The 1,153,433-nt window shown below is 41.3% G+C and overlaps 2 protein-coding genes and 1 pseudogene across 3 annotated transcripts; 2 read left to right on the plus strand and 1 right to left on the minus strand.

Annotated features, from left to right (window-relative positions):
* Window positions 1-543: 543 nt before the first annotated feature.
* On the minus strand, window positions 544-67,724 carry lmcd1 (LIM and cysteine-rich domains 1). 2 transcript variants are annotated; one of them, XM_060835727.1, is made up of 6 exons: window positions 67,419-67,724; window positions 53,444-53,529; window positions 42,112-42,367; window positions 17,586-17,960; window positions 3,947-4,162; window positions 544-1,908 (listed from the first exon to the last, which is right to left on the minus strand). In XM_060835727.1, the coding sequence occupies exons 1-6, from the start codon at window positions 67,443-67,445 to the stop codon at window positions 1,747-1,749; spliced, it is 1,122 nt and encodes a 373-aa protein (XP_060691710.1). In that variant the 5' UTR covers window positions 67,446-67,724; the 3' UTR covers window positions 544-1,746. The 2 variants fall into 2 exon arrangements, with proteins under 2 accessions (XP_060691710.1, XP_060691712.1); XM_060835729.1 differs by lacking the exon at window positions 67,419-67,724 and adding an exon at window positions 66,848-67,105.
* An 82,188-nt stretch (window positions 67,725-149,912) lies between these two features.
* LOC132822385 (metabotropic glutamate receptor 7-like) lies at window positions 149,913-900,006 on the plus strand. The gene is made up of 10 exons (XM_060835730.1): window positions 149,913-150,680; window positions 345,268-345,484; window positions 488,697-488,832; window positions 492,736-492,890; window positions 544,541-544,678; window positions 603,566-603,766; window positions 622,504-622,643; window positions 713,102-714,037; window positions 844,810-845,056; window positions 899,331-900,006. The coding sequence occupies exons 1-10, from the start codon at window positions 150,195-150,197 to the stop codon at window positions 899,378-899,380; spliced, it is 2,706 nt and encodes a 901-aa protein (XP_060691713.1). The 5' UTR covers window positions 149,913-150,194; the 3' UTR covers window positions 899,381-900,006.
* LOC132822441 (serine/threonine-protein kinase NLK-like) lies at window positions 232,196-247,237 on the plus strand (annotated as a pseudogene).
* Window positions 900,007-1,153,433: the final 253,427 nt, after the last annotated feature.

Here is a 1,153,433-nt window from a genome sequence, read left to right on the forward strand (position 1 = left end):
GTGTTGGACTGGGGTGTACAAAGTTAAGACTAGATTACTTTAGATTACTTACAGTGTGGAAACAGGCCCTTCGGCCCAACAAGTCCACACCGACCCGCCGAAGCGCAACCCACCCATACCCCTACATTTGCCTCTTACCTAACACTACGGGCAATTTAGCATGGCCAATTCACCTGACCCGCACATCTTTGGACTGTGGGAGGAAACCTGAGCACCCGGAGGAAACCCACGCAGACACGGGGAGAACGTGCAAACTCCACACAGTCGCCTGAGGCGGGAATTGAACCCGGGTCTCTGGCGCTGTGAGGCAACAGTGCTAACCACTGTACCATTGTGGAGGGCTCCATAATCACCTGATGAAGGAGCATCGCTCTGAAAGCTAGTGTGCTTCCAATTAAACCTGTTGGACCATAACCTGGTGTTGTGTGATTTTTAACTTTGTTTAAATTAAACTGCAAAATACCATGGATGCAATTCCAAGTGCTGATATTTTGTTAGTGATCATCTGAAAGGATTTCACCTTTACAATAATACACAGCTGTATACATTGAATGCCAACAGCAGTTTAATTTTAGCTCAAACTCCCCCCACAGGAATGTCCGTTCAGTAGATTCCAGACTAAATTTTCCATGAGCCATTTCATGCCATGCCCTCAGGTTGTTTTTTTTAATTCTAAATATATAAACATTGAAAGGAATCTAGCAGAATCCCTCCACAATATTGGATAAAGGGGCTGTACAAATGAGATTGCAATGTTTTTATCCTCAACCAGTATAAAATCTTGCAGCCTTAGATTGACAGGTTCTGAAGAGTGAAGGTCTTGAAATTTGAATGATAAAAGATAGCCATATAGTGGTACTAAACACTTCACATCCATATCCTTCTTTTCCAATCTAATTGGGAGAGAAGAGATACCATTGGTTTCCCAGAGACTTACAAGTGGGAGAGGAGTTCAGTATATCAACACCCATTGCATGCTTAATCCAAACAATTTCTTTCAATATTTTCTGTCATCTATCCAGCAGTGATCTACAGCTGAATATCGTCACTTTTACAAATGTAAACCTACATCTAACAACTATTTATATCAAAGTATTTCTTTTCAAGCAGTCAGGGTGGTATGTAGCTGAGATTGAGCATTTTATCGAGTTTTGAGAAGATTTGTAGCTCAGGTTGAGGCTCTGGCTGTAGATTTGCTCGCTGAGCTGGAAGGTTCAGTTTCAGATGTTTCGTCACCATACAAGGTAACATCATCAGTGAGCCTCCAAATGAAACTTCCAGCTCAGTGAGCAAACCTACATCCATTGAGCATTTTATATTAAAAAAGGGTCATTTCTATGGGTGGTAAACTGTTTCGCTCAGAGGGGCATTGCAAAATAATCAATTAATAACACAAACCTCACCATGGTCTTAAAATGAATCTTGTAGAGATTTTAAAGGATCCTTTATTTTTCTGCCTTTATATTCGATATGCTGGTTTATGTGTCTATGTTGTAAGATGGCGTCAGAGAGTGGTGACACTATACAACACTTTTCATTGTATTTTGTAACATGCATTTACAAAATACAGTGACAATAAATAAAACAAAAAAATGCCCACTCTGTGGAACTGCTTCACTCATAGAAACTGGTTACGGTATCATAGTTAGATCTGCTTCCTATGCTTTTAGCTGACTAAACTTTCTTAGCTTTAATGTGTACTGCATATGAAAACACAACATGGATCAGTGTTCCAGGGAAAGCCCATCATATTTTCTTGGTGCTTTTGTAACAGGATGCGCAGGACAGCTTGGATTGCTCCAGCTCATAGGACTTTCCCAACAGTGGCTGCTCACATTCCAGGCAGCAGAAATGTTTCTTGTGCCATGTCAGTCCTTCACTTTCTACGTAGTCCTCTGAGAAAATCAACTGTAACAAAGAAAGATTGCGTTCAATACAGGATTTTATTTCCTCAAAGCAGTTCTCATTTAGATCTCCATAAGCCCTATTCCAGATACTTGTGTACCAATTGGGACCATCACTTAAATGAACTACATTAAACCACGCAACACTCCAATAGCACTATAAAAATGTATGACTGGAGTACTTGAACTCACAATCTTCTGACTTAGCATATGCTATCAACCCAGCTAAATGCATAATTTCATGACCAAAGTCTTATCAAACTCAAAAACTGGACCCATAAATTTGGTTACTACTTACAACATCCCCTTCCAGACAGATGCACTCCACTGGGTTGTATATGGTGTTGATGCTAAATGCCAATCCAAGGCCTATGGAATATGTTACTTTTATAAATATAACCATTAAGTTCACAAGATCAAACCCTCATGGGGAAAGCCCAGGTTGGAGTGACTGCAGGCCTAAGACTAAAGAATGACTATAATTTGGAACTTTTAACTTTATTTTTTATTTACTATTTTATACCAAAAAGAACTGTAATGTTGAACTTTTAACTTATTTCTTTATGTTGCCATTTTCTGCTGAAGATTTTGCGTTTACAGAAGGTGGAGCCGTGAATGGCAAAATGGAACGTTTTCACTGTACTCCTGTATCCCTGTATTTGAGTACAGGTGATAATAAAACCTAATTCTACATTTGAAAGTAAATATCATAATTGTGTGTAAAATTAGCCTTTGTACAGATTTCCATTGAAGCATGGCCAGGTTAACAGCTAGAGTGCGGATCACTGTTCACAAATCTGTACGTGAGGAACAGATTCATGTTTTGGTGTCATCTCTGGGCATGATTGTTAAACTTAGATAGAGCCACTGATCCTGATGTCTTACATGATATATTCAAAACCGTGCGTTAGTTTGAAGATCAATGCTACTGATGGTTTTTCTGACAGCAATATTGTGTGGAAAATCTCGGCAGCCAATAATGAAGATCATAAAGGGCCCTTTATAAAGGAGAACTTTTATGCCAGATGGCAAATAGCTGCTACAAATCACCCTGCACTCAAGACCACAAGGAGTAATGAAGATCTGGGTCCTATGGACCCCTTGTTTTTAGGTAGAAGGATGTGGACATGTATTAACACCCCAATAAAGAGATACATGATGCACACTCAAAGCAAAGAAACTGAAATGTTATGCTGAATCCTCTATAACCTACAGTTTTATTGAAATGAGATATGCTCTCCATTGTATGATGTAAAAAATTGAATGAAATCAGTATGACAATGTACAATCTATGGCCATTTGAACAAGATGAAGAATGCAATAGATCTTTCAGTTTTATTCTAGAGATCAAGGAGAGCAACAGTTTGTGAATTATTATAATTATGTACATACTTAACGATTCTCATTGTGCAATCTCTTTATTGCATTAAACTTTATTTTTATTTAAATGATTGTCTATATCTATGTAAATAATTATGATTACTTCTTTTCATTTGTAAAATCACCACAACTTGGCATCTGCCATTATAGTGATTTTTCAATAAAGTGGTTATCTATCTCTCTCAGCCAGGAGCCTTGTTGAGCAAGTAGAGTGGGGGAAAAAATACTTCCTTCAGGTTCTTTGCTCTGCTGGTGAACTTGTACATCTCTGACCAGCTTACCGTTCTGCCAAGTCCATCAGAAGTGCAGAAACTTTCTGAAGCTGTAGTTGTGTTATTCAGGACCGACTGTACTGTTGCAGCAGTAGCTTTACATGTGGATAGTTGCCCTGGGCATCGCTTTATTTTGCAAAATCCAGAGTTGCAGAATGAAGATCACAGGAGGCGATATCTGTTTCATTTGGACCCATTCAACAGTGTATCACTACAGCAGTGGCAGTGGTCCACTTGTACAGTTTAATTTGCAGGCATAAGCCAACATGAAAGACTATGTTGTGTGACCAAATTTTTTCTAGGCAAGGACTTAAGAAAGGGACATGCTTATGCTTTTCTGCATGCCACAGGCATGCAGGATACCAATGTTTCCAATTACAAAAAACCCACCTCATCACAGGCAACACAGCGGTACTTCTCACTCTCACAGAAATGGCGACCGCACAGGAGCTTCCCACTCTTCCAAAAGTAGATGAGATCCACCAGAGGTTCTCTGCACCAGCTACACAAAAAGCACGCTGGGTGCCAGAGCCTGTCATACCCTGCTCGCTCCCCATACACCACGGGGTTCTCGTTGCTAACTGGCTGCTTGCAAAGCTCACAATGCTGAAACAAAGTAGAGAAACCCAACTCATGAGTGACAGTGTTATAATAACTCAAGTAAACACTTACATCAACAAAACCGAGTTTAATAACAAGGTATGAAGTTGCCCCTAGCAAAACCACAATGATGCTCCCGGGAGCAGGAATAGGAATCTTAATTGTGTCAGAGTCATAAATAAACTTTCCCAGTAGTAAGATGAAAGTTGAGAATTAAGTTCTCTGAACTTGAACGGTTCAGTTTACCAGCAGTAAGCGTGGGAAACCATTTTGTAAGCATTTGGATGTCATGCATGTTCAGTGAAAAGGCCTGTTCACCAGAATTAAGCTACCTTTCATAATTAAATTCTCCGTATATAATCAGGCCATGCCTTCTAATCCTTGGCTGCATACAAGCGGTATACCACAGGTGAGGCATTGTACTTGCTGGAATTTGGAGTGAATAGCCATTGCTTTGTCCCCTGTGTGGAGTGTTCCTCGAAGAGGTATTGATTGAGATTGGATGGGGGCAATCAAAATGGCTGAGAGCATGGAGCAGGCTAAGTGAAGCAGACTGTGTGAGGATGAGAGGCACAGTGCCCCCTGTCAAGGGAGGAAGGGTAATTTCTTCACAAATGTGGTGTTTCCTGTGACTGGGCAATAAAAGGATCTTCTCGACAGGCAGTGTAGTGGATAAATGGTCCTAAAGAATGGGTTGGTGATGTCCTTGGTGGAGTCCTTAGGATTAAATTTTAGGGTAGTCAGGGGATGGAACAGTGACAATAGAAGCAGCGACTGAGACTTGGTAGATTGACAATCATGTGGGCACCATCTGGACAACGTTACGCAGCAGCCTCAGAGGGATGACATTGCAGTGAACACTACCTGATAGGATGACATATGCATTCCCAGGCTGCAACTCCATAAATAATGCCCAATGTTCAATCCTATACATGGCAAGATGCTCACAGATGCTACTGCTACTTTACTATGGCACAATAAATGGTGCATCCATAGAACTGTAGCCACCAATTGAGAGGGAATTAAATGCAAAGCCTGAAAGGCACAACAACACTGTGGAAACTGGCAACGTAATAAAAAGCAACATATTTGACAACTGTGATTAAATATGCATTTTCAAGTGAAATTTATATATGTTCAGGCCTGTGTCACCACTGTGCCTTAATAATGTCTTAAGCTTTCTTTTCACACCAATACCCCTGATGCTTTCTCAACACCCACAGCTAAGGTGAAGGCAGCTGCTGACTGCTGTACCCTGTTGACCAAGGTGACTTTGGCTGGTTGCCCGGTGAGCTGGGGATTAGAGGAATCCAAGTCTGCTGGTGCATCCTCCTTGGCCTCACCTGTGGGAGACACTGTGGGATTGGAAGAGGAGAATTAGAAAGGTAATGTAACCTTTTGAGTATGCTGGAATAAAACATCCATTCTTTATGCTTCTTTTGCATGTGAGTGTGGTGTGGCACATCCATCAAGAAAAGGGGCACCTGAAGTGATATTTAGGTGCCTTATCCCCTTCTTGTCTAGTGAAGCTGCACCCATGCCAGCACAATGGATTACAGGTCCAAATGCATGTGCCGCAGATCTGGGTCTCCAAGACATGATCTCAAAGACAACTAAGTGCTCACATGCCAGAGACATGATAATAGACAGAATCTGGATGGCTTCCTCCATCCTTTGCTTAATTCTGTTTGCAATCTCTGGAACCTCTGCTTCATGTTCTTCTGTTGACTCGACATCTCCTACAAGTCTCTTAAAGCCAAGTTTACAGGCCTAGAGTTTCTGCATCATCTGCTTCAGGCTCAACAGGAGCCCGCCTCCTCAGTGGTCAGCTCCTCCCAATTTCCTAATGTAAGGGGTAAATTTAAAATTAACTCCTGAATCACAGGTCAACTGTGGAATATGAGGTAATGCTCACTAACCTGTTTAGCAGTCGTCCTCTCCGAAATTTGTCCATCAATAGCAATTTGGTGTTACATAGGGCTAGTTCTACAGCAAGTGGCACTGCTTGTCCAGGCTGAATCTGCTGCGGAACCCACCCTGTTTACACTGCAGAGTGAAATTCCCAAATGTAGACCTATCCTCTTGGTTGTGGAATGCCAATGTGGCAACATTCCCTGCATAGCCAGGACCATAAATGGCAGTTGTGCGTTTGACTGAAGCATGCTTTTGCACATTTCAGGGTAAAAACTTTACAAAAGTGCATCACCTTCAAGAATAAATTAGTTAAAGCTTTACCGGATTAATTTACAACTACAGCAATGAAAATTGGACTGATTCCCTACTCACATTCCCCAAACTGAGAATGCCACATTGTTTTATCGGTCTGGATTGTGAAGAAAGGAGTCTGTGAATGATTACCACAAGCCCCCTGCCCCCCCAAACAGACTATACTTCTTTTGCATATTTTACCATTCACTCAATTGCAGACAGCCACATAATTACTTCAGAGTTAACAAAAAGTCTTGGTTTTGCTACCACCACTTCTGTTGCAATCATCAAGTGAGATGAGATATATTACTGTACCAGAGATTTACTTTATAAATTATTGAGGCCTACAGGTGGTTTCCAGCTGCCAATGTGTGCCTCACCGCTTGGTGAGTTCTGGATTTCGCTGTCTGTAAAAATGGCCACTGACTAATGTACAGAGAGAGGAAGACAAAGGTGGGGGTGGGAGATGAGAGAGTGAGAGACCAGGCGAGAACAAAAACATAAGTAAAACAGAGAACTGAAAAGTGGTGAAACAAATGAACAGTTTAACTACTTTGGTTGTGAGAGAACAATTGGGCAGTACACAGAAAATTTCCAGCTCTTTCACAAATAATGCCAAGAGACGGTCAACGCAGGGCAGAGAAGTTGGACTGTCTCAGTGAAAGGAAGGGCGAAATAAGATGGGAGAAAAACGTAGAAGCAGCCAATTTATTACATCTGCACTTTGTGATGTTTCACTGACGGTCTTTGGAATCTGCCAATCCAACCCAGAAACACAAAGCTTTGGACAAAAAGATTGCGATAGGAGGAAGGGGAGAAAGAAAATCTCTTCAATATGTTGTTTAATACTCTTCCTTGTGTACTTGGCAGGCAAGGTCTGATGGCATTGTCACTGGACTAATAATTCAGACACCCTGGCCATGTCCTGGGGACCATGGTTCAAATCTCACCAGAGCAGATAGTGGCATCTGAACTCAGTGGCGAAAAAAAAATCTGAATTACGAGTCTAATGATGACCATGAATCAGTTGTTGGAAGAATCCTTACCTGATTTGATCTACATCTGACTCCAGCTGCAGCAATATGGTAGACTCTTAAACTGCCCTCTGGGCAATAAATGCTGGCCTAGCCAGCGCTGCCTTCATACAATGAATGAATAAAGGGAAAAAAAAGTATCAAATACTACTTGGCAGTGAGAAATCTGTCCCATCTATACATAAATGGTACCTTGAAATGATAAAATGTATCTACATTCCACACTTACATTCATATTTCCTTTAATACTCCTCAGATACTATCAGAAACAAATGGCTTCAACACCTTAGAAACCAATGTATGTTTAGAACTGTATTCATGCTACAAAGTGACAATAAAACAGTCAGGAAATGGAGGAATCTTTGACTCAAAGTCTTGTAAATACATTTTCACCATAACTGTCCCTAATCTTTCCCTTGCCTGCAAACATAATAGCTTTCAGCATTATCAAAATCCTTGATCAAATCAAGACAGAACATTTTAATTTTCCATCTGTCCTGTCTTGCACAGGTTCTACTGATTAAATAATGCATTAATGTCAGAAACTGGCAACAGTTGGCATCTACTGAACTGGATCAAAGAGACAGAAACGTCACATACTATTAACATATGGTGATAATTTTTAATTTTCAATGAACATGTGATGCAACATCTGAAATCAGAAAGATTTTAACAGGACAACATTCAAATGAAAATTAAACTGTCAGCATTTCTGCGACCAGTAGGCGTACAATACTGGTCCTCTACATTTGTCGTCATTTGCATAAATGATTTGGATGCGAGCATAAGAGGTACAGTTAGTAAGTTTGCAGATTACACCAAAATTGAAGGTGTAGTGGACAGCGAATGGGGTTATGTCAGATTACAAAAGGATCTGGATCAGATGGGCCAATGGGCTGAGAAGTGGCAGATGGAGTCTAATTCAGATAAATGTGAAGTGCTGCATTTTGGGAAAGCAAATCTTAGCAGGACTTATACACTTAATGGTAAGGTCCTAGGGAGTGCTGCTGAACAAAGAGATCTTGGAGTGCAGGTTCAGAGCTCCTTGAAAGTGGAGTCACAGGTAGATAGGACAGTGAAGAAGGAGTTTGGTATGCTTTCCTTTATTGGTCAGAGTACTGAGTACAGGAGTTGGGAGGTCATGTTGCGGCTGTACAGGACATTGGTTAGGCCACTGTTGGAATATTGCGTGCAATTCTGGTCTCCTTCCTATCAGAAAGATGTTGTGAAACTTGAAAAGATTCAGAAAAAATTTACAAGGATGTTGCCAGGGTTGGAGGATTTGAGCTATAGGGAGAGGCTGAACAGGCTGGGGCTGATTTCCCTGGAGTGTTGGAGGCTGAGGGGTGACCTTACAGAGGTTTACAAGATTATGAAGGGCATGGATAGGATAAATAGACAAAGTCTTTTCCCTGAGATCGGGGAGTCAAGAACTAGAGGGCATAGGTTTGGGTGAGAGGAGAAAGACATAAAAGAGACCTAAGGGGCAACTTTTTCACGCAGAGGGTGGTACGTGTATGGAATGAGCTGCCAGAGGAAGTGGTGGAGGCTGGTTCAAGTGCAATATTTAAGAGGCATTTGGATGGGTATATGAATAGGAAGGTTTTGAAGGGATATAGGCCAGGTGCTGGCAGGTGGGACTAGATTGGGTTGGGATATCTGGTTGGTGTGGACAGGTTGGACCGAAGGGTCTGTTTCCATGCTGTACCTCTCTGTGACTCTATACTCAGTAGGGCATGGTTACTATAAAGGAATCAATCTTACCTATCTTAACTGTGTTGAGTGTCTGACAACTTGTGGGTCCCAAGAACATTATTTGAGTCAGCAAAAAAGGCCAGACATGATTATATTAGATTTTCAGACCAGCAGCATTCTGTATCATTAAACTGTAGGATTCCTATTACTAAGCTAACTACATTTATGAGGTGAGGAGTGCTATGAGGAAATTCCTAGCCATGACAGTTCCAGCATCATCAGCCATAATAATCCCTTAAATAGCAAAAGTGGACACATCATCACGTTAATGATGTGTACTTGGTGAACTTGTATAATCATCATGCAGCACAGAAACAGACATATGGCAGGAAGGGGGAGTAAAATAATGACATTAAATGTAGAACTGCAGAGGTTTATAACACAGAAAGAGGTCATTGAACCTTTGCTTATTGTTAGCCTAAGATCTTCTAAACTACCTGTCCTGTTCTATTGTCTACAATATGCACCATATTTTTCTCTCCTCCAATGTTTATCACAAAAGAATGTCAGAGATTGTCACAACAAGAACTTGTGACTTAGTTTTCAGCAATCTGCTGACCAACAATGCCTTGAAACAGAATTGCTCACCAGGATAACAACTATATTCATTTTCAGATCATCTCAAGACATGTACAAAAATATCTTCTGATAAATATTTCCTTATATTCATGCATAGGTGATAGGTGATCCTGGTTTGGCAAGCATTTATTGCCCATCCCTAACTGCCCCACAAACTGTGTGGCTTGCAAGGGCCATTTTAAAGGGCAGTTAAGAATTGACCACATTGTTTTAGGTCAGGGATCAGACCAGCTAAGGTTGGCAGGTTTCTTCAGTAAAGGGCATTAGTGAACCAGATGGACTTTTTACAACAATCGACAATGGGTTACATGTTTGCCATTAGGCCAGATTTATTTTAAAAACCATATTGGAATAACCGCCTTGGCAGGATTTGGACCCATGCTGCATAAAGCACTCAAGAGCAGAACGACAACACCATAATGCTAATGCCTCTCCCTAACACACTAGCATTTGGGCATGACAAGTGTTCTCATTTCACCTTCCGGGGAAACCTGCAAGTTGAGAAGGAAGGCTCAATCCTTAGATGTTTATCGCGAAAAAAAATTCAGCTGTTGGACATTAAGAAGGCATTTGGAGAAACTATGAAGGTTTGGCACTCTGGCTCGAATAAATTCTGTAATGTTTCTAGCAGAAAAAACTGAACCTTGCACAATTGAGCTCTGTCTGGAGAGAATTCCTGAAGGTGAAAAATACAAAGCAAAAGCAGCTCTGTCACATTGAAAAAAACAATTTGCAGAGTTAAAAGTATTACATAATATTCATGTGGAGAAAAGGCAAAGGTGATGACTTGCATGGTTTTGAATACCAGATAAAATAAAAAGGACTGTGCGATGATCCTTGACTTCAGTACAATAGGGATGGGTGGATGGGGGGGGGGGGGGGGCGGGGGCATGCCATTCAGGATCCTAGAAGTCAAAAGAGGACTCCAACTGTCATTATGGTATTGATAAGACAGTGCTGACATAGTGGGACAGTTAGAACAATAGCTTATATTTTTATAACATCTTTGCTGCACCAACAAATCACAGGAGTTATTAAACAACATTTGGCACCAAGCCACGTCCATAACGGAGGATGCAGAGATTGTGCAGCAGCAAAGTTTTGGGAGGAAACTTCTAAGCCCAGAATCTTTGCAACTGAAGTTTCATTCACTCATGATGGGGACGATTAAAATGGAGGATGCTCAAAAGGCTAGAATTGGAGAAGCCGAGCTTTCTCAGAAGAATGTATGAGGTTACAGAGAGTTAGGGAGGGATGAAGCTTTGGAGGGATTTGAAAACAAGTGTTAGCATTTGAAAATGAGGTGTTGATTAACCAGATGCCACTGTAGGGTTAGCAAGGACTGGGTTAATTGGGGAATGGGATGTGGCTCAAGTAAAGACATTGGGAGCAGAGCTTTGGATGAGCTCAAGCTTATGCAAGGTAGGAAATGTTTAGGCAATAGAAAAGGCACGGTCAAGGTTTTCAACAGCAGTTACACTGAGGTGTTATGGATTTGACCAATGTTGCAGAGATGGAAATGGATGGTCTCAGTGATGGTGTGACCAGAAGTACATCATAGGACCAAATATGACATGGTGGATGCACACAGTCTGGCTTAGTCACAGGCAGTTATTAGGGATGGAAATTTGCCCTAGTGTGGAATGAAGTTTGTGGTGGTAACCAAAGATGATGGATTGATTACTGTTGTCACAGTTGCACAGAGCATTACTTGGTGACTTTGAAAGGTGTAGTTGAGATTATTGTGGCAAGGGGAGAAATTGAGTGGAAAGAATTCAAGCATGGAGTTCAGGGCAAGATGTATGTGGATTTGGGGGAAATAGCATATCCAAGGATTTTGATCAGGAAAGAAAACTTGGAGATTGGATGGTTGTGTACTTTGCAAAAATGGAGGGATTAAAGTTGGAGGTTTTAAGGAAAAGAGAGATCATAGTAAATTTGAATGAGGGAAGAACAGAACCTGAAGAGAGAAAACTGTCAACAATGTCAGCTAACATGGGATTCAGGAAAAGAAAGTGACTGCTCAATGCATCAGAATGTGAGTCCCACTTCAAGGATAAGTTTGGTTTGTGCTAGTGGAAGAAATAAAAGCGAACCAGAAGTCAGAGAAAAATGTTGGTTGAAAGTCACTGGGGGAGCCTGGCCCAGTTGGCTTGAGGAAGAAACAGAAGCAGCTGAGGTAACTGCAACTGTGGTCTTAGCAAATAGAATCCCATGAGCTCCTCATCATTGTTGAATTTAGGAATTCAGAAAATATGCACAAAATTTAAATTATTTTTACATCAAATTCACTGTTCCCAGACACAGCTTGAATGTATAGAACATTTACAGGCTTCTTGAATATAACATAATTTGTGACTTTAAACCTTTACACATGGGCTAATGTATATACAGCAGTATTCTCTAATCTATAACATGATAAGTGGCCCATCACTCTGTTTGATGGTGTTGGATAAAGGGAGGAACACTGCCCAGCACAGCAACACAGCACCATACTTTTATAGCAGCATAGAAGCTGTCACATCTACCAGAATCTTAAAGCATTTGTATAATAGTTCAACAAAGAATGGAAACTAGAAAATACAGTGCCCCTATTAGTGCCTTGATGGCTTCAGATTATCAAGTCAGCCTTGTACCAACTGAAATATTAGATGTGAATTTATAAAAGGTCTGTGCATTCCTTGGGATGAGATGTCACATTGTTTGTGGAAGGTGGTAAACAGGACAATATTAAAAAAAAACCTTAAACTTTTCTAAAAAGGCAAAAGAATTTTGGAAGTTAACAGTGAGCTCTTTGTGTTGAATGTAATCAGCTAGCCACCAGGCAAGGAATGTAATTTCAAGCATAGCCAGAGATCAATTTACACACTTTTATTCTCTCCCTCTCCTCAACAAATATCTTTACCTGTACTAACAGGCTTCTAAACATGATGAGTATCTGCCATCCATCACATTCTAGTCCGGCTACGATGTGTGTCGCAAAAAGTCATCACTTGTGGCCCTCACTGTGCACCAGACAGAACTGAGATCTGCAATACATCATTCAGCTCATAATTTGAACCATAACTAGTTTCAATTAGGATTGGGGCATCCATGAACTCTCCTAATTATGGCTCACATTTTTACACATGGTTACAATTTCCAACATAATAAGATTGCTAATCACTTTAGAATCTAAAATGAAATGGCCTGTGGAGTAGGAAAACCTCCAAACATGAGAGAAAGGTTGAACTATTACTTGAGGATAATACATTTCAATTCAAAATGGGAGGTTTCAAAATATTAGCCCCCAACTTCTGGAAGTGATTTATTTTTCTTTGGACTTCTGATGAAAAAAATCTCCCCTCTCCTGCACTGCATGATGACACAGATTGCTCACCCATTGTAGACCCCATCGGAATGGCAAAATGTGCACCAGAAGAATACCCACCCTTTCTTCGCAAATATGTAAGTGCAAAGATAATAAGTGACTCTTTTCCATCAACAAGAAAACAACATCTTCTAAATACAGTTGGTGGAAACCATGACCAGTCATACATCACAAGTGAATGCAGGCAATCTGAAAACACACTGGTATTTTCTCAGAGTTATGTATTTGAGGTTTGCCTATTACACATTTTCAAGATCAGTTCATTTCCCCTCTTATTAATTAACCTCATCATAAAAGGTAACTCTGTACATCTGACTTCAATTCAGTCAGACCCTGGTAATTCTACTGTAATTAGTGGTTCAGGAAGGGCAAGGGTCAGAGTTCAGGTTCTAAGGTTTTATCAGAAAGCGCTTGATATTAGCCAGGCTCTGTTTTGCAGCTGGACATTCTCAGATTTGTATTCCATTCATCATTACAAGTGCTTTCAAGTGGTTGTTTCAAGTTACAGCTATATTGTCTCTACAAAATTCAACTTCCCAGTGAATACGACAGATTTGGCTTTTTTATGTGATCTTAAGAGCCATGTTTGCTGTCCCAGGAGGGAAAATCGCACTATAATAGATGGACTTCGAAGCCTAGCAAAGTTATATAAAAGATTACATTGCCAGGCTTAATGGTGCATTTTGTCACTCTGACATCCCTGAATTGTAGCACTATTGTCGGCAGTAATTGAGGGTAATCTCAATAATCTAAGGCCTGCTGAGATTTTTCAGCATTGTGCTATTCTGTCAGAGGTATAACATCTAATTTTCATACACTGAACGACATTTGTGACTCAAGAATCAACCTTTTCTCAGCTCTATAGCTATGTGTCAAACATCCCAATTGATCCCCAGCATTCAATCCCATGGTAATGGGAGTGACATTTCACCAGCAATGTGTCCTTTGTCTGAAATTTTAAAAAAACATATTAGGTGGGATCTGATCGGGGCCTGAACAACGCGAGCCCTCAGTGAGCAATCTGAGAGAATCACCTGAGAAATTGAGCAAGACCTATCTCAACATTGGGAGTAACAAGATGCATTTCCCAACAAAGTTCCAGATGTCAAGACAAGATTGCTGCTAAGTAGCAATAAGATGTCTGAAGCTTGTTGTCAGCTCAATTAACCACATTTCTCACCTCACTTACATTAGCTTCCTATTCGACATTCCGCCATGAGGAATCTAGTGCTAAGAGTTCTCGGAATGGAAGTGAGCGCAGGTATTTGGCAACTCCAACTCATCTTGGACACCCATACCAGTGTGCTGTGACCACACACTCTCTACATCCACAAGCCTGGCTAAAGGCAGTTGACAGCTTCATCATCATGGACACACTTCCAGTATACTTAGAGGACGCTTTTGCAGTTCAATCATAACCTCAGAGTGCAGTAGCACCAATGACTGCCGTATGGCTGCTGGACATTTTCCACAGGATGCAATGCTGGTCCTCTCTTACTGCTCATCCTCTATGAGTGCACCTGGATTCTCACCGCATCCCTCCTTGCCTTGCCTTTGCATTTTGCACTTTCTCTCATCTGCCAGAACTACGAGACTCACAGTAATTCTGTTTTGCCTTGCTATTTCGCGCAGACACAAAGCCAGGAAGCTTGTGAGCAGGTCTCTGACAAATAAAGGGGGACAGCTTTTAGTAAGGAGGTCCCTGTTTAAGGCAGCTCCTATAGCAGCTCAAGGGTATGGATACACAGTCAATCAGCCACTCCTTGAAGGGAAATGAAACGATGCCAGGCACCTCATCACCTGTCCTGGCTATTTCTTCTCTTGTTGGCTGTTTCCTCCTGGAGTGATTAAGAGAGATGAAAGTGACTGGCACAGACATTATTGCTGGAGCAGGTAGGGAAGGACGGTGAGGTGTCTCAAGCTAGCAATTAGGCAACACAGAAGGTTAGAGGTGTGGGAGATTTGGGTGGGTGAGAGTGACTGATAGCAGAATTAAAATAAGACAGCACGAGTCTTCATGCAAGGTAGGTGCAGGAGCGGAGATACAGCGAGTGTGAAGTAGCACAAAAAAGGCTGTAGCACTTACTCTGGCAGAATGAAGCATGTCACTGACTTCCTTACATTCTTACTGATGCCCAAGACTGCACTGACCTGAGTGGCAACCTCAGACTAGGCCAGTAGGGTTGTGGCCTCCTCTGCCTGGGGATGGATAGGATTTCTCTTCTGTACCACTCCATCCACCAGGACTTCCGGTCCAAAATGTGAGGCACCAATTTCCCATTATCTGCCATGCATGGGGAACAGGGTAGTTCTGGACTGACAGAACTTGCCTCCATGTGCAGCAGTCTTATAAAGGTGGCACTAGTGCCAGGGTGTTGGTCCATTCTGATAGGGATGAGTTGTTCAGAATACAACAAGTGGTAGATTCAGGCTAGAATTGGATAAGTCTTAGGGGTTGATAGGTACTTAATGAAGCCAGTTTGGATAAATAGCAAAGCTCATTAGATCTAATGGAGTGAAACTCTCAATGAAACTTGACAAAATGGATGCTAAGCCAAAAGAAAAGGTAAGATTCAGCTCATTGTTCTTCGATGCATACACTCCTCTCGGACAATCTGCGAGTAGGCTATTCCGCTACATCAGGCCATTCTAGGATGTCAAACCAAGGCAGAACTGGCAGCTGATACATCTTTAACTTGATGAGGTTTAACAGCTGGTTTAAAAGCTGGGCGAGCCAAGAGATTTGTGGAGTAGAGCTATCAAAAGCTTTGGAACGGAGGTAGGTGAATAGAGTTGAGGTACACATCAATCAAGGTCTGACTGAACATGAAACAGGCCTGGGTGGTCAAATAACCTACTCCCGTTCATATCTTCAGGATTGAGGTGCCGAAGTGATAATTAAACAGAATGCCACTTAAGATCGTAGCATTTAACTTTTTTCTTTAATAACTCAAAAGAATGAACAATATAGGTCTCTGTTTTTCACCTTTCATAAGACTTAGAATTAAGCTGCACCAACTATGCTATTCAAATCAGGCATTTTGGACAAGCAGAAACTTGTTCAAAACTATCACAATGGCACAATTGTAAATTTATAGTAGTAGGTTTTCAGAAAGAGCTTTTCAATTTAAGTCTTCTAGAAAGGAACCTTTCTTTAATAACTAGCACAGAAAGTATATAATCCAGGATCTCTTGAAAATTTTGAAAATAAAATGCAAATACGAAAGGCGCATGAGAAGACAACAGGTGATCTAACATTTTCCTTTGGTCTTGAGCCAGGGTGAACTGTAAAAACTTCAAAGGTCACCCCACTTGTATTAAAAGTGAAAGAGGGCAGAATGACAAATATCAAAGACTGGTGAAGTTTGCCTTGTCCTGATCTGTGTTCACACTGCTGCCTCACAGCGCCAGAGACCCAGGTTCAATTCCCGCCTCAGGCAACTGTCTGCGTGGAGTTTGCATATTCTCCCTGTGTCTGCTTGAGTTTCCTACGGGTGCTCTGGTTTCCTCCCACAGTCCAAAAACGTGCAGGTTAGGTGAATTGGCCATGCTAAATTGCCCGTAGTGTTAGGTGAAGGGGTAAATGTAGGGGAATGGGTCTGGGTGGGTTGCTCTTCGCAGGGTTGGTAAGTAATCTAATCAAATCTATTCAGCCTCTCCCTATAGCTCAAATCCACCAACCCTGGCAACATCCTTGTAAATCTTTTCTGAACTGTTTCAACATGTGGCTCAGTGGTTAGCACTGCTGCCTCACAGGACCAGGGTCCCAGGTTCAAGTCTAGCCTCAGGTCTATGTCAATGGGGAGTTTGCACTTTCTCCCCGTGTCTGCGTGGGTTTCCCCCGGGTGCTCTGGTTTCCTCCCACAGTCTGAAAATGTGCAGCTTAGGTGAATTGGCCGTGCTGAATTGCCCATAGTGTTAGGTGAAGGGGTAAATGTAGGGGAATGGGTGAGTCGGAGGGTCGGTGTGGACTTGTTGGGCCAAAGGGCCTGTTTCCACACTGTAATCTTGTCTTTTTCTTCAATGACTAAATAAATGTTGATTGTAAAACACACTTCTTGTCAATCACTTGCTCCAGGTTACTGAAGGGATGAAAGACAGATGCACAAATAAAGATGCCCAGCAAGGGATGAGAAGGAGGTTAAAAGAAAAACTGAAAGAAGAAGAGAGCAAGAAATAGTTAGAGAATGATAGAAAAATAGAAAGGACAATAAAAACATTTTGAACCTTTGCACGAGAGTGCACAAAATCGAAGTGCCAAGTTGTTGTGGTGAAATGCGCAATCATTCTAAAAGAGCAGCGAGAATATTTCCTGATGTGTACCTTGGAATAATTGGTTTCACATGTGCCAAAAGAAGCTATTTTCTTTTGGAATAAAAAGTTTTAAAATACACATGAAAGCTAAATGCATCCACAAGTATCTTATTTCTTTCATACTTTGATGTCTGACTTCAATTTAAGCCAAATTACACGAATTACTCACATATTCATTTTTCTCTTGGGTCTTTGTCGGCGTTCCATTGGTTGAAGCAGGACCATGCTGAGGCTCTCCCTTTGCTATCTTGCCATTGCCAAATTGCCCCGTGGCTTCGATTTTCTGCTTCTGGTTAGCTTTTTCTTTGGCACTACCCACCTGGCCTGGCAGTGCCACTTCTCCAACTCCCAGCGACTCGCTCTTGTACTTCCTGACAAATTCTTCCATGGTTTTCACCTCACTCTCTGACAAAGCATGGCATTGGAAGGGATCCTGGTCATAGACTGGCAGCTGCCTCATTAGTTGCTTACGGCGATAGTAGGCCCCTTCAGTGCCAGCAATTGGTTGCATTTCCTTTGGAATAAGTTCCATATAATGAATAGCCTGGCAAGTGGAAAGAGAGATTTGGGTGGGGGGGGGGGGGGGGGGGGGAAAGGGGTTGGGAGAGAGGGAAAAAAAAAGATTTCTGAAGTGTAATATCAAACACATGGCTTTAATTCCTGCCAAGTTAAAGCCAGAATTTCATTTTAATTTATAATAACAACATTACATGTGCAGAGATAAAATATTCATTTCATTCACTTCAGACTGCAAAATATAAAGCTTCTAACGCTTTACAAACATTTTCTTTCATATTGTAAAGTTTTACTATAAATGGCAATAAATTATTGCCAATCGTTGGTGTCTGGATATTACTCATTCTGAAGCACTAATGGAATTCTACAAATATTGTGCTGTTTGGAACATTTCTCTGCTGATTACACTGTCTATTCCGATTATATTAAAATTCAGTTTTCATTAAAGTATTGTTACTTATTTGTCATGTCAGATTTATTCTCCAGAACATCACACTGATTAAATTTCTTCCTCTTGAAGACAGTTCTGGAATACTTTACATGCAATTAAAATTTCAATGACAATGAAAAGATTTTAAAAGATAATTCTTATTATCATTTTCAACAGACATTGTTTTGGCACCGAGCAACACCAGACTGAGTACACATGGGCTGCATAAGATTTCAAAGAGTTGGAGTAAAGTAACTGGACAGGAATTTACTGGTAAAACATCAGGAAATATCTTTCTTGGCTGCAGTCCATGCATGTCTAATGGATAAATAAATAACTAAAGTAGAACTCTCACTCCTCCACTGACAGTTCAGCTTCCTTGGGAAAGTGGGATGAGGAGAGGGGGCACAGCTTTCAATTCTTCTTGCACCTTCTATTTTGCATCCTCTATCACACATATCCTCAAGTAACAGGATACTCTTCCCAAGTTGCTGGAGTGCATCTCATGGTTACAGATGTCCCTCGTGCTTGGCTATGTTGGTATAATGACAGTCTGCAGTCTCCATTACTGAGTGTGAGTATTCTATCAATAGTAAACCACATTGCAGATTCCGCACATCAACTGCATTGCTCTGTTGGTACAGCACAGAAAATGCTCTTCACGCTGCTCGGCTTGATGTTTTGCACTCTTCAGAGAAATATTTGCCCATGTGTGGGCAAACTGCAGCTGCACAAAAATGCTTCATCATTATCCTCAGCCTAATCAACCACTGGCACACTGAAATCAACACTGCATTTTTTTTTGTTCACTCATGGGTGTGGCTGGCCAGCATTTATTGTACCCTGGGTGCCCTTGAGAAAGTGATGGTGAGCTGCCTTCTTGAACTGCTGCAGTCCATTTGCTGTAGGTAGACAAACAATGCACTTAGGGAGGGAATTTTGACCCAGTGACAGTGAAGGAATGACAATATATTTCCTAGTCAGGATATTGAGTGACTTGGTGGAGAACTTGGAAGTGGCAGTGTCCCAATGTATCTGATGCCCTTGTCCTTGTAAATAGAAGTGGTCATGGGTTTGGAAGGTACTGTCTAAGGATCTTTGGTGAATTTCTGCAGTACATCTTGTAGATAGTACACATTGCTGTGACTGAGCATCGGTAGTGGAGGGAGTGGATGCTTGTGGAAGTGGTGCCAAACAAGTGGACTGCATTGTCCTAGATGGTGTCAAGCTTCTTAAGTGCTGTTGGAGCTGCACCATCCAGCTAAGTGGGAAGTATTCCATCTCACCCGAGTTGAGCAACATATATGTTGGACAGACTTTGGGGAGTCAGGAGGTGAGTTACACAATGAAGTAGTCCTAGCTTCTGAGGTGCTCTTGTAGCCACTGAGTTCATGTGGCAAGTCCAGTTGAGCTTCTGACCAATGGAAACCCTCAGGATGTTAGCAGTGGAGAATTCAGTGATAGTAACACCATTGAATATTAAGCGGCAGTGGTTAGATTGGAGATGGGCTCTGAAGCAGCTGCATTAGTGTCAAAGATTTTCCACGTGGAAATAAAGGGTGACTTGGAGATTAGATACTGATCTCTCTAAAGTTATTTCAGTGGCAACAAAAGTAAGTATCCTGAATAAATTTGCTCACAAAAACCATCTTTGAGTTGGGGTAAACATTTCTGGCATCATGCATTAAATGTGTTCCAGACACCCCAAGTGACCTTCCTGGCTACGGAGTTGACAAGACTGGGTTGGGTGATCAAGTGAGGGCTTACAGAGCTTACATCTTTCGTTGGGCTGGGGAATTATGACAAAGTTCATACATAACCTGGCTTCCTTCAGCTCCCAAAAAGGGTCTGCCTTGGAAATGGTCATATAGCCAAGCCAAGTCATAGCTGTTTCTTAACTTCCATGAAAACTATCATCCTCTATCACACATAAACATACCATAATCCCAGGTGAGATCTAGTATTGAGAAGCGATGCCTCCCAGTACAGCAATGTAGTAATATATAGTAGTGACATATTGGAGTAGAATGCCCAGTAGTGTGTATCAAGGACTTTGGCTAATGCAGAGTGTACATATGCCCAGATAGAGAAGGAAAGTTTAATGATCATATTTAGATTCAGGAAATTCCACCAATATCTTTACGGACATAATCTGTAATAATAACAGACCATAAACTCCTGCTAGGTCTACTTAAAGAGGACAAGACAGTGCCACCCATAGCTTCAGGCCAAATTCAGCAAAGGGCTCTAATACTATAAGCATATAATCAGAAGTTGGAACACTTCCACCAGGAGGTCAAGTAGAGAATACAGATGCACTGCACCCCCTCACGCTGGCGGGTACACCACCAATGGTACCCCCACCACTGGGAGAATCCGAAATGGTTTTAAATTTTATGGGCTCACATCCAGTTGACAACACCAGTCTTTGGACACAAAGATCCAGTTCAGACAAAACTGAAACAGCTGGTGGTGATGGGGGAAACCAAAGGGCCATCACAACCAGTATAGAAACCTTTCTGGTCATGGAGAGACCAGATCACAGTGGAGGAAGCCATATTACTATGGGGAGCAACAGTGATTGGTTCAAGCAAAAGTCGCCGCCAGATACTCTACCTGGGTCATCAAAAGTTTTCCAAAATGAAGATGTTGGCGAGAGGTTACGTCTGGTGGCCAGGGCTGGATGCAGATTTAGCCGCTTTGGTGGGGTAATGCCTAGAATGTCAACAAGGACATAAATTACTGCCCACAGCTCCCCCGCATTCGTGGGAATGGCCAGGTAAACCCTGGACTCGATTACACGTTGACTTCGCAGGTCCTTTCGTGGGCTCAGTGGTTTAGTCCACTCAAAGTGAACAGATGTGTATAGAGTTCATTCATCAAACACAAGGACAATGATAGAAAACTTGTGAGCATCTTCTATAATACATGGACTCCAGAAGTGTTGGTCATAGATAACAGGGCATTGCTTATCCCCAGGGAATTTGAGTATTTCCTCAAGTCGAGTGGCATTCGACACATAAGGACAGTTCCATACTATCCATCATCTAATGGTCTGGCAGAAACAGCAGTCCAAACTTTAAAGGCAGGCTTAAAGAAACAGCCTACAGCCACATTAGATACCAGTTGTCCCAGTTCACATTTGCTTATTGGACCACCCCTCATGCAACTGCAGGGATAATTCCAGCAGAATGGCTACACAGCACAGAAGCGAAATGTGCCCAGCTCCTCAGAGCTGATGGAACCCTGGGTTCTCCCTCTCCAAAAGGCATTGAAGAGACCTCAGAATCTGAGATGACACCAAAGGATGTTGCCGTCTCAACACCTCTGTCATCTGCTGAACAGGATGAATTTATTCTGTGACGCTCTGGGTGTAAGAGGCAAGCTGTGTGTCAAACACTGCCATATGCACAGTTGGAGGCATCTGACCAAGTGCTAAAACACACCAGCAGGAACTCAAAGAAAAAGAACCGGCCTATATCCTCAGACTCAGAAGAGGTGGGATGTGACGAAGTCAGCCAGGTGGACATCATAGAACATGAGTTCCCCGATCGGGGCTGTTCATCTGATCCAATCAGGGAGCCCTGGCTGACAGATATGAAATAGAACATCAGACATCTTAACACTAACAGCTGGCTCTGAAGGAGCTGGATCAGTATCAAGGACTTTCCATGTTTAAATAAAAGGTGCCTTGGTGACAGGATACTGGCCTTTGTAGTATCATTTCAACAACTATCTTCCTTTGTGCCAGATATAACTCCAACCACTGGAGAGGTTTCCCCGATACCCATTGGTTCCAGTTTTGCTAGGGTTCCTTGATGGTACACTTGGTTGAATGCAGCCTTGATGTCAAGAGCTGTCATTCTCACCTAACCTCTGGAACTCAGCTCCTTTGTCTATGTTTGAACCAGGAGCTGAGTGGCCCTGGGAGAACTCAAACTGGGCATTACTGCGCAGGTTATTTGTTGACCATACGCTGATTAAAAGCGCTGTTGATGACACCTTCTATCACTTTACTGATGATTGAGAGTATTCCGATGCGGTGGTAATTGGCTGGTTTGGATTTGTTCTATTATGTTTATGTACAGAACATACCTGGGCAATTTTCTACTTCCATGGGTAGATGCTGGCATTGCAACTTTACTGAAACAGCATGGCTAGGGGTTTGGCAAGTTCTGGACCACACGTTTTCAGTACTGTTGCGGTGCTGGAGGGAAACTGGCAGAGGCCGAGATGGATCGTGCACTTGGCATTTCTGGCAGCCATGATGGTTGCCATTCAGAAAATCCCACTTCATGAAGGCAAGATTGCTCAAAGAAGTGGACTACTCTGAAGCCAACCTGAACATACCGATCTATGAGGACTTTGAGAATCCATGTTATGCTTTGAACAGGACAGGTTTTGATGAGAAAAATGAATGGCATGGTGTGTGCTCTGACAGTAGGACCTTTAGGGCTTCCACTCCCTTGAAAAGTAATCCAGACACAACAGGATTAGCACTCTCCATGCAACGACATTCCACCTGCTCCAACGGTTCACAGCAAGCAGTAGTGATCAGATTGTTAATTACATTGTGAATATGTGTAGCCATAGCATTCAAGGCCAGCTATCTGATAATGCACAGTGCAATGAGTGGCTTACACCTAAATTTGAAATGGTGCAAGGTGCCATAGATGAAATGATGATGAAGTCAGAAAAAGTGCAAAATCCACTCTTTTTCCCAGGACTCACTAAGGAGTAACAAAGGAAAACGATGGTAAAGTTTCAGAAAGCCTGCAGATCCTGTTGGGGAATGACATCAAGATCAGGGAAATTAACCATCAACAGGGCGGAGCCATTTCGATAATTATCCTCAGGAACCAATATGTATGACGGCATCTGAATTACAGAAACACAAACAAAAGTTGCTGGGAAGACCCAGCAGGTCTGACAGCATCTGTGGAGAGAAAGCAGAGTTAACGTTTCAAGTCCAGTTGACTCTCCTTCTGAAGGTGGTCTGAAGGAGGGTCACTGGATCCAAAAAGTTAACACTGCTTTCTCTTCACCGATCCTGCCAGGCCTGCTCGGTTGTTCAAGCAATTTCTGCTTTTGTTTCTGATTTCCAGCATCCGGAATTGTTTCTTGGTTAAACCTGCATTACATCCAGTTTCAACAATACATCTTTCAGAAAGGTCTATGAGGTAGCAAATATAAGCTGAAAAACCCAGGTGCATTTCACCCACGCTACCACAATGGGAACATACTTCTGAAAACATCAGGTTAGTGGGAAAACAGGCCAAGGATGAAGCTGGAATCTACAAGTATGAAATCATCTGGTCCTAGTTGATTGCACCCATAAACTACTACCCAAATAAAGGCACTTCTTTGCATCATGCATCCAAAAATGATGAAAACCAGAGACTTTGTAAACAAGTAGTGACACTTATTACTGACCAATTTACAGCCCAGTCAGAAAACTGGTGAGAGAGAACCAAAGATCTAACCCTCATTGTTGTTATCACATGCTTAATTTAGCAATCATGAATATCCCAAAGCATGTTAATTATCCAGCCTGAAGCTGTTTTTATCTTGCATTGAAACAACAGCCAAAGTATGTAAATACTTTGCAATAAAGAGCAGGGCAATTTGGGTCTGAATGATTTGAACTCATGTTCACACTCAACTTCATGACTTTGAGCTTATGCATTAATTGCCTGAAATTTCTGTCAAACATTTCCCACGCTGCTCATTAAATGAGCTTCAACCTTATCCACGCAGGAGTGCGGTTCCACACAAATTTTCTGAATTTATGCAACTTTATCCACACCCATGGAAGGACTGCCAATGACAAGGGGCAGGTTTAAAGTAATTGGTAAAATAGCCAAAACGATATGGGAAGAAAAGGTTCAGGCAACGAGTGGTCAAGATCCAAAATGCGCTGGTTCAGGGCATGGTGGGAGGAGGCTGTTTTGATAGAAGCAGTCCAAAAAGGAATTAGGTGGTTACTTGAAAAAGAGCAATGGACAAAGTTATGGGTAGAAGTATGGAGAATACTACTGAGGGACATGCGCATTTGGAGAGTCGCTGAGAATAAAGTAGACTTAATGGCCTCCACTGTGTTGTAACATTTCTCGCATTCTGATTTTTAAATTTTGAATGCAGAGAATCCAAAGTATAATTTCTGATATGCTGTGTGATTCTAATTCAGCCATTTTTTTGTAAAGGCTTTCTCATTGAGACACGAAATACGTTGCCGGTATGTTTCTGGAATCAAATTGATTAGCATTCAAAATTGAAAAAAATTCCCAAATAACTCTGTCCTTCTGGATGGAATTTGGACTGATAAACCTTAGGTTTAAAGAGTCTCTGAAGTGGCCCAGATGGGGTCTTAAGCTACAGGTTTAGTTTGGACTCAGCTCAAGACACCATCTTGGGCAAAGAGTCAAAGCCTACATTGTGAATGACTGCCCAGAGGAGCTAGCCTCTAAACAGCTGACTGCCACTAAAATTCTGGTAGTTCTCACTGAAAAGGCTGCAGAATGTTTTGGTGGTTAGCACTTCCAACTACTGCCCTCACCCAACAACAAGCAGCTCTTTAGGAGTGAAGACAGTGTTGATGTAAATTCCAAGCAGTTCGTTAATGGGTTCCCCATTTCATCTTCTCTTGCTGCTGAAGCTGTAAAAAGGATCTCTGAATTGCATTGGGACACTTTTTAGGTCACTTAACTAGACTTGAACATCATTTGAGTGACTTTTATTCAGGAAATTTTCTACAGACCCCACCTAAAAATAAGCAACTGCTGTGCTGTCCCATGCTACAGGATTCATTGAAAGAATGACTCAAGGAGATTGCGACAGGGATTCTCCTGGATGGGTAATCAGAGGAGGTCATGAGACAAGACAGAGAAGCATCATGTGCCATTGGAGGCCAATTGACAGTAAGGGTCATGTAAGGGTATACATCACACTGGCCATGTAGAATCTCTACGTATGTGGATTCCTCAATAGCTTAGCACAAGAAAGAAAATTTTCAGCAGATCGATCCATCATCCACGTCAACTGTGAATGTTAATGATAGCATCAAACTTAAAGAAAAAACGAATTGATTGTACAAAGGCAGGTGATGGGTCAGAAGATCAGACAGATACATAAAAAAGGGCAAAGAATGACCAAAAAATTAATAAAGAGGGAAAATTTAGAGTATGATAGAAGTCTAACCAGAATATAAAAAAAAAGATTGTAAGAGTTGCGTAAATATTTGAAGAGTTAAAAGTGGGCGTTGGTCCATTAGAAAGACTGACTGGAGAATTAACAATGGAAAGTAAGGAAATTGCCGATGAACTGATTAGGTCTTTTGCATGAGTCTTCACAATAGAGTGACTTGGTCGGAGGATGCATTGGACTGAAGGGTCTGTTTCCGTACTGTATGACTTTATGACTCAGAATCTCTTAATGTAGTGATGTAGCACAATGCAGCTGGTTAAACAAAGAAGAACGCTGTGTTGATTTCTTTCCATTTGCTATGGTTGTCAACCAATGTCAAGAGTGCACTAGATAGTATCAAGTGCAAGACACACACATTGCAAAGCAATGTCAACAAGCTTTACCCTTGTTCGTGAGCCTCTGCAGCATCCTATATAGTCAAAAGCCCACATATATATCTATAGCTGCTGAGGGAATTTGTTATTAATCTGTACTGTACACAAGGTACTGCTGGAGTTTAAATGAGGAAGAAACATAACTGCGTAATGCTGTAAATACACACCAGGTCAGCCAACATTTGCTGAAGGGTCCCACTTGAATGTTACACTTTCTCCTTTATGCCAGGGATTAGAACATAATTAGCTAACATTACAGAAGACAGATCAATGCTCCATATTTGCCCATTTTTCCTGCATACACAGATATAGAGCCAGGGACATGAGGGTCATAGCAGATGGGATGTAGATCTTACTTAAATTCTTCAGAATATGGATTCTACAGCCAGCAAGAAATGATTTATAGCTCCTAGTAGTCTGAACTAATAATGAAAACATGTGCAAGCAATTCTCTACAGGCCAAGAACAGGAATGAAAATCTCTTCACACTATCCCCATACAGTATTTGGTTTAATTTGTTTGGCTGAAGAAAAGTCAAACTTCTTGTATGTTTTTTTTTGGAATGTGCCAATGTTCTACACCCCTCCTCTTGAAGATATGAATCCAGGAATACCAGATGCTTTGTTACAGAGGCATCTTTTATGCATAAGTTTCAACAGCGAGAAGCAGCAGGTTAGTTAAATCTGCTATTCATCACAGCATGGTTGATCCTTTCCACACTCCAGCTCTGCACTCTAGCACCATCACTTAAATAGCAATTAAGAGTAAAATCCCTGAATCCCTGATCTGAACTTGGTGGGCAGTGTGAAATATAACAACACTGTTGTTACTCCTGCTGCGATTGGCATAACCAACACTACTTCTCTTTCAGGCACATTTGTAATTCTCCTCTGGCATGATGAGTTTGATCACATACCATATCCCAGCAACAAGAATGTTGAAGCACAGAATACAATGACATTTTCTTCTCAGGTGGAGCCGTTTCTGGACTGGTCACTAGAACTTTTTAAATAAAGTTAATTTAATTCTTGTCAATCTGTAGTAATGTTAGAGGTTAATTCCTGTTCGCAGGAAGGTTTGCAGACTTGTAACTATCCAGTTCCCAAAATACCCACCTCTCTTCCTATTGCTCTGATAATTCGGGGGACATAGGAGGGGGCTGACTCCACTTTTTGGCAGGAGCCAAAATGAGTATGTTCAAGGTATTCAAATGAGGCTACTCAAGGTAATACTCAATGAGCAAGACGGTGATTAATTTATCAAATTAACTGCTAATGTACACAGGAAAGGGATAACAGAACAACATTTGAAATGGATTTCGACATGAAAGTAGACAGGTTCTGACCATGAGACAAATTGTGTTGTTAGGCTTTTTTAAGCGATGCGTCTTCTAATAAAGGATAGAGCTAATTGGATTAGGTAACTTGATAGTCTTGTCATGTTTAAATTACATCACTTTGCTACAATTAGATAATGCAAAGAACAGAAAACATAGATTGGATTGGCAGCTTTGAAGGTGTGGGCGTGGGCGCTCATAAAATACATTGTGTGCCTTCCCACCAGTCTTCTAGTTTACAAGGCAACAGATGAACTGTCATTCCCAGGATTACTGGGATCCTTCTGCGACCGTGAATATTTTTTCTGTGGATGACAGAGCACAGGTCAGGGTGGGCTGGTGTGTCCAATGTTGAATGGCTGGGGAGAATATTTTACTTAGGGGTATTCCTCTGACCAGAGGTACATACCATGCACATGCCCAACAAAACATTATATAACCTCATTTATCTGCACCCCAGCTGGTCTTGCCAGCTTGCACCCAACACAAAATTCACATCGCCCTCACTGGGGCTTGTCTACAAATCACCTTCTGCTACTGCCCCAGACTTATCATCAGTTGGTCTCCATAACCTCTTTTTCAGTGATTGCCTGTAGTCCCAGCTAAGGTTGAAGCCAACGCTACTTTTGATTATTAGACTATTATCATTAACAGGAACAGATATGAACTTCTTTCCAAAGAAGGTCTGAAGTCTCAGTCCGAGCCAATTAATGAACCATTCAGCAAAAAGTGTCAGAGACAGTGCTCACGATTGAATTCATGTTATGGGGTGTTGGGGGGGCACAGAACTTGGCACCATATAAAATCCAACCCCATGACCTGTAATTTCTGTGGGCTGTTCCCAGGAGACTGTGACATATTAGTTAGCCAGTATATTTCTTTTCATTCACTCATGGGATGTGGGCATTGCCAGCTGGGTGTGTATTTATTGCTCAACCTAGTTGCCCATCCAACTTGCATAGATTTAGAAATTAAGCAACTGGTTGCTTTTCTGAAAGAAAGGTGAATTTTGAAAATAAAAGGTGATCAGTGTGAAATCTCGAGGTGCCCGTGTGAACTAGGTCAGAGTGGGAACTGGGAAGAAAGACGAATCAATAAATAATCTGAAAACATTAGTGTGAATTGTCAGCTGTAAATATCAGATAACTTGCACAGTATTCTCCCCAAGAAATGAGAAAATTTTCATTGATTATTCAAACAACCACCTGCAATTTCTCAAAAACAGTGGAAACAGGTTACCAACTCTGATGAAGTGCAATTATCGGAGGCTTCATCACATGGCTCTCTCCCTCTGAGCTCTTGCTTTGGCTCTCCATCACATTTATCCTCACTTCCTGTGGCTTTTAAAAATAGAAAATACTCTTCATTACCAATTTAGAGGATTCTTGACGGTCCATCAAGTGACTTTTTTCACATCTTCAACACTTTTTCAATTTGTAAAGAGAAATGCTAGAAGAAAATTTAAAATTATCTTTCTCAAAAAAACAATCCTTCAAGTTCTGGGCACATGGGGATATTACGGCTCGATTATTAATCCAAAGACTCAGCTAATGACTGGGGACTTAGATTCAAACCCAGCCATTGCAGACAGTGGAATTTGAATTCAATAAAATTAAGAGTCTAATGATAATCATAAATCCATTGTCAATTGTTGGCAAAGCTTATCTGGGTCATTAATATCCTTTGGGGAAGGAAATTGCCATCTTTATCTGGCCGACATATGACTCCAGTCCCACAGCTATGTGGTTGCCTCTGAACTGTCCTCTGGGCAATTAGGGTGGGCAATAAATGTTGGCCTAGCTAGTGACACACACATTCCAGGAATCAATAGAAGAAAACTTCAAATGGAGATTAGGCAACATTTCCTTGAATGATCATTACAGGCCAATGTCATTGTATGTATGCCAGCTTCTTATCTCACCCCCAAAAAAATCTTGTTTTTTATGAATGAAAATTTTGTCTCATGCTTCGGTATTTGTGATAATGAATCAGAAAATGAATCATTTAGGGTGTTATAGCTCACACTTTTTTTGTATGTTTTTTAAAAAAATAAAACAGCAGAACACTATAATGGAAAGACACTCTTGATCAAGTTAAATATTAAATTTTCTATATTTAAAGATGATACAGAGAAAATTCTTGAGTGGCAGATCCAGTAAAAATAAACAACTTAAATTTCACAGGTACATGATCAGGATCCAACATCAAAGATCATTCTGAGATTCCAAGAGTCTTTTTAGCAGAATTCTTTACAATGAGAAAGCAAGGTCTGAATTTGTTAAGACCACTAGTCATGTCGAAACATTCCCTAGCTCACAATACTTTTGAAGCATATAATGGAGGAAACATGACAACCAATTTGGACACAACTAATTCCCACAGACTTCAAGTGATAATAGCAGAAGATCTGTGTTGAGATACTGATTGAGGCATCAATGTTGATCAGAACATCAACACTAAATGGCCCTCAATCATCATTGATATTGTGCTGCCGAGTCTTTTACCCGAGGGCAACAGTGTTCGACGTTGATGTGCTAGACACAATGCTTACGCTGGAACCTTAGGACCCAGAGGTGAGGGTGCTACCAACTGAGCCATATCGGACCCCATTATTTGAGATTAGGAGGCAATTCGGCGTTCCAAATATAAGAGTTCTAACTCACTGCCGGAATGTGGAGCGAAACATTTGTGTCACACACTAGCTTTCAAAATGACTAAAAGGTTTTTTTTACACTTGGTTAGGAGACCTCAAAGGAAACAGCTATCAATCAAATTGTAGCCAAAACTACAGCAATGGGCAAGCAGCAATGACTGTCTGTTCCAGATAGAGAATCCTCGAAAGGGAAAATGTTAGCCTGACACCCGAGACACAGGAATTATCCATGTTTGAGTTGGCAGGACTGTGTATGGTGTCGTTTACAGTGGGAGGCCTGTCATGCACCAAATCCCACATGGCCTTGGGGAGCTATTGTTTGATTCAAAGATCAGAGTATTTCTGTGGAACTGAAGGTTATAATCTTTTGTCTGTCTTCACAATCATCAGCTGATCCACTGTGAAAGGGTTTTGTTGTGGCCGGACGTACGGATTGCTGGCTGTTGCTCACCTTATCATAGGCAGTTGCAGGCCTAGGGGGCAGGGTTGAATGAACATCGAAGCACTGTCCTTTACATCCTTCTAAAAATAATCTGCTGCTGTATTCTATGATTGCTCGCTCTTCAGTGGAGGTCCTATTTTGTAGCTGGAGATTATTCCAGCTATTCATTCACAGGACTGGGAACCGCAACTCCCTCCTAACCTGAATAAAGGCCTCATAGGATTTCAAACCAGTTAATTTTGCACTCCAAACACAAAATTGTCCGGGAGAATCTGACAATGAAGTTCATTTAAAAACCTCTGCAGCATTGCTTGGCTAAGATCTGAGTTTAAAAAATCTGTTTCCCATAATCTGAAACAAGACAGCTTGTCAGGATGGTTACATAAGGTTCCTGCTGATATTGACAGAAGACTTAATTTACTGTGCACTTTGATCATTTGATACATTGAGGCCATGGCAACCCTTTCGAAGGTTATTAATCAGGGCAATTGTAATACAAGTGCCGCTGCAGTGATCCCGCTAATTCTTGTAACAAGCAGAGTTTCCACCGCAGAGACATGTAAAAGGTCAACGGTCACCAAGAGATTCATGGCAGTTGCTCAGCTTGGCGTTGTTTTGACAGTATCAAGGAAAGCTGCAGGAAACCTTCCACCAACCAGACTTCACATGCATCTCTCCCACAGTGAAGAAAAGGGAAAGCAGGTCAACCCCACAATGACACACATCTCATGGTCCAAACCATCAGAAGGTGTGCTGTGAAGCTGCCATAATGCCTGGGAGGACAAGGTTAGTAATGTTCATAAGGATCACAAACATTCGGAGATGCTTCTGCATGGATCTCGGGCTTTAAACTTGCAGACTGCTTTTATGTAAACAATGGCCTCAACACTACCCCAGCTCAGGAAGAAGTCCTCAGACATGTTCACATAAAGTGGTAATTTATGGCTTGTGGCATTACCAAAGCATTTGTCCTAGACAAATGCATTAGATTGTCTGGCATTTAACAGCAAGATCAGAAAACCAAACATCTTACTTGTGCACTGTTAGCTTATTTCATCCAGGAAAGTGGTTGAATCAGTTCAGACAGCCTCAAAATCCCTTGAGTAAAGGGAATAAAGCTAAGTGTTCCATTCTAATTGGTATTCTTCGAGTTCTGCTGCCACGTGAAATTGTAGACATTAAAAAAGGACATGGATTGAACAATAAAACTGCAGCAAGGAATCTGATCACCACCTTTGACAGCACCTTTCAAACCCATGATCTCTATCATCGAAAAGAATAAAGCAGATAGATGGAACACCACTGCCTGTAAGCTCCTTCTAAGCTCCACATCACACTGAATTGGAACTATATTGCTGTTCCTTCACTGTTGCTGGATCAAAATTCTGGCTATCCCTTCCTAACAGCACTGGAAGCAGTTCAAGATGGCAGCTCACCACAATACATTCTCACAGTTATGACGGGCAAAAGATGTTAGCCTAGCCAATGACACCCACATCACAACTGAATGCAGGGCAACCCCCCCATATCCACTGAATCGTTTCCTGTGGTTTCAGTTACCCGGAGTTTACCACGGCTAGAATATATTGTCGGGAACGTTCCACACTAGGGACCAGAAGGCTGCTGGGATGGTACGTTTCCAATTTAAATGAATGGGTTTGCTGTTATCCGCAGTTTCGGGCTTCCATGGTTGATCCTGGAATGTATTCCCCCTACGGATATTAGGGAGGGGGGGTGCTAGCGGGACTACAGTCTTCAAACATCAGGTCATAGCCATTTTGTATCTCAATTACGCATTTTAATTTCAGAATCGCTTGCCAAAGAAAAGTCTACCAATCGGAGTACTGAAACTTTCAGTTGATTTTCCTTTGTTGTGACAGAGCCTACTAAACTTATGTCAACACTGTGTGACGAAGTGACATCACCCCTAACAGCCTAACTCTCAATTTTAAGAGTGTTGACTCCTTGTTCCAGACTCTCTTAGCAAAAGCTATTCTCCTTTTCTCGCAAATAACATAAGGCTCATTGTCGAGATTTGCAGACAGTTACATGTACATTTTGCCATCGCCTATGCTAGTGATGCTGGCAGCCAATACACATGCTTTATGATGCCAATTATAAACTGAAAGACGACTTACTGGTATTCATCTTTTGAACTGTGGGTCTCAGTGAATAACCTTCGAGTTGCAGCCGATTCTAGCAGATCCATGCAATAGAGAAAAATAGCCTTCGCACAGATCCTGATACAGTATAAATTGCTTTCCTAGTGTTTGTCACAATATAAGGCATAAAATAAATTCACAAGACTTGGCTAATTTCCTTATGTTGAAATGGGATACTGGAAGTGCTGACTATGAACTAAATTATTTTAATTCAACAGTGATTAATCCTTCAGAGTCCATTATCTGGTTGGACTTAATGAATTCATGTTGGACGTCAGTCAGTCGCTGCTGCCCTGTACTCTAACCAGTGTTGATACTGCTCCTTTGTTCAAGTATTGGGTGTAGTGGAGAAAGTGAGGTCTGCAGATGCTGGAGATCAGAGCTGAAAACGTGTTGCTGGAAAAGCGCAGCAGGTCAGGCAGCATCCAAGGAACAGGAAATTCGACATTTCGGGCATAAGCCCTTTGGGCCTAGTAGCAGCATTATGAACCAAAGAGACTCAACTGGCAACAAGTATAGCTGATTGGTTTATGGAGTTGAGTAGGTAAAAACAATGACTGCAGATGCTGGAAACCAGATTCTGGATTAGAGTGGTGCTGGAAAAGCACAGCAGTTTGGGCAGCATCCGAGGAGCAGGAAAATCTACGTTTCGGGCAAAAGCTCTTCATCAGGAATAAAGGCAGAGTGCCTGAAGGGTGGAGAGATAAATATGGAGCTGAGTCACCTGCCAGCCAAAAACTACATGATTTGATTGTGAGTAGCTGAAAAACTTGTGGGTGTAACTGATATTGCCAGAAGCTTTAGGTCCTCTGGAAGTGGAGGTGGCCTCACTACAATAGAGACAAAGTATCGTACCTCTGATAACAAGGAAAAGACAAACACATAACCTCAACACCAAGGAGAGGGAAGCACTAAAATCACTAAGAAATGATAAGAACATAATTATACTACCAGCAGACAAAGGCAGAATGACGGTCATCCTGGACAAAGCAGACTACATCCAAAAAGCGCAACAACTACTTGCAGACAACAACACCTACCAAGAGAGAGAGTTTGACCCTACCCCACAGCTCACCAATAGGATAAACAACACACTGAGGAACCTACAAAAAAAACGGACAGATAACCAGGTTTGACCTACAAAGAATGAAACCTGAAAGCAACAACACCCCCAGATTCTATGGACTACCTAAAGTGCACAAACCAGACATCCCACTCAGACCCATAGTATCACTACCAGGGACACCATCACACAAACTGGCTAAAGAACTACAACAGAAACTGAAACACCTGATCAGCTGATCCAGACACTCTATACAGTCAACACAGGAATTCTTGGACATCATCAGAAATATACACATAGACAAGGAAGAAACCATGGTCTCATTCGATGTAACGGCACTGTTCACCTCTATCGACAAAACCTTAGCCAGAAAAACAATAGCCAACCTGCTGGACATTCAGAACAGACAACAGGACGTTGAACCTATCAACAAAGAAGGCATACTCAAACTACTGGATCTATGCCTCACAACACACTTCACATTCAACAACTAAATATATGAACAAATCAACAGCACACCCATGGGCTCACCCACCTCTGGACTCATAGCAGAAGGGGTAATGCAAAGATTAGAACAAACAGTCTTACCGCAAATTCAACCCAAACTCTGGGTCAGATATGTGGATGACACCTTTGTATTCATTAAAAACACAGAAATAGAGAACACACACCGGATCATCAACACCACACTCACAGGAATCCGATTCACTAGAGAGGAAGAAAAGGACAACCAACTCCCATTCCTAGACGTGATGGTACAGAGAACACCGAACGGAGAATTCACCACAGAGGTATACAGGAAAGCCACATACACTTACCAAGTCCTGAATTATGAAAGCAACCACCCCAACACATACAAAAGAAGTTGCATCAAGACACTATTCAAAAGGGCCACAACACACTGCAGTACACCAGAACTGCAAAAAGAGGAAGAATATACAATGTATTCGCCAAAAACGGATATCCTCGCAATTTCATCAACAGATGCCTAAGGGAAAGACAACAGAATGAGGACATGCCACAACCCAAAGGACTAGCCACACTACCATACATCAAAAACATTTCTGAACTGGCAGCCAGACTACTACGACTGCTAGGACTCATAACAGCACACAAACCAACAGCCACTCTCAGACAACAACTCACCAGAACGAAGGACCCGATACCCAGCATGAGTAAAACCAATGTAGTGTACAAAATCCCATGCAAGGACTGCACAAAACACTACATAGGACAAACAGGAAGACAGCTAATGATCCATATACACGAACATCAACTAACCACGAAACGACACAACCAGCTATCCTTAGTAGCCACACACTCAGATGACAAGCAACATGAGTTCGACTGGGACAACACTACTATTATCGGACAAGCCAAACAGAGAACAGTTAGGGAATTCCTAGAGGCATGGCATTCAGCCACAGATTCAATCAATAAGCACATCGACCTGAACCCAATATACTGGCCACTGCAGCGGACAGCTGGAACTGACAACCGGAAGCGGCAGATTCAAACCACTACAAATGCCGGAGGAAAGATCACAGAAGCGCTTCACAGGAGGCTCCCAAGCACTGAGGATGTCACCTAGACAGGGGACGAAATGTCTGCAACACCAAATCCCAGCTCGGTGAACAGAACCACAACAACGAGCACCCGGGCTACAAATCTTCTCACAAGCTTTGAATAGAAGATACCTGAAATTTGAAGAAAACCAGTCATCATCTTCCACCAATCGTTCCTTTCAAGCAATAAGTCATAGATTTTATAATTTGTGAACCAATCATTTGTGCCTGCTGCAAGGAAGGGAAATGAACCAGAAAAAAGTTTGAAGGACAAGTCTTGGCAAACAAAAGGATGTCTCAGAAAACCAATGGCCAGAGGCCATTGAACTGTTTCTTGAGGTTTTCCTCTCCATTCATAACAACCAATATTTTTGTCTGTATGTGCATGTAAGGGAAATGTCATAAGGAAATTAGAGTTTTAATAGTGAAGTTGTATGTCAACAATTTGTACATCTTTTCTATGCATGTAGACTTCATTTATACTAATTTTTGTCAAGCACTGAAACCTGGTCTATGTTTTAAGTTCACCTAGGTCCAAGCACATTGGTAACTGGGGAAGTTTTGCGTACTTTGTGAAAATCTACTAACCTTTGTAAAGAACCTTGCGAACAGTGGACTACCCTAGAGAAGCATGATATTTCACGATGACAGGTATTAAGCTAACTGGCCAATGGCTACCTGTGTTTTTGGCTCCTTCCCTTTTTGAATGAAGTTGTTACCTTGGCCGTTTCCAAGCTTCCAGGACTTCTCCAAAATCAAAAATTATCCATTTTCTCTGTAGCTAGTTCTTTTACTATCTGAGGATGCTTCCCATCAGGTTCAGGGGTTTATCAGTTTTTATCCCCATTTGGTTTACAAGTATTTTTTTCCTCCAGTAATAGCTGCTATATTAATTTCCCCTTCCACTTTTGACCCTTTATTATTTAGTATTTTTGGACTACCACTAGATGTCTTTTATCGTCAAACTGATTCAATTTTAAAATTCAGGTTTTCTTCCATTTCCTAGTTCCCTATTATTATTTTCCCAGCTTTAGTTTTTAAGGAGCATACATTCACGTTTATATATTTAAAGAAGGTCTTGCTGTCTGTCCTGAAATCACTTGCAAGTTTACCCTCAGTTTATTTTTGCCCTTTTTTGATTAAATTTTGTTGGCTTTTAAATCTTTCCCAATTCTATTGTCATGCCTAATCTTTACCACATTGTAATTTTTTTCTAACTATGTTGCCCTTAACTTCACTGGTTATTTGTGGTTGCTTAATCCTCTTCCTAGAATCCTCCTTCCTCACTGGGATATACCTTTGTTGTAAGTCATGATCTATTTTTGTAAACATCTGCCATTGTTCTTCAACTGTGTTTGCTGCTAGAGTCCTTACCCAGTCAACTCTAGGTACATTTGCCCTCGTTTCTTTGTAATAACTCTTATTTAGGTTTGCCACAGCTGTTTCCTACCAAAGATTCTCACTCTCAATCTGAACGCTAATTTCTACCCCATTATGACACTGTTTCTTTCAGGGGATCTTTTACTCTGAGATCACTTATTAAATCTCCCACATAACACATTAGCAGATACAAGGGAGACCAAAAAATCTTTCGGGAACACAAAACGGGATATCTTTCTCCTCTGCTTTGCAGTTTCCATTGGTGTGAAACAGAAAAACCTGTCTGATCAATTAAGACAAGACAAATAAACAAGCAAAAAAAATCAAAATAAGCAGTTGCTGGAAATCTGGGAAAAAAAACAGAAGGCTGGAGAAACTCAGAGTGTCTGACAGCATCTGTGGAGAAAGAGACAGAGCCAATACGTTGAGTCCATATGGCTGTTTTCCAGAATAAGATTTATATTATATTTGCAATGTTATCTCTTTACTGATCCTACACTTCTTTACTCCTTCAAGTATTCATCCAATCTACATTTGACAGATACTGTTGAATTGTTAACAAGGACCACAAATTCGACTGGGACAACACAGTGATCATAGAACAAGCTAAACAAAGGATTGCTGGAGAATTTATAGAAGTATGGCACTCATCCATGGACTCCTTTAACAAGCACATAGACCTAAACCCACTATACCAGCCACTGCAACGAACAACCGGAAGCAGCAGGAACGGATCAGAATAAATTCCAGAAGAGACAGTATAGCTGCACTTCGCAGGAGGCTCCAAAGCATTGAAGATGTCACCTAGACAGGGGACATGACGTCTGCAAATCAACTTCCCAGCTTGGTGAACATACCCACAACTGCGGCAACTCTATTTTTCTCTGTCCATGGATACTGCCAGACCTGTGGGCTTTAATCAAGACTTTAAATAGTCTGATCTAAAAAGATCACAGTTTTCAAAGGTTAGTACTTAAGTATATGGTAACAAGCTAAACAAAACAAAATAATTAAACAACCAAAAGATATGATGCACTTAAGTAATGCAATTAAGTTGGGTAATGCAATGATGTTGCCACTTATTGGATCAATCTCACAGCTATGTAACCATTGAACACTTGCTAATACATTAAAACTTTGGACTAAAGAATCATGATTGTTTATGTAAGCTGCTCCATTGAAACAGAAAGTTCACACTTCACCCCAAAGGAAATCACTAAATTATTATCAGGCAACCTGGTCCACAACCACTCCCCAGTTAGAGATAGAATTGACTGACAAGCAGCTGCTGCAGAAAAATGATTCCCAGTAAATACAGATGTTGCTGAATGGAGTCCTGTTGTGACCTTCAAGAGTCCAAAAGTCAGAATCAATTATCATTCCTTGAACAGTGCGCAGATTTTATTCAGAGCTTAACTGTTGGTATTTAATGACTCTTGTATCTACCTGCTGTTCACAGTAACCTCAAACACTTACTGATGTTTTATTATTGAAATTTGCCTGCTGAGAGTCTGTCATAGAAGTAATATGGAACATAGGGAGGCTATTTGTCACCCATCAACTTTGATTTGGCTCTTTTGAAGTACAAATCAGTTAGCTCATTGTCCTTCTTTACTGATCCTACTCTTCTTTTCTCCTTTGAGTATTCATCCAATCTACATTTGACAGATACTATTGAATTGTTATCCTGTACCTATCTGACAATACATTTCAAATCGAAATTACTCATTGCATTAAATTGCATTACATTAAATATTGATTTTCTTCCTGCCAATTATGGTTCTTTTACAAATCACCTTAACTTTATGACCATTGATTATTAATTCTTCTATCACAGAAAACAGTTTCTTTTGATTTTCTCCCTCTTCATTATTTTAAATACCTCTATCAAAGCTCCTCTTGATCATCTCCATTTGATGGAGAACAATTCTAACTAGTCCAGTCTATCCATATAACCCTCCCATCCCAAATACCTGAACCATGGTAATAATTTTTTTTCCTCCCTCTTCAAAGACATCATGTCATTCCTAGAGCGTTGTGCCCTGAATTACGTACAATATTCCAACTGAAGTATTTAACAATGTTCGCCTCATATTTGACAATGAGCTTGTTCTAGCAGGCTCTGGTTTAGCTGTGCTAGATACAATGGAAGACATTACCTTAGACACAATATCTTCAATGTTAAAGTAGGACAGGAATGCAATGAGCTGTTGATCTTACTTGCTTCCTGTGAATTTCCCATTTACCTGTCCAAAAGAACAGTTTAAATGTGGGACCCACTAGAAATGAACCCAAAACTGAGGGGATAAAAAACAGCCTAATTTTAATTGCATCCCAGTCCCATATCTTCTTTGTCAATTTAGTTTTCCATGAAGAAGAAACACATTTTGACAGAAGACACAAGGTGTTGCAACAATTTAGATCGTAATAGTGCGTAGGAATATGGGGCGAAGGTAAAAGTTTGCCACTAGATTGTACAGCTGGTGCAGGCATGATGGACAAAATGGCCTCCTTCTACAGAGTAATAATTGAATACTTCTGCCAGTTTATGTGTGTGCGTGTGTGTGCACGAGATCAGTGTTTAACTGCAGCCAATGACAATTGCAAGGCAATGCAAAGACTATTTCATAATTACATTGAGCTCAGAATACAAAACAGCTGTCCAATGCTACAAACATCCGCAAAGAAAAGCTAAAACTTTCTCGTCACATATTAGAATAGGAGGTATCTGCCCTGCACATCAGTTTCACCATGTTGTTGTCACAGGACTGCAATTCTTTATTTGAAAGGAGATAAAAAGACAGATTGACGTACAGATTTGATGCACATCAAAAGGGTTGTTATCCTTTGACTAGATTCCCAGGATCTGTGGGATTGATGAAAAGATAACAGAGGCTGTTGTGACAAAAAGGTTTTCATACTGCTTAATTCAGTTCTGCACTTGACCACATTTGTTGGAAGTTTACAAATGAAACCATTTTCTTAAACTAACAGCGAAGGCACTTTAGCATATCTTTGTTTACTCAGCAGAGAAGACATATTTTCCCCACCCATAGAGGGTTTTTCAACAGACATTTGAGGGCTAGTTTTTGATTTTCAGGAGTTACTTTTTGGTTTTCAAGAGCTCCTTTTTTCATGTCACGATCACATTTATTAGCCAAAGCCATCATTTAGTAACAACACGTTCTGTATTTGTGTTGATGTGGACTTTTTGTTTGCACTCACACAAAATCAGCATAAGAAGAACTCATCAATATCTTCAATAATTGACAAGTCTCCATTACACTTAAAGCCACAAAAAACACACAAGAAAAGCATTAATTTCTTAGACAGTGTGAACTTGTTGGACCAAAGAGCATGTTTCCACATTGTAGGGATTCTATGATTTTATGATCATAAACTGGCCTAAAAACAACAGATAAGATGGCAGATAAGATAACAATGGCAGTTCTTTTCAGAAGAAGTAGCACACATTGACACAAAAAAAGCCATTTCCCTACACTCTTCCTTCTGCAGATTAGTTAGTTCGCAATGAATCTGTTTCTATCACATCTACACAAAGCAAGAAAAGTTAACAAAACCATTATTGCGCTTTTTGGTTGCATCGCAGATCAAAGTCTTAGATTCAAATTCAACAACTGACACAAGGTGTTCATTACAACAGCTTCCATTGCATTCTCCCCATATAGAAGCTCTTAAATATATGCAGCCTTAAAGATTCAACATTCAATTCCATGTACTTAATCACCTCTGTGATTTCAAGTAATCTCTTACTTACCTGAGTACTTAGCTGTTGACAAGTGTTCTCTTCCCTTCAGCCTCCCTCTCTCAACCTTTGCAGCTATCCCTCCTGACTCCACCTTACAGCTTCAAACATACAGCCATCCCTGACTTATCAATGCATTAAATGAACCTGGTCTTCATATGTAAGTGACAGAATTATTGCAGATGATCTAGCAATGGACAAGCAGCTCAATCCAATCCTGTCCTTGCACAAGGCAGAGGTTTTAGCGATGAGAATAAAGAACTGAGATTTATGCCTAATTTGCCCCCTCCTGGGCCAAGCATTATAGGTCAGTTAACATACTCTGGAAGAACTACAAGTGGCTTAATTCAGGAATGGAACTTGGAGCCATTTAGTTTGGATGTGTCCATAATACATGCACTTCAATATTCATGTATAACCAAGGTTGGTTCTGGGAACATTTGCTCATACATAGTGAATGGTTAAATCTTTGCACTTGAATACCTGTTCCCAATTCATTTTAATAACATAGCATCATGGTGCTAGGACGTAAATTGGGATTTGGATTCAAGTCATTCTCCAAGGTGAAGCACAAAAATCTAGGCTGACTCTCCACCTCAGTAATGACGGATGGGTGCTGCATTATTGGAAGCACCTGTCCCCTCAGGGGAATTAAATATCTCACAATGCCACTTTTAAATGGACAGTTATCCTGCTGTGCTGTCAATATTTATATATATTCCCAATATCCTTTATTCAAAATCAAAAAGAACAGTTTATATTATCATCGTCCTTGTGGTGTTTGTGAAATGGTTGCTTTGTGTAAATTGGCTGTCCTGCTTCCCAAATAAAAACAGTTACCACTTTTCGAAACTAGTCCATTGGCGATGAAATTTCCTTAGGCTGTGGAAGTCACCATATAAATGCACAACCTCTTTTCATTCTAGACTTTCTTTTCCACGGTATTCTCCTCCACCACCAGAATTTTCTGACGAAGCTTGGGGCGTAACAGAGGCTCAGTGGTTGGCACTACTGCCTCACAGCGCCAGGGATCTGGGTTCAATTCCAGCCTCGCGCGATTGTCTGAGTGGAGTTTGCACATTCTCCCCGTGTCTGCGTGAGTTTCCTCCAGGTGCTCCGGTTTCCTCCCACAATCCAAACATGTGCAGGTTAGGTGAACTGGCTATGTTAAATTGCCGATAGTCTTCAGGGATGTAAAGGTTCGGTGCATTAGTCAGGGTAAATATAGGATAATAGGGTAGGGGAATGGGTCTGGGTGGGTTACTTTTCAGAGGGTCAGTGTGAACTTGTTGGGCCAAACAGCATGTTTCTACACTGTAGGGATTCTATGATTTTATATTCATCCAATGGTGACTTCTTGTGCATTCCCAATTTTATTAGCTCCAACACTAATAACTATGCCTTCTGTTGCCTAGAACCAAGCTCTGAAATATCCTCTCTACGCCCCTTCACCTTAAAAGCCACCACTTTGACCAAATAATATTCCCTACTGTGATTCTGATATTATTCTTTGTTTTATAATACTCCTGAGATGTAACCTGGATTGTTTCATTCTATTCAAGGGTGCTATATAAATACAAATTGTAGTTTCTGAACATTTTTGGTTTGCAAAACAACACAGGTTTAGGTAAAGGAAAACACGGTATTACACACTAATTTTCTTAATGCAAATTTCGTTAGTTACTTCACACTTAAAAAAAATTCATTTTTCTTGTATTTAGTTTATCCTACCTCCCATTAGAGACTATGTTTACATTGCTCTGATACTTTTAGTAAGGCAAGCTCTCCTGAGTGAATCATCTTACCAGTTTCTGGGTCAGCCCTGGTGGGGCCCACTCATAGGTGACTGTGTCAAAAGTTGGATCTTTCTTTGTTACATTGGGATTGGTAATAATCATTCGGTTCCTCTTATAAATGCGGACTCCATCTCCTCCCTTCACTCGCGCAGTCAGATTAGAATAGTTAGAGTCAGCCAAAAGGCGGCCGATTTTCCGATCATCTTCAGCATCAGAGTGCAAGTTGTGATCCTCTTGGTTGCATTTGCATGACTTGCATATCTTCCTGTATCAAAAGCAAGCAAATTAACATTAGATAGGGCTCATCTGTCTGAACAGGAATGACCATCATCTGGTGGAATCAGTCAAGTTTCAGAATTCAAAGTACCATTGTTTGTTTGAGCCTTCACACATCTGATGAAAAAAAATGCAGTTTGTACAAGGCCCAGTCTGCATTTTGGAAGACAGGCTATAGCAAAAGTAGTTTAGCATCTGCATAACAAGTTATTATCTAATGGGATTGGGTGGTGCACATCCAAGAACATAAGCTTAGTAGCATCTGGGAACTGAATCATAGTTCAGGCCAGACAGAAATGAGCAATGAGATATTTCCCTCCCTCTTGATATCTAGAGTCACAAGTTAAACAAGAATTGGCACATGCTTTATGCGCTGTGCTGTAGGAAAGAGCCTTTAGGACAGATAAAACCCTTTTTCAAATTTGGCACAAAATGGTATCATTCATCTGTTAACACCTCCTAGGCTCAAGAATAAATAGCTCGAGCACTGCAATGTTACAAGTTCTGTATAGTGCACACGTCTGAAGTTACAATTGATAGCAACAATTCTACCAATGCAGGGTCAGAGTTGCATCGTGCCCCAATGTGACTGCTGTGTATGGTCTTTGATACATCCAAATGAGAAGGCTATAAAATGAAAGGAGAGATCTTTTTTTGTCTACCATCGGTATCACCACCAAGGCTGAGGTGACAATTTTTTTCCTCTCTCCTCACTTCAAGCTGGGACTCTCTTCTGACTTGTCTGACATGTTGGTGCCTTAAATGAGCAACCTCTTATTTTTTTAAGATTGTCCTGTAATTCTAAATTCCTCCAGTAGAGAAGACATCTACTCAGCATCAGAGTTGAGAGTGTGTTGGACAAGGATTCCTGAAGAAGGGCTCCAGTGACTGCTTACTTACCAAACGACTGTCGAGGCTTCTGATTTTTCTCGTCTTACTTTACAGTCATTTGACCTCACTCCAAATCAATCAAAGGTTTCTCCTCTCACCATTCCTCAAACCCAGTGTCTCAATAGTCGTCCATCTGAAGCTGCAACTCCTGTTTCTCACCACTTGTCCTCCCTCCAAGTTGCTTTTAAGTCAGCCTCACACACCTGCCCATTACCTATTCCCTCTCCTTTCGCCTGACCCCTGCTATCACTGAGTGATTCTAGCCACTGCATACTGTTGGTGAGCATAACAAAATTTTGGAAGAAATATTTGGGCAGGAACTACATTAGATCGTTATAACCCTCAGATGAGACAGCAATAAGAGAACAGAGGGCTGAATCAGGGATTGCAGAGGCCAAGAAAACTGACTACAGCAATGTAGTCAGATGGCATTCAAGCAAGGGGCAAAAAATACTATGCAGTTGCAGAAAGTGATGGTGACATTGGGGCTTAGACTTTCTTCTCTGCAGTCAAGAACATGAGCCCTGAAGGCTATGTTGCATGTCAGGTGACAGGAATAAGGACACTTCTTCACAGATAGAGAGGAATGTGTAGTAAAGGGGAAATGTCCCATTTGCTGTGGACATTTATTGTATAGGTGGGACTTAACAAAGCGGGCTTACTGAGGTGGCCTGAGCAGCTCAGAGCTCAACTGAAAAGCAGAATGCAAAGGGTTAATTGAGTCTGGATAATTACCTGAGTCCCAAGGATGTTGGCATGGAATAATTAGGACCAGAATGAAGATATTCAGAGACTGGTTTGGAAGACATGAGGGGCACTGACATACTACTGAGGAAAGGGGGGATGTACCAATGGGCTGTCCTTCACCTTACCATACTAGCAGCAGATAAATCATATAGCTTGGGCTTCAGAGCAGGTCTTCGACAAAATAGTGGGAGTGTGTATATAGAAAGGAAGGCACATCTGATGGGAGCCTGAAAGTTCAAGGGAAAGAGCAAGGCAACAGTAAAGAGTAAACAGATAAGGGTAATGATAAACAGAGACAAGTGTGTAAACATAACAGAGGACCAACAAGGGAACATCTGCATTGGTGAGACCACACCTAGAGTATGGTGTACATACTAGCCTCACTGTCTCAGAAGAGATAGAGTTGCATTGGAAGTGACTCAGACACAGTTCACTAAACTCACTCTTGGGATGAAGGAGTTGTTTTAGGAGGAAAGGTGAAGTGGGTTGGGTCTATACTCACTGGAGTTTAGAAGACAGAGAGTCAATTTTATTGAAACATCAAAGATTCCAAGGGGGAGAGATACAGTTGATGCTGAGTAGATGACAGTGAGATCTGCAAATGCTGGAGATCAGAGTTGAGAGTATGTTGCTGGGAAAGCACAGCAAGTCAGGCAGCATCCGTGGAGCAGGAAAATCGATGTTTCAGGCTGGAGCCCTTCTTCAGGAATCCTTGTCCAACACACTCTCAACTCTGATGCTGAGTAGATGTCTTCTCTACTGGAGGAATTTAGAATTACAGGACAATCTTAAAAAAAAAGAGGTTGCTCATTTAAGGCAGAAATGAAGAGCAATTTCTTCTCTTGGAGGTCCATTACAATTTGGATTTCTCTCTGTCAGTGATCAGTGAAGACTGGGTCATTGTGCATGTTCAAAGCTGAATTAGGCTGATTTTTGATTGACAAGGGATTCAAGGGTTATGACAGGTAGGCAGAAAAATGCAATAATGCCAAGATCAGTTCAGACAAATTTTTATTGATGATAGAACAGGCTTGACGGGCCGAATGTTTTAAATCTGCAGTTAATTTCTGTTGAATAAAGGGAACTATGGAGCTATGAGGGAGGAGCTGGCCAAAGTTCAATGGTGCAATACCTTAGCAGGGATGACAGTAGAGGAACAATGGCAGATATTTCTGTGTATAATGCAGAAGATGCAGGATCAGTTCATTCCAAAAAAGAAGAAAGATCCTAGGAGGAGGCATGGGTGGCCTTGGCTGACGAGGGAAGTTAAGAAACATATAAAGTTAAAAGAGAAAAAGTGTAACATAGCAAAGATAAGTGGGAAAATATAGGACTGGGAAGCTTTTAAAGAACAACAGAGGATTACTAAGAAGGAAATATGCAGAGAAAAAATGAGGTACAAAGGTAAACTAGCCAAAAATATAAAGGAGGATAGTAAAAGCTTTTTTAGGTATGTGAAAGGCAAAAAAATGGTTAAGACTACAATTGGGCCCTTGAAGACAGAAACAGGAGAATATATGACGGGGAACAAAGAAATGGCAAAAGAATTGAATTGATACTTCAGATCTGTGTTCACTGGGGAAGACACAAGCAATCTCCCTGAGGTAACAGTGGCTGAAGGACCTGAACTTAAGGGAATTTATATTTGCCAGGAATTGGTGTTGGAGAGACTGTTAGGTCTGAATGTTGATAAGTCCCTGGGGCCTGATGGTCTACATCCCAGGGTACTGAAGGAGGTGGCTTGAGAAATCGTGGATGCATTGGCGATTATTTTCCAGAGTTCGATAGATTCAGGATCAGTTCCTGCAGATTGGAAGGTGGCTAATGTTATACCACTTTTTAAGAAAGGTGGGAGAGAGAAAGCAGGAAAGTATAGACCAGTTTGTCTGACCTCAGTGGTGGGAAAGATGCTGGAGTCGGTTATAAAGGATGAAATTACGACACATCTGGATAGTAGTAACAGGATAGGTCAGAGTCAGCATATATTTATGAAGGGGAAATCATGCTTGACTAATCTTCTGGAATTTTTTGAGGATGTAACTCTGAAGATGGATGAGGGAGACCCAGTAGATGTAGTGTACCTGGACTTTCTGAAAGCTTTTGATAAAGTCCCACATAGGAGGTTAGTGAGTAAAATTAGGGCGCATGGTATTGAGGGCAAAGTACTAACTTGGATTGAAAGTTGGTTGGCTGACAGGAAACAAAGAGTAGTGATAAACGGCTCCATTTCAGAATGGCAGGCAGTGACCAGTGGGGTACCGCAGGGATCAGTGCTGGCACCGCAGCTTTTTACAATATATGTTAATGATATAGATGATGGTATTAGTAATAACATTAACAAATTTGCTGATGAAACTAAGCTGGGTGGCAGGGTGAAATGTGAGGAGGATGTTAGGAGATTACAGGGTGACCTGGACAGGTTAGGTGAGTGGTCAGATGCATGGCAGATGTAGTTTAATGTGGATAAATTAGTCGGTTATCCACTTTGGTGGCAAGAACAGGAAGGCAGATTACTACCTAAATGGAATCAATTTAGGTAAAGGGGCAGTACAGAGAAATCTGGGTGTTCTTGTACACCAGTCAATGAAGGTAAGCATGCAGGTTCAGCAGGTAGTGAAGAAGGCTAATAGTATGCTGGCCTTCATAATAAGAGGGATTGAGTATAGAAGCAAAGAGGTTCTTCTGCAGCTGTACAGGGTCCTCGTGAGACCACACCTCGAGTACTGTGTGCAGTTCTGGTCTCCAAATTTGAGGAAAGACATTCTGGCTATTGAGGGAGTGCAGCATAGGTTCACGAGGTTATTTCCTGGAATGGCGGAACTATCTTATGCTGAAAGACTGGAGCGACTGGGATTGGATACCCTTGAGTTTAGAAGACTGAGAGGGGATTTGATTGAGACATATATTATCAAAGGATTGGATACTCTGGAGGCAGGAAACATGTTTCCGCTGATGGGTGAATGTCAAACCAGAGGACACAGCTTAAAAATACGGGGTAGACCATTTAGGATAGAGATGAGGAGAAACTTCTTCACCCAGAGAGTAGTGGCTGTGTGGAACACTCTGCCCCAGAAGGCAGTGGAGGCCTAGTCTCTGGATTCTTTTAAGAAAGTGTTGGATAGAGCTCTCAAGGATAGTGGAATCAAGGGTTATGGAGATAAGGCAGGAACAGGATACTGATTAAGGATGATCAGCCATGATCATATTGAATGGTGGTGCAGGCTCGAAGGGCAAAATGGCCTATCCTGCACCTATCGTCTATTGTCTAATTCTAATGATCTTGTAAACCCTTCCTGGAATTCAACACAGCCCATCTGAATGGAATACATGCATTAAAGTGAACAAAAAGAGAAAGAAATCTTCACTTTAATCCCTGCTGCAAATCAAAACCACACAGCCTGATAGGTCATTCACTCTGCATTAAATAACTAACCAAATACATTTTAAATCATGTTTCTCAAGTTAAATCTGAAACTGAAATATGGATTTGTTTTGATCTTTATTCAGCTAAAGTTGTGTTGGCGCTGGATTGTTTCGATAATGTTAGTTTAAAATCAAATTTGGCAGGAAGACAACAAGAAAGAAACTCATTTTATCTCAGCACCAAATTTGTAATTTCATATAGCAACAGATCATAGGATAGCTAAAATTAGAAATTTAAAAATTGTCACACTGGTACAGTATGGACACAAAGATGACATAGGGACAGATAGTGTTGAGGAAGTGGGGAGGCTGTATCTTTGGCTAAGAGTTGGGACTGACATACCTAAAAGTGGCCTGGGTCTCACTCCGATAAGTCACTAATAGCTTGGCTCTCATCTACAGATTCTGCAGCCATTGAGAGTTAAGAATCTTGGACTTATGTCTATGTTCTATGTTACTTTTAAAACATGTTCATGGTGTTGGGCATCACTGGCAAGGCCAGAATTTATTGCTCATCCATAATTGTCCTTCAGAAGGTGATGGTGAGCTGACTGCTTGAATGTGTGTGACGTAGGTAAACCTGCAATGTGATTTAGAAGTGAGTTTCATGATTTTTAATCCAACAACTATGTAAGAGTGATGATATATTTGAAAATTGGGATGGTGTGTGACTTGAAGAATTTGACAATCATGCTCCCAGAAGAGTTAAGCACTAAGCATTTCAGTTGACTGTTCCAGTCTCCACCTAGCATGACTCAACCACAGAGAGACAGAGACCACATTAATATAATGTCTGAATTACTTAGTATCAAAACTAAATACATTCCTGTTCGGTCTGCCTGACATTTCTTTCTCTCAATCCCCCACTGACGTCTCCCATATAAATAAACAAGCCTTCATCCACACAGGTCATTCAGATCCTCAGAGACCAAACTTTTAAGTGTTCAAGATCATCCATTTCAGGGAAAAAAATAATCAGCATTGATGTAGAAAGTTTACAGACTATTTAAAAGTCCCAATGTAATTGAACCAACATTTTTGGGATGTGACTCTTCTCTCTTTGGGAATTTAACATTCAACCCACTGAAATGACTCTTTCCTTGAGAAAGGAAGATGTCACATTGTAAAATTCCTCTGTAACTACATAATTTTAGGCATTGACAAGAATATATGAAGTCCATGCATGCAAATTAGTCTACATCTACACGTATCTGTATGAGTCCAGATCCCACACCAGCCATCCATGTCAAACTGGAATGGTGCACAGTGGCTCAGTGGTTAGTACTGCTGGCTCACAGCGCCAGGGACCTGGGTGCAATTCCAGCCTCAGGCGAATGTCTGTATGGTTCTGCACATTCTCCCACTGTCTGTGCGGGCTTCCTCCCACAGTCCAAAGATGTGCAAGTTAGGTGGATTGGCCATGCTAAATTGCCCATATAGTATTCAGGGAAGTGCAGGTTAGGTGGATAAGCCATGAGGAATGTAGGGAAAGGGTGGGTCTGGGTGGAGTGCTCTTCAAAAGATATGGACCGAATGGCCTGCTTCCACACAATAGGGATTCTATGGTTTTTTAAAAAAAGAGCTTTCAGAGATAACAAAAGGAACCAGAGTTGACTACAGAGTTCCTTAAACCTGACCCTCAGTTAGATCATCACGAGGCTGGAAGATACAGCAAGCCAGGCAGCATCAGGAGGTGGAGAAGTCAACGTTTCAGGTGTAGCCCAGTCCTGAAGAAGGGTTATACCCAAAACGTTAACTTCTCCACCTCCTGATGCTGCCTGGCTTGCTGTGTTCTTCCAGTCTCCAAGTTGTCTACTTTGGATTGCAGCATCTGCAGTTTTTTTTGTCTCTAACCTCAGTTAGATCATGGCTAGCCTGCACCACAACTCCATTTACCTAATAAAACAATTGTCAATCTCAAGACATTAAGCTTACAGTTGACCCAGAGAGAACTGCAGAATTCCATTAAGCTTTGTGAAAAGGTGTGTCCAGCTTTCACTCACGAATGGCTTACCTCCATAGTTTAAGACTGTGTCACTGGAATCTAGGCACCCTCACCAGAGGAAAATGCACTTCTGCATCAATGTTGTCGAATCCTTTTACAATTTCAAAGTCTACAATCAACTCACCTTCAAGCCTTAGAGCTAAGGGGAATACAAGCTAAGCTGACTGGTTTGCTTAACTCTTTAAGCAATGTTTACTCGTCTGGCAAAACTTCACTTTTTACTGTTTTCAAATCCAAATTCAAAATCAATTCCTGAAGTATAGTGTCCAAAGCAGTGCTCCATATGTACATTTAACTCCATTCTTACTTTAAAAATATTTCAATCGTTTCTGAGGCAAATTATGGATCATTATCTGACAACCATACTTGCAGAATCATAGAATCCCCACAGTGTGGAAACGGGCCATTTGGCCCATACTGACGCTCCAATAGGCATCCCACCCAGATCCACACCCCCTACCCCAAATCTGCATTTCACATAGCTAAACCTCCTAGCCTGCACATCTCTGGGCACTGACACTACAGACAATTTAGTATGCATATAACCTGCACATCCTCGGATTGCAGGAGGAAACTGGAGCACCCGGACGAAACCCATGCAGACGTGGGGAGAATGTGCAAACTCCACACAGACTGTTGCCCAAGGGTGGGATCAAACCCAGGTCCCTGGTGCTGTGAGGTAGCAGTGCTAACCACTAGCCACCGTGCCACCATTAAATTAAAACAAAACTTCTCAAAACCTCAACAGTTTTGGCTGTTGTGCTACTGGACATGAACATTTATCCAAATCATCAAAACAAGGGGTGGAATCTTCCCAATCCCCAAGTGATATGGACATTGACAAGAATGGTGGGAAAATAACGTATGATGGCCAGCAAGGAGTTTGTTGACATTGAGAGCAAACTGTTCCATTTCCCAATGTTCCTCACATCTTCCTCATCCCCTTAATTTCTTTAACGTTTTTTTTAAAAAATTCAATCACAAATTCATCACCGTCCCTGTTGGCAGATTGACTAAGATTAACACATGCTGAGCTGTAGACAACCAATACTGAACAAACTTGATTTACACCTCCCCAGTAGAGAAGGAAAATTAATAAAATGCTCAGATCTTGCAATGTTCTCCATTGCTCCAGTTCTGTATTCTTGAAATGTGGAAGAATACATCCTGCAGAGTCTACCAGTGAGATACAAGTAAGATGTTTGTCCCAGTGTCAAGGCTGCTTGGTTGTCGGGTTAGTAGGAGTTCACAGCCATTGAATGCAAAATTGGGAGAGAGGGTTGGAAAGAACAGGATAGAGAAAGATTGTGGAGACACAGCTGTTAGGCAAAGGGTGCCTTGGGGAGAGGTCAGCAGGAGGCAAGGCTGCATCCCATTCATGGGAGTGAGTCACAGATAATGTTGGTGGGCAGGTAGGAAGCATTCCCGCACTTTGTGGTTGAAAAGCTCATGCTGTTTTTTAGTTCCTGGTGTTCACAAACCTCAGGAAACTTGGACAGCAGACCATAAAATTTAAAATGGCAATCAAATCAGAGTCACAAATGCTCATCAACATATTTAAATAATTAGAACACCTCCTTGGAAAACCTTGGGGGCTTTAGTAAGGCGTTTGGGTATAAGACTGACATTTTACTGTCCCACCATATTCAAATCCAAGCTGTTAAAACTCTCTCTTCCTTTCTTATGCTTGCCTTCTTCCATTGCCATTAATCATGCGATCAATGAAGTCGCAATGGTGCAAAGTTAGAAGTAAAATGTTGGCCAAATCATACATGCTAGGTTCTCTTCAGACATATATCTGTATTCATGATTTGAGATTGGGTTTGACAGTTTGTGGTACTGCTGTAGGAACAGCCAGGAAATGGGTTTCAGATTATGACTGCAGTCAAGACACTTACAGTCAAATAACAGACTCATGTTCCATTTATGGGTAAAACAAATGCAAACTTACACTTTGTAAAACTAACATTGCTAAATAGGTATCTTTCCTCTCAGCAGTAAGGCCATATAAATTTCTGGTAGGTTGCTAAATTTCTGACAGGCTTATAAAGTAGCAGATTACTTCCTGAAGCAATGTTCAAACAAGCATCAAACAAAAACAGAATTTGTTGGAAAATCTTGTCAGGTCTGGCAGTATCTATGTCAAGAAAACAGAATTAATGTTTCAAGTTCAGAGACCCTTGTTCTAAATAAACATCCTTTCATGGAATTGCTGGAATTCACTACCTGAAGCGTTGGCAAAAATAGATTCGATGGTAATTTTCAGAAGGGAAGTGCATATGATACACAGAACAGAACAAGGCCATTTGTTATTACTGGGCCATGGTAGTGTTTATGCTCCACTCAAACCTCTTCCCCTATTTCTCATCCTATGAGGTTGTAAGTTTGCTTGCTGAGCTGGTAGATTTGATCTCAGATGTTTCCCCCTCAGACACAGCCTCACTTCCTGGTACACCAACATACAGACTAGCACATGACCTGCAATGCAAACTAAAACACCTAGTAAAAGACTAAAGCTACTCCATCCACTCCACCCAGGAATTCCTTAACATCAAAGACACCAAGGTAGAGGACAAGGTCATGGTTTCCTTCAACGTGACAGCCCTGTTCACATCAATAAACATCACCTTGGCCAAAGTAACACTGGCCTCACTGCTAGACGAACCAAGAACACAAACACCCAAACAGCACCAACTCCATTAGCCAGGACAGCATTCTCAAACTAGTAGACTTGTGCCTCACAACACACTTCATCTTCAATGACAAGGTCTACAAACAAATCAATGGGATGCCTATGGGATCACTGATATCTGCTCTTAGCAGACGCAGTTATGCAGAGGTTGGAAAGAACAGCTCTTCCCACAATCCAGCCCAAGTTTTGGGTCCACAAAGTGGATGACACCCTTGTCATCACAAAATGCAACAAATTAGAAGAAACACATAAACAATATCTTTACCAGTATAAAGTTCACCAAAGAGGAAGAGAACAACAACAGACTCCCCTTCCTAGACATCACGGAAGAATGCAAAGCCAATGGGGAGCTACAGACCAACATTTACAGGAAAGCCATACACACTGATCAGATACTCAACTACAGGAACAATCATCCCAACACCCACAAATGGAGCTACATCAGGACATTATTTAAACAAGCCACAACACACTGCAGCATCCAGGAACTAAGAGAAACCGAGGAAAAACACCTAGACAATGTATTCAGGAACAATAGGTATTCAATAAGCGTAGTCTGCAGATCACTACGCAACAGATCAGAACAAGACACAATGCACCCAGGGATTCTAGCCACACTACCATACATTAAAAACATCTCAGAGATGACAACCAGATTACTTTGGCCTCTCGGTATCATGGTAGCCATACACACAGACGAAGAGGGACATCAGTTCGAACAGGACAATACATCCATCCAGGGACAGGCTAAACAAAGAAATATACAGGAATTTCTAGAGGTCTGGCATTTAAATTGGAACTCCATTAACAAACATATCAATTTGGACCCCATTTACCAATCTCTCAGAAAAAGAACGCGAAGTGGTATCACCCACCATAACAGAACAAGATACATAACTAACAAGCTGGACAGAACACGAGCGCATCATTGGAGGCTTGCTGATGATGTTTCCTAGCATGGTGACAAAACGTCTGAGAACTTACAACCTGACCCACAACCTGAGCTACAAATCTTCTCCAAAGTCACATCGTCATCTAAATCTACCGTTGTCACCAGGCTTCCCCTTAAATGTATCGATAATGTAAATCCTTTGTTAAGATATAGACCTTCACATTCACATCACTCATTGTGTAAAGATGATTCTTCTAAGAATTCCTTATTGGATTTCTTGGTGACTTGAAATTACAATGAATTCAGGGCTGCAGGATAAAACTGTCAATCAATGGGACAACCAGCACAGCTACCAATAGCTGAATGGCCTCCATATATGCTATAAAAGGCTACCTTTGGTCAAGGAATCACTTACCTCCAAGGATGTGGCTCAAATGATTTGCACATTCCTCTGCATCCCAAACAGGAAACCCCTTTTCCTGTTTGATAGAGAATGGACATCTGAAAGAGAAAGAAATACAAGAATGAGAAAAAAGGTTAACCCATGCTCAATCTGCCATAAAATGCGTATTCTCTGTTCTGCTGTAGACTTTGTACAACATCTTGAGGAAATCTTCTAGAAAATATCTTCATGTCTGCTCCAGAATATTCATCCAGTGTTATAGATATTCCTGCAGTTTAGCTGTGCAAAAGTAAGCTTATTTTAATAATATAGTGATGCAGAGGAAGCCAAGACTATGCCAGGTCATTGAAAGATCGTTCCAATTAGTTCATTGCCCTTTCTCCATAATATTCAATCATTGGTGATGAAGCAGTAGAGTATAGCACGCCACCAGTGATCCTAGGATCAGATCATATGAACCTTGTTTATTACTGTCTCTAAATACCAAGTATCTATCAAATTTCAACAGTATTCCCAATGTTGTGATGTGGATTTTGTTTTCAGTCAATATAGCCTCAATTCCTGCCACTAAAGATTGGGTGGTACAATTGGTGAGTTCAACAAGGCATTAACAAATGCCTAAACAGACCACTTGCAATTTCTAAAATGCCAACAAATCATCAATATTTCAGTTGGGCCACCAACAATTTCTGAGCATTGTGAATTGTATCAATAGTGGATTGTGGCATTTTCATTTATGAGGTCTCAACCCATTGAAAATTCAACAATGACATGTTTTTCCACATGATTCCATCAAGTCAGTCCATCAACACCCCCAACTGAATGATTCAAGTATGTTTGAAAAGGATTTGCACTTACACTTTTCTGCAATTTGTCCTATACTTGGACAAGCTCAGTTTTGGAGAAGTCCAAGTTGCAAATACATTGGATAACAGGTGGAGAACTACATTCACTATCAAACTGGGACATTTTAGACCCATTATTGAGATGTACAGCATGGAAACTGATCCTTCGGTCCAACTCATCCACTCTGACCAGATATTCATGAATCGTCAAAGATGGCTCAAATACCTTTGACTTCAGGCAAACCGGCAAGTGTGAATTTTCCATACCTGGTCATATGTATCCTGATGTCCAGCACTGTTACAACTGGTGACATCACCACGTATGCATTCAGTAAAAAGATGCAATGAAGGGGATTGGAAAAGTCCTCAATATCAGCACAAATCACTGTTTTTCATCGCTCCCTGATTATCCAGGAAACAACTGAGCAATACAGTTCCTGGTTTGATCTTAATTTGTACCAAGCCAAATAACATTAGACATGATCATAGGAGGGGATCTCTAATCTAATTACGGAAACAAAATTAATAAGACTCCTATGGTTGGTTTTTGTCAGTAACTCATGTTGGCAGAGATAAGTCTGGTGATGATACCATTGCCTGTAATTCAAATGTTTCCAGGGTTAGACAAACCTAATATTCACCAAAAAAGCTCACCCAAATAATAACAACTTGGATAAAAATACCAGAGGGTGAGAGGCTCCACTGTCCCCTAGTAATATGCCAAAACTTCATGAAAGGCATTGAGAAAAAGAATGCCCGCATAAGCGTACCTTAAATTTGGATGAAACTTCCTCCTACTTTACCTCACCAATTTTACTTAAACATAATATTCTTGGAAGCCTATCCATCGCTACCAATACAGCAGCAACTTGCAGGCAGCTTTGTACTTTGTCCTCTCAATGAGATTGAAATACCCACGGTTTTTCACTCTAGGACCATTAAAATTAAACAGAGAAAGGTATTTTGTAGCCAACTAAATTGGGACTAGATTCAAACTCAGAACTCAGCGGTCAACCTCTTAATCCAGAGTCACTCAGTCAAATTTATCTTTGGAATTAACTTGCATTCATTATTTCACCTTATAGTGAGGGGATGGAACATGACTCTTACTGGGCAAATTAAAGCTGGAACATTCAGCTACATGTCCACCAAAGTTCAGCCATAACTGCTTCAGGATTACAGGTAGAACAGCCTATAGGCCACCATGTGGTTGTCTTTTCTGGGTCTCCTTGGATCGGCATGAACAAGATGATCTGTATAATATCTAAGGTTCTATGTGGTCAGTGTCATGCATGCAGGCATGACAAACCATGATTCTAGATGAACATTTCCACATATTGTATCATAACGCAACCATATAAAACCCAAACCATCAATAGACATTGCCAGAACATCTGAAAGCATGTATCAAATCACTCCCTTAACCTGATAAATAGTAGTTGAGGGTGTAGTTTAGCTAATTGGTGGGGTTTGGGTGGCATGATTGCTTAGTGGTTAGCAATGCTGCCTCAGTGCCAGGGACCTGGGTTTGATTCCCGCCTTGGGTGACTGACTATGTGGAGCTTGCACATTCTCTGTGTCTATGTGGGTTTCCTTCCACGGTTCAAAGATGTGCAGTTGGGTGGTTTGGCCATGCTAAATTGTCCGTAGTGTCCAGGGATTTGCAGGCTAGGTGGATCAGCCATGGTAAAAGTAGGGTGATGGTTTTAAGAGTAGGGGGCTGTGTATAGGTAGGATGCTCTTCAGACAGTTGGTGTAGTCTTGATGGGCCGAATGGCTTCTTTCTGCACTATAGAAATTTTTCTTCTTCTTCTGCACCATTTACTTTGGCTTTAAATATATTGCACAGTATTAGAAGTCTCCAAAACCTCACAATACTGTCATCATAACATAAGGTGTAACAAGCTCTAGTAATCAATCACAGGACATATTTAAAACAGAACCTTAGCCTTGTCTAGCAATCAGGAGAGTAAAGCACGCTGCAATTTCCTTCAACATTCCCTCACTCAGAGAAGTCTCCTAAAAAGCAATATTGTTGTTCTACTCAGATGTCAGGATCAGTTTCCAAACAAAACCCAAAGGAGGGAATGGAAACCAGAATTCCAGATCATAAGTCTGCACCGTGTAAATGAAATCTCCGGATCCACTGACATTTTACACCTTCATTTGGCAGAAAGGAACAATGTCTGGAAATGCTCCCGTCATTCAGAGCCTACGATAAGAAAGGCATTGAAAAACTGGGCTAACTTGATCAGCCACTCAGTCAGTCAACCATTCAACTTCTAATCTAAGGGTCCAGTGTTCAAGTCCCTGCCTGGGCATGGTTTTGCATTCAAGTCATTTAATCCAGTTAAAAATTGACAATCTGATGCAGTCATGCTCCCATTCCCTAACTGTCTGAAGAAACGATGAGCAGTCATTTGGAGCAAAATTAAAAAGCTGAACAACAAAAATAATAATTTCCAGATTACCACCTGACCATGAGCAAATTAACATAAAGTAAACAGCTTACAGACGTAAATACATAACTCAAGGATTGGTGTGGGACAAACAGAATCCAATTTGAGAGGCACTGACATCAGCATTGGGGAACAAGAGAGCTATTCCACAGGATTTCATTTGAGCAATCTGCGATCTGTGTCCTGGTGAATTGTATAATTAGGATTGTTGATAGGGCTTTCAACTGATTAGTGGGGAGAAAGCTCAATTGAAGCAAAGTATTTTTTAAAAATGAAAGAAAACAAGATAGCAGCGGTGAAGAGATGAACAATAATCAAAGTGTAACAGGAAGGGAACAGTGCAGCAGAAATTCAAATCAAAGTAAGCAATAATGGTTCAAAAAGTCAAAACTTAATGCTCTTTATCCAAACACATGTCGCATTTGTAACAAGGTGGTGGAGCTGATGGTCCAAATAGAAGTAAATGAATATGACTTGATAACCATTATGTAGACATGATTACAAGGTGACCAAAACTGGGAAATCAATTTTCCAGGATATTTAATGTTCTGGAAGAATTAGCAAAAAAGGAAAAGGTGGGACAGCTTTGTTCATACAGGTTTGTTCAAATACTCTGTGACTCATGCTAGAAGTGCAATGATGTGGAATCAGTTTAGGTGGAAATAAGGAACAGCAAGGCAAAGAAGTTACAAATGGGAGTTATCTATAGTCTCGCTAAAGACTTGCCACACTATAGGACAAAAGATAAATTGGAAGATAATGGAAGCATGTAAGAAGAGTACTACAGTTGTCATGAATAGTTTAAGTCTGCATAGTGACTCGAAAATCACATGGAGAGAGGAACACAAAAAATGAATTTATAACATATATCAAGGATTGTTTCTGAGACTAGTACATATGTAATCTACTCAGGAACAAGCTTTGGTAGATTTAATCATGCAATAATGAGGTAGGATTAATAAAATATCATAGTTTATAATCTTCAAGGAGGTAGGGATCACGACATAGTGGAATTTCAGATTCAGTACAAGGGTGAGCAGTTCTACATAAATAAGTACAATTGCAGAGGCACGAAGATAGATTATCTAGAGGTGGCTAGGAAAGTAGACTGAGGTAAAATCAGTGGATGAGCATTGGCAGACAGTGATCTTGTTGAATAGGGTTGGGGGGAGGGGAGGCTTGATGGGCTGAATGGGCTACTCCTGCTCCAACTTCTGACGTTCTATTTGCCCTTTCACCAAGTTGCTGAAAAGTTTCATCCCTGGAACACTACACCTTCACAGCTGAAGAATGTTTGACACACTCACAACATAATCTAATTCCTTCAGACTCTTGAATGAAAATTTAAGAAATATTCAGCAGTTCTGGCAGCATCCATGAAGGGGGAAAACAGAATTAATAGGTTCAAGGTTTGCATAAAGAGCTATAACTCGGGTGCCAGCTCTCATAGTAGTTGATATGTTCACAGAGCTAGGAAGCTGATTTGCAGACATTTCGTTCCCTGTCTAGGTGACATTATCAATGCTTTGTGAAGTGCTGCTGTACTGTGTCTGCTGAAATTTTATATGGTTTACAGTACAGCAGTGCTTCCACAGGAGGCTCCAAAGAACTGAAGATGTTACCTAGATACGGACAAAACATTTGCAAATTAACTTCCCAGCTCGGTGAACATACCCACAACTACAACAAAATTAATAGGTGAAATTTCCATGGCGATGTATTTGGTAGGTTGGGAGGAGGGGTGCCTTTTAATTTCACAATTCTGTCTCTGCCCAAATAGGTCCAAGGCAGTTCTTGTACACTTCCTGCTTCAATGCTAACGCATACCCTAAAGCGGGCAATTAATGCCCAATTGATGGTCTCCTCTCATCATTCTAGCATTCAGCCAGCAGCAAACTGACGACTCACCACATGGGAAGCTTGTTACTCGTAAATGTCTTGGGTTTGCTTGTGGCCATTCTCATTGGTAGGCTGGGGTATTGACAGTCAGTCCCTGATTTGGAGATCTGCCATCTGGAAGTGTGGCACCTGGAAAGGCTGGGTACACTGGACGCCAACCCCCTGCATTGCTGCTGAAATCCCTCCCATGACCCTGATCCCGCTCTCACCTGTGGCCTGGGTGCTGATCTTACTTCAATGGGTGCATTGCCAAGTGCAGGCCTCGCCTACAATGAACAACTTCCAACATCTGATTGGACAGCAGTTCCCAGGTGGCTTCATTCCAGCAAATGCCTGGCATTGGCTTTTAATTGGCCCTTAAAACTGCACACTTTCCCCAAAGGAGATGATGCAGGGCCCTTGCCAGCTCTCCAGCTGGTGGACTAGACCCCTGTCAGCGAGGTTAAATTCCATCCTTTCACCAAAACATGCATTTATGTAGCACCTTTAATGTGGTACAACACAAGGTGTTTTAGAGAGTTTTCATGCAAGGACAAATGACCAAAAGCCACAGTCATTTGAAACCACAGTTGCTAATGATGTAGCGAATGCAATCGGGGATTTCACAAGAAGCTAGGAGTGGAGGAACAGACAGCTTGGAAGGTTGTAGGGCTGACAAAGTAAAGTGAGGAATTTCAGTACAAGGACCAGGACTGTAAAAATTAGGCATTGTCAGGATGGCAATTGATTTCGATCAGGAAGTACAAGGCTAATAGTATGGCCAGAATTTGTTGCAAACTGGCGTATGGACAGAAGAATTTTGAATGAGCTCAAATTTACAGTCACAAGATAGGAACATTGTATATCCCCCACACAGCTTTACCAGGGTGTGCAGTGGGAAGCAGCAAGACCGTCAGCATCTGCAGAAAGGGACAGTTGAGTTACTATTTCGGTTTCATGCTCTTCTTCAAAATAAAAGACTGGTGGACCCCTGAATATAAAAATCAGAGACAGGAGGGGGCATATTAGACATGACCATAAGAGACCATGTGTCTCTTCATTTCTTAAACGTTAGTTTCGCTCTCTCTGGGCTATTATTTCTTTCGGCTTCCTTATTTTTCAGTTCTGAAAGGCCCACACCTGAAGCATGAACTTGTCTGATCTCGCCATAGGAGCTGATTGACAAGTTCCAGCATTTTCCATTGGTTTCAAATTTCCAGCAATGCGTCTTTTTAAGCCTCTATTAAATCTTTTACTGTGCTTGCCAATAGATAAATGCTATAAAGTATTAAAAATATTTAAGATATTCAATACTTAAGAAGCTTATTCCCAGACACAAAACAACTTTCTTCTCATTCAGTTCTCAGTTGTTTGTGGATGCAGGATGTCAGAGGACCCTGGTGTAATAGCATCTTCAGTAAGATGCCAGAATTATGGTTTCTAACTTGGGTTGTATGCACAGCTGTATAATGACTGCAAGAGTAACTTAACACTAATGACTGCAAGTTCCAACAGTGAGTTACTCAAGCCAAAACCAACTTCTTAATTTAATTAATAGAAATATTTAGGTCTTTTCTAGTACAAATTCAAACACCTTATATTGGCAGCATTCTCTTATGGTGCTAGCTTGCTATTTGATAAATCACACAGCTGTTGTATTATTAGAACCATTAGTTTTGGTTTAGTTGAAACCACATTGAAAAGGGAAATTGGATCAACATTTCTCTTCTATATGATCTCATAAACTTTGATTAAATGAAACTAAAATCTTTCCTTATCTGAATCATAGTTCAATACCCTCATCTCTTCTATATAACTGAAATGCCTGGCACCAGGGATTTGTTTTCTGCTTCAATACAATCTTGAGGGTAATAGCATTACCCCTACGATTAAGTGATTAAACTGCACAATATATTCCAGGTGGACTCTGACCAATCCCTAACAGGAACAATATAATCCCTTTTGATTTAGCTCTGCGACAGTGTAACCAGTACTTTAATGACCCTTTGCAATATAAATTTTATCATAGCGTGGAGTTATTATTTCATGGTTTTATCCTGTACAACTCTGGATCTCTTTCCAAGTAGCTTATTATAATGACTTTCCTTCCTTGATCCCTTAATTATTACTTTTTCACTGATCCACATGAACTACTTTTGCATTACAAGCTACAACTGTGTTCCTATGTTTGTTCAAGCTTGTCGCTATTTATTAAAAATAATTAAAAGTCAAAGACTGACCACTAGCAAGAATGGGATGCATGGCAAGTAGTGAAATAGTTTGATATAAATTGGCAAAGTCACTCAGAGACCAAGAGGGCAGCTGGTTCAGCAAGACATGTTATTTGATGACTGGATTAATTTGTATTGTTGGAGAGAGTGCTTGATCCATGTTCCAAACTGACATCTCACACCACAAACAGAAAATTAAATACTTTGATACAGTTCTAGCCATTCTGCAAGGAATGCCATGGTCAATGTTTCTCTTTCCCCTGGAATTCACCTATTTCTTCCAAGAATATTTATCATACCAATGATCTCTTTCAATTATCATCAAACTGTATTGACTTTTTGCTGATTATTGAATTCTGCTTTCATCAATATCTTAATAGATTGTGTTCTAAGTCCGATTCCTTTTGTAGTACAACTTTGCATATTGTTGCACCCGTAATAACAGTCAAATTAATGTCTTATTTCTTCTGTTTTTTTAAAAGCAGAGTTTCTCCACATTCCTGCAAGTCCAACAGCAGCTCATAATGGAAAAGGTGTGATCCGATTAAGGGTCCTGACCCAAAACATTAACATTCCTGTTCCTCCAATGCTGTCTGACCTGCTGTGACTTTCTAGCTCCACATTTTATCGACTTTGACTTCCAGCACCTGCAGTCCTTACTATCTCCAATGGAAAAGTTGTGATCTCCATCTTTATTCCCCTCTAATCATTAATCAATTCTCATCAATAGCACTAACACCAATACCAATGGGAACTCCAAACTCTCTTCCATTTGTAGTAGTCTGACAAAAATACTCATTTTCGCCTTCAACAACAAATTAATTTGCTTTAAGGTCTGATTCTATTCAATATTTGAAAAATTGCTCACATTGCCTCATACAGTCAGGATACAAGCAAAAAGGCACAACCTCATAGGCAACCCATAAGACCATAAGACATTGGAACATAAGTAGACCATTCAACTCATCAAGTTGGCTCTACCATGAAATGAGATCATACCTGATCTGATAATCCCCAACTCCACTTTCCTGCCTTTTCCCCACAACCCTTGATTGTCTTTCTGATTTAAAAAATCTGTTTATCCTTGTCTTGAAAATACTTAATGACCCAGTCTTAATAGGCCTCTGTGGTAAAGAATTCCACAGAATGGCTACACAGAGAAGAAATTCCTCTTCATCTCTGTCTTCATTGTGCAACCCTTTGGTCTGAGATTATGCTTTCTGGTTCGAGACTCTCCCACATGGGTGACTGTCTTTTCCGTTTCAATAAGGTTATCTATCGTTCTTCTTTATTCCAATGAGCACACGTGTCATCTATTCAACCTCCCCTCATAAGAGCCAGCCTTTAATAATTGGTATCAGCCAAGTGACCATTCTCTAGACTGCCTCCAATACCAGTATAGCTTTCATTAGATAAGGAGAATAAAACTGCTCCACAGTACTCTAGCTATGGTCTGACCAGTGCCTTATATAGTTTTAGCAAAACCTCTCTATTTTTATACTCTGCTCTCTTGGAAACAATGGTGAAAATTCCATCTCTTGCCCACTGAACCTGGATGCTAGCTTACTGTGATTGTTGGACAAGGACTCCCAAACCCCTCTTTTTCATACCTTCCTGCAGTCTCTACCATTTAAATAATATTTACCTCCTCTATTCCTCTTGCCAAAGTGCATAACCTCATTTTCCCCATATTGTATACTTGATTCATCCCAAATTCCTAATCATTCCTATAATGGCCTCTTAACTTGCTCCAAATGGTGGGCGGCACGGTGGCACAGTGGTTAGCATGGCTGCCTCACAGCACCAGAGAGCCGGGTTCAATTCCCAACTCAGGCGACTGACTATGTGGAGTTTGCACATTCTCCCTGTATCTGTGTGGGTTTCCTCTGGGTGCTCCAGTTTCCACCCACAGTCCAAAGATGTGCAGATCAGGGGAACTGGTCATGCTAAAATGCCGGTAGTGTTAGGAGAATGGGTTGGTGTGGACTTGTTGGGCTGAAGGGCCTGTTTCCACACTGTAAGTAATCTAATCAAATGTGCTATGCTGCAATACTCTTGCTTCATCACATTCAAATCATTACTTTTCTCACTACCTCTTCCTTAATTCATTTGTCCCTGTACCTCAAAACTGTAGATTTCTTTACTTTTCCCAGTCTAACCTTCCTACTCCAATCCCTTAACCTTGAGATTGACAGCAACCAATAACATATTCTTGGCAACCCTCACTTTTCTTTCCATCTTGAAATATAGACCTTGATTTATGCTTAATCAATTCAAAATAACAATGCCAAGATCCCTCACTTTTCTGAGCATTGGTTTATCCCTGGCCCTCCAAAACGAGAAATCTTTGAGAAGGAAAAGCCTGAATGATTCTGAAGATGCCTGCCTGTGGCCGACCCTTCAGCAAGATGGATGAACGCTGGCAAATTTCTGAACATTAGGAAAAAATACTCAAGTTACACAGTAGAAAGATGATCGACTCCACGTCCAGTGTACAGGCACAAATCTTCGGTCCTGCTGCATGTCTAAATCACAAACTACACCAGCAGCTAAACCCTGCTGGGTGACTGGCACACAAAGTGATGTAAAACTCAGTTTGGCCCCATCTCTCCTCAACACCTTTTCTTTTCTCCACCTCCAGACTGAAAGTCATAGATACCAATGTAACAAATAGGAAGTTCTATGTCATTAACTGCCCCAATGAGCAGAAAAGGAGAAAAAGTCAGCACACTCATGTCAGTTAGCCAGATTCCTAATAGACGGCATTCAGAGTGTTATTATTATCTCTGGGTACAAAGTTTACCTCTTGTACCAGTAATAATTAAACCAAGACAGAAAAAAACCATCAGATAAATGCCATAAATTCGAAGAAAAAGACTGCTGCAGAGAGACAAATCTGTTGTTTTATTCATAGGTTGTTATTAATGCAATAACAGATCAATAGAGTTCCCGTTGAGTTTCTGATTTCAGTGCTTTGTAATGAGTGGACTGATATGAATTCAGCAACATTCACCTAGTGACGAGTGTCACTCATTCATCACTACAAAGTGACAAAAGGAGGCTTTGATAATAATAGCTCGAGTTATGCAACCAAATGCTGGTGTAGAACACACATCTCTCCTGGGTCCTAACACCCTAAATATCAAAGTAATCACGTCAAATCAATGGAGGATCTCCACAACAGGTGCAGAGAGAAGGTTCTAGTGTGGGTCAAACTTCAACTGTGCTTTAGGCCTCAGTTACATCGTCAGCCACGGTCAGGCACTCGAAAGGCATGCAGAATGAATGCAATGTCATTCCAACGTTCACCATCAACATGCAATCCTGGCACATCCACTTTCACTGCTGTGTACATTGACAACCAGGAGCCTGCTCACTAGCACCAGGTCTAGAAGGAATGCTTCATGCTAAGGGCTCTTCAGCAACTGAAACAAATATCGCTGCCATGTCTGTGTTGGCCTTTCCATTACTCCCTATCTCACAGACTTTAGTACAGAGGGAAATGAAAACTTGTCAACATTCTTTAAATTCCATGCTCCAATCTGTTATAACTCAACTGTCATAACCAATTTTATTGATACTAGTATGGTCAGTGTTTCTCTAAACCATCCTGTCTGGACTCCAAAGCTCCAAAACCACCTCTTTATGTGATTTCCCTCTTCTCCCTCAATGTTAAAATCAAGATTTATTATATATCCTTTTCTCTAACTTATTTTTGACCAGGATCTTGATAGCTCTCACAATCTTTAGACTTTGAACTCAAACTGATCCTTAGTCACCCATTCGCTACTCTATTTTCACTTTCCAGAGCCATGATGCTGTCCTGTCATCTGCAAACTTACTGATCAAACTCTTACATTCTTGTGTAGTCATGTACAATTCAAACAGCAGAGGATCCAGCATCAACCTCTGCAGTGCACAACTGGACAGAGAGTTCCAGACACAAAATCAACCATCATTCAATGCCTCCCAAACTGAGCCAAATTTGGATCCAATCTGCCAAATTGCCCATGGATCCCCTGGATATTACTTTCCTAACTAGACTCCTATGCAAGACCGCATTAAAAGTTTTACTGAACTCCATGTAGATTATATCCACTGCAGTATCCTCATCCATATGTCCGGTCACCTCCTTGAAAAATTCAATCAAACTTTTCAGACATCATCTTACCTTGACAGTCTAAGTCACTGCAAGTGCATATCCAAATGCTTGGTAAATTTTAAAGTTAACATTTACAAAAATATCACATTTAACATCTTTAGATATCTTTTCATTTTTCCACTGTCTTTTTCCTTTCCCGAACTAATCTTTCTTTCTTTCTCAGTTTTTCATCCCATTCCTTAATTATCTTGAATTCATGCAACTCATTCCTTCCTTTATAAAGTTCACAGCTTGGTTGAGAAGTCGATTGCCCCATTCTCCCGACAGACCAGTTTCTCTCCCTGAACTGTAATATTCCAGTAAATAGCCATACAATACTTTATAAAGTTAAAAAGTTCAAAGGCAAATCTAAGTAACAGCAGATGCTGCGAAATGCACTGCCACTGCAAAATCAGCCTACAACTTACTAAAAACAAATCAATCACATGTGACTGCTGCAGGCATTGCGATAGAGTAATAACTAGAGCACTTCCACTTAGTAGGTCCCTGCTGGCTGTACATTTACTTTCCCACACACCATGTTTTAGCTTCAGATATTTGAGCATGAGTCTCTTGTAGCTTGAAAATAGTAAATGGGAATTGAACCATTCTGCCAACAGGCAGGTATTTCGACCCGAACTCCAGGCACTTTAGAAGCAAGTCATCTTCAACCCTGAGGAAGTGACAATGAGGAACTTGCTCGCGTTGTTGCAGTTTCTTCAATGCATTTACATAGGATCCAAAGTACAAATGTCAGTATGCAAATTTGCTCATGAACTCAGAATAATTTTAATGCTAGCAAAATTCCTGTACTTGGAGTAAATCCTTGTTTATCAAGTGGGTAAAACTTATGAAAAAGTATTTCTAGAAACAGTAATTCAGTAATTAAAGACCTTCTAATTTAGCATAGTATCAATTTTTATGACTTTCCAATGCTACAAACTATCTTGAGCTCTTCAGAAAATGCAATGAATTATTTCAAAATGCAACCCATTTCAAAATGGGTCGGTGGACACAGGAGCTGACAAGATCCAGTAAGCAACAAGTTAGTTTAACAAAAACAAAAGCAGAAAGGTCACTGGACCTGAAATGCTAACTCCGGCTACTCTGCTCAGATGATGCCAGACCTGCTGAGCTTTTCCAACAACTTCTGGGTTTTTTTCTTCTGATTTACCGCATCCACAGTTATTTTGTTTTTTTGTAAATTAGCTTAAAATCTGATTTAATCCATATCTTGAGGTGTTTATGACCACATGGTATAGAAGGTGGCAGAACTGGCTACTCATTTACAAATAATGCCTCACAGGCTTAAATCTCCATTTGAACTGGAGGGAGAGACAAGGTCTCGATTTAAATTATCATCTGGGGCACTGACATACTCCCTCGGCGCTACAGGATTCTAGAATCAAACAGCCAAGACCTAGACTGAAGAGAAAACCTCTCAGGCGAAAGGAGGTGGCCGTCCATTTAAACAAACCTGTACGATAATTGAAACAAAACACGCACATTTTTCAGCGTGAGAAGAATTGTTTCTTTTTAAAGAGGTGCGTATCCTCGACACAGAACTTTGGGGAATGTTCCTCCTGCTCGTCTGTCCTGAGTTATACCAAAGAGAGAGAGGGGAGAGGGGGTCACCTTGAGGGCACCTCCCAACTGTCTTACCCCTTGGGTCCACCACCCAGAGACAGAGTAAAGCAACATTGCTTTACAGTGCCTGTTTGCCTCTACTTTAAACGATTGTGTGAAAAGCACTTGCACCCCCTCAGTCAGTGAGACTGGGATGGTACAAAGAGATGCAGATTTACCACAGCGGTGCAGAGTAAACCTTTTGTTCCGTCCGCTGTTTGGGAGGAATGGGGTACCTTTTGGAAAATGCCAGGGTCTTCCGGCCGTTGTCACCACACCAGCTACAGCCCACTTCAGAAACCTGCCTTCGGCGCACACTTTTATTTTTGCTTTGGCGCTAGATTTCCTTCCATTCTCTCAACTGGGCGCCACACCTCACGGCAGGGGAAGGGGCTGCTACTCGACTCCAAAAGTTTCTCTTGAATGACCGGATTGGGAGTATCGCGCAGGGAACAAACAGGAGAAAGCAGCCTTGAATTCTGCCCATCGCTGGGATATTGAGAGTGTGGGAAAGGGGCTGCACTGGGGAGGCGCCGAGAGAGAACAATAAACTGCTCCCGGTCATTAGCATTAAAGGCAGAACCAACTCAGACGTGAACTGTAACTCTAAACATGAAGAGAGTTGTATTGTTTTATTTTACCTCTAGCACATTCTTTGCAAAAAATCCCTAATTGATTGGCGTTTGAAACACAAAATCCATTCAATCTGTTGCCCGCAAACGAGTGAATGTTATACCAAAAAAAAACCCTCACTTGGAAAAGCACAGTTTTTTTCCCCCTTACGGTGACCTGCTCATTCAGCCTTACCTTCTGCATCCCCGTGTGGAGATCCATCTCCTTCCGGACAGTGGATCGATCACTTGAGATGTCGTTTTTCTTGACCGGTTTCTCAAATTTAAAAAAAAGTTAAGTCCTGGGACTTTCAGTTTATATGTGTGTGTGTGTGTGTGCCACTTGCCGGCCGCACACTGCAAGTTGTACGCGGTGATAGTTTTATTTGAGAGGGACGGCAGGGCTTGGGAATATGCAGAGGCGAATCAGGATTAATGTGGGACCTGCTGCCCTGGGATTGAGGGGAAATGGGCTGGTGGAGGGAGCTGTATTTGTGTTGATTCCACTCACTCTGGGAACGCCTATTTCCCGCACATCTGACGTCAGGAGCTCTCCCGATCGATGTTTCTGAGCTAAACTGCTCGAATAATTCCAAAAAAAAACACGCTAAAGAACCGGGCAACTTTTTTTCCCCTCTTAAAAATAGCACCGATTCCTCCCATTCATTGTGCAACAATGCAGACGAAATATAAACAAGACGTAGAATGCGTGTTCTTTCTGAGTCAGCGAGGAAGACTCAAATTGTACAATCTCTGAGTTGCATTTAAATTCCAGTAAAGTGCTGCAATTAGTCATTCACTTCTCTACAACTGCACTTTAGACATTAGTGAAGGGTAAAGCAGTGCTTTTGTGGTTTAGACTTGTTACAAATTCTTCAGGCAGCTTATATCAGGAACGACAAGATTATGTTTCACTTTTATTTTAGGAAAGAACAAGGCAGCTTGATGAGCGTTGTTGATATTGTCTCCATGTGTTTCAACAAGACCTTTAACAAGGTTCCACACGGCAGACCCTTCACTCAGTTAAAAGTCCGCAGAGTCTAAGAGAAAGTGGCTGAGTAGGTTTTAATTTTGGCTCAGCAAAAGTCAATTTTTTTTTTAAATACTGGAAGATTGCTGCTTCCAGTGAAGTTCTGCAAGGTTTGGTTGTGTGTTGCTTGTGGTTTGTGACATAGTGTCATAGAGTCATACAGCACCGGAACAGACCCTTGGGTCCAATCAGTCCATACCAAACATAATCCCAAACTAAATTAGTCCCATCTGCCTGCTACTGGCCCATATCCCTCCAAATCGTTTCTATTAGTGTAACTATCCAAATGCTTTTATATGTTGTCATTGTACCCACGTCTACCACTTCCTCAGGAAGTATATTCCATTGGCAAACCACCCTGTATAAAAAAAAGACACTTGTTTCTTTTTAAAAATTTCTCTCTTCACACCTTAAAAATGTGCCCCCTCATCTTGAAATCCCTCATTTTAGGGAAAAGTCAACTATCATTAACTATCTATATGATAGATAGTTATATATATATGATCTATATGATATTGCAAATAATACCAAAAAGAGCCATATCGGTGAGTGAGGTAGATGGCTGTGGAATGGAGGAAGTTATCAATAGGCTGGACATGTGGGAAGAAAAGTGACAAATGGAATTCAACCCAGAGAAGTATGAAGGAAGGGCAAACAGGACAAGAACATTGGTGAGGCCTCTTGTGTGGTGTTCTGGTCGCTCTGTTACAGAAAGGATATTGTAAAACTGGAGTGGGTTCAGAAAAGATTTACCAGGGTATTGCCTGGAATGGAAGATTTGAGATATAAAAAATAGACTGGAAAGAGTGGAACTATTTTTCAGTGGAATGCAGGAGGTTGTTGGGTGACCTTATTGAGGTTTATAAAATCATGAGGGGCATAGATAAGGTGAAAGACAAGAGGGGTGGCACGGTGGCACAGTGGTTAGCTCTGCTGCCTCATAGCGCCAGAGACCCAGGTTCAATTCCCGCCTTAGGCAACTGTCTATGTGGAGTTTGCACATTCTCCCCGTGTCTGCATGGGTTTCCTCCGGGTGCTCTGGTTTCTTCCCACAGTCCAAAAATGTGCAGATTAGATGAATTGCCTGTAGTGTTAGGGTGTAGGGAAATGGGTCTGGGTGGGTTGCTCTTCGGAGGGTTGGTGTGGACTTGTTGGACTGAAGGGCCTGTTTCCACACTGTAGCGAATCTAATCTTTCCCCTTGGATGGGGGAGTTCTAATCTGGAGGCCATATAAGATGATTGCAGAAAGATTTACAAAGGACACGAGGGGCAATTTTTTTATACAGAAAGTGGTTCATGTGTGGAATGAACTGCCAGAGAAAATGGTAAATGCAGGTACGGTTACAACATTTAAAAGATATTTGGCTAAGTTCATGAAAAGATTTCGGGGGATATGGGCCAAGCACAGGCAGATGGGTTAGTTTAGTATGGACTGGTTGGAGTGAAAGGCCTGTTTCCATGTTGTAATACTCTAATAAACTGCAGGATTCTGAAATGTGTAGAGAGATAGAGACGCCTAGGAAAATATTCCTATTGAGGTCTAAGAGTACAATAGGAGGTAGACAATGCTGACAAGAAGACAAAGAAGATACAATGAAAACAGGCAGTTTAGACTCTTCTTGGGCTTGAACTGCTTAAATCACCTGTGAGACTACAGCTCGAATATTGTGTACACTTAATTACTAGAAGGATGTGATTACAGCATAAAGGCATCTGAGAAATTTATGATGACGTTGTTAGAAATTGATCTTTTAATCTGAGAAAAGAGTGGACAATCAGAATTGTTTTCTCTGCAGCAGAGAAGGCTGGTGAGAGATTTAATTGAGTTGTTTTAAATTATGAAGGTCTGAAATAGAGTGGACAGAAAATCTCTCATTCTTTAGCAAAGACGTCAATAATCATACAAACATATGAAATAGGAGCAGAATTAGACCATTCAGCCCCTCAAGCCTGTTCCACTATTCAGTAAGATCATAGAGGCATTGTCACAGAGTTACATAGCGTGGGTATAGACCCTTCATCATTGGCTGATTTGATTATAACATTGAATCTATATTCCTGCCTATCTATGACAATGTTTCATTCCTTTGCAAGAATCTATCTACTCTTATCTTGAAGAAGTTTATTCATCTCATTTCTATCATCTACTGAGGCAGAGTTCCAAAATCACAAAACCCTCTGAAAGAAAAAAAATGTCTTCAGCTCAGTCCAAAAAAGGAAAGCCCGAATTTTAAAACAATGTCCCCTAGATCTGGAGTCAACCACAAGAAGCAATATACTTTTCATATCCATCTTGTCAAGACCCTTCTAGATCTTATCCTTTCAATTAAGTCATTACACATTCTTCTAAACTCCAGTGGAAACAAACAACCCACTCATTCCAGGTATCAGTGCAGGAAACATCTTCTAAAACACCACCAATTCATTTACGATCTTTCATGAATAAGGAGGTCAATATTGCACATGGTATTTGAAATGTGATCTCACCAATAACCTGCATAAGAAGGGTCACTGGACTCGAAACATTAACTTTGTCTTCTTAGCACAGATGCTTCCAAACCTGTAAAGTTTCTCCAGCAATTTGTGTTTTTGTTTCATATTTCCAGCATTTGCAGGTAGTTATTTTATGAAAGTAAAGATGTTTTAATTCAATTATACAGGGCATTGGTGAGACCACAACTTAAATATTGTGTGCAGTTTTGATTTCCTTATTTATAAAAGGATGTAAATGAGTCAAAAGGTGTTTCAAAGTACATTTCCCAGATTAGTACCTGCAATGAGTGGATTGCTTTGTGAGAAGAGGTTGGACAGGGTGGCCCTGTTTTCGCTGGACTTTAGAACAGTGTGTAATAATCTGATGAAGGGTCACTAGGCTTGAAATGTTAACTCTGTTTTCTATCTACAGATGGCACCAGATCTGCTGAGTTTCTTCAGCAATTTCTGTTTTCGTTTCATCTTTAATTTTATGTTCAATTTCTCTTACAATAAAGATTAGCATCCCATTAGCTTTCTTGATTATATGTTATACCTGCTTATTAACATTTTGCGACTGACGCATTAGAACATTGAGATCCATTTGCACCTTAGAATTCTGCAGTCCTTCTCGGTTTGCTATTCCATTCTTCCTGTCAAAGTGAACAACTTCACATTTTCCCACGGCATGCAACATCTGCCAGATTTTTTATCTTATTCACTCAACCTATCCGCAAATTCCCCTTGGCATCTTCACAGCATAATTTCCTATGATCATTGTGTCATCTGCAAGTCAGGAGCCATAGACTCAGAATAATTGGTGGAAGGATTAGACTAGAGTGGAGGACGAATGTTTACAACCAGAGAATGGTCGAACATCCAGAACTTTTTGTTTTAAAGCATTGTAGAGGCAGACACTCTCATCACATTCAATTATTGGACAGGTACTTGAGGTGTTGTAACTTACAAAATTTTGGAGCTAGTCTTTGAAGGTGAAGTTAGATTGGATAGACTTTCTTGGGCCAGAATGAATACAATGGACCAAATGACCTTGCTATAAATATTTCTATGTTTCTATACCTTACTTATGATTAGATTACTTACAGTGCAGAAACAGGCCCTTCGGCCCAACAAGTCCACATCGACCCTCCGAAGAGCACCCCACCCAGATCCATTCCCCTACACCTAACACTACGGGCAATTTAGCATAGCCAATTCACCTAACCTGCACATCTTTAGACTGTGGGAGGAAACTGGAGCACCCGGAGGAAACCCACACATACACGGGGAGAATGTGCAAACTCCACACAGACAGTTGCCCGAGGTGGGATTTGAACCCGGGTCTCTGGCACTGTAGTGCTAACCACTGTGCCAACCCACTTAATACACTGCATCTACACTGGGAGTTCTAGATATATTTTACACAAAGTAAAATGGTTGTAATAGTTGGAAGCAATGTTCCCCCTAAGATACATGGATGCACATGTGAGCGGACATTTCAGTGTTCCACACTTAGCAATCAATGTCGACACGCTGACCACAGGATTGACTTGTGGCTCCAGAAATTGCGCTATGTACAAGCCTCCTCCTGGGAAGAAAAAGAAAATGCTGTTTGGAGTTCAGATATCTTAGCTCCAGGACATCTATACAGGTGTCCTTCTCCGGACTTTCTTGGCCCAATGATCCTTAGCTGCTTCACCAATGACCTTCACTCCATCACAAGATCAGAAGTTTATGACTACATCATGTTCAGCACCACTTGCCACCCCTCAGAGACTGAAGCAGTCCATGTTCAAATACAGCACTGGACAATATCCATTTTTGGGTGACAAGTAGCAAACAACATTCATTCCACACAAGTGCTGGGCAAAGTCCATCTCCAACAAGAGAGAATCCACCTCTCAGCCAATGGTATTCATTGGCATTATCATTATTGAATCTCCTCCTATTGATATCTTCAGTTTACTGTTGGCTAGAAACCGAAATGGACTAGACTAATGTGTTTACAAGAGCAGGTCAGAAGTAGCAAGTAACTCACCTCCTGACTCCCAAAGCCTGATTACAGTCTATAAGGCACAAGTGAGGAGTGTGATGGAATAATCCCCACTTGACTAGATGAGTGCAACTCCAACAACATTTGAGAAGCTTGGCACCATCCAGGCCATTTGTTTGGCACCATATCCATAAACATTCAGTCCTTCCATCTTCAATGATCGGTAACAGCCATACAAAAATTCAGCAAACCTCCTTGGACAGCATCTTCCATACCCACTGCCACTGCCATCTTGAAGGACAAAGGCCGCAGATACAATGGAACTCCACCTATAAATATATTGCCATCAGTGTCATTGAGTCAAAATATAGAATACCCTTACAAACAGAATTGTGGTGTGTATCTATACCAAATGACAGTAGTAGTCAAGAAGAAGATTACAAGCAATGGTGTCCACATCTCATGAGTGAATAGTAAAATAAAGTGTGGTAGGAAAAGATTGTATGTTTTTCTAAATAGTCCCCTAACCAGTGACTCTATTCCTCTCTCAATCTATCGATTTCACCCTCGGGCGACTACCTCTGTGCAGTTTGCATATTCTCCTGACATCTGTGTGGGTTTCATCAGGGTGCTCTGGTTTCCTCCCACAGTCCAAAGATATGCAGGTTAGGTGGATTGGCAATGCTAAATTGTCCATAGTATCCAGGGATATGCAGGTGAGGTGGGTTTGCCATAGAAAATGCATGATTACATGCATAGGGTGTCTGGGGGTGATGGTCTTCAGAGGGTCAGTGTGGGCTTGATGGGCTGAAAGGCCTACTTCCATGCTGTAGAGATTCTATGATTCGCTGATGCTATTGCATGAGACTGACCCAGAGCATTCTCAACCCCTGTAGGGTTTTATTTGACCAAGAGCTGAACTATTCTGTCCATCTCTCTCATCTCCAGTGCCTGCCTATTCCTGTGGCCATCTGCTGTGGAAACATCCAGGCCTTTGAAAATATGAAGTTTAATATAACAAGGGAATATTTGTCATTGATCAGTTCAACTAAGCATAAACTTTGTTGTCTTTGGAAATGTATGTGAAAACTGCATTTCCAGAACCAGAATACCAGGCCCAAGGACACCTTATCATTTGTATCCGCCTCGTTCCACAATCCTAGCTCCTATTTTGCCATTTATTTCACTTCAGCCAGTTAATATTTCACACCATGTCATATTTACGATACAAACTAACGAGAATTTGTGAGAGAAATCTTATGCAGCACTTTGCCAATGGCATTTTGCAAATCAGGAAATACCATGTAAAATCACAAACACTGATCTGAATCATCACACAATATATCAATGAACGATGTGACTCTCAGCAAGGATGTTTCAAACTCCATTCTTGATTTCCTGTGGGCTTGTTTTATTCCTGTGGGCATCTCTAGTTACTTCTGTATTTATTGTCATTCTTAATTGCGCAGAGGGCAGCTAAGAGTCAACCATATTGCTATCAGAAGCCTGGCTATCAGGTAACTACATTGGATTCTCTTTCCCAAAGGATATTAATGAATCAGTTGAGTTTAACAGCAGTTAATTGTCACCTTCATGCCAACTATAGATTCCCCTTTCTGAAAATAAAACAAATTTCACCAACTGCTCCCAGATTAGCCCAGGAACAGATTTATGGCATTTATTGGACTGACACAATGCCACCATACCTGCTGAGATTCTCCAGTAGTTTCTGTTTTTATTATTTCAGATTCCCCTTTTTTCAGTGTTGTAATTATTTGTCCATCATAGCTGGAGCAACATTCCAATTTTACGCATGAGTACACATTGCTCCACCTACTGGTGGCATTGGCCACAAATGCAGACCTTGAAGAATCCTTCAGTTTAAAAACATCCCATCATTCTCTGTGCCATTCTGCACCCCTATGGTCTCACGAATCCCTCTCACTCTTTGCTCTCGCCGAACCTTTCCATCCACCACTCTCACAATTTTTCATCACCTCACCATTCCTCCCCAGTTCTACCCTACTCTCAAACTTCCGGTCTCACAATTTTCACAAGGATCTCATTGGGGAGAAAGGTTTGTGTAGCACTGACCTAGGTTGAGCATTTTACACAAGAGGGTGGTGAATTTTTAAAATGCACTGTTACAACAATGAAGGCTGACTGCATTAGTCAGAATTCAAGAATAAGTTTGTAAATACCTGGAGAAAACAAATGGTTAGATATATGATGTGTAATGTGGATATAATGTCTTAGACATAAAGTGACTAGGTGAATTACAATGGCTTATTCTTGCATAATTCAGTATTACACATGGTGAACATTAATTCCAATTTATGTGATTAATGAAAATCTTGATATTAGGCATTCTGACAGTGTAGGATGTTTATGCACCATGGAATTTTACTATGATGTTAAGGTAACAAAACTTGCTAATGAAAGCTCCATCTACAAATTTTGACATCAAGATACAGTTGAGTTGGAACATTTTCCAAGAAAATTTTGGTCAAATTGATGCCATTTAGTTTGGGTCCAACAAAACAATACCATTTGACAACACAAGTACCTCTCCAAACGCACTCTCCCTCAGTATGATTAAACTTAACATTCAGTAGCCTTGATATCCTATTTGGACCTAAGTTGACCTTCATATTCTATGTTCTATCCACAACCAATACTGTCACACTCCACCTCTACAACACTGGCCACTTTCAACATTGCCCTCATTCCCATTGCCATCAATATCATTAATATGTTTGTCACCTCCAGTTTGGCATTCTGCTGTCCAATATCAGAAGCTACAACCTATATTAACTCCAATTCATCCTAAATCCCATACTTAAATCCTAACGGTGCAGAGGCAGCGGTGTAGGCAGCATTCAAATTCCTGTGACCGGCTTATCTTCCATCGTCTGCATTTTTCTTTTTTTCTTTTTCCTTCTACCCCTTTTTCCTCAAACTTACCTGATAAAGAGAGCTCTTTGGCAGGAACAGCATTGATGGCCTCTGGAGTGGCAGGGGCAGGGTGGCTACAGAGACAGTCGGCCACATGTGAAGCCTGGAGCGGGACTGTTGCTTCCGCGTGGAGTAGGCCCCTGACAGTAGTATGGTATGGGCTGGAAAACCCAGAGCGGGACTCTCTCTGCAGCATGGCTTATGTTGCGAAGCCTGGAGGGGAACTCTGATGGCTGTAATCTATAGCAGCAGAGAAGGAAAACTTGGACTGCCTTTATCTTCTTTTAGTCTGTGAATGGCACTTATGTCAAAGCGAGGTATACATTTTTCATTGTACTTTATATTGAATGCACGTGCCAATAAAGGATATTCAAGAAATAATGTATGCTGTTGATATCAACATCCATTAGCTCCTCAGATTGTATTCATTCAATTATGGTCATTTTCGGAACGTATTCTTTTCTATCTCTGTAACCTCTGCCAATTCTATTCACCAGTACACACCTTCCACCAATCTAGCTGCTGTTCAGGAGTTTATCTTCACCTTCTCTGCCTCTAGCTTTGCAGGGCTCATCAAATCTATCTCTGACAATTACATTCCCTAACACTGCTGGCATTTTTCAAAACTTGCTTTAAACATCTTGAATTAGACTAGACTAGACTAGACTTACAGTGTGGAAACAGGCCCTTCGGCCCAACAAGTCCACACCGACCCGCCGAAGCGAAACCCACCCATACCCCTACATTACCCCTTACCTAACACTACGGGCAATTTAGCATGGCCAATTCACCTGACCCGCACATCTTTGGACTGTGGGAGGAAACCGGAGCACCCGGAGGAAACCCACGCAGACACGGGAGAACGTGCAAACTCCACACAGTCAGTCGCCTGAGTCGGGAATTGAACCCGGGTCTTCAGGCGCTGTGAGGCAGCAGTGCTAACCACTGTGCCACCATGCCGCCCATTTACTTTATTGCTGCCAATCGCACATGCAAGGAAGTGCTGAGTAAAAGATTGATTCTCTGCAAATATGAGGAATGTGGTGCTTGAACAACTTGTAGATGTTCCAATATGGTTGATCAAAGCCCACAGTATCCAACTTCCTGATTAGATTACTTACAGTGTGGAAACAGGCCCTTCGGCCCAACAAGTCCACACCGACCCGCCGAAGCACAACCCACCCATACCCCTACATTTACCCCTTACCTAACACTACGGGCAATTTAGCATGGCCAATTCACCTGACCCGCACATCTTTGGACTGTGGGAGGAAACTGGAGCACCCGGAGGAAACCCACGCAGACACGGGGAGAACGTGCAAACTCCACACAGTCAGTCGCCTGAGTCGGGAATTGAACCCGGGTCTTCAGGCGCTGTGAGGCAGCAGTGCTAACCACTGTGCCACCGTGCCGCCCATTTACTTTATTGCTGCCAATCGCACAAGCAAGGAAGTGCTGAGTAAAAGATTGATTCTCTGCAAATATGAGGAATGTGGTGCTTGAACAACTTGTAGATGTTCCAATATGGTTGATCAAAGCCCACAGTATCCAACTTCCTGATTAGATTACTTACAGTGTGGAAACAGGCCCTTCGGCCCAACAAGTCCACACCGACCCGCCGAAGCACAACCCACCCATACCCCTACATTTACCCCTTACCTAACACTACGGGCAATTTAGCATGGCCAATTCACCTGACCCGCACATCTTTGGACTGTGGGAGGAAACCGGAGAACCACGCAGACACGGGGAGAACGTGCAAACTCCACACAGTCAGTCGCCTGAGTCGGGAATTGAACCCGGGTCTCTGGTGCTGTGAGGCAGCAGTGCTAACCACTGTGCCACCGTGCCACCCACAAGTGCTAGGTAAACTCCAAAACCAAATTGTGACATTCCTGCTTTTTGCCTAACTTTCACATCCCCTGGATGCTCAAGAACCTATCTGACTCTGTCTTGAACATATTCAATGATCTGGCCTATGCAGCCTTCTGTGGGGCAATGAATTCCATAGATTCCCCATTCTCTGGCTGAAGAGGTTTCTCCTTATCTCCATTCTAAAGTGCCTTCTCTTTACTCTAAGGCTATGCCCTCGGGTCCTACCAATGGAAACATCTTTCCAACATCCACTCATTCCAAGCCATTCAGTATTCTGTATGTTTTAATTAGATTCCCCCTCATCCTTCTAAACTCCATCGAGTGTAAATCCAGAGTCCTCAAACATTCCTTACGTGATAAGCTTTTCATTCCTGGGACCATTCTTGTGAAGGTCCTCTGAAAACGCTCCAGGGCAGGTATGTCCTTTCAAAGATACAGGGCACAAAACTGTGCACAAGACTCCAAATTTATATGATGCCTTTCAAAATCTTATAATGTTTCAAAGTGAAATACGTCTGATGCAATCACTGTTGTAATGTAAGACACACATGGAACGAATGTCTCATAATGTGTTGTACATTAGTTTTCAGTATATTATGTGGCAGCATCCATAAATACTTATCTGTTAGGTTCATAGGATGAAACATGAGACTACAAAACACAGAGCTGCCAAATTGTTCATGTGATAGTAAAATCCACCAGAATGAAAAAGTTAACAAGAAAATTGTCTCCTTCTAATCTGATCAACTCAGATTATGATCTTTTGACAAGGCTGTTTCACACTGAATAACACCACGTGATTCCATCTCCTCGAATTTCCTTTCAGTTTTCTAGCTTGTTTTGGAAGTAGGAAGCTCATGGAGAAAGAAAGGCTGGACTTTATTTCCCTCCAAGATCTTCTGGCATTTTCCAAACCTTCTGTTGACATGGGTTTCAAAAATATTTATGATGTAGCTTTGGAGGGTGAAGGGTATTGGAGGGGGTGCCATGTGGGAGAATAAAGGCAGAGGGAGGCCACTGTTAACCAATATACGCTCCCACCAACTTGCATACATCTCCATTTGCTGATGTTAATTCTGCATATTGCTGCCAAAAAAAATCTTGTTGAAGATTTTCATCCTACACTCATCAGGACAATGAGTGCAAGATGAAAAGCTGAAACAAAACATTTGCTTTATTAGCAATATTCAAAATCTTAGTTTCTTTAGTTTAATATTCATATGCCAGAGACTAAAATGGTTCCCTTCAAACTAGTTAGTCAATAATCATCACAAAACTCAGGCCAGAAATATAAATACAAATTGAACTGAGTTGTTTGGCTTCAGGAGCTGAGTTGCAGGGTTTGGAGGTTGCATTTTGAACATTCCTGGTGTGAAACCATCCCTTGGTGGGCTGACACAGAAACTGTATGAAATCTTTCCTATCAGCAATTGTTAGCAACGCAGTTCTCTGTAGGAAGCAGGACAGATATTGCAAATGGGAGGTGATGGGGGAAGAAAACGCATAGCAAAAATATTTCTTTACAGTCAAATGCTGGTAAATCAGACCATTTCCCCTTTATCATAGTGTGGAACTCTGCTTATTACGATGTATTTTTGTTGCCAGATTACAATAAAAACCCCTAGGATCCAACTGATGGAATGATAGCCTTTTCTGTTTCACAGGATGTTAACGTTCTGCATCAGGATGTATAGCCATTCTCAGTCTGTCCCTATTGGACTCACATGTGTGAAAACACATGACTGATAGAGTCATTCAGACACCACAGGATAGTTACTCGGAGGAAGGCTAAGGGAGGTAGTACATTAGTGCAATAAATAGCGCTGGTGTGAACAATCAGCACTATTCCTGAAATATATTAACAAAAATAGCTTGCATTTATAACGTGCCAATACTGTAGAAAATGAATTCCACTTCATTGTTAAAGTGTCCTATGTTACTTGAAGTTGATATCAACTGTCCCTATTATTCCCCTTGAAGGATGCCAACTAATCATATATTAATATATAGGTCCATGCCTATTAGTGGACTACAGGATGCCTATGTGTAAAAGCGTTGTCATTGTCACAGTCACAACGATATGGCCAAGTATATGTTGCGAGTTAAGCAGGTAGAGACGTCAAGCACCTCAGTGTTTTTATTTTCTCCTCCTAATGATTTAGACAGATCTGTGCTAAATTCCTCTTCTGGGAAAATTTCTTCCACAGAATTGTCAGCACTGGATTTCCCTAACAAAATGATTTATTAAAGGCTGGGTGTACACATTGGATCCAATGCATGGATTTGGATCCAATTGCTTCTTAGCAAAATTTAAAAAAAACAATTTTTTGTTGTTGTTATTAACTGCTTTGGCTTGGAAATGTGAAGGAATCCTTTCCTTAAACACAATCAGACGTTCTTCCATTTTGGATGAATTTGGATTCAGAAATCCCATTTGGAAATCATCCACCATTTCTCCATTAATGATCCAAGTATCTGTTTTCTATGATTATCTTTTCAACAAAAACTACTAGAAGGTACAGATTGCCTTTAATTCACCAGATCCACTCACTTGCATCTTTGTGATAGTGGGTCAGGATTGCAGCTGTCTGATCAGGAGCATATCCTGACCTTGTTTCCTTGTTGTTGCTAATCAATGTCTTTAACATTGTGCCTGATACAATTCACCCATCTTTGGGAGCAAGGAGCATCAAGGGAGTCAGATGTGATTTAAGTTTGCATGAATTCCGTTTGGAATAAAGTTCAAAAAAGCTTCTTTTAATGTAAATGAAGAAAAATGCTGCTATAGTTTTTCAATTGCTGGTGTGCCATTGAGATCAATATTGAATTAAAACATTCAAGAGGGTATTGGATGATTATTTGAATAGAAATAACATGTTAACATATGGGGACAAGGCTGGAGATTAGCACTAGTGGATAGAACTAGTGAAGGCACAATGGCCTTCTTCTGTCCCAAAACAATTCTGTGATTCTGTGAAGTCTCGTGCTTTTAGCAGGGATACCTGAATACTCCCGGTACCCCAAAGCTCCTTTGTGAATGTGCCATTCTTGACTGATGTAAATCATTTCAGATTGGAACTGCCCTGTCCATACCTTGAAATGAAGTTGAAGCATTCACCTCATAACCCTTCGTAGCTTCTTTGCTGAGAGTCAACCTGAGGCTGCAGAGGTGACAACCCACCTGTACATAATGATTATTATTCTATCAAAAAGCAAATGGAAAGATCATTTCCTGGGTAATAAAGACTGTGTTATGGTGTCGGGTTTCAAGTATGTCCAGTTTCTTGACGAAGAGCTCTGGCTGCTTCAGAAGAATTTCAATCATTTCACATGATTGGTGTTTGAAGGCGTTTGAGTACACAAATTCAAAATCACTAAAGATGAATCTGAGTGTCTCAGTCCTTCATGTCAGGTAACATAATGTCCTAACAGTTTACTTTCTTCATTTTCTTTGATTCATTGCAGACAATTCTAGGCTGCTGGAATCCAAGGACAAACTCTAGCCATCTCGAGACATTTGCAGGTAGCAGAAAAGTAGGTAGGAAGGCAGGTCGTGAGGACTGGACAAAGAATCTACTGACGGACATTGATGGGTTAACAAGTGGGAAAAAAAACCTTTGGAGAGGGAATATAATGTGAGGAGGAAATGTACGGGGAGGAAGAAGAGGAACATTAGCTTAATGGATAAAAGTCTGAAAAAAGGGATTTGGAGATTGCGTATGCGTAGATAAACATGTTTAGAACACAGAAGGAAACATGCAGAATCTGTTTTATTATTCAGGTGAGAAAATAGACCTGAAGATATTTTTCAATTCTTTTCTTCAGAATATATCAGCCAGACAACATTAAAAAAATGCTGCTGTTGATTATGTTGGAAGTGATCTGCAATAGACACTCTTAAAGTCAGGATCATGTTGCTGCAGAAAGGAATAAGGCAAGGCAAAGTGTTGAGGAAAAATCCTAAAACAGTCCAGAGGTTGGAATGTTGGGACAGGCTTTCATTGCCTGGGCAGTGTTCCAGTGGGGTTGTTCATCTGCCATGCATGGATGGGGGAAAAAATGAAAAGGAGTTTTTGCTGGATTACCACCTTGTTGGTGAGGACTAAATCTTGGCCCATTACAATTCTTTCTGGGGAGATGAGACAGTGTAGAAAAGTGACTGAAAGAGAGGGAGAGAGAGAGAGAGAGAGAGAGACACACACACACACATACATCTACACACCCATGTTGCAAGGAGTAGTATGTGAGTGTATAAGAGGGGTGTAGAGGGAGACCAAACAGAAAGGGAATGAGATACACGCATTGGGAAGAAAGGCAGTGTGAGTGGAAAAGGGAGATGGGAAGGTAGTGGGTGAAAGAGAAGTCATTTACTGTGGAAAATAAGCAAACAGAAACCATAAGAGAAAACGCCGAACACAAACAGAGAAGCTGAAAAACTCTATTGGAGATTTCAAGCTACAGACATCTCATAATTCTGATATTGTTTCGTGGTAGTAATATAATGCGAATGATTGATACAATTTGCACAGTAACTACCGTCTAGAAAGGAAAATGGTGTTAGAAAATAGTGGTATTGTGAACTGTTGTCATATGTGTACATTCAGATAATAATGCTAAGGTATTCATTGTATTGCTTTGTATTAAAAGGCACAACTTTTACTTCAACCTTTCTCAGCAACTAAGTTTTTAGTGCGCAAGTAGTTTTGTACAAGACACAGATACGGTATATGCAAAAGTGTTCACAGTGAAGCTCCTGACCGCCAATATTCTGATGACACTGAACCACTATTATGATCGCCTTCTGAAACTTTGAAGTTTTGGCTGTTTTCTCTCCACTGATGTAACAAGACCTGCTGAGTTTCTCCAGCAAGTTATTTTCGTTTGTGATTTTTTTTGCGTGGGGTGGAGAAGTAACAAGGATTTTACATCAATTTTTCATTATTGAGTGCTTGTTTCTGACTTTCAAGTCTTTGGGCAGTTCTTGAAGTTGGCGAAATTGAGCAGAACATCCAGTGAGACTGCCCTCTGGTGGTGTAAATATTAAGGAAGGAGCAAATTACTTCAGAAGCTAGAACCTGAACTGAAAAAAACAAATGCTGGAGATCACAATGGGTCAGACAGCATTCAGGTGAAGTGTCATCTAGACTCAAAATATTAAGAAAAAATTGTTAGCATTATTTCCAGGGATTGCTTGAAATAATATGAGTTGTAATGGAAATTATGTAACAACACCTTAAAAACTAATAAGTATTATGTAAATCAATGTAAAACCCACCTTTGCTTTCTCATCCCATCTCCCCAACATTTTTAAAGGAAAAGTTTTTCTGAGAAGTGTTTTTGGCAACAAACTTTCTGTGTTCTTTTTGGGAGTTAAATTATGCCATTTTCATATGACTTCATCAAAGGTGAAAAATGAAGCAAAGGTGTTGCATTTCCTCTCCCCACTTGGAAAATGTAGGGGGTGATGGATTTTCAGGGGACTATAGCACGAACAGCCGAGTTTCTGATATTGAGACTGGCTGTAAAGCAATAAGGGGTTTGTCAGGTTCCAAGAGGTCAATTGTGTTAGGGGACTCTCTAGTCCGAGGTACAGACAGATGTTTCTGTGGAGAGCAGTGAAAAGTCAGAATGGTGTGCTGCTTCCCTGGTGCCAGGATCAAGGATGTCTCAGAAAGGGTGCAGAATGTCCTCACGGAGGAGAGGGGCCAGCAAGTGGTCATTGTCCACATTGGAACCAATGACTTTGGAAGGGAAAAGGTTGAGATTCTGAAGGCAGATGACAGAGAGTTAGGCAGGAATTTAAAAAGGAGGTCCTCGACAGTAGTAATATCTGATTTACTCCCAGCACTATGAGCTAGTGAGGGCAGGAATAGGAGGATAGAGCAGATGAAGGCATGGCTGAGAAGCTGGTGTATGGGAGCAGGATTCACATTTTTGGATCATTGGAATCTCTTTTGGGGTAGAAGTGACCTGTACAAGAAGGACACATTGCACCTAAATTGGAAGGGGACTAATATACTGGCAGGGAGATTTGCTAGAGCTGCTCAGGAGGATTTAAACTAGTAAGGTGGGGGCTGGGACCCAGGGTGATAGTGAGGAAAGAGATCTATCTGAGACTGGTACAGTTGTGAACAGAAGTGAGTCAAACAGTCAGGGCAGGCAGGGACAAGGTAGGACTAATAAATTAAACTGCATTTATTTCAATGCAAGGGGCCTAACAGGGAAGGCAGATGAACACAGGGCATGGTTAGGAACATGGGACTAGGATATCATAGCAATTACAGAAACATGGCTCAAGGATGAGCAGGACAGGCAGCTTAATGTTCCAGGATACAAATGCTACAGGAAGGATAGAAAGGGAGGCAAAAGAGGAGGGGAAGTGGCATTTTTGATAAGGGATAGCATTACAGCTGTACTGATGGAGGACAGTCCCAGAAGTACATTCAGGGAAGTTATTTGGATGGAACTGAGAAATAAGAAAGGGATGATCACCTTATTGGGATTGTATTATAGACCCCCTAATAATGAGAGGGAAATTGAGAAACAAACTTGTAAGGAGATCTCAGCTATCTGTAAGAATAATAGGATGGTTATGGTGGGAGATTTTAACTTTCCAAACATCGACTGAGACTGCCATACTGTTAAGGATTTAGATTGGTGAGGAATTTGTTAACTCTGTACAAGAAAATTTTCTGATTCAGTATGTGAATGTACCTACTAGAGAAGGTGCAAAACTTGATCTACTCTTGGGAAATAAGGCAGGGCAGGTGACTGAGGTGTCAGTGGATGAGCACTTGGGGGCCAGTGACCATAATTCTATTAGATTTAAAATAGTGATGGAAAAGAATAGACCAGATCTAAAAGGTGAAGTTCTAAATTGGAGAAAGCAAATTTTGATGGTATTAGGCAAGAACTTTCAAAAGCTGATTGGTTGCAGATGTTTGCAGGTAAAGGATTGGCTGGAAAATGGGATAACAAGAATACAGAGAAACTATTTTCCTGTTAGGGTGAAAGGAAAGGCTGGTAGGTTTAGGGAATGCTGGTTGACTAAAGAAATTGAGGATTTGGTTAAGAAAAAGAAGGAAGCATATGTCAGGTATAGACAGGATAGATCGAGTGAATCCTGAGAAGAGTATCAAGGCAGTAGGGGTATACTTAAGAGGAAAGTCAGGAGGGCAAAAAAGGAACATGACATAGCTTTGGCAAATAAAATTAAGGAGAATCCAAAGGGTTTTTACAAATACATTCAGGACAAAAGGGTAACTAGGGAGAGAATAGGGCCCCCCAAGATCAGCAAGGCGGCTTTTGTGTGGAGCCGCAGAAAATGAGGGAGATACTAAACAAGTGTTTTGCATCAGTATTTACTGTGGAAAAGGATATGGAAGATACAGAATGTAAGGAAATAGATGGTGACATCTTGAAAAATATCCATATTACAAAGATGTCCTGAAATGCATAAAGGTGGATACATCGCCAGGACCTGATCAGGTGTATCCTAGAACTCTGTGGGAAGCTAAAGAAGTGATTGCTGGACCTCTTGCTGAGAAATTTGTATCATCGATAGTCACAGGTGAGGTGCCGGAAGACTGGAGGTTGACTGACGTGGTGCCACTACTTAGGAAAGGTGATAATGACAAGCCAGGGAACTATAGACCAGTGAGCTTGATCCCGGTGGTGGGCAAGTTGTTGGAGGGAATCCTGAGGGACAGGATGTACATGTATTTGGAAAGGCAAGGACTGATTAGGGATAGTCAACATGGTTGTGTGCATGGAAAATCATGTCTCACAAACTTGATTGAGTTTTTTGAGGAAGCAACAAAGAGGATTGATGAGGGCAGAATGGTAGATGTGATCTAGAGAGACTCCAGTAAGGCATTCAACAAGATTCCCCATGGGAAACAAACAAGGTGAGATCTCACAGAACACAGGGAAAATTAGCCATTTGGACATAGAACTGGCTCAAAGGTAGAAGACAGAGAGTGGTGGTGTTTTTCAGACTGGAGGTCTGTGACCAGTGGAGTGCCACAAGGATCAGTGCTGGGTCCTCTACTTTTTGTCATTTATATAAATTATTTGGATGCGAGCATAAGAGGTACAATTAGTAAGTTCACAGATGACACCAAAATTGGAGGTGTAGTGGACAGTGAAGAAGGTTCCCTCAGATTACAACAGGGTCTTGATCAAAGGGGCCAATGGGCTGGAAAGTGGCAGATGGAGTTTAATCCAGATAAATGCAAGGTGCTGTGTTTTGGGAAAGCAAATCTTAGCAGGAATTATACATTTAATGGAAGGTTTCTAGGGAGTGTTGCTGAACAAAGAGACCTTGGAGTGCAGGTTCATAACTCCTTGAAAGTGGAGTTGCAGGTAGATAGGATAGTGAAGAAGGTGTTTGGTGTGCTTTCCTTTATTGGTCAGAGTATTGAGTACAGGAGTTGGGAGGTCATGTTGTGGCTGTACAGTTCATTGGTTAGGCCACTGTTGGAATATTGTGTGCAATTCTGGTCTCCTTCCTATTGGAAAGATGTTGTGAAACTTGAAAGGGTTCAGAAAAGATTTACAAGGATGTTGCCAGGGTTGCAGGATTTCAGCTATAAGGAGAGGCTGAACAGGCTGGGGCTGTTTTCCCTGGAGAGTTGGAGACTGAGGGGTGACATTATAGAGGTTTACAAAATTCTGAGGGGCATGGATAGGATAAATCGAAAAAGTCTTTTCCTTGGGGTCAGGGAGTCAAGAACTAGAGGGCATAGGTTTAGGGTGAGAGGGGAAAGATATAAAAGAGACCTACGGGGAAACTTTTTCCCACAGAGGGTGATATGTGTATGGAATGCGCTGCCAGAGAAAATGGTGGAGGCTAGTACAATTGCAACATATAAGAGGCATTTGGATGGGTATATGAATAGGAAGGATTTGGAGTTATATGGGCCGGGTGCTGGCACGTCGGACTAGATTGGGTTGGCATATCTGGTCGGCATGGACGGGTTGGACCGAATGGTCTGTTTCCATGCTGTACATCCCTATGACCCTGTGACTCTAATGAGGACCGTAGCTTAGAAGTGTGGGAATGAAGAAAATCATGATTAATAGCTCAAATGGATTCACTGGTTGGGTAATAAAGTTGCTTGCTTCCAGTTTCTATCAGCCCTGTGAGGCTGGCTGATTGTTAATCATGAATAAGGTGTCACAATAATGGAATCATATAATCCCTACAGGGTGAAAAGAGGCCATTTGGCCTATCAAGTCTGCGTCAAACCTCCCTGCTCTGAAGAGCATCCCACTCAAACCTAGGCCCCCACCTCCTCCCCACATTTCCCATGGCCAATCCATCTAACCTGCACATCTTTGCACTGTAAGGGGAAACCAGCACATCCAGAGGAAACCCACACAGAGACAAGGAGAATGTGGAAACTCCACACAGACAGTCCCCCAAGGGCAAATTCAAACCCGGGTCCCTGGCGCTATGAGGCAACAGTGAGCCACCATACCTCTCATATTGGTATTGGCATTAGTCCTCCCAGATAACATCATCATTATTGTCTGACCATCTGATTGACCAAGCAACAAATGTCTGCATTTAAGGAAATTGAAGCAAATCCATTCAATTGAACAAATCAGAATAGTTTAATTAAAATTTAAACTTGGAACAAATATAGCTTTAGACGTGGATCTACTGAACGTTTGTATTGAAAGTAACCAGCTTTTGAGTGAGGGTGATACAAGAGAGATGGTCATCCTTGGATAACAAATGTCAACTTTCTAGATGCTGTCCATCAGTAATATCATTTGAGTGGCAGACAATCCAGCTCACTTGTTACAAGGCCAATACCCTCATTAATCAACAATAAACCAGTATACATTTTTGACGGGATACACAATTCATGTAAATTGTATAAACACTTAAAATTGTATAAACTGAAGCTCATGGGAACCTGAAGTCCTATCAAATTTGACACCATACATCAATTTTTCCTGGCATTAGGAATCCTGGAGCTGAGGGAGCAGATTACAGCACAACTTCATTCTGATTAGTAGAAAATAGATAAATATTGATGGAAAATTTAAAACTGCTTTTTTTCAAAATGCAATTCACACAAAAGTTATATTTCTGGATATTGCAATGGTGCAGATAGTTGTCGTTAAGATGATCTCCTTCAGATATAAGGCAACATCATGCTTAGATTCATAGTTTTAATGTAGTAATGGGCTCTAGTTTAATTGGAATTATTCCCTCTTCCAATTTAAAATATTAGTTGCTACAGTTATAATAAAAACGCATTGCAGAAAACCCATAGGTTGAGGAGCGTGGTGCTAATATGGAGCAACACTGCAAAGTAAGTTAACGTTGTGTTTTAAATAAGATGTAGTTTAAATATGACGATTTAGGGTGGGCCTGTGCATGAATGAATAAAACCTCAAATGATCTTAGAATGATATCTGTGCTCTTCGACCCTAGTCACTCTAGAAAAAGAATTGATTAATGAGGGTATTGGGCCCTGCAGACTAATCTTGACATTTTCAACAAATAATCACTGACACTAAAATTTGACTGAGCCAGCTTAAGGTCCATTTAACATGGATACATTAATAAATGAAGAATGACCTAAAATGGAACAATATGTTAGGTTAGATTGCATGGCAAGGGCAAATCCTTGACTTTGTAAAATGTGAAATGTTGGATAGCTTTGTGAATAGTTGGCTGTATTTGAATAGCCTGGTGCCTGCGTGTGGTGGTGAAATCAATGGAAGTAACCAGAACCGAGGTCTGCTTTGTTCTATGAATCATCACTGAAGTATGTTCCTCTGTTGCACAAAACCTGGGACCTGGTACAGAGTCTTTCATTAAATCCTTTGCAGTTATATTCAGCACCCCGGTGGGATATTACAAATGTATTGTCTAATAAGGTCATCAGACAGCTTTATTTTTGTCGTGCCCACATAACAGCTACAATAGGTCACCAATTCAGGCACCAGACCTGCTGCACAATAGCTTACAAAGGAAGAATAAATACTACACAGCTCATCTGCACTGTCAGTTCCTGCAAGAAGCCATTATCAAGGTGTACGAAGAATTTCTGGCCCGGATGCCAGAAATTCTTGAATGACAAAAACAGTAGGTTTGTTCGAGCTAAAAAAGGACAGGCAGTAAAACAGCAGCATGCCAAAGTTTTGCAGTAAATATTTTAAAGAAAGACTGATGCTCTGTAGATTTCAATTTCTTCACCTAATCTAAAGAGCTACAAAGGAAAAAAATAGCATTTGTGAAGGACGCAACAAAAACTTTAGCTAAGTAGTCAGCAACATTTTAGAACATCAAAATATTATTTAGGATTTTAATTGCAAAGAGAAAAATCTTGGAGCATTCACAGAAATGAAACTACTAACAACCCTGGAAAGATAGCACATCAACAGATCAAGGATAACCACAAAACAAGGACATATTATCATGAAATGATTAGATTTCTGTTCTGATGGGCATCCAGTGCAGCCAAAACATTCACCATCACCTTCTCAAGGGCAGTTAGGGAGGGACATCAAATGCTGGATTTGCCAACAACACACATTTCATGAAAGAGATTTTAAAAATCCTGTTCAAAGCCTGGTGGCAGGCAATCCAAATTATTGCGTGTGCTCCTGCAAGAAGAGGTTGAGAGCATTTCAGAATATAGAAAATTGCCCGAGTATATTGAGACCCGAGCTAAAATTTGTTCAGTTGCTGACAACCACCAAAGATTGTGGAAGCAAGGCCATTGGGGATATTTAAGAGACTGCTGGACATGCATATGGTCACAGAAATTTGAGAGTGCATACATGAGGATCAATGGTCAGCACAACATCGTGGGCTGAAGGGCCTGTTCTGTGCTGTACTGTTCTATGTTCTATGTTCTATTGTGCAGAAAGAGAATACATGTATCGATTGTCTTCTGTGCTTAAGGATATCCAAAAGGGCTTTATAACTAATGAAGCACTTTATGAAGTGATCACAGTTGTACTATCAAGAAAGCTTCCTTTAATTTCAATACTTTTCCAGTAAAAGTCATTGGTGAGTAAACATGTTATATTGAACATGAATCTTGCCAGTTCTAGTTTTGAACTGTATCAATATTCTTATTCTATATTTTTCAGGTTTATTTTTCAGTAGTTGTTGACTAGTAGTATAGAACTCAGATATTGTTGAAAAAAAGACCCATTTTGCCAAAGTTATTCATCTTGCACTCATTGGGACGTTTGCAAGATTACCAGTGTAAAGGGAGAACAACATTTTATAACACATGTAAAGTTAGTATTGATTGGTTGGCAAATGGCATTCCTGATAAAGGACTAATGCCCAAAATGTCAACTCTCCTGCTCCGCAGATGCTGCTTGACCTGCTGTGTTTTTCCAGTACCACACTTTTCAACTCTGATCTCCAGCTTTTGCAGTCCTCACTTTCTCCTGGTTGGCAAGTGGATTCTGATTTGTAGAGACAATGGCACTGACAATGCTCTTCGACAATGACAGAGAGTTAAATGCCAAGTTTGGTTTAAAGTTAAACCGAGAAGTTAACTCTGAATAGTCCAGGCAACGGCATGTGCAACAAACTGCAGCCAGCTGTTGCCTATTTTGTTTGGTAGAAACAGGTATACAATTTTTTGTGTCTGCAATGGATAGGGTCCTATGTCTTAATATATGTAGCTTACATATGTAGCTTGCAAGTGTACTATGCTGCAAGCCTGACAGATAATATTGAATTGGCTGTCAGTGTAATTTTACCAAATTCGGGACTATTTAACAACTGTAATGATACTTACTCAGATGTCAGGATGTGGCTGTCTTTTTCTATGAAGACATAAAGGGGGTGAATGAGCAAGAGTCCAATGCGTGTTTTGGCTGGTGCATGTGGGCAAAGGTGTTGAGTTGTTCTAAGAGGGTGGAGAGGCAGTGCGGACGACATGAAGAGTTGGTCACGTGGGAAAGTGAGGGCAAGTATTGTATGCAACAGAGGGGGTGTCAGAGGTTAAACATTAGCAGGGGGCAGGTGGGGTGATACAGGTAAGTTTAAGGTAGCAGTGAGCAGAGCATTGCACTCACCATAACAGAGCGGAGGTCATTCACCTTCTTCCCGTGTTGCATCCTCCTTTTCACTGCAGAGATGGCATTGACGGAGGTGGTGATCTCCCGACCAGGCTGGTGTGGGTAAAATGGGACATAAATCAGGCGTGCCTCTCAATGTGAAGCCTGAAGCACCAATCAATTTGACGAGTTTAGTGAGAAAACTTGCTTGGCCTCATGGCAAAAATCACTTCACCAGACTTGTCGTGAATCACACTTCATCAAAAAAAAAGATTCAGTCCAACTGACCACTCGAGGGACTGAATGCAAAAACATTGAGGTTGACACTTCAATGCAGTACTGTGGCAGTGCTGCACTTCCAGCTGTGCCATCTTTCAGTTTTAACATTAACTGAGGCCCAATCTGTCTGCTCAGTTTGGGTGATTGTAAAAATTCATATGGAAATATTTTGAAGATGAGGCAGGGGATGTATCCCTGGTGCCTTGGCCAATACCTAGCTCTAAATCAACACTGCAAAAAATAAATTATCTCATCGTTAACATATTGCTATTTGTGGGAGTTTGCCGTGTTCATATTGACTGCCATGTTTCCTATATTACAACAGTGAGTATACTTCAAAACTATTTGTTTGGAGGTAAAGGGCTTTGAGATGTCCAGTAATTGTGAAAAGCAAGTCTTTCTCTTTTTACAGTCCTTGCAGGAATTTAACATCTGACCTCCATAACATGTCACTCAAAAATTTGACAGATCAGTTCTCATAGGTCACTGCAGACGTAAGTAATAAACATGAATGACTCACTGAAAGTGAACAAATCTATTTCTTAAAGCCTGAGGGAGTTCAGCTGGAGGACTTTTTTAAAAAATAAAAACATATCCAATGCAGATCTGTCAACACCCATAAAAAGAAAAGCTGGGTTAATATTTCAGGTGGTGAATGCTTTGTTAGAACTGTGAACTGGAATGTAAGTGAATCCCTTAAAGGAATTAAAAAAGGATGGAAAGGAGAACACAACTTTTGCAACGTGCAAACAGATTTTTGGAAAGCTGCAAATAGATTTAAAAATGGCAGTGATTATTTAGTGAGGCAATTAATAAAACATGAGTTGTTGAAAATGACTAAATAAGGCAGTGAGTTAGGCCAATAGAAAATACTAGAGATATCTAGTAGACTCACTAGCACCAGAAAAGAGAGAAAGAGATTATGATGCCAGGTACTGAACCATTGCTAGAACTGTTTTGATTGTTGATACCTACAATGCAACCATGCTTTCTTTGTCTTGTTCCTTCTTCACTTTTCCACATAAACAGTTCACAATATATATGAAGTGAAAGGTTGAGGATTTAGTGGGTATGGGAATTTGGTGCAGATAGAGAAGTTGTCTCATTTTGGCTTTCAGTGTTGAGGTGTATAAGCTTGAGGTGGTAACAAGTTTAAAACTAATAACCTATAACCAATAGTTAAGTACCAGACAATCTCTAAAAAAAAAATTTGTGATTAACTACAAATAGTTGTTTAGTAGAACAGAGCTTGAATATTGCTGAAAAGGGTGACATGTTTCTGACCATTTTATCTTGCACACCTGTTGGAATCCCCTTTAAACCAGTGTTCACTGAGCATTCTATATTGGTACTTCCCTTGTATCAAGAAAAAGTACAGCCGGTCAGGCAGCAACCAAAGAGCAGGAGAGTCGATGTTCCAGCACCACACTTGTTGACTCTGGTGTCCAGCATCTGCAGTCCTCACTTTTCCTTGTAGCAAGGAAAGCCAATTTCCACAGAGAAATCTGTTACTTGTCGCTTTTCCTGAAGAGAGGGAGAGAGAGAGAGTGTGTGTGTGTGTGTGTGTGTGTGTGTGTGTGTGTCTTTACTTCTAAATTACTGACTATGTTAACCAGCTACTGCACTAAAAAACATGCAGCTCAGATCTTATTTCAGTTATAAAGCTTGATATAAAGTATTGAATGGGTCACCTTGGTAACTGACAAAAATATTTTCATTTTATGTTGTGACCAGTAGAATAACAGGACTAGTGCACTCTGAGTTCAATCGTAACAGGTAGTTTCAATTTGAATAATGGTTAGAGACAGTAAGATGTGACTAATTGAGCCAGATAAGGGGACCACCACTGCAACACTAGGGAAGAGTGATCCTTTGCCATTATCCAACAAGCATATGAGGTACCACCACCATTGTAGACATAAGCAAAAACTTTAGGGAGGGCCATGGCACAATAGTGCAGAGCAAAAAGCATGGAGTCGTGGCAAGGGATAGTTTATTCAGCAGGACACAGATAATGAGCAGAAATCTACACAGTGTTAGCTGTCTGACGGCTTGGTAGGGGGAACAACTTGGAATAGTGGAAGGAGCCAGTTGTTGAGGTCCATTCAGAAATTAATGACAGAGGTGGATCTAAGCATGAGTTTCCACTGAGGGCTGGGACCTAGGGGTACAACTTTAAAAGCAGATTTTCAAAATGTAACAATGCGGGATCACCACTTCATAAATATTCCATATTCAAAGAACAATAATTAAAGCAGAAAGTGAAGTGCTGTAAAAATACTCAGCAGGGTCTGACAGCAGCTATGGAGAGAGATAAACAAAAGCTAATCTTCTCCATCAATTATGACTCTTCTTCAAAATCAAAAAGATCCATATTCAACTCAGATCATTAATTCTGTTTCTCTCTCTCTCTCTCTCTTTCTAATGATGCCAGAGGTGTTCATCCACCTTTTTCTGTATTTATATCCCATTCCTAGTTTTCTCTGTATTCTTCCTTGATTGCCCTGAAAGAATGGTATTGGAAGCTGGCTCTCAATAAAAGGGAACACTAAATTTATTTTACTCAGAGGATTGTCAATCTTTGAAATGATCCACTTCAGAGGACTGTGGGTACTCAATAAATAAATATGTTCAAGACTGAGATTGATAGATTGATACTTTGACATATTCCAGCTCATGTCTCTTTTTCCTAAACTCTGCAACAGCTCTAATCTTGAATTGACATGAGAGCAAGTTATTGCCAAGTTCAGAAACTGCTAGCTGTAGTAATTTGAGATGTTCTCTCTTAGAGCGCTCTTTGAATTAATTTATCTCACTTTCCCATCACACGCACTATCTAACTAAAATCCTTAAATTAGAAGCTCAAGGCACCACTTACATATGACATATCAGGATCATTAAAATTAAACTTGCAAATCCTGAAGCATTTAGCTAATGTGTTTTATGTGTCTATGCGTGCAGGACATTAAAGACTGGACCATATTACCACATAATATATTTTACTAAACAGTTACACCCACACTATCCCTCCAGACTATTTAAGTCTCTAAACTATAATGCTGGGATGTACTTGTTAGCAAATACAATGGCCTTGAAATTAATGCAATTATTGAACATTTGAATTATGCAATGTTGGTATATGAATATGAACTGCTTTGAGTTTGCTGTTCCTGATATTTAAATGAAGATACTTATGTATGGTTTTGCAAAAATTAATCTCATGCAAGAGGCTCGAAATAATACTGCGCATATAATTTCTTTATAAAATTGCAGCAGTACAATTGGCTGTAACAAAGAAAGGACCTTGAGTAAACAAAGCATTCAACTTTCTAGAATGAAAGAGCCACAATCAAATGAGGATTTACATTATAAAATAGTGTTTAGAAAGAGTCTTTTTTCAAAGAAACATTGGCTGGACAATTGTATTTTTTTGTGAACATGCAACCGAATAACATGCATGGTGCTGAAATCTTCCTAGGCTAAAATGCATACTTTCTACTAGTTCTATTAAAAGAAAATTCAACCTTTCGTGTCTTTTGTCACATGACAAATCACAAAAAATTAACTGGAACTGCATGTGGATGAGTTGTGTACCCCTGCCATTCTGCTGTCACCAAGTGCAATCTTTTCTCACTATTTCTGATGATATTTCAGGAATCAGGAGTCTGTCCTTCTTATTAACTTCACAAATCAGTTCTACACCAGTATGGCTGTCAATAAAATGGGGTAACACTCCACCACTCCAGGAGTGAATTCTCAGCAGGCAGCCCACATTGGGCTTGTCTAGCTCAATCCAATTATTTCAGTACTCAAAGTTCTTGGATGGTCTCCAGTTGAGATATTGGGCTGGATCTTTTGCCATATTTTGGCAAAGGGTCAATTTTGTCAAATTTTACAGGTTTCTCTGTGTGAGACCTGGAGAGTTTTCTTGGGCCTATCGTCACAAACTCAGCTCCTCAACTACCAACGCTGCCAGTGTATCCCAGTGTATACTGGCAAACCTGGTTCTGGTGCTATATTTAAAAGCCTGTTGTGCACTCTGTTAAGCACTGGGATTCTGGAGCTGCCCTGCACAATTCCACATATTCTATCAGGGCATGGTAGGTGAAGGCAAATTGCTGTCCTGCTTTGGTGACAGGGACCATGAAGCCTAAGTCGGTTAGGGCTACAGAGAAGGGCTGTCCAATTAACAGAGGACCATCAGAGGAGGCAATGACACCAGACACGGCCAATCTGGTCTGAGGTCATCACCTGGATCAATGTGGTCTCCACAGCCCAGAGACATGCCCAGCAACACGGGAAGAAGCTGGATCACCTTTTTCGCTCTGCCAGGATAGGTGCCACTTGATTTCAGCTACCTCATACTCATTCTATTTTTGCTATTGGAACCACCTTTGATCAAGGCTCATATTCTATCTCTCTCACTGTTGCATGCAGCATCTTCTATCACTTGCTTTCACTCGCCTCAACTCCTCCACACTAATTCAGCCTGCATACCTTCTGCCCTGCCAATTCATTCACTCAGGACACCTCACCAGTACCTGCACTAACAGCTGAACTTTCATATCTCTCCCTTTCTCTCTTTTCAGGAGAACAGAAGTCCATAACAACGGTTGAAAGGACCGGGGTGGGGTCAGCAGCATTGGGTGATGGGGGTGCCTCACATTCAGTTCCTGAAGAAGAAAGGATCTTGGCGTTGGCTGGCATAAACCATGACTGTTCCTGTGAGGATGTGGAAAACTCAAGTCCTGGCAACCAAGTAAGAAGCCTGAGTCATGGTGATGCTACTCTTCCATTACTTCCACTGCATGTCATGCCACAGAATATACTCCTTAGTCACCACATTCTCTGTTTTGTCTCCTGTCGGTACCAGCAGGATTTGTGTAGCAGCCAAAGACCAGGATTCTGCTCAGTTCCAAGCAGGACAGGACCCAATGGTGTTGGCAGTTAACAACAACAGACAAATGCACAGACAGACTCAGGAGCAGCAGGCAATTTTGTTGAGACACTGGGCCAGCTAACACGAAGGCTGCAGGAATGCTGCAACCCTTTGGGGTCCTGCTGCTTCAGGCATGCGAGAGGCCACCTGCCACAGTGAACAGGTAGGCAGCTGCTATGGAGAACCACATCTAGCAGCCTTATGGTCTGCTGGAGAGCTGCTCACACCTTCACCCCACAGCTCTAGCCATTGGTACTAGCACCAACGGTATGGTGACCGGGTGGTGAGGGACCCTAATCTCACTCAGGTGCCCCATTCTCACAAGGAGATAGGATGTTGCCAGTAGATACTGACCCAGTGGAGGAAATGTGCACACACGCACACACCCAAATACACACACACACAGAAACAGACACACACACACAAGCGCACAGATGCACAAACACATGCACACTCACAAACACAAACACAAACACAAACCCATACACATATACACACACACACACACAGACACACACACACACACACACACACACAAACACCCACCCCTCAAAAGTATCTTCTCAGGACACTCCAGAGGTGGCTGGGCCTTCAACCATCACCCTGCCTGCCTCCCTCTTGGTATTGGCTGATGAAGAGAGGACTCCTGTCCGTAGTCAGGCTACACTCAGAATTTCCAGATCCTCCAGACATAAGCCCCTGACCCTCCCCCCAACGACACGGTCATTTGACCTAACCTCCAAGGTGGATTGGCATCACTGTAAGGCAAACTCCCTCCACCCCAATAATGGAACTTAGGACTGCACTGAGACATAGTGGGATAGAAGGTATGAACACCTTATGAGTGCACGTAGGTGAGATGGGTGACACATTACTGTAAATAGTTGTCATGTTTGTAAATATATGTTCACTTTTTACCATTTGCCACTTTTTACTGTTTGCAAGTGTCTGCCTACCCTCAACTGCACCAGAGAAGGTTCAAAGCCCATTCATCCTTAGCATTACACAGTGTTCTGTAGTTCAAGGTATGAAGTGAGCAGCCCCTGTACTAGGTGCAGGTACGAGTAAATCATGTGTGTGCTACTTTGGAAACTAGGCTCCATCTTTGCAGGAAGCAAAACAGGCGCTTGACAGACAATATTGGATTGTTTTGTGATGTTGCGTGATGTGCTCAAAGATCGAAATGCACACAATAGTTTTCACAGCATATAGTCTCCACAGATATGTTTCAGCTTCAGTGTGTGATGCCTGCGGAATGCCTTTGAATGGTCCCACATTGCTGAATATTAAAGCCCACTTCTCTGTGCCCAGTCCAGGTGTGATCAATGCCATTTTCGTCAATAATGCACATCGGTACCTGCACAACAGCAAAAGACAACAGAGCTCACTCCACAATTCGAAATTTAGATTCCGCTTCTCTATTTTGATGAACCCCATACAGAAATCCCCATCTGATGACCGTCCCTGCCCACCCAAAGCATCTATCTAAATCTGCATCTATCCACGTTAGCCTGCCCCGACCTCAGCTTCATCAAGTAAACATGTCAGGCCTGGCCATGCAGTGCCCACATTGAAGTCAATATGCTATTTACCAGACACCATCCTCTCTCTTGCATGATTCCTTTCCCTCCCATGCTCCATCATTTCCCCTCTTAAATATTAAGTTGCTCGCCTTCATTCCACCTCAGGTTCCCAGCCTCCTAGACATTGCATTGGCCCCCTGATAAACCTCCCTTAATGTTTAGAGGACAGCCCGCCCTTGGACTGATCAAGTTGGACTTGAGCAACTTAGCCAGACTGACCTGAACAATGAGTGATCAGACCCCTGACTAATCTCTTTACAGTTCTGCCACTATATTTCCATTACTCCCCAAACTGGTAACACTGGATCTATATGGTCCACTGTGTCCCACTACCTGGCCTGACAAGTTAGAGACCCCCTGAACTGTGATCACTCCCACTAATTGCCTGACTGAAGCCCTGGGATTCACATGGGAGTTTAGCCAAGACCCTCTGACTGAAGTGTTTCTCCTTCAATTGACTGAGGACTAATCCCCTTTGATTTTGAGAGATGGCTGTTTGCTTGCAACGCACACAGAGGATTGTGTTACGTAAACTGATGGCACAGGGTGCAGGAGTAAGATTGTCATTTCACACTGCCGTACAGCGAGATGCACGTACCCCTGATTGATGACTGCTGACAGCCATGATATGCTGCTTGGCTTTGTGTCTGCACTAAATTACAAGGCAAATGCAGCAGTACTTTGTTTTTAAATTCACTTGTGGGACATGGACGTCACTGCATTTGTAACCTTTAAGAAGGCAGTGGTGAGCTGCCTTCTTGAACTGCTTCAGTCTATGTGCCTTATGTTGACCCACAATGCCTTGAGGGAGGGAATTCCAGGATGTTGACCCAGCCTACAGTGAAGAAAAAGTGACACATTTCCAAGTCAGGATGGTGAGTGGCTTGGGGGGGTGGGGGGTAGGGGAGGAAACTTGCAGGTTGAAGCATTTCTGTGTATCTGCTGCTCTTGTCCTTCTAGATGGAAGTGGTCGTGGGTTTGGAAGATGCTGTCTGAGGATCTTTGGTGAATATCTGCAGTGCATCTTGTAGATAGTACACACTGCTGAGTGTCAGTGTTGGGGGGAGTAAATGTTTGTGAATGTGGTGCCAATCAGACAGGCTACTTTATCTTGGATAGTGTCAAACTTCTTGAGTGTTTGTTAGGGCTGCACTCTTCTAGGCAAGAGAGTGGATTAGATTAGAGAAGGTTTTACTGTGCAGGAATACAGAAAAAAAGTGTACAAAGTTGTCAATATCCAGCACCATCTTAGAATATAGCAGCTCGAGTAAACTACAAAAGCAGAAATTTTTAAAAAAAGAAACGAAAGGAAAACACATGTCCAGGATCCCCTCATGGATACAGGTCGAGTGCTGGTTGAAGGAGGCAGAGGATCAACTCCAGTGCTCTCTGGAATCGGCTGATTGGGCCGTGTTCAAACAGTCCGCAGGTACCTTGGACAAGTACGCCACCACCGTTACAGACTTTGCCAGCACGTGTGTGGTGGGCTGCATACCAAGAAAGTCAATCCAGGTGTTCCCCAACAGGAAACCTTGGATGAATCAGGACACACAGAACCGGCTAAAAACTAGGTGTGACGCCTTCAGATTAGGAGACCCACTCAAATATAAGGAACCAAGAATGACCTTCACAGAGCCACTAAGACAGCCAAGGACAAATACTGATCCAAACTAGAGACACAGACATCTGGCGGCTATGGCAAGGACTGAATGACATCCCAGGTTCTAAAAAGAGACTGTGCAAGATAGCACATGATGACACATCCCTCCCAGATTGGCTCAACATCTTCTATGCTCGCTTTGAGCAGAACTTCGGCAGAGAGGTAACAACTATTCTGACAAGTACTGACGAACCTATGCCAACAGTCACTGCGTCAGAAGTCAGATCAGTTTTCCTTCGGGGGAGTCGAAGGAAAACAATGGACCAGATGGAGTACCAGGCCATGCACTCAGAGCATGCGTAGATCAACTGTCAGAGGTCTTCTTGGACATCTTCAACCTCTCCCTGCAGCAGGCCGCTGTCCCTGCCTGTTTCAAGAGGGCCAATCTCATCCCTGTGCCTAAGAAGGCTCATGCAGCTTGTCTCAATGACTAACAATGTCCCAGTGCCCCTAACTTTGGTGGTCATGAAGTGTTTTGAAATGCTGGTCATGGCATTAATCAACTCCAGCCTCCCCACTACTCTTGACCCACTCCAATTTGCCTATCAGACCAACAGATCCACGTCAGATGCCATATCACTTGCCCTTCACTCCTCCCTAGAACATCTTGATACCAAGAACAGCTACGTAAGAATCCTACTCATTGGCAACAGTTCAACCTTCAACACTGTTATCCCCTTGAGACTGATTAGTAAACTTAGTGATCTCAGACTAAGCCCCACTCTCTGCAACTGGATCCTCAGTTTTCTGGCCCACATGCCACAAACAGTGAAGATTGGGGACAATATTTCATCCTCATTAACACTCAATACTGGAACCCCCCAGGGGCGTGTATGACTATGTCGCCAGATACCAGACTAATGCCATTTACAAGTTCACTGATGACACCACCATAGTCAGTCAAATCTCAGATAGTAACAAGACAGTCTACAGATGGGAGGTGGGAGGCCTGGAAAAATGGTGCACTAAGAACAACCTAGCTCTAAATACCGGTAAAACCAAGGAACTCATTATTGACTTTCAGAGGGATGTTACTCATGTCCCCCTACACATTAGCTGCACAGAAGTGAACGAGTGGAGGATGTCAAGCTCCTGGGAGTGGTCATCGACAGCAAGCTTTCTTGGACTCTTCATGAGGACGCACTGGTTACAAAGGCCCAACAACATCTCTTCTTCCTCAAGCAATTGAGGAAATTTGGCATGTCGGCTATTACCCTTGCCAAATTTTATAGGTGTGCCATCGAGAGCATTCTGTCTGGATTCATCACCACCTGGTATGGCAACTGTACCATTCAAGATCGGAGATGGTGACAGAGAGTGGTGAACTCAGCCCAGACAATCACAAAGACCAACTCCCATCTATAGAATCCATCTAGCAGGCCCCCTGTCAAAGAAAGACCACCAGCATTCTCAAAGATCCATCCCACCCTGCCAATGTTTTTCTCAACCTCTATCACCAGGGAGAAGGTACAGAAGCCTGAACACACGTACCAGCCGGTTTCGAAACAGTTTCTACCCTACTGTTGTTAGAATACTGAATGGACTCACAAACTCTGAACATTTGCCTGTACCTGTGTTTTTGTTTTTGCTGCTGTTTGCCTATTATTTACTTATCTATGCTACTTAACTCTGTGATCTGACTGCATTGCTCGCAAGACAAAGCTTTTCACTGTATCTCGGTATATGTGATAATATATTCGATTCAATTCAATTCCGATGAGCTGCCAGCTGAAGTACCCAAATGCTGCTACTTTGCTGCCACCATATTGAATTTGTGGAGTATTCCATCGCACTCCTGAGTTGTGCCTTGCACATGGCGGACAGGCATTTGCGGAGTCAAGAGGTGAGTTATTCCTGGCCTCTGATCTGCCTTTGTAGCCACTGTATTCATATGATGAGTCCAGTGAGTTTTTGATCAATGGTAATTCCCAGGGTGTTGTTAGTGGGGGATTCAGTGATGGTAATGCTATTGAATGTCAAGGGGTGGTGGTTAGATTATCTCTTACTGGAAATTGTCATTGCCTGGCATTTTTTGCGATGCGAATGTTACTTATAGTGTTACTTGCCACTTGTCAGCCCATGCCTGCATTTTGTTCAGATCTTGATGCACTTGAACATGGACTCCTCTGATGTGTGAAGTGTTGTGAATAGTGCTGAACATTATGCAATCATCTGTGAAAATCCTCACTTCTGACCTTATGATGGTGGCAATGTATTTATCTGTATATCTGACTTTTAAGCTGTGGCAGAAGGAACAGGACAGAAAAGGCAAAGCAGGCTGCCATGAACACTAATTTAAAAATCACACAAATCCAGGTCATAGTCCAACACATTTATTTGGAAGCACTAGCTTTTGGAACGGTGCTCCATCATCACAACTACCTGATGGAGGAGCAGTGCCCTGAAAGCTAGTGCTTCCAAACATATCTGTTGGACTATAATCTGGTGTTGTGTGATTTTTAACTTATTCCACCCCAATCCAACAGTGGCTCCTCCACATCATGGGCACTAATGTAAGTGAGTGAATGAACAGCTCTGAGGCATTCCGTGGTCCAATCTCTGAGCTGAGTGCCCATCTCTACATGCCAAACATTCTTGCAGCTGTGTTGCATTGAAATGCACCTGCGTGTGGCAAAGTGCATCACTGAAATGCAGGGGTGGACTGTAAGTGCATCTGAGCAATGCAATATAGAGTGGCTGGCATGCATCTGGTGTCAGCATTTGTGGATATAGAATGCCCATTTCCCATGCAGCGTGCCCTGAGATATTATCCTCAGTGTCCATGATGGAGATCTGGAGGAGTATGGGACAACACTGTGGCTCAGTGGTTAGCACTGCTGCCTCACAGCACCAGTGACCCAGGTTGAATTCCAGTCTTGGGCAACTGTGTGGAGTTTGCACGTTCTCCGCTGTGTCTGCATGGGTTTCCTCCAATTGCTCTAGTTTCCTCCCACAGTCCAAAGATGTGCAGGTTAAGTGAGTCACCATGCTGAAATTGTCTGGTGTTCAGGGATGAGTTGGCTGGGTGGATTAGCCATGTGGGGTTAGGGGATATGGTGAGGGTTTGGGGATGGTCTTCAGAGGGTCAGTGCAGATTTGATGGGCTGAATGGCCTCCTTCCACACTGTAGGGATTCTAAAAGGAGACAGGAGTCGTCAGGTACCTGCTCTGACTTTCCTGCTGAGAACTCTCAATGTCCAGTTTTTGATCAGTCCGAACCTGCATGTATTTATAGTTTGACCTTCTGACTGATATTGCTATTGTTTGATGCACCAAAGTCCCAGTTCTGTCAGCTTCATGAAATTGGCTATGGTCAGAGGTGAAGAAGAAAATCTCAGGAGTGTCAAGTATATTTAAAAATGAACAGAACTTCTTCACTGAGATGTTGGTGAATGTTCTGAATAAGCAGTTGGAATAGTGAAGCAATTACAATGTGGTTGCAATAGGCTGAGAAAATGAAGAGTACCAATAAGGACAAGTTTCAATCAGGTATTGCCATTAATATTAGCAACCAGCCTATCTTTTTCTTCATTTAACTGTGAGGTGTAGTGACTTCTAGTGGCAGAATGTATGCTATGCACCATAATTTTCTTTTCACTATTCTAAAACACAGCTCAAAGTATATAAAGGCTGAAAGGAACTTATACTAATCAGCAAATAAGAATTTCAATTTTCAAAGGATAGCATTATTTTTTAAGATAAAGTGTTGAGTTGCAGTAGATGACTGTGCCAATGATGATGTTACAAATTAATCTTTTATGACTTTATACATTTGTACTATTTATTGAAATCTTATCATAGAGATGCCCTTGATATGCCAACAATTGATGTCTTTGGCAGGATTATTGCACATAAACATTAATGTGGTATGACTATAATTAAAATGAGAGGCAATTTTCTTGTTACTTGCAAATCACAAAGGTGTCCTCAAGATACAACCGTCAGTCTGTGGATGATGAAACCATTATTTTAGTCATTTATATTTTACTCATAGACCTCATTCTGCTTTATTTGTATGCAATTTAATGTCTATCAGTAGACAATTCAAGGTGAGTCAGAGGATAGAGTATTTTTGGCAACAAGACATTGTGCTAAGAAACAAACTGTATCATACTTAATTGCCCACAGCATCTTTCATGGACAAAATCAATGTACCTCTACATGTAACTGTTTATCTCTTCATTCAATTATTCTGTATTCTATCACTTATGTCTTACTTTCTGAGTCTCTCTTTTTGTGTCTGTCATTTAATTTTGTAATTGCTATCCTCGTATTGGCTGCTTTTTTTCTTCGAGGAAAAAGTGAGGACTGCAGATGCTGGAGATCAGAGCTGAAAATGTGTTGCTGGAAAAGCGCAGCAGGTCAGGCAGCATCCAAGGGACATTCCTGAAGAAGGGCTTATGCCCGAAACGTCGAATCTCCTGTCCCTTGGATGCTGCCTGACCTGCTGCGCTTTTCCAGCAACACATTTTCAGCTGCTTTTTTTCTTCACCATATTTATCACTCACTCCTTCCACTTTCTCTCTTTTGAGTCCTACATTACAACAATAGAAAATTAAATTAGCTGGGAAGCAATTTGGGAAATCCTGAACTGATATAAGTGAAGAAATAAACAAAGGAGAAAGGTTTATAAGTGTAATCATCATATATTTCTTTACAGTACACCCATGGGAAAATTATGAGTGGTGTGTGTTATGTATTATTATTTGCTGATAGACAGAGTCCTTCTGATTACTGTGCCTTTCACTTAATTTTTTCAGTGCTATGAAGACAACATATGCTTGGTTAGGTGATAAGCACCAACAATGGATGAATGGAACAATGGACGAATGAGAGAGCAGTGCATCATACGTTTGGAACTCATATTGTATCTTTAACACAATGGTCAGAATCTTCTAAGAGTAGCAATCACTGTTGGATTGTCCCTTCTCCAGCTACTGCTTTCCAATATAGCCATCCACAAGTCTGGTCAGCATGTTTCAATATGGCCTCTTCAGAAATGTGATGTACACTTGACATCAGACTCCTTCTTTGTGGTGCAGGATCATTAAGGGACATCTGTTTTGCACTATTTGGGAAGTTTTCATTCACCAACACATTGAAAAGCTTTAAGATATTTAAATAGCTTTTCGATGTTGATGAATAGGTCTGAAGGAAATAGGCACATGGGTGGGCAGGATACCAGGTAGGGTGGCAAAGTGAGTACAGGGACAGCTAGGTACAGTGGCAGGGCAGGTAAAGTGACAGCTGGGGTGGCCGGTGACAAGATAATGAGGTAGGGTCAGCTTGTGTTTTTGTGTGGGCCGGGGTCAGGGTAAGTGTATCAGAAATTCAGGGATAAGAGGGATGTCAGGAAATCAGATTGAGGGTGATTGGGAAAAGGGTTTGTTGCATTCTTATGCAAGAGGTTGATATGGTATTAATCGGCCTTGTAACATTAACTGTGTAATGCTCCAATTCTAATTCAGAGTTGGAGACATTCACTCAGAGATTCCAGGAGTTGGAGAATTGGCCATCAGAAGTTTTAACTTCCTGGGCAATTCCTGCAGGGTTGGTATATCAGGACCTCTGAGGGATCCCAACATGTAGCTTCAGGGGTACGTCTAATCAATGACAATCTGGAGACTAAAGGATCTGGGCCAATGAAACATCCAAAGGTACTTGAGCAGACAGAAGTTCACACCACATCAGCTAAGGGGATACAAGTGAAGGCAGGTTTATTCAAAGAGATATGTTTCAAAGAATATCTTCAGGGAGGAGACAGAACTGACAAGTTCTAGGGAAGGATTTCCAGGGCCTAGGCAACTAAAGGCACAGTTAGCAATATTGTTGTATGAAGTGTGAGAGGAATTCAAGAGTATGGCTGGATAAATGGATGATCACTGATGGAAACTATATGGGGAAAGGAAGCTTGTACATGAATTGCTTATGAAGATGAGAGTATGATAGTTAAAACTCAGACAATGTGGCCTCTGCAAGCCTTGAGCACATGCTGGAGACTAAGGTGTCAGACAAGTGGTACATGCCACTGTATAATAGTGGCAGGATAGAGACAATGTGGGATGGTTGAAATAATAGGTGCTGAGGTGGAGGTCTCACCAAGAAGTTAGAGATGGTTAATCTGAGTTATCACCAAATGCAGAGACATTTGTCTGTGACTATCCCAGGAAGAAAGAGGTGCTGGAATTGTTAATGGGATTTGGGAACACTGATAATGAGGGGATAGAAGCTCTGTGGAGCCAGGTGAAGACTGGCATCATTATTCGGGCAGATAAGAGCTGATAAACTTTCACCATGAAGTAGTCTGTAATAAAGGATGAAATCTTGATTAAGTTGAGATGCTGAAGCAACCAAGCATAGAACTGGAATAAAAACTGAGGAACCACAGAGAAATCACAGCTTTGAAGATGGTTTAAATGGGGGATATAGCGGGACAATAAGCATCACTATCTATTCATTCTAACTTGGGGATGTGTTGGAGTAGAAATGTCACTGGACCAATAATACAGAAGTGCATGGGTTCAATTCACATCATAGACTCATATAGAGCTTTTACAACATGGTAGATGGCTCTTCAGATCATTGTGTCCATGCCAGCCATCAAACATCTATCTATTCTAATCTCACTGTCTATGGGGATGTGGGCCATGTATGCTATGATGTTTCAAGTGTTCATATGATTATTGCTTAAATACTTTGATAGTTTGTACCTCTACCACCATTTCAGATTATGGGTTCCAAATACGCATCACTCTCTGGTGAAAATCCTTTCCCTCAAATCCCCTCTAAACTTCCTGCTCCCTACTTTAAAAATTTGCCCTTGGTTATTGACCCCTCCACTAAGCTGAAGGAAGTCAAACTCAATTAATAAAATCTAAAATTTGAAGCTGGCCTTAGTCGTGATGCTCATGATTTTTACAAAACCTATTTGGTTCACTGATACTATCAAAGAGAGGAAATCTACCATCCCGACTACATAATACTGCCAACACACAGAAATGTGGTTGTCTCTTAACTTCCCTAACTGTACAGAGTGAAACCTGTTGCTATATAACCCTGATAGCATGAGATTCCTCCTAGTGTGGTCCCAAACACTTTCCACACTGTGAGGACTACCACAACTTAATGTTCATAAACCACACTGGACTGTTGGGTGAATCATTCCTGACAGTCCCCAGATCACCCAGGAAAATTCACAAAAGTCAAATAAAAGTCACCCCACAAATAGAATAGTAAAAAGAAATCATGAGGAGCTGGTGAATTCACTAGCAAATCAATCAGAAGCAAATGAGGGAGAATCAGGGTGTATTTTATTTTGCCAAGGTGGGTATCTGTCTGATTGGCTCATGAGTAGAGGGATTGGGTGGAAGAAGAAGGTTTCAAGGAGGCTGGTGGGAAACTATAGGCTACAACATGGTGGATGAGATGGGAGCCGCAAGGGGATGTGGAGAGATAAGTAAAGACTCAAGGTAGCCACAAGCAGATGGGGAGACAGGGAGATATGAGTGAAAAGGCTCTAAGTTTGAAAGGGATGTGGGAGTCAGAAGAAAGCTGCTAGAGAGTAGTAAAGAAAGAGGAAGACTGTGAGGACAGAAAAAGACAGGGAAGCTACAGTGGAGGAGGAAGGATGCTGAGAAGAGAGAACAGTTTCAAATCAGTCAACAAAGGATCTTTTAACTAACAAAAAGCTGAGAAAACTTTGAAATCAATTTCTGAGTTACTTGCAAATTAATATGTAATCTCTTGTCCATGGCTGCATATTCTCAGGAGCTCTGACATGGGAAGCTCTTGTAAATAGCATGTGTCAATTATTAAATTTAAATTTGAAATTGAAATCTGAGATTGACTAAGAAGGGCAGTGACTGTGTAGTTAAAATCTTCCAGTTTTGTGGATGTGTGATGGAATTGTAATCGCTATAAACTCACCAATCTAGTTGTGTTTAAGAGTTATAGTCATAATGTCAGTCAGCATGGAAACATACCCTTCAGACCAGCCAGTCCATCAGACTAGTCCCACCTGCTTGTGCTTTGACTAAGTAAAGGTGATGACCTTTCGTTGAAAAGAAACAACTATTTTGTAAAACAGAATTGCTAAGTTTTGCCTGTTTTGTACCAAGTTAAATTCAGCGGTATCTGGGAAATCAATGCTTCCCTGTGTTGTGTTAAATTTAATATACAATTGGTAATAATTGAGGATAGTGTGAATTCTCATTTAATTCTGTGTGAATTGAAATTCACCCAAAATGCAGAAGGTAATGTTACTAAGAGGACTGTGTCACCTAATGAAAAGGTAGCTCTTGAAAACTAAAAGTTCACCCTCAAAAAGCAAAACAGGCCTCCCAAAATCAAAAGGTTAATCTCAAGAAGAACTCTAGAAAAATAAAATGTTTTGTACTCTACTGCAAATAGCATCTCCAATCCCATGACTTCTTCCTTTCCGGTTGTCTTGTGAGATTTTTGTTTCTTCCTGCAACTTCAAGCCAGAAAAAGTCTAAATCATAAAAACTGAAAATGTAACATAGATTCAAAATTATATTTTTGACTCAGTAAGTACTTTTTAATTGGATAAAGTATGTAATAAAACTGCATACCAGGGCATTTTGTTCCCATCAACTATAATCCTCTTTTGGAAATGTGTGATGTTACTGACTGTCAGATTCTAAAACTCCTGTTTAATTTACAAACTCTTAAACAAAATCTTCCTTGTTCAAATCAGTGATGAGGCTCCAAATAACATCAGCAGAAGACTCTCTATAAAGGCTAAAGAGGGTGGCACAGTGGCTCAGTGGTTAGCACTGCTGCCTCACAACACCAGGACCCGGGTTCGATCCCTGCCTTGGGCAACTGTCTGTGTGGAGTTTGCGCATCCTCCCCGTACCTGCAAGGGTTTCCTCTGTGTGCTCAGGTTTCCTCCCACAGTCCAAAGATGTGCAGGTCAGGTGAATTGGCCATGTTAAATTGCCCATAGTGTTAGGTGGATTAGTCAGAGGTAAATGTAGAGAAATGGGTCTGGGTGAGTTCCTGTTCAGAGGGTTGGTGTGGACTTGTTGGGCCAAAGGTAATCTAAAAAAAAGTACAAGAGATTGCATCTATCTTCATCCTTGATGAAGTTCTGCAGCTTCCATGAAGAATTCATTGGTTTGCTGTGATTTATTCCTTAAGCTTCAATAACACCACAACACTTTAACAGAAAACCACTATCTTCTCAAGTGAAATGGCCAGTTACTGATTGTAGGTAGTGATAAAATAGCGATGGAAAAACCAAGGAAACTCTATACTTGAAAAATAACAGTGAAGATGATAGCAGACTTTAAAAACAATAATACAATCCACATGTGGAGTACAGGACCTTGGCGATAAGCTGTAAGAAGTTATTTGATAAACCTGAAGAACAGTTTTAGTGTCATTCTCTGAACTTTTGTCAATATATCGATGTCCTTTGAGAGTTGCATACGCAAGATGTGAAAATAATAGCTCAAAGATTGTGAACATTACAAATTAGCTTCAATGCCTTGTGTGACCCATTGACTTAACAATAGGGGATGCAGAAGGGAGAGACTTAGTGAAAAGGTTACCCAATACAGTGAAAGGTTTTTCTTCAGTTCCTTCAGAACCCAAATACATATACAATATTTACAGTACAGGCCAGCAAAACTTTTACTGCAAGTTAGGAATGAAATGCTTTGCAACAAAGAAGGAGCCACTCATCCCAAATGCTATATCCTCCACATCAGCCTAATCTCACCCCACATTATCTAAGTCTACTGATATTTACTTCAGCTTTTCTCTTTCTCTCATGTATTTAGCATCTCCACGCGTGCATTTACATTGCTCACCTCAGCTGCTCTATCCAGAACCACATTTTCAACATCCCCTCAGTAAAGATTTTTGCTGCATTTCTTGTTAAAATATATTAATAGGTTGCTTGAATGCATTCAACTGGTGGACATAACTGGAGATTTACTTGTGTTCAAATCTGTAGAAGCAAGTTGAAACTGAGGTGCTTGGATGTAAAGTGAGTGATATTTAATCTGTGGCTTTGTAAAAAAAAATGTTCTTCTACATTGGAGGAATATGGGCCACGTGCTGGCAGGTGGGACTAGATTGGGTTGGGATAACTGGTCGGCATGGATGGGTTGGACTGAAGGGTCTGTTTCCATGCTGTAAATCTCTATGACTCTATACATTTATAGGCTCCACTTCTATCATTCACTGAATGTAACAGTCAACTTCATACCTTATCTTCAGAAGGCTGAAGTGGGCATGTTGCTTCAGAACTGGTGAAGCTCTTAAAGTTATAATCAAATTGCCTGGTAACAAGCCACACGTATTATACTCCATCCAAGCTCCATGAGGGTACCCTATTGAATAAAAAGCTCTGTTGTCAGGCAACACATGTTCCTATTTTCAAATAAATCTACTGTATTTTCTATTGGCATTTTGAAAGAAAAATAAAAAGAATATGTTGATGAACAGTCACGGAATCATTCTCGGAAAGAGGGCATATCTAAAATGTTACTAAATCTTACATTTATTTCCATGTATAAAGAGGTCAAATAAACTTAAGAGGACAGAAATCATTACTTGATTGAAATAGATATGTCCTGAGCATTGGTGCAAATTTAGGAGATTGTGAAACTCTGCTCAGCAACATTAATATAAAAGAAATATATAAAACAAGTAAATGAGGTTTTGCATCATACCCATTTGGTTCATATAATATTTAATCAACTTGAGAAAATACTTTGCTCTTGCTCTTCCTGCATTTTAATACCTAAAATGCCGTAAAACCTCTCCATTGAAAATTGACATCGCTGACCCAATATGACAAACAATAGATTCTCTATTGAAGTGACTATTCAAGTCATGTACCATCATGACTTGGAAATAGATCATCAATTCTTCACTGTCACTGAGTCAGAATCCTGGAACTTTGTTCCGAACAGCACATTAGTGGTTCAAGGAGGCAACTCATTGCCACCTTCACCAACACAACTAGGGATAAGCAATGGATACTGGTCCAGCCAGAAATGGCCATGTCCCTTCAAAGAATTAAACAAAACTTTCTAAGATGCTTGGATTCGATAATGGGTTCAGCCTTTCCAATCAGACATGCCATCCTCTTATAGATTCAGATGACTTCTTCCAGTGTTCTAAACTCCTTGATAAAGGGTTAATGCTACTTTTCAGTCCTCAAGGGTGATCATTCAAAGTCACTTCATTATAATTCTCCAGGTTTGTTCGTGCTGTGCTGCAAATTTCCCAGATCCAATATGCCACATTTTTGACAGGCCAGTATCAAAATGAGTTTGAAGATGATTGGAAAAGCATTTATTTTGTATTTTACAGAGCCTGCAGGCTGGGAGGCTTCACATAGAATTGATATCAGTCACATTTCATAAAACATGGATGTCCCTAACACGGAGTATAGAAACAGATTAAGGATGAAACCTTCTGTTTAATACTTACAACAGTGCAAATGGGTAAAAATTAAAGCATGATGGTTACCTTGATGAAACTATTGCTGACAGATGAACAATTAGCATTTAGAATAGAAGAACAGGAGGAGCAGCCACTAAAACACACACTTTGTCATACTTCAGCAGGTTTCCATAGAAATAAACAGGAGAACATACTGACTTGTGAAAATACATTTACTATTAACAGCTGTATGCTTCGTATCACTGATACAATGGAAGTGGTATTTTATCATGTTTTTCCTCATTTACTTAATTTGACTTCAGGAAAACAGTCCCTCAGAGAGCAATCTAGGGCTTTTAGAAGAATATTGATTCAAAGCCTGTTTGTTGAAGGCACCTGCTTCTTCACAGACATTTCAAGAGCTCACTACCTAAAATGAACCCTATGTACATATTTTAATATGGTAGTTATTTCAAAATCATAGAACATTATAATAGATGGATGCTCTTTGACCATCATGTCTGATTTGGTTCTTTGTAAGAGAATTCCAGCTAGACTCAAGTGCTTTGCTTCCTTCTCATAATCCTGCATTGTTCTATCATTTATGTATTTATCCAACTCCCTGTTAAGTCCATTTTCTCAGGTCGTGCATTCTACATGGAGTGATTCACTCCATTAGTTATTTTCCTCATTTCTGCTTTGAATCTTTTGCTAATTATGTTCAAGCTGTGTTTTCTGATTATTGACTCTTCTCTAAATGGAAAGAGTTTCTTCTTATTTACTCTTTTCAAAACTTTTGAATACTTTTATGAAATCTCCTGTTAACATTCTGTCCTATGAGAAAAACAATCCCAGTTTATGTAACAGAATCCTCTGAGGGCACAGTCTCCAGGTTGGAGGTACTGCACACCTGCTATTGACTTCTTTTGCCTTTTATAACAACACTTGCTTGGCCAGAAATGTTGTCTTCTTTCTCCTAACCTGAGAAAGCTCACCTCACTGCAGCCCCTAAGATCCCTCAGAAAAATCTCCAGGAAACAATAAGAGACACAGAAAGTGGTCTTCCAACTGTATACCTCCAGTCTCAAAAATCCAAGGGCTGGTCAGGCACTGTAATCCTTTAAGGTGGCCCCTTAAATTGCTTCCTTTGACAGAATTACAGATCAACTAGGCAAAAGTGAGGACTGCAGATGCTGGAAACCAGAGTCTAGATAAGAATGGTGCTGGAAAAGCACAGCAGGTCAGGCAGCATCCGAGGAGCAGGAAAATCGACGTTTTCCTGATGAAGAGCTTTTGTCCAAAATGTTGGTTTTCCTGCTCCTCGGATGCTGCCTGGCCTGCTGTGCTTTTCCAGCACCACTCTAATCTAGAATTACAGATCATCCTACCCAAGTTTCTTGTTTAGTTGATGAACCTAGGGGTGGGATGCTGACACCGCAGCTCAGTTGAAGAGCCACTGCAACACACATTGTATCCCTGAATGACGTCCTGATCCACAATGGTCCTATTGTTTGGCCAGAGACGAAGTTAGGAAAATTCTTATGTCTCTAATTATATAGTTAAAAGCCTTACTATAGTGAATGAAACAAAATAGTACCATCAGGTTACAATAATTTTCTTTTCAAATTTGTTTTGTAACATATTTGTCTTGAAATCACACTTGTCTTCTGTTAATCAAATCTTTTAATAAATTTGATCATGTTTTTTGTTCATCCTGCTATGCATTCAGTCCTACTGATCCTCAGTGATGTGTATTTAAGCTTACACTGATCTACATGCATAACAACAATGGCTAACATGCAGGTGATTTTGTTCAAACATCAGAATTCCTAAGGTTCTCATGGCCAATATTGTTCCTCTGCCGTAAATAATTATCGCTTCATCAACTGATCTGGAATTCTTTCAGGATGCTGCCGTGTCCAAATTTGCTGTCATGTTTACCTAATCCATAGTCATTTCATTTTTAAAATGATCCATTTTTTATTAAGCACTTTGAAAAAAAAGGCCTATGTTTTCAGAATCTCCCCGAAGTAATTCATGATTTAAGCATTTCTGAGTGAGGTGGTGTGTCAATAGAGAAGTGGTTGTCCCTATCTCTGGACCAGGATGCCTGGATTCAAGGTTCACCTGCTCCAGAAGTATGTAATAACACCTCTGAATACGTTGATTAGGAAAATAGGTCAATTTAAATAATGAGAACTGGTCTTTCTGTGGAGTCCAGACATGGAGACCTTGGATGCTCAATGCTTAAAGAGTTGACCTCATTGAACTTCCCAACAGCAATTTATAACTGTGGTTGTCTTCCATGAATGAGAAAGATTTTGGCATGATTTCCACTGATTCAGAAAATCACAGCCAAGACCCAGTTAAGTTTATGAAATAGCTACGAGCTAGTGAGGGCAAGAATAGGAGGATAGAACATAGAGCATAGAACAGTACAGCACAGAACAGGCCCTTCAGCCCACGATGTTGTGCCGACCATTGATCCTCATGTATGCACCCTCAAATTTCTGTGACCATATGCATGTCCAGCAATCTCTTAAATGTCCCCAATGACCTTGCTTCCACAAGTGCTGCTGGCAACGCATTCCATGCTCTCTCAACTGTCTGTGTAAAGAACGCACCTCTGACATCCCCTCTATACTTTCCTCCAACCAGGTTAAAATTATGACCCCAGATGTTCGCCATTTCTGCCCTGGGAAATAGTCTCTGGCTATTGACTCTATCTATGCCTCTCATGATCTTGTATACCTCAATTAGGTCTCCTCCTCCTTTTCTCCAATGAAAAAAGTCTCAGCTCAGTCAACCTCTCTTCATAAGATAAGCCCTCCAGTCCAGGCAGCATCCTGGTAAACCTCCTCTGAACCCTCTCCAAAGCATCCACATCTTTCCTATAATAGGGCAACCAGAACTGGATGCAGTATTCCAAGTGCGGACTAACCAAAGTTTTATAGAGTTGCAATAAGATCTCATGACTCTTAAACTCAATCCCCCTGTTAATGAAAGCCAAAACACCATATGCTTTCTTAACGACCCTGTCCACTTGGATGGCCATTTTAAGGGATCTATGTACCTGCACACCAAGATCCCTGTGTTCCTCCACACTGCCAAGAATCCTATCCTTAATCCTGTACTCAGCTTTCAAATTCAACCTTCCAAAATGCATCACATTGCATTTATCCAGGTTGAACACTATCTGCCCCCTCTCAGCCCATCTCTGCATCCTGTCAATGTCCTGCTGCAGCCTACAACAGCCCTCTATACTGTCACCTCCAACCTTTGTGTCGTCTGCAAACTTGCTGACCCATCCTTCAATCCCCTCATCCAAGTCATTAATAAAAATCACAAACAGTAGAGGCCCAAGGACAGGGCCCTGTGGAACACCACTCACCACAGACTTCCAGGCAGAATATTTTCCTTCTACTACCACTCGCTGTCTTCTGTTGGCCAGCCAATTCTGTATTCAGACAGCTAAGTTCCCCTGTATCCCATTCCTTCTAACCTTCTGAATAAGCCTACCATGGGAAACCACATCAAATGCCTTGCTGGAGTCCATATACACCACATCTACAGTTCGACCCTCATCAACTTTTCTAGTCACAGCCTTAAAGAACTCGATAAGGCTTGTGAGGCATGACCTGCCCCTCATAAAACCATGTTGACTGCATTTAATCAAGCCATGCTCTTCCAGATGGTCATAAATCCTATCCCTCAGAATCCTTTCTAACACCTTGCAGACGACAGACGTGAGACTTACTGGTCTGTAATTGCCGGGGATTTCCCTATTTCCTTTCTTGAAGAGAGGAATTACATTTGCCACTCTCCAGTCCTCAGGTACGACTCCAGTGGAGAGCAAGGATGCAAGGATCTTCGCAAGTGGCGAAGCAATCGCATTTCTCATTTCCCAAAGCAGCCGAGGTCAAATCTGGTCCGGGCCTGACGACTTGTCAATTGTAATGTTTGACAAAATTTTCAGCACATCAGCTTCCTCTATCTCTATCCATTTCAGCATGCACAACTGCTCTTCAAAGGTTTCATTCACTACAAAGTTTGTTTCTTTCGTAAAGACAGAAGCAAAAAACTCATTTAGGGCTTCCCCTACCTCTTCAGATTCCACACACAAGATCCCTATGCTATCCCTGATCGGCCCTACTCTTTCTTCGACCATTCTCTTATTTGTCACATAAGTGTAAAATGCCTTTGTGTTCTCCCTAATCCGTTCTGCCAAGCCTTTCTCGTGCCCCCTCCTGGCTCTCCTCAGACCATTTTTGAGCTCCTTCCTTGCCTGCCTGTAATCCTCTCAAGCTGAGCTTGACCCTAGCTACCTCCACCTTATGTAAGCTACCTTCTTCCTTTTAAAGAGACGCCCCACCGCTCTCGTCATCCAAGGTTCCTTTGTCTTACCACTTCTTGCCTGTCTCAGAGGGACATATTAATTCATCACTCGCAACAACTGTTCCTTAAACAGTCTCCACATGTCTATAGTGCCTTTACCATGGAACAATTGCTCCCAGTCCATGCTTCCTAACTCATGTCTAATCGCATCATAGTTTCCTCTTCCCCAATTAAATATCCTCCCATTTTGCCTAATCCTCTCCTTCTCCATAGCTATGTAGAATGTGAGGCAGTTTTGTGGTCACTATCACCAAACTGTTCTCCCACCACAAGATCTGCTACCTGCCCCGGCTCGTTTCCAAGCACCAAGTCTAGAATGGCCTCTCCCCTCGTCGGCCTATCAACGTACTGAGTTAGGAAACCCTCCTGAACACACCTTACAAAAACAATTCAATTCAAATCTTCTGCTCGAAAGAGGTTCCAATCAATATTGGGAAAGTTAAAGTCACCCATTACAACAACCCTACTACGTCCACACTTTTCCAAAATCTGCCGACCTATGCTTTCTTCAATCTCCCTGCTGCTATTGGGGGGCCTGTAGTAAACCTCTAATGAGGTGACTGCTCCCTTGCTGTTCCTAATTTTCACCCATACCGACTCGGTAGGCAGATCTTCCTCGACAATGGAAGCTTCTGTAGCTGTGATACCCTCTCTGATTAGTAGTGCTACACCCCCTCCTTTTTTCCCCACTCCCTATTCTTTTGAAATGATCTAAACCCTTGAATATCCAGCAACCATTCCTGCCCCTGAGAAACCCATGTCTCTGTTATGGCCACAACATTATAGCACCAGGTACTGATCCATGCTCTAAGCTCATAACTTTTATTCCTGATACCCCTTGTGTTAAAGCAAACACACTTAACTGATCCCGTGATTCCTTCCCAGGAAAATCCTTCCCACTAGCTGTCTACCTCTTGCTATTTCCTCATCTGCATCAACTCTCACCTCTGGTATACAGCTCAGGTTCCCACCCCCCTGCCATACTAGTTTAAACCCTCTCGAACTACTGGAGCAAACCTTCCACCCAGGACATTGGTCCCCTTCTAGTTCAGATGCAACCCGTCCTTCTTGTACAGGTCTCACCTTCCCCAGAAGGCATCCCAATTATCTACATATCTGAAGCCCTCCCTTCTACACCACCTGCACAGCCACATGTTAAGCTGCGCCCACACCCTGTTCCTCGCCTCGCTATCTCGTGGCACAGGTAGTAAACTGGAGAACACTACTCTGTTCGTCCTGCTCTGCAGCTTCCATCCTAACTCCATGAAATTACTTTTTATATCCTCGATCCTTTTCCTGGCTATATCATTAGTGCCAATATGTAACACGATTTCTGGCTGATCGCCCTCCCCTTTTAGAACTTTATACACCCGAACCCTGGCACCAGGGAGGCAACATACCTTCCGGGAATCCTGATCCTGACCATAAAATCTCCTGTCGATTCCCCTAACTATCGAGTCCCCTACCATGAGTACTTTTCTATTCTGCCCCCTTCCCTTCTTTGCTACAGTGTCAGGCTCAGTGCCAGAGAACTGACTACTATGGCTTTCCTCTGGTAGGTCATCCCCCCAGCAGTATCCAAAACAGTATAATTATTCCTGAGGGGAATGTCCACAGGGGATCTCTACACTGTCTGACTGTCTCCTTTCCTCCCCCTAACTGTAATCCATCTATCCTTGTCCTGAGCCTTAGGAGTGACCAACTCCCGGTAACTCCTCTCAATTACCCCCTCAGCCTCCCGAATGATCCGTAGTTCATCCAGCTCCAGCTCCAATTCCCTAACACGGTTTTCAAGGAGCTGGAGTTGGGTGCACTTCCCGCAGATGTAGCCAGCAGAGACGTGTGCCATGCCTCCCATCTGCCACACTCTGCAGGAGGAGCAAGCAACTGCCCTAGCATCCATACCTCACTTATCTGATCATCCACTCAGTACTAAAGTTGAGAGCTCAATTCAAGTTGCTATAAAATTAATAACAAACTTATATTTAAGATAGGAAGTTTAGAATGAACCTTACCTTATTGACTAGGTTAGAGGAGGAGGGCGGGTGGGAGACACTACAGTAGTAGAGTCCCTGGTTTAGCCGCCTTGCTGATATATTTGATCACTGCTTTCCTTCCCGCTGCCCCTCTGGTCCTCATCACTTCCTCCGCTGCTCCCGCTCCTTCTATGAAAGAGAAAACACCGCTGCCCGCTACCGGAAAGTAATTTTTAAAAACTGCCTTACCTTAGCTGCAGTCTTCCGGGTTCGTCTTACCTCTGCCTGCTGCTCGCACTCAAAATGGATAGAGCAGATGAAAGCATGGCTGAGGAGCTGGTGTATGGGAGAAGGATTCACATTTTTGGATCATTGGAATTTCTTTTGGGGCAGAAGTGACTTGTACAAGAAGGATGGATTGCTCCTAAATTGGAAGGGGGCTAATATACTGGCAGGGAGATTTGCTGGAGCAACTCGGGAGGATTTAAACTAGTAAGGTGGTTGGGTGAGACCGAGGGAGATAGTGGGGAAAGAGATCAATCTGAGACAGGTACAGTTGCGAACAGAAGAGAATCAAACAGTCAGGACAGGCAGGGACAAGGTAGGACTAATAAATCAAACTGCATTTATTTCAATGCAAGGGGCCTAACAGGGAAGGCAGATGAACTCAGGGCATGGTTAGGAACATGGGACTGGGATATCATAGCAATTACAGAAACATGGCTCAGGAATGGGCAGGACTGGCAGCTTAATGTTCCAGGATACAAATGCTTCAGGAAGGATAGAAAGGGAGGCAAGAGGGGAGGGGGAGTGGTGTTTTTGATAAGGGATAGCATTACAGCTGTGCTGAGGGAGGATATTCCTGGAAATACATCCAGGGAAGTTATTTGGGTCGAACTGAGAAATAAGAAAGGGATGATCACCTTATTTGGATTGTATTATAGACCCCCTAATAGTCAGAGGGAAATCAAGAAACAAACTTGTAAGGAGAGCTTAGCTATCTGTAAGAATAATAGGGTAGTTATGGTAGGAGATTTTAACTCTTCAGACATAGGCTGAGACTGGCATTGTGTTAAGGATTTAGATGGAGAGGAATTTGTTAAGTGTGTACAAGAAAATTTTCTGATTCAGTCTGTGGATGTACCCACTAGAGAAAGTGCAAAACTTGACCTACTCTTGGGAAATAAGGCAGGGCAGGTGACTAAGGTGTTAATGGGGGAGCACTTTGGGGCCAGCGACCGTAATTCTATTAGATTTAAAATAGTATGGAAAAGGATAGAAAAGATCTAAAAGTTGAAGTTCTAAACAGGAGAAAGGCCAATTTTGATGGTATTTGGCAAGAACTTTCAAAAGCTGATTGGAGGCAGATGTTCGCAGGTAAAGGGATGGCTGGAAAATGGGAAGCCTTCAGAAATGAGATAACGAGAATCCAGAGAATGTATATTCCTGTCAGGGTGAAAGGAAAGGCTGGTAGGTATAGGGAATGCTGCATGACTAAAGAAATTGAGGGTTTGGTTAAGAAAAAGAAGGAAGTATATGTAGGGTATAGACAGGATAGATTAAGTGAATCCTTAAAAGAGTTTAAAGGCAGTAGGAGTATACTTAAGAGGGAAATCAGGAGGGCAAAAAGGGGACATGAGATAGTTTTGGCAAATAGAGTTAAGGAGAATCCAAAGGGTTTTTACAAATACATTAAGGACAAAAGAGTAACTAGGGAGAGAATAGGGCCTTTGTGTGGAGCCGCAGAAAATAGGGGAGATACTAAACGAGTATTTTGCATCAGTATTTACTATGGAAAAGGATACAGAAGATACAGAATGCAGGGAAATAGATGGTGACACCTTGAAAAATGTCCAGATTACAGAGGAGAAAGTGCTGGATGTCTTGAAATGTATAAAGGTGGATAAATCCCCAGGACCTGTTCAGGTGTACCCTAGAACTGTGGAAACCTAGAGAAGTGATTGTTGGGCCACTTGCTGAGATATTTGTATCATCGATAGTCACAGGAGATGCACAGAAAGACTGGAGGTTGGCTAACATGGTGCCACTGTTTAAGAAGGGTGGTAAGGACCAGTGAAGTAACAAAGAGGATTGATGAGGGCAGAGCGGTATATGGCCTTCAGTAAGGCATTTGACAAGGTACCCCATGGAAGACTAGTTCGCAAGGTTAGATCTCACGGAATACAGGGAGAACTCACCATTGGGATACAGAACTGGCTCAAAAGTCAAAGACAGAGGGTGGTGGTGGAGGGTTGTTTTTCAGACCAGTGACCAGTGGAGTACCACAAGGATCGGTGCTGGGTCCTCTACTTTTTGTTATTTATATAAATGATTTGGATGCGAGCATAAGAGGTACAGTTAGTAAGTTTACAGATGACACTAAAATTGGAGGTGTAGTGGACAGCAAAGAAGATTACCTCAGATTACAACAGGATCTTGACCAGGATGGGCCAATGGGCTGAGAAGTGGCAGATGGAGTTTAATTCGGATAAATGCGACATGCTGCATTTTGGGAAAGCAAATCTGAGCAGGATTTATACACTTAATGGTAAGATCCTCGGGAGTGTTGCTGAACAAAGAAACCTTGGAGTGCAGGTTCATAGCTCATTGAAAGTGGAGTCGCAGGTAGATAGGATAGTGAAGAAGGTGCTTGGTATGCTTTCCTTTATTGATCAGTGTATTGAGTACAGGAGCTGGAAGGTCATGTTGCAGCTGTACAGGACATTGGTTAGGCCACTGTTAGCATATTGTGCGCAGTTCTGAGTCTCCTTCCTATTGGAAGGATGTTGTGAAACTTGAAAGGGTTCAGAAAAGATTTACAAGGATGTTGCCAGCATTAGAGGATCTGAACTATAGGGAGAGGCCTAACAGGCTGGGCCTGTTTTCCCTGGAGCGTCGCAGGCTGAGGGGTGATCTTGTAGAGGTTTCAAAAATCATGAGGTGTATGGATAGGGTAAATAGGCAAAGTTTTCCCTGGAGTAGGGGAGTCCAGAACTAGAGGGCATAAGCTTAAGGTGAGAGGGGAAAGATATAAAAGGGACCTAAGGATCAACCTTTTCACAAAGAGGGTGGTACATGAATGGAATGAGCTGCCAGAGGAAGTGGTAAAGGCTAGTACAATTGCAACATTTAAAAGGCTTTTGGATGGATAGATGAATAGAAAGGGTTTGGAGGGATATGGGCTGGTTGCTGGCAGGTGAGATTAGTTTGTGTTGGGATATCTGGTCGGCATGGACGGGTTGGACCGAAGGGTCTGTTTCCATGCTGTACATATCTATGACTCTATAACTCAGAAAGGTCATCATCGCATCACCAAGTCAACCTCCATTTACACATGCACAGTCCTTGACACTGATCCAGCTTCCTCAGAGCCAACTCTCAGAGTGAACAGAACCTCTGACACTCCTATTTAAACATATCAGCCAGGGCTCCCTGATTTGACTGGACTAATAGCCCCAATCAGGGAGCTCCTATCGCATGACGTCCATCTGGCTGACCTTGTTACAATCATTCCATCACTTCCCCACTGAGTCTGAGTACATATGATGAATGAACTCTCTGCACATTCAGCCACTTTGAGTGGGCTGTCCACATTGGATGAGAACATTGAGCCGCTGAAAGGCCGTGCATAGTCAATGTATAACCATGTCCAAGGTTTATCCAGCCATTCTCATGAATGTGGGGGAGCTGCTGGTTGTAATTATTTGCCTTGTTGGCACTCTGGACACTGCCCACCATTGCAGCTATGTCTGCATCCAATCCAGGAGAGCAGACAAAACTCCTCACCAACATCTTTGTTTTGGAAACTCCTGGATGGCTCCAGTGTCATTCAGCTATTATGTAAGAATGGCTTTTGCTTGGGACAGTCATTCTTCCTTCTCATAAATAAGATGCCATCCTCTATCAAACTTTTGTCTTTCTGTGTCCAAAAAAGGTTACAATTGTGATAGATGTTGGTATCCTCCATCACCACCAGCAGTTTCAGTTTCGCCAGGACCGGATTCTTCTGTGTCCAAGGTCTGACAGAGTCAGCTGGAAGTGTGTCCAGATTTTTACAGATTATTCGAGTGGCAATACCACCAGTGGTGTATCTGTCAGTGGGGAGTATCTCAATGCATGCGCATTTGCAACGTGGCCACCCAGATGGTGTTTCAACTTGTAATTATATGCACTTTGTATTCGAGCTCACCACTGAATTTGGCCTGAGGGGGTGGGTGGCACTACCTTGTCCTCTTCAAATAGACTGGGCAGGGGTTTGTTGACCATCATTATTAGAAATTTATGCCTGTAAAAATATTGGTGGAACTTCCTGACTCCAAATATGACCCTTAGACCTTCCTTCTCTATCTGGGCATACCTACGCGCTGCATTATCCAAAGTCACATGTCTCAGCCAGTTGTCTTAACCTAGTCAAAATTCCAGAATCCCTGGTTCTCGAATTGCTGAATAAACCAATTGAATCTCAGAATTAAAGGAGACTTGGGGTCATAAATTACCTTAACTAAATCCATCAACTCTTTGTTTTTGTGTCTGGTGCCTCAGGGAAAGTTAGGCTCCAAATGAACAAAAAAGATGTGGGTCCACCAGCTGTCAGGACAATTACTTATTGCTTTTCATCTGCCCAAATGTCATTTGCCCAGAAAAAAATAATGTATTCTTTTCACATACTGGGCCCAGTCTTGGCGACAGGATCAAACTCAGTCAAGCTTTCCATTTAGGGGCATGATGCCAGAAATGCTTATCATAGTTCAAAGATGACTGTTGCAAGTGAATGTTTTCAGGAACATGCTTTTCTCTCGTTGCCAGTGAAAGTTTCACCTACTCCAAAAGTGTGTAATAACGTCTCTGAATAGGTTGATTAGGAAAATAGGTTAAATTAAAAGAAAAGAGAACTGGTCTTTCTGTAGAGCCCAGATGTGGAGACCTTGTATCCATCACCAAATCACCCTTTATTTCCATGTGGGAAGTTCTTGACACTCCTCAGAGTCAACTCCCAGAGTGAACAGAACTTTCTGACACTCCTGTTTATGTGTCAGCTAGGGCTCTCTGATTGGATCAGATTAACAGCCCCGGTCAGGGAACTGATGTTGTATGAGGTCCACCTGGTTGACCTCGTTTACAATCACTACGGTTTAGTACACCTTTGAAGAATCTAATGAGATTAAACCATATTCAACATTACAGTCCAGAGGGAACATTGCAGGCATTTTGTACAAGAATAATGATTTTCCTTTGGTCTGCCACTGAATTCTTCTGCTCACAAACTTTGGCAATGTGCACAATATTACTGGGTGAGACAACCCCACGTGAATATCTATAATTTTGTCCTTCTTTCACATTCAGAAGAGACTAATGATAAGAAAAACCCTTTTCACTGTGTTTTAGTGGGCAGCAGTATTAATCGTTGTTGGCTCATTTGTGGTCAAATCTGTGCACCATGCATGGAACATTTTCACATCTACTATGACGGGTGAAGTGTCCAACCTTATTGATACACAGCAAATGATTTTGGTTATTGTTTTCAGTTTAGAACATTGTTTAAATCTTGTTTTAACTTGTACTTATATGACAGATCATTACATTTTAGTTTGAGAAGGAAATCAATCAACAGAATAGACCTATATTGATGACTATTTGAGTGCCATGTACCACTGACCTTTTACAACCTCTTTATTTCTGGATTCAGGACAGCAACTTTCAAACTTCATGCTCGATGCCATTTATTATTGTTCTTATTTATGAGTGCAGAGATGGAGTAACTCATTGTTGCAGTGTATTTGTTTTCCAAATATTTTTCCATCATTTTCTTCCACATGGATTGAGATTTGTGCCAAGATAGAGCATCACAGATACCAGTAACCCTCTCAGGTCATAGAGTCATACAGCACAGAAACAGACTCTTCGGTCCAACTCATCCACGCCAATTATGTAGATGGGCCAAATGATTTGATCAATTGGTTGATGCATCACAGGTGCCTTGTTGGGGTTTTATGTGATGGGATAGCTATGGCCAAACTGGTGCATGTGCACTGAACCTAAATCCTTGTACAATGTTTAGATCCAAACTAATCATTATATTGACATCCATTTAATTAACTGAGGGCTGTATCTTTCAGACAGTCTTGAAAAATGAGTTTACAAAGGATTAATGAGGGAGAATATCAGTACTTTTCAGCGTTGTGGATTGAAAGACAAGGTCCACATTGACAACTGCAATGAGCTCAAATGACAGTCTAAAATGAGAAATTGCACATTGACCCTCCAAAGTCTGAATATTAGACAAATATTAACTAGCACAAGGAAAGTATGATAAAATTTAACTTCGATCTTGATTATTCATAAGGTTGTGAAGCGCTTGTGCATCCATCTCATTGCATGGCAAAATTTTGAATGCTTTGTTAAGTTGAAGTCAGCACAATTCTCAAGTGCCGACTATTTTTCAATAAATTAGTGCCTAACATTCACTTGTATCAAAAAAAGAAACAATTTTGACAAGATTGGTCCACTAGCCTTGCAAACACCATTATTGCATTTCGTGCTGAAAAACCATAGAACCGAAACTAGATGCCAGACGTCTATCTCTGGAGATAGTGGGGACTGCAGATGCTGGAAAATCAGAGTCAATAAAATGTGGAGCTGCAGGTCAAGCAGCATCAGAGGAGTAGGAGAGTCGATGTTTCAGGTAGGACCCTTCATCAGTATCGTTTGATTGTATGAATTTTGGAGCAAGCTTCTGGAATTTGCTTCTCTGAAGGGTTGGAAATATTAAGATGATTGGAGCTTTCAAGCGCTAACGTGAGAGATTTTGCAAAAGGTAAAAATATCAAGACATTGTGAGTAGTATCGATGAGGTACGGATCATCCAGGAAATAATTGAATGGTGACAAAGGCCCAAGGAGCTGAATGATCTACTCCAGTAACAAAGAAACTAGTAAAGTAACCATAGTCTCAGATCCAGAGGACTGCAGTCATAATAGAGAGACATCATGGCAGTGAGTTTAATCTCAGGGTCAACATGCCTCAGGAGTGAAATTTGTTCACGTACAGCACCAGTCTTTGATTTTGGACTTGAAGATTAAATACAACCTGTACAGTTAGGATTAAAATTTCTTTCTCCTCTTTGCTTAAAAATGGTCAAAAATAAACTTGAATTTGGATTAACTTCAACAAAGTGTGTGTAGGTCCATTGACTACTGTTCTTCACCAAAAAAACTAAAAAAATCCGAAGATATTTCATATTATACTTTAAGAAGTGAAAATTGGATTTGCATGTATTAAGCATGTTTGGGTGAATTCCAAAGAATTTGGATAACTTTAACTTCAGATACTGCACCCAGTGAACAAAAAAATACATGATCAGAATGTGACTGATTTTGAACATTTGTTCCTTATTTAAAGACTCCAGAGGAAAATGTATTCTATTAAATAGAGCCCTGAGAATTTGGCAAAGTTAAAACCAGACCTGCTCGCATGTACACCTGAGACTCTGGCTTCAGCACTCATTCAATTTCTGAGACAGCATTTGAAATAGTAAGCATTGAAATTTCCATTAAAAGAATGGACAAACACTATAAATTTTGTCTTCTCTGAAAAGATCGACTTGAAGACTGTAATTTGATTTTTCAATAGCCCTGAAGTAAAGTTAGCTCCAACTCCTGTCATTGTTATTTTCTTTAAACTACTTAGAGAGAATTTCTTATTTGTAGCAATCAGTGTCCCTATGGCAATTAAAATTAGTTTGAATATGTTGGAACAGGCGACAATTTAAAACCCAAGTTGCTAAAGAGAAATAAAAGAAATGTATATTTAAAGGGACTAATCTGATCTGCATTTTAACTTCAAGCTACAGTTGGTTCATTCAAAATTTATCTATAATAACAATATCAGGAACAAAGAAATTTATCTTTTTTTCCAGCTTCAAGGAGCCGAAAAGGACCTCACAACTAATGGTTCAGAGAATTGAAATGTTCTTCCCTAAAGCTTCAAGCTTTGGAATGAGGGAAATTTTTAATTTCTCTGACAGTGCTGTATGGCATTTGATCTAGATTACAAATAATAGCTCAGAGCACTCCCTTTCTAAACTGAGAAATGTGGGTTCAAAGTTTGTGCGAAGATTTGTAGCTCGGGTGCTCGTTGTTGTGGTTCTGTTCGCCGAGCTGGAAGTTTTTGTTGCAAACGTTTCGTTTGTTGCAAACATTTTTCAGCTGCTGCATCCTGCATCCAGGCTGAACTGGAGGAATTTATCAACTTTGCCCACAACTTTCATCCCGCCCTGAAATTGACTTGGTCCATCGCGGACACCTCCCTCCCCTTGCTTGACCTCTTCATTTCCATCTCCGGCAACAATCTACAGACGGATGTTTACTATAAACCCACAGACTCCCATAACTACCTGGACTACAACTCCTCCGACCCAGTATCCTGCGAGAACTGCATCCTGCTCTCCCAATTCTTCTACCTCCACATTTACCCCTACATTTACCTCTTACCTAACACTACGGGCAATTTAGCATGGCTAATTCACCTGACCCGCACATCTTTGAACTGTGGGAGGAAACCGGAGCACCCGGAGGAAACCCACGCAGACACGGGGAGAACGTGCAAACTCCACATAGTCAGTCGCCTGAGTCAGGAATTGAACCTGGGTCTCAGGCGCTGTGAGACAGCAGTGCTAACCACTGTGCCACCGTGCCACCCACTAAGCACGGTGTCTCTTAAATCTCTGTCAGTTTCTCTGTAATTACTCCATCAAAACCTATTGTGAGTCTGAACACCTCTATTAAATATCCCATTTATAAAAGAAATTCTAGCTTCTCAACTCTCCAAAATACTGAACTCTCTCATGGCAATGGCCGTTCTAATAGATCTCTGCAGAATTCCACTAAATCAAGGTTTTTGTTGTTGTCTTATGTACCTTTTCAAATATTTATCCAATTCCCTATTTGGAAATTTAATGTATCTACTTCTACCAGCCTTTAGGCAGTGAATTCCACAGCATAACAATCCACTGCACAAAAATGTTTCTCATCTTGTCTCCAGTCCTTTTGTGAATGATCTTAAATCTGTGTTATCAAAACTAACCCTTCTGTCACTGCAAACAAATTCTCCTCTATCCTTTGGGTTCTACACTATCATAACTATTCATGATTTTGAACATGTCAATCAAATCTCTTTACCTTCTCTGCTCTGAGGGGAGCACCATGCCTCCTTTAGTTTCTCCACAAAACAGAAGTACAGAATCCATGGTAATGCAGTCTCATACATTACTTACCCTGCATCCTCTCAGAAGCATTGACTTCTTCCATCTAGAAAGATATTATGGTCCCCTTATGATTTGTTGCAAGTGCCTTCATTCCTGGCGAGGTGAATTCAACAGATTTGCATTATCTTTATCACTGAATTATGATTCATGCACAACACACCAGAAATAAACTTTATTTCTTCTTTAGTTGTCACTTGTGTTTAAATAGGGTTTTCTGGTTGCAACAGGACATAGTTGTATAAAATGCCCTGTTCACACGCATATTAGCAATTAAAGGATGGAACAATATGGGAGAAGAGTTTAAATTAGCATTGGGCACGCTTGTAAAGGCTGGTTAATTGGTCACTTTGGTCCTGGAATTCTAGCAAGTCAAACAAATGGTAGCTAGTTGACTTTGGACTGTTGCCAGTAAGAATTCAAATGCTGAATTATCAGAAAATATTGGGGGCCAGGAGCTGAGCAACTGTTATTAGATCCAAAATGCCAAGTTGGTTATAATGGTACTTGTGGTGCAGTGGTAGTGTCTCTATCTTTGAGCCAGAAGGCTTAGATTTAAGGCCCTCCTGCACCAGAGGTGTGTTATAACATAAGCATAAAAATATCTAAACTCACTGTGCTTCAGAACCAACAGCCCAAATGTTTTAGTTTTTAGGTAACAGCTGGAGTGGGTCAGGGTTTGAGGTTTACTTTTAAGTATAACAAAAGTTCATTTTGTTTTTATGAATCTGCAAGAGCAAAGTTTGCTCAATTCGTAAGTAATCCTGCAAAATATTTTTTTAAGAAACAAAGTATCTGAAAAAGGCTTGTAGAGAAATGAACACTTTCATCTGCTAGGCTGAATGGCTTGCTTCTAGGCTTTAGATATCAATGTATTTCTATAATTATTGTGCGTTTTCATGCATCATTGTCAGAGTTGGGGTGGAACTGTTAAAATGTGGGCTTTCAGCTCTAAAAGGACAAGTATTCTTACTCCATCATTACAGAATCTTGAAATTTTGATCTGTAGTTATTCACCATCAGAAGTTGATTAGAATTCCCGAACTCTTTTTACTTAAAACATTTATAGCCAGAATCCTACTGGATTCAAAGCCTGGTGTCAAAGGTGAACAAACAATCATGACTGTAGATTAGTTCAGTCACAAAGCTATCAATACTCAGTAAGTAGTTCATTAAGTTACATGGAAATCAATAACATTTTTCTCAGCCTGAAGGTTTGCTTCAACTAAAACCCATCGTCGATATATGTTTAACAGACATTTCTGATATAACCATAGAGCTCTATTTATATTTTCCATTATATCTCCATTTGAATAGATTCACGTAGAACTTGACTTCACAAAATCACAGCCTTTTATCGTGCTTAAGACAGGGCTACCCCTACCTCTTTGTTGGCTATGCCAAACAGTCCACCTTCAGTACCTACATTGGCACTGTGCCCCCAACTCTTCTGCTGTTACATCGATGATTGCATTGCTGCTGCTTCCTGAAGAAGGGCTCATGCCCGAAACATCGATTCTCCAGCTCCTTGGATGCTGCCTGACCTGCTGTGCTTTTCCAGCAACACATTTTTCAGCTGCTGCATCCAGGCTGAACTGGAGGAATTTATCATCTTTGCCCACAACTTTCATCCCGCCCTGAAATTGACTTGGTCCATCGCAGACACCTCCCTCCCCTTGCTTGACCTCTTCATTTCCATCTCCGGCAACAATCTACAGACGGATGTTTACTATAAACCCACAGACTCCCATAACTACAACTCCTCCGACCCAGTATCCTGCGAGAACTGCATCCTGCTCTCCCAATTCTTCTACCTCCATCATATCTGCTCAGGCCAGGAGACATTCCACTCCTGAGCTCCACCACACCTCCTCCATTCACCATTCCACTGCTATAACCCCCACTCCAGCAAATGCAATAAAGACAGGATCCCCCAATTCCTCACCTTCCACCCCACCAGTTTATGCATCCAATGTATCACACTTAAACACTTCTGCCAACTCCATCTAGACCCCAACACCAAGAACATCTTCCCCTCCCCATCCGTTCCCTTCACCAATCCTTGGTTCGCACCACTCTCCCCACCACTCACCACGCCAACCCTCCCGAACCTTCCCCTGCAACCGTAAAAGATACAAAATCTGCTGGTATACAAAACCCCTCACCTCCATCCAGGGCCCCAAACAGTCCTTCCAGGTGAGACAGACGTTCACCTGCCTTTCCTCCAACCTAGTTTACTGTATCCAGTGTTCCTGACGTGGTCTTCTCTACAGTGAGACCAAACGTAAACTCAGGGCACGTTTCATCGTGCATCTCAACCGGACCCACAGGGGCCGACCTGACCTCCCAGTCACTGCCCGTTTTAATTGCCCTTCCCACTCCCTGTCTGACATGACCATCCTCAGCCTCCTCCATTGCCACAATGAACCACTCCACAAATTAGAGGAACAGCATCTCACCTTCTGTCTGGGCCCCTTTCAGCCCAGAGGACTCAACATTGAGTTCTCCAATTTCAAATAACCTCACTCCCCCTCGCTTGACTCCCTTCGCAGCGCCACACTCTCCCTTCCACTCCTCTGACCAAACATAGATGGGGACTGCCATAGTGTTAAGAATTTAGATGAGAGGAATTTGTTAACTGTGTACAAGAAAATTTTCTGATTCAGTATGTGGATGTACCCACTAGAGAAGGTGCAAAGCTTGACCTACTCTTGGGAAATAAGGCAGGGCAGATGACTGAGGTGTCAATGGGGGAGCACATTAGGGCCAGTGACCATAATTCTATTAGTTTTAAAATAGTGATGGAAAAGGATAGACCAGATCTAAAACTTGAAGTTTTAAATTGGAGGAAGGACAATTTTGACGGTATTAAGCAAAAACTTTCAAAAGCTGATTGGGGGCAGATGTTTGCAGGTAAAGGGACGGCTGGAAAATGAGAAGACTTCAGAAATGAGGTAACAAGAGTCCAGAGAAAGTATATTCCTGTTGGGGTGAAAGGAAAGGCTGGTAGGTATTGGGAATGCTGGATGACTAAAGAAATTGAAGGTTTGGTTAAGGAAAAGAAGGAAGCATATGTCAGATATAGACAGGATAGATCATGTGAATCCTTAAAGGAGTATAAAAGCTGTAGGAGTACACTTAAGAGGGAAATCAGGAGGGCAAAAAGGGAACATGAGATAATTTTGGCAAATAGAGTAAAGGAGAATCCAAAGGGTTTTTAGAAATACATTAACGATAAAAGGGTAACTAGGGAGAGAATAGGGCCCCTCAAAGATCAGCTAGGCGGCCTTTGTTTGGAACCACAGGAGATGGGGGAATACTAAATGAGTATTTTAAATCAGTACTTACTGTGGAAAAGGAAATGGAAAATACAGAATGTAGGGAAATAGATGGGGACATCTTGAAAAATGTCCATATTACAGAGGAGGAAATGCTGGATGTCTTGAAATGTATAAAAGTGGATAAATCCCCAGGACCTGATCAGGTATACCCTAAAACTCTGTGGGAAGCTAGGGAAGTGATTGCTGGGCCTCTTACTGAGTTATTTAGATCATCGATAGTCACAGGTGAGGTGCCAGAAGACTGAAGGTTGGCTAACATGGTGCCACTGTTTAAGAAGGGCTGTAAGGATAAGCCAGAGAACTATAGACCAGTGAGCCTGACGTCGGTGGTGGGCAAGTTGTTGGAGGGAATCCTGAGGGACAGGATTTACATTTGGAAAGGCAAGGACTGATTAGGGATAGTCAACATGGCTTTATGCCCTGGAAATCATGTTTTACAAACTTAATTGAGTTTTTTGAAAAAGTAACAAAGAGGATTGATGACGGCAGAGCAGTAAATGTGATCAATATGGACTTCAGTAAGGCCTTTGACAAGGTTCCCGATGGGATACTAGTGAGCAAGGATAAATTCCATGGAATACAGGGAGAACTCACCATTGGGATACAGAACTGGCTCAAAGGTAGAAGACAGAGGGTGGTGGTGGAGGGTTGTTTTTCAGACTGGAGGCCTGTGACCAGTGGAGTGCCACAAGGATCAGTGCTGGGTCCACAACTTTTCATCATTTATACAATTGATTTGGATGCGTGCATAAGAGGTACAGTTAGTAAGTTTGCAGATTACACCAAAATTGGAGGTGTACGAAGTCACCTTAGATTACAATAGGATCTTGACCAGATGGGCCAATGGGCTGAGAAGTGGCAGATGGAGTTTAATCTAGATAAATGTGAGGTGCTGCATTTTGGGAAAGCAAATCTGAGCAGGACTTATACACTTCATGGTAAGGTTCTCGGGAGTGTTGCTAACAAAGAGACCTTGGAGTGCAGGTTCATAGCTCCTTGAAAGTGGAGTCACAGGTAGGTAGGATAGTGAAGAAGGCGTTTAGCATGTTTTCTTTTATTGGTCAGAGTACTGAGTACAAGAGTTGAGAGGTCATGTTGCAGCTGTACAGGATGTTGATTAGGCCACTGTTGGAATATTGTGTGCAATTCTGGTCTCTTTCCTATCGGAAAGATGTTGTGAAACTTGAAAGGGTTCAGAAAAGATTTACAAGGATGTTGCCAGGGTTGGAGGATTTGAGCTATAGGGAGAAATTGAATAGGCGAGGGCTGTTTTCCCTGGAGCGTCGGAGGCTGAGGGGTGACCTTATAGAGGTTTATAAAATCATGAGGGGCATGGATAGGATAAATAGATAAAGTCTTTAGCCTGGAGTGGAGGAGTCCAGAACGAGAGGGCATAGGTTTAGGGTGAGAGGGGCAAGATATAAAAGACACCGAAGAGGCAACCTTTTCACTCAGAGGGTGGTACGTGTGTGGAATGAGCTGCCAGAGTAAGTGGTGGAGATGAGTACACTTGCAACATTTAAGAGACATCTGGATGTGTCTATGAATACGAAGGGTTTGGAGGGATATGGGCCGGGTGCTGGCAGGTGGGACAAGATTGGGTTGGGATATCTGGTCGGCATGTACAGGTTGGACCGAAGGGTCTGTTTCTGTGCTGTACATATCTATATCTCTATGACTCAATACTCTCTGACTCTATGACCGACTCTTCCTTCCAGCTACCAACTGGATTTATTCCTTCCATTAACCAACCAAGCCGGACCCACCTGCATTCACCTATCCCTATCTTAACATTCCAACCTCTCCCCACCTAAAACCCTGCCCCCTCCCCCACTGCCCCCTTTCTACAACTCCCTTTACTCTCACCCCCAGTCTTAAAGAATGGTTACATCCATAATGTTGACTTCTCCATCTCCTGATGCTGCCTGGCTCACTGTGTTCTTCCAGCCTCCTGCTTGGCTACCTAAGACTCATTTAGCAACCAGGGATTGTCAATTTGCAGACTTGGAATAAAGCAGCGAAAGAATACAAAATACCAGTTTAGAAACTAAATAAAAGCTGGCAATAGCATGAAAGAAGCCACATGTTTAAAGGCATCTGATTATCAGCCTTCATCCATCAGACAAGAAGTTGGATGAAACTGCACTATGAGGGTGATAATAGCAGATTTATGCTCAACATACTTATCATTCTATTTACAATATTTTCCATGCATTAAAAAAACAGATTAGCCTGTTTTAGTTAAAGGAGTCAAAACATAATCTAATCTTATTGATCCTTATAGCCTCTAGTCAATGTAATCAGAGAAGCCGTATCACCATCCAACCAAGTTACTTAATTCAAATGGCCTCAGGTCTTGCCTTCTTATTTACCTTAATTGATTCATACAATGGTCAATCTTGGAAAAGAGATCTTTTTAATCTTATGAAACACTAATAAACCGGCACAAGAATTGAAACATTGAGAACAGTTTCAAACATTGGCATTTGGAGTGTACACTGAGTATGCACTGAGTTTAGGGACATGAAACTCAAACTATTTGTATCATTCCTAATCAGCTTCCAAAAAAAACCCCTGAGCTGCTGTGTTTGTTTTAAATTAGCAATAACATGCAATGTCCGGAGTTTTACTGCAAGTCATAGGTGCCCAATAACAACTGAAAAGCAAGTAATTGCTCAGGCATAGCTGTTGATCTGTTTGCATGCACTCATGGATTGCTCTACCCAATGCATTCCCATTCTAATGCAATTAAATATGATCAGTTAGGTTTGTAGGCGATCAGACCTAGAAATCTGTGTCTTCTTTATATTCTATCACAAAACTCTGGTTATCTGAGTAAAACAAAGAATGCAATATCGTGAAAGACATCAGCAGATGTCCAACACATTGCAGTAATTAATATTAAGTGTATCAAGTAATGTTAATCAAAGGTAAGTAAATGGAGTTCAGGTGTAAATCAATCATAATGTGAAGAGCAATACAAAGGTTTGTGAACATCTATTTTCCAAGAAAAAAAGTCTATGTTTTCCACCTTTCATGTTTTTGGCCAAGTTTGTGCAAACTCCAACTGGCAAAACAAAAGGCACTGGAAACTTTTCCACAGTTTGCAAACTTTGGAGGAGTTTTGCAGCTGTGATAATTTGCTTGCAGAAGTTGCAGCTTTATGAATTACCCAAGGACAGGCCTTCTGCCATAAAATGAATGAGAATTAATGCTTGCCCAGAAGGATCCTCAAGGTTTTAATCACCCTGTTGTTTGAAAAACATTTTTTTAAATCAACTCCTGATGCATGAAGCAACAATTTTGATGCCATCCACTGCCACTGTTAATCATATCAAGCATGAATTGTGAGTTTGTTGAGACAGAGGGGAAGTGAATCTGTGATTTTCTTTTACCTAAGAGCTGCAGAGAATGGCTTAAATATATTCAAGAGTGAGATAGACTAATTTTTAATCCCTGAGTGAACCAAGGATTATGGGGAATAGAAGTGAAAATGTTCTTGAGGATTATCAGATCAGGCATAATCTCATTGACAAGTAGATCAAATTCTGTGGACCAAATGGTCGACTTTTGGCTCCTGCACCTTATGGTGATATTGGTGGATAGGTCCTCTAATCTTGATGCCCATCCAGCTATCCAAATTCGAAGGCACTGAATGTAAAAACAAAGGCTCACTTCCTTTGGCTCTCTGCTGAAGGATGCCCAGGAAAATGAGCTCAGAGTTAGGCTCACCTTCCCACCTCATTGTCGATCTATTCATATTTCTGCAGCTATTCCAGATGCAAGAGCTTACCATACCCAACTCAACAGGAACTGGGTCAGGGACCCTCTTGTAACACAGTGTTAATGTCCCTACCCTTGGACTGAGAAGCCTGCATTGAAGCCCCACCTGCTCCAGAGGTATGTTATAACATCTCTGAACAGGTTGATTAGGAAAAATATGAAGAATGAGTCAACTGCAAAGCAACAGAAAATATATCTCAAGCTTTCAACATTAGTTATTAGTGGAGTTCCCATATGTAATTGCATTTATTTAAATTTTAATTAACGTTCTGTTCAATTTATTCATTAATGAGGTTGACATTTGACTTGTAACCTTGAGTTCTTTGTTGTCTAATCAGTACATAAAACATCAGTTATTATATTTTATCGGTTCAGATTTTTCTTTTACTCTTTGAATCTTAAAGAAGGTTATTCATCTTCTGAAATACTTCCATCAAAACTTAGTGTCAGTGTGAGATCCTTACATTAGAATCACCGACCTATAAGTTACTATCTGATGTTTTGGATTAATAGATAAGTTTTGAATGAAAATTTCTCAAACAAAAGTATGCTTGTTAGCCTAAGAAGACGTATTTTTCTCCATTGACTTCTGTGTAGAGTGACATATGATGAGAATACATTAGTTCATTCTACTTTCAGTGAGTGTCAACATCACCACAAGAGATTTCCGATCAACCCCAGGTAATGCCTTGCCAACCACTAGCCAACACATAAGTATGCAGGTGCGTACAGGTTATTTTTGTCAGAAAGAATTAATGACCAGATGCTCAAGCAAACTGTAATGTTGCAAGAGTTTACTAAGGAAATAGTTGTAACTACAACACAGACTAACTTCACACTGTGCTAATTAACATTAATACATATTTTTAAATAATATGATAATCAGCCTCTCCACAGCAGAATAAAGTTACATTTCTGGAGTAGTGAGAATCATTTCCTTAGTGGTTTCCATATATTAATACACAAATAATAGACTGTCTAGTAATATTATCCTTGTGATTCAATTCAATTTCTACACCTCCTGTATTAAACCATTGTACTGTTCAATCATTTAGCATAATAGATCCACCATTTTTTGTTTCTAATAAATGCCTAATTATAGAGCTATTACATACCATCTTATTACCTATTCATAACTTCTGGAAAAAAAAATTACACTCCACTCATTTCAGAGACTTGCAGGAATATTCTCTGGCCACCTCCACATTAGGGAACAACTTTTGTCAATTAAATAGAGGAAAACCAATCAGTTGATGTGGTTTAAGGAATCACACACTCTGGAGAGTGTGAACCATGTTAAAATCTAACATAGTCCTGGATACCTGGTTTTAAAAAGCTCCATTTACTTTGAAATAAGTCTTTGAGTACCTTGAGAAAGTCTAAACTCAGTCATGTAATACTCAAGGAGCAGAGTATCAGCCTTTCAAGTCTGGGAATTGAAAGGACCACTAAAGTCTAACGTATAGATGTATCAGAGAAGGGAATTCTGTCTCACGTATTTAAGGATTATAAAGGGGTAGATGGAATGTCATCTCGAAATATGTGTTTTGAAATCAGTCAACTTGTATGACATGGAAATAGATTGGTTTATTCTATTTTATTTATACTTCTTTTGTGTCAAAATCCAATCTCTAGATTGCATACTTGCGTTTCTATGAAAGTCCATTCCATTAAAATAAAAAATAAATGTGATCTATCAAGCCAGATTGCAATCTGGAATTTGAGCTTTTCAATAACATTATCATAACAGTATAATTATATAGAAATGATTCGTACTCAACTTTAAAAAAAATTGTTTTTGGAAACAAGTGTAACTGCAACATGAATCAGGTATTTGCTAATGGGAACCCTGATCTCCACACATCTCTCCTTCAAAACCTTGCATTTAAATTACTATTGGCATGAAGGGAGACTACATATGAGTTAGTTTCAAGGGAAATACAGACTGCTGATAATACATCGTGGGAATTCTAACAAAAGTTCGAAATTTAGCCCTCTCAATCAGAAATGTTTATAAAAAGGAAGCTCTGACAAATTAATCTATGAGGCATGTGGTGTCAGAAGTAGCATTTATATTCTCAGGAGCTGAAACAAGAGCCTGAATCTAATGAAGAAAGTGATTAGAGTACAGATGTGAATTACAAAAATTTTGAAAGAGGACCATACAAGACAAAGCTGAAAAATGTGTTGCTGGAAAAGCACAGCAAGTCAGGCAGCATCCAAGGAGCAGGAGAATCAACGTTTCGGGCATAAAGCCTTCTTCTTATGCCTGAAACGTCGATTCTCCTGCACCTTGGATGCTGTCTGACCTGCTGTGCTTTTCCAGCAACACATTTTTCAGCTCTGATCTTCAGCATCTGCAGTCCTCACTTTCTCCATACAAGACAAAACCAGACAGTGTATTTTTCAGCCCTCTTTATTTGTCTTGAACCTTACAAACTGCTCAGCCACCTGGGGGCAGATGCTTCTCATTCTTTTAAAGTTGAGCTTTATAAAGTGGCTATGTAGGTCCTCTTATAGGTAAGGCTCCTCAAAGGGACACACCTTTCATTTGGTATCAATAGTCATCATTCTGCAACTAACACAGTGACTCTCAATCATTGTCCAATGTTGGGTTGTGTTGAAGGTGGTTTGAAATATCTCGAGAGACAACGAAAATGTATATAAAAGAGAGTAGCACTATTAAAGATCATACAGTCGATCAGGGATTCCAAGAGAATGTTACACAGGTCTCTGCATAGAGATGTGCAAAGTTGGAAAATGAGGTTGTGTATCACTTGAACAACTTTTGTCAATTTGATGCAGGAAGCTTTGTAAATGCCTTCTCTTCTGAATGTGTTGGTACTCCTGTTCTATGTTGTACATAATTTGCTCATTGCCTCTGGATCTCATGAAGTCTCACGTCATCAGGTCAAACATAGGCAAAGTAACCTCCAGCTGGTTGCCATCTACTTCAGCTGATGAATCAGTGCTCCCCATGTTGAACGATACGTGGAGGAAGCACTGAGGGAAGCACGGGCAGCAGGTATCTCTGGGTGAAGATCTTCAATGTCGATGACTAAGAGTGGCTCATTAGCATGACTCCTGACTCAACTGACAAGATCCTAAAGGACAGAACTGCTAGACTAGGTTTGCAGAAGGTGGTGGAGATGAAGTCTCATCTTTACATTAAGGATGCCCAACATTGTGTTTTTTGTCATGACCATGAGTTAAATCGGATTAACTTTGATGAGATGTAGCAACTCAAAACTGAGCATCCAGAAGGCACTGTGGGCCATCAACAGTAAGGGTTTACTTAAACACAAGTTCAACTTCGTTGCATAGTATATCAACCCCAGGTCAATGAATGCTGGTCCAACTAGCAAAGCCTACATAAGGCAAATATTATTTATCTTGGCATAATGCTCAAAGATGCAGGAGAATTCTAATCATGGACCCACTTAAAGACGGAACGGGTGCATATTAACAAGGCTGCTAATCTTTGGGTTTGAAAACAGATGCAGTCAACAAAATGCTTGGCCTCTGATGGAGAGGAAAATATTGATGGTTCCATCTTGATTGTTACTCTGATACTTAGCTGAAGACATTATCAAGAAATAAATATGCTAATGGGTCTCCCAAAAAATAATCACAAGTATTTTGTGAGCAGCTAGGAGATTTTCAGCACATCTGACCTGATGTCATGAGGCCTCATGGGATCCAGAGCCAATGTTGAGGATTCCCAGAGCAAGTCCTTCTTGACTGTGCACACCCACGATGTCTGGTAGGTCTGCACTGCTGCTGGAACAAGTTATAAATAGGAATGACAATGGCAGAGTCTGCGACATTGTGGTTATCCGGATACCTGCACTGCTTCATTTCATTTCGCTTAACCTTCAACACTTTCCTCATCTACAATTATAGCTCTTTGAAAGAGTTAGTACAAACTTAAGAAGCCGAATGGCTTCCTTTTGTGTCATACTGTTTGATAATTTTATGTGTAGTGAGCTGAAGTAGCCAGTCTGGGTATTCCAATGCTCTAACCAACAGCCTGAGTATGTCTCTGCGAGTCAACAAAATAAACTGTCGAGCCATTCACTTTTTTGGCTGCATGGCTATGTTTACCCATGCTGGAAAGGCACAGCCCTTCCTCAGGCTCATGCCCGAAACGTTGATGCTCCTGCTCCTTGGATGCTGCCTGACCTGCTGCGCCTTTCCAGCAACACATTTTCAGCTCTGATCTCCAGCATCGGCAGTCCTCACTTTCTCCTATGTTTACCTTTGCCAATATATTAACAGGGTGGAATATTTTTGAGCTAACCATTCTTTAGTAAGCAGTTACTCGATAGTCGATCATACTTGTCAAAATATTTTGATTAGAAATTTGATTGATTAAATTCTCTTGAGGGACATTTGAACACAATTAAATGTCTCTGGTGACATCTCCACATAACACCTCTCAAAATAAACAGCCACACATACAGATGCACGTCGTCCTTTGAAATTCGACAACAAATTCCATTATACAATGTTTTGAGAAGAAAGTCTTTTTATAGAACATAGAACATTACTGCGCATTACAGGCCCTTCGGCACTCGATGTTGCGCCGACCTGTCATATCAATCTGATGCCCATCTAACCTACACTATTCCATGTACGAACATATGCTTGTTCAATGACGACTTAAATTTACTTAAAGTTGGTGAATCTATCGTTGCAGGCAAAGCATTCCATACCCTTACTATTCTCTGAGTAAAGAAACTACCTCTGACATCTGTCCTATATCTGTCACCCCTCAATTTAAAGTTATGCCCCCTCATGCTTGCCGTCACCATACTTGGAAAAAGGCTTTCCCTGTCCACCCTATCTAACCCTCTGATTATCTTACATGTTTCTATTAAGTCACCTTTCAATCTTCTTCTCTGTAACGAAAACAGCCTTGAGTCCCTCAGCCTTTCCTCGTAAGACCTTCCCTCCATACCGGGCAGCATCCTAGTAAATCTCCTCTGCACTCTTTCCAAAGCTTCCACATCCTTCTTATAATGCAGTGACCAGAACTGTATGCAATACTCCAAGTGCGGCCGCACCAGAGTTTGTACAGCTGTAGCATAACCTCATGGTTCTGGAACTCGAGCCCTCTATTAATAAAAGCTAAAACACTGTATGCCTTCTTAACAACCTTGTCAACCTGGCTGGCAACTTTCAAGGATCTGTGTACCTGGACACCGAGATCTCTCTGCCCATCTACACTACCAAGAATCTTACCATTAGCCCAGTACTTTGCACTCAGGTTACTCCGACCAAAGTGAATCACCTCACACTTGTCCACATTAAACTCCATTTGCCACCTCTCAGACCAGCTCTGCAGCTTATCCATGTTTCTCTGTAACCTACAACATCCTTCATTACTATCCACATCTCCACTGACCTTAGTGTCATCTGCAAATTTACTAACCCACCATTCTACGCCCTCATCCAAGTCGTTCATAAAAATGACGAACAGCAGTGGACCCAACTCCGACCCTTGCGGTACATCACTGGTAACTGGACTCCAGCATGAACATTTCCCATCAACCACCACCCTCTGTCAAGCCAATTACTGATCCAAACTGCTATATCTCCCACAATCCCATTCCTCCGCATTTTGTACAATAGCCTACTGTGGGAAATCTTATCGAACACCTTGCTGAAATCCATAGACACCACATCAACTGGTTTACTCTCATTTACCTGTTTGGTCACCTTCTCAAAGAACTCAACAGGTTTGTGAGGCATGACCTACCCTTCACAAAACCATGCTGACTATCTCTAATCAAATTATTCTTTTCTAGATGATTATCAATTCTATCTCTTATAACCTTTGCCAACATCCTGGTCTATAATTACCAGGATTGTCTCTACTCCCCTTCTTGAACAGGGGAGCCGCATTTGTTATCCTCCAGTCTTCTGGCACTATTCCTGCAGACAATGACGATTTAAAGATCAATGCCAAAGGCTCAGCAATCTCCTCCCTGGCTTCCCAGAGGATCCTAGGATAAATTCCATCCGGCCCAGGGGACTTATCTATTTTCACACTCTGCAGGATTTCTAATACCTCTTCCTTGTGAACCTCAATCACACCTAGTCTTGTAACCTGTATCTCAGTATTCTCCTCAACAACATTGTCGTTTTCTAGAGTGAACACTGTCAAAAACTATTCATTTAGTGCTTCCCCATCTCCTCTGATTTCACACACAACTTCCTACTACTATCCTTGATTGGCCCTAATCTTGCTCTCATCATTCTTTTATTCCTTAAACACCTGTAGAAAGCCTTAGGGTTTGCTCTGATCCTATCCGTCAACAACTTCTCATGGCTCCTCTTGGCTCTTCTGAGCTCTCTCTTTAGGTCTTTCCTGGCTACCTTGTAACCCTCAAGCGCCCTAACTGAGCCTTCACATCTCATCCTAACATAAGCCTTCTTCTTCCTCTTGACCAGAGATTTCACTTCCTTCATCAGCCACAGCTCCCGCGCTCTACAGCTTCCTCCCTGCCTGACAGGTACATACTTATTTAGGACACACAGGAGCTTTTCCTTGAACAAGCTCCATATTTCTATTGTGCCTATCCCCTGCAGTTTTCTTCCCCATCCCATGTTTTCTAAATCTTGCCTAATCGCATCGTAATTCCCTTTCCCCCCAACTCGTGGTACACACCTATCCCTTTCTATCACTAAAGTAAACATAACAGAATTGTGATCGCTCTCACCAAAGTGCTCACCTACTTTCAAGTCTAACACTTGGCTGGGCTCATTACCCAGTACCAAATCTAATGTGTCTTTGCCCATTGTTGGCCTGTCTACATACTGTGTCAGGAAGCCCTCCTGCACACACTGGACAAAAACTGACCCATCTATAGTACTCGTACTATAGTGTTCCCAGTCAATATTGGGAAAGTTGAAGTGCCCCATGACAACTACCCTGTCTCTCTCACTCCTATCGAGAATCATCTTTGCTATTCTTTCCTCTACATCTCTGGAACTATTCAGAGGCCTATAGAAAACTCCCAACAGGGTAACCTCTCCTTTCCTGTTTCTAACCTCAGCCCATACTACCTCAGTTGACGAGTCCCCAAACATCCTTTCTGCAACTGAAATACTGTCCTTCACCAACAATGCCACACCCCCTGTCCCCCCCGCCCCCGCCTTTTACCATCTTCTCTGTTCTTATTGAAACATCTAAATCCTGGTACCTGCAACAACCATTCCTGTCCCTGCTCTATCCATGTCTCCGAAATGGCCACAACATTGAAGTCCCAGATACCATCCCATGCTGCAAGTTCACCCACCTTATTCCGGATGCTCCTGGCGTTGAGGTAGACACACTTCAAACCAACTTCTTGCTTGCTGGTGCCATCTTGCATCCCTGAAACCTGATTTCGGACCTCCCTAATCTCAACCTTTTCTGTTCTCGAACTACAATTGTGGTTCCCATCCCCCCCCTGCTGGATTAGTTTAAACCCACTCCAATGGCCTTAGCAAATTTCCCCCTCAGGATATTGGTACTCTCTGGTTCAGATGAAGACCATCCTGCTTGTAAAGGTCCCACAACCCCAGAAAGAGCCCCAATTATCCAAGAATCCAAAACCCTCCCTCCTGCACCATCCCTGTAGCCACGTGTTCAACTCCTCTCTTTCCCTATTCCTTGCCTCACTAGCACGTGGCATGGGCAACAAGCCAGAGGCAACAACTTGGTTCGTTCAAGCTCTAAGCTTCCATCCTAGCTCCCTGAATTTCTGCCTTAAATCCCCATCTCTCTTCCTACCTATGTTGTTGGTGCCTATGTGGACCACGACTTAGGGCTGCTCCCCTCCCCGCTAAGGAACCCAAAAACACAATCAGAGACATTACGAATCCTGGCACCTGGGAGGCAACACACCAACTGTGAGTCTCTCTTGTCCCCACAGAACCCCCTATCAGTCCCCCTAACTATGGAGTCCTCAATGACTACCACTCTGCTCCTCTTCCCCCTTCCCTTCTGAGCAGCAGGGACAGACTCTGTGCCAGAGCCTTGTACCCCACTACTTTCCCCTGGTAAGTCGTCCCCCCCAACAGTATCCAAAACGGTACACTTATTGTTGATTTTAATGTTTATCTTAATGTTCTTGCAATAAATCCACACCTCAAAATGAAGACAAGTATGCATTCAGACACAGAACACAATGGGATCATAACACATGCAGGGAACAACTCATATGATCACAACTTCCAGTTAATTGTTGGTCAAGTGCACAGAGCAGAGCAAAAATCTAAATGTAAATAATTCCATGAAATATTTTGAAAAGCAGGGAGATCATCTTTGTCTCAGTCAGAGGTCATCCCTCAATCAACATCAAACATGTTTTTTCTGCCCGTTATATACCAAAGATGTGCAGGTGAGGTTAATTGGTCATTCTAAATTGCCCATAGTGTTAGGTGCATTAGTCAGAGGGAAATGAATCTGGGTGGGTTACTCTTCGGAGGGTCGGAGTGGACTTGTTGGGCCGAAGGGCCTCTATCCACAATGTAGGTGATCTAATCTAACCTAATCTAATCTAATCTCTTTACTATTTCGAGGATAGTACGATGTAGAAAGTGAATGCTGTGTTTCCTGCGCGATAAAAGTGACCACATTTCCAGAGTACAATATTGACCATAAAGCATTTTGTGTCATGCTAAAATGGTAAAAATCACAATACAAACATAAAAATCTTACTTTTCCTTTATCAACATTTATTGCGATATTCATACGGAGCAATAATAATGATTTTAATCTATTAACGTATGAGGACATAGGCATCCAAATTGTAAGAATGTTCTCCATTACAGACTATGTATCCTGACTGTCTCAGTCTTATCTATAGTTTTATTTACTTATTGATTTGACTCGTTCAGCTACAGTAGGCCTTTGAAATTTGGAATTTGTTTTTATTTGAAAAAGGACTGTTGTCACAGTGGTTCTTGAAATTTTACCAGAAGATCTGTGCAAGTATTATCACAAACACATAATAGGAGTGACCTCTGTGAGATTCCACTATAAACTTGTAAAACTCTTACGCGGCCAACTTTTTTCACTCTTGAGTGTTTTAGCTGAAAAATATTCAGCAGCACAGCTTTATGCTTGGGTCAAGATAAAATGTAAGTTTATCTATTGCTGAAAGTTACCCAAATAAAACAATAGTGAAATTATTAGATAAAATACATGTACAAAGATTTAAAGTAAGGATAAAATTAAGTATGAAAATGACCGTGCAATTTATATCTAGTATAGTTGCAGGGTTGAAGATTTCTTTTCTGAAGTGAAGGCATTGAAACTTCAAGATAGACTCAATATTGTGATGGCTTCAGAAATCAAATATTCAGAAGTTAATCCCATAGTTTGACTAAGTTTGAGGGGTGAGTGATGTCCCTTTGTTTCAATTTTATGCTACTTTAGGTTATAGCTTTTTGCATTGCATGATTCAGTAAAGGAGCTCTTCAGCTGGTTTATCACCAAAGTCTTCCTGTGTCTTCTTTTTTTCTGTACAAAGACGTCTTTCTCATGGTGCTCAGATGGTTCTCCTCAAATGGCTGTCCTCAACTAGCTTTCACCTCAGGCAAATAAAACGGCTGAAAATATTTACTTCAATAAATTATTGTTCCACAAAGCAAAAGTGACAGAGTGGCTCAGTGGTTAGCACTAACGCCTCACAGCTCCAAGGACCTGGATTTGATATCGGCCTTGGGCAACTGTCCGTGTGAGGTTTGCACGTTCTTCCCATATTTGTGAGGGCTTGCTCTTGTTTCCTCACACAGTCCAAAGAGTTCTATGCTAGGTGGATTGACTGTGCTAAATTACCCCATAGTGTTCAACAAGGGTGTGTAGGTTAGCCATGGGAAATGTAGTGTTATAGGTGTCTGTGTCTGGGTGGGATCCTCTTCAGAGAGTTTGTATGGACTTGATGGACCAAATGGCCTGGTTCCACAGTGTAGGGATTTGATGATTCAAAGTCAATTATGCTGGAATTCCTCCTGATGTCCCTACCTTCTCCTATTGGCCAATTAGCCTTCACACCTTTGAGGGTTCAGTTACCAAATCTGAAGCCTTGAATTACTTAAAAATTGGAAGAACAGTGGATGCTGGAATTCAGAAACAAAAACAGAAAATTGCAGGAAATACTCAGCAGATCTGGCAGCATTTGTAGAGTGAAATCCAAAGTTAATGTTTAGGGTCCTTTGACCCTTCGTCAAACCGGAAACATTAGCTGTGATTTCTCTCCACAGATGCTGCCAGACTTGCTGAGCTTTTCCAGCAATTTCTGTTTTTGTGCCTCGAATTATTTAATGACTTTTTGTGGTCGATTCAGAAGATAACTCAGTTGGGTTGTCTGCTTTGGCTGCAGTGAAATTTAAATCATCTAGCTTTTGAAAAGCATTTTCCAAGACTCCGTGTGTCGATTTTAAAGACAGATTAACCTTCTTTCTCTACACATTTATGACAGTGTATATGTTACTACCTGCTATCAATTCACTGCTCTCATTGCAAATAGTGTAGAACAAATGGAATACGTGTTTGATCAATATTAATTTATATAAAGCTTTAGAAAATATATCTACATTTTAAGGGCAGAAAGTTGAAATATTTCAAAGTATATTGCACAAATAAAAGTGTTAATCCATAATAGGTTATACGTCAAGGCCTTTGTATACTGGAAAGCACCGTTTGAGTCTATGTCAATAAGATATAGGAACAAATGTAGACGATTCAGTTCATTGAATTTTCTCCACTATTTACTGAGATCATGGCTGATCTGATAACCCTCAACTCCATTTTCCATCCTTTCACCTGCAACCTTTGATTCCCTTACTGTTTAAAAATCTGTCTATTATATTTAATGACTCAGCCTTGACAGTCCTTTACAGTAAAGAATTCCATAGATTCACTACCCTCTGATGAGGAAATTCTTTCTTATTTATGTAATAAATGTGCAACCTTGATTATCCCTTTTGGTCCTTTTGTCTCCCATAAGCAGAAACAACCTCTCTGCAGCTACTCTATCAAGCCCCTAAGAATTTTGTATGTTTCAAAAAGGTTGTCTCTCATTCTCATCAATTGTAAAGAGTACAGATGCAAACCCAGATCATACTCTTTTTTTCCTACAAATCATTAAATTAAAAATGGTCAGTTTATTTCCTGGTAATAAACTGCTGAATATTACTTGGTAAACTTGCAATGATTGCAACACAATCATTAGCCTTTCAGGGCCAGCTGACATTAACAATCTGCTCTTGCTCCTAGCAAAGTTTGGGCCTGTGACTGCAAAAATAATCACTCCCTATTTAACTTGTGGATAATTATCATACTACTTGGCAACTTGGGCAATTATCTCATTTGAAGAATGTTATCATATGATTTTTAATTGGTGTTATTTCACTTACTTCTCAGCATCATCTGAATGCTTTTATCTTATAATTACAACCTCTATGGGAAAAAAAATGCTGTGAAACTCTCAAATATAGTAACAGGAATCATTCTGCATCCTCCCTCGGCTTCAAAGATTTATGGCTGATCTTTATCTCAAAACCATGTCTTTTGCAATGCTCACCTAACCAAAGTCTATTGATCTTAGTGTTAAATGTAAGAAAATAATAGACTGCAGAGGACTAGTGATAATATTTGTGTGCAATCTAATTTATACAGTAGTAAAAAAAAGTGTTGGAAATACTCTGTAAATTGAGTGAAATAAAATTATTACTGATGACTTATCAATTTTTAATTCAGACTTACATCCCACATTTCCTTTTTATGTTAGTTTATACAACTTGTTGGTGGAAAGTTCAACTGAGTTGATTGTTTTTATCCACATGAGGGCATCCTGGTATCATTATTGAGCTCCTGAATAAAATATGGCAGTACTCCCTCTGTGAATTGATGATAACCAAAAAGGTAGCTTTGTGTTGCTTTTTGCTTGTCAGATACACACAAATAGATATCAAACAACTTACACCAACAAGAATGACGCCATTTCATTGATGTACTGTATTAGGAATCTTGTGAGCAATTTCTAAGGAAAATGTATCTTCCATCAAAGAGCAATAATTTGACTTCTGCAAGAGGCATGAACATCAAAAGGATGAGTGCAATTCACATTTAGAAATGAATTAAATAGGCCCTGGCCTGTGTTAACTCTTTCCCATCCAAAGCAGCTGAGAGGTGACCATGATCTAGTTTACCGAGAATGTTGGAATACATTAAACACAAAAGGAAATTTACAGTTTACGGTGAACACAGTAGCCCTGCAGTTAATGGGCAAAAGCACTCTGTTCTTTCCTGAAGAACGTTAACATCCCAACAATTGCACGTGGGGGAAAAAAGTTAGATGAGAACGTGAAACCAAATCTCCTGATTATTGTCATTAAATGGTAGTGAGATAAACAGATGAAGTTTTGCAATGTGAATTAATTGGACCACCCCTTAGCTGTAAGTATATGTTTCAATGCATGCCTTATTTTTACATAAGGTTTAGACGCAGGCCATTCAATCCATCGAGTCTGCTCCACCATGCAATAAGATCATGGCTATGATCTCAACCCCACTTCCCTACCTGGCCACGGTAACCCTGGTCTCGGGTGTCTCCCGAACATCTATCCAACTTGGCCTGGAATCGATTTAAAGATCCAGCACCCACTAGCTTTTGGGAAGAGAAATTCACATTTTAAAGAACCGAGAAGAATGTTTTTTTTTAAAACGTCACCTCGTTTCATCCTGATTTTTGCAGGATTTTAAGCTATAACAGTTCAGCACCTGAGCAAATAGAAATGTTATTCATGATGTCGTGAACACAATTCAAACCACGTCAACTGTGATTCGCACCCCTGATGAGACCGGGGAATATGTGGACACCTCATTAAAAGGGAATCGCTCACTAGCGCGAAACCCAGTTAATCCCTATTGATCTCGACGTTTTGTGTTCTCTGTGCAATAGTATGAGCAAAAATAGTCACCAAAATCATTTCTGTTGAGCTCAAATCATAAAAGCTGCAACTTCTGATCTCTCGACCTCTTTTTAGTAACAAGCATATGCAATCTGAACTCCTCTGCAGCTCTAAGCTACCAAAAGTGTGGGGCGTAAGTGTTCCGGGCACAACAGAAATTCGCCGTGTAATTCCTTGTTTCGCCAATGGAGGCGATCTGTTATGGTTTGTCCACGGTTACAGCAAAGTTTGCATTGCACTAATTTAATCACACAATTGGCAGTTCCTCAGAATTTCTCCACCTCCCGGTGATTTCTGGAGGTGGTTCTTCCATTTAATTGTAGGTGCCCTATACTTTCTACCCTCTTTAAGGTCAAAAGTTTTCCTGTCCCACCCTCGCAAACTATCAACCAGTCTCTCATCCCGCCTCCAAATCCTTTTCAGTACTGCCACACGCAGGGTGAATGGGTCCCAAATATGCTGCCGCTTATCCCACTTAGCTCTCGTGGTACAATGATAGTGTTCCTACCTCTGAGCCAAGTTCAAGTCCCAGCTCCAGACTTCTTGTAAGACTTTTTGTAGCATATAACAATATCTCCGACTATGTGCCAACGGGCTTGAATACACTCAGCTAGCAGCTATAGAGGAACAATTGGGTTAACGTTTCGAGTCCAGTTACTCTTCAATTTCCATCTACCCTGGCAATGTATGAAGATGTATACAGCTCAATAGTGCCACACTTGTTACTAGGGAAAATTGAAAGCTATTTTCTCTAAGAGTTACAGAATATTTTAAGAAATGTAAAATATAAATTAAAGTGAATATTCCCACCAAACCTAGTAATGATGTAAAATCCGAAAGGGTCACTGGACACTCTGATTTCTCTCCATAGATACTTGCCAGACCTGCTGAGGTTTTCCAGCAATGTCTGTTTTTTTTGTTATTAATGAAGTCAGTGGGAAATTGTTTGTTCTTCGCACCATGAACTGTTGTATTTGTAAGTAACCCGTTCCACATGATAAAAGACACAGTCAAGGCATTTTAGGACTGGAACCCAGGTCCCCTGGTACCGAGGGAGAGACTGTACTACTATGTTACATGGTACACTTCTTCAATACAAGCAGTTCAATTTGGTTCATCTGTCAAGTTGAAAAATGTGGTGCTGGAAAAACACAGCAGGCCAGGCAGCATCTGAGGAGCAGGAGAATCGACGTTTCGGGCATAAGCCCTTTTGTAAAGTGCCTAGTTATTGAAATTATGTTGTTGGAAACGATGGGTGTTCTAGATACCTACATCTTTGTTTGTAAAGGTTCTTTGTCAATTTATTTACAAATATCTTTTAATCTGCCTCAATTTCTTACGTTTTCTGGTTAACAGAAATTCGGGGCAATGATTACAGAAGCAATTCTGTGTATTTCAAATTAGCTCTGAATTTTTGAAAGATGTTTAACAGAACTTTAAAAGAGAGACAAAGCACGGAAGCTTATAAATAAGATGCAGAAATGGAGAAAAGTTAGAAGAGGCAATACTGTCACCTCATTTTTAAAATGTTACTTTGTATTAGTTATTTTACTTGGTGATTTGAACTCTTTAAAAAAATGCTCACTAACAGTTGATAGGTTCAGATGTTTCTGATTGCCGAAGTAATCATTTTAATTGACAAAGAGAAGAGGCGAGGCAGTGAATTGGCTATGGGGAAGTCCAATCAGGCAATGCTAATTGGCTGAAAATGTGTTGCTGGTTAAAGCACAGCAGGTCAGGCAGCATCTCAGGAATAGGGAATTCAACATTTCGAGCATAAGCCCTTCATCAGGAATGAGAGAGAGTAGCCAAGCAGGCTAAGATAAAAGGTAGGGAGGAGGGACTTGGGGGAGGGGCGATGGAGGTGGGATAGGTGGAAGGAGGTCAAGGTGAGGGTGATAGGCTAGCTGCTGATTTGCATAGTGTTACCTTGAAGTCATATGGCACCCAGCAATTAACACAGAAGCGTCGATCAACTTCTGGTCATTTGGTAATAGCTTTTTTTAAAAGATTTCCTACAGTGTGGAAACAGGCCCTTAGGCCCAACAAGTCCACACCGACCCTCCGAAGAGTAACCCACCCAGTCCCACTTCCCTTTGACTAATGTACCTAACACTATGGGCAATTTAGCATAGCCAATTCACCCGACCTGCACATCTTTGTGACTGTGGGAGGAAACCGGAGCACCCAGAGGAAACCCACGCAGACACGGGGAGAATGTGCAAACTCCACACAGTCAGTTGCCCGAGGTTGGAATCGGCGCAGTGAGCCATCGTGCTGCCCTTGATATTTCCTACAGTGTGGAAACAGGCCCTTCGGCCCAACCAATCCACGTGGACCCTCTGAAGAGTAACTCACTCAGACCTAACACTATGGGCATTTGGCACGGCTAATTCATCTTTAAACCGTGAGAGGAAACCCACGTAGACAGGGGGAGAACGTACAAACTCCACACAGTCACCCGAGGCTGGAAATGAACCGGGGACCCTGGTGCTATGAGGCAGCAGTGCGGCCACTGAGCCACCATGCTACCCCATACGTGAACTCTATACTCACGTTTCCTGTATACTGCAATTTGTCTTTTTTTTTTAAGTTTATTGTTCGGTATCACTGTTTCCCAAACAGCAAACGGGCGCTGGACCAGGAAATAATTTACTCAGAGTTTGAAGGGAATTAAAGAAGATATTGTTTTTTGACAACAAAATATGAAAGATGGGCCCGTCATGGATTTGGAGAGAGTGAGGAAATGATAATGTTTCAATTAAATGGGGGGGGGGGGTGGAAGAATGTGTCACCTATTCATCCAGGTTAACAAGGTGAGAATGTTGTCACAAGATGATGGGGTGTCATTCTAATCGTTAGACCTTAAAAACGCACACAGCTCATTTACTCTAGTAAAGAATTCTTCGAGCTCCCACACATGACTAGCTGTGCTCGGTTAGCAGGAGGTTTTGTTTTGAAGAATGTTCAACAAACGTCCAAAAAAAACTCCTCAGTCATTATCCGGGGAGTCTCAAGACCAAAGCAATCAGTGTGAAAGTGAGAGACACACACACATTCTTCTACCACACTACATTTCCCCCCCTCAAAGAGAGGAAAAAATGCAATGTGATGCACAGCCGTAAGGTAGGGGCGCAAGCAAACTAATGCACTTTGTAATCCTGCAGTCTTTAACATGAAACTTAACGATGCTTGCCTGACAGTGCCGGGGGAGGGACTCTGTTCTAATGTCTCGGGAGGATGTGGAAAGATTATTCTGTATCAGTAATTTAATGGTGTCTATTTTTCCCGGGTTCCTAACGCTCGGCTCCTCGATCGTTGCTTTGCTAACTGCAGTGATACTGGGTGGAGTTGGTATACGGCGTCACTGCTTTCAGCTGAAGCCACTTGAATTCTTTGTGATTTTTTTTCCCCTCTCTCTCTCTTCCTTTTTTCCCTCCCCCCTTCTCTACTCTGTTGTGCGAGAGTCTTTTCACTGGTAGAATCGAAGTGATCGGGGACTGGATGGAGGGCTACTGCAGAGAGCGGCTTGTACTCCGAATCACGCCGACCGCACACGCTCCATAAGCGGGGAGGGAGAGAGAGAGAGAAGGAAGGGAGGGAGGGCTTGGGTATACATTCCGTGCAGACCCGCCGCTGTGGGTGACAGGAGTGGGTGGGGGGGAGGTGGGTCTTTCCCCCCCTCCTCCTCCTCCTCCTCCTCCTCCTCCTCTCTCCTTCCCAAGCTAAGAATGGATCACGTTATTTCAACAACTGTCCAACTTTCAAAGGGCTTTCATTGGAAACCGAGCAACTGAGGATCTCCGAAACCCCCCCTTATCCTCCTCCCTGTTATCTTGTTAAGGCTAACACAGGAGTATGTCGTTCCCCCAGCCTGTTGCCCTATATGTTAGGACTGCTGCTGCTTTGAGTGCTCAACAGTTTCAAAAGAGGTGCTTTTTTTAAAGAGCTGAAGTTGGATTGTAACTCGGGGCGAGCAGCTGGCAAGTGAACGATGGTCTACCCAGGGATCGCCTTGTGGAGATTGTTTTGGGTCGCGGTAGGTTACGGGCTGAGCGCGGCTCAGGAACCTTTCGCCACTCACTCCATCAGGATCGAAGGAGAGCTCACCTTGGGTGGCCTTTTCCCAGTTCACGCCAGAGGGCCCAAGGGGACACCCTGTGGGGACCTCAAGAAGGAGAAGGGAATCCATCGCTTGGAGGCGATGCTTTACGCCCTGGACCAGATCAACAGCGATCCGGACCTCCTGCCCAACATCACGCTGGGAGCTCACATCCTCGATACCTGCTCGAAGGACCTCTACGCTCTGGAACAGTCGCTCACTTTTGTTCAGACTCACATCCAGAAGGACACCACGGATGTGAGGTGCACCAACGGGGAGCCCCCGATCTTTGTCAAGCCCGAGAGGATAGTTGGCGTGGTCGGGGCTTCCTCCAGTTCCGTGTCGATCATGGTGGCCAAGATCCTGAGACTCTTTAAGGTAGGAGGGACCCCCTTCCTCACCCCCTTTCCATTTCCCTCCAGCCTTTAGGGAGAGGAATTCGAGCATTTAGCCTTGTCTCACTCACTCTCTCTCACACACACATACAGCCAGTTTGCTGCTTCCTGTACACAGACTGCTGGCAGGGTCACCCTTCTGAGCACTCTGAAGCTGAAATCCACATCGATGTACGCCGCTGGCCTTTCCTTGGGAGCTCATCCCTAATCTTTGCGCTCTCCAAATGATTTGTATCTCTATTCCACCCCACCCCTTTCCAATTTCTCTTCAATTCTTTAGCAGGGTGACTGGTTGGAACTTAGAATAGTTTTGATGTCCGTTTCCATATAAACGGGGATGAGCTTTCCATTATATAACGTACGTGCAGATAAGAATGTGTCCGAAGAGGGTTAGAAACGAGTAAGCAAAACATTGGCAGGGAGTTTGCAATTCTTCTAAGTAAAAACTCGTGTCCAGTTAGAATCACTTGTCTCTCTTTTTTGAGAAAGGGGATACACATTAGGGGCAGGTAAATTAGTGTGCGGCAGCTTTGGTTAGGTGAGATTGTTAACCTTTCCAGCTACGCTGGTGGGGGTGGGGGAAGGAGGAGAAGAGAGAGAACGGTTGTGGACTAAACAGTTGATGATGGTTTCACCGGCGATCTATCACCGACTAAGCTGGGCTAGCATTTGTACTGAGTGGCCGAATTCCTCACGGGCAGGAGTGTGCACTGTGCCCGGTGAAATGGTCTCGGTGTGAGCCGCCTCCCACCCCGTTGGTGAGGAAGCCGGGCACTATGTAGACTGGAGGTCTGTTGAATAGCAGTATATTTAGAAACGAGAGCCCATGCCTTGAATCGGAAATGCAAGTGCAGGTTGTAACAACGCCGAAAATAATAGCTCGTCACCTGGACTGCATACTGCTTGCACAAGGAGGGTGTGTGGGGGCACGAAGCTAGATCAAATTCTGATCAAAACCTCCTTCTTCCCCGAAAGAGGGAGGCTTGATATTTTTGGAAACGCTGATTTAAAATCTATAAGCTGCTTCCTTTTCTGTTTTGTCCAGGAGACGCGTGGCAACAGGCATGACCTAATCGCCCAGTAAATCACTTTCTCTGTGGCGTTGTGAGTGGAATGAGGAATATCACTAATGCCAGAGTTCTGAGCCTGTAGGGAGGCTCCAATGCAGAGAGGGGAATCTACCTGTCTGGACTGTCTCCGCCACGTTAAACTGGATCTCTGGAGGGATTCCCTCCATTCCATCTCCGCCCCCGAATTTCTGAGTTCATTTTGAGCCAGGGCTCCTTTTTGTTTTAAAACACGGACAGCTTCACCATGTCTCTCGCAAGGAGGCTGTATCGCACTGGCAACACGGGGCAAGTGTTAGGAGAAATGTCAGATCCCAGCACCCTTTTAAAACAGGCAGCTTATTGAGAACGACCTACGCTGAAGTAAATAGCATTGGGACACAAAAAAATAGTGAGGCCGTTTGGCTCCAGAAAGCCTTGATCAATGTGTATTGTTGGCGTACACTCTCTCTAATGGTTAAACCATTGAAGAGAGCATTGGATGATTATTTGATACAAACAGTGGGCAAGGGTATGAAGTGAGAGGAGGCAGGAGATTGGTACGAGGTCATGAGCATTTAACGAGCTGGGTGTAGGAACGATGGGCCGAGCAGCTGTGACGCTGCTATGCTTCTGAAGTTCATGTTGCTTTTAGTTTTATTTTAAATCGAGGAAAGCTTGGCCAATACGCTGTATGACTCTAACCCTCCCATGTATGCACTCATCTCTTGCCTATTCAGCTGTGCACACCGTCTCCGAAGTTAATCACTTCAATGCCAATAATGTTCAGTCCGTACTGAACAGGTTAATTGCAGAGTGTTGCAGTGAGGTGCTGTTCTTTAGGTACATTCTGTGTCCCTCGTGGGAATTAATGATACCCAGAAGTAGTTGGCATTAACTCTCGATCACCTCGAAACGAGGCAATCTGAGCTGGTCCCTTGAGAATTTAATTCGCCCATAAACTTAGCCATCTTTTCGCTGATGACCGATGAATGGGGGCATTCATTTCAAATCTATCTATTTATTTATTTCGTTTCCCTGTTTTTATTTTAAACGCTTGCTGTTTTTGTATCTTTTTTTCCCCCACCTCTTCCGTAATCAATCTCTGCAGTGACGGTCTTCACAGTCTGGATCCTGCCCACTGGAGATTAGCAGAGGCTTCTCGATTTTGACAGGTCTCTTCAAATGTACTTAGTGCTGGCTTATTTTCGCCTCTTGCGTTTTTCTCTTTAACGTTCTGTGTCGCTAGGATCCAGTGCGGGGGTTATGCATATTTGGTTCAAACAAAAATCATAATCTTGAGGGAAAATTTTTTGTTTTGCTTGCTACTCATAGTTATCTCAGGACTTACATTCCAAATTAAATTCTTTATAATGTTGCTGTGTATTCTAACGAGGGTATTTTTTTTTCCCCCCGAGCCGCCGCTTAACCGTTCTGATTGGCTTTCCAATTGTTAACCGTAACATAAATCGGCAATGTAATTTCCCCACTCGTTTTGTGAAAGAGAATTACAATTCCATTTGTCATCATTCCACTTGTTTCCAACCAGAATTCCATCTGTTGCAAGTTAGCTGGTTTGGATTAAAAATAAAATGCATGAATATTTTAGTGTGTGTGTGCGCGCGCGCCTGTGGTGTCAATAGCAACTTTGAGCTTGAATCAGCCAGTCTTGCATAACGCCAACGTGCTTTCTGTTGGGAGGGCTTCAATCTATACTGCCATTGTAGCAGTTACAGGTACTTCAGTATTGTTCTCCAGAGTTCTGCTTTCTGACAGCCATGAGGATGGGCTGGAAACTTGGAAGTGAGATGACCAGAATTTATTTTGAAACCCAAATCAGTTTGGACTAAACTTAAAGAATTATGATAGGTCTCAGGTAATACTAAATGTCCCACATTAAAAGAGGGCGGTTCAAAGCCTTATTTTTGCTCTGGCTTTGCTATTAGATGCTCCTCTTCACTTTGAAGGAAAAAGGTGTAAGTTAACTTTGCCAGATTCAGGGTGGCAGCTGACCCAGAAAATAATTGGGCGCAAATGAGTACTGCAGATGCTGGAGATCAGAGTCAAGATGAGAGTGGTGCTGGAAAAGCACAGCAGGTCAGGCAGCATCCAAGGAGCAGGAAAATTGACGTTTCAGGCAAAATACCCTCATTCAGAAAATTATTGGCCAAATTGTTCTTTGTTAATGGACAAAACATACAAGTGATAAGAATGTATCAAGGTGAGCTCAAAGAATACAGGAGCATTTCCAGTTTTAAAGCAACTGGACTGTTGTAACTTGACAAACAGACGTTGAAAAAGAAAAGCTCTGTAGATTGTAGCATTTGCCTATTCATTTCCTGGCTTTGCAGAGTTTGCTGAAGCTGCCAGTGAATTGCTTGCTTGGCTGATGTTCCACTCAGTTGTTTATACTCCCATTCTCAAAAGTCCTACTGCCGTAACAAATGCATGCATAGTGGCTGCAGCTGTCACAGACTGTACAAGCAATGATTAAAGTTTAAACTCTCAGCATCTGAGGGAAGGAGCTGCCTTGGGGTTATATCCATTATTTTCCTTTCTTAATTGTATCAAAGGATATGGGTCAATAGTGAAAAAAATTGAATTGAGTTACAGAACAGCTATGTTTAATTTGATGCAACAGGCTTACAGGACTGAATGGCCTACATCTGTTTCTTGTATTTGAATTTGCATCAATTTGTGTAGCAACTCATGTCAATTCAATGCCAAATTTATGAGAAATAAGGTTCTCACTTTAATAAATACTCAAAGTCAAAGTGGCCGTAGAGCTGTTGACAATATGCTTCAGCACTTGTCGCTTATGTTCTTCTGATGTCATCACTCCACGTGCAGTCTTCCCACCCCTCTCCTATGGTGCTTCCCTTGCAAAGGTGACAGCTAAAGCTGAGTCAGTAAATGATGGAATCAATTTGATGAATTGGTCTACTTTATTTCTTTAACAGGATGAGCACTACCATCTGATGGAGGCAGACAATGCAGACACATTGTACAGTTATGCTGCACTCATGCTTGACAGGAGCAAATGCAACGTTATTGGCAGCATGCCACTACGCCGCTAGGTGGTGATGTTGTGTATGTTCCTGCACGTGCACGCTGGTTGCTTCACCTTGTGGTTCCATTCACCATAAACACAGCCTTTGTGAAAGCAGTCTTTGATTTATAGGTACCATTCATTGCCTCAGAACATCCCCAAGTATGCATGGTCAAGCAATTACTGGTAGTGTACGAAATGCAGCAGTGGATTTATATTCCGCAATTACCTGCAAACAGCAAGCTGGTAATGAGCAGATGATCTATTCTTACATGGAATAAATTGGGGGATTGATTGGCTTGACTTAGATGGTTAGTGTATGGAATGGAGTCATGTTGACAATATGGATTCAAATCCCATTCTGGCTGAGGCAAATTTGCGGCCTGCCTTGGCACCTTACCCACGGTGAAAAATCTCCGTGCTTTAAAGTGGTTCCATGAATGGTTGCCAAGTATCTTTTCTTTGGGCAGAGAACTCAAAAGCAGGAAAAAATATCTATCAGGGCATTGAGAAAAGTATCTCTGGTGTTGAAGTAGTGTGATGGAAAAGATTGCATTGACCTGAGAGCAGGTGTTTAATGTCTTTGCTGAATGATGACACCTCTGACTCTGTCACAGAATCCCTACAGTGTGGAAGCAACCCAATCAAATCCACACTGAACCAATGAAGAGCATCCCACTGAGTGCTCCCTCATTTTTCGCATGAATTTTTATAAATTCTGGAATGGGCAAAACACTTGCATCACTTTTTTGGCCCCCAAGGCACTAGACTGTGTTTCTAAAAGCCACTCTTTTAAGATGTTCAAAACGTTTGGACAAAGGATGAAAAATGGAATCATGTAGTTTAACTTGATGTTATGTGAATTGATTATGATTTTATATTTTGAGTTTGACCTTTATTATTGTACCTAGTTAGATTAATGTCCTCCTTTAGTGCTGTGCCAGCTATGGAACAGTTATTAAAAATTGGCAGATAATTACAAGAATTCAAGTTGAATGAAATAATTCTAAACAAAGTATGAGGTGCTCAATCTAGTTGTAATGAGGAAATGCGACATCTTCTATAGATTACTCCACTGTTCTAAAAGCTGTGACTTGCAAATTTTAAACAAAAGAATTAATAAATATCAGTAAGATTATAAAGCATAAAGAAGATGCCAAATTATTCCCCTGAACTGGTTAAACTACCTGATTTCATGCTAAAAGGAGTGCAATAGATTCCATAAGTGACAGTGAACAAGGGAAGTTGCTCAGCCATTGTGTGGATGGATGTAGGTGTATGTTGAAGCAGAGCTGGCTGCAAATAACCTGCCTGCACTTACTTAGATGAAGAATGGTCAGATAGATAATGTAGCTACTGACGCTTGTAAATCTGAACCCAGGCAGATTCATCTTTGCAAGCAATGGAAGGGATAGAAAGGCGGGTGCATGATGGATTTAGGGTTACCTAGCAACTGCACTATGCACATGGTTAACCTTCCCAGCTCTCCGTTCTCCACTGTTGAGTTGTAACAGCAAGCATATGCGTGTCAATGTTTTCTTCTTGTACAATTTGTACCTTTTGTTTGTTTTGGTGACATTGATGTTTTAAACAGTTGAGCTGGTTTTCTTTCTGAGATAATAGTATTAAGTGAGGGAAAAGCAGCACAGGCATCTCTTGCCCAATGTGTTGCTATAATGCAAAATGTTGTAGGACGTTCCCCTGCGATACAAATACAAAAGTAGGCTATAGAAGTTCTTTGCCCTATGAAGCTACTTTGTTTACAAATGCACTCTATAACTTTTTTCCAGGTCTTTTTGGCACCTGTACAATATGTAAGGAAGCCATTGTTTGAATATAATGGAAGCATGCTGTTTAGTTCTATTTTGGCCACAATAAATATGGCTTCAAACTGTATTCTGGTGATATAGATCCAACAGTGCTCATCACCACTGCCCAAGGGAGGTCTGAATCATTTCAAAAGACAAGATTCTTCTCACATGTAAGATATTCTGTGCAGCAACCTGACATTTATTTATTGTTGGATATCATTGATTATGCTTGAAATTCAGAGCTCTGTGAAAAGAAATGATTAATGAACATTGGTCCAAGTCTATTCACAACAATTATTTTGCTTTCTCTTTCTCCTGACTGGCTTTTCGAACTCTGAGCAACTGAGACTGCTTCTTGGTGTCTTAAAGGTAGACAACCAGGAGGCTGGATGAATACAGTAAGTCAGGAGGTGAAGTCAACATTTCGGGCGTAACCCTTCAAGACGGTGGAGGGAGGTGTAAGAGGAGCTGCAGATAAAGAAGGGGGTTGGGAGAGTTTTGGGTGGGGACAGTGTGGTGAGGTAAGGATAGGTGAATACAGGTAGAGGTAATGGCCTAGTTGGTCAACAGAATAAATCCATTTGATAGCTGGAAAGAAGGGTTGGTCAGAGGAATGGAAGGGATAGGGAGGTTCTGGGAAGGTAGGTTATTTGAAACTGGAGAACTCTATGTCGAGTCCTCAGAATTCAAACAGAAAGTGAGGTGGTGTTCCTCCAATTTGCAGTCTGAACACTGTGGCAATGGAGGAGGCCGAGGATGATCATGCTGGAAAGGGAGTGGGAAGGGGAATTGAAATAGGTGGTGACTGGGCGGTCAGGTCAGCTCCTGTGGGCCTGGCTGAGATGGTCAGCAAAACGTTCCCTGACTTTACATTTTGCCTCACCAGTGTAGAGAAGATCACATCGGGCGCACTGGATGCAGTAAACCAGGTTGGAGGAGAAGCAGGTGAACTTGTCAGTTGGAAGGACTGTTTGGGACTCTGGATGGAGATGGAGGTGGTGTGCCAGCAGGGTTTGCATCTTTTATGGTTGCAGAGGATGTTTCAGGGGAGATGATGGGGAGAGTGGCGCAAACCAAGGGTTGGCAAAGGGAACGGTCCTTTCAAAAAGCAGAGGGGGTGGGGAGGGGAAGTTGTTCTTGTAGTGGGGTTTAGTTGGAGTTGGCAGAAGTGTGTATGTATATACATTTGGATACAGAGACTGGTGTGGTGGAAGTTGACATGAGGGACCCTGTCTACATTGCATTTGGATTTGGGGGAGGGGGGGAATGGTTTAGAGCAATGGAGGAGCTGCAGTGAAAGACTGACTGGATGACAGGAGGGGAAAAGCATGTTGTGGACATAGGTGGACATCTGGGATGCTTGGGAGTGGAATGCCTCATCGTCCAAGCAGATGGAATTCTTGCAGGATACTGGATGGGAGGACGTGTAGTCCAGGTAGTTTTGGGAGTCTGGGTTTATAGTAGATTGTTGTTGGAGAAGGGAATGGGGAGGGAGGTGTCTGTGAGAGACCAGGTGAATTTAAGGGCAGGGTGGAAGTTGTGGGTGAAGTTGATGAACTGCTCCAATCCAGCCTGGGTGTAGTAATTGGTTTTTTAGGATGCAGCTCTTGGTGCCTTAAAGGCTGGGTCACTCTTCAATCCTGGATTTAAACCAATGTTCTGGAATCCAGTGTTACATTTGAGAGATCTAAATGCAGCAAGCATTGTTAGGATGATTGCATTCCTCCTGGATGTCATTTGAATATTTAACAAACCTTGTTAATGAGTTCACTGTCACTTAGTGGTTAAAGATCAATGCCATTCACATTTTTAATACTCATTTATGTTGACAAGGTTTCAAGTTAGAGACTTCAATTAGATGCTACAGAAGGGATTTTTAAGTGTCAAGTTGATGAGTGGCTTATGCCCAGGTCAGTAACACTCCAACTACTCATTTTAATATTTTCTTAATATAAAACCTATCTATATAACCAATCATGAAATTGTGGATGATTCCTGTTTAATTATTTGGGAATAATTATCCAGTGTAAAGCCATGCTTTTAGGTGTGATGCTCTTATTGGTCTTTAGAGAGACAATATAGCTTCAACAAAATTAAAATTTTAGTAAACAAAGCAGCAAAATCTTTGACAACCCAATGGATGATATGTATCCAAGTTTGGTCTTAATGTAAAGATCTTACTTCTTTAAATGAAGCAAATCTATGTCCTTTGTTGCTATTTGGGTAATAGTTCTGGGTTCACAGTGGATTAGTGTTCTGCCGATTGTCTTTTGGAGTGTCGATAGATGAAAGTGTCTGTCATATGTGTCCTTTTTAATGTTGTGACTCTTGCAATCAATTTTTGGAAGTCTTAGCTAATTTGTGCTAATTAGTTCTAAAGCGAAATGTCAAAGGCAAGGAAGGTGGTTGGTTTTTTAATAAGCGAAAGTTCAATTGCAATAGGGATGTAGTTCTGTGACTTTTTTGAATTGGACAAAATTATTGCAAAGTGCATGAATGTCACTTAGTGTTATAGTTGATCTGAAAATATGAACATTGGGGTGGATTGGAGGGGGTAGTAAGGAAAGAAAGTCAGAGATGTACAACAGTGAAACAGACCCTTCGGTCCAACTTGTCCAAGCCAACCAGGTATCCCAACCCAATCTAGTCCCACCTGCCAGCACCTGGATCATATCGCTCCAAACCCTTCCTATTCATGTACCTTTCCAGATGCCTTTTAAATGTTGCAATTGTACGAGGCTCCACCACTTCCTCTGGCAGCTCATTCCATACACGTACCACCCTCTGCGTGAAACAGTTGCCCCTTGTCTCTTTTATATCTTCCCCCTCTCACCCTAAACCTATGCCCTCTAGTTCAGGACTCCCCCACCCCAGGACAGAGACTTTGTCTATTTATCCTATCCATGCCCCTCGTGACTTTATAAACCTCTATAAGGTCACCCCAAGCCTCCAGCACTCCAGGGAAAACAGCCTCAGCCTACTCAACCTCTCCCTATAGCTAAAATCCTCCAGCCATGGCAATATCCTTTCAAGTTTCATGACATCTTTCCAATAGGAAGGAAACAAGGATTGCATGCAATATTCTAACAGTGGCCTAACCAATGTCTTGTGCAGCTGCAACATGATCTCCTGATTCCTGTACTCAACACTCTAGACCAATAAAGGAAACCATACCAAACATCATCTTTGCTATCCTGTCTTCTTGTGACTCCACTTTCAAGGAGCTATGAACCTGCTCTCCAAGGTCTCTTTGTTCAACAACACTCCCTAGAACCTTACCATTAAGTGTATAAGTCCTACTAAGATTTGCTTCTCAAAATGCAGCACCTCGCATTTGTCTAAATAAACTCCGTCTGTCATTTCTCAGCCCATTGGCCCATCTGATCAAGATCCTGTTGTAATCTGAGGTAACCCTCTTCACTGTCCACTACACCTTCAATTTTGGTGTCATCAGCAAACTTACTAACTATACCTATTATGCTCACATCCAAATCACTTTATATAAATGACAAAAAGTAGTGGACTCAGCACTGATCTACGTGCTTTGTCATTTTAAAACCCATTTGGTTAAGTGTTCTAGGTTTCAACCTCTCTCCTGCAGGCATCACCATAAAAGTTAAGAACTCACTCAAAGTCTCTGATTTTATGTCCGATGAAATCAAGTTAACAAAAACTGAGACTCCTGTACTTAAGGAAATACAATTATTACAAATAAGGACATTCTAATCATAAGGAAACAGCAATGACTTGTCAATGAATGACTAGTAGTTAAAATTCTATCCTTTTAAACATCCTATCCACTCCCACTCAGACAGCTTCAAAACCAGCAAATCTTTCCATGTTTTCCCTCCACCTGTAATACCACAGTTCAGTATTATCCATCCGCAAGGTTTTTTTGAGATGTTTCTTTTGATTGGCCAAGATTGTTGCCTTTGTAGGAGGTACATGGTGATTGGTACTCACTCCAAATGTCTTAGTTCCTGGTTAAATGCAACAGCTTTCAGCAACTGGCAGGGAAAAAAAAACTGGCTTTCTTAAGGATAAAGTTATTTTTATTACCAAGTGGGAATGACTGAAGGATACGCACCTTGCCCTTCTAGCAGTTCTCTATCGCATCCACAAATTGTTCAGCTGCCCAGGAACCATTCAGAGTTGTTGACCTTTTGGCATCCACAACTGGTCACTATTGTACAAGCTGATCAGCTACTTGTTGCTGGCCAAATTTCTCTGTGTCCACATCCTGAGGCCATGTGGTCTGTAAAATAATCTCTTTCCCCCCCCCCCCCCCCCCCCCCCCCCCGCCCAACCACCATCTGATCAAAGCAACATAAACACTAAAAACAAATTTCTATACTGGTTTTATAAATGCAACAATTTCTTCCACAGTCCTTGGTTTTATTTTTTTAAAACATATTTTTTCCGTTTCTGCATTTTTGATTGTGATTTAAAAAATAATATATATTGTGCAGAAATTTCTATGACTTCAGACTTCCCAAAATGCTTCATTAATAAGTAAAATGTTTGGAGAGTATAGTCACTGTCATAATGTCGTCAGCTTCAGAATATCTTCTGGAGAGCAATGTCCTCCATTAAGAGTGTGATGTTGATCAAATCATTTTTATTGGTTTCGAAAGCTATCATACCAAAGAGAATTTCTGTCCCTCTTCAAATAATGCAATGGGAACCTTTTTACTAGCAAGAGTAGAAAGGGATCTTGGTTTGACATTTACACAAAATAAAATCCAACAGTGCAGCATTTTCTCAATACTGCACTAAGCTATCAGTTCCAAGTCTATGATCCGGCACTTGCATTTCTGACCATAGCAAGAGGGCTATTACTAAGCTGGATTCTTTCAGAATGCTTTATATTCCTTTGTAAAATTAAAAGTATCTCTTGCCACATTGATCTAATGTTGGAAATGGGAGTATTTGTGCTTATGGCCACGCCAGACATGGTCATCTCGACTACACTTTTTATTGTAATGAATTGGAATCAAAATTTAATGGATGTCATGCTCTACGTTTGTCCTTAAAATACATTGAGCATTTTGGAACACTGGCTGACCAACTATCGGCGGTACAATACTGATCTGAAATCTGATGCGGCATAAGAAAAAGATAGCGATATTCTTCTTTGCCGTCAGCTGTCTGTGAAGGGTAAATCCATTGACTATTGGTGTTTGATTTCTTTGAGTATTTTCAATGAAACAGATGGGTGCACTCCTTTTGAGCCAATCAGATTTCCTTTTGATGTGTGGCACACAGCTGAGTAGGTCAGTGCAATTCATATTGTAGAGTTAAATCATGAAGGGCAAAGTAGCACTTGGTTTGATTCTGTCTTCATTAGATTGGTCGCTCTTGGTGCATTGACAGTGTTACATGTCATCACTTGCTTTAATGCCAGGTGGAGGATAGACTTTCTAAATAGTCAACCTGGTAAATGTTGACAACCCTTAAGAATGGTTATTCTGAAATTGCGAAGAATCCTAAACTGGAGACTCTCTTAGCTCCTGTATCACAGACACATCAGAGTGCAGCAAACCTCATCGCTCAGTGAAATTTTTCAACTTGGAGCTCCTTTGTTGTCAGGTACCACTTGCTGTATTTGTTCTTTATAATACCTTTTTGAGACTGTTATTCAGACTGGAATGGATTTGGGTTTAATATCCTTTTATAGAGCTGAGTTTAAAAGTAGATTACTAAGTTTTAAATAAGTAATCAGGAATATTGATTAGTTTGGTAGAAAACTAGATGAACCACCTATTAAAACTCTCTATTATGTATGTCATACTTCAGGAGAAAAGGGTAGCCATTAAATACTCTTTGTTAATTTGCAACCATAATGCAATAACTTTTTTCCCAGTCAATACACACCAAAACAGTTTAAACATTCAATGTAGTTTCTGTGTTAGATGAATGTGCAAAGTCCTTATCTAGAGTGGTAACTTAAGGTGTCATGAAACAAGGGCTTAGACATTCCAAACACACACTCCAGTCTCTAGCAATCCAATCAAATGCAAGTCAGTACCCTGTGGAAGTCTCAGTGGACCGACACTGTTGCCTTTGCCTTGAAAGTTTGAATTTCCAATGGCCAATTTCCCTACTTTTGGGAATCCTCTGCGAAAGTTGCAGACGTTTAATACAATCCTGACTTGTGGTATTTTACTGGATAAATACCCAGGAAATGTTAGATCAATTAAAACTATCAATTCTGAGACAATGAAACGACAGACCCACCCTAAACCAACTCCTGACCTGACCAGACCTGATTTAGACCTCCCATCCCAGCCCGCACTGTCTTCCTGAATTTGTCCATATCCAGCCCCAAACTAAGTGGACCTCACTATCTGTCTGTCCTCCTTCTCTATCCTGTGATCTAATAGCTTATCAAATCCCATCCAGTGGAAAGTGATCCAGCTACTAACCTTACTTATTTATCTTACCTGTACCTATTCACCAGCACGCTTAAAAGCCGTTGAAATGTTCCAAATGTGTGTTCACTGTCAGTGCAGTACTTACACAGGACCAAGTGTTTGGTTGTGTCAAGGATCAGTTGGTAATTGAATAGAATTAATACTGGCAAAATTACTTATTCCTAGAAAAAAAAATCAGTAAATTCAATGCAGTTTGATAATCTAAGCCATCTTATTTGTTTTTCACTTACAATTTAAGTTACATTGCTCTCTGACAGACAGTTGAGATGCTGTTCTGTAGTTTATAATTCTGAGGAAGGATTACTTGATTTCTCTGCACCGATGTTATTAGACCTGCTTTTCCAGCTTTTCAGTTTTTTGTTATTCTATAGTTGTCCTAGTTTGAGATTCAATCATATAAAGTGTTAACTGATAGACCTTGGAAAAAGGCCAAAGAGCAGAAGTGAGCAGGAATCTTCTGTCTTGCATACTGGGAGATTGTGCGACTGACGGAATCTAATACCATTGATTCCATTGAATCTAATTATTGATTACTGATGTCTCTTGGAGATTTATTTGATTGCCCTGGGGAGTTGGAGATGAATTTCGGTGTTGGATAACAACATGATGGTTTAAAAAAAACATAGCCTTGCTACTATAGGTTTTTTTTAAAGGAAATACCTGCCATCCCTATGCAGCAGGGAATACTATTCACTCTCAAATATTGGAAAAGAACTGAAGTAAAAAATATGCAGGGAAAACTGTGGTGAGTGACAAATATAAAATAATCATGGAATGTTTTACATCTCCCAATTACACAGGAAGAAATAGGAAATATGAAAATAGTTTTATCTAACATAATATGAAATGAATCACTGCTGGATCTTTTAACAAGGAAAGGTGTGGAACAGATTAGAGAGGTTAATAGGAGAGCACTTTGGCAAGTGATAGGATGCAAAGTGACCATAGCACAACTAATTACTAACTCATAGATTAGATGACAATTATGTAGCATCTTTAACGTGGTGTAATACCCCAAGCTGTGTCTTAGGAGTGTTATAAGATAAAATGAGTCAACCCATTTAAAGAGATCAGCTCCGAAAACTCAAAGATCAATTAAAAGGAAAATAAGCTTTTAGGAGCAAAATGAAGTTACAAGTCTGATAGGTGTCAGGTAGATGCTCAAAAGAAAAGCTCCGCAGCTCTCAGGATATGACCTGAGAAGATGTAATTCATCATCCTAAATGTTTGGGAAAGGAAGGAGAATCTTTTTCTGGATTTTATTAACTATATATTGATGGTGTTGGGGATTGGATGGGATTTTGTTTTGTATTCTTTCAAATTCTGCTAAATTGAGCTTGGTTTGGTTTAGTTTACATTTATTTCTATGCTGTAATGAATTTGTCTAATTTTTAAAACCAAATCTGCAGCCTTTTGTATTTATATTTTAGTTAAAGATGACTACTGTAATCTAGGGAAACAAAATATGATCAGTCAAGTTCGATTTAATTTGGGGATCTGAGCTGTCTGGATGCTTTAACTGGGATCATTTCAAGTGTAAGAGCTTTTTACTGTAATAATCTTGAATATTTTATATATTATCAGTCTTTTGGAATCCTGAGGGGTAGGTTAACGCATGTTCACACCACAGTGGGATAAGGCAGTATCTCGATCCCACCACCACCTCTTCACATCTTTCTCCTCCATACCCCTCCCCTCTCCCCCCCCCCCCCCCCCCCCCCCCCTCCAATCAACCTCATTTCTACTTTTAAGCTTGCACGTTTGCACATATATATTTAGGCCTTCGCTACTGAACAAGATGTTCCAGTAAAATAAAAGTTGAGGCCAACCCTGGAATGCATCCAAAACTCTAGCTATTTTGCACTGTTGACATATGGTCTCAGCTCAGTGCTCATAATGAGCATTCCAACAGTGTTTCATTTTTGGATTTGATATAAGACAGAGCTCTCTTGTTGTAATAAGAATTACTTCCTCTCTATCCAGTTAATGGATCTTGACCTGGGTGCCTAAAGATGAAATTGTGAATGCAATTTATACATGAACTTGGAAATTTTAATATTTAGAAGAAAGATATTAAATATGTTCATGTTGGGATACAGCTGATTTTCAACAATTTTCAACAAAGGAGATACTCAAAAGCATTCTTAATTGTATACACCTGTATTATGCCTTCTGTGTAACTGAGTCAAAGGCTGAATTAACAATACTCGCCCACATAACCAGCAGTGCTGACTAAAAACAAGATTACATGAGAGATGGAGAGCATTTCAATAAGTTTTTTTTCAATAAAAGTTGTTCGCTTTTCCTCTTGCTGTTCAGGATGGTTTAAAAATCAAGACAGGACCTCGATATTCAATCATTGACTTGTGTGGAGTTTGCTGGTGTCTGTACAGTCGACCAGATGCTGTCTCTGACCCAATGACTAGGAGAGAGAAATACTGTTCACATTTCTGATTCCTATCCAATGACCTCTGTTGCGAGTGTGGGTCCAGATCTCATTGAGGGCAAGTTTGCATTTGACTTTGTCTCCCATGCTTTGAAAACATCTGATGCATATTATTCAGGATGAATGGACGCATTAACTTGGAAGGCTGCGTGCTACTGTCCAGATACGAAAGACTGAACAGATGAAGATAAGGTTCAACTTTGAAATTCTGATGGTAAATGTGTTTTAGAGTTAGAGAGATGCTCACTCATGTTGACAATGAGATCCCATGTCTCCATGGTAGCTTTGGAAATTTGCAACATAGAATTGGTGGAAAAACAATAGAGTTGGGTGACAGTTTAATTGAAAGTTAACTTTTTGAGGTGTTTTATTAAAATATTAGTTAAACAGCATTCAGAAAGCCTGAAGTTTGGCTGAGGTGAACTAAGGGAGATCAAGAGTAGCAGGATTGATCAGGATAAGGGGAACATTAAAGCAACAGGAAGAAGCAGGTGAGTTTCTGAAAGTATTTGAACTTGAAAGTGGAGGCTCTAAATTGGATATCAATCAGAAAATTAGTTTTTAATGTCAGTTGCAGCCATTTCAAATTTTAAGAAAAAAGCCTTATGGCTTGAGTTCTGCTGTGGTGGCCCTTGTGGTCCCCTCTTTCCATGTTGTGCTTCTAAATGAATGTTTTGTGGCATTGCTAAAGTAATTCGTTGGCTTGTATCTCCATTTCTGTGATGGGGGTGACAGGAACTGATAAATCTTGCCCAGGGTCCCTTTTTTTGATTTTGTAAAGCGTTGACTTTCTGGCATTGACAAACTTTGTTCTTCAGTGTGTAGGTGGGTTGGAGAAAGGAGCAGCCAATCACTTTCATTCCAGATATGCAGCACACTGTGGTTTGATCAATTCTGTCTTTGCATGTGTATTTGTAAGTGCTTATAATGAAGTATCAGTAGCTGGTTAACCTGATTAGCCTATTATATATGGTCTTGGGTTTTACCAATCAAAATGTAGAATATAAAATAGAAGCTATATTAAATCTTTATCAGCAGGGATCATGAGGCCAAATTCTGGTCATGCTACTTTTGAAGGATGTCAAAGCTTTGAAGCTAGCAGGGAAAAACTGGCTTCAGTTATGTGGACTGTCAGATTTCTTTAGTGTTGGGTTGATTGTAGTGAGATTGACTGACTAGTGTTCAGAATTAATGAAGACTTTGGTATATATAGGAGAATTTGTCACTGTTATGAGTGTTAATTATTAAATTTATTTGTTAAAGATTTAAGAATATTAAACTCATCTTTCTATATTTTCTCTTTATGAAGTCATTCTTTGATAAATCTGTTTTTGTAACCATATTGTTTATGTGGCTGGTCCAGTGGGATTTCTCGTCAGTAGTAATTCCAAAGTATTAAGTGGTTTGTGGTAATCTCACTGTTGGAGGTGATCATAGCCGGGTAATTGTGTTGCAAGAATATTTTTTGGGTGTTTATCAACCTGATTTTGAGGAAGGGTCACTCAATCTGAAATGTTAACTCTGATTTGTGCCCACAGATGCTGCCAGACCTGCTGAGCTTTTCCAGCAATTTCTATTTTTGTAATTCATCAATCTAAGCCTGATTGCTCTCCAGATCTTGTTGCATTGAGACATTGGCAACGCTGAATAGTGCTGCAGACAATGATACTGAACATTTTCCCCTCTTTTCTGATGAGACTCATTGAGATTCTTGGATCTTTGGAGCTCTCCCATACCTGCACAGTTAGAAACTTCTGTAGCTTTTGTGCCACACATTTTCTCAGGCTTTTCTTTATTAACCTGATCAAATTTAATAAAATATAATTGTCTCCATTCACCTCAAAAATCCTGCAGAATATTAAAGTGAAGTTCTTTCATATCTCAGTTCAAATTAAATCCCAGTCATCATTAATCCAAATGCTGTGCATTAGATATTATGTTAAACTTCATATCACTGATCGTTCATGTAAATTGATCTTTCATTCGTGTGATCCAATGAATACGCTTGCTGTCCACTATATACCCACCATGATTGAGGGATTTACTGATATCTGAACCAGATTATACAGAATGAAAAGATTGGCTTGCAAGTCTCTGGGAGACTAACTTTGTGAACTGAATCAAATATTCACCATAAGGTATTAACATGGCTTAACCCCAAATTCTTTTAAGCAAAATAGATTAAGACAAAATTTGGAAAAGTTACACTTGCAAGTAAGCCATATGAGCTTGCATGCTGACCTCTTTCACAGTGGAGTGCATCACCTTGACTTTATACTTGTTTGCAAATTTCCTGCAGAAGTCTTTGGCACAGGATTTTAGTGTTTACCTGAGGAAACCTGGTTCAAATTATGTTCACACTAGCTTTGAAATTCCACATGTTGCTTTCTTGGCCTCCTGCCACAACATTAAGTCATGATAAATGGGATTAGTTATTTGAACTTGCTTGAGATTGGGGTGGGGAGGTTGAGATCGGATTGAAGGTGTAGGGTATAAATTGGAAATGTATAATCCCTTTGATGAATGAAGTCTATATACCACTGAAATAAGCGGTTGCTTGACTTCCAGGATATTTTTCTCATTGAAATAATCTTTTAGAAGGTGTTGAATGAAAATGGCAGTCTTCCAAGAAGTTCAGAGCTATATGAGCAGACAATCCTGCAAAAACTGGTCCTTAGAATTAATTTTTGATTATCATTACATAAATGTTGGTCTTTTATTCCTAGACAGTGATTGATTTTATGGTCAGTGGTGAAGGAACTTGCTTTGTACTATACTGACAGCTGCCTATTGGGTTTTGAAATGCTCACTTAAAATCACTGGGACATGATCCAGTATAGCATTCACTAGAGACAATCTGTGAAGGTTGAGACTACGGCACATCATGGCCAGATTCTTCAACTAGTTAGATTAAAGAATCGTCATTCCTTTTACATAAGGTTTTTAAAGCAAGAATTATAAGTTGGATTAAATCTTGCCCAGAATGTGAATTTGGCATTGGGAAAGGAAGAGCAGCAAGGGGAAGTAATTATTTATAAGAAATTCTGAATTGTTTAAAAGAAATCTCCAACACTAATCTACATTCTGAAGAAATGAAACTTCGCTCTTGTAAAGTTGCATACTCATTGCTAGGTTCTTTGACTGTAATTATGACTGATCACTCCACTCCCATGTAAGAATTCACTTGTACCTGAATATAACAACCTTAAATTTGAAGGTCCTGACATCTCAACTCTTCTGCTATCCCGAGACATGATGAGCATGGCCAGGAAGCGATGAGTGTGGGTAAGGGGTTCTTTTTCAAGTTGGCAACCTGTGACCAGTGGTATTCCACAGGGATCAGTACAGGGAGCACAACTCTTAACAATATATTAATGACTTAGACGAAGGAAGAAAATGTACTGTGGCCATATTTGCAGATGACAAAAATAGATGAAAAGGCAGGTTGCCGATTGATAAGTGGGCAACAAGTTTTCCAACAGAGTTTTTGTGATAACCAGTAATCATATATCTGTATAACTAGTAATTTGATGGTATGTTACAGATCATATATCGTGACTTCATCTAGAAGTGTCATTGATTACCCAGTCATCAATGACACTGTCTGTTATTTCTGTTTATAATATCAGGCTTTTCTTTATGAACTGTGGTAGTGGTTCCAGGATTTTCATACCCTACTGAACCTACAACCAAATTTGTTTTTAGATGAACCATAGATCTCATTCTTATACGCTGTTTCAAGTGGTGCAAACCTTAATTGGAATTTACTGCTCTGTTCCTTAAGGGGTGCGAGTTCATCTTGCAGCTTTTGGTTTAACACCATGCATTTTTATAATTGTTTCAGAGTTAAAGCTGCCTTTGGTCAAGTAGATTTTCTCCTCCCAAATCTGCTCAACTCGTGTCCAGTCTGCAACTTTTTTTTTCTTACTATTTGAAAGTCAAGATGACTTCCACTTAATATTGTTTGGTTTTTCTCAGTTCTGCTTGAGTTCTTTTCTTCCATTAGATTTATTATTGTTAACATTTTTCTTTTCAAAAGGACTGTCTCAGAAATTATATACAATTCATTTATTGTGGAGATAGACCTGCAAAAACATACATTTGTCACTTTTTTTTCTTTTCTCCAGCATTGCTTAGAAGTGAAGCTGATGTTTCTGAAATTGCTCTGCTGAGCCTTATTTATTTTACAGGCAAGTTGTTCCAGACGTTCCTGTAAACTAGTAGGCTTTGCATTGTATTAATGATTATAAAGCGTGAGGTTCATCCTATTTCCATGCTTCCTCTTTAATCTTTTCATTTATCTTTGTCAGCTAAGCACAAAGATCCTCTAAAGACTTCTCCATCTCTGAGATAGTATTCTTTGTTTGAATTTAATTAGACCTACTTCTTCAGCCTTTTCTTCTTAACCATTTATTTATCTTTCCACAGCAGAGAGTTGAGATGTTAGCTTTATTAATTCATTGGAAAAATGGATAACTTAATGTTCTTTCATACTTTTGTTTTGTGCAGTCATCCAGAGTTTCTGTTGTCTCCAATGTCTGATTCCATGGATTATGACTAATATATGGTCATTTTAGTACACTTGCAATTGTAAGTCCAGTAGTGTCTATGATGCACATCTGTACATCCATGTGGATTGATTCCACTCCAGCATGAATGATCCTATGCATGAAATTAGTGAGCTATTGCACACTGAATGGCTTCTCATGTCTATGGGCACCTATTTCAGGGGATAGTACCTTGGCACTTGCCCTGTGTCAGCCTTAGCCTATAATGAATTGTCCTTAAAGATGAACTCTCTTAAAGGCAAGGTACGCATGCACCCAGTTCTGTGCAGTAACAATTCTATGCCTAATTTGGACAGGTGGCAAACAGAACCAATCATTGACCTGTAACTAAATGGAGGTAAGCATGCATTCTGTTTTTGGGAGGTTGACTACCAAGTAATTTGGAGAGAACTGGGCAGTAATTTATTATGTCCTGGTGAACTGCTTAACCAATTAATTGGTCATGTCACGTTAATGCCTGTAAGAGATTTGCATATGAAAGCATGCCCTCCATCTGGGGCTTGTAACTCAATTAAAATTTGTCAAATGCTTTGGGCACTGGTGACTTCCAGCTTGCTGTACGTATGAGTGAGAGATGCACTGTTAGCTGTTTTCCTGTTTCAACCGAATGACAAATTAGAAAATGATTGGACTTAAAATTTCTTGTGAACAAATTAAATGAGATGCATTTGTAAACTACGTTCTGCTGCTTTGGCATTGCAAAATGTAGATTGTGATGTTTGTGACAGCTAGTCAAATAAGAATTATGTGACTTGAAAACCAAAAAAGCTTAAACATGAGTGTTCATTGTGTTTGACATGCCCAAACACTTAGTGAAAACAGAATAGTCTTAGCTGACTGCATTACTTGGGATTGTCTTGTTTCTCAAAATAAATCATATTGCAAGGTTAGAGGTGAATGCTTGTGGAAGCCTCTCATGCTGAGTTTGAATGCCGTCACTGACGTCAATCAGATCCAATCAATGCGCATTGCTATGATCAGTGTGATTTATATGTCTGACTTGGGAAGAAGAGTGGTAGGAAAATATTGTCGCCTATCTAAATGGGGGAAATTAGAGTGAATAATGAAACAAATGTGGCACTACAACAAGCCCAATGTTGGAGGCAGAGTGAAAAAAACCTCATACAAATAAATGGAACAAAGACACGTACTTAGTTTCAAGAAGTAATCCAGTTTCTGTAATTAAGATATTTAAGTCTGCTACTCAGCACAGATTTGCTTGTGTGCACTTCCTGTCTCCAGAACCTAATTTTCCATTGCAATATTTTTCTCTCACTTTTGAGCCAAGTTTTTCCATGATAAATTCTTATGTCTGTGTTTGTCAAAACTGCCTGTTTATACCTATAAAGCAGCTATGTTTTTCCTTTGGATTTAAGCAAAGATCTTGGTGGTGAAATGCAGGAACTGAGCCTCAGGGTTTGAAAAAAAATGTGGCTGATCAGACTTATATACTTTTATAGTACTTTTATTTTTAAGATGGAAACACCTTTTTTTAGGTTACAAATTGCATGGGTAACAACTAAATCCATGTTTTTTTTTATTTTGCAATTCATCTGTTTGCTGATAGTGGATAATGTATTGAGAGACAAAATATTAGTGTGCTTCCTAACAGAACTCATGCATCTGACACTTAATGCAAGCAGTTGATTGCTTTCCAGTGCCTCAATTTTGTTGAATTTGATCCAGAAAAGGTAGATTAAAACTGAATTACTTAAAATGAAGCAAAGTAATTGAGTAAATGGAGATCTACAGAAGCAAACTGGTAACAATTTAGCATTGTGTTTTAGGTCTCCTTTTAAAGAACCCATGCAAAGACTGTGTGGTGAGACTGGCATAGTTGAGTTTGTGTACTTCAGATTGCTGATGAAACATATTGTTCCTGTTATTTCTGACCCCTCAAGTCCTAATGCTGAGAATGGGCCTCCACATGAGGGAATGTATTCTTAATTCTCAGATCTTTATTTGAAGAAACAAATTGTCAGTTATTGTGCTGTTTTCTTTAAGAAATGTAAAGTTTATTTTCTTGTCTTGCTTTGATGGCCAGCTATCCTGGGTTCTATTTCCAAGGGCACCTCTGATGGAGGTAGTTTAGTAGGTTAGGGCTATTATTTTCTGTTCTGCGAGTAAGTCCATTTGCTGCATCTTCAAAGTCTGACCATGATTGCTGAATCCTTTTAGTAGCAGGGTAGCAACATGTGCCAACATTTGAAAGACCATGTACGTAATGGTTGAAAAACTGCTTCCTTTTTAACTTGCTGTGTCGAAGTATAGATTATTATTGAAGTTTCTATGTGCCATGCTTCAGCAGGAATGATGCTGAGCTTTTTGCCGTTACTTTTCAGAACGCCTTTCTAAGATGTGTTCGTGAAATGAACTCTCGAACTTGCTGCATACTCTTCCCCTCCTCCTTAGCCTTGGGCTTGTCCAGCGATCAGCTGTATCCAGCAACTTGCTTTTTTTCAACAGTGAAGACACCTTAAAAGTGCTTAATGTTTTGTGAAGCATCCTGCAATTGGGAAGGGTGCTTTATAAATTGCATTCTTTCCTTTTATTCAATCTCTGTTTTCTTATTTATACCTGGACCAATAATTTGATCCCCTACCATGTTTTCCTTCCATAGCACACAACACACTTTATGGTCTGATAGTTTGGAAAGCCTACTTACTGAGAACTTTCAGTACTGAATTAAACAAAGCTATAATCTCCTCCGAGAGATGAGCAAACAGAACCATGAAAGACACTACAGAAATACAGGCCTGTCATATGGTGGCAGTTCCCTAAAGAAAGAAACATTTACTGAGAGTACAACATTCTCAATAGAAAATGCTCTGTCTTTAGTTATTTTTAAGAATTAATTTTCTTTTTCCTCAAGAAAAGAGGTCTTTGAGTATATTCCCAGAGCTAAACTGCAAAAGGCATAAAAGCAAAAAACACTTAAACTGACGTCCATTCCACAGTGACTAGTTCCGAATCCGTAACTAGGAAATCACAACTGCTGGATACATAGCAATGTCCAGCTGCTGTTGGATTTTTTTTGCACTGCCTTCCCACAGGATGTGAATCCAGGAATCGAGCGTAATACAATAAATGTTGTTGCTGTTCGGCAGATGAATGGATGTTCCTTTTTTAAAGTCAGTTAAATGATCCTGCCTCTATCTTTGAGTTTCGCTCCCCACCAACACATTGTACTGAATGTATTCTCTCATATCGCTTTCTCTTTAATGTTCTGAAAGCAACTCTGTCAGAATTCAAAGCAAATTCTCTTTTGTTGTTGATAATTAAATGCAATGGTGGATTAACCTTTTACATGATGTGTCTAAATCACAGTCTTTAATAGTCAGTTGCATGTTTATCTGTATCAATTTTATTTTAACTTTTCTTAAGAATTGGACCTTTAACTATAAAGACCAAATAAGGGAAATGAGAAAAAAAACATGGGAGTGAGACTAACTAGACAGCCTTTTCTTAGAGTCCGTTGAACAGAAGGGCCCCATAGTCATCTATGTTGCATGATTTCATGAGGTATATGATGTGATTTCTCTAGGGTGATTTAAGAAAGACATCCATTTTATCAGTGCAAGTAAAGACTCTGCAATGACTGTGGCCTGACAAAATGTTGTGAACAGTTTTTTAAAACTCTTCACTTTATTTAGAATTGGCAACGTCCAGTGTGCTAGTGTGGAAATAGGTCTTGCTGTGGCATGGAATAACAGGTTCAGAGGGATATTGCCATTGGATGCTTGGGGTTGGCTTAGCATTGTAAGCTGTGTTTTCAGGTGCTGCAGGAAAATAAGTCATTCATTTCCTTTTACAATTTAAATTTGAGGCTTTTTCAAGAATATTCTCACTGGAACCTAGGGTACAGAATGTTCCTCTGGATTTTGGTGTATTAAACATGAGTATAATAAAATTTTATAAAACCTCATCTATTGTAGATTCAAATGCCTGATGTGCATAATGGCTGTTAAATGAGTTAAGACTTAGAAATTTCTTCAAGTCTAAAAATCTGATATTGGTTACACCATTTTACATTCTTGTGAATCCTAATTTGATCAAAAGATTAGGTTGTCAGTGGGAACTCAATGGAATGGGTGCATCTTTGATTATTTTCAATTTGAATTTGTTGATTAGGGTTAGGCTTGCTGAGTAGATTAAACGTTGTAGATGTTCGCTCACCTTGTTTTTCATTTGTGAGGGAGTACAAAAGATTATTTTGGGATCTGGCACTTTCAGCAGGGTATAGTGTCTGCATCAGATATATCTCTGCCAAGAATGATATTCGGCTATGACATTTCCAGATCTAACCTGAGGAAAACTCGATCCATGCTAATGATTGGTATGCAGCTACAGCAGCAAAGAATCAATTTCATAACATGGAGGTCAACAAGATCTCATGGCTTGCAAGGAGTTTGACAGTGTCTGACAAATAGTTTCACTATGATATAAACTTTATTTATTGCAGAGCTATTCGGTTCCTTTCTAATAAGGGTTATGCATGCAATTCCAAAAATATCATGTTCTCTTAAACTGAACATCAACAAGGTGGAGTGGGAGGCTGGGTTTTTTGGCTTCTTTTCACCCACTGGTGCAATTGGGTTGCAATGAAAGTGGTATCTGTGCTTGGAACTGACAACAACCATTTCAATGGGCACCCTGCACATGTGGCAATCTGAACATGTGGCCTTTGGAGTGAGATCTCTGTGTTGTATCAATATATGGGCAGATCACGTATTGAAATAATGAACTTTTTCATTTTGTTCCTACCATTTTTCAAGCTCCGATGTAGCAAATTCAGCTGGTTCATATTTCCTCTGTTTCCTTTGCATTGTTTATGTTGAAGTCTGGCTCTTCAACCTGTCAGCAGGTTGAATGGCTTCACTAGATTCGTACAACAGCGATTGGATCTAGAATTGAAAGGCAATAAAATGTTAAAGTGACGACAAGTTGATCAAGGAGGATGCCAGAAGTTGTTCTTTACTTGGCTTTAGATTTAGGCAGAGTGAGACATAGCAAATGTATAGCTTGTGGTACTACAACCCACACTGGTGACGATAAGTATCTATTTTTAACTAGTTTTAATGGCAGCATTAATCTTTCTCTGCAGCTGCCTTTCTCGCTGCTACCAGCACATTGCTGAGTTTATCTCTTCCTTTTTAGCACAGATGTATGCGCCATCCCACTTTGAATTTGAGTGCATGCATGTCTTTCAAGGCCTTCAGCAGTTCCGTTGTATAACTCCCAGAGGGAGAAAAATCACTGACGACATAGATCAAATCTCTGATGAGCTTGGTCTTCTACAGGCACTGCCTTGGGCTGGTCTCATCCTTGGAGATGTAATACCCTTTCCACAAGGCTATTTACATCGGATATGTGATTATTAATTCTATGACTTGGTTATGGTATCAGGATGTATAAGTAGTCATCTACTATTAGCTCCTACCTGTGTACACGTAATATGCAACCTGTTAATTAGAAGGAAAGCATAGGTAACTGAGATTAAGTGAAAACCTGTCCAAGATATGCACTGTCCCAATGTGTGGGAGTGACCACCTCCTGTGGTATGATTCCATTCCAGTGCAGCAGCTCTTTAGCCAAAATGATATATTTGTCCAAATTCCTCACAAATGTGCAGACATTTGAACTTTTTTGTTGTTCCTCTCTTGTACATGAAAGAGCAGCCAAATTAAGGTGGCAGACCATATCAGCTTAGTAGCATGGGAGAAAATGGGCAGCACAAAGGTGAGCTATAGCCTTGTCTGATAGTGAGTGCTGACATTCATTTATGTTAACTTTCAGTCATGTAACCTATTTGAGAATTAGCAGCAGCTGAAGCAAGTGCGATATTGGTGACAGCAAAACACATTTTTCCATCTTCCGTGTACGATGTCTGCTTTGACAGGTATTAACAAAGCTGGAAAAAAAAATCAATAACTGCTTTAGGAAATGCAGCAGTTTAGAAACTACTGCAGATGGATATAATTAAGTGTAATTGATGAGATTCCTTAGTGCAGTAAAGGATCTTGTTCCCTTATATACTTCATTATTCAGAGCTATTTCACTCTAGTCTGTTCTATAATACTTCACAGATGTCCCATTAATAAAACACACTACTTCCTTTTCCATTTTGAAATGGTCCCTTGCTCAAAAATCTCTTTGCTGAAAAATGTGTTGCTGGAAAAGCGCAGCAGGTCAGGCAGCATCCAAGGAGCAGGAGAATCGACATTTCAGGCATGAGCCCTTCTTCAGGAATGAGGAAAGTGTGTCCAGCAGGCTAAGATAAAAAATAGGGAGGAGAGACTTGGGGGAGGGGTGTTGGAAATGTGATAGGTGGGAGATAGTTGAGGTGAGGGTGATAGGCCAGGGTGGGGGTGGAGAGGTCGGGAAGAAGATTACAGGTTGGGAAGGCAGTGCTGAGTTCAAGGATTGGGACTGAGACAAGGTGGGGGGACTCCAGTTTCCTCATTTTCTGCCCCCCCCCCCCCCCAACCTTGTCTCAGTCCCAACCCTTGATCTCAGCATCATCTTCCTGACCTCTCCACCCCCCCACCCCCACTCCGGCTATCACCCTCACCTTAACCACCTCCCACCTATCACATTTCCAATATCCCTCCTCCCTACCTTTTATCTTAGCCTGCTTGGCATACTTTCCTCATTCCTGAAGAAGGGCTCATGCCCGAAACGCCGATTCTGCTGCCTGACCTGCGCTTTTTCAGCAACACATTTTCAGCTCTGATCTCCAGCATCCGCAGTCCTCCCTTTTCTCCTCAAAGATCTCTTTCCCTGATGAACTGAGCAGGATGTCCTTTTGGGAGACTTTTTGCAATTCATCTACAGGATATATATTTGCTATTTTCCCACACCCCCGGTCTATTACAGCTGTGTCACATATAGGTTTGTGAAATAAAATGTAATTAGTGTAATCTAACAAAACTTGGAACTTGAATATGTTTTATGAGTAAATCTTAGGTACATTTTTGGTTTACTTTCAAGGTCTCCTGAGATGAGAATTGTCCATATGCAGCTCACATAGTGTCCCATCAATACCAGTTCTGCAGGTGCCAGTTCAGTATCCTAATTCAGTGTACCACTCAAATCCTCAATGTTATTGTCAGAACTCTGATCATGGGAGACCAAGAAACAACAAAACTTTTTTTATTTTCAAAAAAATCTTGTCCAATTAGAGAGTGGTATGTATGTTTGAGTTTTTCTTGAGTAACTTCTTTCTGTCTCTTACAACTGTCAAAATTGCATTCGTCAACAACCAGAGGCCTGATGTTGAAAATTCCTGAATTTGTATTCTAGAGAAGTTCTTTGCAGTCATAGCAGGGATAGGAAATTAGTGGATGCTGTCTTATTCGAGACACTGTATCACACGCATGCAATACTCATGATTGGATGAGGTATAAGGGTAATGGGGAATTGTGCCAAGTGTTGGTTGAAATAGATACAGGTTTAGTTAAAAGGAACTACTTGCTACAAGACAGCTCATTAAATGGCTCTGTACATGTCGAGTTGATGTGTCATGTAGTTTTACTAGACTATAGCATTCATTAGAGAGAAACAGCAGCTCTATGGTCTGGTAAATGATTGGTTGGTGATTTAACTTTGAGGGCCAGTGTGCATCAGGTAAGAGAAGAGAGAGAGCGAAAGACCTTCAAGGTAACCTCAGCGAGCATTGGGAATTGAACCCATGCTGTTTGCATCACACTGCTTTGCAAACGAACCATTTGGCCAACTCAGCTAAACCATCCCATTCATTTATTGTAATGCAGTTGGCATAGTTAGCAATTTTCCTGTTACTAGTTTCATGATGGCCATCCTTTTTTTTTTAATGGTGGTCCTGACTACTTGATTGTATGGTCTGGTAATGAAAGCAATATTTAACTCTGCTAATTTTACCAATGGGTTGCAAATTAACTTTCTCTGGTCAAAAGACCTTTTTAATGCTGATCTGTGAACAATCACATTCTCCATGACATGGAGTTCCAAGAAATGAGAGACCTTCAGTTCAAGTTTTACGTCATGCAGATCTGTCAGGTGGGGTTTGACCAAAATTGGAGACAATTCTGATCTGATTTTCCAATTGTCATAAATGTGTTATCAGATTACACTGAATTACATGAATCATCTAAACAGGCAAAGTTGTGACTGTGACTATGAACCAACTGTGTGCATCATGTTCGTATCAATCCTGCATTGTAACTTGGGCAGTTTCAGCAGGACAGCCTCTTCCATTTGCAAGTAAGTTGTGATATTTGTAGCTTTTGTTGGTTTCTTTTTTCATGAAGCAAGAGATTTTTGATATACTGCCTTTTAACTTAGGTGCCATGAGTTGAATGGATGGAAAGGTAAATTTACCATAGCCCTGGAGGGAGACCACTATTGATGGTTTAACCTGAAAACTACCATGTCTCTGGTAGGTTGAGAAGGGCAGTGCTTCTTTGTAACTTGAGATGGTGCAGGACTTAAACTCCTGCTATTGGTATCAATCTGCTACACAAACCAGTCGTTCAGTCAATTGAGCTAACTGTAACACCTTAAGCTAAATGACTGACTGGATAAGCTACCCCTTAAGAGAATTCCTGAGGAAATTATTGTTAACTTAAGCTTTAAAAATCTACTGAAATGAAGGTCAGAAGCAAGTTGAATTCTGAATAAAGGATCCTGACCAAAGTTACTATAAAATGCACCGACCTTTTTTTCCTTAGTGTTCAGTTAGAAAAGTCAATGGGTTAGCCTTTGTTTGTGTACCACTAGGAGAGATGGATAACAAAAATCATGTTTGTTCAATATGCAGGAAATGATTGAAAGGAAATGCTTGTGACCTTGTCATTTGAGTAAGGAATAAACTAAGTTTTCCACTGTGGTTGTGTACATAAAGGATATTATTGGAAAGGCATTGATTTTATATGTTTCTAAATTTATCTGTTTTTTTTTTAATCCTTTTCTCATTCTTTTGCTTTTCCCCTCCCTCAAACTAAATGGCAAAAATAAAACTTGTGGTCTATCAAATCATGTTTCACTGAGATATAATTGTGATCCCAGCTAAGGGAATACTGGACAAGTTCAGTCAAAGAGAAGAGTTCCTTAATAAGAGGTATAGTTATTAGCACACAAGCTTTCATGACTGTGAGAAGTCCTAATTTGTTTGAAAGCAGTCTGCAGAAGCGGAAAACTGTAGATGTGTCGGAGAGGAAAGACTTCCTCCAAGGATGTTGGAGACATGCGTTTGATGAACCCATGACCAGTACTAAAGTGAGTTGAGTTAGCAACTTGTTCAAGGGTCTTGGGAAATAATGAGAGGTGAATGCAGAAAATTGCCAAGAGAAAACAGACTACAATTGTGCCAGGTAAACAATGAGTTTTAACATGGAGACAGGTTTGGGTATCTGTAAGGTTTATGCAGTAAAATCAATTTTTTGTCCAGTATTTATGACAGAATTTCAGATAGCTTTTGGAAAATGTATGGTGTTCGTTCATTTAAACTTGGTGTAATGAATGATTTTTAAATATGTTTTGTGAAAAGTACATTGGCAATATCTTGTGAAAATTTTCAGTGATGGACCTCCATAGTAAATGAAAAAGAAAGCCTTTGATTTATCACGCCATATCTTAGATTAGAATTGATTTGTCCAGGATTACCCTCAGATGGGATTATAGCATTAAGTCCTTGTACTTGGTCAGTTCTTTTCTGAATTAACCATGGCTCATTCTATACTGAATAGTGGATAAGTGGTCTGACAACTTGAAATGGAAGATTTAGGAAATGAAGTAGTAAAGCAGATGGTCACCAGAGAGATAGGGGATCTTTGGGGAAAGTGACAGGCAATCTGTAGAAGTGGAATCAAGAAAAGATAACATAGCGCATAGCTTGAAGGGGGAATTAAATGATTTACTATGTTAAAGTTTGTAGAGAGTTTGAGATTAAGTGGAATGATGCTGTAGAATTAGGGACAATGAATGGAACTTAATAGAATTGGCAACAAGTAATTATTCATCCTGTCAGTTGGCTGGATTTAGTGTTAACATTGTAACTTCAATATTAAGTTGGGTTTCTTCATCTAGCAATGGTGCTAATTATGTTTAGGTGAAAGGTTGATTCAGTGAATGTGTGCAACTTTTAACACTTAATTCTTTGACTCACTCTTGCCATAAAAATGCAAAAACTAGTTTAAAGTTTCTTTAGTAACAGACTCTCAAGCAAAGTACAATGCAATTAGTATTGACAAAGATTACTGAAATAATCATCCCTAATGTTTACCAAATACAAGATGGTGAATGTGTGGTGATTGAAATTTTGCTTATTTGTTTTGGAATATGTCTTAAATATTTGGAGCAAGCAAAGTTTACTTACGTTTTATATTTTGTTTATAAGTTAAGGTTTCCCATGCTATTTTGGAATGCCAATCTTATCCTATTCTTACTAATTCAGGACTTCAAACATAAAATGTTAGTGATCAAGATTAGTGCAAACATTAGGAAGAATTTGTTGCAACAACTTATGAACCGATGGGTTCAAGCCTCTCTAGGATGTGAAAATGTGTTGCTGGAAAAGCGCAGCAGCAGAGGAGCAGGAGAGATTTGGGCTGGAGCCCTCCTTCAGGAATGAGGCTAGGAATCAGGAATGAAGGGCTCCTGCCCGAAACATTAATTCTCCTGCTCCTCTGCTGCTGCCTGACCTGCTGTGCTTTTCCAGCAACACATTCTCAACTCTCATCTCCAGCCCTCACTGTCTCCTAGGACATGAGCACGTTCATCAAGACTGACACTTGAGGTGTAGTTTGATTGCTGACTGTGTACATTTTGCATGAATTGCCTGTTAATTTGGATAGACTTAAAATATTACATTGCATAGTTGGAAAAAGTGTGCATGTGTCCCAGTACTTTCGACTAAAATCTTTCATCAAAAATCTGTACCTTGCCCAACACTCGTCAAAAATGGATGGTGCCATAGTTTCTGGTTTTGTTTGTGCTCAAATTTTGTCCTTGTCTCCATAAATGAGTGACTGCACTTGTAAAAGGATCAAATATAAAACATTTTAAATCCTCCTGAGGATGTGAAAATGCCATACAGGTTTAATGGGCATCTTCAAAGAAACAGCATGTATTGGCAAAAGCCATACTGCTTATGTTGTTTGTATAGTTTTCTGAGGCATTTCACCAAGCTTCTGATTTTAAAAAACAAAATTGAAGCTGATTAAACAACAGCACACGGAGAGTGCATTTTACAGCTGTTTTTCAGCCTAAAGGAATGTTAGCAGTGCTGTTCCTCTGCTGACAATTGGTATTTTCAATATATATGAAGTATCTAGACTTGGATGTAGGGAATATAATATCAAAATTTATACTTGAGACAAAAAAAGGTGTTTTAACTGTGAAGCATTTGGGACTTCAGGAAGAAATAGATTTGATTAAACAATTAGATATCAGATGGAATTTCCTGGAAACATAGGAAGTAGTGTTGGAGTTGGCAATTTGTCCTCTTGAGTGTGCTGTGCTGTTCAATGTGATCATGGGTGATCCTTTTTCCCACTGCCATATTCCTGCTCCTTTTAAAAACCTCCTTGATGCCTTTAAAATCTAGCCATGTATCTGTCTCTTTCTGGAATATATAAACTGACTTGACCTCCACAGTTGTCTGTGATACAGAATGTCACAAATTCAATACCGTTTTCAATGAAGAAACACTTCCTCATCTCATCCTAAGCAGATTGCCCCATATCTTGAGACTGAGTGCATGGTTCTCGACTTCTAGAAAGTGAAAACATTCTCCCTGCTTCTAGTATGTCCAACTTTGTTATAATTTTATCTATTTGATTCAAATTCCCTTGAACCCATCTAAATTCGAGTGAATATAGGTTTACTTGAACCAATCTCTCCTCATAGGACCACACCATCGCCTCTATCCATCTAATAAACCTCCGCTGCACTCTGTATGGCAAGTATGTCCTTTTCTTAAGTAGGGGGACCAAGCTGTACACTATTCCAGGTGTGGTCTCGAGCCTATGTAGGTACAGTAAGACCACCTCATGTCTGAACTCAAACCTTCTTGCAATGAAAGCTAACGTGTCATTTGCCTTCCTAGTTGCTACTGCACCTGCCTGTCCAATTTCATTTGAATGGTGGACAAGGACGTTCAGATTCCCTTGTCCATCCGCATGACTATTTAAATAACTTTTCTGTTTTTCACGCTGAAGTGTGATTTCACATTTGGTCAGCATCGGTCATGTATTGTCCCACTTACTCAAATTGCCTAAGTCACTGAGACCCTTGCATCCTCCTCACCACTTTCCAATCTGCCCCATTTTATGTACTCTAGAAACTTTGAAATGTTGTTTGATTACCTCATCCAGGTCACGTACATATATGTATATTTTTACGTGACCTGAATTTTGAAAGATGACCATTAATGCATCTGATATTTCCAGGGCCACTTGCTTAAATACTCTGGGATGTAGATTTTGTTGTCAGTTTGACATGAACTTTCCAAACACCATTTTCTTCTTTTGAGGTGATTTCCTTCAGTTCTGCTCTCTGTCTCTCTCGACTTTTTTTTCTCATTCTGTGAGGTTACTTGTGCCATCTTTTGTGAAGGCAAAATCAAACTGTAAGTTCAATTCTTCTGCCATTTCCTTGTTCACTGCTAAAGGGTTTCTTGTTTCTGACTGCAAATAACCTACATTTGTTTTTGCTAATCTTTTTCACGTATATTTCTAGAAGCTTTAATGGCTGGTTTCAGTGCTTGCTGTAATTTTACTCTTGTTTCCTCCCTAACCGTTCATACTTTGCTGCCTTTTGTTGAAATGTGGATATTTTAAGTTTCTGAAATTAGTTAAGATAGACCAGGGAAGGCCAGATTGGTAAAACTTATACTCTCATGTTAAAAGATTTGGACTTCTACATTCAGATGGCTTTCAGCCACACTCCTAAATTGATCACGCCAAAAAATAAATGAATGGGATCCTAGCTTTCATGAATAGTAGAAAATCAGAAAGACGACACTAATCCCTTTTTTTAAAAAAGGGGTCAGGCTGCAACTAAAATATTTTGAAATTGAGTGCCTGATTTTCATAAGGTATCAGTGAGGATTGAAAGGTTTGAGATGAAGGGAGAGACCAGACAAACCGGTGCCAAGCAAGTCGAGAGGAAAATTAAGAGTTTAAACATGAATTGATACTCAAGTAAATCTGTGAGAACTATTTTCACCAGTTGATGAGTTAAGGTTATTGAAGCAATAAAATGATGGATTGTGAATGAGGCTGATGTGGTCACATTGTTGCTCAGAGACAATGGGTATTGGGTTGATTCCTTGAACCTCCAATTCTTATGGTGATGTGGCTCCCACAGTCTTGATAAACAAGGAATTTGAGAATTGTGACCCCAGTGACTGTAGATGTATGACTCAAGAAGGTTGTGGGCTGCCAAGGAATTTGAAGTGAGTTCCCATGACATCGCTGATTTTCCTGTTAGTCATTGTGGTGCTGGCAGATGCTGTAATAGTAAGTGGCTGCACGGTGTCCAAGATAGCTTATATCGTGTAGCTAGAGTGGGAGTAGTCTTGGGTGGTGTTGTTTCCTTGTTAAAACTGCAAAAGAGAACCTGTCATTGAGCTCAGCATTGTGGTCAGATCCTTAATAGATTCATAGAGATGTATGACATGGAAACAGACCATTTGGTCCAACTTGTCCATGCTGACCAGATATCCTAACCTAATCTAATCCTATTTGCCAGAACCTGGTCCATATCCCTCTAAATTTAGATTTTAACCTTTTTTGTAGAGGGGAGTGTTGACCTATTGAGTTGAGTTAATCCTTGGATCTGTCCAATCAAAAATGCAGTGTATTGTGCCCATGGATTTCATGAAATCCTGCATCTTGTACATTATTTTATAAAATGTCTCTCTTTTGTCAAAATAACAACAATTTACGTGATCATTGATTTTCTTTCACGACTTTTGATACCAATGTCTCATTGCTGACTTTGGAAATATTTACAGATTCTGAAGTACCATTCTTTATTCTGAGAGAAATGCCCACTTTTTAAGGAATATTGACTTCTGATGATTCCTTCTCCTGCCATGGTCAAAGTTCAATTTTTATATAGCAGCTTTAACATTAAAAAATCCAAAATGATTTGCTGAGGCATAATCAGACAAATGAATGTTGAGCCCAAAGAGTTGATGTTGGGGAGGTTGATCACAAGTTGAGTATTTAGTGGGATATAGCAGGTATCTTTTTAGAGTGCCCCCCCTGCATGAACCTAAAATAAGTATTTAATAATTGACCTTGGTGACTGCAGTTACCTCTCATTTAACTCTGGGCTCCTCATAAGTTCAATGAAATAATTCCTGAGCTGCAATTATTGAGATGTCATAACTCAAAGTTTGGATTGTTTACCACTGGAGTAGTCACTCCACCATGTTATAACGGCTAGGTTTGCTGTCATTGATCCTGATTGCTCAATGTAGTCTCCAGCTCCAAGGTGTTAGTTGATTTGCTTTAGTCTGAAATTGTGTCCTACCAATATCTTGAGCACATGATATTACTTGTGTCGTAAATACTGAACTATAGGGGTTGGGTGGGTGTTGTCTTTGGAATGGAACATTTATAAATATCTGCATAGGTAGCTGTTTAAGGTCTTAAAACACTCTTTAAAGAATAGGGAGCAGCCTGAAGGTTTGGATAACATTTCTCACTTAACGATTACCATTGAGAGATTCTTTCGTTTGTTGCCTGAGAGTCATTGATGCATTTGGATCAACTGTCAGGTTCATCTGTTTAGCAAGAATGGTTGTATATCAAGGGTTATTTGTTGACAGAAGATTTAAAGATGTGCTGAGGTGCTTTTATTAGTCATATATCTTGGACTACAGCATAAAGCATAGTTTGAGGTCATATTTCATTTAAGTATAAATACATTGTATATTTTTCCAATTTGTGCTAATTTTCATTAAAATATATTCATTACTCCTGTAAATATCAGATGTCAACATGTAATTTGAGTGTGGAGTGTGGCCTCAATATATGTTGGTGGGACTTTGAAACAGCTTCCAAGCTTGCATCAGCAGGAGCTAGAGCCAACAGTTTGTTGATCGATCATTGTTCCCAGCCCCTGTAGGGAAGATGCCCTAATGGCAAGCCATATTTGACCTCGCAAACAAATGACAACGTGCTATGGTGAATTGTCACGTGCTTCACGGACTTGAATCGGCTCTTGTGTTAGAGGCGATATTGTAATGCTACAGTAGGGATTTAAGAAAACTGGTCTAAGAAACGGGTGAATAAAACTTTTTTTTCTTTGTATGTGCTCTTATTATTATCTAGAATATGCTGACTGAAATAATAGGGTGGATTCAGTAGTAACTTTCAGAAGGCAAAGGCCATATTTGAACTGTTATGTGTAAAATGTTGGGGTGTGGGACTAGCTAGATGGTTCTGAAACAGTTTTCAGCTGTGGGGTATGTGGTCCACTTGCCATTATTAAAATGGAATTTCCCACTACTCTAATTTCCATCGCTCACCCCAACCCAGTTCACCTTATTTCTGTCACGTTTGTTGAATGGTCTTGCAAGTTAAAGTCTGCAAAATAAAGCTTTTGGCAAAAGTGCAAGAGTTTCAGCATGGTAAGACAAGGATCTAGTTAGGTCAGAGTATGATTTATTAGGTACAGAGTGCATAAAGTAGAAATAATAAATCACTTCACCTCAAATAAATTCAAGACTGCTTATAATCTCTGAACTTGTTCTCATCTACAGGTAGATTTTGTAAGCAAATTGACATTTCGATTTCCAATATTTCTTTCCTCACAGGCACCATTAAGATTACAATGTATAATTAAGTCAATAGCAGCTTAGTTTACCAAAGAGATTTGAAATAACACTCAATGTCATTTCCATTTAGTCATCCATGGGAACATCTAAATGTTATAAATCAATGAATGTTAAAGTCAGCTTCAGCATGATTCAAGGAGATATATTCTATTGCAAGTGGGCATTCAAAACAAAGTTCCCTTTTATGCATTATTAGCATAATGCGCCATCAGTAGCTTTCAGTGCTTCCCTTGCGTTAGTTTTTGCCATGATCTTTTCATCAATTTCAGGTCAATTTCACATGAGGGTCAATTCATTAAGCTAATGCAAATGTTGCACGCCAGAGTGATCTTACAAGTGACAAAAAAAATCATCCAGTACAGTCATCAACATCTTCACTGCAGCAGTGTTTTGGAGCTGCTTGAATATTCTGAAATGTATTCTTGTGCTGTAGCAAAGTAGGAATACCCAGTGATCCAAGGTCAAGTCCAGACGTGGCCATCTGGAAGGGTCTTTGGCTGAAAGTGATCACTTAAAAAATGCATTTTTGAAGAGGAAAATGGGACGAACAGTATATTTTAGGTGTTTGTTCTACCTTCTCCTACAGATGCTTAAAAGTCCAGAAGCACCCATGCAAATATGGTAGTTCACTGCAAATATCTAGGCAATGAAGTGGAACTTGAGGGCCAATTGATGTATAACCTTGGGAAGAGATGATAATTAATGTATGAACTTTACTGTGCAGTTGTGAAATGATAGTTTTGATGGATATGATTGTCGTGGCCTTGCAAGAATTTCAAATCTGGTGAATGAGCATGTGCAGAATGCAGGGAACTTTTTAAATCCGTCAGAAGTTTGTAAGCAAAATGATTTTCTTTTGTGAACTTTTAAATTTATTATTTTTTTTAATTTTTGCATATGTTGCATGGAAGTTAAATCCATTTCTTGTAGAGTGATACTCCTTTTCCTGGTTTAATTGTAAAATATAAGAAGACTTTTTTTCCTGTCTTGCTATCTTGCTGCCATTAGCTGTGACTTGGACAGACTATCCAGGATTATCACGTACGGTCCTGGTCTCCATCTTGCACAAGAGATGCAGGCAATGGAGAAGGTGGAAACCAGATTTATGAATGACTGAGTTCAGAAAAGACTCAACAAACTAGGGCTCTGCATTCTCAAACGAGCAAATTGATCTTCTATTTCAAAGGAGGCCTTGCAAATTCGGTAGGGACTGGATAGGGTATATTTGGAAATGTAGTTTTTGGTGGAGGAGGACAAAACTCTGCTGAGATGTAAGATAGTAACAGATTAAAAATTTTGAGAGAAATTCAAGCAAAAAGTTTCTAGCCAGAGAATGGTTAGCATGTGGTATGTGCTATGCCGTGAGGAGTTTTAGGTAAATAGGATTGAAGTCGGACAAAGATGTCTTCTATAACCTCTGATACAGTAAATTGTGTCAAATAGCCTTTTCTATTAATTCAATGTAATTTGTAATAATATCTAGTCTTAGGGACAAAAAGTTTGAAACATTGCTCTGATGATGTTATACTGTGTAAACATAGTTTCTGCTTGAGCTGTTGTGTATTTTTAGGTTTTAATTTCGTATTCCCAGTGTTCTGTTTTTGATCGATTCAGATGTTCCTTCAGAATTGCACACTCCCAAGCAATCCTGCGTCCATCTGCAACAGGATTTAATTTGTGTCTCTCTCCATCAACATATTTACCATCTCTTTTTCCTTTCTGCTGCTTGATCGCACGTATAGTTAGAGCTGCTACCTCAGCCACTTCTCTCTTTTTTCCTGAAACTGGCTCCATCTCCCTGCCTACTATCCAGCTTAAATCTCAACTTTCCTCTTTTGGAACCATCCTCGATCACTAATATCCTGACAATGTTCAGTGTTTATCCAACCATTGCCCCCTCTGTCTCATGAACTTAACCTTTTTGGACCTGTTGCTTCAACAGCGTTTCCTTGCCTTATTCCGAAGTTCCCTATTCCTTACTTTCATTTTAATGGTTCATCTCATGGTGCACTTCAACATAATGTTATTTGTATTCCTTGCAGTGACTAAAGATTCTGAGCTAATGTTTGAGCTAATGAACCTTCCTTTTGTATTACTTTTTGAGCTGACTAAATATTCATTTTGGAGGGTTTCATGGGAGTTTGAGTTCTCATGAGCTATCTCATGCAATTTTATGTTGTTCACCATATTATGTATGCATTCCAATTGTTAATGGTGTTGCTCGCATGCACCTAACAGCAGTAGAAATGCTTGCCACTGTCAGAGATTCCTGTTCTAACTGTTGCCATAAGGTGCAGATAGAGTGCTGCCAGCAGTGTACACAGTGGGAGGGCAAGTAGGAAATAATTTCAAAGGGCACAGGTGACACTTTCATTCCAAATCGAAGCTCTTATTCCTAATTGTATTGCCACTCTATCAATTCAAAAGGTAATAATGTATTGTAAGTACAGCTACAAGATTACCAGCTACACTGGCTGCTCTCCTTGGAGCAATAGCATGTTTTAACCTGTCTTAGGGGAGTGCTACTCTTACCCCAAATCCTACTATAGTACCACATCTTGTCATTATTCAGAATTGACTTTTTGGCCCATTGACCAACCTGAAAGTTCAGCCCTCAGAGTGGCCAGATTCCTCAGCAGACCTTTATTTCTCCTGACTGGCTTGGCACTTATCCCTCGTCTGGTTGCATTGTTGTGTGTGGCACACTCACTGGAATGTAATGATACAGAGCTCCGTGATTCCGAGCACCTGCCCAACAATGTCCAAGCCCCTTGCCTGATAGTGATGATTCTCCTTGACTTGCTGTACTGGTACCTCCTGACTAATCGTCTTCCTTGACTGAGGATTGCTTCTGTTTAGACTTTGAGAGATGGTCATTTGGCTGGCATACATTTAGTGTGAACTGCTTGCATGTGCTGTGGATGTGGCATTGACTTCCACAGGTAACTGCATAGCAACATTTTCACCTCCTTGAATGATCAATGCTGACAAACAGGATAAGTTGTCTGGTCTTGACTGTATTAAGAAGCACAGTGAGACTGAAGTACGATGAGTCTATAAGTCAATGTGTGTGAAGGCAGTGCGGAGATGCTGTTAACATCCAAGTAGTCAGTGAGTACTGAGTTAGCGACCTAAGAACCCTGAGATGTTTCAATGCAGAATGTGCATACCCTGTGTACAGAGTGGCAACAGCATGGCACTAAGCTGACTGCTGCACTTTGGAGTGGGCATTGAAGTGGTGAATGGAGCACCAGTTCATCCAAAATGTACCAAAAGTGATTTGCTGAAGCTGCTGCACATCTGGTATCTTCCCTTCTGGATGGGTTTGCAAGAGGTCAGTGCCCATGGAGCATACCCTGATATACCTCAATTGGGTGACTCTGACAAAGATGAAGTTACCTGGTAGCTACTTTCACGTAAGAAATTGTCACGATCTAATGTCTCTCCACTATGATGACTAGGAAATTGCATATAAATGGGGCAAGGTGGAGTACGAATGAGATGTAAATAGGCCTCTTCCTGCTCGCTATCATCTTGCCATTCAAAGTTTTGGTGGAAAATCAGACTTTTTTTTTTACAATCTAATGTTTGTGATTTGGCATATTCTTCCTAACAACTCAGTGTCTTTTTGGGACTGGAAAAGTTCAGGCCTTTGAATAGTCTGACAGCCTTTTTGCCTTCCCACTATATCTTTTTCTTTCCTCCCCTCAGACACAAATATGGCTGCATGTGTGTGTATATACACACGTGCACATGTGCATACGCACACTTGTGTAAACACGTGCACGTTCATCTACACGTTCACTGAGGAAGCCCTTCGCAGAAATGTTCCTCGCCTGACCCAACAGAACACAAACGGAGTAAATTGCATGAAAAAAATTGGTGTACAATATTTATATGATTAATAGTAACACACATCATCTTGTGATATAACACCCTTAAAATGTAATTTTGTCTCAAAAAATCAAATCAAATCAGAATTGAGTCAGTGGTTAAGTAGTAAAGCTGTGTTTTATTGTAGCAATCATCTACAATCAGTCCCTAATTTATAGATAAGAATGCAGAATTTGAAGCAGTGAATATTTCAATTGTAGCACTTGGTCAGTGAAAACAATTTTAAGGTATATCATAGAGTCCCTACAGAGTGGAAGCAGGTCATTTGACCCAACAAGTCTACACCGAACCTCTGAAGAGTAACCCATCCAGACCCATTCCCATATCCGACTGCTCTACATTTCCCCTGACTAATGCACCTAACCTACAGTATGGGCAATTTAGCATGGTCATTTCCTCTAAATGCCCATCTTTGGACTGTGGGAGAAACCTGGAGCACCTGGAGGAAACCCACGCAGACACTGGGAGAATGTGCAAACTCTACACAGTTGCCCAGGCTGGAATCAAAACTGGGTCCCTCTGCTGTGAGGTAGCAGTGCTCACCAGTGAACCACCATATATTTGCCATATGCACCACCACCTCAAAATAATTGACCTTTTGCTAGCTGTCAGGTAGTTCTTTCTTTAATTGAATGGGGGAATGGTTTTCCTGAGGAAGGAGTGACAAGGAAATAAACATGGACCACTAATTCTTCCTCCATATTGGACTGGCATTTGTTAAGAACCAGAAAAGCCTGTAATTATGCTGAACATTTAAAATTGAACTTGCTACTGCAGGTTAAAGTAACTTTTTTTCTTCTAGCAAAGCAGCATCTAGTGTGTTATTCACCTAAGAATGAGAGGATTGAAAACACAGCAATGAAAGACTACACAGGAACTCCAAACTGTATCCCTTATTTCAGCTAAGGTGATCACAGCAATGCTCAAGAATTGAACCTACTCATCCTAGGCACTCCTAGTTTATGGTATACTTTAATGGAGCCTCAGATTTGTACAGGCCCCACGGATTGGTGTCTTAGTGTATTCATAATAAACCGATGGTGAGTGATTCCTCTTTTCCAGGTCTTCAGTATTATCCCTCTATTCCCCACTTCAGTGTATTCAGAGCTAGACATAATGAAGAAGCTCTTCCAGTGCCTTTTTTTAAACTAGAAAGCTTATCCGCTTTCCACAATATCTAATTACATTTATTTTGCCCAGGGAAGTTATTTTGCAATGTAAATATGCGAAACCTCTGATTTATGTAGACATGTTGTATAGCACTGAATGGCCTGGACAGATTACACATTGAAATGTTTCCACTGGTAGGAGAGACTAGGACCTGAGGGCGCAGCCTTAGAGTAAAGAAGATACCTTTTTAGAACCGAGATAAGGAGAAACTTCTTTAGCCAAAGAATGGTGAATCTATGGAATTCATGACCAAAGAGGCTGTGTTGGGCAGGTCATTGAGTATATTTAAAACTGAGATAGGTAGGTTCTTGAGTATCAAGGTAACAGGTAAAATGGGGTTGAAACACTTATCAGCCATGATTGAATGCTGGAGCAGATTCAATGGGCTGATTAGCCTAATTTCTGCTTCTATGTCTTGTGGTCTCATGGTCTTCTAACAGATTATGCACTACACAGGCATTGTCCCTTTTTAAGGCATTTACATGACATCACAATAATCTGATATTTACTTCACCTGCAGTCATGGTTGCTGTTTAAGAGAGTATTGTTTTCAGTCAATTAGCTCTGTATATGTAATATACAGTTATATCAGTAAATATAGAACCAGACTCTGTATAATTCTGTGATGTAAATAGCTCAAGACATCTATCTCCACATGACTTCATGACGGGCTAATGTACAGAAATCAACACAGTTCATTGTAGATTATGGCAAACATAGGATATGCAGCGGATCAATGTAGGCTAAGAACAGAGCCAACACTGTCAATACTATCACTTTGGAGTTTGAAAACCAATAGGTGGGAGACTTTCTCTTCAGTCTCAGCTGGAGTTAAAGGATTGGACACTCTGGAGGCAGGAAACATGTTTCCGCTGATGGGTGAGTCCCAAACTAGAAGACACAGCTTAAAGATAAGGGGTAGGCCGTTTAGGACAGAGATGAGGAGAAACTTCTTCACCCAGAGAGTGGTGGATGCTCTGCCCCAGAAGGCAATGGAGGCCCAGTCTCTGGATTTCTTTAAGAAAGAGTTGGATAGAGCACTCGAGGATAGTGGAATCAAGGGTTATGGAGATAACCCTGATGAAGGGCTTATGCCCGAAACATCAAATTTCCTATTCCTTGGATGCTGCCTAACCTGCTGTGCTTTAACCAGCAACACATTTTCAGCTGTGATCTCCAGCATCTGCAGACCTCATATTTTACCCTTATGGAGATAAGGCAGGAACAGGATACTGATTGAGGATGATCAACCGTGATCATAATGAATGGTGGTGCAGGCTCGAAGGGCAGAATGGCCTACTCCTGCACTTATTGTCTATTGAGTTGAGCCAAGGTCTGAGAATTCTCCGAGCAGCCAATATTGAGCTGGATGTATTGCTGCAGCTGTCACATTTGAGCTTTATACATGTGAAAAGTGAGCAATTTTATTGGGTATGGAGGTTTTCATTGACCATTACATTATTTAGTAATCCTTTTGCTTTTAAAGCACTACATTCACTAGTGCATTGCATTAGCTTATTGATGAGCGAACAAATGTAATATTGAGCTCGCCGTTCCCACTTTCCCTTGGGAGAAATCTAAAGAATAATTTTACACCATATAAATGTTTGATTTCAATCTTTTTTGTCAATTTCATTGAATTCTTTGTTACTTAACTGTAATTTTGGTTTTATTCCTTCCAATAACATTTCTCTCCGCCTCCATGGAGTAAGGTGGTGTTTGCCAATTCAGTCAGAAGGGTACGTGTTCAAATACCACTCTGCGACTTGAGCACAAAATGTAGGCACTATATTTCACCCCCCTACAACCCACCCTCCCATCCTGGCGCTTTCCCCTGCCACGGCAGGAACTGTAAAACCTGTGCCCACACCACCTCCCTCACCTCTATCCAAGGCCCGAAAGGAGCCTTCCACATCCATCAAAGTTTTGCTTGCACATCCACTAATATCATTTTATTGTATTCCATTACTCCCGATGCAGTCTCCTCTACATTAGGGAGACTGGGCGCCTCCTAGCAGAGTGCTTTAGGGAACATCTCCGAGACACCCGCACCAATCAACCACACCGCCCCGTGGCCCAGCATTTCAACTCCCCCCTCCCACTCTGCCAAGGACTCCTTCACTGTCACTCCCTCACCACCAGACGCCTGGCTGAAGAACGCCTCATCTTCCGCCTCGGAAGACTTCAACAGTTTCCTCATTTTCCCCTTCCCCTACCTCCACTCGAGTTCCAAACTTCCAGCTCAGCACTGTCCCCATGACTTGTCTGGACTTGTCCGACCTGCCTGGCTCCTTTTTCCATCTATCCACTCCACCCTCTCCTCCCTGACCTATCACCTTCATCCCCTCCCCCACTCACCCATTGTACTCTATGCTATTTCTCCCCAACCCCACCCTTCTCTAGCTTATCTCTCCACGCTTCAGGCTCTCTGCCTTTATTCCTGATGAAGGGCTTTTGCCCGAAATATCTATTTCGCTGCACTTTGGATGCTGCCTGAACTGCTGTGCTCTTCCAGCACCACTGATCCAGAATCTGTTTTCCAGCATCTGCAGTCATTGTTTTTACCTACTATATTTCTATGTCCCACTGAGGGAGTGGTACCTAACCACACGTGCGCGCACACATGCACACCAGCGCACACACGTACCCCGGAAGATCTAGGGTACCATCCTGGTCGATGATCACTCTACTGCGTGAATGTGTGAGGTCAGTGCACAGAAGTGGCTGGACAAAGTGGAGGTGAAATTGTGAGAGCCTGAGAGCAACTGTGCAGCTGAGGGAATGTTCATCCTGGTGTCATTGGAAACATTTATCCCTAAACTGATAATTTGGTCAATTATCTCATTGTTCTTTAATGGTGGTTTTGTTGTGCAACATTTACCATCCATGTTTTCTGCATTTACAAGTGACAACAGTTAATTGGCTGAAATGTGCTTTGGACTGTGCAAACACATTGTGAAGGGCAATATAAGAATGCAAGTCTTTTTTTTCTCTCTGGCTTTCTCACTGGCGCACGCTCTCTCTCTTTCTCTCAGGACTCCCTGATGGAGACAGTGAGACAAAGTACTGTAAATATTCCTGGTCTACCTTCCCCCTCAGTGCTACAGTTAGAAGGACTGTAAGAAAGACCACGTGGGCATGCTGCTGCATTGTTTTTTTTTAATTTATACTCAATTTGGAAATGCTTCCTAGTGACACAGCCATGAAACCAGGAACCCAAAAGGACATCTTAGTTTGGACTTTGCTAATACATCGTGGAGTAGGTGAGAGCCCTACCTTCAGTGTACTTTCAAACTAAGTTGTCGTTGTTTCTGATGCACATGATGCAATCATTGTAAAACTGTCCCAAAAACTTCTTATGGATAATGGGTCTTTTTGTTATTGCTACTTTTTATGGAACAGGATTCAGTAAAAGGTTTATTGGAGTGCTCTAGTTTTATGACACAGCTGTACAATGAGACCATATTTCTCAGAACAAATTGCAGGAAAAGGAAATGAGGGTAAAGCCTAAAATTCTGAGACCATTTTGCAAGCCTTTAGTGTGCTTCATTTGAAGGGTATTTTTTCTCATGGTGTAGAAATTGACCTTTTTCTCAAATGTTGTCATGAATAATGTCTGTGTAAAATGGAGGTTGACATGGAAACCCATCTCCAGTGAATCTGCAAGAGGCACTTGTCATAATATAAAGTCGTTTACTCTTCTTGTCTTCCTTTCTCACTTGGCCTGCTTTTCCTTTTGAGTTGAGATAGTGCGGGCTGTGAATGTTTTCTGCTTGTTGGGGTGAGCGGTGGCAAAGTAGTCTCTTTATATTCAGGAGGATTTGCCATTTAGCCCCTCCATCTGTGTTTGTGTACTGTCAGATCGCAGCTGATCAGTATGTCAATTCCATTTATCCTCCTCTTGCAACGGAACACATTGACACTTTTCGAACTCACTGTCGCTATCGCTGTTTCTGTATAGAGTACAATACAGACTGGATATTGAAGAAGTCTTTCCCCTGCGTAGTTCAGTGGATTAATTCCAGTCAGTGCCATGAATATGGAATTTTCTATTTTCTCATGCAATCCTTACCAATTGGAGGTGTCCACTTAGTGCTGAACAAAGATGAAATGTAGCCCTGTGTGTATTTCAGAAAAAGGCTATTTAATGTTGGACCTTTTTTTTAAAGCTGGCTGCAAGCGCTCGTGTATGGGCCCGGTTCACCCGCTGCACAGGGCATATAACTCATTGTGCTGCTCACTCCCTCCCTTGTCTTTCCTTGTTCTTGATTTCATTCACTCTTCTCAATCGGTTTGCTCATCTTGCATTGATGGTGAGAATTTCTAACCACTTCCTGGTGACAGGACAATTTCCCTGCAAGGCAACTGGCTACCACAATTCTACCTAGAATCATAGGGATGCACAGCATGGAAATAGACCCTCCAATCCAACTCCTCCCTGCTGAGCGGATATCCAAAATTAATCTAGTCATGTTTACCAGCACTTGGTCCATATCCCCCTCAACCTTTTCTATTCGTGTGTCTATCCAGATACCTTTTTAAATGTTGTTGTAATTTGTTCCCGCTGCCTCCACTTCCTCTAGCAGCTCATTGCATTCTTTAAAATGAACAATCTATTTCATCCACTTATTCCTGTTTCTCAATGTGTCAGAATTTATTGTTCATGTTTTTAAGTAACCTCCACCCTTTCTGCCACACCTCTGCTCTGTAACTGTTCTCTTTTGAGCTCAATTATGATCATCTGTGAATGTAACATGAACTATCCATGGCAAAAACGGGTAATGTAGGAATTGATAGAGAAAATACTAAAAAATAATTCTTGCAAATTGTAAACAACAGAACAAATTAGTACAATTTATGAATATAGTGGTTCAGAAAAACAAGAATTGTGGATTTGCAAGTTAAAGTTTAGGACCATATTATATAATTTTGGAACAGCTCTCCCTTGTAATCTGAATAATTGTGAACTCAAGCTCCTGATTATGTGCAATTGTGATTCTCTGTAAGCCAACAATATCAAATGGGATGTGTGAATCGTATATAATTTAATGGGTGTTTTAACTAAAGTACACCCAAATTCTGGTTGAGGATAGAGAGCTACTTGTGTTTTTGTCCCTGACAGGGAGAATAACTGGGAGAAAAAAAACTTTGAGATTATTTTACACAAGGGTTTCTTGTATTGAGAGAAAGTTCAATTAAAATTTGATGGAAACTACCAACTCTGCACAAAGGAGTCATTAAGCAGCATTGTCAAAACTGAAGGTCCAGGTGTTAAAGGACAATCTCTTCATCCCCTCATTCTCCACATGAACCCCATCCACCCTGGGCATTGATAGGTAGAATTGAGTGTTTTCAGTCTGCCCCAGATAAATATTGAGGCTGATGATTCTGTGGACTTGAGCGTTTTACAAGTTGGCCCTGGGATTGGCTGTGTTTTGCAAAAAGCGCATGAGTTTTCTGGTGATATACCTGCATGAATAGGATAAATAGACAGTCTTTTCCCTGGAATCGGAGAGTCCAGAACTAGAGGGCATAGGTTTAGAGTGAGGGGGGAAAGATATAAAAGGGACCTAAGGGGCCACTTTCTCATGCAGAGGGTGATACGTGTATGGAATGAGCTGCCAGAGGACATGGTGGAGGCTGGTACAGTTGCAACATTTAAAAGGCATTTGGATGGGTATATGAATAGGAACGGTTTGGAGGGATACGGGCTGGATGCTGGCAGGTGGGAATAGATTGGTTTGGGATATCTGGTCGGTGCGGACAGGTTGGACCGAAGGGTCTGTTTCCATGCTGTACATCTCTATGACTCTACTTAAAAAGATTTTGAATACAAGGCACTTGAGAAGACTTCGCAAAATTATTATTTTTGAATCACAGCCCCAGCTTGCCATAAACGTTTTGTTTATGATCAAATTGCTAAAGTGGGCAATTTATTAAAAATGACATTTCCTTTTATAAAGTCTCTGATCGACCAGTTCAGTGACTGAGAAATTATATAAATATATTTTCCAATATGAATCCAGTACAGAGAGATTTTGCCATTGCACTTCTGTTGGTGAGGTTGGTATGTTAGGTTGGATTGGATGCAGAGAGGAAAAAAGATGGCTTCAGCTATTTTGCAACTTGCTGATTTTTGCATATGTGTAGTTTGGTATCATCCAATGAGATTTGTTTCTGGGATTTGCGAAGTGTTGGTTTTCCGTTACAAACGTGCTGGAGATGTTTGAATGTACCCAAGGCTAAGAGAGAGATTTTTAATCAGTAAGGGAATTATAAGTTATAGGGAAATCAGGATCGTGCCATTGAGTGTAATCCTTGATCCTGTTGAAAGGTGGCACAGCTCTTATTGGACTCAATGGCTTATTGCTGTTTTGGGTTTTAGTGTCCAAATACAATCTTACTCTGAGATTAGGGACTGATTTCCACAGCTCTATTGTCAATATTGCATATGTTTCTATGCTGTTTCCCTAACATACATGTGAACAATTTGCTCTTTTGTTTGAAGTTTGTGGGATTTGCCAACAGATGTAGAAAGAATTCCTGCTCTATTTTACAGTATAATAAGTAAGTTGTTGAAGTGAACTGTGAACTCTTTGGGATGATCTTAAACTTACTTTTACCCAGATTATTTCTGCTCTCAATTTTTCAAACACTCCCTGGATACTTTTTATTTTGTCTTGCACCTTTTAAACATAATCCGTATCTTTGGAAATTTTGTTGTGACTAACGTAGGACTGAACCATTCTGTCCTTATTTTTGCTGTTTAATTAGATCATGATTTAGTTGCAACAGTTTTTTTTTAATGCAAGGCCTTTAGGAGTAGAAAACATCTTCAAGTCTTTGATTTGGACAGAACAGTTCCCTGTAAATCTCAAGGTTGTCTAGCATTTTGCACACTTTAATATATGGTCACGATTTTTTTTTTAAGAACAATAGGCAATTCAGTTTGAGTTGGGGAGGTTATACTTCAGCTGTACAGGGTGTTGGTGAGGCCACCCCTGGAGTATTAGGAGCAGTTTTGATCTTAAGTTGAGGGGGATTCGCTTGTGAGGAGACTGGGATTATATTCATTGGAATTTAGAAGAATGGGTGAGGGCATCTTATAAAATCAAGTAAAATTATGAAGGGAATAGATGAGATAGGATGTTTCCACTGGTGAGTGAAACTAGGACAAAATTAGGGGGAGCTGAGTTAGGACTGAATTGAGGAGGAACTTCTTGTCCCAGAAGGTTGGGAATCAATGAAATTCCCTGCCGAGTTGAGGCTGGCTCATTGAATGTTTTGAAAGCTAAGATTTTTCGAACAGTAAAGGAATTAAAAGTTATGGTCAGAGTGTGGGTAGGTGGAGTGGAGTCCATGAAAAGATCAGAAATGATCTAATTGAATGGCGGAGTAGACTCGGAGGGCCAGATGGCCTACTCCTACTCCTAATTCTTTTGCTCTTCTGTTATTGTTCCTTGCAACAAAGATTTTTTTAAAAAATCTGCTACCACTCATCTCACATGGATGAGGCACTGTATATTGGTTGAACTAGGGTAATTTTCACCTACCCTGCTGATTGGGAAAGTAATTTACAGAACAATAAAGGCTATTAGATATAATAGAGTTCATGTCAGCTCCCCGCAAAGTGATCTAATCCGTCCAACTCCCCTACTTGGTCTGTGTAGCCTTGCAAATTAATTTCATCCAGCACCTATCCAGTTTCCTTTTGGAATCAATTATTGGCTCTGCATCCGTCACATTTGTGGGCAGTGAATTCTACTTCATTACCATAACGCATAAAATAGTTCCTTCTCATACTATCCTATTACTTTTGGCAAAAATTTTATATTTGAATCCAGTAGTTTTTGTACAATCAGTTATTGGGGAGGGTCTTCCCATACTGCCATATCTAAATGTGGAATCCCCTTACAAATCTCCTCCTTCACCTTCCTCTCCTGGAAGGAGAACCCCCTTTTCCCTTCCAATCTGATCTTGAAACTAAACCTCGCACCCAACCCTGGAACCATTTTGATAAATGTCCTCCGCTCCTTGTTAAGAACGTTCAAATCAATCTTCGTGATCAGAGCTGGAATGCAGTATTCAAGATAATACCTAAGCAGAGTTTCATGAAAGTTCAATATACCCACTGTGCTTTGGTGCTGCTAATTTTTTTTTTATTTCAAAATATACTTTATTCCTAAATATTCATAAATAATTTGATACACTGTACATTGGGTAATGCCATACATATGTTCACATTAACATACACAGTTTAGAATTTTCCTTTTTACATGCAAGTCTGTGCATTTCTCACTCCTATGCCCTTATATTGGGCTGACGCGTCAGCAGAGCCCAAATGACTGCATGGGCCCCCTGATCTTCTTTAGACAGGCAGATGTTAAACGGTGGTCTTTCCCCACCGCGCCTTGGCGGCAGCTGCCCCAAGCTTCAGCGCGTCCCTCAACACGTAGTCTTGGACCTTGGAATGTGCCAGTCTGCAACACTCAGTCGGGGTCAACTCCTTCAGCTGGAAGATCAACAGGTTTCGGACCACCCAGAGAGCGTCCTTCACCGAGTTGATGATCCTCCAGGCGCAGTTGATATTCGTCTCGGTGTGCGTCCCGGGGAACAGGCCGTAGAGCACGGAGTCCCGTGTCACGGCGCTGCTCGGGACGAACCTCGACAAATACCACTGCATTCGTCTCCAGACTTCCTCTGCATAGGCACATTCCAGAAGGAGGTGTGTGACAGTCTCGTCCCCCCCGCAGCCGCTTCGAGGGCAGCGTGCGGTGCGGCAGAGAGTCCGGGCGTGCATAAACGATCTCACAGGTAGAGCCCTTCTCACCACCAGCCAAGCCATGTCTTGGTGCTTGTTAGAAAGTTCTGGCGACGAGGCATTCTGCCAAATTGCTTTGACAGTCTGCTCAGGGAACCACTCAACAGGATCCGCCCTCTCCTTTTCCCGAAGGGTCTCAAGGACGCTACGTGCTGACCACTTCCTGATGGACTTGTGGTCAAAGGTGTTTTTCTTCAGAAATTTCTCCACGAAGGACAGGTGGTACGGAACGGTCCAACTACTCGGAGCGTTCCGCGGCAGCGAGGCCAGGCCCATCCTTCGCAACACCGGGGACAGGTAGAACCTCAGTACGTAGTGACACTTGGTGTTTGCGTACCAGGGATCCACGCACAGCTAGATGCAGCCACACACAAAGGTGGCCATCAGGGCGAGGGTGGCATTGGGAGTGTTTTTTCCCCCATTGCACCGGTCTTTGTACATGGTGTCTCTTCGGACCCGGTCCATCTTTGATCTCCACATGAAGTGGAAGATGGCCCGGGTGACTGCGGCAGCACAGGTTCTGGGGATAGGCCAGACCTGTGCCACATACAACAATACTGAGAGTACCTCGCACCTGATGACCAGGTTTTTCCCCGCGATGGAGAGTGACCGTTGCTCCCATCTGCCTAGTTTCTGTCTCATCTTCCTGATCCGCTTCTCCCAGGTCTTGGCGCACGCCCCAGCACCCCCGAACCAAATACCCAGCACCTTCAGGTGGTCAGTCCTGACGGTGAAGGGGATATAGGATTGGTCGGTCCATTTCCCGAAGAGCATGGCCTCGCTCTTCCCTCGGTTTACCTTGGCCCCCGAGGCCCGTTCGAACTGGTCGCAGATGCACAGGAGTCTGTGCACGGACAGCGGATCCAAGCAGAAAACGGCGACGTCATCCATGTACAGGGAGGCCTTAACCTGTAGGCCCCCGCTGCCAGGAATAGTCACCCCTCTCAGGCTCGCATCCTTCCTGATGGATTCGGCAAATGCCTCTATGCAACATACAAACAAGGCAGGAGAGAGTGGGCAGCCCTGCCTGACTCCAGATCTTACAGGGAAGCTATCTGATTCCCACCCATTGATTGAGACTGCACTGACAATGTTGGTGTAGAGCAGTCTGATCCAATTGCAGATTCCCTCCCCAAAGCCCATTTTGGAGAGGACATCCCTCATATATGTATGCGATATCCTGTCAAAGGCTTTCTCCTGGTCCAGGCTGATGAGGCAGGTGTCCACCCCCCTGTCCTGCACGTAGGCGATCGTATCCCTGAGGAGTGCGAGACTCTCGGAGATCTTCCTGCCCGGTACAGCACAGGTTTGGTCGGGGTGGATCACCGTTCCCAGGGCAGACCTGACCCGGTTAGCGATGACCTTTGACAAGATTTTGTAGTCTGTGTTTAGCAGTGAGATCGGTCTCCAATTTCTAATTTCATCCCTCTCCCCCTTCTGCTTTGGTGCTGCTAAATTGGGGTTGAATCAGTTGACAATTGAAACTGTCTGCTCTGGACTGGTAACGGAAATTGAAAACTGGCCCCTTGAATTGGAGAATCATTTTACCCATGCTTAGCTGTTTGAATGTACACATAGCTATCAGTCTTTCTCTCTCCTCTAACTCTATGTTAATGGTTACCATGGAAGCAACATTTTTATAGCAACGCTTCCTACCTTTGTGACTAGATTTAGAAATTTTGTTTGAATTGCATGTTAATGCATTAGCCAACTTGTCCTAATAATTCAGAACCCTATTAGATGTAATAAAGTGCCACTGCTTAGTCATTCCTGAGCAGTGTAAGAGTCCTTTGGAATTTGAAGTGCGTTGTACAAAATACCTGTAAGAAGGAAGGTAAATCCAGCCTGAAACGTGCCATATCCCTTCAATCAGGTTGCCGTAGAACAAAGTCCACCAGGTGGCGCTACTGTCACCAAAGCAATGGCTTGTTGTGGGAGTGAAGAGGTTGAAATGTGAAAGTGGATGTTGGAAGAGCAGACCAAAATCCATGTGCACCCTGCAGATGCTTTGTCAGATCAAGAGCAAATGGCCTTGGTAACTGTTTATAGGGAATTATCATTCTGGTGAACTACATTTTGGTGTGTGTCCAAGTGATCAAATGCCTGATGAAAGGTCACTGACCTGAACTGTTGACTCTCTTTCCCTTTCCAGAGATACTGCTTGACCTGCTGAGAGTTTCCTGCATTCTGTGTTTATTTCAATTGTCCAGCACCTGCAGCCATGGATTTTTCTTTTTAACCTCTGTGGACGGGGGTGCGGGGCGGCGGAGTTCATGTTGTATTGTCAGAGATTCGGTCTTTTTGTTGAATTCTTCAGCTAAGGTCTTGCCTGCCTTTCTCCATTGAACATAAAAAGTAGCATATTACAAAAAAAATGGATGGTAACCGTTTGATAGTATTTGCTTATTCACTTATTTCCAGTGGTAGAAGCATTACATATAAATTGGCTACTGTACCTGCCCACACAGCAACTATCTTTGTAAAATGTTTTTTGTTGTTTTAAAGCTGTCTCAAGATGCAGTTAGTATTATCTGTGGTTTAATCGGTTTGTGAGGTCAAGTCTCATTGTTGAGATCTGAACATATAAACTTTTAGACCGACGTCCCTGTGAAATATTGAGGGAATGCTCAATATTTGACCCTAAACCAGCATCACAAAGAATGGCTGTTAAGATGTTACTGAGCGAAATGCTTGTTGCATTTCCTAAACTCTGTCCATGACTGTGCTTCAGAAAATACTACGTTTCAATGGTCTCTCTACTTCATATACGTGTTGAAATTATAGTGAAACAAAATGAGAACACGGGAGAAACTTCACAGATCTGGCAGCATTTGTGGAGAGGAAACCAAGTTAGCAGTTGGACTCCAGTATGACTCCTCTTTGGAATTGAAGAATGGAATTTTCTGAGGAAGAGTCATGTAGGACTTGAAATGTTAATTCTGTTTTTATCTGCTCAGATGCTGCCATATCCACTGAGTTTCTCCAGCATTCGGTGTTTCTTACAGATTTCCAGCATTCACAGTATTTACCTCTGTTTGAGGATTGAAGTTATGGTGTATGGATATAGGTAAGTGCTTGTTTTTCCTGTAGTCAACCCCCACCTCTCTTTTAAAGATTTGTTGGTTGGGATTATTGTTTTCCTTTCAGTGTACTGGGTGGTTAGCATTACTGCCTTACAGGGCCAGGAACCTGGGTTCAATTCCAGCCTCTGGTGACTGTCTGTGTGGGATTTGCACATTCTCCCCGTGTCTGTGTGGGCTTCCTCCGGGTGCTCCGGTTTCCTCCCACAGTCCAAAGATGTGCAGATCAGGTGAATTGGCCATGCTAAATTGCCCATAGTGTTCAGGGATGTGTAGGTTAGGTGCATTTAAATGGGGTAAATATAGGATAATAGGTCTGGATGGGTTATTCTTTGGAGGGTCGGTGTGGACTTATTGGGCCATAGGGCCTGTTTCCCCACTGTAGGGATTCCATGATGATATGATTCAATCCGAAATGGATACAGATTTGCCTTCTGTGTTTCGAGAGCAGGAGTTGATTTCTTTCCTCAGTGAGCACTGGTCTAATGCTGTCAGGCTTCTTTTGTGGGATTCATTGTCTGTGTCATTTTGCCCCCTTTCCCCACTAACTGCACATGGTGAAATTAAAAGAATCTGGTTCCGATCGAGCTGCTGCTGCAGTTATCCTTCAGTTCCAACTTCCTTTTAGCCACCATAGTTCACTCCCACTCTCTCTCAGGCGAAAGTGAGGACGGCAGATGCTGGAGATTAGAGTCAAGATTAGAGTGGTGTTGGAAAAGCACAGCAAGTCAGGCAGCATCCAAGGAGTAGGAAAATTGACTTTTCGGGCAGGAGTCCTTCATCAATGGTAAGCACTACTGTCTTACAGGGCCAGGGACCTGGGTTCGATCCTCTTCTTCTGCAGGAGCCCTTCATCTCAGACTCCCTCCTGCTTTTCCCTTTTCTCGTCTTGTGTATTGACCAGAAGCATTTCCCACCTTCGGTGTCCATTGTTTTCTAGTTGTTTTTCTTTTACGCGTGAAAGTGAATGCTGTGTGTTAACAGACTTTTGGGGTGGGGGGGGTTGGTGGGAAGGGTTAGTTAGCTCAGTTGGCTGGCCAGCTGGTTTGCAGAGTGTGCCAACTGAGTGGGTTCAATTCCCACACCAACTGGGGTTACCGTGATGGACTTTCCATCTCGACCCCTTCCTTCAGGTTAAACCATTACCAGATCTCCGCTTTAATGAGACAGCTTCCCCATAGTCCTGATTTGGAGATGCTGGTGTTGGACTGGGGTGTACAAAGTTAAAAATCAGACAACACCAGGTTATATCCAACAGGTTTAATTGGAAGCACACTAGCTTTGTATTCTAACAGATGAAAGGCTTAACAGACAATCAGTTTTTCAATGTATAATTTCAGTTACATCATACTGCAAATTTTTGCTATAAATTCTGTGTTACGATCGAGCCCTCCACAATCACCTGATGAAGGAGCGTCACTCGGAAAGCTAGTGTGCTTCCAATTAAACCTGTTGGACTATAACCTGGTGTTGTGATTTTTAACTTTGTACTACCCTTAGTCCAGTAGTACTATGGCAATTTTACCTTACTTTATTAACAGGCCATTCAGCCATAAGAGAACTTAGTTGAAATGATGCTCACAGGTCTAAGATACAAGAGTGGTTGCCGGCACCAACGCTGCCATTTGTTCCTGCTCTGTATCAAAATGGTGATGCGTTGTTTTTTGTCCTGCTTTGACATGCAAAGTTGCAGCAATGCATTCACCCACAGAGAGATGCCTTGCATCTTTCAGTTCTGAAAAGTCATCAACCTGAAATGTTAACTTTGTTCAAGTCTCCACATGTAAACTGAATGGCTGAACTCTTTTTTCCACTAATCCTTATTTAATTCAGACTTTCAGCACCAGCAATTTTTGCTTCAGTAACAACCTCCTTTTAAACAAATTGGGGAGCCAACTGTGAACTTACATCTGATTTATTGTATAAAATGCAACTGCAAAACTGATCCCTGCAGCTGTAAATGGAGAAAATGTTACTTGCCTCAGGGCATTAAAGAGCTTTTTTTCACAAACATCTCTACAAGTGAGACTGATAGTGTGACAGTGAACAATAAAGCCACCAGTATTTGGAGCAATGCATTGATTGATTAAATTATTGTAGATAACCACGTGACCTTTGCTGCATCTTGCATTTCACTTTGCAATGAGTAGCCCTTAAAATACAAGACATGAAAAGTTATGTCAGAGAAATGTCTAAATGAATTTTGAGTTGTAGGAGAGCCAGCTTCTGTAAGTAGCAGCAAGGAAGTAAAAGCAGTTTGCAACATTTGAAGTACAGTATAATCACTTTTCGAACTTGAAAGTACTTTATTGTTTGCGAAATGCTTCAAGACACCTTGACATCATGAAGGGTGCTATAGAAATGAAAATTCTTGGTAATTTTCTCATTTTAGCCACTTGTCAAGTGTAGTATGGCAGGGAATGAGTATCTTAGTGATGTGCATGGTGATATTCTGACTAAAGTCACATGCTGTTGGGGCTCTAAGAGATGAATGAAACCAGTTTGAGATTTGTAACCCATTTTTGCATATTAGAATGTAAATAATGAGCTTATGGGATTTGGTGCGTGAGACAATTAGTTATTCTTAGATGAAGTCAAGAGAGAATTCCGAGAAGGTATAGTGCAGTCTTGAGACCGCAGTCTATGGTAACAGCAGTATTAACACAAATTAATGGCCTTTTTAGGAAAAGAATGATTTGGAAATTACGACTCTGTAGGAAAGTTCAGTTGTTCAGATAACTTTGTTTAAATCTCCACAGGTGTTAACATTTCAGGTGAATTTTCCTGAGAATTGGAAGATGCTAGGCACCTGCCTATTGGTAAGTAGGCGCAGCATAATGGCTCAGAGGTTAGCACTGCTGCCTCTCATCACTAGGGAGCCGGGTTCAATTTGCTCTCAGGTAACTGTGCAAACTTCAGTCATTCTTCTGATCGGTGGGTTTCCTCCAGGTACTCCAGTTTCTTCCCATGGTCTGAAGATGTGCAGTTCAGGTAGATTGGCCATCATTAAATTGCCTATAATATCTCGGGGGATGTAGGTTATGTGGATTGGTTGTAGGAAATTCTGGGATAAAGTGGGTCTGAGTGAGATGCTCTTTGGAAGGTCATGTAGACTCTGAGCTAAATGGTCAGATCCACCCTGTAGGGATTCTATGAAATGCACCGCTGCATGCAGGTCTAAGTGAGGCACAAGAAATGTAGTGTCTCACTCTGCTACAGAGCAGGAATTGGTCAGTATTGCTGTAGGAAACCACTGTTGGAACTTAAACCTGTGAGCAGAATTTCAGCTGGGTTCTCCTGTGACTGTATAACCTGTTAATGAAGTAATGTAGAGGTGAAGTTCCATTTTCAAAAGGCATGCTTTTTCTCAGGGTATTTTTTCATGTTGCCCAATTTCAGATTGTTCCTGTCTGTTGAGAATAAGTTCCAAACACCACCCATTATGACTAATTTCAGTCAGGTTTCAGGTGGCTGGCAAAAGAATGAGAAGTGAAGCGATGGAAAATGTTGTGCGAACCAAATCATTACAGTGCATTGTGTGTAAATTGGTGGGTACAGATTCAGTTGGAACCTTCAAAAGGAAACCGAATCGAAACTTCAAGAAAAAAGTTACAAGGTTAAGGCGGGAGAGTGGGACTAGTGGATTGTTCAGTGAAAAAGGTAGCACAGTTGTGATGAGCTAAATGACCTCATGTATTGTACTACTGTGACTCTGTAGCTGTCAGTCTCTGGGATGCTACTACAGGGCTGTACTGTATCCTGTAGAGAGAGGATTATCTACTTCTGGCACACTTAGATTATCAGATACCTTTATTGATCCTTGAGGATTAGAAGACCATAACCTGGTAGCAGATTCAGGTGTTTGTATTATCCCAGTTCTATGATGCTGTCAGTTCACTTGGCAATTAAATGGTTACACTGAACCTTGCAACTGATGGTGAATGGTTGAGTATGTAATCTTATGTGTTTGTATTTGTAGTGTTAAAAAGTATCTTGAAGCTGGTGAATTCTCATTGCACTGATGAGTAAACCTTGTTTGCATCAGCATTTCAAGTCATGTACAACCAGTGATGACAGGAGGTCACGGACTGGCTTTCTAATATCCTTTAGCAATAAAGATCCTAAAGTCCTGGATTTGAGTCCTGTTTATGCTAACTTTGATCTCCCTCTGCCAAGGAGCATTTGAGGTTTGGGAGAAGATTGGCTAAAATTTCAGCTGCTCATTGGTGGTGACACCTTGTTGTATGAGGACCATCTCTGAGTCGGTGAATGGTTATGATATTTTAGAGGATGGGCTGGGGAGCTGTACTACTTTGGGTATTTATCATGTTAGGAGTGTGGTTTGGCAGATTGTGCCTTAAACAGTAACTAGTGGTGTCAAAGTATCTAATGTGGGGCTGGTGCCTTAGGATACGTAGTATTTGGTTGGCCTTCAGGAGTCTGTGTGTAATGAAATATTCTTTTGAGATTATGAACATTCTGGGTTGGAGTACAATAAGACCGTAAGGTATAGGTCATTTGATCCCTTGGGTCTGCTCTGCCAATCAGCCAGATCATGGCAGATCCAATCATTCACAACTCCACTTTGCCTTTTTCCCCATCAGTCTTAATTTCCTTACTACTTTAAATTTGTATCTCGCACTTAATTTTTCCCAATATAACCTCTACAGCCTTCTATCTGCTAAAGAATTCTACAGATTCACCCCTTTCAGAGGGGGGAAGAAAACTTTGTCCTCATCTCTGTCTTAAATGGTGACTCCTTATTTTGAGATTATGCCCAAGGTGCACTCAAGGGGAACAATCCCTCTGCATCTATTCTATAAGCCTTCTTAGAAGTCTGTATGTATCTTTCTAGTTCTTCTAAATTTCAGTGAGCACAGGCTCAACCCTATTCAACCTCTCCACGTAAGACAGTTCCTCCAAAAAGGCTCGCAGTATTCCAGGTGTGGCCTGACTTGTGATTGACTTTTGAGTTCATTTATTTTGCCTGACAGAAGAGCTTGTAGGGGAGCATTGCTGGAGTGGGATGGACCTTTCATGATATTGTCAGCCTTTCTGCAGCAACGAGACATGTAAACTAGAGTCCATGGATGGGAGGTTGGCTTCCGTGATGGTCTGGGCTGTGCACACAGCTTTGTGTAGTTTCTTAGGGTCCTGGGAAATTACTGTCTGTACCAGCCATTGTACGTCCAGAGAGCATGCTTTCTGTGGTGCATCTGTAAAAGTTGGTGAGGGTCCTTTTACGGGTATGTCAAATTTCATGAGCTGCCTGACCGTTGTTGACCGTCGCATCTACGTGGGAAGTCCAGGACAAGTCAGTTATTGTCACTCTAAGGAACTTGATGCTCTCCACCTTCTCAATCTCAGCTCCATTATTGTGGATAGGGGTGTGTTCTCCTCCTTTAGTTCTGAAGTCAATGATCAGTTCTTCAGTTTTGCTGATATTGAGCAAGAAGTTATCATTGCACCAGGTCCGCAAACCCTCTATCTCCTTTCCATCGTCTGACTCATCATTGTTTGATATCAATCTCACCCACAGTGGTGTCGTCAGCAAACTTGCAGATGGTGGTTTTTTTTTTCAGAATTTGGTTGCACAGTCATGGGTGTATAGGGAGTACAGTAGTGGACTGCGAATGCATCCTTGGGCTCCAGTTTTGAGTGTTTATTGTGGAAGAAGTGCAGTTGTCATTGCTTACTGATTGCAGTCTGTGGGTCAGGAAGCTGAGGATCCAGTTGCAGAGAGTGGAGCTGAGAACTAGGTCACATTGTTGAGATCAGTCCAGAGAAGAAAATGTTGTGGGTGGAACTTTAGTCCATGAGCAGGAATCTGGCATCAGTATCCTTGTTGTCTGGATGCTCCAGGGATGAGTGCAGGGCTAAGAGAATGGTGTCCATTGTGGACCTGTTACGTTGGTAGGCAAATTGTAGAGGATCAAGGCAGGCTGGGAGGCTAGAGTTGATATGGGCTATGACCAGCCTCTCGAAGCACTTCATGTTTCTGGAGGTCCAAGCCACTGGGCGGTAGTTAAGGCAAGTACTTGCTTAGGTACTGGGATGATGATCGTCTTGAAGCAGGCAGGGACTCTGGCTTGTAAGAGGGAGAGGTTGACTAAGTCAGTGAATATCTTTGCTGGTTGGTCTGCGCAGGATCTAAACACTGTCCGGGCCCTTCACATTCTTTGGGTTAACTGTCAGAAATGTGCAGCGGTGACAGTGGGCACTCGTCCGGGGCTGTTCAATCAATTGATACCTTCCTCTAATGAATCAATGCTGGTTTTCTCCTTGAATTTTGGTTTCTTATGAATAGTCATCCTGATGAATGCAAGAAAGATCTTGATAAAATCTCTTTTTTTCTTTAGTGATATCTTCGGTATGACCTTTATCTATTGTAGGTAAATTATTCTATTTGGTTCCATTGAGAGTATGAAATGGGTATTTAAAGTATCAGTGAAATGAATTTTCATCACCAATTATTTGCCTAAATATTCACACTGATTTATTTCTGTTTTTTCCAACTCTTCTCCTTTTCTGAAGTTACTGACCCAACCCCTTACTATGTAGAATTCCATAGTAACTAGCTGGCATCTTGCTCATATTGTTAGTCGTCTTGTGTGCCAGTGCCTAATGCATCAGTTCAATCATTTGAGCCATGGATAGCAAAACTGAAATGGGGTATATATGCACAAATTATTGAAGGTGAAAAATCTAGGTGTAGAAATTAGTTGGAAAGATATATAGACTTAAGAGGCTTATGATATTCGTTTGGAAAACTCTGCTTTGACCTGACTTCTAAGAATCACATTTTGAGGATGATGTGAAGCTATTTTGGGTGGTGCGGGGAAGATTTGTTATCGGGGTTGAACGATTGCAGTTATGTAGGTAGTTTGAAGATGCCAGGATTAGTCTCCTTGCAGGAGATGAGTTTGAGAGGTGATTTGGTAGAGCTTTTCAAAATCACGAGGGGGCAAGTGGGGAGAAACTTTCTGTTGGAAGAAGGGTCACGAACAAGCAGCACAAATTTAAGGTGATTGCCTTTGCTATTTATGCTAATGAGGAAAAACATTTTTATTTTTAAGTCAGAGTGGCTAGAATGCAGAGTGCACTACATAGTAGTGTGATGATTGATGCAATTTTGGCTTTCCAAAACGAATTGGATATAAACTCGAATGGAGAAAAAGTAGTAGACTACAGTAATGAGAACTGGTACAGGCTTGACAGACCCAATGGCCAAACTCATTGTGCCATGACCATTTTATGATTCTGTGAATACACTGCCTTCAGAGTGGCAGCTCATTGTTAACTTTCAAAAGAAAATTGGGCATATATTTGAAAAATGAAATTGATGTATTCTAATCCTACATTGCAAAGGTAGACTACACTGAGCTTTCAGATGAGTCCTAATTCAGGAGGAAACTGATCATGATTCAGTTGGACAGAATGCAACAATAATAATAATTAATCCCCATTATTCTTCCAAAGCTGTCATCAATGTGTAACTAGGAAATTAAACCACAATGATGACTAATTTTCCTGACTGCTATTCAGGGCAAAATTAACTTTGAGGCTTTGTCTTTAACAGGAAAATAACTATTCATATAAACTTTTCATCATGGACAAAATAAGTTCGTAATTTACTTGTGTGTGATGCCCTTCTAAAACTCCAATGCATGCATTAATCTCGCACAAAACAGATGTGTGGTTTGACAAACGTTTGAGGAGGAAAATATAAAGTTGGAGAAGGAAAATTCTGTAGTTCAGACCACAAGAGTAGAGTTATTTCCCTCAATTCTTTTGATTTTATCGATGATAACATGATTCCAACAGAGCAATGTCAATGTTTTATTTAATATTTGATGAAGTAGACTTTGGTCTGTTGTATTGGAATTCCGTAACTGAGTTGCGAAGCTTTTTGTCTTCCCACATAGAAATAAAAACAAATGCTTCTTGTTTACAGGCTTCTGAATATTTAAGTGCACTGAGCACTCTTAAACTGTGACCTGATCAGTCTGAAGACTGTCATCAGGCAGACTTTTCTTCTCAATGAAGCCACCTCACATAATCTTCAAATTGCAGAAGAGAAAACGTCCCTGGTACTTTAGTTATACTGCAAATCCCATTTTTATGGTGCAGACAAAGGCCGTTTGGTCCATTCTGCCTGCACTGGCTCATTAAGTGATCATAATTACCTAGTGTTTTATAATCTCTTGTTTTATTCCCATACCCTTGCACATTTTTAAAATCACAAATAGTAAACCCAATGCGCTCTTGAATGCAATGGCCAAAAAGAGGAATAGAGGAAGATCTCTTTGACACCTTGGGAACATTTGAAGTTTTATTTTAAATTTGGACAACTAATAAAATTGTGGACAGATAAGGGTAGTCGTTTTCTGTTTAACTCTGAGACTGATAAGAAAATCAATTTCAGTAAACAAGTGGATAAATGAGGTAGTAGCCAAAATATACAGGGTATTATTAAACTTGCCATTGATAAAAACTTCTTTTAACAACATGTAATATTCTTTTTACATTCAGATAATAAACAGTACAGGTTATTAAAATCTGATTTTGTAAGGAAATTGCTCACAGCTATATCTGTGCTGTACTAAGTCTACAATGAGTTGTTAATTTGAGTCATTGTATAATGATTGCTAATAATTATAATCCTGTAAAATGCTATAGCCTCTTCTACACACTGATGCTAACCTCTTTCTTCATCTGTTATTATATTTATGCTTTTTTGTGTGTTTCAATGTATAAAGCATGTATGCTGTGTATCCTGGCAACAAAGGGTCTGCAAAGGGACTGCTGCTTGCTTCTATGTGGTCCCTTTGCCAGGTCAATACCACCTCCTGTTGAGATGTCAGCTGGTAGTGCAGCATGCTGTGTCCCAGTGCTGTGTGTGTGTTCAGCAATATCAATACTGAGGGATGGTGGCCAAGATTGCAGTCTGAAGTAGGTTCTAGGGGAAGGTTTGAATATCAGGAGGTCCATAAACATCTGAGCTGGCTGAGATGTGTAATTGAGGTCTTAACTGCCTGATCTAAATGATTCAGGCAGATGTTAAAGGTCTCATGATGCTACTTCAAAATGAGTAGGCCATTTGCCTTGTTTCGGACACCATCCATCCCACCTTCCCTTTGTGATAATGTTGCCACATATGCATATAGTATCATTTCCCATTAGCAGACTTTGACCAGGCAGAGTGGCTGTTTGGAAGCAAGATGAAAACAATTGTGGCTTACAGGAAGCACAAGCTGCACACAAGGGCCTCATTTTATTTATTAGCTGCACTAGAATTATTGTTAATCCATAAGTGTTTCTGTCAGCTTTCTCTGGCCTAGTGTAGTCTCCAAGCAGAGAGCTGCATTCCTATATTTTTTTAAATTGCTTTGCTGGTTTGTACTACTTTTGAAAAGTAAAACTAGGATTGTGACTAAAGTGAAATGACCCAATGTGTATCCTGTATTTTTTTTTACAAAATGGTGATTTTAGTTGGTCTGGCACCAACCAGCTGCATTTAAAAAGACAATGTACTTATCAGCGCCAATGTTCCTTAACAATTTAGCGTCAGTGCTATTTCTGATCACAGAGTGAGGCAAGGTTTCAGAAAATGAAACCAGAAAATGTATTTTTGACACCATGTAAAGGCTTAAATACCAAGAGCGATAGAGAGACAGCACAGAAATAGACCCTTTAATCCCACTCATCCATGCTGACCAGGTTTCCCAAACTAAAGTAGTCCCATTTTTCCTGCATTTGGCCACATACCTCTAATTCTTTCCTATTCATGTACCTGTCCAAACATCTTTTGAACGTTGTAACTGTACCTGTATCTACCACTTTCTCTGGCAGTTCATTCCCTACATATACCACCCCCTGGAAAATGTTGCCCCTCCGGTCCCTTTTAAACCTTTCCCCCTCATGTTAAACCTATCCCTTGTAGTTTTGAACTTTCCTACCCTAGGGAAAAGACGGTTACTTATCTATGCCCCTCATAATTTTATGCCCCTCAGGCTCTCCATGCATGAAAGAATTACATCTCATAGCCAGCAAGATCCATTATGTGAAATGTCTGTTTACCTCTGGATAGCTGTTTCTGAAGGGCAAATAAGGTTGAGTTTAGACTAGACAGTGTAATTTATCTACATGCTGAGAACCTGTCAGAGTGATACTTAGACTACACAACAGCAACTAAGGCTATGCCACAGTTTTGCTATTGGGTGCCAGAGGTACTGCACATCAATTGAGTCCACAACCCTTACCTGTGCGGCTTTTCACAAAAACAGAGATTGACTCCAGTCACATACAGGCTGCAGAGGCAAACCAGTAGATTGGTTGGGCTAAGTGCAGGCCGGTTTTTCAGATGACAAGCTGGAGCTGTCAGACAGAAATCTTTCACTAAAGCTCCGGATTAAAGTTCTAATGGATGGAGGTGTGATTGGGTTCACTGTACTATCTGATCAGCTAGAATTTGGCTTTGTACTTCATGTTGCGATTTGATATGCATGTGATCTCATCTGATTTAAAACTTGTGTCCAGGGTATCTACGCTGGCAATACGTATGTAACCAAAAAAGGTGCAGTTTAGTGTTGAACCTTGCCCTCTTTCCTATACTGTAAAAGAATCCACTCAGTGTCTGATGTCTGTCATTTTTAAAACAAAAATTACCAACCATTGACCTGCAAAGTATCAATTGGATTGGAATCATCTTGCAAAATGACCTCTTGTGCATGGCTTGTGTGACGATGATTCGCTTTTCGTATGAAGTGAGAGGTCGGACAAATGCTCTGTTGCATTTTCATAATGCAACAGTGCATATTAATCTGTCTGTCATTCTAGTACCTTTTGTGTGAACTCTCAAAATCTCAAAGCACGGTAAGCTAGTGAAGTGTACGCTACTTTAATGTAAAGAACAGAAGAGCCAATCTGTGCACAGCAGGTTCCCCACACAGTCATGCAATAATGACTGAGGTTAACGTTGCGATTTTCATTTTATTTCTGTAACCTAATACCATACGTGTTAAAATGAAAATAACAACTTGCTTGAAGAAGCAATATCTTGGTGGAAAATACTTGAAGCCATTTTCATTTCAAGGGAAGAAGAGTTCTAAACCGCTCTTGTCATAATGAGCATGAGCAGATATGGATTTCACAAAAAAATCCATATCTGCTTGGCAAACAAAATATTTATTCTTCAGCTATTTTTAGGGAAAGCTATTTTTAACCATGATACCACTGCAGAGGCTTTTCAATGTGCATTGTTGAAATCTGAAGGTTTCAAAGTGCCTTACTCCCAAATACCTTGATCATAGTTTCGACACGTTTCAATATTACTTGCTGAGAAGTCAGAACTCGCACTTAATCAGCAAGAATTGTCACTTTGCAATTTCCTTACTTTAGGATCAAGTTCATTAACACACCTCTTTGTTAGGAATACCAACTAGGGATGTGACTATCCATCTTAGAACTGCATTTTGGTGATTTTTCCCAGTTAGCTCAAAAATATGCAAAGTATGACTGTGGCTAAAAACTGAAGCATTTCGTTTTGCCTTTTTCTCTGTCAAACTCTGCATTTGTTGTCGATGCTGCAAGAAAGTTAACAAAACAGGACACAACCTCTTAAAAATTGAGATGACAACTAGCTGGTGATTTTATTTTGTTTTGACATGGTGTCCTTTTCATGCCAGTGAGTTGATTTACTTAAAGGGAACGTGGAAGGTGTAGTTCCAGCACTAACTTTCACTTCTGGGGCATGAATGCAAAGCACGTCAAAATAAGAGGTTGCATATGTTTTTACAAGGCTACTCTAAAACAGCGCTTCCCAGGTGTTTCCCTCGCTGTGACTCCATTTCAAGGCTTGAAGAGTGTTGCAATCCCTCAGTGAGTAATAGGGCAGGAGGAAAAGGCCGACAGGTCATTCTGCTATAATCCACAGTTTGTCATCACAATTAACAAGTTGTGGACATTGTTTGGGTATTGTGAACTTTCTACTGAATGGGTATAATGACTTTCTATTTAGTGATCTTCTACAGTGTGATTTCCTATAGTGGTTTACCATTGCATGATTTTCTATAGCGCGAGGTTGCAGAGAAATTGTTACGTCTATTAGAGAACGACCTGTATTAGAGCATGGTGAAAATGGGGATGCTGCTCATTTTGGTCTGGGTTTGTGACCTCAATTTAATCACGTGTCTCCACTAGCCTGCACTTCAGGAAGCCCCAGTTGAAAGTGAAAGCTATTTACAGCAGAAATCACAAGGCCATGGTAATCCATTAGTCCTTAAGAATGCACTTCTCCAAACATCTTCCTTTTGATTTAAAAATAAAAAAATTGGAAGAACTGCCATTACCAATTACAGGTTATACAAGGTCATGAATTATCATTCATGAACAGAACCTGATTTGTTAGTTCTAGTTGCTTCTATATTTGTCAATCACTGCACTTGCCCATCCATCATCTCCAAACCATTCTGATCTTTTAATGGTATGTGTGTGAGTTGTCATCTGCAGTGTTTCCATTGTCAGCACACTGCTCGAATGATGCTCTTTCTGTGGACAGTGTTTTTCCCATGGTGAAGGCTTCATTAGAGTTGGTTGCTTCTCTTTCCAACTTAATGCGTCTGCTGGGTTGATGTCTTCAAGAGCGGATTGGGCAGTTGTTGCTGATCATTTGAGTGAAAACTGCATTGTGTTTTGTACCTTAGTGCCACTCTACGTCCTTAGCAGTGAAACTGCATAGAGTTTCTCACACTAATGACTAATTAGGACTTTGAGGTGATACTCAACAAAATGTCATGAAAGACTTGTAAAAGAAAAATTACATCTTTAAGCACCTGTTCAGCAATCAATGCCTATTGACCCAAAAAAACACAATGAATCCCTTCTAACATGCTTCAGGTTAACTGCCCAAGCTTCGCACTTGTTTCAACTGAGATGATTAGATTTGTTTAATGTCTATTGTCTGGAACTGTAGATCTTGGCCTGTTTCATTTGACCATTTGGAAAGTGCATTGTTCCATTATATAGTCTCACCTTTTTTATGAGTTTTGTTTTCAGCTGGCATCCTGAACCACTTTGCACGGGTCTGCAAAGCTAATTATGTTGCATAAAGTCACTTCGTACATTTTTAGACCTGATGGTGTAAAACATTTTTGTCAGTATCTGGCATGTCTCGAGCAACCACTCATTTTGAGCTTGCTTTGTTCCTTTATAGCTAAGCATTTGCATGCAAAGTGATTCAGCTTCTTGCAGTTAAAACACCGCTTTCCCCATGAAGTATGAACTTCCTTTTCCTTTTCTGTGGTATCCTGTGCAATATTTGCATCTTGATTATACTCTTTTTTTGCATAATTTTTTTCCATTATGTTGTCCTTGCCTGGAAAGTATCTCAGCATAATGTTGCCTTGTTTGTTCTGCCATTAATATTCTCGAGCTAATTAACAAACTGTGAGCTTCAAAGCAAGTTTCTTCTCTTTCATGGCAAGAGCACTTCTTCTGCCTAAGAAATTGTATCTAGTGACTAGATCACCTTGCAGTTGTTCCAAAACTCAATGCAGCTGGATATGTCAGTGCTGTCACATACTCCTCAATATTCTCACGCTCCCTGATCTTTGTTAATATTAACATTCATATGAAATATTAGAGAGTTCAAAATGTATCCTTAAAGCCTTCAAAATTTCTTTAGTCTGGCCTTTTTGCTTCTGAGGTCTGGAGTGCAATGTGGCATGCAGCATTGGGGGATCAAAATGAGTTGCTACTCTTATTTGTTTAGGATTTTTAAGTTTAATATTGTGGCTGCTTTATATTTTTTGCTGTTTGAGAGTAGAAGGCATTGCAATGGCCTTTCTGTTCCACAACTTGCCAGACAGAAACATTTCAAGCTGTTCTGACTCGTATGATAGTGCAATTCTAATTCTTTTTATTTCCTGTGGCTGGCTTTGTTCCAGTGCTGAAAATCCTCTCTCTTTTCTGACGCATACTTCAGATGTTACAGTTCACGTGTTGAATGGCTACTCATTCTGAAGTGAAAGCAACTTGCAGCAGAAGTCACATGATGACAAACCACAAGTACACAATATCTTTGAAAATATGTTGCTCCAAATAATCAATTTGAAGAATGTTAGCTGGCTGCTGGCACAAGACCATAATGTCAATGTGTACTTGCATGTCTGAGGTGATGGTTTACAAGATTTTTAAAATGCCATATTAATTTAGAAGCACGTATTTGGAGGTTAGGACAAGGTCGAGGGCTGAATATAGTTCAACAACAAACTTGGTTTATACCTGTCTCAGAACTGATGCAGTACCTGAAATGTGACTCTTTACCAGGTCCCAGTGATAACTAGTACCAATATACCTCCTTTTTTAACCACATGGGGGAAAAAAAATAAAGCCCTGAGTTCCCGATGTAAGTATGTCACTTGATTGAAAATGGGTTCCCTTTACTTAGTGAATTATGAGATAAACAGCATGTCAATTATTAAGCATTTGTCAAATTAGGAAATAAACTTCTGGCCCAAGATTTATGAATGCTCCTTGCATAGCACTGCATCTTAACCTATGCAGTCAGTAGCACAGAAGCAAGAAGCAGCCTTCATTAAAATTCTGTGTTCAACTAATACACTAGTGTTCAGGTTTAGATCAGTCTAGGAAAAGAGAGACTGACAGGATTCAGTATTAATATCTTCATATTAACCTAATCAGTGTTTATCTCACTGTCAACATAATCGATTGCTGTCAGTTGTTGAGAGTTTATTTTTGGAATCTTCAAGATTCCAATGGAGCAAGAACTGCAATACCAATGATTCATTGCTTAACACAACCGCAAATAGACTTCTACACTCATGTTGCCATCCATTTTAATATTTTGCATTTAATACAATGCAATGTGCAATGAAGCCAGGAAAGTTCAATAACTGCCAAGAAAAAAAAGTACTGATTTGAGAGAAAAAGCACTATGTGTAATGCTGCCTTTTCTTTCAGTCTGTGCATGTTACAAGACAAAGACCGAGGAACTCGATTATCCAAATATCAATTATCCGAATGTCGGATTATCCAAAGGGGATCTCGAGGTCCTGATAGAAACATTGTCAGAGAGCTGTTTCAACCCTGATCGTGCCTTTTGTTTACAGGTACAATGATTATAAACTAACTCGGCTCACTGAAATGCTGCCGAGAGCAGTCTTGGACAGTCCAGGCACATTCTCCAAATGACTGACCCTCCCACCCTCTCTCCCACCACGCTTTCCTTGGAGTTTTACGTAGGGGTGAACCCTAAACTCACTCCTTTCCGAGATAATCTCTCCAACATTGTTCTGGACAGGGCTTACCCCACAAAGGCAGCAGCAGTCTTACTGTTGTACAGTCTGGCTGCACCGGGATGGGGCGGGCAGGGGTCAGACGGTGGGTAGGCATGGAAGGGAGTGCGGGGGTGAGGTGGGGGTGCAGTTTTGGGGGGGGTGGGGTGGGGTGGGGTGGACCGGGTTTGGGAGCACATGGGGGCAGGGTCTCATGCGCAGTCTCCTGATTGGGGAGCAGAATTCACAGAAAACTCCTGAGCCCCAGGGACAATCAATTAACCGAATCATTTATCAAAATGAAAGTGCCTGCCCATCTTGTTTAGATAGTTGATATCTGTACAATATAGCCAAACTGATAGCCCAGGATATTTCTGCCATAAAGCTCAGCAGATGCTGTCTGCCTCAAGAAGGGTCAAATTGGAGGTAACTTGCATTCCTAAGTGTTGGCAAATAGATGTGGTTTTCTTTGACTCTTAACTTGAAATCTGATAGAGAGAAAATGGGTGAACAATTCCAAGTCCCAGTCACCTTCCACTATGTTGCCCAGATGATTGCTTCACCAAATGGGAGTGTCGGACTCTGTCTTTAACTAATGTCCTCATAAGTAAACATGATTCGGATGCATTAAATAACAAGAACTTGAACTGATTTTTCTCCTCTTATCTTCTATTCTTACCCTGTTTATTTCCCTTACTTCTCCACTTCCCGCTCCTCCGCCCTTGAGCCCCGCCCCTCCAACCACCACCAGGACAGAACCTCACTGGTTCTCACCTACCACCCCACCAACCTCCGTATACAGCGTATCATCCGCCGTCATTTCCGCCACCTCCAAACGGACCCCACCACCAGGGATATATTTCCCTCCCCTCCCCTATCAGCGTTCTGAAAAGACCACTCCTTCCGTGACTCCCTCGTCAGGTCCACACCCCCCCCACCAACCCAACCTCCACTCCCAGCACCTTCCCCTGCAACTGCAAGAAATGCAAAACTTGTGCCCACACCTCCCCCCTCACTTCCCTCCAAGGCCCCAAGGCATCCTTCCATATCCGCCACAAATTCACCTGCACTCCACACACATCATCTATTGCATCTGCTGCACCCGATGTGACCTCTATATTGGGGAGACGGGCCGCCTACTTGCGGAACGCTTCAGGGAACACCTCTGGGATACCCGGGCCAGCCAACCAACCCAACCACCCCGTGGCTCAACACTTTAACTCCCCCTCCCACTCCACCAAGGACATGCAGGTCCTTGGACTCCTCCATCGCCAGACCATAACAACACGACGGTTGGAGGAAGAGCACCTCATCTTCCGCCTGGGAACCCTCCAACCACAAGGGATGAACTCAGATTTCTCCAGTTTCCTCATTTCCCCTCCAACCACCTTGTCTCAGTCGTTTCCCTTGAACTCAGCACCACCCTCCTAACCTGCAATCATCTTCCTGACCTCTCCGCCCCTGCCCCACTCTGGCCTATCACCCTCACCTTGACCTCCTTCCTCCTATCACATCTCCGTCGCCCCTCCCCCAAGTCCCTCCTCCCTACCTTTTATCTTGGCCTGCTGGACACACTTTCCTCCTTCCTGATGAAGGGCTTTAGCCTGAAACGTCGAATTTCCTGTTCCTTGGATGCTGCCTGACCTACGCTTTAACCAGCAACACATTTTCAGCTACTTCCCTTATAACTCAGGCTATTAAGAATCTTGACCATATCCTCTAGTGAGCAGAAAATCGCTGGTTTACAGTGCAGTACTCTGTTGGATTATGAAACCATTAACTGAATGGGGTGTGCAGAGGAAATCCAATTGGTCCTGTAAGGTACCACTCAAAAGAACTTTCACTGTGCATGTTAAAAACTTGTCCCATATATGGTCTTGAAAAGGAGGTAGTGAGTTGCCTGCCTAAACTATTGGAGTCGTCTTAGTAAAGTTTACTTCTGCAATGCTAATTAGTGTTCAGTTCTAGGATTTTGACCCAGGAACAATGGAGAACTAGTGATTTTTAACATTATCATTGTATTCTTTAAGAGGAGAATTTGGAGTTGTCCATTTCCCGTTGACATTGTTCTTCTGAAGGTCAAAGGTTTAAGACTTGCTGTTGGCATTACCAATGTTAATCCTTACGTGTGTTATATGAATCTTGTTGTTTTTAAAGCCCAGAGAATTTGTCCAGGTCTTGCTGAATGGAGTACAAACTGGTTCATTACCTAAAGAATTGCAAATAAAAATGAACACTACAATCATAATTGAACATTAGCATTTTCAAACTGATAGTGGAGAGAAGATCAATATTGAAGCCCCTGAAAGTGGTTGATTAGAAAGTACTGTCCTGATGACAGCACCATACTGACCTAGGGCTGAGCGTAACAATCATTCCTTTTTAGTTTTGACTTTGAACCAGTAGCAAGTCTTCTCAATGCCAGTCCCCAAAGACTTGCTTTTCACTCTAGCTCCTTGATGTCACACTTGGTCAAAAGCTGCCTTGATATTAAAGATAGTCACATTCATGTCGCACCTAGATTTAATCCAGGCTGTAATGAGGTCTGGGGCCAAGTGATCCAAGCACTGATTGCTTTAGTGAACAGGCTATTGGTGAGTAAATGTGTTATTCATGATAACCCTGTCTGAGATGTTCCATCACTTGTCTTATGATGGGTAAATGGACTGATGAAGTGGTAATGGCTAGGTTGGATTTGACCGGCTTGTTGTGGTCATGATATGTTTGGGAGTGGAGTTGATTGCAGTTGTTATCGCTGTACGTGTAGCTTTTCAAGGTCTGGAGCATGCCTTCACAACAGATGGGGTATTGTTGGGGCTGGCGGCCTTTATCCGTGCGCGATGCACTCAACCATCTTTCTAAGACTCAAGTGAATCAAATTGTCTGAAGACTGATGTCTGTGATGTCAGAGGCTGACCTGGATCACCCAGCCAGCATTTCTGGTTGAAGATTTGAAGCTGGTGATTAGTCTTCTACGCTCAGTGGTCTGGCACTGTTGAGGATTGGGATTTTCATGAAGCCTTTTCCCCCTGCTGTTCTGTTTAATTTTTACAACACCAGTCATGGGCTAGATTTGGCATCATTGCAGCATTTTTGATCTGAGCTGTTGGTTTGGCATTACCCAGCAACATGCTGCTTCCACTGTTCTGCAAGCGAGCAAGTCTTGAGCTGTAAATTGATTATATCTAATGCACTTTTTGAAACATTTCTTCTGGGATATTATTGGATGCAGTAGCACAGTGACTGTTTCTGGTTTAGTAAAAATGGAACTCCAGATCTAAAATCTGGATACAATTCACTGGAAAAAAATTTTTATATTGATTTTTGAGGATGGGTGGGCCAGGTACTTTGTGTTTTTGATCAGTATGATGCTATGTCAGCTTGGTTTCAGCTCCAGGTTGTTTTCCAGAGACTCTGTTGAGATGGAGCATTTGCCTGCTTTCAAGTGGAGGGCTTGCACATGTCTACCACACACAGGGTTTGGACTCTGGTCAAGACCTCAACGTAGATTAATGCTACAATATGAAAACTTAGTACAAGCTCACATGGCAGATGATGTCAAATTTAGTTCATTAAATTTAGAATAAAAAGCTGATTGTCATAGTAACCATGAAAACTAATGTAGTTGTCTTTTAAACACTCATCTGGGCCACTAATGACATTTGATGGGAAATGTGTTATCCCAGTTCAGTCTTTTAGGGTTTTAGACACCGCAATGTGATTTGACTCTTAACTGCCCTCTGGAATGGTCAAGCAAAACACTCAGTTGTATTTATGTAGTGACTCGCCTGGACCTCCCATGACAACATTTATAACTTGTGACTCTGCCAACACAGTTAAATGAACAAAATATATCTACTCGTGTCTCCTTCTTGTGTATTGAGATGTTTTACTTTACTAAAGGCAATGCCAGAGAAAGTTTGACCAGGATTGGCATCTCTTTCCTATATTTTCCTGAAAAATGTAAACTTTCCTGCTCCCGATACTGTCTGGCTTGCTGTCTTTCCAGCTCCACATCCTATCAACTTTGACATCCGGCATCTACAATCCTTACTATCTCCAAAAAAAAAGGCACTTTTGTCCTCTGGGGGATTAACTTGGCAGAGCCTTCTGTTACAAAAGCGGTGGTGAGCTGTGTCTCGACAGCATTACAGTCAGCAATGGAGAGGATCATCAGCATCAGATTTACACCCCTTCTCCCTGCTTTTAACAGCAGTGTGCATATTCTACAGCTTAGCAGCCAGTATGACAGCTGCTGTGAAAGGGTAAGTGTGAGGGTAGGAGACCAGATACACTGACCAGTTTACTCGGTGATAAATAGGCAGGAAGCAGTTAGTGGGGTGAAGGGTTAAGGAAAGGTAGGAGTAGCAGGTTAGGCCTGATAAGATACTGTTAGGGTGATGATATGGACTCATTGGGTTCAGTGTGGGGCATGTTAGAAACAAAATTCAATAAAATTTAGACGAGACCACCAAAGCTGGAAACAAGGCAATTTATTCTACGATCTTGCAAGAAAGGACCCTAATTGCAGAGAGTAATTGAAGTAATGATTATTCAAACTACTACACTGTTATACTTTTGAGCTGCGTGAGGTCACCTCTCCTGACTCCTGCATTACCCAATCTCTCTCCGTATTTTGCCTCTGCCCATCTATGCTCCACGCCCATTGCCCCCTTCCCCAGGTTGGCAATCTTCCTCTCTGTAAGTGCTGACACACACATTATTTTGTCGACCGTACATCAAAATCTGATTTAACATTTTTGTATCAATTCTGCTGGTACATTCCAACCTCGGACGTTTCATTAACTTGTATCATTTTTGTATAGCCCAAGCATCTCAGCTTTTTGCTGAAAACATTTTTAAAAAGAACTTATTTGCTATAATAATTACACACCAAAGTTAGTATTAAATTAAGCATAATTATACACTGAAAAGTAGAGATGCTCTTCCCTAAATACCTGCGGAGTTAATAGTTCTCTTGCTGTACCCCTTTTCTGTATTTTTTTTATATCTGCAAAAACAACACTTTCCCCATTTCTAACAGGCAGAAGTGGATTTGGTCAGGCTGATGGATATTAAGGAGAGTGGGGAGTGTTGTGGGGAACTCGCCATAAGTTAGCTTTTAATTTGGCTATTTATTAAGAAATCTCACAGACCAGTACTGAAACAATGATTTGAACCTTTATTGCATGTAGCAACCAAAATAACAAAACAGTCCTGAAGCAAGTTAAGCCTCACCAACTTGACTATTACCCGACTTAATGGTGGAATCTGGCCTGAATCCAACCGACAGCTTTGGAAGTGTTCAACGTTCCATCCTTGTTCAGCACTGTTCTGTGAAGTTCTGATTAAAGGTGGCGTTCTGGTGCTCAATTCTGATACACTTTTCTCTCTCATTCATTCACATGAGGCAGTGTTTTGGGTTGCTTGTAAATTTTTTTTGGGCTTGGTCAGGGGATCACTGAGTCAGGGCTTCTGTATAATAGTTACCCAGGAGTTAGGGTACTTTTTAAAAAAAATTATCTAACTACGCCAAGGTAACTGTTAAACTTAAGTCAGTCAGAACTCTCCCAAATTTGATTACTGTATGTTTTCAGAGGGTTCCAGATGCAGGGGAATTTTTCCAGGCTGTTCCCTCTGAGTAAGCTATGTTGGGATTTACACATTATCCCGATGTGCCACTCCACCTTCTGCTGCTGGGATTATACTCTGGTTTAGAATTCCTGGGTGACCATGCAAATGCTACTTTGTCAAGTTTGTGGTTTGTTTTTGTCTGAATAATCTATTTCCCTTTTCAGTTTACAGTCATTGCACACTTTTTTAAAATTCCAATCAGGTAGCAGTCCTCTTTTTTTTAAACTTCAAAATGAACGCATGTTCTCCAGAAAACCAATCGGCAAGGCTTTTTGGCTAATCTGGGAGTAACATCTTAAAGTTTGATATCTTATCAATAAGTATTCAGCAAGCCTTTCTCAATTGATGTCAATAGTGATAGAATTTCTGCTGATGAATGCAGGGTGCTGTTTATTGATTCTGCATGCACATCTTTAGAAATGAAATAGTAGTGGGGGGGGGGGAGGGAAATAAATCAGAAACCTTCTTCTCATTTACAAGATCAGCTTCTAAATGTTTAGAGAGTACACAATTCTTCCGTCTACAGGATTTATCACATTGTACAAGGAAATTGTCTTTATACTAGTACAGGAAGTAAATTTGAAGTAAGTGGTTATTCCATTGAGAAATGAGAAATGTCCAAATAATTGTTCATTGACTGATTGCAGTGATCTAACACGTTTGAGACATTACTGACTTGCATGAAACTGGATAGGCAGGATCATCCTCCTCTGGGCTTTGTCAACAAACATCATGAAACTGCTGGTGGGAAACCGGTTCAAAAAAGTGCCGAAGTAACACTTCGTTTGGCAGTTTCTGTCAAGAGTTTGTTATTTGGAAAAATCTGCTAAAATACACTGCACAGGGAAGAATGAAACAATGAATTGGAAAAGTAACCCAGACAATAGAAGAGTTCACAAACAAATTATGAGCAATTGTCCTTGTTCTTGAGGGCAATTTTGAATTTCTCTGACTCGATTTGTGTCTCTGTGTCCCACTCTTATGATGTGGAGGAGCTGGTGTGGGACTGGGGTGGACAAAGTTTAAAAATCACACAACAGGTTATAGTCCCAACAGGTTTACTTGAAAGTACTCTTTCAGAGCATTGCTCCTTCATCGGGTAGCTTCTATTGGCCTTGCTTCGATGTGTGCATTTTTCTCTGCTGTTAGAATCATCGAATGGGTACAGTGCAAGAGGCCATTCGGCCTGCTTTCTTGTTCCGACTAACTTGCCTCATACTCCAACTGAGATCGAATTAGTGTCTTGTATAGGTTTAATAGTAAATCTTTGCTAATGTGTTCTTTATTTCTATTGATAAACCATGGATACTGTATGCTTTGAACTGCCTTCTCAACCTGTTTTGTCCACACACGTATCCAGGTCACTTTGTTCCTAGACCCATTGAGAACTGTACGGTTACTTTTATATTGTCTCTCAATAGTCTCTCTACTGAAATAAACTTCTTCATAGTTTGCTGCATTAAATGTAATTTTCCATTTGCCTGCCAACCTTTTTGAAGTTCTACATGATCCTTTTCACAGTCCATAGTGCATCTCGATCGGATGTTAGTTTTAAATCTGAGAATTTTTTGGAAAGCAAAGGTACTAAATGATATGGGCCAAAGGCATGTACATGGCATTAATATGATCATGGCTGAGTTGTGTCTAAGTAATGGAACAGGCTTGAGGGGCTGAATGGTGTAGTGCTGCTCCTATGTTTTTAAGTCTCTGCTATTCACATATTTTGCACTTGTGTGCCCCTGTACACCTCCATCTAGCTCACTATTATATCTTGAAGACATGGAGTCCTAATCACACAAGAGGTCCACCGTTAGCGCCTCTCTCATGTCTATTTCTCACCCTCGCCCTTTCCCTGCCTGCCTCTGTATCTGTCAGTGGTAGTTCCTAACTCACTGACTTTCTTGTGAAATCTGTTTTTCTTTGGATCGTATTCTGCATCATGTAATGAAATCCCTTTTCAGGCTTGGATAACTTAGAGCATTTTTAGTTAATTCTAACTTGCTAAGTTACTTGGTCTGGGGACTTGCCTAGGTTGGTATCATACTAGACAATAAATCTGACACGAGTAGAACATAGAAAAATACAGTACAGAGCAGGCCCTTCAGCCTATGATAGTACAGCCCTGAATAGTGCCCTGGAAGGCACTTAAACATACCATTTGGTTCTGGATTAATAAATTCCTAGCTTGCTTACAATACAACATTTATCCCTTTCTTTTCTCTCATTCCCTTTTTTTAATCCTAAAAGAAACTTCTGTCTTGTAAACCAGGTTGTAATCCATGCAGTCACTTTAGATGACTTCAGACATCAAAAGTAGGAAGAATTTGAACAGTTTTAGTCCCAATGGACACAAACACACACACTATCTGAGATGTCACCAATCCATATTAATCTAAGTTACTACTACCAAATGGGGAAGAATATCCACATGAAATATTTCATGACAATGTTAAATCTCACAGTCTATAACCTGGTGTTGTGATTTTTAACTTTGTCCATCCCAGTCCAACACCGGCACATCCACATCATTGATAAACAATGTATTTTACACAGTAATTAACAACCAGTCACATTACATCTGAGTGACATGATGGTCCTTTCGTGAGGATACAGGCTAGCCTTGAGAGTACATGTTCCTTACTGTTCAACGATATAAAGTCCAGCACTGAAGACTTAGAAACTGATTAACATTTCTTAGGAACAAGTCCTTCATATCCTGATGGGAGAAACTGATCTTGTGTTTAACCCTTCAGGTACTAGTTGGCTTGTTCAAGAAGTCTTATGAAGTTTCTAGTGGGTTTGCAGTTGGAAAAAATCCTGAGAGCTGACCAATAGATCTAAGAAAAACTCTTCTTGATTATAATGAGAGATTGGGCAAACAGTGGGTGCCATTGTGATGAGTTTAAGGGATAATCTAAATAAGGTATTTAAAATCAAGAGGGGAGTTGGATAGATCAGTGGGAGATGTTTGTTAATATGCAGGAGAAGTACATTTGTTCTCCTTGTGTGTAAAGAGCTTTTACTGAAGTTAGTGTCTGTGGCTAAAATGGCTGCCCGATAACTAACTATACCCATGAATTGTCAGTGTGTTTTGTACATGTTGGTCTGACCTGATTTCTTTGAATTCTGGCAGTAAACTTACATTCAAGAAGTTGCTGCTAAGTCTCAAAGCAATCGTACACAAAACAGCACACTTGCTAATCTCTCAAATATCCTATTCCCTGGTCATTGTTAAAAAGATGAGGAAAAGTGATTTGGCTTCCCTCTTTTAGCCTTCTCTTCGTGATTTGAAACAAATATATTTATTTTTGGCACACAGCTATCATGTTTAAATTAAAACATAATTTAACCAACCAGTAATAAGGAGCAGATTATTAGAACATTTTCTTGACTGTGTTTGTTTCCTTCAACCTGTGGAAAAAAAGTGACAACAAACAAACCCATGAACACAGGTAATAAGCTTAAAAAGAAAAGGGTACATGCCTATAGAGACAGAAAGGTGGGTGGGGGTAAGGCTATCTGTGCAGGTAGGAAAGTAAAGGCTGTTGCAGTTTGAAGTTCCTAAAGTTGTGAAAGTGATCAGAGTCCTTTTGTTAATTGCTATGTGTTGTACAAGGAAATAATGACTAGTTACATTACATCTGAGCCATGTGGCACTCCCTTGTAAGGCTGCAGGCCAGACTTAAGGGTATATATTCTTTACTGTTCAGCTACATAAATCTTTGCATGGAAGACTTAGAAACTGGTGAAATTTGTCGGTCTTCGATTCTTCGTGCACAATTGTTCCAAGTATTTTCCTTCAACAAACATTGTCTTTTTTAAAACTTGAAAACCTAAGTGCCTTCTGTTCTTGCTTTACGGACCCAGCTTCCTTGTCTCTGCTGCTTAGAATCGGCTATTTATAAAGATCCATTCACTTTGGAGTCTGCCCATTGTCTTTCTAAGATGGATACTTTGCAGACAATGTTTCCTCACAACATGTACCTTCCAAAAAGTGTCGATCAAATGGGAAGTGCAGGCCTGAATTTGAGACCTTTTTTCTATTAATTTTTCACTCTGTCTGCCTGATCCTTACTCTCTGGTTTCATGAGTTTAGTTCAGCCTGTTCTGGTGATTACAACAGTCATTTTAGGTTAGTTTTTATCCTTTTGTAAAACAATTTTTAGTCTTGAGCATTAGAATCAAATTATGATATTTGAATATTGATGATCCATTTTCAGTATAATCGAAACATCATGCAGTACTGCCATACGCTGGCTAACAGTTCATCTAAGGCTTGATTTCACAGTTCCTAGCCTTGTGTTCAGATTCTTTCAAATCTTTGCCCTTTATAAACTCTGTAACCTCATCTAACCCCTTTGTAATTTCTGCGTTCCCCTAATTCTGGCCTCCTGTATAATACTTTTAAACAGATTAGGGCCAAAGCATTAAAATTCCTGTTCATCAGTGTATCCTGAGTTTATCTCTGCCTATGTATTTTAAAGAATTATTTGGAAAAAGAAAATAGTTGGTTAAGCTTTTCATCAACTGGCCAAATAATTCTTGATGTAGCTGAGTAAGGTTTTAATCAGGTATACTCCTGTGAAGTACAATGGGATGTTTCAAAATATTAAATTGTTGGAGATCTGTCTTCTACAAAAGACCTAGAAAAGCTGTCCCATTGGGCTATTTATGATTATTGCAGTTGCATCAGCAGTTTTGAGGTAGCTTGCTAAAGATTTGGCAGAGTTTTCATGTCTTTGCTGGGTTTAGGAATTTGACTTTGAAACAATATTTACTTGGCAAGATTGGTGATGACTGAGAAATCTTTGTTCCTTTTTATTATTGATTACAATTTAGTACGTGGTTTTAGTTTTACATCAAGATGGTGGCTGAAAGAAATGTCATGTCAGCACAGCAGGAGGATTCTTTACAAGGTTGGAGTCAATGTAACTTGTTGCGTCATATTGACGATGTCATACTATGAATTTGTGTGTTTTCTCTCTGTGTCCTTACACACAATAGTTTTTGCTCAGATATTTTTCATTTTGAGTTAAAGCAATAATCTTGAAGTGAGTAGTTATGTGAATATAGTGAATGCATTCTCTTTGCAAATGTTTGACACAGTTCTGGAAGTGGCTAGATGTGCTGTGATTGAATTGATATAAAACCATTGATTAAAAATGAGGGAGACGACTCTGCAAGATGGCGTCAATTCTGTAGAACTGCTATGGACAGCTCTGCCTAATAGCCAAGGCATACTGGTATATTTTTTTTGCCATCCCTGGCTAACTTTTATGTGGTGGAATTATTAGTTTAAAACCTTACAGATCACTTTTATGTATTAATATTCGGGAGTGGGAAGAATGCCAAAGGGAAAAGGAGCAAGCAAATAGTGGCAGGGAGGTCACTCCCCTGCAGCAGCAGGCATACCAGAGACTACTGCACCCCCCCCCCCCCCCCCCCCCCAGGGACCTGACAGACTCACACAAATTGGCTGCAGCAATGGAGAGACTTATCTTGAAAGTCGGGGCTGCAATTGAGGAGATCTGTGCGGAGATTTATGCCCAGGTCGAACCTATCGCATCCATGCTGCAGAAGTATGAGCAGGAGATCCAGGGCCTTGGAGAGAGGCTGGAGGAGGTGGAGGGTTGAACTAAGGCCTCAAACTGAAGGTGAACAGCCAGTCAGCATCTTTGAAAGCTGGCTGCCAAAGGTTTTGGGTCTTCATGTCGAGTCCAGAAGGCTTCAGATTGAAATGGCTTATCAGGTTACAGTGCACAGCTCAGGGCCAGTGCAGCACCTCTGCCCTGTCCTAGTGCACTTCCATTCATATAAGGACAAGCAAAAAGTCAAAGAAGCCTCCAGATACCTGTGAAAAGATCTGCAGGCATTGCTGTACAAGGGGTCAGAAATCATGTTTTTCCAGAATTTTTCAGCAGCTGTAATTTTGAAAAAGGAAGACCTTCGATGAAATTAAAAAGAGGCTGAGGAACCTGGCCGTCCAGTACTCCATGAGATACCCCGCAGTACTTTGTTTCAGCCACGAGGACTCAGTTTATACATTTGACTCAGCAGATCAGGCTAAAAACTTTGTGGACACTTTCACTGTATTCTTCAGGCCAATCCATCTATTTTAATGTTTGTTCTCTTTTCTATCTTTCCCCATGCTTTCCCTTCCTTTTTTTTTATTCCTTTTCTTTCTCCCTTAAAATTTCCTTTTTGGAAAGTGGGGGAAAAGACTTTGGAATAAGTTCCTTTTTGTTTTAATAACTGGATGTTCTGATGGGAAAATTTGTGGATGTTCTTTGTTGTCTCTTCTCTTTTTCCCCCCCCCCCCCCCACCCCAACACTTTTTTTTTGTTCTGCTTCTCTTTTAATCACGGGGGGTGACATGAAGCCAGGGATGGGTGGAGTGCTCATCCTGACTTTCTTTTTTTCTGTTGATTTAAGGATCATCTCCTTATATTTTTTTTCTGGCCTAAGGCTTGGGCACAGTCTGGGTTTGAAGGAGGGGATGGGTAGGGTGAGTGCCCCCAATGGGCAGGGGGAAGAGTCTTCCGTTCAAGGTTTTATAGTTGGTTTTCTTCGTATTTTTTGGTAGTAATAGTTGTTGATAGGTATGATCGAGTAGTTTTGGTATGTATAGTTTTCAATTCTGAGTCCTTATTTACTTACGCTCGCTGCTTTGTAATCAGGGTTCTCGCTCTGGGGGGTTCAAGGGTGTCTGAAAGGGGATATGGCTAAGTGTCATATTAAATGGTGCACCTGGAACATTTAAAGGAAGTCATTTGCCTGTTGAAAGGAAAAAGTGCTTTCTAGCCTTGAGGGAAAGGGTTGATATCGCTTTGTTGCAGGAAACCCATCTTGATGGGACACATCTGAAATTACAACAGGGGGGTTATGACCTGTTATTCTTTTCATCCTTTACTACTAAAAGGAAGGGAGTGGTGGTACTTATCCAGAAAAATCTTCCGTTAACATTATTAGAGCAGGTGAAAGATGAATGGGGACAGTTTATGATACTTGGGGCCCTGATGCATGGGAATGAATATGGCATTTTAAATGTCTACTGTCCTCCGGCGCATCCCCTCAAATTTTTGATTAGTGTTTTCTCTAAGTTGAGTGCTTTTGGAACGCGTCACATTATTATTGGGGGGGGGGGCCGCTGTTTAATTGTCTTTTGGATCTGACAGTAGGCAGGATGCCTTGTGGGCCCTCAACAATTTCTTTGCAGGCTAAGCAGGTGTTGACTTATGTGAGGAGTTGGGGATGGTGGATATTTGGAGATGTCTTCACCCTGCTGGCAGGAACTTCACCTTTTTTTCAAACCCACATAAATGTCACAAGAGGATTGACCTCTTTTTGGCTCCCTCGGCCCTTCTGGATTTGATTATGGGTTGTAAAATTGGGAATATAGCATCTCTGATCACGAGGCAGTATATTTGGAGGTTAAGGCCCAGAGTGAGGGGCTAGGTTTGTGGTATGTGGGTTTGGACCCTTTTTCTCCTTTTAAGGATTCCAAATTTGTGGAATACTTTTTGAAGGAGTTTCAGGAATTCATGACTATCAACTCAGGCACAGCTAGTAGTCCATCCATGCTGTGGGAGACTATGAAGGCCTTTGCGAGGGGGTTAGCTATTTCCTATTCAGCAAGCCAGAAACAACAGGAGGAGGAACAGCAGCGTCTACTTGAGACGTGGTTGAAAGCCGCGGAGGCCCCACGTTTTGCGGGGCCTCGGTGACTAAGCTACAGCGGATCATGGCCCTTCGGGTTGCCTTGAATTCAATATTGACACAAAATGCAAAGAAAGAACTTGCTTTTGCTAGACAAGGGCTGTTCGAATATGGGGATAGGCCAGGGAATTATTTAGCGTACTTGACTTGGAAAAAACATGCTCCCCAATCCATTGCTGCAATCGGAGACAGCGCTGGGGTCCTTACATACGATGCTACAAAAAATCAATGAGGCTTTTTGGAGCTTTTACTCTAAATTGTATCGGTCTGAAGGTTGCAAAGACAGGAGGGCTAAAATGGAGACATTTTAAGAACCTGGATCTCCCTTGGAACAGGCCTCTCTCCTTCGTGCCCCTTTGACAGTTCAGGAAATACGGGAGGCAGGTAGGCAACTTCAGAGTGTAGAAGCGCTTGGCCCTGATGGTCGTCTGGGTGAGTTTGATATGCAGTTGTATTGCATTAATGAAAAGTAACAATAAAGGTATGGATATAAATTCATTTGAGTGACAGAAAACAGATTTGTGATGAAGTGGATGGCTTATAGATCAGAAGAAAGATTTAGCAGTGAAGTTCCCTCATGTTTGTTACAGGATCCTGCCTTTCCTGATGGATTTCAGTGACCTAGGCATTGGTGTATGGGGAACCATTTTTTAAAAAAAAATGCCAGATGATAGGAAACGTAAAGGTACTGACCTGTGTAGATGATGGCGCAAAACTTCAGAAGGATGTATGATTGGGCAGGTAAGTGGGGTAGTTAAGCTTTAATACGAAGAAGCATGAAGTGATTCACTTTTGGAGGAAGAAAACTGGGAAGAAATAATGAAAATGTGTAAAATAAAGAGCCTAATTCTATAAGGTATGCCATTGCAGATATACATTGAGAGTGGCAGGGCAAGGTGAGAATGTGGTAAGTAAAGCATACAGCGACCTAGGTGTTATTAATTGGTGTATAGAATGACAAAGTAATATCATTAACTTATATCAAACACATTTTTGGGCTTATCTGTAGAATTATCCCTTTAGCATGCCACAATTGCAGCAGCCTGAACACATGCACCAGAAACAACAGTTTCTACCCTACTGTTGTTCGAATACTGAATACACTCTCAAACTGTTAACTTTTGCCTGTACCTGTGTTTTATGTTTTTGCCACTGTTTACCTATTATTTACTTATCTATGCTACTTTGTGATCTGCCTGTATTGCTCGCAAGACAAAACTTTTCACTGTGCTTCGGTTCAGGTGACAATAAATTCAATTCAATATGTGAAAGCAATAGAGAGGGTGCAAAAATAATTCACTCGAATGGTTCCTGGCATGAGCAACTTCAGTAATGAAGATTGATAAATAGAAGTTGGAGCTGAAAGTTTGGTGAAGTGAATTTTGAAGGGAGATGGGAGAGGAATTCAGAATAGAGTATGCACAGAGTAGGTAAGGAGAAGCTCAACTGGAAAGATCTCTCACAGGAGGGCACAGATTGAAGATAATTGGCAAAAGAAGCAATAGTGTGGAGGGAGTTGCTTGTGTAGCAAGTGTGAAAACCTGTTGGAATTCTGAAGAGATGTTTCAAGAGGTGTCAGCTGATTGGAGAATAGGTCTAAATAGTGAATTTGGGCATTAAACCACTGGAGTCATATGTGGAGAAATTGTCATTATTGGTCTGAGTATAGCTAGCAGTACCATGTGGAGTTGACATGTGGCTACATGGAGGTGTGGCATTATTACACAACAACTATTAACAAGGTAGGAATAGCCGAAGAAGACTTAGTGGAAACCATTTGGTTTAATGTTTTGAGGATGAAGTAATACTAATTGTTGACTGATGGGTAGAGGTCATAGAATCCCTTCAGTGTGGAAGTAACCCATCAGGTATACACTGACCCAAAGATCATCCCACCCAGTCCCACCCCATCCCTGTAATCCTGCATTTCCCATGGCTAATGCACCTAACCTGCACATCTTTGAACTGAGGGGGAAATAGGAGTACCTGGAAGAAACTCTCGCAGCTACTGGGAGAATATGCAAACTCCGTACAGACAGTGGCCTGAGGCTGGAATCAAGCCCTGGTCTCTGGTGCTGAGAGGCAGAAGTGCTGGCCACTGCTATCCAGAAGTTCTGTATGAGAATACAGAGAATAATTTGCTAATCATAAATTGTTTCAGGCTTGAAATAAAAAATTTGAAACCAATCATGAAAGTAAAAATATTTAATTGAAGTAACCTGTGTCTAGATCTCATTGACTATAATTGTTTAGTTTTCCAGCAACGCATTTTCAGCTATAATTGTTTAATTCTGACAACAATGTTGGAATGGTAGAGGAAACTAAAAAATAAACTGGGCAAGATTAGAATTGTATAAGACTTGGTTAAGGATTGCTGAGAAATGTCAGATGAGATGAGAGGAAATTATTAAAGAATGATGCCAGTGAAAACTAAAGCAATTTAGATATTTTTTCACAACATGCTAAATCAGCAGACTGTCTTTTTAGGGAGAAGCTGAGAACACCTATAATGAGCATCAAGGAAATAGAGTACATATTGGTACGATGCTTTGTGCTAGTTTTCATGAATGGGGATGATGAGCAAGTCCTTAACTGCAGAAAAAGAAATTCCAGTGGTTACATCCCAATGACTGATCTGACGACTATAGGCGGTATACATGTACTCTGATTTTTCTCGACAGACGCTGCCAGACCTGCTGAGTTTCCCCAGCACTTTGTGCTTTTGTCAGATCCTCAGCATCCACAGTTTTTTGTGTGGGGAAAAAAAAACACGGGCTATATATAAAATAAAGGATGGTACTATTTGGAATGAACTGCCAGAAAAAGTGGGAGACGCAGGTGATGTTACAACATTTTAAAAGACATTTGGACAGGTACGTGAATAGGAAGAGTTAGAGGTTAATGGGCCAAATGCAGACAAATGGGACTAGTTTAGTTTGGGAGCTTGGTTAGCATGGACGATTTGACCAAAGGGTCTGTCGTCTTTCTATTTGATATGTATTGAAATGATTATGGCTTCATGCTTAGGATGGGGAATTGGGAAGTGATCCTTTCTGTGAGGTAATGATCCTAGTTTTATTAGACTGATGGTCATGTCATTGGTATGAAAGCAATCCATGTTGCCAAATCGAAATTGTGATCAACCTGAAATACTGACTATTTGACTTCAAAGTAGTAATATGTTTAAAAATTTCCTCTATTGGAAGTTGTTTGTAATTTCAGACCTTATGTAAATAGCAGTTTGCTGTTTAACACCTTTTTTAAAAAAAAAGTTACTTTTCAGATGGTGGAAGTGTGGCCTTTTAAACTTGATGAACCTTTCTGCCCATCTCTTCATTTGCTATTTCATCTGTTTTGCCGAAGCAACCATTTTTTTCAGGTTAAAGCATCGGTGAGTGTTAGCTGGCCATTTGACAGAGTGGAGTAATTGCTGAGATGAATATGGTGTGCATATCTGTGTATAAGCAAGTGTTTGTTAATGATGAAGAGTTGAGACCTCGATGGTTTCTTAGCCCTGCCAAAACCACAAGACATTGATGCAATAGGAGAACTGTGATCTTCATGTGGCATAAATTTAAGTAGATGCCACTCTGTCCCACCAAGCTCCTGTTGCAAGTGATTTGATTTTTTGATACAATTAATTCTTGAGGGAAGCAAAGGTAATCTAGCAGAAGTTAATTTAAAACGATATTTCAGCTTTCATGCTACTTAACAATACCCACTGTAGCAACAGCAAAAAATGTCGCATCAGGTTGAGTCAGGCAACCGATAATATTGGGATTACAAAAGCGACGTAGTAGAAAATGATCTCAAACTGAGGAAGAGCTCTGGGTTTCTAATGGCTATGTCGTCTTGCTGTAATTTAACCATTGAATAGCAACTGTCCAATAACACACTCGACATGCAAAAGGTCACTTGCAACGTAAGTTTGTAGCACAAGTCGTCAGAAATTGGGGCTTTCAATTTTTGTATGCAGCCGATTATAAAATTGGGAACTGGATTATTTGAGGCAGTGTTTTTATTTTGCTATGTAGAATGTGAAAAGTTATTCATTATGTATTTGAATTCCTAATTCTAATTGACTGCAGTATTGCAATTGTTTGTCTTCTCACATAATCAACTTTTTCCTCGCGACCATCCGTTATGAGGATGGGTCAGTGGACCTGAAACACTCTGATTTCTTTCCACAGATGCTCCCAGATATGCTGAGCTTTTCCAGCAATTTGTTTTTTGTTACCTGGATGAAATTCCTTTCACTAGGGTCTAATTTATTTGGATCTTTTGAGGGTGTGGTTTGCCTAACAGTAATCAACACCACAAGTGCCCTTTTCAGGGAGCTGTTAATAAACTGGTGTTCCTATTAGATTAACTGATGCTAAATTAAGCTAAAGCGCAAACAATCAAAAATAAACTTCGCCACCTATATTATAATGTTATCAATGTATCTAAGACAATAATTCTGCAGTGATCAGGAGCCATGGGAAGTCTTCTGCATTGTTGGATATTGTATGCTTCCGCATCCAAGGAAGTGGGCACGGAGAAAACCACAGAAAAGAAGTAAGTAGTCAGAGACACCATCTCTCAATTCTCAATCTTTGACCTGAAAAATTGCCATATTGTCCAGCTTCAGGAGCAGATAATTTTACTTGGGATCCTTGCAGCACACAGAATGAAAGCATTTTCACACAACGAGTAGCCAAGTGAAAGGCTGATATACGCCCTCGTGCAGGTTGCTGTCACACTGAAATCACCTGTTGAGAAGCCAGCTTGCGAGACTAGCAACACTATTTAAATATTCAGTTCCTCCTAATTGAAAAATCAGCCCACGCACAATCAGATGATCTGATGAGAAGATAGACGTAATCTTGTAAGAAAATGACTGATCTCCAGACTATTACACAAGAAATAGGCAAAAGTGAGAAATGTTTATCATTCAAGACCGTATTTAAGTTCATGTTTTGATATCTGTCATTGCTTGTTTTATGTTAATAGCTTTTGAGGATGGTCGATCATGGAATGGTCTTTCTATCCAAACACAATCTGCTTTATTGAGCATTATAATATTATCTACTTAAGGCTATACATGTTGAACCTGGATGTTACTGGTACAAACAAATCCTTTTACGGTTTGCAAAGCTGTCAATAGACCCCTGCGGTAAATGGCAATGCCAGTGCTATGTTCAAGATTTGTTGTTTCAATGTATCTTTTTTTTTCCTTTTCATTTGTTCAACTATCTTGATCTTCTCACATCTCAGGGCAGAAAGCCAATGCTCAAAACATTGCCAGATTTTCTCAGGAAGCTGCTTGGAAATGCATAATAGCTGCCCAGATAGGCACTTTCTCTCATTTTTGTTCTCTCTTCACCAATGGCTGTTTAGAGTTCAGTCATCGCAACTTCAGAGTATCTCTGCATGCATTCCATGGAGTAATACCTAGTCATAGTCAGAGATGTACAGCATGGAAACAGACCCTTCAGTCCAGTCTATCCATGCCGACCAGATATCCAAATCCAATCTAGTCCCACCTGCCAGCACCTGGCCCCATCCCTCCAAACCTTTCCTATTCATATACCCATCCAAATGCCTCTTAAATGTTGCAATTGTACCAGTCTCCGCCACATCCTCTGGCAGCTCATTCCATACACGTATCACTTTCCTTCTATCATAGGGTCAGGAATGGGGTTGTCCCCTGACAATTGTACAATGTTCAGCACAGTTCATGACTTTGAGATACTGAAATAGTTGGTGTCCACATGCAGCAAGACATACACAAAATCAAGGCACTAACAGGAAAATAGATTCTCTCATGCTGGAGAAAATTGTTACCAGACACTTGTGTAACGTGAATGCTAACTATCGTCCCTTGACGTTCAGTAGCATTACCGTGACTAAATCCCCTGCCATTAACATCCTGTGGTTACCATTGACTAGAAACTGAACTGGACCAGTCATGTACATTTGACAAGAGCAAGTCAGAGGCTAGCAATTCTGTGGCCAGTAACTCATCATCTGACTCCCCAAAGTCTGTTCACAGTATCCAAGGCACAATACTCTGAATGCCATCCAGAACAAAACAGCCCAAGTGTTTGGCACTCTGTCCTTGACCTTAGCCACCAATGCACAGTAAGAGCAGTGTGTGCCATCTCCAAGATCCACTGCAGTAACTGGCCTTTGTCACTTTGAGCAACAAGACCAGCAGATGCATTGGAGACACCACCATCTGCACGATGCTCCCCCGGTCATACATACCACCCTGAATTGGAACCAGATCACTGTTCCTTCACTGTTGGGACAAAATTCTGGAAGTCCCTCCCCAATGTTTTGTGGATGTTTCTACATACTAAGAGAAACAGCGGTTCAAGAAGGTAGCTCACATATTTGTTATAATGCTGCCTTCTGGTCCAGTCTGCATTCTGCCAATTTTTATGAGCGCGCTTACTGGCCAACTTCCTAGATGTTAAAACACCTTAGTGTTCTTCTTGCTAGGGTTTTGCCCTTCCAAAGTTGCCATTCCTGCTGTTGCTTTCAATGTTTTGTGCTTTGCTAAGAAACTGATGATAAAATGAATCTGTTGGCAAATTCAAAAAGGTGGTTGTAGCCTTTTAATAAGTTTCTATTCTCCGATTCTTGCGGTGGAGCACATGAAGTATTAATATGCAAAATCTGCATTTGGTATTTTAAGTTTTCAACAGTTCAGTCATAATTGTAAACATTTTGCTTCTGAAGAAATTTGATTGGCACACTGTTCCCCACTGGAATAGATGCTGTGAAATCGCTGACTGATCGAGAGGTTGTGATTGTTCTGCCCATACAAATTGGTATCAAAAACATCATTTTTAAAAACAAAGCAGTGTAATTGAAGGTGAATTTAATAATGTTCAAAAAAAAACTTAGTTTATATGTTGGCTCAAATTTCACTACCTTCTCTGCAGTCTTGGAGTTGTTTTTCTTACAGGTTGCCTGACTTTAAGGTAAAGTACAAGGCAATAATTTACAAAGATTTTGTTTCATATTAACAGAAGGAGAACATACTGCCACACTCGTATTGCCTCAATGAGTTTATCCAGGAGAAAACTACATGGTACGGGCCAGGAAACTGGAATCCAGTTTTGCCATGATTTAGCTGTACAGAGACAGCAATTGTTTCAATATGCTGTGGAATGGAGGGGCATGTCAGAAGTACATTATTGAACTGGAGCAGGGTTGGACTCAGCTGTGAAGCCATCCAGTACTGAGCAGTGTGGTAACAATTGCTGTCAAAGTTGAGCAGTAGTAATTATAACTTTTTGATAGAGAACTGAAGGAAGGGCCTTCATTTGCAGCAGTACCTCTTAATGAACCTTGGACATCTCCACGTGCTTTCCAACTATTGAATTGTTGTCCTGTATGAAACCCGTGTGTCCTTTCAGACATATGAACAGCAATGAGATATCTATGAGGTAATGTCTTTTTGTGATGTTGTCAGTCACCGGGATAATGCACTGGAAATCCAGCACCATTATTCCCAGAGTGTCTCAAATGTGAAAAATTAATCAAAGTTGCAAGTAGCTGGCTACTATCTCATTTCTTTTACTTCTCCACACAGAAGGGAGACGAGGGAGGTGGATGCTTTCTCTGCACAGGCCGAGTGATTCTCTTGTATTGTCCACACATACACAGATGTAGCTACCCGGTCAGGAGCCAGTCATGTGATTAGTTATTATTTTGCATCCTCTTATATCACATCAAATGGTGTGTTTAGAAAGCCAATTGTCTCTGGGCAAAATTGCCCTGAAGACTGGCCGCCAATGCTATTTTGTCTGGAATTTCCCCTTTGCAGTTCCAGTAAAGCAGCCTTGTAGATACAACACTGTGCTTCAATAATGTGTTTTAAATACCACAAAAATTTTCTTTCCCTGTTCCTTGGTTTAAGTCATCTCTTCTCCCATTTTAGTCCATTCCAAGGAAAGTTAATAGTGGACAGTTACATGGTTAAGAACATTTAGAAGCAAGAGTAAACAATTCAACCTTTCAAGTCAGCTTCAACTTTCAATGTGATCGTGCCTGATCTTTGATCAGAGTAAAATGCTGTGGCTGCTGGAAATCTCGATGAAATCAAAGTGCTGGACAAACTCAGCAAGACTGGCAGCATTTATGGTGAGAGAGGGAAAAAGTTTTTGCTTTGATTTCTGAATGATTCTGTGGAAGCATCAACAATCTGTCAATCTCAATCTTGAATGTAATGAATGAAGGAGCATCCAAAGCACACTCAACAGTCCTGAGACGCTCAACTCTCTTTGTAAATGGTAGTTTGTATCAGCCCTAAATGATTGAGCTCTTATCAAATGAGTGTTGTCCTAGGTTCTGACTTCCCCATTACCCTTAGTGAAGATATTCAGGATTGTGAGCCATCGCCAATGAAGGAGTGGCTATAGACTTCCATAAGTATGTTTTGATGAAATTACTTCTCATCCTTTTGAACTTCATTGTGCGTAGATCCAATTTACTCAGCATCCCATTACAGAACAACTGTCATCCTCTAGTGAACCTTTGTGTACTGCCTCCAATTAAAATTTCTAAACAATAGACCGGTGAGCCTGACCTCAGTGGTGGGCAAGTTGTTGGAGGGAATCCTGAGGGACAGGATGTACATGTATTTGGAAAAGCAAGGACTGATTTGGGATAGTCAACATGGCTTTGTGCATGGGCAATCGTGTCACAAAGTTGATTCGGTTTTTTGAAGAAGTAACAAGATGCTTGATGAGGGCAGAGCAGTAGATGTGATCTATATGGACTTCAATAAGGCATTCGACAAGGTTCCCCATGAGAGATTGATTAGCAAGGTTAGATCTCATGGAATACAGGGAGAACTAGCCATTTGGATACAGAATTGGCTTAAACATAGAAGACAGAGGGTGGTGGTGGAGGGTTGCTTTTCAGACAGGAGGCCTGTGACCAGTGAAGTGCCACAAGGATCAGTGCTGGGTCCTCTACTTTTTGTCATTTACATAAATGATTTGGATGCGAGCATAAGAGGTACAGTTAGTAACTTTGCAGCTGACACCAAAATTGGAGGTGCAGTGGACAATGAAGAGGGTTACCTCAGATTACAACAAGATCTGGAGTCGCAGGTAGATAGGATAGTGAAGAAGGCGTTTGGTATGCTTTCCTTTATTGGTCAGAGTACGGAGTGCAGGAGTGGGAGGTCATGTTGTGGCTGGACAGGACATTGGTTAGGCCACTGTTGGAATTCCGGTCTCCTTCCTATCGGAAAGATGTTGTGAAACTTGAAAGGGTACAGAAAAGATTTACAAGGATGTTGCCAGGGTTGGAGGATCTGAGCTACAGGGAGAGGCTGAACAGGCTGGGTCTGTTTTCCTTGGAGTGTCGGAGGCTGAGGGGTGACCGAGGTTTACAAAATTGAGGGGCATGGATAGGATAAATAGACAGTCTTTTTCCTGGGGCCGGGCAGTCCAGAACTAGAGGGCATAGGTTTAGGGTGAGAGGGGAAAGATATAAAAGAGAACGAAGGGTCAACTTTTTCACACAGAGGGTGGTCCATGTGTGGAATGAGCTGCCAGAGGAAGTGGTGGAGGCTCGCACAATTTCAACATTTTAAGAGGCATTTGGATGGGTATATGAATAGGAAGGGTTTGGAGGGATATGGGCTGGGTGCTGGCAGGTGGGATTAGATTGGGTTGGGATATCTGGTCAGCATGCACAGGTTGGACCGAAGGGTCTGTTTCCATGCTGTACATCTCTATGATTCTATATAACGTTCTTTCGATATGCAGAATAAAATTATGGATGGATACCAAGTGTGATCTTGCTGAAACTTTCCATAATTAGTGATTTTTGTTTTTGCTTATTTTTTTGAACTTCAAGCCCCTTAAATGAAAACTGGCATGCAATTTGTCATCTTAAGTCTGCAGGAGTTGCTCAGGGTAGTGTTCTTGATCCAACCATCTTCAGCTGCAACATCAATGACCTTGTCTCCATCAAAAGGTCAGAAGTGAGATGTTTGTCAATGTTCAGCACCACTCGTGACTCCTTAGATACTGAAGTAGTCCTATGTTCAAATGCAGTAATATCTGGATGACCTCCAGGTTTGCGCTGAACGGTGGCAAGTAACATTGATGCCAGACAATTTCTACTTCACACAAGAGAATCTAACAACCATTCTTTGACATTGCGATTTACTACCACTGAATACCACACCTTCAGCCACCATTGACCAGAAACTCAACTCGACACTCCATATAAATACAGTGGCCACAGCAGCAGCTAAGAGGGTAGGAATGCCACGTGGTAATTCAGCTCCTGCCTCCCCAAAATCTGTCCATTGTCTACAAGGTGCAAGTTAGGAGTATAATGGAATACTCCTCACTTGCCTGGAGAGTGCTTGTGGATATGACACATGAATCCACTCCCTCCGACAGCGATGGTCAAAAACTGCAGTGTGTACTACCTAAAAGATGCATTTCAGAAACTCACCAAAGATCCTTAGACAGCACCTTTCAATCCCACAACCACTTCCATCTAGCAGGACAATGGCAGCAGGTACTTGGGCACACCACCACCTGCAAGTTTACCTCTAAACTGCTGACCATCCTGATCTGGAAGTATATTGCCATTCCTTCACTGGCGATGGCTCACAATTCTGAATATTCTCGCTAAGGGTAGTGTATATCTAGCTACAGCCGGAGGACTGCAGCAGTTCAAGAAATCGTCTCACAACCGCCTTCACAAGGGCAACTAGGGGCAGGCAATAAAAACAGGCCAGTCAGCAATGCCCACTTTTCACAAGTTTATAAAAAACAATTAATGATTGCACAATAAATTTTGGTCAATACAGCAGGAGAACGCTATTGTTCTTGCGCAAAATGATGCAAAATTTTACAGTTAACTGAGAGATTAAATGAGGCCACAATTTAATGCCTGTCACCAATTCTCTTTCTGACTCTGAAGGCATTTGATAAGGTACCATATCAAAGGTTATTGTGAAAAGTAAAATCTCATGGTATTATGAGTAGCACTCTAGATTGGATAGAAGATTGGATAACTAACAGGAAAAGAAGTCATAAATTAGTAATTTTCTGGTTGGCAAGATGTAACGGCTGGCTTGTCACAGTAATTAGTACTGGGGCCTCAACCTTTTATAATTGATCTAAATGACTTCGATGAAGGAGCTGAAGACATGGTTACTAAAAATGCCGGCATGATAAAGATTGGTAAGAATGCTTGTTGTGAATAGCATCTGGGTAAGTTGTGCAAGTGCACAAACTTGGGAAAAGGATTATTCTGTGGCAAAATGAGATTTCTCAAAATTAGGCAGAATAAAAATGAAATATACTATCTCTGTGAGAGTCTGCAAAGTTTTGACATGCAGAAGGATTAAATGATCTGCCATATGAATTGAAAGTGTTAGTGTACTGTTACGTATATGAGCTGAAAAATGTGTTGCTGGAAAAGCGAAGCAGGTCAGGCAGCAAAGGAGCAGGAGAATCGACATTTCGGGCATAAGCCCTTCAGGAATGAGGGGCGTTGGGAATGTGATAGGTGGACCACCTACGCCCCTCCCACAAGTCCCTTGTCCCTACCTTTTATCTTAGCCTGTTTGGCACACCCTCCTCATTCCCGAAGAAGGGCTTATGCCTGAAACATCGATTCTCCTGCTCCTTTGCTGCCTGACCTGCGCCTTTCCAGCAACACACATTTCCGTTCTGATCTCCAGCATCTGCAGTCCTCATTTTCTCCTTTTTACTGTTATGTATATTCCAAGGGGAATTGAATACTAGACTTGGGAGGTTATGCTTATGTTCTACATTGCACTGCTGAGGCCATATCTAGAATACTGTATTGGCTTTTCCTTTGAGGAAGGATATAAATGCATTGTAGCAATTCTCAAAAGTTTAAACAAATACAAGAGACTGCTGGAGAAACTCAGCAGGTCTGGCAGCACCTGTGGGGAGAAAAGGTGGGAAAGCTTACTGGTCTAATACTTAGAATGGGTCAACTATCTTATGAAAAATATTTGAACAGGCTCAGCTTGTATCCATGGAGGGTTAGAGTTATGAGGTGATTTAATTTACATGTAAAATCCTGAGATTCCTTGCTAGGGTAAATGTAGACAGGATGTTTCCTCTTGGAGAATCCAGAACAAAGGAACACTATAAATAGGCTAATGTAGATAGTTTGTTGTTAAGCAAAGATGTGAGAATTTATTTAGGGTAGATGAGAATATCGAAAAATTAGATCCGCTGCAATCTTGGTGTGAGCAAGTTTGTGGCTGATTGACCTGTATTCTATTCTATTCTTCATTCATGGGATGTGGGCTTCATTGGCTGGCCCAGGATTTACTGCTCATCTTCGCTTCCCTGAGGAAGTGATGGTGAGCTGCATTCTTGAATTGCTGTTGTAAGTTTGGTGTAGATAGATGCATAGTGCCTTGTAAGGAGTGCTTTTGACTCCATGTCACTAAAATAACTGTGATATGTTTGCAAGTCAGGACGGTGAATGGCTTGGAGGGCAAATGCGAGGTGGTGGTATTCCCATTTTTCCACTGCCCTTGTCTTTCTAGATGGTGGTGGTTGTTTACTGTAGACCAGGGGTGGCTAATTAATTCTTCCAAGGGGCCACATGAGAAACCGGAGTTGTTTTGGAGAGCCGAACCAACAATAAGTTGAAGATAATTCTGCTCGGTATTAATTTTCTGCCATTGTAAGAAAAATACTAAATTATATAGTTTTGCACTGAAACTTATAATCAAAAGAATAAAGGTTCTGTTACAATAAAGATATGAAATTGTGGAGTAGGTCAAATATAGAAGAAATAAACAGTAAAAACAATTTCAGTATTTCACTTTTTAAACATGTTAATCTCACAAACCAATAATGAAAAGTTGTTTCATTATTGTTCAGTATTACAAACAACAATCCACTCAATACAAAAAAGCAATAAGTGTTTTTGATGTTTTTCAGTTCATTTTACTTGTTTAGTGAGAAAAATCCACTCTGTTTTGGGCTTGAACAAGTGCACTGAAATCTGGTTGAGTGTCTGAGGTGGATATGCGAAGGACAGCTGAGAGGTGATCATCCGTGATAGAGGATCTCTATTTGGATTGGTTGAACTTCATCACTGAGAATGTTTGTTTGTTTGTTTGTTTGTGTGTGTATATATAGATAGATCCAAAGAGAACTAGAATCTTCTGCACATGCCTCCTTGTGTGGAAAGTTCTCCTCCTCTTTGAGAGAAGAGTAAAAATCAAGCAGGGCGAATGACCTAAAGTACTCTGCCAAAAGTGTGTCAGACTGCAGGTCAATGAGTTCAAGCTGAACATCACGAGGTGCATTCTCCACATTGTATGTGAATGGGGGGAAAAAATCATGTGCATTTCATTCTCAACCATTTTAAAGTCTTCAAATCGCCTTGAAAATTCACCATGCAGTGCTTCTAACATGAGTACTTGTGGAGGCGATCAGCTGAAGGTGTGGCTTCCTTTCGTGTTGGCAAGTGGGTGAGAATGTTTCCTCCATTTGGCTTGAGAGATGCTGCAACTTTCTCATAAAAGCCTTCACCAAGTTGTACATTTCATGCACAAAAAGGTCCTTGCACTGCAGTTTCACATTTAGTTCGTTCATAAGTGCAGTCACATCTCCGGGCATATTAGTTCTGCAGAGTCCAACAAGCACTCCTTAATAAACTCTCCATCAGACAATAGTTTACTGTTTTTGGTGATTTTGTGGGATATGACATAACTTGTCTTGGCGTGAGCTGACATTTTGAGGGCTAGCCAGCAAGCATCGCTTTTAGCTGTTCACGCGCATGTGCGTCCATACATTAAAAACATCCTTTTTAAAACAAAAGCAACACAGTTGTTTTGCATACATAGTGTAAATACTTTTTCATTTATGTTCTAACTTAAGATTGACCTCATGCAGGCCGCACAGGAGCGACCAAAGGGCCGGGTATGGCCCCCAGGCTGTAAAATGCCCAGGTCTGCTGTAGACAGTACACTTTGCTGCAGCTGAGCATTGGTGCTGAAGGGAGTGGATGTGGCGGCAGTCAAGCAGGCTGCTTTGTACAGAATGGTGTCAGCTTTCAGGTTATTGTTTGAACTGCACTCATTTGGACAAGTGGGGAGTATTCAATCGCACTCCTGACTTGTGCCATGTATGTGGTGCTCTGGAAGTGGGGAGACAGGAAATGAGTTATTTACTGAAGAATGCCTAGCTTCTGACCTGCTTTTGTAGCCCCATGTTTTAGATTAAATTAGATACCTGAACAGGTCCTTCAGCCCAATACGTCCATATGGATCCTCTGATGAGCAACCCACTCAGACCCATTCTTTCCCCACCCCCCCCCCCCCCCCCCCCCCCCCCCCGCCCTTATATTTATCCCTGACTAATGGACCGAACATTATGGCAATTTCACATGGCCAATTCATCTGGCCTGCACGTCTTTGGATTGTGGGAGGTAACTGGAAGAAACTCACGCAGACTTGGGGCGAATGTGTAAACTTCACAGTCACCCAAGGCAGGAATCGGACCTGGGTCCCTCGCGCTGTGAGACAGCAGTGCTAACCACTGAGCTACGGCAGTGGTGATGCTGAACCCAGGCCTCCAAGCAGATTCATGCTGCCATAGCCGTTGTCAAGGTACCTCAGCTGGACATCGAGCCCAACAGATACGGAGCCTTTGGAGTAGTCTAGGAAGTAACTGATCTGAGGGATGGAAAGAGAGTTGCACTTATGCCCAATTGTCTTCCAGAATCTAGTTTCCTGCAAGTGGGTCTTCGGTGAGCTGAAGATGCTCTGCTTTTTCAAACTTGATAATGTGCATTCTGCACTTGATATACTCCAACCACCACACATTGACTACTTTGAAGAAATCTGTATTGTTACCGAGTTAATGCAAAGTAACCTTCACAAAATCATGCCTCTGCAACAAGTGAGTTCAGATCATGTCAAAGTTTTTCTGTACCAAATTTTGAGGGCTGAAGTATCTGCATTCAGCTGGCATTTTACACCGGTATCAAACTAGGGAACCTTCTTGTGAACAGCAAATGTGTACTTAAGATTTGTGACTTTGATTTGGTCTTGGAAGTGTAGAAGAACTTGAGTCCTGTCATGTGACCCAGGAAGTTGTCACTCAGCATTACCAAGCACCAGAAATCCTGATGGGTAGCTGCCATTGATATCTGATCTGTAGGCTGTTGAATCTTACTCCAGGCTCAAAGTCCTATTCAGCAGTTGGACTTCATCATTGGGAGCTCCATCACTAGAAGCCATGTGGACAGCATGTGAAGGTGCCAAGGCGCTCATATTCAGGGGTCCTCGTAAACAGCTATCAGTTCCTGTCCTTTACACACTATCCAGCCAGGCTACCTATGAAGCTGTCCGCCATCTCTGCAGAATGCTAGGTTTTGATCCTTCAAAAAGGATGCCCTGGCTTATCCATGTTTGAATGAAGGGCACCTCTGATACCACATGTGTATGTGAAAATGCTGTTATGCCACATGCACAGGATGTGTTTACACCAATGATTTTGAATCCATCACGAATCCAAAATTTGATGACCGCTTTGAAAAAAAACCTGACATCTGTTTGGCAAGTTGAAGAACTTATTTATCAATTCATTCTGGAACAGCAGAAAGAGAACAGGGTTCCACTATGCATCAATCCACAGTCTGCTGTATTTAAAAGCTTTACCAGCTCCACAGTTGTTCAGCCGTTTGAGATGCCCCCATCTCCACTGGTATGGGAGTAAGTGGAAGAAACATTTTAGGTTCTCACTGGAGTCTAAAATTTGCAGTGCATTTTACGTTGGGACAAGCTTATAATTTTATTTAGAAAAATTTCAGAAATTTTAAAAAAAACCCACTGATAATTGTAAAGATACACTTTTAGGAATATGCTGCACTTGTATTGTTTAGGGATTAAAGCAGCTTTGAAATAAAGCAGCTTTAGCAGGAGCTGCACAGTTTGTATGTCTATAGATATGTTCTAAACAACCTCTCCAGAGATGTTATGACATACCTCTGGATCAGTTGAGACTTGAACCCAGCACTCCTATCTCAGGGACACTACCACTGCCCCAAAAGAACATCCAGTAAATGCTTTGAAGTCTACCTATTGAGATATATGATACACCTATGTTGAAGTGGGACTTGAACCCAGACTTGTGGTTCAGAAGTAGAGACACTTGCACTGTGCCATGTTGCACCCACCACAGAACACACCAGATGACGGCCTCCTTTAGAGACCGCAATTTCCCTTCCCACGTGGTTAAAGATGCCCTCCAACGCATCTTGTCCATATCCCGCACCTCCGCCCTCAGACCCTACCCCTCCAACCATAACAAGGACAGAATGCTCCTGGTGCTCACCTTCCACCCTCCCAACCTTCACATACACCAAATCATCCGCCAACATTTCCGCCACCTCCAAAAAGACCCCACCAGCAGGATATATTTCCCTCCCCACCCCTTTCCGCCTTCTGCAAAGACCGTTCTCTCCGTGACTACTTGGTCAGGTCCACGTCCCCCAGCAACCTACCGTCCCAGCCTGGCACCTTCCCCTGCCACTGCAGAAACTGTAAAACCTGTGCCCACACCACCTCCCTCACCTCTATCCAAGGCACTAAAGGAGCCTTCCACACCCATCAAAGTTTTACCTGCGCATCCACTAATATAATTTATTGTATCCGTTGCTCCCGATGTGGTCTCCTCTACATTGGGGAGACTGGGCGCCTCCTAGCAGAGCGCTTTAGGGAACATCTCCGGGACACCCGCACCAATCAACCACACCACCCCGTGGCCCAACATTTCAACTCTCCCTCCCACTGTGCCGAGGAAATGGAGGTCCTGGGCCGCCTTCACCGCCGCTCCCTCAGCACCAGACGCCTGGAGGAAGAACGCCTCATCTTCTGCCTTGGAACACTTCAACCCCAGGCATGAATGTGGGCTTCAACAGTTTCCTCACTTTTTCCCCTTCCCCTACCTCACCCTAGTTCCAAACTTCCAGCTCAGCACTGTCCCCATGAGTTGTCTGGACTTGTCCTACCTGCCTATCTCCTTTTCCACCTATCCACTCCACCCTCTCCTCCCTGACCTATCACCTTCATCTCCTCCCCCACTCACCTATTATACTGTTACTTTCACCCCACCCCCACCTCCTCTAGCTTATCTCTCCACGCTTCAGGCTCTCTGATTTTATTCCTGATGAAGGGCTTTTGCCCGAAACGTCGAATTCGCTGCTCCTTGGATGCTGCCTGAACTGCTGTGCTCTTCCAGCATCTGCAGTCATTGTTTTTACCCAGCATAGTTGCCACGGTAACTAGTTCAGTTCAGTTCAGTTCCTGGTTAATGCCAATACTCATTCATATGTATGCTAGTCTCGGGGAAACTACAGTGGTTTCTCATGAAGGGTGCACAAACAAGCCTCAATACATTGTATCTTAGTAACTTTATACAAGTTTTATTGTATGTGAGGATCACAAAACCGAGTGTCTTCAACTACATCAGCCCATGCTACACAAAGTGCTGATCTGTGGAATAAAAACCCTGTGGCTGCATTATGTATCAGAATGGGCAAATCTTCACTTTAGCTCCACGATTAACCCTTTCTCATCCAACACTTCACACAGCCGCTGCGATTTTCCTGTGTGACACTCCCTCTTTGTGCCTGTGATATAAAGGTAATGAAAAGTGATCTTAACAGTTCTCTTGAACATGAAAGTCCCTGATAAATTCCCACAAAGTAGTACTCCATCACCAATGTAAATTATGCATCTGTGAAAGCTATCCCCTCACTGTTTACTATCAGGGTGTCCATGTTGGTTACAGGTCGCTGAAATCTACCTTAAGGGAAGCTTAAGAACAAAACCTGCAAGTCAAAACTTTGACACAATTGCCAATACTTGTTTTGATGTGGATGCTGAACCATAGAAATCATTTTGTGATATGAACAGATGGCTTTTGCAGTACAAAGACATTCAGTCAGCACTAATATACTGTAATTGTACTAGAGGCTTCAGGCTTCAATGTGAATGTAATGTATTAACATTGTCTCTGTCTCTGTATCTGATACCACATGTTCCTATTTACTAATTATATGCTTTTGAGTCTGGGCCAATTTAGTTTTGTATCTATATGATCATTGAATTAAAAAAAAACAGTATTGAAAGGTGACTATTTGGTCCGTTGTGTGTCTGCTGGCTCTTTGAAAACTTAAGTCACATTAACTACAGACTTGTAAATTTCCTTCACTTGAGTTTATTCATTGCTGTTTTGAAATGTACGATTGGATGTTTTTCCACCAGTCTTTCAGGCTGTTCAACTCCAGATTGTACTAATTTGCTACTTAAAATCATTTCTTCTCTTGTCACCTCTGGCTGTTTTGCCAGTTATCTTACATCCACATTTTGTCTGCAGCTTTGGAATTCTGCCTGGTATATCCAAAATAGGTCAGAAATGCATATCAAAAAGAAGAGCCATTCCACTTCCTCTTCTATAGGCAATCCGTTGGGATTGAGGGTAACTTGCTTTCACTCTAGACTGACTCCAAATGTTTCCATCCCACTGACACTTGGTTGATGGGCCTATGTGTACTTATTTGAGTAGAGAACATGGATGCATGGTAATTCAAACACACTCACTTTGTTGGGAATGCTAATAATAAAGATCTGAACTCAATGGTTGTGGAGACACAATGATCTTGAGAAGGTTACTTTGCATTAGCTCCAGTGACTCTGAAAAGACCAATTAAGCTACAAAGTCTTGCTCTATTCTTGTTCCTCTGATTCTGGATGCCAGCTTGCAACATAATCGATGTCTCTATCATTCATATACGTGGAATGTTACTGCGGAAACTTTTATGTCTTCAAGAGCACATTCAATACTCATGTTGCCTATAACATCAGTCTCCATCCCTCTCAAAATTCACCCTGCTCCTGTGCAGTATTAGCTCATAATTAAATGCCCTGAACTTTTACATTTGTGAGAGTTGCTACGTTCATGGTTGTCATTGTTGTGTTCCTTGGCCTGATATTTTGCCTTGTTTGTGTCATTTTTAATGTAATCCTGGTGAAATGGGAAAGTTGTCCCAAACAATTGTGGAACTTCAACTACAAATGGTCTTCAATGAAACCCGCGGTGCCATAATCATTTGAAATAGAAAGCAAAGATGTGCATTGATGTAGAGACTGCGATGGCTATGAAAGTACTGGTGTGCTTTTGTCCCTGTTTTTAAAAAAAAAATTAGCTAGAAGCCAGGCCCATACACAAAACTGGTCTGTGCCCAACTAGATTAATCACTATTGCAAATCTCTTTTAATTGCACCCATTCATGAACCTATAAGGAGGTTTTAAAAAGCAGGCTGTGTGCAACAAGAAAAATGTTAAATGTTTAAACAATTTTTGAAATGATATTGCTGCTACGCTGAATCATAGAGTACCAGGAAAGGTTGTGTTTTGGTCTTTTTATTTTAGCTGGGTAATAGGATTACACTCAGGAGCTGTATTGACATGGTGATTAAAAATGTTTTTGGAAAATACCCATTTTTAATCTGTATTGTTCAAACAACTCAAGAATAAATGCAACTCAAAAAAAAAAGGTTACATTGTATACTACAACTTCATTCACACGTGGGATATTTTTCTGATGGTAAATGTGAACAGTACTGTGGCTGTATTCACACCATGCCAAAACATTGACTGCAAAGGTTTGCAATGATCTCTCTCAGTCATCTTGTGGGCATTTTGGAATAAGCAATAAATTCAGGCTTTGTCAGTGACTTAATACCAGAGCACCTGTTCTCTCATATTTGAATGGCTTCTCTCAACCAAAGTGGAAACTTTTTTTAACTGGAATTCTTGCTCACTTCAATTGAGGTTAAAGTGAACAGATTACAACAGAGGTTCAATTGTTTGCTTAAAGGGAAAAAGTGCATTGACATGATTGGCATCACTGCTCAATCCTGTACATTTCGTAGAAACTGACCCCTAAACTGTTCCACATGTAAGTTATATACCGGGAATTGAATATCAAAGACTGGAGGAACTGATTTGAAGGAACTATCGATATTCCACTTAAGAGGGATTCAAGACATCTTCAAATTGAGGTGGTGATGGATGGTCAGGTGAAAAGGTTTATGTGAGGGAACCCTGAAGCACAGGATTATAGTAGATGGGTGTCACAGATGGGATAAAAAGAGGCAAATGCACAAAAGGCCAAAATTAAACCGTCCATGTGGAAACCGGTTACTGTGTTATACAACCTGTAAGTGAAGAAGAATGACACTTAATGCATAGTTTTTCTGAAAGATGGAGGCGGTGGTATTAGCAGGTTTAAATACATTTTGTGTGCTGCATTAGGTCTGTCCCAGGTGGATTCTTCTGTGCTGACAGTTTAGTTTCCGTATGATCATCTTTTTCATGTTGATGCATATTCAGACTGATTTGTGCAGGGCAGTAACCCCTGTCCTTGTATTCCATTCTGTTGGCTGTACTTACCTGAAATAATATATGGAAGCAGACCTTCCAGCAGCCGAACAAGGTTGGGGGAAAAAGCGAGAGTTATCTCACTCAGCAGTGTGGTGCAGACTAATGGTAATAGCTGCAATAATCCACTTTTAGACTTGTTGGAACACAGCTGAAGTCTTATCCCATGGAGGATTTAATAACAGCCATCAATGATCAGAGGAAACTTGCTCGATAATTTCTGGCATTGTCTGACTCTTTTACAATGAAGAACAATTTGGCTGTCATTCAGCAGTATCTTGTTGTGACCTGGAAAGCGCAACCTTAAAAGCAGACTCTTGTTCAAAATAGGAATCTTGGAGCATATGTAAGAAGGAAAAAATTGTCAGGGTTCAGAACAAATAGCAGGGGAACCGGGTCCATGAGGAGCTTTTATTTCTAATAGAAAATTACTGGAACAAGCATGAGGCCATGTGGACTTCATCTTTCTTCTATGGATTGAAACTTTGTTGTCTGATTAGAACTTTGACCTTTTGGATAGTTTCTAGGTCCTGACCCTGCATAGAATTGCATGGACACTCCAATTTGGATAGAGTAATAGTAATGAGGGAATACTCACCATTCAACCAAAAAAGTCATATTGGGTTTGGAAACTGGAGGGCATTGCAATGAAGAAACCATAACTTGCTGCTAGGAAGGAAAAGAGCAGGCACCTAAAGATGGCTGAAACCCCTTTGAGTCCCTCTTTTTCAAATTCCTTGCAATTTTAAAAGCCAAACATGTCTGGCAGTAGCTTTGATAAGTTTCTACAGCATTTTCCCTTTTATTTCAAATTTCTACCATCCACAGAGTTTGGAATCAATCTGTTCTGACACCCATCTGGTACAGGTGGTACCTTGAATTCAGACCTTCTGGCCCAGAGGCAGGGAGTTATCACGACACTACAGGAATCCTAAGCGACTACTACTGTTAGATTTATCCTCCAGGCGAGATTTTGTTTGCCATTTGTGCATCAATTGGAGACAGGAGTTGAGACAAATGAATTAAGAACAGAAAGAATCCATTTTAACCCCCTTTGATAAACTACTCCAGTATTTAATATGGTCATGGCTGAGTGATTCATTTTACGAATACACATAAGCTTTTAGACAGTTATTTTGGTTAGTCAAGGGAATTAATCTACATTTGCCTTGAAAATGTTTAATGGCTCCACCCCCTGCCACCTTGGTAGAAAGTTCCAAAGATGTGTGGTCCACAAAAAAATGTCTCCTCATCTCAGTCTTAAAATATGACCTTGATTTTTAAACATTTGGCCCTTGTTCTGGACTCGTCAACAAGAGGCAACCACCTCTTCCATGTTCCAGCTCAAGAATATTGAGGATTCCAAAATACAGACACTTTAAGAAGTGATCTGATCAAAGTATTCAAGATATTAACAAGAAAAGACAGGGTGGTGGTTGTTTAGAGCTTTCTTCCATAAACAGCAGTGGATGTTGGGCGTGTTTGATTTTTAAATCTGAAATACATTTTGCTTAAGGAAAGGATTTAAGGGATATGGGCCAAAGGAGAGATATGGCGTTAGGCCATAGATCAGCTATGAAAGGAGTAACTGGCTCAAGAGACTGTGTATGGTTTCCTCATATGCTGTTTCCTCATTCTCACCATCAACTGGGAGTCTGCCTCCTTTCCAATATTTGTGGGCAGTCTGTTTGCCAACTGGAAACTTCCCATCACTCAGGAAATTAGTGGGAAAAGCAACAGATTATGGTCTGCTGGGAATGAACTGAAGGCAAGAAAGTGCTGGCAAGTCTCACAATTGGAAATTATGGACCTGTCCCTATCCTGCCCTGCCATTGGCACTGATAATAATAAGTCAGAAAACAGTTTACTATGGGGCTAATTTAACTTAGTTAGCTCCAATTTAATTATTTAAAGAGGCTGCTTTAAAATATTTGATCACGCTTTAGCCTCATGTTTTTGATCTACCCACATCTTGTGTGGGCAGGGTTGGGCAGATCGAATGGCCTCCATGTGGACCACCTCCTGGGACTGGTCAAGGTGGCTAACCCTGGGTTGAGGTCGTGAACTGTGGTGAAGGTGGTTAGTGCCTGTCTTGTTTGCCCTGCTTCCCTGGATATGTCTGCATTTGGGCGTCCATAATGTGGGGACCATGCGGAGTCCACAGTCATGGTTCACATCTTATTGTGGCAGCTGCTGCATTCATCATCACCTTGGTGATTGGCACTGTACTTATTCATTTTCCTTTTGAGTGTTTCCATTGAACTTTTATGATATGTAGTTTGAACCATTATTGGAATTTTTAAATGTACAAAGAATAACCCCCAAACCCTTGACCACACATGATTGGTAACCTAGTACCCAAGATAACGGTGTCAGCTGTCATCATTTAATCCTCCTCATCACTATTTCTACAATCCTTTATGGCTCTCCTGTTAAGCTTGGTTGTTTGATAAAGTGTTTAGCCACCAATCATCATTTCAAACCCTTTGGTCCAACATAATTTTTGCCTTACTCTGCATTTCAGTGGAGTCGAGAATGCTGTGTCATTACATGTTGACATTGATGGAAACTAATACTTTACCTAAACAGTTGAAAAGTGACAGACAGCCACTAAAAGAGCTGCAAGCTCCTCCAGGATGCTAGCCACGTGCAGAGTGTATCATGGAACATGCACTTTGCACTCCATCTGCAATCTTACGGTCTGAAGTAAAAGCTTAGCTGAGTCATGGGGACACAAGTCTGGAAAAGGTCCTGTCCCTCTTGTTCCATAATTGACAATAATCCAAGAGATTCTCTGGCCAATTGTCCAACATGTTGATTTGAAAGTATAAGCTTTTGGAGCACCATTATTTGACGAAGCCCTCTCCCTCTAGTGTAACACTGAGCCTTGACTTGCTTAAAAGAATTCAGTGAATATAGTTCACCATACAAGTTATCCCCCGATCCACTGGTTCAGTATTTACTTCGAAATGAAGAACATTCTGACACTTTGGCCTTGCATTAATTTGACTTGATGTTTCCTGTTCTTCCTCTGTTTATTTACACAATAGGTGCATTGTAATAATTCTGTGGACCTTCCCATGCAACCCAAAGAAATAGGAACAAAATTTTGAGCCACAATTTGCTTCAGTTGTTTGGCGACAGAAAGCCGAGTGTTTGCCTTATTTTCCAGCACACATCTGCTGCCATCATTAATGGAGCTGTCAACTTCACTGACATGTTAGGAGCAAGATTCATCCTCCAAAGCAGATCACAAGCCCACTTAAACAGATGGGCCTGTTTATTTTTAGGTGCATAATGCATCAAAATAGGTCACACTTTTTAAACATAGACCAGTGAGTCTCACTACACAAAAATACACATTGGAACGATTCCTCTTACTGTGATGTTCAGGTTAGTTCTGTTAAGATTCCTGGCTGTAGCCAAGCTCTGAACAATTGTGGTACAGAGGAATACAGATGATGACCATAGAGGTGGAGGATGCTGGGAAATGGGGATGAAAGGAGCATGTTGAGGGACGAAAGCCAAAGAAAGATTAAATTAATGAAGTGTTTAAATCCAACTCCAGAAATTATTACTGGATTAATGATTTGTTTTTATCAGTATGGAGTTATTGTATCGGATGGGACAATCAAAACATTTCATCACCCTCTTTAAACAAAATTACAGGAAAACTCCACTCGTTGATATTTATGCCCTCAATTGCATTTTTGAATTTTTTAAAACAAATATTTATTTCTGGGTCAGTGTTGCAAGCAATTGATTAAGTAAAACCATGCTCTGAGTTTTTGTTTGCTTAAAGTAATTGTTATATGCCCAAGCATGGAGATTGGAACCCTTGACATTGCAGTTCAACTACGTAGGTAAATAAATTGTTGGTTTTTAATTCCACAGAATTCCTCATACACTACAACCACCTGATGAAGGAGCAATGCTCCGAAGGCTAGTGCTCTCAAATAAGCCTGTTTGTCTATAACCTGATGTTGGATGATTTTTATTTTTTAAAAAATTGTGCATGTGTACTATTCTTACTTTAGGGACTCATGGCAGTTTATTAATCAATAAAGTACAGACAGCATCTGCACTTGGGCTGATCAAACAACATTTAGCCCATACACATGCCAGGCAATGGCTATATCCAACAAGAAAGCATCTTTACCATTTCATCTTGATATCTAATCCTAGTACTATCTCTATATCTCTCACTATCAACATCCAGGGGGTAGGTGGAAGTGGGAAGTTACCATAAACCAGAAATTGGACCATCAAGATAAATGTTTTGGCTACGGAACAGGCTAGGACCCCTGCAGCAAGTAAATCACTGTTCTCTTCCCAGGCGTCTGTACCCCATCTACACGTTGCGTTGGACCACTTACCATTTGCTGGGCTGGGTGCAGCTCCACGACCACTGGTGAAGCTTGACACCATCTTGGACGAACCAGCCTGTTTCCCTCTCCACCACCTGCAATATACACTCCCTCCAATACATAAACACAGTAGCAGCCATGTCTGCTGCATGCAAGATCCATTACAGCAACTTGCCAGGACTGCGTTAAAAAGCACCTTCAGAATATATGACCTCAGACCCTGGAAGGATAAAGGGACTAGATGTGTAGGAGCACCATCACCTGAAAGTTCCCCACCAGGCTGCTGAGCACCCTGATTTGGAACTGTGTTGTTATTCCTTCACTTGCTGTTGGAGTACTGTTGGTTTACCTACTCTTCAAGGACTGCAGGAATTCCTGAATGCAACTCACCACCACCTCATGTGAAAACAGGAGTAGATATGAAGTGCTGGCCTGATCCACAATATCCATGTCCAATGACCTAATATAAGAAAAACTCACTTGCGTAATTAATGCATGGTTGGGGGTTCAAAACTAGAGGGCATAATTTTAAGATGAACAGAGAAAGATTTAAAAGGTACCAGAGGGACAACTTTTTCTGCAGAAGGTGGTTTATATGTGGAATGAGCTATTAGAGGAAGTGATAGATGCAGGCACAGTTACAGCATTTAAAAGTTATTTGGATAAGTGCACGAATAGGAAAGGTTTAGAGGGATATGGGACTAATTTAGTTTTGGGAAACAGGCTCAGCATGGATGAGTTGGCCAGAAAATTCTGTAAGATTCAATGACTCTAAATGACATGAAATAGAAATTATTTCATTACCTTCCTGCTGTGTGTGGGATCTTGCTCTGTGTAAATAGGCTGTCTTAGTTCCTATTATTAAAACAGAGACTGAACACCCACTATGACAAGTGCAATAAAATTGCAGGTTATTTTTTTTAATGGAGAAGGAGGGAAAGCAGAAGAGCGAGCAACATTTCACAACTTTTCTTTTAAACTCTCAGGCAACTTCTGAGGTCACTGTGTTTGGCCTTCCTCTTGCTCCCTACTACCTCTGCTTATTTCTACACATTGATCCAATTTCCTTAACATGTTCCTTCCTTGAAAGTCTGAGGCTACTGCTAAAGTGACACCAACTGGAAGTCAAATTTAAATTATTTAATCTAGGTGAAGGATTTTGACTCTTGGAGTGGACTGGCAGATCCACACTCAGGTCCTTCTAATGATATTACCAATTCAATATGCCATGGATTTATATTCTGAATGAATACGTCACTTAAATTTAGCTAAGTTTGGAGTAATGCTTCACTTAATTACTTAATGGAAAGTGCTTCAAATTATTTGTTACTGCCTGGTTCAATTATTTGATTTGTAAGAATCAAATAAAATGTGCAATCAAGGAATAAATAAGTATATGCTTAGGGCTGGTAACATCTGCACAGAGTAGGATATAGCAGCATGATACTTCTCCAAAGTTTGAGTACTCTTTCACTTAATTTTAATAATAGTTATTGATTAATTTCGTATCTAGCTGGGTGCTGTCATGAGTGGGAAATCAATCCTTAAAATAAAGTTCCAACCTTAAAAACTATGAGGTGATATTGAAGTTACTCCTATAATCATAAGGCCTACACCTTCTGGATTTAGTTGGTTTGGTTTGCAGCAATTTTCCTGACATTTGGAGCAGTTGGCTCAATAGATCTGGAAGGTTCTGTGCAAACCGAAGATCTGTGATCTTAAGTGCTAGTTTTAAAAAGACTGGAAGTAAGCTGTAGCAGAACCAGTCATATCCTTGGTGAATAAATTGCCATTGTATGTTTCTGAAAAGGCTGACTGTTGTACCTTAATCGTAACAAATGGGAGCAGGGGTCAGCTGCATGGACACTCGAGCTTATAACTAGTTCTCTTGATTGGAGTGCAATTCCTCAGTAAGTTCAAGAAGAGAAACAAAATTTAAATAGTTTGAGGGCATTTAATTTACATTCAGGTTTTTGCATTAGTTCAGAAGATATGGGGGTAGCTGACAGTGCCAATCCCTAATTGCCCTTGTCCTGAGTTTCTTCTAAAGTTTGAACTTGTATCACAAGAGCATTATCTTGTACATTGGAATACTAGTCCAGTGACATTAGCTCTTTGCCATCATCTCTCTGGTTACTTGCAGGTTGTAAACTGACAGTGCAGTTTAAAATGCCAATTTGTGATTTACCCACATGTGAGTGATTAAAAATGGGTACTGCTGGCTAGGCCTGTTCTTAATTGTTCAGTTGAGAGTCAAACACATTGTTGTGTGCTCGAATGACATGACCACACCAGGTAAGGATAGCAGTTTCCTTCCCTGATGGGCATTAGTGAATCAGATGGGTTTATCCTGACCATTGACAATGGTTTCATGGTTACCATTAGACTTGTAATACTAGATTTTTAAAAAAATTCAAATTCCACCATCTGCCATCGTGGGATTTGAACCTAGGTGCCCAGAACATTACTGGCATTTCTGGAGTAATTGTCGAGTGATTATATCACAACACCATCACCTTCCCAGTGCAGATACTAAATACTGTTCGATTACCACTCTCAAGCATAGAACATAGAACATTACAGCGCAGTACAGGCCCTTTGGACCTCGATGGTTCCACAGGTCAGTGCAACAATCTGAAGCCTATCTATTCTACACTCTTCCATTTTCATCTATGTTTATCCAATGACCATTTAAATGTCATTAAAGTTGCAAATCTACTACTGTTGAGGCAGTGTGTTCAATGCCCATAATATACTTTGAATATAGAAACTACTTTTGACATCTCCCCTTAATTTAAAGCTATGTCCCCTCATGCTAGTCATCACCATCAGTGGAAAAAGGCACTCACTGCACCCCCCCCCCCCCCCCCCCCCCCCCCAAACCACCATCTAACTTTCTGATAATCTTTTATATCTCAATTAAGTCACCTCTCAACCACCTTCTCCCTAATGAAAATAGCCTCAATTCCCTCAAACTTTCCCCATAAGACCTTCCCTCCATACCAGGCAACATCCTGGTAAATTGCTCTGAACCCTTTCCAAAGCTTCCACAGCCTTCCTATAATGTGATGACCAGAAATGTATGCAATACTCCAAGTGCAACTGCATCAGGGTTTTATACAGCTGCAGAATGAAATCGTGGCTCTGAAACTCAGTCCCTCTACCAATAAAAACTAACTCATCGTATGCCACCTTAACAATCCTATCAGCCTGGGTGGCAACTTTCAGGGATCTATGCACGGACACTGAGATCTCTCTGCTCATCTACACTACCAAGAATCTTACCATTAACACAGTAGTCTGCATACCTGTTGCTCCTTCCAAAGGGAATCACCTCACACTTTTCCACATTAATCTCCATTTGTAACCTCTGACCTCAGCTCTGCAGTTTATCTATGTCCCTCTGTAACCCGCAACATTCTTCCCCACTATCCACAACTCCACTGACCTTAGTTTCATCCACAAATCTACTAACCAGCCTTCTATGCCCTCTTCCAGGTCATTTATAAAAATGAAAATAGCAGCGGGCCCAAAACAGATCCTTGCGGTGCACCACACCTAACTGAACACCAGGATGAACATTTCCCATCAATCGTTACCCTCTGGCTTCTTTGAGCCAGCCAATTTCTGATCCAAACCGCTAAATCACCCGCAATCCCATGCCTCCATATTTTGTACAATAGCCTAAAGTGGGGAACCTTATCAAACTCCTTACTTCAATCCATATACACCATATCAACTGCTTTACCCCCATCAACCTGTTTGGTCACCTTCTCAAAGAACTCAATAAGGTTTGTGAGGCATGACCTACACCCCTCAAAACCATGTTGACTATCCCTAATCAACTTATTCCTTTCTCAATGATGGGTTTTACAATCTCTTATAACCTTTTCCAACACTTTACCCACAACCAAAGTAAGGCTTACTGATCTGTAATTTCCAGGTTGTCTCTACTCTCTTTCTTGAACAAGGGAATACATTTGCTGTCCTCCAGTCATCTGGCACTATACCAGTTGACAATGCGCTACAAAGATCAAAGCCAAAGGCTTGGCAATCTCTTCTCTGGCTTCTGAGATAATCCTAGGATAACTCCCATCTGGCCCAGGGGATTTAACTATTTTCATGCTTTCCAGAATTCTCAAATACACCAAGGGAATGTTTTTTAAAAATCTCCTTTAATGAGAATACTCTTTTAAAATGTTACCTCTATTTGGGTTCATGGTTCATGCATTCAGTTGTCAAAGGAGCTTGAAGAGAAACTTAGTGTCTCACATCCTCAAACTGCACAATTTTCACCAAAATTGCCAATCATACTCAAATTTGTACAATCAAAACCCACAGACTCTTCATCTTCTAATTGATTTGTGTAGAATAGTTACCTATGCTTGGCAGGAACCTATGGGTAGCAAGATTGGTCTATGATGTGTTAACTTGTCTTCCCTTGGTTGTCAGTGAGAGGTATTATTATTAGCTTCAGTTGACCATGGATCGTGATAAAGAAAATTGTGATGGAAGTTGGGCAGAGCTCCTATTCCTGATGGGCATTCGGCATACCTACTAGAAGTGTATATATTGGGCGAGGAAAGAGTCCGATTCCATTGTGATGTTGGCTAATGATCCTCATTATAGAGTCATAGAGATGGACAACATGGAAACAGACCCTTCGGTCCAACCTGTCCATGTCGACCAGATATTCCAACCCAATCTAGTCCCACCTGCCAGCACCCGGCCCATATCCCTCCAAACCCTTCCTATTCATATACCCATCCAAATGCCTCTTAAATGTTGCAATAGTACTAGCCTCCACCACTTCCTCTGGCAGCTCATTCCACACACGTACCACCCTCCGCATGAAAAAGTTGCCCCTTAGCTCTCTCTTAAATCTTTCCCCTCTTACCCTAAACCTATGCCCTCTAGTTCTTGGACTCCCTGACCCCAGGGAAAAGACTTTGTCTATTTATCCTATCTATGCCCCTCATAATTTTGTAAACCTCTATAAGGTCACCCCTCAGCCTCCGACACTCCAGGGAAAACAGCCCCAGCCTGTTCAGCCTCTCCCTGTTGCTCAGATCCTCCAACCCTGGCAACATCCTTGTAAATCTTTTCTGTACCCTTTCAAGTTTCACAACATCTTTCCGATAGGAAGGAGACCAGAATTGCATGCAATATTCCAATAGTGGCCTAACCAATGTCCTGTACTGCCACAACATGACCTCCCAACTCCTGTACTCAATACTCTGACCAATAAAGGAAAGCATACCAAACGTCACCTTCACTATCCTATCTACCTGTGACTCCACTTTCAAGGAGCTATGAACCTGCATTCCAAGGTCTCTTTGTTCAGCAACACTCCCTAGGACCTTACCATTAAGTGTATAAGTCCTGCTAAGATTTGCTTTCCCAAAATGCAGCACCTCGCATTTCTCTGAATTAAACTCCATCTGCCACTTGGCCCATTGGCCCATCTGGTCCAGATCCTGTTGTAATCTGAGGTAATCTCTTTGCTGTCCACTACACCTCCAATTTTGGTTTCATCTGCAAACTTACTAACTGTACCTCTTATGCTTGCATGAAAATCATTTATGTAAATGACAAAAAGTAGAGGCCCAGCACCGATCCTTGTGGCACTCCACTGGTCACAGTCCTTGAGTCTGAAAAGCAACCCTCCACCACCACCCTCTGTCTTCTACCTTTTGAGCCAGTTCTGTATCCAAATGGCTAGTTCTCCCTGTATTCCATGAGATCTAACCTTGCTAATCAGTCTGCCATGGGGAATCTTGTCAAATGCATTACTGAAGTCCATATCGATCACATCTACTTCTTAGCCCTCATCAATCTTCTTTGTTACTTCTTCAAAGAACTCAATCAATTTTTGAGAGACATGATTTCCCACACACAAAGCCCTGGTGACTATCCTGAGTCAGTCCTTGTCTTTCCAAATACATGTACATCTGTCCCTCAGGATTCCTTCCAACAACTTGTCCACCACTGAGTTCAGGCTCACTGGTCTATAGTTCCCTGGCTTGTCTTTACAGCCCTTCTTAAACAGTGGCAACACGTTTGCCAACCTCCAGTCTTCCGGCACCTCACCTGTGACTATCGATGATACAAATACCTCAGCAAGAGGCCCAGCAATTACTTCTCTAGCTTCCAACAGAGTTCTTGGATACACCTGATCAGGTCCTGGGGATTTATCCACCTTTAACCGTTTCAAGACATCCAGCATTTCCTCCTCTGTAATCCTGACATTTTGCAAGATGTCACCATCTATTTCCCTACAGTCTATATCTTCCATTTTCTTTTCCACAGTAAATACCGATGCAAAATATTCATTTAGTATCTCCCCCCTCCCCATTTTCTGTGGCTCCACACAAAGGCCGCCTTGCTGATCTTTGAGGGGGCCTATTCTCTCCCTAGTTACCCTTTTGTCCTGAATGTATTTGTAAAAACCTTTTGGATTCTCCTTAATTCTATTTGCCAAAGCTATCTCATGTCCCCGTTTTGCTCTCCTGATTTCCCTCTTAAGTATACTCCTACTTTCTTTGTACTCTTCTAACGATTCATCTGTGAGGAAGTTGCATTTCTGTAGCACCTTGCATGATTTCAGGATTCCTCCCAAGTTTGTTTTGCTGTAGGAAAGAGCTAGTTATCTCTTCATCAGCATTTATAGCTAAATGTTGTAATCATCTTTGCTTGAAAGATCAATATTATGAAAAGCACGTTGAGACCATGTTTGTGTCTACTTGACAGTGCAGCTAAATAACTCCTCATCCAAAACAGTACCTCCAACATTTGCAGCACTTTGTATTGACTGGTTGTTTTATGACACGCTTCTATGGCCATCACACCCTGAGGTGGGACCTGAATCCAGATGTTTGGACCCGGAGGTGGGGCCATTACCGGTATGCCACTGGAACCTTAAAGTGTGCAAAGATGCCTAATCAGTACATGGAACTCTGGTCACTTTTAATTTCTCTGTTATCTTCTGGAAAGCTCTTGAGTGAGTTGACCACTGATGGCATCCAGTATTGCTTGCAGCTTCCACAGAGGGTATGACTAGGTATAAATATGAAGAGTTCCCAGTTAAGGGCTTACTGAATCTGTGGCTGATGAAAGTGAATTCTGATCTGGAATCAATATGACTTCTTCTTAAAAAAAAGGGCGAAGAAAGGGAATGACAAAATTGAACTATTAATTAATTATGAAGGAGTTAATTAGCAGGAGATGGCCTCAGACTCTACGGTAGATTGGATATGGTTCCAATTTAAATTCACACACCACCTTCTTTACATTCTTGTTGGTTTTGTCTGATCGACCAGTCTTCTCGAACTGACTGTGCCTGGCTCCAAATCTGAAAATCTACTTTTGGGATGTTGACTTAATTCCAGCTAGGTTAAAAAACAAGGATTGCAGATGCTGGAAATCAGATTCTAGATTAGAGTGGTGCTGGAAAAGCACAGCAGTTCAGGCAGCATCTGAGAAGCAGGAAAATTTATGTTTTGGGTAAAAACCCTTCATCAGGAATAGAGGCAGAGTGACTGCAGGGTGGAGTTTAAATGAGAGGAGGTGGGGAGAAAGTAGCATAGAATACAATGGATGAGTGGGGGTGGAGATGAAGGTCAGGGAGGAGGGTGGAGTGAATAGGTGGGAAGGAAGATAGGCAGGTAGGATAAGTCATGGGGACAGTGCTGCGCTGCAAGTTTGGAGCTGGGGTGAGGTGGGGGGGGAGGGGAAATTAGGAAACTGGTGAAGTCCACATTGACGCCCTGGGGTTGAAGTGTTCCAAGGCAGAAGATGAGGCGTTCTTCCTCCAGGCGTCTGGTGTGAGGGATCGGCAGTGAAGGAGGCCCAGGACCTCCATGTCCTTGGCTGGGTGGAAGGAGGAGTTGAAATATTGGGCCACAGGGCGGTGTGATTGATTGATTGGTGCAGGTGTCCCAGAGGTATTCCTTAAAGCGCTGTACTAGGTGGTGTCCAGTTTCCCCAATGTAGAGGAGACTGCATCGGGAGCAACAGATACAATAAACGATATTGGTGGATGTGGAAGGCTCCTCTGGGGCCTTGGATGGAGGTGAGGGAGGAGGTGTGGGCGCAGGTTTTGCAATTCCTGCAGTGGCAAGGGAGGGTGCCAGGATGGGAGGGTGGGTTTTGGGGGGTGTGGAGCTGACCAGGTAGTCATGGAGAGAATGGTCTTTGCGGAAGGTGGAAAGGGGTGGGGAGGGAAATTATATCCCTGGTGGTGGGGGTCAGTTTGGGGGTGGCGGAAATGTCTTCAAATGATTTGGTTTATGTGACGGTTGGCAGGGTGGAAGGTGAGCCCCTGGCGGGGGGGGGGGGAGTCTGACCTTGTTACGGTTGGAGGGGTGGGGGTCTGAGGGCAGAGGTGTGGGATGTGGATGAGATGCATTTGAAGGCATCTTAACCACGTGGGAAGGGAAATTTGCAGTCTCTAAAGAAGGAGGCCATCTGGTGTGTTCTTGGGTGGAACTGGACCTCCTAGGAGTCGATATGGCGGAGGCAGAGGAATTGGGAATATGGGATGGCATTTTTGTAGGAGATAGGGTGGGAAGAGGTGTAATCCAGGTAACTGTGGGAATCGGTGGGTTTGTTTAAAAAAAAATGTCTGTGTCTAGTCAGTCGTCATTAATGGAGATGGAGAGGTCTAGGAAGGGGAGGGAGGTGTCAGAGATGGTCCAGGTAAATTTAAGGTCAGGGTGGAATATGTTGGTGAAGTTGATGAATTGCTCAACCTCTTCCAGGAGCACGAGATGGCACCAATGCAGTCATCAATGTAGCAGAGGAAGAGGTGGGGAGTGGTGCCAGTGTGACTATGGAAGATGGACTGTTCTACGTAGCAAACAAAGGGACAGGCATAGCTGGAGCTCATACAGGTGCCCATGGCTACCCCTTTGGTCTGGAGGAAGTGGGAGGATTCGAAGGAGAAATTGTTGAGGGTGAGGACCAGTTTAGCCAAACGAATGAAAGTGTCGGTGGAAGGGTACTGTTGGGGATGTCTGGAGAGGAAGAAACTGAGGGCTTGGAGGCCCTGATGGAGGTGTAGAGGGATTGGATATCCATGGTGAAGATGAGGCGTTGGGGGCCGGGGAAACGGAAGTCTTGGAGAAGGTGGACGGCATGGGTGGTGTATCGAACATATGCGGGCGGTTCCTGGACTGGGGAGGGGATAGGAAAGTGTCAAGGTAGGTAGAGATGAGTTCAGTGGGGGAGGAGCATGCTGAGACAATGGATTGGCAGGAGCATGCTGAGACAATGGAGGCAGAGGTGTTAGCTCTGTCACATTTTGTGAAATGTGTAAGGGCAGTCTCAACTCTAAAGCAGAAGGTAAGTAATTGGTATTGAACTCTGGGTATAAGAATGGTTTGGCACAGTAGTAGTAACCTTACTTCTGGGCCAGAAAGGCCAAGTTCAAGTCCCATCTTGTCCCCGAGATAGAACATAGAACATAGAAAAATACAGCGCAGTACAGGCCCTTCGGCCCTCGATGTTGCACCGACCAAATCCTACCTAACCTACACTAGCCCAATAACTTCCATATGCCTATCCAATGCCTATCAGATGTATTATAATATGCTTGAAAATGCTGCATTGAAAATGGTACATATCAGGTTGTGAGAACATTTTGAATGGGGTGAGAAAGCAGTCTTTTGAGGTTGTGATTAGGACATGCTTTTACTCCTCGCGTGCTTTAACAAAAGTAAGGCAAAATTCTTTCATTCAAATATTTCCGGAAAAGAAAAGTCAAATTTAGAGGGCTTTACATCTAACCACTGCTGACCTTAACTGGGAGTGTAATTGAGTACTGCAAGCTTAAGTCTAACCTACATCTGCTGTTCGCTTTGATCCAGTCCGTGTGTCAAACTCCATATGTGCTGTGCCTAATCAACTTATGTTCAACCTGATTTACAATCATAGCACAACACAAAAGGAGGCCTTTCAACACATCAACTCCATTCTTACTCCTGGAAGAATACCTCTGCTTGTCCCTTACCTTTTTGCCTATCGCCATGCACGCTTCTGTTTTCAGATGCTGATTCAATTTCCTCTTGAAAGATACGATTGAACCTCCTACACCCACACTTCGGCAATGTATTCCTGATCCTAACCACAAACTCTGTAAAAGGCTTTTCCTCATGTCACCTTTTGTTCTTCTACTAATCAAGTGTCCTCTGGTTATTGACCTTTCTGCCAATGTTGCTCCCTACCTACTCTGTCCAACCCTCTCATGGTTTTGAACAATTCTAGCAAATTTCCTCTCACCATTTGCTCTTATAAGGATAACAACCCGATGTTTTTTTTTCCAATCTATAAGTCAAATCTCTTGCTTCTGGAATCTGTCTGTGCTCTATCCAGTGCCTTCCACTCCTCAGCGTGCAGTGCCTAATATTGTACACAGTCCTGTAATTGATACAAGTCCACTGTAACTTCCTTGTATTTGTACTTTGTGCCTCCCATTTCCAAAGCTTAGAATCTTGTATGCCTTACCAATTACTTTTTCAAACCTGTCTGCTACTTTGTGATTTATGCATAAGATTATTCCAGTTATTCCACTCTTGCACCCTTTCAACTTGTATACTTTATTTTGTTTCTCATCTTACCTCATTCTTTATGCTGAAGTGGATTACTTGACACTTTTTCTGTGAAATTTCATCAGTCTTGTGTCCGTACATTCCTACAGCCTATATATATCCTCTTGAAATTGATCACTCATCTTCCCCACGGTTTAAGATCCATGTAGATTTTCTACCATCTGCTAATTTAAAATTGACCCCCGTGCACCCCAGTGTAATCTAAGCTTAATTCAACCTTTTCATGTCTGTGCCAGTGTTTGTTAAAGATTCCAGAGTCTGAAAATGTGATTTTTGGGTTACATCTCAATCTTTAACCTTGAAAGCACAAAAACTGCAAGGAACAACTTTTTTCCTGTTATACTCCATTTACCTTCTATTGATTAATTAGGATTGAAAGCTGGTGGAAACAATCTTGATTAAAAGCAACAGACACATTCACTCTACAGAATACTCCACAGTCGCATGATCTCTGCCTAACCTTCTCACATGTGCATTGCTGCTTTTGAGTTCAGATCAATGCCGATAAATTCGGTCTCTCTTGTTAGTATCGTGTACAGTATGGTTACATTGGAGAGCTAGTCAGGATTACAAGAAAGCGAGATCCTGTTCTACTTCCAGCATGGAGGTGAAACTAGTTTTTAAAGTCCACGTGCAGCAAATTGCTATTTCAAATGCATCCAGTGTTCTGTTGTGTACTTAGGACCTGCATTTTTTTTTTGGTTCAAAGACTGCTCAATAAGAGGAGTAGCTGTATCCATGGAGATAGTGAACATCTGGAGTAATACAACACTATCAAAAATCATTCTAATATTGGAAATATGCCATCAGTGAGTAGGAAGTGAGATAATTCTACTGCCTACAACAGCTCATTACGTGCAAAGGTTTTTAGCTGTATGTTCCCATTCTGATCTGTGCTGATCTTGGGTTACATAAAATGTATAAGAAAACCCAGCACCCCCTTTTAATGCTGACAGCATCTTACAGGAGAAAAGTAAGCCATTTGGCATTTCACCTCTTCTGGCTCTTTAGGAACAAATAAATAGTTCTTTTATGCCTCCAGCTTTTCATTCTTAGTTCCATTCAGTTTCACCATTTTTAAGATATTTTCATCTGAAATCACAACTTCATATTGAGTGACTGCAGCTTCAATCACTGTCATAACTGTGGCATGCAAGTGCTTGAGTCCAGTTATTAGCACTGAATGTTTTGTGTAAGTTACATTTTTTTCTTAGATACTATGAAGTAAATGCCATGAATTACTTCATTGTATTTGACAGTTGTCTTCTTCAAATGGAGAAAAAAGATGGCAAATTTCATAGGTATTCTAACTTTACAGAACATCAAAGACTGCATAACAAACATAGAAAAGTACACGACCATGGAAGTTGGCTCTTAATTGGTATAATGTCTGTCTGGTCTTGATGTGACATGAAATTTGAGGAGCAATCAGCTCTTTCTAGTCTGAGTATTATCCTTTTTACACTTTCTGGGTGAGTTCATTATAGGATCCTCTTTTCAACCACCCCTGCCCACTTTCATTGTTTGTTTCACCTCTAACTTTAACATTCTTGGACTGTCAGTTAACAAACAAACTTTTATTTCCTCCAGTCCAATACTTTTTTGGTTATTAAACAAAAATAACAAAACTAATTGGCACAAAAGCTTCTAAGTTTATTTTAACGTCTGAATGATTCTTCTCCTGGATTTCTTATGGAATAATTGCCAAATTCTGTGGTCCTCAGGGTAATGTTGATTGACATTTCTGATTGGAACCTATTGCTGTCTGTACTTGAAAGGATTTGCCAATAGTGTCAAGTGCTGCAAAAGTGTTTCATTTTGGACCATTGAACTAAATGGGCATTAAATGAAGCCAATGTACCTTTTGATAAAGAAGTTAAAGATACATTGACAGCAGCAAACATTACAATAGTGGCTACACTTAAATTGTAACTCACTGTGAAATGCTTTGGGATGTCCAGAGATTGTGAAAATGGCTTTCATAATGGAGGTTTGTTCATTCTTTCCTGGTGGAGGATGTTACTGGATGGAAAATTGTCAGCAGCACTCTTGCAATAAGGCCTTTCTTTTGTTCAAAAACATTAGCTGACAAGGGCAGTGTTTGCACTGGAACTTTAACAACTTCTGAAAATACAGTGAAACATAATTGTGGATGAGTTACTTATGAGGTAGGAAACATGCTGCGATGTTTCGCCATCTGCTTTTGAAGGTATCACAAAACATGACCCAGACTCGTTTGAGTTATACCTCTCTAAATGTGTTGCGCATATAAAACTCTTGGTTGTACAGCCCACAATCTGTGCTATACAGATAGTTCTCCTATAATGTGAAAATTGCATTCCTGTCCAACGCAGAAAATCGTGCAATATAAATAATGGGGCCAATGGAGAAAAACGGTTAGGGGCAAATTGCCAAAAATATCAGTAAAAATCAAAACAAAAATAATAGCCTAACATAAATGATTGCACAATCTAATATATCTTTCAATTATATATTTTAATGAAATAATACAATAAACCTAATACTTAAACACTAAAATCACTGACTACAGCATTGTACCTTTCACCAAGCCCTCCAACAGAGAGCACACGAGCAAACTGACCATGTGATGCCCCATGGAAATCCTCCTCAAGATTCTTTGAAATAAAGTTCTTTCTAAATATAGACTACAATTCCCTGTTTCAAGGCTTGCAGGGCTGATTGCATTTCTGTTTTAGCTGAACACACTGGATTTGCATTTTGCAGACAGAGGATTGTGAGGCTGTGATTTGCTGATCAGGCAAGTGCTGGGGTGTTGAATCACATGATAGCGAATGGGAGTTCGCTTTGTTTAAAAAACGTCTGCTTTACAACCAAATCACCTTTTAATAAACATGCCTTATAGGAAAATTGCATTTACTCTGGTGACATTCAGTTGTACAGTGTCTGATTGTGTCTGTTAACTGCACACGATGAATAATCAGTTAAAGCTGGGTGTGGTCACATAGGCTGAACTGGGGTTACCATATGTCCAGAAATTTTAAAGCATTTTAAAATAAATTCCTGTTGATAAGTACAAGTGGACATATATCATGTTACGTATCTCTGAAGTATAAAATACAACACCAACTATAATGTATCATGTTCCTGGTAATATAAAATGGAAAATGCAGTTGGTATTGTGCCATGATCTTTTATAGTGTTGCCCACCTTGGTATTGATTTTCTGTTCAACCATAGGATGGGGCCTGCAACTTTGGCTACTAAATGCCCTTAAAATGGTAATGAACATTCCTTGGCTATTTCAGTCAATGATGTGTAGGTTGAGGAGCTTGATACAGGAGCAGGCATTAGAGTTCTTTCAGACCTGTTGTCATGGCTGAAGAAGCAAAAGTCTAAATCTACAGAGATGAGCTGCATGGCCCAAGTGAAATGACTATCATGAGGATTGGAATGGTACAATTTATGTTCGCATGCAATGAGATTTTTGTCAGAGACTTTTGGGGATGGGTGGTTGGTGGTTGATAAAGTAGTAATAAATATTATCTAGTTGTTTGCATAATTCATTAATGGTAACCATAGGGAGGAAAGCTTGAGAGAGACGTTATATAAGGTAATCATTCTGAACAAATTAATAATCTTAATACATTAGGCTTCACCATTCTGCTGTCATACAGAGTCGGAGAGTGGAGATGGTGAATTCTACTCCACCATGGGCCTCTTACTGAGATATTTGCATCATCAATAGTCACCGGTGAGGTGCCAGAAGACTGGAGGTTGGCTAACATGGTACCACTGTTTAAGAAAGGTGGTAAAGACAAGCCAGGGAGCTATAGACCAGTGAGCCTGACGTCGGTGGTGGGCAAGTTCTGGGAGGAAATCCTGCATGACAGGATGTACATATATTTGGATAGGCAAGGATTGTTTAGGGATAGTCAACATAGCTTTGTGCATGGGAAATCATATCACACAAACTTGATTGAATTTTTTGAAGAAGTAACAGAGGATTGATGAGGGCAGAGTGATAAATGTGATCTATATGGACTTCAGTAAGGCGTTTGACAAGGTTCCTCATGGTTAGTTGGTTAGCAAGGTTAGATCTCACTGAATACAGGGAGAACTAGCCATTTGGATACAGAACTGGCTCAAAGGTGGAAGACAGAGGGTGGTGGTGGAGGATTGTTTTTCAGACTGGAGGCCTGTGACCAGTGGAGTGCCACAAGGGTCAGTGCTGGGTCCACTACTTTTCATCATTTACATAAATGATTTGGCTGCGAGCATAAGAGGTATAGTTAGTAAGTTTGCAGATGACATCAAAATTGGAGGTGTAGCGGACAGTGAAGAATGTTACCTAAGATTACGGTGGGATCTTGATCAGATGGGCCAATGAGCTAAGAAGTGGCAGATGGAGTTTAATTCAGATAAATGTGAGGTGCTGCATTTTGGGCACACAAACCTTAACTGGACTTATACACTTAATGGTAAGGTCCTAGGGAGTGTTGCTGAACAAAGAGACCTTGGAGTGTCAGTTCATAGCTCCTTGAAAGTGGAGACGCAGGTAGATAGGATAGTGAAGACGGCGTTTGGTATGCTTTCCTTTATTGGTCAGAGTATTGAGTACAGGAGTTGGGAGGTCATGTTGCAGCTGTACAGGACATTGTTGGAATATTGTGTGCAATTCTGGTCTCCTTTCTATCGGAAAAATGTTGTGAAACTTGAACGGGTTCAGAAAAGATTTACAAGGATGTTGCCAGGATTGGAGGATCTGAGCTACAGGGAGAGGCTGAACAGGCTGGGGCTGTTTTCCCTGGAGTGTCGGAGGCTGAGGGGTGACCTTTATAGAGGTTTACAAAATTATGAGGGGCATAGATAGGATAAATAAACAGTCTTTTCCCTGGGGTCGGGGAGTCCAGAACTAGAGGATATAGATTTCGGGTGAGAGGGCAAAGGTATAAGAGACCTAAGGGGCAACTTTTTCACGCAGAGGGTGGTACGTGTATGGAATGAGCTGCCAGAGGAAGTGGTGGAGGTTGGTACAGTTGCAACATTTAAGAGGCATTTGGATGGGTATATGAATAGGAAGGGTTTGGAGGGATGTGGGCTGGGTGCTGGCAGGTGGGACTAGATTGGGTTGGGATACCTGGTCGGTGTGGACAGGTTGGACCAAAGGGTCTGTTTCCGTGCTGTGAGGCAGCAGTGCTAACCACTGTGCCACCGTGCTGCCCAATCCTTAATACTGCTTGAAATAACTGTCTTTGCTTTTGCTTTTCATCTTTTAATTTCTGCAATGCAACCTTCCATACCTCTCCCTCTAATTTGAAATATTTGTGGTCCTTATGAGTGGCGTAATGCGGATAAGCATTATATTTCTTCAATGTTGATATTGTGGTATCACAAAGCAAGCAAGTCACCCTATCTTTAGCAGACACAAAATAATATTGGAGTTCCCAATCTTATTAAAACCTCTCTTTTCTTCCTTCAGTGTTTTCTTGGTCTTCTTTGACATGATGGGCTGTTAAGTGACAACATTTAAAAAATAAAGTAAAATAAATGTTGATAGGGTTAGACTGTGTAGCTACTCTTAAATTTCACTTCAAATGGAAAGCCACGTGCACCGTTGTCATAAGTTGATAAACACTGGCGTCGTGGATACCCCCAGGCTCTCGCCAACCTGCCTCGGGCGGTAGTGGTGCCAGTCAGGTGGGGAAGATAACGTACATTCTAGAGTCGCGTTATAACTAAATCATGAATGTAGCAGGTGTCGAAATAGCCCTTATGACGTAGCAATTTTTTCATTGTGGCGGTCAGTCTGAGGGTTATTTCGTTGAATTTTCTTTTACACTCTGGTATTTTAAATTCATTCATTTTAAGATTAAAATAAGAATAATAAAGGACAAAAAATCATTAATAAAAAATAAAAGATATGTTCTGCAAAATTTGGATTCATTCAAAAGGCTACACACACTGGCTAAAAGGCCGTAGGTTCCTCATCCCTGGTTTCGGGTGAGAGGGGAAAGATATAGGAGAGACCTGAGGGGCAACTTTTTCATGCAGAGGGTGGTAGGTGAATGGAATGAGCTGCCAGAGGAAGTGGTGGAGGCTAGTACAATTGCAACATTTAAAAGGCATTTGGATGAGTATGTGAATAGGAAGGGTTTGGAGGGATGTGGGCCGGGAGCCTGCAGGTGGGACTAGATTGGGTTGGGATATCTGGTCAACATGGGCAGGTTGGACCTAAGGATCTGTTTCCGTGCTGTACATCTCTGACTATGATTCACGGGGAGCAAATGTGCTCTATTAGTTAGTCTGACTTGTCACTTTTTATTTATTATCTTTCAACAACTATCTTGCTAACTAAATAGTGGGTCTTCTGTAAAAGCCTTCAGGTTCATGTATCCTTTACCACTGATCATTAGACAGGCTCTTGACAAAGTATAGCAAAGGAGTGTTAGTGGCAGAGAGCTACCTCAATCAATCCTCTTTCTAAAACATATCTTAGCAGAGGTGACAGATCCCATGAAGTGCTAGTCATGGCAATTAGGATAATACCAATGGAAGCAAGTTCAAACTAGACTGCTAAAGCAAGATTCACATGCAATTCCCTTCAAGTGTTTTTAAAATATTTTATTTGCTATTTATAGGTTGTATTGCTGTTTGAAATGTCCACCATTAATTTCTGCTTGTAAAATGTGATGGGTTTTGCATCTAATTAACTGCTCTCTGCAGTGTTACTGGCTTTAAGTATGTTTTAGATTTGCAATGGGATCTGTTAGTAATTGCACCAGGATTACTAATTGTCCATCTCTCAATGGAAATATATTTGAATCAACAAATGGAGACACCATGACCAAATGGCTGATCTCGAAGTGAAATCCTTTTAAATGCCTGTGGTATTATTTTTCTCCTTTGTGAATACTTTGCAAACTCACAGCTTACATGTGGTAGTTTATTTTACTTCCTTTCTGCTTTTATGCCATTTATAGATTATTCTCTTTCCTGAAATAAATTCGACTCAATGGCTTTTTTGTGGAAGTGTGGCTTAGTCTAAGTACCTTTGTTACTTGTCTCTCTTCAGCACTACTTACCTCAACAAGTACAAATCCATCTGACATCTGCTTTCATCATCATGTCTCGATGGCACATTTTCTCCATGTTTTGGAGGAGGGCATCTTGACTAAGATGCAGCTGTTATTATCGAGATAATGTGGAATGGCTGATCAAGAAACTGGAATCCCATAAATAAAAGTTTACATTTTATTTCCAATGCCAGTTCTAAGTCATTCCCAGATTTGGGAGAGAAGAGAAAGCGAGGAGTGCAGATGCTGGAGATCAGAGTCGAAGAGTGTGGTGCTGGAAACTTCAGTCTGTTTGTAATTGCTCTCTCCGATATCAAGTTGAAGAGTGTGGTGCTGGAAACGCACAGCCGGGCAGGCAGCATCTGAGGAACCGGAGAATTGGCGTTTCAGGCATATGCCCAAAACGTCAATTCTCCAGCTCCTTGGATGCTGCCTGCCCGGCTGTGCTTTTCCAGCACCACACTCTTCAACTTGATATCGGAGAGAGCAATTACAAACAGACTGAAGTTCTGTCTGCAAGTTCTAATAGTGATTGTTAGCATAACCCTCCTACAGCAATATTATCTTTGTATTTCCATGCAAACTGTCCTTGTACCTTTCTGGATTATTAAATGCCTAGCTGGTGCTGATTGCATATGCCTTGTTGGCTACTTGTCATCAGTCCAACTGTGTCCGTGCAGGAATTTGTCCAATCTTATTTAATTCTGTGACTGGATTCAAGCCTAGATCTGAGGTCACCCATCAGTGAACCAGATCATTGTAGCACTGCGGATTTCAAAAGAATCTAATTATTAGGCTTCCTCTGATAACTTGCACGTAACTTTTCAAAGATTAAACTGTTTGATTACCTGTATTAAAATGCATAATAATAATTTCCAGAGGTATCATGTTTACTGTATTGGAAACCATAATTTCATTATTAAAATTGGATGTCCTAGCCAATGCATGTGACTTAACCAACGTCTATGAAACAGTATTAGTCCATCATTGTTCATGGGAGCTTGCTGTGCACTCCTTTGGCTACGACATGCCTCACATTACAATGGTGACTACACTTCAAAAGTTTGTCTTCGCTGTAAAGCAGCTTGAGACATTCCAGGACGATAAGAGTCTGATATATATGCAAGTTTTTGATTTTATTGCATTTGTTTACCTTAAGAAGACATCATACTGAGATAACCCCAAGGTTTGATGTAAGTAATGCCTGCTTGCTTAAAGTAACTCTCAGCGCCAGAGACCCGGGTTCAATTCCTGCCTCAGGCGACTGACTGTGTGGAGTTTGCACATTCTCCCTGTGTCTGCGTGGGTTTCCTCCGGGTGTTTCGGTTTCCTCCCACAGTCCAAAAATGTGCATGTAAGGTGAATTGGCCACGCTAAATTGCCCGTAGTGTTAGGTGCAGGAGTAAATGTAAGGGAATGGGTCTGGGTGGGTGCATGTCGGTGTGGACTTGTTGGGCCAAAGGGCCTGTTTCCACACTGTAAGTAATCTAACCTAATCTATTTTTCCGAAGTATGTAGTTGAACTTGCAATCAACCATACGCATAATGAGCAAAGAGGCTATAGGTGCCATATTTCTTCGAGCAAAATCAGATATGCCTATTTTTCTGATGTAATAGAGATGCATACTGTGGAACGTGTTTCTGGAAATGAACTATGGCATGAGATAAAACCAAAATATTTGGACGCTGGAAATTTAGAAAAAAAACACAAAGTGCTCAAAATACTCAGCAGGTTTGGCAGTAGCTGTTGAGTAAGTTAGATCAACAGTTTGGATCAGTGACCTTGAGGCTACATACTTTGGTATTATATTCACTGCTCATGATTTATGTCAACTGTTTCAAGTGTTAATATTTGATCGAAATCACTTTATTCTATCATTTATCCAGTTTAAATTTCTTCCATCGACTTGTCCTATATGTCACTTTGAAGGTGGTTTTGGGCATGTACACAATTTTCACTGAGCCTTGATGGATCTGCTTACTACTTTGGGTGAGCTAACTTGCTATATTTTTACATGTGCTAATGTTCTGTTAATATTAAATAAAACCAATCGTTGTTACACAGTGATTTAGATAATAGTTTGCCTGTCTGCATTCTCCTACTGCAAGACCCTAATGTTGATGCAAATGACCTACCAAAGAAATCTTGTCCAATAGTGTAAGTACAGTACCGATGTATTTTTGTACCAAAATTTCTCACTAAATTACAATGGTACTATGGTAATAGTTGGCCAGATGTTCAAGTTGTTTTTGCTTGAGGACAATAAGTAATTGATTCATTTGCCTTGGTAGTCAACAGACACCCAGAATGTTTCAAAGTCTGTGTCCAGGACAGTGACTAAACATCCATCCAACTGACTTTTCTCCCTGGCTGTGAATACAGAGATAAAATGAGAGACAGAAACACTTGCTAACAGTCAGGTCCAGTAAAAGCTGTGAAATCGTTTTGGATTTAAGCTGCTTAGATTTTGGTCAGGCCCAGAAGAATACAGGAAAGTAGTTGATGGTTATTTTATTTTACTAAAGCAACATGAAACAGCAATGCTGGAGAAATGTGGATCTATGTTCATTTATCATGAAAATGTAAGTTTTATGTTCGAAAGATATTCATCCGTAGCAGTTGCTGTTTATGTTCACTTGCTGTGAAATTACATCTACTTAAATTTGTATCAGGCCTTGGCATTCAAAGTGTTATATATATTTCATTTGAAAACGTTGGAAAGAGACATGGATATACACATGGAAAGGTTAAAATGTGTAGTTGAGGTCTTAAGCATATTTTGTGCTTTGTCTTATCATTACCATTTTTAAAAAAAAATGTGTGTCTACTTCAAGTATGGTGTATTGGTCGCATTTCCCTCTGACTTGCATCACTCATCAGCCAAATTTGTTCAAGGCCGGATCCTAAGCTTGTAAAAATGCTTCCAAGTTTAGTGAAATCCATTGTTTTTTTTTTAGGGAAAAGAGGTCTTGTGTACTTAGCAAGTTACTTATCCACATCAAATGGGATTTTTTGAGAAGTGAATGCAGAGATTGGTGGAAAAGAAATGGGATTTGATTCATTGGGTCTGACACCAGTACTGGGGAAAGAGAGAGATGTACCATCAGGATAATCTTTACCTGAGCCGTGCTGGGACCAGTGCTGGAAGATTCTGTAACTCGAGCTGTAGAGACAAATAATGTGGGGGAAAAGATACTTATGAAAGGGACCTGAAAATTTTAAAAAAGGCCAAAGCAATAACGAAAGAAAACAAAGTATCATGGTGAGGGACAGCATGTACAAACATGAGCAGCTAAAATCAAATTGCAGAAATGTAGTAAAAAGGAAATGATGAAAGCATGTTATCAGAATTCATAAAGCATTCATAACTCGATAGCTGAATTGACAGCACTTATTGAAATAAATTAGTTTGGCAGCATTGCAGAGATCTGCTTGCAAAACAAACATAGTTGGCAACTGAATATTCAAGTATATTTGACATTTCAGAAGGACAGGAAGGATAAAAAGAAGGTAGGGCAACTCTGTTAATCAAGGATAAGATCAACGGAAAAGTAAGAAATGACTTCTTGGTTTAGAGAATCAAAGTGTAGTATCAATTTGGATGGAGATGAAAAAATGCTGTAATTCAGTGGTATGTCAGTATATATGTCCATTAGCAGTAGCTACACAAGGAACCTAGAGGATGAGTTCAAAGACTGTGTGTATAGAATCACAGATATCCCAAGTCCATTCAGCCCACCAGGTTTACGAAGATCCTCTGAAGAATCATTTCTCTCTGCGCACCCCCCCCCCCCTCAAAAAGCCCCATCTCTGTAACCTGTCATTTCCTATGGCTAATCGACCTTGTTTGCATATCGCTGGACACAATGGCCAATTTAGCAGGGCAAATCCACCTACACTTGCAAATCTTTGGACTGAGGGAGGGAACTGGAAGACTTGGAGAAATCCACGCAGACATGGGGACAATGTGCAAACTTCACACAGTCAGTCACCTGAGGGTAGAATCGTACCCAAGTCATTTGTGCAGCAGTGCTAGCCCTCAAGCCACCCAGCTGTATTTCAGATAGTTGTTTTTTGGAAGAATACATTCTGGAACCAACTTGTGAATGAGCTGTTTTATAACCAGTAATGCATAATGAGACCAGCTTAAGAAATGACTTTGTTTATCAGAGAGAACATGACATAATACAAGTTCACAGTTTGTGTGTATGAAGATATAGTTCTTACCCTTGTTATTGCTTTTATTTAAGTTTATGAAAATGACTACAGAGAACTGAGAAAATGGTTAAAAAAGCAGTAATGGATTTTTAATCAGCCTTTTCAAACTCTGAACAAACATGTGGTCCATTTATGAAAGGGAAAAAAAAGATAAGATGCCTTGTCTGTGGTTAATTTAAAAAGGATGATGCTAGTATCAAATTGAAACAAAAAGGGTAGGTTTCACAGCAGACCTGTAGAGTTGGCAATTTCAGAGACAATCAAAGCATAGCATACAGGGAGAAATTGGGGTATGAGAAAAGACACGAGCAAGATACATCAAAAATGGAAAATGCAAATAGCTAAAATGAGTATTGGTCCTTTTGAGACTGGAAAGTAACAATGCGAAGCAAAGAAATAGTAGAGATTTTTGGACAAATAACTTGGATTTATCCTCAAAATGGAAAACACAAATGCATCCGAGAATGGGTGAAAATCTAAGGGACAACAGTGAGGAAGGGACATGAAACAATCGTAATCACTGGAGCTTAAGGATTCAAAAAACTGGAGGTTGGCAAGGCCTTTGAACCTTATGACTTACATCGTCATGTCTTAAAAGAACTGGTTGCAGAGACTGTGGGTTTATTAGTTGTATTCTTCCAAAATTCACAAGTTTCTGCAAAAGTCTCAGAGGATGAGGAAATTGCAAATGGGAACAGCACTATTCAAGAAAGGAGGGAGGCAGAAAGTAGGAAACCATAAGCCAGTTAGGTCAACGTCTGTCAGAGAATCATTCGGTTTTTACAGCATGTAAAGAAGACCTTTTCCTCTAAACCCCCTGTTTGGTACCTTAAAACCACGCACCCTGGTTTTTGACCCCTTGTTTATGGGGCAAAGCATCTCCTTATCTACCCTATCTGTACTTTGTACACCTCAGTCTGGTCTGCCTTCTAGCCTTCTCTGCTCCAAGGAAAACAGCCCCAGCCTATCTATTTTCTCTTCATGTGCTGAATCGTTTCAGCCTAGGCAAACTCCAGGTGAAATCTCTTCTGTACCCTCTCTAGTGCAATCATATCCTTCCCAGAGTGTGGTGACCTGAACTGCACAAGATGCCGGAGATGAGAGTCGAGAGCGTGGTGCTGAAAAAGCACAGCTGGTCAGGCAGCATCTGAGAAGCAGGAGAATCGACATTTCAGGCATAAGTCCTTTCTTCAGGAGCAGGATTCTCCTGCTCTTCGGATGCTACCTGACCGGCTATGCCTTTCCAGCACCACACTCTCGACTAGCATTAACATCATATATAGCTCCATCATAATCTCCTTGATCTGGTATTCAGTGCCTTAACTAACAAAATCATTTAACCACCTTATCTACCCATCCTGCTGTCTTCTATGATCTACAAGATGAACCACAAAATGTTAGAAAGCCAGTATAGCAGATACTTCTGAAGGCAAATTGAATATTGGTATTTATTGCAAAGGGATGGAGTATGAAAATTTGGAAAACTTAGTACAACTGTACAAGACATTGGTGAGACCACATCTAGTGTGTAAGTTTTGGACTCCTACTTGAGAAGAGATTTACCTGCATTAGAAACAGTTCATAAAACCGTTCACAGATGATTCCTGGGATGATGGAGGTGTTGTCTCATGAGGATAGGTTGAGTAAGCTGGGTGTATCCAAATTGATGTTCAGAAGAATAGAAGGCAATCTTAATGAAACATTACAAAATTCTGAGAATGCTCAAGTGAGTTGATGCTTAGAGGATTTTTCTTTTGTCGGAAGAAAAGGAAACAATTTAAAAATATTGACTCTCCAATTTAAAGGCAGATGTGGAAGTTACTTTTATAGAGCTTTAATGTTGAGGAGCCAGTGTTAGACTGGGGTGGGCCAAGTTAAAATTTTTTTTTTGTAAAAATTCTATAGAGGAATCTTTGCAACTCTGGTCACTAGAGAACATTGAAGGCTAGATCACTGAGCATGTTCAGGGTTGCTTTAAGCAGATTTTTGATCTACTAGAAAGTCAAAAGTTTGGTGGATTGGGAAGGCAGGAGAGTTGATTTCAGACCACAGTCCGATCAGCAATCACAATCAGAACCATCTATTTAAGTGGCAGAGCAGGTTCAATGGGTTGCATGATCTATTCATGCTTCTGTGTCTTGATGCAAATAACTTGGCTAAAAATACATTTTGGTCTTGGGAGATTCAGCAAATTCAGGATGTTGTGAACTCCAGGAAGTGTTTAATGATTCAAAAGGTTTGGAAAAGCCTGTAATAATCAAGGCGAGGGTAAAGTGATTTCAGAAAAAACATTAGTGACTGAAGCAAACAGAAAACACGGCTGCAGAATCCTGGTTAATGCAGTGGGGAGTGGTTTGAGTAGTGACATACTTGGAAGCTATGATTTTTAATGCACTCGAATTAAATTGCTCAATGTGCAAATAAGTAACATTTTGTATCTATATCATTCTGCCTCATTCCCCTATCCTTTCAACACTTCCCTTTTAGTGGGTGCAGAGTTTGTGCAGATATGAAGCTGCAGTTGGTCATATTGCTATCTGTGAAGGAAAGACTGGGCTTCATTAGCAAATCCCATTACTATGGAGTTGGTCAAAGTTAAAAATCGCACAACGCCAGGTTATAGTCCAACAGGTTTATTTGGAAGCACTAGATTTTGGAGCGCTGCTTCATCAGGTGGCTGTGAAGCAGGACCATAAGACACAGGATTACCCCAATCCAACCCTGGCTCCTTCACATTATGGAATTGGTGTCCTACTATTTGAATTGAATGTCTTTTTGCTGGCTGATCAGTCCAGGCAACAGGCCAAAGGCTCGGTGAGATTGATGTTTTGACATGGAGGCTGCCAAATTGACAACACAGTAAAATTTAACATGCTCAGTGACTCTCATAAATTAACCCATGTGGTTCCAAATCAAACTTTTTTTTAATGGACCAGTGCCAGATTTTGTGAATAAGCAATGCCGAAATCCAGATTTTTGTTTAAACAAAAGATTTAACTATTTATTCATAATAGAGTACCTTTAGCAGACTAAAGTTAAACCACGAGGTAATCAAATTAATGTCTATGATTTAAACCCGTTGTCTTTGATTGTAGCACCCCAATTTCTCTGTCAGACAATGGACACAGTTAAAGGATAAATCAAAAGAAAATAAAATAGATGAGTTGTAACTGGTCAATTCATTTAAGCTGTTTCCGGGTTTCCGTTCTCTCACAAGTACATGGAATTATAATTTGTTTAGTTTCTGACAACTGGGGGGGAGAAAGGACTGCAGATGCTGGAGGTCAGAGTCGAGAGTGTGGTGCTGGAAAAGCACAGCAGGTGAAGCAGCATCTGAGGAGCAGGAGAATCAATGTTTTGGGTAAGAACCCTTAATTGGGATTCCTGAAGAAAGGGCTTTTGCCCAGAATGTCAATTCTCCTGCTTGTTGGATGCTGCCTGACCTGCTATGCTTTTCCAGCACTACGCTCTTGACTAGCTTCTGACAACGCCAATGCATGCAGATAACTTTCGTAGAATCCAAGGGATATTCATGTAATTCTTATAACTAGGAAATCTATTTTTTGAACTTTTTAAATCAGGGGCAAATCCAATTTCCGTCTTGGAGCTTTTTCAAGCACAGCCCTTCTTACCCAAACGTTGTCCAAAACCAATTCAAACACCGGACTCCCTCTGTCAGACTGGCTGTCTCCCCATGAAGTCCCTGTTAACATTTGACATCTGCCATCTGTTTTGAGCATATCGCCTCGTTCTGGAATTGAACCAGCATTCTTTGAACCAGAATCAACCTGCAATTAACTTCCAGCCCTGACAACATAAACAAATACAGGGCATCAGTTTGTTTGTTCTCTCTCTTTAAAAAGAAGCTGCTGCCCACCATCCAGAAGTCACCCTCCGCTCATAGATCACCACTCCAAACCAAAAATGAGTTTTTAAATAAAAAAGGTTCTCACAACCATGAATAATGATTGAAGTGCCATAGGTGGATCTCTCAAATCCAAAATTGTTCGCTTTGAATCCTGCTCATGGAATTTTAAATGTGGTATTTAATCCTTAAGGTGCAGCAATGTTTAAAGTAGTTTAGGCACAGTAAATGGAGAACTTATTTATCCCTTCAAAATGAAAGGCTTGAAGTTCTATGGAAATGTTCACTGACATAGCTCATTTGTTTGGAATGTCTCCCACCACAGCTTCAGTGTGCCTATTGCTGAAATCCTCATTATGTGCTTTTTTTTTTAAAAAAACAAGCCTCTAATTATATTATTCCAACACACACCCGAGTGGCCTCCGATCCTACAGTGTCTTTCATCCAAAACTCTGCTGCCATAGTGTTAGCTTGTTTCTGTCACCCATCAAACCCTCTGTTTGCTGATCAACATTGTGATCTCAGTGTTGTTAGGGAGGGAGTACCGGGTTTTGAGCCAGTAAACCGTGAAGGACCAGTGATCTGTTCCGTGTCAGGATGGTGGGTGCCTGGGGGCGAACTTGTGGGTAATGGTGTTCCCATGCATCTGCTGCCTTGTCATTCTGGATGGTGCTGTTAAAAACAGTTTGGATGATTTGCAGCCGTGTGCCTTGTAAAGGGTATACATGCTGCTGCTGGAAACACAATGGTTCACATGGGCAAAGTGCTAATGGATTGACAGCACTTTTGATATTAAGCCTCAACATGAGCCAGTGCCTTTAGATTGGGGAAGTTAAAGATAAAAGGTTTTTGAATGAAAAAGGAAATAAAAACTATAACTCCTCAGTCAAGGAGATTTGTATTAGATGCTGGAATTGCAGGTGAGTACTTATAGATCCTTACGAAGGTTGGTCAGTTCTTAAGTTTAAAAATATGACAGAATCTGTAAGATAAAAACAATGACTGCAGATGCTGGAAACCAGATTCTGGATTAGTGGTGCTGGAAGAGCACAGCAGTTCAGGCAGCATCCAAAGTGCAGCGAAAGTGGAGGTTAATGAACTGAGTTGGCAAAGATTATTCTTTCACTGCTCATGTATGGCATGTCCACACTTTTCATTCAAAGGAGATACACTCTGTGTGAAAGGTTGAAGCTTATAATTGGGAATTCAGGACAAAATTAGGCATAGATGTACATTGGCTAAAGTATAGAAACAGTACATTGTCAAATGTTGGAAAGGGTAGGGAATAGTGTTGAGTTGGGGACTGCAAGCATCCACAGGTCAGTGTTATCTTGCTTTTGCATTAATGACTTAGATTCAAGGCTCAATGGAAATGGATAGATTGAAAGCTGATGATGAACTAAGAAGAACAGAGGAATTGAAGGAGTTCAGAAATGATGAAATTAGCTGAAAAAAAATTGGAAGGATCAAAGCTTTGGCAGGTATAATTTCATCCAGACAATAATGAAGTATTGCATGTACTGAGAGAGGGAAAAGGCAACAATGGTGCTAAAACGGCTAAGGATAATATACTCCATGAAAATGTTGCTCAACATTAATGTTGAATTTGACTTAATAGTTGAAAATAATATAAAAATGAACAGGATTTTTGAATCCATTTACAAGTAACATCCCAGAAACCGCCATTAATCAGGAATTGCAGGAGAGACCAGAACCAAATTATAATTCCTGGGGAAGTGATGGTGAACAAATTTGTCAGAACTGTGGGTTGACGAGCCCTTGCATCCTGATAAATTGCATCCGAGGCTGTTAAAAGACTGTCTGCGCTTTTCCAGCACCACACTTTTCGACTCTGATCTCCAGCATCTGCAGTCACACTTTCTCTTAGAAGAAATGTCTAGTGAGATAGTTGGGTTTGTTAAAGTTTCCAAAATACTGTAGTTTTGTGTAGCGTTCAATCGAATTGGGAAATAGCGAAGGAGTTCCTCTATTCAAAAAGAAGGTAGACAAAATTTATGAAATTGTAGGCCTATTAGTTTGACATCTGTACAAAGGAAGACATCAGATGTTTTACTAAAATGTCTATAGCAGGACATGTGGATAAGTCCAAGGTAATCAGACAGAGTTAACATGATTTTGGGAAAGGGAAGCCTTGTTTTATCATTTTAATGGAATTCTTTGGGGGAACTAACAAGCGCTGGGGCTGAAAGAAAAAGGAACTGGTCAACTTATTGTGCTTAGATACAGAAGACATTTGATAATGTGCCAAGTCTGAGCTCATGGTGTAACAAGTAGCATATTAGAATGGATAGAAGATTTGGCAAGCTATCCAGAAACCAAGTAGAGGCATAAGTAAGTCATTTTCAGTTTGTGGAGATTTAAAATGTGATGTGCCACAGGAATTAGTGTTAGGTCCTAACTTTTGACAAGTTATATAAGTGACTTTAATGGATGAAGTTATGGTTGTCAAATTTGCTGGTGACACAAAGATAAGTAGGAAAGTAAGTTGTGAAGTGGATATGAGGCTACAAAGTGATATTGATAAGCTGTGAGTGGACAAAGATGTAGCACATGGTGTAAACCAAGAGAATGTGAAATGATAAGATCCTATCTGGAGTATTATGTACAGTATTGGTGTCCGTGTGTAAAGATGGATGTACATACATTGATGGTAGAGAAGGTTTACTGAACTAATATGTTGTCTTATGAGGACACATTGAACAGATTAAATTTGTATCACTGCAGTTTTGAAGAGCAATACATGACTTGATTGAAATATAAGATTTTGAGAGGTTTTGACAGGGTGATTGCGGGAAGGAAATTTCCTCCATGGGAGGACCAAGAAATCTGGTCTGCACTGTTTTAAAAATAGTGGGTGGCCCATTCCAAACAGATGAAAGAAATTTTCTCAGTCATGAATCTTTGAAAATCTATTGCAAAAGAGAGTGGGAACAGAGTCTTTGAATAATTTTGATACACACAAAATAGATACTTGACGAGTTAGAGGTGAAAGGTTATAAAGGATAAGCAAGAATGTGGAGTAATGATTAGATTAGATTATTTACAGTGTGGAAACAGACCCTTCGGCCCAACAAGTCCACACCGACCCGTCGAAGCGCAACCCACCCATACCCCTACATTTACGCCTTACCTAACACTACGGGCAATTTAGCATGGCCAATTCACCTGACCCGCACATCTTTGGACTGTGGGAGGAAACCCACGCAGACACGGGGAGAACGTGCACACTCCACACAGTCAGTCGCCTGAGTCAGGAATTGAACCCGGGTCTCAGGCACTGTGAGGCAGCAGTGCTAACCACTGTGCCACCTTGCCACCCTAAGTAATCTAATTAATCAGATGAGTCATGATCTTATGGGATAGCAGAGCAGGCTGAAGAGGCCAAATGGTCTCCTATGCCTCATTTGTATGTTTTTGTGTGTGTGTGTGTGTATATATATATATATATATATATATAATGTCCTACAAACAACGATGTTCTAGTTATTAGGAGTGCAATTCCAATGGCTTTGCTACTCCTAATTGTTTTAGTTTCATGGATAAAGGCGTGGTTAGCATTCACTTTTTTACAAAAAAGATTTTCAGCTGATGAACCAGGCATTGTCAGTTGGAGGAACGTAGGTATCAGAAAGCAACAGTGTAGAAGGAGGTGTAAAAGTAAGGCCATCTGCTGTTTTTTTTTCTCACCAATTCATGGAAGTGTGATTGGCACAGAAAAAAATATGGATTGGCACCTCTGTTTGGAAACCTTGTAAGTGGGTGGTGCATACAATAGTGATGGAAATGGCACAGGTGCTAATGCCATCTCACCACCTCTACAAATAGCAGCAGAGTGGTGTAAAAATAATTGAGTGATCTCATGATTTGTAGTCAGTTCGAGCTCCGCTTGTACCACATGCATGCTCACTGATGTAATCTTCCGGTACACTTTAACCTACTCACTGGACATAATTGCAGTAAGTGTAGATTTACAATCTTAAATGAGCTGTAACCAGTTTTATTACAAATAACTATATTCTGGGATGGTAAGGGAGGGCATAACCTGAAGCCTTACAGTTTCGCAGATTCAATGCCGCATTAACATATCTCTTCATAGACTTGTACAGTAAGTCCACCTGGAGAAAAACTATAGTTAACACTTTCCTCTTCTGTTGGTTTAAAATTTAGTGAGTCTTTGTGCAGGTCTTTCAAAGCAACATAAGAGAGTCTCTATTTTCTCTCCACAGATATTACCAGACGTGAGCGTCTCAAGCAATTTCTGTACTTTGTCTGATTTTGAGCATTAGCAGTTGTTTGGATTTTTTTAACTCACTGTCAGTTCTCTTCCTGGAGTTCTCTGAATGTCTCTCAATACCTGGAGGAATTAAAGTACCTTTAATATGGTTCATTCTGGCTGTATCATTCGGTAAATTGAGAAGAGTCCAAATTGAGGGCCTCTGTATTTCTCTCATTCTTGATTCTTTGAGTTACAATGGATTGATTTATTTGGTGACACAATAAATTTTGATGCTGGGCTCACTTTAACAGTGGCCAGGGATTTCCACTTTTGCGGTGGATCCTAAGTCTCTGGTCAACACTTGGAATAATTCTCTCATCTTGTGTGGTTTCTCTTGCTTTTTCCAGTGTCTTGGGGCATAGTTGTTAAAGTTAATGTTTTTTTACCAATTCCACATTGCCTTCAAGACATGGTGAGCTGCCTATTTGAACTGGTGCACTGCAGTTAGTATAAGTACATGTACAATGTTGTAAAGAAGGGTGGGCTGATGCTTGGCTTGCAGGAGTAATAGCAGGTAGTGCAACTGTCACCCATATTTTTCTCTATGGCAGAGCTTTGAAGAATGAAAGTTGTAGAAAGAGCATTGGTGAACCCCTGCAGTGCATTTTTTAGATGGTACGCCCTGTTCCTACTGTATGTCGCTGTTGAAGAGAATGAAACCAGCTAAGGGAATTGCTGAAAAGACTGAGCAGGTCTGGCAGCAACATCTTCAGAGCTGAGTGGTTGTATTGAAGTCAGTTAATTCTGGTTCTGTCCCCAAGCATGCTGCCAGAATTGCTGAGTTTCTCCAGCACGTGCAGTATTTTGCTTTTATGTAAGTAAATGTTGAAGATGGTGGATGGAGTATCAGTTAAGCAGACTGCTTCACCCGGGATGGTGCCAAGATTCTTGCATGTTGTTGGAATAGCATTCATCTTGATGAGTAGAGAGTAGTCTGCCACACTCTTGAATTGTGCTTTGTGAATGGTTGACTGGCCTTTTTTGAGGGGGGTGGGGGGTGGGGGGGTCTGTTTTGGGTAAAGTTTTATATGCAGCTGAAGTTCTAAGTTCTATCCTACTCTTGCAGCCACAGTATTTACATGGCTAGTCCAGTTAAATTTCTGATCACTGGTTAATTCAGCAATGTTAATCCCACTAAACATCAAGGAGACATTATTAGACTCTCTCTTGTGGGAGGTGAACATTGAATGGCACTTGTTAAACATCATTTACCACTTTTCAGCCGGGTCTAAATGCTGTTCAGGGCTTGCAATAAGATGGCATGGACCTTTTTGTGTTTGAGGCGAAATGAATAGGACTGGAACCATGCAATTGTCAGGAAACAGCTTCAGTTCTGAGCTTATACATAGAGGGGGGTAGGTCACTGGTGAAGCAGTAGAAGATGGTTGGACCTGACACTACCCTGAGAAATTCTTAAAGCAGTTCTTGGGATTGAGATCTTTGGCCTGTAATGATCAGAACAATTGTGTCGGTATGATACCAACAAGCGGAGGCTTTTAACAATGATTTTCAATTGACTACAATTTTAAGTGGGCTTTTTGATGCCTTTCTCAGTGAAATGTGACATTTATTTCAAAGGACAGTTACTGATTCTTTACCACTGGAATTTAAAGTCTTTTGTCCAAGTCCGAATCTAGAACTCTAATTCTTGCCAGAATGTAAACTGAGCGTTGGTGAGCATTTATTAGTTCATGCTGCTTGATTGTTTTCCATTACTTTGGTGATTAAAAATGAACTGATTGGCTTCTAATTGGCTGGGACATAATTGACCTTTCTGTTGAAATGCCTTAATTGGGTAATTTTCCAAATGTAACTGTATTGGAATACATTGTCAAGGAGCTTTAACTAGTTCTGCAGCACTACAACCAGTGTTGCTTGGGCTCGTGACCTTTGTAGATTTCAGTGCTTTCAGCTCTTTTATGATGATGTGTAGAATCATCAAAGTTTCTAAAGACTGGCATTTATGACCCTGAGGAGGATATGAAGATCATCCCCTTAACTGGGGTGGTTGTTCCAAGTTCTTTGGTCTTGCCTTTTACCTTTGAGTGATGGCCGAGCCCACTATGGGTTCCAATATTCGTGGAGTCTCTTATTCCCGTTTAAGTATCCCCTACCATTTTTGACTGAATGTGGCAGGACTGGGGTTGCTTAGTTTTGTTTTTATAAATCATGCCATTCTGCATGAGTTGTTTCATGGAGGAACAACACCTCATCATCTGCTGAGGCAACCTTCAACCTGGAGGACTCAACATTTGATTTCTCCAATTGCAAATAATCTTCCCACCCATCCCCTGACTCCCATTCTAGCCCTGCCTCCTCCCTTCCATCCCTCCGACCGACGAATCCTTCCAGCGACCAATCAGATTCATCCCTCCCATTGACCTGCCATGTTGTATCTATCATCACCTCACCACTCCATCCTCTTCCCCCTCTTCCCCAGCCCCTCTTATCTGCGGCTCCCTTACACCCACCTCCAGTCCTGAGGCAGGGTTATACCCGAAACATTGACTTCTCCACCTCCTCATGCTGCCTGGCTTGCTCTGTTCTTCCAGCCTCCTGCCTATCTACTTTGGATTGAAGCAACTGCAGTTTTTTTTTAATTTCACTATCTATTGTTCACCACGAACAGTCTTCATTAGCAGCTATTCACCCTCGCAGCCAGAATGTTATCGACTCTTTTGTCTTCCAATGGTTCTTCTCTCCTTTGGGCTCTGACTCCATATTTACTCCTTAAAGCCCACCACCACCACATCACCCTATCGTTTGCATATAAACCAACACTTTCCTAACTATCATCGGTTCTGAGGAAGGGTCACCGGCCCAGAAATGTTAACTTTAAATTTTTCTTCACATATGCTGCCAGACCAGCTGAGCTTTTCCAGCAATGTCTGGTTTTTGTTTCTAATTAACAGCAGCATCTGCAGTTCTTCTTCTGTTTTTTTTCTTCTTCCACTGCTGTCAGAATTCAATGTTCCATAACTTTTATGAATAAATGTGTTAAAATTACATGGTTTTTTTTAACCAAAATCTCTCCTTCCATTAAAACAAAAACTGTGGATGTTGGAAATTTGGAATTAAAACAGAAATTGCAGCAGAGATTCAGCATGTTTGGCAGCATTCTGTGGAGAGAAAGCAGAGTTCTGGAGGAAGGTCACTGGACCTGAAACATTCACATTAACAAGAAGTTTGCAGGCTCCAGCCACTTCTCCTCTATCGTGGATGTGCAATCTCTTTACCCGTCCATCCCCGACCAGAATGGTCTCCGGGCGCTCTGCTTCTCCCTGGAGCAAAGTCTTGAACCGTCACCACCCACCCACCACCCTCCTCTGCCAGGCCAAGCTCATCTTCACCCACAACAACTTCTCTTTTAACTCCTCTCACTCTCTCCAGGTCGGAGGGGTGGCCATGGGCCCCAGTTATACCTGTCTCTTTGTGGGGTATGTGGAACATTCCTTGTTCCAGTCCTATTCTGGCCGCCATCCACAACTCTTTCTCTGAAATATCAATAATATCATTGATGCCGCTTCCCTCTCTTGTCTGGAATTTGGAAAAGTTCATTGATTTCGCTTCCAACTACTACCCCACCCTCCCTTCTCTTCACTATCCCTGTTTCCATTTCTGTGGATATACTGGCCACTAATATCCATTATAAACCTACTGAATCCCACAACTCCCTGGACTATGCATCCACATGCCCTGTTTCCTGAAAAGACTCTATTCCATTCTTTCAGTTCCTCTATTTCCCAGTTCCAATGTTCCAATGAGGCCAACTTTGACAAGGGATCCTCTGAAATATCCACCTTCTTCCTCAACCAAGGCATCTCCAGCACTGTTGTTCACAGAGCCCTCTGCCACGTCTGACCCATCTCCTGCACTTCTGCCTTCACCCCCTCTCTTTCCTTTCACAACATTGTTAGCGTTCCCCTTGTCCTTACCTACCATCGCACCAGCATTCACGTCCAGAAGATCATAATACATCATTTCCGTCACCATGGTGCGATACCATGTATTGCCCTCCCTCCCATGCCTGCTTCCCAAGGGACCGTTCCCTTTGGGATACCCTGGTCCACTCCTCTTTCACTCCCAAAACACTTCCCTAAGCCCCACGGTACCTTACCTTGTAATCGCCAAAGGTGTAAAACTTCCCATTTGCCGCCTCCTTCCTCAGTATCCAAGGGCCCAACACACCTTCTAGGTGAAGCAGCACTTTACCTGTACTTCTCACAATCTAGGCCACTGCATTTGCTGCTCACAATGTGGTCTCCTCTACACTGGTGAAATGAAGCATAGACTGGGTGACCACTTCTCAGAACACCTACGTTCTGCCCGCAAAAAAAAGACTTTGAGCTTCCAGTTCCATCTTAACACTCCACCCTAGTCCCTGGCCAACATCTCTGTCTCAGCAAGTTTTATGATGAATTGTAGCTCAGGTTGAGATACTGAATGTAGGTTCGCTTGCTGAACTGGAAGGTTCATTTCACCTTCAGCGAGCAAACCTACATCCACAATCTCTGTCTCAGACTTGCAATAGTGCTCCAGCGAAGCTCAGCACGAGCTGGGAAGAACAACATCTCATTTTGTGCTTGGGGACCCTGCAGCCCTCCGGACTCAATATAGAGTTCAATAATGTCAGGGCTTGAACTTCCCCATGGCCTAGCCCCCTACCTCACGCAACAGGTCTAGTTATCATTACACACTATCCATTGTTAGCAGCTAGCAGTCTCTTTTAACAGCTATTCACCCTCCTAGCCAGATGATTATTGACTCCTTTGGGCTCTATATCTATCATTTATTCCTTAACCCCTCCCCCTACCCTATCTTCTGCAGATAAACCAACATTTTCATAGCTGTCATCAGTTCTGAAGAAGGGTCACCTGACTTGAAGCGCTAACTCTGATTTTTCTTCACAGATGCTGTCAGAGCTGTTGAGCTTTTCCAGCAACTTCTGTTTTTGTTCCTGAAACATTAACTCTTGTTTTCAGTCCACAGATGTTGGACCTCCTGAGTTTCTTCAGAAATTTCTGTTTCTGTCCCCATTTCACCCCCTCTTCCTTTGTAATGAGAATCCTGCCTTTTCTCTTTCAAGTTTAAAGTTTCCCCAAACAGTGAGGAGAATCCTTCACTGAAACTATTGGGAGTAAGTTTCTGGTAGTTTGTTGAGGTGTGATTGAGAAAATAGATGTAATGTCCTTTTTTTTATTACTGGAAAAAGAAACTTTGTTTTCAGTCCTTTTGTTTCAGAGTTTGCTTCAATTACAAATAGAAACTGTACTTAACTTTCTCCAGAAAGTTAAGCTTATTTAATTCCCTGTTCTCATATTTCTCAGTTTTGTGCAAGAAATTACTGATGAACGTCTGATGAATGGAAGAAAATGCTACATTAATTTTGGGCAGCAAAGACTTCATTTCTGATTGCTTCCTCTGCATTTTTAACACAGACGTGGCTGTCTCTGGAGCATTGTGACCTTCACTGAAGCAGGGAGTTCAAACTGAAGTACAAAAGCACAGTGAAAGCTAATAAAAGAAGCACTTTCTGTTATGCCTTTTCATGACCTCAAAGGCATTTAAAGCTAATTAAGTAGTTTTTGAACTGTAGTTACACTTGTAATCTGAGAAAAACACTTCGCACAGTGAGATCCCTTGCAATGATCGGTTAGATGATGAGGGATAAAAACAGACCAGAATGTCTCATTAGCTTCCTTGGTTATCTACAGAGTTGCGCCATTGTATCTTTTACATCCACGCGAGTGGAAAAAGGGAGTTCAGTTTAACGTTGTATCTACAAAATAGCATGTAGGTACTGCACTGAAGGCCTAGGTTATGTCATCAAATATCTGGGATACAGCCTGAACACTCACCTTCACATATAAATGTAATTTTTTTTCTGGTCAATGTGAAGTAGGCAAATGAGCATCCTAATGATTAATTGTCTTTGCACCCATTTAGAATAACTTGTGGCTGCTTTGCTAATGTTAATAGTCTAGACAGATTGAAACCCTAATTCACTTAGTAGCTAAACGATCCTTTTTTAAAAGTTAATTCCTGTAGATATTATAATTGTAATTGAGGACCGACTTTTTATTTAGAACTGGTTCAATCTTTCACACTCCATTACCTAATACGTGCTTGTTTAATGTTTACATTTTCTACATTCAACAGATGCTGTGTTAATTGCACTTTGTGCACTAATCTGTTGACTAAACGATGACGTGGAACTGTACTCACTTTTCTACTCAGGGGGATAGTTGTATTTTTATAATTCTCTGTTATTACATCCATCAGAACCTGAACCAAATTCTACAAACAAAACCTCGTGAACATTTTCATTAAGAACCTGTGTCACTGAATGCAATTTTTTACGTTTCAGTTGATTGATCACTGGTGACATCATTGATTTTCTTTGGTGCAATTTGTTATTGGAATCTAGGCAATGCTGGCAAGGCATTATTTATTTCCTGTCCCTTGTTGCCCTGAAGGTCTAAAGGTCCAGCATTTCTCTCAGACAGGCCAGAGAAGGCAATATGGTTGGTTTCCCTTTTTGAGTTAGATGTTAGTTAAACCAAGAATGACAAACTAGCAGTGAACCATTTCTTGAGTGCAGACATGCAGTGATCACCAGTGAGAATTAAACTCACCATTTCTGTGTTCGCGAGCAAATAGCTACTTGGTTGTTGTATCTCTTTTGAGAAAGGTGATATTGCTGTAGATGGACTCACGTTTAGTATTTGAGAGGCAATGATGAAGTGGTATTGTTACCGAACTAGAAATTCAGAGACCAGGGTAATGAAACCATTGTCAATTGTTGTTAAAACCCATATGGTCTTTAGGGAAGAATACAGTTGTCTTCTCCTGATCTCGTCTGTGTGTGATTCCAGTCTCCCAGCAATGCGGTTGACTCGTATCTGGCATTCAAAGTCTCAAAGGAATGAAACCGGATGGAGCACATGGCATCAACCAAGGCACTAGAAATGACCACTGCAGACATCTCTGTTAACTCTGAAATGTTCTCTATCGTAGGGAATGGGTGAAGGCAATTGGCAGAATTGGGAGAGCTGCCTCACAAATGAGGGAGAAAACGAGGGCTGGAGATCAGAATCGGAGAAAAACACAGCTGGTCTGCCAGCACCTGAACAGGAGAACCGATGTTTCCAGCTAAAGCTCTTCATCTGGAATTTTTAAAAAAAATTCTTCGCTGAGCATTACCTCAAAATCATACCTTATGGACAATGTCCCAGATGATGCCAACAGAATATTGGTCAGCAACCTAGGAATTCTTCACATTGCTGGGTTCCGTGAAGTCTAATGAGGTCAGGTCACACGTGGGCAAGGAAACCTCCTGCTGATTGCCATGCATTGTACTCCCACCCCATTCCCACAGTTCTCCACCTCTCAAAAGAAAAGCTGAATCAGAGCTGATAGTCAGCATGTTCTCAGGATCGGGGAACTTCAGTGTTCATTGAGTGGTTCGGCAGCAGCACAACAGATGGAGCTGGTTGGGTCCGAAAGGACATAGCTGCTAAACTAGCTCTGTTGCAGATAGTGTGGGAGCCAACAAGAGAAAAACAAATTTGACCTCATCCTCGCCAATCAAGCCATTGCACATGCACCTGTCTATGACAGTATTGGCAAGAGGAACTACCACACAGTCCTGCTGGAGATTCAGTAAAGTCCTTATATTGAGAATATTTTTTGGTATTGCTGTTGTCATTATCACCATGTTAAATGGGGCATGGTTTGGAGGTGCTGGTGTTGGACTGGGGTGTACAAAGTTAAAAATCACACAACACCAGGTTATTGTCAGACAGGTGTTGGACAATAACCTGGTGTTGAGTGATCCTTTACTTAAGTGGGACAGAATTTGAAAAAATCTAGCAATTTAATACTAGATACCCGTGCGATAATGTGGGCTGTCAACTGCAGCAGAATTGTAGTCAAACACAATCTGCAATTCCCCGGCTCTACGAATAACATCAAATGAGGGTATCAAATGTGGTTCAGTGAAGAGTGCGAGAGGGCATGCCTAAAAATTAAGGTGTCAACCTGGTGAAGCTACAGATTTACTTCTGTGGCAACCAGCATAAGCAGCATGTGACCATCAGAGCTTCTCAATTCCTCAACCAACAGATCAGATCAAAGCTCTGATTGTTGGAGAGTTTAACAATTCACTGTAGGAGGCGGCTACACAAATATCCCTGCTCTTGATGATGGGGGAGTGCAGCACTTCAGTGCAAAAGATGAGGCTGAAGAATATGCACCAGAAGTGCTGGGTAAATGATCCATATTGGCCTTCAGTGGTCCCCAGCATTACAGATGCCAGACTTCAGCCAACTCTATTCGTGATATTGAGAAATGGTTGGAGATACTGCAAAGGCTATGGGTCCTGACAACAATCCAGCAATAGTATTAAAGACATGCTCCAAAACATGTGGCAGCATTAGGACAAGTTCTTCCAATACAGCTATAACATCAGCATCGATCTGAGAAATGGAAATATGCCCAGGTATCTTTGGTGCACAAACAGGACAAATCCAACTGAGTCAACTACCACACCATCAGTCCTCTTGGTCATCTGCAAAATGATGGTGTCATTAAGCAGCACTTAGCAGTAACCTGCCCACTGCTGATCACTTTGGATTCTGCCAGGGCCACTAAGCTTCTGAACTCAGTACAGTTTTGTTTTGAACATGGGCAAAAGAACTAAACTCCAGAGATGGAATGACTGTGGCTGCTCTTGACATCAAGGCAGCATTTCATGGCTAAGGCAGCGAGGACGACAGCCAATGGGTAATGTGGATGAGGGGAATCTGTCTGCTGATTGGAGTCATATTCAGCAAATAGAATGATTTTGGTCAGTCATCTCAGCTCCAAGACATCTCTGCAGGAGTTCCTCAGGGTTGTGTCCTCAACCTAACCATCTTCAGCTTCTTCATTAATGACTTTCTTTCCATCATAAGGTCAGAAGTGGGAATGTTTAGTGATTGAAGGGCAGAGACCTTATACGCTCTGCTTGTGTGGAATTTCAGTGCTATTGCACTGGATGTTGGGTTTACCAATTGGATAATAAGCAGGGAAAATTTCTAGGCCTTATGACTTTGCACAATTTATTTTGTTTTTTTTGTTGTTGTTGCCTTCTCCAGGACAGTTGGGGATGGGCATTATATTGTAGCTTAGCCAGTAATATCCACATCCCATAAATGATGTATGTTATGAATATGAGAAAGTGAGAACTGCAGATGCTGGAGATCAGAGTCAAAAAGTGTGGTACTGGAAAAGCACAGCAGAGGAGGCAAGATCCAAGGAGGAGGAGAGTTCATGTTTCGGGCATAAGCCCTTCACCATTCCTGATGAACGGCTTATTGCTGGAAACGTTGACTCTCCTGCTCCTCAGATGCAGCCTGACTTGTTGTGCTTTTCCAGCACCACACTTTTAGACTACGCTATGAATATGTCAGTCATAATTACATTCTATCTAAATGAATAGTTATTATCACTGTCATGGAGAATTCCACTCTGGAATTAAAGTAATGGTTGGGAATTATCTCACAGCTGTAGTGACAGTGATGAAAAATTGCTGTATTTAAACATATTTGTAGTAATGAAAACAGCTGCCAGTAATCTGTGATCCAAATTAAACCAATTTTACCAACTTTGTGAATGGCTGACAGACAATATCAAATGTTCCATGATGAGTAGAAGGTTGTGTTCTGGATGAGGTGGCACCTTCAGGTTTTGGCCAAGAGCTGGTGAGTTAGAATTGTTGTATGCAGTGCGAGTAATATCCTGGATTCTCTGCACCAAGGTTGGTGAATGTAAAGATTAGATGGGTGTTTGAAAGCCTGCAGCGATAGAGGAGTGGGACCACCTAAGTTACTTAACAGAGAACCACATTAATGAGGTAAATGGACATCTTTTGTGACAAACCCACCTTTTGAGCTTCTACTTTCTATTGCTGGCAGGTAGGAATCGACTTTCAGATTTGCAGTGTTCCCAATTTGCAACTCGCTAGAATTGATGGACACTTGAGTCATGGTGCTTAACTGCTTTCCAGCACTGGATGCGTCATTTCATGGCAATTTTGGGATCATGAGCAATTTCCTCACACGAAATATGTTTTTACAAAAATCTTGATGGGGTTGTGTTTTGCTCTCGCTTTGTTTAAGCTCCTGGTTAGAAACCTATTGGATGGGATAATGTCAGAATTGCAGAGTTTAAATGGTAATGATTTTAGGGGATCTCTGAGGAAATCTACTTTAAGCAGTCACTGGCACTGTTTTAGGACTTTGGGCTTTTGTACAGCAGCTATGGCTGATCAGGCTTTTCTAGCTTTCAAATATGCAGGAATAGTTTGCAGGAGTGGATCAAGGCAACAGAACAGAAGTAGTATTTCAATAGATTTTTGTTTTCAGTACAGATTGCGTTTCATAACGGTTTCAGCAATGTTTGTATCTGATTAATATTTCATATGTTAATAGCGCATAGGACACTAAATTGGGATCAGGAAGTGCATAGGTGGAAGATGATACATATGCCAGTTATTAACTTTTTTAATATCCAGCCAACAAAGGCTCAGGAAGGAAAGATTCTTTATGGTGTATTCTGCAAAGACAAAATTGAATCACTTGCATTATGCATCTCTTGTACTTACAACCAAGCTGATTTCCTATCTCATTTAGCTAAATCAATACATGTTTGAGCAGGAGCCAATATGCTCCAACTTAAGTAACATTATAAAATGCTCAATTTCTCGTTCATTTTCACTTCCAGTTTGGTGCCAGCCATGGCTCATTATTGTATGTTTGACAAATTGCATTACAGGGTGAAATCGTTTTAAAAATTCATGTTGGGTCTGGTAGTATTTTCCATTCCTTGATTAGATTAGATTACTTACAATGTGGAAACAGGCCCTTCGGCCCAACAAGTCCACACCAACCCGCCGAAGCGCAACCCACCCGTACATTTACCCCTTACCTCACACTATGGGTAATTTAGCATGGCCAATTCACCTGACCCACACATCTTTGGACTGGTGGGAGGAAACCGGAGCACCCGGACGAAACCCACGCAGACACGGAGAGAACGTGCAAACTCCACAGTCTGTCGCCTGAGTCGGGAATTGAACCCGGGTCTCTGGCGCTGTGAGGCAGCAGTGCTAACCACTGTGCCACCATGCCGCCCACTAAATGGGTAAGTTATCTGTCCACTTTTGTTAAAAGGTATTCAGACACTGGCTTTTTAGACACCACCGTATTCACTTCTGTTGCCAATCTGGATAAATTCAGTATTCAAAGATTTAGACAGATGTCTTTCTTGACGGTACCTTGTCAAGAGTGTGGTACTAGAAAAGCACAGCTGATCAGGCAACAACCAAGGAGCAGGTGAATCGATGTTTCAGGCGTAAGTCCTTCATCATTCCTGATGGAGTGCTGAAGCCCGAAACATTGACTCCTGCTCCTTGGATGCTGGCTGACTGGCTGTGCTTTTCTAGGACCACACTCTCTACTCTGATATCCAGCATCTGCAGTCCTCGCTTTCTCCAAATAGTATCTTGTGCTTTGGACAATTTTGTATGTCAGGAGTTAGACCCCAAAGTTAAGCTTTTTTTCTGAGCTACCTTGTTGCACAATCATTGATCCGATATCCAAATTTCGTCATTGACTTTTGACAGTTATAACTTTGTTCTTGTTCAAGATAAACATTTGCAATTTAGTCTTTTTGTTTACTCTTGGTTGGAGGTGTCCTTCAGAGATGAATAGTTGAAGTAAGCTGATTTTAAAATTATTTACCCCTGTAAGGCCTATGCTAAGCAATAGTAATATTGTTAATTGTCAAACTAACTGGGAATGATTATTATGCTATGATAACCATCTGTATAATGAATAGATCCATATCGATGGCTTTGATGGGATTGTGTGATGAACCCAAATTACTGATGCTACATAATAGATAGGAAAACAGGTTGTGAGGATGATTGAATGAGCCTGCAACAGGCCATAAGTAGGTCACAGGTGTAGACAAAATATTGGCAGATGGAGTATAATGTGGGAAAGTCAAAAGTTGTTTAATGATCGGAAGATTGAAGGAGTTGGTAGCATCATGGTAATGCCACTGGAGACTTGGTTAGCCAGAGGCCCAGCATAATGTTCTGGTGAGAGAGATTTAAAACCTAGTATGACAGAAATTTGAATTCTATGAACATCTAGAATAAAGTCAAAGTAGCCAGTGATAAGTACATAGTTGACCATTTTAAAAAAAAAAGTCTGTTTTACTAAGGTATTTTAGGGAATAAAATGTGCAGATCTTACTGATCTGGCCTGCGTGTGACTGAATTTTCACAGCAATATGGTTGACTCTTAACTGCCTCTGGGCAATTAGGGATGGGCAGTAAACACTGGCCTAGCCAGCAGCCACCATGTGACAGAAGTTCTTTTTCTTTTAAAAAATATAAGAATGTTTGTTAAAGGAAGAGAATCTGGAATGCTGTAATAAAGTAGGAATATCAAGTTATTGTACAGGTTTAAAAAAAAGCAATTGGGAACGCAAATGGAATGTTGGCCGTTATTACAAAGGAGATAGTGTATAAAAGTAGGGTGTGCCAGGGAAATGAAGGCTTTTTGCAATAACAAATAGGTACTAAAATATATTTTAATATAAAACTATTGAAGATTATGACTGAAGGCGCTTCAGATATTTTGGAGGGGAAGATAAGCCCGAGTCACAACTATTCTAATAAAAATGCAACAGCAGAGAATGCTGCTAAAACTCAGCAGGTCTGACCGCATCTGTGGAGAGAGAAACCAAGTTAACATTTCAGGTCAGTAGATAGTTATTCTAAGATGAAGGGCTTATGGCCGAAACATCGACTCTCCTGCTCCTCGAATGCTACCTGACCTCCTGTGAAATTCCAGCACCACACTTAGTGAGTTATCCTATGTCGATGAAGGTTTGGTGGGAGGGGGGAGCAGTTCTCTTTACTAAAGAGACACCATTGAGGGACACCACTCTGCATCAAGCATTGGACAGAAGGTGAGGACTGCAGATGCTGGAGATCAAGAGTGTGGTGCTGAAAAAACACAGCAGGTCAGGTAGCATCCAAGAATCTAAGAGTCAACGTTTCAGGCAAAAGCCTTTCTTCAGGAACATCAATTCTCTTGCACCTCAGATGCTGCCTGACCTGCTGAGCTTTTCCAGCACCACACTCTCAACATCAAGCAGTGGCCATTAAAAAGAGGCAGTGTTTCACAGCCAGAATGAGAACTGAGCCTCTGTGGGGTTATTCTGAATCATGTGGAAGTCATGGTAGCCAACTGAACTAACTAGCTCTAAGAAGACCCTGCATCCACAACAAATTATCTGTCTAATGTGATTCAGAAAGAACAGCTGTAGTATTTAAACTGCAAGAAGCTAAATGGATGGAGACTATGCAAGGTTGGATGTCTGATTGACATCAAAATAAATAAAAAGTTACTGAGTGGTTGGGAGCTGGGAGAGAGCGATTTGCCAGCCAGAAATGTCCTCATCAACTGCCATCATTTTAATAACTGGCAATTGTTGCGGACTGATCTTTTACCATTCATTTAGCTCTTGCCTGAAACATCTATTTTCCTGCTTGTCCGATGTTGCCTGACCTGCTGTGCATTTCCAGCACCACTCTAATCTACACCTGATCAGCCCCTTTTCTGTATTTCAAGACATCCAGCGTTCTTCCTCTGTAATATGAACATTTTTCAAGGTGTCACCATCTATTTCCCTACATTTTGCATCTTCCATGAGCACTGATGTAAAATATTTATTTAGTATCTCCCTCACCTCCTGCGGTTCATCACAAAGGCTGCCTTGCTAATCTTTGAGGGCCCCTATTCTTTCCCTAGTTACCTTTTTGTCCTTAATGTATTTGTAAAATCCCTCTTAAGTATACTCCTACTTCCTTTATACTTTTCTGAGGATTCACTCGATCTATCCTGTCTATACCTGACATATGCTTCCTTCTTTTTCTTAACCAAACCCTCAAGTTCTCCAGTCATCCAGCATTCCCTATGCCTACCAGCATTGCCTTTCACCCTAATGGGAATATACTGTCTCTGGACTCGTTATCTCATTTCTGAAGGCTTTCCATTTTCCAGCCCTCCGTTTACCCATGAACATCTACCCCTAATCTGCTTTTGAAAGTCCTTGCCTAATGCTGTCAAAATTGGCTACCTTCCTATTTAGAACTTCAACTTTTTGATCTGGTCTATCTTTCTCCACTATTTTGAAACTAATAGAATTATGGTGGCTGGCCCCAAAGTGCTCCCCCACTGACACCTCAGTCATCTGCCCTGCCTTATTTCCCAAGAGTAGGTCAAGTTTTGCACTTTCTTTAGTAGGTACATCCACATACTAAATCAGAAAATTTTCTTGTACTTAACAAATTCCTCTCCATCTGAACCCTTTACACTATGGCAGTCCCAGTCTATGTTTGGAAAGGTAAAATCCCCTACTGTAACCACCCTATTATTCTTACAGATAACTGAGATCTCCTTACGAATTTTGTTTCCCAATTTCCCTCTGACTATTAAGGGGTTTATAATACAATCCCAATAAAGTGATCATCCCCTTCTTATTTCTCTGTTCCAACTAAATACATTCCCTGGATGTACTTCTAGGAATACCCTCCCTCAGTACAGCTGTAAAGCTATCCCTTATCAAAAACACCACTCCCCCTCCTCTCTTGCCTCCCTTTCTATCCTCTTATCATTTGTATCCTGAAACATTAAGCTACCAGTCATGCCCAACTCTGAACTATTTTCTGTAATTGCTATGATATTCCAGTCCCATGTTCCTAACCATGCCCTGAGTTCATCTGCCTTCCCTGTTAGGCCCCTTGCATTGAAATAAATGCAGTTTAATTTATCAGTCCTACCTTGTTCTCTGCTTTGTCCCTGCCTGCCATGACTGTTTGACTTGTTTCTGTTCTCAACTGTACCAGTCTCAGATTGATTTCTTTCCTCACTATCTCCCTGGAGAAGGTGCTGCCCGTTATTATAAAAGAAGACCAGATGGATTTTATCAAGAGCTGCAGCTCCTCCAAAAATATCAGGCGGGTTTTGAATATAGTGCAAATATGTCAGCAGAGACTGATTCCGGGTTGGTGGTCTCCCTGAAGGCAGAAAAGGCTTTTGATCAGGCGGAATGGTTGTATCTCTTTGCTGTTCTCGCTTGTTTTGGTCTGGGAGGAGTCTTTGCCAGGTGGGTGGCAGTGTTATATAAAGACCCCAAGGTGGCAGTCATGAATGGGGGTTAAATTGAGCAATTTTGGTGTGGAGGGGTGGGGTGGGCTGGCGGCCGACAGGAATATCCCCTGTTGCCGCTATTGTTTACCTTGGTACTTGGACCACTGGCGGTAGCTCTCCGAAAACTCTGTGAAGCAATGGGGCACCGAAGGTGGGAATCAGGAACACAAAAATCAGTCTGTTTGCGGACGATGACCTTTTTGTTTTTGGCTTACCGAAAAGTCCACACACCGACTAATAAATTATTCGGTAACTTGTCAGGATGCGAGATAAATTTCACAAAATCGGAAGTCATGCCTACGGGGGCATTGGTGGTGGTACCAAAACTGGAGGACTTAATGGCGTTTCCTTTTAAATGGTCACAGAAAGATTTCCCAAATCTGGGAAATTTTATTACCCCTTGCCTCTGGCAGCTGTACAGAGCAAACTTTGTGCAGCTGTTTTGAGAGGATAAAGCAGGACTTGCAGCGATGGGAGGGGCTACCCATATTGTGGCTAGGCCAAATAGCTTTGATTAAAATGAATGCTCTTCCTCAGTTGTTATATCCTATGTGGATGCTCCTGTTTTTACCCAAACAGGTGCTGTGGATGTTTGTGGGATGGCTTGGATCATTTATTTGGTGCTATAGGTGCCCCTTAATTAAACTTACCAAGTTGCAACTTGTGTGAGATATTGGGGGGAGTGGGATTTCCCAGATTTGAGGAGATATCAAGTAGGCACCCTGTTGTCATATGTAGGTGAATGACTCGAAGTCGATATGGCTTGATGTGGAGAAAGTGAGGACTGCAGATGCTGGAGATTAGAGCTGAAAAATGTGTTGCTGGAAAAGCACAGCAGGTCAGGCAGCATCCAAGGAGCAGGAGAATCGATGTTTCAGGCATAAGCCCTTCTTCAGGAATGAGCAGGGTGTGCCAAGCAGGCTAAGATAAAAGGTAGGGAGGACGGACTTGGGGGAGGGGTATTGGGAATGTGATAGGTGGAAGGAGGTTAAGGTGAGGGTGATAGGCCGGAGAGGTCGGGAAGAAGGTTGCAGGTCAAGAAGGTGGTGCTAAGTCCGAGGGTTGGGACTGAGATAAGATGGGGGGGGGGGGGGAAGCGGGGGAGAATGAGGAAGCTGGAGAAATCTGCATTCATCCCTTCTGGTTGGAGGCAGAAGATGAGGCGCTCTTCCTCCAGGCGTCATGTTGCCATGGTCTGGCGGTGGAGGAGGCCAAGGACCTGCACGTCCTTGGCGGAGTAAGAGGGAGAGTTAAAGTGTTCAACCACAGGGCGTTTGGGTTGGTTGTTGTTCTCTGAAACGTTTTGCAAGTAGGCGGCCTGTCTCCCTAATGTAGAGGAGGCCACATTGGATGCAGCAGATGCAGTAAATCATGTGGGCGGAGGTGCAGGTGAATTTGTGATGGATATGGCTTAATGTGGAGAAAGTGAGGACTGCAGATGCTGGAGATCAGAGTTGAAAAATATGTTGCTGAAGAAGCGCAGCAGGTCAGGCAGCCACCAAGGAGCAGGAGAATCGACGTTGGAGGGAAGTGAAAGGAGAGAGGTGTGGGTGCTAGTTTTGCATTTCTTGCAGTTGCAGGGGAAGGTGCCGGGAGTGGCGGTTGGGTTGGATGTGGTTGCAGGCAAAATGTCCCTTCATAAACTTACTGCTCATGAATAAGATGAGGTCAGTCGTTGAGCACAGTGCAAGTCCAATTATTATAAATACTGTGAAAGCATGGAGGATAATGCGGCAGGGTGAGGGTAATTTGCTTAAGACTTCACTGTTCACCCTAATGATCCCAATGATTTAGACTGCAGTCAAAGGACGTAGGCTTAAGAGCATTGGAGGATAAAGGAATCTCCTGCCTGAGAGATCTGTTGAAGGGACAGGTCTTGATGTCTTTTCGCCAATTAGGTCAGAAATATGGAAACCCTAATAGGGACCTGTTCCAATATTTCCAGGTTAGGGATTACATACAGAAGAAGCTCACGCTCTTTATCCAGCCCTACGAGTTGGATATAGAATGAAGAGTGTTCTGATGTGGGAACACTCTCTCAGATAGTATTATATATCATCTGCAGAGAGGGAATGCCTTGGGGGATATGGAGAGACTCCACGAGCTTTAGAGTCAGGAGTTAGGGGAAGAAATCTCATTGGAAATGTGGGAGCATATATGGGGGAATGTAAAGAAGATTTCAATGTGCAATAAGGCACAAGTGATGCAATTGAAGATCCTCCATAGGGCCCATATGGCACCAGAGAGGTGAGGAAAGTTTAAGAAAAGGATCTTCCCTGAAATGTCCTAAATGTAAAAACAGTATTGGCACCCTTACACATTACTTTTGGTACTGTTACAAGATCTGTGGATATTGGGGGGCCATTGTGAATGAGCTGGAGAGGATCCTGGGAGTGGAAGTTAGGGAGGACCCAGTGTCCCTCCTTTTGGGGTTACAGCATCTTCCCTCTTTGGGTTAGCACAGGAAAAGGTTATTCAACATTCTTACACACTATGTGAGGAAAAACATTGGAATGAATTGGATATCAGAAAAGCCTCCAGGTCTTGCAGGGTGGCACAGACTTGTGATGGGGAATGTCCCTCAGGATGACCTGGCAAGTATGGTGCACCATGGAAATAAGGAATTTTATAAGACATGGTGGCCCTTTCTAAATTATGTTGACATGGATCTGTTGGCAATACTGATTAGGGCCTTTATTTATTCATGAGGGTGGTATATGGCAGTCTAGGGACACTAGAGGAAGGGGACAGGGAAGCCTGGTAAATATGTGTATAATCACTGTTGCTTCTGTGCATGGGTGCCTTGATGGAGGTGCGGCGATTGGAGCAATGTAATATAGTACAATGTGGTGTAATTTAAGTTTAGTGGGTTGTAATTTTAATTTAATGTTTTCTTTAATTTGAGTTTATGCTAATTTGGTTTAAGTTAAATAAATGAGTTGACTGTATCATAAAGAGTAGTAGGCAATTTATTAATGTTACTGTAATGAAACAATAGTATGATATTATTTCTATTTTTCTATACATTTGTACTTTTATAGCTTTGGTTTGTTTTTGTTAAAAGTGGAAACAAAATTTCAATAAATATAAACACAAAAAGTTAATCAACTGTGATAAGTTGCACATCTGCATCTATTTACTTAGCAGATCAAAAACCAAGAGCCCAATATCTAAAGTAATTTGTAACTGGGGAGATGTTGGCCTAGTGGTTATGTCACTTAAGTGGTAATTGAGGCCCAGACGAACACTCAGGGGCATGAGTTCAAATTTCACCAGGGCAGCTGGTGGAATTTAAATGCAGTTCATAAGAAATCTGGACTATGAAGCTAGCCTCCGTAATGGTGACCATGATGACCGTTTTTGATCATCTTAAAGATTTGTCTGGTTCAATATCCTTTTTAGGAAAGAAAATCTGCCATAGTTAATCGGGTCTGGCCTACATGTGGCTCCAGTCCCATAGTAATATAGTTAACTCTTAACTGCCATCTGAAAACAGTTCAAGGGTTCTGTTGGGGATCGACAACCAATACTGCCTTACTCTTTCACCTATTTCATTCAGGAATTAGAGTGGAGATGAGAATTCTTTTCCTCCGGAGAGCGGAATTCGATACAGCTTTCTTTTGTCAGCATTGTGGGGGGATTTTATGATGTATAATTTCCAATCGTTGATGAATATTTAATCATAATGTCTGGTATAAAGTTGAACGTTTGTTAAGAAACAGGATTCCATCTTCCATAGCTATCAGGATATTGAACGTTGCTTCCTGTTTGTTAAATTGAAGTGGATCATATTATGCAAGGTATCAGCTAACATGTATGGAGTAAATTTGCACATGAACTTAACAGCCAGTTAATGTATTTGTAGTGGTGTGATGGCTGAGTAAACAATGTTGGTCAGGATACTATGGGATCTGTATGTTCGTAAAATAGTGTTACGGGGCTTTTCACCTGAGCCATTGCAATAGCCCTCAGGCTTGAGGGCTTCAATTTTTCTCCAAAGAGTGACTTGTAGAAAATGTTGGCACTCTGTCAGCATTGTATTAGGCTATTGCCTCAGAAATATATTCTGGTAATAAGCTTGAAGCCAGGCGTCTTTGACACTGGTTGAGAGTGTTCATAATATAAGTGCATACAGAAAGGAATTTACATCAGAAGACGGTGCATAGATTCTGTTTTTATTTTATCAAAGTAATGTAAGGTTCCTATGCAATGTAAGAAAACAGCTCCTGCATCCATAAGAGACTTGAACTACTTAATAATGTTGGTGTCTTTGTGATGCATAATATCAAAGTACTGAGTGCACATTGGTGCACAATCGGACATCATCTCATCTGCCAAAGCTACTCATTGTCAGGATCATGCTGGAGTTCTACTTTCCATATTAAAAAGCTGTCTTTTTAATATGCCTTTCTCCTTCACCTTCCCCTCCAAAAACAAATGAAAATAACTCTGTCTTTAGACAAGCTTGAGCTTAATGGTAATCAGCTATCTCTGCTGCTTCCTTCCTTTCCTCTCACTCATTTGACAAGGTTAACCACAACGTAGTCTTTGCCTCTTCACTGTTTTCCAGTTGGGTAAGATTGTAGCCATTTGTCTCCTTTCCTATCGACTGAACTCTAGATCAAGGATGACCTACAAAGATAAAAGTCACACAACACCAGGTTATAGCCCAACAGGTTTAATTAGAAGCACTAGTTTTCGGAGCGCTGCTCTTTCATCAGGTGATTGTGGAGTACACGATTGTAAGACATTGTATTGTAAACTTTTGCTATAAATTCTATGTAACTGAAATTATACACTGAAAAACACCTTGATTGTTTGTTAAGTCTCTTATCTGTTAGAATGACCATTTTAGTTTCCCTTTTTTTCCTATGTAAATTGCAAAACTTTCTCAACCTACAAAGGCTTCTCTTCCTGCTTCCTCACTGTTGTCTCTAGTGACCACAAGTATCAATCCTTGCCACTTTCCTATTTCTCAATGACATGCTGCCCCTTGGCAACATTTTGTTGACACCCATGCTGTTGACACCCTCCTCTACCTCACATAGCTGCTCTTCTCAATTCATTGGTCTCTAAATAATCAGACATTGTGGCTCAGTGGTTAGCACTGCTGCCTCATAGCGCTAGGGACCTGGGTTCGATACCAACCTTGGGCGACTGTCTGAGTGAAGTTTGCACATTCTCCCCGTGCCTGCGTGGGTTTCCTCTGGATGCTCCAGCTTCCTCTTCCCCCACCCCAATCCAAAGATGTGCAAATTAGGTGAATTGACTGTGCTAAATTGCCAGTAGTGTTCAGGGATGTGTAGGTTAGGTGCATTATTCAAGGGGTAAATATTTGGTAGGGTAAATGGGTCTGGGTGGGTTACTCTTTGGAGGAGTGGTGTGGACTTATTGGGTTGAAGGGCCTCTTTCCACACTGTAGGGATTCGATGATTCTAATTCATCCAACTCTGCCTCCTCCAGTAGTCCCCAGCATTGCAGATACCAATCTACAGCCAATTCGGATCATTCCACATGATATCAAGAAATGGTTTGAGGTACTGGACACTGCAAAGGCTACAGGCCCTGACAACATTCCAGCAACAGTATTTAGGCTGTTTCAGTACAGTTACAATACTGGCATCTACCTGACAATATGGAAAATTGTTTTTTTTTCAAAAAATGACAAATCCAACCTGGCCAATTACTGCCCCATCAGAACACTCTTGATCATCAGTAAAGTAATTGAAGAGGTCACCAACAGTGCTATCAAGCAGCACCTGCTCAGCAATAACCTGCCCAGTGACACCCAGTTTGAGTTCCGCCAGGCCCACTCAGCTCCTGACCTCATTACAGCCTTGGTTCAAATATGGACGCAAGAGCTGAATACCTGAGGTGAGGTGACAGCCCTTGACATTAAGGCTGCATTTGATTGAATGTGGCATCAAGGAGCCCTAGCAAAACTGGAAACTCTCTTCCATCTAGAAGAACAAAGGCAGCAGATACAGGAAAACACCATGCCTCCAAGCCACTCTCCATACTGTTCCTTTACTGTCGCTGGGTGAAAATCATAGAATTCAGTCCCTAAAGTCATTGTGGGTCAACCCACAGCAGATGGACTATGGTGGTTCAAAAACACAGTTCACCACCACTTTCTCAAGGGCAAGTAGGGATAGAAAATAAATGCTGACTTCATCCCACAAATGAATAAAGGAAAAGGCTATATTTTAATTATTGTTATCTGTTTCTACTGTGAACTCTGTTACTCAGTTACTGAGTTAGTTGCTCTTCCTGGTAGCTGTCTGATTATCTTCATCTGAGTGTGTTTTTGAGCATCCCTGATATTAACTTCATCACCACTGGTGATTGTGCCACTAGCAACCAAGAATTTCCTCCCTTCTCTGCCCCTCTTTCTTCCTCTTGAGATGCTCATCTATAATAAGCCACTGGTCGTCTGCTTTCATTTTTTTTTTCCAGCTTAGTGTCAAATTTGCTTCCAAATGCTGCTGTGAAACTCATTGAGACATTTTAGTACATTAAAAGGAATTATATAAATGTATACTGTTGTCTGTCTAGCCTAGAGAAGAGGTAATAACAAGAAAATGAGCTTACATGGCCACTTCCCTATCTCTCCAAATGTTAATATATTTCACGTATAATAAATTATTTTGAAGCCATCTATGTTGTTTTGGCTTAGTGAGCTAAATGTAGAATTTTAAAAATATATGTTATAACTTTTTGGCAAATACATTGTGATGATAAAAGAATACTTTGCTTGCAGGCAAATTATTTGCTATCTATTACTAATGCAGTTGGTGTCCCTATTTTAACTGAAGGATATATTGATTTTCAACATTATCTTCCAGTATTCTGTGAAAACCTGTCATTTTTAAATATTTGCTAAGACATATCCCTTTCAGTGAGGATCTAAATAACTCCTTGGAGGGAAAAAAAAGTCCAATTAGATGCTCAGTAATATGAAGTTCCTCAAAACAAAATCATTTAACATAATATTTTTATGACCTTTAGACATCCCAAAGCATTTTACTGCCTCTGAAACCTTTTCAAAGTTCAATTAATGCACACTATCTTAACAAATAGCAAGATGATAAATTACCAGTCAACTTGATGTCGGGATATTGGTTCAAATGTGTTAGCCAGGACATCAGAAGATGTGGTCTTTCCTTTGTGCTATTGACATTGGTTTTAAGGCAGAGATTATGGAAAACATTAATTGAGTTGTTCATAACTGGGAGCCATTTTGATTAAACAAGGAAGGAAATTCTGTTTCCACTGGCAGGGGCGTCAGTGATCAGAAGAGACTGGTTCACAACAAATGGCAAAAAGAGTCATGGCGAGGCTAGGTTTTTTTTAATGCAGTATTTCACTGTTTGCATAGAATGGTGGCAAATAGGTGTAGTTGTAACTTTCAAAGAGAATAGGGTAACTGAGAAGGCAAGATTTGCAAGGCTATGGGAAGAACAGACGTTGACAATGAATTGGGCACCTTTCTCAAAGTATCAAAGAATGATAGGCTCCCTCTGTGCTGTGCCATTTTCATGATTTTGACTGATCCATTCATGCCCCTTTCCTTGAAAGCTGTTGAGCTGACAGACTGATGAAACCTTTTAAAAATGTTGTAATTTGCAAGTTTGCACAATTTCCAAATGATTTCTAAGGTTCTACCTGTATCACAGCAGAGTTATGATGGGAGATCAGTGGGACAACTGCAGGATTTCAACAATGGTATCTTTTTGATGCTCAATTCTACTTCAAGATTCTTAAACTCTTTAAACCTAACTAGCGTGAAGTCAGGAAAAATATCCTTTCGGAAGAGTGGAAATATGGAATTCATGTATCCATTCGACTCTGGATCTTGAGTTAATTGTAATGTTCAGGACAAATTCTGGTTGGGTATATGAATGGGAAGGGTTTAGAGGGGTATGGGCCAAGTGCTGGCAAATGGGATGAGATTAATTTAGGTTATCTGTGTTCTTCAGATGATTGAGGGTCCTCTGTATTTCTGAATCAACCTGTTATTGCACACCTCTGAAGCAGGCAGGCGTTGAACCTAGGTGGCCCTGGTGCAGTAACCCTACTGTTGTCGCACAAAAGCCATATATTTTCAGCAGCAAACAGGCCAGTCAATCCCACTGCGGTTATCTTTCCATTTGTTCTTGGTGATGTGACCTGGTGACATGAGTATTTTATTGGGACCTAATGATGTTACAGAGGAAACCGATGAACCTCTGTCAGAGCAGTGCATAGTTTACCTTGGTCCTAAAGGGGACATTATACAAAAAGGAACCTACAGGCTTTTCTCAAAACACATGGATCATTACAGGATTGATATTAACAGGTACTTATTTGGGTTACATGGAAAAATGGAACAAAAATTGGCAAAAAGAGTTGAGACATTTTTATCAACTATGATCTGAATGAAAGTCAAAACTGAATTGTATACTTCTGTTGTGCAATAAGGTGAATCAGGAGATGTTAAAATTTAGTGTAAAAGTTATCCTTTGATTAATTTTGGAAAAAAAAGGTTTCTTGGTTTACTGGAGTATCCATGATACAGAAAATACATGGGTTAATGTTTGAGCTTTAATAGGCAGCTTACAGTAATAGTCCCCTAGTCACACTAATACCTTGCTGGGTATCTCATGAAATAAGGATTATCCCACACAGAATATGTTCTCTTTGGAAAACCCATGCTGGCATGGGACACGCGCCTTGGAGGTTTTGTTACTGCTTTGCTGTATTTGGGTTTGTTAGACTGTCGCATTGATATGTTGTTGTGGTACACTTCCATTGATGTAAAACATAGCAGTGTAAATGAAGCATGAAATTTCTCAAGTTCCATTAGTTGTGGATGATCCACTTCAGTCCCCACCTGAGCTTCCCAGTATAATTTTCAATCTACATCCAATTCACTGTCTGGCAAACCTGCACAGAAAATCAGTGACAACATACATTTTTGCATCCATGCTGTAGCCTGGAGATGTGGTCAGAGCAAGCTCCAATTTCTTTCCAAAGCAAGGCCGACCAGCCATCTCTCTAGCTCTTGCCACCTGTTATTGGCAAATGCGCGAAGGTTTTACAAGTTGACACAAGTTCGACTGCATTCTGAATGCAGCTTCCTTGGTCATCATGTTCGAGAGGGGGACTTGAAACTGGACCTTCAGGTTCAAAGGCAGAGATGTTACCACTATACCACAATACTTCCCAGACTGTGTTCCCCATTGTGTGATTTTTCAGTTCACAACTATTTTCTGTGAAAATTAAAATGCAAATAGAAAAATCTATATTGCAATATATCAATGACTTCTCGTGTCTTAGAGCTGTAGCATGGAAACAGACCCTTCGGTCCAACTCGTCCATGCCAAACAGATATCGTAAATTAATCTAATCTAATTTGCCAACATTTGGCCTAATCCCTTTAAACCCTTCCTATTCACATGCCCATTCAGATGCCTTTTAAATGCTGTAATTGTACTAGCCTGCACCACTTCCTCTGGCAACTCATTCCATATATCATTCCCTACCACCATCTATGTGAAAAATTTGCCCTTAAGTCCCTTTTAAATCTTTCCCCTTTCACCTAAGTCCTTTATATGTGGACCCCACCCTCTTTCCCCCCCCCCCCCCCCGAACCCAAAGACCTTGGTATCCATGCCCCTAATGATTTCTCTAAACTTCTCTAAGATTACTCCTCTGCCGCTCCAGGAAAAACAATCCCTGTCCTTATAGCTCAAACCCTCCAGCCCTGACAACACCCTTATGAATCTTTTCTGAACCCTTTCAAATTTCACAATATCCTTCCAGAATTGAACACAGTATTCCAAAAGTGACCTCTCAATTTCTGTTCAGCCGCAAGATGAACTCCCAACTTCTACACTCAACGCACTGAGCAATAAAGGCAAACATACCAAATACTGCCTTCACTGTCTACCTGTGTCTCCATTTTCAAGGCATTATTGAACCTGCAATCCAAGGTCTCTTTGTTGAACAGCACTCCTAAGAACATTACCATTAAGTGTATAAGTTCCAAAATGCAGCACCTCGCATTTATCTAAATTAAACTCCATCTGCTACTCCTCAGCTCATTGGTCCATCTGATCAAGATCCCATTGTACTCTGAGGTAACCTTCTTTTGATGTCCACTACACTACTAGTTTTGGTGTTATCTATAAACTTAGTAACCATACCTCCTATATTCACATATGTATCATTGATATAAATAAAAAAACGTAGTGGACCCAATGTCAATCCTTGTGGCATATCACTGGTCACAGGCCTCCAGTCTGAAAACCAACCCTCCACCACCACCCTCTGTCTCCTACCTTTGAGCCAGTTCTGTATCCAAATTGCTAGTTCTCCCTGTATTTCCCATGATCTAACTTTGCTAACCTTGTCGATTTGAAGTCCATATAGATCACGGCCACTGCTCTGCTTTCCTCTTTTTTTTAGTTCTTGAAAAACTCAATCAAGTTAGATGGACGTGATTTCCCACACAAAGCCATGTCAACTATTCCTAATCAGTCCTTGCCTTTCCAAATACATGTTAGTCCTGTCCTTCAGGATCCCCTCCAAGAATGTTCCTACTGCTGATGCCAGGCTCACTGGTCTATAGCTCCCTGGCTTTTCCTTACCACCATTTTAAAATCATGGCACCATGTTAGCCAATCATTACTGCTGTAATGGCCAACTGCACAGGCTGTAACACAGTATGTAAATGTGCAGCGCATTCACAATTGCACATTATTCCATTGCATTATGCTCCATTCCTCCTCTTGGGAAACCGCTTGGGGTTAACAATGTATTCTTGCATTCCAGTTTAATAGGTACTGAGATGGCTGCTTAAGTCCAGTTTGCAATCTCCAGATTCTGCCATATTTAAGATGCTTAAAAGTTCAGTCAGTAAGTTGTTTTGTCGGTTGGTGCACTATGTGATGCCTTCACCTTGTCTCCAAAAAATCCTGTGTTTGATACAATCTTGGTCAATCACAAATCACGGATCGTGGAAGTCAGCAGGCATGTTTGACCTCTTTGGTAATACTTTTGGGACATCCCAAAAGCGTTAATACCATGTTCCTGAGAAAGCGGGCCACCTTGCATGATGAGTAAAGGCAAGAACATGATTTTTGGCTCTGGAAAGATTTGGTCAAATTGCATGTAGCATGAACCTATTCTTGGATTTCTAGTGTACATTGTTTTTGACAATTATGTGTTAATTTTCCACAATTACATCTTCTGCAGCGAAGAGTATTAATATAATTATTTCTCATTTAGCTTTTGTTAGGCTGGATGTATAAAGGGACTGTTGTTAATTACACAGGGTGACAATGTGATTACACTTAGATTATTAATGAACAACAAACTGTTTTGAAGTTGGTTAATGAAGAAGGGATTCACTGTGCTCTCCATGGTTTCTCCAGAACCATTACTTCCTGTAGTTTTTCTTAAGTGATATGCAATATCAATATATTTTGATTTTTTTAATTCACCACACTACAGTTGTTTGCTTTGTCAGCCATGAAGTCAAGATTATCATGAAGAAGCCACAACCTCAAAGATTTCTCAATTGCATATGCCTAATTCTCATTACATTGACTATATCTAATTCTTCATTGCTGTATGGATGACCACTGAAATAAGAGGTTAAACTCCACTGTCACTCAAGTCAAATGGGCAAAACTAGAATAAATCCTGTTTTCATTGGGTATTGCTTAGTTGTGTAAATCAGAAATCAACTTGCAGTACAAATGGACCTAACTTTTCCTGAGCCAAAAAATCATGATTTTGCATTTACCCAGCATGTAAATAGACACACTCAACATTTTTAACAAAACACATGGTGCCTTCTGGTTAGGAGAAGGCAGGAAGGCTTCGATTTTTACCCCACACCTGTGTGTTTTCTTATTGGGTACTTTTCACCTGGCCACAGCTGATCAAATAGGTGATTACCGACTGTGTTGCAAATTTGTGTTGGGGTTTAAGACATGACCAGGCTATGCATTGACATTTCAAACACCAATCCCCCTATGTCATGCCGCGATTCACTTTTATAGTCAACCTACAATTTAAGCCACCCCCACCTCCTTTTTCTAGAGAATTATTGAGGCTTCAAACGTCAACGTGTACACTGAAATATAACTGGAATATTTGGGGTTGTTAAAATTTGAAATTATGTCCGAATTGGCTTCGCAACTTTGAAGTTGTAATGAAGTGATTTGAATGTAGTTATTATTGTTTGTTTAAAAAAAAAGTCATAGCTACTTTACAGCAAATCATCCCTCGTTATTTATTGAGATAAATGGTGAGTTGATCTGTTTTGCTGATTTGGCCAGGGGAGAGGCGTTGGCCAGGATAATCTGTCCTGGATGTACAGTGCTTTTTTGAAATTCCTTTCCTTTCACCTATAGAATCTTAACTCTGTCTGACAGTTGATAGCCTTGTGACATTAATGCTAGACTATTAATCTAGCGATCCAGGCAATGTTTTTGGGACCTGGGTTTGAATCATGGCAGATGGTGGGATTTGAATTCTGTAAATATCTGAACTTGGGACTCTGACAACCATGAAACCATAGTTGATTGTCAGGGAAACCTCATCTGGTTTCAGAATCAGTGTTCAATAGAGATAGTCGTGTTACAGAAATGCCACTGGGCTAATAATTCAGGATTCCGTGCTAATGTTCTTGGGGAACTTGGTTTGAATCCCACCATGACTGATGGTGAAATTTGAATCAAACTCTACAACTAACATGCTAGCCCAGTGGCCACCACATAGGCACTTTCAGTTGTTGTAAAAAACCCATATCATTCATTAACGTCTTGTGGGAAAGAAATCAATTATACTCACCCAGTCTGGTCTAAATATGATTACAGATCCACGCAGTGTAACAGATCATGATGTTTGTGGATGACACCAGAAGTGGTAAGGTGGTCAAGAGTATGGAGAATCACTGTAAATTGAAAGGGGATAGCATTGGACTGGCCAGCTAGGCAAAGCAGCAGCAAAAGAAATTCATCCCATGAAAGAGTGAGGTGATGCGTTTGAAGAGGGCTACCAAGGCGAGAAATTACACTAAATGTTGGGATTCTAAAAAGCATTGAAGATCTGAAGGACCTTGGTGTGCATGTCTACTGATCTCTGAAGGACCTTGGTGTGCATGTCTACTGATCTCTGAAAGTAGCAAGGCAGGTAGACCAAGTGGTTAAGAAGGCCTATGTGGCACCTTTTTTATTTGCTGAGGCATGGAATGCAAGAGCAAGAATATTATGTTGGAACAATATGTAGAACACTGGTTGAGCTATAACTGAATGCTGTGTGCTGTTCTGGTCATCACACTGTCAGAAAGATGTGATTGCAGTAGAGAATATGCAAAGGACATTCACCAAATGCTACAAAGCAGGAGGGTCTGAACTGTAAGGAAAACCAAAAGGAACTGCATTTGCTGTCAATCAGAGACAAAAATAGAAGTTGCTGGAAAAGCTCGGCAGGTCTGGCAGCATCTTTCCGGTCAAGTGACCCTCCTTCAGAACTTTCATTCTGTGGAAGGGTCACTCGACCCAAAATGCTAACTGATTTCTCTCCACAGATGCCGTCAGACATGCTGAGCATTTCCAGCAATTTCTATTTTTGTCTGAACTCGGGAAAGATTGGAGAGGTTGGTGTTTTCCTCAGCAGCAAAGGTTGAGAGAGGACCTGGTAAAGGTGTAATAAGATTGAGGTGCAGAAACAGGGTCAGAAGTGCATACAACACCAGGTTGTCAGGTGAAGTGACAAAGGAGCAGCGCTCCGAAAGTTTGTGATTTAAGTAAACCTGTTGGACTGCAACCTGGTGTTGTGTGACTTCTGACCTCAGTTCATCACTGGCACCTCCACATCATACATATAGGGTGAAAAGGCAGGCATTTTTTTTCCGATTGATGGAATGGTCAGTAACCAGGGGATAAAAATGCTAAGGTTGAGGAGATTAGAGGAGAATTATTTTCATGCTCCAGTTGAATCAGAGAGTCTCCGAACAATGACTGTTTGTTTGGATATGCACTGTTGTTGCCATTGCCTTCAGGGTGATGGGACAAAAGCTAGAAAATGGGATTAGAATAATTTTTTGTTGACTGACGCAGACATGATGGGTCAAATGGCCTCCTATCATTCTGTAAATGCTTGAGTCGGTGGTTGACTCTAAACCCACAGCAACATGCCTGACCTTTAACTGCCCTCTGGGCCATTAAAGATGGGACATAACTGCTGGCCTAAGTGGTTCTGTCTACATCTCATGAATGAGTTTTAAAAAAATTATATTCTCACGCTCTCTTTGGGTCTTCAACTTTATAGAATGGTTTGTCTGTATTTATTTACTTGATGCTCAGTGTTTAATGCAAAAACTTGCTGTGGCAAATCATTATTTTTTCATTTATTTTATTAGATTAGATTACTTACAGTGTGGAAACAGGCCCTTCGGCCCAACAAGTCCACACCGACCCGCCGAAGCGCAACCCACCCATACATATACCCCTTACCTAACACTACAGGCAATTTAGCATGGCCAATTCACCTGACCCGCACATCTTTGTGACTGTGGGAGGAAACCGGAGCACCCGGAGGAAACCCACGCAGACACGGGGAGAACGTGCAAACTCCACACAGTCAGTCGCCTGAGGCGGGAATTGAACCCAGGTCCCTGGCGCTGTGAGGCAGCAGTGCTAACCACTGTGCCACCGTGCCGCCCAAGTATTGCTATCAAAGGTTATTGTTATAACCTTTGATAGCATGCTGCACTGTGGACCTTAATATCAACTGGTTTTTCAATAAATGTTAACTTGCAGTATGCATCTCATTAATGCGTAGGTCCTCTGATCAATATAATGCTCTTGTACCCATTCAAAAATGATGAGACCATAAATCTTTATAGTCTGATTCATACAATGTAGGACAAGGTGCTTTTGAGATTTTAAGTAAACAAAACAGTTGCTGAAAATGTAAGACAGCTCCCATGAATCTGCTCATGAAAACTAATTAAGAATGAATGGCATGGGAGTGAAATAATATTTTTACCAACACCAACTTGCATTTATATAAGGGATTAAAAAAAAGTACCGAAAAGAACTGTTGATTTCTGAAGTCATGACATGAGATCTTACTACATGTTTGTGAATAGATTGTGACATTACTAAGCAACTACATTGCTTATAATAGGGAGACTAAAGTCGCTTGCATTTGCCAAGCTTTCTATCCTTAGTTAGCAATATGGCAGAACGAGGATGTCCAAAGATTATGTCTCAGTATTTCCCCCCCACTCTCTCCAACCCTCCAAAAGATTCAGCTATAATGAAGTGTTCAATAAAATCAAGATATGTAAAATAGGGTGTCATTCTGAATTACTGTGTTCTTTTAGCAGCCCTTGCCCATTTTCACCTTTTGTGTGTGGGAGTCCCAGCCTCAGATACAGCATGAGACCCATCCTCAGATAATGTGAAGTGGGCCTAGGGATTTTGATGGGCCCAATATGAAGTATTACTACTTCATTCTAGGTAAAGTGGATGATTTGAAGGCCAACTTATTTTGAGTTCTGCCCGATGACGAGCTTGAGTGGCTTGTTTGTTAAAAGGTAGATTTATTTAATGAGGTAGAATGTGCAAGACTTTTACACCTATAAACAATTACTAGAGCGTCTGTATCAATGATATGTAGACTATTATTTTCCAAGTCTCAGAAAAGTGTCAGGACTATCTAGTTTTCTAAATAGTTATGCTTTAAATCATCTGTTTATTTTTTAGGATAGAATGCAGAGTATGTCTTAAAGATTACAAAATTAACATTTTACATGGCTACTCGACCTGTGTGGTTTTGAGAGAGGAAGAGCCTAGCAACACCATCAAGTCAGGCATACAGTCAGAGTCATCCAGGAAAAGAAAAGGAACAATAAGCAGGGTTCATTCAGAAAGGAAAAGGTCTGTAGTGTCAGAATGCTGTTAATGTAGTCTGTAAAGCAGTCTGACTGGGATAAAAGTCCTGGCATGCCTAAGTGCAAGCGAGCAAAAGATCAGCAAGTCCCTCGCTGTTGAAACTAAACAGTGGAAGCTCAAGTGCTAAGCTAATACGACTAGCCAGATAATGCTGGAAACAGTGTATGGAAAATCCATGTGTTTGCTCTGAAAGTACTTAGAAGTTACTAAGAAGAAAGCTGTAGACACCAATTACAGCCATGTCAACTGAACAAAAGCACTTGAAAATGGAGACAACTCTCTTTTACTGAAGTTTGTTTGTAAGGTTGTTGAAGTAAAACAATTGATTCATTATTTCTGATATTGTTATAACACTGTTTTCAAGTAGTTCTTTTATAATGAAACTTTTTTTTCTTGTATATAACAAACTTTAATGAGCCTTTGTTAATAGTACATTGGCAGTCTCTTGCATATATGTTTAATGACCACTATAGTATTCAAATAGACTATAAATTTTATTTTGCTATCGAACCATAACATGTTTTGACTCTCGGATCATAAAAATACATACATATGTGTATCCATAAATATATATCGACGGAACAACCTCGATTATCCAAATGAGACGGGCAGGGAGTACTTTGTTCGGATAACTGCTTGTTTAGATTATTGATCAAGGTTCCCATGATGACAACAATAGCAGGAACGGGGTTCCCGTGGTGACCCTGTTTCTGTTACCGCCACCAGCCCAGGCTGCCTGCTCCTGCTACGTTTTTATTTAAATTTAACAAAATTTTTACAGGAACTTGAGATCTTGTGTGGATAATCTAAAATTTGGATAACTGATGTTCAGTCAACTGAGATTGTTATATATATATATAGACACACACACATGCATGCATACATTGAATATAATTTCATTGCAGGGTAGGAAATGAAAAATTGATACTGAAGAATTATTGCTTTCCTGAGTTTGGGAAGGTGATGCAATGTATGGTTAGAATTGAACAGCTATCCCCACCAATGGGCTGGCAGATGGTATCAGGAGATGCCAAGTTGATGATACAATGCCCGTAGCTTACCAACCTCCCTTTTTGTTCTTGTCGAATTGACTAGCTAGACTTTAGGCAGCCAGTCGGCCTTTTGAGCCAATTGAGGCTTCGAAATGGCCAATTAATTGCCACTTGAGGAGCCTCCTCTTACCACAACAGAGAGGTGACCAAGACACAAGATAGTGCTGCCAGGTTTTACGTGGTGGTCTTTTAAGCTGAGTGAGAGGATGGAGTGTGCCACACTTGTGCTCTCCTTCTGGCTTCCCAATCCAGTTCTCTATTGCCCTGCACTGGGATACCCTAGCAGGAAGACCTGGCAGGACCAAAGATCGCCAAGTCTCTGATTAGCTGAAGTATCTCAGAGCAGCGATATCCTAGGTTAGAGCAGAATTTCACCCTGTTCCACATAATTTGATGGACTTCCAATCAGCTTGGGGTGACCCAGCCAAGCAGAAACATTTTTAGCTGGCTGCCAGGGTTGCTGCCTCTGCCTGTTATGTTTGATGCTGATCTGCAAAAAAAAAACTTTTCTTCTGCAGTGAAGACATCTACCATTGTGTTGCACATAAAAATTTAATCTCTCTCCTCCCCAGTGTAGTATGTGAAAATTGGAATTGATGCACAGATCCAGGTTTTCTGATGTTAGCAATAAGTACAATGGCCTCTGTGGTCAAGGAGAAATATTGTTAATCCTACTTATTAAACTCTCAAGCATGCACAAGTGGTATGAGACTCTTTGCTACCAGACAAGGTCAGGTGCATGCTCCATACCTCCATCACTAAGAGCTGTGTTTTGAAATCTCATAGTCTTTGGGAAATATGATTGTATCCCTGTCTGTAAAAACAGGAGAATTTCTACATTTAATGTTAATTAAAATCAACTAACAACAATGACTGCAGGGAAAGATTTGCTTTCTATTAAACCTATCCTTCACATATGAAACTTGGAACATAATGTTTGGACACTTCCTCTCTGTGGGCCTGTCCATTTTATATTACAAGTTGTTTGTATAATGCCTGTTCCAGAATGCACACGTCAAAGGTTGAAGTCATGTGTCCATGGCATACCCAACCAATACACTAAAGTTGCAACTGCATTTCCCTCAACATATCCCTTCTGTGGAAACAAAACTAAAACTTAGATACACTGCCATTTATATTTGGAAAAAAATCTACATAGTTTCTAATCAACATGCATGGTCTCTTAGAAAATTCTTTCATTAACAGAACAGTGGGTTAACTCTGGTCAGTCCCACTTCCATCAGTCCCTGCCAATGTAGTTTCTAAATCATGCAGGTCTTCCACTGATGCATGAATACATTACTGTTGGTGTTTTGTCTGGTATCTGCTCATTTCAATGATGTTTATTCCCTGGGGCATGTCATTGTGGTGGCAAGTATTATTGCCAAGTTAATTTGCTGTGATATATTTCTGTTGCTGGGGAGCAACGAATCTGTAATACTGGTGGCTATTATGTGATCTCTGCAGGTGTCACATCTTCCTTTATTAGCTACCTGAAGTCTAAACGTGCTCATTGAGAGTGTAAACATCTACATACAGCGATCCATATGATTTGTTCACTTCATGTGACTGAAGTTTCTTTTGCTCATGATCCACCAATGACTTTGCAGTTTTATTATATTGAAGCTTGGCTTTCTGTCCTTTCATCTTGACCTTTTTGTTTTATACCTGTTACTATTTCTGACTTGAATGTTCTCTTCACTAAGAGAAGTAGTTTGTACATAACATGATATTATTGGACTGGACTATGTTCAATGTCTTCAGTGGGAGTATTTCTTGATTCAGTGATTAGCTTGTACTTGGTTTGCGTAAGTTCTTTGTGATCACTCTGATTTTCACTGCTATCATAGCCTCCCCATTGGACTGGGGATGGTGTGGAGATAATGGTGGTGCTGAATTTCCCAATTCTTTATGAAATACAGTAGTTAAATTGAGGGCCATTGTCACACATCAAATTGTTTGGATTGCTTAATGTATGAAATGTGCTTTCAGACCTTTACAATCCTACTGATGGTTGTTGACATCATCTGGCCCATCTCTGAGAAGTAGTTGGCAATGACCGAAGTATTCAGTTTTTGAGAGAGTGAAGATGTCTACTCTAAACTGCAACCATGATCTACTGGCATGCCATGTGTCATAAGTAATTGTTTAGCTTGATATACTTCACACAATGTTCTGGATGATGTGTTCCTTAAGCTCATCCCTCATTTGGCCAACAGAGGATTCATCTTGCCTCCCTATTGTTGTAAAACTTAAAAAAAAAACGAGAATGCTAATAACCAAGAGATCATTTGATTTACTACCAAAATCGGTGTTAGTTGCATTATTAGGGTGTGCAACTTCTTTTGTTTCTCTGTGACTGCAATTACTGTACTCCTCCACCAGAGGCACCTGCTGAGCACATCTATCTTGGGTCTTTAAATAAACTAAACCTACATCAGTCTGAGTGAGATTGATAACTTTGAGTTAGGAAACCACAAAAATCCACACACATTTTTATCCGTGCCATTCTGATTCCATGTCACAAGTGATGTGCACTTTATAGTCACCACAGACCACATGTAAATGCATTCGGAGGAGATACAGGTTCCCTGACCAAAGCAAGTCAACCAGTATTTCTGAACAAGCTCTGTCCTCCCACATTGTCTGGAAGAGGCAGAAAGCCTGTAACAGAAAATCGAGGCTGAATAGAGAGAGTATGTGTTTTGAAAAAAAAGTGCTAATAGATGCTTGATTGTAAATTTTGACACATTCCTGCAGTTTGCAAGAGAGGTTAAAATGTTTAATTTTGACCTGTTCAGCCAATCTTTAACTGTTATCTCAAAGCATAAAAATTAATGTAAGATTTAGGGGATGACACCTTTGCCTGCGACTTTTTTTTCCATGGCAGTGCAGACTTGTACTAAATGGTCTTGTAGTTTGAAGGATATTTTAGATTAAATCCTAATTATTGTGTTTTTGTATTTTCCATACACGCAATTAATAATCTCACTGTGGGACCAATGAGGGTTCAAGTTATTTAAAAACCGTAAGATTGGTATGCTTAACAGATTTGTTGGGGGAGTTCTGTACTTGTAAATCAAAGCTGCATTTCCTAACACTTACACTTGGCAACTATTACAGATTCTGGGAGTCAATCACCTTGTCTGCATCCTGGTCACTGGAGCATTAGCATTCTTTATAAAGTTCGATCACACCAACAATCGAAGCAGCTAAGTAAGAGAACAGTTTGTTCTATAGGAAGAAAAAAAAAATGAAAGAACGATTTTCAGAATAACGTAACATAAAGTATGCTGTTCACTGTGAATAATGAACCATTATTTCCAATTAGAAGTAATTGTAAGTGTCTACTGATTGGAAAAAAATGAGGGCACAGAGTTTGAAATATGAGAGTAGGCAAAGACTGATTGTTTCGCAGGCTCCATTTCCAAAGAATACTTAGCCTTAGAATGCAGGACAAGTTCTCAACAGGAATAGAGATGGTAACACTTAGTCAACTTGATCTCTTTTCTGAGGGATTATGGAGTCTCAGAGATTTGCAGCAAGGAAACAGACCCTTCAGTTCAACTTGTCCATGCCGACCAGATATTCTAAATTACTCTAGTCCCTTTTGCCAGCCTTTGGCCCATATCCCTCTAAACCCTCCTTATTCATATACCCATCCAGATGCCTTTTAAATGTTTTAATTATACCAACCTCCACAACTACTTTCCGTGGCTCATTCCATATATGCACCACCCTCTGTGTGAAAAGCTTGCCTCCAGGTCTCTCTTATACCTTTCTCCTCTTTACCTTAAACCTATGCCCTCCAGTTTTGGACTTCCCACCCCAGGGAAAAGACCTTGTATCTTTACCCATGCCCTTCTTGATTTTATAGACTTGGATAATATCACCCCTCAACTGCTGATACTCCAGGGAAAACAGCCCCAGCATATTCAGCCTCTCCCTATAGCTCAAACTCGCCAACCTTGACAACACCCTTCTAAATGTTTTCTGAACGCTTTCATAATATTTTTCACTAGGGAGACCAGAATTGCGCACACTATTCCAAAAATGGTCTAACCAATGTCCTGTATAGCTGCAATATGACCTCACTCCGATGCTCAATGCACTGACCAATAAAGGAAAGCATACCAAATGCCACCTTCACTATCCTGTCTACCTGTGACTCTACTTTTAAGGAACAATGAACCTGCACTCCAAGATCTTTGGTTCACCAACACTCCCCAGGACCGTACCATTAAGTGTATAGACCCTGCCTTATTTGCCTTTCCAAAATGAAGCACCTCACATTTATCAAACTAAACTCCATCTGCCAATCCTTGACCCATTGGACCATCTGATCAAGGGCCCGTTGTATTCTGAGGTAACCTTCTTTGCTGTCCATTACACCGATTTTACTGTCATCTCCAAACCTTACTAACTATACTTCCCATATTTACATTCATAACATTCATATAAATGATAAAAAGCAGTGGACCCAGCACTAACCTTTGTGGCACATTACTGGTCAGAGGCTTCCAGTCCGCGAAGCAATCCTCCACCACTACCGCCACCCTCTGTCTTCTACCTTTTGAGCCAGTTCTGCATCTAAATGGCTAGTTCTCCCTGTATTTCATGTGATCTAACCTTGCTAACCAGTCTACCATGAGGAACCTTTTTAAAAGCCTTACTGAAGTCCATATAGATCACACCCACCGCTCTGCCCTCATCAATCCTTTCTATTACTTTTTTGAAGTGAGTGAGACATGATTTCCCACACTCAAAGTCATGTTGACTGTCCTTAATTAACGTTTGCCTTTCTAAATGCATATAAATCGTGTCTCTCTGAACCCGCTCCAACAGTTTTCCTACCACCGATGTCAGGCTCACCAGTTTATAGCTCCTTGGCTTTTCCTTATTACCCTTCCTAAGTGGTGGCACTGTGTTAGCCAACCTCCAGTCTTCCGGTACATCACCTGCGGCTATCGATGATACAAATATCTCAGCAAGGGGCCCAGCAATCACTTTCCACAAAGTTCTGGGATGCACCTGATCAGGTCCTGGGGATTTACCTCCTTTTAATGCATTTTAAGATGTCCAGCACCACCACCTCAGTAGTACAGAAACTTTTCAAAATATCACTATTTATTCCCCCAAATTCACTAGTTCCATATCCTTCTCCACAGTAAATACTGATGTAAAATACTCATTTAGTATCTTGCCCATCTCCAGCGGTTCAACACATAGGGCTCCTTAGTGATCAGCCTATTCTCTCCCTTTTCGGTAGTTACTTTTTGGTCCTTAATGTGTTTGTAGAATTCCTTTGTATTCTCCTTAGCCCTGTTTGCCAAAGCTGTCTCATGTCTCCTTTTAGCACTTCTGATTTCCCTCCTGAGTATACTCCCACTGCCTTTATGCTCTTCTCAGGATTCATTTGATCCCTGCTGTCCATAGCTGACATATGCTTCCTCCTCTTTCATGACCAGAACCAAAATTTCTCTAGGTGTCCAGCATTCCCCCCACTTAGCAGTGTTACTCTTCACCATTACAGGAGCATATTGTCTCTGGACTCTATCTCATTTGTGAAGTCTTCCCATTTTCCAGCTGTTAAAGTGGCATTTCTCATTTCTCATGTCTTTTTTGCTCTAATTGGCCACAGATTTGATCTCTATCTGATGTTTTTAGACTTGTGGATCAGCATAATGCTCCAACCGTTATGGTCCTTTGTTCTACACTAATTTCATCTTTGTTTTATTCCTATTTAACCTAAATTGGAAGATGAATATTTGGATATAGGAATTGAATTGAAAGGTAAATTGAAGGGAAACAGGATTCCCATCACAACCATTTTTAGTGATTTCCAGTTTATTTCTGCCTCAATTAGACTAATGCAGTATTTAATCTTTTTTCCAGAGTCATGTGCATTTGGACTGTGATATGACCTTTGTGGCAAACAGATTCTTGATGTGTTCCTCATGATGGACATTTAAAGATATCAAATGTCTTCTGTTGCATCCATTGATGGTACTAAATTTAGAATCACAAGATAAAGTAACAAAGTACAGTGAACAAAATATTATCAAGTTTTACTTTTGTTTAAACTCTATTTTACAACGATTTAAGTTCATCTATTATGTTCTGTCGCCTAAGGACCTGCCTTTTTGATCTGTCAGCATCTGAGGCCGTTAACACATTTAATGAAATGGCTCATAACTACCAGCCTGTGCTTGTTTGTTCTGTGTTTTCACACAAGCCTTCATAAGCTTGACTCACTAATTGGTCATGAGGGAATGGTTAACACAGGCTGTCATCATTGTATGCATTATAATATTGGTCCTGGCAAAAAACCAAGGGCTATTTTGAACAAGACAATTTGAAGAAGCCAAAGTGGTTTGTGTTGTACAGCTGGAAACTGTTGATGGTACCAGGATTAGGAGACAATGGGGACTGCAGATGAGAAGGGTCCTGTCCGAAATGTTGACTCTCCTGCTCCTCAGATACTGCCTGATCCGCTCTATCTTTTCCAGCGCCACGTTTCTTCAGGATTGCATCTCTGTTGACAAACTAGTTTTGATGCATCATGTAAATGGTTTCATCTAAGCTCAAATGATAGGAGAGAAAGTTATTCAGAGCAAGGTTCCAGTTCCTCACCCCCCTCGCCCCAATTAAAGTCAAGTGTTAGAGAATAGGCACTTCAGTTAATGAACTATTTTGTAACTCTTCTTTCCAAAACATTGCACTTTGAAGTTGTCCTGTTCTGCCAATGGCCCTAAGTTCAAGTTTTGTTTTCAGCAATTTGACTGTAAAATGCAAACTGCATGACAAAACAAAAACTGAAGTAGCAAATATCTGCAATGAATTAGTTGTGGATTGGAGCAAGCATTTTGCTTCAGTGTGTGAAAGGAGGTACGAAAAATCTGAAACGTGTGGAGCACCCTATTTTCCAATTCCAGAGATGCCAGTCCTGGTGAATGGATGCTTTAACTTATAAATTCACAATTTCATCCAGATGATGATAAAGCTCCAAGATATTGACTGGTTTTGCCAGGAACTAAACTTACAGTAGTAGTTATAATTGTCAACAATTGCACATATATATAGATAGCCATTGCGATTAATAATTGCACATATGCTTGACATTCAGATCCAAGATGGCAGTGGAATAGGACTCCTCAGCTGAAGCTCGCCTGCTCTGTCAGTTCCTTTTTCTTTTTTCTCTTTTTTTCCCCCTCCTTCTCAGTGATGTCCTGAACTCCTGGCCTCAGTGTGGATTTGGACTGTTGGCCTCATTGTCACCCTGGCATGGCATTCTTTCAACCTGGCATGGTCTCAATGTGGACATTTGGCTTTGAGAGCGGTCTCCCAGCCGGGAGGTGAAGCCTATTGTGGTCTGGAGCCGAGGCTAGCTGCTGGTGTGGACTGAGTTAGAAGGACTATAATCTTAATTTTTTGAAAAAAAAACTTCTAATTCATTCCTGCGATCTATAATGCTAGATTTTTTATTTCTTTATTTTTCTAATTTTTTTCTCTCAACATTTGAAGAATCTGTACCTCGGTAATTTATACCTAAGATGATGCTATAAGTAGCAACTTGTAAATTTTTCACTGTACTCATTTGAGTACATGTGTCACTGAAGCTGATTTTAAGGCATTTACTGCACAATATGTTGGAGGATTCACTGTGTCATAGGTTTTAAGCTTGAAAGGAGTAGCTGGCTCGACCATTCCTAATTCAGAAATATTTATTCCAGTATCTCAGGTTTTATATCTTTGTCCCTCTGTGGCTACCTTAGAATTCATATGTTTCAAAGACTTTGATCAATCAGTTGGACTTTGATTAGTTAGATTTAGAAGCTACCTCCCCATGAATTGACTCACTCTCAGATTTTTCAGAGCTTGAGGATCTACTTTTTCAATATTGAGCTCAAAGCAGTAGACATATGGTGTCCTCTTGTTGGTGAAAGCACTGTTTCAATGGCATCCATTTTACTCAAATATTCTTGACAGAAATTCATTTAAAAACAGGAGACGTTATGTAAATTGTATTGAATTTTGTTGAAAAGAGTGGCGCATAGTCCAGGCCTTGGCAACCTTTTGAAGGATTTATTCAATGCTTCACTCTAAAATACACTGACCAGGCGGTGTACTGCAGAAGCATGAAATACTTTGTTCATTGAGGCCATTGAAGGCTGACAATACAGAGAGTATTATGCTGTCAAACGCAATGACAAATTAAACTGAAATGTTGAATCACAGATCTGTTTGTCTGTTTTTGCATATGTTCAAGATCTTTGGAATAAGGGTATCTTCCCTGGAATGTTGGAAAGGTGTTTTGGTATTCTGTTACCTGATATTCAGCTCATTATTGTTTATGGTACTTTGGCACATTTCCCTAGATGACAGAAGTTGCCATGTATCAAAGAGAGAATCTCTGTTTGAAGTCCTTTGATAAGTTCTGATCTAAAAAAAATGTAAACATAAGCATTATTATTACACCCCACGATTGTTCAGTTTGCTATCCTGCAATCACTTTCAACAATGTTGTCCTCCATGTCAAATTTAGACGCTCTAAGCCTTCAGCAAATAATGAAAGCTTAATTACTTAAATCAAAAATTATTTTGTGTGCTTGGTCTATTCCTGACACGTAGCTGTCAGTCTCTTACACAATGTTGCCGTTTTCTTGTCTATGCACATTGCTGTTATGATTTTCAAGATTGTATTGCTCCCTCATAATTGCAGCCATGAACACTTTTCACCCTCCCTGACTTTTGCTATGCTCTCAATAATGCAGTTAATGGTGTACCACTGGGTGACATCATGTATTGCGTGAAGCTGCATGAATCCCTGTCACTGGTTAGATTACTATGGAGAGGATGCCAAGTGCAGAAGTCCTCTGCATACCAAAATCTACTTGGATCCTACCGACCATTGATATATGGAAACTAAGTACCTCAGACAAAGGGAGAATTGAGACTGATCATGTCACCTACCAATGCCTTTGTTCCACAGGATTCCTAACTCCTTGCTTTCGCTCAATATGCCCCCTTCTTCCCATAGTCTTCCAGCTTTTAAAATTCCCCATGACAATCCCTGATCACTAACCCAAGATACACTTCTGCCAAAGTGTGCTGGTGGTGAAGATAGTGAATGTTTGTGGTGCTGAATGGTGTGCAGAATTATGAAGATTATTTGATAGTGTTAATTGTTAGTGGTATTGGAGCTGCACTCACCCAGGCAAATTAAATGTATTTCATCAGACTGTTGACATCCTTGCTATTGCGTTTGACTCTGATGTCAAGTTTTAACCACATATCCGTGCTATGATTGGGAATGCCTATTTCCACATGTGCAACATCTGGGCCTACCATAGCCCACTAGCAAAAAACCCCATCCATACCTTTCCTAACCTTTGGATTGTTTTACTCTTGTTCAGTCTCCCTCATTCTACTTTTCATAATAAAGTAATCAAAGTCTGCTGTCCCTTTGCTAACTCTCTCACCAAGTCCCATTCGCTCATCATCTCTGTAACAGTTGCCTTAAACTACACCAGGTTTTTAAAATACTTCTCCTGGTTTTCAAATCACCCCATGACCATGCCCATCAAGTCTATAAAATCCTCCCATATCCTGCTGAGAAAATTGCATTTCTCTACTATTGAATTCTTGAAGATTTTTTCCACTATTAGTGGTTATGACTTTGGGGCTTTCCCTCCTTTCACCTCTCCATCATTTTTTCCTATTAAGAGTGGATTTAAACTCTATCTCTTCGACGAAGCATTTAGTCATTGGCTTTGATAACTTGTATGTTGAATGTGTCAAATTGTGCTTCAAAATGCTACTATTGTGATATTGTTTGATTAAAAATTAATTGATTGGCATTCTCTTTTACTTTCTGATTCTCTCAGATTTTGTTGTTTTGTGGATCTTCATGTTCTTTTCTCCCTGGGAAAAGGGTGTCAGTAGAATTTGCCAGCTGACGAACACACAGTTTTCATCCATTGAATGTTCCTTCTGTGACCAACGAGTTCCTGAGAAGGACATGAACCCAGAGCCTTCCAGCTCAGAAGCAGACTGGCTAACAATCCAATCTCCTCCATCTCTCTGGCTCCTGCATTTTAGATTTTTGCTTTGTGCTCAGTGCAGCGCTCAATTTCTAGGAGAGGAACAAATGTGCGTCTTGCAAGTGGTGCGACAAGACTGAAGGATTTTCTGGTACTTGTCGTTTGAAACAAGACAAACGCTGATGGAACTTTTTTTTTAATTCACTCAGAATGTGGGCATTACTAGCAAAGTGAAAACTTTTGCCCATTCCAAATGATCCTTAAGAAAGTGGTTAGATACGTTGTTGAACTGCTACTGTCCATGTGGTGGAGGTAGACTCATTTTGTTATGAGGGAGCAAGTTCCAGGATTTTGACCCAGTGACTGTAAAAGATTGGCAATGCAGTCCCATGTCAAGTTGGTGTGTAACTTGGAGGAATTGTGGTGGTTCCGTACATCTACTTTCCTTGGCTGCTAGGTGTAGATGCTGTAGGGTTACAATGTGCTATTGAAGGAGCCTTCATAAGTTCTGCTCGAAAAGCAGAATAATCAATGTTTTGAGCATAAGCCCTTTATAAAGAATGAAGCTTGTGGGCCAAGGAGGCTGAGAAAATGGGAGGGGGGAACGTTCAATCTGGGCCTCTTCCTGGAAAAAGAATGCCTCATCTTCCACCTTGGGACCCTCCAACCACATGAGATCAGTGTGGATTTCACCAGTTTCCTCCCCCAGCCTCACCCCCTTCCCATTTATCTGTCAGGCACTTTGGCTCGCAAGCCTCATTCCTGATGTCGGGTTTATGCTCAAAATGTTGATTCGCCTGCTCCTCAGATGCTGCCTGACCAGCTGTGCCTTTCCAGCACTACACTCGACTCTGATCTCCAGCATCCTTGGTCCTCATTTTCCCCTTCATGAGTTATTGCAGTCTCTTTTATCGACGACACACTGCCAAAGTGTGCCAGTGGTGAAGGTAATGTTTATGATGCTGAATTCTGTGCAAATTATGAAGATCACTAATTATCTTTAGTGGTATTGGAGCTGCATTCATCCAGATAAATTGGAGTGTGATGAAATATTCTCTGTCTTGTGACTTGCAATTGGTGGATACTGTTCAGACGGGAGATGTGTTATTGACCTTCTAACCACTGTACTAACTAGGCTTGGCCCAATTACATTTCTGGTCAATGATGACATCCAAAAAGTTGAAGGAGTGAGAGGGGACATATCCCAAATCCCATCATTCTTTTGAGATTCAAGATATAGAAATTAAATTTTCTTGTTGGAAATGGTCATTGCCCATCACTTAAGTGGCACAAATGTTACATTTCCAAACCTGGATGATGTTCAGGTCTTCAGGCAAGCAGGTATGAGCTTCCATTTAATAAGGAGTGACAGATGGAGATACACAAGGTTAGGTCAATTTGCTGCCTCATTGAATGATGTGGTGGGAAACCAAGGAAGGGGTTAAAATAATATTAAATAAACTGCGACGTTACTAGAAACTCAATACTACGAATGAGTCCAGAATTATTTGTTCAACAAGGCTTTCCATTTTTGATTTTATTTTATAAATTTAAGAACCTTATGTGCAAGGTCAGTGCTTATAATATGGAAATGCATCAATTGAAAAGACGAGGAATGTGTTAGTGATTATCAAAAGATTTGATGCCTTTGTTATAAGTGTATTATAGAATGCAGGGGAAAATGACAAATAAAATGATGAACAATTTGGCAGAGAAAAAGATTTGATCAGCCTTAGCTATAATGTAGGATGGGGAGCTACATGAGCTGATAGAGTGGCTAAGAAAAATGGATGAAAGTAATGTGGCCTTGGGTTAAAATAATGGACATGTAGATCAATGTTTGCAACTGATGGTGACTCAGTTGATTAAAATCTATTTAATCTATACGTCAAGTGAATTGTGAAAGCAGTGGAACAGAAAGTACACTCTTGTTCTATTAGTATATGTAAAGACATAGGATATGAGGGCAATGGTTGACTGTTTGGTCCTTCAGATCTGCTGAAACTTTCTGTAAATTTATAATTGATCATGCTGTGGTCTCAACTGTACCTTCTTTTCTCTTGACTCCTTTGACTTTCTGGTTTATCAAGCTTTTACCTAAGTTGGCCTGGAATATACTCCGTGACAAGCCCTCTGATGCTGTTCAGGGAAAGAATTCAACAGACTAATGACCCTTGGAAAGAAAGTTGGTTTGTTGCCTTAAAAGGAAGACCTCTCTTATCTGTTTCCTCACGTTTTCATCTTCCACTCGCAGAGGGAGTATCTTCCTTTTATCCATCTGACCAAGTCACCTCAGGATCTTACACATTTCTATAAGGTGACCTCTCATTCTTTTAAATAAGCCCACCTTGCTCAAACTGTGAGTTGAGTGAACCTCTCTGAACTGCTTCAAATACAATTGTATCTTTTTTTCAAATAATGAGCCAAAAACTGAATAAAGTTTTCTAGGTGTAGTCTCACCTAGTTCCTGCATAGCTTCAGTGAAACTTGTTACTTTTGTATTCTGTTCTGATGGCAGTAAAAGCTAGCATTCAGTTACTTTCCTATTCACTTGCTGTACCTGCACATTAACATTTGGTGATCAATGCTCTGAGTCATCGCAATCCCTTTGTACCACCAGGTTCTGCAATCTTTCTTCATTTAAATGGTATAAAGTAATGCCCTTTTAGTCTTCCTGCTAAAATAGACAGGTCATATCTTCCCACATGAAACTCCATCTGTCATTTATTTTCTCTTTCTTTCTATGTTCCATTGTCGCTCTTTACCACCTCATCATCTATCTTGATGCCTTTGACAAATACAGCTATCAAACATTTGGTCCCGAGTCATTCATATAACCTAAGCCCCAGAATTTATCCCTGTGGCACTTTAGTTCTCTGTTTGAATTTTTCTTTTTCTGAATTAGTTCACCATAAAAAAGACATCATATACCAGCAGTAAACAGGACCGAAGAGCTAAAAAGCAAAGTTAAAGTTCTTCATATCAATCAAGAAAAAACTACTGGGTGAGCTCAAGGCAATAAAATCCAATAAAATCTATTCTTAAGGAAATCTTAACAATGCACTTTGATTTGCTCTAAGTATAGGATGCTTTTCAATGTGCCTGTTTTAAGGGGAGATCCTGTTTGACAAATTTTTGAGTCTTTTCAGAATGTAACTAGCATAGTCAATAATGGGGAGCCTATTGATGCACTATATCTGGATTTTCAAAAGGTGCACGTTATGCACCCCTAGAGCAGCACACTGAAAATCCCACTGTACCAGAAATGCCACAAGAGCTAAATGAGTTTTGAGAAATGTGCAGATTTCTCCAAATTATCTGACTTATATACCCAGGATGACTGAAAGTGTGGGTTAGGTTCCTAGACTTAAACAAGAATACTTATGTATGTCAAGTAAAGAGACTTTAGCTACAGTTAAACAATTGATGTATACTTCTGCTAGTTGAAAGTTTAATAATCCTTATAAACTCCCCTTTAGATGTGCACATGGTCACACGTAGACACTCGAACAAAAAAAGAGGGGAAGAAAAAGCACCGGTGCTTTGGCTGGAAGGAAAAACTTGAAAAGCAGTTCAATGATCCCATTCTACAGGATCTGCTGAGATGTTTCTTGTGCTGATCAGAATACAGCACCTTGGTCGTCCTCCTCTGGATGCTTTCACAAGAGGCACTGGGTGACTAGTTCACATTGTAAAAGTATCTGATTTATTAGTTAAAAGTCACAGTTTACAGGAACTGCTGAAGGGAAAATAAACTTGTTTTTCTTCAGGCTTTTACTGCAGAGAACAGAGAGAGGTCTTGAGCTGGTGGAGGTCTGTTTTTTTGTTCTTAGTTACAAGCTGTTCAGCTACCTCATCCTTCCCCTGCCCCCGCCACAAACACCTTCCCTCTATCACATTCATTCTCACTCATGCTCATATCCTCCCATGATTCACACTCTCCGTTCTCTCTCATTCCCACCCGCCTTTCCTCCCAGCTTTGCTCGCTCACTCCTTCTCCCACCCTCTCTCACTCCCTCAAACCCTTCCACTAAATACTCAATTCCTTTCCTTTCCTTCCCATTTCTCTTCCTCACCCACAGTCCACTCCCCACAGTCTGTCTCTGTTCCTGCCATTCAGCATCAGCCCCCTTGCTCTCCCACTCCCTCCCATGATTGTCCCTTCTCCCCTGAGCAGCTACCACTTATTTCCTCTTTCCTCCCTCTCGGCATTCCCTCCACATCTCTTTTTAGCGCTCTGCCCCTCTCTCTCGTTCCCCACTTTTCCCACCACCCAGCCTCCACCACCAACCACCATCTCCCTCTTTCTTCCATTCGTTTGGCTGAGAGTGCCATGCTCCTCCATTTTGACTGCCACTTTGCATGGTCTGATACTTGTGAAAGGAGAAGGAAGCCCTGTCTGCCCCCTAACTTAGGCTGTTTTCTCCTCCATCCCGGCCAGCAGTTTGATTGTCTCTCCTCTATATCCATTTAGTATATATCCCGTCATTGTGGTTTGTCCCCTTCACAGTTCACCCTGAATACTCGAGCTGAATGAAGTGACTCACATTGGCACAGTTAAACTGGACTCGTAATGAGAGAGTGGTTTTCTCCAAAATTTACTGCTGCAAGGTTCCTCAATCAATGACAAACCCAGGAGAGAGCCCCTTCCATTTCTCCCCTGTGTGAATTTGGAGTTTGGGCCCTGGTCTGGATTGAACCTTGTTAGTTTGCAGTGTCAGCTGCAGGATTCCTGGTGGATGTGCCTGATTTACCTGGTGGTTTGGATCTTCAAAAAAAAAACTGAGGTGGGGAATGTACTGAAACCTGCTGCTCACCAGAATTTCAACTTTAGAACTATCTTGCTGTTAGGCTCTTTTCCTGAGGTTTCACACACCAGATGCTATTTGCATGCACCAACTTCTGCAAACAGTTAAACTTTATTAAAGGCTGTAACAAGCCACTCTTTGCAGGCGTGCAAAGTTGAGTCAATAGAGGTCCCTAACAAAAGAAACACATCAATTTGATACAGGTGAGTTGGCAATGTTTGCACGTACTCCGGCCACCACCCACCCCCACCCCCAACCAAACCACATCACCCCAGGTACAATGGTAGGATGAGGTCATCCTCGGAGATAATGTAAATCCCCTAATCCTGGGGAATCGTTATGCAAACGGTTTCCTGACTCTTTGATTCCCAAAGACAATGTAGGTGTGATATGTCCTAGCTTCAGGGGATAATCACGCAAGCTAACTTGTTGGGTTGGGGGATGGCTATGAAAGCATTTCTGACTGGAAGAGGCTGAATGAAAGATTAATTTGATAATAGCAATTGAATAGTAGTAAATGGCTGCCCAAGTAGATCCAATGGAGCCATCTGGATTCCTGCATGCTGTCTGTGAGACAGAATGTTCAACTTCTTGGAGAAAGACAGTACACTTTAACCCCTTAACATTACATTAATGTCCAGAGAGACAATAAAATTTAATCTTTTAACATTATATTGCCCTCAAAGTCCCATCTCGGACTATTGTAAAGGTGTATATTTAAAATAAAACACTTTTTTATTCTTCTCTTGAATCTGGATACTACAGGCTACCCTTTCCTTCTGTTAGTAGCATTTCTGAATGATCTTGGGCTGCCTTTGGCTGTAGCATTTCAGTGTTCTGGATATAGTGAGAGATGGGAACATTTTAATATAGCTCCAAAATTAGCACTATGTACATGATGGGTTGCATAGAATAATGTTCCTGTTGTTGCAAGGCATTGTACTATCCAACTTCCATTATCAAGTTCCAAGGGAGGCACATTAATACATGCTCTGCCTACAAAGCAACAATTACTGCACTTCATTGTCATTCGATATATGAATAAGCATTGAAGGCATTTCTCATGTGATAAGTCAAGTGTTTCAGTCTTGAATAAATGCTGCACTTTAAATCTTCAGAGGTATAAAATGCTTTACATTATGTTTTCTATTATCACTTCTGTGGGGATGTGTGCTGGCTGAATCTGGATAAATCGGTTGCTCAGGTTGTTTAATTTGAGAGACATCCTTTGCATCTTTTCATTGTTGTGCAGGAAGACTGTAATTGGGAGCCTGAATGAGCTGAGAAACAGTTCTTTCATTTTGAGAATATAGATATGAACTGAATGCAAGTTGCGAAGATAAATATATCCCCTCTGTCTGGTTCTGACTGCAGTTCATTTGGGCAGGCTGTGTATAAATCCTTAAACGAAAGTGAGGACGGCAGATGCTGGAGATTAGAGTCGAGAGTGTGGTGCTGGAAAAGCACAGCAGGTCAGGCAGTATCTGAGGAGCAGGAAAATTGACGTTTTGAGCACAAACCCTTCATCAGGAATTCATGATGAAGGGCTTTTGCCCGAAACATCAATTTTCCTGCTCCACAGATGCTGCCTGACTTGCTGTGCTTTTCCAGCATCACACTCTCGACTGTATATTAATTCTTTTCGGGGGTAAACATTTTCCACTCTGTTCCAGTTGCTTCTGAATGGCATGGAGATTTAAAGCATTTTCAGTACTTAATTTGATTCTTTTAGATGACCTTACTGGAGTGATGCTTCAAAAATATTATTTTGGTCTGTAGGAAGGAGACAGAAGGGGAAAATTCACAAGCTACTTGGTCTAGCAAGGGTATTCGTGGCAATGGTGGGACTGTGAAAGCTCATGGTCAAGGTAATGTGACAGTGAGTGAGAAAATATTCCATTCTCTCGCATTGCACTGATCGAGCTCAATGCAATGGACCAATTAAGCAGCTGAATGTTTGATGCATTACAAAATGATTTAAAAACAAACATGACTGCCATTCTAACTGCATGTTGACATTGAATTTTAACTATACAGGAGGGTAATGGCTGCGATCATGAGTTTGATAGCATTGAGAAGAGCCGAGAATACTAATTCTCAAAAGTAAAATACAGTTCATGCTAGTAATCGTAAAACCAAAGGCCGAAAACAATTGATCAGAAAGAATACATATGATGGAGAAATCAACCAATAGATTGAGTCAAAAGTAACCAAGTGTAAAAAATGAGGTCTGCAGATGCTGGAGATCACAGCTGAAAATGTGTTGCTGGTCAAAGCACAGCAGGCCAGGCAGCATCTCAGGAATAGGGAATTCGACGTTTCGAGCATAAGCCCTTCATCAGGAATGAGAGAGAGTAGCCAAGCAGGCTAAGATAAAAGGTAGGGAGGAGGGACTTGGGGGAGGGGCGATGGAGGTGGGATAGGAGGAAGGAGGTCAAGGTGAGGGTGATAGGCCGGAGTGGGGTGGGGGCGGAGAGGTCAGGAAAGAGATTGCAGGTTAGGAGGGCGGTGCTGAGTTGAGGGAACCGACTGAGACAAGGTGGGGGGAGGGAAAATGAGGAAACTGGAGAAATCTGAATTCATACCTTGTGGTTGGAGGGTTCCCAGGCGGAAGATGAGGCGCTCCTCCTCCAGCCGTCGTGTTGTTATGTTCTGCCGGTGGAGGAGTCCAAGGACCTGCATGTCCTCGGTGGAGTGGGAGGGAGAGTTAAAGTGTGAATGAGATCAATATTCCTTGTAATCCTTTGACTGCCAACCATCCTTTAGAGGGTGATATTAGGCTGAGTGCGATGTAGGACTAGGTATACATTATTCTTTTGGCCTGTTTCTCAACTTAACATTCCACTGAGTGTCAGTTCAGGAGCATCACAGTGAGAATGTTTCCCTTGTTCTTCAGTGGGCTGGGAATTTTGTTTTTAAAGCAGTTGTGCAAATGCAGAACTGACACTATCCATTCATTGGAAGTGCACCGCTGTCAAATCTTAGTGTGATAAGGAAAGAAGTTGGCCAGTGCGTTAGACAAGAGATAATTCGGACAGAAACAAGAGTACCTGAAATTGAGATCTGCGTAAGCGTATGAATGGTAATGAGGAAATCAGACAATGATATGGAAAAGTAAACTTTAACTTATAGTTATTATTGAAGTTAACTGTTAACTGTTTTTGGGCTCAGATTAGTTTACTCAGTTCCAGCGATAGGTATGCATGGTGTAACTTATTACTGACGGATTAGGACCAAGAACAGGATTTTTGTGGGCCAGTAGAAGAGAGTGGGCATCTCATTTCATGCCATTCAGTGAGCCCCATACCATCCAGCCCTGGAGCTATTTTGTTAAAGACTAAATTAGATGTAGAAAGCCTACCTTCCCAACAACCCTTTAAGCTTTCACCAAAATTTAACAAAGTCTTTTCTTTGGTTGGCTCCACCATGTAACGTTCTCAGAAACACTCTTGAATGCATGCTATGAATGTGTCTTCCAAATTACTTTTATTGATTGAATTTGTCCTGTATACATGTAGATGAGAGTCACACAGTCATTGCATTGCCTTGTTAAATGCTAATCTTATTTTTGGACTAATACTCTATGCAACCGATAGCTTCTGATGGTGCTTTATAGGTCTCCTATCACCAGTATTTTCTCACCCTTTTTATTCTTGAGAGAATGAAGTAATTCTAATTGTTATTCTAATTGCTGCTTTGCCAAGTCATTAGCTTTCCTTTATACTTTTCTAAAATCATCCCTTATTATCCGGGCCACTTCCTCCTCTTCTCTTTGTCATTTTGCACTTTCAAAAAATATTTAGTTTTCAACCTAGATCATTGCTACATCTCTGTAAAATCCATTCAATTATGTTTATTTTTGTCTATCAGTTAATGAAGGCTTTGTGCATTCAGGCAGGGACTTTAGTTTTTTTAATTTTTACTATTATTCCCTGATTTGACTGTCTTCGCTGGACTATTAACTCTGTGACTACACTCTTTGGATTTTACGATTTTGTTAACACTTGTAATGTGAGCACTGAAACTGGAATTTTACTGAGAACAGGTATCAGAAGATTTACTTGCAGAGCAACTAAACACATTGCAACTTTATCACAGGCATTGGTGTAGCCTAGGCTTGAGCTGCTTGACTAATTGACTTTCGCAATTAAGTGGAAGTCTAGCAGTAAAAAATGAGGTCTGCAGATGCTGGAGATCACAGCTGCAAATGTGTTGCTGGTCAAAGCACAGCAGGTTAGGCAGCATCTCAGGAATAGAGAATTCGACGTTTCGAGCATAAGCCCTTCATCAGGAATAAGAGAGAGAGAGCCAAGCCGGCTGAGATAAAAGGTAGGGAGGAGGGACTAGGGGGAGGGGCGATGGAGGTGGGATAGGTGGAAGGAGGTCAAGGTGAGGGTGATAGGCCGGAGTGGGGTGGGGGCGGAGAGGTAGGAAGGAGGATGTGGCTGTGGTAACGGGTCTGTTTGAGAACGTGGCTGAAGAGCTTCTGTGCAGAGGAGATGACCTGGGGGGTGCAGTGAGGGAGGGACTCACTGAAATCCTTGTAGAGGGAGGAAGAGAGCTTCTTCAAGGAAGGCATCCTTGTAAGAGGACTACTGCGAATCCTCTTACAAGGATGCCTTCCTTGAAGAAGCTCTCTTCCTCCCTCTACAAGGATTTCAGTGAGTCCCTCCCTCACTGCACCCCCAGGTCATCTCCTCTGCACAGAAGCTCTTCAGCCACGTTCTCAAACAGACCCGTTACCACAGCCACATCTCCTTCCTACCTCTCCGCCCCCACCCCACTCCGGCCTATCACCCTCACCTTGACCTCCTTCCACCTATCCCACCTCCATCGCCCCTCCCCCTAGTCCCTCCTCCCTACCTTTTATCTCAGCCGGCTTGGCTCTCTCTCTCTTATTCCTGATGAAGGGCTTATGCTCGAAACGTCGAATTCTCTATTCCTGAGATGCTGCCTGGCCTGCTGTGCTTTGACCAGCAACACATTTGCAGAAGTCTAGCAGTAGCCATTCAAGTTGCAGCTGATGCCTTTATACAAGAATATCACGTAGCAAGATGCGACATGTCACTGATTTATTCCTAAAAGTACATGCTTGCCTGACCATAGATGTAATAACAGTGACCTTGACTACTTCCTAGATTTATACATGCTTAAAAATGAACATTTTGGTTTGTTGTGCACATAAATGTCCCTTTTTTTGAGGCTGTCTTCATGAAATCAGTCAGTGACTGGCTGTACCACACACTGTACATGGTCAGTAACTTCAAGTGTTTGACAGTGATCAGTGAATTCCTGATGGCCCTCACTAGAATTCAAATACAAAGAGAGGTTTCCTTATAGCTTCACAAAAGGAATGTAGTTTGCTGCCAGTCACCACATACACCTCACCTCCCAATTATTGAATTTTACTGCTGACATTCAAGGGCCAGTGAACTGATGATGTTGCTATATCTGGCACCAGCAGATCACTAGCAATAAAAAGAAGGCAGACTGCAAATTTCTTTTATGGGTTATTCCACCAGCTTCATTATGCAGGTATGGTCTGTTTACCAGCACAACTAATCTGTCTTTAGTTGATTTAAAGAAAATAATCCAATTTGAGAGACCACAGGATAAGTATGGCAGAGATTGATCTAGAATTCTCAAACCTTGAGTCAGTTTTATCTGATTTCTACATAAATGTTTTGTGTAACTCAAGTATTATGGAAAATATGTTACTAATGAAGTCAAGTGCAATGAAAAAAGGCATCTGTCTCTGGTGCACTCGGACAGTGTGTTAACCAAAAGGTGTATGGTTCAAGACCATCCAGAGGTGGCATTTTCTTTGTCTTTGCACCATCAGCTTTGTTTATCATCCAGACCAAAAGTTACAGGAGACTTGGACTTCTGGGGGTCACTTTTCTTCTCCATCCCTGATTTGAGTTTGCTTTTGGGTAGCAGAGTTGTGCAGGGGAAGTTCACTGGGTCCATAACCCAGTGGTCAATGAATTGAAGTCATCTGCTACGACATGTTCCCATTATCACTCCGAGCATGCATGTGAAATGTTCTCCTACTCCACATGCTCCATTTCTCTGTTAGCTGGGATTAGTGTAGTGTGGTGCTTGATGGGCTGAAGGGCCTGCTTCTATGCTGTGTAGCTCTGATATTCTTATTTTTGAAGCCTCCTCACCCACTCACTCTTTTTTATAGTTTAAAATTGGTATGGAAGATTGGAAGGCCAACCATGACTGAATCTCTCTTGGGTATTAGAATTCAGACAGGCATTATGATTAGCTATTGCTCTTCACCTTATCCAATGTCCATTCAAGACACATTTCACACTAGGTGTCACTGAAGAGTAATCATGAGTGGGAACTAAGCTACTTGTCTTCACTCTAGCGACTAATTGTGACTGTGAGCAACTAACTCATTGTGACGTGGAATCAGACCTGCAATCATCATGTTTGTATGATTTCTTCTTACATTACACCCTGAACATTCATGGGAGTTGTTCACTGAATTTAGTAATATTATTTCTTCACTGTGTCAAACAGCAATTTGCTCTTGTTGGCCACTTGAGGTTGCAGACTAACATTTTTGCACTGTTCATATTCTGACACCAGACAGCACTACCTCGAAATTTACAAGATTGAATTTTCCTTGTTTGCAGCTTTAAATGGCTCTCTGCCAAATTTGCACTTGCTTGCCTTATAAACTGTTCAGACATTACATCCATAGGGAAATAACTCAGTCAAGCCACAGAGAAAAATCTGTTCCCAACTTAACAACAATTGGCATAGAATTAACTGACAAACTCATAGAAGCCATTACTGATTGAAGTATGATTTTGAAATTATCGTGTTGTAGGAAGATTTTTCTTTCCCTGAGGTTGGAATGGACGGTTTGCTGGGACCTTCAGGTGTAATCTTATGTCATGTGGGTACCATTTTTTGGAGTTCAACTTTACAAGGTATGTGCCAAAACCTTGAAGAGACAAATTTGTAGCTGTAGTTAGTTATAAAGTGTGCATCACAAACCACTGTCTGGTACTTTAGTGAAAAGCAATGAGAGGCTCATGGATTTACAAGTACAATAGATAAAAAGAAAAGCAGACAAAAATAATTTATATTGGTGGTGCAAGAGTGGGTCTTCTCAATTTTATTTCCTAAATATTTAAAGCAAAATGTGTGTGTCCATGCTATTTGTCATTGCCTTTACAATGTTAAGGAGTAGAAATGCTTACTTTTTGCTTCAACAAAAGCAACATTAAGTCTGAAAGGGAAAACTTGAGCTTTGAAATGAAATATTAGGTTGTGTCTGCTGCCAAACTGACACGCTTTTCTCTCCGTTTTACTTGAGTTGTTCAAGAAATGGACCAATGTCTTTTTGCAAAATTAATGCTCCATTTACCTTGCAACAGGAACAATATCACCTTGCCAGATCTGGTTCTAAGATTTGGAAAAAAGTCAATAAAAATATTGCGCATTCCCCAGTGATGTAATAGTTATGTAAATTACATTTAAATTTAATGACGTAAAAGCGATTACACGTCTTATGAAGGAAGATAATCAACTTGACAGCACGGAATTGATTCCAGTATTCTGTTTTTAATGGATTTTTGGATGCATTGTCTCAGGTGTACACTATACATGAATGCACAGACTTTAGTAGGGTACAGTTGTACAGTTAGTGAATTTAAAGGGGCTATATGCTCTTCATGAAGTGAAGGATCAAAGCCTAATATGGTGCTATGGAAAAGATGCGCTTCTGACAAAATAATACCATTTTTTTAATGTATTTAAATGTACATAAGATATATAACACACACATTAATGGAACTTAACAACAGGAGAAGGCCATCCAATCTCTTGCTTATTTTCCATCGCTGAATTAGATTTGGTAGCTCGAGCTTTTCACTTGCTTAAAAAGTGCCTTTAATCCTTTACTCAAAGAAAAACTAGGGCAGAGTTCAATATGTCTTTTGAAGATTGTCCTTTTTTTCTGAGCTCCCCCCCACCCCCCCACCAATTAAATCATTATTTCAACAAATCTGACAGCATCGAAAGACAGAAAATCAGACTTACTGTTTTGAGTCCCATGACCCTTCATTAGGACAGATAAGTTTATATTGCTTTCCCTGAGATATTAACTTTTAAGATGAAGCTGATCTGGCACATATTACAACAGTAGCAGCTTTGATACATAAGACCATATGATCATAAGATACAGAAACAAGAGTAGACCATTTGGCCCCTCAGCATACTTCACCATTCAAGAGGATCATGGTTGGTCCGACATTCATGTCCACTTTCCTGCCTTTACTCTCTAACCCTGGATTCTCCTGATCAGCGTTCTATCTATCTTAGCATTAAATATATATAAGGACTCTGTGGCAAGGCATTCCAAAGACACTCAATCGTCTGAGAGAAGATACTCTTCCTGTTCTCTGTCTTAAATCAATGCCCCTTTGTTCTGAGGCAAAAGTGAGGACTGCAGATGGTGGAAACCAGAGTTTAGATCAGAGTGGTGCTGGAAATGGACAGCAAGTCAGGTAGCAGGTTCCTGATGAAGGGCTTTTGCCCGAAATGTCAATTTTCCTGCTCCTTAGATGCTGTCTGACCTGCTGTGCTTTTCCAGCACCACTCTGATCTAAGCGCGTTTGTTCTGAGATTATGCCATCCGGTCAGAGACACACCCATGAGGGGAAACATCGTCTCAGCATTTACCCTGTCAAGCCCCTTAAAAATCCTATGTATTTAAATGAGACCACTTTTCATTCTTCTAAACACAGTGAGTAGAGCCCCAGTCTGTTTAACCTTTGCTCTTAAAACAATCTGCCCATACCAGGGATCATCCAAATGAACCTTCTCTGGGCTGCCTCCAATGAAATAAGAACTTTTCTTGAAATAAGAGTTAACATTCCACTAGCCTTCCTGATTACCTGCTGCACCTGTGTACTAGCTTTCTGTGGACAAAAGTGAGGACTGCAGATGCTGGAGATTTAAGTCCAGAGTGTAATGCTAGAAGAGCACAGCATGAGGAATGGTGGGCTTTTGCCTGAAACGTTGATTTTCCTGCTCTTCAGATGCTGCCTGATCTGCTGTGCTCCTCCAGCAACACACTGTTGACTACACTAGCTTTCTGTGTTTTGTGCACAAGTTCACCCCCCCCCCTCCACTCCCTCCCCACCCCACCCACCAAACCCCTTTGTGTTACAATTCCTTCTGGCAGGTTTTCTCCAATTAAATAATATTCTCTTTTTTTGTTCTCCCTTCCAGAATGAACAACTTCACGTTTTCCATATTATACTCCATTTGTCAACTTTTTGTTTCCTACTTAATTAACCTATCAATATCTATTTGTAAAAAGTTTGTGGTCCTCTCCAAAGATGTACAGGGATGCTAAAATACTAACATTTGGAATGGCCATGCTAAAATGCCCTTTAGTGTCCAGGGATGTGTGGGCTAGGTGGATTAACCATGGGAAAATGCAGAGTTACAGTGTTAGGGTGAGTTCTTGTCTGTGTGGGATGCTGTTCAGAGGGTTAATGCAGTCTTGATGGGCTAAATGGCCTTTATCTGCCCTGTAGGATTTCTGACAGTCTGTAGTAACTTACTTGTCCACCTATTTTCGTCATAAGAAAATTTGGCTGTAGTACATTCACTTTCTTACTCCAAGGCATTAATACATATTGTAAACAGTTGTAGTCCAAACACTACAGCTATGTAAGCTGTTGTATGAAATTAATGTAGCCTGGTGCCATCCAGCAACTTGTTCACTCCCTTGACTGACTGCTGCTGGAAACCATGTCAAGCTACCATTGTCCAAATTCTGGAGATGGGAAAAGTCACCTCAATGGGCCTGAACCAGTATGGCTACATTCTCTCTCCACAAGTGTTTTCTGGACGGTGGAGAGTTTTCCTGCATTTTCTGTTCTTAGTTTAGAATTTCTTGTAACTTGAGTTATCGGAATTAACAATTGGAGTATTACAAATGATGGGAATGTTTGCTGTTGGAATTTTGCTGGTGAGAGTCACAAGTGCAGAGCAGAAGAATAGTGCACTTCAAGACTGCTTTTTTACAATGCTTTGCATGACAATTGGGTGGTTCATTAATTTTGACTCTTAAAACCTAATCTGAGGATGGTCTTCTACTTCTCCAACCCAAACCTCCAACCATATGTTCTTTCCCCTTTCTTGAAATGCAGCTGCCAATTTGGAGTTGGAGTTTAATTTATTCCTGTTTAGTAAGGGTCTGGAGCTAAGATCAGTCAATTTATTTGAGGTACAGATCACATTAATCTAATTGAATGGCAGAGCAGTTTTGAGGGTTGATTGATTGTTCATCTTTAACTAAGAGTAAACACCCTATGGTAACTTGTGATGCTGATAATTCTTTAAATGAGATTCTAGTCCGGGCTTATTGGTAAGCTGACCACAACCTACGGTCTAACTCGCAATTAGGAGGCTAGATCGCCCTGACCAACCTTAGGATACAGCAAAAAATTACAGAATGCTTTGGGGCTTTTTTGATTTCTATATCTTGACAACACTACAATCATTAAATCAGCATTGATAATGGATTGACCCCAACGACTTTATAATGGATAGCTCACCTCAGTGATACTGGCCTCCTTGAAATTTTCATAAGTTAAATTGCGAGTCTTGGACTGACATCTCTCAAATTTTTCAGTTGAGTGAAAGTCTTGTTTGTATAACTATTGCATCTGTCAGAAATGTCTCAAGTATGTCATATACAATTTACTTCCTTGAAGTGCAACAATTGTAATACAGGCTAATGTCATTGCTGGCTTTTGTCATAGCCTGACCCTGCAAACAGCAAGGTGGGTATTGATTGACAGATGATATAGGCCAGCAAATTGGGAGAATTTCCTTCTTGTCTTTGACTTATGACAAAGGACCATTTAATAATCCTTTAAACCATGACAACAGGGAGGGTATGTTCTTGATTTGATGTCTTATTTAAATTGTAGCAAGTCAAACAATGCAGCATTCCTTCAGCACTGCAGTGCCATGTCAGTAATCAGGAGAAGCAAACCAAATTTTACATTCTTTACATTTTTTAAACTTGCCATGAGGGGTCATTTGAGCGCTTCAGAAACTACCGCAAGCAAAGAGATTTCGGCAACAAGAAAGCAAACCTTGTGATTTGAGGCGCAATGTAAGCTCCAATGTTTTTACGGTGCATTTCCTATCGTATGGTCAGTCTTTAAGTACTCAGTTTCTCAGATTTCAACTGTTCTCTCTCAAAATACTGATATCTCGTGAAAGATAATCTACTGTGAAAACTTTGACATGTAAAATTTCTGGTCACATGCACACTGTTAATGAGTGTTCGTCTTCATGTCAAATGACTGTCTGTCTGGAATGGCAGTCATTCATTGTGATTGACAAGGTGATTTATTTTAATATTATAGTTCTTAAAAAGAAACACAAGTTCATATGTTCAAACTAGTTTGCTATCAGTTACCCCATAGCCATTGATTAAATGTCACTTTTCACATTTCTCTGCTGCTGTGTTTTGGAAAGGCAGAAGATCTTGCATTCACTAGATACCTTTTATCCAGTGCTCATTCAAGTAAATAAATCAGTCACCATAACTCCATTATCATAATGCATTCAACCCCTTCCTTTAGTACGTGGTTATCTTGTGTGAAATTGAATCTCCCTGAAATGAAGCTGAGATTTGCCAAGCTCCATGCTAAATCTTCTGCACTTTTTGTATTGAATTTAAGAGTAACCTTCTTTCCTTTTCTGTTTAGATTCCGCAGATCAGTTATGCCTCTACCGCGCCAGAGTTGAGTGATAACAGCAGCTATGCTTTCTTCTCCCGTGTCATTCCACCAGACTCTTACCAGACCCAGGCCATGGTGGACATTGTGAAGGCTTTTGGATGGAATTACGTGTCCACATTGGCTTCAGAAGGAAGCTACGGCGAGAGTGGAGTGGAGGCCTTTGTGCAGGTCTCCAAGGAGGCTGGTAAGAACTCTCACTTCAACATCAAATACAGTTATAATTCCTCTCTGGAGCGGACAGACATTTTTATGCACTTGGTAACTCTTCAATCTTAATCAATGCACAGCATAAGATTAGGATGCCTCAATCAGTTTTGTTCTCATTAATAAGCATAGATGGAACAGTGCTTCCAGGTTAAATAGAATAAAAATAAACACAGTAATTTCAAACATTAAGTTACAAAATTTCACAATAATACATAAGTTACATTGACAGAAAACAAGCAGGAAAAGCAAAGTAATTAATACAGATTGCAAAGGTGGAAGAGGCAATCTGCCTGAAGCATCCAAACCTGCTGGACCTGGTAACTTGCAGTTTCTATCATGTTTCCAGGATGCTCAGTGAAATAAAATAGCTCCCAATGTTTGCAGAATGGAACCTTATTTAGATATCATCACTGAAACACCTCGCCAAAGTGAGCAATTTGGATAGTCTCCAAATCCCCTTTTAGTGGATTAGTGTGAGGTTTCCTATGTTTAGCCATTTAAATTTTACTGTTCTCTGTAATCCCACCTCTATTCCTTTCTTGCTAGAAGTGGTTTAAAGTTCCCACTTGAATGTGATCAGGTGCACACACTTTTATTTTTCTTCTAGCTGACAATGTGACAATTGCCAGTAAATCCAATCTTTCCTCTTGATCCACTGAGAATGTGTCATTCTCATGCCTTTTATCTGAGCTGGTTCAATGGCTTTAATATTTTATTGTGTGCATTACTTAGTGCACTCAAGATATGCTTTCACCACAGTGTTATACATTTTGTGTGACTTTGTGTTCAACATTGACTTTATCCAATTTGTTGAGTGCTGTTCTACAATGCTCATGTATTGAGCTCTGAGTTTACGAAGAACCCTCTAACAGTAGTAGTACAAAGTTAAGTTGACTAACATTTGGTGTGTTGTACCTTTGCCACCTCTAATGTGGTTTAAAAAGTACTCCCACTGTCCTTAATTGCTAGTCCTGTATTTATCTATGTTTTAAATACTTGTCTACTTTCACCTTCAAATCACAACGTTGTCTGTGACCGGCCATGAATACAGATAATGTCTGGGCATTGAAGTTGTGACAGGCAATTGATTATTGCTATTAGGTGGAACTTGGACGTAGAAATCTGTGCTAGGGATGAGGAAAAGGAGAGGGATGTGGTCTATCAGGCAACTGATAGGCATGGATTGGTGAGCTGAGTGAGGTCAGAATGCAGAGGCTCACTCACACATGGATAGCATAAGAAAATCAATGGCCAATTCATGGTTCTGGCTGTGGGGTAATAGACATCACAGAAAGCAGGCAACCATTTCTGAAAGATTTTAGCCTCCAAAATAATATTTGGTCTGAGGCAGTTGATGTTACTGCTGCAAACAACAGATTGAGGGTCTAAAGTAATTTTAATGAGTACTAAAAACAATGTAATACAAGCATTAATTCAGAAATGACTTGGATGTTGCTGTCTAGTGAAATAAGACAATAGGGCAGAAAATGAATGACAGGAAATATTTGCTGTCACAGCACATTTGACACAATATTGGAAAAAAGCTTTTAAAATATGTTTCCCTTCAAGGGGTAGTCGGGCCAGAATGCAGACAAGCCCAAATAGGATTTGCAGGTATTAAGTGAGATTTATTTATTCTCTCAATGCCATAATTGAAATATTCTTTCTGATTAAGCCAAAACGTATGTTGTGGGAATTGATTTATTATCCATATTTTTGTCTTATGAGAGTTTTCAAACATGATTTTCCGCACCTGAACATGAATTAGTTTTCACCCGCACCTGAATATGAATTAGTTTTCTCTACGCATCATGTTATGGGAAAATGCATTTGCCCATCTTATTTGTGGCTATTCAAGGCATTTATTAAAATATTTTGAAAGTGGATTACAGCTAGTAAAATGAGCAAATAACCAATTTGAATCTGAGCAAAGAGACAAATAGAAATCTTTAGTTGGAAAATCTTTCCTTCACAGTCTTTTTGAATCATTCAGTAATTCAATCTGAGTGATATCCCTAGTTGTGGAATCTCTCAGCAATTCATAAAGGTGTTATATTCTAAATCATTGCATATTTTTAAAATGTGCCTTTTAATTCTAAGTGACTTTTAACATAGAATAGTAAGCTTAGTGACTTTTCTTTGACTAGAATAAATAGTTTCAGTCAGAATTTTATATCTTTTGCCATTCAATTTTCATATTTTAAGAATTATATTTTGAATATTCTGAGCTGTTTATACCACCCCAAAGTGGTAGACAGGAGAGAATTGTAGCTGTAAGAGCTGTTCCTTTTTTTTGAGATTTTGTTTTCAGTGATTGAGCTGATTTCCTCAAATTCTTGAGGAAAGTAATTACTTAAGACAGTAATTACTGTCTCCAAGTTTTTGGTTTTGCTTTCGGAATTTTTAAAATAAACAAAATCAATTCAAAAACAACAATGTTTTAAACGGGAGGAAAAGAGAGAGAGAGAGAGAGAGAGAGATTAGGAGATTGGGAGAGAGCACATGGGAGGTTGGAGAGTGGCTTGAGAGTTACAATTACAACATTTAAAAGGCAGCCGGATGGGTACATGAATACAAAGGGTTCAGAGGGACATGGACCAGATGCTAGCAAACGAAATTAAGTCAGATTGGGATGTCTGGTCAGCGCCAACTATTTGAACCTTAAAGGGTCTGCTCCCATGCTGTACGACTTTATGACTCTGCATAGCTAATGAATAAAATTGTTTCTGTTTGGCAGATTGCATTATCGTTAAGGAATACTGACTTCATCTGAACATACTTTTGTATGGGCCGTAGTGGTATAAATTGTATTGCATTGCATGTTATTTCTGTCATGTGCTGTATGGCCAAACTGACAAATTGTTCAACTTCCTCTCTGATTAAGTTTGCTTGCCAGTTACATCCAGTTGCAGAGGGTGCTCTTTTAATGTTCATCTTTAAAACTAGAAACTTGTAAGGGGTGAGAGATCATTTAAAGATTCTCTTGTACATTTCCCCACATACTTGTGTTGACCTGTAAGTTTGTATTTTCAAATGTAGTTCGCACCCCAAACTGATGTTTGAAGTAAATGTGTTGGAGTAAAAGGATTAACTCATAATCTGGGCAAGGCTTGATTTTCTGCAATCACTGTCAAAATAGTTAACAGATGACAAAAGATGTGACAAATACTGTTAAATAACAAAGTTGGTTATTCAGTCTAGAGCAGGTATTCGCAAACTGTGGTACCCCTTGGGTTCAGGAAGCATGCCCAAGGGGTATGTCACTGAAATTTGTATCCAACACAAATCCTTTAATGCATCATTTTTTTTTCATTGAGTTATGTTTGTAAATATTTTAAAAATTAGGATGCTTCCCAATTAACGATACAGACATTCTATAAATTATTGTCCTCAAAAGGAAGAGCATGTGACATGGCCAGAAACAGATTGGTATGTTTGCCCTGGTGAAAGTGCTCTCTGCTATTTGATCACCAGCAACCCTTCAGTCAGCAATTTGAGCTCGAGTGCTGTTTGGTTGTCTCTTTGAAAAACCTGGCCTCTTTCAAACTGTCAGGATCACCTGGGAGCACTATCTTATCTCGGGGGAGGATAGTATCACTCTCATGTCCCTGATGTTTCCTGGAGAAACAAAATAACCCGCTCACAATATTTGTGTGTGCAGGAATTTCGGCTGGAGATGCATTTCAGGGATCTGGAGAAATGGTGCAGTAAATTGCTCCAAACGATAATCGTTTAACCTGGTTTAGAGCAGGTTTCAGTGTTTCCACATGGCTACTGCAGAGAAATACAAGCACATTGCCTGCCCTGGTTTCACATATTATATCCAGCAAGGAGTTTGGCTGCTCTGAGATTTGTTGATGATTATTACAAATTAGCTGGGTAGAGCCAACTGATCTGAAAGTTTCATGGTGTTATGCCATGCACAATAGGGTATTTCAGAGTTTCTAAATGTTTTTATTTGAAAATTCCATCTCTTATGACCCCAACATCAAAAGGCTAGATGTCATTTGATAATTCATTCATGAAATATATTATTTACCAATTCTATAAATGTACAGTGGTCCCAACATTTGAAGGGGTATTGCCTTTAAGAAAATGTTCAATTGACTTAAGTAGCCTGAAAAACAAAAGCAGAACTAAGATTGCATTCATGTGGCATCTTTAATAACAATACAAAATATCCAAAGAAAGTTTGCAAGTTGAGGTTATCAGTGAAAAGGATTCATGCCATGGGGGAAGAAGTTAGTACACCGTACACAAATCCTGATTACAGAAGATCGGTTTTGAGAAGGTTTGTAGAGGAGTTGTAAATGCAGGATATACAGAGCAGGTTGGGGAAAGATAGAATCAATGTGTGGAAAACAGTTTTATGACACAACGTGATGCTGGTAGGTGTGCAGGACCAATTGTTTGATAAGTGAAGTTTGGAAGCCTTTGGTCTAGAGTATTCCTGTAACTTGAAGGCTATGGGAATGAATAAGAGAAAGCTTTGATGAGTGAAATTCCATGCAAAGAGGATACATGAGAAAAATGTGAGAAGAAATTATTCCAATGAAACTTCCTAAAATGAAATTTAAATGGGAAGACATTAATATGGCAGTAAAGAAGGAGGTCAAGAAGTTGAAGAAGTTTACAACAGATAAAGAAACAGTACTCACAAGTGGCAGTATTCAAACCAGAAAAGTCACCTGGATTGGATCAGATGCACCCTTTATTCCTGAAAGAAGTAAATATGGAAATGGTCATGGTTCTGACTATAATCTTCCAATACTTGTCAGTATGGGAGTGGTACCAGAGGACTGGAAAATGTAAATTGCAAATATTGCACCCCTGTTCAAAAAATAAGGAGAGGAATGAGCAGGAATATACGCCAGTCAGCCTAATGGAGAGAATTAGTTAAACACTTGTTTGGGAGAGAGCTAATTGGCACTTGGAAAAATAAAATGTAAACGGTGAGTTGTGTTTCACGAAGCTGATTGAGTGAAATAACAGGATAGTTGAGCGTAGTGCATTTTAATATGTGCATGGTGGGCTTTGAAAAGACATTTGATTAGTACCGCACTATGGGCTTCAAGTTGGGTTACAGGGCTATTGAGTGAAAAAGGCCATGCTTATTTACTACAAAATTGGTCAAGTTAGAAAGCAGAAATCAGTGGCGAGCATTGCTTATCACACTGGAGGGGAGTGTTAAAATAATAGAAGATTTTAGTTAGGTAGAGGTATTTGAGAAAATGTTTCCTCTCAGAGAAGGAAAGGTTCAAGAAGGTTTAATAGAGGTGTTCAAATTGGGAAATGTTTTGGTTGCTTAAATGTGGAAAACCCACTTCGAGTGGCAATAAAACTATTTTGAGTGGCAATAGAACCTGGCAGAACATAACAGATACAGATATTTTTGCAAAACAAGTTGTCATGTTTGGACGGAACTGTCTGAAAGGCTGATGGAAGCAATATATCAAAAGTAACTTTCAGAAGGGAGTTGGGTAAGAGTTGGAGCCAAAAAAAAGCAATGCTGTAGAGTAAGCCAGAGAAATGAGAGTAATTGATAGTTGTTCCAAGGCGCTGGCACAGACATGATGTGTTAAATAGTATCATTTTCCCATATACTGTCATTTTATTGGAATTCCATATGCTCACAATGAATGGAATGTGCTTTTTAAATTTAATGGTGATTCTGCTTGATGAGAATCAATTATCAGCAGCTTAGATTAAAAATTGGAATTGTTTAGGGTACTTGGGTGCTTGCAGCTCCTCTGTATTTAATTCACAGACGCTCGTACATTTAGTCGAATGGACTTGAGGCTGACAGATTATTGGGTGGATGAGTGCATCATGTCTGAGTGTAGTTAATAGCCATCATTATCTCACAGCCTGATGTTATCATTCTTTTCCTCTCTGTCTGGGTATGAGCAAACAGTTAGAATGTTCTAACTAATTCAGAAATTCAGCTCAAGTCTTCATTGGTAATGTTTTAGTAGTGTATCATGGATACCCAACGGAACACCTCCAGTGATGGGTTTTGAGCAAGTGGCAATGAACAATTCCAGATCCATTTCCCTCAAAATGATTTGAAACTATTATTATAAATATTGCAATCCATCCATTGACTGTGCTAATTAGCTCCCATTTTCCCTCAGTGGCCTCTTTAGCTTGCTTCAGGAAATGTACTCCTTAATAAAAGGAGCATGGGGGCTAATTTTTGAAGGATGTAAAAATCTCGTCTCATTCCAATACAAACTATATTGAAAGGTTGGATAGTTTAATAGGATTTTTGTTTTGTAACATGTAAAATTGTTCTAGGAGCTGTCAAGTATACTCAGTAAACTGTTTCACTGCTATTTTTTCCCTTATCACTTTTAAGCTACTTGAATCAAATTGAAGTAGGATCTTAATGTTTAATTAGGAAGGAGACTAACACTTATCAGATTTTCTTTTTAGAAAGCATTCTTGGGATATGGGAGGGCTGCTAACAAGACCAAAGTTTATTGTCTATCTCTAGCTTCCCTTGAAAACATGGTGAGTTTTTTTTAAGCCACTGTAGTCCTTGTAGTGAAGATATTTGCATAATGTATTGAACATAAATTTGCAGGTTTTAGACCAGCTGTGGTGAAGGGATAGTGATAGGCATCAAGAGGGGTGGGGTTCCTAATATCTTTGTCCTTCCAGGAGATGGAGGTCATTGGTTTGAACTATGACCTGATGGGACTATTTTAATATGTTTCTTCTTTGTTCATTCAGTAATTAAAGATTTCAATAGAAACTGAATCAGCTTCATCCATGTGATGTTGGATACAAATTCAACAAATGCTAGCAAGGCATCATATTTTAATTTCCGTTTTGCTGTGTGGTACAGAATTCCTACAATTAAGTTATTATTCATTCAACACCATAGAGAAAGATGGAAAATATTTAGCAATTTACTTATTACTTTTTGTAGGTTATCACAGTGAACTCAGATTCAACTGATGCCAGATTAAATTTAAGGTCTACTCAAATTCTGTATGTCAGACCTGTTTCTTTTATTGGTGTGCATTCTCAAATCAATACTAATAATAGTTAATGTTTGGATTAATAAAATTGCATGATTGCCAGTAACAATTTTGATCATAATATGATTGGAGTTCTATTTGATTTTTACAATTGGTATTTGATTTGACAACACTACAAATGCTGATCTTTAGTATTTAGCAGAAAAGAGTCAGAAATAATGATGTATTTATAAAGCACTTACCAGGATGTCTCAAATAGCTTCACATATGAAGTGAATTCATATTGTGTATTATGTCTCAAAATTTCGTGTTGTTTTAAACCACTGAACGCCTTGAGCACACGTATGTCTGCCCAATATCTCACCTCATATCATAATATTATAGAATCAGAATGGTTACACCTCAAGAAGACACCATTTAGTCTGTCACTGTGCCAGCTCTTTGCAAATAGTTTGTTTAAAAGTTCATTCTTGAAAGTGGACCTTGCTGGTTGGGCCAGCAGTTATTGCCCATCCCTACTTTCTTTTGGACAGTATGGCTTCTTAGCCATTTAAAGGGGCAGTTACACATCCACCTTGTTGCCCTGGATCCAAAGTCATGGATAAGCCAGACAAGGATAGTAGTCCTTCAAGGAAGGAAAACCATTTTTACAAGTGACTGTGGTTACAAGGTTGTCATTATGCCAAGTTTGCCATTTACTGCAGCCTGAGAACATTAGTCTGGGTTATTATTCCAGTGAAATGACCACTTTGTCACTGCCTCCACTTGAGTTCTGTATTGTCTGTGTGTTTTAAATGAACAACTCACCTGCCATTCTGCCAAGTCCTGGAAGTGGGCTTGGACACCTCCTAACTTCAGTTAGTCATCCCTCTTGTTCTACCATTTCCACTTTAGTGCCCTATTGGGAGACCGGAACTGACCTCGTGCGTGTTTCAGGCATGATCAAACACTCACGAATGGGGCAATATTCTTAACTGTATATTTTCTGTAATGGATGACAATACTGCATTAATTCCTCGTTGAGGAATCTGACTGCTACATACGCAAGCAGAGGATGTCCTAACAGATTATTGACTCTGATTATGATGTGTCGGAGTGCAATATTCAGTTGTCTGCAGAGGGCAAATGTAGAGAAAAGAAATGCAGTTTAAATAAAAGTAAATAAAGCTTACATTTGTAATACATTGTCTGATGAGGCACCGATTGTTTTGGACAGTTTAACAAACACTTAGTGACTTGGGGGCCTGGATAATTGGTGAGAAATTTGTATTTTGGAAGACAGATTAATGTCATGGAATGGAAATCATTACGTTGTCTCAGGAAGGTCAAGGTGCTTTGCACACGATGGCATCCCTTTGGGTAGTTGGATGCTGGACAAGTTGTATTTGAGAATGAAATTCCCATTCCCTTCCAGACAAGGAAGCTGCTTATAAGAGGAAACGGGCGGAACATTCTCTCTCAATCTTGAAGTTCACTTTTGTTTCCAATGTTCATTTGCCATCTCTTTTCATTTTTATATATTTAAAGAAACTCTTGCTGTCCATCTTGATATTGCTAGAAAATGTACCCTGAAAGTTCATTTTCTCCTATTTTTGATACCTTTTTCTTGGTTTTTAAAACTTTCCCAATCCTTTGCCTTACCATTAAGACAACATTTACCTGAGGTAAGGCAATATAATTCCACCTTAATTTGTGGAACAATGGAAAGCTATTAAATGGGACAAGTGCAGGAAATTGGGATTAGTGCGTCTTTCATGATAGTTATTGCCAGTACAGACTGGATGGGCTGAAGGGCCTTTTAGATTACATTCCCTACAGTATGGAAACAGGTCCTTCAGTCCAACAAGTCCATACCAACCCTCCGAAGAGTAACCCACCCAGACCCATTCCCCTACCCTATATTTACCCCTGACTAATGCACCTAACACTATAGGCACTTTAACATGGCCAATTCACCTGACCTGCACATCTTTGGATTGTGGGAGGAAACCCACACAGATACAGGGAGAATGTGCAAGCTTCACACAGTTTCCCGAAGTGGAGCCACTGTGCCACCCTGTGCTGTATGATTCTATCATGATGATTTTTGCATTTTAAAAATAAAATCAACTGGACATGAAGCATTTCTTTCAGATCAGATTTCAGAGAGGAAAGCTAGTTAGCTGGAGCATGCATTATTCCCAGTGCCATGTACTAGTTAGCATAAAACTAGGAGCATTGATTGATTGAACATGTGGCTGGAGAACCAGAAACAGACAGAAAACATTAGATTCCTGATGCTTTGGGAGCAGTCCTGGGACAATTGAATATGTACAAGCTGTATAAGTTACACGTTAATGCAGCTGATTGTTGTATCTCATTGGGAGTGCTGTTGCAGTTGGTTTAAACTAATTTTAGGGGTAACCAAAGTTAGAAGAATGTTAAATTAGTGACAAGAAAGAGAAAAGCTGCAAGTGAGAATACAGGACAGCAAAAAAACAAAGCCGAATATCAAATATTCCTCGGACAAGCAGTGATGTTCAAAAGTTAAAGCATAGAGTACTCGAATGCACACATTGGTCCCAGGAGACTTATCAATCTTTAGTCCATTACTTTCCCAGTACTTTTTAACTCCCCCTCTGGTCGTTATATCTATTTCCTTTCCTCTTGATTATTCAATATTTTTGGATGGTCTTCTCCCAGTCTTAAACCATTAAGACTGACACAAAGTCTGTAAGTTAGCTTGTTGAGCTTGAAAGTTTGTTTTCAGACATTCTGTCACCATACTATGTAACATCATCAGTGAGAATCTCTGGTGAAGCACTGGTGGTATGTTTCTTAAGGTGATTCTCACTGATGTTACCTAGTATGGTGACGGAATGTCTGATAACAAACCTAAGCTCAGAGAGCTGACTTACATAGTTATCATCAACCTGAGCTACAAATCATCTCAAATTGCTAACTGACACAAAGTATTTATTCAACACCTCTGTCATTTCATGGTTCCTCTATTATTTCCCCAGCCTCATATTCAGCGGAGCCTATTCACTTGCTTTCTGTCTTTGTTTTAATCTATTTACAGAAACTCTTGCTGTCCGTCTTGACATTGTTTGAAAATTTTTCTTCAAAGTTTACTTTCTCCCTTTTTTGTTGCCTTTTAATTGGTTTTTAAAGTTTTCCTAATCCTCTGCTTTATTAATCTTTGCAGCAACATATGTTTTTTCCTTTCAGTTTGTCACCATCTTTAAATTCCAGAGTTCCATGGTTGACTCATCCCCTTCCTTGAATACTTCTTTCTCACTGAGTTTCTCACTTTGTTGTGAGCCATGAACTATTTTCTTAAACATCTGCCATTATTTCTGAGCCATCTTTGCTGTTAAACTCCTAGATCAGTCCACTCCAACCAGCTCTGTCCACTCCTTTGTGTCCAGCTGTTTTGTTTTTCTCTCTATTGGGCTCTATCTCCTCCTGTTGCTTACTCTTTCACTCCATCATCCATATAGAGACATCTTTTTCGTAGCTAGCATCAGTTCTGAAGAAGGGTCACTGGATCCAAAATGTTAACTCTGATTTTTCTGTACAGATTCTGCCAGACCTCCTGAGTTTCCCAGCAACTTCTGTTTTTGTTTCAGATTCCAGCATCCACAATGCTATTGGTCTTTCATTTTTAAGTTGTCATAGAATCCCTACTGTGTAGAAAGAGGCCCTTTGGCCCAAATTGTCCACACTGACCCTCTAAAGAATAACCCAAACAGACCCAATCCCCTAACCTATTATCTACATTTCCTCCTGACTCATGCACCTAACCTACACATCCCGGGACACTATGGGCAATTTATCATGGCCAATTCCCCAACCTGCACATCTTTGGATTGTGGGAAGAAACTGGAGCCCCCACAGGAAACCCATGCAGACACTGGGAGAATGTGCAAACTCCACACAGACTGTTGTCTGAGGCTGGAATCAAACCCGGGTCCCTGTCGCTGTGAGGCAGCAGTGCTAATCACTGAGCCACTGTGCTGCCCTGGTTGAATTCCCTGACCTCATGGTTCAATGTAAAAGTACAAATTGAACTTTAAAACAATAGTGGAGGATATCTCATGTTATCCAGGTCGTTATTTCTCTCCCAATCTGTTTTAATGATGCTGGTTATCTGGTTGTCATCTTATTTCTCAAAGCAGGAACTTTATGTGTGAATCGACTGCTGCACTTGTTACATTTCAATAGTGACTAATGTTTGATTGTCTAAAATGTCTATGTAATATGGCAGGTTTTAAGTGTCTGCAACAAAGTTACTCAGTGTTTGTCTTTGCATTTCTAGTCTGCCATAAGTGGAGTCCGAGTCTTTTATCTGGCTCCCACATGGACCTCCAGCTCCTTTATTTCAGCTGCATGTACTTTTTGAGCAACAGGAGATAGAAAGATTTGAGTTCACTGCGGTCTTTTGAGGTGTGGCCTGGCAACAGGTTTTCGGGCATGTTTTAGATGTCACCAGCTACAAATTTCTTTGTATAAAGAAGGGATTAAGAAAATGCAATCTTTAGTGAAAAATAAAGTAATTGACAGCTGCACCTCCTATGTATTATTTTAAAAATATGCTTTTTTCTGATACTCCAAATGAAGGAGATTTTCACGTACCTTAATTGGTCTGTTAACCTTCACAGCACAGCCCACTGTAATGATCAGCCAGAACTTGCAGCAAGCTTTTCATCTCTGCTTGTTAGCACTAATCTGTAATGTAACTCATTCCCAAACAGCAGTCAGCAATATCAAATAAAATGATGAGTTCTCCCCCTTTTGAAGATGCTGATATTTGATACCAGTTTAAAGAAAGGTGAGACTGCAGTCATTCCAAACATGCTATGTTTAGTACTCTAAGATCATCTCCCCTGGATTCACGTCAGTCTACAATTCAACGTGACCTCTTCAAACAAGGGGCGGCACAGTGGCTCAGTAATTAGCACTGCTGCCTTGCACAGCACCAGGGTCCCAGGTTTGATTCCAGCCTCAGGTGACTGTCTGTGTGGAGTTTGCATGTTCTCCCTATGTCTGCGTGGGTTTCCTCCAGATGCTCCGGTTTCCTCCAACAGTCCAAAGATGTGCAGGTCAGGTGAATTGGCCATGCTAAATTGCCCATAGTGTTAGTCAGAGGGAAATGGGTCTAGGTGGGTTACTCTTCGGAGGGCCGGTCTGGACTGGTTGGGCCAAAGGGCCGGTTGCCACACTGTAGGGAATCTAATCTAACCTTATCTAAAACTCAGAAGTTGATTGTGGAACCTGACTATAAATTGACATGAAATGGATGTGAGCGATTCTGTACACTATCCATTATTGACACACTCTCTGGTAAAGTAGTGCATTCCTGGATATAGCAATTGCCTGAATAATGCCTTCCAGAATCTCAAATTCTGCCCTTGAAGCAACTGTGGGTACATTGAGACTGTCACAAATCTCCTTCTGGAGTGTGCCATTGCAAAGGAAGTCTGGAGAGAGATTCAATGTTTTTTATTGAGGTTCGTCCCAAGCAGTTCTGTGACCCCGGACTCTCTGCTCTGCGGCCTGTTCCCCAAGGATGTGCACTGAGACAAACATTGACTGTGCTTGGAGGACCACCAACTCGGTCTGCCCAAAACCTGTTGGTCCCCTAGAACAAGGGGTTGACCTCCGACTGAATGTTGCAGACTGGCACATTCCAAGGTCCAGGATTACATGCAAAGGGACACCATAAGGCTGCTGCCAAGGCGCAGTGGGGAAAGTCCACTATCTAAGGTCTTTCATCTGAAATTAAATGGAGGACATACAGTTATCTGGTCCTTCTGGTACCTCAAATGCATGTCAGTATAGTCTGGTTCAAGTAAGAGATGCCTTTGGTTTGTTGGATAGAGTCAAACTCCAATGTTTGCTTCATTGATCTGCTATTATACAGAACTGAATGAAGTTTGTAATTATGTGTGTGTATATATAATATATATATATTTTTATGAATAAAGTATATCTTTGAAATTTAAGAAAATGCCTTCCAGAACCTGTTTAGGTGGTAGATCAGAAAGGCCACGTGGAACATATATCCTGAGATATGTGCAAAGTCAGGAACATGCCATGTGTTGCACAAACATATCTGCAGGAAGTGTCACTGCTGCACAAGCCTGACCCCCAGGTTTCAGAACTTGAGCATCAGTTAGAGACTCTGTTGAGCAAAATGAGGCAGAGGACTATGTGGATAACGAGAATTGCACAGAGAGGCTCTATGAGAAAACCAGTCAGTTTTTGTTGAGTTTGAGAAAGAGTTTGTCGAGTCTGTCTTGCTTGCTAATCAGTGTTGCATGTTGGAAACAGGTGAAAATGATACTTTCTCTGGGGAGTGCAGCCGGAGTGAAGCCCATGGCACCATGAGTGACTCAGCTCTACTGGAGAGGAGGAAGGAGGATCCAAGAACATCAGTTATAGGGGATTCCAAAGGGGATCGTATTGGCATTTCTGTATCACAAAACGTGACCTTAGGGTAGTAGGTTGAGTCCACAATAACAGGGTCAAGGATGTCACTTGCTATGAAAACTTGGCTGTAAGGCATCCTTCAGGGCCGGGATACCAGCCAGTAGATTGTGGACCACCTATGACATTGGAAGGAAGAGGGATAAGTTCTGAAACTCACTGAAATCTAAAAGAACAACCGCGAGCAGTTATCTCAGGATTACTCCCAGAGTTGGGAATCAGTTTAGCTCGGTTGGCTGGATGGTTGGTTTACAGAACTGTTATCCCAACAGCGATTCCCATCACCGGTTTGAGGTTCCTTTGAAGGACTCTCCTTCTCAACCTCTTCCCTCACTTGAGGTCTGGTGGCCCTCAGGTTAAATTATGACCAGTCGCTTCTTTCTCTAATGGAGAGAGCTGCCCCTATGGTCTGGTAAGACTATGGTGACACAATAACTCCCAGAGCCATGCACTTAGAAGCATAAGCGCGAGAGGATTGATTGATTGTTTGAATATAGTGCTGGAGAACTGATGTGGGAGGGAGGGCATCAGATTTCTGAGGTATTGGGACTGGCTCTGGGTCAGATTGGATGAGTGAAAGCTGGATGGCTTTTAATTTCACAGGACTGGGACTGATACCTGTCAGATATGTTTGTGATGTTGGAGTCAGTTTAAATTAATTTGTCAGGATGGGAACCTGAGGAGGAATCAAAATTGCAAAGAACTAACATTGGTAACAGGACATTTAAAAAAAATTGTTTGGGAGATTAGGAAAAATAGGAAACAAAGTTAAACATCCAGTATGCTTTGAAATCGGAGTGATGTCAAATAAGATAAAGTTGAGGGCAATCTACCTGAAAGAATGCAGCATCAGCAACAAGATAAATTATCTTAATGCACAAACACAGTTACAGAGTATGACCAGGACTGGGAGTCAAATATTCAAGTATATTCAACATTTACAAAGGGAAGACAAGAAGGAAAAAGATGTGGAATTGTAATGATCATAAACTGCGTTCAGTAAAGGTGTACAGGGGAACCTTGGTGATCCAAAGGGTGCATGCGGGCTGTATTTCATTCAGTTAATCGAATTCCGGATAATCAAATGCCAAATAACATAGTTTAGCCGAGCATTGGAACCTTGCGATCTTGCTGGACAATCTAATATTCGGATAATCGAATGCCGGATAATCAACTGTATTCCTCTGTATTCCAGATCAAAAGAACAATGTGTACAATTAAGATACAGCAAGAGGCAGCAGATCTTGATTGGAGTTACTTCTAGGCAACCAAATGGTTGGTAATGTGTGCACGATGCTAATCAGGAAATGAGAGAAACGTGTAACATGGGCAACACTGTTATCATGGGTCACTTCAATCTGCCTATGCACTGAGTCAGTCATTTACGGCCTAAAACTATGGAGGACAAGTGTTTGGAGTGAGGTGAGGATGGTTTACTAGAAGAGATTTGAGGAGCCATCTGGAACGCATGTTGTTTAATATTACATAATGAAAAGGAGCTAATTAACAAACTTATTGCAAAAGAACGTATTAGAGATGAGTGACCACAATGTAATAGAATTTTACATTATGTTTGAAAAAGAAATAGTTAATTTGGAAGCAAGTGGGTCTAATTTGAATAAAGGAAATTATAAAGGCATCAGGTGTACTTGGGCAGAGATGGATTGGGAAAATACATTAAAATACATGACTACATAGCTAATGGATAATCTTTAAAGAACTATTATTTAACTTGTAGCAACTACATGTTCCTTCCAGGTGCAAAAACCCAAAATACAGTTTTTCAACTGTGACTGACGAAGGAGGTTCAGTTTTGTACAAGATTTAAAGAAAAGATGTATAAAGTTGCCAGAAATAGCAATAATTCTGAGGATTGGTGGTTTCACAGAAAACAACAAAGCACAAAGAAGCTGATAAGGAAAGGAAGAATAGAAGGTGAACAAAGCAAAAATAATCAAAATCGAAGACCCTGGAAGTTTCCATAGATACTTAACAATGGAAAAGTCTGGCTAAAATGATGGTCCTTTAGAGGCAGAATTAGAATTTATAGTAGGGGATAGAGAAATGGCAGAGAAGCTAAATGATTGTTTTGTGTCTATTTCCATTGTATTAAAATATCAGAAATCAGAATCCAAGTGGCTAGGGAGAGAGGAGTTGAAGGATATTAGCAGATTATTCTGAAGAAACTAACGTGGATGAAGGTTGATAAATTCAAGATCTGGTCATCCATATCCCAGAGTTTCTAAGCAAGTGACTACTGAGACATTGATGCTTTGGTAGTAGCCTTCCAAATTTCTTCAGGTTCTGGATTAATTCCTGTGGATTGGAAGGTGACTAATGTCACCCACTATTTAAGATGGAGAGAGAGAGAAACATGGAGACACCAGATCTTTTAGTCTTCCATTAGTAGCAGGGAAAATACTAGATATTAACCATGGGATCAGTTGACACCTGGATGAAGATGGGCATAGTCAGCATGGATTTGTAAACAGGTAACTGATTTGTAGGTTGATGCCAATGGTATGGGTTCAATACCCACACCAGCTGAGGCTACCATGAAGAATTCTCCTTCCCAACCTCTTCTCTTGCCTAAGATGTGTTCAGGTAAAACTCCTCATGAGTGAGCAGCCCTCTGGTCTGTTAAGGTTATGGCGACCTTAACTCTAATATTGAAAGGTGAAGGTGTATAATTGTCTCTTTCTTATTTAATTTGCATGTGTCAGTCTTTCTGTCTGGGATCCAATATTATTCAATTATGACTCTGGCCATCACTAAAACAATTGAAGGCATGTAATCTTGGGTGATTAACAATTTAAACTGATCACTTATTAATCCATTGGATGACACCCTTTCAGGATGGTAGGGACAGACTTCCTCCTGCTACCCTGACACCAACATTTTATCATGGCTTCATGTCCATGGTGAGGACAGAACCTCCACCACTACCAAGAGAGGTTCAGTTCTGTGGGTGCCTTGCAGAGAAGACATAAAGTTGCAGCCCAGATAAGGGGGAAACAGAGTATCAATGAATCAATGGGCAAATTTAAAACCAGTACTATATATGTTCATAGTCAGGGAGCATATTGCTCGGGGTTCTATTAATATGCAGAAAAGATGAAAATCAGGCAATTTTTTTTTGGGCTGTCTGCTGTCATTTACCTCTTGCAGGTTGAATAGTGGGCAGTCATTTCATAGCTAGGATATAGAGGCAACTATTCAAAATCATGGCAGTAAGCTGTGAAGTCCAACTTCCTATGTTTATGACTGCTAGCCCATCCAATCTAAGGGCAGGATAGAGAAAGGAAAACAAATTAAATGTCTTGAACATGCATGTTTGTGACCCAGTTATCTTTGATTCCATGTGTGGGATTCAAGCACACAACTGAGTCAGCCCCGAAATCTCCACCGAGAGATCTGGCACCTGCACTCGTGCACAAAATAAATCAAAAGCCAAGTTAAAGTACCTTGCAGACAAATTTAAGATTTTCTGATTGGTGGGATAGATTTCAGTCAGGAGTTTCATTCACAAGAATAAAGACATGCCTTTTTTTTAAAGAACCTGTTTTGTTTGGAAAGCAATGTTGGGGTTTTCTGAAGTGCTTTGGATACATTAAGTTCTGTTTAATCAAACATAATCTAAGTATATTATCAACCTGATTTTAGCAAATCAGAGATTTTTGAAAAGGCAATTATCTATGGAGTGAGTCTTAGAATATATCACTCACTTCATTTCAGTGAACAATGGTATAACTAGCTGGAAGCTATTGAGTCTGCTGTCAGTTGGCAAGCATTCTAAAATTAACAATGAACATGCTTTCAAGCAATTAAGCCACATTATTTAGTGGCGAAAGTAGAGCAGGGAAGATCAGTTGGCAACAGGTCTAGTCTGTCTGCGCCTATAATTGTTCATTCCTTTTCTACAGGTCCCTCATAACCATGCAGCAATAATAACCACCAGTTGCCTCCTATTGATCAGCCCTGATGAAGTTGTGGAGCTGTTCCATCAATTGTGTGGACAAGCTGGTCTATTCCAGGCTATTAAGATCAGGTTCCATGTCTGATCCATGCAATAGCACATGCAGAGTCTGTGCTACCAGGCCAATCTCTCACCTCTTGGGTTCAGAAACTTTAGATGCCCCCCTACAACCCACCCTCCCATCCTGGTACCTTCCCCTGCCACCGCAGGAACTGCAAAACTTGTGCCCTCACCTCCTCCCTCACCTCCATCCAAGGCCCTAAAGGAGCCTTCCACATCCATCAAAGTTTTACCTGTACATCCACTAATATCATTTATTGTATCCGTTGCTCCCGATGTGGTCCCCTCTACATTGGGGAGACTGGATGCCTCCTAGCAGAGCGCTTTAGGGAACATCGCTGGGACACTCGCACCAATCAACCACACCACCCCGTGGCCCAACATTTCAACTCCCGTTCCCACTCTGCCGAGGATATGGAGGACCTGGGTCTCCTTCACCGCTGCTCTCTCACCACCAGACGCCTGGAGGAAGGACGCCTCATCTTCCACCTCGGAAGACTTCAACCTCAGGGCATCAATGTGGACTTCAACTTCTTCCTCATTTTCCCCTCCCCCTCCCCCCCCCCTCACCCCAGTTCCAAACTTCCAGCTCAGCACTGTCCCAATGACTTGTCCCTACCTGCCTATCTTCCTTTCCACCTATACACTCCACCCTGCTCTCTGACCTATCACCTTCATCCCCTCCTCCACTCATCTATTGTACTCTATGCTACTTTCTCCCCACCCCCCTCTAGCTTATCTCTCCACGCTTCAGGCACTCTGCCTTTATTCCGAATGAAGGGCTTTTGCCCGAAACGTCGATTTTACTGCTCCTAGATGCTGCCTGAACTGGTGTGCTCTTCCAGCACCACTAATCCAGAATAAAGATACATTGTTCAGTCTTAATATTAAGTGAGGCATGTTAAATTTAAAACATAATTTTACTGTAACAAGTAAATTTACGATCCGGTGTTGAGTCGAAAAGGAGAAATCTCGCAACGCGATAGCACTTTTGAGGTTAAAACTCCATGTCAGGTCTTTGGAACTGCTGAGCAGTCGATCATGACGTTACACTGGTTGCTGGCCATGGTTCTGAATTCAACAGGGAGCCGGCTGTCAAATGGTACAGTACTGCTTTTAAATGATAAAAGGCAATTGTGCAAAAGACTCACTGGACCGTACCCAGTTCGCAAAACTATTTGACAAATGAAAGGTTTTGGAATAAATAACCAGATTGCCACTTTTAAACAAGATAGCTATTAGTTGAGTATATACATTGGTAAGTCCAAAATAAAAGCTAATTTTTAAGAAAATGTGAAATTCAATCTTTATTTTATAATTTTTTTAATAAAGTAGGTATATAGAAAGATTACCTTACTCCTTCATGTGTTTGATTCATACTAGACCACCCCTTGTTGATTTCCCATATTTGGTAGAAGAGCCACCTATTTCAATTCAAGTCTTGTTCAATTCTGGAAAAATGCTGTTTTGAATTAGTCTTAGAAAGCTGAACTTGAGTTAGGGGTTGTTTTGGTCAATTTTATTTTCTGAAATCAAAATACATCTTCCACCAAGGTAATAAGATTTGGGGCTTCGCATTTTTCTGCCTGAAAGTCTGGTGGAGGCAGAAGGCCTCATCACATTGAGCATAGAAATAGATTTAGAGATTGTAACCTTAAAGTAACAACCCAAAAGATGGAAAGTGTATTAGATAGTTGTTTTTCTAATTAAATCAATGGGTAAAATGGACAAAATGACCACCTTATGCCATACATTTCTGCATTTTCATGTCAGATTTCACTGCTGTGAAGTCAGGCAATCATGAGGAAATACTGTGTATGTATGGTAAAAGAAACCAGCCCTCCTTCAGATGATCAAAAAGGCCTGCCCCTTCTCCAACACTTCCCCATCATTGGACAGCACATTCTAGAACTCCTCAGCTCCTTCCACTGCTTTATCCTTCCAAACCCCTCCCTTTCACTCGATTTGTCCTGCCTTTGACCTTCCTAATTATTTCCTTAAGATCATCCTATTTTTCCTCTCATTTCTCTTCATCCGGCTTGCAGGCTTTTTAAGGACATTTCTCTGTGTTCATGAGAAGCCCAATAGATTAAAGCTGCTGCTGAAAATACAATGATAAAATGTTGAACAGGAAAATAAATTCAGAAGGTTACACACACTTCAATCACAGCTGTGAACAATGATTCAATTTGAAGTGAATTTGCATCACTTTACTGCCTGTTTGTAAGCAAATGAGGAGGAAAGATTTGCAAAATTTATTTCTTGCACAGACCTGGCTGCATTTTTAAATCACAATAGAACCATATTTATTTGTGACTGCAATGCTTCTGCAGAGCACTAAAATGCACCCTTTATTCACTTAACTCTGTTGGACACTTAGAGCATTTGAGTTGTGGAAATGGAAGCCACAGGAAATATCAGCCAGATCTAACATGGACTGTGGTAATAAGTTAATTCAAAGTCAGGTGGTGTTTACCTCTGAAGTAAGAGAGTGTACAAGCCAAGCCCACTTAGGAACAGGAGTAGGCCATTCAACCTTTTGAGGCTCTTCTGCCATTCAATAAGATCATATTCCTGTTGGGTATGTTGAGTTAAAAACATAGTTTTCATCTGCTTCAATTCAATTTGTGCCACACCCATGCCACTGACTACAGTCCCATTGATTCAACCTGCATCTTGGCTTGGTTCCTAAAGGTGTTGGGTTGTGTGTTCACCCACTTTGTAGCCAGTCTCCAAACTATCCCTGCATCAGTCCTGAGTTTAAAAACTAAATACTTGTGATTTTAAATCAACCAGCTGGACTGTAACCTGGTGTTGTGTGACTTCTGACTTTGTCCATCCCAGTCCAACAGCAACACCTCCACATCAAAACTAAATGGTGTCTGTGATTTCAAGTCCAGATATTTCTATCAGAACCTAAGAAGGAGTAGGAGTAGAGTTGCCCGAACAACCCTTCAAGCCGTACCTGGCATTATGTGAAACAATGTTGGATTTTCTACTTGAACACCATTTTCATGCACTATCTCTATCTTGCTTGATGTTATAATGTGCAAAAATCAATCCGTCTTGAATGTACTCAAGTTTTCTCAGCTATATAGGGCAGATCAACTACTACCCAAATGAAGTACCACTTTCTCATTTCAGTCCTGTAAGGCCTGTCCTTTATTCTGAGACTCTGTCCTCTGGTTCAGGACAGCCACAGCCAAGGAAGCATCTGTCTTGTCGATCTCTGTAAGAAGTATAAGCATTTGAATGTGAGAACCACTCATTCCTTTAAACACCAAAGACTAAATAACCAATTATTGCACATGTTTTATTGACAATTTTATCTTTCCTTTGGTAAGGAGTATAAAAACAGTCCACAAATGACCAGTGTGACCTCGCATTAACACCGCATAATCACTGTAAGGCATCTTTATTCCTGTACTTAAGTCCTTTTGTATAAAGGCCAACATAATATTTGCCACTGTAATTGCTTGCTTGTTAACCTTTTGACTCTTGAACAAGGATATCTAAATTTCTTTGAGGTTAAGCATTCCTAGCCCCTAACCATATATGTTAAATATGATTAGACTAGATTCCCTACAGTGTGAAAACAGGCCCTTTGGCCAACAAGTCCACACTGACCCTCCAAAGAGTAATCCACATAGACCCACTTCCCTCTGACGAATGCACCTTACACTATGGCCAATTCACCAAACCTGTAAATCTCTGGACTGTGGGAGGAAATCAGAGCACTTGGAGGAAACCCACGTGGACACAGGGAGAATGTGCAAACTCCACACAGTCACCCAAGGCTGGAATTGAACCTGGGACACTGGCACTGTGAGGCAGCAGTGCTAACAACTAAGCCAGTATGTTCCCTGCATTCCCTGTTTTCCCTGCTGGTGAATATTTTTCCTACATTGCATTCCATCCGCAAAATTTCTGTCATTTACTTAAAGTCCTCCAGTCTCTTGGAAGGATTGTTGCATCTTCCACACAAGTCAATGTCTGCTTTTAGAGTCATAGAGATGTACAGCATGGAAACAGACCCTTCGGTCCAACCCGTCTATGCCGACCAGATATCCCAACCCAATCTAGTTCCACCTGCCAGCACCCGAACCATATCCCTCCAAACCCTTCCTATTCATATATCCATCCAAATGCTGCTTAAATGTTGCAATTGTACCAGCCTCCACCACTTCCTCTGGCAGCTCATTCCATACACGCACCACCCTCTGTGTGGAAAAAGCTGCCCCGAAGGTGTCTTTTATATCTTTCCCCTCTCACTCTAAACCTATGCCCTCTAGTTCTGGACTCCCCGACCCCAGGGAAAAGACTTCGCCTATTTACCCTATCCATGCCCTTAAAAATTTTGTAAACCTCTATAAGGTCTCCCCTCAGCCTCCAACGCTCCATGGAAAACAGCCCCAGCCCTTTCAACCTCTCCTTATAGCTCAAATCCTCTAACCCTTGCAACAACCTTGTAAATCTTTTCTGAACCCTTTCAAGTTTCACAACATCTTTCTGATAGGAGGTAGACCAGAGTTGCACGCAATATTCCAACAGTAGCCTAACCAATGTCCTGTACAGCTGCAACATGACCTTCCAACTCCTATACTCAATACTCTGACCAATAAAGGAAAGCATACCAAACGCTTTCTTCACTATCCTATCTACCTGCGACTCCACTTTCAAGGAGCTATGAACCTGCACTCCAAGGTCTCTTTGTTCAGCAACGCTTCTAGGACCTTACCATTAAGTGTATAAGTCCTGCTAAGATTTGCTTTCCCAAAATGTAGCACCGCGCATTTAGCTGAATTAAACTCCATCTGCCACTTCTCAGCCCATTGGCCCATCTGGTCCAGATCCTGTTGTAATTTGAGGGAACCCTCTTTGCTGTCCACTACACCTCCAATTTTGGTGTCATCTGCAAACTTACTAACTGTACCTCTTATTTGTCATTTGCAAACTTGGAAATATTGCGGTTAACTCACATCCAGATCATTCGTATAGATTGTCAGTAAGTGGTGCCTAAACATTCACCTTTGTGGTACTTCACAGGTTACAATCTGAAAATCATCCATTTGTTCCCACTCTGTTTGTGAGCAATTTCTCAGTCCATGCCAGTGTATCTCCAAATCCCATGTGCTTTAACTTTGTTTACCAATCATTTTAAGTGAAACTTTATCAAAGATGTTCTGAAAATTTAAATATACAGTATTCACTAATTCCCATTGTCTATGTTAGGTAAATCTTCACACGTCTTCCAGGCTGTCGAAACTGATTCCTACTTCTTAGATCTTATTCAGTCCTACAAATATTTTCTATGTCTCCTTTTATTGGATCTTTTATTATAGATTCCAGCATTTTCCCCACACCTGATGTTAGGCTAACTAGTCTGCAGCTCCCAATGTGTTCCTCTTCCTCCTTTTTAAATATTTGGATTACATTTGGCATCTTCCAGTCTGCAGAGGCAGTAGAAATTTTGAAAGATGTCAACATGCTATAATGTAGACTATCATGCCCAGGGGATTGAATCACTTTAAATCCCAGTAATTTCTCAAGTACTGCATTTACTATATTGATAACTTGCAGATACTCAATTACTTATGGAGTCATAAAATCATACAACATGGAAACAGATCCTTTGGTCCAACCAGTCCATGCTGAACGTAATCCCAAACTTAAACTAGACCCACCTGTCTGCCCCGGCCCATATACCTCCAAATCTTTCCTATTCATGTACTTATCAAAGTGTCTTTTAAAAGTTGTAACTGTGCCCACATTAACTACTTTTTCAGGAAGTTAATTCTACGTGCAAACCACCCTCTATGTAAAAAAAAAAGGTCTTGTGTCTTTTTAAAATCTCACCTTCTGGAAGATTCTTTGGTATTTTTCTATGAAAGCAATGTATTTAATTTCACCAGTTTTTTTTATTGCCATTATAAATTCTGGCTTTGGTTCGAATGGATCCACATCTGTTTTATTTTTTTCACACTTTAAAAGCTATTCCAGTTCATTATTTTTATATTTTACACTAGTTTAGTCTCTCATTCTTTCTTCCTTTCTCTATATTTTTCTTGGTCATCCTTTGAAGAATTCTAAAATTCAATCAACCTTCAGCCTTTGTTCACTTGGCAACTTTACAGATCTTTTCCTTTCATTGAATACCATTGTTGATTTCTTTTGTTAACCAACGCTGGGAACACATTCCTTGTTGGGTTTTTTGTGCATTAAAGGAATGTGTTTTTGTTATATGTTAAGCAATTCTTAACGCCGAAAGAATTGTCTACTATCGAATTCTGTGAAAAAAAAGGTTTCCTAATCTACCACAGCCAATTCATTCCTTACAGCTTGAAAGTTTCCTCTGTTTAGATTTAAACACTAGATTCTGATTGACCTGCATCTTTTTCAAACATCGTGTAAAATGGTATCATATTGTGATCATTCCTAAAGATTCCTTTTTAGTAAGATTATTAATTAGCCCTTTTCATTTCACAATGTGATAAATAGCTCGTGCTTTGTTGGTCCATCAATGCATATGCACCAAGAATTTATCCTCCACAATGTTAATGTTAATTAGATCTACCCAGTCCAAATGTAAATTTAAGTCTCCCATCAGTACTGTATTAGCCTTGTTACTTGCTCCGCTAACTTCCTGGTTTATACTTTGATTTATGTTACTGCTGTTTGGTCTATAAAGAACATCCACCAACAGTTTCTGCCCCTTTGCTCATTTTTAAATCCATCCAAATATTATTCTTTACTTTGAACTTTAAAATTAAGATAATCTTTCACTACAATACTATTACCTCTATTTATTGAGGCTACACTGCTATCTTCTCCCAGCATCCTCTCCTTCCTGTATGTGATAGATCCAAGGATATCAGGCCTCATCTTTGGTTTCCTGATAGCCACCTTTCTAGCATGACTATCAGGCTGTGTGTATAAATATTCTTGTGATGAAGAGACATGGGACTCCAGACATAGCTCTGCTTTATTTCCACAGGCACACTGTTTGCCATCAATTTCTGTGTTTTTTTTGTTCCAGCATCTGCACATCTTTTATATTGATCTTCTATATAAACGGACAATTCATCCATTTTATTGCTAATATTGTGTGCGTTCAGGTACAGAGCGCTTAATTCAATTTCTTTTAATAGTGTTTGTAAACTCTGGTTTGTTTTGCTCACACACTTATAAGGTTGCAATCATTCTGCCTTCATGCAATGTTTGAATATCTTTTTTATTTACTTGCTACCTTGATGTGTTGCCTTGCTACCTCCATTTAAATTTACTCAATATTCCCCTGCATGATTTATCCGCACCCCACACCCATGACATTTTGTTTTTAAAGCCCTCTCTACTCAGTTGGTTATATGACTTAATAGAATCCTGGCCTCAGCATGTTTCATATCAACCCTACCTGATTGTATAGCTCCCAACTTCCCCTGGCCTTATAGTGCTGAACAAATGGAGCTCATGAATCAGATTCGCTTCACCCACATGAGTTTTTGATTCATGCATTTGTTTTTCAATCTTTTTTACACCTTGCCAACAAAGTTGGATGTATAGTGGATAGCGAAGAAGGTTACCTCAGAGTACAACAGGATCTTGAGCAGATGGGCCAGTAGGCTGAGAAGTGCCAGATGATGGAGTAAATGCGAGGTGCTGCATTTTGTAAAGCAATTCAGAACTGGACTCATACACTTTTATTTTAACAGGTCTTTTTATTGAAAAAAGAAAATTTCCAAGATTTTTTACAAAATTACACAACTAATACAAACAAGTATAAACTTCAAGATAAAATTAAATAAATAATAAGAAGAAATAAATAATAACCAAAAAAGAGAGAGAAAAACACAACTAACTACTAATCCATCCTACAATCAACTAAAACATAAAATAGAATATCATTCATTACTAGCAATAAACAGCAAAATAATTAAATAACTAGATGGATGCTCAAAATAGATTTACATCAAGTCATAATGAAACCCATATTTATATGGGATTCCTCCTCCCGGGAGTCCCCGGACCAGCCAGAACCACTACCACAGCTAGACAAAAGCCCTGGACAGTATGGCTGAAATATCTGTGTTTATATAGTTCAAAAAGGGCTGCCATGTTTATTAAAATAATTCCATTTTTTTGGTGCACCATATTTGTGAGGAAGTCAAGAGAGATGTATTCCATGGTTAACCTATGCCAGTTCGAACGTCCTGGAGGGCCTTCAGCTACCCAATTCACTAAAATATGTTTTCTTGTACAGAAAGAAAGAATGGTAAATAATTTCCTCCCGGACACATCCAGGGACGGAAAATCTGAAGAGCCCAAAAGCAGGGACACTGGGTCCAAACTAATCTCCGCACCCAAGCTCTCTGTCAAGGCATTCGCTACTCTGTCGCAATACCTACGGATCTTATGGCATGTCCATAGACAATGTGAGAGATTGCCAACTTCTATTTTACATTTAGGACACATTGGGGATGCTCTTGCTTTGAATTTTGCGAGTCATTCAGGTGCTATATGAGCCCTGTGGAGTTTCTTTAATTGTATAGCTGGAGTTCTATTACAAATGGAGATCTCTATGGCATTTTCCCAAATGTCCTCCCACATTTCTAATGAGACTTCCAACCCTAATTCTTGATTTCAGGTTTTAATAATCGTTCCATGTTTTTGGATACTTTATTATTTAATGAATGATAAAGAATACGAACCGAGGTCGGCCCCATCAGCCATAGCACGCTCCTTTCCCTATCTGACTTCTAGGGATTAACTACCAGTGTGTTTTTTTTTTACATATAATCTCGTATTTGAAAATACCGAAAAAGGTCCTTGTTAGGCAGTCCAAGCTCCTGGTGCAACTGCTCAAAGGAAATCGTAACCTCCCCATCGAACAGGTCTCCCAACCAGGAGATACCTCTGGACTTCCAAGTTTTAAATATAGCATCTGTCACCCCTGGCTGAGATCCTGGTGCTCCCACTATAGGAGTATCAGGGGTGGTATTTTGCAGGTTACTCTCGTCTTATTGCATTACCCGCCAGGCTTTAATTGTCTTTAATACAATAGGGTTGTTGCAGTGGTCCATGATAGCTCTCATCTTGTCCATAAATGAAAGATTGATATGGGGACATTTTGCTTGGGAGATCTCAATATCTAGCTAGATTGATTGGGTCTCTTGTGACCCACAATCAGCTATATAAGATAATAAGGAGCTCTATTGATACCTCCTAAAATCTGGAAAGTCCAGTCCTCCCCTTGCTTGTGGGGGCTGCAGCTTTTCTAATTTGATAAGGAGCCATTTATGATTCCAAATAAAGGGGCAGAGCCAGCCACAGAGCTTACGCAACGCCTGTCATGGCAGCATCAGGGGGAGCATTCTCATAGGATATCGAAGACGAGGTAGAATGTTCATCTTGACTAGGACTACTCTGCCTAACCAGGATATTGGGAGATCTCCCCAGGGTTGAAGATCCTGTCTTATTTTCTCTAATAAGTGCACAAGCTTAGCTTTATACAGCTGACCAAGTACTGGGGTGATAAAAATACCCAAGTACAGAAAACCTTTTAGTGACCACCGAAAGGGAAAGCAAGATCCATTCGGTAAATTGGCAAGACCTCACAATGGCATGGCCTCAGATTTCGCAAAAATGATTTTATAGCCTGAGAACAGCCCAAATAAATTGATCACTTGGATTAGACAGGGCACAGCTTAAGTGACCAAAGAATCACTTAAGAAGAGGAGGACATCATCTGCATAGAGTGATTTATGTTTGCCCGATCCAACCCTCGGATCTGTTATGTTAGGGTCAGTTCGTGTAGCTTCTGTTAGTGGTTCAATCACTAGTGTGAATAATAATGGTGAAAGAGGACATCCCTGATGACAATTCCTGCCAACACTAAAGCTATCCGAACTTAAACCGTTGATGATCACCGCTGCTTTGGATCATTATATAACACTGAAACTCATTTTGTAAATACCTCTCCAACACTGAAACTTTCCAGTGCATAAAAAATATATGGCCATTCTACCCGATCAAATATCTTCTCTGCATCCAAGGAGACAGCTAAACCCAGTATTGTTCCCTGTTGACAGGCTTGTGTCATATTTAACACCCTTATAATATTATTAGTTGACCTGTGGCCCTTTATAAACCCCGTCTGGTCCTTTTTTATGATGTATGGTAGGACCCTCTCCAATCTTAATGCTAACATTTTAGAAAGAATTTTGAAATCCACATTTAGTCAGGATATGGGTCTATATGATGATCTTCTGGTGGCCTTTCCCTTTTTAAGAATAAGAGAGATGTTTGCTTCTCTCAGCGAAGGTGGGAGGCACCCCTGACTATGTGAATAATTATGCATATTTATGAGTGGCCCGGCCAGTTCCCCTATAAATTCTTTATAGAATTCAACCTGGAATCTGTCTAGTCCAGGCACTTTGCCATTCCGGAGCTGCCTGACCACGTTGAGTACTTCCTGAGTTGTCAGGGGGGCTTTCAAGATCGACACCTGCTCTGAGATTAAGCACGGAGGGCCAAATTTTAAAGAAGGATTCCATCTTCTCAGTTCTATCCTCACAGTAAAGTCTCTACCCTGGGGATGAAGGCTCCTCCATACATCTACTAGCCCTAGCTCCTTATTCCAATCCACCAGTTGTCTAGATCTCAGAGTTATACCGTAGTGCTCTTAGGTATCCTATCTGTCTCTGGGTCCATAATACAATTAAAATCTCCTCCTATAATTGTATGGCGGACTCCAAAAACCATCAACTTAGAGAATGCTTCTCTTACAAATTTAAAGGGATGTGCCGGGTTGGGGGGGGTGGGGGCAATAAAGATTCAAACTCTATATTCCTCTACATGTATTAGGGCTTTGAACAATATATACTGTCCAGACTCCTCCTTTTTATCTGGCTTAACATTTGGAAAGAAAGATTCTTCCAAATAAGAATGGCTACTCTCCTACTTTTTTGAACTGAAAGATGAGAAAAAAGCCTGATCAAATCCACCCTGTTGTAGCTTTAAGTGTTCGTCATCAAGTAGATGTGTCTCCTGTAAGACAGCTACGTCAACCCTTGTTTTTTTCAGACTTGATAATATCTTTTTTCTTTTGATTGGTGAATTACTCCCTTTGATATTCCAGGTGCACCACCTTAGCGAATGGCTAGCCACGATTGTCCAGGCAGGCCCGAGGAGGAATAACCCCACTCAGAAAACCATGAATAACGACCGTAGAAAATGCACAAATACAAACATTCTTTAAAACATTTAAACCAACAAAATTAAAAACTATTCCTAAGTAAAAAAAAATGCAAAACATATTTGAAAGGAGACTTTCCCCCTTGCTCCCAGGGGGCATAACTACCTATCGAATACCCCACCATAATGTCTCCTAGCTAGGGCCCTGCCCTTGGACCAGGCATTATAGAATAGAGTATACAAATTCAAGTATTTTATAAAACCAGAGTTAGAAGTGAGTAACCCCACCACACCAACACCTGGGTGCGTTTAGCAAACACAGTACAAAATAGGAATATATAAAATTACAAAGTTTACAATCCCAGCGAGTATTGGGCAACTAAGTAAAATGAGAAAAGAGGAAAACCCCGCTCTTGAGAAAAGGGCAAGACAAAACAAAACCCCTTCGCCCACAAATCGAGTAAACCATGCAAACTATAAAAAGGAAATCAAAGGAAGAGTAAAGAACAAGCCCCCCTGCCCACCCCCAGGGGACGATGAGTGGAAGAAGGAAGGAAAAAAAGAAAAGGAGGGTAAACGAAGGGGGGGCAAAATGAAGTTGTTATCCATACGGTTTGAGTCTATTGAAGAGAGTCCAAGAATTCCTTTGCTTTTTCTGGTGACCCAAGGTTGTAAACAGATCCTCCATGGCTGAAGTGTAACATTGCCGAATACTGTATGGAGTATTGGATGTTTAGGTCTCTCAGACGCTTCTTCGACTCATTGAATGCCCTCCTCTTGTGGACCACGGCTGGAGAGAAGTCCGGGAATAACATTATTCTGAAACCTTTGTGCATCATGGCGTGGTGATCCTTCCCCAGGACTCTGGAGGCTTCCAGGAGCATTTGTTTTCTTTGTAGCATTGGAGTCTGATTAGAACTGGGTGGTAGTGTTGGTCCGACCTGGTCCTGCGGACAGCAACCCGGTGGGCCCACTCCACCCACACCCGGCCTGGTCCCCATTCCAACATCAATAATTGTGGGAGCCATCGCTCCAAAAAATTTACAAGCTGGCCTTTCTCTTCCCATTTGGGAAGGCCCAGCAACCGAATATTTTTCCGATGGTCCCGATTGTTGAGGTCATCGATGTGCTCTTCCAGGGTCCGGATTCACTGCTCGAAAGCCCGGACCCGACCTACGGACAACTCGGCAACCAGCTCCGAGGCTGCAGCCCGTTGCTCCACCCCTCCGACGCGCTGCTCAAGTTTTTCAATTTCTTGGTCCTGCTTCTGCAACATGACTGAGATTGACTCCCACCCGGACTAGGACTCCTCAATAAAAGTGTCAATCTTGTCTTGACGTTTGGTGATCCTGGAGAGCAGTCTCACATCTGCAGGTAGTCCCCCTGAGGTGGCCACGGACTGCTGCTGGGGGAGGGGTCCCTGCCTGTTGAGAACTGCGGGAGTTTTTGCCCTTTGTCATTTTAATAACAACACCAAACTATCCAAGTTTGATGCAAAATGACTGACTACGCTGGGCAAAAGCTATCTTAAATGATTTAAAGAGTGAGGTGAAGGCAGGTGCCCCACTTTGCCCGAGACTTAAGCAGAGCACCACAGACTCAGACTTGCTGGTTCGCCGCCATTTTGAATCTCCCCCAGGACTCATACACTTAATGTTAAGGTCCTGGGGACTGTTGCTGAACAAAGAGATCTTGGAGAGCAGGTTCATAGTTCCTTGACAGTAGAATCACAGGATAGTGAAGAAGGTGTTTGGTATGCTTTCCTTTATTGGTCAGATCATTGAGTATGGGAGTTAGGAGGTCATGTTGCGGCTGTACAGGACATTGGTTAGGCCACATTTAGAATATTGCGTGGAATTCTAGTCTCCTTCCTTTTGGATGAATATTGTGAAACTTGAAATGGTTCAGAAAAGATTTACAACAATGTTGCCAGGGTGGAGGATTTGAGCTATAGGGAGAGGCTGAGCAGGCTAGGGCTGTTTTCCCTGGAGCTTTGGAGGCTGAGGGTGTGAACTTAGAGGTTTATAAAATCCTGAGGGGCATGGATGGGATAAATAGACAAGGTCATTTCCTGGAGTGGGGGGAGTCAAGAGCATAGGTTTAGGGTGAGAGGGGAAAGATATAAAAGGGGGCAACTTTTTCACACAGAGGGTGGTGCATATATGGAATAGCTGCCAGAGGAAGTGGTGGAGGCTAGTACAATTACAGCATTTAAGAGGCATCTGGATGGGTATATGAATAGGAAGGGTTTAGAGGGATATGGGCCAGGTGCTGCAAATGGGACTAGATTAGGTTAGGATATCTGGTTGACATGGATGAGTTAGACCCTTCAGTCTGTACATCTCTATGACTCTAATTTGCATTTAGACAATGAGCCAATCCAGAGATTATCGCCTTTGAAATTCTGCTTTCTTCAAGTTTCCTGCCTTGAGCAGCTATCCTAAACCCTGGCAATATAGTAATGCAAGATTCACCTACAAGTAATGGTGTTGGTACCCCAAATACCACTACATTTCTGTTAATTCCCTCTACTGACTGGCTGCCTGTTCAGTGTTCAGTTGGCTCATCCATAAAACATGCATCACTCTTGTCCATATAAGTTGTAAGAACTATTAATCAGTTGGACAATTGAGGTTCCTGTCCCTGACCACTGAACCAATGGTGTTGACTCGAGGAGTGTGCTTCTCCAGCTGCTGACCTCATAATGGAAGTAGGGACTTATTCTCTGAAAGGAGGCAGTGGTAGGATGTCACAGTGTTAACAACCACTGGCACACGTGTGAAGAGGGTTTGTGTCTCTAAGAAATTAAAGGGCAAGGTCTCTGGCAGTATACCCTGCAAACTTTAGACATGCCCACTAGGTAACTATTGTGTGCAAGCCATTTTCCATCGGAGTTAAAAGATTGAGACCAGGGTACGTGGAATCTATAGTACAGGAAAGTATGTTTTTTTAAACCAAGAGTTGACAAGGTTGTGAAACTAGCCACCATCTGGGAAGATTGAAATAAATATAGATGTACTTTTGAGAATAGTGATAACTTTATGATGGAGAATCAAATGAAAGGATCTCCTCATTCTGTTTGGTGAACAGGATGGGAAGAAACCAGTGCAGGGCACAAATATCAGTACAGAGCTTTTGGGGTGAACAGGCCATTTAGCGCACTTAGCCTACACTAGTATCTATCCTCCACATAAGCCTTCTCTTGCATAGGAGAAGGTACCTAAAGCTGGGGCATATCCTCCATCCTCACATTTATCAAGGTTCTACTTAAACTCATCCATGTTGAAGTCTATTCTGAATCTGCACCATTTTGAGTTGATTGATACCCCTTCAAATTAAATGTTATCAAAAGCCTTTTGGAATTGGAGGTATATGTTATCACAGCATTTCCCACAGGCCAGTAAGTTGCCACTTAAGAAGTTGAACAGATTTCCTGTTCAGGGTCTTTCTGTTCTGGATCCATATACCTCCTGTTAACTAGGCTAGTATTGTATAGATACTCCTGATAATCCATTATTTATTGGCATTGTACTGAGATGAACAAGTCCATAATAACTGAGTCACTGGACACAAAACATTCATTCTGCTGCCATACCTGCTGAGTTTTGTCAGCAATTTGTTTCTGATTTCCAGCATCCTAAATCTTTGTTTTTTTTTGTAATAGCCTCTGTCTGTTTCATTATTGTTTGAGTATGAACTCCACATCAGCCTATTTCCAGTCTACTGTTGCTTCCCCATAGTCCATTGATTCTTTTGTGATTGTTGGCAGAATGTCACAAGTTTCATTCTCCATCTCTCTGCATGCTCTGAAATGAGTATTAACTATTACTGAGGATTTACTGGTTTTGATTGTGTTCATCCTGTCTAGCACTTTGAATTTATTTGTAATAATGTAATTGATTTCACTGGGGTGTCTTTGATTTAAGATGGCATGTTTTTGAATTTTTCCCTAGTGAATGCTTGCAAAGAAATAGTCATTCAGAATATTTACTGCTGTGCAACCGTTCTCCATTTCAACCTGTTTGTGTCTCTTCATTAACCACCTACTTGCTGTTGTGATACTGAAAGATTTTATTTAGCTGAGGCAAGGCATATCAAGGATGGGCATTTTTCTGGACTATCTTGGCCCCATTTAATTGTACTTTTCATGTTTCTACGTTTTATTGTGATTATTCAATTGAATCTCTTATCCTTGTAAAACTTTAACATGTGACTTATCATTTCCATCTCCCTTTCTAACTTATTTGTGCACTGAGGTTAAAGTATTTAGTCTGTATTTATGGATTTATCAGGCGTGCTCAGCATTACACTCACTCAGCTTCTGCTAAACTATTACTGACCAACCTATCATTTATTTTCTTCAGCTACTCTGTTATTCTATTTATTTTATTACTTTTTCAAATAAAGCTTATGCATCTGCCTCTTGGTATTTTGATATTGGTAAGTCTATGTATACTTGAAACTCCTTGCTTCTACGGATGCTTTCCTCTCGGATGGTATGACTTCCATTTCTTTTATGATTGCTGATGAATACCAGGCCAAAGTGAACGCTGCCTCTTCTTGTTCCTCAATGCACTGGGTCATAAAACAGTCATGTACTATATCTACCAACTCTGACTCTAAACCTTGTGAATTTCCAGGTTACATTAGGTTTAGATTAGATTCCCTACAGTGTGGAAACAGGCTCTTCAGCCCAACAAGTCCACACCAACCTTCCGAAGAGTAACCCACCCAGACTCCCTCTGTCTAATGCACCTAACACTACGGGCAATTTAGTATGACCAATTCACCTGCTAATTGAAGTCTCCCTTTAAAATAGTATTTTCTTTTGCCTGTCCTTCCTATCAGCATATGGGACCAGTTGTCCTACTTATGATAAATTTGTATCTATGTTTTCTATATATTATGCTTTTTTTTGTTAAAAATATTGAACCGGAGTGGTTAATTTAGGAGCTTTCAATCTCTCACAGGTACCTTATTGTTTTTTCTTTGGCAAATTTGAAAGACTGGTGTTGTGTGTTTATTTAGATTTTCGGCTCTTCCTATGAGCAATTCCTAAATATATTCTGCATTTATTGTTGTAATGATCCCAGTGAGCACACTTTTGATTTCCCTTTGATTTTTACAAAGCATCTTTTCTGTCAAGAGACAGCTATTCATTCTGTCAACCACCTCATTTCTTTTTTACCTCCCAGACATGCCTCATGTTATATCACTTCTCACATTGCTTATTTTTTGGTTACTAAATATTCTGCACTCCTGTGTGTTGCAATCATGTTATCAATACAATCCTCTACTGTTTACAATATATACAGCATTATTGTACATATGATTCTTGCATCTGTTACTTGGCCTGATAGTCATAGGATCATAGAGATGTATAGCATGGAAACAGACCCTTCGGTCCAACCTGTCCTTGCCGACCAGATATCACAACCCAATCTAGTCCCACCTGTCAGCAACCGGCCCATGTCCCTCCAAACCCTTCCTTTTCACATACCCATCCAAATGCCTCTTAAATGTTGCAATTGTACCAGCCTTCACCACATCCTCTGGCAGCTCATTTCTCTCTGCCTGCCTCATAACTGTCTTCCACTATAATCCTGTCTCCTCCTAATCTGATCTAACTTCACAATGATTTTCTGATGGATGTCTGTAGCCAGTGCTTATTGTTTTAGGAGGGTTTTTTTAAGAGGAACAAACTTGGTCACACATCTGATATCTAGACACATCTGAATTTGCCAGTTTCGAATCTAATTTAATCCAGTTCAGTTTTGGAGTGGGGTAATAGTATTAAAGCTGTTGCTAAGCTAGTGGAAGAGGCAGCATTTCTTCTGCACAGTTGGGATGTACCAGTGTTGCTTAGTGGTTTGCATTGCTGCCTCACATTGCAAGGGAGCTGGGTTCAATTCCTGTCTCAGGTGCCCGTCTGTGTGGGTTTGCACATTCTCAACATGCCTGCGTGGATTTTCTCTGGGTGCTCCGGTTTCCATCTCCAGTCCAAAGCTGTGCAGGTTAGGTGGATTGACTACACTAAGTTGCCTAGGGTGTCCAGGAATATGCAGGCTTGGTGGATTAGCCATGGGAGAAAGCAAACATACAGGGATAGGATGAGGGATGGGTGGGATTTCCTTTGGATTGTAGGTGTGGACTCAATGGGCTGAATGGCCTACTTGCACATTGTAGGGATTCTATGATTATGTGGGAGGGCAAAAATTGCAAATTGTTAATTTAAATACTTTATATTAAGTATCAATCACATGTCATATGTTTGTCTTGTGCGGATTAAATCCTCAATTATGGCTCAATTATCCCACCTTAAGTTTAATCAACATAGCCCTTTATCTTGCACAGTGTCTCATCTTCATGTTGTTCAAAATTCAAGAAAAATGGGGTGGGGGGTGATGGACTGATTCTCTCTCCTCACCCACTAAAGAACTGTACTTGCCTGGAGTACAGATCAGGCAACTGGCAGACCTGCTTGTTGAAAATTTTAGCTCATTTTTTGAACTTGAAGAAGAATTTAGGTTGTGAGCACAATTTCCTTGACCAGTGCTCCCTTGCAACAGCTCTCCTGTTCAGAATATCTGATTGAAAATTCAGGATGTTTCCTTTGATTTGTTTTCCATTTTCCTTTTTACAACAAAAAAACTCTCCAATCTTCTCCCCTTGCCCTACCTTCCTGGAGGCAATGACTCATGCCATGGTAAAGCTCCAACATAAAAACTACCCTCCTAGTCATCTCCAATTAGCTGTTCTGCAAATACCAATAATAATGAGAGAGAAAGACATTCATTAATATAACACTCTTAATCAGAATAGCACATCTGAATAGAAAGACATTCACTAATACAACACTCTTAATCAAGCATAGTCACTGTTGTCATGGAGGGAATGTGTTGATCAGCTTACACACACAAAGCTCTAACCAACAGTTATAATGTTGGTAATCTGTGATATTGAATGAGGAATAAACATGGCCAGAATAACTTGGCTTTTGTACACAACATGGAAGGAGACTTTCTGTATCCAGAGATTTGGTTTAATGTCTCATCCAAAAGACTTGCCATAGAAACTTCCCTCTCCACCACTTCCAAGTGTCAGCATAGGTTTTGTGCTCAGGTTTCTCTTGTAACATTGCCACTCAGAGGCAACATCGCTACCAGCTGAGTCATTGCTGACATACACTGATGGTTACACTCCATGTATATTTTAGAACTGCAAGATTCACTCATTTTCCAATTTTGTCTTCTGGAAAATTCCTCCACTATCGACATGCTCAAAAACTCTTTTTTTTCTCACTGAAGGACTGGAAAAGTACTGAGCGCCATCAGAATGCATACTCCATCTGTCTGTACACAGTAGTTTCAGTCAGTAATGCTCTGCACTGAGCTTTTTGTGGAATGCTGCCTGCACCCAGAAGGAATCAATGACATCAGAGTGTACATGATTTATGTTCACTTGTTGTAATGCAGTAGCATTACAGCAAATAGCTGTGAACATTATGCCAGACTTAAGAATATCATGGTTACGCTAAACATCAATCTGATTGTAATCCTAGCTGAAAAAGCATCAGGGAACTCGTGACGTGATTGTTGCTTCTATAGAATTGCATAAATTAGTTATTACTGTAAAAGCAGCCCTGCAAAAAGCCTTCTGACTTTCACATGCTTGGTATCGTGTGTTTGGTTACATCAGAATTACTCACACTGCACACTCCTAAGCGTTTTTTGACAATGTCCTAAAGCATCTCTGCATTCCGATGAATCACTGTATGTGGAATGGTTTGTGTGACTAAGGATCACAATGACATATGGTTCTTAATTATTATATCAATTAACAGGGAATATTTCAGCTTCCAATTTTTGGTTAATGACATCATTTTGTATTTTTGCATTCAAACCAGTATTTCATGATTTCCTGTTTAGAAAAATGCACCTCAAAATCAAGAACAATTTTCTGCGTTTTAGCCTGAAGTTTTGAAAAGGAAAACAAAGGCTATGAGAATCTGTAATCAGTTTGAACCTGTAATAAATGTCCTTTCTTCAGAGCTGCTGGAGTTCTTAGGTTGGCTAAGGTCTGAGATTCCATTTACCGGTGCTATCAGCTCCACTTTCCCTGCTTTCTTTTCTATTTTCATTTAACTCTTTGCAAACTCTTTCTCGGTGACTTCAAGACAGAAAGAACAGGAGTTAGCAGTAGCTACTCAGAAAATGAGTCCCACGTGGATCTGAGTTGTTTATCAATTCTATTTATGATTTTGACTTTAGAATCAAGAACACATTTTATCATTATTCAGGTGACATTTGTAGCCAATGTTGGGAGGCATTGCAACAAATTACAAGAAGCAATTCATATGTTGGCATTTAGGAGCTCTTGTGGCACAGTTGTAATGTTGCTGCCCCTGAACTGAGAGACCTGGGTTCAAGTCTCAACTACTCCAGAGGTGTGTGTAAATACCAAGTTGGTTAGAAAAATAAGTTAAATTAAAAAGAAAAGTTGGTATTTGTGTGTATTGAGAAATAAATTCTGGAACGAATAAACTGATTTCAGAACAGATAATTGGAAATGATTAGATTTAGAAAAGTAAGTGAAATAGATCACCTATTGCTTGGAACTTAAATGGATAGAGAAGTAAAGGAGCTGGTGTGCAAGCACACGAGGTACTAAGCTTGGATTTCTCCTGAGTCCAGTGGCCAGCACACAGTTCTGGGACTTCACATCTGACATTATTGTCATCCCAGGATAAGGGATGGAGCTGGTGCTGGCCATAACCCTACATCCTTCACTCCTGATCCCTGCTGACTTCATGTTATGCTAGTTCGTCACAATTTTGAAGTCATACCAGACCTTCACAGTCATGTGATTCTCAGACCATAGGATGCATGTGAGCCTTCATGAAAATATCATTCAAAAAGCAAATTCAAAAGCTCTTGGCCAAAACTCATTGTCAACATAAGCCCTTCCATATCCTCAATACAAACCAATGTCCCCCCCCCTCCCTTTGACCAAACCTCCATGGCCCTCATGCATTTCACACTACATTTTCTATTCTGGGCTGGCAGCCAACAAATGTATTGGTTGACTGAAACAGTCTTGGCCCAGAGAAGGTACTGCCCAATTGACAACTCTTTCCTCATGATCTATTCCATCAACAAGGCAATGAGGTTTCCAATGTTTACAGTTTCTGCTGTTAATATTTTCAAGAGTCTGCTTGGTTGTTTTGGAACGATTATAGAAGGGTTTTTCAATGAATTAATAGCTATTTTTAAGTTGTGTGTGGTTTTGGTTTAGTGGTTCCATGGAGAATGTACACTGAATGATTGGATGTGGAAGTGCCATGATCATGGAGAAGATGAGGAACCAAGGGTAGCTGTTGAAGGAATTAGATTTATGTGGCGGTTCCAAGGGCACATGGAGTGGGGGCCAGCACAGCCTAATGTTTGATATATGGGGGCCCGTGGAATGGTGAGGACTAGAAGGCTATGTTTTTGTTTCATTCTTTGTTTTAACTGGGATGAAGTTCCAAAGAACCATAGTGCACTTTTTAAAACTGGTTTGGCATCTGGCTGCCTCCAAGCATTTGCTATAGGCCCAACATTTTTTGTTTTTTAACGGGATGTGGGCATCATTGGGAAGACCAGCATTTGTTGCTTCATGCCACTGAGCTGAGTAGCTTTCTAGGCTACTTCAGAGGGCAGCTAAGAGTTAACCACATTGTTGTGGAACGGTTGAAATACGGTAGGCCAGACCAGGCATGGATTTTCTTGGTAAAAACAATGACTGCAGATGCTGGAAACCAGATTCTGGATAAGTGGTGCTGGAAGAGCACAGCGGTTCAGGCAGCATCCAACAAGCAGCGAAATCGTTTCGGGCAAATAAAGGCAGAGAGACTGAAGCATGGAGAGATAAGGTTGGGGGTGGGGAGAGAGTAGCATAGAGTACAATGGGTGAGTGGGGGAGGAGATGAAGGTGATAGGTCAGGGAGGAAAGGTTGGAGTGGATAGGTGGAAAAGGAGCTAGGCAGGTCGGACAAGTCCAGACAAGTCATGGTGAGCTGGAAGTTTGAAACTAGAATGAGGTGGGGGAAGGGGAATTGAGGAAGCTGTTGAAGTCCACATTGATGCCCTGGGGTTGAAGTGTTCTGAGGCGGAAGATGAGGTGTTCTTCCTCCAGGCGTCTGGTGGTGAGGGAGCGACAGTGAAGGAGGCCCAGGACCTCCATGTCCTCGGCAGAGTGGGAGGGGGAGTTGAAATGTTGGGCCACGGGGTGGTGTGGTTGATTGGTGCAGGTGTCTTGGAGATGTTCCCTAAAGCGCTCTGCTAGGAGGTGTCCAGTCTCCCCAATGTAGAGGAGACCGCATGGGGAGCAACGGATACAATAAATGATATTAGTGGATGCGCAGGTAAAACTTTGATGGATGTGGAAGGCTCCTTTAGCCTTGGATAGAGGTGATGGATTTTCTTGCCTATTGAACTAGATGGGTTTTTGCAATAATTTATGATGGTAATGATGACCATGAAACTTCCTTCACATTCCAGACTTATTCATTAAATTCAAATTCCACCAGTTTGGGACTTGAACCTGTTTCCCCAGCATGTTTCACTGGGCCTCTGGGTTACTAATCTATTTCGGTACCATTACACCACCAGATTCCGTTATATCCCAGCTGGATTGAAAATCAATCTTTACAGACATTTTCCCCCAAAAAAGCTGAGTGGAATCAGGAAAATTCCCAGTTCTCAGTAAATAAGTTAAAAATATAAGTGAAGAAATGCTGATGTAAGTCCACAAGGCTGTATTTTTTAAAAAAAAACAACTAAAACACTTGTATTTATTTCCCTCAGAATGGATTGCAAAAGTTGACAAGTTATAACTGAACTTGTATCGAATCTTGTTTAGGGCACCATATAGTTCTGATTGCTGTCTTATAAAAGGGATGTGCAAGTCCTGGAGAGGATGCAACAAAGATGATCGCAGCATTGAGAGATTATATATGTCAAGAAAAAATGAATAATTTGGGTTTCTTTTCTCTTGGCAAAGACCAAGAGGTGGTAATGATTATGAAATATTTGTTTGGCACATCAATTGTTTGCATTACTGGGGCAGAAGAAAACTAAAGGCCATGACTATACATTGAACAACCAGAAATTGAGGAGAAGAATATCCCAGAGAGTGATTAGAACATGAACTCAGTACTGAAGAGTGGTTCAGTCAAATAGCATAGATATGTTGAAGCCTGTGATGGAGAAGGGAATAGTTGGGTTGTGCTGATATTTAGGTGAGGAAGAAGGCGAAGCTGTTTATGTGGAGCTGTCTGCCCTAACATCATGTTATGTTGCTCTGTGTCCACTTTTTGCTTTGTAACATTGTTGTGAAGTGTCTTGGGATAATTTATTGTATTAAAGGTGTTATAGAAATGCACACTGTTATTGATCAATAGCTTTGCCCATCATTAGAACAGTGAGGTGCCTGTTTCACAATAGCGCAAACTAAAACTCCTCATGGCCTGAAAAAAATCCTCTGAGTGAGTGAGCAATTGGTCTAATGCATTATATTTCACATCGTACAATATACATTGTCAAAGTGTTAACATCAATCTGGTAATGTTTATAATTCTGTATCATCGCACTGCAGCATTGGATACTGATCAAATATAAAATGCAGTCAATCACACAAAGAAAATAGGTCAAATTATCACAGTGTGGAATATTAATCATTCAGTTCTCATTACTAAAAGCCATTTTTCTTCCTCTCTCAAAATGACAGTGGCAGCTCATTCCTTTTAGATGCCATGATTTTGTGACAGTCCATATGTAACCTGGTTTGGGGATGGATAATGCATCTACAACGCTGTTTTTTTTTGCCTCGGGGACTGAGCTTTGAAACTAGCTCAGACAGTTGGGATCAAAACTACTTCTCTCTGACAATGCCAAGAGTTTGTGTGAAATGAGCCTGAACATTCTCAAATTAGTTTCTCTTGAGTTAAAATAGATGGGATAATGCCATTGCCAAAGGAGTGGACAGACGGGTTCTGTATCAGCTTGCCAAAGATACTGCATTGTGCTGTTTGACCCACCATGAATTTACAGCGCAAAGCAATTTTGCTCAAACTTTGAAAGTTTCCAGTCACATGCATAAACCTCACCTTCCCATCTGATTGTTGCAAAAACAGTTCCAAGTTCTCTTCAGCATGCTTCCTAGGGCTGCTTCTCGGTATGAATGTCTCGAGATGAAGCTCATTCACGCTTTTTGAATATGCCCCACTTCAACAAACTAACTGCATTGCCAGATTTGGTGAGAAATCTATTTGGTGGTGATACTCTCCAAATTCCAGGCTATTAGGAAATGTTACCAAGAAAAGTCCTAATACCTCAGGAGTACAGCACCAGTCACTGATTTTCAATTAAAAAACTGTAGAGTCATACAGCACAGAAGCGCACACTTTGATACAACATGCCAACCAAGTTTCCCAAACTAAACTAGTCCCACTTGCCCACATTTGGCCCATATCCCTCTAAACCTTTCCTATTATAACTGTACTTGCATCTGCCACTTCCTCATTTCATATGTGGACCACCTTTTATGAAAAAGTTGCCCTGAAGGTCCTTTTAAAATCTTTCTCCTCTCACTTTAAAAATATACCTCCTAATTTTGAAATCACCCACCCTAGGGAAAAGACCTTTGCTCTTCACTTTATTTATGCCCCTCATAATTTTATATACTTTTATAAGGTCTCCCCTCAACTTCCCATGTTCCAGTGAAAATGTCTGAGCCTATCCAGCCTATCCTTAAACTCAAACCCTCTGGTCTCAGCAACATCCTGGTAAATCTTTTCTATTACCTCTCCAATTTGATATCCTTCCTATAGCAGGACAATGAGAATTGTACACGGTACTCAACATGGCCTCACCAGGGTCCTGAACAACCTCAATATTTTGTCCCAACTCCTATGCTCAGTGGCCTGAGCAATGAAAGCAAACATGCCAAATGCCTCCTCAATTACCCTTTGATCCATTTGTAAACTTAGATAATCTTCTCCACTATACCTCCAATTTTGATGTCATTCACAAACAGACTAACCACCCACGCCTTTTGACTTCTCATCCAAATCATTAAGATCAATAAGAAATTGACTCAGCACTGATCTCTGTGAAACACCACTGGTCACAGGCCTCCAGTCTGGAAAAACAACCTTCCATCACCACTCTCTATCTCCTACTGTCAAACCAATTTTGTATTCAATTGGAAAACTCTCCATGAATCCCATGTGATCTAACTTCAATCTACCACACGGGACTTTGTCAAAGGCTTTACTAAAGTTCACGTACACAACACATACTACTCTGCTGTCATCAATTATTTTGGATACATTCTCAAAAAAACTCTGATCGAGTTTGTGAGTCATGATGTGTATAATATAAAGGGCTTTTTTTTCACCTTAGTATCCACTTGACAATTTTCTTAAAAGATAAAAGCCCTGAAGAGTAACAAGCCTCTTTCCATTTCTCTCATGTGATAAACTTTCTGCAGAGGAGAGTCATGTTTACCATCTACTGTCAGGCTGTAGTCATTGCTAATTGGATACTTTGAGAGAGCAAGAAGCTGATGTCAGCAGATCAAGTGTTTGCATTATTCTGTAACAATCACTGTCGCCCCTAATGTCACTTTCACTGCCTTGAAACACTGAAACTAGGAATTTGTTCATCCACATTGCTCAGAGAGCTGGTGCAGACTCAATAGGCTGAATAGCCTCCTTCTACCATTACCAGTTTTGATTCCTGCAGAGCAATGATCCACATCAGCATTCTCACCTAGAAATAGAAAGGCCAGAGCAGCCCAGGATTGGCTGGTTGCCATTTTGATGAATTTGTTCAGAATGAATGAGCCAGCACTTATTCAGTGGGCTAAATGGTCATCTCTTGTCGATTTCCAGAACTCAGTGATTTCATGAGTGGAAGGTCATAGTTGCTCTGGAGCAAAATGTGATGCCAAAATACCCCAAAAATCATGTTTTCATGAGAGAATCTTATTTGTGACTGTACATTTCTAATAGCTGGCTTCCTGTGATAGTAGAGGAAGGACTATATAGATGATAAAGGGCTTCCTGATGAAGGGCTTATGCTCGAAACGTCGAATTCTCTATTCCTGAGATGCTGCCTGGCCTGCTGTGCTTTGACCAGCAACACATTTGCAGCTATATAGATGATAGTATGGTGTGGTGCTGTTATACCAATGGTGTTTCAACCACTCATTATCAACATACGTTTTCCAAGGCATTCAAAAACAGTAGTAAAGATTGGTTTTTCCATTTTGTTGCAAAGAAATGAACAATCAATGGCAAGAACATACTCCAATGATTTCTCAGCATAAGTGCTGTGAGGCAACCTAATTACACAGTACATAAACAAAACTGGAATGTGCTTATGTTATAATGGTAGCCAGTGTTGTTCTGAATCAGTTACTTTCTGTGAAGTAATACTGAGTAGGGAATGTGGAGTTTGTCTAATGTTTGGACATGCTGTTTTTATTGGTCTGTAAATATCAGGTGTTAATGGCCTGTATTTTTAGCAAGGAATGATACTTTGAAGACACCAAGTAGGCAAGCGATCAAGCACTTATTTTCAAGTGCTGGCATTAGTCCTGTTGTATCTGTTTGCAGCCAAGGGGTTTTAAATGTGCCATGTCATTCATCAAAAGATATTGCTGTTGTCAACATCTGCTGTACTCTGAGATGAGTGTACAGTGATGAGCTGTCGAGCACTGGCATAGTTGCTAAGCAAACTGATATTGACACAGGCAATATTTTTTTAAAAATGAAGAAATTTGTAAACACATGCTATATTTAAAATCACAAGAAGACTTGTTAGATATTAATATTACCAACATTGTGTATTCATACAAATTCAAACCAATTAATCTTGAAGAGTCCAATTTCCTATTCCTGTAGCATTTGAGCGATGCCCTTTGCAGTTCCACTTGAAACTAAAATATGGTTTGGAAACAAATTTCAGTGCAGGTGGGATGAGAATTTAGTCATTCTCTCTGATCTGTGGTTGCTCTACAATTCTGAAGCTCTGAGTTTATAGGAGTTCAATATGGAAGTACCGAAAAATAGAGAAGAACTGGTACAGTCATGCTGCCTTTAGCATATGAATTAGCATATATTATGTGCAGGGGAAATTAAGGACTGCAGATGCTGGAGATCAGAGTCTAAAAGTATGGCACTAGAAAAGCCCAGCGGGTCAGGTAGTATCCAAAGAGCAGTAGAGTCGACGTTTTAGGGGTGTTATGTGCATATTATATGCATCTGACAGATTTATTGAACTCCATGTAAATACTGCTCTCACTCTTATTTGTTTGTTATTGACTGCTTGTCCAATTTGTCTATGTAGGAACCTTTCTTGTTAAACTGGTATGAGATGGTTCAACTTCTGGCTGATACTTCGGATAGAAGAATGCACATCAGAAATTGAGAGAAGAAACAGCCGCATGTTCTGAATTTCCATTTTCAGTAATGTCTATTAAAGTCTGTGCTTTATGGAATCATGATGGGCATGAATAAGGTCAATAGCCAAGGTCTTTTCTCCAGGGTAAGGGAGTCTAAAACTAAAGGCCATCATTTGAGGTGAGAGGGGAAAGATTTATAAAAGAACTGAGGGGCAACGTTTTCACACACAGAATGGTGTGTGTTTAGAACAGGCTGCCAGAGGAAGTGGTGGAGGTGAGTACAATTATGTCATTTAAAAAGACATCTGGATGGGTACATAAATAAGAAGAGTTTAGAGAGATATGGGCCAAATGCTGACAAATTGAATTAGATCAGTTAGGATATTGGGTCAGCATGGACACGTTGGACTGAAGGGTCTGTTTCAGCGCTGAACAACTCTATAATGCTATGTATATAGTATGACAATATTGTGGCCATAAAGGGTATTCTTTGCATTGGTTTCTTTTAGAGCACATTGGGGGACAGGTCTTGAGCAGTCTGAAGATAAATTTGTGAAACCTTGGGTTTTTTTTTAATGTTGGAACAATAGAAACAGCCTGAATGGGTGTAGTTAAACAATAACCAAGAAAACCAGGATTTTTAGTTTTGGCATTCAGCTGCAGTTGCTGTTGGGTTCTTTCTGTCCTTTGATCACAGCCAAAAGCTGGAGGTTCTTTTCCTGCTAGGGGAGTTGCATGTGAGACCATCTGTTTTCTGAATTTTCCTTTTTCCAATGCTGTATTTATAGGATGTTACTGTATTGAAGCAATTAATTGGTAATAGTTACTTTATCTATTATTGTGTTAAGTTTTCCAATAGAGTTGTTATCCTTTCGTTCTGTTGTATTTTTACTCTAGTGGATGAATGAAGTGTGTTTTGCTTTAAATCCGATAGTTCGAACAAATGAATTGCATCTGGAACACAAAATCTTCCATTTTCCTTTAAAGTAAGAAAAAGCTAGGGCCTGGACCATATCTTAATATTTTGAGGGGGTTTGGTCAGATCTAGTCCATAACAAATAGACAACAATTTCAAATGCCAAGCTAGCTCATATCATCGCTCTAATTATATGTTCAAAATAAAGGAGAGGATAATTTCCTCATAAAATATCTAACTGGGCTGGACTTGTCTTCGAATTCATGAGCATTACTAAGGATCTGACTTCAATTCTTTTCTATTTCAATAGAGTGCTATATGCAATTGAATTAAATGCAATAAGCTCATATAATCATTCACTACAGTAAATTACATAATACATCTGTTACACTGTTCCCCACTCCAACAATCCACCCCACACAAGCCATCTGCTGATCATGAAGCATTATACTTGCTTAATAGTCAGAGGTTGTCACTTAGGCAAATGATACTATTGACTTTGGAGAAATTTACTACTTTAAAATATGTTCTTACAGTATTAGACAAGGTCTGCTTGAAGAACTGAGTTTGGTTGGTCAAATGGTTTCTCCTCCTCAATACTTTTCTTTGCCTTTTCCACAGTTCCAGCATTCCCGTGAGTTTATGATAAGTAAATGTAGAACTTTGTTTTCCTTTACCCATTTTCTGCTGAAGGTCATAACCCACACAGAGGTATAGAGTCATAAATGCTAGCCCCCAACTATTGGTTTAGCTGAGTGTGGTGTTGTCAACACCTAAGTCTATATATAAAATATCAGGAAGAACAAGCAACAAAATATGTCAATACTAATCCACAATTCCAATCCTCAGCAGAACATGGTGATCATGGCATAAGGAGTATTTATTAATGAGACTTCTGAAGGTGTTTTTCTGTGATTTTCTATACTGAAATTTATTTTTGAGATTATTACATATCCTAGATTGATAAAAGGCCATTTGACCCATCTAATTGCTCTCTGCTGCGTCCAAATTAGTAATCATGCCCTCATGTACTTCCTCCTCAACTTCATCCCTGTAGTTGATGCAGTATATTAAATTCTTCCTCACCTATCAATATTAATGCATCTGTAGCAATTTGATTCCAAATCAATCAAGTTGCCTCAGAGGTTGTATCAAATGCTCTGCCCATTTATGACTTGCAATGTTTTTCTCTTTAAGTAAAGTTCTCCCTTGAACATTTTGCACCTGTACTTATATACTCTTACAGTATGGGAAGAGCACAGATGACCTCCAACTAAACTTTGGTAATGCCGAAGCTATTGTTTTCATTTGCAACCGCATAGCTCTTTCCCATGTCTGGCAATGTCTGAGACAAAGCCCTGGAGTTTTAGTGAGGGCTAATTAAAAGGTTAACTTGTGAGACCTTTTAAAAATGGTGGGCAGGAATCCGTTACCAGATTTCACCTTCATGCTGCTTTGACGAGGAATAATAATGATGTTGCTGGCACTCACACATCCAGTATTCATAGAATCATAGAGGTATAGAGCACAGAAAAAGGGCCTTCAAACCATTGATTCGGTCTTGTCAAAAACAACCAACTAACTATTCTAATTCCATTCCACTCCCACCCTTGCTGGCTGTATTGTGAAGGTGGTCAGCCTAATTGCCTCTTGGTCATCATTCTTGTGGAGCTCGACCCTTCTGTACAAATCTGTCATACAAAGGAGTTGTGAATCTTGAGAAAACGTCCCCTGCCTCCAAAATTGTTCATTACAGACTTGGAAATACAAAAAAAGTTTGAATAATTATATATATTGCAATGCTGTTTCTTTTTTACTGTAGTGATTTGATTACACGGCTCTGATCTGTAAAGTTACACAGGCCATTACATGGCTAGCATAGGAGAGCTACATTTGAGATGCATTGAGGTACTTTGCTCATTGGGAAAAGTGTAGTATGCGTTCAAGTTGAAGATGAAGTACTGCATGGAAACTCTAGAGCCACAGTGAGGTGAGAACACCAAGGCTGCATTCAACTCGGTGTGATGTCAAGGACCTTTGGCAAAATTGGAATCGATGGTTTTCTGCTGGTTAGAGTCTTCATATGTGGAATGAATTGAATTGCTGAAGACCAGGACCCTGAGGCTGAGATTCACCCATTTGGCACTTCTGGATAAACTTGGCAACATTTTCAGTCTTATTGTTTGCACTGCTATGCTGGGCTCCCCCATTAATCGAGGATATTCCTGGATCTGCTGTTTCCAAAGCACTGTTTAATTATCCATCTCATTTTTAGCTGTGCATGTTGCTGATCCAGGCATATTTTCCTGCACTCTTCATTGAATCAAGTTTGATCCCCCAATTGTGATTAGAGAATGGGTCATTTCCTGGGCCATGAGATTACAGATTGTGCTTCAGTGCAATTCTGCTGATGATGATCCATCATGCCTCATGGATACCCAGTCTTGAGTTACTAGATCTGCTCAATCTATTCTGTTTAGCACCCACCAGCATGTTGGATGGTCAACTCAATATGGAAATTAAATTTAATTTTTGAAAAGTTTTATGCAGTGGTCACTGTTTATAACACTAACATAGACAGGTGCATCGGTGACTGGTGGATTAATGGGAATGGGACCAAGTTAAGTTTTTCTCTCTTGGTTTGCTCACCATCCATAACAGACCCACACTAGCAGCCATTTCCTTTTAATCCTCAATATTTCTTTCAATTGATGTCCAACATGGAAAAGAACTGATTCATTAGTCAAGAGGAGTGGATGTGTGGTCAGTGATAATAAGCAGGTGGTTTCCTTTCCCATACTCCGGTACCAACATAGGAATTAGAAACAGAAGTTAGAGTATTTGGCTCATTGAGCCTGTTCCAGCATTCAGTAAGATCATTGTTGATAAGTTTATGTTCCCTTTTCTGCATTCCTGCTTATCCCTGCAAACCCTTGATTTCTTGCCTTACAAGAACCTATTCAACTCTGTTTTAAAAATACTCAATGACTCCACCTTTTGAGGTAAAGAGTTCCAATGACTAGAAGAAAATTACCCTCATTTGTCCCAAAAAGATGACTCTTAATATTAAAACCATATTACACAAGATTAAACATCCTTACCACGTCTACCTTGTCACGACCTTTCTAGCTTTTACAAAGAAGATCAAATCACCACTTGTTATTCTATACTCTCAAAAAAAAAGTCCAGCCTGCTCAATCTTACCTGATAACCCACTCATTTCAAGTATCAATTCAGTAAACCATCTCTGAACTGGAATCTTTCTTAAATAAGAGAATATTATGACACAGGCATTGCAAGGCAAACCAAATCAGTCTCATTATCACTGGATTCACAAAACACTGTGAAATTAAAACATTCAATGACCCTTTAATTTTCACAATTGTTCCTAATCAGATTTGATGATTAAGAGATCTTGGACACCAAATTTAATTAATATCTATGATCTAAAATCCAATTTTCTTTGATCAAAAACCCATTCACACACAAGCAGACAGACATAGTTTTGGGGTAAATTGAAAGAAAAGAAAATAAAAAAAATAAGTTGCCGGTTCAATAAGCAATTTCTAATGATTGATAACAAGACTTCATGAAATTCTTGGCAACTAGAACTGTGTATGCATTCTTTGAATTCTGAGGTTAATACAGTTTGAGCAGACTTCAGAATATTTACATATTAGAGAGAGAGAGAGACTGGGGGAGAGAGATGTCAACACCATCTCTGGAGGTTTCCAAAATCACCCTCTCTCCTTCCGATTCCATCAGAACTAGTTCTCCCTTGATTAACTAACTGATTCAACATTCAACCAGCTGCCAGTCCTGAGTAGAGCAACAGTTCATCCATAGATGTCATTAGATCATTAATAAAAATGCATTATCTTTCCAGGCCAGTTCCAAACAAAAAACATTTGTCTTTGTTCTCTTCACAACATACATTCCACGTTTGACCTAATGCCACAGAATTCATGCGGTCAGATTTCACGAGCCTTCAAAAAGCCACATGGATAATGTTTCACGAGAGCTTTAAAAAGCCTCCAGGCAATTTTGTTTTTCTTGATTGTGTTATTCTCCTGGCCCCTGGCAGTGATGTCATAGAGTCATAGAAATGTACAGCGTGGAAATAGACCCTTTGATCCAAACATCCACGCTGACCAGATATTCCAACCTAATCTAGTCCCACCTGCCAGCACCCAGCCCATATCCCTCTTAAACCCTTCCTAATCATATACCCATCCAAATGCCTCTTAAATGTTGTAATTGTACCAGCCGCCTCCATATCCTCTGGCAGCTTATTCCATACACCTACCATCTTCTGAGTGAAAAAGTTGCCCCGTAGGTCTTTTTTTTATATCTTTCCCCTCTCACCCTAAACCTATGCCCTCTAGTTCTGGACTCCCCGACTTTGCCTATTTATCCTATCCATGCCCCTCAATTTTGTAAACCTCTATAAGGTCACCCCTCAGCCTCCGATGCTCCAGGGAAAACAGGCCCAGCCTGTTCAGCCTCTCCCTATAGCTCAAATCCTCCAACCCTTGAAACATCCTTGTAAATCTTTTCTGAACCCTTTCAAGTTTCACATCTTTTCAATAGGAAGGAGACCAGAATTGCACGCAATCTTCCAACCTTAAGCTAGTTGAGACAGTGAGAGAAATTGGGCAGCTTAGGGAGACTGGATTTTCACTTTGTGACATCTTTTTTTCTGGGTTCTGGTGAAATCTGCTGGTGCCTCCTGTTTAATATGTTTGTTGATGATCAGTACTTTAATATGTTCCTTACTTGCTGGAATTAATGCTTTCCTTTCTTTTTGACAAGTTGTGTGAGTTGCCTGAGAAGTTTGCTGTATGGGCAAACAGCAGATCAAGTATCATGGTGGATAAATAAGAAGTTATCTACTTTGGAACAGAAACTGAAAGGCAAATTATTATCTAAAATGGGGAGGTGCAATGAGACTTGGGTGTTCTTGTCCAGTTGCTGAAAGTAATAATGCAGATGCAACTGGAGAGGGAGAAGGCAATTGGGATGTTGGTCTTCATAATGAGAGAATTTGAATACAGAAGCAGGGATACCTTTTTCATTATCTATGGATGGTTGTTCTGGCTATCGATAGAGTGCAACACAAGTTTACCCGATTAATTCCTGGAACGGCATGACTGATATATGAGGGGTGCCTTGATTGGTTAGGACTGTATTCGTTGGAGTTGAAAAGGATGAGGGAGACTCGCTCAGAAACCTATAAAATTCTAACGGGACTGGACCGGGTAAATGTGCGAAGAGTGTTCCTGATGACTAGGGAAGAAAATAGTTCTGGACTCCAGGGATTCAGTCACAGAAGATTGCAGGTTAGGAAGGCGGTGCTGCAATCTTCTTCCTGACCTCTCCGCCCCCACCCCACTCCGGCCTATCACCCTCACCTTGACCTCCTTCCACCTATCACATCTCCATTGCCCCTCCCCCAAGTCCCTCCTCCCTACCTTTTATCTTAGCCTGCTGGACACACTTTCCTCATTCCTGAAGAAGGGCTTATGCCCGAAATGTCGAATCTCCTGTTCCTTGGATTATGCCTGAACTGCTGCGCTTTTCCAGCAACACATTTTCAGCTCTGATCTCCAGCATCTGCAGACCTCACTTTCTCCTGTGAAAGTTTCTGCCACACAAAACAGTTGAAGCCAAAGTATCGATTGTTTTCAAGCAGAAGATAGATATCGTCTTTGGGTTAAAGAGATCAAAGTGTATGGAGAGAGAGTAGGAATAGGGTACTGAGTTTGATGATCAGCCATGATCATGTCGAATAGCAGAATAGGCTTGAAGGGTCAAATGGCCTACTCTTGTTGATATGTTCTATGTTTCTCTCACCAAAATTCTGGTTTAAAATGGGGCAGACATCTAAAGTGGATTAACTAAGCACAAACTCTGTTAATTTCTCTCGCTATCATTTATATCTGTAGAAATTCATATTCACTTATTTGATGCCTTGAACCTTATTGAGGAACCTTTATCTAATGATAGTCACTGTTAAAATAATTTAATACTTTTGTTTATTAGTTGCAGCTTTGATGAAGCATTGTCTCTTGTTTCTGTACTAACGATACTGTCGAAAATGAACAAATTCTGGAGGTCACAGCAGGTCAGACAGCATCCATGGTGAGAAAGTAAGCTAACATTTTGAGTCTAGAAGACTTCATCATGCTGTCTAACCTACTGTCCTAACACGTTTTGTACATATTACTGAAATTAATTCATCTGAGATATAGTTATCAAAAAAAAGCCTCCTTTCCCCTCTGATATCATCAGAATTCATAATATGTACAGAGGTATTGCTGAATTCAGGGAGAAAATGTACCAGAGGCTGTTTGATGAATGAGGTGTTTGATTAGTAGGTGAACCCTCTCGACCTTTGGTTCCCTCTGCTGTCCAATGAACTTTGCACTCTTGTCATACCTGAGAGACTGTGCCATGTGTGAATCAACGGTGTGTGTTTGCAAGGCTCTCCAGGACAGGCAACGACAGGTGAAATGGGTCTGATGCATATCTGAAGCACCAAAAGTTGTTTTTCCCCTCTAGCCCAGGGGCAAAACTTTGTTCAATCTAAGTAGAGTGAAAGATTTATCAACCATGTGCAACTCTGGTATGCAATGCAGAAAATATCCCAATGAATAGAAAATATCAGAAGCTCTCATGTTGGTGTGAAGCTGCAAGGTAGTCTGAATCAGTAGACTGAAAGCACTTCATTGCTATTCAATACAGCAATAGTGATAAGATGAAAATAATTTTTGAAGCCAGAAGACGAGAATTTTTCCTTACCGTATGAATGTTCAATTTATGACAAATGAAAAATGAAGTGTTCAAATAGATTTCCTTTCTTAACACAAGATCAATTTGAAAAAAAAGGTTTATGAATTAGTACAATAGGCTATAGGCAAGGTTCCAATTCAAACAATTAAGCCCTGCATCTTGTTTACCAACATATATTACACAAATCACTGACACTCAGAAAGTGTTTCAGAAGTGGGTGGCTCAGTGGTTAGCACTGCTGCCTCACAGTACCAGGGACCCAGGTTTGATTCCAACCTTGGGCGACTGTGTGTTTGGAGTTTGCACAGCACGTTCTCCCCATGTCCAAAGATGTGCAGGTCAGATGAAATGGCCATGCTAAATTGTCCACAGTATTAGGTGCATTAGTCAGAGGGAAACAGGTCTGGGTGGATTCCTGTTCGGAGGGTCAATGTGGACTGGTTGAGCTGAAGGGCCTGTTTCCACACAGTAGGAATCTAATCTAATCTAAATGACAGTCTATACGGTTACTTATTGAAAAAAAGAATTAGCTTTGGCACAGACTGTTTCCTGATTGTTAATTATCTTGTTGGCATGATTGCGATTGGTCTTGTTAAATAAGTCCCTGCACAATCTGACATTTTTTCCCTTACTGAGAAGTTCTATTGCTGTGTGATAATCCACTGACTGATGATAGCACTTAGTGGTAATGTACCTACCTCTGGGCTCAGAGTTCAGTTTCTTCCTTGGAACGTGATGATGATAGAGGGGTGTCACAATGCATTAAACACGTTGATTAAAACATTTAAACTGGTAAATATCAATTTACTCAATAGAACAGTGTCCTAAATAACCCATATAGATATTGATTTAAAAAAACTCAAGGTGGTTCACATTCTGCACTGGTTTGTTCTCTATTAAATGTTACATACTGTAGCCTATTTGTTGAAATATCAGTTTTGTAGTCAGGATAGCTATGGACTTAAGTTAACCACATGGTCTTGTCTGTTTACTGGAAGAAGAGATGATAAGATCATTGACATTTGTGGAGGACAACAGGTCAGGGTGAAACTGAGAGTGGATGAATGTTCAGTCGTCTTGCTTGATCGTCTTTATTGGTCAGAGAATTTTGAAGTGGATCTGTTGTTTAGAGGATTAAATGTCCAGAGTTCATGGATAGATGTAGGTGGAGATCATCTGTGTAGGGCTGAAGTATGAAATAGCTGCTTATCTTTATTCCTGTTGCTTTCTAATTTTTTTTGTGTTCTGCTCCAGATAGTTAATCTGTAATCACAAACTTCGACATGTTTGACTGATAACTTGGAGTATTTTTACTCCATCTCAGCTATCAGGTTTTGTGACCACAAGCAACACTTTGGCGACGTAATCTTATAGGAAACATTAGTTAGCAAGTTGTCACTGTATAATATGGGGCAATCTATTTGTTATGGATATATAAAGGCAGTCACTAAAGTATTATTCACATTACTCTTACTGACCATTATGGGCACCGTTAAACATTCTGCATTCATGCTACGAATATTGCCAGGATGATGCACAGAAGAAAAGCCTATAGTGAACCTTACTTTTTTAATAACTTCTTGTTCCAGTTCAGTGGACCTATTTCATTTGATTTGCTCAGTTGAATTGACTCTGTATCATGGCATGATATCTCATTGCAGCAAAAGAGTGTGATCTAAAACTAGGCTCCAAGGGTATACCACAAGATTATAGACATGCTGGGCAGAAAAAGGCAATCTATTGTGAGGAGAGAATAAATATCTAAGATACATTGACAGAACGAAAAGGCTTCAATAAGGGATTCTAGTGCAGAACTGTCCCTCATGTCATTAATAAAAAAAATGAAATGGAATCTAGCACCAATATATAAACAGTTCCAATACTCGGGTCCTTGTGGCTTTTAGCAGGTCATGGGGTAATGCAACTTGTGTTACTGCGACGTGCTGTGAAGTGAGTACCTGTCTTGTGTGCTTCATTACTTTTGCATGGCTCTGAATTGAGCACACTGCTTTGAATCTTTACTGCTAATGAAATGCCAAGATAAGTGTCTGCACCTCAGTAAGATTTGTATAGAGAGCCTAGTTGATCCATCAACGTGTACTTTGTATATTAGGTTGCATGTTAATGACCTAATTATAGTGCACTTTAGTTATTCTTTAGTGTTTTTGTATTAACTCCTCAATGATAAATTTGCTGCTTTCATCGTGAGGGATTTCAGTGTGGAAAGAGCCTTTTATTTCCGCCTGTTCTTTTGGTGTCAGAATTTGGCATTTTGAGATTACATATAGCACAAGTTAGAAACAGAAGTCACCCTTATAAATACGTGATTTAACCATATCTCAAAATCAGCCCAACATGAATTCTTGACGTCTTGCATCAGCCAGCATTTTGTGGCTTTGAATGAAATGTAACCTTTTTGATATATTTCACCATATCATCCTCACGCAAAAAAACTGAGCTGAAAGTATTGCTGAAACAGGCAAAAACATGGAATAACATTCATCACCACTAGCTAGAAACAGGGTTAACATTTGTCAACACTCAGTGGGAAATGGGATAATGCTTTCCAATAAAGTGAGGAGTTGGCTTAATGCCTTCCTTGTGCACTTGCAGTTACAGTTTACTTTTGCTTATTCTGCGAAATTAGAAGAAACACATTGTCACTACAATCTGGGTGGACTGGAACCTGAAGTCAATGATTGTGAATGCTTTGATTTAAATAAAGTGGTCAATGTTGCATTAAAGATTCAGATTAAAGACACTGGTCTTAATAAGGTAGGACTGTACTTTTTACACACTGCATTGGTTTAATAATTGATGAACTCTGCCATTTCATTCAGTATAGACATAGCACAACACACTTAAGACTCTATTTAATACTCCATAACCTTTCAAGATGTTCTAATCAACCTGCTCAGCGATATCATTGCATCCTTCAGCAGCAGGTGTGACTTGAACCCAGGCCTCATGGATTAGAGGCAGGGACACCACTACTGCATCACAACAGCCCTTCACTCCAGACCCTCTTTTTTTCCTTTCACCTGTTAGATGCCAGACACAGTAGATTCTGTTAAGGCATTGACAATCAACTGTAGCAACTGCACTCTGTTGCTAGTAAAGGAGAAGAACCATGTTTTATGAAACTTTTGTTGGGAGCATTTGCTGTTTGCATGAAAATACTTTTTGAACCTTTATCAGTTCGGCCATTTTGTAAGAAAGAATCTTGCAGCGAAACAGAAAAATTATTAATAAAAGGTGCTAAGTCTCCATATGGAGTTCTTGGTTATATTTCTTTGTTTATGATTCTTTCTATTGAATTAAATTTTAAATATTTTTTTCAAATACTTTTTCAGTTGTCTTCTCATTGACTTTTTCTTCATTCCCTTCAGTGCCATTGCTATGAAAGCATTCCATGTCCTGAGAGTCATCTCCATGGAAACATTTTTTTTTAAGCTTGGGTAGGAAACAAGTTAATGTTTCAAGTCTGGTGACTCTTTATCAGACTAGATTCAAAACATTTAATTCTTCCCACAGTTGCTGCCAGACCTGCTGAGTTTTACCAGAAATTTCTATTTTTGTTTGCAATCTCCAGCATCCAGTTTTTGTGCTTTATTTCATCTAACTTCCCCTTTGTGAACTTTGTGATGCAACATCCAGCTGAAGTCCAGTTTAGAAAACCTTTGTAAGGTTCCCTCTTCATCCAGCCACAAACACACCAGGAAATATGGCATTGGAAGGGATACTTAATTATAGGTGGAACTAAAATTGTGGTTTCTTCAAAGAGGAGTGAAATGCAGAGATAGGTTGGTGGCTTGGTAGTGTCAGATCATACCTCACTGTCCCATGGTCAGTTCATTCCATGAATATTCACAAAATTAAGGGTTTTCATAGAAGTGTCCTACCTTCAAGACATTGTAGTGTCTGATTCACATTTAGCTAAAGATGGCGTGCAGCAGTTAGCTATGTGGAGTTGTCTACAAGATCAAACCTTTCATGTTCTGTAGCATAAGGCTCAGAGGAAGTGGCAAGAGCATGGCCACATGCACTGTGGCTGAGGACTGGAAAGGGTGAGGGTATAGGTTTGCTCGCTGAGCTGTAGGTTTGATATCCAGATATTTCATTACCTGGCTAGGTAACATCATCAGTGGCGACCTCCAAGTGAAGTGAAGCTGTTGTCTCCTGCTTTCTATTTATATCCTTCTCCTGAATGGGATTCTTGGGGTTTGTGGTGATGTCATTTCCTGTTTGTTTTCTGAGGGGTTGATAGATGGTATCTAGATCTATGTATTTGTTTATGGCATTGTGGTTGGAGTGCCAGGCCTTTAGGAATTCTCTGGCATGTCTTTGCTTAGCCTATCCCAAGATAGATGTGTTGTCCCAGTCGAAATGTTTTTTTTTCATCCGTGTGTAGGGCTACGAGGGAGAGAGGGTCGTGTGTTTTTGTGGCTAACTGGTGTTTGTGTATCCTGGTGGCTAACTTTCTTCCTGTTTGTCCTATATAGTGTTTGTGGCAGTCCTTGCATGGAATTTTGTAGATGATGTTGGTTTTGTCCATGGGTTGTACTGGGGCTTTTAAGTTTACTAATTTTTGTTTGAGAGTGTTGGTCGGTTTGCTTGCTACTAGGATTCCGAGGGGTCTTGGTAGTCTGGCTGTCATTTCTGAAACTTCTTTGATGTATGGTAAGGTGGTTAGGGTTTCTGGCTATGTTTGGTCTGCTTGTCGTGGTTTGTTCTTGAGGAAAGGATGAGCTGAGTGTTGGCATAGACGGTGAGAGGATATGCACTTCTGGGTGGGTTTGAGTAGTGAAGGATTAGAAGAAGGATCTCTAAGGATGGAGTTGGGAGCAGGAAGAGTGGATGTAACAAAGGAGGGCTCATGCCAGTCAACCACAGAGGCCACAATGCAGATAGCTGCAGAGGGAGAGGCCGATCAGGATGCAGCCAATCCAGGGAAGGTGTTGTCAAAGACTGGTATTAAATTGCCACTGCATCATATCCGTGTAGATGTCAGACAGTCATCTGAGGTTCTGGCAAAGTAGTCACTGCAATATGTGTGATCCTGCACAAAGAACTGCAATGAATTAGGTGGGAACTTCATTCCCATGGCCCTCAAGGTGACTATGGTGTTCAACACTTTTGCCATCAGTACTTTCTGCAGCTCCACAGGTGACATGAAGCATATCAAATGCTGTCTCATACAGGCGGGCCAGGGAGGTGACCAATACCCACTTGAGTCATGTGACTAAATTAATCACTTTATTCCATGGAGGAGATACCAAGCAGTCAGTGCAATGGGCTCTGTGGCCAGTGCTTATTTCCCTAGACTGCAAAAGCTCATTGACTGTGCTCCTGTAGCCTTTGGGAGCTCCATCGAATCAGACAGTAATATTTATGAATCGCAAGGGCTTTCATGAAAAGCAAAGAATTGGGCAGATCTATGTTAATTTCCCAGGGAACTCCATGATTCATTTTACAAAATTCTCAAGCTCCCAGAACAATTTGAGGCCTCAGCCCAGGTGAATGACAGAATCCATTTATGAATATCTACCTCCACCCCACGTGCTCACACATGTATCCTGTGCACCACCACCAATGATTTGAATTTTAAACGGAATGTTGTCGGAGTCAATTCCTGACATTGGAGTGGAAGTGCCAATCAATTCCAAATCTGCTGTTAGGTACAGAGAGGCACTGAAAATGTGCATGTTTTTCCAATTCTTTCCTAATTCATAGCCTCTCATTTTTGACATGTATATTGCCTCTTTGCTATTCCCTTTGAATGCATCCAGCATCCTCAAAACATTGGTTGAATGCACACAATGACAAAAATATCTAACTGGCCTGTCCAAATCCAATATAATTGTTGCATTTATGCATAAGCTCCCTACATAAAACCCTTTATTCTGTTGTTTCTTATATTTTCAGAACTCTCATCTATTAATGATTAACATACCTGTTCATGTAGATCTGTCTATTACCGGAATGTTTTAGATTAATTTTAACCATGGTTACAAGCCAGGCAGAGAATGAGCACACTAGAATATAGAATATTTCAGATTTGTTCTGTTTAATTGGCGGCTCCTGTACAAACACAACAACTCAACTCTGTAACCTTCACCTTTGTGTAACAAATAAGAGTCTGTATTCACTCAAACATTAAATTCTGTGCTATATTGAAGTGGGGAAAAAACTTTATAATTGATCACAGTTATGAATGAGAAAGTGGCAATTGATTATGTTTATACAGCTTAATCAGCAGCTTCAGCCTTATTGACTAAAAGAATGCATTTTATTTAACAAGTGGTGATTTTCCTCCTTGGAAGATTCATACCGAAACAAATAATGTAAACAATGCTGAAAGCGCTAGTCCAGTTACCGATTAACCTAAAGCCAACTGTTCTTCCCTAAAGGACATCATTGATCAGGCTTAATCCCTTCCTACTAAATCCAAAAATCTTTGCTTCCGTGAGATTGAGCTTCTTTGGGAGGATTCATCTCCTCTTACATTCCTTACTCTGATGCACATAGATTGTTGAAAAGCACATGGATTAAAACAGCTAAGTACGGTGCTGCAAGTTAATTAATTTCATTCTCCTATTTAACTTTAGTTTCAAAACTTTACTAATGCACAATATATGTTGTATATATCCCTCACCTTCATGTTAAAGAAGGCTCATGAATCTCGTAGTCGCTGTATTGATGTGGCGAGTCCAGCTGAGTTTCTGGTGAATGGTAAACTCTCACCCCTAGTGTTGATTGCGAAAGATTTAGTGGTAGTAATACCATTAAATGTTCAGCCACAGTGGTTAGATTTTATCGTACTGGAGATGGTCATTGCTTGGCATTTGTGTAGCGCGAACATTACTTGTCAGCTCAAACTTGGCTATTGTCCAGGTCTTGTTGCATTGGAAATGGATTGTTTCAGTATCTGTGGAGTTGTGAATGGTGTTCAACATTCTATAATCATTGGCGAACATCCCCACTTCGTACCTTATGATGGAGGGAAAGTCATTGACGAAGCAGCTGATGATGGGCAGGATGAAATTAATGAACTTTCAGCTGATAATGGTCGGGCGTAGGAGTTCCTGCAGAGGTGATTTTGAGGTGAGATGACTGAGCTCCAACAATGATGACCATCTTCCTATGTGTCAGGTATGACTCCAATCAGTTGAGATTTTGTCCTCTGATACCCATTGATTCCAGTTTCACTAGGGCCCCTTCATGTCACACTTGGTCAAGTATAGCCTTGATGTCAAATACGGGACTCTCTGCTCACCTCTGGATTTCAACTGTTTTGGCAATATTTGAGCTAAGGCTGTAATGTGGCCAGGAGTTGAGCAGCCCTGGCAGAACCCAAACTGGATGTTACTGAGCAGGTGCTGCTTGACAGCACTGTTGATGACACCTTCCATCGTTTTCTGATGATCAAGAGTACACTGACGGGACAATTGGATTTGCCCTACTTTTTGTGTACAGGGCATACCTGGGCAATTTTCCACATTGTTGGATAGATGCCAGTGTTGTAGCTGAAATGAGGAGTTTGGCTAGGGATGCGGCAAGTTCTGGAGCATGTCTTCAGTACTTTTGCCGAATGATGTCGAGGCCCATAGTCTTTCCAGTAAGCAGTGCCTCCAGTCACTTTTTGATATTACACAGAGTGAGTCACATTGCCTGAAGACTGGTATTTGTAATGCTGAGGATCAATGGAGGAGGAAGCTGGATTATCCACTCCACATTTCTGGCTGAAGATTGCTGCAAACTTTTCAGCCTTATCTTTTGCCCTGTTGTGTCAGTGATATTTGTGGAGCCTCCTCTTCCACTGAGTTGTTTAATTGTCCACTATTATTCACGACTGAATGCCATAGAATCCCTACAATGTGGAAATAGCCATTTGGCCCAACAAGTCCACTCCGCTCTGAAGAGTAACCCACCTAGACCCATTCCCCTACCCTATTACACTATATTTACCCCAATTAATGCACCTAATTTACACATCCCTGAACACAATGGGCAATTTCCCATGGCCAGTTTACCAAACCTGCACATCTTTGGATTGCGGGAGGAAAGCGGAACACCCACAGGAAACCCACGCTGACACGGCGTGAATGTGCAAACTCCACACAGACAGTTGCCCGAGGATGGAATCAAACCCGGGTCCCTGGTGTTGTGAGGCAGCAGTGCTAACCACTGAAGCACCCTGCCACCGAATGTTGCAGGACTGCAGAGCTCAGATCTGATCTGTTGGCTGTGGGACCACTTGGCTCGGTCTATCACCTGCTACTTGTGCTGATTGGCATCTAAGCTATCCTGTTTGCTAGTTTCACCAGTTGATCTTTCACGTTAGGTATTCCTGGTGGTGCTCTTGGCATTCCGTCTTGCACTCTCCAGGAAATCAGGGTTGATCCTCTAAACTCATGCTAATGGTTGAGTGGGGGATATGCTGAGGATGAGTTTACAGATGGTGTTGGAGTTTGATTCTACTGTTGTTCATAGTCCACAACATCTCATGGATGCCCACACGAGTTGCTAGATCTGTTTGAAATTTGTGCCATTTAGCACAGTGACAGTGCCACACAATGTGCTAGACTGTATTCTCAATATGAAGGTCTCTGCAAGGACTGTGCAGTGGTCACTCTAATCAATACTGTAATGGACATATACATCTGCAGCCGTCAGATTGGTAAGGACAAGGTTTTACCTCCTGTTGGCTCCCTCACCATCTGCTGCAGTCCCAGTCTAGCACTTATGGCCTTAAGGACCTGACCAGCAACATCAGTAATGCTGCTGCCAAACCACTCTTGGTGATAGACATTAGAATTGCCCACAGTGAGAATATTCTGTGCCTTACTTAGCACCTTCAGTGTCTATGTCAAATATGGTTGAATGTGAAGGAATGACTTAGGTTGTGTGGATTGGAAAAACAGGCTTCAAGAGAAGAACACTAATGAGATGTGGGGATTGTTCAAGGAGCAGCTACTGCGTGTCCTCGATAGGTATGTACCAGTCAGGCATGGTGTAAAGGGCCTTGTGAGGCAGCCGTGGTTTAGTAAGGAATTGGAGTCCCTTGTGAAAGGGAAGAAGGCGGCATATGTAAAGATGAGGCGTGAAGGTTCAGTAGGGGCGATTGAGAGTTATAAGGTAGCCAGGAAGGAGCTAAAGAGGGAGCTAAGAAAAGCGAGAAGGGGACATGAAAAGTCTTTAGCTGGTAGGATTAGGGAAAACCCAAAGGCTTTCTATAGGTATGTCAAGAATAAAAGGATGACTAGGGTAGGTATCGGTCCAGTCAAGGATAGTAGTGGGAAGTTGTGTGTGGAGGCGGAGGAGATTGGAGAGACATTAAATCAGTACTTTTCCTCAGTATTCACTCAGGAACAGGACACTGTTGCTGATGTGAATATGGAATCACAAATAATTAGAATGGATGCCCTGGAAATATGCAGGGAAGAGGTTTTGGGAATATTGGAAAGGATGAATATAGATAAGTCTCCTGGGCCTGATGGCATTTACCCCAGGATCCTATGGGAAGCTAGGGAGGAGATAGCAGAGCCATTGGCCTGGATTTTTATGTCGTCATTGTCAACGGGAATAGTACCAGAGGACTGGAGGATAGCGAATGTGGTCCCATTGTTCAAGAAAGGGAGTAGGGATAGCCCTAGTAACTATAGGCCAGTGAGTCTGACTTCAGTGGTAGGCAAAGTCTTAGAGAGAATGGTAAGGGATAAGATTTATGAACATCTGGGTAGGAATAACGTGATCAGGGATAGCCAGCATGGTTTTGTGAAGGGCAGGTCGTGCCTCACAAACCTTATTGAGTTCTTTGAGAAGGTGACTAAGGAAGTGGATGAGGGTAAAGCAGTAGATGTTGTGTATATGGATTTTAGTAAGGCGTTCGATAAGGTTCCCCATGGTAGGCTAATGCTAAAACTTCGGAGGTATGGCATTGAGGATACATTAGAGGTTTGGATTAGGAATTGGCTGGCTGGAAGGAGACAGAGGGTAGTAGTTGATGGATTATGTTCATCTTGGAGCGCAGTTACTAGCGGTGTACCACAAGGATCTGTTTTGGGACCATTGCTTTTTGTTATCTTTATAAATGATCTAGAGAAAGGACTTGAAAGCTGGGTAAGCAAGTTTGCGGATGACACGAAAGTCGGTGGAGTTGTGGATAGTGAGGAAGGAAGTGGTAGGTTACAGCGGGATATAGATAAGTTGCAGAGCTGGGCGGAAATGTGGCAAATGGAATTCAATGTAGCTAAGTGCGAAGTCGTTCACTTTGGTAGGAATAACAAGATGATGGATTACTGGGCTAATGGTAGGCTACTTGGTAGTGTGGATGAGCAGAGGGATCTTGGTGTCTATGTACACAGATCTCTGAAAGTTGCCACCCAGGTAAATAGTGCTGTGAGGAAGGCATATGGTGTACTGGGCTTTATTGGCAGAGGAATTGAGTTCCGGAGTCCTGAGGTCATGTTGCAGTTGTATAAGACTCTGGTGAGGCCTCATCTGGAGTATTGTGTGCAGTTTTGGTCGCCATACTATAGGAAGGATGTGGAAGCTTTAGAACGAGTGCAGAGGAGGTTTACCAGGATGTTGCCTGGAATGGTAGGAAGATCGTATGAGGAAAGGCTGAGGCATTTGGGGCTGTTCTCATTGGAGAAGAGAAGGTTTAGGGGAGATCTGATAGAAGTGTATAAGATGATTAGGGGTTTAGATAGGGTAGATACTAAGAACCTTTTACCGCTAATGGAGTCAGGTGTTACTAGGGGACATAGCTTTAAATTAAGGGGTGGTAGGTATAGGACAGATGTTAGGGGTAGATTCTTCACACAGCGGGTTGTGAGTTCATGGAATGCCCTGCCCGTATCAGTGGTGAACTCTCCTTCTTTATGTTCATTTAAGCGGGCATTGGATAGGCATTTGGAAGTTATTGGGCTAGTATAGGTTAGGTAGGACTCGGTCGGCGCAACATCGAGGGCCGAAGGGCCTGTACTGCGCTGTATCCTTCTATGTTCTATGTTCTATGAATACAGTTCATCAGCTGGGGGAATTTTGTACATGATAATCAGCAGGAGGCTTCCTTTCCAGTGTTTAACCTGGTGCAATGAGACACCATGAGATCTGGGGTGCATGTTGAGGACTCTGAGGGCAACTGATTGTATGTTGCTGTGCCATCACCTCTGTTGGATCTGTCCTGTTGGTGGGACAGAATTTATCCAGGGATGGTGATGACGGTGTCTGTAAGGCCAGACTCTGAGAGTATGACTATGTAACGCTGTTGCTTGACTCTTCTTTGAGATCATTCTCCCAGACAAAAACAAAAATACAAATACAAAAAAAGGTTAAAACATGTACTTATTGCCGTTTCAGGTTTCTAGGGTGTTTTTTTTGGTGTTTAGCTTTAATTCCTCGTCAAAGTTGAAATCTAATGAGATATGCTTCTGATTCACTGGTCGGTAAGATGCCTTTGATCCAGATCATCCTCAACTCACCATGGTCTCCAGTTTAAACCCAACATTTTAAGGAGACCTTAAAGACTTTAAGGCAGCTATGAGTATTGTAGAAATCTTAGTGTCTCAGTGTTTGAACATTTCTCTCTTGTAATTGGTTCCTTATTTGTTTCTTGTTAACTTTACAGTAAACTATTTTTCAATTGGTCTCATGCAACAACATTATTACATTTTTATTATAGCCAACTGAAGCAGTAGAAAGGTTGGAAACTGATTCAATTCCCCTTAGCTAGTTATAACATTCAGGTGTGGCATTCTTTTTTCTGTAGGGATGCTATTGGTTGGTTTGGTCACACTTGGTGTTCAGTGAGAACACTGGGTGTCAGCTGGTAACTTTGATTTTGTTTGCCTTGTTTTTGAAATAGGAGGGGAAATTCTTGAGTTTTGGGCACAATGCAAGCGGAAGTGTGTGAAATCCTGTTGGTGGTCTTGCCATAATGAAAGTAAAGCAGATAAGACAGCATCAAACTGTTACTTCAAATGGTGAATAGTAATGTGACTGTCCAAATAAAATTGGGGGGGGGGGGGGGGGTGGAGGGCGATGTTGGAAATCTGAATCTTAAATACCATTTTCTCATTATGTGTGGGTGTGTGCAATTAGCATTACTGAATAGATCTGACTATTCATTAAAGCCTGTCTTTGAAACAGTGCAACTTAAGCCACTTTATTGAACACTGCATTCTCTCTTAAACAAAAGGACTGCATAAGTCAAAGGACCTTGCAGTGCGAGGATAGTATTATTTATCTTGAGTGGGCATCAAGTTCCTCTTTTTTCAGTGATGATGGCTGTGGGATAAATATAGTGTGTTTTTAATTTTCTTGTCAACTTTAAATTTTGAGTGAACACATGAGAATAGGAAACTGTTTTTAATATGGAGGCAATTTTTTTTACACTGGTTTGTGTGTGGAATGAGCATCCAGAAGAAATGGTGGTTGCACATACGGTTACAATGTTTAAAAGACATTTTGGATAAGTTCATGAATAGGAAATGTTTGCAGCGATATGGGCCAAGCGCAGGCAGATGGGATTGTTTAGTTTAGGATTATGGGCGGCATAGTCTGATTGGACTGAAGGTCTGTTTCCATGCTGAACGGCTCTTTAAGGTTTAATTTTAAAAGGTTTATACCTAATCAGTTCAAATTTTAAGTCTTTAGCATAATTAACACACTTTATACTATATCAATCTGATTTTCTAGCTCATTGAGAATGTTCTTTAATTGCTGTCAAGTGATTTCATGAGCATTAACACAGCATTAACAATAATGTTAAGAATGATAAATTTTGTGAATTATGCTTTCAGATGTAATTTATAGCCTGCTCTACCATGTGCATTTCCAAATTTGATGTTCGAAGTTGCTCATGGATTTTGAATAGATCCTGCATTGAGCAGGAGAGAACTATCTCTGCAGTTCTTCAAACTAATGCCGCAAGATCTTTGACATCAACCGGAGAGAACAGAAAGAACCTTGATTTAAAATCTTAATTGGAAGACAGTGCAACACTCCATTAGTACAATGGCCTACATATCACAAAGAAAAGAACTCAGAAAATTCACCTATCTGCCTGACGAGGGACTCAACCCTACAACCTCAGAATTGCCAATGCGAGCTGGACTACAGAAGACCTTGTGTCTGAACTATGTTTCTTGCACAAGTAATCCAGTCAAATTCACGATCACGTCTATTGCATTCAGTTTCCCCTTTTATCATATTTTTATGACTGCAGTTGATTGTTGCACCACCCCAGTACCCAGCACGTTGAATTGCATCACATAAGTGACTGAGGCTCGCTCAATGGTTGCTTTGAGACTTTTAGATGCATTATTCAGTTGAGCTGCCTAGTTGCAATTTCACTAGCAAAGTTAATTTTGTGGTATTTTATAGATATTTTCATTGCGCTTATTGTGGCTAGGCATTTGAAAATTTCTCCTGCCTACTAATGTGTGCGTGGCAATGCTGGGAATTCATTTTACATGCTCAAGAAAAGATGACACAAATTAAGTAAAAGTGACAGAAAATAAAGTGGATGGAATCATAATGACACTTGTGCCCATTTTGCATGGAAAATGTAATTCTTTCTATCTCGTTCAATGAATGTTATCATCAAATGCTCTGGTAAGCCCAAGTATGGAATAAAACTCCAGCTTTTCTGCCTGAACCTGTACCAAAGCCTGAACCTGTACCAAAACCCCAACCTGACAAGATCCTAATGCAAGAGTGCAGTACTTTTGTCTTTTCTCATACCACCTCTATAGTTGTCTGCAAAGGTCAGTTTGTGTTAAATTGTGGACAGTTTTCCGTACATGGATACTTTTTAGAAGCTGGATTGAAACTTCTGTAACTCACTTCAAATGTGAACTTTGTAGCTAACTCATAGAAGAGCCTTTTCTCTCATTGGTCTGGCTGCATTTAAGCCGAGTTCCCACAGATGGAATATCAGTACAGAATGTATGATGTCAACTAAATAATACAGTTGTAAATGGTTGAATGGCGTTTCCCATTCCAGCACGAACACTGGTGCAAAAGTGGCAAAATTTCTGTTTGTGTACTTGTTCACGTTGATATTATACTGCCCTCCTCACAGAGATTGTGGAGAAACAGCAATGCAGAAACAGGCCAAAAAGCCAAGAACTGTGGATGCTGGAAATCTGAAGCACAAACAGAAATGCCTAGAGAAACTCAAAGTCTGGCAGCATCTGTGGAGAGAAAGTAGAGTCAACATTTTGGGTCCAGTGTCCCTGCGTCAGAAAAGGTCCAAATCAGCCCATGCAAATCTAGGTGTAAGTGAGCACTACAGATAATGGAGATTAGAGTCAGGAGTGTGGCGCTAGAAAAGCACAGTAGGTCAGGCAGCATCTGAGGAGCAGAAAAATCAACATTTTGGGCCAAAGCCCTTTATCAGCCCTTCCTGATTTTCCATGCAAGTCTATTTCATTCTAAGCCAACATATCTTTACGCACGCAAACACACACAAACCCATGTGTGCAAACACCATCTAGTTTCCCTTTGAAAGCACATATTTGGACTATCTCCCACTTGGAAACTTTCTCCACATCTGCCCTATGCAACACATCAATAATTTTGAACATTACTATCATTTCACTGAAGTTTTTCCACAGGAAACAAAACCCAACCTGTTCAATCTTTCCTCAGCCATAATCTTAGTATTTTGGTACTATTTATGCAAGTTATTTTTTTCACCTTCTCCTGTGCTTCTGACATTTTTACATCATGAGGTCCAGGCAGTGACCATACCCTATTAAAGTTTGATGTCACAACACTACTTTTGAATATTATTTACGTGGAAATAAATTGCTCAGTGGTTTAACATTTATAAATGTGTTGGTACCCTGTCATGCTTTTTAAAATAATTTCTTCACTTTACTCTTTTATCCCGTTAATAGAATTCCTTCAATGCATAAAAAGGCCATTCAGCCCATTGAGTCTGCACTGACCCTCCAAAGAACTTTCCATCCAGACCTAGCTCTCGCCCTATCCCTGTAACCCTACATTTACCATGGTTAATCCAGCTAACATGTACATCTTCAGATTATGGGAGGAAACCAGCACAGACTCGGGGAGAATGTTGGGGCAGGTAGTATTAAGGAGATGGGGAGATGCAGAAGGATTTGGACAGGTTAAGAGAGTGGGCAAAGAAGTGGCAGATGGAGTACAACGTGGGAAAGTGTGAGGTCATGCACTTTGCTAGGAAGAATAGAGGTATGGACTGTTTTCTAAATGGGGAGAAAATTCAGAAACCCAAACTGCAAAAAAAAACTTGGGAGTTCTGATCCAGGATTCTCTTGAGGTAAACTTAGAGGTCGAGTCAGTAGTTAGGAAAGCAAATGCAATGTTGGTATTTATTTTGACAGGACCTGCTTTTATATTCAAGGATGAACTTTTGAGGCTCTATAAGGCTCTGGTCAGACCACATTTGGAGTACTATGCACAGTTTTGGGCCCCATATCGCAGGAAAGATGTACTAGCCCTAAAGTGGATTCAGAGGAGGTTTGCGAGAATGGTTTCAGGAATGAAAGGCTTAATATGGAAGGAACGTTTGAGGACCCTGTGCCTATACTCAGTTGAGTTTAGAAGGATGAGGGTGATCTAATTGAAATTTAGAAAATACTGTTTAGAGTGGATGTTGGGAAGATGTTTCTAGTAGGGCAGAGCCTTAGAGTAAAGGGAAGACCTTTGATAACGGAGATAAGGTGAAACCTCTTTAGCTAGAGAGTGGTGAATCAATGGAATTCACTGCCACAGGAGGCCAGGTCATTGAGTATATGTAAGACTGAGATAGATAGATTCTTAATTGTCAAGGGAATCAAGGTTACAGAGAGAGAGCTGGACAATGCTGTTGAGGAAATTATCAGCTATGATTGAGCAGTCTTGATGGGTTGAATGGCCTAATTTATGCTCCTATGTCTTATGGTCTAATGTGCAAACTCCACATAGACTGTCACCCAAGGCTGGCATCCAACCCTGCACTGTGAGGCAGCAGTGCTATCGACTGAGGCACTATGCTGCCCGTTTGGTTTCTCATTTGTTATTGTGTAACTTTTTAAAAAAAGTCTTATTGAAGTGCATCACCTCACACTTGACTATTTTAAAGTTCATTTGTAATTTTAATTATTGAAAATGGACCCAATATTAATCGTATTAACCATTCCCAACAGGTGCAAATTTTAATATGAAGTTTTTGACCAGTGTCTAAAACAGGAATGTAAATTATGAATAATTTTGTTCCTTGGAGAGCACTGCTACCTTTCTTTTTCAATCTGAATAACTACTCTGTACTGCAAATCCAATTTCCTCATTGTTTTAGCCCATTTATTATTGATCTCTTTAATTGTTCTTTGGATGTGGTTTAACATGTGTCATTAGTGAACTGTGTTGTGCCTGTTAAAAGGCATTTTGAAAATTCAAGGATATCATATAGACTACATGCCTCTTCCCTCCTCTTTCTGTTCTGTCTTAATGTATTAAATTGGATACATTAAATATAAGTTAGAATTTTGGAATACAAGTACATTATTGTATTTTCAGCCTCTAGATGATTTTACCTGTCAACTGTCATACTTTAGCTGTTTGTTCTAGTTTTTGTTCCCTCATTTTGTTTATAACATTAGCTTCTGTTGGCTATCTGGTACTATCCCTCTTCTGTGGAATTTTAGTGACTGTTACTTATTTCCTTATTGCATAGCTGCATATTATGTGGACCTGAAATTTTATCCCCTCTGTTGGCAAGTTTGTCAGATATTTTCTCCCTTTCTATCCTGAGTTTCTCCTTTTGTTAAGCTCAACCACTAGCGGCCTTGTTCATTGCTGGGTTAAAAAAAACTGAGGTGAAGTAAGAGTACTATTTCTGTCATTGCCGGTGAGTTTATCTTGCTCTTTATTATTTCCATCCCTACTTGAATTTTTATTTTGTTTTAGTTTGTGCCTGTCAAATGCTTTATCTTTTGATATTGCTTCATAATTTGAATTTATCATTTGTCCGTCTACTTTTTTTTAAACCTTCCTCCCTATGTTGTTCATATTTCTTTTACCTCCTTTGATGACTAAGCACTACTTTAGATTCAGTAATCCTTTGATATTCACCCATGTTGCTCCTTAATGGCTTCCCTTATGCTAAAATTTAAACCATTTCTCTTGAATTTTAATTTGCCATTATAAAGGTATCCTATTTTTGTTTTAACATTTGTTTGCCAAGATTTCTGTTAGTTTAGCCTTTGTTTGTATTTCCAATTGCCTCAATGTGCTGATCTCCAGTTTATCACCTTTTTGTAGATATATTTTATTGAAAAAATACTTTTTAAATATTACAACAAATACAAAACAATACAATTGAGAGTAATACAAATAAAGCACGAGAAAAAGTTTTTAAAAAACGCAACCCACCCTTGTGTACAAAAGGTATAAGTATATATAGAAAAATACAGAATAAAAAAAACTATTAAACTAAATCAATAATAACCAACAACAAATTAATAAATAGTAATAACTCAACTCAGCCAAACAAGACACTCCTACGTTCACAATTCCTCCTCCCCGGATACTGGACTCATAAAGCATAATCATTATGGTTATATAAAAACCTTTCTTAGTGTGGTAGAAAAACCTGTGTCCAGATATTCCAAAAAGGGCTGCCATATCTTATAAAAATTCTCAGTTTTGTGGTGTACCATACTTGTGGGAAAATCCAAGGGGATATGCTCTATAACAATCTTCTGCCAACCAGACAGGCGCGTGGGTTTTTCGGATACCTAGTAAGATATTCTTTCTTGCACAAAAAGTGAGGAAATTGAAAAGCTTTTTCTTATTTGCATCTGCGTGGAACACAATTGGCAGGCCCAGAAGAGGAGAAATCTGGTCTTTCTCCATCCTTACACCCAAAATCCCCTCCACTGCACTCACCACAGCGTTTCAATATGTTTGAACTCTACCACAGGACCAGAGACAATAGATAAGAGTGCCCGACCAACCTTGAACTTGGAACATGCTGAAGATACCTCTGGTTTAAATTTTGACAAATAATCAGGAGCCAAGTTGACCTGGTGGAGAATCTCCAACTGTAAAGCATGAGTCCTGTTGCAAATTGATATCTTTCTTGTGTTTTCCCAAATATCTTTCCATGCCTCTGAGGAGACTTTGACACCTAGCGCTTTCTCTCCCATACCCTGCAGATTGAATTCATTTGAGGGGGCACCCCTCCAATTGTTGATATCAAATGCTGACAGAAAGTGTACTGTTAGGACTGAGCACCCTCCTCTCTAAGTCGGCTTTGTAAGGATCAGTCAAAAGTGTAGTTTTTTTTTAATAACATCTCTAACTTAATGATAAAAGAGGTCCCTGTTAGATAACTCTTATTTCCATGCTTACTGGTGGAAGGACATAGATGCTGCCTGGCCTGCTGTGCTTTGACCAGCAACACATTTGCAGAAGGACATAATTGTGTCTCCCTCAAATAAATTGCCCATGTAAGACACAACCCTAGCTGCCCAATGTTTGAATCCTGAATCTATCATCCCTGGTTGAAAACCTGGCATAACCATTGTAGGTGTAAAGGATGTTTTGCCAATATTGCCTAACCTCGGCTGAATTGCCGTCCATGCTTTAACAGTGTTGATAACTATTGGATTACGGCAATATTCCCTAACTGTCCTCACTTTATCCAAAAACAGCAAGATGGTAAGGGGGCACCTTGCCTGGGAGGCTTCAATATCTAACCACATTGAAAGAGGGTCCCTACAAGCCCAATCACTCAGGTAGGATAAACACAAGCTTAGTTGGTAGCTTTTAATGTCCAGTTAGTCCACTCTCCCCAAACTGTGAGGCAGTTGCCGTTTAGCTAATTTAATGAGGGGCCACTTATGATGCCAAATAAAGGGGCTACCAGCCATTCAGTGTCCTGAATATTTCCTTACTGAAAATCAGGGGGAGCATCTGTTTAGGGTATAACAAACAGGGGAGAGTATTCATCTTAATAAGCGCTTTCCAACCCAACTACGATACTGGAAGCGCCTCCCATCTTTGAAGGTCTTGTTTGATTTTGTCAAATAATTGGACAAAATTGGCTTTGAACAGCCAATCCAGACCTGGAGTAATTAATATGCCCTAATACTCAAAACCCCGCTGTGACCACTTAAATGGGAATTGATATTTGCCCTCAAGACCTTTCGTACGACCACCATTGGCATAGCCTCTGATTTAGCAAAATTAATCTTGTTCCCTGAAAAGGCGCCAAACATACAGATGCATTGTATCAGGCGAGGCACTGAGACTGCTGCATTTGATTTAAACAAAACTAGGACGTTGTCCACATGCAATGAAATCTTATGTGATTTTGACCCCACTTTTGAAGCTGATATATTCGGATCCCTACAAATGCCCTCCACCAATGGTTCAATCATCGATGTAAAAAGCAGTGGTGAAATGGGACAGCCCTGCCGGCTGCCCCTAAAAATGCTAAAATTACTTGATTGTACCCCATTGGTGATGGCTGCAGCAAGAGGGTCATTGTGGAGAACCTTTACCCATCTTAGAAAGATTTCGCCCAAAGCAAACTGCTCCAGAGTATAGAAAAGGTATGGCCACTCAACTCTGTCAAATGCCTTCTCTGCATCTAGAGAAAACAACTGACTGTTGTTGACATGCTTGAATTACATCAAGCAGTCTTATTAGAGATCTGCAGCCCTTTATGAAGCCCATCTGATTCTCTTTAACAATAGAAGGTAACACAATCTCCACCCTTAATGTGAGAGTCTTGGAGAGGATTTTAAAGTCCACATTTAGGAGTGAAATGGGCCTGTACGAACCGCAGTCCTCCAGGACCTTCGTTTTATAAGAATAAATGAAATATTAGCCTCTCACAGAGATGGTGGGAGACAATCGTGCTGTATGAGTCACTAAACATATTGAGCATCAGGACTGACAGTGTGCTTATAAATTCCTTATAGAATTCGCTGGGAAATCTGTTAGGACCAGGCACCTTACCATTTTGAAGCTGCCTCATAGCTTCTTGCACCTCTTGCTTTGATAAGGGGCATTGAGAAAGGGGGTCAAGCCTGGAAGCTCCAGATCCTTAAAAAAAACTTTCATTTTGATCAGCCCCTCCTCACGACCCTCAGATTGATATAACTTAGGGTAGAATCTCTGGAATGCCACATTAATCTTTTACGAGTCACATGTTAAGTTCCCAGACCCATCCCTAATCGCCGTAATGGCTTGTGGGGCATTCCTTTTCCAGGCGAGATATGCTAAATATTTGCCTGGCCTGTCACCATGCTCATAAAACACTTGCTTTGCAAAAGTAAGCTCCTTTTTTGCTGTCTGCGTGAACACGGAACTCGACACAGGCCACAGTGCTGTAATCCTCTGTAGCTTGACCAACGAGGGCCTGTCAAAGTAAGCCTTCTTGGCTGCCTTCAACCATGCTTCAAGGAGATGTTGCAGCTCACTCTTCTTTCGCTTCCTACTGGCAGAATAGGAAATAGCTAACCCTTTGTCATAGGCTTTGGCAGTTTCCCAAAGGACAGATGGACTATTAACCGAGCCTGAGTTAATATCTAGGAACGCCAGAAATTCCCGAGAGAAATACTCCACAAACTCGTTATTCTTGAGGATAAAGGGATCCATTCACCAGTGCCTTGAACCTCCTGTAATGTCCTTAATCTTAACCAAAAAGTTCACTGGGGCGTGATCAGACATAGTAATATTATCACTCGTACAAGATGCCACCATAATTCAGGGTTGTTACAGGAGTCAGAAAAAACTCAATCCCCGTGTGACATCTGTGCGGATTGGAAAAAAAAACATAAAATCCCTGCCTATAGGGTGGATGCGCCTCCAGACATCCACCAACCCTAACTCCACACTGTTACTCGCGACTGATTACTTTAGAAAACTCATCTACCAAACATTTTAGGGAATGAGCTGGAGGGCAATAAACACATAAAACGCCATATCCTTCCACATTTACTGAGGTTTTAAGAATTACAAGCTCCCTTGTGTGTCTTTAATATACTCTAAGAACTTAAATGGAACATTGCTCCTACTTCTAGTACTAATTGTTGAAAGGTAAACCCAATCAAAGCTATTCTGCTGTAATTTCAAATGCTTCCTATTATTCAAGTGTGTTTCCTGAAATAAAGCAATATCCACGTTCTCCTTTCTAAGACTCAAAAGTACCTTTTTCCTCTTAACTGATGAGTGACTTCCCTTGATATTCCAGGTACACCATTTAATCAAACCATTAGCCATAATCACCTGTAGTGTCATTCAAATTCCAGAAAGGTGGAACTCAAGCTATAAATTGCTGAGCCTTATGGTCACATGATCCATCAAACATAACGACTATATAAACTAAAACCACTACATTTAACAAACCTACAAAACTATCAAAGATTAAAAACAACAAAAACCAAAAAAAACCCAACATATAAAGTGCCAATGGTGCTGAATAGGGGAACTCAGCCCTGCCATAGAGGGGCAACTACCCATCCTAAGCTGCCCACAATTAGGCATCTAGCCATCCCAACCATTTTCCCTCCTCCTAACTAGAGCCACAACACAAACATAAGCAGAAAAGAAAGTAAATCCACCATAAAATGGCAATATAAATGAAGTAAACAAAATTTCTTTTTAAAGTAAAAAAAAAGTCAATGCCCCATCCATCGTTTTGTATCTCTTAACTTAGAAATCGAAATTACACATCTTAACTGCCGCCAAACATAGTTTATACCAAATTATTACCAATTAGAAAAAAAAAGAAAAGAAAAGCTTCAACTGGACTTCCTTGATTTGTTTTAGAAAACAACAACGAAGACATATCCAAACAACACTACTATTTGTACGTACTATTTTTTTGGATTAGGTTAATTTGTCCACAAAGTCTCTTGCTTTCTCCGACATGTCAAAGAGATGTACGGATCCATTTAAGGTGATTTGAAGCACCGCCAGATACCTCGGAGAGTACTGGATCCCAAGCTCCCTCAGTCCTCTCTTGACACCGTCATAAGATTTTCTTTTCCGGATCACCACCGCTGTGAAGTCCTGGAAGAACATAATCTTAGGGCCTTCGGATCATTCCCTGGATTCTGGAAGCTTACACAATTCTCTCCTTATCTCTATAGTGATGAAACCGCACCAGGAGAGGACGAGGACATTGACCTAGATCTGATCTCTGCGCCTTGACCCAGTGTGCCCTCTCTATCTTCAAGATTCTCATGCCAACCTCCAAGTTAAGGAATTTCTGCAGCCTGTCATCAATACATTCCACAGGCCACTCAGCTTTCTTAACCTCAGGCAGACCGATAATCCAGATATTTTGTCTTCTGCCCTTGTTCTCAAGATCATCCACTTGGTTGCACAAAGTACGGACCTGCGTCTCCAGGGCTTGGATCCTATCCTTAGAGGAACTGGCATCAGCTTCCACCACTGTGCTCCAGCTCATCTGTCCTCTTTTCCAGGTCTCCTAGCTCTGTTCGTGCTTCTGCAGCATGATAGAGATTGAGACCAGCTACTCCTCTATCTGATTCCCCAACGTGTCTCAACGTTGTTCAGCAGGGCCTGGAAAGTAATCTTGTCAGAGGATCCTGCAGGCCGAGCCGCAGGCCAGGCCTCAGATGCTCCTCCTCTCTTCAGCATCTCTGGTTGGCTAGAAATGTAGGTAAGTTAATTTTTCCCAGTTTCATGGGACTCCACGATCTTTCTGGAGTCCCATGATATCACAATGGTCTGGGATGGGCGGGTTAACAGTCGTCCCACTTGTGCTGCAGTGCGGAGCTCTGCAACCTGAACCTTTCAGATCACCACCATCTTGGAGACCACCTGTTTTCCTCACCTTAATTTATCACCTTAATCTTTACCCTATTTATGTCAGTCTCCATCTTGATCTGGAATCTTGCCATTTTGTAATTACTGCTAAGATGTTCGTCCTCCAGTTCTCCTGTTCTGGCAGAGGGTACGTAAGATTAGTTAAATCAACTCATGGCTAAAGACCTGGTGTGGGAGAAGTGTGTTCCAGTTAGTGTTCACTGATATCAGCATCGGGAAAAGTAGAGATGGAAGGACATCAGGATGGTCTATGTCTGAATTGTGCTGGGACCAGTGTTATGGCAATAATGTCCCAAGAAATTGGAGAGTGCTTTACACTAAATAATGGGGTCAGATACAGAAATTGCAGGAATAAGGCAAGAGAGTAAAACACTGACATGGGAAGTTAAGGACAGAGAATGTCTGGAAGGGATGGAGTGAATAAATGTAGGAATAAATCGGCAATCAAGACTGAATGTTACAAAGTTTTAAAAAAAATAGAAGGGTCTGTGTCTGAATGCATGTGACATTTGTAAAGTCATTGAATTTATAGTGTATATCAGAGTAAATAAATCTAATTGATAGCCGTTACAAAGTCACGAGTCGAGTCTGGAGTATTAAGGGAACATGAATTCAAGAAATATAGGAAGCCTGGTACTGGTGGTACAGTAGCATTATTAATTAAGGATGACATTAGTGCAATTGTTAGAGGTGGCCTTGATTTAGAAGATTAAGATGTTGAATAAGTTGGGTGGATGTGAAGAATAATAAAGAAATATAGTCACCAGTGGGGGTCACCTATAGGTGACTCGAGCCACCGTGTAGGAAGAAGTATGCAAGGACAGCTATTGGTGTTTGTGGTAAAGGGACATCAGTAATCATGGGTGATTTCAATCGCCAAATAAGCTAGAAAAATCAGATTGGCAATGGGAGTCTAAAAGATATTTGAGACAACGGTTTCAAGTAAGTGTTTTTTAGACTGGCACATTCTGGAACTGACTAGAGGGGTGGCATGGTGGCTCAGTGGTTAGCACTGCTGCCTCACAGTGCCAGGGACCTGGGTTTGATTCTAGCCTTGGGTGACTGTGCAAACTCCACACAGACATTCTCCATGTGTCAGAATGGGTTTCCTCTGGGTGCTCCAGTTTCCTCCCACAATCCAAAGATGTGCAGGCTAGGTGAATTAGCCATGTTAAATTGCCCATAGTGTTACGTGCGTTAGTCAGGGTAAATATAGAGTAGGGGAATGGGTCTGGGTGGGTTACTCTTCGGAGGGTCGGTATGGATTTGTTGGAGCGAAGGGCCTGTTTCCATACTGTAGGGAAATTAATCAAAGCTAACCTAATCAGGGCAGGTTTTTGTTCTATTCATTAATGTGATTATGGATATTGCTGACAAGGCTAGCATTTGTTGCCAATACCTTATGATCCAGAGGGCAGTTAAGGATTGCTTTGAGCTGGAGTCACATTTAGGCCAGAACCCTAAGGAATTTCCTTCCCAAAAGGACACGAATGAAACAGATAATTTGAAAATCAGCAGTTATGTCACCATGAGGCTAGCTTTTTATTACAATTTTTAAAAAAATTCAAATGTCACATCTACCATATATTATTAATTAAATTCGTGTTTCCAATAACATTACCCTAGCATTGTGAGTTATTGGGCCACGTTATGCTACATTTGTGTGGGTGCATGCAATGTGACAGGATTAATGAATGACTTCAGAGTGACAGCAGGTAGTATCAACTATAATATGATTGAAGTTTGAAAGAGAAGAGTGAGTCTAAGCCTAGTATGGTAAACATAAATAAGGTCAAATGCTGTGATGTGATTTGATAAACTACCAAGAGACTCATGATAATTTGTTTAAATATATAGAGGGAGATTCTGGATTAGTGGTGCTGGAAAAGCACAGCAGTTCAGGCAGCATCCGAGGAGCAGTGAACTGCTGTGCTTTTCCAGCACCACTAATCCAGAATCTGGTTTCCAGCATCTGCAGTCATTGTTTTTACCTATATACAGGGAGAGTCAGGCTCAGGCAGCCTAAGGCAGTACTCTAAGAATATGCAAATGTTCACTGCTTGCGGGACCTGTAGTCAGCTACATGTACCACCATTAAGTTCAACAACGTACAATACATGCTAAGCTGATGTTCCATGCTTCAGTTCCAATGACATGTGCATCAGGCATTGTTCTCATCAGTGCCAGGCTTTCCATATCTAATAATCTTGTCTTGTTTCATCCCTTATCCCAGCTACAGTACAATTGCTAATCTTGAATTCTGCTCTTTTTCATTTGTGTTGTATTTTACTTAAAGGCATCTCCAACCAACTATTTAGTTGTTTCAGCACCTAGGTGAACATGAAAGCTGAGCTGGCTGATGTGAACTGAAATATTAAACGAGGGGGTAGTTCAATAAAGAAGCATGGGCAGATATTTAAGGAGAAAGTGAGGACTGCAGATGCTGGAGATCAGAGCTGAAAATGTGTTGCTGGAAAAGCGCAGCAGGTTAGGCAGCATCCAAGGAACAGGAGAATCAACATTTCGGGCATAAGCCCTTCTTCAGGAATGAGGAGAGTGTGCTCAGCAGGCTAAGATAAAAGATAGGGAGGAGGGACTTGGGGGAGGGGCATTAGAAATGCGATAGGTGGAAGGAGGTTAAGGTGAGGGTAATAGGGCGGGATGGGGGCGGAGAGGTCAGGAAGAAGATTGCAGGTTAGGAAGGTGGTGCTGAGTTCGAGGGTTGGGACTGAGACAAGGTGGGAGAAGGGGAAATGAGGAAACTGGAGAAATCTGAGTTCATCCCCTGTGGTTGGAGGGTTCCCAGGCGGAAGATGAGATGCTCTTCCTCTGGCCGTCGTGTTGCTATGGTCTGGTGATGCAGGTCCTTGGACTCCTCCATCGCCAGACCATAGCAACACGACGGCTGGAGGAAGAGCGCCTCATCTTCCGCGTAGGAACCCTCCAATCACAAGGGATGAACTCAGAATTCTCCAGTTTCCTCATTTCCCCTCCCCCCACCTTGTCTCAGTCAAATCCCTCGAACTCAGCACCACCTTCCTAACCTGCGATCATCTTCCTGACCCCTCTGCCCCCACCCCCACTCCAGCCTATCACCCTCACCTTAACCTCCTTCCACCTATCGCATTTCCAATGCCTCTTCCCCAGATATTTAAGGGGTTACTTCAGAACAGCATGAAGAAAAATTGTAAGGAGAGGCCCGTAATCCTCGTTTAACTAAAGACATTAAACCCAAGTGAAAGTACACAATTAGGCAAAGGTGAGTGGCAGACATAATATAAGCAATAGTGCAGAATGACTGAAAGATTTATTAGGAGAAAGAAATAAGATGAAGTGAGGTAACTAGCTAAAACTGTAAAAATGGATAACATGATACTTGAAAAGGAAAGGAGTGAGTAAAGTGAGTGATAGTCCTCTGGAGATAGAAAGTGGCAAGTTAACTAAGTAGAAGGAAATGATGGATGAAATAAACAGATATTTTTCCTTTTGTTTCCATTATAAGAATCATTATAGTAACAGCTAGGAGTCTAGAAGGGGAAGGTGGAGAGGAACTTAATGAAATTATAATCACGAGGGAAGTAATGTGAACCAAATTGTTGGAGCTGTGAGCTGGCAAGTCTACATTTCCTCATAAATTTCATCCAAAATCCATAAAAGCTGCGGCTAATGTGGTTGCATATGTAATGTTGTTAATTGTCCCAAATTCATCAGATTCGGGAAAAACCCCATCAGATTGGAAAGTAACAAATATAGATAGCCCCTGTATTCAGAAGGAAGGGAGGCAGAGAAAGGCCCAACTACCTTGACTTCTGTCATGTGGAATGTGCTAGGATCAATCGTGAAGGAGGTCATTAGCTAAACTTTTAGTCAAAAAAAAAATCGTGGAAAGGAAATCTAGTTTGACTCACTCATTAGAGTTATTTGAAGGAATAACATGTTGTAGATAAAGGGGAGCCTGGAGACAGTGTATGTGTATTTCCAGAGGACATTTCGCAAGGCATTGTACAAAACATTATAATGGAATGTAGGAGTTTCAACAGAGGTCGTAACACTTCAAAATGGATATAAAATTGGTCACTATCAATAAATAGAGGCCAGGCAAAACTGGGTTTTATTTTTGATTGGTTATCTATGACCAGGAAACTCCCTCGGATTTGTGCTGAGAGCTGGGTCCATTTGATCAACCATTGAATCAAGCCACAGCAATCACCCCGCAAACAACAGTATCATGGATTGCTAATTGAATAGCATTATGAGAAAATAAGTTTCCGTCTCATGGTCTTGACTTTTGATTTTTGGAATTTAATTTACATGGTCTATATTCTTTACCTATCCATAGTATACATAGCATACATAGTAAACTGTCTGGTCTTTGTCTTTTGTAATTGTGATTAAGTGTGGGTGGACTTGGCGGGGCGTGAAGAGGTATCTTTTAAGTTGCATAGCAGGATTAGAAATCGGAACTTGCTCTCTCATTTTTTTGGCTAAAGCTAAGTGTGTTACAATAAATTAATTTTCTATTATTGACAAAATCTAGTAAAATCATAAAATATAGATTTTGCCCATTAGGTGTGTTTTGCTATTCATTGAGTTCTTGGCTGATCTGATAATCCTCAATTCCATTTTCTTCCTGTTTTCCCCATAACTCTGATTCTTATACTAATTAAAAATGTCTGTTTTAGCCATGAACACCCTTAACCAAGCCTCTACAGCCCTCTGCAGTAAAAAAAAATCCCAAGATTGATGGCTCTGAGAGAAGAGAACATCTCAGTGTTCCAAGTCAAGTCTATTCCTCCTAACTGTACAGCTTATAGTACACAGTGAAAAATCCCTACTCTAAATCTACAATGCTATACTCTTGTGATTGTCCTATCTGCCTTAACTCGCCCACGAGGGAAAATGAACTCTTACCATCCAAGAATATTGTATTTTTCAGTAAGGTCATCTGTCATTCTTCTAGCCTCCAGTGAGTACAGGCTCAAATGATTCAATCCCTTCTTACCCAAGATAAACCTCTTGTGGATTGTCACCAAAGCCAGTATGTCTTTCCTGCTTAGATACAAGAACTATTCACAACATCCTGGCTGTAACCGTTTTAAAATGTTGGTTCATAGGATGTGTACATCGCTGGCTCGAATAGCATTTATCACCATCCATAATTGTCCTCCAGAAGGTGATGGTGAGCTGTCTTTTTGAACTGTTGCAGGTGATGTAGGTACATTCGCAATGCCATTAAGGAAGGAGTTTAGAATTTTGACCCAGTGACACTGAATGAATGGTAACAGAATACCAAGTCAGGATGACCATATGTTTCAGAGTCAGGATAATGTTTACCACCACCTTCTCAAGGGCAACTATGGAGTGAAAATAAATATTAGCCCAGTCAGCTATGTCTACCTTTCGCATATTAATAAAAAAAACACATTACTAAGACTAAAATAACCTGTTTCTATTTCTCTCGTGTTGTTCGAAGAAGCTGTCCTGTTTGCATGATTAACTGGAGCTTAGGTTTCGCTTGCCAGTTTGGTTTAACCAATCTTTATGAAGCTGAAAATCTTTCATGATTATTGCTGTACCTTTTTTATCAGCCCACATTGTTTCTTGAACACAGAACACAGAGTTTTCTCATGGAACAAATGCTAGGATGTCTATAGACCAATCCCATCAATAACTTCATTCAATTACTCTCCACCCAAAACTGTTGCAACATCTTGATGTTCCGAATGAAGTTCATTCCTCCCTACTGTACAGCTTATATTACACAATGAAAAATCTGACATTAACAACTGGCTTGTGATCTGGTGAAATGTATAACAGCCTGAGCTATTGCAGTGAATATTAACTAGGTCTCTGTAAAATGAACATGGCCCCCAAGATTGGCCCTTGGGCACAATTGTTCTGTGCAGAGATTAACTGATTGGCATGTTGAGGAGTTCTGCTTTCTGGCTTAATTGGTCTTTGATTATTTTGAAGCTGTACTTCTGCAGTGTTTAAACATCTCTGGAGTGAGGATTATGTCATTTTTAGCTCAGATTTAGTTTAAGTTAATACCAGTTAAATCAATGTGCATGTATAGTGAATTAAATGCTTTCTTCACCAATAATCCATTTTGATCTACGCCATATGGAAAACAAAAGCTTATGGTTTAGGAGGTAGCATATTGGCATGGATAGAAGGATGGCTCACTTTCAGAAAGCAGAAAGACGGTAGAACTGGGTCTTTTTCAGTTCGGCAAAATGTACAGAGTGGTCTGTCACAAAGATTGGTGCTGGGATGTTAACTGTTTACACTTTGTATTTGTGATATCAATAAAGAAACAGAAGGTATAGTTGGCAAATTTGCTGATGACCGAAAGATAGGTATGAAATAAGTTGTAAAAGTGACATGAAGTAACAAAAAACAGTCCTTCAAAAGCTAGTGGTTCCAAATAAACCTGTTGGACCAAAACCTGGTGTTGTGTGATTTTTAACTTAGATAAGTTAAGTTGGTGAATAAAGATACAGTAAGTGCAGTATAATGCAGGGCAGTGTGAAATTGTCCATGTTGGCAGGAAGAATGAGAATGAAGATTATTATTTAAATAGTGAGAGATTGCAGAGCCCCAAGAAAAATAATATGCAAGTAAAATAAGTAATTAGGAACGTTTTTGTTTGTCATAGGGTCACACTTCAGTTACAAAGGGCATGTGTGAGATCGCATCAGGAATACAGTGTACAATATTGATCACCTTATTTCAGGAAGCATATAAATATGTCGGTGGTGACCAGACAAGGTTTATTGAACAAATACCTGCAGTGGATAGATTGTCTAAGGAGGAAAGGTTGGACAGGCTTAGCTTGTATTCACTGGAGTGCAGAAGAATAACAGATGACTTGGTTTAAATATATGAAGCCCTGAGGAGTCTTGATAGGATTGATGGGGAGAGGTTATTTTCTCTTATTAGAGAATTTACTACTTGGGGGTCACTGTTTTAAACATTGGGTGGTGGGGGAGGGGGTCGTCCATTTACAAGAGATTAGGTGAACTTTTTTCCTGAGGGTTGAGAACCTTTGCAACATACTTCCCAAAAAGAAGGTGGAAGCCGACTTCCTGAATATTTTAAAGGCAGAGATAAACAGGCTTTGATCAGCAAAGAGTTAAAAGGTGTTGGCAAAGTTCAGGGCCCCTTGAAAGGTCATTGGACCCAAAGCATTAACTCTGCTTTATCTCCACAGATACTGCTAGACCTGCTGATATTTTTCAGGAATGTCTGTTTTTATCACTCCTCCTAGTTCATATGTTCACATGCATTTCCCACTGGTAGGGATTTACCTAGCAGTGTTTAGGTTTTCTGTGCGTGCATGCATGCATTGGATCTATATTTGCCTGTCTTGTCTGTTTGCTCCACCCACCCATCTCTGCCTGATTGTGATGGTCTGTATTCTTTGTCTCTGTCAATCTCTGTCTTTGTGTTTCTCTCTCTCTCTCTCTCTCTGCCTGTGTGCTTGGAATAGCATGTATCTATGTTTCTCATAAACTGCACAGTCCAGGGGTTTGTTCAAATTGCTTCTCTAACCAGTGGCTATCTAACCCAAAGGTAAAAGAAGTCAAGGTGTCAAAGCCAATCTTGTTTGTTTTCAGACATGAGATGTTCGTTTGAAAGTGTACATGTCAGTCCGGCCTTATTTTCACATTGACTGTCGGCTTTAACTGTCCTGTCAGTCATCAGACTTGCCAACCTTCTGTTTTCAATCCTTCACAGACTGTGATCCCAGGCTAACTGCTACCACCCTGTTGGGTATAACACAATATGAAATATGGATATTTAGCTGAATGCTTTGAGCCCTCTAGTGGGTGTTCTGTTTCAAAGGTGTTAATTTCAGCCTGAGCTTGAGTGAACTGGTGTGGGGTTTTGGACAGGTCCAGTTACTTTTGTTGGGGATTTTAGTAAAATTTAAATTTAAGTGGAAATCCTGATAATTTTTCTAATTGTGATCTGATGCTGCTTTTATGCTGTTACGAATATTTTTGATTACTACTGCTTATCAGAGAATATCACTTCGAGAGATCTTGAGGCAGACGTTGTCTTAATGCATGAACTGCATCAGGCTTAGAAAGTGCCAAAAGGTTAAAAGAACCCTCTTGACCCTTAATAAATACAGATTGATATTTCACTTGAGTTATATGCTGTGGGAGCACATTCCTGAATGTGAGATAACATTTTCTTCTCTTTATTGAAGATCTTAATAGTTTCTTTGAAGAATCAAAGCAGCGAGGGACTATTTGTTTATGAATTCCAAGATGCTTTCAATTGTACAATCTTTGAGCTGCTGACAGTACATGGACTGGATTTACCTCAGTGGAACTCATAATTGTTGCTCATGCAGATTTTGTGAGATAAACTAGCCCTTTTTCTTAACAAGTTTCCCTCTTCCTTTACGACTTTTCCTCCTCATTTGGCTACAGATATTCTCTTCCCTCCCCAGCCCCTCTCTGTCATCATCACTTACCATTTTCTTATTATCTCTCTCTTTTTCCCCACCCTCTACTTCCAGCACCTTTTCTACTGCTCTTCACCTCTGCTATCCTGGACTTTCAACCATTCCTCAACATGGTCTGCTCTTCAACTTCTGCAGCTAGTCATCTCTTTCTCAATGATTCTTTTCCTCTCCCACATTCTTCCTTTTCTCCTTACAACATTCTCCCAAAGTCTCTATTCTGCTTGTCCTTTATATTGTCTTTTGTTATGAAGATGTGGGTGTCCTTTAAGAGAGTTAAAAGGAGCAGAACTACTGGACACAGCACCAAGTGCTCTCAATAAGTCAACAATGTAACACTTACTCAAAAAACTCGATTGACTCGTTGTCTGGAGGCAAAAACAAATTTGAAGTCAGCCAATCAGTTCAAATTATACCCCGAAAAATATCGAACTCCAATCCAGTTTGAATTTAGTATACTGAAAATCTTAAAAGCCAGTGACACAATCCGATGCTTTGGGGATATAAGATCAGGGAAAATTGAACAGTTGAGAGGAGCACTGTCAAGCCTAGCATGTAACATGGCTGCCTGAAATATATGTCTCTTAACAAGGTACTGTTTTGATCAGTAACCTGCGACAAAAAAATTCCGAAGATGAAGAAAAAAAGACACAGGAAGATCCAAATAGAAGAACGAATGCTGCCTGGTTTTGAGATGATGAATCTTGTTTGTAAATCTTAGTTGGGAGTTTTATCAGACTAGTATTTTAGAAGGGAATGTAATGGAGTAGGTTAGAGTAAGGAATGTTAAATAGTTGTTAGTTAATTATTCTCTGTTACACTTTAAGAAAGAAAGTTGTTAAATTTTACTTTAGATACTCCTTAGCCAGTCGAATGTTTACAGATTACTGCATGGGATAAATATTTTCTGTGTTGCTGGTTTTAAATTAAGCAGGTGGGTTTACCCCATATCATAACACCTTCCTCCTTTCCTAGACTCTTTTTCTCCTTTCTTTATCTCTTCCTAGAATGTTCCTGTCCCGTTAGATGACAGTGGCATTCCAGAAACTACACCATTGCTGAGAAGCATTGAATGTGTTTCTAACCATGTTTGCCTGATGCATTACTTTTATGATTTGACCTCCAGTAACTGAGAAGCTGTCAGAAGCATCTCTGCCAACTCAGAGCTAGGAGGTCAAGTGTTAACTGGATGTATATTCCAAGAAGAAATATAAACTGTTTCAGCGCACTGATGGAAATGCAAGGAAGTGTATGAAAAGATTTAATTGTGAGCCTCTTCCTGGCTATTCCTTTGGGCTCTCAGCCTAAACAAGTGCATCAGTGCGCAGAGTGAAGAGCTTCCGATTGCAAACTGCATTCTGTTTGGCTCAGTGTCTCTAGTGTGTGTCACAGAAAAGCCTGTATTACGGGGAAAATAAATCGTGCTGTGTTCACTGGGATTAGAAGTAAATGGAACCTTTGGATAACAAATTCTTAACTACACCAGAAAGGCACTCTCCATAAATATCTGTAGGCATTACCTCACTCTAAAAGAAAAATCAAATCAGCGCCATTTAACAGGCTGTGATACCAGATCAGTCATTTCATCTACAGAGTACAGTGCATTGTTGGACTTGGAATGACATTTGAAGTGTTGCATCTGAATGATTTATTGATGGCTTTCAATGAGAATTTGTTTGGACTCATAGTAACTAAGAGTAGACAGTCACTCCTAATTACTAAGTTTTTATTGGATGTAATAAATAAGGCTGCTTAGCCTGTCAGTGAAGAAAGCAGCTCAGAATTTATTGTTTTAATGAGCAACGTGAGGCATTGTCTACACAGCTGTTTTTAAACATTAAGGATCTAAATGCATATACTGTAGACCGTCACCTGTGGAGGATTACATAGGTAGGATGAAAAATGCTCTTGAGATATTATTCGTCTTGTTGACTTGTCCTGTATCAAATATTCTTTTGGCCAATATGTTTCTCCTTCTCTTATTGCCTTGCATTGCAAATTGAAAGAAAGGGCTGTTGAATTAGCATTGAGTGTCTCCATAAGGTGCCAGAAATGTATTGTGACGATGCTGCCACTTTAACAAGATTATTTTGTCCTTGACTCTTTTTTTTAAAGAGAGGTCATAAAGGCAGCAGTGCCCAGGGTTCTAGGAAGAGCCTAGTTTAACTTTGCTAGTTCTTCCAGTTCAGGTTTTATTCTAGTTTGGTTTAGCTGTGGCAGTCACAAGATACTGCAGTCCACGAAGGTTGCAAGCTTCAGCAAAAGATTCCTGACTGACTTTCTCTTTGAAATCTCTTTGGATGTTGTTCCCTTGTGCCTGTAAGAATCTGTGTTTCAATTTACCTTTTTTTTTCACAAGGAATGTGTTTATGGGATGTTACTAGATTGGAACAATTAATTAGTTAAATTGCAGTTGGTTAAGTTTTCCAATAGTTAAGTTATTCTAAATTCCATTTTTTTTTATTATTTATGTTTCAACTATGGTGTTTAAATAAATTCTGTTTTGGTTAGAGCTGAATGGTTTGACCAGCTGCATCACACCTGGAATATCCGCTATACATCTGCCTTTAAAATAAGAAAAAATTGGGGTCTAGTCTTAAAATATTTTGAAGAGGGTTTGTCCTGGTCCATAACAATATCCTGATCAGTTAGTTTAATGGAATTGAAATGAGCATCATAACTGGCTGCCTACACCACTCACAAGTATATCTACGTGTTAAGTAATACCACAAGGACATCCAAAATTCCGATACCAAAACTGTGGTGCTAGGATATGTCCTTTGTTTTAAGCATAGACTGGTAACTTTGGAAATGATTAATATAAAAGGATCTGGCTTTTTTTTCTTCCCTTTATTATATTGAAAAGAACTCCAATATAGAAATACCAACGGAATTGACGCCTGTGTTCCATTTTAATGGGAGGCAATTGAGTTGTCTACTCCAGCATATTCAAGGCAGAATTAGAAGCTCGGGTGGGAGAGAACAACTAATGATGTGTCACCAGACAAGATCGGATCCCAATGTTTCTAATTTTGTCCGTAAGGATGTTAACAATTGAGAGGGGTAGAAAGACAGTGAGATGTAGCTAATTTGTAGAAAGCAGATCTGTCCCTTAGTGTGACCACACCTGGAGTATTGTGAGCAGTTTTGACCTCCCTACCTAGGAAATGAGACACTTGGCATTTTAGGTTCTTCTTTTGAAATTATTACATACTTGATGCAACTGCAATACCTCAATTTCTGTGAACAGCCAACATTTATTAAGCAAGTACAAGCTTTGGAGGAACCCTTAAGACACTTTGCAACAGTTGCGAAGCATGACAAGAGAAGCTGTCTGAACAAAGAAACAGTCTTTCCTTTATCCAAGATCTTTACATCGCAGTCAGTAATGCCTACAAGACAACCCCAGCCATTCCCCACAGTTACATGCCACTCAAGAAACAATGCAGTGACTTGACCATTTCCACAAACAATGTAATGTAAATCATTCCTTAATGGCAAGATCTGATATGAATAGTTTTTTTGTTGCAGGGAGTAGTCAGAATTTTAATTGCAATGTTCTTATTGACTCTGAATAGGGGATGATAATATAAATTGACTCTGAATAGTAGGAAATTATGATGTAAATTTACTCTGAATAGTAAGAGATGATAATTTAAAATATTTTACATTGTACCTTAAAGATAGAGAAACATACCGCCCTACCCTTGGGGCATCCAATTTCTTGAAGGTCAGCAGAACAAATTAACCCCTTAACATCTCAGTCATAGAGGGAGTCTAGCAGAGGTACCCTGGACTGAGACCAGGGATGTACTGAGTTTTGAGGTGAGACTGTTTTGACTAGGCCTATTGATCACTCAAGCTTCGAAGGATTAGAGGGGATCTGATTAAAATGTGTAAAGTTCAAACAGGGCTGGACAAAAAAAAAATGCAGGAAGGATATTTTCCCTGGTTATTTAGTATCGAGCCAGTTGTCACAGACTTAGGATATGGTGCAGACCAGAGGAAAATGTCTTCACTCAAAAGAGGTGAACCTGTGGTTTTTTCAACCACAGAAGGCTGTCGGGCCATGTCACTGAATGTATTCAAGAATTAGATCAATGCTTACATTCTAAAGGTATTAAGGGATATGGGGAAACAGCAGGAATATGATATTGAGCTAGAGGATAAGCCATGTTGATGTTGAGGACCTCAGGGCTTACTCCGACCCCTAGATTCTATATCTGTGTTTCCATTATCCTCAAAGAAGGTGTATTTTCTGCCAAATGTATGGAACTGCAAATGTTGCCTTTCATTTCCAATCTCATGTTGATACCCTTATGCATATAACTTGATTCCAGATCAAATGATTGCACCTTCCACTTGGAGGAGATGTCTATCTTGGCAATTTCTCAGTATATATAAGGTTAATAGTTTGCCAAAAAGGGTGGAAGACATGAAGGAGAAATGGGAGAAAGGCTGATATCAACAGTCTACAATATTTTGTTCAGGTTTGAAACAGCACTTGCCTCTCTCAGCCAATGTTTAAAATAGAAATATATTTGCGTTATCATGAACATCCGGAATAAGGTGGGTGAACTTGCAGCATGGGTTGGTACCTGGGACTTCGATGTTGTGGCCATTTTGGAGACATGGATAGAGCAGGGACAGGAATGGTTGTTGCAGGTTCCAGAATTTAGATGTTTCAGTAAGAACAGAGAATATGGTAAAAGAGGGGGAGATATGGTATTGTTGGTTAAGGACAGTATTACAGTTGCAGAAAGCATGTTTGGGGACTCGTCAACTGAGGTAGGATGGGCTGAGGTTAAAAACAGGAAAGGAGAGGTCACCCTGTTGGGAGTTTTCTATCAGCCTCTGAATAGTTCCAGAGAGTAGAGGAAAGGACAGCAAAGATGATTCTCGATAAGAGTGAGAGAGACAGGATAGTTGTCTTGGGGGACTTCCAAATATTGGCTGGGACAGTATAGTACAAGTACTATAGATGGGTCAGTTTTTGACCAGTGTGTGCAGGAGGGCTTCCTGACACAGTATGTGGACAGGCCAACAAGGGGCGAAGCCACATTAGATTTAGTACTGGGTAATGAGCCCGGCCAGGTGTTAGACTTGGAAGTATGTGAGCACTTTGGTGACAGCGATCACAATTCTGTTATGTTTATTTTAGTGACAGAAAGGGATAGGTGCATACCACTGGGAAGAGTTACAAATGGGGGGAAGGCAATTATGATACGATTAGGCAAGATTTAGGAAGCATCAGATGGGGAAGGGAGCTGCAGGGGATAGGCACATTAGAAATGTGGAGCTTATTCAAGGAAAAGCTACTGTGTCCCCCAGGTAAATATGTGCCTGCCAGGCAGGGAGGAAGCTGTGGAGCGTGGGAGCTGTGGTTTACGAAGGAAGTGGAATTTCTGGTCAAGAGGAAGAAGAAGGCTTATGTTAGGATGAGATGTGAAGGCTCAGTTAGGGCTCTTGAATGTTACAAGGTAGCCAGGAAAGACCTAAAGAGAGAGCTCAGAAGAGCCAAGAGGAGACATGAGAAGTTGTTGGCGGATAGGATCAGGATAAACCCTATGGCTTTCTTTAGGTATTTAAGGAATAAAGCAATGACGAGAGTAAGATTAGGGCCAATCAAGGATAGTAGTGGGAAGTTGTGTGTGGAGTCAGAGGAGATGGGGAAGTACTAAATGAATATTTTTCAACAGTATCCACTCTAGAAAATGACAATGTTGTTGAGGAGAATATTGGGATACAGGCTACTAGACTAGGTGTGATTGAGGTTCACAAGGAAGAGGTATTAGAAATCCTGCAGAGTGTGAAAATAGGTAAGTCCCCTGGACCAGATGGGATTTATCCTAGGATCCTCTGGGAAGCCAGGGGGGAGATTGCTGAGCCTTTGGCATTGATCTTTAAATCGTCATTGTCTACAGGAATCGTGCCAGAAGACTGGCAGATAGCAAATGTGGTTCCCCTGTTCAAGAAGGGGAGTAGAGACAACCCAGGTAATTATAGAACAGTGAGCCTTACTTCAGTTGTTGGTAACGTGTTGGGAAAGGTTATAAGAGATAGGATTTATAATCATCTTGATAAGAATAATTTGATTAGGGATAGTCAGCACGGTTTTGTGAAGGATAGGTCATGCCTCTCAAACCTTTTTTGAGTTCTTTGAGAAGGTGACCAAACAGGTAGATGAGCGTTAACTGGTTGATGTGGTGTATATGGATTTCAGCAAGGCGTTTGGTAAGGTTCCCCACAGTAGGCTATTGTACAAAATGTGGAGGAATGGGATTGTGGGAGATACAGCTGTTTGGATCAGTAATTGGCTTGCTGAAAGAAGACAGAGGGTGGTGGTTGATGGGAAATGTTCATCCTGAAGTCCAGTTACTAGTGGTGTACCACAAGGGTCGGTGTTGGGTCCACTGCTGTTTGTCATTTTTATAAACGACCTGGATGAGGACGTAGAACGGTGGAGTTGTGGATAGTGACGAGGGATGTTATAGGTTACAGAGAGACATAGATAAGCTGCAGAGCTGGTCTGAGAGGTGGCAAATGGCGTTTAATGTGGACAAGTGTGAGGTGATTCCCTTTGGTCAGAGTAATCTGAATGCAAAGTATTGGGCTAATGGTAAGATTCTTGGTAGTGTAGATGAGCAAAAAATTTCGGTGTCCAGGTACACAGATCCTTGAAAGTTGCCACCCAGGTTGACAGGTTTGTTAAGAAGGCATACAGTGTTTTAGCTTATATTAATAGGGGGATCGAATTCTGGAACCATGAGGTCATGCTGCAGCTGTACAAACTCTGGTGCGGCCGCACTTGGAGTATTGCATACAGTTCTGTCACCACATTATAAGAAGGATGTGGAAGCTTTGGAAAGAGTGCAGAGGAGATTTACTAGGATGTCGCCCAGTATGAAGGGAAGGTCTTACGAGGAAAGGCTGAGGGACCCGAGGCTGTTTTCGTTAGAGAGAAGAAGGTTGAGAGGTGACTTAATAGAGACATATAAGATAATCAGAGGGTTAGATAGGGTGGACAGGATGAACCTTTTTCCAAGTATGGCGATGGCGAGCACGAGGGGGAATAGCTTTAAATTGAGGGGTGATAGATATAGGACAGATGTCAGAGGTAGTTTCTTTACTCAGAGAGTAGTAAGGGTATGGAATGCTTTGCCTGCAATGGTGGTAGATTTGCCAACTTTAAATACATTTAAGTCGTCATTGGACAAGCACATGGACATACATGGAATAGTGTAGATTAGATGGGCTTCAAATTGGTATTGACAGGTTGACACAACATCGAGGGCTGAAGAGTCTGTACTGCGCTGTAGTGTTCTATGTTCTAATGTTCTATGTGAGAGTGAGAACTGAACAGAGTCACTGAGTTTCAGCAGTGGACCGCTAACATTATACCAAGCCTCCTGGAGAGAAATATCAAAGGGCTGATGGTATTGTCTGCTAAGTTCTAGGCTGGTAATATTGGAAATACTACTGTGTTTTTAGCTTTGTGGAGTTCTGCTCATCAATTCATCTAGAGTTTCTGTTTGCAATTATCGTTTGGTGACTTTAACACAAAAGTCTGCATTTAAGACTGTTGATTGAGGACAGTGGGACAAATGAAAGGACTGTTGGTAATGGTCAAGCTTAGAGTGAATGCAAGCATTCAGCAAACTCCTTAGCAAATGTTAATAGCTGCAGGGAGTAAGAAAATAAACCATCTTGATGAATCAAGACAGAAACAAGTGCGAAGGGAAAAAAGTTAATAGACAAGTTAAAATAAAATACACACAATTACTTAATGTCAAAAGACAATAATTAGCTCTGCTCTTTCTGCTCATTTTTCCTTTCTCATTGCAATACAATTATTGTGCCCAAACCAAATGTATAAATCAGTCAGATTAGCAGAGAATAGAGGAACTGACAGTTAATATTTTCTTGAAGTTACAAATCTATCTTTCTTGGATAAATTGCTATCAAAGAGTAGGTATTGGTTCACTGAAATGCTTACCAAGTCTTCGAAAGCTTTTCTTTTTCCTTCAGATCTGAGGGCAAACATTGTCAGCTTAAAGAAAACATCAGTAATCGAGATGAAGAGGTTTATAAAGAGCTATTATGTTTATAATCATTATTTATTCAAACCAAAGCACGATCAACTCTCAACCATCAAACCATGTCAAATTCAATAATAATGTTCCAGCAAAAGAATTTTCACAAATATCCTGTTGTCAAATGAATGGACATTTTGAGAATGAGCATAACTTGAATAAATAACACCATTTTCAGGAGAAACTCAGCAGGTCTGGCAGCATCTTTGGAGAGAAGGCACAGTTAATATTTTAAGTCCAGTCAGATTTCCAGCATCCACAGTTTTTTTTTCATAATCTTGAACCATTTTGAAGTGTGCTTGTTTATATTTGGGTGGTGAAATAGCTGGGAGAGTTGTAATTAGAGCTGTGATCGAAACATTAGGCAAATTGTAAATATGTGGTTCTCATTTGCAAAGAATATGCCTGAAACACTGCTTTCCACCATAAGACTAATCATGGTTTAATTAAGCATGATACATGTTTATATTGGATTCAAAACATGTCCAACAAGCATATTGTATTCTCCTTTCTATTCTTTAAACTCCTGACCCTCTCTCTTGCTTCATCTCCCTTTTTAATTTTTTGTTTTTCACTCCTTGGCAGGCTTTGGGATTTCAAAGTCTTTCATCTTATTTTAGAACATGATCTGGAAAGAAGTATCTATGGTAATGGAGCTAACTCAAAACTGCTGAAACTAATGAGCATCCTTTATTAAAGTTGCAGGTTTTGGGCTCCAAAGGGAACATGAGGGCTCTAGTGATTTAAGACATGTACACTCTGTGTAGCCTATTAACTTGGATTTTTTATTTATGTTTGGTTGTATTTGGTCTCTGAATTAGAAGAATGTAGCTCAAGCCTCACTCCTTCAATTTGAGCACAAAATCTAGGCTGACACCTTAATGCCAGAGTGAGGGAACATTTCACCATCAGATGAGTTGCTAAACTGAAGTCCCAGCTACTCGCCTGAGTTGACAGAAAAAAAACTCAGTCGCTCTGAAAAAGATCAGAGAGTCTGTTCTCTTAATCTATATTTATTCAGACATGGTTAAAATAAATTATCTGGCTATTTATTGCATTGCAATTGTTTCCTATAATCAAATTGTAATCACTGTTTAAAAATACTTTCTTGGACACGTGTTTTGGAGTGTCCTAAGATTGTGTACTTTTTTTTAAAATGCAAGCCCTTTCTTTTAATGCCAAAAGCAGCATGTGAAGAATTAACAACTTAACATCTCTCTGAATATTTCTCAATGGCAAATTGGTTTCCTTCCATAAGAGTTGATTAGAGTCGGCTGCATTTGTGCAAATTGATGAGCCAAAGTAAGCTATAACAAAAATAACACAGTCTGAGAAAACATACTATCAACGATAAAATGTTTCAAGACGTTTTGTAGAGGTGTAATCAAATGCAATTTGGCATTGATCAAAGCAAAGGGATATTAGAACATGTGACCAAATATTTAGCTAAAAGAGTAGATTTTAAGAAGCATTGGAAGAGAGGATGGAAAACTGGAGATATAGAGAGGTTTAGAGAACAACTCGAGAAACAGGAGGAAAAGTAGACAATCTGGCCTGTTGAGTCTGCTCTGCTGTTCACTAAGAATGGAGCTGATCACAAGTCTCAACTCAACAGTCTTGCACTGTCTCCATTTCCCTGGATTCCCTGACATGAACAATCTATGTATTCGACCTTAAATATAGTCAATGATGGAGATCCACAACTCTCTCGGGCAGAGAATTCCAAAGATTCACAACCTTTGAGAGATGAAATGTCTTGCAATTTGAGTCTTAAATTATCATTGTAAAGTCCAAGACCAGCAGAAACTATCTCTTAGACCTACCCTATCAAGTTCTTAAGAATCTCCTACAGTTCAGTGAGATCGTCCTTCATTCTCCGAGACTCCAGACTTACATTTTTTCACCGTTTTCTCAGAGGGGAATCCCCTCATCTCAAGGTCTAATTCAGTAAACCTTTACTGTATTACCTCCAAAGCAAGTATATGAACTATTCACATTTGGGATGAGCAATGAGTGCATGACATTACCAACATTGCCCACACCTCATGAGCAAATAAAAACTTTCAATTTGATTGTCCCAGTCCATATCAGTGATCACATTGCCTTTGTACAAACTACAGTCATTTATTTTTTAATCCTCTGCTGAATATTACATCTCAACAGTCTGTAAACTACTCCCACCAATATTTTCTGACTATAGCTATTGCTACGAACTCTCACCTTTCTGAAGAAGACTCATACTGGACTCGGTGTTAACTTTATTACTCTCTCTGCAGATACTGCCAGACCTGCTGTATTTAAGTGTTTGTTTAAGTGGCTGTGACTTCTCCATCGTGAATGTTGATTCCCTTTGCCTGTCTGACTTGCATTTGCACCCTCCTTTCCCAGATTACTGACCTAAATTAAAGGCAGTGATTGCTTCCTGGAACCAAGTACAATACAACCTTGATTATCCGAGCATTAATAATCCAAATTTTTGATTATCTGAACAAGATCTCAAGGTCCCGTAAAAACAGCATTATGCAACTCAGCATTCAGTTAACAGTTAAGCAGCATTATGCCGTGCATTACCGGGTAACTGAGAAATGTTCAGATAACTGGCACAAATCATTGCTTGTTTACGATCAGATCGGTTATCTGAATAATCAGTTAACCAAACAGAATACTCCCCACCCGTCTCATTCTGATAATTGAGGTTCTACTGTATCTGGGTAACTATTTCCCTTTCTGATGTGCTGCAATTCCAGCAACTCAGACTCCAGATGAGTAAGACTGAACCGATGTGGTTGTTTGGGCTTGCATTGAATTTCACAGAAGTTATCATGCTGCAGTCATGGTACAAAATCACTCCTGCCAGTTTTACCAAATGCATTAATTTAATTAGTTGTTAAGTTAATAGTTTACACAGCTATAATATGGATTTATACTTTCCTAGCTTGGAGACACAGACTCATCAACTACTGGAGACTGATTCTTAAAAAAAAAATTGGAAGCTGGAGTACGTTTTTTTTCCATGAACTAAATTTGTTACTACACTCCCTTTACAAGTCACCCAGGCAATATCTCTAACCATGACTGCACACCCTTGACTGACGAAGCAGGTTTAAAAGGGCTTTTGCCCGAAACGTCGATTTTCCTGTACTTCAGATGCTGCCTGACCTGCTGTGCTTTTCCAGCACCACTCTGATCTGAGCAGGTTGAAAAACCTAGCTCTTCTACCGAGCTGCTGATGAGTCAATTTGCAGTTTAACTTCCTGATACAGTAATGAACAACAATTGAACCAACTACTTTCAGGTGGTTAACAGATGTCAGTGCCAGTCAGCCCACTATTTAACAAGACAGTTTAACTTGCATGAAGGTTATTACTTCCTTCGCAAAGTCTGAAGCTGAAAGTACATGTCGTTCTCCTATAATGCCATAGTTGTATTGCAGCAAAACCTCGCTTAATAGAAAGTTGCTTAATAGAAATAATGGGGCCTATGGGAAAAGTAGGGTTTGGGGCATACCAGCAAAAAATATCACGCAATCAATCAAACATTTCACATAAAGTAAAGCCCACCCTGAATGTAGGTTGAAATCATTTTATTAAAGAAACAAAAATAAATTTAACACAGTACATTTGAAAAAAATGTAAGAAAGCTGCTCTCTGTACAGTACTTCTCGCATAGTGCTGCTCTGTCAGTAGCTGACATTGATGCATGAGTAGTACAGCACACAGACTTCGGCACGGGCACCGGCGCGTGCACAGAATGGCAAGAACATAGGTGTATTGTGCAGCACTGCATGGAAATTTCAGCATGGAAGCTGCACATGCACGGAATGTAACGTGCTAACTGATCACGGCTGGAATCACACTATTGCCAACGGCGGTAAGCATTATCGAAAATACCATTCACTAATTCTTCAGTGGCGTTATGACCAAAATGTGCTGCCAAAACGCGTTTTATCACAGAACTATCAGTGTTAAAACATGAGAGTTCACAGAACCTATGACATGAACCAAATTTTTTACTCCACCTTGTCTACATCTCACTCAGGTGTGGTCTTCTGATTCTGCAGCCTTTACTGACTTAGGGAAGGATTTACTTAGCTTGGGCCAGACAGCTGACTTTGGAACATGGTGAGAGTTAAGAGGCAAGAGATTTTGCAGCAAGGACTGAAGATAAACGTTTAATCTAGGAAATTTAGAAAGTCTAACTGATGCAGTCCTATTCAGCGAGAAGCATCGAACGTTGGATAGTCAAATGTCAAACATCCAACGTCAAACGTTAGAAAACCACTTCCCATTTGTAAGGATTTGATTGACAGACATGTTTGTGACCTTTTCAAAGAGGACCATGGCTGACAATTGGATGGAGTTCTCTTTGGACAGCTTAGATCACAGTTCTTCTGTTGTGAATTATCTTGAAGCAGCTCAGACAGTCTGCAGGTGTCGTTTCAGTTTTGCAGGCATGCTAAAGTGCTTTTAAATTTTAGGATCAGCAGTAAGGGTAATAGCTAAACTAGTGTGCAAATGTTTTACAAGGTATGAATTTTTAAAGTCAGTTTCAACAGAAAGCAACTGGCATATTCATTAGTTATCAAGAGGGTTAGAGTATTGTATAGTTCATTGCATTACACTGTTTAATGTTCATTCATCTGTCTTGCATATATAACACTACTTACTGGTTCAAAGCCTGAAATCTGATCTCTTAGGGATGTTACATCAGTGAGCCTTCTTTCAAAAGGTGAATCATGTGGCAGTACATAAATCATTCTGAAGCAAAGAATTAGATCTCTGTAAATTGTACTATCATCCCATGTTCTCACTGTTGTTTATCTAAATAATGGGCGCAAATTGGTGCACTCTGGATTGAAAGGGATGTTAAATGACTGGTTGATACTAAACATGAGAGAATAACTTGGATGAAAACTCAAATGCTTGTCCATACATATCTGATGCAGAAAACAAGTTTTGTTTCTGGGTGAATAGCTGATGACCGTCTTTCAGACCGTGTTTCTCCGCCCCCCTCCCCCACCACTCTTCCCCCACTCCCCTGCCCTGATAAGATGGGTTTGAAATCAAATGTTGATGCTGTTAATGGATGGCTTTCATGACTATTCTGGGTGATAGTGTAATGCAGCTCGACCTTCTCAAGGTCAACTCTTTCCCTTCACCAAAAGAAATGATGGAAAAGACTGTCCATTAATTTGTCAAAATTGTAACAGTAAGCAAGAAATTTAATATTCCTACATGAGACTTTATTCATGTTGGAATTTGGCAGGTTGTCTATGGTTTCTGTATTAATTTTGTCATTAATAATAGTTGATGCTTAGTCACATTCAGGGTAACAAATAAGCAATGAGAGTTCTATAATTGCAGGTAACATTCCAATTTCGCTAATGGTCAACCGAAAGCTTCTCACGTGCAGCAAATGAAGACGAACAGCATTTTGAACTTGCCATTTGGTTCATTGTTCATTGTCCCGTGACCTCCAAGTGCCCTAATCATTTTTCCAGTGACCTGTGAGATTTCGGAGTTTTGTTATACCCTTGGGTTCTGCAATTTGATAAGACTCCAGTTCTTGGAACACAAGAGAGTGTGACTAATGTTTCCAATCTATTGCAGCAAATTTGCAATAATAATGGGCAGGTTCTGAAGAAGGACATCTGTAGTGAAAGCTAAAGGGATAGGTTGGTATCCCTAACCAGACAGAAGATGTGGGGTTGATTTTGTTGGATAATCCTGTCCTAGGTTAACAGACTTCTTACTGGATTCAGTCGGTAAATTCAAAACTCTGGAAATAAACTTTGAATTGCATTGCTGACATTGTAGTAATTGCCAAATTAACTCTCACATTGAATGCTGTCATAAGTTAAACAAGAGGATGGTTGAGCATTATGGAAGGATGTTATCATTAATGTGGATCATCCCAAAATATGTGGGATCATACATTCTCAGCAGAATTCCAAGTATGTATGTAAGAGTTATACTTTGGAATATGCATGTACGTTTGCTCGCTGAGTTGGAAGGTTTGTTTTCAGATGTTTCAACACCATACCAGATAGCATCATCAGCAAGCCTCTGATGAAGCGCTGGTGTAATGTCCCACTTTCTATTTGTATGTTTACGTTTCCTTGGGTCGGTGATGTCATTTCCTGTGTTGGTGATTCCTGTTCTTTTTCTCAGAGAATAGTGGATGGGATCCAAGTCATGCTTCTTGGAGTTCTTGTGCATGTCTCTATTTGGCTAGAACTAGGATGGATGTGTTGTCCCAGTCAAAGTTGCGTCCTTCCTCATCTGTGGTGTTATGAAAATGTGGGTGTCTGTACCTTTAAGAGTTAAAAGCTAGCAGAACTACCTGACTGTGCCAAGTGTTCTGAACAAGATACAAAGTCCAGCAGCTAGTGTAGCTGGTTGACTGGAGACAAAAACAAATTTGAATTAGACCAATCGGTTTTAATTACACCCCCCCCCAAAAAAAACAAACTCCAATCAAGTTTGAATTTAATATATTGACAATATTAAAAACCAATGATACAGTCTGAAGCTTTGGGGGTTTGTCTTTGGGATTTGAACTGTTTTGGATAGATTTGGGGTATGAAAAATCCCAGCAGATTTAAACACTTACAGGTTAGTGTCCTAGATCTTTAAAATATAATGTAGGTGAGGCAATTTGTTTAATTTCAGTGGTTGATTAAATTAAAATGGCTTTTAGAATTGCTAAAGAGGTTCTTGGATTTGAAGGTGATTCTCAAATTTGCCAAGAAAGTTTAGAAAGAAAGAACAAGGCCATACTTTTGGAATTATCAAATAAGTTACACTGGGTTTAACCAAGGACAGAAGTAAAGCTGAAATTGTAAGGGAGTTACTCAAACACTTCGGTATGTCAGAGAAACAGACAAGTGCAGTAGAAGTAGAAAAACTTGATTTACAATTGAGAAAAATGGAGTTAGAAAATAAAAAAAGAGAAAGAAAGGGAAAAGAAAGCAAAAAAAAAATTCTTAGTTAAGCAAAGAGAGAAAGAAAGAGAGAGCAAATTTGAATTTGAGAACTTGGGATTTAGTAAAGTCAAATTAACAGAGTGGAGATTAAAAAAGAAGGTAGTGATAAATACAAAAATGTCAAGACTCTGCCATATTTTGATGAGAAAGATGTTGAAGCCGCCTTTATTTCATTTGAAAAATTGACTAGGCAGATGGAGTGGTCTTAGGATTTATGGGTAATGCTAGTTCCAACTAAGCTGGTAGGCAGAGCTAGTGAGATATTTGCCGCGATGTCAGATGAGGTGTCAAGAGGTTATGAAGAGGTTAAACAGGCTATTTTAGGTGCTTATGAATTAATACTAGAAGCATACAGATAGCGATTCAGAAACACACAAGGAACCAGGTCAGACTTATATTGAGCTGGAAAGAATTAAACATAGTCACTTTGATAGATGGGCATTGGCTTTAAAGATAGATAGGATCTTTGGGGCTCTACAAGAGATTATTCTGCTAGGGGAGTTTAAAACTCACTTCCAGAGACAATAAGAATTCACGTGGAGGAACAAAAGGTTCAGGAATGAGAAGGGCAGCAGAATTAGCAGATGAATACATGTTGGTGCATAAGACTTGCCAGAATTTCATCCTGTGAAGGATAGAAGTTTGGGAGAAGAGGAAATCCTACACTACAAAACACTGATAGGTTAAAGAAGCCCTAGAGGGTGGATAGGACGTGAAAGGTCTCAGGTGTTTTCACTGTAATGGAGTGGAACACAGAAAATTACAGTGCCGGTGGTTTTAGAAGGGCATTGGGAAAAGGTGTTTTCACTGCCAGAAAGTGGGACAAGTAAAGTCACAGCGATGGTCATTAAAGAAAGGCATTGTGGGAAAAGATGTGGTGAGAGAAGCTAAACCAGTGGCATTAGTGAAGGTAGTAAAGGAGACCCCAAGAAGAGCTGAGGAGCTGCAGGAGAGTCCACAACCTAGGCAGGGGTTGGGTGTGGAGTTAGTACCTGAGCTCAACAAAGAATTTGCCTCTGTGGGTAAGGTTTATGCAGAAAGAACAAGCAGAGAAGGACATGAAGTTAAAATTTTGAGATAATGGATCTAACCAGTCGCTGATAGTAAGGGATGAGCAAATATGCATTGTTTCTGATCTATTACTTGAGAGTGTGGTAATTTGTGGGATAGATGGACAGAAATTTAACATTTCCCTATGTAAGATCAGGATGAAGTGCGAACTTGAGAGTGGGAAAGTTACATTGGCAGTGAATGACAGGGTGTCAGTTCCAAGAATTCAGTTTGTTCTTTGTAATGATTGGGCAGGATTCAGGGTGGGAGTGACATCCCTTATTGTGGAGAAGCCCAAGGAAGACCAAGAAACTGAGGAGTTAAAACAGAAATATTCTGGTATTTTCCTAGATAGTGTGATCTGGTTACTGCACAATTATCTGTTACAGCATGAAGCAAAACGTAAAGAGTAAGATGAAGGAGTTAAAGTTCAGTTAGTGGATACCCTGTTTGAGGTAATGGTGTAGGAAAAACCTGAAAAGGCAGAGTTAGACAGAAGTGTTTAGTGTGTGCGTGTGAATGTGTACTCTGGAAAGGAGGCAGAGAATATTCCAGAAGGTTATTATCTGAAAGGAAATTTCTGGAGAGCAAATCTCCAGAGGCAGATAAAGAGAAGATTCGACAGCTGGCTGGTTTTGAAATTTGAATTTTTCAGTAAAACTTAATCGGGGTTTTATCGGACTAGTATTAGAGAAGGAAAGTTTTAAAAAAATGTTAGAGGAAGGAGTTGTAAACAGTTGTTAGTAAATTATTCTCTGTTATACTTTAAGAAATAAAGTTGTTCATTTTTACTTTAAATAGTTCTTGGCATCTTAAATTTTCACAGATTACTGCTTGGGACAAATCCTTTCTGTGTTGCTGTTTTAAATTAAGCTGGAGGGTTTACCCCATGACATAACAGTACGTAAGGATACTAGTGGTTGTGGGTCATGTCTTTTCATGGCTAATTAACATTCATGTATCCTGGTGCTAGTTTTCTGCCTGTCTGACCAATGTAGTGTTTGTTACAGTTCTTGCCAGGTATTTTGTAAATGATGTTTGTTTTGCTTGTTGTCTGTATCGAGTCATTCAAGTTCATTAGCTGCTGTTTTAGTGTGTTGGTGGGTTCGTGGGGCACCATGATGCCCAGTGGTCTGAGTAATCTGACCGTCATTTCCAAGATGTCTTTGATGTAGGGGAGAGTGGCTCAGGTTTCTGGGTGCGTTTTGACTGGGACAGCACATCCATCCTAGGACTAGCCAAATAGAGACACGCACGAGAATTCCTAGAAGCGTGGCATTCTGACTAGAACTCTATCAACAAATAAATCGACTTGGACTTTATCTACCACTCTTAGAGAAAAAGAACAGGATATCACCAACCCAAGGAAACCTAAACATATAAATAGAAAGTGGGACATAACACCAGTGTTTCACCGGACACTCACTGATGATGTTACCTAGTATGGTGACAAAACATCTGAAAATGAACCTTCCAACTCAGTGAGCAAACTTCCATCCAGAACCTCAAGCTGAGCGACAAATCTTCTCAAAACTTGCTAACTTTGGAATATTTTTGCTATATCGAAGGACATATCTGTCAGAATATATTTCTCTTGAGAATTATTTAGCTTGGAGTAAACCCAGTTTCTTCTTGTACAGGTGCACTTGAATAATTTCTGGATGCTAACTGAAACCTTTGGTGTGCTTAATTTAGCCATTCTTTAATGTTAATGCAAATTAATAATATTTAATATTTATATCTGCTTGGTGACCATTTGCTGAAGGATCATAGAATCATTACAGTGTGGAAGGAGGCCAATCTGCCCATCAAGTCAACACAAATCCTACAAAGAGCATCCCCATTATCCTGCATTTACTACAGCTAATCCACCTAGCCTGCTCATCCATGGACGCTATGGGCAATTTAGCCTTACCAATCCACCTAGCTTGCACATCTTTGGATTGTGGGAGGAAACCACACAGGTACGGGGAGAATGTGCAAACTCCACACACAGTGGTTAGCAGCAGTGCTAACCACTGTGCCAGTGCTTGACTTAAACATGCACTGGATTCTATTTTAGTGCACATCTAATAGCAACTTCTTTTTGATGTTATAAGTTGTATATTTAAATGAAAGCACCCCCAATGTTTCCTAATTATTAAGGTCTGATTTTGGCCTTGTTTGAGCTATGAACATCATTTGCCAGCTCCTTGTAATCTTGCCTATTCCTGGCATTTTCCATCAGCAGTGACAGGTGTATATTTAATATCTCAATTCAGATGCGGGTGAGTATGTTCCAACTAAGTGGTAATGATAGAACAGTATTTCATTTCCCATTGTGAACTCCAGACAGGGAGTGGACAATAATGTTGCCAGCACACATTGCCAAGAGACAAACGCCAATTTGGAAACACAAGTGCTAATTCAGATAAATAGCTAATGGATTCATGGAATAAGCTATCAGGATAGTCATGCAACTGAAGTGTAGAAATAGGTTTCAAGGACAAGTAGACGTGTATTGAGTGGGGGGTCATGGATTTTAATTTTTAGTTCTGTAAAGGGCTTTTCTAATCTCTCCCCCTCAAAGAAGCTTAGGAAGGCATATTGATTCAACCAGTTCTAAACAGCTTTTATAAGAAACTGCGTTTTGCTAAATGGCCGGGAAATCATCGACGGAGTTAGTTGCTAAATTGCTTGCAAACATCAGTTTTACAACTTGAGAGAGGAGTGGGATTCGTGTGCAGAAAGAAAACACCTATATTATCAGCGGTGCTGTTAGTAGCAATATCAAACCAGTCAGGGCTTTAATTGCTTAGAAGTCAGTGAAAGGAGAGGTTGAGAAGCAGAAGACTCCTGAGTTGTGAGAGAGGAAGATTCCCTACAAGGCTGCTTAAGAAATAACTGAGCCAATTTAGCATTTTGTTTTAAGAACCTTAGCATAATATTAACTGAAGGAAATAGCATCAAGTGATGTTTGCCAAAATGAAACCAATTACAGCAATCCCAGCTAAGCAAGAAGCTTCAAAGTGGAGAGCGGGATGACTTTATTTAAGGTGAGTGCCTGTCATGGCATTACTGAGACAAAAGGCCTGAATCTTAGTGTCTCATGTCTGTAATGAGCATTCCTTTTATTCACTTATGGTGTAACCCCACTATGACCCTTCTGTTCTTAAATTTTGACCATTTCCTAACCTGCCAAAGCATCTTACCAGCAGGAGTTTTGTTTCTTAACCAGTGTCGCTTGTCATAATCTTTCACTTTTAATGCTAATAAACCTTTAGAGTTAGAATGCTGTAATTGCATTCCTACCTGTGAGCCAAGACACCGGGGTTCAAGTCCCATCTGCTCTAGAGGTGTGTAGTGATGACTCTGAATTGGTTGATTTAAAATATCTGCAAGCCTTTCTAAACAGTTGTAAAGAATACACTATTGCAAACATGTCAAAACATTGAACTATTTCAATTATATTGACATGATATCTTATTTCAAAATGTGAAAGAAGTACTCAATATATTAAGGATAAAGTTGCCATAGTTCCACCAGAAACAGGCTGTAGTTATTGTTGTAATACATGCAAATACAACGCCTACGTAGTATAATTCATGTCTCGCGAACAAGCGGTATGTTTTTACTGCAATTGATAGAGGAGTGTCAGTCTGGATACTGGGAAAATTCCATCCCCTTCTTTGAAGAATATGTTTAATGGAGACCTGAATCAATGAACCATGTAATGAGACTCTAGAACTCAGATTACATTTGAAATGGGATACTTTTTTTTACAGAGTCGGTTCTCAATCCGTGCATCTTAACAGTACAGTGTAAAAATGTATCTGACCATGTACTGTTTGAAATTAGTATAGGATCAGCTACTCGGTTGATAGGCGGTTGAATTGTGTCACAGAATGACATCAACTTCAATCCATATAAACGCTGTTTGTTCATGGAGCCTACTACTTTGTACATTGTTGATGTAAAATGGTGCCTCTGATTCAGATTTGACTTTTAGAGGGTTGATCAATACATTTGTAGACCATACAAAAATCGGGCAACTGTGTGGAGTTTGCGTGGCTTTCCTCTGGGTGCTCTGGTTTCTTCCCACTGTCCAAAGATAAGCAGGCCAGGTGAATTGGCCATGTTAAATTGTCCAAAGTGTTAGGTGCATTAGTCAGAAGGGAAATGGATTACTCTTTGGAGGTCGGCATGGACGTGTTGAGCCGAAGGGTCTGTTTCCACGCTGTAGGGAATCTAATCTAATCTAGTAAATTATGAGGAGGACAGCCTTGGACGACAAGAGAATATAGACAAACTAGTTAGATGGACTGATCAGTGGCAAATGGAATTCAATTCAGATGGATATATCCGTTTCAAACAGGTATGCTGTTTTGGAAAATGTAGGGGGTGATGGATTCTCAGGGGAACATAGCACAAACAGCCAAGTTTCTGGTATTGAGACTGGCTCTAATGCAATGAGGGGTACGTCTGCTTCCAAGAGATCAATTGTGTGAGGGGATTCTGTAGTCTGAGGTACAGACAGACGTTTCCGTGGCCAGCGGCGAAAAAACAGAATGATGGGTTACTTCCCTGGATCAAGGATGTCTCAGAGGGTGCAGAATGTTCTCAAGAGGGAAAGGGGTCAGCAAGAGGTCATTGTCCACATTGGAACCAATGACATAGGAAGGGAATAGGTTGAGATTCTGAAGGGAGAATACAAAGAGTTAGGCAGAAATTTAAAAAGGAGGTCCTCAAAGGTAGTAATATTTGGATTACTCCTGGTGCTATGAGCTAGTGAGGGCAGGAATAGGAAGATAGAGCAAATGAATGCATGGTTGAGGAGCTGGTGTATGGGAGAAGGATTCACATTTTGGATCATTGGAATCTGTTTTTGGGATGGAAGTGTCCTGTACAAGGACAGATTGCACCTAAATTGGAAGGGGACTAATATACTGGCAGGGAAATTTGCTAGAGCTGCTTGGGCGAATATAAACTAGTAAGGTGGGGGGGAGGTGGAACCCAGGGAGATAGTGAGGAAAGAGATCAATCTGAGACTGGTACAGTTGAGAACAGTAGCGACTCAAACAGTCAGGGTGGGCAGGGACAAGGTAGGACTAATAAATTAGCCTGTGTTTATTTCAATGCAAAGGGCCTATTAGGGAAGTCAGATGAATGCAGGACATGGTTGGGAACATAGGACTGGGATATCATAGCAAATACAGAAACATAGCTCAGCGATGGGCAGAACTGGCAGCTGTATGTTCCAGGATACAAATGCTACAGGAAGGATAGGAAGGCAGGCAAGAGAGGAGGGGGAGAGGCATTTTTGATCAGGGATAGCATTACAACTGTGCTAAGGGAGTATATTCCCGGAAATACATCCAGGGAAGTTATTTGGGTGGAACTGAGAAATAAGAAAGGGCTGATAACCTTATTGGGATTGTATTGTAGACCTCTAATAGTCAGAGGGAAAATGAGAAACAAACTTGTAAGGAGATTCAGCTATCTGTAAGAATAATAGAGTGGTTATGGTTGGGAATTTTAACTTTCCAAACATAGACTGGGACTGCCATAGTGTTAAGGGTTTAGATGGGGAGGAATTTAAGTGTGGACAAGACAATTTTCTGATTCATAGAGAAGGTGCAAAATGTGACCTACAATTGGGTAATAAGGCAGGGCAGGTGACTGAGGTGTCAGTGGGGGACCACTTTGGGGCCAGCGACCATAATTCTATTAGATTTAAAATAATAATGATAAAGGATCGACCAGATCAAAAAGTTGAAATTCTAAATTGTAGAAAGGCCAATTTTGACGGTATTAGTCAAGATCTTTGGAAAGCTGATTGGGGGCAGATTTTCGCAGGTAAAGGGACGGCTGGAAAATGGGAAGCCTTCAGAAATGAGATAACGAGAATCCAGAGAAAGTATATTCCTGTCAGGGTGAAAGGAAAGGCTGGTAGGTACAGGGAATGCTGGATGAATAAAGAAATGGAGGGTTTGGTTAAGAAAAAGAAGGAAGCATATGTTAGGTATAGACAGGATAGATTGAGTGAATCCTTAGAGTATGAAGGAAGTAGGAATATACATAAGAGGGAAATCAGGAGAGCAAAAAGGGGACACGAGATAGCTTTGTCAAATAGAATTAAGGAAAATCCAAAGGGTTTTTACAAATACATTAAGGACAAAAGGGTAACAAGGGAGAGGATAGGGCCCCTCAAAGATCAGCAAGGTGGCCTTTGTGTGGAGCCGCAGAAAATGGGGGAGATACTAAATGAGTATTTTGCATCAGTATTTACAGTGGAAAATGATATGGAAGATATAGAATGTGGGGAAATAGATGATGACATCTTGCAAAATATCCAGATTACACAGGAGGAAGTGCTGGATGTCTTGAAATGGTTAACGGTGGATAAATCCCCAGGACCTGATCAGGTGTGCCCTCGAACTGTGTGGGAAGCTAGAGAAGTGATTGCTGGGCCTCTTGCTGAGATATTTGTATCATCGATAGTCACTGATGAGGCGCTGGAAGACTGGAGGTTGGCAAGCGTGGTGCCACTGTTTATGAAGGGTGGTAAGGACAAGGTAGGGAACTATAGACCAGTGAGCCTGATGTTGGTGGTGGGCAAGTTGTCGAAGGGAATTGTGAGGGAGAGAATGTATATGTATTTGGAAAGGCAAGGACTGATTAGGGATAATCAACATGGCTTTATGAGTAGATGTGATCCATTTGGACTTGAGTAAGGCGTTTGATAAGGTTTCCCATGGGAGACTGATTAGCAAGGTTAGATCTCATGGAATACAGGGAGAACTAGCCATTTGGATACAGAACTGGCACGAAGGTAGAAGACAGATGATTGTGGTGGAGGGTTGTTTTTCAGACTGGTGGCCTGTGACCAGTGGAGTGCCACAAGGATCGGTGCTGGGTCCTCTACTTTTTGTCATTTGCACAAATGATTTGGATGCGAGTATAAGAGGTACAGTTAGTAAGTTTGCAGATGACACCAAAATTGGAGGTGCAGTGGACAATGAAGAGGGTTACCTCAGATTAGAACAGGATCTGGACCAGATGGGCCAATGGGCTGAGGAGTGGCAAATGGGGTTTAATTCAGATAAATGCGAGATGCTGCATTTTGGGAAAGCAAACCTTAGCAGGACTTAGACACTTAATGGTAAAGTCCTAGCGAGTGTTGCTGACCAAAGAGACCTTGGAGTGCAGGTTCATAACTCCTTGAAAGTGGAGTCGCAGGTAGATAGGATAGTGAAGAAGGCGTTTGGTATGATTTTCTTTATCGGTTAGAGTATTGAGTATAGGAGTTGGGAGGTCATGTTGCAGGTGTACAGGACATTGGTTAGGCCACTGTTGGAATATTGCGTGCAATTTGGTCTCCTTCCTATTGGAAAGATGTTGTGAAACTTGAAAGGGTTCAGAAAAGATTTACAAGAATGTTGCCAGGGTTGGAGGATTTGAGCTATAGGGAGAGGCTGAGCAGGCTGGGGCTATTTTCCCTGGAGTGTCGGAGGCTGAGAGGTGACCTTATAGAGATTTACAAACTTATGAGGGCATGGATAGGATAAATAGACAAAGTCTTTTCCCTGGGATTGGGGAGTCCAGAACTAAAGGGCATAGGTTTAGGGTGAGAGGGGAAAGATATAAAAGAGACCTACGGGGCAACTTTTTCACAGAGTGTGGTACGTGTATGGAATGAGCTACCAGAGGAAGTGGTGGAGGCTGGTACAATTGCAACATTTAAGAGGCATTTGGATGGGTATATGAATAGGAAGGGTTTGGAAGGATATGGGCTGGGTACTGGCAGGTGGGAGTAGATTAGGTTGGGATATCTGGTCAGCATGGACGGGTAGGACCGAAGGTCTGTTTCCGTGCTGTACAGCTCTATGCCTCTATAAATGTGAGGTGATGCATTTGGGCAGAATAAACAAGGTATGGGAATACGTGATGAACAGTAGAATGTTGGGGAGCACTGATGATTATGGTAACTTAAGATATCAGGACAAGTAAATAAAGTGGTTACCTGTGCATATGGTATATTTGCTTTTATTAGTTAAGGTATGGAGTCTAAGAACAAGGCGGTTTTGCTGGAACTGTACAAAACATTGTAGGCTCGAATATTGTCTGTCATTTTGTACTACACTTTATAGGTAGGATGTGATAGCACAGGAGAGAGTTCAGATAAGATTTGCTGGATTGGGACAGTTTTAGTTATGAAGAGATGTTGGACATCCTGAGGTTTTCCTTTGAGTAGGGATGATTGAGGTGTATGAAATTATGAGAGAGATAATTAGGTTAGACAAGAAGGAAGTGTCCTACATGATGAAGGGATCAATAACTAAGGGTCATAGTTTTAAGGTAAGGAATAGAGGTTAAGAGCAGATGTGAAGAAAATCCAGAGAATGACAGAACCCTCATAACATTTCAGAAGTATTTAGATGGGTGCTTACAATACCAAGTACTGGAAAATGGGACTAGAATAGTTAGGTGGTTTATGACCAATGTGAATGCAGTGGGCTGAAGGGCTTTTATCTGTGCTGTAAATCTTGGTCACTGACTCTATAATTTACTCAACACAGAATTCCCAGTGCCTGAATGTTAACAGCAGTTCAATTGACACAGTCTCACCTCTAAATCACAAGGCTGTCGGCACACATGTTCCACTTCAATACTTGAACACAAAATAAAGGCTGATATTGCAGTATGTTATTGAAGATGTGCTAAACTGTTGGGATGTACTATCTTTTGAAACATTCACTAAATTGAGGCACCTATCTTGTCAAGTGGGTGCTTTTAAAAAAAACACAGCATTATTTTGATGAAAAATGGAGAGTTGTCCTGGTCGATATTTGACCATCAGTAAACTTTATAGAAGTAGATAATCTTGTCCTTATCAAACTATTGTTTGTGGTAACTTGCAGTGTGCAATTTGGCTGTTTGTATTTCCTGTTTTGAATGAGTGGCTGGACTTCAACAGTGCTTCAGAGAATCTATGGTTATGTAAGGCAATGCATGAGTACAAATTGCTATCTTCCTCCTCTTCCTCTGCTTTTCTTGCTTCCTCTCTTTCCCTCCCTGACTCTAGTTCTCCATGAAAAACAAAAAGTAGACACAGGCTTGGTTTTAAAAGAAAGCACAACATGATCTTATTGCACTATATTTCAGTGGTTGCATTACCTGAAACACTACTTCAGTAGTGACCCTACCCATTCTCGTCCTCTAACCAAAAAATAAGAGTTCTGTGTGCCAGATTGATAGGGTAGCTTTTCTTTTGTTCTTTATTTTTCTGCAGTCCCGTTGTGAATTTAGAATTGTGGGAATGGAGGTTAGGGCAGTTGAATGTTGCTCCTGCAGAACGTGGGAAGTAAGGGTCACCGCTAGTGTCCCTGCTGACTGCAGCTGTGGGAAGTGCACTCAACTCCAGCTCTTCAGAAACCATGATAGGGAGCTGGAGCTGGAGGAACTTCAGATTGTTTGGGAGGTGGGGGGGGGGGTGTTATTGAGAGGAGTTACAGGGGTGTAGTCACACCTCAGGTACAAGAAAAAGACAGATGAGTTACTGTCAGGGGATGGAAAGAGAACTGGCAGATAGTGCATGGATCCCCTCTGGCCGTTACCCTCAACAACAAGTATACTGTTTTGAATACTGTTGGGGGGGTGTTGATTTACCAGGGGTAAGCCATGATGTACAGGTATCTGGCACAGGGTCTGGTCCTGTTATTCAGAAGGGAAGAGGGGTGGGGAGAGAGGAGCAGAGCCTTAGTCATGGGGACTCTATTGTTAGGGAGACAGATAGGAGGTTCTGTGGGAACGAGAAAGACTCCTAGTTTGTGTGTTGCTTCCCAGGTGCCAAGGTTCGTGATGTCTCTGATCGTGTTTTCAGGATCCTTGACGGGGGAGGGGGGAGGAGCCCCAAGTTGTGGTCCACAGAAGCACGAATGACATAGGTAGGAAAAGGGATAGGGATTTAAGGCAGAAATTCAAAGAGCTAGGGCGAAATCTTAGAGCTGGAACAAACAGTTGTTATCTTTCGTTTGTTACCCGTGCCACATGCTAGTGAGGTGAGGAATAAGGGAGAAAGAGGAGTTGAACACATGGCTACAGGAATGATGCAAGAGGGAGGGTGTCGCATACCCTGGAATATTGGAGCTCATTCTAGGGTAGGGACCTCTACAAACAGGATGGTCTACACCTGAACCAGAAAGATAACAATATCCTGGGGGGCCAATTTGCTCATGCTCTTTGGGAGGATTTAAACTAATTCAGCAGGGAGATGGGAACCTAAATTGTAGTTTCAGTATCCAGGAGGTTGAGAGTAGTGAGGTCAGAAATAAGGTTTCAAGGTCACAAGAGTGCACTGGCAAATGGAAAGGTGGTTTGAAGTGTGTCTACTTCAACACCAGGAGCATCTGGAATAAGGTGGATGAATTTGCAGTATAGGTTGGTACCTGGCACTTCAATGTTGTGGCCATTTTAGAGATTTGGATAGAGCAGGGACAGGAATGGGTGTTGCAAGTTCCGAATTTAGATGTTACAGTAAGAACAGCAAAGGTGGTGAAAAAGAGGGAGGTGTGGCATTGTTAGTCAAGTCAAACCCCTGGGCTAATGGGGTTTATCCTTGGATTCTCTGGAAAGCCAGGGAAGAGATTACAGAATCTTAGCTTTGATAGTTATGTTGTCATTGTCTCCAGGAATAATGCCAGAAGACTGGAGGATAGCAAATGTTGTCCTCTTGTTCGTGAAGGGGAGTAGAGAGAACCCTGGTAATTATAGACCAGTGAGCCTTACTTAAGTTGTGGCTAAAGTTTTGGAAAAGGGTATAAAAAATAGGATTTTCAATCATCTAGAGAGGAATAAGTTGATTAGGGATAGTCAACACAGTTTTGTGAAGGGTAGGCCATATCGTGGCAGAAAGGGCATTTGAGGACTCGTCTACTGAGGTAGTATGAGCTGACGTTAGAAACAGGGAAGTAGAGGTCACCTTGTTGGCAGTTTTCTATTGGCGTCTGAATAGTTCCAGAGATGTGGAGGAAAGGACAGCAAAGATGATTCTGGACAGGAGCGAAAGTAACAGGGTAGTTGTTATGGGGGACATTAACTTTCTAGTTTATAGTTGGAGTATTTTAGATGTGTCAATTTTTGTCTACTGTGTGCAGGAGGATTTCCTGACACAGTATGTGGACAAGCCAACAAGGAGTGAGGCCACATTAGGTTTGGTACTGGGTAATGAACCTGGCCAAGTGTTAGATAGGTTGTAGTGACCATAATTTGGTTACATTTACTTTAGTGATGGAATGGGATAGGTATATACAACAGAGCAAAAGTTATAGCTGGGGGAAAGGCAATTATGATGCATTTAGGCAAGGTTTAGAATGTATGGGATGGGCACAATTGAAATGTGGAGCATATTCAAGGACCAGCTACTGTGTGTCCTTAATGAGTATGTACCGTCAGGCAGGGAGCAAGTGGTCAAGCGAAGGAGCTGTGGTTTACTAAAAAAAGTTAAATCTCTTGTCAAGAGGAAGAAGAAAGCTTATGTTAGGATGAGATGTGATGGCTCAGTTGGGGTGCTTGAGAGTTACAAGTTAGCCAGGAAAGACCTAAAGAGAGAGCTAAGAAGAGCCAGAGGGGACATGAGAAGTCATTGGCAGATAGGATCAAGGAAAACCCTAAAGTATTCTATAGGTATATCAGGAATAAAAAAATGATTAGAGTAACATCTGGGTCAATCCAGCACAGTAATGGGAAGTTGTGTGTGGAGTCAGAGGAGATAGGTGAAGTGCAAAATGCAACATCAGTACTCACACTAGAAAAAGACAATGCGTTAAGGGGAATACTGGCTATTAGATGACATGGGATTGAAATTCACAAGGTGGAGGTTTTAGCAATTCGGAAAGTGTGAAAATAGCTACGTCCCCTGGGGTAATGGGGGTTTATCCTTGGATTCTCTGGAAGAGATTACGGAATCTTGGCTTTGATAGTTATGTTGTCATTGTCTCCAGGAATAATGCCAGAAGACTGGAGGATAGCAAATGTCCTCTTGTTCGTCAAGGGGAGTAGAGAGAACCCTGGTAATTATAGACCAGTGAGCCTTACTTAAGTTGTGGCTAAAGTTTTGGAAAAGGGTATAAAAGATAGAATTTTCAATCATCTAGAGAGGAATAAGTTGATTAGGGATAGTCAACACAGTTTTGTGAAGGGTAGGCCATGTCTCACTAACCTTATCGAGTTCTTTGAGAAGGTGATGCCATGCCTACAATAGTCATAGACTCGTCAACTTTAAGGGTATTTAAATGTTCATTGTGTAAACATATGGTTGAAAATGGAATTGTGTAGATTAGAAGGCGCAACGTCGGGGGCCAAAGGACCTCTACTGCGCTGTAATGCTCTATAATGATTTATAATGTTCAATGTAATTGCAGGCTTTCAATGGAACCATGATTGAAGCAAATTGCATCAATGGTGGAAAGAAAATATTCAACATGTTAGCACCTGCATGAAGATCCATTAGATTTGAGAGTGGAATGGTTCCAAAATACATGAAATGGGCCAACTTGGTCAGTTCAGGCCAATGCAGCACCTCACTCTCTCAAACGCATTTTCAGCTTTTTCAGCATGGAACTTAACAAGCGGTTGCTGGGGAATTGGATTTCATCACTGGCTGACATTATTGTGTATGGGTTTTGTAAGCCTGAAGTGGCCTAGTATGGGTTAGGATATGTGCCTTTTCTAATCCAGCAAGAAGAATCTTGTTGAGTAAATGATGTGTAATTTATTGCATAGCAGAAAATGTTTGCAAGTTACCCGAATATGACCTACATTACAGAGCACTTTAGCCCCAGGTCTGTGCTCCTCCTTTATTCTGACCAAGTCTCCTTTATGACATCACATTGAGTGCAATAAGCATAACCCAATCAGGTATTAACCCTTTCGGACATTTGTATAGCAAAAGCTGTGTTTGACATGAAGATGGCTTTGGTTGTTGGAAGTCATTCATCGCAATCCTGGAATGTCTTTACACGAGGTCCTCAGGCTAGTGATCTCAGCTAAACCATCTTTAGTTGATTCATTAATGACTTTTCTCTCTCATAAGGTCAGATGGGAGTGTTCATTGATTATACGGTGATCACCATTTGCAACTTATCAGAGACTGAAGCATACTGTGCCCATGTGCAGCACGGTGGCTCAGTCGTTAGCACTGCTGCCTCACAGCACCAGCAACCCAGGTTTAATTTCTGCTTTGAGTGACTGTGTGGAGTTTGCGCATTCTCCCTGTGTCTGCCTGCTCCGATTTCTTCCCACAATCCAAAGATGTGCAGATTAGGTGAATTGGCCTTGCTTAATAGTGTTCAGGGATGTGTAGATTAGGTGCGTTAATCAAGGGAAAATGCAGAGTAATAGGGTAGTGGAATGGATCTGGGTGGGTTACTCTTTGGAGGGTCAGTGTGGACTTGGGCCTATTGGCCTGTTTCCATACTTAGGGATTCTATGGTAGGACTATGCGTTGTTTTCTCTTTTCAGTAATGAACTACATTTACTGACAAAAGTTACTGTAAAATAGCTATTGTAACTGAAGAACAAGGTTGCCTTTGTGGATATAGACTCTGGATTCCCAGTACAGATGTTAGGGGTTCAATCCCACCCGATCTGTGAAACAGTTTTCAATAAATGGAGCTCACACCAAAACCTGACCAGGACACTACCATTTTGTTGTAAAAGAAAATCAACTACGATAGAATCCCAACAGTGTGGAAGGAGACCATTTGGCCAATTGAGTCTACACCACTCTCCTAAGACCATCCTACCCTATCCATGTAACCTCACATTTACCATGGCTAATCCACCAAACCTGCACATCCCTGGAGATCCCAGGACAATTTAGCATGGCCAATCTACCTAACCTGCACATCTTTGGACTGTGGGAGGAAACCTGAGCACTTTGAGGAAAACCCCAAAAATACTGGGAGAGCTTGCAAACGCCACACAGACAGTCACCTGAGGCTGGAATCAAACCTGCACCCCTGGTGCTCTGAGGCAGTAGTGCTAATCACTGAGCCACTGTGTAGCCTTATGTCTTCATTTAGCGAAGAAATCTAGTCTCTCACTATCTCTGCTCACTTACATTTGACTACTGCCACACTGTGCCTGAATCATAATATCATCAGTGAAATTAGGGATTACGGCTCATATAGTTAGACCAAGTAAAATAAAGACATTCCAATGTTGTAGTTATTGAATCATGACAGAATGCAAGCAGTTTGAGCATTAAAAATGTAGTTTCTGGTTGAATAGTCAGTTAGATTGTGTTTACACTAAATTGAAGGATCTTGTTAAGCTCTCATGCCAGGCCATAAATCTTTTGTTTGGGACCATCAACCACTGGTATGCCAGTATTTGGATTCTTATTGAATGCATTTGACTCTTTCGAGATTGTGAAATGATGGTGGAGGAGCAAGTAACTTGAATAGTGTTTGAAATGTGACCGCAGCCACCACGCTGTCAACTTCTTTCTACACACTGCCTCCTACCCTTTACATTAACATATTGTTTAAAAATGGCAGAATGCCATGCTTTGTGTCCCAACTACTGTTTCCATGGTAACTCTGAATTCAATTTGTTGCAAATACATCTAATGAGAGCCTCTTCTCATCCTCACAATGGTTAAGATGATGAAATGGTTAAGTTACGCAACAAATCTTTTCAACATGGGACTTCCAACCTTCTCCAAAGAACAAAAAAGCAATTTTCTTTAATGATTTTCCCAAAATAATGTATCCCAGGGTCATTATGTATCTAGCCTTCCAGTTAATTACATCATCTGTACTGTGAAGGAAAAGCATCAATGCAAGCTGCCAATCAGCTCTCAGTAATTTTCAAACTAATTGTAAATTAAGATCTTGCAAAGCACTGCTCATGTACAACGCAATCTAAATGTTTATCTCCAGCACACTGAGGCAATTATTCCGTCAATTTGAAGATGATTTGTTCCAGAAGCTCCATGTATTACTAATAAGTCTATGTTTACCTCCTGTAAGAAAGAAAGGGATTTGAATTTATTGTCCCATTCATGACCACAGGCTGCCCCAACACACTTTACAGTCAATGAAGTGCTTGTGTAGTCACTGTTTAGTGTATGAAATGTGGCCAGCAATTTGTGCACAAACAGCAAGAGGATGATCAGCTAGTTCATCAGGCGCCTTTTACCATGCAGAAGGTAGAGGAATTCTGTACCTTACTCCCTTCAGAAGTTGTTCAGACTCCTCCAAAGGTAAAATGTCACATTCTGTGATTGATAGATTTTCATTAACAAAGTGTATTCTGGGTTGCTAATTCAGATCGGAGGATTGAAGATGCGCATTAAACATAATCTAATTGAATGGGCTCAGAGCTCAATATCTTACTCCTGTTCCTAAGCTCCAAATCTGTCTTTAATGATGTTGATTGAAGGAGAAATATTGGGCAGGACACTGAGAATTCCCCTGTCATCTTCAAAATAGCAGCACAGGATCTTTTATGTCCACTTGAGAGAATATATTGTGCCTCAGTCTAATATCTCGTTAGAAAACTGGCACACACAACAGCACACCTCCCTTAGGCACTGTTCTAGAGCACATACTAGATATTATGCTTAAGTTTCTTGAATACACAACCTGCTGTATTGAGGCTAGTGTACTGCGCACTAAGCTAACAACCATTTCAATAAGAGCAAACGTCTGAAGAGAGGCCACATGGCTGGTGTGCATTGATACTTGTAGCACTGGTGTTATTAACTTGTCTGTTTGTAATTAGGGCTGAAACATGCATTTGAGATGAGCAGGATGTTGATCTATAAATAGCTGTTCTATACCTGATATGAGTCTGACACTGAAGATGTGAAATGAGATTAGATTAGATTACCTACAGTATGGAAACAGGCCCTTCAGCCCAACAAGTCTACACTGATTCTCCGAAGAAAAACCCACCCAGACCCATTCCCCTACATTTACCCCTGAATAATGCACCAAACATTATGGGCAATTTAGCATGACCAGTTCACCTGAGCTGCATATCATTGGATTGTGAAACCAGAGCACCGGAGGAAACCCACGCAGACATGGGGAGAATATGAAAATTCCACACAGTCACCCAAGGCTGGAACCGAACCCACTGGTGCTGTGAGGCAGCAGTGCTAGCCACTGAGCCACTGTACCACCTAATGGAGACTGTTTATTCACCAACCTTAGTTTTCACAACCTAAAGCTGCGCAAAAGGATCATTTTGGGAAAAAAATGTATTTGTCAATAAAATTAGATGTTTTTAAATAATTGAAGAGATTTGAAATAAACCTTAACAGCTTCTCAACAACATCTCTCCATACATGGAAGAAAAGGCAGAGCATGGAAAAAATCTGAGGTGAAGGGCAACATTATAATAGAAGGTTGATCAGGAACTCCGTAACACGTGTGGTGACGCACACTTGTCATCAGACTTAGAATTCAGTTTGTGCGTGTTTCCCATTAACATTTTTAGATGTACAAAGTAAAGTTCTTCTGAGATGCAGTGATACACACTCATGTCAAACTAAGGAACAATTAATGAGGCAGACAGATTTTGGTCACCACTCCCTGTTTATAGTTTCTGTGACATGAGGCGTTACATAGAAAGTGTCTGCTGACTCCAGCCATCCAATGATAAATTCCAACAGCTCAACTTTGACTCTTTTTTTTAAATATGCAAAACAAAACTGATGGTTTTGAAAATTCACATTATTTAATATTTTTCTCTTTTTTTTTATTACTTTTAAGGATTTTTTGGTTTTTATCAGGCTTTATTTCAGAGATTTTGCTGTTAATGTGCATTTTCTTGAGAGCAAAAATAAAGTTAATGCAGAAGTTTTATTTAAATTTTTTAAAACAAAATTGCTTTATACTGTGTATGAATTAGTTATTTTGTGTGTATACATACCTTTCAATGACGTTCTCTGTAACAACTCATGGCTATACCTGATATTTGAAGATATGTTGATACTTGATAGTAGCAGTGATTGCTTAAAGTCACCTTTAATATTACAGCAAATAACTTCGTTGTTGACATGAATCACAAAGCCTCTGAAAAACTAAAGCATGGTCACGACAATGGCAGGTGGTGCTGTACCACCTCCTCAGATTCTGAACATTTATGGGTCTTGTTGAAAATTGGCAGATATTTCACTGAGGCTGAAAAAGCTGTTCCTTTGTGGCGAAGCTTAATCTGTTGCAGTCATGAATGCTGGTAACAGCATTGCTGAGAGTCATGGGAAATTATATGAGCCAGTCTACTCCACACACTGAGACTGGGATGTAACTAGAGACCATATATCAAATCATGTATGAAATGGACTTATTGCTGGCACAAATTTCTCAGCACAGCCAACATGACAAGAATTTCCTTTTGGGAGAGATGAATTTGAATAGGGAATGCTTGATCGTCATGCGACATATGACCTCTCCGGAGGTAGGCTTGCTCACTGAGCTGTAATGTTTGTTTGCAAACATTTCGTCACCATATTAGGTAATATCATCAGTCACACTTTCTATGTATGTGTTTAGATTTCCTTGGGTTGGTGATGTCATTTCCGGTTCTTTTCCTCAGAGGATGGTAGAGGGGGTCCAAATTGATGTCTTTGTTCATAGAGTTCCGGTTGGAGTGCCATGCTTCTCAGGATTCTCATGTGTGTCTCTGTTTGGCTCGTCCTAGGATGGATGGATGTGTTGTCCCAGTCAAAGTTGTGTCCTTCCTCATCTGTGTGTAAGTATACTAGTGAGAGTAGGTCGTGTCTTTTTGTGGCTAGTTGATGTTCATGTATCCTCGTGGCTAGCTCTCTGCCTGTTTCTCAAATGTAGTGTCTATTACAGTTTTTGCAAGGTTTTTTGAAGATAATCATTTTGCTTGTTGTCTGTATAGGGTCTTTAAATTCATTAGCTAGTGTTGGGTTTGTGGGCTACCAGAGGTGTTGAGTAATCTGGCAGTCATTTCCAAGATGATTTTGGTGTAGGGGAGAGTGGCTACGGCTTGCGGGTGCATTTTGTCTCTTTGTTGGGCTTTGTTGTTACGAAATCGGCAGGCTGTTCATTGGGTACCAATTCTTTTTGAATACGCTGTATTATAGATGATTTTCCTCTGCTCTTAATAGTTCCTCTGTGCTGCAGTATGTGGTGGCTCATTGAAATAATGCCCTAATGCTGCTTCGTTTGTCGGTGTCGGTTTCTGTAGATGCTGGTTTGAAGTTCCCCATTGACTGTTCTTAACAGAGGCAGTAATGCAGAGACTCAAACAAACAGCTCCGCCAACCATTCAAGCCAAACTTTAGGTATGTTACATGGATGACACCTTTGTCATCACTAAACAAAACAAACTACAAGAAATCTTCAAGACTATCAGCAATACCCTTACTGGCATTAAGTTCACAAAAGAAGAGGAAACAATAAACTGCCATTCCTAGATGTCACAGTAGAACAAATAGTCAATGGAGAATTTCAAACCAGTGTTCATAGGAAAACAATAAATATGGGCCAAATACTGAACTATGGAAGTAATCATCGCAACACCCTCAAATGAAGCTGTATTAAAACATTATTTCAATGAGCCACCACACATTGCAGCGCAGCAGAACTATGAAGAGCAGAGGAAAACCGCTTAACAGCATATTAAAAAAGAATGGATACCTAATAAACACAATCTGCCAATTTCTCAACAACAAATCTGAACAAGCAGATAGAATGCACCTAGAAGCCCTAGCTACTCTCCCTTACATCAAAGACATCATGGAAATGACTGCTAGACTACTCAGACCTCTGGGCATTATGGTAGCCCACAAACCCACGAACACACAAAAACAGCAGCTAATGTACTTAAAAGGCACGATACAGATGACAAGCAAAATGAACGTCATTTACAAAATACCTTGCAAAAACTGAAATAAAAACTACATTGGACAAACAGGCAGAAAGCTAACCACGAGAATACATGAACATCAACTAGCCGCTATCACTAGTATCTTTACACATAGATGAGGAAGGACACAACTTTGACTGGGACAACACATCTACCCTAGGACAAGCTAAGCAGAGACACTCACAAGAATTCCGAGAAACATGGCGCTTCAAATGGAACTCTCTCAACAAACACATTGATTTGAACCTCATCTATCACACTCTCAGGAAAAGAACTGGAAATGACATCACCAACCCAAGGAAACCGAAACACATGAATAGGAAGCGGGACATAGGCTCACTGATGATGTTATCTAGTATGATGACGAAATGTCTGAAAACAAACTTTCCAACTCAGTGAGCAAACTTACATCCAGAATCTTAACCTGAGCTACAAATCTTCTCAAAATTCACTAACATATGATATCTATCATACAGCATTGTATGAACTCATTGTTATGGACCAGACCAAATCCCCTTAAAACATATCAGGGTAGTAGCTTATTCCCTAAATTTTATCTTATTTAAAGGCTAATGTTAGAAGCTGCATTCCAGATATAATTCAATTTGTCAAACTACTGGGCTTTAAGCAAAGCACATGTTATTCTTACACCACAGTTCAAATACAAACAATAGAAATTGGTATAACTTTAACTCTGGAAGACTTAACAGAATAATACATTATCTAACTGCTACTCATCAGATTTTCCTGTATTGCAATGCTCCATGAACACAGTCTTGGCAAAGACAAATTCAGCAAAACAGATTTCCCTCACTTGTTGTTCTCATCCAGTCCAGGAGACTGGAACTCTGAGAGAATGAATCTAGCAGCAAAGAGAGTGCTGTATCTGACAGCTTCAACTCAAAAACCCAACTTCAACAACTGAAAGTAAAACTATCACCCTGGGTGCGTTGAAGCCTGAATCTAACCACTCATGCTTCTTTCATCAAACTTTTAAAAAAAAAATCCCAAAGCTATTCTACTGTACTTTTCATGGAGAAGACACCTCGGTACCAAATTTACAAAACCTCTCCAAGAGAACCTGGACAGACCAACCCCTCTTAAAGGCACATGTTGTCACACTTAGTAAAGGCTGAGAATTTGAAACTAATGGATGAAGTGACACTGAGCTTTTTTTATATATTATTTGTTGCAATTGTGGATTCAGGTGGATGAAAGAGATTGCTCCAAGAGGTGAAACTAAGGCGAAACTAACTTTGTTGAAGACTAATGAGATTTGAAAGGATGGAGGGACAACTTAAATTTATCCCACAGTTGATGCAACAGATTGAGTGTGTGATACTTAAAAGTCAAGGAAATCATGAGATGTAAGAGAGGCAAGCTTCAAGCCAAAGCTGAAGAATCCACAAAGCTTTCTCAGTGCCAGAACAGAAGGGAAAAAGTAAACAGGATTTGCATAAGAAAGACCTTTTGTTAGCCTTTGCAAGAATAATTGTCTTATAGCAAAATGTCATGAAAACAAGTTGTCGAAATGCAGTCAGAAACTAGACAAATAGCTGAAGAATCAAGGACAAATGAAGACCTTGCCATTAATGAGGTTGGCTGTATTACATTGGATGACTCGGAACCTGTTGTATTTAAGCTACTGTCTTAGATTTCAAATAGACATAGCTGTTCAATACAACTTTGCTGATTACAAAAAGCAACAAATGACTTAAGGTGCTAAATTTGGAACTACATTAGTCCAAGATGATGGCTTATGAGAGAAAACTGTCCTCCATTTAAAAAAGAAATGAATCCTGGTCTATTATGTGTTGTCTTTCGGTTAGCTGGAACCTGGAGCATCCTTGCAATGAAGTTATGAGATTGCTTTTCTCTAGGCATAGAGAATAACACAGTGGGAGCAGGATTGAGAGAAAGGGGATGTTAGAGAAAGAGAAGTGCATGCATAGAAGCATGTGGAATATACTAAATAGCGTTAGACAGTAGAGGTTATGGAAACTTTCAAGAATGTAAGAATGATTCACCAAGGCTCCTCGGATGGCATCTCCCACACCTGGAACCTTTAAAGGTGAAGGGGAGCAACTGCATGGGAATGCCATCACCTGCAATTTTATCTCCAAACCGCACATCATCTTGCCTTGGAAATATATCACTGTTTCTTCAATGTCACTGGGTCAGAATCCTGGAACTTGCTCCATAATCCCAACTCCACAATCATCTTGAGGACAATTAGGGATGGGCAATAAATGTTAGCTTAACCGGCGAAGCCAACGTGCCATTAGTGAATAAAAGATAAAGAACCTGGTCGATCTGATTGCCAAGTTTTGTAATAATTAATCTTAATCTGTAATAAGCAGTATCATAAAGAAGCCTCAGATTGAAGATGCATCATAATTCCACCTTCCCCTTGACCAATTTGTTTGAAACTCGTGGATGGGGCTGAAAACCCCAAGACAAAAGAGCATGATGTAACCTCACTATTACACAACTATTCAATCTTTGTTAAGGAATGCCAATAAATACTATGAAGTTCATCGATATTAATTAATAGAATGTTATCTACTGAAGGAATAATATATTTAATTGGCAACAAAACTAACTTTTAATAGTCATCAGCGTTTCTATATTCAGCAGTGTTACAGGACAGGGGGTCAACAATTGCATAATAGTATCGAGTCAGATGCAACAGAGCATTAGATCCAGTTCAGCATGTCCCATGGCTCCATCTTACTTCAGGTAGAGTCATTGAGTGATAGAGATGTACAGCACGGAAACAGACACTTCAATCCAACCCATCCAAGTCGACCAGATATCCCAACCCAATCTAGTCCCACCTGCTAGCACCCGGCCCATATCCCTCCAAACCCTTCCTATTCATATACCCATCCAGAAAGTCGCCTACTGCCACTTTCTCTGGCAGCTCATTTCATACATGTACCACCCTCTGCGTGAAAACGTTACCCCTTAGATCTCTTTTATATCTTTCCCCTCTCGCCCTAAACCTATGCCCTCTAGTTCTGGACTCCCCCCCCAACCCAGGGAAAAGACTTTGTCTGTCTGTCTGTCTGTCTTCTGTCTATCCACAGCGGCACGGTGGCACAGTGGTTAGCACTGCTGCCTCACAGTGCCAGAGACCTGGGTTCAATTCCCGCGTCAGGCAACTGACTGTGTGGAGTTTGCACATTCTCCCCGTGTCTGCGTGGGTTTCCTCCGGGTGCTCCGGTTTCCCCCCACAGTCCAAAGATGTGCGGGTCAGGTGAATTGGCCATGCTAAATTGCCCGTACAGTTAGGTAAGGGGTAAATGTAGGGGTATGGGTGGGTGGCGGGTCGGTGTGGACTTGTTGGGCTGAAGGGCCTGTTTCCACACTGTAAGTAATCTAATCTCATCTAATCTATCCTATCCATGCCTTCATGGTTTTGTAAACCTCTATAAGGTCACCCCTCAGCCTCTGATACGCCAGCCTGTTCAGCCTCTCGCGATAGCTCAGATCCTCCAACCCTGGCAACATCCTTGCAAATCTTTTCTGAACCTTTTCAAGTTTCACATCTTTCCATTAGGAAGGAGACCATAACTGCATGCAATATTCCAACAGTGGTCTAACCAGTGTCCTGTATAGCCGCAACATGACCTCCCAACTCCTCTTCTCAAAACTCTGACCAATAAAGGAAAGCATACCAAATGCCTTCTTCACTATCCTATCTACCTGCGACTCCACTTTCAAGGAGCTATGAACCTGCACTCCAAGGTCTCTTTGTTCATCAACACTCCCTAGGACCTTACCATTAAGTGTATAAGTCCTGCTAAGGTTTGCTTTCCCAAAATGCAGCACCTCGCATTTATCTGAATTAAACTCCATCTGCCACTTCTCAGCCCATCTGGTCCAGATCAAGATGAAAGAAACGTTGGAACTTTGTGGGCATTGGTAGGTAATGGGGTGGGAGCAGGTCTATTGGATCTCTTTTAAGAAAGAGATGGGTGAATTCTTAATGGGAGAGTATACAGGGTTATTTGGAGTTGCTGGGAATGTGGAATTGGAAATGCAAACAGATCAGCCCTGATCATATTAAATGGTGGAGATGGAGCCAGGAACTGAATGATCCATTTTTCCTCTTGTTTTGTAGTGTGTAGACTCTGAAATGTCTGTAGTCAGTGGACATCATCACTCCTATAAAAATGCCAATGACATGGTTCAGTTTGGCAATAATTATAGTTCCGAAACATGGTGCATTCTGCATCGACTTGGGTATCAAAGACTGTTAAGGCAGAGCATTATCTACTGATGACTGAAAATTTAGCTACATGACAAAGGTTTTTTAAAATCATTTTCAACACCTAGAATGGATTTTGGTACATGGGTCTCCATGAACGATTGTCATACCTTGGCGCAGTGTGCACTCCATTGAATGGTTCCTCAGGAAGCATATGCTTTTCAGGTTTAATTCCGAATGAGAGGCTTTCCTGGTAGAACTGCAGGAGGTGAAAGTCACTCAGGCTGATTTCCTGGCACTTAGTTTGGCAAAATGTTTTAATTTTAGATTTAAGAGTATGATTAAAAACAATGAACTGGGGAGATCCAAGATGGCGGCGACTCAGCAAGTCTGAGTTTACAGTGCTCTTCCCAAAACCTGGGTAAAGTGAGTTACTCACCTCCACCACACTTACCAAACCACCCAAAAAAATTTTCTAATCTTAATTAGCTGCTTACTATTATATTTAAGCAGTTTAATATTAAGTGGATAATGAGTAAACCAAAGGGATCCCGCAGCTCTCAGAAAACAAAGACCCCTCCCCCACCCTCCTCTCCTCCGGCTGCAGCTGATGTAAAAACAGGCCTTGAAGAGATGATTGCCAGGCTGGAAACGACACTCGTCAATTTCATCGCAGAATCCAGACAGAGATGGAATGCATTCGAAGAAAAGCTGCAGAAACACAGCCAGGCTATCGAGGAATTACAGGGCCAAGTGAAGGGGGCGGAGCTAAAGGCCACGACCTCCGAGGCTGCAGCACAAACAGCTGCAGAACAGGTGCGAGCTCTGGAGCAGAGAGTCAGGGCCTTTGAAATCTACATGGATGACCTGGATAATAGAAATCGGAGAAAGAATATCCGTCTTCTGGGCCTCCCTGAACAAGAAGGGAAAGGACAGTTAGCAGCATTTCTGGAGCGATGGCTGCCCCAGCTTTTAAACCTGGGGGCTGAAACTGACCGGGTAAGGGTGGAGTGGGCCTACCGGGTCGCAGCACGCGGATCTGGCCCAAACCAGCGCCCACGCCCGGTCCTGTTCCGGCTGCAGAGTTATAGGGAGAGGCAGATACTCCTGGATGCCTCCAGAAATCTTGGAAAGGATCCTAAAGCCATGATCCATGAAGGATCCAAGATTATGTTATTTCAGGACTTCTCCCCGGCTTTGGCACGAAGGAGGAAGGCGTTTGATGAGGTGAAGAAATGTCTAAGGAACTTAAATATTCAATACACCTTACGCTACCCAGCGACGTTATGCTTTACCCACGAAGGATCCGAGTATAATTTTAGATCACCAGAAGAGGCTAAGGAACTTTTAGACTCGTTTAAATAAATCGTAAGAGACGATTTATGTTGGCTTGCCTCTTCCACACTCCGTGGGGAGAAGTGGATACTTTACTCTACTTTACTTTTGCTTCTGGGAGCAGGGTTGTCTTCCCTTGCTATTTTATGTTATTATACTTAACTGTAATCTGTTGGAGTTGTAATTTTATAGTTATGTGTGTTTGTACGTGGCATTGATGCTATCAGATATACTCAGGTATGGGTGGGGAGGGGTGGGGGTGGGGCGCTCACTGTTAACTCTAGCTCAGTATTATATCTAAATCCTATTAAGGAGCGCCCGGGTCAAGGGTGGGACACTGTTTGGGAGAGGATATGGTGGACCTTTAGAAAGGAAGTAAGGCCCCCTGAGAACAAGGGGGAGGATCTCCATTCAAACATGTTTTATTTTTTTTGTTCTTATTGTTTGGAAATAGTTTCCTTTTTATTATACTGTTATGAGTGTATTAGAGGACATTTTCTCTTGTTTGAAGGATGTAAGTGACTCAACTATACACTCTGGATAATTGTGGACTAGATTAGTAGTTAACTGAGTTTCATTGTTTTTCTTTCTTCTTTAGTATCATTCCTTTGAATTTTGATGATTATATATTTAAGATCTATTTTTATATTAATGTTTGTGCTTGAAAGTTCTGTTTATTTTTGTAAATCTGTCAAAATATTAAATTTCTAATAAAAAATCTTTAAAAAAAAACAATGAACTTTCACATATCAGTGTATTGATCACAGCAGAGTGTTAAATACTCATTAAATGAAACTTTGTGGGCAAGAGTTTCTTTTAATGGATTCAACTATAGCTCTCTCTAGAAACAATATTCAAGGTTCAAGTCCCAGATAAGGCTTGAATGTAGGTTTGCACTTCAGTATGTACTGAGGGAATGCTACGCTGCCAGAGTTTGAGGTAAGATATTAAACTGAGGTCCTATCAGCTCAGTAGTAGACGCATAGTAATAATTTCTTTTTAAAAAGCAGGCACCTTATTCTCTGTTCTCCTGGTCAATAATTTATTCCTCAAACAATGTAACCAAGTAACATGGATATATAGAATATATGAAAAAGGAGTGGGCCGTTTGGCTTTTCGAGTCTGCGACACCATTCAATGTATGATCATGACTGATGGTCCAATACAGTACCCAGTTTCCTACCCTTTGATCCCTTTAGTCCTAAAAACAATTATCTACATCTTTCTTGAAAGACTTAATTTCTCTGGTCTCAACGGTTTCCTGTGGCATAGACTTCCACAGGCTCACTAATCTCTGGGTGAAGAGGTTCCTCTTCATCTTTGTCCTAAAACTTAGAATATACAACATTATGGCACAGTACAGGTCCTTCGGTCCTCGACGTTGTGCCTACTTGTGGAACCAATCTGAAGCCCATCTTGCCTACACTATTCCATTCTCCTCCATATGTCTCTCCAACGACCATTAAAATGCTATTAAAGTTGGCAAGTCTACTATTGTCGCAAGTAGTGCATTCCACGCCCCCGCTACTCTGAGTAAAGAAACTACCTTTGACATCTATCATATATCTATCACCCCTCAATTTAAAACTACACCCTCTCATGCTAGCCATTGCCATCAGAGAAAAAAGGCTCTCACTGTCTACCCTATCTAACCTTCTGATTATCTTACACATCTCTACTAAGTCACCTCTCAACCTTCTCTCTAATGAAAACAGCCTCAAGTCCTTCAGTGTTTCCTCATAAGACCTTCCCTCCATACCAGGCAACATACTAGTAAATCTCCTCTGAACCCTTTCCAAAGCTTCCACATCCTTCTATACTGCAGTGATCAGAACTGTATGCAATACTCCAAATGTGGCTGCACCAGAGTTTTGTACAGCTGCAGCATGATCTCATGGTTCCAAAACTCAATCCCCCACCAATAAAAGTTAACACAGCGTATGCCTTCTTGAAAACCCTATCAACCTGGATGGCAACTTCCAAGGATTTATGTACCTGGACCCCGAGATCTCTCTGCACATTTACACTACCAAGAATCTTACCATTTGCCCAGTATACATTAAACTCCATTTGCCACCTCTCAGCCCAACTCTGTAGCTTATCTATGTCTCTCTGTAACCTACAACATCCTTCGTCACTATCTACAACTCTACCGACCCAAGTGTCATCCGTAAATTTACTAACCCATCCTTCTATGCACTCATCCAGATCATTTATAAAAATGACAAACGGCAGTGGACCCAAAACAAACCCTTGCGGTATCCCACTAGTAATTGAACTCCAGGATGAATACTTCCCATCAACCACCATCCTCTGTCTTCTTTCAGCTAGCCAATTTCTAATCTAAATTGCTAAGTCACCCTCAATCCCATGCCTCCATATTTTCTGCAATAGCCTACCATGGGGAACCTTATCAAATGCCTTACTGAAACCCAGATACACCACATCAACTGCTTTATCCTCATTCGCCTATCTGATCACCTTCTTAAGGAAGTCAATAAAGTTTGTAAGGCATGACCTACCATTCACAAAATTGTGTTGACTATCCCTAATCAACTTATTCCTTTCTTGATAATTATAAATCCTATCTCTTATAACCCTTTCCAACACTTTACCCACAACTTTTTTACTCTAGTGATGGAGAGGGATAAGTGTGCACTGTAGGGCAGGAGTTATAGCTGGGGGCAGGGAAATTATGATGTGGATTGGAAAAATAGGCTTCAAGGGAAGGACACAAATGATATGTGGAGCTTGTTCAAGGAGCAGCTGTTGGGTGTCCTTGATAAGTATGTACCAGTCAGGCAGGGAGGAAAGGGTCTTGTGAGGGAGCCGTGGTTTAATAAGGAATTGGAATCCTTTGTGAAAAGGAAGAGGGCGGACTATGTAAAGATGAGGCGTGAAGGTTCAGTTGGGGCGATTGAGAGTTATAAGGTAGCCAGGAAGGATTTAAAGAGAGAGCTAAGAGCAGCGAGAAGGGGACATGAAAAGTCCTTAGTTGGTAGGATTAGGGAAAACCCAAAGGCTTTCTATAGGTATGTCAGGAATAAAAGGATGACTAGGGTAGGTATCGGTCCAGTCAAGGATAGTAGTGGGAGGTTCTGCGTGGAGGCGGAGGAGATTGGAGAGACACTAAATCAATACTTTTTGTCAGTATTCACTCAGGAACAGGACATGGTTGCTGATGTGAATATTGAGTCATGAGTGATTAGAATGGATGGCTTTGAGGTATGTAGGGAAGAGGTCTGGGAAATGCTGGAAAGGGTGAAAATAGATAAGTCCCCTGGGCCTGATGGCATTTATCCTAGGATCCTCTGGGAAGCTAGGGAGGAGATAGCGGAGCCATTGGCCTTGGTTTTTATGTCATCGTTGTCTACAAGAATAGTGCCAGAAGACTGGAAGATAGCGAATGTGGTCCCCTTGTTCAAGAAGGGGAGTAGGGATAGCCCTAGTAACTATAGGCCAGTGAGTCTCACTTCTGTTGTGGGCAAAGTCTTAGAGAGAATTGTAAGGGATAGGATTTATGAACATCTGGATAGGAATAATGTGATCAAGGATAGTCAGCATGGTTTTGTGAAGGGCAGGTCGTGCCTCACAAACCTTATTGAGTTCTTTGAGAAGGTGACCAAGGAAGTGGACGGGGGTAAAGCAGTAGATGTAGTGTATATGGATTTTAGCAAGGTGTTCGATAAGATATCCCATGGTAGGCTACTGCAAAAATTACGGAGGTATGGCATTGAGGGTGAGTTGGAGGTTTGGATTAGGAATTGGCTGGTTGGAAGGAGACAGAGGGTAGTAGTTGATGCTATAGATTCATCTTGGAGTGCAGTTACTAGCGGTGTTCCACAAGGATCTGTTTTGGGACCATTGCTGTTTGTCATTTTTATAAATGACCTGGAGGAGGGGCTTGAAGGCTGGGTGAGCAAGTTTGCGGATGATACGAAAGTCGGTGGAGTTGTGGACAGCGAAGACGGATGTGGCAGGTTACAGCGGGATATAGATAAGTTGTAGAGCTGGGCAGAAAGGTGGAAAATGGAGTTCAATGTAGCTAAGTGTGAAGTCATTCACTTTGGTAGGAGTAACAAGAAGATGGATTACTGGGCTAATGGTAGGCTACTTGGTAGTGTGGATGAGCAGAGGGATCTTGGTGTCCATGTACACAGATCTCTCAAAGTTGCCACCCAGGTAAATAGTGCTGTGAAGAAGGCATATGGCTTACTGGGCTTTATTGGTAGAGGAATTGAGTTCCGGAGTCCTGAGGTCATGTTGCAGTTGTATAAGACTCTGGTGTGGCCTCATCTGGAGTATTGTGTGCAGTTTTGGTCGCCATACTATAGGAAGGATGTGGAGGCATTGGAACGGGTGCAGAGGAGGTTTACCAGGATGTTGCCTGGTATGGTAGGAAGATCGTATGAGGAAAGGCTGAGGCACTTGGGGCTGTTCTCATTGGAGAAAAGAAGGTTTAGGGGAGATTTGATAGAGGTGTACAAGATGATTAGGGGTTTAGGTAGGGTTGACAGTGAGAACCTTTTTCCGCTAATGGAGTCAGCTGTTACTAGGGGACACAGCTTTAAATTAAGGGGCGGTTGGTATAGGACAGATGTTAGGGGTAGATTCTTTACTCAGCGGGTTGTGAGTTCATGGAATGCCCTGCCAGTAGCAGTGGTGGACTCTCCCTCTTTATGGTCATTTCAGCGGGCATTGGATAAGCATATGGAGGTTATTGGGCTAGTGTAGGTTAGGTAGGCTTCGGTCGGCGCAACATCGAGGGCCAAAGGGCCTGTACTGCGCTGTATTTTTCTATGTTCTATGTTCTATGAATTAAGGCTCACCGGTCTATAATTCCCAGGGTTGTCTCTACTCCGCTTCCTGAACAAGGAAGCAACGTTTGCTATCCTCCAATCTTCTGGCACTATTCCTGTAGACAATGATGGCATAAAGATCAAAGCCAAAGACTCTAATCTCCTCCCTGGCTTCCCAGGGAATCCTAGGATAAATCCCATCCAGGCCAAGAGACTTATCTATTTTCACACTTTTCAGAATTACTCACAGTTCCTCCTTATGCACTTCAATCCCATCTAGTGTCGTAGCCTGAATCTCAGAATTCTCCTTGACAACATTATCTTTTTCTAGTGTGAATACCGACAAAAAGTGTTCATTTAGCATTTCCCCTATCTCCTCTGACTCCACACACAACTTCCCACTACTGTGCTGGATTGGCCCTAACCTAACTCTAGTCATTCTTCTATTCCTGATGTATTCCTAAAGAAAGCCTTAGGTTTTTCCTTGATCCTATCCACCAATGACTTCTCATGTCCCCTCCTGGCTCTTCTTAGCTCTCTCTTTAGGTCTTTCCTGGCTAACCTGTAACTCTCAAGCATCCTAACTGAGCCATTACACCTCATTCTAACGTAAACATTCTTCTTTGTTTTGACAAGAGGTTCACCTTCCTTATTAAACCACGGCTCCCGCGCTTGACAACTTCCTCCTTGCCTAATCGGTACATATTTATCAAGGACCCGCAGTAGCTGGTCCTTGCATAAGCTCCACATTTCAACTGTGCCCATCCCTGCAGTTTCCTTTCCCATCCTATGCATTCTAAATCTTGCTTAAGCATATGGTAATTGCCTTTCCTCAGCGATAACTCTTGCTCTGCAATATATACCTTTCCATCACTAAAGTGAACATAACTGAATTGTGGTCACTATCGCCAAAGTGCTCACCTACCTCCAAACACCTGGCCAGGAGTCATTCCCCTGTACCAAATCTAATGTGGCCTCACCCCTTGTTGACCTGTCTATATACTGTCAGGAAACCCTGCTGCAACACAGTGGACAAAAACTGACCAATCTAAAGTGCTTGAACTATAGTATTCCGAGTCAATATTTGGAAAGTCGAAGTTCCCCCATAACAACTACTCTATCACACTCGCTCCTATCAATGATCATTTTTGCTGTCCTATCCTCTCAAGGTTGATGCTGACATTTGCCATAATCTGATTTGTTGTGTATCATTAATACAATTGTCTAATCAAAGTAGCAGCCTCACTTCAGTCACGAAGCCAGCCCAGATCTCATGCTCTCCAAATAGTTGCCATCTGGTTTGGACTCGATCCAACACCCTCACAACTTCCTGTGGAGCTAAACTTGTGGGTCCATTCTGATCTTTCCAACCCATCAAAACTTCGATCTACCTTGAGCTGTCACCCATTTATCTGCCAGCCTACTCTCACTCTCCTGGAGCCTGTACTGCCTCCCTCACTCAGTCACCGTAACCCTCTCATCCATCAGCCACCCAAACCACCTCCCCATCTCAAACTTGCCTGGTCACAGCTGTCAAAGTGGCTTTCAGATATTTTAAAGCATGGAATGTCAATACTAGACCCAGAATATCTTACGTGTAGTAAGTTGGAGACAGAACATACCCTTAAGGATGTAAAGGTTTGGATCATTCAGAAGTTCTGAGGAGCTGACACGTAATAGTTGTTGGAACTTCCATTGAGTGATTTCATGGTGTATGGAACTTCAGATTATTAAGGACCCACAGTAGCTGGAACTTCAGCTGTGGGTTAAAATTGGAAATCAGGGGTTTGGCCTGACTACCCGTACAGATCAGCAGAAAAATGTTACCTGATTCAAACTAGCTTTAACTTCCAATAAACTATAAAACTACCCCTTCCCCACCCCTGAATCCTACACACTGACACCCACTCTCTGGAACAGATCCAACATGACAAACTCACCCCCCCCCCCCCCCCCCCCCCCCCAAACTTCACTGTTCCTGACCAGCCTAATTTCACCCTCGAGACACTCCTCCAACTCTTGGTGACCCACCACCAACCTGTCCCGTCCAGACTCAACTCATCCTATTCAAGGTTTGTGAGAATATTTGTAGCTCGGGTGCTCGTTGTTGTGGTTCTGTTCACCGAGCTGGGAATTTGTGTTGCAGACGTTTCGTCCCCTGTCTAGTTGACATCCTCAGTGCTTGGGAGCCTCCTGTGAAGTGCTTCTGTGATGCTTCCTCCGGTATTTATAGTAGTTTGTATCTGCCGCTTTGGTTGCCAGTTCCAGCTGTCCGCTGCAGTGGTCGGTATATTGGGTCCAGGTCGATGTGCTTATTGATTGAATCTGTGGATGAGTGCCATGCCTCTAGGCATTCTCTGGCTGTTCTCTGTTTGGCTTCTTCTGTAATATTAGCGTTGTCCCAGTTGAACTCATGTTGCTTGTTATCTGCATGTGTGGCTACTAAGGATAGCTGGTCATGTCGTTTCATGGCTAGTTGATGTTCATGGACACTGATTGTTATCTGTCTTCTTGTTTGTCCTATGTAGTGTTTTGTGCAGTCCTTGCATGGTATTTTGTACAATACGTTGGTTTTGCTCATGCTGGGTATTGGGTCCTTCATTCTAGTGAATTGTTGTCTGAGAGTGGCTATTGGTTTGTATGCTGTTATGAGTCCTAGTGGTTGTAGTAGTCTGGCTGTCATGTGTCAGATACAGACCACCAGTCAACAATCCACAAGCCAGAGAGACAGCCAGACAGAATGGATTCAGGATGATCCAGGTAATGATTACAGACGCACACAACATACTACACAAATACAGACAAGAAATTGCGTGCCAAAAATCGTTAATTTCAAAAACCACCAATCAGGAATGGACCCGGACTATAGAACAGGCCATCATCATAGGACAGAAAAGGACCACACACCACAAAAAAACAGTACTAAAAGAAAAATGGCCAAACTAACACACACCAAGAGGACACCACAACACATACCTGGATTAGAAACCTCTCCCACAGACAGCTCACAGACACGGAAAGAACAATACTGGCCAAGGGACTCAACTATAACCACAGGGATGCCAAAACAGCAGACATCCTAGCAGCACTAGAATGCGCACTCAGAAATAATGGACTGACAGAAGAGATGCAACAAACAGTGAGACAAAGTATCGTACCTCTGATAACAAGGAAAAGACAAACACATAACCTCAACACCAAGGAGAGAGAAGCACTAAATCACTAAGAAATGATAAGAACATAATCATACTACCAGCAGACAAAGGCAGAATGACGGTCATCCTAGACAAAGCAGAGTACATCCAGAAAGCGCAACAACTATTTGCAGATACCAACACCTACCAAAAGAGAGAGTTTGACTCCACCCCACAGCTCACCAATAGGATAAACAACACACTGAGGAACCTACAAAAAAACGGACAGATAACCAGGTTTGACCTACAGAGAATGAAACCTGAAAGCAACACCACCCCGAGATTCTATGGACTACCTAAAGTGCACAAACCAGACATCCCACTCAGCCCCATCGTATCGTTACCAGGGACACCATCACACAAACTGGCTAAAGAACTACAGCAGAAACTGAAACACCTGATCAGCGGATCCAGACACACTATACAGTCAACACAGGAATTCTTGGACATCATCAGAAATATACATATTCTTGGACATCATCAGAAATATACATATAGACAAGGAAGAAACTATGGTCTCATTTGATGTAACGGCACTGTTCACCTCTATTGACAAGACCCTAGCCAGAGAAACAATAGCCAATCTGCTGGACATACAGAACAAACAACAGGACGTTGAACCTATCAACAGAGATGGCATACTCAATCTACTAGACCTGTGCCTCACAACACACTTCACATTCAACAACAAAATATATGAACAAATCAACGGCACACCCAGGGGCTCACCCATCACTGGACCCATAGCAGAGCCTGTAATGCAAAGATTAGAACAGTCTTACCGCAAATTCAACTCAAACTCTGGGTCAGATATGTAGATGACACCTTTGTAATCATTAAAAACACAGAAATAGAAAACACACACCGGATCATCAATGCCACACTCTCAGGAATCTGATTCACTAGTGAGGAAGCAAAGGACAATCAACTCTCATTCCTAGATGTGATGGTACAGAGAACACCAAACAGAGAATTCACCACAAAGGTATACAGGAAAGCCACACACACAGACCAGGTCCTGAACTATGAAAGCAACATCCCAACACACACAAAAGAAGTTGAATCAAGACACTATTCAAAAGGGCCGCAACACACTGCAGTACACCAGAACTGCAAAAAGAGGAAGAAGAACACCTATACAATGTATTCACCAAAAACGGATTCCCGCGCAATTTCATCAACAGATGCCTAAGGGAAAGACAACGGAATGAGGACATACCACAACCCAAAGGACTAGCCACACTACCATACATCAAGAGCATTTCCGAACTGACAGCCAGACTACTACGACTGCTAGGACTCATAACAGCACACAAACCAACAGTCACTCTCAGATAACAACTCACCAGGACTAAGGACCCGACACCCAGCATGAGCAAAACCAACGTAGTATAAAATCCCATGCACAAAACACTACATAGAACAAACAGGAAGACAGCTAACGATCCGTATCCATGAACACCAACTAGCCACGAAACGACATGACCAGCAATCCTTAGTAGCCACACATGACAAGCAACATGAGTTCGACTGGGACAACACTACTATTATAGAAGAAGCCAAACAGAGAACAGCCAGGGAATTCCTAGAGGCATGGCACTCATCCACAGATTCTATCAACAAACACATCAACCTGGACCCTATATATCGGCCACTGCAGCAGACAGCTGGGACTGACAACCGGAAACAGCAGAGACAAACCACTGTAAATGCCAGAGGAAACATCACAGAAGCACTTCACAGGAGGCTCCCAAGCACTGAGGATGTCACCTAGACAGGGGACAAAACATCTGCAACACAAATTCCCAGCTTGGCGAACAGAACCACATCAACTCATCCTATCCCAACCTCCCCATCAATCCCCCCATCAAACCCAACCCTGGACCTGATTCCAAAACCTCCCACCCATTGAAGTCAACTTCAACCCTCTGACTGAGCTATGCTTCCATGGAAACATAAATAATAGGAACAGGAATAGTTCATTTGACCTTCAAAGCTGCTCCGCCATTTAGTGTGGTCATGGCTGAATCTCTAAATTAGGACCTTGTTCCCATTTTCTTTCTCCATAACCTTTGATCCCTTTAGCCCTCAGATCTCTATGTAACTCCTTGTTGAAAATATTCAATGTATTGTCTTCAACCGCTTTCTGTAGCAGAGAATTCCACAAGCTTATCATTCTCGGGGTGAAGATGTCTACTCCAGACATGTTTCTCCAACTTCTCTGATCCAACTGACTGTAATCACTCACCAAGTGCCTGCTATCATGCCTGGCACCCAACTCTCTCATTCCTCTACCACTCTACACTATGCCATTACTCCCCTCCTCACACCATCCTGACCCCCTACTCCCTCACTTAGGGACTGAAGTGAGGCTGCTGCTTTGATTAAACACCTGGATTAATTACACACAACCAATCAGATTGTGGCAAACTTGAGCATCAACCTTGGAACAAGATCTAGCCACAGGCTTCTCTCAGTAGTTTGTCAATGTGGCTTTATGGCCTATTAATCTTAGATCATGGCAGCTCCTGCTTTAAAAAAAAAGTCTGCGGTCTCAGTGTTGATCCATTCTGCTGCAGTTGGCTGGATTCTTGGCTGAGCTACTCTATTTCAGCTGGGGAAGCTCCTAGGTCAGGAAATCCCTCTAAAGGTAATTGAGCACTTTGCTCAATTGCTCAGGATTTCTGACCTTAACGGCCTAGATTTTCTGATCCATTATCCTAAGTGCAGGGCTATGACACCTGTAAGTCAAACTACTGTGATTCCATGGTATTATGAAAATGAGAATTGTCTGTTGCCTCCACAGAACAGCAGCCTCAATCTCCAAAATAGTCAAATTCCAAACACTGATTGCAGATCTGGAAAGCAACAACAGTGTGCATCTGAATTGAAGGACTGGTTGTTTTTACAATGTCTGCTTGTGATTGAATGTTTTGTTTGGGTAAATTTGTATTCCTGTCTCTGTGTCTTTTTTTGAACTCTGAAATAGATGTATGGTTTTTTTTGAGAAGAGCAATGTGTTGAGAGATGCAAGCTAGCTGTAAGTACATGGAGTTTGAATAATCATCATGAGAATTGTCAGATGATGAATCCTTTGTGTTTCCACTGGTTTTCTCTGTGATAGTTCTGATAAGCTAAAGGCACTTGCAATCCTGACAAAGCTTTGTTACCTTGTTGTACAATGGATGTAAATAAAATATTGATCCTCTTTTAGCAATTTGTGGCATTTGAAGAGTTATCAACAGAAATTCCTTAATTATCAGGATTAGGGAAATAAAGTGCACAGGAGTAAAAGAGGGAATGGGGAAAATCTGTTAGAGCTAAATTGGAAATTTGTTTTTCATATTTTCTGGTGAACTTTGACGCTTTCTTTATAAAAGCAAATTATCTTCATTTTGGAAGTATATTTCACAGGACTGATTGCATTTTGATACGAGTCCCAGTAGACCATAGACAGTTCATAGTAATGTAGAAATGCACGACGACATATGGGTGGCACGGTGGCTCAGTGGTTAGCACTGCTGCCTCACAGCGCCAGGGACCTGGGTTCGATTCTTGCCTTGGGTGATTGCCTATGTGGAGTTTGCACGTTCTCCCCGTCTCTGCATGGGTTTCCTCTGGGTGTTCCGGTTTCCTTCCACGATCACAAAGATGTGCAGGTCAGGTGGATGTGCCATGCTAAATTGCCCATAGTGTGAGCTGCATTGGTCAGAGGGAAATGGATTGCTCTTCGGACGGTTGATATGGACTTGTTGGGCTGGAGGAAGTGGGGGGCGCTATTTACACACTGTAGGGAATCTTAAAAAAAATTCAATAAATATGTCTAGGAATCTTTGCAATGATATGTGAATCTAAGTGTCCTCCTAACAACTGCAGGGCTGTCTACGAGATCAACTCTATCCATTGCTCGTCATGTAGAACTGAGATCTACAGTTTGTTGGTGGTTGATGCTGTTGTTTTAGTCAAAGGTAAACCCTTTGGCATTGCAGCTGCTTTTTTCCTATTTCCTGGTGTACACAGAAGCTTTATTCCATCAGGTCCAAATGGGCACCAACAATGAACTACTTTCAGAAATCAGATGACATGCAAAAACATGATCTGGAATTCAAAGCAACTTTGATGTATTTTTATGCAGTGAGTAAATCCCTTCGTGTTAGACTGCAAAGGTGAAAACCGGTTAGAATTAATTGCCAAGGTTCCTTTGAAGGACTGAGGGCATGCCCTGCACCTGCACACACTCCTCTCTGTCTGTCTGTCAGTTCAGGCAGCATCCAACGAGCAGCGAAATCAACGTTTCGGGCAAAAGCCCTTCATCAGGAATAAAGGGAGAGGAGGAAAACTTCTTCTCTGACTCTCTCTCTCTGTCTCTCTCTCTCTCTCTCTCTGACTGTCTCTCTCTGACTGTGTGTGTGTCTCTCTCTCTCTCTCTCTCTGACTGTGTGTGTGTCTCTCTCTCTCTCTGACTGTCTCTCTCTCTCTGACTGTTTCTCTGTCTGTCTGTCTGTCTCTCCTCTCTCTGTCTGTCTGTCTCTCCTCTCTCTGTCTGTCTGTCTCTTTCTCTCTCTCTGTCTGTCTGTCTCTCCCTCTCTCTCTCTCCCTCTCTCCAGAGTAGATGATGGTCAACAAGTCTTTCACCCCCCCCGCCCCCCTACCCCACAACTCCCAGAGTCACATCAGCACAATCCCACACACTTAGTTTTTTAGGCCCTTTGTGGACAAGAACCAATTTGATATGATTTTCTATAATATTGGATAGATATCTGAAAAACCATACAGGTCCTCGTTCCTATAAGATACATGAGTTGATGTAGTTTGAAATATCAGCCACAATGACAGAAAACTCCCATTCGACATCTTGGATTACAGAACCAAGTGACCTTAAGAGCAAAATGATGGATAGTTATTGGAGTCCATTGACATGTAAAGACAATAATTCAATTAGTTGTGTTATAAACCATGAAAACTCAACCATTTGAGGTTGGAATACTTCCTGTACGTCAATGGCAGTCATTGGTAGTAAATGAGTGGAGGGTAATTCTGTTTTGATATATGATCAGTGAAATCATTCAATGTTACCTTGGTGGCAGTCAGGTGAATATTATGAGTGAATGAATGCATCTGACATAGAATTCAGAATATACGGTGCTCAGAATCTAAACTTTCAGAAGGTATGATGTTTTATTGATATGGGCAATCTAAGTGAATAATAATTAATTGCTTAAAAATAGCTGTCTCACTGTGTACACAGAAAATAACAGTGCAGATGCAGGGAGAGAACAGATGCACTTTAAGGTGCAAATATCACACAATTCTGTTACACTCAAGCCATATAGTGGGCTTGGAGCATGAAGAGGATACAATAATAGACTTTTTCTTCCTTTTATAAAAGCATCTTTTAATCTTTTTGACTGACTGTTATCAATTTGTGTTTTTTGGTTTTATGTAAAATGAGTCAACATCAGTTTAGTTTTCTTATAAGACTTGTCATTGGAAATAGATTATTTCTGTCCAATTATAAAACATCTTTCCCATTGTAATGCAGCAAATCCAGGATTGGGGCAAAGCAAAACTTCCTTTTATTAAGTCGCCAATTTGCTAATAGAAATTCAAAGCCCAAATTTATTCATTATTCTAGTTAGAATTAGAATTGAACTCACTCGATCTCAATTGTCGCTGCCTCCTTTGTTCCAACTGTTTGTCCTTTTCTGTGGATTCCATCCATGTTGTCTTGCTCGGTTACACTGTGCAATGCAGAGAGACCAGAGGAACAAACACAAGATATCTGCCCTTTGCCCTTTCAGAAATACATAGCCCCCAATGCAGTGAGATAAAACTAAATGCTAATGATGATGGAAATCTGAATTTAAGGGGAAAAAAAGAGTTGCAATCAATTAGCAAGGTGGGCAGCATCAGTAGACTGAGAAACAGAGTTAACTGCAATTTTTTTTGTTGATTTAGGTAAATTTATGGTACCTAAAAGGCCGACACCCTAACTCCTGATTTCCACCCTTATTTCTATTTCTGGCAGTTTTCACTGCCGAAGTCAGGGTCCAAACATTTAACCTGTATGCAAGCATACCATCCTTGTTGGCTCCAGTTCAAATCCCATGCAAGTTTTACTGGAATTGAACCCCTTCTGTAAATAGACTCCGTTTCAAAGAAGAAGAACAAAGAACATTTACAGTTCAGGAAAAGGCCCTTCGGCCCTCCAAGCCTGAGCCGATCCAAATCTACTGTCTAAACCTGTCGGTCAATTCCTAAGCATCTGTATCCCTCTGGTCCCCACCTACTCATGCATTAGTCATGATGCATCTTAAATGAATCTACCGTGCCTGCCTCTACCACCTCTGCTGGCAATGTGCTCCAAATGCCCACCACCCTCTGTGTGAAGTACTTGCCAAGTGTATCCCCCTTAAACTTTCCACCTCTCACCTTGAAAGCTGACCTCTCGTTACTGCATCCTTCACCCTGGGAAATGAAGCTCATCTCTATCCACCCTGTCTATACCCTTCATGATTTTGTAAACCTTAATCAGCTCCCCCCCCCACCCCATCTCCTTTTTTCTAATGAAAATGAACCTAACCTACTCAACCTGTCTTCAGAGCTAGCATCTCCCATACCAGGCAACATCTCGTAAACCTTCTCTGCACCCCCTCCAAAGTGTCCACATCCTTTTGGTAATGTGGCAACCAGAACTGTAAACAGTTTTCTAAATGTGGCCAAACCAATGTCTTTCTGGGCATGAATGTTAAGGATAAAACACTTAGCCTCAACATTGAGTAACTTTCAATCAAGAGTTTTCTTTTAAAGTACATTTGAATGATAGTTCTATTAGATTGTTTCTTTTTAAAAATATTCATTTCAAAGACATGCTGGAGACCTCAGGTGCTTGGAAGCAAGTGTGAAGTTACAAGTGGGCATGGAGGTCACATGCATGAGGGGGAATTGACCTGTGGTTGCTTGGTGAAGGATAAATGTTTGAGGACCTGACGTTCAGCATTATAATTGGGTTGATGCCCCCATAAATTCAGGTGGGCTTTCAGGTCTGCCAATGTCCGTATGTTGCAATATCCATTACCATCTTAGATCTGCTTCTGGAGGCAGTGGATTTCCCGGACACTCAGAACCAAAATATCCTGTATGTGAAATGATATGGATCTGCAAGTCAGGATGTTTGCCATCTCCAAGTCTTCCATGAAAATTCAGCTCCAACCTTTTGTTGGAGCATCTTAACCCAATAGCAGTTAGTTCAGTTGACTTTTTTTCATGTGTAATTCCTTAAGTAATGGACCATTTTTAAGAAGCATAGGACAGCACAGACTCTGACTATCTGAGGCCACCTCAGACAGTGTGATAACTATAGTTGCTCCTTGTGCTCAAATTAGATACATAAGCATTATTTCACCTTACAATTGTTAATGTTAGAAAAGCAACTAGTTCCCATAGCAACAACAACAGTAGATCCAAGTGGATATCCAATTCTCAGCTATAAGAAATAATACTAGTTCTGCTTTGGCTTTTGCCAGGGCTATTTATTACCATCGTCTCTTATGCTCATCCTTCCAAATTCCTTCTGACATAGATGAACCTCTACCAATTATAATCCAGCAGTCAATCTACAACCATGTTTATTTCCAAACAGCATTTCTTGTCTATCATTTAAACTGTGCTGCATACCTGTGTAGCTACAAATATCTGTGTCATAATTCACACATTTTAGAATATAACTTTTAAATTTAGACATAAGAGTGTGCAACTGGCATAAACAGCTCTGATATAAATAGAAAACAATCAAGCCTGGCTTTATTACATTTAAATGCAGACTGGTTCTTGTCCTAAAATTCAGTGTAGATCTCTCAGCTCACAGTGAAGCCAAGAAGTCTGGAGAAATACTTGTGTCTCTTGTAGTAATGAACATTAATTATCTTGATTACAGAATCCAAGTGTTCTTTTTGAAAGTAAAAAGGCACTTTGCTTGATTTATTTGCTGACAGAGAATACACAGTTCAACTTTGGAACAGAGAGGATTTTTGATTGAATGAGCTCAAGAAGGAGGTGATTGTTGGATGTGTATTTCAAGCAGAGAAAATGCTCCATTTAATGGTTGAAATGTGGGTTGGGCTTTATTTTAGCTTGCATTTTGGAAAACAACTGAGGAATTTGCTCTTCCTGAGGCTGATTAAGAAATGTATAGTGGTCCTCAGTGTAGTGTGGCAGAGAGAAGCATACAGAGATGGCTTGGGAAGGCAATTGAATATCTGCTGGTGACCTGAACAAGGAGCTGTGATATTGTGAACTACTTAAAATAAAAAGTGGACGGTCATGTAGCCAAAAGATAATGTGAGGATGACACAATTGGAGGAGACAATTGTAAGACACAGAATTTACAGCAAATGTTTACAGTGTGATGTAACTGAAATTATACATTGAAAAATGCCTTGATTGTTTGTTGAATCTCTCATCTGTTTAAATATCATGGTATTCTTCACAACCACCTTGTGAAGGAGCGGCGCTCAGAAAGCTAATGCTTTCAATTCAACCTGTTGGACTATAACCTGGTGTTGTGTGATTTTTAACTTTGCACTCCTAGCTTGCACATCCCTGGATGCTATATGGACAATTTAGCATGGATAATCCAGTTAACTTGCACATCTTTGGCCTGGGAGGATACCTGTGGGAAGGAACACAGTGTCCACATGAACCTTGGGGGCCGAGGGAGGGAGGGAGGGAAAGGTGTGTTAGATTGAAGTGTGCGTCAGGGATACAAAAGCATGAGAGAGAGCCATGAAAATGGTTTCAGGGATGAGGCATGCCAGTCACGTGGGTGGATTGGTGAAGTTGGAACAATTCGTTTTGGAAAAGAAAGGTTTGAGAGAGCATTTAGTAGATATTCAAAATCATGAGGGGTCTGGACAAGGTAGATGGGGGAAAATTGTTCCAATTGATGAAAGGATGGAGAAAAAGACGGCACAGATTTAAGGCAATCAGCAAAACAATGGCTTCACTAGGAAATCCTTTTCATGCAATGAGTGGTTGGGATCTGGAGTGCACTGCCCGAGATTGTGTTGGGTCTGGGTCAATCAACGCATATTAATGGGAATTGGATTACTTTCTGTAAAGGAAGTACATGCAGGGTTACAGGGAGAAGAGTGTGATGTGGTAGTAGGTGCTTTGTTGCTTTGGAAAGCCCTCACTGACTTAATGGCCTGAATGGCTTCCCCTGAGATGTCACCATTCAGTATATCTGAGGTCAAGGGGAAACTCACCAACAGTAGACAGAAATCACGCCTTTGAGAAAGCTTTTGATCACGTTGGTTATCCTCCTTTGACTTCATGAAAGTTTGATATTACTATTGTGACACTTGGTAGTTCCAAGGCAAATTGTTACCATTTAGCTCTCTGGGAGTATTTGTTGTACCTGTCTGGATTTATACCAACAAAGTGTGTAGCAGAGACAGCCCTAACTGCTCTGTTATTGCGTGCACTAGAGGATAAGTTAGTGGTGACAAATTATTACTGTCACGAATGGACTGCAACTAACAGGGTTGTATTAAATTGCACACAATGGTTTGGATGGATCCTCAGAGGTAAAGTGCTAGGTACACGATTGGAAAATATAGAGTTTGGGGGTGTGGCTGTACTCCGTTGAATGTAAATCATGTTGGGATATTGAGAGACCATGAGCAATGCAATCAATGTGCAAGTTTTGTTTTAGTGCCGTCATTTGTGACTGATGGTAGTGTTCTATCCCGAAGTTGTGAAGGAAATCTTATGGGCAAAGTGTAGTGGAGTGGGATTTATTAGGATCTTCCAAAAGCGCTGTAGGGATGCAGAGAGTTGAATTATCTCAATCTGCATCCACAGAATGTAGAATTACCTCAAACCTGTCTCTACAGTGTCATGCTCATCATTATCAAATATATGTACACTTTTGGTCCTGGTGTTGGAACGAATGTGAAGGGAACATTCGAATGAATGAATGATTTGTTCATTGTCACATGTATCTGGGGAGATACAGTGAAAAGTGTTTGGTTGCCACAATCCAAGAAGAATAAAAGGAAGTACTTAAATAGGATTAGTCTTCATCAGTCAGGGACCCATACACAGTTCCAGGACTTCTGTAATGTTCCTGTGCTAGATCTACCACAGCCAGGAGACCATGCTCTACCATCGCTGTAGTTGATCCCAGCTACCATCCCAGGAATCTGCCCATTGGGCTTACAAAGTCAGGAATCCCTGCTAATACCGCTCCTTCCTCGGGAAGATGAAGGTTAGATTGGATTAGATTTCCTACAGTGTGGAAACAGGCCCTTTGGCCCAACAAGTCCACATTGACCCTCCGAAGAGTAACCCACCCAGACCCATTTTGTCTGACTAATGCACCTAACACTACGGGCAATTTAGCATTGCCAAATCACCTGACCTGTACATCTTTGTGACTGTGGGAAGAAACCAAAGCATCCAGAGGAAACCCACACAGACACTGGGAGAATGTGCAAACTCCACACAGACAGTTACCCAAGGCAAGAATCGAACCTGGGTCCCTGGCGCTGTGAGGCAGCAGTGCTAACCACTGAGCCACCATACTGACCCAGGTGAAGAAACAGGAAAGAAAAAAAAAAGGACAGAAAGGAGAGAGAAAGGAAAGAATGCCCCAGCCTGGAGTAGACGGGCTCGGCCTGGAAATTTACCTGCTTCTCACTCGCTGGGAGACCCCGGGCTGGGGTGGAACCATGTTCCACTCATCTTGGGGTTGTTGCCACTGCCAGCGGAGACCACCTCCTTCACCCGCCACTCTCCAGGCTTTAAAGGAAAGGAAACAGGGAAAAAAAGTAAAAAAGAGGAAAGACAAATGAAAAGAAAGCAGACAGGTGCAGATGAGCCAGGGGCTGAGCCTTATTACTTTGTCGCCATCTTGAATAAATGTATCGGGGAGAGTGAAGTCAGTTTTAAATTGAGGAACACAGTAGTGTCACAGAATCTCTTTTGTCTGTCAAAACAAGACACTTGAGTCATCAAAGTAGTTGAGTGCTAATTTTCATTGTGACGGTTACTACGAGTTTCATACTAAATCATCCCTCCAGAATCGGTGTTGTCCTCTTGTAAAGCAGTTAGATTGTAAAATTCTCTTTAAAGGGGGTCAGTTTTGAGATTGCCTATCATTGAAGGGGATCAGATGCAGCAAAACGCTGTGCTGCCATTCAGGGTTCCTGCAAGTGAGAAGGCCTAACAGCTAAATTCTTAGTGAAATCGAGGCGTTTAATCGTTTAATCATTTAATCATTTAATCTTAAATCAAAAGAACGCGGTAGAAGTGAAAGGTATTCAGCAGTCAGAACAAAAACGTCCACTGCTGATGTATGGAATGATAATGTAAAACTGAATTCCTGGTGAAAATTTAATTAAGGTCTTTTTTTCCTTCTTGTACCTTTTTTTCTTTACATCTTTGTACTTCTCATATTTCATAGGTGGGATTTGCATTGCTCAATCTTTGAAAATCCCAGCGGAGCCCAAGCGAGCAGACTTTGACAAAATCATCAAGAGTCTTTTAGATACACCGGGGGTTCGTGGTGTAATCGTTTTTGCTAATGAAGATGATATCAGGTAAGCAGGTCAAGTCAAAATGCGATTTGTCAGCTCCGAACGTTGGCGTCTTGAGTTATTTCTAGTAAGGCAACCAGTGATAAATATTTCAAGTATTACACAAGCTGTAACTTGACAGTTAATTGTCATTAAAGAAAAAGCTTAATCCATTTCTGACAGCTCCAGCCAGTTCTGGAAACCAATGGCAACAAGTGCAGGTCGGAGGATGAAATGTTGATGTTACTCTTGTGACTCTTGATGGTTTAAAGGCAAGTTGTTCCCACTTAACTCTCTGGGAGTATTTGTTTCACCACTAAGTTTGTCAGTACGAGTTTATACCAACAAAGTGTACATCACAGCCCTAACTGTGATTGCCTGTGGTGAATCATTCCATTCTCAAAACCTATCCAGCATCTGTAAGACACCAGTCAGAGAAGTCAATGTCACCGTAGTCCCAGAGGCTGCTCTCTTGAGAGAATGATTTGGAGATGCCGGTGTTGGGCTGGGATGTACAAAGTTAAAAATCACACAACACCAGGTTGTAGTCCAACAGGTTTAATTGGAAGCGCACTAGCTTTTGGAGCGACGCTCCTTCATCAGGTGATTGATCACCTGATGAAGGAGCGTTGCTCCAAAAGCTAGTGTGCTTTCAATTAAACCTGTTGGACTACAACCTGGTGTTGTGTGATTTTTAACTCATGAGAGAAAGGTGACTTGCTGATGAGCTTAACCTTAGGGTCGCTATGTCTCAGGCAAAGGGCACGGTGTGATCCAGAATGCTCCAGTTAGCTGCGTGAATATAGCTTCAGCCGTTCCTTTGTCCCAACTTGAACAGTTTGCATTCAACCTGCTTATACTAGCAAGGTTCTCCTCTCTTGGTCCTGTATATGCCATATCAATTCACCATAATGTGGTCTTCTGGAATTGCAAATATGGTATGACCAATGCCAGCAAGCATTCAGTATCAAAACAATTTTCATGACGTGTTCAGCATCGACATGTTAACACCAGAAACAGATGACTTTAAGTTCTGTAATCAAGTTCTGAACCAGGTAAATTCACAACCACGCATGGAGCTTCTTCTTTAAAATGACCTTCAATAAGGATTCCAAGGCTCTCAGATTTCGGAGGAGAAATCTGAGTTCTAACCTACAACTGTTTGTGCCTCTCAACCTGCAGTCTACAAGTTTTGCAGCATCCTTATATAATGAGGTATATCAAGGCAGTGAGCTGCATAATTCAGCAGGAATCAATAAGGATGTACCAGTATCATACCTTTGATCAAGGATTTTTAATAGTACTCCTCCAGCAAAGGAGGGAGGAAAATAACTGGCTGTGTTCTGTCGTATATGGAACACATTGGTGGGAACTGACAGAAACAAGTCTGTACATGCCCTCCAGCAATGACAAAGTATGTGGTAGCCATCGACACACTATAGAAACCATTCATCTCTAAGGTAATGTGTCAACAATCTATCTTTTCAAGGAGAATTGCAGAATGGAACAAGCTGTGAAAGGAGATAGTTACAGCCCCATCACTTAGCTCCTCGAGATCCATCTTTCGGTTATCTCCACTTAAATATTTTACAAACGACTAACATCTCAGCAGGTCATGTTTGGATAAGCTAAAACAGATGTTAGTTTGTGATGCTGATTCGGAATACTTTTTGTCATCCAAAGATAGCATACCTGTCAGTCGGCTACATCTAACAACTCCCTGCAGTTTAATTCTAGTTAATTTTAGTATCCTTGTATTAAGAAAGTCAACTTAGTGTCAGTCATGGAGAGAAGCACAAATACCAACTCTGTTCCAGTCCAAGTGGGAACAATTATTTGTTTGGACATGCGTTCAGAATGAAAGATATTTATTTAAGAGGACCTATTTGTACATTATTATGAGTTCACACAGCATACCTCACAGCGCCAGAGATCCCTGTTCAATTCCCGCCTCTGGCGACTGACTGTGTCTGCGTGGGTTTCCTCCGGGTGCTCCGGTTTCCTCCCAAAGATGTGCAGGTCAGGTGAATTGGCCATGCTAAATTGCCCGTAGTGTTAGGTAAGGGGTAAATGTAGGGGTATGGGTGGGTTGTGGGTCGGTGTGGACTTGTTGGGCCGAAGGGCCTTTTTCCACACTGTAAGTAATCTAATCTAAAAAAAACATAACGGATGGAGCTAAGGTTTGGAAGGTTTTAATTCTGTGAAGTTGTAATGACTATCAATTGGAGAGTCTGACTTGCTGAAAATGTTTTGGTTCATTCTAAGCCTGATGTTCATGACTTTATTGTGTACTATATTCTAATTTTGCTCTCGGTTTTAGTTAGGCCTGGAGAGTTATTTTTTCATCAATGGAAACATCAAAACATTATCATAGTGAAGGGCATAAATAACTTCCTACCTCAGCACTGGTTGACGTCTCACCATATACATATTCAGAGTAGTCTCCACTTGAACAAGAACTAGGTCTTGATTTATCTGTCCTTGAAGTTTGAGAACATGAGATAACTAAAGAGAAGGATAATTCCCACAGGACCCCAAAAGAATTAAACATTTTGGCATAAGACTATCCAGGAATTAACTACGTGTTACCCTCCATCACTGACACAATGACATTGAAAGCCCCCTGTCTATTAAAACTATGAATTTAAAAAGACCCAAGTTAACATAACTTAAGACCAGAGATGGTTGTCTGCCACAGAATTAAAGTAGGAGGGAGGAAATAAATAAGGACACATTGTTAGTCATTTATAGAGGACGGTACTTCTGCATGTCCTTAATGGCTAGCCACTTGTCAGTTAACTGTCTGACATCACTAACAGGTGCATTTTCCATTGAAATGCCTCTACCATTGAGGGGTTCCTTGCCAACAAATCAGTGCTGTCCTTTGATACTATACAAATGTCGTTTTCCCTCTGGTTTGATGTTTCTTGTGAATTGCCTGATGACAAAAACCTTCAATAATTATTGTGTTTGATGGTGGCTGGTTTGAATCAAGTCAAACTAAGGAAAAACATGAATTAATCATTCATGCCTAAGCAGGGTTATAATTTGGGTTCTCTACAATGGGATAAAATGGCGCTCTCTCAAACGTTCCCCCCCACCCACTCTACTGTGTGGGGACCAGTCACTATTTGTGATTTTCTTTGAAACAAATAATTTGTGGTGCTGCAGCAAAAGTTAGGACTTACAACCAGTTGTCCCTCCAAACCTCTCGTCTCCAAGTTCGGTGGGCACCTTATATTGTGAGGTATATCAGGCTTTCAAAACTGATAGGAGGTGAAGCCTGCAGTTCAAGTGAGAAAGAGGAATGTTTTCTCATGGATGTGTCCTCTCTCTACTTTTCCAAACCTCTAAATTTTGAGATCAGCAGATGTTGAGCAGCAGTGGGGTGGGCAGGCAGGGAGAGAGAGCGTAGAAATCTGCTAGGAGTGATGCCATCCTCCACTGGGGGATTCCCTGAGGCAGCTCATTTGGTTGCCCCTCCCAAACACCTCAGAGGGCATGAGGGGGCTGACTGGAAATTCCAGTGGGCCTCCGCCAAGAGGTCTGAAGTGATCATTTAACCCGTTTAATAGTGAATCCCCATTGTATCCCTGGGGCAAATTGATCCTTGGTCATGATTGTGCCAGCAACGTAGCACACTGGTTGATGGGATATGTTTTTCAGCTCCCCCACAGAGGTGCCAGTAGCCTTCCCCCTATAAGCAAGTCACTGTTCACCATCACTCAACAGGGTGCTGCGGTTCAGTAGCCAGTAAACATTTATAGTGTCGCCGGTGAGTAAGAAAGGCAGGGCTGTCAGATTGGTCGTTTTTAAATTAACGTGCTGTATTTGTAAATTGTTACTTTTGTACCTGTTTAAATATTCCTTTTTAATGTGTTCAATCCAGGCTCTCTTGACTGAGGACCTCTTGGTTATTTCACACAGGCAGGTCCTCGCAGCTGCCAAAAGAGCAAATAAAGCAGGCCATTTTATCTGGATCGGCTCCGACAGCTGGGGCTCAAAACACTCTCCAGTAAAACAACAAGGGGAAATGGCTGAGGGGGCAGTCACCATTCTACCCAAAAGAGCCTCCGTGGATGGTAAGAACTTGGGCAGTTGAATCACTCCATTGCTTAACTGACATGATGCATCAGCAGTGATGAGCGTTCAAGACGCACCATCTTACTCATGAATATCACGCTATAGATGGTAAAGCTGACATGTTTTATAATAGAATAATATTTTTTCCAGCATCCTCATTTAGAAGTGCTATTGCTCAAACATTGGTCCCACTTGATTTAGCAGTTGACTTATTCTATCTCTGCAGAATTGTCAGCCTTCGTATCAGTGATTGATTTGGGTGTTTGAGTCTGGAGCACAGTTCTTTTCAAGGGAACCATTCATGTGCTTTTATTGAATGGTGTTAGAATAACATCAGTTTTATCTCATACGCTGCCTTTACATCTGTAAACATCTAGCACATAAGGGATTCAAACCCTTTTGTTTCTCATTGTTCTGCAATTTCCTGTGTTGCGTGTTTTTTTGCAGATAAAACTTTGGGTAAGAAATTCACTTATTTTGTGAAATTCTAGTTTCTGTTCTATGATTGATTAAGTCATGGCAACAGTCGTCCATTCAGCTGACTTGTTTCACCATTTGACAAGATTGTGACACGATATTTGACATTTTGGTGTCTGGGATGGTCTGGCCTCTTAATCCCCATTAAGAATAGCAATGCATTTTCAACTCTTGTAACTCTAGGATGGTCCCACAGTAGTCAAGTTTTATCCAAAATGGATTGCCCATTGTCCAGGCAACTTGCTCTCTTCTTTATAAGCTGTTCAGTTGGTCAGTTTGGAACTTTCTCCACTTCTCATCCTTGTTTTACGATCTCACCCTTTTATGTAAAATAGAGTCTAGCAGCTCCAGCACTGACCTCTGATGGCCCCACTTAAGACTGCTCTGCAGCTGAATTGCTCTTCAAACCCATTGTCGGCATTCAGTCAGCTTCCCAGTCATTCCCAATGTTTCAACACTGCTTACGGTTAATAGTCTTTTTCTGTTGAATTGGGAAGGCGAGGTATGTTATTTCATTCCCAAATAGTTTTCCACACCAGTTGCAGTGACTCAAGCAGGCAGGAAGGTGGGTGTAGTGAAATTGGTCACTTTGAGTGAAGTTTGGCTTCTGTAATCTTAGTTATTAACATACAAAAGATGCTGTCAAGCGACAGGATGTCATCGAGAAATAGAGGGTTGAAGGGTAATCTTTCACAAATGTGTGCATTGGGCACAGGGAGTGTAAAACACCCACAGCTTGAAGGTGTGATACTTTAACTTTCTGAACAATTTTTATGCTCTGACCCTCATTGCCGATGTAATTCTCTCGTGTTTGGAAAATATGCTGCAATTGCCTAAGTAACCAGCAGAGGGTGTCCAGAACTCTAGTTGGTACCAGTCATGAGCTGAACTCTCACTTGAAACATTCACCATCAGCACTGGGATAATGATTGCAGAGAGTGTGACTGCAGTGACACAGTCATTTTATAAGGTTCTACCTTCTCTATTTATTCAGTCTCAGCTCCACATGCACAATATTTGGACATTTCAGTTCATGCAGTCTTGCTTTCTCATTTATCTTTCTTTCTCCCTTGCTCACTGAGAGATCTGATGAAACCTGGTGTACCATTGATTTGGAGATGCCGGTGTTGGAGTGGGGTGTACAAAGTTAAAAATCACACACCAGGTTATAGTCCAGCAGGTGTAATGGTTTACCATTAATGGTGAGAATTTCTGATAACTCCTAGCTGAGAGTACTGGATGTTTCAATTTGAAGTCAATGTGTTAATGAATTTGAAGAGATGTGAAATTATGCTTTTGTGTTTTAAAAAAAAGCATCTACTATTCTGAAACTCTGACGCGAAGCCTGAACAGTGGTTACGGAGATATGGAGAGGAGCGTATAGTGGTTTCTACCTTGTCCATTATCCTGCTTGCTCTCTCTATAGATAAGTCTTCTGTACCTTGAAGTGGAATTCGCAACAGATTCATTGACACTGTGACAAATTGCACATCATTTTAAAGTAACCTTCATTGGTCTGTTGCATTCAATTTTATTTAAACGTGTTTGTTTTCTCCCACAATCCTTCAAGGCTCTCAGATCTGCTCTAATTCCGGCTTCTTGGATGTTATAGATTTTAACACCTTCAGTTCACTAAGATCTGGAACACCCAGCTTGCACCCCCTCCACTATTCTACCTCATTTTTCTCCTTCATAGCACTTCTGCCTGCTTCTGTGGCTGAGCTTTTGGTAATCTGACCAAACACCCTTTTGCATGGCCCAGTGTTACTTTTAATATAAAATGCGTGTGTGACAACTTCACTGTTTTATTACATTGGAGGAATTGCGTATGTAGTTACTGCTGTGTGAATTAGTTGAATTTCTGAGTGGGACTGAATGGATGTTTGTGAGGACAAGTGAATTCTTAAAGTCCAGGACTAGGATGACCTGGGTTCGTAAATAGAGCCATGTTTGTGCATTTATTGAAGTCAGTCCAATTGGAGGCATCAACAAAGCCTCTGCTTTGAAACATGGGTGCTTTGGAGATGTGTGAAGTTGTATGGTGAAGTCAACATGGTTCCCCAGGGGTTTAACCTCTGGCTGGGATTGGGATTTCTGATGCATCTTGTACCCAATGAACATTAACTGTGAGAAATTCTCCATGAGAACTGATCCACATCAGTACGAGTGGACAGGAGTGAAAGGGTGGATTTGGGACCTTCTCCAATCAGATCAATGGAGAGAGAGAGAGAGAGAGATGAAGTGACCTTTTCTAAGAACTGAAAAAAGTTCGAGATTTGAGCATGGGCTGGTTTGGACAAGGTCAAAAGGGATGGGCTGGAAGACAGATGAGGTAGAATGATATAAAAGTTAGTTCTCCTGAACCCAAAGGGAATGGAGATGGGCTGAGAAAAGATGTGGAAACAAAAGATCTGCTTTTTTTTGGTAAATAGAAGAATGTTGCCACTAATGCTCTTTGCTTAACTGGATCTTAAGTATATATTGATTCACAATGATAGAGGAATAACCATTGGTGAGTCTTAGCAGGTAGAGGCCCTGTTTGTTTGCTGATAGCAATTTGTTACAGGTTATAATTCGCTAGTTAAGAATCGTTGCGAAACATAGATCCAGTCCGTTCAAAATCCGGGGTGAATTTGTCAATTTCTCTGTATAAAATGGGATTAGATTAGATTAGATTCCCTACAGTGTGGAAACAGGCCCTTCGGCCCAACAACTCCACACTGACCCTCCGAAGAGTAACCCACCCAGACCCATTTCACTCTGACTAATGCACCTAACACTAACGGGTAATTTAACATGGCCAATTCACCTGAGCTGCACATCTTTGGACTGTGGGGGGGATACCGAAGCATCTGGAGGAAACCCACGCATACACGGGGGAAATGTGCAAACTCCACATAGGCAGTCACTGGAGGCTGGAATCGAACCCGGGTCCCTGGTGCTGTGAGGCAGTAGTGCTAACCACTGAATCACCGTGCTGCCCATGGAGCTTAAAGCATCCCTTGATTATCTTTTTATCTTTCTTATTTTCTTACTTCTTATTTTCCGAACTTATAGTATGTTTGTTTATAATATAGTATAATGTTTTCTCTATTTTCTCAATTTCTTTGGACCTAAAGATTTGCACCGAGGTAGTTTGTACCTAAGATGGTGCCACGTTTTGGCAACATTGTACACTTTTCACTCTGCTCCTGTTTGTTTGAAACTAGAGTACACGTCACAGTAAACCTAATTCAAAATGTAATCATTTTCAGAGCCAACACCTTGGATAACATTGCTTGGAGGAAGTATGCTGCTGACTGGGGACAAAACACCAGGGAAGAATAGGGAACACAACAGGAAGGTGGAGTTCAGCTGTTTCAGGCCATTTATTTCATGTTGAGTCTAGAAAAGCAGACGGGGGGCTGTTTTTGCAACTTGTTGAGCATCCACGGAGCACTGCAGTAGGCGGAGGACAGAGATTTCAGTGAGAGATCAAATCAGGAATTCAAATGACAGGGCCCCTGGACGCTCAGGGTGATAGTAATGGTGAGAATGGAGTTGCCCTGCAGAGCAGCCTTCCAATCTGTATTTGGCCTCACCAGTATAGGGGAGACAGCATTGTCAGTAGTGAGTGCAGACTAATGAGAATACAAGCAAACTGGTGTGTCACCTCGAAGGAGTGATTGGGGCCTTGGACAGACATGAAAAGAATCTGTGGGAGGAGAGTAGGACTTTGGGGGTGACTGAGGAGTGGACCAAGGTATAATGGAAGGAGCTGACCTTAGGGAAAGCAAGAAAGGGGAAGGAGGCATCTGTGTAGTGGTGGCTGTAAGTGGCAAAAATAGTGTGAAATGTTCCACTGTATCTGGAGAAGATGAGGTGAAGGGGAGTGTTCTTGTGTCTCTGGGATGGAGGGAAAAATGTCAGATTAAAAGGACGTACAACACCTCCTCATTTACCTCTTCTCTCCTCTTGGACTGAGGCCCTTCCAAGTATTACTTGTGCTCTGTTCAATGGTGGTTCACATTTCCACTGCTGCTCGTGTAGCCTTCTCTACATGGATGAGATCAAATGCAGATTGAATGGCCACTTCGTGAAGCACCTCTGCCCTGCCTACTAACATGACTGTAGCTTCTGATAGCCTGACATTTTAATTCTCCTGTCTGTGCCCATACTGACCTCCATGCTTTTGACTGTTGCCAGGCGAGCGCAACATCAACTTCAGGAACAGCATCTCATCTTCAAGTTGGGAACTTTGTGGCCTCTCGACTTGACATGACATTTTTTAGCATTTTCAGACCGTAAACACTTGATTACACTTTGTTTCTGTTTCTTTGCTTGCTTTGTGTCATTTGCTTTCACATGTCCACAGCAGCAATCTTTTTAATTATTTTCTCGTCCCACTGAGAGTTCCTTTGGTTCTGGAAGACTGAGTTGTCAGCTGCCCCACGGTCTCTCCTGCCTTCCGCTATCTCACAATTTCCCTTTGTCCAGCCAGCCCTTGCTGAAACCCTATTGCATCACTTACTTCTTCTCAGTACTCTGATGCAAGGTCACAAACCTGAAATGTTCGATATTTTCTCACTCTCCCTCGTGTTCTCTCTCGCTCTTTCTTGCGCACACTCTCTCTCGCTCTTTTGCGTGCTCGCTGTCGTACTCTTTCCACCTGCTCTCTTCACCCCCCAACACACACAAGCTGCCACATCTTCTAAATTTTTCCCAGAATTTCCTGTTTCAGTTTCAGATTTTCCAACTTGCTGCTGTATGCATCCCTCTGATTGGATTTAAGGAGCTTCTAGGGGCAAAGATATTTAATTATCTGAGGTAAAAACGTGAACAGTCCATTGTGGGGGAATCTTAGCTATCAGTCGTTTCACATGATACACAACACAAAGAATCCTTTACCGTTTACTTAGCATTAAACCTGAGACGTGGGCTTATAATATTAGACTACTGGGAATCTCCAACCAGAAGATGAAAGTTAACTGGGATTTTACAATGGTATTAAAAATAGAAATACTAAAATACATTGCAACAAACATTTAAAAAAAAGAACCGTTCCAGAAAGTGATGAATATATAATTAACAGGAGAAAGCCTTTGCAAAGTGACTTGATGTTTTAGCAGTGGTGATGAGTAAGGCTGAATGTATTTTTGGCTTCGTTGAAATGATTTCCAAGACTAGATTTCAAGAGTAGACAATTGCTGGAGTCTTGGTTATCCCGACTATCGGAGAAATTTATCTGTTCAGTACTTTATATTCTGATTAAGTTATCCCTGCAGAATCCTCCGAAGAATATGTCATACATAATGTTCCCAAATTCTGCTCTGAATTAAATCTAGTATTTGCATCGCTGTTTATCTCTGTGCAATCTTGTATGTGTCAATCGACTGTCTAATGCTTGTTCCTGTCTGGTTTGGCCTGTACTCAAACTACATCTTGCCTTTGATGGACTGGACGTGTGTCTGATTGAAGTGAGCGGTATCAGTTGTCTTCCTTTATCAAATACTTGAGCATTTAGGCAAGAACTATACAGATATCCCAGGAGATCAGAGTCACATAAAGGAATCATGTCTTCAGAAGTCTTGTGAAGTGACAGCTATTATTTGACATCCAATTGGTCCAGTCTGTGTTTATCTTATAGATGTGGGCTGTCGAGAGGGGAATGTAAGGCCATGCTGCAGATCTGTCCATCTGATCGGTGCTCTCCCTGATAGCATCAGTGATGGCGACAGGCAGTTAGCCTGCTGACACTAAGTGGTTGTTTTACAAGTTGTGGGGGAGTGGGAATAAGCTGTATCTGTATAAAATAGTTCATCTCCAGATGTGAGTGAAAATAATTAGGTAAGGAGTTGAAGTGTCTCTGTAAAGCACTGGACTTGATCAATCTAATAGTTTCTGGGCCAGATTCCCAACTTTCACCACACAGTCGAATCTCTGTTGTCCTTATCCAAACCCTGAGCAAGTCTTATTCATCTGCCATCTGATGCTTCAGTTTTCAAAACTCAAAAAATCCAAAACTTGTTTTATCCCTCCTGAGTGTAAGCTTTCCTGTCTCCATTGCATCTAATGCTGTAGAACACGTTTTTGTGGATTCCTCCAATTCTGGCATCTTTCATGTCCCTAGTTTTTACTGCTCCACCATTGGCAGGTTTTGCACCTGCCTAGCCTCTGTTTTTGTGATTCCCTCCATAAATCCTTCGAGCCCTTCCTCCTCATTGATAATGAACATTAAAGTCCTTCCTCTTTGACCAGCAGTTGATCATCTGTTTGGTACCTCTTAAGTTTGTTGTTTGATAATGCAGTATCTACCTTGTGATATTTTGCTACTTTCGTTATGCTTTGTGCATTCCCAATTATAACTCCATCGTTGCTGCCCATGCTATAATTGACTAGACTCTAAGCTCTGTAGTTTCCCTCCTGACACCTGTCCACCTCTCTGTTTTGCTTTCCTCCTTTGAGACACTTCATGAAGCTTATCTTTTGACCAAGCTGTGGGTCATCTGATCTCATATCTCCAGCGGTGGTATCTAATGTTCCTGTGAAGTGCTTCAGGAGGTTTGATGATGTTGCACAACTTGCATAGTGTAAGTTGTTATTGAAGGCACTGGACTAATGCACATAGTTCTAACATGAGCCTTATAAAGATTTATAATCTGTTGATTAGATGGCATCTCTGGAACTATCCTGTGAAATGTTAACTCCAAATGCTCTGTTCCCATTCTTGATATTCCTCTTTGTCTTACATGCTGTCAGAAAATATTATTCTATTTCAAACCTGTTGTATATAGACAGACAGTTTTCTCTGCTGGCATCTTCATGCATGACACTGAGTGGAATATTGATGCCAAAGCAGATAAATAGTACAGGCAGTAGATTATTGATGTTTTTTACTGGGTTTGTTGATGTGGGTGGCACTCGTTTGTGGCCCATAATGTGCCAACCTTTAGCTTTTTCAGATTGGAGACATAGGTCAGCTAGAGTCAAGGCAGTGAATTTCCTGTCCTGAAAGCTACTAGTTAATCAGTTGGATTCTTGTAATGTTCTGGCAGATCAATATGAATAAACAGACGAATTAGAGTCATAGAGATGTGCAGCTTAGAAACAGATCTTTTGGTCCAACCCGTCCATGCCAACTAGATATTCCAACCCAATCTAGTCCCCCCCTGCTCCCACCCAGCCCATATCCCTCCAAACCCTTCCTATTCATATACCCATCCAAATGCTTCTTAAATGTTGCAATTGTACCAGCCTCCACCACACCCTCTGAGACTTCATTTCATATTCCGACCACCTAAACCTATGCCCTCTAGTTCTGGACTCCCTGACCCCAGAGAAAAGACTTTGTCTATTTATCCTATCCATGCCCCTCATAATTTTGTAAACCTCTATAAGGTCACCCCTCAGCCTCTGACGCTCCTGGGAATACAGCCCCAGCCTGCTCAGCCTCTTCCCTATAGCTCAAATCCTCCAACCTTGGCAACATCCTTGTAAATCTTTTCTGAACCTTTCAAGTTTCACAACATCTTTCGATAGGAAGGAGATCAGAATTGCATGCAATATTCCAACAGTGGCCTAACCAATGTACTGTACAGGCGCAACATGAGCTCCCAACTCCTGTACTCAACTCTGACCAATAAAGGAAAGCGTACCAAATGCCTTCTTCGCTATCCTATCCACCTGCAACTCCACTTTGAAGGAGCTATGAACCTGCACTCCAAAGTCTCTTTGGTCAGCAACACTCCCTAGGACTTTACCATTAAGTGTCTAAGTCCTGCTAATATTTGCTTTCCCAAAATGCAGCACTTCACATTTATCTGAATTAAACTCCATCTGCCACTTCTCAGCCCATTGGCTCATCTGGTCCAGATCCTGTTGTAATCTGAGGTAGCCCTCTTCGCTGTCCACTATACCTCCAATTTTGGTGTCATCTGCAAACTTACTAACTGTACCTCTTATGCTCACATCCAAATCATTTATGTAAATGACAAAAAGCAGAGGACCCAGCACCGATCCTTGTGGCACTCCACTGGTCACAGGCCTCCAGTCTGAAAAACAACCTCCACCACCATCCTCTGTCTTCTACCTTTGAGCCAGTTCTGTATCCATATGGCTAGTTCTCCCTTTATTCCATGAGATCTAACCTTGCTAATCAGTCTCCCATGTGGAACCTTGTCGAACGCCTTACTGAAGTCCACATAGATCACATCTACTGCCCTGCCCTCATCAATCATTTTTGTTACTTCTTCAAAAAACTCAATCAAGTTTGTGAGACATGATTTCCCACACACAAAGCCATGTTGACTATCCCGAACCAGTCCTTGCCTTTCCAAATACATGTACATCCTGTCCGTCAGGATTCCCTCCAACAACTTGCCCACCACCGAGGTTAGGCTCACTGGTCTATAGTTCCCTGGCTTGTCCTTATCACCCTTCTGAAACAGTGGAGAAAGTGAGGTCTGCAGATGCTGGAGTTGCTGGATATACAGCGTATCATCCGCCGTCATCTCTGCAACCTCCAAACAGACCCCACCACCGGACATATATTTCCCTCCCCTCCCCTATCAGCGTTCCAAAAAGACCACTCCCTCTGTGACTCCCTCGTCAGGTCCACACCCCCCACCAACCCAACCTCCACTCCCTGCACCTTCCCCTGCAACCGCAAGAAATGCAAAACTTGCACCCACACCTCCTCCCTTACTTCTCTCCAAGGCCCCAAGGGATCCTTCCATATCCGCCACAAATTCACCTGCACCTCCACACACATCATCACGCACCCTATGTGGCCTCCTCTATATTGGGGAGACAGGCCGCCTACTTGCGGAACGTTTCAGAGAACACCTTTGCGACACCCGGACCAACCAACCCAACCGCCCTGTGGCTCAACACTTTAACTCCCCCTCCCACTCCACCAAGGACATGCAGGTCCTTGGACTCCTCCATTGCCAGACCATAGCAACACGACGGTTGGAGGAAGAGCGCCTCATCTTCTGCCTAGGAACCCTCCAACCACAAGGGATGAACTCGGACTTTTCCAGTTTCCTCATTTCCCCTCCCCCCACCTTGTCTCAGTCAAATCCCTCGAACTCAGCACCACCTTCCTAACCTGCAATCTTCTTCCTGACCCCTCCACTCCCACCCCACTCTGGCCTACCACCCTCACCTTAACCTCCTTCCACCTATCACATCTCCAATGCCCCTCCCCCAAATCCCTCCTCCCTACCTTTTATCTTAGCCTGCTGTACACACTTTCCTCATTCCTAAAGAAGGGCTTATGCCCGAAACGTCGAATCTCCTGTTCCTTGGATGCTGCCTGACCTGCTGCGCTTCTGAAACAGTGGCACCATGTTAGCCAACCTCCAGTCTTCTGGCACCTCACCTGTGACTATTGATGATACAAATATCTCAGCAAACAGCCCAGCAATCACTTCCCTAGCTTCCCACAGAGTTCTAGGGTACAACTGATCGGGTCCTGGGGATTTATCCACCTTTATGCATTTCAAGACATTCGGCACTTCCTCCTCTGTAACATGGACATTTTGCAAGATGTCACCATTTGTTTCCCCACAGTCTTTATCTTCCATATCCTGTTCCATAGTAACTACTGATGCAAAGTACTCGATTAGTATCTCCCCCATTTCCTGAGGCTCCACACAAAGGCCGCCTTGCTGATCTTTGAGGGGCCCTATTCTCTCCCTGGTTACCCTTTTGGATTGTCCTTAATTCTATTTGCCAAAGCTATGTCATGTCCCCTTTTGCCCTCCTGATTCCCCTCTTAAGTATACTCCTACTGCCTTTATACTCTTTTAAGGATTCACTCGATCTATCCTGTCCATACCTGACACATGCTTCCTTCTTTTTCTTAACCAAAACGTCAATTTCTTTAGTCATCCAGCATTCCCTATACCAACTAGCCTTTGCTTGGATTCTCGTTATCTCATTTCTGAAGGCTTCCCATTTTCCAGCCGTCCCTTTACCTGCAAACATCTGCCGCCAATCAGTTGTTGAAAGTTCTTGCCTAACCCTGTCAAAACTGGCCTTGCTCCAATTTAGAACTTCAACTTTTAGATCTGGTTTATCCTTTTCAATCACGATTTTAAAACGAGTAGAATTATGGTCGCTGGCCCCAAAGTGCTCCCCCACTGACACCTCAGTCACCTGCCCTGCCTTATTTCCCAAAGGTGGGTCAAGTTTTACACCTTCTCTAGTAGCTACATCCACATACTGAATCAGCAAATTGTCTTGTACGCACTTAACAAATTTCTCTCCATCTAAACCTTTAACACTATGGTAGTCCCAGTTGATGTTTGGAAAGTTAAAATCCCCACCATAACCACCCTATTATTCTTACAGATAGCTGAGATCTCCTTACAAGTTTGTTTCTCAATTTCCCTCTGACTATTAGGGGATCCATGGTACAATCCCAATAAGGTTATCATCTTTCTTATTTCTCCATTCCATCTAAATAACTTCCCTGGATGTATTTCCAGGAATATCCTCCCTCAGCACAGCTATAATGCTATCCCTTATCAAAAATACCACTCCCCCTCCTCTCTTACTTCCCTTTCTATCCTCCCTGTAGCATTTGTATCCTGAAACATTAAGCTGCCAGTCCTGCCCATCCCTGAGCCATGTTTCTGTAATTGCTATGATATCCCAGTCCCATGTTCCAAACCATGCCCTGAGTTCATCTGCCTTCCCTGTTAGGCCCCTTGCACTGAAATAAATGCAGTTTAATTTATTAGTCCTGACTGTATGACTCACTTCTGTTCTCAACTGTACCAGTCTCAGATTGATCTCTTTCCTCACTATCTCCCTGGGTCCCACCCCCTCACCTTACTAGTTTAAATCTTCCCGAGCAGCTCTAGCAATTCTCCCGGTCAGTATATTAGTCCCCTTCCAATTTACGTGCAATCTGTCCTTCTTGTACAAGTCACTTCTTCCCAAAAGAGATTACAATGATCCAAAAATATGAATCTTTTGCCCATACACCAGCTCCTCAGCCATGCATTCATCTGCTCTATCCTCCTATTCCTGCCCTCACTAGCTCGTAGCACTGGGAGTAATCCAGATATAACTACCCTTGAGGACCTCCTTTTAAATTCTTGCCTAACTCTCTCTAATCTCCTTTCAGAATCTTAACCTTTTCCCTTCCTATGTCGTTGGTTCCAATGTGGACAATGACCTGCTGGCCTCTCTCCCCCATGAGAACATTCTGCACCCTCGCTGAGACATCCTTGATCCTGGCACCAGGGAAGCAACACACCATTCTGCTTTTTCTTTGCTGGCCACAGAAACGTCTGTCTGTACCTCTGACTAGAGAATCCCCGAACACAATTGATCTCTTGGAACCCGACATACCCCTCGTTGCATTAGAGCCAGTCTTAATACCAGAAACTTGGCTGTTCGTGCTACGTTCCCCTGAGAATCCAATCCCCCCCCCTCCCCCCACCACATTTTCCATAACAACATACCTGTTTGAAATAGGTATATTCACAAAAGACTCCTGCATTAGCTGCTTACCTCTCTTACCTTTCCTGGAGTTAACCCATCTTCATGACTGTATCTGAGACTTCACACTCCTTCCTATAACTGCCATCCATCACATACAGTTGCAGTTGTAAATTCCTCATTGCTTCGAACTGTCTCTCCAACCGATCCATTCGATCTGATAAAATTCACAGCCCACAGCATTTATGGCATGTTGCAATGGTGGGATTTGATCTGTGGGTTATACCTCAAGTACTACAAAGCTATCCCACCTTTGTTGCTTCCCAATCCAGTGAGGCTGCAGGGATAGAGTGTGAGACTGAACCTGGCTTGCAGAGGCTGCCATATGTTAGGGTCACTCCACCCGAAATGTTAACTTTGATTCCTCTCCACAACTTGTCAAACAACTCCTTCGTGTCAGCAGGTTAACTGTCTGTCGCCATCACTGATGCTATCAGGGAGAGCACCGATCAGATGGACAGTTCCACAGCATGGCCTTACATTTCCCTCTCTACAGCCCACCACTATAAGACAAACACAGACTGGATCAATTGGGTATGAGCTACTAGCTTTCACTTCACAAGGCTTGTGAAGACTTGATTTCTTTGTGTGATCTATAGGGAGAGGCTGAATAGTCTGGGGTTGTTTTCCCTGGAGTGTTGGAGGCTGATGGGTGACCTTGGCAAGGTTTATAAAATCCTGAGGGGCATGGAAAGGATAAAAAGACCTGGTGTTTTCCCTCGGGTAGGGGAGTCCAAACTAGACGGCATATGTGTAAGGTTCGAGGGGAGACATTTAAAAGGGACCGATGGGGCAACTTTTTCACGCAAAGGGTAATGCGTGTATGGAATGAGCTGCCAGATGATGTGGTGGAGGCTGGTACAGTTACTGCATTTAAATGTATCTGGATGGGTATATGAATAGGAAGGGTTTAGAGGGGTATGGGCCAAGTGCTGGCAAATGGGACTATATTAGATCTGCGCAGCATGGACAAGTTGGACCGAAGGGTCTGTTTCCGTGCTGTACATCTCTCTGCCTCGATAACTGCGGAATTTATCTAGCAATTTCTGTTGTTTCTGATTTACAGCATCTGCAGTACTTTCGGTTTTTATTCAGTCTTAAGGGGATTGGGGCAAACCTAGCCTGTTAAGAATATGCCACACCATATGTAGCATTCCTTTCCATGGCCACCCTCATCCCAAACCACATGGGCCACTCAGATCTGACCGGCACATAAGGAAATATGCATGGGTCAAATAGTGTACATATTGCAATTTGAATTCACTTCAACTATTTCCATAAAATGGATGGGACCTTGAGAACTAAATGGAGTGATCAATCAGGGAAAGAATGAAAGTTTTGGAACCACAGGGAGCAGTCTGTGATGCAGCTCTATTGAGAGGATGTTCAGACATTATTGTACCCCAGACTCTAGATTAGGAACTAAGTGAACAAACATTTTCTGATCCCTAGGGTCACAGACACTGGTGGGAGAATAATCCTGCTCAAAACATTGAGGCATTCTGATTGTAATATAATCAGAGGCCTTTCCAATGTAAATGGAGCACATTTACTGCCGCTCTGAGTTACTGACATGCGTCTCTTGTGACTCCAGACGGAGCACAGTAAGTGAAAACAATGGCTATAAGAATGGCTACTAAATGGTGAAACATGTCAGGAAGCAGGCAACACAAATCAAAGGAGGAGAAAGTGAGGACTGCAGATGCTGGAGATCAGAGCTGAAAATGTGTTGCTGGAAAAACGCAGCAGGTCAGGCAGCATTCAAGGAACAGGAAATTCGGGCATAAGCCCTTCATCAGGAATGAGGAAAGTGTGTCCAGCAGTCTAAGATAAGAGGGACTTGGGGGAGGGGCGATGGAGATGTGATAGGTGGAAGGAGGTCAAGGTGAGGGTGATAGGCCGGAGTGGGGTGGGGGCGGAGAGGTCAGGAAGAAGATTGCAGGTTAGGAAGGCGGTGCTGAGTTCAAGGAGAGAAGTAAGGGAGGAGGTGTGGGTGCAAGTTTTGCATTCCTTGCAGTTGCAGGGGAAGGTGCTGGGAGTGCAGGTTGGGTTGGTGGGGGGTGTGGACCTGACGAGGGAGTCACGGAAGGAGTGGTCTTTTCGGAACGCTGATAGGGGAGGGGAGGGAAATATATCCCTGGTGGTGGGGTCCGTTTGGAGGTGGCGGAAATGATGGCGGATGATGCGCTGTATATGGAGGTTGGTGGGTGAGAAACAGTGGGGTTCTGTCCTGGTGGCGGTTGGAGGGGCAGGGCTCAAAGGCAGAGGAGCGGGAAGTGGAGGAGATGCGATGGAGGGCATCACCGATCGACGTCTCTCCAAGGCCCCAAGGGATCCTTCCATATCCGCCACAAATTCACCTGCACCTCCATCATCTATTGCATCCGCTGCACCCGATGTGGCCTCCTCTATATTGGGGAGACAGGCCGCCTACTTGCGGAACGTTTCAGAGAACACCTCTGGGACACCTAGACCAACCAACCCAACCACCCCGTGGCTCAACACTTTAACTCCCCCTCCCACTCCACCAAGGACATGCAGGTCCTTGGACTCCTCCATCGCCAGACCATAACAACACGACGGTTGGAGGAAGAGCGCCTCATCTTCCGCCTGGGAACCCTCCAACAATAAGGGATGAACTCAGATTTCTCCAGTTTCCTCATTTCCCCTCCCCCCACCTTGTCTCAGTTGAATCCCTCGAACTCAGCACCACCTTCCTAACCTGCAATCTTCTTCCTGACCTCTCCGCCCCCACCCCACACCGGCCTATCACCCCCACCTTGATCTCCTTCCACCTATCACATCTCCATCACCCCTCCCCCAAGTCCCTCCTCCCTACCTTTTATCTTAGCCTGCTGGACACACTTTCCTCATTCCTGATAAAGGGCTTATACCCGAAACATCGAATTTCCTGTTCCTTGGATGCTGCCTGACTTGCTGCGCTTTTCCAGCAACACATTTTCAACACAAATCAAAGACATGATTTGTAATACTAAGAATATCACAATGTGGATCTCAAGGGAGAATTCTTTCTTTTCAATTTGAAGATGTTGGCATCTGTGTCTGGGAGCGCTGTGTATTCTGTTCTGACATCCATTACAGTCACTTGCAAGGTCAAGCACTGTCTGAGGCTGACACAGGTACAGATCTGCAATATTAAATCTGCTAGGTCTGACTATCAGCGTCTAAAGCTAATAAAACAGAGATTATTAAATCAATGAAATGAGTGTGAAGTCACAACTTGACAGACATGCACAAGAGCAACGAGCTGAAAAAAACAGTCCATTTACAGGGTCGGCTGGTGCATATTTGCTGTCAGATGTCTTATGATTGGCTCCTGACCTTGTGGAGGACTCGTCAAATATTATTTGTTCAGAGTTTCTCGAGTGCAAGCCAGCCACTTCTAAAAGAGTCCTCATGCTGTTTGGCACAGATTGTACAGTTAAACCCATACATGTTGAACATGACAGCAAAATGTTCACCTCTAACTAGCAGCTCATGTCTGGGGCACTCAGTGCAAACAGGATTTATGTTGCTGTGATATTTCTGCAGGTAAATAGATGACTTTAATCCCAGCCAAGGTTAATGTGTAAGTTGACAGTTACTCGGGAGAGGTACTGGAGTACAGTGGAATGTAGCAAGCAGCCAATAATCTCCAGAAGGGAAACCTAGCAATTAAAATGATTATCACTGCAATGTTAAGAGCTCTCATTTCTCAGCTACATGGTTTGCGGTCATGACAATACATGTGGTCTGCATTTCTTATTCCATTCTTCTTTCTTAGAATTCCTACTGTGTGGAACAGGCCGTTTGGCCCAACAAATCCACTCCCACCCTCTGAAGAGTCTCCCAACCAGACCCACGTCCCTACCCTGTTACTCTACATTTACCCCTAACTAATGCACCTAGCCTACACACCCCTGAACACTATGGGCAATTTAGCATGGCCAATTCACCTAATCTGCACATCTTTGAATTGTGGGAGGAAACTGGAACACCTGGAGGAAACCCACGGAGACACGGGAAGAATGTGCAAACTCCATACATTATCTGGACCTTTTACTTCTCTATTTTTCAATGAACTGTAACTAAAGATGCTGCATCTGAGATCTTTGTATCTAAGATGGTGTAAGTAAATGGCTGACGAAAATGAGCATGGGACATGAACTTCCCACATATGTCTTCTGGTTGGCTCCTGACCTTGTGGAGGACTTGTCAAATATTATTTGTTGTTCAGAGTTTCTCGAGTGCAAGCCAGCCACTTGTAAAAGAGTCCTCATGCTGTTTGGCACAGATTGTACAGTTAAACCCATATGTAAATTTGAACACAGGAAATAAACACAGAAGTAGACCATGCAACTTATTGTCCAAGAGAAAGTGAGGATTGCAAATGCTGGAGATCAGAGTCAAAAAGTGTGGTGCTGGAAAAGCACAGCCGGTCAGGCAGCATCCGAGGAGCAGAAGAGTTGACTTTTTGAGCATAAGCTTTTCATGATAATCTCTCCTGCTCCTCGGATGCTGCCTGACCAGGTGTACTTTTCCAGCGCCACACTTCTTGACTTGTGCAACTTATTGTGTCTACTCTGCCATTTAATGGCTGATTATGGGCCTAAACTCTGCTTACCCACCTGCTTCCCATTTGCCTTGATTTTCTAAGAGACTTTTTAAAAAAAAGTTACTATAGGCTTAAACATATTCAATGATGACACATCCATAACATTCTGGGGTAGAGAATTCCAGAGCTTCACACCATTCAGGTGAAGTCATTCCTCCTCATCTCAGTCCTAAACAGTTGGCCCCTTTTGCTAGAATCCCCAGTCTCCATGTCTACCCAATCAAGCTCTTTCAGTATCAGATAAGTTTTGATGAGGTTGTCTCTCATTCTTTTAAACTCCAGAGAATATAGACTCAAGTAAGTCAGTAAATAAGGCAACTTGGAATGTTTTTGTTTGATTTGGGGAAAAGAAGTTGAGAAAAAGTCAACTCAACAATTCAAGTAATGGTGACAGTGTGATCTGTCTTTTTGTACATGGTTGGAGACTTGTCGCTTCATGAAGTTTTGTTCTCTCACCATTATATATGGTGTTCCAGCGTGTAGGGAAGATGGATTGTTCCCCAGTGTCTATCTCTATCAGCCTGTTAGTATTAAGTGTTTGTTTTAATAGTCCATTGGGTATTTTTCACTGGGATCTTATCTTCTGCTTTAGGCACCATATTAGAATCGTAGAGATGTACCACATGGAAACAGACCCTTCGGTCCAACTTCTCCATGCTGACCAGATATCCTAACCTAATCTGGTCCCAGTTGCCAGCACTTGGCCCATATCCCTCTAAACTCTTCCTATTCATATACCCAACCAGATGTCTTTTAAATGGGCAGCACAGTGGCTCAGTGGTTAGCACGACTGTCTCACCGCCAGGGATCCGGATTCAATTCCAGCCTTGGGTGACTGGCTGTGTGGAGTTTGCACATTCTCCCTATAACTCGTGGGTTTCCTGCGGGTAATCCGGTTTCCTCCCACAATCATAATGATGTGCAGGCTCGGTGAATTGGCCGAGCTAAATTGCCCATAGTGTTAGGTGCGTTAGTCGGGGTAAATATAGGATAATAGGAGAGGGGAATGGGTCTGGGTGAGTTCCTCTTCAGAATGTTGGTGTAGACTTGTTGGGCTGAAGGACCTTCTCCCATACTGCAGGGATTCTATTTTTTAAAAAATAGTGTAATTGTAGCAGCCTACACCACTTCCTCTGGCACCACCAGCTGCGTGGAAACATTGCCCCTTAGGTCCATTTTAAAATCTTTTCCCCTCTCACCCTAAACCTATCAAGTTCTGGATTCTCTTGTGCACCTCCTCCCCAAGGCAAAACGAAACTTGTCTATTTATCCTATCTTTTCCCCTCATGATTTTCGAAACCTCTATAAGGTCACCCCTCAGCCTCCGCGCTCCAGGGAAAACAGCCCCCGCCTGTTCAGCCCCTCCCTGTAAATCTTTTCTGAATCCTTTCAGGTAGGGTAGATATTAAGAAAATGATGAAAATACTGCAGAGATTCTCAAATTTAATACCTAGGATGAGAGAATTAGGTTTATTGTCACTTGTACTCAAGTTACTTTTCACCATTCTTCTGTACTTTTGTATATAATGGTGCCATCTTAGGTACAAAGCACCTTGGCACAAATCTTAGGTACAGAAGATAGGGAAAATAAAGAAAAACATTACACTGCATTACTGATATACATAATATAAGTTAGGAAATTAAAAAATAAAGCAAAAAATATAGATTTTAAAGTATACATCCAGAGGTATTGGTTATGAGGAAAAATGAGAGAAGCTGCATACAAACTTTTAACTAAAAACCATCCACTTTCAAACTTCAGATTAGATCATGTGTGCCATTCATTGCATTCATGATAATTAAATAGATTTGACAAGGGTTTCCCAATGATGACCAGTTTTGATGAGATACATAGTTGCACAAAATTGGTCAATGAATAAATGCCTTAGAGGTCAAGTTTAAAATCATCAAAAGAATAGGAGGTGTCTTCTGAGGAAGGGTCACTGGACCCAAAATATTAACTCTAATTTCTCTCCACTGATCCTGCCAGACCTGCTGAGTTTTTCCAGCAATTTCTGTTCTTGTTTCAAAAGATTGGAGACTTTTAGAGAATCTCTTTTTCACAAAAACTATTTGACTGTGAGGTGGTCTCCAGAGTCACAGTAGGAAGCAGAATCCACAATAGCTGTTGAAAGCAAAGCAGGTAAGTGTTTGAAAATTGAAATGCGTTTTCAAACAAAAAAACAAATGTGGGCTTTGTGCGGCTCTTTGAGGATCTGAATTAATTAATATACAAGGCATGTACGGTAGCTTTAAAGACTGGAAAGGGGCCAGAGATTTAACTTTGAACAATGTGTCCAATATGTGATAACTGAAGGAAAGCCCATTTGGAGAAAGGAGAAGAAGCTTTGCCTCATGAGAATGACTTCTCATTATGAGCGAGTGGAAATGATGTGGACCATTAACTGTACTCCAGGCACCTACCATTTTCATAGTAATATGTGAAGGTAAGTTATTGTCAGTCCCTGAAAGAAAACATTTTCTACCTGCATTTTTTTAAAAATCTGTAGGCCCTCAGTGAGAGTAATACTGTGACAGCAAGTACATCTTAAATCAATTTTTGCCTTTGTCTCCATGGTGAGATACTGAGCTCTGTAAAGTCATGAAACACACTCAACTGCAGAAATTAAATTTTGGTTGGAAGTAAGCTGAGGGTTTGAATTTTTTTTTGTTTGCGAGTCAAAGAACTAGTGTCAATAACTTCATTAATCAATGCATTAGTGGTAATGTTTTTAATTAAAGTCTATATTTGCTGCGGTTAACTCTTTCCAATCACTTCTGAGACGATTGCTTCCTGACAATTTTCAGCATTCAAACTGTAGAGGACCACTTGTCATTTCCCAGTTCTTAATGCTATTCCATAGCCAAGGCTAGCCATCAACTGACACCCCATCTGCATATCATTGCCAGGCCAGGCATCAAAAAAGTATGTGCACATTGTTTTCTGGGATGATGCTAACATACAATGTCATGGAAATATACAGCACAAAAACAGACTATTGATTCAACTCGTCCATGCAAATGAGATATCGCAAATTGATCCAATCCCATTTGCCAGCACTTGGCCCATTTCCTACTAAACCCTTTCTACTCCTTTTTTTATTAGTACATTATCCTGATAAATGTCCATCTGTGATATACCTTGTAAAATGTTCTCCATCATCTGCTGTAAAATAGTGCAGGCTGATAATACCCTGAATGACAGAATCATTTATTGGTGCACACTCCTCAGGGTATTAATTACCCAGCATACTTCTAAGAATCCTCATCTAATTGCAATTGCAGGTATACACAGCTCATGTCAAACTTTGTGAAGGACAATCCCCCCTCCAGCTTTGGGAATAAATCCTCCATGCTGGGGATTGGGTATTTATCCAGCTGTGAAAAGCAATTTAACGCTTGTTGATGTAGTAATTGGGATGAAGGTGACCTCGTTAACAAGCTTCTTGATTGGCCCAGGTTAACAATCCCAATGTGTCACCAGAAGATTAGAATCTCCTCAGTTGTGGACTGACTCCATGCTAGCTTGTGTACTAATAAATAAAGGGTGCAGTTTGGTAATGCAGTTATTTGAGTTTATTACCCCTCAGACTGAAATCCAATCTGTACATACTCTTCCTATAGAATATGAATTCTCCTTCAGAAAAGATGAATGAGCAGCATGGTGGCTCAGTGTTTTACCACTGTTGCCTCACAGTGCCAAGAACCCAGGTGTAATTCCACCCTCTGGCAACTATCTGTGTGGAGTTTGTACATTCCCCCCCAGTGTCTGTGTGGATTTCCTTCAGGTGCTCCAGATTCCTCCCACAGTCCAAAGAAGTCCAGGTTCAGTGGATTGGCCATGCTAAATTGTCCATATTGTCTAGGGATGTGCTGGCTTGGTGGAAAAGCCATGGGAAAATGCAGGGTTGCAGGGATAGATAGGGGGATAGGTCTGGGTAGGATGCTCTTCAGATGGTCACTGTGGACTCAATGGGCCAAATGACCTCCTTCCACATTGTAGGGATTCTATAATTCTATGAATTATGAATATGAAATGACATGTGCAGTTCAAAAAAAATCTCTTGTTTAAAGAAAGGATAATTGACTAAAGGAATTCGCTTTGTTGTCATTGTTGTGCCAAAGGTAACTTTGACTCTGTAAAAACTCCATTCTGATGATTTGTCCCTTTGGCATCATTGCCATTTTATTTCATAGAGGTTTATACTGTGTTGAGATTTTAGTCACCATAGACCATTGAGGCCCAGTATTGACTCATGTTTGTGGTTTGGAGAGCAGGAATTACTGCAGAATCTGCAGCACAGAATCTAACCTGTCGTTCCGATACAGATTGGGATGTGGAAGAACTTCCTCAGCCAGAGGGTAGCAAATCTGCGGAACTCATTGCCATAGAAGGCTATGGAGGCCAAGTGACTGAGTGTGTTTAAGTGAGAGATTAATAGGTTTTTGATTAGTAAAGGGATCAAAGGTTGTTGCGAGAAGATCGGAGAATGGGGTTAAGAAATATATCAGCCATGATCGAATGGTTAAGGAGCCAAATGGCCTAATTCTGTTTCTCTATCTTATGGTCTTGTAGTACAGAGGGAGTGCTGCATTGTCTGATGTGCAGTTTACAGATGAAATAAGTAAACCAAGGTTTTGTCTGCTTTCTCAGGAACTGGTACTATTTGAAGAAGATTGATGTAGTGGCTCTTGTCCCAGGTCAATAATTCTCTCTTGGTGATCATCACTGGTTATATTAATCATTTATATCCAGTCAATGATATGATGTGGTCCATTTGGTCCAACAGATCCCTGCCAGGGTTCATGCTCCTCTCAGGCCTCTAACTAATTCTTCAAGTCACTTCAAGTCAGCAGACACATCTTTTCCTTGAGTTTATCTACATTATTATGTTATGGACCAATTCCCTACAAAACATTTCAAGGAAGTAACCCAGTCCGTAACCTTGCTCGTTTTTTTTAAGCAGGTGGAAAGTGGAAATTCCAGGAGTGATGCAGCTTGTCAAGCCACTTCGTTTTAAACAAAACAGAATTTATTTATAAGAACATCGAATGAAAAATAAACAAAAGAGAACAGAAAACCTTAACCTATCCAAAAACCCAACAGATCATCTCAGCTTAATGATTCTGTTCCCATTACTTGGAACAATCCCTATAACCACCCCTTGGCACAAAAGGTAAGAATAAACACATAGGATCTTACAGGTGAGACATCAGAGAGAGAGAGTACCAACCTGGACCTACTTCATTGGGTCTAGCAGCTTCAGAACACTACTGAGCTAAAACCAATTCAAACCAGAGAAAAGCTGAGCTGGGAGAACAGGCCACTACCCTTTTATTCTAAAAGTGTTTTTCCAAAACTTAAAAGCCTCCTGCCTGAGGCAGAATCTGTTAGCTATAATCAAACTGACCCTAAAACCCTTCAACTTAGACTTTTAGAAGGCTGTGTCTTTTACGACTTCCCTGGGAAAAAAAAAATCAAGGACACCATAACCTTGTTAAAAGAGCAGCATCATCGCAATTATCAAAGATCCAAGTCTCTGTGATGGATAGAGATCTCAATTTCTGATCCAGATCCGATCAATTACCCACTTACCATTGGCTCAGTTTCTTGTGTGAACTTTCAGGCCAGTGCCCCACCCAGCTGAAACAGCATGGATGAGTCCTGAAATCTGTAAAAGCAGGAGCAGATTGGATGGCGTGGAAACCAATGCCCTCTCTTATAACAGTAATTGCTGTATCTGTTGATGTTAATGGCCGTGTAGTCACTTGAATAGTTACTAAAAGATGGTAAATGTGGGTAATGGGGGCAGGCGGATGTGTACAGTAGCATGTGAGTGAGGAGGTGTAAGGTGACAGGTAAGAGAAGGGACCATCATGTAAGGAAGATAAAATCGGTGGGGTATGAATGAGAGAGTGAGAAATGGGGATGGTGAATGTAGGATAACAGGTGAGTTGGGGAGTAGAGGTGTAAGGTGGTAGGAAGTAGGATGTTGTGGGTTCATAGTTTGGAGGTTGAGGGGTTGCATTGAGGTGGAAGATTTAGTGCAAGTTGGATGAGGATTAGTGGGGTGAAGTGACAGATGTACATAGCATAGAGCAGCAGATAGGTATCAGGTGAGGGGTACTTGTGCCAGGCAGATGAGGGTGTAGGGTGGCAGTTGTGTGCCATATACGAGTGCCCAGTTAGTGAGATAGTAAGTAGATAAGTGGTTAGTGTAATCCAAAGGATCAAGAGGAGGGATGGGATTGAATCTATAGGGATTGGCTGTCCCATATCCAGGATGTCAGGATTGGAGATAGGGTTTGGGTCTGACATTAGTGGCTCAGAGAAGAGGCAGCAGGAGTTGTATCTGAGGTTGGGGAGAGGTAACAGAGGAGTTGGTGGGGGTTGGGTCTTTGAGGAGGTGTCAGGCTACATTATAGGGGGTTTGATTTAACAGTGATCCAGGAATTAGAGCTAGTTTGAATCCCCTAAAGTTTCTTAGATAATTATTGAGCATAAAGAAGTTGGAGCCATCTGAAATCTCCAATACCTCTGACTCTTGCTGTAAGTTGGTGACTGTTTTGGAGGGTTCTAGTTGGACAAATCCATGGTATCAACCTGCATCGGGATTTCCCCATGGTCCCGATCTATAACTCCATTCGATCTTTTTGCAACATCTGTCTTCACCATTGTATCTACATATTCTTTGCCTCAAAAACTCCACCAGATGAAGAGTTAATTGTTGTTAACGTTCTTTGGATAAGACATTCGTTTCCAGAATTCCTTATTTATTTCATTAATGTCTTTCTTACAATTATGATTTCTAGTTTTGATCTATGCACAAATAGATCAAATCAACCCAATCATTAGTTGAAGACCTCTAAAAGATCATCTTTGGTGTTCTATTTTCAAGGTCCCAGTCCAATCACTCTTTTCTGATAATTATAGGAACTCTGTTTACCTACCATTTAACTTGTCTTTTCTGTACTTTCTTCAATGCCTCTTTAACTGTTTCTTTCACCATATATTTGTGTGTGTACAAAAATATATATCAGAACTGTACATTGCATTACAAAGATCTGACCAAGATTCTATATTTGCTTTTCAATTCTGTCTTGCGAGAAGTTAATTCCAGTGCTTTGGTTGTGTTTTGAAATGGCCTTATTAGCCTATATTCCTACTTTTAAGGATTATTTATCTTTATTCCTCTTCATATATCTTGTTGTTCACAGGCCACATAGGTATAACTTGGTTGTCATATTTCCTCCCTTAAACAAGAAATAAAGAGACGAGTCAGTAGTTGAGCCCATTCAGTATGATTATGGCTAATCTTTTACATCTGCCCCGGTTTCCAGCCAGTTCCTTTTATTTCTTAATTCCCCAAGAGAAAAAAGTCTCAGTTTTAAATGAATTCAAATCAGCATCCACAGTCTTCTGGGTTAGAGAATTCCAAAGACTCTCACTAAAATAGTTTAGACTCTGACTAAAGTAATTTTCTGTTGCTTCATTCCTATATTATTGTCCTGTTATCCTGACCCTGTGCTTCAGTCTCCTTGGGGAGACATTTTCTCTCTGTTTATACTGCAATAGCTAATGAGAATCTTGTACTTTTCAGTCACCACTTGTTCTCCTAAATTCCAGAGAGTATAGATCCATATTCATCCAGGAGCCTTTGCAGTCCTACCACTAATATAAGTATTAAATATGAAGGCCACAACTGCAAGTAGTGCTCCAGGTGCAGTCTCACCAATGCCAGGTTTAGTTATTATTGTAGTCCAATTTCCTTGCACAACTGCCAATATGCTGCTTCCTTCCCTTATTGCCTTATAAACTTGCAAACGAGCTTTTTGAGCTTTGTATGAATGCTCTCGAGTCTCTGAACATAAAGTTTTTAAAAATTATTCTGTGTTTCTGTTCTTAAGCACGAAAGTAAATCACCTCCTTCCTCCACATATTATACTCAACGAGTGATTAAACTTTTAAAAAATACTTAATTGGCTGTGTAATGCTCGGAGGATATAACAATACTGTAAAGGTGCCAAGTTTCTGCTTTCTGTGAAACAGTAAAGTGGAAGTGAAGCCTTGAAAAATTGCTCATTTGTAAGTTTGTTAGCTCTTTGAACATTAAGCTTTATTTACCTAAGTCATACTGTGTTTAAAATGTTGCACAAAGATCATCATTCAGTTTTTTTACATAGCATAACTAATGTAGGCATGTGGTCCATCCGTATTGCAGATTATTCGGATCATTTTTTACAATTTCATTGTAGAACAAGGAAAACAAATGTCAGCAAAGCTATCTATTTACTTTAAGGAATGAACACAACATCTGAGAAAACATTCAATGTTCAACATGAATTAGCACAGGATTTTCAATGATAGCTGTTTGTAGCATGAAATAGCTTTCAGTTGCTTATGCATATTTTCATGTGAGAATAAGTAACCCAGATGGTCATGTTAATATTAGTTAATCAAAGCACATGTCAAACCTTACTGAGGTACCGTGCTGAAAATCAACCCCATTGTTCCTGGAGTCATCTCAAAAGTTAAATACTTCAAAAAGTACTCAACATTCCCCACTTTACCTGCCTTTTATACCACTGTTGACAGAAAGCATGGACCAGGTTTCGGTACTTAACAATTACTACTTATTACAAAGTAATAGCCTCTAGCTACAAAAAAAAATCAATTATGAACTGTCACCATATATCTACACTAGTTAAAACTCTACCTTATAAATGCTTCCTTCTACATAAAGACAGACAAAAGAACATGGGTGTGATAGATGGAAAGAAAGGCTGGGAAGGCTGTTCAGTGGTCCTTGTTCATTGGGTTCACTGAAATGGTCCTTTTTGGTTTTTTGAATGCCCTTAATTGGTGCAGGATTGATGCCAGTACCCCAATAAAGAGGCTGGAGGGAACTAAAAAGACTGAAGTGCTGAGGGCACAGTTTGAAAGAGCCAACTTGGTTCCCATGGATTAAACATCTGTCTTTCTCAGTCTTCAATGATGTATTGAAAATTGGGCTCAATCCCCTCCTCCTTTATGTTTCCTGTGCTGCATGCATGCCATTGTACACCCAACCAAATTCCATCATCCTTAAAAGTATCTATTGCCAAGTTAATGTAAGTTAGTGCCAACACTGACTCATTCCCATTACCCTTTGTAATCTCTATCCAAATTTAGTGCCAATTCGTATCAACCAGTGGTATCCATTTATCACACTTTCTCTTTACACCTTGCCTGATAACACATCAAACCTTGTGGGAGAATCTAGAACTGGGACCATAGTTTAAAACAGAGGTGAGGATTTTGATATTTTTTTCTTTGTGAATCTTTGGAATTCCCTTTCCCAAACTGCAGTGGGTATGGAATCTTTAAATATTTTTAAGGCAGATATAGTTAGAACTTGACCAAGGGGATGAAAGATTATTGGGGATATTCAGCAAAGTGGAGTTGAGTTTAAATCAGATCTTATTGAATGATGGAACAAGCTTGAAGGGCTCAGTGGCCAACCGTTGTTCCTTGTTCGTATGTTCATATTACTTCAGTCTTGAGCTTTGCCGAAGCCTTGGGACGATTGGACTCAGCAACAACTAACGTTTACATAGCTGCTTCAATATCATAGGGTGGCATGGTGGCTCATTGGTTAGCACTGCTGCCTCACAGCACCAGGGTCCCAGGTTTGATTACAGCCTTGTCGACTGTCTGTGTGAAGATTGCACATTCTCCCAGTGTCTGCGTGGGTTTCTTCTGGGTGCTCCAGTTTCCTCCGACAATCTAAAGATGTGAAGGTTAGGTGAATTGGCCGAGCTAAATTGCCCATAGTGATTGGTGCATTAGTCAGAGGGAAGTGGGTCTGGGTGGGTTACTCTTCGGAAGGTCAGTGTGGACTGGTTGGGCCGAAAGGCCTGTTTCCACACTGTAGGGAATCTAATCTAAATTTTATATGGGGGCAGCACGGTGGCTCAGTGGTTAGCACTGCTGCCTCACAACACCAGGGAGCTGGGTTTGATTCCAGCCTTGGACAACTGTCTATGTGAAGTTTGCACATTCTCCCCGTGTCTGCGTGGGTTTCCTCTGGGTGCTCCAATTTCCTCCGACAGTGTAAAGATGTGAAGGTTAGGTGAATTAGCCATGATAAATAGCCCACAGTGTTAGGTGAATTAGTCAGAGGAAAATGTGTCTGGGTGGGTTACTCTTCGGAGGGTCGGTGTGGACTTGTTGGGCTGAAGGGCCTGTATCCACACTGTAGGGAATCTAATTTAATCATAACCATCCAGCCAATTCACAACTCAGGAATCATGATGAAATGAAGTAAAATAAAGTTCTAAATATTTGTTGAGTTTTCTTTATTGACAAACAACTCCTATTCGGTGTATTTAAATCCCCAAAGTACTTAATCCATTATGAAGACAAACATTTGTATTCACAATCACATTTCAATACAGCTAATTCTTTAATAATGTCTTTAATTGTCTGTCTTTAATTGTCATAAAATTGTGACTTTGTAGCCTCACTCTGTTGTAATTATATGTTGTGGAAAGCAATTAAGCACAAATAATGTTATTCTGACTGCACTTGGAGTTACATCGGCAAACCGCTATTGAGACTGCTGGAACAGATTTTGTTTACTTTCACAGATGCAGTTCGTTTTTTTTTAAATCCTTTAAGTGCAGGGAATTTAAATAACCTGACAGTTTAACTCGTCTACCAAACTCATCAGTCCTTCAAGAGTATTTATGTTGCCACCATGACGTTGTGAAGCCAATCCCGGAGCAAAACTCTGATCTGCTTATCCTGTGTGCTGAATTTAAATGGTCTGGCCAATTTGTTATCATGTATGCTTCATGGCCTGGCCCTTTTCCCCAAACGTTATAATGAGGTCAGAAATAGGAATGATACTTCCAGATCTGGGAAGCATTCCTGAAGTCTCTATGACTCTGAAAGTCTGGCCCACAATATCAGTGAAAACATTATTTCAGATCCACTCCAGACAATGCCCCATTGGATCAGATAGCCAATTGCTTCAGAATTATAAGCAGCAGATTGCTGTCAGGAGTCTGTGGGTTAATGTGGTTCCTTCATAGCTGATCACAAAATCTGGGCTCATGCATTTTTCATTCTTTCATGATAAGCACTTGCTGCCTCTTTTTAAAGAATATCTTTTCTACCAACAGAGCATGGTAACAACATGCAATGTTGTATTCCTTAGTTGTGGCATTTACTCTAGTGTAGGTGTTCGGGTAAATTGTATACTTGCCAATTCTGGCAATGAAACCTTTCTGGGGAAATTGTTCATATGTCATGCCCAATTTTGCATCAATTACAGATGGGAGGTGATGGGCCACATTTTCCTTTGGCTGAGGCCATTCACTCTGGCATCTACGTCTCTTAGGTATCGAGAATCGTGAAAGGGCGAAATATGGAATCATGCTTGAAGCATGAGTGCAGAATGTTGAACAAGCAAAACATTTCTGAATATGTTTATCAGATTTGGAAACTTCAATCCCAGTGCTGCTGTTTCCTAAGATTCTGGTTGATGTTTGCAAATTGTAACTCAAACATGCCTGTCAAGAATTATAATTGCCTCTTTGCTGATGACACAAAGTTAGCCGGCATTGTCAATAGTGTAGATGATAACATGAAATTACCAAGAATATAGTTAGACTAGGTGAATGCTCAAAATTGTGGTAAATGGTCATCAAGGTCAGCATGTGAGAGGCTGCACATTTTGGATTGATGAAGAGAGATCAGGCTACTTTTTCGATGTTATGAAGTTAAATACCATGGATTTTCAAAGAGATTTAGAGGTTCAGCTGCGTAGATCTTCAAAATGCCCCAAACAAGCATAGTAAATAATCAATAAGGCTAATGGATTGCAAGCCGCTGTATTTAGAAGACTGGAGTATAAAGAGACAGAGGTCATGCTGCAGTTCTACGAAACTCTGGTATTTATGAAATCTTGTTTAAATAAATTGCTGGAACTTATTGAACAGAAGGGCTTCATGAGTTTGATCATGTTTATGTGGTGTACACTGAGTTCCAAAAGGTGTTTCATACTGTGTCATACAACAGGTATGTGGACAAAGTTAGTGCTCATGGAATAAAACCAACATAAGTACAAAATTGGCTGAGTGACAAATTTTGGTAGAGGCTATGGTCAGTGTATGTTTTTGGGGCTAGAGGAAGGTCTTTGGTGGAGTTCCTGTGTATTAGTGTTCTCACACTTATTTCTCCTGGTGTGTTAATGACCCAGATCTTGATATACAGGCCACAGTTTCAATGGTACAGATGACATAAAGTGGAAATAAGTTGGTGGAATGGCAGAAGAGTGGAAGATGAAGTTCAATGCGGACGATGTGAAGTTATTCATTTTGGCAGGAAGAACCTGAAGTGACTGTATATAAAATAAAGAGCACAATTATAAATGGGTGCAGGAACAGATGACCTGGGTGTATGTACTTGCATAAGTCATTGAAAGTGTAAAGACAGTTTGAGACCATGATGATAAATCCTGTTATTTATAATTTCAATATAGCTTCGATCCCTTTGTATTCAAACTTCCCGAAGATAAAGATGAATACTTCATCAGAATTTTTAGTGTCTGTTGTATCTATTTTCAATGCCATGCAATCACTTTCTACTTAATTTCCATTGGTGGTGTTCTGTGAGACACTTGGTAAAGGCATCCGTGAAAGTCGATGTAAATAAAACTAATGGCATTATCCGAAACAACCTCAGCAAAGAATTCAATCTGCTTTTAACTTGACCACACTGGCTTTTAGTTTTGCCCATTTAATCTATCAATATTCATTTGCAACTTTCTGTTCCTATCTACACTATTAACTGTGCCACTTAGTTCATTCAACAAACTTGGATACGTGGCCCTGTTCCTTTACTGAAATAATTTATAAATATCGTGGAAAGATAAGGCATCACTCTATTCCATGAAAGACACTGTGGGTCAGTTTCTGGCAAGTGAATCCTTAATAAATTCCTTATTCATGTTATTATATTGGTTCTAATTTGAAATTCTATTTTTGTTACTAGAGTTTTTTTTTGTAGAAACTTATGAATCCTCTTCCAGAAATGCATATAAATATTTTTGTCTACTAATTTATTGACCTTAAGCACAGGATATCACTGCAGGAGTTCCTCAGGGTAGTGTCACTAGCCCAACCATGTGCTGCTGCTTCATCAATGACCTTTCCTCATCAAAAATTCATGTGAGGATGTTTGCTGATGCTTCCACAATTCTCGGTATTATTTGTGATTCCTCACACACTGAAATAGTCTGTGCCCAAATACGCTAAGCCCTAGAAAATATCTAAACTTGGGCTGATGAGTGGCAAGTCATATTTGTACTATGAAAGTGCCAGGAAATCGCTATCTCCAACAAGAGAGAGTCTAACAAGCTACACATTACATTCAATTGCCATTGCTGAATTTCAACCCTTTCAACCCTCTGGAGGGGCTTACCATTGACCAGAAAGTGATCTAGGCCCACCTTCTGATGGCAAGAAGAGCTGGTAAATAATGCAAGTCCTGATTTCCCAAAATTTGCCCATCGTCTATAAGGCAAAATTCAGGAGTGTGATGGAATACGCTTCACTTGTTTGGATGGATGCAATTCCAGTGATGCTAAGTATGCTCAACACCATGCAAGGTAAAGCAAACTGTTTGATTGCCTCCCCATCTACCACTCCAAACATTCATTCGCTTCAGCTCCACCACTCAACGGTGGGAGCAGTGTCTACCATCTTTATGTCTACCAACTTTATAAAGCTCCGACAGACATACCTTCCGAACCTGCAACCTCAAGCACCTAGAAGAAGCAGGGCAGTAGATGTACAGAAGCCAGAACTAGCTGTGATTATTTCTTCATGTCCCATACCAGTCTGACTTGTTTCCATCTCTCTCTCAAATGCACTCGCTCAAACACGCTTGCTCTCGCGGGCTCTCACACTCGCGCTCTCTCACACTCGCGCACTCTCACTCTCGCGCTGTCTCTCACTCGCTCACTCTCTCTCACACTCTCGCGCTCTCTCTGTGTATTTCACACACTCTCTCACTTTCTCCTACCCTTTTTAAACAGCAGAATGAACTTCCATGCCATTATAATTGCATCTTGACTTGCTTCAAGAGCTGTCACATTCAAACAATAATCTCTCCTGTTCCAGATACTTGTTGAACGACTAATCAATCAATAAAAATGCTGGTACAGGAGTCCACAGGACTGTAGCTATATCAAGCAAAATTTCACTGAACAAAGTATGCTATATTCGCTTCACTAATCACAAAACACTAATCAAATGATGAAGTGTAAAATAAAAGAAATGTAATTTGAAAATAAAGCTATGGTCAGGAATGTCATGTATTACAGTCATGATGTGGAGGTGCCGGTGTTGGACTGGAATGGACAAAGTTAAGAATCTGAGAACACCAGGTTGTAGTCCAACAGGTTTATTTGAAAGCCCAAGCTTTTTGAGTGCTGCTCCTTAATCAGGTAGCTAGTGGGACAGTATCATAGGACACACAGAGAATTTATATTAAAAGATCAGAGGGTCAGACAACTGATGAGATGTATTCGACAATCCTAGATTACTGTTCAGTCTTTAATCACTTTGAATGGTTTTGATTGATTAATATGTAAATCCCAAAATTTCTTTCAAGTTGCAGCCCCAAGTTAAGGTTTTATCAGTATATCAAAAAAGAGAGACATCTCAGCTCAGAGAAGATGTGCGGTTAGAGTCTGTCTGTACCCTAACCTGGAGTCAGACTGGTTTTAATTCTAAAGTAGGAATTTATAAAATGTCACATTGACTGACTGCCTACAGATTGTGCACTTTTTGAACAAATTAGAATGTATCTGCAAATTTAGATTTGCCCCATAGATGTGTGTGTGTGTGTGTGTGTGTAGGAGAGAAAGTCTCTCTCTGTTTCTCTCTCTCTGTCTCTCTCTCTGTCTCTCTCTCTCTCTCTCTCTCTCTGTCTCTCTCTCTCTCTCTCTCTCTCTGTCTCTCTCTCTCTCTGTTTTTCTCTCTCACACACTTTTTTTTTCTCTCTCTGTCACACACACACACACACACACACACACACACACACACACACACACACACACACACCTCACAGGCATGTACTCCATCACACTTGTGTGCGCACACATTCAACATCCTTCCCCGCCACACACATTCTCTGTCTGTCTGTTTCTCTCTCACCCATACATACATACACACACACACACACACACAAATTTGTATTTGCAGCTACATTCTATGTTGTGGTGTGAGTTTTAGCTATGTTTTAGAGTAACTCAGTTTAGATTTCTTTTCTCCTGTTGGGACTCCATGACGTTTTGTTTTAACACTGCATTTTTTCCACCAATGAAAATTTAGCCAGGCACCCATTAGTTTCCTGTGAGATTTTCACGGTCTGACAGGGTAGGAGCACTTTGAACACAATCTTAAAAGGTTCTTTCACAATTCATTGAAAATCTTAGTAAGGTCGTGAAGCACAGAGTAGGTACAATAGTTTATACATACTTTTGATTTCTTGTCTTAAACCTCCAATAGACAATTGGATGGGTAGAATTTACAGACATTTTATCTCCCTCGAATGTTGCCAGGTAACAAAAGAACTGGGTGGTTGTTTGGAATGGTCAGCATGCTCCAGCAGTATACAGTCTTTGTGCTTCTCTTGTGTGAGATAAAACTAAATGCTCTATAAAGGGACTACCTTTATTGCCCTTGTATTACATGCATACAAGAAGAATACAAATCAGTGTGAATGAAGAAAACAAGGAGGTGATCAATGCCTGCACATCTGTGTATTGTGTTTCCTTTCAAAACAGAGATGGAGAGAGCCTCTTTAATTATGTATAACATCCGTAGATGTTAACTGTTTCAGAAAGCAGCAGGAAGTATAATGACTATTAATCATGTTTTCTAATAGAACATGACATAAGTAGGAGGGTCAGTGCTGCAATTGAAGGCACAAGTCATTGATTTTAATTTTGTCTAAGCACTAGCATGAGTGTTACAATTCATAGTATAGATGAAAAAGCTGGAAAAATAGACGTATCAAGGCTTGAGGAATAGCGCAATGGCTGCTGTGTTAGTAATTTTTCAAGAATATGTAACGAGAAGTTCTAGAAGTGACTCCAGAGGCACTATTTCATGTTGATCAAAATTCATTTGAAAAGGAAGTGTGTGAGAAGACCAGCAGCCAGCGAAAATAATCCTGTGTATGAGAAGCAAAATAAAGCAAATCAAGGGAACTATATGCCAATCAGCTCAATGTCCCTGGCTGGGTAGATAGTAAGTCCTTGATTCAACTTATAATAGAGAAATATCTGTGGAATAACTCAGGAAGCTTGGCTGGAAAGGAACATTGCTTATTGTTCAACTTCAAAATGGCACGCCTAGTCACTGCATACTTAAGCTAGTCCTGGCCCAGGACAAACAGATATTCAGACCAATCCCTGGGTCCACTTTATAGATAATTTAATTGCCCTGCTCCAAGATATTATTACATGCCTCTGGGACAGGTGCGATTTGAATTCGAACATCCTGGCTCAGAGGTGGGGACACTACCACCACACGAGTAAAAAGTGCGGTCTGCAGATGCTGGAGATCAGAGCTGAAAATGTGTTTTTGGTTAAAGCGCAGGAGGTCAGGCAGCATCCAAGGAACAGGAAATTCGACGTTTCGGGCAAAAGCCCTTCATCAGGAAGGGCTTTTGCCCGAAACGTCGAATTTCCTGTTCCTTGGATGCTGTCTGACCTGCTACGCTTTAACCAGCAACACATTTTCAACACTACCACCACACCACAAGAGCCCAATCGGGTCTACTTTTTTTTTAAAGAAAGATCTCCTATTTTCTTATCAACCTGTTCAGAGATATTAGAGCAGGTGCGATGTGAACCCAGGACTCTCAGCCCAGAGGTAGGGACATGACCACTGTTACACAAGAATTCTCTAGTTTTGCTTGTTTTTAATTTTCCAATCAACCTATTCAGGGATGTTATGACACACCTTTGAAGTAGGCAAGTCTTTAACTCTGGTTTCCTGATCTAGAATAGAATAGAATATGCTTTATTCTCACATTTGAATGAGAACAGTGAAAAGTTTGTGTCACAAATTACAGCACCAACTCAGGTACAGGAGTACCTAGGCATGGTTTCTTTAGTTACAAGATTTTAAGAAATACAGAAGTAACATGTCCGGCATTCCAAAAGAGAGTTCAGTACAGCAGACCACATTGGCATCTAGCTTCCAGTCAGCAAAGAACTCCAGCCCCACACTTCGCCGGCAACACACCATGCTGAGGGGCCACTGCAGGAAGCTGGGAGTTGTACTGGAGGTCAGGAGTTGAAGGAACAAAATGGAGGAGAAGAAGAAAAAAAGTACCAGGAAGACAAAAATGAAGGAAAATAAGAAGAGCGGGCAGGGCAGATGAACTCTGGCTACTCTGCCACCATCTTGCAACATGTATATTTCTGGCTTCTGTTGGAAGCCTCTCCTCACCTCTAGCTGCAGCCACCCTGAGCCCTCGGGCCTTTCTTGCCACCTCAATCGAAAAACTCCAGAGACAGGAAATAAAACCAGGTCCGTCGCAGCACCAGCACTGGGCACTAGAGGCACTAGCTCAGCACTGTCAGAGCCAGGACTCCGATGAGTTCCAACTGGGCAGGTGATTGTCTGTTACCAAGGAAACTTGCACTCAACAAGCTCCACATGGAGTTTAATTAGTGATACCCTACAGCTGCTTTATCACGGTCTGGAAACTAACCACATGATAAAAGATAATCAGCATAAATATAAAAATGAAAGTTGTGATTGGTCAGCCTAATTGAATCTGCTGAAGTAACAGGAAGGGTAGATATGGATGGTCTGTTGGATGTAATATATTTGGATTTCCAGAATGAAAAGTGACTATAAATTACCTTGCTGTAATCTGTAACTTACATCAGAACATGTGAATCAAGCACAAAGAGCAGAATAGGTAAGCGTGACTATTGAATAGAAAACAGGAAGCAGAGATCAAATGGAGTTACTTAAATCATAAAAGGTAGGAAATGATTTTCCATGGGACCCTTATTGCTTGCACTTTATAGATGGAATTGAAATTGAGTTAACTTGAAAATTCTCTAATGGAAGCAAAGTGAGGACTGCAGTTGATAGGATCATTACAGAATAAAAAATGACATTAATACATTAATAGGACATGCATGAATTGACACAGTAACTTCACTGTAGATAAGCATGAAGTGATACTATGTTAGATTGAATAAGGAAGCAATATACCCTTGAGAAAAAGAACAGGGTAGAAAACAGATGGGATTGGGTGTGCAGATACACAATTAATTAAGACTTTCAGGCTAGCAGAATATAAATCAAGGAGCACAGCTTAATTTCTCAAGGGACAGAAATGAAAGCATGCAAAAATTGCTAAAAATGTGGACTGAATCTTGGTTAGGCCACACATTTCTCATCTCCATATATAAAGAGTACTTGGCACTGGAGAACAGGCTAAAAAAGATATGATCTGTAGTGAAACCAGAACAGAGGTTGCACCAATTGGGAACGATAGAAGAGGTTGGAGCTATTCAAAATAAGGTAACTCAAGACTGAGGGGTGCCCTCAAGGTTATGAAAGATTTTAATATATCAGTGCATAACAGTGAAATGAGGTTGAAACCACAATTAAGGGTCATCAATGTAAGATGGTCACTAATCAAGTAAAAAGTGAGGTCTGCAGATGCTGGAGATCAGAGCTGAAAATGTGTTGCTGGTTAAAGCACAGCAGGTCAGGCAGCATCCAAGGAACAGGAAATTCGACGTTTCGGGCCAGAGCCCTTCATCAGCAACACAGTTTCAGCTCTGGTCACTAATAAATCCAAGAAAAAATTAAGAAGATCCCTATTTAGTCAAGGATTGGCTAGAACGTGGAACTGCCTACCCCAAGGAGTAGCTGTAGTGAATAGGTACAAGAGTTGAAGGGAAACCTAGAAAGGCACATAAATGGGATGGCATGGTGGTGCATTGTGGGAAATAGGAGGATATATTCATGAGGTTCGATGAAGGAAGACTGGGGAGAGGCTTGTATAATGCTGGGTTGTATCAGTTGTATTTCCAAAGTAGACAACTCATGCATTCATTCATGTTTCAAGTGTTTTTTTTTCTCTGATTTTGCAAAAATAAGTCATACTTTGAGAATATCAGCCTCTGTATGTCTGTCCTATTCTTTGGTTAAGAGTTGATGAAGCCACTAAAAATAATACATGATTGCCATGATTTTATCAGTGAGAAAACGTTTTCTAGCCTTGGAAAAATAGTCTAAAGTTACCACTTGACTGTTGTTTATATTATTATATTTCCAGATTTCTTCACAAAATGAATTGTCAAAACATCCCATTATTGAAATTCTTGTATATTTTCCAAAGATATTTTTCTACATTGGGTGCCTCGGTTTGATGCTCAAAAGTGAAAATAAGATTTGCTTTACCTACTACAGGTTTTAAGTAGAGAATTGTCAAGCAATTGAATTCACTGGATTCTGTTTTCAGAAATTGCAGTAGTTGTCAGGTGGACAACTGGACCATGTGAAATGCTTTCTGAAAAACATCCATCTTCAAAAGTAATTCAGTAACATGAGTATCCTGACTTCTGAGTTAGAAGGGGTTAACCCTTGCTAGATGTTTGAGCCTGAGTCCAATGCTTCAGAAAGTTATTATGGGAATGCTATATTTTGGCTGAGACATTGAAACAAAACCTGGACTGTCTTCTTGGATTGATGGAAAAGCTCCCATAACGCTGTTGAAGAGGAGAATGAGCTGAATCATTTACAGTATCATGGTCACCACAAATCCAGTCACTGAAATCATGAAAATTGATTACCTTACCTAGTCAGTTTTACATTGCTGTTTTTGGCATGTTGTAGGAGAGAATTGACCTGTGTATTTTCCAAGTTACCATGGTGTCTACAATTCAGAAGTACTGATTTATGTGTCCTGGTGCTTTGAAAGGTGCAAGCCATTCGTTTGGTTTCAGCTGCAGACCTAAAATCAAAGGTGGAGGACTCCAGGCTGTAGTGGAGGCAGTTAGATCTAACAGTGGGAACACAGAGTCATAAAAGGTCAATAGCTCCTAGTACTCTCATTTAACATTTACAAATACCAAATATTGTTGTTTAGTGCAAAGATGTTCCAAGTTGCCACACAGTTATAATCAGAAACCAAATAAACGCTGATCCAAAAAAGGAGACAGTGGAAAGATCATCAAATTATTGAACAATGAAGTTGACTTCATGAAAGGTATTGAAAGATAAGAAGGAACTGGAGAAGCAATATGCTTTATGGAAGGAATTACACAACTTGTGTCTGGTATTAATAGTTTAGAAATAGTAGGGTGAAGATAAAATGATACACAGAGCAAAAGGGCTGGAATGTTTGTGTCAGTTTAAGGGTATCGTGCTGCTGCACTGAAGGATGGTATATAGATAGGAAAAAGATGGACCATGAAAGGATTTTAATACATTAAAAAGTCTTAATAATGAATTAATCATGATCCGACTTTGAATGTCTTTTCTTTTTTTAAAATTGCATTATTTAAAATGGACAGTACACTGTAAATGTAACAAACACGTTGCTCTAATAGGGCTGACATGCTCTATCCTCACGGTATTATCCCTAAGTTGAACCTTTGTGCTAATTTGTAGAAATGCAAATGGCTTTTTTATTGAAAACAAAGATATAATTGATAAATAGTTCAAATGTATGAATTCATTCCTGTATATTTGATCATTTTTTGGTCTGTTGTTTCTCCAAGGTATCCTTCATCCTTTGGGAGTTTTGATTTTGTAATTCTTTTAATTGTTAACATGGTTTTGAATATTAAAAGCATAATCTTGCATGCACCCTATCAAATTAGAGTAGTCAATGCCTGTTGGGGAATAAATGGAAAAGATCACTGAAACTCTGAAGATATACAAATCAAGGGGAAAATTAAGGAAATAACTTTAACTTTTTTTATCACAATGTGAAGACAGGTTTACTGGCAGTTTGCTGCCTTGATTGATAATTAAAGGAATTCACTTCTAGTCTAGTATCAAACCTGTTTTGCTTTTGAGCGTAAGCGCTTTTAATGAGAGCAAGTGCTTTCAATGTTACACTTTTTTTTTGCTGTTCATATGAAGTACCATTTCAATAAAGAATCTGTTGCATTGATACCAGCCTATGAGTTCCTCTGGGCTCTACCTACTGGCTGTTTAATTGCAGTTGATTTGTTTTGTTTCCAGGATGATTGGGGCCGAATTTGTTTTCTTCCTTTCCCATCTCCACGTTTCTGCAGAGGGATTTTAGTTTGGAATGTAGTTGTTGTGTCTTCCTGTCAGGAAACATTCATTTGGGGGAAGACAAATGTCTGCATCCTCCTTGAAGAAACTGTCAGTGACCAAACAAAGCAAAGAAGCTGATTCCTCAGTACTGCACTGTCTAAGATTCATTCATAATGCTGTCAGACAGGTTCAGTTTCAACCTGTAATTCTTTCCAACAGATGTTAATGGAAGGCTGAAAAAGGAAGAGATACTTCTGCTTAGTCATGTGATTGAAGGAAATTGGTGACTCTGCCATCAACACACTCAAAGTCCAGACAAAATATATATTGTCACAGTAGTTCTGATTGAAAAGGGGGGGGGGGGCAAATTTTGGTTGAGTTGAATGGATTCAGGGGAGGTGCTGACCTAGTATTATCACTGGACTGTTAATCCAGAGACCCAGGCAATGTTCTCAGAACCCAGCTTCAAATCCCCTGGCAGACAGTTGAATTTGAATTCAATGAAAATCTGGAATTGAGGTTCTAATGATGCCCATGGCACATCGTTAATTGTTGGAAAAACCCATCTGGTTCACTCATGTCCTTTGGAGAAAGAAACTATCATCCTTATCTGGTCTGCTGTACATGTGACTCCAGACCTGCCACAAAGTGGTTGATTCTTAACTGCCCTCTAGGTAATTAGGGATAGTCAATAAATGATGGACTAGCCAGTGATGCCCACATCCCGAATGAATTTTTTAAAAATGACTGGCACAGGCCATATTAACGCCAACAGCATCAGGTTTGATTCTGTTCTGTCTGGGTTGAATTTGGAACCTGCTCCCTGTGCTGCACAATGGATCAGACCTGCCTCCAGACGGAGAACTGAAGAGAGAGACAGCTCCATCCAGATCTAGCATACAAAGCAACATGTAATGTTTTCTGATGTCACATTATTGCATCATCCCAACAGGTTCATTCATGATGGGCATGAAGAAGGAGAGAGGCAGAGCTGGAAAGGAGAAAGGGAAGGAAACAGTCACATCACCAAGAAGGAGGAAGTCAAAGGGTGAGAGAGAGAGCTGAAAAGGAGAGGGAGAGAATGAATGACAAAGAGGAGGTGGTGGTAGAACAAGAAAGGAGAAAGAGCACTAAAAAGGAGAAAGTGTAATTAAAATTAACCATAAATTCATTGAATGGTAGAAGAGAGCCTGCAGCCAAGAAAGTAAGAAAAACCACCAGCCTAACCGTGAAATTGGATGCATTAAAATCTCTTGAGGATGGAGAATGACCAGTTGATGTTGGTTAAGTGTGTGGTCTGCCCCCTATAACAGTAAGAAGACTCTGTAGCACTGACCGCTTTCAACTGATCGCACAGTTTGACACCATTGAGTGTTTCCAGGGTGAGTTGGAAACGGCGTAATAGAGAAAATTTTCCAAATCAAACACCAGGACTGGTATCCATTACCTCTTATTCTGATAGACATCCAAGAAAAGAACAGAAGTCAGTCTGAAAACGTACACAGTAAGCAACATGAGGGCTCTCTGACAGAAGGTTTCATTGCAAGTACTAGTGCTGAGACAGAATTAGCTGATGAATGGTCTGCCCAATTGAAGAATCTCAGTGAAGGTAGAATCTTACTCAGCAAGACCAGTTTTTGATGATGAGTCACTGCTTGTGTGAAGCATGTGTCACAGAGAATGTATATATTGTTATACAGCTTCTACAGTTAAAGCTGCCAAACCTTCTCTGAATTTGGCGATTTTGGGATTAAATCCTTAGTCGTATATCAGTCCAAGCTGCCTCAGGCATTGATTCCAAGGAATATCTGTGTGGGTTTTCATCTTGAAACAAGAAAACCATGATGATGAGAATTCAAGAATGGTTCTCTCTGATGACCCACCACAACTTTTTTTTTTGTAAACCAAATCCGGTGTATTCAACTTCGAGACAATTCTGTACTGAAAGTATGGAATGTGAAGTCAAACTTGTTTTCACTTCTGAGCATTGGACCAAGGCACTGATTGATAATATACATTGCAACATAGCTTTGGAAGAAATACAAGTATTTTATTAACAGGAAACTGTGGCCCGAATATATCAGTTATCAAGGGGAATCTGTAAACACTATTCCTGAGGTTAACTGTGAAATCATTACCTGAGTGAAGGAGTTAATTGATGAAGTGGATTATGATTCTGACAGGAGTGGTGTGCTGATAGTCAAGCCCCCACTAAACATCAGATCATAGAAGATAGTGGCAGGAATAGGTCAATCAACATCTTTGAGCTAGGAGAGTGGGCAAAGACATGGCAGATGGCGTACAGTGTGGAGATAAGTAGGGATGTTTGTTAATGATTGCACAATGTACAGCACCATTATGACTCCATAGATACTGAAGCAGTCCGTGTTCAAATCCAACAAGACCTGGACAATATCCAGACTTGGGCTGACAAGTGGTAAGTAACATTCGTGTTATACAAATACCAGACTTTGACCATCTTCAATAAAAGACAATCTGACCACTGCCCCTTGACGTTCAATGGTGTTACCATCACTGAATCAACATCCTTAGGGTTACCATTGTCCAGAAAATAAGCTGGGCTCACCACAAAAACACAGTGACTACAGCAACAAGTCAGATGCTAGGAATGTTGTAGTGAGTAACTCACCTCTGGACTCTCCAAAGCCTGTCCACCATTTGCAAGACACAAATCAGGATGAGTGCAGCTCCAATAATACTCAAGAAACTTGACACCATTCGGGACAAAACAGCCCATTTGATTGACAGCACATCCACAAGCATCCATTTCTTCCATCTCTGGCCAATAGCAGCAGTGTGTACTATCTAAAAACAAGCAGTACAGAAATTCACTAAAGATCCTTAGACAGCATCTTCCAAACCCAAAGTCACTTACGTTGAGAAAGACCAGGGCAGCAGATACATGGGCACACCACCACCTGCAAGCTCCCCTCCGTTTCACTCGCCATATTCACTTGGAAATATATTGCCGTTCCTTCACTGTTGCTGGGTCAAAATCCTGGATTTGCTTCCCTAATAACATTGTGGGTCAAACCACAGCACATGGACTGCATGGTTCAAGAAGGCAGCTCACCACCATCTTCTCTAGGTCTACTAGAGGTGGATAATAAAAGCTGGTCAGCCAATGATGCCATGTCCCACAAGTGATTTTTAAAAAAGCGAGAGTTTATACACTTTGGGAAGACTTTTTGACTCTTGACTCTTCAGCATCTGCAGTCCTCACTTGCTCTTAGACTAGAGGCACAGCCTTTTTTTTTAAAAAAAAGAGACAGTTTCAGTAATCTGAAGCACAAAGGGACTTAGGAGTCCATATTAGGATTCTCTTAAGAATAACATGCAGATTCAGTTGGCAGTTAGAAAAGGAATTGTAATATTAACATTTATTTCGAGTGGCATGGAATCTAAAAGCAGGGATCTATGGCTGAGGCAGTATAAGACTCTGGTTAGACTGCTTTAGAATATTGTGACCGGTTTTGAGCCACATATACAAGAAAAAATGTGCTGGCTTTGGGGGGGGGGGGGTCCACAGCAGTTCACAAGAATGATCCTGGGAAAGACGGGCTTCTCGTCCGTGGTTGAGGACTCTGCGTTTGTACTAAATAGGAGGTTAGAAGGATGGGGGGGATCTAATTAAAATTTACAGAATACTGAGATGCCTGGATGGTGTTGACATAGAGAAGATGTTTCCTAGCAGCAGATACAACTTTGAACAAAGGGATGAATCTTCAGAATTGAAATGAGGAAGAATTTCTTAAGTCAGAGACTGGTGAATCTGTGGAAATAAATTCTGCAGAAGGTTGTGGAGGCCAGGTCTTTGAGATAAGTTCTTGATTGGTGTGGGGATCAAGGGTTATGAGGATAAGACAGTAGAATAGGGTTGAGAAGCATAGCTGTGATTGAACGGTGGCGATGAATCAATGGGCTGAATGCGTAATTCCGCTCCTATATCGTGTGGTCTTCAATGTGAGTGTGGCTGATCATTGAGCTGAGTATCCTAATTCTGCACTCCCCCCACCAATCCCACCCAAATATCCCTTGATTTCTTTAGCCACAAAAGCTATACCTATCACTTCCTTGAAAATGCACTATTTTGACGTAACTTGCTTTCTGTGGTAGTCAACTCCACTGACTGTCCATTCTCTGAGTGAAGAAATTTTTCAGTATCTCTGCCCTAATATGTTTACCGTTATCCTTAAATTATGGTCACTGGTCTGGACTCTCCCACCAATGGATCATCCTTCTTGCACCTGTCGAGTGCTGTTAGAATTTTATAGGTTTCTATGAGATCCCCCTCATTCCTCTAAACTCCACTGAATACAGGCCTAACCAACTCAATCTCTCCTCATACACCAATCCCACAAATCAATTTGGTAAACCTTTGCTGCACTCTCTCTGTAGTAAGACCATCTTTCCTCTGAATATGAGACCAAACTGCACGCAGTATTCCAAGTAATTGGCTTCACCAAAGTCCTTTATAATAGCAACAAGACATCCTTGTTCCTGTACTCGAATCCTGTCACTATGGAGGCTAACATGCAGTTTACCTTTTTCACTGCCTGCTGCACAAGCATGCTGACTGTTAGCGACTGATACAGGAGGACACCCAGGTCTCATTGGATTCAGTGAGGAGAATGTTCAGTTATTCAAATAATAAACTGACTGTCCATTTTTGCTACCAAAGTGGATAAAATGACACTTATCCACATTATACTGCACCTGCCATACATTTGCCCACTCATTTAGCCTGTCTGAATCACACTGTAATATCTGTGCATCCTCCTCACAGCTCATCCAGTATTGCATTTAGTTTCCTCATCTAAATCATTAACAGATATTGTGAATAGCTGGGTCCTCATCCCGATCGTTGTGGTACCTCACTAGTCACTGCCTGCTATTCAAAAAAAGACCCATTTATTTCTAAACTTTATTTCCTGTCTGCTCACCAATTTTTCCCCATCCATCTCAATTCATTGCCCCTAATCTCTCTCACTTTTACACATTAATCTCTTATGTGGACGTTGTCACAAACTTTCTGAAAGTTCAAATAAACCATGACCACTGGCTCCCCTGATCACTTCTGCAAGTTACATTCTTGAAGAATTCCAGCAAATGTGTCAAGTGTGTTTATCCTTTTGTAAATCCATTGTGACTGTCTGATTCTATCACTGTTTTCTAAGTGCTCTGCTTTAAAAGTTTTGAAAATGGATCCTATTACCTTCCCCATCAGACTGGCATCAGACTCACTACTCAGTGTACCTTACCAAATGCATAAGTAATTCACTTAATCGTAGAATAGTCAATTTGTAACTGTCCTCTTAATCTGAAGCATGCAATCAGATTGGCAGACAAGAAAGTCTGTGGGGATGATATGTGTTTAAGAAAAAAGGCAAATGAAAAACCCCTTTTAGGTCAAAGGTCTAAACTCAAATGATGTTTTTAAAAAAGGAAGACTTCTCACAGTCTCGTCATTTTTTTTTTGTCAGCAAGCTCACAGCGCTCATTGTTGTAGAATCAATTTGATCTTCAAATCAGACTTCAGTTCAAATTCTAAGTCAGTCAAAGTTGGATCTTTGAATGGAGGTAACAGTTCAGAGTTTAATGAGAAAGACTGACTTCTGGAACTTGCCCAGATTCCCTGAAGATACTTAAGGAAATTTGTGCAGCTCATCCTGATTTATGATTTCTTCTCTCTCATGAGAAAGAGAGAGAGAAAACTTTCTTTTTGACACCAAGTTCAAGGTCTCATCTATTCCAAACAAAGTTTATCAAACTTTTAAAGGAATAAAACCCATCTCATCTCTGAAGCTTTTCACAAAGTCATTTGAGCGCATGGCAACTTCTAACTTCAGTAATTACTACTGAACACAACTTCCAGAAACTTCTCATCCACTCAAAACACTTTCAATCCAGAATGTCCAAGCAGTTCCATATTTGTTTTGTCATAGTTCTCATATATAATGTATGTAAATGGGTTTCCAACAATAATTATTGCCAGAAGATCCCCCACATTTTTTTCATATGTGGCGTCTTAGTCCATTAGATTATAACTAGTAGTAACAATTGAAATAATTTTTTTGGTTTATTTTTCCTGTTTTTGATCCCAGCTTTTATTCCCAATGTTTATTTTGCAATCTGCATATTAAATCAAGCGTACAGTTCCTGGTTTAGACTTCGCATGTCTCATTGTGCGACCTCTTTAATTTGATTGGATAAAGTGCATCTATGTTTATCCTGATTTCACATATCTTACATCATCAGCAGAGATCAAGACAATGAAACAGCTGCCCGTGACAACCAGATAGCATTAAAATATTTGCATAAGAATGTTTTGGTGTCGTAAACAATAAGTATCATTCCTTTGTTACTGAGCGCAAAATTCAGGCCAATACAATTCAAATTCAGAATATAGCGCACTATCTTCAGATGTCGATATTATTCCTAGAAAGAATAGATGCATCATCATTGAATGATGAATGATTGGGAAGTGTTGATATCTAAAGGGAGTTGGCAGTCCTTGTCCATAAGTTACTGAGTGATAATGTGCTTACGGGACATTCCGCCACTTGAATTTGCTCTGCCATTTTCGATTACCATTGACCATGTACCTCAATGCGCCCCCCCGCCCCCCACCTCCCTCCATTATCCTCATACCTGCTGATGTCATAAGCATCTAAGAATCTACTCATTTCTGTCTTGACCACTCACCTCTGCGTTATAGAATTCCAAAGATTTATAACATTCTGAATGAGGGGATTCCTTTTCTTTTCCAACCTAAATAGCTTACCCTTTATTCCGAGACTTTTTTTCCCCTGGTTCTAGACCTCCCAGCCAGAGAAAACAACCCTTCTGCATCTCTCTTATTTACTCCTTTTAAGAATTTTGTGAAGATTGTTTTTCTGAGCTCTTAAAAACTATAGACCAGTCTCCTGAATCACTGCCCATAACATAGTCTGACCATCCCAGGAACTAGTCCACTGCACTTCATCAAGAGCCAGTGTATTTTTTCTAGAGAAAGGAGAACAAACTTGCCTGCTTCAACCAAGTCACTATGGAATGAAGCAGAGCACCTTAACTCTTTTTTTAAGAAAGGCAGTCATACAGTTTACTCTCCTAATTCTTTGTTGCTCTTGAATATTCTTTATCGGTATTTTATGAATAAGAATATCTAGGTACCTTTCGACATAAAGCCAATCTCTCACCAGTTACAAAGTAATCTGCACCTCCTTTGCTCCTACCAAAGTTGGTAATCTCACACTTGTCTATGTTATGTTCCAGCATCATATTATTGACTGGTCACTCAGACTGACCAAGTGCCTTTAAAGCCTCTTTGCATTATTCTAAAGGGCACACATTTCCACTCAGTTGTGTGTCATCTGCAAATGTAATGACATTAACTTTGGTACCCATTTGTCATTTTACATATTTTACATTGAAATCATTGATTTAGATTACGAATATCTGACTCCCAAGTATAGCACCTCTGGGGACCTGACTAGTCACATTTACTAATCTGAGAATAACCCATTTATATTTGTTCAGTTTAGCTTCCTTTATCCTCGATCGATGCCAGTGTATTACCCCCTCTTGTACACAGCTATCTCATCATAGCCATCGCCTTTGTCTTTTGCTTTGGGTGCACTCACAATCTGATCTACTTGCTCCTCCTCCCCCTCTGTCAACTGCATATAAACCACCACTTTCCAACTCCATTTTGTTCAGAAGGAGAGTCAAACTGTACTTGGAACGTTAATTCTGTTTCTCTCTCCACAGAGGTTGCCAGACTAGTTACGTTTCTTCAACACTTTTTTTCTTTTTAATTCAGATTTCCATCATATTCTTTTATTTGAAGGTTCATGGGAAATTTAATTGAGGTATTCAATTTATTGAAGTCTTTTGATAAGACTAAATGGAGAGAAACTGTTTCCAGTGGTAGGGCGATCATTAACTAGAGAACGCAAGGCAGGAATGCTGGTCGGTTATTCAGCATTGAGTGCAGGCTTCTTTTTGCTTAGTACAGTAAGTTGTTATGATCTTGAATGCATTGCATGCAGGGATTGGAGGAATTCGGAGCACTAACGCTAAGGAATGGTGAATATTTGTAAAGAGAGCCTTTGGAAGCCTACGGGGTTTGAACTGGGTGGAATCTGTAATTGGGTTGGATGAATGAAGTAATTGTTTCAAAGAGTCAGCATGGACATGATGAGTCAAATGGCTTCTTTCTTCCCTCTTATTCTCATATCTGCATTCTTCTAATTCTTGCCTCTTCGAGCTTGCAAATTTAAATTCTGCCCAATTAGTGGTCATGCTTTTGCTTGTCTGCACCAAAATGTCCAGTTTCTCCCCGCTAATCCTCATTCCTCTGTTATCTTTTTTAAATCTTTTAAGATGCTCCTTAAAATATTTCACATTGACCTAGTTTTTAGATATTTGTGGTCACTTAATCATCTGCAGTTTAGTAGCAGCCAATGCTTTGTAATGTCCCTGTAAGGCACCTACTGGTATTTTATTACATTCAAGCGAGCTATATAAATGCAATTCATTCTTACAATGTGCATTGTGAATATTGATAATTTGAAAAGTGCCATAAATGTTTGAACCTTTAGATCTGAAATTATCACTGAGATAAACCGTTTCCATCAAAATAATCGTAAGCTTTTTAAGAAAAGAAAATTTGCCTGAGCATCATAATGTTTTTATAATGGAGTCCATTGACAAAATGGCAGCCTGGCAATGCTTATCAATTGAGAACAATCAATGACATCAATTTCTTTTCTTATAAAATCACATTTATAACACAGGTTGGATATCAAATCATCACAGCTTGAGTTGTTTGGTTATTGTATATCACTGTTGAAATGGCTTTGATTTTCCTCAGTAAATTGAAGCCTCTGTCAATATCTCTCATAGATTATGAAATGATAGGCTCTGTTTCCATTTCTTGCTTGCCATTCTCTCTACATCACTGCAGTAGTGCATGCAGCAGCAGATATGTTAAGACCGGCAAAGCACAATTTATTTCTCTTTGGCATGAAGAACATGAGCAGGGACTGTGAAAATAGCTTTAAAAGCAACAGAATAAAATAGTGGAAAAGATTTGCTTCTGCTGCCCAAGTAATTCTCAGGTGGTCCAGTTAATAACATTGGCTGTTTGTGAACTGCTTTAAAAAGTTGTTTAGGGTTTTTATAAGATTGGCAACTCATGGCAGCAATTTCCCTGAATGACTGAGTATGTGCTGTAAGTGGCAGAAAAAGGATGGAAAGCAGTTCAGCTTCAATTCTTGGTCTGTGCTGAGTGAGCTGATCCAGAGCAGGTGACTGTATGGACACTGAAATTGGCCTCAACGTCCCTGGTAAGATGGTAGGGATTGAAATCAGTGTCCGAATCATATTTGCTTTTCGCTAACCCTTGTTGGTGCGAGTCTGAGCAATGAAGCAAATAACCTCCTTTCATTGATCAGTAAGGTTCACAGCTGAATCCTGAGAATGTGGGCAACATACCAGAGAGTGGTTAAGGAGTGTAAATTGTCAGGAGACTACATGAAACTGGGGAAAAGAAGGAAAATGTAAACGCTCACTCTCAAATGCTGTCTGGTTTGGTTTGGTGTGTGGTTGCAGTGAGTTATCATTCGGCAGGGAACTGGACCCCAGGACCTTAGCTAGAATGTCGGAGATTAGATCATCCTCAAGCAGATCAAAATGTGAAAGGTTTAGGATATATTAGAAAGGGAAAATAACAAGACATTTGTACTTCCATGGCTGTTCACTTGCACAGAGCTAATTCCAGTTTAAAATTTAACTTTGAGTGGAGAGTACATATGCGGACAATGAATTGCTCAGCTAAGTGTGCACCTGTACAGGGTAAGCACGGACCTCTGTATGTGATGATGACATATGCATATATGATCAAGAAGCAGGTGTAGGGAGTTCAGCCTCTGAAGCCTGCTTGCTTGCTGTGCCATTTAATAAAGTTACAGCTGATCTGATTGTAATCTCAAATCCACATTTCCCACCCTATCCTTGTAATTTTTCAACCCCCTTGCCTTATCAATAATCTATCCACCACCTTCTTAAAATACTCTGCTTCCACCACATTTTCAGGAAGGTAGTGCCAAAGACTGTTAACCTTTGGTGAAAATAAAGTGTCACAACGTTCCTTTTACAAAAAGACAACCTCTCATTTTTAAACAGTGACCCCCATAGTTCTAGATCTCCTATAGTGTTCAACTTAAATACGTTTAGAATGTCAGCAAAGAAAAAACTCTGCCAATCTAGAAAAGAACACATGAAGTTTTCCCAAGTAAATTTCCTGAGCACCAGAAATACTTCCAAATGCAATATTGTCCACTGAGATTATGACTGACATGATATAATGCATTGAGTTATAATAACCGCTTGCCTTATATCCTCTTAGAATGTAAGAAATAATTGATCTCACCACCACCTCCCTCTTCCCACGTCCTGACCCTGGTTCCAGCCAACAGGTCAATGTCAATTTTGTTTCTGGAAACCCAACTATGACTGGTCTGTGTGTGTACACTTCTCCTGTGGGTGATTTTGCTAAATACAATGTTGTTAGAGGGAATGACTAAGATTGTGCTAATCATTGCTCATTTGTAATACAGTCTTTGGCATTTTATGTAACACACACATTTCAGTTGCTTACCGTGGAATACACACGTAAAGAATGACAAAGAGTTTTATTTATTACAACAGCCATTTACTGGTGACACACCGCATGTGGTAAGAGTTCCATACAAAACAAAGAGATGAGATCCCTGGTAAATGTATGGATCAACAAGTTGGGTCTCATATGAGTTTGATTTGAGTTTGTCTTTGGTTGTAGAAACACATTTTACAATGTTCGCAGGAGGCTCCAAAGCACTGATGATGTCGCCTAGCCAGGGGATGAAACGTTTGCAACAAAAACTTCCAGCTCGGCAAACAGAACCACAACAACATTTTACAATGTCCTGATTATAGTGCAATATCAGTGTGATATTTCTCTCCTCCTATCCATGTGCTAAAGGTTTCTCCTGTGCTGTAAGTTCCATCAAAATTGAATCTATTCCAAAAGCACACTAGAAAACATTGACTACAATAAACAGAAAACACAGATGCTCAATTTTTTAAAAGTCTTTGAAAAATTTTTTTTCATGCCCTCTATACCCTCCTTTAATAGAATGGTTTAGCAGTGTTGAAGATGAACACATTCTTTAATTTGGGTGATTGATTTGTGTGTGTCCTATTTCTATGTTTTAGTGAATATAGCAGTGCTCTGTGCTCAGGGTTAGTTAAAAACTGGGCTCCATTAGGATGTTGCATTATCCACCCAAACCGTCACTGTTTACGTGAATATGATAGAGAACATGAAAGCAAAAATGTCTCTAAGTCATAGCATCTGGAATGACCTTCAATACCACTTATCCAGAAATGCAAGAACTTCCTGATCGTGATTCATTTGGCTGGAATTTCTTTGCTGGAACAAGGTATTATGTGACAACAAGGCTAAGGGGTTGTATTGATTGTGTTAACTTTTTCTTTGTTTGCTGCTTAATTTATTTTTCTGCTTTAGCAAAAGACTGTTGTAGAGTCATGGAGTTATACTGCATAGACGCAGACCCCTTGGTCCAACTCATCTGTGCTGACCAGATGTCCTAAGCTGACCTAGTCCTGTTTCGCAGTGTTTGGCCCATAATCCTGTAAACACTTCCTATTCATATACCCATCAGATTCCTTTTAAACATGGTAATTGTACAGCCTCAACCACTTCCTCTGGCAGCTCATGCCATGCTCTGCATGAAGAATTTATCCCTCAGGTCCTTTTTATATCTTTTTTTCTTTCACCTTAAATGCTCACTAGTTTTGGATTCCCCTACCCTAGGAAAACTCTTTCTATGCCCCTTTATGATTTTATAAAGTCCCCCCTTCACCTCCGCTACAGGGAAAAAAGCCCTAGTCTATTATAGTGAATTCATTGAACATTCTCCGGATTATCATTGGCCAGAAACTGAAGTGAACCAACCACACAAACACTGGCTACAAGAGCAGGTTAAACATTGACTTTTGCAGCAAGTAACTCATCACCTGTCTCCCAAAGGTGTTAACAAGAAACAAATCAGGAGTGCGATGGAATACACTCCAATTGCCTGGATAAGTGCCAATCCAACAGGTCTCAAGCAGCTTCATACGCCATACAGGACAAAGCAGCCTGGTTAATTCGCCTCCCATCCAGCACATTCAATATTCACTCCTTTCATTTCCAGTGCATACTGCCAGCAGATAGTACCATCCTTAAGATGCAATGCAGAAACTCACCAAACCTCTTTCAACAGCCCCTTCCACAACCGTAACCTGGACAACCTCTTAGAGCTACGTTTACAATGTCCACCACCCCCACCACCATCTGCAAATTCACTTCTGAGCCATGCATCATTCTAACTTGGAAATATATCGCTTACTGCTTTTTTTTTTACTGCTGCCAATTCAAACTCCTGGAACTCACTTCGGAACAGCACTGGGAGTTTCCTTATTCCTGATAAAGGGCTTTTGCCTGAAATGTCGATTTTCCTGCTCCTCAGATGCTGCCTGACCTGCAGTGCTTTTCCAGCACCACGTTAATCTTGACTCTAATCTCCCAGCATCTGCAGTACCCACTCCTGCCTGGTTTCCTCCTTCCTAACAGTAGTGGTTTATCACCTTGATTCCCAGCCTCAAGGTGAAGCTTGGCACAGTCTGTTATTCTGAACTCTTACTTCTTTATATTTATTCAGTTATTGCTGGATCTTTTATTTCATATTTATCTAATTTTTCATACCCTAAGAATTTGGACTTAAGAATTTGTACCTAGGTACTTTGGTAGCTAAAATGGAGCCCTAAGTGGTGACTTGTAAACTTTTCACTGTAGTCATGTGAGTACTTGGGGCAAAAAAGCTAATCCAATTCAATTCAAATCTGGAAAGGAAATCTGGTGGTTAAGAAGATTTTAGCACATTTACCTTCATTGCTCAGACAATTGAGTATAGAAGTTGGGACATCATGTTGAGATTGTACAGGACTTTGGCGAGGCCACTTTTGAAGTACTGTGTCCAGTTCCAGGAAGGATATTATTAAATTGGAGCGGGTTCAGAAAAGACTTTGCAGAATGTTGCCAATAATGGAGGGTTTGAGTTTAAGGATAGGCTGGGATATTTTTCACTGGAGCCTAGGAGGTTGATGGATGGCCTCAGAGGTTTATAAAATCACGAGGGGCATAGGTAAGGTGAATAGCAGAGGTATTTTCTTTTGCAAGGGCATATTTTCAAGGTGAGAGGAGAAAGATTTAAAAGGAACCTAAGGGCAAACCTTTCACACAGAGTGTGATTCATGTGTGAATTAAGCTGCCAGAGGAAGTGTTGGATGCAGCTACATTTACAATATCCAAAAGACATTTGGACAGGTACCTCAATAGAAAAGGTTTAGAGAGATGTAGGAGAAAGTGGTGAGGGGCTTTTGCCCAAAACGTCGATTTTCCTGCTTCTCGGATGCTGTCTGACCTGCTGTGCTTTTCCAGCAGCACACTCTCGACTTCGAGAGATATGGCTCAAATGCAGGCAGGTGGGACTAGTTTAGTTTGGGAAACTTGGTCAGCATGAACAAGTTGGATTGAAGGATTTGTTTCAGTGCTGTATGACTCTATTACTCAATGAATCTACACATGATCTGTGTTCTCCTTCCCACTAGGTTTTGACACTTATTTCACAAGTCGGACTTTGGAGAACAATCGAAGAAATGTCTGGTTTGCAGAGTTCTGGGAAGAGAACTTTGACTGCCAAGTGACTCGAACAGGATCGAAAAAAGACACAGCAAAGAAATGCACAGGTTATCTTTCTTTTTGTCCTTTGTTAGCATTAACTCTTCCAAGTAGGTCTCACTACAGCAGCTGCTTACACACAATGTCAGTAATGAAATTTGATCAAATTGTGTAGACAATGGAAAATGTGGTGTAATGTAACAGTCAGACTGATTTTATTCTTTCATATTTTATGAGGTGACAGCTTCCATTTTGTCTTTCAACTATTAATAATGTAAACATTCTGCATATTGAAGTTTAACATTCTCACAAAAGCAGAAAATTGATTTCATTCTGACTTTTAATACAATAGATGCGTCATTATTATTGATGTGTAATAAATTGGCTGCGGAAATGAATGAATTACTCTGCAACTGAGTGTAGTCACTTGTCACTTGACGTACAAGATTAGATATTAGGAACTCTTTCTGAATTTGATTTACCAAAGTATTAAACATGAATATTGATAGGATGGTTTGATCTTCAGCGCAGAAAGCAGCATAGTTCAAGCTGATGGGATTCTATTTTGGCTAGTTTTTTACCCTCCTTTTGTTGGATGTGCTGCAATGCAATAGAATTTGGTTCCACTACTACTACTTGGTATCTCGAACGTGGGATCACTCTTCTATGACTGCAGCTAGGCACAGAGGTGAGGTCATTCACCTAGCAGGACAGCTGAGCTAGTTTCATTCCTCACCTTGGGGGTGTACCTTCCAGCAAGCTTTACACCCTAGAAAACTAGAATGTAGCCTTTATTTTGCTATCAGAGCCCACAGCAAAAATGCAATGCCTTTTAACATTACCTTGCTGACATTGTAGAAGGTTCTGAAACACTTGATATTGGAGGTTGCATTAGGGTCCAGCAAAGCTGAAGTCATGTAGCATTGAATGGAGAATTCATAATCCCAATGGGGATGTCATCCCTGACTCTGAATTGTCTTAATAATTATGTCTATGAGTTAGTGTAACTTGTATTTATTGTTGTGTATTGCTGTTGGGACGAGCACTAATTCTTGTTAAGCCTCACAAGTGATTCATCCTAGGCCACAGTTAACTGAACCAACCTTTAAAACCAGTGTAGAAAAGAGGATTGGTGTCAACACTCTACCCCATGCAAAAGCTGCCAGTTGAGATCAGATAGCAGCATGGCTGAAGAACCAAATCCGAGACATTTGTACCTGATATAATGCTTTGCCAAAGAGTCTGCATGAGAGAGAGCTTTCTACTTCACCACAAGTTTGGTTTAATTCTGTGATTAATCTAGTCACAGTTTAATTAAAGAGAATACCACTGTGATTGCTCTACTGTGGCATCGTAAAATGAGTTGTTTGGTTATTTGACATGGGATCTGAATGTCATTTGCATGGATATTCATTTACAAATGTATGGATGTTTCTTTCCCTTGCTGGTCCTGATATCTGTGGAGGATATACCCATTAGACACTGAGAAAGGTGGGAAAGACAAGAAGGCACATTTTCTCCAAAGTGCTCCTCTACTGTCCTTCTAAAAAAGTAGATTTAGATAAAATACATTGCTAATAATAAAAATGCACCAGTGTGGCTCATAGCAGAACTTGGGAAGATTTTGTTTGCTCAATTTGGATGGTTGAAGTTTGGCTCTTGGGTCAATTTGAAGATCTAACCCCCCAACCTAATTGCCAAATGTTGAATTAGCTCTGATGGAAAGGGAATCTACAACTGCAGCTTGAATAAATGGTCCACATTATTTTCTATGCCAATGGGATTTTTGATTTTGCAGTAGAAAAGAGTGTGGAAGAAAATAATACATAGAACAGCAAATAATACTTCTTCCCATTAAAGAACCTTGATGAGTCTTGGATTAATTGGGATGGCTTCGAGTAGAGAACGTGGAATATAGTAACTGTACCAAGCAGCAGTCTTGGCATGATGGGTCGAATGTTCACTTTCTTGTTGTCGGAGTCTATGCAGTGTTTTCTGAACATTTAATCTGCAATAAGAATGTTCTATATGTGAAGTAAGTTAGAGAACAGAATGCTTCTTCATATATTTTGATTTGAAAGCTCATGGGAATGGATGGGGAGTGCATACAGAAATCCGTAGTGTGGAGAGAACATTATGGAAAGAAGGCTGATCGTTAGATCTACAGATAGCAGTTACACTATTTGATATAATAGCTCAGGCAGATAAAAAGGCAATATTTTTATTCCCTTGTCAACAATATACAAAATAATCTTAAAAACAGAAGTGACTAACTAGTCATTTGCAATGCTCTGAGGCAAAGGGAGTGGGATCTACTGACTTGTTCTTGCAAAGAACTAACATGTCTTTGACAGATCTGTGCTCTGTCTTCCTGCAGTATTCTTTGATTTATTTTTTTGCTGTTTATGGGGCCTAATAGTGACCATATTTCCCTGTTTATAAACAGTAATAGAAGTTCAAAGTTAATTCGGTGACCATGGGGGCAGTAAACTGTTTGCAGGAATGTTAAGGTGTGACGTAAGGTCAATTCCTTCCTCTTGGAGTCTTCTTTTTTCCCCCAACAAATTTGCTTATTGTGTATATATGGTCCTTGTGTTCACTGCCTTAAGGAGACTATTGAACTGTTCAATAAGCCTTTTGTTCAAAAGGCATTTGCAAGATATTTAGATGCATGTATTACTGGCTGATTTAAGGGAAAAAAATTGAAGTTGTTTTTTCCTTATTACATTTTCACCTTCAACTCAACTTTAATAAATTGTATCCTATCAACATAAGTCAATGTATTTTCATTTTCTATATATGTTGTACTTCTAGTCTCTCAGATGAGTTTGCAGAGAATGCAATCACTGCTTTAATGAATTGAGTGACTCCCAAGGATCCATTGTTTTCTGTGTAATTGATTCAATGTTGATGATAGAATTGCAGTATTAGCAGCTGTCATTAAAAATGATTATGCGTGCTACTTCTTGAAGTGGGTGAACAGTTAAGTGAACTCAGGTGAATAGCTGTTGAGTGAGGTGGAAAAGGTTAGGCTAGCTCTGATGTGACCAGTCTCAGAACCCAATTTGCTGATGACCGCTACATCTTGAAGGCTGGAGCGTGGTCCAAAAAATGCATTAGACTTTGAAAGCTCATGGGAATTTTTGATTTCTCTCCCAAATGGTCTATTATAACTTAATTTTCAAACTACTGCTATTATCTCCAATATTTCTTAAAATGCCAGAAGACAGTCTTCAGCCAATGAGGTTCACTCCACATGATATTTAAAACAGCTGCTGGATTCTGCAAAGCATTGAAACTCTGTACCTGACAATGTGGAAAACTGCCCAGTATGTTCTGTACACTCATAACAGGGCAAATCATGAGGAGCATGAATAGGATAAATAGAATGAATAGGACAAAGTCTTTTCCCTGGAGTGGGGGAGTCCAGAACTAGAGGGCGTAGGTTTAGGGTGAGAGGGGAAAGAGATAAAAGAGACCTAAGGGGCAACTTTTTCACACAGAGGGTGGTACGTGGATGGAATGAGCTGCCAGAGGAAGTGGTGGAGGCTGGTACAATTGTAACATTTAGAAGGCAGCTGGATGGGTATATGAATAGGAAGGGTTTGGAAGAATATGGGCCAGGTGCTGTCAGGTAAGACTAGATTGGGTTGGGATATCTGGTCAGCATGGACGGGTTTGACTGAAAGGTCTGTTTCCATGCTGTACATCTCTTTTTGACTCTATAAATCCGATCCAGCCAATTACCACCGCATCAGACTACTCTTGATCATCAGTGATAGAATTTGTCATCAACAGTGCTATCAAGTAGCATTAACAGTGTCATCAACTAGTACCTGCTCAGTCACATTTAGTTCGGTTTCAGCTCCTGAGCTCATAATAACCTTTGATCAAACATGGATAGAAGAGCTGAATTCCAGAGGAGAGGAAAGAGTGACAGCCCTTAATATTAAGGCTACATTCGGCCAAGTGTGGCATCAGCATGCATCGGAGGCAAACTCACCACTGGTTGGAGTCATACCTGGTCCATAAGAGGATGGTGTTGTTTGTTGGTCAGTCATCTCTGCACCAAGGCATCTCTGCGGGAGTTGCTCAGGGTAGTGCCCTAGGGCCAACCATCTTCAGCTACTTCATCAATAACCTTCCCTCCATCATAAGGCCAGAAGTGGTGATGTTAGCCAATGATTGTGCAATGTTCAGCGCCATTTGCAACTCCTGAGATACTGATGCAGTCCATGTCTATGTTCTTTATGTCCAAAAGCAAGACGATGTGGACAATATCCAGACTTCGCGCTGATAAATCGCAAGTAACATTTGCAGCAAAAAAGGCCATCTAATGATCATCTCCAATAAGAGACAGTTTAACCATCACCATCACTGAGTGCCTGACTATCAACATCCCAGGGGCTATCATTGACCAGAAACTCAACTGGACTCAGCAGTAGCACGTCAGAGGCAAGGAATATTGAGGCGAGTAACTCACCTCCAGACTCCCCAAAGCCTGTCCACCGTGTACAAGGCACAAGTCAAGAAAATTCTCCCAACTTGCATAGGGGGTGCAGCTCCAACAACACTCTAAGCTTGACATCATCCAGGACAAAGCAGTCCAGTTGACTGGCACCACATCCACTCCTTGCACCACCAATGCTCAGCAAAGCTGTGTATACTATCTATAAGATGCATTGCCAAAAATCACTAAAGTTCCAAAGACAGCAACGTTCCAATCCCACAACCATGTCCACCTGGCTCAGTAAGTATAGCAGATTCATGGAAATACCACCACCTACAAGTCCACCTTCCCCCCCCCCCCCCCCCCCCCCCCCCCCTCCCTGCAAGCCACCCACCATCCTGATTTGGGAATATGTCATTGTTCCATTACTGTCACTGGGTTAAAATCCTGGAATCCTTCCCTAATGGAATTGTGGGTCAACCAACAGCACGTGGTCTTCAGCCGTTCAACAATGCCAGCCAGTGACCCCCATGAATGAATTAAAAGAAAATCACTTAACCAAACTAAAATGAGGAGAACATTCTGCTTCATTCCATGAAGCTCCCTCCTTTCGATATTTTCATGTTCTATTAAACAAAATGGCCATTTGCTGAAAATGTGACATAAATGGGTGACTAATAAAAGTTATTCCTGATTTGAAACTGGTTTCAGTGGACTCCAAAGTCCACTCTGATCTCAATTAACCCAAGATGTAAACATCTGCTAAGTTGAGCATTTTGTCGATCCCTGGGCCAGAAAGTCAGGGGTGGAATAGATTTGGAAATAAAAGCCATGCTAACTCATTGCATCCTTATTCCACTGTAGAAAGTCTCCGCTTTGTGTCAGCAAGTACAAATGAACGAGTGTGGTTCATCTATCACCTCCAACTATTCCAGCATTGTGGATTTAAGCTATGGCTTTGTAAAACCTACATGTGGATATCTGCCCCTAAGCTGCCCCCCCTCCCATGACTTTGCTGGAATTCCCTTAGCACCATGGCATTGCCTGGCATCCATTTTATGGTAATTAGGATGTTTTATATTGTAATAGCTCTGCTTTTTGACACAAACCAGTTTTTATTACTTTCTGGGTACTGTGACTATGTGGGATTTTGTATTTGGTGGGTTTGATCCTATTCTTTATTCTTTTGAAAAGTTGGAGGGCACCATTGCCCATCAGATGAAGAGGCCACTTAGCTAATTTGTGTTATGTGATGCCTTACTCTGTATAAAATAGCTGTTAGGCATTGTCTATAATGTAATTACATAAATCTCTGCTGGCTAGGAAGCAATTTGGTGTGAGTTCATGTCATGAAAGTTCCATAATGTGCAAGACTATTTTTCTTATATTCTTGGGTGTTCTGAACATGGTAGGACCCCTTCCTGGATTAACGTGTGTTAATAAAATTTCATGTGGGAATGAATTAAAAATAAAAGCTCTCTGCAATAAAATAGATAGCAACAGCATTGACGAGGTTAACAGTTGGAATTGATCCCAAAGCAGAACAGAAATTAAATCAATTCAGGATGGGTAAGGATCAACTCAAATTGGATTGATTCTGACAGAATTCCATCTGGAACTCATCCTAAATTAATTGTGAAGATGCTGCACACCTGTTTGATATGCTAATAGAGAATTTGGATTCACATAATAGCATTCATCAAGGTGAAAGTCAATTGCTTTCACAGTTGGTCAAAAATGCATCAGCAAAAGATCTCAGTTGTTAGAAGTTGCATCTCCTGATGTGCAAAGTTTTAGATGAGCTTGTAATACACTAAGTTTCCTTGTATCTGTTGAAGATGTTTGACCATTTTAATTGATAATAGTGAAAGATTCCTGAACTGGAGAATTATTGACACAGCAAGGATTTTTCTCCTTCCTTGGCTAATGCTTCACTTGGCTTGCCCTGGACCAACTAGCACTTCCAAGTTTTCCCTGGTTTCGAAATTTCCAAGGTATAGTTCAATTTCCAAGGCAAATGTTCACAGTCGCAATTGGAAGAAGAAGGCTGCTAAATGGTGTCATATATCTCTGTTGAGGTTATGTGACCCACTGTCTGCCTTCCAAAATCTGTGGACACGAAAGGTCTACTCTTGATGCAATCTTTGTGACCAAGAGAGGAAAGCAATCCTTTATTCGGCCCCTTGTTGTTTGCTGTTTTCATTTTACATTCTGAGTAAGCCACCTGAAATATCAATTTCTTTCAGGCACCTTTCTGAATATACCTCCACTCAGAGAAAAGAGAGCAGGCATGGGAAGGGCCCTTTATGGCTGCCTCATTTCCACGTGACTAGAATAACTGCAATTGTGTTACTCACAAGCAAGGGAAAATGAGCCCTTTTGTTTTAAATGTTGCTGTGAGGTGGAAATATTGTGGAATACAATAGTGGGAGTGTTGTGGAAATCAATCTAATGAACCCAGACCAGATGGATGCACTTTGTTAATAATCTAGCTCAACCCCAGCAATTTTTGCTTAGTTACCAAAGTGCAAGAGCTAGGTACTTGCTCAGAGGATGGTGCTGCAAGATTTCACTAATTTGAACAAATAATAAAAATTTTGCTGTTCAAAATTAGAATGCATGGTTTATGTTCTAACACACAGAATCTATCTTCTAATATCCAGAATAATCTGAAAAACATTTGGATTACTGGCAAACTGTGGCCAAACACCCCACAGAGCACCTCAAATAGGAGATCGCAGTCAATGCAAGTCCCACTGATTCTTCAGCAACTTCACAGTCACTGGGGGGCCCCATGTATCATCAAGTCTCTTGAAAGCTTTACAAAGAATTCTGTTTTTTTCCTCTCTCAAAGACCTAGCTTTTGAGCTTCCTCAAAGCCCCCAGATCATCATTGACAGCCTCAAGGGTGCCTCACATTCTGGTAGTTCACTCTCCTGGTCAGGACTCTGCTGCTCTGGGTCCTGGTTAATGCACTCCAGCACGTACTCACAGCCACCATTCAAGGTCTTTACAGACACCTGATTTTGTCGAAGCAGAAATGCTCTGAATTTCTAAGAACTCAGATCCTGCTCGGCTGCACAAAGCAAACACTGCTTACGGGCTTCCTTTACGATCAACAGCAGATAGTTTCATCCAAGACCCCCCCCCACAGTTCTCAAGGATTTCCTTCTGCCCTAACACTAACACTGATACAACATCTAACTCCCTGGATGTCTTATGGCACCCATTGACAGAGAAACTCGTGAAGCGTTCTGAGTGACCTTATTAAAGACCTAGTAAGCCCTACACCCTTGATCTGAGGCAGCATTGAATGCTACTGATACTTTGAAACAGTCAAATGTAGCCATTATTTGAAACTGCTTGTTGGGTGACTCTTACAACATGCTTTGACTGCTGGCTTACACAGTACAAAATGGATACAAAACGTGATTGTCCACTATGCAAGCTGGCTCAAGACACATCAGGCCAAAATGTAGATGTGAGCAATCTATGTAAGAACAACCTTTAGGAAAGGGCAGTTTTCAAATGATAAAGTAACACAAGTCTATGGAGAAATGTTTTCTTGTTTGTTACATAGAAAACCCTGCATTATGTATTATTTGCAAATTTATATAATTGGTTTTTGATTCTAAAGTTTGGGACTATCGACATAAATTGTGGTCCCAGCACTATCCATGTGGACTCCCTCATTCCATGTTCTGATATTTTGAATGGCTATGCTTATTACAGAGTCCCTACTTTCTGTCTTGCACCTATGCATCCATCCTGTAGTTACCTCTTGACGTTGCATGCTCTGAATTTATTTGTTGTTTTGTTATGTGGCAACTTATGCAAGGGTTTTGTTTTTAAGTGAATCCTGACGTGATCTCTCTCAAACCTCTTCACAGAATTAAATGGAGCTGAGTCAGCAAGACATGCCTTTTTTTTTAAATCCTGCTGACTATTCATGGATATGTTTTGATTCCTAGATGCTTTTCTATTTTCTCATTTAGTAGGAGTTGCATTACTTTTCCTCCCAACCATGTTCATTTAGTTCACCTTTAGTTCCATTCAATTGTCCTTCAGCGGTAAAGCCAAAATTAGTTGAATAATTTTGAAATGAACATGTGATAAGGCACTCTTTAGAGATCATATAGTTCTTCCTTGAACTTTTCCATTGCCTTTACAAACTATTATTTAAAAAGTGCAGGCATGTTACCTCTGCCAACCTTTGCTGTTAGGGGTTAGTAAAGTTCATGTCACATTTGGATACTCATAGTTAGCAATATGATTCTTCCCCCACCCCCCCCCCCTCCCCCACCAAGCTTGAAAGAAACTCTGGAATAATTGAATCTCAGTTGAATTGCTGGTGTCTGAATACAAAACTAGGAGATCCCGTGTTAATGTTTCCTTTCATTTTCTGCTTAAGCTGGCTGTTAGAAGATTCGATGAAGCAAGAAAATGGACATTGAGAGCAGAGTTTTAGGCTCTAGGCGGAGAAGATATGGAGGAGTATAATCTCATGTGAATTTTGTGCTGCTAGCTCGCATGTCTATTTCCTAGGTCGACCCCACAAGTGATGTTTACCTGGTTTCCTTGATTGGGGACCAGTTGGGACCTGTTGCCAGAGATTGTCTAGGAACTTTGGCCTTTCGGGTTCCTGGAGATATTGGTTGCTCCATCGTAGGGCTTGCAGAGAAAGATAGAAATCATTGTGGACTGCACAGGCTCATCATATATCAATACATTACACTGATTCTTTAAAGAAAATGGTTTCTTTAGTGAACTATTTCCTTTTGAAATGTTGACTCTTTTGCTCCTCCGATGCTGCCTGACCTCCCTGTACTTTTTCCACCGCCACACTTTATCAACTCTATTTCCTGCTTCAACTATTATTCACAAATCCATAAATATGCATACTTGTCATGATTATTTTACTTTTCCTTGAAAATACACCTTCAAATTGAGTTTAGTAATTGAGTTGTCGAGCTTTCCTGTTGGGCAGACCATTTAGGACTGTGAAGAGGAGAAATTTCTCTGTCCAAAGTGCGTTGAGCCAGTGGAACTCTCAGCTACAGAAAGTGGTTGAGACAAAAATATTGAATGTTTTCAAGGTGATAGATCTAGTTCTTAGGGCTGAAGGGATCAAAGGATATGGGGAGAAAGTGGAAACGGGGGACCATATTGGTTAGGCAGGATTGTATTTAATGGTGGAGCACTCAAAGGGCCAAATGGCCTCTCCTATTTTCTATGTTTTTATATTCGTATGATCGTCCTTTAGGTTTTGACATGGAGCCAGAATTTGGGCTATTTGACTTCAGTCGTGTGCACAGATTGTTAGCTTCTTGGAAACTTGCACTTCCGACATCAAAATCTGAGTTGTTTCAGACTCTGACATGAATGCATGATCAAATGGATCAGACTCATGATTTATTTCACCCCTCACAGGGGAAAGCTCCCTGAGTATGCCATAACCACTCAAAATGAAGTTTGTTCATTGTCCGTTGGTGTTTTGATGTCAGACACTTTGATCCACTTCCTTGGATTATCAATATGCACCAACGAACCAGTGTTTTCCATTTCACAGGCACTCTCATGACCTCTCAATGACTCAACCATGACCACAATTGCAGAGGATATTTGATGGCTTGCTTGCACGGTTTTGGCAAACATTACGTTTGCTTATGACTGATCGATTGATTATAAATCACTGACAAGATGAGGCTATTGATGTTCAGAATGAGTGTTCAGCATGATGTTCTGCCAGATCCTATCTCGCAAAGAACTACTCCCAGCATTTGTGACCCCACATTGTGCAGCCATGTTCACATGACCACTCATTATGATTATTCTAGTTCCTTGTCTGTAGGATGGTCAAACTCTGTTCAACCATTCAATGTCATTTCAATATCGGGGCTTTCTTGGATTTAGCCACAGTTTCAGTTTGGAAAGTTATCATCTACTACTGTTGTAAAGATTGTACCTTTACAAACTTATATAAGACCATAAGATGTAAAAGCAAACGTAGGCCATTTATCCTAGCAAATCTACTCTGACATTCAATGAGATTATGGCTGATATGATAACCCTCAACTCACTTTCCTGTTTATTCCATAACACCTTGATTCTCTTACTGATTAGAAACCTGTCTATCTCAGCCTTGAGTGTGATCAATGACCCAAGCTTGACAGGTGTCTATGGTGAAGAATGCCACAGTTTCGTTACCCTCAGTGAGATGCATTTCCTCCTCATCTCTGTCTGAACTGGCTGACTCTTTACTCTGAAATTTATCTCGATCCTTACGCAGTAAACTCAACCGTGCATTTGCAATAATGTTTGCTTTTCAGCTGTGATGTATCATATTCCAGTTTTACTGAGAGAGAAGTACAGCCCATTGTTGCTCTTTGACATTACCATTGTTGATATTTCAGAACTTTGCCCCTGAATAGTTAAAACAGGCTTATGATCTGTTACTAACGTGAAATTTCTACTCAACAAAAACTTTTGAAACTTTTTGATTCTGAAAATGATCCTACTACTTCCCTTTTTATCTGTATATCATCCTTTTTTTGTCTGTACTCTGTATGAGAAGCGCATAGCACTTCATTGTGTAATATCGTTGTGTTTGTTCCTGATAATAATACTCAATGAGAATGCTATGGGCTTCTTGGCTCTCATCAATATGACTGATCACTGCCCAACACCAATACTTGTGTCCAAGTGAAGATGTAGTGCACCACTGGTCAAACTCTCTTATATATGTCATAAATACCTTTTAGACATCATTCCATTCCCTTTTCACATGTTTCTTCAATTACTCATGTAATGGAGCTAGCACCACATTAAACTCAAGCAGAAATTGCAAGTAGAATTGGTTTATGCCTAAAAAAGGCAAAGCTTAGACATGTATGTTGGCATTGCTACATTGACAATTGCCTCTATCTTGTGTTTAACCATCTATTTGGCCAGTTTTGATTGACTTCCAGACCAAGATGCTACTTTGGATTGCAGTAGGGGCTGGCTTGTCACTGGCTCCATTTCAGTCTCCAGTTGAGATTCTCTTCCTCTGGCCCAGTCACGATGAACACATCATTCTGCGTATGCGATGCAGCACTCCTTGATAAGTTGTATCAATTGTAGTTTGGAAGCCTTTTGGAGAAATGTCACGCTAGAGAGTCACTGTCCATTGGAGTATAAGCCCCTGCTTATCATTTGGTACTATTGATTTGCTTGATCCACATTGAACTGTACTTAAGAGACAAATCCAGCTTTGTGAATATCTGCTTACAAAATCTTGAGATCAATAGTTATTACTGCCTGTTATCAGCTGTCTGATTGTGCCTTTGTAGACCTGGTGAAGTCTCATGGTTTTGTCTCACCTGGACACTATTACTATGGGATGTTGCCCAATTGTTGTGATCAATATTCACCAATACATCATTTCTCTGTAGCTTCATTAGTTCTTCAACATGAATGTTGGGGTGCAAAATATTGGCCTTGCAACAGATCAAGTTCAGCCATGGGCTTCCACACAAATTATGTCTCTATAACTGTCCTTGCAAATATTGTTACAGATAATCAATTGGTGATCAAGCCTGTTGGCTGTCTCAGCTTACAAAATATATCTGCAGTCTAATTTCAACTAACAAAGCTAAATCTCACTTATTAACATTAGTTTGTTCACTTATCACGCGACAACATTGGATAAATTGAGAGACTCGCAATTTCAATGGACATCACAGTCCATCAATCCATACATTTCTAGCACTTTAATGGAGCACGTTTTCAATTAAATTTATTTTTCAGTTAGATGTTCTTCACTAAATTCCCTCATGTATGTGTTGTGATGGAATCTGTGATTTGGGATTAATTTGGGGAGCATATGTGAACTGTTGTCTGAACAAATGACGTGATAAATATTTTGTTAGGTGCACTGACCCTTGCTTCAAAGTTTGTATTTATTGTCCACACCTTAAATTAAATCTGGATAAAAGCAGATAAAAAAGCAGAACCATTTGAGCTCATGTCATCCAGTAGTCTACTGCGGCAGGTTTAAGACAATGTGACTTGGAGATGGCAATATGTAAATACAAGGTAGTTGTAGTTGCTTCTGTTATTTGAAATGATGAGGAGGTGCCAGTGTTGGACTGGGGTGGACAAAATTAAAAAAACAAAAATCACAAATGATCATCTGGTGTTGTGTGGTTTTTAACTGTTAATTGAAGTGATTGCCTGACCACATTTGACCATAAAATGCACAGGCTTGCCGTGAAGGTTTACCTCTCAATGCCGGCAAAACCACGGAACTCATTGTTAACTTTCGGCGGGATGTTAATCATGCTGTCCGACACATGAACAGCACAGAGGTGGAACGAGTGCAGAGTGTCAAGCTCCTGAGAGTGGTCATCAACAACAAGCTTACTTGGGCTTTTCATGTGGATGCACTGGTTACAAAGGCCCAACAATGTCTCTTCCTCAGGCAGCTGAGGAAATTTGGCATGATGGGGCAATACCCTTGCTAACTTCTATAACTGCGCCATCGAGAGCATTCTGTCTGGATGTATCACTACCTGGTATGGCAACTGTACTATTCAAGATTGGAGATGGTTACAGAGAGAGGTGAACTTGGCCCGGACAACCACAAAGGCCAACCTCCCATCTATAGAATTTATCTACCAGGCCCGCTGTCAAGGAAATGCCACCAGTATTCTTAAAGATCCATCCCACCCTGGCAATGTTTCTCTGCAACCTGTGCCATTGGGGAGAATGTACAGAAGCCTGAACACACACACCAGCCGGTTTTGAAACCATTTCTACCTTACTGTTGTTGGAATATCGAATCGACTCACAAACTCTTAACACTTGCCTATACCTGTGTTTTTGTTTTTGCTGCTGTTTACCTATTATTTACTTATCTATGCTACTTAACTATGTGATCTGCCGTATTGCTCGCAAGACAAAGCTTTTCACTGCTTTGGTACACATGGCAATAAATTCAGTTCAATTCATTTCATATAGAGTAGTACAAATGAATCTATGCCATTGAGATTCCCATTAGTCGAGGTGAGGAAGTTCGACAGAAAATGTGCCATTTGCTGAAGAGCACACCGTGAAATTCAGATTGAATAGAGTTGCTGTTAGATGTGAGTAGGTTGTTTTTCAAACTGGAGCCCTGTGACCAGCGGTGTTCCACAGGAGTTAGTTCTGGGTCCACTTTTGTCTGTAAATTATATAAATAATTTAAATTAGAATATAGAAAGCATGGTTAATGAGTTTGAGGGTGACACCGACATTGGTGGTATAGTGGACAATGGAGATGGTTATCTAAGATAACAAAGAGATGTTGATCAATTGGGTCAATGAGCTGAAGAGTAGCAGATGGAGTTTAATTTGGATAAATAGGAAATATTGCATTCTGATAAAACAAATGAACAGGGCTTATGCATTTAATAGTGGGGGCTTGGGTAGTATTGCAGGATGGGGAGACCTCATGATTCAGGTAAGTAATTCTTGAAATTTGCATTACATATAGATAGGATGGTTAAAGAAGGCACTTAGCGTGCTTGCCTTCATTGCTCTGACCTTTTGAGTATAGGAATTGGGATGTTATGTTGATGTTGGTGGGGCCTGTCTGGAGTATTGTATCCAGTTCTGGTCGCCTGTTATAGGAAGGATATCATTAGGCTGTAGAGGTACAAAAGAGATTTACCAGGATGTTGCTGGGAATGGAAGGTTTGATTTATAAGGAGAAGCTGGATTGTTTGGGATGTTGTTCACTGGAGCGGAGGAAGTTGAGTGGTGACCTTATAGAGGTTTATAAAAATCATGAGGGGAATAGATATGATGAATGGAAGGTGTCTTTTCCCTAGGGAGGAGATTTCAAAACTAAGACACAAATTTTTAAGATGAGAGCAGAAAGATGTTAATAAAGATATGAGGGGCAATTTTGTTACACAGACTGGTTTGTGTGTGGTCTGAACTGTTAGAGGAAGTGATGAGTGTAGGTACAGTTACAAAGTTGAACAGACATCTAGATATAAACATGAAAGAAATATTTGGAGGGATATGCACCAAGGGCAGGCAGGGTGTATCGCATTTACCTTGGGATTATGGTCGGCATGGACTGTTTGGACCGAAGGTTCTGTTTCCATGTTATATGGCTTTTGGAATTGTTGGGTAAATCTTTGAAGAAAAGCAGCTAGAATACCACCTGATGACGATCAGAATCTTGAAACTACAAAATGTAATGCATACTATGCTTAATTCCCATTTAAATTATGCTTAGTCTGATTGTTAAAATGAAACTTCCAAGAAAATGAAATTTGTTTAAAGCTTTTCATTGAAAGTTGCTCATTAAATTCCATTCTTTTGGTTTGTTGATCTTGCAACAATGTTTCTCCTGATAAAGTGGCAATCTGCACTCATAACCATGTGCATGTCGATGTCGTGCATGATTGATTTACCAGTTCTTTAAAGACAGAAATACCATACAGTCCTACTTCTCTTTGTTTAAGCAGTCTGGACCGACTGCAAGGTTGTAAATTTCCCCTTCGATGCATCACTGTTTTCCATGGCTACTGGAATGAACAGTCACTGCTGCTTTGGCTTTTGCTCTGTCTTTTAGCAATTAAAGTAATTGACGTTTCTGTGTTGATGTCTCTCTGTTGCATGGATGCCACTACAGAGATAACAAATCAGTAAGCCACTAGCGCCATTTCCAATCTGACCAGGGCGTTCTCTACTTCAGGCTTGGTGGAAGCTTCCTGATTCACAGCACTCTTTGTTTTCATCCCTGGAGATCGTATCAATCTTGCATGATCAAATGTAAGATTTTATGTTTTTAGTAACTTGGTTTGAACTCTTTGCCAGAAATACCTGTGCTTAGCTTGTGGTTAGCACTGCTGCCTCACAGCACCAGGGACCCGGGTTCAATTCCCGCCTCGGGCGACTGTCTGTGTGGAGTTTGCACGTTCTCCCCGTGTCTGCGTGGGTTTCCTCCGGGTGCTCTGGTTTCCTCCCACAGTCACAAAGATGTGCGGGTCAGGTGAATTGGCCATGCTAAATTGCCCGTAGTATTAGGTAAGGGGTAAATGTAGGGGTTTGGGTGGGTTGCACTTCGGCGGGTCGGTGTGGACTTGTTGGGCTGAAGGGCCTGTTTCCACACAGTAAGTAATCTAATCTAATCTAACCTGCCTTAATCTGTTTCAAAATGCATCATCAAAGAGTGGGCCAAAGATGCAATGCAATAAACTCTTCAGTGCTGCAACATATGTGCACAAACCTTTTCTGGTTTATAGTGTCAAATGCATGTCTTTCCATTATCAGTGGCTTGAGACAGACATTTCTCTCCAACTCGGTGATTGTGTGAAATGACATGTTTTACTTGTTAGGAGCAAGAAGATGTGTTAAAGTGTTGTATACATCCAAGCTAATCTCTAATAGCTAATTCGTTTTCTTGTGCTCAAGAATTGTTCTGAGTCCAGATCTCTTCCCTTTCACCTTTTGAATTCTAAAATATCTTTAGCTCAATAAGAATGATAACCTTAAATTTGAAGAAGAGACAGGCAGATTTTTGATGAGTGATGGGGTAAAGAATTATGGGGAGCTTACCAGAAAGTGGAGTTGAGGCAAAGATGAGATCAGCCACGATTCTAGTGAATGAGGGAGCACACTCAATGGACTGAAATATCTCCTCCTGCTCTTTTTTAAATATTCTTAAGCTCTCTTCTACATTCCTACTATTCTGATGTATCCCGTGGCCATGTTGTATTGTCACATTGTAAATTCCCCAGTTTTCTGTGGGTGCCCATGACGTTAACAAAGGCCAAGTCTGAAATGGAACAAGCTCACCCAGAGACAGCCCAGTCAGTTATTGACTCTGGTGGGCACTGGGACTGTGGAACAGTCCATTTGATTAAGTGAGATTGCACTTTGCCAGGAAGAATGAGTTTCAGAATAATCCATTTGCGATCTCTGCCCTATCCAAGCAGATAGATCATTGAGTTCCAGCTGGGTCAGAGTTGCTATTTGTGACCAATATTGACATATTTTAATCCCATCTCATTAAAATATCTTATGTGTTGACATGCAGTTGCAAAAAAACAACAAATAGCAAAGTGGTCAGTTCCCTGTTTAATACTGTAATGGCACATGCCTAACATGAATATTATCATAAAGGCAAAATGTTGTGGATGCTGGAAACCTGAAGCAGAAATCTGAAGAAACTTGGCAAGTCAGGTAGGATCTGTAGAGAGAGTGAAAAACAGGATCAATGTTTTAGGCCACATATGATTCTTCTTCAGAACATCACATGGTCTGGAAGCAGTGCCCAGCAGCAGGGCTAAGGGGCAGTGCAGCAAGCCAGTTGAGAGACTTCCCTGTTTAGTTTCAACTGAGGCCTCAGGCCATTTTGTAAAAGGGTTTCCCTTCCATATTAGTAGCCAATACAACTATAAAGGGCTATTTAATGTCCTCAAAATGACTGTGTCCCCCTCCTCTCTATCACTTACTGTGAAGTGCATGCTGCTCCTCCGTCAGTATTGTTTGGGTCTCACGTTGGCACTTCAACATTGAGAGCCTGGCCACCATCTTTAATTGAATATGTGACCATCCTGCAGTCATTCATTTGGCCAATTCAGGAAAAGTAACAGATGAGTTTTAACTGTTCTCCACACAATGTAAGATTGTGACTCCCATTTGACCCAGACAGTCAAGCCCTGAAACCCACTGGGAAAATCCTTAACATGACAAATTGCAATATTCCCTTTTGGCAACTCGTTAATTCATTCTTATTAATGAATTATTTTTGTTCATTGCATACTTTTCAGAACAATGCTTAGAGGTATAAGAGTGACAAACATATACCTCGTGCACACCACATATGAGTGACCCTGCAGATAAATCTACAAGCTCCTCTGAATACTAAAATAATGAGTAATTCCATGATTCATGTTCTGAAGTTCACAATGAAAATGTGCAGTGGTCACATCACATTAGTTGAAATATTTTTAGCTAATGTGGAATTTTAGTCAGTGGAAGTGACTAAAGATGAGAGGCCTCTATTGTTTCGACATTACTTTTGATGTCACTCTACATTCAGGTTAATTTATTTATGCTTAACCATTTCAGGAACTTTGTGGATTCCCAATAAAAAAAGCTGTTAAATGTATCTAAATAGCACAGTTTAAAACATTTTGTTTTTGTCACATATCACTTTATAATATTCTTTAAAAGTACAATATTTAGATTGGGAATAAATGCAAGAAGATGATGTGAAATGAAGAACATTGGACTGTCCAAGAGATGATCCAGTGTAAATTAGGAAGTGATCCAGTTTCTTTGTATACTCCATTAATGGCTTAATTGTGAACCAATTCAGCATCAAGATAATCGGGGTCAAAACAATCACTTCTCCTATTCAGGTTAAAGGTGCAGAAAGATATCATAAGCTAGGAGAAATAGTTTCAAATGCAACATGGGAAGAATAGCTTCTCTTTGGATTAAAGGGCTTTAGTCATTATCTTCACAAGATAATTCCAAGCACAGTCCCAGCAAGATTTTCAGCTGATCTTGTCTTTGCAGACTGGGAATATGCAGAAATGAAAAGCTCAGCTTGCCCATGCCTGCTGTCAGCTCCCAAGGGAGAGTTGTTTCTTCATGGAACGTGTCTGGCACAACTGCTAGCTTCAGAGTGGCTAACACTCAGGAACAAAACAAGAGCGCCTTAACCTCGTGTATTAAACAAGTTGACTTGATCCAGTTCAACTGATGGGACAGGCTGCACCATTTCCTGAGAGGAGTCTTTGTTTTGACTGACTGGCCATTTTTAAAAAAAATACAAAGTGGCAAAATCAGAGTCTACACGTCCTTCATTGTTCAGGTGTTGCAGTCAGTGTTAATAGTACATTGTGCCATTTGGCAGAACATCTGAGTGAATTTCACTTCAATAAGTATGTTGTAAAGTCTGGTCTGTTGCACTGCAGATGTGGTTTAAATTTATTCCATTTTGAATATTTATGACTTTGTGTTTTGTGAGGCAAATACAAAAGGCAGTTGAATTTGATTAATGGTACAATTACCATTCCAAACAATATAAACAAACCAAAGTGTTTCTTAAGATGCATTATAGTGTAGCAAGCAATTTTGTGAAGCATTTTTCCAAATGTTGCTTTTTGTCTGCAATACATAAAGCACCAAGGGGAAAAACAGTCTGTAAACTGATTAATAAATAAGAATTGGGTGTGAGACTTTAAACTTGAATGAATTCTATTTTATGATCCAGATTTGTTCCCCAGTTATTGCTGACATATAATGGCAATCAGCCTATCCCAGGACAATCACTGTGAAGTGATATAGTGAGAGATTTTGTTCTGACGTTATGTAAAACAATAAGTTGTTTCTGACATGCGATGTGTTATGTAATTGAGTTAACTGTTTTTACAGTTATCTATTTTGACTTCTGTAAGAGCGTTTCTTGTTGCATATCGAAGTGGGAAGGCCAAGTATAAGACATGCATGTATATAACTCATTTTGTGCCCCCCAGGATGTCAAACAGTACAATCAATGGAGTGTAGTTAGTACCATAATGTAGAAAATGAAACCTCAAAATTGTACACAGCAATGCTTCATCAATAGGAGTCGGATAATGACCAGATAATCTGTTTCCGTAATGTTGGTGAGGACTGAGCACTAAAAACATAACAAATAGGGACAAGAGCAGGGCATTCAGCCCCTTGAGCCTGCTAGTTGCTGAAGAGAATTCCGAAAGCTTTAATAAAAAATTTCCTCCTCATCCCCATCTTAAATGGGAGACTCTTTGTTTTGATGATTTGGAGGAGCCGGTGTTGCACTGGGATGTACAAAGTTAAAAAAGCACACAACTTATAGTCCAACATGTTTATTTGGAAGCACTAGCTTTCAGATGGTTATGGAGTATGAGATCATAGGACACATAATTTATAGCTAAAGTTTACAGTGTGATGTAACTGAAATTCTATTTTGAAAAAGACCTGGATTGTTTAAATATTTCATCTTTTAGAATGGGCATGTTGGTTTCAGTTCTTCCAGAACTTTCTTAAAGTTACATTCTCAAGTGAACTTTAACAATAGATGCCATGTTGGCCCAGATAATGCCCTTTGTGAGGCTGTCTGTGCCCCAATGTTCAGACTGATTCTAATCTAAAAAAGGGATTTACAGAATCTTACATGGATTCTTGCAGTTTTTAAGCAAAATAAAAATGTAATTCTGCAAGTACAAATTCGCCCCACAATCTTCTATGTGTATGTGTGCATGTAGGTATGTGTAAGAGAGTGTATGTGTATTGTGTGAGTGAAAAGGGGAATAAGTCTGTGAGAGGGTAAGTGTGTGGGAATGTAGGAGTGAGTGTATGAGAGAGTGTCTGCGTGTTTGTGGAGTGCAATGGGGTCACCTGTAGTGTGGAGAAAGTGAGGTCTGCAGATGCTGGAGATCAGAGCTGAAAATGTGTTGCTGGAAAAGCGCAGCAGGTCAGGCAGCATCCAAGGAACAGGAGATTCGATGTCTCGGGCATAAGCCAATTCCTGAAGAAGGGCTTATGCCCGAAACGTCGAATCTCCTGTTCCTTGGATGCTGCCTGACCTGCTGCACTTTTCCAGCAACGCATTTTCACCTGTAGTGTGACATGAATCCAAAATCCCGGTTGAGGCCATCCCCATGGGTGCCAAACTTGGTAATCAGCCTCTGCTCGGCCTCTTTGCATTGTTGTCTGTCCTGAAGTCTGCCTTAGGAGGACGGTCACCCGAAGGTCCAAGGTTGAATGTCCCTAATCACTGAAGTGCTCTCCAACTGGGAGGGAACATTTCCTGTCTGTTGATTGTTGTGCGGTGTCCATTCATCTATTGCTGTAGCCTCTGCTCAGTCTCACCAATGTACCATGCCTCAGGGCATTCTTCCTTGTTTTGAAACTATGCCTCCAATTCTAATTTCACCCAAGGGGGAATACATTTTGTCAGTGTTCACTCAAAGTCTTAGATATTTCAATCTTGTATTCCTCTGAACTGCAGCCAATACAGGTCCAACCTACTCAAACTAACCTCAAGGGAAAACCCTCATTCCAGGCATCACCCTCTTGAACTTTCTTTGAACTGCTTTCAAATATGTCCTCCTCAAATATGGTGACCACAAGTGTACACAGCACTCCATGTTCTTTACTGCTTTTTGAATAATTCATGTCATGAGCTTTTTTGCATCCACCTGAATGGAGAAGCAGGGTCTCAGTTTACTGGTCTGTTTGAAAGATGCTGCTTCCAACAGTTCAGCATTCCCTTGGCACCTCCGGTTTCTGTTGCCTCCCAATGGTAAACTGACAGAACCCACCAGTAAATGGGAAGGATCTTCCTTGCAGGACTTTCTGGGATTCCTGCACTTGATCCCTCATGTGAGATGGAGTCGGGGACTTGCTAACTTCATTTAGGACCTGGCTAGTCCTGATGGTGAGTAATGCTACCAACATGAGGCATTTTGATGGACATGGTGGACTTCACTATTAGGAGCCAACGGGAGCAAATGGCTTGGGATCCTAATTTTATTAGGTTAGATTAGATTTCCTACAGTGTGAAAACAGGCCCTTTGGCCCAACAAGTCTACACCAACCCTTTGTAGAGTAACCCACCCAAACCCATTTCCCTCTGACTAATGTACCTAACACTATGGCCAATCCACCTGTCCTGCACATCTTTGGACTGTGGGAGGAAACCGGAGCATCGGGAGGAAACCCACACCGACAGTGGGGGAATGTGCAAACTCCACGCAGACAGTTGCCCGAGGCTGGAATCAAACCCAAGTCCCTGGTGCTGTGAGGCAGCAGTGCTAACGTAATGAATGAATGATTTCTTGATTTTCTTTTCTCCCTTTCTGCATTGTCAGTTGTTAGTGAACACGATTACTTTGAAACCAGCTAGTTTATAATTCATAATTTATTTTGAATTTATACAAAATTCGAGCAATTGCACATTTATTTGGCCACTCAGTCGAGTATATGAGCTCTCGAGTGGTGTACTCCTGTTCAAAAACAATAGGTGAAACCAAGTCAGCTGGAGACTGATAATATTTGACTGTTTACTTATTCTAGTATTGTGTGCTAAATATTATACGATCAGGACTCTGAAGAAATAGCTGCAGTTAATTCACAGTGCGCCATGGAATGATATTCATCTTATCAATTTGCAATTTCAAATTGAAAATATATTCCACCCCAGGTAGCCTTAATTAGAATGGATATGATTTGGTCCAAAAGAGAGATGTCTTTGAGATAAAGGTGCTATCCTACTCATTTTATGAGAATGCCTTTGTGTGATGAAATTTTCAACAAAAAAAAGTAATGGATTTCATGAGAAAAATATTAAGTAAGTATTGCCACATCAACCCCCCATTTGATATGGTCTGCAACACCACTCATTGTTATTCATAGAATTGTACAATTATTTCAGCATAGAATGTCCTTCAGCCCATCAGGTACGTTCTCTGAAAAGTTGCTGAGTGTTGCAATTCCATCAACTTCATGTCGTTCTGCACATTCTTCCTTTTCAGCTAATCAGTCAATTTGCTCTTGAATGCCTTGATTGAACCAGCCTTGACACACTCTCGGCCTGTGTTTTCCAGAATGCGCTCAGTCACTGTGTGAAATTTTGCACTCATTATGTCGATTTGTCTGATGGCAAATATATTAAACCTGTGCACTCCATGTTTCCACCAGTGAAAACCGTCTCTCTGAACATTTATGATTTGAATGTATCTATCAAATTTTCTTTCAACCTTCCGATTTCCAAAGAAAACTGTCCCAACTTTGTCAATTTTCTTTCTGAAATTCCTCATCTTGGAACCATTCTCATGAGTTTTTTTCTCCATCACCTCTAATGCCTTCACATCTTTCTTGAAGTATGGTACTGAAAACTGGATTCCATATTCCATTTGGAGCCTCACCAATTTACTATACAAGTCTCTCACAACCACCTTGCTTTTGCTCTCTCTACCTCTATTCAAAATACCCATGATGCTGCATGCTTTATTTACTGCACTCTCCACCTGACTTGCCATGTTTGCTTAACAAAGGAGTTAAGGGTTGTGGGATGTGGGTAGCATAGTGGAGCTGATGCAAAGTCAGCCATGATGTTATTGAATAATGGAGCAGATATGAAGGGCCAAATGGTCTACTTCTGCTCCAAAGTTTCCTATATTCAATAATTAATTGTGTATACACCCAGGACACCTTGCTTCTTCACTCCCTTTAAAAATTGTACATTTTAGTTTATCTGGTTTCTCCTCGTTCCTCCTACCACAATGAATCACTTAACACTCATTTACTTTAAATTTAACTTGCCAGTTGTTCGCCCATTTTGGCAATGATCAATCTCCTGTTTTGTAGTTAGAACATAGAACATAGAGCAGTACAGCACAGAACAGGCCCTTCAGCCCACAATGTTGTGCGACCATTGATCCTCCTGTATGCACCCTCAAATGTCTGTGATCATATGCATGTCCAGCAGTCTCTTAAATGTCCCCAATGACCTTGCTTCCACAACTGCTGCTGGCAACGCATTCCATGCTCCCTCAACTCTCTGTGTAAAGAACCTGCCTCTAACATCCACTCTATACTTTCCTCCAACCAGCTTAAAACTATGACCCCTCATGTTAGTCGTTTCTGCCTTGGGAAATAATCTCAGACTATCGACTCCATCTATGCCTCACATTATCTTGTATACCTGAATTAGGTCCCCTCTCCTCCTCCTTTTCTCCAATGAAAAAAGTCCAAGCTCAGTGAACCTCCCTTCATAAGATAAGCCCTCCAGTCCAGGCAGCATCCTCTGAACCCTCTCCAAAGCATCCACATCTTTCCTATAATAGGGCGACCAGAACTGGATGCAATTTCCAAGTACAGTCTAACCAAAGTTTTATAGAGCTACAACAAGATCTCATGACTCTTAAACTCAATCCCCCTGTTAATGAAAGCCAAAACACCATGTGCTTTCTTAACAACCCTGTCCACTTGGGTGGCCATTTTAAGGGATCTATGTACCTGCACACCAAGATCCCTCTGTTCCTCCACACTGCCAAAAATCCTATCCTTAATCCTGTACTCAGCTTTCAAATTCGACCTTCCAAAATACATCACCTCGCATTTATCCAGGTTGAACTCCATCTGCCACCTCAGCCCATCTCTGCATCCTGTCAATGTCCTACTGCAGCCTACAACAGCCCTCTATACTGTCAATGATACCTCCAACCTTTGCTGACCCATCCTTCAATCCCCTCATCCATGTCATTAATAAAAATTACAAACAGTATACACTCAAGGACAGAGTCCTGTGGAACACCACTCACCACAGACTTCCAGGCAGAATATTTTCTTTCTACTACCACTCGCTGTCTTCTGTTGGCCAACCAATTCTGTAACCAGACAGCTAATTCCCCTGTATCCCATTCCTCCTGACCTTCTGAATGAGCCTACCATGGGGAACCTTATCAAATGCCTTGCTGAAGTCCATATACACCACATCCACAGCTCGACCCTCATCAACTTTTCTAGTCACATCCTTAATGAACTCGATCAAGATTGTGAGGCATGACCTGTCCCTCACAAAGACGTGTTGACTGCATTTAATCAAGCCATGCTCTTCCAAATGATCATAAATCCTATCCCTCAGAATCCTTTCTAACACCTTGCAGACGACAGACGTGAGACTTACTGGTCTGTAATTGCCGGGGATTTCCCTATTTCCTTTCTTGAAGAGAGGAATTACATTTGCCTCTCTCCAGTCCTCAGGTACGATTCCAGTGGAGAGCGAGGATGCAAAGATCTTCGCACAGGGCTAAGCAATCGCATTTCTCATTTCCCAAAGCAGCCGAGGACAAATCTGGTCTGGGCCTGGCGACTTGTCAATTTTAATGTTTGACAACATTTTCAGCACATCAGCTTCCTCTATCTCTATTCATTCCAGCATGCACACCTGCTCTTCAACGCTTTCATTCACTACATTCCCACCCCCCTGCCATACTAGTTTAAACCCCCTCGAACTACTCGAGTAAACCTTCCACCCAGGACATTGGTCCCCTTCCAGTTCAGATGCAACCCGTCCTTCTTGTACAGGTCCCACCTTCCCCAGAAGGCATCCCAATTATCTACATACCTGAAGCCCTCCCTTCTACACCAGCTGCACAGCCACATGTTAAGCTGCGCCCGCTTCCTGTTCCTCGCCTCGCTATCTCGTGGCACTGGTAGGAAACTAGAGAACACTACTCTGTTCATCCTGCTTTGCAGCTTCCATCCTAACTCCCTGAAATCACTTTTTATATCCTCAATCCTTTTCCTGGCTATATCATTAGTGCCAATATGTAACACGATTTCTGGCTGTTCACCCTCCCATTTTAGAACTTTATACACCCGAACCCTGGCACCAGGGAGGCAACATACCTTCCGGGAATCCCGATCCTGACCCCAAAATCTCCTGTCGATTCCCCTAACTATCGTGTCCCCTACCACGAGTACTTTTCTATTCTGCCCCCTTCCCTTCTTTGCCACAGTGTCAGGCTCAGTGCCAGGGAACTGACTGCCATGGCTTTCCTCTGGTAGGTCATTCCCCCCCCCCAAGCAGTATCCAAAACAGTATACTTATTGCTGAGGGGAATGTCCACAGGGAGATCTCTGCACTGTCTGGGCCCTTTCCTACCACTAACTGTATCCCATCTATCCTTGTCCTGAGCCTGAGGAGTGACCGACTCCTGGTAACTCCTCTCAATTACCCCCTCAGCCTCCCGAATGATCCGTAGTTCATCCAGCTCCAGCTCCAATTCCCTAACACGGTTTTCAAGGAGCTGGAGTTGGGTGCACTTCCCGCAGATGTAGCCAACGGAGACGTGTGCCATGTTTCCCACCTGCCACATTCTGCAGGAGGAGCAAGCAACTGCCGTAGCATCCATACCCCACTTATCTGAACACCCACTCAGTACTAAAGTAGAAAGCTTAGTTCAAGTTGCTATAAAATTAATAACAAACTTCTATTCAATAGAGGGAGTTTAGAATAAACCTTATCTTATTGACTAGGTTAGAGGAGGAGGGCGGGTGGGAGACACTATGATTGTAGAGTCTCGGGTTTAGCCGCCTTGCTGATATATATGGTCACTGCTTTCCTTCCCGGCTGCCCCTCTGGTCCTCGTCACTGTCTCTGCTGCTCCGAGTGTTGGATCATCTTCACATGTTGACATTGCGCTCTGTGCAAAATCATTAATATTTGTCAGGAAGAGCAGGGGTTCCTGTATTAACTCCTTGGACACTCAAGCATAAATTTTCCTCCAGTCTGGGAAATTATTTTAAAATCATTACACTCAGTTTTTGTCATTCAAACCATTTCATAACCATGTCACCACTGTTCCTTTTATTCCATCAGCTCAAACTTTGCTTCTAAGTCAGTTGTGTAGCACTTCACCAAATGCCTTTTGGAAGGCTGTGACATCTATAGTGCATTACCCTCAACAACCTTCTCTATTATCTTAATCAAAAACCAAACTAAATTAGTCACACATATTTGCTCTTAAAATCTATGTTGGCCTTGCTAACGACCGTGTGTTTGCCCAAGTGACTATTACTTTTGTCCCAGATAATAGTTTCCAGAAGCTTCTTAGCAACAACGAACTGGCCTAACCTTACATCCTTGTTCTCTGACATGACCCTTGGATCCAAGGAAGACTAGAAAGTTTGACTAGTGGTTCTGCAGTTTCCACATTCCCTTTCCTTTGCGTGGATCTTATTTGGTCTTGGTATCTTAACAAGTATAAGCACAACCAGTTTACCCAATAATACCACCTTGTGAATTTGAAACCCTTCACGTTTCTGAACTTGCTCGTCCTTCACTGTGATCTGGACTGCATCCTCTTGCTAGTGACAGATGCAAATTTTAATACCCTAGCTTTGCCTCCTGACTCCACATTCAAACCCCCATTTTCATGTGCAAATTGAACAACTTCTCCTTTTGCCTCCTTTTAGTAATTATTCGCCTGTAAAATGCTTTTAGATTTTCATTTCTGTTAGCTGCCAGTCTCTTTTCATACTCTTTTTCTTTGGTTCCCTTATTGACTTTTCTTCAACTCCTATCTGACTCTTGTATGTTGAGTCTGGTTCTCAGTTGTATTGTCCACCTGATATCTGTCAAAAGAACACCTTCCTGTTAATTTCTACTTCTTTCATCATCCTGGGAGCTTTGTATTTTTTGCCCTACCTTTCCTCTTTAAACAAATATATTCTGACTATATTTGAACCATCTCTTTAACAGTTTCCCATTGCTCAACTATAGTTTTGCTTGTCAATGTTTGATTCCAATTTATCTAGGACTGATGCATTCTCTTATTTTGAATTGGTATTTGTCCTTTTTTCCATAGACAATGCCAAAGTTATGACAACATGGCCACCTTAATCTCCTCTTCTTAATCTCTTTGACCCATCTCACTGCCAAGAACTAGGTCGAGCAGTTCCAATCATTCTGCTGGAGGCACAGTGCTGTCGGAAATTCTCCTGAACATGGTCTCGGAACATTTATCCACTCTATATTTGCAATGACCACTACCCCAGTCTATATGTAGATAATAAAAACTCCCCTTCAGTTGATTAGCTTGGGCTTGTACTCGCTGGAGTTCAGAATAAAGGAGGGGGTCTGTTTGAGGTATATAAAATGCTAAAATAGATTGATATGGTAGACATTGAACAGATGTTTGCCCCTGTGGGACAGTCTTGAACAAGAGGTCATAGATCTTGAATGAGATGAGAGAGGTTCCAAACTGAGTTGAGGAGAAACTACTACTCTCAGAGGATTGTGAATCTGTGGAACTCACTACCCCAGAGTTCAATGGGGGTCAACAGATTCAGGGAAAAGCTATGTTTCTGATGAAAAGCAGTCTAAAGGGCTATGGGGAGCAGGTAGGAAAGTAGACTTGAGACCAGGATAAGATCAGCCATGATTGTGTAAAATGGCAGACAGGGTTTGATGGGCTGAATTCCTGACTCCTGCCCCCAATTCCTTTGTTCCATTTTCACTAGATAATTATTTCAACTCTCTGATTTACTCAGATTTGTGCCTTTACAACTTTTTCACAAGTTGATGGCCTATAGACTGCAATAAGCATTTCAACTGCACCTTTTCTTTGCCGTTAGTTTAGCTAAATAGATCTTGTCCATGACCTCTCTAGGACATCCTCTCTCATCAACAATTCAGTGTTCTGTTTAATCAATTTTGCCACCTCTAATTTCCTTCCATTTCCTATCTTTCCTGAACACCTTGTATTTGGCAATGTTTAATAGCCAGTCTTACACTACTTTCAGTCAGATCTCAGTTATCATCACAAAATATTGCATTTCCATATGATAATCTGCATCTGCAACTTAACAATCTCTCTCTCCACATTCTACACATTCTTATACGTGCACTTTTACTCTAAGGAAAAAAGTAATAAAGTTTAAATTAGGCTGAACATCCAAATACTTTATTATATGCTCCTCAGGTTCTATCTGTCCTTCTCAGCATTCTAGGAGAAAGTGAGAATTGCAGATGCTGGAGATCACAGTCAAAAAGTGTGGTGCTGGAAAAGCACAGCAGGTCAGGCTGCATCCAAGGAACAGGTGGGTCAATGTTTCGAGCATAAGCCTGATGAAGTGCTTTTGCTCGAAACGTCGACTCTCCTGCGCCTCAGATGTTACCCGACCAGCTGTGCCTTCCCAGTATTCTGTGTATTTTTATATTGTTCTATAGTACTGTTGTATTGCCATATGCTCCTACAACAGCCACCCCAAACCCCGACCATCTTGAAAATAGCAACAGCACAAGAAAATTGAGTAACAACAGAGATATCTCATATGTTTGATCCTCCAGTTTAGAAGTAAATCTTGGATCCATAAACCCACTGGCATAAGCACTGGAATGTGTCACCAGAAACTGTTGTCATTAACCTCGAAGAAATATCACACTTTGGATTCCCCACCAGTTTTGAAAGCGAAAGCCATTGATGCTGAAGTGGTACTGAGTAAATATTTGGATAGCAAAGAAGCAAATGTTTGTATTTTGGAAAATGTCACAGCGATATTACTTTAATGCTGTCTTATTGCATGTTTACAAATGTTTAAGCACCAAAATCCCTTGTGAAATGATCAAAACCTCAAAAAACAGTGACGAGTCATGTAGTAAAGATGTACAACCTTCTACTTCAGCTAAGCATCATGAAACATTTTACCGTGTCCATTCTTGTATAATTATGCCTGTTATGATTCAGAGGCAATGTAATTGAAGCAGTTTCTCAATATTCCCACACATTTACATTCAGTATGCATTGGTGCATGATGATCAGCAGTTGGATCATTGGATACTTGACAGCATGATAGTCACTACCATGAGTGAGATCCACTAGCTCACTAACTTGTGATTGAATGTAGAACCTTGTGAACTATCAGCTCAGCGATGGAGAGTTTCCCACTCAGCCGTTAAGGAAAAGAAAAGCATTCTTTGAATGCAGCATTTGAATGAAAACATTGACTTCTGAACCACTCCGGATTATAATATCAGAACGACATGAGATTATTTGCTTTACATTACTGAATGCTACAGTTTATTCCAAGTTATTCCAATGCTAGATAATTTCTTTCTTGGCTTTGACAGTCACACAACTGGACAGGTTTTAAATAAAGGAACCAACACAGAATAATTGATTAGGCAAAAGTGGGTACTGCAGATGCTGGAGATAAGAGACAAGATTAGAGTGGTGCTGGAAAAGCACAACAGGTCAGGCAGCATCTCAGGAGCAAGAAAATCGACATTCCAGGCAAAACCCTTCGGGAATGAGGCTGGGAGCATTTTCCAGCACCACTCTAATCTTGACATAGAATAGTTGATGGTATATTCTCTCAGTGGTTTGTGGAAAGTCTGTTTGTATATTCTGTATAGACAGGAAAGTATGTTTGGCAAGTTGCTTAAAAATGCACTTGGGGTTTCCAAGCACAGATTGATGACTCGCCATCATGGCAATGAATGGGATTTAATGGCTCTCAGACTACTTGGTACCATGAGGTAGCAGTATCAAATGAGGACATTCAGTGACCAATTACAATGGCGATGCCGGTGGGATAGCAGTTATCCCTTTTCTTTCCCACTCTGTCCCCCACCCCATCAATTGTGACCATTCATCCTGGCTGATGATATGGGACATGTTAAAACTGCCCCAAAGTGACCATAAGCAGCTGGAGAAGTGGCTGACCAGACACAAACTAATCTGGCTGCATTGAACCAACAGCATTGAGAGACCGTTCTCAGTAAGAAAAGGGGAATCCTGTAACAAATGGACTGTCAGGCAGTGAAAGACTCATTTATTTCACCTGCAAGATTATGTTACTTCTCTACAGAAGCTTGGCACCAGTTTGTATAAAAAGCTGAGAAATTTGCAACCCCTACTCTCTTCAAAGAGAGAACCATTCAGGTCTACTTCTCCTTTCATCTTAAATGATTTGTTAATGCCATGTTTCCTGTTGCAATGTTAGTAATCTAAGTGCATGTTTCATATCTTGAACTCCTCTTTTCTTGTATTTCTGTGTCTTGTTGCATTTACATTTTGAATGTTGTGTAAGTAAACAGTTATTGTCTTTTTTTTTTATTCATCCATGAAATGTGGGTATCACTGGTTCAGCCGACATTTTTGCCCATACCTAGTTGTCATTGAGAAGGTGATGATGAGCTGCCTTACTGAACTGCTGCAATCCATTTGCTGTAGATAGACCCACAATGCCGTGAGGGAGTAAATTTCAGAATATTTGACCCAGTGACATTTTGAAAGGTTCTTTGAGTTTACCCTTTAATGTCACAACACTCAAAAGTTTAAAACATTCCTTCACAAGCTATATCTTGTGGTTAACTGAAAGGTGATATAAAAAGAATAGAGCTCCCCTATCACCTCTCCACATCTGTAATACACTACTACTTTGTCCTTTTCCTATGAGTGCTGGGTCATCACTGGTTGGGTTTGTTGGTTACCTGTGCATGCTTCATTCAAATCATCATCGTCATGGAGTCTGGGCCCATAAGAGTGATAATTGGTAACCATTTAACTGTGCAAAATGACATACCTGATTACAATTCAGTCCTGATCTAACAACTAAAATATTTTTGAATCAACCTGCCTAGAGATGTTATTACACATTTCTGGAGCAGGTGGGACTTGAACTCAGGCCAACTAGCTAAGCCAAGAGCTCCGATAACTGCGTTTAACATTGTTTGAGGTGGCCTCCTAATTGACCATGTGAGAAGTCACACAACAATAAAAGACAATGGGTAGACTCCCAATGCTGCTGGCCAATCAGGGAGCTCAGGAGCTTCAGTCGTACATTAGATAGAATGGATGCTGCTGAGGTAGCTAAGACACCCTGGAACAATAAGTATTTTTCACAAATCAGGTTGGCCATGGGCAGCAGGCTCTGCTGATTGATGGGGAAACTCTGCTGGGAGGATCAATGTGGCCACAGGAGCTCTCTGGATTACTGCAGCAAAGCTGTCTCCAGGAAGCTGGCCATCCCATCCTTGTCAGGGATGGGAGGCTTTGTTTCCTTTTAATTATTTAAAATAATTGCTGCCTCTTTTTGACAGGCAGCTAATTGACAAATGGTGCCACAGCTCGGAACCGTCCCCATTAATGGGACTGCACTGGAGAGCTGTCCTGACATGGCTCCCTAATATTATCGTGACCGTTCTGTGACCTAATGTATGACCCAGGGCGAGGAAATCAAGCCCTATGGCAAATATTGTTGGTAGGTCAAGCATCCATTCCCTCAGACACACTGCACCTGCACATTAACTTGAGGTTTGATTTAGACTGGCAGTTTGAATCGATAGCACTTTGCAATGTTTACTGGATATGTTAGACCAACCTGACATTGCTGAGTGCTTTTACAACACTAAAAACTATGTACCATCACTCACAAATACAAAATAAAAGGTAGTTAAAAAAATTCATGCTGTCTCCTTTATCCACTCCCTGCTCCATTATTTTTCTTCACAGACAACACTGACTTGAACTAAAAACTGAACATGCGAACATTGACTAGCAGTAAACTTTGGGGACTGATTAAGAAGGCAGATTAGTTTTGGATAGTCGGTGTCTGACTTAATATATTCCCTTTTATGCAGAAGGTCAACAGTTCAAGTTTCAATTATGAATTAAACCTTGTTAACGTTGTTATGCCTATGCATTGGATTGCAGGGGAATCTGATTTGTGAAACTGCCTTATTGTTACATGTCTGGGTAATGAATCTGCTTGTCATAAATAAAAGAATTTGGAACTGCATTCATTAGAATTTTCTGAGTCAATTATAGTCATCTTGCATTTCAGGGTCACAAAGTTAAGTGCACATCTGCATCTATTCTGTCCTTTCAGAGAATCATACTGTGTAGAAGCAGCCCTCTGGCCAATCAGAGCTGCATACGGAGATGATCTTTGCATGAAAGAAACTTCTTGCTTCCTGCTTGACTCCAGGTTACTTACATAACCATTCTAAATACAGAAATAAGTGAGTGGGACATGTCCTGTGAGAGCAGAGACAGGAAATGTGTACTTAGGCAATAGATATGTGCAAGTGAGAGGAAGTGAGAACTGCAGGTGCTGGAGATCAGAGTTTGTGATACTGCAAATACACTATAGGTGAGACGGCATCCGAGGAGCAGGAGAGTCGATGTTTTGGTCTCATGCCCGAAATTTTGACTCTCTTGCTCCTTGGATGTCGCCTGACCTACTGTGCTTTCCAGCGCCACATTTTTTGACAGTAGAAATATGCGCATACTTGCAATTTTATTTTCTCTGTGTATTTCAGTAGACGAGATTATTGAAGCAACTTTCTTGACCAATAGGGATTGTGTGGTAAGTGTCGAGACATGTTCGATTCCAAACAGTTGCCCTGTGTAAGTGCAGAACATGGACTTCCTAGCTAGAGGTATCACTCCGTTACTGCATTAGTCTATCTCCAAGCATTCCCTCCTCGAGCAAAGTTAATGGTGATTTGTATGATCTGAAATTATGTTATTGACTTCTATCTTCAACAGTGTATTTGTACTTGATGAGGCAATACTTATGTTAACTCTCATGGAATAAGAACTCGACTTGTGTAACATGGTGCTGAAAAATTCGATTCAGATTCATTCTAGCCACTCCATTACAATCCCTGGCATTTGATTGTCTAGGCTAATAATAAGCTCTTCAGTTTCAAGCAGTATGCATACATCAGTGTGTTATGCTTCAAGTGGCCCCAGTTAAGATGGAGACTAAGACCATAATACTCACAGGTCAAATGCTATGATATGGTGCTGATATCATGAGCATGTCTTTGGAAAGTACATCATGAGTCATAATATGATAGAGACCTCATTCTATAAAAGGAAAACAAAAGAATATAGATACTATAAATCTGGAATAAATAAAAAAACACTGGAGTAGCTCAGCAGATCTGGTATAACATGTCAAGATAGAAGCAGTGACTCTTCTTTGGAACAAATTATTTTTGAGACCACAGTAGCTCTGGCAAAGTATCTTTTTGTTCTTCAGAGTCCTATTCTCCATCTCCACCTCCTTGTCCTCAATTCTGATGCTTGATGATTCCACTTCAGCGTTTTCTTTATATTGACCTTTAATATCTCCTTCAAATGGATGTAACAGGCTATCAGAGATATTATCAGGCTCTGCGTATGTTTTTGTCTGAGATTGCTTTGCTGAACCTGTGAGGTTCCGTAGAGGGATAACAATAAAGGCAGATGAATCGTTGGTACATACATGGTCCTGGGCTACTTTAGTTCTCTCCTTTGCATGGGAAAGGTTCTCAAAGCTGATATTTCCAGAAACTCTGATCAACCGGGGGCATGTGAAAGGGAGCAACTAGCCTTCCCTCAGTGGAAACTTGATGCTACCTGTCTGGACTTGCACATTTGGACCTCTCTTGTCTTTTCCCTGAACAAGATTACTTCTTGATCTGTAGTTACCTCCCTCCTCTTGGTATATGCTACATTCACCTGCAAAGTCATAGATTTTCATGTCAAAGAACAGAAACCAGCACATCCCATTATAAAATAAAGTTTTAACCTAAGATTGTTGACCATATCAAATAAACCTGTTGCATTATAACCTGGTGTTGTGTGATTTTTAACTTATCCAGTCCAGTCCAACACTGGCTCCTCCTACGTTAAGGTATTCCTGATTGCTTTGAAATGTCCTAGCCCATTACAAACGTAGACACCTTTCATCTTCCATTCCAATGAAATTGAAGTTGATGGAGATCTTTAGTTGATGTAGGAGGCATCCCTCACTGACAGCCAGGATTGACCAGGAGCAGCTACCTACCCAGCAAATGGGGAAGACCCCCTGGACTTCAGGTGAGACCGAAACTTCGGGGTTTCGGTACTACGCACGCATGTATGCTCCCACCCCCATGCACATGTGCCCTCCCCGCCCACACACACCTCCAACATGAGACACACACACACACACACACACACACACACACACACACACACACACACACACACACACACACCCATACACCCCCCCACACACACACCACACTCACACACAACCCCCTCCCACACACACACACACACACACCCCACCCCCACAATTGAAAAAAAGGCAGATGAACTCAAAGTTAGACTCCCCTTCTAAAGGGAATTGAGAGATTGCTATGTGCTCCGTTTCACAGAGAGACTTGGCTCACTCCTAGACCGGACTGTTCCTTACACCCTGAGGGTTTCTTAGCAAATGGACCTCTCAGCGTCCTCAGGCAAGGCAAGGGGGCATAGCGTATGCTGTTTCCTGATCATCAACACCTGCTGCTCAGACATGGTAACCCTGGCGACTTACTGCTCCCCAGACCGAGAATTCCTTATAGTGAAATACCATCACTAGTACCTGCTGCGCGTGTTCACCTCTGCTAACCTGACAGCGGTCTACATCCATGCAGAGGTGATGAGTGCACTTGATCAAGTACACAACTTGACAAATTGAGATGGAATACCCCGATACCTTGTGCTCCCCCTAGCTTGCAAGCAGAAATTGAAGCATGGGGACCCAGTACAGAAAGTAGTATGGCATTGGTGTGGGGCAATGGAAGGGCTTCTAAAGGGCTGCTTAGAGTCAGTGGACTGGTCCATATTTTAAAAACTCAGCACCCAACCTAAAAGAGTATGCCACTACCATCATAGACTTTATTAGTAGGTGTGTAGAATAATGCTTAGCCAATACAGTTAATCGGAATGTTCCCCAATTAAAAGCCATGGATGAACTAAGAGGTTCACTCCCTACTGAAGTCCAGCTCTGAGATGTTCTAGTGGATGACCTTGACTGAAGCAGGACTTCCAGGTATGCTGTTATCAGGCTTTTGAGTGGACCTCTCAAATGTTAATCTTCCTCTTTGCACCATCTCTGTGGCTGCAACACCATACTGCACTATGTTCTGTTATCTGATGCACTTTGTATGGTATGATCTGCCTATAGAGCACACAAACAACACTTTTCACTATCTTGGCACATGTGACAATAATAAATCAAATCAAATTCATGCAGCAGATCCTCTTTGAGGTGCAAAAGGATTCTGGGTAATCCAAGATGGAGGATGGGAAAAATTTCTGGCTGTAAGAGCTGCTCCTTTTTTTTTTTGAGATATTTTAGGTGTTGGGGGTGATTTCCTCGAATTCCAGGAGCAGTAATTACTGTTTTATATGCTGTTGCATTGTTTTGGAATTTTGGGAAAAAAAAGTCAAAACAACAGCAGTTTAAAAGGGAGAAGAGCAGACAAAGGAAGCACATGATGAGGACAGTGCAGGAGAGAGAGAGAGAGAGAGAGAGAGAGAGAGAGAGAGAGAGAGAGAGAGAGAGAAAACCTGCACAATTACCGCCTTTACTGTTTGAATTCGTGTATCGCTGGACATTGGAGTGCATCTGGGAAAATTAACAAAGAGTGAAATTCACAACTAATCTTAGAGGAACTGTTGGGCGAAGTTCACAGGACAGAATCAGATAAATTGTTGTTTTAAGTCTGTCCAAGAGAAAGGCTGCAGTAGTGAGTACAAAGGATTCTTTCTTGATTCTGTGTTTTTGGAGATAAGTCACTTGATGAAACTTAAAAAAAAGAAGCCACAGCTATTAATTTAACCTGGGGCAGTGTTTGGAGGGGGATAAGACGGTGTTATTTTCTGGATCTGTAGATTGTGAAGGAGCAAAAATGGCCTTTGCAGTGATATGTACTTCTTGTCAGATGTGGGAGTTTAAAGAGAGTTTAAGGATTACTGCGGATTATATCTGCCATAAATGCTGTTGGATGCAAATCTTATCAGATCGAGTGGATCAGTTGGAGAGACAAATAGAAGCGATGAGAAATTTGCAACAGCAACAGTATGTGATGGATGGCAGTTATAGGGAGGGGGGAAAGTCTCAGATACAGTCACGTAGATGGGTTAATTCCAGGAAGAGTAAGAGGGGTAGGCAGCTAGAGCAGGAGTCTTTTGTGGATATGCCCATTTCAAATAGGAAGGCCGTTTTGGAAAATGTAGGGGGTGATGGAATGTCAGGGGAACATAGCATGAACAGCCAAGTTTCTGGTATTGAGACTGGCTCTAACGCAACAAAGGGTACGTTGGCTTCCAAGAGATCAACTGTGTTAGGGGATTCTGTAGTCCGAGGTACAGACAGACGTTTCTGTGGCCAGCAGAGAAAAATCAGAATGGTGTGTTGTTTCCCTGGTGCCAGGATCAAGGATGTCTCAGAGAGGATGCAGAATGTTCTCAAGGGGGAGAGGGACCAGCAGGAGGTCATTGTCCACATTGGAACCAACGACATAGGAAGGGAAAAGGTTGAGACTCTGAAGGGAGATTACAGAGAGTTAGGTAAAATTTTAAAAAGGAGGTCCTCAAGGGTAGTAATATCTGGATTACTCCCAGTGCTACGAGCTAGTGAGGGCAGGAATAGGAGGATAGAGCAGATGAATGCATGGCTGAGGAGCTGGTGTATGGGAGAAGGATTCACATGTTTGGATCATTGGAATCTCTTTTGGGGTAGAAGTGACCTGTACAAGAAGGACGGATTGCACCTAAATTGGAAGGGGACTAATATACTGGCAGGAAAATTTGCTAGAACTGCTTGGGAGGATTTAAACTAGTAAAGTGGTGGGGTGGGACCCAGGGAGATTGTGAGGAAAGAGATCGATCTGAGACGGGTACAGCTGAGAACAGAAGTGAGTCAAACGTGGCAGGCAGGGACAAGGTAGGACTAATAAATTAAACTGCATTTATTTCAATGCAAGGGGCCTAACAGGGAAGGCAGATGAACTCAGGGCATCGTTAGGACCGGGGACTGGGATATCATGGCAATTACAGAAACATGGCTCAGGGATGGGCAGGACTGGCAGCTGAATGTTCCAGGATACAAATGCTGCAGGAAGGCTAGAAAGGGAGGCCAGAGAGGAGGGGAGTGGCATTTTTGATAAGGGATAGCATTACAGCTGTGCTAAGGGAGGATATTCCCGGAAATACATCCAGGGAAGTTATTTGGGTGGAACTGAGAAATAAGAAAGGGATGATCACCTTATTGGGATTGTATTATAGCCCCCCCCAATAGTCAGAGGGAAATTGAGAATCAAACTTGTAAGGAGATCTCAGCTATCTGTAAGAATAATAGGGTGGTTATGGTGGGGATTTTAACTTTCCAAACATCAACTGGGACTACCATAGTATTAAAGGTTTAGATGGAGAGAAATTTGTTAAGTGTGTCAAGACAATTTTCTGATTCAGTATGTGGATGTACCTACTAGAAAAGGTGCAAAACTTGACCTACTCTTGGGGAAATAAGGCAGGGCAGGTGACTGAGGTGTCAGTGGGGGAGCACTTTGGGGCCAGTGACCATAATTCTATTCATTTTAAAATCGTGATGAAAAAGGATAGACCTGATCTAAAAGTTGAAGTTCTAAATTGGAGAAAGGCCAATTTTGACAGTATTAGTCTAGAACTTTCAAAAGCTGATTGGAGGCAGATGTTCACAGGTAAAGGGACGGCTGGAAAATGGGAAGCCTTCAGAAATGAGGTAACAAGAATCCAGAGAAAGTATATTCCTGTCAGGGAGAAAGGGAAGGCTGGTAGGTATAGGGAATGCTGGATGACTAAAGAAATTGAGGTTTGGTTAAGAAAAAGAAGGAAGCATATGTCAGGTACAGACAGGATAGATCGAGTGAATCCTTAGAAGAGTATAAAGAAAGTAGGAGTATACTTAAGAGGGAAATCAGCAGGGCAAAACGGGGGCATGAGATAGCTTTGGCAAATAGAATTAAGTAGAATCCAAATGGTTTTTACAAATATATAAAAGGGTAACTAGGGAGAGAATAGGGCCCCTCAAAGATCAGCAAGATGGCCTTTTTGTGGAGCCACAGAAAATGGGGGAGATACTAAATGAATATTTAGCATCAGTATTTATTGTGGAAAAAGATATGGAAGATATAGACTGTAGGGAAATAGATGGTGACATCTTGCAGAATGTCCAGATTACAGAGGAGGAAGTGCTGGATGTCTTGAAAAGGTTAAAGGTAGATAAATCCCCAGGACCTGATCAGGTGTACCCAAGAACTCAGTGGGAAGCTAGAGAAGTGATTGCTGGGCCTCTTGCTGAGATATTTGTACCATTGATAGTCGCAGATAAGTTGCCGGAAGACTGGAGGTTGGCAAACTTGGTGCCACTGTTTAAGAAGGGTGGTAAGGACAAGCCAGGGAACTATAGACCGGTGAGCCTGACCTTGGTGGTGGGCAAGTTGTTGGAGGGATCCTGAGGGACAGGATGTACATGTATTTGGAAAGGCAAGGACTGATTCAAGATAGTCAACATGGCTTTGTGCATGGGAAATTATGTCTCACTAACTTGATTGAGTTTTTTGAAGAAGTAACAAAGAAGATTAGGGCAGAGCAGAAGATATGATCGATATGGACTTGAGTAAGGCGTTTGACAAGGTTCTCCATGGGAGACTGATTAGCAAGGTTAGATCTCATGGAATACAGGGAGAACTAGCCATTTGGATATAGAATTGGCTCAAAGGTAGAAGACAGAGGTTGGTGGTGGAGGGTTGTTTTTCAGACTGGAGGCCTGTGACCAGTGGAGTGCCACAAGGATCGGTGCTGGGTTCTCTACTTTTTGCCATTTACATAAATGATTTGGATGCGAGCATAAGAGGTATAATTAGTTTGCAGATGACACCAAAATTGGAGGTGCAGTGGACAGCGAAGAGGGTTACCTCAGATTCTAACAGGATCTGGACCAGATGGGCCAATGGGCTAAGAAGTGGTAGATGGAGTTTAGTTCAGTTAACTGCGAGGTGCTGCATTTTGGGAAAGCAAACCTTAGCAGGACTTATACACTTAATGGTAAGGTCCTAGGGAGTGTTGCTGAACAAAGAGACCTTGGAGTGTAGGTTCGTAGTTCCTTGAAAGTGGAGTCGCAGATAGATCGGATAGTGAAGAAGGCGTTTGGTATGCTTTCCTTTATTGGTTAGAGTATGGAGTACAGGAGTTGGGTGATCATGTTACGGCTGTACAGGACATTGGTTAGGCCACTGTTGGGATATTGCATGCAATTCTGGTCTCCTTCCTATCAGAAAGATGTTGTGAAACTTGAAAGGGTTCAGAAAAGATCTACAAGGATGTTGCCAGCATTGGAGGATTTGAGCTATAGGGAGAGGCTGAACAGGCTGGGGCTGTTTTCCTTGGAGTGTCGGAGGCCTGAGGGGTGACCTTATAGAGGTTTACAAAATTATGAGGGGCATTGGTAGGATAAATAGACAAAGTCTTTTCCCTGGGATTGGGGAGTCCAGAACTAGAGGGCATAGGTTTAGGGCGAGAGGGGAAAGATATAAAAGAGACCTAAGGGGCAACTTTTTCATGCAGAGGGTGGTACATGTATGGAATGAGCTGCCAGAGGTTGTGATAGAGGCTGGTACAATTGCAACATTTAAGAGGCATTTGGATGGGTATATGAATAGGAAGAGTTTGGAGGGATATGGGCCGGGTGCTGGCAGGTGGAACTAGATTGAGTTGGATATCTGGTCGGCATGGACGAGTTGGACTGAAGGGTCTGTTTCCATGCTGTACATCTCCATGACTTTTAGTGTGACTGTTGCTACATGAAACTATCCCATTGTTACAGCATTCTGGTTTGTCTGACTCATTGTCTTGGGTGGTAGGGAAATGTGGGTGAAAGTTTGCACTCATATTCCACCTCCAATTGAGGCCAATAAACCTCTTTGGTGTGATTTCCAAAAGCCTCTTGTTGGCCTTGGCCACCTTTGGTTCAGCTTGGCACTGTATTGCCAACCTTTCCATGTTGGGGAAAATAGGCTATCCCTTCTGTTGCATCACTTAAAGATACTGTTCACCTGACTCCTTTGGTCAATGGGATTGCACGTTTTGTGCACTCTGACGGATGCCACAAAATCTGACTCTTTGGACTTCTGCCACATGATGGCCCCAGATGTATCACAGGATGCCTTTCAACAAGTCACCTGCTTCTGTTCACTCAGACTTTCCTTTTCTTCTGATACAAAGAAAAGATTTCTATATACAGGAGCATGGCAAGAATTCAGGCTGCAATGATTGAGAGCATGCTGGAGACAGATTTAATCAGGGCTTTGAAATAATTATTTATGTATAAATACATGGAAGGACCATGGGAAACAGTAGAGAAATGACACCAGAAGAGTTATTTTTAAATATCTTGGACAAATGTGACAGGTTATCTCATTCTCTGCTGGGTTTAAGCAACCGCAGACCTCGTGATTTCACTCAATAGCAAGCAGTTGCAATCGTTCACCCAACACACACAGCATAATAAATTAATTTCAGTAAACTATCAGTGAGGTGTAGGGTGGTGTACAATACCAAACCATAGTCGTACTGTATGGAAACAGACCTTTTGATCCAAGCAGTCCATGCAGGACATAATCCCAAAGAAAACTAGTCTCACCTGCTTGCTCCTGGCCCATATCCCTCCAAACCCTTTCTATTCATGTACTTATCTAAATGTCTTAAACTGTGGTTCCGACTTTGCTGGCTTCAGGAAAAATCAGCTCAGGTTACTCGCAACTACACTTTGAAACTAACTGGTGCTACTGATTAATAATTCCAGTGCCCAATACAACATAGCATTGTCAGATTCCAGTCACCTTGCTGCATGGGATGTATCACAATGGCCTTTTCGTTGGTTTGTGGGAGGCCATAAACTGTTGTCAACTGAAAGTTTATTGGCAGCAAGGAAACATCTGCCTCATTTGCTGAAGGCCTTTGTGTGGAGTTGGCCCAACCTTGGCGAAGTTACACTTGACCATTTTGAATTATTTCTTGGCATTTTTATTCATTATTTATGCACGCCAGTCCTTATTGTGTAGGTTTCTTCGTGAAGGCTGTAAATGACCATGCCATGAGACCTCCTCACTGGAAATCGATTATATCAGGTACCTATCACTTCCATGAGTTGTATTGACCCAACTAGCTGAAAGAATGATGGAGCATTCTTCAGTGACTGTTGGTTAAAGTGAGGCTCCTTTTATTCACAACTACACAGAAACCGACATTAAAGCAGTTTATAAATAGAGTCATAGAGATGTACAGCATGGAAACAGACTCTTCAGTCCAACCCGTCCATGCCGACCAGCTATCCCAACCCAATTTAATCCCACCTGCCAGCGCCTGGCCTATATACCTCCAATCTCTTCCTATTCATATACCCATCCAAATGCTTCTTAAATGTTGCAATTGTCCCAGCCTCAACCACATCCTCTGGCAGCTCATTCCATACACGTACCACTCTCCTTAGGTCTCTTTTATAGCTTTCCCCTCTCACCCTAAACCTATGCCCTCTAGTTCTGGACTCCCCGACCCCAGGGAAAAGACTTTCTCTATTTATCCTATCCATGCCCCTCATAATTTTGTCAAACTCTTGCCAGGAGCAAGCAGGTGGGACTAGTTTTCTTTGGGATTATGTCCTGCATGGACTGCTTGGATCAAAAGGTCTGTTTGTCACCCCTTAGCCTCCGACGCTCCGGGAAAACAGGCCCAGCCTGTTCAACCTCTCCCTGTAGGTCAGATCCTCCAACGCTGGCAACATCCTTGTAAATCTTTTCTGAACCCTTTCAAGTTTCATAACATCTTTCCGATAGGAAGGAGACCAGAATTGCACACAATATTCCAACAGTGGCGTAACCCATGTCCTGTGTAGCCTCAACATGATCTCCCAGCTCCTGTATTCAATACTCTGATCAATAAAGGAAAGCATACCAAACGCCTTCTTCACTATCCTATCTACCTGCGACTCCACTTTCAAGGAGCTAAGAACCTGCACTCCAAGGTCTCTTTGTTCAGCAACACTCCCTAGGACCTTACCATTAAGTGCATAAGTGCTGCTAAGATTTGCTTTCCCAAAATGCAGCACCTCGCATTTATCTGAATTAAACTCCATTGGCCCATCTGGTCCAGATCCTGTTGTAATCTGAGGCAATCCTCTTCGCTGTCCACTGCACCTCCAATTTTGGTGTCATCTGCAAACTTACTAATTGTACATTTTATGCTCGTACCCAAATCATTTATGTAAATGACAAAAAATAGAGGGCCCAGCACCGATCCTTGTGGCACTCCACTGGTTATAGGCCTCCAGTCTGAAAAACAACCCTCAACCACCACCCTCTGTCTTCTACCTTTGAGCCAGTTCTGTATCCAAATGGCTAGTTCTCCCTGTATTCCATAAGATGTAACCTTGCTAATCAGTCTCCCGTGGGGAACCTTGTCGAACGCCTTACTGAAGTTCATATGGACCACATCTACTGCCCTGCCATCATCAATCTTATTTGTTACTTCAAAAAACTCGATCAAGTTTGTGAGACATGATTTCCCACGCACAAAGCCATGTTGACTATCCAAATCGGTCCTTGCCTTTCCAAATACATGTGCATCCTGTCCCTTAGGATTCCCTAAAACAACTTGCCCACCACTGAGGTCAGGTTCACTGGTCTATAGTTCCCTGGCTTGTCTTTATCGCCCTTCTTAAAGAGTGGCACCATGTTTGCCAACCTCCAGTCTTCTGGCACCTCACCTGTGACTATCGATGATACAAATTTCTCAGCAAGAGGCCCAGCAATCACTTCTCTAGCGTCCCACAGAGTTCTTGGGTACACCTGATCAGGTCCAGGGGATTTACCCTTTAACCTTTTCAAGACATCCAGCACTTCTTCCTCTGTAATCTGGACATTTTGCAAAATGTCACCATCTATTTCCCTTCAGTCTATATCTTCCAAATCCTTTTCCACAGTAAATGCTGATACAAATATTCATTTAGTATCTCCCCCATTTTTTTGTGGCTCCACACAAAGGCCGCCTTGTTGATCTTTGAGGGGCCCTATTGTCTCCCTAATTACTCTTTTGTCCTTAATATATTTGCAAAAACCTTTTGGATTCTCCTTAATTCTGTTTGCCAAAGCTGTCTCATGTCCCCATCTTACCCTCCTGATTCCTCTCTCAAGAATACTCCAACTTTCTTCATACCCTTCTAAGGATTCACTCGATCTATTTTGTCTATACCTGACATATACTTTCGTCTTTTTCTTAACCAAACCCTCAATTTCTTTAGTCATCCAGCATTCCCTATACCTACCAGCCTTCCCATAATCGTTTGATGCAAGTGCATAATGTTGAATATGGATTTAACACTAGCCAAGCTTTATGTCCTCTGGAAACTGATGAATTGGATAAACCTGTGACTTAAATTTTATGAACTTATTTTTATGAGCATTATTAGACCATATATCTGCTGAGTGTCAATATGGTTGATGTACACTATTAAAATGTGCAAGTAAATTGCAGCATTCTCACCTGCAACTTTGACAAATGTTTGTTTGTGAATAGCACTTTGTTTGGTAGGTTTGTGATTAACTTACTTTCTGGATTTATAGCAGTGAATGGTTGTGGATTGGAACCCTGCAGATTGTAAAGTCACCAGGTCATCAAATGCGAGGAGGTACTTCTGTATGGATAGCTGAAGTTATCACTTGGAAATATTGTATTGGCATGCAACATTTTAATTCTATGATGGAAAGCCGTAATTTCACTGGCAGATGCAATTTATTTTAAGAGTGAAATAATGCATTTTGAGAATGCATGTCAGAAGGAATGTCAATTCAGGGAAGGAAGACAAACAAGGAATGGCAGCAGAAGAGTACTGAAAATAAAAACGACTGAAAGGTTTAGATGAACAGAAGAGACCTTTGGGGTTGAAGTAAATTATTAATGAGCATGCAGGTTGATGAAGCTCATAAAAATAAAACACATTTTTGCTTTTCAAATGCAGAACACAGAATAAAAAAATAAGTGGAAGTGGTGTGAGACATTGTTTCTGCTGTACTCTGTGCAGCTTTGGGTGCACCATTATTACAAGTATATAGATACCATTTGGGTTCACTAAGATGATACCGGAGATGGAAACCCATACTTATCTGAAAATTAATGAGTCACTGAAGCTATTCCTGCTGGGATGGTTAAGAGGTGATTTAAATAAACCAAGGGAGTTAACAGTCAATAAGTGCTGTTCAGTTGTAATTAAAATGAGAGGGGGTGAAGAGACTTTAAGCAAATTATAGTCTAAAATATCACCTTCACTATTTATCTTTCTGTGTCTCTCATAAATTCACTGTAAATTCTCAATAGTGAAGTTACATAGGATAAATGTAGAGTTACTATAAAGGTTGGCAGTGGGAAAAGTCGTTTGGTCTAGATGGCAGGCAGTCTTGGTTGCAGGGAGGAATAAATGTCAAAATACTAAATCTCTGGTCACAATATTCCAATCTTCTTTTAATGGAAGTGACGTCAGAGAACAGCAGAAATGATCAATGTTGTCACGTCTGTTCAAAATGGGGCGAAAGAGCAAGGTTGAGATTGATTTGGGAGCAAGGTGAAAAGTATGCTACTTTACAATCTGAAAGGCAGTATAGGAGGTGGACAGGGAAAGATTGAATATGTTCATTGTCATTTTCCAAAATTCTTTAGTTTGTGGAACAGACCAGCAAATTGGTGGGTGACAAATATAACCCCACTGTTAAAGAAATGGGAGAGGGAACCAGGAAATAAATACTAGTTACAAAATACCAGTGGGTTTGCATTAAATCAACATGGATTTTTGAAAGAGAAATTGTCTTCAACAATCATATTGGAGTTTTTTTTTAAAAAGGGACTTAATAGTTGAGGGAGAACCAATGGATGTGGTATATTTGTATTTTCAAAGTTTCTGATAAGAGGTAATGTTGCAAAATAAATGCACATTGTTGATAATATATTGGCATGGATTGAGAATTGATTAGCTGACAGGAAATAGAGAGTAGGAATAAAAGAGTCATTATTGGAGCAGAAGGCAGCCATGAGTGGGGTGCTGCATGGATCAGTGCTTCACTCAAGATATTCACAAATAGGTCAATGATTTAGATAAGAGAAATAAATGCACTATTTCCCATGTTTTTTGATGACATAAACTCGGTGGGATTGTGAGTGGTGAGGAGGTTGTGGAGAGAATTCTCCACTTTGGTAGGAAAGGCAAAATATTAGATAAAAGGTAGTAGATTGAGGAATGTTACTGCAGAAAGGGACCTGAGTGTCCGTGTACACTGGTCATTGGAAGTCAGCATGCAGGTGCAGCAAGTAAGAAAGAAGCCAATTGGTACATTGGCATGAATTACAGGAGAATTTGTCTGCAGGAGCACAAAATCTTGTTGCAGCTGTACAGCACCTTAGTGAGACGACACCTGGAGTATTGCATGCAGCTTTGGTCTAATTTCTGAAGAAACAATTTATTTGCCATTAAAGGTGTGCAGTATGCGCTCACCAGACTGATTACAGGAATGGCAAAGTTAGATGTAGGGATAATGTTTCTTCTCATTGTGAGATGCAGAACAAGGGGCTGTGGTCTCAGAATATGCAGTGGGGGTTTTGGACTGAGATGAGAGGAAATTTCTTCCCCCAGATGGTAGTGAGCCTGTGAGATTCTTTACCCCTGAAGGCTATGGATGACAACTCTCAAAGTATATTTAAGGAAGAAATAGATGTATATCAGTTAAAGGTGCATGGGAAGAAAGTGAGAGGATGGCATTGAGATAGAGCCGTGATAGATGGTGAAATGAGCTGAATGACCCGCTCCTGTTGCTATTTTCTCTGTATCTGTGAATGGTTATTTTTGAGACTGGATAGTGATGTGCTGTGTTTATGTCAGACATTGGACATTAAGATTATTGCTCTTTCTGATGTATACATGGGTAGCACAGTGGCCCAGTCGTTAGCGCTGCTGCCTCACAGTGCCAGAGACCCGGGTTCAATTCCAGCCTAGGGTGACTGTCTGTGTGGAGTGTGGATGTTCGAACGGTGTGTCCGTGGGTTTCTCTCGGTGCTCCGGTTTCCTCCCACAATCTATAGGTGAGTTACCCATAGTGTTCAGGGATGTGTACACTAGGTGCATTAATTAGGGGAATGTAGAGTAATAGTGTAAGAGAATGGGTTTGAGCGGGATACCCTTTGGAAGGGAAGGGTGTAGTGCTGAGGGGAAGGTAGTTGGGAATGCAATAGGAAGATGAAGGTGTGGGAGCAGGTGATAGATTGGAGAGAAGAGTGGAGTGGATAGATGGGAAAGACGATGGACAGGACCAGTGGGCAGTGCTGATTTGGACGCTTGGGACTGGTATAAGGTGGGGGAGGGGAATGAACAAACTGTTGAAATCCATATTAATCCCGTATGTTTGCAGGCTCGCAAAGCGGAAGATGAGGTGTTCTTCCTGCAGGCGCCGAGTGGTTAGAGTATGGCGATGGAGGAGGCCCAGTACCTGCATATCTTTGGTGGAGAATTGAAGTGTTCAGCCGTGGAGGGGTGGGGTTGGTGGATGCAGGTGTCCCAGAGATGTTCTCTGAAACGATCTGCAAGTTGGCATCCTGCCTCCCTGATGTAGAGGAGACCACATTGAGTGCAACGGATACTGTAGATGATATTGCTGGAGGAACAGATAAATTTCTGTCAGATGTGGAAGGATATTTTGGGGCCTTGGGTGGAGCTGCGAGGGGAGGTGTGGGTGCAGATTTTGCACTTCCTGTGGTTGGCAGGAGAAGGTGCCAGGAGTGGAGTTGGGCTGGTGGCGCATTTGGATCTGACAGGGGAGTCGTGGAGGGCATGATATCTCAGGATTGCTGATAGAGGTGGTAAGGGAGCTATATTCCTAGTGGTGGACTCTGTTTGTAGGTAGCGGAAATGGCGGAGGACGATGCAGTGTATGCGGAGCTTAGTTGGGTGGAAGGTGAGGACCAGCAGGGCTCTGTCCTTGTTGCATTGGGAAGGGTGGTTTGAGTTACTTTGAGGGAGGTAGTCAGTTCGGGCATGGTAGCTTAGGGATCACGGCGAAGTGTTGTTGATTGTCTAAATACGTTACTGGGATACTTGAAATGGTGAGCTGAACTGCAACATGATTTTGAGCTAATTTATGTATATATCTCTATTTGTGAGTGTAAACTTCTGTGCTGTAATCATCTGTATGCATTTCTACATGGAGGTGCATTCATGTTCATGTTCTATCTGCATGTATTACCAAGAAAATCATTATTTGCTGCTTCAGTGGACTATTTTTCTTTTGCAACAAAATGTTTTCGGCAAATGATATCTGGTTCACATACACAACACATTCACACCCTTGTCCTTAGAACTAGGCCATGAGAGATCTAATATCACCAACATCACATTGTACAGTAAAAGAATAAGTAGCTTTTCTTGTCCTCTAAACTTTTCAACTGTAGGAGAAAGCCATATCTATTTAAATGAACCTCTGAGCCTCCACAACTAGTGAACATTATTCATGTGCCTATCTACAATGAATATTGTCCAAACATAAAACTATTGTAATACTTCCTTTGCCACATTTCATTGATGTGACACAAACATTCAGTTGGTAAATGAGTGGCTGCAACAACACATTGCCCTTTGCCATTTGTCAAAAAGCAGCATATCTTTTGATTTGCCTGAACATTGCTATGGGAGATCTGCTAGCAATATCCAGGTTTTGCGATTTGTGTACACTCTTCTGAGTTTTCACATCATCTGCTGTAAATGGAATGTTGATATGAAAGCTTTTTTTCTTTCAATAAATGGTGAAAAAGGCAGAATGTATGGAACTAGGAATACGAGAGCCACAATACAAATTCGCTCCTCAAAAGAAATGTGCACAAAGAAACGAAGAGACCGGCCTCTAGTCTGAATAATTTTAAATTAACATTGAGCACTTGTTCATGTGTAGTCTTAAGGTAAACTCACCAACTCTTCAGAAAATAACATACTTATCTCAAATATTGTCCAGTGTATACAGAGTTGAGGGATTGTGCCACATCTTTGCAATGCCTCACATGGTCAGAATTAAAGACTCCTGACCACAATTGTTTCTCTAAACCATTCTGCTCGACTCCCTCTGGTGTTATTGATAAGAATGTATGGCTGAAGCCTATGGCAAGACTGATGGTGGGATTTTATAGCATTAAGTAGTTAATGAAGTTTGTAGCAAGTGTAAATGGGAATATTTTTTGATAGTACCTGGTGAAATGTTTTACAGTATATAAAATTGCTATCATAAATTTGAGACTTAGTGTGCAACTCCATGGGAGATTCCATCACCGTATATAACATATGTATGCACACGGTACATACTTAATACCTTCATATCATCATTAGGCTTGAGACTCCTGAGTTCATCTAAGGCCAAGACACACATTGCACGCATCATGTATTTCTCACCTGTGTAAATTGATATATCTCCGGTCCATGCAACATCTTTTTATACCATATTTTTCTAATAATTTCTTGAATGATACATTGCAACATAAGTTACTGTTTATTTCAAATCAATAGTATTTGGTTACTGTTTATAAGAAATTTCAATGTCATCCATCTTGTATTTAGTTTGATCTTGTAATAAATTGCAATCCATATGCAATGCTGCTCATAAAATACTCTCACTCCCCATCCTAAATCTAACACAGCCTCACATTTCCATCCTCGTGACATTCTTAATCTTAGTTATACTAATATAAGATAGGGATATTATGACGGAAGTAGTGCATTAAAAAAGTAGAAAATAAACCAATGAGATCTGAGTTTACATTTCAGTCGATGAATTGTACATATTGGCCTGAATTTGCCAGTCTCTGGATAGTCAGAAACTGGACGTACCATGACGAATGCGCATCAGGAGCTCTTGGAAGCCTTGATGTACTGACAATGAGGTAATAGCCTGGGAAGTTTAAACTGGTTCTGTTGGGATGGATCCTGGGTCAGAAGTTTTGCTGGAAAAGCCCTGGGAAGGGAAGTGACCATCTTCCTGTCTGATCTGGATCAAAAACAGCAATTCTGACTTCCCAGTTTAAAATAATCAGGTGATAATCTCAAAACCTCTCCTAAACCGCCAAATGAAAAGTCAGTACCACAACATTCCACAACTCTGGATGGACACAGCTCCTACAATACTCAAGAGTGTGAGTACCATCCAGAATAGGTTAGTGAGAACACATTGGAGATTTAAGAAGATTGACTAGGAACAGAGGCTGTTAGTTATGAGGAATTATTAGTTGGTCTTGGACTGTTTCTTTACAACTTTAAAAGGGTGGTTTAATTGAAATATATTTTTAAAAAGTGAGGGGCCAACATGGAGTGGACAGAATGAATTTATTTGCATCTTCAAGGGAGTCAACAACCCGAGGTATGAATTTTAAGTCTTTTTGCAGAAGAATTAAAGCGAATGTTTCACCCAGACATTGGCAGGGATTGGGAATCACCCTTAAGTGTGTCCAAACCCTTAAGCAGTTTTAAAAAGTTCTTGAACATGCATTTGAAACTGAAACTTACAGATGGGGATCTGGATTGTGGAATTAGGCTTGTTAACTTATTTTGAGCAGCACAGGTTGAAAGAGCTTGGCTGTCCTGTAAACTTCTATAGTGCAACAATTCTTGTTCAGTACCGCATCTGGTTTATGCATCCATCCTCTCCAACATTGGTGTCCTACAACTGCAGATCGTGAGCCCTACAGTGGTCCTTCCAACAATTGCCAAGGATTCTTCAGAAAAAAAAACTCCAAAACTCTCAACTTTGATCATCTGAGATTAAGATCAGCCACAAAGGAGCACTATTGCAACATGTCACCTTCAACTGAGCAGTACTGTTGAGCAGCTTCAACCAACGGACTGAAGTATATGATACAGAAAGAAACCTCACTACCGCCTTCCTGAGGACCACAAAGAATGAGCAATATATGCTGGGCTTGCCTAAATCCTCAAAATGAATATAAATAAAAGAAGCAAGTCAGAACAATTGTGCTGAGTACAGTCTGATATAGTTCATATTTTCCATGAAGGTCATAAGAAAGATGAGCTTTGATGTGCCAAAAGCCGCAACTCATTTTTTAAAACTCAATTCAAATATCAGAATGGTTATCCACTATATTGACATTCTTAAGTTTCCGTCATACCCAGAACATAAATGCAATCAGAATAAGTTTTCCAAAAACTACTTCAAAGTCACCCTTAATCTGTAAACTCTACATTACTTGAAACTTTCTGAAAAAATTAAGACAGCTAAATAGCCCATGAACAAATTAGTTTATTAATCTTTTTTAAAGTTGAATCAAGTTAATTCATTCAGTCAACAGTTAATAAGCATGACTTACTCAAAGGCATAAAGTAAGCTTTAAAACTGGTTAACTCGTTCTAACTCCAAAAAAATTACATTAAAACGTACTTGCAATCAAAGTTCATTACTTCAAGCAATTAATTTCGTTATTTATTTCCTAAGTCTCTTGTGTAGAATTGCACTGCTTAAGATAAGAACTAATTTACAAGATGCAATTAATTTATGTCTTATGATTATTTATGACTTCAAAACTCAGTAAGATGCTTACAGTGATTTGTAATACTTGGTCTGCAGCATCAAAGAGATAATATTGATGACTATGCAATTGCAGGAATTGACCTACAACTTATCTGATTAAAACTTAACAAAATTTGCAGTCTTCCTTGGTGATGTAATCTTATTTTGTAATGAATACTTTGTAAAGGCAAGGTCAACAGTAATTATTACTTTTGCAGAGCTTATGGAGTTTAATTATACCATTGCTAAGCTATTTGTGGTACTTTCCCACAATACTGATGTTCTCAAAGTGATGAGTTGTATCCACATTTTGAAGTGATGGGTTAGTTTTGGTGAAGGCGGTAACTCCTACAAAAAAGGACTCAAAAACACCTAAGAGATATACAGAAATGTAAGTCCAAGTTCGACTAAGTGACTATGAAGCAACAGGTCATTGAAATGTGAACATTATTGCCAGTCCTCCTCAATAAATGAAGTTTGATGTTGCGATGGTCTCAAGATTGGAAAAAAAGAGCATAAAATAGAGACTGTTAAATAAACAAACATCTAGATCTGTCATGTCCTGGCTGTGATGACTGTCCAATATGATAAATTCCATCCGCCTCACATTCTATTTTCATAAGGCAGCTTCACCAGGAAAGAGCTTCCATAATTTAGAGAAAACTAAGCAAATATTTTGACTGCTAGACTGCATTGTAACAAATGGTGAAGCAGCAAGACGAAAGTTTTCACATCTTCTGTGCAATTCTTTGGGAAGATATGTCCTGAGAGCATGACAGAAGCTGAATTTATATTAATTAGTGACACTGGAAAGATCATGGCAGTTATATGTATGTTCCTATTTGCCTGACAGGGTGAGAAATCTGCTTTATGCTGAAGTTATCTGTATAAATCAACAACATTTTAATTTTTGTCTGTTACCCAGCATTTGGGGGTAGGGTGGTTATCTCAGTTGGCTAGATGGTAAAGATGTAATTCAGATTAATGCCAAAACCGTAGGTTCCATTCCTGCTCCAGCTGAGATAGACTTGGAACTTGTCTCTAAATCATAATTACATCAAAGGTCGCTCATTTTCACAGCATCAAAGCGCTAGTCCTAATATGGAGCTGACTGCATTTCGATAATTAGTGAGTCACTATTATAGGAAAATAATGTGGACAGAACTATTGAAGCTAGTGGTGAGAGGCCACTCCCAGTGCTCTAAACACCGACCAAACAGAGGGACTTGAAATCCAACAAGTTGAAGCATGAAGCAGATTTACACAATGTTCTGGCCTGAACTGGGAGCAGGAGGCTTGAGTAGGACAGCAGAACTCATCTCAGAGTTGAGCACCTTGAACTTAAGATGACTATCTCCTGGTCTGAATTACAGGAGCTGCTTCACGTTTCATCTGAAGTAACTAAGCCTTGCTCTGTAATAGGATCAACACTATTAAATCTTGTAACATGAAATGTGTTGGGGCCTAAATTGTGTTGGGCATGGGATCAAGTACCATTAATTTGCTCAAATTGACTGCAATGTGGTCAAGTTTGTTCTTATTGAATAAGCTCTCTCGTTCTAATCACTACAGCTTTTACAGAGCCAAGTGGATCTCACTGATTATTAAATCCTTGATTAGGGTTGTTAACCTTGCCCAATCAAGGAGTCCTGGATGACCAACAAACACGGGATTCAGAACAGCTCCTTAGTGTAGGGTTGAAAAGTGTGGCGCTGGAAAAGTGCAGCAGCATCCGAGGAGCAGGAGAATCGACGTTTTGGGCATAAGCCCTTCTTCAGGAATGAGGCTGGTGCGTCAAGCAGGTTAAGATAAAAGGTGGGGGGAGGAGGGAGGAGGAGGGGCACTGGGAATACGATTGGTGTAAGAAGGTGAGGGTGATAGGCTGGAGAGGGGGCGGGGGGGCGGAGAGATCGGGAAGAAGATTGCAGGTCAAGAGGGTGGTGCTGAATCCGGGGGTTGGGACTGAGATAAGGTTGGGGGGAGGAGAAATGAGGAAGCTGGAGAAATCTACATTCATCCCTTGTGGTTGAAGGGTTCCTAGGCGGAAGATGAGGCGCTCTTCCTCCAGGCGTCGTGTGGCCAGGGTCTGGCAATGGAGGAGGCCAAGGACTTGCATGTCCTTGGCGGTGCGGTGGGGGGAGGGGGCGGGTGAGTTACACTTTAACTGGCTTTGAGTTGGCTGGTCAGAGTATATGTGCTGTGCACATTTAAATGAAGGATTACTTAGTGCTGGGGTACTGGTCTCTCTCAAGTTATTTCACAAACCATGCCATCCAAAGGCTGGACTTTTTAATAGGAGACCAATATTGCCAATGAATGACACATTAAAAATAGTCCTGCATTGCTTTGTAGATGCCTGTGTTTCATAAAGTGAAGCATATTGTGACTGAAACAAGTTCTACAAATCACAAAATAATCTGAGAAAGAACAGTGAAAAGCAGTATATAGGAGAGGGTGGACTCTCAAATTTTTAGCTACTGCACTTGAAGCCTTGCTCAATCCAGTCTATCAATTGGAGTTCATACTGAGCATCTGCTTCCCTTCTGTAGTGATTGTAACAAGGCGGACCTCTCAGAATATGAGACCCCTGATTTGACCAGGTTAACAGCCCCAATGAGGGAGCCCTGGCTGACAGATACCAACAAGAGTGTCAGAGGTTCTGTTCACTCTGAAACCTGGCTCTGAGGAAGCAGGATCAGTGTCAAGGACTCTCCACGTGTAAGTAAAGGGTGACTTGGTGATGGCATATGGCCTCTGTGCAGTTACTTCACCCACAACCTGGCAGACTTAACACAATTGCAGCCTACACAGCCACATTTCACAGGTTGCCTATATTGCCACCATGTCATCAGTGATAGCCTTGTTAAGCAAATAGATTATGTGGCACTCACTGAATCTACTCACTTCTCTCTAATAGGACAAGTTGATTGATAACTGGAAGCAGTAGGAACTAACCAGTGGGAGGCAGGGGTGACTGAATTTCTTGGCCATCATGAAAAAAATGGGACTGGGCATTATTTAGTTTGCTATTGCTGAGGTCATGGGTGGGAATAATTAAACCAACTAAAATAATGATCCCCTCCTGCCTAATCCTCCCCTCATCTCACTTATCCTTTATCCAGCTTGCTCTTCTGGTTAATACATTTTGATGGTGTTGGCATTTTTTGGTCCCTTCTCCACTTCAAATGCCCAAGAGTAGCAACCGGACCAGCCGCAGGGGGAAGACCCATTGATACAAATGATGATGAACACTGTCACTTGATTTTGTACAGACAGGCCACTACTGGCAGAATGAGGTGTATCCAACTCATTGAATAAGAGGCCTCAGTGGCGTCTTTCCTATACAACAATTGGCAGATTACCAAGTGTTGCAGATTGTCTATATGGAGCAAGAAAAGCTGAAGATCTTATTTCCATGGTCACCTTTACAGTTACAGATGGTGTTCCTCTCCCCTGCTGCCTCCGCCTGCACTGAGTAGGTTAAACATTTCAAGTAGGTAATCCTTACTCAAGCACAGGTGGCTGATACATTATAACTACCTGATGAACTACTCTGAGGGGATTCTATTTAATCTTCCAGTCATGCTGTGATCCAAACATAATGCTTATTAGTGCACACATGTTTGTGAGCAACTGGTTGGACCAGAAGAATTTGAAGTTCCTCGCCTACTGCAATACTCTCTGTGGTCATTTGCAACTTGAAGGACATCAGTAAAGACTTGTTCATTCTTTGGGACATAGGTGGAGCTGCAAGGGAAGCATTTGTGGCCCAACCCTAATTACCCTCGAGTTAAGTGGCTTGGTTAGCCACTGCAGAGGTCAGTTAGGAGGGGTGAACATGTTGCTGTAGCTCTGGAGTCACATGGAGGCCAGACTAGGTAAGGATGGCAGCTTTCTTTTTTCCCCCCGTAGGGTACATTACTGAATTTGATATTTTTTTGTGAAAATCAATGATGGTTTATGGTTGTGATCTTTGAGACAGTCTTTCAACTAAAATTTTTATCAGTTGAGCCTAAGTTTGATTAGCTGGAGTGGTGGGATTTGATCTAATTTCATCACAGAATTAGCCCAGTCCTCTGGATTCATAATCCAGTTACATTGCCATGATGTTACTGTCTTCCCTTAATATGTGTCATTCCGCTTAATTAGTACATTGGAGGTTGTACATGAGTGGGCATTAGAGAGAGTGCCTGCTTCCACTGTTAAGCTTTTCTGGATTAGAAGAGACAGCTAACTGGCTCACAATGTGAAAAGATGCTTCTGTACTCCATGTTGTTTGACATCATGATGTTCCTATTTTCCTGAAACATTCACTGTATCTAGAACTATTGTATGGCACTTTTCACAGGACCCCTGGGACTTAGTAGACCATAGTGTATCCCTGTAACCAATCAGTTTAATGGATCTTTATTGAACCATGTAGAGTCCAAGCTGTTGGTTTGAAAAGTGAATTCAATGGCAAATTGCATACAGAAATTTAAATAAAATAGCAAGTTTGAATTAAGAGAGCTAGAAAGAAAAAGTAGTAAAATATATATACCATTCTTCAAAACCCTGTTGTGATTGTAACAAGGCCAGCTAAATGGACCTCAGAATCTGAGTTCCCTGATTGGAGCTGTTAATCTGGTATAGTCAAGGAGCCCTGGCTGAATATAAGCAACAATGTCGGAGGTTCTGTTTGCTCTGACAACTGGCTCTGAGGGAGCTCGATCAGTGCTAAGAACAGAGCACGTGTAAATAAAGGATAACTCGGTGACGGAGTACTGGCCTCTGTGGACTTATTTCAAATGCATCGATTAAATTCTGAAGGATTAATACTCCACAATTGTTAAAGCTAATTTTCAATGCCAGAAAGGTGGTTTACCACAAATTGTGCTTTGTGTCATTGTCAGAAACGGACAAAGCTTAATCTGTTCTGTCAGTACAGTGACTTATACCATTTAATACATTAGAAATGGGAATCAAATGGTGAGATATTGCTTTTGAACATTCTTAGGAGGAGCAGTGCATCTCTGATAGCAGTTTTAAATTTATAGTTATTTTAATAATGTACGTCTCTTTTCTTTGGAAGTTCCTGTCAGGTAGGCCTATAATGAACAGTAAATGCTGTTAGCCTCACCATTATTTTCAAAGCAAACTCTGGGCCAATGATGTATCAGTGACTATTATGGTAAGAGACATTGTCCTATCACGTGCAAACCTGGAACCTTTCTCTTTGGTTTAAATTTCCAGACATTTGAACTTATTGTACTGGTCAGATGTATAAATCTAAGCTTCAAAATAGTCAGAGAGTCATAGAGATGTACAGCATGGAAACAGACCCTTCGGTCCAACCCGTCCATGCCGACCAGATATCCCAACCCAATCTGGTCCCACCTGCCAGCACCCGGCCCATATCCCTCCAAACCCTTCCTATTCATATACCCATCCAAATGCCTCTTAAATGTTGCAATTGTACCAGCCTCCACCACATCCTCTGGCAGCTCATTCCATACACATACCACCCTCTGCGTGAAGAAGTTGCCCCTTAGGTCTCTTTTATATCTTCCCCCTCACACCCTAAACATAAGCCCTCGAGTTCTGGACTCCCCGACCCTAGGGAAAAGACTTTGTCTATTTATCCTAACCATGCCCCTCATAATTTTGTCAACCTCTATAAGGTCACCCCTCAGCCTCCAACGTTCCAGGGAAAACAGCCTCAGCCTGTTGAGCCTCTCCCTATAGCTCAAATCCTCCAACCCTGGCAACATCCTTGTAAATCTTTTCTGAACCTTTCAAGTTTCACAACATCTTTCCGATAGGAAGGAGATCAGAATTGCATGCAATATTCCAACAGTGGCCTAACCAATATACTGTACAGCCGCAGCATGACCTCCCAACTCCTGTACTCAATACTGACCAATAAAGGAAAGCATATCAAATGCCTTCTTCACTATCCTATCTACCTGCAACTCCACTTTCAAGGAGCTATTAACCTGCATTTCCACGTCTCTTTGTTTAGCAACACTCCCAAGGACCTTACCATTAATTGTATAAATCCTGCTAAGATTTGCTTTCCCAAAATGCAGCACCTCACATTTATCTGAATGAAACTCCATCTGCCACTTCTCACCCATCTGGTCCAGATCCTGTTGTAATCTGAGGTAATCCTCTTTGCTGTCCACTACACCTCCAATTTTGGTGTCATCTGCAAACTTACTAACTATACCTCTTGTGCTTGTATCCAAATCATTTATGTAAATGGCAAAAAGTAGAGGACCTAGCACCGATCCTTGTGGCACTCCACTGGTCACAGGCCTCCAGTCTGAAAAACAACCCTCCACCACCACCCTCTGTCCTCTACCTTTGAGCCAGTTCTGTATCCAAGTGGCTAGGTCGCCCTGTATTCCATGAGATCTAGCCTTGCTAATCAGTCTCCCATGGGGAACGTTGTCGAACGCCTTACTGAAGTCCATATAGATCACATCTACTGCTCTGCCCTCATCAATTCTCTTTGTTACTTCTTCAAAAAACTCAATCAAGTGTGTGAGACCTGATTTCCCAAACAAAAAGCCATGTTGACTATCCCGAATTAGATCTTGCCTTTCCAAATACATGTACATCCTGTCCCTCATGATTCCTTCCAACAACTTGCCCACCACTGACATCAGGCTCACCGGTCTATAGTTCCCTGGCTTGTCTTTACTGCCCTTTTTAAACAGTGACATCATGTTTGCCAACCTCCAGTCTTCCGGCATCACGCCTGTGACTGTTGATGATACAAATATCTCAGGAAGAGGCCCAGCAATCACTTTTCTAGCTTCCCACAGAGTTCTGGGGTACACCTGATCAGATCCTGGAGATTTATCCGCCTTTAACCATTTCATGACATCCAGCACTTCCTCTTCTGTAATCTGGACATTTTGCAAGATGTCACCATCTATTTCCCTACAGTCTATATTTTCCATATCCTTTTCCACAGTAAATATTGATGCAAAATATTCATTTAGTATCTCCCCCATTTTCCGTGGCTCCACACAAATGCCGCCTTGCTGGTCTTTGAGGGGCCCTATTCTCTCCCTAGTTACCCTTTTGCCCTTAATATATTTGCCAAAACCCTTTGAATTCTCCTTAATTCTATTTGCCAAAGCTATCGCATGTCCCCTTTTTGCCTTCCTGAGTTCCCCCTTAAGTATACAAATTAAATAGACAAACAAGAATTTTGAGGAACAAGAAAGATTTTCTATCTCAACTTGTACCTTCAATTTTCCCTGATATCTCCTGCATTGTTTCTTGACAAAATTAATTGCAGTCATCCTTTAGAATTGTTTCTATGTTGTCTCATTCGAATAAACAGGAAGGAAATTAAGGGCTGCAGAAATGTGCAAATGGAAATCTCTGGCCATTCCAGCAATGCAAAGCATTCAGCTTTCAGACATCCAAAAGCTGGTGCAAACTTTATCTCTGGAAGCAGTTTGTAAAGATTCCAATAACTGCTGTAGAGAATGCTCAAAGTACACAATAGGTCAATAAGTGTCAGAACAATAAGATAAAGAGAGAAAGACCTGGGTATCATCCTTGGAAAGAAACAGGCATATATCAACCTGAAGTATTGATGGCATTTCAGTAGAAATCCTTAATGGACTTGCTTCATTGTTATTTAACTGTATGCTTATGCTTTCTTTCTTATTGAAAATTAATGTAGGAATCTCAAATTCAGATTTCCTGGGTTAGGAGACACCATTGAAAGTTGAATTAGCTCAGTTTTGTTTCTGTCTGAGACTTGAGCCTCTTTGCTTTTCCCTGAAGTCTGTTGCTAAAGGACAGGGCATTAAAAATTGTGCCACCAATTCTACCGATTGATTACTGTTTAATGACTCTTCGAGTATATGTTAAATGTTTAATTTCTTATTTTGTGTTCTTCCAAACAATATTTTGAATCCTGGAGCACAATATAATTTTCAACTTTGTTACTTTTTCACTTTGGTCATGTGTTTTCATCTCTGTGCAGTTAGGTATCTGTCATTTATTTGAAACGAATGAAATGTATTTCTAAAACAAGCCATTCAGTCATATATCACCTCAAACATGCCACCATTGTTTGAAGGTGATATTGTTTCTACATTTGTGATAAATTTGATAAAATTCACCCATACTCCATGAAATTGTAATCATAAAATTAGTTGTCAATTACATTTATTAATGATGTCTTCTGATACAACAATCTTTTGGACCATTTGCATCCCCTGAAATATGTCTGATGTGGGCATTTTATCCACAATTAGAATATAGTTGTATTAGAACACTAAATTCTAATGGCAGTGATAATGTTTTAATGCTAAGTGCCTTCAAATAACATTTTCTGTCTACGTTTTTGGTTCTTAATCATTTCAAGTAAGTGGTTTGGCATTCTTACAAAAGGAATGGACTGAATCATATTGCATAAGTAAATATCTGTCAATATATATCATTTAGACTATGTTCTAGATGAACTATAATACTTTTAAAGATCATTGTAACAATTAATTTTTACTGAATTTCCATCCCTTATTATAGGTGAAGAGAGGATTGGAACACACTCCCAATACCAACAGGAGGGCAAAGTTCAGTTTGTGATCGATGCTGTATATGCCATTGCCCACGCTCTGCACAACATGCACAAAGTTTTGTGCCCAGGCTATATTGGCATCTGTCCTGCGATGGACCCAATTAATGGAGATGACCTCCTGGGATACATCCGTAATATACATTTTAATGGTAAGCCTGCTGTTCTTATACTGTTGAAGAAATGGGAAATCATTGTTCATTATTTTTGAATTTGTCATTGTTCAATTGCAAGTGTTTCAGAAAAGGTACACACATCAAATGGTCATAAAATTTGCTGCAGGAAAATTAGTTTTAATCTCAGGTGCAACTGGCATTTTTTTAGTAGAGCAATCAGTGTTCTCTGTTTAAATCAGCACATCGATAAGAGATTTTGGTACCTCCTGGGAACCAGCCCAATTTACTTTGCAGGGAAAGAACTCAAACTCTGGGGACTTCATTTGAAACCTGAGATTAACTTCAAAATGCAATCTGCTTGTTCTTAAAGTGAACTTTAGTGTAGGAGAAGGATGAGAAAATCTACCTCAATAACTACCTTGGTAAGTTGGTATAGATGTATGCATTGACCCCATTTAAATCTTTAAGTCTGAATAAAGTACATGTTTTGACTCACCAGGCAATAGTGAATAATAAATGCAGTCAGTGCAACCCTTACGTTGGTATTTTAGTGAGAAGTTAGATAGTAGGATTTAGCTATCAGTGGGTTGTGTGCTGAATTTAACACCTCTTGTATGGCATTTTACCTTGAAAGTTCTGGCAGTAGTTTAGGACAGATGATGAGCAATGCCTGTGTAATGGTATTTCCAACATTTATTAAATCAAGAAATGCAATCTCAGAAAGTGCAACTTTCTAGTCAGGTGAACTATAAACCTGAAGGTTAAACCCTTTGGTAATCTCTGTCCAATGCTTTTAAGTTTTTTTTACTCATGGGTCTCTGTAATGATGTTGCTGACATTTTCCAGATCTCAGACTCATTTTTGTTTAGTTCTCTGTGTCAGCTATTGTGAAGTAAAAAGCCAATAGGGCACTGTATAACCTTTTTCTTATTGTTATAGAAAAATCAGGATAGCAGCATGGAATCAAGAGATGTGTTATACAAATAGCATCACTGTCACAGAAACTACTAAAACTATCCTCCTGCAACCAGGAATTTCACTGTGGCCACTGATGACAAGGTGACTTTGAAAAGGGACAATTGATTATTGATTTTTTTAAAAAAGGGTAATGGGCATTATCAAATCCCAGCACTGCACTTCCAATTTTCTTTAGATGTGTGATCACATCACAGTTTGGTATTTAAACAGAAGTTATAATGTATTCTTCAACTTGATTCCAAAGAAGCTGAGTGAGACTCTTAATGGGGGGAGTGGGGGTTTGTCACCACATTGAATATAAATCAAATATATGTCCAAGAGGTGTAAAAAAAAATATACGTGGGACCCTAGATTGCTAGTTTTAGCATTTACATGTTAGCAACTGAATGCTAGTCCTCTGATGGATGTGCATCCATTCTAACAATTACACACAAGCTGTTTCATTTTGTTTCTATTATTCTTTGGTGGAATGTTCTGGCCCAGAAATATAAGTAATCAATTATGACCAGACCAAATAGAGTGCGCCTTCAGATATAACAGTTATTTTTGTAATTTTTTAAAATATTCAGACAGTGCTAGTGAAATCCTCTTGCTGTCCTGAGCTGTTCATATACAGGATTGCTTCCCCCAAAGGACAATGATGTATTGATGCTAAAACGCAGCAGCTAAACCTTCAATACATTTTTTTCAATCAAAAAGGCAAAAGCAAGTCTGAAAAAAAGTCCAAGATTGAGAAAATAAATCAAAGTAGTGATAGATCTTGGAGTCCTAGCCTCTGGGGGCCATGTTTGCATTGGGGGTCTAACATTGACTAGTTAACTGTCTTATTGCACTTCAGAAATGTGGATAGATTGGAAACGTTGTAACTACTCTCATTGGAGAAGAGAAAGATTAGAGAAGGTTTGATTGAGGTATCAAAAACCATCAGTCTGGATTAGGTCGATAGTATGTGGTAGAGGAAAGTTCAGCTGAGGCATTGAAGAGGAAGTTTGATTATTATCTATAAAAGAAAAATGTGAACGTTTATGGGGAGAATGTAGGGTGTGACACTAAGTGAATTGCTTCTTCAGTGAGCTAGTAACATGTGCTTGGTGAAATAACCACCTCCTGGACCGTAACAGTTTTTGTTATTCTGAGATAGCTTGATCCTGCACACACACATGCTTCCTGAAGGGACAGTCTATGCAGGGTGAAGTAGTGTTGTCTCAAGTCGTGTGTACCTGAACAGCAGTAATTGCAACATATGCAGTGGGGTTGGGTTGCTGGGGAGTATTAAGTTTAATAGCCTTGGTCATTCATTATATCCTTTGAAACATTAGACTTCAAATGAATTAACGTTGCAAGTGTTCTGAGGTAGGTTGAAGGAATGGGGTTACTGAAGAGGAAGAGTATGGCACAAGCTTGCAATTGGCGCTAGTACTCCTGGAGTTATTACAAATAAGCACCAATTTAATTGAGTTATCCAACTTCCCCCAAATTCAACAATTTGTTTTGTTTTTGCTTATTTTCAATTCCTTTACAGTTCTTTGCTGTTATGACATGATAATTCCATATAGCACAGAAACAGACCTTTCAGTAACCCACCCAGACCCATTTCCCTCTGACTAATGCACCTAACACGAGAGACAATTTAGCATCACCAATTCACCCGACCTGCACATCTTTGGAATGTGGGAGGAAACCCACGTAGACACTGGGAGAATGTGAAAACTCCACACAGACAGTTGCTCAAGGCTGGAATCAAACCTGGGACCCTGGTGCTGTGAGGCAGCAGTGCTAACCGCTGAGCCACCGTGCTGCCCGTTACCTTGAAAAGCAAATTTTATTTCTTCAACACTGAGTTTTCTGAGAACAATAAGCAGAGGACAGCTAGCTGTTACTGGAGACTATCCGGTACCTCCATCCATGAAGGAAAATATATTTTTAATGCTTTCTCTTTGCAGTTTTGGTGGTTCTCTGCCTGACTGCTCTAGCACAAACCATGGCCATTTGACCAGGAGCCAATAAGAATGTTGTCATCAAGCAATTTTCCTTTAGTTCAGAGCCACCCAACTCTATGGTGTCTGTTTTTTCCTTCCACATTCTAAGGGAAATATATGCAACTCTGCGTGCTCCAGTGAACGTGGTTTTTAAACCTGCAACCATTTCTGGACACAGTCTCCTTGCTTTAAAGTAGTATTTTACTACTTAAGTGCAGAGTCCATAAATAAGAGCAATAGATGTAGTCGGTTCATACTAGTAAGGCCCATTTCAAATGCAAGCTTTATTTCATTCACAGTGCAGTATCTTGACCTTTCACTGACTTGACCAAATACAAATTCCTGATGAAGGGCTTATGCCCGAAATGTCGACTCTCCTGTTCCTCGGATGCTACTTGACCAGCTGTGCTTTTACAGCACCACACTTTTTGACTCAAATACTAATCTATGGCTTCCTCAAATCTCATCTACCTAGCTAATGCCTTGATGTAAAATAATTGTATTAGAGTGTATTAGGCTGAGCTGGAAAGTTAGTTTTCAGACATTTCATCACCATACTAGGTAACATCATTAGTGAGCCTCTGGTGAAGCATGGGTGTTATGATTCACTTTCTGTTCATGTGTTGAGAATTCTTTGGATTGGTGATGTCATGCCCTGTGCTGAAGTCATTTTCTGTTCTTTTTCTCAGAGGGGGTCATAAAACCAGTGCTTCACCAGAGGCTGATGTTACTAAGTATGGTGACAAAGCATCTGAAAGTGAACCTTCCAGCTCAGCGAGCAAACTTAGATCCAGAACCTCAACCTGAGCTACATATCTTCAAACTCACTAATAATTGTATTAGCCTGGAGATAACTGGTGGCTTGGAGACCATAGCATCTGGCATGTATTCTCCTGATCCTTGAGGCTTTTGTAAACACTTCCATCAAATGTTCTAAGTAATTATTGTTTCCTGAAGTGCAAAGTAATGAGTACAACAAAATCTTGCCAATGAGAAGGATCTTGCAGTGTGTGCAGTTAGATGAACTATTTCAACATCTTGATATGTTTGTGCATTAAATTGTGGGAAGTGTAAACTGACAGGAGCAATGGATATCTGAGACCAGGGAAATGACTGGGTCATCAATCTATTTCCTTACCCATGATATTCAAGGATAGCTAAAGAAACAATGAGGAAGGAGTGTGAATGAAAGTATAGAAGGAAAAATTGAAGATTGGTTTGATTAAGGACAGAAGCAAATGAAAAGCATTTTTAAAAAAATCTCAATATTCTTTCAATCTTGAAAAATAATTCACTACCTGAATGAATGGAACTTAATAGTTCCAGTTGTTTCTGTTATGGGTCAGAAAATGTGATTGATATGATGTCTTGGCTGCTAAAAGAATATGCACACTTTTGGTTTCCAATCTCCATTTTCTGCGGCAAGACTATTAGTTTTCAAATTCTATAAATTTGTTAAAATAGCAGAGAGTGCAGTGGTGCTTGTGAGAAGCAATAGGTGGAACAGCATAAAGAACTAAAGATTCCAGAGATTGCCAATTCGCCACACATCTCTGAATTTGCTGATTCACTTGCCAATTAATAACAATGCATTACATTCCAGCAATCATACTTTAGGAAATATGCCCTCATTGATACAAAATAATGGCAGCAGAAATATCTTTCTGAAAACGAACCATTTTTGATTGTGCTAAAAGGCGTAATCTAAAAGGAAATATATAGGCTCATGTTCCTTGTAACATGAGATGCAATCGATTCTGAAATTGGCCACTTCATCAATAAGTCATCAACGTTTTGAAGAGAGCACTTCTTGTTTGGATTTTTTTTCTTCAAAAACAAAATCTGACTTGCAATAAATTCTTATTTACAGCATTGGGCTGAACATATAATGAAAAATTTCTACACATACAGTGAGACCTTTCCTGTCCTTTCTATTCAGATAATGTAGCACAACATGATATCTTGCCTGTACAAATGCAACTAAGTAAATCAAAATGCCCTTGTCTATCTGGATAAAAGAAGATACATGCTTGAATAAAGAAAAGGTTTAAATTGGCTGAAATTTTGAATGTTTCTAAAATAAAGCTTAGCAGCCTGCATCAAGTTTTGTTGCGTTCTGCCTTTGAGCTGAACAATCATTTTAAATGGCTTTTCTTCAATAACTAGATTATCCCGGGGAATTGGTTACTCCACCTGTGATTGTGAAAAGTTGTACAGTATCAAAAAAAAATCTCTCAAAGACCCTTTTTGCAATTTTCCTTTCTTGTTGTGATCGCTTGGTGATTCTTACAAGTTAGTTGATGAAAGTTTTTAAAAACGCCAACATTACAAATGCTGAAACCCGAAGGTCAGAGGGATCTGGCTTGTGCTTGTCCAGGTAACCTGTCACAATGCACATGAGGCCAGAGGCTGAGCATTCATTTTCTTGAGGCTTTGTTGGAGAAGGCAGAGGGATGTAGAATATGAAATAAAAACTGAAGTGCAAAGATGAGGATGAAATCTTATGCTGCTGGTTGTATTCATTAGGGGAGAAAAAAATAGATTAACTATTAAGCTGCAAACCCTTGGAGGTATGCTTACTCAGTAATACCACCTTTATGTCTGTGACCGTCTACAGTTTGCCTCGTGTTTCTGTGAGAAAACTTGGCAATAAGGCAAACATGCCCATTACTTGGTTTAGTTTATCTGATGTCAACCTCCCAGGGTAACTGTGGCTATTGGCAGCACCATTGTAATTAGGGAAGCAGCGCTCTTTTTTTTTTGAATATTTAAAAAGTGATGAATTAATGTTTTCAGTATCAGCAAGGTATTAAAGATGCAATATGCTGCAGCTTATTTTAAAGCAAGGCTGGAAGACATTGAAGAGGCCAATTGGCCATGTAAGTTAGCATGAATTAATGCCGACTAGCCATATTGGCTTAGATTGAATGTGCAACTGAAGGCAGGAGTTTAAGTTAGATTTGAAGCAAAGATAGAGATTGGAACCTTTTCTCACTACGTGTGAAGCAGACTACGAGCAACAGAAGTTAATGTCATGTTGATGGACTCTTTTTCAAAAGAGTGAGATAAATATTTGATTAGGAACAGGTTTAAAGGTTTAGAGAGATAAGTACAGACAAAGATTATCAAATACAGCACGGAGTATGATGATGCCTGTGCACCTGGGATCATGGCTGCACAATGGTTGAATAGATTGATATTGTTGTTTATTACCTTTGGGAGTTGGGAGGAAGAAAGAAGTTACAGTGATTCAGAAGGAAAAAAAATAGGTACAGCAGCTGATGAGGTAAATTGAACATGGAATGAAAGCAGAAACTGCTGTCAACACACAGCAAGAAGGCTGGCAATTTTCATGACAAAGCAATGGTATGAAATGTTAACCCTAAGATGAAATCTCTTCCACAGATACCCTGATCTTCCGAGTATTTCCAACATTGGGTTTTAGAGACCTAGTAGTATTGATGTTTTAAGTTAATTAACATTAAAGTCAATAACTAGCATTCCTCAGTTCTAATGCATAACATTTGCTGCAATTGACATTTTCAACAATAACCCTGTGATCAGTTCACTTTCTCTTTGGATTAATGAACCTGCACAGTACCAAGTAGTTTGGGCTAAGGTAAGTTAATTATTTGGGAGACCCGTTTAGAAAATACAAACATGCATTTGGACCTTAAAACTGAAGATACCTTGACATTGATTATAACTCACTACATTGCACTAAATATTTTTGTCTTAATGCAACTCAGCACATTATAGTGATCTGCTTATTTTAATTTCATCTACCTGGTTCAGTTTTGAACTGCAGGCCCTTTCAACTTTGCAACTGGCAGGTAGAAGCAGCCCAACTCAAAGACCTTTCATGTTGAACATGCTGTTCCATAACCAGTAACTAATCAATGCAGTTCCAATGAAGTGACAGTACCACCACTGAGACGAAACTTGCTCCTTCTAAAGGAGCATTCTTTCAAATATAAACTGCTACACACATTGGATAGATGGGCTTAAAAACCTCAGCATGTCTCCATCTATTGAGAAGTTTGTACTTTGTTATTGAATAATGGTTACATGTACATTAGAGTCTATGAAAATTCTGATTTTATGATACATATTTGAAGAATATAACCATCCCTAAACCTACCTACCTTTCTTTTCTCCTTTTAAGACCCTCCTTAAAACCTTGATAACACTCTGGATAGCTTTTGTTCCTCTGTCTTAATATTCACCGGGGTATTAATGTTTCTGTTGTCATACTTCAGTGAAGCACCTTGGAACAGTTAACTATGTTCAAGTTGGTACATCCTAATCTTAGCTAACAATGCTACTACTTAGATTAAAAGTAGCAGGAACTTGGCAACACCTCATTCTGGTTCCCCTGGAGTCACAGACCACTTGAGGTGGAAACATGTAGTCATTCCTTCATTGTCGTTAGGTTAAATTTCAAGGACTCCCTCTCTAATAGCATTGTGGATGCAAGTATGTCACAACGAATGCACTGGATCCAAAGGTGATGCACCACCATTTGCTCAAATACAACTGGGGATGGGCAATATATGTCAGCCTTGACAGTGTTGCTCATGTCCCATAAACAGATTAAAGGTTGAATGTATTCATCTTGAAATTATGAAACAGAAACTGCTGGACTGAAACAGGGTCACTGGACCCAAAATGTTCACTCTGCTTTCTCTCCACAGCTGCTGCCAGCAATTTTTGTTTATTTAATTTCAGGTTTTCAGCACCTGCAGTTCTTTATTTTTTGTTACCTTGACATTAAGTGGGTCTTGAACCTCCATAGTAGGGTTTCTTTTTGAGTGGAATGCCTTGTTGTCCATCCGCTTGACACAGTAAAGATCCAACACACTTCTGGCAATAATAGTGTGTAGTCTTTTAATGGCCACCATTTGAATCCAACCATGAGGATCCTGCACAAAGTCATGGACAATCGCATGAACAGGGAAAAGTGGAGAATTTGTTATCAAAGCAAGCAATTTAAATTACTGCCAGCCGTGGCCTCCACAACGTGTCTTCACAACAATTCCAATCTCCCCTCCCTTTTTCTATGCCACAATGATTTCTCCTATATCACCAATGAGTTTGTAGATGCCTGCTCCATTGTGGAGATTGTAGGACCAAAAGGCTTGCTTGGACAACCTGGGGGCACTTGGGTCTGGACGGGCCAGTCATGCTGAGGGTTTTCTTACCAGAGGAAAGTTGACCCTTTCTTCGTCTGATTTTCCAAAATCAGAGCTGGAGGCTCCCAGCCATTTCTGCAGTCACCTGAGTGCAAATGGGACAAACGGCCTGTAGTTGGCTCTTGCTCTGACTGGGTGTTGCCTGGCACTGCCCAGTCTCCTTGTGGGGATGGGACACCTGGTCCAAAATTAAGGTTAGGCAAAACGTAGTACTCCAGATGCTGGAGATCAGAGCCAAGCTTAGAGTGGTGCTGGAAAAGCACAGCAGGTCAGGCAACATCTGAGGAGCAGGAAAATTGATGTTTCGGGCAAAAGCCCTTCATCAAAGATGAGGCTGCAGGTTCCTCTTTCAGCAGGTTCCTAGTCTGCATTCCTGATGAAGGGCTTTTTCCCAAAATATCGATTTTCCTGCTCCTCGGATGCTGCCTGACCTCCTGTGCTTTTCCAGCACTATTTTAATCTTGACCCAGAATTAAGGCTCCCCACCCAACCCCACTCCCTCCCTGCCTTTGGTCCTGAGTATCAATATCGGGAGGCATAACTCTCCATCAGCCCTTGATGGTGCTAGGTCTGTCTCTCCATGGCATCTGCCAACCTATCCATGGAGGTAGACAGACTGTCCCAGGTATGACTGGCTGCATCGCTGTAACCTCTGAGCAATGACAGGCAGTGTGATGCAGGATTGGTGACATTGCATCAGTGATGGGCTTCCACACTGCCTATCTGCCATTCCTGATTCTCCCTGCAGATTTCTATAAATCCCCTGATCACCGAAACCAGACTGACTTCTCCTATACCCTCTCTCAGCAGGTTCCTCATTTCCAGAACTCCTCCAAGTGCCTGAGCCCTGGACGTTTCTCCCTCCCCCATCAGTGAGTCTGACCCCGCATTCTCAATGCCTATCCGTCTCACCAACGTTTCAGTATTGGGGCTGATGGGGGGGTAGGTCCTGGAGACAGCTTTGTCAATGCCTCCTTGGGGCCTTGGACACTATTGTCCACAGAAGATGAGGTCCTGCCCTTTGGGGGAGTCAAGCAGCTCTCTGCACATGTACTTGGAATGCGGGCTGCACTTGTAAGAAGGATGAAGCCAAAAGCATCATGGTCATTGGGTACAATCGATGCCCGATGCATGACACTGACTGCCCAGCTAATGTCAGGGTTTCGGTGGGACAAGTGGGACTTAGTGAGTTACTGGGGCATGGAGGTCTCCCCATTCCCTCAAGAGCGGCCTCAATCCTCTCCTGCACAGGCAAGGATCCCCTCCTTGTATATGGTGAAGACGTGGATATCAGCACCCACTCTCCCCTGCTCTCCTGCCAATCAGATCCATCTAATTTGACAATGATGCTGATGGGACTGATGAGACCAAGTGAGGAAAGGTGTTGCGAGTCTCAGGGTGAACGTGTATGAGTCTTGATGGGAGGTGGGTGAAGAGGCAGAGATGGGGTGAATATGAGGCAGCAGAGAATGGCACTTCCCCTGGTGGAGCAGCGAAGGCCATTTACTTTTCTGAAGGCATTGCAGCCCCAATTCTCCACTGTCTTGAGCATGGCACTGACCTGGGTGGTGATCTGTGACCAGGCTGGCATGGTATGGTGTCTTGGCTCCGTCTGCTGGCTTTCAGAGAAGAGGATGATCCTTCTCTACACCACCCTGTCAACCAGTGCTTCAAGGTTGGAGAACCATTGTGCCAGCTTCTCCTCTTAACCGTCTCTCCTCATTGCGCAGCAAAGATCAGATGCCACTCCTCCTTGAGGTGCCTGGCAGGGTTTGAAAGATGGCCAGAATGCAAGGGATGCTGGTGTGAAGAAGGATATTCAGTGAGTAGCAAGTTGTCCTCACACATGATAGGATGGGCCAGATATCAAATGTGACGCTTGGGACGGTAATGGCAATTAATGTCTCAAGTTTAGTAAGGTTCAGCAAGATAACTGGCTCAGCCTCATGGTGAAAATATCTCCACCAACCTTGTTGTGAGCTGCACTTAACCCAAAAAAGCTATAAGACAAAGCTCCTATGATTAAATTTGTTTTTTGTTTGTCTGCAAGTTTGCTATTAGCAGTATCCTGGAGATATTTTCCTGGATCTTTCATTGCTGCAGCATTCTGACCAATCTAAAGCATTAGAAATCCAAGTCAAAAGGGAGACAAAACATACCCATCAATTGAATTTTTTTCTTTTCAAGATTCAATAAATATAGACAAATAAACAAAATAGGGATGGTAGAAACAGGAAACAGTGGATATTGAGGCTATGGTCAAGTCAAAGAAGGTGGCATATGTCAGGTTGGGATCAAGTGAATTTCTTAAGTATAAAGGGAGTTAAGAAGGGCAAAAAGCGGGTATGAGAGAGTCTTGGCAGATAAGGTTTAAGGAAAATCCAAAGAAATTTTACAGGTACATTAAGGGCAAAAGAGCAACTGCCGAGAGAATGCGGCCCTTGAAGATCAATGAGGCTGTCTGTGTGGGAATGCAGGAGATGGGAGAAATACCAAAAAAATCACTTGAGTATTTACTGTGGAGAAAGTCTTGGAAGCTCAGGAATTCTGCCAAGCAAATATTGATGTCTTGAAAATAGTCCGCATTATGGAAGATGAGGTGCTGGAGGCATAAGAACATAAAGGTAGAAACATCTCTAGGGCCGATCAAGGGTATTGCAATACATTGTGGGATTTTAGGAAACAAATTACGGGGCCTCTGGCAGAGATATTTGTATTATCTGCAACTAGAGTTGTGGTGCTGGAAGATTGCAGGTGGCTAATGTGATGCCTTTATTTAAGAAAGGCTGCAAGAAAAAACCTGGGAAGTATAGACTGATGAGTCTGACATCAGTGGTGGGTAAGTTGTTGGAGGGCTTCTAAGAGGAAGGCTTGGGGCATGGGAGATTATGTCTCACAAACTTGATTGAGTCTTTTGAGGACATGACCAAGAAGCTAGATGAGGGCAAAGCAGTAGACGTTGTTTACATTGACTTTAGGAAGGCCTTTGACGACATTTCACATGGTAGACTGGTGGTCACGAATATAGGAAGCATGGTTAGTAAATTTGTGGATGACACCAAAATTGGTGGTATAGTCGACAGTGAAGAAGGTTACGCAAGAGTACAATGGGATCTTGATCAGCTGGGCCAATGGGCTGAGGAGAGGCAGATGAAGTTTTAATGCCAGGTTTTGCATTTTGGGAAGATAAATCAGGGCAGGACTTATTCAGTTTGTGGTAGGGCCCTGGGGAGTGTTGTTGAGCAGAGAGGCCTAGGGATTCAAGTGCACAGCTCCTTCAAAGTGGAGTTATAGGCCGGTCAGAGCATTGAGCATGGAAGTTGGGGCATCATGTTGTGGCTGTACAGGACATTGGTGAGGCCATGTTTGGAATACTGTGCACAGCTCTAGCCACCTTACTATAAGAAATTATTCAATTGGGAAGGGTATAGAAAGGATTTACAAAAATACTGGTGAGACTATAGAGTTTGAGTTATCAGGAAAGGCTAGATAGGTTAGGAGTGTAGGAGGTTGAGAGGTTACCTCGTCTAGGTTTATAAAATCAAAAGAGGCACAGATAAGGGAGATAGCAGAGGTCTTTCCCCGAGGATAGAGAAGTTCAAAGCTAGAGGACTTAATTTTAAGGTGAGAGGGTGAAGATTTAGGAACAATGTTTTCATACAGAGGGTGGTTGATATGTGGAATGAACTGCCAGAGGAAGTGGTAGATGCATGCACAGTAACAACATTTAAAAGACATTTGGACAGGTTTAAAGGGATATGGGGCAAATGCAGGCAAATGGGAAGGGTTTAGTTCGGGGAACCTGGTCGTCATGAATGAGTTGGACTGAGGGGTCTGTTTCCATGCTGTATGACTCAATGCTTCTATAGGTAGAACATTTGGCCTCTTTGAGTCGATTCTGTCATTCAATAAGGTCATGGATGATGTGTTTGTATTTCAAATTTCACATTCCTATCTATTTCTGATCACTCTTGTCCTCAAGCCTAATAAGAATCAATGTTCCTCCATCTTAAAAAATGTTTAATGGCCACCTTCTGAGGTGAGGCACTTGAAAGTCATTCAACCCTCAGAGAAAAGAAAATTCTTATCCCTGCACTGAAAGGACAAACAAAATTTTAAAATAGTACCCTGTATTGTTGACCGGCCATGAGTAAACATTAATTCCATGTTCACCTTGTCAAATCCATTCAGAATCTTTAAAGCTTCAATTAAGTTACCCTTCGTGCTTATGAACTCCAGTGGACAGAATCCCAATCTATGCAGACTTTCGTCATTGCACAAACTGCTTATTTCAGGTATGAATCTAGTAAACCTCCTCCAAACTACCTCCAATATCCTTCCTTAAATAAGAAGACCAAGCTACATTCAAACTACTGCCTCATAAATGCCCCATACAACTGAAGTATAACATTCCTACTTTCATCTCCAATTCCAAATTGGAATTCTTCCGATATTGATGCATTTGTGTGGAAAAAAAAATATGAATCAATAGCAAAACGTTTTATTAACATAAACAAGAAAAATTAACAACTAAGTTGAGTCATGAGTTAAGTCAGTAAGTTGCAATAAAAAAGTGAATCTGGAAGGATTAAATTTTTTTGTTGTGGATTCAAGTGTTTGGCTCAGCTTAACATTGCTAATGAGGAAAGTGGGAAGTGTGAGAGGTGGTAGGTTGGTGGAGGGGGTAGAAAGTCATCCAGTGAATCATTCCCTCCTGAGCAGCACTGTGGGTGTACCTACACCACATCAACTGCAGTGATTCAAGAGGTGCCTCACCACCACCTTCTAAAGGTCGGCTAGGAAAGGGCAATAAATTCTGGCAAAGCCACCAATGCCCACATTCTATGAAAGAATAAAGGAGGAAAAGAAGCAGAATTGACAGGATTGACACACCTTAATTTTTTGCACTTATCATTGTCCCTCATATTATCTCTGTAAAGAAACCTGTACTATGGGAAGATTGACCATAACTGGACAAGAGGGTATTTTAGGAGACCGGTTGAAATGTGATGAAACTTTGGTAACAAGTTCCTATTCTGTAGTTTTAGTAATCATTAACAAGTCTATAAAACATTATAGTTTTGGAGATTGAGGCATAATCAGGTGTTACTCATTTACGAAGATGACAGAATGGGGAGATAGTAGAAATTAGGTATCATTATAGATATTAGTTAATTATTAGATATGAGAACATACAATAAAATCCTCCTAATGAGCCAGAGTTCTGATTTCCTTTGACTAAAAATGTTCAATCCCATGAAGAGAACCCAAAATAACATCTGGAATTTATCTGATTTTGTAACAAAAATTGGTATTTTTCTAAGATTATTAAAGGATACAGTAAGATTTGTGATGTCCATTACCAAACTACCTGGTTAAGAATTTGATAAATCTTAATGTTGACATAAGGAGAATCATATATTGTAAAAAAAAACCTTAGTATTATGTAGTTATGATCGGAGTTGATGTTACTGTTGCACAAGTCAGATCCCAAACTGAAATACCATTCGATGCAATGTATTCTGCTTTTTTTTGTGTTTTAACAAAATTATCTTTCACTGAACCACAATGCTGCAGACACGTTTTCAACAATAAAACAGACATTTACTACACAAAACAAATGAATAAAAAAACCAAGCTATTTACATGTAGCAACAATTAAGCATTTGATTAACACAATACAGTGTGTTAAAATACAATGCCATTAAGCCCTGTAGCACATTACGTTACTCATACATGACAGAGAATTCCTTTCTCACATCTCAAGGGTTTGACTTAACACATACTTCAATTCCTAGTCCCGAGAATCTGATAGTGTCTTCCTTAAACCTTCACCAAGCTAAGCTTCGACTTTTTCTCCTTCAGGCAACCCCTTCAGGTTTTAACCAAATATGTCTGATCTGAAATTTTAAAACTAACCTCCTTACACTGAGATCTATCTCTTATGTGTTCTAAACTATTTCCCTTAGGAGAAACTGTTTTACGATTCCAGCTTCAGCCAAGAGTTCTGCAAAAAGTGAAACTAAAATGGATTTCACCAAGCTTTGGGTGTTATCCCTGAGCCAAAGCAAAACAATCTCAAAAACTTCTGTCTGAAACGTAATGCACAACTGTTTATTCTGTTCGCTCATAAAACTCACTCAATGAAAAGAAAACCATATTGCACTCCAGGAAATCTCACTCTCCTGCTGTTTTAAAATCAGCTTCCTTGCTACTCAAACACTTAAAAGTTAATCATTAAAGCCTTTTGTAGAGACAGATGAAGCCCATGTACCAACAGTTCAAAACTCACATTCTAAAAGAAATAATACTAAAATATACATAAATCACAGATGTTGAAGCACAGTGTTAACATCATTGCTTTCAGATAAAACTGAGAAATCCTATTAATAATGTTTAATGTGCAACTAAACTGTGTTTGCACCTCATCATATGGTAGATTTGCTGCCACTCTTCTGTTTAAATATAGTGACTTACAGGACCTGCTTAATCTAGCAAGGGCAGCACCGTGGCTCAATCGTCAGCACTGCAGTCTCACAGCACCAAGGACCCAGGTTCGATTCTACCTTCGGGCAACTGTCTGTGTGGACTTTGCACATTCTCCCCATGTCTGCATGGATTTCCTCTCAGTGCTCTGGTTTCCTCCCACAATCCGAAGATGTGCAGGTTCTGTAGATTGACCATGCTAAATTGACAATGGTATAAAGGGGTATGCCAATTAACCGTGGGAAATGCACGGTTCCAGGGATAGGGTGGGGGGTGGGTCTGGGTGTAATGCTCTTTGGAGGGTCAGTGTGGACTCAGTGGACTGAATGGCCTGCTTCCACAATGTAGGGACTCTATGATAGCGTGATAGAGGAAAACCACTTCTTGGTCTAACTTTCTTATTGAATAAGAAATAAAATTTTGCATGTTAGCGCTTTGCAAGTTACGTTAATATGATATTGTCACAGAGACTGAGGAGGACCTGGATATGTGGTCTTTCTCTTCCGAAAACTTGAGTTGTTGTGCCCACAAGTCCATATACCATCGTATAATCTTAGCACAGGTGCTCATAGCAGCCCTCAGTATTAACTCTTGCAGACCTGTCACTAACAAATAGGACTTCTGCATGTAACATAATTCCACAGTGAGAGACAATGTCTTGCCCAAAATCGAGCACACTCAGGTAGTACTCTTTAACTCTGATCCCACAGCCAATTGTATATCGGAGCAAAAATAATAAAGATGTGTAAATGTGTTATAATTCTTCAAAGGGAAATATCTTTACGGTCTAATCATGGTTATATATTTGAGATATTTTGTGGGGAGTCTTTTGATTATGGAGTCAGTGGAGGTTGGGATTCCCACCTCATTGCTCAATGTGCAACAAATTCAGATAGAGTGTTTGGGAAGTGGAGTGGAGAGCAGGGGATAAGGGGTTTCCAAATACTCCGTTTGAAATCTTTCTTCTTCATCTTAAACCTATTTCCTCTAGTTTTGGATTCACCTACCTTGACTACTCATCCTATCCATGTCCCTCATGATTTTGGATACTTCTGTAAGGTCTCTCCGCAGCCTTCAGGACTCTAGGGAAAACAGCGCCAACCTATTCAGTCTCTCCCTATAGCTCAAGCCCTCCTACCCTGGCAACATTCTTGTTATTCTTTTCTGAACGCTTTCAAGTTTCACAACATCCATCCTGTAGTAGGGAGACCCGAATTGCAAGCAGTATTTCAAAAGTGGCCTAACCAATGTCCTGTACAGCTGCCATGTGACCTCCCAACTCGTATGCTCAATGCACTGACCTCTTCATTACCCTGTCTACCTGCAACTACACTTTCAAGGAAATATGGACCTGCACTCCATTGTCTCTTTGTTCAGCAACACTCCCTAGGACCTTACTATTAAGTGTCTAAGCCCATCCCTGATTTTCCCTACCAAAATGCAGCACCTCGCATTTATCTAAGTTAAACTCCATCTGCCGTTCCTCAACCCATTAGCCCATCTGATCAAGATCCCATTGTACTCTGAGGTAACCTATTTTGCTGTCCACTACATCATCAATTTTGATGTCATCTGCAAATTCACTAGCTATACTTTCTGTATTCAGATCCAAATCATTTATATAAATGACGAAAGACAATATTATAAATTCCACAGTGAGAAACAATGTCTTGCCCATAATCGGACACAGTCAGGTGGTACTCTTTAACTCTGATCCCACAGCTAACTTTATTTCAGAGCAAAAATAATCAAGACATGAATGTGTAAATGTTATAATTCTTCAAAAGGAGATATCTTGAAGGTCTAATAGTGGTTATATATTTGAGATATTTTGTGGGGAGTCTTTTGACTATGGAGTCAGCAGAGGTTGGGATTCCCACCTCATTGCTCAGTGTGCAACAAATTCAGATAGAGTGTTTGAGGAATGCAGTGAAAGGCCAGGGATGGAAGTTTTCAAATACTTCCTTTATCCATTGCAAGGTGGAAAAAGGGCTCAATTGCTGTTCCAGTAAATGGTTCCGGTAGCAATAATGTAGCAACATGGAGGAGCTAAAAGTTGTTGTGAAATCCCACCATGTTGTGGAAGCTGGTATGTTTGTGGTGGCAATCCTGATGTAAGTCCTTGATTTCATGCTTGGCCGTACACCGAGGATTTCAGGCCATGTCATAATGAAGCCGAAACACAAGTGGGAAGTTCTTTGTCACACATGTGTTGCCACAACTTCAAGCAGATATTTTTTTCTCATGACGTGCAAGACATTCAAAGAAAGGACTTGATTCATGGAGGAAGATCATATTTTTAGGATATCCCAAACTTCTTCACAGTGCGACCAGTTACTTTTAAGGTGGAGCCAATGTAGATATGCAAGCAAATGCAGTTAGATTACTTTGTACCAAAAGCTGCCAAAGCAGCAAAACAGATTACTAACAGCCTAGTCAGTTCTTCAAGTTGTTGTGTGAAGGATAAATCTTGCCCAAGACTTGGGGAATCCTCATGCTATGTTTGTGTAGAGATGTGATAATTTCTATTTTTATCTAAGTTTGATATCGCAGATGACTCAATAAATACAGATTCCTTCAACATTACAATGAGTTATGAGTCAGTAATTTGCGACAAATACTAAATAATTGCCTGAAGTCTGATTTTACTTCATCAACTTTCCCATGAAAGAAAGTCTGAGATTCCTCATAGAAAGGTATTACTGAGCCAGACAGCTTGCAAAGTCAATTCTCGTTATGATCCATTTTGTTTTTGACCAGCTAAGTATAGGGGCGATTGAATTATCCTTCAAATCCACAATGAGGTCAGTTTCTCTTATAGACAATGCAAGCCAGGAGAAGATATTGGATACCTTTCTTGAGCTGATATCTTTTTTCAGATCAGAAATGATTGAATTCTTGTAGCCTTGGTTCAGTTCTAGATAAAGAAATGCTCGCAGTATGAACACCAAGCAATTTAGAACTGTGAACAAAAGGGTTACCTTACTTGGGCATAATTGCTCCAAATGAGTAGTATGCTGAATCAACTTTGATCAGTTGAAACTCATCCAATTGCATCAAGTCAACATGCACTTGTAAAGGAAAAGTCATGTCTGACTAATCTTTCTGAAGTGGTCACTTACCTGAACTTAACTGAACTGAACTATATAGTTTATATGAACTTGGCTTGCATTTGTTTTCATTTAGATGATTAAAATTGATTTAATTGAGTTCTTTAAAATTATAAATGGAGTCCATGGGATGGATACAACAAAGTGTTTTCTGAATAATTCTCAGCGAGGGACATATCTTAAAGGTCATTTAGTGAAATCGGGAAGTGTTTTTTTTTAAACAAAATAATTGGTTGTAAATCATTGGTTGCTGCATTTGTATACTACAATGATTCCTACTAAAAATATTTTAAATGGTTTTGAAAAACTTCCGTATTGAGGATGCTAATGAAATTGGGTACATGCAAGTTCTTTTTTTACTTAATATAAAATGTTGGGGTATCCTTTCATGATGTTTCAAGATTCTATTTACTGTTGTCTTTAATGTGTTAATTGGTCTCTAATGCAATGAAGCTTACATGGTAAGTTTGAGCAATAAGTAAATTTGAATCATTTTATATCTCATGCTCTCTCATCTCATGCTGCAAAAAAAAATTAGCCTGAATAGCAATGCAGTATATTTAGATTTGCGTTGTCTTTGTGGATGAAAGCAATGCCAAGTTGAAGAGAAACAAAACTATTTGTATCAGTTTCTCAAGTTTACATCCGTATAATGATCCGCTGCTTACTAAAAGGGGACTATATATTGTAAAGGGAGGCTCTTTCTGGATGCAAGTCAAGATTCCTCAGCTGAGACTGTCATCTACTGAGAACATCTCTCAAAGGCAGATCGAACATGACAGGAGCAAAAAACTTTGTTCACTGACTTGCTTCTCCGTAAAGATCTCCTGTGTGCCACGCTACATTCTTCTATTAAACTTTGAAAACAAATTATTCTTTAAAGTAGCTTAGACTTTGCCACTTATTTCTAAATAGTGCTGAGAATGTGTTTTTAAAGTTACCATTTTAATGTCCAATAGGTTGTTCTATTTGAGAACCCATTCTCTTAAATGCCACTCAGATACATTGGTTTGTTCTTTTTCCTCCAGGCAGTGCTGGAACCCCTGTCATGTTTGATGATAAAGGAGATGCTCCAGGCCGTTACGACATCTTCCAGTATCAGCTTGTTGGAAACCATACCTGGGACTACCGCAAAATTGGCCAATGGACAGACCATCTTCATCTCAAGGTAAGTCACCCCTATGAACAAGTCTGGGCTAAGTAAACAGTAGCAGTGAGGCGTAAAATCAATAATACTGAACTTGTTTGAAGGAAACATTCATGGAGATAGGCTAGAGCATTCTGGCACTAATTCTCTGCTCTAATCTTGCATCAAATATTATCTAGTGAACCCTGACTCGTAATGCTGGATTTGTCATTGTATCCCACAGAAATAACTTCAGACTGCTGAATGCTGAAATGCTTTGTTTCATCTCTGGAACAATTGTAGGCTGTAAACAAAGTGTTGGAGGTTGTTTCTATTAGCAATGCAATTTTTGTAACAACATGCCTGTTTAAACAATAATTTCTGATGTCGAATCCTCTCCCTTGACCCATGCACGTCGCTTTATTAATAGGCTTATAACTTTTAGGTGAAAACAACTAAAAGCTTAATATTTGGGGATCACTCGAGTAGTAAATGATTTTTACGTACATCACTGTAATAACTCTCTACCATGTGTAGATTTCCTGATTATCTGTAATGGTTCTAAAATGAGAACTGGTGCTTCCCACTTACAGTAGTTATTTAATACCAAGACAAAGGATCTCCATATAAAGCAAAGTGGCAGCATGTGACAGGACAGATGTTGGCAATTGTGTCAAATGCCCCTTTGTGGTGTAGAATGTAAATCAAGTGTGTACAAATTGTACACTGACATTGGCTAAAACAGCTGTTCTCAGCTGGTGATGTTTATTGTGAAATGGCAGTTGCTATTACACTTTCAGTTTCCTGTGTGAACATGACCATGTTAACAGACAAAATGTTAGCATGCTATTTTTATATTAATGTATAGATAAAAGCCACATTTCAGTGGCTGTGTGTTAGGAATGCATTCAGTGCATTTGGGGCCACTGAGCTTCAGGTTGGTGGAAGGGATGGCCAAAATATTAAGTGGAAGGGTAATAGTTGGTTTCTCTCATTGATCATGGCAGAAGCTGATAGTAGACCTTCCAGACCAGAGAACAATTAAGATTCTTAAGGTGTCAATAAGGTCCTCCGGGGATCCAAGATGGCGGCGACCCAGCAAGACTGAGTCCACAGTGCTCTACCCAAAACTTGGGCAAAGTAGGCTATCCACCCCCACCACACTCACTAAACCATTTATAATAGTTGTTAACCTTAAATAGTTACCTATTAGTACATTTAAATAGTCTAATACTAGCTGGAAAATGAGTAAAGGGAAGGGAACAGGCGGCTCTAAGAAAGCAGGGACCCCTCCCCCACCCTCTCCCTCTTCAGCTGCAACAAAAGTATCTTCAGCTGCTTCAGGAGACCTACCAACGAAGATGAGCTTTGAGGAGATATTTGCCAGGTGGGAGGCGAAGATTGATGCTTTTATCGAAGTGCTTCTCTGCTCTGCCGAGACTCAATCAGCCGAGCTGCAGAAGCAGGGCAGAGACATTCAGGAATTGGAGTGCCGAGTCAGAGAGGTGGAGTCGAAGGCCGCAGCCTCAGAGACTGCGATAAAATCGGCAGCCGACCACATCCATTTTCTCGAGAATCGAGTCCAGAACCTAGAAAACCACATTGATGACCTCGAAAATCGATGTCGTAGAAAAAATATTCGGTTGTTGGGCCTGCCCGAGCAGGAAGAGGGAGGTCAGCTGACAGCATTCTTAGAGCATTGGCTGCCACAACTTTTAAATCTGCCTGCTGGATCAGGCCGGGTAAGGGTAGAATGGGCCTACCGGGTCACAGTACGTGGGCCCGGCTCAACCCAGCGCCCACGCCCGGTCCTGTTCCAGCTGCAGAGCTATAGGGAGAGGCAGATGCTCCTGGAAGCCTCAAGAAATCTGGGAAAAGATCCCCAAGCTATGACCCACAAAGGATCCAGGATCATGCTGTTCCAGGACTTCTCCCCAGCTTTGGTCCGAAGGAGGAAGGCATTCGATGAGGCAAAGAAGCGTTTAAGGGACTTAAATATCCAGTACTCCTTACGATATCCAGCGACGCTACGCCTTAGCCACGAAGGATCCATATATAACTTCGGATCACCGGAGAAGGCTAAGGAATTCTTGGACTCTCTTAAATAAACTGTAAGAGATTGTGGACGCTGGTCTGCCTTTCCCATTATTTTGGTTTACATCCCTTCATCTTTTCTTATCTTTCCCCCTATGTGTGTATGTATATATATACGTTGGGGCGTTTGGTGAATGTTGATGGGGAGATGTGGTTACCTTATTCTATTTTACTTCTGTTTTTAGGAGCGGGGTTGTTTTTCTTTCCCCTGTTATTTTGTGGTATTATATTTAAGTATTATATGTTGAGATTGTAATCTTATAGTTATATATGGTATTAATATTCCCAAATATATTTAGATGTGGGTGTGGGTGGGGGTGGGGTGTTCACTGTTAACTCTAGCTTTATATTATATTTGAATTCTCCTCATTTTATTGAGGAACACCTGGGTCAAGGGTGGGGCACTGGTTGGAAGAGGGTAAGATGGACTGTGGGAGAGGAAGTGACGCTCCCTGGGAACAAGGGAGAAAATCTCCAATTCGGAATGTTTTATATCTTTTATACTTAGAAAGAGTTTTTTGTTATATTGTTTTGAGTGTATCAGAGAGTCTTTACTTTTGTAAATCTTGTATGCTCCATGCTCGGGATGTTCTAGATAGGGTTTCCCCTCCCGAGGGGTCTCGGATCTGTCCAGATGATTATGGCTGAACAGTCGGTTAAGTGGTGCACCTGGAATGTCAGGGGGGGTAATTCGCCAGTTAAAAGGAAGAAAATATTATCAAATCTTAAGAAGGAGAGAGTTGATATAGCTCTCCTACAGGAGACACACCTGTCGGATAAAGAACACTTAAAATTACGACAGGGCGGATTTGATCAGGCCTTTTTTTCCTCTTTTAATTCAAAAAGCAGGGGAGTCGTTATCCTTGCCCGGAAGAACTTCCCTTTTAAAATTCTAAATCAGATAAAAGACGAATCTGGACGATATATTTTGATTAAAGCCCTCATAAATGGAGAGGAATATGGGATCTTAAATGTGTACTGCCCCCCGGCACACCCCTTTAAATTCATAACGGAAGCTTTTTCAAAACTGATGGCCTTTGGTGCCCGTCATACAATTATAGGGGGAGACTTTAATTGTATTATGGATCCGGAAATAGACAGGATTCCCAAGAGTGCCGCTGGAGTATCTCCCAGATCTAGACAACTGGCGGACCTGAATAAAGAATTAGGATTGGTAGATGTATGGAGATGTCTCCATCCACAGGGTAGAGATTTTTCTTTCTACTCTAATCCACATAAATGTCACACAAGAATTGATATGTTTTTTGCCCCATCGATTTTTCTAAATTCTATAGCAACCTGTAAAATAGATACTATAGCAATCTCTGACCATGCCGCTGTATACATGGAAACTAAGGTAAAGAACAATGGGACATCCGCTCGGCATTGGCGTATGGACCCCTTCCTGATAAAAGATAGCAAATTTTTTAAGTACTTCTCCCAAGAACTTAAAACTTTTTTAGAAATTAATACTGGTACGGCTAGCAATCCGTCAATGATGTGGGAGACCATCAAAGCTTATGCACGAGGTTTGATCATCTCCTATTCAGCGACCCAGAGGAAAATGAAGGGAGAGCAACAGCGTCTGCTCGAAGCTCGCCTAAAAGCAGCCGAAACAGCATACGCTGATAGACCTTCTATCACAAAATTGCAGAGGATTACAGCTCTTAGGACAGCTTTAAACACCGCGCTTACTCAAACGGCTAAAAGGGAAATATTATTTGCGAAACAAAGATTATATGAATATGGCGACAAACCGGGTAGATACTTAGCATTTCTTGCAAAGAAAAAGAAAGCCCCTCAAACTATTCCGACCATCAAGGAAAGTACAGGTACCCTGACTCATGATCATAAAAAGATCAATGCGACCTTTAAAGAATTTTATTCTGAACTATATAGATCGCAGGATTGTGAAGATAGGATTAGGAGGATGCAGTCATTTTTTAAAAATTTGACCTTCCCGGGCCTGACTCCGGAACAGGTGTCGGCCCTAAATACCCCTTTAACAGTCCAAGAAATACTTGAGGCAATTAGGCAACTTCAGAGCGGAAAAGCACCGGGCCCGGATGGTTTTCAAGCTGAATTCTATAAAGAATTTACAGGAATATTGGTTGACCCACTTATGGATATGTATAATTTTGCGCATAGTCAGGTCTGTCTCCCGCCCACGCTGAAAGAAGCAAATATTTCTCTTATCCTCAAAAAAGGAAAAGACCCAGAAGATTGTGCATCTTACAGACCAATATCCTTACTAAATGTAGACTTTAAAATTCTCTCAAAAATGTTAGCACTAAGACTAGAAAGGGTACTGCCATATATTATAAAGGAAGACCAGACGGGATTTATTAAGGGCCGCAGATCATCCAATAATATCAGAAGGGTCTTGAATATGATCCAAGCCTGTCATCAGGGAAAGATACCAGGAGTAGTAATTTCATTGGATGCGGAAAAGGCATTTGATAGGGTTGAATGGTCATATTTATTTTACACATTGGAAAAGTTTGGCGTTGGACAGGTGTCTACCAAATGGGTTTCAACATTGTATAATGACCCCAAAGCAGCTGTTATTACTAATGGGTTAAGATCGGATGGCTTCAGTGTGGGTAGGGGCTGCCGTCAAGGATGTCCTCTCTCACCATTGTTGTTTACGCTGATAATCGAACCATTAGCAGAAGCCATCCGGACTGATCCTAATATAACGGCCCCGAGGATTGGTACAGGTAAACACAAAATTACCCTCTATGCAGATGACGTTCTCTTATTCCTCAGTAATCCTTCAATGTCAGTGCCTCGTCTAATTCAGGTTATTAATACATTAAGTGCATTCTCAGGCTATAAAATTAATTTTTCAAAATCGGAAGCCATGCCAATGGGTGGTCTGGCTATGATACCCCACTTAATGGACGGATCCCCTTTTCCCTTCCGTTGGTCCCTGGAGGGCTTCTTATATTTAGGTATTTTTATCACGCCAGTATTTGATCAGCTGTATAGGGCTAATTTTGTACAATTAATGGAAAGGATAAGGCAGGACCTCCAGCGATGGAGAGACCTTCCGACTTCCTGGCTAGGGAGAATAGCATTAATTAAAATGAATGTTCTGCCCCGTCTCTTATATCCTATGAGAATGCTCCCGCTGATGCTGCCAAGGCTAGCCCTACGTAAATTATATGGCTGGTTGGGCTCCTTTATTTGGAACCATAGACGGCACCTTATTAAGCTGAAGAAGCTACAGCTTCCACAGGCAAGGGGAGGACTGGACTTCCCAGACTTTAGGAAATATTAGTTAAGCTCCCTACTAAGTTACATAGCTGATTGGGTTTCATCTGATCCACAATCAATTTGGCTGGATATCGAAGCCTCCCAAGTAAAATACCCACTTATTAACTTTTTATTTTCAGATAAAAGGAAAATCATTACAGACCACTGTAAAAATCCCATAATATTAAACACAATTAAGGCCTGGAATATAATGCGGCAAAATGAGGGTAACTCACATAAAACATCCCTCCATGCACCAATAGTAGGCGCATGGGGATTCCAACCGGGGATTACAGATGCCACCTTTAAACTCTGGAGATCCAGGGGCATCTCATGCTTAGGGGACCTATTTAAAGATGGGATCCTGATGTCCTTTGAGCAGCTGCGTCTGAAATTCGGAATACCTAATGGGGATCTCTTTCGATAATTCCAAGTTCGAGATTATATACAGAGGAAGACTACATTAATAGATAGTCTTTATAAATCAGACAGAGAACGTAATGTCTTACGACCAGCGGGGGCATCCTCCGTTAGTACTATATACCATTTGCTACATGATGGATTCTCAGGAGACATGGATGACCTGCTTAAAACATGGGAGCAGGACTTGGGGCTAGAAATCTCTGAGGATATGTGGAATGACATTTGGGAAAATGCTAGAAGAATTGCTATCTGTAACAGAACTCAGGCTATCCAACTAAAGATACTTCATAGGGCCCATATAGCTCCGGCTCGACTGGCAAAATTTAAGGCAGGAGCATCTCCAATGTGTCCCAAATGCAAAATAGAGGTGGGTACTCTTGCACATTGTCTGTGGACTTGTCAGAAAATCCGCAGATACTGGACTAAAGTGGCAAATACCCTGACAGAAATTTTAGGAACGGAAATTAGGGTGGACCCTGTATCTCTCCTTTTGGGCTTTTCGAACCTCTCATCTCTGGATATGCATGGGAAGAGACTATTTTCTATTCTCTCTTTCTGTGCAAGGAAAAATATTTTGGTGAACTGGGTGGCTGAGGGCCCCCCTGGACTTTCAAATTGGCACAGATTAATTATGGAATATGGTGCACCGAAAGACTGAATTATTTTATAAAATATGGCAGCCCTTTTTGAATTATATAAATGCAGATATTTCGGCTATCCTAACAAGGGCTTTTATTTAGTGAAGATTTCAGACCGGGCTGCTCCGGGGCCCCTTGGGAGAGGAATCCTGCGCGAATACGGGTTTTATTATATTTGATGTTTATACATTCCGAGCATGTAAGAGACTTAGGTATACACTCTGGTTAGTTATAGGTTAGATTAGTAGAAAGTTGAGTTTTTTTTTCTTTCTTTTTCGTTTCTTTTTTTTTCTCTTTTTGTTTTCTTTCTTTCTCTTTTCTTTGTTAAATTATGACTATTGTATATATGATTTAATTGTACATCAATGTTTGTATTTGAGAGTTTTGTTTATTTTTGTAAATTTGCAAAAATGTTAAATTTCAATAAAAATATCTACAAAAAAAAAATAAGGTCCTCCTTTAAAGCCTTTTCCTGCTGCCACTGGCATTTTAGCGGAGGGGTTTTGAGAGAGGTGGGTGCTTGGGTGCACTTTGATTCATTGTTCAAGGACTCATCCACCCCATTCCGTCACCCTGAGCAATGGTCATTTCCTCTCAAGCACCACCTTGTCCCCTGACTCCACATACTTACATTCCAGAGAGGCATTTATGATGCTGCGGTTTTCTGGGTGAGTGCTGTCCCAACAGTGGCCACTTCTCTTGCAGACACTGCTGGGACAGAACAGCAACCAGCTGTCTGAGTAGTGAGCAATTCTTGGAGATGGGATCTCGCACAGTTCTCTGGTCCATGGACAGATCTGTAAGATCCAAGCTGCATAATGAAATACTTCGGGACATAATAGGATTTGAATAAAAAGACATGGTCCAAGCAGAAGATTACATAAAATATGGCTGCAGAAGAACTTACATTGTAGCCAGTGAAATTCAATTTTAGAGTCATAGAGATGTACAGCATGGAAACAGACCCTTTGGTCCAACCCATCCATGCCGACCAGATATCCCAACCCAATCTAGTCCCACCTGCCAGCACCCGGCCATATCCCTCCAAACCCTTCCTATTCATATACCCATCCAAATGCCTCTTAAATGTTGAAATTGTACCAGCTTTCACCACTTCCTCTGGCAGCTCATTCCATACACGTACCACCCTCTGCGTGAAAAAGTTGCCCCTTCGTTCTCTTTTATATCTTTCCCCTCTCACCCTAAACCTATGCCCTCTAGTTCTGGACTGCCCGACCCTAGGGAAAAGACTTTGTCTATTTATCTTATCCATGCCCCTCATAATTTTGTAAATCTCTATAAGGTCACCCCTCAGCCTCTGACGCTCCAGGGAAAACAGCCCCAGCCTGTTCAGCCTCTCCCTATAGCTCAAATCCTCCAATGCTGGCAACATCCTTGTAAATCTTTTCTGAACCCTTTCAAGTTTCACAACATCTTTCCAATAGGAAGGAGATCAGAATTGCATGCAATATTCCAACAGTGGCCTATCCAATGTCCTGTACAGCCTCAACGTGACATCCCAACTCCTGTACTCAATACTCTGTACCCAATAAAAGAAAGCATACCAAATGCCTTCTTCACTATCCTATCTACCTGCGACTTCACTTTCAAGGAGCTATGAACCTGCACTCCATGGTCTCTTTGTTCAGCAACACTCCCTAGGACCTCACCATTAAGTGTATTAAGTCCTGCTAAGGTTTGCTTTCCCAAAATGCAGCACTTCACATTTATCTGAATGAAACTCCATCTCCCATTTCTCAGCCCATTGGCCCATCTGGCCAAGGACCTGTTGTACTCTGAGGTAACCCTCTTCACTGTCACTACACCTCCAATTTTGGTGTCATCTGCAAACTCACTAACTGTACCTCTTGTGCTTGCATCCAAATCATTTATGTAAATGGCAAAAAGTAGAGAACCCAGCACCGATCCTTGTGGCACTCCACTGATCACAGGCCTCCAGTCTGAAAAACATTCCTCCACCACCACCTTCTGTCTTTTACCTTTGAGCCAGTTCTGTATCCATATGGCTAGTTCTCCCTGTATTCCATGAGATCTAACCTTGCTAATCAATCTCCCATGGGGAACCTTGTCGAACGCCTCACTGAAGTCCACAGAGATCACATCTACCACTCTGCCCTCATCAATCCTCTTTGTTACTTCAAAAAACTCAATCAAGTTTGTGAGACATGATTTCCCACACACAAAGCCATGTTGACTAGCCCTAATCAGTCCTTGCCTTTCCAAATACATGTACATCCTGTCCCTCACGATTCCCTCCAACAACTTGCCCACCACCGAGGTAAGGCTCACTGATCTGTAGTTCCTAAGCTTGGCCTTACCACCCTTCTTAAACAGTGGCACCACGTTAACCCACATCCAGTCTTCCGGCACCTCACCTGCGACTATCAATTACACAAATATCTCAGCACGAGGCCCAGCAATCACATTTCTAGCTTCCCACAGAGTTCTAGGGTACACCTGATCAGTTCCTGGGGATTTATCCACCATTAACCGTTTCAAGAAATCCAGCACTTCCTCCTCTATAATATGGACATTTTACAAGGTGTCACCATCTATTTCCCTACAGTCTATATCTTCCATATCCTTTTCCACAGTAAATACTGATGCAAAATACTTGTTTAGTATCTCCCCCATTTTCTGTGGCTCCACACAAAGGCTGCCTTTCTGATCTTTGAGTGGCCCTATTCTCTCCCTAGTTACCCTTTTGTCCTTAATGTATTTGCAAAAACCCTTTGGATTCTCCTTAATTCTATTTGCCAAAGCTATTGCATGTCCCCTTTTTGCCCTCCTGATTTCCCTCTTAAGTATACTCCTACTGCCTTTATACTCTTCTGAGGATTCACTCGATCTATCCTGTCTATACCTGACATATGCTTCCTTCTTTTTCTTAACCAAACCCTCAATTTCTTTAGTCATCCAGCATTCCCTATATCTACCAGCCTTTCCTTTCACCCTAACAGGAATATACTTTCTCTGGATTCTCTTTATTTCATTTCTGAAGGCTTCCTATTTTCCAGCTGTCTCTTTACCTGGGTACACCTGCCCCCAATCAGATTTCGAGAGTTCTTGCCTAATACCGTCAAAAGAGTTAGCTCAATTAATGGTTATAATTTGACTTTATTTGTACTGTCTGCAGTTATATTAATCCATATGCCTCTCCATCCGTGATACTTTACATATATTTCTCAGAAAGAAGTTGGACAAATTCCTTGCCATGATGTTCTTGGCCTGCTGATAATTTATCTCCATTATAATGCTTGAAAATTGCATTGGAAACTTCAGTGTTTCGTGTCAGCAAAGCACAGAATGCATTACTTACAGACCATAATCTTCAAATGTAAAGAAGGAATAAGTCATCCTTGAAAACAGGATGGTCTGACATCATAGGGTGCTCTTGACAGATTTTTATTTGGAAAATTTAAGTATAGAACTTATGGAAAAGAATTAAGTTATGCTTTGTTTGTAAAAGTGAAACTTTTATTTTGTACTGAATCTCTAACAAAATGTTGATATCCAAAAGCTTTGAGTTGAATTCTGAGAGATGTCACCTATTTAAAGGCATGGAAATTCGAAATTGCCCTTTTGCTGTGAATAAACGATTTAAATTTTCCTTAATAATTCCTGAAGGCTATTGTGCTGGGGCAAGTGGTATTGATGTAACATTTACATCCTGTAACTCAGTGTTTTCTAATTAGAGTTGAGTATTGCTGTATAGACTATAGTGACCAAGTACTTCCTTGAAGCAAAAACAGACCATGTAAAGCCAAGCAATCAGTTAGCTTATTTGTCAGTAGTGAACTTAAACTGCTGCTGACTTCGAAATAATATTGTCTCGAGTAGTCAATGCCTTACGATGCCAGGTTCAGAAACAATCGAAAACGAGCCAATATTTTGAAATCTTTGTCAATGGAAAAAGTCAGAACAGGCGGGAATGTCAGTTTACATCAGAACTTACCTCTAAACTGAGCCAACGTTTGTGTGTCGGAATTTTAATGATGGTTTGCATTTTTCAATGTGTTTTCTAACATCCTACTTAAATTTCTGGCGCATTTAGGAAGAAAAGGCAAGTTACTATTAAAGCCAACAGATAATTGCCTGTATTGTAATGAAAAATGAAAGCAGTTGTCAGAAAAATGGCAAGACATTGTAATCTGGATTCCAAAGCTGCATGATTTCCAGTAGTGTGCTAATAATTATTAAGATAGATTTCAGTTGTGACACTTACTATTAAACAATTAAATGATTAAGGGCAACCATTGTTCTGAGCAGTAATGCTATTCTTACGTGAAGGGTTGGGCAGGTTGCATCTGATCAAACTTAAATTTCAGGATTAGAATGAATGCAAGGATTTATCCCATGTATCTTCCTTCTTATAATTAACTTAGAAATTCTTACTACCATTAATGGATGAGAACTAAAAAGCACTGTCATTCACCCTCACCACACCAAAATGTGTTCAGTAATGATATCATTGCCCTTATGGAAGATGCGCTGCTATCCTTACCAGGCCTGGCCCACATGTGACTCTAGACTCAGACTCAAACTGACTCTTAACTAGTCCCTGAAATGACATGGCAAGCCAATCGGTTCAAGAGAAATTAGGGATGGACAACAAATGCTGGCCTTGTCAGTGATATTCACATCCTATGAAAGAATAAATAAAAAAGACCTCTGCTCATCTAGAAGGGCTATCATTACAATACACATATTGTTGTGGAACTGTGAGTGTCCTTTTAATTAAACAGTTTTCACTCTGCAGCTAACTGGACAGTGGAAATAGACTTTCCATGCAGGTGTTTTCATTCTTATTTTTGAACTCTGTTACAATATTGCCTAGTATGTGATAATGTTAAGGAATGGTGACGATGCAGCACTGCCGGTCTGATCCCCTGCTAAATTTTGGTCCATTGATATTAACAGCATCTATGTGGGAAGTGAGTTATCCGTGGGTTGCTCTATAAGGTAGTGTTGGCATAGACCTGAACTCTCACCACCCACTCCTAACCACAGATGATGCATTTTTAAAGGTGACTGAGAGGCTAAAATGACTGACAAGAGGGTAGGAGGAGAAGGAGGAGGTACAATGACGGTGCTGTACTGGCAAGCTAAGCAGCCTGAAAAATGAATCCAATGTGTTAAAATGTTAGTTCAAGATGTTAATCAATGGATAAACTGCTTAGTTATCCCTCCAGAAGCTGTACAAATTTATCTAGTGCATACCAAATCCATGTCGACTTTTTTGTGTTATAAATAAAGGTATAAAGTGCAAACACAAGGAGATAATGCAAAATTTTTGATAAAATGCCACTAAGATATTAGCTGGACTTTTATGTTTAGTCTATGGCATCATACTTAGGAAGGATATAAAGCCCTTAGTTTGCAGAGGGGATTTATGAAAATGGTGGCAAAATAGTGCACTCGCTGAAAATGTGAAACTAACGCAGCGAATGCTGGAGAAACTCAGGTCTGGCAGCATCTGTGGACAGATAAGTAGAGTTCATGTTTTGGGTCTGGTATGGCCCTTGTCTTTCTCTCTTCATAGATGCTGCCAGACCTGCTGAGCTTCTCCAGTAATTCTGTGTTTGTTTTACTCATGTGTGAAGGACTTCCTTTATGTGTAGAAACGAGAGAAGGTAGGATCCTTTCCCTTAAGGAAAAGATGTTTAAGGAGGAAATTAATGGACATGTTGAAAACTGAAATAGGCTTTGATAGAGTAAATAGAAATAAATTGTTTCCACAGGCAGAAGGATTGACAACATTGATCCAAGATAGTTAATGTCAGAGATAAGAACGAAAAGAAGGACCAGGAGAACTACCTGTAATGGTCTGGAAAACATTCCTAGAGAGGCTGGGGAAAGAGAAGCAACTGTAATTTTTATAGAAGAATTGAATAAATACTTGAAGGAAAATGAAGATACAGGGCTGTGAGAAAGAAATGGGAAAGTGTGATGAATCAAGTAACCGTTTCAAACAGTGAGAATTGGCTCCATCTGTAATGTACGTCTCTATAATAGAGTATGTCCCAATCTTTGGCATTGACTCATTGACCTGAACTGACAATAGGCATGGCAGCTTTACCAGCTTTACTGTTAAGAGAACTGGTTTTACTTTTCTGAGATAGAGTCGATATCTATATTTGGGAGAAGATTTGTAGCTCGGGTGCTCGTTGTTGTGGTTCTGTTCGCCGAGCTGGGAATTTGTGTTGCAGATGCAATTTGTGTTGTCAACCGGAAGCGGCAGATTCAAACCACTACAAATGCCGGAGGAAAGATCACAGAAGCGCTTCACAGCGGCTCCCAAGCACTGAGGATGTCACCTAGACAAGGGAGGAAACATCTGCAACACAAATTCCCAGCTCGGCGAACAGGGCCACAACATCGATATCTATATACCGACTATATACCGGTATCTATATATAAGGAAATGTACCTGAGTTGTTGGACCTGACCACTGTCTGCTATTTTCTCTAAAAGTGCATCAGCAAAGCACATCAGTCAAGGATAGATTCAAGCTGAGGCCCTTTGGTTTAGTAGGCTTGCTGTCACTCGCAACCAAACCTCATGCATGAACAATGGCTATAAGCACCCTTAAAATGGAGGACAGTATCTTTTGTACTATACCCCCTCCCAGAATTAATGTCCTGAGGAATGGTGGCAAGGAGTGAAATATTCACTGGTGGGAAAGACATGTTAATTACAGTTCAGACAACTTGGTAATCTAATAGCGCAAAGTTTGTGGAGGCTGTGCTTGGCGATACACTTGCTTATTTTGTATTTTATTTTTGACTAATTAAGATTGTCAACTTAATGTGAAGAGAACGTTGTTTGTCAAATAAATATATTTTTGAAAAAAAAATTCACGTAGTAAACGCTCGTTATGCTTATCAGGTCAGCCCATGAGACATCAAACATGTTGAAGTGTTGAATGCGGATTCATTGTCAAAGGTAGAAGCAATACATATGACATTTAAAGAAGAAAAGGACAAAGGGAGGGGGTGGTTGGGAAACACATGCCATGCATATCTAAACACATGCACACTCAAGTGCGTGCACACACCCACACTCTCTCGCCCACTCTGTCTCGCCCACCCTCTCGCCCACACTCACACTCTTTTCCATATGCAGTCGTCACCATCGACTCTACTAACAGTTGCCCAGAGACTTCTTGTGAACATTGCACCAGAGATGTCTATTGATGTGAGGTGTGAGTCATAGCTATGCACTCGCAAGGGATCTGTAGCAATTGTGCATAGGGCAAGCAATATTAAACCTATTCCACCAACCTGAATGAAAAGTTCTCACTGGGCCATACACAGTCCAAGCAAGAAGTAGAGATTAGATTTAAGCAAGAAAGCTACGTTTAAGATTGGTAATAAAGATGAGATTAAGGGACAGAGCAAGATTATTTAAAAAAAAGCTAATATCTAATTTAGTTTTCAAAATTTGCAAAATTTTTTTTGAGGGAATGAGATTCTCAATCTGTTTTTTTCAGGGCCATTGGGACTGTCCAAAGTGTCATTGTGCCATTTTTGAAAAGCTTACCTACTCCTAAATGCATGAGACCAAGTTTATTTTTCTGTTCGTTTTAGCGAAAAATTAGTAAGTGTCCCAAGTTTATCTCACAAGAGTGACTTCAGTCACAAGTGTGTTGGGGAAGACTGCATCTCATAGGAAAGCAGACTACTCTGACAACTGAATTATCACATTTAACCATGTATTTATGGAAGGCAGACATTGCCATCAGGTCTTTTTCTATAATAATGCAGTGCATTGATGACCTCACCTTTAATATTGTGACTAAAATTTGAGCTTCTTTCTTATTTTCCTGATGTCCTTTCAGTTGAGAGTTTCACTATATCTACCCTAGTGAATCACTTTAACATTCTGAATTTGTCGATTGGACCACCTTACAATAGTTTATACTGGAAGGTCTACCAAATAAGTTTATAATTCATAAGTTTATAATTTAACACTTTAAGCTTGACATCATATGTCGGCTAATCTAAATATCAGTTAACTGACAACATTATCTCTAAACATGAAGTGATTTTCATGGCTGATCAGACAATGTTTCTTAGAGGTTATTGTAAAATGTCTGTCAGATGAAAGGCAAGACTGGAATGAGGACAGAGTATCACTGTTATGATAAATGCCGAATACCCAACTTTCTAAGAGGCAATTGACCCAAAATGAAGAGGGTGACTAGAGCAAACCATGGTTTCCAGGGCAAATTTTTTGAGAGTCTTACAGATCATAATTCAGAATATCTGCACTTGTGAGAAATATAGCATGTTTGTAGAATTTGCAAGGAAATTTAATTGCTATTCAATGCTAAACGCATTTTAATACAACAACAGTATCAGAAAATTGTTAGAATTTTAAGCTTGGATCTACTACAAGGAACAAATCAACATTCATTCTCTTTAGTAAGGTTGTGTAATTGTAATATGTTGTCCCATGGAGCAGGATACAGTTGACTGATCTTCATTAAATCTGCATCTTCTTGCTAAAGGAACCAATTTGTTCTGCAACTCCAACCTTATCAGTGTAGACCATAGATAGCTAAATGCTTTAGCATATAGATAGCTAAATGCTTTATTTAGGCAGTGCTGTTGGACTGCAGCAATAGTTAATGACTTGCCTTTGCTCAACATGGAGAGACAATTGGCTAAGCATTGTTACAAACAGGGGAAAAATCAGCATGTAAACTGAGCAAGAGTGGGAAAGAGAACAGGAAGTGGAAAGCAGGGCTAAAAACAATTAAAAAGATTTGGTGCCAAGGCTAGTTTGCAGATAGGGAAAGTGATGGTAAGTGTAACATAATGAGATAAGGATATGCTAATGAGGTGACTGAATTGTGCAGAGAAGAGCACAAGGGAGTCTAGAGAAAGACCAGGAGTAAGACACTACTAGAGAACTGTATTTAGTAAAGCGTGTATACCCCAGCATAAAACAATGTACTACAGTACTAAAGACAATGACAGAACACCAGTTTAGAATAATCATGCGCTTGGGATCCAAGGAGTGAAGAGTAGCAGCGGCCCAACGATGAAAGACAAAAGAGAGTGCAATATCTATGCAGGGACAAACAGCCCAAGGTACCCACAATGGGCACATAAAGCATGCCCGTAGTAATACCATTTTCAGACAAAGCACTGGACCAAATGACTGAGGTGGTGATTTGAAACAGGTGCTTAAGGTATTAAATATACTCAACAGAGTAGATATTGCGAAACCACTCTCAGTGATAGAGGGAGAAGCAGGTAACATAACTAGGGTCAATTAGGAGGGAGATCAGGGAGAACTCTTTCATCCCAAGATATTAGACATCTAAAGTTGGGAACTGAAGTGTTATTAAGTCTAGAACATTAGATTTTTAAGTTAACAGTTCAAAAGATAAAGCTATAATTGAATGGTAGGGAATATTCAAGGAGTTGTGCATAGCCCAGTTCTCTTCCTTTTGGAGAGGACCTCATGACTACTGTAGCAAAAAAGTCAGTTTAAACTCAAGATATTTGTCATTAAAAGAGTGGAAAACACAATTGAGTGATGAATTGTATGTTTTTACTTTTGAATCACTATCATGATAATGGAATACTTAGTTGTCATGTTTGCTACATTGATTTTATGCAAGTTTATTAGCATGTTCTGCATGCTTTGAGAAGCTTCTGCCCATTCATTAATCACACATTTGCACTTGGGTCAAATCATGTGAATTATGACAAATATTCTTTGAGGTATCCTGTGGTGTGGTCAACATGGGACACCAATACAACCCAGTGTCAGAGTGATTGAGGGTGCCCAATGTCGCAAATACTATCTCCATTCATCAACCCTGTCTAATTCCATTTCTCCAGCCACATTTCACTGCAGGCTCATTGCACAGGCAATAAACTAGCTCATGGCAAATAGCATGGAATTACAGATTGGACAGTGCGATTGATTTGTTGGAATTCTTCAGCTTTTGTCCTTCCCGGTATTCTCAGGACAATACACAGACACCTAAAACATTGTAAAACCATTGCAGAATAATGTATATTCAGCATAAATCACACACTTCTCTGAAGTGCTATTCCCACTACTTTCCAGGATCCCCCAAAAAATTGATATTGCCTTCTGTTCATTGAATTTTCCATCTATACATGCTGCTGTTATTTTTTTCCCCACATACTTCTGACCCACTTCCTCACCTCCTTCAAAATAATTGTGTTTTTCATTAACGAGGAGCTTGTCTTCGTGAAGAAGAATTAGTCAGATTTTGTTTTGCTGTGTTGAGATGTGAGAAAGATCTGTACCTTGTCTAATTTGTTGGGATGCTTTGATATGACGTACCTGCCTGAGCCAGTTTAAAAAGTTTGCCAAAGGCTAACAATCCCTTTTAAAGGCTGGCCAGAGAAGGTAATGTGTTTGTAACCTAACTCTAGATCGGGATCCTAGGAGCTAAGAGTTGCAGCTAATTGAAACTGGCAAGTACATGTGAAAGAAGAGGATTTCAACTCCTGCCCCCCAGATTGTGGCACATCCATTTTAACCATGTGAACATGGGCATTGTGCATCAAGTTGTTGCTGCTTGTTGTCTTTAGGTTTTTTTGTGCTTTCTTATATATCAAATCCTGAACATGAGCTTCAGAAGAATTTCACAGAACAATGCCTGATGCAAATTAAACAATATTTTTGCCACTGGTTTGGGCAAAAATGGAAATACTGAAAGCCAATTTAGCTGTAGGAAGGGCCCTCTCCAATCCATATGGGTGTTGAGGACATTGCTATTTTGTTTAGATCTATATGCAGGAGGCTGCAAGGGTCCCTCATTTTGATATTGAAATAGAAGCACTGCAGTCACTGGAAAGCAGCATCCCAGTGAGAGTCTGTGATATGCAAACTCTGATTTTGTAGTCTTAGTACTTGAATAGCGTGACAACCTAAAAAAGGCATTACGTAAAACTGAAAAAAAAATTGGAGCATTTTTAGACTCCTTCCTACTAGGCAAATGATCAAATGGTGCTCCTGACTCAGTTAAGCTAGTCCAGAACAGGGTAGAGTTAGTAAGGCTCTGACAAGCAAGCTTGCTCACAGTATGTACATTTTGTCACGGTTTGGCCTGAGATTTCATTTACTTAGGTGTTTGGGCTTCTCCATTGCATCCGTGTACAGTGAGTGTCATCCAAGAGAGTTGTAGCTGTTTGGTAAACTCAAGAATCTAGACATCTTGCTTTCTTGGAAGCAAAAAGCCTGTTGTTGCTAGTTGAGAATTGATCTCTCTCTTTCTGTGAATGCTGTGTCTATTTTTAGTTATTTTTGCACCCGTTTACAGGTGTCAATCCCTACCAATCTGTCCAAGAGATATCTTGTTTCCATCCCATCTGCCTGTACTGAGTTTCAACTAATTTCCCACCAATATGCAGTCTGCAGGCACCTGTGAAAAGTGTTAGTAAACTTACCAACTGGGAGAATACAACATACCTCTTTCTTAACGCTGTGTATTCTGAACTCCTGTGCAGTATGAGATATTTGATGTCTAGGTTTTGGAGCAATCAAGATTATTTCCTATCTGTGTATGGAATGTGGGCATTGATGATGATACTGGTATCTATTGCCCATCACTAAATGTCCTTCAGAAGATGGTGGTGGTTTGACATCTTGAATTACACTTGGAGTGTGGGTACACCTAGAAATGCGGGTCAAGATTAGTGTGGTGCTGGAAAAGCACAGCAGATCAGGCGGCATCCGAGGAGATTCTAGATTCTTCCAGGTGCCTCTGGTCTAAGTGCAAGGTTCCCCAAGGCGAAGGACAGTTCAGTCTATCCTGGGGATGGTTCTGTGTATATTGCAATGCTGTTAAGAAGGCAGCTTGTGTAAGTTGCTGCAGTGCATCATTTGGATGAGACATTCATCTGGCCTGCCAGTGTACAATGGTGGTGTAGGGTGCACACGTTGAAGGTAGTGGATGGGATGCTCCATCTCAAGACTGTTTGTAGTGTTGTATGCTTCATCAAGTACACTCTTCAGTTCCACATAGAGTGCAGAGTGGACCTCTGTCAGGATAGTGGAGGTCAATGCATGTGGCAGCTAGGAGGTTCAGCACTTCACTGTAAGGTATTCTTGGTCTGGGGAGCAGTAACCCACCAGGTAATCTCTCAATTCCCTTTGGAAGGGGAGTCTAGTTCTGAAGTCATCCAATTTGTTTGCAATGGCTTGGACATTTGCCAGGAGTATGCTGGAGAGGGGGCACTTGAAACCCCAAAGTTTTGGTCTCACCTTGAGTTCAGCAAGTTTCCCATGTTTCCTGGGTAAGTTGCCACTCCTAGTCGATGCTGGGCATCAGAGAGGGAAGTCTGCTGCCCTGGAAGGTAAGTGTGTGCTCCTGATGGAGTTCTGACCACTAATCGCAGCCTGGAGTATTCCAGGGGCTCTCGTAATTGGTTTGGAAAGGCTCCCTCAATGTCAGGTCACCGTGGGGTCAGGTCTTGTTCCTGGGCTGGTCAGGCCTCTGTTCTGGATTTTCATGAGGTTGGGCCTGCGAAAGGCCAGAAGTCAGAATGCTCTCCACTTAGCTGGCTGGGTGCAGCTCCAGCAATACTCTCACAGCAAAGAGCAGTCAACCTGAGTGACAACTCCAGGGACCACATTGCAATGATTCTTTGCAATTCACCTAGCAAAGCAATAGGCACCTGGCAGACATCATCTTCCTAGCCCTACACTCATACCTGGAATATCTGGACAACGAGATACCTACGTCAGGTTCCTACTTGTTGACTACACCTTCAATGCCAAAATTCCAAACGGACTCATTTCTAAACTGAGACCTCCATCTCGGCTCTCCTCTCTGTAACTGGATTTTCGGCTTCCTGAGCCACAATAGGCGACAACATCTTCTTCATCATAATCTTCCACATCAGTACCCCACAATGCTCTGATCTGAGCCCCCTATTATACTCATGACTGTGTGACCAAATTCTGCTCCACTCCACTTACAAGTTTGCTGATGACACCACTGTTGTCGGCCAGACCTCGAATGGCAATGAGATAGAGTACAGGAAAGAGATCGAGTACTTCGCAGCATTCTGTAAAGCCAACAATCACTCCATCAACATCGGTGCAATGAAGGAATTGGTCGTTGACTTCAGGAAATGAAGTGGAGGGCACGTCCCTATCTGCATCAATGGTGTTGAGGTGGAGATAGCCAAAAGTGGCAAGTTCCTGGGAGTGATGATCGCCAACAATCTGTCCTGGTCCACCCATGTCAACATGGTGGTTAAGAAAGGACAACAATGTCTCTACCTCCTCAGTAAGCTAAGAAATTCAACATGTCCACAAAGACTTTTACCAATTTTTATAGATGCATCATTGAAAGCATTCTATCTGGATGCATCACAGTGTGATATGACAATTGCTCTTTCCAAGACCACAAGAAACTATAGAGAGTATTATGAACATATCCCAGTCCATCATGTAAACCAGCCTTCTATCCATTGACTCCATATGTATTTCTTGCTGCTCCAAAAAGCAACCAACAGAATCAAAGACCCCTCCACTGCGGTTATACTTTCTTCCACCCTCTTCCATTAGGCAGGAGATAAAAAAGTTTGAATAGGTGTGCGAACAGATTCAAGGCCCTGCTATTGTCGGACTTTTGAACAGACTTCTCAAATGGTAATGTTGATCTCTCTCTCTGCACCTTCTCTGCGGCTGTAACATTGTATTCTACACTGTGTCCTGCTACCCTGATGCACATTGTATGGTATGTTCTGCTTGTACAGCGTGCAAAAAAAACCTTTTTACTATACCTCAGTACATGTGACAGAAATAAATGTGCCTTATAAATGATGGGTAAGCATCAGAGAGGCAGAAGACAGTTAAGTACCTTGGTATTCTTAACCTCTGACACTCATCCAGCCAAGGACAGTTCAAGTACAGATCAGGCTATTGATATTGGAGGCTTACATACAAGAACAGCAAAGTGCTCATTCTGCTGCAACAGTAGCTGTGCTGTTACAAAGAATAGGAATGACACAAGTGATTAAGAAATTAAGGAGGAGGCCATACATATGAGGAAAGGGTTCAGTGAACTCTCTCTCTGACTTTCAAAAAAGGAACAATATTGTGGCGATAATGATTCACTGGGAAAGTAATCAATGCGTTATATACATTGCTGTGTCCAGATTTCATCCTCTCCAGAGGAATCTTCAGTGACTCTCATTTTATTATAACTGTGGTAACTAATTTTAGTTAGAAGTTAGCTCTTTTCAGACACCAGACATTGAACTCAGACCTTGGGAAAGGCTATGCTTGGGCAAGGTGACTGAAATATTCTTCATTATTAATACTAAATTAATCCTGCCATTAGCATAATAGGGAATGTTGATCAGATCAGGAAATCAGGGTATGAAAGAGTTTTTAAGTAGAAATGAGAAATGATAAAGACATTGAGTCATTTGTGGAAGTGGTGTAAAGGCCTCCAGGCAGGAACTACATGGTAGTTCTTTCCCTGAAGAAGGGCTCATGCCCGAAAAGTCGATTCTCCTGCTCCTTGGATACAGCCTGACCTGCTGCGCTTTTCCAGCGGCACATTTTCAGCTCTGATCTCCAGCATCTGCAGTCCTCACTTTCTCCTAGGAACTACATGGTAGGATGGTGCATAAAGGGAGAACTAACAGGAGCTTGGCAAAGGAGCAATGGAATTATAATCTGCATGGAAAAACATTGGATGAGCAAAGATAACCTAGATGAGGAATTCATACAATATTTTCAGTGTTGCTGCTTAGAACTGTGCATTCTAGAGCCAACCAGGCAGCATGGTATATATTTGACCTGATCTTGTGAAATGAGGTAAGATTAATTATCGACTTGTGTTTCTAGGTAGCAAGACCCATAATATAATTGAATTTTGCACTTCATTTGAGGGAACAAACAGTGGGATGATGACTAATATTGTAATGTTAATGAAGGGCAGTTGTGAGGCTATGAAAACAGAACTAGTTAAAGTGAGCTGACAAGTTGGGTTGCGGGATAGGTCAATTGAGATGCAGTGGCAAACATTTCAGGGGAACATTCCAGAATGTGTCGAGTAGATGCATTCCAAGCAAACGAAAAGTTCCCAGGAGACATTCCAACATTCATAGTCAGGTAAAATGCTGAAGAGAATACCTGACCTTAAAGAAAAATATATATGATTATGCAAAGGTTTTTGGCAGGTTTAAATTGGACAGAACATTGAAAGAAGACCTAAGAAAAAAATCAGGAGGGAAAAATTGGAGAAAAAGAGCAAGCTAGTCAGAAATATGAACAGATAAAATTTTTGCCATAAATACTTCAAGGAGAAATGAGCAAACAACTTGAGTGTGATCCTGCGGAAAATATGACTGTCCAGTTTATAATATGAAATAAGAAGATGATAGATAAATCGAAAATATATTTTGCAATCATACGATAGAGGAAATAGATGTAAATCAAGATACAGAATGAATGGAGGATCTTGGAGAAAATTGCTGTCATCAGGAAAGTGGTATTGAGTAAATTGTTGCAACTGTAGGTTTACGATTCCCAGGTCTTGGGACTTAATGCTAAGGATTAGCAGGTGCATCTCTTTCATTCATGATGGGTGGCACGGTGGCTCAGTGGTTAGCACTGCTGCCTCACAGCACCAGGGACCTGGCTTTGATTCTTGTCTCGGGTGACTGTTTATGTGGAGTTTGCACATTCTCCCTGTGTCTGCGTGGATTTCCTCCCATAATCCAAAGATGTGCAGATTAGGTGAGTTGGCCAAGCTAAACTGTCCATAGTGTTAGGTGCATTAGTCAAGGGTAAATGTAGGGAAATGAGTCTGAGTAGGTTACTCTTCAGAGAGTCGATGTAGACTTGTTGGGCCGAAGGGCCTGTTTCCACACTGTAGAGAATATAATCTGATCTTAAAAAATTCTAGAGGAAGGGAGACAGAAAGCAAGAAAATACAGTCCAGTTACCTTAACATCTGTCATAGGGAAGGTGTTAGAAGCTCTAATTGAAGACTTTGCAGCAAAACACTTCAAAAAGTTCAAGGTTCGGGAGAGTCAACTTGGTTTTGTGAACTGGAAATCATGTCAGCCAATTTGTTGCAGTTCCCTGAAGAAACAATATGTGCTGTGGATAAGGAGGAACGGGTCGGTACATTGTATTTCAGTTTCCCAATAAGATATTTGATAAGGTGTCATATTAGGTTTATTGAGAAAAATAAAGCCATTGGGAAAGTGGACATGATTAGATAATTGACTATTTAAAAGGAAACAGAGAGTTTGGTATAAATGGATTATTTTTTGATCAGTAAGATCATTGGTGTGCCACATGGGAAGTGCTGTTTCCTCAATGTTTTCATTTTATATAAATGATTGAGATGAAGAGACCTAAGGTATTTTTGCCAACTTTAATGATAACATAAAGTTAGATGGGAAAGCAAGCTATGACGAGGACATTTGGAGGCTACAAAGGGATATAGACATGTTAAATGAGTAGCCAAAGTTAGTTGACAAAATATCATGTGATGATTATATGCCTGAAGTTGTAAAACCGGGTTTTGGAAGTGATGTATGACACAGAGAATTTACAGATTGATGAAGCTATGGTAATGATCAGTTTGAAGGAATTGTTCGAGTCGTGAGAAGCTTTAGACCAATGGTGAGTGTTTGAGTCATGGATCCAGTTATTTGTGACAGTGTATGAAATTGATTGGCTAAAATGTTATATAGATTCAGTGAGTGAGGATTGATGTGTAGTCAGAGAGTATGAGCCCATTAATGAAGACAGCTCGGCATCATGGAATTGTCTGTGACAGATGTCATTGTGTCTGATGCTGCAGAGTATTCAGCAAGACGGTTTGTTTCTGCATTATGTGCCACTGCAAATCACAGGTTGCTTTTATCCTGCCTATCTGGCTAAAAGTTCATGTGACAGATGGTGCCCACATCTCTAATAAAGTACCATCAGCAGCACAAATACTGGCACAGTTCAAAAGTTAGTCTGCCACATGAAAGCATTTGGAGTGGGGAATCATATAATGTCATGAATTGAGAAGTGGTTTCCAGACATGAAATAACAGGAATAAATGAATATTTTCCAGAGTGGAAGGTGGAGATAAATGGATTCTTGTTAGGTATAGGAATCAAAATTTATCAGGGCTGGGTGGAAGTGTGGAGTTAGGAACACAAACAGATCAGCCATCATCTTATTGAATAGTGTCAGACACAGAAGTCACATGAAACAAGGCTGTAATCCAGCAGGTTTATTTAAAATCACAAGCTTCCAGAGTGCTGCTCCTTTATTAGGAAAGCTTGTGATTTCAAATAAATCTGTTGGACTATAACCTTGTTTCATGCGGCTTCTGACAATGTCCACCCCAGTCCAACACCTCCACGTCGTGGTGACCTGTACATGAAGGAACTACTAATGCTTTTCATTCATATCTTGACTAGTGGGGTACTGCAGGGATCAGTAGTTTGTGTCCCAGGCATTTACAGTATATGTCAACAATTCAGATAAGGGAATCAAATGTGATATTTCCAAGTTTGCAGATAACACACACATGAGAATGTAAAGAGGCTGAAACAATTTGAGAAAGTGGGTGAATATGTAGCAGATGCAGTATAACATGAATACGTCTGAGGTTATCACTTTGGTAAGAAAAACAGTCTGGCAGAGTGTTATTTCGATGGTGGTAAGTTGGGCAGTGTTGATGTGCAAAGGCACTTGGATGTCTTTTGTACCTTGGTCACTGTAAGCAAGCATGCATCTGCAGGAAGCAGTTCAGAAGGCAAATACTTAGCTTCATCATGCCTTTACTGCAAAGAGTCTGCTAATCATAGAGTGCTCTTCCTCAAGCCACCAAAAATGTGTAAAATCCCAATTAATCCACCAAGATAATCAATCAGACAGCCTGAGAAGTGTCATCAATTATATTCAGAAAATATGATTTGGAGATGCCGGTGTTGGACTGGGGTGTACAAAGTTAAAAATCGCACAACACCAGGTTATAGTTCAACAGGTTTAATTGGAATCTCACTAGCTTTCAGAGCAACACTCCTTCATCAGGTGATAGTGGAGGGCTCGATCGTAACACAGAATTTATAGCAAAAATTTACAGTGTGTGATGTAACCGAAATTATACATTGAAAAATTGATTGTCTGTTAAGCCTTTCATCTATTAGAATACAGTAATAGTTTTAGTTCTTTCATGTGTAAATCACAAAACCTTTTGTTTAATAAGTTGCATTCTCGGATTAGCTGTTAACAATGGTGATAGCTAGACAATATGTTGAAGGTGTTGGCTCCCTGTGTTCTCTGTCTATGCCATGATGCATAGATTGATTCTAATCTAAAAAGTGAGATAACGGAGTTTTACATAAATTCATGCAGTTTTTGAGCTCAGAGTTCTACATGAATGCATGTAGTTTTTGAGCAAAGTACAATGTAACTCTGCATGTACATATTCACCCCACAAAATATATGTGTGCATGTGGATCTGTGTCTGTCTGGGTTGGGGGTTGTGTGAGAAAGTTATGTGTATGTGTATGTGTGTGTGTAGTGAGTGCAGAGTGTCTTAAGTCTGTGAGGGGTGCATGTGTGAGTGTGGGAGTGGGTAAGGGTGTGTGTGTATGCGCGTCTGTGTGTATGTGTGTCCGTGTGTGTGTGTGTAGGAGTATCTGTGTGTGTGTATAGTGCAATGGTGGTCACCTGTAATGTGACATGAACCCAAGGTCCCGGTTGAGGCCCTCCTATGGGTACCAAACTTAGCTATCAGCCTCTGCTCGGCCACTTTCCTCTGCTGCCTGTCCCAAAGTCCACCTTGGAGGATAGTCACCCGAAAGCTGAATGTCCTGGACCACTGAAGTGTTCCCCAACTGGGAGGGAACCCTCTTGTCTGTTGATTGTTGTGTGGTGCCATTCATCCGTTGTCGTAGCCTTTGCTCGGTTTCCCCAATGTACCATGCATGCGGACATCCTTGCATGCAACGTATAAGATAGACAACTTTGGCTCAGAAAATAAATCTGCTATAATGCAAACAAATGGCAGAGGAAAGAATTGATTCTAATGCGACAAAAGTTCAAAAAACATTCTCACTCATTTACAAATAAAATAGACTAAAAAGACAGGTTGACATAGATATTTTGGGTGGGAAAATGTAGACAGTGGTAAGCAAAATTCTGAAGATCAAAAGTCCAGATCACAAGGGTGGGTTTAATTGTGTCTCTCAATTCCTTTTGATTTCAGCAATGAGGACCCACTGTTGTTTATAAAGTGATGGTAATTCTTCACTTCGATAGCTGATCCAGTGGACCCAAGTCTTTTCATCATTATACTGGCTGGAGCATAATGCATGCTGTATGGCTCAGCAATATGCTTTACAGAATCAAATACCTTGCATATTGATGGATGGGTGGAGTGCCTATTATGTTCTTGACTCTGCTTAGTTCAGGCAGCAGTGGCAAAGATTAAAGTGAGCCATTAGAAGGCCAATAGGCAACTTAATGGCCTCTTCCCATCACCATTGGCATTCTACCAACAATCGGAAGTGTGCCCTCCACTGGTTGGGAAACAAATGACGCTGAAGAGGTGCTGGCCCTGCAATTGACCAAAAACTCTTGAAGGCATGCCCCCTATCCTTACAGGATTAGAAACCCCAATAGCAGGTAATAACCTCCCAGATTGGCACAGAATTCCATCAGGGGCCCTGAAAATGATTAAGGTGACACTGTTCCTGAATTTCTGGCTCAGCGTCATTGCCACTGCTGCCAACATTGAATTCAGCTCGGTAAGTCGCTGGGTACAAATGTGTTGCAACAAAGTCCTGAGGGCAGGACAGTTCGTTTGCCACCTTCTTGGAGGTCTCCGCTCTGGGATTATAGATGAGGCCTTTGATTTGCAAGAGAGTGATTATCATGTAGCACATCTAGGTATTTGAACTATGTCTGCTGTAAAGGAGTTTGGCATAGTCCATTTTCAACTCAGCACAGGATTTCATGTAGTGCTCAGAACCCATTCTTTTCACCATGGAATGGGGGCTAGGTTCCCAATGGGATTTACAACCTGCCCGTGACACACTGTCTAGTGGTTGACCTCTTAGTTTCCTTCACAACACAGCTGGAAGCTACTCGTCGTCGAAATGTTGCTGAAGAAGCTGTCACTGAGGTAGAAACTTCCCAATGTGTCAGGTCAGACAGTTGTCACATTGTTACAGACACCAGAGTTGAAGGGGTTTGCAGACTCCACTGCAGCTCTGTATCTGGTCAGTCAATTGGTTACCAGTATTGCTGAGATACCAGCAGTGCATGCATCTGCTGCCACTCTTCCAGTGTGACAACATTGATGTTTGAATCTTGGTACCTCCTCTTTGCATGATCCTCCTCTTTGCAACATGTCCTCTCGGCCAAGTGGCAGGGGTCACACCTTGACATGAGCAAGCTTTTGGAGGTAATAGCAGACATCCGATTTGTTTGGTATGATGGAGCAGGCATTAACGTGCACTTCCAAGCCATAGCAACTCCTGTTAATCTCAGGCATCACCTCAATGTGTTCCTCTATTTCTCGTTTTTATCATTCATGGCTGTAAAACAAAAAAAAACTGCTCACCAACTTCACCCCCTATAATTGGGATGCTTAAAATGCAAGATATCAATCTTGCCAGTGAGATTTTCTGCTCCATGTATAAGCCTCCTGAACTCAAAAGCTCTCTTTATCCTAAGTGTGAATGCCAAAGTAGAATATCTTCAGAGCTGATAGCAGTGCTCTGTGAACCTTTGCTGAGTATATCAGGCAGCCCCCCCCCCCCCCCCCCGCCCTTACCTGGCATGTGAGCTCCAACTCCCAGTTGTTCATTACAGAGAATGCTTTTATCCCAGTTCTTCTGTGAGCTCTACATTTCTGTAAATAGATTTCGAAATTTCCTTTCTCATCAACCATCTACTATTCTTGGGAAGGTTGTCAGGATTTTATTAAATTAATTCTCAGGATGGGAGTGTTGCTGCCATTGGCCAGCAATTATTCCCTATCGCTAGCTGTGTCTAAGATGATAGTGAGTCATTTTCATGAACTGCTGGAGTCCACCTAGGGCAGGTGCTCTCACAGTACTGTCAGGTCTGCTGTTGCTGGATTTTTGACCCAGCGACAGTGAAAGATAGCAATAAATTTCCAAGTCAGGCTGCTGTTTCATTTGGAAGGAAGTTTGGAGGTGATAGTGCTCCTATACAACTGCTTCCATTGTCTTTCTGGGTGATGAATGTTGCAATGTTGGGTATTGCTTTTACAGTATCAGAGGGAATGACAGAAATCTGTTTCTTTTGCAAACTACAGTCTTCTAGCCTCACAGAAATGGAGTGGCGCTTGCAAGGGCACAATGGTCTTGGAGGTATTAAGAGTCAACTTTTTCATGCAGACTACTGGCATGTTGTCTATACAAGGTGGGTTTGGCATTTTCACGTCCCTGAAGGACATTTGTGGGCCAGTTTTTATTTATGGGGGATATTGATCAGCGTTTATGGCTGTTCTGCCTCAGTTTCCAAAATTTCCATTGGCAAGATTTGAAGTCATGACCCAAACATTGTACAAAGCACACTATTGCACCAAACCAGGCTTTCCAGATTGCCCAATGCCAAGTACGTCACACTCCTTCTTGCTAAGCAATAACTTAATCAATATACCCTGGTGCATGCAAAAACTGACTGAAGAGGGCAAACTTTACTTTGGTGACTGAAAGCAACCTGGGCTGACACAGAATGGTCCAAGGCATCAAAATGATTTGTGCATTTACATGATTTGCGCATTCAACAGAAGGGAGCTTGTGCAATATCACAAAGCCAATCCTTCACTGCCCAGACATTTATTACTGCTTTGAATAGAGTCTGATTCATGCAAAGAACAATTGTTTGATAACTGCAAAGAGATATGCAAAATAACACATTTGGTTTCCATGAACGATACAATATTAAACTTCAGAAACAGCCATTGATCATTCTGCACACAATCAGAGTGCTGTCTACAATGAGAATACTGACATTACCCATAATGTTATCTATACAGCTAGGCCTTCGCAGTATGTCAAACAAATGTCTTACTGCTGCTGACAGCACATCCAATGATTCACAAGGAGGTTTGGCCACATTTGTTGTGATGAAGTCTGGATTGATAAAGGAAATGCTAGTTGGCTGATAATAAGACCAGCAATTATCAGTTTTACTGTATTTCTGGTTTTTCATTAGGATTTGGAGAACTGGAGATCTTACTCCTTTAATTTGGAAGGCAGGAGGGAGAAAACTGGAAACCTCGTCTCTGTTATTTTAATATCAGTTGTGGGCCAGTCACATTAAGCAGATACCAACTGTATTCTATCCACAGATACCGACTGTAATTTATCCGCAGTTACCGACTGTAATCTATCTGCAGAGACTGACTGAACATATGGATAAGAACCAGCTGATTAAGGATGGATAGGTGAATTTGTAAATGTTAGGTCATGGCAAAAAATGGAGGAATCCATCATTTTAACCTGGATTCGGCTGTATGAGCTGCTCACCTGACACTGGCCACCCTCGTGGACGTAGGAGCAACACACTGACAAACAGAAAGAGTGAGGCTGTCTGCAACAGGAATGAATCAATGTCTTTTTGTCGAGGTTCAGGCCATTCCCTGGGACGCACACTCAAACAAACATCAACCGTGTCCGCAGGATCATCAATTTGGTGAAAGACACTCTTTGGTCTGGGCCGAAACATGCTGGTCTTCCAGAACAAAGAGTTGATCTCGACTGAGTGTTGTAGACAGGCACATTCCAAGGTCCAGGACTATGTGCTGAGAGAAGGCTTGGGGCAGCTATCACCAGGGCACAGTTGGGAAAGTTAAGTGGGGGGTCTGTTCAGTTCTCAGACCCTCCTGGTATGTAAATATAAACTGGTTCAAACACGAGATGCCTTTGGTTTGTTTGGGTCGAGTCAAACTCCGATGTTTGTTTCTTTGATATGTTATGTTAGAGAACCAAACTGTGTCATGGAGTCATAGAGACGTACAGCGTGGAAACAGTCCCTTCGGTCCAATTTGTCCATGCCGACCAGATATCCCAATCCATCTAGCCCCAACTGCCAGCACCCGAACCATATCCTTCCAAACCCTTCCTATTCATTTGCCCATCCATATGTGCCCATACATGACTATGTATATGAAAGTATGTTTTATGAATAAAGTACGTTTAGAAATAATATAAGAAAAGGACCTTTCAGTGTCTCTGGTGGTGCAAAGGTGGAAGGTGTGCTTGCCTGTTGCTTCCCAAGTGCTGGTCTCATCCCACATGTAGTGAAGGACGTTGGTGGAGGTCACTTCTTAGGCACCTCTGAAAGTGGGCCAGTCTCAGCCACAAAGCCCCGGGACAGAGCCTGTCGCTGTAATGTTGCAGGTATGGCTGCCTGCACGGGAGTCCCCAAGGGCATCAGCACATTGGAAATAAGAATCATGAGCATTGCAGCTGGATGCAAGTACAACACAGCAGGCTACCCATGCATCTGAGCCGCAGACAGAGCACCCAGAAGTGATAGGCATGAGTGCAAGGCTCCATGCTATTGAATGTGCTTAATAGATTACGTGGGTACAACACTAATTCTTTTCACTTGGAGTAATTATAATCAGTCAGACGCATGTGTCATTAAAACTGGATATCAAAATTAAGGGAGACGTGGTGGGGTCAGGGTGTCTGCACTTGGTACAGTTCTGTGCTATCTGTTGGGGCAATTCGTCATGATGTCAACCCCAAATATTAATGCTTTTTTGTTGGGAATGCAATGATTTAAATGTGTGCGTATGCTGGATAATTACCTTTTCTGCAGGGCGTGTTGCAAAGCCATCTCGCCTAGAGCTGATCAATTAAAACACTGAATATGAGCTGCATTTTGAAATTTCTAAGGATTTAGTACTGAGACAAAACAGCAAATGCAGGGGATCTCATTTAAGCTGGTACTGCAAGCATCCATACTATAATAAGGGAATCACAATTGAGTTGAGTCGGTAATGGAGCCGGAATGCCAGCGATGCTCACCCTATTAGATCATCTATAGAGAACCATGGGTCTGGATTGCGCCTCATCATGGTCAAAGACAGTGCTGCAATGAAATGTTTCAGGCTTCTCCTCAGAGTTTGATATTGACCCGGTCCTGGGAGAAACTCACTTAGGATCACCGCACTCAAGCGACGAATTAAAAATGCTGCCTTCTCTTTCAAAAGTGAATTTATATCATAGAGAAAATCCTGAGCCTTCAACTCATCAAAAACTTGCAGTATCCAGTCCTGAATATTCCAGCAACAGATACATTTCCCAGTTACCTACAACCTCACCAGAGTCTGCCCCCTGGTGGCAAACAAGGTTTTTTTTTTCATCCTGTCATTCAAATAAGGAGTGAAACATTGCTTAATCCATGTTGTCTTTGTGGTCTGCTGATCACCATGAGGCCTGGAAAGCCTAGCATTATCTTCCTCCGATGCCTCGGCACCAGGCTCCTGGCAGTGGTCATTCATCTTCCTCCACCACCACCTCCTCTTCAATCTCACTGTCATCCAGCTCCAGTGGTGAAGTAGTGTTGCAGCTCTAATCCTCTTTGGACAAACTGTACAGTCTACAGCAGTTAGCCATAATATGGAACACCCTGGCTGACTCCTATTAGAGTGCACCACCTGAACGGTCTAGACATTAAAAGCACATCTTTGACAAATTGGTGGCTTGTTGAATGCTGCTTTGTGTCAGGTGACAGCTCTGGCCATAATGCCCCTCTGTATCTTTGTCGCAATACTGGACTGAGTCATAGAGTCCGACAGCATTGAAACAGTCCATTCAGTCCAGCCAAGTCCATGCTGACCATAATCCCAAACTAAACTAGTCCCACCTTCCTGCACTTGGCCCATATCCCTCCAAACATTTCTTATTCATTTACTTATCCAAATATCTTTGCATCATTGTAATTGTATCCATATTCTCTACTTCCTCTGGATGTTCATTCCACACACAAACTGCTGTCTGGTGTAAAGTAAAAATGTCCCCATGTCTTTTTTGAATCTTTGTCCTCTCGCCTTAAAAATTTGAGAGAGGTGAAAGATTTTAAAAAAGGGGGCATTTAGTCTTGAAATGCCCCATCCTAGGGAAAATACACCTGCCGTTCACCTTATCCGTATCCCTCATGGCTGTATAAACTTCTTTAAGGCCATCTCTCAACCTCCTATGCTTTAGTTAAAACAGTCCCAGACAATCCAGTCTCTCCTTATAACTCATATGCTCCATTCTCGGCATAATCCTGGTAAATCTGTTCTGAACCCTCTCCATTTTATCCTTCCTATAACAGGAAGACCAGAACTGGAAACAGTGTTCCAGAAGAGGTTATCAGCCACTATCTCCTCATGGTGTTGTCCTTATCTCCCAGCATGCACACATTTACTGTCTGAATGTTGGCCTGAGGAGATTAAGGAATCATAGCAACTGCTCAGCAACTGAGAACAGCCGTTCCCATAGTCAGAAACCAGATGAGCGTTTAGTCAGTGGAGCACTTTTCTGATCAAGAATCTGACTGGCCGGTCTGACATCACATCGATGCCTTAGTGGGTGCAATCAACAACCCCATAGATCCTGAGAGAATCCTTTCAAGCAGTAAATCCCAGTAAACTCTATGTATGCTGGCAGTGGCCCATTTGTGTCAAAGTGCCCACTCTGCCCTTTGCAATAAGCAGTCCATGATCTGCCTGACAGTTTGATCAGCTCCTGGCTGTGAGATCCCACTCAGATTCACATCTGCCCCCTGAAATGAAAAATGTCAGCTCCATGAGTGAGCTTGAAGGCTGCAAGTTGGAGAGTGGCCTGAGGCATCAAGATGCTGTGGTCCAGAGCGTAAACATTTCAGACCATCATCTTGAATGAATGTAATCTCCTCCAGCAGATAGATAACTCTTAGGCAACTGTTTTGAGTAACACCTCCTTCCTCTTCGCTGTGCTCCTCTGCTGACCGCCTCCTCACCCGGAAGATGCATCTGCTAAAGTTCCTCTTCATAACTCTATCTGATGCCAACTTCCAGTATTATTCCTTAAGCTGGTGGACGTTCATTCATCAGTGCATCCTTTGCCGATCTCTGGGGCCTGGGTGATTCCAACAGCCTTGCATGCCTCTTGGGCATTCCACACCCCCCACCCACTGATCGGAAGCTTTTCACTGCCGGCAATGACAACTCAGGATGCACTGGTACACTCCAGCAATGTGATTTCTCAATGTGTGCCCGCAGTCACTCTTACTGCTTCCAAGGTTTGGAAATCCAGTTCAGAGATGCCAACCTGTCATATTGAAAGCAGTGTTGCTGGCTCTATTCAGTTGAAACCAGATGTTGACATCCGATTTTCTCAACAACTGAGTTTCCAAAAACCATGTACCAACTCTAAGGCTCCGGAGTAAAGATGGAAAGTTTACATTTTGAGAAACAGGTTGGCTCAGGAGATAATGTAATACAAAGCTTCCTGTAGCCTACAGGACAAGCAGGCAGACAGATATGAGCTGCAATAATTACAAAGTCCTAGCAGTTTTATTTGTCAGATTGTCACGACAAGTTTACAGAAAGCCCAAAGCAAAGAATATTGCAACTCTAATTAATTGGACAAGAGCCATCTCTGAATACAGCGCGCATTGCTAGATTTGCTTTGTATTTTTGGCTTCACTAAATTTTACTTTCCCCGCTTCTTTTAGCACCTCATCTGAAGGTGCAGATATCCCCTGAGGTGCTCTCCCCTGCTACATGTAGCTTGACATACCCACTCGCATAACCATCCTTTTTGCATTTTATCTGGCTACCAAACAACATCAGAGAAAATGAATAAACTATTTCATCTGGAGGAGGCATACAGAACACTTTATGCTCCTGTTAAAATTTACAGCTAATATATAGGGGGGTGATTGCAGAAAGCATTTTACACAAAGGGAGGTAGAAAACTTGAAATTCTGCCGCTCTAAAGGTTTTGAGGTCAAAACTTGAGCTCATTCAATTTTCTGCTTCCCTTGGCCTGATTGCACGGAGTGTTGTTCATCCATTAATCCAATATTCATTGACCTACACTACAGAAGCAGCATCTCTGTTTTAAAAGCTTCATCCTTGTTTTCAAATCCCTCTGTGGCTTGCCTCTATTTCTGTGATCTCCTATAGCTTGCTGAGATCTCTGCTCTGCACTAATATATAGTTGTTTGACATTCTTGATTGTACAGCTCCAGTTTTGGTACTTGTGCTTTCGGCTGTCAGTTCCCAAACTTCTGCAATCCCTTCCTATACGTCACTGTGGTCTACCCTTATCTTTTTTAAGACATTGCTTAAAGCTTACCCCTTCAAGAAAGCTTTTGGTTCTCCAGCCTATATTAGTCTATGTGATGTTATGCCAACCCTTGTTTGATAATTCCCGCCTCAGGCGACTGTCTGTGTGGAGTTTGCATGTTCTCCCCGTGTCTGCGTGGGTTTCCTCCGGGTGCTCCGGTTTCCTCCCACAGTCCAAAGATGTGCGGGTCAGATGAATTGGCCATGCTAAATTGCCTGTAGTGTTAGGTAAGGGGTAAATGTAGGGGTATGGGTGGGTAGCGCTTCGGCGAGTTGGTGTGGACTTGTTGGGCCGAAGGGCCTGTTTCCACACTGAAAGTAATCTAATCTAATAATGCTTGTGCAAAAACTTGAAGCATTTTATTATGTTAAAGACAACGTAAAAATGCAATGTCTGAGATTAGGTGAATTGAATACTTCAAAACTAAGTTTGGATAGATTTTTGTTAAGTACAATGAGGGATAAGGAACCAAGGTGAATAACTGAAGAAAATCAACCTGTTTGACTGTTGGAATATGTTTGACAGACTGAATAGTTGACTACTTTCACTATGTTCTTAGAACAAAATGTCTTCTCCCATTGACCTGTAGTAGTCATGAATGTATGCTGATAATGTGCTGCTGGAAAAGCGCAGCAGGTCAGGCAGCATCCAAGGAACAGGAGATTCGACGTTTCAGGCATAAGCCCTTCTTCAGGAATCCTTGTAGAGGGAGGAAGAGAGCTTCTTCATGGAAGACATCCTTGCAAGAGGATTCGCAGTAGGTTAAAATCTTCGAGGAGATAGTGAGGTCTGCAGATGCTGGAGATCAGAGCTGAAAATGTGTTGCTGGAAAAGTGCAGCAGGTCAGGCAGCATCCAAGGAGCAGGAGAATTGATGTTTCAGACGTTTCCTGAAGAAGGGCTTATGCCTGAAATGTCGAATCTCCTGCTCCTTGGATGCTGCCTGACCTGCTGCACTTTTCCAGCAACACATTTTCAGCCCTGATCTGCAGCATCTGCAGACCTAGTCATGAATGTATGACTAGTTTCTTCCTTTTTGACCTGTGAAAGATCTGTTGGAGCAAGAGGTCAAGTTTAATGTTTTAGCACATATTGGAATGATGGATGTAAGATGATTGCCTTGAATATGGAGAATTCCCAACACCCCTCCCCCAAGTCCCTCCTCCCTACCTTTTATCTTGGCTCCAACCACAAGGGGATGAATGCAGATTTCTCCAGCTTCCTCATTTCCCCTCCCCCTTCCTTATCTCAGTCCCAACCCTTGGACTCAGCACCGCCTTCTTGACCTGCAATCTTCATCCCGACCTCTCTGCCCCCACCCCATCTCTGGCCTATCACCCTTACCTTAACCTCCTTCCACCTATCGCATTCCCAACGCCCCTCCCCCAAGTCCCTCCTCCCTACCTTTTATCTTAGCCTGCTTGGCAAACCTTCCTCATTCCTGAGGAAGAGCTTATGCCCGAAACATCGATTCTCCTGCTCCTTGGATGCTGCCTGACCTGCTGCGCTTTTCCAGCAGCACATTTTTCAGATATGGAGAATAGGCCCAGTTGAACTTTGTGATTTGAAAGTGTGGGTAGGGGCATTGTGATATAAAAAAAATATGGCTTAAAAAGTCAGTCAAGAAATCCAGGGAACTATTTCTCTCTTTAGGCCAGCTTTTTCTATACATTTTCAAATCTGGTTGAAGATTTGTAGCTCGGGTATCCGTTGTTGTGGTTCTGCTCTCTGAGCTGGAAGTATTTGCTGCAAACGTTTCGTTCCCTGGCTAGGGAGCATCATCAGTGCTATTGGAGCCTCCTGTGAAGCGCTGCTTTGATGTTTCTTCCGGTATTTATAGTGGTTTGTTCTTGCCGCTTCCGGGTGTCAGTTTCAGCTGTAGTAGTTTGTATGTGGGGTCCAGGTCGATGTGTCTGTTGATGGATGTTCTTGCCGCTTCCAGGTGTCAGTTTCAGCTGTAGTGGTTTGTATATGGGGTCCAGGTCCATGTGTCTGTTAATGGAGTTTGTGGATGAATGCCATGCCTCTAGGAATTCCCTGGCTGTTCTCTGTCTGGCTTGTCCTATGATGGTAGTGTTTTCCCAGTCAAATTCCATTTTCAAATGATAAAGGCAAACATCTTTCCCTTAACTTTTTTTTAGGAGAAGGAAAGAAACAACTTAACTCAAATTAAGTGCATTATTTTCATTTAATTGCTGCCAGGATGCTTAAATGTAAAGTGTGAAGTGAAATCTGTCACCCTGATTTGTGGTCCAATACTTTTTTTTGCGTCTTTCTTTTAATCATTTCTGACATTGAGTGAAAACACAGGGGCACATGCTCTCTTTTTAATTGAGGACTTTAATGTTTGAACTCCCTTTGAAGGAAGGTCTCATTGTCCCCAAGTATAAACATTATAGAGTCGTGGAGCTGTACAGCACAGAAACAGACCCTTCAGTCCAAACAGTCACTAAAGGGCTTGATGAGACTAATCTTGATGGAGAAGGTGATCAGAGATAACATGCATATTTAAAATTCCATATGGGTTGGTTGACTCAGCTCCAATGATTTTTCAGTTGTTCATCCACTATCTTCACCAGCGCTGCTTTATTCTTGTATGGAAGTGAGTGTAACTGGTAAGACCAGTATTTATTGTACATCCCTAAATGCTTTTGAACTGATGTGGCTTGCTAGGCCATCTCGGATAGCGGTTAAGGATCAACCATGTTGGTTTGGGCCAAGAGTCACATGTAGGCCAGGCTGAGCAAGGTCAGGAGATTTCCTTCCCTAAAGAATATTAACAAGCCAATTGGATTTTTGATGATAATGATCATTTCATGGTCAACTGCGAATGAATTATAGACTTGGACAGCACGGAAACTGGCCCTTTGGTCTGCATATGTATGCTGACCAGATATCCGAAATTAGATTAGATTAGATTAGATCACTTAGTGCGGAAACAGGCCCTTTGGCCCAACAAGTCCACACTGACCCACTGAAGCGCAACCCACCGAGACCCATTCCTCTACATTTTACCCCTTCACTTAACACTACGGGCAGTTTAGTATGGCCAATTCACCTAACCAGCACATTTTTGGAGTATGGGAGGAAACCGGAGCACCTGGAGGAAACCCACAGAGACATGGGGAGAATGTGCAAACTCCACACAGTCACCTGAGGCAGGAATTGAACCCGGGTCTCTGGCGCTGTGAGGCAACTGTACCACCATGCCACCCACAAATTAATCTAGTCCCATTTGCCATCACTTGGCCCACATCCCTTCCTATTCATAATACCATTTGGATGCCTTTTAAATGTTGGAATTTCAGCCTCCACCACTTCCTCTGGCAGCTCATTCCACCTCTGCATGAAAAAAGGTGCCCGTTAGGTCCCTTTTAAATCTCTTCCCTCACACCTTCAACCTATGCAATCCAGTTCTGGACTCTCCCAGCCTTGAAAAAAGACCTTGGCTATTCAAGTAAAAAGTGAGGTCTGCAGATGCTGGAGATCAGAGCTGAAAATGTGTTGCTGGTTAAAGCACAGCAGGTCAGGCAGCATCCAAGGAACAGGAAATTCGACGTTTCGGGCCAGAGCCCTTCATCAGGATTCTTTCCTGATGAAGGGCTCTGGCCCGAAACGTCGAATTTCCTGTTCCTTGGATGCTGCCTAACCTGCTGTGCTTTAACCAGCAACACATTTTCAACCTTGGCTATTCAGCCTAGCCATGGCCCTCATGGTTTTATAAACCTCTACAAGGTTACCTCTCAACCTCCTTGTTTCCAGATTTCATTAATTAAGTTTAAATTCCATCAGCTACCCTATTGACAATTGACCCTATGTTACTGGTGCCTTAGTCTGTGCTTCTGGACCATGAGTCCAGTGATATTATCATTTTGCCATAGATTCCCCATCTGGAGTACATTATTCTGCCGAAGTGGTCTTCAGATGGATAGCTGATATATAAATTATTCAAAGACCATAAGCAGAAAAACAAAATGCAGAACCTAATGTTGATTTATAGAAATTAACAGTATGCAGAAATTAATTCTGGTGACAATGCTTTAAAAAAGTTTACTTTGAAGAATTGCTGCTGATGTTCAGACACACTGCTCATAAATTGGGACAAATATGCAAAGAACTAAGTCCCACTAGTTGAAACAGAGAAAACTATTGTTAGAATACACAGCATATAGCTTTACAGATATCTGTTAGCCATTTAATTGGGATTGAAAGGCTTAATATGCTCAGTGAGGCAAAAATAGTGTTGTGGTTCTAGTATGATGGTCAGAAAATCTCGCTTATATCGACAGAGATGAATTATTCCAACTCTGGCAGTTTTCAAGTAATACTCATATATTTACAGCTCCTGAGATTCCTGTGGGATTGATCTGTTACTAAAGCTTAAGTATTAATTTGCATTATTTGATATGGGTGAGATAATCTTTTATCAGATAACCAAGTTCCTTTTTTCATTGGAAGAATCTTGCAAGTGGCAGCTTTATCAGAGAATCCCTACAGTGTAGAAGCAGGCCCTTCAGTCCATTGAATCCACACCAAACCTTCAAAGAGCATCCCACCCACACCCAACTCTGCATTTCCAATGGCTAACCCACCCAGCCTGCACATCCCTGAACGCTATGGGCAATTTAGCATGGCCAATCCACCTAATCTGCACATCATTGGACTGTGGAAAGAAACCAGAGCATCCTGAGGAAACCCACACAGACATGGGAAGAATGTGCAAACTCCAAGCAGACAGTCGCCCAAGGGTGAAGATGAACCCTGATCCCTGGCGCTGTGAGGCGCCAGGACTAACCACTGAACCAATATGTTGACCCTTTATGTCTCAAGTTTATTTTCAACCCATGGAATAGAAATTGCTAGAGTGTATGCACATAGTTTGGAAGGGTGAGCAATGGAACAGCAGCCACCTACTATCCAAAGGCGATGAACTTTAAGACTTCACTGAGCTGATGCGCAAAGCACTGCATTTCCTGTGAACACCCTGTTGCAAGGCTGATTAAGGGTATAAATAATGTTCTGTTTCAGGGTATCAGATTTATGGGAATACCTCCACCTACACGTTCCCTCCAAGCCCACATCATCTTGACCTTAGTACTGTATTGTCATTCCTCTCCCGAGTCAAAATCCTGGAATTCCCTTCCTAACAGCCTTGTGGGTGTCCTTGAACCACATGGACTGCAGCAGTTCTAGAAGGTGGCAGTTTGTGATGGGAGGTAAATGCTGGCTTAGTTAGTAATGCTCACATCTTCATGAAAGAACAAATAGTAAAAACTGTTAAAGCTTGTGAACCTAATGAGTGATTCTCTGGGATAATAATGTCCTTGAAACCCACCCTTGTTCTAATATATGCTGGCTAGAGGGTTAAGTTAAATTACTAATATAGTCCAGTACAACGTAATGTTCCTAAGAGATCAGTCTTTTGGATGATGCTGTCTGACCTCTCTCATTCCTGGAGAAGCAGAGGGTGAATTTGAGCAATAATGGAAGGTCCTGTGGAGTTGAAGAGTAACGAGAGAACAGAGAACTGGATACAGTGGCTAATTTTTACAATGGTTGTTATTTCTTAAAAGAAAAACTGTTTTCTCCACAGTTAAATCTCTGAACTCTTGTCTGTAAGTTTTTTTTTAATGCATGTTCACAGCGGCCACTGCCATCGAGGGATTCTTGGTGTTGAATTTGCAGTGTGTAATTATTAATATGCCAATGGTAATTCAGTGGTGTGGAATTGCTTTACCTGCTGTTTTAATTGCAGGGTTAATTGGTATTAGACAAACATTTGCACAGCCTAATTTAAAGCCTTTATTTTTAAAAAGTAGTTATGTTGTATCGGCCAAGAACTACCAGTAAGACATTGCTTCAAGGAAATCTTGTTGAAATTAAATTATTAGTCATCCTCCTTCAAAAGGAAGTGAGGCTGTAGCAACGTGTCCAACCAGAACTAGTTTGTATTTTGATTCTTTTCACAAAGAGACTTTGAAATGCATCAAGGATAAAGGCGACTGGCGATATCCTCTTGCGGGAACTATAGCGGGATCAGGAGATGTAAAATCTTCATACTTTTTCTATGGCAACTGAACCATTCAAGATCGGAGACGGTTACAGAGAGCGGTGAACTCAGCCCGGACAATCACGAAGGCCAACCTCCTCTCCATAGAATCCACCTACCAGGCCCACTGTCAAGAAAAGGCCACCAGCATTCTCAAAGATCCATCCCATCCTGGCAATATTTTTCTACAACCTTTACCATCAGGGAGAAGGTATAGAAGCCTGAAACAGTTCTACTTTAGTGTTGTTAGCATACCGAATGGATTCTCAAATTCTTAACATTTGTTTTTGCCACTGTTTACCTTTTAGTTACTGACCTATGCTACTTAACTCTGTGATCTGCCTGTATTGCTCGCAAGACAAAACTTTTCACTGTGCCTTGGTACACGTGACAATAAATGCAATTCAATTCAATTCAAGTTTGGCCTGTTGGAATGGTGGTTCCTTTTCCAACTGGTCATGTTAAGAACATGTCAACAGTCCTTAGACTCCCAAGCCATGCCTTAGGCTGTGATCAACCTGCCAATCAGGCTGCCAGAATACAGGTGGTCCATGTGGAAACTTGGCTCATCTGGCATTCAAATATCCCTGAAGAGTTCACCAGTGAATCTGGCCATACTGCTGACTATATTTCATAGATGTCCTTTATAAATGCTACTGTATTAACAAGAAGAAAAACATATTCAAGGTTTGATTAATGACTATGGGCTGAAAATTAGATAGCTCTAGTTTTTGAGCACAAATGCTCCAACTTGCAATGAACTGGCACCTGCTAACATTGAGGCAGAGAGCATGCAAACATCATGCTGCTACCTCGTTTCAATGAACCAGGAAACACTACTGCAGGGGTTTGTCAGGCGCCTCTCCTTGGCCAATCCCTCTTTAGAGGCTTCTTCAATTATTTCACTTCCAGCCTTATACCAGAAGTGTGGATGGTCCCTGACGAATGCACAGCACTTAGTACTAATTGTGGATCTTCAGTTACTTGCACATTCTGTGCCCGTAAGCAAAAGGATCTGAACACTGTTCATACTTGATTGATAAGTGGCATGCAACTTTCAAGCCATAAAGGTGCTAGGCAGTGATCATCTTCAACAAGATATTCGACTGTTTTATCATTGTTAAATCCCTCATCATTCATATTCTGGGGAATATTGGACGAGCCAAATAAATGCTGTGCCTCTGAGAGCAGCTCAGACTGGGAGTTACCTATTGAGTAACTCACCACCTATCTCCCCAATGGCTGTCCACAATCTTCCAGGAACAAATCATGAGTGGGAAGGAATAATTTCCATTTACTGGGATAAATGCTGCTCAAACAACACTCAAGAAGCTCACAGCCATCCAAAACAAATCATCCCTCTTAAGTGGCATCCCATTTACCAGTTTAAACATTCACACCCTTCACACCAATGCTCAGTGACTACAGTGATTACTACGTTCAGGATGCACTGAAGCAGATGGCTAGACTTCCTTTGACAGTTTTTTTCTGAACCCATGACGTCTCACAGCTAAAACAACAAAGAAAGCAGATATTTCTCATTATTCCCTGTAAATTCTACTCCAGGCCACATACATCCTAACTTGAGCATTTATCAACATTCTTTCATCTTTTCTAGCTCAATTTTCTTGGAGTGCCTCCCCAATAGCATTCTGGGTTTACTGAACTATGTATGGACGTCATCAGCATTAAGGATACCTGATTTCCATACTAGTTCAATGGATTAAGGAGGCTGATAAGTCCACTGCACAACCCGCAGCATCTATAACATGTGGGTAGGTGAGCTTCAAGGGTTAGATCGATGAGTGTTCAGAGGCTAGTGCACTGTCCTCATGAGAACCTGCTGCTACAATGGAATTCAGAACAGAGTAGTTGTTTTGAGATTCTTGTCAGGGATATAAATGACATGTCCTGCCAACCACAGATACTCTAATTTGAAAGATAAGTGTGTACCTAGTGGTACCCACCCACAGCAGTGAATGATGGAGATGGTGGCAACTGAACATCTATGCAGAGCATACATTAAAGCAGACTGCACAGTTGATAAAAGTGACCTATTGTGCATGCTTTAAGCACTGATAAGACACCCTTGGGCTCATGCCACACTTGCCCTGTGTGAGCCACACTTGCTAACTCATAGGTGTTGCATTTGCTATTTTGAGATTCTCTTCCCCCCCTCCAACAACAATTGAATATTTCAGCTGGTACTCCATTAGACTTGTGAAATTTCTTTGAGTGTATTTTCTTTTCCTATCTTTCAAACTTTCTCCTATCCCTCCTTTCCTTTAGTTTTTAATATCAGCCATACCTTCCCCACCTCTTCCCCTTCCCACTATGATACAGTTCTGTAGTTGATAGCTGCTCATCTGTTTGTTACACAAGAGGCTATTAGTCATGTCTTAATCTCAAATGTAATGAGTGTGGGAAAGTATTATGCACGTAGAGGACCAAAAACCTACCTTGCTGTAACTCAGCCTCATGCTCACATGTAATTAGTAGTTGCAGGTAAATAATAGGGGATAGGAATCTTTGACTTGATTTTTAGATTTGATTTGATTGGCTATTGTCATATGTACCTAGATACAGTGAAAAGTTTTGTTTTGAGGCCAGTACAGCAGATCACACCTGACAAAGTGCATTAGGGTATTAGAACAGAGCGAAGGATACAATGCTATGGATGTAGAGAGGGCGCACAGAGAGCGAAATAAATATTATGTTTAAAATTTGAGAATCCTTTCAGATATCTAATAACAGCGGGGAAGAAGCTGTTTTTGAATTTGTTGGTATGTGTGTTTAACTTTTATACCTTCTGCCCGACGTGGAGGTTGGAAGGGATTATAACCAGGATGGGAGGTGTCTTGATTATGCTGACTGCCTTTCTGAGGCAGCAAGAAATGTAGACGGAGTCAATGGATGGACTGAAAGGAGTTTCCTTAGCCTCCTGAGGAAGTAGAAGTGTTGTTGTGCTCTCTTGACTGTCGCATCAACAAATTGCTGATGATCATCACTCCGAGAAACTTGACACTCTCGACAATTTCCAACTCAGCACCATTGATGTCGACAGGGATGTCCCCTCTATCTTGCTTTCTGAAGTCAATGGCCAGCTCTTTTGTTTTAATGACGTTGAGGGAGAGAGTGTTGATCTTTAATGTCATGCCACCAAGCACGCTATCTCTTTCCTGTATTCTGTCTCGTCATTTTGGAGATCCAGCCGATGCGTGGTGTCATCAGTGAACTCTTAGATGATGTTAGGACAAAATTTGGCCACGCAGTCATGAGTGAACAGGGAGTACAGTAGGTGGCTGATTATGCATCCTTGTGGGGCACCAGTGTTGAGGATCGTTGTGGAGGAGCTGCTGCTGCTGCTGTATATTCTCACTGTTTGCGGTATGTGGGTCAGGAGGTCGAGGATCCAGATACAGAGGGTGAAGCAGAGACCTAGGTCTTGGAGTTTGGAATTTACTTTAGTTAGAATTTTGATGTTGAAGGCAGATCTGTTGTTAATAAGCAAGAGCTTGATGTAAGCATCCTTCTTATCCAGATGTTCCAAGGATGAGTGTCAGGCCAGAGAGAGATGGTGTTGCAATGGTAGATGAATTGCAAGGGATCATGGGAGGCTGGAATTGACGTGGGCCATGACTAACTTCTCGAAGCACTTAATAATATTTGTTAACTTCATGCTGTTTAGGAATGAGGAACTGTAGTCACAAAGAAATCTTTGTGATGCACAAACTACTTTCACCACAGCAGAGATGGCTTAGAGGATTTAATAAAGATTAAAATGTGATCCGAGGTTTGATGGATTGAAAGTGCTCCAGTTATTAACTTTGTTTTGAAAATCAGTGATGAGATGTTCTTAACATAAGAACTAGGAGCTGGAGTAATAGCCTCTCGAGTCTGATCGATCATTTAATATGATCGTGCCTGATGTCATCTTAGTCTCAACTTCACTTTCCTGCCCACTCCCCATAACCCTTCAACCCATTACTAATTCCCAATCTGCTTATCTGCTCCCTAAATTGACTCAAAGAGCTGGTATCCACTGCACTCTGGGGTGATGAATTCCATGAATTCATGATCCTTTGAGAGAAGTAAATTCTCTTCATTTCTATTTTAAATTTGCTACTCCTTATCCTAAAACTATAAGCTCCAGTTTTAGACTGCCCGACACAAGAGGAAGCATCCTCCCTACATGTACTTTGTTATTCCCTTTTGGCATGCTTTATACTCGATTAGATCTCCCCTCATTCTTTAAACTCCAGAAAGTCCAGGCCTAAACTGTTCAGTCTCTTAGCGAGTTTTGAGAAGATTTGTAGCTCAGGTTGAGGTTTTGGATGTAGGTTCATTTCCAGACGTTTCGTTACCTTACTAGGTAACATCTTCAGTGGACCTCATGCGAAGCAATGCTGAAAATTTCTGCTTTCTATTTATATGTTTGGGTTTCTTTGGGTTGGTGATGTTATTTCCGGTGGTGAAGTCACTTCCTGTTCCTTTCCTCAGGGGGTGGTAGATGGGGTCTAACTTGATGTGTTTGTTGATAGATTTCAGGCTGGAATGCCATGCTTTAAGGAATTCTCATGCGTGTCTTTGTTTGGCTTGTCCTAGGATGGATGTATTGTCCCAGTTGAAGTGGTGTCCTTCCTCATCCGTATGTGAGAATACTAGCGAGAGAGGGTCATGTCTTTTTGTGGCTAGTTGATGCTCCTGTATCCTGGTGGCTAGTTTCCTGCCTGTTTGTCCAATGTACTGTTTATTACAGTCCTTACATGGTACTTTGTAAATGACGTTAGTTTTGCTCATTGTCTGTCTAGCGTCTTTCAGATTCATTAGTTACTGTTTTTAGTGTGCTGGTGGGTTTGTGGGCTACCATGATGCCAAGGGGTTTGAGTAATCTGGCAGTCATTTCTGAGATGTCTTTGATGTAGGGGAGAGTGGCTAGAGTTTCTGGACATGTTTTGTCTGCTTGTTTGGGTTTGTTGCTGAGAAATTGGCAGACTGCGTTCATCGGGTACTCAGTCTTTTTGAATACACGGTATAAGTGATTTTCCTCTGCTCTGCATAGTTCCTCTGTGCTGCAGTGTGTGTTGGCTCATTGAAATAGTGTTCTGATGCAGCTTCATTTGTGGATGTTGGGATGATTGCTTCTGTAGTTCAGTATTTGGTCAGTGTGTGTTGTTTTTCTGTAGATGCTGGTTTGAAGTTCCCGTATGGTGGTTCGCTCTACTGTGACATCTAGGAATTGCAGTTTGTTGTTGTTTTCCTCTTTAGTGAATTTTCAGCCAGTAAGGGTATTATTGATGGTCTTGAAGGTTTCCTTTAGCTTTTTTCATTTAGTGATGACAAAGGTATCATTCAAGTAGTGGACTCAGAGTTTGGGTTGGATGGTTGGCAGAGCTGTTTGTTCAAGTCCCTGCATTACTGCTTTTGCTAAGAGCCCTGATATCGGAGATCCCATGGATGTTCCATTGGTTTGTCTGTAAGTTTTGTTGTTGAAGGTGAGGTGGGTGGTAATGCATAGGTCCACTAGCTTGATGATATTCTCCTTGGTGATGAAGTTAGTGGTGTTTGGTGTATGTGTCTTTGGGCCTTCTAATAGTGTAGTCAGTGTTTCCTTGGCCAGGTTAATGTTGATTGAAGTAAACAGGGCTGTTACTGCAAGATTTGTGAAGGTTTGTAGCTCAGGTTGAGATTTAGGGTGTAGGTTTGCTCGCTGAGCTGTAGGTTTGATATCCAGACGTTTCATTACCTGGCTAGGTAACATCATCAGTGGCGATCTCCAAGTGAAGCGAAGCTGTTGTCTCCTGCTTTCTATTTATATCTTTCTCCTGGGTGGGGTTCCTGGGGTTTGTGGTGATGTCATTTCCAGTTTGTTTTCTGAGGATAGATGGCATCTAGATCTATGTGTTTGTTTATGGTGTTGTGGTTGGAGTGCCAGGCCTCTAGGAATTCTCTAGCATGTCTTTGCTTAGCCTGTCTCAGGGTAGATGTGTTGTCCCAGTTGAAATGGTGTTTTTTTTTGATCTGTGTGTAGGGCTACGAGGGAGAGAGGGTCGTGTCTTTTTGTGGCTGGCTGGTGTTCGTGTATCCTGGTGGCTAACTTTCTTCCTGTTTTTCCTACGTAGTGTTTGTGGCAGTCCTTGCTTGGAATTTTGTAGATGACGTTGGTTTTGTCCATGGGTTGTACTGGGTCTTTTAAGTTTGTTAGTTTTTATTTTAGAGTGTTGGTGGGTTTGTGTGCTACTAGGATTCCAAGGTGTCTTAGTAGTCTGGCTGTCATTGCTGAAACTTCTTTGATGTATGGTAAGGTGGTTAAGGTTTCTGGTTGTGTTTGGTCTACTTGTCGTGGTTTGTTCTTGAGGAAAATGCGCACTGTACATGGATACTCAAAAAGTATATATCCATATACCTTGGTGGTAGGAGACAGAGGTAGGTGGTGGATGATTGTTGTTCAGACTGGAGGCCTGTGACTAGTGGCGTGCCACAAGGATCAGTGTTGGGTACACTGTCGATTGTTATTTATATGAACAATTTGGATGAGAATATAAGAGGCATGGTTAGTGAGTTTGAGAATGACACCAATATTGGTAGTACTGTGGACAGTGAACAAAGTACAATTGGATCTTGATCAACTGAGTCAGTGGATCGAGGAATGGCACATGGAGTTTAATTTAGATCAATGCAAAGTATTGCATTTTGGTGAGACAAATTCAGGGCAAGCATGTCTTAAATTACACAGTTCATGATAGGGCCTTGGGGAGTGTTGTTGAAGAGAGAGACCTGGAGGCACAGGTGTATGGTTCCTTGAAAGTGATGCCCCAGATAGATAGTGTGATGAAGAAGACATTTAGCATACTTGCCTTCATTGGTCAGAGCATTGAGTGCAGGAGTTGGAATATTGTGTTATGTCTGTACAAGACGTTGGTAAGGCCACATCTGGAGGATTGCATCCAATTCTGGTTCTACTATAAGAAGCTACTGTAAGTTGTTAAAATAGAAAGAGTGCTAGAAGTGGTTTGCAAGCATGTTATCGAAACTGAGGTGTTTGAGTTTTAAGGTGAAGGTAAATAGACTGGGACTTTTTTCCCTAGAGCTTAGGAGGGGGGATCTTGTCGAGGTTTATAAAGTCATGAGAGACATAGATAAGGTGAGTAGCCAAATCTTTTCCTTCGCGTAGGAGAGTCCAAAACTAGAGGGCATAGGTTTAATGAGAAAGGGGAAACACTTAAAAGGAATCTGAGGGGTAACTTTACTGGGCAGTTGCAACAGTTAATAAACATTTGGATCTGTACATGGATAGGAAAGGTTAGAGAGATATGGACCAAAAACAAGCACTTAAGTACTCCGAAGTTTCTCTCCATTTAGATATGAAGTTGCCTTTCTGTTCCTCTAACAAAATGGATAGCCTTACACTTGGCCATATTAAATCTCATCTGCCACGTTTTTAGTCTGTTCACCGAACCTATCCATATCTACTTATAAGTTTCTTATTTTTCATTGCACTGCCACCTGTAAATTTGGCTACGGTACTTTGTCTCCCAGCTACCAAGTCATTAATTTATTAAATAGTTGATTAGATAAATTAATTCACTGCAATCAAAGTTTTTTTTAAAAAAAGCCCTGTCGCAGAGTTTTGTTGGTAGCAAACAAGGCATGCTTTTCCTCAGAGAATTGTTGAGGCAGACTCATCAATTCCTTCAGTGAAAGTACACAAAAGGGAATATAGGACTGTAGAGAGAGAAAAAGAAGAAAAATTGATTTGGTGTTACATTGTTCTCAAAAATACCTGGCATGGATACATTGGTCTCAAAGGCCAACCTTCTGTGGTGAGACTTATATGATTAGAATCATAAAATGCAGAAAGAGACTATTCGGCCCATTGTGTCTGTACCATGTCTGTGAATGAGCAAACAAACTCATCCCATTACCCTAACCTATCATTGTAGACCTGTAAATCATCTTCCATTCCCTTTTCACGAGTTACTATATTATATAGAAGGGGGTTGTAAATTATTGAAACATTGTATAGCAGCACTGCCAGCAGATTTTAAAATGTTAGTTTCGGCTGGTCCTATCTGGGACATCCTAGGTAGAGTTTCCCCCACCAATCATTGTTGGTGTTGGCCGGGCTGTTGATAGCATGCATGGAAGGATGCACACAAAATGTCATTGTCAAAAGGTTCGTATGACTTGATAAAGAATAAACATTTATCTGATGGTAACTAATTACATGATGTCTAAAATGTATGGTTGTCTCATATAAGACACAAGAACATAAGACATAGCAGCAGGAGTAGGCCAACTGGCCCATCAAGCCTGCTCTGCCATTCAGTAAGATCATGGCTGATCTCTTCATGATCTCAGCTCCACTTACCCGCCCGCTCACTGCCATCCTTAATTCCTGTTCAAAAGTCTATTTTTTTAAATCCTAAAATCTTTAATGGGGTAGCCTCTACTGCTTCATTGGGCAGGGAATTCCACAGATTCACAACCCCTTGGGTGAAGAAGTTCCTCCTCGATTCAATTCTAAATCTGCTCCCCCTTATTTTGAGGCTATGCCCCCTCGTTCTAGTTTAACCATCAGTGGAAACAACTTCCATGCTTCTGTCTTATTTATTCCCTTCATAATTGTATGTGTTTCTATGAAATTTCCCCAGCCCCCATCATTCTTCTAAATTCTAATGGGTACAATCCCAATCCATTCTATCTCTCCTCTTAAGGTAAACTTCTCAATTTGGTAATCAACTTAAGTGGATGTTCCTCCAGTGCTAGTACATCCTTTCTCAAGTAAGGAGAACAAAACTGTACCCAAAGAAATCAGGCTCAACTTAAGAGAAAATACATAATGCCACTTTAGCTACATCCTGTTAACATTGGAAATAATAACTCAGGGACTCTGGTGAACACATGAAGAACTTGTAGAATGCACCCACTGTTTCTCCCCAGAAGAGTTGTTGATATTCTGATGGATAGAACTTATCTTGTGATGTGATTAACCCTCTCAGGTATTAATGGCCTTGTACAAACTAAGTGTCTGAAAGGGCAATTGCCAAGGAGTCACCTTAAGCATCACTTGCTATTATCATGTCATGTAAAGTTGCAGGAAGAACAGCTTAGGACCCTAAAGGTGTGAGCCCTGCCATTTTGGTCTTCCTTATAGTCTGTGAGACAATATTCATCTTTTTCACATCGTAACTTGTACTGCCAGGAAGGAGAATGTTGGCAGCAATTCTACCAGATAGCTCATACAACATGTTGAACAATGAACAGTCATTGTACATCAGAACGCTCCCCCCCCCACCCCCTTCTCAGACCACATTGCAGAATGTAAGAGCCCCGCTCTGCAAATCCAAAATACATAATATCACTGTCAATTATTTTGCCAGTCCGCATTGTTTTTTGAAAACATTTTTCTGGAATGTAAGCGAATTTTCTTTATCTAATGGCCCCATTTGAAATGCAGGTTGACATTTTATATCCCCCCTCCTACCTAGGAGACATTGGAGGTTGGTTGGAATTGGGACCTATTGCTGTGACTTGCAGCCAACTTTTGTGGAAAGGGAGTTGGTAACTTCTGCTTGGGCATCTTGTGTCAAGGATCTCACACGAGAGAGATATGTGTGGGATCTCTGTTTTTGCCTCATCACAGCACCAAAGGGACCAGCAATGCAAGTTCAGGAGGATCAGCCAGTATAAGCATTTGCACCAATGCAGTCTGACCAGCCTGTAGCCTTCGTCATACGGAAGGGCTTCCATTTATATCATGTGTAGCTGCTCTGTGAACATGGGAACTATTTCCTCTTGGGTGTACATGGCTCTTGGGCAAATGGACATGCTACGTACATACTAAGACAGTCCCAATGGGCAGACAATTCCATGTCCCTCATCGTGTGCCTATAAGGATAGATACTGGGTGAAAAGGGTTACCCATTTGAAGTTGTAACTAGTGATACATGCGAGGAAACCTAGTCCTGCTGTAGAGGAGAGTTACAAAAGCTGCTGAGATATAATTCGGTGTCATCATTTTACACACCATAAAGTTACTGATGGTGTGCTTCTGATGCTGAAACAGTTCTAATGGAGCTGTACTGTATATCCCAGCAATATCATTGTAATGTGCTCTATCCTCTGTATCCTGGTCTGCCAAGAAGGGAGAGTAATTGCACAATGAGGATATCATTGAACATAATGCCACCTCCGGCAATGAGGAGAGAGACCGAGAGGATGATGTTCAGCTGCAGAATTCTGCTGAGCTCCAGGGGTCTATGAGAGGACACCACCCTATGATGCTCACACATGATACACACATGATGCACAGGATGTGAAACGGAACGTGCATTTGACTTTCTCAGATGTTGAGGACTAGCAATCCTCATGGGGAGCTACATCCAGCAGGACAGCCAGTGGATGCTGGAGATGTATGTGGACCTGTTGCCTACTGTATGAACCTTGTGAAGCATTGGACAGGGGCAAGAGGCAGAAAGGGATTGGTGAGGCATATGAATTCACTGTCAGCACTTTGGACCGTCTCAGTAAGTGGTGAGGTACATGTGTACTCTGATGCATCTGGCATCTAGCAGTCCCTTTCTGTGATGAGAATGGTTCATATGACCACTATTGACAGATCCATGCAACATAGTGAAGCTTCAGCCCTTGTGCCATCTCACCTGTGTGCCTTACCAGCTACCTGGCCCCAGTCATTGTGCATGCTGTAGGAAGGGAAGTGGTTCATAGTGTGCTGTCAGTCATTAAACCTTTTGGAGCTATGATGTTCTTGAAGTCCAGATAGGTCCAACAGATGGGAAAATAATTCTTGTCGTTCTGCATCAGAAATTTAATAGTATTATAAATATGCAAAATCAAAATGTAAGCTGTGAGCCCTAAGTGTAGCTAATGTCTCATCTTTTATCTGTTCCATGTGCTACTACCTGGTACTGACAGGCAGACAGCTGACCTTGGGATGCCATTGGTCAAGTGAGGGGCAACTGTGACTGACAGAGGGGCTGAGGAGCCACAGTACACATTGGGAATGCCTGGAGGGGAGTCCTCAGATGCATCAGGCACACCTATATCTCTCTACTCACTGCAACAGTCCAATGTGCTGACAAAAAATGCACATTCCTCACCAATTATTTTCTCAACATACTAGGCTATGGTATGCAAGTCCGCAATCTCCAGTGTCAACTAGCTGGCCTGATGGATTATGACTGTGGGAATTCCACTCCCTGGATGGAGAAAGCATACACTGAACAAATGGCAGCACTCAGGACCTGGATGGATTCCTCCATCATTCATGCTCAGGTGCACAGAGCCTCTAACCTTTCCATCAGTTGTCCCCTCACCTCCTCCAGCATCTACTGTCATGTACTGGCATGCTGTAGCCAACCCTTCTGCCCTATTCCATTGCCAGTAACTGTGTTGGACACCCTCCTCTTAGTATTCAGCTTCATACCTTGCCATATGGCTACACTACTGCAGAGCCCATTGTGGTGCACTTCCTTTGATGACTTTCATAAGATCATTGGCCCTTTTATGGTACTGTCCCCAGGTTCTAGGGATGATACCATGGTTGCTGAGCTCCCAATCTATACCAGACTGTCTTGGTCTGGCTGGTCCCCTGCCTGCTTTGAATGAGCAACATTGGAGGAGATGTCCAGGGAGGCATGGCTAAACCCAGGATCTTGCCTGTGCCATTGTTAACCAACTGCTCCCCTCAACCTTCTTCGTTGCTGTGTCAGTTCAAAAGAGAGCTGGCTGGCAGCTGTTTAAAAGTGACACAGATACTTCCATCATCAACACTTGGCTCTGTCACCCTGCTGGATGCCACTTTCCCATTCAGATAACAAGCCAGCCATTAGATAATTCCATTTCACATCCTGCCTTATCCATGTAAATGCAAAAAGTGATGCTTCCAGTCCTAGTGGCAGGAACACGGTGTCAAAAAAAACCGTCAGCCTCAATATTTTCTTTCTAACCTAGAATTGAAGATTTGACTCGTTTAACAATCATCCATGCATATTAGTCACAGCAGCTATGAGTTTCTGCTTTGGATGCAGTCAGTATTCTGGGGGCAGATAGCATTTAAAATTGAAAGTATTTTGCAACCTAGCTTCCCGCTCAGACACTTTTACAATCTCAAATGACCAGGAATAAATTGTTCCAACGTAATTAGGCAGAGGTCTAGAGTGTAATTTTTTAACCACTTTTTTAACATTGGGAAATGTTTCTTGAAATATTTAAGAATGCTAATCTGTAGTGGTTCTGTTCGCTGAGCTGGAAGTTTTTGTTGCAAACGTTTCGTCCCCTGGCTAGGAGACATCATCAGTGCTCTGGAGCCTCCTGCGAAGCGCTTCTTTGATGTTTCTTCCGGTATTTATAGTGGTCTGTCCTTGCCGCTTCCGGGTGTCAGTTTCAGCTGTCCGCTGTAGTGGTTGGTATATTGGGTCCAGGTCGATGTGTTTGTTGATGGAGTTTGTGGATGAATGCCATGCCTCTAGGAATTCCCTGGCTGTTCTCTGTCTGGCTTGCCCTATGAGAGTAGTGTTTTCCCAGTCGAATTCATGTTGCTTGTTGTCTGAGTGTGTGGCTACTAGGGATAGCTGGTCGTGTTGTTTCGTGGCTAGTTGCAGACCACTATAAATACCGGAAGAAACATTAAAGAAGCGCTTCGCAGGATGCTCCAGAGCACTGATGATGTCTCCTAGCCAGGGGACGAAACATTTGCAACAAAAACTTCCAGCTCGGCGAACAGAACCACTACAACAAGCACCCGAGCTACAAATCTTCGCACAAACTTTGAATGCTAATCTAGTAACTTTGAGGGTTTGCAGTAGAAGATGGATTCCTCCATCATTCATGCTCAGGTGCACAGAGCCTCTAAGCTTTCCACCAGTTGTCCCCTCACCACCTCCAGCATTCACTGCCAAGTACTGGCAAGGTTCTGGCCAGCATGCTGTTGCCAACCCTCCTGCCCTATTAAAGAATAAACTTTTTATTTCCTACTCAGAACCCCACCTTTTTTATTTATTCATAAGTTGTGAGTGTCATCTGACAAGACCAGCATTTATTGCCAAACCTTAATTAGCCATGAGGAGGCAATACTGAGCGGCATCTTCAACCACCTCAGAAAGATCTAGTTTAAAATCACATTGATGTGTAACTTAGAGCAGAATATGGAGGTTGTGATGTTTCTTGCGCCTGACTCCTTTGATTCTCTAGACATTAGAATTCATAGCTTTGGAAGATGTTGCCAAAGGAAATGTGGCAAGTTGCTTCAGTACTTCGTTTACAGAATAGTGGGCTGTTTTGTCTGAGGTGGTGTCAAACCTCTTGAGAGTTATTGGAGCTGCATTCATCCAGGCATGCGGGTGTATTTTACCAGATTCCAGACTTGTGCCTTACCAATGGTAGACAAGCTTTGGAGAATAAGGCAGCTGATTACTTGACTCAGAATTTCTAGCTCTGACCTACTTTTGTTGCTGAATAATTTATATGCCTGGCACGGTTCAGCTTCTGGTCAGTGGTAACTCGCAGGATGTTGCTAATGTAGAATTCAGTGATGGCAATGCTATTGAATGTCAAAGAGGTAAAGGATACATATTCTCCTGTTGGAGATGGGCATGCCTGTTATGAGTTATACTTGTTACTTAGCAGCCCATGTCTGAATATTGTTCAGATCTTGCTGTATGCTTGTATGGACTGCTTCAGAAGGGAGATGCAAATAGGACTGAACTGTAGGGTCTGGTTTGTAATCAGTTATCTTCTGATTTATATGTGGCTCAAATCACCCCCAGATCCCTGGTTCTAGACACTGGACTTATTTAGGTAATGTGAAATGAAGAAGACAACAGACGGGTGTTTCAGGGCAAAAGAATCTCCACATTTACCATATTTGCTCGAGTAATAGTTGAGCTTATGTAAAAGTTGATCCCCTATTTTTGGCCAAATAATCTGGAATTTTCCACATGTCTTGTGTAAAATTTGACCCTAGTTCTTCACAGTTTACAAATCATTGTTTTTGAGTCAGTGTGCCGGCTGTCACATCCCGCTCCAGCTTTCCAGTCAGCAAGTTGTTCCACTCCGCTCCCGGTCTTCCAGTCTGCTGGCTGTTGTGTTCAGCCCTGAGTTTTCAGATTTGCCATAAGACAATCAGCTAAACAGAGAACAGTAATACTGTTAAATATACTATATGCAAGATTAAACACTATTAGAACCTAAAAACAGCGGTTTTAATACAGAAACTTTTAACCAGGCTTCCTCACCTGGTGTCCCAGTGCACTGTCACCACCCACCTTCCTCTCCCTGCTGCTAGGTCGGATACTTTGGGTTGTTGGGAATTTCAGCTCGCCACTGAGGAAAACACAGTTTTAAAGTGCTCCCAGTTGCTGAGGTTCTTGCTGTCAGTTATCTTAGTTCAGAACAGGCCCATATCTGGAATCTCTTCTTCGGATAGCGCTTGGTTGGCGGGACAGTGAATATATAAGCAGGGATATAATGCTTGGAACTACAGAAGACAATGATTAGGCTCCAGCTAGAGTTCCGAGTACAATCTGGAGACCACTTTACAGGGAAGGCATAAATGCTCTCTGGAAAGTACAGAGGAGATTTGCAAAACGTTGCCTGGACTGGTAAATTGCAGCTATGAAGAAAGACTGGATGAGCTGGGTCTGTTTTCCTTCGAACAGAGGGGACTGATTGGTGACTTAATTGAAATGCGAAATATTGGATAGAGTGGATACAGAAGAGCTATTTCCCTGTCAGAAAGATCCATTAATAGGGGGCACAGATTTAAGGTGATTGGTAGAGGAATTAGAGGGGATACAGTATGAGGAACAACTTTTTTGGAGGATAGCGAATGTCAAGAATTTGCTTGGTTTGGTGGTAGAGTTGACAAATTGAAGCAACATGGAATATTCATGCAACTAAAATATACCTATTTGTGCCAAAGCATGCACGATCCTTGAAGATAGCTAATTTACTTGTACCCTGTTTATGGGCTTTATATGAATGTTGATGCAGAAAATAATGTAGGTCACTGTCTAGTCAGTAGGATTCATTTTTTTTAACACATGTAAGATTGTAACCTTCTGTTCAGATCTGGTTGCATTATTTAGAATGATAGCTTAAACTTCTTCAACCTTCATAATAATGACAGGTGCATTTAGGATAATGTTCTGAATTTAATTGTTTATTGGTTCAACAGTTCTTAGGGAGAAATAAAAACCCTGTGTTTTTATCCTTACCAGTACTTAATTGATCTGAGTACTTTTTCAAGTAACAGTTCCATATTTTATTCTCCACACTGCGGTGCTCCTATTGCACAAAGGTAGATTGTTTGATGGTTATTAACGTTGGTGCCAATTTGATGCTAATGGCAATTGATTATACCCAGGCTCAATAATTGTGTTTTATTTCTCAGCACGTTCAGAATTCAATGCTTCTGTCACTCGATGGGAAAGAAATCAGGGTGAGGTGTTTAGCCGATTTGCTGAGACTTGTTTTTACACAACTGCCCAAGCTCAACTCTCCAAATCACCACCACACATTTGCAAGAAATTTCATCAAGTCACACTAACTCCTAAAAGGATCGAAGTGGTAGAAATTGGTGGCATGAGACAATATTAACTGAATGTCTTCAATATTACTGCAGTCACAAAATAACTAAAGTTCTAATGGGATCCAAGCAAAAGAGTGGAAGTCGCATGGTTTATACTGTCTTTGACAGTTTTCAAAACTGCACCAAATTTATTTTGCACCTGTATACTTTAAATTAGAAATGGGCTATTAAATTTATTAAATAATGGCCACATGTTCAAAGATCAACACATGGCATGTCAATTCTAAGCATCAGTTTCACAGCCAGCAGATAGTAAAGCATTATCTGCATCAATTTGCAGGAATGGTTAGAAGAATTTTTCTCCCAACCTTACTGCTGGTATTTTCTGCTGAAAGTGAAAATAAATTTTTAGAGCCTGTCTTGTTTTCTAACTGGGACAGATTACATTTGCAATTGATATCCTTAGCGGACTCCCAACAGAATGATCTAATTGCTATATTACTTTACAGCAAGTATCTCAGAGTGCGAAATGGCAAATCAAATTTGTTCATAATGTTCAATTCAAGGAATATGTTTTTTTTAAGTCAAAGACATGCCATAGCAATCCTGATATCTTATGGAATTGATAAGCTCAAGCTGCTTCACGGTTTTGTTAAGTATAGCAAGGTATCTGACAATAATAACTCTTGATTTGAGGACAAAAAAAGTCACAGTAGCAAGCTCTTGGAGTCTTTCATCTATATGATTTTAGAATCAGACTGATCTGATTACTGTGGGCTTATCCAGTAATCAACAAGGATGAAGTACTTTTCAAAACCATTCCAGCTTTCTGTGCACAATTTCAGGCAAGGTGATTTTTTTTTAAAAAGAGCCATAATTATGCAAAAGGTAACTCTATACACAGTATTAAATGAGCTAACAGTTTTCTGAATATTCCTTGTTTACTTTGGCCTAATTTCTCAACTAAACCATTGTTGCAGTTAAGGTGTCATGTTTTTCTGCTTTGCAGCTATTTAATTCCACACTCTAGTTTCACACATCACCCTGTCAAATTCATTAGATATTTCATGTTGCTCTAAAGAGCTTTCTTTTGGTGCAGTGCACAGTGTCCAGCATAACTTCAGCCAAACAGATACCAGTCTGGCAAATTATCTTAGTTAGGAAAAGACCTCACATCAATTTGGCTTTTAATCCAACTATCAGAGCATTGAATTTTAATGTGATTGTGGAAATCTTTAAAATTGAAATTAACAATCTACACCACCATTTACTTTTTACTGGCAGCAATCTGTGTTTACCCTGTTTGAATATGCTGCTTAATACCTAAATATTAGCCTGAGCTTTACGGTAGAATTTTCACATGATCATGTAATTTTGACCAGTATTTCAGTACAGCGCAGAGGATATGCTACACTGTTAGAGGTGATCTTTTTCAAAAGGAATGACAAACCAAATCTCTATCCATAGGTTAATGCGAAATATTCCAATGCGGTATTCAGGGAAATGCAGAATATGTCTCTAATATCCTGACCAAAATATAATACTCAATCAGTATCACTAAATTAAATAATCTGGTTGTTAATATCATTTTTGTTTGCGAACCATGCTGTGCATAAATTACTTGCTATGTTTCCCTTCAACAGACAAGGAGTTACACTTCAAATTATTTTCTTTGGTATGAACCTTTTAAGAAATCTTGAGTTTGTGAAAGACTGTGTTAGTGCAGATATCTTTTTTTAAAATTAGTTCAGATAATTGTCATTTACAAGCAGCTAAGCATTATTATAAAGACAGGGTTGATAATCTGCAGGAATAAGAACAAAGAGACTAATAAGCCTTTCTCACTTGAACATATCCAGTTGAATCAGATAGGTGCACACATACCTGGATCTTTAAATATGTATGCAATGGACACCAGCTCCAGAACAGAACAAAGCCAATACAAATCTTGGCTGATGTAGAGTTTTACATATTATAATGGCCTCAACTAAATCGGCTTAGTCAACAAAATAAATACAGTTTGATATGAAATTCTTTCATTTTCAAACGTTTTAACATGGTTCAATTTTTGGGATTAGTGGGTGATGCCACAGGCTAATGTCTGGCAATTGATTGAAAAGTAGAAAGCAGCGAGAGCCAACTGTTAACTTAAACCATTCTGGCTTGTAAGTGATTAACAAGCAAGATACCACAGAGGTGGTCTGAGGACTCTAGCTGTTTTAACTGTATGTCAATGAGTTAACCAAGAATATTAGAAGCAAAATTGTCTGTTTTCAGATGGCACGGAAACAAGAGTCAAGACAAATTCTGAGCAACCATGCAGCCACTTCCAGAAGGACTTTTATTTCAGGGATAATTGGTTCATGTGAATAATCTGCAAATGCAAATAATTAGTGTGTTAAATGGAATGGTATGCTGACAGGGAAAGTTATCTGAGGGAGGACTGTGCTTATACTCTCCATTTGCAAAACACAAAGTCTACTGTAACAAAGCTAAGCAAGAAGGTGGTCAAATAGTGGTGGAAGACAAGCTTTATGATGAATGGTTAAAGAAAATGTACATCATTCTGTTTTAGGAAAAAGCTGACTCCACTGAAGATTTCGAAGGACAATAGAAAAGTGACCAAGGCAAACCATTCATGGTAATGGAAGGCTTTTTCAGCATTTGCTGATAAAGAAAAAGTTAAGAGTAAGAGGGTTGTTCGACAAAGTTTTTGTTCAGGTTAGACTTACTAAGGAAAACATCAATGGGGATTGAATAGAAGTGAGAAATACAATACAATGAAGGGATCGAGTGGGATAAGTTTTTTGGCAAAAGGCTTCCCCTAATTTTTTTTTCCTTACTTGTCACTTTAATCACTATTGAATAAAAAAGAAATAGTCTATCTTGCCACTGGGAGATAAACGGGTGCAGGCACTATAGACTGAATGGCCTCCTTATGGACCCGTGATGTTGACCCAGCAATGTAATACCAATCAGGCACTTAGCTGGGCAGTGTCCTCAGGAAAGAAGGTCCCATCCACTGAGCACTGCTGGCCACGTAGATGGTTCTTCATTAGTCAGCATTACCACCATGGAGGGGCTTGAAGCTGCCAGCAAGACCACCCAAGACCTATCATCAAGGACTGAGACACAGATGAGAAATGGGGGCAACAGGCGATGGTTGCAGGGAGATTGGCAGCAAGTTCCTTTGGTGGACAGGAGCCTCCCTCTTTCTGATGCAGGAACCATCAATGAGGCGCTGAGTGCTTTTGAATGAAGAACCTACCTGAGATCTGCAAACAGTGCCAATAACATTGGCTTTCCAGGCCTCTTGCATGGTGCTAAGTGAATACCTGCAGCAATGGGTTGCGGCCCTAAAATGGACATTAAATGCCCACTGAAGGGTTTCACCTGGCAGCAGGTTGGAAAGATTGACCCGGAGCAGTGTCAACACTACCAGGCAGTAGTGGCAGTAAGATGATAAGGTCTGTACCCACCCTAAGGGCCTGATGACATACTCCCCCTCCTGGCACCAAAGCTTGCATGGGGGGGGGAGGAGTATTAAATTCCACCTGTCATGCCCTCAGGGTAACTAGGTATAAAGGATGAATTGACTTTTGCTAGTATTGCGCACATTGAGAAACCAAGTTGAAGAAAAAGTGACTGGAGACCAAATGTTACCCAACATTTTTGTTTTGAATCTCCTACCAAACCTCCTCAGTTGCTGACTAAATTTGAATACATATCACTGGAATTTAAGTTCTCTAGCTTACAACCGAGTGTTTTCCACTGTTACAAGACTGTGAAGACAGTTGACCTTACTATGTGGACCTATTGTCAATGAATTATAAGGTATCATTTAATCACAATTAATCACATTTTAGATATTGAATGTAAAATGTTAGCTGAGATGTCTCTCATCCTGTGAGTATTCACCCCACATTCCTACCGTTTCACCCCAGAGTTGCAATTGTTGAAAATAATCATATTACTGTCTCTCTGTTTTTAATTCACTTTAAAAGCTGAGTTTACAGTGGCTCGGGATACTTGAATTTCTACCTCAGATTCTGATTTTCATTGTTAATATGGAGATTAAATTATGACCACATATGTGGTACTTCAAACAAGCAAGTGGAGTTATTAAAACTGGCAATATAATACAATGGAGTGATATTTAATAATGTATAGTTGGTCTTTACTCTAATAACTGCAGCTACCATGCACTGTCATTAGTGTAATGAAAGATGTGTTGGTAGCTGTACATTCTGTAGATCGGACTTAAAGTCAAATCTTTCCATGTCAAGGAACTGTGACCAGTTATGAAATTAATATGTCAAAGAAATAACATGCGGTCAAGCAGCTTAAAAGGCAAATTGAAGGATGGCTACAATCTGGATTTAATACTATACAAACATTTTGACTGCCTCATCGTTGACCCTAAATCTGCACTGGGACATTCTGGCTGCCTACCAGGGTTTGAAGACTGTCAATGGCTCAGGTCTGATGAATAGAAGAATGTATTTTGAAATTTATGTTAATAGATGGATGTATGTACCTTCCCAAACACCCTAGTTTAGTTAGGATATGCTGCATTTTTACATGTCTCACCAAAGGTGGTGATCCATTTGTTGTTTTGTTTCAGAGGAATGCATGCCAGCTTAAATTGTATGATTTTCAAAAACTTTTTGATGCATTTTTGATTCTGACCTTTCATTTTAATTTCTGTCATTAAAGAACCTTTGGTAAAGTTGAACTTTTGCAGTTCAACTTTCAATGTTACACAGAGAATTTGACCATCAACCTGTCATATAATCTTAATTGTAGCAATACAATCATTGGGAGGCTGTCAAGAAACACTCTGATTCACTTTTGGGAAGACAAGAACTCCTGGAAGAATAGCCCTTCACTAACCACCTGACTGATCGACAGAAGCTTGAAACAGTTTGTCTGTCTTGCAGTTTGACAGTATATATGTGCCAACCTATCAGCTCAGCATCATCCTCATGACCTGTCCTACCTGCCAATCTTCCTTCCCACCCATCCGCTCCACCCTCCTCTCTGACCTATCGCCTTCATCCCCACCTCCAATCACTTATTGTACTCTTGGCTACTTCTCCACCCACCCCCTCACCCCCCATCCCCACCTCCATCCACCTATTGTACTCTTGGCTCCCATTTATCTCTCCACCCCAGAGGCTCCCTGCCCTCAATCCTGATGAAGGGCTTTTGCTCAAAATGTCGATTTTCGAGCTCCTCGGATTCTGCCTGACCTGCTGTGCTTTTCTAGCATCACTCTAATATAGACAAGTATATATGAGCAAAAGAAAGACAGAAAATAGCCAATGATAGCAGAAGGTGTGGGCAAGGGTGAAAAGTCTTTCCACATTCCTATTTATTCCTAACTTTGCTTTGATTCTTCTGTCCAATTATGGTAATAGTTACATCATTTTACATTCAGTGACAGATCATTGAGTAATTTGTATACATCATGTAACTGACTCTATTATTAGAAATCTGGTAGGTTTATATTATCTGCATAGTGATATCTCTTATTGATCTTGAAGGTAAAATATTAATTGTCTAGCCTCCATTACAAATCTAATAAAGAGGGATTCTTGTGAAATTATTGGCCATTTGTGCTTGGTATTTTCAGGTAACAGTGAGGATTGTGGCATTATTAGAGATGGTATTTTTCAGTTGTCAATGTAAACAAAGACCTTGTTAGCTCTATTGGGAGTTGAATGAATAGAGACCTGTGGCAGTGTGTGAAATACATAGGGTGGGTGCGGTGTGACCTGGCCAGCATATTCTCCTCAATGAATAGCTTTTCACAGAGATTTGGATATCTACTGTACTTGAAATGAGAAACTTGGAATTATGAGAAAAGGATAGGACAAATCGGGTAGCTGTTCCAAAGAGCCAGCTCCATAATGTGGTTTTTCTCTCCTGTGGTGCATTAATCTTTTTTTAACTCTGTGAAAACGAAGTATTGAATTATTTATTCCTGTGTTGTTTGTGGGATCTTATTGCTCACAAGATTGAATGTCATGTTTGCTTACCCAACACGGACCATTACGTTCAGTGATTGCCACTCACCTTGGGACCCCTCAGGAGCACAAGATAAATCCAATTTCTTAATTTGTGAAATCAGTCAAAGGATCATCTGGCAGTAGCTAACTGCTCTAAACGTATTGTGTGTAATTTTTTTTGGGATGAAACAGGATTCAAAGGAGTGAATTGTGGGAATAAATTTCTCCGATGTCTGCAGTAGTAGAGATCAAATAGACATCAAGTACTTTTTAATGTGTGATGTCAGTTTCAGCGTCTAACATCTTTCCAGGCAAAGAGTTCCAGATCACTAGCTTGTGTGCAAAAACGTTTCTTCATCTCCCCTTTAATCTTTCTGCAAATTACAATATGTTAAATCTATGCATTTAAAATCTTTGCGCTCAGGAGTAAATTTAATAGTCCTGTCTGTGAGACAGCTGCTCAACAGTCAGCCAGTAAGTCCCTTTGTGTGCATTCAATGTTGAAACTTTGGATTAGGAGGCTGTAGGGTAGCTATCTCGAATAGGGATTAGCAAATTATTATGCTGTTCCAGGACAATCTTATTGAAGCCACAACCATCTGCTGCTGGCTGCTCTTAAAAGGAAGCTATTGTCATCCAGTCAACTAATTAATGCAGATTGCAGGCTAACAAGTTGATATGCTTCCATTTTCATTTCTGAAATAGTCAATGTCCTTGGTGGGCATGCCACATCATCTGACATTCAAGGTTTGTCAGAAATTGGCTCTCAATCTCTATAGCTTCTTTCCAATGGTAACTAGGCATTGAGAGGAACTTCAGTGGTTTAGGGAAGCTAAGTTTGGCTGGCCTCAATTAAACCATGGTAGGGAAGCAGGCATCTGGCAGAAGTTGGGGGGGTGGGGGGGTGGGTGGGGGGGGGGGAGGGGGGAGGTGCAGAGAATTGAGTTTAGTTGGGGTGGGGGTTTAGAGGAGCAGATGGTAGCGCATTGTAAATGGGAGAAAGGGCTTCCAGCGCTCCATATCTGATCTTTGTTCTTTCAAGTTAAGTTTGAAAACCTGACTTTTGCCAAAAAATACTTTGTTTCAAGCTTTTCATTGCACCCATTGGGACAACTTGCAAGAACGTTCACTTTAAGGGGTAAACAAGCACATACTATTATGAGAGGAAATTACAGAACAGTTGGAAAATAGCCTGTGATTGGTGGAAGTTTCGCCAATAAGCATGTGTCAGACAATGATTCTCCATGACAATGCCTCTGCCAATCAGGCTTCACTTGACAGCCAAGTAGCACATTCTCATATGGTATAGCTGTTGGTTTTCTCCTTAAATTTGTGTTCTTGCCAATTGTCCTGATTTAAGTGCAAGAAGAAAAAGTTCTAACCAAATGATTCCTTTTTCAGCAATAATCAAGATATGCACTCCTCAAGAGCTATCATTTCAAAAGTTTAAACTTTCCTGTATGCTGGCAGTCTTCAGTGGCCCACTAATAAGAGGAGCTCTTAAATAAGGACTAAAACAGGGAATACTGGTGACAGTCATTGGATCAGTCAGCTTTGGGAAGATATGGTTAACGTTTCAAATTGATGAAACTTTTCTTGGTCTATAGACATGAAGACTAACATCTGAATTCTTCTCAAACTAGAGTGGCTTTGAACATTATAACAGATATCATTAAGATGCGGGAGAAAGCCTCATAAAACTGAACCATTTGATTGGTTTTGCACTTGCAAAAATTGCTACAAGATTGTTTAATTCTCTTTGTTCTGGACGAATCCACACAGGAGTAACAACTGAGTTTTCTCTACAGCTTGACAATGACTGCAATACATGAAATTGGTTGACTGTTCTCTCAAGATGTTACGGAATAAAACTCATACTGCTGTCCATGAAGCAGAATCTTTTTTTTAACGACGGTCAAAACATTTCAGTTAATGGAATTCTTATTAAAAGCCTGATTTTATAACATGACAGCTGCATTGTTAGCTGTTCCACCTCAGGAAGGACATACTGGCACTGGAGCGTGTACAGCGGAGATTCACACGGATGATCCCTGGAATGGTAGGTCTAACAAACGAAGAATGGCTGAGGATCCTGGGATTGTATTCATTGGAGTTTAGAAGATTAAGGGGAGATCTAATAGAAACTTACAAGATAATACATGGCTTGGAAAGGGTGGACGCTAGGAAATTGTTTCCGTTAGGCGAGGAGACTAGGACCCATGGACACAGCCTTAGAATTAGAAGGGGTCAATTCAGAACAGAAATGCGGAGACATTTCTTCAGCCAGAGAGTGGTGGGCCTGTGGAATTCATTGCCACAGAGTGCAGTGGAGGCCGGGACGCTAAATGTCTTCAAGGCAGAGATTGATAGATTCTTGATGTCACAAGGAATTAAGGCTAGGGGGAGAATGCTGGTAAGTGGAGTTGAAATGCCCATCAGCCATGATTGAATGGCAGAGTGGACTCGCTGGGTCGAATGGCCTTTCTTCCACTCCTATGTCTTATGGTCTTATAATTAGGAATTCTCTCATGACCACGGGTGGTTTGTTTATGGATTTTCCCTGAACTGTTTCTGGTGTATGTGAGGGTGACTGCCCTTGATATCAAAGTAGCATTTGACCAAATGTGGCGTCGAAGAGTCCTGGCAAATCTGCAATTGGATTGAGATTGAGAGCTTTCTGCTGGGTGGAGTCATACCTCGCATTAAGGAAGATGGGTTGGTTGTGGTTGTTGGACCGCAATCTTCTCAGCCACAGGACATCACTGCAGGAGTTCCTCAGAGTTGTGTCCTAGACCAGTTGTTTCATAGCTGATCTTTTCTTTTATCAGAAAGTTAGAGCTGAATATGTGTGCACCATGCCAGCATCATTTGTGTTCCCTAGGCATCATAGCAGTACATGACTATTTACAGCATGACTATTTGTCAACACTGACGACTGACAAATAACATTCATGCCACACAAATGCCAGGCAATGATTATCTCTAACAAGAGGCAAGCCATCAATTGCCTGTGACATTCAATGGCATTATCATTGGATTTTTACTTTATTTCTTTTATGGGATGTGGGCATCACTGGCAAGGACAACATTTGTTACCATCACTCACTAGTCTTGAATTGAGTAACATCCTCAGCCATTTCAGAAGGCATAACTTGACAGGAAGAATGAAATCTTATTCAAATGGTGAGAATAGCTCTGAGATGCAGAGGAATCTGGGCATCCTATTGCATGAATTGTCAGGTAAATGAAGTAAATAAGAAAGCTAACATAATATTGGAATTCATTGCAAGGGGAACTGAATGTGCTTCAGTTGTACAGGGAAAATGGTGAGATTGCATCTGCAGTATGATAGTACTGGTTAGGTGGAGGTGGGAATGTGGTTTTGAAGTTACAATCACATCAGCAATGATCTTATTGAATGTCAGTGTCTGCAATGGCCTACTTTTGCTTCCACTGCATGTATGCATGTTTGTATGAGTAAAGCGCAATGTTGTGGGTCTGGAGTCAGCTGTAGGCTCATGGGTAAACAGAGACCATTTTCTTCCTTGAAAGGCATTAGTGAACTAGGTGTGTTTTTACAACAATTGCTGATTTCATGGCCACCATTAGTGAGGCAAGCTTTCAATTCCAGATATTTAATTAAAAGTTAATTCCTCCAGTTGGCATGGTGGGCTTTGAACCCATATCCCCAAAGTACTAGGCTTTAACACTACCATCTCTGGCATCTACCTGCGCAGTATTCTGGGAGTTACTGTTGACAAGAAACTGTATTGGACTAGCTTTATAAAACCTATCTACCCATCTACAAAACACAAACTAGGAGTATGATGGAGCTCGCCTGAACGAGTACAGAGCCAACAATACTCCAGAAGCCAGACACTATCTAGAACAAAGCAGCCTGCATGATTAGTACCCCAGCTAGTATCTTCAATGTACAACATCTCCAGCACAGATGCATGTTAGAAGAAGGGTGTACTGTCAACAGGAGGTATTGCAACAACTTACCAAGACCCCTTACCACCATGCACACCTCGAAGGACAAGGACAGCAGATACAGGGGAACACCACCACTTGCAAGTTCCCCTCTGAGCCACACATTGTCCTTACTTGGAAATATATCACCATTCCTCTACTGTCTTTGGGTCATTAAATCATAAAACATTAAGATACAGGAGCAGAATTAAACCGTTCAGTCCATTACATCTGCTCTGCCATTTGATCATTGCTAATATGTTTCTCAACCCCATTTTCCTGCCTTCTCCATGTAACCCTTGACCCCCTTCCTAATTTAGAATCTATCTATCTCTGTCTTCAACACACTCAATGACTTAACTTCTGCTGCCTTCTGAAACATTCCTCCCCATCTCAGTTCTAAAGTTTTGTATCTTCACTCTGAGGCTGTGCCCTCAGGTCCTAGTCTCTTGTACTAGTGGAAATATATTTTCAATGTCTAGTTTGTTTAGGCTTCTCAATATTTTGTAAGTTTCAATCAGATTCCCCCTCATTTGTCTAAACTCTAAGTATAGATCCAGAGTCCTCAACTTGTCCTCATGACAAGCCCTTCATCCCCAGGATCGTTCTTGTAAATTGTAGATCATTCACCACCATCTTCTCAAGAGTAACTACAGATGGGCAATAGAGAAATGCCCACTTTCCTCAAATAAATAAAGAAAATACCACTTCCCCACAAAAAAACACACTTTCCCCACTACCCCCCACCAGCACAACCACCAGCATCAAAACCAGCAATTCCTTCTTTAGATACAGGGACCCCGAACTGCTCTCAATTTATTGCTATTAGATCAGAATCTTACACAGCCTCAGCACTACATCTCTGCTTGTGTACGGTAGCCCTCATGAAATTAATCCTAACATTGCATTTGCTTTCCTAACTCCCAACTGAACCTGCATGTTAACCTTAAGAGAATCCTGAACTAGGACGCCCAAACCACTTTGTGTTGTGGATTTCTGAAACCTGTTTGGAAAATAATCTATGCTTCTACTCTTCCTACCAAAGTGTATAACCTCACCCTTGCCCACATTTGTATTCCATCCACCACTTCCTTACTCACTCGGCTCACCTGTCCAAGTCCTCTGCAGCTGCCTTGCCTCCGTGCCACTACTGGGTCCCTCCACCTATTTTTGTGTTATCTGCAAATTTAGCAACAATCCTATCAGTTCCTTCATCCAGATTGTTTATGAATAGTTGCGGTCCCAACATGGACCGCTGCAGAAGTCTACTAGTCAACAGCAGCCATTCTGAAAAAGACCCACTTATCCCCACTCTTTTCCTTCTGCCAGTCACCCTGCCCTTTATCCATGTCATATCTTACCCCTAACACCATGGATTGTTACCTTATTTAGGAACCTCTTGTGTGGTCTTCCGGAAGGCCAAATAGACCATGCTCACTGGCTTTCCTTTGCTCATTACCCGCTCAAAGAATTCTAACAGATTTGTCAGACATGACCTCCCTTGACGAAGCCGTGCTGACTCAGACCTATTTTCCGCAAACTTGAACCACAGAATCCTGTGGAAAGAGGCTGTTTAGTCCATTGAGTCTGCATCAACCGTCCAAAGAGCATCCCACTCAGCCCCAGCACATCCCTCCCTCTCCCTCCCCGCACTGGTCATGGACCCTATCCCCATAACCCCACATTAACCATTGCTAACCCATCTAATCTACACATCCCTGAATACTACAGGACAATCTAGCATGGCCAATCCACCTAACCTTTGGAATGTGGGAGGAAATCGGGATTTGCACAGGAACCTCATGCAGATACTGGGAGAACATGCAAACATCACACAGGCAGTTACACAAGGCTGGAATCCAACCTGGGTCCCTGGCACAGGGAGGCAGAATGCAAGTCACTGAGCTAGCATGCCACCCCATTATCTCATCCTTAATAAAGAACACTAATGACCAAGGTCAGGCCAAACAGCCTATAAGATTCCAGTCCTCTGGGACCCTCCCTGGCTCCAATGATTCCTGATCATCTCCAATGCCTCTACAATGTCCTTAGCTGTCTCCATCAAAAATCTGAGATGGTAACGTCCTGTGGACTGTTGATGAACAAAGAGACTTTGGAGTGCAGATTCATAGTTCCTTGAACGTGGAGTCACTGGTAATTAGGCTAGTGAAGAAAGCGTTTGGTGTGCCTCGTTTCATTGGTCAGTGCACTGAGTAGAGGTGTTGGGAGGTCATGTTCTGGCTGTACTTGACATTGGTTAGGCCACTTTTGGAATACTGTGTGCAATTCTGGTTGTCTTGTTTTAGGAAAGATGTTGTTAAACTTAAAAGTGTGCGGAGAAGATTTACAAGAATGTTGCTGGGACTGGAGGGTTTGAGTGAGTGATGCTGAATAGGCTGGGCCATTTTCCCCTGGAACATCTGAGGCTGAAAGCTCATGCCTGAAGCATCAACTCTCCTGCTCCTCAAATGCTGACTGACCGGCTGTGCTTTTCCAGCACCACACTCTTCAACTGTGATCTATAGAGATTTATAAAATTATGAAGGGCAGGGATAGGGTAGATAAACAATGGTCTTTTACCCAGGGTGGAGGAGTCCAAAACTAGAGGGCATAGGTTTAGGGTGAGAGGGGAAAGATTTAAAAGGAACCTAAGGGGCAACGTTTTCATGCAGAGGGTGGTGCGTGGATGGAATGAGCTGCCAGAGGTAAGTGTTGGAGGCTGGTACAATTACAACATTGGAAAAGCATCTGGATGGGTACGTGAATACAAATGGTTCAGGGGGATAAGGGCCAAATGCTGGCAAATGGGACTCGATTAATTTAGGATATCTAATTGGCATGGATGAGTTGGACCGAAGGGTCTGATTGCCTGCTGTGTATCTCTATGACTGTAGTCCATCTGGTCCAGGTGATTTATCCATCTTCAGATTTCTCAGTATTGGCTTCTAGCCTTGGCTACTACATTCACCTCTGCCTCCTGACTCTCTTGAAGTTCTGGATTGCTGCTAGTGTCTGTCACTGTGCAAACTGATGCAAAATTCATTTCAGTTCCTCTGCCATTTCTTTATTTCCTATTAGTATTTCTCCAGCCTCATTTTCCAGTGTTCCAATGTCCACACTTGCTTCTCTCTCTTACGTTTTATATATCTAAAAAGAACTCTTGCAATCTTCTTTTATATTACTGGCTAGCTTACACTCCAATTTCATCACCTTCCCACTTTTTGCGTTTTTTTTAGTAATGCTCTGCTGGCCTTTAAAGACTTACCAATTTTCTGGCTTCCCACTAAACTTCACCTCATTGTATGCTTTTACTTTTGCCTTTATGCTTCCCTGACTTCTCTTGTCAGCCGTAGTTTCCTTATCTTCCCTTTGAGCATGTTTCTTCTTACTTGGGATGAATTTCTGCTGTGCCTCCTGAATTCCCCAAAAACTCCTGCCATTGCAGCTCTACCATCTGATGAAGGGCTTATGCCCTCCTTCATCGATTCTCCTGCTCCTGGAAATGCTGCCTGACCTGCTGTACTTTTCCAGCACCACACTCTCGACTCTGAGCTCCATCATCTGCAAGTCCTCACTTTCTCCTGCTCTACCATATTCCTACTCGGCTCCCCTTCCAATCAACTCTGGCCCACATGTCTTTGTAGTTATCTTCACCCACATGTCTTTGTAGTTACCTTTACCTAATTGTAATACCATTACATCTGATTCAAGCATCTCCTTCTCAAACTGCAGGGTGAATTCTATCATATTATGGTCACTGCTCCCTCGGGTTTCTTCACTCTAAGCTCCCTAATCAACTCTGCCTCCTTACATATCATGAAATCCAGAATTGCCTGTTCTCTAGGGGCTCTTCCACAAGCTGCTCCAAAGAACCATATTGTGAACATTCCACAAATTTCTTTACTTGAGATCCATCACCAACCTGATTTTCCCAGACTACCTGCGTACTGAAGTTCCCCCATGACTATTGTAATAGTGCCTTTCTCACTTTTCTGCCTCCTGATTTATGTTCTATCCCACACTCTGACTCTTGCTTTGAGGCCTATGCACAACTCCCATCAGGGTCTTTCTCCCTTTATTGGAAATGCTGGCACTCCCTCACTCCCTAATGATATTATAGGTATAACCTACACTAAATGGATCACTGCAGTTCAAGAAGCCAGCTCATCACCACTGCCTCCAGGGAAATTAGAGACAGGCAGTAAATGCTAAGCTAACCCATCACCCTTGAACAAGAAAAATCAAACAGCCATAAGTAGGACATTCAAAACGTTACTTTGTAATTTCAGGACAGTCTCACCAATGCCTTGGATAGTTATTGCAAGGCTTCCCTATTTTTGTACTTTATTTCCACACACCCCCTCACCACCCTTTCATAGGCCACCATTTGATTTGTCTTCCTAATTACTCAGTGTACTTGTGTGCTATCATTTAAAGATTCGTGAACAAAGATATCCAGATCCTCCTGTACATTATTATTTGTCAGTCTCTCTGTATTTCAATAACAATCTGTTTTTCTATTCTTCCCATATAATTCTTCATTTACCAACTTTTTGCCCATTCTTTTAACCTATCCATATTCCTTTTCAAGCTTTTTGGGCTAAATTTTATGGGAAATTATAATCTCTGCCCTCTCAGTTAAACGTCACTCATAATCCTGAGAGCTGTCAGTCAGCAAATGCTAGGACTAACATTAATTGTTTTATGGTGATACTTCCAGTCCTAACCCTATAGTTCTAGAAAGGTGTGGCAGCGATCATTGTCAGGATTTCAGGCAATCTCATTGTGCTAAGGAGCCCAGGTAAATCTGAGATCAAGGTCTTGTGAGGGTGATGGGTGAGTCCTGTCGAAGCTGGGATGGAATATAAAAATGTGCACGGTTGATCTGATCACTAGGAACAAATGATGATGGTAAATAGTTGACGCTTAAGTGCTGATCTCTGTAGCACTCAACTTGTTGTAGCCTGTCAAAACAAACAGGATCTTTATCCTTGCTCCCTGCCTTTCATTAGTCAATCCTCCTTGTTTTTCGCTTTTAACCACTAACACCATATGTTCCTATCTGGTGCAATAAGTTTCAAGTAGCACCTTTTTGAATTACCTTTTGGAAATCCAAGTACATTACATCCATTGATTCTATTTATCTACACTGCTTATTACTTTCTTTCTTAGTTGTTCATTGACTGTATTACTGACTGCATTTATAACCTATCCCTAAATGCTCTTGAACGTATCTCTAACAGCTCTTGAGAGAGGGAAAGGAACAAAGAATAGTGCAGCATAGGAGCAAGCCCTTCAGCCCACTAAGACTGTGCTGACACATGATGCCTTTCTAAACTAAAAACCTTTTGTCTCTTTGTGGTCCGTAAACCTCTATTTCCTGCCTATTCTTTATCTGTTGTGATGCCTCTTAAATGTTGTTTTCATATCTGCTTCTACCTGCTCCTCTGGCAGTGCATTCCAGACACCTATCACACTCTGTACAAAAACCTTGGTTCTCACATCTCCTTTAAAGTTTTCCCCTTTTATCTGAAATGTATTATTCCCTGTTATTTGACATTTCCATTCTGGAAAAAAAGACTCTGACTATTCATTCCATCCTCTCATAATAGACAATAGGTGCAGGAGTAGGCCATTCTGCCCTTCGAGCCTGCACCACCATTCAATATGATCATGGTGGATCATCCTTAATCAGTATTCTGTTCCTGCCTTATCTCCATTACCCTTGATTCCACTATCCAACTCTTTCTTAAATGAATCCAGAGACTGGGCCTCCACTGCCCTCTGAGGCAGAGCATTCCACACAGCCACCACTCATTGGGTGAAAAAGTTTCTCCTCATCTCTATCCTAAATGGTCTAATGCATATTTTTAAGCTGTGTCCTCTGGTTCGGCATTCACCCATCAGCGGAAACATGTTTCCTGCCTCCACAGTGTCCAATCCTTTAATAATCTTATATGTCTCAATCAGATCCCCTCTCAGTCTTCTAAACTCAAGGGTATACAAGCCCAGTTGCTCCAGTCTTTCAGCATAAGATAGTCCCGCCATTCCAGAAATTGACCTCGTGAACCTACGCTGCACTCCCTCAATAGCCAGAATGTCTTTCCTCAAATTTGGAGACCAGAACTGCATACAATACTCCAGGTGTGGTCTCATCAGGACCCTGTACAGCTGCAGAAGAACCTCTTTGCTTCTATACTCAATCCCTCTTGTTATGAAGGCCAGCATGCTATCTGCTGTACCTGCATGCTTACCTTCATTGACTGGTGTACAAGAACACCCAGATTTCTCTGTACTGCCCCTTTACCTAAATTGCACCATTGAACTTTTGCCAGCTCCTCCCTCATAGCTCCATAGTTCCCTTTATTCAACAGAAATATTGTCACTTCCGATTGTACCCCTTAAATTGCAGATTGAAGCTTATTGTAATGCCTCTCATAATTTTGTAATCCTCTGTCAGGTTCTCCCTTAGCCTCCCAAATTCAAGTGAAAACAAATGGAGTCTCTCCAATCTCTGTCCATAGCTAATGCCCACCAAACTAGGCAACACTCTGGTCAACCTTTTCTGTACCCTGTCCAAAGCCTTCACGTCCTCTTCTCGTGTGGCAACCAGAACTGTATGCAGTATTCCAAATGCGGCTTAACTAAAGAACTATACAGCTGTAATTTAAATATTATGTGCCCTAACCAATGAAAGCAAGCATGCCATAGGCCTTCCTGACTGCCCTATCCACTTGTTTAGCCATTTTCAGCGAACCGTGGACCTGCACACGTCAATCCCTCTGTATGTTGATACTTCCATGGTGAGACTTCCAGTCCTAACCCTGTAGTTCTAGAAAGGTGTGACAGTGATCCTGCCTCTATTATTGTCAGGATTTCAGGCAATCCCATTGTGCTAAGGAGCCTAGGCAAAGAGAATCGTAGAGATATACAGCATGGAAACATACCCTTCGATCTAACTCATCCATCCCAACCCAAACTAATCCCACCTGCCAGCACCTGGCCCAAATCTGTCCAAACCTTTCCTGTTCATATACCCATCCAGGTGCCTTTTAAATGTTGCAATTGTACTAGCCGCCACCACTTCCTCTGGCAGCTCATGCCATACACGTACCACCCTCTGCATGAAAATCTGCCCCTTAGGTCTCTTTTATATCTTTCCCCTCTCACCCTAAACCTATGCCCTCTTGTTCTGGACTCCCCTAAACCAGGGAAAAGACTTTGTTTATTTGTCCTACCCATGCCTCTCATGATTTTATAAATCTCTATAAAATCACTCCTCAACCTCTGTTGCTGCAGGGAAAAGAGCACTAGCCTATTCAACCTCTCCCTATAGCTCAAATCCTCCAACCCTGGCAACATCCTTGTAAATCTTTTCTGAACCCTTTCAAGTTTCACAACATCTTTCTGATTGGACGGAGACCAGAATTGCACACAATATTCCAACAGTGGCCTAACCAATGTCCTGTACAGCCGCAACATGACCTCCCAACTCCTGTACTCAATACTCTGACCAATAAAGGAAAGCATACCAAACGCCGCCTTCACTATTCTATCTACCTGCGACACTACTTTCAAGGAGCTATGAACCTGCACTGAGGTCTGAGATCTGCTGTACGATTGCATCCTGCATTAAATCTTCCGCAAAATGCATCATCTCAAATTTGTCCAGATTAAGTTCTATCTACCATTTTTCTGCCCAAGTCTCTAGCCTATTTGTATCCTGCTGTATCTCCTAGCAATCATCTTTACTATTCACAGTTCCCCCAGTCTTTGTGTCTTCCACAAACATAGTAATCGGACAACCTGCATTCTCCTTCAAAGCATTTACTTTTATTTGAAACAACTGAGATCCCTGCACTGATCACTGTACAAGACCACTGGTCACAGATCTCCAGTTTTAAAAAAAATTATCACCACGACTCTCTGTCTTCTGTGACCCAGCCAGCTCTGCATCCTCAGAGAAGACTGATAAATTTGTCAACCCAATCAATTCTGCCTGATTTTAGTTTGGTTTTTGAAAAATCTTGTTACTACTTCCTTCAAAATGAGCTCTCACATTTTCCAATGCCAGATGACGGGCTAACTGAACTGTAGTTTCCTGCTTTCTACCTATCTGCTTTCTTCAAGGAAAAGTCTCTTCAATGTGATTTTATTAACACTTTTGTGAGAAACAAAGCTCACTCACGTCAATAATTTCGGTCTGAGACAAGATCTGAATCAGTAGTGTCATTTATTTCACACTTGCAAGTGGGTGTGATGTCCACAAGGCAGGGACAAAACACACCGAATTCAACGAATACTCGATATTTATATAATTTAGTTTCTATTTTTTTATATCTCATTGCTCCTCCCCTGTTTACATCCTCCACTTCCCTAAGACCGGCACCCATTACTCCTGTTTATCTCTTGCCTTATCCGGCCTGGTCTGTGACAAAATGCTTATTTCTGGCCTCACAAGGCCATTTGACCTCATCCTGCTGTGGGTCATTGTTAGGCACATCCTTTGCTTACCATTATCTACTCCCTCCATCTGTGCTGCCTCTCACAGCATCTTATCTCGCCTGTATTTCTACCATTGTTTTGCAGTCCCGTTTCTTTCTTGTATACATTTTTAGCTAATAAAAAAAAATTATGCATTTCCTCCACATAGTTTCCATTCTTGTTGACTCAGCTCTTGGCTGAAACGATTACACACTTTCTATCAGAAATTATAATTGTAGAAATAACATTACTTTACCTGTATCCCACACTTTGAACAAATGGTAGAATATTTTCTTTCTGGGAACAGAGATAGAAATGAAGTGGTTAATGAAGAACACATTCATAACAGTTCTTTGTTTGATTTCTAGTCCACCCTAGATTGATGGATCTATGTCTGCTATGTATATTTGTTAGTGCATCCTCAGTTTAATTATCTTCCACTGTTTCATGATGAGCTTTTCTCTGTCATGGCATCAACCGTGATTGTTCACTGATAATTACACTGTCTTCAAATCCATCCAAAACATCTCCTGTAACTCATCAGGCCATGCCAGTTTCACAAAAACACCTGAACAGTATACAGGCATGTGCTGACATGGCAGACAACATTCATGCCATACAAATGATCAGCAATGAAAATCTCAACGATTAAAGGCAAGCCCTCTATCATTGGTTTCAATGGCAGCACCATGCACAAATCCTCTCCCATCAATGTATCCACTAGTAGAAGCTTCAATGAGCCAGGCACATCAACACCATGGTTATAAGAGGATGGTTTGTACCTAAAAAGACGTCCCAATGTTAATGTGAGACAAGTTGTCTAAACCAACAGTGTGCCCATTTCAGGTGGAAATTGAGATGTCACAAAGGATCACACCTGTGTACAAAGAATATGAAATACTGGCTCGCACTCTGTGTGCAATGCCAATAATTCAAATTATCATTGATTTGTTTTGAAATCTAAAACATAGTACTGAACTGAAAGGAGGCCTGATCTTGCCTTTTTCAGGGCCACATTAATCTTTGTTTCCATTTCAGATTAAACTATTGCAGTTTTTATATAAAAAATGTGGATTGTGCACACATTATCATTTTTGATTATGATCTCTTGTGACATGTCTAATACTTGCCAAGGATATAACTGCTTTTCCTGATAATGAACCTTGCCCTGCTTCTGAAGATAAGCGATTCATTTCCCCCCTTATCCTCAGATGAACGTAGTTTACACATCTACTTTGGTTCCTCTATCTCTAACTTTGAAAGGAATTTATTTTTGATGGAAGTGAAATTGCAAGTATCACAGTCGACCAGGTTCTTCAATCGAGCAGCAGCAATGAAAAGCAATTTCTTTCCCCAGTGAGGAAGCTAAGTGAAAGGTCAAACTCCCAGTTCAAAACACCACTAAGGCCCTCGTTAGGAGTGAAACGTTAGGAAAGTGAGTGATTCATTAGGGAACAACTGGGAGCAAAAAGATTGTGTTCAAAGTACATTTGGGCCATTAGAATTAAAAACTGAGGAGGTGACGAGTTCAACAGGTTGGGGAGGTATTACCATCAATGTTTCATGCCAATACATAAAGTTTTGCAGGTCTGAGTGATGTTGATATACAACTAGCCTCTGTTCCTGTAACCTGCTTCACCATCCAGTGTTTACATTGTTGGGGTGGGGTGCTCAAAATCAAAGCTCATTAGTGTGAAAATTGTCTTGAACTAATGGCAATTATGCAATGTGAATTGCTGATTTATAACTCTACAAGTTAACTCTGTTATTTCCTAAATCTCCCCCTTACCAAACATAGACATGCAATACATTAACATTATTGGTGATGTTTACAAAATCAGGGAGAAAGAGTCTAATAGCACCAGTTTGCACTACAGATTCAATGAGCGTTTTCTTTCTCTTCCTTTCAAATCCTTTTCAATTCTTTGTTGTTGACATAAGGCTGTTTGCACACCAATGCAATCTTTCATTCACTGGTTAAGCATATATTCATTCACTATCTTTAAAGGCATTGTTTCCTTCTTTAACAAGGGGCTTTGCAGAGAAAATGAGAAGACAGTTACTGGAAACTTTCTGGTACCCCCACAAGAGAAAGACAGAGACATTAAGTTTTTTTGATGCTTTCTTTTTGCAGCTGGTTGTTCTCTGCTGAATTGGCTCCATAAATGCCATGATCACCTGGTCAAGGACCAATCAGAAATGTTGTCAAAAAGTTTTCCTTCAGTTCAGAATCCATCAGTTCCATGATGTCTACCTCTGCTCTCTTACTGTTCCAGGAAAACACATTGTACACAACTCACAATGTGCTCATAGGGTCATACAGGATAGAAACAGACCCTTTGGTCCAACCATGCTGAACATAATCCCAAACTCAACTAGTCCTACCTGCCTGCTCCTCCAAGCCCTTCCTATTCATGTACTTATCCAAATGCTTTTTAAACGTTGTGACTGTGCTCATACTTAGGAAGTTCACTCCACACATTAGATTAGATTAGATCACTTACAGTGTGGAAAAAGGACCTTTGGCCCAACAAGTCCACACCGACCAGCCGAAACGCAACCCACCCAGACCCATTCCCCTACATTTACCCCTTCACCTAACACTATGGGCAATTTAGCATGGCCAATTCACCTAATCTGCACATTTTTGGAAAGTAGGAGGAAACCGGAGCACCCGGAGGAAACCCACGCAGACACGGGGAGAATGTGCAAACTCCATACAGTCAGTCACCTGAGGTGGGATTTGAACCTGGGTCTCTGGTGCTGTGAGGCAGCAGTGCTAACCACTGTGCCACCGTGCCACCGAAATGAACCACCCTATGTCTAAAAATATTCTCTGTCATGTCTTTTTAAAATCTTTTTCCTCTCACTTTAAAAAATGTGTCCCCTTGTCTTCAAATCCGCCATTCTAGGGAAAAGGCAGCTACCATTAACCTGATCTATACGCATCATGATTTTATAAACTTCTTTAAGGTCACCTCTCAACCTCCTACTCTCCAGTGAAAAAGTCCCAGGGGCGGCACGCTGGTGGGGGCAGCACGGTGGCTCAGTGGTCAGCACTGCTGCCTCACAGCACCAGGGTCCTGGGTTCAATTCCAGCCTCGGTTGACCGTCTGTGTGGAGTTTGCACGTTCTCCCCGTGTCTGTATGGGTTTCCTCCGGGTGCTCCGGTTTCCACCCACAATCCAAAGATGTACAGGTCAGGTGAATTGGCCATGCTAAATTGACCATAGTGTTAGGTGCATTAGTCAGAGGGAAATGGGTCTGGGTGAGCTACACTGGCTGAAGGGCTTGATTCCACACTGTAGGGAATCTAATCTAATCTAATCTATCCAGCCTTTCTTTATAATCATACTTTCCATACCTGGCAGCATGCTGGTAAATCTCTTCTGAACCCTCTCTATCTTAGTAATATCCTTCCTATGCCAGGTGATTAAAATAAGCATAAGTTTTAAAACTTATCTTTGCCTGGTCTCCTTGATTCAGTCCACGGTCCAAAAAGAGAGGAAATATCAGGATGTGCTTTTTTTTTAAAAAAATAATCGCTAACATTGGTTGTCATGCTTTTCTCTTTGTCATCTCTCTGTGTGTGAGAGAAATAACTCAAGTTCTGAAAGCTTGGTTTTGAAGACATAATTTTGCTCCTGATCAGTAACTATTCCAATATAGTAACATCCCATGGATGATTTGGACCACTGGGTCTGTTTCCATGCAGTACATCTCTATGGCTCCATGATTATGACTCTAATCACAAAAACAAAGTTACCATTCAGGTTCAGCAGATAATAGTGAAGGTAAATGGCCATTATTTCAAAGTACAAGGAATGCAATATCAGAAAATCTGTCTTGAAATAAAGGGCACAATACAGAGCACTAGTCAGACCAAACCTGGAAATCACTTTGGACTCCTTATCCAAGAAAATATATAATTGCTTTGGAGGTTGTGCAGAGAAGGACTAGAGTGATCCTGAGTATGGAGGGAATGTTATATGAGGAGAAGTTGAGTAGGGACTGTAATTGCTGGAGCTTAGACGAATGAGAGGCAAATATTTAAGATTGTTGGGAGGGGTTGACATGATAAATACAGGTAGGTTGTTTTCCATTCTAGGAGAAATTGGAACGAGAGGGCATAATCTCACAGTAATAGGACACCCATCGAAGTTAGAGATGAGGAAGGATGTTCTGTGGAAATCTTTATGTCAGAGCACTCTGGAGGCTGGTTGTTAATTGTTTTCCATGCTGAGAAAAACCGGTTTTAATCAGTAAGGGAATCAAGGTTTATAGTGAAAAGGCAGGAAAGTATTGTTAAAGATTATCAGATTAGCTATGATCACTGAATGAGACTATCTTTTGCCACCTTCACAGTTGTTGAGGTGCACAGTTTTGCTTCATCTGTTCTGCTGGGAGGAAGTTTTCTACTACACGTTTTTTTTTGGCACCTCACACAAACTTTACTGCCAATGAGCAATGAGCTCCCTGTGGTTGTCAAACAGAGAGAGCTTGGCGTTCAAGTACATAATTCTTTGAAGTTTCCAAAACATAGAGACAGGGTGGTTAAGATGGAATTGAGCACATTTGCTCAGACCTTTGAGTACAGGAGTTGGGAAGTCATGTAAGATTGTACAGGAAGTTGGTGAGACTCTTCTGAAGTTCTGTGTCCAGTTCTGGGAACCCTGTTATCAGAAGGATATTAAGCTGGAACAGGTTCAGAAGAGATTTACCATGATGTTGCTGGGAATGGACGGTTTGAATGATAGGAATAGGCTGGGACCTTTCTACTGCAGCTTAGAAGGTTAAGGGATGACCTTTCAGAAGTTTATAAAATGAGTGTTTCGATAAGGTGAGTAACAGGTATCTGCTCCCTAACGTGGGGGATTTCACTGCTCTGCGGTAACCTCCTTCGCTGTCCACTACGCCTCCAATTTTGGTATCATCCAAATCATTTATATAAATGCTGAAAAGTAGTGGACCCAGCATCAATCTTTGTGGCACACCACTGGTCACAGGCTTCCAGTCTGAAGAGCGATGCTCCACCTCCACCCTCTGTCCTCTACCTTTGAACCAGTTCTGTACCCAAATGGCTAATTCTCCCTGTATTCCATGTGATCTGACCTTGCTAACCAGTTTACCATGAGGAACCTTGTCAAACGTCTCACTGAAGCCCATATAGATCATGTCCACCGCTCTGCCATCATCAACCTCCTTCATTGACTTCTCAAAAAAAAAATTAAGTTTTTTAGACATGATTTCCCAAGAACAAAGCCATGTTGACTATCCCTAATCAGTCTTGCCTTTCCAAATCATGGCAATCCTGAGGGACAGGTTTTCCTCGAACAACTTGCCCACCACCGATGTCAAGCTCATCATTCTATAGTTCCCTGGCTTTTCATTACCACCTTTCTTAAATAGTGGCACCATGTTAGCCAACCTCCAGTCTTCTGGCACCTGATCTGTGACTAGCGATGATACAAATACCTCAGCAAGGGGTCCACCAATCACTTCCCTAGGTTCCCACAGAGTTCTAGGGTACAAGTAATCAGGTTCTGGGAATTTATCCACCTTTGTGCTTTTAGACATCCAACCTCTTCACCTCTGTAATACGGACATTTTTCATGATGTTGCTATTTGTTTCCCCATGTTCTGTATCTTCCATGTCCTTCTCCACAGTTAACACTGATGCAAAATACTCATTTAGTTGCTTCTCCATCTCCTTTGGTTCCATGCACAGTCTGCCTTACTGATCTTTGAGGGACCCTATTCTCTCTCTAGCTACCCTTTTGTCCTTAATGTATTTATAAAATCCCTATGGATTCTTCTTTATTCTATTTGTGAAAGCTATCTCATATCCCCTTATGCCCTCCTGATTTCCCTCTTAAGTATAGTCCTACCGCCTTTATACTCTTCTAAAGATTCATTCGATCTCTGCTGTCTATATCTGACTTATGCTTCCTTTTTCTTGATCAAAACTTCAATTTCTCTAGTTATCCCTAACCCTACCAGCTTTGCCCTTCACCCTAACAGGAAGATACTGTCTCTGGACTTTGGTTATCTCATTTTTGAAGGCTTCCCATTTTCTAGCTGTCCTTTTACCTGTGAACATCCACTCCATGCCCTGCCCCCCCCCCACCAATAACCTTTGAAAGTTCTTGCCTAATACTGTCAAAATTGGCCTTCATTCAATTTAAAATTGCAACTTCTGTATCCAGTCTATTCTTTTCCAATACTATTTTAAAACTGGTAGAATTATGGTCGCTGGCCCCTAAGTGCTCCCCCACTGAAACCTTAGTCGCTTGCCCTCTTGCAAGAGGACGTCCAAATCCCTCCTTGGTTGGAGTTTTCTGCAGTCTTTCTCATTTAATTAATAATCTCTTTATTCTCCCTTCCAAAATGCATAACCTATTTTCATGTTATATTCCATCTGCCAAGTCTACTGCTCAAGCTTTCAATGAGTCTGTGTGAGGAATATCGAAACCGAGCAAACCCTTAGTCATGTGAGCAGTTGGCGTTCACATCACAGACAAATGATGGCTCATCATAGCCTCCATACAGTGGTCACTGGAGGAATCTGACAAAGAGGGCCAAGCAATTCTTCTACATGGAACTTGGGCTCTCTCTATCTCTCTTCCCCCATAGTACTCCAGGTGTGGTTTCACTTAGGCTCTGTACAATCATGGTAAGACATCACTGCTACTGTACTTGAATGGTTGCCTGCTGTATTTTCAGGCACAACTTAGATACTCTGAGCACTCCTTGAAGTGTGGCATAATTGGCATTAATGACTGCTTGCTTCTAATTGGTCAAAATGGCGATGAAATTTTCCATCAAGCTTTGATTTAAGGATATATTTGTGGTGGGGCAGGGCTGTGGCAAGGAAGAAAAGACTAAGAGACTAATCCTGCACCTCAAATCAGGTTAGCTTTTGAGATATTCTGCCTCATGTGTCCAAAGATGTATGAATCAGCATGTTCCCCACTCACCCATAGCAGAAGCATGCAACAATGAGCCATCCTCAAACTGAGGGTGAGCCCCTGACAGCAATGTGCATTTGGAATGAATTGACTCTTAGATAAGCAGTCAGGATGAGATGTGCTCATGTTTCTTCTTCCAGAAGGCGCACAAAGAGAGCTCCATGCTCAGCAGCCTGAAGGAAGAAGATGGTTCGATAACGTCATCTCAGGCTGACATCATGAAGGTCAGCAAATCCTTCTATGCCAGTCTGTATGACGCGAAGCCAACTGACAGCGCAGCCTCCCAGTCGTTCCTGTGCTCTATCACGGAGGTCTTAGACGACAGAACACAGGAGAGGCCGGGCCAGCTTCTATCTCTGGATGAGCTGACCAAGGCCCTCGATTCCTTCGAAAAGAATAAAATTCCCGGAAGCGACGGCTTACCAGTCGAGCTCTATTCCGCTCTGTGGGACTTGATTGGCCAGGACCTGCTGGAGGTGTATATCAGTATGCTTCGGGCAGATTCCATGAGTGAATCCATAAGGAAATGCATCATCACCCTCATCTACAAGCAGAAGGAGGAGAGGGTGGAACTCAGAAATTGGAGACCAATTTCGCAATTGAATGCGGATTGCAAAATTTTGTCAAAGGTTATCGCCAACCGGGTCAGGTCTGCTCTGGGGTCGGTGATTCACCCTGACCAAACCTGTGCTGTACCGGGCAGGAAGATCGCCGAGAGTCTCACACTCCTCAGGGATATGATCACCTACGTGCAGGACAGAGGGTTGGACACCTGTCTGATCAGCCTGGACCAGGAGAAAGCCTTTGACAGGATATCACACAGGTATATGAGAGATGCTCTCTCCAAAATGGGCCTTGGGGAGGGAATCTGCAATTGGATCAGACTGCTCTACACCAACATTGTCAGTGCAGTCTCAATCAATGGGTGGGAATCAGATAGCTTCCCAGTCAGATCTGGAGTCAGGCAGGGCTGCCCTCTCTCTCCTGCCTTGTCTGTGTGCTGCATAGAGCCATTTGCCGAGTCCATCAGGAAGGATGCGAGCTTGACTATTCCTGGCAGTGGGGGCCTGCAGGTTAAGGCCTCCATGTACATCACATCACTGTTTTCTGCTCGGATCCCCTGTCAGTGCGCAGACCCATGTGCATATGTGACCAGTTCGAGCGGGCCTCGGGAGCCAAGGTCAACCGAGGCAAGAGCGAGGCCATGCTCTTCGGGAACTGGGCCGACCAATCCTCGATCCCCTTCACCGTCAGGACCGACCACCTGAAGGTGCTGGGTGATGGTTCGGGGGGCTGGGGTGTGCGCCAAGTCTTGGGAGAAGCGTATCAGCAAAGTGAGGCAGAAACTGGGCAGATGGAAGCTACGGTCGCTCTCTATCAGGGGTAAAAACCTGGTCATCAGGTGTGAGGCACTGTCATTGCTGTTATACGTGGCACAGGTCTGGCCTGTTCCCAGAACCTATGCCACTGCAATCACTGGGCCATCTTCCAATTTATATGGAGATCAGAGATGGACCTGGTCCGAAGGGACTTGATGTATAAAGATCTGGGCAACGGGGGGAAAAACATACCCAATGCCATCCTTACTGTGATGACCACCTTTGTGTGTGGTTGCATCAAGCTGTGTGTGGATCCCCTGTACGCAAACACCAAGTGTCACTACGTACTGAGGTTCTACCTGTCCCCGGTATTGCGAAGGATGGGCCTGGCCTTGCTGCCGTGGAACGGTCTGAATAGTTGGACTGTTCCATGTCACCTGTCCTTTGTGGAGAAGTTTATGAAGAAAAACACCTTTGACCACAGGTCCATCAGGAAGTGGCCAGCACGTAGTGTCCTTGAGACCCTTCGAGAAAAGGAGAGAGTGGATCCTATCGAGCGGTTCCCTGAGCAGACTGTCAAAGCCATTTGGCAGAATGCCTCATTGCCAGAACTTTCCAAAAGGCACCAAGACATGGCTTCGCTAGTGGTGAGAAGGGCTCTGCCCGTGAGATCCTTGATGTACGGCCGGACTCTCAGCCGCACCGCACGCTGCCCTCGAAGCGGCTGTGGGGGGGACGAGACTGTCACACACCTCCTTCTGGAATGTGCCTATGCAGAAGAAGTCTGGAGAGGAATGCAGTGGTGTTTGTCGCGGTTCGTCCCGAGCGGTGCTGTGATGCAGGACTCCATACTCTACGGTCTGTTCCCCGGGACGCACACCGAGATGGACATCAACTGTGCCTGGATGATCATTAACTCGGTGAAGGACGCTCTCTGGTCTGTCTGAAACCTGTTGATCTTCCAGCTGAAGGAGTTGACCCCGACTGAGTGTTGCAGACTGGCACATTCCAAGGTCCAGGACTATGGGCTGAGGGACGCGCTGAAGCTTGGGGCAGCTGCCGCCAAGGCGTGGTGGGGAAAGACCACTGTGTAACGTCTGCCTGCCTATGAAGAACAGGGGGCCCATGCAGTTATTTGGGCTCTGCTGACGCCTCAACAGAAGAGCCTAATAGTAAATGTACAGATTTGTATATAGAAAAAATACATTTTTGATGTCTGTATGTAAAGTAATGTAACGTGTGCACAAGAATGGCACGACCAATTGTTAAGAGACCCAAATAATTTTATGAATAAAGTTTATTTTTGAAATTGAAAAAAAAGTTATCTGACTCTGTTAGTGTGTGTGATCAGTCCTGTTTTCTATCAACTGAATAACTGACCATTACCAACAATTCCAATAGTTTCTTGTCTCTGCTCCTGGGAGACTCTGCTGCATATCAGTAATGGCATGCATTCATTCCTTTCAGCAATTTGGGGTGCTGGACTGGCCTCTATACACACAAACAGGAAAACTCATGTTGATGGCTTTGGTGTCCATGGCATATAACCGGGCATAGACTGTACATACAATCTCTGTCAAATAAAACCTGAATGGAATAACCTCCAAGTGTAATGTCGTATTGAAATTAACTTCTGTGGGTCAAAGATAAAGGTCAAGAATGGTCAGCATATTTTGGAACCAGAAAATCCCTCAATATGGATAATCCGTAGCCAAATTAATTGGGAGGCCAAAGGTTAAATTTTGTGTGTGGAATGAAATGCCAATTACTGTTCAAAATGGCCTGAATAATGACTCTCAGAGACCAATAGAAATTATCTTGTAAACAAAGATATTTTTGTTCTAAACAGAGAAACCCTTTAACCTTTTAGATTTGCAACTCATGAAAGAAACATGTCAAAAATTTGTTTCATATATCAGGAGAAAGCTCTACATGTAAACTGAGTGAAGTGTTTAAAATGCATTATAATTCACCTTCACTGTGCAAGTTTCTTTTCAGTCTTTAAGCTGCAGTTGTTCACTTCCATACAAGATGAACAAGGTCTACGTTAAACATAGCTTAAGTTACAATGATCTGACTAAGTAAATATTCTAATTGTTCTGTTCTAGGAATGAGCATTCAATTATGAGAACATTGAGTGCAGTCTTTTGTACTAATCAGCAATGGAATTGCCTTGGATAATGGAAGGGCTACTTTGACATAATCTTGGCACTTTTAATCTCACAACAAAACCACACAGGAGAATGTTATGAATGCTATTTATTTAGCTGTTGGCTCCACAGATGTTTCTTATCCTGTGGAATTTTATTGCCAATCTCAAAAGTAATTCCTCCTGTCCTGGAGTATCTTTCTATCATTTTTATGCTCTCTCAGTGTATGCTTCTTTGATACCAAACCTATGATAGCTACTTGTATCTAGTAGTTTTGCACTTCAGATCATGAGTTGCGATTCTTTTGATTTTTCCTTAATAAAAAGGGAATTAGTTATTTACAGAATTTTGAAAGCTAGTTTTTAATTACTAGTCTCCAAGATTACGAGTTGATTATTTGTCAGCTGAACCTCAAGGCCCTGAAAGGAATGAACTTTTGTAGTCTTACGTCAGCATTAATTTTGGATCCAGAAACTCCCTTAAAATTGTCAGTAGACAATTTCATTGGGAGGTTAAAGGTTAAATTTAGACAAAAATAAGAACAGCTGATCCTTTCCTGGAGCATTTGGCTTAGATATATTATGCACATCATGGGTCAATGTTATCACTCGTGTTTGTGATTCAGAAACGTATACGTTCAAGTCCCATTCCTTGTAGGATGACACTCTGGTGCAGCTTTGCAAATGTGCTACACTGTTGAGCAGTGAGAGACGTTGTATGGATGGGATAGTAAATGACTTCATAGGCCACTATTAAAAGTTTCCATGTATCATTTGAAGAAGAGCAGCTGTCTTAGCCAAAAGTTTACTCCTTAACGAACATCACTAAAACACATAGTGGGACCTTGCTATGACATAATTGACTCCTATGTTATTTACATTGCATTATAACAATGACTGTTCTTAGAAAATATTAGCAGAAGAGTCACGTTTAACATGAATTTAGCTGCACAAAAGCATTGTGGATTTAAATATTGGCTGCAATTAGCAATAGCTGGGACATTGGCCTTAGAGCCAAAGGAACTTAATGTACAAAGCTGTCATAAGTATTTATTGTTCCTTAGGTTCATCAGGCTTCCCTTTGGTGGTGTTGCCAGTATTCCTAAATTAATGAGCTTCGAAAAGTACATGATGTCTGAGTCAATTCCTTTTACAGTATTAATTTATGCAAGCTTGTAGTCTGGGGAAAGTAGACTCATCCTTTATTCTTGTCTAGCCCATCAAGTGCTCATTGTTCACACCTTATACACTTGACTGGTAGGAATGGTTCATATGATGAGTACTTGATTTTTGGATAAAATCCATTTGCTCAGCCTCCATTTCAATGACAAGGTAGATTGTAATGAAACTGAGCTACGCTGCCTGAGGTAACATGAGACACTACATGGAAGCTGGCCTTTCCATCAATTTATGAGAGACTTGAGTCAAAAGTTAGTCAAATGAAATTCTGAACATTCAAACACATAATGGTTTATCAGGATAATTTATGTTGTACTGCCAGTTTTCTGCCTCTTTGACGGGGTCTTAATATCTTCTTATGTGGCCTAAATGTCATGATATTTTTGATGTGCTAATTCTGGGATTTGCTACCTTGAAGGTCATAAATAAATGCACAGTATTGCTGTGCAATTAGCTTATAAATACAATGATGAATTAAACTGAGCGTTATGGCCTTTTGATGTGGTATTTGCTGCCTTTTGGAACTAATAGAAGAATATGGTGCAAGCTCATGCAACCGTTCAGAATAGTGTGGAAAAAAGCACCGAGAAGCTCTCTAGTGCAGAACCCAGTCACATCGTACAAATTTGAGTTTGAGATTTGAATCTGCTTCTGTAAATTGTTTGTTTTGCTGTGGGCAGGACTTAATTGTTGGGTGTCTGCCCAAATTCTGGCAGGCTTCAACCCCTTTCAAATAAATGATTAATGACTTTGTCAAAATAATGAATTCCAGCCAACCACATTGTATGTAGAAAGGACTTTTTAATTACTATATCCCTTTCAGGGAATGGGTGTTTGAAATCCGAATCATACCCTTCTATTTAGCGAAATAAGAAAATTAATTATTCTGGGCTTGTATGGAGTATTGTATGCTGCAAAAAGCATAATATATTTATAAACACTTGCAGCACTGGCTGAAACTTTCTTTCCGGCATTGCATTGTGAGCCATCTGTCAGTCATAGGAACAAACTAAAACAGCATTTCCACAAAAGAAAGCATTTACTTGTACCAAAACAAATCCAGTGTACTATTCAAAGAAAAATGGGCATGTTTCAATGTTACTTTAACCTATGGAAACAGCCATAACTCTGGTAAAATGGTCTTCCTTGGCCATTTGGTATACAACTCTCAGGCTACAACAACATCTGGGACTTATGCAGTGTCTTTAATGTAGGTACAAAAGCCTCTAGGTCCTTCAGGATCATTAACCAACAAACATCTGACATTGAACCACGTGCAGATACTTGGACAGGTATTGAGGGAGGTTTTATGAAGAAGTTGAATGGAGGAAAGTGAGATGGAGAGGAAGCAAAGTTTATTACGTGCATCCTAGATGCAACTCACTCAGTGGGATATTAGTGTTATTTAAAACAATTTACAACACCTTACAGCTCATTACTATGCAAGGGTACTTGAATGACTTGACAATGTAATTGAAGAGTTCCAGGTTCAGCAAGCTCACCAGGAAAGGTCTGTGTTCAGGGCACTCGGAAATGGCTAATAGTTCATCTGACAAATTCTACAAGGCGGAGGAATTATGGCCTCTGAAAACACTGGCTGGTTGGTGCAAGGCAGATGGTCATCTGGGAAGAGAGTCTATATTCCCTTCACACATCAGTGACAGGTGAGGTTCCAGAGGACTGGAGAATGGCCAGTGTTGTTTCCTTGTTTAAGAAGGGCAACAGGGATAGTCTGGGAAAATACAGGCCAGTGAGCCTAACAATAATAGTCAGGACATTATTGTAGAAGATTCTTATGGACAGGACGTATTCATATTTGGAAAAGTTTGGACATATTAGCGATAGGCTTTATGCAGGGGAAGGTCACAAACTTGATTGAAATTTTGAGGAAGTGATAAAGGTGATTGATGAGGACAGTGTGGTGGATGTTATCAACATAGACTTTAGCATGGCCTTTGACAAGGTTCCTTGTGGCAGGCTGATACAGAAGGTGAAGTCACATGGATGCACTGTGAGTTGGTAAATTGGATACAGAACTGGTTTGGTCATGGAAGACGGAGATCTGTGACTTATGGTGTTCTGCAGGGATCAGTGATAGGACCCCTGTTGTTTGTAATATATTTTAATGATTTGGAGGAGAGTATAGATAGTCTGATTAGTAAATTTGTAGAAGGCACAAAAATTGAAGGAGCTGTGGATAGTAAGGAAGATAGTCAGAGGATACAACAGGATGTAAAAAGGGTGTAGACTTGGCAGGCGGTGTTTAATCCAGATAAATGTGAGGTGATGCATTTTGGGATGTGTGATGCAAGAAAGCAGTTTTTGGTAAATGGCAGAAGCCTTAGTAGCATTAATATACAGGAGCATCCTGGCATACAAGTCCACAGTTCCTTGAATGTGGCAATACAAGTCGATAAGGTGGTCAAGACGATGTATGCATGCTTGTCTTCATCAGTCAGGGCATAGAGTGGAAAAAGTGTCAAGTCATTGTGCAGCTAAGTAGAACTTTAGGTTAAACTTCATTTGGAATATTGTATCCAGCTCTGGTCTCCAGACTAGCAGAAGGATGTGGAAGGTCTGGAGAGGGTACAGAAAAGGTTTGTCAGGATGTTGCTGGTTGGAGTATATTAACTATGAAGAGAGATTAGACAAATTTGGATTGCTTTCGCTTTACCGTTGGAGACTGAGGGGCAATCTCATAGACCGTTTACAAAATTATGAGAGGCATGGATTGAATGATAGTTAGAATCTTTTTCCCAAGGTAGAAATATCTAGTATTAGGGTTAAGATAAAAGTGGGAAAGTTTAAAGAAGACGTGAGGCATACATTTTTGACATAGTACACTGCACGCACTTACCACTATCAGAGCAGATGGTAGATGCAGATGCAGATGCAAGGGCAATGTTTCAGAGGCATCTTGATGAATGTAAGAATAGGCAGGGAATAGAGGGATGTCGACCACATGGGGGGAATAGATATTTAGTTTATAAAGGTGTCGTGTGTCAGCACAGTCTCGGTGGGCTAAAGGGCCTATATGAAACTTACAGAATACTTAATGGCCTGAACAGAGTGGATGTTGGGAAGATTTTTCCATTGGTGGGAAAGACTAGGACTTGAGGACACAGCCTGAGAGTAAGGGGAAGACCTTTTAGAATGAAGATAAGGAGAAACGTCTTCAGCCAGAGAGTAGTCAATTAATGGAATTCACTGCTGCAGTAGACTGTGAGGCCAGTTCATTAAGTATATTTAAGACAGAGATAGATAAGTTCTTGACTGTCAAGGGGATCAAGGGTTATGGGGTGAAAGCGGGAGAATGGGGTTGAGAAATTTATCAGGTAAAAACAATGACTGCAGATGCTGGAAACCAGATTCTGGATGAGAGTGGTGCTGGAAAAGCACAGCTGTTCAGGCAGCATCCGAGGAGTGGGAAAATCAACGTTCCGGGCAAAAGCCCTTCATCAGGAATACAGGCAGAGAGCCATGATTGAATGGTGGAGCAGACTTGATGGACTGAATGGCCTAATTTCTGCTCATAAGTCTTCTGGTCTTGTGGCCTGATCCTGTGCTGTACTATTCTTTGTTCTTTGTATGTGAGGAAGGCAATGGAGACCCACCTTATGCCTCCGTATTCCCCAGTCAAATATGGTCAGTATAACTGACTGTTACTAAGAAAAGAACATGAATGAGATTGGCTCCCATGGTGTTGTTGGAATTTGGAAGACCATGTTCACCTTTGCCACTTTGGCATGGCTCTTAGATTATGACAAGAAACAAAATAAATTAAATACAAGTTGGAAATGCTTAATAATAAAAAAAATTGGTCGCTCTCTAATTGGTCATTCATTATATTTTCAACTTGATTGTTTCGTTTACTGAATCCTTTCCAACTTTGAAAATAAATTTTAAAGTTTGTATATTTTAGTTTTTCTCCCAATATATTTTGAAGTGGAAGCACCTTTTGTGAAGCGTTTGACTCAAAGCTGAGTACTGAAGCTGTTAATTCAAGCAAATCAAAACAGAATATATTGATGGTTGGTAGTGGATGGGACTGAGAGAAAGTAAGGACTGCAGCTGTTGGAGAGTCAGAGTCAAAAAGTCTGGTACTGGAAAAGTACAGCAGGTCAGGCAGCATCCGAGGAGCAGGAATAAATATAACTGAAGATTTGATGCCAGGAGAAAACTTTAAAAAGTAAACATAACTACCAAGCAATGAAGACTGATCCATAAAAATGGACAAATAACTTCGAATACAATTATAATGTCAGGGACAAATCCTTTATGTCAGAGTGCTGTTAAATTACTCCTTCTAATTAAATTAAAATAAGATACTTTAAATGAAGAAGCTGGTGAATTATAGTTAATTGAATCTCTGAAATTGGGCCTGCACAAACAATAGTTTGATCTTTTTGAAATTCCTTGAGTCTTAACAGATTAATGGAATTGGTATGGTCACTTTGGCACAGTATTTGCTTTCTCGTGTAGAGGGTGGTGCATGTATGGAATGAGCTGCCAGAGGAAGTTGTGGAGGTTGGTACAATTACAAAATTCAAAAGACATCTGGATGGGTAAATGAATGGGAAGGGTTTAGCGGGAAATGGGCCAAATAGGACTAGATTCATTGCAGATATTTGATCAGTATGAAAGAGATGGACCGAATGGTCTGTTTCCATATAACTGTCTCAAACATAAGTAAGAAAGAAAGGCTGATATATTTTGAAATATTAAGAACTTTTAAAATGTTACCAGATAAATGAACATTATGATATATTTACAATGATATTTTAAAGTATTGGGACAGTTTTTCAACCCACAAGGTTTGCTTATGTTCCACCCAAGCCGCACCCTACCTATTTCATCTCACTGTACCAATTCTTAAATCACTTCTGTTAAATGTGGGTCTGGGATGAGTATTTTTGGTGACATCGTTTAGGTCAAACACAGAGAATCTGGTCACACCAGTATGGCTAATTCATTCATTCCATCTGAGTAGAATAAGTCCAAGGACCTCACACTGTGCTAATCTTCTGTTTGCCTCTTCACAGGTAGAAGACATGCTCTGGCCACGAGGAAGCCATGAGCTCCCTACCTCGGTCTGCAGCTTGCCGTGCAAATCTGGGGAGCGTAAGAAAATGGTGAAGGGCGTATCCTGCTGTTGGCATTGTGAGCTCTGTGATGGCTATCAGTATCAACGCGACGAATTCACGTGTTCCCTTTGCAGCTATGACATGAGGCCTAACGAGAACCGGACTGGCTGCAGCCAAATTCCGATTGTGAAGCTCGAGTGGCATTCACCGTGGGCCATTATCCCAGTGTTTCTTGCCATGCTTGGAATCATTGCCACTATTTTCGTGATGGCTACTTTTATACGGTACAACGACACACCAATTGTACGGGCGACTGGACGGGAACTCAGCTACGTTCTTCTCACAGGGATATTCCTCTGTTACATCATCACCTTCCTAATGATTGCCAAACCCAACATGGGAATTTGTTCGTTCCGCCGCATCTTCCTGGGCCTCGGAATGTGCATCAGTTATGCAGCTTTATTGACTAAGACCAACCGGATTTTCCGCATCTTTGAGCAGGGCAAGAAGGCTGTGACAGCACCCAGACTCATCAGCCCGACATCCCAGCTAGCAATCACATCCAGTCTCATATCAGTCCAACTTCTCGGAGTCTTCATCTGGTTTGGGATTGACCCACCAAATACCATCATCGACTACGATGAGCAGAAGACCTCGGATCCTGAGCTGGCGAGAGGAGTCCTCAAATGCGACATTACAGATTTACAAATCATATGCTCCCTGGGATATAGCATCCTTCTAATGGTGACATGCACTGTTTATGCCATCAAGACAAGGGGCGTCCCAGAGAACTTCAATGAAGCTAAGCCTATAGGATTCACTATGTACACTACCTGTATAGTATGGCTTGCCTTTATTCCAATATTTTTTGGGACTGCTAAGTCAGCAGAAAAGGTAGGTAGTTTTTTTATTTCAAAAATTATAATTCTTGGTTTCTGTGTGAGATTGATGCACTGTTTTTAAGACATTTCTTCTTCATATTGTTTGATATTAGCTGCTCTAGCTGTTGGTTTAGGAAATGTGTTCAGTAAGCACCAATCTTTGTCTTTGTTTCAATGGTGATTAATTTAATCATTAACAATATGGACAGGCCACAGTGGTTATTATAACTACACTCCAATGCCTGTTTCGCTTTCCTCAGAGTGAATATTGATATTAATGTACACAGTTCTTAATTAATTCTTCCTGTCTTCTTTCCTTGTGTGTTTCCTCATATCTTCCTGGAGGTTTAGGCTGACATGTCCAACAGAACTGTGATTAAAATTGCTCTGTAACCAGGAAATGGGTTATAACGTCCATTGTGTTGAGCCAACCAATGTCAGGTTCTTTCACTCTCCATCATCAAAGAGATTGTGGTTCATATATTTAAGGTGCTGTAATTAACTATACTCATCAGGCACACCAACGCTCCCCCAGACACTGAGGAATCCTATCCAACTATGGCATTCAAATTTCAGCTGGTTATAATCTGGAATTCGCTCCCTCAAAAGATCATAAAGGGTAAACCAATTGGACTTGCAAATTTTAGATTGCTAGATATCTGTTTGACTCGTTAGAATATGGAGTTATAACAGGAAAATTAAGTTTGGATACAGATGAGCCTTGATTTAATTTAGTCATAGAATGAACTTGAGGTACTGCGTGGTCTATTGTTGACCTTATATTTAATGGAAACATCAACCTTCACATTATAGCGTTCCTAAAATACTTGATTACAAGTATGACCTGATGCAATTAATTTATCCTATTCTGTTCTACAAATAAACCCCTGGTGTAGATTTCATATGGTAACTGGCCTATGTAAGTTGATGGTATTGTATTGGAATACATTACTGAAACTTGGAAAATAACCAAGATCAACATGAGATCGTAGCAATCTACAGCAGTAATTTTGAGCTAGGAAAGAAAGTGATTAACCTCCATAGTCCCCACTGTTGGAGCAGGTTATGATTCGGTTTCACACCAGAAATAATTTATTGTTTTGCTTCAGTGATGAGGAAAGAGATTTAAGTTTAAAGCTTCAACGCGTTTCATGGACTAAATAATTGAGAGACTACTCAAATGAACAGCAGTCCATTAATTCATTACACACAACCCCTTGTGTAAAATACAAGTGTCAATTTTACCTGATCCTTTTAAAATGGACCTCGCTGCTTAGAACAGGTGGGTTCTGAAGAAGTGCATTTGATGTGGTGGTGTATCTAATGAGCCTTCTCTGCTGCAGGTAAAGAGAAAACTATTTATCACAACAGGAAACTAAATGTGATGACATGAATTTTGGAGGCTGCTTGGTAGTTTTTCCAAGCAGGGTTTCAGGAATCCTACCAAGGGACAGCTGGTGGTTGGTTTGCTCAAATAAACAAACAGCTTTGTGGGATGTTCACCTCATTCCTGTATCCAGATAGTTTCCATTAAAACAACCGCAGGAAAAATTCCTGTTGTTTGAGGTGAGAATGGCAAAAGAAATGTGTAAAAAAGAGATTTAACAAATGTTACAAAGAATTGTTCCCTGAGGCCTTAAGAAAACCATCACCAAAATCCTGCATGAGCACAATGGACAATTGGCCATCATATAGTATTGAAATGGAACAATCTCAATCAAGTGAACCCTTTGCATTTCTTGAATTTACAGAAAAAAAACATGTAATTTTAGTCTTCCTGTAGTACTTCTGAATAGTTTCCACTTAATTGAGCACAAGCCCAAACCAAATGCAGTCCCATTCACCAATTACCCCTGTGCTTACTGACCTTGTGGCTTCCTGATCCAACAGCACATTAATATTTAAAATGGTCATCCTCATTTTCTAAATCCTTTTGACCCTTGCTATCTCTGTGACTTTATCCATATGTACAACCTTTCAAGAAAACTGCATTCCTCTAATTTATGCAACCCCTATTTTCTTCCACTCTGTACTGGGAGTCTCATCAGCCATGATTCAGGCCTTAAACTATGGAAATCTAATCTGAAGAAGGGTCACTGGACCTGAAATGTTGACTCTGATTTCTGTCCACAGGTCCTACCAGTCCTGTTAAGTTATTCCAGTGAGTTTTAACTTTGAAGCTAGTAAGTTTCTCTCTTTATTGGTTCTGTATTCAGTTGCTCCCCTCTCCTTGTTTTCAGCATTGCAAGCATTCAAAATCCAATGTATCAGTTGTATATTTCAACATAAGTTTTGCTTATAAAATACATGATCGTTGCTGGGTTTTTTTTTGACAAACTGTGCCATGCACAGGGGACCCACTTTGGTCGGGCAATTCCACGCAAACGGTGATGAAAAGAATTTTGGTTTGTTTTCTCTCTCTCTTTCTCTCAGCCTCAACTTTGGCACTGGGCATCTTGCGTTTTTGGACTAGTCCATGGTACCTGGAGGAGCCTTGCAAACACAGAGAGCTAAACTTTCTCTGTTTCCAACCTCTTCCCTTTTGTGCGACATGACTAAACTGAAACAATTGTAAAATAGCCAAACGCCCTTTGCATTTGCTGACCTTGACCAGATGATCAATGTAGGGTCTGCTGGGCATTATTGCATCACTACCTCACCATCAATGGCTTAATTTCACTAGACCTTGAGTAGCTTCAGACTTATGTAGCGAGTGTATCGATTTGGACATTCGCCTCTGCAGTCAGTATATCATCCTTTCTCCAACAATGATGGATGTCATGCTGCAAAGGTGATTTCCCATGTCGATCCAACAGCAGAACAGAGAAGAGGGCAGGGAGATACCAAGAAGCTGAAAATTGAAGGAATTAGAATTGTTGTGACTACATTTTATTGCAGTGCTTTCCAAGGCTGGTTGTTAGTTCATAACGATAGTGGTAGAATTTTGATCAGCTGTCTGCTTTCTGTGAATAGACAAACACACCACAGTATGTTTGGGTCACATTTTCTATCTGCACGGTGAAGGATTGCTCAGTAGAACAAGCTAACTCAAGTTGAGGTTTTTGGTTTGAAGATTTGCCACAGCAGTTATGGTGAGTGGGTGCCAAGCTCTTCAGGTCCGCTCTCGGGGGGCTTAAGTGAGGAGCTGGGAAGTAGGAGAAATTAGATTAGATTACTTACAGTGTAGAAACAGGCCCTTCAGCCCAACAAGTCCACACCGACCTTCCGAAGAGCGACCCATTCAGACCCATTTCCCTTCACCTAACACTATGGGCAATTTAGCATGGCCAATTCATCTAACCTGCATAGCTTTGGACTGTGGGAGGAAACCGGAGCACCCACAGGAAACCCATACAGACACAGGGAGAATGTGCAAACTCCACACAGTTGCCTCAGGTGGGAATTGAACCCGTGTCTCTGGCGCTGTGAGGCAGCAGTGCTAACCACAATGCCACCCACAAACATCTAATATCTGTAAAGGACTGGAAGTCAATGCAGCCACGTGTTGAGAGGATAGTTGTTCCAGACCTGAGGACCTGGATGTAGTGCCATGAGAAGGTCAGTGACCTTGTAAGACTGGTCAGGATCACTAAATGCTACTTTCAATATCTTATCATTGACCCAAGGAGTGGTAGTGACTCAAATATCACTCCTCCCTCTGATGTACTCTTGCTGGTGTCTGTCAGACAGACCTGCTGCCTGTGCCACATTAGTATAGTCTGCTAGACTCAGGGTTATTATCCAAGGCTGTCTGCATTCTCCCCCAGCCAATGTTAGTAGCCTACCACCAGCCAGGCTGCAGCCATTGGAGTAACATTGAAAAGGAACAGAAAACAGGCAAGGGAACGTGGAAATGAGGCACAAGCTCATTTGTATGAAATATGGAAATAACTCCATTTATAGATGTTGTTCATTTTGTGGTATTATCCAATTTTACATTGTGGCCAAGTGAGCACTCTGATGTTCACGAACAGAGGGAAGATAAGGTCAGGAATCGTTAGTGACTGGGGAATTGGACTTGTGGTTACTGCTATTGTTGTTGGTTGAGATGTTCACAGACAGCCAAGTCAGAAAAAGGCTGTGTATGTTACCTCCTCCTTGTCCTTTCCCTGCTCCACAGCTGATCGCTTTCCCTCATGATCAGGTTACACGAGACACAGCAGACCATGACAACCACCTGCTCTGTTGGGTATTGCTGATCTTCTCCAAAAGTAGTGGAAACACTGGTTCAGAATGCTAGTGCCGATTTTAATCATTTTATGTGGCAGCATGGCTATTATTGCTGCCCATAGACATACGCTAGGAGTCATCAACCATGTTGTTAGCAAACATCCTTGTCATGCATTTGCCACTCTTTACATCCTTATATAAGCTCAAATACAGTTGGCACAAAATGAAGGCATCATGATGGGTGCTAACATGTCAGGCATTGACATACACATTGAGGCCACACACCAGATGGCCATTGAGGGTGTAGAATTGCTTTGGGTTCTGGTATGAGGCAGAAATGACATAAGCACCTGCAGGATAGTGCGAATAAGGTTAGTGTATGGAAAGGCTGGAAATTCTGGCTACGCCACATGTTTAATTCTGCCTGCTTTTCTATAGTGACTGAGAACAAAATTAAGTTATCTCTCAATGATTTGAGGGTATGAAAGATTCATCACCCTGTCACCCATTGTCAATGTGATTCTTGTCACACCCTGATGTTGTAGCTATGGGTACAGCAGGTAACAGATTTCAATGAGGGCATCCTAACCGGAGCACGGACATCACTCAGGTGCTAGTCGGAGCAGTGCTTCCTGAACTAGGAGCGGTTTGGCTTCCTGCAGAGTCCGTCTCCCTCTCTTCCGCCCTCTTTCACGAGCTTGTCCTGCTCTATTTGTTCTCCCAATCTGCACTCTTCCAGGCAGAATGGATACCAATGCACTCATGACTAGAAAAGACTGGTTTGACTAGAAGAACTGAAGTCAGTAAAACTCAATTAGCACTGGTCACAACATTCCCTGTATACTTTTGCAACTTCAACCAATTGAAGAAAGCACTAAACATTTACAGAATCAAGGCAAAGGTCGGAAGAATTCAACCTGCAACTAACCTGCACTAACACGTGTTCAAACAAGAGTGTTAGCTAAAGCAGTGAATTCAAAATGGCAACAGGAGTGTCAAGTTGGTACTATACACTGATAGATGTAGTCATCTGCCTGCTTTATTTTCTTTTGGTTACTATTCATTGTACAACACCCTCACCTGTACGCTACCTGCGATGACTTAACCCAGAGGTATGGCTCTCTGCCATGGATACCATTTTCAACATCAAATAGTGCGGTACGGTGGCTCAGCGGTTAGCACTGCTGCCTCACAGCACCAGGGTCCCAGGTTAGATTCCAGTCTCAGGTGACTGTGTGGAGTTTGTACATTTTCCCTGTGTCTGCGTGGGTTTCCTCCGGGTGCTCCAGTTTCCTCCCACAATCCAAAGATGTGCAGGTCAGGTGAATTAGTCATACTAAATTGCGCATAGTGTTAGGTGCATTAGTCAGAAGGAAATGGGTCTGGGTGGATTATTCTTCAGAGGGTTGGTGTGGACTGGTTGGGCCGAAGGGCCTGTTTCCACACTGTAGGGAATCTAATCTAATCTTAATTAACTGCCTGCCTAGACATCACGTCCAATCCCAGTTGTATGCATATACAATTATACAGCATACCAGGAGGGTATTTGCCCTATTGTGTCTGTGCTGGTTCTGAAAGTGCTTTCAATCCATTACCTTGCAAATGCTTTCCTGGTCAAAAGTACATCCTGTTCCTTTGGCACAGTGACTTTTAGATCTGTTTCCACCACGCTTTTTAGACAATGTATTCTAGATCATAGCAAGTGGTTGTGTAAAAGCAACTTCTTTTAAACAGCCTGGGGTCCAGTTTAAATGTTAGTTGCATATTTATTTGAATTTATTCAGCCTAAAGTATGTTGTAGAGACAAAATAAATAGTGCTGGCTGGGCATCAATAGCTAAATAATGGTTATATTTATTTGGTGCTATATCACATCAGAAAGTGCCTCATTTGAAAGATTACCTGCAGTTTTCCCTTTGTAGTTGCATGTACTCCGGTCTCCTATGGTTTTGCAAACAATGACAGAACGCTTCCAACAAATCATTCATTGCTTGTAGAGAATTTGAGAAAAGAAAGCAAAGTTCAAGTGAAGGACCCACAGATTTTGTCAGAATAATCAACCCAGCTTGTTTTGTTTTCTGACAAATGTTGTTGAATCTTAGTAGGGGAGAAATCTGTCTTTAACTTTCTCTGTAGAATGACTTTCTTCTTTAGCAAGTGAGCAGTAAATTTCAGGAAAAGGTCCAGAAGCAATTGTTATCGCTGAGGAAATGTAGATCATTCCTTTTCTTTTACAGACAACCGCAGGAAGTAAAAACATTTTAAATTGCTGTTGGCAGTCTGCAGTGTTGGAGGATCAATAAAGGTCCAAATCAGTGACCGCTCTGATAGAATTTGTTGCAATTAAAATAGAGGTATAGCTCCCTGGGTACTGTGCAGAGATTATATTTCAAGAGCTGCATTTGCAGTATAATCATTATTCATACTGCATTCTCTGGCGTACTTTGGATCCTATTGCAAAGACAACCTGTAAAGTCACCTCCGTTGAGGTGTTAGATGATGAAATGTTATTTTTTATTAAAATCTGTTAAATGGGTGATTGGTATAGTTGGTTAAAGCAAGTAGAACTGAACAAAGGATGTGTTGTAATTAATGATTCCATAAAGGCTCTATCCCTAATGACTTTTTTTTTGTCAGAAGGATTGCTGGGTTTAGCAGCTCTAGGTAACAGTACTGTCGCTGCTGGGAACATCCAAGCATTATCGTGGGCACTTGTTCTGGGTTTTTTTTTGCCAGAGTGATTTGGATAAGCAGATGATACCATTTAAGAATGGCGGTGATATCCTGACTCAGACAACCAGGGTGTAAGGAAGCTGATTTCAAAACTACTGGACAAGGCCATAAGGTCAATACAACTAGGGGACATTTCATGTGAGATTCAAGTTTTATTTGAGGAAATATGAAGTTTTGAGTATCTTTATGAAAAGAGAAATTTGCCACTCACTTGTGTTTTATTCAAAAGTGACCTAGTTTATTTAATTACCAGGCTCTCAGATGTGTATCGGTAGAAGAAGCAATATTATGCGTCAAAAAGGTAACAAATCAATACATGCTTTACCTACAAGAGCAACTCCAGTTTTTATTAACGTGAAGACTATGATTTCCAGAGCACCTCTCACAACCTCTGCATGTTGCAACCACTGTCAGAATGTAGGAACAAAGGATTTGCTCACAGCAGCATCCCATAAAGAGTTGTGTGTTAATGAACAGATAATCAGTGGTTTGTTAAGTGATGCAGATGTTGAGCAATGGGGAAGAATTCCTTTGCACCTCAAAGCAGTGCCTTAGAATTTTTTTTAATCCATCTGGATGAGCAGGCAAGGACTCTGTTTAATGTCCCATGGGCAATATTGCATATGACACATTTGGCAGCACAGTGCTCCCTCTGTACTGCACTGGGGAGTCATGCACCAAGTGTTTTGCTTCACACGGTGGAAAGACTCCAAATAAACTGAAATTATTCTCTGTAGAGAAGATTGAGAGGGGTTTTAATGAAAAGGTCAAAAATATGAGTGGCTGTAAAGCAAATAAATTATTTCCGATGGCAGAAAGGTCAATAATAAAACAATATTATTTTAAGAGAAGGGATTTCCCAGCCCCTGAACAATATGGACAATGATGTGGAGGAGCTGGTGTTGGACTCGGGTAGATAAAGTTAAAGATCACACAACACCAGGTATAGTCCAACAGGTTTATTTGGAAGCACTAGCTTTCGGAGTGCTGCTCCTTCATCAGATAGCTGTGGAACAGGATCATAAGACACAAAAATCTACAGTGTCATGCAACTGAAACGATATATTGAACAAGGGTCAAAAATGAGGTCTGCAGATGCTGGAGATCACAGTTGAAAATGTGTTGCTGGTTAAAGCACAGCAGGTCAGGCAGCATCCAAGGAATAGGAAATTCGACGTTTCGGGCATAAGCTTGATGAAGGGCTTATGCCCGAAACGTCGAATTTCCGATTCCTTGGATGCTGCCTGACCTGCTGTGCTTTAACCAGCAGATATATTGAACAAACCTAGATTGCTGTTAAGTCTTTTGTCTTTTAGAATGGGTTCCAGGTTGCGGTTCATTAATATGTAAATCCCAGAACTTCTTTTAAGTCACATTCTCTAGATAACTTAAGGTTGATTTGAAAGGAAGTGACATCTCAGCTTAGACAATGCATTAAAGGTGTGAGGTTAGAGTCTGCCTCTAACCCAAACTTGAGTCAGACTGGTTCTATTTTCAAAGTAGGAATCTATAAAATGTTACAGGGATTGACAGCCTGCAGGCTGTGCGCTTTTTGAACAAAATAGAATGTATCAGCAAATATAATTCTGCAAATGCAAATTCACCCCATAGACCTAAGTGTGTGTGCGCGTGCATGACAGAATGTGTGAGTGCTTCAGAGAGTATATGTGTGTGTGTGGGCATGAGCGCATGCTTGGTAAAGTGTGTGTGTGAGTGTGATGGAGCATAAGACTGTGAGATGATGTTTGTGTGGGTGAGAGTGTGGGGGGTGAATTCATAGATTTTCACAGAATCCCTACACTGTGGAGACAAGCCATTTGGCCCAACAAGACCACACCGGTTGCCGAAGAGTAACCCACCCAGGCCCATTCCCCCACCCTATTACTCTACCTTTCCTTTGCCTCATTCATATAGAGGTTGCTATTTTTCCAGATAATGGAGAGAATATAGACAATGCTAAATTCTGAGCAGGTCTTTTTCAGTCCTGGCCTTCATCGTGGTCTTTTTGGAATGGGGTAGGTGAGGGCCATGAAAGGAAGATGCTCCATACAATATTGAAAATGGCAGACCATGACCCTTGGTGGCAGAGGAGTATAATGGCAGAGTTGAGAGAACTGAAGGTCATGAATTTTTTTCCCATATTGCTGCACAGTCTCCCAGCTGGTGGACACTGCACCGACCGGGGCAGCTATTGCAGACCAGCCTGGCAACATTTGGGACAGTGTGCCCAGTTGTAGTTTTAACATGGGGCTCACAGTGTAGAAGGTCCCAACACTGGCGAGAGCCAACTATTTGATGTGTTTTGATTTTGATTTGAGTGGTTTATTGTTGTCACATGTACTGAGATACAGCAAGAAAAAATTGTTTTGAGTGCTGAACAAGTAGATCATACCCTATAATGTGCATCAAGCTAGCAGATCAGAGTGCAGAGTACAGTCTCACAGCCACAGAGATGGTGCACAGAGAGATAGAGAGAGATTGCATTAACATTTGAGAATTCCATTCAAGTGTCTGATAACAGCAGGGAAGAAGCTGTTCTTGAATCTGTTTTTATGTGTATTCAAACTTTTATGCCTTCTGCCTAATGGAAGAGGGTGGAAGAAAGTATAATTGGAATGGGAGGGGGTCTTTGATTATGCTGGCTGGTTTCCCAAGGTAGCATAAAGTGGACATGGAGTCAATGGACGGAAGGCTGGTTTGTGGGATGGACTGAACTGTGTTCATGACTCTCTGTAATTTCTTGTGATCTTGGGATGAGCAGCTGCCATACCACGCTGTGATGCATCCAGCCAGGATGCACTCTACGATACATCTATAAAAATTGGTAAGAGTCTTTCTGGCCACGCTGAATTTCCTTAGCCTTCTGAGGAAGTAGGGGTGTTGTTGTGCTTTCTAGACTGTCACGTCAACTTGGATGGACCAGTGCAGATTGTTGGTGATCATCACTCCCAGGAACTTGATGCTCCCGATTATATTCACCTCAGCTCCATTGATGTAGACAGGGACATGCCCTCTACACCGCTTCCTGAAGTCAATGACCAGCTCCTTCATTTTGCTAATCTTGGAGAGATTGTTGTTCTTGATACCATGACAATATGCACTCAATCTCTTTCCTGTACTTTGTCTCGTTGTTATTTGAGATCCAACCTGCAATGGTGATGTCACTATCAAACTTGCAAAAGGATTTGGGGTGGAATTTGGCCACACAGTCATGAGTGTATCAGGGATGTAGTAGGGGGCTAAGTATGCAGCCTGTGGGACACCAGTATTGAGGATTATGGTGGAGCAGATGTCGTTGCCAATTCTTACTGATTGCGATCTATGGGCCAGGAAGGCAAGGATCCAGTTGCAGAGGGGGATGCCAAGACATAGGACTCTGAGTTTAGAGATGAGTTTGTATGAAATTATGGTGTTAAAGGCAGAGCTGCAGTCAGTAAGTGAGGTCCTGACATAGATATCCTTGATATCCAGATGTCCCAGTGCACAATATAGGGAGATGGTGTCTGCCGTCGATAGGCAAATTGTAAAGGACCAAGGCAATCTGGGAGGCTGGAGTTGAATCTCTCGAAGTACTTCATAATTGTGGAGATCAGAGACACCGGATGCTGGTCGTTAAGGCACGTGGCATGATTTTTCTTTAGCACTTGGATGATATTGGTCTACTTGAAGCAGGTGAGGGCTTCTTATTATCATAAGGAGAGGTTAAAGATGTCAGCAAATACTCCCGGCAGCTGGTCTGTACAGGATCTGAGTGTATGGCTGGGCACTCCATTCCAGCCGTTCGCTTTCCATCAGTTCACTCTCAAGAAGGCCAATCTAATGCCTGCGGCAGTGACTGTGGTTACCGGTGTATCTCAAACTGTTGCCATAGGTGACATTGTTTCACTGCCCTTCTGTTCAAAGCAAGCATAGAATGCATTGAGCTCATTAGATAGAGATGTATGGTTACCCATGATTTGGTTTGACTTCACGTTGTTGCTCGTTATGTCATGTTAGCCTTGCGACAAATGATGTCCATGTGGTTTATCTCCGTCTCAAGCTTAGTTTGGTATTGCCTCTTGGCATCTCTGACGGCCTTAGGTTTCCTGTATGGGTCATAATGGCCCAAGTTGAAAGCCTCAAACCTTAACTTCAGTAGGGAGTGAATCTCCCAGCTCATCCATATTGGTGGGTGCAAAATAACATGAGTGTTAGCATGGAGTTGTACGTTGTGTGTTGTTCACTTTATAATGTTTGTGAAAATGCACTGGAGCTCACGGTGAGAAATCCTCCGTGAAACTCCCAGATGTCGAAAGCTGATTTTTGGTAAAATTCAACCCAAGCTGTTTTACAAATAAGCCAGAGAGGACCTGCGGAATCTTTTTGCTTTCCATAGTGAGTTGTTATTATTTGGAACATTATCTGCAAGGTGTTACTGGTAAATTCAGCAGCAACCTTCAGAAGAGAACTGGTTAAATAATTGAAGCAAATATTTATAAGACAATGGGGAGGGAGTGTGGTATTGGAATTAAATGGGAAGCTCTGTGAAAGAGCCATCAAAGTTTCTATGAATGGATTGAGACTGATAACCTTCAATGCAGGCAAACATCTCAAGGGACTTTACAGGAGTTTAATAAGTCTGGAGATGACAAAAGAGTTTTGTCAATAACTTGTAATGAAGTCCTGTAATTGTGAGAGACATTTTCCAGCTTTTGCATTGGGTGCCAACTGATTATCTTGGTCAGGTATAAAAACAGCAAGTGCTGGAGAAACTCAGCAGGATTGGCAGAATCAGTGGAGTGAGACCCAGGCTATCGTTTCGTTTCAAGCCCAGTCTGACACTTCTTTGGACTGATCATGTCTGAGTAAACATCAAGATGCTCACGACATTGGTTAAATCTCTCTTGATATATTGCTAATCCACATCTATTTTCTGTGCCAACTCTTCCTCAGCTGAGATAACACTCACCAACTTATCAGTATCATCAAAATTGTTCTGTACTTGTAGCCAAGCTGAATTCACTTTGAACCTGTAAACACAATTCGCTGATTCCTCAGAAACAAACCCAAACAAGCAGACACAATGCAACCAACATCTATAGCCACATTACTTTACATCAAAGACTTAGCAGTAATGACTTCCAGATGACTCAGACCACATGGCATCATGTTAGCCCACAAACTTACCTACTCATCGACTTTAACAGCGACTAATGAACCTAAAGGATCGAATAGATACCACCAGCAAAACTAATGTCATTATAAGATACCATGCAAGAACTGTAAAAGAACACTACATCAGACAAACTAGCAGGAAACTTACCACCAGGATACATGAACACCAATTGGCTCCCAAAATACATGACGTACTGTCACTAATTTCTATATATACAGGCACCACTTTGACTGGGACAACACACATATCCTAGGACAAGCAAAACAAAAACACACACGAGAATTCTTAGACGCATGGCATTCTAACCAGAACTCCATCAATAAACTCATCGACATAGATCCTATCTACTTTGCCTTGAAAAAAGAACCGGAAATGACATCACCCACCTTAAGAAACCAAGACATGCCACCAGCGCTTTACCAGAGACTCTCACTGTTGGTGTTACCTAGTTATAGTGATGAAACATCTGAAAACAAACCTTCAAGCTCAGTGAGCTATCTTACAGACTTATCATCAACCTAAGCTACAAATGGTTTTTTTTCTCAAAAATTGCTATCACTTTGAACTTTTTAATGGCAGGTTCCAAAGCTGCAAAATTTATTTTATCTGCCTAGCTCAAAAAAAAAGCAACAATAATTCCAAAAGGGCAGCACCACAAAGTGGAATTCAGTAAAAAAAATCTTAAAGAGAGAATTTTGGTAAATGTGTTGATTTTTAGTGGAATCTCTGTATTTTCCTCTTAGTCACAATCCTTATATTACCTCTTTGACCAGCTTTTGGTCATCTGCACTGACACCTCCTTTAGCCCATTGTCAAACTTTGCCTGGTTAACCCATGAGACTTTGTACAAAAGTAAAGACCCGCTATAAATGTTTCGCATTGGGAACCAATCTGAATCTATGATAGTGCAGCATGGGCTGTGATACATGTTTAAGTCCCAATTTACTTTTACAAAACGACAAGTTGCAAACTGGGCACAGTGTAAGTTGCTCGATATTTAGCAAAGTTCTACAGATATTGTGATGCTGATAGTTACTGTCATTCCAGAGCGGCCAGCAGGAAAACATGATCAAATGAATAAAAATGGTTTCAAAATGATATTTCTATTGTTGGAATTAGCTACAGAAAAACAGCTCATCATTTTTATTTCTGCTGTACCAAACATTTTGCCAGTTGATTAAAGGTGTAAATTTGTGCATGTATCCTATAAGCATATTCATATCATATTTCATTCGGTATCACAATGTCTAACTAGTAAAATAATCAACTACATCTGATCAATGCACCTTTACAGTGACACCATACACTGCTCCATTGTTTTGTGTGAGAAAAGAAATGCATTCTGAACTGTGAGTGATATTTAATTCATATCACTGAGCAAACTGTATTTAAACCATAAAATTGTGTGCTCTCTGTCCTGGGAATTGTGTAGTTGGGTTTAATCCTCCTGTTTAGCAAGATCATGAGATGCTAAGCCATGCCTGTTAGATAATCTCCAGTTTCTGTAATCTATAAAATCATATTATTGAACTCCTGGAAGGAGAGTTACATGCAGCATTCAGTGTAAATTTTAATTGTACATCAGGGTGTAGAATTAGTAAAGAAGACTTCTCACCTTCATTGTCACAGGGTTCACTATGGAGACAAAATAAACTGCAGATGCTGGAATCCCAAGTAGGCAGGCAGGAGGCTGGAAGAACACAGCAAGCCACGCAGCATCAGGAGGTGAAGACATTGATGTTTCAGACTGAAGAAGGGTTACACCTGAAACGTCAACTTCTCCACTTGCTGATGCTGCCTGGCTTGCTGCATTCTTCCAGCCTCCTGCCTGTCTATTACAGGGTTCACTATAAGCAGTGTCAAGTGTTTTGATGATCAGGCAGGAGTGTGGACTCTGGGTGAAATGTAGTGCCCCCTCACAGCATGGGATGTGCATTTAATTGGGCAGCAGGTTGCACAGTTGTGATCCTGGTGCCTTGATGCCTCTGCTCTCATGTCTGGGGTAGGCAGGTATTCCCAGAGGAAAGTGAGAACTGCAGATTTTTTTTAAATTTCAAAAATATACTTTATTCATACAATATTTTGATGGTCTGTACAGTTGGTCATGCCATACATACGTAAACATTCAAATTCTTTGCATACAGAGATCAGAATTTATCACTATATACAGGTCTGTACGTTTATCAATCATATATCCATATATTTAGCTGAGGCGTCAGCGGTGCCCAATGACTGCGTGGGCCCCCTGTTCTTCTTAGGCAGGCAGATGTTACACGGTGGTCTTTCCCCACCGCACCTTGGCGGCAGCTGCCCCAAGCTTCAGCGCGTCCCTCAACATGTAGTCCTGGACCTTGGAATGTGCCAGTCTGCAACACTCAGTCGGGGTCAACTCCTTCAGCTGGAAGATCAACAGGTTTCAGACCGCCCAGAGAGCGTCCTTCACCGAGTTGATGATCCTCCAGGCACAGTTGATGTTCGTTTTGGTGTGCATCCCGGGGAACAGACTGTAGAGCACGGAGTCCCACGTCATGGCGCTGCTCGGGACGAACCTCAACAAACGCCACTGCAATCCTCTCCAGACTTCTGCATAGGCACATTCCACATCTCTTGCATTATTCACCTTATCTCAGTTGCATTATTCACCTTATCTCAGTTGTTTAATCAGGAAATCAATTGAAAACTGATTCAATTACTGTACACCCTTCCTGGCATAATTCCAAAACCTTACCATGTTCAATATAACTCACATGCTAATGTCATTCAGTTTAATAAATAAATAGCTCTCTTCTAACATGTCTGTGCTTCTAGCACAGCACATTAATTCTCTATATTCATTCATAAAGGAGCAACATGAGATTTTCAGCATGAGGGTGAACTGGTATTTATTATCTGCCCCCATTAGTTGGCCTTGGGCCATCTTAATCTTTTATGCAAAGTTGCTTTAGAGGGGGCATTTTGACTAAGAGGAGAATTGTTAATACTTAACCAATTTTTGTGTTGATTGGAACTAATGGGTTTTCATGGCATTGCTCTCAAGAAGAGATAGTTGAGTTGAGAGGTACTATTGAATTGCACGTGGCAAGCTGTTGTAATATATCTTTTATATATTGTGGCCTGCAGCCACAGTATATGAATAATAGAGGTGACAGACACTGATAAAGCCTGAGATACTAATCAGACAATTGGTGTTCGTTAACATTTAGCTTAGTAAAAACTAGATCGACTTAATGTGAGTTTGCCTCTAGCAGGATGGTTTTAGATGATGCGCCTATCCTTACATTACCTCTTGTTACATTAGAAACTGGCATGGTATTGAAGAATCCAATAGATACGTTACAGCTAATAGTGCAACCATTCCATTCAGAGGCACATAAGTGTCTGTGCTAACATTGGACAATTAGATTACAACAGAGGAGAGACATGCTTCAAGTAGAATGACATACTTCAAACAGTCCCAGGAAAAGATTAAGTTTGAGATATTTGTACCCTTGGTATACATGCTATGATACAGTGATGAATTAAAGATATTTGGACACAGAGATTGTCAGACATAATGCAAAGTAAGTTTCTTCCTGATATTGCTAAATTTGCAACTTGGCAAGGCTCAGTCTGCAACCTTTGTATTTCAGGACTCAGTTTGCTCTTGGCAGTGAAGAGTAAATTCCAATATCGAAAGCACATTCTGCATCTTTGTTTCTCTTAGAGCTGCTTCTCAGTATGTTCAACATACAATTGTACTGATTTATCAGTGGAAGCATGTTGATTGAGAACATTGAGTGTAATTGTTCTGAGTATGACTGTAGCAGTGGCAGCTCTCTAAATTTACATATCATTGTTCGTGAAGAAGATTTTGCAGGTTTGAAGAGACGGACATTGTCTAAGTGTCTTTCGGTGAACCTCCATTCCAATCAAAGATGGACAGATAAATAAGACAAACACCCTCCATAAGTACATGTTGTGTATCAAATACTAATCCTTCCAGCCCAGAAGATCCCAGTTCAATTCCTGTCCTGTGCTGACATACCTACTCCCAATTGGGACAGTAGTTTTGATACTGCAGGTAGCATTCATGGTTCATCTGAGGGATGGAGAAAGAGTTTCAGGTTCTCTAATTGCTGTCCAGGTACTTTTAGAGTCATAGAGTTGCACAGCATGGAAATAAATTGTTTGATTCAACTTGCCCATGGCAACCAAATATCCTAAAGTAACATAGTCCCATGTGCCAGCATTTGGCCCGTATCCCTCTGAACCCTTCCTATTCATGTACCCATTTAGATGTCTTTTAGATGTATAATTGTACTAGCCTCCACCCGGCAGCTTATTCAATATACACATCACCCTCTGCGTGAAATATTTGCCCCTTAAGTCCCTTGTAAATCTTTTTCCTCTAACCCTAAACCTATGTCCTCCAGTTTTGGACTCCCTTACTTTGGGGAAAAAAAGATTATGGCAATTCGCGCTGATGATTTTCTAAACCTCTGTAAAGTCACGCTTCAACCTCTGACGCTTCAGCAAAAATAGTCCCAGCCTATAGCTGCAATGCTCCAATGCCAGCATAAACCTTGTACATCTTTTTTTGAACCCTTCCAAGTTTAGCAATGTCTTTGGTATAGCAAGGAGACGAGAATTGAACGCAGTATTCCAAAAGTGACCTAACCAACGTCCTGTACAGCTGCAACGTGACATCCCAACTCCTATATTCACTGCACTGACCAATAACAGCAAGTGTATCAAATGCCTTCTTCACTATCCTGTCTACCTGTGACTCCATCTTCAAGGAACTGTGTAGCTGCACCCCAAGGTCTCTTTGTTTGGCAACACTCCCCAGGACCCTAAGTGTCTAAATCCTGCCCTGATTTGCCTTACCAAAATGTTACACCTCACCTTTATAGAAATTAGACTCCATCTGCCATTCATTAGACATTCGGCCCATCTGATCAAGGTCCTGTTGTACTCTCAGATAACCTCCTTCATCATTCGCTACGCCATCAATTTTGGGTGCCATCTGCAAACTTATTAACCATTACTTCTGCTGGAAACTAAAATGTCAAATGAGGAAGACTTTAGTTGGCTAGAATGTGCCATCACCAACATAGAAAATGTTTGTTATTTCAGATTGCACATAATTCCATAGAACCGAGAGTTAATAGTCCTTAACTGTTTGAGTACACTTTAACCAGAATAAATCCATTCTTTTGCATGCACGGAGGAATTACTTTCACTTTAAAATCAAAAGGGTTCCTGCTGCATTTTGGTTCCATTTCGAGTTTAAACTTCAATGAAAAAGAATCTATATTTCTTTTCAGAAATGTTAAATTGAAAGCTGAAGTTTTGGGGAAAAAGAAGGTAAACCCCAAGAAAGCAAGAGAAAGAAAATACTAATTGAATATTGTGTCTGGAAGAGAAAAGGAACAGCTTGAAGATTAAAATTAAACTGGATGAAACCTACCTTAAACCAAGAAAAACTTAAAAAGATTCAGGATTTTAAAAAGAACACAAAATTTTGACACAGAAAAAGAAATCACTGAATTTATTCTGAAATTAAGAGATTGTGAAGTTAGTGAGGAAAGGTTTCAGAAAGATTTGAGTTGTAAAGAAAGGCTGTATAACCTGGGACACTTTTTCACTGGAGCATAGAAGGTTGACTGGTGATCTGATAGAAGTTTATAAAATAATGAGAGGTATGGATAGAGTTGGTTATAGTTGACTTTTCCCTAAGATGGGGGAATTTCAAGACTGGGGGCACATTTTGAAGGTGAGAGGAGAGAGGTTTTAAAAATAAAACACGAGAGGCAATTTTTTTTACATGGAGGGTGGTTCTCATGTTGAATGAACTTCTGAGGAAGTGGCTTGCAGGTACAATTGCAACATTTAAAAGACATTTGAACAGATGCATGAACAGGGAAGGTTTGGAGGATATGGGCCAGGAGCAGGTAGGTGGGACAAGTTTAGTTTGGGATTATGTTCGGCATGGATTGGTTAGACTGAAGGGTCTGTTTCTGTGCTGTATGACTGGAAAATAGAGGAACGTCTACCTCTTTTCTAGCTTGTTCAGAAATAGCAACACTTTAACAGATAGCCATGACATGTATCATGAAAAGGAGGGAGAGGGAGTTCAGCAGAGGAAACACTTTTCTTTAAGACTGTGCTACCAGCAATATGGTCCTGGCACTCGAGCATTGCAAGACCATTAGGAAAGACTGAATTAAATTTTGAAAGACAGCTTTTAGTCTGTCCAAACCGCTTGACTGCATTGCCAGAAAGAACTCCAAACCCAGATTTTAAATTGCCCTCCTGGGGCTTGCTAATATTTTGATAAAATGTTGCAGGGATCCCCAATTATGTGCACCCCTATCTGAGGTGGCTGTCCAAGAGTTGCAGTGTGGATCAACTGAAACGTGTAAGTGACCCTGACCCTAGAAAGTTAATAGGCTTGTCAGAGAAAACAAGCTGGATGTTGCGCTTTCAGTAACGAGAACGGACAGATTTAATGTAGTGGTAATAGAACCTGAGGGGAGATTGATTTTGCTTTGTACAGTCAGCTTTGGAATCTGAAAAGGGGAGGTTTTGAGCTGACTTAATAGCAAATTTCAGAAGAGAATTCATCAAGACTGTTTATAAATGCAAGCTTTTGTTATTGTGGCCAATTGCTTCTGCCAAGTAGATTTTGACATTTAATAATCCTTTAATTCCTTTCTCTACAATCTAATTGTTTCTTTTAACAGCTATATTTATAGATGTCTTTTAAAAATTGAGATCAATCCTTGGTTGATCACAATCTGGTCTGACTGCAATTGTAATGCTCGTACTACACTTCTGTCCCACCAGTTTTGTTTGTTTTTTTTTAATTGAAATGCATCATATTCCTCCGTTATGTTTAGCTCATCACAAACATTAATTCCCATTTTACCTGATAGATTTATTGTAGGCTAAATGACCGAACTTGACTTGGCTGATCTGCTTTCATGTGCTGCAACTCAAGTCTTTAAATTTATCATCATCAAACATACCTGTCATTTTAAGTTTTACTTTTTAGTGACTGCATCAGTTCTTTGCATTAATCCTAATGCCTGGCATATTTGAAGTTCAAGGATTGGTTGTTCTCTCTTCCAGGACTTGGAAGACATCTTTCTTCAGTTATACACCACATTACTTTTTCTATTAGCTTGATAACTTGGCCTGTTTGTATAAGCAACCTTGCAACAAATGTATTCAATTTTGTCTTCGCTTTCTTGCAAACTGACAGCATTAAAAGACAAAGCTAAGCATGTGTATGTTGCTCAAGGCAAAGATTTCTTGTTGTTTCCCTGAAGGTTGACTGTGAATTTCATGCCACCTCCTGTGTGAATGACACTTTTGGAAAATGCTACTAATTCCTTACTGTGATCTGGGAAGGATGGTTTTTGCCTTGATTCTCTGTATTTTAGCAATTTTTAAAATATAAACAACATGTACACATTTAATACTGTGTCCGAGCCATTTTCTCCTGTTCTGTGATTTACTGCAGTGATTATTAGGCATAATCTATTAGACAGCTCAATCCAATTTCTTTATTCCATCCATGTTATAATTGCTGTGCTGCACTCAGGCTGTCATGCTGTCCAGGGGTTCAGATTGTCCTCTGCTGATTACTGATAAGTATCAACTGGTTTGTGCACATCAAGGTTTGTTTTGGCCTTTGTCAATCTGGCATTGACTTGGTGATCCACTATTGTTGTGCTCAGCTGGCTCTTTGACAAATTTGTGCTCTGGAGATTTAGTATTTTTTCCCAATATTGAGTTAAACGTCACACAACACCAGCTTATAGTCCAACAGGTTGATTTGGAAGCACTAGCTTTCGGAGCACTGCTCCTTCACCCACCTGATGAAGGGGCAGTGTGCCGAAAGCTAGTGCTTCCAAATCAACCTGTTGGATTATAACCCGGTGTGATTTTTAACTTTGTACACCCCAGTCCATCACTGGCACCACCAAATATTTCCCGACTTGATATGTGTATTAACCATACTTATCCCTTGAGTGTTAAATTTTGAAATAAACGTTAACCTTAATTGCAATGTTCCTTTTATACAGTAGGTAATAGGGAAGGTGGATGGAACACCAACCTTTTATTTCAAATGGAATGGAGTATAAAAATCGAGAAGTTTTACTAGAAGTATGCAAGACCGCACATGGAATACTGTAAACAGATTTGGTACCGTCAAAGGAAAGATATATTGGCATGGCTGGCAGACAAAAGAAGGTTCACTTGATTGATCCTGGGTATAGAGATACTTTCTTATGAAGAGAGGTTGAGTAGGTTGGGTCTGTACTCTCTGGAGGAGAAAGTGAGGACTGCAGATGCTAGAGATCAGAGCTGAGAAATGTGTGGCTGGAAAAGCGCAGCAGGTCAGGCAGCATCAAAGGAGCAGGAGAGTCGACGTTTCGGGCATGAGCCCTTCTTCAGGAATGAGGAAAGTGTGTCCAGCAGGCTAAGATAAAAGGTAGGGAAGAGGGACTTGGGGGAGGGGCATTGGAAATGCAATAGATGGAAGGAGGTCAAGATGAGGGTGATAGGTCAGAGTGGGTTGTAGGGGCAGAGAGGTCAGGAAGAAGATTGCAGGTTAGGAAGGCGGTGCTGAATTAGAGGGATTTGACTGAGACAAGGTGGGGGGAGGGGAAATGAGGAAACTGGAGAAATCTGAGTTCATCCCTTGTGGTTGGAGGGTTCCTAGGTGGAAGATGAGGCGCTCTTCCTCCAGCCGTCGTGTTGCTGTGGTCTGGCGATGGAGGAGTCCAAGGACCTGCATGTCCTTGGTGGAGTGGGAGGGGGAGTTGAAGTGTTGAGCCACGGGGTGGTTGGGTTGGTTGGTCTGGGTGTCCCAGAGGTGTTCCCTGAAGCGTTCCGCAAGTAGGTGGCCTGTATCCCCAATATTGAGGAGGCCACATCGGGTGCAGCGGATGCAGTAAATGTGCATTCCGAAAAGACCACTCCCTCCGTGACTCCCTCATCACGCCTACACCCCCCACCAACCCAACCTCGACTCCCGGCACCTTCCCCTGCAACCGCAAGAAATGCAAGACTTGTGCCCATACCTCCCCCCTTACTTCCCTCCAAGGTCCCAAGGGATCCTTCCATATCCGCCACAAATTCACCTGCACCTCCACACACATCATTTACTGCATCCACTGCACCCGATGTAGCCTCCTCTATATTGGGGAGACGGGCCGCCTACTTGCGGAACATTTCAGAGAACACCTCTGGGACACCCGGACCAACCAACTCAACCACCCCGTGGCTCAACACTTCAACTCCCCCTCCCACTCCACCAAGGACATGCAGGTCCTTGGACTCCTCCATCGCCAGACCATAGCAACACGATGGCTGGAGGAAGAGCACCTCATCTTCCACCTAGGAACCGTCCAACCACAAGGGATGAACTCAGATTTCTCCAGTTTCCTCATTTCCCCTCCCCCCACCTTGTCTCAGTCAAATCCCTCAAACTCAGCACCGCCTTCCTAACCTGAAATCTTCTTCCTGACCTCTCCGCCCCCACCCCCACTCTGGCCTATCACCCTCATCTTGACCTCCTTCCACCTATCGCATTTCCAACGCTCCTCCCCCAAGTCCCTCCTCCCTACCTTTCACCTTGGCCTGCTTGGCACACTTTCCTCATTCCTGAAGACGGGCTTCTGCCCGAAACGTCGATTCTCCGGCTTCTTGGATGCTGCCTGACCTGCTGTGCTTTTCCAGCAACACGTTTTCAGCTTGGTACACACTGGAGTTTAGAAGAATAAGAGGTGGCCTTATAGAAACATGTAAGATGCTGAAAGGACTTGATGGTAGGTGCAGAAAGGTTGTTTCTCCTTGTGGGGGAATATAGGACCAAAGGGCATAATCTCTGAATAGGGGACTGCACATTTCAGACTGAGATGAGGGTTTCTATTTCAGAGGCTAATGAGTCTGTAGAATTCTTTACCACAGATGGCAATAGAGTCTGAATCATTGAGAATAGTTAAAGCTGAGGTAGACGGATTTTTAATGTGTGAACAAATCAAGGGTTACGGGGCAAAGGCAAGTTAGTGGAGTTCAGGATTATCAGATCTGCCATGATCTTGCTGCATAGCAGAGCAGAATTTATGGGCTGAATGGCCTGATTCTGCTCGCATAATATAAGGCCTTACATGGAATATTGCTCAAATGATCAGTTTCTGTTCCTGCTCTTTTCACTTTACATAAGCTCTACCATAGAATACTGCCTTACCAAATCCTATCAACACATTGTCCCCCCTATAAAGGTTTCCCTTTAAATAGTAAAAAGTGAGGTCTGCAGATGTTGGAGATCAGAGCTGAAAATGTGTTGCTGGAAAAGCGCAGGTCAGGCAGCATCCAAGGAACAGGAAATTCGATGTTTCGGGCATAAGCCCTTCATCAGAAATCTTTCCCTTTAAATAGTTAACAGCTCTTTGGCTCAACTTCTCCAAATACATGCAAGTTTCACATTCTGACCACTTTCTTAATGACAATTCTGTCTTAAATTCTTTCCTGGTTTTACAGTGATCATCTTATATTGATGATCCCTGCTTTCGGACATGGCGTAGTTATTCCTGCAATAGAGTGTTTCATCTGAAGTGGCATATACTGTAAGAAACTAGCTGCGGATATTGTGGTATTCAAGAATGCAACAGACATCCTTTGCAACAACAATGTACGTTACATTTCTGAGGCATTTCAGTGTCTTGCATAATAATAGGTTGTTACATCACAACAGAAGCATGCTCCTAGTGGTCTGAAGTAAGATGCAGTATGAGACCTCTGTACCCTCAGGTAATATGCTATGATGCAGTCATATGCTAAGGTGCAATCATGATATCACATTTCCTAAAGGAATACTCAGTGATAGGCATAACACAAGACTCACTTCACAAGTGGAAAGGTACACCTACTTCCTCATTGAATGTACAAGACCTAAACTTGTTCCTCCTTCAGGATTTGTCACTGCTAAATGCAAATACAAAGCAATTGATTTGCTGTGGATAGAAATTCTGAGTTGGGGAATAATGAGAAGGTGCTCGTTAGGGTAAGAGTGCAACGAGATGGAGACAGGACGGGTCTTGAAGCCTAGTGAGGGAGCCGCTAGATGGGACTAAAAATATCTTCAAAATGAAAATGTGAAGTCAGATTCTACAAAATGAATGTGCACATTTAATATATGTCAACAAATCTTCTAATGAGAAAATAGTTACTGTATAAGGGGAGACTAGGGTCATTAATTGGGACCATGTAGAAGACCCTTCAGAGCTGACTTCATGAGAATGGACAGGGAAGTTGAAACTTGTGATTGGGTATGACCCACCATTTGGAACCTAACTCTGAGCTAGAGACTGAGACTTGAGAGTATTCTCCCTTACTTACATTAATGGTCCGACAGATGACCTCCCCCCCCCCGCCACTTGCAAATGGTTCTAACTCCCCAATAACCCTCCCATCTTGAGATCCCATTTGCATCGAGCTATGACTCTTTGCCAACGGACCTAACCAGACCCTATGGAATCTCCAAGCCTGACTATTCCCTCTCCAACCCCCATCCCCCAATCCTGGACGTAACTTTGCTTGATTCTCAGCCTCCAGACCAACATGCATCCACAGGTATGTTTAAAGGAACCTTGTAACCAAATTCAGGACTAAATGATAGTGCAAAGGGCAGTGAGAAGCAGGGATTCCTAGATTGTGTTAAAGAGGTTGTTAATACAGCAGTTTGGGCACAGTCAAGTGAGAAAGTAGGTACTGCCAGACCTGGTTCTTGGAAATGAGGTGAATCAAGTAATAGTGAGGAACATTTGGAGGACACTGATCATTGTATCATAAGGTTTAGGATGATGGAGGAAAATGACATTGGTTAATCCACAGTAAGAATATTCAGCTGGCGGAGAGCTGACTTCAATGAAGTAACAACAAAGTTAGGGAGGATAGACTTGAGCCAAAAGTTGGTGAGGCAAACAAGAGATGAACAATGGGATACTTTTGAAAAGGAGAGGATTCTGCCACAGTCAAGACATGTTCCCTTAAAAGAGCAAGATGGGACAAATGCAGAGATCCTTAGATTAAAAACTCGATGAGAAATAAACTTGAAAAAGATAAAGCGTGATTACAACAGGTCATAAATACATTTGAGACCAAGTTGAATGCAAAATATTCTGAGGGAAGGTGAAAAAGCAAGTAAGAAAACCAAAGAGCATAATGAAACAAGACTGTCAGCTAACATAAAGGGAAATCCTAAATTCTTCTATAACCACACCAGTAATAGGGCGGCATGGTGGCACAGTGGTTAGCACTGCTGCCTCACAGCACCAGAGACCCGGGTTCAATTCCCGACTCAGGCGACTGACTGTGTGGAGTTTGCACGTTCTCCCCGTGTCTGCGTGGGTTTCCTCCGGGTGCTCCGGTTTCCTCCCACAGTCCAAAGATGTGCGGGTCAGGTGAATTGGCCATGCTAAATTGCCCGTAGTGTTAGGTAAGGGGTAAATGTAAGGGTATGGGTGGGTTGCGCTTCGGCGGGTCGGTGTGGACTTGTTGGGCCGAAGGGCCTGTTTCCACACTGTAAGTCTAATCTAAAAAAAATGTCTAATCTAATCTAATGAAAAGATGAAATAATCAAATGAATAATAGGATCAATTCAGGATCAAAAATGGAATTTACAAATGGAGGCAAGAGGCGTAACTGAGGTGTTAAATGAAGTTTTTTGCCACTGCCTTTAACCACAAGACAGGTACTATCCAGACCATGTGACAGAGGAGAAAACTCAGCCACTAGGAAGAGTTAAAAATTGACTAGGAGCACATTTTGGATAAGCTCTCAGTACTTAAACCAGATTGGATAAAATACATTGAAGGAAATGAATGTGGACATTGCAGAGGGACTGGCAATAATTCTTCAATTTCAGGGTACTGCCAGAGGACTGGAAAATTGCAAATATTTTGCCCTGTTAAAAAATGGTTGTATGGATCAGTCCGATAGTTGCAGACCAGTCAGCTTAATTTTGGTTATGGAAAACCGTCTCACATCAGCTATACAAATTAGAATTCATAGTCACAAGGGCAAAGAGACATGCATTAATTCAGAAGAACCAGCATGGATTTGAGAAGGGAAAATCATGCCCAACCAAAGAAAATTGACGAGGGCCAGGTGTGGCGTTTGTGGATTTATGCTCAAGATCTTGGTGTGCAGGGGTCAATTTAGGACATTAGTCAACTGTGAGGTGGATAGTGTAGCACTTCTAAAATACATTGGCCCGTTGGTAGTATGGGTGGATAGATGGTAGAGAAGTGGACTGTGATAAACTTGTGAACGAAGAATATGGACAGACAATGTAGCATTGTAAATTGTGTGCAGGAACAGAGAGATTTGAGCATGTATGGGAAAAATCATTAAAGCTGGCAGGGCAGGTCAAGAGTAGACAGGCAGGAGGCTGGAAGAACTCAGCAAGCCAGGCAGCATTAGGAAGTGAAGAAGTCGACATTTCAGGTGGAACCCTTCTTAAATCCTGAAGAAGGGTTACACCCGAAACATCAACTTCGGCACCTCCAGATGCTGCCTGACTTGTTGTGTTCTTCTAGCCTTCTGCTTGTCTACTTTGGATTCCAGCATCTGCAGTTTTTCATGTCTCTAACCAGGGCAGGTCAAGAAGAGCTGGTTTTAAAAAAGTATAGTAATCTAAGCTTCATTAATAGGGGCAGAGAGTACAAGAGCAAGGAAGTTATGCTGAACTTCTGTAGGACACTGATTAGAGTGTCTGCTGGAATAGCTACTCAGCTAGAATATTGGATACAGTTATAGCTGTCATACTACTGAAAGGATATGAATGCACTGTGAAGAATGTGGAAGAAGTTTATGAGAACTTTAGCTTATAAGGAAAGGTTGGAGAATTTGGGACTATTTTCCTTGGAGAGGAGAAGGCCAAGGGGAAAGTTGACATGTTTTAAAAACTATAAGGGGTGTGGACAATGTAGTTGGGAAGAAATGTTCCCCACTCATAAAAAGGATTAAGAACTAGTTTGAAACTATTTTGTGAAAGAAAAACAAATGTAAGGTGAAAGAAAGCTTTCTCATGCACCTAATAGTTTGGGTCTGTAGCACACTGCCTGAAAATGTGGTGGAGGTAGGCACAAGTGAGGCATTCAACAGAGCACTGGATGATTATTTCCAATTCGAACAATGTGCAGGGTTATGGGAGATAAAGCAGAAAATTGGCATGTATCAAAATTCCCAGAGAGCCAGTGCAAACATGGTGGGCTGAATGGCCTCCTTCAGCATTGTAACATTCTGATTCTGGAAAATCTGGAACTCCAGTCCTCAGCAAATATTACTGCTTCAAATCTTGCAAGTCTAAGTGCTTATTTCTGATATTCCACCATAGATCATGATTGAGTTGGGAAAACCTGTTGTAACTTTAGTTGCCCAGAAAGTGTCTCATAGTTCAGTCGACATGACATATGTACATTGTATCAGAGAGGAAGAATTGATGGTATTGCTTATTTTTTTTGCCTTTTTTTATGGAATGAAAGAACAAAATATTAATAAAAAACAATAATTGACAGAATTGAGTCAACTATCTCTCAATATGCTAGTGCAAATCACAAATATAGTGTTTTAACTTTCTTCATAATGCACTCATGCAGCACCGTACCTTCAGAGATTAATAAAGCCTTTGCATCTTAAACGTATCAAAAATTAGGTGCAAACAAAACACAATAGCCTTCTATCTTTCTCCTTAAGCTATTAACTACGCTGTCTCTGTAACTTAGCTACGTGCACAACAGGAATCTGAAGAAGGGCTTATGCCCGAAACGTCGATTCTCCTGCTCCTTGAATGCTGCCTGACCTGCTGCGCTTTTCCAGCAACACATTTTTCAGCTCACAACAGGTGCCAGATCCAATTTCACTGGGTACATGATGTCCTCCGATTGTTATGCAGTAATAGGAGTTATACATCTGTGAGAAGGGAACCAGGTTTTTTTAAAAAAAAACATGTCTGTGCATCTTTAGTGTTATTGAAGGTCAAAATGAATCAGCCTTGCAACTGATCCAAAGTTAGCAAGTGAGTCCCATAATACAGCAGCCTTTATCGTTTGAATTGTGTTCCAATATTTTTTCTTTTTTTCAGCATTATTAGCTGGAAACTCCACACCTTAGACCAAGTTATAATTCAATATATGTAAGAACATTCTCTCTAACATGTCTCTATTGATAAATGGACACAAATGTAGATGTTTGAGAATATAATGATCATTGAATTTTAAATTAACCCAGATTTGTCTATCCCAGATTGCAGTTAAAGTGTGGTACCTACACATTGGTGTACATATCACTGCACTGTCTCTGTAACTGTGTCAGACAGGCTAGGAATATCAAAGGGCCTTTTCCTGTTCGTCATTGGTTACTCTCTTGTCAGATGATCTGCATGTGTAATACCGTAAAGACCTTGAAAGGTTTTGTCCTGAGAATTGCCTCAAGCACCACCATTATGATGGTATCACACAGATTTGAGGATAGAACTAAAGAGTGAAATCTGACCTCTAGTTCTTTCTTACAGTCTATTGGTGTCTATCACATGAATGCAACCAGTAACAAATACAATAAACTATTTGTAGTTCAATGCAAGAGTCTCTTCTAGTTGGAGCAGTAAGTAGTTTTCCCCTACCATACTAGACCAAGCAGGCCCTTTAGATAACTAAACTTACAGGATGGTGATAGCAAACCTACCCAATGGTGTGGACTTGCTTTAACTGCATGTACAATGCGAAAGGCCATGGTGTGAATTTGATTTACCCACATATATACCACTTTATAAAAGCCAATGAACGGTATTTGAAGGGACATGGGCTATGACAATGATCAACATCATTCAGATTATTTATAGAAGTGAGGGAGGGTGACTGTGAAGGGCAGGAGTGAACTGTAATTAAGGGTAAGAGTTAAATATACTGTTCATTTATATTCTAGTGTAATTTCTGGCTGTTCAAATGTAGGAGCTCAGAGTTTACACTGTTCTCCTTTTAGAAATTGCTTTCTTAGCATCCTAGGTTATTTGATGATTGAGAAATCTGTGAAATGTGAGCTTCAGAATTTGCCTCAGGAAGATTTCTGTTAAACGAAACTATGTTAGATTAGATTACTTACAGTGTGGAAACAGGCCCTTCGGCCTAACAAGTCCACACCGACCCGCCGAAGCGCAACCCACCCATACCCCTACATTTACCCCTTACCTAACACTACGGGCAATTTAGCATGGTCAATTCACCTGACCCGCACATCTTTGGACTGTGGGAGGAAACCGGAGCACCCGGAGGAAACCCACGCAGACACGGGGAGAACGTGCAAACTCCACACAGTCGCCTGAGTTGGGAATTGAACCCGGGTCTCAGGCGCTGTGAGGCAGCAGTGCCACCGTGCCACCGTGCCGCCTGAATTTAAGATAACATGGCATATACCATGCACTAATTGGCTCTGACTTTTTGCTTGTGCACTTTCTAACTTGTGATTCCCTAATTTTCATTACACTAGATAGTGAAACTTTAAGTGCATTAGAAAAACCTCAGGGTTTTCAGCAAGACCTCAAAGTGCATTCAGGATAAATAGCAACAGGAAGTGATTGAGAAACCCTGTGGAGAGAGAAATAGCTTTGATGTTTTGAGTCCAGAATGATTTTTTTCAGAACTCTCGTGCAAAAGAATCGCTTTTGTTTATCACAAAGAACTTTTAAATCCCAAGTCTTGATGAATTTATCATAGACGGAGAAGCTCATCAGAATTATTACACACCGTGGAAGAACTGAGACTCTGGAAAAGGCAGGCATTTTCAGATTGATGACCTACAACTAATGGAGTACCACAACTATCAGTGCTGGGACCACAATTATTTATAATAAATATTAATGGCTTAGATGAGGAAAGTGAATGCAATATCACAATGGTCAGGTGAAGCCAATGGGCAAAAACTTGGCAGATAAAACATACTGTGGAAAAATGTGAAATTGTCTATTCGGGCAGGAAGAATAGATTAGCTGAATATCATTTGAATGGAGATAGACTGCAAAGAGCTCGAGAACAGGAGGATTAGGGATCATTGCACATGAATTACAAAATGCTAATATCCAACTTCAGTGTGTAAAGGGAAGGCAAATAGAATGTTGGCCTTTATTTTTTAGATTAGGTTCCCTACAGTGTGGAAACAGGCCCTTTGGCCCAACAAGTCCACACCGACCCTCCGAAGAGTAACCACCCAGACCCATTTCCCTCTGACTAATGCATCTAACACTATGGGCAATTTAGCACGGCCAATTCACTTGACCTGCACATCTTTGGACTGTGGGAGGAAACCGGAGCACCCAGAGGAAACCCACGCAGACACAGGGAGAATGTGCAAACTCCACACAGTCACCCAAGGTTGGAATTGAACCTGGTACCCTGGTGCTGTGAGGCATCAGTGCTAACCACTGGGCCACCATTCAAGGGAAATGGAATATAAAAGTAGGGAGGTATTTCTAAAATTATACAAGGTGTTAGCCAGTTGGAATACTGTGAACAGATTGAGGTCCATTTCTAAGGAAAGAAATATTGGCAATGGAGGCAATCCAGAGAATATTCACGAGCTTGATACCAGGTGCAGAGGATCTGCCCTATGAGGAGAGGTTGAGTTGATTGGGCCTGTACTCATTTGAATTTAGAAGAATGAGAGGCAACCATTTTTGCAACATGCAAGATCGTTAGGGGACTTGACAAGGTAGATGCAAAGAGGTTGTCTCTCCTTTTAGGAGAGTCTAAGCCCTGAGGGCATAATATCAGAATAAGGGTCCATGTATCTAAGATGGATACGAGGAGGAATTTCCACACAGTGGGTAGTGACTCCGTGGAATTCTTTACTGTGGGGAGCTTTTTGGGGCTGGGTTGTAAGTATATTCAAGGCTGAGGAAAACATTTTTAATTAGTAATGGAATCGAGGGTAATAGGCAAAAGGTAGGAAAGTGAAACTGAGGGTTATTGGATCAGCCATGATCTCATTGTATGATATAGGAGATTCAGTGAGCTGAATGGCCTACATCTGCGCCAATGTCTTGTCTTTGTGATCATACAAGCTCTTGAAAACAATTGCCAGGATTTTATGGTTGGTGGCGAGGCAACATCACATGCTGCTGAACTTGACAAAACCTGCTTGCAAAGATCTAGCAGTGTGATAATGGATTTCATATTTCCTGACATAAATTTCTTTCACTGCCCAATAGAATTAATGCCATCAAACAGGCTATACATATAGTCATATTACAGAATTATCATGGATGGCAATCCAGAAATTATTGAGCAGAATTTATCATAAAACCTTTGTTTCCCACAATTGCAAACAAAATGTAAATATTGGGACATGCACACAAGATCACAGCAGAAGCCAAAATGTCAAACTTTTAAAAATGTATCTTATACTTTTAAAAGTCTATGAAATTTGTGATGATGGTGCAACTTTAAGATAAAATCTCACAGCCATTAAGAATAAATCACAGAATATTGCTTTTGTCTTATTAAAGAATTATCTTACTTTATAGTGTTGCAGGTTTTTCTGTTTCCCGAGCACTGTATTTAAATTTCAATGCACTGTACAGATGCCACTAACTGAGTCACCTGTCTTCTGCAATCTGTTTTGTGAAATTAGTGTTTTGCACCTGGGAATGTTCAATCATAAATTAAAGTCACATGAACCAGGTGCCACCCCTTAAGAAATTCTACTTTATTTTAACTCTAATTATAGCAGTTTACAGATGCAAAACAAATTGTTAATATTTTTAGTAATAGGTTTTATCCTGGTTGTTTTTTGAAGAGAGTATGTAGTACAGAGGCGCAGAGTAGTCTATCATTACCACTAGAGTAAACAAGTTGGGAGGCCTTGGGCTTTTAAACAGCCTGAATAGATGTGACCAGCTCTCTCAGATCAGGATTTCTGGATTTTTCGGTTCAGTTTTAAGCAGGAGCTATTGGGTCTCAGCAGAGTTGGAAGCTTCAGTGAATGTATTTTGGCTGCGACTCTGTCTAAATTTTCTCTTGATGTTTTTTCCTCCTTTTTTTTTAACAAGTGATGTGTTAATGGGACAATATTATATAGGAGCAGTTAACTAGTGATGGTTACTGTATCTATTAGATTAGATTACTTACAGGGTGGAAACAGGCCCTTCGGCCCAACAAGTCAACACCGACCCTCTGAAGAGCAACCCACCCATTCCCCTACATTTACCCCTTACCAAACACTATGGTGTAATTTAGCATGGCCAATTCACCTGACCCGCACATCTTTGGACTGTGGGAGGAAACCGGAGCACCTGGAGGAAGCCCACGCAGACACGGGGAGAACGTGCATACTCCACACAGTCAGTCGCCTGAGTCGGGAACTGAACCCGGGTCTCTGGCGCTGTGAGGCAGCAGTGCTAACCACTGTGCCACCGTGCTACCCACTAATTATTCTGTTAAATTTTCCAGTAGTGTTAAGTTGTTCTAAATTCCTTTTGCTTTGGTTGTATTTTAACTACAGTGTTTATATAATTTATGTTTTGCTTAACATAGAGTAGTTTGACCAGTCGCACTGCATTTGGAACACACTTTACACTTTTAAAAACAAGAAAAAGTTAGGGTCTAGGCTACCTTCTTAAAATAGTTTGAGGGGGTCTGGTCTGGTCCATAACAAATTGTTATCATTGCACAAATATAAGAAGGTTTCCTGCAGCCACAGAGGTGGTTCAGCCATGAAAATAAAGAATAACTTTTGTAAGCAAAGAGCATAATGGCATAAAGATGACTGTTTATATCAGTTTGGTAATTTCTACTTGTGAGGGCTTCAGCAGCAGTCCTGTAGATGAGCAGAAAATCAATGACAACAATGGGGTTTTGCTGCTGAACTGTGCAGGCAAGGATGCCAGAAATCGCGGTCAGCTTCATAGAACTCATGCAGCAAATGTTTTCATAACCACAAAATCCAGCCTGTTGTTTCAAAATGCATTGCAATCGTTTTGTGTATCAATCCTCTGCTGCTGGACATTTAGACAAGGTCAATATTTGGAATATAAATAAGTATCTCCCGTTCTTTTCTTGAATTTTCTTTTTATAAGCCTCCAATATACGATTGTTGATAGCTAACATTGCTTGGGCTAATTACCATTGTCAAGGACTAAGAGGTTTCAAGAGCCAAATCATTCGTACCATGGTAGAGGAGGAAATAAATGCTTTTGGTTAGAATGCAGGACGTGGTTGAATTTTCCCCAATGTTAATGCACAGATTAGAAACCTATTAGTTAAACATTAACAATTTGTTTTGCATCTATAAATTGCTGATAAGTTGAGTTAAAATAAAGGGGTGGCACATGTGACTTTATGATTGAACATTAATTTCATAAGGTTTGTAAAGAACAGGCATCTAGGTTAATAACATCCGAACTACGGTATATTAAAAATTAAATACAAGAAACAAGAAAACATGCAACACCATAAAGTGAGATGATTCCTCAATAAAACAAAAACAATATTCTGTGGTTTACTCTTAATGGCTGTGAGATTTTATCTTAAAATTAACCACGAATGGTTGCCGAATTGAGGAGAACCTTGGTAATAAATAAGCAAATATGACATTTTGCCCAAGATAATGTGTTAACTTTATCAGAAACGTGGGAACAGAAGAAACTATGTTGAGTACTCATTGAGCCTGTGCTATTCAATGGCGGAGTTTTATGTCCCACCATGTCCCCATCTCCATCAGTGTGTCTGAAGCCAGTGAATGGAAGGGTAGGATGCACATAAAAGGAAGCAGCAGGCTAGTCCATCACCTTCCTATCTACCTGGACCTGTCCCACATATTACAAGAGGATGGTGTGGATAAGACAGCCGAGTGCAGGTAAGACATCAAGCAATCTACTCTCCCTTAGGTCCTAAAGTGGACATTTTAACTGTGCTTAGGCAGCTAGTAAAACAAGCAATCTATCAGCTTTCATTGCATGGGCCACTGATGGGCAAGAAAATGGCTACTTCTGTTGTGGAGACCACCTCCAAAATGTTAACTCACTCCATGTCCTTTCACAGGACCTCCAACAAAAAATGGCCTCTCCTGACTAACATTCTCCTTAAGCTGAGTGGCTGCCTGTGTGTGCGGAACATGCACAAGGATTCATGAGGTTACTGCTGTGCAAGGAGCTCTTAGGTCCACAACAGACACAGAGACTCTTAACAGGAATGCTTGTAGCCCAACCCTCACTACACTGGGCTCTCTGCTGTGCCCACCCAAAATCCCCAGTTACAGAATGAAATTTCAAGCTTCTATCACTTATTTATTCAGAAGTGTTTGACTCTTGAAAGGCCCAGCCTAGGCCTACACTATCCAATGAGCAGAAATAGTTCCTGGCTACATACCCCACTTCTTAATATTTTATAAGTTTTAATTATATCAACTCTTTACCTTTTACTATTCAACTTGTGTAATACCTCCTTGTTATGCTCACTCTTTGAGTAAGGGTACTCCCTTCAAGTTGATATCATCTTCCTTAAGGTCTAGTGTTCAGAACTGCTCACAGTTGTCCAGGTATACACTCTACGTTACATAACAGATTTAGTGCAATTTCAATGTATGGGAAGTCTCAGTTTCAGACATGGGAGATGTAATGGCAGCACTTGGTTCCTCAGTGAGGTCCTGGCAGTTGTTTCTCCAGTGTCTTGTTTATCTTTGTTGTTATGAGGACTTGTGCACCTTGGACTTGAGGCTGAGATTGTACTGATTCCACTGGTGCTGCTTATCCAGTGAATTTTTGGTTTTTGATGTACTTACATTGAATGAACTGAATTTTAACACTCGTTGTTACTGAACTCCTTTGGTAATGTTATTTTTTTTAAAAACTGGATCAGCTGCCTGGAATGATATATCCTGAGTCAAGAGTAATTTTGTGTCTTTAATTTGGAAAGATGTGACTTTGATGAAAAGTAAAAGGTTTTATTCTAATTATTTGTTTATGAAATTTGTCCAGATTTTGGTGTTAAGTGTTAGTGCTAAAAAATAGACGTGAAAAAGCAAGACAGGAAAATAGGACAAAGTGAAGACTGCAGATGCTGGAGATCAGAGCTGAAAATGTGTTGCTGGAAAAGCGCAGCAGGTCAGGCAGCATCCAAGGAGCAGGAGAGTCTACGTTTCGGGCATGAACCCTTCTTCAGACAGGAAAATAGCCAAGTTAGATATAGAACAGTGCTTCACCCTGCTCTGTCCAGATAGTTATACCTCCATCCTCAGTCTTAGAAAAATACAGTCATTTTGCCTAAGTGCCAGCATCTTGCTGTTTTGACAATATCCTCTGGCATCTGAATGAAATTGCTAAATTAAGGGCAGTTTTGTGCTGTTAGCCTTTGCCACTAGGAATTAGATTGAGTGATGAATGTCATGTAGGACTCTCATAACTGTACTTGAGAGGAGATTTCATCCCAGCTGTCTATGTTTGTCTTGAACTCAGGTTCCAGAGGGGAAAGGTAATGTTTAATCTAGGTATAGTACAAAAGCATTAACTTCTACTGACTAGAGAAAATTGAACAATACACAATGTCACTGTAACATTGGCAATGTAATAACACTGTGAGTGTTAAAGCGATGTGATTATATGACTATGGTATGTGTTCTTTGAATGCTAATGCAATATACTTGGATGTCTTTATTCCCTCAATGATCACAATTGCATAGCCCTGGTAGCTTGCCATTAGCGAAAATTAAATTTTTCAGAAAAGCTGTTATATCAGAGTGGTTAACCCATCATCTCCAGATTAAACAGTAAGTGTGGTCTTAATCAAATTTTATACATGCTTTCGTTATGAGAGGAAAGAAAAAAAATCATGGGTCAATGTTACTTATTTGGCAAATGTTTAATAATCCCGTGATTAATATTACCTAAGTCGGTAAGAATCTTTCCTGTCAAGCCATGGGTTTCACAGACATGGTCAGTGGATTTTATAATCCACAACAGGATAGCTCTTTCTCTTTTTTGAATTCTGAAAACTTTGCATTGTGTCGGGAGGTAATGATAATTAACTGGAGAGCTGCGCAGTTCCTGCAACCTCTGAGCTAAACATTACCAGCAGTATTACCCACTCTGATGATGAGTCTTGCCCCTGCCCAGACCTGGAGAACCTCCTAGATTCCTCATGATTGTGGTAAGAATCTCTTTGATTGGAGATTGTCTCTGCAATGCATCCAGCTTTGGCAGCTCATTAGAACATGCAGCTTCTTCTCTCTGTTGACCTCAATAACTGCTATTCTTTTCCTTTATTTAATCTCTTCTGCCGAGAGCATTGAGCCAGTAAGTCAATTTACTATTGACATATCTGTCCTTGTCTTTTTTTCCCAAGTGTGGCTTGTTGGGAGCCAAGATACAGAAAGGTCTAAATTTAATTTCAATTTAAAAAGACAATCCAACACATGATCATCTTAAAAGCTTCAACTGTTGAGCCACAATACTGTCCTCGATTACAGACCCTGTTTCATACATGTCTTCTAAGGTTGCGCTTCAGCAGCATTGTTCAAATGCAAAATGAATATTTCCACTGTACGTTCTAATCAACATGTTCAATGATGTTGTTGCACTCCTGTGGAATAGATGGGAATTGAACCCAGCCCTCCTAGCTCAGAGGTATGCACGCTGCCACCACGCCACATGACTTCTAAGGCTACTGCTGACACCCAGCTCTGCTAACTGTTCCCTCTCCTGACTTGGCCACAATCTCTGTCATTGTCATTGTCTTTAAATTGTCAGATGGCTTTACTTGGCAATGAAATGAGCAGAAATTTCCTTTAATTATTGAGAAGACCTTTGGAGACCATTACCTTTGGAGCTGTGTCATAAACTCAACTCCAGAGTCACCAACTTCAGCCCTCTTAGGGTCATTGAGTCTTACAGCACAGAGACAGGCCCCTTGGCCCAAAATGGTCCATGCCCACCAAAATGTCCATCTATGCTAACCCCATTTCCTTGCACTTGGTCCATAACCTTCTAATCTGTTCCTATCTATGCATTTGTCTAAATGTCTTTTAAATGTTGTTAATGTATCCACCTCAAACACTGGCAGCCCTTTCCATATGTATACCACCCTTTGTGTAAAAAGGTTGCCCCTCAGGTTCTCTTTTCTTCTTTCCCTCTAACCTTAAACTGATGTTCTCTCGTCCTTGATTCCCCAACCCGGGGAAGTGAGTGCATTCACCCTATCCATGCCTCTCTTGCTCTTAACATTTCTGTAAGATCCCCCCTCAGTCTCCTATGGTCTAAAGAAAGAAGTCCTAGCTTATCCAACCTCTCTCTATAACTCAAACTGTTGTGTCCTGGCAATATCCTTGTAAATTTCTTCTGCATGCTCTATTCAGTTTAATAACATCCTTCCTATAGCAAGGTGACCAAAATTGAACATAGTACTCCAAGTGGGGCCTCACCAATGTCCTGTACAATGCAACATAACTTCCCAACTTCTGGACTCAGTGCCCTGACTGACAAAGGCCAGTGTGCCAAAAGCTGCCTTCACTGCTCTGTTTACTCGTGACTGCATTTTCATGCACCTGAACTCCAAGGTCCCTCTGCTCTACTGGATTCCTGAAGGCCCCACCATTCACCGTGAAACTCCTACCTTGATTTGACTTTCCAAAATGCAAGACCCCAAACTTACCTATATCATAAAGCATTTGCCATTTCTTGGCCCACTTCCCCAGCTGATCAAGACCCTACTGCAATTTCTGATAATCTTCCTCACTATCCATGACACCACCTATTTTAGTGTCATCTGCAAACTTAGTAATCATGCCTTGTACATTCTCATGTAAATCATTGATGTAGATAGCAAACAGCAATGTGCACGGCATTGACCCTTTGAGAAACTCCACTAGTCACAGGCCTCCAGGCTGACAAGCATCCTGCCACTATTACTCTCCGCTTCCTACTATCAAGCCAACTGTGTATTCAATTTGCCAGTTCCCCCTGGATTTGATGTGTTCCAGAGCAGCATAGCATGTGGAACCTTACTGAAGGTAATGTCAAAGACCTTACTGAAACCCATGTAGACTACATCTACCACCCTGGTCTTGTCAACCTTCCTGGTCACTTCATCAAAGAATTCTAACAAATTTGTGAGGCATGATCACCCATGCACAAAGCCATGCTGACTGCTCCAAATCAATCCCTGTCTTTCCAAATGCATGCACATCTTATCTCTCAGAATCTTGGCATAGACTGAGAATGAACCAGATTATTCACAACATGGTATGCCATATTTTATCCAGAAATAAGCTTCTGACCACTTACTATATCATTAAAGCCAATTGTTTCTGGTTTTCCAAAATCATGACTCTCCACCCCTGTCTTGACTGATTTGCTATTGAAGTCTTATGACTTGACTCTCCCAAGACTTGACTATTTAATATACTTGCAATTGGTTTTCCTTTATAACCTTGAGGTTAATCAAAAATATACTGCTTGTGCCCTAACTTACAGTTTTGGCTTCTTGAGCATCGTCAATTTTAATTAATTCACCATTGGTCATCTTGCCAAGCCAAGCCAATGATGTCTGAAGGTTCAGTTTTCTCTCCCCAAACCCCTCCTCTTCTCCACTTCTATTTTCTCCTTTAAGTCATACCTTCAAACTCTCTGCTTAAAATAAGCCCATGATCATTTGCCCTAGTATTTCTGATGAGACTCTGTATTAAAGCTTGCTCATTTTACACAATCTCAATGCAAGTTGTTGTTGCATTCTCATATCATAATTATTACAGTATAAAGCACTCATTAAAGGAAGTTTAGTTGAGTGTGTTGAGTAATAGTTTAACTAATTTTCATGTTCTTTCACAATCTCCCTTTTCTGGTCAACTCCAGGCACAGTTTCCCATTGGAGACGAGCATGCTATTTTCTGGGTCTGTAGATTGGAAGGAGCAAAATGGCCTTTATTAGAGTGGTATGCTCTTCTTGTCGGATTTGGGAGTTTCAGGAGATTTGTCAGATCAAATGGATTGGTTAGAGCAACAGTTAGAGGCAATGAGAAATTTACAAGACCTTAGGGTTGGGGGAGGGGAGGAGGGGGAGTGAGTAATGGATGGCAGTTATCGGAAGGGAGAAAAACCGCAGATACAGTCAGGTAAATGGGTTAACTCCAAGAAAGATATGAGAGGTAGGTGTGTAGTACAGGAGTCTTCTATGGCTATCCCCATTTCAAACAAGTATGCTGTTTTGGAAAATGTAGGGGGTGATGAACTTTTAGCATGAACAGCCAAGTTTCTGGTACCAAGACTGGCTCTAATGTAATGAGGAGTACATCAGGTTCCAAGCGATTGATTGTGTTAGGAGACTACCCAGTCAGGGGCACAGACAGACATTTCTGCGGTCAGCAGTGAAAAATCAGAGTGCTGTATTGCTTCCCTGATATCAGGATCAAGTATATCTCAGAGAGGGTGCAGAATGTTCTAAAGGGGGAAAAGGACCAGTAGGAGATCATTGTACACATTGGTACCAACAACATAAGAAGGGAAAAGGATGAGATTCTGAAAGGAGAAAGTAAAAAGTTAGACAGGAATTTAAAAAAAAAGAGGTCCTCAAGGGTAGTAATATCTGGATTACCCCTGGTGCTACGAGTTAGTGAGGGCAGCAATAGGAGGATAGAGCAAATGAATGCATGGCTGAGGAGCTGGCGTATGGGAGAAGGATTCACATTTTTGGATCATTGGAATCTCTTTTGGGGTAGAAGTGTCCTGTACAAGAAGAACGGATTGCAACTAAATTGAAGGGAACTAATACACTGGCAGGGACATTTACTAGAGCTTCTTGGGAGAATTTAAACTTTTAAGCTGGAGGGCTGGGACCCAGGAAGATAGTGAGGAGAGAGATCAATCTGACACTGGTACAATTGAGAAAAGAAGTGAACCAAACAGTCAGGGCAGGCAGGAACAAAGCAGAGAACAAGGTGAGACTGATAAATTAAACTGCAATTATTTCAATGCAAGAGGCCTAACAGGGAAGGGAGATGAACTCAGGGCATGGTTCGGAACATGGAACTGGGATATCAAAGCAATTACAGAGACATGGCTCAGGGATGGGCAGAACTGGTAGCTTAATGTTCCAGGATACAAATGCTACAGGAAGGATAGAAAGGGAGGCAAGAGAGATGGGGGAGTGGCAATTTTGATAAAGGATAGCATTAAATCTGTACTGGGAAGAAATTCCTGGAAATACATCCAGGGAAGTTATTTGGGTGGAATTGAGAAATAAGAAAGGGATGATCACCTTATTGGGATTGTATTGTAGACCCCATATTAGCCAGTGGGAAATTGAGAAACAAATTTGTAGGAATAGCTCCGTTATCTGTAAGAATAATAGGGTGGTTATGGTCAGGGCTTTTATCTTTCCAAACATAGACTTGGACTGCCATAGTGTTAAGGGTTCAGATGGAGAGAAATTTGTTAATTTTTCAGATTCAGTATGTGGATGAACCTACTAGAGAGAGTGTGCAAAACTTTACCTACTGTGGGAAATTAGATCGGTTGGTGACTGAGGTGTCAGTGGGTGAGCACTTTGGGGCCAGCGACCATAATTCTATTAGTTTCAAAATAGTGATGGAAAAGGATAGACCAGATTGAACAGTTGAAGTTCTAAATTAGAGGAAGGCTAATTTTGACGGTATTAGGTAAGAACTTTCAAAAACTGATTGGAGGCAGATGTTTGCATGTAAAGGGACAACTGGAAAATGGGAAGCCTTCAGAAATGAGGTAACGATAGTCCAGAGACAATATATTCATGTTAGGGTGAAAGGAAAGGCTGGTATGTGTAGGGAGCGCTGGATGACTAGAGATATTGAGGCTTTAGTTAAGAAGAAGAAGAAAGCATATGTCAAGTCTAGATCGAGTGAATCCTTAGAAGGGTTTAAAGGCAGTAGGAGTATACTTAAGAGGGAAATCAGGGGGGCAAAAACGGGACATGAGATAGTTTTGCCAAATAGAATTAAGGACAATCCAAAGGGTTTTTACAAATACATTAAGGACAAAAGGATTACTAGGGAGTGAATACGGCCCCTCAAAGATCAGCAAGGCAGCCTTTGTGTGGAGCCGCAGGAGATGGGGGAGACACTAAGCAAGTATTTTGCATCAGCGTTTACTGTGGAGAAGGACATGAAGATATAGAATGTTGGGAAAATGATGGTGACATCTTGAAAAATGTCCCTATTAAAGAGGAGGAAATACTGGATGTCTTGAAATGCATAAAAGTGATTAATCCCCAGGATCTGATCACGTATACCCTAGACCTCTGTGGGAAGCTAGGGAAGTGATTGCTGGTGCTTTGCTGAGATATTTGTATCAGAGGTGCCAGAAGACTGGAGGTTGGCTAACGTGCCATTATTTAAGAAAGGTGGTAAGGACAAGTCAGGGAATTATAGACCAGTGAGCCTGACTTTGGTGGTGGGCAAGTTGTTTGAGCGAATCCTGAGAGATAGGATTTACATGTATTTGGAAAGGCAAGGACTGATTAGGGATAGTCAACATGACTTTGTGTGTAGAAAATCATGTCTCACAAACTTGATTGAGTTTTTTTGAAGAAGTAACAAAGAAGATTCATGAGGGCAGAGCAGAAGATGTGATCTATATGGACTTCAGTAAGGTGTTCAACAAGATTCCCCATGGGAGACTGGTTAGCAAGGTTAGATCTCATGGAATACAGGGAAAACTAGCCACTTGGATACAGAACTGGCTCAAAGGTAGAGGACAGAGAGTGGTTGTGGTGGTGGAGGGTTGCTATTCAGGCCTGTGACCAGTGGAGTGCCATAAGGATCGGTGGTGGGTCTACTACTTTCGAACATTTATATAAATGGTTGCTGGATATGAACATAGGAAGTATAGTTAGTAAATTTGCAAATGACCCCAAAATGGGAGGTGTAATAGACAGGGAAGAAGGTTACCTCAGATTACAATGGGATCTTGACCAGATGGGCCAATGTGCTGAGGAGTAGCAGATGGAGTTTAATTTAGATAAATACGAGGTGGTGCATTTTGGAAAAGCAAATCTTAGCAGGACTTATACACTTCATGGTAAGGTCCTAGGGAGTGTTGCTGAACAAAGAGACCTTGGCATGTAGGTTCATACCTCCTTGAAAGTAGAATCGTAGGTCGATCGGATAATGAAGCCATTTGGTATGCGTTCCTTTATTGGTCAGAGCATTAGGTATAGGAGTTGGGAGGTCATGTTGCAGCTGTACAGGATATTGGTTAGGCCACTGCTGGAGTATTGCATGCAATTCTGGTGTCCTTCCTATCAGAAGGATGTTGTGAAACTTGAAAGGGTTCAGAAAAGATTTACAAGGATGTTGCCAGGGTTGGAGGATTTGAGCTATAGGGAGAGGCTGAATAGGCTGGGGGTATTTTCGTTGGAGGCTGAGGGGCGACCTTATAAACATTTATAAAATCATAAGGGACATGGATAGGATAAATAGACAAAGTATTTTCCCTGGGGTGGGAGAGTCCAGAACTAGAGGACATAGGTTGAGGGTGAGAGGGGAAAGGTATAAAAGAGATCTAAGGGGCAACTTTTTCATGCAGAGGGTGGTGCGTGTATGAAATGAGCTGCCAGAGGAAGTGGTGGAGGTTAGTACAATTGCATTATTTAAAAGGAATCTGAATGGATATATGAATAGGAAGGGTTTAGAGGAATATGGGCCAAGTGCTAGCAAATGGGACTAGATTGGGTTGGGATATCTGTTTGGCATGAACGGGTTGACCAAAGGGTCTGTTTCCATGCTGTACATCTCTTAAGACTCTACAAATGTTAAATGAAGTTTGACCAAGGTCCAACTGATTTGTCTTCTGTCATCCTGTATCTGACATAAGTGGACTTTGAAATGTTTTAAGTCCTTTTTTTGTCTATTTGTAAAATCATGATTCAATTATAATGCTTTATATAGCAACAGTAGTTTCTACTTGAGTGATAAAATATCCCAAATGCTTTCATTAGGTATCATGCTCTTAGCTAATTGAGATAAACATCTGCCATGGACAGCATAATTCTTAGCAAAATTTAGCAAAGTATTTTACAATAAGGGAGAGAGTGAGTGAGTGTCTGTGTGTGTGGAAATCTCTCAGGACAGGGATGATATTTGCTCATCACAAGAACTTTTGTGAAGAGTCTTTTAGCATGAGGCTGTGGTACTGCACCTACCACAAGGTTCTGGCTGAACAGGATGCTCTCTTGTTGTTACTACCTGCTATTGCTGCCTAAAATGGATTTCTAGATTGAAAAACCAACCTGCTTGGCTTGTTGATTCATCTTTCAAAGACGTCCTGAGATCCACTCGAATCCTGAGCTTTTGGCCCAGGTTTAGAGACACAACTAGATCACTGCACAGTGCACTAAGTATACTGGTGAGGCTAGCAGCGCTCATTGCTGTAACATGGTACATTATATAGCGACTTCTGCTACCATTCATGTGCAATTAAATACAGAAATCCAGAAGTTGCTGGCAGAAAATCCACATTCATTCATGGTAGTTTTCACTGATCGTTTTCAATGGTTTAAACCTGTTTACCAGTTCCCCAGTAAAGTTGGTTAATTTCTTTTCTTAATTTAACCTCTTTTTTTAACCAACCTGTTCAGAAATGTTATTACACACCTCTGGAGCAGGTGGGACTTATATGAGGCCTTCTGGTTCAGGCATAGGAACCACTACCACTGCATCACAATAGGGTTCCCAATAAAATTGGTTTAAAAAAAGAGTTGGCTATTGCATTCAGAAGTGAGTTTTTAAACTGTTTGCTAACTGTAATTAAACAGCTTGATTATAACATAAGAAATAGGGTCTAGATTAGAGTGGTGCTGGAAAAGCACAGCAGTTCAGACAGTAAAATCGACGTTTCGGTATTCCTGATGAAGGGCTTTTGTCCGAAACGTCGATTTTACTGCTCCTCGGATGCTGCCTGAACTGCTGTGCTTTTCAAGCACCACTCTAATCTACACTCTGGTTTCCAGCATCCGCAGTCATTGTTTTTACCAACATAAGAAACAGGAGCAGGGATATGCCATTTAGTCCTTCAAGCCTGTCCCATCATTCTATATATCATGGCTGATCTTCCCAGGCCTCAACTCCTCTTTTATGCTTGCTCACAAAGCCCTCAACTCTTTGATTTTGAAAATCTACTTCTGAATATTTTGTGGTCTAGCCTCCACAGTTCTCTGTGGTAGAGAACTCTGGATATTCACTATCCTCGAACAGAAGAAATTCCTTTGCATCTGTGCTTTAACAGCACAAATCATCTCATGAATATTCAGACTCCCACCATACCAAACTTGCCAAGCAAGCTGGACTGGGAAAATCTCAACAGAGAAAACCAGAACAAACAAATTTAACCCCATTCATTTGATCTCTCTATATCTCCTTCTGTCCTGTTCACAGTATCCCCTCCCACCTATTTTTGTATCATCAGTACATTTGGATAAATTCTATTTTGCTCCATCCTCCAAGTCACTCATATATATCAGATCCTTGATGCACTCCACTAGTTATGACTTTCCAACCTGAGAAAGACCCATTCATTCTGACTCTCTGGGGTTATATCTTATCGAGATCTGAGTAACATGAGCTGTGGTGCGATGAATGAGTGATTAATGTGGCGAGGACCATCTTGAAGTAGGGAGCAGTTTGCATCATCTTTTATGCTTTCTTACCAGCTATGTGCCAAGATTCTCACTGGCAGCAGCAAGATGCCAGTTGACAGAGATTAACCCTTGCTAGTTGCCTTGTTGACAGCACAATTTGCCTCATTAACATTCAGTCACCCACCTCAGTAAACTCGCTGAGTAAGCATCAGGAAAACTGAACAGGAAAACCATTTGAGAACCTGGCGCATGGATTTTGCTGCTTGCTCTAAATGACCTTCATGTTGGAAATTGGGCACCAACATATCAGGATCTGTTCCTTGGGCACTTGCCCCATGTTCCCCACATCCACAGACATTGACATTCCACATGTGTCAGCCTCTATGAACCCACATGACACATCACCAATCCACTTAGAGGAGTCCTGTTCCTACAGATGAAATTTCAAAACACATATGCATGGGCTTTTACTGTTACTCTTCAGTTTTTTAAGTCTCTCTACCTTAATCCAGTTTGCCTTTCCTCATCTTTCTTTTGTTTTTCTGCACATAATCAAATCAGTTTGATTATATGCAGAAAATCCTTCTTTGCAGTTCCTGTTTTAGACAGTTCAATTTTAACTCTGAGTAGGTTGAAGTCAACCACGTGGACCTCAGAGGGTATGAGTTCCCTGATTGGGGCAGTTAATCTGGCACCATTAACGAAAAAAAATCATTCAAGGCATTTTATTGAATCAAATCCCTTTAGGTGCAGAGAGATACAACTAAATTTTCTACTAAATTCCTAATGTAGCTTAACGGAGAATTAGTTATCAATTATGAGAGATATAAAAATAGCCTCTTTTCTTCATAGCAAGCATTAAGCTAAGTGCTGTAACTCTGTACTCAACAGGTCAGGCAACATCTATGCGGAGAACAACCAGGTTAACATTGTAGATCCATGAGTTCAAAGGTGAGCAATGTTCCAGGTTTTAAGCAAGTGTAGGGTACAGGGAACAAAGTAGGAAAGTGGGAAGAAAAAAAAGGTAAGGTCTATGATAACAGTGGTAAAGTGGAAGGGATTAAGTGATAAAAGGATGATGATGATGGATATTCAACAAGAAACAAAAATATCAATTTGTCTTTTGCTCCTATACTTGTCAGATTTCAGTTACTTGTTTGTCCTGAACCATCACCCTGTTTGTTATTTAGTCCTTTCCTCCTTATTGTTGTTCTTCCCTGCATGCAAATTTGTTTAAAACCTTGCACATCACTAACTTTGACCCAATTCTGATTAAAGTTAATCAAATGGAAACATTGACTGGAATTTAATGCTTCCCTCTGCCTGAGGGAATGCACAGGGAGATACCCGCAAGGTGCTGGTGGGAGATCTACAGGTGTCACCTCCCTGGTATATCTGGGGTGGGATAGCTCAAGAATAGCATTTCCAAGCTGAGGCCAATTGACGTTCTTCAGTGGCTGGTTAAGGGACTCATTCTGATGTCCCTGGTATTCTGTTGAGAGTGGGAACAGAGGGTTTCTGTTGTGTGGGAAGGCATGTCAATAGCTTTGAAATAGGTTCCTCCTGTTCTGGCATCCTTTGCCCAGTAAATGGACCCACTGGCAGTGTGGACTGTTCTTTACAGGAATTTGCAATTGTAAGGACAAAAGAAACAGGGACCATGCTCTTTAAGCACTCAAACATGCTCCGTCATTCAGGATAAAGGCTAAGCTAGTTGTAGCATGTACATCCCTTCTTCGGCAATCCACCCATGACTCTACGTTGTTGATCAAATATTTGTCTCGCTTAGTCTGGAATTATATTTAATAATGAACTCCCCCTCCCATGTGGGAAATAGAACCCACTCACTTCAATAGTTTCAGTCTGAGACAAGATCTGAAGCAACAGTACCGTTTATTATGCGCTTGCAAGCATGGTGCCTAAAATAGACACGCAGAGTTTATCTTGTATAGGATTTGTTTCTCTTTCCCTCCTCCCACTACTCCAAACCCGACGCTCATTACTGTTGTTTATCTCCTGCCTTATCCGGTCTTGTGCATAACAAAGTACAAGTTTTACTTGGCCATTTCACCAAATCCTGCTGTGGTCCATTGTTAGGTATACTACCATCTGTTTCCCTTGCTTGTAGCATTTCCTCCCATTCCTCATCCATACTGAGCCTTATGACCTTTTAATTGTGGTTTGTTTTTGTTTTTGCAGAAGCGGGAAACAAATGCTTATAACTACTGTTTGTACAGGCATATCTAGCTTAACCCCCTCCCCTCACAGCACCTTATCTATTTGTCTGTAACGTCTACCATTGTTTGCAGGTACATTTCATTCTTGTATGCACATTTGAGCTAATAAAAAAACAATTATATATTTCCTTCACATAGTTTTCATTCTTGTTGACTCAGCTCTTGGTTGAAACAATTATACACCGGTGTGAGTTCATTTACCTTGCATTAGTAATTATGATTGCAAAAGTAACACTGCTTTTCCTATATCCCACACCCGTTATTATCTGGTGATCAAAACACCATTTTTAATCAGGGACCTCTTATGTTGAACCGTGTCCCCAATTCGAAGTTTCCGTATGAACAAAATCTTCTCACAGCAAATATTCTGTCAGTCCCACTCAGAATTCATGTTTCAGTGAGCCTGACTCTCACTCCTCATTGAAACGCCAATGAGTGTAAGCCCGAACTGCATGATCGTTCCTCATTGGAGAATCCTAACCTATTTGTAACCAACTCAGTGAACCTTCTTGGAAGATTCCTTTCCTCAGCCTCAAATGATAGAAATATTCCCTCTAAGCCCACATCTGCTTGGAGGTTCTCCGCTCACAGATCGGTGTTCTGAAGCATTGGCTCTCACTTCCAAAAATAATGTTGGATGCAAGTGCATCCCTCCTTTCAAAAAGGAACATCCAGTCCTCTCTGTTACATTAACCCTCCTGCCACCAGCTTACTGCTGGCCCAGGAAAGTGCCTGTGATACAGCCGTGTTCTGGGACCTCCCAGCCTGCTGCTGCTACTGAGCTGACGACAGGAGTAGTGAACAGCTCTTGGTATCACTCGATCTGGATTGGAATGCCACCTGCCTCTGATTGACTGGAAGCTCTTAGAGACGGGACATTCATCCAGAAAGAGACCCGGTTAGCTTTTAGACGTATCGTGAAGCCTGGGAGGAGAAGAGGATTGCTTTTGTAGCTGAGACAAGCCATGTGTAAGGGTCTGAAAGGAGGAGCATTTATGTATCACTCACTATCATGATATCTTGTGGACAAAGCAGCTTAGGTTCTCAGAGCACCAAGACCTAACATCCAGAAGCTTCTCATAATATCTGAGAACTAGTATGTTGTAACTAGTTGCTAACCTTAAATAAACTACATTGTGTTTAATACAAGAGCTTTGCCTAGTTAGATCAATAAGTAGCTCTCCCCTGCACACTATGCCAAGCAGGCTGCAGATCCCTATTCTTAAGGAGGGTGATAGCAGCAAACATATCTAATGCTGAGTTGCAGGCTCTGTTTTACTGCACATGCAACAACATAGAACATTAAATTCAACCCTCTAACTCTGCTCGCTCTCCATCAATGTTACCTGTCCTGCCGAGGCCTTCCAGCATTCTCAGTTGTTATTTCAGATTTCATAAATATTGTCAAAAAGGAGACAAGAAGTTGAAGCTTTTCATTTTGCATTCATCAGGATGAGGATGCAAGAAACAAACTTGAAAGAGGAATCGCTGTTTGTACATCATGAGAAGACGCTGATTGATTGGATCGTTGTTCACAAACACAGCCGCAGCGGTGAACTGTCAAGTTAAGCTCCCTAAGAGTCACGGATACTGCCAATCTCAGATGTATTCCCATGGCAACACCCTCCCCAATCAGAGTCTAACTGCAGTCTGAGTGCAAGACAAAAAAAAAGATTTGACATCTTGTCTCCTTTTAGCAATATTTAAGTTCTGTACTGCCAAACAATTATTTCAGATTTCCTGAATCTGCAGTGTTATCATCGAATCCCTGCAGTGTGGAAACAGGCCCTTCGGCCCAAAAAGTCCACACATCGACCCTCCAAAGAGTAATCCCACCCTACCCTGTTATCCTATATTTACCCCTGACTAAAGCACCTAACATACACATCCCTGAGCACTATGTGCAATTTAGCCTGGCAAGTTCACCTAACCTGCACACCTTTGGAGTGTAGGAGGAAAATGGAACACCCAGAGGAAACCATGCACCACCGGGCGAATATGCACACTCTGCACAGGCAGTCACCCCTGAGGCTGGAATCGAATCTGAGTCCCTAGCACTGTGAGGCAGCAGTGCTAATCACTGAGCCACTGTGCTGCCAACTTTTAAGCAGACTGCATCTGGTATTCCCAGGTGGTCTCCCATCCAAGTAAGGGTTTGGAAAAGATTTGCAAGGATGTGGCTGGGGTTGGAGGGTTTAAGCCATAGGGAGGGGCTGAATAGGGATGTTTTTCCTGGAGCATCGAAGGCTGAGGGGTGACCATATAGAGGCTTAGAAAATCATGAGGGGCATGGACAGGATAAATAGACAGTCTTTTCCCTGGGGTGGAGGGAGTCCAGAACTGGAGGGCACAGGTTTAGGATGAGAGGGGAAAGATTTAAAAGGGACCTTCAGACTGTTTGAATATATTCAGACAATAAAATATCTAATTTTGGATGCTGTTGGGCTACCTTGCTCCTCGACGAATTACACTTACATCCAACTTACAGTATAAACAACCGGAATGAATCTATTTGTGAAGGATCATTGAGACCTTTGTAGCCCAGGAGGAATTGGTTGCTCTCATCTTTCTGTTAGCGTTTGATTGCTAATGGAGTTGCCAAAAGTGATTTTAATTATTCAATAAGGCCTTGTTCAAGCGTTTCTTCTGCCTGAGCTTTTATGTTCATTCTATTTTGTTAAAAACTGATGAAGTGTTATCTTCATACATTCCGCCTGGACATGCTCAGCCTCACAGTGTATGGAAGAAGAAGTTGCACTCATTTTTTTTAAGAGGACTCAAAATGTTATTGTCATTTCTTTGCCCAACAGAACTTTGATGGGTTTGAAAAGGAAGTATTATTTTTTTTCTCTTCAGAAATGTGCTTATTCAAAGTTATTTTATTCCCTATTGAATATTTGAAGTTAAAATATTTCAAAGATCATTTTGAAGATTCTTTCAGTGCTGCTTTCCCAGATGCCAACTCTGGGTACCTCGCAGTGCCTTGTGCCATCTCTACCAGTATGTAGTGTTGCATAAGGATTGTTTAAGGTGGTTTTCTGCAACCAATCTTCATTTGTTTTTGCTTTGTCAACTGAGTCACGATAGAACATGCACCCCTTTAAGTAGTGCACGATAAGAATAGATACAACTACATTTGGTCAGACACATCACCAGGAGCTTAAGAGGCTGCTACAGATATGTCTACTCTCTTTGAAAGCTAGAGTGGAACTCTATGCCTCCACCACAGAAATATGTGCAATGTCAGTGCACCCATTCTAACACAAATAACAGCCCGTTGGCAACCATTACCTTACACTTTTTCTAAAGTAGGAGGTGAATTTGTAACCTAGGAATGGTTGGCATCATCCTCGAACAAATCACATGCTGAACTGATCATATTTGAACCTTATTGGCTTGTTGCTTTCCTTTCAACAATTAGCAACATCAGCAGGTTTCATTAAGTGAGCAGACATTATGCTGTTATCATGAACTTAGCTTAATTAAACCCCTGAATTTTGACATACTGAAATATGAAGTGGAGGTTATTAAATAGAAATCAGAGTGTAATTTTTATGGTCCTGTATTGATCTTGGATCGTCCTTTATTCCCAAGTGTACGTCTACAAAGGATTAATTTCCTTCCAACTGGTGCAATTCCTGGTCATGAGCCAACAGGACATATCCTGGTCTTGTGACAATGTGGGCAGAGTTTTAATCTCCTGAGATGATGCACGACTGTGACATACTCAATTACTGCTAATGTGCAAGCCCTGATGAGATTCAGTGTGGCAAATTCAAGCAGAAAATCACTCTTGGCTTGAACCAATAGATCTTTCATTTTGAAACCAGCTCACTCGAGTATGATATACAGGATCATCACAAGAAAGGGGTCTAAAACCATATATTTAATTCACATGGCTGGGATTGAGTCATTTTTAGGTAACAGTCAGCTAAAGAGGTAAAGAACAACATAAAGAGCTTAGTGAGAATCATTGACATTGAAAAACTTAACTAAGGTCAGACAAGCATTGTCATTCTTATCTATGAGATGTTAAAGTCACTAAAATCACCTGAAAGTTGTAACGCAGTAAAAATGATAACAGGTTAGAAGGAAGAAAGTTAACAGAAAGCTGACACTAATGGATGAGAGAAAATTGTTCCTTGACATATAACCAGCTGTCTCCACAGCCAGAATCCATTCTAATTGTAATGCATTAGGAACAACAATAATTGGTTAGCTGGAGTCATTTAGTCAATTAGATGAAAACCTGGACTGTGCCAAGGGATAATAGACAAAAATTAACTTCTAATGGAAGGCAGCTGTAAAATATAATATGCAATATCATCATCAATAACCTGCTGAGCGTTTGTGCATTCCTTGCACACCTCTTCTTAACATTCATTTTCAGATTCATTATCAAATGCATTTAATCATGTGCGAATCCTTTTAATCTTCCTGCGCTGTCCCAAAAAAACCTTACCTGATGAGGTCTGCTGGAACCTGTAGATTTACAAGTGCTCTTTGCGTTTTGACAGATTCTTAGCCCTTTCCCTTTTACTTGCCTTTTGTATTGGGTCAGTCAAAATCACCTTGTACAGTTCATTTTTATCTTACCTATATTATTTATCCAAACCTTTTTGGTTCCATATGTTTAGGCTTCCTGATTTTTAGACTTTTCTTTCTGGAAGTGAGAAAATAATTTGGATGAATTCAGCTGTTAGCAAAAACTTAGGCTTTTGAATCAAAGATGAGTAAGCTTGTAATCTGAAAGGTTTTGAGATTAATCATGTTTGATGAGCTGACCAATTTTTCTTTTATATAAATGAACTTTTCGCAGATATCGCATGACACAGAATTGAAGTACATTGTAAATGGCAGCTGTGGCATGATTGCTGCTGCATTAGGTGTTTGTGGTTTAAATCCCACTACAGAGGCTTCAGCATATCATCTTGGTTTACATGGCAGTTGGAGCATAGAGTGGACTGCACTGTTGGAAGTATTGTCTGGAAATATGATGTCAGATCAGGTCTGCTCACTCAAAGATCAAAAAATGATGAGAATTCATTCGTGGTTCTAACCCAATATTTGTCCAGCAGCCAACATCAATGAAGCTGTTGAATTGCTTGTTTATCTTAACACTGTGATGAGACCTTGTTTGCAAATGGGCTGACCCATTTCCGGACATTACTGCAGCAGTGAGTGCATTTCAAAAGTACATTATCGGTTGTGAAGTGCTTCGGGATATGTTGAGGTCATGAAGGCGCTGTGTAAATGCACATTTGCTCTTTATCCTTAACTGCAGTCCACAATATCTCCTTACCCTAGAATGTTATTTAGCTTTCCATATGTCTGTGCAGTCAGTGAGAAAACAGAGGAGTGCAAGCAAATTGCATTGGAAGACGTTTTGCCACAACCACCTTTGAGCATTTGTGCTCTTTTTCTTTATCAATGGTACAGTTTTGTTTTAATATTTGACACAGGTTGTTAACGATGATGGGTCCACTTATATTTTCACCACTTGTGAAGGTCACAATCGTAATTTCATGAAAGCTATTGTAGCATTGGGCTTGTTTCCAATATTTATTGAAAATAACTATAAGTGTGAAAAATTCAAGGTGTGATTGAAGTTATCAGTGTATGGGGATGAGGGGATCTTTGTCCTGCTTCTCCGATTTTAGCTTCTTGCTCCATTCATACTGATTGGATGCCTTGCTTTTTGGATTATTTTGCACCAGCCATTAGCTCATAATCCAGGTTATGAAGCCTCCTTTTGCATTTATAATCTAAAAGTTAAATACACGACATAGAATATGCAGTTTCCAAACTCAGTCATCCTGCAACTATGTCTCAATCACAGCTAGTAATCAAATCCATTAACCTAAATGTACAACATTAATTCATGTTCTCACCAAATTCTGAATGCTCCTCTTTGCTCACTGTGCTGTCTCTCCATGTTGCAATCTGTGGTTACAGCTCCATTTCAGCTGCAGACTCAATTCTGCCTGGGAATCCTTGCGTCAAACCTAGTTCTGGGTTGGAACAGCACCTGCGTTTGGCTGACACAGGGACCACTGGGCACGTTGGGGTTCACTCTGCACCATCCCTGGGAACGTTCCCCCCAACTTGCCCAACTGTATCTGGATCATAAGTGGCGTGTTCGCAGGTGGCACTCAGCTCCATTGCATTGGAATGCCACACTCATACCACTAGCATTCCCTGATTACATGAAAGAAGGTCTATGCCATTTCCAGGCTCAGCGGGGTCATGTCAAGACTTTGAGTTACACACACTAAATTGGCCAAATATATGACTTCAATCTGAGATCTGTTGGTAACAACAGCTATTGATGAAATTTTTCAAAAGCTGTCATTAATTGAGGGACCTGCTCCATCCACTTCTGTGTTTTTATGATAAGCCCTATGTTTATCCTGCATTTGGGTGGAGGGTACTAACGGAGGAAGGAAAAGCTCCATGGTGGCTCACTGGTTAGCACTGCTGCCTCACAGTTCCAGGAACCCAGGTTCTGGCCTCGGGTGACTGTCTGTATGGAGTTTGCACGTTCTCCCTATGTCTGCTTGGGTTTCCTCCCACAGTCGAAAGATGTGCAGATTAGGTAAATTACCCATAGTGTTCAGGGATGTGTAGGTTTGGTGCATTAGTTCAGGGGATGGATCTGGGTGGGATACTCCTCGGAGGGTCGGTGTGGACTTGTTGGGCCAAATGACCTGTTTCCATATTGTAGGGATTCTATATATTCCCATACAGAAAGTTGAGAGACTGATTTAGGCTTTTATTTTGAACTAGTTTGCAGGCTGCAGTCAAAAAGTGACAGCTGGAGCCTGGAAGATATCCAAGGTGTCAGAATAGTTGTCTGCAGTGTTTTTTGCAGATACAGAAAATGCAGTGGGAATAAATGCATGCAATTCTGGCTCCTACGATGATTATACCTGTCAGGGAGCTGTCTGTGCTGAAGTAAAACCGGCATGAACACGGTTCACCTGAACTGATGCCTTGTGCTACAGATTCCTATGCCTCTGCTCCATTTTTGCTGCTGCAAGACTCCAAAATGACCAGATTTCTAGTCTTCAGTGTGATAGAGCTCTAACTTAGGCAAGTGCTTCCTGACTTCTGAATTATATCTGATGGAATTTATGTGATGTATTGAGCTAAAGCATAACCAGAAAGTGTCTAGTTGGCTCATCTGTGCTGTGTTATCTCATTAATATTGATTTAACTGGTGTGTTGTCAGCTTGCAATAATACTGATTGTCTGAAATACATACAAGTTTGCATTAATTATGCCAAAAGCAAAGTTACTGTGAGAGAAAAACTATTCTACTATAAATTAACCAAAACATTCAAAGGTGATTTCAGTTTTTTGTTCTAAACTTTGGAATTATTTAATCATTTGAATTAATTTGAATAAAACAAACCAGGAATTTAATGCAAAGCATCCCTTGAAAAATCAGATAACTTTGAATTAGACATGGACTCTACACCAAGATCATTCCACTCTTGGTTACAGTCTTAGGATCTCAGCTTTTTTTTGTCTCAGTATATGTACATTGAGCATCATTTAACCAAACTGTGCCTGACTAATTTCACACACCCCAGCTTTCTGCTCCCATTCCTGTAGAAATGATTCACCTGTTTGAATTCTTGGTGATTTCTCTTCCTTGGAACTTTGCTTGCTTTTCTTTTGTGAGATTGGGGTATAACAGGTATTGTCCTGTTGGGAATATCATAATAATGTTGTCTGCTGCTGCCATCAGCTAATTTCTATAGAAAACAAATAATGACTTAAATATAAACAAGGTAAGTGCACGTTAGCAGAAGAATTGACTAGAAATTTGTGACAATTGTGCCCCTTTAACAAGGTTTTGTTGTCCTTGGTTTTTTTCAATCAGGGTCGTAAAGGCAGAGGTTCCACTATGTCTGGTAATATCTACTTGAAAACAATGGCAGGGGGGTGGCCCGTTCTCCTAGTTCAGTTTTTTTTCCCCAGTTTGGAACCTAGAGAAGCAGCTACAGTGAAAAGAGGTTTCATGTTTCAACAGAGGTCTTGCCTGAACTTTCTCTCTGAAACCTCTCCAGCTTGTAAGGTGTTGTGTTTGAATTTACCTTTTGCCAAGGGATGTGGTTATGAGATGTTGCAGAGATTGGAACAGCATTGTTAAGATATTGTGTCAGTTGGGTCATCAAGTATGTTGTTATTCTAAATTCTATTTTCTTTTGTTCAAGTTTCCTCTGTAATGTTTGAATAAATTGTGTTTTGTTTAAAGCTGAGTGATTTGCCCAGCTGCATCGCTCCTAGAATATCCACTCTACATCTGCCTTTATAAAAACTGAATATGAGGGTCTGGGCAGTTTTCTTGAAATACTTTGAAGGGGTCTGGCCTGGTCCATAACACCTTACTGATTTATGAGTTTACATAAACTGCTAAAAAGAAAGATGAAGATTTTCATCTGTACTCATCACAAGATAGCAAGAAAATCAACTTTAGGAAGAAAGCGCTTGACTAAAGCAAGATACTGAAGAAGCTGCAAATCTGAACGAATCACAGAATGCTGGAGAAAATCAGTGGGTCTGGCAGAATCTTGGAGGGAGGGAGAAACAGAGTTCATGTTTTGAGACTGCTATGACTGTACTTGTGAACTGAAAGCTACTGGAATTTTTTTTTCTATACTTTGGACAGAGATGTCCAGCACAAAAGACAAAGAAGTTATTAATGGTGCCGAAAGAGAAAAAGACAACAAAACCCTTCTGTCAAAAGTATATTTTAAAAATTTCAAACCACTTTCATTTCTGAAGAAGAATCATTTCGAAGTTGAAATGTCAACTGTTTCTCTCTCTACTGATGCTGCTAGGTCTGCTGAGTTTCTCCAACATTGTTTAAGAAACAAAACAATAATTTATAATGTAAAAAATGCAGAAGAAAATGAATGATGTGTGAGAAGAAAGAGCTGATTAGTTGGACTATGGTGAGCTCTGTGATGCAGTCGGAAGGTTTACTAGGTTAACTGATTAAATTCAAATTGGGCAGTGCCAATTGACTGTGGTCACAAAAACACCCTGGGGATGCAGCAGGGATTCACTGTCTCCATAAAATTGCTATGTGTGGATACACTCCATTTGCTGACAAAAAACAGGACCATGTGAATACATGTAGCTTGTGACATGAACAACTAGATCACACACAAATGAATCTCTCTGCAAGCTGAAGGATGATCATAAATTGGTTTTGCATGTCGTTATTGGCGTACTCCGGATTAGTTTAGTAAATGCAGAACTACGTCTAATGTTGGGCACCATGTCTGAGTCTTGCAAGAAAAGGCTGGTTGAGCAGAGCTGGTGTGCTGATCACTGTGGACTACCAGAGAGATGTGTTGTTTGATACAGTCAAGCTTTCATTGATTTATGCGGCCTACAAACGTGGCATCACACAGGTACTGAAACTCATATACTTATCTATGTGGTAGGAAGAGTATCATTTTGATTAGACAGTGACATTCTGTTGGTGAGAATAATCTGTTAACTAAGACAGTTAACTATACCACTTCATAGAGATAAAATTCCTGATGAAGGGCTTTTGCCCGAAACGTCGATTTCGCTGCTCCTCGGATGCTGCCCGAACTGCTGTGCTCTTCCAGCACCACTAATCCAGAATATACCATGTCATAGTCCACTCACTCAACACCTCAACTCAAAATAATTAATATTTCTTTTCTGAGGTTTGTGAATCTTTGCAGTTTCTTCCTCAAAATGCAGTGAGTGCAGATTCTTAAATATTTTAAAGGTAGAGGTAGGTAGATTCTTGATTACCAAGGGGATAAATATTTTCAGGCATGTGCAAGAGTGTAGAGTTGTGGTTAAGATCAGATCAGCAATTATTTCATTGAATGGCAGAACAGATGTGAAGGGCCGATTGGCCTACCAATGTTCCTTGTTCGTATGGTCCTCTTCTCATGCCATATACATTCATGCTTCCTTCCCAAACTTTATTTTTCTTGCATTTCAGCTCTGATGAATGCAAGATGAAAAGCTTCAACTTGATGTCTCATTTTAGCAATGCTTAACTTTTGTCCCAACAAGTAATTCTTTATGCAAGTTATGATGTTCGTTGCACTTAACTAAGCTACAAGTGGGGAAAATATATAAATTTGCTTCTGATGTCATTTGAAAATTTGGCAGTGGTAGGGAATACACCAGCTGATACATATGAAGGCAATGAAAAGGGTGGGTTATGTAACTGGCTGTGGAGCTGCTAACACCCAATTGTTCGAATTCCTAAAAGTTAAAATCAGCTCTTGTCCTCTTGATTGTACACACTCCTACTAGAGCCTCTGCTGAAGCTGAAACTGTCAGTCCAACCATAGCTTTTCATCCTCCAGAATCACTGTGTTGGCCAGACTTTCATTCTCCACCCTCTTTAACTTCTCCAAACTTGAACCTTATCCTACTCACGTGTTGCCTTTGCCCTTGCTGCTTCAGTTGCAGCCACACAATACCTCAACATTAAAATTCTTACCCTTGTGTCTTGATCATCCATTCCATTTCTCTTCCCTATCACTGTGGCTAATTCTAGTGTACAAAAACATCTCTGAAACTCTCCACTCATCTACTCTTGATCTTTCTCTTTTATCATAGCTGTCCAGGCTAGGCGGTAGAAGTTGAGGTGGGGGATTTCTCTGGGAAGTGTGACGAAAATTCTGTAAGTTTTAGAATACTCTTAGACAAAGATGAGAGTGGTCATAAGGGAAGAGTACAAAACTGGGCCAAGGTCAATGATATCGAAATTAGGCAGGAGCTGGGAAAGGTGGATTGGACACAGTTATTTGAAGGGAAGTCCACATTTGATATGTGGGAGGCTTTCAAAGATAGCTTGAAGATAGTGCAGGATAGGCATGTCCTGTTGAATGCAAGGTATAGGAAAGGCAAGGTTTGTGAACCGTGGATGACAGGAGAAATCATATGACTAGTCAAGAGGAAAAGGGAAGCGTACATGAGGTCTAGGCAGCTAAGAACAGAACGGGACCTGGACGAATATCAGGAGAGTAGGACCGGTCTTTAATGAGGAATCAAGTGAACTGAAAGGAGTCATGAAATAGCTTTAGTGAGCAGAATTAAGGAGAATCCCAAAGACATTTATTCTTATATAAGAAGCAAGCAGGTAACTAGAGAAAGGATTGGTCCACTCAAGTTTAAGGAAGGAAGGCTGTGTCGAAGCTGAGAAAATAGGTGAGATTCTGAATGATTACTTTGCATCATTGTTCACTGAGGAGAGGGACATGATGAATGTTGAGATTAGAGATAGAAGTTTGATTACTCTGGGTCACATTGATATAAGTAAGGAAGATGTATTGGGTAGGCTAGAGGTTATTAAGGTGGATGAATCCCTTGTACTGGATGGGATCTATCCCAGGTTTCTTAGGGTGGCAAGAGAGGAAATAGCTGGGCCCTAACAGGTATCTTTGCAGCATCCTTAAACACAGGTGAGGTGCCGGAGGACTGGAGGATTGCTCATATTGTCCCCTTGTACAAGAAGGGTAGTAGGGATATTCCAGGTAACTACAGACCAGTGAGCCTGACGTCAGTGGTGGGAAAGTTGCTGGAGAAGGTACTGAGGGGTAAAATCTATTTATATTTGGAAAAGACTGGGCAACATGGTTTTGTGCGGGGGAGAGCTTGCTTTGCCAATTTAATAGAGTTCTTTGAGGAAGTGACCAAGTTGATAAATGAAGGAAGGGCTGTTGATGTCATATACATGGACTTTAATAAAGCGTTTGATAAGGTTCTCTATGGTAAACTAATGGAAAAAGTGAAGTCACATGGTGTGCAGGGTGTTCTAGCTAGGTTGGTAAAGAACTGGTTGAGCAACAGGAGACAGAGAGTAGTAGTTGAAGGGAGTTTCCCAAAATGGAGAAAGATGACCAGTGGTGTTCCACAGGGATCAATGCTGGGGCAACTGTTGTTTGTGAAATACATAAATGATCTGCAAGAGGACACTGTTGATATGATCAGCAAGTTTGCAGATGACACAAAGATTGATGGAATAGCAGAAAGCATAGGGGATTGTCAAAGAATACAGGAGAATATAGATAGACTGGAGAATTGGGTGGGGAAGTGGCAGATGGAGTTCAATCCAGACAAATATGAGGTGAGGCACTTTGATAAGTCTAATTCTAGAGCGAATTATACACTAAATTGAAGGGCTTTGGGAAAAGTTAATGAGCAAAGAGATCTGGGAGTTCAGGTCCATTGTACCCTGAAGGTTGTTGCACAGGTGGATAGAGTGGTCAAGAAGGCATATTATATGCTTGCCTTCATCAGATGGATATTGAGTACAAGAGCTGGCAGGTCATGTTAAAATTGTGCAAGACATTGGTTTGGCCGCACTTAGAATACTGTTTACAGTTCTGGTTGCCACATTACCAAAGGATGTGGACGTTTTGGAGAGGGTGCAGAGAAGGTTTGCGAGGATGTTGACTGGTATAGAAGGTGCTAGCTATGAAGAAAGGTTGAGTAGGTTAGGTTTATTTTCACGAGAGAAAAGGAGATTGAGGGGGGATCTGATTGAGGTTTACAAACTCATGAACGGTATGGACAGGGTAGATAGAGATAAGCTTTTTCCCAAGGTGAAGAATTCAATAATGAGAGGTCAAGCTTTCAAGGTGAGAGGTGAAAAGTTGAAGGGGGATACACACGGCAAGTACTTTACACAGAGGGTGTTAGGTGCCTGGAACACATTGCCAGCAGAGGTAGTAGAGGCAGGCATGGTAGATTCATTTAAGATGCATCTGGACAGATGCATGAGTAGGTGGGGAACAGAGGGATGCAGACACTTAGGAATTGAGCGATAGGTTTAGACAGTGATTTTGGATCGGCTCAGGCTTGGAGGACAAAGGGCCTGTTCCTGGGTTGTAAATTTTCTTTGTCCACATATCAGAAACTTTATTTCTACTTACCTCAGCCCTGGGCTCCGTCTCCGTCATCCTGACCTCTTTTAAGATTGTTCTTAAAAAGCCATCAAGCTTCCTATTTTTTCTATTCTGATGGAATTTGGGATGTGATGCTTTTAAATTCAAGTTTTCATTGTTACATGTTTTGAAGTGCATTGAAAATATATGTAACATGAGTATTGATCCAACAGAATTAAAAACAAGCTGAAATAATGTACTGAACCATCCCTAAAACCATGAGTCGTGTTTGTATGTACTGCTTGAAGGTTAAAACATCAATTGTCTTTAATTTTCAGGCTTCTGCTGAGAAGTGAGGTTAGTTTGTTTGTTTCATGCTGGACTGGTGACATTTTGAATCCTTTTAAGTTGCTTGCAGTCTTTCATGCTTTCAAAATGAGTGAGAGATATGCCACATTGTAGGATGATGATAAGATACAGCAAACAGACATCTCTGTATGTTCAGATGCTTCCCTGAGGAAAATGGGATTCCATGTACAAATAAATCAAAGGTCTGCTCAGAATCCCTCCTATGTGTTAATGCATTTCTGGACCTCTCCCTTTTTTGTTTTATTATTTTCCTTTCTGCTCTTCTCCATCATATTGCTCTCACTTTCCCTGATATGTTGAATCTCTTGTGTTGAAGACAGCATCTAGGTCTAGGTGCTGCTTTATGCTGTGTATCTACATTTGTCTTGTTTCTAATCGCATTAACTCATCCCAGATTCTGACATTAACTATTTGTTATGCTGGCTTCTAAGAACTGTTGTCATTGTGTTACCGACAGTAACATAAGTGAAGCTGTGTTGATACTTTTGGGGGTTCCTCAAAAGTCAGATTAAATATTTTTGAGGCAAAGGTAGATAGATTCTTGATTACCAAGGGAGAAAATAACTATTATCAGGAGTATGCAGGGACATAGAGTTGTATTTAAGATCAGGTCAGCAATGATTTTATTGAATAACAGAAGAGGTTTGAAGAGCCAAGTGGCCTACCCATGTTCCTTGTTTATATGAACCCCTTCTCATGCCACATAAATTCATGCTTCCTTTCCAAACTTAATTTTTCTTGCATTTCAGCTCTGATGTATGCAAGATGAAATGCTTCAACTTCATGTGCCATTTTAGCAATGCTTTAGTCTTTATTCTATCAAGTAATTATTCATGCAAGTTATTGTGTTCATCACATACAACTAAACTGCAAGCAGGAAAATATATAAACTTGCTTCAGAGGTCTTTTGCAAATTTGGCAGTGGTGGGAATATACTAGCTGAACTGAAATATTCAACTGTAGTTGGTTGTTTATTACAAACAGGAACTGCTTTGAAACTATTAAGAAGTTGTAATAAGAATGCCATCATCCTGCAAGCATAGTGACGTTTATTGGAACGTCGATTTCTCTACTTGTGCTTTGTGCTGCTTGGACTAATGGTCACTTCATTATCAGTGCATCATTTGAAAAATAAATGATTGATTTGTGCACTTATGCATGTCAGCTGTATGATTGTTATGTTCTGACGGAGACTGGTAGATTTCTGTCTGTGATTTCTTGTATGGCTAAGATACTGCTGTATCATTTCTGAGTATTGAAGAGATGATTGTTCCATCAACTATTCTTCATCATTAAAGGTGTCACCAGCAAGGCACCTGATAATAATTATTGATGGATTAATCAGTCAAGATGTCACCAGCAAGTCAATGGGTGATAGGATGGTTCAGACATCTGTGTGTTCAATGTAAATCCCATCTAAATAAATAAATAGGCAATTCTCCTGATTCTCCAATGCTCTGATCCAAAATGAATTGAGAGTCCAGATCAAAGTAGCTATAGCCCTGCAGCATATGGTGAATCAAACTGATATAAATGTGCACTTGCAATAAGGGATCAATTGGTAGAAGAGAGGTAAGTAATGTTTAGGCTAACATAAAGGTAAGGTTACCACAGCCCCAGATGATCAAATGGATGCTCGCTCATTAAAGAGAAACAACTGGAGGTGGTTTCACTTGAGGGCCACCACACCTTGCGCCAGGAAGGAGGTCAAGAAGGTGTGATCTCAACGATGTTGGTGTCACTCTGCACCACAAACCAGCTGTTCAACCAACTGAGCTAACTGACCTATTTTTTGGGATAAAGCCAAGGGAACATTGCTTGGCACTCAACCTGGCCACTGCTGGGAGAGTGCTTGATAATGATGTGAGGTGGTACTGGAAATGAAAAAAAAGTCCCAATTCCTCAGCACTAACAATCACCACAGTGAAAGGCCACTAGTGACATTAAGAATACTCTCAATCATCCTCAGAGGCCTTATCTGTAGGGTAGTTTGTCAACACAGGGCTCTGCCTTCCCCTCACTGTTGCAGCTCTTCATTTGAATTCCCACTAATTAACAGCACAAAACTCTGGTCCTTGTGTTATGTATCTATGAACTTGCATGAATTTTAAGCAGCTGTGATACAATATTAATATTCATTTCGATTAGTTAGTGCCAATAATCAAACTTTGAGACTGCAAAGTGAGAGTATCCTATAACAATAAAGAAAACTCAAGCAATTTGGAAAATTAGGTTGCAATTGAAATGAGCACTCTTAATGTTTATATTCCAATCATTAACAACAACAAAAAACTCTAACAGCAGGTCCCAGGGCACTTCATTTTGTATACGAAAGAGATGATGGTCTATGTTTCCTTCGTGGTAGTTGGTAATGCAACATGCAATAAGTTTCAGTCGACCAGTTCAGGTCCCATGGGGATCATTCAATGGCGCAAGCCTGCCCTCAGTTTGACATTAATTATGACAAATGAATTCTTTGAGGTTGCTGAGGTCGAAAGAATTGAAAATGGGAATATATTACTGGTGCAGCAGGTACCTTTGAAGGTATATTTGTCTCTCCTAAGAAGAAAATTCTTCAATGCATTTCACCAGGTTAAACCTTTCATGAGATTGTTTACTTGCTTGCATTAGATCTCTCTTAGAAAGTTCTATTATAACTGGAAGATAACCTAAATAATTTCAAAATCTTTGTACAACTTTAAGATCAAGTAAATTCTGTCACTAATATATCTGGAAAATAGTTTTTAAATATAGATTTTCCAATATATGGATTCATCTTACGTCTCACTTCAGAAGGACAAATTAAACAATACTATTTAAACCAAATATATCTGAATAATATAACATATATAGAGCAGAAATATTAGTTGCATTTCATCGTCTTTGGCCTGAAATATTGAATGTCCATAAAATTGTCCTTCCCAATTGCTTCAGAAGTATTTGTTCATAAAATGTAGCCGCAGGACCAAATCGAAAGATCTTTTTCAATGAATATTAACATGTGGGTTGAGAATTTATTGATGGCTTCCAGGAACAACACATCACAGGAGAGCAAAATTACATCTTCTGGATTGCAAAAACCGAAAAATAACAACCTAGAGTCGTTCTGTTATGTCACCTCGGGAAAACAGTGGATTGCTTTTACAGACATTTATTTGTTTATTGCTCGATGGGACAAACTAAAACCCGTCATCTTCAACATTCCAATTCTGTCCGTCATTGCTTATCCCAGCAGAACCTGGACAGGAGATGTACCACAGCACAGCTGGGTTTGATAAAAGAATAATGATGTTAATTAGAGGCTTCCTGGACATTACCTAATTTGTCACATTAGTGTAAAGTCTCTCAGGCCTTCTCAATTCTTCTGCACTTCCAGTCTCATCATTTAAGACTTGCCTTGAGACCTAATTTTGTTAAAATTTGACAAGTTCTTTCAAAACAGAAAAAGGATGTTGTTTCATGCAACCTCTAAGATCAGCCAGTCAAAACAACACCACTACATTATTTCTCCTTGTAAGAGGAAGTGACATGTCATGCTGGAAATAATGCAGTTTGCTGTCTGTCCTTGCATTTGTCAAAAAATCCAGGTTATTGCTTTTATTAATTGTATAATATACCTACTGTCATCAGTTTGGAATTGTAGTTCAGTAATAGCTATGAAGAGATTACAGATCTCGAAAACCTACAGTTTGGAAGCAAGCCATTCTGCCCACTGAGTCCACACCGACCCTCCAAAGAGCATCCCACCCAGACCCACCCCACTCCCCTATCCCTGTTACCCTGCATTTCCCATGGCTAACCCAGCTAGCTTGCACATCCCTGGATCCATTGAGCAATTTAGCATTGTCAATCCACCTAACTTGCACATCTTTGGACTGTGGATGGAAATCCGACCATCTGGAGGAAATCCACGCAAATGTGGGGGAATGTGCAAACTCCACAGAGTCAGTCGCCCAAGGGTTGAATCTAAGTGGGGTCCCTGGTGCTGTGAGGCAGCAGTGCTAATCACTGAGCCATTGTGGCATGGGTAAACAATTTAAAATTGTGAACATGTAAAAGAAAGAGGCATTTATTTCAGTGACAATCACATCAACAGGAGATAATGAAGCACAAAGTGAAGTCACCAGGTTTACACAATGGATGCAATAGCCAATTAATGTGCAGCAAAATCCCCCAAAAGACCAGTGTGAGGTGACCACGTAATATGTTACTGCAGGCATTGTTATGGTGAAAATGGTCTCCTGGACACGAGGAGAACTTCCTTGCACCCTCTGTACTGTGGGATCTGTTCCATATAACTGAACCAACATATTGATATATTGGATTAATCTCCTCATTAAAATAGAGCATTTCAGAACATTCCTTCAATGCAACAGAAACACGCTCTCAGCCTGCACCCATAATCTCCTGATTCTGAGGTGAGAATGCTGAAGAATAGGAAAGACTTTTAAAAAAAAAGAGTATTTGAAAATCATAAACCTGTTATTTTGAGTGTATACCCTTCTAAAAACAAAAAACTTCAAACTGCTTTTTTAATGAATTATGGAAGTGCAAGTTCCAGAAGTTAGTCAGAAATCCTGTGTCATGACATAAAAAGAAACTGCACTTAAGTTGTCAGCTTTCGAGTTAAGGCCACAGGTTCAAGCCCCACTACTTAGACCTCCATAACTAATCTGGGTTAAAATTCTAATCCAATACTGCAGTTTGGAATGTAGGAATAAGTCATATTGCCTCTTGGGTAATTTCTGCCACTTATTATGAATCGGTCACGAACACATTATCATCAACGGCCATGATCTCAAAATCCCTTCATACAAAGTTCCTCGGATCTTAGTTTTCAATCAGTGTTAACCTAGCATCACTTTTCCTTTGTGGAAGAAGATTGCAGACATCTTACCATCTTATAATATTTCTAAATTACATGTGCACATTTAAAACAAGGTGCCCTCTGCCCATGGAAATAGATGGTAAAAATCCCAGAGCATCATTTAAAGAAAAACAGGAAGTTCTACATGTATCCTGGCTACTATTCTTCCCTCAACTAGCATCAATTTTGTGGCCAATTATTTCTCTTTTAGAAATATTGAAGTGTATAATTTGGCTGGTTTATCTACCTGTATAAAAACAGTGCATCCATTAAAAAAATAATTCCATGATGACTTTGTGACATTCTAACTATTTGTAAAAGTATTTAAATGTTTTTCATTTAATATCCTACATAAAAAGAAAAGTTGGTTAGAAACATGGAGGGGAGTGAGCGTTGCTAAGTGGAGCACATAGATCACTTCAGCGAAAAAAACCTTCAAAACAACGATAACTTGTATTTGCATAATGTCCTTAATGTAGTAGAATATCCCAGAATGCAATAGAATCAGGCATATCTCTCCACTGAACCAAAGAATTCGATAATATATATAATAATAAATAATAGAATAGATATTACAGGTGATCAAGAACTTAATTAATCAGTACTTTTTGATTTCTTTCTTAAAGGGTAAAAAAAGAAGAGAGTTTCAGAGAGCAGTGAGGTCAGTACTTGGAGCCTTGGTGACTTTAAGGCATCAGCATCAATTATGGCACGAAGGTTTTTGAGTAGACAAATCTAAGAGTTGAAGAAACACAACATTCATTGTTGAGAGGGTTTAAAGAAAAAGGGAGAGACAAAATTATGGAGAATTTTCAGCAAAGCAAAAACAAAATATGATCTATCCATTGAGATTTCAAACTGGGATCTGATTTGTCCAGTAATATCATCAATATAATACTTCATACTCATTTTGCTCATGGAAGAAGATCCTCTCAAAATTATTGTGAAAGAGGAGATAGTTGATAAAGAGATTTAAGAAATGTGATGCTAAAAGTTGATTTGTCACCAAGAATGGAGAAGATGCACTTGTGATTGCTGTTGGACGTAAGGATAGAAATTATCGGGTACTCGACATGACCACCAAATCTCCAGAGGACTTGATACTTGAATATTGCACCCCTGTTCTAAATAGTGTGAAATGATGAAGTAACTAGAGGTCAATTAGTTTAATTTTGATCAAAGGAAAGCTTTTCAAAACTGCAGACAAGGTTTACAACAGTTTGAGTCAGTTTGAATTCTTTGAGAAAAGTTGGCACAATTTGTCAAATGCAAATTTTGTTTATCTGTTGATTTACCTTTTGGATGACCAAATAGAGGATTTATGAGGCAAATGTGATTGATGAAATATATGAGGAAATCCGAAAGATATTTGATAATGTGCTACATGATGGGCTTGCCACAATAGTTGGAATCTATGACATAACAGGTCAAGTGGCAGATGGCTGTTGAGTTATGGCCACAAAGATAGGCAAAGCTAAAGGCTTTGTATTTTATTGCACATATAATTCATAACAAAGTAGATTCATTGAAAGTGAATTTTGGCACAAATAGGTATAATCTGATAGCTATTTGTAATGATGCTGTCACTTTAAAAAGATTATTTTGTCCTGGGTTTTTTTTGAAAGAGAGCTTGTAAAGGCAGAGGTGCCAAACTGGCTACTGAGTCCATCTTGTGGAAACAACTTAGGAGGTCTTTAGTTTTTTTTTAAAGAAGTTGAAACAATGGAAGCAGCTTGAATGGGAGTGGCCAACTGTACAGACCAGGCTTTCTAGTTTTTTTAGTTGTAGCACTCAGAAGCTATTTGGGGTCTCAGAACCCTTGGAAGCTTCAGTGAATGATTCCTAGCTGCTACTTCCCCTGAAATCTCTCTTGGTGTTATTTCCTCCTGGACTGGAGAACTGCATGCAAGAAGCCCTATCTGAATTTCCCTTCTTGTCAAGGGGTGTGTTTATGGATAGGCACTTTATTCAAACAGTTAATTAGTGATAGGTGCCATTATCTATTATTCAGTTAAGTTTTCTAATAATTAAGTTATTCTAAATTATACTTTCTTTTATTTGTATTTTAACTACAGTGTTAAAACAAATCGTGTTTTACTTGGCCAGTCGCATCACATCTGAAACATGGCACTGCATTATCTACCTTTAAAATAAGAAAGAGTTCGGGTCTGTGTTACCTTCCTAACATTTTGAGGATTCTGGTCTGGTCTGGTCAATAACACATACGGAGATGAAGCTGGAGAATGATGAGAATTGGGTTCTGAATAGCGCTGGAAATATCACATTCAAGAAGGGCCACAATATTAATCAGGAATAATATCAATGCAATCATTTGAGATGACCTTGGTTCAGGAGATCAGGATGCAGAATTGGTTTTGGTGGAAATGACAAATGTCACTAGTGGGAGTAGACTGCTTCTTCCCTGATTACCAAGATGAAGCAGACAAGAAAAAAAACATTGAATGATTGATATAGAGGGATGGCAGTAATCATGGGCTATTAAAGCTACACATAAACTTGATGAGTCAGTTTGGCTGGAATAAAGAATTCATAGAACGATTTTACAATAGTTTATTAGTATGGAATGAATCAGAGGGCAGCTTATATTAGTTTTGCTGTTACATAATGAGACAGAATTATTTAATGACCATAATAAAGGCTTTGAGATAGCAGAACCCATATTACAATTGGATTTAATATTAGATTTAAACGTGAGAGGTGTGGGTTTAAGGCTAGTATTTTAAACCTCTATCACTGGCAACAATATGGCCATGCTAACTGAGCTAGCTGAAGTGAACTGGGATACAGGCTGGGAGACAGATCACAAGAGAAGCAGCCGTAGACATTTGAAGAGAAATTTCAGAATGTTCAGAATAAGTATGTCATACTCTGAGAAAAATTCCAAGGGGGTAGTGTTATGGGGAAAATACAGAGAACCACTAGGAGACGCAGAGAGTTCTTCAAGAAGTAGGTCTTTTATTTGCAAACAAAAAACCGTGACACTGAGAAAGCAGATTCTCAAATGCCTACGAACCTCAGGGATTTTTATACTTTTTTTTTGTCATGTTTCTGTTAGCTTATCAGCATGTCCAACTATATTAATCAAAGTACCTCACTCTAGCTGTACAATAAACCAGTGATGTTAATTCCCATTATCTCTTTAGTTGTACTTAATGTTATTCTAATGTCCCGGTTAGATATTTATTGCTAACTCTGCTATAATGGTCTTTCATTCCAGATCCTACTTGATATTTTCCTCATGTCATGATTCGATATTTATTATCACTTCTGCTACAGTGATCTTTCATTGCAGACTAACCTATCATGATAGATATTTTGCTATTCCATCTAGTACAATAGTCCCCTGTCTCAAGCTGACTCTACTAACTATTAATTAGATATTTTAATGTCATGTCCCAAATATTTATGGTCCCAATCCTGTCATAATAACACTTAACAGAGAAACTTGCTTTATTACTTGTGTTATCTCATCTCGCCATAGTGACCTTTCAGCCTTAACCTAACTCTGCTACTTGGTGTAAGAATGTTCCATTATGGTTATCCCATCCTGCCTTCAACAGAACACAGATTGCCAGTGGTATTCATGCTTTAACCCCTCCCATGCTTTCATGTTCTTTATTTTCCATAGTAGACATATCATCCATGCTAATCTGAAGAGAAGTGAAGTATCAGATGTGAGTAAAAACATTATATTTGTGAAATAAATCAGTGGCAAATCAGACAATTCGTCAGAATGTAAAGAATGGCAGAGAATGACTAAAAGGTTAATCAGGAGAAAGAATTCGAGCATGAAAGGAATTTAGCTATAAATATCAAAATAGATAGCAAGAGTTTCTGCAATATCTACAAAAGAAAGAAGTAAATAAAGTAAGGGTTGGTCTTCTGAAGACTGAGAATAAGGAGTTAATAATACATGTTAAAGAAGGGGCATGTGAAGGCTTCTGCCTTCAATGTAGAGGATATAAAAAATCCAGAGATAGTTGTAAATTAGGAGGCTGCGAGGAAAGTGGAACTTATGAAGTTACAGTTGCCGGTAAGATGGTCTGGCGGGAGGCTGGAAGAACCCAGCAAGCCAGGCAACATCAGGAGGTGGAGAAGTTGACATTTCAGGTGTAAACCTTCTTCAGGAAACACTAACTTCTCCACTTCCTGATGCTGCCTGGCTTGCTGGGTTCTTCCAGCCTCCTGTCTGTCGACTTTGAATTCCAGCATCTGCAGTTTTTTTATGGTCTCTAAGTAAGATGGTCTGAGCCATCTGACAGAGCTGCAGGCTGATAAGTCCTAAAGCCTTGTGATGGACCTGATCCTAGGATCTTGATACACAGTGGAGATAAGGTAATAGGTGCATTGGTGTTTGTTTATCAAAATTTGCTCAATTTGGGAAAAGTTCTATCATACTGGAAATTAATAAATGTGAGCCATCTTATCAAGAAAGAAGGGAGGCAGAAAGGAGGAGACTACAGGCTTACTAACTTGATGCCTTTCATGGTGAAGTTATTAAGACTACTCATTCAGTAGGTTAAAACTGGGTGGTCAGAAAAATTCAAGGGAAGCAGGAGGAGGCAGCCTGGCATGAAAGGGAAATTTTGTTTAACCAATTTGGTGGAATTTTTTGAAGGAATAACACGCGCTGTGCATTATACTTAGATTTCACATAATTAATGCAAAATAAAAAGAAATTGTGCAGGGGTAATCTATTAATATGGATTGGATTAGAAGATTGGCTGGTTGGCTGGCAGAAACCATAATAGGTGTAAGTAGGTCAAATTTTGATTTCCAGGATGCGATCGGTATTGTCCTATCAAAACCTCTCCTGCAGCTTCAGATTTTTGCAATTTGTATCACTGAATTAGATGAGGGGAGCAAAGGCACGGCGGCTAGGTTTGCAGATTATACAAAGGTAAGTAGGAATGTATGTTGTGAAGAGGACATAAGGAGTTGCAAACCCATATGGATAGTTTGAGAGAATGGAGAAAAATCTGGCATTTGGAGTACAATGTTAGGAAAATGTGAAATGGGTCATTTTTCAGGAAGAATGAAAAAGCTGCACATTGCCCGAGCAGAGAATGACTGCAGAGTTCGGAGCCTCAGAAGGACTTTGATATTTTAATGCAAGGGTAAAATGTTGGTATGCAGGTACAGCCAGTAATTAAGGAGGCCAGTGGAATGTTATCTTCTATTGTGAAAGGAATTGAATGTCAAAGTAAGGATATTATATTTCAGTTATAGATGCCATTGGTGAGACCCCAATCTCAAATGCTAAATGCAGTTTTGGTCTCCTTATTTGAGCAAGGATCTAAATACATTGGAGACAGTTCAGAGAAGGCTTACTAGATTGATACCTGGAATGAATGAGTTAACTTGTAAGGATAGGATGGCAGACTTCCCACCTATCTCCTCGATCCTCCTCTCTGACCTATCACCTTCACCCCTACCTCCATCCACCTATTGCACTCTCAGCAACCTTCTCCCCAGCTCCAACCCCGAGGCTCCCAGCCTCATTCCTAATGAAGGGCTTTTGCCCGAAATGTCAACTTTTCCTGCTCCTTGGATGCTGCCAGACCTGCTGTGCTTTTCCAATTACCACTCTAATCTTGTCTCTAATCTCCAGCATTTGCAGTATGCACGTCTGCCTGGCAGACTAGTCTTGTCTTCCCTGCAGTTTGCAAGAATAAGGAGTGGCTTAATCGAAGTGTGTAAGGTTTTGAATGATCTTGATAAGATGGATACAGATATTTTCCCCTTGGGAGTGAGTCCACAACTGGAGTACGTTGTTCTCAAAGTAGGGGTTGCCCTTTTCGGCCAGATGTCGGATTTTTTTCTCTCGCTCAGCAGGTTGTTTGTCTTTGAGGGTGGTGGGAGTCAGTGTTCTTGAATATTTTTGCTAAGTGAGGGAATCAAAAGTATAGATGGGAATATGAATGAGCAACACAAATAGATCAAACATGATCTTATTGAATGACAGAGCAGGCTCAATCAGCTAAGTGGCGTACTCCTGATTTGTATGTTCATTTACTTGTTTGTAATTGGCAGTGTGACAGGAAATGGAGGATGCTTGTGAACAGTTACCTTTTGATCAGACAAAGAGTTACAGTTGGTTCTTCAAGTTGATGTTGGGACCAATCTTTTCTTGACATGTCTTGATCATCAAGAATCTGTTTTCAGCATATTTCAGAATACAAAGCAATAAAATGTGAAAAGGTAATGATTGGTGGAAGGACACATAGAAGCAGTATAATACAAAAGGGCACAATTGAAAAGGCAGGAAGTGGTTGGTACAAAATCAGACAGACTTGATATGTGCACAATGCATTGTTGATGACAAAGCAGGGCAAGACAAGAAAGTTGTTAAGAAGATATATGTGATCCTGGACTACTTCAGACAAGATATAAAAGTACAAAAGCAGGAAAGTTATAATAAATCAATTTAAAACACTGGCTTGTCTGCAACTAAAGAATTCTGAGCATCGCAATTTGGGAAGGATGTAAAGGTTTTGTAGAGAATGCAGAAAGGATTGACAGGAATGTTTCAGGGGGAAGCTTGTATTATGTAAGTGAGGTTGTCAAAACTGGTGGTGGTCTTCTTGGAGGAGAGAAGGTTAAGTGAAAACTAGGTTGAGATGTTCAAACTCATGAGATATTTGGACGGAGTAGGTAGAGAAAAACTATTCCCATTGATGAAAGGGTCAAGAATCGGAGGACACCAATTCTTGAAGGAACACTGTGCAGTTAAGGTCACTAATGCTTGCCTGAAAGAGAGGTGGATGCAGATTTAATCATGGATTATGAAAGGGAATTGTACCTTGAGAGAGAGAATTTATAAGGCTAACGTGTAAAGCTGGTGGTATGGGCTTAGCTGAATTGATCTTGCAGAGAGTTATCACTGACATAATGGGCCAAATATGGTCCCATTTATCCTGTAACCATTTTTAGATTCTGCACATGTTTAGGCACTGTAAGCATACACAGTAGATTGTGAAAAAATGTGTCAAACCCTACTGAATGAATTGAGTGAGTTTTTTTCACTCAATTCATTCAGTAGGGTTTGACACATTTTGACAAATGGATGAGAAATGTCTGTAGTAGTTCAAATAATTCCTGGTCTTTTTAAGGGCACAACAAATACACTGGAAAGCATTGCTTGACGTTATATGGAATGCCAAAACTTAGTCTTCCAAATCTTCTTATTCTCCCGACATACATTTTTGATGCTGTAGCGATAATGAGCGAACATGATAACGGTCTTTTTACTTTTCTTACAACTTGAACAAATTCTACCCTGAGGATAGAAAATGGGAGTTGCTCTCAGTGAATTGAATAAATGTCCAGAGTCTCACTGTCATGGAAATTAGATCGATTCGACTCAAATGCTAGCAAGAGCAAAGAAAAATTTTATTACAGGCCTGTGCAAAGGGACCTTGTGCACTTGACAAAATGCCTTATGCAAGAGGTCCCGAGTATCATTCACATGTTTCCTTTATACCGTATTTCGATCAGCCTTACCTCACCTCAAGGACAATCAGCTTGGGAACAGTTCGAGCCCTTTTCCACATAAAGAGTTGTTTTCCCATTCCTTTACTGTTGAAAAAACTGCTACTCCCCTTGTGTTTTCCCCTGACACTGCCGAATTAGATTGTTTACAAAACTTGCAAGGACAGGCTGTCTGCGAAGTCAGGCTGTCTGCATTAAATTGACTTAGGAAGGTATTCTTTTACAGATTTCACAATAAATGTTAATTTTGTTAATTTTCCATTACACTCACCGATAGGTTAGCCTGTCTGAACACTAACAGATTAAGACAACCTTCTGGCCCAAGCAGGGAAGAACTCTACCTCCATCCAAAATGCAGCATTGTTGTGAGAGAATGTAATAAGAAGGTGGGATAAACTGAATCAAAAGAGAAACATTGTGATTTAATATTGAGAGGCAGACTTTGAACAGGGTTTTATAGAGAAAAATGAGAATAAAAAAAACAAGGTGGACAAAAGTGCAAATTTAAAATAATGTAACACCACATATTATGTAACTAATGAAATATTCATTTGAGACATTCAATGTATTATTTGATAAGCAAAGATTACTGACACACTAATAAGCAAAAATGTTAACCAGTGAATGAGTTCAAGGTCAGAAGGCCACCCTGAATTGTCAGTCTCAGTGCAGTTCTGTTGTGACACAGAGACACAAAGCTAAACCAAATCAGTATTCCTACCTCATCATTCGCAACACAGTAAAGTTAAAAACTGCAAAAGCCCTCAACAATCTCTCCATCAATGTTAGCAAAACGAAGGAGAAGTTTATTGACTTCAGGAAGTGGAGTAGAGGGCACGCCCCATCTACATCAACGAATCTGAGATGGAGATGGTCGAGAGTGTCAAGTTTCTGGGAGTGACAATCACGAACAATTCTGTCCTGGTTCACAGACATTGACACTACAGTAAAGAAAGAACCTCAACTCCTCTACTTCCTCAGGATGCTAAGGAAATTTGGCATATCAGCAAATATTCTTATAAAACCTTATAGATGCGCCACAGAAAGCCTCCTATCTGGGTGCATCACAACTTGGTATGGCAACTGCCCTGCCCAAGACTGCACAAAACTGAAGAGAATTGTGTACTTCGCAAAACAACTTGCTACCTACTCTTGCTGCTGCCTTGGGAAAGCAAACAACATAATCAAATACCCTTCCCACCCCAGTTATACACTCTTCCATCCTTTTGCATTGGGCAAAATTTATAAAATTTTGTATGCACGTATGATCAGATTCAAAAACAGCTTATTCCCCTGACATAATAAGACCTTTGGATGGACCTCTTTAATGTTCATATTGATCTCCCTCTGCACCTTCTCAGCAACTGTATCCTGCACACTATTCTGTTGCACCAATGCACTTTTATCATATGATCTGCCTGTAAAACACGTAAGGTAACACTGTTCACTGTACCTTAGTAGTTGATAAAGTGTGACGCAGGAAAAGGCACAGCATCTGAGGAAGAAGAGAGTTGACGATGAAGGGTTATGCCTGAAACATCAACTCTATTGCTCCACAGATGCTGCCAACCCGCTGTGCTTTTCCCAGTGCCATATTTTATCAACTCTGATGCTCCAGCATCTGCAGTCCTCACTCTCTCCTAGTTACTGTGCCTCTGTACATGTGACAGTAATAAATCAAATCAGGATTTATACCAATGGTTCCTCTCGGATGCTGCCTGAACTGCTGTGCTTTTCCAGCACCACTCTAATCTAGACCCCCCCCCCCCCCACCCCGGTTCCCAAAAAAGAGTCTTGAATCACTAGTTCCAAATTCTATGAATAACCAACTCCAGAGGCTGGTTTGTAGCTAAAACAAAAGACTTGGCAATTTATTAATAATATAATAACTTTAGCAAAGCAAAAATTAAACAAACAAGTTGTTCAATCAATCTATAATTGAAACCTAAAAAACCCCTTTGTTTTCAGCTCCTTGCAAACAAAAGTCAAGCAAACACCGATAAGGGATAAATAAAAGAAAATAACAAAACTATCCAGATTACTTTGAATTGTGTGGTTCCACGGGCTTAGATGATGGTTTCTTCATTGATTTTCTGAAGCTGTCAATCAGGGTCACCTTTCAGTTCACTCCGAAAAAGGCAGTAGTACTTATAGTTTCTCTTCTCTGAACTAGCTATAGCTGCTCCTGGGAGGTTAGGCAAAGAGCTTTCAAATCTTCATGCTGCGCATCAACAGCCAGATTGCTTTTTTACTGAAAGCACAGTTCAAAAACCAATTCCAACTCTGACCCCTGCCTGACAGACTGACCGTCTCGACCATGAGATGCCAGGTACCATTGAACATTACTATCTGCTTGAACGTAAGGTCTTTTTCAGACATAGTGGAACTAATTCTCAGGTACTGACCTTGCTAATAGCCAGCTTCTGCTCTCTGTTTAAACATAATGCTCTTCCATGGTGACAAGGTGTCTGCAGCACACTTTTGATCAGGAACCAACCTGTCATTAAATTCCAGGCCTGGCTTCATGAAGAAACAAAAGCTTGTTTGGTCTGTTTTACTTTTAACATAAGCTGTTATCCACAGTCTGACAAATCATCTTCGGCTCTCAGTTCCTGGTTCACAGTTCCAGATGAAAAATTGACAAAAGGATAAAACGAAAATAATGAAAAAGCAGCAAGGGCTCTAAAACTTCTTACCGTTTATTCCTCTGAGACATTTTCACCAACTAAATCTCTTTAACAACATGACTAAGTATGTGGGAGGCACTTGCAGTTAGTTCATGTGGAATGTGCATTTTCAGAGCAATTGAATTGTAATCAATCTGTACGATACGTTATTTGGAATACTTTTTGTTGTCATAAGGTGAAGAGTAAAATGAAGACGCCATTCTCTCGATATAATATTTTACATTTGATAAATACAACCTTTCCAAGAAGAAAGAAATATATCAACTGGTAAGATAGTGACGAAGTGTCACTGTGATAATCTGTCAGATCTGAGATGTGTCACTTAATATAACAATTTGAGGCCTGGTAACATTAAAGGGATGTCATTATTAATCCCAATGCAACCCTCTGGTCATCTCCTCTACCCTGAAGTTCTTCAATCGCATTCTGAAACAATGCAGTCCTGATGAAGTGTGATGCCCGAAATGTTGGCTGTCTTGCTCCTCAGATGCTGCCCGACCTGCTGTGCTTTTTCCAGTGCCACAATTTGTCGACTCTGACTCTGCAGCATCTACAGTCCTCACTCTCTCCTAATTAGACTTGGTTCCTCTCTCAGCTCATCTGCTGCTGGAGCCATCCTCCTGCATTTACTTCCATCTCATCTTGACTATTTCAGTGCAGTCCTGGCTGCTAACCTGCATTTTACCCTTCATAGCCTTCAGAGTTCCTCCAGAGCTCTGCTACCCATGTCTTCATTTGCTGCAGGCCCCATTTCCCTGTCTGCTCTGTGATTGCAAACCTACATTAACTGTGTTTATTTAAACATTTGTATCCTTGTTTCTAAATCCCTTCATGATCTTGTCCCTCTCTCTCTCTAACTGCCTCCAGCCATGCAACCCTCCAAGACATCTGTACCCCTTTAATTCAGGCCTTTTGTGTATCCCTATCCCTATTTGGACTCCATTGGTGGCTGAGTGTTCAGTTACTTAGCCCCCATCTCTGGAATACCCTTCCAAAACCTCTACTCGCCCTCTATTTTTGCTCCACCTAGTCACTCTTTAAAATCTATTTTTTTTGCGCAAGCTTTTAATAATCTCGATCTGCTTACGTGACTTATTATTACAGTTAAGCATCTTCAGGTATTTTCCTAGTTAAAAGTTGCACTTTAAAAGTTGCCTGAGGCATACTTTGTATTCCACATGAATCTCCATCCTTCTCTCGCGTAACCTAAGTTAATTGTCATATTTATTTCACAAGTTGATACTTAGTTTTGTAGAACAAAATATATTTGAACACAGCAAATAATATCAACACAATGTCATCTGTGTTGAGTGAAGGAAAAGCCTCTTGTAGGATTGAACGAGTCAGCTTATATTTTTAGTTTGTTCAGATTCTTATTCATTAATTCAGGTCAGACACCAGTTAAGTACACCACAATTGGACTCAACCCCTGAATCCAGGAGATAAAAATTTTGGACTCCTCTTCATTTTCTAATAAGCCCTCCTGGACAGTGTAGTTATGTTTATTTGCAAGGTGAGAATCATGTCAGATTTATCTGTGATGGCCTTTGCCATCAAATAGTTTACACTTCAACTATAGAAATTTGACCTTGATAGTGGTCCCCATTTTTAGAATTCCAATCCAGCAAGTGTTACTGCCTTTGCAAGAGAGAGAGAAAAATGTTTTTTTCCCACCATTCATTCATGTGACATGGGCTTTGCTGGCTAAGCCACTATTTATCACTGTTCTCTACTTTTCTATGTAGAAAGTTAAAACTCTCACAACACCAGGTTATAGTCCAACAGGTTTATTTCGAAGTACTAGCTTTTGGAGCGACGCTCCTTCATCAGGTGGTTGTAGAGTATAAGATTGTAAGAGACAGAATTTATAGCGAAAGTTTACATTATGATGTAACTGAAATTATATGTTGAAAAAACACCTGGAATGTTCATTAAGTCTCTCATCTTTTCAGAATGAACATGTTGGTTTCAATTCTTTCATATGTAAATTGCACAACTTTTTTAAAGCTACTTTCTCAAGTAAACTTCAACAATAGGTGCCACGTCGGCCCAGATAATGCATTTAAGGTGTGAGGTGCACTGTGTGAGGCTGCCTGTGCCTCAGTGTTCAGATTGATCTCGGTCAAAACAAAGTTAAAAATCACACAACACCAGGTTATAGTCCAACAGGTTTATTTGGAAGTACTAGCTTTCTGAGTGCTGCTCCTTTATCAGGTGGTTGTGGAGTCATAGAGTCATAGAGGTGTACAGCACGGAAACAGAACCTTCGGTCCAACCCTTCCATGCTGACCAGATAACCCAACCCAATCTAGTCCCATTTGCCAGCACTTGGCCCATATCCCTCCAAACCTTCCCTATTTGTATACCCATTCCGATGCCTTTTAAATGTTGCAATTGTACCAGCCTCCACCACTTCCTCTGGCAGCTTATTCCATACATGTACCACCCTCTGCATGAAAAGGTTGCCCCTTAGGTCTCTTTCATATCTTTCCCCTCTCACCCTAAACCTATGCCCTCTCTTTCTGAACTCCCCGACCCCAGGGAAAAGACTTTGTCTATTTATCCTATCCATCCCCCTCATGATTTTAGAAACCTCTGTAAGGTCACCCCTCAGCCTCCGGTGCTCCAGGGAAAACAGTGATGCTCCATCAGACAGTTGTGGAATATCCACAAAGCAAAACAAAGCCTTCACAATAAATGTTTGGAGACCGTGACTATATGACATGAAGGATAGCTCACTGTGCACATTTAGTATATTTAACACACAACCAATTTGATCTTGAAGTGATGATGCCGATCTCAAAGCATCTGTTGTTAATGTGGTTTCAGGACCTTGGAGACATACAGTCAGGATGCAGCTTACATGAGTGTAGGAGAGCCTTGATGGACCAGCTCCTGTCATTTTCTGTATTGAAATATGCAGTATACGCAAATATATTGTGTCAATGACATTATAAGACTTGCTGTAACACTACCATGGGATGGGATTGGAGAGAAACAATACAAATGCACAGACAAATGACTTTGAGAGTGTTGGGCGAGGGGCCTGGATAAACATTCTGGGTTTTGAGAAGTTCAGAAGATGGAGTGAGAAAGATGGGGTTGAGGAATAAAATAGAGACATCTACAGAACAAGAATAAATTAAGTAAATAATGTATCATGAGCCACACAATAAAGGGGAGGCGATGCACAGAAGCCTAGGGAATTCAAACATTGAAGAGTTCATGGAGTAATATAAGAACAGTGAGCATGTAAAACAATTGATGGGCTATGGTCATAGAAGGATTTGAAAATGACGGGAAAATATATTAAAACTTAATGGATTGGTAGACATGAAATCAATGTGTGCTAAGGGGAACAAAAGGGAGTGGGGGTGTAACGTATGAAAGGAAATAGGCAACTGAAATCTAAATAAATCAAAGTTTATGAAAGATTATGGGTAAAACATATTCTCGGCAACATAGCTCTCATCTCCACCACTCTCGTATTGTCTCCTCTGGGGAAGACCCACTGTGCTATGTGTCAGTCAGACACTTAAATGATCAGCAATATATCTTTCTCTGGACCATGCTGTGAGAAGGTGGAAATTCTAATACCCACTCACTTCAAGAAGTGCCACCTAATCAGAAGTTGGTTGCTCCTCATTACATGGACCAGTGATATGTTGGCTATATACCCAGCAGAGGCCAAGGACCAGTGAAGGACTGAGTTCTAGTTGTGTATGCTTTAATTGGTTTTAGACAGTGCCTTGACATTTATATTAATCTTGTCACAGAGTTTATTATAGCAGCTGAAGTGGCAGTCACCAATACTCCAACACAACAATCAATGGGCATATGCAGTTTATAGAATGGCATCGTGATAGGCACAAAGACCCAGCAGTACATTTTCTAGTGGGTAGAGTTTTCTATAACATGGAAACTAGGTCATGTTTTTAGGATCTTGAGCTAGGTTCACTATTCATTGAAGTTATCTTAATAGCAAAAGTCTATTATTATGGCACCACACCAACTTCAAACACAAACAGTTTGTTGAGAAGAAGAACTGGCCTGAACACTCAGACTGCAAATTATGTGCTTAGAGCCATCCTTTACTTTAAAAAGATATAGATTATTAGAAACAGCTCTCTATCAGGATCCTGTCTGTTGCTGTTAGTCTCTCAGAGTCATTACATACATACCATTTATCCTTATTGACATTCATCCAGCGACATATGGCAGGAAAATTGCCAGTCACACCTGCTGTACTCTTCTACACTAAAGAAATTGCAGATGAAAGTGCCGAGAAAAAGCAGATTCAGCACAGAGCAGCTTATTATAGTATGTCTCTTATAAATCAGAATCATTATGATGACAGTATGAGTGATAAATCTCATTCTACTTGTAGTCCTGAAGTCTGACAAGAAATTTATGAGGCAAAGAATCTTCCCATATGTTTAGGTAGTGGCCTTTATTAAACCTGTGTGCTGTAATTAATCTTGATGTACAGTTAAAGTTTTGAAGACCGTAGGTGTACAAATGGATTAAACAGAATGCCTTGGCTGCTGCCAGCCATCTACCTGATTAGCCACTGAAGAGACAGATTTCACACATCCAGGATTGTTTCATGAAATGTAGGTGAATTCAACCCTACAGTAGCAGAGATGATATAGTTGTTTTTCTATTCATAGAATAGAATCCCTACAGTGTGGTAAAAGGCCATTTGGCCCAACGAGTCCACACCAACCCTCAGGGCACCATCCCACCCAGACCTGCCCCACCCTACCCCATCCCTGTAATTTCCCATGATTAGCACACCTAACCTACACATGCCTGGACACTATGGGTAATTTAGCGTGGCTAATCCACCTAACTGCACATCTTTGGGAGGAAACCATAGCACCTAGTGGAAAGCCACACAGACACAGGGCGAAGGTGTAAATTCCAAACAGACAATTGCCTAAGGGTGGAATTGAACCCAGATCCCCGGCACTGTGAGGCAGCAGTGTTAAGCACTGAGCTGCCTATCAGAGGCGCAAGTTGGTCAGCTGATGGATTTTTTAACAATAAAGATGCAGTGGGCTATTTTCCAACTGTATGCCACTGTTGCAGTTCAATGATGATAAGCGATGTGGAAACATTGACCTTTGATGATTAACACCAGCAGGTATTGTTCTGGAGAAGGGTCACTGGATCCGAAACGTTAACTCTGCTTTCCGTACACGGATGCTGCTGGACCTGCTGAGATTTTCGAGCAATTTCTGTTTTAGTTCCTGATTTCCAGTAATTCTTTATTTGTTTTTGTTAGGGATTGTGTTTTATTTTCTTTGTTGGTGGGATGTAGGTGTCACTAACTGGGGTAGCATTTATTGCCCATCTCTCATTGACTTTGAGCAAGTTGTGAGCAATACTCCTTCTAATCTTTGTGGAGCTATTAAATACACTGAGTGGTATATTTAATCCAGAGCATCCATTTAGTGGAGGTCGTACGGCAATTTTTCCACAATTTAAATATGAAAGGTGTACATTTATATTACTTTGCTATTCCAGGTGTTCTACCTGCTAAAATAAAAGTATTTTCTTGGCCCGGGTGTCTGAGCACCCATTTAACAGCGGCACCATGTTCACCACGTGTGATCAAAAGATAACACTGGTAATATCTTCATTCAATTAATGGCAGCTTTTAGCATTTGTCTTTATTTGCTGCCCAACGATTGTATAATACATCCAGTTTAATACTTTATCCAGTTGAAATATACATCTTAATTAAAATCAAGATGCCCAAGTGATGTATTACTGGATTTAGATTTAATCCAGTTCATTTAGCTCAAGCCATGCTCACAGTTTGCACTTGATGGCTGAAATGTTGCACAGCTGAATAGATATTTTTTGAAACTGGTCACGTTTTGGAGCATACTCCAACAATTCACTGAATATCGAAATGGATCCCACATTACGTTTTCCACAACCACATATTTGAATGCGTAGTATTGCCCACATATCTTTATGGCCATGCTTGTTTCATAGTCAAATTTTTTTCCAAATTCATATTCAGTTGTCTTGGCCATTCCAGCTTGAGCAAACAGACTTAATTACCTTTAATTCCTCTTCTGGAAATCTGCTATCCTATTGAATAAATTGCAGCAGTGCTCACATCATTGTCAAGAGTAGGCAGAGGCTTTTTAACTTCCTCACTCCAATAAACACATTGTCGGACTTTGGCTCAATCTACCAACTTACTTTCTTCTATGTGTGAGCCCAGTCCTGCGTGTTCTTTAAATGAAGCAATAGGAGAAGATATTCAGTCTCACACTCTTAGTTTATTTTAGCAGGAAGTAGATAAAGTATACAGAGCTCTGGGTCTAGATCTTTCTATCCCTGACAAACTACAAAGTGTGTCAGTTCGCAAAGAAAGACGTATTCCTGCCCCTGACCCAGTCTTTTATACAATAAAAAACATCATGCAATCACTGAGGTGGGATTGTTTTCTGATTAGCTGTTGATCTGACTCCATTCTCCGCCTCCTCACGTTCCCGGATGTCCGACCCCACGTGACCTTCTTTTGCCCATGAACGGAGCACCACGTGACCTCCTTCGGCCCACGAAACGGAACACCACGTGATCTCCTCTCCCGCGAAACGGAACACCACGTGACCTCCTCGCACTCTTCCGGGGCGCGAAACAGAGCATCACGTGATCTCCTTCTCCGTGCGCCACCCAGCACCACCACAGGCCTCCGAACGCCGAGCACATCCACACTCGCAGCCAGCAATCTATTCTTTACGTAAGCCATATATTTACAACATTCACGTAGATACTGAGCATTCAGTTTATTCATCTTGGCCTTTGCAAATTGCATTGCTTCAATTGTTGTCAAACAGCTTTTCTGAAAAAAAAATTTGCTCACTGATGCCAGTTCACCGAGAACATTGTTCAGAGCTGTCAATGTAACACAACATTGTGGCTTTGTGAGCATTTCCGGGGAATATTTGTTTATTGGATTGATGCACTTAATCACTTGCTCTGTGCAGAACTCCATTCGAGATATTGAAGTCTTGCATTAATGTATTCATTTGACAGCCCCCTCACTTCATGGAAATATTGAAATGCAACTGCATCACATTTTGGTGACTTTGGCAAATTCTTCAGATTGTTCTTTCTTCATGGATGATCTGCTGAACATTGTATAATCTATTACAATCATTCAGTATCTTGCATAATTGACATCTCTTTCTAAGCATCATCTATTCCAAGATTTTCCCTGTGGTAAATGCAATGCTGTCCCAACACTGCCAGTACTTAATTTTTCTTTCCAAGCATAACACAAGCTCCTTCTGCTGTAAACATCACCATATTCTCTATATCAAGGTCACTGCTAACATGAAATTACTTCATTGCTGTTAAAAAGGAAACACAGTTGTAAGCAGTCAGTTTCAAAATTGATGGAAGGACAGTCTTATAAACAAATTCAGATCAGAATCTTCCTTTTTATTCATTCATGGGATGTAAACAATGCTGCTTGGGTCAACCATTATTGATTGTCCCTAGTTGCAGGTCAGCACTACCTTCTCAAGGGCACCTTTACCTTTCTTTCAGACATTGTTTTCTTAATAAACTAAGATTAAAGTAAGTTTAAGAAATATGTAACTAAAATGTAATTTGGTTATTTGCATCATTACCTTCTGGCTACCTCCATCTTCACCCTTGTGCTGCCCTGTGAAAGCAGGCCAATCAGCCCACACCAACCCTCCAAAGAGTATTCCACCTAGACCCACCCCTGCTCCTGGAACCCTGCATTTCCCATGGCTAACCCACCTAGCCTGTATATATCCTTGAGTGCTGTGGGCAGCTAGCAAGGTCAGTCCATCTAACCTCCACATTTTTTGGACTGTGAGAGAACATCAGAGCATCTGGAGGAAACCAACGCAGACACTGAGAGAATGTGCAAAATCCACACAGAAATTGCCTGGGACTGGAATCGAACCCGGTCCCTGGCACTGTGATGCAGCAATGCTAACCACTGAGCCACCATAGTCATGGTCACTACAGACTCCTCTCCGCTGAGACCCTTTTTCCCCCTCAGAAGTTGAGGTTCAGTGTTGTGTAAATGTGAGTACCAAGTACAGGCTGACAGTTCAGCAGTGCTGGGCTTTGTGGGGTGCATGTGACTTTTTCTTCAGATGTGTGGCCATGCAGCTTACAGAGGGCATTGGTTGTGAGTTGCTGCCCTGAGCTACTGCAGACCTTACGGATCAGGTACATTCACACATTGTGAGAATTACTTTTGACAAAGCGATGAGAGTGATAGAGTCATACAGCATGGAACCAGATGCTTTGACCCAACCAGTCTGTGCTGACCAGGTTTCCTAAGTTGGTTCTATTTGCCTGCATTTGGCCCATATCCCTCCAAACCTTCCCTTGTCCATGTACCTTTCCAAAAGTTCACATGTTGCAATTGTACTCATCTCCATCACTTCCTCTGGCAACTCACTCCATATGTACCCCATCCTCCAAGTGAAAACGTTGCCTCTCAGGGCCATTTTAAATCTTTTCCTCTCACCTCAAACTTATCCCCTCTAGTTTTGGACCCTGCTACCCTGGGGAAAAGACCTTGGCTATTCACCCTATGAATGCCCCTCCTGATTTTATAAACCTTTATAAGGTCACCCCTCAGTATCCTATGCTCCTGTGGGAAAAAACTCCCAGTCTCTCCTTGTAATTCTAACCCTTCAGTCTTGGTAATGCCCTTATAAATCTTTTTTGCAACCTTTCCAGTTTAATAACATCCTTCCTACAGCAGGGCAATCAAAATTATACACAGAACTCCAAATGTGGCCTTACCATCTCTTGTACTGCTGTAATATGACATCCCAACTTTGTACTCAATGCTCTGACCAATGAAGGCAAGCATGCCAAACGCCTCCTTCACCATTCTACCTGCGACACCACTTTCAAGGAACTATGTACGTGCATTCCTTGATCTCTCTTTTCCACAACATAATGAAGAAACAGTAATAGAGTTCCAAGTCAGGGTGAAGTGTGACTTGAAGGGCACTTCTAGGTGGTAGCGTTCTGATGCACACATTGACCTTGTCCCTATCAGTAGCAGAGCTCACAGGCTTGGAAGATGCTGTTGAAGGACCCTGGTTAACTTGCTGCAGTGCATCTTGTAGATGATGCACATGGCTATCACATTATAATGATGGTGGAGGGAATGATTCTTGAAGGTAGTGTGTTGGGTGCCAGTCGAGTGGACTGTTTTGCCCTGGATGCTTTCCAATTTATTGATTGTCATTGGAGCTGCATCTATCCAGGCACATGGGGAGTATCACATCACTTGTGCCACATTGATGTAGACATGGGAGGCAGAAGGTAAGTTACTTGATGCAGAATTCTTGGCCTCTGACTTGCTTTTATAGTCAAAATATTTATACAGCTCAACTATTTCATTTTCTGTAACAATAGTTGCTAGGATGTTTATAGTGAAGGGTCCAGTGACGGTAATGCTATTGAACATCAAGTGTAGGGATGTTCAGGTTTTCTCTTGTTCAGCAAGGTCATTTTCTGGCATAACTTGCAGAACACAACTGTTATCGTTGCCACTTAACAGCCCAATTCAGTGTCTGAGGAGTTGCAAATGGTGTTGAACATTGAGCGATCATTGGCGAACATCCTCATTTCTGACCTTATGATGGTGTCATTGATAGAGCAGCTGAAGATGGTTAGGTCTAAGATGCGACTCTGAGAAACTTCTGCAGACATGTTTCGGAGCTAAGATGACCTCTGAGAACCACAACCAACTCCCTGTGTGTGTCAGGTATGACACCAGCCAGTGGAGACTTTTTCCCCATATCTCCATTAACTCCAGTTTTGCAAGACCTCCTTGACTGCAAATGCATTAAATGCTGTCTGCTACTAATGGCAGTCATTCTCTCTTCACTTATTGAGTTCAACTCTTTTATCTCTGTTTACACCAAGGCTGCAATGAGGTCAAGAGTGGAGTGGACCTGGCAGAACCCAAACTGAACATCAGTGAGCAGGTTTTTGCTGAAGAAGCATTGTATAATTGTGCCTCTTCCCTGATAAGACAGTAATTGGTCAAAGTAGATTTGTTCTGCCTTTTGTACACAGGGCAAACCTGACCTAACTTCCAAACTGGCAGATGGATACCAACTTTGTAACTGTCGTGGAACAGCTTGGTTAGGGACATGATGAGTTCATTATGTATTATTGCCAGAATGTTGTCAGGGCCCGTCATCTTTACAGCATATAGTACTTTTAGGTGTTTCTTGATATCACGTGGATTTAAGCAAAAAGGCTGAAGATGGAGCGAGGCTCCTCAGGAGGAGATTAAGTTGGATCATCATCTCAGCAATTCTGGCTGAAATTGGGTCCAAGAGGTTCAGTTTGTCTTTTGGATTCATCAGATGGTGTGCCCCTCATTAAGAATGGGAATATTCATGAAGCATCTTTCTCATGTTGGTTGACTAATTGTCCAGCACCATTCACAGTAGATGCGACAGGGTTGCTGAACTTTGATCTAGTTCATTAATTTTGGAATCGGTTAGCACTGTCTACTGCATGTTGCTTTAGCTGTGTGACACGTGCATTGTTCTGGACTGTAGTTTCTCCAGCTTGACCCTTCATTTTTAGTGATGCTTGGTGCTACTCCAAGGATGTCTTCCTGCATTCTTCATTAAACTAAGATTGATATCCTAGTTGAATGGTAATGATAAAGTGTGAGATGTACAGTACCATGAGGTTGCCAAAGGTGATTTAATAAACTTAGTGACCACTGCTCCAAATGCCTCCTGGATGTCCAATTTTTGGTTGCTATATCAGTTAAATCTATCCTGTTTCATCTTCAGTGTGTCATCCAGTTGATGTTTAATATGAAGGAGTCTGATTCCTTAACTGAGAGAGGGCAATAGATTTTCCACTATGTTTGAACTGATGTTATTATGATTTACTGGGGCCAAGAGGACTCCCAGTGCATCTCCTCCTTGACTATGCATCACTGTCCCCTATCCCTGCTGGGTCTATCTGGCCAGTGGGACAGAACTTACCCTGGGATGGTGTAGCTGTGACTTTGGCTGTAAATTTCAATCCTGATAACATGTCTGTCAGGGTGGTGGTTGGCCGGATTTCTTGATTTGGATTTAGTTGTGAAAACAATCCTACTGATACTTAAATAAGCAAAATATGTAAATGTGGACCAGAAATCTGTAGCTGTTGACAGATCTTTCGAAATATCAATCCCTCTTCCTGCTCCAACGAAGCACAAACAGCTTTCTCAGCACTCCAACTGAGCACCCACTCCCTCCAAACGTGTACCACTTGAGTCTTGAAATTACAATGGAGTAAATCATTTTCAAAGTGTCAAATGCTGTATCAGCATTACCCATGCAACGTTATGCATTGAACATTAGTTGAAGAGGTTTCATCTTGATACCAATGCTATATTTAGGGGCTTAAGTTGGCTGTGAAAGTTAAACTTCACCCAAATCTCATGTAAAGTGAAGTGTTTTCACCCAGTATGTCTTACCCTTCTTCTCTTTGGTGCTAAATCATCCATTGACTCTATTTCACAGCTACATTTAGCCAATAATTGCAGTGACCATGTGGAAGAGAATTAAACACCTATGATCCATTTCTTGATAAATGGCCACTTATGTAGTTACTTTAACAGGTAATTTGGAAATTAGTAATTTGTATTTAAGTTGCTCCCAAGATACTTTCTGGAGGTATAATTACAGGCACAAAGGGACACAAATAGATCATGCTATTGAATAGTCCTTTCAAGGCTCTAATACACCATTGGCAGTAATTCATCAAAACCTAGTATTTATCAGTATCAATGGATGTGTTGACAGACATGACTATTTTGATGGCTCCACATTATTAACGTTGAAAATCCGTTGCAAGTATCTTTTGCAAAGCACATAGTGTTACATTTTTGAATGGCCATAGAATACATTGATGAAAATCAAGCACTTTAAATTCAGAATTGCTGTCTGGAAATCTACATTGCTGAATTTGCTGCTGCTACAAATATCACAGTATCTAAAGGTGAGCTCAGTACTTAGCATCAAGAATCCTGGTGAGGGGCTTTTTCCCGAAACGTCGATTTTCCTGCTCCTCGGATGCTGCCTGACCTGTTGTGCTTTTCCTGCACCACTCTAATCTTGACTCTAATCTCCAGCATCTGCAGTACCCACGTCTGCTCAGTACTTAGCATGCCAGGTCACTGGAGAAGCATCAACAGAAGAACTGAAGAACTAAACTATATTACTAAATCAATGAGAACGGGGATGCTCCTGAACTCTCCTAACATCTCCTTAGATGCTTGGGTTTAAATGTTCTTCTGTAGTGTCCTGAGAATATATTAACTTAAGAGTGTAAAGTGTTTTGGTTGCACTGCATCTTGAGTTGAGTTTGGCCCTCAGCTAAAGGGTGCCCATTCAATTCATGGAGGTGATGCAATCTCTAGGTTCACATAATTGAGTTATTGGAAAAAAAATGAGGAAACTTGGGGACTTTTGATCTTGAAATCATGTGACACTCCCTCCCTTTCGAATCTCTGCCAGCCCTCCCACCATTCTGGACCTTTACTTCTATATTTTAAGCACTCCAACATTGACAACCATGCTGCATGGCCAAAGGTCTGGAATTCCCTCCTTAAATCTGTCCACTTCTATTTCTCTTCATTTTTCTTTGGATGTTGAACAAGTTGTTGTCCATCAGCCCTAATTATCTCGGTCTGTCTCAGTGTGGAGTTTTGTTTCAGACCATGAGACCATACGAACAGAAGCAAGCCATTCAGCCCATTGAGTCTGTTCCATCATCCGATGAGATCGTGGCTGATCCGATAATCCTCAACTCCACTTTGTTCCCTTTTCCCCATACTAATTCCACATTAAAAATCCATTTATCTCAGCTGTATACTGACTCAGGCTTGGCAGCCCTCCATGGTACAGACTTTCACAGATTCATAACCCTCTGAGAGAAGAAATTCCTCTTCATCTCTTTCTTAAATGTTTGACCCCTTATTCTGAGACTATGCGCTCTGGCCCTAAACTCTCCCAAAAGGGGGAATAAATTTGCTGCATCTACCCTGTCCAGTCCTCTAGAATCTTGTAGGTTGCCTCTCATTTGTGTATATTCCAATGATTACATGCCCAATCTAGGCAACTTCTCTATTAAAACAGTTCCTCCACATCTGGCATCAGCCTAGTGAACTTTCTTTGAAATGCTTCCAAAATCTGTTTCTTTGGATAAGGTGCCCACACTGTTCGGAGTATTCCAAACTTAAAACAAATGCATCAAGTATTCCACTGGTCACGTCTTGTAAGTCTAGAATGACGTTCATCAGGACCCAGGCACTTGTTAGCCTGCAGCTCCAACAATTCACAGTATAACCTCGAATATCCGAACATCAATTATCTGAATTTTGGATAATCCAGAGATCTTAAAGTCCCGTAAAAACGCCATTAGGCAACTCAGCGCTCAGTTATCAGTTAAACAGCATTATGGCGTGCATGGCCGGATAACCGAGAAATGTTCGGATAACCTGCACTCATGAATTACTGCTTGTTTACGATCAGATCAATTATCTGAACGATCAATTATCCGAACAAAATACAGTAAAACCATGATTATCCAAACAAGACAGATGGGGAGTATTTTGTTCAGATAATTGATCATTCGGATAACCTGTCTGATCATTAATTTATGCTTGCTGGTTATCTGGCAATGCACACTGTATTGCCTTTTTACTGACCACTGAATGCTGAGTTGCTGAGTGCCATTTTTACAGGACCTTGAGACCTTGTTCAGATAATCTGAAATTCTAATAAGTGATGTTCAGATAATTGAGGCTGTACTGTACTTCCCGACCAGCTCATTTGGAAAACCAAGGTTCTGCTGTACTCAGTAAGCTTCGTCTGGTGATTGTGATTCCCTGACTTCCTCTTTCTTTTTAATTTCCTGTTCTGTACCTTCTGCACTGAAAACTGATGGAAAATGTTCTTCTTTAATTCTTCGGCCATTTGCCGCAATCAATTTTCCAGACTCACGTTTCTATTGTTCACTTTATTAACTTTTCGAAAATGAAATTATAGTATTTCGTAGCATTTGTTTATTTCTGGTTAACTTCCTCTAATACTCTAATTTTTTCATCTTTCTTCATTATTTTGTCACTATTTTAATGTTCTATCCAAACCAGTCAATCCAATTTTTCTTTAAAGTTCAATACTATCTTTAACCTTTCTAGTTAACCGTGGATGGTGATTCCATCCCTGGAAATTTTCTGACTCTTTGGATTGTGTTCATTCCTTTGTAATCAGAAACATCCTCCTAAATATCTGTCATTGCATCTCTTTTGACCTATCTTTCAGCCAAATTTGCCAATTCGGTTTTGCTTTCATGTTCCCATAATTTTCTCTATCTAAGTTTCAATTTTTTTTCCCTTCCACCCTCAGACTGAATGTTAAATTCAGTCATATTTTGGACACTTTTATCTCGTGTACCTTCATAGTGAGGTTATTAATTAATTCTATCTTATTACAGGTTACTTAGACCAGCATGTACTGTTCTAAGAAACTTCCATTCAATTTTTCATCTATGCTTCTTTTGCTTATCTGAATTTTCCAATATATTATAGATTAAAGTTTCTGGTGATTATCATCATGTCTTATTGACAAACATTCCTGATTTGTCCCTATATGTTTCAGGTAGCATGTGGTTCCTGTCGTCATTCCTATAAATGACTCCTTGTCATTATCATTTCTCATCTCTACCCAAACCTTCACCATGTTTAGTTTCCTGAATTTAGGTAATTCCTCCTCTGTTGTGTTTATACCATCATTAAATGACCACTTTTCTTAACTCCCTGTCAAAATGTACAGTACCTTTTAATATTCAGGTACCAAACCACACCACCTGTAGCTGCCATGTCTCTGTAATGGCTACTAGATTGTGCTTATTTGGGCTCTCAGTCCATCTGTTTTATTTTGAATGTTATGCGCATTCAGACAGTGTCTAGTTTTAATCTTTTATTCTTTTTATAATCTCTAGCCTTGTCTGTTGATTGGCTCTTAGATTTGTGTTCTCCATCCTTGATCATGAGGTAATATATATGGTGATGGCAACAGCAGTCATGCACAAGTGACTGTAAAGAAAGAATGGAAAAGCCTGAATTAGTGAGAAGTGTACTTTGAGAGAACAGTGAAATGTAAAACAGAGCAAATAAAAGAATTTGTAGATACCTGTGGAGTCAGACCATGACATGAAGAAACTATTACAGACTGCAAACTGCAAGCAGAGACCAGTATAGCTATTTTACCAAAGAATATAACTCCAAGTCATAAGATTTGTATCAACACAAACTGAAACCCGGAAAGGTTTATTGTAACAATACGCTGTCTGAGCAAGTAAGCACAGTATTTGAAAAGTAGTTTTTCACATAACACTCATTGGAGGATAGAACACGCTGTAGGGACTTTGAAGTCTCTTAAGGTACTTCACATCTATAGCTGGAAGCTATACAAACTGATGGATGAGGTCTCTATGACCGTGAGAGGACAGCAGAGCCTGCACAGGTAAGTGGCATGGGTTTTTACTCCTTCCCCATTAGGGAAGGTGGTTAATCAAAAAAAATATTTTTTGTGGCTTAAAAGCAAACAACAGATGCTTCAGTCAGAACTTTCAGTTATTGACTTGAATCAGCAGTATGACACGCAGGCCAAATGTGAACACAGTGCTTCGTGTTTTGAACTACGTTGATGGTGGCCAATAGCCACCTACTCTTCCTCTGCCTCTTTTTCTCTTGAGCCTTGTGCCATGTCACCAAGCTCAAACCGCATCTTTGCTTCCGACTGCACAAATCCCAGGCATGCACCATGTCACACCAGTCATTGATTGGTTATAAAGCATTAGTGCAAGTACCAGAACATCCAAAACATTTGGCTGATCAGCCATACGCTGTTGAGAGTGAGTTTTGGTTGTGGGAGGAAGGTGTTCAACCAAGTTGCAACTGCTGAATGAATGCCATTGGTACAAAGTGGTTTCATTGATGTTTACTGAGCAATATGCTTTGGAAAGCCTTACCCATGTTGGAACTGGGAGGTGGAAGTGTTGCATGCGAGTGGAAGAAGGAATGTATTATTGAGCAAGTAATCTGAAGGCAATCTGTCAAAACAGTGTGGGAAGCGCATCTGATGCAGAGAGCTCGAAACTGTCACTGGATAAATGTAAACTGCAAAATAGTGTTCACTGCCAGCCTTTATTTTGACAAAATGCTACAAAAAGAAAGACAGGGGATAAGCAAGCTATTTATATTTTTGCAAATAACGCTTTCTTCAATCCCTCCTCCCAAGGTGAAGAGGTACTTTTATGTGTGGTATTTTAAATACTGAGCATAAAGATACGTGAATGAATCAACAACTTCAGAGCCTCATAAAAGCTATAAATAACAGCTTAATTTTAACTGAAAGTTGTTCTCTTGGTCTGTTATCTCACTGGAAAGTACTGTCATTACAGCGTTTTTAGTCTAGGCAACTGATTTTACAGCTAATAATTTCATAGAAAGACACCAATCATTAGATCATGCAATTTAGTTAATTATGCATGAAAGTACAACCAATGTTCTTATCAACAAAATACATGTCAATCCCATAAAGGATGGTGCAAAAGCCCTTTGTTTGATGAATAAGTGGGGTATGTGAAAACAAGTCAAGAAACTCTATACTTGCTCCATCAGTTGCTGCAAAATGTTTAGATGCCAGAATACTGAAAGCTCAAAGGTCCATTTGGAAGTAGTTCCCTTGGGTGCCAATGACTTCAGTAGAAAATGGGATGATGTCCTTCAATCTGAATTTAAGGAGCTAAGTATAATATTCACAAGCAGGGCCATAAATATAACAATGGCTGGATTTCTCCAGTGCCGTATATGAGTGAGCACAGAAGCAGGAGGGTAAGGAAGGTGAATGAATGATATAAACGTCGGTTCAGGAAGGAAGGCTTCAGATTCCTGGAACACCGAGACTGGCACTATTCAAAATAGCACCTCTACAAGCTGGACAGAATACACCTGGATTGAGCTGGGACTGAGTTCCATGCAGTACATTTTGCTAATGCTATTGAGGCAGCTTGCAGTAGATTTACAGGAGGGTGGGAGCAGAGAGACAATATTAGACAAGAATACCAGAGCTCATAAAATATGTGAGGAGACAGATAGCACTAGCATAGTGAATAGCAAGTTTTAATAAGTGACATTAGAATCAGGGAACACATAATTATATCTAAATTGAAGTTACCGGACAGGCAAATGAATGCATGAAGCGAAAGTAAACAAGATTGAGGAATTATAGGCACACATTTCCATGTGGAAATATGATGCAATGTAAATAGAGACACAGCTCAAAGAAGGGCATGACTACATGTTAAATATTCCTAGTACACACAGTATTCACAAATGATAGAAAAGGCTGAAGGGTGATAGTATTAGTTAAGGAACACATTGCAATGCTGTAGAAAGAGGAAATCTCTGAGCATTCAAAGACAGAATCAATTTGGCTAGAGCTAAGGAACAAAAAAAAGCATGGAATTGCTTTTCTCGGTGGATTCTATAGGCCACCAACCAGAGGGAGGAATGTAGCGGAACAAATCTACCGGGAAATTACAGAGAAATGCCGATATTGTAGAGCAATTATAATGCAGGACTTTCATTATCTAGACATAAATTAGGACACTGTTAATGTAAAGACAAGATTATATTCAAGAGAATGTCCAGGAGCAGTATGTGTCCAATCCAACTAGAAAGAATGCACTGTTGGATCTGGTTCTTGGAAATGAGGTGTGCTAAGCAAATCAAGTGTCTGTAGCGTAACATTGAGGTGACAATGCTCATTTTGTCATAACATTTAGGATGATAGTGGAGTATTTCAATAGTTAATCCAGAGTAAGAAAAGTCAGTTGGTTGACAGCCTGCTTCAATGGGGCAAAAGTGAAGGTTGGTGGGTAGACTTGTAACTGAGCACTAGTCTACTACAAAAAGGAGATAAAGATAAAGAAGAAATATTGTGCTTATGACAAGTCTCAGGTAGAAGATATAGTTCAGAACCAAAAGGAATTCAGATGTTTCATAAGGGAAATGCAAGCACATATTGAGAAGCACAGAGGAATTATAAGAAAAGACTGCCAGCCAACAAGGTGACCACTGAGTTTCCTATCGATAGTAAAAGGGAGACGAAGGCTGTAAAATGAAGTTCAATGCAGAAAATTATGAGGCTATATATTTGGCAAGCGAAACATGGATAGACAATAATGTGATATGAGTTGAATTTTAAAGGGGGTGCAGGAGCAGAAAGATTTGAATGTATATGTGCACAGATCATTGTTGGTAGGGCAGGTAGAGATAGAAGTTGATAAAGCATAAGTTAACCTTGTCTGACTTGCTCTTCTAGCTATGGTATTTATGTGGCGATTGCACTTAAGTTTCTGCTTGTGCTGCAAGCAACTAATGACAATAACTTAGCTAAATTAGATTCAAATTAACCAAACTGACAATGTGATCTTCATCTTTCTACAAGAATTATTGAACTAGAATTGTTCTTTCAAGTGAGTTATTTTACGGTCCATTGTTTAAAGAGCTTTGAAACCCCCGGGCTAACCAAATCACGGTGTATTGTCTCTTTAAACTCTTTCAGATTATAGTTTGTTCACCCTTGCTGTGTAAACAGCAGTGGGTTTAATTTTCAAATAGGTAATTTGAAAACCAACAATTGGAAGCTAGTAAGATGTTTATGTAATTCTAACTGAGAAAATGTGCGTATTTGCTGGAATGCAGGATAATTACTATTATTATCATAAGTATTCCAATTTAATTGTCAAGTTAGATGATGAATTTAGGCTGTAGTGTTTTTTTTGGTCTTTTTAATACTCTCTGATTTTAACCTCATTTTTAGATGAATGATTGTTCAGTTACTATGGAATAAAGATTGCTTGCCATTACTAAAGAAGTATATATTCCAAATATTCCACTCCCTCCACCTTCAGCTAACAACTGTGGGTAAGACAGTGGAGTGTGTGGGTTGCAGCACTTTTAAAATTAGCACAGCTCTTTTACCTCAGTGGTCTCCTGCTGGAGATGCTTTGTCCCACCAAGATATTGTTTCATAAGGCATTTCAATCAGATATTCTTGATACACCGGAATTGCCAAGTCATCTTGTTTCTTCCCCAATCTCTCCTGAATTGCTCTGACTTTGAATTACTTCCACCAACACAAATAACATTCCGAGCCAAATACCTATTGCAAATGGAGTTAAAAATCTCACAACACCAGGTTGTAGTCCACCAGGTTTAATTGGAAGCACATTAGCTTTCGGAGTGACGCTCCTTCATCAGCACAACCACCTGATGAAGGAGCGGCGCTCCAAAAGCTAGTGTGCTTCCAATTAAACCAGTTGGACTATAACTTAGTGTAGTGAGATTTTTAACATTGTATACCACAGGCATCTCCAAATCATTGCAAATGGAGTAACAGAGGAGGGGCTGATTGTCTGCAGGAGGGGCTGATTGTCTGCAGATTCTCAAGTTATTAAAGAAGTCAGTTCAATGTTGGTAAATGTCTTACCTTTGTGTACTGACCACAGAATACAAATTTAATGAGGCCTCTTTAAACTTATGCAAGGACATGGTTAAATCATAGTTGGAATTACGTACTTTATTTGTCAGCATATAAAAGCGGGAAAGAGAAGTATAAACTAAACTGCTTATGATTATCAAAATGTGGTGGGAATGTGTGTTTGATTGGAATGCAAAGAGGCTTCAATAGGATTTAGACAGGATAAGTGAGTGGGCAAGAATGTGGTGTGTGAAGTATCATATAAAGGACACTTCGACAAGAAAAACTAAAATGCAATATATTGCTTAAACCAAAAGAAATTGGTAAGTGTTGGTTTTCAAATAACCTGGGTGTCCTTGTTCACAAGTTATCACAAACAGCTTGTAAATCAAAGGGAATGTTGGCATTTATTGCAAAAAGATTTGAGCACCGAGTAAAGAGATCTTGCAATTATATAGAAGCTTGTTGAGAATGTTACGACTGCAGATGCTGGAGTCTATTGTATCCGTTGCACTCAGTGTGGTCTTCTCTACACTGGGGAGACAGAAACACTTTCTGGCAGATCGTTTCAGAGAACATCTCTGGAACACCCCCCACCCCCTTCCACTCCACCTCCGTCAAGAACATGCAGGTCCTGGGCCTCCTCCATCGCCAAACCTTTACCACCTGACACCTAGAGAAAGAACACCTCATATTCTGCCTTGGGACCCTGCAACCACACAGGATAAATGTGGATTCCAATAGCTTCCTCATTTCCCCTCCCCCCACATTATCCTAGTCCCAAGACTCCAATTCGGCACCCTCCAGACCCGTCCATCACTGCCCCCTCTGACCTATCACCTATCACCTTCTCCCTCACCTTCATCCATCTATCGCTTTCCCAGCTACCACCTCCCAATCCCAATCCCCCTCCCATTTATCTCTCAGCCCCTGCCCACAAGCCTCATTCCTGATGCCCGAAACATCGATTCTCCTGCTCCTTGGATGCTGCCTGACTGGCTCTGCTTTTCCAGCACCACACTCTCGACCCATTAATCCTGAGGTGGAAGGATTGTCCTATGAGAAGAAATAAAGGATTAGATTAGATTACTTACAGTGTGGAAACAGGCCCTTCGGCCCAACAAGTCTACACCAATCCGCCGAAGCGCAACCCACCCATTCTCCTAGATTTACCCCTTTTGCCTCACACTACGGGCAATTTAGCTTGGCCAATTCACCTGACCTGCACATCTTTGGACTGTGGGAGGAAACCGGAGCACCCGGAGGAAACCCACGCAGACACGGGGAGAACGTGCAAACTCCACACAGTCAGTCGCCTGAGTCGGGAACTGAACCCGGGTCTCTGTCACTGTGGGGCAGCAGTGCTAACTGCTGTGCAACCGTGCCACCCAAGAGACTGGACTGATATTCTGTAGTATTGAGAGAAGAATGAAATGTAATCTCATTGAAGGTTTCAAAATTGTCACAGGCCTTAACAGTCAGGATGTCCCCTGTAGTTGGGGGTTGGTTATAGAGGTTGGAGAGGAAAGGGGGAAATCTAGAGGACTGAAATGCAGAGGAATTTCTTCACTCAAAGGCTGGTTAATCTTGAATGTTCCCACCCAAGAGTGCTCTGGAGGTTCAGCTATTGAGTATACTCACGAGATTTTCATATTTTGCGATATTAAAGATATCATGGAATATGAAATTGTGTTGGAAATGGTATTGAATTGGTCAGCTGTGGTCCAGTTGAATAGCAAAGTAGATTCAATGGGCCAAATGGCTCACTACATCTCCTATGATACAGAATGAAGTATTTCAGATTAGATTCCCTACACTGTGGAAACAGGCCCTTCAGCCCAACAAGTCCACGCCAACCCCCTGGGGAGCAACCAACCTCGACACACTCCCCTACATTTACGCCTGACTAATCTACCTAACACTACGGACACTTTAGCATGTGCCAATTCACCTAACCAGCACACTTTTGGACAGTGGGAGGAAACCGGAGCACCCAGTGGACACTGGGAGAATGTGCAAACTCCACACAGACAGATGCCCGGGGTGGGAATTGAACCCAGGTCACTGTGAGGCAGCAATGCTATCCACTGAGCCACAATGCCGCAGATAAGAGAGTTCTGACAAATTGAGCTTTTGTCAATGCAATGAATGCTAAGGGTTGAAAATTTGAAGATTTGAAGGATTTGATTATCAGCATTAGCTGAAGGCAACCGTAGTTGTGGGTATGTTCGCCGAGCTGAGAAGTTGATTTTCAGATCTTTCGCCCCCTGTTGGGGACTTCTCAGCTCGGCTTACACACCCACAACTATGACAGCCGGCACCCGAGCTACAAATCTTTACACAAACCTTGAACTGAAGCTAATCACAAAATGTGGTTTGACAAGTAAAAAAAAATTCCTTATCCTGAATCCTCGACAACTTGTGCAGGAATATTAGATAGTTGTTTTGTAAAATGCTGGAGGAAAGTGTTTGGGTGGTGGGGTAAGCAGGAGAATGAGATTAGACTATCTGACTTGTGAGGAGAGAGAGACTTGACTGCTCATTTCTGTACAGTTTATGTTTTTCAACTTGGTTATAACGTTCTATTGGTGTATCATCTAGAATTAAAAGAGAGCAACAAATGACAGGTCCGTGACAACACTATCAGTTGTAGATTTTCTTCCTTATTCTGCATTGTTATAAATTGAACATTTGTTGCCCTTCCTTTATTTAAGGTTGGGGTAAAATGCCAGGTCCTATTGTCAAATAGAAATGTAGATATTTCTTGATCATACAAATTGCAGCAGTTCAAGAAGGTGGCTCATCACCAGCTTTCAGACACTATAGCAGAAGGGCAGTAAATGATAGCCCTGTTAGCATCTCCCATATCCCAGACTAGATTTTTGTAAAAACTGCTTGAAAGTATTGGCAGAGTATTGGGGGGGATGGATTAATATCAGAAGTGACTTTTAAGCTCATCTTGACATAATGTCCACTTGCTTACACTTTTAGGTAGGGGTTAATGATAACAATTTGGCATGGGTGCCTTGATTAACTTCTATCCTGTGTGACCCCCATCCTCCTCTTCCCCCAAACCCCCACAACGCACCTTTCTCCAACCACAGGTCATTGGTACTAACTACAATAAGTACTATGGGCAGCACGGTGGCTCAGTGGTCCCAGGTTCGATTCCAGCCTTGGGCAACTGTCTGTGTGGAGTTTGCACATTCTCCCTCTATCTGTGTGGGTTTCCTTCGGATGCTCCGGTTTCCTCCCACAGTCCAATGATGTGCAGTTCGGGTGAATTGGCCGTGCTAAATTGCCCATAGTATTAGGTGCATTGGTCAGATGGAAATGGGTCTGGGTGGGTTGCTCTTCGGAGGGTCGGTGTGGACTTGTTGGGCTGAAGGGCCTGTTTCCACACCGTACGGAATATAATAACCTAATAATAATCAGTGTTTACAACCAAACTTAGGTAAGCCCATTGAAGCATCAGAATATTGCAACCATGTAAGAGATTTACCAGGATGTTGCCGGGTATGGAAGGTTTGAGTTACTGTACAAAGGAAGGCTGGATAGGCTGGGATTTTTTTCACTGGAGCATAAGAGGCTGAGAGGTGACCTTATAGCAGTTTATAAAATGATGAGGGGTATAGGTAGAGTTAACGGTAGTTGCCTTTTCCCGACAATGGGGGTATTTCAAGACTAGGGGGTGCCTTCTTAAGGTGAGAGAAAAGACAAGAAGAGCAAATATTTTACATAAATGTTGGGTTGCATATGGAATCAACTTCCTAAAGATGTGGGCACAATTACAATGTTTAAAAGACATTTTGACAAGTATGTGAATAAGGAAGCTGAGGAGGAAGAGGGGCCAGAAACAGACAAGTGAGACTAATTTAGTTTGGGGTTACGTTCGGCCTGGGCTGGTTGAACTGAAGGGTCTTTTCTTATGCTGTTTGATTCTATGTGAACCTTCACATTTTCTATCATCTTGCAAACTCATCTGCAGCATGGACAAGTTGGACTGAAAGGCCTGTTTCCATGCTGTACACGTGTATGACTGCACAAAAGTGATAATTTATTTGTATTACTGTTAGTGAATACCACTTCAAATTGTAATGGGTAATGATAGCAATGCAAGGATTAATATCTGTACTTTAAAATGATACAATTGTGCAATTGCTTATCCTGATCCAAACTTTTTACTTTGGCTTGGGATGAAACTTAGACATTAAAGCCTTTCTAATTAGATCATCACTTAATTATTCTGGCAGATTTTGCAGCAATAATCTTATCTCAGTAGCAACTGTTAACAGTTAAAGAGAAATTGGAACACTCAGGAAGTAGCTGATAGAAATTATTCCAAAGTATTTCATGTTGCCAGGTACAAACAGTGGCTTTATTCCCACCAGTGAAGCCAGGGCATGTTGAAAGGACATGCTATTTATTCCAAGGTAAGGACAACCCAGGGTAAGGATGGAGGCCATTTCTCCAACACCTTTGACCACCATTGTAGAAGGAAAAAACAGAAAAACTTTCAAATGACGCGTACTGGTCCAACTCGTTTTGATAACCTCAAAATGGCTCTCCAGTACTAGCAGTATGTTGTCATGATTCATTGGGTTAGTGAGCTGGAAAACACGCCTGACCACTCCCCGAGTTCTGTCAAATATAAACATTTCATCAAACCACTAAGTTGTTCAACTTTACCTAACAGTCTAATTCAGGTTGTAAGAATAAACATACCAGGTTTATTTAATTATCAAGAAAATAATTGTTTATTGTAATCAAACTGTTTTAAGCCTATGGCAAGAAAGAAATATGAATTGTTTAAACCTCAAAACTTAAAGTCTACATCCCTTTAAAATATATATAAGTGCACACCTGTATGCAAACACACTCACTCATTCACTCACTCACTCTCACTTGACTTTGATGTGTTGTTTTCTTTCAGCTGCTTTTAGCTCCTTTCAATTCCTTCCGATTCTGTGGTTAGCACTGCTACCTCATAGCCACCAGGGACCTGGGTTCAATTCCAGCCTTGGGCAACTGTCTGTGTGGAGTTTGCACATTCTCCCCTTGTCTGCGTGGGTTTCTTCCGGTTTCCTCCCACAGTCTACAGATGTGCAGGTCAGGTGGAGTGGCCATGCTAAATTGCCCATAGTGTAGATTAGTTGCATTAGTCAGGGGTGAATGTAGAAAAATAAGATAAGGGAATGGGTCTGGGTGGGTTACTGTTTGGAGAATTAGTGTGGACTGTTTCCACACTGTAGAGATTCTGTGAAAACATGAAGGCGTACTGTATACAAATTCTCAGTCCTTGATTCATCAGTTGAGAATTCACCCCTTTAGTGCCTCTGGAAGTATTTTCCCCATTGCCTTTCAATGGTGGATTTGCAGAAAGAGTAGTTTTTAATGCTAAGTAAGAACAGCTACTGGGTTTCTTTTTCCTGTTACTACTTCATAGAAGAGTAAGGGGAAAAGTTTTATGTGTTTTCTCTTTGGAAGTGAGAGGGTTATCCTCTATTGTCCAAATACAAAGCTTGGAAGCCCTTGCTCAGGAACCAAAATGGAAGTTGTTATTATTCTGAGCTCTCCTGAACCCACACAAGTGGTCCTGCCTAAAGAAAACAATCAAAGGACTATCTGTTAACAAAACTATTCTGAGCAAATACAAATCATGCCACTATTTCCAGCATTCTTCTCTGCTGCTTGAATAAAACAGTGTTGTCTATACAGTTCACAATGTGTTCTCATAATGTTTCAAAGAAATACTGCAAGCACTTTTTCACACATCATCTTTACAATGCTCATTTCCAAGTATTGTTTGTGTTTTTAACTGTTCTTTCCCTTTGAGGCTATCCACCTCTCCTGGCAATTGATCTTTATCAATTAGTCTACAGCTGATCCTGAAGTGAGGCTAGGAAACACCAAATGATGAAAAGCTTTGGGAACTGTAGATTGAAAGCTATATTTCTGCTTCCAAGCTTCCTACACAGACCATATGTCATGACTTGTATTGCTCATGTACGGAGTGAAATGCATTCTGAGATCACTGGCTTCAAACTTTGTTTATGTACCAGCTTTGGTGCCAAAAAGAGAAAGGTTTCTATTTCACTGCAACATCAAAGGCAATGTGTGAATGTGCCCAGATTGGATACAGTACAACGTGATCCTCACCATGCACGAATTCACAAGCTTCTTTGACCAAGTGTGAGTCATTTGTTGGAACAACTAATCAGAGTTGAATGGAGTGGGCTGAATATAGTATCTTCTGAGTTACAAAGCATTGGTAGGATTGCTATAGAGCTGCTGTTCCATGTGGAAGGTATTACCTGCAAAGTGGTGCCTTTCTAAAAAAGATTAAGTGGGTTGGCTAAAGTCCATGATGAAGCACATTGTGGAGGCAGCAAACTTGGTAATTTAGTAACTCTTGTTGTTCTATAGTTTTCTTCGAAATATAGATTCAATTTTGGTTTGTTGTGATTTTTTATAACCACAGTGAGTCACCGTGGTAAAACTGTGTTAACCAACTGTGAAGAGTAAAACCCCTCTAATCACTCATGGTAATTGGTGAGTTGTAACTTTGCAGTGATGTCAGTACTGACTTCTTCTACGAGGTCGTGCAAAATGTAAAGCTTGAGAACAAAAATTGAAATTCCTGTTGAGCCCAACATTGACTCTTATTGCAAATAATTTATTGATAAGCAAGAATATATGATGAAAACGCATTGTCCAGGTGTATGCTTGTGAATTTGAGCCTCTGAGTGGGTGTGTAATATTTACCGAGCAGAACATATGCAACAAGCCTTATGTTATTCAATAATTAAATGATCATCTCCCTACTTAGTATTAGTTCATTCAATTCATTCAAGGAGTGTGGGCATCACTAGTTAGCCCAGGATTTATCGCCAATTCCTAATTGCCCTACAATGACAAGGTGGCGGAAGTTACCTTCCAAATGCTCTCACTGCTATAGGAAAAACATTGTTAAACTTGAAAAGATACAGAAAACATTCACAAGGATGTTGTCTGGGTTGGAGGGTTTGAGCTTTAGGGAAAGGCTGAATTGGCTGGGACTGTTTTTTCCTTTATAGAGGTTTATAAAATTAAGAGGGGCATGGATAGGGTGAATAGTCAAGGTCTTTTACCCAGGGTAGGGGAGTCCAAAACTGGAAGGCATAGGTTTAAAGTGAGAAGGAAAAGATGCAAAAGGGATGTAAGAGGTAAAGGAAGAGGTGGAGGCTGGTACAAATATTGCTTTTAAAAGGCATCTAGATGGTGATTTGGTCTGGTCCATAACAATATGGATATTCATAGACATTTGTAGAATTTACACTTCTTTTTGTTTAAGGCTGGGCCAACCCAAAAGACTATGGAGTCCAGACTGTCCATGTTAACACACTGGACAAAAGGAAAAGTTGTAATTAAGTTGCGAGCATTAACTTTCCATTACATCATCATGGTCTTTCCTATCAAAACTACATTGGTTGGTCTCAGAAGTGTTGACTTACTGCACAGGATATGGAATCAGTGTATTCCCATCTTATTTGGAGTCCAGCTTGAACTTGCAAAACGCCATTGGATGAGGAAATGATGGTTTTACATCTATTTAAAAGATCAGCTATGATGTTGTTTGCATAGGGAAAGATTTATGAAGTCATCAGCCAGTTTCTGGAGAAGGCTTGAGAACCAACTACAAGTTATCTATGTAGCCAAAGCACTTTACGTGATCCAGTTTCAAAATACACCTAACATCCATTCTCCCTGGACATTCAAGGACTAGGAACCCACAGCCTACTGTGAACCCATTGCTTCGTAGACCCTCATTTCAACTTTAAATACTAACTCCATCTCAGAGATCACAAAGTTGCCACAAAGGAGACTGGAGGTCTTAAATCAAAAGCTGAGTTAACTGCAACAAAAACAGAAGTAGCTGGCAAAACTCAGCGGGTCCGACAGTGTCTGTGGAGAGGAAGCAGAGTTAACCTTTCAGGTTCAGGGACCCTTCTTCAAAACTGGTGAACTCTAAAACTTTTGTTTGTTGCTAACTGAGTTAACTATTGTGCAAAGAGTTTCTACTGTTATCTGCATTCAATCTACGTGCATGTGTGAGTGTGAGAGTTTGGGTGGATGATGGAATAATTTAGGGTACTTGTGTGAGAATAAATGACCACTTTCAGTTTATATACCCTCAAATGTTTGCTGCTGAATTATTTAATTGGAATTCACACTCCAAGGGTAAGAAAAGATACATCTTGTACTTTACAAAACATACTGATCTAGGGCAGGTCGAGAGCGCACATTATATCTGTGACAGTTGTAATATTAGAATCGTAGAATCATTACAGTGTGGAAACAGACCCTTCGGCCCAACAAGTCCACACCGATCCTCCGAAGTGGACCCATTCCCCTACCCTATATTTACCCCTAACCCACACATGCCTGAATACTACGGGCAATTTGGTATTGCCAATTCACTTAACCTGCACGTCTTTGCATCGTGGGAAGAACCAGAGCAAATCCATGCAGATACTGGGAGAATGTTTAAACTCCACACAGACAGTCTCCTGAGGCTGGAATTGAACCTGAAACCTTGTTGTTGTGAGGCAGCAGTGCTAACCACTGAGCCACCCCGTATTGAAGGTTCATTTTTGGGATATGATAAATATTCTAATTATAATAATTAAAGAGGCTTACCATTTAAATTTAAACTATTATTCATGTATTACTAATTAATACTGGAATATCACAGAAGCACCCATTCTATTTTATTTCCATGCTTATGTTCATAAATGTTAAAGTTTTCAGAGTTAGATGCTCATGTAAAATAAAATGTAAATGGGACTTTTCAAACACATTCAGACATTTTCAAGATTTATGCCTTTACCAAGCAATAGAAAGAATGTACTGACTTTGGTACAGTGCTTTATCACATTCACAGGACAGCATAAAGCACTGCACAATGAATTATATTTGAAATGTAGTCATTATGAAGGCAATGCTGCATTACTGTCTGACTGATGCTATGTAAAATCATCAAAGGTACCAACACAGAGTCAGACACTGATCGATAGCCACATTGTATGCATACGGTCTTCATTGAGCTGTTCAGAATTTCACATTCCTTAATCAAATATCAGACAGTGTGATACCAGCAAATGTTTTCCACAATAAGTTTGATAGGAAATGCAGATAAACAGTCACCAATGGGCCTCAACATTGCTTTAAATGCACATGATAGAAAATCAGACAGTATAACAATTTAATGCTGTTGGCATACAAACAGCACTCTTCCAAACTTCTAAAACTCCCAAATCCTTGAAGACATTTTCTCATTTTCCTGCCCAGCCCAAAGATACTTCCCTGGAAGGAAGTACTATCTGTCACTGTTCTTTCACATAAAGAGAATCAAAAGGGGGAAAAAAACACTTCTTTTAAGGAGCCAGATGGGGTTATTTGCTTTCACACTTAATTCCAATGGCTTTAAAGAGAGAAGGAGACACATTTATTTATTAACTTTCACGACCTTTCAAATTCGATGGTATGCTTGACAGCCAATGTTGTAGTTTGTTGAAGGGATGTTACTGCTGTAATTTAGAAAATATAGTAGCCAATATTTCACAGCAAACTTCCTAAGCAGTCATTTGATAATGATCAGTTAATCTGATTTAGTTATGTTGGTTGAGAGATGGATCTTAGCCAGAACACGGAGAACAAAATTCCTTTTATAATGACAGCACCTGGGAATTTACCTCTAAATAATTGATTGAATGTGATCCTCTTAAATAGGTACAAGAAACTGTCTCATAAATTACCACTGTTAAATCACTGATAATTTATAGGAGACCCAAAGTATTTCTTGGAAGAAACTGTGGAATGTTCCAGTGAATGGACAGTAAATGTCACAAAGTCATTGATGAGAAAAGTAGGAATATTCATCAAAATTTTAGTCTGGGAAAAAAAAACTTTTCCTTTTTATTACTGGGGTAAGTTATTGGGACAACAAGAAAACTTCATACTTATAATTTTAATGAATAAATTATATTTGTGCAATAAAAAGAGGTTATTGGGACAAAATGTAGGAGCAAGTTACTGCAGATGTTGAAAAACATACTGAAGACAATAAATGCTGGAGATCTCAGCGAGACAGACAGCATCTATGGAGAGACCAAGCTAATGTTTCAAGTGTAGATGACTCTTCATAAGACCTGTGATGAAGAGTCATCCAGACTTAAGCCATTAGCTTTCTGTGTCTTCATGGATACTGGTCTGACCTGCTGTGATCGCCAACATTTGTTGTTCTCAGGTTATTGGGACAAAGTTTGCCATGCAATTTTTGTTTTTGATTTCTGGTCATCCTGAGGACATTAAGGGGTAAAATGAGTAATGTATTTGAGGTTGTCTTACCTGAAATACATTCATCAGGTCATTGGGTCTTTAAAATAATCTACATCTTTTCATGCTAAATTTTGAGGATTTTGATAGAGGCGAAAAGCATGGAGTGGTAAGTAGGTTTACAGAATGAATTGTAGAGAAAACTGTCACAAGATGGCTGATGGATTTACCAACAATGTTAGAGCAAAGGTTGACAGGACATCCAATGGCAGGAGTCAGAGGATTAGTAGGAAAGGAAGGTATAAAGCTGGAGGAGGTTATAAAAGCTAGAAAATGAACGGATTTGAAGAAAAGGAGGTACATTGGACATATTGGGGATCAAAGACCTAGTTTACATTGAATAGGATCTATGTGATGAGCAAATAGAATTGGCACAGACCAACAGATTTCTGGTCAAGTTATAATTTGTGGAAAGTAGCTTGGAAGAAATGTGTGGGAGCAATTAAATTGAAAGCTGAGAAAAATGTGTTTCATTGACAGAAGGGCTGTTGTGGCAATGGAAGTGGGCAGTGTTACAAAGATGGGAATAAGTGGTGTTGATAGCAACAATTTGCATTCATTTAGCACTTTTAATGTCAGCAAAAATATCCCAAGGTACTTCATAGAGATATAATTAGACAAAAATAGATGCTGAGCTAAAGCAGATGTCCAAAAGTTTGATTTTTAAAAAAGGCCCTTGAAAGGAATCTTGAAGGAGATAGTCCCTGGTGGGCTTTATGGAAGATCCAAGTGGGAGAAGATATACTGCAAATGAACGAAGAGGTGCACAAGATTATTAGAGTTGAAGGACTGGATACTCATCGGTTGGCTGTTGGTTGGAAGAGGTCACGGAGATGATTATGAGAATTTTAAATAGAAAATTTGGTGAACTAAGAGAGACACTTTCAGTGAATGTAACATGATAATGAAAAATTGGAACTCTGAGCAGGATAGGATGTGACCAGCAGATTGCAGAGCATGGAAGATAAAGGGTTAGACAGGAAAAAAATCGAAAGGTGATCGATAGGAATGGATTGACTGGCTTTAAGTAATGGCAAATCCCTCAGTTGATAGTTGGCAATGGAGGAAAATGTTGTGATCCAGTATGTCAAAGGCTGTAGGGAAGACAAAATGTCAATGAGGATTGCATTTATCATTTTGATGAACTTTGTTGCAAAAACATTAATAGCTGCAAGCATAACAAGGCTCGAAATCTGCTGAGAGTCAAGTACAGAGTTCAAGGAAAGCTCAGCATGGATTTAACAAATGACAACACAAGGTCTTTGAGGCAAAGGAGTTTGGATAGGCAGGGGGCGGCTGGGAGATTGGTTTACAACAATAGAGGGTCAGAATCAATGAAAATGGACCCTTTGAGATCTCAAAGTGATGGTGCAGAGATGGAATGAGTAACTTGCTGAAGAAGTACTGACTACATTCACCTAGATAGGTGAACAGAACCACATAGGAACTGTCCCACAGTAGCTGGACAATGCAAGAGATACAATAAAGCAGGTTGACAAGTCTATGAGTGGCAGTGGAGAATTTTAAGGAGCCTACGGAAGAAATGTGCAGTATAGAAAGAAGGTAAAGAGATAATCTATGCAGCCCTCTTTAGATAGGAGTAAAGAATTACAAAACATAGTAAAGAACTATTCTTTTTTCATTTCAGAGAATCTCATAAGGGGTAGCATTCAGCCAAGCTGATAAGTTTTGAACCCTTCCTTGGGGATAACTTAATTCTGTGATACAGAAATGAAAGCTACTCCATTCTGCAGTCATCGTGTTCTATTGAGAAGGCACAAATTGGTGATAGAAATTTTCACTTCCATGCTCCAGTAAGCGTCATGTACCAGGGTCATACTTAGTTATAAAAGCACATTGGCATGCAGTAATCAAGTAGCCAAGCAGACGCAAGTAGGTGAGACTATTGACCAATTGGAAATAACCAATATCATTTGAGGTTAAATTTCATATTGAGCTATTAGTGAGGTTAATGTGAACAGGATTGAGTACATGGAGAACTGGAGAAAACCCACTGGAAGATAAGGATATGAATATCAATAGACCAAGCATTCAATTTCTATCCTGTCAGTTTGAGCCTAACAAAGAAGATCACAGAGACGGTGTAAAGATAATAGGTGAAGATTTGATGCAAGTAAGTATTTTCAAGTGGAGTCAATGGTAGCAAAATACGACAATATAGAAGTGTAATTGAAATAATGGCCTGCATGGAATCATTGCAAGAGGTGGAGCTGGCTGTTATGTGATTGAAAAGTATCACTGTAACTGAAAGGAAGAATGCATAAGGCAGTTGAGAGATTGGCCTTAATATATCATCCAGAATCCTGAATACTTGTGAAATCTGAGATGGACATGTCATTATGATATTGCTGGGGACCATTAACATTTAAATAAGAAATCCAGATACCTCATTTTAATCAATAGAATTATACGTCAATTATACTAAAGCAAATGTTATTGTATGAGACAATAATGGTTTTCTATTCAACAGCCCTTGTAACATAGGCCACTGTGAGTCAGATTTATGTGAATCAGATATCTGGAATTTTATTACTACATTAACTACATGAACTAACATGACATCCCACACGTGTACATAGTCTGGGTTCTCTGCTTACTTAGGTTACTAGTTGAGTGACTTACTGATTGTTTGCTAAATTGACCAATTGGCTGTTAGTCTGCACAGTGAAGAAGACTTCTATACTAAAACATTACATGTTGTGCTCTCATCTAATTATCTTAAAGTAATCACGCCTTTCAAGATTTGAGCAATCTCACAACCTTGTATATAAAATAATTAACAAAGGAAATATGGTCCATAACTTAAATGTTTTGCACCTAACTAATTCTCTTTTGAGAACTATTAATCTTAATGAAATTAACTGTGTCAGGGACAACCCATAAGTATGTTAAAGTCCAGTAGAGAATTTTCCTCTGTTTCAGCTGTTCTCAGAGGTAAAACTTTCATTTTCCCCAATTTAGCAGCCTTAGTCATTCTGGTTACTTTTCCAGTATCTCCCAGCTAATTTAGTTTGATTGCTATCTTTTGCAATAAGACACTGAGAGACCACTGAAGATTGCCTTATTTGAAGCTTGTATGACAGTGGTCATACAAGCTTCAAATAAGGCAATCTTCTAACCTTTGTTATTCACAGGATTCAAGCTGGGATTAAGCCTCATTTCAGAGCTGAAGTTAGTGTTTTATTTTGCTTTTCATGTTGGTCTGTCTAACTATGATTGATTTATTTTGGCCATCTTTTCCTTGTGATATGCAAATCACATCATAATGAGAAAAATCCTCTCCCCTCAAATTGATGAATGCCAAGTCTGTTCAGGCTCCATCCACCTTCATGATGAGATAGCATCTTCGGGGTTGTTATCAAACTGACTTATCTTGGAGTCAAGAGTGTGATCCTGGAAAAGCACAGCAGGTCAGGCAGCATCCGAGGAACAGGAGAATTGACGTTCAAGCCTTTCATCGGGAATGAGGCTTGTGGGTTGAAGCTGAGAAACAAATGGGAGAGGGATGGGGTTGGGGGAGGTAACTGGGAAAGCGACAGGTGGATAAAGGTGAGGGAGAATGTGATAGGTCAGAGGAGGCAGTGATGGATGGTTCCAGATGGCGGTTCCGAGCTGGAGGCTCGGTGGAGGGAGGGGAAATGTGGAAGCTGTTGAAATCCATATTTATCCTGTGTGGTTGCAGGATCCCACTGGGACATCCGCACCCACCAACCCCACTGGCATGGCTGAACACTTCAACTTCCCCTCCCACTCCGTCAAGGACATGTAGGTCCTGGGCCTCCTCCACCGCCAAACCGTTACCACCCGATGCCAGGAGGAGGAACACCTCCTATTCAGCTCACTTTCTAAAAGGTATATTCTAAAAGCTAAGACTCATTAAAAGCATGAGCTAAGTGTTCGTTATATAGTGGAGTAATGTGAATAGATCGTACCAAAAGCAGCCATTAGGATGTTGTAAAGTTTCTGGCAGCAACAAAGAAAGTAGCTGAAAGGTATTAAAGCAGCTGGTTACCTATTTCATAGTGAGAGAAAATCTGATGAGCTAGAAATAGAAGTGGAACTGCCAGGAGTAAAGGTATAAGGAAGGCCTTAGACCAGGTTGGAGACATGTGCTGACAGAATTACTCAGAATTGGAAGAGAAATGGAGAGGGATGATCACCAACCATTGTGGTCATCTCAAGTGAATTAGGAGAATCCAAGAGAATAAGATATGAGTGCAACTTTCTCTGTCATGTTTGGGCTATTGAAATTTCTTGATAAAATACATCTCTTGGTGAGGCACAAGCCTTGAGTGTAATGGAAAACTCCCCATTTAACTGGATGAGTGCAGCCCCAACAATACTGAAGAAGCTTGACACTGTCCAGGACAAAGCAGCTCCCTCAATTGGCATGACATCTACTCCCTCCACTGACGCTCAGTAACAGCAGTGTATACTATTTATGAGATGCACTGCAGAAATTCACCAAAGATTCTCTCACAGCACTTTGCAAACCCACAACTACTTCCATATAAAAGGACAAGGGTAATAGATCTATGGGAACACCACCTCCTAGTCCAAGCAACTCACCACCACCTTCTCAAAGGCAACCAGGGACAAACAATAAATACTGACCTGCCAGCCATGTTCATGTCCCACAAGTCAATATTAAAAAGAGGTCTACAGCCATCCCAGGCTAATCCTCAGTATACTGCATTTGTTGAACAAAATAATTCGCTTTACTTCAAGCAACATCATTCATAAGAGAATCCAAAGTAACCTTGTTCCTCAAACCCTTGCAGAACTGTAAGTCATGATAAGGCGTAGAATAGAATAGAAGAACTTTTATTGTCATGTGTGCTCGAATGAATGCAGTTAAAAGTTTGTGAGGTGACCATGTTGGTGCCATCTTCGGTACAGGGTATCTGGGTACAGATACTTTAAGTGTTTGTTACAGAATTGAAAGAGTACAAACATAGTCAAGCATAGGAATATAAAGTTTTTAAAAGTATACAAAATACTCCAAGTGCAAAAGAAGAATAAAAAGTATCTTTAAAGTACTCAAGTTACAGTCCTTTTCGCTGAGTCTGTGCCCACTGGGCTTCAGAACACGAGGCCTCGCTGCCCTTAGCATTGACCTACAGCCCAGGGCTCACTCTTGGACTCATCTCCCAGCTGGCCTGGGCTCAGACTGCCTCCCACTTAGTTGAATAAATTCAAAGAAAGTGATCAATTTAAAAGAGGCCTATGGAAATAATGCTGTTCAATTAATATGGATGGTCCTTTTTAGCTCTAATGCATTGCCAAAGAGCATAGCAAAAGAACTGATTGACCTGTTACTATATATATGACCTCAATATATGCAAAATGGCTGCTTATGTAACAGTTACTGCACTCAAAATAGACTACTGTGAAGAGATCTTGAAGAAGTTGAGAAACAAAGCTTGAAGTGCTTTATAAATATTCATTCTTCCATTCTTCCTCATAATTACTTTTAGGAAACCACTGAAGAACCTTTTGACTGCAGTGAGCTTGTTTTGAAAGCTTCAGTTTGTCATTGTGGCACTGACATTGTGTTTTCCTTTGGGATCTGCTTTGGAATTTATAAAAACCATTAGCTCTGCATCATAGATCCTCAATCAAAAAAAACATCTGACATGACTTGTGCACTCATTTGTCATATCTGTGTTCCAGTTACAGTGCATATAACCTGGGAAATGTTTGAGATGTAACCTTTTATATTAGTTTATTCTAATTGATAAGACTTGGATTGCATTGCAACCTGGCATCTCCAGGTACCAAATACGCAGTGCCCTCACTTCACAACTACTTTGATCTGTCTGCAGTGTCTGGTGGACTAGGGAATTGAAACAGTGTCAGTAAAAGGAAAGAAATTTGGATGGTTAAGATGATAAAGCAATGGGTGGATAAAGAATATCACATAGTAAGTAGCAAATACATCAATTAGATTGAAAGAGGTACATGTAAATCACTGCTCCACCTGAATAGAGTGTTTGGAGCCTTGGGTAGTGGAGAAAGGCAGAGTTTTTGAATGTATGTTATTTCTCTCGCTTTTTCATATAAAGATAGTGTGCTTAGGGGATTGGATATTGATGGTGAAACATGGATCAGGGAGGCACAGAGGGAATATTGAGAGGGCAAAGTGAGATGTGTGAGTGTGGTGTTGGCGTTGTAATGAAGGTTGAAAAAAGAGGTGAAAAATGACCCAGTTTGAAGGCAGGTGGGATGGAGCGTAAGGAAGAAAGGGAGTACCCTGCTATAGTTAGGAAGGTTAGGAGTGAAAGTAGAATTGTGGGAAATGAACTACACATGATGGAGGCAAACTTGAGTATGGAATAAAGATGACCTCAAAAGCACATTATGCATCATCAGTACAGATGCAAATTTCCATAACGTGGTTTGTAGGATATATTCTTTTTTGTTATTGAACTGGGACTCCCCCTACCCCACCCCATCCATAACTCCCAGGTCATGCTTGGCAGGTCCCTCAACCAAATTCAACATTCTGCACTATTCCACCTTTTGCAATTTCACATTTGTGTTTATAGTGGGAGCATCATCATTTGAACTACTTTGTCTTCACGAGTAAATATGCCGCTGCGTCCCGTCCCACAGTAATGAAGGAAGGTGTGATCTGGTTCCGAGCCAGATTTCAATTAGAAGCCCATTTGGATTTTGCTCTGGAACTTTCACCATCTATTCCACTCACTCCATCTCCCCCTTTGTAAACAGTATAAAAAACTATTTTCCAGCCCCTTTCAGATGTGAAGAAGAGTTATGTTTGACACAAAATTTCTCTCTGTAGATGCTGCTTGACTTTTTGAATGTATCCAGCATTTTCTGTCTTTATTTCAACTCTTGCTCTGTGTTTTAACCAACATTCCTCCCATAACCAACATGACCTATAAATACAAAGTTAAAAAAAATCATACAACACCAGGTTATAGTCCAACAGTTTATTTCGAAGCACTAGCCTTCGGAGCACTGCTCCTTCATCAGGTCGTTGTGGAGAATAAGATTGTAAGACACAGAATTTATAGCAAAAGTTTACAGTGTGATGTAACTGAAATTATATATTGAAAAAGACCTGGATTGTTAGTTAAGTCTCTCATCTTATAGAATGACCATGTTGGTTTCAGTTCTTTCATATATAAATTGCAGAACTTCTTTTTTCAACATATAATTTCAGTTACATCACACTACCCTTTTGCTATAAATTCTGTGTCTTAAAATGTTATTCTCCACAATCACCTGATGAAGGAGCAGCGCTCCGAAAGCTAGTGCTTCCAAACAAACCTGCTGGACTATAACCTGGTATTGTGTGATTTGACCTAAAAGTAGATTCTCTCTCCTTGTCTGCAGGACTTTGTTGAATAAATTGGCTGTTGCCCCCTCCATAGTAACAGTTCTGATTTAAATCACATGGCTGCAAAGCAGATCAGGCCTTGTGAGGTGCTATATGGATACAACCCTTTCTTTAATAAAGAACTGTGGAAGCTGGAAGTCAGAAACAAAAACAGAAATTGATAGAAATGCTCAGCAGGCTTGGCAGCATCTGTGGAGAGAAATCAGAATTAACATTTCAGGTCCAGTGATCATCCTCAAGAATTTCTGAGGAACTGGTCCGAAGAAGGGTCACTGGACTGGAAACGCTATCTCTGATTCCTCTCCACAGATGCTTCCAGACCTGCTGAGCTTTTCCAGCAATTTCTGTTTTTGTGTCTTTCTTTTAAAATTACTTCAAAAGACTTGGGATAAGTTTGAAAGTCTCCAGTTTCACTACATTGTACATGCAGTGAGCAAAATAACAATGTCTCAGTACGTAATATAATGATGGGAAGTTGTTATTTTAATAGAATAATATGTAAATGGTAAAGTCACTATAGTCCTAATAAACTCCAATGTGGACTTCACCAGTTTCCTCATTTCCCCTTCCCCCACTTCACCCCAGCTCCAAACTTCCAGCTCAGCACTGTCCCCATGACTTGTCCTACCTGCCTATCTTCCTTTCAACCTATCCAATCCACCCTCCTCTCTGACCTATCACCTTCATCCCACCCCCATCCACCCATTGTACTCTTTATTACCTTCCACCACCCTCCTCCCTAACCTATCACCTCCAGCCCCACCTCCATTCACCTATTGTTCTCTATGCTACTTTCTCCCTACTCCCACCCTCCTCTCATTTATCTCTCCGCTCTGCCTGTATTCCTGATAAAGGGCTTTTGTCCGAAACATCGACTTTCCTGCTCCTCGGATGCTGCCTGAACTGCTATGCTTTTCCAGCACCACTCTAATCTAATGGATCATAGAACTGCTCTCTCATTAGAGAGACAGAGATTGTTGGTGGTTTAACTTGAGAGTCAGCACACCTCAGACGAAGGGAGAGGTTGAGAAGGAGAATCCTTCATGGTAATCTCAGCCAATGTGGGAATTGAACCCCTGCATAGGTATTACTCTGCATCACAAGTGTGCTGTCCGGCCAACTGAGCGAATTGACTCTCAATGATATGTGTTGCCAGTCAAGTAATAAACTCCAATGTTGGATAGTGTTAATATTAGAATTACTGAAGAGGAGTCAGTTTTGCTAATGTGCATAAATAACATCTGCACAAAAGATATTGAATGTTCGACATCGAAAGAGCAATGACCACAAGTTAATCTGTTTCAGCCTCGACTCCTACATTTACACCAAGATCAATAAGGTTGCCAATCACCCAACTAACTGAAGACAAATTAGTAATTGGAAGTATTTCACTAATATAATCACTGTAACTGATTGCTCCACTATTATTACTTTTTTCAATTGATTTGGAGGTAATAACAGGTAACACTGACTTGTGTCCAACATTGAGACATAACGGTAGAAGATAACCAAGCAAGCTGAGAACTCCAGTTTATCCTGACAGCATTGTGAGGTTACCCACATGCGATGGGATGTTACACTTGAAGAAAGCAGCTCCCACATTAGGTAAGGCTGGGTGTATACTTCACAGGTAGCAGCTTAAAATTAGTTCTTTACTTACTTTGACAGCCAACACTAGTTAAAGAATTGAATGACTTATACATTTTTTAAGTACATTGAAGATTCCGAAGCAGAAAACCAGAGTGACGTAAATGCTTTTTGCTCTCTAGCCTGATTTTTGTTTTTGTTACATTGATTCCTGTGTTGCCTTTTTCCTGGTTGGGAAGAGACCCATCTCCCAACCTGGTTAGGTCCAAGAGCTCTTAACATCAGCCTATTGATATCCAGCTACATCCTGCCAAAAAGCTGTGGTTTTGCAGATCCTTTGTTTCTCATTTTTCTCTCCTCCTCCTTTCTTCTCTCTGTCTAGTTCTCTATCTTTCTCTGAGTCCCATTCTGATCTGAGATAGAATAGGTTAGCAGCCAACTAGAGGGGCATAACTAGAAGGACAAATTATTTATTATTATCTATTGCCTTTTGGAAGGAGGGGTCTATCTCTTTTTTTTAGCGCAGAAATACCTATTGGACATGATTTCGAGTGACAGATGATAGATATTGTTTGGAATTCTAATTCTATGGTTGGAAATGAAAGATCTTTTTAGTGCTTTGAATTTTAAGGAAATGCAATTGATACCATGGGATGCCGATTGTGCTGTGAGAGATGAGCTAATGCCGCAAGTCATTCGTTAGAAAGTCTATGGCAATCTCAACTCTAAGGGATTTTTCATGGCAGGTTTCTGTAAGCGGGACATCCAAATGGTGCAGCATCTGCTCTGGGTTACTTGTGTGAACTTGTGTGTCTACTTAGTGCATTTGATTGAAGAGACATCAATGAGCATCACGGCATTCGTACCAGGAAGTGTCAGTCAGAATAATGAACACAATATGAAACAGATACAGAAAATGACAAGTTAAAAAGAAAGTTACTTTTTAAAAGACTTCTCCAGCAATATTTAAAACCTGAAGAACGAGGTTCTATTGGTGGGCGGCACGGTGGCACAGTGGTTAGCACTGCTGCCTCACAGCGCCTGAGACCCGGGTTCAATTCCCGACTCAGGCGACTGACTGTGTGGAGTTTGCACGTTCTCCCCGTGTCTGCGTGGGTTTCCTCCGGGTGCTCCGGTTTCCTCCCACAGTCCAAAGATGTGCGGGTCAGGTGAATTGGCCATGCTAAATTGCCCGTAGTGTTAGGTAAGGGATAAACGTAGGGGTATGGGTGGGTTGCGCTTCGGCGGGTCGGTGTGGACTTGTTGGGCCGAAGGGCCTGTTTCCACACTGTAAGTAATCTAATCTAATACATCCTCATGTTAATTGCCAATGTCAGAAAAGTCATTTGGCAACAATTAAGACTTATCATGCTAAAAGCAAGTGGTTAGCATGGAAAAACTTGACATAAACAACAATGAGCACTATTAGTCTCAATATTATTTTTGTAACAAAATCTGTGCTAATGTAGTAAGTTACATAATAAAGCTTTGAAATAATCAAATGGGGAAACTTGTGCTTTAAGATAATATATTGTTTATTCATGTGTACAGAAGGTTACCCGGATGGCTGCAAATTCACCATAGCATTTTAAAGTATGCTTTAAATAGTTGTGTAGTCAGCACAGTATATGTGATCAAAAGCATCCATCTTCTGTACATTGCTAGCAACTTCTGAAGGAGAATTATATCCTGCAGACAGCATTAAAATTTAAGTGCACCACTTTATGATGATATTAGAATGGTTGGATGTATTTCTATGCATTTTCATACAATCGTTACTCTAGACTCAACTCGTGGGAAATTAATTGCTAAGCTAAATGCATTAAAGTCTCATGTCTCGTCAGACAAGCTAAGCTGTGTTCATTCTGTGGTGCAAATTGCACACGGTGTGCATGTGGGACCAATATTTGGGTCTAAACTCACACTTAACTGCCAGTGTTTGACAGACTTTTACAGTGTTATGTTTTTCGTGAACAGATAATTATCCACTTGTATGAAAACAGTGACATGTTGCTGCTGAGAGAGATTAGTCACTTATAGAAGATCATGCAGGGTCTCTATAGAGAAGTTCTGTCTGATTCAATCATCAAGTTTGAGCACAGGGACAGGTAGCTGCTTATTTAGACCAGAAGACGATAGGAGCAGAAATTAGGCCATTTGGCCCATTGAGTCTGTTCCGCCACTCAATCATGGCTGATAGGTTCTTCAACTCCATTTTCCTGTTTTCTTCCCGTAACCTTTGATCCCCTTGGCATCCAAGAACTTATCTATCTCTGTTTTAAATATACTCAATGATCTGGCCTCCATAGCCCTCTATGGCAATGAATTCCACAGATTCACGACTCTCTGGCTGAAGAAGTTTATCTTTATCTCCATTCCAAAGGGTTTTCCCTTTACTATAAGGCTGTGCCTTTGGATTCTTGTCTCTCCTACCATTGGAAACATCTTCCCAACAACACCTCTGTCCAGGCCATTCAGTATTCTGTATGTTTCAATCAGATCGAACCTCATGCTTCTAAATTCCGTTGAGTGTAGTCCCAGAATCCTCAAATGTTCTTCATATGTTAAGCCTTTCATTCCTGGGATCGTTCTCATGAGTCTCTTCCGGACCCACATCCTTCCTGAGGTATGGAGCCCAAAATTGCTCCCAATACTTTACGTGTTCCGACCAGAGCCTTTTGCATCCTCAGAAGTACATCTCTGCTTTTATGTTCAAGTCCCCTCAAGATGAAAGGCAACATCATACTTAGCTTCTAACTAAACCTGCAAGTTTAACTTAAGAGAATCTGGACTAGGACTCCAAAGTCCTTTTGCACCTCAGATTTCTGAATTTTCTCTCCATTTAGAAAATAGCTCATGTCTCTATTCTTCCCACCAAAGTGCATGACCTCACACTTTCCCATATAGTATTGAGGTGGCAGATAAAATACAATCTGTCCCTCCACCTGTCTTAGTATCATCTGCAAACTTAGCCAGAATGCCCTCAGTTCCTTCATCCAGATTATTAATGTATAAAGTAGAAAGTTGTGGTCCTCACACTGACCCATGTGGAACACCATTTGTCACTGGCTGCCATCCTGAGAAGGACCCTTTTATTCCCACTTTCTGCCAGACAGCCAAGCTTCTATCCATGCTAGTACCTTGCCTCTGACACCATAGGCCCTTATCTTACTCAGCAGCTTCGTGTGCGGCACCTTGTCAATAGCCTTCTGGACGTCCAGCCATTGACTCTCCTTGGTCTGACCTGCTTATTACCACCTCGAAGAATTCTAACGGATTTGTCAGGCATGACCTTCCCTTGATGAAACCATGTTGAATTGATCTTGTTTTACCATGCACTTCTAAGTATTCAAAAATCTCATCCTTCACAATGGACTCCAAACGCTCACCAACAGTTGAGGTCAGGCCAATTGGCCTATAATTTCCAATCATTTGCCTCACACCCTTCTTAAATATGGGGGGTTACATTCACTTTTTTTCCAGTCCAATGTGACCCTCCCTGACTCCAGTGATACCTGAAAGCTCACTACCAAAGCCTCTACTTTCTCTCCAGCTATTTCCTTCAGAACTCTAGGGTGTAGCCCATCTGGTCCAAGTGATTTGTTCACTGTCAGATCTTTCAGTTTTCCTTCGACCTTCTCCTTGGTGATGGCCACTGTACTCATGTGTGCACTGACCTCCCCATAACTCTCTTGAATTTATGGGACAGTACTAGGTCCTTCTACCGTGAAGACTGATGCACTCATTCAGTTCCTTCGCCATTTCTTTGTTCCCCATTACTAGTTCTCTGGTGTCATTTTCCAGTGGTCCAATGCCCACTTTTGCCTCTCTTTTTCCCTTTGTATATCAAAAGAAATACTTGCAATCTTCCCTAATATTACTGGCTACCTTACCCTCATATTTAATCTTCTCCCTCCTTACTTCTTTCTTCATTGTCCTCCATTGGTCTGCAGTGATGCATGTCATTTATTATAAACCAGACCGAGTCTCCTCAAAATATTTTAAGAAGATAGTATAGACCATATTTTTTTCTTATTTTAGAGTTAAATGTAAGATGTTGCTTTCCATTGGTCAAACTATTCAGTTAGCAGGCGGCTCAGTGGCACAGTGGTTAGCACTGCTGTCTCACAGCACCTGAGACCCGGGTTCAATTCCCGACTCAGGCGACTGACTGTGTGGAGTTTGCACGTTCTCCCCGTGTCTGCGTGGGTTTCCTCCGGGTGCTCCGGTTTCCTCCCACAGTCCAAAGATGTGCGGGTCGGGTGAATTGGCCATTTCCCGTAGTATTAGGTAAGGGGTAAATGTAGAGGCATGGGTGGGTTGCGCTTTGGCGGGTCGGTGTGGACTTGTTGGGCTGAAGGGCCTGTTTCGACACTGTAAGTAACCTAATCTAATCTAATCTAACTCTTTTCTTTACATTGCAGTTAAAATATAGTCAAAATAAAGAAAAGAATGAGCTTAACTGTAACTATATTGAAACGCTTAATAAAATAACAGATATACTAATTAACTGTCCAGTATAGTAACATCCCATAAGCACACCCTTAACAAAGACGAATTCAGGAAAACGGATTGTCTCTCATGCATTCCTAGCACCAGGAAGAGAACCCCAGCTTTTAGCTGTAGCAGAGAGAGGAATAAGGCTTCCACATCCAGTGTCTAGACCTCAGCAACTGCAGAAAGCTCAAACTCAAAATCCTGGTTCTGTGAGAGCTTGACCGCAGCTGTTCACACTGCTTCTACTGTTTCAACCTTAAAAAAAAAATAACCCAAGGCCTTTCCAACTGTTTACTTTATTGGATTCAAGTTGACAGCTCCATGCCTCTGTCTTAAAACCTCTCCTCCAAAAGAAAGGGCACTTCTTAAAGCCATAGTATCATAAGTACCTAAAAACAATTTAATGGGCAGCACAATGACCTCAGCTTTGCTCATCAGGCATCCCTGCAAACTGGAGGCCTGATTTTGAATCTAAGCCACGGTCTGATAAAATGAAATGATTTGGAATTAATTTGTCAACCACCTCTTCACCAGGATGCTGTTTGAGTTTGGTTTTATATTTGAAGAAAAAGAAAATCTTGCCAAACCATTCATATTCGAGAGATGTTAAACAGTCAAGCACTGGATTAATGACATGTCACGGTAAAGTTATGATTCTTGTTGTATTGCCCTTTCAGATATAGCGACCACAGCTATATCTGAAAGGGCAATACAACAATAGGAAAAGGCAGAAAATAGGAATACCTGTAAAACATAAAAAATGTGACCCCCAACCATTTTTAATTAAGTTAAATCCAATTCATCAAGATTTTAGTTACCTGTCAGAACTTTTAAATATCTGGCTGGTGTCACATTTTGCCTGATAATATGCCTGTAAACTGCATTGAAACAGTTAGTCAAGTTCCAGGTTGCTATCTGTAAACCAATTAAAAAGTCTGTCATAGCAGGAAAATAAGAATCAGTCAAAACTTCATGGAACATATTGTCAAAAAGTCTGAACATTCAAAGATGCTGGGGAGCCAGTTTGTCCATTCTTGTCTGAGAAGAATATATTTTTTTCTGCAAGTGTGTCATATTGACCTGTAACTATTTAATTCTAGAGTTTCCTGGAACCTGAACAAAAAATGTCTTTGCAAGTGAGGTATAGTAAACCCCTTTAAAGAAACAAAGACATTGTATGCTGGAGGAACACAGCAGGAATGGTAGCATCCGTTGAGAGCAGAATAGAGTTAATGTTCTAATTCAGTAACTCTGCTTTTCTCTCAACAATGTTGCCAGATCTGCTCTATATCTTCAATACACACTGATTTTGTTTCAGATTTTCTAAATCTGCAGTTCATTTTTTCCTTAATGAAATTTGCCTTGAATAAATGGAAATCTGTACCTCAGTGTTCAGAAAGCAAGCTTGATTTACTTCAAGCACTGTCAGTTGTACAAATGCATGGCTGTCAGCATCTGGTAGATCCAAACTGGGAAAGGTCCTGTTCTGAGGTGGCCGCATGCCTGGATATCACTGAAGAAAATAGAACACAAAGGTGTTGAAAAGGCATTTTAAAAAAAAATCTCATGGGTAACGTAGAAGGGGCCAGACAGACAGAGACCATTTATTTCACACAAATGTTTATGCTGTCCATGATATTCCTTCCACTTCCCCTATCACTTTGACAGCTTAATCTTTCATTCTTTCCTTCTTTCCTTCTATGTGTGTGCCTAGCTTCTCCTTAAATGTTACCCATGCTGTTCACATCAATGATTTTCTGAGTCCTCATCCTCACCACTCACAGAGTAAAGAGGTTTCGCCCAAATTCCTTCCTGAATTTTTTAGTGACTATCTTAAATTAATGGCCTTTGGTTTGTTAAGACGGTTCTACGTCCCCGTGTTCGTTTTCGGAGGAATGAGACACCGGGTCAGATTCTAAGAAACAGACTGCTTTATTCGAGAGAGAATCGGTTACAGCTAGACATTTGTCCAGCTGGAGAAGGCGTTCTGACCCCTTTGTTCTAAGTTGTTTATTCTTATACCCCCCTTATCCCTGCACCGTTCCCTTATTTGGTAATGAACGGTTTTTGCAGTTTGTCATTGGCCCCAGTCTCTTATCAGTGTTTGACCATGCCGTATTTGGCTATCAGTTAGCTCAACTTGTTATGTGCCAGATGGCCCCCTTTGTTCTGTTTTCTCAAGTTTTACTGCTCCTTCAGTACTTTTCCACTGGTTCAGTTATCTCTCTCAGACCTCGTGTCTGTTTCCCCCTCTGGGGCCTCCTGGGCACCTCAGCCTGAGAGCTATTTCTATCTAACATTTTAGTGTTACATCCATCTTACATTTGCCCGAGTGTTAATCCTACCTAACAGGTTGTGGAAACATCTTACCTCTATCTACTTCACCAAACCATTTCACGCTCTTAATGAACTCATCAGCTCATTCTTTTTTAGAGGAGGGTACCCAGCCTTTTCAGTCTTTCCTGATCATAGTAACTCCAAAGTTCTGGTGTTAGCCTTCTAACTTGTCTCTGCATTTTTTTCCAGTGATCCTTTATCCTTTTTATAATATGGAGACTGGAACTGTTTTAGTACTCCAGGTGTAGTCTCAATAAGACTCTGTCCAAGTTCAACATAACAACTTGTATGATCCTCCTTACACCCAAGTGTCTTATTTATTGTTTCTTTCATCCTGCATTATTACTTTAAGGAGAGATCTATTTAACAGCATTCACAAGCTTTCTCTTGTCCATGTGTCTATATTGAGTCATTAGTTTTTTTTGTTATCTCCTGACAATCGAGAAAGAGAATGGTTCACTCACCTATCAGATATTATGGAAGCTTAGCATGCCATCATTCACAAAATCACTTGCAAACCATCACAATTATTGAAAGTTGAATTGGCAGTGAAGGCTATTATAGCCACCCTCCTTTCTGTTAATTTTTATATCGAACTTGAAAGCCTGCCTTCCCAAATAAAGCAATCGAACAGCGTGGTACTGGAATGACCTATCATCATCACTCCCCCCCCCCCAACACCACCATCCCCCCAGCCCCACCCCTCTCCCATTCATCTCTCCGCCCCTTTGGGCCACCCTCATTCCTGATGAAGGGCTTATGCTCGAAACGTCAACTCTCCTCCTCCTTAGATACTGCCTGTCCAGCTGTGCTTTTCCAGCACCACGCTCTTCGACACTGAGCTCCAGCATCTGCAGTCCTCACTTTTTCCCAACTAAAGCAGCCATGCCAGCAAGTGAAAATTCACCTGACGAAGGAGTAACGCTTGTGATTTTAAATTAACCTCTTGGACTGTAACCTGGTGTTGTGTGACTCCTGAGCAAGAGAGATGATGCAGAACCCTCTGCGCCACAGTGAAAATGAAGTTAAAGGAATCGTTCCTTACCACCATGAGTCGTCGTGATTGTAGGGACCTTTGCGTAGAAAAGAATGACAGAAGGTTGATCTGATATAAGATTTTGAGAGAGTTTGATAGGGGAGATGTAGTGAAAGTATTTTCACTTTTACAAGAGAGTAAAATTAGACCTTCAGAAAATAAGATGGTAATTCATAAATCCAAGAGGGAATTCAACAATATCTTATTATCTGAAGTCTTAAACAAAATATCAGAGGGACTTTACAGGAGTGCTGTGTATAAAAATTTGCAATGGAGTCACGTAAGGCAGCACCGTGGCTCAGTGGTTAGCACTGTAGCCTCACAGCAGCAGGGTCCCAGGTTCGATTCTGGCCTCAAGTGACTGTGTGGAGTTTGCACATTCTCCCCATGTCTCCGTGGGCTTCCTCTGGGTGCTCTGGTTTTCTCCCACAGTCCAAAGATGTGCAGGCCAGGTAAATTGGCCATGCTAAATTTCCCATAGTGTTAGGTGCATTGGTTAGAGTGAAATGGGTCTGGGTGGGTTACTCTTCGGAGGGTCGATGTGAACTGGTTGGGCCGAAGGGCCTGTTTCTACACTGTAGGGATTCTAATCTTCTAATCTAATCAGAACACATGACCCCAACCTTGCTCAGAGAAGATTTCAAAGAGCACCTTACAGTGAAACAGAAAGCAAAACAAGTCGTCTTGGGGTGGAATTCCAAAACATAGGACCTGGTTAGTTGAAGCACATCTGCCATTGGTAGTGGAATTAAAATTGGAGATGCACAAGAAACCAGAATTAGATCTGCATAGATACCTGGCGAGCAATATGCTTGGAGGTTTTCAGAGGCAAGGAGGAGTGACGCAGGAAGGTATGTGAAAGGAAGAATGCAAATTTTAAAATTGAGGTCAGCAACCAATTGGTGATGGTGAATTAGAGTTTAGTCCGTATTGGAATTTTTCCCAAGTTGGTGGCAACATGGTAGGTCATTGGAGCCCGTCCATTCCAGGCCACCAGCTGCATTTTCTCTTTGTAATTTTCATCTTTTTTTTCTCCTCGTCTTTCTTCCTTTCTTCTTCATCTGTGAGGCAGGAACAGTGTCAGCAGGGCGATGGCATTCAGATAGCATTGGTAACGTGGGTTGGGACTGTTAGCAGAACTGATTGTGCCCCGAACCGGGATTCCCTGCCGCATTAACGTCTGGAACGAGAATACCTGGCTGTGATAGTACAGAGCCTGGAATCTTGGCCATTGCGGTGCCTAGAATGGGGGTTCTGGCAGCACTAGGACTCTTGGCAATGTCAACGAGTCAGCAGGGCCAGGGTCTCCCTGGGCTCTGGTGTCGTCGTTGTTCCAGGAGCAGGACTTCTTGAGGACCATAACACCTTACAAAAGACCTTGCAGAAGCCATAAAGCTGTGCTTGAAACTACAGTTTGAACAGAAGATGAACTCTTATACAAGTAGTTTCTTTTTACCCTTATTGAACCTAAAATTGTGCCTGATTGTGGTAACAAAACACATTTCACTGTATCTTCAGGATGTAGGTGACAATAAATAAACCATTCATCATTCATCATTCAGATAACCTCAAGGTTACGGTGGTGGAATCTGGGAGACCAAGCAGGAATGCATCAAAATAGTCAAATCTGAAGGTTACAAATGCATGGATGAGGGATTCAGAAAAACATAAGCCTCCTCAGCATTGAAGTCAGCTCAGGTTAGTGAAGGAAATAATTGGCCTCGCTTATAGGATGTGGGCAGATTGCTGGCAAGTCTATCATTTGATGTCCATCTCTAATTATCCTTGAGAAGATGATGATGAGCTGCCACCTTGACTTACTGGAGTCCATGTGGTGCACATACCCAAAATGCTGTTGGGTATGGAGTTTCAGGTTTCTGACCCAGCAGCAGTGAAGTAATGATATAGTTCCAAGTCAGGATGTTGTGGAGCTTGAAGACTTTTCAGGTTGTGGTATTCCCAAGTATCTCTTTTCTTTACTCTTTTCAGGTGGTAGTGGTTATGATTTGGAAACTGGCTGTACTATGTTTTGTAAATAATGCACACTACTGCCTATGCCTACTGGTGATGTAGTAGGTGAAGGCTTAAACTGGTGAATCAAGTGTGGATCAAGCAGGCTGCTTTATTCCTGGATGGTATCAAACCTCGTGGTGTTGCAATTGCACGCATCCACAGAATGGAGACAATTCCGTCACATTCCTGATTTGTGCCTTGTACATGATGGGCAGGCTTTGAAGAGATGGGGATTAAGTCATTCCCAATTACATTCCTAACCTTTGACCTCCTTTGGTAGCCATATTATTTGTGTTTGATCCAGTTTGGTCTTTGATCAATGGTAATGCCCCAGGACATTGATAATGCAAGATTCAGAATATCATTGGCAGGTGGTTAAACGCTTTCTTGTTGAGTTGATCATTCCCTATCACAAATATTGCTGACCGCATTTTACCCCAAGCTTGAACATTGTTAATGATTTGCAGCATGTAAGAACAAACTACTTCAGTATATTAGGAGTTGTGAATCCTACTGAACACTGTAATGATCTATGAGAAGCCCTATTTCTGACATTTTGATGATGAGAGAATTCATTGATGAAGTAGTTGAAGATGGTTAGGCCTAGCCTGAGGAACTCCTGTAGCTGTGTCTTAGAGCTGACATGACTGATCTCCAACAACCATCCTTTTTTGTGCTTGTTAAATTCCAAGCAGTTGAGAGTTTCCGAGATTCCTATTGATTGTGCCAGGATCTTCAGGTCATATTTGATGAAAGACTCATCTCAAGGGCAGTCACTCCAACCTCATAGCTAAACTAAGCTTTTTGTCCATTCTGGGACCATATGCCTCTCACAAAACTGAACGTTGTTCTGTAGCTTATTACTGACTAAATGTTATTTAATTGCGCTGTCATTAACACCTTCCATCGCTTTGCTGCAGATCAAGAGTAGACTGATGGGGCAATATTATCTGGTTTGAATTCACCCTTTTATTATGGAAAGGACATACCTAGACAAATTTCAAACTCCAGTAGGCACTAATGTTGTAGCTGGATGGGAACAGCTTGGACACAGTCAGATTGTCGCCAGGTTTGCTAGCCTTTGCAGTGTACAGTACCTTCAACCCTTTCTTGCTGTTAGCTGGAGTGATGCAAGGAATCTAAGTTGAATCCAAATAGCACTTCAAGCTCATCCCTCACATTTGTGATGTCCCAGACAGCTCCATTATTGAGAATGCAGAAGGGGGATATGTCTGGAGACCCTTCTTCAGGTTAATTCTTAGATTCTCCAGCACCATTCACAATTGATTGTGGCAGGACTGCAGAGGACTGATCTCATCCATTGGTTATGGAATCTCTATGGTCTGTCTGCGTTGGTTTTGCTGGTTAACCTGCCTGCAATCCTGTTTTGTGTCTGGGGTTTATTTTTAGCATATGCCTGGTGCTGCTCTTCACATGCTGCCCTCATTAAATGTAGATTGATCACTGGACTCGATGGTAATGATGGAGTAGATGATGTGCTGATTCACGAGGTTACAGATTGTGGTTGAACGTTACACGTTACAGAATTTATTTTTTGAGTTGCTAAGTCTGTCCTGAATCCATCCCAGTAATATTGCCACATAGCATGAAAGATGGTATCATTAATGTGAACTTGAGGCTTCATTTCCATAATGACTGTGTGATGGTCACCCTTACCAAGACAGTGGTCAAATGTTTATCTCCATTTCAAATACAGCATAAAGGTTGTGAGCAATTTATATTCTTCTGGATGGATTTGGAAATACGTTTGAATCCAAGTTACCATGACACAGTGTGGCACAGATTCATTTAAGGGGATACTAGATAAAGATATGACAGAGAAAGGAGAGAGAATAATTCTGTGAAAGGGTTGCTGATAGGAGGCATGTGACAAGTCAAAATGCCAGTATGGTCCAATTGTTGTATGTTGAGGATTCTATGTGCTTTCTTTCAAATTTGAGAGGTAGGGTGGGGTGAGGTGAGACCATCGCCAATGTATTGATGTTTGACACTGCCTATGCACACACCTAACATTGCAGTGAGCATATATTACCTGTTATTGCTCTGTTTTAGTTCAAAGGTTTCTATTGCTGTGATAAAAGAAATCATAAAACGTAATTTTGAAATTAATGTACTCTGTGATGGTGCCTGAAAGCGAACTGAAATTGCCACAATAGACCTGTATGTACTTAAGAGGAAGCACAGTTGCTATGACCACCATCACCATTAAGAAGAATAACTCTTTTAATGTGCCTGAGATGTTACGCGATTTCTGATTTTAAAAGCATCTTTGCCTGTAAGCGCCTACATTTGTTAAGTGTCATTCGGTGGCAACAGTTGGTTGGAATTCAGTGCTGGGTGAGGAGGACAAGATTTGTTTTTTAGTCCTGTCAGAGAGCTACTCATATATTGCACATGTGAAAAAAAATGCAAGAAGGCTTGAAGATCTGAAGTGTGAAGCAAAGAAGGTACAAAGCATCATTTATTCAGAAGTTGGGTTATAGAGCTTGGGGAGACATTTGCCCCAGACATGGCAAATAACAGGGAACTGGCACCCTGCTTGGCAGACAGGGACCTAGAACTCTTGATGGAGTGGTGACTCAGAGAAAGAACATACCCAAACCCCTGGACTGATAGCAGAGGCGCCCTAGGCTGTAGGCACATGGTGCAGAGGCAAGATGACACAGATAGACAACAAAACGTCCCTTGACTGATTATTGCTGCCAACCATGCCAAGCTGCCTGCCTCAGTGTCTGTGGTAAAAGGCAAGTCACGGCAGAAATACTGTGATCCTTTAGCTAAGGGACAAAGCTCTGAAAGGCAAGAGGTAGGTAAGCATCTAGGTGGGTACTTAGTGAACGAATACTTAGAAAGTAAGAGAGCAGTCCTGAGATTCAGCCTTGTCCAATCCGGAGTTGGATGCCTGCCCCTGTCCACAGTGGCAGTATTCCAATGATAATTACCAGTGCGTTCCAAGTGGACCTAACATGTGCCATAAGGGTGCAGAGATACCTATCATTGCCAGCGTCCAGCGATATGGAGTGTGTGCTGCTGTTTGCCTTGATCTATTCCACTGGTACTGAGGATTCAAGGTGGAGAACCAGAGTAAGCAGCAAGCTGGAGTCACCAGGTATTCACTCTGACTGTCGTGTCGGGAATTCTCAGCATCTTGTTTCTATCCTGCAGGTAGTAGATTAAAAGATTACATATTAATGAGGGTGACATTATTGATAATTATACAGTGCAATCTCTTAGAACTACGTGTTCCACATGACTGCCAAGCAATAATAACCTCCGACATGCACAAAGACTGACAACTCCATGTGGCTTTCCATAGCACTACCATCAGTAATTCCCCCATTTTCAACATCCTGAGGGCTACTATGGACAAGAGACATATCTGAACCTGCTCACTGAATGTCATGGTTATTCCATCTGTGACTGAGCATTCTGTGATGAATGTCTCACTTGCTAGGTTACCGCCATCTAAAATGCGCAACTTAGAAACATGATGGAATATTTACTCGCAAAATTCACATCGTCCAGATAAAGTGGTGTAGTGGATTGATACTTCACCCAGTAAGCTAAGCCTCCATCCCTACAGAAACCCATAACATTCATGCAGGAATACAGGGACTTCAGGTACATTGGAATAGAGGCACTTTGAACTTCCCCTCCAATTTTTAAAAATTTATTTGAAGGAGGTGGGTATTGTTGACTATCTCAGTATTTATTGTCCATTCCTAATTTCCCTTCAGAGGTTGGTAGTCCCTCTTGAAGCACTGCAGTCTATGCATGGGGGTATAATAGTCCATCCCCAAGTGCGATTCGGAAGGGAGCTCCAGAAATTTTATTGAGTGACAGTGAAGGAATGGTTTTATACTGTGAGGTCAGGATGATTTGTGGCTTGGAGGAAAACTTGCAGATTGTGATTTTTCTTGCATTTGCTGCCCTTGTCCTTCTAGATGGTAGAGGTTGTGGGTTTGGAATTGCTGTTAAAGGAGCCTGGGTGTTTTGCTACATTGTCTCTTTTGTGGGGACACACTGCTGCCAATGTTCATTGGAGATGGAAGGAGTATGTATGGAAGACGGTGGATGTGGTGCCAATCGAGCAGGCTGTTGTGTCTTGGCTATGTTAAGCTTCTTGAGCATTAATAAAGCTGCACTCATCCAGATAAGTGAAAGCATTCCTTCTTAGAAATGCCAGGCAATGACCATCTCAAATAAACAATCTAACCATTCAATGGTGTTACCATCAATAAAGCCCCCCCAAACCTTGAAGATGGTTAAACCTAGGGCATTACCCTGAGAAATGTCTGCTGCAGATGCATGGGATGAAGAGATTGACTTCCAACAACCACGACCATCTTTCTTTGTGCTAGATATATCTCCAGTCTCTCTCTCTCTCTGTCTCTCTCTCTCTCTCTGTCTCTCTCTCTCTCTGTCTCTCTCTGTCTCTCTGTCTCTCTCTCTCTCTGTCTCTCTCTCTCTCTGTCTCTCTCTCTGTCTCTCTCTCTGTCTCTCCCCTTTCTGATTTGGGCATATATTACTGCTTTGTCAGTGTTGTGGGGGCTAAAGTGCGAGACAAGCTACCCAACTGCATTGTGGGAATGGCTTCATCGCAACACATGGAAGACTACAATAACAACAGCCACCATCACCACCTCCAAAGCAACCGTAGGCGGCATGTTGGCATAGTGGTTAGCACTGCTGTCTCACAGCGCCTGAGACCCGGGTTCAATTCCCGACTCAGGCGATTGACTGTGTGGAGTTTGCAAGTTCTCCCCGTGTCTGCGTGGGTTTCCTCCGGGTGCTCCGGTTTCCTCCCACAGTCCAAAGATGTGCAGGTCAGGTGAATTGGCCATGCTAAATTGCCCGTAGTGTTAGGTAAGGGGTAAATGTAGGGTATGGGTGGGTTGCGCTTTGGCAGGTCGTGTGGACTTGTTGGGCCGAAGGGCCTGTTTCCACACTAAGTAATCTAATCTAAAAAAAAAGATGCATTAAAGCGAGTCTTGATATGGGCACTGTTGTGGACCCCCTCAAAACATTTCAAACAAATCGCCTGGACCCTAACTTTGCTATTTGTTTTAAGCAGGTGTAAGGTGGATATTCCAGGCGTGATGCAGCTGGTCCAACCACATAGTTTTAAACAAAACGGAATTTATTTGTAAGATTACCAAATGAAACACAAACAAAACAGAACAGAATATATAAAATAACTTAACTTATCCGAAAATCCAATGGATCATCCCAACTGAATGATACCGTTCCATTGGCACAAAAGCTAAAATCAAACACAGGGTTTTACAGGAGAAATGTCAGAGAGAGCAGACCAGCTGCATTGGGTCTAACAGCATCACAACTCACTAGCAGCCTTGAACAGCCAGACTGCTTGCTAAAACCAAAACCAAACTGGAGAAGAGCTGAGCCGGGAGAACTGATAACTCCCCTTTCATTGTCCAGTTTTTTTTAAACTCGATAGCCTGTTGCCTGAGGCAGTATCTGCTAACTATAATCAAACTGGCCCTAAAACTCTTTAAACCTAGACCTCCTGGAGTCTCTGTGGTTATGAACCCTCTTGAAAAAAATATCCAAGGAAGGCACAACCTTGTTAAAGGAGCAGCATCCTCACAGCAGTAATTCACAAAATGGTTTAAATCATGTATTTAGTACAAGTACACAATCCTTTATCCAAAATGCTCGGGACTAGCTGGTTTTTTGGAATTCTGAATTTTTCGCATTTCGGAATAAGTGACAGTTCAACAGTGAAATTTTTAAAAAGCCTTATCGAATAGCAGACTCACTGAGTGGAACGGACCCTGAGACAGAATTGAGACCTGCCAGTGTTGGGCCACCCCCACCCCTCACACACACACATCGCACCTGAGTGACACACATCGAATGGATGTGAAGTTGGGTTAACTGTTTGCAAGCCAAACAACTTTGTTAATGAGATAAAAATTTCATAAAAAAACCTTCGGATTTTAAGCTTTTCAGACTTTGGATAAAAGGTTGTCTACCTTTACCTTACTATACGGTTCCTTCTCCCTTGATGTGATTTTCAGTCCAAGCAATAGAAATACTGTGAAGGGTGGATGCAAGACTGGTGATTAATTGGATTTTTAATAGATCAAGTGAGAAGGACATTGTGTGAGACCTGAGACACTGTTTTATTCAATCTTTGGTAAGTGCAAAGACTATGATGGGTACTGTAGCATAGTAGATATATTTCCAGATTATAAATTCCAAGATCTTGGCGAAAGATCTAGTGAGGCCAGTTTGTGACCCATCATGGCAGCTTTGGAATTTATATTCAATCTGAAAGAAAAACGTAGCATTACCTATGGTGATCATAAAATGACTGGATTATTGTAAAAGGCTAACTGATTCACTAGAACTTAGAATTATTACAGTACAGAGGGGAGAGTTTGGCCTGTTAAGCTCATGACCAGCTTTCTATGAGAGCAACTCAGTTAGTTCTATACTCCTGCCATTTTTAAGCAGGCCCACAATAAGTTTCTCGTCAGATCTTTATCCAATTTCCTTTGAAAGCTAATATTGCATCAGCCTCCACCATACTTTCAGGCAAACCATTCACTATATAAAGGTTTTGTCAATAAGCTTAAACTGGTGACTTCTGGTTCTTGGCCCTGTCATTTTAGCGAATGAAATCTGCTCTCCTTACCTTGTCATACCTATAAGTGACTCCAAAACCACAACAATATGATTGATAGCTATGTACTGTCTGAAATGGCCTAAAAGGTATTCAGTTGTAGTCAAGAAGATGGCTTACTGCTCCCTTCTCAAGAGCAGATAGTGATGGTGAACAAACATTGACTTTGGTGATGCTCACTTCCCATAAATAAGTAAAAATGGGAAGGGATATGTCTTTCAAAAATGGAGTAAGTTAGAACTTCTGACTTTATCGAGGTAAATGACATTTCTCCCAGTATTTGAATGAATCAGAGTGTGTCTTTCACAGTAAACATAATCAGGAAGAGATGATTAAAATATGGAATTACCTGTGTGTTTCCCAGGTAAAAGTGAACAATCTGAAAATGAGAATGTTATTTACAGATGCATTTGTGTTTGAATACATTTGCCCTGAAACAATTGTATCAATTTAAATTCATCTAGAAAATGGTGATTTGAACAACATTATACAGACTACTCAAGTGAATTATAAATATGATAAGTTAATTCAATGTCTTGTGGCATCTACCCACTTAAAAGGAGGGTCACAAATGGGCATGTCACAGGTAGTCACTTTTATTTGCTCCATGTTTATGTAACCAAAAAAAAATGATGACTTATCATATCTGTCAGAAATGCTTCAGACTCAGAAAACAATGAATTACTTCAAAATACAAAAACGATTAAAGGGTTGTAAATGCCATAGCTGTTTATGTACAGAGTACAATTTTCTTCTTAGGGCTACTGTGGTGCAGTGATAGTGGCCTGGTGTAAATGATATTGTTTAGATGATCCCTTCCTTCAGGGAAAATTATACGGTGAACATTGGTACATAAGATGCTCCAGGATTGTGTATATTGAGTATAATAATTCTGTACCCTTTCCAAATATTGAAATGTTCTGTGGTTATCTTTGGCTTTGAAGAACCAAATGTTGGTGCAACCACCTTCATATCGTCTTCATTTTATCTTCTTTTCCAGATGTACATACAGACCACCACCCTAACCATATCCATGAACCTAAGTGCTTCTGTGGCTCTGGGTATGCTATACATGCCGAAGGTTTACATCATCATCTTCCACCCAGAACAGAACGTCCAGAAGCGAAAGCGCAGCTTTAAGGCGGTGGTAACTGCAGCAACAATGTCTTCACGACTATCCCATAAATCCTCAGACAGACCTAATGGTGAAGCCAAAACAGAGCTGTGTGAAAATGTAGATCCGAACAGTAAGTATATGAGCAACTTCTATTTTTGTGGTCTCTGTCTAAAGACGTGACAAGTGGCTGAACCTAATAAATTCAATGTGATGCCCATTTACAAGCCTAGTGAGTAAGCAGTGCAGGGAACTCTATCTTAAGCTGATAATTTATTACATTTGTGTGCATGTTGCTGTTCTAAGCCCTTCCAAACCTATGACTCAGTTAGTATTCATAAAATTGCCTGTTATTTGTTGTGGTTAGAGGTGTAGCACTTATTTCAGTTCTCAAAATCCTTGTACTACAACATTTAGAGATGCTACTCAGGCAACCATCATACAAAGAGTAAAGGGTTGGGTCATATAAATTCAGAAATAGATACTGCAAAGCTGCTTAATTTAACATTAACACTGAAAGCAAACTACTAGAAATGTTTTGTTTTAATTAACTAAAGTCTACCGCTATGTCAGAAATCTATGCTCATAAAAATCATTGCCTGCTTTTAAATTATTGTTGCTGATTTGTTTGCATAATCCATTTAGTGTTAATTGCTACCAATAATTTTCTATGAACTTTGTTCATGCAATGTTAAGAGAAAAATACAAGTAAATTTCTACACAGATAACCTTTCTTTTACCAGGAAAATTGCAATGCACAGTGAGTGGAAGAACCTGTTCAAAAAGATGCATTTGTATAAAATGGGAGCAAAATACATATATAGTAATCAATTAATAAAAAAAATGAAGAAATAATGAATGATAAAAGCAAAATCTTTTTCTGACAAACTAAAATGGAGAGAATATAGAATACAAAAAGATAGTGAAAAATAATTTAAAATATCAGGAAACTCAAAATAAGAATCAAATTATTAACTTCTCATTGAAGAAGCTTGACTGAAGGAAGCTATCATGTTTCTTATACAGTATTATCAATTCTTTAAATGTATATCTACAATCCATACAGTGGGGAAACAGGCCATTTGGGCCAAGTCCACATTGACCCTCCAAAGATTAACCCTCCCGGGCACATTCCCCTATCCTACTACTCTACATTTACGCCTGACCTAACCTACACATCCCTGAACACTATGGACATTTAGCATGGCCAATTCACCTGACCTGCACATCTTTGGATTTGGGAAGGAAACTGGAGTACCCAGAGGAAATCCACACAGACACGGGAAGAACGTGCAAACTCCACACAGGTAGTGGCCCGTGGTAGGATTTGGACCTGGGACCCTGAAGCTGTGAGGCAGCAGTGCTAACCACTGAGCTACCGTATTCTTCCTCATGTTTCCGCACCCCATCCCCCCAAACCAAGCCATTTTATGGGATTTAATGCAACCTATCCTGTATCTGCTTATACAGGAGCATAATCCAGACATGAATTAGTACCTCTTTTTAATCCTAGTTAAATATTTCTGTCCTTCTCATTTATAATTACTTCAATCTCAAGGCTGATTAAGAAAATACTTGCAGAGATTTTTTTTTAATCCAGTCTCCATTCCTATTATGTGAACAGTTATCAGTGTCATTTATCTTCATCCATATGGTTTGTCTTTGCATAATGTAAAACTAACAAACTCTTTATAATACCCAAACTTGGTGATTGTTATTGCTTTAGTGTTTTTAGATACCTTTCTCTCATATTTCATCTTCCAAATGTGGGTCCTTTGCTGGCCCATCTGGGTCTTTTACAGCTCTTTTAGTTTAAAAAAAAACAATTTAAATTCAGGGATTTAGCTTAGTAAACTTACCCCTTAGCCTGAGAGCAAAGTTTGTCAGCAGGCAGGTTGAAATGGATCAAGTGGATCAGTAAGAAGGGTGTATGACCAGTAGACTGTCAAGTTTATTTTCTTGTCTTCAGTACAACAAATTCAATGCTTTGGCTGGAACCCAGTTTAAACTTGTCAGCCCATTGTTCTACGAATTAAATTCTTGTGGGTACTACAACCTATTTTGTATTAGTATTTTTAACATATCATAAGTAAGGTGGCATAATTTGTTCTTCAGGATCATAGAACACTACAGCGCAGTACAGGCCCTTGGGCTCTCGATGTTGCGCCGACCTGTCATACCAATCTGAAGCCCATCTAACCTACACTATTCCATGTATGTCCATATGCTTGTCCAGTGACAACTTAAATGTACTTAAAGTTGGCAAATCTACTACCGTTGCAGGCAAAGCATTCCATACCCTTACTACTCTCTGAGTAAAGGAACTACCTCTGATCTGTCCTATATCTATCACCCCTCAATTTAAAGCTATGCTCCTTGGTGCTCGCCGTCACCATTCTTGGAAAAAGGCTCTCCCTGTCCACCCCATCTAACCCTCTGATTATCTTAAAAGTCTCTCTTAAGTCACCTCTCAACCTTCTTCTCTCCAATGAAAACAGCCTCAAGTCCCTCAGCCTTTCCTCATAAGACCTTCCCTCCATACCAGGCAGCATCCTAGTAACTCTCCTCTGCACCCGTTCCAAGGCTTCCATATCCTTACAATGCGGTAACCAGAACTGTACACAATACTCCAAGTGTGGCCGCACTAGAGTTTTGTACAGCTGTAGCATAACCTCATGGTTCCAGAACTCAATCCCTTTATTAATAAAAGCTAAAACACTGTATGCCTTCTTAACCCTGTCAACCTGGTGGCAACTTTCAAGGATCTGTGTACCTGGACACCGAGATCTCTCTGCTCATCTACACTACCAAGAATTTTACCATTAACCTATTACTTTGCATTCCAGTTATTGCCTTTCATACTGTGATGTTGAATACATGAAGTCAAGATTAAAAATAGTCTTTGAGTGAAGGTAAATTAGACTGAATTGAATAATTGGATGTACTCATGCAACCCTTTTGAAGTCAGACATTGTTCCTTTGTTTATATTGTGATAATTTCTATATCATGTAATTTCTATTTCATGATATTGAAAGTTTAGTTAATGAAAGGAAGCATAGGTAAACTGCAAACTGAAATCAGACAAAGTACTTGAGAAATATAAAGGAAGCAAAAAAATCTTATTGAAGGAAGAGGAGGGCTGAAATGGGTGCTGAAAAGTCCTTGACAAGGAGGATTAAGGAGAATCCCCAAGGCATTTTATATGTATATTAAGAACAAGAGAGTAGTTAGAGAAAGGGCCGGTCCAGTCAAGGCAAAGGAGGGAATTCATGCGTGGAGTCAGAGAAAGTGGGTAAGATCCTTAATGAATACTTCTCATCAGTGTTCACCAAGAAGAAGGGCATGGATGGTAGTAAGATTAAGGGGGGATATGTTGATATTCTAGGGCATGCTGATATTAAGAAGAAGGAGGTGTTGGATGTCTTGGAAAAAAACAAAGATAGATAATTCCTCAGAGCCTGATGAGATCTATTCCAAAATACTGAAGGAAGCAAAGGAGGAAATTGCTGAGGCCTTGACAGAGACATTTGTATTCTATTTAGCCACAAGCAAGGTCCCAGAACACTAGAGAATAGCCAATGTTTTTCCTTTGTTTAAGAAGGGCAACAAGGATAATCCAAGAAATTACAGCCAGTGAGTCTTACATCAGCAATAGGAAATTTGTGGGGGAAGATTCTTAGGGACAGAATTTACTTGCATTTGGAAAATAATGAGGATAGTCTGCATGCCTTTATGCAGAGGAGGTCTTGTCTCACAAATTTATTTGAGTTTTTTTTGAGGAAGTGACAAAGATGTCTCATGAGGGCAGGGCAGTGGATGTTGTCAATATGGTTTTTCCTAAAGCATTTGACAAGATCCCTCATTGTTGTCTAGTCCAGAAGGCTAAGTCACATGGGATCTGCAGTGAGTTGGGAAGGTGGATGCAAAATCAGTTTTGTCATGGAAGACAGAGGGGAGTTGTGAAAGGGATGTTTTTTCCAACTGGAGGTCTGTGATCAGTGGTGCTCTGCAAGAATCAGTGCTGGATCTCTATTGTTTGTATGTATAAATTATTTGGATGAAAATTTCCATGGTATGTTTAGTAAGTTTGCAGACCACGTGAAAATTAGTGGAGTTGTCGATAGTGAGGAAGGCTGGAAAAGGACACAGCAGGGTCTAGATAAGTTGGAGAGTTGGGTAGAAAATGGTAGGTGGAGTTTAATCTGGACAAATATTAGGTGATGCAACTTGCGAGTTCAAATGGGAAGTGTACAGTTTATGGCATGTTCCTTAGGAGGACTGATATACTAAGGGATCTTTGGATCCAAGTCCATAGCGCCCTGAAAGTGGCAATCCAAGTAGATAACATGGTAAAGAAGGCATATTGCATGCTTGCCATCATTGTCTGGGCATTGAGTATAAAAGTTGACAAGTCATGTTGCAACTGTATGAAACTTTTATTATTTAAAGTATTGTGTGCCTGGATTGGGAGTGTATTAGCTATAACGAGAGGTTGAACAAACTTGGATTGTTTTCGCAGAAGCTTTGGAGATTGAGAGGTGACCTAATAGAAGCATTTAAAATTCCGAAGGCACAGATAGGCTAGATAGAGAGAGTCTTTTCCCAGGGTGGAAATGTCAAATATTAGGGTCATAGGTTTAAGGTAAAAGGGAAACATTTAAAGGAGATGTTGCAGCAAGTCTTTTTTTTGGGTGTATAACGTGCAGGTGCCTGGAACATGCTGCCAGTGGAGATGGTAGGAGCAGATACAGTAGCAACATGAACAAGCAGGGTATAGTGGGATGCAGACCATGTGCAGGCAGATGGGATTAGTTTAGAATAGCATCATGGTCAGCACAGACATGGTGGACCAAAGGGCCTGTTCCTCTGCTGTCCTGTTCTATATTCTATTGAATAAAACTTAAGTTTTGGCAACTTGGGAGACAGAGAAAAAAGTGTGGTTGGAATATTTGTATTTGCCTGCAATAAGAATGCAGTAACTGTAACATATAATAAACGCAAAGGACTAAATCACTGCTGAAAGGATGTGATTATTATGTGACCATTATAGGCAGATTGCATTTTAAATGTGGACGTGAGAATTAATAATGGAAGTGTCTTCCCCTTTAAGCATGCTATTGTGAACTTCATTGTCTTACACATGATTAGACTATGCATCTGGAAAAGAAATTGACCTTTTTAGAACCAGAATATTAAAAGGATAAATCACAGAACAGAAACCGGCACTTAAGTACATTGTGAATGCCAGGTCTAGACACTGGTAAGAGCTTAAAAATGTGTTGCTGGAAAAGCGCAGCAGGTCAGGCAGCATCAAAGAAACGACGTTTCGGGCATAAGCCCTTCTTCAGGAATGAGGAGGGTGTGCCAAGCAGACTAAGATAAAAGATAGGGAGGAGGGACTTGGGGGAGGGAATATGATAAGTGGAAGGAGGTTAAATTGAGGGTGATAGGCCAGAGAGAGGTGGGGTGGGGGCGGAGAGGTCGGGAAGAAGATTGTAGGTCAAGAAGGCGGTGCTGAGTCTGAGGGTTGGGACTGAGAAAAGGTGGGGGGGGGAAGGGAAATGAGAAAGCTGAAGAAATCTGCATTCATCCCTTGTGGTTGGAGAGTTCCTAGGCGGAAGATGAGGCGCTCTTCCTCCAGGTGTCGTGTTGCCATCTCCTCAGCCTGAAAATCACTTTCTCTCAGACACTGATAAGGCTGCCAATTTCCAGTAGAGTAATGGGCTCTCCAGGAAGTAGGGAATGAGCAGTGAGGGTCATCCCTTTGCTAAAATGGGTGGGAGGGCAGACCGGGATAATCAAAGCATTGCTTTGTACATTAATTTTCAATAACGTTGTCAGGTTTCCATCATCCTAAGAGTTTGTAGTCTTCTGCAAATCCATTGTAAAGCGGAAGAATTAAAAAAAAATGGAAATAAGAAAAATGCAATGTACTTGGTAATTACAGTTTACTGTCTTGGAACAAAGTGATTTGATAATTGCCTAATAAAATGTAATTTATTTCATTGTGCTAAAGTCACATACTTTGATTTCAGAAATAAATTTGGCAGTTTGCTACCACAAATTATTAAACAAGAACAGAGGATTCTTGCTAAGCCTATTATTCATGTTACATGGAGATCTTATTAAAATTGTCTCCAATAAAAATGGCTTAATTCTGTATTTATAAACACTATTTAAAAGATAAATGAGCTATACAGGGAACTTATGATACAGTGAAGTAAAATTCATTGGTGACTTTGTAGCCGATCAGCAACAAAGTTAAAGGTGATTGTGAAATTGTCCTCGTTAGTTAGATTCAATGGGTCTTATAATGATCAGATTTTGTTCAAGCTCAATTCACCTCAAGGGAGGAAGGGAAACAGTGCGTCTGGTACCTGAATGGACGAGAATACAGCATATCTATTAAACCAATGTGATTGAAGTATTGGAAAATTTACAATGATAGTGAACTCAATGTCAAATGAGGTACAGGCTGTGAAATCTTGAGAGGAAATACAGAACTAAAACAGAAGAAGCAAAGGGAAAGTACTCAAAATAAAAAAAGTTTCTGAAATTTAACACGATTAAATCTCAAAGCAATCCACAACCTGCAGTAATTGTTAATGGCTGTGAGGCGGATTCACACTCATCAACATCTATCATAGAATCCGTATAGGGTGGAAGCAACCATTCAGCCCAGCCAGTTAATACTGACCCTCCAAAAAAACATCCCATCCAGAACAATCTAGCCTGTACATCCCTGGATACTATGGGTAATTTAACGTGGCCAATCCCTCTAACCTGCACAACTTTGGACTGTGGGAGGAAACCGGAGCACCTGGAGCAAACCCATGCAGACACGGTCATCCGAGGCTGGAATTGAACCTGGGATCCTGGCGCTATGAGGCAGCAGTGCTCTGCTCTTTATATAATTAAACTTATATACCGTATGTAAGTTAAAACATAACTTATGTAATTAAAAAGGTGCATACACTTGTAATTACTAGCCCCAAATATCCCCAGTAGTTCTTATTTTAAGACATAAATCTCTTAATGATATGGCATTTCATAGTGAGGTCGATGTGAAATACAGTTTTTGCAAAACTAATTCTGGCAGCAACATTTATATATTCACAATTAACCACACATCTGCTCTTTGCCTGGGGTTGCTGTATATGTGTACAGAAATAACATTGAGCACAATTAGTCTTGCCATTACTTTGACAGCAAAAGTCACCCATCTAATTTTTTTGAAAAGTTGTGATAATAATGCGACTGTCGTGCTCACTCATTATTTAAATTTACGTTGATGATTCAACCATTTTCTTCCATCGTATTCGTCCTGACTATCCCTGTCACGTATTTGTATTGAATTTGTATATTTGCAATCAAAGGGGCTTTTGTGTTAGTGTAAACAGAGAATAGTCCTCAGGCAGAGACAGATATTATTGATATCAACTCCTTCCCTCCTGTGCCTGTTTATTGGAGTTTTCTGTTGATCAACAAATGGGAATAAAATAAGCTCAATACTTTATTTACCATCAAATATCCTTCTCAAGAAATATAGACTGTTAGACTTGGATGAATTTGGAAGTGGATATCTGTGTCCTTTGTAGTGCAATGGCAGCAGTAATTTTAACAGATCCAAACAGGTTGGAAATGGGCTTGTTTGAATAAAGCACTACTTTATTCCCACTTTCAGTGGTTTTTAATTAAAAGTAAAACCAGAGTAGGGTGGTCATCTGCATCATTAGCTAATGCCATGGAGTCAGCAGACTTGCACTATCTTAAGGAAGGCATCACCAATGGGGAGAAAGGTGATATGAAGGTAATCTTCCCTCCCTCCGTTACTGCACACCACAGGGTGAAATGAAAGCCAACATGAAACAAATTCTTTAAACCAAGCAAATCAATTAAAAAATTACATTATTACTTGCAGAAGACATTCATCACTATGGTGCATTTTCTCTGTACCCATGGGTGGCACCGTGCCTCAGTAGTTAGCACTGCTGCCCCACAGGACCAGGGACCCAGGTTCGATTCCAGTCTCGGATGACTGTCTGCATGGAGTTTGTATTTTTTCCCTGTGTCTGCGTGGGTTTCTTCTGGGTGCTCCGAATTGCCCCCACAGTCCAAGATGTGCAGGATAGGTGAATTGGTCACGCTAAATTACCCATTGAGTCGAGGGATGTGCAGGCTAGGTGAATTAGCCATGCATGGTTACAAGGATAGTGTAGAGGATTGGGTCTATCTGGGATTCTCTTCAGAGGGTCAGTGTGGATTTATAGAGCCATAGAGATGTATAGTATGGAAACAGACCCTTCGGTCCAACCCATCCATGTCGACCAGATATCCCAAACCAATCTAGTCCCAACTGCCAGAACCCGGCCCATATCCCCCAAACCCTTCTTATTCATATACCCATCCAAATACCTTTTAAATGTTGCAATTGTACTAGCCTCTACCACATCCTCTGGCAGCTCATTCCATACACGTACCACCCTCTGCATGAAAAAGTTGCCTCTTTTATATCTTTCCCCTCTCATCCTAAACCTATGTCCTCTAGTTCTGGACTCCCTGATCCCAGGGAAAAGTCTTTGCCTATTTACCCTATCCAAGCCCCTCATAATTTTGTAAACCTCTATAAGGTCACCGCTCAACCTCCGACGTTCCAGGGAAAACAGCCCCAGCCTGTTCAGCCTCTCCCTATATCTCACATCCTCCAACCCTGGCAACATCCTTGTAAATCTTTTCTGAACCCTTTCAAGTTTCATAACATCTTTCCAATAGGAAGGAGACCAGAATTGCATGGCTGGTTTCCACACTGTAGGGATTCTACGATTGTATGGTCTCCCATATGCCTTTGCCTGACCTAGTGCTGTTACTCAGTGTTAACATTGGTGCTATCAGCTGGTGGAAACCTAATATCTTTTGGGAAGGGAGATTATAGATGAAATTACAGGATAATCTCAAGCTTGGAAGGCATGGCTGGCTGACTGCTGGGTGACAGGAAAGGCATGTGCTGGGTAGCAGTGATAGGAGGATCAATGTTGTGCTCCTGAGAAATTAATACAACAGTACTTCATAATGCTACCACTACTCCTTGAGGGCTGCACCTCAGCAATCCTGTCACTGCGCCAAACATTTCAGTTTGTATGTCCAAATGCCTTTTACTGTAGGCCAACTAATCAGAGTCTCTTTGAACAGAAACATTTCTCCTTGCCCTGCTGTAGCCTGCACTTGTCCAGTGTCTCATCTTGTCCAGGTGCCACTTTGGAACACATTGTATCTGGTTAAGTGTGAGTACAAATGATGGAAGTTTCTTCAGCACCACTGTTTTCTTTGTATTCCTTAACTTGATACCGCAGTTCTGCCTGGCCAGTTGTGTATCTGAAAGCAGGAATGGGTAGAATGATCATGACAGGCGTGTTGGAAAGTTAAACATCCATGTTACACCATCTGAAGCTTGTAATCTAGAAGAGAGCTTTGTGTGAGGCAGAAGTGGAATGTAAGGAGGATTAAGTACTTATCTATTGTCAGTTTCAGTGGTTTCAGCACTCTAATTGGCTTGTTCCTCACGAGTTAGGTGCTGCAGCTGTGCAGCACCTTGTTCTTCAAGAGATAGGGATCTGAGTCGGTAAGCATGTCTTTGGCCGATGTGCTTTTCTCATTGTATAGCTAGCAGTGTGCAAGCTCTGAGGGTGTGTCTGTGTGCCTTGCAGCAGTGCTAATTATATGAAGATGAGGTGAAACACTGAAGCCGAGGTATGAGTCGTAATTGATAGAGATTTTTGGTAGGTGACGAATGAGAATGTGGTGCCTTTAGCATTGTGTAAAATGAATGTTGCAATTCTCGGGGATAGTGTGTGAAAGTACATTCACTAATCTTGAATACTTATGTGAGGTCATTAAACATCTGTGGTACTAGGTTTGGGTCTCTGGAACTATTCTGTTGGCATTGATCCTGGGAGCCATATGTTCCCATTGTCTTTGCAATGTTTTTTCCGAGAGCTTCCTAGTTCCCAGCAGCTAGAAAACCTTTCTCATCCTGTCCACTCCTGTCACTTCTGTTGATTTATTGTTTTTACTTAGTATTTATTGATGAACCTAGCTCTTTTATGCCATTTCTGTGTTGTTCCCTGGCCACATCCGCTTTGAAGATAACTTTGAGCACTTGCTTCAATTAAAATGCAGTCATCTTATATGCTGTTTATTTCACTTAATACTATTCAGCAGTTTCCAGTGTTCAATGTCATTTGCAATTCATCTCCTGAACAGATTGATCTCTGTAGATTCCTTTGAATAATACCTATTTCTTTGAAAGACTCAAATTTTCCTCAAGTATAAATTTTTTTTTGCAAGGTGATGTCTTTTAATAAACATAAGAAAAGCTCCCATTAGTGACTTGTGCAGGCCATTTGAAACTAGAGTCATGTTTCAAGCTTTTGAGCACTGAATTCCCACCAAATTGAATTATTGGATAACTAATTTTTATAGTGCTCAAACACCTTCGAATCATCAAAAGCAGGCTGTCACACTATTGATACCTAGTCGCAAACCATTCTCTACTTTCTATTCAAGTTGTCACTCGCTCTTTAATTGCAAAGAGTTTCATTGTGAGATGTGAGACAGGTGTGAATGATGTTATCAAGTGCCTTCTGCATTGAGATGTAACATATCATCTGCATTAACTTCAAACACAAATTCAAAAGCATCTTCAAACATCACCAATGCATTTTGCACATTAATGAATGTTTTTAATGAATCCATGTTTTATTTTGAGTCATTATTCCCACACAGTGAATCTCAGATATCCCGTTTGTAATAAACTCTGAATTTGTTTTTTGCCGAATACCAAATGTCAAGCCATCAGATTGACAATATTTTGGATGGTGCTGTTGTTTTTAATCAAACTCAGCCAAATACACTGCAAAGTGCTACTACCAATAACATCATGCAAATTTAACTTCTTAATCCAAAATCTGTGCATTCAGATAACTAAAATTTAGGAGGAATTATCCATCATCCACAAGCATCAAGTTGGATTTAATTAAAAGAGCATACTCTTTATTTTTACCCAAAGAGACTAATTTAATATTTATTAAACATTCTTGATGCAGATTATGGTTTAAATGGAGTAAAACATTCCTGCTTATCAATACTTCAATCCAACCATGTGGCAATAGTCATGTTCATTTCATTATATTCACAGTGATTCACATCTCTGAAAATGTTAATCCATCTGATAACATTCACCCACAACGTGCTGCCATACACAGCTGCTCTTTTTTTCTCCACTTTAAACTTTTGATTCATCAGCATAATCTCATTCAACCATATGGCTTGCACTCATTCATAAACTTTCTACTGCTTTCTTGCCCGTTGACTGAATGTTGTTTCATTTTGCAAATAATTAGGTAACATATCCAAAATGCTGCATATATGTTCTTTAGCTTCTTTGCAATGTATGCCTTACTGATCTTTTATTTTGCTCTCAAGTTCCCAGGCCAGAGTGGCAGCCGGCAATCTCCATTAATGAAAGTCTGTGTAAAGATACCCTCATAACCTCACTAAGTTCCATCTTGTACTGAGCCAGCAAATGCTTATTTAGATTTGTCTTGCTATTTGCAACTCCTGTTACATATTCTTGCATTTTCTTGCCATTTAATTTCTTTGAACTGATGACTAACTCCTACTTCTCATTTCATAGAACATAGAACATTACAGCGCAATACAGGCCCTTCGGCCCTCGATGTTGCACCGACCTGTCACATCAGTCTGAAGCCCATCTAATCTACACTATTCCATGTACGTCCATATGCTTGTCCAATGATGACTTAAATGTACTTAAAGTTGGCGAATCTACCACCGTTTTAGGCAAAGCATTCCATACCCTTACTACTCTCTGAGTCAAGAAACTACCTCTGACAAGTGTCCTATACCTATCACCCCTCAATTTAAAGCTATGCTTCCTCGAGCTCCGTCACCATTCTTGGAAAAAGGCTCTCCCTGTCCACCCTATCTAACCTTCTGATTATCTTATATGTCTCTATTAAGTCACCTCTCAACCTTCTTCTTCTCTCTAACGAAAACAGCCTCGAGTCCCTCAGCCTTTCCTCGTAAGACCTTCCCTCCATACCAGGCGGCATCCTAGTAAATCTCCTCTGCACCCTTTCCAAAGCTTCCACATCCTTCTTATAATGTGGTGACAGAACTGTATGCAATACTCCAAGTGCGGCCGCACCAGAGTTTGTACAGCTGTAGCACAACCTCATGGTTCCGGAACTCGATCCCTCTAGTAATAAAAGCTAAAACACTGTATGCCTTCTTAACAACCCAGTCAACCTGGGTGGCAACTTTCAAGGATCTGTGTACCTGGACACCGAGATCTCTCTGCTCATCTATACTACCAAGAATCTTACCATTAGCCAGTACTTTACATTCCAGTTACTCCGACCAAAGTGAATCACCTCACACTTGTCCACATTAAACTCCATTTGCCACCTCTCAGCCCAGCTCTGCAGCTTATCTGTGACACTCTGTAACCTACAACATCCTTCGTCACTATCCACAGCTTCACCGATCCTAGTGTCATCTGCAAATTTACTAAGCCCCTCTTCTACACCCTCATCCAGGTCATTTATAAAAATGACGAACAGCAGTGGAGCTGAAAATGTGTTGCTGGAAAAGCGCAGCAGGTCAGGCAGCATCCAAGGAACAGGAGATTCGACGTTTCGGGCATAAGCCCTTCTTCAGGAAGGGCTGAAGAAGGGCTTATGCCCGAAATGTCAAATCTCCTGTTCCTTGGATGCTGCCTGACCTGCTGCGCTTTTCCAGCAACACATTTTCAGCTCTGATCTCCAGCATCTGCAGTCCTCACTTTCTCCTCGAACAGCAGTGTACCCAACACCGACCCTTGCGGTACATCGCTAGTAACTGGACTCCAGGATGAACATTTCCCATCAACTACCACCCTCTGTCTTCTTTCAGCAAGCCAATTACTGATCCAAACTGCTGTATCTCCCACAATCCCATTCCTCTGCATTTTGTACAATAACCTACTGTGAGGAACCTTATCGAACGCCTTGCTGAAATCCATATAGAACCCACATCAACCAGTTTACTCTCATCTACCTGTTTGGTCACCTTCTCAAAGAACTCAATAAGGTTTGTGAGGCACGACCTACCCTTCACAAAACCTTACTGACTATCCCTAATCAAATTATTCTTTTCTAGATGATTATAAATCCTATCTCTTATAACCTTTTCCAACACTTTCCCAACAACTAAAGTAAGGCTCACTGGTCTATAATTACCAGGATTGTCTCGAATCCCCTTCTTGAACAGGGGAACCACATTTGCTATCCTCCAGTCTTCTGGCACTATTCTTGTAGACAATGACGATTTAAAGATCAATGCCAAAGGCTCGGCAATCTCCTCCCTGGCTTCCCAGAGGATCCTAGGCTAAATCCCATCCGGCCCAGGGGATTTATCTATTTTCACACTCTGCAGGATTTCTAATACCTCTTCCTTGTGAACTTCAATCACACCTAGTCTAGTAGCCTGAATCTCAGTATTCTCCTTGACAACATTGTCGTTTTCTAGAGTGAATACTGTCGAAAAATATTCATTTAGTGCTTCCCCAATCTCCTCTGACTCCACACACAACTTCCCACTACTATCCTTGATTGGCCCTATTTTTACCCTTGTCATTCTTTTATTCCTTAAATGCCTATAGAAAGCCTTAGGGTTTACTCTGATCCTATCTGCCAACAACTTCTCATGGCTCCTCCTGGCTCTTCTGAGCTCTCTCTTAAGGTCTTTCCTGGCTACCTTGTAACCCTCAAGAGCCCTAACTGAGCCTTCGCATCTCGTCCTAACATAAGCCTCCTTCTTCCACTTGACCAGAGATTCCACTTCCTTCATAAACCACGGCTCCCGCGCTCCACAGCTTCCTCCCTGCCTGGCAGGCACATACTTCCTAGGCCACACAGTAGCTTTTCCTTGAATAAGCTCCACATTTCTAATGTGCCTATCCCCTGCAGTTTCCTTCCCCATCCTATGCTTCCTAAATCTTGCCTAATCGAATCGTAATTGCCTTTTCCCCAGCTGTAACTCTTGCCCAGTGGTACACACCCATCCCTTTCTATCACTAAAGTAAACATAACAGAATTGTGACCGCTCTCACCAAAGTGCTCACCTACTTCCAATTCTAACACCTGACTGGGCTCATTACCCAGTACCAAATCTAACGTGGCTTCGCCCCTTGTTGGCCTGTCTACATACTGCATCAGGAAGCCCTCCTGCACACACTGGACAAAAACTGACCCATCTGTAGTACTCGTACTATAGTGTTCCCAGTCAATATTGGGAAAGTTGAAGTCCCCCATGACAACAACTACTGCTATCCTAGTTCACATTTTAAAAGGAGGAAAGAGAACATGGCATACATTTATATGACACTTTCAAGGCAGCTGGATATCTGAAAGCATGTTATAGCCAATAAAATAATTTAAGGGTAGCCAATGTTGTCATGTAAGTAATTTTTATTGACAGATCATACCCTCACAAGCATATGAATGAGATAGCCTAGGCCCTAACTTTTATCTGATTCAAAGGCAGGTGTAAAGTGTTGTGTTGCAGATGTAATTTGATTGGTTGCGTTACCAAGCTTTAAGCAAAGCACACATTTTTCTTGCCCTACAGTTACAATACAAACAAAAGAAAGAAGAATTGTCAAAATGTTAATGCTGTTAACAGAATAATAGATTATGTAACTACTAAACAGCAACTGTTAACATCCTATAAACACACCCCTTGGCAATGGCAAAGTTAGTAAAACAGTTTGTCTCACATGTAATTCAGGTAGAGACACCGATATGGCAGCTCCCACAACCAAATTCAGAACCACAATAACTACTGAAAACTAAACTAAAGCCCTAGTTTTGTGGGGGGTCTGACCCCACCCATATGCTGCTTCTATTATTCCAACATTTAAAAAAAACAAGGCCGCACAGTCTGTATACTTGATTAGCTTTAAATAGACAGCTCAGCACCTCCGTCTTAAAAGCTCTCTTCACAAAACCAGGACAAAATATACCTCTTAAAGCCAATAAAATACAGTCGCCAAGTTGTGTACAGCAACTTTCCACAAATGCCAAAGAAACACCCCTCACCCTTCCCGAAAATGTTATCTTTTACATTCACCTGATCAGGCTCCTGGGACCCCTGTATACTGTACTACATGAAAAATGGCACCTCCAACACTCCCTCAGTACCACAATGGAGCATTAACCCTGATTTTCATTCAAAACTACTTCTCTCAATATCAGAATTCACCTTATTGGTCGTTTCTTCATTTCTTAAGAATTTTCTTAATCAAATTATTTACCTTTCCAGCTTACAGAGTGCTTACAATATTTTATTTCTCTAATGTTAAGTTTCTTGAGCCTCTCTTCCAATCTAATCCTCTTTATCATGTTCACTCATGCTTAAAGCATCTCCATAAAATCAAGGGCTTTACTTTTAGTTAGCATAAGGCTTCAAGATTTTTACTCTAATTGGAAATTGAATAATAAATGACTAAATCTAAAATAACCGTTATTGTCATGCATAAGTTTTAAGGTTTCTATAAAATTTATTTTGTTAGCTCTAATGATGTATTTAATGTGATCAGATTAGCATTCACAGTTTGCCTTATAATCCTTCATATCACCTATATGTCACAGTTCACGATTAGATGCCCTACAGTGTGGAAACAGGCCCTTTAGCCCAACAAGTCCACATCGACCATCCAAAGAGTAACCCACCCAGACCTATTCCACTATCCTATATTTGCCCCTGATGAATGCACATAACACTATGGGCAATTTAGCATAGCCAATTCACCTGACCCGCACATCTTTGAATTATGGAATTACCCAGTTTAGATAGCTCAGTAATTGGTGATAATCTCCAATACACTGGCTCAAAGCTTGCAGACCACATATGGGCACCACAAAGAGAGGTAAAGACTTGGACCATGATCCAAGGTGGCTACATGTTGTTTTTGAAAAAAAATTCAATGAGCATCCAACCCTTAGTTAGTTAATCTGTAGAAACACAGTTGCACTCAATGAGTACTTTGGATGAGTACTTCACATGTAATAACATTCATAGATATGGGCCAAGTGCAGGAAATTGGGATTTGTGCACTTTTAGTAGTGATGTTGGTGTAGACTCAATAGGCCAAAGGGCCTTTTCTGCACTGTATGAATCTATGAAATGACCATTTCTTCACTCTGAAGCCCCAATTTGAATTGGTCCTGTCTAGCAGAAACTAGCTCAGTGGACAGCTAAAATGCAATCAGTCACTGAGCTCCTCTGATCCATAAGAATATAAGGAGCAGGAGTGGATTGATAGCACCTTGAACAGGCTCCACCATTCAATATGATCAGATGGATCTTTACCTTCAACTGCACTTTCCCAGCTACTCCACCCATCCTTTGATTCACTGTGAAACTGAAAATCTCCCTATCTCAGCCTTAATTATATTCAGTGTTGGCACACTCACATCCTTCTGGGATTCCATAGACTCACAGCCATCAAGTGAATTAGCTTATCTTCATCTCAGTCATAAATGATGGCCCTTTTTTTCCTGAAACTGTGCCCTGTGTTCTGCCTTCCCACCCCACCACCCCACCAAGTCAGGAAACAATTGCTGAGTACCTGTGCTGTTCAGTCTCTTCAAAATCTTCTATGTTTCAGATGTTACAGTTCATTTGAGATGACAATTGACACAATACATGTCAATTTTATTTGTCTTTGTGATGGCTAAATAATAAAAACAACGTTGTGCATTGGAAATCAAGAGTTTGATGGGATCAATACTCCCATTGGACAAATGATGAATGTGAGTAAAGATGCTAGGGCTGAAGTTATTTCTTCCTTTGAGCTCTGCTGACTATGCTTGGATGTATTTTTTTAGACTAGATTACTTACAGTGTGGAAACAGACCCTTCGGCCCAACAAGTCCACACCGACCCTCCGAAGAGCAAAACACCCAGACCCATTCCCCTCCATTTACCCCTTCATCTAACACCACAGGCAAGTTAGCATGGCCAATTCACCTAATCTGCACACTATTCTTCACCATTATTTATTTTAAGACATCTCTCTCTCGTTATTTTTGCTTGGAATAAATGGAATGCTGGTGTGGAATCAACATTGATTTAAATCAAAATTTGACACTTTTCTCGGATCCTGAGGACAGTCATCATTATTGGTATAATACCCTTTATTCAGACCTACGCCATCCTTGCAGATGCTGGAGATCAGAGACGAGAGTGTGGTACTGGAAATGCACAGCAGGTCAGGCAGCATCCGAGGAACAGGAGAATCAACGTTTTGGACATAAACCCTTCACCAGAATGAGGCTTGTGGGCCAGGGCTGAGGGATAAATGGGAGGTGGTGGGTTTGGGGGGGAAGGTAGCTGAGAAAGTGATGGGTGGATGAAGGTGAGGGGGAGGTGATAGGGCAGAGTGACAGACAGGTCTGGAGGGCTGTGCCAAGTTGGAGGCTTGGGACTGGGATAATTTGGGGGGAGGGAAAATGAGGAAGCTGTTGAAATCCACATTTATCCTGTGTTGTTGCAAGGCAGAATATGAGGCATTCCTCCTCCAGGCATAGGTTTGGTGGTGGAGGAGGCCCAGGACTGAGATATCCTTGATGAAATGGGAGGGGGAGTTGAAGTGTTCAGCCATGAGGCGGTGGGCACAGGTGTCCCAAAGCTGTTCTCTGAAATGATCTGCAAGAAGGCATCCTGTCTTCCCAATGGAGAGGAGACCACACCGGGTGCAACGCATACAGTAGATGACATTGATAGAAGTACAGGTAAATTTCTGATGAATGTAGAAGGATCCCTTGGGGCCTTGGACAGAGGTGAGGGGTGTGGTGTGGATGCAGGTTTTATACTTGCTGCAGTGGCAGGGCCGGGTGCTGGCAGGTGGGACTAGATTGGTTTGAGATATCTGGTCAACATGGACGGGTTGAACTGAAGGGTCTGTTTCCATGCTGTACATCTCTATAACTCTATGAATGGGGACCTTATGAAGGAGTCGCGGAGGGAATGGTCTTTTCGGAATGCTGATAGGGGTGGGGAGGGTTGGTGGTGGGGTCCCTTTGGAGGTGGTGGAGAATGATGCATTGTATGTGGTGGTTGGTGGGGTGGAAGTTAAGGACCAGGGGAGTTCTGTCCTTGTTGCATTGGGAGGGGTGGAGTTCAAGGGTGGAGGTGTGGGAAGTGGAGGAGATGCACTGGGGGGCATCGTCAACCAAGTGGGAAGGGGAATTGTGATTGTGGAAGAAGGAGGCCATCTGGGACTTACTGAGATGGAATTGGTCATCCTGGGAACAGATGAGCCAGAGGCGGAGGAATTGGGGAGGAGGTGTAGTCTTGGTAGCTGTGGGAGTCGTGGGGCTTGTACTTTATGTCTGTGGTTAGTCGGTTACCAGAGATGGTGATGGAGAGGACCACAAAGGGGAGGGAGGTTTCCGAGATGATCCAGGTAAATCTGAGGTCGGGTTGGAAGGTGTTGGTAAAGTTGATGAACTGTTCAACCTCCTCGTGGGAGCACGAGGTGGGGCTGATACTGTCATCGATGTAACAGAGGAACAGGTGGGGGAGTGGTGCCAATGTAACTGTGGAAGGTGGACTATTCCACATATCCGACAAACAGGTAGGCATAGCTGGGTCCCATGCCATCCTTGATCCAAAACAGGAATTGCAGGCAAAACTTAGGTCTGGCAGCAGGGTTAATGTTTCAAGTCCGGTGATTCTATGTCAGAACAGTAATATTTTTCCCTACCAGCTAACAGTTCTGATGAAGAGTCATTGGACTCAAATCATTAAGTCTGCTTTCTTTCCACAGATGCTGCCAGACCTGCTGAGTTTCTCCAGCATTTTCTGTTTTCATTTTGGATCTCCGTGATCCACGTTTCTTTGTTTTGTTGAACAATTCTTGATGGTAAGTTTCTGTAGGCTGTTTGATCATGGAGGGCCAGGCCAAAGCTATTAGAATTAGAATTAGAATCCCTACGGTGTAGAAACAGGCCCTTCGACCCTCTGAAGTGGTAGCCCACCCAGACCCATTCCCCTACATTTAACCACTGACTAATGCACCCAACCTACACATCCCTGAACACTGTGCACAATTCAGCATGGCTAACCTGCAAATGTTTGGATTGTGGGAGGAAACCCACGCAGACACTGGAAGAATGTGCAAACTCCACACACACAGTCACCCGAGGTGGAAATCAACTTCTGGTCCCTGGCACTGTGAGACAGCAATACTAACCACTGGCTCACCATACCTATTCTCAGCCAACTCCCACATAGATGCATACTTTTTGGGAGGAATCACTGTAGTCTAATTTTGAAGGATCAACCCTCTTTTACTCTCAAACGTCAGATGATTTTATTTATTATTTCCACACACACACGCCAAGAAACAGAGCAAAGTATTATTTTGTGTGTGCTGACCAGATAAATTATACCACATAAAAGTATATCGGGGGGTAATAGAACAGAATGCAGAATATAGTTTTACAGGTAAGGACAAGCCTGGGAACCATGGACCGACCTCGGTGGTGGGCAAGTTGTTGGAGGGAATCCTGAGGGACAGGATGTACAGGTATTTGGAAAGGCAAGGACTGATTTGGAATAGTCAACATGGCTTTGTGCGTGGGAAATCATGTCTCACAAACTTGATTGAGTTTTTTGAAGAAGCAACAAAGAAGATTGGTGAGGGCAGAGCAGTAGATGTGATCTATATGGACTTCAGTAAGGCGTTCGACAAGGTTCCCCATGGGAGACTGTTTAGCAAGATTAGATCTCATGGAATACAAGGAGAACTAGCCATTTGGATACAGAACTGGCTCAAAGGTAGAAGAGAGAGGGTGGTGGTGGATGGTTGTTTTTCAGACTGGAGGCCTGCGACCTGTGGAGTGCCACAAGGACTGGTGCTGGGCCCTCTACTTTTTGTCATTTACTTAAATGATTTGGATGCGAGCATAAGAGGTACAGTTAGTAACCTTGCAGATGACACCAAAATTGGAGGTGAGTTTAATTCAGATAAATGCGAGGTGCTGCATTTTGGGAAAGCAAATCTTAGCAGGATGGATACACTGCTGAACAAAGATACTTTGGAGTGAAGGTTCATAGCTCCTTGAATGTGGAGTCGCAGGTGGATAGGATAGTGAAGAAAGCGTTTGGTATGCTTTCCTTTCTTGGTCAGAGTATTGAGTACAGGAGTTGGGAGGTCATGTTGCAGCTGTACAGGACATTGGTTAGGCCACTATTGGAATATTGCATGCAATTCTGGTCTCCTCCCTATCAGAAAGATGTTGTGAAACTTGAAAGGATTCAGAAAAGATTTACAAGGATGTTGCCAGGGTTGGAGGATCTGAGCTACAGGGAGAGGTTGAACAGGCTGGGGCTGTTTTCCCTGGAGCGTCAGAGGCTGCGGGATAGAGGTTTACAAAAGTATGAGGGGCATGGATAGGATAGGTAGACAAAGTCTTTTCACTGGGGTCGGGGAGTCCAGAAGTAGAGGGCATAGGTTTAGGGTGAGAGGGGAAAGATATAAAAGAGACCTCATGGGGCAAATTTTTCACGCAGAGGGTGGTACGTGCATGGAATGAGCTGCCAGAGGAAATGGTGGAGGCTGGTACAATTGCAACATTTAAGAGGCATTTGGATGGGTATATGAATAGGAAGGGTTTGGAGGGATATGGGCCGGGTGCTGGCAGGTGGGACTAGATTGGGTTGGGATATCTGGTCGGCATGGACGGGTTGGACCGAAGGGTCTGTTTCCATGCTGTACGTCTCTATGGCGTTAGGTGCAGAGAAAGATCAATTCTAATATATGCGAGGTCCATTTATAAGTCAGAAGCTGATCTTCAACCATATGGAATGTGTTTGCAAAATTTTGTACCTTCACGACAGAAGAAGGTGAAAGAGAGTATGACTGGGGTGGGAGGGGTCTTTGATTATGCTGGCTGCTTCCCCTCACAGAGGGAAGTGTAAACAGAGTCAATGGAAAAAAGGCTGACTTGTGTAATAGACTGGGCTGTATTCACAATTCTCCCTAAATTCCTGCAGTCTTGAGCATAGCAGTTGCCTTACCAAGCTGTGATGCATCCGGATAGGATGCTTTCTTTATAAGTGAGAGGAGGCAAATTGAATTGTCCCAGGTGGACCAACAACATCAACAATGGAGATCAAATAGGAGACCATCTTGTCTGTCTGAGTCCATTCCAGACTGTGCATTGTGCTTACTGAATTAGCCTAGCTGAAGACCTTCCAACTATGTCACTAAATCTTTGTCAAGACTTTATGCTTTAATGAATACCAAGGAAAGTAACACATTTTCACGAGATGTCATGAAGCACCATGACACAGCTAAGTCACACTCATTATTTTCGAGGAGTTTTAAAAAATCTTGAGAATTACCAATTGTTTAAGTTAACTTAAGACCAAAGAACAGTGCAGCATAGAAACTAGGCTTGTACCCACTAAGACTTCACTGACACATGATGACTTTCTAAACTAAAATCGTTTTGCTTCTATGTGGTTGATATCCTTCCATTCTTTGTCTATTCATATATCTGTCTAGATGCCTCTTAAAAAGTTGTTATTGTATTTGCCTCCACTCCCTCCTCTGACAGTGTGTTCCAGGCATTTACAAATCTTTGTGTGAAAACAAAGCCTTGCTTCTCACATCTCCTTTAAAACTATGTCCCCTAGTAAGTGATATTTCTACCCTGGGAAAAAGACTCTGACTATCCATTGCATCCATGCCTTTCATAATTTTGTAAACTTCTGTCAGGTCTCTCCTTATCCTTTGACATTGAAGTGAAAACAAATCTTCTCATAGCTAATACCCTCCAAACCAGGCAACATCCTGGTAAACTATTTCTGTACTCTATTGATGACACTAAGGTTCCTGCTATTTACTGTATACTTCCCTCCTGAACAAGATCTTCCAAAATGCACCACCTTGGATTTGTCTGGAGTAACCTTCTTCTGCCATTTCTATACCCAAATCTCCAGCCTACTTATATCCTGCTGTATCCTCTGGCAATACTGCTCACTAATCGCAGCACCCCTAATCTTTGTGTCATCTGCAAACTTACTAATCAGGCCACCTACATTCTCCTCCAAATGATTTAAATTTATATTACAACAATCGGGGTCCCAAAACTGATCCCTGCTGAATACCACTAGCCACCGATTCAAGTCAGAAAAGCACCTTTCCATCACTACTCTATCTTCTATAATTAAGTTAAAAATCACAACAAGTTAAATCACAACCGATTTATTTGGAAGCACTAGCTTTCAGAGTGCTGCTCCTTTGTCAGGTAGCTGTGGAACATAACAGCTACCTGATGAAGTAGCAGTGCTTTGAAAGCTAGTGCTTCCAAATAAACCTGTTGGACTATAATCTGGTGTGTGATTTTTAACTTTGTCCACCCCAGTCCAACACCAGTTCTTCCACATCACTCTATAACTAAGCTAGTTCTCTATCCATTTTAGTAGTTCTTCAATCCCATGTGACTTCACCTTTCCCATCAGCTTGCTAGAGCCTACTCTTCAAAATCTTGATCTCATCTTAATATTGTAGATAAAATTCACTGTTCACCATTCACCATTTATTTTACCACAAACATGTTCAGAACAAAAGCATTGCTCTGTTGCTCATTCTCTCAATTATTTACCTGGCCCTGACTGAGAAATCCAATGATAGTTTGAATATAGGTTACAATACATGTGAACACAGAATACCTTGACCAAGGCTATCGGAAAAGTTTGCAAAAAAATTTGTTCAACATGCATCAAAGAACAGGACAAAAGCTTTTGCTTTAAACAAAAAAAAACCTGCCATAAATTTGAAAACAATAATATTTTAAAAAGTTTCTCAGTGTTGGTGGTTTTGAAATTATGACATTTATAGTCATTCTGTTTCATCAATAGTGAGTTATACTCATCTTCAGAAAATATTCGAACAGTCATATTATTTAATGTTATTATACCTTTTATGATTTTTCTGAGGTGAGTAATATTTGTGTTGGGAAGTGCAGTTTGATATTGGATGTTTCAGAACAGAATCTCCTCTTACAGTAACATTGTGAATTTATTTGTTTCCATACCAGTTGTGAGCTTACCAGCTGCAGTTGCTCAGTTGGTAGTGGTCTCACCCCTGAGACAGTAACACTGCTGAACCACATTCTAAGTACCAGTGAAGGGCAAGTGAATTCTGCATGTCCTGACCAGGATTTAGCTCAGAATAAGTATCACGAAGGCAGGATCCCTGATCATTATGTAATTGTAGTGTACAAATTGGCATGCACTGTTCCTACAATATAAACTTGACCATCTTTCTTAAAGCACCACTGTGAGGTCCTGAAATATGCAGAACACAAATTTCTCTTCCTTATTATTATTGAGTTTGAGGTAGTTGTGTGTTATGGACCTAGTCGACTAGGAACGGAAGTGATTTCACATCTGAATCCAGCAACTACAGAAGGGAGTTTGCACTGTCCAACAAGACAATGCCCCTAAACAACTGCAAATTACACACAAATGATATATCTGGTGAAATCTGTCCCTCTTTCAACATGGTGATATATTGACACTGGAAACATATGAAATGCTTTGGGTAGATAGACTATTATCAGTAAGATGCACTGATAACAGTGTATGTTGCTGATGTCAAGTGGAGAAGAATTCCCACACAGAGTGGAACAGAGTTAAAAATCACGCAACACCAGGTTATAGTCCAACAAGTTTAATTGGAAGCACTAGATTTCAGAGCACCGCTCCTTCATCAAGTGATTGTGCAACAGAGGGACCTTGGTGTACAGGTGCATGGTTCTCTGAAAATAGAGTCACAGGTAGACAGGGCAGTGAAGAAGGCTTTGGCACACTGGCCTTCATCAGTCAGGCCATTGAGTATAGATGTTGGGAAGTTATATTGCAGTTGTCCAGGATATTGGGGAGGCCCCACTTGGAGTATTGTGTTCGGTTTTGGTCACCTTGCTATAGGAAGAATGTTACTAAACTAAAAAGAGAGTGCAGAAGAAACTATGATGATGCCAGAACTCAATGGTCTGAGTTACAGGGAGAAGTTGGACAAGCTAGGACTTTTGAAACACACACTAAGAATATCATCCCATCTATCTAACACCATCCACCTTTGCTATCAATTCGCATCTATAGGTTTGACTTGAATGTTTCTTCAAATCTTGGTCTTGAAAGTTTGATAGATATTTCTGAGATTAGACGCATAACTGTGCTTAACCTTCTAAGCTTCAAATCATTTTAAAACAACCATGGGTTCAGAAATAATGACAAATGAATCATTAAACCCCCTCAAACACATGATCAAAACCCACATACCACTAGTTCAAAACCTAAACTCTAAAATAACATTAAAATAAGTATAAATCATACACCATTCTTTGCACTGTGTGCATAATATCTAAGATACATAATCCTCCCTGGTGAGACATCAGGCTCAACCTGAGAGTAAGCACACATGACTGTTTGCTGCATGGATGTAGTACTTGTCTTTGTAAAGTTTATTTAATTAACCTGCTTGGCCATGCAAGAAGGACTTGAACCTGGATCTTCTGTCCCAGAGTTGGTGGCACTACCACTGAGTTTCAAGAGCTTTAAGTCTGATACATCCTCACCCACAGATCTGAGCACATTATGTCAGTTAATCCTTTCAGATGTTATCAACTTTGTACAGCAACAAGTAACACAATAGTTACTATAGTAATATTAAACTTAGTGTTTTAAGGGCTGTTGGTTCTCCATTGTTTAGAGGACATTTTGTGATCAAAATTGTATGTTTTGTCTGAAATGTAATTTTGCCAGACAGTTTCTTGCATGAAAGCTCCTAATGCATTTCCCTGTGGCATAGTCAGAATACATTAGTGGGTATGACAAATTTTGTGAGGCACTATGCAAGCTCAACTTACTCGTAACATATCAAACAAATGTTTGCTTCTTGAAACTCATGTCAAGTCAGGGTGAGTCAATTGCTGCACAGTGTTTTTATGCCTCAATACAGAGGAGTTACAAATCAAGTCCAGTTCAGCAACAAAGTCTCTGCTGTTTATCGCCCATGTAAACACTAATTGTAATCTCTCTGCTTGTGTCACTTTCTCTGTAACTTTCTTGCATCAGACTAACCCATTTCTTTTTGAAATTTGAGATGGTATTAACTTTGATTACTAATTCTAACAGTGCGTTTCACAGTACTCAACCCTTTGTGTGTGTCAAAAATGAAGCAACTCCCCTTCATTCAGTCTTTCCAACTAATCTTATGTCAATCTTGCTTCAGTTTTATTTTTAATTATTTTACAGGATGTGGGTATCCCCTACAAGGCCAATATTTGTTGCCCATTCCCAATTGCCTTTGAATTGGAAATATGGCAGGTGCTTAAGAATTGCTTTGGTATAGAATCCCATGAATGCCAAACCATGTAAGGAGGGTAGCTTATTATATTCATTAAGAATCTTAGTGAACCAGATGGATTTTTAGTCAATTGATAACTTGATGGTACTACAAGAAGATACAGAATATTGAATACAAGCACCAACAGGTTCAAGAACAGCTTCTTCCCTGCTGTTATTAGACAACTGAATGGACCTCTCTAACTTCACATAATTGTAATCTTGCTTTGTGCACATCCTGTGCAGCTGTAACCTTATATGCCTCACTCTGTCAAAGCACCCTATCGCCCTATGATTTGTATGACCTTGTTTGCTATGATCTGCCTGTAGTCCTGGCAAAACAAAACTTTTCACTGTACTTAGATATGTGTGTGACTACAATAAATCAAATCAAAATCTAGCTTTTAATTCCATACTTTTAAATAATAAAGTGAATTGAATTTCTACCAGTTGCTATGGCATAATTGAAGATATTAACATGTGCTTCTGGATTACTAGTTCAGTGGTGATACCAATATGCCACCATTTCCCCCCTTTGACATTGCAAAAAGTTTGTATTTGCCTACTTTGTCCTCCTTTCATCACTGAAAACCTTTATCAAATCACATTCTGGTACAAATTGGTGTGGCCTTCACGAGAACAATCAGAAAGGTGTAGCACTTTGCCTTCACACTAATCATACACGTAAAGTATGATACATGCCACATGTAGAATTTTCATGCTAGGTATGTATAACAGATAATTGCTATTATTTCTTTGGTCATTTTGGCCGGCAGCCATTGCTGTCTGGAACGCTCCCAAGTTGAGACAGCTCTGAGGAAATGAAGAGCTGAGTAGTCTGATTTTATCTGGAGAAAGGTAATGAGAGTCTGGCTTTAAATCATTTGGTTCTTCATTCCGATCCATTTCATCGAATTGACTTTGCAGCATGCTGCACCTCACTATTAATACCTTCATCTAAATCGTTCATGGAATGTGTAGATTCAGCATTGTATTTCTACCTTTAAACATAGAAGTCATCATTCTATTGATCAATACTCACAAAAGCAATCTTTGTCTGCAGTAAGATAGAGATATTCATTACACGATACATTAACATAAAAATGTGTGCTCCTTTAGCTTGGTGTGATGCTTTTTCTTCAGAAGGTGCTCAGCAATATGTTGTAAAGCGGGTTGAGTTTAGAATTAGAAATAGTGCCAAGTAGAGCTAGCAAATGGTGTAACAGCACACCCAGGTGGTTGGCTTCCCCCATTTATCCCTTAAACTGTGTTCGGGATGACAAGAGTTGATTGACAGAAGTGTTTTATTGAATGTTTCCCTCCAACTCCCTCCCTCCCTTTCCAAAACATTAAAGCCACATGCATTCTCCACATGGTGCTTTTCTGTTAGTTTCTGGATTGTTTTCACACAGTTACACACTGCAATTTACAATGACTACATTTTCCCTTTCTACACGTAAACTTCCAATTCTCATGATACTCTAAGCTAGAGCTGTTCATTGCTAACATTGTTTTGCATTATGTGAAAATGACAGAGATCCATTTTCATCCATGCCCAGACATTTTCCACCTACTGCAAAATAAAAACTGGTGTTTGAATTTAGTAAGTTTTCAATCGTATTGAATATTATTCAAGATACAACATTTAACACTGCACTGAGGCGCAAGGAGCAAGTGTGCTTCCTGGGAGGCGGCATTTTATTCAGAAAGACCAAGAAACTCAATACATTGTTTTCCATTTACTTAAAGTCAAAACAGTACTTTTTCAGTCAGAACACAAAAGGATAAATTGCCAGGAATTACCCAGTTGGTGGCCTACATCTTTGGGTTTTTAGAAGAAATGGTGACAGAAATAGCAGACGTATTGGTTTTTATTTATTAAAATGCCTTAGATTTTAGTGTAGTCTCCTAACCCTATCCCCATTCAGAAAGTACGGGCAGAGAAAGTAACAAGATACAGGTTAGTTAGCTGAATCGGGTATCAGGGAAATGTTAGAATCAATCCTTAGGAACGTAATAACAGGGCACTTCGAAAATCATGGTGTGACCGAGTTCAGTTAAAGGATTTATGAACCTGTGTTAAATCTGTCGTAATTTTTAATGTTGTACCCTGCAGACTGGGTACAGTGAATCATTGGAGGTAATTTGCTTCAATTTTGAAAAATAGTACAATAAAGGTCTTACTCAAAAGGTTACTAAACGGAGTTAGTGCTCATAGCATTGCAGGTAATATATTGGCACTAATTGAAGTTTGTTCAATGAACAGAAAATGGAGACTGGGGATAAAAAGAACATTTTTGGATTGGCAGTCAGCAACCAGAGGATACTGCAAAATGATCAATATTTGGATGGCAACTATTTGTGGGTTGTGTTAATGGCTTAGCAAAGATAATGTGTGAAAATATCCTGGTTTATCAATGACAAAAGAAGTGGAAAAGGAAGCTGTGAGGAAGAAGTAAAAGGGCCTCAGTTTTTCATCTGCCATATTCTTACACACAATGTCATAAAGTGTGACAACCAGTGAGTCATCGCATTCTGACTAGTGTCTTCGAGATGGTTCACATTCTTTGAGAAGTCACAAACGGAGTTATTCGCCACTCAATTACCAGCCATGCTCTTAGAGACATTGTATTTACATGGCTGATCTAGTTCTGTTTCTGGTCAATGGTAACCCCCAGGATGTTGGAAGCAGGAGGATTAAGCAAGGGGAGATTACCAGGTGTTTTCTTATTAATGATGATCATTGTGGTGTGCATGTTGCTTGTCACTGATCAGCCACAGTTTAAATACTGTCCAGGTCTTGTTTCCTGTGGGCAGGAGCTACTTTAGTCATTGAGTAATCAGAAATGTTACTGAAATTGGGCAAACAGTAGCAAATGTGCCCACTTCTGACCATATGATGGAAAGACACTTGTTCATGAAACAGTTAAAATTCATTGGGCTGAAGACATTACCCTGATGAACATATGTAATGTTAAGCTGTGGCTTAAAATGTTGGCCTTCAACAACTACTATTGTCTTCCTTTATGTTCGGTAGGACTCTAACCAATGGAGAGCTTCACCCCATGCATCCCATTGATTTCACTTCTGCGAGAGCTTGTTGATACCACATTCTATTAAATGCTACTTTGATGTCTAGGGCAGTCACTCATTTCAGCTCTGACATTCAAATTTTGTCTATGTTTGGACCAAGGCTATAATGAGCTCTGCAGCCCCAGTATTCCTAGTGGAACTGAATACAAGTCTGCAGGTTATAGCTTTGTCCATCTGTTTGTCAGTACTATCATTGACAGTTTCCAGCTGATGTTTCAGAATAGACCGAAAGGATAGTCATTGCTCAGGTTTGAATTTCTCTGCTTTTTGAGGACACGTCATATACTTGACAATGTGAAAAATTGTCCAGGTATGTCAGTGTTGTAGCTGAACTGAAACAACTTGGCTGGAGGCACAACTAGTTTAGAGCGGACGTCTTCAGTGCTGCATCTAGTTCACTGGCAGAGTGCACAACCTTTGGTATACTCAATGTGTTTAGACGTTTGTCGACATTGCCCAAAAGGTGTTGAGCAAACGGTAGAAGATGACATTCTATAGAGCTTCCTTGGCTTGTGTCTTAATGATGCTAGGCAATAGGGATATTTATTCATTCAAAGTTTATGAGAAGATTTGTAGCTCGGGTGCTCATTGTTGTGATTCTGTTCGCCGAGCTGGGAGTTTTTGTTGCAAACGTTTCGTCCCCTTTCTAGGTGACATCTTCAGTGCTTGGGAGCCTTCTGTGAAGTGCTTGTGTGCTGATTCCTCTGGCATTTATACTGGTTTGAATCTGCCGCTTCCGGTTGTCAGTTGCTGTCCGCTGCAGTGGCCAGTATATAGGGTCTAGGTCAATGTGTCTGTTGATAGAATTTGTGGATGAGTGCCATGCCTCTAGGAATTCCCTGGCTGTTCTCTGTTTGGCTTGCCCTATAATAGTGGTGTTGTCCCAATCGAATTCATGTTGTTTGTCATCTGAGTGTATGGCTACTAGGGATAGCGGATCGTGTCGTTTCGTGGCTAGTTGGTGTTCATGGATGCAGGTTGTTAGCTGTCTTCAAGGACTGCACAAAACACTACATAGGACAAACAGGAAGACAGCTAACAACCCGCATCCATGAACACCAACTAGCCACGAAACGACACGACCAGCTATCCTAAGCAGCCATACACTCAGATGACAAACAACATGAATTCGATTGGGACAACACCACTATTATAGGGCAAGCCAAACAAAGAACAGCCAGGGAATCCCTAGAGGCATGGCACTCATCCACAAATTCTATCAACAGACACATCGACCTAGACCCTATATACCGACCACTGCAGCGGACAGCAACTGACAACCGGAAGCGGCAGAGACAAACCACTATAAATGCCAGAGGAATCAGCACACAAGCGCTTCGCAGGAGGCTCCCAAGCACTGAGGATGTCACCTAGAAAGGGGACGAAACGTTTGCAACAAAAACTCCCAGCTCGGCGAACAGAACTACAACATATTTATTCATTCCCTAATTATGATGTTAATTTATTTTTGGGTCGTGGCAGGCAGTCGAACAGCTTGAATGGCTGAAAAGCCTGAGGCACCAGATAGAACTCAAGAAATCTTAAAATCCTTGAATGTTTGTTGGCTCTTTCGATGCTAGCACAAGCCTCAGGCTTGTTCCACTACAGACTTCTGCAGCCTGTTATCATCAGTCACCAAGTCCCAAAGACGAGGCCTGAGAAGTGATCAGAAGCCTGGGCTGAAGAGGGAAGGCAGAAATCCTATTGTATCAAAGGTGCACCGGGATTCAGCAGGGGGGGTGCAAAGTTGGCTGTAGGCAACATTGCTCCATTCCTCCCTACTCGATGGCTGATCCAGCTAATGTTGCATCTAGCTTCAACTTCAGATGTGTTAATAGAGAAGATTGAGGGCTGAGGCAGCTTCCCCAGCTCCTGACCCTACTTTGGGTCCATCATCTTTTATTTCACATTCTCCATCTTTGATAATACTTACATTATATAATAATAAATTAGAAGTGCTTTCGCCTTGGAGAACCTGCAGCATTGTGAATCGGCTCAATGCTTTTATTAATTGATAGAACAGAACTGTGATTGGCCATTCATTTTTCCCTGCGAATAATGAAAGTGCATTATTGGACAGGACAGATTTTTTTTAAGAAATGCCTTTTTCTGTGATTCCCTTCCCAATTTATTTATCATAAGTCAACAAATGATTTTGTCCTTTCTGAAATGTTTGAAAATGGAAATTTTAATCCGATGATCTTCTAAACCTTTTCACTTGTGATATGGTTTGGATTTGGTCACTTTGCTGCTTCTGAAAGCCAGGGGAGGAAAATAGCCCCCAGCTGCAGCTAAGAATGTCTGTGGGAGCAAATTCTCTTTACTGCTACAACACACACTGGTTATTAATTGTTAATGCGTTAACATCTGCTTGATGTGACTGGAGTTTTAACTGGTAAATAGCTTGAATTATTTTGCAGCCTGCTACTGTCATTATGTCCAGTGTGAGCATATTATCTGACTGCCTTTGATACCCCAGTCCTGTTCGATTTGATTTGGAGAAGGGTAGATAATGAATGAACTTTAGAAGATAAAAAAAATCAAAGCATATTTGATGTAATTTAAAATGAAACCGAACAGCCAAAGTTTAGCCTGTATTTAGCAGTAACATATTTGATCCTTTCTATGTGCACTTTTTTTGCCAGCTGTGAAAGTTAGTCTCATTCATTAAGAATGTTCCGGCAATTCTCTGATGCTGATAGTGCAATCATAATAAATAATTGGGGTGAACTTTTACAGTGTATGAAACAGAATTAAACCAAGAATTATTTGCACTCATAAATTGATGTGATTTTTAACCAGCAACTACCATATTCTAGAAATTTACAACTTGTCATTATTCCTAGAATGGGTTACAGGGCATGAATTTTGGGTTGATGAGGCTTCCCATTCTGTGCCTGAAGAGTCAAAGAGGAATACATTCCTACCGATGCTGACTGCCCCCCCCCCCCCCCCACCTCCAGACATTTTATGCACCAACCGTTCAATGTGTAGCGATTAATGCCTGGAGATGGAACCTCCTCTCTGAGATTGTGTTGCTGGCGATTCTGTTTGATTGGAAACTCTGTAGTCCCTGTTGTGACAGTGCCTAGCAGAAGTACAGGACCTGGTAAGTGCAGATACTCTCGTAGTGAGATAAGGATCTGAGGCCCAAAATGGTGGGGAGTCAGGGATAGGGTTTGAGGGAGTGGAGTGGGGCTGGTGCTGTAGGGAACATCCATAGAGGGCACATCTTTGGGGAAGGTTTCTATGCGGAATGGCAACTGCTGAAAGAGCCAAAGCCCACTTCCCACCCAAGGATGATGTACGAAGCTCACAGTCGAAGCTGAGCGGGAAGCAGCCCTTTAGGGTTATTACTGGCCTGCGTGTGGGCAGGTCTAAGCCTTGCTTGGTCCACTATACAACTGCAACAGAACAGGGTGGGCATCAGGGCTGTGGGAATGCTGTTGCTCACAAACCAGTGGGTTTATCAAATCACTGTAAAACATTGACCACCGTTTCTATGTTGGTGTTTCAAGCAAATGGTTCATTGGTTTGAATATTATGCTTGTCATCTTCTATTTCACATTCTCCATCTTTTGTAATACCTCCGTTATATAATAACATAATAACGGATTAGAAGTGCTTTAGCCTTGGAGAGTCTGTAGCATTGCGAATCGGCTCAATGATTTTATTCATTGATAGAACAGTATCATGCAGCAGCTAAACTACTAGATTGTTTGAATGATTTAATGGTGATTAAGGAAACAAACACACTGCAATGTATTGACTGAGGTTGACTTGAATTTCAAGGAGTATATACCGTATATAAATATAATTTGACATTTCATTGCCAAGGCACCAAATGTGATTGTCAGACAATAGTTTGTCTGTTCTCTTTTTTTTTCCCCTGGAGCCAGACTATCTCAGTAGGTTCTCCAGGATGTTCTGGGCAATACTGATGTGACAGTCCCAGCACAGCTTCACAGATCATGTGTCATGTGTCAATGTGTTAAATACTAAATAAGGAGGAAGGGTCACGCGAGCCAAAATTTTAACTCTGATTTCTTTCCACAGATGCTGCCAGACCAGCTGAGCTTTTTTCCAGCAATTTCTATTTTTGTTAATGTGTTGCCTGACTGAGACTATTGCTCATATGACTCAATTGTCAAATCTCAGTAAGGCAGCAGAGTTACTATCAAAGCTTTGTAAGCAAGAAATTGTTACCCCTCAAAGACTTTTTCTGGATTTGGCCAAAATTCATCCAATCATGGTGAAAATAGCAACATGATAAAGAGACACTCCATCTTTTGAGGAATTACCAACTTCATGATGCTTTTAGGACTTCATAATTAAAGGAGAAGGGTATTCTACTGTACTGCCTCACAGCACTTAACATTATGAAGGGAGGCGTCTATGAACTGGGTGACCCTGAGTAACCAGTGATTGCATTTTATGCTTTAGTTGCATTGATCTGAGACTGCACAAGGATGCACATCTTAGAGTTGCTTCTTAGCTCAAGGATTAAGAGAAGGAGGTGGCCTTTCGACACACCAAGTATTTTGTCATTTGATAACGTCATGGCTGTTATGATTCTAGCCTCCTTTTAAAATTCTATACAGTAAAGGAATTGAGGAAAGTTATGGAAGTAGGTGTGTAAGTGGAGCTGAGCCCATGAAAAGATCAGCCATGATCTTGTTGAATGGCAGAGCAGGCTCAATAGCTGGATGAACTATACCTGCTCCTGCTTCTTATGTTCCTGCGCAACACCCATTGAGTCCCTTGATTAAAAATCTATTTCAGCCCTTAAACAAATTCAGTGACCCACCCTCCACTACTATCCCAGGAAATAAATTACACAAGACTAATAATCATCTGTCAGGTGAACATTCAAGAAGTAGTGAAATATTTTGATCATAATTGCATCCTGCCTTAAGTAAGTTGACCAAAACTGTGTGCTGTACTCCAGATGTGGTCGAACTAAGGCTTTGTACACCTTCCTAAATTTGTGTTTGACTCTGCTTGCATCAAATGCCACTAGGCCATTTGCCTTTGAACGACTTGCTGCACCTGCATACCAACATTTTTAGCGATTCATGATCCACCTCTACAATGAAGTTCTGCAGTCTCTCCATTTAGATAATATACTGCTTATCTTTTCTCCCTGCCCAAATTGACAAGATCACATTTACCCCACCTTATGCTCCATGTCCCAAATTTTTGTTCATTTTCTTAACCTATCGATGACATATTCTTTATAGCTTTGATCGACTATCGATGATACAAATATCTCAGCAAGCAGCCCAGCAATCACTTCTCTAGCTTCTCACAGAGTTTTCAGGTACACCTGATCAGGTCCATTTCAAGACATCCAGCACTTCCTCCTCTGTAATATGGACATTTTGCAAGATGTCACCATCTATTTCACTACAGTCTATATCTTCCATATCCTTTTCCATAATAAATACTGATGCAAAATATTCATTTGGTATCTCCCCCATTTTCTGTGGCTCCACACAAAGGCCACATTGCTGATCTTTGAGGGGCCCTACTTTCTCCCTAGTTGTCCTTTTGTCTTTAATATATTTGTAAAACCTCTTTGGATTCTCCTTAATTCTATTTGCCAAAGCTATCTCATGTCCCAGTTTTTCCCTCCTGATTTCCCTCTTAAATATATTCCTACTTTCTTTATACTCTTGTAAGGATTCGCTCGATCTATCCTGTCTGTACCTGACATATGCTTCCTTCTTTTTCTTAACCAAACGCTCCATTTCTTTAGTCATCCAGCATTCCCTTTACCTACCAGCCTTCCCTTTCACCCTGACAGGAATATACTTTCTCTGGATTCTTGATATCTCATTTCCCATTTTCCAGCCGTCCCTTTACCTGCAAACATCTGTCTCCAATTAGCTTTTGAAAGTTCTTGCCTAATACCGTCAAAATTGGCCTTTCTCCAATTTAGAACTTCAACCTTTAGATCTGGTCTATCCTTTTCCATCACTATTTTAAAATGAATAGCATTATGGTCGCTGGCCCCAAAGTGCTCCCCCATTGACACCTCAGTCATCTGCCCTGCCTTATTTCCTAAGAGTAGGTCAAGTTTTGCACCTTCTCGAGTAGGTACATCCATATACTGAATCAGAAAATTTTCTTGTACACACTTAAGAAATTCCTCTCCATCTAAAGCTTTAATACTAAGGCAGTTCCAGTTGATGTTTGGAAAGTTAAAATCCCCTACCATAACTACCCTATAATTCTTACAGATAGCTGAGATCTCCTTACAAATTTGTTTCTCAATTTCCCTCTGACTTTTGGGAGGTCTATAATAAAATCCCAATAAGGTTATCATCCCTTTCCTATTTCTCAGTTTCACCCAAATAACTTCCCTGGATGTATTTCCGGGAATATCCTCCCTCAGCACAGCTGTAAGCTATCCCTTATCAAAAATACCAGGCCCTCTCCTCTTTTGCCTCCCTTTCTATCCTTCCTGGAACATTCAGCTGCCAGTCTTGCCCATCCCTGAGCCATGTTTCCGTAATTGCTATGATATCCCAGTTCCACGTTCCTAACTATGCCCTGAGTTCATCTGCATTCCCTATTAGGCACCTTGCATTAAAATCAACGCAGTTTAATTTATTAGTCATACCTTGTCCCTGCCTGCCCTGACTGTTTGACTCACTTCTGTTCTCAGCTGCACCCGTCTCAGATTGATCTCTTTCCTCACCATCTCCCTGGGTCCCACCCCCCACGTCTTACAAGATTAAATCCTCCCAAGCAGTTCTAGCAAATTTCCCTGCCAGTATATTCGACTCCTTCCAATTTAGGTGCAATCCGTCCTTCGTGTACAGGACACTTCTACCCCAAAAGAGATTCCAATGATCCAAAAATGTGAATCCTTCTCCCATACACCAGCTCCTCAGCTATGCATTCATCTGCTCTATCCTCCTATTCCTGCCCTCACTAGCTCGTAGCACTGGGAGTAATCCAGATATTACTACCTTTGAGGACCTTCTCTTTAAATTTCTACCTAACTCCCTGTAGTCTCCCTTCAGAGTCTCAACCTTTTCCCTTCCAATATCGTTGGTTCCAATGTGGACAATGACCTCCTGCTGGCCCCTCTCCCCCTTGAGAACATTCTGCACCCTCTCTGAGACATCCTTGATCCTGGCATCAGGGAAACAACACACCATTCTGATTTTTCTCTGCTGGCCACAGAAACGTCTGTCTGTACCTCGGACTACAGAATCCCCTAACACAATTGATCTCTTTGAAGTCGACGTATCCCTCGTTGCATTATAGTCTGTCTCAATACCAGAAACTTGGCTGTTCGTGCCACATTCCCCTAAGAATCCATCACCCCCTACATTTTCCAAAACAGCATATCTGTTTGAAATGGGTATATCCACAAAAGACTCCTGCTCTAGCTGCCTACCTCTCTTACCCTTCCTGGAATTAACCCATCTATGTGACTGTGTCTGAGACTCCCCCCACCCCCCCCCCCCCCCCTTTCTATAACTGCCATCCATCACATACTGTTGCTGTTGCAAATTTGTCTCTCCAATTGATCCACTCGATCTGATAAGATTTGCATCCAACAGCATTTATGGCAGATATAATCTGCAGTAACCCTTAAGCTCTCTTTAAACTCCCACATCTGACAAGAAGTACATATCACTGCAAAGGCCATTTTTGCTCCTTCACAATCTACAGATCCAGAAAATAACACCGTCTTATTCCTCTACAAACACTGCCCCAGGTTAAATTAATAGCTGTGGCTTATATTTTAAGTTTAATCAAGAAAGAATCCATTGTACTCACTACTGCAGCCTTTCTGTTGGAAAGACTTAAAATAACAATTAACTTATCTGATTCTGTGCTGTGAACTTCACCCAACAGTTCCTCCAAGATTAGTTGTGAATTTCACTGTTTGTTAATTTTCCCAGATGCACTCCGATGTCCAGTGATACACGAATTCAAACAGCAAAGGCGGTAACTGTGCAGATTTTTTTTCTCTCTCTCTTTCTCCTGCACTGTCCTCACTATGTGCTTCCTTTGTCTGATCTTCTCCCTTTTAAACTGCTGTTGTTTTGACTTTTTTTTTCCCCAAAGTTCCAAAACAATACAACAGCATATAAAACAGTAATTACTGTTCCTGGAATTCAAGGAAATCACCTCCAACACGTCAAATACCTCAAAAAAAAAGGAGCAGCTCTTACAGCCAGAAATTTTTCCTGTCCTCCATCTTGGATTACCCAGAATCCACCTATAACTGTTCTAATATAGTAACTTCTATAAACACACCCTTGGCAAAAGCAACTACAGTAAAATTGACTGTCTCCCATGCCATTGTAGCAGCAGGAAGAGAACCCCATCTTTTAGCTATAACAGAGAGAGGAATAAAAGCTTCCACATCCAGGAAGACCCCAGCAACTGCAGAAAGCTAAATTAAAAATCCTGGTACTGTGGGACCTTGACCACATCCATTCAGGCTGCCTCTATTGTTCCAACTTAATAAAACATCCCAAGGCCTCACAAACTGTTCACTTCATTGACTTGAGTCAGACCGTTTGGGACCTCTGTCTCAATCTGTCTTCATATACACCTCTTAAACCCATAGTATCATCATAGTGAGTTTGTATCCTGAACTGCATACCAAATAGGACCCAGTCACCAACCAATATAGTAGCAATCCAACCTTCAGTAGTTATAGGTCTCTGCTACCTTATCCCCAATACTTCACTTGCTGTAATGAAGCAAGGACTCGACAGTCCTAATGTTTTACACAGTATAAAGCCACATTTTCTTTCTGATCAACACATACTACCACAATTCAACTTAACTTATCCATCTGTTAGAATGCTGTGCTCCATATTAATAGCTTTGCATTTACACACATTGAATTGATTTCCTGTCCTTTGTTCTTTGTTCAAACGTTCTAAGCATCTCCAACCAAACCAGAATTTATTGCTCATGCCTAATTGTTCCTGAGAAGGTGATGGTGAGCTGCCTGTTGAACTCTGTGATATAAGTGCAGTCACAAGGCTCTGTGCAATAAGTAATTCCAAGATTTTGACTTAGCGACAGTGAAAGAATGCTGATGTTGTTCTGAGTCAAGAAGATGTGTGCCTTAGAATAGAATGTAATGGGTCGTGTTCCCATATAATCTAATACCGATGTCCTGCTAGCTGGTAAAAGTCACTGGTTTGAGAAATGCTGTTGAGCCATGCTTGAGTTGTAGTGCATCTTGTAGATGGTACGAACTAATGTCACTGTGCACCAACGATGAAGGGAGTGATTAGGATGTTGTTCAGCGAACTGTTTTACCCAGAATGGTGTCAAGCTTTTCAAGCACTGGATGGAAAGACACTCAACCAGGCAAGTGGAAAGTATTTCATCACAGTTCGAAGTTAAATCTTGTAGATGGTTTTCTGTAGTGATCTTATATCACGCATTAGCTTGTTGGGCCAACTCCAAGGACTGTAAGATGTTAACCACAATGTACAACTGCAGGTCTACAGACTGAATGAACAAAGCAGACACATACAAAAGTACGAACGTTTTAGTTTATCACCATTACTAAGAATGATCTTTTAGAAATTATTAATTTGACCATTTGAAGAGATTGCAAATCCCAAGTTTCAAATGTTCACCAGTCATGGAAGCCATGAAATTCCATCCAGTTGACAAAATGAACCTCTTCTGTCGTATTATCATTTTTCAAATATTGATATGGACCATTGAGATTTTTAACAAAACTTCGTAATGAATAGCACCAGTGGCATACCTATGACTAGCATGTGACAGGAGTGATTTTTTGTAGCCTTAACCAGATGTCGATTAGTTTACAGCTGATAGTCGCGCCATTCTCAATGGTCTCCATCTACTTGGGATCTTTGCATACAGCCCTCCATGTCAGCCACTGGAATTATGCAACTTGGTGTCCTATGATGTACAGAGAATCCAAAGCACAAATTTAGGGCTTGCCATTAGGCATAGGATATGTTCTAAAGTGCTAATCCCATCAGCATTTGGCATTATGCAGTCAACAGTGCTGTTCAGAAGGACAGCTGTAGATTGCTCCAGAACCAAGTATGTTTTCATTGTCTCGCTGATTTTTGTGGGGCTGAACAGTTCCTCTTAGATCCAAAAATATCTTACCCGACATTTCCAGCCTGATGTATGCCCAGTGAAAGAGCGGCCTTCACGACCTGACTCTGATCTAATGATTCCAACAGTGTTTGCTTTTCTAGACATTTATTTTTGAGATACCAAGTAGATTATTTCCAAGGTTTGATTCCACCCTCAGGCGATTGTGCAAACCCACACAGCCATTCTCCCTGTGTTGGCATGGGTTTCGTCCCACAGTCCAAAAATGGGCAGGTTAGGGTGGATTAACCAGGCTAAATTGCCCATAGTGTCCAGGGATGTGCAGGCTAGGTGGATTAGCCATAGGAAATGTAAGGCTACAGAGATAAGGTAGGTTGTGGGTTTAGGTGGGATGGTCTTTGGAGGGTTGGTGTGGACTCACTGGACCGAATTGTCTGCTACCACACTATCGGGATTCTATGGCATGTCACTTGACTGTATTTTCCAGACATCTATATGGGCTGGGTGCTGGCAGGTGGGACTAGATTAGGTTGGGATATCTGGTCGGCATGGACGGGTCGGACTGAAGGGTCTGTTTCTATGCTGTATATCGCGATGACTCTGTGACATCAACTTAATTTTAGGTGCTTTCCAGTTTATAGCCCCTATCCTGAATGAGTCCACTTGCTCCATTCACTTTGATTTGGATTTAGAAATATCAATACTGAGATGTTGGACTGTGTACGAAACACAACCAATCACTATTAAATTTCCCATGTTATAGCATATTGGTTGCTAATTTTTTTTTGCTGAAAAATGTGTTGCTGGAAGATTTTTTTTCTTTTTTTTGTCATAGTTCATATTGTTTTATTTATTCCTTCTGCAAAAAGTAACCAAGTGCCTCCTGGATGAAGGAAGGGAGGAAATGGATTTTGGAGAAGGTGGTAACTTATACAGTTCTGGTAATTCTGTTCACCAGTTTGAGTCTCAGCTGTTGAACACTGGTGTAGATTTCTTACTTGGCCTGAATTAGGGATTTGTGCATAGTAAAGAGAAGACTAAAGGAAAAACTTTAACAATGGAAAAGAAAATGAAAGATGAACAAATCCACACATTGTGGCACTAAGTTTCAAGCACTTTATGGGTTAGGGAAGGAAGGAACCAGCCAGATTTTCCCGGTGTTAAAGTTGTAATGATACCTGGGTAATGTGCCGCTGAGGATTTCATTTGAAAACTGGATGAGCCAAGGCCAATAGCCCACCGACCTCACCCAATGGAGTAGCCACAAGGGAAAGATGTCAGAGACCCATATTAGCAGTGGTGACTAGCCCCAGCAAGAGTCAGTGAAAAAGGATGTATACTCAGGCATAAGAAATGCTGTGCATAATGTATCTGAGAGGTTAGAAACATCAGACATGAAAGGTTGAAAGCCACAAGCATCAACAGGAAGAGAAAATTAATGAGCTACAAGAATTCAATTTTGTTTATTCTTGTCAACTCAGTATCTTATCTCATGCCTCAGTGACTTCCACATAGGTAAATTATATTGTCAAGTGTACAATGGACACTTCTGCAAACCCATCCATCATCAATCTCTTAGCTGCATCAATCATTTGCACCATTCTTCAGTGATAAGGAACTTTGAATCTAACTTAATATTTGAAGACAAAGAAGACATGTTTATACATGTTATTGTAGAACAAATCTCATGACTTCTGGTTGTTGTATAACCAATGCAATCAGAAAATATACTTGCTGAAGGAATTTTGTGACCAAGACATTTTTAAAAACTCTCAGAAGAATAATGATCTTCCTTATTTGCCTCATTAGTTCTGGCAGGTATTTACTTACTTCTGGTTTAGTGATGCTGGAAGAGCACAGCAGTTCAGGCAGCATCCGAGGAGCAGTAAAATCGACGTTTCATGCAAAAGACCTTCATCAGGAATACTACTCCTCGGATGCTGCCTGAACTGCTGTGCTCTTCCAGCACCACTAATCCAGAATCTGGTTTCCAGCATCTGCAGTCATTGTTTTTACCTAGGTATTTACTTTAGGAAGGCTTGCGGACAAAATGAAGGAAAACAGAGACAACTTTAAGTGAATTTTTCATGAGATGTGATTGAGGCTGTCAATATGTGAGAGCTGAATTAACATGGCTAGAGATACAGTGAGTAATTTACAGATAGTCTAGTTTAACTATGAGGTGGCAGGATTTTGGGGCGCAATATCTGAGCTTGGGGTTCAATATCTAAGCTTGGGGTTCATTCCATTTGGTGAGGGAGCAAAAACGATTTGTAAGCAATAACGATCAAAAGAGAGATCGTCATAGTCTAGTTATGTCAGAGATGTTCCACATTCAAGAGCTAAACAATCTCATTTTAAAGCAGGTACGAAATGTATTATGTGATAGCCTTTTTTAGATATTTGGTCATGCAGAGGTTGTCACTATACTTTGATGTCGGGCTGAGGTTTTGAATAGTTTTGCAGTAGTTATGCCCTGTGTTGATATCAAAGGATCCTTTCTTGAGTACACTGGATTTTAAATGGAAGACAAACAGTATGTTAGCCTTAACACAGTACAGGAACAAAGATGTTTTGTCTCAGTTGTACAGATCACTGGTAAGACTGCACCTGCAGTATTGTGTGCAGTTCTGGTTCCTTTTCCTAAGGGAGGATATATTTCCCATAGTTGGAGTGGACATTAAGCAGATTAATTTTTGGAACACTGGCTTATGAGGAGAGAACAAGGAGACTAGGTCTGTATTCTCTGGAGTTTAGAACAATAAGAGATTGTCATATAGAAACAGAATATTCTTAAATGGATTAGACACAGAAAGAATGTTACCCCTCGTGTGGAGTCCAGAACATAATGCATACAATCCAAGAATGAAACAAAGCTATTTATGCCTGAGATGAGGAAGACTTTTCACTCAAAATGGTGAATCTTTAGAATTCTCTACATCAGGGCAAGTTCAAGATTGATGGACTTTATCGACATCAAAGGTAATGGGGACAGTGCAGGAATTGGTGTTGTGATGGATAATCAGCCGTGATCTAGAATGATGGAGCAAACTAGTGGGTCTGAATGGCCCACTCCAATGCTTCGGTGTTCCTAATCTGTAAATGCTGTCTTCAGCAATGTTCTTAGCTTAAATTTGAGCCAAATTCCTGGCAGCATTGCATTTCAAAACCACACCCATCATAGACTGAACTAACAAGACCTCAAAGTAAAAAATTTATTTAATCAGGCTTGGGATAGTTTCAAACACAGGCAGACAGTGGTGAAAAAGAATTACTGGACTCTTGCCTTCATTAGCTGGAGCATAGAATAAGGAAGTCGAGGTACAACTTTATAAAATATTAGTTAGGCTATAGATGGGATACTGTGTGCATTTCTGGTCACCATGCAATGTGAAGGAAGTGATTGCAGTGGAGAGGATGCAAAGGAGATTCACCAGGATGTTGCACCAGATGAAAAATCTCAGTTGAGGAGAGACTGGATCAGAGGAGGCTGGGGAATCTGATTGAAGTATACAAAATTATGAGAAGGATAGACAGAGTAGATTGTGAAAATCTTTTCTCCCATGGCAGACATGTTAAGAGCAGAGGGTACAAGTTTAAGATGTGGAGTAAGTAGTTTACAGGAAATCTGAGAATTTTTTTTCCCCCACAGAGGATGGTAGAAATTTGAAATTTGCAGCCTGAGACAATGATGGAAGCAAGTACCCTTGCAACATTTAAGAAGTGTCTAAATGAGTACTTAAAATGTCCTGGCATAGTAAGCTATGTACCAAGTTCAGATGAATGGGATTAGTGTGGTTTAGTGTTTGTTGGGTGGTATAGACATGGTAGGATGAAGGCCATTTTTTTAAACAAATGACTATGACAAAGACGTTCTTATTGTGATGACTGAAGTCAACGCAGACTGCAGTCAGTATAAATAAGACTTCGCTGTAATTAGGAATGTTGATGAGGTTAATGCATTGGATGTGATCAACATTGCCTTTTAATTAAAACTTTAGATTCGTCATGGCAGACTGGTCAAGGTGGAACCTGTGGCATCTAAGGAAATGTGGCACATTGAGTCCAAAATTGGCCGAGAGGCAGGATGGTAGAGGGATGTTTCTGTGACTGGAATTCTGTTCCCTATGGGATTCTTACTGTTTGTGGTGTATGTTAAAGATCTGGAGTTAAATGTGGGAAGCTTGACCAAGAAATTCACAGGTGATTTGAAAATTGGAGGAATGGTAAATATTAAGGAGGTTAGCTGTAAACTGCAGGATGATGTCAATGGACTGGTCAGTTGGACAGAACAGTGCCACATGGAAACAACCTGGAAAAGTATGAAGTAATGCACATGTAGAGGTCTAACAAGATAAATGAATTATACTATGAATGTCAGACATTGGGAAGCATTGAAGTTCAGAGGGACCTTAGCGTGCATATGCACAGATCCGTAAAGGGTAGCAGGGCAGTTCAAATCACATTATTTTAAGGATGTGATTACATAAGAGAGGGTGCAGTGGATATTTATCAGGATACTGCTCAGGTTGGAGGTTTAAAGTTATGAGGAAAGATTGGATTGCTTTCCTTGCAGCAGTAAAGTTTGAGAAGGGTACCTCAACTGGATAGGAGGACACTTTTTCCATTTGCATAGGGGTCAATCATCAGGAGACATTGCTTTAATGGCAAAAGGGAGAAAGCTAAGCAGAGAATTGAGAAATTTTTCATTCAGAAGGTGGTGGGAGTCTGCTACTCACTACCTAAAAGGCTGATTGAGTCAGAAACTCTCACAATATTTAAGGAGGATTCATATATTCACTTGCATTGTCATAGCCTACAAGGCTTTGGAACTGCAAAATGGCATTAATACAAGTGGATCTTAGCTGACATAATGGACCAAATGTACTCCTCCTGTACTGTAAACATTTGTGTGTATGTCAGAACTTTGCTCTATGGGTTTGAGTGAAAAGTAATAAGAAGTGAACAATTGATCTATTTTTGATGATATTGATGGAGAGAGAAATATTGGCCAGGGCAACAGGAGCATTCCCATGCTGTTTTTCAGATAGACCTGTGGGATCTTTTGTAGCCGCTTGAAAGGACAGATGTGATCTTTCTTGAAAGCCTCATCAGCAAGGCAGCAACTAGCATAGTGCCAAAGGCAGGCTGTACTGTTAAAGTGCTGGCCCAAATTATACCTCCCGATCTCTGAACATAAGAACTGGGAGCAGGAGTAGGCAGTCTGAACCTTCGAACCTGCCCTGCCATTCAGTAAGAACATGGCTGATCTTTTTGTGAACTCAGATCCACTTACCCGCGCACTCTCACTGTATCCCTTAATTCCTTTATTGTACAAAATAAATATCTTTAAAAATGTTTCCTCAAGTAGCATCAACTTCTTCATTGGGCAAGGAATTCCATAGATTTACAACTCCCTGGGTGAAGAAGTTCCTTTTTCACCATGAGACTTGCACACAGCATTAGCAGACTGCAAGGTGATGGTGCGCTTTAGTCAAGACCAATAAACAACTGACTTTCAGAATGCAAGTGTTATAAAACTGGTTTTAAAATACTTCAAATTAGCCAAGCTTCCTTTGCAATTCTGCTTCTGGATTTGGAAAAGAAGTCAATTTACATTACCAAGGTGACTGCAGAGTCTTGATGGATTCTTTCCATGTTCACTAAAATTAGTCAACAGTCTGTACGTTGAAGGTTCGAATGTGAAGCTGATGGGGAATAAAATCTGGTGTTTGCAGCTGTTACGTAGATTGAGGCACAGATCCAGCTGTGAAATGTGAGGGTCAGCTGTGGGGCACCAAGATGTTGTTGTGCAGGCAGCTGTATGAATTCTGAAGGGATTTTCAAAATGAAGAGCAACCTGGTGAATTCAGTATCTGATGTTACAGGGCAAAGCTCACTTGAGAAGAGCAGACTTGCATTTATGTAACGCCCTCCATAAGCACCGGGCATATCAAAGTGTTTTAGCGCTAATGATAACAATTTTAAGTGCAGTCACTGCTGTAATGTAGAACGTGCAGCATCCAAGTAATATACATCAAGCTCACACAAACAACAGTAATAGAGGGATCCAATAGCCTTGGCCTACATACTTGGACTTGCTCCCCTGCTCCTTTTTCAAAATGGAGCAATGGTATTTTTTCAGTGTATTTAAGAGAGCAGACAAGGCCTCAATTTTACATTTCAGCTCATATAGAGTCATAGAGATGTACAGCACGGAAACAGACTCTTCAGTCCAACACGTCCATGCCGACCAGATATCCCAACCTAATCTCATGCCAGCACGTAGCCCATATCCCTCCAAACCCTTCCTATTCATATACCCATCCAAATGCCTCATAAATGTTGCAATTGTACCAGCCTCCACCACATCCTCTGGCAGTTCATTCCATACACGTACCACCCTCTGTGTGAAAAAGTTGCCCTGGAGGTCTCTTTTATATCTTTCCCCTCTCACCCTAAACCTATGCCCTCTTCCCTGGGGTCGTGGAGTCCAGAACTAAAGACTTTTGTCTATTTATCCTATCCATGCCCCTCAAAACTTTGTAAACCTCTATAAGGTCACCCCGCAGCCTCCGACGCTTCAGGGAAAACAGCCCCAGCCTGTTCAGCCTCTCCCTATAGCTCAAATCCACCAACCCTGGCAACATCCTTGTAAATCTTTTCTGAACCCTTTCAAGTTTCACAACATTTTTCTGATAGGATTGCACGCAATATTCCAACAGTGGCCTAAACGATGTCCTGTACAGCCGCAACATGACCTCCCAACTCCTGTACTCAATCCTCTGACCAATAATGGAAAGCATACCAAATGCCTTCTTCACTATCATATCTACCTATAGAGAAGACAGGAAGGGCATTTCTCTGTGGTGGAGGGATCATAGATTTTCTGTGAGTGACAGGAAATGCAGAGGGGAATGTGAGGAAATAAATTTCACCCAAACGGTGATGGGGAATCTGAAATGCCTGTAAGGGTGGTTTAGATGTGCACTTGTGATGCCAAGATTAAGGGATGAGAATAGTCAGGTACTTGGTTTTAATGGACACAAACCCGATGGGCTGAAGAGCATTCTTCTGTGGTGTGGATTTTTGTGATGCTTTGACTGACTGACTTGTGGAGCACTCCCTCAGTATTGCACTGGAGGTGGGCCTGGATTTGTATGCTCTGGAGTGAGATTAGAGCCGGAAATTTTTTTCCCCCTCACAACGGTAAGAATGCTACCCATTGATCCATAACTAGTGGAATGTCTTGCAGCTGAATTCGTGTGGGGCCCACAGTCAGGAGCCACACAGAAAGAAACCTAATGGCTTTCTGCGCTCTGGAAGGGTGAATGACACCATCTTGTTTTTGCTGCTTCACACTTCAACTCCATTGGAGCATCTTCCCTCAAAGGCTCTCCTCCTACTCCATCTGCGACCACTTACCCTTCCTCCCTTCTTAGTTGCCTACTCACACAGTTGGGTCACCTCACCATCTTTCCTCAATCAGAACCAACACAAGCAGCCATTTTCAGTCCCTGGCCTTGTCTCAATACAGGTGGAAATGGCCCATGATCAGATAGGGAGAGCCAAGGTTGGTATAGAGGTGCTTGCTCATCGTACCAAAAGAGAAAATCAATGTCAAAATTTAGATATTAGTCTTCTGTGCAGTCAAAAAAGCTGTGAGGGAAGCAGATCTGGAATCCTGTGCCATCTGTGAAACATCTTTGTGAATTGTGGATGGCAGTTGAAACTTTATAGCTGACCTGCCATTACTTCATAGCCACGACTATCAAATCAGTCACGTGGTCATACTTGCCAGGAATTTTAGTGCATGTAGAGTCATAGAAATGTACAGCATGGAAACAGACCCTTCAGTCCAACCCGTCCACGCCGACCAGATATTCCAACCCAATCTAGTCCCACCTGCCAGCACCCGGCCCATGCTTGCCTGAAGAGCTTATGCTCGAAACATCGACTCTCCTGCTGCTCAGATGCTGTCTGACTAGCTGTGCTTTTCAAGCACTACACTTTCAGGGAGAGCTTGCCAATTGGATACAAAATTGGCTTGATGGTAGGAAATAGAGGGTGGTGGAGGGCTGTATTTTGAACTGGAGGCCTGTGACCAGCAGCGTTTGGTGCTAGTCCCTTTTTGTTTGGTTTTATAGAAACGGTTTTGGATGATGAATTAGGAGGCATCGTTTGTTCAGTTTGCAGATTAAGATTACAAAAGTGATCTTGATCAATGGGCTGAGGAGTGGCAAATAGAGTTTAACTTGGATAAATGTGAGGTATTGCATCTTGCTAAAATAATTAACGGTAGTACTCTGGGGGTAGTGTTATCAACTACAAGGACCTTGAGTTTCGGGTATGTAGTCCTTTGAAAGTTGCGTCACAGGTAGAGAGTGTGTGAAGAAGGGCCTGTATTGCTCAGACCATCGATTATACAGTTTGAGACGCCATGTTGAGGTTGTACAGGAGGTTGGTGAGGCAACTTTTCGAATACTGTGTACAGTCCTGGTCGCCTTGCTATAGGAAGGATGTTATTAATTTGGAAAGGATTCAGAAAATATGGACCAAGTAGTTGCCAGGAATGAAGGGTTTGTGTTGTAAGATGAGACTGGATTTTTTTTCCACTGGAGCACAGGAGACTGAGGGGTGGCCTTCAATAGAGGTTTATAAATCCATGAGGAGCATAAATAAGATGAACAGCACAGGTCTTTTCTTTAAGCCAGAGCATTTCAAAACTGACTGTCAGGGGAAGTGGTCAATGCAGGTACAGGTATATGAATAGGAAAGGTTTGAGAGAGATATGGGCCAGACATAGACAAGCGAGACTAATTTAGTTTGAGAAAACATTATTGATAGGGACGAGTTGGACCAACACTCTATTTCTGTGTTGTATGACTCACATCTAAACTGCAGAAATGATTGATTGTCTTGCCATTGGCAAATCCAGGCCAATATCTGCATAATCAGAACATTTTTCTACTCGGCTTAAAGAATCATTTTCTTCATCATTGCTGTATTTTCCCAACAGTCTCACACTTGTCAACATCATTGACAAAGTTTTGCTCTGAGTTAATGATTTCCCTAGAATTAGTATTCTGTGTTAAAATAGCAGCCACTTTGTGGAGCTTTAATTCCAACAGTTAGGAAAGGGAATGCATGTAAAGTATCCTCTTTCCTCACAAAGCAACACATGCCTGTGGAACAAATAGTCACTTGAAATTGTAGCTTGTTACTTGAGAATGGGAAAAGGAAAACTAATTTGGAATCGGGATGTGTAAGATGTGTGTATGGCATTGGCTGTGACTTCACAGTTCATGCACCAGCACTGGTCTTGCCTTCCAAACAGATCAGGACACAAGATGCAGATAATTTGGTTTTCACCTGAAGTGAGTATATTTTCTGTTTGCTCATTCATGCGTGAAAAATAATTCAGTTGTAACTTGTGTGTGCCTGTGGAGCACATAGATTTTTTACTCATGAGAGGCTGCTGGAAATAGACTCATGAACAAGTCTATCATTTTCAATGCTGTGCAGGGGAGAAGTGGAAACAAATTCAAACCTTTTAACACCACGGGTCTTTGCTGTAAGAGAAGCAAAAGCAAATGGGTAGTGAATTATGCATTTGGGAACCTCTGTGAAGCTTCAGGCCTGGGCACCGCTGGAAACAGGAGAATTAAAGTCAGCAGTTTGTGATTAGGCATCCCCATGCTTGGACTTTAAAAGTTTATAACAGAAAGGCAAGATGGAGAGCTGCACAGGTTTAAACCAGACCACCAGCTTTACAACAAAATAGAATTGTAGTTTCTGACACACTGGCAGAGAGTTCCATAATCATTTTCAGAAAAATTGTGGAATTAGTTCCTGCCCTAAATAATTATTCACTGAAGATCTATCTGATGTTATATCAAATTGTAGACTGGCCGCTTATCCCTTGTGCTGGTAGCCAGTAATATAAATAAAGATGGTGAGTGGTTCTTTTTAAGATGTTGGAGAAAGGCAAGAGGCACTAGAGTGGACATTGGAGCACAGAAAAATGAGGCTGGAGAAGTAGTAATGGGGAACAATGTAATTTTGGAGGAACTGAATGGGTACTTTGCATCAGTCTTCATGGTGGAAGACACCAGCAGCAAAGCAGACTTTAAGAGAGTTGGGGGCAGAGGAGAGTGCAGTGGCCATCACTAAGGAGAAGGTGCTGGGCAACTGAAAAGATCTGAAGGTGAATAAATCATCAGGACCAGCTGAACTATATCCAAAGGCCCTGAAGGAGATAGCCGAGGAGGCATTAGTGGTGGTCCTTCAGACATCACTGGAGTCAGGGAGGGTCCCAGAGGACTGAAAAGTGGCTAGTGTGTATGAAGGGAGGAAGGCAAAAGATGGTAAATAATAGGCTAGTTCGCCCGATCTCAGTTATTGATAAGATTTTACAATCCATTGTTAAAGATGAGATTGAGTGCAGAACACTTTGAAGTGTATGGCAAAATAGGGCTGACTCTGTACGGCTTTGTAAGTCTGTTCAAATTCTTTGAGGAGCTAACAAGCAAATCAGACAAAGGAGAGCCAGTGGACATGATCTATTTGGATTTACAAAAGGCCTTTGACAAGGTGCCACACACGAAGTTGCTAAGTAAGATGTTAACCCATGATGTTAGGGGAAGGTTACTGGCAGAAGGCAGAGAGAGGGGATATAATGGTCATTTTCAGAGTGGCAGTCAGTGACTAGTGGGGTTCCGCAGGAAGTCCATCAGTCTTTGACTACAACTATTCATGTTATACAATAACGATCTGGATGAAGGAACGGAGGGCATTTTTGCTAAGTTTGCAGATGTCACAAAGACAGGTGGAGGTACAGGTAGTGTTGAGGAAGCAGGATGCTCCAGAAGGACTTGGACAGGCAAGGAGAGTGTGGGCAAAGAAGTAGCAGATAGCATACAATGTGGGAAAGTGAGAGGTTGTGCATTTTGCTAGGAAGAGTAAACTATTTTCTAAATAGGGAAAAATTTCAGAAATCTGAAGCATAAAAGAGACTTGGGAAAGCAAGTGCATTGTTAGTATTTATTTTGAGAGGGCTAAAATACATGAGCAAGGATGTACTGCTGAGACTGTGTAAGGCTCTGGGCAGATCATGTTAAGCATATCACAAACAGTTTTGGGACCAGTAACTATGGAAGTTTGTGCTGGCATTGGAGGGGGTCCAGAGGACGTTCACAAGAATGACCCTGGGAATGCAAGGCATTTTATATAAAGAGCAGTTGAGGACCCTGGGTGTGTATTTAGAGTTCAGAAATGATGAGGGAGGATCTAATTGAAACTTACAGAATACCGAGAAGCCTAGATAGAATGGATGTGAAGATGATGTTTCCACAAGAAAGAGAGACGAGGACCCAAGGAGACAGCCTCAGAGTGAAGAGGCAACTCCATAGCTCTGAGATGAGGAGGAATTTCTAGAGAGTGTGGTGCATCTGTGGAGCCCAAGTCATTGAAAGTATTTAAAACAGAGATGGCTAGGTTCTTAATTAATAAAGGGATCAATGGAGTTGGGAAACTTATCAGATATAATCAATTGGCAGAGTTGACTCGATGGGCCAAATGATCTAATTCTGCTCCCATATCTATTGTCTTAAGATTCTAATGTGGAAACTGTCTTAGAGGCTTTTTGTCTATAAAACATATATATCAACAAGGAACGGGGATATTGTTATCTTTTAAGGAACCTGCACATCTTTTCAGGGGGTGGGGAATGCTTGTAAAGCATCCATTCATTGAAGACTAGACAAAAACCACAACATAATTGTGTGTTCCAAAAATAAATCTGCATTGTTTAAAGTGTATCGGTTTTGTGATTTTCCTACTATTTCTCTGCTTTCAGCTGAATTAGGTTAACTGCAAAATCCAGGCCAAAATGATGCAATTTGCTATCATCAGCAAAGCAATGGCCTTCACTATTGACCTCAAAGAAAGCATCCCACAGAAATCTCTGGGGCATGGGTTTCCCCTTTCTTGATGTTAATTTGAATCTGACATCAAATCAAGGGATCTTGAGGCATCCAACAGCAAGTAACATTGTCAAGCAGGGAAAGAAGCTGTCAATCATATCTCAAAGGCAGCAAAAGACACTTGTTTTTCTTCACGTTTTAATAGGAGTTAAATAAACGATTGTTATTTCGACTTCAAATGGGAAAGTCCAATTAAACTTTCAAAAGATTATTATTGTCAAGGACTTGGGAATTTTGTCAAAATGGAAAGAAAAATGCAAAAACACAAATTAGTTTCCCCAGGCCAAAGGTCTTTATTTCAGTGGTAATTAATCAGTAATTTTGTGCTTTTCTCTGTAATATTACAAAAGGTTCAGTTCAGTGATTTTCCATGAATTGTACAAAATTTCGACTTACACAATTCAGTGAGACTCAAAAGATCTAGAGATATGCAGACTGGGTGAATTGATTTGGAGATGCCGGCACATTCGACCTCTGACCTTCAAGTGACCATCCTCCAAGGAGGACTTCGGGACAGACAGCAGCGAAAAGTGGCCGAGCAGAGGCTGATAGCTAAGTTCTGTACCCATAGGGAGGGCCTCAACCAGGACCTTGGGTTCATGTCACACTACAGATGTCCACCATTGCACTATACACACACACTCCCACACTCTCATATGCGCCATCTCACAGACTTAGGCCACTTTACACTCACAACCCCCCACTCCAGACACACACACTCCCACAGACTTAGACACTTTACACTCTCACACATTCTCTCTCCCAGACACTCAACCCCTCCCCCCAGACACACACACACACGTTTGTGGAGTGAATTTGTACTTGCAGAGTTACATTGTACTTTGTTCAAAAACTGCATGGCATGTAAGACTCCGTTAACTCAATATTTAGACTGATTCTTATCCAGAAAGTATGGCACAGACAGGGAACACAGGGGGCTAACACCTTCACCATTTTATCTGGCTGACACCAATTGTTACAGTTAACCTGAGAATGTAACTTTTATTAAAAGTTTTGATTTACATATGAAAGAAATGAAACTATCATGATCATTCTAACAGATGAGAGACTCAACAAACAATCAAGGTATTTTTCAGTTACATCACACTGTAAACTTTTGCTATAAATTCTGTGTTTTAAAATTGTGTACTCCACAACCACCTGAAGGAGCAGCGCTTCGAAAGCTAGTACTTCCAATTAAACCTGTTGGACTATAACCTGGTGTTGTATGATTTTTAACTGGTGAATTGGCCATGCTAAATCGCCCATAGTATTCAGGGATCTGTAGGTTAGGTGCATTAGTCAGGGGTAAACATAAGACCCTTACTGTAGAGGGACTGACGTTCTCCAGTCCTTCTCAGAAAACACAGGTCAAGAATGGAAAGGAAGGGAGACAGATAAAGCTTAGTCAAAGAGAAGGTTTTAAAAAGGATGAAAAGGAAGAGAGAGTTGTAGGCATTTTCCAGAGTTTGCAACATTAGAGAGAGAGATGGAAGTTGTTGGGGAGAAAGAATCACTAAATGGGTGAATGTGAAAAGAAATGTGAGTTATGAGTTACAAAAGGTGTGTAAAGAGCTGAACAAGATTAGGCTATACAGTCCTTCATTCAATTGTTACAGCTCAACTCCACTTTTTTCCCTGCCCCCCCCTCCATACTCTGAGTCCTTTTTTTTTACAAAAATGTAACTACTTGAATATATTCTGATGACACTCAGGAGAAAATTATTCTCTTAAATCCTCCTCTTATTCTTAAACTGTACCCACTACTTGTGGTCTCCCCCACAAGGAACCACGCTCCCACTATCCATCCAACCAAGACACTTCAGAAGCTTACATGTTGTCATAAGGTGGGACTGTGCTGGGAGGAGATTGCCCTTGTATTCTGAAGAATAAGAAACAAACAAACAAATAATCTCATACTTTGAAAATTCTTACACTGTTAGAATAAAGAGGCAAGCCAATTTGTACTGAGAAGAGGAGGAATTTCATCACCCAGCCGATGTGAATTGTTTGTAAACTTCCACAGAGATTGATAGTTTTCTAGACATTATGGGCTGTGGGGGATGGTTCAGGAAGATTACATTAAATGTTGATGTGCAGCTACACTCTCGAATGGCAGGGCACGCTCAAGTGGTAGCTGAATCCTGCTCATGTGTTTTCAAGTAGACCTAAGCATTCCAGATGTAATCTCACCAAGGCCCTGTTACAGCTGCAGCAAAACCTTCCTACTTTCGGATTACGTTCCCTTTCCAATGAATAGCAGCACTCCATTTGACTTTCTAAGTTTCAGATGGTTCTGAAACTTTAGTTTTCAATATTAACCAGCTTTTACTTAATTGATGTATCATTCTTCTATTGAATGCTGTCTTTGTTTTTAATTATATTGCATCTAGGAAGGTATTAATTGGAGTTTACCTTTTTTTTAAAAAAACATGAAGAAGTCAATTGTTAAGTTACCATAGTCCAACTGGACCGTAAGGCTGCTTTGAGGGTCACCATGCCTTAGGCAAGGGTTGAGAAGGGAGGGTCCTTCATAGTAATCTCAAGCAGTGCAGGAATTGATATTAGTCAGCATCACAAACCAGTCATCCAGCCAACCAAGCTCACCATTCCCTTTACCATTTTGGTAAGAATTGATTTTTACATAGTAGTGTCCTGCAGTTAGGAATTTTAGGCTTGTAATATTTCACACAGATGTTATTTATTTCCAAACACTGGCTCCAGTAACCTCTGCTATCATGTTCTATTTCAAAAGGTTTTTTTAAAACCACAGCCATACCACAGTTTCAGTAAGTATTTCTTTTTCTGTGCCTATGAATACCTAATTAATACCCCCCAACCTGGATGGAGGAAAACACAATTAATAAAAGCAAGGAATGATTGGCATGAGGAGAATGTTATTGGAATCAAAGCCAAGATGGAGGTCTATTAGGACAGTACCAGGTTTGTCTCGGATTATTTTCCCCCTGTCGAATATCCTGACAACAGTCATTACCCTGTTGATAGGCAGCAATTGTGAGTATTTGACCAAAGCAGTAAACACATCAGAAAATCACATTGAGTATGAGACAGTTCCCGGAGGAGAGGAGGGAAGACAATTGGAAAGAGAAACAAAGGAAAAGCAATTTGATATCAAAGCAGTTATTACTAATTATATTTGCAAATCTCATTCCCAATCCTTTATCTTAATATAATCAATTCATCATCGCTACGAAGAATGTCTGCAGATTAAACCATTTCCCATTTTGTTTTCTATAAATTCATTTTGATTCAGTCAACGGTCCACATACAATATGGCTTGCCACAAGGTAATGTATATCTTTAGTTTTGAGTGTTGTGATTATTGGATTGTGGGAGAAATTCCCTTCAGCAAATATGTGAAGTGTTTCTGTTTTCCTCATTTCGATTCGTTCTGGGCACAAAGGAAATTTTTACTTTTAGGATTTGGGATTAAGTAACGAGCTAACTTGCAAATGTCAGAACCTTTTACAGACTTTAACAGCACAAAAGGATGCCATTTGACTCCTGCCTATGCTGGTCAACTCCATTAACTAATCAAGAGGTCATGGAAATAAATGCTTGTGTAAAGCCTCGAGGAATGTGCGTTTCTCATCAAAAGGGAAATAATTTAGTCAGTGACTGCTGTTGATCAGTGTCACTTCATTCATGTTTTTGAAGAAAGTAATCATTGTTATTGTGTAAGAACATTGATTAATGACCCTCCCAGCTCTAACTTTCATCTTGCTGCTTTCCTACAGGTCCAGCAGCCAAAAAGAAATACGTAAGCTACAATGATCTTGTTATTTAAAAACAGCCTCCTCCAGAGAAGAGGGAGGCCAGGTTCTTCAGACATCAGGCACAGGTCTCCATACACCCTACTGCCCATCTATGGAGGAGTCTGTATCCAGGCTTCATCTCAAATGATTGAACATGGAGGATCCAGGTGTTTGATATGTGCTCCTTGAGAAATAATTCGTTGAAACAACTATTGGATTTATTGGACTTGCAAGCCACTGGCACTATTGTGTTGTTATGTGCGTAACCCGGCGCATCAGTCAGAGCTAAAACCAATGCATCTTTCCTTGTGGGCAAACTACAATGAAAAACGGAGCTCTCACAGGGCTTGTTAAATCTTTGAGTGTACTTCCAGACTGCAGTTTTTGACAAAGAAAATAAAATCCCATCTATATAGTTTGTGAGGTTTTGCGTAGTGCATCTTTGTTGCTTCTGTTTCACTGTTGCTTCCTGAATGCAATTACACTTATTAATTGGTCTTGGAATTCCCTGTTTAGTCAACAGTTCATGTCTTGTTATGCCCCCTATGGAGCTATGTGATTAAGGACTATGAAAGCATGTTAATTTTCTACAGTTTGTTTGTAATAAGTATTGACATTAATCTTGATGCTTATGTGCCAATATCGTGGAATATTCTTTCAGCCAAACGTATGTTTTTTTTTTAAAAAATGGTCACTCATTAATTGGAATAAATGATGTTGTTGTCAAAAGAATGTATCAGCACAAGAAATAAAACCATTTGGATTAATTTTTTTATTCATGCAAAAAAAAAATGTTTCTGGTGTTATTCTATATTTAGTCCTGGGAAGATGAAGCTGAAGCCATTAATGGGACAGACATGTGCTGTAATAGTTGTACTGGGCAGTACGCTAAGAGTGTGATCATTTTTGAAGTGTTATGCTCTTGAAAAAAAAAGTGTGTGCATCTTCATTGGAAATAATTAATATAACTAAAGGTTGTAATGATGAAAGGGCTAGAGTTCACTTTGTATTTTCTGACAGGCACAACTAACTGTGATAGAGATATTGTCCTACCACAATAATGTGCTAGAAACAACTGTACCAGTGTGAGCTTCTAGAGTGAGAGTGAGAGTGAGAGTGAGAGTATCATACAAAAACCAAACAGGAGTGATGACATTATTATCCATTGCTTTGAATAGTAGAGTATTGTCTGCTTCTTGTTTCCACAGAAGTGCTTCTTTTAGACAATCACAAAGCCTTTTATCTTGAAAAAGTTATTCAGAGTACCTTATGCATATTTTATTCAAAATACCTTGTGTTTGTAGGGTCATTCATTTTCTTGTGCAAGGATTTCGGACAGAAAAAACTCACGGAACAATTTATCATAAGCACTAACAAAGACCCATTTAAATCTCACACTGTCAAACTTCTGTTTGGTGCAGACTTTTCTTTTGACCATGCTACCTATTCATTCTATTGTGGCAGTGCCGGCTCCCTGAACCAGCCATACATTTACTTCAATTGTTTTGTCCTTATTTTTACATCATTTATTCAGTTCTCTTTTTAAATGCAATTAAAAGATGCTGCTTTAGAATCTATGAGCCCAGAGATATTCTGACCTGAACTATGGATTCATTTTTAAGAATAGATAAATAGTTTTCCACTCTAAGCAATGGGAATATATTTATCTGACATAATGAGATGAAAACAGGACAGCAGCCATCTAAAGCCTCTTATAACTAGGTATCAACAAGGATTTCTCTTTCCCTGTTAAGTAAAGCACTCACACATCTGGGTCAATAGATCAAAGAGTATAAAAGGGAAACAAAAGAAATAGTGGAACAGAAGAGCCAAAATGGGAATACATAAATTCATGGTCCAGAAATGGCAAAAAAAAAAGCTGAAGCAGAGATCACGTTGCCAGTTGAAAAACATGGATATGGTCTGGTTTTAGATGTACTAACTAATGTTTTATCAAATGCCTGCTGTAGCTTTTGACTCAATTGTCCGGGAGTTTCTAAAATGTCAAATGAGCCAAAACCCATTTTCTTCAGTTTCATTGTGTTGAGGTATCGTGCGCAGTGCAGCCTCATCCTGCCTCTGTTCAGTTAAGCATTTGACAAAATGTTACCGGAATGTGGATAGTTGAGCTGCATACAACTTGGATCACCTTGCTTAAGATGCATAGCAAAATCCAAATTTGGTTTAATATTAGTATTTGAGCCATGCAAAATGGACAAATACGATATTCAATCGATAGTCTATCCTGATCTAACTGCTGTTCTTGGAAGAACATGTTGCAATTGATCCGAAGAGAGAGGGGAAGAAGGATCAGACAGAACTTCTGTCTAACCATAACCCTATCTACCTTGACGTGAAGACATGATTATGCACAACTATCAGGTGAATACTTGTTGTTCACTGTCTGGGCTCTCACGGGTCAAGATAGTCCAAAAGGTAACTGATGTCACTTGACTAAAGTCGGTTTCTGAACTTCACATGTTTTACATTAATTGTACAGCAACTCCGAACTTTCAGGGAATGAGTACAGAAGAAAAATGGTCAGGGTAAGTGCTTTCAAAATACAAAAAAAGAAAGAGTGACAAAAATAGACAGGATGAATCACAAAACACATTTTGAAAGTGGAGCAAAAACTTTTTTGGTACGTTACAGTCACTGAAAATTCAAAGCAAAATCACTGCAAAGTTTGTTTGAAGAAATAACCCGTGATGACTATCTATATAAAAATTGGACTACCATTTCAAAAATTGTTACATTGACTATCAGAGATTTTTAAAATTGAAAATGAATTACATCCTCACAGCTGTCCTTTAATTTAAAATAGAGACATTGAGCAAAAGAATAATGCCGGAACCTATGATCAATTAACAAGTTATTTATTTCATACTCTGTACTGGTGATTAATTCCAAGTATTGCTATCAACATCTAGTGGTAAATAAAATTTAAAACGTTATAAATTGCTGGTTATTTTGAATGGAGTCAACATGACAACTGCAAAAAATTTGTAGTCTCAGATTGTTTAAATTATTACACAATTATCTGATTGTCAAGGCAAAGAGTTAGTGAATAGAGACAGTTGATTAAAAGATGCAGTTAAATAAAGCAGACACTATCAACCTTCAAGATGTCATCAAACTTCAATGATAGAGGTAAACATGAATTATTTTTGGAAACATTTTAAAAAAAGGAGAAATAAATTGTAATTCTCAGTTTGCTCCAGATGTCACAAACATATTTTACCGTCCTGTGGTTCAAACTTGCACAACAACGTGACTCCACGTGATCATAAAAGCTGACAGGTGATATGGACAACGCTCATGATCTCGGTCTATGGACTTGTGCTGTGGTTTAGGATGACTTCTCTAATAGAGAAATCAAATAAATTTAGCTAGTGCTGTTTACAGAGTTCAATCATTCCCTTAGGATTCTACAATGCCTCTACAGATCCAAAAGGTTGTTTTGCTTGGTTCTGCTACTTGTTCCAGCTGCTTCCTGCTTGAGAAGGCCTGTGAGGGATCACTATCCTGATATCCCACCAGCTGACGTGCTCACAGGATACTCATTTGGACGATACAGATCAAGGCAACAAATTTTTCCTCTGATCTGCAGACAAGTTCAGAGCTGCAAGGGGAGTCCTGGATCGGATGTCCCTGTGTGTGTGATTTTATTGAAATGAAACAGGAGCTGGCCAAAAGGTGACTGGGAACAGAATCATGCTGTTTACAGTCGAGAGCGTTCAACAAGGAGCTGGGGAGGGTACAGGTCCAACAAGTACCCTTTAGCAGGAAAATGGAGCAGCAATAAGTTCAGAGATATCGGAGACAATTCAGGACTGGATAAGAAAGAAAATAAGGGCTTTTAGCAAGTCCAGAGGGACTAATTTAGCTACTGCCTGCAAGGAATATAGGAAGCATAAGAGAGAACTTAAAGCAATTCGAAGAACAGAAAAGGGGTCATGAAGAAGTATTTGTGAATAGAACTACAGATAATTGTAAGATATTTTATAAATACATTAAAGGGGAAGAGGTTGAGCAGGAAAGAGACCCCCCACCCCATTAGGGGACAAGAGGGCAACCTGTGTGTAAAGCATCAGGATATTGGAAGGGTGTTAAATGAACACACTCTTCGGTTTTCACTCTGGAAAAGGAAATGGGACTGTGAGGAACATGCTCAGTTTTACACAGGGAATGGGGGAGGTATTGAAAACTGTGTTGGGTTTAAAAACAGACTAATCCCCTCACCCAGATCAACCCAGGTTGCAATGGGAAGTTATTTTCTGGATCAGTGGTGCTGGAAGAGCACAGCAGTTCAGGCATGAACTGCTGTGCTCTTCCAGCACCACTGATCCAGAATCTAGTTTTCAACATCTGCAGTCATTGTTTTTACCTCTGCAATGGGAAGTTAGGCAGGAAATTGCAGAGGCTCTGATACACATTTTTAATTCCTTTCTGGCCACCAGGGAGTTTCCAGAGGACTGGAGGATGGCTAATGTGGTTCTGCTTTTCTAAAAGGGTGGTAGAGATGAACCACTAAATTACAAACTGGTGAGTCTTACATTAGTGATAAAATTTTCTCCAATATTTTCCCTGAAAGGAGAGGAGAATTAATATCCACTTGGAAAGGCAGGAGTTAATTAGTGATAGACAGGATGGCTTTGTCAGAGGGATGTTATGCCTAGCAAAATTGGTTAGAATTTTTCAAAAACGTGATTAAGTGTGAGGTCTGCAGATGCTGGAGTTCAGCTGATGCCGTTTATATGGATTTTAGCAAAGTCCCACGTGGGAGACTGATAGAGAAGATTAATTCATGGCACGGTGGCACAGTGGTTAGCACTGCTGCCTCACAGCACCAGAGACCCGGGTTCAGTTCCCGCCTCAGGTGACTGACTGTGTGGAGTTTGCACATTCTCCCCGTGTCTGCATGGGTTTCTTCTGGGTGCTCCGGTTTCCTCCCACAATCCAAAGATTAGGTTAGGTGGATTGGCTATGCTAAATTGCCCGTAGTGTTAGGTGAAGGGGTAAACGTAAGGGAATGGGTCTGGGTGGGTTGCGCTTCGGCGGGTCGGTGTGGACTTGTTGGGTTGAAGGGCCTGTTTCCACACTAATTCAGGGAAACTTGGTGAGATGGATCAAAAACTGGCTTAGTAATAGGATAAAAGGGATAGTGGTAGAAGTCTTTGTAAGTGACTGGAGGCTATTGTCCAGTGGTTTACCACAAGGATCAGTAGTAGAACTTTTACTGTTGGGGGAAATGTTAAGCAAGTTGGCAGACAACACCAAGATTGGGAGGATGGTTAAAAGTGAAGAAGTTAGTTGTAGGCTGCAGGACGATAACAAGGGATTGGTCAGATGGGCAGAGCAGTGGCAGATGGTATTTAACCCTGATAAGTATGATGCAACTTGGAAGAAGAAAGGAGAGTATTTAAATGAATGGTAGAACACCGGAAGGCTTAGGAGGAACAGAGGGGTCTTGGCATAATTATTCACAGATCCCTAAAGTCAGCATGTGAATAGGATAGTTAAGGCAGCATATGGACCAGCTGCTTTCATTAGTTGTAGCATAGAGTATAAGAGTAAGGAGGTAATGTTGGAGTTATACAGAATGTTGGTCAAGCCAATACTCGTGCAGTTCTGGTCACATCACTATTGGATATGATAGCACTAGAGGGGGTACAGAGGAGCTTCACCAGGATGGTGCTGGGATGGAGAAATTGAGCCCAAAGGAGAGAATTGATAGACTTAGGTTGCCTTCCTTAGAGCAGAGAAGACTGAAGGGAGACATGATTGAGGTGTACAAGATTATGAGGGGTATGGACAGGGTGAAGAGAGAGCAGCTGTTCCCCTTGGGAAAATCACAAGGAGGCATAGTTTTAGGGTAAGGGGCAGGAGATTTAAAATTTTTGGTGCTGGGAATCTGGAACGCATTACCTGGGAAGGTAATGGAGACTGAAAGTCTTAAAACCTTTAAAAAAAATTGGACGAGCACTTGAAATGTTATAACATTTAAGGATATGGGACAAGAGCAGGAAATTAGGACTAGTGTACCTATAATGGTAGTTATGTTGGTGCGTACTCAAATGGGCCTTTTCTGCTCTCAATGACTGTAATGATTAATAATGCAATAGCCAATAGTGGCTTTGTTAACTATGACACCAGATTTTAGTGGAGAGGGAAGTTAGGTGGGTTGAATAATAAGTCATCCAGCTTTGGTTGGAGCACAAATTGGTGGATAGTAGAATGGCTATCCATTATGAGCCATAATATAGCACTTGAATGGAAATGAAAATCAGGTTATTGTATGACAGGCAAAAAAAAAGTACAATTCAATTTGAACGTTCCCCAAAAAGTTGCAGTTACACCCTTAGAATCTTGCAATGGTGCTGTAATGAGGTACCATTTTTATACACCTTTTCTATCACTCGTAATGTTTTTGCCCATCTCAAATTGTAAACTGATATATAGAGGAGAAAGTGAGGTCTGCAGATGCTGGAGATCAGAGCTGAAAATGTGTTGCTGGAAAAGCGCAGCAGGTCAGGCAGCATCTATGGAACAAGGTTGTAGCATCACTTCCTATGCTCAACATTTTCTAGAATATTTAAACTTGTGCTCATTAAGCCAAGAAATATTGATACAACAGGAAGTCAATTTTCCATAAACAATTACCCAATCTTGTGTCACAATTATGAAGGAATAAAGCTTATTCAGTATTACTTAATAATGTTCTTCAACTTCAGCCTCAGAGAAGGCCTCTCACTACATCATGTTAACATCTGTTCTTCATTTCTCACAACAGTTATTCTGTGACAATTCTCAACAAGATTTCAATTAGTGACAAAGTAAGATTTTTCCTGTAGTGACTGTGTATCCAGTGAACACTTACATTGCAATTTTATGCTGTTGGGGATAGACAGACTGCCGAAACTCATTGCACCTTTACAGTCAACAGTCTGGTCACTAAAAGGGATTCAATTCACACCGCTGAACAGGTTACTGTCTACCTATTATAACATTCATTTGCCCTAACTAGCACTTTCAAAAATAATAGAGAAAAGGCATTGCTTATTAATTTGACTTTGAAATCATTAAATTCATCCATTGCCAAGGTACTGACAACAGCAGACATCTATGCAACTTGTCATTATAAACAAAGCAAACACACTCACTAAGCATCAGCAATAGCCTGAATGCCCTTTATATTGGTACTTGTATACTAGTGTGCTCAAAGATTTCATATCAGCCTTTAGAGATTTCTGCAATGAGATGATGATTAATGATTGAATACTGCAGAAATTGGAGTCCAAAATGCAATAATACCAAATAATGTGTCTTTATGATTGATTTCAACTGATAAATGTGGAATTAAAAATGTGGAGCTAAGAGGATCCTTCATCAGAAAGCAAATTTCTCTGATGGAGAGCAAGAGGTATGCAGATTTGTCATTGCTTTCCACTACACTATTCCCCTGCCAATCAATACCTTTTTACACCAAAATAGATTGCGAACAAAACACAAAGGATATAATTTCAGAATGTTGAGATCCTGGAATAGATTTCCTGAATTGGTGCAAAACTCCATTCAAGAAATTCAGAAAACCAGGTATAATCCACTGTCATACCAGAAGCTCTCTCATAGTATGGCCCTTTTGTACAGAGAGTATTCATTTATGAAATGCTCCTTTCAAAATTTTTATTTAATGTCTAGTCCTTTCAGGCGGAGATTCTTTGCTTTGAGGTTGTGACGACAAAGGGCTTTTTTTCCCAAAACATCGCTTTTTCTGCTCCTCAGATGCTGCCTGACCTGCTGTGCTTTTCCATTACTACTCTAATCTACTCATTGCTACCTTTCCCTACCCTCCTCTCTGACCTATCACCACCAGCCCCACCCCCATTCACCTATTGTACTCTTTGCTACCTTCTCCCTTCCTCGACCCCCCCAACCCTAGCCCCCCCACCCCCTGGCACCCTCACTTTACTCTCCACCTTGGAGGTGCCCTTTATCCATTCCTGATGAAGGGCTTTTGCCTGAAACGTCAATTTTCCTGCTCCTTGGTTGCTGCCTGACAGCATGCTGTGCTTTTCCAGCACCACTCTAATCTAGACTCTATTCTTTGCTTTGAAGCAATCATGGAGTGACATTATGAAGTTCACAAGTCATTTCTAGTGACTGCACAATTCCTTGATGCAAGAATAAGAGCGAAGGGTTTTTTAAAAAAATGGTAAAAGTATGCACTGATAAAAGTTGAGGAGGTGGTGAAGATTTTGCATGGAGAATAAAAGCTCACATGACTCTGTTGGGTCAACTGGCCTGTTTCAGTGTTGGTAATGCTTCCTTAGACTTTGAAATAAATTTGGAGTGCTTCCTTGTTGCCGTTATTGCCTATGTTTCCCAAGGCATTCAGGCCTGTCACAGTATGATTTATGGGTACTGCCAGCCCCTCAGTGTGATTACTGATTAATGTATTGGTGAGCTATTCAACGACAGGTATCATCACAGTTCAGACCAATTCTGGCTACATCAGGTGTCTTACTTGCCCACAAGTTGAATGGAGTCCCCAATTTTTTTTAAATTCCAAGACCCATGAGACTGTTCCAGCTGCTGTATGAAGTGATTCAGTGTATCCAGAAGGCAAACTGCTAATCCACAAAATTGCTCATAAATCTGCATGTAGTTCACTAATATGGGAAGTACATTGATAAAGTATGATGAGCTAAAGGACATTTATGATACTCAGAATCCATACCAGTTAGGCTTTTGACCTCTGTTGCTCTTCAGTCAAACAGATGATGAAAGAATATGCTGTTTCTTAGCATCGTAATGAGCCAAAATCAAAAATTTAAGGCGGAGAAAATTTTAAAAATTGTGAATGAAACCCAGATGATTTGGAATCTCTGATTACTTCATGAAGCTGAATTCATAACCTAGTAATCAGTCAATGGGCTCTTTGAAGAAGAAAAGCAACTGAACACCATTTCACAAGGGCAGACTATTACAAACTCCAGAGGGAAATATTTTCATGATATTTGACTAATACTGAGAAAATCCAATTTGTATCACTGCACATACATTTTAAGTAAAATTGAATGCAAGTTATTAACCAAAACTTCTTTGAATTGCATTTTGGTTCTTAAGCTGTCCTTTTCATATACATCATTTAATTGCTCACTGGTAATATTTTTGCTGTCAATTTCCCACTGTCACTCAATGTAAAAGTAATGGAAATCCCAGCGAAATGGTTACAGAATTTAGAAAGGACTTTTGCTTTTCTAGTGGAGTGACAGCAGAGAAATTGGAAGGACCCCAAATGGAAACTCAGTGGCCAAAACTGAGAGGGGTTGAGGTTTGCTATTTGTTGGCTCATATAAAATTCACCAGAGTCAGCTTCTTGTTCAAATAGATGTCTTGAACGTTATTAACAACAATAATTAATGCCATGGAGCAGAATCTTACTTTTTTTTTTCACTATGTGCAAATCATTGTCGAGCTTTGTGGCGCCATTTTGCTGATCTAACGGCGAGTGTCACATTCTATCTCAAATCCCTTCTTACTACACGCCCAGAATAGCTTGCGACTCACTGAGCATCCACCAGAAGATCACCATCCCTTATAGCCATGCCATCTTTCAGAGCCTGCTGAGCACCCAGAAGATTGGTAGCAGATGGCATCAGAGGACTGGAAGGAGAAGGCAGATAAGCACAAGTTGGCTGCACGACTCTCCAACGGATTCTTGGATGTCGGGCTGATGGGATGGTGCTATGGAGTACAATCCTCTTCTCAAAAGGACAGAGGGAGAAGGCTGAGCCACCGCATAGTGTTTGTCTGGTTATGCAATCACTTAGGTCATTGCCCTGTCCAGGATTTGGAGGCCCAGGCAGCAGTGTCAAAATAAGGTCAGTGACTTTGTGTTGCCAGGATAAGCCCTGCTCTCTACTTTCTATAACTCACTGCATCTCTGCTTTTGCACTCAGTTCCTAACACAGCTTCTGGCTCTTTTACTCCCTCGGTTTCATGCAACAACTTGCTTCACTCACTCCCCTTATCCCATCCACATCATAGAAGAATCATAGAATCCCTACAGTGTGGATGCAGGCCATTCCAGTCTACCCTGATCCTCCCAACAGTATCCCACACAGATTCAAACCCTAACCTATCCCAGTAACCGTGCATTTCCCATGGCCAATCTCCCTAACCTGCACATTTTTGGACAGTGTGAGGAAATCCACACAGACATGGGCAGAATGTGTAGAATTTGCACCGTCACCCAAGAGTGGAATCAAACCCAGGTCCTTGACCACTGTGCTGCCCCAGACCCCACTCCCCTTAAAGAGAGATGACTGATGGGGAGTTTTCAACCTGAGGGTCACTATTGTAAGGCTGAGACCTTCACAGTAACCACAGCTGGTGCAGGAATTGAACCAGCAGGGTCAGTGCCAGTCTGTATCACAAACCAACCATTTAGATGATGGAGTAACCAACACCATTAACCATGTGTCCCCTCCCCATTGCCTCTCACTTCCTCAGAACACCTTTCTCCAACTGCTGTACCGTCCACTCGTATCTGACCCATTCACCCTCTCTCCATCATAACAGAAGGCAGCATTTCCACAACCAGTGAAGATGAACCAGTTTAGAATGGGGTTGGGTTTGGGCAGGGTGGTGGTGTGGAGGGGAAGGGGTGTTCCACAAGCCAGATTACTTCCTTCCCCAAGAGGAGACGACTGGGATGAAGAAACGCCCATGTTCAGATAATCCAATAAATATCATTTGTAACAGCACTGAAACATTAACATTCGCTAGGCCTACATTGTGCTGCATTGAACATTGCCTCTAACCATTGACCACCATACCTTCTGCCTTTTGGGTCTTACAACTGCAGCTAGTGTAGTGTTTCAAGCACATCAGCCCAGGAAGCAGAACCAAAGGCAGGGCATGGGGTTTTTTTGGGGGGCCAAATTGGTGGGGGGAGGGCCCCATCCTCATTGGGGAGTCAGGAGCCACACCCTCAATATTGCATGTGCAGGACACTGCAGAGGGCCTCAACCACCAAACTTGTCTGATCCTCAGGAGTTCAGACCTCAGGCAAGATGACCCAGTCAAGACCACACCCAGGGTCACCCCAAGCGGACAGGACCAACAAATCTCCAGTATGGAGCAGGCAACCTCCACCCCAAACACAATGGGTAGTTCAGAAAGTACAATAAGGGTCTGTTTTACCCCATTCATATTGGTTGTCCGAGTCTGCATGTCGGGCACAGATGCTTCATTACATTTTGACATCCCTCGCTGGTCCCTAAACACACGCTATGATGTGGTGGGCGAAATAGAGTGAGCACTCATAACATCATGTGGGAGCAGGGTTCAATCTGACACTTTAGGCCCCATACCCCCACCTTTAGCGTTGCTCACTGTTTGACTGGCTGTGTGGGAGTTGGCGTGCGGGCTGTTCCCCAGCAGTCGTGTGTACCACACAGCAAAGTTGAATGTTGGCAATGATAGGGAGAGCATACGGCCTGCACACCAGGAGTTGTCAACATCCTGTCTGTAAAGTACCAACAATCTGCCCCTCAGACTGACCCAATGACTGGTTGTAATACAGCCTCTCCCCTCATACCTCAGTCATCACGTGATGGAAAGGCAGATAATGGTGTGTGAGGCTATTCTCCTGCACATTGTGTAATATCCATTTGTTCAATGATGGAAATGACAAAAAGTGCTCTCATGCCATTGGCTTTTAGTTTCCATTTTAATGTGGACCTCTCCACTGACATCACCGTCTCTCTACGTGTCCATTTCGTCAACCCCATAAGCTTCACTTCTCTCCTAACACTAACTATCCCCATCCTTTCCCCCCCACCCCCAACCCCCAACCTCCTTTCTCAACTTTTATTAAATAATAATCATGGTCCATCCCCCCCCAGGCAACATGACTGTCAAATCCTGGCCTGTATCTGCAGGCCCTCTGATCAGAAGCCCCCCACTGACTGACAGATGTCACCATGGACTTGGGTGCAGACCACTGTCCAGAGGCTTTCAGAGTGTCCCTGTGCTTGCTGTGGATAGGAGTTTGGCATTAACATTTCTGCCCTGCGGTACAGGTGCCAAAGTGGCGGCAATAGCTGCCTGAAATTTGGCCGGAAGTGTGCGCGATGTATGAGCCTGGTGCTCATGGGTAATGCCCTGCTTTGCAGTTTGGCTACATACATTATGAAGGTTGTTTGCAGCTGGGGTGAGCTGAGCCCATTAGGTATCTGCTTGGATTTCCACATTGGATGCTCCTGTCAGCTGACTTACAAAATGCTTTCAGCAAGAATACAACCCATTCTGCATTCGCTTTAGAGAGAGAGTCACAAGACTCAAAACTTGAACTCTGTTTCTATCTCCACAGGTGTTGTCTTTCTTGCTAAGTTTCTTCTGCATTTCCCATATTTATTTCAGATTTCCATCATCTGCAGAACATCACTTAAACATTTTTTTTAAAGAATATTTAATTCATGTGCTTGTACTTTGTGTGGGTTCCTGCTTAAATCAGATATTTTGGTTACTTAATTGAATCCATAAGCAGATACTTCTTGGCTCATCACAATGTTTTTCTGTCTTACAGGAGGACCTACATTTTGAAATGGCTTGAATTTATTCCCCATCCTTCTATGCAATTATGAAAAATGAAATAAAATATTTTCAAAATATACTGATTTGTATGCTGGGCAGAAGAACGGAGTCTAAAATTTGCAGAAAAGAGTCTGGATATTAACTATATTTAAATCAAACTAGTAAATCCTGCAATGTAATTCTGTCTGAATGTATTGGTATCTAAAGAGCAGCATTGCATAACGTCTTTCACTATCAAATATTTTATGTTTTGACTTCTTCACAGTGAAATAGTAATAGATTAATAATAGATATTTAGAATAATCTTCTGGATTAGTTTCTGGGTCAAACTAAAGAACATTTGGACTTTTTTTTTTTAAAAAGAAACCCTTTTTCCGCTGGATGAATGTGCAATCCAACACAAAAAGCAGCACTACTGGATCGGTTTCTTGGAAATGAGGTGACCAAGTAGGTCAAGTGTCTGTGTGCAAATGTGCAAGAGACATTGATCATTACATCCAAAAGATTTAGAAAACGGTATTGGGCAATCCAGAGTAAGAATCATTAACTAGGGAGAATTGACTTCTAATAGGGCAGAACGGAGCTATAACTCTTAGCTACCTTCCCCCACCTCCCATTTATCTCTCCACCCCCAAGGCTCCCAGCCACATTCCTGATGAAGGGCTTCGGCCCGAAATGTCGATTCTCCTTCTCCTCGGATGCTGCCTGATCTGCTGTGCTTTTCCAGCAACACACTTGCGACTCTGATCTCCAGCATCCTGAAACCTCACTTTCCACCCCACAATGGAGCTATGCCAAGTAGACCATAACCAAGCAATTAGAAAAAAAAAATTAGAAGGCAGCCCATTTAGTATCTAAAGAATGTTTTTTTTGGTGCTGTCAAGGTTCACTCTCTAAAAAGGCAGATGTTTGAGTGAACAGATGCAGAACACATTGGATGGAAAAAGAAAGCGAGATAAAGGCTAATAAATATGCAAAGAAGTGCTTATGGACTAGCGTCAGGTAGTAAATAAAACTGAAAACCAAAGATTCAGTTGGGATTAGAAAAAAGCAAAACAAAAGTGAAGAGGAATTCAGGGGAAAAAAGGCTTGCAGTTAATATCAAAAGGCAATCCCGAAATCTTCCGAAGGTAGGTAAACAGTAGGAAAGGATGGTTAAAGGACGAGTTGGGCAGATTAAGGACAAAGGAAGAGGGGACTTAGACATGGAAATAGGGGCACCGCTGAGGCCTGAAGTATGCAGTTTGCATCTGTCTTTACCAAAGATTCAGATGTTACACAGGCCAATATGTCATGGGAGGAAACTTGGGCAGTGGGAGAATTCTATATTGGCAAGGAGGCAACATCGAATAAACTGTTAGTACTTAACATTGATAAGACACCAGGAGGAGATGAAAGGCATCAGAGGACATTCTTCCTCAGGCTGTTCAGGAAATTTGGCATCTCCATAAGGAACCTCTCCAACTTCTACAGATGCACCATTGAAAGCATACCGTCCGGGTGCATAACAGCCTGGTATGGCAACTGCTCTGCTCTGGATCATAAGAAACTACAGAGGGTGGTGTTCACAGCCCATGCCATCACGGGAACTAACCTTCCAACCATGGACCCCATAGCATGGAAAGGCTGCCAACATGAAAGACGTTTCTCACCCTGGTGATGACCTCCTCTAACCTCTTCTATCAGGCTGAAGATACAGAAGCCTGAACACACACCGGCATGTTCAGGAACAGCTTCTTCCAAGCCATTATTGGACTGATGAATGGATTCTCAAGCCTCAAACAATGCTGATCGTGCTAATATTGATCTCTCTTGTACCCCCTGTGCAATGTTACCTATATGCCTCCGTCAAAATCTTCTGTTCTGTACATCTTTGATTACTATCATCTGCCTTTACTGCTTGTAAACAAGGCTTTTCATTGTACTTCAGTATAAATAACAATAAATAAACCAAGGAGATAAAGAGTGTAAATTGGAAAAAAACTGGCCACAATCTTTTAGGCATAAAGTCATAGAGATGTACAGCATGGAAACAGACCCTTTGGTCCAACCCATCTATGCCGACCAGATATCCCAACCGAATCTAGTCCCACCTGTCAGCACCCAGCCCATATCCCTCCAAACCCTTCCTATTCATATACCCATCCAAATGCCTCTTGAAAAGTTGCAATTGTACCAGATTCCACCACATCCTCTGGCAGCTCATTCCATACACATACCACTCTCTGCGTGAAAAAGTTGCCCCTTCATTCTCTTTTATATCTTTCCCCTCTCACCCTAAACCTATGCCCTCTAGTTCTGGATTCCCTGATCCCAGGGGAAAAACTTTGTCTATTTATCCTGCCAATGCCCCTCATAATTTTGTAAATCTCTATAAGGTCACCCCTCAGCCTCCGACGCTCCAAGGAAAACAGCCCCAGCCTGTTCAACCTCTCCCTGTAGCTCAGATCCTCCAACCCTGGCAACATCCTTGTAAATCTTTTCTGAACCCTTTCAAGTTTCACAACATCTTTCCAATCGGAAGGAGACAAGAATTGCACGCAATATTCCAACAGTGGCCTAACCAATGTCCTGTACTGCCACAACATGACCTCCCAACTCCCATACTCAATACTCTGACCAATAAAGGAAAGCATATCAAACGCCTTCTTCACTATCCTATTTACCTGTGACTCCACTTTCAAGGAGCTATGAACCTGCACTCCAAGGTCTCTTTGTTCAGCAACACTCCCTAGGACCTTACCATTAAGTGTCTAAGTCCTGCTAAGATTTGCTTTCCCAAAATTCAGCACCTCGTATTTATCTGAATTAAACTCCATCTGCCATTTCTCAGCCCATTGGCCCATCTGGTCCAGATTCTGTTGTAATCTGAGGTAACCGTCTTCGCTGTCCACTACACCTCCAATTTTGGTTTCATCTGCAAACTTATTAACTGTACCTATTATGCTCACATCCAAATCATTTATGTAAATGACAAAAAGTAGAGGGCCCAGCACTGATCCTTGTGGCACTCCACTGGTCACAGGCCTCCAGTCTGAAAAACAACCCTCCTCCATCACCCTCTCTCTTCTACCTTTGAGCCAGTTCTGTATCCAAATGGCTAGTTCTCCCTGTATTCCATGAGATCTAACCTTGCTAATCAGTCTCCCATGGGGAACCTTGTCGAATGCCTTACTGAAGTCCATATCGATCACATCTACTGCCCTGCCCTCATCAATCTTCTTTGTTACTTCATCAAATAACTCAATCAAGTTTGTGAGACATGATTTCCCACACACAACCCATGTTGACTATCCCGAATCAGTCCTTGCCTTTCCAAATACATGTACATCCTGTCCCTCAGGATTCCCTCCAACAACTTGCTCACCGGTTTATAGTTCCCTGGCTTGTCTTTACCACCCTTCTTAAACAGTGACACCACGTTTGCCAACCTCCAATCTTCTGGCACCTCACCTGTGACTATCGATGATACAAACATCTCAGCAAGAGGCCCAGCAATCACTCCTCCAGCTTCCCACAGAGTTCTCGGGTACACCTGAGCAGGTGCTGGGAATTTATCCACCTTTAATCATTTCAAGACATCCAGCACTTCCTCCTCTGTAATCTGGACATTTTGCAAGATGTCTCCATCTATTTCCCTACAGTCTATATCTTCCATATCCTTTTCCACAGTAAATACTGATGCAAAATATTTATCTAGTATCTCCCCATTTTCTGTGGCTCCACACAAAGGCTGCCTTGCTGATCTTTGAGGGGCCCTATTCTCTGCCTAGTTGCCCTCTTTCCTAGACTCACTGGAGGACTGGAGAATTACAAACATTACAGCCTTTGTTAACAAAAAGGATATTACAGAACTGTTTAACTTTGGTGATGGGGAAGCTTCTAACAACACAGTTACTTGGAATAGAATAGTATGATGGACTGATTACAAAGAGCCAGCATGTATTTCTTAAAGAAAGTTGTGCTGACATTGCTGGAGTCATTTGAAGTGATAACAGAGAGGCTTGAGGGAGGTAATGCTGTTGAAGTGCTGTGTGTAGACTTTCACGTGGTGTTCAATACAGAGTCGCATACCAGACTTGTGAGCAGAAGTTACAGCTCATAAAATGCAAGCAACAGTAGTAATGCAGTTATAAATTGGCAGAGTAATCAGAAACAGAGTATTAGTTGAAGGATATTTTCCAGGCTGGAGGACAGTTTGGAGTGATGCTCCCCAGGGATCAATGTTTGGATCCTTGCTTTTCCTGATTTATATTCACCATCTAGATCTTGGTGCACAAGGGATAATTTCAAAGTGCATGGTCGGTTCAAATCTTTTAAAGCATTGTGAATAGAGGAGGATAATGTAGAACCTCAAAAGAATAAGCTGATGTAATAGGTAGATAGCTGGCAGCTGAAGTTTAATGCAGAGAAGGTTGAGCTGATTCATCATGGTAGGATAAAGATAGACAAAAAAATATAAAAAAGGGTACCGAAGGACATGAAAGCATGTGTACATATGTTAACAAAAAGGTAGGACAGGTGGGGAGAATATTTAATAAAGTATGTGGTCTCCTGGGCATTATTAAAAAAAGGACAGAGTACACAAGAATCTAAGAGGTTGCGCTGAACTTGTATAAGTCATAGTTAGCCCTCAACGAGTGTGTAAAGTCCTGGTGGCAAACTTTTTAAAAAAAAGACAAGAATGCAGAAGAGGTTTACATTTGTGGTTTCCAGGCTGAGAGATTTTAGCTGTGAAGGCAGGTTGGAGAAATGACTACTTACCTCCTGTGAGAGGAGAAGGTGAAGACAAAGTTTGTCGGAGGTCACCAGGGCGCTAGACAGAACGGATTAAAAAAGGGAGGGGGGAAACAAAAAAAAAAGAGTTCCTTCTCTATAAAAAAAAGGATAAAAAGTATAGGCTCTGATTTAAAGTGATTTGAAAAAAAGAAGCAAATGATAAGAGTAAAATACTTTTGCCACGTGAGTTTTGAAATAGCTGGAACTGCAATGGAGGCAGGTTAAAGATGGCACTAGTGATTATTTGAGGAAGGAAAGAAAAGATGTGAATTGTGGCAAGAAAAACAGGTGATTGCATTAAAAATTAAAATGCTCAGAGAGCCAGGGTTTACATGATGGGTTAAATGACCATCCTCTCAAATGGCAGTACTTTGGGTGATTCTTTAAAACAGTTGTCATTAAGTTGAGGAAGTAATTGGATAAGAATTTGACCATGGTACATGCAACATTTCAGTGTTATTTTCACAAAGTACATCAATTTTATTAAGAACCAACATTACCTCACTAGCTTGCACTAAACCTCCTCTGCAACAAGGAGGAATATTAAAGTTTATAACTCTAGGTTGGAATGAAATTTACAAAATTAAATACATTGAAATTGAATCTGATATCTATTGGGACTCCCTTAGGATTCTGACCTAACACCTAATATTTCTATATTAATATGACATTTCATACCAGTGGAACAACAATTTTTTTTAGCACTATGTCTCGAGCTTTTGGCTTCCAGATTTACATTATGGGCAATGCAAAAGGGATTTTTTTGAACAAGCAAATTCTGTGTAATTAGGCATTGAGGAGCTAGATTAAAAAGTGTACAAGGATGTAATATAAAACTTTTTCCAAGTGGTTGATTGGAGCGGCCTATAATCTCTTCCATTCAAAGGTTAATGGGCAACAAGATGGGCTTAAGAATGAGCTAGTGGCTCGAGTTCTGAAGCTTGCTCGATAGTGACGATGATCTTTAAATGAGCTCAATAGGGGAGGACTGCATGTCACAAGATAAATTCCATATTTTATCCACTTGTTTCTAACTGTTTAATATCAGAAAGATACAGGGGAAGACCACTGCTCATGCTGGAATTCCTTGCTTACACTTTGCCGCACTTTTCATTGATCAGAAAGAGGATTCTTAAAAATTTCCTAATGCGGCTTTCAGGAATTCCAACAAAAATGAAAACTAGATAAAGGGGGACAACAGAATTAGCATTTTAAAAAAAAATGAAAACACAGGCTCAGCTTCCATGGCTGATATTATCTAGAAATGCATCAGTAACTTTCTGTATCTTGAGTTAGGAAATGCTGAAGCATACTGTAGTGAAATAATTGAACTGTCTGCTCAAGCGTGCAGTGCAACTGCCTAAACAAGGTCTCCATTTTCACATCTCTAAACATCTTTTCTTCCTATAAAATGTGGTCACAAATAAATGCAGTGAAATATGTTCAGCTGAATCTACTTAGTCACAGCAGCTCATAATTAACCTAGTATTTTAAATTCTGGTTCACACAATGACAGACGTGTGCACAACAGGATAGCAACTGATATATTGAAAGATTACACTTGCCTGAAAAATTGACTCCCTAAGTTCGAACATTATATAAACAGGATTTAATACTCACATTTTGACCAACTCCTTGATCAGGGCATAAAAATGCATCAACATCAAAATTTGTTGAAATTGTATACTTACTAATCAAAGAGAACAACTAATAATAAAAAAACTTAAAATTGATTAAGTGACAGCACGTGCAATTGATGCTAAAAATCTGCTTTTGGTAAAGAACCTCATTATTCTACTGTTCTGGACCGGAGAGCAAATCATTACATTTAGTTTGCCTCAGGAATGACAAAGAATGATGGTGAGTAATTTAATCTTTTCCATTTAATTTATTAACATTTGGTTTACCAAGCCAATGCCTGCAGAGTTCCTGCAAGGTGTTAAACTCACGTAAACTCTTAAAATGTTGGAGTGAAAAGTGTTTTCTTCAGTTTTGACTTACTGAATGTGATTTACAAGCTTCTCTCACACCATTTTCCTGGTCTCATGGAACTCACCGAGAACTCAAAATAGAGGGAAAATAAAACTACCAGGTTAAACTGTCTGCTTATAAATAGTGTCCTATTTGTGGGAATGGTGGCATCCTGGTTTTGTTACAGGAATAATGATTCAGAGTCCAGGATCAATGATCAGAAGACAGAAGATCATGTCCTACCATGGCAGCTGGGGAATTTAAATTCACCCAATTAAACAACATGTAAATAAATTGCAAGTATTAGTAATGATTATTCTGAAGCTAAAGTTATATAGACATTTGTCCTTTTAAAAAAGTCCTTCAGAGAAGGAAATCTGCCATCCCTATCTGTTCTGGCTTATGGCAATGTGGTTGTCTCTTCGTTCTGAAATAGTTTTGGAGTATTCACTTGCAAAGCCACAAAAGGAGAATGAAACTAACATAGGCACCAAACGAAACACAGTCAACCTGTGAAATTCTCCTCACTAACAAGTAGGGACATCTGTCTAAATTGGCTATCCCATACACTACTCAAACCTGATCTAGTTTACTTACAAAATTACATCAAGGCCCAGGCTTCCTTCATCAACATTGGGACAGAACCGGAATGTCCTTCCTGTCAGTGGGACAGGGCGTACCCAAAGTTGAGAGCGGTATTAGTCAGGAGAATGTTGTCCCTAGATTCTCAATGAATTCAATTCTCATCTATCTCATGGTATCAATTCAAACATGAACAAACGTCTGCTGCTGATTACCACCTTCCCTTCGCTGAGGAATCACACCACTTGGAAGTAGTACTAAGGGTAACAAGTGTACAGAATGTAGTGTTTTATTTAGATTATGAGGTATGAACATAGCTGGCTGCCAAATGTTTATTGCCCATTCCTAACTGCACTTGATAAGATAATACTTCTTGAACTACTGCAGTCCATGTACTGTGGGTTGACCCACAATACCATTTAGGAGGACATTCCAGGCTTTGACTCAGTGACTGAAGAAATGGCAATGTATTTCCAAGTCAGGATGGAGAGTGGCTTGGAGGGGAACTTGCAGGTGGCCGTATTCCCATGTGTCTGCTGCCCTTGTCCTTCTAGATTGAAGTGATCATGGGTTCAGAAGGTATTGTCCAAGGTGGATCTTTGCCAAATTGCTTCAATACATCTTGTAGATAGTACACACTGTCTCTACTGAGCATTGGTGGTGAAGCAAGTGGATGTAGGTGGATATGGTGCCAGTTAAGAGGGCTGATTTGTCCTGGACAGTGTCAAGCTTCTTGACTGTTGTTGGAGCTGCACCCATCCAGGCAAGTAAGAACTATTCCTTTACACTCCTGACTTGTGCCTTGTGGATGCTGGACAGGCTTTAAGGATTCAAGTTGTGAATTATTTGCCACAATATTCCTCGCTTCTGACCTACACTTGTAAGTCATAATTAGTGAGCCCAAATGAGTTTCCAGTCAATGGCAACCTCAAGGATGGTGATAGTTTTTGATTCAGTAATGGTAACACCTGATGTTTAGATTGTCTCTTATTGGAGATGGTAATTTCCTGTCATTTGTGTGGCATGGATGTTACTTGCCACTTGTCAGTCCAAGCCTGGATATTGTTGCTTTGGAATATGGATTGCTTCAGTATCTGAGGAAGTAGACAAGCAGGAGACTGAAGAACATAGCAAGCCAGACAGCATCAGGAGTTGGAGAAGAAGTTGACATTTCAGTTGTAACTCTTCTTTAGGGCTTGGGGTGGATATGGGGGTGGCTGCAGATAAAGGCGATGGCAGGGGCAGGGGGTGAGGTGGGGACTGGGGAAAACAGGCAGAGGGTATAACCTGGTTGGTCAACGGGAAGAATGAATTCAGTTGGTGGTGGAGAAGAGAGTCAGGGGATGGGAAGGGAGGTTATTTGAAATTGAAGAACTCAGTGTCGAGTCCTCCTTGAGTTATCATTGGAGAAGAGAAGGTTTAGGGGAGATCTGATAGAAGTGTATAAGATGATTAGGGGTTTAGATAGGGTAGATACTAAGAATCTTTTACCGCTAATGGAGTCAGGTGTTACTAGGGGACATAGCTTTAAATTAAGGGGTGGTAGGTATAGGACAGATGTTAGGGGTAGATTCTTCACACAGCGGGTTGTGAGTTCATGGAATGCCCTGCCCGTATCAGTGGTGAACTCTCCTTCTTTATGGTCATTTAAGCGGGCATTGGATAGGCATTTGGAAGTTATTGGGCTAGTATAGGTTAGGTAGGATTCGGTCGGCGCAACATCGAGGGCCGAAGGGCCTGTACTGCGCTGTATCCTTCTATGTTCTATGTTCTATGTTCCTCCCTGTTGCAGGCTGCCCAGGCAGAAGATGAGATGTTGTTCCTCCAATGGGGCAATGGAGGAGGCCAAGGATGGTGATATCGGAAAGGGAGTGGGAAGGGGAATTGAAATGGATGGTGACTGGGAGGTCCGGTCAGTACTTATGGACCCAGCTGTGATGTTCGGTGAACCATTCCCTAAGTTTATGCTTGGTCTCCCCGATAGAGAAGGCCACATCGGGAGCACCTGATGCAGTGCAGAGAGGGAAATAAAAAAGTCAGAATCTGAGGAGTTGTAAATGGCACGGAACATCATGCAATCATCAGGGAACATCCCCAATGAACATCTCCACTTCTGTCCTTATGATGGAGGGAAAGTAATTGATGAAGCAGCTGAAAATGGCTGGGCCTAGGATTTTCACTGTCTTCCTGGTGCTAGGGTTAGGGATGTCACAGACTGGCCCCAGGACTTATGAAGTAATAATGGTTAGATTACTCCCAGTGTCACATGCAAGCAATTTACAAAGAAAAAAGAAAAACAAGCAGAGGAAAGTGTCACTGGAAGGATGATGTAGGGTTTTACGTTCTTTGGACCCTGGATCTGGTTTGGGAGATTATTACAATCATCACTTGAAATTTCCTCCGCAGTTTTACCTTTTCCAGGAACAGCCCACAGAAACCATTAATACCTCGTCAGCAGCATTAGTAAAATGCCCTGCAAGAAACTCAGTCTCAGCTCTGTTCAAAGCACATCTGCTTTGTACAGCTGTCACCTCTCCAGAACCAGGTCCAGGGTCCAAGGCATGTAAAACCTTCCTTCTTGTATTAACCTTCCAGTGGAGACATTTCTGCTTTTTATTTTCTGTATTTGCTTGCATGAGACTGTGGGAGTAATCTAACGATTGAAAAAAATATAAAATGTGACCTTGCAGATAAGAGTACAACACAATCCTAAAGATCCTAATTATTCCCTTCAGTGCTGCAAATGTATTAAGAAGATATTTTCAGCAGATAACAGCATTTTCAACTTAATTCATGGCCCTTCTATTGAAATCTAGATTGCTATATCAGTCAAGTGTGGAATTGAAATGGTTGCATAAATTCGGCAATTTTAATAAAAAAGCAACTTTGAAATGAATTTTCACCATCTGTGCACTGCATTATTCCCCAGTTATCTATTACATCTTAAACCATCGTGTAAAAGACTCGGACTTTGCAACAATGCAAGGTGGTCAGTTTCACATTTCACTTCTGTTGGAAAGTGCATCATTGTAAAGTGTTTTGAAAATATCAATTCTTTTTGATCACCACAGAAGGCAAGAACCACAATTTCCAACATGAAAAATCACACAACAACAGGTTATAGTCCAACAGGTTTATTTAGAAGTACTAGCTTTCAGAGCTCTTTCCTCCATCAAGCAGTTGTGGAGTGGGATCATAAGACACAATTTATAGCCATTTATCGGTGTCGTGTAATTGAAACAATATATTGAACAAACCTCAATTGCTGTTAAGTATTTCATCTTTTAGAATGGGTTGCAGGTTTCAGTTCATTAATATGTAACTCCCAAAACTACTTTTGAGTCACATTTTCGAGATAACTTAAGCTTTTATTTAAAAAAAAGTGCCATCTCAGCTCAGACAATGTATCCACACATATGTCTATTGGGTGAATTTGCAATGGAGAATTGTATTTGCAGATATTCTATTTTTACTCAAAAAGCAGACAACCTGCAGGCAGTCAATCAATCTATATAAAATTTTATAAATTCCCACTTTGGGAACGAAACCAGTCTGACTCAAGATTGGAATACAGACAGACTCTAACCTTACACCTTTAATATATTTTTTGTGCTGAGATGTCCCCTTTTATCTATATAAAGCCTTAAGTTATCTTTCAAATCACATTCAAGAAATTCTGGGATTTACTTATTAATGAACTGACCCTGCAACTCATTCTAAAAGATGAAAGACTTTACATCAAACTAGGCTTGTTCAATATATCATTTCAATTACATGTCACTGATCTGTCACTACGAATACTGTGTCTTATGATCCTGCTTCACAACTACCTGATGAAGGAGCAGTGCTCTGAAAGCTAATACTTCCAAATAAACCTGTTAGGCTATAAGCTGGTGTTGTGTGATTTTCAACTTTGTCCACCCCAGTCCAACACCAGCTCCTCCACAATCACAATTTTCAAGCTAGCTCTAGTTCTCAATTTTTTATTCAAACAATTACAAAAAATGTAGCTCACCGACTTAGATTTCACTGATGTTTTTTGTCATTTGTTTCCTTAGCTAATCACTTATTGAATACTGTCGTCCTTTATTATCTGTGAAAGGAAAATAGGAGAGAATCTCTTTTTGTTTTTTTCTTGCTTTTGGCGAGCAGTTCCTAGCTCTCTCACCAAGCTACCCCTCTGAGATTTTATGCTCATTGGATAAGAATGCCCACTTCTTCAAACAAACTTTCAGGGGAAGATTGGGAAACAAGGTACTTCAGATTTGTTTAGTGAGTGATGATGGTTCAAACCAGAACCTTCCCCTGTTTAGTACCATTTTGTATGACTCTCACCCTCATTAGATCATCATGAATGATATTTGCATTTGAAAATGGAAGCTATTGTCATGACAGGCGCTCAGTCTCAAAATCCTGATAATTATTCATGATTTGGAGATGCCAGTGTTGGACTGGGGTGTACAAAGTTAAAAATCACACAACAGGGATCCAAGATGGCGGCGACCCAGCAAGACTGAGTCCACAGTGCTCTACCCAAAACTTGGGCAAAGTGGATCACCCACCCCCACCACACTCACTAAACCATTTATAATAGTTGTTAACCTTAAATAGTTACCTATTAGTACATTTAAATAGTCTAATACTAGCTGGAAAATGAGTAAAGGGAAGGGAACAGGCAGCTCTAAGAAAGCAGGGACCCCTCCCCCACCCTCTCCCTCTTCAGCTGCAACAAAGGTGTCTTCAGCTACTTCAGGAGAGTTACCAATGAAGATGAGCTTTGAGGAGATGTTTGCCAGGTGGGAGGCGAAGATTGATGCTTTTATCGATGAGTCTCGGCAGAGCAGAGAAGCACTATCAGCCGAGCTGCAGAAGCAGGGCAGAGACATTCAGAATATGGGGTGCCGAGTCAGAGAGGTAGAGTCGAAGGCCGCAGCCTCAGAGACTGGGATAAAATCAACAGCCGACCACATCCATTTTCTCGAGAATCGAGTCCAGAACCTAGAAAACCACATTGATGACCTCGAAAATCGATGTTGTAGAAAAAATATTCGGTTGTTGGGCCTGCCCGAGCAGGAAGAGGGAGGCAAGCTGACAGCATTCTTAGAGCATTGGCTGCCACAACTTTTAAATCTGCCTGCTGGATCAGGCCAGGTAAGGGTAGAATGGGCCTACCGGGTCACAGTACGTGGGCCCGGCTCAACCCAGCGCCCACGCCCGGTCCTGTTCCAGCTGCAGAGCTATAGGGAGAGGCAGATGCTCCTGGAAGCCTCAAGAAATCTGGGAAAAGATCCCCAAGCTATGACCCACAAAGGATCCAGGATCATGCTGTTCCAGGACTTCTCCCCAGCTTTGGTCCGAAAGAGGAAGGCATTCGATGAGGCGAAGAAGCGTTTAAGGGACTTAAATATCCAGTACTCCTTACGATATCCAGCGACGCTACGCCTTAGCCACGAAGGATCCATATATAACTTCGGATCACCGGAGAAGGCTAAGGAATTCTTGGACTCTCTTAAATAAACTGTAAGAGATTGTGGACGCTGGTCTGCCTTTCCCATTATTTTGGTTTACATACCTTCATCTTTTCTTATCTTTCCCCCTATGTGTGTATGTATATATATATGTTGGGGCGTTTGGTGAATGTTGATGGGGAGATGTGGTTACCTTATTCTATTTTACTTCTGTTTTTAGGAGCGGGGTTGTTTTTCTTTCCCCTGTTATTTTGTGGTATTATATTTAAGTATTACATGTTGAGATTGTAATCTTATAGTTATATATGGTATTAATATTCCCAAATATATTTAGGTGTGGGTGGGGGTGGGGTGTTCACTGTTAACTCTAGCTTTATATTATATTTGAATTCTCCTCATTTTATTGAGGAACACCTGGGTCAAGGGTGGGGCACTGGTTGGAAGAGGGTAAGACGGACTGTGGGAGAGGAAGTGACGCTCTCTGGGAACAAGGGAGAAAATCTCCAATTTGGAATGTTTTATATCTTTTATACTTAGAAAGAGTTTTTTGTCATATTGTTTTGAGTGTATCAGAGAGTCTTTACTTTTGTAAATCTTGTATGCTCCATGCTCGGGATGTTCTAGATAGGGTTTCCCCTCCCGAGGGGTCTCGGATCTGTCCAGACGATTATGGCTGAACAGTCGGTTAAGTGGTGCACCTGGAATGTCAGGGGGAGTAATTCGCCAGTTAAAAGGAAGAAAATATTATCAAATCTTAAGAAGGAGAGAGTTGATATAGCTCTCCTACAGGAGACACACCTGTCGGATAAAAGAACACTTAAAATTACAACAGGGCGGATTTGATCAGGCCTTTTTTTCCTCTTTTAATTCAAAAAGCAGGGGAGTCGTTATCCTTGTCCGGAAGAACTTCCCTTTGAAAATTCTAAATCAGATAAAAGACGAATCTGGACGATATATTTTGATTAAAGCCCTCATAAATGGAGAGGAATATGGGATCTTAAATGTGTACTGCCCCCCGGCACACCCCTTTAAATTCATAACGGAAGCTTTTTCAAAACTGATGGCCTTTGGTGCCTGTCATACAATTATAGGGGGAGACTTTAATTGTATTATGGATCCAGAAATAGACAGGATTCCCAAGAGTGCCGCTGGAGTATCTCCCAGATCTAGACAACTGGCGGACCTGAATAAAGAATTAGGATTGGTAGATGTATGGAGATGTCTCCATCCACAGGGTAGAGATTTTTCTTTCTACTCTAATCCACATAAATGTCACACAAGAATTGATACGTTTTTTGCCCCATCGATTTTTCTAAATTCTATAGCAACCTGTAAAATAGGTACTATAGCAATCTCTGACCATGCCGCTGTATACATGGAAACTAAGGTAAAGAACAATGGGACATCCGCTCGGCATTGGCGTATGGACCCCTTCCTGATAAAAGATAGCAAATTTTTTAAGTACTTCTCCCAAGAACTTAAAACTTTTTTAGAAATTAATACTGGTACGGATAGCAATCCGTCAATGATGTGGGAGACCATCAAAGCTTATGCACGAGGTCTGATCATCTCCTATTCAGCGACCCAGAGGAAAATGAAGGGAGAGCAACAGCGTCTGCTCGAAGCTCGCCTAAAAGCAGCCGAAACAACATACGCTGATAGACCTTCTATCACAAAATTGCAGAGGATTACAGCTCTTAGGACAGCTTTAAACACCGCGCTTACTCAAACGGCTAAAAGGGAAATATTATTTGCGAAACAAACATTATATGAATATGGCGACAAACCGGGTAGATACTTAGCATTTCTTGCAAAGAAAAAGAAAGCCCCTCAAACTATTCCGACCATCAAGGAAAGTACAGGTACCCTGACTCATGATCATAAAAAGATCAATGCGACCTTTAAAGAATTTTATTCTGAACTATATAGATCGCAGGATTGTGAAGATAGGATTAGGAGGATGCAGTCATTTTTTAAAAATTTGACCTTCCCGGACCTGACTCCGGAACAGGTGTCGGCCCTAAATACCCCTTTAACAGTCCAAGAAATACTTGAGGCAATTAGGCAACTTCAGAGCGGAAAAGCACCGGGCCCGGATGGTTTTCAAGCTGAATTCTATAAAGAATTTACAGGAATATTGGTTGACCCACTTATGGATATGTATAATTTTGCGCATAGTCAGGTCTGTCTCCCACCCACGCTGAAAGAAGCAAATATTTCTCTTATCCTCAAAAAAGGAAAAGACCCAGAAGATTGTGCATCTTACAGACCAATATCCTTACTAAATGTAGACTTTAAAATTCTCTCAAAAATGTTAGCACTAAGACTAGAAAGGGTACTGCCATACATTATAAAGGAGGACCAGACGGGATTTATTAAGGGCCGCAGATCATCCAATAATATCAGAAGGGTCTTGAATATGATCCAAGCCTGTCATCAGGGAAAGATACCAGGAGTAATTTCATTGGATGCGGAAAAGGCATTTGACAGGGTTGAATGGTCATATTTATTTTACACATTGGAAAGGTTTAGCGTTGGACAGGTGTTTACCAAATGGGTTTCAACATTGTATAATGACCCCAAAGCAGCTGTTATTACTAATGGGTTAAGATCGGATGGCTTCAGTGTGGGTAGGGGCTGCCGTCAAGGATGTCCTCTCTCACCATTGTTGTTTACGCTGATAATCGAACCATTAGCAGAAGCCATCCGGACTGATCCTAATATAACGGCCCCGAGGATTGGTACAGGTAAACACAAAATTACCCTCTATGCAGATGACGTTCTCTTATTCCTCAGTAATCCTTTAATGTCAGTGCCTCGTCTAATTCAAGTTATTAATACATTTAGTGCATTCTCAGGCTATAAAATTAATTTTTCAAAATCGGAAGCCATGCCAATGGGTGATCTGGCTATGATACCCCACTTAATGGACGGATCCCCTTTTCCCTTCCGTTGGTCCCTGGAGGGCTTCTTATATTTAGGTATTTTTATCACGCCAGTATTTGATCAGCTGTATACGGCCAATTTTGTACAATTAATGGAAAGGATAAGGCAGGACCTCCAGCGATGGAGAGACCTTCCGATTTCCTGGCTAGGGAGAATAGCATTAATTAAAATGAATGTTCTGCCCCGTCTCTTATATCCTATGAGAATGCTCCCGCTGATGCTGCCAAGGCTAGCCCTACGTAAATTATATGGCTGGTTGGGCTCCTTTATTTGGAACCATAGACGGCCCCTTATTAAGCTGAAGAAGCTACAGCTTCCACAGGCAAGGGGAGGACTGGACTTCCCAGACTTTAGGAAATATCAGTTAAGCTCCCTACTAAGTTACATAGCTGATTGGGTTTCATCTGATCCACAATCAATTTGGCTGGATATCGAAGCCTCCCAAGTAAAATACCCACTTATTAACCTTTTATTTTCAGATAAGAGGAAAATCATTACAGACCACTGTAAAAATCCCATAATATTAAACACAATTAAGGCCTGGAATATAATGCGGCAAAATGAGGGTAACTCACATAAAACATCCCCTCATGCACCAATAGTAGGCGCATGGGGATTCCAACCGGGGATTACAGATGCCACCTTTAAACTCTGGAGATCCAGGGGCATCTCATGCTTAGGGGACCTATTTAAAGATGGGATCCTGATGTCCTTTGAGCAGCTGCGTCTGAAATTCGGAATACCTAATGGGGATCTCTTTCGATACTTCCAAGTTCGAGATTATATACAGAGGAAGACTACATTAATAGATAGTCTTTATAAATCAGACAGAGAACGTAATGTCTTACGACCAGCGGGGGCATCCTCCATTAGTACTATATACCATTTGCTACATGATGGAGTCTCAGGAGACATGGATGACCTGCTTAAAACATGGGAGCAGGACTTGGGGCTAGAAATCTCTGAGGATATGTGGAATGACATTTGGGAAAATGCTAGAAGAATTGCTATCTGTAACAGAACTCAGGCTATCCAACTAAAGATACTTCATAGGGCCCATATAGCTCCGGCTCGACTGGCAAAATTTAAGGCAGGAGCATCTCCAATGTGTCCCAAATGCAAAATCGAGGTGGGTACTCTTGCACATTGTCTGTGGACTTGTCAGAAAATCCGCAGATACTGGACTAAAGTGGCAAATGCCCTGACAGAAATTTTAGGAACGGAAATTAGGGTGGACCCTGTATCTCTCCTTTTGGGCTTTTCGAACCTCTCATCTCTGGATATGCATGGGAAGAGACTATTTTCTATTCTCTCTTTCTGTGCAAGGAAAAATATTTTGGTGAACTGGGTGGCTGAGGGCCCCCCTGGACTTTCAAATTGGCACAGATTAATTATGGAATATATCCCCCTTGACTTCCTCACAAATATGGTGCACCGAAAGACTGAATTATTTTATAAAATATGGCAGCCCTTTTTGAATTATATAAATGCAGATATTTCGGCTATCCTAACAAGGGCTTTTATTTAGTGAAGATTTCAGACCGGGCTGCTCCGGGGCCCCTTGGGAGAGGAATCCTGCGCGAATTCGGGTTTTATTATATTTGATGTTTATACATTCCGAGCATGTAAGAGACTTAGGTATACACTCTGGTTAGTTATAGGTTAGATTAGTAGAAAGTTGAGTTTTTTTTTTCTTTCTTTTTTCGTTTCTTTTTTTTCTCTTTTTGTTTTCTTTCTTTCTCTTTTCTTTGTTAAATGACTATTGTATATATGATTTAATTGTACATCAATGTTTGTATTTGAGAGTTTTGTTTATTTTTGTAAATTTGCAAAAATGTTAAATTTCAATAAAAATATCTACAAAAAAAAAACACACAACATTAGGTTATAGTCCAACAGGTCTAATTGGAAGCACACTAGCTTTCGGAGTGACGCTCCTTCATCAGGTGATTGTGGAGGGCTCGATCGTAGCACAGATAAATTCTGTGTTACGATCGAGCCCTCCACAATCACCTGAAGGTGCGTCACTCTGAAAGCTAGTGTGCTTCCAATTAGACCTGTTGGACTATAACCTGGTGTTGTTATTTTTCACCCTGATAGAGCAAACAGTTAACATGTTATACTCTGCCACATCACCTGTTCTTCGAGAGTACTTGATACAAACTTGCTTTTAAAGATCAGAACATGTAAAGCGCTAGAGTGATCAGTTGTCACTTAAGGAATTGAAGGTAGACCTTGTGATGTTCTCTTTCCCTGGAAGAATGCACAGTTCTAACCTGCAATGTCTTTTACCAGCTTCAGAAACATCACAACAGATATTTGAATAAAAGTAAGTTGCTGCAGCTGTATAGGGTGCTGGTGAGGCTACACCTGGGAGTACGGTGTATAGTTTTGGTCTCTTTACTAGAAAAGGATGTACTGGCACTGGAGAGGGTGCAGAGGAGGTTCTCTAGGTTGATTTTGGATTATGTAGACTGGCAATATAGTCATTGGAATTTAGAAAATGAGGGGGAGCTTATGGGAACATAAAACTATGAAGGGATTAGATAAGGTAGAATCAGGGAGGTTGTTTCAACTGGCAGGTGAAACTAGATAGTATAGCCTCAAATTAAGGGGAGAAGCAAATTTAGGCCTGAGTTGTAGAGGAATGTCTTCAACCAAAGGAATTGTGAATCTGTGGAATTCCCTGCCATTGAGGCTACCTCATGGAATGTATTTAAGGCAAAGGTAGATTTTTGTACAGTAATGTAACTAAGAGTTATGGTGAGTAGGTTGGGAAGTGGAGCGGAGTCCATGAAAAGATCAGCCATGATTTTATTGAATGGCAGAGCAGGCTTGATGGACCAAGTGACCTACTTTGGTTGTTGTGTTCTTATTAAACCATTAAGCTAAAATGAGACTAAAAAGAGAAAAGGAATAGAAAACAGAACAGATAACTAGGTGGAGAGTGGTGAAAGAGATCAGAAAATGATTATGGAGCTTAGTCTGGAGTGTGTGCTCGGCCTAAAATGGTGGCTAGTTATTCTTTAAGTTGGAACACGAACACTTTTTTTTCCCAGGATCTAAGTGCCAGCTGAAGAAAAAGGCTTTGATATTTATGCAATGAAGCTGAATGATTATAATCAAAGTGAATAATAAATACAACTGAGTGAAGAGCCACTAAATTAAGCACTTCTCTGCTTAATAATTCTTGATGAGCCTGTCAGCAAACATGCCATATTACTTATTTATAAGCTAATTCTTTTTTAATGCTACCTCTGATTATGATCAGATGAGTCTTGCTTTGTGTATAATGTCTATGTTAATCAGGACATCCTATCTGCCTGTCAGGAATATGTACAGCTCTGAACAATATTAACCCAATTTTTATATAACTTCAATACTTATTGATGCTGCTCATTTACACAGATCACGCAACTAGTGAGAAAACTAAGAACAGCATTGTGACCTGGATTTAGGTGAATCAACTCAGGTCAGTAAGGCATTTGTCAAATCAGTACAAATCACAGCGCAGTTCACACCAAGAGGTGTTGGGGGTTTGGGCATTCAAATTATCATCTTGGTGCAGAAGCCACTGCTGCCAATTGGACACATTTGAGAAACTGCCTCATGTTTACTTCCACCCACTGTGCCCAGGTATTAAGTCAAAAATCCACTCAGTATACAGATTGTCCTACCTATTGGGCAAGACATTGTGAGCACTCAGTTCATGGTGTGAACAAAATCTATTGAAGTCAGTTTTTCTTTAACTGCATCTTTAAAGTTGACAGATGTAGTTAGATTTTACAGAAATGAGCAAATGTGGACAATTTCCCTAATTGACTTCACCTGATTCTCATTCAGGATGAAGGGCTTCTGCCTGAAATGTTGATTTTCCTGCTCCTCGGATGCTGCCTGACCTGCTGCGCTTTTCCAGCGCCACTCTAATCTAGACTCCAACTCAAGTCCCAGAATTGCTCATCCCTCCCTGCCTAATTCATATGCAAGGCAATTCTTGGTGTTTGGAGATAAACAAAATTTTTTAAAAAACACTTAAATCATTGACATTCCTGCCAAGTACAGCCACATTAGTAATATTTTCCAATGATCTAGATTTTAAAAAATCTTTGGTTCTGTTTTTAAAAAAAAATCACCACAAGCGTGCTAAAGTATTTAAGAAGTAGATAGAAAGAGACATAGGAACGAATAACCTGAAGAAAGTGTCATTTATTGTTCTAGTTAAAATTTTAAAAAAAGTACTTTCTAAAGAAGCTCCCAGTGATGGCCAGACTTGCTTACCTGAAAAAGACGTTGTAGGTGGAGTACACCAATGCTTACACATACACAAATACACAGGCTCTCACCCCCTCACTCTAACACACACACAAATGTCTATCCTTGTGTTGTATTCACTATTTTGAATCATGTAGCCACACTTTTATTTCTGTCCTATTAATAAAGGTAAGCTGGTTGCAGTGGAGTTTAGTGCACTTGATTTCTTTCATAGTGGTGAAGTGGAACATTGAAGAAAAAATAGTATGCTGACCAAAGAACAGCATTGTGGGTATGAGAATAAGTAAGCTGCATAGAAAATGTATTGGTCAAAATACAACAACTTTTATAAACACTACAAGGGATTTTTTTTTGTAAAAAAAAATGTGCTGGAGCTGTAGGTAAACTATGGCTCATTGTTTCCATGGCAATAAAACTTGACTCCTTTGCTCTTATACTGATGGTTATTATTAAAGGTTTGAGATACAACACCCTGGACACCCAAGACAACTGTGTGCATTGCTTAAGAATAGCCTTTAAAATGTAACCCAGAGAAAATAAATATGGCAGTAGCTTTGGCCAGGTCAGGGTTAGCAGTTAAAAGCCAATTAAATAAGCCAAAACCAGATACTACATTATATGGCACACAATCATGGTCTTTATACCGTTTCAATGCAATCTTAAAAACAACTCACTACTGAGCCAAACCTGCCTCAACAATGTCTCACAAGGTCTGCTGAGATAATGACCCCAGGGATAGTAGTACTGCGAGCCATAAAAGGGGACTTTTTGCGGAACGGCAAGCCAGCCAAGAGATCTGGAAAATTGAATAACTGTTAGAACATATGTGAATGTACTAATCATAAAGCAAGCAACAATGAAATTACTTCTTTAAAAAACAAGGTGGAGTCAGGGTGTTATCCATAAATTGGGTAATCCAGCTGCTGAAGGGTGTCAACTGACATATCAATCCTAATATGTGGAGAAATTTAACTTTACTAGATGTCAGTGAATGGTTCACAAGAATTAAGTTGGAAGCCTCACAGTAACTGAGAATGTTATTGAAAGAAACAGACGTTGTTGGTATTTGTATGCAAGTCTCATTTCTGTGCACTTCATGGAGCTATCTTATTGTGTGTATCTACTTGCAAGTGCCAGTAATAATTCATTAACCTTCTGTGGTCTGCTACTGTATATTTTAAAGCTGTTAAACGTGAAATGCCTCGATACAAAACTGGTCTAAACATAATTCACTACAAGATGCACGTTTCTGTTGTCCAAAAGCCTTTGTTTCATTTGATATGACTAGCATTTGTATGAGGCTCTCTCTGGATGAATGCATCATAAAATCCAACACCGAATAAATAGGAAAAAAAAGTGAAAAACTAGAAGATACTATTTTTTCCTTCATTCCTTTGTGATGCTGAAAGAGATAGTTGTCGATTAGCACTTTCAAAACATTTCTTTAAAATAACAAATGTTATTAAATTGAATGATTGTATAGAGATTGTGTGCAAGTATGAGGATGCCTCCAATAGGAGTGTTATGGGTGAATGTGGGAACGAGGTGAATGTTATGGAAAATTGAGTTGCAGATTTGTTTGACTGAATGAAAAAGAGGACAAGTGACATAACTTGAGGTAACATTAATAAATAAAAGAAAATATTCAAGGAGCGTTCAAATTATAACATGACTAGGCAATTTTGGAAACATGGATAGAGCAGGAACAGGAATGGTTGTTCAGGTTCTGGGGTTTAGATGTTCAGTAAGAACAGGGAAGGTGGTAAAAGAAGGGGAGGTGTGGCATTGTTAGTCAAAGACAGTATTACTGTGGCAGAAAGGACATTTGATGGCAGCACCTCTACTGAGGTAGTATGGGCTGAGGTTTGAAACAGGAAAGGAGAGGTCATCCTGTTGGGAGTTTTCTATAGGCCTCCGAATAGTTCCAGAGATGTAGAGGAAAGGACAGCAAAGATGATTCTGGATAGGAGTGAAAGTAACAGGGTAGTTGCTATGGGGAACTTTAATTTTCTAAATATTGACTGGGAACGCTATAGTTCAAGTACATTAGATGGGTCAGTTTTTGTCCAATGTGTGCAGGAGGGTTTCCTGACACAGTATGTAGGTAGGCCAACAAGATGCAAGGCCACAGTGGATTTGGTACTGGGTAATAAACTCAGTCAGATGTTAGATTTGGAGGTAGGTGAGCACTTTGGTGATAATGACCACCAATTGGTTATGTTTACTTTAGCAATGGATAGGGATAGGTATACATGCAGGGCAAGAGTTATAGCTGGGGGAAAGGCAATCATGGTGCGATTAGGCAAGATTAGGATGCATAGGATAGGGAAGGAAACTGCAGGGATGGCACATCTGAAATGTAGAGCTTGTTCATAGACCAGCTACTGCGTCTTCTTGATGAGTATGTTTCGGTCAAGGGGGGTGGGGGTGGGTGGGGAGTAGTTGAGCGAGGGAACCGTCTTTTGCTCTTGTCAAGAGGAAGAAAGGGGCTTATGTGAAGATGAGACTTGAAGGCTCAGTTAGGGTGGTTGAGAGTTAAAAAAGTTAGCCAGGAAGGATCTAAAAGAGAGAGCTAAGAAGTGGCAGAAGGGGACATGAGAAGTCATTGGCAGGCTGCAAAGAAAACCGGAAAGCTTTCTATAGGTATATCACAAATAAAAGAATGACTAGGGTAAGATTAGGCCCAATCAAGGACAGGAGTGGGAAGTTGTGTATGGAGTCCAAAGAGATAGGAGAGGCACGACATGAATATTTTTGATCAGTATTCGCACAGGAAAAATAAGGTTGGAGGAAAATATTGAGATACAGGCTATTAGACAAGATGGGATTCAGCCTCATTAAGGAGGAGGTGTTTGCAATTCTGGAAAGTGTGAAAATAGATAAATCCCTTGGGCCAGATGGGAATTATCCTAGGCGGCAAGGGATTGAGGGTGATTTAGCAGTTTGGATCAGAAATTTGCTAGGTGAAAGAAAGCAGAGGGTAGTGGTTGATGTGAAACGTTCATCCTGGAGTTCAGTTACTAGCGGTGTACTGCAAGGATCTGTTTTGGGGTCACTGCTGTTTGTCATTTATAAAAATGACCTGGATGAGAGTGTAAAGGATGAGATAGTAAATTTGCGGATGACACGAAGATCAGTGGAGTTGTGCAGAAGGATGTTGCAGGTTTAAGAGGGACATAGATAAGCTGCAGAGCTGGGCTGAGAGGTGGCAAATGGAGTAGGTAAAAACAATGACTGCAGATGCTGGAAACCAGATTCTGGATTAGTGGTGCTGGAAGAGCACAGCAGTTCAGGCAGCATCTGAGGAGCAGTAAACTCGACGTTTCGGACAAAAGCCCTTCATCAGGAATACAGGCAGAGAGCCTGTAGAGTGGAGAGATAAGCTAGAGGAGGGCCAGGTCATTTTCTCTGCCCTGAAGCTCTTCAACCATGCCCTGAATCCTACCTGCCTATCATCTTTTCCACCTATCCACTCCACCCTCCTCCCTGACCTATCACCTTCATCCCCTCACCCACTCACCTATTGTACTCTATGCTACATTCTCCCCACCCCACCCTCCTCTAGCTTATCTCTCCACCCTTCAGGCTCTCTGACTTTATTCCTGATGAAGGGCTTTTGCCCGAAACGTCGAGTTTACTGCTCCTCGGATGCTGCCTGAACTGCTGTGCTCTTCCAGTACCACTAATCCAGAAGGTGGCAAATGGAGTTTAAAGCGGAAAAGTGGGAGGTGATTCACATTGGAAGGAATAACAGGAATATAGAGTACTGGGCTAATGGTAAGATTCTTGGCAGTGTTGATGAGCAGAGAGATCTCAGTGTCCATGTATATAGATGCCTGAAAGTTGCCACCCAGATTGATAGGGTGGTTAAGGCGTTATACGGTGTGTTAGCTTTAATTGAGGAGGAATTGAGCTTTGGAGCCATGACATCATGTTGCAGCTGTACAAAGCTCTGGTTCAGCCACACATGGAGTATTGCATACAGTTCTGGTTGCCACATTATAGGAAGTATGTGTAAGCATTGGAAAGGGTTCAGAATACTTTTACTAGGATGTTGCCTGGTATGGAGGGAAGGTCTTATGAGGAAAGGTGGAGGGACTTGAGGCTGTTTTCATTAGAGAGAAGGGGTAAAGAGGTACTTAATACAGACACACAAAATGATCAAAGGATTAGATAGTTTCGATAGTGAGAGCCTTTTTCCTCATATGGTGATGGCTAGCATGAGTAGGCATAGCTTCAAGCTGAGTGTGATAGATGTAGGACAGATGTCAGAGGTAGCTTCTTTACTCAGGGAGTAGTAAGGGTATGAAGCACCCTGTCAGCAACAGTCGTGGACTCACCAATTTTAAGAGCATTTAAATGGTCATTGGATAAACATATGGGATGATAATGGAGTAGTGTAGGTTAGATGGGTTTCAGATTAGTTTCACTAGTTGGCACAACAGAGGGCTGATGGGCCTGTACTGCACTATAGTTTTCTATGTTCTAACCATAGCTATAGGGCAGAAAGAAGATTCTAGAATATTTTGATAAAATTGATTTTTTTTAAAATGTTGCATAACATAAATTAGAATTTTGGAATGATTATGATTAATCTTTTATTGGATCGATCTTGGGTTAGAAATCTAGCAATGTTTAAAGAATTGAGAATTTTGGTTCCCAATTTGCCAAAAAAAAAATTAGATACCATTAATTTGAATTTGACAATAAATTTGTGTTTGACAAGTGGGCTCAAAGTGTTAAAGTGAAGTGATTTTGATAAAAAAAAGTTTGATGAAGTAGCCAAAAAACTCAAGAGAATTGACATTAATCAAAAATGCTGTTGACTTTTAGTGAGAAAAAAAATGTTGTGATACCTACAGCTTATTTCCAAAAACATTAAGATAAATGTTGAGAAAAGAAGCAATTGGTAAATGTCCAATTTGAACTTAGAATGTGAAAATGTTAAAAACAGAGAGAAAAAAAACACCATGAAAAGACTCTGCTCCTTTCCTGCAGTCAGTCTATACAGTGGGAGAAAATTCACAAAGCTTTTGTTCAGGACAGGATTGTGCAACAGGTAAATGAAGTAGGTTAATGGAATGTTGACACTAATTTCAAGCATTGAAAAGTATCGTGCTGGAAAAGCACAGCAGGTCAAGCAGTATCCGAGGAGCAGGAGAATCAACATTACATGTGTAAGCTCTTCATCAGTTATTGACTCTTTCTCACTTCTCCTTATTTCGAGAGGTTTGGAGTGCAAGAGTGGAGAAGCCTGACTGAACCTGTACAAGGTGTTGGTGAGACCACACTTGGATCACTAGGAGCAATTTTGGTCCCTCTATGAAAGGAAATATATTATTTCATTGGAGGCAGTTTGGGGGTACAGGGATGATCCCTGGTCTGGAGTGTTTGCCTTATAAACAAAAGGTTAAACTTGTTGGAATTGTGATCTCATTGAAACATATAGGATTCTGAAGGGGTTTGAAAGGGTAGATAATAAAAGGATAATTCCCCTTAGAGGAGAGTGTAGGACCAGAGAGCATGGTCTCAGAATTAAGTGGTGCCAACTTAAAGACTGAGATGAGGAGGAGTTTCTGCTCTTGGAAGATTGAGTGTCTTTGGAACTCCAAGTCACAGAGAGCTGTGGGCACAGAGTGCTTGTGCATATTTAATGCTGTTATAGATAGAAACCAAAAAGCTTTTCCAGCAATTTCTGTTTTTGATTCCGATATAGATATATTCTTGATCAGTAGAGGGGAACAAAAAAAAAGATTTCATGTCACTGGATTTGTCTCAAGCAGCAACGTTTAGCTCATATTTGTAACAAGATTACCAGCAATTTTAAGAATTTTATCAGCCATTATTAATGAATTAGAATTGGTGCTCTAAATTCATTTAGTTCATTTCAGTTTGAGATTTTGAGAACAATTAAAATGTAGTCTTGTTAGTACAGAGAGAATGAAAATGAAAGTTACGTACGATTGAGCAAAATATGCTAATATCTGGAAACATGCAAGAATGCTCAAAGTTTCGTATTTTAAATATTTCATTATTATTATTATTGTTCAGTAAAGTGTCTCAGTGCAAGACAGCCATATTTGAACAATTACAGGAATAAGAACATTTAGGAAGATTTATTAACCGGATGGATACAGGTGAAGGGAGAACAGTTATTGTTATTTCAGAGTTCTTGAATGAGATTATCTTTAAAAGGAATAGTTAGAAAAATCCATTTCATTGATAGACTCATGGGAAAAGAATGTGATGCAAGATTACAATACGTCAGGAGAATGTAAACTATTGCAATGACATTGGAACTATCATTGGGAGTAATAGAAAGCTAGGAGAAAGTGAGGACTGCAGATGCTTGAGGTCAGAGGCAAGAGTGTGTGGTGCTGGAAAAGACAGCAACTGAGAGCAGGAGAATTGCCATTTTGGGCAAAAGCCTTTCATTAGGAATGAAGCTGGGAGCTTCGGGGGTGGAGAGATAAATGGGAGATGGGTGGGGCTGGGGGGAAAGCTGAGAGTGTGATAGGTAGATGGAGGTGGGGGGGGTAATAGTAATAGGGCTGAGGGGAGGGTGGAGTGGGTAGGTGGGAACGAAGATGGTCAGGGAGGACAGGTCATGAGGGCTGTGCTGAGTTGGAAGGTTGGGTCTAGGAGAAGGTGAGGAGGAGAAAATGAGGAAACTGGTGAAATCCATATTGATGCCATGGGGTGGGAGGGTCCCGAGGCGGAAGATGTTGAGGTTTTCTTCCTCCATTCATCGGGTGGTTAGGGAGTGGCGATGGAGGAGGCCCAGGACCTGCATGTCCTTGGCAGATTGGGAGGGCAAGTCGAAATGTTTGGCCATGGGGTGGTGGGGTTGGTTGGTGTGGGTGCCCCGGAGATGTTCTCTGTAGCATTCTGCACGTAGGTGTCCTGTCTCCCCAATGTAGAGGAGACTGCATCCGGAGCAATGGATACAGCAAATGATGTGTGGAAGTGCAGGTAAAACGAATGGATGTGGAAGGCTCCTTTGAGATCTTGGATGGAGGTGAGGTGGGGAAAGGTGTTGGCGCAGGTTTTGCAATTCCTGCAGTGGCAGGGGAAGGTGCCAAGAGGTGGTGGTTGGTGGACCTGACAAGAGTCGTGGAGGGAATTGTCTTTATGGAACGCAGATAAGGGTGGATAGGGAAATATAGCTCTGTCAGTAGGGTCCGTTTGTAGGTGATGGAAATGGCAGAGGATGATGCAATGTATCCAGAGGTTGGTGGGTTAGAAGGTGAGGACGAGGGGAGTTCTGTCTTTGTTGCTGTTAGAGGGGTAGGGTTCGAGGTCGGAGGTGTGGGAAGTAAATGAAAATCCACTGGAGGGCAACATTGACTACATGGAAGGGGAAAATTGCGGTCTTTGAAGGAGAAGACCCTCTGGTGTGTTCTGAATTGGAACTGGTTTTCCTAAGAGCAGATGTGGTGGAGGCAGAGAAATTGGGAATAAGAGATAGCATTTTTACAGGAGGCAGGGTGGTAGGAGGTGTCATCCAGGTAGTAGGTGTCCGTGTTGAGTCAATCACCATTGCTGGAGATGGAGAGGTCCAGGAAGGGGAGGGTGGTGTTGGAGATGATCCAGGTGAACTAGAGATTGGGTGGAGTATATGCTGGTGAAGTTGATGAATTGCTCAACCTCCTCGTGAGAGCATGAGATGGCGCTGATATCAATGCAGCGGAGGAAAAAGGGGGGAATGGTGCCGGTGTAACTGCGGAAGATGGTCTGTTATGTGGAACCGTCAGAGACAGGCATAGCTGGGGCCTATTCTGGTGACCACGGCTACCCTTTTGGCCTGGAGAAAATGTGAGGAGTTTAAGGAGAAATTGAGGGCGAGGGCGAGGACCAGTTCAGCCAAATGAATGAGAGCATCAGTGGAGGGCTACTGGTAGGGACATCGGGAGAGGAGGAAACAGAGGGCTTGGAGGCCCTGGTAATGGTGGATAGAGGTGTATAGGGACTGGATGTCCATGGTGAAGATAAGGCATGGGGGGGCCTTATCAAAGTATCAAAAAGGTATGTGGAGAGAATATCGGTGGGGCAGGAGCAGACCGATATGCTAGGTCGGCCGGGCAGTCAGGCTTGTGAATCTTGGGTAGGAGGAGTTACCCAAATCACCACCATCCCAAACAGAAGCTAACAGCACCTCCTAACCATATTGAGCATCAGACAATGGAGCATCCTAAATGCTCAGCTAAGCTCTCACGGTCTGGTATAAGCTGGTGACTAGAAAATGCTGATTCATGCATAGGATGGTATACAGGAGGTAGTGCCAGAGACTTTGAACATTACAGGGATAGGGCAAGCCCGACTCTGCAGATTTCCAGAATTTCCATCATAACTTCAGTCTTAGGATGACGGTAAAACAAAAATATGTAGCTTCAAGTTACTGAGTTCCTTTGAGGCTGTAATGTTAATCATGTGTAAGTGAGAGCTGAACAGTTCAGGACTTGATTATAATAATTCAGTGTCAAGGGCACTTCATAAACAAATTGCTGACAGAAAAGTAACCAGCCTGAAAGCATTCAAAGCTTTTGCTTATAGGCAGAACTCTCTTGGCAAGAGAAAGTTCAAAAGGGAGAAGAGGAAGTAGCTAACTTGCTCTGCAGGATCACATTCATGAATTGTGTATAGCCATGATTCAAACTGAATCAGAAAGTTCATGGTTTAAGTCCTACTGCAGAACTGATTATCAGTATATGGGCTGACACTGAGATACTGAGGCAGAGCTGCCTTGTTGGAAGTCTCGACTTTCAGACATTAAGCCCAGGCTCAATCTAACTGGAGATGGGTATAGAAGCGGTCATGCTTTGATTTTGAAAGGAGACTAAGTGGGGGGTTATATTTGAGCTGGGCCAATATTTGCCCCTTAAATCATTGTAACAAAAACAGAGATTATTTGGTCATTGTCACAATGCTACTTGTGGCAGTTTTCACATCTTCTGCAATGCAACAGTAACTACATTTCAAAAATATTTCATTCACTATGTTTTGGAACTTTGTGTGGTCAAGAAAACTATTACAAAAAAAAAAATACAATGCCTGCTCCCACCAAACAGGAAATCAGAATTTCCTGGCAGCTGGTGGAAGCATGCTTTCCTGGAAACTCTTCCCTCCCCTCCGTCATTAACTGTGCTCCTTCCATGTGTTCCACGATTCCTCACTATTATTTTTCACCACTGGGTCATTTCTCATACTCATGCTCCTTCCCACTCAGTTCATGATAACTCCACCACAGTTCCCTCATGTGGCCCTTCACCACCTCCTTCCATCCACCCCTACTGTCCATTCTTTGTTGTACAGACCAACAGTACAAGACATTGGAAATGCAGCACGATGCCCGTTTTGAGAGTCCACAGCTTTAATCTAAACCTATTTTAAAGACTCACATTGACTTCTGCACAGTACAAGAGCCCCTCTTACTGCTCAACCTTACACAACATGCAACACAGCATGCAGTTATCAGATTGTTCAAGTGAACAAACATGATCAAAGTTTGGAAAGCCTAATTTTATTAATTCACATAGTTTCCAGTTAGGTAGAACTCAAGATTGTTTTACAAGAATTTTACAAGTGCACCACTCTGTGGGATCTTCTGCTCATGACAAAAATTAATATCACCATCCTCTTTAAGTGAGGGAGACTACAGGGTCTAGTGTGGTAGAGGAAAACCACTTCTCGCTCAAACTGAAGGGCATACTGTAATTAACAGGATTTTGCTTTAGAACATACAGCGCAGAACAGGCCCTTCGGCCCTCAATGGTATGCTGAACTGTGAACTATTCTCAGCTTGTCCCCCTACACTATCCCATCATCATCCATGTGCTTATCCACGGATTGTTTAAATTGCCCTAATCTGGCTGAGTTGACTACATTGGCAGGTAGGGCATTCCACGCCCTTACCACTCTGAATAAAGAACCTATCATCCCTCAATTTGTAGTTATGCCCCCTCATACAAGCTGACATCACCATTCTAGGAAATAGGGTAGACAGTGAAAGTCTATCTAATTCTCTGATCATCTTATATGTCTCTGTTAAATCCGCTCTTAGCCGCCTTCTTTCTGATGAGAATAGACCCAAGTATCTCAGCCTTTTCTCATACAACCTTCCATCCAGACCAGGCAACCTCCTGGTAAATCTCCTCTGCACCTTTTCCAATGCTTCCATATTCTTCCCAAAATATGGTGACTAGAACTGAACACAATATTCCAAGTGTGGCCACACTAGCGTTTTGTATAGTTGTAACATGATATTGCGGCTCCGGAACTCAATCCCTCTACGAATGAAACCTAACACATCGTGTGCCTTCTTAACAGCACTGTCAACCTGGGTGGCAACTTTAGCAGGTCAGTAAGTGGTTATAGATTACATCGCTATGATAGACAGTTTTACAGAGATATTGAGATGATCAGATGGTAGGTATCAATCCTAAACAATTCTGACCCCAATCCATACACCAGCATTATAGTTGGAGCTGCTTATGGCACTCTCTGATATTAACCCTTTTGAACTGATAACCAAAAAGATGTTTGATCTTTGGTCAGAGAGTGAAGAAGCTGAAAATGTGTTGCTGGTTAAAGCACAGCAGGTCAGGCAGCATCCAAGGAACAGGAAATTCGACGTTTCGGGATAGAGCCCTCAATGCAAGTCACTGAGCTGGTTTTTTTATTTAAGAATTCAAGTTGTCTCATTTCATTTTTGTCCCCAGAAGATGAAAGCTATGAAAAAGGAAACTTAATATATTTTTCATTCACATTTTCATTTGGCGGCATGGCGACTCAGTGGTTAGCATCGCTGCCTCAGTGCCAGGACTTGGGTTCAATTCCAACCTCAGCCTGTGTGGAGTTTGCACATTCTCTCCCGTGTCTGTGTGGGTTTCCTCCAGGTGCTCCGTTTTCATCCCAGAATCCAAAGATGTGGTCAGGCAGATTGGCCATGCTAAATGTGTAGGTTAGATGCATTAGTCAGGGGTAGAGTAATAGGGGAATTGGACTGGGTGGGTTACTCTTCAGAGGGTTGGTGTGGACTTGCTGGGCCAAAGGGCCTGTTTGCACACTGTAGGGATTCTAATTCTAATAACGTGTCTTCAAACTAAGTATGACAATGTTCTTGACTGTATGCTTATTGGAAGTGGTGAATCTTATTAAAATTGGTAGATTATGCACTTTTATCATTCACTGAATCATTAGAAACAGAGTTTAACAGATAGAACAGTTGATAAATTATGGGTGCAATAGAGACAACTTGCAATTTGTTAAGGGCTGCATTTAAAAAAAAAGGTAAAATGAAACTGGATATTCTGCAAGAAGTAGACCTGTTAATTTTAATGAAAGAGGCTGCCTGGAAATTGCTGTCAGGGACATCACAGATACAGACATTGCAGGTTTCATTTTTGTTTTAATATTTAAATAACTAATTCGATAAAACAAGGTACATCAAAGGTTTGTTCGCAAGCATAATTTGGTACAAATTTGCCTGCCAAAATATAAGGACAGAATACCTGGTGCTTGATCAAAGAGGTAGGTTTTAAGGAGAACCTTGAAGGGGAAGAGAAACTGAGGTTTACCATCAACATCCTGGGGGTAAGAACTCAATCTGCCATATAACTACAACAGTAGGTCAGTTGCTGGGAATTCTATGGTGAAGGACTCACCTCCCGTCTCCCCAAAGTCTGACCAGTAGCTAAAAGAAAGGTAGGAGTGTGCACTTTTGATTTCAAGCACAAAAGGTAGGCGACAGTGGCGTTCCTCTGTCAGTGGTGTGCAACTTCTGCTTTCATGAGTCCGTAAGCCCCCAAACAGCCACATCTCCTTCCTGGCTGCTCTTTCTGTAAATTCCATAGACATTGCACCTGCATGTCCCCCATCCAATCCAGCTACATGAGCCTGCACCTAACCACCAGCCCTGGCATGAGGCATTAATGCAAAAACTGTGGCCTTATATTGTCCCCTTTAGCCCTCCCCGAAGCCAGGATCTCTTTAAAATGGATAAATGCCTGAAGAACACATTTTACAATATCATCCCACAAGGATGCATTTTCTCCTTTGTTATTGCCATCCCTCTTTCTTCCCACAGTCTGCAGACCCCACATTCCGAAGAATAGGTCTTTACCTCCGCGCCCCCTCCCAGTCTCCTTCCTTGAACAGCAGCCCCACCCTGACCATCCCCCACCCCCTTTAGTCTGTGGACAGACCCAATAGACTAACTGTGGCACACCCCTTGAACGAACTAACCTAACAACCCTGGAAAAGAAGTACCTAGACCCTTGACCAGTACCTGTGAATATCCCCAACCACATCAGCCTTGCTCCCACGGACTGGCTGCTATAGAATCACAGTACTGACCAGCATTGAAGGCTGCCCTTGACTTACTGTGCTGGCTAACAGCTTCCTTCATAGACTTGGCTGAGGAGTACTTCCGTAAGTCTTTAAGGTATGGCTGCTTATTTGCTGCTTAAGCAGTATCTTTGCTACTTGGGCTGCTGACACATAATACAGCTCTTGGATTGACATCTAACTCAACAATTGTTATCTTTTGTCACTGGAGCCTCAATGGGCCAAAGGTCTCTTCTTTGATTCTATGACCACAGTCCTATACAAAAAGATGCATTGCTCCTTGATGGAGGACTGCTGAGCAGCAAGGCAAGCTACCTGGTCATGTTACTGTGCTAATTCTAACAGTAAAGCAAGGCAAGGAGAGTGCAAGGTCGGCAGGTTGGTGCTAAGCGAGCAAATGCTCAGAGTAATTGAGCAGTTCCATGATGCAACCCGATATAATCCAATGAGCTGTGTCACTGACCTCATGCACAAGTGTCCCAATAGCAGCCTATCAACCCTTGTTGCTGATGTGCCCTACAAGGAGAGTCTGTGCTTCCTGAGCACCCAGCCAATAGTTCAAAAGAGAGGTGGAAAGATGGTTGAGGGATTGGCAAATGCAAAATATCCATGTATGAGGGGTGAGTGCAGCTGATGTGCCCCCTAGTATGCTGCTTGGTCCTAAGCAACATGAAAGCCCTTTGGAACAAGCAGCAAGCTGAAGTTGCTCTACTCTGACTTCCATATTGAGTTTTCTCAACACCTATCTTGTATGGTATATTTGGTAAGATAGAAAGCTGAATGTTAATGGATGAAAGTTGGGCCATTAACAAGGCTTTTAAACAAGTAACAATTCCTCTTAACTGGCAACTCAACAATTGGTTGTGAAAAGCAGAAAAAAAAACAAGACACTTCAAGCAGATGTCCTAAACATGTTTCTCATTGGATTCTGCCTCAAATCTCGCCACAGCCCATATCAATTAGATATTAAAAGTTTATGGTCGATTTGCAAAGGCCCACTTGAAGGTGTTATAGACCAGAGCAGACCCTCCTCAAAATATGTTAAGGTGGTAACCTAGACCCTAACTCTCTCTTATTTTAAAAGGTAAAAGTAAGGGGTTGTAGTTCAGATGCAACTCGACGTGAAGCACAACGCAATTTATTCAAACACTATAGTTATGGAATAACAAAAGAAATTCAGGAATAACTTAACACTATTGCAAAACTTTACAGAATAATAAATTATTTTACTACTAAACAGTTCCAATACAGTAACATTTCATAAACTCAACCTTCGCGAAAAGCAAATTCAGAAAATAGACGGTCTCACATGTAGTTCTCCAATCCAGGAGGCAAAAACATCACAGTGACTCAGTGGTTAGCACTGTTGCCTCACAGGAAGGGCTGCCCTCTCTCTCCCGACTTGTTTGTGTGCTGCATAGAGCCATTTGCTGAATCCATCAGGAAGGATGCGAGCCTGAGAGGGGTGACTATTCCTGGCAGTGGAGGCCTGCAGGTTAAGGCCTCCCTGTACATGGATGATATCGCTGTTGTCTGCTCGGATCCACTGTCCGTGCGCAGACTCATGTGCATATGTGACCAGTTCGAACGGGCCTCGGGGGCCACGGTCAACCGAGGCAAGAGCGAGGCCATGCTCTTCGGGAACTGAGCCAACCAATCCTCCATCACCTTCACCGTCAGGACTGACCACCTGAAGGTGCTGGGTATTTTGTTCTGAGGGGCTGGGGCGTGCGTATCAAAAAAAAGTGAGGCAGAAACTGGGCAGATGGAAGCTACGGTCGTGCTCCATCACGGGAAAAAAATCTGGTCATCAGGTGTGAGGCACTGTCAGTGTGGCACAGGTCTGGCCTATTCCGAGGACATGTGCAGTCACAGTCACCCAGGCCATCTTCTACTTCAGGTGGAGATCAAAGGTGGCCAGGGTCCAAAGGGACTCGATGAACAAACTCTGGGCAACAGGGGAAAAAATAAAAACACCAAATGACACTCTCTCCCTGATGGCCAACAAGTAGTTGGACAGTTCCAAATCTCCTGTCCTTCATAGAGAAAAACAGCTTTGACCACAAGTCCATCAGGAAGTGGTCAGCATATAGTGTCCTTGAGACCCTTTGGGAAAAGGAGAGGGCGGATCCTGTCGAGTGGTTCCCTGAGCAGACGGTCAAAGCCATTTGGCAGAATGCCTCATCGCCAGAACTTTCCAACAAGCACCAAGACATGGCTTGTCTGGTGGTGAGAAGGGCTCTGCCTGTGAGATCCTTTATGCACGCCCGGAGTCTCTGCCGCACCGCACGCTGCCCTCGAAGCAGCTGCGCAGGGGCTGAGACTGTCACACACCTCCTCTGGAATGTGCATACACAAAGGAAGTCTGGAGAGGAATGCAGTGCTGTTTGTTGAGGTTCGCCCCAAGCAGCTCCGTGACGCAGGACATCTGTTCCCCGGGACGCACACCGAGAAGAACATCAAGTATGCCAGGAGGGTCATCAACTCGGTAAAAGACGCTCTTTGGTCTGTCAAAAACCTGTTGATCTTCCAGCTGAAGGAGCTGACCCTGCTTGAGCGTTGCAGACTGGCACATTCCAAGGTCCAGGACTACATGTTGAGGGATGCGCTGAAGCTTGTGTCAGTGGCCGCCAAGGCGCGGTGGGGAAACACCACCATGTAACATCTGCCTGCCAAAGAACAGGGGGCCCACGCAGTAAGTGGGCTCTGCTAACGCCTCAGCTAAATATATGGATGTGTGATTGGTAAACATAGACCTGTATGTACAAATGATAAATTCTGTATGCAAAGAAATGGAATGCTTACATGTATACGGATGACCAATTGTACAGATCAAAACTTTTTTGAATAAAAGTATATTTTTGAAATAACAAAAAAATGTTGCCTCACAGGGCCCTGAGTTCAATTCCAACCTTGGGTGACTGTCTGTGTGGAGTTTGCGCATTCTCCCAGCGTCTGCGTGGGTTTATTCTGGGTGCTCCAGTTTCCTCCCACAATCCAAAAATGTTCAGGTTAGGTGGATTGGCTATGCTAAATTGCCCATAGCATTCAGGGATGTGCAGATTAGGTGCATTAGTCAGGGGTAGATATACTATAGTAGGGGAATGGGTCTGGGTGGGTTACTCTTCAGAGGTTCGGTGTGGACTGGTTGGGCTGAAGGGCCTGTTCCCACACTGTAAGGATTCCAATTCTGATCAAAAGACAATTCTGAGAGTGTGTAGCAGCTCGGAGAGATTCACTGCCTTCCAACCCTACTGAGACCCCAGCAACAGCAGCTGAAACCTCCTGAAAAGTCCTGGATGTGAGAGAGCTTCACCGCACCCACTCAAGCTTCTTCGATTGTTCCAAAATTTTAAAAAAAACCAAAGGCCTCAAGTTGTTTACCATCTCAAACTGCTTGTCACCTGTCTCCCAAAGAAACCAGGACAAAACACACCTCTTAAAACCATAGCTTCATCACAGAAGCCAGGATTTGTTTGAAGATTGCCAAATAAAATTATTTCATTTACTCATTTCCTCTTCATGCATATTTCCAGTGTTCTGAACGGCCAAATCAGAAAAACATTGTCTGACCCAAGCCCACTGCAATGGAGTTTTCCATTTTCCCCATTACTTCTTATCTATTCATTAATTGTCAGGCCACATACGGAATCTATGGAAGGAAGTGATGTAGAATCACAAAATTCATTAAAACATTTTTCTGGGTACTCATAGCCTGCTTTAGTCTTATAGGGAGATCATCCAGAAGAAAACACAGATTTTTCAACCATCAGATGCTTCATCATTCTATGGTATTCGGTTTTCAAAATGGAACAATTGTTCCTGAGCTGTTGAAATGGAGATTTATTCTGTACGAATGCATGAGCACACCAACAAATCCAATTTTCCTCTGTGACTGCTAACTATTGAAGAAATAAAAAAATTCTCTTTCAAATTTCACAGCAAGCTCTCTAGAAAGCATTTCAAGACAAAATTAAATCTGTGTGCCAATATTTGTTTGCAATTGGATTTTAGTTGGAAATTGAAGGAATGGGTGGCATACTGACATTACTAACAGGCAAAGTGATGACAGACTGGAATAAATTACCTTAGTCCCAGTATTTTCATTCTCAACAACTTTTCATTCTGCATTGATCCAAGTTTCCAGACCTCAAGCTGATCCCATAACTCTGCTTCATTGTTATCACAGTCTGACATTTACCTTCTCTGCTACAGAGAACAAAGATGAAACTTAATAGAGGTGTTCAAATTTATTGGAGATTTTAATACTGAAGGCTGGCTGGAGGGTTGACATCTGGAGAATGCAGAATCAAAATTATGAACAAAAGAAACAGGCGAGTTGAGGACAATTTCTTCTCTTACGTTATGAGGCATACAATGATTTGGAGTGCACTTCTTGGAGGGGCAGTCGAACCAGATTCAGTAGTAATTTGATAGAGAATTGGGTGTAGACATAAAAAGGTGGGCGGGGAGTTACAAAACAATGCAAACAAACAAGAGCTCGAGTTTAATTGGATAGCTCTACTTTTGATCCAGTATAGGCTGGATGGAATGAATGACTTCCATGTTTTAAAAGAGAGTGTGTATAATTATTTTTATAAGTTAACAGAAAAGAATGATGGATCCCACAGTGATCCCCTTTGACACTGGGGCAAAGCCATTTGGTTGACCCATATGCAGTGTGTTGGTCGCATGAGTTGGTGGTGCAAGTTGTAGGTTTGAGATTGATAATAGTACAGTGTTGTATTATGAATATGTCCACCATTTTGATGGATCACTGCTGAAAGCATGATGAGTGACCCGGCCAGTGCACTGCAAAATGCAGCTTTGAAGAGGCAGATCCATCCTGCAAAGGGATCAAGAACCTTCATGACTTCTCTCCAGGGGTTGGCACATCAGACAGTAATGTCCATGGATGTGGGATGCATTTAGTTATTGCCCATGGATAATGCCTGGAGACAACAATGCCAGAAGTCCAAGAAAAAAATCTGGAGGAACGAGTAGTGAGCTGGAATTGGCAAATATCCATTCAAACATTTACATCAGGAACACTTGTCGTTGAGTTTCCATCCAGTTAGGGGAGAATGAGTCGAGATTAAGCAATAATGATTGATAATGTCAATGTCCAACATTTGGTTGCAAATTGGGACTTTTTGCTTTCAATGCCAAGAACCTTTATTTTCCCAAATTTCTCACCATGGTCCATGGCTTTCAGAGATAATGAAGCTTTCACCCACAGATGAAAACAATGCAGACCGTAACATTCAGTCGTACTGTAATTCCAGATTTTGCAATGACGGCAACTGTTTTGAAGTGGAACATAAAAAGCATTTCTTTCTACTTAATATCACCCAAAACTCTGACCTCTCCCTTTTTGCTTCGACTGTTTGAATTTTTAAACGTATTAAAATTGAGCAACTTTATTATACATTAAAATTGAATTAGAATTTTATTGAAGTAGAGTACCTTGGCCCTTGGTAATTTTAACGCAATTAAAGGAAAACATTATGGATACTGGAAATTTGAGATAAGAACAGAAAGTGGTGGAATTACATCTATGGAGAAGAACCAAGGTTTATGCTTTGAGTCAAATATGACTCTTCTTCAGTAGCTTTGGGATTACTGTAATTTGGTGCTTGTTGTTGGGCAGAGACATAATAGGGTAAGGGCCCTGTTTCTGTGTAATATGACTATAACTGAAGGCAGAAATAGCATGTGCTTTGTATAATTGAAAAGAAGAAGCTTAAGACCTGAAGTAGGTTGAAGAGCAGGATTGATTAAATGACAAAAAAAGACATAGAATAAAAGGCAAATCAATTGGCAACAACCATTTCTCCTCTTCTTCAACAATGTCACAGGATGGAGGATGACCTGCTTCCACTTTTGGGGTGGGGGAGCTGAATAATCCAATTCTGGATCCACAGTCTCTACCACAGGTAGGGTAGGTGGCAGTTGGTGAGGCAGCTGCATGGGATGCTCTGAATTCGATGCACTCTTTCCATTGCTTTTACTTGGTCTCCACATGAAGTCGTTAGTGTTTTTGTGGTTGCTTCCTCTGTGTACATTCTAGGGCAAGTGACTCCCACTTGACAGTGGGGATGTTGTAATTACTTACAGGAGACTTGCAGCAAAATCTTGCAGCATTCCCCCTGCCCTTGTAGTAAACGCTTCCCATTCCAGAGCTTAGAGTAGAGCACGTTTAGGAAATCTTCTATCAGCTTTTGGACCAAATAGCCCACTCACTGCAGCTGATCATGTGTGTCTAATACTGAGAGTATTAGCTTGGCAAAAGACACTTACTATGGTACACTTATCCTGTAATAACTCAACTGGAATAATAAATAAACAAAAGCGTTTATCAAGAGTGAGTGAGTGTGAATGGCAAAATAATGAACCGCTCTATCCAAATTTAAAAATAATATTAAGACCAGCACATTGGAAACCAAGAAATATAAAATGGGAGTTTGAGTTCAACAATTTCAAACCAGGAACTCAATGTGAAATACAGACAAGCTTGTGCCAAGCTTAACTGGAACGGTGCTGTCAGGGAAGGGTAGAAATGCAAGTATGAGAGCAAGGTGCCGAATTAAAATAACAAGCCTGTGGAAGCTCAGTGTCTATTGATCTCCCTATTATAGAAGGGACTACATTGTGAACAGCATATGTCCACAGCACTCAGATCAAAGGTAAATACAAATAAAACATGTAGCATTGATATAGGACTTCAGCTAAAAGCTACAAAAAAAAGTACCTAGAATATTTGCTGGTGAATAACTACATAAGATAATTATTATAGTCTTATTTGTGTCATCTTAACTTGGCCAAACAACAATAGCAGTTGCATTTATCAATGTTAATTGATGATATATATAGTAATCTCACTGTTTTTCAAAGTTTCTTGGATTTTTTAATCACCCTGAGGATAATCGATCCATTTCTGTCTAAACGCCTCAGTCAGATGACTCCAAATTGGCTGGAGTAGGTAATACAGATGACGACTGACAATATACAAGGCAGTATTCACATACTTATAGAACAGGCAAACAAATAGCAAGTTAATGTTGACAGGTAATTATGCTGTGGCATTTTGGTAACAATAAAAAAGGGAAAACACCTAAAACACGAGCCTATTATTTTCAGGAGCAAGATGCATGGATTCACAAATTGTGAACAAGTTAACAATTTCATTTAAAAAGTACAAGCCAATCACTGGGCTTAATTTGACGTACAGAATTGTAAGCTAAGAAACTCGCTAAAGCAGTGTTACACTTTTACTATACCATACTCAGAATAATCTGTTCAGTTCTGATCATCTAAAATCACAAAACCAATAGGCATTTGGGAAAGACCAAGGATATTTACAAAGAAGGTGCCAGACCCAAGAAATTGTAGCCATTAGGAAAGATTGTAAGGTGCTTGGTTTAGGAAATAGAAAGTTAAGAACTGCACTGATAAATATCTTTAAAATTAAGTTGGTTTTTAAAGACGCTTCCATTTCTTAATGTGTCCAAACAAGTAGCCATACATATAAACTACTCATCACTAAATCCAATGAAAAAGAAGAGAAATTGACTTACTCAAAAGATGGTCAGAATATGTAACTTGCTACCACATGGAGTAATAGAGGTGAACAGCATAGCTGAATTGAAATGCTTGCAAACAAGAGAGAGGCAGGAAGATGAGGGTATCTTGATTGGGCAAGAAGTATAAACTGATTGAAATGAATAGCCTCTTTGTTTGTGATTCTATATAATACTCATTAACACTTCATAAAAATGTTCAGGCAGAGTATATTTTCAAAAGTTTACTTCTGAATTTAACAATACTATCAATCAAAGCACTAGCTTGGAATCAACAGCAATTGAAGACACAATTCTGGACTAATGAGAAGATCCCTATTGCAGAGAAGCAAGGTTTTGCATCATAAAGTGGTAATCTGGCTCATTAGCAGAAGGGTCATGTCTCCTTCAGTGTATTGACTAGGAGTGTAATTTTTAATCAATTAACTATTAATTATATCTGTGATTAAGAAGTAATGGGTGATTACTTGATTAAATAATTGCTGCTGGAGGCTGTGTCTTTTAACTCTCTAATTATGTATTCATGTGACATTGGTGTAACTGAGAATTGTGATGTGTTTCATCTGTTTTAAGTGAAACAGTAAAGTGGCTCCTTAATGGAAAGAAACACCAGAATTCTGTTCACCTAATCACAGGGTCAGTACAGTTCATATAGATGGACTGCAACACAGTGACTTTGAGATCTCAAGGAGCCTGTAAAACATTAGGCATTTAGAAAATCCAATAAAATATGCTTATTATAATATGAAATTTGTGAGAGGGGAACACAGACATTAAAACAAAATTTCCATTGCCCTGCGGGAATGAACTTTCTAGTCGTTGGATCAAATTCTCATTATTTCCCCAAAGCATTGATTTTTTTTTTAAATTAGCCTATTAACTAGTCTTTTCATTACATCTACATCTTCATCAAATTGGCCCAATTAGAAACTCAATTTGTATTCACAAACAGCCAACCACTACTGTAGTAGTTGTCATGTTTAACCAGAACTGAGAGAACTGTGTATTTTTTAACCTGAAGTGGTTTGTGGTCAAGTGGTTAACACAATGACCTGGAAAGCCTGTGGTTTCCCTGTGCAGGTTTGAATCCTGCCAGCTACAGTTGAGAGCAAATAGAAAGGGAGCTTGCTTCCTGTCTTCTCAGGGTGTCACAATGGCTCAGTGGTTAGCACTGCTGCCTCACAATGCCAGGGACCTGTGTTCAATTCCAACCTCAGGCCACTGTCTGTGTGGAGTTTGCACATTCTCCGTGTCAGGGTGGGTTTCCGGGTTCCTTCCACAATCCAAAGAAGTGCAGGTTAGGTGAGTTGGCTCTGCTAAATTGCCCATAGTGTTCAGGGATGTGGAGGTTAGGTGCATTGGTCAGGGGTAAATGTAGAGTAATAGGGGAGGAAATGGATCTGGAAGGGTACTCTTCAGAGGCTCAGTGTGGACTTGGTGGGCCAAATGGCCTGGATCAACATTGTAGGGATTCTATGATTCTAAATTGGGAGCTTTGTTGTTATGGAGTACATCAGGGTGTACACATGATCAGACCTCATGCTTCATCATCCATCAAACCATACAAACAGCACAGGAAAATCACAAAGGCTTTCCAGATCATTGCATTAACCACAGGTCCACGAACCACTTCAGGTTAAAAAATACACAGTTCTCTCAGTTCTGGTTAAACATGACAACTACTACAGTAGTGGTTAGCTGTTTGTGAATACAAATTGAGTTTCTAATTGGGCCAATTTGATGAACATGTAAATGTAATGAAAAGAATAGTTAATAGGCTAATTTTCTAAAAAAAATCAATGCTTTGGGGAAAAAATGAGAATTTGATCCAAAGACTGGAAAGTTAATTCCTGCAGGGCAATTTGGATGCAGTAAAATGTTCCCTGTATGAGGCAAGGGTTTATTTTATCCAGATATATAATGTTAAAGCATTTAGGAAGATTGTAGAATCATACAGTGCAGAAGAGACCATGTGGCCCATCAGGTCCATACAGCCAAAGTTTTATGAATTTTACACAAGTCCAGTATTTCAGCATTAGAACTTGAGTGTTGTGACACTTCAAGTGCACATCCTAATACGTTTTTTGGAAAGGTTGTGAAGTGATTTGCCTCAACTAACCCCCCAAAATAGTGCATTCCAGACTGCTATCACTCTCTGAGTGAAAAATTCACAGATATGTTATGGTGAACGTTGTCTTCCCTTTAAATGATTGTCCCCATTTTGAAGATGTGGGAATTCAATTATTAATAATTGAACTTCAGACTTAATATTGAGAAATCTGTCTATACTACCCCTACATTTTTGCTTTATCTATTTCGTAATTGTGGAAATGAATGAAATATATTAAAATTCATGGCTTCTAAATATTTATGGGGGACTAAGTAATCAGCATCCAGTTATTCTGCTGTTTTCAGTCTCCCATATGCAGTTCTTGTTTTATGTTTTATTGCTTAATAATAATGTAAATAAGTCTCACAAAGGATTTTCAGAATCGTTCACAATATCTGCCAATCCTTTTAATAAATTGTATTGCCTGCTTTATGGGTATAAGAAATGTCATAAATGAGTTTATGAAGGAATGCTGTTTGTATGGTTTCATGGTTGATGAAGGATGAAGCTTGAGGTCTGATCACTTCTGTAGATTTATGTTCAATCAGAGTCTTAGAGTCATAGAGATGTACAGCATGGAAACAACCATTTAGTCCAACTTGTCCATGCTAACAAGATATCCTATATAAATTTCCCAGCATTTGGTCCATATCCTCTAGACCCTCCTATTCATATATCCATCCAGCTGCCTTTAAACGTTGTAATTGTACCTGCCTCCACCACATCCTTGGCAGGTTATTCCAGACTCTGCATGAAAAAGTTGCCCCTTAGGTCCCTTTTAAATCTTTCCCCTCTCACCTTAAACCTATGCCCTCTAGCTTTGGCTGGAGACAGTCAATCCATGTGACATTTTATAAATTCCTTCTTTGGAAATAGAACCAGTCTGACTCAAGATTGGAATACATACAGACTTTAACCTCTTGCCTTTAATGCATTGTCTAAACTGAGATGTCACTTTTTTTTATATAAAACCTTAAGTTTTCTCATGAATGTGACTTGAAAGAAGTTCTGGGATTTACATATTAATGAATTGGAACCTGCAATCCATTCTAAAAAATGAAAGACAGAACACCAAGCTAGGTTTGTTCAATCTCTCGCATCGATTGTATGATGCTATGATCTTTTGCTTTAAATTCTGTGCTCTATGATCCTGCTCCACTGGCTACCTGACTAAGGAGCAGTGCTCTGAAAGCCTGTCCTTCCAAATAAATCTGGTGGACTATAAACAGGTTTTGTGTGATTTTTAACAATAAAGACAAGCATCCCAAACACCTTCTTCACTACCCTATATACTTGCAACTCCATTGTCAAGAAATTGTGAACCTGCACTCCAAAATCTGTTTGTTCAGCAACTCTCCCCAGGACTTTACCATTAAGTGTCTAAGTCCTGCCCTGATTTACCTTTCCCAAAATGCAGCACCTCACATTTATCTAAATTAAATTCCACCTGCCACTCCTCAGCCCATTGGCCTATCTGATCAAGATCCTGAGGCAACCTTCACTGTCCGCTACACTTCCAATTTTGGTGTCATCTGCAGACCTTCTAACTATACCTCCCATGTTCACATCCAAATCATTTAAATAAATGATAAAAATCAGTGGACCCAGCTCCAATCCTTGTGGCACACCACTGATCACAGGCCTCCAGTCTGCAAAAAAAAACCCTCTATCACACCTTCTGTCTTCTACCTTCAAGCCAGTTCTGTATCCAAATGGCTAGTTCTCCCTGTGATCTAACCTTGCTAACTAGCCTACCATTTGGAACTTTGTCAAATGCCTTAGTGATGTCCATATAGATCATGTTCACCAGTCTGCCCTCATCAGTCCTCTTTGTTACTTCTTCAATAAGCTCAATCAAGTTCATAAGACATGACCTCCCATGCACAAAAACATGCTGACTATCCCGAATCAGTATTTGCCTTTCCAAATACATGTAAATCCTGTCCCTCAGATTCCGTCCCAAAGCTTGCCCACCACTGTTGTCAGGCTCACCCATCTATAGTTCCCTGGCTTTTCCTTCCCACTTTTCTTAAATACTGGCACACATTAGCCAACCTCTAGTCCTCTGGCATCTCACCTGTGACTATCGATGATAGAAATATCTCAGCAAAGGACCCAGCAATCACTTCCCCAGTTTTCCACAGAATTCCATGGTGCATCTGATCAGGTCCTGTGGAGTTATCCACTCTTATGCATGTTAAGTCATATAGCACCTCCTTCTCTGGAATATGGACATTTTTCAATAAGTCGCTATTTATTTCCCCACGTTCTATATCTTCTATATAATTCTCCAGAGCAAACTCTAATGCAAAATACTCATTTGGTATCTCCCCTATCTCCTGCGGTTCCATACATAAGTGGCCTTGTTGATCTTTAGGGGATCCGTATTCTCTCCCTAGTTACCCTTTTCTCCTCAATATATTTATAAAATCCCTTTGTATTCTCTTTAACTCTATTTGCCAAAGCTATTTCATGTCCCTCTTTTCCCCCTCCTGATTTCCATCTTAAGAAAGTCTTACTTCCTTTATACTCTTCTAAGGATTCATTCAATCCCTGCTGTCTACATCTGGCATATGCTTCCTTCTTTTTCTAGGCCAAACCCTCAATTTCTCTAGTCATCTAGCATTCTCTACATCTATCAACCTTGCCTTTACCCTAACAGGAATACGTTGTCCCTGGATTCTCATTATTTCATTTTTGAAGCCTTCCCATTTTCCAACCCTCACTTTAACTGCAAACATCTGCCCTCTGTCAACTTTTGAAAGTTCTTGCCATGTACCATCAAAATTGACCTTCCTCCAATTTAGAACTCTAACTTTTAGATCCAATCTATCCTTTTCCATCATTATTTTAAAACCAAGAGAATTATGGTCGCTGGCCCCAAAGTACTCCCCCATTGACACCACAGGCACTTGCCCTGCCTTATTTCCCAAGAGTAGCTCAAGTTTTCCACCTTCTCTAGTGGGTACATCTACATACTGAATCAGAAAATTTTCTTTTACACACTTAACAAATTCCTCTCTATCCATGTCTTTAACTCTATGGCAGTCTATGTTTGGAATGTTAAAATTCTCTATCATAACCAGGCTCCTATTCTGGTAGATAACTGAGATCTCCTTTATCAATAATCAAAAACGCCATTCCCACGTCTCCCTTTCTATCCTTCCTTTAGCATTTGTATCCTGGAACACTAAGCTGCCAGTCCTGTCCATCCCTGAGCCACATCTGTAATTGCTATGATATTCCAGTTCCTTGTTCCCAACCAGGTACTGAGTTCATCTGTCTTACCTGTTGGACCTCTTGCAATGAAATAAATGCAGTTTAATTTATCAGTCCTATCTCGTCCTTGGCTTTGTTCTTGCTTCCCTGACTGTGTGGTTTGCTCTTTTTCCCAACTGTACCAGTCTCAGATTGATCTCTTTCCTTACTATCTCCCTGGGTCCCACATACCCCCTTACTAGATCAAATCCTCCCAAGCAGTTCTAGCAAATCTCCCTGCCAGTATATTAGTTCCTTCTAATTCAGCAGCAATCCGTCCTTCTTGTACAGGTCACTTCTACCCCAGATGAGATTCCAATGATCCAAAAATGTGAATCCTTCTCCCCTGCACCAGCTCCTCAGCCACACATTCATCTGTTCTATCCTCCTAATTCTACTCTCTCTAGCTTGTGCCACCAGGAGTAATCCAGACATTACTACCCTCAAAGACTTCCTTTTTAAATTTCTGCCTAACTTATTATATTCTTGCCTCAGAGTCTCATCCCATGACTATGTCGCTAAATACCAGACTAATGCCATTTACAAATTCGCTGATGATACCACCATAGTCGGTCGAGTCTCAGATGGTGATGAAACAGACAACAGAAGGGAGGTGGGAGACGTGGAAAAATGGTGCACTGAGAATTACCTAGCTCTCAATGCCAACAAAACCAAGGAACTCATTATTGACTTTCAACGGGATGTTACTCAAGCCCCCCAACACATTAACAGCGTAGAGTTGGAACGAGTGGAGAGTGTCAAGCTCCTAGGAGTGGTTATCTACAACAAGCTTTCTTGGACTCTTCATGTGGGCTCACTGGTTACAGAGGCCCAACAACATCTCTTCTTCCTCAGGCAGCTGAGGAAATTTGGCATAACGACGAATAACCTTGCCAACTTTTATAGGTGCGCCATCGAGAGCATTTTGTCTGGATGTATCACCACTTGGGATGGCAACCATTCAAGATTGGAGATGGTTACAGAGAGTGGTGAACTTGGCCCGGTCAATCACAAAGGCCAATGTCCCATCTATAGAATCCATCTACCAGGCCTGTTTTCAAGGAAAGGCTGCCAGCATTCTCTAAGATCCATCGCACTCTGTCAATGTTTTTCTACAACTTCTCCCAATGGGGAGAAGATACATGGACTCACAAACTTTTAACATTCATCTGTACCTGTGTTTTTGTTTTTGCAGTTGTTTACCTATTATTTACTATCTATGCTACTTAACCTGTGATCTGCTTGTATTGCTCACAAGATAAAGCTTTTCACTGTGTCTCGGTACACGTGACAATAAATTCAATTCAATTAGTTCAATTCAATTCATCCTTTTCTCTCCTTATGTCATTAGTTCAAAAGTGTACAATAACATCCTGCTGGTCCCTCTCCCTGTCTGCACTTTCTCCAAGATATCTTTTATCCTGGCACCAGAGAGATAACACACCATTCACCTTTCTCTCTGTCAGCCACAGAAATGTCTGTCTGTGCTTCTATGAGAGAGTCACCTATCACAATTGATTGCTTGGAACCTGATGTACATCTCATTAATGAAGATGTTTCGTTCAGTTTCAAAAACAGGAAATTGCTGCAGAAACTCAGTGGTTCTGATAGCATCTGTGGAGAGGAAGCAGAGGTAACACTACAGGTCCAATGACCTTTCTTCAGAATCCTCAGAGGGTCTTGTACTATTGTGAATCCTTCTCAAATCTGTCATCAGGATTTCCAATTGCCTCAGCCCTATTACCTTGGACTTCTCCCTGCCTAAAGGTTTCTTCTTTTAAAGTACTGTTTCAAAAAAAAATCAAAACAAACAGCACCGGATCTTTTCTTGTTAAAATCTCTGATTGATATTTTCTTCAAATGTATTACAATTCCTTTTGCTGAATAAAGGTTTCTGTAAATTCCTTCTGATGAGAGAAAGTCTGGAATAACTGGAGCGGGAAAGGATTCAGTGAAAACAGGATTAGATTTTTTTTTCAAACATATCTCTGTAATCTGCTTAAAGCCACTGAATGGATTAATCGTATATCCTTCCAACTTGTTGTGGAATTCAACTCTAATTAATCTGGTGAATCTCTTGTAAGTCCAGACTTCAATATTAAATGAGCAGAATTTCAAAATGTTCTGGGTAGTTGGGTTGATGATTAAACTTGTGACCAGAGGGTGTGCGAGAGAGATATAACCATGTGAGGGGAGTGATGAGGAAGTATTGAGAGCAGAACTTCACAAAGGAAGATGGGTATAAGACGAATATTACTTTTCTGAGCAATTAAGTGGTTTAATGTATGTTATATCCTTTACTCTCATTGATTCCTTTCAGGCTTGTGAGCAAGTCTAGTACTTTCCAAATAAATTCTGTTAATCCAAGGTCAGTAAGATAATACTGTTTTAAATTTTCACCCTTCTGAGTAGTTAAATAAGGCATTTGCGTCATTAACACATGGTCTGATTAGCAAACTCCCCCAGGTGGGCAACAGATTTGTTAATACTACAAGCAAGCTACAAATAACTAAAGTCTGCGTTGCATTTATTAAACCACTTTTATGCATTCTCCACCAATTATGTCCCTATTTTTAACATTTGTTCCCCATGCACCACTAGTTTTCAGTTGTATTTTTTACGGGCCCATCTGTCCGCTGTCTATCTGCTAATATATGCCTGTCTGAGTTTAATCCTCATTTCTCATTCCCCCTTATTCCTAAAGGTTGCTTCTGTGTTTAGTGACAGGCTTCCTGTCAGAACTCACTATAGCTAAATACATAGCACGTAAAAATAATGAAGTATTTTGCAGCATCTGAAAAAGGAGAGGTGTCAAGGGGGTAATAATAGCGGTGTGATGATGTTAGAAGCAATCCTGTACCCGTGTGAAAGGTTACGGTCATTATTTCAACAAAGGCTTTCAACTGTTTGAAATATCCGAAACATCTTTCTTTGGAATTTTTTTTTACATTTCAACAGGGAAAGTGGGTCGCATTTAATTGGGGGGGAAGGAGAAAGTGTACTGCTCACCAGCCTCCAAACTGCTGACTAAAAGGTGTGTTGGGGACCAACCAAAATAAAATGTTGTCCCCAGAACAGCGAGGTGGCACAGTGGCTCACAGCACCAGGGACCTGGGTTCAATTCCACCCTCGGACGACTGTCTGTTTAGGATTTGCACATTATTGCCGTGTGGGTTTCCTCTGGGTGCTCCAGTTTCTTCCTACAGTCCACTGATATGCAGGTTAGGTTGATTGGCCATGCTAAATTACTCATCGTGTCCAATGGGTTAGTCATTGGGAAATGCAAGGTTACAGGGATAGCGTAAGGGAGTGGGTCTAGGTGGGATGCCCTTCAGAGGGTTGGTGTGGACTCGATGGGCGGAAAGGGGTGCTGCCACACTGTGGGGATTCTATGATGACAATAACACAGGCAATGATAAGAAGGGATAGAGTGACATGTTCATACCTCTCTTGGGAGGACATCCCACCCTCTGAAAGTCTCTCTAACCATATTGATAGGCATTTGTTGCAGCCTACTAAGCCTGGCAGTGGGCACTGCTGGGACTGCAGGCAGGCCTGTAAGGAATGCAGTTGTGGATTCTGGGCAAAAAGGAAGTTAGGGCTTTGGACAAAGAGAGTTGAGAAGATGAAGCACGAGGGCAAAAGAGTAGGCACCGCAGTGCAGCCAGCAAGGCAGGTACTATCACCTCGGTATATCCACGATGCACAAAGGACACCTCTCAACAATAGAGTCCCAGTTCTTTTCTGCCAATATTAAAAACTGTTTCTCAAAAAAACATCCAATCCACTCTCACCTACCTAACCATGTTATGGCATAGGTAACATTACATTTGGATAATTTGAGCCATTAACGAGCATAATGGTGAATTTTCATTGGTAGGTAGGCTGTCAATTTTGACGTTCAACCTCGCAATATTTTTTGGAGTGCACTCTGGGTGTGAGGGAGAAGTCATAGAATCCTTACAGTGTGGAAGCAGGCCATTCAGCCCATCAAGGTTACACCAACTCTTCAAAGAGCAATTCACCCAGACCTCCCCCCACTTACCCTATCCCTGAAACCCTGCTTTCCCCATGGCCAATCCACCTAGCCTGCACATCGTGAACACTAAGGGCAATTTAGCATGGCCAATCCACTTAACCTGCACATCTTTGGACTGTGGGAGGAAACCAGAGAACCCAGAGGAAACCCACACTGACATGTTGGGGAATATGCAAACTCCACACAGTCACCTGAGGCTGAAATTAAACGGGGAAATAGTATGTGATATTGGCCATAAAATGCAATGAAAGACAGTCGGTGAAATTTGTCCAGCCTCTGAAGAATATGAGCAGTAGCGAGCCAGTGGCAAGTATGACGAAACTGGAAAAATAAGACTTCCAACAACAAGATCAAAAAAGTTCAATTTCCCACATAAGGTTCCAACAACAAGATGAGAATCTCATTAGTGAGTGAAGAGGAGACAATTTTCTCATATTGAGAGCTCATTACTACCTGATCACCCTTCATTTACATGCAATGAAATGTTCCCTGACAGCCGAGAGAAACTAGACGGAACCAGTTCCTGACAGAAGTTCTGCATAGGTATCCGCAGCTTTCTGGTGCCTTCTCCAGGCCTCAATCTTGGCCAGCATTCTCCAACAGCACAGGGCATACTCTGTATCCAGTGACTATCTGCACATTCTGTCAATGGAGTTTAGCATCATCAGAGCACCTGTTTCCCTACATCAGCATAAGGCATTTTGTACTCACTTGCAAATCAGATCTGCACTTGAGTGCTGCACCAATGTACCAGCACTTCATACTTCAATGCTGCTTTGCAAGCAGGGACAGGCAGCATCTCATGCATTTGTGTCTCACAGGGCTATTAGCTTATTTTCTTAGTGCTTACTTACATTACACCTACTTGAATGATCACAACATTGCCTTTCCTTATCCTCTTATACATTGCTGCTTCATCCAGAGTTATAGAGTCATAGAGATGTACAGCATGGAAACAGACCCTCGGTCCAACTCGTCCATACCGACCAGATATCCCAACCTAATCTAGTCCCATTTGCCAGCACTTGGCCCATATCCATCCAAATCCTTCTTATTCATATACCCATCCAAATGCCTTTTAAATGCTCCACTACTTCCTCTGGCAGCTTATTCCACACACGTACCACCCTCTCTGTGAAAAAGTTGCCCTTAGGTCCCTTTTATATCTTTCCCCTTGTACCCTAAAACTATGCCCTCTAGTTCTGGACTCCCCCATCCCAGGGAAAAGACCTTGTCTATTTATCCTATCCATGTCCCTCATGATTCTATAAACCTCTATGAGGTCAATCCTCAGCCAGAGATTACAGGCTTGTTAGTAGTTCCGTCTTGCCTTGCTTTTTGATGCAGACAGAATGCCAGGCAACTTGTACCAACCTCACCGCCTCTTCGTGGCACATTTCCGATCCACTTGCAATTCATTTCTGGACTTCCAACTTGCACTTTGGAGCACAGTACCTTTTCTTACAACGTTGCTGACAGGACACTTGGCACATGTGGAAATACAGTGAGGTTAGGCCTGCATATTGATATTAAACACGGTTGTGGAATAGGCCTGGCAGCCTGCAAAAGAAAATAAGCTGGTCAAAAACCTATTTTTTTAACATTTTGTTTCTTCAATTGTTTCCATTATCCTTTTGTCTAAACCTATGTGATGTGGGTCACAATAGACCAGAAGCATTTTAGATTGTTTCAAGTGCATGATTTACCTTCTCCACCACACTGATGTCATACACTAGTGGTTATTCTATTGCTCGGCATGTTATGAAAATAGCACTTCATCAAATGAACTTTCTTTTCCAAGGTAAGTTGAAATATTTCTGAGTAAAAAGTGAGGTCTGCAGATGCTGGAGTATCAGAGCTGAAAATGTGTTGCTGGTTAAAGCACAGCAGGTCAGGCAGCATCCAAGGAACAGGAAAATCATCCTGATGAAGGGCTCTGGCCCGAAACGTTGAATTTCCTGTTCCTTGGATGCTGCCTGACCTGCTGCGCTTGAACCAGCAACACATTTTCAGAGCTGAAATATTTCTGAGGCATTCTCACATAACGTTTTCAGAATTAAAGAAGCGATGGAATAAAGTTCAGTGTAGCGTTTGTCCTGAACATAACCAAGGTACAATTATCCAGACAAAGAATGCAAAGGCTAAGGGAGTCTGAAGTCTCCTGCCAATGGATATGATGGTGATGTGGATGACTAGCACAAAATAAAGGATAAAAGGTCAGTTCAGCTAATCCTCATTAAAACCTGCTCACACCTCATTTTATTTGCAGAAATGTTCCCAGAGAGCAGAGAGAAACGAGATGGTACCAGTTCCCGACATGAATTGGGGTTGAGCTGACACGTGTGCAGCAATATTAGAGAAACTGGAATAGGCAGAACCCAAACACCACGGCTGTTTTAAACACCAGTCCCAATGGTACCATACAGCAGGCTATATTGACTGTGACAAGCACTCCACAGCAAGCCAGAGCAAAGATCCCGCATGAGCATTTTCATATTCTCATTCCCAGACAGTGACTCTGTTTCTAGCTGAGCCTTTTTTTTGGGCGGAGTTGGGGTGGGGTGGGGGATGGAAGGTGTGGAAGGGGGGAGATGCGTGGTTGTGGTGTTGGAGACAAAGCCCAGTGATGACATACCTAGTTGTCATGCCACTGTAGCCAACTTCATACATGACTCAGCTAAACTATCATCCCATGTCAGCTGGGTATTTTGGTAAAAACAATGACTGCAGATGCTGGGAACCGGATTCTAGATTGGAGTGGTGCTGGAAAAGCACAGCAGTTCAGGCAGCACCCGAGGAGCAGGAAAATTGACGTTTCGGGCAAAAACCCTTCATCAGGAATGCCGAAAACATCAATTTTATTCCTCTTCGGCTGCTGCCTGAACTGCTGTGCTTTTCCAGCACCACTCTAATCTAGACAGCTGGGTATTTTGCCCAACAGCTGACAAATGAAAAAAAAACAGCCCTGTCAGATACACTGACCAAAGTAGCAAAACTAAGAACACAGGAGGATGCATTTTGATGGGCAGAAAATTAGACTTCAGGAATATCTGAACTGTTGAACTAAGCCAACAGCATTATTTCTGAATAACAAACTAGGTAAGTATTCTCTATGGCGAAAGTGTGTACTGCAGTTGCTGGGATCAAAGTCAAGATTAGAGTGTGCTGGAAAAGCACAGCAGGTCAGGCAGCATCCGAGGAGCAGGAGAATCACCGTTTCAGGCAAAAGCCCTTCATCAGGAATTCTGTAAGTTTGTAACACCCACAAATCATGCCTTCCACCAAGACGTGTATTCCTGCAACTTGCGTTGGATTGTGCAGGTAACCTGAAAAATAAATTCCTGCAGCATAAACTTCAAATTACCTTTGAGGTATATGGTTTTCAATGAGTCAATGGTGATTTTTGTTGACAGCCTGGGAATTTGATTAAAATGTTTCAATATTTTAGATGAGAATCTGTGTTTTGATGGCTCTCTCAAGTTGACATAATGGAATGCATTTTGGGCAGAATGAAAAATTACTATGTTAAAATATAATTTAATCGATATTTTCCATAAGTTTTTTATTGCATTGTTTTGCTGTTTGAAAAACATTTCAAGAAGAAAACTGGGAGCCACTTTGAATGCATACCTCTTTTGATAAAGGCAAAGGTTTCAACTAGGGGTCTGATCGAGGTAATTGGAAATGTGGTTGGTTTAGTTTTGCCAGTATATCTCCAAGGTAAACTATTTCTTTACTATCAGTTTATTCCTACCTACAGTTTGTGGGCTGTGACAGCAAGAAACCAAATCATGCGTTCTGTGTATCACTTGAGTATTGCTACTCATTCATCAGTTTGTCAGCTGACATAATTACAAGTCTCATCTGACAAAAGGAAAGTGCCGCAAATACATCACATTGTGGAATGATTTCTTTTGCTGTATTGCTTCTAATCCTTTTCTTCAAAGTTCAGGCATTGCTTGTTTGAAATTTATTTACATGACTGATAATCGTTTTGGATGACATTTTCATTGCCTTTTACAACTCTTCTATACTTAGACAACTCCTATTATTTAAGACTTGCAGGCACATAATTTATGTTAAGAGCTGTTAACTTTAATTCCTCTCCACAGATGCTGCCAGACCTGCTGAGATTTGCCAGTAATTTCTGTTTTTGTGCATGATTTATGTGCCCCATTTGTTCCCTCGGTTTTCAGGAAGTATGGCTGATAAGGTGCATATATAATCAGTAAAGCTTATCAGATCACAAGTTGTTGAGAGATATATTTACAGATCCTGCAAATCATTTCCACAAAGTTACAAGTGGCTTTTGAATGTTTGAGTATTTTGACTGTGAAATAACTGGAGGGGATTGAAGGGAATCACAATGTTGAAAGAAAACAACTGAATGCTTTTCAAGATAAATAGCCACTAGTTTTGACATTTAATAAACTTGTTCCAAATTAAAAATCACACAACACCAGGTTATAGTCCAACAGGTTTAATTGGAAGCACACTAGTTTCGGAGCGACGCTCCTTCATCAGGTGGTTGTGGAGGACACAATTGTAAGGCACTGAATTTATAGCAAACATTTACAGCGTGATGTAACTGAAATTATACATTGAAAAATACCTTGATTGTCCATTGAGTCTTTCATCTGTTTGAATACCATGATAGTTTCACTTCTTTCATGTGTAAATCACAAAACCTTGTTTTTGAAAAAGTTGCATTCTCAAGTTAACTGTAACAATTGGTATTAGCCAGACAATATGTTGAAGGTGTTAGCCCCCTGTGTTCTCTGTCTGTGCCATGATGTTTAGATTGATTCTAATCTAAAATGTGAGATAACAGAGTTTTACATGAATTCATGCAGTTTTTGAGCAAAGTACAATGTAACTCTGCAAGTACAAATTCACCCCACAAAATATATGTATATGTGTGCATGTGGGTCTTTGTGTCAATGTGTGTGAATGGGCATCACACAACAATCAACAGACAGAAGTGTTCCTTCCCAGTTGGGGAACACTTCAGCGGTCCAGGACATTCGACCTCGGACCTTCGGGTGACAATCTTCCAAGGTGGACTTCAGGATAGGCAGCAGCGAAAAGTGACCGACCAGAGGCTGATAGCTAAGTTCCATACCTATAGGGAGGGTCCCAACCGAGACCTTGGATTCATGACACACTACAGGTGACTACCATTGCACTATATACACAAACAGACACTCCTACACACAGACACAGGCACTCCTATACACACACATATACAAGGAAATACATATACACAGACACACACACAGACACTCACACATGCATCCTCTTAGAGACTTAAACCACTCTACACTCATGCACACACATATACACTCTCTCTCACAGACATTCACAACCCCCACCCCAGACACACACACACACTCCCACACTCACACATGCACTCCCTCACAGACTTAAGACATTCTATACTCATATACACACACATATACACTCTCTCTCACACTCACAACCGCCCAGCCCAGACAGACGCAAACACACACACACACATTACATTTTACTTTGCTCAAAAACTGCATGAATTCATATAAAACTCTGTTATCTCACTTTTTAGATTAGAATCAATCTAAACATCATGGCATAGACAGAGAACACAGGGGGCTAACACCTTCAACATATTGTCTAGTTATCATCAATTGTTACAGTTATCCTGAGAATGCAACTTTTTTAAAAAAAAGTTTTGTGATTTATACATGAAAGAAGTGAAGCTATCATGGTATTCAAACAGATCAAAGACTCAACAGACAATCAAGGTCTTTTTCAATGTATAATTTCAGTTACTGTAATTTTTTGTAACATTGTAAATTTTTGCTATAAATTCTGTGCCGTTCAATTGATGAAGTAACAGCGTTCTGAAAGCTAGTGCTTCCAATTAAACCTGTTGGACTCTAACCTGGTGTTGTGTGATATTTAACTTTGTACACCTCAGTCCAACACTGGCATCTCCAAATCATGTTCCACGTTTTGATATCAAATTGTGATACTGATCAATTTGAAATAAAAATTATGACACCATTTGCTGTTATGGTTTGCTTGTTGAAGTATTTGTAAGCATTTTCCAAGTTTCTAGATTAAGGTTGCAGAGAATAACCCTGTGCCACTATACAGAATAGGAGGGGTAGGAACAAATTACTGCAGATGCTGGAATCTGGACTGAAAACAACAAATGCTGGTGATCACAGCCAGTCAGACAGCATCCATGGAGGGAGAGCAAGCTAACATTTTGAGTCTAGATGACTCTTCATGAGAATTCTCATGAAGAGTCATCTAGATTCAAAACATTAGCTTGTTGTCTCTCCATGGATGTTGTCTGACCTGCTATAATCTCCAGTATTTGCTGTTTCCAGTACAGAATGGGAGCTAGAAATACTGAGTGGTAAAGAAGAGGCATCATAGCCAGTGTTGTTTTTGAACTTTGCATCACTGTTCACTGTGCTGTCTGTTAGATAAAGGTTAAGTTTACCAGATCTTGCATTTTATTGATTGTTAGGTGATTTTCTTTGAGAACTACAGTTTAAAAGTTCAATGACTCTAACATGCTAGATGACAGTGTACCTATAGGTTGTTTTGTATAAGGAAGTTAGTACCTGAAAAAATTAACTGACAACATAAGACATTTTACCCATCAGAACATAAGAGTGTATTCCTGACAGCAGCTATTTTCAGATAGTTTCAGTAATGTGTATTTACTCAAGTAGAGATAGATATCTACCGAGGACTCTCGTACAATTCAGATATAATGTATAAGGCTATTAAGTTCTATGCAATAAACCCATTTTATTTGTTAAGACTTAGTCTCTCTCTTCCGCCAAAGATATCTGTTGGGCATCCATCACCACTAGGTGTCAGTAAAATAGACTGATGCTATTAAGAAGGATTGGTGACACTGAATTGATCCAAGTCATTTCACATGATTCCAATAAACATAATGACAACAGATTCTGTGCAGGCTGAGCTAATATGCAAAACGGGGTGGATTTTGCCACACAAACAATAGAACAGATTGTACATTATTTTAATTTTATTAATATGTAAATAAGTGCAACTTCAGCATTTTCTTCCCAAAATATAATCCTGCAGTTTACATATAATAAACTGGGTGCTGAATTTGTTTCTGTGGCAAAATAAATTCAACTTGAATTATTAGCGCAGAACGCAGATAATCAGTCTTTCTGTATTATTGTCATTGTTATCCAATATAGCATGTGATCAGAGACAAAAGTAGAAATTGCAGGACAGGCTCAGCAAGTCTAGCAGAATCTATGAAGAGCAATCAGTATTAATATTTCGGGTTGAGCTTCTGAGTTAACTTCCTCAGAACTCGGAATGTGATCATCTGGTAACACTTTGTGTATCATCTCTAGCTAAAAAGCAGAATCTTGAAGTTTATTCATGCAGTGTGTGCTGAACTCATACAAGGAACAATTAGTATTTGACTGAATCGATTTTTTTTAATTTCAAAAATATGTTTTATTCATAAAATTATTTGGGTCTCTATACAATTGGTCGTGCCATTACTTTACATATAGACATCGAAATGTATTTTTCCTATATACAAGTCTGTACATTTACTATCCAGCTCATCTGCTGAGGCGTCAGTGGAGCCTAGATGACTGGGTGGGCCCCCTGTCCTTTTTAGGCAGGCAGATATTACACGGTGGTCTTTCCCCACCGCGCCTTGGCGGCAGCTGCCCCAAGCTTCAGCGCATCCCTCAACACGTAGTCCTGGACCTTGGAATGTGCCAGTCTGCAACACTCAGCTGGGGTCAGCTCCTTCAGATGGAAGATCAACAGGTTTCGGACAGACCAAAGAGCATCTTTCACCGAGTTGATGATCTTCCAGGCACAGTTGATGTTCGTCTTGTTTGCATCCCGGGGAACAGACCGTAGAGCATGGAGTCCCGTGTCATGGTGCTGCTTGGGACGTATTTGACTGAATCGATCATAACATCAGAGGTGGGAGCTTTCCCTTTTAACAATAATCCACAGTTGCTACTATGGAGACAGGGCTACCCAAGGTTATGTTTAAAGTGAAGGTGATCAAGACAGGGCTGACTGAATGCTGGTGGGACTGCCACAATGTTCCTCTCACCTTTAAGTTCAGGTAAGCGTCTTTTTAAAAAAAAATGTTCCTTTTGATGGTGGCCTGCAGCCATCTCAAACCACTGGTTAAATTGGAAGAAGACACCTCATGATCTGCATATAGGACAATCCAGTTTTACATGCAGGACTCAAATAGACCTATCGGGTGTAGGATTTTGGTGGCATTTTCTTTCATTGTTAAAACCCATATGGGTGGGTCATTTTCCAGGTAGTAATGACTGACTGTTTTCTTTTTGCTACTATATATCATCAAAACACCCCAAAATACTTCACAGGAGCATTATGAAACAAAATATGATACCTAGTCTCTCAGAGAGATATTGGATCACTTCACCAAAATCTTTGTCCAAGAAGTAGGTTTTAAAGTACATTTTAAATGAGACTAGGATTGGAAAAGTGGGAAATGTAGGGAGGAAACTCATGAGCTTGGAACTGTGCCTGTTAAAAGAGCCTGTAAATGGGCTCAGGGCACTAAATGTTTGAATCATGGAATGCGATTTAATGGATCAATACAATAGATAATTTGTCTTTTGCTTAAAAAAAACCTGCGTACGTGACACTTCACTCATTCCAATTTATAGATGAAGTCTGGTTGAAGATTTGTAGCTCAGGTGTCCATTGTTGTGGTTCTGTTCGCCGAGCTGGAAGTTTTTGCTGCAAACGTTTCGTTCCCTGGCTAGGGAACATCATCAGTGCTATTGGAGCCTCCTGTGAAGCGCTGCTTTGATGTTTCTTCCGGTATTTATAGTGGTTTGTTCTTGCCGCTTCCGGGTGTCAGTTTCAGCTGTAGTAGTTTGTATGTGGGGTCCAGGTCGATGTGTCTGTTGATGGATGTTCTTGCCGTTTCCGGGTGTCAGTTTCAGCTGTAGTGGTTTGTATATGGGGTCCAGGTCTATGTGTCTGTTAATGGAGTTTGTGGATGAATGCCATGCCTCTAGGAATTCCCTGGCTGTTTTCTGTCTGGCTTGTCCTATGATGGTAGTGTTTTCCCAGTCAAATTCATGTTGCTGGTTGTCTGAGTGTATGGCTACTAGGGATAGCTGGTCGTGTCGTTTTGTGGCTAGCTGATGTTCATGGATGCGGATTGTTAGCTGTCTTCCTGTTTGTCCTATATAGTGTTTTGTGCAGTCCTTGCATGGTATTTTGTAAACTACGTTAGTTTGGCTCGTGCCGACTATTGGGTCCTTTGTTCTAGTGAGTTGTTGTCTGAGTGTGGAAGTTGGCTTGTGTGCTGTTATGAGTCCTAAGGGTCGCAGTAGTCTGGCTGTCAGTTCTGAGACGCTCCTGACATATGGTAGTGTGGCTAGTCCTTTTGGTTGTGGCATGTCCTCGTTCCGTGGTCTATTCCGTGTCTATCGTTCCGTGTTCCTTATAGATGAAGGAATGGATTTGTGGATTGTGTGCTATGAGCATCTGCTACTAAAGCAGGGAGACATTTTTCAATTAGATTCCCTACAGAGTGGAAATAGGCCCTTCAGCCCAACAAGTCCACACCGACCCTCCAAAGAATAACCCACCCACACCCATTTCACTCTGAGTAACGGACCTAACACGATGGGCAATTTAACATGGCCAATTAATCTGACCTGCATAGCTTTGGACTGAGGGAGGAAACCGGAGCACCCAGAGGAAACCCACACAGACACGGGGAGAATGTGCAAACTCCGAGGATGGAATCAAACCTGGGATCCTGGCACTGTGAGGCAGCAGCGCTAACCGTTGTGCCACTGTGCCACCCTATTAAAATCTGACACTGGAATTTATTAATAAAAAATTCAGTTATGAAGCAAGCAATGAAATAGCTGTACGTGCAGGCAGGCCAGGAGTACAGTAGAATATTTCCTCTCATCTGAAGCCAGTTGGCATATAGCCTGCTACCCAGTCCAGCTAATTTTATTCAAGATGGAACAGGAAATATAATGCAATTGTGATGTGAGACTATAAAATATCAATTGTAGAAAGACACTTGAGGCTTGTTTACTGTGACCATTTTAACACCTGGACATACTGCACCCTTTCCCAATGTCGATAATATTCCAGTAATGTTCTTCCTTCAATACTTCATTAATGTTTATTAACCGAAAAGGTGTTTGGAAAACAAAAAGGAAACTAACAGCATGATCACAGTAGCTGTACATTCTTTCATTCAATGCCAATGATGGGTCATCCAATGATGGTACTATTCAATACCATCCAGCCAAAATATGTGTTACTTGGAATTAGCACTGAACTGTAAAGCAAGTTACCACTTGCTTTCATTATACATTATCTGTTATCACACAGGTTTCTAATAAATCACCAAATATAGGTATCTATTGAGAGGCAGGACTTTAATAGGTATATTGGGATTCTTTCATGACATTCACAGTTTGAAAATGTATGCTCCAAGTATTTACATACTTAATCAAAGCATTTGCTTTTTATTTTGCTAACTTTGATCCCTCATCACCAATTGCTGTTAGGCTGGGGCTGTGGATCCTGTTTCAGGAGACTCTGTTTTGGGTTGAGTCCATACAGGACTTAAACGTTGGTTTGATTTTTGTCATCTTTCCGAAGATGAAGGGTAGAGTCAGTGTCAGTGCCTCACCAATTGATCACTAGGTCTGGGGCACTAGAAATGCAGCATTTGGTCTTGAATTGGAAGTGCTAGGAAATTCATGGAAATGAAACTATAGGCAGACCTTTCATCTTTTGTCAACCTGGGATACAGAACCAGAGTGAAGCAAACACAGGACCGAATGACAAAAGCTAGATCAGAGATTTCTACTTAACTGTCAAAGTATTCCAAGTCCAAACAAAGAATGAACGAAATCACATTGAGCCTATTAGCAAAAACTGAACTGATTTTGATTATGTCTCAAGATAATTGGCACCTACTAGAAAGAATCTAGACTTAATATAGAAACTTGGAGCAGGAATAGACTATTGCGCCCTTCAAGCCTGCTCCAGCATTCAATGTGATCCTCTACCTCAATACCATGTTCCTGCCTTTAAAATATAACAAATCTATCTTGATAAGAAATGATAAGAACATAATCATACTACCAGCAGACAAAGGCAGAATGACGGTCATCCTGGACAAAGCAGAGTACATCCAGAAAGCACAACAATGACTTGCAGATACCAACACTTACTAAAAGAGAGAGTTTGACCCCACCCCACAGCTCACCAATAGGATAAACAACACACTGAAGAACCTGCAAAAAAGCAGACAGATAATCAGGTTTGACCTACAGAGAATGAAACCTGAAAGCAACAACACCCCCAGATTCTATGGACTACCTAATGTGCACAAACCCGACATCCCACTCAGACCCATAGTATCACTACCAGGGACACCATCACACAAACTGGCTAAAGAACTACAGAAACTGAAACACCTGATCAGCAGATCCAGACACTCTATACAGTCAACACAGGAATTCTTGGACATCATCAGAAATATACATATAGACAAGGAAGAAACTATGGTCTCATTCCATGTAATGGCACTGTTCACCTCTATCGACAAAACCCTAGCCAGAGAAACAATAGCCAACCTGCTGGACATATAGAACAGACAAGACGGGGAACCTATCAACAAAGACAGCATACTCAAACTACTGGACCTGTGCCTCACAACACACCTCACACTCAACAACCAAATATATGAACAAATCAGTGGCACACCCAGGGGCTCACCCATCTTTGGACTCATAGCAGAAGCTGTAATGCAAAGATTAGACCAAACAGTCTTACCGCAAATTCAACCCAAACTTTGGGTCAGATTTGTGGATGACACCTTGGTAATCATTAAAAACACAGAAATAGAGAACACACGTCGGATCATCAACGCCAAACTCACAGGAATCCAATTCACTAGAGAGGAAGAAAAGGACAACCAACTCCCATTCCTAGACATGATGGTACAGAGAATACCTAATAGAGAATTCACCACAAAGGTATACAGGAAAGCCACACACACAGACCAAGTCCTGAACTACGAAAGCAACCACCCCAACACCCACAAAAGAAGTTGTATCAAGACATTGTTCAAAAGGGCCACAACACACTGCGGTACACCAGAACTGCAAAAAGAGGAAGAAGGACATCTCTACAATGTATTTGCCAAAAATGGATACCTGCGCAATTTCATCAACAGATGCTGAAGGGAAAGACAACGGAATGAGGGCATGCCACAACCCAAAGGACTAGCCACGTTACCATACATCAAGAACATTTCCGAACTGACAGCCAGACTACTATGACCACTAGGACTCATAACAGCACACAAACCAACAGCCACTCTCAGACAACAACTCACCAGGATAAAGGACCCGATACTCAACATGAGCAAAACCAATGTAGTGTACCAAATCTCATGCAAGGACTGCACAAAACACTACATAGGGCAAACAGGAAGACAGCTAACAATCCGCATCCATGAACACCAACTAGCCACGAAACGACACAACCAGCTATCCTTAGTAGCCACACACGCAGGTGACAAGCAACATGAGTTCGACTGGGACAACACTACTATTATAGGACAAGCCAAACAGAGAACAGCCAGGGAGTTCCTAGAGACATAGCACTCATCCACAGATTCTATCAACAAACACATCGACCTGGACCCAATATACCGGCCACTGCAGTGGACAGCTGGAACTAACAACCGGAAGCGACAGAGTCAAACCACTATAAATGCCAGAGGAAACATCACAGAAGCACATCACAGGAGGCTCCCAAGCACTGAGGACGTCACCTAGACAGGGGACGAAACGTCTGCAACACAAATTCCCAGCTTGGCGAACAGAACCACAACAACGAGCACCCGAGCTACAAATCTTCTCACAAACTTTGAATTTATCTTTCTCTCAAATATGTTCAGTGACATGGCCTCTGTCGGTAGAGATTTTCACAGGTTCACTCTCCTTTGAGTGAAGAAATGTTTTTCTTATCTCAGTCCGAAATGGTATATCGTATATCCTGAGACTCTCTCTCCAGGTTTTAGACTCCCCCCAACTCCCAATAAGAGCAAACATCCTCCTTGCATTTAGTCTGTCTAGAATTGTATACTTTTCAATAATATTTCCTCTCGTTCTTAAACTCTAGTGAATACAGGTCCAGTTGAAGCAATTTGTCCTTTAAGGACAATTCTGCCATTCAATGTATTAGCCTGGTTAACCTCAGCTGCACTCCCTCTAATGGCAAGCACATAATTTCTTAGGTACGGAGACCAAAACTGCACTCAATACCCAAGGGTGTGGTCTCTGAAGACATCGTATACGTGTAGAAAAAGTGAGGACTGCAGATGCTGGAAATCAGAGTCGAGAGTGTGATGCTGTAAAAGCACAGCAGGTCAGGCAGCATCCAAGGAGCAAGAGAATTGACATTTCAGGCATAAGCCCTTCATCAGGAATGAGATTTCCAGCACCCCACTCTCGACTCTGTATAACTGTAGTAAGACATCTTGACTTCTGAACTCAAATCTTCTTGCAATGATGTGTGACATATCATTTGGCTTCCTAATTCCTTGATACACCTGCCTGTTGGTTTCCTTGACTGGTATACAAGGTGCACCAGATTCCTTTATATATCTACATTTCTCCAATATATCAACAGTTAAATAATATCCTTGCCTTGTGTTTTTCACACCAAACTATATGACTTCACATTTAGCAATGTTGTACTGCATCAATCATGTGTTTGCAAACTCACCCAACTTGTCTAAATCACCTTGAAGCCTTCTTATATCTTGCTTACAATTCACATTATGCAAAGTTTTGTGTTCTCAGCAAACTTGGAAATGTAGCATTTTGGTTCACTTATCCAGGTCATTTGTATATATTATGAAAGCTGGGGGCCTTTGCTGATCAGTCTTCCTCACTTAAAGACAAGGTCTAAAACCAAATTAGAGCTATTAATAAAGGCATAGAAAATGACAAAGGAATACAGTAGATACATAACTTCTGTAAAGTGAAAAGGCATTTTTGAATGCATAACCTTCAGCCTTTTAATTCCCAATATCCACATTCTTTTAACTTCAAACATATGTTGAATGTAATACTTCCCTGAACGGGCCTCCCCAGATCCAACTGAGTGACCAGCCCTTAGCACAGATATCCAGATACTCCAGTTAAGAACTCATTGTAAGCTTTAGAGAGGAGACAGAGAATCTGACTGTCCTCACTTTCATGACATTGCTTGATCTTACCCTGCTCTCAGCTCGTCATGTAACCTTCATCTACAATCTTTTATCTCTAGACTCGACTATTCCAATGTTCAGCTGGGCAGCCTCTGATCTTCTGCATTCCATGAACTTGAAAATATCTTAAATATCGCTAATTCCATCCTACCCTTCACAAGATCCTGTTGACCCAATACCTCATGATCACAGACCCACTCATGCTCCAGATTAAAATCTAAATTTCTGCCTTTCTTTTCAACTCCCATCATGGCCTCCCCCTTCCTCATTCCAGTAATCTCCAGCAGCCTTGCAATGCTCTGAGATATCTGCTCTACTCCAACCCTGATCATTCCTTATTTTAATTGGTCCATCATTGATAAACATGCCTTCAGCCGTCCAGACACTAGGAAATAAAATGTTACATTTGTACATTGCTTTCTTCCTTTAACGTGTTGCTTAAAACCGAATTCTTGAAAGAAGCTTTTTGTCGTTTGGTGGCTGGCTGTCAAAATTTGTTTGATAAATCTTCTGTGAAGTATCTTGGGATTTTTAAAATGTAAAATGTGCTCTATATTTATAAGTTGTTGGCGATGAATGCCGACTTGTTATGGATGGGCTGAATCTCTTCCTCATTTCTAAATGTCTTCTAAACTTATGATGCAGGCTGGATTTTTCTCCCTTTGGAAAAGTGACTGGACCTGATTATTTGGAACCACCAAAATGCAAAACATTTCTCTGGAGGTGACTGTACCTGATAAGTGAGGCAGCTACTTCTCAAGACTGCAGCCTTTATGCAATATTCCATTGAGGCCTCTGGTCACCCTTTTTTTTATGCGCTGGTAAAATTTATAATAACTGTTTCCCTGAGAGGGTTTAAAAATGTGTTAGTTTGAATAATGGCTAGCAATAAAAAAAATTGCAAAGAATCATAAATGGAAGCAGTTCTCAAGTTGGAGATGAGCTGCCTTAGGTCCACTGAAACTGTTAGTGAAGATTTATAACCTAATCTTTCTTGCAACTGCCCATGGGTTGCCACCAGCTCTCTATTCTGAGTAATCTCTTTATGCTCTGATGATAAAGGCCTTCCAACAGATTGTGCCTCTTTGTATACATAGGAGTAACGGTCACTTTTTAACTTAAAATTACAGTGTATCTGACTACAGTTGTGGGTAGCTTTAATAAGCTGTACTGCAATGCTCCCGGGGACATAGCCAAGCAAAGAAAGACCCCAAACCCATTTGGAGTCCCAAATGCCCATCTAGCTTGTGAGTTGCTGGTGTAAAAGTAGTGTCACTGGCCTAATACTCAAGAAGCTCAGTCTATTGTCTGGGTTCAAAATCTCAACAGAGCTGGTGGAATTTACAGAGGGTATTGTAGAGGGTAGGCTGGGAAGTGTAGTTAGGGTCACAATAAAACCAATTGAGAGCGTCCAAATAGCCTAGTTCGTGTGGTGTGGCATTTAGTGCACAGCACTTTGTTCTACTTCCTATTTGCATATGATAACTTCGACATCATTGTCATGGATGAAGATGGCTTCCGCCATCCCTAAGCAGCCACTTGGAAACCCTGGGTCTTGTTGAGATTTTAATGGCTGCTGTGGAAGCAAAAATGCTGGGATCTTCCAGAGCATAATGTTGGATTAGGTAAGTGGCATCACACTCAATAGTACATTAAGGATTGAAAGTCTATTCTGTAACTGAGAATTGGTCACATAAAGTCTTTCACACCATATTGGCTCGATTAGATTAATGCACAGGAATGTAGGAACTTCTCCCATTCAAAAGCTGAATATTCGCGCTCCCACTTTTGATGGGTCTGGAGGAATGAGATGTCAGTTTGCACAAAGAATTCATTACCTTTTTAATAAAATCAATTTGCTAACTGATTTAGATAACCCAACCATGTCTAGAATGAATTGATAGCATCAGTGGCCCTCAATATGTCTAGACTCCTGGCAGGTACCTTCAGCCAGTTGGTGATATACTTCCAACATTGTATCTGGTAGACATCTCTCCCCAGAATCTCTTCCTACAAGATGACCTAACACCCACCTTAATAACCATTTTTGCCCTAATATCTCCTCCTGTGAATTATTGATGTTTCCTTTACAATATAAAGAGTGGCTCATTTTGTTGCTTTTGTTGGATTATAAATCACAGATATGTGCTTCATTGTACAGTTTATAGCAAGGCTGCAGGTAGATTTGACATTTCCTTCTTCCATATTCTCATTGTCTTCTCAAATGTACAGGAGTATTCCTAATGCAATCAAAAATTTTTAAATCGTTGCAGGAATGTTGAATTACCCACTTGAATTTTGTGAATATCCATCTGGAATTTGCTGTTTTTAGAGGTACATGGGTTTCACAGCAAGCTTCAATGCAGGCTCCATTTTACTTTTAAAACTCTGAGATGACTAGACTACAGACTTTTGTAGTAAATATGTACACTAGGGGATGTGAAGAATCAGTCAATTACACACCCCACACTAGGTCAAATTGACATGCAAGAAGATGAGCTAAAGGTAGGCTTTAGTGGGAGAACAAAAGTGGTAACTGACATTTCCTGCTGGGTTTTCAAGAGAATGTTTCCTTCTCTCTCATTTTTTTTGGTTTTCAGGAGATATGTCCTTGCTATCAGATCTGTTATGGCCCAAAGATGCCTCTCCACTTCACCCTTTGAATGATTTCAATACTATTCACTGCACTGTGTCATCCTACATGTTTGTAATTTACACCTGCTATTGTTCTGCACTCTTTTAAATCTGGCCTAAATGCTTTGTAGGTCCCAAAGAGCCACCTCAGAATCAATAGCTTCCCTAATTTGCTCTCTTCTGTGAATGTGACTGATTTGCATTTGATTTCTGCACTCTGGTAATTGACATAAATTACAAACAGATAACTTCAAAATAACATATCCCAGTGCGTCTGATTTAGCACACTGTCCTGCAGCTCATCACAGTTTGCATATGTATTTTATATTATACCTTTTAATGTCGATTACTAAATGTCACTTTGAATCCCATTTGCTTGTCCGCAAATCCAATGTAGAGTTTGGTCAACTTATTTTTGTTGTTTCCGTAGGACACTTTCTGAAAGACGTCAAGAACATTGCTCTCTGAATCCACATCAGTTCCTGTTGGTTGGATTACCCTAAAGACATTTCCCTTGTTTATTCCTGATACTTCATTACTACATAAAATAATAGTATTGATTAAGAGCAATGTGTTTATAACTGCCTTTAACAGCTTTGTTGTCTGTCATGAAAATGGGCAGCTTTCAGATCAATATATCATCATATTGTTGTGTGCACTGAATCTCTCAATTATCACCTGTGCCCCAGATATCTCCTCTTGTCTCTTATTTTGAAATAAAGGCAGACCATCCCCATGGATTCATTGTGTTGAACCCTTTTAACCTATCTTGGACATCCATCTCATTTTTATTGAAGTCAGTAATTGGACTTGGGTTATTGCCTCGTACACAGGGTCTGTTATTTGTCAGTCTATTGAGTGTTTGGAGACAATAATCATCCAGTCTATCAATTGTCTTGAGTTTTTTTATTTGCTTTTGCATCTTTTATGGTTTTACCTCGTCTATGATCATCATCCTCTTGTAGCAGCAATGGAATCATGTTTTATTTCTGCAATATTGCTTTGTTTCCAACTCTTTGAATTTTCATCTAACTGAGCGTGTGCAACTTGTAAAAAGGCTGCCTCGCATTGATTCATTCCTGAATCGACTTAATGTTTTTGTTTGTGTGCTTGGAATGCTCCTACTCACAGAATCATAGAAATTCATGGGACAGGAGGAGACCATTGGATGTTGGTCTGAGTTGACTGCCCTGGAGCATCGGAGTCTGAGGGGTGACCTTACAGTGGTTTATAAAATCATGAGGGGCATGGATAGGGTAAATAGTAAAAGACTTTTCCCTGGAATGGGGGAGTCCTGAAGTAGTGGGCATAGGTTTAGGGTGAGAGGGGAAAGATATAAAAGAGACCTAAGAGGTAACTTTCTCATGCAGAGGGTGGTATGTGTACGGAATGAGCTGCCAGAGGAAGTGGTGGAGGCTAGTACAATTACAGCATTTAAAAGGTATCTGGATGAGTATATGAACAGGAAGTATCAAAGATATCCAAATATCAAACTATTCCCAAATACAAATTGTAAACGGTTAAAACAAAAAAAACGTTGGTCACCTTTCTGCTACCTAAATACAGGTAGTTCTTCTATAACATAATGGTTGTGTTCTTGTGCAACCTTGTATTATAGGAAAATCATGCTTTAGAAACAGTGCTTAAAGTTTTGCTGATGTAATCATGTTACAGCCAACACATGTTTTAAAAGATCGTGTTTTAGTAACAGTCTCTCCATTTCACAATCACGTTCAAGTGAATTCATGTTAACATAAGGCGCATTATAGCAGATTGACCTGTACTGCACTTATACCGAAACACATTACCCAGGAATGCTTAGCTGGCTAGGTACACTGTTCCTTTGTGCTCCTTTATCTCACTTCCTAGCATGGGGTTGCTCATGTGCTGTTCTCTCTGCAAGTTATGTAAGAAAGCTGAGGGCATGCTGTGTTTTATCCCTGATCCTCTTATTGACTTCTGTCCAATCATGTCATGATGCAAAGTGCTGATCGCCCCAATTAGGTCCCAGAACTGCTTTGCTTTTCCTTGATTGCTCTGAGCAATAGCCATTGGATATGTGACTGTAGCATGTCCACTCACTCAGCTCGAGCAATTATCAATCTCTCCATGTGAGCTTTAACCTTTTGCAGTCCTAGCCAACAGCATCATTTTCAGGCAGTTTCATGGATGGTATGCTTCCATGGATCTTGTTATTTTTAGCTTCCCCTACTCAGCTCATTAAATATGCACCTAGGCTCCATCCAGGCCCTCTCATTGTGTTGTGCAGTTGCTGGAGTGGAAGTGCTTGCTTCTGCTAACTCTAACCCTCTATATTTATACCACGGATGCATGCACTAGTTCAAACGCTGCAAACCAGAAACTGCCATTCTAAATGTGGAATGGATGTTCCACTGCAATCCGAAAGGAAATGGCTGAGAAAGGGAGGTTGGTACCTTGACTCTCAGAAGGGACCTGATGGTCTAGGTGGATGGTGTGATGAAACAAATTCTTTCCTCAGATGCACCAACAGAAGTCACAGTACCAACCTTGCCAGCATAAAGGGTGATATTAGCCCTGGTGAGTGCCAGTTCCACAGTCAGTAGAAATGCACAAAAGTGCTGTGAGAAGGTCAATAGCTATCTGTGCTCAATGCCACCACATCATTTCTGCTGCTTTGCACTCACTCTAACCCAGCCACAGCACACACCTTCAAACAAGACTGATGGGCATATGACATTATTGCATGCAATGTTTTCTCTCAATGGCTTTCAGCCATGCCATTCCCCCAGAATATGTGGCCTTCCTGACATCAGTGCTTCCTACTTGCTGACTGGTGATGCCTCATCACATCTCCTGTTCCTGAACTATGGTTAATATCTCTTCCAGCCACAAGCAACTCATTCAGTCCCTCCTTTTGTCTCATTGCAGGAGAAAATATCCCATTTTAGATCTGAACGAGCAAAGGCAGGTGCTGATGTGTTCAACATTCATCTCTTCATCTCCTTAAAAGGAAAAGGCCCCTGAGATTACAGCAAAGGATCAAGGCTGCCCATGTGGGGATGTCAAAACCTCTCTATTAGAACAACCAAGAAAGTTTGATTGTGCTGTGCTGTCTCCCATTATGACTACTATAGACATTGCCCTGATAAGCTCAAGCTGCCACCTCTATTTCACAACTTGCTCTCTCTCTCTCCTCTTTTGCAGGTGTTAACCGTACCTAAACAGCTTCCATCCATAGCGTCTCCACCTCCCCTACCACTGAGGGAAAAGCCAAAGATCCCTCAAAGAATACAGCTGCAAGGATGCCACCTGCATCCCCCACTTTCATCGCAGTGGGTCATCTATGTCAAATAGTTCGGGATCTCACGCCAGTGGGCACATCATCGGCACATCTGCACAACTGGCCAAGGAAGATTGCACCAGATCATTGGCTATCAGAGGACTGCTAGACATTGGGCACCTCCCCAGCCCCAGACTGGAGATGATAGCTATGGATAACTTCATCCAAGTACACTGAGGCAGCATGCAATTTAGTGTGAAATATTTGCTAGGAGAAAGTGAGGACTGCAGATGCTGGAGATTAGAGCTGAAAATGTGTTGCTGGAAAAGCACAGCAGGTCAGGCAGCATCCAAAGAGCAGGAGAATCGACGTTTTGGGCATGAGCCCTTCTTTAGGAATCCTGAAGAAGGGCTCATGCCTGAAACGTCGATTCTCCTGCTCCTTGGATGCTGCCTGACCTGCTGCACTTTTCCAGCAACACATTTTCAGCTCTTAAATATTTGGTAAACTGGATTGAAGATCAGAGGAGTCAACTACCATTATCAGTACCAGCACGGCTGTACTTGGCTGCTTCTGGCTGACAACCACCATGAAAGTCAGCTCTGGCACAATGGTCAGTAGCTGCTGGAAAAGGGCACTGCACTCTATCACTTGATGCATTGCTGCTCAGAATCAGCAACAAAGGGACCTGAGTGATGAGGATCTGAGATCTCACTTGCTCTCAGGCAAATAGGATGGAAGATACAGACTCCCCATGAAATCTCTGCTCAGGACATTTCAGAGATGCCTAGCCTCTCCACGTCCAGCCAGTCTGTGATCCCTAGCCCTGTGGAAATAGCAACCAAGGAAGATGAGCCAACATCTGAGCAGGGCACTCTCAACATATTGAAGCCCTCTAGCCAGGAATGTATCCGGTGTTGTCTGCTTCCTGGCCAACAGACTCCACTTTTTTTCCAGTGGTCTAAGAGTAGACATCTTCTTTATGACATTTAGCTCTTGGAATATCAACAATAATCGTTTTCATGGCCTTCAGTTCTTGAAATGAGGCAGGATCTTCAGAGTTATCACAATATAGGCATCATGGCAACTTCTAGGACATCTGGTGCAGACATTTAAGATGTGGTGGCAATGATCACACATGAGTTGGACATTGATCAAGTGGAATTCTTCAATTAATGAATTCAAATGCATGATAACACAGCACTCTCAACACAGTCCTGATGAAGGGTTAATGTCCAAAGCATCGAATCTCCTTCTCCTCGGATGCTGCCCTGACCTGTCGTGCTTTTCCAGTACCACGCTTTTCGACCGAGACTCTCCAGCATCTGCAGTCCTCACTTTCTTTCAAAATAATGCATGTATGATCTATTACACAGGTCCCCAGTGGATCCTCAGAAGGAGTCATAGAGCCATACAGCACAGAAACACAGCCTTCGGTCCAACCAGTCCATGTTGACCATAATCCCAAACTAAACTAGTCCCACCTGCCTGCGCTTGGCCCTTATCCCTCCAAACATGTCTCAATCATGCACTTACCTAAACTTATTTACACATTGTAAGTGTACACACATTCACCACTTCCTCTGGAAGTTCAACCCACACATAGAGTCAGAGAGTCATAGAGATGTATAGCATGGAAACAGATACTTTGATCCAACCAGTCCATGCTGACCAGATATCCTAACCTAATCTAGTCCCATTTGCGAGCATCTGGCCCATATCTCTCTAAACCTTTCCTATCATATACCCGTCGAGATATCTTTTAAATGCTGTAATTGTACCAGTCTCCACCACTTCCTCTGGCAGCTCATTCCATATACTCACCACCCTCTGCTGCCAAATACCTTCTTCACTATCCTATCATGAACTACTCTCATGTAAAAAAATTGCCCATGTGACTTTTTAAAATCTTTCTCTTCTCACCTTAAAAGTATTCCCCTTAGTTTTGAAATCCCCTACTGAGAGAAACGTCACCTGTCATTCACCGTATCTATATCCCTCATTATTTTATAAACTTCTATAAGATCACCTCTCAACCTCCTATGCTCCAGTGAAAGAAATCCCAGCATTCCCTAATAACTCAAACCTTCCATTCCCAGCAACATCCTGGTAAATCTCTTCTGAACAGTCTCCAGCTTAATAATACTCTTTTCAAAACAGGGCAACTAGAACAGGACACAGTACTCCAGAAGAGGCCTCACTAACGTCCTGTGAAACGTCAACATAATGTCCCAACTCCCATAAATTAAATGCTTCTGTCCTGTTGACAACACCTATGTGGAAAGTCCACCCATTCCTTCAGCAGATTACACCAATCTGCTCTGGTGTCCCAGAATGTCCTCAGTCTGTGCCTGTACTAGATTCAGTCATCTGATGAAATGACAGTAAGGACAGTCGTCTCAAAGCTTCCTATGACTCCTCCACATCCTGAGGGGGATCCTCTGTTTTGGCTTTTTCATGTAGAGTCTGCTCAGCAGCCATTGGAGGTTACTTTTAGACCTGGGCTAGGAACCAAGGGTGATGTCTTGGAACAGCGCATGGGTTTCTCTCAGAATTTGAGAAGCCCCTTAAGCTGAAGGCACGGTTGGCGATATGAATGACAGAGGCAGGTTCCCATTTCGGAGGAGAACCAGCAACAGAAATATCACAGCAAGCCAGCTTTCAACTTTGTCGCTTTGCTGAGCTTTGAGTCTAGTTTTAAAGCCAAACCTCTTTTGCAAAGATTTCGAAAGGGGATAAAAGTGAAGATCTGCTCAACCTGAACGCAGATGTCTGCACCACAGCTGGTACGAGACAAGGAATTGAGCTTGCAACATCTCTGTTTTTTAGTGTTTTGGAGTGTAGAGCAAGCGTCATCCCCAAGCTGCAAGCAGTCTGGTTTCTTTAGGAGAAGCTTTCTGAAGAATGTACTTAAATATTTGGTCCCAGCGGAATAAAGCTTCACTGAGCTGGAATACTAGTGTGTTGCTTGTGCTTTCTCTCCACTCAGCATTTCACATAACCACAAATCCACTTTGTTCTATCTCTGTACTGCGTAAGGTCATAATTGATGCTTTGGCTCATTAATTATTTATTATTTAGCAAAGTTTTCCCCCCTTATTGATCCAGTTGCCTACAACGCTCAAACTGATCCTGATCACTGAAAATGGAGACAGGATGATATGAATTAGTGAATTGGGAGACCCTACTGATGACATCCATAATTTCATGCTGATAAATATATCTTTACAGGTCCCTTAACCAATCGCACAATGCTGTTCCACACATGCCTTTCTTTTGTTGTTTTTAAATGTCTAATTCTTACCCTCAATTTATTTGCATTTTTCCTCAATTTTCTGTCAAAAATACAAGTTTGACATTTCATTTTCGTTAAGATCTGATCAGGAATTTTGCCAGTTTTTTTTAAACCTCAGGTTTATTGCATTTTCTGCTTTTACTTTGTGTAGTAGCAGTATCTACAAAATCTCCAATGGATTAGTTAATGCTTGAATCTATTTCTTTTGTCAGGCTGTGCTTTGTCAAGTATTTTTTCCATCAAATTTCAAAATCATTTTGCATATTGCTGAAAATAATTTCCCATGTTCAGCTGTGTGGCCATGAAAGAAAATGTCTTTCAGTCATCTCCCCCGAGAAATTGAAAGTAAGTGAGATCTGTGCTTTTCAATCAGCTCAAAACTTTCACAAAGCAATAAAAAAAAGATCATTTACTTCACTTTCATTGTCACTAATGCATCTTGGTTGGCTGAAAATTCCATTTCAATCAAGAAAGATTCAAACTATCATTAAAATATTGGTTAGTTTTCTTGCTAAATGAATACATCCAAATTGTTCTGGAGTTGATAAATAAAAAATCAAATAAATGATGATCTGAAGTGACACCTTTTCAGAAGGTTGGTATGGTGGCTCAGTGGTTAGTCCAGCTGCCTCACAGCACCAGCAACCTGGTTTCAATTCCAGCCTTGGCTGACTGCCCATCTAGAGATTGCACATTCTATATGAGTCTCCTCTGCGTGCTCCGGTTTCCTCCCACAGTCCAAAGATTGGTAGATTGGCCATGCTAAATTGCCCATAGTGTGCAGGAATGTTCAGGCTAGGTGGATTGGCCATGCAAAATGCAGGTATAGTGTGGGTCTGGATGGGTTGCTCTTCAGAGGGATGGTTTGGACTCGATGTAGCAAATTGCCTGCTTCCACACTGTCGAGAATCTATGAAGTCTGAATTTTCAGATTTTCAGCCTCACCTCTTAATTTCATTTCATTTTCTTTGATCTGATAATCAAACCTATTTAAAGACCATGCATCAGTGAAGAAGGCTTTCTAAGATTACAAAGGACTCTTGATTAAATGGGTCAATAGACTGAAAGATGGCAGATCGATTTCAATTTGGATAAATGCATGGTGTTGCATTTTGGTACAATGAACAAGTGTAAGGCTTATGCAATTAATGGCAGAGCCTGCGGTAATGTTGCAGAGCAAGAGAGACCTAGGATTTCAGATACATAATTCTTTGAAGTTTGCATCACATATAGACAGAGTGGTTAAAAAGGCGTTTGGCATGCTTGCCTTCAATGCACAGTCCTTTGTGTATAGGAGTTAGAGATATCAAACAAGTGTTGGACAAATATCCCCTTTAGAAGTCTATTTATAATGACCCCTTTCTACAGTATAACTTCAGACAGCAGTAGCCAGGTTGGTGGCACTACAACTGGCTCTGGGGCACAGCAGGAAAGGGTATAGGTAAGCAGGACATTAGTGATAGGATATTCAATAGTTAGGGGGACAGATAGGAGATACTGTGACCACAAATGAAAATCCAAGATGGTGTGTTGCCTCCCAGGTACCAGGGTCCAGGATGTCTCAGAGCAGCTGCAGAATGTTCTCAAAGGGGAGGGTGAGCAACCAGAAGTCATTGTGCACGTTGGTCCTGCAGAGTGATTTCTGAGAGCTAGGAAAATAGTTAAAAACCAGGACTTTATTGGTGATAATCTCAGGATTACTTGCAGTGCCATGTGCTAGTGAGGGTAAGAACAGGAGGATTTGGAAGATGAATGCATGGCTAAAGAATTGGTGCAGGAGGCAGGCATTCGGATTTATAGATCATTGGGATCTTTTCCGGAGCCAAGGTGACCTGTTCAAGAGGGATGGGTTGCTCCTTATGGACTTCAGTAAGGTGTTCGACAAGGTTCCCCATAGGAGGCTGAATAGGCTGGGGCTGTTATCCCTGGAGTGTCAGAGGCTGAGGGGTGACCTTATAGAGGTTTATAAAATCATGAGGGACATAGATAGGATAAATAGACAAACCCTTTTCCCTGTGGTGGGGGAGTCCAGAAGTAGAGGGCATCAGTTTAAGATGAGAGAGGAAAGATATAAAAGGGACCTAAGGGCAACATTTTCACGCAGAGGGTGGTGCATGTATGGAATGAGCTGCCAGAGGAAGTGGTGAAGGCTGGTACAATTACAGCATTTAAAAGGCATCTGAATGAGTATATGAATAGGAAGGGTTTGGAGGGATATGGGCCAAATGCTGGCAAATGGGACTCGGTTGGGTTGGGATATCTGGTCAGCATGGACAAGTTGGACCACAGGGTCTGCTTCTGTGCTGTACATCTCTATGACCCTGTAACTATGACTTGAAGGAGCAATAGGTTTGTCATAGTAGAAGATTTTAATTTTCCTAACAGACTGGGACTGCCAGAGCATTAAGGGCTTAAATGGGATAGAATTCGTTAAGTGCATTCAGAAAATGTTTCCTCAAGCAGTGTATTGCGGATCCTACTTGGGAAGTGGCAAAACTCAACCTACTCTTAGGAAATAGGGAAGGACAAGTGACTGAGGTGACAGTTGGGGGAGCACTTTGGGACCAGTGACCATAGTTCTATTAATTTTAAAATAGTTATGGAGAAGGGATCGAAGATGGTGGCAGTCTGAGTGGTCCGCTGTGCTGGCCTCTGTGCCATATCCTGGGCAAGATGGACCTTTACCACCACCCCCCACCCCCCAACCTTCTTATCAGACACCTCCAGGAGAAAAAAAAGTATTAATTTAAACTTAGTGAATATTTGGAGCTGTTGAAATCGTCTGGGACAGCTTTAAGGCCAGGATGAAGTCCAGGAAAGGAAAGGGGCCTAAAGGAACAAAGCAGATAGGGCACTCCTCTACTGCATCAGGGGTGCCTGCAGCCAGTACTCAGTCTCCCGGGATGGCACCTTTAGATCCAGCAGGACAGCTGCACATTATCTCAGCATTGACCACGCTCCGAGAGTGGAGCAGCAGTTGAGCCACTATCTGCCATGCTAAAAAAACATGAACAGGAAATCCAACCGTTGGAACAAAGAATGGAGGCAGTGGAGGAGAGGACCGCGAGATCGGAGACTGTAGCGGAGGTCTCGGGAGGAAGAATCTGAACGCTAGAAGACCAGGTTCAGATCCTTCAAGATCAAGTCGATGACCTAGAAACCAGGAATCAAAAGAAAAGCTTACGGAGAATGCTGGGAGAGTTCTGGGAGAATGCGAGGAAGGCGAGGACCTAGTCAGCTTTCCGCAGGGATGGCTGCTGAAGTTCCTGGGGCTGGAGTTGGAGTCTGGCCTGGTAAGCGTGGAGTGGACCCACCAGATCACAATGCTCAGGCCTGGGCCGGACCTGCGCCCCTGCGTGGTCCTAGTGCAGCTCCTGTATTATAGAGAAAGACAGTTCATAGTGGAAGCAGCAAGAAGATTGGGAAGGAATTCACAAGTTTTAATGTATAAAGGCTCAAAGATAAGGTTTTTTTCAGGACTTTTCAGGAGCCCTGATTAAGAAGAGAAGAACATTTGATGATGTTAAAAAAGAACTAAGGGACCTGAACGTTCAACACTCCTGTGTTGCTTTCCACCCATAGGGGAATGGTGTATAACCTTGACTCCACAGAAAAGGTGAAGGACTTTGTGAAGTGTTTGAAATGAAGGACCTGAACCAGGGTGGGAGGGGAGGGGGCATCATTGCAGATAACGGTTTGGAGTGTTTTTTAATTACCCTCCTTTCTACTTCCCTCTCCCCTTTTTTGCGGTTATTGGTTTTATATGTACAGTTTTGTTGTAAAATTGTAAAATTGGAATTATTTTATATATCGGTCAGTTGATATTATTTAGCGTTCCTTTTTTCTTACTGCTGTCCTCTTGATTTTGTATTGGGGTGGCTATATGTGTGGCTAAGAAAAGAGGAAGGGGAGATTGGTATTCATTGTCAACTTGCAGAATGTAAATAAAAGGCTTTCCTCATTTATGATTTGCCTGGGACTAGGCCACAGCCTCAGCTTGAGGGAGTTAAGGTGGTACTAGGGTTGGGAGGGGTGCCCCCTATGGGCAAGGGGATGATCTCGAGTGAATTAGGGGTTATTTTGCTGTCTGTTTCAGTTAAATGTAGTGTTTATTTTTAGTTGTAGTTGTTTTTATAGGAATAGCTCTTAGATCTCATAGAATTAATATTTTTGTTACTCATCACACCTCAGATAAGCTCCCTCCTTTTGGGAAATCACAGGCTGCCCTAGATGACTGTGGCTTGTGATTTGTTCAGGTGGTGCACTGGGAATGTAAAAGGGAGCCATTCCCCCATTAAAAGAAAGAAGGTGCTGACAAGCCTTAGGAAGGAAAGGGTGGACATTGCCCTACTGCAGGAGACGCATCTAACTGATAAGGAGCACCTGAAACTGCAGCACAGGGGTTATGACAGGGTATTTTTCTCATCCTTCAGCTCCAAGAGTAGAGGATTAGCTATACTCATAAGAAGGAACCTCTCTTTTCAGGTAACGGAGCAGTTTAAGGATGAACATGGATGGTTTATCATTCTTAAAGCCCTAAGACATAGAGAAGAATATGGTGTTTTGAATGTATATTGTCCCTCGGCGCATTGTCTTAAATTCCTGACTGATGCAATGGCTAAATTAATGAATCTTGGGGTTCACCGTATGATTATAGGAGGGGATTTTAATCACCGAATAGATCCAGAGGTTGACAGGGTGCCAAAAGGCCTGGCAAGTATGCCCACGTAGTCTCAACAGTTGGTGGACATGTGCGATGAGTTGGCATTAGTGGATGCGTGGAGGTACCTCCACCCTAATGGAAGAGGCTTCACATTCTATTCCAGCCCACACAAGTACCATATGCAAATTGATATATTCTTTATGCCAGCTGATGGTTTGGACAGAACATTGGTGTGCAAAATTGAGTATATGGCTGTTTCCGCTCATGCGCCAGTGTATTATGGTGTTAAAATCAATGGTGGTGGAATGGATGCACATCACTGTTGCATGGATCCATTTTTGTTAGGGGGTGGTAAATTTATTGAATATATTACAAGAGAGTTCAGGGCCTTTTGGGATATTAATTCAGGTATGGCTAGTAATCCGGCAATGCTTTGGGAGGCCACTAAGGCATATTTACGAGGTCTGATCATTTCATATTCGATGACTAGAAAGAGGCAGAAGGAGGAGCAGCAAAGAATGGTGGAGGTCCGGCTGAAGGTATCTGAGAAAACATATTATAATAAGCCTTCATTGGTCAAGCTACAGTGGGTCACAGCTCTCTGGGCTGCTCTCGACTCATTGCACACACACGTGGCTAAAAAAGAGGTCTCCTTTGCCAAACAAAGACTGTTTGAATTTGGAGATAAGCCTGGTAGATACCTGGCTTATCTGACTAGGAGGAAAAAAGCTTCCCAATCTATTTACCTCTGTTAGGGAGAAGGTTGGTACGATTACCAGCGAGTTGAAAAAGATCAATGTTAGGTTTGGGGAATACTTTGAAGAGCTATATTGGTCAGAGGGGAGCGAACACGATACAATGGGAATGTACTTCTTTCTTGAAAGTCTGGACCTCCCCAATAGAAGTACAGAAACAGGCTTCCCTTTTGAATGTGCCTATAACGTTACAGGAAGTGCGGGAAGCGATAAGGCATCTCCAGGGCCCAGGTGGATTCCCAACTGAATTCTATAAGGAATTCAATAACATGTTAGTGGAGTCATTTCTGGGGATGTACAACTATTCTTATACATAAGATTGTCTGTTGCATAGTCTTAGGGAGGTTAATATTTCCCTCATTTTAAAGAAAGGGAAAGATCCCGAAGAATGAGCTTCATATGGACAAATTTTGCTGATGAATGTAGATCTTAAAATTCTATCCAAGGTGCCACCTCTGATGTTGGAGAAGGTCTTGCCCCATATTATAAAAGACCAGAAGGTTTTGTTAGGGGCCGTAGCTCCTCCAACAATATCTGGAGGGTAGTGAACATAGGGCAGGTATGCCAATAAAGATTGACCCTGGGGTTTGTGGTCTCCCAGGATGCAGTAAAAGCGTTTGAATGGATAGAATGGCAGTATCTATTTGAGGTCCTAGAGCACTTTGGTTTGTCGGGGGTGGGGGGGAGGGGTTCCTTTGTCAGATGGGTAGCAGTACTGTACAAGTATCCTAAGGTGACAGTCATTACAAACGGTTTTAAGTCAAGTAACTTTAATATTGGAAAAGTAGTCGATGAGGGTGTCCTTTATCACTTGCCTTGGCAATTGAGCCGTTAGCTGAAGCTATCAGGAGGGATCCTGAAATAGTGGTGCCAGAGGTGGGAATGGGGGAGCGTAAGATCGCCCTACATGCTGACAGTGTCCTTTTATTTTTGGCCAATCCGGAGAAGTCTGTTCCTCAACGGTTTCAAACAATTAATTCATATGGTGGTTTCTCGGGTGGTTTTTATAAAATCGGAAGCCATGTCAGTAGGGGGATTAGCGGAGGTGCCTAACCTAAAGGATGGAATACAATTCCTGTTTAGATGGTCATCAAAAGGTTTTCTGTATTTGGGAATTTTTATTACCCCTTGCCTTCCACAAGCTGTATAAAGCTAACTATGTACAACTACTAGAGAGGATAAAACAAGCTTTGCAGTGGTGGGAGGGATTACCGTTATCATGGTTGGGCTGAATAGCCCTGATTAAGATGAATGTTCTTCCTCGGCTGCTGTACCCCATGAGAATGCTTCCCACTGTTGTTACCTAGACAAGTGTTACGGAGGCTCAATGGTTGGCTAGGCTCCTTTATTTAGTGCCACAGATGTCCTCTAATTAAATTCACTAAATTGCAGTTATTGCATTCTGAGGGAAGGGTGCATCTTCTGGATTTGAAGAAATACCAAATAAGTGCTCTGTTAACATATGTTGGTAACTGGGTATGGGGGAATTCAGAGTCGATTTGGCTTGATATTGAAGCCTCGCACCGAGATGCCCTTTAATTAACTTATTATTCATGGACAAGATGAAATCCATGACCCAGCAGTGTAAAAATCCAATTATTTTAAATACGGTAAAAGCCTGGAGGGTAATGAGGCAAGACGAAAGCAGTTGCCCCAAGACTTCACCATTTACCCCATTGGTGGGAAGCCAAGGATTTAAAGTTGGGATAATGGACTCCAGCTTTAAGGCATGGGAGAATAAGGGAATTCTCTGCTGGGAGACTTAGTTGAGGGGAGGTCCTGATGTCATTTAGTCAGTTAAGTCAGAAATATGGGTTGTCTAATAGGGACCTTTTCCAATATTTCCAGATAAGGGACTATATACAGAGGAATACCATGCTCCTCGGTCAGTATTACAAATCAGATGTGGAGAAAAGAGTACTGCGGTGTACAGGTGCTCTTTCACTTAGTACTTTATATCATTTACAGAAAGGTCACGCCTGGGGAGACATGGAAGGGACTCTGTAGGACGTGGAATTGAGAGTCAGGAGAGGATATTGAGTCAGAGGAATGGGAAGACATCTGGGGGAATGTAAGGAAAATCTCAGTATGCAACAGAGCGCAGGCCACGCAATTGAAGATCTTACACAGGGCTTGTATGGTGCCAGAGAGGCTAGCCAAGTTCAACAGAGGAGTATCATCAGGGTGTCCCCAATGTAACATTAGTATAGGCACACTCACACACTACTACTGGTCATGTTATAAGATCCAGAGACACTGGAGTGCTATAGTGGGGGAGCTCAAGGTTATTCTGGGGATTGAAATTAATGAAGTATTTCTCCTCTTTGGGTTACCAAATTTGCCCTCTCTGGGGGAACACGGGAAGAGATTGTGCAATATTCATACCTGAGGAGCAGATCCTCGGATGCTGCCTGATCTGCTGTGCTTTTCCAGCACCACTCTGATCTAAACTCTGGTTTCCAGCATCTGCAGTCCTCACTTTTGCCTAATCTTCTTACCCACTGTTGCGAGGAAGAACATTCTGGTGAACTGGATGTCAGAACCTCCCCCCCCAGGTCTTATGGGGAGACGTAGGCTGGTGATGGAGCAAGACTATCTCACAAATATGGTGCACCACAAAACGGAGAATTTTATAAGATGTGGTATAGATTAGATTACTTACAGTGTGGAAACAGGCCCTTCGGCCCAACAAGTCCACACCGACCCACCAAAGCGCAGCTCACCCAGACCCATTCCACCACATTTACCCCTGTCCCTAACACTACGGGCAATTTAGCATGGCCAATTCACCTAACCTGCACATTTTTGGACTGTGGGAGGAAACCCATGCAAACACAGGGAGAATATGTCAGTCAGTCACCGAAGGCAGGAATTGAACCCGGGTCTCTGGCACTGTGAGGCAGCAATGCTAACCACTGTGCCACTGTGCCGCCCCACCGTGGTGGCCCTTTCTAAATTCTATTGACACAGACTTATCAGCAATATTAATTAGAGCCGTGGTATAGCCGTGGGAATCAGTACGGGTGCCCTGGGAGGAGGAGACTGAGGGAAAAAGAATATAGATACTGTAGATGGTGCTCCCAGGGAGGGATGGTCAGAGGAGGTGTGACGAGTGAGATAGAATAAAGTAGTGAGATATTATTTAATTTATGTTATTTGAACTTAGTTTACGTTAGTATTTATTTAATATGTTTGTAGTTTAGTTTAAGTTAAGTAGTTATGTTTGTTTTGATAGAGTAGTAGGTCGTTTATTAACAATGGTACTGTGTTGTGGCCTTTTTTGTACTACCATTCTTTCTGTTGTGATGGTGTTATTCTTTTTCTTTGTACATAAATGTTTTGTAAAAGATTTAAATGTGTTTTCAATAAAAATATTTATGAAAAAATATAGTTATGAAGATGGACAAACCTGGTCACAGGTTCAAGTTCTAAACTGGGACAAGGCAAATTTTGATAGAATTAGTCAGGAGCTTTCAGGGATTGATTGTAGTAGTTTACTTGCAAACAAAGGAACCTGTGGCAAGTGGGAGGCCTTTAAAAGTGAGATAGCTAGAGTTCAAGGTCTATATGCTCTTGTAAGGGGGAAGGTCAAGGTTGGCAATAGGGAATCCTGGATGACAAGAAATATTGAGGCTTTGACCAGAAAATAAAGAGCTGTGGCTCATGTTCGGGCAGCTGGGATCAAGGGAGTTCCTGGAGGTATACAGGGAATACAGGAGTGTACTGAAAAAGGAAATCAGGAGGGCAAAAAGGGGGCACAAAGATAGCCTTGGCTGAGAAGATAAGGGTGAATCCAAAGACATACTTGAAATCTATTAAAGGAAAAAGAATAACTAGAGAGAGAAATGGGCCCCTCAAGGATCAAAGTGAACATGTATGTGTAGAACCAGGAGATGGGTGAGGTTCTCAATGAATATATATTTATCATGGAGAAAGACATGAAGACTTGGAAACCTGAGGAAGTTAGTGGTGATATCTTGGGGACAGTCCATATCACAGTACAGGAGGTGTTGGATGTATTAGAATGTATGAAGGTGGATAAATCTCCTGGTCCTGACCAAATATATCCAAGAGCACTGCAACAGGCTAGAGAAGGGGCCCTGGCTAATACTTTTGCATCACCTTTAGCCATAGGTGTGGTCCCGGAAGACTGAAAGGTGGTGAATGTTGTGCCATTATTCAAGAAGGGCTGTAAAGAAAAGCTTGGGAACTACAGACCTGTAAACCTAACAGCTGTGGTGGATAAGCTATTTGAGAAGATTCTGAGATACATGCATTTGTAAGGACAGGGTTTGATTAGGAATAGTCAGCATGGCTTTGTGACTGGGAGTTCATACCTCACTTATTTGTTAAAGTTCTTTCATGAAGTGACCAGGAAGGTTGATGAGGGTAGAGTGGTATACATAGTCTATATGGATTTCAGAAAGGCCTTTGATTCAGTTCCAAATGGTTGGCTGCTCTGGAAGATTAGATCGCATGGAATCCAGGGCAAGCTGGCAAATTGGATACAAAATGGGCTTGATAGTAAGAAGCAGAGGGTAATAGTGGAAGGATTCTTGTCAGCTTGAAGGCCTATGACTAGTGGAGTGTCTCAGTGGTCGTTGCTGGGCCCATTACTGTTTGTTGCAGTTATTCAGGACGTTGATGAGACTGTACGTGGAGTATTCTGTTCAGTTCTGTTCACCTTGTTAGAGGAAGGATGTTATTTAACTGAGAAGAGTGCAGAAGAAATTGACAAGGATGTTGCCAGGACTCAACTGTCTGTGTTATCAGGAGGGGTTGGACAAGTTAAGACGTTTTTCTTTCGAGCGTAGGAGACTGAGGGGAGACCTTATCGAAATGTATAACATCATGAGAGGCATGGATAGGGTTAACGCACTCAGTCTTTTTCTCAGGGTTGGGGAATTGAGGACTAGAGGGCACCAGTTTAAGGTTAGAGGGGAAAGAATGAAAGAGAACCTGAAGGTGGTACACATATGGAATGAGCTGCCTGTCAGCAGAAGTGGTTGAGGTGGGAACATTAACAACATTGAAAAGCATTTAGACAAATACATGGAGAGGAAAGAATTAGAAAGATATGGGCCAACTGCAGGGGAATGGGGTTAGCGTGGATGGACATTTTGGTCGGCATGGTGTAGGACTCTATGACTGTATGACAGTGCCAGAAAGATACTCAAAACAAACAGTGGGTGAAATAAGGAATAAAAAAAGGGATTCAGTTACAGGTTTGAAGTTTATTAATGGCATTAATTATTTACGTAATTATTATATTATAGACTTAAACATCATCTGGCTTTTGTGTTGAGTGATGTCACTACAAATTGTGTAAACATTACTAACACATCATTCTCATTCCATTACACTGAGGCAGTTACCTTTATAATGTAATACCACATATTGTAATGTCACTTAATTATCTTAAATACAGACTTCCCATCTGGTCTGGAATTCATGCATTAATGCAACAATGCCTTCCCTCTCTAAAGTGGAGAAGGTGGAGATAAGAGACAAGACATCACTCAGTAGCTCCACATCTGCTGAGGAATCAATGGACTAAATTGGAAACCTAAAGACACAATGTCTTACGGTAAAGTGGTAATTTTTTTTTATTTCAAAAATATACTTTATTCATTAAAAATTTATGATATCTGTACAGTTGGTGATGCCATTCATATGTATACATTTCATGTCTTTACATACAGAGGTCAGACTGAGTCATTTTTATTTACAAGTCTGTATGTTAACCATCCAGGTGTATAGCTGAGGTGTTAGCGGAGTCCAGTTGCTGAGTGCCACCCATCCCCATTCTTCTTCAGCAGGCAGACCTTATACGGTGGTCTTTCCCCACCGTGCCTTGTTGGCAGCTGCCCCAAGCTTCAGCGCGTCGCTCATCACGTAGTCCTGGACCTTGGAATGTGCCAGTCCTCAACATTCAGTCGGGGACAGCTCCTTCAGCTGGTGGATTAACATGTTTCGGACAGACCAAAGAGCGTCTTTGACTGAGTTGATGATCCTCGAGGCACAGTTGATGTTCATCTCAGTGTGCGTCCCCGGGAACAGACTGTAGAGCACGGAGTCCCGCTCATGGAGCTGCTTGGGATGAACCTCGACAAACACCACTGCATTCTTCTCCAAACTTCCTTGTGTAGGCATATTCCAGAAGGAGGTGTGTGACGATCTCGTCCCCTCCACAGTGTGCGGTGTGGCTGAGAGTCCGGGCGTGCATAAAGGATCTTACTGGCAGAGCACTTCTCACCACCAGCCAAGCCATGTTTTGGTGCTTGGTTGAAAGTTCTGACGATGAGACACTCTGCCAAATGACTTTGACAGTCTGCCCAGGAAACTGCTCAACAGGATCCACCCTCTCCTTTTCCCAAAGGGTCTCAAGGACACTACGTGCTGACCACTTCCTGATGGTCTTGTGGTCAAAGCTGTTTTTCTTCATAAATTTCTCCATGAAGGACAGGTGGTACGGAATGGTCCAACTATTCTGAATGTTCCGCGGCAGCAAGGCCAGGCCCATCCTTCGCAACACCGGGGACAGGTAGAACCTCAGTACGTAGTGACACTTGGTGTTTGTGTACCAGGGATCCACACACAGCTTGATGCAGCCACACACAAAGGTGGCCATCAGGGTGAAGGCGGCATTGGGTGTGCTTTTCCCCCTTTGCCCAGATCTTTGTTCACCATGTCCCTTTGGACCCGGTCCATATTTGATCTCCACATCATGTGGAAGATTAGATTAGATTAGACTTACAGTGTGGAAACAGGCCCTTCGGCCCAACAAGTCCACACCGACCCGCCGAAGCGCAACCCACCCATACCCCTACATTTACCCCTTACTTAACACTACGGGCAATTTAGCACGGCCAATTCACCTGACCCGCACATCTTTGGACTGTGGGAGGAAACCGGAGCACCCGGAGGAAACCCACGCAGACACGGGGAGAACGTGCAAACTCCACACAGTCAGTCGCCTGAGGCGGGAATTGAACCCAGGTCTCAGGCGCTGTGAGGCAGCAGTGCTAACCACTGTGCCACCGTGCCGCCCACAAAGATGGCCCGGGTGACTGCGACGGCACAGGTTCTGGGAATGGGCCAGACCTGTGCCACATATAACAACACTGACACTGTCTCACACCTGATGACCAGGTTTTTACCTGCGATGGAGAGCCACCGTTGCTTCCATCTGCCCAGTTTCTGCATCGCTTTCCTGATACGCTCCTCCCAAGACTTGGGGCATGCCCCAGCCCCCCGAACCAAATACCCAGCACCTTCAAGTGGTCAGTCCTGACGGTAAAGGAGATCAAGGATTGGTTGGCCCAGTTCCCAAAGAGCATGGCCTCACTCTTGCCTCGGTTTACCTTGGCCCCCGAGGCCTGTTTGAACTGGTCACATATGCACATGAGTCTGCGCACGGACAGTGGATCCGAGCAGAAAATGGTGACATCATCCATGTACAGGGAGGCCTTAACCTGCAGGCCCCCACTGCCAGGAATAGTCACCCCTCTCAGGCTTGCGTCCTTCCTGATGGACTCGGCAAATGGCTCTACGCAACACACAAACAAGGCAGGAGAGACAGGGCAGCCCTGCCTGACTCCAGATCTGACTGGGAAGCTATCTGATTCCCACCCATTGATTGAGACTGCATTGACAATGTTGGTGTAGAGCAGTCTGATCCAATTGCAGATTCCCTCCCCAAAGCCCCTTTTGGAGAGAACATCTCTCATCCACCTGTGTGATATCCTGTCAAAGGTTTTCTCCTGGTCCAGGCTGATCAGGCAGGTGTCCAACCCTCTGTCCTCCATATAGGCGATCGTATCCCTGAGGAGTGCGAGACTCTCAGTGATCTTCCTGCCCGGCACAGCACAGGTTTGGTCAAGGTGAATCACTGACCCCAGAACAGACCTGACCTGATTGGCGATTACCTTTGACAGAATTTTGTAATCCGCATTCAGCAGTGAAATTGGTCTCCAATGTTTGAGTTCCTCCCTTTCCCCCTTCCGCTTGTAGATGAGGGCGATGATGCCTTTCCTCATGGATTCACTCATGGACCTGCCCGAAGCATACTGACATACACCTCCAGCAGGTCCTGGCCAATCAAGTCCCACAGAGCGGAATAGAGCTCGACCGATAAGCCGTCGCTTCCGGGAGTTTTATTCTTTTCGAAGGACTCGAGGGCCTTGGTCAGCTCATCCAGAGATAGCGGCTGATCCAGCCTCTTGCGTGTTCTGTCGTCTTAGACATGCATGATAGAGGACAGGAACGACTGGGAGGCCGCGGTGTTGGTCAGCTTCGCTTCATACAGATTGGCATGGAAGGATTTACTGATCCTCATGACGTCAGCCTGAGATGATGTTATCGAGCCGTCTTCTTCCTTCAGGATGCTGAGCACAGAGCTCTCTTTGTGTACCTTCTGGAAGAAGAAACGTGAGCACGTCTCGTCCTGCTCCACTGAGCGGACCCTGGACCGGAAGATTATCTTGGAGGCCTCCGAGGCAAAGAGAGAGGCTTGTTGGACCTTCACCTCCATGAAGTCCTCCGTGACATCAACCACCATCGTCTGCTGCAGGAGCAGGTTCTGCATACTTTCCTGGAGATAGGACAGTTTTTCCTGCCTCTCTCTCGCCTCCTGAACACCTTTGAGGATGAAGAACCTCTTGATGTTCCCTTTTACTGTTTCCCACCAGTCTGCTGGGGACTCAAAGAGGGGCTTCATGGTTCTCCAACCTGCATAGACCCTCTTGAGCTCCTCAATGTTTCCCAGGGTCAACAGCTTTGTGGTCAGCTTCCACGTTCCCTTATCCGCCTGCTGCTCGTCCTGTAGGTGACAGTCGGCCAGCAGGAGGCAGTGGTCAGAGAAGAGCACTGGCTTGACGTCGGTGGATCTGACCGAGAGCATTCGGGACACAAACAGGTAATGTATCTTTGAGCGGATAGATCTGTCTGCCCGTGACCAGGTGTATCTACGCTGCGCTCCATCTGCAGGGGTGCTGAAGACATCGTGCAGCTTGGCATCTTTTACCGTGTCCATCAGGGCTCTGGACGTGGCGTCCAGTTTACTGTCCCCCCCCCCGCCGGATCGTCCATCTGCATCAATGATACAGTTGAAGTCTCCGGCCAGAATGACCGGCCTGGACGTAGCCAGCAACAGTGGAAGCTGCTGCAGGACGGCCAACCGTTCACTCTTGCCCACTGGGGCGTACACATTAATCAGTCTCAGGGGAGCATTTCTGTACATGATGTCGGTGACGAGGAGGCACCCGCCCACCATCTCCTTAACCTTGAAGATGGTGAAGTTGCCTCCTTGCAACAGGATACCCAGGCCGGAGGCGCGGCTTTCGTTGCCCCCCGACCAAACTGATGGCCCATGGGCCCACAAGCTCGACCATCTCCTGTAGCTGCTGAGTTGCGGTATCCCACAATCCTGCAGAAACAGGACATCGGCTTTAACGCTGGCCAGGACGGCAATCGTAGAAACACATCGTGTAGCCGATTTGATGCTACACACATTGATGCTGGTAATTTTTAACCCCATTTTAACAGTTTACGAGTTTAACAGTGTCCATTTGCTGCTGGTCTTGCCCCTCTGGGGTAGCTGTGTGCATCCCTGTGGTGACGGCAAACTGCTGGACCCTCCCAGGATTGAGGTAGCTGTCTGGCTTCACACTGGAGCAATTTCCCCGCTCTGGTGTCTTTGTGTCGGGCCCAGGGTCCGCACAGTCCAGTTCTCCATTTGACAGCGGGGCTGTCACAGGACCGCTGCTCCCAGTTACCTGTAGCTGTGGGCTGGTGGGTACCTCTTGGTTCTCACCGGGTAGGGGGAGGCCTTTACCCATCCCCTCAGAGGGATCGTCTTTTCCTGCTTGGGTGGTGTTGCCCTCCTTTTTCCCCAAGGCGCTCTGTCTCTTCTTCTGGGGAGGACCCTTCTTGCGCCCGTCCTCACCATCGGAAGAGCTGCCTGTATCCTTGTCGTGTAGGTTTTGCTTCCCCCTTCGCTGGGTGGCTTTGGGGCCCTTGAGGGGTTTCTTCTTCCTGCTTTTGATAGTAATCCAATCCTCCGCCTCCTTTGATCCCCCCTCTTCCATTTCCTCCGTCTGTCTTGAAGGAGCTTGGATCGGCTGCTGCATCTCCCCGCTGTCTGCTGTCTGCTCTGCTACAGCCTGCCCTTCCTTCTGGGTGCCTCCAGACACCGTTCCCGTGCTGTTTTGTGGTATCTTGCTGGTCTTAGTCGGTCCACGGCTCGTGTTGCCACCTCCAGCCATCTGTATATAGGTGACGGCCCCTCGTCTTGGGCAGGCCTTGTACATGTGGCCCGCCTCTCCGCACAGACTACAGTTCTGGGCCTCCTTACATTCCTTGGTCGGGTGGCCTTCCTGCTTGCAGTTTCGGCAGACGGTCACCTTACAATCCGCCGCCATGTGGTCTGACCTCCCGCAGGTTCGGCACACTTTCGGCTGCCCTGCATATGTCAGGTAACCTCTGCTTCCTCCGATGGCAAAGCTGGAGGGTGGGTGGAGGATGTTCCCACTGGCATCGACCCTCAGGGTTGCCCTGACCTGTTGTTTGCTGGTCCAGATCCCGAAAGGATCGACCACATCGGTACTCTCTCTCTCGCCCTGGATATATCTTCTCAAGAAGGTCAGGGACATCTACTGCTGGGACGTGAGGGTTGTACATCTGGATTGTTACAACTCGAATCCTCTGCACAGGAAGCACACACAACGGGACCGCTGACAAGATGGAGAACAGAAGTTCCCCTTCCTTCTCCTTGAAGACCTTCAGGAGCTGCTCACAATTCTTCACGCTCATGAAGGTCACGTCGAAATAGCCTGCCACAGGGAAATCCTGCAGGCAGTACACGTCTGCTGCTTCAAACTCGCAGCACTCCAGCAAAACCTTCTTCACGAACACCGTCCGATCAACCGGTGTGTGCTCCTCCACCTTCTTCATAGTCACCCTGACTGTGTTGCGAGTGCCCTGGCCAGGGCTGCGAGCGGCCGCTGAGGTCATAGCTGAGGTTGGCTGGTACCTGAATTAGCATTAGGCCGAAGCCAGCAAAGATCCTTGGTGATTTCTTTTATTTCAAAATATACTCTATTCATAGAAATAAATCTTTGGTACCTGTCTAATTTGTCATGTCGTTCATGGATATATACATTGCATGTCTTAACATTACAAAGAACAGATTGAATTAATCAAATTTACAGTTATCCTATTTACAGTTCCCTTTATTAACCATCCAGTCTCTTATTATTTAGCTGTGGCTTCAGCGGAACCCACCTACTGAGTGGGTGCCTTGTTATACAATAGCAAAGGAACCTTTTTTAATCCCCAGTTTATGGGGTTACCATTGTCCATTTGACTGTCCTGTCTCTGGGGTAGCTGTCTGCATCCCCATGGTGAGCACGAACTGCTGGACCTTCGCCAGACTGAGGTAGCTATCCAGCTACTCACTGGGGTCATTTACCTGCTCTGGTGTCATTGAGCCAAGGCAAGGGTCCACTCCGTCCAGCTCTGTGTCTGACAATGGGACTGTCAGAGGATCACAGCTTTGAATTACCTGTAGTTGTAGGGCAGTGGGTACCCCCTGGTTCTCACTGGGTGGAGGGTGGACTTCAGGGGGTCTGTTGTTTCCTGGTTGGGAGGAAATGCCCTCCTCTTTATCTACGGTGCTTTGTCTCTACTTCTGGTGGTGATGACCTTCTTTGCGCCTATCTTCCCCATCCAAGGAGCTGGACGTCTCTCCCTCATGCAGCTGTCTTTTCCCCCTTTGCTGGGAGGCTTTGGGGGTCCTGGCAGGATTTCCTCTTCCTGTTTTTAACAGGTATCCACTCCTCTGCCTTCTCGATTACCTCCTCCTCCATTGCTTCCATCTGCCCATCTAGAGCTAGGATCAGCTGCTGTGTATAGGTAGACCTTGATATGACTGAAATGGAAATTATCCATTAAAATGCCATAAGAAGCACAACTATTATTGGTTAGCCTGCCCATTTTTGTTATACATTTGACCCAAGTTGACTTTATATTTTCATTTTGTTTTTGTTCTGCCATCTCAATTGTTTTTCTGACAAATGTAAGTATTTAGGCCACTTATGGTCTTTCAACATCTCAATGTCCAGTGGTAGAGCTTCAAATTATTCTTGCTTCAAAATGAATAACATCTTTATGCAAATTAGACTCAAACAATGAAACTCAGGGAGCGTCCTTCATTCGGAATAGGCCAACCTTTTGCATCTATTGTAACTAAGTGATTTAAGCTCTGTTGTTGGCAATATTAAAATAAATCATATATAAACAAATCTGAGACATTTTTCAATAATAGTTCACCATTCTTCACCTGTTCGCTTTCCTCACCAAAAATAATCCAAACTGATGGGTGCTCTAGATATAACTGACACATACATTGACTGGATTTAAGGACCTTGCTGTTGCAATTGCTTTTCACAGTGGCATTTTAGCCCAGACAGGGTTAAGCAAGGTAAAATTTAAACTAAAAGAAATAGCCTGAGGTCTAAGAATATATCTGAAAAATGTGTGGATCTATAAACTGTCCATCAGATCAAAGTGCTCGACACTAACTTCCTTTTCCACAGTAAATAGGATTATAGAAAACCAAAATGGATCCACAAACTATTTCAGCCACTGAAGATTAAGAGTCATTGGACAAAGGAACAGTTCAATAAATAAAGCTGCAAGCTGCCATCAAGTTGCATTTTTTTTTCCATCAAAGCCTTTTTCTCACCATCTGATCATTTGGTAATTATGTCACTGAAAAGCTCACAATAGATTTGATATAACAAGCTCTTCATATCTCTAAAAAAGAGTGCATCCCAGCATTGCGCTCTCAGCAATGAGTGTTTGACCCTGTATTCTGCAGCTTTTCTATGGTACGAATCCAAACAGCAATTATCCCAAGCTTTCAAAGCTCAGTGGAGTTCTAATTCGGTGTCAGTGATTCTGCATCATTGTTAAATTTGGCATTTATCAGGTTCAATTTCATCAGACCCGTTGCACTTCATAATTAATTCTCATTCCTTCCAGAACCTCAAACTTATTGACCTGAAACATGCTCCAGTCAGAAAGTTGAATCACTGCACCATCACCATTGCCAGACGCCTCTTAACAAACAGCCTGTAGCTGATGTAGCTTAAGCTCCACAGTGATTCAGGAAGCTTGATAATGCCATTAATCTACTTGAATATACATTGTACTTTTCCCAGAATGGACTGTGTTGAAATAAAGTTCAACCTCAAACACAACCCAAGGAAGCAACATTAGACATACTTACACAAAACAGCACATTATGTTAGGCTTATTTTAATGCAAACACAAGTTGCTGGTTATAAATTTGGCAGGGTACTTGAACCTTTTCAAAGTGGAATTTTCATCAGCTGCTTTATGATTTATGGAAATAAGCTTCTACTACTCTGTAGATAAATAAGGGAAAGAAATTTCCCCATGCTTCCCCACACAGGAGTTGGAAAATATTGTCGTGTGTGTGCTTGCTACACACGTTTGAAGTCTTCACCCATGGTAAGCTCACCCAGTATACAGGAAACCTTCAGCATTGGTAAGTTCTGATTGTTTAGAACTGTTTTCCATGTAAAAGAAGGGAACTTACAAGAATATCAACCCATTATCATTGTCCTTCTTTGAGGAACTAAATAAAGTATCAGGCAATAGAGGCTACAAATAGATGGCTGACTGAATTGCTCAGGATATCAATATGAGATCAAAGGCAATGAGGGTGAAGAAATCATAGTCTGAAAAGATAAAAGCAAAACAGTAAGGTTAAGTATTAAGGTTTCATGGATTTTACAAAATATTTGTAAATCTATAAGATTGAATTTGATTATTATAAGTAACACTACTGCCAGGAATCATGCACTAACTGATAAACATATTAGCTCAAATTGGATATTCCTTGACCAGAATACAGGCTGAAATGAAACTTTACTAACAAGTGTTTTCACTGGAATGGGGCAGCCACAAACTGATGCATCTGCTGGAAGGTGACATTGTGGAATATAAAAATAGGACAGACCCATTCAGCCCCTCAGAAGCTTCTGCCATTTCTTGATGGCTTTCAAAAAAGGACACCTTCCAACAGACATTTAATTGCAGAATTGTTGTGCATGTGCTGTCATGTTGTAAGCTATCCAGCAGGTATCGACTCCAGTTTGCTCGAAATGTAATGCTCATTTCTGCTGGAAAACATCGAAGTACAGAGTAATAATTTTAAAACTTACTGGTTCTGATTTTGCAATAGCAATGGTGGCAAAACTGTCATTACTCTTCTGAAGCTGACAGCAATTTTTGGGATTGAGATCCATACAGAATAATACGGAAATCCAGAAATTGCTGTGTGTAATTTTGCATTTCTTCAGTGGCTGTAATGTTGAGTCCCTTCCACTATGTCTCTCCCACCTCCTGTACTGCAATCTTTGATATGCTAACACGTTGCATTCTTAGACTGACTGCTATAAAAGCCTGACAACAATTAAACATTTTGAATGAGATATAATTGGCACACGTTCTTTCAACATGAATTCGCTTTAACACATCTGGAGAATTTAGACGATTATTTGTAAAGTACAATATTTCCTGTATTGGCTATAACACGATTCAAGCCCCATTAGTTTAAATAGTGCAGCTATTGTGCAATTTTCTTATAATACAAGATTGCACGAGAATGGAACCAGCATGTCCTATCAGAACCAATTTTTTTTAGTTCATTATTACTGCTGAACATCCTCAACGGCTTGAAAGGGTAACTTTACATTTCTGACTTGGAGGTGCCGGTGTTAGACTGGAGCGTACAAAGTTAAAAATCACACAACACCAGGGTATAATGCAACAGGTTTATTTAGAAGCACTAGCTTTTGGAGCACTGCTCCTTCATCAGGTAATATGATTGACTTTTACATTCAATTTGAGGGAGAGTGTTTGGATCAAAAATTATTTTTGTAAATTTTAATTAGAGGACTTATGAGGCAATGCTAGCCGAGGGAATTGGCAAATCAGATTAAAGAATAGGTCAGTATAAGTGAGGGGGCCAAGGGAATATATCAGAAAACACAAAACATCTGCATTCGAATGAGTTAGGAAAATTCTGCGGTGAGGTGGAAATGTTGAAGACAGTATCAAACTAAAAGAAAAAAAAATACCATTGCGCAAAGATAATTGGTAAGTCAGAACATTGGACAGAATATAAAAAGCAGCAAAGACTGATCGAAACAAAGGAGGAAAATATTGTACAAGAGAGAGATGACCAAAAGTATTTTTAAAAAGCAGTTAGTAAGAGACTATAAATACTTAAAGCATAAAAAAATTACAAAATGAGTGCAGTCTTATAGAAAGAGAAATTGGGAATGAATAATGAAAAATAATCAAGTAACAGAGACAACAAACAAGTATTTTGCATCAATCTTCACTTAAGGTTAGAGGAAATATCCCAGAAGCGTAATAAATCAGAACTGAAAGAAGAGAGGAACTCAGGAGAATCACAATCACCAGATTGTGAATTGACAAGTATCTGGGTTCTGATGTACTCTATCCTGGTGTTATGAAAGTGTAAGGAGTACTATACCTTTAAGAGAGTTAAAAACTAGCAAAACTACCTGACAGCACCAAGTGTTCAGAACAAGATACAATGTAATCTTTTGGTCTAGCAGCTAGTGAGCTGGTTGCCTGAAGACAAAAACAAATTTGAATTCAGCCAATCAGTTTAAATTATGCACGCCCTCCCCCCCAAAAAAACAAACTCCAATCAAGTTTGCATTTAGGATATTGACAATATTAACAAAACGCAATGAAACAATCCGATGTTTTGGGGTATAAGACTGGGGAAAATTGAACAGTTGGAAGAGAACTGCCAAGCCACCAGAATGTACAAACTACCCGAAAAATAGCTCTCATAAAGGTACCTTTATCGATCAGTGACCTGTGAAACAGAAATCCCTAAAAAGAAAAAAAGAAGACAGAGGAAGATATAAAAAGAAGATTCAACAGCTGGCTGGTTTTGAAATTTGAATTGAATCTTAATCAGGGGGTTTATTGGACTAGTATTGTAGAAGGGAAAGTGATAGGTTAGAGGAACGAGGTGTAAATCGTTATTAGTCAATTATTCTCTGTGATAATTTATGAAAAAAGTTGTTAATTTTTACTTTAAATAGTTCTCGGCCTCTTGAACGTTCACAGATTACTGCACAGGATAAATTTCTTCTGTGTCACTAGTTTAAATTAAGCAGGAGGGTATACCCTGTGATGTAACAGTTTGGGGGCTTGCCGTCTTTCTCCTCTCCTCTAAACCTATGCCCTCCAGTTCTGGACTCCCCGACCCCAGGGAAAAGACTTTGTCTATTTATCTTATCCATGCCCCTCATGATTTATAAACCTCTGTGATGTCACCCCTCAGTCTTTAATGCTCCAGGGAAAATAGCCCTAGCCTATTCAGCTACTCCCTATAGCTCAGATCCTCCAACCCTGGCAGCATCCTTGTAAATCTTTTCTGAACCCTTTCAAGTTTCACAACATCCTTCCCATAGGAAACAGACCAAAATTGCATGCAATATTCCAAAAGTGGCCTAACTAATGTCCTGTACAGCAGCAACATGACCTCCCAATTCCTACACTCAATGTTCTGACCAATAACAGAAAATAAACGTAGGTGAGGCAATTTGTTTAATTTTGGTGACTTGCGGTTGATTAAATTAAAACTGAGCAAATGGCTCTTAAAATTGCTGAATAGGTTCTGGGATTTGTAGATGATTTTCAAATTTGCCAGGAAAGTTTAGGAAGAAAGAAAAAGGCCATACATTTTGAATTAGCAAAGAAATTAGATTTGGGGTTAAACAAGGAGAAATGTAAAGCGGAAATTATAAGGGAATTACTGAAACACTTGTGAGTCAAAGAAACAGACAAGCGCAGTAGAGGTAGAAAACCTTAAATTACAATCGGGGTAAATGAAGTTAGATGATAAATAGAGAAAGAGAGATGGAGAGAGAAAGAGAAAGAGAGAGAGAGAGAGAAAAAGGAGAGAGAGAAGGTTCGTAGCTGAGCAAAGAGAGAGAGAAGAATGGGAGAAGGAAAGAGAGAGTGAGAGGAAAAAGAAAGAGAGAGAAGTTTCCTAGCTGAGCATAAAGAGAGAGAACTTGAGAAGTTGTGACTTAGTCAGCAAAGTTAAGTTAACAGGATGGAGATTAAACAAGAAGGTATTGATATAGATTAATATGTAGAAAATCTGCCATATTTTGATGACAAAGATGTTGAAGCCTTCTTTATTTCATTTGAAAAGTTGGCTAAGCAGATGGAGTGGTCTGAGGATTTATGGGTAATGCTAGTTCAGACTAAACTGGTAGGTAGAGCTAGTAAGGTATTTGCCATGTTGTCAGATGAAGGATCAAGAGATTATGAAGAGGTTAAACAGGCCAGAAGCATATAGACAGCAGCTCAGAAACATAAAGAAGGAATCAGGTCAGACTTATGTTGAGTTTGAAAGAATTAAACATAATCATTTTGATAGATGAGTATGCGCTTTGAAAATAGATAAAACCTTTGAGACTCTATGAGAGATGATCCTGCTGGAGGAGTTTAAAAATTCACTTCCAGTGATGTAAGAATTCACATAGAGGAACAGAAAGTTCAGGAAGTAAGAAGGGCAGCAGAATTCGCAGATGAATACATGTTGGTGCATAAGACAAGCTTCCAGCCAGAATTTTGTCCTGTGAGGGATAAAAGTTGGGAGAAGGGGAGATCTTACACTATGAAACCAAGAATACAGAACGCTGGTAAGACTATATCACAGGATAAAAAAGAAGCCCAAAATGGTGGACAGGAGGTGGAAGTCCTCAGGTGTTTTCACTGATGTTTTCCCACCATCACAAGTCACAGCACAAAGTGAAAAGTAAAGAGAAAGATGAAGGAATTGAGGTTCAGTTAGCAGATACCCAGTTTGACGTAATGGTGCAGGAAAAACCTGAATAGGCAGAGGGTCAGACAGAAGTGTTTAGTCCTTCAAGGCTAAGAGACTTGCAACAGTATGACAAGGCGATAAAAAAAAAATATATATATATATATATGATGCGTATTCCAAAAAGGAGGCGGAGAATATTCCTGAAGATTATAATTGGAAAAATAGAATCCAAAAATGGAAATGGAGACCATGGCAGGTTAGTGCAGAGGAGAAATGGGCCAAAATGCACCTGATTGTGTTGTCGTTAGCATAACAGGATATGTTATGGGTAGGAAATCATCTAGGGGTATGAAAGACTCAAGCTAAGGTACAAAAACGTTTTTATTGGCCTGGAATGTATAAGGAAGTGGTTAACTTTTGCCATACGTGTCTTATGTGCCAAGTGGTAGGTAAGTCACAGATGGTAATAAAACCAGCATCTTTATTGCCAACTCTTGCATTTGAAGAACCTTTCACGTGGGTTATAATTGATTGTGTAGGACCCCTCCCGAGAACCAGAAGTCGGAACCAGTACATCTACCAGATTTGCAGAGGCAATTCCATTATGGAGTATCAAGGCAAAAAAGGTAGCAGAGGAGTTAGTAGCTTTCTTCACATGGTATGGGCTACCCAAAGAGATTCAGTGGGACCAAGGGTCAAATTTAGGCTGTTTAAGGAGGTTATGGATAGCTTAGCTTTTCAGCGCTTTCAATCCAGTGCGTATCATCACGTATCCCAGGGAGATTTAGAAAGGTGGCCTCAGACCTTGAAGACCATGCTGAGAGCCTACTGTCAGAATGACCTGAATGGTTGGGATAAAGGTATCCCATTTGTATTGTTTGCCATTAGAGATTCCCCAAATGAATCTACTCAGTTCACTCCCCTCAAGTTAATATTTAGGCATGAAGTGAGAGGCCCTTTGAAATTGATTCAAGAAAAATTGACAGGACCAAATTTGGAGATCTCATTCTTAAATTATGTATCGGAGGTGAGGGAGAGACTAAATCAAATGGTTGAGTAAGCTAAACAGCACCTAAAGAGGGCACAGTATAGAATGAAGCAGGTGGCAGATAAAAGCTCTGAGACTCGGACATTTTCCCGAGGGGATGGTGTGTCAGTACTGTAACCAGTGATAAGAGATCCCTTCAAAGCCAAGTTTAATGGTCACTATCAAATTGAGAAAAAGTTGGGTCAGATGGACTATCCAGTAAAGATGCCAGATTGAAAAAAAAGGTATTGGGTGTGTAATGTGAACATGTTCAAACCATATTGCAGGTTCATAGCTCCTTGAAAGTGGAGATGCAGGTAGATAGGATAGTGAAAAAGGTGTTTGGTATGCTTTCCATTATTGATCAGAGTATTGAGTACAGGAATTGGGAGGTCATGTTGTGGCTATACAAGACATTGGTTAGGCCACTGTTAGAATATTGCATGCAATTCTGGTCTCCTTCCTACTGGAAAGATGTTGTGAAACTTGAAAGGGTTCAGAAAAGATTTACAAGGATGTTGCCAGGGTTGGAGGATTGAGCCACAGGGAGAGGCTGAACAGGCTGGGGCTGTTTTCCCTGGAGCGTCGGAGGCTGAGGGGTGACCTTATAGAGGTTTACAAAATTATGAGGGGCATAGATAGGATAAATAGACAAAGTCTTTTCCCTCGGGTTGGGGAGGGCATAGGTTTAGGCTGAGAGGGGAAAGATATAAAAGAGAACGAAGTGGCAACGTTTTCTTGCAGAGGGTGTTACGTGGAATGAGCTGCCAGAGGACATGGTGGAGGCTGGTACAATTGCAACATTTAAGAGGTTTTTGGATGGGTATATGAATAGGAAGGGTTTGGAGGGATATGGGCCGGGTGCTGGCAGGTGGGACTAGATTGGGTTGGGATATCTGGTCGGCATGGACGGGTTGGACCAAAAGGTCTGTTTCCATGCTGTACATCTCTATTACTCTATGACTCTATATTATACTAGAGAAAACTTAGTAAGTTATTGCCTTGCAGAGAGAGGAATCAAATCCAAATGATGTGGATTTTGATGCACCGCAAAATGAATGAAAAAATGAAGAAGTCCTTGTGGAGTGGGATGCCTTAGTAAGCTATCTGTCTTAGGAGCATAGTACACACATGAAGTAGATGTAGGGAATACAGGTCCGATAAAACAACAGTCCTATCGGTTTAATCCTTTCAAAGCCAGACAGGTCCAAATGGAGGTGGAGGCCATGCTCGACAAGGACATCATCAAATGAAGCCAGAGTGAGTGGACTGTGCCATTTGTCTTAGTTCCCAAACTGGATGCGACTCCACAATTCTACGTGGATTATTGGAAGGTCAACACCATTACAAAATTGGACTCCTCTCCAATTCTTAGACTGGAGGAGAGAAAAGTACAGTTAACTTTTTGTTTCAAGTCCAAGTCTCCAAATTTGAGGAAAGACATTATAGCTATTGAGGGAGTGCAGCGTAGGTTCGTGAGGTCAATTCCTGGAATGGCGGGACTATCTTATGTTGAAGGATTGGAGCAACTGGGCTTGTATACCCTTGAGTTTAGAAGACTGAGAGAGGATCTGATTGAGACGTATAAGATTATGAAAGGATTGGACATTCTGGAGGCAGGAAACTTTGTTTCCGTTGATGGGTGAGTGCCGAATCAGAGGACACAGCTTAAAAATAAGGGATAGGCCATTTAGGACAGAGATGAGGAGAAACTTCTTCACCCAGAGAGTGGTGGCTGTGTGGAATGCTCTGGCCCAGAGGGCAGTGGAGGCCCAGTCTCTGGATTTGTTTAAGAAAGAGTTGGATAGAGCTCTCAAGGATAGTGGAATTAAGGGTTATGGAAATAAGGCAGGAACAGGATACTGATTGAGGATGATCAGCCATGATAATATTGAATGATGGTTCAGGCTTGAAGGACAGAATAGCCTATTCCTGCACCTATTGTCTGTTGTCTAATGTCTATTGAGGACTTTGTCGAGATAGTCAGACAAGCCAGTTACATCACCAAGTTGGATTTAATGCATGGTTGCTGTCAGGTACCTTTATCAGAGACAGCAAAAGAAATATCTGTGTTTGTAACCCCAAGTAGGCTATATCAGTTTAAAGAAATGCTCTTTGGAATGAAAAATGCCCCCGTCACATTCCAAAGACTCATGAAAAGAGTTGTGGCTGGGTTACTAAACTATGCAGTCTATTTGAACGATGTAGTGGATCTTTAGTAAGTCCTGGAAAGATCACATGGTACAGCTGGTAGAGTTCTTTGAACGATTACGAGAAGCAAAACTAGTGATAACCTTAAACAAAACTGAATTCGTGAAAGCAGAGGTGACGTTCTTGGGACATGACATCGGTCATGGGAGGTTAACCCAACGGAATGCAAAGACAAATGCCATTGAGGAATTTCCACGATCAACCTCAAAGAATGAGTTGCTTTGATTCTTGCACAATATTGGTCATCTTATTCAAAGAGGGATATAAATACATGGAAGGCAGTTTACATGGGTTCACCAGATTAATACCTGGGACAAGTGATTGTCTTATGAGAAAAGGTTAGAAAGGCTAGGCTTTTGACACTTGAGAAGAGAAAACAGAAATTTGCTTGTAACTTGGAGGAACTCAGCCAGTCTGGCAGCATCTATGGCGAGAGAAAAGTGCAGTTAACTTTTTGTTTCAATTCCAAGTTCCTCTGGAATGTTGTTGGATATTTGTGGAGACAAAGACTCTGTTTAAAGATGTATGACTGTTCAAAAATCAGGATTTATCCAGTTAAAACAGAAACTAGTTGAATTTATTTTCCTTAGAGATGCATAAGTCTTTGGAATTCTCTTTCTGAAAAGATGCTGGAAACAGAGTCCTAGAATATTTTTAAGTGAGAGGGAATTTTTTTTATATATACATATTTTTATTGAAAATTTAGCATGTTTTTACAAGTTTACAAATAAAAAAAATCCAAGTATAAACATTGATATACAATTCAATCTTAAATAAATTATAACCAAAATGTATCAAACAGAAAAAAAAGATACCGAGAACAAAAAACTAAACTCAACTAACTACTAATCTAGGAGAATACAGCAGTTCAGGCTGCTTCCAGCACCACTAATCCAGAATCTGGTTTCCAGCATCTGCTGTCATTGTTTTTACCTAGCTATTAATCTAACCTACAACTAACCAGAGTGTATGATTAAATCTCTTACGTTATTCAGGGAAAAAAAAATGACAGATAACATGGAAATTGAGTAGTGAAATATTTGCTTGGAATGTGTTAACATCAGATCGTAACAAAACCCGTATTCGTGCGGGATTCCCCTCCCAAGGGGCCCCGGACCAGCCAGGTTTGCTATCTCAATTAGATCAAAGCCCTTGTTAGGATGGCCGAAATATCTGTATTTGTATAATTCAAGAAGGGTTGCCATATTTTATGGAATAATTTGGTCTTTTGGTGCACCATATTTATAAGGAAGTCAAGGGGAGTATATTCCATGATTATTCTGTGCCAATTCGAAAGTCCAGGGGGCCCCTCAGCCACCAAGTTTACCAAAATATTTTTCCTTGCACAGAAAGAGGGAATGCAAAATAATCTCTTCCCGTGCATATCCAGGGAGGGTAAGTTCGAAAAACCCAAAAGGAGAGATACAGGGTCCACTCTAATTTCCATTCCTAAGATTTCTGTCAGATATCTACAGATCTTATGACAGGTCCATAAGCAATGTATAAGAGTGCCCACCTCTGTTTTACATTTGGGACACATTGGAGATACTCCTGCCTTAAATTTTGCCACTTGGCCCGGTGCTTTATGGGCCCAATGAAGTTTCTTAAACTAATGGCCTGAGTTCTGTTGCAGATGGAGATTTTTCTGGCATTTTCCCAAATGTCATTCCACATTTCTATTGAGATTTCCAACTCCAAATCCTGATTCCATGTTTTAAGTAGATTGTCCATATCTCCCAATACTTCATCATGTAATAAATTATAAATAGTGCTGACCGAAGATACTCCCATTGTCCATAACATTGTACGTTCTCTGTCTGATTTATAAAGACTATCTAATAACGTAGTCTTCTGTATGTAATCTCGAATTTGGAAGTATTGAAAGAGCTCACCATTAGGTAATCCAAATTTCTGATGTAGCTGTTCAAAAGACATCAGGACCCCTTCTTTAAACAGATCCCCTAAACAGGAGATACCCCTGGATCTCCAGAGTTTGAAAGTGGCATCTGTAAACGCCGGTTGAAATCCCCATGTGCGCACTATCGGAGCATAGGGGGATGTTTTATGTGAATTGCCCTCATTTTGTCGCATTATATTCCAAGCTTTAATTGAATTTAGTATTACAGGGTTTTTGCAGTGATCCATGATGATTTTCCCCTTGTCTGAAAGTAAGAGATTAATAAGTGGGCATTTTACTTGAGAAGCCTCGATGTCCAGCCAGATTGATTGCGGGTCAGACAAGACCCAATCAGCTATGTAACTTAATAGGGAACTTGACTGATATTTCCTAAAATCTGGGAAATCCAATCCTCCCCTTGCCTGTGGAAGCTGTAGCTTCTTCAGCTTAATGAGGGGCTGTCTATGATTCCAGATAAAGGAACCCAACCAGCCATACAATTTACGTAGTGCCAGCCTCGGCAGCATCACCAGAAGCATTCTCATAGAATATAGGAGACGGGGCAGGACATTCATTTTAATTAGTGCTATTCTGCCTAACCAGGAAATTGGAATGTCTCCCCATCGCTGGAGGTCCTGCCTTATCCTTTCCAGTAAATGCACAAAGTTAGCCTTGTGTAACTGACCAAATACTGGGGTGATAAAAATGCCTAAGTATAAGAAACCCTCCAGGGACCACTGAAAGGGAAAGTGGGATCCGTCCAATAGGTGGGATACTAGCAAGGCCACCCATTGACATAGCCTCCGATTTTGAGAAATTAATTTTATAGCCTGAAAATACACTGAATATATTAATAACTTGGATTAAGCAAGGCACAGACATCAGAGGATTACTGAGACATAGGAGAACATCATCTGCATTTATGTTTACCTGTACCAATCCTTGGGGCTGTTATATTAGGGTCAGCCTGTATAGATTCTGCTAGTGGCTCAATTACTAGCATAAATAGCAATGGTGAGAAAGGACATCCCTGATGGCAGCCCCTATCCACACTGAAGCTATCCGAGCCTAATCCATTGGTAATCACAACTGCTTTGGGTTCACGATACAGTCTTGAGACCCATTTGGTAAACACCTTTCCAACGCCAAACCTTTCCAATGTGTAAAGCAGATATGACCATTCAACATCTGCATCTAACGAGACTACTACTCCTGGTATCTTCCCCTGATGGCAGGCTTGAATCACATTCAAAACCCTTTTAACATTATTGGATGATCTACGGCTGAAAATGTGCTGCTGGTTAAAGCGCAGCAGGTCAGGCAGCATCCAAGGAACAGGAAATTCGACGTTTCGGGCAAAAGCCCTTCCTGATGAAGGGCTTTTGCCCGAAACATCGAATTTCCTGTTCCTTGGATGCTGCCTGACCTGCTGCGCTTTAACCAGCAACACATTTTCAGCTCTGATCTCCAGCATCTGCAGACCTCACTTTTTACTGGATGATCTACGGCCCTTGAAAAATCCCGTCTGATCCTCCTTTATGACGTATGGCAATACCCTTTATAGCCTCAATGCTAAGGTTTTAGAAAGGATTTTAAAATCTACATTCAGCAAGGATATTGGTCTGTATGACACGTAATCTTCTGGGTCCTTTCCTTTTTTGAGAATAAGAGAAAGCAAAGGCGGGAGACAGCCCTGACTGTATGAGTAGTTACACGTCCATAAGTGGGCCAGCCAATATTCCTGTAAATTCTTTAAAGAATTCAGCTTGAAAGCCATCTGGGCCAGGTGCCTTACCGCTCTGAAGTTGCCTGATTGCGTCAAGTATTTCTTGGCTTGTTAAGGGAATACTCAGGACTGATACCTGTTCCGGAGTTAGGTCCGGAAAGGTCAAATTTTTAGAAAATGACTGCATCCTCCTGGCTCTATTTTCATAATCCTGCGATTTACATAAATCAGATTAAAATTTTCTAAAGATTGCATTAATCCTTTTGTGATCATGAGTCAGAGTACCCACACTTTCCTTGATAGACGTGATAGTTTGAGGGGCCTTTTTTTGCTTAGCGAGGAATGCTAAGCATCTACCGGGTTTATCTCCAAATTCATATAACCTTTGTTTTGCAAATATTTCCCTCTTAGCCATTTGGGTAAGCGTGATATTCAGAGCTATCCTAAGGGCTGTAATCCTTTGTAATTTGATAATAGAAGGTCTGTCAACATATGCTGTTTCTGCCGCTTTTAAGTGAGCTTTGAGCAGACGCTGTTGTTCTCCCTTTAATTTTTTCTGGGTCGCTGAGTGTGAGATGATCAAACCTCGCGCGTAAGCTTTGATGGTCTCCCACATCATTGATGGGTTGCTAGCCGTACCTAAATTAATTTCTAAAAAAGTTTTAAATTCTTGAGAGAACTACTTCACAAATTTACTATCTTTCATCAGGAAGGAATCCATATGCCAATGCCGGGAGGATGTCTCATTGTTCCTCGCCTTGATTTCCATATATACAGCAGTGTGATCGGAAATTGTTATACTACCTATTTTACAGGATGATGTGGAATTTTAAAAAATCAAGGGGGCAAAAAACGTATTGATTCTGGTGTGACATTTTTGTGAATTGGAGTAAAAAGAAAAATCTCTGTCCTGTGAATGAAGGCATTTCCATACATCTACTAGTCCTAATTCTTTGTTCAAATCCACCAATTGTCTGGATCTGGGAGATACTCCTGCAGTACCCTTGGGAATCCTATCTATTTCTGTATCCATAATACAATTAAAATCTCCCCCTATAATTGTATGACGAGCACCGAGAGCCATCAATTTTGAGAAGGCTTCTGTTATAAATTTAAAAGGATATGCCGGGGGACAGTACAGATTTAAGATCCCATATTCCTTTCCATTTATAAGGGCTTTAATCAGAATATATCGTCTAGATTCGTCTTTTACCTGATTTAGGATTTTGAAAGGGAGATTCTTCCGATTAAGGATAACAACCCCCCTACTTTTTGAGTTGAAGGAAGAAAAGAAGGCCTGATCAAATCCACCCTGTCATAATTTCAAGTGTTCTTTATCCAATAAGTGTGTCTCCTGTAGGAGAGCTATATCAACCCTTTCTTTCTTGAGGTTTGATAATATTTTCTTCCTTTTGATTGGTGAATTACTCTCCTTGACATTCCAGGTGCACCATTTAATCGATTGATTAATCATAAACGTCCGAGCAAATCCGAGACGCCTCAGAAGGGGAAACCCTATGCAGAATGTCCCGAGCATATAAAATTCACAAAAATAAAGGCTCTTTAATGCACTCACATCAATATAATAAAAAAACTATTTCTAAATAAAAAAAAGAACGTATTCAAATGGAGATTTTCCCCCTTATTCCCAGGGGGCAACACTTCCTTTCCAAAGGTCCATATCCTCTCCCAACCAGTGCCCCACCTTTGACCCAGGCATCCCATGATAGGATAAAGAAAATTCAAACATACTACAGAGCTAGAGTTAACAGTGAGTACCCTACTCCTGCTCCCCCTCCCCCCCCACACCAACACCTGGATATATTTGGTAATGTTAATACCATGTATGAACATATATAACTATAAAATTACAGTCTCAACAAATAATAATTAGATATAGTAATACAAAATAACAGGGGAAAACATCCCCGCTCTAAAGACAGAGTTGAAATAGGATAAGGTGACCACCTCCCCCCACCTACATTAACTAGACGCCTTGGCCTAAATATATATTTTTTAAAAAGGGGGAGGTGGAGAAAATCGCTAAGTGACGAACAAATAAATAAACTGCTCTCCCCACCCTCCAAAGATAATATTAAACAGTAAGGTAATGAAAGGAATAATAAAAGGGGGGTAAACAGGGTGGGTGGAGGGCAAATCAACATCAATTAACTCTTACAATTTATCTAAGAGAGTCCAAAAATTCCTTAACCTTCTCTGGCAATCTGAAGTTGTATACGGACCCTTCATGGCTAAAGCGTAACGATGCTGGGTAGCACAAGGAGTACTGAATGTTTAAGTCCCTTAAATGCTTCTTCACTTCGTCAAACGCCTTCCTCTTTTGGACCAAAGCTGGGGAAAAGTCCTGGAATAACATAATCTTGGATCCTTTATAAATCATGGCTTGGGGATCTTTCCCAAGATTTCTGGAAGCTTCTAAGAGTATCTAGCTCTCCTTGTAGCTCTGCAGCTGGAACAGGACCAGGCGGGAGCGCTGGTACGAGCCGGGCCCGCGCATTGCAACCCAGTAGGCCCATTGCACCCTTACCTGGCCTGATCCAGCCTCCAGATTTAACAGCAGTGAAAGACACTGCTCAAGGAACACTGTAAGCTGGCCTTCCTCTTCCCGTTCGGGAAGGCCCAGCAAACGAATATTTTCTTAATGACCTCGATTCTCGAGGTCATTGATAGTGATTTTCTAAGGACTCTCTGTTCGAGAATCCGGACCTGATTCATGGCCGATTCTGCTGTGGTCTCGGAGGTCGCGGCCTTTAGTTCCGCCCCTCTGACTCGGCGCTCGATTTCCTCGATGTCTTGGTCGTGCTTTTGTAGCGCAGCCAAGAGTGAATTCCATCTGCTCCACGACTCTTCGATGAAGGCATCATTCTTCGCGTCAAGTCTGGAAATTATTTCCACGAGGCTCGCCACCATAGATAAGTCCCCCGGGGCGGCTGCAAACGCCTTTGCTGCAGCTGGGGAGGGTGGGGGAGGGGCTCCTGCCTGCTGAGAACTGCAGTCTCCCTTCCCTTTAGTCATTTTTACAGGAGACTAGACTGTTTAAATTTAGTACTGAGCAACTAATTACACAAAGTAAAAACTATTTTAAATGATTTGGTGAGTGTGGTAGTAGCCCACTTTGCCCAATGCTTGGGAGGAGCACTATAGACTCAGACTTGCTGGGTCGTCACCATCTTGGATCCCTCTTTATTCAGCCAAGGGTTGAAAGGTTATTGGGATAGGCAGAAATGCCGGTATGAGATTATAATCGGTTCAACTATGATCTATAAAAGGTGAAGAAGATTCTGGAACAGAACAGTCTGCTCCTGTTGCTAATTCAAATATCCATATGCTGGTGAACATCCAGCCCTCCTGTGAATGCATTTCACTGCTTATTGGAAGTCAACAGTTCCTCAATCATCCAAACTGTATTCTTTCTGAATTAATATGATACAGCTCAGTTTGAGTTCCTCGCAAGTCTACTGTGCTCAGGAGAGAGGCTGCATAAATGCTGGGACTTCCTGTCAACCAAAACCCTCCAAAGAACACGGAGTACAACCACTCGATTAATTTTCAGGTACATAGTTACCAAAGGCAGTGAGCTTGAACCAAATTTAAATAACTTCACTTCAGGTTCAGGTAACGTTAAGTGATTTGTGTATGATTTGCTACTGTATGATTAACCTAGGACTTCAAAATCTAGATCCTTCAATTAGGTTCTGTGACTTAACCTTGTAATTCTGCAGTTTGTATAATCTGTGCATAACTTCACTAAAACAGGCATTGACCCGCAGTTTCCAAGCCTCACACCCATCCAACTATTATTCTTTATGGGAGCAAGGCAGTTAAACTTAGAGTTCAACTGGTAATTATTTTTGGAGTTATGCTGTTGTGTATTTAAAGTCTGGACTTTCAGTATCTATCCATCCACCGATGCATGGAATCTTCCCTCATGGATGGTCAGCACTGAAATGCCAACTCACCTTAAAGAAATATCATTTTATAGCTAATGGATCATTTGAGGATTGGGTGACATTTACTGTAGATTTGTTCTCAATAAATGAAAACCTCAATAAGAAGCTTTTAAGTAGGATACAGTGAAGATTAGGATTTGAAAAGTAAGAATGTAGCAAATTAACCAACTGTTGAGAAATGCATTATAAAGTGATTGTTCAGCGTACCCTATTCACAAATTACCTCATAACAGGTGCCTCCTTGGAAATGAATAGGAGATGTATTCATTCCCAAGGCAAAGTTGTGCCAAAAAATATGTCTTAGGTCACCAAATCATAATTTGCCTTTGATCGGCAAAAATAACTTATGAAAGGTAAAGAACGAGCTGCAACAGACTGTACAGAAAAACGCCCACTAATGTTTTTGCAAGACAGAAGCAGTCCATCACTAGTGACCCCAGTTCTAAGCTGGATGTGTTGTGTGGAGGTTGGTGGGATGGTTAAAATTAAATGTTGACTAGGCTGTCAACAGACAATGGTGATTTGGTACCTGTTCACCCAGAAGACTTTTCCTTTTTAATGCCATTCCATGCATCCAGAAAGGTTGAATTGCATTCTTGTCTTTTATTTCTATATAAAAAATTATATTTGAAATTGATACAATTGAAAAGGAGTTGGAGGTAGACCTGAACTATAATTTTGAGGAAAAAGCCGGCACATGGGTCCAGATATTAGTTTTTAAGAACTAGCATATGCATGATTGGCTGAGTGGTCTCCTCTTTCCTTATGGATCTATGAGACAGAAGCAAAGCTGTTTGTACAGTTCACTCAACATGTCCATCATGTTTGACAATTATATACCGTTTACTTTTGTGATTTAAGTGTGTTGCGGATTATTTGAGGCCAGAAATGCTTTTTTTTAACTCATTGTTTGCCCCAACAGAACAGAAATATAAAAACTGAATTTGCTTTAGCAATTGATCCCAGCATAGAAATAACCAAAATGAAGTTTGTGGCTCAAACTTCCATTACAGAAGCACAAAGCAAATTCTGAGGGAATCAAAGTCATACTACAAAGGTGGAAGCAGAATTAAAGGAGAATGTATATTTATAGGAGTAAGAAAATTAAATATAATTCCATCATTCCACCGCTTAAAACAAAATAAGATCTTTTAGAAAGAAAAATATAAAGCAAAGAAAGGAAATTGTTTTTTTATTATTCATTGGGCATTGCTGGCTAGGCCAACATTTGTTGTTCCATGCCTAGTTTGCTGGATAATGTGGTAGTGAACTGCTTTCTTGAACCACTGTAGTCATTGTATTGGAGGGATATCCATAATGCCGTTCGAGAGGGAGTTTCAGGACTTTGACTCAATGACAGTGGACAGATGCTGTAGTTGATCCAGGTCAAAATATTGCGTACCTTGGACAAGAAGCTGTTCCAATGCACTGGCTGCCCTTGTCATTCTCGGTGATGGAGTTAGTGGACTTGAAAGGAGTTATAGAGTTGCTATCTACAGCTTATGAGGAGCCAGAGATAAGATGTATAATCTCATTGGAACTGGAGCTGGACTTCTCAATTCTCCACCCAAGACTGTACGATGTCATCAGATCAGGTGGAGCCTAATGCCATTGCCAACATGAACCTTTTCAGAATCACTCCCTTATGCAATGGGTTATTCTTCCCTCTGTAAGAAATTAGAGTCCCTTAGAAGCTGGTATTTTCTGTAGAGTTTAGAACATATGAAATAAACTAATATGGCATTGATTATGGCATAAACAATTCTAACAGCAAGGACGGTGACAGCATGGCAATAGAGGTAAAGCCAGGTAGAGTCTCAGTACCATGATATATTCCTGACTGACATCAAGGAATCATCAGACACCTTGTACAGCTACTTATCTACAGATGTGTCTCAGAAGAACCAAAGAGATGGACAGAAACAGAGGTGACCATTCTGACATCTTAGATATCTGTCCTGTATTCCTTGATTGGAAAACATTAAACAGATGATTGACATAGTATTGTATAAACTAGACTCCATCAGAATTAAAGTATATTAACTAATCTTTATTCGAGGGCAGTCCTATTGAGGAGGCAATGTTCATCAAGCGACTACCTTCTTTCAATGCAAACTGGACCATGAAAGATGGTGGAAGACTAGGGTGGAATCCCCTCAATTCCAACCACAAAATAGGACACTGCATCACAAGCTATTGAGATTAACATTCCCTTTTTCAGCAATATATTGAACTATCCTCATCTGTAACTGTTTGGATGCTTTTTTCTGTCCATTGATCTAAAAATCATGTCCAAACTGTTGTTTCTTAATAAACCTGAAACTGTTTAAAATTACTTGCAAACTGTTGACTATCTACCTAACTTGGGTGACTATGACACCTGAATCCAAACTCTACATCCCATTCTAGGTTTTCCCTCTTTTATAAATTTACCTCTTCTACCCAGAAGAAGCCAATATCCACATTCAACAACTTTACAAAAGATTGACAAACTCTTATGATGTTTTGGAATTGGCTCACTGTATTGTGTCACCATGGTATTGTGACAAACTAACTGAGGGAGTTCAAGTCTTTTTAGCTTCAAATCCTGTTAGGCGTAGATGCACTGCAGTAGTCCTGGCTGTCCATCTTTTTAAAAAGAGATGACTAAGTGAACATCAACAATTGGTATTGTCAGGAAATAACAATGTTGAGGTCTAATTCTGATATACAGTAATTAACTACAAGCAATGAGATATATCTGTGCCAGAGCTAAACCTGAAAATTAAAGGGACTGCTAAACAACTGGAAATTTGATGTAAGGCATTGCAAAATTTGGCTATATTGACCAGAAAACCTACATTGCTTTCCTCAGGCACAGTGAAGATATTGAGGAACACAGTCATGGAGTAACAAATCTGAATCCTTCGACCTAATATTGGACGACCATGCTCTGATGAAAAGTCTTCTAAACTCAGATGTTAGCTTGCGCTCTCTCCACAGATGCTGCCTGATCCGCTGTGGTTGCTAGTGTTTTCTGTTTTCATTGGACCCCAAGAATTGGATATATTTAGCTGCATGTACCGATGAGTAAACCTCTTGGGGAAGAGGGACCATTGTGGAGTGAAGAATCAGACCAACAATGGTCAGAGAGACCCCAATTAATGGCACTTCTGTTTTTCTGAAGATAGTCTGCATCACCGCATGGGCCACACAAAACTAAAAGGAAGTAAGAAGGGATTGCATTTACATTGCAATTTAAATAACCTCAAGACATCTGCTCCACAGTCAACACAGTGCTTTGAAAGATCATTGGAACAGTTGGAACTAGGAAGCACAGCAGTGAACATACACAAGATAAGGTACCACAGACAATTTAGTAATGCTCAGATCATCTATTGCTGTGATGTTGGTTGAAGGATACATATTGGCCAGAAATTCAGCAAAACTCCACTGTCCTTTTTCATGGAATGCTACAGGATCTTTGATAACTATTCTAAAAGATAGATGGGGTCCTGTTTGAACACCTCGTCTGAAATTCAGCATCTTCAACAATACTGCCTTATGACTTTCAGGCCACAGTGTACACTCAATGCTCTAGAATTGGACCCATGACCTTCTGATATAGAAGTGAGAGCACTCTAGAGTTACAGTTGAGTTATTCTCATCAGTTAGATGCATGAATTTGAAAATCCCCATCTCATAATTTACCAATCTGATTGTGGAAAATAGCACAAATCCCATTCTATTGCTTAACTTCAAGAATGTACCATTCTGTTTGAATGAAACATATTCAGGAATCAATGAGGCATTTTGCCATTGATCCCAAACAAACTCATTTCATTTGCTAATTAATTCAAATATGAGTGTTTGTTTATAAAGCTTTTTCTTATGTTGCAGAAAATATTTGTTTTAGCAAATGCAATTTAAAAGAAAATTATGCTTCAGTAGATTACCAACAAAAATAAATAACAAAACTTAATGAATAACATTAAAGCAAATTGAAATCCTCAGAGGACGATGCATATTTGCATTCTTCTCAAAAGGCTCTGATTAATGTAGTGCTACTCACTTCATTTCACATTCCAGCACTGTCGCTGTGAAACTTTGATTGACAAATTTTATAATTAAAGTATTTAAAAGACAAAAGAAAACTTAAACATTGATTATCCTCTGCTGAAACACCATAATGGCAAAGCCAATGTGGGATGACTGGAGATTGTTTCATTGTGTTCAAAGGTTTTGTCAATACTTTTCATTTGGTGTCAAATCCCCCGCCTTTTCAACAGAGGCAGGAACATCTTAAGGTTTGATCTATGGACTGGCCCAGAAACTGGCTTAGCATTTGATTTTGCTTTGTGCAATTGGCAAAAGCTTATTTGGAATGGAGCAATGCTTGACATTGTCCCATTGGGGGTTAAAAGAGTAGCTGAGACAGTCACACAGACCCAATAGTTTGCATCAGCAGAGCGATGAGCTGGCCTCACCAGATGCTGCCAGGCCAGCTCATGCATCTTATTTAAATAAGCCATCTGCAGTAGTTTAAGCCTCACACAGGGAGGTAGTTGCTGCTTGCAAATGGGGAGTAGGCAGACCTACTCAAAATTATAGACACGTAGCCAATCAAGGTAAAATTGTGGCATAAGGGATTTCAAAACGGTTTTTAAACGGCGATAACATTATTAATAAATGTCAACCTTTGTAGTGCTTGTAGTAACACAGAAACAAGGGTTGCCTATTTAATCCCTTGGGCATATGCTGTTATTCAATGGCATCACGGTTGGTCTGTGCTTCAACTTAATTTGTCTATCTTTAGTTCTTCGTCCTGATTTCTTTAATGAAAGAAAATGTATGTCAATCTTAAACCTAAAAATTTTAATAGGCCCAGCATCCCCTGTCTTCTTGCGGATAGAATTGGCAATTTTTAACAATTTAAATGTAGGAATATTTCCAGATATCACTCTTTGAATTTTAATGTCGGATCCTCTCGGTTAAAATGTCTTCCAACAAAGGATATATTTTGTTTGGATCTACCTTTATTAACACTTAATTAACACTTAATGCCATTTAACTAGTTAGATGAGTAGCTGTCAATCCATCATAGTCACGGAAACATAAGCCAAATTCTTGTTACATGGATTCAAGTGCCATTTTATTAGATCTGTGCAGTTTCTCCCCAATGTCAATATATTCTCAGGATCACAATATTGAATTTGACCAAGGATCTGTCCAACTAAAGCATACCTTCCACTTCTTTGCAATCCTGCCTCTGTAACACTAAGAGCAACATTTCAATACCCTTTTCACTCATTTTGTTGTGTTGTATAAACTGGGTGGGAAGACATGGTTTGTGAAAGAGAAATTTCGGAATGGCCAACAGGAAACTAGATCAGTTCCAACTCCTTGTTTAACAGCAGATGAGGTGACCACGCAGCTGTGAGCTGGATTCTCCTGTTTGATGCTGCATAGCTACCTCTCAGAGCATGACAGCTCTAGAATATCTATCAGCTCCCCACTCATTCTGAACTCAACTAATGGTATCTGGGACAACCCACCTGAGTGCATGACCTGCTCCTGTGAAGAAGGGAGCAGTATGTGTAGACGCCACTTATTGACTCTGCCATAATGGCTCCGAGCCAGAATGTTTCCAAACACCTGCTACATTGCAGTTTTATTTTAATGAATAGGAGCAACTCTGATCAAAGAATCCAACAATGTTTTCTGCAGGACAAATGGTCAAGGGAGAAGCCTGACAGACTGGGAAGTTGCATTTTCATCACCACAGACAAGGGGGAAGTGGAGATTGCCAGGATCAGTGACTGTGCTGTACTCAGACATACCAAGATAGCCAAGATGGAGATGGTGACTGGGGTACGCAATGCTTTCATTGAAGGAGGCATCCAGTGGCAGTGGGGGAGCATTGCAGAGGTTTCTGTTCTCTCATGTATGATTAACTATCATGATGCCTCCTTGTGGTTGTCATAGCATAACCAACTACTCCAGTCTCACCAGACCAAAGGCAGAGACCAGACCGAGTTCAATCACTCTTTACAAACCAACCTTCTGCCAGCAGTGACACAGTCACCTTGATGGGTCCTTGGACACAGTTAGGTAGGGTGGCACTGGATGATGAGTGTAATGTGGGTGTGCAGAAGGAGATACCAGAGGCTGAGGCAGAGGATCCCTCGGAGTGAGGAGGAGAGCAAAGAAAGGCTCCACGTTGACCAAGAGTAACAGATGTGTTCTTACATGTCACGTTCCCCTCAGGCTGTGTGTGTGATCATAGGTTGAGAGTGGAGATGTTCATTCTGTTTTGTGTATAATGTTGGTGCAAGGCTTTGTGTACATAAGCTTCATGATGAAGATGGATGTTCTGGGCATCCCAGCTGTCACTATAGACAAGTAGGCAGCCTGCTGCCACTTCCCTCATGACCAATTTGTGTATGTGACAACACAGTAAATATCGTGCTCCCTACTTTACCACACTGTTTAAATAGTTTATCTACTCCAACTTGTTTTAAGTAGCACAAATTGAGGTGGAGGTAGGGGTGCATGACCACCCTGCTCTCTAAGAGGCAGCCAGTCATTTTGATTGTTAAATGAAATTGTGCTCTTGAATGTTTATTTTTGTTTCTGGAGTAGCACTGTTTGACTCAGATTTGTGAGTCTCAGTAAACTCGACTGATAAAGGGAAATGCATGCAGTTTTTTAGCCGAAGGAACAAGAGTGCTTCCATCCCCTAGCCTACCATCATTCGCCTCCATTCTGCAATTTAACTCATTTCCCCATGACTAATCACCTCCCCACCATAGACCTCCCCAATGTAGTCAGATTTCCAAGCAATAGAAAGCCCGGCAGACTTTCAATCCACCTCTCACACCCAGCCTTTATGGCCCACCATTCTAATGGGAATGTTCTCATTGAGGGATTAAAGGCAAGCCTCTTTAGTTCAATCCAACTGGAATCCAAAGTCTCCTGAGTAGACTAGATCACCATGTTGGTATAAAAGAGAAAAAGGAGAAAGTGAGGACTGCAGATGCTGGAGACCAGAGTTGAAAAATGTGGTGCTGGAAAAACACAGCAGGCCAGGCAGCATCCGAGGAGCAGGAGAATTGACGTTTTGGGCATAAGCCCTTCTTCAGGAATTAGGCTGGTATGACAAGCAGGCTGAGATAAAGGGTAGGTGGGAGGGAATTTGGGGGAGGGGCACTGGGAATACGATAGGTGGAAGGAGGTGAGGGTGATAGGCCGGAGAGGGGGTGGCGGCAGAGAGGTCGGGAAGAAGATTGCAGGTCAAGGTAGTGGTGCTGAATCCGGAGGTTGGGACTGAGATAAGGTGGGGGAGGGGAGATGAGGAAGCTAGAGAAATCTACACCCATCCCGTGTGGTTGGAGGGTTCCTAGGCGGAAGATGAGGCGAGAAAAAATCCAGCAGCCATAACTGCAAAGTTAATGAGTCAACGGAAAGCATTACTTGATAAATTATTGATTCTTTTCCATCTCCAAGCAGACCTGAAGCAAAAAACAATGAGAATAAAAGAATAATGCTTCGTTCCTATCAAAGAGACAAGCACATTTGCATGAAGCCTTGACGAGCTGTGACAAATTCCAATGGAATTTTACCTAGAAATTTATATATTTAATCTCTCTTAGATAGTGCTCTACTTTAAGGAGTTAGATTCAGCGAAGTAATGAGTGAATTTGTATGACAAGATTAATTTGGTCTACAAGATTAATTTGAACTCAGTTCTGAAATATATTATTCACGAATGGTGCATACATTCTCACTCATAATGAGGTCATTCCATTAATCGTCTAAGTATGTGTAGTGATAAAATACATTACGATAATATGTTTCTGGTGCAAATGATCATATGCAAAGGTAGAAAGATATTGTAATGAATATGAAGACTTCAAATATGTACATTAGCAAAAGCAATGTTCTTATTGTTATTCGGTGACTTGTCAGTTTGATTTCGAATGTTGAGTGCCAGTAATTATCATTCTTGTCATGTATTTGAAGAACATCTGATGTTAGTTTAGTCTGTATGGTCAAACAACTGGTTTGGCACAGTGTCAAATTTTTCAGCTCACTCACCAAACCATTGTTGGAGGATTTGCAGAAACCCCACAAAAGTGGGTGTATGAGGTATCTTGGCTGGATGAATATTATAGTAAAAAGTGAGGTCTGCAGATGTTGGAGATCAGAGCTGAAAATGTGTTGCTGGTTAAAGCACGACAGGTTAGGCAGCATCCAAGGAACAGGAAATTCAACATTTCGGGCTAGAGCCCTTCATCAGGAATGAGGAGAGGGTGCCAGGCAGGCTAAGATAAAAGGTAGGGAGGAGGGACTTGGGGGAGGGGCAATGGAGATGTGATAGATGGAAGGAGGTTAAGGTGAGGGTGATAGGCCGGAGTGGGGTGGGGGCGGAGAGGTCAGGAAGAGGATTGCAGGTTAGGAGGGCGGTGCTGAGTTCAAGGGAATCGACTGAGACAAGTTGGGGGGAGGGGAACTGAGGAAACTGGAGAAATCTGAGTTCATCCCTTGTGGCTGGAGGGTTCCCAGGCGGAAGATGAGGCGCTCTTCCTCCAACTGTCGTGTTGTTATGTTCTGGCGATGGAGCAGTCCAAGGACCTGCATGTCTTCGGTGGAGTGGGAGGGAGAGTTAAAGTGTTGAGCTACGGGGTGGTTGGGTTGGTTGGTTCGGGCGTCCCAGAGGTGTTCCCTGAAGCGTTCTGCAAGTAGGCGGCCTGTCTCCCCAATATAGAAGGCCACATCGGGTGCAGCGGATGCAATAGATGATGTGTGTGGAGGTGCAGGTGAATTTGTGGCAGATATGGAAGGATCCCTTGGGGCCTTGGAGAGAAGTAAGGGAGGAGGTGTGGGCGCAAGTTTTGCATTTCCTGCGTTTGCAGGGGAAGGTGCCGGGAGTGGAGGTTGGGTTAGTGGGGGGTGTGAACCTGACGAGGGAGTCACGAAGGGAGTGGTCTTTGCGGAACGCTGATAGGGGAGGGGAGGGAAATATATCCCTGGTGGTGGGGTCCGTTTGGAGTTGGCGGAAATGATGGCGGATGGTACGCTGTATACGGAGTTTGGTGGGGTGGTAGGTGAGAAACAGTGGGGTTCTGTCTTGGCGGCGGTTGGAGGGGCGGGGCTCAAGGGCGGAGGAGCGGGATGTGGAGGAGATGCGGTGGAGGGCATCGTCGATCACGTCTGGGGGGAATCTGCGGTCCTTGAAGAAGGAGGCCATCTGGGCTGTATGGTATTGGAACTGGTCCTCCTGGGAGCAGATGCGGCGGAGAGGAAGGAATTGGGAACATGGGATGGCGTTTTTACAGGGGGCAGGGTGGGAGGAGGTGTAGTCCAGGTAGCTGTGGGAGTCAGTCGGTTTATAGTAGATGTCTGTGTTGAGTCGGTCGCCCGAGATAGAAATGGAAAGGTCTAGGAAGCGGAGGGAGGAGTCTGAGACAGTCCAGGGGAATTTGAGGTCAGGATGGAAGGTGTTGGTAAAGTTGATGAACTGTTCAACCTCCTCGTGGGAGCATGAGGCAGCGCCGATACAGTCATCGATGTAGCGGAGGAAAAGGTGGGGGGTGGTGCCAGTGTAGTTGCGGAAGATGGACTGTTCCACATATCCTACAAAGATGCAGGCATAGCTGGGGCCCATGCGGGTGCCCATGGCTACTCCTTTGGTTTGGAGGAAGTGGGAGGATTGGAAAGAGAAGTTGTTCAGGGTGCGGACCAGTTTAGTCAATCGAAGGAGGGTGTCAGTGGAAGGGTACTGGTTGGTACCGCAGGAAAGGAAGAAGCGGAGGGCTTTGAGTCCTTCATGGTGGGGGATAGAGGTGTACAGGGACTGGATGTCCATGGTGAAGATAAGGCATTGGGGACTGGGGAAGCTAAATTCATGGAGGAGGTGGAGGGCATGGGTGGTGTCCCGAATGTAGGTGGGGAGTTCTTGGACTAAGGGGGACAGGACCATGTCGGGGTATGCAGAGATGAGTTTGGTGGGGCAGGAGCAGGCTGAGACAATGGGTCGGCCGGGGCAGTCAGGTTTGTGGATTTTGGGCAGGAGGTAGAAACGGGCGGTGCAGGGTTGTGGGACTATAAGGTTGGAGGCTGTGGATGGGTGATCCCCTGAGGTGATCAGGTTATGGATGGTGTGGGAGATGATGGTTTGGTGGTGGGAAGTGGGATCATGGTCAAGGGGGAGTAGGAGGAGGTGGCCGCGAGCTAGCGTCTAGCCTCAGCAGTGTAAAGGTCAGTGCGCCAAACTACTACTGCGCCTCCCTTGTCTGCCGGTTTGATAGTGAGGTTGGGGTTTGAGCGGAGGGAGTGGAGGGCTGCTCGGTACCACTGTCAATGGTAGGCTTCACCCATCTTCGAGCTGTCCCATTTATCTTCATTTAATTTTCTAGCTAAAAAAGGACAAATAATGAATTATAACTTTCTATCACTAGATCTCTTGTCCTGGATTCAGGGACCCAATTCCAGAAGTCAATAATCCCCCATTCCCTTTTCTGATTATTTTTGCCAGACACAGGATCACTCAAGCCTTACACAAGTCTCCTCTTTGTTGGTTCCACTACAGGATATGCATTTTAACTGCAATTTTAATGGTTTCAGACCTCTCGGTAAATAAGCATGATTTATCACCTCTCAAATAAGATCTACATTAGAGGGAGAAAGACTCCAGTCCGGAATGGGAAGCCAATAAAAAAAGCTATCAATCTGCCCCTGGAATTCTTTCATGAGCTTCAACATTCAAAGCAAAAACAAGTGTTCTTTCAGTTTAAATTGTTAGTTCTCTTACAATTTTTTTTCACAGCAGTGTTTTGGATCTCTGGAGTCATAACTTGAAGTGATTTAGATGCCCATTTAGATGTTCTTTTGAACTTGCACATCAAAAATAAAGCCCCCAAATGCTCATAGAGTGCTTCGATTGACAGGATGTTGAGAGGTGAATTAGAAAGAAAAATGTCACCTATTCCTTCAGTTTTAATAGCCTTCATTGTTTATGATTGTTTCCATAGCTGGGCCCATTTTATCCAAGTATTGAACGGTCTGGTCAGTAGTCAACTCTCTCATTATTTTGAATAAAGGTGTTAGGAGGTTATTTAAGGATCAGCTGTAAGTAGACTTTTATTTGTTTCACGTTAGAATGTTCATACGAAGGGATTTTTAAAGGAGACATTTTTGGTATAGTGTGTTTCAATGAGATTTTGATTGGTAGAAGTTGATATTTTCCTGCTTCATCCTCCCTATAGTAAATCCTGGATCAGTGGCTTTGGAGGAAATAGGACCAACATACAAGTGGAATGGGAGATAAAAGGGGACATGGTGAATAGATAGGTGTACTTTTACGATTTCTTTTGCTGAAAGCTGAGTAACATCTGTCACCCTCACAATCAAAGGTGCCCCTGTTTCCCCAAATTAGCGAAGGCGACTGTTTTACGACCACCCCTCAATGCAGATCTTGTATGACTTAGTCCTTAGGGCTCACCTTTCTAATCATCTTCCTATTCCCCATTTATTGATCACTTCAGCGGATTATCTATGCCAGTGAAAATGTATGATTGATCCTGATGAATCAGTTATCATCTTGGTGCTGACTGAAAATTAGATTCACTGACAGAGACCTCCTCAGCAACATGTTCCACCATGTTTCACAGCTTTGACATCCCTTCAGTTCTCCAGTTTGTTTCCCCTATTTGAGCAGACTACAAGTTATAACCCTTCCCATGTCTCCTTCAAACTCATTACCTTCCCTCCTTTGAAGTCACGATGACTCCTCGCTTCGCTCAATAAATCTTTATAATCCCCAATTTTTTTTAAACCTCTTTGACATTTCGAAAATCTGCCTGGTTCACCTCTGATTTACTGATATCAAACTGCATGTCACTTCTCGAGTTAAACATTTTAGATGTTACACACTGCTGCTACTGATCATCACCAGAGGGACTGGATGCTTGTGGATATGACACCAAACAAATGGGTTGCTTTCCTGTGGATGGTGTCACATTTCTTAGGTGGTGTTGGAGTTGCACTCATTCAAACAAGAGGGGAGTTTTCCATCACTCTCCTGACTGATCCTTTGTAGATGGTGGACAAACTTTGGGGAGTTGGGAGGTGAGTTATTCGCTGCAGGTTTCCTAACCTCTGACCTGCCCTTGTAGCTAAAGTATTTATACATATTCCAGTTTAGTCTCTAGTTTATGGTAACACCCAGGATGGTGATGGTGGGGAATCAGTGATGGCAATGTCATTGAATGTCAAGGGTGGATAAGTGCCCTTCTATTAGAAATAGCCACTGCCTGGCAGTCGTGTGGCATTATTGTTAATTGCTGCTCATCAGCCCAAGCCTGGTTATTATCTGAAACTTGTTATATTAGAACTGTTTGAGTATCTGAGGAGTCTTGAACGGTGCTGAACATTGTGCACTCATGAGCAAAATATCTCCACTTCTGATCTCATGATGAAGGGAAGGTCATTGATGAAGCAGCTGAAGATGGTTGGACCCAGGCCACCATCCTGATGAAGTCCTGCAGAGATGTCCAGGAGCTGAGACGACTGACCTCCAACAACCAGGACCATCTTCTTTTATGTGAGGTATGATGCCATCAGCAGCAAGTTTTCCTCTTGATTCCTGCTGATTCTTCACTTATGCTGGAGTTTCTTGATGCTGCACCTGCTCAGAATTAACTTCAATGTCAAGGGGAGTCACTTTTACTCACCTTTGGAATTCTGAAAATTCATTGTCGACCACACTCTGCGTCTGTGTACTCCCTGACCCTGAGGATATCATACGCACTGTTACCTCCTTCCCTTCATTAACAACCAGCTCCTGCCTGCTCAAATCTCTTAGTCTCAATGTTGCACCATTTATTTGGCTCAACAACTGTCACCTCAAATTTGAGTGAACATCAGCATTATTTGTCTGGCTACTTATTTCAAGATCTTACTCATTCATTTTTTTAAAAAAGTGATCCATTCATCTCCATAGCCAAATAATTTTATTTATTAAGCACCATGTTGCTAAGCATAGAAGTTTCGGAACTGGTTTTTCCACTATAAACTTTTTTATTCAAACGTGCCTTCTTCACAGGATGACAGAATTGTTACAGTACAGAAGGAGAGCATTTAGCTCATTGTGTCTACACTGATTCTCTGAATGACTAACTCACTTCTGACCATTCCTTCGCCTTCTCCCTATAACTCTGCACATTGTTCCTTTCAAGTAACAATGTAATTCCCTTTGCAATGCCTTGATTGAATTTGCCTTCACCTCATACAGAGGGAGTGCATTCCAAATCTTAAACTCGTACTGTATGCCTTTCCTCCTATTTCATTTGATTCTTTATCCTATTATTTTAAATCCATTGTCTCTCATTCATGATCACTTCATGAGTAGAACCAATTTCTTCTTATCTATTCTGTCCAGACCCCTTAACATTTTGAATACCTCTAATCGATCTCCTCGCAGCCTCCTCATCCCTGGACTTTGTCCAATGCCTTCACATTCTTCTGAATGAAGAAATATTTCCTGAACTCAGTCTTACGCTAACTTCTATTCTGAAACTATGATCTCTGGTTTTATACTCTGCAACAATTGAAATATCTTCCCTACATCCAGCTTGTCCAGCCTTGTTATAATTTTCAATCAGGTCCCTTCTAAACTCTAGTGAATACAAGCCCAGTCATGGAGTAATAAAGTCGTATAGCATGGAAACAAGTCCATGCTGAACATAATCCCAAACTAAATTAGTCCTACTTGCCTGCTCCTGGCCCATATGTCTCCAAACCTTTCCTATTAATGTACTTATCTAAATGTCTTTTAAACATTGTTATGATGCCCACATCTACTACTTGCTTTTTGGAAGTTCATTTCACACACAAACCAGCCTCTGTGCAAAACATTTGCCCCTCATGACTTTTTTCAGGTGTCCTCTCTCCTTAAAAGTATGCCCCCTGGATTTGGAATCCAGCATCCTAGGGAAAAGACATCCATGGTTAACCATATCTATACCCGTCATGATTTTATAGAACTGTATAAGGTCATCTTTCAACATTCTAAGCTTCAGTGAAAAAAAAATCGCCACTTATCCAACCTTTCTTTATAACCTTAACATTCAAAACCTGGTAACATCCTGGTAAATCTCTTCTGAACCATCTGTAGCTTAATAATATCCTTCCTATAACAGGGCAACCAGAACTGGACCCAGTACTCCAGAAGAGGCCTCACCAAAGTCCTGTACAACCTCAACATGACTTCCCAACTTATACAATCAAATACCTGAGCAATGAAGGCAAGTGTGCTGAACAAAAACTGAAAGAGCTGCAGAAGCTGAAAATCAGAAACAGAGACAGAAGTTGCTGGAAAAGCTCAGCATATCTGTGTAGAGAAATCAGAGTTAATGTTTTCGGGTCGAACTCTGAGGAAGGGTCACTGGACCTGAAATGTTAACTCTGATTTCTCTTCACAGATGCTGCCAGACTAAGTGTGCTAAACACCTTTTTAATTGTCCAGTCTACATGTGATGTAAATTTCAAAGAATTATCTAGGAGAAAGTGAGAATTGCAGAAGTTGGAGCTTAGAGTTGAGAGTGTAGAGCTGGAAAACCACAGCAGGTCAGGCAGCAGCTGAGGAGCAGGAGAATTGACATTTCGGGCATAAGCCCTTCATCAGGAACTAAGTTTCTGAACCCCTATGCCCCTTTGTTCTACAATGCCAAGGCAACCTCTTGTATGCTTGTCCTGCCATCTGATATTGGTTTCGTGAATTTCCACTGCCCTCTCTTAGGTAAGGAGACTGGAACTGACAAAATACTCTAGGTGGGGTCTTACCAATACCATAACTGGAATGGGATATCCTTACATCTGAACTCAAATCACCTCGTAATGAAGGCCAACATGCTATTTGCCTTCCTACTTTTGTGCTGAACATGTCTGATTGCTAACAATCGCTGTTATATAAAGAAACCCTGATTCATGGAAGGAGGATTACGAGGAGCAGAAGCACTGGCATAGCTGGGTGGCCTATTTCCGCGCTGTAAATTCGATCTAACATGTTGGCTAATGAGCCCCACATGTCCCTTTGCATCCTGCACTCCCTCCACAGCTGCCTCTTGCCTGTCTTTTGCATGTGGTTCTCCAACTGTTTTGAACATGAAAGCAGACAAGCTGAGCTGAGGCTGGTCATGAATAACTCAGCTGCTCCATTTCATAGGTTTTAAACGACAAGGGCAGCAGTTATTATCACATCCAGTGAATTTAATTGCTATAACTTAGCCTCACATCTGTGGGTTGTCTTGTTTGAATTGAGGAAATAACATTACTCTCCAGCACTTGGTCTTTCTGATATCCTTCATTGAACCTGATTGCCTTGACAGCTTTTCATTTATTTTAAAAAATAAATCCTGTCTGTTGCTGAATGTCTTTGTCTCAAACTGCTCCAAAAGAGAGATGTGAGGACCTCTGACATGTGTTCCAGACCAGGGATATCTCTCTTCACAATGGGGGTGGGGGAGAGATTCTCATGAATTATTGCAACAGCTTAATCCTTCTTTTAAAAAACATCTTTTAGGCAATCGTTTTAATGCCTTCCCTGTTATTATGTTAACCAAGCAAAATCCATGTTATTCAGCTCATCCCTCCTATACCATGCAATTATTCTTGCAAAGTGTGCGAATTCATGTTCGCGGTGAAATGCAACCAGATATGTTTGGGGCTGGAATTTCTGGGGAGTGGCCATCACACTCAGATAGCCACTTCATTCCTGCCTTTGTTATGTTCAGAAAAGCTCTGTACTTCTGACTTCTGAAATCAGGCCTCTTTCAGAAATGTAGAACCCATCTGATAGAACACTCACAGTGCAGACAGTCAGACCAAGGCAAACTGCACCCTCCCCTCTTCTTTTACTGCAGTCGTGGCCATATTCTGTGTATTAAATAGGCTGCAGTAATTGATGTACAGTTTGCAGACAAACTGGAGCCAAAGGATTGTGTGCAAATAGAGGTTTGATTTGCAACAAACAAGATTGATCTATGAGCTGGTGCTTAGTTATTGATGACAAAGGCCTTCTGTCTGCCAATAACAATGTAATAGGTTCTCAGGTAGTTGAACAGCTTGAGGCTGTGAACAAGATACGACAATGTCTTCAGAACTCCACCAGGTCAGGAGCTCTCTACTCTTTGAAATGAAATTTACTTTAAGCCAGAAGATAACCATTTTATGTTGCCTTCAGCAGTTGCTGTAAGCTGTGAAATTTAACTAGTAAGTGAGAGACCTTTTCTAACCATTCCCCTGCACTTCCTGCAAACCAGTGAAAGCCTCTGGAGAAGGAAGATTGAGAAGCAAAGTTCTGACCAGCCTAAGACTCATAAGAATCATCTCAGTAGCCTTATCAAAAGGAACCACTGAACTGCCGTCTCAGTCTTTCCCTCCATCCCTAACACACATGCTTCTTTTTTTGCATGTGTGTTTGTGGAAGCAAGAGTTGCTGAGGTGATTACCTTTTTAACTAATAGAATTACAGGTTGATGGTTCATAATTGTTTATCTGGGGTCAAGTCTACTTATTTGGAATGAATTGGTAATTTTGTGGAGTCCAGAAATCCGGTTTGAGGTTTTTGGCAACTTAAGTCTAAAAGTCAGATGAATAGTGGAACTCTGCATACTTATTAAAATTTTTAATCTTGTGATTGTCCAGTAATAATGAGAATTAATTTCCAACATTCCCCAATGTGACTTAATGGTCTTTTATAGCTAAAGGAATAGAATATAAAGGTCAGGACATATTGTTGAAACCAAACAAGGCATTGGTGAGACTGCACCTGGAATATTGTGCACAGTTTTGATTCCCTTACTTAAGGAAAGATGTAGTGGCATTGGAAGCAGTTCAGAGGAGGTTCACTAGATTGATCTCAGAGATGAGAGGTTTTCTTACGAAGAGAGAGTGAACAGTTTGGGCCTATACAGTCTGGAATTGAGAAGAATGAGGGGACATCAAATTGAGGCATTCAAATTGATTAAAGGTATGAATAAAATAGATGTGTTGTGGATGCTCCTTCTTGTCACGCTTTCCAGGATGTGAGGTCATATTCTTAGGGTAAGGGGGTAGCAAATTCAAAACTGAGTTGAGGAGAAACTGCTTGTCCCAAAGGGTTGTGAATCTGTGGAATTGCAGAGGATGCTGGAACAGTGAGTAAATTTAAGGTGGAGTTATATTTGTAATGAGTTGAAGGGTTATGGGGAGAAGGCTGGAGAGTGGGGGTGGAGAGCATATCAGCCAGGGTTGAATGGTGGAGCAGACTCGATGGCCTAATTCTACATTTACAACATTAGGAACTTTTGACAGCTTGAAAATCTCTGGTGACTTCTGGGTCCCAATCCCACATGGCATGTTCCAGCTAGACATTACCTCCTTGGTAAGCTTATGCAGTCAGAAATTTATTGACAAGCAACAGGTTTGCTCTCCAATCAGGGACTGGAGCAGTCACCAAGGCTGGAGGGCTGATGAAAGAAACACTCACATATCAGGATCCCCCAACATATGATGAAGAAAGAGAAGGTGATTCAAAACAAGCCATTCCTATGTTAACCCCAGTTTAGTTCCATGGTTTTAATCTAAGCCAATGCCTCTTGCCACACCATGATCGGCCTTAATGAGTTTCAACAAACTTCCCCACAGTGTGACATAATGGGCCCGTCATCTCTAATCCCAACCCTGGACTACTTCTAAACTTGAGCCTCTGGAAAGAATTGGCAGAATGTTGGAAACAGTGAAAGCATACATTTAGTGCCAGTGAGTTTTACGCTTGCAAAGAGGATGGGGGTGATCTCGAAATCAAGCCACGATTGCAAAATATCAAATCCATAAAAATGTGACCAACACTTGTGAATTTTAAGTTTATAACAGTAAGCATTAGAAAATAGTTCAAACAAATTATATTGATATTGTCATAAACAATGTGCATTTTAAATCATCCCTTTCCTTCAAAACTTTGATGTAACACACTTGTCATTTCAGCTGAGTTAGGAAGGTGTCTTTTTCAGACAAAGTACAATCTGTACAATATACCCTGGCACTTGTCAAGGAAAGGAGTTTAATCTTCCAGGTGTGCAACACGTCTCTTTCAATAAAAAAAAGTGTGACTGGTTATTCTCTCATTTTTATTCTTGGGATTTTACTACATGCAAATTAACTACCAGCACATATTTGCAATAGTTATTGCATTTCAAAAATAATTCATTGACTATGAAATGCATTTCCGGTGTCTTGAGATTGTTAACCTGTGAAAAAGATGATTAACCTGATTTAGCCCCCTCCCCATCTTCCTACTTTGGATGGTCTGCATTGCCCTTTGCATGTAAATTAATCAATTGGAAAACATGGGTGATGTACTGACAATGGTTAATCGATGCAAATATATCAGGGGTGTTTTGGTGATGGGGAAAACAATTGTTCAGTTGCGTGTTAAGAGCAGGTCTGGGTATAAAAAAAAATAAAGGTGCAAGCCCCTTCCAAATCCATTTTGATTTAGCCCCCTCCCGCCTCCCTACCTCTCTCTCTCATCTTTGATGGTCTGTATTCTCTTAAAGGGCATCAGATATAAATTAATCAACTGGAGAACGTGGGTGATTTACTGGCAGTGGTTAATAGATGAAAAAAAATACATTGGATGATTTGGCACTCTGCAAAAGAAAATAGTTGTGTATAAGAGCATGAAAATGTGAAAAGATTTGGCTTCTTTCTTTGCAATCTCTTTCCTCTCTACACACCAGTCTTGGCCACAAATACAATGAACAGATGCAGGAAGTATCAGTATTCCCATTGCCATAGCAACATATTATTGCCCATCATGTCACAACAGGAACTAGATCTTTTACTGATCCTTTCTAATATTCTCCATATCAAAAAACATTGTTGCAACATATATGTCACAAATTCAGTCTCTAATATTAGTTGTTTGATGCCCTAAATTAGAGCCCTTTGACCTTTTGGTCCCTCACAAAGTGGTCTGTGAAACCAGATGAATATTCAGGTTGAAAATCTGATTTTTCTCTGTGCTCTATTTTTACACAGATTTGAAATAAATAGATTGCTATTCTTCTAAACTAACATACAGAGCAATTCGCCAGAGCATCAGGCAATCATTTGGAAACATTCCTAATTGTAAAATACATTCCAGTAGTTTTTAATAATAAGGCTTGTGCTTTAATAATTGGACAGTTGGTTATGTATAACATAATTACAGAGATTCAATTGAATTCCCTAATGAGGAATGATGGAAGGGACGTTGTTTATTAGTGAAAGATAGCAGGCAATCACCAATTCTGATATGCACAGTAAACAATTTTCTAGACATGAGGGCTAAGTTGAGTGAAACACAAATCACAAAAAAATGTTCTCAGTCTTTCTTGGATTGTGAGGCAAAGAAGAAGAGGCTGGAGTGGCTCAGCTATGCGGTAAAAACAACGCCATGCGGAAAATTAATGCTTGTGAAAGTTCCAGTGGATAACTTATCTGGAAGTCACTGGAGATTTTGTGCCATTTCAATGCAGAAAGTTCATGGCAAATTGGGAAATCTTGCAAGTTCTTTTATTCAAAACTGCGTTAACCACTCAGGGGGAAAATGCAATTTGTTTTTAAACATCTGTACATCATCCTCTGTTTACATTGGATACTGAGACGATATTTGAAGAGATTGCTCTACTGATTGGTAACATTAGCTCTACTCCTTGTATTTAAATTCTTATTGGTCCAGATTTTCTGGCCTCCAGCTAAAGGCTGGATGTATACAGAAGGATGCATGTCAGGAGCTCTTGAAAATCCTGGTGTGCTGGCTACGCATTCTGTCCCAGGAAGTTTAAACTTCCATTGGACAATGATCTAATGCTGGGTACTCTCTGAAACAGAGTCCAGTCCTGATTTTGGGCAGAGTCTTTGGGCTGAATCTTACTTTTTTTTGGATGCTGATTGGATTAAGTTTCTCTCAATAGGGCTTAGTGATTTCTCATAGCTCCTTAACTAGCTACGACCCTTCCATGGCCCCCTCCCTCACTGCCCTTTCTGCTCTGATGTTAGCTGGATTCTACCACTCCCACACCAGCAAGAACTTATCACTGCTGTCTTATCCCACAACAGAGTGCCATCACTGGGCCCAAGCCATGTTTAAATGAGAGCTGTGCACTTGGATAAGCACTGACAGTCTGGAGGTCCCCTAGGCTTTTCATGACATTTGCCCTGAACTTGGCAGATAAGGGGAAATTGTCACCTGCAGACGGGTACCTAGAGGTCAGAATGGTGTAGAGCAGGGATGCCCTCTCCCAGCAGGACTGGTGCAGGATGCCAGGCCATCAGCCCAACCTCACTTGAGACTTCCACCCGGGCCATTCTGGTCTCCATCATCTGGAGGAATACCCGGCAAGAATGGAAGGTCAGTTATCTTCTCGTTCTGTCCAGTGTAAGTCCCACCATCTTCTCTCTGATACCACACACTCACTCCATCTCTGCTACTGTACCACCTCCTGTTTTACAGCTCTCATTATTACATGTGACATCTTCCCTCACTTGGTCTCAGCTACATGGCTCTGCGTGTCCTCTGCATCGTTTAGCTCACTCATTCGGGGCACCTTAAAATCCTGACCTCACAAACACCCAGATGTGCCACCTGTTTTCATCTCACTCAATCCCTCTCGCTCCTTCTCTAATTCCAGGAGAAAACAGTCCACCTCAGGCAGAAAGAGGCAGGATGAATAATGGTCAGCCCCTCACCCCCTATGAGGTTATGTCCCTGATCCTGACAGCACCAAATGGCTGAATAACCATGTGCAAACCTTTCAACTGATACCAGAGGCAACCTTTGACCGGATCCCCACCAATCTGAAGATGGTCCCCGCTGATAAGACTGAGGACTGTTGACAGTTATATCAAGCTTCCTGATGTGCGGCTGCTCTAAATAGCAAGGCAATGCAGAAGTAATGTAAGCCTGGTAACTCTGGCTGGGAAAGTGGTGGGACAGTGGCGGTTCAAGGTGTTGTTGGGGACTGGAGATATGCTAGTTGTGGTGGAATTGAGTTGCTGCAGGAAGGATGTTACTAAATTAGAAAGAGTGCAGAAGAACTTTACAAAGATGTTGCCTGGACGCAATGGTCTGAGTTATAGGGAGAAGTTGGACATGTTAGGACATTTTTCTTTAGAGCGTAGGAGACTGTGTGGGGTGGGGGGAAACCTTATAGAAGTGTATAAGACTATGAGAGACACGGATAGGGTGAATGCACTTAGTCTTTTTCCCAGGGTTTGGCAATCAAGAATTAGATGGCATCACTTTAAGGTTAGAGGGGAAAGAATATAAGGGAACCTGAGAGATAACGTTTTAACACAAGAGGGTGGTATGCATATGGAATGAGCTGTGAGCAGAAGTGGTTGAGGCAGGTACATTAGCAGCATTTAAAAGGAATTTGGAAAAACACATGAATAAGAAAGGTGTAGAAGGATATGGGCCAAGTGCAGGGAAATGGGCTGGATGGGCATTTTGGTCAGCACGGATCAGTTTGAGCCAAAGAGCTGTAAGACTCTATCACTCTATGACTCTCTGGTGGGGCGAGTACAAATAGTTAAGGCAGGGATGCTGTGACTATGCAGATAGGCTGAAGTTGAGTGAGTGCTAAGAAAGTAAATGACGTGCACACTGGTTCAGTCCCCAAGCTGAGTGCATGTCCTTCTGTGCAGAGTGTCCTTGCAGCAACATTTCAATGCTCATTGCTGTTGCACCCTGTGATGTAGCTTTAAAGAGCAGTTGTGCCTTGTAAGGAGATGGGAAAGATTTCAGGGTGGTCAGAGAAGACTGGTAGTTGTTGGATACCATGCAATGCCTGTGGTCAGAGTTTGGGTCAGGCCCTGAGATGTGACTGACTGGTATCCAAGATGATGGTGTAGAAGAGCAAGTCCGAGCTAAAGTCCCCAGGTACCCATTCTGACTTTCGTAACGGGAATTGTCAACGCACTGGTTTCCTTGCAGTGGGTTTTTGGGAAGGAAGCTGTATATTAATGAAGTGAGATTTGCTGTTCGTGAAGTTGACACCAAGTAATAATAAGGCTGTTAATAAGCGGCTCACTGCAGCCTGGCGAGAATCTGGTCTCTCCATTCGGAACGCTGTTTGAAAATGCAATGTGTTGCTCCCACAACTGAGAAAGGCATTGCTCGATTTCTGACAGGAATCTCCCAGATTTCTGGCCATAATCCATGTCGATGAGGGGACAATAAAATACATCCATTTGTATTCCTAAATGTGACAATGTTCGCTGAGTGCTGGCGCTGGAACACAACTTCATACAACCAAAAAGGGATTCATCACAAAGCTGATACAAAATCTTCTGTGAAACAGTATTATTAGGCAGAGTTAGCATGTAATTATTAATTTTGTCTCTTTTCTTTGATTTTGATATGTTTAAGCGTGGCGGAGACTTCTTAATAGAGCTGCAAGTATATTTAGCACAAAACATACTGTTAATCAGCGTCTGTCTATCATTCATTAGTATTCTGAGTTTGTTTTAAACAGCCAAGGACTTTAAAAAATACAGAATAGCTTGCAAGTTTCATCAGTGTGCAGTACTTGTTTTAACAAACAAAATAAATGTTAAGGATCAAAAAGCTTTTCTTTAAAAACAAATATCCATGAGTGTCTTTGCACTCTTATATAAAAAGTTTAATAACTGAAGCCTCTGTAAAAACCCACATTGGAGACAATCGGAGGAGACTGTAATGATTCATCAAGGATGGGGACATGGTTAAATCAGTAGGCAGGGCTAGCTTCTAATGCAATTCCTTTTTAAACCAGCACACAGAGTTCCATGATCAGTTGCATTAGTTTGTTTGAATTTGTAGGCACTCAGGTAGCTGCAAACAGTATTTGTCATGGAGCAGATGAACAAGGGAAGCAATGGCTTCCCAGCAACGGCTTCCCAGCAACATTTGCTATTAATTTACAAGAGAAGCCCACTATGATGCACAGATGATGTGGAGTGAAAGCGCAATGGTGTGTTGGGAAGAACGGATTCACCATTTTGCTTTTGTACACCTTATGGAGGAAGTCCATTCTTCATTTCTGGATGAGGCTCATATTCTCTGGGTGAAAAATGACATTACTTAATCATGACTAGATTTGAGATGCACTCACAAAGAAAGAGGAAAATGGTTGGAAAGAGGTTGGTACTGCCATTTTAATTTCATACCTTGGTATATAGTAAACTGTTGGTGACTTTGTCATAAATTTAACTGTGAGCAAACTTCCATAATACTATAGATAAAATGAAATTTTACACAACCAGATGTATAAAGTATATTTATTTCATAAAATATCCTAAGGTATTTCAGACTGAAACATAGAAAGTAGGAGCAGCTGTAGGTTATTCAGCCCTTTGAGCCTACTTCCCCACTCCGTATGATCCTGGCTAACCATCCAACTCAGTATCCTGTTCCCACTTTTGCCCCATACCCTCTGATCTCTTTATTGATTGATTGATTTATTGTAGTCGGATGTACCAAAATACAGTGAAAAGCGTTGTTTTGTGTAGTACAGGCATAACATACCATACAAAGTACATCTGGGTAACAGAACACTCAGAACTATGTTTAATTTCTTCTGAATATATGTAATCTTGTGCCATCAACTGCATTACCTGTCAGAGAATTCCACAGGCTCACCACTCTTTGGGTGAAGAAATTTCCCCATGTCTCAATCTTAAATGGCTTACCCTGTATCCTTAAACTGTGACTCCCGGTTCTGTACTCCCTGGACATCATTAACAACCTTTCTGTGTTTAGCCTATCTTATCCTGTTAGAATTTGATAGTCACTGTGAGATTCCCACCATTTGCTCTTCTAAACTCCAGTCAATATAGTCCGAACTAATTCAATCTCTGTTCATATGCCAGTCCTGCCACCCCAGTAATCAAATAGCTTAATTAGCATTGCTGCCTCCACTCACCTTCAGTTTGCTATTATCATAATCCACTGCATAGTTTCCTATAATGGTAACACAGTTTCCTATTTCAACACATACACATATGTACTTTTGTAATAATTCAATATAATAAAATATTTCAAGATGTTTCATAAAAGTGTTATAAAGCAATACTTGGCATCTGTGTGAGGTTGTAGCAAGTCCAAAGATTTGGCCAAAGAGACAGGTTTTAAAGAACTCAAACAAAGAACTTTAGGGAGGGAGTTGCAGCATTTCGCCATCAAAAGACCACCAACAGTGGAGAAATTAAAACCCGAAGTTGTTCAAAAGGACAAGAGTGCAGATATCTTTAAGATTTCTGGGGTTGGATGAAATAGGGAGGGGAAAAGCTATGGAGGAGTTTGAAAACAAGATTGAGACTTCTAATGTTAAAGCACTGACAGCCAAAGCAAACCATCCAGTACCAGGGGCATTGGTGAATGGAACTGAGTATGAGTAAAGAAATGAATGCCAGAGTTTTGGATGGTTTCAAGTTTACAGAGGGCAGAATGCAAGAGGGTTGTCAAGTGTCCATTTCAACAGTCTGGTGTAGAGACAACAAAGCCATAGGAGAGGGCTTCAGCATCTGATGAGTTGAGATAGGGATGGAGTTGGTTGTTGTTATGGAGCTGAGACATAGGCAGTCTAGGCAATGAGCAGCTATGTGGCTGATGTTCATCCCGCTGTCAAATATGATGTAAAGGTTGGGAACAGCCTCACACCATTGCCAGGGAGATGGATGGATTCTGTCGCTGGGGAAAGGAGTTTACTGTAGGATCTGAAGATGATGGTCTCCATCTTGCCAACCTTTGACTGGGCGCATTTCTGCTCATCCAGTACTGTGGGCTGCTGAGCAATGTGGGAATTCAGTGTTGTTGAAAAGAGTTGAGGGAGGTGGAGGTGAGGGAGAGCTGGATGTTGTCAGTGTAGAAGTATAACCTGAGGCTAACTTTTCTCATGATGCCATTGTGTGATACAGCATAGATGAGAAATCAGAAGGGATCAGGGATAGATCCTTGGAGAACAGCAGAGAAGTAGGGAGAAAAAATGCCGTTGCAAATGATTCCATGTTTAATGATCGGAGACACATAACCAGAAGCCAGTGAATTAAGTCTCACCAAACAGGATGACACAGACAATGTTGCTGGAGCATGCTGTGGTCAGTTGTGTAAAAGACTAAAGGCTAGACAAGAAAATTAATGAGAATAGCTTCCCACTATTAGAGTCACGATAATCTGATCTTTCCTATTAGCCTAATTCTTGATTTAGTAAGTGACTTGTGTTTATGCATGTGATTTTGAACATTAAAATTCAAGTGTCTGGAGGAGAGATCCATTTGATGAAGAATTGCTTTGTTAAGTCTCACTTGCTGTGCTGATCTTAAGATTGATACAAAATGTGAAAGCGAGGTTATGGCAGATTTCATGGTTCCAGCATAAACAGAGAATCTGGTTGAAGTACTGACACTCTTGTGATACTGCTGGAGGCATGAGGGGAGATGTCGAGTCATAGAGTCATACAGCGCGGAAACAAATCCTTTGGTCCAACCAGTCCACGCTGACCATCATCCAAAACTAAACTAGAAACAAAAAAGAAATTGCTGGAAGAACTCAGCAGGTCTGGCATCATCTGCGGAGAGAAATCAAAAGTTAACATTTCAGGTCGAGTAACCCTTCCTCAGTCCCACTTGCCTGCACTTAGTCGGTATCTCTCCAAACATTTCTGATTCCATGTACTTGTCTAAATGTCTTTAAAATATTATAACTGTACCCGATCCAGAACTTCCTCCACACACAAGTCACTCTCTGTGTGAAAAAATACTCCTCAAGTCTTTGCTAAATCTTTCTTCATTCACTTTAAAAATGTGCCCCCTAGTCTTGAAATCTTTGGGACATACTACAGGATAGCAAACCAAATAAGCTCCTTCACACATACACTGTTCATTTTGCCTCCTTTTCCAAAATTCACCCTTTCCAGGCAAATCTCCCAAAAGCCCTGAGGTCAATCTTTGGGTGGATTGGCCAGCATATTACAGACACCTCATGAAATCTCACCATTAAACCTTTGACAAATTTCTACAAATCCACTGTGAGGGTAGATGCTCCAGCATCAGTATCCTCTCTCAGTCCAACGTCCCAGCATCAAGGTACTAATCACGATGAATCGGTAGAGTGGATCACAATATCCACATGCCTCAGACAAGCACTATCCCCTTCCAAAATGAGCTCTCGAACCTGTGCTTCAATATGGCACATGGTCACCAGGAGGAGTGAGTTAAAAAAAAACCCCTACAAATCTGGCCTCAGAGCCTCCCTGAAAATATGGAAAGCCCAACTTGCTCAGGGAGACACTCGCCCAAACTGGGGGCAGTCCGATCACGTTGAGCATTTCCGGCAAGCTCAGGTGGAGGTGAGGGCCAAACAGCAGAGGGAGCCTCTGAAAAGCTGACCCACTCCGTTGACCTGCATCAGCAAAGACCACCAAGGTCCTCCCTCCCGGCAAGAGGCAAGGTATATCGGTCCAGCATTGAACTACTTAGTCACCTCAGGAATCCATCATATCGGAATGGAGGAATGTCATCCTTGATCCCAAGCGATTACTTTAAAAAAGAGAAGAAATAGGGGGTGGATGGTCTCTCGCTCGAAGTATGCAGCCCTTCTTGAACCTATTAAATGCCATGGCTTTGGCATTTACTGAATGCTAAGAGTAAAGTGATCGGTTGTACCTGTATTCTTTGGAATGAGATGTGTTGGGTTTTTTTTTGTCAATGGGTGGACAGGGCATTTGCAGAATGTGACAAGTGATGAATCAAACAGCTTCCTTGAGGATTTCCAATCTTGCACCAGCTTTTCAAACCACCCCAGCCTCGCCACAGAATCAAATCTAATTGAAAAGAATCGAGTCTGTAACTAGGGGTGAGTTTGCAAACATTCACAGAGGTAGGAGGATGGGGATGTGAGAGATTCTTCTCCAGAGCAATACTGCCACGGTCTACTCAGTGCTCAGCCTGGCAGTCCAGTTGCCCACCCACTGGAAAGACACCTCTGTTGAATTTTATTAAATACAATATTCCCCCAAACATCAAACATTAAGACACAGTTGTGACAAGATTGCTGTAAACGTCACTACCCACTGAGCAGGCATTAGCTGGTCTATAAATAGATGATATGCTTTGGGATGGAAAGGGACCTCAGGCAGTGAAAGGAAGCTGTGCAGGCAGGGTAGGCTGTTTCATGATGAGCAGGAGGATTTAATGAGCTGTTGTGTCAGTGGGGTTTGTATGGAAGTGAAAGTTTCATTGTAGGTTCTCAAACAGATTTATTAATAAGCAGTTTAGATTTATGTAAGAATGCTATGTGTTTTCTCAGTAAATACGAAGAACCAGGTTCTCTGCCATCATGATGAGCTTGTGAAGGAATAAAACGTGTTCCCAAAATTAGTCCCAACTTGGAATCATACAGATAGCATTTTAGACCGCTCAGTCCAATTTTAAACCTGGAAATGACTAGCATTCATTCTAAATGAACACTTCACAAAGGCAACTACAAAAATTTAATATTTATAAAGCAGCTTCAATGTGGAAAAACATCACTAGGTTCTTCAGCAAGGCCTACCTTTTAAAGGAGAAGAGTGCTATGTCCATAAAGCTGAAGTTACAGAGTGATTAAAGCTTTGTCACACAGACAAAGGAAAAGTCTTGCATTTGTATAGAGCCTTTTATGACCGCAGGCCAACTCTGAAAACGAATCACCTTTTAAAGTGTAGTCATGGTTGTATTTGAGGAAATGCTGTTGAGAAGGCATACAGTGTGTTAGGTTTCATTGGTAGAGGGATTGAGTTCCGGAGCTGCAATATCATGCTGCAACTATACAAAATGCTGGTGCAGCCACACTTGGAATATTGTGTACAGTCCTGGTCGCCATATTTCGGGAAGGATGTGGAAGCATTGGGAAAGGTGCAGAGGAGATTTACCAGGATGTTGCCTGGTCTGGAGGGAAGGTCTTATGAGGAAAAGCTGAGAGACTTGGGTCTGTTCTCATTGGAAAGAAGAAGGCTGGGGGGGTGGGGGGGGGGGGGTTGATAGAGACATAAAAGATGATCAGAGGATTAGATAGGGTAGACAGTGAGAGTCTTTTTCCTAAGATGATGACATCAGCTTGTACGAGAGGGCATAGCTACAAATTGAGGGGTGATAGATTTAAGCCAGATGTTCGAGGCAGGTTCTTTATGCAGAGAGTGGTAAGGGCATGGTATGCCCTACCTGCCAATGTAGTCAACTCAGCCACATTTGGGAGATTTAAACAATCCTTAGATAAGCACATGGATGATTTTGGGACAGTGTATGGGGACGAACTGAGAATAGTTCACAGGTCGGTGCACCATCGAGGGCCGAAGGGCCTGTTTTGCACTGTATTGTTCTATGTTCTATACAGCAAGCTCCCACAAAGAGCAATGTGATAAAAGTCAGGTACTCTATTTTGACATGTGATTGAGGGTATTAAAGAATGAGAGTGAAATAGACAAGCCCAGAGATTTAAGGCAGCGTGTAAAGAACATAAGGCATGGCTGACAATGAGTGAAGGGATAGCGTGATAGTTAAAAATCCAGATTTTATGGGCAGGGTCATAGAAGCGAACTGAAGGCATGAAAGAGTTAGGATGAATGTTGAAAATTTCAGGCACTCACTCTCCATGAGCCAATGGGGGTCAAACATCTTTGGAGCAGCGAGAGGCGGGAGCCAGGAGGAGGTGACGTTGGTGCGAGGAGATTGTCGGAAAGTCCAATAAGTATGTTTAAATTTCTTACCCTCAGGCCAGCGAGGGAGGAGCGAGCAAAGGACTTCTGGGAAGGGTAAGTAGAACAGTTTATATTTGCGTGGTTGCGTTACCCAAGACACTACTCGGGTACTGTCTCCCACCCATCCTCCTCCTCTAACCTAAAAAAAAATTGTGGGAGCCAGATTGACAAGGTAAGGTAACTAGTTTATTTCCTAATCCCTTTTTTTAGTAGTCACTTTGGGAGTTAGAATAGTGGGAATGGAGTTTAGGGCAGTGGAATGTTCCTCCTGCAGAATGTGGGAAGTGAGGGTCACCACTAGTGTCCCTGCTGACTGCATCTGTCCAGCTCCTCAAAAATCGCGTTAGGGAACTGGGGCTGGAGTTGGATGAACTTCGGATCATTCAGGAGGCAGAGGGGGTTATTGACAGACTTACAGAGAGGTAGTCACTTCCCAGATAAAGGAAAAAGAGAGATGGGTGACAGTTAGGGGACAGAAAGGGAACCGGCAGGCAGTGCAGGGATCCCCTTGTGGCCATTCCCCTCAACAATAAGTATACCGTTTTGGATACTGTTGGGGGGGATGACTTACCAGGGGAAAGCAGTGGGGTACCTGCTGCTCAGAAAGGAAGGGGGAAGAGGAGCAGAGCAATAGTCATTGGGGACTTGATAGTTAGGTGGACAGATTAGAGGTTCTGTGGGGAGGAGAGAGACTCACGGTTGGTGTGTTGCCTCCCAGATGCCAGGGTCCGTGATGTCTCTGATCATGTTTTTGGGATCCTTCGGGGGGAGGGAGGGCAGCCCCGAGTCGTGGTCCACATTTGTACCAACGATATAGGTCGGAAGTGAGATGGGGACTTGAGGCAGAAATTCAGGGAGCTAGGATAAACAGAGTTGTTTTCTCTGATTTGCTGCCCATACCATGTGCTAGTGAGGTGAGGAATAGGGAGAGAAAGGAGTTGAACACGTGGTTACAGGGATGGTGCAGAAGGGAGGGTTTCGGGTTTTTGGATAATTGGAGCTCTTTCTGAGGTAGGTGGGACCTCTACAAGCAGGATGGTCTTCATCTAAACCAGAGGGGTACCAATATCCTGGGTGGGAAATTCGCTAAAGCTATCAAGGTGGATTTAAACTAATACAGCAAGGGGATGGGAACCAAAGTTGTAGGACAGGTATAGAAGAGGATGAGAGTAGGGAGTTGCAAAATCAAGTATCTGACACTGGCAAACGAAAACCTGGTTTGAAGTGTGTGTACTTCAACACGAGGAGCATCTGAAATAAAGTGGGTGAACTGGCAGAGTGGGTTGGTACCTGGAGCTTCGATGTTGTGGCCATTATGGAGATATGGATAGAGCAGGGATAGGAATGGTTGCTGCAGGTTCTGGGATTCAGATGTTTCAGTAAGAACAGAGAAGATGGTAAAAGAGGGTGAGGTGTGGCATTGTTGATCAGGGACAATATTAGTTGTAGAAAGGATGTTTGAGGACGCGTTAACTGAGGTAGTATGGGCTGAGGTTAGAAACAGGAAAGAAGTCACCATGCTGGGAGTTTTCTATAGGCCTCTGAATAGTCCCAGAAATGTAGAAGAAAGGATAGCAAAGATGATTCTCGATGGGAGTGAGAGAGGCAGGGTAATTGTCATGGGGGACTTCAACTATCCAAATACTGACTGGGATCACTACAGTATGAGCACTATAGATGGGTCAGTTTTTGTCCAGAGTGCGCAGGAGGGCTTCCTGACACTGTATCTAGACAGGCCAACAAGGGGGTGAAGCCACATTAGATTTAGTACTGGGTAACGAGCCTGGCCAGGTGTTAGATTTGGAAGTAGGTGAGCACTTCGGAGACAGCGATCACAATTCTGTCAGGTTTACTTTAGTGATGGAAAGGGATAGGTGTACTCCACCGAGCAAGAGTTACAGCTGGGAGAAGGGAAATTACAATGCAATTAGGAAAGATTTAGGAAGCGTAGAATGGGGAAGGAAACTGCAGGGGATGAGCACATTAAAAATGTGGAGCTTATTCAAGGAAATGCTCCTGTGTGTCCTAGATAAGTATGAACCTGTCAGGCAAGGAGGAAGACATAGAAAGCGTGAGCTGTGGTTTACTAAGGAAGTGGAATCTCTGGTCAAGAAGAAGGCTTATGTTTGGACAAAATGTGAAAACTCAGGGCACTTGAGGGTTACAAGGAAGTCAGAAAAGACCTAACAAGAGAGCTCAGAAGAGCCAGGAGGGGATATGAGAAGTTGTTGGTGGATAGGATCAGGGTTAACCCTAAGGCTTTCCGCAGGTATGTCAGGAATAAAAGAACAATGAGAGTTAAATTAGGGCCAATCAAGGATAATAGTGGGAAGTCGTGTGTGGAGTCAGAGGAGGTAGGGGAAGCACTAAATAAATATTTTGCGACAGTGTTCACTATAGAAAATGAAAATTTTGGTGAGGAAGATACAGAGATACTTGCATCTAGACTAGAAGAGATTGAGGTTCACTAGGAAGAGGTATTAGAAATACTGCAGAGTGTGAAAATAGAAAGGTCCCTTGGGCCGGATGGGATCTATCCTCGGATCCTCTGGGAAGCAAGGGAAGAGATTGCTGAGCTTTTGGCATTGATCTTCAAATCATCATTGTCTACAGGAATAGTGCCTGAGCACTGGAGGATAGCAAATGTGGTTCCCTTGTTCAAAAAGGATAGTAGAGACAACCCTGGTAATTACAGACCAGTGAGTCTCACTTCAGTTGTTGGTAAAGTGTTGGAAAAGGTTATAAGAGATAGGATTTATAACCATCTAGAAAAGAATAATCTGATCAGGGACAGTCAGCACGGTTTTGTGAAGGGTAGGTCGTGCCTAATGAATCTTATTGACTTTTTTGACAAAGTGACCAAACAGTTAGATGACAGTAAACCGGTTGATGTGGTGTATATGGATTTCAGCAAGGCGTTCGGTAAGGTTCCCCACAGTAGGCTATTATACAAAATTCAGATTGTGGGAGACATAGCAATTTGGATCTGTAATTGGCTTGCTGAAAGAAAACAGAGGGTTGTAGTTAATGGAACATGTTCACCTTGGTGTCCAGTTACTAGCAATGTACTGCAAGGGTCGGTGTTGGGTCCACTGCTATTCGTCATTTTTATAAATGACCTGGATGAGGGCTTAGAAGGATGGGTTAGTAAGTTTGCGGATGACACTAAGGTCGGTGGAGTTGTGGATAGTGATGAAGGATGTAGTAGGCTGCAGAGAGACATAGATAGGATGCAGAGCTGGGCAGAGAGGTGGCAAATGGAGTTTAATGTGGACAAGTGTGAGGTGATACACTTTGGATGGAGTAATTGGAATGCAAAGTACTGGGCTAATGGTAAGATTCTTGGGAGTGCAGATGAGCAGAGAGATCTTGATATCCATGAACACAGATCCCTGAAAGTTGCCACCCAGATTGACAGGGTTGTTAAGAAGGCATAGAGTGTTTTGGCCTTATTAAAGAGAGTTTGAGTTCTGGAACCAGGAGGTTATGCTGCAGCTGTACAAAGCTCTGGTACAGCCACACTTGGAGTATTGTGTACAGTTCTGGTCACTGCATTATAAGAAGGATGTGAAAGCTTTGGAAAGGGTGCAGAGGAGATTTACTAGGATGTTGATTGGTATGGAAGGAATGTCTTATGAGGAAAGGCTGAAGGCCTTGAGGCTGTTCTCGTTAGAGAGAAGAAGCTTGAGAGGTGACTTAATAGAGACATATAAGCTAATCAGAGGGTTAGATAGGGTGGACAGGGAGAGCCTTTTTCCATGTATGGGGATGGTAAACACGAGGGGACACAACTTTAAAGTGAGGGGAGATGGTATAAGACAGATGTCAGAGGTAATTTCTTTACTCAGTAGTAAGGGTATAGAATGCTTTGCCTGCAACAGTAGTAGATTCGCCAAGTTTAAGTGCATTTAAGTCGTCATTGGACAGGCATATGGACGTACATGGAATAGTGTAGGTGGGACGGACTTCAGATTAGTATGACAGGGCGGCGCAACATCGAGGGCTGAAGGGCCTGTACTGCGCTGCAATGTTCTATGTTCTATGTAAAAATCAAAGTAATGATGGTACGTGAAAAAGATGAAAAAGGCAGCAGGTTTTCGGAATGATCCCAAACTTACAGATGGTGGAAGATGGGAGGTGGGCCAGGAGAATATTGGAAAATACAAGTTTGGAGGTGACAAAGGTATGAGTGAAGTTTTCCATACTGAATTGGCTGCGATAAGGCAGAGGTGGGTAATGTTACAGATGTGAAAGCAGGCAGTCTTTGCAATGGAGAGGAAAGGAATCTGTAACACACTTTTATTATTCACTTATGGAATGTGGGCATCGCTGGTTAGTCCAGCATCTATAGTCTATCCGAATTGCTTCGAGGGCAGTTAAAAGTCAATTGCATTTCTGTGGAACTGGAGACACATGTCTGCCAGACCATCAAAGGACAACACATTTCCTTCCCTAAAAGAACCTGAAATTTTACAGCAATCAACAGTTAGTTGCAGGCTAGCTTTGTAATTCCACATTTTTATTCAATTGAAATCTCAACATCTGCCATGATGAGGTTGGAACCTTTTGCTCCAGAACATTAACCTGGGATGTTGGGTGACTAACTGGAAGTATGTTGCTGGAAAAGCGCAGCAGGTCAGGCAGCATCCAAGGAGCAGGAGAATTGACGTTTCGTGCATAAACCCTTCTTCAGGAATGAGGAAAGTGTGCCAAGCAGGCTAAGATAAAAGGTAGGGAGGAGGGACTCGGTCGCCAGAAATAGAAATGGAGAGGTCTAGGAAGGGGAGGGAGGAGTCTGAGACTGTCCAGGTAAATTTGAAGTCGGGGTGGAAGGTGTTAGTAAAGTGGATGAACTGTTCAACCACCTCGTGGGAGCACGAGGCAGCGCCGATACAGTCATCGATGTAGCACCACCTTCCTAACCTGCAATCTTCTTCCTGACCTCTCCGCCCCCACCCCCACTCTGGCCTATCACCCTCACCTTAACCTCCTTCCAACTATCGCATTTCCAATGCCCCTCCCCCAAGTCCCTCCTCCCTACCTTTTATCTTAGCCTGCTTGGCACACTTTCCTCATTCCTGAAGAAGGGTTCATGCCCGAAACGTCGATTCTCCTGCTCCTTGGATGCTACCTGACCTGCTGCGCTTTTCCAGCAATACATTTTCAGCTCTGATCTCCAGCATCTGCAGTCCTCACTTTCTCCATGTTGGTTGACTAGCTCAGTAGCATTACCACTCCACTACTACAATTCCTGCTGTCGTGGATGGTGTCTAATTGATTGAAAGTTCAAGCTGAGGCAGGAAAGGAATTGGAACTGATTGGAAAGGAAGGACAACACTTGAGGACGGCAACTATTTGTAACATCATGTAGCGGGGAACCAAATGGAGAGATAAGGAATTTTCATTGGAAGTGGCCATACTGAATTTGATCTTGCATCCTGACATGATGGGATTTGAGCCTTTTGCCCCAGAACATTAATCTGGGAAGTTGGGTTACTAGCTTAGTTGCATTACTACTACTGGCTTAAAACAGTCTAGTCAGTGCAGACGAGTTGGATCAAAGGGTGTGTTTCTGTGCTGTATGAATCTCTGATTCTATCTTCAGTTATGAGTCTATTTACTTTATTCGTATTAATAGCTTACAAAATAGTAGCAAAAGGAATATGCAAACCAAAAGAACAAAAGTCAACAAAATTACTGACTGTGTATCTCTCAATTTTCATATGTAAATGGGAGAGGCAATAGATTTCCTGGGACATGGATTGGGTAATGAGGAAGGGACAGCTGCTGTGTCCTTCAATCTCTCTTCTCTAACGTGGAAAGACTTGATCCATTTTAGTTTGTTCTGGTTCATCAATGTGTGGTCTGCTCTAATTAAGCTGCATTCTATTTATCTAAAGCTAAATTTAACTTAATAACTGCTATATAATACATCAAGCTTGTTGAGATATCTATGTGATGTGTCTAAGTACCCAGATTGTAATGACCTTTTGCAAAATGATTTGAATTAATGACATATTCAACATCAATTTTCATCTGTTAATTATTCCAATCTGACATCTCCACTTTAATTGACTGCCACCTTTTACTATCAGTCTTATGAGAAGCAATCAAATCACAATGATAGACATATTTTAAGTACCAAGTGATTAACTGTAAACTTTGTATTAAAAACTAGAATGAAATATATGCAGATCAAAAGTGCCACTACAATTTGCAGTGGAATGACTATCATCTCTGGAATTTTCTCTTATGCTCTCCCTAGTTCCATTAAATCCTTTTTCTGTTGAAAGTTTGAGCTTTTTGCTGGTCTCACAATTCAAATAATGGCAGCCACTTTCTGCTACCTCATCCAAGTGCGACTCTTTAAATTGAATGTTGATAGACTGTCCAACTGTGAAGACCAAAGGGAAAAGGTTGTTGCAACAGAAATATCAAGTAAATCATGCTCATCACAAAAAATGCCACTGTTCATTGCGATCAACTGAACCCAATTCAATCTTCATTCCTATCATCCACAAATGGATTCCTAGCTGGAAACAAATGCCAGAATGAATTCCTACTGCCTGCTAATGCCATTAGGTTACTGCATAATAGGAAGCTCAGGTCTGAGCATAGGCTGTCTGCTTCTTCCCCTATCCTCATTTCTAAAGGTTGCTCCATGGAGCTGAGCTCAACCAAACATTGGTTAAGAGTGACTTTTGTCAAATTTCATGAGGGATTTGGCCCCTAAAACTTAGAATTTTCTCATGCTATCATCCCAAAGTCAACTCATCAACTAGAAACTGTTGTGACCCTCTTGCCTGATAATAGCCTGACTCTTCCACTTGCCACTTCAAGTGCAAACAGTCTGGAGCTCTTGCTGTGCGTGTTTAGCGACATTTGTCCCCCAGCATGCCTTGTAGACAATAAACTGGAGTCCTGGTAGAATGGATGGTGAAGAAGAATGCTATTTATCTTCTCCCAGGACTAGCAGAGGAGGCCACAACACCAGACCCTGTAGCACAGTCTGAAATTGACTACCGTGTCTGTATAGTCTTGACTGTAGCAAGCAATGCACAGCAATGCTGCAGGAAGGTCAATCTCTGCTCTGCAAAGATAAGTGCCGCTACCTTCTCTCTGCTCAGTCACTCTATTGCTGCAAGGGGCCATAGTTATGGGATAGGAGAACATCAGTTTAAAACAGAGAGGTGAAGAAAGTTTTTAGATTAGATTAGATTACTTACAGTGTGGAAACAGGTCCTTCAGCCCAACAAGTCCACACCGACCCGCCAAAGTGCAACCCACCCATACCCCTACATTTACCCCTTACCTAACACTACGGGCAATTTAACAGGCCAATTCACCTGACCTGCACATCTTTGGACTGTGGGAGGAAACCGGAGCACCCAGAGGAAACCCATGCAGACACGGAGAGAACGTGCAAACTCCACACAGTCAATCGCCTGAGGCGGGAATTGAACCCAGGTCTCTGGTGCTGTGAGGCAGCAGCACTAACCACTGTGGCACCGAGTTCTTCTTAGAGTTGTGGAGGCCAGATCACTGCAAATATTTAAAGAGAAAGTTGATAGATTTTTTTAAAATGGGGAGTTAAGGGCTCTGAGGGGCTATCATGAAAGAGGACATGAGGCTTGCAGCAGATTAGCCAGAATACTTTGGAGTTACAGGACAGACTTGAGGACTGAATGCCCTATTGCTGCACCTAACTCTTATATTCTTATGCTATTACATCCAAGTCCAGCCAAAACGTATGCTCGACCACTGTCACTGTTGCATGCAATATCTTCCTTCACTCAATCTCACCCACTCCAATCTCCCAAGCTACGAACCCTGCAAGGCTGCTGTATCACCTACTCAGGGCACATTTTCCCTATCTCCACCTGCACTAACAGCTGTACCAGACACTTTCATCTCACTCAATCCCTCCTTTTATCGCATTCCAAGAGTAAATGTCCTGCAATAGGACCGAGAGAGAAAGAGAAGATGGCTGGTGGGGTTTCCGGTATTAAGCTTCTCCCCCTTACCGGGAAGGTATCCAAATGGTGAGCACACCAAGCAGTTGAGAGATCTTACCACATCATGTTCCTGGACTGACATTGGTTAAAGCCCTTGAAGACTGCATGGGATTCTAGTGACTGACAGTAAGTCCCTGGGTCTAAATGAGGAATGTTCCTCTCTGACCTTTGTGGCAAGACCGTTTGGTAGATGTACATGCAGTGTGTTTGCCATGTAGGCTGTTAGTACTATATTGAGATATTGTTACACAGTGAATTACCTACTCCTTCAACCGATGGCTGCTAACAACTTCCTAGTTTTCAGTCCACACTGAACAATAAGGCAGAAGTACTGAGAGCCTTTATGCTTTGGCTGAGGGGACAAAGTGCACAAAGTCAAGGCAAGGCAGGGATGCTGCAAGCCCAGGTAGGTTCAAGCCCACTGGTTGCTAGGGGAGTGAGTGAGCCTTAAAATGCTCTGTGCACCACTTTGTGAGCTGAGTGCCTCTGCCTGTGTGTAAAATGTCCTTGCAGCAACATTACAATGAAAGCTGCCTGTGCACTCCAAACTGGAGTATTGAAGTACGGAAGGATTCTGTAAGTGGATCGGACATGTCCCACGATGATATGGTGAGGCCGGTCCATGTTGAATGCCAATTCCAATGGAACTGAGGTGCATGCAACTGTTGCCCATTGAGAAAATGGTGCTGGGTGTTCAGGATGGAAGTTCAGAGGAGCAAGCGTTGAGCTGGAGTCACCACATACCTGCTTTGACTCCCATGTTGGGAATGCTTGGCATCTGGTTTCCATTTGGCGGTTGGGGGAATTGAAACTTACATATTAATGAGACAAGATTAATAGTAATGAGGGTGAAAATGAGAAACAATTTTCATTTTACCACTCTCACCACTCTCCAGTGCAAACCAAAACTCAATATCCAGGACTTTTGTTGGAAAATGCAACATTTCAGTCTTGAGTTTAAAAGGGCCTCACTTGATACTTCACCACAGTCGACTTTGTTTGGGGTCTGTGAAGATTCCACCAATGGATTTCTATTGAATTGATCCATGTTTATTCAGAAAGCACTGGACCGGCTTGTCATTACTTTCTGCAGGATAGATGGCCAGGAAATGTTCCTGCTCTTGCTGCTTCCTACTGGGTATTATAGGAAGAGTTTGCAAGGTGACAATTGACCTACTCAGCCACATTACTGAAACACCTACGATATGTGGGATTGAAACCTGGAGCTTGTGGCTTGGAGGTAGGGACTCCATCAGTGCATCACAAAACTTTCTTCTGCTAGGCTTGCTGAACTTAAAGTTTACCTGCACGAGTTAAAGTCAGTTGCAATTCTTTAAAGAAGTAGCACTTAAATTCCTACACTTCAATATTCATCATTTCCTGTAGTATCCTGCAACCTTACCATTAGAGCCAGAACAGGATCTTGTGGCATATTGGTAGTTCTGGGCTAGAAGGTCTAGGTTCAATCCCAAGCAGTCTCATCTGTTCCAGAGGTGTGTTGTAACATCTCAAAGCAGGTTAATTACTAATGACCTGAATGGGAGCCATGTAATTCAGGGGCAAAGTCACAAAACACTTTTTCACATGCAGGGTGGGCAGAAATCTGCCTCAAATGCAATTGCATTTTTTTTTGGCAAAGGTACTAAGGAATAGGGAACCAAAGTGGAAGTTAAGATACAGATTAGCTAAGTTCAAACTGAATAGCTGAACATGTTTGAGGGCCTGAAGTGCTATTTATCTTAAGTTCCTAACAGCAGTCATTTGTCAAATATAGGGGAGTTGTGATTTCCTATAATTTAACACCAGATACTTAAATTCCAAGTAATTCTGAACTATGAAAGTATTCAATTGTCTGCTACTTTAATTATTTAAAGTCGAAACAATTTGGTTTGGTACAAAATCCACAAACTGTACCAATTCCTATACAACTTCAGTCACACAACGCTGTCTGACAAGTGCTGGAAGTGGTGAAGGGCAGCTTTCTGAGCTGATCAGAAAAAAACAGATTATTTGCACTATTTATTGAAACTGGATTATACAGCGAGGAACTTGTTGATTGATGTTGTATGTCTCCTGCAGCATTCACAGATAAAGAGCATAATCTCTCTTAATAGCATTTGCAAACTTTTTAATCTCTCAGATTACAATTGATTGCTATTGAATATTAAGTAATCTAATGATAAGAAAAGCAAACTTGATGAAGTTTAATTAAGATTGTTCCATTTGGGCTGTGACTGTATTTGTTGAATTATTTTTTTTAATTACTCACTCATAGGACAAGGGTGGCTGGCCAGCATTTTTATTGCCCGTCCTTAGTCACATTTGACAAGTTGATGATGAGCTGCCTTTATGAGCTGCTGTAGTCTATGTGTCGTAGACAGAATAATTGCTCACCAGCTCAGTTATCCACAATTAGACTTCATCCCTCCTTTCTTACATGGTCTTTTATCCCTCCCTTTGTGGTCGCACCGTGCTGCCACTGTTACTCTGTACTTGGCTATCATAAAGTGCGTTGACCTAAGAGGACTTTTTGCAATCCTGTACATCGTAATTTCTTCTCAATCCTCACGCATTCTGCAGCTAAAGCCAGCAATTGGCTGTACGCTTCAGCAAATTGCTGCACTGATACACAACACACCCAGTTCCATCTCTGAGATCTAAGTCAACAATTAGAGCATTTAATTTATTTGGAGTTTCTGGTGCATGTGCCTTCAACAATGTCTATGTGGGCGTATGGTTTCAGTCAAGTACATGACATCCACTGAAGATATTCTGCTCACAGTTTGTTATTCCAGCAATGTTTCCCTTATTAAAAAGTATTACCTGTGTTTTCCTCTATAGTGCTAATGATCTTGAATCCTGAATTTTTCTGTTTGCTGATATAATAGCGACAGGCCATTACTCAAACCCACTTTGGAATTGGCAGAATTTCTGCTTACAACTACAAAGGACAATTTCATTCTCATCTGAGCAAAGGGTATTCAGATATAACATCAACAAAAAAAAATGAAATAACAGTATAGCTTTCCAGGACCACATTACATTGCTTTAGTTACTATTTGGTAGCTAAAACTTGGGCCCTTGAATACATTTTTAGGAAATTTTGCTCTGTTGTATTCATTGCCACAAGAAATGTTTTTTTTCTGAGTGAATTAAGAAGGAATTGGGCTAAATGCTCCAGAATTGTCCTGTAGTTTCTAAAATGTATGATAATGATAGGTAAGAACTAAGTATATTCTTTAATTTTCTTTGAACTTTTTTTCAATGATAATATATCAAAAATATTGGAATATTTTTATAATTGGGATTCCATCTAGCAGCTGTTATATTGGAGGTGGATGGGTTTGAGAAATGAAGTGCTCAGGTTTGGGTGTTTCCACCAAAGCCAATACCACCCAGTTTTGAGGAGTAACATTACTGTCAAAACATCTGTTCACCGTGAGGTGTCATATCAGGAAAGCTGCAGTGTGAACATGAGTGCAAAACAGTTGGAGGTAGGCAGTCGTGCGCTGAAGTCTCCTTCAAGTAAAGTCCATGACCTTATTGAAGGTTGGAATATAGTTTGGATTGAGCAAGAGCCAACTAATAATAATGTAATAATTCATAGATCAAATGCATTATACTAGAGAGAAAAATATAGTCCAATGCATTCTAAATTAAACCCAATATCTGTTGGTAATTGTACATACCATTTTATTTGCATTTTTTTGGAGAGGTGGGAGCGAGGACCAGAGGGCTGCTGGGAAGGTGAGTGAAACCATTTTATTTGGAGTGGAAGGGCAATATTCATAGGGGATTCAATTGTAAGGGGAGCAGATAGGCACGTGGGAAGGGAAATTGCGATCTTTAAAGGAGGAGGCCATCTGGTGTGTTATGTGGTGGAACTGGTCCTCCTGGGTGCAGATACGGTGGAGGCGGAGGAATTGGGAATACGGGATGGCATTTTTGCAGGAGGTAGGGTGGGAAGAGGTGTAATCCAGGTAGCTGTGGGAGTCGGTGGGTTTGTAAAAAATGTCGGTGTCAAGTCGGTCGTCATTAATGGAGATGGAGAGGTCCAGGAAGGGGAGGGAGCTGTCAGAGATGGTCAAGGTAAATTTAAGGTCAGAGTGGAATGTGCTGGTGAAGTTGATGAATTGCTCAACCTCCTCGCGGGAGCACGGGGTGGCTCCAATGTAGTCATCCATATAGCGGAGGATGAGGTGGGGAATGGTGCCAGTGTATATCTCAAACCCTCCAGCCCCAATAACATCCTTGTCAATCTTTTCCCTACCCTTTCCAATTTAATAACATCCTTCCTTAGAATTGACCATCAACCTCATCACACAAAAAACACATAATGGTGTCATTGATCCATGCATTTAGAAATTGGATTTTTGATTTCAAAGTCTGCATTGCTAATGTAAATTCTGAACATCATTTGTCCCATTACTGATCCTTGTGGAATAAGACTCCCCACTTTCTGCCACACTGAATAAGTGACCTTTACTTTTGTTCCTATAGCAACCTGAGTAGCTCACAAAGGATGATGGGATAGTTAGCATTTAATAGAAAGAAGTGAAAATACCACAGAAGAAGATGTACACCCAATACAATCTGGTCTATATAGAAAACATCCATCGAAAAAAGCAATCACTTGAAGTGTAATAGGAGATATTTTCTAATCAGGTAGTTAAAAACAATGACTGCAGATGCTGGAAGCCAGATTCTGGATCAGTGGTGCTGGAAGAGCACAGCAGTTCAGGCAGCATCCAATGAGCAGCGAAATCGACGTTTCGGGCAAAAGCTCTTCATCACTTTTGCCCGAAACGTCGATTTCGCTGCTCCTTGGATGCTGCCTGAACTGCTGTGCTCTTCCAGCACCACTGATCCAGAATATTTTCTAATCAGCCTGTTCAGAGATGTTATTACACGCCCCTGGGACACATGGGACTTGAACCTTAGAGATAGGGATCTCTCCACCAGAAGATCCCAGTAAAAGTGTGGTGAGATGGAGAGTAGAAAATAATGCAGCTGAATAGCTTATGCTTAGGCTAAACTATAGACATTGGGAAAGGATAGAGGAAGAAAAAATGAGCACAATTCAATATTTCAAAAAAGATAAGGAAGAAGGATATCTTAATAATATTGATGAGTGTGTGCTCCATGTTATTCTGGGAGCAGTCTTGTGAAAGAAAGCCCATCCAGTAACCTGAATTATTTACATATGAGTATAAATATGAAGAACTCCATTATTCTTTAGCATTTAGTGAGAGCAGTGCATTCTACCTTCATTGCTTTTTCTGGCTGATCTGTTTGGGCTTATCATTATAACCTCTGTACTGATGATGTATTAAATAAGGGTTTTATGGGTTTTCCTGTTTATAGGTTAGTATATCATTTAGCTTATGTGACCTTTAGACTATTTGAGATTCCTTGATCACATCAAAAACTTGCACACTCTGGCCAACAATCTGGCGAGTGTGGTAGCAGCAAAGCCCTGATTTGACCCTTTACAGTGTACAACTACAATGCTCTTTCAATATCGTGTCTTTATGAGGACATATATACATCCTTTCAATGCTATTACATGAATTAACAATGTCAGTAATAATCATTCTTCATCCAAAATTTCTGACCATGCTAAATGACTCATGGGAGATGACTTCTTCTCATGTGCTGTCTGAGCTGCAAGTAAAGATATTCAAACAAGTTAATAAGAAAAGGACCTTCTCAAATTAAAGCCTATCTCTTTGACTTAGTCTTCATCCATCAATATGCATTGTCATTTAAGTTGCAGACTTTTTACATCTGGGAAATATGAATACTCTTGCTTGTGAGTTTGAGTCATACACTTGACACTTTTATCTCATTTGAAAAAGGTTAAGAAACACAACCCGCATAATATTTTTTTCTTCTTGGTAAATGATGCACAGTGGGACCAACTTTTTCACCTTTTGTCAGGGCTTCTCTTGAGGACTACTCACTTGAAGCACTAAGTGGATGATAAAGTTTAATATTTTGGAAGTACAACCTAGAGGCAACCTCAAATATATTTAGAATGGTAGTGGATAATTTGCTTTCTGGGTTTTAGAGTTAATCTTTAATCTAACTATGGTGTTGCATTTTTTGATTTGACTCACTTTTATGGAGAATGTAACAAACAGTCATTTTTTTCAACGTAAATGACAGTATTGCAATCAAGAAAATATTAGTGCCTCATATCAGTCTGCATTTGGGTAGAAGCGAGCTACTTAAATCATACTAAAAATTATACAATAACTTAACATTTAAAATAAGGTGTTTCCAGTTGCTATTCTCTGTGTTCCACAATTCAAAATATCCTACTATGTTACAGTTCCATGATGAAGATCTGGCAAGGAGATCTATAGACAACATTCTGGAGACAATGTTATCTACGAACAAATCTTGCAAACCTTCTCTTTGTTTTAAATGCAACTCAATATCATGAGGTATTATTGTCACTTCTGCAGGAAAACTGAAGTCAACATGGCTGACGCTAGTGGCTCAAACAAAAGCAGAAAAAAAGCCTAATTGTCTGTTCCTCATTTGTCAATTGTTCCTGTTAACTGAGTGTTAACTGATGTTCCTGTTTGTCTGCATAACAACAATGAACACATTTCAAAAGCATTGGCTTTGTTTGTTGAACACTTAGGGAAACAAAGTGAAGGCAATAAAATAAAATTGAAATGCCTATTGATTATGATCTTATTGAAAGGTATAGCAGTTTCAAGGGATTGAATCATAGAATCATATAATTATAGAATCATGAATGGTTTAATGCTGTGCCTAATTCTACTACATTGCAGCGTTTCTTGTTGAAACCATAAAACATTATGAGAATGTGCTAAAACACTGTATAGTCTAAAATCTTATGTTTGATATTGTCATAAATGCTGCTGTTCTATTTGGTCTGGTGGGGCAGTAATATCTTATTCAGCAGTAAAAAATGTAAAGCAATTTCATAGTTTGCAATCTTGTGGAGACCCAAAAGGTACTTTCCCCAACTTTTCAATTAGGTTGAGATTTTTTTGCAACCACTAAGAGCTGATGCCTCTGGAGTCCTGTTAACTACCTATGGATAGATACGTTTATTGCACATTCAAATTTGAAAACAGCAGGTTGTGAAGGCACAAAGATGAAGCTAAAAAGGTTTCAATAAGGCCTTATTGTGCAGGTTTTAACATTGTCTGCGTTTAATTTAATACACCTGGAGCTGACTGAGGTCTCTATCATATTCTCTTGCATTTCTTCATCATAATGGTGAAAAATAATATTGGAATTTGTTAACATGGAGAAAGTGAGGACTGCAGATGCTGGAGATCAGAGCTGAACATGTGTTGCAGGAAAAGCGCAGTAGGTCAGGCAGCATCCAACGAGCAGGAGAATCGACGTTTCGGGCATGAGCCCTTCTTCAGGAATGAGGAAAGTGTGCCAAGCAGGCTAAGGTAAAAGGTAGGGAGGAGGGACTTGGGGGAGGGGCATTGGAAATGCGATAGGTGGAAGGAGGTTAAGGCGAGGGTGATAAGGTAAAGGTGATAGGCCAGAGTGGGAGTGGGGCAGAGAGGTCAGGAAGAAGATTGCAGGTTAGGAAGGTGGTGCTACATCGATGACTGTATCGGCGCTGCCTCGTGCTCCCACGAGGAGGTTGAACAGTTCATCCACTTTATTAACATCTTCCACCCCGACCTCAAATTTACCTGGACTATCTCAGACTCCTCCCTCCCCTTCCTGGACCTCTCCATTTCTATCTCGGGCGACCATGTCCCTCCTCCCTACCTTTTATCTTAGCCTGCTTGGCACACTTTCCTCATTTCTGAAGAAGGGCTTATGCCCGAAATGTCGATTCTCCTGGATGCCGCCTGACCTGCTGCGCTTTTCCAGCAACACGTTTTCAGCTCAAATTTGTTAGCATGCCTATTATGTGCAGTTAGAAAGTCTAGCCTTGCTATACTAAGAATGCTAATGTAATTTAATTAGTTACTTTCACTTTGGGGAATCATTGTTGTTCCATTGCTATATTTATCTAAATGCAGGAGGTTAAAAAATGAGCATTTATTTGGACATGCATGCTACACATGGCCATGAAAGCAGAAAGTAACCATCATTCCTTAATTCTTCTTTGGCTGGTTTAATCAATCCTTGTCATTACCCAAAAAAGGTGCCAGAGCACAAAATGAAATAGTTGGAGAATCTCAGAAGATTTGGCAGCATCCGTGGAGAAAAAGCAAAGTTAGTGTTTTATGTCCAGTGATCCTTCTTCAGAACTGATAGTAGGTAGGAAAAAAGTAGATATGCAGGCTCAAGGGGTGAAAAGGAGTGAACACATTGGCAGAGATGGAACCCAGTGAGAGAAAAACCAAGTTAGACAGACAAAGGAAGAAAGGAGAACGTTACAGAAGGAGAAAGGCTGATGATGGGGATAATAACTGAGTGAAAATGCATTGGCTGTACTGAAAGTCCATGTCACGACAGGGCCTGGGGTGGGGGTGGTTAAAGGACATACTCAGGCCTTAAAATTATTGAACTTTGTATTGAGTCCTGAAGGCTTCAGGGTACCCAAGTAGAAAATGAGATGCTGTACTTCCAGCTTGCACTGACCCTCAATGGAGTACTGCAACAGGCCTGAGACAGTGAAGTTGGCTGGAGAACACAGTGTTGAAGTGGCAGACAACTGTAAGCTCAAGGTCACTTTTCTGGACAGAATGTAGGTGTTCTGCAAAGCGGACACCCAATCTACTCCAAATGCTCTGTTCCAAAGGAAAATAGGGACAATCCAGGAATTTATAGACCAGTGAGTCTCTCATTGGTGGTTGGGAAAGCTATTGGAGAGGATGCTTGGGGATAGGATTTACTCTCATTGGAAAAGCAAAGTCTGATTAGAATTAGTCAGCATGACTTTGTCTGGGGAGGTCATTTCTTGGTTGATTTCTTTCAGGCGATGACAAGAGTGATCAAGAGGGTGGAGCAGTGGATGATGTTTACATGGATTTTAGTAAGACTTTTGACAAGGTTCCTCATGAAAGGAGTGATAAAGTGTGGAGCTGAAGAAAGCACGGCAGGTCAAGCAGCAACATTCCAACCTGAAATGTCAGCTCCCCTGCTCCTCTGATGCTGCTTGACCTTCTGTGTTTTTTCCAGCTCCACACCTTATTGGCTCTGACTTTCAAGCATCTTCAGTCCTCACTATCCTCTTATAGTAGAGTCATAGTAGAAGCTTAAGATGCATGGGAGCCACAGTGACATGACCACTTGGATTCAGAATTGGTTTGCCCATAGAGGACAGAGAGTAATGGTGGAAAGGTGTTTCCTGGCTGGAGGTCCATGACTAGTGGCATTCGCAGTGATCCTTACTGAGACCTCTACTGTTTGTGATTTATATTTTTGATTTGGATGAAACGTAGATGGGTTAGTTAGTAAGTTTGCAGATGACACAAAGATCAGAGGAGTTGTGGTTGGTGTACAAGGTTGTCAAAGGATATAGCAGGATATAGATCAGTTGCAGATGTGGGCAGAGAAATAGATGGCATTTAATCCGGGTAAGTGTGAGGTGTTCCACTTTGGGAAATCAAATGTAAAGGGAAAGCATACAGTTAATGGCAGGACTCTGAACAACACTGATGTACAGAGGGATCTTGGGGTTCAAGACCTTAGCTTCCTAAAAGTGGCCAGGCAAGTACACAGAGTGGTAAAGAAGGCGTATGGCATGCTTACCTTTATTGGTCGGGGCATTGAATACAAGAGTCAGGAAGTCATGTTGCAGCTTTATAAAATATTGGCTAGGCCATGTTGCATTCAATTCTGGTCACCACATTACAGGAAGGATATGGAGGCTTTGCAGAGGGTACAGCAGAGGATTACCAGGAATCTGCCTGGATTAGATGGTATGAGCTATAAGGAAAGGCTGAACCTCTCTGAAGCAGCAGAGGTTCAGGGGAGACCTGATTGAAGTTTACAACATTATGAGAGGCATAGATAAGGTTGACAGTCTTTTTCTCAGAAAAATCTTTGAATAATTTTCCCAGAGTTGAAGTGTCTACTACTAGAGGGCATGCATTTAAGGAAAGTTGAGGCAGGTTCAAAGAGGATGTGAGGGGCACAAAGAGTGACAGATGCCTGTAAACATGCTGCCAAGGGTAATGGTAGAGTCAGATACGATAGGGGCATTTTATGAGCTTTTAGATAAGCACATGAGAAGCAAGTAATGGAGAGATATGGTCCATGGACAGGCAAGGGGATGAGTTTAATATGGCGTCATGTTTGGCACAATATTGTAGGCTGAAAGACCTGTTTCTGTGCTGTACTGTCCAATGTTCTACGATGTATCACCTGTGATATCATAAGGCTTCATAGATAATTTTATTAGTAAGAACCATCATTCATAGTATTGCCACACATTACTGGCTTTTTACATCAGTAGTGCTAATCTAGAAGAGTATTGTGTTCAAATCTTAGGTGTGCATTTTCAGCTGCAGTTGGAGTGTTAGCCATGCACTACTAGATTTCTGTGATCTAAAAAAAAGTTTGTGGATGTAGATGCACAGGGTTTCACTGTCACATACTTGCTCTTTCCTAGCAGTTAACCTCTTCAAATGATAGAATCTTAAATTACTGGAGGAGGCCGCTTGGCCCAAGTAGCAGTTTCTGATGTCTCCTTATGAATCATAGATTCTGTTGTCTGTGCTCCTGTGAATGTCTTGGGACATTTTACAACATTGAAAGAAATATTTAAATGCAATCTGCTCTGTTTCATTTCCTTTGAATGGGCCAGCTAATTAATTCCACCTCCACCTTTGTTTCCCTTTTCTAGTATAAGTCCAATTCTCTTTTAAACTTCCTGTCTCAGCACACTCCAGTTTTACACAACTATGATTTTGATGTACAGCATTTTGAAGTTGTGTAATATCGAAGTTATTTCATGTATGACACTTGATGGTGAGTGTCAGTTGTGCTTGACCAGAGTCACGTTATTTGGACAAGTTAGTGAGTGCACTAATACATGTCAGATGAAGATAAATGTGAGGTTATCCACATTGGTAGCAAAAACAGGAAGGCAGATTATTACATGAATTGGAAAAAAAAGGAGAGGTGCAACGAGACTTGGGTGTCATTGTACACCAGTCAATGACAGTAAGCATGTAGATGCAGCAGGCAATGAAGAAGGCAAATGTTATGTTCATAGAAGGAGATTTGAGCACAGAAATGGGGATGTCTTGCTACGAATGTGCAGGGCCTTGGTGAGACCTCACCTGGAATATTGTGTGCAGTTTTGATCTCATGACCCGAGGAAGGATGGTCTGGCTGTGAAGGAAGTGCAAATAACATTTACCAGACTAATTCCTGGGATGGCAGGATTGACATATGAAAAGGTTGTGGATTGGTAGGACTGCAATCAGTGGAGTTTAGAATAAGGGAGTCTCTTGGGGCCTATAAAATTCTAAGGATTAGACAAGGTAAATACAGGAAGGAGATCCCTGATGGTGGGAGAATCCAAAACTTGGAGTCACAGTTAGGGATACAAGGTCAGTCAGTAGGACAGAGATGAAGAATTTCTTCACCTAGAGAGCAATGAGCCTATTACATTTGCAAAGTTGAGGGCAAAACATTGAATGTTTCCAAGAAGAAGCTAGATATAGTTCTTAGGGCTGAAAGGAATCCAAGGGGATGGGGAGAAAACAGAAATAAGATAATGAGTTGCATAATAAGCCATACTGATGATGGTGCAGGCTCGAATTGTGAAATGTCCTACCTCTGATCTATTTTTTCTGTCTTTCTATGTGTCAGTCAATCCTTAGCTACGTGAAAGCTTCAACCAGAGATCTGTGGATTGCAACCGAGTGCAGGAATCCTGTCCCATTTTCCCTTTTTGATCCAGCAGTGCTGAAGCAGTGTAGAGGATGCTGTGCTTCATGCTAATCCGTTGGTGACCAACAACAGCACCTTGGATGATAGACAGTATCTGGGACGTCTTCATTCAATAAATACTGACTTATTTTGGTTTCTAGAACTGCAACAACGAAAGGCAGAATGAAAGTAAGATAGTAATGTTTTCAACAATACTTTGAATCTGTCAGTGAATGTAGTTGATTCATGAAAATGAGATGGATGATATAGTTTAACACTTTTCCACAGAGTAAAATAGCTGGCATTTCTTCAATAAGCCTGAGGGGATAATCTTTGTAGAACTTTATTTTTTTGCGGATTGAGAACACCACTGAGTAGATCAATATTTGTTGCCACTCCCTAACTGCCCTTGAAGTGAATAGCTTACTGGGGTCAATATTGAGCACAGTTACAAGTTAACAATGCTGTTGGATATCCAGAATCTCATGTAGGCCAGAGCTTGTGAAATATCAGGTTTCCTTTCCTAAATGAAATATGTGAGTTATTAGCACAACCAATGATAGTTTTGAGGTCACCGTGACAGAAAATGGCTTTCAATTCCAGATCTTACTAATTAAATCTAAACTTCAGTAGACACCATGGTGGGATTTGAACACATGCCCTCAAAGCATTGGCCTGGGCTGCTAGCTTATATGCCTCATGATATTACCAGTATGCCGCTGTGTGAGAAGCCTATCTTCTATTTTACTGATAACCTAGTGAGCACTATATTTTCTAAATGCTCCACACATAGTATCATCACAACTCCATTTACTTTAATATGGTTATCAAAGTAAGGGATAGAATCTGAATACTTAAAATGTTATTTCATGTGTTAAAATAAATGGATTAAAATAAATAAATCCTTTAGCAGTAGGTTAATGTGTATAATTAAATGCAGAATGATGCTCTGGGGGTTAGACCACCCTTTGTTCAATAGCTGTGAATTATATAAACACCACGTCTACCTGGTGGGAAGAACATGAAGGTGCAAAGGTATCAGTGAATATTGTACAATATTTTCCACTGAGATATTTCTAACACTTGGAAAATCTGATAAAGTAGTTAAAGTGGCTCTCACAAACACTTTACTTTCACCTCCTTGAGCATACAAATAATGACATCCTTCATTATGCATTATCATAGTTTGTTGATTGTTAAGCCTCACATCAGAAACTCCCAATCTCTGAATTAGATTTGATCTGTTGAAGTGACATTTTGCACAGGCAAGGGTGATTCAGATAAAAAATGCTTCCGACCTCCTCTTATCTTCCATTTAAATTGTAATGCAGGTTTGTTCCTCATTGCTGACAATGGTGATGCGGAGGTGCCGGTGTTGGACTGTGGTGGACAAAGTTAAAAATCACACAACATCAGGGTATAGTCCAAACCTATCGGACTATAACCTGGTGTTGTGTAATTTGTAACATTGCTGATAACGATGATTTTCCCTGAACTGTAATACAAAGGCCAATGCTAATAATCACTTGTACCATCTGCACATGCACAGGCAGTGGCTAGCTTGGAATTGGTGGCACACCCTCCATTGCACAACCATGTCCAATGATGATAGAAAATAGGCATATATTTGACATCTCTTCTGAATGTTGTTTCCTTTGAATTTTGCCACCTGCTATGATCTTCTTTCTGCCACTTTACAGTTATAACGAGCTCTTCCGCTTGTCACAAAGCTACTCCCATAGGGTGTCAGCTGCAATCCCAAATGAGTGCCCCACATCATAATAGCGTGGCATTTTCTGCATTTTCCACAACAAACCTTCTGCAGATGTTCAAAATAACGTTAACAATTAAGGTTGAGTTTTGCAACTCTTTTCCATAATCTATAAGGAACAAGTCAGAAAGGTGATGGAATCTTTCTACCTACCTGGGATGGGCACAACTTCACAAAACACAAGAGGCTCAAAACCATCCAGAGCAACACAGCCTGTTGGATTGCATCACCATAAACATTTACTCCTTACACCTCACCATCCCATAATAACTGCATTTCCAATGCAGCAGTTACACGGCACTTCCCAAACTGATTCAGAAGGAATTCAACAGTTCAACATGGCTACTAATGCTAGCCAGTCATATCCACATGCCAGAAATGAACTAGATAACACATTTAAAAGCAAATCACCTCAGGTTAGTAGTGAACACAAATAATTAAAACAGTCAAAGCAAAAGCTTCAATCCAAACTGAAGACCATGTTCACGGGTGCTAACTTGCACAAGTGAAATCAAATAGTCTGTTCTCAGCCAGGCATCTCCTGGATAAAGGAATTTTCCTTTAATTTCAATGTGCACTCACATTTTATTCCTATCTCTGTCTCTCTTCAGTTTTAAGAATGTTCACCTAGTTTGGAATAGCTTCCTATTCAAAGTGGGATTAGATGTAGAGCATCTCATATTCCATCCCCCGGGGTTACATATCTACATATATCAGCAATAAATTAACGTGGCAATTTATATTTTGACAATTATGGGCTCATTTTATGTTGAGTCATGCATTTTTCCTCAGCTTAAATGCGGAAAGAGACTTTTAAATAATAAATGTTCAGCAGATTTGTACAAGAAATCGCAATCATTAAAAACTGCAATTATATGACATCTCAATTCAGTGAAATATTTGCTTCAATTCTCCAATTTATTATACACCTGATTTTTCTATATTACAGTCACATAACTTCCTTCAAAGGCTAAAGCTTTTAAAACCTTCACATCTCCTAACATTTTTTGTGACACGGAGATCCCGATGTGCGGTGTTAAGTTGCAAGTCATGAAAATCTGGACAGTTATAGTCAAATCACAATTTTGTGACCACTAGATTTTATAAGCAAAAACTATGGATGGTGAAAATGAAAGCAATGATTAGCAGCTGCTTAGTTATGGAACTATAATATCTATGTTCTGATGCTGCAGTGTTTACGACTGGTGCACTGAAGTTGAATTGTAGGATTGTGCGCAAACTTTCATTGGCTATAATCTCAGTGTTTACAACATTATTGTGCCTGCTGGTACTGTGAAGACTTAGTTGGAAGAGTATACCAATAATCATGTCCCACTGTTACACAAGCCATTGTAAAATGTGGAAAATCCCAATGAGACCACCAGGATAACTATTTGCCTGATTGACTGCTATTCAGGACAAATTCAGAACTGGTGAATTGCTTTACAGAAAAAGAAACATAGAATCATGCAATCTATTGGAATTGTGACCATCCAAACTACGTCAATTAAGTTAAACTGGCGTATCAAGGTCTGCAATGGTCTAACATGAAGTGATTTGAAAAAAAAGTTAATGTAATTTTTTTTTATTTTGCTACAAAGCTTGTTATATTTTACAGCTGACTGCAAAGGTAACTAAAGAACAAAGTCAAGATATTAATTGATACATTCTATCATTCTATCTTAAACAGGTCGTTAACTATAATGAACATAGAAGACGGGTTATACTCAATTTGAGACTATTTACTCCATATCTTAAAATTATGACAACCTTGATAAATTACATTTTTTTTCAAACCAAGAGGCTTGAAAGGTAATGCAGATGAACTGAGGGCATGGTTGGGAACATGGGACTGGGAAATCATAGCTATTACAGTAACGTGGCTCGGGGAGAGGCAGGACTGGCAGCTTAATGTTCCTGGGTATAGATTCTTTCAGAAAAATAGAAAGGAGGGCAAGACAGAAGGAATAGCAACTTTGATTAAGGATGATATTATGGCTGTATTTAAGGAGGAAATTCCTGGAAGAACATCCGGTGAAAACATTTGGATGGGACTTAGAAATAAGAAAGGGATGATTACTTTATTGGGATTGGACTATGAGCACCCCAATAGTTTGGCAGAAATCATCATGAATGATTATGATGTGGTAAACATCACAGAGATATGGTTGCAGGGGGTTCAGGACTGGCAGTTAAACATCCAAGGAGTTACAACTTATCGAAAAGACAGGGAGCTGGCAGAGGGGGCAGGTTACCTTGTTAGTTAAGAATGAAATTAAATCTAAGGCACTGAATGACATAGGATCAGATGATGTGGAGTCCGCGTGGGTGGAGTTGAGGAACCACAAAGGCTAAAAAACCATAATTGGAGTTGTGTACAGACCTCCCAGCAGTGGTCAGGACCAGGGGCACAAGATGTACCAGGAAATAGAGGCATGTCAGTAAGGCAGGGTCACGGTGATCATGGGGGACCTCAAATATGCAAATGGGCTAGGTGAATAATATTACCAGTGGATCCAAAGAAAGGGAATTCATGGAATGCTTACAGGATGGCTTTTTGGAACAGCTTGTGATGGAGCCCACAAGGGAGCAGGCTATTCTGGACTTAGTGCTATGTAATGCGCCAGACTTTATAAAAGATCTCAAAGTAAGGGTACACTTAGGAGGCAGCGTTCATAATATGGTAGAGTTCAGTCTGCAGTTTGAAAGAGAGAAGGCAAAATCGGATGCAATGGTGTTACAGTTAAGTAAAGGTAATTACGGGGGCATGAGAGAGGAACTGACGAAAATCAACTGGAATAAGAGCCTAGTGGGGAAGACAGTAGAGCAACAAAGCAGGAATTTCTGGATGTAATTGAGGATACAGTACAAAGGTTCATCCCAAAGAAAAGAAAGATTATCCGGTGGACGGGGATTCGAAAGCCATTGCTGACAAAGGAAGTCAGGAAATGTATCAAAGAAAAAGAGAGAGCCTATAAAGTGGCCAAGAGCACTGGGAAATCAGAAGATTGTGAAGACTATAAAAGCAAACAGAAGATAACAAAGAGAGAAATAAGGAAAGAAAGGATTACATATGAAGGTAAGCCAGCCAGTAATATTAGAAATGAGACGAAAGCTTCATTTAAATATAAGAAACAAATGAGATGCAGAAGTAGAAATTGGGCCACTCCAAATTTATGCTGGAAGGCTAGTGATGAGAGAAAAGGAAATAGCTGAAGAACTTAATAAGTGCTTTGTGTCAGTCTTCACATTAGAAGACATGAGTAATATCCCAACAATTAAGGAGAGTTAGGGGGCAGAGTTGAGTATGGTAGCCATTACAAAAGAGAAAGTGCTAGAAAAACAAAAAGATCTAAAAACTGATAAATCTCCTGGCCCTGATGGGTTACATCCTTGAGTTCTGAGGGAGGTGGCTGAGGAAATAACGGAGGCATTGGTTGTGATCTTTCAAAAATCACTAGAATCAGGGAAAGTCCCAGATGATTGGAAAGTCACTGTTGTAACCCCCTTGCTCAATAACTGATAAAGACAAAAGGTAGAAAATTACAGGCTGCTTAGCCTAACCTCGGTTGTAGGTAAAATTCTAGAATCCATCATTAAGGATGAGATTTCTAAATTCTTGGAACTGCAGGGTCGGATTAGAACAAGTCATCATGGGTTTAGTAAGTGAGGTTGTGCCTGATAAACCTGTTAGAATTATTTGAAGATGTAACAAGTAAGTTAGATTAGGGAAACCCAGTGGATGTTATCTATCTAGACTTCCAAATGCCTTTGATAAGTGCCTCCCGGGAGGTTGCAGAGTAAAGTGAGGGCCCATGGTGTTCAAGATGAGCTACTGGCATGGATTGAGGAATGGCTGTCTGACAGAAGGCAGAGAGTTGGGATAAAAGGTTCTTTTTCAGAATGGCAGCCGGTGACAAGCGGTGTCCCGCAAGGTTCAGTGTTAGGGTTGCAGCTGTTCATTTTATATATTAATGATCTGGATGAGGGGATTAGGGGCATTCTGGTGAAATTCACCGATGATACAAAGTTAGTCCAATATGGTCAGTCTAAAAGTTAAGAAACTTAACAAACAATCCAGGTCTTTTTCAATATATCATTTCAGTGGTATCACACTGTAAACCTATGCTATAAATTCTGTGTCTTATGATCTTATCCTCCACAACCACTTGATGAAGAAGCAGCGCTCTGAAAGGTAGTGCTTCCAAATAAACCTGTTGGGCTATAACTTGGTGTTATGTGATTTTTAACTTTGTACACCCCAGTCCAACACCGGCATCTCCAAATCATTAAAATATATAAAGGGAGATCAATTCTCAGAACCTGATCAGGTATATCCCAAAATTTTTTAGGAAGCTAGGTAAGAGATTACTGGGCCCCTCGCTGAGACATTTGTATCATTGACATTCACAGGTGTGGTACCCGAAAAATGGAGGGTGGCCATTATTTAAGTAAAAGTCAGGGAATATAGTGTGGTGAGCCTTACATTAGTGGTGGGTAAGTTGTTGGAGGAGATTCTGAGGGATAGGATTTACATGCACTTGAAAAGGCAATGACTAATTAGGGATAGCCAACATGGCTTTGTACTTGGGAAATCATGGCTCATTAATTTGAAAGCTTTTTTTGAAGACGTGACAAAGAAGATTGATGAAGGCAACGCAGTAGAGGTTGTCTATATGGACTTCAGAAAGGTGTTCAACAAGGTTTCATATGATAGACTGGCTAGGCAGGTTAGATCAAGGGGGAGCTAGCCAACTGGATACAAAATACGCTTGATGGTCGGAGATAGAGGGTGTTATTTTTCAGACTGGAGGCCTATGACCAGAGGTGTGAGTCCACTGTTTTTCATCATTTATATAAATGATTTGGATGTGAATATAGGAGGCATGGGTAGTAAGTTTGCAAATGGCACCAAAATTGGTGGTGTAGTGGACAGTGAAGAAGATTATCTCAGCAGTGGAGCCAACACTGACTAGAGAGTCCCCTATCATAATCAATTACTTTGAACCTGATGTGAACCTCATTGCAGTTGAGTCAGTCTCAATAACAGACATCTGGCTTATGTACTACATTCCCCTGAAAGTCTATCACCACCTACATTTTCTAAAAGAGGGCATTTGTGTGAGATGGGGATAGCCACAGGAGACTCCTGCACTTCTTACCTCTCTCTTCTACCTTTCCAGGAGATAACCTGTCCATCTGCCTGTAGGTGTGGTTTCTCTACATTTGATACTGCCGTCCGTAACACTCCCCGCTCCTGTAAATTCCTCATTGCCTCTAACTTTCACTCCAACTGATCCATGCAATCTGATAGGATTCAGAGCCAAACATATTCCTTGGAGATGAATAGATTCTCCTTGATCTCCTACATCTGACAGGAAAACACGTCACTCTCCTAAAGGGCATCTCTACATCTTAACAACCTACAGACCCAGAAAATAGCATAGTCTTACTGCTCTAAACAATGCTGCTCTAGGATAACTTAACACCTAAAATAAAATTTATCAAGAGACAGATTTCACAAAAATATAAAAAATATACTCTACCCTACTCACTTTTATAGATCTACAAAATTAAAACAGGTTAAGATTAGTAAGTTTTATAAGTCTTCAAAGCAAACACTTAGCTGATTGGGCTCTGAAATGCTGACACTCCCTGCTGTGTGCAGTTGCAATAATGAAATCTTTCCAAGGTCAGCTGTGAAATTTCACTCTTTGTTCCAGAGCTGCTTACAATTTCACAGTCGGTCAGCCATGAAAGTTCTGTGCTTGGTCTTTTGGTTTTGTTGAACTCTACAGCCATTCTCTGACTTCCTGCGCAGTCTCTCCCAAAACTCGTCTTACTTTCTTTTTGGTTCTGCTTTAAAATTTAGCCCCTAGCCGTTCATATTCCCTCAACAGAACCCCTTTCCTCTTTCTATCTATATCTTGCTGTTACTGGTACCTACATGGACCATGAGCACTGGAACTTTCCTCTCCCACATCAAGTTCCTCTGCAGCCCATATGAGATATCCTGAACCCAGGCACCAGGCAGGCAACACGGTCTTCAGGACTCTCGATTCTGCTCACAGAGAATAGGGCCTAGTCCTTTGACTACACTATCCTCGAATATAAATATATTTCTCGTTTCTCCCCCTTATGTATACCACAATGCTTTGGCCAGTTTGCTCATCCTCCCCATAGCCCCACTCTCATACACACAGGAAGCAAGAATCTCAAACCTGTTAGACAAGTTCAAGGGGCTGAGGGTCCTTCGGCACTACTTCCTGGATCCCTCTACCTACCACACTCATAGTCACACCCTCCTGTCACTGACCACTGATCTAATTTGAGGTAATTAATTTAAACAGTATGACTGCTGTTTAATTCTTCCTCTCCCTGAGTGTTCAAAGTTCAGACTCCAACTCATCAACTCTAAGCTGAAGCTCCTCAAGGAACCAAAAGTTGCTGCAGATGTGGTCATTACAAACTATAATGGGGTCCACCAGCTCCCACATCATGCAGTTACAATACATGGCCTGGCCTAGAATCTCTATTTTGATTACTTAGCTCTTAATTTGATTTTTAAAATTACACACTTATGTTTTAGTTTATAGCTTGTCAATATTTTCCCTGTTTACCGTCAATCTGAAATCACCTGTAATAGATAGTCAAATTAGTAGCTATCACCAAGCAATGAACTTACAATTTACCTGTGTTGTCCACTCTCTTGCGTTGGGGCCCTGATCCTGGACTTTGATTTATCCTGCTGAAAAAAAACCTTACAAACTATGAACCAAGAAAAGCAAGAAAACAGCACCCCTTCCCCTCTCCACAGAATTCCATACTGCCTCCAAATTCCCCAAAGTATATATTCAGGCTGTGTCTCACTCTGGATGGGATCTCTCCTTCCTGACTGTGTGAATCATATTGATCCAACATTGATCTGTTCTGGCACTGTGGAAATGTTTCAATCATCTGACTAAACCACACCTTAAGCCCCTTGAATAAATTACACAGGAACTTCGATTATTTAGCATTTGATTGTCCGAAGTTTGGATTGTCCAGGCAAGATCGCAAGGTCCTGATGCTAGGCTAAACTGTGTTATCCAGCATTTGATAATCCGAATATTTGATTTTCCGAACATTCGATTATCTGAATAAAATACTCCCTGTCTGTGTCTTTCGGATAATCAAGGCTCCTCTGTATATGGTCTGAGGCCAACTTTATGAATTGTCCCCACAAATTTATTGGCCTTTACATAGAAGAACAATCAAAACTCACACACCTACCTGACTATGGAGTTAGAAGAGCAGGGGTATGCTGATTAGCTCCATAGCATCACTACAACCCTTGATTGGCAAGCCCACTTTCATTCCAAAAGCCTTAATTTACAACATCTTACTCGCAGGGATGAATATCGAGATAAATATCAACAACTGCTGGAGGACCATCAATTTAGTAAAATACATACTTCAGCTTGCTCAAGTATTGCTGGGCTTCTAGTGCAAAGAGCTGATGGAGACCAAGCATTGGAGACTGCTACATTCCAACCTCCAGAACTACGTGATGCATGTTGGGGCATTGCAAAAAGACTCAATAGGAAAAGACCATTATTTAAAGGCCTCTTGCCACAGATGTTTGCCCTAGTTGAGAAATGCACTGATGGATTCTCCACAACTACTGCAAGTGCACCTCCACCAATCAATATGCACATTGAGATTCATATAGCTCCAACCTCCATAAAATCGCCTTTTAACCAATCTCATAAACAGGGCCTTTGTCATTTTCTTACTTTCCAAGCTTGGTGCAGAAATAGACCACATTATATTTATCCTGTTGGACAATGACTACCCTACTCAGGCATGTTCCTGGAGCATACATTGTTGTCATTGTTTACAATATGATATTCTAGTATTTGAATATTTTATCCTGATGAGTGGAAAATGTAGAGTTTTGTTAATGTGTTGCTCTTAATTGCTTTTATTGTTTCTTGGGATGTGAGCAAAGTTGGAAAGGCACACACTGTTCATCCATCGTTGCTCCGACAAGTTAGTCAGAGACCTGCTTGAACCCTATGAGTACTTTAAGTTGAATACAGGTTACTTAAGAAGAGAACAGTTGAGAATCAATTGCATTACTGTGGGATTTCAGCTAAACTGGATAAGAACATCAGCTTTCCTTCCTTGAAGAATCTAAGTGAACCATTTGAGTCCTTTTGCAATTCAACACCATCTTAACAGATATCCTTTTTCTGATTTCTAAGTTGAATTCAATTTCTGCTGCAGTGGAATGTTAATATGGGTGACTAGCACAGGGTATGTATTCATTGCATAGCTAACAGAGTAGCACCTAACTCTCCACAACAATCGCATTGCACTTCCAACTATCTTTACTGATCCCTTTAATCTTAAAGTCCTTCTGTCCTTACTTTCCCTGTAATCTTAATGTCCTTCTGTACCTGGCATCCTGTTGTCAAGTTTTGAAAAACTTGTGTATGCCCAAGGTTAACTTGCAACTTCAGAACAACTTTAAATAAAATTGTTGCGCAACACTATTACAACCAGAAGCAGAAATTATTCCTTTTTCTCTCCACCAATTTAAACCAGCAGGACAACTCATCCCAAATACCTACTTCAGTTTGCTGCACAATGCTAGTTGAAAATACATCAGTGCAAAATGTAAGTGTATACCACGCTGAAAACATAACGATGTTATTGGCATACACATGGTTTTGATATTAATGCACAAGTTGGTCAACTGGATGAAGAAATGTTGTGATTGCAGTTACATTGCATTTGTCAACTCAGTGAGTCTGGTAATTGGCTCAGCAAAATTGATAGAATAGGGGGATCCAAGATGGCGGCAATCTGGAAAGATCGTGTTGCAGAGCTCTGCACCATGTTGCAAGCGGGACAAAGTCCTAACCCACCCCACCCAGATGATTGCGATATCCTGGAACTCTGGAAAGGTTGTGGAGTCCCAGGAAACTGTTAGAGAACAACTTACCTCAGTTTTCACCATCCAGGGATGCCAAAGAAGAGAGGAGGTACATCCGAGGCCAGGTCCGTGGCCCAGTCTGCAGGATCCTCGGACTCGATTACCTACCAGATCATCGGTAAGCAAGGGTAAGGAAGGCGAGTGACCAATGGAATTTGTTGACGACTGGTTACCAAAATTCCTTAACTTGGAGGCTGGAAGAGAAGCTTGAATATTGAGAGGGCTCCCCAGGTCACAGCGCGGAGGTCAGGTCTGGACCAACATGCTCATCCAGTCTTGTTGCGGTTTCGTCACTATAGACATAAGGAGAGAATCATGGAAGCTTCCAGAATCCAGGGGAAGGATTTGAAGGCCATAGTTTTTGAGGGCTCAATGATCATGTTCTTCCAGGACTTCTCAACGGCAGTGATCCAGAAAAGGAAATCTTACATTGGCATCAAGAAAAGACTGAGGGAGGTTGGGATCCAATAATCTCTGAGGTATCTAACAGTGCTTCGGTTCAACTTAGATAGATGTGCACATCTCTTTGACACGTTGGAGAAGGCAAGAGACTTTTCGGACAAATTAACTTAATCTGAACAATTTAGTATGTACAAACAGTAGTGTTGTTTGGGTATATCTTGACTTTTCTTTAAAAAAGAGGGGAAGATTAGTTGGGGCTTTATTTTCCTTTTTATTATTGGGGATAATCTGTGCTCGGGGACGGCTGTTTACCAAGTTATACCAAAGGATGGTTGGGGTACTTAATTTTTTTTCAAAATTTCTTTGTTCACATCGTTAATCCATGGTGTATTTTCTTTCTTTTCTGCTTGTGTTTGTGGTGTGGCTCTAGCTAGCAGGAGGACATTGGTTTGGATGGCTAGATGCCTACTTATGGGCAGTGTATGCCTGGCTCAGGTATTTAAATGCCCTGGCTGCTGTATTGGCAGCTGGATGGGAAGTTGGGTTTTGGGATGTGTAGTTGCCCCCTTTGGGCAGGGGTGAGTTCCCCTATTCAGCGCCATTGGTACTTTATATGTTGGTTTTTTTTTTGGTTTTTGTTGTATATTCTTTGATAGCTTTGTAGGTTTGTTAATTGTAGTGGTTTTAGTTTATGTAGTTTTTATGTTCAATGGATCTTGCAAAACTAAGGCTCGGTGATGTGTAATTTGAGTTCCTCCTCTCTGGAACCTAAATGTTACTGCGGAAGCTTATGACTAATGACTTGATTAAATATTGTACCTTGAACATCAAAAGGAGCCACTCACCAATTCAGAGGAAAAAGGTACTTTAGAGTCTTAGAAAGAAAAAGATGGATATTGCTTTATCACATGAGGCACACTTGGATGATAGGGAGCATTTGAAACTCCAGCAGAATGGCTTTGATTACTTTTCATCATTTAATACCAGAAATAGAGGAGTGGCTATATTGGTTCGGAGGAATCTCCCATTTAAGTTACTAGACTGTGTTAAAGGCACACACATGGGAGGTTTGTAATCCTCAAAGCCATGAAAAAGGGGAAGAATATGGTGTTTTAAATGTTTACTGTCCTCTGGCATATTCCCCTCAAATTTCTGGTAGATGTGTTCTCTAAATTGATCAGTCTCGAGTCCCGGCACGTCATTATCGGGGGAGATTTTAATTGTCTTATGGATCCCATGGTAGACAGATTGCCTAAAGGCCCTCCCATACTCTCTGCACAAACTAAACAATTAGTGGATCTGTGTATAGAGTTAGGGTTGGTGGACAGCTGGAGGCGTCTCCACCCTACAGGTAGAGATTTTAAGTTTTCTTTCCAATCTACACAGATGTCACACCAGGATGGATTTTTTCCTGACCCTCGTGGCAACTCTGAAATTGGTGGCATTTTGTACAATTGGTAATATTACCATTTCCAATCACAATTCCTTCAAGAAGAAGGGCTTATGCCCAAAACGTTGATTCTCCTGCTCCTTGGATGCAGCCTGGCCTGCTGTGTTTTTCCAGCACCACACTTTTCAACTCTTATCTCCAATCACACTCCAGTGTACCTGTTGGTTAAGATTAAGGACACTATAGTGGGTCTGAGGCACTGGTGAATGGATCCCTTTATCCTTAAGGATAATAAGTTTATGGAGTATTTGTCTATGGAATTTTGGGTGTTCCTAGACATTAACTTAGGCTCGGTTACTAGTCCATTTATCCTTTGAGAAACTGCCAAAGCCTATGCCAGGGAGTTAGTTATTTCTTACTCTGCCAGTAGGAAGCGGCAGAAGGATGAACAGCAACGTCTCCTCAAAGCACGGTTGAAGGCAGCTGTGAAGATTTACTTTGACAGGCTCTCATTGGCCAAGCTACAGAGGATTACAGCGCTGTGGTCTACATTGAAATTCCTGCTCATGTGGACATTCCCTGGGCCTGTTGGGTTGGCGTAAGATTGTTATGGAGCATAAACCCTTGGATTTTCTTACAAGTATGTAAACCACAAAACTGAGGATTTCTATAAGACATGACGGTCCTTTGTGGAATACCTGGACGCGGATTTGTCTGCCACACTAATAAGGGCTTTTATACAGCCATAAAGATTGTGCTTTATGAGTCAAATAACCAGAGAGGGGGAACTGTGAACATATGAATCTGTGGTAATTAATGCTCTCAATATTTGAGAGTTAGTGTTTTGTTTTGCTGAGCTGTATTAGCATTTTTTAGTTTGTAGTCAGTTATTAGTTACTTTTAAGTAGTTAGTTTTTTTGTTATAATTTTATATATATATTTTTACATTTGTACATGAATGTGGTTTGGGATTTTAATTTTTTTGTGTTCTTCCTTCTTTGTATGTTTGAAATTGTATTGTTTTGTATTTGTTGTAATATTAAAAAATCTATTTTTCAATAAAAAGGTATTTTTAAAAAATGGATAGAATGGAACACATTGTAAATTGACATAAATCTGAATCGAAATTATAAATGGACTGAACTTCACCCTCAAAGTTGCTTCTGTTTCCCTGGAATCAGTGTACGTTGCAACTGAGGTGATCAGGGAATGGCTGTAGTCAAATCACATTCTCTCTGTTTTTATATTTTTCCATCAGGAAATGCTTCATCAAGTGGTGGGGACTGAAATAACTCCACCAAGCTATCCTTTATTTACATGTGCATAGTCTTTGACACTGATCCAGCTCCCTCAGAGCCAGCTCTCAGAGTGAACAGAACCTCTGACACTCCTGTTTATATCTGACAGCCAGGGCTCCCTGATTGGGGCTGTTAATCTGGTCCAATCAGGAAACTCATATAGAATAGAATATAGGTATCCTTTTATTGTCACATGCATTCTAGTACAGATGTACAGGAATATAGTTTTTACAATGGCTGCCTCTAATGTTGCCATCTTGGGTACAAATACTGAGGTACAAATTTAGGATCCAACAGGAATAAAGAGAATGGAAAGAAAAGTAGTAGCATCACTTACAGCATCTAAAAAATAAATTGGAAATAAGATAGTTATAATCCAGTTAAAGGCGTGACATTACAGTTCAGTAAAGAATTTCAAATAGCAGCAGGGACTCATCTCTCCACCTGCTGCTCCAGGGACACATTTCCCCTTGCGCGGCTCCATGACTCATTTCCCCTTGCGCGGCTCCATGACTCATTTCCCCTTGCGCGGCTCCATGACTCATTTCCCCTTGCGCGGCTCCATGACTCATTTCCCCTTGCGCTGCTCCAGGACTTGCTTCCCCTCATTCTGCTCCATGACTCATTTCCCCTTGCGCGGCTCCATGACTCATTGCCCCTCGCGCTGCTCCAGGACTCGTTTCCCCTCGCTCTGCTCCAGGATTCGTTTCCCCTCGCGCTGCTCTGGGACTCATTTCCCCTCGCGCTGCTCCAGGACTCATTTCCCCTTGTGCTGCTCCAGGACTCATTTCCCCTCGCGCTGCTCCAGGACTTGCTTCCCCTCGCTCTGCTCCAGGACTCATTGCCCCTCGCGCTGCTCCAGGACTCGTTTCCCCTCGCGCTGCTCCAGGATTCATTTCCCCTCACGCTGCTCCAGGACTCATTTCCCCTCGCGCTGCTCCAGGACTCATTTCCCCTTGCGCTGCTTCATGACTCATTTCCCCTCGTGCTGCTCCGGGACTCATTTCCCCTTGCGCTGCTTCATGACTCATTTCCCCTCGCGCTGCTCCGGGACTCATTTCCCCTCATGCTGCTCTGGGACTCATTTCCCCTCGCGCTGCTCCGGGACTCATTTCCCCTTGCGCTGCTTCATGACTCATTTCCCCTCGCGCTGCTCCGGGACTCATTTCCCCTCATGCTGCTCTGGGACTCATTTCCCCTCGCGCTGCTCCAGGACTTGTTTTCCCTTGCGCTGCTCCAGGACTCATTTCCCCTCGCGCTGCTCCAGGACTCATTTCCCCTCGCGCTGCTCTGGGACTCATTTCACCTCGCGCTGCTCTGGGACTCATTTCCCATCATGCTGCTCTGGGACTCATTTCCCCTTGCACTGTTCCAGGACTGATTTCTTCTTGCACTGCTGCAGACTCATTTCCTCTCGCGCTGCTCCAGGACTTGTTTCCCCTCGTGCTGCTCCAGAACTCGTTTCCCCTCGCGCTGCTCTGGGACTCATTTCCCCTCATACTGCTCTGGGACTCATTTCCCCTCGTGCTGCTCTGGGACTCATTTCCCCTCACATTTCCCCTCGCACTTCCCCTCGCGCTACTCTGGGACTCATTTCCCCTTGTGCTGCTCCAGGACCCATTTCACCTCGCGCTGCTCTGGGACTCATTTCCCATCATACTGCTCTGGGACTCATTTCCCCTCGTGCTGCTCTGGGACTCATTTCCCCTCGCGCTGCTCCAGGACTCATTTCCCTCGTGCCAGAACTCATTTTCTCTCATGCTGATCCAGGACTCATTTCCCCTCTTGCTGCTCTGGGACCCGTATCCCCTTGTGCTGCTCCATGACTCATTTCCCCTCACACTGCTATGGGACTCATTTCCCCTCGTGCCGCTCCAGGACTCGTTTCCCATCGCGCTGCTCTGGGACTCAGTTCCCCTCGCGCTGCTCCATGACTCATTTCCCCTTGACTGCTCCAGGACCCATTTCCCCTCACGCTGCTTCAGGACTCATTTCCCCTCGTGCTGCTCCAGGACTCATTTCCCCTTGCACTGCTCCAGGACTTGTTTTCCCTCATGCTGCTCCAGGACTCATTTCACCTCGCGCTGCTCCAGGACCCGTTTCCCCTCGCGCTGCTCTGGGACTCATTTCCCCTCGCACGGCTCCAGGACTCATTTCCCCTTGTGCCAGAACTCATTTCCTCTCATACTGCTCTGGGACTCATTTCCCCTCGTGCTGCTCTGGGACTCATTTCCCCTCACATTTCCCCTCGCACTTCCCGTCGCGCTACTCTGGGACTCATTTCCCCTCGTGCTGCTCCAGGACCCATTTCACCTCGCGCTGTTCCAGGACTCATTTCCCCTCGTGCCAGAACTCATTTTCCCTCATGCTGATCCAGGACTCATTTCCCCACGCGCTGCTCTGGGACTCATTTCCCCTCTTGCTGCTCTGGGACCCGTATCCCCTTGTGCTGCTCCATGACTCATTACCCCTCACACTGCTATGGGACTCATTTCTCCTCGCACTGCTCCAGGACTCGTTTCCCGTCTCGCTGCTCTGGGACTCAGTTCCCCTCGCGCTGCTCCATGACTCATTTCCCGTTGACTGCTCCAGGACCCATTTCCCCTTGCGCTGTTCCAGGACTTGCTTCCCCTCGTGTTGCTCCATGACTCATTTCCCCTCGTGCTGCTCCAGGACTCATTTCCCCTCGCGCTGCTTCAGGACTCATTTCCCCTTGCACTGCTCTGGGACTCATTTCCCCTCGCGCTGCTCCAGGACTCATTTCCCCTCGTGCTGCTCCGGGACTCATTTCCCCTCGCACTGTTCTGGGGCTCATTTCTACTCGCGCTGCTCCAGGACCCATTTCACCTCGCGCTGTTCTGGAACTCATTTCCCCTCGCGCTGTTCCAGGACTCATTTCCCCTCGTGCCAGAACTCACTTTCCCTCATGCTGATCCAGGGCTCATTTCCCCACGCGCTGCTCCGGGACTCATTTCCCCTCTTGCTGCTCTGGGACCCGTATCCCCTTGTGTTGCTCCATGACTCATTTCCCCTCACACTGCTATGGGACTCATTTCCCCTCGCGCTGCTCCAGGAATCGTTTCCCGTCTCGGTGCTCTGGGACTCATTTCTCCTCACGCTGCTCCATGACTCATTTCCCTTCATTCTGCTCTCGGACTCATTTCCCCTCGTGTTGCTCAGGGACTCATTTCCCCCATATTCTGCTTCAAAACTACTAAAAAGAGAGAGAAAAAAAGAAAAAGAACAGGCAGAGCAGAGGAGCTGTGAGTGGAGTGTCCTACTCTGCTACCATCTTGCCACATACTCTATGGATCGTTGTTTGCTGACAGGGGACCTTTATATTCCAAGACGTTCACCTGTTTGACCTCATCACAATCAATACAGTATTCATCCTCAAAATATACTTTTCATATGGAAACTGGAAAAGAAATGGTGGAGCCAATAGTGAGTGTTCTTCACTATGAAGCTGTGCTCTACAGCATTGCTTCATTGATGTTTAGAGTCCTGGGATTGATATTAGGTTTACAGTCAGCATGGCAAACAACCTTAACTCTCACTGGATGACCTGTTTGTGGGGGCATAGTGGTCCAGAAAATGAATGGAATTGAGACCTGAGGGGTCAATTTTCAGCTAAACCTGAACCTAGTTGTTGACTGGGAAGTGATCTACCCATAAAAAGTCATCAAGGAAATCCCATGTGGACCTGGATCCATGTGGTGATAAAACAGACACAGTTATCCCTGAAGGCTTTTAAATGATAATTTGGCTCCTTTCATGCTCAATAATTGTTTTCTTGCCCAGTGCTATCAATAACACACTAGGTTGACTGATGTGAGAGTCACAGGTTGTTATTGTGGGATTGGAACTCATGATCTATGAGTCAAAAATTCTGTGAGATGACTACATCTGTTGAATTAAAGACAATATGGAAACTACTTAGAGGTTGTGATGGCTATGAAGACAGGGCAGGGAGCAGTTATGGTGGTGAAGAGGGATATTCATTACAATCATATGTTGTGAAGATGTTGCATGATTGTTGTTGGTAAACAAAGGTCCACTGTCTCCCTGAAACCTAGTTCCTCAGTAACACATAGTTTTACACAGCATTAGCCCTGCAACAAAAGAAAATGAATAATGCTTCTTATAATATTGGTATTTGTCCATTGTTTCTCTATTCCTGCAATGTCTCTGTGCAGTCACTTCATTTCAATTCTGGTTTATTACCAATTGCTGTAATTTTTCTCATTTATCTGAGTAGGTTTTACATTCGCATTATGATAACACGGTTCTGCCTCACGTACAAGCACTGCGCTGCTACTGCTCCACTGAATTAGTGGAGGCAGTAACTCAAAATAAGCCTGACATCAAATGCTTAATGGATCTCATTAACAAAGGCATGGAATCAAGCAAACTGTCAAGTGTACCGCTCTCTTTTGAATTACATGAGAAGAATGAAAAGAGAATGGATTAATTATATCAGATAAGTTGCTAGTTTCAAAAAGGCTACACTGGATCTAGTATTGCTTTACAAATGAATGCATTGCTTCTTGTTTGATAATGATTTCAGTCTATGCATATGTAATTACATGAAATATCAATGCTGCAAAATTCACCTGTGTAGCCATATCTTTTCGGTTGCAAATGTGCCATCTCAGGGTGAAAATAGTGCTTACACCACTCCTGAACACATCCAGAGCAAGTTCACTGGAACCTCATTGAAAGCCAGGATGCTGGTAAGTGCTGTTCAATTTACCAGATCAGACAGGTTGCAATTTGAGTCAGTTTGATTTGAATGATGCCATTTTTTGACCTTAATGCTCCAGCTAACACAATCTCTTTATCACAAACGGATGAACACAAGTTCAGTCCAGAAAGGTCACTCCACCAGTGCAAGTTGGAGGGACGATCAGCCGTTTTCTGATTAGCAAGAGCTCAACCACCCAGAGTGTGCAATGCATCAGGGGTTAAATGTCACCTACTCCAGTCTCACATCTCAACCTCAGGCAGGAACAATGAGTGCAATGTCTCCATCTCACTAAGAGCATGGCAAGGTGGCAATATCAGTGTCTGTAACCATGGGCTGGACTATAGGCTCGCCTGCTTTCAGGCAGGAGCAGGTGAGATCTCCAGCATCTCAGAATGCACTTTTCATTGCAGTGTAAGGGAGATTATGGAAGCTGTCCATGCACTGTTTAAGGATGATGCATTGGATCCGGAGGCATTGGATAAACACTTCTTATGAAGAGCTTATGCTCGAAATGTTGACTGTCCTGCTCCCTGGATGCTGCCTGACTGACTGTGCTTTTCCAGCACCACACATCTTGAAGTCAACAGGAATCCAAAAAACACAAGCTTGCATCCACATTGGTAAAACATTTCCTCTTTCTGATGAATAGTGCTAAGGAAATAAAAAGATTCAAAAGTAATTCAAGCTCTTTTTGAGGTTGCCTTTCTGTTCTATGACTTGCTTTAAAATAGATTTTCCAGTAAAAGGGCTCAAGTGAAACTATGACAACCACAGAACGTCCAACCATCAGAGATAAACATTTCAGTTCTGTTCAATTTTCAGTAAAGGTTTCTTCTCTCATCTGCAGCTTGGAGACAATGGCCTGGATCTCTGCAGAGTTGAGAATGCTCCACATCTTATCCATAATGTCAATGGGATGCATAATCTGGAATTCCTGCCCCCACTTTCAAACAAACCCTACTTTCACTGGATTGGGGAAAGGGGATGAGATGTGATTCATACATCTCGTGCTTTTCCTCTCTCTGTCATCCAGACAGCACTCCGGTGCACCACTTCCATTCCCAGTTCCACTGTTCTAAACTACCTAAACACAATAGAGTCCCCCTTGTCCTCACCTCCACCCACCTGTCTCCACATCCAACGCACCATCCTTAAACACTTCCACCAACTCCACCTAGGTCCCACCACCAAGAACATCTTTCCCTCCCCAACCCTCTCTGCCTTCCACAAGGACTGTTCCCTTCGACAGTCCTTGGTTTGTGCCACTCTCCCCACCAATCCTAACCACCCCCGAACCTGAATCTCCAGGTACCTTCCCCTGCATCCAGAAAAGATGCAAAACATGCCGGCACACAAGCCTCCCTCATCTCCATCCTGAACCCCAAACAGTCCTTCCAGGGTGAGACAGAGATTCACCAGCCTCTCTTCTAACCTAGTTTATGGTATCAGGTGGTCCTGATGTGGTCTTCCCTACATCAGGAAGACCGAACGTAAACTTAGGGAATGGTTCACTGAGCATCACAGCCGAGCCCTCAGGCGCCAATCGAACCTCCCAGTCACCACCCATTTCAGTTCCCCTTCCCACTCCCTTTCTGATATGACCATCCTTGGCCTCCTCTTTTGCCACAATGAACCACAATGCAAATTGAAGGAACAACACCTCATCTTCTACCTGGACAAGGCCTACAGCCTGGAGGGCTCAACATTGAGTTCTCCAATTTCAATAACCTCACTCCCCATCCTCGACTCCCTTCCCAGCCCTTCCTTTCATTCCTCCCTGCCACCTACTGGATTCATTCCTCCCAGTGACCAACCAGGTCATGCCTTAGACCTGTCTTCACCTATCCCCAATTCACCACCCTGCCCCACCACCCCCTTTACCTCCAGCTCTCCCTATACCCACCCCAGTCATGAAAAAGGTAACACTGGAAACATTGCATGTCTTTGGGTTAAGGCTACAAGTTCAAACATGTATTACTTTTTAGGGTGGATTAAAGTTTATCGGATTGCCTTCTATCAGTGAAAGCATTTTTTAATATTAAAATTAGCAATAGATGGTTGGAAATTTATTTTGCTTCACGCTAGCATATCAACTGATGCCAGGCCATGGAGACTATTTGGTAAATTGATATAGGTCAAAGGGTGGTCAGATGGAACAGGGTATGGCATGATATGAATTATTACTAAGTTTGCTTCAGGGACTTGGAAGTGAGCTGGGGCTTCCAGGTTGGCATGAAGAGTTTGAGGGGCAATACCCCAGATAGGTACCAGTATTAATTGGATGTGAGGGCATATGAGGCCGAAATTGTTGTGAATGAGAAATGGGGAGTGGGTTGTGGATAAGAGGGGTGAGGGAATATGCTGAGCTGCTTCTATTACAACTGCTACAAAGCCTCAGGCATTAATGTGGGCCTTCTAACCAGCTAGTTATGGCCGAACACCTTAACTCCCTCCCACTCCCACAAGGCCATGCAGGTCCTGGGCCTCCACCATCGCCAAACCCTTACTATCCGATGCCAGGAGGAAGAATGCCTCATCTCCTGCCTTGGGACCTTCCAACCACATGGGATCAATGTGGATTTCACCAGTTTCCTCATTCCCCCCCCACCTTATCCCAGATCCAACCTTCCAACTCGGCAACGCCCTCTTGACCTGTCCATCTTCCTTCCCACCTACCGCTCCACCCTTCTCTCTCACCTATCACCTTCACCCCACCTTCCCAGTCACCTTCCCCGCAGCCCCACACCCCTCCGATTTATCACTCAGCCCCCTGGGCCCACAAGCCTCATTCCTGATGAAGAGCTTATGCCCGAAACATCGACTCACCTGCTCCTCGGATGCTGCCTGACTGGCTGTGCTTTTTTAGCACCACATTCTTCGACTCTGATCTCCAGCATCTACATCCTCACTCTCTCCTAGCTCTGGCATTTGGCCTGTTTCTGAGCTGTTTTTCAGGTGTAATTCAAATAGCAACAATGCTGCTGTATGTCAACTCCCCCGCCACCGCAACTTCTCAATGAATATCAAGCCATTTGGGCCAGTTCCTCTCAAGGCAGCTGTACTAAGCCTCGACATTTTCCAACTCTGTTCAACTATCTCAGGAATGAGAATCTGGACCAATATTCTCTCACTTGTTTATTCAATTTCCTCACAGCGTTGATTGTGAATTGCTAGAACTCTACAGCAAGGTGACATATCTGTTGGCAGCTTTTATTCCCTGAGTTTTATTATCTTTCAAACTACTCAGTCAAATGTGTGAGATGCCTGCCTTTGTTATGGTTATATTTGGTGGTGCTCTGTTAACTATTGACCATACAAAAGGAGAAACACTCAACTTGAGATGTTACCTCGTTGACATGTACTTCGTTTTTCACAAGTGTCAGTCAGGATCACCAATGACTGAAGTCTATTTGTTCATGTCTCTCCAATTTTTCTACTGTCAATTCAATCCGCAATCTTCAAAGAGTTTCTTCCTGCACATCTTTTGCAAAGTTCCGTAGCAGCAAATATACGAAGAAGGTCAACATATCTGCTAAAATAAGAATTTTGGGAATGCATTCACAGATGTGTCTGCACTTAGATGCAATGACAGGAGAGAACTCCAGGGAGTTGTGAAGAATCTCAGCTCCATTTCAACTTTCCCCTCAGGAATTTAATGTGACAACAATGGCAGGTTAAAGCATTAATATGTGAGATCCATCTTGCTGAATGTATGTCAGAAGATGTATTTTGCTCCATGCACCCTCTTCCATCAGATGCCACTGCTTCTCCCACTTAACGATACGAAAAGTGTCCTGAGGAGCACCGTTCACTTCATGTTTTATGTTGCATGACAGATTATCATTTCAAGAAAGATTGAGCACGCCAGGGCTCTTTACTCTGCAAAGATAGGTCCTTGAGGGTGATCTGACAGTGCTGTTTATGGTAATATACAGGCTTGATACATTAGATGCAGAAAAGATGGGTGAAACATTACCTGTGGGCAGGAAAATAGTTGGATGGGCCCATAAATTATGGCATGCCAACAGTGGTGTGACTGCCACTTGTTGGCTCATCCCCACTGCCACCATGCCACACCTTTTTAGATTAGATTAGATTAGACTTACAGTGTGGAAACAGGCCCTTCGGCCCAACAAGTCCACACCGACCCGCCGAAGCGCAACCCACCCATACCCTTACATTTACCCCTTACCTAACACTACGGGCAATTTAGCATGGCCAATTCACCTGACCCGCACATCTTTGTGACTGTGGGAGGAAACCGGAGCACCCGGAGGAAACCCACGCAGACACGGGGAGAACGTGCAAACTCCACACAGTCAGTCGCCTGAGTCGGGAATTGAACCCAGGTCTCTGGTGCTGTGAGGCAGCAGTGCTAACCACTGCATTTTGGGGAGAACCTATATTCTATGTGGAGTGACAGTATCTTTAAATGGTCACGTGACCAATTCCCTGGGAGGTAAGCAATCGAAAAAAAATTAGTTTAACAAGTCACTAAAAAGTGAGTGGGTTATGTGTTTTTCTTTGAGTAAGCTCAGTTTTAGCTTGAGAACAAATGAGCTACAGAAGAATAAATATATCACAAATAGAATTCAAATATATGTTGGCTATAAGAGTTTAACACTCTGTGAGGACTTTTAACAGTGAGTTGAACTTCTGATATATTCTTGGATGCATCTCATGTGGTCTTGGCTCGTTATCAACTTCAAGTACAAATAGACTGTTCAATACCTCCTCCTTACTAATTTAAAAAAACCCTTCATGTATCTAAGTACCACGTCTTTCATTGTGATTCTTTTCAGTATCTTCGTCCTAATTTAATAAATTAGCCCGTGTTCCTTGCCTCAATGCCTTCACGTTATTATTTTGTTTTTACCACAGAAAGCGAGTTTTCCTAGTCTGAGGCGATTGGATACCATAAATAAGGTGAAAAGGCCGATATCAATTGAGTAGATGATATGTTTTTCTTTGAGTGAGCTCAGTTTTACAATGTCACTTGTGAGCCAGAAAAAAACATATAGTACTTTCTCAGCACTGACAAACTACCCAATTAAACATCCAAATCCTCACAATCAGTCTGCATTCTTCTCCTTTCAACATCATGATCCCACCCCCACCCCCAAAAGCCTTTCCACCATCTACAAGGCACAAGTCATGAGTGTGATGGAGTATTCCCACTTGCCTGGATGAGTACAGCCCCAACAACACTCAGGAAACTTGACACCATCCAGGACAAAGCAGCACGCTTGATTGGCACCACATCCACAAGCATCCACTCCCTCCACCACTGACGTTCAGTAGCAGCAGTGTGTACAATCTGCAGAAATTCACAAAGATCCTTAGACAGCACCTTCCAAATGCATGACCATTTCCATCTAGAAGAACAAGGGCAGGGGATATATGGGAACACCACCACCTTTAGTTTCCCGTCCAGGCCACTCATCATCCTGCCTTGGAAATCTATCAGCGTTCCTTCACTGTCACTTGGACAAAACCCTGGGATTCTCTCCCTGATGGGTCAACCCACAGCAGGTGGACTGCAGCACTTCAGAGAGGCAGCTCCCTACTATCTTCTCAAGGACAACTAGAGACTGGCAATAAACACTAGCCCAGCCAGCAACACTCACATCCGACAAATGCATCAATAAATCATTGGATTACCCCTGTCATAAGCAATCCTCACACCCTGCCCCAATGTCAGAACTTCATCTGATCACACCCATCTCCTACAAAGTGGACTTTGAACCCTGAACTACTCTGGTCTATCTCATTTCCCCCGAATTGGTGATGGCTTCACTCATAGACTGTTAAATATGCTGCGCATTGCAGAAAACTGCACAGGGAAAGAAAATTAAAGCAGTATTGAAATTAACTTCTGCTGCATTTGCGGGAAATCCTCACCCTGTCTTGCCTGCAGAACGCAACTCCCAGCTATTGTACTGGACAACATTTTTTTTGTTTGAACACCACGAGATGGTCCTGATGAAGGACTTTTGCCTGAAACATTGATTTTCCTGCTCCTCGGATGCTGCCTGACCTGCTTTGCTTTTCCAGCACCACTTTAATCTTGACCGTGAGATAAAACCTAACCACATGGTTAGTTCTTTATTTTATACTCCATGAAAATATTCAATACCTTCTGATTGCAGTGGATCCAATTACTACTGCTCTTATTATAAAAGAAAGCACGCATCTATTCATCAAACATCATTTCACTAAGAATTGTTTGCTTGGTCTGTCTTCAAAAGAAAATGAAGGTGCACCCATGCAAAAAACATCAATGCCTGGTCCAGGTTTCTCGGGTATACTCTCCTTCCATTCCTAAAAGTAAAACGTTCAGATTTGCTTGCAAGAGTGATTGGTGTCAGTGAACCAGAGAAATGAACTTCAATAAACCCAAATGTAAGAAGAATTTTTCTATTGTGAATCGATCGAGTCCCTTCTGTAAAATCTTGCAATCCAGAAGATGTGGAATTGTCACATTATCCAAGTCTCCTAAATTTCCAGCTTCCTATTTGGCCTCTGCCCTTGTGTGACCCATTGCACGTGCCATTTATCTAAACATAGCCTAGGATTTGCAAAAGGAATTAAATTCCAACAGAAGATCTGTCTCTTGATTAAACTTTTAAAACAAATATGCAACGTATGTACTAATTTATCTCAGAGCAGTTATCTTCTGGGTCTGCATATTGTTAAGGTGCAGAGATGGCCTTTAGTAGAGTGATCCTGCTTATCCTGTCAGATGTGGGAAATTAGGGAGTATTTCAATGTTCCTGATGATTACCTCTACAGGAAGTGTATTTGGTTGCAAATCCTATCGGACCACATGGTTGGAGTGGCAGTTAGAGGCAATGAGGAATTTACAGGAGCCAGGGGTGTGATGGAAAGCAGTTTCAGGAAGGGAGAACGACCTCAAATGCCCAGTCAGGTAGATGGATTAACTCTAGGAAAGGTAGGAGAGGGAGGCAGGTGGTACAGGAGTCTTCAGTGGCTATCCCCATCTCAATAAAGTGTGCAGTTTGGAAAATGTAGGATGCAACCGACTCTCAGGGGAACTGACAACCAAGTTTCTGGTATTGAGACAGGCACTAAAGCAACATTAGATTCCAAGCATTCAATTGTGATGAGGGACTCTCTAGTCAAAGGCACAGATTGACGTTTCTGTGGCCGACAATGAGAAATGGGAATTGTGTGTTGCTGCCCTTGTCCAAGATCAAGGATACCTTGGAGAGAGTGCAACCTCTTCTCAAAGGGGAGAAAGACCAACAGGAGGTTGTTGTGCACATTGGAACCAACAAAACAGGAAGAGAAAGGGTCAAGGTTTTGAGGAGAGAAAACAGGAAAAAGGTTAAAAAGTAGGACTTTGGGAGTAGTAATAGCTGAATTACTCCTGGTGCTACAAGCTAGTGAGGGTTGTATTAGGAGGATGGAGCAGATGAATGCATGGCTGAAGAGCTGGTGCGGGGGAGGATTCACATTTTTGGATCATTGGAATCTCTTCTGGGGTAGAAGTCACTTGTACAAGAAGGATGGGTGCTTCTGACTTGGAAGGGGAATAATATACTGGCAAGGAAATTTGATATGTGCTACTTGGGAGGATTTAAAGGTGTGATAGCAGGGGTGAGCAGGGTGTAGGGATCCAGGGAGATAGTGAGAAAAGAAATCAGTCTAATACTGCTACAGTTGTGAAGAGGACCAAGTCAAACAGTCAAAGCAGGTGGGAACAAAGCAGAGAATGAGATAATACTGATAAATGAAGCTGCATTTATTTCAATGCAAGAGGCCTGACAGGTGAAGCAGATGAACTCAGGGCATGGTTGGGAACATGGCACAGGGATATCATAGATATTATAAAGATATGGCTGAGAGACGGACAGGACTCAGAGCTTAATGTTTGAGGATAAAAATGGTATGGGAAAGTAGAAAAAGGGCAAGAAAGTAAGGGGTGTGGCATTTTTGAATAGGGATAATATTATGGCTGCACTTAGGGAGGATATTCTGTGGAATATGTCAGGGATGTTATTTGGGTGGAACTGATAAATCCGAAATGACCACCTTATTAGAATTGTACTACAGACTCTTGAATAGTCAGTGGGAATTTGAGAACCAAATTTGTAAGAAGATTTCAGTTACCTGCAAGAATAATAGGGTGGTTATGATAGGAGATTTTAATTTTCCAAACACCAATTGGATGGAGAGAAATTTGTTAAGTGGGTAAAAGAAAATGTTATTATTCAATATTTAGATGTAGCTACTAGAGAAGGAGGAAAACCTGGGGCCAACTCTTGGGAAGTAAGGTAGAGCAAGTGACTGAAGTGTCAGTGGGGGAGCATTTTGGGACCAGAGATCGTAATTCTATTAAATTCTATTAAAATTGTGATGGGAAAGGATAGCATGGATCTAAAAAGTTAAAGTTCTATGCTGGAGGAAGGTATTAGGCAAAAATTTTCATAAGTTGATTGGGGCGGATGTTCACAGGCAAAGTGATGACTGGGAAGTTGGAGGCCTTCAAAAATGAGATAACAAGAGTCAAAGGAAGTATATTCCTGTTAGGATGAAAGGCAAAGCTGGTAGGTGTAGAGACTGCTGGATGACTAGAGAAATTGAGGGTTTGGTCGAGAATAAGCAGGAAGCATATGCCAGGTGTAGACAGCAGGGATCAGATGAATCCCTAGAAGAGCATAAGGACAGTAGAAGTATACTAAGAGAGAAATCAGGAGGGTAAAAATGGGACATGAGATAGCTTTGACAAATAAGATTAATGAGAATCCAAAGGGATGCTACAAATACATTAAGGACAAAAGGGTAACTCGGGAAAGAATAGGGCCCCTTAAAGGTCAGCCTATATATGGAACTGCAGGAGATGGGGAGATACTAAGTGAGTATTTTACACCAATGTTTACTGTGGAGAAGCATATGGAAGCTAGAGAACTTGGAGAAATAAATAACAACATCTTGAAAAGTGAATAGTGTCCATATTACAAAGGAGGAGATGTGAACATAGAATTCGCCAGTACCTGTGTTTTGGTTTTTTGCTGCAGTTTACCTATTATTTACTTATCTATGCTATTTATCATGTGATCTGCCTGTATTGCTCGCAAGACAAAGCTTTTCGATGTGACTTGGTACATGTGACAATAAATTCAATTCAATTCAATTCAATTCAGGAGATGCTGGATATCTTAAAACACATAAAGGTGGCTAAATCCCCTGGACTGGTTATACTCGAGAACTCTGGGAAGCTGGGTCTCTTGCTGAGATATTTCTGTCATCAATAGTGATTAGTGTGGTGCTGGAAGATTGGATGTTGGCTCATGTGGTGCTAATATTTATGAAAGGTGTTAAAGAAAAACCAGGGAACGAGAGACCAGTGAGCATTACATCGGTGGTGGGCAAGTTGTTGGCGAAGATTCTGAGGGGCAGGAATTACATGTATTTGGAAAGGCAAGGACTGATTAGGGATAGTCAACTTGTGCGTGGGAAATCACGTCTCACAAACTTGATTGAAGAAGTAACAAAGAGGGTTGTTGAGGGCAGAGTGGTGGACATGATTTATATTGAATTCAGTAAGGCGTTTGACAAGGTTCCTCATGATAGACTGATTAACAGAGGGTGATTTGTGTATCACATGGAATACAGGGAGAAATAGCCATTTGGATACAGAACTGCTCAAAGGTAGAACACAGAGAGTGGTGGTGGAGAGTTGTTTTTCAGACTGGAGGCCTGTTATCAGCGGTGTGCCATAAGAATCAGTGCTGAGTCCACTGCTTTTCATCATTTATATAAATGATCTGAATGAGAAGATAGGAGGGATGGTCAGTAAGTTTGAAGATGACATCAAAATCGGAGGTGTAATGGACAGCGAAGAAGGGTCCATCAGAGTACAATGGGACCTTGATCAGATGAGCCAATTGGCTGGGGAAGGGCAGATGGAGTTTAATTTAGTCAAATGTGAGGTGTTGCATTTTGGAAAGGCAAATCAAGGCAGGACTTATACACTTAATGGTAATGTCCTAGGGTGTGTTGATAAACAAAGAGATCTTGGAATGTAGATCCTTGAAATTGGATAGTGAAGAAGGTGTCTGGTATGCTTGCCTTTATTGGTCATTGCAGTGAGTATAGGAGTCGAGAGGTCATGTTGCGGCTGTACAGAACATTGGTTAGGCCACTTTTGTAATACTGTGTGCAATTCTGGTCTCCCTACTACAGGAAATATGAAATGAAACTGGACAGGGTTCAGAAAAAAATTACAAGGATGTTGCCAGTGTTGAGCTGTCGGGAAAGGGTAAATAGGCTGAGGCTGTTTTCTCTGGAACATTGGGAGGCTGATTTTATATTGGTTTATAAAACCATGAGGTGAATCATAGGATGAATAGCTCAGGTCTTGTTCCTCAGGGTAAGGGGAGTCCAAAAGTAGAGGGTAGAGATTTAAGGTAAGAGGGGCAGAGAGTGGTGTGTGTATGGAATGAGCTGTCAGAGGAAGTGGTGAAGGCTGGTACAATTATAACATTTAAAAGGCACCTGGATGGGCATATGAATAGGAAGGGTTAAGAGGGATATGGGCCAAATACTTGCAAATGGGACCTGAATAATTTAGGACATCTGGTCGGCATGGACGAGTTGGGCCGAAGGGTCTGTTTCCATGCTGTATAGCTCGATGACTGTAAGATATAGCTTTTTTGAAGAATCAATAAAACAATCAATCAGAGGTTTGTGAATCTATGATACTTCAGATACCTTGATAAACAAAAGCTAATGAATCGAGAGTGTAGTGCTGGAAAAGCACAGCAGGTCAGGCAGCATCTGAGGAGCTGTTTCGGGCAAAAGCCCTTCCAAAAGTTAATTTTCACTGCAGCATCTGGAACCACCTTGATGAGTATTTTATCCTCTTAGATGTAAACTGAACTCTAATTCACTCAATGTTATTTGTGGAATGTAATGCTTTGCTAATTTTCACAGACTGAAAGGTAAGAATAAGTGATTCTTTGAGATGTGGAGCCAGCTGAAGCAGTTGCCTTGCAGCCTCACTTGTCATTATGTTCTAGCTTTCGGATAAAGCTTTTAAGCTATTAAGAAGTTGTTTTCCGGTATGTGGCACTTCACTGCAGACTGTTTGACATACATATTTTCTTTTGTATCCAGGTTACCATAGCCTTACCAAATCATAGGGCTACGGGTGGTCATGATTGACCTAAGGCCACTGTGCTTCAGGTGAGGGGAGAGTTCGAGACGGAGAGTCTTTCATGGGAACCTCAGCCAATGCAGGAATCAATCCCACATTGTTGGCTTCGCTTTACACTACAAACTAGCCATCCAGCCAACTGAACCAACAAATCCCCATATAGATTTACATGTAACATAGTCTTAAGTTCTTTGCTGGCATGAAGAATGTTATTCAGAAAGTGAGTCAAGCTTCAAAAACAGTGAACAAAACGGTCCTTTCTTAATTGAAACACCTTAGGCAGTCCTTGTCTCCATAAGCAATGATGTGGAGGTGCCAGTGTTGGACTGGGGTGGGTAAAGTCAAAAATCACATGACACTGAGTTATAGTCCAAGAGGTTTATTTGAAACCACAAAGCTAGCTGCCTGAGGAAGGAGCAGGGCTCTGAAAGCTTGCAGTTACAAAAAAACCTGCTGGACTATAACCCAGTGTCGTGTGATTTTTGACTTTGTCCATAAGAAATGGCCATTCATGGAGCAATAATCCAAAATGTGAAATATTTACTGTCCTTGCTGTTTTCAGGCAGCAATGTTAGATGTTCTCACTGCAGTAAAAGCACAACAGCGCTAACTTGGTGGACTCTAAATAATACTGCCTAATTTGCAACATTTGACCTTCCCGCAGATTGAGGCGAGTGAAGGGAGGCAGCTTCATCAGGTCAGAACTGGGGATGTTCTTTGATGATTGCATAGAGTTCAGCTTCCATTCATTCTTCAGCAGATACTTGAATTACTTTGTGCCTATATGCAGCAAGACCTGGAGAGCATTCAGGCTTGGACTGAAAAGTTGCAGGTAGCATACAGCACACATGCCAGACAATGAACATCTCCAACAAGAGGGAATTTAACCATTTTCCACTGTCATTCAATGGCATTGTCGTTGTTGAATTCAATCATTGACCAAATATTGAACAAATCCACTATTTAGGCACTAACAGCGGCACAGGGGCTGAGGGGTTAGCAATGCTGCCTCATAGTGCCAGGGTCCTGGGTTCGATTCTACCCTCAGGTGACTGTGTGGAGTCTGCATGTTGTCCCTGTGTCTGCGTGGGTTTCCTTCAGGTGGTCTAGTTTCCACACACAGTCCAAAGATATGCAGATTAGATGGATTGGCCATGCTAAATTGCCCATACAATTGGCCATGAGAAATACTGAGTTACAGGAATATGGTAAAGGGGGTGGGTCTGGACGGGTTGGTCTTGACTCAATGGGCTGCTTCCACACTGTAAGGATTCTCAGGTTCTTCAATGATTCTACTCTGTCTATAACAACAGGTCAGAGGCTGGGAATTCTGTGGCAAATAATTCCATTTGGTTACGGAAATCCTGTCAAATCTCCTTCCTCATTTGTCCCTCCACTGGCATTTGTTCAAATAACTTGGAATTTCCTTTCACAATCACTGTCAGTGTGCCTTCACTGGAAGGACTGCAGAAGTTCAAAAAGTCAACCACCAGTAGGTTTCTCAAAAGTAATGGGAATCACCAGGAAAAGCCGGGCTAGTCAGGATCAAATCCCATGAAATGATGAACTGAAAGAACAGTGATCACTCGTTAGTTTGTTCGATTTTGCCCCTTATAATTTCTCTATTCCTATTCATTGTCATATAAATTATCTGAGTAGCTTCACTTTTCCATTTCACATTTCATGATGTATTCTTCCTTGGAAATAAAAGCTGGTAGACATGTGCAATGAATCTATCACTGATTTTGTAGATTAGATTCCCTACAATGTGGAAACAGGTCTTTCGGCCCAGCAAGTTCACACCAACCCTCCCAGACCCATTCCCCTACATTTACCCCTGACTAATGCACCTCACACTACAGGCAATTTAGCACAGTCAACTCACTTGACCTGCACATGTTTGGATTGTGGGAAGAAATCCATGCAGACTAAGGAAGAATGTACAAACTCCACACTGTCACCTGAGGTAGGAATTGAACCTGGGTCCCTGGCACTGTGAGGCAGCAGTGCTAACCACTGAGCCACCGTGGCGCCCTAAATACTGTCAATTTTGCAAAAAAAGACGGAATCTATCTCATTGTGTGATTGTCCAGGACCATACAATCCAATATACAACCAAAAAGTGCTGCAGAAACTTATGCAGTCTTAGCAGTATCTGTAGAGAGAGAAACAATATGAATGTGTTAAATCCAGTATAATCCTTCCGCAGAACCAGAGGAATTGTTTTGAAAAAGAGTCACATGGACTTGAAACATTATCTCCATTGCTCTCTCTCCACTGGGCTGCCAGACCTGCTGAAGTTCTCTAGCACTTGCTGTTTTTATTTCAGATTTTCAGCATCAAGTGTTTTTGCCTTTGTTGTTGCACTGAAACATCTGTTTTCCTACAGATGGCCTGGCCACTGTAGCCCTTGTTTATTCAGCTGCCACTAAATGAACAAAACAGATGTTCCAGGGATTCACAGACCTGGACAGTAGCCAGGCGAATAACGTAAGACTTTCCGTATGTTAATTAATCAAAGCTACTTTGAATCATTTAACAATGCAAACATTAAAACAGATTACATGGGCAAAAAGAGAGACTGAAGTGAAACACACATTCTTGAAACCAAATGATCAACAGCCTTTTAACAGTCTGATCAGCTCTCACAGGATTTTAAAATCATAAAATGCTACAGTGCAACAGAAGACCACTCAGCCCATCATGACTATGTGAGAATTCAGCTAATCTTATTCCCATTCTTTCTCTGTAATAGCACAAATCTTTGGTCGACAGATGCTTTCCCTTTCGAAAACCATAATTAAATCTTCCTTCGCACAATCTCAAGCTTGAATTAGAGATCCCAACCAATCACTGCATAAAGATGTGTTCCCACAACTTGCTCCTAATTCTTTTACCAATCAGTTTAAATCAACCCCATTCTGAGGAAAGATCACTGGACCTGGAAAGCTACAACTGATCTGTCTCCGCAGATGCTGCCAGACCTGCTGAGCTTTTCTAGCAGTTCATGTTTTTCTGTCTGATTTATAGCATCTGCAGTTATTTTCTTTTTTTAAAATCAATGCCATCTAGTTCTCAACAATTCTGTCAAATGGATCAGTTTAATTCTTGCCATTCTTCTGTTGCCCAAAGTGAAGCACTTCAAACTCCCCTCAACCTTCTCTTACCTGAGGAGAACATCTTCAGCTTCTGCCCCACTGAATTTCCTCAGACCTGAGGCCAGTTTCGTAAATCTTTTCTCCCCACTTTCCACAGCACGTGCATCCTGCTAAAGTGTGGTGCTCGAACTTAGACACATTACTCCAACTGAGACTGAGCCAATTTTATGAAGTGTAATGAAAGCCTTTGTAGTCCTATCACCATAATACATGAATAAACAATTGCATTATCATCTACAGTAAACTCTCCCATTGTCCGGCATGTATAGGGTGGGGATGCTCGTTACATTAAGTTGCATGAGAAACACTCTTAGATAAACCTAATTTTTCACACATCAGTTCTCTGAAAAATTCCTTGGCAAACCAGCATTGATTTCCTTCCTAAAGCACATTTGGATTCGTTCCCTTTTTCAGTCTTTCACCCATTTCCATTTTCGGTTTCAAAGCCAGAATATTTTTTTTCACTTTTGCGTGGGATTCTTCTTAGGCGACACACTAGATTTATGAGTGAAAGGTTTCACGAAGTGACCACAAATCCAACAAGCTACCTATTGTAATAGCGCCTGAACGAAGGGAGATGATGGACAGTGCTGCTAGTGGTGGCTGGGAGAACACGTACGCACTGGAACTTGATGTCCCAAGTTCAAAAACAGGGAGCTTACTATAATCACAGACTACCAGCATGATAGAAGGCATGCGAGATGGATCCTGATTTGGAGATGCCGGTGTTGAACTGGGGTGTACAAAGTTAAAAATCACACAACACCAGGTTATAGTCCAACAGGTTTAATTGGAAGCACTAGCTTTTGGAGCGCTGCTCCTTCGGTTGTGGACCGCCTGATGAAGGAGCAGCACTCCGAAAGCTAGTGCTTCCAATTAAAGCTGTTGGACCATAACCTGGTGTTGTGTGATTTTTAACTAGATGGATCCTGTTCTTCTTGATTTGAGAGTGCAGAAGCACATAATCTCATCAACATCCCTTCTAATCTTACATAGGTGACTAATTACTTATATAAAAGGTGCTCCAGGAAATTCTGCACTGTGAAAGTAGGAGACAGTGAAGAACATTTTCCAGTCTCTGAATGCCTTAAACCCATCCAACAGAAAATCTGGAAAGGCTTCAGTCCCTAATAAGTAAATAGTAATGGTGTATCCTGTCTATACTAATATCTAGGAATTTGTTGTGTATCCTGCACTCTTTTGACCACGAGTTCAAATTTATACTGCATGGCAGTTTCAAACATGATAGGCCACCAACATAATACAAATGATTTGCCCCTTTGAAATGTTAGCTGCTACTCTGCGGAACTTTAATTTTTCAGTTTTACCCAGGGATGGGTGGTTGAAATAGATGACAGATGAAAATATTCATAGCAAGATGCATTATGTCACTCAGCAATCAAATGTCCTTAATGATGCTTGTTGTGACATCTAGTTAACTGATAAATCATTGCATCTTCTCGCGATAAAAATCAGTCAAGCAGAAAGCTTATTTTAGACAAAGCATTATGAAACATCTCATTAAGCATGACTCACTGCATGTATTTTCACTCCATGATATCTCAGTAAGATCGTTCTGCCAAAATTCAAGCCATTGCAGAAGACATGTGCAAATTATTTTGTTTCTCTAGACTTGGATTTCAGCACTCCACAACTAATTCAGTGTGATGGGCAGAACCAGGAGGTGCACTGCAATTAATTACATCTAACATCCCAACATCAATAACCTCTGGCAACTGGGCAGTGCTACAAACATTGAGGTAACAGAGTATTCATGTTCTGAATCCCTCTTAGGAGACCGCAAGAGATGAACAAGCTTTGCAGATGTAGTGAGAGATGCTGCAAATTCACTGGAGTTCCAGAGAGCTCAAGATGCCATTTCACAGGCTGCTGTATCAAACAATTGCTTGTTATTATCCAGAACCACTTGGGAGCTTTGGGTACAGATTTGGAGAATCAGCTTGCAGGATATTGATGCAAACTTTTCACTGCCATATGTCTAAATGATCCTTACTTGAAAACAATGCTGGCACATTGCAGGCCATCAGAAGCTTGAACTGCTAGAGGCTCTGCCAGAAATTAACCCCTTCAACGCCTTATACCACAATTAACTTCAGTTCCTGTCTCATGAACCAACAAGACTACTCCTCTCAAATAAACGTTTCACATCAAAAAAAAGTCACCTGATAATGCAAGTTCAGTATAGAACTAACATGTACACAAAAATAATCATTGCAGTAGTCTGTTTTTCTTTAATGAATTCCACCAAAAGTAAGAAAATGACATTCATGCAGCATCCACAAAACAGTGTCAACATTAATTGTGCTTTCTCTAATCTACTGTTCCTCAACAGTGTGACCTGGTCATGCTAATATACTGTTCTTGAGAGAGCAACTGTGGCTGCTGACTGCTCTGCTGATAAAAGGGAATAGCATAGTGCTGTGGTGGTTCAATAAAGTATGCAGAGGTTTTTTTTAACTCATGAGACGTGGATGTTGTTGGTTGGTTCAGCATCTTATTGCCCTTCCCTGGTCACCCTTGTGAAGCTAGTGGTGAGCTATCTTGTTGAATGGTTGTAGGTATGGTGGCTCAGTGGTTAGCACTGCTGCCTCACAGGGCCAGGGACCCAGGTTCAATTCCTGCCTCAGGTGACTTTGTGGAGTTTGCACATTCTCCCCACGTCTGCGTGGGTTTCCTCCTCGTGCTCTGGTTTCCCCCCACAATCCAAAGATATGCAGGTTAGATGAATTGGCCATGCTAAATTGTCCATAGTGTAGGGTGTATTAGTTAGAGGGGATAAAGGGAGTTTGGGTAGGTTACTCTTCAGAGGGTCGGTGTGGACTTGTTGGGCCTAATGGCCTGTTTCCACACTGTAGGGAATCTAAAAAAAAATACTGGCTATCCTCAGCTGTATTCTCCAAAGAGATGAGTATGTTTAATTTGAAGATTGTGCTGATTTTGACACCTAATGCTGCCCTGAATGTCAATTATTTGGAGACCTTCATGTACAAAATGCCACAGTCCATTTACTGTCTTCTGACTAAATATAATCTCTTACTGGTACTGCAGAGAAAAAAAAAAGAGACCTTTTGGAAGTTTCAATATTATGAGAGGCTATGGTTTATCAAGTGGAGAGAAGCTGCTTCCTCTAGCAAATGGCACAGTAACTAGAGGTCATAAATTTGAAATAATTGGCAAAAGTACCAGCAGTGGGGGAATTAAGAGATAGATGTCCTTTGTATGGAGGGTTAAGTTCTGACACATACTACCCAGAAAGGTGCTGGAAATGTCAAAAGGAAATTTGACATTTTATTTAAAAAAAATGGGATATATGTGGAGTTCTCATGAAAGTAAATCACTCTGCTCTTTCAAGGAGCTCGGACGGAAAAAAATGGGCCAAATGATCACCTTCAATGCTGTACAGATTGTATGGTTTACTCAGTATATCTTAAGAAGCTGTGCTTATGTCCTTTAGCTACAGACCACTGAATCCAATGCTGGAGCATCACCCAAACCCAGTTCTTTGAGAAACAATCTTGTCTGTAGGAAATGCTTAATTAGCTCATACGTGGGCTTAAAGAATTCCATTTGCTTGTGAGTTGTGGAAACTCAGCAGTATGTGCTATTCTTTCTCCACAAGACCAGAAGTTATGCAAATATTAGTAGACTTGACAATAACTTGACTACATTATGTGCTGTTGCCCACTCAGTGTGCTGACAGAAATATGGGCTGGGACAGAAATGTGAGCCCTCTAATTAGCTGGCTTTCTATATTTAGATGTCAACCTTTTTTTTTATCTGTGTTCTCTTCTTTTAAAATTGCTAAAGCTGTTCCAATAATTTATTTTCATTATTGCTGAAGGCTGATCTATATTGATTGATACTTCTGCCAAATATTGTGATAGTTTCTACGTTGAAGTGTTGGTGACTGCTGTTGTTTTATTTTGGTAAATGCCTCCAACTTCTCACTTCTCTTCAGAAAATGAAATTTTATTTCCAAGACTTTTTGACTGTGAATTCTTGGCTGAGCTGGAGTCTGTGTAGTTGAATGGAAGTCACCCTTCTTGTACAATAGCCAAACAATTAGTCGACAGGTGAAGCCGCAATGCCAGAGTATTTTGAGATAATTTATCGACTTTGCTGACATGGTGTTGAAGATGCAAGCAATGATTCAGCTTTGCCTTTTGCACTAATATTCTGGGATCTCACATTATTGAAGATGCAGAGGTTTGTGGATGTACCTTCTCCAGTGAGTTGTTTAATTGTCTGTTGTTTGTGAACCTTGCCTCGAAGAGAGTTGACCTTTAAGAATTTGATGCGCTATGTGCATACAATGTGTGCGACTGACTGCCAATTAAACTGCTATAGGTCTGGAAACTGCGCACACAGAAAAATCACTTGATTGCTGTAATATCTTCTCCATAAGTTATAATATCCTCTTTGAAGCAACCTAACCCAAGGAGTTAATCAAACACAGAGAAATAATTGATCATTAGGCTACTGGCATGTCATGATGAAGATAGTTAAAAATCACACAACACAAGGTTATAGTCCAACAGGTTTAATTGGAAGCACACTAGCTTTCGGAGCGACGCTCCTTCGTCAGGTGATCATCTGACGAAGGAGCGTCGCTCCGAAAGCTAGTGTGCTTCCAATTAAACCTGTTGGACTATAATCTTGTGTTGTGTGATTTTTAACTTTGTACACCCCAGTCCAACACCGGCATCTCCAAATCACGATGAAGATAGACTGGATCGACTCGGCTTGTACTCATGAAATTTAGAAGAACGAGGAGGGATCTCATAGAATCATATAAAATCCTGATGGGACTGGACAGGCTAGATCATGGAATCGTAGAATCATAGAATCTCTACAGGGTGAAAACAGGCCATTCGGCCCAAGGGGTCCGCACCAACAGCATCCCATCTAAATACCGGAAAAATGTTCCCGATGTTGTGAAAGTCCAGAATGGAAGTTCATAGTCTAAGAATAAGGGGGTAAGCCATTCAGGACTAAAATGGAATCATAGAGTTATACAGCACTGACACAGATCCTTTGGTCCAGACTGGACCATGCTGACCATGGTGCCAACTGAGCTAGTTCCAATTGCCCACATTTGATCCATATCCCTCCAAACTCTTCCCATCCATGTACCTATCCAAATGCTTTTAAATGTTGTCATTGTACCTGCATCAACCACTTTCTCTGGCAGCCCATTCCATGTATGCACTACTGCCTGCGTAAAAACGTTACCCCTCAGGTTCTTCTTAAATCTGTCCTCTCTCAACTTAAACCCATGCCCTCTAGTTTTCAATTCCCTGTCCCTGGGAAAAAGACTATTCACATTCATCCTATCTATGCTCCTCCTGTTTTTATGCACCTCAATAAGCTCACCCCTCATTCTCCCAACCTCCAAGGCATGAAGTCCTTTCCTGGCCAAAACTCTCCCTATAACTCAGGCCTACTAGTCCTAGCAACATCCTCATAAGTTCGTGAGAAGATTTGTAGCTCGGGTGCTCATTGTTGTGGTTCTAGCAACATCCTCATAAGTGTTCTTTCCACTCTTTCCAGTTTAACTATGTCTTTCCAATAACAGGGTGAACAAAACTGTGCACAATACTCCACATGTGGCCTCACCAATGACTTATACAACTGTAATTCAACATCACAACTCCTATACTCAATGTTTCGACCGATGAAGGCCAGCATGCTAAATGCTTTCTTCACCACCCTGTCTACCAACGATGCTGTTAGGAACCCGATAACACAACTTTACCTACTACCCACCAAATCAGATCTCTCTCTCTCTCTCTCTTTATTCCTAACAAACTGTAAATAACAAAAATAAGGACTTTACACTTTGCTTCCCTCCAGGCACTGCTCACCAACTCTCTAAAATTGGTTCCTAGCATCCAATTCTCTTACCCTACTTCACCATTTGACCCCAATGTCACTCAGGAGCTCCCCCTGTGGAATTCATGTTCACTCCACTCTGCTCCTCTCCCACTGTTGCTCCGACTAGCCTTGCTCTGGGTCCCACTCCTCAGGTATTTAACCATAAACTCCGCTGCCCCTGTTCACACCCTCTGCTGCTCAGAGGGAACTCTGAGTGAGAAGTTCAAGGTTGAACAAGATAGTTAGAAAGTCATTTTCCTGGCTATCCATCAACATTTGCAATCTCGTGCTACTTTGAGCATGAAAGCGGTAAAGATGAGTTACTTGTTGGCCTACTTACACACAGGCTTACTGATGCACCTACTACTGTGCCTGACTATTTCCCTCTGCCTGACTGAGCACTGAAGGTTCCTTCATAGACCTGAGATGTATCTGTGGAACCCTGGGCTGATAGTCTCCTCTGCAATCTCTGTCCAGCCTCCCTTGGGCAGATCAGAGGATTTCCCGATGCTGCTAATGGGGATCGGCAGCTCCAGGACTGACTCAGGAAGAATCTGCAGGAAACATAGAAAAGTAGAATCACTGGACCAAGGAGTCTGTAAAGTGACATTTGCCTACTGAGGAAGGCTAAGATTGAGATGTTGCTACTGGAGTCCCTCCCAACTGCGCCCTCACCAGTACAGCAGTAGTGACTGCCCAGCTGCCATTCGAAAGTGGTGCCAGGATCTCTGAACCCATCAGCTGAAGGCATGGAATTGGCCGTGCCCTGTGTCTCTCCATATTTCATTGGCCGGGTACAACGTATTCAAAGTCAGCAAGCTATTCCCATCATAAGCAGATGTTTCATGCCCTTTTGCATCCACTGTCTGGCCATGCTGATCTCTGTTGAGACTCATTGACCTGAACTGTTAACTTTACATATGCTGCCTGAGTAATTCCAACCTTTTGCATTTTTTTTTCAGATTCCCAGCAGCTGCATTATTGTGCTTTTGTAATAGTTCAGTTTGCAGGAAGGATTTTCAAGCAGAGCTGTTCCTCTATTCTTGTGTTCCATTTGCGTTTCTGTCATTATTTTTTAACAGAGTCATAGAGTCATACAGCGTAGAAACAGACCATTCAATCCAACTCATCCATGTTGACCATAATCTCAAACGAAGCACTCTCACTTGCCTGTGCCCATATCCCTCCAAACATTTCATATTCACAAACTTGTCTAAATGTCTTTTAAAGGCTGTAACCGTACCCACATCCATCACTTCCTCTGAAAGTTCATTCCACACCTCAAACACCTTCTGTATAAAAAGATTGCCCCCATGTCTTTTTCAAATCTTTTTCCTTTCATCTTAAAAATATGCCCCTAGTATAGAAAATCCCCATCCTCGGGAAAAATCACCGGCTATTCACCTTATCTATATCCCTCATTATTTTATAAACCTCTCTAATGTCACTTCTCAACTTCCTGCGCTCCAGTCAAAAAAGTTAGACACAAAAAAACCGCAGACACTGGAATTCAAAGTAGACAAGTAGAAGGCTGGAAGGACACACTAAGCCAGGCAGCATCAGGAGGTGAAGAAGTCAATGCTTCATTCAATGTGACTGGAGTCCTAAAGAAGGGTTATATCCGAAATGTTATATTGCTATATTCTTGCTATATTCTTCCAGCATCCGACTTGTCTCCAGTGAAAAAAGTCCCAGCCTATCCAGCCTCTCTTTACAACTCAAACTCTCCATTCCCGGCAACATCCTGCTAAGTCTTTTCTGAACCTTCTCCAGAAAAGTCATTGTTTTCTTGGGTATGACTTGAAACATAATCAAAGTTACAAAGCACTTTCCAAATTCCCACAATGTTTACTTTATCCTCGCTGTATCTACCTGTGAAAGAATGTTACCCACAGTAATCCATATGTTGAGGATTTTACTCAAGGAATAAAACATACTTTGTTGTAATTTCAGAAGTCCTCGATGTATTACAGTTATGTGGGATTAACACTGTTAAAACAGAACGTTTTTTAAAAAGGCCTAACAATTCAAAAGCTAGACATCCATGAAGCACAGTGGGGTATTGGCTGCAGCAGCAGAATTACATTTAATCACGGTTTTTAATCTCGTGACCCTACATATCCCCTACTCTATCATTAACATCAAGCCAGAAATCAATCTTCATTCAATCAGGACAGCCAGCAGGTACCAATGAAAAGGAGCTGCCAACCTAATTTTTTTTAGATTAGATTAGACTTACAGTGTGGAAACAGGCCCTTCGGCCCAACAAGTCCACACCGACCCGCCGAAGCGCAACCCACCCATATCCCTACATTTACCCCTTACCTAACACTACGGGCAATTTAGCTTGGCCAACTCACCTGACCCGCACATCTTTGGACTGTGGGAGGAAACCGGAGCACCCGGAGGAAACCCACGCAGACACGGGGAGAACGTGCAAACTCCACACAGTCAGTCGCCTGAGTCGGGAATTGAACCCGGGTCTACAGGCGCTGTGAGGCAGCAGTGCTAACCACTGTGCCACCGTGCCGCCCTCTAATGAGGATAACATTGCTGGAATAGATGTATCTCAAACAGTGAAAGCAGCATCCAATAGATGGGCTAAGTACTGGCTGTGCTTTGGACACTTTGGCATTTTAAGTATTAAAAACACTTCAACTGAATGCTCTTATTGGTGAAGTGAAAAAAGAGACACAGAATTCAGTGATATTCTTTATCAAAACACAATGTGAGCACTTTCCAAATTCCCACAATGTTTACTTTATCCTCGCTGTATCTACCTGTGAAAGAATGTTACCCACAGTAATCCATATGTTTGAGCTGGGCTGTTAGGATCTCCTTCCTCTCTGATGTAGGACTGGCTCTCTTCGCCACAGGTGGGTCTTCAAAGTTAGGGTGGAGATTCTCCTCGGTCTTCTTGGGTTGCCACATGGGTTTTCTGACATGAGGCTTGCTGCAAATGTTCCCTGCCAGTCATTACTGAGGGGGTAGCTTTCACCCTTCCTGCCCTTGACCTTCCAGAATGTTCTGTGGCCATTCACCAATGGCAGTCATGAGGTGGGTTCAAATCATCCAATGCTGTCACATCAACACTGTTAACATGTCAGGAAGCGTAAAGTGCGTATATCTGGCAATCAAGATGCCAAAATGTCTGATCAACATTTCTCCACTACATAATCTTTGGGTTGGTTGTAACCAGTTCCCCTTGAACTTTTGTAGCTTATCTGCCCTTGGTTTCCACTGCTCTCTGTAGCCAATCGATGTTGATGCTGTTTTCTCTAATTTGGCTAATTTTCTGTCATGTAGTAGTGAGTTGAAAATGTGTTGCTGGTTAAAGCACAGCAGGTCAGGCAGCATCCAAGGAACAGGAAATTCGACATTTCGGGCCGGAGCCCTCATCAGGAATGGTTGGAATGTAGTTCGGAGTCCGTGTGGGATCAGTCGGTTCCGTAGGCAGGTGCTGAGGAAGGAGATGTGGCTGTGGTAACGAGTCTGTTTGAGAACGTGGCTGAAGAGCTTCTGTGCAGAGGAGATGACCTGGGGGGTGCAGTGAGAGAGAGACTCACTGAAATCCTTGTAGAGGGAGGAAGAGAGCTTCTTCAAGGAAGGCATCCTTGCAAGAGGATTCGCAGTAGGTTAAAATCTTCGAGTAAAAAGTGAGGTCTGCAGATGCTGGAGATCAGAGCTGAAAATGTGTTGCTGGTTAAAGCACAGCAGGTCAGGCAGCATCCAAGGAACAGGAAATTCGACGTTTCGGGCTGGAGCCCTTCATCAGGAGTGGCAATTTTCTGTCATGCCTGATTCCTCTGGCTCTGGGTCAATTTAGAAGGCACAAACTTTGGGCTTGTGGTTGCTTGACCTCAAAAGCGATCCCACAACAAATGGATCAGATCAAAGTATTTCAAATCTGGCAACATCCAGTCATGAATAGAGAGAGACAATTAAACAACTCATTTGAAGACAAAGCTGTATAAATATCCTCACCCTTAACAACGGGGAACAGCAGCACACCAGTGCAAAAGGCAAGGTTAAGAGTTTGCATTCATCTTCAGCTGGAAGTGCCATGATGATCTTGAGGCTTTACCATTGAGCGGAAATTGAACTGGACCAGCCATACAAATCCTATGACTACAAGGACATGTCATAGGCTGGGAGTTCTGGGGTGAGCAACCCAACTCTCCCTAGTGTCTGTCCAACATCAACAGGGCACAGGTGGGAGTGTGGTGGAATATTTCTCATTGCTGGAATGCATGCAGCTCCTACAACATTCCAAAAGCTTGACACCATCCAAAGGAAAGTGGCCTGTGTGACTTGCTCCCCCCATTCACCACATTCAACATTCATTATCTTCACCGTAGTGGCAACATTGTGTACCAGTCACAGGATGTAATGCAGCAACTCATTCAGTCTCCATCAACAGCACTGTCCAAACCTGTGACCTGAAAGGAAAACCACAACAAGCATATTTAAAACCATGTAAGTTGCCCTCCAGGACAAATCCCATCCTGACTTGGAACTATGACAAAATTCCTTCACTAAAAAGTGAGGTCTGCAGATGCTGGAAAGCAGAGCTGAAAATGTGTTGCTGGTTAAAGCACAGCAGGTCAGGCAGCATCCAAGGAACAGGAAATTCGACGTTTCGGGCCAGAGCCCTTCATCAGGAATTCCTTCAAAATTCCTTCACTGCCTACTGGTTAAAATCCTAAAACTTCTTTCCCAACAGTGATGTTGGTGAATTTATCCCTTAAGGACTGTAGTGATTCAAGACGATAGTTCACCGTCAGTTTCTCCAGGGCAATTAAATGCAAGTCTAACAGCAACACCCATTGCTCTTAACTGAATTTAAAAAATACTGTACATAACTGAAGAGGTGAAGAATGATCAAAATGAGAGGTGAAGGAGGAAAATACAAAATAAAAGATGAACATTACACAGGATCACAAGGATTGTACAGGACAGAAACAGGCCGTTTGTACCAAGAGGTTTGCGTCAGTCTTTATGGTCCACATGAGCTTTCTCCCAATCATTCTCACCTCATCCTATCAATATAACACCTCCTAATGAACCTTTTCGGTGAAGTTGTTACATACCTCTGGAGCAGACTTAAACTGCTGGCTTAGAGGTAGGGACTGCACCTCAAAAGCCCCTGTGAGTATTAATGTCTACTGCCCAAGTCCAATGAGAAGGAGTCAAACCCAGTACCTCAGGCACCTGAAACAGGGTGCACCACACTCCACAACCATCAATATATCCTTCTATTACTTTCTCCTTCATTTACTTGTCACAGTTCCATCAAATACTACATTATTTATCTTAACTGCTTTATGTTGTAGCAAGCACCTCATTCCAATAAGTCGCTAGATAATGAGATTTGTCTAAGTTCTTACTGGGTTTTTTATAACAACATTAGATTCATGCCCTCTTGATTTCATTAGCCCCATGAGCAGTAACATCTAGACTATCAAGCATCATCATAACTTTAAACTGTTGGATCACTCCTCAGCATTTCCTTTTCAGAATTGTGCACATGAAAAGATGTGGAAAAGTGCCAACTTAAAGACAAGTTAAAAAAGCAATAATTTTCAAAATGTATAATAAATGTGCACAAGTGTAAATAAGCTTAATAAACCTGTACAAAGGTGTTATACACACCTCTGAAGCAGTCGGGACTTCAACCTGATGCTTATTTAGCTTGGAGGTAGAGATTCTACCATCATGGTGCAAGATGTTACCTTGAAACCATTTATTGCTCAGCAGGATGTTAGTTGTCACAAAGTGGGAGTTCTCCAATCATTTGGGGTTGAAATTCCACCTCAGATGATGGCTGGTTGTCTGGGTCCCATAGCTGCCACTGAAATCAGTGACCACTGATGGGATTGCAGCCAATCCACAAAAAAGGTCATAAATGAAGAGAGAGGCCTAGGATAGCTGGACTGTGAGAAGGAGAGAACCCTGGAGAAGAGGTCTTTGCAGGGGTGCCTAAGACCTGGGAAAACATGTCATCTTCCTGCCTGCCACCACCATCAGTGCAAGCTGCCAGGCTTCCTACTTGGCACCAGAGTTTGCCTACTATAGGTAGAATTATGGTAGCATGGGAAGGAGCCATTAAGTAGTCATTAGTTGGCCACATGAGGGTCTTACCTGGCACGTGGGAAAGTTGGTGGGTGACTACCCAACATCTCCCCTTCTACAGATAGAATTGCAGTGGCACACAAGCAGATAAGCACCTAAAATGATGTCAGGTTTATGCCTCTTAGCTTGCTAGTCAATTGACCTTAAGGGGAACAAAGTTTAGCCTGGTCAGCTAGCTCAGTTGATGTGGAATGGATTGGTTCCACAGCAAGGAGTCTGATTTCTCCAATCTGACTGGAATAGATTTGGGACTCAATTCATTGACTTATGCAGAGTGAAGGAGGTTGTGATGTTGGGACTTGTCATTGCGCCAGGAGCTTAAGACAAATGTTGTAGCACTGTGAATGCACTCCCTATTGCCTATGCAGCAATGATGATAGGGTGAATTAATTCACTGCAGTCTTGACAGTTCAACAGTCATTAGCTGTTTTGTGTCCCCTTTTTAGGACACAATTTTCTCCCCTGATCTTACTCAGTACCATGTGCTTCATGTCTGTAGAAACAGGAAAAGTATCCTAGCTGCATCCATTATTGAAGGACACCTGAAGTATCCCATCCATATTCTGTGGATCTTCTGTATGTCATTGTTGTCAGTCTAAGCCATGCTTTAATGTACAATTTCTGAAAGGTTGGCTGCCCTGCTCCTATGATGCTGTTTGAGCTGCTGTACTTCTTCAGCTTCACACTTTATTGACTCAGATATATAATTTCTGATTCATTATTATTGATTGGAGAAATGTCCTTGTAGTGTCATTCCTGATTTATTGCGTTCTTGGTATGCTCAGTATTCCCGTGAACAACCCAGCTCAGCTGTTAAGAGTATTTTGCTCATCAACACTTCCCTTGCTTCGAAGCTCAGTGTGTGTTTTCCCCAAACACTCAGGCATAAAAGGCCCTCCCATGTGGTGACTACGTGATCTTCAATGGAAATGTTGGTTTATCCCTAACTGGCTGCAAGATGCCATCTGGATAAAGGAACAAGGATTGTGCTAGGAACTGTGCCAGGAGAATCATTCAGGGCTGATTGTCACTTAGGTTGCTTGTTTGCACTCATTAAGGAAGCTGCATTGCATTTTGGAAGATGGTATTTGTCCTAACAACTTCTTCTGCTGAACAGGAGTCTACGGGTTGTTGTGAAGGATCGTGTACGGCTGAAAAAGTACATCTTTTGCTGCAAGTTTTAAGGAAGATAATTGAAACTCATTAAACACCTTTTGGAGCACTTTCTCAAGTGTTTGTGTATTGTGGAGGGTGTTGGTATTGGACTGGGGTGGACACAGTTAAAAATCACACAACACTAAGTTATAGTCCAACAGGTTAATTTGGAAGTACAAACCTTTGGAGCTCTGCTCCTTCAGACCTGACAAAGTAGCGGTTCTCTAAAAACTTGTACTTCCAAATAAACCTGTAGGACTATAACCTAATGTTGTGTGATTTTTAACTCAAGTGTTTCCCTTCATCCATTACTCCTGAAATTCTCTGAGGACTAAAAAGAGTAATTGCTGTGATAGTCTACCCTATTGGATATCTAATGAGAATTTTTAGGAGACAGGGAGCACTTTGTTACTAACCCCTGTTGGTCAGCAGGAGAGATGGGTGGAGGAATTGATGAGAGAAAGGGCAGCACCAGCTGTTATAGGGGAAATGGATAATGGGGTGAGGTAATCCTCTTTCTTGGCTTTTTCCCCATATTTGAGAAGCAATACACTGTCTCACTCAGTCTCTGAAGTAACTCATAATTGCCAGTGTTTGTCAACAAGTGTACACAACACCAGTGGATGCCTGGAACCCACAAGGACTATAAAATAATTCTGCAGCTCTTAGAGTTGCAGAATCTCTGACATTCCTCTTTTCATCTGCCAGCCAAGACTCCCTGATTGGACCAGATTAACAACCCCAGTCAGGGATCTCATATTCTGTGACATTTAGCTGGCTGACCTTGTTACAATCACTACAGATCGTTCCATGAAAATTGCAATAATCAGCGGTTGAGCACTAAATCTGTCCGTGTCGGGTTTACCACCTCTAGGCAAGTTCAAATTATTCATAATTAGAATTAAAATTACATTTAAACCCAGGCTTTTAAACCAAGCATGTCTTATTAGCACAGCACTGATTTATGCACTGTTTACACTAAATGAATGCCCTCAGATGTCATTATGAATATAGAGATAACTAGCACTTCGTAACTGCTTTCATCTATTTTCAGTTAAAGCAAACTTTAGGTTTCCATTTATGATTTAATCTTGTATATGCAATAAAGGCAAGTCTAATCCTTCTTTTGATGTCTTCCTTAGAATGCAGGACTAGCATTTTTTTTAATGTATCCTCATGGGATGTGGGTGTCACTGGCTTAGCCTCTTTTATAGTCTATCCCTAGTTGTCCTTGAGAAAATGGTGGTGAGCTGTCACCTTTAACTGCCATGTTATGTAGGTGACTCACAATGCTGATAGGGAAGGAATTCCTAATGACACTGAAGGAACAGCAAAACCTTTATTGACAGGAGGGAAATTTGGAGGGGGCATTTGAGGTAGCATTTCTGCTGCCGTTATCCTTCTGGATGGAAGTAGTCAGCAGTTTGGAAGGATCTGTCTCAGGACCCTAGGTAAATTTGTGCAGTGCATCATATATATGGAACACATTGCTGCAATTGATCAATGGTGGGGAGGGAGTGAATGTTTGTGGATGAGATGCCAATCAAATGGGTTGTTTTGTCCTGGATGGTGTCAAGCTTCTTGATTGCTGTTGGAGCTGCAACCATCCAGGCAAGTGGGGAGTGTTCAATCATACTCCTGAATTGTGCTTCGTTTATGGTGGACAGGATTTGGGAAATCAGGAGATGAGTTAGTCTTGCAGGATTCTTAGATTCTGATTGGCTCTTGTAGCCATTGCATTTATATGGCTAGCCAGTTCAATTTTTGGTTTATGGTAACACTCCAGCTGTTGATCGTGTGGGCTTCAGTGATGTTAATACCATTGAAGGTCAATGGCAATGGTTAGTTGTACCTTATTGGAGATGGTCAATTGCCTAGCCTTTACGTAGCATGAATGCTACTTCCCCAGGCCTGGATATTAACCAGGTATTGTTGCATTTGGACATGGACTGATTAAGTGTCTGAGAAAATGGGAACGTGCTGAACTTTGAGCAATATTCTGTGAACATCCCTGCACCTGACCTTATGATGGAAGGAAGGTCATTGATGAAGAAGTTGAAGGACACTCAGACACTACTCTGAGGAACTCCTGCAGATATACCCTGGAGCTGATGTGATTGACCTCCAACAATCACAACTATGTGCTAGGTGTGACTCCAAATGGAGGAGGGGTTTACCCCTAGCTCCCATTGACTCCAGTTTTGATAAAATCCTTGATGCCGCACTTAGTCAAATTCGACCTTGATGTCAAGGGCAGGGACTTTCACCCCACCAATGAGGCAATATTACATTATAACAAAAGGTTAAGATTCTTAAGCTGCTCTCTGGAACCAGTTGGGAGTCAAATAGGAATATTTCATTCAGTGTTCTCTGCCGTAATTGGGATCCCGATGGCACTATCATTGGTGCCTACTACTTGTGGACAGTACAGGGTACAAATGACTAGTTCAGTTATTACTAAAGAGACATGAATATCTAATTACAGGTGTCATTTTGGTGGACATATTAAAGTGTATTTTTTTTTATTTTAAGGATTGTTGTTATTCAAAGTATCTTGTCAATTTCACCCATAAGATCATTTACGGATCCAAAAATGACTTCAAATTAGAAATAATCATTTTTATAAATAATTTGTCATCTTTCACAGACCTGGCTCAGAATAGCCAATAAAGAAATAATTGCCGTTTGTTGTGCAATGAACTTATGAGTTCTTTTAAACTTTAAAATTATGGTTTGAAATGCAATTAAACTGCATGTTAAATTCACAATCACAATTGATTCTCTTCACTTATAATTGGTCAATGAAAATAAATTATTGTTAAGACATCGTGTTACAGACACTAAATTGTTTAAGTTTCTTCTGGTGAGAAAATCAGCTTTCAAATGGTGAACGATATTTTTATATTTGAGAATCATTGCTCTTTGTTTCATCATTTGGATATGCTAAAGTGTTTGCAAAAACAACTAGAGCGTTTCAAATGAAAATAACACATGTTTAGTTTCTGGTTGTCAAGAGTATTGAACTTGTTCACCTAGTTTGTGAGCATCTTTTGTCTGGAAGATTTTTGTGCTTCCCTTGTTCTGGTATCAGTGACCCTGGCTAATTGCTCTAAATGCTGCTGAAATGCCTCCTGCTGTTGTGGCCTTGTTTAAATTGCTTTCATCATTTTCCCTTAATCTCTCCTCACGCAGTCCCAGAAGTATGAAAGCCATGCTCCTGTAAACAGCTTCTCTCGTTAGACACAACAAAATTACCTTCCAGCCAATTCACTTCGTGCTCAGGCTGCCAATGCTCTATGTCCAATTACAAACTTCATCACTCATTGTGGGAAAAAAAACCATCAGGTTGTTATGGATGGATCCATTATAAGTGACTTGTGCTCTATCAGGAATTCCTCATGGATCATAGGAGAAATTAGGATAAGGGTTATTGAGTCTAACCTAAGGTAAATACCCTTGAGGCACATCGTTTGTGGAATGACTTTAGAAGAAACTATTGCAGAAGCTCTCTGTGTGGTTTACAAATTGAAGCAATATTAAAGAAAAGATATTTGAGAAGCCACTGGTTCTTTCTGCCTGGATTTGATTGTTACCCCATTTCCTTCTGATAATGTGTGTTAAATTTCAGACATTTTGACTAGTAGCAGTTAATCATAGCGTTTAGCAGGTTTCATTTTGTGAATAGAAGGCAAATAGCAGAGGCTGCAATGTTTAATCACTAACTCAGCACATATAATTTATTGGGCTAGTTGAAGGGGTGAGGGAAACTGTTGCCACCTTTTATTACCCAGTGGTTACAGCATTAATGTTATCTCAAGTCGAAGAACTTTGAATGATACTTTTAATCAAAACTACTCATTGGATCGGGCCAATGCCTGTTTTACAGTTTTACCAGCCATTGATGTTGATGGAAAATAAAGATAGGTGCGGTGTAAAATGAATGGCCAGCACCACTCCATTAGTTCATCACTAGGCAAAATTAGTTAAAATCACCCCTTTAAGAGTCTACAGTTTCCTCATGCATCATAAAATTTAGAGGTAATTGGAAATAACTGCTTTTGGGGTCATTAATTCTCCCTTTAACCCACACCTACGGTGGCGATTTACTAGACAGATCTATGAACATACTTTACTATGAATGATCCTGTCCTTAATAATAATCTCATCTGTTGTCTTCTTTAGATATCAATTGTGATTCATCATTTTTCTGAATCATTTGAAAGAACGTAAACATTGCTTCCTGGGCCAGCATTTATTACACATCACCAATTGTTTCGGAGGAAGTGGTGATGAGCTGCTTTCTTAAAAACTTCTGATATCACAGGTTCAAAAAAAAGACAGTGCAAGATAGCAGTTGATGACGTATCCCTCCCAGATTGTCTCAATGTCTTCTATGCTCGCTTTGAGCAGAATTTCGGCAGAGAGGTAACACTTATTCTGACAAGTCCTGACGAACCTATCCCAACAGTCACAGCATCAGAAGTCAGATCAGTTTTCCTTCGTGTGAAGGAAAGCGATAGGACCAGACGGAGTACCAGGCCGTACATTCAGAGCATGTGCAGATCAACTGGCAGAGGTCTTCTCGGACATCTTCAACCTCTCCCTGCAGCAGGCCACTGTCCTTGCCTGTTTCAAGAGGGCCAACATCATCCCTGTGCCTAAGAAGGCTCATGCAGCTTGTCTCAATGACTACCGCCCAGTGGCCCTAACTTCGGTGGTCATGAAGTGCTTTGAAAGGATGGTCATGGCATTAATCAATGCCAGACTCCCCACTACTCTTGACCCACTCAAATTTGCTTATTAGACCAACAGATCCATGTCAGATGCCATATCACTTGCCTTTCACTCCTCCCTAGAACATCTTGACACCAATAATAGCTACATAAGAATCCTACTCAATGATTAAATTTCAGCCTTCAACACTGTTATCCCCTTGAGACTGATTACTAAACTTAGTGACCTCCGACTAAGCCCCACTCTCTGCAACTGGATCCTCAGTTTCCTGACCCAAAGGCAACAATCAGTGAAGATTGGGGAGAATATTTCATCGTCACTAACATTAACATTTGAGCCCTCCAGGGATTATGTACTCAGCCCCTACTGTTCTCACTGTAGACCCGTGACTATGTCGCCAAATACCAGCCTAATGTCATTTACAGGTTCACTGATGACACCACCATAGTCGGTTGAATCTCAGATGGCAACAAAACAGACTACAGACAGGAGGTGGAAGAACTGGAAAATTGGTGCAGTGAGAACAAGCTAGCCCCTAATGCCAGCAAAACCAAGGAACTCATTATTGACTTTCGGCGGATGTTACTCATGCCCCCCGTACACATTAAAATCACAGAGGTGGAACAAGTGGAGAGTGTCAAGCTCCTGGGAGTGGTCATCAACAACAAGCTTTCTTGAACTCTTACTGTGGACGCACTGGTTACAAAGGCCCAACAATGCCTCTTCTTCCTCAGGCAATGAGGTAATTTGACATGACAGCGATTACCTCTGCCAACTTTTATAGGTGCGCCATCGAGAGCATTCCGTCTGGATGTATCACTACCTGGTATGGCAACTGTGCCATTCAAGATTGGAGACGGTTACGGAGAGTGGTGAACTCGGTCTGGACAATCACAAAGGCCAACCTCCTGCCTATAGTATCCATCTACCAGGCCAGCTGTCAAGGAAAGGCTGCCAGCATTCTTAAAGTTCCATTTCACCCTCGTAATATTTTTCTACAACCTCTATTATCGGAAAGAAGGTACAAAAGTCTGAACACATGCACCAGCCAGTTTCACAGTAGTTCCTACCCTACTATTGTTAGAGTACTGAATGGACTAACAAACTCTTAACATTTGCCTGTACCTGTGTTTTTGCTGCTGTTTATCTATTATTTACTCTCGATGCTACTTAACTCTGTGATCTGCTTGTATTGCTCAAGACAAAGCTTTTCACTGTGCCTCGGTACACGTGACAATAAATTTGATTCAATTCAATATCCTTGGTTTGTAAGAATACCTGGAGCGCTGTGAAGGAGAAAGTTTGAGAATTTTAGCCCAGTGATAATAAAGGAGCTGTGATAGATTTTCAAAGAGTGACTCGGAAGGAACTACCAGGTGATGGTGTTCTCAAAAACAGCTGCCCTTTCTTTCAGTTGGCTGGAAGGTGCTGACAAAAATTGTTGGTGAATTACAGCAGTGAACCCTGTAGCTGCTGCACACTGCTGTGTGTCAGACGTGAAGGGAGTGACTGTTTAAGGTGGTGGATGGCAAACAGTCAAGTGGGCTGCTTTGGTGTCAAGTGAATGGTGTCAAGTTTTTTTGAGTTGTGTTGCAGCTGCATCCATCCAGGCAAATGAAGAGTGTTTAATTATACTTTTGAATTGTCCCTTGTAGATGTGGACAAGCATTGAGCAGGTTATTCCTTTGCAGCTGCCACTTCGTATAACTCTCAATGACCCATTTCAATACTTAGCTGAAAGTCAAAGTTAGGTGAATACAGTGATAATTGACCAGGTTGGGTTGGTCATTCTTTTGCACGCTGGACATACCCGGGCAATGTTCGAAGTTGCCCCATCGATGTGAGTATAGTAACAGTACAGGAATAGACTACCTTGAGGTGCAGTGAGCTCTGGGGCACAAGTCTTTGGTGCTATTGTTGAAATGTTGTCAGGACGCACACATTTGCAATATTGAGTGCCTCTAACCCTTTCTCAATATCGTGCGGAGTGAATAGATATGGTTGAAGTATGGCATCCATGAAGCTAGGGGACCTCGGTAGGGGGTGAGAGGGATTATCCATTCATGATATCTGGCTAAAGATGGAATCAAGTACATCAGTTTTGACTTTTGCACTGAATGCTGAACTCCCAGCAGTGAGATGGGGGTGTTTGTGGAATCTCCAGCTCCTGTTAGTTGTTTGTCCCTCACTAGTGACAAGAGAGTATGAAGCATTGGATGAATACCTGCCCAGGACCAGTTCGTCACTCACTGACAGACCCTGGACTGAAATGGAGACATATCCAGCTCGTTCTGGCATTGCTGCTACTGCCCCTGGAGGCCTTCCCCTCCACCCACACTCTCCAGGCACCCGGTGAACTCCAAATGTGAAAAATGTTTCTCACTTCTGAGAAATTGACATGTGGTGAGAAAGTGTTTGAGAGATTTTCTCTGAAAGAACTTTCTAGTGTTTGATGGAGGGAGGGACAGGCCATCTCCTCAAACATGACTGAATTTCAGCTCCAAGCCCCCCTTCATTGAGGTTGACTGATGACTCTGTTCAATTCATCCAAACACCTCATAATCCTGCTCCGAACTACTTTACCCATGCTCCTTTTCCTTCTTTCCTCCATCACCTTCCCTTCCGTGCTCCCTCTCTCCCTTTCTCCATCTTCTCGCCCAACCTCTTTCTCTCTCTCCCTCAGATCTGACAAAATATTTTGCTACTGGGCAAATAAACTCCCATAATCATTCAATGGCTGCAACTTTATCAGTTTTCAAGTTCTCCCAGGAAAGGGAATTCTGTTCTAAACACATTTTCCATGAAATGAGTATGTCCAAAAACGGAATTGTCATCAAGTGTCACTAAGATTAGATGTGTGGGTGAGCGGCCTGCCCTTCTATTTCATCTGGGCCGGGGAAGTCCAGTGTAACAGCTACAATTAACAGACCTTTTGTGCTGCTTTTGCATTATATTACATGAGGAGAATTGAGAAACTAGGTTGTGGGTGAAAAAAGGCTTCCGTTTTCCAAAACTGAATGTCAGAGTGCAAACAAGCCGATACATCTATTTGTGTGTGCAGAACTCCAAGGACCCTCAGAGTGACTGTGCGGTCAAAAGGGAACGTTGCTCTTCAAGTATGGCTCAAGAGCTTTATTGTAACTATGCCAGATCCTGACTGAGACTATGTGAATGGACTACTTCCATTAAAAGCATTCAGGCATGTCTAACAAAGACATGATGGCCCAAATTAACTTCCTCTGAGCCACAACAATTCTGTAGACATATCCAGCAAATGTGCTTTGCTGTAGAGATCTGGCATTAATTTCTCACTTTCTACTCCATGAGGTGTACTTGTCACACTGGAACTCTTCAGGGAGTTTGATGGTCAGTTCTTGCCAGTTTGAGTGAACAACATCCACTTTGAGAAGTCTTGACATATGCCATTGTACACAATAATCATCTATTTTGCTTTAATCTTCTCAGAGGATGTCTTTAATATGAATTATTGCATTCCATGTGCCTCTTTGATTGGTTAGCGCACCATTGGTAAATATTCCAGGAGTTATTTAGACCAAATTCTTCAGCATTAAAGAAATAGCCAACCTGCAATCTTAAGCTAAATTGTCAATTAAGCTCTTATTCTGGAGAAAAGGCAAATATTGATAAACGTTTTGAAACCAGCACAAATTACAACAATAGATTGACAATTAAGTTGTCTACTAATGTTCCATAATCATTTATTCTGGAAATTCTAAAAGATATTCACCAAAAAGTGAGTGATTAATTGATTGATTGTTGTCGCATGTACCGAGATACAGTGATATGTGTTATTTTGAGGGCTATACAGGCAGAGTGTGCCATAAAAAGTGCACTATGGTAGCAGAGCAGAGTACACAATGCAGTGTTGTAACTGCCAAGAAGATACAGACAGAGGGAGATCAGAGTTAACACTTGAGAGGTCTGTTCAAAAGTCTGATAACAGCAGGGAAGAAGCTATTTTTGAGTCTGTTCATACATGCTTCAAACTTTTATACCTTGTGCCTGACGGAAGAGGGTGGAAGAAAGTATAGCCGGGGTGGGAGGGCTCTTTGATTATGTTGATTGTTTTCCCAGGCGGGAAGTACAGATGGTGTCAATGGATGGAAGATTGGTTTTCATAATGGACTGGGCTGTGTTTGCGACTCTCTCTAGGTTCTTGCAGTCTTGAAAAGAGCAGTTGCCAGACCGTCCAGATAGGATGCTTTCTATGGTACATCTATAAAAATTGGCAAAAATCCCTGTAGACATGCCAAAATACCTTAGCCTCCTGAGGAAGTAGAGATATTGTTGTGTTTTCATGACCATCGCAGTACATCCCTATTCCTCAAACTGCTTCAACAAGACGTCCACTGATATGTCAAAGAACATGTCCACCCCCTCGTTCAGCCTGAAATCTGCTTTCATGCACCTGCCAGTACACTCCACACTTCCATAGGAGAAGAGTCTCATTCATATATAGGAAAATAATTAATCAGTCTGTTCAGATGTTATAATACACCTTAAGGACAAATGTAATTTCAACTTGAGCCCACAAACGTCACCTCAAGAAAGCCATGTCTTTTTTTTTAATAGATATTTTTATTAGAAATTTAACATTTTTACAAGCTTACAAAAATGAACAAAACTCTCAAGTACAAACATTGATATACAATTAAGTCTTAAATATATAATAACCAAAATTTAACAAAAGAAAAATACCGAGAAAAAAAAACTCAACTAACTACTAATCTAACCTACAACTAACCAGAGTGTATATTTAAGTCTCTTACATTATTCAAATAAGAGAAAGAGAAAAAAAAAAGCGGATAACTTAGAAATTGGATAGTGAGATACATACTCGGAATGTGTTAACATCAAATGTAACAAAACCCGTATTCGTGCGGGATTCTTCTCCCAAAGGGCCCCGGACCAGCCAGGTTCGTAATCTCAATTAAATAAAAGCAATTGTTAGGATAGCCGAAATATCTGTATTCATATAATTCAAGAAGGGCTGCCATATTTTATAAAATAATTCAGTCTTTCGGTGCACCATATTTGTAAGGAGGTCAAGGGGAATACATTCCATAATTAATCTGTGCCAATTTGAGAGTCCAGAGGGGCCCTCAGCCACACAGTTTATCAAAATATTTTTCCTTGCACAGAAGGAGAGAATAGAAAATAGTCTCTTCCTGTGCATATCCAGGGAGGGTAAGTTCGAAAAGTCCAAAAGGAGAGATACAGTGTCCACTTTAATTTCCGTTCCTAAAATTTCTGTCAGGGCACTTGCTACTTTAGTCCAGTATCTACGGATCTTATGACAGGTCCATAGGCAATGTACAAGTGTGCCCACCTCTATTTTACATTTGGGACACATTGGAGATGCTCCTGCCTTAAATTTTGCCAATCGATCCAGTGCTATATGGGCCCTATGTAGTATCTTCCGCTGGATAGCCTGAGTTCTGTTACAGATGGTGATTCTTCTGGCATTTTCCCAAATGTCATTCCACGTTTCTATAGAGATTTCTAGTCCTAATTCCTGATCCCATGTTTTAAGCAGATTGTCTATATCTCCCGATACTTCATCATGTAGTAAATGATAAATAGTACTGATGGAGGATACCCCCATTGGTCGTAGTACTCTACATTCTCTATCTGATTTATAAAGACTATCTAATAACGTAGTCTTCTTCTGTATGTAGTCTCGAATTTGGAAGTATCGAAAGAGGTCTCCATTAGGTAATCATAATTTCTGACGCAGCTGTTCAAAAGACATCAGGACCCCATCTTTAAATAGGTCCCCTAGACATGAGATAACCCTAGCTCTCCAGAGTTTAAAAGTGGCATCTGTAAACCCCGGTTGGAATCCCCATGCTCCCACTATCGGAGTATAGGGGGATATTTTTTGTGAATTGCTCTCATTTTACCGCATTATATTCCAAGCTTTAATTGTGTTTAGTATTATAGGGTTTTTACAGTGATCCATAATGATTTTCCTCTTGTCTGAAAATAAGAGATTAATAAGTGGGCATTTTACTTGAGAAGCCTCGATGTCCAGCCAGATTGATTGCAGATCAGACAAGACCCAATCAGCTATGTAACTTAATAGGGAACTTAACTGATATTTCGTAAAATCTGGGAAATCCAATCCTCCCCTTGCCTGTGGAAGCTGTAGCTTCTTCAGCTTAATGAGGGGCTGTCTATGATTCCAGATGAAGGAACCCAACCAGCCATATAATTTACGTAGTGCCAGCCTCGGCAGCATCACCGGAAGCATTCTCATAGTGTATAGGAGACGGGGCAGGACATTCATTTTAATTAGTGCTATTCTGCCTAACCAGGAAATTGGAATGTCTCCCCATCGGTGGAAGTCCTGCCTTATCCTATCCAATAAATGCACAAAGTTAGCCTTGTATAACTGACCAAATACTGGGGTAATAAAAATGCTTAAATATCAGAAACCCTCAAGGGACCAATGAAAGAGAAAATGGAATCCGTCCACTAAGTGGGGTATCAGAGCAAGGCCACCCATTGGCATAGCCTCCAATTTTGAGAAATTAATTTTATAGCCTGAAAATGCGCTAAATGTATTAATAACTTGGATTAAGTAAGGCACGGACATCAGAGGATTACTGAGGAATAGAAGAACATCATCTGCATACAGGGTAATGTTATGTTTACCTGTACCAATCCTCAGGGCCGTTATATTAGGATGAGCCCGTATAGCTTCTGCTAGTGGTTCAATTATTAGCGTAAATAACAATGGCGAGAGAGGACATCCCTGACGTCAGCCCCTACCCACACTGAAGCTATCCGAACCTAATCCATTGGTAACCACAACTGCTTTGGGATCACTATACAATGTTGAGACCCATTTGGTCAATAAACCCCGTCAGATCCTCCTTTATGATATGTGGCAGTACCCTTTCTAGTCTCAATGCTAACGTTTTAGAAAGGATTTTAAAATCTACATTTAGCAAGGATATTGGTCTGTATGATGCACAATCTTCTGGATCCTTTCCTTTTTTAAGGATAAGAGAGATATTTGCCTCTTTCAGCGAAGGCGGGAGACAGCCCTGACTATATGCATAGTTATACATGTCCATAAGTGGTTCAGCCAATATTCCTGTAAATTCGTTATAGAATTCAGCTTGAAAACCATCTGGGCCAGGTGCCTTACTGCCCTGAAGTTGTCTGATTGCGTCAAGTATTTCTTGGACTGTCAGGGGAGCATTTAAGACCAATACCTGTTCTGGAGTTAGGCCCGGAAAAGTCAAATTTTTAAAAAATGATTGCATCCTCCTAGTCCTGTCTTCACAATCCTGTGATTCATATTAATCAGAATAAAATTTTCTAAAGATTGCATTAATCTTTTTATGATCATGACTCAAAATACCCGTACTTTCCTTGATAGACGTGATAGTTTGATGGGCCTTTTTTTACTTTGCAAGAAATGTTAAGTATCTACCCGGTTTGTCGCCAAATTCATGTAACCTTTGTTTTGCAAATAATATTTCCCTCTTAGCCGTTTGGGTAAGCATAGTGTTTAGAGTTGTCCTAAGTACCGTAGTCCTTTGCAATTTAATAATAGAAGGTCTATCAGCTTATGCTGTTTCAGACGCTTTAAGCGAGCTTTGAGCAGATGCTATTGTTCTCCCTTTAATTTTTTTCTGGGTCGCTGAGTAGGAGATGATCAAACCTCGCGCGTAAGCTTTGATGGTCTCCCACATCATTGATGGGTTGCTAGCCGTACCTAACTTAATTTCTAAAAAAGTTTTAAATTCTTGAGAGAAGTACTTTACAAATTTACTGTCTTTCATTAGGAAGGGGTCCATACGCCAATGCCAAGGGGATGTCCCATTGTTCCTCGCCTTGGTTTCCATATATACAGCAGCGTGATCGGAAATTGCTATACTGCCTATTTTACAGGATGATATGAAATTTTAAAAAATCGAGGGGGCAAAAAACATATCAATTCTGGTATGGCATTTATGTGGATTGGAGTAAAAAGAAAAATCTCTGCCCTGTGGATGAAGACATCTCCATACATCTACTAAACCTAATTCTTTGTTCAGATCCACCAATTGTCAAGATCTGGGAGGTACTCCAGCGGCACTCTTGGGAATCCTATCTATTTCCGGATCCATAACACAATTAAAGTCTCCCCCTATAATTATGTGACGGGCACCAAGAGCCATCAATTTTGAGAAGGCTTCCATTATAAATTTAAAGGGGTGTGCCGGGGGGCAGTACAAATTTAAAATCCCATATTCCTCTCCATTTATAAGGGCTTTAATCAGAATATATCGTCCAGATTCGTCTTTTATCTGATTTAGGATTTTGAAAGGGGAATTCTTCCGAACAAGAATAACAACTCCCCTACTTTTTGAGCTAAACGAAGAAAAAAAGGCCTGATCAAATCCACCCTGCCGTAATTTCAAGTGTTCTTTATCCAACAGATGTGTCTCCTGTAGGAGAACTATATCAACTCTTTCTTTCTTAAGATTTGATAATATTTTCTTCCTTTTGACTGGTGAATTACTCCCCTTGACATTCCAGGTGCACCACTTAACCGACTGATCAACCATAATCATCCGGGCAAATCCGAGACCCCTTGGAGGGGAAACCTTATCCAAAACATCCCGAGCATAGAGCATATAAAATTCACAAAAATAAAGGCTCTCCAATCCACTCACAACAGTATAATAAAAAAACTATTTCTAAATAATAAAAAATATATAAAATATATTTAAATGGAGTTTTTCCCCCTCGTTCCCAGGGGGTATCACTTCCTTTCCAAAGGTCCATCGTATCCTCTCCCAACCAATGCCCCACCCTTGACCCAGGCGCTCCTCAACAGGATGAGGAGAATTCAGATATAATACAAAGCTAGAGTTAACAGTGAGCACCCTACTCCCACCCACACCTAGATATATTTAGTAATGTTAATACCATGTATAAACATATATAACTATAAAATTACAACCTCAACAAATAATAATTAAATATAATAATACAAAATAGCAAGGGAAAACAACCCCACTCCCAGAGACAGAGGTAAAATAGAATAAGGCAACTACCTCCCCCCACCAACATTAACTAAACCCCCTGGCTTATATATATACATATATATACATACACATACATATATATATACACACATATATATACATACACACATACATACATAGAATAATAAAAAAAACCCCAAGTGGGGGAGAAAATCGTTAAATAGAGAACAAATAAATAAATCCCGCTCCCCACCCCCCAAGATAATATTAAACAGTAAGGTAAGAAAAAAGAAAAAGTGGGGGTGTGTAAACGGGAGTGGGGGAAAGGCAAACCAACATCCATTGTCTCTTACAATTTATCTAAGAGAGTCCAACAATTCCTTAGCCTTTTCCGGTGATCCGAAGTTATACATGGATCCTTCATGGTTAAAGTGTAGCGTCGCTGGGTAGCGTAAGGAGTACTGAATATTTAAGTCCCTTAAACACTTCTTCGCCTCATCGAATGCCTTCCTCTTTCGGACCAGAGCTGGGGAAAAGTCCTGGAATAACATGCTCTTGGAATCTTTATAGATCATGGCTTGGGAATCTTTTCCAAGATTTCTAGAGGCTTCTAGGAGTATCTGCCTCTCCTTATAGCTCTGCAGTCAGAACAGGACCGGGCGGGGGCGCTGGTTCGAGCCGGGCCCGCGCATTGCAACCCGGTAGGCCCATTCTACCCTTAGCTGGCCTGATCCAACCTTCAGGTTTAACAGCTGTGGCAGCCACTGCTCGAGGAACACTGTAAGCTGGCCTTCCTCTTCCCGTTCGGGAAGGCCCAGCAAACGAATATTTTTTCAGCGACCTCGATTCTCGAGGTCATCAATATGATTCTCTAAGGTCCGGACTCGCTGTTCGAGAGTCCGGCCCTGATCCACGGCCGATTGTGCTGTAGTTTCAGAGGTCGCGATTCTTCAATGAGAGCGTCAACCTTCACATCCAGTTTAGAGATGATTTCCATGAGGCTTGCCACTGTAGGTAAGTCCCCCGAGGCGGCTGCGGACGCCTCTGCTGCAGCTGGAGAGGGTGGGGGAGGGGTTCCTGCTTGCTGAGAGCTACGGGCTTACTTCTCTTTAGTCATTTTTACTAAAGATTAGATTGTTTAAATTTAATACTAATCAACTAATTAAATTAAACAGCTATTTTAAATGATTTGGTGAGTGTGGTGGGTGTGGGTGGCCCACTTTGCCCAAGTCTTGGGAGGAGCACTGTAGACTCAGACTTGCTGGGTCACCGCCATCTTGGATCCCCAAGAAGGTCATGTCTAAGTGAATGTTAAACCCACGGGTTTCTAAAGCAAATGCAAATTATGGTTATCAGCAGTAAAGATCAAATCAAGACTGAAAACAGACTTTCAAACGTGTGTGTCTTATTAGCGCCCATCCAATGAGCGTCAGTTCTCACCTTTTTATCACTTTGTCATTCTTGGGAAAAAGGCGAGGTGGACTATGAGCTCCTTTCTGGTAGCTACAAAAATTGCTTAGCTGTTCCTAAATATACTTTGCTGCACAAATAAGGTGGGTATCATGCGATGAGCTTTGTGTTATTTTCAATTCATCTGAAATTCCGAATTAAAGATGAGATTAAATGAGATTTTTGAAACACCAAACAAACTGTGTTCGTTAATTTCAACGACTTCTTCCCTCATCATCAGTTTGTGGGCAATTACATCTTACATGCATTAGGCCTGGTAATATACAAAAACATCCCAAGTGATTGTTGTGGTTCCGTTCACTGAACTGGGAATTTGTGTTGCAACACCAAATCCCAGCTCGGCGAACAGAACCACAACAACGAGCACCCGAGCTACAAATCTTCTCCCAAACTTTGAATCCCAAGTGATTCGCAAGAATGTTGCCCAACAATGTTTAATATCAAGGAGCAATTAAGGCAGTTGAAAGGGAAGTCTTAAAGACTGTTTAAAGGAGAAAAGAAGTAAGGCAGAGATGTTCAGGAAAGAAATTCCATAACTTATACAATTAGACATAGGTGCAGAAGTAGGCCATTTGTTCCATTGGGTCAGTTCCATCATTCAATGAGATCGTGGCTGAGATGATAATGCTCAATTATACTTTCCTACTTTCTCTCCATAACATTTGGTACCCTTACAGATTAAAAATCTATCTCAGCCTTGAATATACTTATTGACCCAGCCTTAATCGCCGTCTGCAGTAAAGAATTCCAAAGCTTCACTATCCTCTGAGAGAAATAATCACCTTCATCTCTGTCTTAGCTTAGTGCCTCAGGAGCTGAAGGCAAGGCGACTAATGGTACAATTATTAACCCTGGGGATACTCAAGAGGCAAGAATGGGGGATTGATGCATGTCGGGCTGAAGGACCAGTATTCACAGTCACAATTTTTTTAAAAATAAAGATTATCAAAGCTTTGATGGAGAATGCTTCTAGTTGTTGTCACATGTGCTATCTGGACAATCGATGTAGTACTCAGTATACATTCAGTTTCTTATTTAGATACGCTACAGCTAAGTGTCTATCGAGTTGTCACTGTGATCAAGAAGTGCAGAGAACTGACGGTTTGTACAGTTTGATGGCATTACACAGATAAAGTTAAAAATCACGCAATATCAAATTATAGCCTAACAGGATTATTTGAAAGCTTCATCGTGTAGTGACTAGCTGATGAAGTGGCAGAGCTCCAAAAGCTAGTGCTTCCAAATAAACCTGTTGGACTATAGCTTGGCGTTGTGTGATTTTTAACTTTGTCCACCCCAGTCCAACACTGACTCCTCCACATCATTACCGAGATAGTAAGGATTGAGAGCCTGGAGTGACTTATAAACAAAGAAGAGATTTTAAAATTGAAATATTGCCAGTCTACTAACAAAAATGAAAATGTGCAATCAGGAGAAGGGGCTATGTCTCCAGAGTTAAATTATGCCCAGACCTGTTTCAACCAGTTTTAGTCAAAATAAAAAAACTACAAAATGCAAGTCATACATTAATGCAAATTGAACAATCAATAATTCATGATGCATTTGAAAAAATTGTATTACTAATCATTTCAGTAAGACGTTTGACAAAGTTTCTCATGGTAGACTGGTTAGCAAGGATAGAGCACATGGAATACAGGGAGAACTAGCCATTTGGATGCAGAAATGGCTTGAAGGTGAAAGACAGAGGGTGGTGGCGGAGGGTTGTCTTTCAGACTGGAGGCATGTGACCAGTGGTGTGCCACAAGGATTGGTGCTGGGTCCACTGTTTTTTGTCATCAATATAAATGATTTGGATGTGAATATAGGACGGATAGTTAGTAAGTTGGCAAATGACACCAAAATTGGAGATGCAGTGGACAGCGAAGAAGGTTACCTCGGATTACAACGGGATCTTGATCAGATGGGCCAATGGGATGAGGAGTGACAGATGGAGTTTAATTCAGATAAATGCAAGGTGCTGCATTTTGGCAAGGCAAATCAGGGCAGGATTTACACATTTAATGGTAAGGTTTGGGGATTGTTGCTGAACAAAGCGACCTTGGAGTGCAGGTTCATAGCTCCTTGAAAGTAGAGTCGAGGTAGATAGATAGTGAAGTAGGCATGTGGTATGTTTTCCTTTATTGGTCAGAGCTTTGAACATAGGAATTGGGAGGTCATGTTGTGGCTGTACAGGATATTGGTTAAACCACTTTTGGAATATTATATGCAATTCTGGTTTCCCTACAATAGAAAAGATGTTGTGAAACTTGAAAGGGGTCAGAAAAGATTTGCAAGGATATCCCAGTCAAGACAGCTGAGGGAATCCCTAATGGACTTGACCTGCAAGCCTCTCTTGGTTCGTCCTGGAGATTGTACTCTGTGGTAATCTGGAATATAAAACTCTTACAGGCAGTTTAGTTTGATGCCATTGGTAAATAAAGGTAATAATTTAAACTACAACAACTACAATAATGTTACACTACAACATAGAGACCTACAAGCCAGGCTTGAGCTGAGGTTCTGAAACCATTAGCAAAGTAATGGCGCCAGTTCTTACCCTTAAGAGCTCTCTCAGGCTATTCCCCTCATTGCTGCAAACAAACTGTCTTTATACAGAAATTGATACTGAGATTGCAAAAACACCACATGTCCTTAATCAGATAAGCAACAACAAAATGGCAAAAGTTTGTAGAGGAAGAGAAACTAATTGACAGGTCTGAGTATGTTTGACTAATTAGGCTACATGCACATCAAAGTGAGAACCCTGATCAAGCCAGGCCAAATAGTCAATTACCTTGGCAAGATAATCTTTCCTTTTACAGTACATCATAATGAGAGATTAGTCTAAACTATGTGGAAAAGGTCAGCTAACATGCCCGGTACTATTGTCCTACAAAATGGCTTTTTAAAAAATCATCCTAGATTCCCAAAATGCAAATCAAATTCATAACATTCCTGGATCTTGAGCTCCAGGGAACAACACACAAACATTCAATCCATGACAAGCAAGTGTACACTCCAATCAGACCACAAAGAGTTAACCTTCCCACTGGCTTCCATCCTGCCTCTCCCTCTATCTCTCTCATGTATGAACATCATCCAACTTTCTTACTATCTCAGTTTCAGCCTTTTTGGTTTCTGAGCTTGTAAGGGTAATGAGATATTCATATTCCAGAACAGTCAAGATTAGGGAGCTGAGCTTCATTAATTCAAATCTGCCTCAGTGTGGTACACATGAAAATGTGCCAGGATTGTTCTATTACGTGCATATTCTATTCGGCTTATTAAATTACAAGTTCTTTTCCTATTGAGTATGAGTTTTGTTCAGAGACTTCAATATAAGTCAGAAATTCAGTCATCCAACATCCAACTGTAAAATATGTGCAGCTTTCAGCCCTGGGGTCAAAAGGAAGTACTGCCACACATTCCACAAGTGAACAAATGTTATCACCTTCTTTAAACTGATCTATTGACCCTAATAACAGATATCCTTAATTCTTCTGAACAAATGGGCTTCCCCACATCATGGTCAAGTGCTTTCCTGCATATCCTGTTTAGTTCTAGCGTGTGTGGCATATGTGTCAGATGTAAGGCTACAAACTTTCTCACCATAGCATGATTTTCTATTATGTGAGGTTGGAGCTGAAAATGTGTTGCTGGAAAAGCGCAGCAGGTCAGGCAGCATCCAAGGAACAGAAGATTCGATGTTTCGAGCATGAGCCCTTCTTCAGGAATCCTGAAGAAGGGCTCATGCCTGAAACGTCGAATTTCCTGTTCCTTGGATGCTGCCTGACCTGCTGCGCTTTTCCAGCAACACATTTTCAGCTCTGATCTCCAGCATCTGCAGACCTCACTTTCTCCGCCTATTATGTGAGGTTGCAGACAATGCAACTGTTGGGTTAGAACCAGTATGGCTTATTTTTGTTCTACTTGTACTAACATGCAATATCCTGACAGCCTTTTTTTTGTGCCTGATTGTCCACATTATTCAGGCAAATCTAGAGACAAGAGTCAAGAGTGTGGTGCTGGAAAAGCACAGCAGTTCAAGTAGCATCCAAGGAACAGGAGAATCGATATGTCAGGCATAAGCCCTTCATCAGGAATGAGGCTTGTGGGCTGGGGGTAGCTGAGAGATAATGGGAGACGGGGGTGCTGGGGAGAAGGTAGCTGAGAATACATTAGGTAGATGAAAGTGGGGGAGAAGTTGATAGATCGGAGTGGAGGGTGGAGCGGACAGATGGGAAAGATGATGGACAGGTGAAGAGGGCGGTGCCGATTTGGAGACTTGGGACTGGGATAAGGTGGGGGAGGAGAAATGAGGAAACTGGTGAAATCCACAATAATCCAATGTGGTTGCAGGCTCCCAAGGTGGAAGAATGAGACATTCTTCCAATGACGTCCGGTTGTTAGGGTTTGGCGATAGTGAAGTCCCTAGACCTGCATAACCTTGGTGGGGTGGGAGGAGTAGTTGAAGTGTTCAGTCACGGGGTGGTGGAGCTGGTTGGTGTGCGTGCCCCAGAGATTTTCTCTGAAATGATCTGCAGGTTGGCATCCTGTCTCCTTGATGTAGAGGAGACCACACCGGATACCGTAGATGACATTAGTGGAGCTACAGGCAATTTTCTGTTTGATGTGGAAGAATCCTTTGGGACCTTGGACAGAGGTGAGGGGGGTGGTGTAGGTGCAGGTTTTGTACTTCCTGCGATGGCAGGGAAAGGTGCCAGGAATGGGGTGTGGGCTGGTGGGGGGGGGTGTGGATCTGACAAGGGAGTCGTGGAGGGAATGGTCTCTCCAAAATGCTGGCAGGAGTGGGGAGAGAAATATATCTCTGGTGGTTGAGTCTGTTTGTAGGTGGCAGAAGTGGCGGTGGATGATGCGATGTATGAGGTTGGTGGAGTGGAAGGTTAGGATTGGGGAGTTCTGTCCTTGTTGCTGTTAGAGGGATGGAGTTCAAGGGCGGAGGTGCGGGAGGTTGAGGAGATGATGAGGGGAAAATGCTATCTTTGAAGAAGAAGGTCATCTTGGATGGTCTATGATGGAATTGGTCATCCTGGGAACAGATGAGGCAGAAGAATTGGAAATAAGGGATGACATTTTTACAGGAGTTAGGGTGCGAGGAGGTATAGTCCAGGTAGCTAAGAAGGTCCATGGGTTTGCTGTAGATGTCCGTGGTTAGTCAGTTGCCAGAGATAGAGATGGAGAGGTCTGGAAAGGGGAGGGAGATGTCTGAGATGGTCCAGGTGAATATGGGGTCAGGGTGAAAAGTGTTTGTGAAGTTGATGAAGCGTGAAACCTCCTCGTGGGAGCATGAGGTAGCGCCGATACAGTCATCGATGTAGTGGAGGAACAAATGGAAGATAGTGCCAGTGTAGTACTGGAAGACAGACTGTTCCGTGTACTCGACAAAGAGGCAGGCATAGCGGGGACCCATGTGGCTGCCCATGGCTAACCCTTTGGTTTGGAGGAAGTGGAAGGATTGGATGGAGAAGTAGTTAAGGATGAGGGCCAGTTCAGCCAGGTGGATGAGGGTGTCAGTGGAAAGGTACTGGTTGGGACGGCGTGAGAGGAAGGAACGGAAGGCTTGGAGGCCCCCGTCATGGCGGATAGATGTGTACAGGGACTGAACGTCCATGGTGAAGATAAAGTGTAGAGGGTCAGGAAAACAGAAGTCTTGGAGAAGGTGAGGGGTGTGGGTGGTATCCCGAATGTAGGTGGGAGTTCCTGGAATAAGGGGGACAGGACAGTGTTGAAGTCAGAAGAGATGAGTTCAGTGGGACAGACACAGGCTGAGACAATGGGTCGACTGGGGCAGTCGGGTTTGTGAATCTTCGATAGGGAATAGTACCGGGTGGTGTGGAGTTTGCAGATGAAGAGGTTGAAGGCTATGGAATGGAGATCCCCAGAAGTGACACTGTTGTGGATGGTTTGGGAGATGATGGTTTAGTGATGGCAGGTAAGGCCATAGTCAAGGGGGCAGTAGGAAGGAGTGTCTATGAATTGGTGCCTGGTGTAGAGTTCGGTGCACTAAACTACCACAGTGCCCCCCTTGTCTGCTGGTTTGATGGTGAGGTTAGGGTTGGAGTGGAGGGAATGGAGGGCTACGCATTGCGAGGGTGAGAGGTTGGAGTAGGTGAGGGGGGGGTGGACAGGGTGAGGCAATCAATGTCACGGCATCAGTTAGAAATGAAGAGGTCAAGGGCAGGTTATAGGCCAGCATGGGGTCTCCAGGTGGATGGGGTGTGTTGGAGATGAGAGAAGATCTCCTCAGTGGGTGAGCAGGAATCTTGATTAAAAAAAGTGGGCCTGGAAGCTGAGGCAATGGAAGAAATGTTCAACATCGCAGGGTGTGTCAAACTCATTAATCTGAGAGTGTAGAGGGATGAAGTTGAGGCTTTGCGGAGGACTGAACATTCATCCTCAGTGAGGGGAAGTCTGGGGGAAGAGTAAAAAAAGGCAGAGCTGGGAGCTAGGGCCTGGGATGGAACTGAAGCTGGGGTGGGGTGCGGAGACTGCCAATTAAGTGGATGTAGTTACTGGGTGGAGAGAGACATCACCAACAGAAATGACACTCACCATGGGGCACATGTGGGGCCTACAGCCCTGCCCGTAGGAGTGGAAGTGATGTAACGCATGATGTCAGCGACATTGCTGGCTGAGTTCCAGTGAGTGACGTTACTGATGGCAGAAGTAACGTCACCTATGTAGTCATCTGTGTTCTGGTAAGTAACATCTCTGAGGGCAGAAATAGCTGCAGCGGCGGCAACTTCGGGGTGGAAGTGGCATATAGAGTAGGTATTGCATCATTGCCAGTGGTGGTGGATCTAGCACCAGTTGCGGCGGCTGCCCTGGAGGTTCCCGCCAATTGCGGACGTGATTACCTGGACGGCGATTGCAGAGGCGGTGTGGTTGGTAGTGGCTGTGGTCTGTGGGGTGGCGGGGGTGGAAGTAGCATCATAATTTTCCTGGGCGGTCGTGGCTGAAGCAACCACATGGCTAATCATGTCTGAGCAGTTCCGGAGGCCAGGAGAAGGTTTAGAATGGTCGAGGCCAAATCTAGAGACCACAAAGGTATGAATGATGGATTCAGCAACTGATGAGCTGAGGTAGGTTAGAATCATGTGACTTTACAGCATTAAAAAATCAGCCAGTCACAGTGATGGAATAGATGAGTGCTGAGAAACTGAGCACTACGCTAAGTATGATCAGATTGGCTCAACTTCAGACAGATACGAGGGAGAGGGATGGGAAACAGGATCAAGAACATGGACTTTGTAGCAGGAACTGAAGATACCAACGTTGGTTTTCCCTATGCTAACTGAAGTAGCTCTTATCTTATTCTTCACTGGGTGTCAAATGAAGAGTGTGACAATTTCAAGGTGTTGGAAAGTTGAGGGAGATGGTGGTGACTTACAGCTTGGTGTCAGCAATGCACAAATCACAAAGTGGTGATGTGTCAATGGGAAGTAGGAGGGGAGCAAGATCATTAGGAGAGATAAGAGGAAGTGATGTAGAGAGGGGAAGAGAACGAGTTCAGTGCTATGGATGGCAGATAAGAAAGGAAACATGCGAGCATTGTTCCATATAATTAGCTCAAAGGAGTGAAAGGTGATGAGGAGGGGTAATTCACCCTAGTCACAGCCTTGTGGGATGTCAAAAGAATCTGTGTTGATTAATTTAAATATCTGGTTTAAAGTAGTTACTGACCCATGTTTCACTAAAATCTTCAAGCATTTTGTCATCGTCCTGCTCTGTATTACCCATATCCCCTAAATTTGGTGTCATCCACTCTTGTTGATTTTCATTTTCTCTCCCAATTTAAAATCTTCTTCAACCATTGCTCACTCTCTATTCACTTCCATTTTATTTTAATCAATAAGTTGTTTGTTGATAATTTTTTTTCATAGAAGTGCTTATAGAAATGAATGAGAGACCTAACAATAAGCCAATTATTCTGAGTGGCGGGATGGCACAACATGTACTATGTTGATTACATACTGGGTTAAACTTTCATGGTCAACCTCTTTCAAATTATAGAGGTTCTTTAAATCCTGAAACTAAAATTCAGAAATAATTACAACTTTCAGTGACTGCGGTTGATGACTATCATCTTTAGTTATTAAATGGAATGTTGAACGAGATCCACTGAATTTTTTTCTCTGCATGTGTGCGTAGTCATTTTTTCTTGTCCAGTTTCAAAGAAACTCATCATTTACTCCTCATCTCCACCTCTCAACCCTCAGGCTTCTGAGAGCTGTCTTTGTTCATATCATTATTTCCAAAGTTAGAGATCCAGAACTGGTTATCCTTTCTGAAGTTCTGACAAACTAAATTGATAGAAATGCTTTATTTGTTGGTACAGTCACTGAGGCAAAAGAAATAAGCTTCAATGTAATTTTTATGATGCTATAAAATTCATATACGGACTTGAAAATGAAAGAAAGACCAAAAAATCGTTTTAGTTGCACTTATTATCACCTCAGGATATCCCAAAATGCGTTGCATCATTTAAGTACCTTAGAGTAAATAAGCCAAGACAGCTGTAGACCCACTGCAATCTTCAATAACAGTACATCTTGGAGCACTTCAAAATCTGGTTGACACGTGAAAATGTTCATACATGAAAAAGGTCGCCAAGTATGATCCTTTTGAAGTGACATTGACCATGAAATTGGATCTCACTGGCAATGCTGCTCCAGAGGACCTGAAGGAAGAAGATGGCGATGTTATCTATGATGCTAAATGTTTAAGCGTCAACCCTGCAGCAGCCCCTGCTGGGAAGGGCCCTAGCATTGTGTGCACCAGATGAGTTAGCAGGGGTCAAACAGGCAGCATTTTCATTGATTTAATGCAGGTTTCCATGACTTTCACTGTATGATAGAATGCAAAGCTGTCCCAAACACTGGCTGAGCTTGCTAGACCCCACCACGCCCTTCAAATCCTTTTGGTTGTTTTTGACTATGTTTGGGAAAGAATTGTGGCTCATTTTTGGAGGTTTGTTGGCAAACTGCTGCATCTACTCATGCAGGACAGTGGATTTAGTTCCTTGTCTATGAAGGAAGTATGAAGGTTGAGGTTGCTGAGCTTCCAGTCTGCAACATAGCAGAAAAAGGAAGCAGAGGCTGCAGACCCCTTAGGGTATAGTGCTTCAAAGAGACAGCAGCAGGAAAGGGTTGTATACCCACTGTGAGATTTCAGCTAGTACAGTTAATAATTCCATCACAGCCATGAGCAGTGTGAGGAGTTGGTTCACAGGACTTTGCCATCTCTGACAAGTGGGGGGGCTACAGCCTCACACCATATTGAGATGACACTACTAGTGGCCGTCATAGACAGAGCTATGTACAATGTCAGTGTTACCTGAACTTTCTCAGTTGGAACCATGACAGAGTAAACTTTTTCCAGACTTTTTAATTGAATTGAATTGTATTGAATGTATTGTCATGTGTACTGAGACACAGTGAAAAGCTTTGTCTTGAGAGCAATACAGGCAGATCACAGAGTTAAGTAGCATGGATAGTAAATAATAGGTAAACATCAGCAAAAACAAAAACGCAAGCATAGGCGAATTTTTAAGAGTTTGTGAGTCCATTCAGTATTCTAACAGTAGGGTAGAAACTGTTTCAAAAACGGCTGGGACATGTGCTCAGGCTTCTGTACCTTCTCCCTGGTGATAGAGGTTGTAGAAAATCATTGCCAGGGTGGAATGGATCATTAAGATTGTTGGCAGCCTTACCTTGACAGCGGGCCTGTTAGATGGATTCCATAGACGGGAGGTTGGCCTTTGTGATTGTCTGGGCTGAGTTCACCACTCTCTGTGACCATCTCTGATCATGAATGGTACAGTTGCCATACCAGGTAGTGATACATCCAGACAGAATGCTCTCAATAGTGCACCCATAAAAGTTAACAAGGGTATTCGCTGTCATGCCAAGTTTCCTCAGCTGCTTGTTGAGCCTTTATAACCAGTGCATCCACATGAAGAGTCCAAGAAAGCTTGTTGTGGATGGCCACTCTCAGGAGTTTGACACTCTCCACTCATTCCACCTATGTGCTGTTAATGTGTAGGGGACCATGAGTAATATCCTGCCAAAAGTTAATAATGAGTTTGTTGGTTTTGCTAACATTGAGAGCTATGTTGTTCTAGGGCACTATTTTTCCAGGTCATCCACCTCCCGTCTGTAATCTGTTTTGTCGCCATCTGAGATTCGACCGATTATGATGGTGTCATCAGCGAACTTGTAAATAGTATTTGGTGATGCAGTCATGGGTATACAGTGAGTACTGTAGGGGGCTGAGTACACACCCCTGCGGTGTTGAGTGTTAGTGATGCTGAAATACTGCCATGTATCTCTGTATCTGGGAGGTAATGGAAGCTTTGAAAGCAAGGAGAAATTATTCCATCAATTTCTCAATGTGCAAAGACAAGCAAGATGCAGAGTCATGTGGAATTGCTAGGTTAGTGGATCTCATAATGGTACAGGCAACCATTGAGTTAATGGATATTGCAGGACACCCCTGTCAATGAGGAGAGGCATAGGAATCACAAAGACCATCATTACATTAATGTGTATCTAGTGTGTGACCAAACATGGACCTTAATTTCAATGACTATCCATTATCCTGCTAATTTCAATGAATGTACAAAGTTGCAATGCCTTCTTTCTAAGGCAGCCTGGTGTTCCCATCATCTTCAGGCCTTCAGGGAGAACTTAAAAGTGGCTGCCCAGAGACAAAGATTATCAAACACTCCCACCCCATCTTATTCAGAAGTCACCTCTGCCACCACACCAAGACAGTGGGCACACAATGAGAGCCACTCTGCCACCAGAAACAGAGTGAACAAAACCATCAGTATTCAAATAAAGTGACTCAGACGGGGTACTATGATACATACTGGAGCTTTCGTTGATCTGCTGCATCCTCCACAACATCACCATCATGGAAGATCAATCATTGCAAGAGAGATTAGATTAGATAGATTAGATTCCCTACAGTATGGAAACAGGCCCTTCAGTCCAACAAGTCCGCATTGACCCTCTGAGGAGCAGCCCAGCCAGACCTATCCCCCTACCCTATATTTACCCTTGACTAATGTGTCTAACACTATGGGCAATTTAGCATGGCCAATTCACCTAACCTGCACATCTTTTGATTCAATATAGGAATCAATATAGGAAAAGAACAATCAAACTTGAACTCCTATTGAGGGCTACGGCATCTTCAGCCAATTCAATCCATTTCAAACATACTAAGAAAATGGTGAAGACACTGGATACTGTAAAGTCAATGGGACTTGAAAACATGAAGACGTGTGCTCTAAACCAGCTGAATCCGAGGCAAGCTGGATTCCAGCAGCTACTATATTTTATGTTTGAATTATAGGAAGATACTATTCCTTTATCCCCTTGATCATTCAGCAAGTTTATTCAATTTCAGAGTTGGGGTTTCGAGCCAGCGCTTTCTTCCTAGCCAAGGTGGGGTGAGGATAACAGTGTTTAGGTGCAGTGCTAGGGAAACCTCCAGGGATTTGTGGACATTGAGGAATACAACAATAGCAACAATTGGTTTCATTGCTGCCTCACTCACGTTACAGTAGAGAAGAATTGTACCATTCTTGTGTATTAGTGTCCTCTATAATATTCCAATAAAAACATAGATTAACCTGTTTAGACATATTAGGAAACACATCTGGAACAGATGGGACTTGAACCCAGCTTTTTTGACATTACAAGTGCATCAGTTTTGATGTCCATGTCTTTCATATCTATGATAAGATTAAAATTACAAAGAGAAGTACGCAGAGCAATGAGAAAAAATTCAACTTCATTGTTTGGGGTGTAGACTAATCAGGAAAGGTTATCAAAAAACACATATCAATTATAGACAATATCCTTAAAGTTGCTTTATCCCAAAATTTAGAAATTCAGGATTTAGAAAAAATCATTCCCAAGATGTAAGTGTCAGTGGCTCAGCCAGCATTTATTACTCATCCCAAATTGTCCACAGGGCAGTTAAGAATCAGCCACATTGCGGTGGGTTTGGTGTCACATGGAGACCATGTAAGAATGGCGGATTTCCATCCCGAAAGGAAATTAGTGAACCAGCTGGTTTATTTTCATGACAACTGTGTTCCCGTGGTTGTCATTGGGTTAGGTCTTTATTCCCGAATTTTATTTACAGTTAATCCTCTGTAACCATGAAATCACTAATCCACCAAGCTGCACCCAAAAATAAGTAACAACATAAATTAACATCTGCGGGCAAAATCGTGTATCTGCAATTTTTAACCCAGCTTTGAAGGAACTCTGCACTTGTTAATTTCATCATTTGCCAGCGTTCTGAGAAATGGAACCCTCATGGATTCTAAAGAATGTCTGTAATTCAAATTTTACTGTCTGCCTTGGTGGGATACAAAACGCTGTCCCTAGAAAATTGGCCTGCTAGCTTACTAGTCTAGAGATGTTGCTACTGCACCACTGCGTCCTGACTTTGCTATTCAAAAGAAAAATCTGGAAGCATTCATCACAGCAAGAAAGAATTCCCCTCCTCTTCCCCTGAATGCTGGATTAAGTGGAGTTTACAAGGCGTTTTGCTCGGTCTAGGATCAAGCATTATGGTGAAAAGACAGGTGAAAAGAATTGAGACATAAAATAAGCATGATCTCCTTAAATGGAGAAGTAGGCTTGCGATAATGAAAGGCCTGCTCCTGTTGCTATGGCATTCCTATTCAGGGCCATCTCTTCTAGCCATCACCTATTGTGTGTTGTGTGCATCATTCCAATGAACTGTGCAGTTGACTGTTTCTTCATTGCTAATGTAGAGTGCTGTTTTTCAGTGTGACCGCCTGTCAGCATGTTTGAGTAATGTAAGATGCTATCGCGTATGACATATAGCTACTTCTCAAGTGCAACAATGACTTCAGTTGGACACCTGAAGCAGATGGCTATTGTGTTTGCTGTACTGTCACTCTAAGTTCAATTCAAAATGCCACACGCCAAGTGCACCTTGACAGCAAATGCAAATGAAGAACCTGAAGAGCTTGTAAAATAATTTAACTCTTTTGTCTCCCACCAGTGTTGGCACATCTGCATTCAGCCGCACTCAGGAAATGAGCCCATTCCCTTATCAACCCTCAATTTTCTTTGAAATAAATGGTACTGTGAATCATTTAAGTTTCTAACAGCATGATGACATTTTTTAAATGTTTCTTTATTTCAACATCCTGGTAAACCTCCTCTGAACCGTCTCCAAAGCATCCACATCTTTCCAAAATAGGGCGACCAGAACTGGATGCAGTATTCCAAGTGCGGTCTAACCAAAGTTTTATAGAGCTGCAACAAGATCTCATGACTCTTAAACTCAATCCCCCTGTTAATGAAAGCCAGAACACCATATGCTTTCTTAACAACCCTGTCCACTTGGGTGGCCATTTTAAGGGATCTACGACAATAAACAATAGACAATAGGTGCAGGAGTAGGCCTTTCTGCCCTTCGAGCCTGCACCACCATTCAATATGATCATGGCTGATCATCCTTAATCAGTATCCTGTTCCTGCCTTATCTCCATAACCCTTGATTCCACAATCCTTGAAAGCTCTATCCAACTCTTTCTTAAATGAATCTGAATATGTACCTGCACACCACGATCCCTCTGTTCCTCCACACTGCCAAGAATCCTATCCTTAATCCTGTACTCAGCTTTCAAATTCGACCTGCCAAAATGCATCACCTCGCATTTATCCAGATTGAACTCCATCTGCCACCTCTCAGTCCATCTCTGCATCCTGTCAATGTCCCACTGCAGCCTACAACAGCCCTCTATACTGTCAACAACACCTCCAACCTTTGTGTCATCTGCAAACTTGCCGACCCATCCTTCAATCCCCTCATCCAAGTCATTAATAAAAATTACAAACAGTAGAGGCCCAAGGACAGGGCCCTGTGGAACACCACTCACCACAGACTTCCAGGCAGAATATTTTCCTTCTACTACTACTCGCTGTCTTCTGTTGGCCAGCCAATTCTGTATCCAGACAGCTAAGGTCCCCTGTATCCCATTCTTCCTGACCTTCTGAATGAGCCTACCATGGGGAACCTTATCAAATGCCTTGCTGAAGTCCATATACACCACATCCATAGCTTGACCCTCATCAACTTTTCTAGTCACATCCTCAAAGAACTCGATAAGGTTTGTGAAGCATGACCTGCCCCTCACAAAGCCGTGTTGACTCCATTTAATCAAGCCATGCTCTTCCAGATGGTCATAAATCCTATCCCTCAGAATCCTTTCCAGCACCTTGCAGACGACAGATGTGAGACTTACTGGTCTGTAATTGCCGGGGATTTCCCTATTTCCTTTCTTGAAGAGAGGAATTACACTTGCCTCTCTCCAGTCCTCAGGTACGACTCCAGTGGAGAGCGACGATGCAAAGATCTTCGCAAGTGGCGAAGCAATTGCATTTCTCGTTTCCGAAAGCAGCCAAGGTCAAATCTGGTCCGGGCCTGGCGACTTGTCAATCTTAATGTTTGACAAAATTGTCAGAACATCAGCTTCCTCTATCTATCCATTCCAGCATGCACACCTGTTCTTCAAAGGTTTCATTCACTACAAAGTTCATTAATTTTGTAAAGACAGAAGCAAAAAAATCATTTAAGGCTTCCCCTACCTCCTCAGACTCCACATACAAATTCCCTATGCTATTCCTGATCAGTCCTACTCTTTCTTTGACCATTCTCTTATTCCTCACATAAGTGTAAAATGCCTTTGTGTTCTCCTTAATCCGTTCTGCCAAGCCTTTCTCGTGCCCCCTCCTGGCTCTCCCCAGACCATTTTTGAGCTCCTTCCTTGCCTGCCTGTAATCCTCTAGTAAAAAGTGAGGTCTGCAGATGCTGGAGATCAGAGCTGAAAATGTGTTGCTGGTTAAAGCACAGCAGGTTAGGCAGCATTCTAGGAACAGGAAATTTGACGTTTCGGGCCAGAGCCCTTCATCAGGAATGGCTCTGGCCCGAAACGTCGAATTTCCTGTTCCTAGGATGCTGCCTAACCTGCTGTGCCTGTAATCCTCTGGTCACTTTACTATAGGAAGGATATTATTAAATTGGAGAGGGGTCAAAAAAGATTTACAAAGATATTGCCACGAGTGAGTAATAAGGAGAGGCTGGATAGGCTGGGACTTCTTTTACTAGAGGGTAGGAGATTGAAGGGTGGTCTTATAGAGGTTTATAAAATAATGAGGGGGATAGATAAATTGACGAGCAAGGGTCTGTTCCCTTGGTTGGGCGAGTTTAAAAGGGGCATATTTTTAAGGTGAGAGAAGAATGATTTGAACGGACACAAGGGCAACCACAGGCAGTGGTTCATGTGTGGAATGAATTGCCAAAGAAAGTGGTGGATGCACGCACAGTTACAACATTTAAAATACATTTGGATAAGGTTGGAGGGATATGGACCAACTGCAGTCGGATGGGACTAGTTTAGTTTGGGAACATGGTCAGCATGGATGAGTTGGCTTGAAGGGTCTGTTCCATGCTGTATTACTCTATAATGACATCTGTAATTCTATGACCCTATCATTTTGCATGAGGGGAAGTATCACAGTGTTCAGATGTAGTAGAGATTCTGTGCACCTCACTTTATGAGGTGATTCACCTTTTAAGTGTTTGATGTTTGGTATGCAATTCACATCTTCCTAACAGGTGAGCTGCCTGTGAGCACTCCTGCCCGAGCACCAGAACCAGGCAAATAAGACCAGGACGTTCAAATTGCCTTCTGACTGGGTGAGCCTGCCAAAATAATTGCATTGTGCAATGGCCTTCTGAGCATAGCAGTAATGGGGAAAGCTATCCCATAATGATGTAGTGTGCACTCTATTCCTGAGATGCTGCCTGGCCTGCTGTGCTTTGACCAGCAACACATTTTCAGCTGTGATCTCCAGCATCTGCAGACCTCATTTTTTACACGACTGATCAATACTTCACAGTTTTAACATTATTATTGCCATCAATAGGAAAACAGTCGAATTAAAGTCAATTTGCAGTTGAGGGGGTAAATGTGAATGAATTGATTAGCCTGCAAATGAAACAACAGGTATAGCGAAGAACTGTAAATGCTGGACATCTGAAGTAAATATGGAAATTGGTAGACAAAGTCAGCAGGCCTTGCAGCAACAGTGGAGACAGGAACAATCTTAATGTTTCATGCCTGATAAGACTTTTCTTCAGGACTGAAGGGAACTGGAAAATTATAACTTGCATAGTGTTAGCAAATGGGGGAGAGGAGTGAGTGGAACAGGTATCCGATGTTTCGATATATTTGTCCCTCATGTGGCAGTTAAGGGGGAAATGATGCTCTGCTCTATAGACAAAGACTTGAGGCCCTGGTGTACCAGATAGTACAAAGGAGGGCTACCCTCTTTCCCGGGACTGACAAAGGAGACTTGCCATGCACTGCCACCCTGGTCCAAAGTTGCCATTTGAGACAGTGCGGTCTCAACTATCCCAAGAAACATCCAGCAGTATAGAGAAAAGGACACTAACATTCTCTGTTCCACCGGGGTAAATGCCACTGTCTTGTCTCTGCTACTTTATGCTCCCTCTATCTCTGCCCCCACCACTGACTAAGGCTCATGCTCTACCACTCCCCCTGCATGATGCAACACCTTCTTTCACTCACTCTCGTGTACTCCATGCTCCCACATTACTAACCCTACACGCTTTCTGTGCTTTGCACTCAGTCACTGGGGACACCTCATCAACCTTCCCTCGACCTGCATCTGCACTAACAGCCATATCACACACTTACATCTCGTTCAATCACATTCCAAGAGATGACAGCCATACTAGGGCAGAAATAGCCAGCATGGATGGTGGGGCAGCCAATGTTTAGCCCCTGACCCACTAGGAAAGCAGGATCCTGGACTTTGTCAGTGAAGACAAACTTCCACATCCAGTAACCAAATGTTGGAACACAAATGTACATGTTCTCTTCTTTCTCACCCAATCCCAATGCAGCACAGCGAACCCTGTCTCTCTCACCCCCCCAAACACCAATGCAGCACAGTGAACCCTGTCTCTCTCACCCCCCCAAACACCAATGCAGCACAGTGAACCCAGTCTCTCATCCACTCCCACTCCCCAATATAGCACAGTAAACCCGGTCTCTCTCCCCTCCCACTCTCCAATGTAGCACAGTGAACCCTGTCTCTCTCCCATCCCAGTCCACAATGCAGTACAGTGAACTCTATCTATCTCTCCCCTCCCATTCTCCTATGCAGCACAGTGAACCTTGTCTCCCTCTGCCCTCCCACTCTCTAGTTTGTTTATCTACATCTTCATTCCCCCACTTTACCCTTCCAACCCCAGATATACTGAGTTGATGGACTGAATCCTAGCAGAACTCGACTACATGTTATTTTTGGCCAAGAGGGTTTCTCTCTGTGAGGCCAATTGAGTTTTCTCATGCATTCATCCCAAATCCAGTAAATATATACCCTGCATTTGTGGCAGCTTACTTGTCCGACGCCAGCCCAATATTGCTACTCAACGTCAGAGGAGGAACTCGCTACTGTCCTCAGATTCCTGGCACTGGTGAACCTTCAAATTGTATTTTTAAAGCTGAACAAACCAGAGTCGCTCTTCACTGTGAACACGTGGGAAAATAGCCAATCCAAGGGGAACGAGTATGATCTGACACAACTTGCATCAGTTAATAGACTGGCCAACTAAGGTGTTCCAGGTTCTCTGTGGTACCTTGGAAAGAGCTAGTTGTACAAAAAGCCAATGTAGCTGTCACCAGGATAGATACCATTGTAGGATGGTCATAAAAAAACCCCATCATGTCCCAGATCCTGTTTCAGCAGATGGCGTAGTTCACTAATAGCCAACTCTCCAGATATCTGTCTTCTTAGCAGGGAAGGTGGCCACTTTCCCAATTCAGAAACTGTGGCAACCTACCCACTGGGCTGGGGGAGGGGGGTGCTGCAGTCACCAAAACTTGGGAGCAACCAGAGGCATGAATGGTAGGGCAAATGGTTGACCTCTGAAAAACCATTATCCTGACTTTGCCTCCACACTCCCAAACCCTCTCTCCTATGATCCTCACCCCTTGAAGAGAGTATAAAATTGCTTACCTTCTCACTGTTGGATCACCCCAAAGAGTAATCTGGATTGGCTGAAGTTGCTGACATTTTGGGCCACCAATGTCAAGGCTTGTGATAAGCAAAAAAATTCACTTATGTTTGCCTTTCCTCTTGTGATGAGCTGATTAGCACATGATGAGTCAAGGTTTCTCAATAATGAGGCTGGTGTGTTACCATTCAACATGTTCATCCCCACACTTTCTAAAAAAACAAGGGGAAAACCACAACTCATCATGATTAATCCCTTTAGAAGAAAGAAGAGTAAGCACTTCACTGGCCATGACTTGGTCAACATATTGCCAAAAAGATTTATCAATCAGTAAATGGATTGAAGCCACTATGCATTGGGAATTGTTAGGGCTTAAAAAGAATGAGAAACAAGTCACATTGTGCCATTTGTTGGAAGAGCTACATATAGATGGTACCTGGTTCTTCTGAGATCCTCTATGAGTAGAGACCAATTCTTCTTCTAGTACTAGGTAAGGCTTACTTATCGGAAGTGGTGATGGATGACTACATATAAGTCTATACAAGTTTTTAATTAAGAAGAAAGTTTGTTACCTGGCGAGTAAAATAGCAGGTTAACAGTAAGATTGGATTAACTACATTAAACTAATCGAAGACTTGAGTATCTTCAATGCTAATCTAAGTTATGGTGGTTGTTAACGGTAAAAAAAGCCAGACACAGCAAGCTGACTAGTGCCTCCCAGAGATTGTCCTATGTATATAAAAGCTTCATGTTAATCATTTAAGGTCAACTGCCTCTCTAACAATACTAAGCTGTAATGTAAACTGACCCTGCCATGGAAATTTCTGAATGTGAACCTTCGTACAATTGTTTGTTTTTCTCTCTCCCTCTCTCTCTCATTCTGTCGTCTGTCTGTCACTTCCCAATGGCTTCATGGAAAAGAGACAAGCTTATTGTGAGACAGGATATTGCAATATCAAGTTGAAAAATGAGCTTTCAATTAAATAAAATGTTCAAAGAAGGAAAAAGAGTTGCAAAATGCTTGTATTGAATTGAATGAGTGGCTCTGCTCTTGGTTATTTGGAGCAATACATTCTGGTGACGGGTCGGCTCTTTTCCATATGACTGCTTTTAAAATGCACATAAACTGTGACAGGAAGAAATAAAGCAGTTAGCTGGATAATGTTCCAGAGGGAAGAATGCTGGTTTATTCACTTGGCTATTCCATTAAAAGTTCTCTCTTTCTTTCATTCTTTGGATTTTCAGAATTGGATTTCTTAACTTTACATGTCACGCATTCTCTTCCTTGCTTGACAAACAAAATAAATCCTTTCATTTTTCTGATGTGTTGTCTGTGGAAACAATTAAGAGGCATCTGTTATGAGCAGGTCAGACGACCGTGATTTACTGATATTGATTTCTCACTCTCCTCCTCAGGCTGATTACTCATTTATTTGGCCTATTAATAATACCCTGACTTGAACATACAGCTGCCAGCTGAATCATCCTTCACAGTTCGCATGAACAAGTAATTTCTGACATCTAACTCCTCCACTCTATGGATGTAGAAATGATCTTTGATGAATTGCAGTGCTCATTCATTCCATCACTGTGTGTTAAAATGGTTCTTCATTGTGTTGGAAATTTGGCATTTTGTTATGCTTAAAAACAGAAACTGGATAAGTACGTGAGGTAACAATGATATGATATATTGAAAATTCAACTGGTTCATGAATGTGCTTCAGAAAACGGAACCTACAGCCTCCTGCTTGGCTAGGCTAGGCTGTCACCTCCAACATGTGTTGAATATTAACCATCAACACCTACAACATCATCTCATGCCAACCAAGAACGCATAATAAATGAAGCTTTGCCAGTACAAAAATAACTTAAAACATGTTTAAGAGAAGCCTAATGTAGTCAATATTCGATTGTTCAGCAATTACCTTGAGCCATCTCATGTTGGTCAAATATTTTAATCCTCAAATAATCCTGGAGGAAGCAACACAAGTCACAGCTTTCGGAAAAGAAGGGTTTTATGATTGAAATAACTCCCCAGAAGCTGGTACCCGATCACCAAGAAACCCGTTATTTACACATCGCAAGTACTTGACACTGATCCAGCTCCCTCAGAGCCAGCTCTCAGAGTGAACATAACCTCCAACACTCCTGTTTATATCTGTCAACCAGGGCTCAGTGATTGGACCAGGTAAACAGTCCCAAACAGGGAACTCATATTCTATGAGGTCCACCCAGATGATGTCATTACAATCACTATATCCCTCCCTCTCTGAGTCTGAGGACATAGGTTAGTTGAAAATGTGTTGCTGGAAAAGCGCAGCAAGTCAGGCAGCATCCAAGGAGCAGGAGAATCGACATTTCGGGCATGAGCCCTTCTTCAGGAATGAGGAAAATATGCCAAGCAGGCTAAGATAAAACGTAGGGAGGAGGGACTTGGGGGAGGGGCATTGGAAATGCGACAGGTGGAAGGAGGTTAAGGTGAGGATGATAGGCCGGAGTGGGGGTGGGGGCGGAGAGGTCAGGAAGAAGATTGCAGGTTAGGAAGGCGGTGCTGAGTTCGAGGGTTGAGACTGAGACAAGGTGGGGGGAGGGGAAATGAGGAAACTGGAGAAATCTGAGTTCATCCCTTGTGGTTGGAGAGTTCCTAGGCGGAAGACGAGGCGCTCTTCCTCCAGTTGTAATGTTGCTATGGTCTGGCGATGGAGGAGTCCAAAGACCTGCATGTCCTTGGTGGAGTGGGAGGGGGAGTTGAAGTGCTGAGCCACGGGGTGGTTGAGTTGGTTGGTCCGGGTGTCCCAGAGGTGTTCTCTGAAACGTTCCGCAAGTAGGCGGCCTGTGTTCCCAATATAGAGGAGGCCACATCGGGTGCAGCGGATGCAGTAAATGATGTGTGTGGAGGTGCAGGTGAATTTGTGGCAGATATGGAAGGATGCCTTGGGGCCTTGGAGGGAAGTGAGGGGGGAGGTGTGGGCATTTCTTGCGGTTGCAGGGGAAGGTGCCGAGAGTGGAGGTTGGGTTGGTGGGGGATGTAGTCCTGACGAGGGAGTCACGGAGGGAGTGGTCTTTTCAGAAAGCTGATAGGGGAGGGGAGGGAAGTATATCCCTGGTGGTGGAGTCTGCTTGGAGGTGGCGGCAATGATGACGGATGATACGATGTATATGGAGGTTGGTGGGGTGGTAGGTGAAGACCAGTGGGGTTCTGTTGTGGTGGCGATTGGAGGGGCGGGGCTCAAGGGTGGAGGACATGCAGTGGAGATCATCATCGATCATATCTGGGGGGAAATTGCGGTCTTTGCAGAAGGAGGCCATCTGGATTGTTCGATATTGGAATTAGACCTCCTGGGAGTAGATGCGGCGGAGATGAAGGAATTGGGAACATGGGATGGCGTTTTTACAGGGGGCACGGTGGGAGGAGGTGTAGTCTTGGTAGCTGTGGGAGTTGGTTGGTTTATAGTAAATGCCCGTGTTGATTCGGTCGCCCGGGATAGAAATGGAAAGGTCTAGGAAGGGGAGGGAGGAGTCTGAGATGGTCCAGGTAAATTTGAAGTCGGGGTGGAAGGTGTTGGTAAAGTGGATAAGCTGTTCAACCTCCTCGTGGGAGCACGAGGCAGCACCGATACAGTCATCGATGTAGCAGAGGAAGAGGTGGGGGGTGGTGCCCGTGTAGCTACGGAAGATGGACTGTTCCACATATCCTATGAAGAGGCAGGCATAGCTGGGGCGCATTTGGGTGCCCACAGCTACTCCTTTGGTTTGGAAAAAGTGGGAGGATTGGAAAGAGAAGTTATTCAGAGTGAGGACCAGTTCAGTCAGTCGAAGGAGGGTGTCAGTGGAAGGGTATTGGTTAGTACGGCGGGAAAGGAAGAAGCGGAGGGCTTTGAGTCCTTCGTGATGGGGGATGGAGCTGTACAGGGACTGGATGTCCATGGTGAAGATAAGGCATTGGGGACCGGGGAAGCGAAACTCATGGAGGAGGCGGAGGGCGTGGGTGGTGTCCCGAACATAGGTGGGGAATTCTTGGACTAAGGGGGACAGGACCGTGTCGAGGTATGCAGAGATGAGTTTGGTGGGGCAGGAGCAGGCTGAGACAATGGGTCGGTCGGGGCAGTCAGGTTTGTGGATTTTGGGCAGGAGTTAGAAACGGGCGGTGTGGGGTTGTGGGACTATGAGGTTGGAGGCGGTGGATGGGAGATTCCCTGAGCTGATCAGGTTATGGATGGTTTGGGAGATGATGGTTTGGTGGTAGGAGGTGAGGTCATGGTCAAGGGGACAGTAGGAGGAGGTGTCCGTGACCTGGCGTTTAGCCTCAGCGGCGTAAAGGTTGGTGTGCCAAATTACTACTGCGCCTCCCTTGTCTGACGGTTTGATGGTGAGGTTGGATTTGGAACAGAGAGAGTGGAGGGATGCGCATTCCAAGGGTGAGAGGTTGGAGTGGGTAAGAGGGATGGAGAGGTTGAGGCGGTTAATGTCGTGGCAGCAGTTGGCGATGAAGAGATCGAGGGCAGGTAAGAGGTCAGCACGGGGTGTCCAGGTGGATGGGGTGTGTTGGAAGCGGGAGAAGGGGTCGTCAGAGGGTGGGCGAGAATCCCGGTTGAAGAAATAGGCACGGAGGCGAAGGCGGCGGAAGAATTGTTCGATGTCTCGCCGCGTGTTGAACTCGTTAATCTGAGAGCGTAGGGGAATGAAGGTGAGACCTCTGCTGAGGACTGATCTTTCATCCTCAGAGACGGGTATTTCTGGAGAGATGGTGAAAAAATGGCAGGGATGGGAGCTAGACTGGGTGTGGAGCTGGAGCTGGGAGTGGAGGCGGGGTTAGGTGTGGGGGCGGGAATCGGGGCGGGGCCAGAGATCAGGGCGGGGATGGGGTTCGGAGGGTGTGGGGTTCAGCGTGGGGGTGGAGACGCATATGGCGTGATCGTTGTGCAGGTGAGTGATGTCACTGGGAGCGGATGTGGCTGTGGCGACAGCAGAAACAGTGTTATTCCCGATAACCATGCACCCCACGGAGGCCGCGAATCTGTCGGCAATGGTCTTCCTGGCGATTGTGGAGGCGGTTGTCTGGGAGGTGATCGTGGAGGCTGCAAGGTCAGTGGGGGCGGAAGTGACATCATGGTTCACGGCAGCGATTGCCGCCGCGGGCGCTGCAGCGGCCACGTGGTTAATGGTGCCCAAGTAATTTCGGAGGCCGATGGAAGATTCTGGAACAGTTGAGGGACCCAGAGGGTGGGGGTAAGTGCATGAAAATTTCCGATATAGCTAGGAAGAACTGTTTGTTTAGTGTATGGATTCTTCTGTGGGTGAAGAACAGTGGAGGTCCTTTACCTAGGTTAGTTCACTTTTCTAACTCCTTCTGGGGCGTTTTGGCACCAGATCAGCTTCCATCAACTCTGCCCCTGATATGGGCGATGAGTAACGCTCAGTAGCTTACCTCTTATGCCTAGAGCGTCTCGGAAGAAATTAATTCTCCTCTTCAAGCGGCAAATGTGTCAAGACCTCAACATCCACCGCATCCATCTCAAATTCCGAGATAGCATCAATGCTTAACAGAGAGGGAAGAACCCATGGGTTTTGGAACAGGCGGAGAGTCTGTCGTGGAGCCAGGCATGTCTTGCTCCCACACCATTTGCAAGTTTGCAGCTTTCCTGTAGCCCATGAGCTTGTTCAGGACTGTCACACCTACTCGAATTTTATGTGTCCCTGGATGTGCCTTCGCCTCTTACCCATGCAAGGCCATTTCTGCAAAATTTGTACCCTGATGTAAACTGTTTCTCTGCTTAGTGGAGTCTTGAGTCTGGCTTTGCCTTCCTGATGCCTTTTCACACTCCCCTCTAGGTCTGGAAAGATCAGATTTAACCTGGTGCGGAGTCTCCTCCCCATTAACAACTCTGCTGTAGCTTCCCCTGTAGTTGCATGAGGGGTGATCCTATAATCAAATAGGAACCGAGACAATTCGGTATCTAGTGAAGCAGTAGGCTGTTCTTTTTAGCCTGCTTTCAAAGTTTGGACTGTTCTTTCTGCCAGACCATTGAGTGATAGATGGTATGGGGCTGTCCTTATATGGCAAGTATCATTCGACTATAGGAAATACTCAAATTCCTTTTAAGTAAATGTTGGCCCGTCATCTGTGACCAACACTTTTGGAAGCCTGTGCATTGCAAAACATGCACACAGTTTTTCTATTGTCGTTCCTATGTTTGACTAATTTGATGCCCATCCAGCTGCTTTGAGTGAGCATCCACAATGACTAAGAACATTGAGACCTCAAAAAGACCTGCACAGCCAATGTGTAACCAAGTCCTGGGTTTGTTTGGCTATTCTCATGAATGTGGAGGAGCTGTTGCCAATAATCTTTGTCTTTGCTGGCACTTT

This window comes from Hemiscyllium ocellatum, chromosome 14 (genome assembly GCF_020745735.1).
Source record: "Hemiscyllium ocellatum isolate sHemOce1 chromosome 14, sHemOce1.pat.X.cur, whole genome shotgun sequence".
Classification (NCBI taxonomy): domain Eukaryota; kingdom Metazoa; phylum Chordata; class Chondrichthyes; order Orectolobiformes; family Hemiscylliidae; genus Hemiscyllium; species Hemiscyllium ocellatum.

Excerpts from the sequence above, each read along its gene's own strand:
- LOC132822385 (XM_060835730.1), top strand. The coding sequence starts at position 150,195 with ATGGTCTACCCAGGGATCGCCTTGTGGAGATTGTTTTGGGTCGCGGTA. Across the intron at positions 345,485-488,696 it reads GCAGGTCTCCAAGGAGGCTG|GTGGGATTTGCATTGCTCAA; the intron begins GTAAGAACTCTC and ends CATATTTCATAG. Across the intron at positions 845,057-899,330 it reads TGAAAATGTAGATCCGAACA|GTCCAGCAGCCAAAAAGAAA; the intron begins GTAAGTATATGA and ends GCTTTCCTACAG.
- lmcd1 (XM_060835727.1), bottom strand. The coding sequence starts at position 67,445 with ATGGATCTCCACACGGGGATGCAGAAG. Across the intron at positions 53,530-67,418 it reads TCCACACGGGGATGCAGAAG|ATGTCCATTCTCTATCAAAC; the intron begins GTAAGGCTGAAT and ends TTTCTCTTTCAG. Across the intron at positions 17,961-42,111 it reads CAGGGCTGACCCAGAAACTG|GCTATTCATTATATGGAACT; the intron begins GTAAGATGATTC and ends TCCACTTGCCAG.